Consider the following 1,010,830-nt stretch of genomic DNA (forward strand, 5'->3'; position numbering starts at 1 on the left):
CTGATTGGTTTGGGCAGCAGTGCCTGGATGTCCCCAGGTAGGGCTTGGGGACCAGTGCAGTGGGACTGTGATCCTCCCAGCTGAGTGATGCTGCTCTCAGCCGAGCTGACTGCTGGCAAGCCAGGCCAGGTATCTCTGCAACGATAAACACTTGCTTTTTAAAAGTGAGGCCTGAGGTTTCAAACTTCCACAAAAGAACTCAGAACTGGCCTGAATCCTTTGTGCCCAGAGTGAAAGCATTAGTGCAGGAGGAGAGGCTAATTACAGTGTTGTGCATGCTGTCCATCTAGGTAAACACATAATGCAATGCAATCCCTGGCTGCTAAATGGGACGAGAGCTGGCATCTCCTTCAGAGCTAGGAAGGGAGTGGGTTGCAGGGCCCAGCCCAGTGCGGTACCATCTGGGCAAGAAAGGAGTTGAGTCTTGGCAGTAGAAGGGCAGAGAGGCTCCTGCAGCCCTGATAAGGGAGCAATGAGGCAGTGAGCACCTGCACCATGTGTCTGCTGTACACCTGGGAGGGGAGCAGCAGGAAAATATTCACCAATAATCCAGTAACCTTCAGGGTGAGGGTTGGGGATTAGCTAGAACACCAACTGGGTGCTGCAACAAACCTTACCAGAGTAATAGTCATGGACCAGAGCCAGCTCCCTCTGTGCTGGCCTGATGGGCTTCCCCTTTTTCCTGGGCTGGTGATCCCTGTGGCTGCAAGAAGAGTCCAGAGGTGCCTGCTGCTCTGGGACTGTCAGAAGACAGACCCTGGACTGTGCCCGGCCTCAGGGATGCTCCCTTCCGGCAGGAGCAGACGGTGCGAGAGCCATCCCAGAGTCTAGTGTCTCAGAGCTGCACTCAGACCCTGGGGCAAACTCGGGGCTGACAGAGTTGTTGTAGCACAGCCTGCTTCGGATACCACCCCCCCCCACACCTCTCATATGGGGGCGTTAACTGGCATAGAAAGAGGGCTCTGACATGTCCCCAAGGTGTCAACCGCCAGCTTAGCAGGAGAGGCTGGAAGTCAGAGCCAGGTTGCTGAGGGCATCTAGTGCTGAACTCCTGGCACCCCACATGCCTGCCCAGGACCTATCTGTGCTCACTGCTCTGTGTCCCCAAGGTTGGGGGTAGAGTAGAGAGGACACGCAAGCACTTCTCTGTGCAACAGAGCTGGCTGTATCAGCTCGACGTCACTGGAATGGCTTTTAATCACCCAGCAGGGCATTTATTGGCAATGACTCTCAGGGTGATCCAGGATCTCCAGTGTTGTCTCACCTCCACTCCCCACCACCCACTTTGGCTGATGTACCTGCCCCCAGCCTGAACCAGTCCATCCTTGAGCCTTTGTACAGAGTGAGAGACACATAGGTCCTTCCCCCAGACCAGCCCAAAACGCCTACGCACTGATACACCTAATTCATCTGCCATGCTGCTCAACATCCTCACACTCCACTCGTTGTGCTCCTGGGGACGCTGGCTGAGCTCCCCAGCATCCTCCTGCCCTGGCAGCATGATGAAGGTGATCCTGCTCCAAGGGCTGCTGCTCCTCCTCCCCTTCGCAGCCCTGCTGCTTTACTGGTATAGTGCCACTGTCCAGTACTTCTGCAAGGTGGCCTTCTTTAACTGCTGGATTGTGGCCATGGCAACACTCCTCTCCCCCTATGCTGCTCTTCGGGGTCGCACTGTGGAGAACATGAAGTGAGTACAGCCTGGGGTTATGTTTCCAATACAGAGATATACTGGGCTTAGATGCGTTGGAGGAGTTTGTGCTGCCTTGTGCACACATGCTCTTTCCTGCCCTGGGCATACCTATTACAGCAAACAACATGTGTTGTGTCCATGCGGTGAGGCCACGGTTCAGCCCTATAGCTTCAGTGAGGGCTGTGGTCATGTCTGCGTAGTGGTGAATTATGCATCTGCCTCTTCTGATGTGGTGAAGAGGTGCTGGCCATGGTGTGGTGAGGGAGGGTTAATGCTATGAAGGACGTTGTCACCTGTGTCTAGACTAGCTGATCCTTGGAGGATGAGATAGTATAATAGGGATAACTCTGGCTCATTGCAGAGTTGGGGTCATCAGCTGGGTGGCAGATGGGGGGAGCTGGAAAGGTGAGGGTAATAATCATTAGCAGATTGATCATCAGCACATGCACACATATTTACATTTCCCAGGCAATGGGCCACATCTCAGTGAAAGCTTTGGGGACTGGACTTTGGCAGAGGAACTCTGGGATTTCTCAGTGCCATCAGCTCCTGGGCATGATTCAGTTGTGTTGTGGCAAGTCTTGTTCTGGTGTCACTCTGCAGCAGACAGCTGTCAGCTGCACTCCCAGGGAGTGGTGGTAGTGGAGATAACATCACTGTAACACAGGAGGAAGGTCTAGTTGCTTTCAAAGGTGTTGCAATCTTGTTACTGGGTTTATGGGCATGATAGCATACCGAAAGAGATATAATTATGTCAGAGTGAGGGATGTCTGAGCCTATGATATTTGCAAAGCTTGAGCCACCATCTGTTTGTGCTGATGGATTTTGTGCCCTCAGCAGGAGTGTGTTCAAAAATGTGATGAGTAGTCTCTCTCTCCCTTATCCTTTCTCTGCAGACATGTCATGCGCATATACACACACTCTGCATGGTATCCAAAGGTGCTCCATGGCATGAACATTTCCAGCTTAGTGGAAATACCCTGCATGATGCAGCCTTGAGTCACAGCTGCCTTATCTTGTACCACTGACACCTCACAGCCATCTTCCTCTGGAGCAGCATGCCCAGCCCTGTCTCCTCCTCCTCAGCCTCCAAATCACAAAGCCTCCAGCTTAGAGCAACTTCCTGTCATTAGTCCTGCCTTTAGAGCACTGCCACATTGTATTTTGCTTCTCCCCAGCCACTGCATCCCTGGGATCTCTGAGCCCACATCTCCCAAGCAGTCCTGTGACACAGTGTAGCTCTCTCTAACCACCATGCATTTCCCCTATTTCTTTCTCCCTCCATGCCTACTTTTACTCTCTCCTCCCAAACTTCTCATCCTGGTGCTGAGGTCTTTCTATCAGGTCTGTCCACTGCAGATGCTGCCGGACTCCCTTGGAACATTTACCCCCGGATGTCCGGTCCCTCATGTTGATGCTCTCTATACTGGAAGCCAGAGAGTGTCCCATTTCAACCGTTTCAATACCAAAAGTATTCCAAGTTTTGCTTCTGCCATGAGTGCTGCAATCCCCATTGCTCCACCCTCCCCCATTCCTCTTGGTACTCTCATATTCAGTGTCATCCTTCATCAATGCTACCATCCTGATGCCATCCTTCCTGTCCACCCCTCCCTGAACAGTGACTGCAGTCTTCCTTGTTTCCTTTCCATCAGTACAGACGAAAAATCTATGTCTGTTCCTGATCCCTTCTGGCACAGTACTGATATGGCTCCTGTACTATGGCCTATCTTGAGCCAAAGCTCTTGTTCGACAGCCCTCACATGCAGATATTGCAGTTGTCCTTCTCTGGCCTTGGTAGAGCTCCAGGCAGAGCTGGTGCTGTCACTTGGCTGGCTTTGATTTTGATTATGTAAGTGCAGTCCTTTTCTTTGTCTCATCCCAGTGTTCCCCTTGCCTTTGCCATCCCCTTGCTTATCTCATTTCCTTTCTATTTCTTCTCTGCATAAGGCATGGTGTTGCATGAGTCTCTCCTGCCTTCTCCCTGAGCTGGCTTTGTGTTAGTCACGCTGCAAGGTTATTTCCCAGTTTCACAGCTGGAGACCACATCTTGGAAGTGTCCTTGTTCTATGGCTACCTTCCTGCAGACTACTCTTCAAAACTCCTGTTTGCAGACACACTTATTCAGCCTTCAGCTACCTCTACTGGGAACAGGGCTAATCCAGGATGACCCCTCTCCATAGGCTCAGTGAAGCTATCCTTTGTCATTTGCTCTAATGAAAGAAGATGAGCTGGTTTTTCCCTCTCTACCTTCATCAGGAGCCTCTTCCACCTCTGTCTGCAGCAGGAGGCTTGGTGCCTGCAGCAGTGCACTTTGCTCTGCCTGCTCTCCAGGGACAGTCCCACCTCTTTTAAATAGTGGCACATCCACAGCCTTATAGACCTGTCTCTTGCAAGGCTATTTCTCTGCACTCCCGTCTTCTGCATCCATCCATCTACAGCTCAGCACCTCTTGTCTGTGATATAGCTCCCCTTGCATTAGGTATCTGCAGTGAAGGTTCCTCTGCCTGAGCCAGGTGTCCTAGTTTCCCCACTAGAACACAGAGACCTAGCTGGGCAGTTAGTAGATCCTGAGGTGAGGTTCACCTGGCCAGATGCAGTTGGCTGCACTTGGATGTGATGATTTTCACCTTGGCTGCAGACACACACATCTCATCCCTTCTGTTCTTGCTCTTCCATCGTCCCTGGAGGTTGAAATTGTTGTTTCCTCCTCTTCATTTCTCTTTCGTTATCTCACCAACTTATGCTGGCTGTTCTACTTTGTCAGCAGCTCCACTTTCTACTGCTGAGGCAGGAGATGGTATCACCTTACTAATAGTTACAAGGTTAGCTCTGAACTGTGCAGGCTAGAAATGTGCTTAGAAAAGCACAGGACTGCACAGCACAGCTGAGACTGTGAATGATCATAGGCCTACCAGAGGACATACTATTTACTCATACAGACTAGATCTAGCCCAGCCATATCATACCTTGCTTCCTGAGTGATTATGAAAGGCTAGAAAAAGTTAAGTGGGTCCCCTCTGTGCTTATCTGCTCCCCACACATGTTCTTCTGCCTTAGGATCTTGCGTGCTGCTATCCTGCCCCTCAAACACTTCTTTGGCATCAAGATGCAGGTGTGGGGATATGAGCATCTAAACATCAAGGAGCCCTACGTGATGGTTTGCAACCACCAAGCTTCCCTCGACCTCATGGGTATGTGCAGGGGAAAGGCGGGACTCACTGCTGCGTGGCCAGCCTTTGGGGTGCTCCAGGAGCAGATCAGGCTCACTCTGGAGAGTTCCAGCTAGGCCAGCACCAGGATTTGTACAGGACAGTGCAATAGGCATGGGGACGAATTGCTGGTGGGACAGGAGCTCATGGCTGTGGGCGTGCTGCAGAAAGTGGGACGGGATAATCGAAAGGGTTTCCAGGCTGGCTACAGACACAGGGCTGAATGAGCCTGGGGACCACTGAGCACGGACTGATCCTTGCCTCTCCCTTGCATTCTGCAGGCATGGTGGAGATCATGCCTGACCACTGTGTGCCCATTGCCAAGAAGGAGCTCATGTACATGGGAACTGTGGGGTGGGCCTGCTGGCTCAGCGGCATTATCTTCATTGATCGCCAGAAAACAGGAGATGCTATCGATGTCATCGCTCAGACTGCCAGGACCATGCGACGTGAAAATGTAAGGGGGACCAGCAGCAGAAGGGGACTAGAGGAGCAAACACAGTGGCGCTGTGAGAGCCTGGGGAGGTGCAGGGAAGAGGAATATACTGTGTCCCAGGGTGATCTGGTCCCAGGGGAAGGGAAGGCAATGTTAGCTGGGGTTCACATTCCCACCTCTCCCTGTACTCTGCAGCTCCGGGTGTGGATTTTCCCTGAAGGCACGAGGAACCGGGACAAATCCATGCTGCCCTTCAAGCGTGGAGCTTTCCACTTGGCCGTGCAGGCTCAGGTAAGGCCCTCTTTCTTCTCCATTCCTGCATGCCAGGGTGAGGCGGGCATGCACCCTGGGGTGGGGGGTATATGGAAGGTTAGAGTCTTCGGGGTCTGTAGTGCCCTGGGATGGGTACACCACTGAGCAGGGCCTCAGGAGGTGACAGTGCCCTTTGAAGCCTGGGGCTTGGTGGGAGATGGAGTCCCACAGCTGTTACCTAAGGAGAAAGGGGATCCGTATGGAAGATGCACCTGACCCTCCATCTCCTACAGGTTCCCATTATACCCATCGTGATCTCCCCATACTGGAACTTTTACAGCTCTAAGGATAAGAAATTCATCCCTGGTAAGTGGGGGACCAAAAGCACCATTGCCTGAGGGCAGAATTGGCAGCATGGATGGGGCATGTAAGGACTGGAGGTGTCTGGAGCTGTGGGGAGGCAGTCAGCAGCTGAGGATGCTAGTGGGGAGACCTGGGTCCTGGCAAGTTTGGTTAACAGCCTCATTGGCCTTTCCCTTCTCTCTCCAGGGACGTGCACCATCCAAATCCTCCCAAGGATAGAAACCCAGGGTCTGAGCCCAAAGAATGTCCCTGATCTGACAGAGACCGTCCGCAAGGCCATGGTTGATGTCTTCTCTGAGATGTCTGCAAATGATTGTGGGAACCAGCGCTCTGAGCAGCCTCCCCTCCCATGCAGTGCTGGGGCCAACGCTGTCAAGGAGACAGGCAGCCCACAGCGTGAGGAGGACACAACCAGCATCAGTGATTAGGTAGAGGAACAGAGCCCCTCAGGCATATAAGGCTAAGCCATGCTGCCCTCTGTCCCCTCCAGACATGTCCACCGGGCCTGCAACCACCTTGGGAGCCTGCAAGTGCAAGATGTTGTCCTATGGCCTGGTACAAGAGGAAGCCGAACAGTGCAGGATGGGTACCAGGCAGCACTGCAAAAACAGGGCAAGGTGCCCTAGGAACCCTGATGCAATAGCTGTGCATCCCTTCCCTGGGGCAACATTATGTCCCCCCAAGCCTGGTGTCTGTGGCTGTCCTGGGGTAGCAAGGTCAGCCTAGCTCCTTTGCCCAACAGGATGGCCTCCCATCTGCACATCAAACAAGGGGAGAGATGTTCTAGACAGGGAGGCTTGGACCCTCTCCTTGCTGTAGCAAGGACATCATGACCCTCTTGAAGCACACCAGTCCCTTCAATGCCACATGCTACTGCAGAGACACATCACTAGTTACAGACACCACACCAGGGACACACAAACCTGGCAAAAGTCACCTACCCTGAACACACCTGAGATCACAGCCCTGCAGAGCCTACACCTCTGGCTTAGCTGAAGGATTATGCAGTTGTTACAGCACAGGCTGCGAGTGGTTCTCCAGCCTTAGGGATTCAATGCACCATTTTCCATCCTTGTTTGTGTAACTCGGAGTAGGGTTCATCCTTGGGCCTCCTGGGCCTGGGTTGCTTCCTGCAGAGGAACCTGCGAGCCACAGTCCTCCTGGCAATGCTGTGCAAGTGCAGCCACCTCTGGAGCAGGGAGCAATGACCAAGGGTCCAGAACTCAGTGTAAGACCTGGAGGAGGACAGGAGATAAAGGTGTTGTTGCCACCTGTGTAAAGCTTTCTCTATGGTGAGCTACAAGTGATAAGGGTGTAAGATTAAACAGTCCATACCTGTTGGGGTATGCATGGAGCCCTGCCTGAGCCTGGGGCACTGAGGGACGGGTGGGGAGGGGGAATCCTTCCCCTATTACTAAACTGGGCCCCCAGTTCACAGCACACAGCACATGCCTATGAACTCAAAGCTTCTACTCAAGACATAGGCAGCGGTAGTGTGAAGAACATATGGTAGGGTGAGAGTTACACTGGGGAGGGCCAGGTTTACCCTCGAGACAGGAGCCCTCACCCACTCTTGAGGTAATGCCCTCTCTCCTGCCTTGGGGACAAGCAGTAACTGCAGATTAGGAGCATTAACAAGGCCTGGAAACCTCAGAGGGGAAGAGGTGCCTGGCTAATGCCCAGCTGAAGCAGGAGGGACTTGCACATCCTTATGACCTCTGGACCCTGGCACAACTAGACCCAGCCTTTTCACCTGCAACTATCAACCAGCCCTGTGGGGTTCTTCCAAGCCCCTGATCTCCCCGGCCCATTCCCTGCAGCCAGGCAGGTCTTTTAGGACTTTCTGGCCCCTTTCCTGCAGAGCAGCTCCTGCCGCAGCTGCTACAAGATGACAGCAGGGAAGAGGGAAGGGTGATGTGTGGGTACCCTCAGTGCTGGGAGCGTGGCAGACAGGGTTCGCCTCCTCCTGGGGCTTTACTGGGGCCTCCCCAGGGCAGAGAGAGCCCAGGGTGGGGCTACTCATGGCCCTTACCCGTGTCCATGTGCCAGCTGTCCTCTGGCCTGGCCCCCGATGAGGACTGTGCTTCGTATCCTCTGTTCCATGCTAGGACCCCATGGTGAGCAGGGCCCTCCGGTGCCTGGAGGCATCCTCCAGCACAGGAGACCTCTGCACACTGGTGCAGCTGGCCTACATCTCTGAGCTTGCAAGAACCACGGAGTGGATAACCTTCTGCAGACCCTGGCCCAGGACGGTGTCAGCAACACCCCTGAAATGAGCTAGCTGTCACCAGCCAGGGATTTATGTGCTACTGGGCATGGATGTGTCCCAAACCAGCTATGTTAGGCCCAACCCTCTTCTTGTCTTGCTCTGAGCCCCCAAGGGTCCCCCACAGTGCTCAGGGTAAGTGGTGCCCCGAGCAGGCATGACATAGGTCCAATGTTTAGAGACTTCAGCAGTGAACCTCTGAGAAATTATACTGAGGATGTGTAACAGGGCATTTTAGGGACATAATTTCTAATTTTCCTAGCAGGGCAGCTTTTTGTGGAGACAGAAATAAGCAGCTCCCTCTTCCTGGTGCTATCCCAGCAAGTTTTCAGGTTCTAGCTCCAGATGATGGTGACTGTTGCCTTACTTAAATAAAACATTCAAAGCATGACTCAATGAGGGCACAGCTACCTGGTTTGACATTGTTCCTGCTCTCAGGAGGGACTGGCTTGTTTCAGAGGAAACTGAAAACGCTGCAAAAACCAGTCCTCCCTGCCTTCCAGGGCTCCCCACGTGCTGCTTATTCTGTCAACTCTGAACTAGCACTCCCCATTCCTGCCCGATACCTACCGCCCTGGATGTAGTTTGGTTGCCCAGAGCCTTGAACCCAGCAATGGGTTGGGTGGTTAAATATTATCCTAGCTGAATGCCCGCCTCTCAGCCAGAGAACTTATTGGCTTTTGTTTACCCCCTGGATGGGAGGCAAAGGCCCTGTGAGCAAAGCAGTTTAGCAACAGCACAGGCTGGCTTCCAGCAACGAGCTCTGGGAATGGAGGCAGTCCCAGTGAGGGGGCTGTGGGTCCACCTCATTTCCAGGTGCTCCCCAAGCACGAGAACCTCAATAACCTGCTGCTTTATGTCCTACACCTCACAGCTGGAGCAACTGCAGAGCCGTAAGCCCTCTCTGTGTCTGTCTGTCTGAGAATGGTGGGAGGGTGTTCAGTCTTGGCTCCCTGGCAGTGCATGGTGGGTGATAATCTTTCCCATGGCTGTGCTTGCTGGCCAGCGTGGAAATGCTTGGGGTGGTGGGTTGTCCCTGCCCATGGGGGTCGAGGACTTGGCACCTGGGGCCAGTGTCTCTTGGCTGGTTTGTTGTAGGTGTAACCTCACAGACAAGCCGATGCATGAGCAGAGCCTTTCCTCACTCAACCAATTGATCCCTCAGCCATTTATCAAGATGTTTAGGCAAAGGGGGCTCTTCTCCTGTCTGTGCCCTGGCCGTTATCTCTGGGCAGACCAAGGGAGAGGCCAGGCAGTGGCAGAGCCTTGTGGCAGTGGCATTGCCTGTGTCCAGGGCTGACAGTGTTTCAAAGAGAGTCTGGAGTGGAGGGAGCACTGAGCGTTAGTTAGGGAATCCTTGGGTTGCGGCAGTCCCCTGCACTCCTTCACTAACGAAGCAGCCCCTTCCCAGGCGCTATGTGGTGCTGTTCCCCTCTGTACTCCACTATCCACATGTGGGCAAGGTTCATGTTCACCTCCTGGACATGAATGAGTCTGTCCGGGTGACCCTCCACCTAGCGAGCAGCCACAACATCAGTAACTTCACCCTGGAGGAGAAGGGGACGAAGATCCTTCACCTGAACTGGCCCCAGCTCTCCAACGTGAGTTGCAGCCCTGTGGCAGGGCTTAGGACCTCGGGAAGGGATGCTGAGCCCTGTGGTGCTGGGTGTCCATCTCCTACCCAGCACCAGATCCAGGCTGGGGGAACTAGGAGGGAACATAGAGCCTGCCCTGGGTGGGCAACAGTTGTCCTGGAGCTGAAGAGCAGAGGGACATGTAACACATACAAAGGCCTTGTGAGCTGTATAGGCATCATCTTTGCATGTGCACCAGTTCCTGGTGCCTGCATAGGGCAGTGGGGTTGTGATGATGTGGGACAGGTATGATGACTCACCAGCACCCACTGTAAAGATCTTGCACCAATGTCTGTTGTTTTCCTGGGGGCAGATTTCTGCCCTGTCTCCAGAGGAGGAGGAAGTTGCACACCTGCACATCTCAATCCACGGAAGTTCCCTGCAGGTCTCTGAGCAGAAGAAAGTCCTGGTGAAAGCCTTGGAGCTGGGAACTTTGATACAAACAGACAAGGATGTCTACAAGCCTGGACAAACAGGTGAGGGAACTGGTACTGCTGGAAGAGCTAATAGGCTCTTAGGATGGGATTCCCAGGTTTGGGTCATGGAAGCCCTAGCGCTCACTCCTGCTCCTGTGCTTGCTCTTTCCAGTGAAGTTTCGAATTGTTCTTTTGGATAAAGACTTCATTCCCAGCAACAGCAAGGTGAGACTGGTTTGGGGTGCAGCAAGTTGCATAGAGCCAATAGGACTCCCGTGCACTGAACACGACAGGTCTCAGCAGCAATGGGAGAGACTTCAGTGTCACCATGATCATGGGGCAGGCCAGTTCAGGGAAAGGGGTTCCCCAAACACCAAAGGGATATGGGAAGCAAGGAGGGGAAACATAGCCTCCAAGCACTCCCAGTCTTAGTACCCAGCGTACAGCCCAGGGCACTGCTTGCTTTTGACACTGGCACAGCAGATGAACCCCTGCCAGCTGCGTGGGACCTATACACCTTCTCTTTGCTAGCCTTCTCTTGTGTGGAAGTTTTTGTACACTATTATAACCCCTACTGGTTTTAGACTCCTAGTGTTAAGCAGTGCTGGCAGGTCTAGTTGCACAGCTATTGCTGTTTGGATAATGCAGGCTCAGTCACTGCTCGCTTCCTACCAGGTTGGTCAGAAAAGCCATTGTGAAGGCTCTTGAAGTGACAGTGGGAGGTGGGTAATGACCTTGGCTCCGTGTCTTGCCGATACCCCAGCCCAGTGATGCCTCGAGCCCAGCAAACAGCTCTGCAGAGGCCAAGCCTGGATCCCACAGGTTCAGCCAGCTACAAGCTCGTTCAGCCAGCTACAAGCTCCCTCCACCGCCCAGCCCTCTGAGCTGCTCCAGCACTTTGGCCATACACTCCCTGACTGTTCTCTGCTAAATTATCTCTCTCTCTCTTTTCTTTGCAGCTTCCCTTTGTGGCTGTGCAGGTGAGTTGTGCTGTGCCGACTGGCCAGCTCCTGCAGGAGGAGCAAAAAGGGCGGCAGAGAGTGTGTGGTGCTCAGAACAAGGAACAGAGACAGGGAGGGCATCCCTGCTGCAGGTGGCGAAAGGAGTTGAAAGGAGGGGAGAGAGGGGCTTGGGTATCTCGTCCGCATCTCCAGCCCCTTTGCATCCCTTGACATCTGACCACAAGGCAGGGGGTCCCCAGAGGAGATGATGCTTTGGAGGAAGTTACACATGTGAAGGAGGGAGTGACTATTGCCTCAGAGACTTTAATTCAGTCCGGAGAATCCTCTGAGCTCCTAGTCCTTCCTCAGGGCCAGGCTAGAGCATCCTCTCCAGCCAGCTCCTGGCGCTTTAGCCAAGCTAGAGCTCCACTGAAACAGTGTCACTGGACAAATGTTTCCATGGGAGAGGTGGTGGCTTCAGGGCTGGTCTGAGTGTGACAGCAGGGCCCGAGCTGGGTAAAACCTCTGCTTCTTGTGGGAAAAACAGAGGGACTTGAGTCCTCCAGGTTGTCAATCCCCACCACTCACCCCATCTTCAGCCCTTCAAGCTGAAAAGGGGGAGTGAGGGGCTGATAAGGCATGTTTATGTGTGCAGGATCCCAGAGGGAATGGCGTGGCACAGTGGCAAGATGTGAGCCCACGGCAGGGCATCGTGGAGCTGTCCCTCCCACTGTCTGCAGAGCAAGCCCTGGGCGCATATACCATCAAAGCAGGGGGCAAAAGGCACTCCTTCAGAGTGAAGGACTATGGTGCGTAGAAATGAAGGCTGGCACTGCATGGGACATGGGAGTGGGAGCGTCACACATCCCTGTGGGCAGTGAGTGGGAGTGGCGGGAGTTTGGGAGTCATCACAGGGGACGGCAAGAGGCTTCAGTATGAAGAAATCATCACAATCCCATTCCCTGTTGCTATCTCCCCCAGGGCTGCCCCACTTTGAAGTGGCCATTCAGCTACCCCTCTTTGTGACAAAGCTGGACAAAAGCCTCCAGCTGCAAGTGTGTGGCTGGTGAGTCGAAACCTCCCCATGGCAGGAGGGCTGGCTGCTCCTGGGAAGATGCTCCCCACTTGCTTGCTCTCCCAGCAGCCTTGCTCTGCAGAGGAACGACAGCTCTCCTGCCTGCTCACCTTCCCACTCCCTCCTAACAGGTACCCATCCAGGAAACCTTTCCGAGGAAGGGCTGAGGGCAGCCTATGCCAGCCCTACCAACAGCATTGGTCCTCGGTGGAACCTACTAAGAACTGTGTTGAGTTTATGGGCCAGGTGAGGGCAGAAGGAGGTGGGAGGAGGCGCACGGGTGGTGGTTCTGGAGATATTTCCCCAGCTTGGGATACTTTGGGCTTGAGGATGGTGATGATGACCACGCGCATCATTTGGGCATCACTAGGAGATTGGCAGAGGAGGGTGAGATCCAGCTCTCATGTGAAAAGCTGTAAACTCAGTCATCCCAAAGACAGCAGAACCGTGCTGTGACTTTTGGAGTGGTCCTCGGGCCAAGATGGAGAGAGAAGGAAGCAACAGGAGGACAGACAGCCATGCAACCAAGCAACATACTAACCCCTGGGGAAAATCTGAAGGCTCCCAAGACTGCAGGATGGGACGGAGGGAAGCAGCACCACAGGGGCGAGTGGCAGCAGGAGCCTGTGGCCGAGGGCTCTGCTCTTCTCTACTCCAGCAAATGACACTTAAGGGCCCAGATGCCGGGCTGCTGCTAAAGCAGGTGCTTCTCTCCCACAGACTGGGAAGAACGGCTGCTTTTCCACAGAGGTGCTGATGGCTTCCTTCAACCTGACCAGCTTTGACTATGAGAGACGCCTGTATGCTTATGCCTCTCTGCAGGAAGAGGGGACAGGTAAGAGCAACTGTACCCACTCAGCCACATGGTAACATCCTGAAGCTGTGGCTCCTGGAGGACAGGGCACAACTGCTCTGCTGGGAGATGCACAGGGGCTCCCTCAGGGTCTCTGTCCTTCCTTTCCAGATGCATCAGCTGCTCTGTGCCATGTTTCCCCTTGGTGCCATTTTTCTTCTGTGTCAGAGTATTGGAGCAATTCCTTAGGTCCTAAAGGTCGATCAGGAGTTTCTTCCTCTTCAGAGTTCCTGCCCTCAGATATCTCTCCCTCATTCATTCTCCTTTCCCACTCTGCTTCTCCGAGGCTTTTTTGTGTGCTTAATTAGCCCCTGGAGAGCTTCCAATATGATTTCATTTTTCTTACTGTGTCTTTCTACTTTGAATCTAGCTATAAATAGTCTTTATTTGCCTGGACAGGGTTGTTATTTGCCTCCTTACAGTCAGATAAAAACTCCAGACTCAGCATAACACAACTGGGCAGGGCAGATCCTTTGCCTCTTGTCTTTGCTTGCAACCACCAAGAAGGGCATTTCTGGACAAGACTGGATATTTCCATAGATGCTGGATCCTGGCTGAGTGCATTCCCGCCCACACTAGAACTCCCATCACAGTCTGAGCACAGTAGTTCCTCTCCTGCTGTCACATGTGAGGACAGTTTCCTGTGCTTGTTTCACAAATGTGTGCTTTTTCACTTTGTACAAACTTGCTTCTGGGCATGGCCTGCAAGAGCATAGCTTTGTTTCATACAGCCACCTGCAGGGAAAACATAGTGGGGAGCCAATAGGTGGCTTTGCATATATGAGGCTGTCTGCTAGCTCAGTCCCCATCTTTCCTGTCATGCATGAATCGAAAAGAAGGGGAAAGAGAGTTTGCACTAGCATTGCATTGTTCTTTCTTCTGGTTTCTAAGTGCACTGTGGTAGGCCTGACCTTTCATTTCCTCCAGACCAGGCCCCAGTGTGGTCTATGCACAAGCACAGTCTGGTAGCACTGCCTGGGGAGTGGACCTGAGGCCAGGCACCAGAACTGGCTGCCCTGGGTAGGGGAACAACCAGGACAAAATGCTAAATGTCATCTTTGGCCTCCAGCCTCACCCATCTCTCAGCAAGTCTCTTCAGCCACTGGATCTCTCCAAGGGGTCAAATGAGGAAAGTAATTAGGTCACTTCATTTATCTCAGTGCAATCTGGTGTGATCATCTTCATGAGATTATAGTTCATGGAGGCATCTTCTGAAGGGTCATATGTGCAGTTCATCTTCGCTGGATAGCAAGGAGGTCTGAGAAACAGCTGCCTGCTCTCAGGGATGCTAAGGTCCCTTCTGTCTCCTCAGAGATGGCTACAAGTACCCATATCCACTGTGATTTGGAGAGGAGAAGCAGAGAGGTTGGTGGAGGACCTTGTCAGATGAGGCATTGTACAGAAAACTGTAACTGTCTGTGCTTCTCAGGGAATACAGTCTCTGACAGATGTCCCCTGCAGCAGATGGATGGGCAGGTCCCTCACACTCCCCCTGTGAGGGGACAGGTATGGTGACTCACCAACACCCACCAAAAAAAGACTTCACACCCATTTCAGCTGTTTTCCTCAAGGAGAACCACGGAGGTGCTGATGCCCAAAGGAAGATGGGGAGTGTGAGGACGTGGTCCATGCTTCCCGCATCAAGGATGCAGCTGTTACTGCCACATCACCCATCACCTCTCTCATCTCCCCCTTCCTTTTCTAAAGGAATGTGGCGCAAAGTGACCAAGACCTGTCAGATCTTTCCTGAAGTCTTCACAGTGACCATCAGTGAAAACACTGATGATTTCTACAGACCTGGGATCCCCTACACTGGGACGGTAATGGGGCTTCCCCACACCTCGCAGAGCTCACCCCACACCCTGCTACACCAATCCTGTTCCCATGCTGCCTGCCAACCTCACAGCCCTGCTCTCCCACCCTTGCCCTCTGCCATGCAGCTCGACCCCAGAGCTGAGCATCTCTCCTTCCCTTCTGGCAGAGATGCTCCTAAGGAGAGCTGACGGCTCCCCGCTGAAGGAGAAGCAGCTGCTGCTCATTGTTGCATCTGGAGGGAAAAACACAAGACAGGTCTTCCTGACAGACGAATCTGGGAGAGCCTCCTTTGAGCTGGACACCTCTGGCTGGACTCAGAAGGTCTCCCTGAGTGTAAGTAAGTGACCCATGTCCCAGCCCCCTGAGGCCCTTGCCCTGCTTTCTCTGGTTGAATGGGGCTGGACACCTTTTCCAAACAAGCAGGAAAGCTACTTGCATCAGTGGTGCCCAGTGCTGGTGCCACCCCCTCGTGGCTGGCTGTCTACTCTGCTGCAAATCTCACAGTTGTCCTTCTCCCCTGGTAGGCACAGCACAAGGGCAATGGTGGGAGCTCAGCTGCTGCATCAGCTTATTGCTGTGGAGCTCTCTTCACCCTTCAGCACCCTGATTTCTACCTCCCGTTGATCAGGGTCAAGTCAACGAGACAGATCAGGTCCAGGAGTACGACGGGCCAAAACCCAGCTACCAAAGAGCCTTCCTCTCTCTGAAACCCTTCTATTCGGAGAGCCAGAGCTTCCTGGGAATCCGCAGGCTGGCAGAGGAGCCGCCCTGCAATCAGGCCCACCAGCTCCAAGTGGATTACATCCTTGCCAGGGAGGCCCTGGGGACTGAGCTCCAGAGCGTGGACATAGTCTGCCTGGTGAGCCCGCGCCAGGAGGGAGGGGAGTGAGGAGGGAAAGGGAAAGCGTGAAGGGCAAACGTGAGGGGAGAAGAATAATTCTGCCCTGTTGGCTAGGCTGTGGAGTTAACCCTAACTCTCCAGTGGGAGCTGTTTCCAGCCAGCCCTGGACAGGTACTGTCCATTTCAGGGCTTGGAGTTGGACTCTAGAGCTTGTCGTGTCTTGGGACACCATTTCCATTCCTCCTGCAGGATGCCGCCCTGTCAAAGTCTTTCCCCTGCCTAACCGGCCCCCATGGCCTAGCCTCATTAGCTTGTGCTGGTTCCCCGATCAACGGCAGTTCAGTGACTCCTCTGCAGATCATGGCCAAGGGAACCGTTGCCACGGTCCTCAGGAAAGAGCTGCACTTGCCGGTGGAGGCTGGTAGGTCCTGAGTCATGGGCAGGCATGTGCAGGGCTCACCATGGCCCGTTTGTGCAGAGAGGGCTCGGCTGTCTGCTTCTTGGGCTGATTTACTTCCACATTTCCCTTGGCCCAGGGCTGAGAGGCTCCTTCTCCCTGGAGCTGCCTGTTGGGCTGCAATTGGCACCAACCGCCAAGGTGCTGTGCTACGCGGTGCTGCCCAACGGGGAGATGGTTGCTGATAGCACCAAGCTCCACGTAGGCAAGTGCTTCCCCAACAAGGTGAGTGAAGGCTGTGGGAGATGAGAGAATTGCTCCCTAGCCTGGCTGGGAGATCTGGTCAGTACCTGCATTGAGCCTCACTGTTCAATGGATACAATTCTCATCTCCTGCCTTCCTAACTGCAACTAGGCAGCCCCATACTCTTCCTTCCCCTGATTCTGGTAGGGTTTTCCTTCCTCTCCCATTCCTGCTGCCATTGTGAACTAGCTCCTCGCTTTCCACCTCTTGCTCTCCATCCTCCCTTGTTTCTGGGGGCCAGACTGCAGTATAGAGGAGATAGCCCTTCCTGGGACTGTTTTCCCTCTCCCATCTTCCTCTCCTCAGGTGAAGCTGGACTTCTCAGAGAAGAGAGCTCTGGCAGGCTCAAAGCTCCATTTGAAGGTTCAGGCTGCCCTAGGGTCCCTGTGTGTTGTCCATGCCATGCATCAGAGCATGCAGTCCTTGAGTCCCAAGACTAGGCTTACCTCTAGCACGGTGAGTCCAGAGTAGCCTAGGTGCCAGGTTGGTCCTTACCACAAGGAGCCATTTCCCCTTCACGGGGGACCCATTGATGGGGCACAGGGACCAGAAAGTTTTTATCTGTCCTTGGTTGGGGAGGAAAGTAGGGATTGTGGAGTGCAGGTGGTGGGAGGCATCCCCTGCCCTTGGGGAGAGGAAGCAGCATCTTGCTCCCGAGAACCTCAGGGGTGGAGGAGATGGGGCAGTTACTGGTTGCCACTGTGAAGATGGGGCTGGCTGGCAGGGCAGCATCACTGCTTGGCCCAGAGAGGCAGAGGAGGTGCTGGGGGTGCGGAGGAGGTGGCAGAAGAAATGTTTTGGAGCTGGGCTGGGAGTATTTCAAGTCTTTCTCACACAAAGTTCATGTGTTTGGTTTAGGTCTACAACTTACTCCCTGAATTTCCTGAAGAGTACTCCGTTCAGAAAGTCCAAGAACCTGATTTATCTCATTGTTCCACAATCTCTGGCATTAAAGCTTTCAGTCCAGTCCCAAACTGTCTTGCTGCGCCAAAAAGTAACTGGGGGAAGTGCCTCAGAAGGCGTGGTAGGCAGCTACCCAAGCCTTTTAGTGAAGTAGACACCTACAGCCTGGTTACGGTAAGGAGACCTGCTCTTTCCATCACTAATACCTGTCTGTGCTTGTAGAAAATGGCATAGAGTTATCTGCTCACTCTATGCCTCAGGCTGGGCAGAAAGCACAGCACTGGGGCACACAGCCCATTGTAGGTCATTGATAGCAATAAGGAAAAAATAATGGGGAAAGTGTTAGTTGGATGATTTCTCCACAGTGAGGTGGAGGGGCTGGAAGGGTCTCCAGCTGGGAACACTGTTGGGTCTAGACCAGGAAACCCAGGGATCAAGGCTGCCCAGGTATGAAGCCAGAAGAAGAGAGCCAGCATGTCTTTCCCATCTCTGACCCTAGAGCAGCAGTTTCCCCTTTCACAGATATTCCTCTCCTTTGCCAAGTGCTGCACTCATGTTTTAGCAGTGCAGGTGGGCCCAGAGCTCTGTGAGCACTGTTTTAGTATTGGACTTTAAGCTTGTGATGACTCCTTGTTTCCAAGGATAATGAAAAGGCATTTTGGCTCCTCGGGGCTTCAGCATGGTGTTATTTTTTCTTGCGTGTCATGTTTCAGCGTGCAGCTTTGAAAATTGTCACCAACACCAAGATCAGGAAACCCTGTACAAAACATAGTCCACTGCGAAGCCATCGAAGCCTTGCCATCCCTCCAAACCCACAAGGTGAGGGGTGACAGTCTGTAATACCCTTCATGGTGCTATAGGGACCGCTGTGAGGTCTCCACTGTCCCTGGTGGGAGTGGATAGCAGTGTGCCAGCCTGAACTCAGCAGAAGAAGCCTTGCATGACTCTCAGACTGCCCAGCAGAGTCCAGCCCCATCAGTCAGAAAAGTGAGACCTTCCAGGTGCAAAGAGATATGCCCCTGAACCGGGACCCTCTCCTTGCACACCTGTTCCTGGCTGCCAAATGACAGGTGGGGTGTTCTACCTCTTTCTGTGCCTTCTGGCAGTGCCCACATCCACAGGAGAAAGAGTGAAGCGGGAGCCTAAACAGGACGATGTCCTAGCGCCCAGCCCTGAGCAGGACCCAGACCCGCAGAGGAATTTCCCAGAAACGTGGCTGTGGGATCTGGTCCCTGTGGGGTGAGTAAGGAGCCCTGCCCATCAGATGCACCCTGTGAGGCTCCTGTGTGTTTGACACACTCTTGTGCCACCCTGCTGCAGTAAGGGAGGCTCCACAGAAGTGCCGGTCACAGTGCCCGACGCCATTACGAAGTGGAAAGCCAAGATGTTCTGCACAGCGGGGCCGGGCTTCGGGCTCTCCCCCACCATCACTCTCATGGCCTTCAAGCCCTTCTTTGTGGAGCTGGCACTGCCCTACACCATAATTCACAATGAAGCCTTCACACTCAAGGCCACCGTCTTCAACTACCTGCAGCAGTGCCTGCGGGTGAGAGGGGCCGGGCTGGCAGGGCTGGGGCTGGCGGAGGTCAGCAGGGGCTGATGGGAACTTTGGCCATGGTCTGGCAGGTGCGGGTGACGCTAGCGGAGTCAGCGCAGCTGGAGCTGTTGGCGAGTGCGGAGGGGACATACAGCAGCTGCGTGTGCGTGGATGAAGGGAGGACATTCCAGTGGGGCGTGAGAGCAACCAGCCTGGGTACGGGGTGCTGGGACCACACTAGGACCCACTTGCCCTGCTGTTTGGGGATCCTCTCGGAGGATGGAGTGGGCAGGGAGGATGAAGGGAGAAGCAATGCCATCTTCGAAATGCACCTTCACTCCACTTTTACCTTCCCCATTTCCTTCCCTCCTTCACCTATCCCCCAGCAATGCTCCTTTCCCTGGTCCCCTCCATCCCTACCCAGGCAGCCCCTGGGCTATGTTGGGGGGCTCCATCAGGATTGGGTGCCCTGTGTGTGCAGGGGAGGTGAATGTCACCGTCAGCACTGAGGCCCTGCACTCCGAGGAGCTCTGCGGCAATGAGGATCCCCTGGTGCCCATCCAGGGGCATGTGGACACCATGATAAAGCCTTTGCTGGTGCAGGTTAGCTAGGTCAAGGGTGCTTTGGTTGTGGAGCCAAGGAGTAACAGTAGCCCAGTGGGTCCTTCACAGGGCTGAGGCTAATCTGAGTGTCGTCTCCTCCCAGTTCTTCATTCATGATGCTAACACCTCTCTGCCTCACACTGCCCTGGCCCAGTGAGGCCAGGGAGGATTGTGGAGGAGAAAGAGGATGATGGGTTTGGGGACAGGGATGCAGCTGATTTGGATAAGGGGTAAGAGGGGACTGAGGGGAGTGGAGGGAGTAGGGCAGAGCAGCATGAAGCCCTGAGATGTGCTGGGCTCTGAGAAACCCTCAGGGAGTAGTGGGAGTACCACTGCAGGGCCGTGGGAGCAGGGCAGTGCCTGATACCCAAGTGCAGGCTGCAGGCATGGCCCTGAGTGGTGGGGGTATATTGACCAGTCCCTCCTCCTGATGAGCCCTCTGATGCTGCTTTCCCACAGCCTGAGGGGATCCTGGAGGAGAAGGCATACAGCTCCCTGCTCTGTCAGGAAGGTAGGACTGGCCAGTGGTGTCTGGCACTGCTGTGAGGATTTGGGACAGGGACACTTGGCAACTGGGTGCCCTATAGCAGCTGTGAGGGCCATCAGGGCAGGGTCCTTAGGTGATCTCAGCTGAGATGCCCCATCCCCATCCTTGAGCACATGGAGAAGTGGAGGGATGGAGCAGGGCTATGGCAGGTGATAGTCCCATGGGTCAGGCCTGGAGGAGCTGGTCATTCCCAGTTGTCATTTCCCTCTGTTCCTGCAGCCTCTGAAGAAATCTCCCTGGCGATTCCTGAAAACATCTTAGTGGGTCCCCAGTGAGCCCAAGTCACTGTGATGGGAAAGGAACAGGCAGAGGCCTGGGGATTGTGTGGGGCAGGAAGGCTGGAGAGCTGCCTGGGCACCCTAACACCTCTGAGGAAGGACACGGCAGATTCCTGGGGCAGGTGGATGCCAGTGCCCACAAGGGACCCTTTGGTGTCAGCAGTGCTCTGGCCTGTCCTCCCAGCACCCCAGGTCCCCCAAGGTCCATCCTTGGCAAGGGTTGGGAATGCCCAGAGCAGAGATGGGATGGGATATGGGGCACGGGGCGAGGAAGGAGGGGTACAGCTGGTAACGTTGTCTCCCACTTCTCCTGGGACAGGTGACATCCTGGGTAATGCACTACAGAACCTGGACCATCTCCTGGCCATGCCCTACGGCTGTGGAGAGCAGAACATGGTCCGCTTCACTCCTAACATCTACATCCAGCACTACCTGGAGAAGAGTGGGCAGCTGCGCCCAGACATCCAGGCCAAGGCTCAGGGCTTCCTGCAGAGCGGTGAGAGTCCTCAGCCCCTCTCCTCACCCTGGAGTCACCTGGAAAGCCTTGTCCTACCCTGCCTTACTGGCAAGGGCCACCATTGCCCCATATCTTCCTCTCTGTTTTCTAAATGCCCCCTGAGGTCGGTCTGGTTTCCAGGCTCGTAACTGTCACTTAAAGATTCATCCCCTGTCTCCTCCCTGCAGGGTACAAGCATGATGATGACTCTTACAGTGCCTTTGAGAAGACTGATCCCAAAGGCAAAACCTGGTGAGGGGTTGCATGGTGCAGCTGTCACCCAGGCAATGGGCTTTTCCTGCCAGCCATGCCTCGAGCGCTGGCACATCCCTTCAGGGACCAGCCTTGCCTTGGGGGCTTTTCCTGCCCCCATGGCTCTGCCTAGGCTCCAAACATACCCCAGATCCATGCTCCTGCCCTGGGCTCCCACCTCCTCTGACCTCCCACTCATTCACAGGGTGACAGCTTTTGTCCTCAAGTCCTTTGGCCAGGCCAGAGCCTACATAGCCATCACCGAGCAGCACACTGGGAACGCACTGCGCTGGCTGCAGAAGCAGCAGTGGAACACGGGCTGCTTCCAGAGCGTGGGGAAGCTCTTTAACAACACCTTGCAGGTGGGTAAGGGGTGGACATGCAGCCCCCGCTTGGGACCAACTCCTGGGGACCTGATGGAGCTGTGGCCTGAGATAGGAGTGAGTCCCCGTGCCAGTGGCACAGCCCAGTTGGACCCATCTCTTGTTGTCCCCCTCGCAGGGCAGTGTCTCGGATGCGCTCTCACTGTCAGCTTACGTCATGGCGGCACTGCTGGAGCTGGGCCTGCCCCCCATGGTGAGGACAACCTGGGTCTTCCCTGGCAGTTGGTGAAATGGGGATGGGCATGGGGCAGCCCCGTGCCAGGGTATGCCTGTGTAGGGCTGTGCAGGGAGGCTGCTCCCAGCTGGACCGAGGTATAACTGGTCTCAGTGGGCAGAAGTCCCAAATTGGGCTACCAGGGCCCCCAAGCAATGGCCATGAGCTAGCCCCTGATGCTGACTCTCCTTGGTGTCCCCTGTGCCATGCCAGGACCCCATTGTGAGCAAGGCCCTCCGATGCCTGGAGGCATCAAGCACAGATGGCCTCTACACGCAGGCACTGCTGGCCTACGTCTTTGGGCTGGCAGGGACCACGGGCCAGTGGCAAGCCCTGCTGCAGAACCTGGCCCAGCATGCGGTCAGCACAGGTACCACTAGGGAAGGGGCAAGGCAGGGCTGGAAGGGCAGCTTCTGCCCCCAGGCAGTACCGTCCTCTGCCCTGAGCCATCCTGTGCCAGCAGGAGCCTTGTGGTGAAACTCCTGTGTGTTGAGCCCACACCTGGAGCTGTGGGGCTGCCCTCCATCCTCTTCTCTCCTAGAGGGGGGAGCTATACTGGCAGAGGAAGGTCAAGGCACTGCCTGGCTCGCAGCTTTGCTGGGCAGCGGTTGCACCGGCAGAGGTGGAGATAACCGCCTACGTTCTCCTGGCCTACCTGTCCCAGCCCCAAATGTCCTCTGCCCACCTAGCGAATACCTCCTGCATCATCCGCCAGCTCAGCAAGCAGCAAAACCCCTATGGGGGCTTCACCTCCACACAGCTACTGAGGCCAGGGGCCTGGAGGGCCATAGGGCTGCAGCTGCTCCAGGGATACTCCTGTGTCTTGCAGCAGCCTGCGATTTGGGGTGACACCGACTCTATGTGTCTCCTTCCCCAGGACACTGTGGTGGCCCTACAAGCTCTGGCCAAATATGCCACCTTGACATACAGTGGCAACAGGGAGTTGGTGGTGACAGTGAGGTCGACAACAGGTGCTGCACAGGAGTTCCTCCTGGAGAACAGCAACCAGCTGGTGCTGCAGCAAGCAGCCCTGCACAAGCTGCCCGGGCAGTATGCTGCACAGGCGCATGGACAGGGCTGCGCCCTGCTGCAGGTGGGTACAGCCCCAATCCCCACGCTGCTCCTAGCTCTCCATCTCTAACTCTCCTGATTTCCCCAGGTGACTGCGCTACAACGTGCCTCCCGCTCTGAGCACAGGCACCTTGAATCTACACGTGGAGACGGAGCCCAAGGAGAGCACCAGGGACGCCAGCGCCCACTTCAGCCTCGTCCTCTGGGCACGGTGTGCAGCAGGGCTGCGTTCCCAAAGCCCCTTTGCCCACTGTGGCAGGTTACAGGGAGGCTGGGGGCTCCCAGTTCGGGCAGGGAGGCGGGAGCAGCAGGAGGGTGCATGGTCCCTGCAGGCAGGGAAGGCAGGAAGGCAAACCCCAACCCTGACCCCAGTATGGGGCTCTGCCCTTGCAGGTACACTGGGGAGCGTCCCGCCACCAATATGGCTGTCATCGAGGCCAAGCTACCGTCCAGCTACATCCCCGATAAGGGCTCCATGACGGAGGTGAGAGCCCCTGGCTGTCCTAGGTATCCCCTCCCAGCGCTGCCCCAGGGCCAAGGCAGGCTACTGCAACACCCCCAATCCAGCCCACCTTGGTGCTGGGTCCTTGCTCTCCCCTCCAAGTACAGAGCAGCCCTTGCCAGGGCAGAGGGACACCAATGAGAAATGCGTGGCCTGACTGCAGGAAGCCCCCAGTACTTGGTAGAGCAGCCCCTCCACAGACTGAGTTGTTTGTTCCCTGCCCCCCCAGCTGAAGCAGCAGAAACTGGTGAAGAGGGTGGAAACCAGGTGACACTACCTGGACCAAGCGAGATGAGGGAGTGGGACCAGGACCCCAGCCCACTGGGGGGAAGCTGAGGAGGAATGCTGGAGTGTGGGGACATTTCCCCACCCTTTCCAGCTGAGAGGGCAGAGGCAGCTGGATGTGGTTATACCTCACCCTCAGGCTCCCTCCACAGCTGACAAAGGAGGAGGAGACCTTTGCCTTTTCCATGAGGCAGGACTTCCCCGCGAGGAACCTCCAACCGGCCACCATGAGACTGTACGACTGCTACAAGATAGGTGAGCCCTGCCAGGGACTTGCCCCCCCAATTTGGGTGCTGGGAAGGGCCTGGCCCCACTGCTGCCCCTCCTCCCCCAACCTGGCTGGAGCCTGCACTGCTGCAGCCCTAGCCCCACGCAGACTCTGGTGCCCTAAAGGCACCCTTAGGACCTGATGGAGACTTGCGGGAGGCCCCAGCAGGTCCATGGAGACAGAGCGGCAGGCCTGACCTCTATGCTCATGAGGCCAATCATGGTTCATTATCCCAGTATAGCTCCAGGGGTACTGGTGATGCCCGGAAGCCCAGAAACAGCCCAGGGAGGCAGCAAGGAGAGGAATGGCTCCACAAGCAGAGTATGGAGAGGGGCAAGCATGAGGCCATACTGCCCCTGCCCTAAACGGGAGCTGGTGCCGAGACCGGGCCCCGTTCAGGCTATCAGTTAATACTGATGAGCTTTGGCCCATTAAGGGGAGCAGCCCAGAGGACAGCTCTTGTGAGCCCATGGGAAAGCACTGGACAAAGCGTCCCTCGTTGCAGGTGACCGCATGAATGCTGCATACTATGCACCTTGTGGCTCAGGTAGGGGTCAAACTGGGCAGGGCAGAGGGGCAAGCCTCACCATCGGGACCCCCAGGCAAGGATATGCCATCCCCAAAGGGGCAACCCAAGCTGTGCTGACCCTCTGGAGCCCAGAGGAGGAGGGCAGTGAGCAGTGATGGAGGAGCCAAGCCAGGAAGGGAACTCCCAGCTAGATCCATGGGGATCTGCTAGCCAGACATCGGGGTGGGGGGCAGGCTGCAGGGAGCTGGGGGTGCAGAGGTGCTTTGCTCCCTTTGAGGTGGGTGATGAGACAGACTGCGCTCAGACACTCAGCAGACTTGGCCTCCCTCTTTGCCCTCCCGCATAGCTTCTCTCCATGGGTTTGAGGTCACACAGGGATCCACCATGCAGGCACAGGCAGAGGAAACCTCATGGGGGGGGGGAACACGTGGCCCTTGGGAAGGGGCAACAGGGGAACAAGGAGGTAATGGGATACAGAGCTCCCCGGGACGGCTTTGGAGGGACAGGAGCAGCCAGGGCGGCTGGGGGATGGCAGAGAGGCTGTTCTTCTCTCCCAGAACACCTATATTCAATTTGGAAGAGGCAGAAGCTCAGAAGGAAAACTTCTAGCGAAGCCTGACCCCGGCAGCTGGTCTTCCCCGCTCGCCCTGATTCCCTCAGCAGCACTAGCCCTGAATGACCAGGGCAGCTGACGGTCTCTGCTCCCACCCTGGCCACAGTATGGTCCTTCCATATGGGCAGAAAGCATCTCAGAAACGCTCACAGCACTGCCAGCAGCTGGCACAGCATGACAGGGCTCACTCCAGATCCAGCCCCTTCTCCCCCAGTAGCAGCCAGGGATGCAATCCCATTAACATGTTTGACTAGGCCCTACTAGGAGCTCAGCAAGGGGTGGTGGGTGATAGAAGCAGGTCCTGGCTTCGCCAGTGGAGAGGAGCAGCTCCAGTCGCCCTGTCCTGGGCCTGAACAGGTTTACTTAACCACATCTTTTCTTGGTGTCTTTCTTCTCCCTGCAGCCTGCACCTGGAGAGGGGGCAGGAAGAGTGGCAGGGGTGTTCCCTGCAGCCGGCAGGGGGGCTGGGGTACCTGATGTGGGCTATGTTTCCTGGGGGAAGGAGGGCAGAATTCACTTGTGGGAGCTTGTGGGCTCCTGGGGTCAGCTCGCTGCAGGGCAGGTTGGTCTCTGCCCAGCTTCTTTGCTCGTGATAAAATGACGTGGACTGAGGCAGTTTGGCTCCCTGAAGCATTAATAGAGAGGCACAGGACTGTCCCAGACACCCATAGGTCCTTCCTGTGCCTGCCAAATGGCACATGATTTGGAAAGGGATGTGGCAGCTTCGGAGTAGCCCCTCAGAAGCCGATGACAGCGCAGGCTCCTCACCTTGCCAAGACACAGGACACATCCTGGAGCATCCTCAGACCAAATTTTAATTCTGTTGCAAATGAAGACCAGTTCTGTGCAAAGTAGACTGCGGGAACTGACACCTGTCTGCCTCAGAGCTCAGCACCAACAGCCCTACACAGTCCTGGGTGTATGGAGTGGCTCTGGGGACCTGCCTGTCACCAGGACTTGGGTGATAAATACAGCCCCAGGAGCTAACTGCTCAGAGCCAAGACCCCTCCTGGGACAGCGAGGGCTGGCGTGGGCGCTCACTCCATCTCTGCAGCCCAAGAGTCTTCCAGCAATGTGGCCAAGCTGGGGAGGTAGCACGACTGTGGGGGACCAGGAGATGCTGCCATCCAGCAAGCACCTGAAGGGGGCTGATGCCACAGAACTGAGGCCAAATTAACCTACCCTGTCTGTCAGCACTACCGAGGACAGGAGGCAACGTCAAGTCAAGGCACTGAGGAACAGGAGCGTGTTGCTAGCTCACTGCCCCATCCCCAGAGAGAACAGCAGGGTGAGACAGGCTGCTTCAGGGGCTGTGGTTGGATCAGTGTCCGGTGGAGGGAGGGCAGGAGCCAGCCCTGCCCAGTACCCCTAGCCAAGTCCCGTGCCAGGGACAGAGTCTGTCCCACATCACTTACGGCGCTTTTTCTTCTGGTCTTTGCGTTTCTGAGCCCTCACATCCTTCTTCAAGCGGCTGTCGACAACCTTGAACTGGCCCTTGACCCCAGGAGGCCGGCGCACCCGGGGTCCTACGCCCTTCTTGGCCACCAAGTATGTGACCTGCCGTTTCTCCTTGCCCAGCCCAGCCTTCTTGTAAATGCTGCAGGAAGAGGGGGACAAGTGAGAGCCAAAACCCCAGCCCAGCCAGGAGCCGAGACACAGCAGGATCGTTCCAGGAGCTTGGCATCAGCATACATCCAAAGGCCAGTGGTGGGCCACAGGCTCTGCAGGGCAGCTGTACCCCAGGATGGGGCTCCCCAGGACAAGTACCCAGTTGCTCCCCTCCCAGCTTTCACTTACTCTCCTGCTCTGTTGTCCTGCTCCCTCCATCTTCCCAATCTTCAGCCTACCCCTAGATCTAGCCCAGCTCTCCCTGGCCCTGCTGGGTTATACCTAGGAGCTGCCCCCACACTGTGGCCCCAGGCACAGGGCCTTGCCATCCAGCCCAGAACAACCTAAAGCATCCGGATCCCAGCTTCACCACTCACCGTCGCAGCTGGGCCACCTTCTCTCGCTCTGAGATATCCACCGTGCTCACCACGGCCTCTGCTTTTTTCTTCATTTGCTCCATCTTCTTCAACATCTGCAGGGAAAGCAAAGGTCAGAGGCAAAGGAAATTGTGGGGGCAGCACGCTCGGGATGCGGAGGATGGAATGCCTGTCCAGGACCACAGCCCCACTCACCCTCCGCTTCTTGCGGGCCTTGGCCTCTGCCACCTTCTTGATGGGACGGGCATTGATTTGGCGCCAGCGCTGCCGATACTCCTCTACTGTCTGCCGGTCTAGGGGTATCTGTTTGCGTCGGTGCTGCTTCTCCTCCTCTGTGAACCACTCAGGCAGTTCCCCCTCATCCTCATTGAAGGAATATCTGGGGGACAAAGGGACAGGCTGTGAATGGGGCATAGGGTCCCCGCCAGCTCCCTGTCCCATACCAATACATCTGCCACCCCCACTGCCTGTCCTGTCAGGGGACCGCGTGCGATTCCCCCTCTAGCACCCACAGTTGCAAGTACCTGTTGAAGGAGTCATCGATCAAATCCCGCCTGGCCTTTTTAGAGGTGGCGATGACTGAGCCGAGCGCCAGGCCCTCTGCGTCCAGGACGCGAGCTCTCCTCACTGCAGCACAGAGATGGATTAAAGCTTAGCCTGCCTGCAAGCAGCCTCAGATCGAGAGGCTCAGCAGTCGCTCTCCTTCCCAGCCCAGATACACAAGGCTTACTCCTGCTTCCTGTCCCCAAAGAGCGACTCATGGTGTTATCTGGTACACATGGGCCCAGACTTCGGCCCCACCCACCTGGGTCCTCAATGGGCACCACCTCGAAGCCACCTGAGTCAGCTCGGGCTCGCTTCTTCCCCACTGGTGTTGGCGGCCTGCGGGGAGAAGAGGAGAGCTGTCAGAACAGGGGTAGGGGCAGGTTGGGATCCCTGCGTCCCCCCTCTCCAGGGCTGTGGAACAGGACAGAGCATCCAGACTGCCCCTTTCCCATCCCTCACCTCTCCTCATCACTGCTGCTGTCATCGTCACTGCTCTCCTCACCCTGTGCTTCACCAGCGTCCAGTCTCGTGTCCACTGCGGTCTCGGGCTTGGTCACAGCTCCCTCCTGGGGAACCTTCTTCTGCCCTTTCCCATTCACCTTGTCTACAAAACAGGAGCCAGTGGGGGAGGGAAGGTGGAGGCGGACCCCACTCCAGAACTTAACCCCTTCCTCCAGAGACACAGCTTGTTAATGCTACACTAATGCAGGATCATTAACTGTACAATGTTACAGGCTGGAAAGGACCGCGGGAAATCTCCAGCTACACACCAGCTCCCCACAGAGGTTCCCAAGCAACGCAGCCCCCTCACTGACCTGTCCGAGACTTCCGCTGTCTCTCAGCCAGCATCTGTGACTGCCCCAGTTCCAGGTCCTCATCTGCATTGTCCTCGATGCCAGCAAAAGCATCCTGTGAATGGGGAACAGCATGTCTGCGGATGTAGGGCAGAGTTGGGGAGGAGATGTTGAGGCCAAGGCTGCACCATCGGTTCTGGGTCACTGGGACTCACCTTCCCAAACCACAAACTAGTCTGCCGTTCCTCCAGCACTGACTTCTCCTCCAGGGGCACCAGCAGGGGATTTTCCTCTTCCTCCTCTTTCTCCTCGAAGGTCACCCTGTGATAGACAGCAGCAGGATCAGTGCCCACAGCCAGGACAGAGTGTGCCCTCCCCTTCCCCCAGTCCCCAGAGCTGCTCCAAAGGGAACCCCTACCCCAGGACAGCGTCACACAGCTCTCACCTCTTTGCACCCTGTTCTCGCCTTTCCTTCTCCAGCTGGCGCTGATGTGCCTCTATCTCAACCAGCTCCTCTGGGTCCAGATCGCTGGCCAGGGATACATCATCTGCTTCGTCCCGATCTGAGAGACAAATATCATCGTCCCCAGGCCCCATCTCCAGGAGGGCGTCTGCTGATGCCATGTCCCCCCGGGCCACCTCATTCAGCAGCTGCGATATGAATGAAACAGTAGTCATGAGCAAAAGTCTATCTCCTACCTACCTGCCAACATCCCAGTTCCACCAGTGGCCCTAGGAACCTTCCCATTGTCCACATACCTGGGTCCTGTGGATAGTCTGGAGGGAGAACATGCTAGTGTCGCTCTCGTCGGCAATGGAGACACCGGGGAGGTCCATCTTCAACTCCACGCGCTCACGCTGCTTCCGCTGCTCCTTCAGGATCTTCTTCTTCTTCCTGGAGGAGATGAAGAAATGAGGCCACGCTGCCCGCCACGTCTCAGTGTCTCATTCCACCGCCACGTTGCTGCCAGACATCTCATCTCCCAGAACCAAAAAAAGGCCCGAGAGCACTACCATCCCACTGTGAGGGGTCCCCAACCTTGGGGCAAAGAGAGCCCACAATAGCTGGGAACAGCTGCTTCACCTGCTTGGAGGAGTAGATGGTCCCGACCCGAGATGCAGAGCCACCACCCCCTCTCTATAGGGGACAGGCCCTGACATTACTGCCCCATCCCCACACCCGGAGCCCTGCTACGCTATGCTGGCACGATGTTCCCCCAGCTCTCTTTCATGTCCGAGCAGTTTTCACCTCTTTAACTCTGCCAGCTCCTTGGCCTTCATCTCTGCCAATGCCAGCTCTACCTCCTCCTCTTCCGCCACCTCATCAGCCGTGGCTCTTGGGGACATCTTCTTTTCCTCCTCCTGGCCTTCCTCTTCTTCGCCGGAGCTCAGGCTACCAAAAAGAAGCAGAGCGTGTCTCTTCTGGTGGCAGCCCCAACCAACCACAGTGGTGCCTTGGGGCAGCCCTGGTTTCTCCTACCTGATATCCAGCTCCTTCGCCTGCTCTTTCAGCTTTTTGGCGAGGAAACGTCGCAGCTTTGTCCTCCAGTTCAGCAGAGCCCTGTGCGGGGAGGCAGCCAGTTAGAGACACCTGCCCAGGCCCAGCGTGACGCCCTTGCCCAGTCCCAGTCTCCACAGTACCTGAGCTCCTTGCGTCCCAGCACGCGGATGTCCTTGCAGCACTGACGCAGCTCCTCCGTGGTGGCACTGTGATTCTCCAGCTCACCATCCCCTAGCGTGATCTGGACGCAGCAGAGAAAAAGGGCTGCCACTCCCAAGCCACAGCCCCTGCCCTGCCTCCCTTTCCTCTGCACTAGCAGGGCTGGGAGCTACTGCTGGGGCAGCCAGCTGCCTTCTTTCGCTGCTCCGTGCTCCTGACGACCAGGCTCTGTGGCCACCAAGGTTTCTCTGGCCTCAGACACTCACCTCATTGGCCTTGGAGAGAAAGTCCACGGGGTTGGGAGCCTTGAGGAAGTCCATCAGGGTGAAGCGACGGTACAGAGTCGTGTCACCATCTGCATAACCTTCTGCCTACAGAAGAAGGGAGCCTTATGAGCCAGGCAGCTTCAACCATCCCCAAAAGTCAAATAATTTGCATCTACCTGCAGCATCCACCTAAACGTGCCCAAGTGACACAGGGACAAGGACAGGTTATGAGCCCTTACCACCTGCTGAGTAACAGGCCCAGCTCTAGGATGTCTCCTCCAGCCTCGACCTAACCTCAGGTGCAGAAAGGAGTTGGTGAGAGAGGCTTGTGAAGCTCCACTCCCAGTTGAAGTTGCCTGACACAACCACTGGTGTCCTGTGCCCCAAAGACATCTCACGGAGACATAAGCCCCATAGCCAACTACTGCACGGAATATGTAATACTGATCTATTCCCACCCAGGCTCATGGCTTGTTCACAGCTCCCCCACCTTCAACAGCAGTGAACCTCTCCATCATCCCTTCCAACCCCTGGTATCCTGGGATCTCTCGTTTTCCTAGACAGCTCTCCTGATTAAACATTTTTAATATTTAATGTTTGGCTCTGCTGCGCAGCAAAGCAAGTCGGCCAGATGCCCAACACCCTCTTCTCTCCTGCAGCTTTTCAGCTGCTCATGAGCTCCCAGAAGCCATCTCCTCCTTCTCCTCACAGACTTTGTCTAACTGCTGTCCCCCCAGGAGTTTTCCCTGCCAATCTGTCCCGTGAGGGAGCTGAACCCAGAAAGGCAGGTGGTTCCTCAAGACAAGTAGAGTAGGGAAAAGGGCTCCACAGAGCCAGACCCTCCCTCAGGCTATGGCTGTTCCCTTGAGTCCGTTCTTTGCTGAGGGACACTTAGTCTACCCCAGGAACGCACCATCCTCATACCTTTGGTTTCTTCTTGCTCAGCAGCTCACTCACGGACTTGGTCTGAACCTCCACCTCCTTGAAGGCATATTTCGGGTCAAAGAACTTGCTGTCAATTTTATCTGGAGCCTGATAACCTGTGATGTGGGAATTGGAGAGTTCAGCAGGTTTCTCCCTGCCCTATCCCAGTGCACCAAGCTGCCAACAGCTGCAAGTATCCTCAGCTGCTCACCCTGGCACACCACGAAGATCTCAGCGGACTCATTGCGGGAGGCTTGGGGCTTGGTGGCTTGGACCTTGCGGAAGAACTGCTGGAAGATCCAGAGGAGAGGCTGGTAGTCCCGGGAGCGAAAAACCTTGGTGATGAACCAGCCGCCTTTGCAGAGAAATTCGCAGGCGAGTTTCAGGGCCATAAGAGTCAGGTTGGCTGAAGAGGGAGAAAGCAGCAGTCAACAGAGTTGTCAACTCCCCATCACCTAGCTCCTTGCTCCGCAACATGTGCCACCATCCACTGTGCCCTGCTGGGGCATGAGACGCACCCGCCCTTGCAACCCCTGGCAACTGCCCTAGGCCACACAGCAGCCCCGCGAGGGCCCTACCTTGGGAGTAAGCGTCGTGCACCCAGCTGGCCCCCACGTTGGGTGCTCCATCATTCAGCACCACGTCCACCTTCCATGTCTGCAGCTCCTTGCGCAGGGCCTGAGGGTCAGAAGTGCATGTTAGTCCTGCTAATCCCTGTCATTCTGCACAAGCCAGCAGGTAGCATCTCCAGTCCCCAAAAGCCCACGTTTCCACCTGCCTGCCAACCCAGACAGTCCGTTCAGCTGCCTGCCCCAGTCCTACCCCCAAAATGAGCCCTGACTAAGCAGCTAGGGTGACCTCCAGCCCAGACAGACCTGCTGAGTCCCAGATCAAGAGATGACACTTAGCAGGGTGGTTTTTACCTGGCGACACTTCTCAGTGGTGATGTCCTCCTGCAGCGTCACCACGTTGGGAATGGGTTTGATAGGGACCAAGTCCACCCCTGGTATAAGGAAGAGATGTCAACGTCGAAATTTTCCCCCCAACCTGGGTTCCAGCCTGGCTTCCCAGCTCACCCCTTCCGTGTACCAGGGCCCCCAAAGCACCCCATCCCTCAAGTCAGATCCAGGGACTGCGGAGGTGGTCCCTGCCCCAAGTCTCCCCTACGACATCCTTGACCACCCCTGCTCCAGCTCAGTGCAGGGTCCCACAACTCACCAATGATCAAGCTGGAAACAGGCATGAATTTGGAAGCCACCTGTAACCTGCAGAGAGCAGAGAGGGTAAAAGCTACGGCAGGATCCCATGAGAACCACCAACCTTGAATCATGCTGCCTAAGGCTTGGGATCTGCCTTGGGATCTGCGACAGGGAACAAGACGAACTGCCTAGGCAGGAAGTATAAAAGCCAGTTCGCTACAAGGTCCCAGCTATCCAAATCACCAGACTCCTACCTTCTTTGTGAAAGCCTTTTTCACAGGCACCCTTGAGTCAGGAATAGGTTAGCTATCCAGATAGAATAACTTGGATAGCCCCCATCTTGCCATGCGGGGGAGCCACAAAGGCTTAGGGCTACTCAACTAACAGCACACACAAATAAAATGATCACTAAAGAGTACTTCAGTCTGCACTACTTAAACACAGCCCAGACACTGAGCCTCCTGCAAGTAGATGCCTGTTGGCTTATGGCTCAGAGCCCGTGGCAGTAGGGGGCATTTCAGCGGCTTCAACAAGAAGTAATCATGTTTCTCATCAATTCCCCCAAAGCAACAAGGTATCTGGGGCAGGTGGAGCACGTATAACTCCAGCTGCAGCTTGTGCAGACCAGCTTTCAAACCGGAGCCAAACGAGCGTGTTCCTCTGGGCTCTGGCTAGTCTGGCTCACCCATGCACCTCCAGGAGGGAGGCCCATGGGGTAGCCAGGCCTGGTGTGGGGCAGCTGGAGATGTTGGGCCATGGCTCCGGGCCTGGCGACACTCACCACCCACCAGGGGCTGCACATAGGTCCAGCAGTGCCCGGGCCTTTTGCAAGAATTGGAACTTCCTATTGAGCTGGAGAAGTTTGAAGGAGGAGCGGGAGCGAAAGCCTGCAGAAAGAAGAGTGAGGGGTTACAGATTACTGGGAGTTATGGGTTTGCTCCTCTCCTCCCGACAGCGCGCAGGCTCCACTTACCCGTCTCCTTGGCCAGGTGGTAGAACTTGTCCCGCCGACTCTTGCCTACTTTGCTCTTCTTGCCCATGGTGGCGTCAGGCCGGGACCCCGGTGGGGCTGGGAGCTACGGTCACCTCTGCGCACGGACCTGCGGGGAGGCTAACGGGCTGAGCTCGGGGCGGCAGGGCCAGGAGGACCGACCCGGTGTCCCCCCACGGCCCCTGGCGCCCGCTGGCCCTGGGGTGCCCACACCTACCCCGGCCCGATGTCCGCCAACCCGGTGCCCCCCTCCCCTCCCAAGGGCCTACCCCGGCCCTGGAGCCCCTCAGCGCCTTCTCCGGCCCCGCTGCCCGCCCGGCTCCCCGGCCCCGCCGACCTACCGCGGCCTCGGGGTCTCCTCCCCGTCCTGGTGCCCCCCCGGCCTGCTCCGGTGCCCCCTTCCGCCGCCCAGTCCCCACACCGCCGCGCTCCCGCGTGCGCGCCCCACCGCCTCGGGCTGCCACTAGCGAGTGACTTCCGCTTCCGGTCGCCCTTCGCCACCATCTTGGGAATGTTGTCTCAGCACCAAGTCCCCGCTGCGAGCGGCAAGACAGGACGCCGCACGCAGGGAAAGGGGGAGGGAGAACAGACCTTCTAGGAGGCGCGTTTTCAGCCTACTCACCACCCTCTAGTGTTTCGTGACACAGAGGAATAACGTTTGACCTTACCAAGATGGCGACAAAAGCAGCGTGCTTGCGGGGCCATTTCTGCGCACGCGCATTCTCCACGCCGCCAGCACTCGAGTGCGCATGCGCTCTCACATCCTTCGGGATTGGAGCAATCTGTTTGTTACTGTGTTGTTGGGGGAGGGAGGAAGTGACGCCAGCACGCTCCTCGCGCGGGGGGGGGCCAGCGGAAGGGACGCCGCAGCCATCTTTAGTGCAGGCAGCGGTGGTGCCGGTGTCCCGATGCCGGCGGAGAAGATGGCGGTGGACGGGCCCGAGCAGGTGAGGCTGGAGCCGGGCCGAGTCGGGGGCTGTTGGCGGCCGGGGGTGCCCGGGCCACGCTGCTTTGCCATGCTGAGAACGGGCGGGGGCCTGGCGGTCGCTGTGACTCGGCGGAACTCGTCTCAGCCTTGGCGCGGAGGCAGACCGGGGCCTGGGGCAGCGAAGGGCATGAGGGGAAGCGAGGGATCCACGGATCCCTGGGCGAACGGGGACTCTGGGGGCTGGCGTTGGGGACAGGTCCGGGGAGGTGCGCGGGGGAGCCCGGACTCCGAGGGCTGCTGGGGGCTGACCCGGAGGTAGAGGTGGATTGCGGGGCCCTGGGGGAAACGGGAGGCCTGCGGGGCCGGACCCCGTCTCACTGAGTCCCGTTCTCTCACAGATGGAGATGGATGATGGGAAGGGTGGCACGGGACTCCGACAGTACTACCTGTCCAAGATCGAGGAGCTGCAGGTGAGCCATCCCCAGCTGTGCAGCCACCCGGCCTGCTCTGGGCAGGTGTCTCTGTGGTTCCAGCCAAGGGTGCCTATCTCTGTCTCCAGGCCTACCCTCAGGCTAAGAACATCTGCAGTGCTTTGTAGGCCTTTTTTTGCTGCCGGTGCCCTGTCCTGGGGTGCAAGGAGGAGGCACTTGTGAGGACGGTGTCTACAGGCAGGGCCATCAGTCCAGCCTTTGGGCGATGCGGGCATCCACGATGTGTTTCTGTCCTACCCAGTGTCATCGCTGCTTTGTGTGTATGAGATATTGCCTAATCCTTGGTAATGGAACCTGGCTGGTCACGTCCTGTTTGGAAAGGCTGTGCTGTCCTAGGTGCTTGTCCCAGGATGAAAGCTGCTCCTGCCTGTTCTGCTGCAGCTCAGCTAGTGCCTGTTGCACGCACTTGGTGTGCAGTTAGTTTGAATGTTGTATGGGATTCTGAAGTCTTAGCTAAGCTTTCTTTTTACCTAGCTCATCGTCAATGAGAAGAGCCAGAACCTGCGGCGTTTGCAAGCTCAAAGAAACGAGTTGAATGCCAAAGGTACAGCTCTTTTCATTTTTCTCATCCTGATCTCCTGCAGTGATGTGGCCACTCCTAGTTGCTGGGCTGATGACTTGGGACCCAGCTATGGGCCAGCATGGCTAGTGCTGTTGTTGGGAAGATCCAGCTCCTGCCAGGCAGGAACATGTGCTCTGAGTTTCATAAATCCTCTAGATGTTTTGTTTTTGAGGGTTTTTTTTTTCTTTGCTGTTGTAGTTAAGGGAAGGTGGGTACCCTTGGTTCCAGCTGAGTCCCTTTCCTGAGCAGGACTCTGCACTGATCCCCAAGATGTCCCCGAAGGGCTGCGTGGGGTGTGTGTGCCACCTCCATTGGGGGCCGGGTGTCCTCTCACTGCACTGGGAGCTGATGCCTGTAGCTGGGCAGAACGGCGCTGCTGATGTCTCCCTCCCTCTTCACAGTGCGCCTGCTGCGAGAGGAGCTGCAGTTGCTGCAGGAGCAGGGCTCCTACGTGGGGGAGGTGGTGAGAGCCATGGACAAGAAGAAAGTGCTCGTCAAGGTACAGAGCTGGGGTGAGCGGGTTGGAGAAGGACAGAGTCTTTCCTCATCCTTGCACAAGGAGAGGGTTGGAGGGCAGATGTGATAGCACAAGTTCTGGGAGGGATGTGACAAGGAAGAAATGTGAAGCGAGAGCTGTATCTAGAGGAGCACCTTGTAGCACCTCTCGTGAGCCCCAACCTTCCCCAAGCAGGTGGGAAGCACCTGGCTCAGGGGTTACTGGGGGCAGGTGGAGCTGCAAGGTTTGTGTTGGTGGCTGAGCTGCCTGGCTCCTCCTTCCCCCTCTGAGAAGCCAGTATGGGTACTGGACACACGACTGGGGACGTTTCAGGTAGAGAAATAACTCATGGTGGCAACTGCCATGTTTCAGGTGCACCCGGAAGGGAAGTTTGTGGTGGATGTCGACAAGAACATTGACATTAATGATGTGAGTGTGGGGATGTCCTGGGGGCCGTGGGTGGGAGGGGAAGGAGATTGCTCCCCTTGGGGTGGCCTCGTGCTGCCTGCTGCATTCCTCAGCCTGGGGTGGCTCAGAAGGGCTGTATCAGGGCCAGGTGCTAAGTTCCCCTCTGATCTTGGCGTAGGTGACCCCAAACTGCCGCGTGGCCCTGCGCAATGACAGCTACACACTGCACAAGATCCTGCCCAACAAAGTGGACCCTCTTGTGTCCCTGATGATGGTGGAAAAGGTCCCGGATTCCACTTACGAGATGATCGGAGGTTTGGACAAGCAGATAAAGGAGATCAAGGAAGTAATCGAGCTGCCAGTCAAACACCCAGAGCTCTTTGAGGCCCTGGGGATTGCCCAGCCTAAGGCAAGTGCTGTCCACCTGGGCCTGGTGTGATTAGGGGCTGCTGGTGACCACAAGGGGATGAGCACCCTGGGGTGCTGCTGTGGCTGCTGCTGCAGTGGCACTGCAATGCTGCGATCCTGCCCCTCGCTGCCCAGGGTTGCTGTGCATCACCTGCTCCTTTTTGTTGAGGTTGTTTGGGCTAGTGGGAAGGAGAGGTAGCTCTGGGGTCTCGTAGCTTCTCGGGTGCTGCGTTCCACTTTGTGAAGGAGAGAAGGGATGTGGGACAGTAAGTGCTGCTGCCCTGGTGAGGATATTTGCTCTCCCTGTCTGTGGCTCTACCTTGGGGGCAGAGGAGAGGGGGCTTTCCTGTCCCAGGATCACCTTCAGAGGCCCCTGGACTGGAGCTTTCCCCCAGCTTGCATGCATGGTGGCAGGGAGCTCTGCCCAAATGCAAAGGGCCTGGTGGCACTAGCTGCTAGAAAGATTTTTCCCTTGTCCCCCCACCCTAGCTGTGTCACTTCCCCAGGGGCAAACAGGGCCTGTGAGCATGTGGGAATGAAAGCTGTGGCAGTGCCTGGGCTGCCCTGGGGTGTCCCTGCCCGTGCAGGTACTGACGGAGGGTTGCTGAGGCCCTGCCTGGCAGCAGTGCTAAGGCAACCGCGTGACCGTTGCAGGGTGTGCTGCTCTATGGACCCCCTGGTACAGGCAAGACTCTGCTGGCCAGGGCTGTGGCCCACCACACTGACTGCACCTTCATCCGTGTCTCAGGCTCCGAGCTGGTGCAGAAGTTCATTGGCGAAGGTAAAAGCATGCAGGGGGAGGCTGCTGTGTGCATCAACATCAGTCTGAGCCCTGGAAAGGGTGCCAATGTGGTGCTGTGTGGCCTCGAGGGGCTGAGTGCCTCTTGTGTGGTGTCCTGGGTTGCTCAGAGACACCATGGGTGCACCAGGCTCTGTGCAGTGCCAGGTCTTGACCCTCTCTGCTCTCTACAGGTGCTCGCATGGTGCGGGAGCTCTTTGTGATGGCCCGGGAACATGCCCCATCCATCATCTTCATGGATGAGATTGACTCAATTGGCTCCTCCCGCTTGGAAGGTGGCTCTGGCGGGGACAGTGAGGTGCAGCGTACTATGTTGGAGCTTCTCAATCAGCTTGATGGCTTTGAGGCCACAAAAAATATCAAGGTGTGAGGGCTGCTGTCCCTGGTGGGGCCCTGAGCCGCCTGGGGAAAGGGGCAGTGTTGTGCTGGTCTCATGGTAGCAGTGGGGGGCCCAGAGTGGTGACAGTGGCTGCTCTCCTGGTACAGGTGATCATGGCCACAAATCGGATTGACATCTTGGACTCGGCTCTGCTGCGCCCTGGCCGCATCGACAGGAAGATCGAGTTCCCCCCTCCCAATGAAGAGGTAGGTGGGGTGTCCCATGGCAGGTCCCATGTCTCTGTGGTCCTGGCCCTCTCCCTGCGGGGAGAGCAGGGTCCCCAGCTCTGTCTGGGAGCAGTTCCTCCTGTGCTTATTTGGGGGGGGAGGGGGGGGGCTCCAACCCTTGCCTCACTGCTGCTGTCCTTACAGGCCCGTTTGGACATCCTCAAGATCCACTCCCGGAAAATGAACCTGACACGAGGCATCAACTTGCGAAAGATTGCGGAGCTGATGCCAGGAGCATCAGGTGCAGAGGTGAAGGTGAGCCCAGAGTCTGAGAGATGAGCAGCAGTGGGGTGGCTGGGTCGGGGCCTGGCAGCCAGTCTGTGTCCTCTTGGCCCTTGCTGGGGGTGCAGGGTCTAGAGCTGATGAAGAAGAGCAAAGGGTGACATCTCTGTTCCCTCGCAGGGGGTGTGCACAGAAGCTGGCATGTATGCACTGAGGGAGAGGCGGGTGCATGTGACACAAGAAGATTTTGAAATGGCTGTTGCCAAGGTAAGTGCCATGGCAGGGAGGTGAGGGGAGCTGCTGGGTGGTTTCTCTAGGGGCAAGGAGCTGCCAGCAGGGCACAAACTGTTCTGCGGCAGCATCTGCTCAGCTTGCTTTGCCCTCCACCCACCTCCAGAGAACCAATAGCAGTCTGAAGGGTGCTCCTGGGCACTGGAATGCCACTGTCTACATAGCTAAGAGCATGAGCAGCCTCAAAAGAGGCTGGGCAAGGTGGAGACCTCTCCCCTGGGTTGTGGTGCACAGCCACAGAACAGGAGCATAGCTGGAGCTGGGTGCTGTAGTGCTGGCCTTCTGTAAGGCTGCAGCTCCTGGGATTAGTGGCACCCATGAGGTGGGTGTTGGGTCAGGGACAGATTGGGCCTTTGTGCTGGGAGCCAACCTTTTCCTCCCTGCCCAGGTGATGCAGAAGGACAGTGAGAAGAACATGTCCATCAAGAAGCTGTGGAAGTAATGGTGAGGTTAGGGCTGCTCCTTGTTTCATGTTGTCTAATAAAGTGCTGCTGTGGCCAGGCCTGTTGTGCTGATGTGGGACAAAGAGGGGAAGCAGGGATGGCCCTCGGTGGGGCAGTTAGGGGCTGCAAAGGGGAAGCCCGTGCTACAACAGAAGAGACCTCTAGCAGACATGCAACCAGCTGCTGCTAACTGTTTTTATTAGAAAATATCCAAAATAGACAAAATGGTTACACAAGAGGCAGAGCAGGCACCCCTGAGCCATACATACACCCTGTGAATATGTAAACACCCCCCCCCCAAAAAAAAAAAACCCCTTCTGCCTGCAACTCCATGGAGGAGGCAGGACTGCTCTGCACACAGCCACTGCACCAGCTGCAGCACAGGAGCTGGCAGGACCAATGCCACAAGAAGTTCCTGGGCAAGGGGCAGCAGAGGCTTGAGTGGGTAAGGCACTTCAGCAGGTCTGGCAGGTGGTAGCACTGTTCTCAACCCCAGTGCTGCAGCTGCCCCCCCTTCCCAGCCCCTAACTCCAGCATCTCCAGTTCTCAGATCCCCAGCATGCTCTGACCCTCAGCTTATGCCAAGCTGATGCCCTTGCCCACAAGACTCCCGGGGACAGAGCAACCCCTCTGCCCCACATACCTCGTGTATCAATCACAAGACAAGTCACTATATATGCAGAATAGCAGGGGGTAGAGTAATCAACTGATTGTCAAAAACTCAAGACTAAAAACTTGGTTACATATAAAAAGAACAGCTTGGGCCAAGCCAGCCCTTGAAAACACCATGAATCCACTGCATAGATTGAGGCAATGAGTGCAGTAAGAGGAACTCAATATATTAATCAAATACAAACCCACTACAAAAAGCTTCCTTTTTATAAAACCTGGTCACAAAAATAGTGCAAAACATTGGGCACCAGCAGGGCTGGTATTTGGAATGGACAAACTTTGGTTGAAGAGGGGCAGGGCCAGGCCTGCCCTTGTGGTGGCTGGGAGAGGCTGGGCCAAGGAGGGCTGGCAGGGCAGGCTCTGCCTCCCGCTCTGGTACAGGAAGCTTTCCCCGCTGGGCAGCAACTCCAGGAGGGCTTTGGCCAAAGGCACTGAGAGGAGGGGAGCAAGCAGAAGAACACGCTTGCGGGGGGGGGCTGCATTCAATGCTTGGGGAGAGGTAAGCAGTATGATGCAAAAGCAGAATGCATTAATGCAACAGAAGGGCTGAAGCAGGACTTGGGGGAGAACCAGGGGACCCTCCACTACTCTGCCTTTGGCTAGAGCTTCCTGGCCAAGGGGAGCCCAGGGGTTGCTAGTGGCTCCAACTCCCTACAGGCACATAGGCTTTGTGCAAGTGCTGTATTTGATTCCAGTAAGAAGTACCATCAGGCTCAGGCAGCAGGGAGAGGAGAGGGAAGCTCCTGAGCCCTCACCAGCCCCTTAGGTGAGGCGGATCCCAAGCACTTGTTCCAGTTCCTGCCGGCGCTGCTGGACCTGGGGGAGAGGAGTGGGGCAGTCAGGCAGAGAGATGGACTCTGGGCTGGCCCCTGCCACCAGCTGCCTTTATCCCTCCCACAGGATCAGTCCATTCCGTGCAAGCAGTTCTTGCCCCTGTTCACTGACCTGGCCCTCTTTCTGCCCCCAGCTGATAGCCCAGCAGCACCTTTCATGGCCACACCATAGCATTTTTATCTCCTTGGGAGTACAAAACAAGGGGAGGTTGTGCACACCCTTTTTCTCTGGTGGTTTTCCCATCTCAAATGCACGGAAGGTTCTAATTCCCCCTTGGAAGAGCTTTGAGGGCAGAGGGGAGGAGGTCAGGACTGGTGTGCAGGGGAGAACAGGACAAGGCAGGTGAGAGAGCCCACACCCTACCATGCAGCAAGGAGCCCACCTTGGCAAAGATGTGTCTCCCCACAGCCTCCTGTGCCCAGGGCTGCTGGTAGAACTCAGCTCGTCTCTCCTCCTCAGGGTTCCCGATGACATCTGTTATGATCTGAGCAAAGCACGGGGCACGCTGTGGTGAGCACCGGGGCCTGGCTCCCTCCACAGTCCCTTCCCCTGCCACAGGGCCAGGCCAGCTGCCTCTCCCAGGCACTGCTGGAGCCTAGCACTGCCTCTGCAGTTGGAGTCAGGCAGCTCTCCTCATGTGCCCTGCTCCTCTCCTGCCCAGCCCCAGGGTTTTACCTTAAGGTCCCTCCTCTGGGATTTGATCCATTCCTGGATGAAGTCCTGTGGGTTGTTGCTGAAGCTCAGCATGAAATCACGCTGTGTCTTCAGCTGGTTGATGGATTCGATGGTCTCATGGATCTAAGGAGATGACAGGAGGTGAGAGGAGACCGGGGGGGGGGGGGGTTGGCTGAGCAGTAGCTAGAGTTGTGCAAAGTCCCGCAAAACAGGAGGGTAGAGCTGAGGAGGGTAGAGCTGGTACTGAGCTCCTCCCAAGCTCTCTGCACCCCAGTCTAACCCCGGGAATCCCAACCCTGCTGCCTGCCCTGACTGCGCTCTGCTCCAGGGCAGGGCTGGCACCTCATGGGTGCCCCTGCACCTTGGCATCCAGGGAGGCAATCTCCTGCTGGTTGGTGGTGGAAGCCAGGAAGTTGCTCATCTGAGCTTTCAGGGGATCATCCACCTCCACATCGATGTCATAGCAGGCTGTCTTCTTCTGGTCATTGGGGTCCACACTGGGAGGAGACAGGGCATTAGGGGGGGGACTTCCCCAGCCTCCACCCTCCCATAGGAGGGAATACAACCCCCCCAACAGCAATACAAGTACCTCACTACCACCTCTGTCCCACCTGATTGCCCCAAGAAGCTCTCCCAATTTGTCTGACCAATTCTTCCTCTCCCGAATGACTCGCGCTCGATGCTGCTTTGGGCTTGAGACCTTATACAACCTGTGGGCACTGCCCTCCACTCCTGCACCCCTCAGGGAGAAGTATCTTGTCCCAGAGCCACTGCATGGGGCAGCCCACCCTGCAGTGACAAAACCCACCAGCCCCCAGGAACACTGCCCAGCACAGCCTGCTGCCCCTACCTGATGGTGTGGTTGATGATGATGGGATCTGGGTGCTGCAGGAGCCCTGCCAGCTTCATGGGGATCTCAGAGAAGCGCATGCGGATACAGTTAAAGATCTGGAGGGGGCACAGCAGAGCGTTAGCTGCCCATGCCAGAGGCTCCTTCAACCCTCTGGGGAAAGGTCAGGCAGGAGAGGGAGAACTCGCCCAATCCTAGTTTATGCATGCAAAGCGGATGGATGCAAGCCAGAGCCTGGGAAGGGGGACATAAATCAGGGACAGAGACTGGGCAGTCTGGGATGCCCATTTCAAGCTAGGAAAGATGCTTTTGCCTGCTGGCCTTGCTAGGAGCGGGAAGGGTGCTCTCCTCCCAGCAGCAACTTAGGCAAACACTGCTGGTGCAGCAGGATGAGGGCTGTGCTGAGGCTGCAGAGCCCCACAGCAGGCACGTGGCCAGGAGCACACACGGAGGAGGGGTGCTGGATGACCTGGCGGAAGTAGCGGTTGCAGTTGATGTACTCCTTCTCGTGACTGTCCTGCAGCTTGTTGTGCTTGATGTAGAGCCAGAGCGCTTGCATGATGCTGGCACGGGTCTGGGTGTGCACCCCAAGGAGGCGAGCCAGGCGAGGATCCAGTTTGTACTGTGGTGGCTGCAGGGACACAAGGGCCCCATTAGGATTAAGGGAGTCTGGGACTTGGAAGGACCCCTCCTGCAGGCACAGTGCCTCACACAGCCCTTGTTTCATGACATGAGGGTCCCTTTTGCCCACAGGCTGCGAGATCCATGCCTGGAGCCCCTCTGTGCTCCTTTCCCACCCCACTCTGCACCAGAGCACACAACTCCACAGCACCCCAACAGCTGCAGGCAAGGCCCAGCCTAGGCCTGAGGGCTGTGCTGGAGGAAGGACAGCAGGACACAACCAGCACCTGCATGGTCCCAGGGCCCCTACCTGGTGATCCAGCATGAGCAGCAGGGTGCATTTCACATTGACGTCGCCAGGACGCTTCACTTGGAAGCCATCAGTCTCCTGCGTTGTGGGCAGCCGGTGCCACTACAAGAGACCAGGGGGACAGTGCTCAGCTCCAGGTCCACAAAAGGCCTGACACACCCACTAACAGGCTCTGGGGCCTGCAGCCAGGAGCCAACAGAACTGATGTTTGGGCTTTGCACAGGGGTCTATACCAAACGTAGACAGCCTAGATCCCATCCCTTGCCCACACAGGCAGTCCCTGGGAGTCTGATCCAGACTTTGGCCACAAGCCCAGCTGGGGAGCCCACACTGCCACAGTCCAAGAGACACCCCTTGATAAGCTCCAGCCCGGAGGCAGCTGCAGGCAGTTTTGAAGGGCCAGGGGCATTACAGCCCCAAGCACCAGATGTTAACGGCTCAAATAGCTCTTAGAGTCACAGCTGGGACTACAGCAGCCTCCCAGGGTGGGATTGCTCCCACTTCAACCACCACAAGGGTAGGAACATCCGACCTGCTCTCACAACCAACCTTCTGTGCATGAAGGAGATTCACCCCTCCCATCAGAGCAGGTACCACCATAGAAACAAGTGTTTCTCAGAGGACAGCGTGAGCTGAGTGCAGGGAAAGTGTGCATTAGGCAGGAGCCCCCAGAAAAGGCCTGCTCTCACTTGCAGGCAGTGCTGCCTTGCAGCATTTCACCTCCTCATGGACCTTCCAGCCATGCAACAGGTTAGGAGATGACAGGGCAGACCCTTCTCCTCCCTTGATGCTGGGAAGTTCAGGTGAGCCACTCTGAGGCATCACCACCTTTGTCAAGACTCAGATACACGAGCCTCCCCACCCCACCCCACGCTGCCCCTCAGAGCCACATCCTCCCTGCTGCCCACAGTCTGACTTCTCTCAGCTCTAGCCGCATCCTTGTAGGCTGTCCCCCCAGCATCCCAGTCCAGCTGCAGCCCCAGACAGGACAGGGTTAAGATTCAAGCAGCCATGAGCTGGATGGGCCAGCTTGCAGCCAGGCTGCCGTTGCTGCTGGGAGCTATCCAGGTGAGGGGGGGAGGGCTGACCACACTGGGCTGCCAGCCAGCGCCTCAGAGGAAAACAGAGCCATAAACTTGAGCCTGGAAAGCACGGCAGCCTGGTCCCTGGTGAGGGCCCAGCACTAACCCCCTGCACAAACAGCACCACATCCTCTGCATCAGCACCACGTCCCTGCTGCTCCACCCACAGCACTGTGCAAGCCCTGCTCGACCCCCTCTCCCACTGGGGCAGCAAGCACAGGAGCCAAGCACCCATCTGTCTCCCTTTGCCTGCTGGGGCCAAAGGCTCTTCTCATCCTGCCCTGGGTGCACAGCCAGCCTCGCGACACGGCTGAAAGCCTCCTGCAGCCCCGCTGGGTGCATCTTACCTCCACTAGATGGTTGTCTGGCCCGTACAGCTCTTTGTCCAGCTCGATGACGAGGCTCTTGAAAAAGGAAGAGAACTTCCTCTTCTGTTTGCTTGGCTGCAAAACAGAGTGCAAGAGGCTTGGCCTGACAGTGCCAGCCATGGAGGGCCCCAGCCCAGAGCACTACGCCCCAGCCCAGAGCCCTGGGGAGCTGAGGGCCGTATCGATCCTGGACAGGTTCTCACAAAACCAGCACAGTCTCCCTCCCGCAACCAGCCAGCAGACTCTAGCCCCCATCCCCGCCCACATCCTTACGTCCTCCAGCAATTTGCCCTCCACACGTAGCTCCCAGGAAGCCACACGCTCACCACCCTCCCCTTCTTCTTTGGCTGGGGTAAAGGTATTAGAGATGTAAATCCTCAGCTTCCGCTTTTGCTGTGGAATAGGAAAACAAAAAGGGGGATGCTTGGAGTGAGAGGGTGAGCACATACAGCAGCACCCACCTTGCAGGGTCTCTTAATTCCCCCCCCTCCCCACAGCTACTTGCCCTCCCAGCCAGCTGGGGCTGCCACACACCGTAAGCGGTTTCTTAATGGCCTCCTGAATCTCCATCCTCTTCCGAGCGATGGTTTGGTCCAGTTTCCGCTCAAAGGCGAGGAGGTCCATGTAAGCCTGGGATTCTGGGACCAGCTCCCGGATCTGTCAAATGGAGATGGCCGGTCTCTCACCTGCTGGGATCACTGCCTGTATCGCCCCCAGGCCCAGCCCCAGCTGGGCTGACAGTCCAAGGAATAACCAAGCGACTAGCCTGTCACGACAGCAAAATTTCTCCTTTCAAAGACTACAGCTCTGCAAAGCTTTCCCCAAACCAGGGAGCTGCACTGTGGAGCACAATTCGGAGCCCGCCCCTGTGCTCAGTAGTCTGCCCAGTGTCACAGAGAGATGACCGCAACCCTAGGTTGTCGAGAGGGACCCTAGCTGTCCAACTTTTGCACATTCCAAACATCTCCTGCTACCCCAAGTCCGTCAGTGGGGCCCAGCAGATGCAACAAATATTTTCCAGGTCAGTTTGGGACCGAGCAGAAAAGCAGGCAGGACGAAACCCAGTTGAGTCCCTGCTCAAACAGGGATCTCATCATCTCTGCTGCCCTGGGAAGGCAACACAGATGCATCACGTCCTTCCAGCAGCTCAGTTCCTTCCCCAAACTGCTACCCAGCCTACCAGTGCCAAAGCAGCACTCACCCTCTGCGGTAGGACCTTGTCAGCCATCTTCCTCCTTTTCACCCTGCAAAAAAATATGGAGACAGTGGGGAAAAAACCCCCAAGACACTGCAGCCCTCTGTGCATGGGACACTGTGAGCCATGCTGCCTGCCAGGCGGGAAGCTGCTGCGTGGCCCAGGCAGCAGTGGGTGTTGGAGGGCACCACCGAACCCAGATCATATGCCAGGACCCCAGTGGCACTATTGGCTCCATTCGAGCCATGAATGGTGTCAGGCTCTGGAGAGGGCAGTCACGCTGGCAATGCCAGCTGTGTGCCATGCAGGCGTTTCATTCTGAGCTTGGCATTAAGGCTCCCACTGCAGGGAACAGAGTGATCTGAGGGAACAAGTTCCCTCTCAGGGCTGCCCCACGTGACAAGCGCTCTGGAGTTGAAGGAGGAGGGAAAAAAGAAAGGCAGTAAAAGCATCTAGAGCACACATCCTTGGGTCAGTGCTAGAAAGCAAGTAAAAAAAAAAAAGGGTTATGGCCACGTAGGCAAGCCAAAACATATCTTCAGAGAGGAGTAGTACACTCTAGAGCGTACCGCCAGGGAAGAAAATCCAGTCCTCAGGCCCAATTTATTGCATAGCAGCCACTTGCTGAAAGTGCTGCAGGACAGGAGCAAGAAGAGGAAGGTTAAAACCAAAGCTGCTACTTTAGGCTTGCTCCAGCTCTGATCTATTTGCAGTACAATACTCTTATTCCCATTCTGGAATTGGCCATCACATTCTCCCAAAGCTACAAACTAAAGCTCAACACACACCTCCAGTTCCAGGAGCTCACTAAGAAACAGCTGAAATACAGACCAACCTTGCCACAGCGAGGCTAAAACCATCACAGGCTAGAGGTAATGGAGGAGGCTTCCAGAGCCACTAGAGTTGCAGCCTTGCTCAGAACCATTTTTAGCTTCTTCCAAGCTTGTAGTACCCTGTCTGACCACAGGACCTGGTCCCAACACCCTGGGCTCTCCTCCCTTCCCAGGCACTGCAGACTCCCTGCCTCCCACAGCTGTTTGAGCAGGAAGACACACTGGGAGGCCAGTCCTAGCTAAGCACAGGGTCACTGTGCCTATTTGAACTCTTCCACCACATGAACCGGGCATCTCATTGAATGTTTCTGTCCTGCATGATTTGACCACTCAATTAACAGCTGGCAGGTCCTGATCTCCTCAACAGCCACCCAGGAATGAGGCAGCACAGCCAGCCCAGGTCCTGCACGCAGACCTACAGCTCCATACTGGATGCGCAGCTGATCCCACACAGACCTGTTGCCTGCTCACAGAAACGGAGCTGCAGCCTTATCTGGCTGTTTACATCCTTGTTCAGTGGTGAACTGGCCCTTTTCCTTAATCCCCAATTTGCTCTGGAGATCAAACTGATGTGCAGTCACTGCTTTTCCACCAGCAGCAGACAGATAGCAACTCTCCAAGCACAGAGCTCTGCAAAGGGATCATGAAGCCACTTTGCTCAGTTTAGCAAAGTCAACAGACCCATCAGCAGCCAGCCCCACCGCACAGCCAAGGCAGGGAACCGGACCTGAATATCCGTTAAGACCACGAGATCCTGCCCCGAGAAACAGCCTCAAGTAATCAAGAAGCCCTCTTGGAAACAGGAACGGACCAAAGGGCTTAGCAGAATCGTAAACAACTGAGGAGTTGCTGGCAGAGCCCCACAGCTCATGGAGACAAGCCCAAATGAACAGTCATACCGAGACCACAGCTTCAGGGAGTGTCTCTGCAACCTGTCACCCTCGTGCCCCCCCACCACCATGGCCTTTTGACACTGCTTGGGAGCAGAGACACTCTCTGCAACTCCAACTGCCTCCTGCAAGGGGAGGGAACCTGTTGCCACCTACATCTGCACTTGCCAGAGCCAGGACGTAGCAAAACCCCTCGTGAGAGGGGAAAGACCCCAAAGAGCCCATGCTGCAGCCTCTGGCAACTACAAACACAAATGGCAAGGCTTTTCAGTTGTTGGCGCAGAGATCAGAGGGCAGGGAAGCAGCTGGCCAAGTGATCTCTGTCCTGATCTCCACCCACCGCTATCACATCCCAGCGCCAGGCTTTGGCAGGCTTCCTACCTGCTGGTGGGGCCAGCTGGGGGAGTTTGCAGGCAAGCTGTGCTCAAGGCTGCCCCTCTTGCAGGCAGCTCACCCCTCTGCAGATGGACAGGGAGGGAGAGGAAGCTGAGGGTTTCTGCAGCAGAAGTGCAACTAGGAGGCAGCGGCCAGACCCAGCACATTAACCCCCTGCCACCCTGCTGGAGGTACTCTCCCATCTGCCCCCAGCGCAGGAGGGCTCTGACTCCTTACCCTCTCCTCTGGCTGGCCAGTGGTGGCTGCGACTGGGGAGTGAGCAGGCGTTTCCTGAAGGGATCCATCATGGACTGTGGCAGGCCAGGTCTCATCGGAGAGGCTGCTCCGTAGGGGGGAGCTCCTGGGGGTCCCACCTGCAGTCCTGCCATAGGCATCCGGCTTCCTGGTGGCATCCCAGGGCGCTAGCAGGGGGGAGAGAGAAAACACACATGCGTTAAACACTGCCCTGCCATGGGGCTCATCCCAAGCTATAGCCCCTTTGCAAGGGATGATATCAACGGTCGCTAGATCAGCACAGAGCAGACGTCACATGGAGGAAACGCAGCTCCTAAGACCTTACCAAGCCCTGTGGACACCTTTCTTTCCCCAAAAGAGGTTTCCAAGGACCCCATCTCTAGCGTTATTAATGTATCCCTGCTCCCCAGAGTGTGGGTGAAGGGCAGGGGAAGGGATGACTCAACGGGGAGGAGGAGGAAAGGACACTGGGGGCCATCGCTTAGCGAGCTGTGGCTTTCAGTACTCTAGAAGGAGCGACAGGAAAGTAGAACCAAGAAGAGCAGAAGCATCCACCACAGGAGCCTCTGCACCCCCCTGCTAACGGACGGAGACTGCCAGCACAGGGGAAGCCCTGACTGGCAGCACTTGCTTCCCCGGGAGCGGGATGAGGTCTGTGCATGAGCCTCACCATCGCCATGCTCCTACCCACACAGTAAGAGATGCTAGACCTAGAGAGGCGCCCCGTTGCCAGGCTTAACATCTGCAAAGCCTCCACCCTGGGGACACCAAGGACTGCTGGGGCCGAGTGCTGCTGGCACAGGGTGCCAGCACCAGCACGAGTTGTGCAGTAGGCTCCTCTCCAGAGAGCACCGCTGCTGATAGATGTGACACGTGGGAAGACACTGGGATAAGCCCACTTCCTAACAGCACTGTGCACAAGGCCAGCACACAGGAAGGAAGCTGAACAAGAGACAGCCCTCCTCAGGCACAAGAAACGGGGTCAGATCAGGCCTGATAGAGTCAAGAGCTCTCCCAGTAGTCTTTTCCCCTCCAGAAGCTCAGAAGGGCACTTACAAGGCCACAACCCGAAACCTAACACCTTCTGCAAGGAGTCTTGAGCCAGGGAAGCACTCAGAGTTCCTCCACATCCCCTGGAGCAGAGTGCTTTTGCAAGCTGGCACCTGCAAGCCTACCCTGCTGGTGCTATCAGGTCTACATTACACACAGCCCTCAGGCGCTTGACAAATGTTCAAAACACCCCGTAAATGACCGACCGTCCCTTTGTGCTCCAGCATGCTTCAACAGAGGTTTAAGCTGACTGCCTCCTGGGATCCTTTGATCCGTGAGCTCCCCATTGCCAAGGAGCTGGTGAGGCTGAGAAAGCCACCAAGCCAGCAGAACAACATTTCTCCGCTGCCACAAGCTCCTCAACGTGCCAAGACAATCCTCACTGCTCCCCTCCTGCCTTTGCTCCCTGCGGAGAAGCTGGGGCACGCAGGACGCGGCCACCCTGTGGAGAAGAGCGAACAAAGCTGCCTCGCTCTATCAAAGGAGCGGGGAACCCAGCAAGGAGAGCTCAGCTGCAGGGAGACGAGTTCATTTGCATACGAGCGTTAATCCCAGCACAAAACCTGCGTGGGCTGGAGCTGGCAAACACATCTGGCCAGCAGCTGCCCTGAAAGTAGCCTTCTCCAGGCCAGCAGTAGGGCAACCTCCCCGCCGCATTGCCCTAGCAGCAGGTCTCAGGAAGGCTGGGGGTGTGAAACTGCCTCCGACGGACCAACCTCTGTAACTTTTACAGGCACAGGCAGCCAATGGTGGGCTTACGGGATGGCAGCTGCAGCCCAAACCCACTCACCTCCTCTCTCGTAGAGCAGAGGAGCCAGTAAAGGCAAACAGACCAGCGGAGTGGACTGCGTACAAGTTGCTGGGCAACAAGGGAAAGGTTCTCTTGCTGACTAGCAAAGCCTACGGCCCTGGGTATCTCAGGGAACGCCAGCTTCAACAGGAGAGCCCGCAAATGTACCAACCTCTCCATCTGAAAGCATATTACAGTTGGAAAGTCAAGCACCAACAAGCCAGGAAGTGCCGGAATTAGTGCTGCATGTGGAAGTTCAAAAATACGCACATCACGCAGGCAGACTGGACCAATTACACAACCATATGTTGTTTTCACCTTTGCTCAGTGTTGCTTTGAAGCAGCACCTTCAGATCCTCAGCTCACTAATCTGCCTCAGGACAAGGGTGAGCATCGGTGCTGTGACTACCCCTCGCGATGCAGAAGTGAGGAAGATGGAGGCAGCCATCTGCTTCTGCTGCACGCATCCCTGGTGTCAATAAAACATCTCACCTGGCAGAGCTGTTTCCCTGTCCAGTACACGTGCAAGACTTTAGCATCACCCCCTCCCACTGCCTGCCAAGGGCAGAAAAGCAGAGAGCTCCAAGGCGAGAGCCCATTTTTTCCCCCTAACAGCCCCCAGATGTTTCTTTTTGATCAGTCACATTTGTGCAATGCCTCGTGACAAGAAGGACTGCACAAGCATTGCCAAGAGCTGACTGTGGCCAGTACCACCTCTTTTGCCAAAATCGCAAAGCAAGAACGCAGTTTCTCAGGGTTTGTCTGTTGAAAAATCCTCAAAGGCAGAGCTATCGGGAGAGGCATCTCTGAGATCTGCACCCTCTTAACATAAAAAACAAAGCAGTAGGGGGATAAATGCTGTGTTGAGCCAGCGCCACACAGCTGCAGAAGGACTGCTCTCCAGTAGCCACTTGAACGGACTCAAGCCTGAGAGGGCTTTCGGAGAACAGATAAGCCATGAGAAGAGGCTGTGAAACTTTTAATTAGCAAAACAGACCCTGGGAAATAAGGAGAGCCCAAGAAAAGCTACATAATGCCACAGCTGCACTCAGTCACTTTGCAGTGCCCTACAGACCTGTGTCACAAGGAGCCCCAGAGCCACTGGAAGCACAAGAGCAGACAAAATGGCTTTCTAGGAAACACCTGCCCACCGGGTGTTTCTCAAACGCTGCCAGCACACGCAGACTAAAGAGCAGCGTCACGGTAAAACCAGTCCGAGGCCACGCACGTTCTCGACCTCTAACTCAAGGGAGGCTGTTTGATAACGCAACCCCCCCTACCCGAGCATGTGGATGGGAAACATGGCCAGCAGCTGTGACTTGGCCACATGACCCGGCTTTTGCTGGGGCCATTACCAGCTCCTAACCCCCAAGCACTACAGTTCTCATCACTCTAAAGAAATAATAGGCCCCGAGAGTACCTAGCTCACTGTGCTGCTTCATTGGTCAGATTTCTGAATCTCTCCTCGAAACGTGAGCTGACTTCTGATAGCCTCAAGATCCCCCAAGGTCTTTGAAAGCTCACAAGCGACAACCTCGTGCTCAAATTCTGCAAGATGGACTTGCAGAAGGAAGGCCAGGAAGCTGTTTGCTTCCAAGGAGAAGGGACACGACCGTTGGTAGGAGCAGCATCAGCACAGGAGCTAATGTATCTTGGTTTCAACATAACTTGCACATTGACTGAGAATCATTATCCACGGTAAAGCTGTCTGGAAGGAGAGCTACAGCCCATCGGGGGACACATTTGTTCCTTTTGATGAGGAAAAAAGGAAAGACAGAATCCTCCAGGTAGACTTTCTCCATTTATCCTCAAGATTTGCAAAGAGCTAATGGAGAAGTCTCGCAGCAAAGCGGCGCAGCTTTTGCATTAGGTTCAATCAGCAACCACATCCCTGTCTGGGGCTGATAACTGACCCCTGGCCACCTCACCCTCCGCCTGAAGGTTGCGGGCTCCTGAGACTGAGCTCAAACAGCGCAGCCTTAAATCTCTGGCTAAGCCATTAAGAAGCATTACAGCCCAGCAAGGTGAAGCCTGCGTCCAGCACCCTTCAGAAGCCCTGGAAATAGCAGGATGCAAGAGGCTTAAATTCAGGAAATTTTATTAGATCAGTTCAAACCAAGATGACCTTCCTCAGATTCTTCTTGGATAATAACGTTCCTTGGACTCAGCCAGGGTACTCCTTCCACCCGCCTTCCTCCAGCAGCGCTACTGTCTGAGCCCTTCCAGACGCTGCCTTGTCCTCCCTCTCTGCCCCACTGCCTCGACCTCCTCATGCTGCTCCTGCCAGTGGGGCGAACAAAGGGCAAATCTCGCAAGCTCCATTCCAAGGAACATGCTGGATCCCATCCAGAGTTCCCCGCAGAGAATGAGGAGAGCCATTTGGAAACGGGACAGAAAACAGCTTGTTTCTGTTCCCTGCCAAAGCTGAAAGAACGAATAGGGCTGGCTGCAGTTTAGTGGTTCATCCCAGGTCAATGCACAGGCCTCTTGCATTTGGGGAGCTCTGTTTAGAGTCAGCTTCAATTGGATCTAATGCAAGTTTGGAAAGCTTTGTGATGGACGTTCGCTCGCATGACAGAAGCCTGCATGCTTGCCAAAGGCCCCTTCTTAAGGGAGGGCAGGCCAGAAATCAGATGCTGGTAGCAATGGAGAGAGAGAGAGAGAGAGAGAGAGAAAGAGAAAGAGAAAGAGAGAGAGAAAGGGGGGAGCAATAACTCGAAGGATGGATCTGCAAGAAGAAGCCTGGCTAAAGAGCGAGTTTGAAGAAAAACAGCAATTCGGAAAGCAACTCAAGCTACTCTTCATCCCTGCTCCAAGACCATAACTCTTTCCTGCAGCTCCTCAGTGACAGGAAAGGCTCTTCCCAGGCACAGCTCAAACACGAGGACCATCATCAGCATTGGAAACAAAAGCTCATTCTGCCATGCCTCTACACCAGCTCCTCGCAAGGAACACGAGCGGAGCGCCTGTCCTCCAAGGGTCACGGTGTGAAGGACGCATGCTTGCAAGAGGGCTGAAGTACAGATAAGCTGCTGCCCCAGAGCGCCAATCCTGCTCCGTAGCATTCACGGCACAGATCTCAGCACACCCCTTGCTCTGCCTCATGTTTCTGGATTCGGGAGGTTGCAGTTACAGCAGCTTCCTGCAAACTCCCCAAACTGAGCCCTGAGAAGGGCTCATTAAAAAAAGTAAATAAAATAAACAAACACCACACACAAACAACAGCAAAAACAAACAACCAACACTGAATAGGGCTTTCCTGACACATATTCCATTTTGTTCTGTCCAGAAAGGCATGATCAAACTTTGTACTTACTAACATTTAAGGAGTGAAAGCCCACAAGCGTCCTCACCGGAGGCTTTGGAAGCGAAGCCTGGACAGATGCCAGGCGAAGGCTCTTCCTGCAAGTCCCTTCAGAAACCCCACAAGCCCGAACAGCAGCGCCTCCCATTACGACATACAAACCCAGCTCAAATAGGATTTTAGCTCGACTCCAGGCTCATCTCAAAAGGAAAGCCTGACTATCTGAAACCACCTGCTCAACCCAGCACTTCACATGGCTTGGACAAACCAAGTTCCCAGAGCATACCCCAAAAACTGTGCTTTCCCTCCATGCCTTAGCTCTCATCTGTGAGCAAATCCAGCTTGGGAGGATGCCAGAAGTGCCTGGGTTAGTGCTGACAACGCAGACCGAGATCTTCAGCCGGAAGGTACTACTATTATTAAGATGTTGTTGTGTGCTACAAGCCCTTGCACAGCACCTGGCTCCCAGCAGGCCCAGAGCTGCACACAGGCTGCCGCAGAAACGCGACTTGTTATGCTTGGAAGATCAGCAGTATTTTGATACAGAAGTAGCTTCAGAAGTCAGATTACTTCTCGACTAGAAACCGAGCACACGGAAGTAGTAAGTTAAAAGAAGAAGGGCAAAGGAACAGCCAAAGAAACTGAGCAGATTTAAGACGCATGCTGGCAGCATATCAAGCACCAGCTGATATTTGGGTCAAGACAAACCTGCCTGTCTGTGGCTTCACGTCTGAAGCCACAGATGTTACAGGTCAGAGGTTCCGGCTGCCTCAACACAAGCTGAAGAACCAGCACAGCTTGTGCCAGGATCCAAACAGCAGTTTTGCTGCCCTCTGCTACAGAGAGAATGGGGAACATGGCATTAAGGACACTGGGTTTATGCACTGCAATGCTTGGGGTCAGAGGAAAGGCCACTTCTAAGTCAAGTTTTCTCAGCAGCTTCCACACCATAAAGGCTTGGCAAGCTTACAAAACTGATGCTCTAGTTCAAGTCTGGGACTTCCACCTAGCACTGACACGCTCCTGTGCCATGATAAACTGCTCTACCTGAAAAACACCACAGGGCCAACCTTTTGGGATGTCCTACTGGCAGCAGGCAAGACACGGAGCAGGAGCCAAAAAACAAAAGAGCTAAGTCTGAGGAGAGAAGAACATATCAGGCAGGAGAAAGGTCACTGGAATTCAAACCTTAGCATGGATGTTACAGCAAGCAGTAACAAGGAACAAGTGTTGGGTTCCCATTTAAGAGAGAAACTCTGGTAGCCTCAGTAACACGGTGTGGAGGTATGACTAGGAACACATGGGAAGATCAGAATTTTGTCCCTGGCATAAGACACTGTCTTTGGCACTGCAGCAGTGCTGAGCTGTCAAGAGAACAGCCTTGTTTGTCCCGCAGTAAGGAAGGGAAACCAAGAGAACTCCTGAGAAGATCCTGTGCAGTGGAGGTCTTCAACAGCAAATTCTGGAGATGTTTTCTTCCTAGCAGAACTTCATTGTCACTTCGCCTCAGAAGAAATAGAGGGTGCCCTGGGTTCTGTTTTTGCCTTCCTCTCTCCTGTCCCAAGAGGATAGTATTTATCCGCTTTGTATCATCACTTCATTTAACTCCAACATTCAGCCTCTCTGATGAAACCTGCCTTGGAAACCGTCTCCCCTGGGAAGGGTGGAGTTTCACAGCCCAAGCAGCATCACGCCCACGCAGCCGGGCAAGAGGCAGATTCCTGCTTTCTGTTACAGCTCCAGCCCAGGCCCTTCTCCCAGAGGCCCTGTTGAGCCACCCAACACTTTTCTCAGAACTGCTCAAAGAGCAGAAACACTGCCACTCCATTTTTTATCATTCACAATGTGCCTCTGTATCAATGATGAACATGTCCCTCTCCACCAGCTCCTCACATCCAGATTGCCTGCACTGGTTTCTCAAAGCAGCACTACTCCACTTTCTTTTACATTGCCTTCTTCTCAGGGACTAAATCACAGAGCCACGACTGCATCCTGCTTAGAGGGACCTGTTTCTTTCCCAATACCCCTACCAAACCACAGCGATCATCGACAGGCAATCCTTCTTCCAGGTGGACTTAGCTAGCAGATACGCATACATGCCACGGTCAGATCTGCTCTAAGCTAGAAGGGGTGTGCAAACTGCAAGCCCCTAGACAGGATCTGATCTGCCTTGCTCGTACACGTCCAGAGCTTTGTACAGAAGGAATCAAAGGGACTGCAACCTCCTGGTTCCTTGGAAATTATTTAGTTAGCAGTTGTTTGGACTGCAGCAGCCCTTCAGTGCCACGGAAATAAGATTCTTTCTTGTCAGCAAGCGTCAATGAAATCCTCTCTAATAGGGCACTTAACTAACACTGCTTTTTGCCACCTAGCTGCGACAGCAAAGCATCTGCACAGGGTAACTTCAAGGCCAGAGCGCCATTCTGTACAAAGTCCATACTCCACTGCAGATCCTGCGTTAAAGGAGAACTGACAGCTACTGTGCCACAGGATCAAGCTCGTTCCCTACCACAGTATCCACGTGTTAACTCGGGAAAAGTCTCCTAACCCCTCAACTAGTAACCTAATAAACAGAAGAAACTCCCCGCGTCACTGATTTTACCCTGGTCAGCACAAACTGCCCGTGTCGCAGGATTCTGAGGGCTGGGCTCCATCCCAGGACTCTCTCCAGCCACACATCCACCTGGCAAACAAGAAGGGCTTGAAGCAAGTTCCCTCTGCTCATAAGCTATTTGGACCGTAGCTACTCCCTTGCTGACAGCCCTTCAGGACCTTATCTTTACTCTCCACACCACACTTGGACTTCGTCGCCTTCTTCCGAAATCTCCCTGGACACCTATCCCCACTCTCCTGTCTCATCATTCCCTGCTAGGGGAGTGAAGGGGATTCAGTTTCCAATGTGTCTTCTCTTCCAGTTGGTGCAGAAACCTGCTTTACATGGGAGTTGCATGCTCCCCAGCCTCCAAGCAGCCATTCCCCCAAACCACATTCCTGCCAAACCCTTCCACAGTGACCTCTGTGCAGGTCACCCAGGCGCCCACGTGAGCAGGCAATCTGGCAGGCTGCACAGGGACAGAGACCACAGCTCTGCACACAGACACGCTGCCAAGAGCCCTGCTGAAGCTCAGCTGACCATCCATTTCCTGACCATCCTACTGAAAAACCCTCTCCTTTCTGCTGCAGGTGCAGAAGCAGAGTCTGGCTGCTCTGGTAGTATCAGCTACCACCAGGCCCCAGCGATCTGCTACCACCGTGCGACGGACAACCCGGACTCAGCCTTGGTGCCGAAGGGAATTGCCTTCTTGAATTCCCTGCTTGAGCTGCTAGTGAATAACCAGCAGATATAAGGATATCAAAGGATTAACATATGTTTAATAATCCACTGATTAAAAAGTCCCTAGGCGCTCACTGGCATAGATGAGAGGCACTGAGGGCTGTTGTGCCCTCCAGTGCCCAAATAATGGATTAAGTTCTTCATTAAAGCAGGAAACAGTAGAGCAAACGGGGCCTGAGTCACTACCCCCTAGAGAAGTTCTGCGGGTACAGCAGGGGTGACCACTCGCAGAGAGGAAGGGGCTGCTTTTCACAGCCTGAAAATTGCAAAAAAAAGAACAGATCGTATTGATTATACCCGCTCACCCCTCCCACTCCACGGCAGCTCCGCGCACAGATTGCCAGCCAGACACCATTCCCGACACTCGCTGCCATCGCAGACTCAAACAACTCCATAGACCTAGCTGTGTCCTGCCTTCCTGCGACTCCTGTTTACCAAATACTGCAGTTCAACGACATATGCTCAGTGCCTCACCCTATGCCAGCCATACGCTCCGAACACCTGCTTTGATCGCGGTGTTATGGCCGGCGCGGATGGCAGGAAAGCATATGTTAGCCTATTTACACGAAATGAGAGCGATGAGTGACTCCCGGCTGCTCGAGCCAGGCACCCGGGCTGGGTTTTGCAACCTACTGCATGGACGGTCAGGGTAAATGAGCAAGATCTCTCCCAGCCCGAGAATCCTTTGAATCAAGTTACAATTGCAACCGTTGGTTAATGCTCAGATTGGCCTTGAATATGCCGTCTCAATTTTCACTTCAGGGCTCTTCCGTGTTTTAAGGCTACTCAGGTTGTTTCCTCATTTTGTATTAATGAAGTTTACAAGTTGGAAGCTCCCTTGGTTTGATTTTTTTTTTCTTAAGTTTTCATTCATGCAAATAATGTGGCAGCTCTGGAGGTGGTGATCAGTAGAGATTGAGAATCTGTTGCACAACTGGGCTCCTCCATTTCCAAAGAGCATCTGGAAGAAATCGCTTTAAATCAGAAGCCTAGCCTCTTCAAAATAATCACCATGTGCACAAGAGCCAGCTCACAGACAAGCCGCGCATGCAGTGAGAAGCGGAAACTTGAGTATCAGTTAAAATATACTCTTCATAAAACATATTCAGGCAGAAAGTAGAACAATTACACTGGCTCTGGCTTCTCCAGGGCTGCTCACTGGTCAGATCTACCTTCAAGGCACTTGCATGTCTCCATTTTTCCCCCTCAAATTAACAAGCACCTGCTCTCCTCTTCCATCACCTCCTTGTCTCTTCAGCTTCCTCTTGCAAATATGCACCTGCTACTTGGTTATGGTTACCCCTAAATTTGCAAAAGGTGCATATAAACATGTTTCAAGGGAGCTCTGCGCAACAAGAAATGGCTGTGAAGCTGGAGTTGGACATATGACTTCTGCTTGGAGTGGCTTGTACCTCCTCTGCTCCAAAATTGTTTCTTCTCAGCCCAGCAGATGAACAGCCAGCGGTCCCTGAGTCTCACCGCAGCGCAGATAGAGTTACGCACCTTGGCTCCTGCTGGGTGTTTACAGCAGACCCGAACTATCACTCTGCTGCTACAACAGACAAGATTTGCACAGCAATGCTGCCAAATATTCAGCTGCTAGCAACTTTTATGGGGATTTTTAAGCAGTTAGAAACCATGAAGAATAAGGAAAGATGGAGCATGCAACCATTCTAAAGGAGCTGGGCCCACTCTAGTGAGCGCAGGGAGATCTACTACCTGCTGAAAAGCAACAGAGTTGCTCCTGCTGGAGCAGCAGAGTTGTGCTAGGAGATGAAAATCTCAGAGCATTTTCTGGAAACTCACGGAGATAGGTTTGGAAGCAGCTGCCTTCATTTCTTTCCAAAATGATTACTATTCGAAAACACGGGTCTTATTGTGCCTCAGTTACCTCATCTGTAACAGCAAAAGACATCGACCCCTCACTGGGCATTTGCTCATAACTACATTTATTTAAAGGGCCTCAAAAAAAAAAAAAACATTAAAAAAAAAAAATCAGGAAACGCAGCCCTAGTGTGCTGGTCACATTTCCTCCGTCCTAACTGCCAAGGCCATATGCAGAGCAGCCACTTTGCCAACTTACTCCTTTCCCCTGGTCAAAAGCGCCCCCGCAAGGGACGGTGCAGCTGAGAAGCTGCTAAAAAGCACATTCAATCCCCGAGCGATTCTCCACTGGGAAAGCAGAGGGGATCTGGAACATATAAGAGCATGGTTGGATTCAAGTACATTCCTGCAGCATGTTTCATTTGTCCCCCACACACACATTCCCCAAAAGACAAGAAAAAAATTAAAAAAAAATAAAAAAAAGGATATTCTTCCTGCCTCTACCGAGCTGCTAACACGGCACCCTCGGAGCTGCCCGATGGACCTCTCCAGACACCACCGCCAAACAAAGCCATCGAATCCCCACGAGCGCAGGCCAGGCCACGCTTTCAAGCGAAAGTTTGCCCTCCGGCCTCTCCCCACGGCCCCTTCGGGGGGTACCAAGCCCTCATGGGGAAATCACAAAGGGACTTTGGCCAAATTCAAGACAGAGAATTTTAGCATAGACCCTGGGTCCCACGAGAGGAGCGGGACGGATGGTAAACGGCACCTAGGTATGTCCTGGGCAGGGATATCCGTCTTCTCCCAGCTTTGGGCAGGACCAGGCTTCTCGTGAGCTGGTCCCAGCAGCGGGCAGGGAAACAGCTCCCCAGCTGCACCCACCGACGAGCAGGACCTCGGCACCGGGGCCGCTGGAGCCCCCAGAAAGGGGAAGAGGACCCGGATCCGGCCTCCCTGGTGCCTGTGCCCAGCAACAAGGGGCCGAAACGGAGATGCTGCGAGGAACAGGGTGGCCCCAAGACACCTTGTCCTGAGTGGGGCTGGGCTAGCACCCACAGGTGCCTGGGAAACTGTCCCCAGTGGGGCCTGGCCAGCACCCACTACTGCCCAAGGAGTCTATCCCCAGTGGGGCCAAGTCAGCACCCACCCAGGGAGCCGTGCGACGTCCAGTGGGGACGTGCCAACATCCACCCGTGCCCGGTACAGGGCCATGTCCCGAGTGGGGACCAGCACCCACCCGTGCCCAGCGAGCCCCACGGCACCACGTCCCGAGCGCGGCCCCGCCAGCACGCACCCGCGCCTGAGGACCCGCCTCGAGGGGAGCCGCGCCAGCGCCCACCACCCGTGTCCTGGGAGCCCCGCGGCGCGGTGTGGCGGCCCGCGCCCGCGCTGCCTCCGCGGCTCCGCCACGCGAGGGGCCGAGGCCTCACCTGGTACTGCGCGGCGGCCGGCCCCATGGGGCGGTAGCCCGGGGCGGCGGCGGCGCCGGCCGGGGCCGGGCTGGGGCCGCGCAGGATTCCGGGCGCGGGCCCCGGGGGCGGCGGGGCGGCAGCGGCGGCGGGGGGGGGCAGCGGGCTGAGCGGGAAGGCGCCGCGGCCGGCCATGGCGGCGGCTGGCGGCCCCCCGCCCGCGCTGTTTACTCGGAAGCGGCGGCAGTCGGCGGCGCCCAGGGTCGGGAGTCACCGCGCGGCGCCGCCGGGCCCCGCCCCCTCGCCGGGCCCCGCCCCCGTCCGCGCCGCTCCGCCCCCCGCCTCCCCGCCGGCGGCGCACGTGGCCGCGGCGCGCCCCCGCCCCCGCGCGCCTGTGTGTGTGTGTGTGTGTGTGTGTGTGTGTGTGTGTGTGTGTGTGTGTGTGTGTGTGTGTGTGTGTGTGTGCGTGTGTGCGTGCGTGTGTGTGCGTGTGCGTGTGCGTGCGCGCGCGCGCGCACATATGCATGTGCATATGTATGTGCGCGTGCGCATATGTGCACACATGTACACATGTGCGCATATGTGTGTTTGTGTGTGTGTGTGAGTTGTATGCATGCGCCTGTGTGTCTCTCTGTGTCCATATGTATGTGCCTGTGTACATATGTGTGTGCACATGTGTGTGCACGTGTGCATGTGTGTGTGCGTGTGTGTGCATGCACATATGTATAGCCATGCATATATGCATTTGTACATGTGTGTGCACATGTGTATGTACATTATGTGTGCATATGTGTGTGTGTATATGTGTACATATGCATGTTTTGTGTGTGCACGTGTGTCTGTGTGCACACATATGTGCACGTGCCCATGTGTGTGCCTGTGTTTGTGTGTGTGCATACGTATGCCTGTGCGTGTGTGCGTGCGTGCTGCCCATGCACCTGGGCGTGCAGGTGTGCGCACATGTGTGTGAAGGCCTGTGTGTTTCCACGTGCAGGTGTGTGTACGTGCGCAGGCACATGGAGGTGCATGCGTTTCCTCAGGCAGGCGTGTGGGAGCTGAAGGCATGCCTGTTTGGGTGTTCAGGCCTGGGGGTGTGAAGGTGCGTGCGTTGTGGCAGTGTGGGTTTGAGGCCAACCGTGGTGGCATGGGAAGGTGCGCGCACGTGCAGGCGCGCGTGTGTGCAGGTTTGTCGGTGTGAAGGCCTGTGCGTTTGCACGCGCAGGCGTGTGTGTGGGCGCGTGCAAGCATGTGCGCGTGAAGGCATGTCCATCTGCACGTGCCGGCCTGGGGGCATGAAAGTGCGTGCGCATCGCTGTGTCTGCGCGCTTTCTCTGTGCGGAGCGGCTGCGCGGGCAGCGGGCCGGCGCGGGCGTGCCCGGGGAGCCGGCGGCCTCGGCGCCCCCCGGACGCCCCCGGCGGGGTCACGCCGGGCTTCCGCCGGGCGGCGGGGGCGGCGCGGCCGCTAGGGGGCGCCGGCGCGGCGCCGCGCCCGGCCGCTCGCTCCGCCCGGCGGCAGGCGGCAGCGTTTCTTGGGCCAGCGCCGCGGCGGTGCCGGTGCCGGTGCCGGTGCCGGTGCCCGGGCGGGCAGAGCGGCGCCCAGGGCAGCTCCGCCAGGTACCGCAGCGGCAGCGTCGGGGCCAGGCGCGGAGCGGCGGCTCCTCGGCCCCAGCGCGTTGCGGCTCCGGCGGGGGAAGGGGCCGGGGCCGGGGCTGCGGCGGCCGCGGGGTCCGGCCTTTGCCCGCGGCTCGTCTCGCTGCGAGCCGGCCCCTGCCGTGCCGGCCGTGGCGGGCCGTGGGGCAGGGGCCGGCGTGGGGCGAGCGATGGAGGTGGGAGCCGGTGTGGGGTGAAGAAGGCTGCAGGGAGCTGGTGTGGGGCAAGAGATGGCAACGGTGTGGGGCGAGGGATGGAGGTGGGAGCCGGTGTGGGGCGAGGGATGGAGGTGGGAGCCAGCGTGGGGTGAGGGATGGAGGTGGGAGCCAGCGTGGGGCGAGGGATGGAGCTGGGAGCCGGTTTGGGGCGAGGGATGGAGCTGGGAACTGGTTTGGGGCGAGGGATGGAGCTGGGAGCCAGCGTGGGGCGAGCGATGGAGGTGGGAGCCGGTGGGGGATGAAGAGGGCTGCAGGGAGCTTGTGTGGGACAAGAGATGGCAACGGTGTGGGGCAAGGGATGGAGCTGGGAGCCGGTTTGGGGTGAGGGATGGAGCTGGGAGCTGTCGTGGGGCAAGGGATGGAGCTGGGAGCCAGCGTGGGGCAAGGGATGGAGCCGGGAGCCGGCATGGGACGAGGGATGGAGCTGGGAACTGGTTTGGGGCGAGGGATGGAGCTGCTGTGGGGTGAAGAGGGCTGCAGGGAGCCGGCACGGGGCGAGGGATGAAGTTGGTGTAGGGCGAGCAATGGAGAAGGATGCGCTGGGATAAGCTGATGTGAACAGCGGCTGCTCCGCTTGCAGGTGTCAGAGGCCCCGAGTGGCCCCTCGGCCCCGCGTGGCCCCATGAACGTGGTGCAGGACAGCTATGAGTCAGTGATCTCCCTGGGTAAGGCTCTCCCGTGCCTCCGTGCTCCTGGACCGCAGCAGTGATGGTCACTGGGGACTTTCTGCAGGCTATAAATCCAGCTGTGGCCACCGTGACACCCGCCTCCTGCAGGGCCGCCTGCGCCAAAAGGCGGGGAGCATGTCCACCAGCCCTCGCTGTCACGGGTGCAGTGGTAGCCCAAATTCATTGTCTGTGCTCGTAGCGATCAGGGGGACTGCTCCATCCTGCTGGGACCCAGTGTTCATCCTGGGCTGGCGCTGCCTATCAAGAAGGGCTTTTTGTGCTGCTCCATTCGGTGGCAGCAGTCTGACCTTGCGTTGTATTGCTGGCCCCCGCAGAGATTTTGCCTTTGGTTTTCCGCTTCCGTTCATGGGGGTCAGGAGGAGAAGTCTTTGCAACTGTTTCATAACTGTTTCTGTCTAATTTGTGCTGCTTTCTGCCAGCGGAAGAGATCGCCATGAGCTGGCCACGAATATGTGCCTTTGCAGAGCCCCCCAGGCGCCTAAGCTTGCTGTGCTGTAAGTTGTCGACCAGGAGGAAAAAGCCACGGCCTCAGTTATTAGCCCATCTGCTAGAAGGTCCTTTTCGGGCCGCTCTGGGAGCAGGACGTCCCCTGCTGCATGCGCTAGGGTGGGTCTGGGGCAGCAGAGGGTTCACAGCCACAAGCATGGGGCTCCCAGGGACCCTTCTTCACCCTGCCTGTAATTTCCCCTTCCCTGATTCCTTGTGTTTTCCATGCTCCCACCCTGGTGCCATACACCTTGTGCCTCCTGCCTGGAGATGCATGCTGGGCTGGCAGAAAGCCCTTTAATTTTATAATAACTCTCCTTAATTTTATAATAAATAAATGAGTAGAAAACTAATAATGGCTACAGAAAGGCCAGATTTTCGCTTTAAAAGAAAGCTTGTCTGCAAAGGACCAAAAAAAAAATGTTGCCAGCTTGGTTTTGAACAATGTCTACAGCAGAGGTTGATTAATTTATTCGATCTGAAAGGTGGACATTAAAGTGGATGTTTAGAATTCACCGAACAAAAAAGCAACTGTTTCTTTAACTTCCGCAGCTTCATAAGCTGTATTCTTGCCCCCAAAACTGGTGTAAAGAATGATATAAAGAGGGACTAAAATCCCTGCATTCCACTTCTGACTGCAGAAAACTGTATAGCTGTTATTCAATCTGGTCAATACTTTACTTATAGCTTTAAATTTTTGGACATTGACTTCTGGTAGAAGAATCTGCCTACTGATACAGTTTAGTTAGGACACCCCAGCCATATTTTATGCTAGCAAATAACGGGAAGCTTATTCCAGTGAACTGTAAAGATTTCCTTGTGGGAATATACTTGTCATAAGATATATGCAGTTGTCCATCACCAACACCTCCTTTGCTTTGCAGATGTTGACATGGAGCCACCCCGGGGGCAGCTGGAGCCGCCGCAGGGTCTGGCAACGACCCCCTGGAGCCAGGGGCTGTTGCTGCCCGATTTCCGGAAGCAGCTCATGGCCATCATGCAAACCATCGGCCAGAGCCAGGTGGAGAAAATGCTACGGGAGCTGGTGAAGGAGCAGAAGCAAGAAGGGAGAGTCCAGTGGTGCCGCAGGCCCGTGAAGAGCCTTGGCAGCGGAGGTACAGGGTGGCAGAGCAGGGACGTGCTGCAGGTTTCTGCTCTGCCCTTCTTCCCCGCAAGACATGCGTTTCTCTCTGTTGCAGCAGGCAGCAGGACTCAGAAAGTGAAGGAAGAAGCGCCTCCTCAGGACGGCGGCGTGGAGCCGACGGGTGCCTGGGGCATGTTTTCAGGGATGCCCAGAGGCTCAGAGCAGCACCCAGCCCTGGCAGCCCAGCAGGGCCCTGAAGAGGCACCCGAGAGCCCTCCGGCAGCCCCCCATGGCAAACCGGCTCGGGCGGGAGCCCTCGGGAAGGCCAGAGACGTCCCAACCCCTCCAAAACGCTGGCCAGAGGAGCAGGGCCGAGGCTGGGGGGCCGGCTGCAAGGAGGGCTGCGGTGGGCAGTGCGACGCCCCCCCAAAAGCTGGCAGGGGGCTAACGGAGAGACCTCGCTGCTGCCCTGAAAGCGAAGAGCTCTCTGCCTCGTCTCCGAGCCCTCCGCTGCGCACGGAGGCTGCGGAGCGCCTCCAGGTCCAGCCTGCACCCGTGGGGAGCCCCCACGAGTGCCCGGCCCGCGGGAGGCATGTGGGGACGGGCTCCCCCATGCTCCCCCAGCGCAAACCCCCCTGCGAGTGCCCAGCCTGCGGGTACTATGTCCGCCTGGGTCCCAGCCCGGCCAGGTACCCGCGAGCCCCCAAGGGCGCCCGGGCTCAGGGTCCCTGCACGGTTTGCGGGCGGCGCGGCAGGCACCGGGTAGCCGAGGTGCCCCCGGGATGGACTGGGGGCCTGGTGGACGCAGCGCCCTCTGCAGCCGCCCCGCGCAGCGGGGCTGGGGCCCGGCGGTGCTACCCGTGCGCCGAGTGCGGCAAGGGCTTCACGCAGCGCTCGGCCCTCAGCAAGCACCGGCGCATCCACTCGGGCGAGCGGCCGCACCAGTGCGGCGACTGCGGCAAGCGCTTCCTGCAGCGCTCCGACCTCACCATCCACCGGCGCCGGCACACGGGCGAGCGCCCCTACGGCTGCCCCGAGTGCGGCCGCCGCTTCAGCGTCAGCTCCAACCTGGCCAAGCACCGCCGGGCCCACCTGGGCCAGCGCCCCTTCCCCTGCCCCAGCTGCGGCAAAGCCTTCATCCAGCGCTCTGAGCTCGTCATCCACCAGCGCCTGCACACGGGCGAGCGGCCCTACCGCTGCCCGCTCTGCGCCAAGGCCTTCGGCCGCCGCTCCCACCTCACTCGCCACCAGCGCACCCACGTCCCCCGGCCCCCTGCCGCGGCCCACCCCAGCCTGGGGCTGCTGCCCCCACGGCGACGGGGCCTCGAGACGGCCGGCTCGCTCCTACCCTCCAGTGTGGGGGCCCTGGATCTATCCCGGCCGGTGTCCCCTCTGCCTCATGCTGCCCCTCGGCTCCCTTGTCCCTGAGTACCCGCGGCTCAGCCCCGTGGGGCTTTCCTTGCCCCGGCTCACCACTGAGACGAGCCTCGTTGCCTGATGGGGCTTGGCTTGGTCCCTCTCGTCCTTTCTGTCCTCCCAGCTCTGGCTCTGAGAGCCTCAACTGCAGCTAATCCTGCTCTTTTCATCCTTTCTATCTCGGTCCTCCTCTTTTTCCTCCCCTCTTTTTCTCTTCTCCCCTCCTGGTTCCCTTTCCATCACCTAGGGCAGTGCGTGCATCAAGCTCTCCCTTGGGCAGATGTGTCCCAGCTTCTCTTTTTGCCTCTGCCACTTTTTACCCACACAGGACCTGAATGCTCAGCCCTGTCTCGCAGTGGCCTGCCCCAAACAGCTCTGCTGGTGCCCAATTGGACCAGTCCGGCTCCCACATTGGGACCAGGTTGTGAGCAGAGTGCCCGGGGGATGCCGGACCCTTGCATGAGCCCTGCACGTTCTCGCTGGCTTCATGTAATTTTTGGCAGCAAGAGTTGGCAAGGGGCGTGGTGTGAGGGGGAGGACGATGGCCAGGTCATCCCAGAGACAGGGTGAGAAGACTACTGTTTTCTTGCATTCAGCTAGGAGTAATAAAGTAGAACATGTTTATCAGATGTTCAGGTGTCGCAAGTGAAAACGGGCATCGTGAGGGGGACGGAGCCTTCCCACAGCTCCAGTCCTGCTGCAGCATGGGGCACCCTACAGCTGATCACAGAAAATCTAGGAGCCCCTCAGTATTCAAGTGTGAGCTGTTTGCTTGTGCACCAATGCCTCTCGCACCCCAGGGACATCAAGCCAAGGCTAGGAGCAGCGCTACCCGGGGCATCCCTCTGCATGGATGCAGGTGCAGGACCGGCGCGTCTGGGTTTATTTATGGGTTATTATTGAGCCTGGGGTGCTGAGGCATCCGCAGGATGACCCAAGGAGCTAGCGCGGGTGCCAGGAGTGGGGTCGTTGCTCCCCAAGGCCAGCAGATCCCCAAAGGGCTCCAGAAGGTACTCCTGACTCCTGTGTCCCCTTCGAGCCTCACTCCATGGGCGCTAGATGGTGTCCTTTCACAAAGCATTGAAAAGGTGCGTTTTTGTGTTAAACTACATCCCTGCTATATGACTTGGCCTTGGTTGTGGATCTCTGTGCCTGATCGCAGAGGTGGTCGTTGTCCAGAAGTGCAGCTTGCCTCCAAGGAGCCACCTCCCAAAAAGCTGCATTTTCTTCTTCATCTGTGTGATGTTGTCACCTGGCTGCTGCTCAACACGTCACGCATGGAGAACGGAGGGTCCTGCTGAAGCTGGCGTTGAACCCAGTTCTTCTCCCCAGGGTACTAACAGGAGGAGGGACATGCTCGGGTCCAGACAGGACCCTGCTCCTCAGCATCAGCAGGAAGAGCAGGACTGAGGCTTTCCAGGGGGAAAGGGCTTTTAAGGCCCTGATTGTCTGTCAGCTTCTCTCCATTGCTCTGCTAAGCTGTCCCTTGCTGTGAAATGTGAAAAACTGTAATATCTTTGGCCATGCCCATCTTGGCAACTAGCTGGAGCCAGGGTCAGAGATGGGGGCGCTTACTCTGGTCTAAGTATGGCACTCACGGGGATGGCTGAATGCTCTTCCCACCCTTATGTATAGTGGTCGGTTTCAGCTGAAAGCCCTGCTTGAAGGCAGAAAAAGTGGAGCCCTTGCTCTGGGATGACTGGGCTAGGAGGATTAAAAAGCAGTGTCTTTTTCCCCTACCTCAAAAGCCATTTGGGTCACAGGGTTTGCAAAGAGCTTGCCTAGAGCTGGGCAGATGGTGGAGGTGATCGCATGGGTCCCAGCTGCCCTGCAGGGCCCCTGTGCTGCTTGCTGGGAGCCGTGCTGCTCTCTCGCCAACCCTGAGGAAACCTCTGGGTTATCATGTGTGTTTTTTTTTTTTTGGGGGGGGGGGCGGGTGCTAAAACTGCAGTAACAGCGAACCAGGACAGCGTGACTTTATTGGGCAGATGTTTGTGTTCCCTGCTCGCATCTGGCAGATCTGTGCAGGCGTCGTGCTCCTCCTTGCTCCACCGTTCCTGCCAGAATCGGAGCTGTCCTCATCTGCTTTCCAATGTGTGCTGGGTGCGGGGGTATGAAACATCCGCCTCCAGCCAGGTCTCGCTCTCCTCTCCCTGCCTGGTTACGCCTGCTTCCACCACAGATTTAAAACATTATTAAAATATGTATCTTCTCTTCAGAGGGACTGGCACTTCATTAACCAGAGCATGAAACCCTGCTCCGGTGGTAATTACACAGCCGCTAATAACCCTTAATGAAATTCTATGAAAGGCTGAAATCCTGGTCGACATAAACTGCATTAGCTCTTAGAAATGAACCTTGTTCTCCAGCGAGGCAGGCAAGAGAGTTTATCAGTGGTGACACGTAAAGTCGAGTGGTGCTTAGGGATTGTGCTCTGTGTCCAGGAGTTATTCACATGATAACTCAATCTCTGGGCTGGGATCATTAACCTCTGTGTGAGGGAGAGCCCTGAGAGCTAGAGAAAGGGAAGCAGAAATTCAGTTTCTTGTCTGCAACCAAAGCCGAACTTCACGGGGAGCGATGAAACTGCAGAGGCAGCGCGAGGCTCAGCAAGGCACCATCTCTAGCCATCCAAGCTAAGGGAGAAGGTGTAAGATGTCCCAGGCTTGGCTGCTGTCTGCAATCCCAGCAAGTCTGTCACCAGCTCTAGGGAGGCTTCTAGGACTTTGGAGCAAATTCAGCGTCCCGTTCAGTGTAGCCCCAAGCCGCTCGGTGAATGCATCAGGGTGAGCAAAGAAAGTGATGTTGACGTTCCTCTTCAGCAACTGGACCGGAGTGCCTTGGGCACTGGGCACAAGAGGAAACTGGCTGAAAGTGATGGTGAAACCTCTCTGAACGCATTGCAGATGTCACTGAAGACCTTCCAGAGCAGACTTCCGACATATAAATAGGTCAAAGAAGGCTCCTTTTGGCTTTGCAGTGGTTGTTTCCTCTCTCGCAGGGCTTAAGTCCTCGGTGGGACTTTGTCTCAGTCTCATTCCTGGTGGCTTCTCAGCTCAGTGAGTTGGAAGCGATGATGGCAAGAGGCATTGATTCCCAAGGACCTGCATGGCTCTACAGCTGATCTGTGCAATCACTGAGCTGATTTTCCTGCCATGTTTCATACTAATCTATGCTGGAGACTAGTTCCCTTTCTCAAAGGAAAGGCATCCTGCAGGGTACAGGGCTGCCTTTTCTACTTACAGATAGGAAAGAAATCTGAAATAGAGAACGCGATCACTTCTTTTTTCTTTGCTAAAATGAAAGAGATGCTACTAAAACCAAATAAAAGAAAAAAAACCCTCTGTAAATAAGGTAAATAAACAGAAGGCTTAAGATGAAGACATGACAGCACAACAGCAATTTCATTTGCCTGCATGTGTGCTCTGCAATGCAGTCATTAGGTACAAGATGTCCTGCTGTAATGCTGCAGGGCCCCTGTAGAAGTGATGGGCTTTCGGGAAAGGAGGCAAGGATTGTGAGGCTTAGGACCTCACTGCATTCCTAGCTCTGTTTTTGTTGCTTTCGTCTTACCCTGAGTACACGCAAATCCCGATGGCTTTTGGATAGAGCACAGCCAGCAGCCAGGACATCAGGTCCTCTTTCTGCTGCTAACTTGCTGAACGACTTTCGGCAAGTTGTTTCTTTTCCCTTTGCCATAACTTTCCCACCCATATTGCAGTGGCAAATGACTGTCCCAACCAGTTTGGTCCTGCAAGCAATTTCCCCTGGATGGGGCAGGGGTTGCAGACAATCTCAGCGTTGGTTTCTGAGCAAAAAGGCCGAGCCAGACTATGTGGAAACATCTACCCGTAGCGTTTCCAGACCCTAGAGGGTGCATCTTTGCAATTATTTTGTTGCCTGAGAGATCTTGGACCAGTTTTTGCTGAGTTATTAATGAACTATTTTTAGTTCATTATTATTGTTGTGTACTAACCATTACTGAACATCACCATGTTGGTACACAAATGATGCAGCCTTTCTGCTCAGCACCGATGTGGCTGCCTGCTCATGCCTGTGCTATAGAGGTTTGCAGCTGGAGGCCCTCAGAGGGTCCTAAGATGCTGAGGGAGTGTGGGAGAAGGGCACTGACAGAGGGAGGACAAACTTGCAGCAGCTGGCTGTCCCCTTAGGCTTGTTGGGAACTAAAGATCCATGAAATTGTAGATGCTCAGCTTCCCATGACCAGGGAGGTCCTTCCCATTCTGTTCTCCGTAACACACAGGGAAGCTCTTGATGGTGCTGGTAGATCAGTCCTTGCTGTCCTGCTGCATTTGCAGGACTCCTAGGAAGGGTGCTCAGACCCAGCTCTGCTGCCCTATGCCTGCAGGTTCAGGCTGCTTGTGCAGCTTTAACACCACCTCTTCGTTTGTGTTCATCTGCAAGGGATCAACAGGTGCTAGTGTTCTAGCAGCCATGGCCATGACTCCAAGAAACCCCTGTCTTGGGCAGACCCAGTCATTCACAAGCAGGTCTGAGCCCTCCTGATACCACACCAGATCCACATGCAGGAACATCTTTCTCCAGTTACTCAGATAATGGGTTTTGATCTCCTCCTGTGACATCGTCAGAGGTGTGGAAACCCCGACAATTACTTTATTGGAGTTCCTCTTAAAATTTTGAACTTCTCCAGTATCCTGCCAGGTGCCAGATCATTAGCCTAGGGTTAAAGCTGGCAGGATCCGGATTAAAGGACTTTCTCTTTGTCGGCTAGGAATAAATGTAATTATACAGGCTTCTTTTGCTATTATGTGGCACAGGCTGATGCCTAATTAGTGAGATCACGTTTCTCAGCATAGGTGAGGTTTGCTGCATCTCTGAAAAGGCTGCCTGTTCTCGTCTGTTTGCACAGACCACAGGGAACTTCCTCTTTGGATATAAAGTCAGGAGCATCCTTTGCATATTTTCCAATTAAACCTCCCTTTCTGGAGGTCAGCATAGTCCCTTGAGGCAGATGCAATTAACATATAAATTGCAAATCCATGCCAGTGGCCAATTTATACTCTGGGGATGGAAGGGAGATATTTAGCTTATCACAGTAATACTCTTGGAAAACAGAAAGATCACCCAGATAGATAGCCACGGGTGTCAGAAGAAGGCAACCAGAAGGAATATTGTTTAGTGAGTGGCCTTCATTGTGTCAAGGAAAGGCAGAGAGCCCCAGGGCCGAGACTGCTGCCGAAATCTCTAAAAGAAGCTGCGCTCCTGAAAAAGGGCCCAGGCAAACCAGCAATGGCTGTACAAAATCCAAATTTTGCAAATTCCACCCTTGCCTGTTTTATTTCTGGGGGGACAGAAGTGCTTTGTCTGGTGCAAGCTATGGCCCTGCTCCCAGTTTAGCCCTCTGCCTCCTCTTCCCCAGGCCTCCCCTTTGGCCTCCCTTGAGAGCTGATCTGCCCTGGGGTTCCTCATTCTCCCTCCTCCTATGTTGCAGTCCCTCCTTTCCTGGCCTCCTTCCTTGAAGTCCTTAGGTACAGCAAGTTATGCAGGCTGTCAGGGTGGAGGTGGCTTTTGTTCACAACTGGTGCAAAAGCTTGGGTGATAGGGACATGTAGCAGCAGAGAGCTTGACACGTTACTGCTGAAGTCGTCACTGTTCTGCAGCCCTTCTTGTTTTCCTGTCCCCACAGCTTTCCCCCTCTCCCAGGGGGTTTTGGGGAGGTGTATCCCAAAGAGGCAAGATGGGTGGCAGATTGTGCCTCCACCTCTTTGAGAACCTGCTGACGAAGGCCTGTGAATGGCGCAGGCTCATAGAAGCTCCCAGAGCTGAGTGGTCTGGCTGATTGGGAAGGGCTGCAGCTCACATGAGTGTCCCTCAAATCAAAGCACAAAAGTTATCCCATGAGACAAGGTCGGGCTCTGTGGGTTGAAAAGCCTAGAGACAGCTGACCCCTTTTCTCCCCTGAAAAGGGGAAAGCTAGGTTAGCTCAGCGAGGAAGAAAAGGAGCCATATAAGCCCAAGAGGTCATTTCCTCCCTGATTTTTTTTAGCTCACTCAACCCTGCTGTTTGAACACTAAGTTGGCACTGACTCACCAGTATAAGAAATGATTTCTGCCAAGGCCATGAGGAGCTGCTGCCGTTGGGATGTCCTGTGAAGACTACTTTGGATCTTCCCTTTGGCCACATCTGCTCCGCAGTCTCTTGGCTAAGGCTATGACCTGAGGGTCTAACCCCTCACTGGTACAGTTGTTTCTGACGTCCTAACCTAGGTGCCATCATTCAAGCTCCATTCATTTGGCCAGGGAGAGGAGCTGGAACAGCTCTATGAGCAAGCAGTGAAGGGGACCCTTGCTAGGATGGAGTGGCAAAATGTGCTCCCAGGGGACATCTGCCTTCAGACGTTGCTTTCAGACCATTTGCTTTCCTCTAACATTAAAAATCTTCTGTCTCATCCAATCAGAAGCAGAGTTGAGGATTTCCAGTGAAATCTGGGAAGCAGAGAGAGCATCGTGGGCTCCCAGCCTTCTCAGTGTGAGAGCTTGGGACCAAAGCAGAAGCGGGGAGATGCGGGTGGAGGAAGAATGACAGCAGCTAAATCATTTTTCCAAGCTAATTAGTGCAGAGCACACAGGAGACAGAGGCTCGAGAGAGCCAGAACAAATGAAAGAACAAGTTTCCAACTAAAGGTGGCTCCTCATTTGCATTGCTTTTCTCCTCCTCCAACTGTTGCCAGGCTCCTGTCACATGAAAGAATTTGAGATCATGGCTGCAGCGTTTCCCAGCTTACAGGGATCATTTGGCAGCATGAGTATTTTGCCAGCTCTTTCCCTTTTTGCCAGTCCAGGGGGGCTGCAAATAGAAAGGATATTTGCACAGAGGGCTGAAAATCTTGCACTAATCTCTGGGCAGATCTGTGCTTTTTGGATGGTGTACAGGGAATTCATTGCAAAAGGTCATGTCTGTAATAAAAACACCAAAAAAATATGACCGTGCAATGTGGGCTGGATTCAACATCTCCCCCTGCATCGCAGTATGTGCAAGAACAAGCCACAAGGAAGGAGAGCACCCAGCTCTGACCATGAGTGCGACCACACTGCCCCAGACACAACCATGCAATGCTTCATCACACCAAATGCTGCTGGCTGTGCCCACTTTGCATCTTGCAGATGGGTGCATGGGAGCTGCAAGTGCCCTGCTCCAAGCCCTCCCTGATGGTCTTCGTGGTTTCCAGGAGTTTCTGAGTGAGGGGAGCTGCTCCTGATGGGCACGTCTGCTCCACGAGGCATCCTAAAGCTGTGGCTATTGGCAGTCATTGCCCTGTCGCTTCCAGAGTAGCTGCAGCCTCAGCCCGTGAATTCCTGAACCACCACTGGTTTTCCTTTGCTGGAGGGTGACATTGCTAGGGGCAATTTTCCCTCATAACTGCTATGACCGCTAGCTTCATGGTGCCCCTCAACATCTCCTCAGGGGTCTCCCCTCCAAGTCCTGAGCTGATTTCTGCTGTGAAGAAGGCCTGAGAGGAGCAGATGCCATGCTCAGAGGATGTGAATCCCTTCACTCGAGGAGCTGCATTTCTCATTTTGGAAGGCAAGTCTCTACTTTTATGTGATTCCCAGGTTGGCTGATGCAAAGTCTTCATCTAACTATGGGGGTTTGTAAGCACAGCTCCTCTACTGTGCTTGCCTAGGTCCAGCTTGTGACGCAGTTCTGCCTGACAACTCAAATAACGCACATGATTAGACTTTGAGTTATCATCAGCTGGAGAACCAGGTTTTAAATTATTTACCTGTGCAGGGAAGGCTTCCCTGTCAGGAGGAGTTAAACTGCTGCTGGGAAGACGGCTCATGTTTAACCTTCTTTGAGCTGTAATGAGATTGAGTTTGTCATCTCACCATACAGTTATCGTTTGTTGGATGTAAGCTTTCAGGCTGACTCTGGAGCCTGTCAAACTCCATCCTCCACAAAAAGGTTATGCGATGGGCTTGGGATGGGTTTCACTATCTGGAGGCTGAGGAAGGCTCACCTCAGTCCCCCTATCCCAGGGGGTCAAGTAGGAAAAGCTAAGCTCAGCGGGCACATGGGTTGCATGGCATTTGGTACTCCTGGGTCAGAGCTGGGACAAATCCCTTGTTGTTCAGCACGTCTCAGCCAAGACATCTCTTAGGGCAAGGGAACAGTGGCAGGGATCTGCCTGGCGTGGGAGTATCGGCTTAAGACAGCCTGTTAATGCTGAAAATCCTAGATGTGTCGGGCTGGGAACTTGCACCCTTGCGGGCAGGTGAGCCAGATTTCACAGCAGATCTTGGAGCTGCTTCCAGCCCCGCCACATCCTCCAAGGCTTCTCTCCAGCAGCAACGGGCTGGCACGAGGTGCCCTGTTTTCACGGGGAATGGCTCCAAGTCACCCCTTCATTCTCAGCTATGGATGACTACACTTTCAGTTCAAGGCACTGGCTATTTAAAAGCACTAAGCCCTAGTTTTTGTGCATTTTTATCCCTTAATGGCTTTCAGGCATTAAGATGGAATCATGCTGTCGTGCTGAGGGGTTTGATCGAGCTGGAAAACCTTGCCCCCTCTGCCTAAAGACTACCTTTGCCACCATCCTTACCAGTGCTGGGGTGGGTGAAATGAGTGACAGGAAACGCAGTGGGAACAAGGCCTCGCGGTTAAAGAACCGCTTTAAGCAGCCAGACTGGGGTACTCTCAGCTAATGCCTTGGTCAGTAAGGACTATCTGAGGAAGAAGTTCCCCTTGAGAGTCTTGAAGATGTGTGGTTTCTTTGTCAGATGTGGGAGAAGCACCCCCTGGCCCCTGGACCAGGGGTCCGCTGCCTCCAGGATGCTGAGCGGGGAGGCAGGACCCTACACAACAGCATCTCCCCAGGCTCAGCAGCTCCACAAACCCTCTCAACTTGGGCACAAGAGGGCACTGAAACACCATTGTGATCAGGCAGTTTATGAAGAGTTGCTGTGGCCATAAGCTCCCTGCTAGACCTTTCCACATCGAGGACACGCAGACACATCCAGAGAGTGCATAGGTCCATAACGTGCACCTTACATTAAATTACATCTCCTTGTAGGAGATTGGGGAGCACGAGACGACAGCAGCCAGGGTCAGCCCGAGCCCGGAAGCAGCCAGGATCCAGTATCTCTCGGCACGTCTGGCCCCGCTGTCTGCAAGCTGCATTCCTCTCATGCAAGCAGAACTGCATTTTTGGGGCTTGGGTTGTGCCAGGGATGCCACTGCTTCCTGAGATGCTCAGCAAAGCCAGGATTTTGCAGCCTTGCAAGCAGCCATGAAACATTTGGGAGCGTCACAGCGAGGCAGCAGTAGAGGAGGGTCACTTCCCCCCTGCTCCTGGGGGAGTACTGTCCTCCAAGAAGCTTTCTGGGGGTCACTAACTGCCTTGAGATGCCCTCCAGGTGCCAGGTCTGGGGCCCAGGAGGCAGGCTCAGATGCAGCCGGGCTGTCCTCAGGGACAGCGGAGGACCGTGACAAGGAACGCTGGAGAGTATCCCTCCTGGCGGAGATATATCCCAACCTCAAAACGGACATGGGAACAGGGATGTCAGCCTGAACCGGCTGCTGGGCTGGGTTCAAGGGAGTGAGCCTTCAGGTTTTGCATCAGCCCAGGCAGAAAAAAAGAAATAAAATCCCTTGTTGTTCTTGTTTGTTTGAGTCAAACACCTACTCCGCCTGCAAAACAAACAGCGCGCTCGCTTGCTCAGGTTAGAACAGGTGGAAACCACCAAGAGCCTGTGCTCTGCAAACCTGAGAGTGCTTAACTGATATTAATCTAATCAATGCAAATCATATTAGCTCTCCTGGAAACACTGGGCCTTTATCAATAGCGACGCTGACTATTCCATATAAATCAAATTTACCGTCCTATAAATATTAGGACATCCCACAGATACATTCACTCTCATAAAACTATCAGTTGCTCACTGACTGTATTAGTGGGAATAAATTACAGAACTTTATCTCTCTGCCATGACTATGGGCAAAACCCCATAAAAGAGATACTTGGAAGATGCTTTTGTGTCGTTGTTATAGAAGTTGCTGATGCTGTTCTGCTCCTTCAAACCACTATGAATTGCATATAGTTATGGGATTTTAAAAACTTTTGACTGCTAAATGATATTAATGTCCCCTCTGTAAGCCCTGAAGCACCTATGTGAGCAATTTTGTGCAAGTGAGTAGGATAAAACTAATACATTAAGTATCATACGTTGGAAAGGAAGCAGATCAGATCCTTCCACATTGTTTTCCCCAATGATGGGTGAGCAGGAGAAAATGTCTGATGGGAAAAGAGAGTTCACACTTTCCATCTCCTCAAAAGGAAGACTGTGCGGAGACTTTATTCCAATGTGAGCATCTCTAGAGGGAGGAAAAAACAGCTGCTAAAGGACTGTTTCGTCCAGCAGAGAAAGGCACAAGAAGGAAGTGGTGGCTGGCAGGGAAACCAGGCTCATTCAGGTGAGAAATTACTCTTGTACTGTACTCAGACAGAGTGATCAACTGCATGAGCAAACACCTTAGGGAAGAGGTGGGTCCTCCTGTAGAGAATGGATGCTTTTTGGAGAGACATTTCATTACCACGTGAGTTATTGGGTGACTGGGGGCGGTGTTACAGAGAACGCTGCAGAGAAGGCTGATATCAGTGACTGAACATCAACGCATCTGCAAACCCATGGCAGAAGGAGCAAAGAGTAATATGGGGAATAGGAACCTTCAAAACCGCAGGAAGCATCTTGTTGGCTTTCCAGCTGATTTCTCACCCAGCCTGCGGAGCTGGGGTGTGGGTGGTCCAATGTCTGTCAGCCACTCCGGAGCAGAAAGGAGGGTCTCAGCAGAGCTGATTTGCCTCTTCTGTCTGTCTCATCTGCTTTATCTCCTCTCTGCCTCTCTCAGCTCATCAGTCCAGGTGACTGAGCAGCTCCTGTTTCCAACTGGCAAAGGTTAGAATAAGACTCCCATTTTTTTGCACCTCTCTGCTCTTTTTTTTTTTTTACTGAGGCCTTATCCTCCCAGTCTGTCTCAGGTATGCGGTAGTCTTGTTACCATAGTAATGTGTCTCACCATCTCACAGTCTTTAACATACTTATCCTTGTAATGTCGCTGTGCAGTAGAAGAGCACTTTTGTCCCTATGGTACTCATGGTGGAGAGAGGCAGTAGGATAAAAGGCTTGATCCTCAAAGTGAGGAAGGTACCAAAGAGCCCCCGAATACCCCACAGGCCTGATGTGGTGACCCAGACCTCAGACAAATATCCTGATCCATTGGCAGGGATTACCATCCCTGATTACCCAACACCACCCTTCGCCAAAGGCGTCACTCCCCACTGCTTTGCTGGATGCAGTTCATGGCAGTTGGCCACTATCAGGCCTCCCGCCCTGCAAAGATCCTCCTAATCAGCCGAAGTGGCTGATGTAGCTGCTTGGAGACCTCTTGCCTCATCATGAGCTGCACAGGGCGGACATAGCCTGAGAAGTCCCTGGCCACGCTCTCATCAGCAGGGCCAGCATTCACAGCTGTGAGCCTCCTGCCCTCTCCTAGCACTTCGTGGCTGGAACCTCCATCTAGCCACTCCTGCATGGTCTGGCCTGTGGCTTTTTCTTTATGGTCTGGCGAGCACTGATATTTCAGCTTATCCTTTACTTACTTGAAAAGGGGAGGTGAGCCTTGCTGAATCCCAGAGCAGACTCCTAGCATGGTCTCTTGCCTGACTCTGCACATTCTGCCTTTGATATCTCTTAGGTCCTTGTATCTTCTCTCTGTGCTTGACAGCAATACGTGATTAAGAGTTTTAATAAGCCGAATTTATTCTCTGCTTCTTTCCAAGCCTCTTCAAAGAAGAAAAAGGTGACTCCAGCATGATTATTGTTTGGTACAAGCATCCAGGGACACTCACTTTGGCAGTGCATGTTGGGTGTTAATAGCTGTGAGGGCAGCAGGACACCTCCGTGGGGGTCCTTGAAGACATCCCCAGGCTGGGCTGCAACAGGTTCCTCTTGAGCAAGTGTAAAGACTGTACAGCAGTTTGCAGTGACTTGGATGCAATTTCCTTTGGGGCCAAGGGGAAGTCAAATGCAAACGAGGTGCGTGTGCCTGACAGCAGGGCTATAGAGCTTTTCTTACTGTGTAGGTTATTCATTGACAAGGGTTGTATTTAAAGCAAGAGCCTGGCTCTACCCAGCCTTCTTTGGCCTGCTGTGATGTCTTAATGCTGTTATCTGCCCTTTGGCAAGAAAAGCATAGAAACCTGACAGCGCCACAGAGCAAGAGCATGCAGCCATGGCACACACACCTGCGAAGCAGGGAGGCTCCGTTGGGGCTGGAGTGCAGCAGCCTTCAGTCTAGGGGCAAGGACCCTGAATCTGGAGCTCCGATTTCTAGTAAACCTAGAATCTCACACTCATAACTGAGGGAAAACGCTAGGGCAATTGAATATGAAGGCAGTTGCATGAGTCTGCAGAGCATGTGAGATGAGAGCTCAGAGAAGGGGTCTCAAAGGCGGGTAAGCACTGGGTTATAGTCTCACGTTGTGCTTTTTATCAGCTCAGATTTGCCTGGATCTGCATCCAAATGTGATGTCAGCCTGCAAAAGCTGGCTCCTCTCTTGGCTGAATACAGCCTTTTCCAGGATGAGATAAATCCTCTGCTAACATAGAACTGGGGCAAATGCAAGCGTAGCTGTTTTCTGGCAGCACGCCTGTGGCTCCTGTTTGTGCATGGTCCACCACGTCCCCCAAGCTGAGCCTCACTCAGCAAGTCTATGGAAATCAGATACTGCTGGGTCCTTTATCTCTACACTAACACCTCGCTGGAGCACCCAGGGCCCCACCACGTGCTTTAGTCTAGCACTGACTAATTATTGGAGCTGTTGCCAGGCTGGGTAGCTGGGAAAAAACTAAATGGCTTCTGCTGAGCCTGGGCTTTCTAGGTGAGCCCCAGGACAAACTGGAAAAAGCAGGAGGTAGCCACCATCAGGGGTCTCACCCCCCTGTCAGCTCCACTCTGCAGATGGGCACTGGTTTTAATATCATGTCAACTCTAATTGACTTATTGCTGGTCTTTGCAAATTGCCCTCTTTAATGATAGCTACAACTACAGTGTGTGCAAATTACCCTGCTAATGACACTTACAGATGCACTAAATGACTTTGCTTATTCATAGAGCCATGCAGGAAATCATTTAAAGCTGAAAGGTCAGGAGCAAGAGCAGAATAGGAGGGCACCATTTCCCTGGCAACCACTCGGCTGGACTGCTTCTTCGGGAAGCTGTCCCCTGCGTCCTGCTGCTACCATCACTGACTCAATGGCATGGCTTTGCCATCTGCCGCTCTGTCCTGCTGCACTTCCTCGCAGGCTTCGCCAGACCGGGGCACCAGACTGACTCTCTCACTCAATGGGAGCAGAGTGTGGTCCTTCACCGGGGCGCCCCGGCACAGAGGTGCTCTCCTCAAGGGCAGGATTAAAAGGACCTGCAAGGGGAACGAGCATGTCTCCTGTGGCTGATGATTGCAAAACTGAAATAAAAACAAGGGAGAAATAATCTGATCTCCGCTGTCTTTTGGGGCCGTAGTGCGCAAGGATGCTTTCTGAGCCGTCTGCATTTCTGATGAAGCAAGAGCCTTTGCATCCTCTCGCTCTCACAGCCACATCCCTGATGTGGCTCACTGCAGCAGCCAGTAACTTGCATCACATCCTGCTTACCATCGATGCAGCATCTGTGCATGGAGCTCCGCTCCTGGTCCGAGGGATGCAAATAGCTTTTGTGCCTCAGGTTAATGACTGTTTAATTGGACCTCCTCAAATGATGACTGTTGGTGTATAGTTGGGCCTATCTCCATACCCACGCATTGCCGGAGCATTAGTGGGAGGTTTGGATTGTGACCAGAAGTAAGGGCAGCCTGGCTCATCAAAGCTTCTACTTCCATGCCAGCTCTAAGGTAACACACTCTTATGGCTGGCTCTGGTGCTTATTGTCACTTGGGTTTATCAACCGCCTGAAATGAATCACCTTCTAGAGCTGCAGTGGGTGATGTGATAAGCAACTAAAAACTCAGCCATGGCAGCATAAAAACCACCATCCTTGCTGGGGTGCTAGCCTTTCAGCAGCCCTCAGGACAGTGGTGTCTCCTCCCTGCACACAGCTAGATGTTCAGTGGGGAGCAAGGGGAACCTTGAGCTTCCCACTAAGCCTTGGATACCTGGGTTGGGAATTCAAGCATTTACGTGCCTTCTGGCTCCAAGAATATTTATTATTTTACCTGAGATGGAACAGTTTTATCAGGAGAAGCACAGAGCCTCCTCAACTAGAACTATCCTACAGCTTATTGCCTTGGGAGATTTTGGGAGAGATGAGTAATGGATTCAGAGCATCCAGGCAGAGGAAACAATGACAGATCCATTCCCCTTCCCACCTGTGCACACTGTGCCCTCAGTGCCAGCGTGGGCTGGGATGGCAGCGGGTGCCCAGCTCGCATATGCCCTGCTTGCCTTTCTGCTGCCAAGCTGCTGCGTGATCTTTGGCCGCTCCTTGTCTAACTTCAGCAAATTTGCAGAGTGGTCTGAGAGCTAAAGGAGTTCCTACAGTTTTCGTGGAAATTGTTGGCTGAATAGAGAAGAGGGACACAGATTAATGCCCTGCCCAAGAGGAAGGAGGGCAGCTTTTGGCCGTTAGATGATGTGTTTGGAAGTAGCTGGATGGCCAACCGGCAAGATGACCTCCTCTTTCTCTAGAGGGCATAGGGAAGAAAGCTGAAATTGCTATGGGATGCAGATTTAAGAGACTGAGTGCACTAACGCATGAGAAAGCAGGCTTTCTTATTTCCACTGTTCATAGAACGTCTTGGTTCTTTATTTCTTTTTGATATAACTCTGGATTTTCTTATTATGCACATAAAACTGTGATCCCTTTTTGAACACTGGCAGATGATGTATGATGGCAATGAGTTCCAGAGGCCAAGTGTGTCGTGCTGTTATGAGTTTCTCTAGTCAATTTTATTTAGCTATTTCAATTCCTAGCTCGCACTGTGGAGGTTCAGAAGAACATGGTCCTTCCTGTGGTGTGGAAGGAAACCCTGTGATGGGGCTACCCATCAGGAAGTCATGCTCAAGGTGGTCCTGAGCACTTCTTCATCCATTGACACATCTTTAGTTACATCCAGCCTCAAGTTTGAAGCATCCATAATTAATGTATCTGCTAAATACAAACAGTGTTCAGGAAGATTTATCATTTCTTCTCTTGTAATTACCTGTCAAAATTAAAATAATGGCCTTTTAGAAGGAACGGAGGGTTTTTTCTTTAATTAATTAAGTATGCAGCTTGTCGTGCAAAATCAAGGTCATCAAGAGAGTTGAAGATGACTACCCCATTAGTGCTGCTCTTCTCATAGCCCAGCACATACATTTGGGAGAAGAAGGTAAAGCTTGGGGAGGGGGGGAGAGTCAACAAAAGGAAAAGCAAGAACTAGGTTTTGAAAAGGAGGAGTGAGCAGAAAAATGCAATTTCTTTGTGGAAGGAAGTTCAGCAGGGCTGACTGCTGTGTGGAGCAGGGAGAACAAGGTGACCAGTCCCTCCAGTCCTAGTTTAACTGCTCTGAACATCCCTTGTCCCTGAGGCTGTACTGTTGCATAAGGATGAGCTCCACTTGGAGAAACAGGTAGCAGGCTCTGCATGAAAGTGGGGTGTCAAGGAGGCATGAGACAGTCCCTACAGAGACTCCCTACAGGGCCCTATGGAGCAGAAGGGAAGAGGAGGGACATCTAGCATGGGAAGGATGGGAATGTCCCTCTATGCATTTGGAGAGAGGTGGACATCCCTGCTCTTCCTCCCACTCCTATCATGTCTGGGATGGAGTAATCCCAAAAGTCAGTCTTTGGTTTTAGCAGGCTATTGCTTTTTGTTCAAGACCTCTGGATCCCTGTGCTTTAAGATGCTCTTCTCTGGGGAGCCGGAGAGCTGGCTGTTCAGGCTTACTTCCCTCTGATAACAGACTCCATTAGCATGAAGTATTGCTTTCAGTGCTGCAGTGAAAAATGTTAGCTTTCTCTGTGAGAGGTATCTATTGGGTTAGGATTACACTGCCCATAAATAATGGAGACAGGCTCAATTCCAGGTGCTTTCCCAGCCCATAATTGGAACACCATTATAAATTGTAAACATCTACTTTGTGCTATAAATGCACCTTTAAATGCAGCAGAGTGGGGAATGGCACGAAGTGCCTGCTAGGAGGAGAATGCAGAGCAGGTCCTTTGGCACCTGCTCCAGAAGCCGGGAGTGCTGGGGAAGGAGGCTGTGGATTGGCTCTGTGAGGATTTTGGGGCACATCCTCAAAATATATGAGAACCTGGAGCGCCTGCCCCTCTGCCTGCTCAACCTTGAGGGCAGGTAAGGACAAGAGCACCCCAGAAACCATCTCCAAATTCCAGGTGCCCACAGTTGGGTGTTTTGGCTCACTTTGTTGGCTTTCTTGTCCTCTTCTGCTCTCTACCTGCCTGCTGCAACAACAGGAGTGAGCAGCTCACAGAGATGGACACTCTTGGATTATTGCACCAGAGAAGTAGTCTTGTTCCTGCAGCCCTTTCTTGACGCTTTCCTCTGGGCTTTTTCTTGTGCTCAGTTGCAACTGGAGTTGTACACTGTATTTAGACTTGGTCTTAGCATCTTGACCCCCATCCCAGCCTGGACACATCTGAAGCCTCTAGCAAGCACTAGGTTGGATGTGGAAAGTGTTTTCAGAAAAGGTTGGTTTTTACTTGGAAAACAAAAAACTGAACTTCTGAGAAACCAAGATTGTCTCCTGAAATTTGTTGTAATTATTTTTGGCTTTCAGATTTCTGTGCACATTTTCATTCTGCTGAAATCCCAATTTTAAATTAAAAAAAAACATTTAAATTTTTCAGCCATCTCTGCCCTTCATTTAAATTCTTCTCTGGAGGTATTTATATGCTGTGATGAGATTCTTGCTCAGGTGACCGGGGCAAATGGCTTGTTTCATCTCCCCGCACAGTAGGCACTGACCTAACATTGACTTTTTTTTAATGCCCTGTGAGCTAATGATTTTTATAAACAAGAGCCTTACAGCCGTTGATGCTTTTGATTTCTTCAGAAATATGTCTCTTAAGGAACCAATGACCTTCTGCTGGCTGCTACAGCTCCAAAGATGCTCAAAGAGACATCTCCGCATGGCAGCAGATGAAAGGACACTATGCTACAGCATGCAGTGCTGCAGGAGAAGACCCTTGAGCCCAGGCTATGCTACCATGAGATTTTCACCCTTATGCAGAAGAAATTGATGCAAGGCCTGATCCTTCCTTGCTCCACTTTTCCACTTGGAAGACCATGCTGGACTCGTGCCAGGCCAAGGAGCCCTAGTTTCTCTCTGAGAGGGAACTGAAACTCTGTGGTGGCAGCTGATGCTATTTTAGCGCTGTGACATGGGATGGGGCTGAGCAGGGCTGGAGGGGAGACGTGCAGACAGAGCATTTGGGCCAGGAGCTCCCTATTTGCTACCAGGGTTGTGGCCCTGTCAGGACAGAGGCATGGGGATGAGGAGCTTGCACCTCCCTGTGAGCTGGAGTCAGACCTGCCAGCTCTCCTTGGAAGTCATAGGCTACTGGGAAAATTGGTTTCCCTGTTGAAGGAAACTCATCGTCACAAGGAACGCTGTCACAAGGAACACTGTCATCAGTGCAGCGCGGCCTGCCAGCTGGAAACAGAAGAGAAGGGGGGTCATTGCAGATGGACAGAAAAGAGATGCAGATCTGTAGGAAACTGGCAGCCACAGCTTGTAGGACAGTTTTCTAAAAGCAAGTGGGGCAAGGAACACAGGCCATTTGATACCTTAAAAAAGGAGGGTCAAAAATGATTTGGTTATGGTGCTTAATTACCTCCACAGGGGAAATATCAGCATTGAACAGTGCTTTAATCTAGCAGCAATCAGCAGAGAGAAGAGCAGCAGCTGGCATGGCAGGTGATGCTCAGCGGTCCGAGCTAGAGGTGATGTCTCGAGGAGGACAATCTGGAGGACAGGTCCCATGGTGGCCATAAGCCATGAGGTCCCCAACCATTGACAGCTTGAAGGTGGCCAGATGGAGCCAGGAGGAGCGTTGCTCAGGCCTCATCTCTCTTATCTTCCTCCACAAGCAATGGCTGCTGCCAGGGACCGAGGGGGCAGGGAGGGATTTGGTCTGATGCTTAAAAGCAGCTCTTAGATCCTCAAGCTTTTCATCCCTTCTCTTCAGTTTGAGCGTCATGCCTGAGCCTCCCCGCCTGCATCCGTGTGGCTGTGCTGGGGAGCTGACGCCTGCTGACGTGGAAGGGAGCAGTGGCAGGATTAATTCACTAACAACGTCTGAGCGCTGCACATTGCTCATGTGCTTTTACTTCTGCATTAGTATTGTTTATTAATTAGGCAATATGTACAAGTTTACATGAATCTCATTTCAAATCCTAGCAAATTAGCTGGGCAAATATTAATAACTATAAACACCAAGAGGATAGCAGAATCATGAGTAACGAGCAGCTCGGGTTTATTAAGAATAAATCATGCTAGACAAACTTAATTACCTTTTTGATGGAATTGCTAAATTAGAGGACGAAACAAAGGCAACAGACATTCATATATCTCGATTTTTAGTAAAGCATTCAACTCGGCCAAGTGCAATCCACTAGGAAATGTCATGTAAACTGGCAGGGACTCAAATACTGTCACAGAAAGAGCAAGATCACCACAGGACCCTGCTGATGAGAGGAGATGGGTGCACTGCCGCCCAGCAGTAGCTGTGTGTTCATCCAGGTGCCGAGGCCCTCTTGGTGAGCCTGACTGTCCCACTTGGTGGTAGCTGCCTCTGTCCCACCAGCTGATCTCATGCACCCTAATGTGATGTGCCAGTGGGTGCAGGATTGGTCATGCAGGGGAGGACTGCTGGCCGCAGTGATGCTGGACTGGGGACTGAGCTGGGCTGGACTGAGGGCGAGGGGGGAGCTGCTGGCAGAACTCTGCTGCAGGGCTCAGCTCTGTCCTTTGGCCACGCTCGAGCCCACTGGGAGGAGGCAGAGCCGTCCAAGCAACTCATCTTCTGCTGCCCTCATGCGGGCTGAGGAGCCCTAAAACACAGACCCTGTCCCTGAGAGAGTCATGAGCAACCTAGAAATGCAACGGTCATATTGCAGCTGGGTGGAGGTTTGCATTGCTGACTGCACCTGACAGCAGAGCTTGGCAGCTCCAAGGCCTGCTGCAGCTCTCTGGAGTTTCTCTTCTTCCTCAAGCATTTTCAGCTGTGAGATGGGGAAGATCCTGGTGGACATTAATGAGGATGCAGCACCTTGTTGGCAGCAAACTTGTCTCTCTCCTCACTCCGTACATGGGCAATTTGGTACAATCAGAGATCAGCACACGGCCAAGCACCATCAGCAAGAGAGATTTGCACTTAATGCAGCCACTGGGACCGCTAAGGTAGCAATAGGGATAATGCTGTAATGCTAATATCGGTGTTACTCTATAACAGGTCTACCAGCATAACAGTTACAAGGAGAATAAGAGAGAGTGCAATAAGCACTCACGCTTATTAAGCCCATAATCGTAGCTCTGATTTTTTTTTTTCCCTGGTAATCAGTTCAGACGTTGACGGAATAAAACATCAGTTGTATGAGCCAACTCTCCCTGCTTAGAGACCATCTCAGATTGCTTGCATTGGGAGAAGCAAAAAGCAGGGCTCTTGGTGGTGAGACTGTATAGTCAAGTTGGAAGGATCTGGCAGGGGGTCCTTCTTGATTGGATGGTGTAGGTTGGATCCCTCCATCTCCTGCCACGGTCCCTGAGACTGCTGGCCTACTTCCTAGCTGTGTCGAAGCACCCCTGACCCTGCTACTTATTGTACCCCTGGGGAGGGGGGCTGGCTGTGAAAAGGGCAGAGGTTGGGGATGAGCCGTTAAGTCTGCGCTAGGCACGTTGGGGCAAGAGTAGCATCTTTTAGCAGCATGATGCTTTGGGGATATTTCAATGGCAGCAAAAGCCCTGCAGAAGACCTCATCGTCTTGCACAGCTGCTCCTCTAGAGTCTGCTGAAGCTTTGTGAAGGGGAACGCTGCCATCAGCTTCCCTGAGAGCATGATCGAGCATTTACGCTCCAAAACCTGGCTCCAGCTGGGGCTGGCTGCTTCACTGTCAGCACGCTGGGGCTCTCCACCGAGATGAGGGTTTCGGAGCATGGTGAAAACAGCCTTCCCTCTCACTGCCCCATTTTTAGCTTAACAGCTACCTCACAATGCTGCAGGCTTGGGAACTTGGGGCTGATGAAAGTTTCAGGCTTTGATGTGCTCTGGCTGTTTTATCTTAGCCAAATCAGCTTCATTAGAAGGCTGCCATCTGCCCTTGCCTTGTTTAGTATGATTTGCTTTTGTTCCTGGCTAGGAAAAAGCATTTGGTTATCCGGAGTGGTGCTTCCCCATAGTCAATAGATTCATGTTCTTTTACATTGCTTACCTTAAAGAGATAGATGGGTTTGACAGGGAATGAGATCTTTGCATGCTGCATGGGGAGGCTTTTCCTGGGATCTGTGTGTTTATGCTTTATTACTAGGGCTGCAAGCCGGGGCACCTTTGAAAAATGTTTAATTCTCAGGAATGGAAAGGCGGTCAGTGAATTCCTTTTGTGAGAGGAATCGTGATGGTGCTCACGGACTAGTGGGGTTCTTTGATGGTAGCATCTGTCTGCCATGGGCTGTGGGACCACCTCAGCCTTTGCTCTCTGGGGGTTTCTCTGCACTCATGATCTCCGAGTTGGCAGCCAGTCCCATGCATGCAGAGATCGGGAGTACAATCCCCACAGCAGGACATGTGCTTGAAAAGCATGAGGTTTTAAAAACGAATGTCAGGTCTCTCTTATTTCTTCTTTAGACCTAAGCCTTTGAACCATGTTTCAAGTTTTTTTCAGTGAGTCCAGGAAGTCTGTGAACTTACTTAAAATAAAAATGAGTGCTGATGTTCCCATGAAATGATTAGATCCTGGGAACTAGGGTTGTAAGAAATAGCTTTGTTTCATGAAACTGGTGCTGCAGCTCTGAACTGACAGCCCCACGGGAAGGATAGGTCTGACTCCAGAGCCAGGCCAGACATTTAGGGAGTTATTTCTTCTTAGCGACATAAAAAGAATGACTACTATGAGACTTCCCAAAGCAGGTCACTGCTCTCCTCTTGTCATCACCAGGCTCCCAAGAAAGCAGTGGATGCCCTGGAAATGGAGCAAAATCACAAGCTTTTGGTGCAACTTCACAGAGATGTTGCCTTCCCTTCCTCCTCCAGTATCCCTTGCTCTCTGTCCATCATTATGAACCTCACTATCATGCCTAACACTGTTTGGCTCACCTCTGCATTTGCTCCTTACACTTTAGAATTTATTAATTGGTTTATTTTCAATTTACTTGAGGACATTATTAGCTCGGCTTTTCACAGGATCAAACTGTAGTCTAAGGGAAAGAGCAACCCTACCTGATTAGCCTCTGAGCTGAAGTCAAATAGTGAATTAGCACTGGGAGCCTGCTACCTTTCACATCCTTCCCAAAAGTGTGCGGTGACTCTCTGTGCTCTCAGGCTTTCACAGCAACAGATGCAGAAAATCAGAGGCTCTTTGAGCTCATCACTCTCCAGGCAAAGCTACAAACTCTCATGCTCCCCCAGAAGAAGCAGGCTTGCTTTGCGTGCCTGGATTTTCACTAGCAACTGGTGCTGTACTGAGGAGGGAAAAGCTTTTTGCAAAACATGAGTTTTAGCGTCTAATAGCTGAAAGCAGGTGTTTGCAGAATAAATGAGTATGAAGCAGATCACGAGATACTCGCATCCATCACAGACCTGTGAGGGGAGAAAAGTATTTATGGTGAGGGACTTGGTGACGTGATGGCAGAGGGACAGGCAGGTCCATGACACCCGGCCATACAGGCAGTTAGATCTTGCACTCCTGTTCTGTTTTGTAGCTGAACATAACTCAGGTAAGACTGATTCACTGCTTGGAGCTTTGTAACGAAAATTAATGTCTTTGGTTCATAGCTGTTGTCTTCAGGGTGTATGCAAACAAACAACCAAAAAAATGTAGTGTGGTGTAAAATCAGTGTTTTACATGCTTTGAATGCTAATGTTTTTTAAATTGTCTTGATTTATGAAGTGTTTCCTTCCAGAATTTCACCGATATCCATCATGATTACTGCGACTTTGCTGGAAGTCTGGATGAAGTTAATCCAGAAAAATGAAACATACAGCCGTTTCCAGAGACACAACCCTGCAGTGATTTGGGCATCACTTATACGCACACTGAGAAACCATCGGCTGGTTACAGCACAGCTTTGCAGAAGTACGATCACAGCTCTGTCTTCTGCTGGCTTCACACATCCTTTGGGGATGGATATCTCTATCCTCAGGAACATAGGAAGGAAAACAGAGCATTTGTTTAGAGTAGGATCTGCCATCGGATCAGGGGGCAACTGAGGACCATAACCTCTGCGTCTCAAGTAGCATCAGCCAGAGTGGCATACTTGGCCACAGCTAGAGCCAATACTCCACAGTTCAAGTATTCACATAAAGGAAACACCCATCCGCACACGGAAGCACAGCGATGGCAGTGTTGTAAGCTGAAGGGCACCATCGAGTTGCTGCTGTGCCTGGAGGAGCATCCCCTGGTTGCAGGGTGCCTTCCAGGTAGCTCAAACAGCAGTTCAGAACAGCTAGTCCTGCTTTGGGATGCCAACTAAGGTGCAAACTGAGAGTTTGCAAAGTGCTTTGGGATCATTTGGGCTTGAAAGGCAATCCAACTAAAAGTTTCCCTGAAGGCCTCCAAACAACTGTCATAGCTACGGGTAGATTTGTACAGATTCAGCTGGAGAAGTCTAACCTCAGCAGCAAAACTGATTTAATTTCTCAGCAGAAATAGTTAATTTCATGAAAACTTCCCAGTGACTGTCTGAGTTCCCATCCACAATGAACCTGATTTGATAAGGATGCATAATAATGAAACTAATTTGGGACCGGAGTCAGATCATCTGAGAAATTCATGCTTCACATGGGGATGTGAAGATACTCACTGGAATGGGAAAACAATAAAAAATTAACTGACCTTTACCACAGACGGCTACCTATTTGTGTCATAGCAGAAAAATGACAATTTTTCCTGGACGACAACAGAAAACAATTAAACTTTGGATTTATTAAAACACAGAGCTACTCCTATTAAGCCAAGAATAAATTCTATGAGAGCAGAATTTGTCTGCAGTCTGCACATCCTCAGGATCACAGCTGTCTTTCAAAGGGTTCCCTGGGGAAATGACCCTTGTTGCAGCAGGTTAAGAGCCTGGGGTTGATTTTCTCTTCCTTTTCCTCTCTTCTCTGTCCTGCGGTGCAATTCAGGGCATCTCAGGGATAGGTTTTAACCTATCTCTGAACTAGGATAGTTTGTTATGGTGACCAGTTACCAGCGGTGCCCATTAGCTGGCTCTTATGAGAGGGAACACAATAAGGAATAACAGCCAAGACGTTGCTATTGCTCTCTGGATTTCCTGGCAGCCTTACTGCTTTTCCTGGTAGCCACTCCATTCAGGGGATCAAATCCGCCCTTTCCAGTGAATTTTATCACTGAAAGGCTGGAGGGGTGACTAATTTGCTTTGGGGTCCCAAACAGCATGCTTTGAGTGATGCATCTGCCCCTTGATCTCCTACTGCTGGTGCAGCCTGCGCTATACCTAAAACCCCTCTGGTGTAAAAGGGCTGTGGATGATCCAAATGGGATGGACAGAGCAGGAGGAGGGGGCATAGGGTGCATGGGACAGCATGCAAGCTGAGGCTGGGAAGAAGACCACAGTTTTCATTCATAAGACAAGAGCTTGGAGGGAATCCCATGGTGAATATCAGGATGTAGCAAGCTTCACTCTAGAGCTAATTGTCATTAGCTCCAGCAACTATTTGTAGATTGGTGGAGAAGAATGGGAGTCAGTCTATGAAATGGCCCTACACATCCATGGGCTGAACAGAGTAGGGACCAGCTCAGCCTTCAGAGCCAGAAGGGATGCAGTCTTTTAGCTGGGGAGGCAGAGGGGTTCTGAGCATTAATTTCTCTACATCTATCATTTGCAATCAGTGGAGATTCTGAGAAAATGCCTCTCTCCTGTCTTTCTCACTATCTTAGCCAATGCCCTTTAAAGCTGTAAAACTCCTTGCCAAGGGAGCAAGGAGAAGGGAAAGGTGAGTGCACCAATATTATCCCTGCATCCATGCCATGAAGACTGGGATGGGAGCAACGGGGAAATCAGCGCAGGGTTTGTCAGTACACAGAAACCAGCTGTTCTCCTCCTCTCACTTATGAATGTCCTAACTTCACTGGGGGCGACCAGTGCCCTGCAGAAAAGGTCAGCCAAAACATCAGTCACAGCCTGTTGGGAGCTGGGCAGGACTGTGCCCTCTGCTATCTCTGCTACTTGAGACAAAGAGAAAGCTGTGAGCTGCTGCGAGCATCGAGCATCGTTGCAGCAGGGGTGGGAAGGCGCCGTGAATAGTGCAAGGGCATCAGGCTGCTGAGAGGCTGCACAGCTGTGTTCACCTGTACTGTGGTTTAAAGATGCTTGCAGAGAGTAAAGTACTAGAGAGAAAATTCTCTCCCTGTGCACGTGTGCAAGCACACAAAAATGCACACTCACACGCAAGCATGTTCACGCACACACGGATAGGCACAAATTTTGTTCCACTTTCCCTATGCAGGCCAGCCCTGCACACAGTAATTGGGGTTCATCTCATCTACCTGTAGGTCCCTGCAATGCTGATTTGGAGGCTGAACATCATGATGTCTAGGTTCCCTTGTAGGGCCAAGGTGTCTGGCCTGTTTTAGCTTTCTGCCTTTCAGGGGAGCTAAGCTGGCCAGGAAAAAGCTTTGGGGAACCTGGTGGACTCTTGAAGACGTGTTGGTGGCCACAAGGGTGCCTGGAGGGCAGGTTGGGGAGTGTGAAATGCTGCACAGTGCAGGAGGGTGCAGAGACAGGGAACAAGCCATAGTCCATCCTCCTTTTTCTTCCTTCTGCCTTTCTAAATAATATTGTGCTGAGCCACCAAATCATCACTGGCTTCCACCCATGTCCTTGCTGCTTGGAAAGTCTTGGCTCTTGGCAACTCTCACTCTACCACTCACATTGTGAACTTTACAGTGATTTTCTCCTTGTTACTGGCCACAGAAATGGTGTTGTTCCCGCTGCTGAGGCATCAATTTAATAGCACTGGGAGAACTCTAATATTCACCTTGGCTAGGGAAGAGAAAGTGTCTAGAGAGACCAACTTACAGCTGACAATTTTTAAATATGATGGAAGTTTTTAAGACATCCTTTTCTTGACTTTTTGCAATTAAATATTGTTCCGGATGACTGGGCGGAGGATCTCAGAGGTCTGAGGGAGGCAGGCTGAGCAGAAGCAATGACATGTGGGCGGGTTAAGCATGAGTGGAGAAGAAAAGGACTCACTCTCCCCAGAGATAGCAGGTACAGAAGAATCACACAGAGCACTCTGGATCCAAGCTGGCCTTTAATCCTGCAGTTCCCAATCCCATATCACCTTCCGTCTGCTGCCTAGAACCTCTGATCTCTCTTAAGTGTCTGTCCTCTAGCCGTTGGAACAGTTTCCCACTCCGTATTCCCAATTGGGCCAGTCAACACTCCCCAGCCGGCCGAGATTTCTGTCCCATGTCTTATTGTGTGAGGTGAGGACTCTTTCAGTTTAAACCAGGACCTTTCCCAGAGATGCTTTACCCAAAATGATAGTTTCCTGCATTGCTCACCCGCTGTTTGGTTAATTCACTGACCCACTCTCTCCCAGCCCAATTTGCTCCTTTTTAAAGTAATTTCTTAAATAACTAAGCCACTTGTTCAAATGCCCCAGTGTAATTCATCATCACAGAGCCAAGAGTTTGGCATTTTCTGTGAAAGGAGAGGGCCTGAGGAAGCAGAAGTATAAATGAGAAACTTCTCTGCCAAGTTTTCCTTTCTCCTTGGGGATCTCAATGGGATGGATCCACCTACACTTAGAATATGCGCCCAAGTGGCTGTTTGAGGACGTAATTATTATAGTGGTTTTTATAAAGCTAGGCTTTGCCAATCTATTTAACATCTCTGTACTACCAAGTCTTGGCTTCCCAGCTCAGTCATGCTCCAACCTTTCAGAAAAACTTAAGTCAAGGTTCATCTAACAACAAAAAAGTTCATTAAGGATTTTGGCTTGCCAGGCCAACAGCAAAATATGGCCAAGGAGATGTCTGGGAAAGTTTGGTCCAAGAGCGTAGTCCATCTCTCTGGTTAGAGTTTGGCTCCAGTGCTTCCCACCTCTTTCAGTGAAGGTTTGTGACATTCACCCCGGGTGCCTGGCTGTGTTGCAGTATTTTTCTAGATATGAGGCCGCATCTGTTACCTCCTTCTGGCTTTTTACCTTGTATATAGGAATATCTACACAGTGTTGTCCCAGGGTCCAACAGGAGCATCTGTTTCAATGTACGTCCCAGGATCTGTGCTGGGCCCATTCCCAGACTTTTTGGGAAACTCCAGAGGTAAAGATAGCTTGTCTCTATTACATCCTTTAAAGCCTCCTGAGAACAAGAGGCTTTGGAAAACAAGGGAATTAGCGAAAATTTCAATTCTTTTTGCCTGGTTTCAGTTCTCTTAAAGATGAGAGCCTCAAAACACAGACTTTCATGGCAAAGTCAGAAGTGTTATCCACTCCGCTTTGTCTGCCTGCAGGCAAGGAGGATGGGAGCTTTATGAAGAGCTCATAGCTTGTATTTTCTTATACTCCCTTCTTTCTATTTAAGCGCCAAATCGTTAATGCCATGCTAATGAAATCCATTTAGTTTGTCTGAACTGTCCTCTAGTCACTTGATAAATCACTTGATAAAGGAGTAAATGAACCTGGCTCATGATCAACTGATATCCAGCAAGCAACATAGCCATGCAGCAGCACTTCTCTTCCCTGAGGTTATCTGTGGAGATGAACAGAGCTGCCTCTGCTTCTCACTCCCAAATTCCCTGAAGCAGCAGGGAGTAAGGGAGCATGTAAGGCTGAGCATCCCTGCATGGGAGGAGAGTCTCGCGCTTGATCTTAGGATGTGGGTGAGTCTGGTCTGCCAGGCTGTCCATGCAGCTTTCCCCCTGGGAGCACACTCTTCGAGAGCAAAACTGCTGGGCTGGCAATGTGCAGGATGGGCTGGGAGGGTGAGCAAGGTGCAACTGGAGTGGCTGGGTAGCCATTCCATAGGGAGAAGGGTATAAATTGTTGCTGTCTCAAAAATGGGTCCAAGAGTTTTGTCTGATGTAAGGGAACAAGGGGGTCCTGGACAAACATAAAAAATGCTGGAATCAAGCTTAAACACAGCAGTGTGAGTCGGAAGTGGACCCCAATATCTCTGCTGCAGCATGTGTTAAGTGACTGTTGCATATTTAGCTGTGAAGGATTTTGCCTTTGCCTAGCGTACACTGGCTTCCTGACAGCAGAGATCAATATTAAAGTCAACCTGATGGTCAGAACTGAAAATACATGGAAATAAGGCAGCGTGATTTATTCTCTAGCCTAAGCAGTGGTGGCCCACTCTGTCCCATGCTCTCCTCTTCTCCTGTATCCAGTACTGCTGCACCTTCAGAAATTTCAGCCTATCATACACCTCATGCAGGGGAGCTGGATCCCTTCTGCATTTCCCAAAGGACTTCAGAGCATAAATAAAACATTGCTAATTAAAAAAAAAAAATTCTGGAACAAACCCAGTCCTTACTCTGTTCCGGAGGTTGCTTTAACAGATCGTGATATATCCACCTTGCTCCTCCAGTTCTTGGGGGTGGACAGCAATCCCTGTGTTGCCACATTTACTTAGGTTATTCCTCATTGGTGACAGGCCACTGACTCTCCACGTCAACTACGGGATATTTCTGTGAATTATTTTTAACCTGCCTGTTTGTTCTCGCTTTGCTCATCTCTGCCAGGCTTTCAGGAACCTTGAAGAAATTCTTATGCTCTGTTCACCAGGTTTTCCTCTCACCTGTGCCCTGAAATATGTTTGTGCATCTCTTCCCCTGCTGGAGCTGACTTGTGTCATCGACTGGAAATTCAATATCTTGGACTTTCTAGTCCTTGAATGAAGCCAACTATTCTCCCTTTAGAGGCTCCTTGGAGCACAAAGTTAGGTTCCCCCAGAAGGCAGATGCCTAACTCTCTCCCATGAGTACAGAGTTTAAGTTTCTTGAAATTTAAGTTTCTTGAAAATTCTTCTACCTGCTGTGCTGGGGCATCATCTCATCCAACCCCAGCTGTTTGCTTGACAAGGTTAAATGCAGCCAAGAGGAGACCTGCCTGCCTTGGGCGTAAGGCTAAAACTGAGTTTTTGCTTCTGTGTACTGCCACAGACTCTCATGTTCCCTTTCCCTTGGTCCTTGCGTGTCCACACGCATCCCCTACCACTTTTCCACATACTTCTTATCAATCCTTGACAGTCTGTGTTTCGACAGTTACTTGAGATTTAGTGGTACCAGCAGCACTTCCATTCCACTCAAAGAAACCTTTTCTGCTCTTAGCACAAACGCTATTGGCTTTTTCCACCCTCAGTGCTTGGCTTTATGAGAGTTTCTGAGTATTCATCTGAATGTTGTGCACCTGCTGACTTCATGCTATCTGCTCCGTTGTCTCCTACTCTCCCTGCTTCCACCCTTCAACACTTTTATTTCTGTTCCCTGCTTCCCTCCTTGCTCTTTTAGCTCTGCTCTTCTCCCTCACTGGTTTGGCAGGGCTCAGATCCATAAACATTACATTGTTCTGCAAGAACAATGGTTTTTCTAACTGAAATAGCTGGGAAAAAATGCTCCAGCTGAACTTCAATTAAAATGTATTAGTTTATATTTCCTTTTCTGAAAAATAATTAATTATTTTGGCCAGAATAGAAACTTTTTAGTTGTGTTTTGGAAGTATCTCAATGTGAGAGGTGCAACATCTTCTGGGAGGCCTGAGTTTGGCAACAGCCTTGGTTTAGCCAGAGACTTGTATTAAGCTTTCCCATTGCCTTTGGGCTTCATGGTCTTGAGCAGGGAGATGCTCTCCAGCTGTGTCAGGACCAACACTGATTAACAATCAACCTCATGGGTTTTGTGTTATCCTGGCTCCCATCCAGTCCTTTTTGGTCACTCCTCAAAGGGTATACAAGCTTTGGGCTGCTGATAGCCTGTTTAGTGGTGCTAGTTTTGGGGGTTTTGCTGAGTGATCTCTGTAGGCACTTTTTTTAAAGTGGTTCTCCTTGGTTTGCTGTCTCCTTGGAGCTGTGGAGAGAGATGGTGCGTGAGTTTGTAATGGCCAGGGTGAGGAAGCTCCCTGGGCATTACTCTGTTCAAGTGGATATGCATGTGCTTTTTGCAAAATGGGACTGCAGAGGAAAGGTAGCACATCTTTCACCACACCATAAAACCAAAAAAAGAAGAGGCATGTTGGTTTGACCCCCACGTGGCTGATATTGGAGGTAGGGTGCCTGGATGATGGAGCAGGCTACGTGGTTCGGGGGTATTGTTGTCCAAGCCTCTGCTCTGAGCTTCCTCTTCAGAGTAAGCAGCTATAGCGGCCTAGCAAGCCTGGTCTGAATCCACAACTGAATAGGGATGAACCAAACTCTGCTGCTTTTCAATTCCTAAGCTCCCTGCTAGTGAGCCTGCCCGGCTCTAATGTTCTAGGTATTTCTTGGAGGCTTTTATTTGTCTTTCTGGGATTTTTAGTCCTTGGCACATACGCATTGCTAGACCTTGTACTAACGAACAAAGAAGGTCTAGTTGGAGAGGTGAAGGTTGGGGGCAGCCTTGGCTGCAGTGACCATGAGATGGTGGAGTTCAGGATCCTGCGAGGAGGGAGCAGGGCAATGAGTAGGATTGCAACGCTGGACTTCAGGAGAGCTGACTTTGGCCTCTTCAGGGACCTACCCATGGAGTAGGGCCCTAGAAGGAAGAGGGGTCCAAGAGAGCTGGTTAATATTCAGGCATCACTTCCTCCAGGCTCAAGATGAGTGCATCCCTCTGAGGAAGAAGTCCAGCAAAGTGGGCAGGAGATCTGCATGGATGAGCAAGGAACTCCTGGCCAAACTCCAGCAGAAGAAGGAAGTCTACAGAATGTGGAAAAGGGGACAGGCCACTTGGGAGGAATACAGGGACGTTGTCAGAGCGTGCAGGGATGCGACAAGGAAGGCTAAGGCCCAGTTGGAATTAAATCTGGCAAGGGATGTCAAGGACAACAAGAAGGCCTTCTTCAAATACATCAGTAGCAAAAGGAAGACTAGGGAAAACGTGGGCCCGCTGCTGAATGGGGCGGGTGCCCTGGTGACGAAAGATACAGAGAAGGCAGTTACTGAACTCCTTCTTTACTTCAGTCTTTGCTGCTAAGGCCAGCCCTCAGCAATTCCAGACCCTGGGGACAAGAAAGTCTGGAGAAAGGAAGACTCTCCCTTGGTTGAGGAGGATCGGGTTAGAGATCATTTGGGCAAGCCTGACATCTAGAAATCCATGGGCCCCGATGGGATGCGCCTACGAGTGCTGAGGGAGCTGGTGGATGTTATTTCTAGGTGACTCTCCATGATCTTGGAAAGGTCCTGGAGAGCAGGAGAGGTGCCTGAGGCCTGGAAGAAAGCCAGTGTCACCCCAATCTTCCAAAAGGGCAAGAAGGAGGAGCCAGGAGACTACAGGCCTCTCAGCCTCCCCTCCATCCCGGGAAAGGTGATGGAACAGCTCATTGTGGAGGTCCTCACTAAGCATGTGGAGGACAAGAAGGTGATCAGGAGTAGTCAGCATGGATTCACCAAAGGGAAATCATGCTTGACCAATCAGATAGCCTTCTATGACGGAATGACTGGCTGGGTGGATGAGGGCAGAGCAGTGGATGTTGTCTCCATGGACTTCAACAAGGCTTTGGACATTGTCTCCCATCACATCCTCATAGGCAAGCTCAGGAAGCGTGGGCTAGATGAGTGGAGAGTGAGGAGGATTGAGAACTGGCTGGATGGCCGAGCTCGGAGGGTTGTGATCAGTGGCATAGAGACAAGTTGGAGGCCTGTAGCTAGTGGTGCCCCCCAGGGGTCAGTGCTGGGTCCAGTCTTGTTCAACGTATTCATCCATGACCTGGGTGAAGGCGCAAAGTGCACCCTCAGCAAGTTTGCTGATGATACTAAACTGGGGGGAGAGGCTAACACACCAGAAGACTGTGGTGCCATTCAGAGGGACCTGGACAGGCTGGAGAGGTGGGCGGAGAGGAACCTCCTGAAGTTCAACAAAGGCAAGTGCAAGGTCCTGCACCTAGGCAGGAATAATCCCACGCACCAGTACAGGCTGGGGGTTGACCTGCTGGAAAGCAGCTCTGCAGAGAGGGACCTGGGAGTGCTGGTGGGCAACAAGTTAAACATGAGGCAGCAATGCGCCCTTGTGGCCAAGAAGGCCAACGGGATCCTGGGGGTGCATTAGGCAGAGTGTTGCCAGCAGGTGGAGGGAGGTGATCCTGCCCCTCTCCTCAGCCCTGGGGAGGCCTCACCTGGAGTACTGTGTCCAGTTCTGGGCTCCCCAGTCCAAGAGAGACATGGCACTCCTGGAGAGAGTCCAGCGGAGGGCTACCAAGATGATTAGAGGGCTGGAGCACCTCTCCTAGGAAGAAAGACTGCAAGAGCTGGGCCTGTTCAGCCTGGAGAAGAGAAGATTGAGAGGGGATCTCATCAACGTGTACAAGTATCTGAAGGGGGAGTGTCAAGAGGATGAGGCCAGCCTCTTCTCCGCAGTGCCCAGCAACAGGACAAGAGGCAAGGGGCAGAAAATGAACCACAGGAAGTTCCATCTGAACCTGAGAAAAAACTTCTTCACTGTGAGGGTGACAGAGCATTGGAACAGGTTGCCCAGAGAGGTGGTGGAGTTTCCTTCGCTGGAGATTTTCAAAAGCCGTCTGGATGTGATCCTGGGCAATATGCTCTAGGTGACCCTGCTTGAACGGGGAGGTTGGACTAGATGATCTCCAGAGGTCCCATCCAACCTAAACTATTCTGTGATTCTGTGATTCTGTGATTGGTTTTTCTGGCACCATAATCATCTCACCTAGCAACTGTTTGAAGGCTGGCTTTTTTTTTCCTTTATTGCTACATATTAAGGCATACTGGTCTTCAATAAAGAACCTTTAAAAATCTGTATTTGCAGGACTGTCTTAGTTTTAAATCTCTTACAAACTGCTTTTATGTTTCTCCTTCACTCCATCCTCCTCCACCATGCGTAAAACTTCCTTAGCAACATAGCTACCCTCAAATACTTCCATTATGTCTCCAAATTTTTCTTCCCCACTAGAAGCTTCATGTAGTGTGTTGTATGTTTTTGGTTTCTGAATAACATATGTGTTTCCAGCAAGGTCAGCTCACTGATGCATTTCATTTCTAGGTGTTTGAGCTCAGATCTTGGAATTTAGGATGTTCTTTCATTGCAGGATGCTGACTTTGTGAAAATTCAATATGCTACGTGGACAGCATATAAAAGATGGCCCAGAAAATCTGCATTTCTAGCACAACAGGATGGTAAGTCATTTCTTAAAGATCAGTGTTACATGCAGGAGCCTATTATCGTCAGTCATATCATTAAGCTTCAGTCAGTCTGTTGCTGTCTGAGCCTGTCTCTGAGGGCTGCTGGAGTATCCAGCACTGATAGCCGGTTCTGTTAAAGAGATAGATGGCCACCAGCTGCTAATACATTTCTGTCTATCCATCATTTCTGGTCATCATTGCACATCTTCAGATGCCTTTCTTGCACAGATGTTTGCAGAAGGAGCTGGGGGCTAGAACTGGTTGAAATTGTTGAGCAAAGTTTTCCATCCTGACCATGGCTGTGTGGGAAATGGGGTGTCTCCTGCTGCTCTTCTGGGCTCCCAGTTATGCTGGTACCTGCTTGGAGGCAGGATGGAGGCCAAGTTGCAGGCAAGACTGGGTTAATTGGGTGCTTTTGGTAGAGAAAGCCAACAAGATCTTGAGTCAGGGCTGTGTGAAACTTCTGATGAACTTATTTTTACTGAAAAATTGGCTTTCTACAGAAAATCTTTCCTTTCTGGGCAGAAAAAGATAATGTAAGGTGGGGGAACTTCTAGCTGAACTTTCCTGATTCTGTTAAAGACAGTAGAAAAGTACAGAAACATGAGTGAATGCCCCAGGAGTGGGCATTGCTCTCCTGCCACCCAAGATAAACCCTCCCCCCCCCCCCCCCCCCCGCTAATAGGCTTCCTCAGGAGGATGCATTTTTCAAAGGGATTTAGATGCTTCTCCAAGTCATTGGTGAGGCAGCAGGGAAATATTTAATGTTGCTTTGTAACTCAGATGTGTGGTTCTACCGGGGCAGGGAAGAGCAGTCCTGACGCTCTCCTGAAGCAATTCTTCAGCAGCTGGAAGAGGTTTGCTGAGCACTGTAGTGAAGGACATGGGCCCAGACATGCCAGCACAGCATCATGCTGTTTCTTGCTCCCACAGTGATGCATCTCTTTCTTTCCACTTGCAAGAGTAGAGCTCTAAAGCACTTAACCTGCAGGTCCCCATCAAACAACAGATGGGAGAGTGATACAAAGCAAATGAAATATGTATATTTGTCAATAAACACAAGAAAATTAATCCAAGGCAGGAGGTATACACTCCAGGCAGAGCTGGCTCTGCATCAGGATACCAGTGTAGCTGCAAATTAGATGAGAGTTTTAATTCATATTGTTGTCTGCAGCATTTCATTGCTTTATGACAATAAGAATTAGCACAGCATCTCTGCTTTAGGACGTTGCTTGGATGAATTTAAAGCTGAAGTTTGCAAGAAGGAGGAGAAAAACGCAATAAAACCGTAAAACCAGTCTGGGTTATGGGTGTGCAGCTTGGAGAATAGTTGAGTACTAAGCAGGGGCTGTTGTGTAGGGAGGGGGGTATTACAAGATGAATGACCATTGCCGCTTGGGTGGGAGACAGAAGTGGCAGCAAATGATCTGGCCAGGCTCCCTGTAGGCAAGCAAGAGGAAATCGGGGGGGCCTGGGGGAGAGTTTTGGAAAGGATGGGATTTCTGATGGGGAAATGATATTAATGATGGGAGCTGTGCTAGGCTCAGGGCAGGGAGCAGACAGGTGGAAAGAAGCGGCCACTTCTGGCTTTTGCATGTGAGGTCTTGGATGAACACAGCACATGGGTGAAGGAAGAAGGCCCCCAGACCTGAGCCTCCAAAGGCCCTGGAAAGCTATTTCTCTGTGGCTGCAATTCTCTAAAGACCTCAAAAATTATCTGTCCTGCTGCCAGAGCACCTGGACTCAGTGTTGGCACCGTCCATGCAGAGATGTTTTTCCTCCCAGGGCTGCCCTAGGCCTGGGATGTACTGCCTTTCCCCGGGGAACTCCTGGGCTTGCCCAAGGGTGTTGAGTGAGCAGCCCTCAGCTCTCACATCACATCCTTGCAGGATCCTGGGGCTACAGTAGATAAGCAGAAGCTTGGGCCTGACACCATGGATATTGCTAGGTTTGGTTTTGTGAACACAGTAGACAGAAAAACCTGCCTTGAAATTTGACTGTATTGCTCACTGAGAAATCAGCTAGCAAAATCCTACTGTTGCTGTGATTTTTTTATTATTATTTTTTCCCCCCCTTTCCAAAACAAAGAGCATTTTTCCCAGGAGCACTGCGCTGGCTGCCCAGCCAATTTCTTCCCAAATTCTTCCCAGATTTTGGGAAGAAATCCAGCTCCAGCTGTGGCATCCTGCTCCTGAAAATTTGCCTTTTTCAGGGAGCAGAGGCTGTGCCCTTCCTGCCCAGCTTGGCTTTGGTTGCTGCTGTGATATTTTTTTGTAGTCATCCCCAGGTGGCACATGGCATCTGTGTGGTAATTAGGGCTGTTTGCTAGCTGCTCTCTGCTGATGTTGGTACACCTGTAAAATCATTAGCAGAGATGCTGGTGAGAGGCAGTCCCACTAGAAGGACAAGGCTGAGCCAACTTGCTGGGAATATAAGTGGCCATATGGGCAAAGAGGGAGGAGTCCAGGTGAAGGCTATCGAGGTCCAATAGGTTGGAGACGGGTGTGTGGTGCATGTTGTAGCCTGGGAACTGGGTCACAACCGCGCAGAGCCAAAATCCCACGTCTTCCTTTGATGTGTCCAGCAAGAAGATGTGACGCCGAGCTTGTTTTTTCACTTGTCCTGTACTTGGCATACCCAGGCCCTGCTCATGACTGTTGACGGTGCGAGCGTCTAGTTGGTGTCTGGGGACTTTCTGGGTTGCGTCCATCAGGAAGGGGTCACCCAGAAGTGTTGTCGGTGAGTTTTTGGTTAAACCTTGCCCTGATTAGGCTTAAGCTGAGGCAGGACTCAGGTGAGCAGTGCTTACTGGGATTTGCTCCTTCTGCAGAATTGCCTGCAGTTTCTGGTTGATTCAAATAGACCTTTCTCAGTGGAAAGAAAGCTTTGTCTGAAGATGCTTCTCCAACGTTTTTACTGGCATTAAATGAGCAAGGGTGAGAGCAGTGTTTAAGGCAGTAAAAAAAAGTGTAAAAAGGGTTGTTCAGGCTGTTAGGCAGATCAGAGCTGAAGATGAGGCTTAAATTAAGCAAGAACACAGGTAAAATGAAACTTAAGCTGTGTTTTATGGGAAAAGCAATAATGAATAAACTCTGCAGAGCATCTTATTTCATTTAGTGCCTTCCTCTGTATATTGCAGCAAAGCTTGGCAGTGCATCTGAGTGGAAACTTGCAGGGTTTTATAACTTCCTGAGAACCAGTGGGTTTTAGTGGGGTTTAGCCTTGAGAATGGCAGCTCCTCCCTCCTTCGGGGCACAGGGCAGTCTTGTTGCTCATTAGCTCTTTGCAGCGTCAGCTCTTCTGGCTTAGAGTCCACAGCACAGATTTCCCAGGCCAGCAGAGAGGACTTCATTAACATACTAAGTTAATTACATTTCTTTAAACAAGAGCCATTGATTTCCAGCCCTGTGGGAACATCAGGTTTTGAACTGTCAGCCCAACCTGTGGAACCTGCATGACCTAACGGGACCCTCTGGGTAGAGGGAGGCTCCACAGCCCTCAGGGCAAATGCTGGTCACCTGCGGTTCTTGCTGGATTGCTGTGCAATTGAGGCAAATTGCATCTTGAGTGTGATGTACAGTAACTGCACTAGCAGAATGACTAACACTAATGCATTAGCTCCCAAGCTGTTTCAAGCAGCACAGCTTCCTCCATCCCAGCAAGCGAGTGCTACAGCATGCTAATGCAATCTGCCATCACTGCTGGGTGATAAAGTTAGTCTGTTATTAGACTGCTTTGCATTAGCCTCTTTGAACATCGAGTCATTTTTGCAGCTTGCGTTTTTGGACTATTTGGGGACAGGAGATTCATACGTGTTTGTGTGGGAAACTAAATGCTCTGTCTTTGACCAGATTCACATAGACACAGGTAGAGGCTTCTGTTGTTTTCAGAAGTGCCTGTAAGTTATTTTTCCCCTCTTATTCCCTTCTTTGGCTGTCTTTCAGTGCTAGGCAGGAGAGCTTGGGTGTGGGATGGCATGGAGATTTGTAAAGGGTCTTTGGACCGACCTGGATGTGACATAGCACCTAAATGTGAGATCATTACAACAACTTATTGTTTGGAGGTCGAGATGAATAAGCAAATATCCAACACTCTTGTAGAAGGGATTGCCTAGGATTATTAAGTGAACTCATAAATTTAGCTATGAAAAAAGAAAAAAAAAAATCCAAACCTAAAGAATATTTAAAGCCTTGTATTCCAGTCACATGGAAAGAAATGATGACTCTAGTTTATTTTAGTTCTGCTCAGTCATTAGCTCTGGGGAAGGAGGATGTCTGTGACTCTGCTACAGTAGCAGGAAAAGTCAGTCCACCTGTGCTGGCTGGAATAAGGTGCTTGCTTCGCATCAGTTTCTTGGGAGTGCGTCTCACTGTCTCTGAGGGCTCCCTAAAATGCTTATTTGCCAAAAGTCTGTGGGCTCCTGAATGCATGTGCAGTGTTTTACCCTGAGGCCTTGCAGACAGAGGCTTGCCAGCCCCCCCCAACAACCTCTTGACGAAATAATCGGGAGAGCAGCAGCCCTGCATGCTGGGGCAGTTCAAGGCAGGTGCCATCCATCACACTCAGCCTGGTGAGGGTGTTCCCAAGCTTTTGGGGACTGGAGCTCATGGTTCCACATAGCACAGTCCATCTGGGCAGCCTTGGTACCCTTCCACCGTGCTTGGGCCATATTCAGGTCTCAACAGGCCAGGTTCAGCTATTTTAGGTGCTTCTGTGTCACACTCCCTGCATGCCTTGCTCTGGGTTAGTGTGAGCACCAACTAGCACAATGGGTTCCCAAACACCACAAAGTCACTGAAAAAACAGCTGAATTCTCCCTTTCACAAAAATTCAGGGGATGAAGCTTGAAGAGAAACCTCACCTACTGCAAAAATCCTCATAAAATCAGAGGTGGAGTGGCTTTTATTTTCTCTTCTTTCCCAGGCTGAGCTGCCCACACACAAAGTGTCTTTGGGAGCACAAGGGCATCCAAGACGTCCTTTTAGCAGAGCAGCTTCCTTTGAGCTGCTGATCATGTTAGTCCCAATGCTCTCAGCCTTAGATCTTCTGTTAAATGGCATTTCCAAATGTTGATATTCCGCTTTTAGGGAATTAGCATGCAGGCACTAATACGACACAAAAAAGCATAAACATTTTTATAACTGGCAATAGTCATGGATAACAACTTCTTCATATTTAAACTTCCCAGTCTGTTAGACCTTCTTAAATAATTCATGTTAAATCATCATTCAAGCCTGTATGGCATTGCTTTGAGGTGATTACTGTCTGTAATAAACGTTCATCAGCAAGCAGTCTAATGGGAGTGGTAATGTTAACACCAGCATTACTGACATAATATAGGTGATTGTAAAGGTTGTGATGTTCTCTGGGGACTAGGTGTGAAGAGGGCACTGGTGGGATGGCCACCATGCATGCAGGAAGATTTTCAATAGCCACCTCTTTTCTGCTGCCCCTTTCTGAAACCAGACTTTATTATCATTTATTATCCTTACTGCTGAATTATGCATCAGGGGTCTGACCAAGCCATGATGCTCTGTTGGGACAGAGCAGGAGGGGAGGAGGCTCCAGCAGCCGGGCTGAAGGTGGGAGCTGATGCTGCTGCCTGCCAAGTGTCCCTGGCCCTGGGTGCAGAGCTAGGAGGGACCTCGAACCTGAAATGTGACCTGCCTGCTGGAGAGAGGGTGACTGCAGTGTGTCCTGGCTGCACATCTGCACCAGAGCCTGGCAGGCCCCTAAACAAAGCTTGAGAGGGCATCTTGGTCCCAGAAGGCCTGCAGGGCCGTCACACCAGCTCTGGTAGGTAATGGAGGCCAGCTGATGATGCTTCTCTCCTCCCTGATGCTCTCTTGGTTGGCACTAGCATTTATTCTCCCGTGTGGTCCTCCCTCATGTTTAAAGGATTTAATGAGCCTCGCTCATGTTTAATGGACGAAAGTCTTTCCAACTGTATGAGTCCGGCCTCCTCCCCTCCCACAGATGGCAAATGGAGAGCTGCACTCAGCCAGCAAATTCCTCCCAAGGCAGATGGAAATCTTGCTGGAGTCATAAAATTGTCTTGTCAGTGTCGAGTTGGCCATAGAAAACTAAAATATTGACCTGTTCTTCCCCACAAAGCATGACTAATTAGTTACACCAAACGCAGTAATAGAGGATGACTGAGGAGGTAATAGCTGCTCTCACTGAGAGCATGTGAGGACACTGTTACCACCAGGAAAGGCTTCCTGGGAAGTTACTGAATTAGAGTTCACCGATGAAAAATATTTCAAGTTTATCCACCGAGCTTCTCCCTCCAGCCCATATAGCATTCCTCCCTTGCAGAAGTCTCCTCTGCTTTGCTCTGCGCAACTTTAGAGGATGGTTTGGAACTGTTTGTCTGCCTTCGTCTCTGGGGTCAGCTCAGCAGACCGCACTGGTGAGAACAGTTCCAGATATCAAGGCTGATTTCTTTTCATTCAATTCACTAAAGGAGAGCTGCCAGTCAGAAGTCTTCTGGAGCCCTTCTTGGTAGTCATACTGGGACAAACATGCTGGGATTGCAGGTGTGTGGACCCTCTCTTCCTTCTTTTGCTGTCTTTGTATGCATATCCATAAGGTCTGATCTAATTCCTGGAAAGGCATTTGATTCCCTGGTGAGAATTTCTTTTGGGGTATCCAGGTGGGGAACAGTTTTAGGCATCAGGAACTAGCAAGCCTCTCGAGACCGAACATCCCTATGTTGGGTGCTCTTTTAGTAAATAGGTCTCAGAGCCTGTGCTGAGCATTTGAAAAGACAATTCTTGTCCTCTTTGAAAACCTGGTATTTGAAGAGCCCTGTTTCAATGTGTGTTTGCCTAGTATTTCTGAGTCCTCAGTTGTCCCTATGTAGGGAACTCCAGGCTGGCTGTCGTCATGGCAAACAGGGCAGACAAAACTGGGACTCGAGCCATGTTGAAATCTGCTTATTCATCCTTAATTTGACCAATAATAAAATCAATGCCTCATGCTCAAGAAGCATCTTGATCATGATGTTTGCCCAAAGGAAGAGTCCGCAACCACTCTTCCACTTACCAGAGCAGCACAGCACAACGGGATTAGGTGTCTCATCTTGAGTCAGGTTGCTTTCCTGCTCCGTAAGCCACAGCACCCTGGTAAAAATCTGTGTTACTTTTTGGCCAGGGCAAAACATATTATGACACAAAATTGCCTTTGAGAACTGTTATCTAATGGCACCTAGTAACAGAAAACGTAGCTGAAACAGTTTAGTCTCTGAACAAAACTGGACAGTCAATCTGCTCACAGGGGTAGAGGGTGTTTTCTCTTCCGAAGCTGCTTGCTCTGCAGCAGCAGTGGGCACGCACAGTTAACACCCACACACCAACAACAGCACAAGCATGAGTTACTGCTTCAGCTTTCATTCATTTCAGATAGATGCAGTCGTGTGAAAGCTCCTTTAATGGCCTCATTTGTACTTGGACTTCCTTGAGAGTTGTGGACCTATCAGTTTTGCTTCTCCTTCTGTAGTTCGTGAGTTAGTTTGACCAGTGAGCAGGAATGGGAAAAATACATGCTATTTCAATGAACTTTGAGTGTTATGTGTTTTAAATTTCAGGCAAAATGAGCAAGGTTAGTGCTATGGGAACTCTGCTGTGCATGTTGGAGTCAGGGTGCAGGTTTCCTGGGTGGCTGTGTGACGCACCACTAGAGGGGCGTCCCGGATTCTTTCGGAGACCGGGGTTAGTTGCACTGAACTCAGGAGATCATCATTTGTCAGATATAAGAATTTATTAGATCTAAGCGGTTCTACACATATGACGGACACTGCACAACACTAAACAGTTAACAGCAGACAATCTACAAGTATGACAAAGCTAAGATGTATAGTAAAGAACTAAAAACAGAATACACATATCAGAGCTCTATGGTTAAGCCACGGAAGCACAGTACAATGACTGTTCTCGGATGCACGATATAATGACCACTCTCGCCCTTTCCTTGTCCTTATGGGCCACTTCTCCGATATAGTTTTCCCTGGATTATTCTCACTACACTTGAGCTGCACCAAGAGGATTCAGGTTCTCCCTAGCAGTTGGCATCAGGGGCGTCCCCGCTGATGGATGGGTTGTCGGGTCCGCAGGCCAGCTGACGGTGAGTCCGAGTCCACACCGAGGTATGTGGCTTACTTTCTTTTATCCTTTCTGGGCTTGGTTCCTTATTCAGTCAATCAGTGCCAGACCATAGTTGGACAATGGAACAGATGGTCTCTGGTGATAACAGTATGGACACCAACAGAACGGTCAACAGAACGCTCAGCAGCGCATTCAACAACTACTGGTACACACATTCAACAGTTATCAGTACGAAATTCCAAGGTACCTAGATGCTTACGGTGTGAGTCTGCGGTGTCACTTCTCCTTTGCTGACTAGGTTTGCTCTGCACTCATGAGGTCACTGGAGGGCTATGGCAACCCCATAGTGTGGTGGCTCTGGCTGTGGTGCACCGGGGATTCTTAAACTCTTGGGGGGAGCACCCCAGATCAAACCCCTCTTCTATGGGCTGCACCATCCTGAGTCCCATGCTTACCTGTGTGGTGCCTATAAGGGCTGCTGCTGTCGGGGAGCCTTTCCTCTGTCTGTACTACCTTTTCCAGGATTTGAAGTAGCATCCACAACCTCATTGCAGATACAGTCTCACTTGGCCTAGGGAATACAACAGGACTACAGCATCCACAAGGCTTGGTGGTATTATTTCCCACCCAAAGCTTTTCACTGAGGGCTCATCTTGTGGTTATCTCTCTTGCACAAAATCAATAACTCCCATGGGGAACAAGAAACATTTTTGTGTAAAATATGCCTCTGGATCAAACTAGTTTTTGGATAGTGAAAGTTTTCAGCATTAAATTTCTGTTCAGTACTTTTGTGAAATTTGGACCATGAAAGGGGCTGGCAGTGATGCCAGTGAGTAACCCATGCCATCCTCTGACAGCTTTTCCACGTGGAGGCCAAGGCAGCTCACCAGCCTCGACTAGCTGAGCTATTGGGAGCCTTAACTACAGAGAGCTTGGCTGTGTCCCAGCTGCTGATGAGAACTGCCCCAAACAGAATATGGTTCTTAGAGCGGCATGTGCGAGGGACGTTCCCTGCTGCTCCCAGGAAAGTGGGAAGCAGAATTTTAGGACAGCACCACCCCCCATCCCAGCTGTGTGTCCCACCCTATTGGGACGTCAGGCAGACCTGCCCAAGGGACTGAGTTTCCCAGCTGCCAGGGCAGCTTTGCAATTCAATTTTGCTTTGATGTCAGGCTCAGGGTGCCTTACCTACAGAGGATTGGAGGGGAGAGCTAAGCAGATTAAAAGATTTAGAGATGCATTTTCCTGGTCATGTCTCCAGGACCAAATCTCTTTTTGTTATAGAAGACAGTGAGGATTTGTGGTCCCATCCTCACCCTTTGTGTGCTGCAGCTGTTGTTTCTCTTCTCCCTGACTCAGCAGTGACCTGGAATATTAGTCCAGAGCTGGAGATGAGAAATTATGTTTAATTGTAGGCTGTCCCTTCTGTTCCATGCTTTTTACTACATACCATCCAGTGTTCTCCCTTGCTATAGCATAGACCTGCAAGGCTTTTGGGGAAGGGGGCTCCAAGTGTGGAAACAGCTCTTTCAGGTCCTCTTTTGCAGCCCTCCACCAAACCCTGCCATGATGTTTGCAGAGCCGTAACAGAGCCAGCAAGCAGTGAGCAAAGAGCTTTTCAGAGGGTGTTGAACAACCCTGCTGCTTTTTTCCTTCCTCAGGTGGCACTGATGGCACTGCAGGGTGGGCAGGCCCTGGGAACACCCTGCTTTCTCAAAAACCCACTGAGCTAAGGCAGCGTAACACAACTGAACTCTAATGGCCAGCAAGCTGTCAGCACCTTCAGAGGCTGGAGCTCATTATAGGGAAAGCTCGGGATTAGCGTTCAGTTCAACGTTTGTGGTGAGCCCTATGGCAGTGCCCAAAGCAGCTCTGTGCTGCAAGTCTGAGAGGAATGTTTGCAGAGATGGGGTGTGATATGTTAAACCTATTTACTTTTATTGCATGGAAGGGCTGTCTGAGGAAGCCTTGCTTTGCAGCTGGGCTCGTGCCTAATGAATGATGAAGGCAGAGTTTTGCCAAGACCAGGCTGGCATTTCTCAAAGGTCAGTGTGTGATGGCAGCAATTTCTGTGCTGCTGGTATCAACACTTTCCTCCCTGACCCCTTCCTAGGAGGCTCGTAGCTCAGATCGAGCAGCCTCGCTGCGATGCCTGGGTCTATTTGTAGTGTGGAGCGCTGAGATTTATTTCTCTGCCGAGTCTCCAGCTCTGCTTGGACTCCAGGAGGAGGTATGAGGAGAGGAGTGTTAGGTAAAGGCTTAGTTGCATGTCCCAATGTCTTTGTTGTATGACTGAAGCTTTCCGAAAGAAGGGTCTATGGAGAAGGCACATAGCCTTCTCTTGGGCTCCAGGTGATGGGGCTGAGGACTGGAACTGATCCAGTGTTCTGAAGGTCCAGTCTGGGAGTATGGATTGTCATCTCCTTGCAGAGGACCAAGTCCTGCATTAGCATGATGAGTTGTGGTCTGTCAAAGGGCAGCACATTTCCTGCAGTACTGCAGATCAAGAGAAAGACATACTTCAGCCTGCCCTGAAGGGCTGGTTAACAAAAGCCCCAAATTCCTCTCTCCTCTGGCTGGAGAAGGAGGAAATGGAGGTGTACAGGGCTGTGGATAAGGGCAAAACCCATGCTGTGGCTCCAGGGACTGCAGTTCCTCAATGAGCTGCTCTGACTCTTGGGAGAGCTGGGTCACCGCAGGACCCTTCTCCAAGGTCTGCCTCTTCTGTGCTCAGACCAGTACATGGGTTGGCTTATTGGGATGTGCTTGACATTAAACAGTGCTTTCTGGGTTTGTTCCCTACCAGAGCAGAGCTCAGTGCCACCTTGACACTGCTTGTCTGCACAGCAGCCTGTTCGTTGGTTATTTTCTTCTGTTCCCTGTCCTCAGGGCATGCCTTCGCTCAGCAGCTTGCCTGCGGGTTTGCATCCTATTTCTGTCCTCAGGCTCTGGGAGGGCTGAAGAGCTTCCTGTAATGTGGACCATCCATCATGTGTATTGTTGGCAAACGGGCATATGGATAGCAAATCCTGATAGCAGGAAGCTATTAACTATGCTGTCAAGGGTTAGGCATCACAGCCTGTAATTAAATCTTCCTTGATTGTCAAATGGGACTGTGACCTCAATATTCGGACTCTTCCTTGTGTCGTCCTGCTTTGGACTGCGTTGTGGTCACAGGGGGCAGAGCTCTCCCCAGAAGGCTGGCTCCCATCCCCATTGGGGCTCCTCCCACACCTGAGACCTTCCCTGTTGGCTGCCACCCAGGGATGTGTCCCCAGGCAGGATGCTGGGCTGGGCACGGGCTGGAGCTGAGACCTTCCTGTAAATAAACATTTGTCAGTGAGTCACTACATCTTTGCCACTTTTGGTGGCAACAGAGCCTGCCCAGGGCCCTGGGAAGTACATGGGTGCTTTGGCCCCATGGTGCCATCGCGGCTTTGCTCAGGAGGACATTGATAGCCCAGTTACCCTGAGCTGCAAGTGAACCCTTGGCCTTCAGGGGCTTCTAAGCCTGGATCTCCTACATCTTATCTACCCATCCTTAGAGTTGTGAGGGACCCCAGAATAGCACCAAGCGTTCTGCCGTATTTGCACAGGCTGCAGTGGCATCCCCAGAACTCCCAGTGAGCAGCAAGTTAGTGCTGCAACATGGTGACATCCCCTTCTAAAAAAAAACAAATAAATCTGAGGATAAAAGCAGGGCTGGTACATGAGCAATTTTAGCACATTAAATAGCTCAGCTTGAATATGTCAGCCTGCGAGAGAACTGGAGGAGCCCTCGCTGCACATTTCTGTAGCATCGCCACTGCTTTCCCAGATGCAAAACCTGCCGTGACTCTCTCAGCTCGGCCAAGCTGCCACCAGCCAGCATGACGGGGGCTTCCTCATCCTCATTTATCCCCTGAGCTATGACACCTTGGGCACGGCGCTTATGTCAAATCTATATAGTCAGCTTTGGAAGGAAGCATGTCTAATCTCAAAAGCAGATTGGAGGGGATTGTAGATCCAGGATTTAGTCGCTAGAGGGAGGGATGTCTGCGTCCACTGACATACTGGATTTCCAGGCAGAACTGGCAGCATTTTGGGGGGTATATTTTTGATTTACTTCACACACTTTTATAACAAAACTTTTCAAACTCTCTTTTCCCCCAAGCAACAGTTTGTACGTGTGAAAGCTGATCTCCGTCTGGGAGAATAAGAGCAAAACTGAGAACAGAAAAATGAACTGCTTGATTTAGGGCCCAACAAGGTATTGCAGACTGATGAAAGCAAAGGTTTCTGGTGTTTCTTGCCTCACTGAAAAATTAAGGGCTGGCAGCTCTCCCTGTGCCTGTACTCCCAAGCAATATTCCCCAAGCCCAAAACAGACACAAGCACAGGTTCATGAGGGAGTAGATCTCCGTAATATTTAGGTGACAGACAGCTGAGTCAATAAGCACTGGGCACCTGTATAATAGTAATGATACAATGATACCTGAAGTCTTTTAAGGATGTGAGCACAGGCCATTTAATTTAAAGTTATATCCTCGGATCAGGAAGATGGGGCTGAGCTCCGTGTGTCGCGTGAGCACTGCTGAACTGCAAGAGCAAGGCAATGGATGGCACAGGAGCAGCCACTGTAAGCTTGTAACAAGTTTTATTGACCCAGAAAATTTTACAGCTTGTTTTTGATCCTCATCAGCTGGCACTGCATCAACCAAATGCCGTTCGCATCCCTGTGCCTGGCCTCTCTGTCGGCGCAGTCCAGACCACTGCAGGCAGGCAGCAAGGAAGGAGAGGAGCGCAAACACAAGGTGAAAAGTAGCCACGAGCAGCAGGTGCTGGGAAGCTCTGAATACCGCTAAGGCTTCTGTTCTTCCAGGTTTATTAAAGGCTCACAGATTTCTCCAAACTGCCCTGATTTTATTCCCATGCAATTAGAAAATGGTAAAATGAAGGGGGAAGTAGCATGTAGCTTCGCTGCTTGGAGGACTTTGCTTCTCCCAGGCTCAGCTGTCTCAGCAAGAAAAGACGTAGAGTCGAGGCAGTTTAAGAATAAGTGAGGGGGAGGATGAGAAGAAGAGTGCTTCAAGTTTCCTTCGAGGTATCTCTCAGGCCCTGTTCAGAAGCTGCAAAATAGCTGGGTAATGCACAGTACTCATTACAAAAGAATGGGGATAATTTTCCCACAATTTTCCCCTAGAAATGAAGCGTGATTTTTGCAATTTGGCCAACTTTTCCCCAATTTCCCATTGACCCCCGGGCATTGCCTCTGATACTATATCAGCCTGATTGTAGTGTGTACATCTGCAGTTAATGATCTGAAATTGCACGTTGCAAGGCAGCCGCTGTCCATTTACTCAGCTAAAAATGTCTTCAGAAAGCAAATAGCCTCTTCTACCCAGAGATGCTGACCGCCAAGCCGAAGCAACTCCAAACAAGCCGAATTTCAAGGCAGGCGGCTTTTGACAGGTAAATCACTCAGGATTATTCTGAATGCCATAGCTAACAGCTGCGGAGTGCAGGATGTTTATTTACTAATCCAAATAAGAGAGGTGAAAACGTGCTTTGGCTGACTTTAAAGGCAAGCTAAACTTTAAAAAAAAAAACCCTTTAATGATGTAATTGCTGATTGGATGAGGTGAAACGTTTATTCAGGAACCAGAAAAGATACTGATGGATGCTTAAAAAAGAGGCATTTGAGGCTGAGCTTCCTGTGGACTTGAGGGCAGATGGTCAAGTGCTGAGTGCTCAGACCTGGGAGGCATTCGGCTCCCAGTTAGACACCTAAATAGCTGCTGAATAGCTCAGGGGCTCAGCTCCTCTGCTGAGCCAGTTTTCTGCTCGCTCTCTAAAAGACCCAGGTGAAAATTTGCTAGTGATGGAGTTGACTAAACGGGTGATGAACTTGGAAGGGTGGAAAAGATGGCACTGATCCTGCCAGGCTTCTGGCCACATGTGTAATATACTGTTCCACCTTAGAGAAAATGGGTGAGTTTTGGGGGATTTTCTTTACTTTGAACTTTTGCCTTGAAGGAGGGAGAAAATGCTCTCCCATACTATGGGATGTGGCACTCCCTGCCATCCCAATGTTCAAATCTTATGCCAGCAGGCCCCTGGGGTGCTGGTGGGCCAGCCTATAGTCACCTCGCCAGCGGTGTCTCTTTGTGGTTGTCCGCATATAAATGCAAAATCATTTGAAGGGGATTTTGGACTCTTCTTTCCCAGCTGAGGGCTGCAACCACAGGGCTAGCAGCTGTTCTAGAGCTTTTTCTCCGGCTCCTGCAGCCCCACATTAGCACCCTTTCCCAAACTGAGATGTCTGTGTCTTTACAAGAAATTTGATTTTAACGAATTGATCTTTTATATAAAAAAAAAAAAATCTTCCAATAGCCAACCCAAACTTCTTTCTGCTAGGGTTCAGCAGAAGTCGCCAGGGCTGGGGGAGCTAATGGGGCTTTAACAGTCTCCATCAGTACCTGTGCACAGTGCTGTATTTTCCAAAGCACTCGACTCCTGTTTAAATACTTGCAGCGGCCAAGAGAAAAATGCAGGAGCCTGGGGGAAGCAGTCATCCCACTAGTGCAGGCAGAGAAGCCCTGACAGACACATCCGAAGGGCCAGGGTGGCAGACTCTTCCTCACAGCCCGTTCTGACTATGGCGTATTGAAACAAGTGAATTGATTTTCATACTGGGGGACTGATCTCCTTGGAAAAAGCTCTTAGATGCTGAGCCCAGAGAAGTCCTTTTGTCGACAGGCTCTTGCCATGATCTGCTCCTTCCTGCTAAACTGGAGCTGGAATTAAATTATTTTCCTCTGCCTTGCACAGAGCAGCCAATCCTTCCTTCGTCTGAAGCAGACTTACAGGGCTTTTTTTTTGGTGCCAGTCAAGAAGCGAAGGAGCGTGTGGTTTGTCCACCGCAGTTTTCTACCGCAGGCCGTGAATATTCCCACGCTTGGGGAAAGCTGCAGCTTTGGGCAACGCGCTGCCGGGAGCAGAGACGTCTTGTTCCTACACACGTGGTGTGATTTGAGGGCTGTTCCCTTGTAGCTCAAAAGCCCAGGAGGAGGTTGGAGCCCTGTGTGGCCCAGGGCAAAGCTAGGTTCAGGCCTGGCTTTGTAAATGATGTTTATTTGATGTTGGAGCAGTCATGATGTTCCCTTTGGTGTGCAGCTGCTTTCATCTACGCCAGGCAAAGGCTGGCCTCCCGGCTTGGTCTAGCAGCACCTAACATGCAGGGATCAGGAGCTAAAAAGCAGTAATGGTAAAAGGAAAAAAAAAAAAACCTCTAGCTAATATAGAGAGCCAGGCAGTGGGTCAGCCTGCTTGGAAGTCATTGCTGTTGGGAGAAAGGTGATGGGAGAGAGCTGAAGGGCAGAGCTGGGCTCACTGGATCACCTTTTTTGCAAGAAGGTTTCTCTAGATGGTGATGTTGGGTGCCTAGGAAGCAGTCCAAGAAGTTAATTAATTTTCTCTCATCAGCAGCCACAGCACCAGCAAATACAGTCTGGAGGAGAGAGGAGAGCATTGCCATTTTGCAGCTGCTGCTCCCTGCTAAGTTACAGTGATAGTTACTTTGTCTTTGCAAAAATGAAATGTCAAGTGGAGACAGAGAAAAATATTCTTTTAATGTTGAGCAGTAACTGGTTTTCCAAAGTGCTGGGCTCCAACAGTAATGGGGGAAGCTGGGACAAAGGCAGCTGGGGACCACACAAGATTAATTCGGGCTCCGAATGAGGCTTCAAACATGATGTGTTGCACCATACATCACTGTCATGGACCCAAATAGATTCGGTGCAGAATTCACTTGTTTGTTCTTGGACCTGCTTTGTCTAAGCACCGCAGCCTTTTGCAGCAGCGGGGATGGGTTTGTGCTTACGATGGCACAGGTGAGAGTGGGTTCCCCCATGGCGCTGCTGCATTGGGCATGTCTTGGTTGCCTGCCGCTGACCCTCTATCTGCTGGGTGAGAAACTCAGGAGGAGGAGGAGGGAGGAGGCAGTACATGTGCCCGAGGCTTTACATGTTAGAGACCTCTGTGAAGTGCCAAGGAGAGATTTTGCCCACCGCTTCACGAGGTGCAGTGCCAAGGCTCTCTTCATCCATGTGCATCTCAGTGGCTTTCTTTCCTGTGGCTTTCCAGGCAATATCCAAATGCACTTTAGGTGGCCTGGCTCAGCTAAAAATCTGGGTTTCACATCTGAGCACCTCTGCAGTGGCACTCCCCACTCTCCTCTAGGCTGACGTGGGCCTGGCAAACCCACCCCTGAGCCTGAATGGTGGGAGACAGCCCTGGAGAGCCTGGCCTGGAACTCTGAACTGTGGGGAACTGTTTATTTTCCCATATTCACAGAATCACAGACTGGTTGAGGTTGGAAGAGACCTCTGGAGCTCATCTAGTCCAACCCCCCTGCTCCTGTCCAAGGCCATGGCATGGTCATACACAGAGCCTGGCACAGCAGAGCTGGGGCAGATACTCAGCAAATGCCCATAGGCAACATGCCTCTTTCCAGAAGCTGGGTCTGGGCTTGTGAACAATTTTCCGATAAGTAAGGGCTCCACTACCTAGATGACTTATTTACAAGGGATAATTCAGACAGCCATGGTCTTGCTGTTTTTTTTTCCCTTTTGAATCATCTGGCTGGTATTGTAAGTGCCATACTTTCATTAAAGTTTAATTTCCCTGAAGAGTGAAATATTAATGAGAATAGGCTTAATACTGTCAATAGGAAACAGACCCAAATAGATAATTTGCTAATATAATGACTTGGGATTTTATCTATTTCAAGCTGCACGATTGCTCTTCTGTGATGATCTTGTGCAGGTAATAACCATTGTTGCCTCTGTTCAATGGGGCGGCAGAGAAAATCTAATGAGTGTAGGGCTAAATCATTGTTTTGCACATCCACATCCTGGCATGCTCACGCTATTCTCTTTTCCCCTGCTGTCTGCATGTTTTGTCTTGCACCCCTGAGTGGGTGAGGGGACACCAGCCCTACTCTTACCTGTGTTATAGAGAAGCTGAAAAAATATTTGCACTGAGGCCCGAGACTTGGGTCCATCTGAGCATCCCTCCCCAAAGTCTCCCTTTGACTGTGTGCTGTTAATTGAGTGATGCTAGCAGGAAGAATATGTGGGTGAGTGGATGGGGTGAGGGGCCTGGGATGTAACCTAGGAAAGGCCTGACCTGCTCGGTCCATGAGACGTCCAGACCAGCATGGGCTGGAGAACCTCTTGGGAATTGTGAGAGAATTGGATAGTGAGTTCTAATACTGCCTTAAAATGCTTTCCCAGCCTCCATCGTTTTGCAGTGCAGGTGCTTTCTGGAAGCGACCATATCTTTAGAGGTTTCTTGGATTTGTCAGTTGCTTTCTGAAGCTCCACATCCTGTGGCAAGGAGTACTGTTTGTCTGTACTGTTCAACCACTGCTCTGGCTGGCTTTTGCTAGTTCCCATGTTTGTCATATTTTTGCTGTGCGAGAGCTGGAAAACAATGATTTTCTGCTCCCTTCTTCTATGTCATTCAGGATCTGATGCATCCATATCCTCTTTTCAGTAAACTCTTTTTTTTTTTTTTTTTTTTTTTTTTTTTGCATTTTAATCTGTCTTTGTCTACTCGACCATTCCTCATCTGGAAGATCATGGAGCTTTTAGTCCTGTTACATGCTCCAAGCCTTTTCCAGTTCTGCTGTATTCTGAGATGGGTGACCCAAGCCATGTTCGGCCTTCAAGATACGGGCCCAGTATGGATTTATACAGTGAACGGTGATGTTTTTCCATGTGGAGACAGATTTTATTCCCGTGGAGGTAAATCCTTTCATTTCTCAGTGTAATTCTGCTGTGGCCAGGATGGATATCAGGAACGATATCCAGAGAAATTGCCCATTTTCTCAAGCTACACCAGTGGGTCTAGTAGAGGACATTTTGCCTGCCTGCAAACCTTGATGTCCCCATTTCTCAGGGCCCCAATTCTCTTATCAGCTAAAGCGAAGACTATCTATCTCGAGCACAGGTTGCTGTTTGCGATGTGTCTGCCAGCACCTGGCACCCTAGGGCATCCAGCAACCCCAATGATAATACTAATAGTAGCAGTAACAGAGTTGTCTCCAGGCCACACTTCCCCTCTGAGGCCAGAATGTGTATTTACACCAGTCTACAACAGGTTTGTGCTTTCTGAGTTTTGAAATTTCCCTGTTATGGAGCATTTCTGGGTAGCTTCAGCCAGCTGTCCCTAGTAAATAAAATACTGTGGATTTGGTGTTTGGAAATGAATGCAAGATCTAGCCCAGCATATGGGCTGTGTTTGAGTGCTGGGAATCTGTTTGCTCTTGATTTGATAATGCTGTGAGTCATGACTGTACCTTCCTCCCAATTACTACCCTTGCATCTCTGTGTTGTTATGTGGATAGTCTGGAAACTCTGTTTTCCTTGTAAAATCAATTATGTCCCACCCTTTGTTATCTGCCAGGTCTCATGCTATTTCTGCTTGCCAAGAAAACCTCCACAATGGCTCGGGTGCGAACGGCAGGCAGTGAGATTGCAGATGGCCTGGTCCAGCGGTGCCAAGAGGCGGACACCGGGGCCAGAAGTCGGCTCCACGTGCCGAAGCCAAAAAGCACCGGTGGAAATCACAGGGCCATCGGATGTGCGCTCAGACTGTGCTGCTGCCCATGATTCCTCCTGCATGAGTAATTTTGGGGTGCTCCCTGAGCACTTGGCTCTGCTCCACTCCCTGGGACTGCAGGTGCTGCTAGGAAAGCACTGGGGCTGAGGTGGGCAGCTCAGAGGTACCTGGCTCAGTCCCCTGCCCGTAAGTCATTCTCACGGGGTCTAGCAAAGCTCATTTCCCAGCCCCAGGTTCATTTGCTGGAGCAATCAAGGAGTCCAGCTCAAGAGATGCTCCACAAGCCTGATTAATGCCCACCTTTGCTCCCCTCGTACTTCTCTGCTGCTCTATCTCCAGGCCGGAGGATTGGCAAGTCCTGTTTGCAAAGTGTATTAACTGCAAAGTTTTCACTGCAGATGATTCTGTGTGAAACGAAGGCCAACCCACTGAGACTTCAATAAACCTTTAAAAGCATTTAATTAAAAAAGCATAAAGCCTAGGAGAATCAATCTGGTGTTAATGACCTGTGATGGTGCTGGGTGTAGACTGTTCTTATTGACCTGCGAGGTAGTAAGGAGCAGCCAGGCAACCTGCAATCTCTAAATTAGCCTCGCTGGGGCTCTCCCAGTGCTCCCAGTCCCATCCAATCTGTGGGAGAAGCAGGAGCCTGCCTTCTCTTATTGCGTTGACAGCTCCCAAATAAAATTTGCAGTGTTGGTTGTTGTGGCATTTGAATATTGCTGGGTTTGCTGGAGTCTAAGAAGGGCTGGATTCACATCGACAACAGGTATGTGGCTATCAGCCAGGCGCTAGCTGGCCTCCCATCACAAATGGGGCAATAGCAGCATATCAGGGTGGAGAATTTGGAAAGAAGAAAAATTAGAGGATGTATGCAATAACGGGCTCCTCCTGCTTTGGAAAATCAACTGTGCAGAAAAGAACAAACATAAAGTTTTAAGAAAGGGAAGTTTCTTTCAATTCCAGATCAAAAAAATTTTCCCTCCCTCCATCTTGCTCACGAAAAAAAGGAAAAAGGTTCAAAAAACTGCAGCTACAAAATGGAAAAGGGCTGGAGAAGGAGATAGCTGCTGCCATCAAACATCTCTGCAAATAGTCATGACGTTTTTCCTGAGAGGAATTTATTTTTAAAAGACAAGAAAGTAGAGAAGAAACGCTTCCTTTTATTTCCCTCCAACCCTATCCTTTTGGTCTCCAGTTAGTAGAAATGCATTTTTGGGTCCTGAAAGATGTGAGAGGCATTTGTGGAAGATTTGGGCAAGGTAAGAGCTACCATTTCAGAGTGAATTCTTCAACAAAATTGAAGGAAAGGGCACTTTCTACCCAACGCACCAGAGGGAGAAATGAGATTTTTTTTTTTTCTCTGAGTGATCAAATGTGTCAGAAAAAAGCAGATGTTTTGGGCCGAAATTTGCATGCAATCAAAACATCTGGTTTTTGATTGAAAAAATTGTCAGTGGCAAAATTCCAGGAAAAACCTTGCAATCAAAATAAAAAAAGCTTGTGAACAAGGGAAGTGAGAAGGGGATAAAAGAGTGCCTGGACGAGACGTGGCCAAGGCTCCCCACGCATTGGACTTGTTAATTCGGCTTCCCCTATTTCCCAAGCTGGTTTTTGGGATGAATTTGCGTGCCACGTACATCTGCTTGGGCAGCTTGGGATTTGGGGTCCTGGTGCCTCAAGACCTCAGCAACTGGCTGCGGTCCCCATCTCGTTGGTGGCTCTGCAAGGCCAGGCAGCGTGGCAAGGAGGTTCATGCAGTATTCAGGGGCAGCTCAGCAGGACACAGGGAGCAGATGTGCAACTCACTCCTCCTCATGACCCAGGTGATGTAATTCCAAAGCATCGTATCCAGCAGTGTGGAATTAAAAGGAACGGGATCAGATGTTGCAGCCGCGGCCCGTAAATTAGAGATGGGCTCTGGCTGGACCTGGCTTGCTATGGCGTGGGCTCCGCATAGACTTGTGGGACACTGCAGTGATGCTGGCATGGCTGAGCCGGAGGCTCTTCATCTCTGCATGCTGGAGGGCACAAACTGGCCTGTTTTTCTTGGTGTGCTCCCAGCACATGGCAGCTCCTGGGACTGCTGTGTCCTCATGGAGATGCTCGCTGTCCATCTCACTCCTTGCTGCACTGTGGCATGTCTGTATTGAGCCCCTGGCTCTTGAGCTGCCACAATGATGCTTTTTCCTCCTCCCTGGCTGCTTGTTCTGCCTCTCTGCATGCTTTGCATCATGGGGCCAGCCTGCTCCGCCGCCTGGCTCAGGGATCCCACTGCTCTTGGCTGACTTAGTCTCCATTTTATTGGACTTGCAGCAGCAGATAAAACACGTCCTTCCTGTCTGTAAGAGGGTAAATTATTGACATACTTAATAAGCATAACTTATCATTAGCCGTAATTCATGCTGGTGACAGCAGCACAGCTGTTCCTGGAAAGCAGAATGGTTCTGGATTTCCGCTCACTGCGTGCCAGGCTCCCAGTGCGGCTCCAGAGCAGGGGCACTGACATCTCCACGCTCTATCCCAGCCCCAGCAATGGCATTGTAAGGTTTTCAAGCCCTGTCTGTGCTGGGAATTTGGAGGAAGGGCAGACTGGACACTGTGTGTCTGTCCTCTAGACTGAGGGCTTGGCAATGCAATTAAATGAATAGCTCTTCCAAAGCTGGTAGCCAACAAAGTGTCTCTGGAGTAGGTATGGGGAGTTTGGTGTGTGCAGCTTGCAGCAATGTGGGGCTATGAAGCCCTGGTCAAGGGCATGCTGCTCCTCCTGGCAATGCCCAGATCCTAACAGGGTGGTTGCCACTAGTTCATACTCTTCCTCCTTTAACTTCTCTTCTATGTTCACCCTGGCCCCTAATGTGATGGGAGCAGGGAGGGGATGTTTCCAGGAGCTCATCTGCTTGCAAAGAGGGGCAAGCTTTAGAGAGGGAGAGGGGCAATGAGTCAGTTGTAGAGATGGAGGGAGTCCTGGGGCACTTCCCAGGAGTGTTCAGGGCACTCTTGGAGCAAGAGGAGAGACTCTGAAGCCTCTCTCGCTGGGGCAGCGCACAGAGTTTGGCCTGTAAGACAGCTGTGTGCCAGGAGGATCTGCAGGGTGCGTGTGTCACATTTGCATAGAGAAAAAGGGGTGATGGAGGCGTAGACGGATGGAAAGCAGGAGAGAGAGAGAGAGATTGTAACTCTGCATATACTGAGAAGAGACAATACATCTTCTGAATAAGTGGCAAATTCCCAAAGCTTCAAGGCACCTTTCAGTAAAAGCAGCCTCTGTCTGTCCTCTGCAACCTCGAACTCAGCATAGCTCTTGGGAAACCTGTCCCAGGCGTCTTGGCACGTTAGATGTTTGCAGTGAAGTGCTTGCAAGCGACTGAGAGTCTGTGCCAGCTAATTCCAAATACAGAATCACTCGGGGAAATATCACTTCTTTTTTTTTTTTTTTTCCCCGAGGCCATTTGCAAGAAGTGAAGGCAGTGAAATCAATCAAGCGATGACTGTCCTGTTGTACGTTAGATTCGTTAGATAGCTTGAAGACCCCAGCAAGATTTGCAGCAACACTAATTTTCAACTCTGGCGTGGCAGTTTGTGGGAGCAGGTAGTGAAGATGCCAGGCTGGCTGTGCATGCTGAGGGCTAAGCGTGCTCCACAGCATGTGCTTTCCCCGCTGCTCCGGGGAGGCTGCTGCTCCTGCTACCAGGGATGCTTCCTTGAAGCCTGCAGGGTGTTATGGGAAGCAGCAGACAAGGCAGGACATTTCTCTCTCCCTTCATCTCCCATGCTTGCTGGAGTGAATGTCGCTCTCTGTCAGCTCTCTCAGTGAGGAAGGATTGGCATTGGATCTCGGAGGAGGTTGGAGGTTTGAGTAAGACAGCTCATAAAATAACTTCTTTCAGGAGGTGGGTACACCAAGCCACCATCTCACAGAGGAACAGGGAGACAAGAGGACAGAAAAGCAGGTAATGTAGGGCCCACCAGGACCTCTGGGGTGGTGTCGGGACTCTGCCTGTAGCACTCAGCATGTCCTTGGCTGGCCTGGGACTCATGCGCATGGGCACATCCTAGAATAGTGCCCTGATGGACTACCAGGCACATGGCATCACCCCAGAACCTGCCTCAAAGACACTGCAACATGCCCAAGGGCTGATGGATCCATAGTGAATCCATTCTGCTGGATTGCACCAGCCCCAGGGCTTTTTCAAAAGGGTCTGTGGAGGGTGACCAAAGCCCAGCAAGTTCAAACACATGCTCCGCAGCAGCACATAATCGAGCGGTCTCGGGTTGGTGCTTGGAAAATTGCAATAGGAAAATTGCAACAGGCCAACATGAGCTGCAAAACCCTGGAGGCAGTGCGCTCTGCAGCCACGGGGAAGCAGAAAGGTGGGGTCTCCGTCTGAGTCCCATTCTGCAAGTACCCCAGGCCAGCAATGTGGGACTGATTTTGCCTGCATGAGCTGGATGACCCTCTGCCTCAGCAAGGCTGGGCACGTCTCTTTTCCAAGTGTATGAAACACTTTCTTTGGGGAAAAAAATTTGAGAGCCACTTACAGCATCTCCAATCTGCATGGCTGGCGAAGTGCTGTCACTGGAGCTCAGCGAGGGGGTATTAGTCACGCCTTATTGCCTTTAAATCCTACAGTAGCAGAAGTGTCTTCCATTTGCTATTTTAAATAAGAATCAGCCTGATGGAGTGTTCCCGGCACAGTCTATTGGCTTCCCTGTTACCCAGTCTGCCTTTAAAGAATTAAGCTCTCATCTTGACTCTTTCCCTGCAGTTGTTAAGAGTGGCTTCTTCTGCCTTCTTCCCCCGGCTCTTCCCCCTAGAAGACCTGCACACTCCAGGACGGTCCTAAGGCATGTGTGGCCTCGGTCCTGTGCCCCAAGCTCTTGCATCATGGTCACTGCTCTGTCATCTCTTTTGCACATGGGCTGGATAAAGCACAGGAAAGGGATGGGGCTGGTGGTGGAAATGAAGTCCCTGCTCCGGGGCTTGGAAAAGAAGGGAGAAAAAAGTGGAGACAAGAAGGACAGAGCAGCTGCCTCAGCCCCCAGGCACTGCCAGGATGGCTTCAGCTGGTGAATTTTCTTGCGTGAAAAAAGCCTTCGGCCTCCAGCTCTGGCCTGTCCCGCTATATGGGCCTGGATGCTGAGCTGTTTCGCATGCTCCTTGTGCGGCACCCTATGCAGTGTGACCCTGAGCACCTTCCCAACTTCCAGGCTCTGCAGCATCAAGGAAATCTTCACTCCGGCCTTCCTGCATTTTTCAGCCTTGTCTCTACATTTCCAGCCTCCGAATTTGGTAGGGGTTTTTCATGGTAAAATGCAGTGCATTAGAATGCAGTATGTTAAATTTCCTGTTTCCCTGCTTAAATTATTGATGGAGATGTACAACCTCCGTTTCAGCTTAACAACTTCTTGTTGCTGGAGCTTATTACCAGGATCAATCAAAGTGAACCCTGATGGCTTAAAAATGTGCTTCCTTTTCCTCTTCATTGTTATTTGCTTGTTTATTATTTGGAAAGACAAGTTTTGGCTCCAGGAGATATCGCTAGCAGTAAACAGTATCATTAAAAACAGATCAGAAATCCCCCACTTTGTGTGGAGCCAATCTCCATGGAGCGGTGGGGAGCACCCGGCACTCAGGTCCCTGCCTGGGGCTCCCCGCTGCAGTGGCCGACATGTGGGGACAGGTTCACGGCTGGGCACGTGCAGATGTTGTCCGACTATTGCTCTTCATTGAGTTAACGGGCTTGTGCCCAGCACGGTGTCCCCGTTTCACACGAGGAGTAGTAGGGCTGTCCCTCCAGGGAGGTGGTGGGACTGAGCAGGCCAAGAGGAGGTCTGCATGCAGTGGGGATGCGTTAGTGACATCTCCCTTCCCCTTCCTTCTGAAAAGGCTTGTTATGAGGCCTAGGCACTGTGGCATGGCACAGCCGACCTTCCTTGAACGGGTGCAGCTGCATTGGGGGGGATTCAGCACGTGCACGAGGTACAGCAGAGGGGCTGGTAAAAATGTGGCATTCTTCATCCCTGGCAGTTCGGCTCACAAGAAACAAATCGAAGAGTGATTGGGGAAGATAAATTGCTTGTTGTTTTTTTTTTTTAATGCATGCTGTGAAGGAGTTTATTTTTAAACTCGTCTGTGAATGACGCCTGGTTTGATCTTCTAAATGAAACTGATTTATGCTATTTGCACTGGGGCTCAGCAGAAGAGGGACTGAGCTGGATTTAATTTATGCATTTAACTTTGCATTGGCAGGACTGTGACAAGAGCAGACAAATCCGAGCTGAGAAGCTCCCTCCGGTGATCCCAATGATGCAAATTATTTGCCTAGTTTAATCAAATGATCTCAAGTCGCTGGTCCCAGGTTGACATTTGGGGCAGATATGAATAGCATGACTTGTAGAGGAGCCAGTAGAATTGGAGAGGAGCTGAACCACCTTTCTGAGGGCTTGGGGGCTCCCAAAACTGATTTCCACATCTGACCTATAGATCTGGTCTCTTCTTGTACAGCACGGGCCTGATTCCCCAGCTAACTTGTCTCACTTTTTTCTTTTTCCCAGCTTTACCTTGCAGCATATCCCTCCGAGAGCTGTCCCCAAATGCAGCAGATGATAGAGGGATAAAATGATGCCCCACAGTCTCTCAGTCTGTCCAGTAGAGCTGAACCGGTGGTTGCTACCTTCTCTCACAGCGGGGGAGAGAAAAAAACACAAATGAAGAATTGCAATTGGGAGGGGGCAAAGTTCACATCTGGACATCAAGTGCCAGATCTGAGGCTCTGGGCCTCTCTGCACCGGAAGGACTAAGTCTACCATTTCACTGGGAATTCAATGCACAGAGGGAGTCGCAGCCTTATAAGCCTTTTAGTGCGTGCGTCTCCCTGAAAAACATCGAGGAGGGCATCTGGGCCTGGACCCAGGGCAGGTGACAGGGGACCGATGAATTTGGCAGTAGATTTATGGTCTTCCCTTGTCTGCAGGCTCCTCGACTTTTTGTGGGATAGTTCGGCAAGCCTCACAGAAGAGATCTCACTTGTAATGGAGGATGGGGTGGAATACCGCTCTAATTCATGTTGAATGGAAGCCATAAAAGACCAAATTACTCTCCAAAAAGGCTTCTGTAAAAAGTATGGTAGTGTAACAGTGATTCTTAAAGCAGAGGAAATGATGAAGTTACTGGCGTGGAGGGGAACAATCATTCAACCCTGCTAACCCATGCATCACTCGGGATAATTATCAATTATTTTCAACAGTGCGACTCCCCTCTGGAAGTTAATGAAATTTCATATGGAGCACACTCTGGGAGATGGATCATGTCGGCCTGTACAAGATTCATCTTCTCTAATGCGCTGCTTATTCCTGTTTATGCTTCTTAAAGCTCTGTGTGCAAAGCACCTTCCTGCTGGGAGGAATGAGCGGGACTGGCATATTCTCGCCTGCAGGCAGCTGCACCGAGCTAGGTAGCTTTTCAACGTGTTAAACTTCAGGTGGGTGTTAGTAGCACTGGGAAAAGGATCCTTCCTCTGCTCCCGGTTCCTAATCTGTCTTTCGTGGCTCTCTGTCTCTCTTTGGGGTTGAGTTTGGCAGCCTCTGTGCTGGGCTGTGGACCATCCTCGAGTGATGCCTTTTCCTTCTCCCCCTTTTCTCTGGGGTCTTGCAAACATTTTCCTCTTGGACCTTCTCTCCACTAGCCCTACAACCGCTCTGCAGCCCTATATGCGGGCGACCTGCCGTAAGCCATCAAGCACAGAAGGAAAAAAATATTTCATGTGTAGTTTAGCTACAAACTGGTTTTGCTGAGTCCTGGCACAGTGTTTGCAAACCTGCTTGTGAGAGGAAGGGCCAGGAATCCTATCCAGGCAAAAAGGCGCTTGCTTTGCTTTTAAATATGTAATCTGCAACCCATATGACAAACTGCTGCTTGTAAATACAACCATTAAATCTTATTTTGTTAATACATAATTGAAATGCTGGATCCTGTACTCGGGAAACAGACATATATTTTAGAAGGACAGTTTCTTCTGGATCCTACCTTGCTATAACAGCTTCTCTCCTGCTCTGAGCTAGTGGTGCATAGAGTGGGTTTAGGGTTCATCTGGTCCCTGCTGGAGGTGAGATTTCCATCTGCACAGCTGGACGTCTCTGTTGATGATGTCTGGAGTTTTCCCCCAGCCCTGTCCTTCTTCCAAGGTCCTGCTCCCATCCCTCTTGGTTTCCATCTCTAACTCATACTCACAGGGGCTTGGAGCTGCTCTTTTATTTTTATTTTTGCAATTGTACATGATTATACCAAGAATAGGGCTGACTCATAGCTCTGCTGCTGAATTTGCAACCAAGGCAACACCACAGCCCATGGCATGTTATGTCTCTGAGCTTTAGGTGGTTGCACCAACCACACTTTACTGGTTTACCGCGGAAATGGGCTTTGTTGCTCCTTCCCTTGAGTCTGCAATGAGAACTTGGCACCATTTCTGCTTGCTGAGGTCAGCGGTTGTCTTGGAATCCATTTTTTTTCCTTCTGGCAGCACAGCACCTTGTTTATTAATGAGCTGGAGCAGGGTGAGCAGGAAGGTGGCAAACTCTGTAGCTAATATGACTTATTTAGATGAGTCATGCCCCAAAAAGGCTCCAGGGAGTTTTGGAAGTGCCTTGCCAAGACAGGTGGATGGGAAAGGAGATGGAAAATGAAATTCATGCTCGTCAAATAAAAATAATGTATGTTGGGAGGAATATATTTAATTACACTCATAGGTTTTCAGGGTCTAAATTAAAAGTAGCTACTTGGTGGGGGGCAGGGGGATCTAGGTGTTACAGTAGGCAGCTCAGTAGAGATCTGACAGGCAGCCAAAAGTGAATAAGCCCAGTGTTTGGTTATACTGAAGATGGGATGGTGAAAGTCTGGGTACCTAATGGCCGAGATGCAGCCTCTCCACGGGCACTGCAGGCAGTTGTAGGCATCCGACTTCAAATGACGTCCTACTGCCCTTGAGGGCTCAGAGGTGGGTAAAGGGCGGATGCAGAGGCATGGGAGAAACTGCAGGCAGAGCCACATGTATTCAGGTGAGAGCAAGCTTAAGAAAGGGGATCAGAGCAGGGCAGTGCAAAGGAAGTTTGAGACCAGATTGCCATGGTCTTCTATAGCTGCTGGTCTCTCTTCTGGACTCACACCACCCTCCCTGCCCATGCCAGCCACCAAGCCATGTCCGCACATCACCATGCATGTGTGTACCTTGCGTGTGAAGGGTATATTCTTGTAGGATGGCAGACCCTGCTGAGGGACACATGGAGGAAAACACAACCCAGGATACTCCTGGGACTGAGTGCAAGGATTTAGCATTGGATAGGACAGCTCCAGTGTTTCTCATGGGCTGGAATCAAACGCCTGAGCCCTCCAAGCTGTTTCCCAGCTGGGAGAGCTGCAGGTGCAGTTCAGAGCCCATTACACTCCTCAGTAACTTCTTCATTCACTGCGCTGGAAATAGCTCAGGGATGTAATACAAGGGTATTTACACTCAAGCAATTCCCTGTGCTTAATGCCTCCTTTCTCCAGCCAGACCCAGGGCTGAGATCCTTACACCAGCTCTCGGGATCCCACTAAACAGCAAAGCCACAGTCAGATCCTACCTTGAAGCCTCACAAGAAATCAGGCAAGGGAAATATGATGATTATAGGGCAGTGCTAGCATTATTCCCCAGGCTGTCTCAATGCCCCTCTCCGTATGTGACAGTCCCCCCCCTCAACATCTGCCGAGCCTCCATGGGATTCCCCAGGCAGAGGAGGCACTGGTGTGCACTGGTGAATGTTGGTGCAGAGTCACATGCTTCTCCACTTTCTTTGGGACATGTCATGTACTCCCTTTGGCTCCTTATCCCATTTGCTCCATCTCTTCACCTTGCTGGGCTTCTCGACCTCACACTAGGAAACTCCATCCTTGCACAAGGGGACAGGGAGCTTCCCAGTTGATCATTCAGGCATTACGACACTCCCATTAATAACACTAATGACCAAAATCCATCCAGTGACCAACAAGGGAGCCTCACCAGTACACCCAGAGGCCTTCAGGTGACCACTGTCCTCAGCAGATTGTGGCAGCATCACGGCAACCCACATCTGACGGGTCCCAGCCCTACTCCGCAAAGATGTGATCTAGAGAGAGAGCCAAAAAGAAGAGCTAAAGGGCAAAGGAGAGATCTGCTTGTCTTGATGTTCATGCAGGTCTTGCTGCTCCAATTTCTGAGCAGTGCCCCCACCCTCACTCCCTCTCCTGGGCAGTGGGAGATACACCCTTCCCTATGCCCACTTCAGCTTTTTTCTGCTGTGCACCAATGCTTCATGAAAGCTGTTCTGCTTTTGTAGGCTGTGAAAGAAGAGGAGCAAAGACGTAATGATAAGCTGGCATCCGTAACTGAAAAGTGCCAACTGCCAGGAAAGCAGCCCGGCCCATTCCCATCTGTCCCATGGTGCACTCCTTGCACCTCTCCGTGGCTGGTAGTGCAAAAGGAGCAGATCAGACCCTGCATCCACCCACCCCATCCATCTCTCAGGCTTAGTTTATTAATTTGGTCAGCTCAGATCTTGCAGCGAATCTCTCCTTGGCACAATATGCTCTGTGTCCCTCACTTTAATAGGCATGGGTTTGTGCCTTGGAATGGGCTCTCTGCCGGCCACACAGTGTGAACTGATCATGTCCAAGCATATCAAATGTTATACTTGACAAACAGGCTGACAGTTTCCAACCAGGGATGCTGCCACATCAGATTGACCTGCTCTGCCAAGGGCTGGGAGCCAAGCACCATGCTGTGGCAGGGCTGATGGGATCGGACGCACAAGCTGCACGCAGGGGCAGTGAACGCTGGCTGGAGGCTGGGGCTGGGGGATACCCATGCACATTTACACACTAGTCGTGTTCCACTTTCATGTTCTCCTGCTGGGTTTCCCCTGGAGACTGTGGTCTCTGCTTCTGCAGAGCTTCTCTGAATCTGCTGCTCTTTCCCCACTTCTTGTCTAGTCCCTGGGGTGACCATAGCCACTGGCACTGGAATTCTCTGCGGAAGGACATGGCCCTCCAGGGGACCCAGCTGGGGTTGCAACCAGACTGTGAATAAGAGACTTATCACACAGGGAAAAAGAGATTGCTGCTGTGTATCCAACTCAGATGTCTGCCAAACCTCCTTTTCCTCCTTCAACGGAGCGCATCCCTGCCCTTCCCTGCAGGGATAGCTGCAACTGCACCCTGGAGTGCAGGCTGAACAGTTCTCCTGTAGTCTTTGCTTTGAGCAAACAGAGGATGAACCTGTCCCACTGCAGGGACTCTCACGGGACTGTGGCAATGGCCATGGCTGGGTATCCCTTTGCTGGCACATATGGCACCCTCAGGGCCAGGGAAGCACCTGACCTAGCAGGCACCAGCTGGAGTTTGGAGGGCCTGGCAGGCACCAAGCATCTTGATTACATTCAGGTGAAATGGTGTTGAGCTGCAGCTGCTGAGGTCTCTGGAAGACTGGAGGGAGAGACAGAGAAAAATATTTAAAGTGAACTGAGAAGGAAAAGCAGTTTTGCAGCAGCCGCAGAGCGAACCTGGGGGGCTCACTCACTGCCCCAAGCGAGGCCAAAAGTAGGGCTAGGATCCAGAAGGAGTTAGATGAAATTGAGCACACAGAAGTGCTTTGAGGGCTTGTGAAGGAAAAAAAAAAAAGCATCCTGCGATCACAAAGTCCTCAAGCTAGTCCCCTGAGAGAGATCCTTTTCCTTGTCCTCCACCACTGCCTGCAGGACACACTGTCACCTCTTAGCCCTGAGCTTCACCAAAGGGAACGTACAGATATGGCATAGCAATCTTTCCAAACACTGCTTCTTTGATGCTATGGTCCTTTAGAGACTGTTGAATTAGTGGGCTGCAGTATGCCAAATCCCCTGCACAGTGTTTCCTAGATGAAATGCAATGGTGCTGGTCCTGTCTGGGCCACAGCTGATGCAGTCTGTGCGCTCTGAGTGTGCTGGAGGCAACTCAGTGTTTTCTTGGCTTAGGGAAGAGCAGGAACCTTGCAGAGTGTCAATGTCATTTTTTAAGAAGGCTCAGAGATGTTTCTGTACCTGAAATATCAGTGCAGAGGCAGGAAAACACACGAAGAAGGAGAGGAGAAATAGAAGCTTATGATAATGTAAACCTCTAGTCAAACATCACACATGCTAATATGGAGATTCAGTCAAAAAAAACCAATGACTGCAGTTCTCCAGAAATGCTCTGAGCTCATGGATTGCCATCAATAACTGTAGGGAGGAGAAGGGAATAAAACCTTCAGAAACCACTGAACTGTGGGAGAAGTGTTGTTACAAGCAGATCCCATAAGGCTGGAACTGGGCCTTAGCTTTTTCTGTCCTATCTAACACACAACAAGAACAGTCTTTCTGCTAAACACATCAGTATAATTGCTCCTAGTTGATCACCTTGCTGGCTGTATCTAGAGGGAGGCTGATGTTGAAGGGACATGGAAATATACTTTACAGTTTCTAATTACCAGGAGAGAGAATGTGTTGGTCCTTTGTTCGCGCAGTGGCACAGAGGAGCTTGGTGTGTGAAGCTTGTATAGGGGAGATTGTTTTTTCTCCAGCTCTGATCTTTGTGGCTGGGTGACCTTGAGCAAATGCCCATGAAGTGGGGTGCCTGTGATGATTCTCCCAGTGGGAACACCGGGCGTACACCGCTGACTTGCTCTACAGCTGGGAGATAGCAACAGACTCCAAGGTTACTCGCTGGATAGTTTTTCTTCCCTTTGTGGCAATTGTTCAAGAGGCAAAATGGTTGCTACAGCTGATCAGGGCTATGTTGGCTGTGCTGTAACTACAGGGACTGTGCTCTGGCTACAGGGACTGTGCTCTGGCACCAAGCAGCACAATACAAAGCTGAGCTCCCTTATTCTCCAGAACCGCAACTGCATCTGAACTGCCTGTTACAAACCGGAAAAAAAGAGAAGAATTTGCAAATGCAAGCTTAGTGTTCAGTTTATGAGCAAAGCCTGTCACCTTCTGAAATAGCTTCTAAGTGGAAATTGGACAAGTTGCACCTCATCTGAAAAGGTGAGCACTGAGTTTGCATAATTAATCAATGATAACTTATTAGTGATACATCTGGGACAGCCCTGGAGCCAAAGTGCTTGTTGCTGTTCCCCTCTCTCCCACCCAACTTTTCCTGTTCCCTCAGTCATATAGCTCAGAGGAAAAAAAGCCCCCCAAAAATGCTGATGCTGACTCACCTGATCTGTTGAAGAAAACTATTCATGCATAAGGGCCAGGCTCTGTAAGCCTGTGGGGAGGGGGCTGCAGGAACTTACGGCACTGGAGGATAAGAGTCTATGCTCCATCCTTCACTTTGGTAGATAGACTTCGGATGGAGTGGCTTGCTGCTTGGTGAGTGCATTGTCTTTATCACCCAGCAGTGCCCTTATCATCGGAGTCATGGCATCAAGGATCCCCCTTTTGTCAAGGTGAACCCAGCTCAGAACCTCGGAGTGGGAGGCGGCAACACCATCCACCATAGTGGCAGATGTGGGGGCCACAGGATGATGTTTGCAGTCCCTGTCCAGGCCGCTCCTAGTCTTGCTGGAGATACCCCGCTAACCTACTGCCCCAGTGACGCGGCTACCAAAGCTGAAGGTCTCATCAGAGCAACTTCTAGCTCATCACAAGAGGCCAGAAGAGGTGACAGCTGTCTCCCAGCACTGTTTCGTTTCTAAGTTCGTGTTCATTCATTGACAGTGAACATTCACTGTTTTGCAAAAATTTCACATAGGCAAGAGGTGTTTGGAGCAAAACTGCCAGTCCTTCTGCATGTTTCCTGTTGTCTTCTGACTGCTGGAAGAGTGGAAACTCTGACCTATGCTCTTTATTGAGGCCTCCTGGAGACATCTACCTGGATCCCTCTGCTTACAGATAGATCTAATCCAGGCACTGCAACTTTACAATGAGCTCAAATGGGATGAGGATGAAATGGCTCACTGAATAGGCTCACCTGCATGCTTGGCATTTGTCACCATTTGTTCAAAATGCTTACGCTCGAATCTCTTGCTGGTTTTGCTGGCATCGCTGTTAATTGGCTCTGCTAGACAGTCATGTTGGGGTGAAATGCCAGGACCTTCTTCAGCAAGACATCGCTACTACAGAAGGTGAAATTACCTCTGTGCTTTGCAAACTTTGGCAAAAATACTGGCATCAGCCACAGCTGAGCCCTGAACAGACATATACCTGGCTAAATGCCACATGCTGAGCTCTGGCAAGGTCAGATCAGGTCGGGCGTGAGCCGATGGATCTCCCAGCAATGTTCTCTCAATCTTCCATTTGGTTCTGGGTGATGGTTCAGAAATGCAGAGAATTTAAAATTTTTATCTTCAAGGCAAGCCAAGAAGTTTCCAGCAGAAATTACACCTGGTACAAGCCAATAATTTCATTTTCAGATCAGGTCTTTCAGAGACATCATCCCAGCTGGCTTATGGAGTGCAAGCGGTGAAGAATGCAGCACTTCCAACAGTCAGCGAGTTCAATAGTTAATTAGTCACCTTTTTGGAAAAACACATTGCATTATCACTCTGAATTTTTCTGGCTTCAGCTTGATCTTTTCCATCTTTATTGGTTATAGAGCCATATACAACCTTTTCTTGTATAATGCACGCGTCTTTGGATTTCCTCTGAAAAGTAAGGACATAGTCATTATATGCATTTGTTTTAAATACTGCCAACTGTTTTTTTGCTAGCTCTTAGCTAGTCATAGGCATGTGGCCATGAACTGAGAAATGCTTTGTTGTGAGCACAACAAAGACTTTTATCTTCACAGAGATATTTCTAGATCTAGGAAAAAGAATCAAAATGTTCAGGGTGAGGTTCTTCCCATTTCGGACCTCTCTCTTGTGGGGCAGAGGATGAATTTTCTTTGGAGACGCCTTTCCTTCCGCTGCTGGCAAATGACTAGATGACTCTCCGACTAGGGACTGCACTTCCAGACAGCAAGAATGAGGTGAGATGAGTCTCTTCCATTCTGCTTTTTGGAAAGTCCTGTCTCTGCTTAGACAGTGCTGAGGTCATAGATGAAAAGTACCAGATTTGGCTAGCTGCAGTCACCATCAATGCTATTGATAGGCTCCTCAGAATGTAAACAGCCTAGGAAATACTTCACTGTGATACTAGGGTATATGAACACAGATTAAAACCATCTAATCAAACATGAGAGTGCACTTTTCACCTCCATAATTAGTGCCTCCACAGGCCTAGGTGGCAAGGCTGTGAAAAGGAGTACACTGGGATCATTCAGGAAGAAATTAGAGGCTGTCCTCAGGGAAGAAGGGTACGGAAATTGGTAAGTGTTGATAGGACAAATGGCCATTTCTAATTCTCGATACCCATCTATTTATTTAATGTGCAAGTAAACACCATGGTTATGGGGTGTAGCATGTGTTGGAACTGCTGCCTGCTACATTAATACGCCAATAATAGCACTTTATGGTAGGAACGTGGATGTGCTTCATTAGCAAATTGAACCTGGAGGGGGCTGGGTGGTATAAACTGCTCATGCTGCACATGAGCCAGCTAATTGTCAGGACCTGGCAGAGTTTTCTCTGAACATAGGTGAGATGACCTGGATGGATCCTGGAATATGCCAGCTCCCTGCCTGCTACTTGCCATCTGTGCAAGCACAAACCTTCAGACATAACTCTGTGCCCACGCACTGCCCTCCTGCTCTTTGCTGGCATGACTTTGCCCTGAAATGTAATGTACATGGAGTTTTCCCCAGTGAACTTGCAGACAGGTGCTGCTCACATGAATATATACTCCAGGAAGCATTAATTTGCTGAGCTATATGCTTGGGCGTGGACCAGAACTCAGTGTGGGCTTTACTCACAGCTAATCCGGCCATGGCCACTGCTGTGTGTGAAGGCATGTGTTGTGCCCCTTCTCCTGTTTCTTTGCAGCTGAGCCCATCCCCATGCTGGAAAACCAGCTAGATCTCAATTCATTTGGGCCTTAGGGTTTGTGTGATGCAAGCATTTAGATTCGATGAAGAACACAACCAGAAGGTATGGAGATCAGGTTACAAACAAAGGTTTGAGGGGAAAGTGATGGAGAGGTCCAAGGGATGTAGAGAGGGCTCACGGTAGAGACCTAGTTCAATTCTATGCTCTGATATGGCCATTCAGTGTGACTCCAGACAAGTCACAGGGATATCCAGGCATGCTTTAGCCCCCTTAAAGCTGAGGGTGTTTCCTCTGCTTTGCTCTTGGCCTTTCGTGTGAGTCAGGAAGGCACAAAGATGTGGCTCTCCAGGAGCTCTCTCTAGAGCTGGTGGAGAGAGGGGAGCTGGGCTCCCCCAGGGAGAGTTGAGGGCAGATGTCTTGTTTAGCTGCTCCACTGCTCCCCTTGGAGCTTCTCCGTCAAACAGCACTGAGGTGGGACTTCAGCACTGAAAATGTAGATCCTCAAAACTTGCCCCCAGAAGATGACAGGACTGAAGTCATGTACAGACTTCAGAATTTAAGAGCTGTGGGATGGGTTTATTCTGCAGAAAGCAGTGGGCAGAGGAGTACAGCGGTGATGGATTGCCCTCCTTGGAGCCACCATAACCACTGGGATGGAGCTGAAGTGTGTGGGAGGACATCTGTTCCTCAAAATGCATGGCTGTTTCTTTAGCCCTCAGGGGACTTTGATAAGGACAAACACAGAGCTGCTCAGAAAAAGCTTAAAAGCAGCTTTATTTTCTCCCCCGTTCTGCTATATTAAAAGCATGCTTGAAATATGGTAGTTGGGACTGTGAATAGATGAGTGATAAATCTCACCAGCTAGTGAGTTAAAAGGTCTGGACCAACAGCTAGTGTGCCTCAGAGATGGGAGTCCTCTTCTGCCTTGTTTAGACAATTGCCCTGGTGATCTCTTTGGCCCTCTGCTATATAGACCCCAACATTTCAAAGTGCCTCATGTCTGAGGAAGCAATTAAACCACATAAAACAACATCACCAGAGAAAATGTAAGATACACATCTAGCATTGCAGGGTCCTGAGAAGACAGCAGTCTGCTCTGAGCCTCCACACTAAGCGGTAGGCTGGTGAATTTTGAACGTAATACTTCCAGATGCAGGAAAGAAAAGCACAAATTAATAAGAGAGCTGCCAAGAGGAAGAATGAGCTTGATAGTAACAAGGAAGAAGCTCTTTGATGATATCACAGCAGAAGGAGAGAAGGCAACAGAGGAGGATATTAAAAAGATGAGAGAAGGGCTGAATTCGACTAGATGGGTATGATCAAGATCAAAGCAAATCAAGGCTTTTTACAAGGAAAACCATATAAGAAATAAGTTTCAACAATTAAAATGAACAGGAGGAAAACTTCAGCATTTCTGTAGACAGAGTCCACAAGACAGAAAGAGAATTTATGTCTCATGGAAAACTGCCTATAGTTTAGGGAGTGTTTAAACAGCACTGCTAACTGACAGAAGAAATTGGAGCATACAGAAAGTTGGCTATTGTCAGGAGCTAGATAAAGCTATCTCCAAATTTTTTGGTGGTGTTGCTGGAAAATGCTTCTTCGCTGGGAGGAAAATGTTCAGGGTGGATGGGTTCACCCTGGGAAAGATGGGCTTCACAACTGTAAAAAAGGGGGCAGCTGGGTTGGTTGGTCTTACCAGCCTACAAGGAAATGTCTCACTTCGAAGAGGCATTTTATCTGGAACTCAGATTTTTATTATTCAGTGCTTAAAACAGGCTAAAATCAAGCAGGATGTTTTAGTTTTATTGAACGCAACTAGTCTGAATGCCCCCAGGGATATATAATAGGATGGAAAGGCTGTGATGTATGGTGCTTCTCGTCCACCACAGAACAACAAACACCACAAATTTTATGACCTTGGAAGAGAAACTCCAAAGCTGAACCCGCTTTACTCAGAAGTATCCAGAAAACACTGCAGAGCCTACTGGTGCTGATGTGAGTCAGAGAAGAGAAAATCAATAGGGAATCATGAATTGGACCATGGGAGGAGAGTTGTCCCCTTGTGCTCAGATGCATTTTCCTTCAGATGTGGGGTGATAGCAGTGCTAGATGCTAAGAGCTAGCATTTTGACATCCTGCAAAGTGGTCGAGACAAAGGTGTCATCACTTACAATTTTGATCCATCACTTGCACACAAAAGTCAGAAGGAAAGCTGTGATGGACACGTGTGTGCATGTGCTTTTTAATTTGTCGAGACTTGTCAGCTTTAAAGGGAAGGTTGGTAGCTATAACAGCTTTGTCACATTTTCTTCTCAGTCCCACAATAGTGACCTTCTCCGCTTTTATATCAATTACATCAGCCTAACAGCACATCTCGGTCACCCCGAGAGAGTGTTATTTTGCCTTAATGCTGTGGAGGTCTTCGTGAAGGTTGCGTGTTAGCAGATGAGCTGGCTGAAGGAGGAGGAAATATTCCTCTGGGAGATGCACTAGTGAGAAGAACAGAAGTGTCTGTATGCAAGAGACGTGCTGGGGGTTACATGAAGGTGGCAAAGATCATCCAGGTTTCTCCCTTTGTTTCTGTTCTCTGCTTCCAGGGTTTTGTGCTGGGCCACGGAGCCATGGAAGACAGCCTTCCTGGGCTGATCTAACTCGTATCTGTGCAGGAAAGGGAGCTGAGAGCAAAAATATTGGTTCTGCAGAGCAGGGTTTAGCCTCAGGAGTGCTGGCTATGCCCTCCTGCACCAAGGTTCAATTAGTTTGCTGAGCACTGGGTCATCTAGGGCACAGGGACACTGTCTTCCTGAGCCTGCGGGCAGCAGCTGGGCAAGTACTCTGGGGGTGTGAGAGGTGGAAGAATAGGACTTTGCTTGTTGCCTCCACTGAGACCTTCTGAGCTCTGTGCCTGGTTACCCAGGCTCAAATCTGAGACCTGGCAGATGTGCTGGCATGCAAATATCTTACTGCAGGACCATGCTGCTGACACAGCATGAGCTGTGCTTTGGAGGCTTCCTGGTGATGTACTTACTGGCGTTGCAGGGATGTTGCATATTTCAAGGACTCTCTCATTCCAACATGCTAATGAAATCTAGAGTCCATGTGCAGTAATTAGGTCTGTTGGCAGCTGTGCCCAATCACCTTTGGTTGCCATGGGCAGCCTCTTAGGCTGCATTAAGTGCCTTTTAGTGAGTCTCAGAGCTCTCTTGGGATGGAAGAAAAGTGAGCAACTGGAGAATGCAGTCCACACTTTATTCATGCTACCTTGCAATCCCAAGTGGCTCAGCTCCAGCAGCCTCATTGCTTTCTCTGCTCTTTTAGGCCCAAAGTTGCCAGAGGGTGCAGGACAGTAGGTGGTGCCCAGCCTCTGCCTTTGTTGGCCAACTAAGTTGAACCCATTGCCAAGGCGAGATAGTCCAATGGGTAGTATGCCACAATCATGTTGAGTCCATTGATCCACATGTTGAAGACTGTGATGGACCCAGGCCAAATTATCTGAGCCAGGCATAGTTGCCCTTCTTTTGTGGGGGCAAATGGGCCATATGCTTCCTGAAACATTGGCATGGGGAAGGCAAGTCAGCAGTGCTCTAACACTTTTATACTTCTCTTCTCGGAGTGTTCCCTCACTGGAGGGGAATCCACACAGGGAGGGGATGTTCAGGTTTCTTGCAGGAGAGCTGCAGCATCAGGATTAATTCAGCTTCTCCCCAACTTATAAATGGGAACTGGGATAAGCCCCACCCCCCCAACATACCCTGAATATTTGCCGATCTCTTCTGCGTACCAAGTGGGGAGCTGGCCACAGGTAGCTACTTTGCTGTGTCACTCTGTGCCATTTTCTGCCCTAGTTCTCTTTGCTTTTCAGTGTTCATTCTTCTCCTAACCCCCTTCTCCTTCCAGAGTTGCGAGGCAGTGCAGCAGCATCCCTTTTCCCGCAAACAGCGGGAAAGCTGAGTGCTGCCCTCCTGGGTCACCACGGGCATTGGAGGACAGGGTAGGGCATCACAGGATGCAGGTCTTAGATATGAGGATGAATCATGCTGAGATCTGTAGTTAGTTGTTCAGATCCTGCTAGGTCCCTAATGAGAAAGGACAGATGTTGGACAGCAGGCAGAGGTGGTCAGATACTCAGAGGTTGCTGGATATACCCTGGATTTACTGCCAGGCACTTTCAGAAAGTTTAAAGGACTCCCTCAAGCATGATCTAGGAGGCATTTTCATCCAGATGAGAAAAATAAATGTTTGCCTGAAAAGTATATCAGAGAGGTGAGAGAAAGAAGCTTTCCGAATTCAAGATGAACTCAGTGAACAGGACGGGCCAAGAAAAGGGAAGTTTTTGGAAAAGCAGATACAAAAAGAATGTTATTTATTCTGCTATTTCCAAATTCAGTACTCTTCTCTCTTCAGTCAGCAATTAATTGATTTTAAAAAGAGGAAGAAAAAGGTTAAAAGATCTATAATAAAGAAATGTGTTCTGGGTCACCTGAACTTAAGGGCTTTTTTGAAGTTTTTGTTTGGATACTGCATCAAATGTGCAAAATCAATTGTCTGGCTGAAGTAGTGTTGGGAGGGGCATGTCTGTCTTACAGGTGCAAGGAAAATCTGTTCTAGTGTAAATTCTCTGATAAACTTGATTTCTGGCGATTCTTAAAAGGAATAAGACTTATTTTTAACAAATGACACAGAAGTTACTGATGACATGGGACAAATCGTCTGCCCAGTCCCACACTACCCCGCCTTGCTTGAAGGACATGAGAAATGTTGTCTGGGCCGTAGCTACGTTGTCTGCGCACTTCAAGCCCACTTTTATCTCCCGCAGCCCTGCTCCTCCGCGAACCATGCTCTGACTGCCTCACAGGCTTGCAGGACCCTGGTGCCCCTGTGCTGCCTTCAACACTGCTACTCGTCAAACATTTATAAGTCAGGTCAACCCAGCCTTGGGATACAACTGAGTAGAAAGGTATTTTTTGGTTTTGAATTCATATCAACAGAGCGCTTGTTCCATTGATTCTAGTCCCTGGGTGTCTTTCAATAACAAACTCCTCCCAGCAAGCACTGAGGCTACCTGCAGACTCTAAGTTTCTACCTTTGTTTCTGCCTTTGTAAACCAGGAAGAAAGGTCTTTGCTTGCTTTGTGAAAATCAGCTGTTATGTGAGCAGCTGGCCTAATGAAGCTTGACTCTTCTGACCTTGCATCTAAGATAGGATCTTCTGGTGTCTGCCAAGGGTGCAAGCTTGGATTGCCCCAGCTGGGGCAGCTGTTGCAACTCCATCTCATTTCATTCTTACTAACCATTCTCTTCATCCTTTCCCTCATCATGAGAATAACGAGGGTTTCTCATCTCAGCTTGATCCCTATTTTCATAATTTTTCCAGCACTCTCATTCCTGTAAAGCCCTTTAGACTTGGTGGTGGTTAGCCAAAGGCTTTGGTAGTTGGAGGCTCAAAAGGTTTAGAGGGCAACTGGTGAGACATGCCTGCTTAGGTCTTGGGGTAAATGAGCCTCGCATGGTTTGGGCCAGGTACGCCTAGTGAGCCAGTTGTCAGAGACAGCCTGAGCGACCCAGAGCTGTCCACATGCCAGGCGGCAGTGATAGAGCAGGCGGGAGGCAGAGAGCACCTTATAGCATGGAGGTGAGGCCAATGTGCTGGCCACTGTGCTATCAAGGGCAGACAGTCCGGCACATCTAGCTCAAACAACAGTGCTGGTGATGAGGGGACAGGGCTTAGGACCTGAGAGTCTTGTTGCTGCTCAGCCTCCATGCCACCATGCCACTGCAAGTGCCTGAGCTATTTCTGCCTATGGCATAGCATCTTTGATGGGAAGGATTGAGGCACCTTCCCCTGCAGCAAGACCCTTGTCAGGAGGTAGACCCAGTGGTCAAGTCAGGCAATGTTTTGGGAAGGTCTCTGGTGCTCTGCAGCAGAGATTCCCAGTGGAGGACCACGCAGCGACACCCATCACGCAGGCTCTGTTGGGACCCGTGAGTGTGTGCCAAGCCCTGGCCAGCAGGGCTATGACCATACGAGTTTCTCCAAAGCCCTGAGTTATCCTTTTGCTGCCCAGCCCTTGCCAGAAGGACCTGGAGAAGCCCTGCTGGAGGAATGCTCCCTTTTCCTGGGGAAAAACACCAAGCACCACCAGATACTAGACTGACTCAAGCTTGGCAGGAAATGTGCCACCTCCTAGCACACGATTCTCTGAAAATCAGGTTGTGAGTATCCATAAGACAGAGACTGGACCCATCCACACTGCAGAGATAACTGGACCGGGTTTTTGGCAGAAATCTTTCCCTGCAGGAAGCAGGAAAGCAAGAAACCTACCAGAATAATTTTGTTAAAGTTTCATGCCTACAAGGCTCTGCCAGACTGAAATGACTGGGAGGCTGGCTGAAAAAAAAAAAAAAGCTCCCACCAAAAATAAAAAAAAAGTTTTTTTTAAACTCAGGGCATGGAAGTGTCTTTATTCTCCTTCGAAAGTTGAATCTTCTGTGTCTGAAATTTTTGGCTAGAAAACTGTTTTGCAGATTTAAAAGCGGTGTCCACTTTCAGGTGGTGACAACAGCAAATGGTTTCCTCTGGCAGAGGCCAGACCTGGAGCTGCAATGATCTTTTCCCCAAAGCACGGGGGAGTGGTCCTCAGATAGCAGGGTGGCTGCTGCTCCCATGCCCTGCGCCCTTCTGGCACCAGAGAGAGACTCCAACTGGAACCGGAGCAACTTCCAGCTACTGTTACCTTGTAAAGACAGAAGCCTTTGATTTCATGAGCATTTAAAACAATTTATGGGTGTAATGACTCCAGCCACATGGCCTGGAGGGTCTATCCATAGTCCGTGAGTTTGCCGATGTAGCCTTGTAAGCTTGTAATGCTTCACTTGGCAAAGCAGCCGCTTCTCCTGCAGCTTCAGCTCCTGGATCTCTAGTGTGTGCATCTCCACTCTACCCACATTTTTTTTGGCTGAGGCTAATTCAAGATTTCTGGTTTTAGCCACTTTCTTGTGTCTGTCTCCATGACTTCTGAGACAATTCATCATTTGCATGTTTTACCCCATGGATACTTCCTCCAGGGGCCGGTGAAATCTCATTTTGGTGGCTTTGGGAGTGTGTTATTTACTAGCTATTTACTAACTAGATATCTGATCTATGCACTGAAAATCCTGCTCTTTACCATTTTTACGTGTGATCCTATCTCTGAATTAGGCCATCGAGGAACTCTTAGGCACCCAAGCACTTATTTAGATTTTTATCCAATTTCAATACTCTTTTTTTAAATAAATTATGTAATTTTTTTTTAACATGTGTGTGAGTTGTCCGCAGGATGAGGGACACTGCCTTCATGCAAGGGGAGTTGCAGAGATAGGACATACAGCCCCGAAAAGGTGGGAAGGAAGCTGGTCATATCCTCCAGGAGATGGCTGAGTTGAAATCCACCCAAAGGGTGGCAGAACCATGCCACAAGATCAACCCCACTTCATGCTGCAAAACCTTGCTGATGCTGCTATAGACTTGAGATCAGACTTGGCCCAGAAGAGGCCTTTCCCCGAAACCTCACTGGCAGATAAACACTGACCCGTGGAAAGCTTTAGCCGTCCCCCGAATGCCTTCACATGCAGGAAGAGCACTGCAATTCTGTCTCATCTGAGAAACAGCTGTCAGTTTTCAGCTGTGAAGGAGCACCTTGCAAAGTCACCCAGCTATAAAACAGCTGAGAAAGAAGAGCTGGGACAGACCCTTCCTCACTATGATGATTTGGAGAGATTGGAGGTCAGAGCTTGCCTCTAATCTTGGCTTTTTAGCATCAAGCAGGCCAAGAAGATGCAGGGTGCTTTATTTTTAATCACATGCAAAATTCCCTCTTCCTTTTAACCCTTTTTCTTTAGAGGAAAAAGAAAATGTTGCTACCATGTAGGGCGCACTCTGAGGAGATTGAGTCTGGTCTAAATTTCCATATCTCTGTATCCTTCAAATTCTTTTGACTGCTGAGCCCTCAGCAAGCTGCAATCTCTGCTCTTCCATGAAACATCCAATGAATGAGATGATTCAATTAAAAAAAAAAAAAAGTCTTGGGATCAGCTCTGGAAGAAGCGGAGCCAGAAAAGGTTTCTAAATCCCCATGCTGTTTAGATTGAAAACTTAGTAAAACATTTTACCAGGGCCAGATAGCAGGAAGTGGGTACCCACACACTTTTACAGCAGAGGATTTCTATGCTGTGGCAAATATTAATAAGTAATCAGGGAAGTTTGTTTTCAGGGAATGGATGTAATTGCCAAAAAGATGCAGCCACCTGAAATAGAAATCTGCAGCATGATCTTACCCCAGCAGAGCAGGAAGTGCACACAGACTAGAATGACCTTATTTTCCAGAAGCAGAAAAGGAGCTGCAGGACAGCCATCAAATCTGCTCCCATTCTTTAGACAGATCAACAGACTGGATGCGAAATGTCGTGTACTCTACAGATATATCTTAAGAATAGGTAGGCAGTAACAGGGTAGTGGGGATGCAGCGTGTCATGTTTTTACATTCCTTTCTCCTTTGTTTGAAATGTGCTCGTAGCCGAGGCGGGGGTAATTTGCAGCAAATAATTTATCAAATGCTTAGAGCTGCCTCTTCTGCTTGGCAGATCCTCTCACACTTGAACGTAGCTGTTTTCTAAGCTTGCTCAGCGCTTTTTTCTTCTTCTTTTTTCTGAAATCCCAAACAATCCTCACTGTGTTTCCTGATGTTTGAGTCACTGCCTTTTTTACCTTAAGAAAGGGCTGGCAGTCCTGTTCAGGTGATGGGGCGTTGCACCGGCATTCAGCCTCCCTTCATCCCACCCTCCTCACTGAGGCCACAGGTCCCTTTTCCAGGGACGTGATCAAATCCTTGGCTGGCTCATTGAGCTCTTTTCATAAAAGTTTGCAGCTGTCTCCTACCATTGGAGAACTGGCAGAGCTGCCATTTGGTCTCCAAACAAAGGAAGGAAGCAATTCCCAACATATTGGTCAAAGGAGGGCTGGAACAGATACGCTTGAATGTCACTTCATTTCCTTGTTACTCTTCTGAGACAGGTAAAGCTGACCAGGAAAGGAAAAGGGGGAATCAGCTGCCGCCATAGCAATGCTCCAAAAATCCTAGCCCTTCAAAAGGGCACCATACTGTGGACTTTTACAGAGCTGCTCTCCCCAGCTGCTAAAATCTACAGCTTAATTGAAAATAGTTGATCCTTGAGCAGCGGCATGAAAAAAGACTGATTTATTATGGCTTCATACCCTTTATCCCTTCCAGTCCCCTTTGCCTCCAGCAGTGCATCCACATCCTCTGCCTCCTAGGACAACCCTTCCAGGGACCCTTCCAGGGAACGGCAGCACACACTGTGAGCAGTTTGACACCACGTGCATGGTAACTCAGCCATAGTGCACCCCCCCTCCCGCCGCCATCAGCCTCGCTACTGCTTGTGCGGTGCCAGCCTTCATCCCAGAAGAGCCACCAGCTTGGTCTCTCCTCTTCTACTTAACCAGCAATACCCATGCAATGTGCAGAACCTGGATTATTTCTGAGACTCTTCAGCCAAATTTCCTTGAAATGGGCTGGTGGGTTTGAAAGCTGCTTGGGGGTGACAATGGGCTGACAATGGGAGCTCATAAGCCATGTTTCCTCCAGAGATGGTGTTAAACTCATGATTTTCTACTGCATCTTGACAAAAATGGCACAGCTACAGTTCCTGGCTATTTCATGACTCCATCTGGCCACAGCCTATCTGTGACTGCTTGTATCCACTTGCAAATCTCAGCGGAGGTTAGGGTTAGAGCTAAATAAGTGAGACAGCGGTCTGGTTATTGGGCCTAGGAAAATTCTGTGGCATGCCATGCCCTGGGGAAGTCTCTCTGGGCTTCTGAAGTGATGGCATCGGGTTGCCTACTCCTGTAAGCGCACCCTGCGTTTCACCAGCAACTTGCTGGGTGGGTGGGTGGAAGCAGAGGATTTGCGTGAGAATAGCAGTTTTCTTTGCATGTTTCCAGGCTTCCTCCTGAGTATTTGAAACTGTGAAACAAATGTCACCTTCCACGCTCTGGAGGTGGGAGGCACAGAAAAAGAAAACAACAAAAAAAGAAACTCCACCCAACGTCTATTTCTCTTAAGGAAAAGTCTCATGACTGTTTAACACAATCTCATGATTTCTGGGAGGCTTGCTGCCAGGTGTTGCTCGGGGTATGGAGAGTAGCAGTGAGCAGGGGAAAACCTAGCTGGTGAATAGCTAGGTAAAAATCCTCGCTTGGTATAGTTGGGAAGAGCCTGCTGACGTGGCAGTACCTCTCCTTTGTGTAAAGCAGTGCCAAGGTGGGGAAGACAATGGGCCTGGCAGGCGGCCACATCTCACGTGATGTGTAGCAGTGTCCTGCACAAACTGTGAGGAAGCCGGTGGGCTCCTCTCTCCTTCTGAGCTACTCCCAGGAGGTGTCATGAGATGGTGCAGCATCTTATGTCACCAAAGCGTTTAAGTCCCCATGGGATGCTGCACCTTCTCATGAAGTTTCTCCCACTACGAGCTTCTGCACCTCAGGGTCTGAATATTCAAAAACTGGGATGCCAGGAGAAGAGATGTGGATGAGAACATCAGGATGAGGGTGAGGGTATCAGGCCGGGCTCTGTCCCAGCACTCTGCAGTGGATAGACCTACTGACCTTCAGGCTGAATTTCAATTCCTGCAAAGTTTTGCACGCATTAGAGGTGCTCCTGAAAGCTGAACTGTCCTCAGCTAAGCTGGGCTGTCTGCAACAACCTCCTGTGCAGCACTTCTGGCTCTCGCAGCATCTTCACACCCAGGAGGTGCTGGGGGATACCCAGCGAGGTGGCCCTTCTTGCTGGACAGGGCTGAGTGATCCTGGTCCTTAGCAACACTGAGCTGTGACTGTCGTGATTTGTGATGACGTGCTCATGTGCATGGCACCCTGGTGCATGCACTGGCTCAGCTGCTCTTTGCTGGAGTCAAGCAACCCTTCTTGCACAGGGCCTTCTTTTACCTCATACTCCAGTCAGGGCTGCACTCTCTGTAGGCATCCCCCGTGAATGGAAATAATCATTTTCCTTAAGAAATATAACTTGCTATTCTTGGCTTCAGCCCAAAGCCAATAGCTTCAAAGTTGTTTTTTTTTTTTTCCTTCCAGCAACTGTGAAACAAAACACATTTCACAACCTGAGGAAGTTGAACCTCACTTATTTTTGACATCTTGAAAGGAGAAGAGCAACACGGTTTTTGTGCAATGGGTTTCATAACGCCAGTCTGCAGCCCCTGTTTGAGAGCTAGAGCACAGACCGAGAGGGGACCAAAGGAGGGTCTCAATTGCAGGCGCCCAGCAATTTTAAGACATGGGGCAACGCCGGATGGGAGCAGAGCAGAGTTACAAAGAGGTTTTTTTTTAAACACAAGGAGGATGAAGCGCTGGGATGGGACTTTACTCCCAGACGTTGGCTTGGCAGATCTCATGAGCGTGGTGGGGCTGGAACCGGTGAGGGAAGGTTTATCACCTGGGGGCACAAGCAGCGAAGTCGCAGGATGTAAATCTCTGCCGCCTGCTGAGACAAGACCAGAGAAATGAAGCAGCTTGTAAATCTCCCAGCATGATGGGTGTACAGGGAACTGGGCATTCAAGCAGGGCCTTGTCCTAGGAGAAAAGCAGGTAAAAAAGGGAAAAACTAACCTTAACAGATAACTAAGGGCATAGATGTACGTCAGTGACGACTCCATCCTGAGATGCCCAGAGGACCCAGGGAGACCAAAGTCAGGGCACAGGCTATTTCCAGCATGACACCAGTGCTCACCCTGCCATTTTAAGGCAGGTGATTAAGCTGGTTTCTCCCTTGTCCAGCTGAAGACATTACACTTCAGGGGCCATATCCAAACCTTTCGGTTCCTGTGTCATCTTCCAGAGGCAGCTGCTCATTTTGGACAGATCTGTGGCTTTGCAGCTGCTTGGATCACAGTTTTATGGTCCCAATGAGTGCCACCAGTTGAAGGGCATTTCTCACCCCACGCAGGCTCTTGCGGCAGCACCAGGCTCCAAACTCAGCTTAGTGCCCCTCTGCGATGCCCCTCTGCCTGCTGCCATTGAGATTCCACCGAGTACAACAGCCCGTAAAGGCTGAGCTGTTTATTAGTGATTATATTAGTGTAGAGAGCGGACAGGCATGTCCTCAGCCCCCCCTTCCCAGGACATGGCATAATGTTCCCTTTCTTCGGTTTTGCAGCTGATAGATAAGACAGCCAGCGTCGACACAACATGTGTCACCTCTAATCAATTGCCACGCTAGATCCTTGACAGAGAAACAGTTTGTACCCAGTGGTAATTATTTGTTCCCTGCCAGTCTTAAGAGAGCACACTGCTTTCAGTGCGATAAGCAATTGAAATATGGGCAGTTTTTAAACTACCCCTTGGAGCCTGAAAGTCAAAGGCATCAAATGGAGAAGCAGCTGAGAGCGGAGGAGTGACGCCTGGGCAAAGACCTGGCCAACCTCTGGTTGCGAATTCCTGGAGTAAGACAAAGGATTGGAGGCAGCTAATGGTGGAGAATTAGGTGTAAGTCTGGCTTTCTAGAGGACAGGATGAAGTCGGGAACCAGAAGGCTCAAACCCCAAGTTCTGGGGTCTGTGCCCGTTCCCGTGGGGAGGGCTCTGCCTTTGCTCAGCTGGTGCATGGAGCCTGGCAAGAAACACCAGCAATCCCAAGACTCTGCGTAGCCAGTGCAAAGATGGTAAGCCTAGCTAGGTACAGGCTGCTGTGCAGACTCGGTCCTGGCAACTTCCAAAATATTGGACACAGTACGGGAAGGCTCACAGGTGATTTTTGAGCAAGGGTGCCTATTCCTGCACGTGATTCTCCATTTCTAAGCACTTTAATATCATCTGACAAGGCCTTCTCCATAACCCAGGTCAGAGAGCATTGCCTAGGCTTGGAGGCCTGCACTGGGAGTTCATCTGTTAAAAAAAGATGCCCTATTTTGATTTAAAGACTTCAGGGACTGAAGGACCCACCATGGCCCCAGGCAGGCTATTCTCATCTGAATGCATCCAGCTCTCACCCCTGCTGTGACCCCCTGCTGGATTAAATGCCTTTATTAGAAATCTCTCCACAGAGGAATTTGTAGACCTATGGAGCCACCTCTTCACCTTCCTTTTGTTAGACTAAATGACTTGAACTTTTGTCTCATGAGAAGGCAGCTTGCCAAGTCTCGAGGCCGCCCTTGCAGCTCTCTTTTGAACCCTTTGCAATTCAGCAGCAGCCTTTCCATGAGCCACTGCCTGAACAAGGCTTGGCTTTGCGTGGGAAGAAGGTCAGCGGTGGGACGACAGGTATCCAGAGGACTAGGCCCTGTCCTAGGCCAGTGCCAGTCTCCTAGATTGCACACGCTGTATGGAACCCACTAAGATAAGACTGTGCTTGTTACCTTTTGGTGTCCGCCTTGCAAACACACAGCAGACAGAGGTGGAAACTGAGTTACTGATGTTGCCTTCAAATCCGAGGTGTCCAGGCTACGTGCTCTGCCCTCAGTGAGAGACACAACAGCCAAATTTGAGCGCACTTAAAAGTTAGTGGCGAGGATGACCCCCGCCTGCCTGCTTTGGACCAGAAAGTAGCCCTCCCTTTTAGCTCCACGAGTCTGGCACCAATGCAGGCAGCGCCTCTTCAGCTCAGGCTCACTGCGTTTCAGCTCCTCCAGCTCTCCCTTCCTCCACCATCATCCTTTCCTCTCCCCAGTTACAGGCTCTCAAGGCAGGAGAGGGCAGGCAGCTAATGCTAAGAGGGCTCTTGAATCAGTGTCTGTGCTAAGAGCCTGTCTGAGAGCCTGGCAGACAACTCCAGTTGGTGTCACATCTCCCTGCCTGGTGGGCACAGTGGGAACCTTCCAGCCGAAAGTTTGCTGACTGCCGGTCAGCATGCAGCTGGGCTCTTGCAGGGAAGCAGCGGGCCAAAGCCTACCGGGTCTGGGGCGGTGCCGCATGGAGACTGATGCAGATGCACAGGCTTGCAAGGATGTGGCCTGACTCGTTGGCACCACTGGTGGATAAACTTCAGCCTTGGCCCTGGTGCAGATCCCGTTGGGGGGGAGGGCAGAGGAGGGAATGGGGGAGACCTTTGGGGCAAGCATGAACCCACCACTGTTAAAGCTGCTACATCCAGTGCAAGTGCCCCAGCACAACCCACTTGGACCACTTAAGGGCTTTCCCAGAAGGGATGGAAGAAGTCATGGTTAAAAAGCTTGTTCACCTTTTCCAACCATCTGCTGCCCTCTAGCTCAAACAGCCAGGCAAGAGGAGCTCCAGGGGACGTGGGGCAGACGGCTAAAGGGTGTGGGGAGTGCCTTGCTTTCCTCCTCTCTACCTAGAGGGGCTGATGCCCCCCAGATGACACAAGAGGCAACTACAAGCTTTGCATGCTGCCACCACTGCTGATTTCTGGGCTGACTTGCTCTCAGTGTAAGGTCCGTCAACCTACCCACTATGTTGCTGCTGTTGTCTGAGCCATGTCTACGCAATGTAGAGTTTGAGGGGAGCTCCCTCAGGTGCCTACGTGGCTTTTTTGGATGGAGATACAGGCTTGGTACTCAAAAATATGTTTTAGTAAAGGGCTGCCCCAGGGATTCAGTGAAGTAGTCCATGAGCTGGGGTGTCTAAATACCGCCAGGTCCAGCAGTAGCTCCTCCAGGGCTAGCAGCTCAAACGGTATCAGCTCATCTGCTAGGGACTGACATTGCCGCAGTGTCTCACCCCTCTTCCCTCATCCCCTGTGGATACCCACACGCCTTCTGTGACTTCCCTGTGCATTTGGGGACTGGAGCCTCTAAAATCCTGAGTTCCTCCTTGGACTCAAACCCAGCCATTAGTGAGTGTAAGGGACAGAAAGACCAGTCTGCACAAGGAGCCCAGCCCTAACTAGGCTTTGGCTGCTGGCTTGCTCAGTGCAAGGAGCATTCCTGAGAGCCCTGAGATGCTGCAGTGAGGCACCTGGAGCCAGGTCTGGCACGAACTCCCTCTACCAGTCCAGAAGGTGACTACAGGGAACCAGCTGGCACAGGGGGCTGGCAATGGGAGACGGAGCGTGATGGCTCCACAGCACTACAGCCAGGCTATTGATGTGCACTTGTTAACAGTTGCTGGCTGTTGGGCCTCCCATACGTGATGCACGTGTGGCCTCAGTCCTGGCCCCAGTTGATAATGAAAGCCGGTAACACAAAACGAGCTCTTCAGCAAGTCCCTTCAAAGCTGTGCTCTTCAGGAGCAATCAGTGATGCCGCCCCCAGGCCAGCCTGCCTGTTCAAGTGATTTTTTTTTGTTTTCCCCTCCACAGGTGGTAGTAGCAAAACTCTTCAGATCACCTCTGGGCATCTCTGTGGTGTCCCTGCTCATCAAGTGGCAGGCTCAGTAAAGACTTCCAGGGATTCTTTACCAAAAACTCTTTAATAGAGATTTAACAAATTGTCAGGTGGGAATATTTATATGCATGGAAATGACTCTCGGAGTTGCTGTTGCCCTTAACCCCTTGGAGGGCACACATCTGAGTGCACATCCTCTAAGTACTTGTCTGGCAGCCTGGAGAGGATCAGACTAAAACCCATCTGCTATTTTTTGATGACTGAAGGGACTGTGCTCACCTTCCTGCTTGGTGAAGGTGATTTGGGGTGTCCAAACCCATGAGCCAGGCACTTCTGGGGGAATTTTACTGGTTTTACTGTTTGAGGGAGAAAGGCTCTGCTCAGAGCTGGCTAAAGCAAACAGTGTTTGCTCTCCTCTGCCAGCAGCACGGGCAGGTGACACAAAGCTGGTTGAAATCCAGACCCACACTGCAGCTCCTGGTATGGGCAGCCACAATGGAGATGGGACAAAGCCCTGCTTTTGCCTAGAATGGGGGGGGGCAGGGGGAGGAGGGAGATGAGGCGAGAGCCTTTTGAAGTGAGAAGCACATCGACCCCACAGAGCTGGGACAGCATGATCCTGGGGCTTTATTTTGGCGGCGGTGATGGGGATATTTGTCCCAAGTGTTCCACTCAGTTCCTCACCTTGGGTCCCTTGCCCTGAAGAGGCGGGATAAGGTAGGGCCTGCTGCCATGGAGGACTGTGCCCTGCTGCAGCTTGGACTTTTGTCCAAGAACAAGAAAGCTCTTGATGACCTAGGTGGACCAGGAGTTAGACCTACACTGAGCACCCTTACCTGGTCACTTGCTTGACACTACACTGGGAGGTACAGTCTAATCCAAAATGAGTGATGGACTGGAAGTAGCTACTCCACCTGCAATCTATCCTCATTCCTGCAAAAAACTGGTGCGGCTGTAGGTTGAGGAGGGGCTCCACACGGCTTTTAGGCCACTGCAGGGTAGTAAAGCTCTGCTAAACCCAACTTGTTTCATTTTGCTCCTGTTCATATTGCCCTCCCCAGCTACACTGGCTGTCCCTGGGACTTGCCCTCGCACCACGCGCTGGCCAGAAGCAGGACTTGGGCCGAAGAAAGGCATTTCTGCTCTGCAACAGCCAGTGCAAGAAACAAGCCTGGCTTCAAGGATGGCTTTGCATCTTCTCCAAGGAAGAGGGACAGACCACAGCTTGGGTGCTCCTTCAGCTGCCTCCTGCCTTCAGACCGGAACCTCTACTCATCCCAGCCTTCAGCATCCCCTGTGGGCAAAACCAGGCCGATCTCCACTCCCTGTGGCTGGTTTGATGCCTTCCTGGGAGTCGGGGCTCCACCAGCACTGCTGAGGAAACAGCTTTTTGCAGTCCAGCTGTGGCACTCTCTGTTGCAGGTGCCATAGCCACTGCACTGACAGCAGCCACTGGCCATGGAGTGGTACTCAACTCAAGAGGTGCAAGGCCACACACACACATACACACACGACTGCCTCCTCCCATTTCTTCGGACTAATAAGACAGCAGGGTTTGGAGCTTCATGAAACTCACTTTCTCTCTTTATTGGGGTAAAATCACATCATTCTGACAAGGCATCCAGTTCCCTTGAAATTCCTGGTGACTCATAAATGACACTCCAATGGGTGGCCACAAAGCATAAAAACAGAGTCAGCCCAACTTCAGTGGGTGTCTGAAGAGCAGAAGCAACATGCTGAGCACAGGGGCCATCACGGAGAAGACGAGGACCTTGTCGAGGAGGGGGCTGGCGTCTAATGCCAAGCGCTACCGCAGCACCATGCCCACCAAGCGTGATGCCAGGGTGTGTGAGAAGGGCAGCAGAAGAAACATGGGAGCCGAGGGGTGAGGAACGGTCCCGAGACGGCTCGTCTCGGCACCTGCCCATCGCCTGGCCGAGGCCGTGCTGGGGGACCAGGTCTGGGGAGGGGCACGGCAGAAATGACACAGCTCGGCCATTTCCACAAGACCAGCTTTAATATCAGTCATGAGAACGAGGAGAAAGCACAGAAATAAATTAATGGAGGAAAATGAAAAAAAAGAAAAAGAAAAAAAAAAGAAAAAAAAAAAGAAAATCACCACCCCGTACCCACCCCGGCCCTCCCTGCCGAAGGCGGACTATACAAGCTGCATTACAGATGGAGGAGCACGACACAGCAGCTGCGGCGTGGATCCACCGAAAGCCACCTGGTCCGGCCCGGCAGAGACCGCCCGCGCTGTCCAGGGATGCTCACCTTTGGGTGATGCGAAGCTCTGAGGAGAGCCGGCCTGGCGGAGCCTGGCTGAGCTTAAGAGTCATCACAGAGTGACACGAAGGACAAGAACGGAAGAAGAATCCAAGAGCTGCGACTTTGTTTGTTTCTTTATTCTAATTCAGCCTACGACGTTAGTAATGGTGATTTCAGGGGATGGCTGGGCCCGCGAATTCCTTCTCGGTAGTGAAAATCAGAGACTGTAAAGAGGAACAGAGCTTATAAAGACAGATAGGAATATATTGCCTTAAAAAGAATTGGCATGCAAGTGCTTTATACATTTGGCAGTATATGAAATGGTGGGGTTTTTTTTTTCCAGTTTGTTGGTTTCTTTGTTTTGCACAGTTCAAAAATGAGCTGCTGCCTTCATGTCTTGAAGACAACCCCCCCCACAGGAAAGGACAATGCAAGTCAAGTCCAAGGCGCCTCTCTGGTTTTGGCAGAGTATATATATGTTTTTTATATATATATATTTTTACATATATATATATATACATACATACATACATATATATGTATATATGTATATATAATATATATATATATATTTATTTATTTATTTATTTTTTAAATGCATAGCGGTTTTCTTCAATTTTTTTTTTTCCCCCGTTGCAAACCTGAGCTCGGTCCCTGCTTTCCTGTGCAGTTTCCCTTCCTTAGGTGTTGGCACTGTGGAGCTGGCGGCCGGTGTCAGCAGGCGATCTCCTCCAGCGTTCCCAGGGTGGCCTGCAGGGGCACGTTCACAGTGTGGCTGATGGTTTCCGAATGATTTGGCATGGGGTCACAAGTGCTCTGCAGATGGAGAGAGGGCGAAAGGGTTAGTGCAGGACCTCTCGGTGCTCCCTGCCCCTCTGAGATGCTGGGAAGGTTTCCGGACCTGCTCCCAACGGGACTCCTTACCACGTTTTCATCATGGCTCCCCTCCTCTTCCTCCTTGCCAAGTAGGTCTAACAATTTCTCCTTGATCAGCTGCAAGAGAGGAAGATTTTGGTGAAGCTGGGCAGGAGCAGCCAGGCACATTTCTCTGCCTAGAGGAACATCAGCGAGGCATGGAGCGTGTCAAAACTCATCTCTCTACAGGAGAAAAAAATACCAACCACTCCCTCAATTTTTTAAAAATATATTTTGGGGTATATTAAAAAACATCAGGTGGATGAGCAGTGTTTCCCTTCAAAGCCATGTTATTTCTTTGGCAGCTGCTGCCACCAAAAAGTATATTTCATTTTCAAGGGAAATCCTGGAGACGGTGAAAAGCAAGAGAATTTTGCTTCAGACCTTCTACTGGGGAAAAAAAGGAACAAGCTGAAAACTTTAGCAATTGGGTCAGTTCCTAAGGAAGCAATATTGCCGCTGGTAGGCAGGTGGAAATGCTTGCCGGGGATATGGGAATGGCCACGTGTGAGCAGCCTGGGAGCGCAATTCTGCGCTGGGACGGGACCAAACGGAAGCCTCCTTTGAGGGTATTATGAAAAAAAATCGTCTCTAGGATCAGTGTCTCATTCGACTTTGGTCAGACCCCTGGGAAAGACTCAAGCTATCTGTTTGCTGGCAATTGAAGAGACTTTGCAAATGCTTTAGTTGAAAAAGCCACAAATTTTATGCAAATTAAAGCTGCTTTCTAACAACTCTCTGAGCAGATTAGACCAACTATGTAGAATAGGCACCATTTAAGATGCTCTTCTCTTTCCCTCCCTCCCCAGAGCAGGTTAAACACGGGTTTCCAGGCGTCCTGGAGGATGCCCTCTGCCTCGGGCACAGCTGGATAGAGCCCTTCCAAGGAGACAGGGACCGCTCTTAAGATATACTTGCCCCAAAAGAAGAAGGAAAAAAAAAACAGGCACGAGAAAAGATAGTTGTCAAGTTCTGTAAGCAGATGTCAAACGAAAGGGAGGGGGAAAAACCAATCCACGCTTTCAGAGATTTCTTATTACTCTCTTATGAAAGAAAGAACCCAAAGAAAGTCTGGAAGAGCTGATGTGAGTGAAATATTGTATGCATCCAGACCGAGCCATAGACTGAAGAACAGGTTTTGCTTGCACTCTGGAGCCATTATCAGCTTTATGCTTGTAATTTTCAATACAATGTCTCAGAGGGCAAAGAAATGCAGGAGCAGGGCCGAGCTGGAAGGGATTTGAGCTGTGGAGCAGCTGGACAGAGCAGGCAGCCTGGCCGGTCCTATTGGGAAAAGGGGTTCAGACAGGGCTATGAGAGCCTTGGACTAAGAATGCCCAAGACAGCATGTATTTGGGTGCTGGAGTCCTAGCGCCATTGTACAAAAAGGCTGGGGTGTTGGCAAGAATTAGCAGGAGGTGCCAAGGGACAAAGGCAAGGGATAAGTCTGTTCGGGTCCCTTGCATCACCTAAATCCTGCAGCTCGACCTGGCCACGGCGCTCCCAGGGGCGGATGAAGCAGGAGGAAGGCTGCACATATGAGGAAGATGCTACTGTTTGCAGACAGAGCCTGCTGCTGGGTCACGGGAGGCCCCGGCCCAGCTCTCGGCGCAGAGTGACGCTGAAGGGAGCAGACAGCAGGGCCCGCGGCAGCGGCTGCATGGGGAGCGTGGCAAGCACAGGCAGAAAGCCACAGGTGAGCTAACCGGCTCTGACAGCGCATCTCACCTGAGTCTACCAAGGCGTATTTTAGCACCACAGCAAGGATAAAATCACCTGGGAGATGCTGGGCTGTGTACCTGAGTTGAAATATTACTCAGCAGCAAAAGGGGATAAAAACATACCAGGGACATAACTCCGCTGCTGCAAGGCAGGAGCTCTTGCCACCAGATGGAAGGGCTGCTGGAAAGCAGCGTCCTCTCCAGACGGTTATTGCAATATTTCCCGTTAACGGGAGCTTGCACTTTTCTCTGGAGCAGCCATTGCCACAGCCGTGCCACAGGATAGCGCTCGATCCAGTCTTGGCACTTCCTAGAAAGTGCCTTGCTCCTGGGCTTCTGGTAGAGCTGCAGATGGCGGATAATAGGCATGGACTTCACGTAGGTCTGGGTTGCGTTTTTTCACCCTCCGGCAGTGGCACAAGGGCTGGCAGAGCTGCTTTTCCAGCCCAGCAGGCAGATTGGGACTCACAGATTACTTAAATCATTGTTACCAGAAGATAGTAATGATGCATGGCTGCCTATGAGTAGCAGGGTGCGAATAGTGCAGCAGCATGTCCTGGATGGGCTGCCACTGCCCGCATTGGAAGCAGCACAGCCGCATGAATGTGGTGCTCTACCCAGGCTAATTAACCCAAACAAGAAGCAGATCTCATTAGCTGAGGCTGGGTGCCAAGTGAACGCAGCCACGTGGCACGGCAGCCCCTGCAGCGTGGCAGGCACGTGGTCATTCCCCACTCATTCGGCCCTAACGAGGGGACCTCGTTGCCAACGTAGGGTGGAAAAGGGACCATCTGGGCACTCCAGACACAGACAGTCCCGCGACTGCGATGGTGCCCAGCCTGGGGTCAAGGCTTATAAGTACACGCTCCACGCAAGGAACAAGAAGGTGAAGTGAGATGGTCTTACCTCGTATATATAATCAAAGAGCTCTAGTATGGTGAGGATACTAGCACCGATAAATAGTCCCATCTGGCCTCCAATGTCACCTAGGAGAGAGAACAACACACGGCTTGGTTTTTTCCCCAAGGGAAAGCCAAAAGAGGCTGCTGTTAAACATGATGCTCCCACCCGCTGAAAAGCCCCGTGACAGCAGTAAGTCAGTCTGCACTCAGCCGAGCGCAGGCTCTCACACAGCAGGAGTCTGGGGTGAAAATAGAGCCTGAAAAAGGAAATCACGAATTTCTCGGGAGCCTGAGTGCCAGCCTGGCCTTCCTTGTGCTGGGGAGCCTGGACCAAAGTTGACAGCTCAGATATGCTCTTGCACATATCCATCCACCGTGGTCCAGCCTCCCTGGGGGAACAGCATTCTTCATCCCCAAAGAGCTGCGAAATGCAAAGGAGTCACCTATAGGTATCACGGGCACAGCAAGGGCAAACATCGACAGCTCTAACGGTGTGAAAAACATCCCAGGGAGGACTTTCCTGGCCACCAAAGTGCACTACATCATCAGGCCAGGCTGCGTGCCCTGCCGCGTGGGTCCCGGTGTGGATGATGCAGCCAGCATCGGGCAGATTGATAGCCGTTTCTCCTGTTAACAGGGCCTTCGTACAGAAGCCTAATGAGAACGCAACAGTGCTGTAACGTGCGCACTGGTATCAGAGGAAGCCATCTGTCACAGCCAGACAGCACCTTTCATCTCAGGAATCCCTAAACCTTTCCCAAACAGGGAAGGAGAGAAGGTGGGGAAGGAAAAAGACGCCATAAAAGAATTAAGTAAAGTCCCATGGAGCCTAGAAAAAGCCCAGGGCTGTCAAAGAGAGGAACCAGAGAGGGACAATCAGAGGGTGACAAAGCTCCCAAATCCTGCCAAACAGCCACCACGACCCATGACATGGGACGAACATCAGGAGATAGGTACGTGGGATGTGGCCGCCGCTGCAGCGAGCGCTGTGTGGGGTTGGACACAGTGTCTGCACATAGGGTCACCCTTTTTTGGCTGCTTACAAAAGGCATTGGAGCAGCCTGGGAGGTTTCCGTGTCCAACACCGGTGAGAGAGAGGACAGGGCTGAGCCGGCACCTCTGCCTCCCAAAACTACAACTCTGAATGGGCTGCTGACTCCCCTCCGGGTGCTGCTGCTTAGGATTTGGGGAAGGGACTGCATTGCCATGGAGACAGCATCGCTGCTCCAACACCACTTTTCAGGTGGAAAGCAGCCCAGAGGGCCTTGCGATGAGAGAGAGAGATTTTTACAAACAAATTACAGCCAGCTTTCACCGGCGCGACCACAGAGCTGCCTGGCTGCAGTGAGAGCTGCTGCGGAGGGGGGGGTTCATCTCCCACTCCTGCGAGGGACCTTTGGTTTCCTACAGGCCTGAAGACTTTGAAAGGAACCTGTCCCAGCACCGAGGGCAGTTGGGGGACGCTGCGCCCCATGTTTCGGGCTATGCTCCTGCCATGGAGCTTGCTGTTTTTCCTACAATAGCACCCCCAGTGTGCAGATCTGGAGGTGCTGGGGAAACTCACCCCAGGTCCTTCCCAGACACAGCAGAAAGATCCAAGCAATTCAGGACACAGGAGTCATGGCCTGGCCCTTACAGTTGGGGTAGGAGAGGCTCAGGCAAGGCCTCCACAGGTGGCAACTTGACAGCTGTATCTCGAGGGGCCAGGAGGAGAGTTAGAGTCAGCCACCTGCCAGCTGGTTGTTAGCAGTGACGCTGATCCTCCTTTGGGTTAATGCATGGAGCATTACAGCTGCAAGCATGAGGAGGTAGGTACCTGACAGCAGATATCTGGCTCCCACCCATTGCTCTCCCTCACCTTGCTAGGATAGCTCACAGTGCAGATTGCAAGGCTGAGTGTGTGCAGACAACACGCCTGCTTCTCCTGAGCGAACACCTCTGTTTGCCAAACCCAATGGGTCCCCAGCACCCAATCTGTAGTCAGCACCCATACAGCTTCACCCCAACCTGAGGCTAAGAGCTCAGGGTTCTGGCTGTCTTCACTGGAAAGGAAGGTGAGTTTGAAGCACGACAGGTGACGGATGGACACCCAGTCTCTCCTTACCAAGTAAGGCTGCCACTTCATAGGCTTTCTTCTGCTCAATCGTCTCATAGTTGAGTGCTTCAAAAAATATGTCCAGCACAAGAATATTCTCTCTGTAGAAACAGGACAACAGCATCAGCCCCTCAGCCGCCAGTAGCCTTGTGTGCTTTGGAAGAGGAAAGAAATGGGACTTGTTGGCCTTTATTCATCTCCCTGTCCCGACTGCTCTCTTTCTGGAGGCCTCAGCAACCCACAGACATTTGGGTCTCCTGGAGACCATGGCCAGAAGGTACCGTTAGGAGCCTGCCAGCCACCACCTTAGCCTAAGCTGGAGAACTTCTCGTCAGGACTTCTGCTCAGGAACCAAGCACTGGGTCTCAATTTTTAGGTACCAGCAAGTGCTCAAAGGACGTTTAACATGGGATAAGTAGTGCTGCAAAGGCCAACGGGGCTTTAGAGACACCTTCCCCCCCATAAAGCAAAGGAGGTCTGTTTTCCGTGACACTCACGAGATATATTTTTCCGACTTGTTGAACTTCTTCTCCAGGTACTTGGCTGAAGTCTTGCTGGGGATCTTGACCATGGAGAGCTCTTTGTTGTACCTGGTTAGGTTACAGGGTGTTCTGCAGATGCAGTAATTGCTGTCCTTTTCAGCAAGCAAACCTAGAGAGGGTAACAAAGTCAGATCTTACGGGGTCGCTTAGACGCACAGCAGAGGTGGAAGTAGAGGTCCCGCTGCCCAGGGAAGGCTCAAGTACTCAGATTGTAAAAGCAAAGAGCTGCAGGAAACCCAGTCCCAGTCGGTTAATCTCCATCTTTACCTCACGGCTGTTTCTACCAGCTTGGAGAGAGACCCTTTCCTGGCGGCTGGACTCTGTTACCAGCATCAGCTGGGGAACACACAGTGGCTGCAGATCGTCCCATGCTGGTAATGTGCCACTCCTTTCTCATGCCTCCGATCCCGTAATCTGCACTGAGCCCTGTAGGTCTCCTAAACCCAGACCTGGGATGAGTCTGTCCCTCCCAAGCTGAGTCTCAGCAAAACCCATCCCTGGCCCACAGCTGCTCTGGATTAACCCAGTCCTGCTGACCAGGAGGAGGCAGGTTGCTGGAAGTCCCTCCAGAGCGGGACACTTGGGGTACCCAGTGCCATGGGACATCTCCTGGTACTCACCGAGCGCAGGCTCTGCACACTCCTTATACTGCTCTGGAGTACAGAAAGGAGCATCTCCTGCACAGAAAGGGAACCTCCATCAGTGGGGACCAGCCACTAGGTCACCCCAAGGGACAACTGGGCTCTCTGTGGTCACCTAAAGAAAGCAGCCCCCTTGCAAAGTTGGAGCCAAGGTGGGGAGTGTGTGGGATGGGCAGCACTAGGTTAATCCTGCTGCCCCTCTCTGGCTCAGACCCATGTCCTTCTACCTGGCGCTGGGCAAGGCACAGTCTCTGGACGCTATTTCAGAGCACTTTGCTAAGGTTATTAAGTATTGTTCCCCCTTTCGGGAAGGAAATAGTTATTCCCAGCTCCTTGCATCCCTGGTCCCTCCTCACCCTCTCCCATTGGCTTTGAGGGGGTGCTGACCGGCACGCACGCATCGCTGCAGAAAGCCAGTCCCAGCAAGTGGGAGCGAATGTAATTTATTCCACATCTGTCTCGGTGCGCTCTGGAAGTGGGTTTAACCACCTCCAAGCAAGTGCTCATACCATGCCATGAAGTCAGCCATGAGGTTGCTAACAGAGAGCTGGAAATCCCCTACCTGAAATTAGCCCCCAGACCAGCCTGTCATCCCCTAACAACCCAGGCCACGGTGGAGAAAGGGGGCCCCTGCCCTCCGTGTGCACTGACCTGGCATGTGAACCATTTTGCAGTTGCAGTTCTCCACGATATATCGGGTCTCGCAGTCGATCCTGCAAGCCGTGATACTGTAAACGGGAAAGAAGTCTAAGCCCATATCGGACGAGCGACATTCACCCCATGGTGGAGGCAGGTACGTCAACTGCAAGAGAGGCAAGAGCAGCACGTTAGGGGGCGCCAGGGATCAGATGGTTTGGACAGTGAGGAGCCAAGCTTTGGGCACCTTGGTAACTCAAACATAAGTCGCTTCAGACACTGAGTCACGACTGAAGCCAAAAAACACCTTGGTCACCCCTTCTCTTCCTTCCCAGTCTGACCCAGTCTGCTCAGCCACAGCATGAGGATGGCTCTGCTCCCCTGGATGGCGATATCGGAGCTGGGTCCTGCATTGCTGCAGAGAAGACCTGGCAGTTTTATGCGACAACTAGCAGAGGCAGGACATGATGTAGGGCTTCCTAAACCTGTCCTTTCTCTCCCAAGGATCCTGCCTTGCAGCTCTGCGGCTGCACTTTTGGGTCCTTCTAGCACCCTGGGGTCCTTCTAGCCCTATTAGTAAAATCCTGCCCCTGCAGGGACTGAAGGGGAGGCTCCAACCTGCAAATCACCTCCAGCTTTGGTGAGAACGAGCATGGGCTCATCAGCGCTGGCGTGTCGGCAGCTCCTGTCTTGGGCTTGTTCTGATCTCCAGGTAGAAAGCACTGGTGACATTAAGCGAGCAGATAGGAGTGGCAGCGATGGCTTTGGCATGAGCAAAGCTGCTACGTTCGCACTATTCCCTTTCTCGGGCACTTTACTCAGTGGTAATGAATGCATCCGATTAAAGCCTTTGGATCCCTCTGAGCAGCAGCGCAGGGACTTGGGAAGCAAACAGAAAGGACCAAGGATGGATCGGTAACTAGCACTTGCTGGAAAAGATAAAAATGCCAAGGAAAGGGCAACTCCTGAGGAACTGATGCCCTCGGGAACCTCCAGACCTTTGCCTTCCCCACAGAGAGATGGGTTGGCTCAGACGGGTGCTGTGGCGCGAGCTGGTGCAGGTCTGCAGAGCTTGAGCTCCTTGCAGGCTCGGAGGAGGCAGACGACTCAGTCGTGTCCCCTTCCTGGCACCAGCACTCAGGAGCAGCCCCTGGAGCAGCAATTGGAGCTGATACAGGCTATCTGCCCTCCTGGCACCCGATGATGATGAATATCTATTTTCCTCTTCTGTGTCTGCACACCAGTACGCATGGAGAAGTCCTGGCTCGTAACCTGGTGAGTTCAGTGCTAATGCAATGCAAAACCTTCTGCTGCTATTACCACTTTATTTAACACCTCAGAGCACAAACACAAAGATGAGAAAGCAAAATTCCACGATCAACCACAGAAACCTTCTCATTTAGAGCCCAGAATATCCTGGAGGAAAACAGTTGCTCTCTGGCACCCCCCAGCCAAAGCTACCTTGTTCCCCTTCTGTCTGCAGCCTGGCAGCCTTTCCCATTTCTCTTTATCTTTGTTAAATGCTCTGCAATACTCTTAGCTAGAGAGCAGAAAATAGCACTATCTCTCATTCCCCTAACCCCTCCTCCTTAATGTTTTAAAGTCACATCCAATTTGCTGTGCTTTGCTCCAAACACAGAACGTTTCTTGATGGCAAAGCAGGTTGGTGGAACAAAAACATTCCTTTAAAATGTGGTAACATTAATCTCACTCTAAAATAAATACATAAACATATGGTGATGGACTGCAAGCCTAGGACCCAGCAGCTAGGCTCTACAGCGCTTCTTCTGGGCTATCTGGGTCTCTTCTGGAGCCAGGTGGGAAAGGGAGGAGAAAAGAGATAACCCAAAAGTGGAGGTACATTGCACCTGCTGTTGAATGAGTTAAACACCCCACGAACCCTTCGGGCATGGACCTGGCGTAATTATGACAAAAGTCCTGCAATGGGAGCCATTTGGAGAGCTCTGGTCTAGATCTCTGGCATGAGCGTGTCCCCAGGCTCTTCAGAGCACCCTGTGAAGAGATGCTCACCTTGTACACCAGCCTGCAAGGCTGGAGCACTGGGAAAACTCCTTTTGGCTTTCACTTCTAAATTACTCAGAGTAACTAGGAACCCATAATGGACTTAAATTGCAGCCAATGAGATTAAGATAGGATGTGAGGAAGAACTTGTCTTATAGAGAGAACAGGAACCATACCCAACTGCAACTATCAAGCATTGGTGAAGGTGAACCCGCCCAGGAGGGTTAGATAAGCTGTCGACTCCTGGTCCCTCTCAGCTAAGCCAAAATAATTCCTTCTTTCTGTGGTTCAACACAAACAATTCCCAAGCGCGTAATCCAGAGGCGCCTTGCTTATTCCAGCAGTTTGCCTTCTGCAGCTACTGATAACAGACTGGTTCCTCAGCATTTCTTTCCCCAACAGGCTGATGCAGGTTTTACGACACTGGCTGGCATGGCCTGCTGGCTGTTGGAGAGGTGTGAGGCATCGCAAGCTGACTTCATGCCATCAGCTACAACCAAAAACACCTCAAATCTTTCCAAAGTGTTCCACAGCTTTCCAGGAACTGGTTGGTTTGAAGACAAGTGCACTACACCCCTCTGCTGGTGGCAAGCCCTCTCCTATCCAAGCCAAACGATGCCACATGGGGTCTCCCACAGCGTCAGGATCTGGCCTCACCCTCTCAGTTGCAGCTCTCTGTGTCCCAGCTGGATTCACCAGGGTGAAGACTTTGAGGAACAACCTGTCTGTGGCACATGAATGGGGACAGCCCACCCTCTAGATGAGCCACACGTCCCAGCCATGATTAGAAGACAGGTCAAGGTCTTTCCTTGCACAGGCCCAAGGATACCCCTTAGAAAGGCTTGACTCCTGCCTACTCAAATGTGAAGGGGGATCTCAACACAGTGATGAACCTCCCCTTGGTTCTCCGGCTTTCCGCATCATCTTGAAAAGCATCTTCCTTCCTCTGCTCCTGCAACCATCCACTGGCCACAAATCCTTCTTAGAGGGACTGGGTAAGAGCTTGAATAGGTCTGTAAGAGCTCACAGTGCTCTTCCACAGGGATGTGGGCTTATATCCAGTCACATGCTGGGAAAATGAATGTTGATGAGGCAGAAAACCTCCCAGCAACGTTCAGCAACAGGCAGGTTTGAGTGGTCTGCTCGGCTTTTCTGGATCAGAACATGTGCAAAGAAACAGGATCCTGTGCGTGCCTGGATGGATCTGCCCAGGCTGCTCCACCTGCCCCCATCTAGCATCTCCCTTTGGTGCCCGTCCACCGAAGGCTGCAAACTCTGGCACGCTGAACAGGGAGCTCCCAAAATCTGCCTAAATGCATATTGCTGCTCTGCTTGCTTTTAACCTCAAAGCGGTGAGAGCTGTTTGGCCACGTAGGGCAACCACCCAATCCCCACGTTCTGTGGTTACGACTGGAAAAGCAGGCAATTTCCCCGGCAGGTACAAAGACACAGCCAGTGAAGGAAGCATCCCATCTGCAGCGAAACAGTTGAGCCATTAAAAAAAAAAAGAAAGCAATTCCCAGCAATCTCTGCGTCCTCCAAGAAACAGAGCTGGCTCTAAATAGGGTGGTTTTGGAAGTTAGCAAAGCAGCACCTTTGAATGAAAGCATCAAGTGTGTCTTTGCAGCAATGGCAAAGCGCTGTTTGAAGGGGATCTTTTCTCATTTACTTTACACTTGCAATATAACAGAGCACCAGATGCCATCATTTAGTCATCCGCAGTGGAGAAAGGGGCCCATATGTTGCACATTGTATGATAAAGGAGAATAAATAATCGTTGTCTCAGATGGAATCAGCCCTCTTCCAAGCGCAGCTATGCACAAATCTTTTAAGCCCTTTAAATTTTATTACAAACATAGGTGATGGGCTCAGAGAACGATGGGAGCCGCGATCAGATAGTTAGCTTAAATACTTCTCACTCGGACGGCGCTGGATTTGAGCCACGGCGGCGCTTGTGCGTTGGCACGGCGTCCGCAGGAGATGCATGGGCTGAATGCTTAATTAAACCCTCCCAAACATGGCTTGATCGACGGAGCTACGGCCCATCTCACGGCGAAGCGCCAGCTTTCTCCTAGCCCTACTGGACCAGGAGCCCTGGCAAACCAGGGCTGGTACCAGGACGGACCCCACATGGCAACGCGGAGCCGTTTTGCTGCCTTCCCCTAAAAGTGAAGCTTTCTACAGAGGTTCACTTCCTCGCCACGCAGGCTCGTGTGCATGCACGTGTTGAGCTCGCTACTGCAATGCCCATTTCTCCAGCTTCCCAAACACGCAGCACGTGCAAACACGAACAATTTGGCCTCTTCGATGATCTCGTTCTCTCCATCGCTGTCTGGATTGCTCACATTTAAGAGCAGAAAAAGCCTCTTAATGCACTTAACGCCCGTGGAGGTTTTCTTGCTCTGTAGTGTAAGGGCTCTCCTTGTTTTGGAGAAAAGCAAGTCATGTCTGGCAAGGACTGCTTTGTAAGGAGGCTTCAGGAAAGCTCAAATTGTTGCTTTCTCAAAGGAAATTTCCCCGGTGAGGCTCCTGGCCACAGAGCAGAGCCCAACGGAGTGCGAGACAGACGCCTCAGTGCTGCTTTGTTTTATCTTAATACCTTGCTCTTACAAATCGTAATACAGGGCAGAGATTTCCTGCATATACTTTTGGGCAGGGGCTGCTTGCCATCCATCTTGCGGGCTTAAAAAAATTCAGAAAAGCCGAGGCCGTATGCAAAGTGTCTCCTGGGCCTGGGGAATGGTGCTGAGGAGCTGTGTGGACGCCCCGGGAATCTGTGCACTTCTCTGCCCATTGCTTTTTCAGTAGAAATGCTGCAGCAATGGGTGATCCGTAAGGAAGTTGTGTAGGTAAATCTGTACTTTTTTTCTTATGGGCAAGATCTTACAGATGAATCCTCCTGGGCTTGCAGGCTGCTAGATGCTGCCTCCCTTGAGCAAGTCGATGAACTCTTCTCTCTCCGAGGGGCTCATCAAGGGCTATTACCTGGTGCCTCCATTGTAATTACAGCTTCAAAGACACGCCGCTTCCCTTGTACTATGTAATTTGTAATCAGAAGCAAATTCCCGACTGCTCAGCTATCAGACGTGGCTGCGGGTCCTCTCTGGAGGGCGTCGGGAGAAGGTACATCACTAGAGACCAGGCACTGCACAGAAATCGGGAGCTGCATTTCATAAATCTTGCTGTACCCTCCAAGGGTAATTTCGACATGGGTTGGGGGAAAATGGGCTGTGGCATCCCTGGAGCTAGGAGCAACAGTCCCAGGAGAGCTCCCATCGCCTCCCCCGGGCAGCTTCGGTGAGCGAGTGCCAATGTGCCAAGTCTCTGATGTTGTCAACTCTCGTCCTGACCTTTTGTTTCCAATTATCTCAGAAGGCAGCCAAGCTGTTACAAGCCTGTGTTTGAAGCTACAACAGCATCACTTCCAGCTCGGAGATGCAAAAGCAGGATTGCCAGCAATGCTGCAAAGTGGCTGCATCTCTACCTGACAGGGCACATGGCTGAAATGCTCCACCTTACCCTTCAAAGAGGAAAATATTCAGTCCCAGGGCTGGCTTGGGTTGTATCCTTCAAACAGTACATCTGGCATGCAAAGAGACGCTCCAAGCACGTTGGTGACAGTAACCCAGAGCAAGGCTCCAGTGCAGAGGCAGCAGGACAGGCGAAGGGTGCTGTAGGTCCTGGGGATGCCTCTGTTCCTCTAGCAGCAGCTCAATGGCGCTTTGCGCTACGGGGTGATGCCGCGCTGCCACCCGCTTTCCCCGGAGCGACGCACAGATGCAGCACGGGTCCCTGCGCTCTTGGCGCGATGCTCTGCACCGACGACCAGAGTAAAACCACACAGCGGCGGCAGCAGAAGAGCTGGCAGGAGGGAAAAGGCAAGAGGTGCAAAATTGTTTCGTCCATGGCTCCTGGTGGTTCACCCGGAAAAGTACCGCTTATCTGTAATTTTGTTCGGCTGCTGTGGCAGCTTTCCAAGGGCTGCACACCCGCAACCTTGCTTGGCACGGCGGCCTCTTCTGCTCACAGAAGTTCATCTTCAACGTCTAATTGAGGTTGATAAACTCCCTTTCTCGTCCATTCACAACCACTAATACTTAATTAATGAATTAAATGCTTTTTAAATTCTCATGATCTCTGCTACGAAGGATTAAGCCAATCAGTTAGGAATTGGCAGGCTCGGAAAACAAAGGAACAAATTGACTTGTCTCCTTAAACACATGACAGATTTGCTTTCCCGAAACACAACGGGAGAAAGGACGGCTTTAAAGAAATGCAGAATGCACAACCCAGGCACTGCAAGGAAGCCCCGCGCGGTGGGAACCGGTCTCAGAGGGGACAAGTAGGTGTGACAGTGGCCATGCTCCATGTTTTGGCACTACCTGATCCCTGCTGTATCCCTTTTTCCTGGCTAAGCAGCTGCTGTTCGCGCTACGCTTTGGCACCGGGCCTCCCGGTAACTGCAAACATCTGTCTTGAGCTGAAGACGTCTTTTTTCTTTTTTTTTTTTCATCCATATCTACATTTTATCCACGCATTTAATCTTGCGCAACAGGGAAGACGTGGACCGGCAGCAGAGCTATTTCCAGCATGGAGAAGAGTTTTGGCATAGTTAAAAAAGCCACTCTGGGCACTCTGCTGAATCTAGATCCCTCCTCGCTCCCCTGGCTCATCCTACGGCATCCAGCCCTCGCGAAGTATCGCTGGGCCCCGGCCGGATCAAATGCAGTGTTTGTACCGAGAACAGATTGGCCTTTTCCTGGCAGCACAGTCTCTGCCAAACATCAGATCTTCGCCTGCTCCTGGATCTGCCGTAGGGTCCATGCAGGATCCCAGCAAATCCTCCACCTCGCCAGGAGAAATTTTTCACGGACCAAGTGGGAGGCACCAACCCAGGATGATCCGTGGCACCAGAACAAAAGCTTATTTCTGGCCGTACTGCCTTCTCTTTGGGACAAGATGCAGGTCCATAAGGATCCAGGAAGGACCCACCTGCCGCACATGATATGACCAAACTTCAGGCTGCAAGGAGCAATGCTGAAAGCCCCAGGCTTGAACTGGCATAGTCTAGACAGAGTGGATTTGCATTTGCTCCAAATGAAATAATAACCAGAAATCTATGTTCTCTAATGAGACATCAAATAGCACCAACTTAACAGAATTCCACTTCCAGCCAGCTTTAGCTCTTGCAAAATACTTAAAAACTCCACGCACACACAGCTTGCAGCCCTTGTTGTCACCATCTTCCAGTTAATGATGCTGGAATTTCTCTATTTACCGTCTCCCTTCGTGGGCAGGGCTGTGCTCGGTGCAATCCATCTGTTCCTTCCCATTTGCTCCCTTCAAGGAAGCGTCGGAAGAATTGTCTTCACCGGCTTAACTCTTCCCACACCCCCGTGGAAATGGTGCCGCTTCCCATCCTGGCTCACGAGACCTGCCCGTTACTCAGTGAAGCTGTAGCACCCAAGAGACCCAGTGCACCCTGTTTGAGTGGTTACTGGAAAAGCAGTATGCCTTTAGGTGTGCAGAGGCATCCCCCTCACGCCGCTCGAGTATGTTGGCCAAAATCTTAGGTGCATGCCCAGTTTGGGGGTTGCATGGTGGACGTTGCACTCTACAAAGCTCCTGGCCTTTGCGATACCTGCAGGCAGCAATAGCACAGGTCAGTGCTTCGCCATGGGAAAAAAAATAACACTCTCCTGTCCTCAGCGACCAGCTCTCAGTCTGTTCAAAAAAATCCCCTTTCCCATGCAATATTGCAAAGGGCTAACAGGAGCACCCGAACCGTTACTGCATATACCTCTCAGATGTTTTCTCTTTCTGGCCTCTTTTTTAAACTAAATGAGACCAGGCTTTTCAATCTCTGCTCGTTCAGATGTATTATTCCCTGCCCTTAACCATTTCCATTGCTTCCCTCCAAACCCATTTTCTTTTTGACTACAGCGCATCTTTTTGCAAACAGGCCGATTCGTGCCGAACACAATTTTCCAAGGAAAACCACACTGCTGCCCTATGAAAGCAGCGTTGCGATCCGTTCTGCATGTGCTTCCTCCTGCTTTGAATTCTTCCTGCGCGCTGAGCTGAAGCTGTCACTCAGGCTAGCCCTGGCTGCCTGCCAGCTTGTTTCCCGAGTACTTTAATTAATTTAGGGTCCAATAATATATAGGGGGGAATCAACTGGGAGAGCGTGTGGGATTGAGGGAAACGGAAAGAAATCGCAGCGCTCATGTTTTTCTGGGAGGAGGTGCGATATTGTGGGTAGGAGAAGTTGTTCTCGGCATTAGAAAACATAGCATTAGGAAAAAAATGCTACTGAATCGCTACGGATGACTTTTTCAAATGCAACTGCCTACATGGGGGCTCGAAAACACAGGCCTAAGAGTTATCGCTGCCAGACCCCAAGCCCCGCTCTCACGGCCTGCGGTGTAATTACAGATCTCGATACTGCAGTGGCTGGTAGCTGGTGCTTTCTGTCCCGTGCAAACGTTATGAGGGGATGAGTCTCTGAGGCGCGCTAGAGCCCTATTAAACAATATTGCTCTGTCTTCGAACCTGTTGCTTAATTGAAATCTCTTAAATTTTTATTGCCAAGTTGGCAGAAATTACCGTTTTAGTGCGCATTTCATCTTCTCTAACGCACCGCGCTTGCAGCGGAACAAGGAGCAATCGAGCCGGGGAAGGAGCATTACCTGCTCGCGTCCGTTGATGTGAGTGGCTGAGAGGCCAGTGCCCCCGGTGGGAAACTCGGACGGGAAGGGAGCGAGCGCTGCAAGGGAGGACGGGATTCGCCGGGAAAATGCAGCATCTCAATGGCAATTCCCTTGCAGGGCAGGAAGGAGGGCGAAAACAGACCTCACTCATTTGACTGGGCGATTGCTATGGAAACTGCTCTCGTCCGCGCGCTCCGCTCCGTGGGGATGAAGCTGGGGCTGGCCTTCGCTGCCCCGCATGGGGACCTCCTGGCCAGCCCCGGCTCCCAGCGCTTGCCGGCTCCTTCCGTCCTCCCTCCCGTAGTGAGCTGCTGCGGAAAAGGCAGAAAAGGGCAGCCACGACTTCCCGCATCCCGGGCCCATCCCTCCTGGGCGCAGCGAGCGCAGCTCCGGGCAATCCGACATCTCTGCGTCCCTCTCCCTTAAAGGCATCGATATTCCCAGTCTCACCTTTCGAGGCCCGAGATGGTTTTCTCTCCTCTCTCTGAAACCGCTCTCGTTTCTTTTAGAGGAAGAGCAGCTTGTTTAGCCCAGGCACCCATCACAGTTTACGGAAAAGTATCCAGAGAGGATGGTTTTCATCATCCTGCATTAAAACATCCTTTTTTAATTGCAATGCTCCATTGTGCGCTGCCTTTTACTGCACAACCTCTAACAACACCTAAGTTGCTTTTGGGAGCTGAGAGAGTCAGCTCTGCTCCACCTCCTCTTAAACTCCAAGCAAGGAGAGGGAGTTTCCTTATTTTAAGCGATTTCAGAAAGAAAGCAACTGTTTCAGCCAGGTGTCTGCAGCAAAAAAAAAAAAAAAACAGATTGCCCATGTTTTATGGAGAAAACCTCCAGCTTGGATCGCCTTGGCAGGATTGCTTTCACTGATTCAGCAAGCGCAACAGATCCGCTTGCAAAGTCGCTCTTACGACGCCACGCTGCTGCATCGGTGCGTTTTACTGACTCGGATGCACGGTGAGCAAGCACAACACCATTACTGCATTAACATCACTAAGCTGGCAAACGTTTCTTAAAAGCGTTATGTCAGCGGCGAGATCAGAGAGCCGGAGGCATGGTTTGGGTAACGCAGAAGGAAAAGAGGGGCCAATTTTTGGATGCTGGCAGGGGCCCCGGGATGTACCTCCAGAGGCGGGTGGGTGGCTCGTTGTAGACCGACAGGAGCACAGTGACAGACAGACAAATTCCCCCAGGTCATCAAAGCTGCCTTACAAGCAGGATTGCCCCAGCCATGGAGAGGGGCTGGTCCGAGCAGACGCAAGAGGCAAATCCCCGCAGGCAGCAGCGAGACAAGAAGGTATCACCAGAGAGAGGGGGCCAAGTCTCCATCGGTGGGACCAAGTGGAGGCTTTAATTAGCAGGTCAAAGGAAGCGGGGAAGCAAATTAATTAGCAGGAACTGAATCTGACCTCTGTCAGAGCGGGTGGACCCTGACCTCAAGGGCTCCTTCCTATTTGCACTCTCAGCTACCTGCTCCGCAGCTAATTTTAAAGTGACATTTAATGAGATCACCCTCCATCATGAAGCCAGAGATTAAGTTTAAGTAAGTAAAGCTGAGGAAATGCTCTTATTCCCACACTGTAGGGATGCGGGATGAAGGGAGAGATTTGCCTGAGGCTGCAGGAGGTAGCAAAAGAGCTAGAAATAGAGCAACGATCCTCTAACCCAGCCACAAATAAATATCCTTCAGCCCAAAGGCTGTTTCCTGAAGATGACGTACAGCTATCGCTGCCACACCAAGACAAGTCTGGCCAACTCCACACGTATTTTTTTTGGAGCTGAACGTGAAAAAGTGCTTATAACTAATATATAGGCTCCACCGTGCTGAGAGAAGTGAAACGACCTTGTCTTCAGCTGATGATTTCTAGCCCGCTCCGACCAGAGGATCATTTCATTTGTGCTTAATAGTGGTATAAAATACCTGGTTTAGGACCCCAGTAAATGGCTCCACGCTGAACTCAGTCTTCTAGGTGATGTTCAGAGGGTTTTCAGAGTTTCGCCCTGACTCATTGCAGAAACAGCATGTCCCAGCCCCAGTCGTGGAGAATTAGTATTTTCTAACGAAAAAAACGGATGCTTGAATCTAAGATGTGCTTTTTGGGGTTTGAGAAGGTGGGTAAGGCCCAGCCAGTCCCTGCTGGCTAATTAGAGGAGACAGCAGTGTGTGTACACCGTAATGGTAGTAATTATGTTAAAAAATGACCTTCTGCAGAGTAGGAATCAGGGAGGGCAGTGTCATCCAGGGGGCTGAACACTGCTGCTTGGCTTCTCCAGCCTGGCAGCTGAAAACCACCCTTCTCACAGGTAAAGATTCTGCTGCCTCGGTTTAATTTTAGATCAGTTACAGAAATATAGTATTTAAGAGATGGTCAACCAGAAGGAAGCGACGCTTCTCCTGGATTAAAGCCAGCTCCAGCCTGGCTGGGCTGCAGCAACACCCCTCCGGCACAGCGATTGCACTGGGAGATGGAGCCGCTAAACCTTGGCGTTACGGTGCCCAAAACGGTAGAAAATGGGTCCTCTGTTCTCTGAGCACGGACGCACATTTCTGGGTCCTCCAGCGCGGCGGTGCAAAAACCACCAACGGTGCCGTCGTCTCGGGGACAGCATCAATTAGAACAAGATAAAAGGACAATTTCTTTAGGCCACATAGGCTCTAAATGAAAAACAACTCAGTGCCTTTAGGTCCGGATGAAAGGCAGACTTCGCACCCTCGCAGAGCCGAGGCCCTGCATTGTGTTATACGGGGAATAGAAAATACATTCAAGCAAAGAGAGTGCTCAAATATCTATTTTCCTTGCCATCTTCTATTCATCTTCCCTCCCTGGAAGGAGGGATTTGGGGAAGGGATATTGTTTCCTCTCTCTCCACTACTTGCCTTCCTAATAGGATCTCTTGCAAAATTCTATTTATTTTTTTAATAGAAATAACAAAACAGCTAAGGCTGGCAATGGGATGTGAAGCACAAGGGGAAGATTTCCAGCAGCCATCTGAAAAATTTCTGCAAAGTTCACCAGGCCAGAGGATGAATGCGGTTGCTACCTACACTCCACCGAGACGGAGAAATTATACAGGGGGCAGGGGCTCTCGGACACGTTCCAGACCCCGCGCACTGCAGGCACGTCCCAGCTTCAAACACCCTGCTCAGCCAAGTGAAACGCTCCTAGCCTGCCTGCATCTACCCCATTTCCAGCTTAAATAAAGTCCTCAAGATCCTTGCCTAGATGCGCTTCCAACTACCAGCAAAGCCAGGCTGTTTAAGGGAGACAAATCTATGCAATTACCTCTTTTGTTGCAACGTAAGCTCAATTCGAGGTGTTGCCAAGCTGTTTGACCGTCGGGCAGCTGCACGGCAGCACATGCCACCCTCCCCTGCACTCGCTGCCTGCCTGCTGAGCAAGAGGAGAGTTTTGCTGCAAAGCGCTCTGCAAAAAGCTGGGAATGCCTTTTTTTAATCACTGGGCTGGCGATTCATTTTGGCACCTTGGCACTTAGCTCTTCTCTGGAGCTAATGTGGTCTCACTAAGGGGGCGCCGCTGATTTTGTTGGAGGTATTTTTCACAGCTGACAGCAGTTCTCTAAACAAAAATCCTACTCGGCGCTGTTGACGGAACAGGAGAGGGCTTTGCTCAAACATACGTGCATGTTGGGCGTGAAAGAGCCAGAGCCGCACCACCGTGCTTGGCGTAACCGGTCCTGACAAGGTCCCTGATGCAGGACACTCTGCTCGGCCACCGAGTTCCTCTCTGCCCTTTGGCAAGTCACTTTTCCATCCTGTAAAATGGGACAACGTCTGTGAGCTGCCTGCGGGGCACTGGCACGGGAAGCACTCCTGGGTGCTGCAGTCCCCAGAGACGACCGGCCGCTGGCTTGGACCTCGCGGGCCATCTCCAGCCTACCCCGCTTTTTGCCGCTTAGGTGAACGGCAGCTTTGCCCTCATTGCCGACACGCATCAGAGATATCCAAACACAAGATGGGACGGACACGGGATTCAAAGCACAATAATTACTGCCAACGATTCTGGTGCTAATTAATCGGTTTTCTGTCCAGAATCTTTATCTCGCAGTATTTCCTATGCAAGTAATACGAGATACTGCTGATTCCTCTGGGGCAACCCAAGACAGCTGCTGGGAGAAGGGAACATGTTGGGGACGTTTAGAAGGATTTGTGTTGAGCAAACAGGCAAGGATTACAAAAAATACCCACAACTGGCTGGTTTCCAAGACTTGGGATAACTCTGAACAATTAAATTATTGCTTTTTTCCCTAATGAGTTGGCTTATGTGGATATTCCCATGCCTCTCTTGGGAAATGCTCCCTGCAGCCCTCCATACACAATCATACCTTAGGAGAGGGCTGAGAAAGGCCCATGAGCCTTTGAAGGCCAGATGAACATTAATCTCTCTCCAGTGGTCAGAGCTGAAGTTTAACTTAGCTGCCTTCTCCATTGGCTGAGCCTGGGGCAGAGAAGCCAGCTCAGCACAGGTCTCCTGAATCCAAGGGCAGCCACTTGGCCGCCAGGGCTTTCTTGCCAGCAGCATGCGCTCTGCACCTCGGATACCCTATGACAATGCCTGGCCCATCACCTTTCCGAGCATCAAGCCTTTCCCTGACGGCAGCTGTCCAGTACAGAGCTGAGATGGCCAAATCACCACTCAGGAGCATGCAACGGGGTCTCATCCACAACTTCGGGGCCAGTGCATGCAATGCAGACAGAGCCTGGTCCACTCAGATGCGTGGAAAGCGAATATCCTCCAGTTTCAACCTCACCTCTGATGACCATCCAGCAAGCTCTACCTGGAGAGTACAGCAGGTTCAGTATGTCTCCCTGTGAGAGGATGGGCTCGAGGAGCCCAAACCTGTACAAGGCTGGGGCTTGGCAGGCAGATAGCGTGTGAAGGAGAAAGCAGTGGCTTTGTACTTCAGCAGTTGTTGCCTTGGCCCCCAAAGAGCCTCTACCTTCCCTGTTACTAAGGCGTACGCTCGAAACAAGTGCTCTGTGCTCTGATAAAGCCGCTCATTTTCTGTAACCCACTGACCTTAACAACAGAAAAACCCTTTCTTGGCTTTAATTGAGAAGTGTCCACCTGGCACTCACCTACAGGGAACCCATACCGTTTGTTATCTCCTGCATGATTATGCACGAGTGCATCCTCATTGAGGAGAGAGGATCTGCATCCAGAAACCCACTGCAATACAGTGTCTCAGGTGTATTTTGGTACTGGTGTCCACGGAAAGACGCCTTGGCCTCAAGATACATTTGGTGGTGAACTGTTGTTCTAAGCCAAAATACAACTACTGCAGCTCTGATTCCCTGTTGAGGTTTAATCAGAGCAAACCCTCAAACAGCTCACGCTATGTTTCCTGAATTTGATTCACGTCTCATTTGAGGGCGAACGTAGGAGCAGGGAGGAAAATGAGAGAGGCAATGAGGCAAGAAGGCTACAAAGGCCAGCACCAGGGCCAGCCTGAGAAAGGGATTTATTCTGCTGGCTGGCTTTCCACACTCTTAGCAAGGATTTAGTTCTAACAACGCTACATCTCATCACATCCATCTGTGACGATGTGTTGCTGTTGGGACACAGCGAGACCGTTGCATGAGGAGCCACGAGCTTCTCACCCCTGATTATAACAAATAATATGAGTATTTCTGTGTTACCTGAAAGGATTCAAACTGATATACCTAATGAAATGCTCTCTTCCTAACTCCTTTTATCCCTTGAGTGTGGGATCCTTCTGGCAAAAAGCATCCTTTTGCGGGGCGTTGGAAGGTACCCAACACACTTTGCGACTGCCATAGCTGAACCATAACAATAAAAAAGCAAGCCAGGGTAATTACCAGGGATGAACACCCTTCTGCGGCCAAAACTACAGCGATTCTGGGCAACGCAAGGAAAGTAATGCTGTAAAATCTGTCCTCCTCCAAATCAAACTAGCCAACTGGAGAAGCAATTTGAAGCAAAGGGTGTCTGGGCTAAAAACGGCTGTTGATCGTGAAATGCCTCTCAAGAGGCTTCCCTCCATAGAAGTGACCTCACATATGGACCCGTTAGAGGTAGGCAGGAAAATTAAATTAGGGACTTACCCTTTGCTCTTGCGTGGCGACAAAGGTCTGGAAACCAGGCGCCACTCCGAAGCCAAGCTCTTGGACGAACGGTGGCTCAGATTGGCTGTGGATCTGAACTTTGACTCCAGCCTCGAACGTCGTCTCCTCTGGAAGAAGAAGGCAGGATGTTAGCTAACCAGGAGAAGGACGAGAGGGCAGCCGTGCGACAGGGCTGCTTGTGTCAAAGCCCGGCTGCAAGTAGGATCACATTTGACAGCAAGGGCACGTTTGCCCTTCTCTCCTCATACGCTGCCAGGTAATTCCGAGATTTGTGACTTTGGCTTGGTCTGTACTCCAAGATAGAGAAAACAGGAGGCAACCTCTGTTTTCTAGCTGATAGATTTTTTTTAGCTACGAGATCTAAAATGCATTCTACTAAAACAAATAAACTCCTTCCCCCAAAGAGAGAAGTTCCTAGTATCCGTAAGGTCTCCAACATCCACAGGATAGGTATACCCAGAGCCTGCTCCCTGCAGTCCCATCTCTGGCCCTGATTAAGCCTGAGGCACCTGCGATAAAAAGTAAAAAGTCTGGTAAAGAAAAAAAGCATGTAATGCTTCAAAGATGCCCACATATTTAACAGCCTGAGTTGTTCCAAGCTGGACAAAGGCACTTTCGAGTTTATAGGCTTAGACACATCATCAAGTTACAAGTTTCCTCACTTTTGCTGATGTGAGATAGCCACTCGTTTTCACATTGCGCGAGTTTGTGCTGAATATAAAGTAGTTCAAGGTCAGTTGCCCTCTTCCACTAGAGGCTAAAACTAACTTACAAGAGACTTTGCGGAGGCAGAATTAATGGCATACAAATCAGACCCAAGTGTGAGAGAAGAGCACTTTGGGCTCATCAGAGAAGAGCACTTTGGGCTCACCTAGCACACAGGCATCTTCATGCAATAGGGGTGCATAACCTTTCTCTCTTTAGCATTGCTGCTACTGTCTCGCTTACCAACAAACTAGAGGGAGCATATGGGATTAAGGGAGGGGAACTAATTTGCAAAGGAAGGTTACAATTGTTAACTATGCGTAGTCTAGTCTAGAAACAAGAGTGTACCTACTAATATGAATCCATGCCTATGGCCAGCAAATGCCACCTATACATCTAAAGAACGTGTGTTTAAAGATCTGTCCCTCTTTACTTTCTTTGCTTACTAATCCTTGCTATTTTCCCACAATTTTATTATGCATTTTCATTTTTAACTATATCTTATTCAATCTGAAGCATCTTTCCTGGTAGAAATATAGCACCTAGGAATCACCACCATGGACCAGAGCTACATTATGCCAGGTCCTGCACAAAAGACATGCAGCAGGAGATAACAAGAGCAGAAGACCAAAGACCACAGGTTCGATATAGGCAGGATGGAAGCATAAAGAAAGGATAAAGTGATATTGGATAGCATGAGATTCACAGTCAGGTGCCCATTGCCTAAGAGGATACAACTCTGCTGACTCAGTGAGGTGGGAAAGGATTTCAGCCTTCTCCTCCCATAAGCATTTTCCTGTGCCCTGCTCACTTGGTGCTTCTGAGGCAAACATAGCTAGAGACTGTCCTGGGGAAAATGGCCTTAGGTATGAATTTGTCAAGCTAAATGAGAGCATCTACAGTGCAGAAATCTACCTCTTTTACAGCTGAGACTGAATTTCCTTGCCTCACCTTGAGTGTGGTGAAGCTCTGGATCAAGGTGGCTGGAGCAGAGATTTCTGGACATCCCTGCCCAGAGACACAAACAAACCCTCCCCTCCAAACACAAACCCAAACACACATTTCATTTGGGTTTCGGGAGCAAACAGCATCAAAAATTGCTGCTCTGACAGTGAGGCAGCTTTACATTGTCCCTACTTGAAACTTCAGGCTCTGTGACTGGAGTGACACATCTAGTGGCTGCATCTCTGCCTCTCAGGCATTTTATTTTTGCAGCCTTTATAGAAGAGCAGCTGGAGTGGGATATTCAATATTTAACCTTTTAAAGCTTGGCTTTTCTATATAAGGTAGAGAAAACAACTTGGAGCTAAATAGGATTTATTAAAACAGTTACCTCACCAGGCTTTGAATAATTTGGCTAAGTCACAGCGGGGCAGCCAAATCTCTGCGCTGGGCAGAGGCTGAGCTCTCACTGTCTGAACCTGGACTTTTAACCAGTCAGAGACATATCGATCTGCAAAGCTCGGCTCCTGAATAGAGAGACTCACGTTGATTGATGTCTTTGGGGCTAGCACTAATCTGTCAACGCCACGCATCGGCATGTACACTCCATGTAAGGCAGTCACGTATTTGTTTGTCATCCTGACAAAAAAGGCTTTTGCTATCTAAATAAGGCCACGATTACTGCACAGTTGCATTACTATTGCATGTGGTGTCAGGCAACTGATGCAGCACGCATGTGGATCTCTGAATGTCACACTAGTGCACCACTGGCAAAGAGAGAGTTTCAACTGGTTTTTCTCCTGGTCTTTCTGTGCCAGCTTTGTGTGAGCAGAAGCAGAAGACGACCAGACAGGGCTGACATCCCCCATGGATGGGGTGTCTCAGTGAAGTTTCCTGGAGCAAGGTCAGCACTGAGCAAGACCATCCTTGGTGATGGTAGCCAGGCTCTGCTTCTGCTCAAGATCCAACGACAGCAACCCGAATCACTCCTCACCACCCTCCCATCCCAGGGAGTCACTGCAAGGAACGTAACCACCCTACGGAGACTCTCCAGAGCCTACCACAACAAAACCCTTGCATGCCTCTGCCTTGCTTGGCAACAGCTTGGCTCCTCTCCCTCAAAGAAATGGCAGAAAAACATTGATTTGACATCTCTTGCCATCTATTCAAGACTGGCATTGGCCCACCTCCTTTGAGCACCTCATTGCACCTCATTTGAAGGTCATCTTCTTGCCAACAGTTTTCCTGCACTGGCTCCCAAAATATTTTAACACTAGGGGAAAAGCCAGCTTCCTCCTGCACCCTTTGGAAACAAAGAACTGCTGCAAGCTTCACATCCCCATCCAACCTCATTGGCACCCAGAACAGGCACTGCACTAGCCCGCGGCTGCACCCCAGTGCCTGCTGGCAGACTTAGCCCCCTGCACCTGCCCTCGGCAGCTCTGTGGACACCCGCGCAGCCACCTTCACGGCACGCCAGTAGGCTAATGCATGCCAGAATGGCTCGGTTCAGCACCTTTCCCAAGAGCCCACCTACCGTTACTCCAACTTCAAGTCCTACCTTGTTATTTCCACATTACACCCACTTGTACCAATGCTACGTGACTCCATAGCTTTGCCTTGTGTTGATCCCCTTCCAACACTTCAGAGTGGCTACCATATGCTTCCTTCAGTAATTACCTTACAAGTTTTAGTAGAAAGCTTGTATTTAGTCTAATTTGTTGGAAAACGGGAACTGTTTTGTTGAAACATTTTTAGTCCGAAATTATTCTGCCTGTTGCTGCACCGGCCTCACATTGCAGTTCCCCAGGTCTTTCCATCTCTGAGCTAATTCCATGTATTTCCCGCAAAATGTTTTGCATATCTGTGTATTTTTTGTGTGTGTATCCCTGTGCATCCAGAGACATAAACAGGCGAGCATTATATAGCCAGATGATTTGCAAGTATCTGCAAGGGACTTAAAAGTGACAGGGCTTGTAATCTGAAATAGAAAGTCCTGCCATGTAACCATAAGTAATCAAGGCTAGGTAGGCAAATGGATTTTCCACGCTGTAGAAAAAGAAACCCTGCTTTTAAAAAATAAAGTTATTAATTTTCATAACCAATGATAACAAGGAGAACAAAATACGCAGCATTTTTAGAAATGCTACCAAAAGCTAGAGAGCATTCATCGTTCTTCTAGTAAGAAACACATGAGAATAGGAAGCTGTAAATACAAAGCCGCCTTTGAAAAACTGTCACTTCTAAAAATTCTTTTGCTACAAAATAATTAGTTTGCATTAAGACAGAAAAATGGAACTCCCAACTACAAACCCCTTTGATGGAATAGGCTTGGACTGCTCCCCCTTAACTGTATCTTAAATGTTTCCATGCTCCACACGGGCAACTGAGAAGCATTACTATATCTTAAATATTTGCTGCATACATAATAAAAAGAAGGTCCTAGCATTCTGGCCAGGATCCAGAAGCATTTGACCAGTCATGTTATGAGTTTAGCTTCCTAAAACGAATGCCCCTGGGCAGAGTAAAACCAAACAGGCTCTCTGACATTTTGGCTGGCCCTGGGTGTTGTAGGTTGTCACCTAGAGACAGGCGAGGTGCAGTCCTGCTACACGAGGAGGTGCGTTCCTGCAGTGGTTTTAACGGCTACTGTAGTTTTAGCATCCTATTGAATGTCTCCTTGTAGTGCTGGTTCCTCAAGGCATGTCACTAAGTGCTGGTCTAAGCTTTCGCAGCCGCTTCTTTAAGCCTATTTCTTGCAATCGCCAATGGGCGGGGGGGGGGGGGGGGACGGAAAAAACTTCAACCAGGGAACCACGCGCTCAGAAGCCAGAAAACTTTTAAAAAGAAATTCTATTTGAGATTTTGGTTTGTGTCTCATGTTTTTTAAAATTAATTTCATGATTTTGGGAAGCCCAGTCGCAGACCTGCATTCATTTCTCTTTCAATCTCTAACCGCCACTTTTTAGAGTATAAGTGCTTTTAAATTCATTTCTTATTGAGGTCCAGGCTGGGAATGGAAGGAAAACTTTCAATGACTGCATTTTTAAATACAGTCATATATATTACTGTACACATGATAGCGTTTCCGAACAAATCCTGAGCTGCTCTTTTATCTAAAGGATTACAGTAGTGTTAATTAAATTGGGGATTAATTCAGCATGTGCTTCAAGCTGGTTGCAGAGCATTACATGTTGCAAATCACACAGCTTTCTATTTCTGGTGTTGGCCTCTCATGGCTTCAGCAGTGCTTTCCGCTTCGAGCGTTGCTAGAAAATGTTAATAAAGTTTCAGCTGACTGTACGCTCGGGTGCAGGCTATGAAGTTCATCCCTATGAATATGCAAGGAGCCACAATTAAAATAAGAAATGCTGCCAAAGGTACGTAGCTACCCTTCTTCCTCTGCCTTATTACGTCCAAACCAATCCACTTTCCCTTGGCAATTAACATCTGAAGCTCTACTTGGCACTAATTTATTGGGAACCCAAGATATTCACAGCCCGAGTCACGGGTCATTTATAGCTAGAACAGTCACAGCCAGTTCTATTGGCCCAGAGGAAGACTCTCCTATTACAGAAGAACAAAGCAAAGCCCCCACAGTTCAATCTGAGCAAAATACACGGTATTTTCACTGTTGGCTCTCATCGTGACTGTATTAGAAGGCAGCCTTAAGGTTTACTTTGGGTAATAAGCCTTCTCCTGTGCTCTGCAGAAGCGAGCACAGAGTTGGGAGTTTTGGCTTCTCCTCCGACAATCCTCTGTCCTTTGCCTTAGTCTCCCCATCTGTAAAATGGGAACAACGCTACAACATAACTCACAGTGGGCTGAAAGATTTGCCCATGCCTCTTCTGCATGAGCACTGTTCAACACCATAGTGTCTTTCTTACTAAAGCACAAAGACAGGTATCGCATCGGAAGAGTATCCTCCAGGTGATCCTCAAGTGTGACCATCCTTTTTGTCTCGATTGAGGATTTGTTTCATTCCTGTGCCAGCTGTGTTATATCAGTGAAGGGCATTGCAGCCATAGCTTCTTCCTCAGGGAAGGAAGGTCCACCAGGAACAGTGTGGCATTTCCCACAGCATGCCCAGAAGAGGCTCTGAGATGCTTCAGTTCATCTCCAGGCTTTGTGGGATCTCCTGCTCAATATCTCCACAGATCTCCCCAATCCTGGCACCAGGGCAGAGACTTGCTGGGTCCGGGGATGCTCCTCAAAGCATGTCCTGCCCCAGGGATGCAGGGAACACTGAGGCAAGCAGCAACATCAGCACAATCCTTCCACGCTGCTGGCTGCTGTGGGGAAAGCACTTAACCATCTGTTGGTATCACTCGTTTCAATGATACCAGAGGGCCCATGCACTGAGCTTGGCACTTTCTGAGTACATTAGACTCATTACAGGTGGGGCAGACTGGATCTGTAGCCACCCAGCTGATGTGCCTTGGACTCAGGGAGGTCTGAGTCACTGCTTGAACCAGACTACGTATATTCAGAAACCTTGGACAAATGCATAGCACTCTCACTTTCTTCCTAGGCAAAAATTTATGGATTAAAAAAAAGGGTATCACCATGGAAACATAACTATAGAAAAGTAGTACTGGCACACCCGAAACAGGAAAAAAATTGTAAGTAAAATGAAACTAGTTTTACTATAGTTAAACCAGTTCCAATCCCATGTGCACGCTTTCATTTCTGTGAAAGTGCTGTATTTTACTTTAGTTAAAGTTGCCTGGTAACGAGATTAAGTGAAGCTGAAATAAGAGTATTTGCAACAGGGTTCACAGTGGTTTGATAACATCAGTTTGACAGACAAAAATGAGTCAACACAACTTCCCCGCAAAAACATTATCTAAAATTTGTCCTGTTTATTTTTCTGCCCCAGGCTTTGCTTTGGCTGCTGTCTGGGGAAAATTCATGGAAAACTTATTTCCCCAAGAACAAAAATTAGATGTCCTAACACCAGCTCTAGCAGCTGCTGAGAAAAACCATGCTGACTTCTCGGATGTGCAGCGAGCACGAGATTTCCAGCAGGGCTGGTGAGGATTGCAGAGCATCATCAGCTCTGTCCCCCGCAAATTAAATTTGCAGGAGCTGCAGAAGAGCCTGGGCTAGGGAGACCAGGAGAACGGAGAGCTTCATCTTCTAGCAAGCACCTGGAAGAGCATGGGCTGATTCTCCTGCTCACGCTACAGACAGGTCCAGCTACTACCTACCGTGCTATAGGCTAAACACGAGGAGCAGCAAAGTGAGGGCTAGTGCTGGCACATGGGCAGCAGAGAAGCTGGATGGAAATAAGTTGATGCTGGAAAATAAAGTCCCTAGAGAGCCAAAAGATGAGGCCTCCATCAAAGCAGAGGGGAAAATCTAACCGACTGCTTTCTAGGAAGTATTTTTGACATTTAGGCTGAGGGTTGGAGAATGGAAAGTCTGGACCGGTGACCAACGGAGACCACCCAGCGCTTTATTTTTAAGGATGGGGTCTCTCAACCTTGGCCCCTTCAGCTGGGAGGGCAGAAAGCAGGACATCACCACTAGGGCTCCTCTCTCCTGTGCAACACTTGGACCTTGTCAAGGAACAGACTGTATTTCTGCTCTAACGCCATTGTCCTGCCCAGAAGATTGCCAGTCTACACCAGGAGCTCGAGGACGCTGCAAAGACACACGTGGTGGTTGGTCCTGCCATCCCAACTCACTGCTGCTAATGCCAGCACCGCTGCAAGCAAGGGCACAAAGGGGCAAGTCACAAAGGGGGTCCCTAGTGCTAGACATTCACATCTATTAAAGGTGATGCTTGTTGTCGAGCCTTCTCCTGTCATCAGTGGAGAGGCAGGCAGCTCCAGAGAGATTCATCACATCCTAGGGAGACATCTACAATGGGATGAGTCATTACGAAGGTGTTTCTCCTTCTCTCCACTAATCATCCACTGAACCTAGTCAACTACCTTAGATCTCCACAAGTAACTAACATATCTACAACATTATCAGAAAAATACTACTGAGACCCAACTGGGAATTCAGGCGTTCCCTTTTTAGAGCTAAGGAAATGACAGGGGTAACTGGCCTTTCCCTGTAAACCCTTCCCCTTTGCTATGAAATCAGACCTGGTTACTCAAAACTCTTCTGAAAACCTTCAGCCCACCAGGTCCCTCAAGCAACAGGAGCTTCATGGTCCTGCTGCACAGTGCAATGTATCCCTCCACTGAGGACTGTATGCTGAGATAGTCCCCTCTAACAGCAAGTGTTGGGATGAAACATGGCAAAGAGGACCATTTCCCAGTGGACAACCTGTTTTCTCTCTAACAGAGCTGGGAAGAAGTGAACTTGGCTCACGCTCCCCTTCTGAACCCAGTTCTTGTGTTGTGAGGGCTCACTCGTTGAAGAGGCTAAAATATCTCTCCTAGGGTGCTCACATGGTTGCTCAGTTTCCTCTGGCTGGACCTGGCATCCATGGTCTATCTGCCCTTGCTCCTTGAGCCTGAGGCAGGTAGGCCTTGAGTCCACCTGCGAGGTAGGACCAGCGCTGGGCAGGAATCACCGCCAGGCAACGACCCAGCGAGTTCAGTTCCCGTTGCTGCCCACATATCTGTAACAGTCTCAGGGCTACTGGCAAACCTTGCTTGGATGAATGCAGAGAGCATTTAAAAAGCTGCACGGAAGCATCATGCAACAAAGTTCATGACAGCCAGTCGCAGGTACTTTGTGTGCGAGGTTAAAGACCTATTCTGAAAAAAACAAAGCCAACAGCTCTATATTTGGGCTACCAGCATTAAAGGCTGCCAGCTTGTATTGAAGGCAAGAGAGATTAGCTGTGCTAGCTATAGAGGTAAATCAATCCTTCCGCTTTATCTGCTGGGACACAGACGGACTATTTCAGAGATTTCCTCCTCCCCACCCCCTTTTTTGGGGGGTAAAAGAATACTTAAAAAAAACTCGTATCTGAAAAATGTAGACAGCCTGGATCTCAAGGCTCTGACAGAAGCATTGAGGGTTGGTTTCCCATCTCAATTGCTTTGAGAAGGGAAAGGAAGAGCTTCTGAGTTCTAGAGAAGTGTCACCACAAAATGACATTTCTTGTTTGTTGTTTCTCTTCCCTTCAAAGAGAAACAGGGAAGGGATTTTTCACAAAGAGCTTGTGAGATCCAAAAAAATAATAGGCAGAAGAGAAGAAAGCAAGGAAAAGAGCCTTTACCCGTAGCACTAAAAAGCAAGAGAGAATCTGAAACTGAGATTGGTGCAGGGGTGCAGACTTCAGCAAGGACGACACGAGAGGGTCCCGACGGCTTGAGTCTTCCCTCTCCTCCCCGCAGCCCTGAAACCCTGCAGTTAGGCACTGCCCGTACAACCCCAGAGATGGCCAAAGTGCTGGGGCATTTCACCATGCGTAAAACCCTGCTGGCCTTCTGGTCTGCACAGGTGCTGGGGACAGAAATCGCAAGGTAGGCGGCACCCTGCCTCCCAAATGCTCCCGCTTTTTCCCTTGGCATCTCATGGTCGCGCTAAAGAATTGGTTTGCACCCCAAGGGGAAACAAATTTAAAAAAAAAAAGAGAATATTGCTCTTGCAGATACTGGGTTTTGCGATAACTACAGTGATTTGTCTCGATCAGCAAAAAAGAGCGCTGTAATGGGAATGGCCAGAGCCTTCTGGTGGGGATGGGGGAACATAGGAGGCCACATCTCACAGAGCTGACTTTAAGGTGGCTGACACGTGGCTGACACAGACTTCAGCCAAGCGGCCGGACACATCTCAGTGTTTTGTCCCACCTTTGCTATATCTGTGCTGCCAACTAGGGGCAATTCCTACAGTGTAACTTGGAGTAAGAATTTATATGGGATATAAACTCCAGGACATGATTCAGCATTCCAGGATATAAGTACACTTAGCTGGGATTCGGAAGAAGCTTTTCTACTGACAATTTATTACTTACTTACCCACTAAACATGTACTTGGGTATCTTCTATTTAATTAGCTAGTATTGGCCCTGTAAGGGGTAGGATATAGGACTATTTGGGAGCCTGGTCGGATCTAGCTCTGTCACTACTAACACAAGGCAAGCCCAGAGCTCAGATTTTTCTCCACTCAGTCCCTTACAATCTCTCTCTAAAACACAGCCGTGATTCATTACTCACCAAGTAACAGAAGGTGTTGTAAGAAACTACATTAGGAATATTGGCTATTTTTAGTTAAGCATATTGCATTTGCATACTAAATTGGAGGGGCCTTATGTCTCCAAGTATATTATTAAAAAGCCCGTTACATAATATACGGGGCAGAAGAAACCTGCAGGTCTATTCAAGCTGAGATGAGGGACGTGCCACCGGTCTTGCTGGACGGCAAGCGACCGGCAACAAATATTTCAGTTCCTTGCTTCTCTCCTATTAAGTTTGCAAGCTTTAATCAAATGGAGAAATAAGTAACCTGCTTTATGGGAGGGTTCATGTCAGGGCAGGGAGGTTCGGTCCTGCTAGGTTACGTTGCTTATTCTATCGCGTCTTGGTGGGCGAGGAAAAATTGCTCTTTGCACCGTGGCATCCCGTAGGCGCGTTGCAGGGAACACTGACCGCGGGAGGAGGAGAGCAAAAAAAAGCCTGAGCTGGCCTGTATCTCCCTCGTGCCCTAGCGCTGCTCTCAGTAAGGCAGCTGATGTAGGGCGAGAGCTGAGAGATGCTGTTGCCAGAAATATGAAGTGAGGAGGGGATAAATATTCCCGCCAGCTCCCGCGCTGCTGCCTGTTTCCAGAGCCAGGGGTGCCAGCCTGCGGGGCCTCCCATCTGCTGCCTTGAGCTTCAGCAAGCTGCTTCCACCACCAGGGGGGGGGGGGGGGGGAAGAATAAGAAAAGACGTGTTTTAAAGGCACCGAAGCAGTTTCTTGCACGGCCACTCCGCTCCTCCTGCCACCACCGCTCCAGGAGCCTTGTCGCAAAACATCTTGAAATATTAAACAGCAAAAGATTCGCTGCTAATTTCGGCTCCTGGTGGAGCCAGATGGAAGCAGCTTTCTGAGTGCCGCCGTTGCTTTGCGGCAGATGGATGGGCGGCCAGCCAGTCCCGTGCACATGCAGTTTGCCAAGACCCTCCAGTTCGGCCCCGGCCAGGGAAACTTGGGTCTTTCGGGGACCGAGTGTGGAGGCAGCAACCTTTCTTCTGCCAGGACGATGTTGCCCCTCGAGGTAGAGCATCCTCAGCACCAGCCTGTCCTCCGTTTCCAGCCATGCCGATGATTAATAAACTCCGGCAACTCTTCATTTTCCCCTGGCCCCGGCCCCAGGAGATGTTACTTGAACCCAAAGTGAGGAACTCCCCAGCGGGCACAAGGACTCAGCTGTCAGGTCCCGGATCCGGGGCTAATTTAATTCGTTTTTTTCCTCCTTTCTCAAAGAAGTATTTTTCCTTTGGGCACAAAGCTGCTCCAACTCAGCGTGCTGGGAGCCAGCAGGAAACCCTGGAATTACAGTACAATTAAATAAAAGCGCTGCTGGTGCAGGGATATTTCAAGGCAGGTGTTGGGCAGGCAGATTTTCCTGGGAATCTCAGTTGTGTGAAACCTTGACTCCATGTATGCCCCGAACACACTTACATTTACATTTACATGTATTTAATTTGCATTTCTGATAAATGTCAGCATTTCGAGCAATGCAATTTTCAAGCACTTTGGTAAACGCAGCAACTAAGTACACGCTTACTTGAATGGAAAAAGGATGCACGTCAGCCATGTTTTATGATTACACAATGCCATGAAAGAGTTAGTGAAAGAAGAAGAAGAGTTAGTCTATCACTCAAAAAAACCAAACAAGTAAACAAATATTTTAATGACATCTGAGAGGGAAATGCTCATAGGTTTGTTGGAGATTTCAAAGTGTTGCCCATTATGGACTCAGAGAAACCCAAAATCATTAGGTGACTTTCCAAAAAGAAAAAAAAAAGAAAAAAAAAGAATAAACAACAAAAAAAACCCTGCTCTAACTCGGGGAGATGAGGATTTACATCCTGGTCTCACATGTAGATGAATGCTTCAACAAATGAGATAGGGGACATTTTTGAGTGATTTAGGGTTTTGTTCTTCTAATCAGAAACTGCAATCACAACGCAACTCAAGTTTCTACAACGTTGATCAATGTCTCTTTAGAAAAATGACTGGCCTAATAATGTCCAGCCCTTGCAGCCAAACGCATTTTAGATCTTAAGGAGAAGAAAAATTAAAAGCCTGTGGGCCTGCAGAGCAGAGGCAAGGTATGTTCATATTGGCTATGTGCTATTTTATTTATTATACCCTTCGCTGTGGCTCATCCAGGTGCCAGCCCTTTCCCTTCCTGCTAGGAAAGGTGGACCAAACCATCCTGCAACACCGCATATGGAGGACGCTATATATAAAAATATTTGCATTGTGTTGTAGTGTACCGCCCCCGAGAAGGTCAGCGCGGCACAGACAGATCTCATGTGGCAGCAGGCAGTCTAATATTTTACTTTGATAAAAATAACCTGCGAAAATTACATCTAGCGCGGCTCCGCTGCGGAAGGCTGGTGGCCTACAGTGCTGCAATGAATTTTGCTGGAGAGGAAGAACAGAAAAATCAATCAGCACTAACCTGAAGATTGAAACAGACGCATCGCACGCTGAAGTCAATGGTTGCTTTAGGGGTTTTGCAAGGCATGTTGAGGAAAGTCAGCACGAGAGACAGGGCAGAGGGTGAAGTTTAACAGTTGGACAGAGCCCAACCCAATGCTAAGAGCTGCCAGGAGTCTCGAGAGATGAGGCCGATTTTGCAAGCCTGGGGAGGACTCAGCTCCCCAAATTTCAGCCATCTCAGAGTTAACCATCTAATCTCCACTGGTCACCAGAGTCCCATCACAGCCCATGCTGAGAGACAGAGTGATTCTTCATCCCATCCTTAGAGGGGTGCCTGGCTCACTTAGGTGAGGCACTTCTCTTTTGGACAGGTAGCGGTGGGTGAGATGACTCCCACTCCCAACGTCTGAGAGCAGTCTCCTCTTTCTTGGCCCAAACCCATGAACAAACACAGCAAGGAGAGATAATGTCGATGAGCAAGGGGCCTCCCAGCCAGTGTTGTCTGGACTCTGCTTTTCTTTCTAGGAGTGTTTTGGTGGTGAACCTCATTTGAAATACCGTGATCGGTTCTGGTCACCAGAGCCTGATCAAGGAAGACTGGGAAAAGAGCAAGCAAGGAGGAGTGGGGAGCCCATTATTGAGGAGGATCCCACACAGCTTGAGATGTGTAGTCTGGCGAGATGAAGGCCAAGCAAGGACATGAGTCCTCTCTAGAAATACATCAAAGGCAAGCACCAGAAAGGAGTAGAACTTTCTACATGAAAAAATCTGCAAAAAACAAAAAAAAAATCCCCAAATGGACAAAACTGGCCACAAGTTTAATCTGCAAATCAAAAGGCTTCGAACCAACAGAGCTTGGCAGTCATGGACAGGCCAGCTTCTTCCTGTCTCAGGTTTCCCAGTAGCTTGCACCAGTTCTGCTAGAGATTTAATAACAATTGGGTTGTCAAGCTGTGATTGCCGCAGATCAGCTCAGTAAAGCGTGTCGTTTAGCGCAGAGGAGATGACAACATCACACGTGATGCTCTTCGTGCGTGCCACAAAACTCCTCCGCAAGTCTAGAGAGCTTCTGTGTCATGCCCCCCACCAGGAGGAAGATTGCTTTTTATCCTGGACATCTGTCTTCCTCAGAGCATCCCAAGACAAAATGTCCTACATTAAAAGGCTGGGGAAAGTCACCGCAACAAATGCCCACAAAGTTGCCCAGTATGTGGCAACGTCTCCAATGACTGCCCTGGATGGTTGGATTGCGGTAACACATACAGGGTGTGGACAAGTGGGAAGCATGCTGTCTGACTGCGTGGGAGAAGTGCTGCTAACTGACCCTTTCCGGATAACACTGACGTGCTGTTAACTGCTCTGGATTTTATTTTCCCGTCCTTTAATGGCAGGGATAAAACACCCCACTTTCCACATCACTGGTGCAGCAGAAGGACAGAAAAGTCATCAGAGGCGTGGGAAGAAGGTAGGGCTGCAATAAGTGACAACAGGCTTCAATTAACTCCAATGAGAGAAGGAGTTGGCTGAAGGTCACCTTCAGCCATCAGGACTGATGGGAAGCCATAGAGAGGTACTATGAGAGGGTGAATATCAAGGCAGGTCTCTGCTGGCCAGCAGGGAAGGAGAAGACAGACGGAAGGACACATTGCTGTATATGTCCAGCCCCCGCAGACGCTGCAGATCCATAGCTGACTTCTGTACACAGGCAGAGCAGTACCACCAGCCCAGGCTTCTCCAGAGCCAAATGCCAGCAAGGTGCTGTCAGCATTTGGATTAAGAAGACCCATCAGCTCCACTGGAGATCAGTCAGATGGGTCACAAATGCAAAATCAAGCTGCGTGCACTAAAAACGTGTGTGCCTCCCTTCTCCCCAGCAGTGACCTTTGCTGTCATGATGCTGAAAATATTTCATTGCCAGAAAACATTTCCAAGTGGTTGCTGCGCAGCCAGGTACATAGAACTTCCCATCTGACCTCATGTCTCAACAACTGCGTCAGTGACCTCCTATGCATGGAGCAGCTTGCAGGATCAATACAGACCTGAAACGCTGCCCAGGGATGGGATGCATCTCCTTCAACTTTGCCATCTGATATTAGCTACCTTGTCTGAGTCATGCAGGCACTCTACAGCGAACAGAAAGAAATCCCTACAAGATGACTCGTCTCACCCACCTACCCTCTTGCCCTAGGTGAGATGACTGATCTTACAGAGACTTGCTCCAGCAACTCTCAAGGATCCCACACAGCTTCTCTACTCCCAGCGTTGGGGAGTTTCAGAATTGAAGAGAAGGCAGCACAGTCTGGTGGTTAGGGGCTGGGCTCCTCTATTGTCTCCGTACGCGATGTGCATGCTCCCTCCCTTTCCGCACCCTGCTTTCCCAGCAAAAAAGCAAAATCCACTTGGCAGGGAGGTGGACCAGACCCATCAGGCATATGAAGATGGAAAAACCTCCTCTCATATTTCCCGAATCTGGCCCCGAAAGACCTGCACCATACCAACACTTAATGCACGATAAAACCAACACCAAGTCGAGACTGAACTGCAAAGTGGAGCCAGCCCCTTCAGCCATGAGCCTGCGAGAACCGTTAGTGTCCCATGTGAGCAGCAAAAACACCATTCTGCTCTTACTGGGCAGGGCTTTTGCTTTGCAACAACCTTGAGAGGTGGTGGGGTCCCCTGCAGTATGAGCGGATGCTGAGCTTCAGCCCTACACTCGCGAGGAGCCAAGGAGCATCCGTTGCCTTTGCGGCAGCACCATCTGCAAGGCCGGGTCAGGAAAGGGAGAGGAAAGCCGAGCTGGTGCTGCTATGGTAACCTTCGGCTGGTTTTGTTTCTAGCAACAATCTTTTCTTTCATCGGGTGCTAGCGCTAAGAGGGCTCTGTTACTGCAGTGCACGGCTGCTTTCCTGCACTCGCAATAGGGAACGGCAGTGGCACGGGAAAGGTGCCCCGTGCTCACGTGTGCTCCTCGCGCCGGGCCTGGGAAGGGGACGGCCACACGTGTGGGCATCTAGATCTGGTCCCAAGCACGCAGCACAGCACTGCCATCCCAACCTGCAGGCTCCCACTCACCCCTGCAAAAACCTAAAATTAAGTATTTCCCTTCATCTGGCAATCACTGCCTGCTCCCTCCTCCAGATGAAAGGGGATGGAGCCAAAGTGGAGTGGGGCTGGGATGCGCTAGCATGACAACATCCCACCCTGGGACAGCACAGACAACAAATCCAGACCCCCAAATCCTTACTCCACTCCTATCTAAACCCACAGCCCGGCTCCCTTGGCTTTGGCAGTGCAGGACAGAGCCAAGTGCCAGGGGAGCCAGGAATCTCAGCACTCCTGCTTTTATGAGTGTGCAGCTTTCATTAGCTTAACGCTAATTTCTCTCTCAGTAATAACGCTTAATTATTGTTTTTACTAATGAAATATTTATGAAAGCCCATAAAACTTCCATATAAATAACCCAGGGAGGCCATGATGCTTATAGAAATAAATATCTCTACTGAAGGGCACTACGATGAGACACTGAAAATAAATTGTTCCTGGCTCCTGGGACAAAAGTATAACAAACTGCTGTATAATATTAAAATTTTTGTCAATTTTTCCCATGGGAACATGATCAGATAAGAGCTTGGAGGACAAGAAACACTACTAGATCAGGATATCTGTGAAATAAATGGGACTTTTGCCATTTTTCAATGGCAGCAGATTTGAGCAAACTGTAGAAAATTCCAAGAATACAAAACTGGGGACGAGAAGACTGTCCATAGATGGAACAAAAAGTTACCATGCATGCTTTACCAACAAAGAGTTTAAACAACGACTGGGGTCAGATATGGCTAAAACGTTCCTTTTAGGAACTTCTGATGAAATGTTTACATGTATTTAAACCCTGCTACTTAATTTAGTTGTTGAACTGTTTTGCTCGGAGTCGGGACCAGCTACCTTGCAGGTATGATCCATGACATGCTGTGCTTCCCTACTGTCCCCTCGGGGCTGGCCATTTCGTGACTTCCCAACACTGCTGCAGTTGTCCAATCCCCAAAATAAACAAAATAAACTAAGTTTGAGGAGTCCAGTGGACAGCAAAAGACAAGAATAACAATGAGGCACTAGGACTTGGAAGGAAGTGTGTTTCTCGCCTGGAAGCAAACTTTGAAGAAAATATCCCTGCAAGCTCCATAGTGGCAGTCTCTCGTTCTGGCCCAAAGGTGACCAGATTGCAAGGAAAGATGAAGCTAACTCAGAGTCCTTTTCCTCCAGTCTCCCAGGTGACCGCTTTGCTGTCTTTGGCCTTTCCCCACAAGGAGCAGGACCTCTGCCTTGACCTGGCTAGGACACATTCAGGATCTATGCAGGACCGTTCATTAGCGTTCCTGGATTTATGCTCCCATATATATGTATACCTATATATATATACATATCTCTATTTATATATTTTGAGAGATAGGCAAGCTTGGGCGACAGCGAAAAAAGTCCTGCTTGGTTCTTACCACTCTTTACAGCGGGGCAGTGGCTTGGACACACTCAAGAGAAGAGCTGGATGATCTCCACCTGCATAATCCATAGACACATCAACATGGGATGAGTTCCCACAGGACATCTGCAAACACACTGCCCAGACCAAACGTCAGCAACTTAGGTCCACTCCTGAGCTGCAACTAATCCACAACCCAAACCATCTGCCAGCAAGTTGCTCTTAATGCTCAGCCTCAGCTTTCTCCTCCTAGCTGCAGCACCTGCATTCCCCCCAGCGCGGGCGGTCACATCCCTTCTCTGCTCCTCATGCTCTGCAAAATATTGGAGTAGTGTTATGCTATGTATTTTGTCACTTAGCCAAACACCGCAGATGGCATTTCTCTCTCTAATCTTCATAAGCTTCCCCTTAAAATAGTAGTAGGAGATGTAATAACAACAAAAATAATGCAAACAATAAAACAAAACACACTCCTAGACTTCTTTTCTGAAGCTCCCCAGTTTCTCAGCGTGTTTGGTAGCAAAGTATATAGTGGTGATGGTGGAGACAACTCCAGATACCCATCAAATGCACGAGTCCCAGGGAGCGGAGCCTCTGCACATCACGCATTGCCCATCTTTATTGCTACATGGCCTTGTCCACTGATGAGGAAAGCCATCCAGCCCATCAAAAGCCTTATTCCAAAACAGATCCTCCTAAACTTCAGTATGGCTGGTCCTACATGCTCAGAAATTATGAGCTGGACTTCCAATATTAAGAAAGTGACTTAAAGAAAAAAATGCTTCCTTCCTCTTTTGACTTGTGTGCCTTTAGGATCACCCGCAGTCAGTCCACATATTTAATTTTCACAAGAGCCACTGTTTTTTAATGGTGGTTGAAGCTCTCCACAAAATCCACAAAATCTGCTATGGCACTCCAGCTGCTGCCATGCTTCAGAGCCCAGGGCGAGACAGGAACGGAGAGCAAGAGGAGCACTGGAGGAGAGGAAAGGAGTCAGCCTCCTTCCCAGAAATGCTCAGCTCACAATGCCCGTGCACAGGGAAAGCAGTCAGTGGTGCCTTGCAGGGCAACATTTGGGGAGGAAAGCGGCCTCAACACCTGCGCTCATCCCTGCCCTTGGGAAGATGGTGGTGCCTCGCGGCCAGCTGATGAAGCCCAACACCACCTCCTTGATTAGTCCCACTCCGGAGATTTAAAAGGAGACTGATGTGATATTCGCGCCCATAATTAGCAGGAACATTCAATGCTGCAAAGGGAATGACCCGGGCTCTTTTAAATGTACCCCTTCTCTGCTATGGCTGTTTTGATTTTGGCATATTGACAGCTTTTCAAAGAGCCGATTTAAATTAGAGTGGTGCTGGTTGAAAACGAGGCTGTCCCAAAACAAAGTCACTGCAAGCCTTGCTTCAGAACTAACCTTCTGATGTTCCCCAGAAAGGGAGAAGGGAAAAAAGGCCACGCTCTGCCGGCTCCTGGCAGCAAGCAGAGCGAGGCAGGTCCACAGGGGAGCTGAATGCACCCAAGATGTCCTCTCGTGATGCCAGACCAGGAGAAACAACACCCAGACAGCTCCACATGTCAGTGCTAGCCAGCAGCAGGAACACAGAGCTGTTCCCAAATTTGCTTCACTAAAGATCACCTGCTCAACAGCTAAATGGAGCAAGTTTCTGCCCTTCTTGGCTTTTCATCCTGCTGCTTGGCTATTCCTTTAGCTGTTTGGCCCTGTGTCACTTCTTCCTAAAGAAACTTGTGGAAATGAGGCCCGTTGGGGAGGACGAGACTGTGCGGTCTCATGCCCTTCTCTAACTTCTGCCTTTCCACCAGCTTTCGCTGAAGCCTGAGCAACTCAACAGGCAGAAACACTAGCGACAGTCTCTGAACTCCCCCCAGCTACGCTCCTTCTCCTGCATCCAAGACAGCTTGTGACACGCAGTGGAGACTTTCCAGAAACTCCTCCTGCTCACTGGAGAGCTCAGACATTACGTTCCTGACCTTGCACACCTCTGCTTAACAAAAAAAGGTGAGAAGCCTTCAAATGACTAGAAACACGTCAGAAGAAAGATGCTACAAGTCAGTTGCACAGGCCACCACTGATATCACCTGGCATACCCCACACATCGCCCTGTGGGGAGAGGGGCAGCTACTGCCCAAGATCTCTTCCAGCGCTGCGTGATCTGTCTTGACAACACAAAAAGTCCTGGGGAGACCACCACACCCAGCCCCTGCCCAGCACTGCATCCAGTCAGTCCCAACCTCCTCTGAGGGCTCGTCATCTAACCTGCCTGTAGCCTCTGGGGAAGATGGGTTTCCCCCACTGCTCAGCGATGCCAGCCCTGTGCACTACGAGGGAGAACAACGGGGGAAGGCATCTTCCCAAGGCTGCACCTAGCGTCCGTCCTGTCCCCCAAGTCTGTTCATCTTTTGCCTACCCACCATAGCGCGTTACTCCCTTTCTCCCTGGCTTAGTCTCTTCTATCGCTGATGACTTTTACCAAGTCTCCCTTTTGTCCTCTCTAAATCAGACAGTTCTGAGTCTTTCCACATTTCAACCATCTCAGGTCCTACAGTCCAATCCTGCTGTGGGTAAGTCCACATGGGAGAAGACTTCACGATGCAGCAGGCACCAAGGACCACATCATTACAAAGGATGGAGCTCAGGCAGCAAAGTGTGCAGAGGGAGAGCAGAGGCAATAGAGGCTTTGCAACACTTAAGCTTTTCTCCCCCTTTTCATCTTCCCTCCACACATTTGGCCATTACAAATTACAAATTCTAGTAAATACAGAAGTTGAAATGCACTTATTCCAGTGTGATGAGAGATGAGCTTTGACTCTTTCATGCTCTCTTTTTAACCTCCATAAAAGCTGAATAATTAATCAGACTCTATTTTCTTCCACTCTTCGCTTCTGCTGAGACAGTCTTTGACTGCTCTCCAGCTATCCAAGGAGTGTCCTCTACATGCATTTTGCCATCTGTGATTCCTTAGAGCGCTTTGTGTTATTGCAGTGAGGTACAGTACAACCAGAGACAGCTGTGTTCTTAGATGGAGATGCTAAACACGGACCATTGGCTATTTTATGTACAGACAGCAAGAAGAGAGCAGTAACTGAAAGGACTTTGAAAATTCCGTGATGCTGCCAGATGCCGAAACCATGAGACAAAGCAAGGAGCTGCCACCAAAAGCACCAGGAGACCCTCAAACAGAGGCATGGCGTGCTCTCCTACACGGTGCCTGGGCACGGGGCAGGGAACTGGTGCCAGGAGTCTTCCCAAGGGGCTCTTTGATTTTGCTCATGCAATGTAAGTACTGTGCATCCCAGGAAAGACGTACCTAGCTTCTTCCTAGGTGGCCAAAGCAAGGAGTTGTTTTAAGAACAGACTGTCAGGCTCTGCTTGAGCTGAACTCAAGCAAAACACTTCCAGAGCATCTGCAGGAGAGAGCATCCCTCAGCACAGCATCGTCCTCAGCACAGCCGTAGGCTACTTGGTAACAATCACAGTTCATAATTTGCCTTTGGAAGTGCCTGGGAGGTCTCAGATGTCACCTGGAGCCCATGTCGCTGCAGGCTGGACAAACTTGGAGCAAAATGATGATCCTTGCACCAAAGAGATTAATAAAATTAGATTTAATTAGCACTTGCAAGATGCTTTTATCTTCAAAGCGCTTTATAGCCATGAATTCTCCTGATGCCTCCCTGAGATTGATTAGTATGCATGGAGCTCTTTGCTTTCCAGGAGAGAAATGAAGAGATTTGGGGAACGGTCAAGACCAGAGAGGGGGCAACACTGATCTGGATTAGCCTCTTTCAAAACTGGTGCGGCCAAAGTTTGCCGAAACCTCACCACAGAGTCGCTGACATTATACACTCAGTGCTCAAAAAAAAAAAAAGAAAAAAGAAAAAAAGGATGCTTGCAGGCAACTTCCCATCTCCGGGGACAGCAAAGACTGAGTCTGTCTTCCAGCAGCCCCCAAACCTCGCCGCCTCCACTGGAGCTGCGCTTGGGCATCGGCCAGAAGCTGCAACGGGGCACGTGCCTGGCTTTTTCTCCCTCCCTCGGAGATTCTCGTTATTTTGAGCACTCGTGTCTCTGCTAAAGACACTTCACTTCACATGCCAGACACAAAGACTCAAACGAAAGCTGCAGCATGAAACGCATATTTAATTTTAATGCTGCGTGGCACCGCTTTGTAACATGTATCTGCTGATTTTACGTACCTTATCTCTGCTTTACCAGATTTCCCAAAGCTGGCTTCTGGGTTTTATTCCTTAAGTTTTGCTTTAAATGAACATTTCCTGACTTTTTTTTTTTTTTAAAAAGGTTCTGAAGTGTCTACATCCCTTAAAGGATTTTCTCATTAAGTCATTGATATGTATTTGCAACACACAGTTCGATAATACTGTGTGACTGGGGGCTTCTTACTGCACTTGATAACACCAGCCCGGCGGAAAATAAACCCTCGCTATCACGGTAGCTCACAGACCTTTCTCTTCTTTTTGAGCAGGACATACCAGCACTGTTGCACAGAAATAGGAGCAGCTTTCCTGACCACATCGGTGTGTACATGTCCACATAGGACAGTGCATATAGGACACAGTGCAGAGAAATACAAGCACCATGTAGAAATGCACAGGGCACATCTTTGCTCTCTCACTGCCTCGCACTGTTTTTTTTTCCTTTTTTTTTAGTTCTGGGTGTCGCAGGAAACATTTGCGCAAAGCACCTCTTTTTTTTGGATCTGAAAGTCAAAAGCCACAAGACTGGCTACAAACACACACTTCCTCCCATTTATTAAAACCAAACAATTCAATTTTAATACCTAGTTGAAATTTCTCCCTCTAAAATTCTTCCCTTACTTTGCCCTTATTCCACAAGCCACATCAGATGGTCAACATCAATCTTTGGGGTAAACGGTGCCTGGATCAGCCCCGGACAGTTTGCTCCATGCCTGGAAATAGCAGCACCTGCTGCTTTGCAACACAAAAATTAGCTTTTTCAACAGCTGCACTTGCTCTTTCCAGCTCCACGATAACGTCAAGAGGCCCCGGAGAGCAATCTACCTCAAACTGGAGTTTATCAGTTACGTGACAACCTTAATGACACAGCCTGGACACAAAAACCTGCCTCACCTTTGAGCTGCGCCTCTACGCTCGGGCACCGCTGATGAGTGCGCTCAGGCAAATGTAATTAATTCTTAGCAGCGGTCTAATTTGGTGGATGCGCTGGTTGTCGGAGGCTTGTAGAAGATGGAAATAACGCTGACCTTTTCTCCCTGGGAAGTGCGGCTAATTGAATGAATTCTTGCTCTCATTAGGAAAAGGTCTGAGATGCGGGGAAACGTAGCACGTTTTACGCTTCCCTTTGGGTGACATCAACCAGCCTCCGAAAGGTCAAGCCACATCTTGATGAGCCAGTCCAAGATCGGACTTGAGCAAGTTTCCAAACGCAAAAGCAGTCGGCCCTTCTGGCCCATACCACTCTGTGTTACTTACCTCTGCTCAAGGCCACTTATTTTAAAGGCAATAGTTATCTCTTTAAACGTTCAAGCTTTCCAAAAAGGCAAATCGAGCCTGTGTCGCTGGGTTTTTGGGTGCTTTTTGATTGCCTTGGCTAAATGTTGCAAACTGGGGATGCAAAACCCTAGCATCATATAAAATAAATCCTTTTGCAGGATTGATTGTGGTTCAGCACACTTTTTGGGGTGGAATTTAATCAGAAAAGGCTTATATTTAGCAAGAATAGATTAATGCATGGGGAGGCCCTACTTCATCTAGCAAAAAGGCATGTAAAGCAGCAAGGACAATTTGCCTCTCTTAAGGATGGGTTTGGTGTCACACAACAAATTACCATTTAACCTAAGATAAGAGACGCTTCCCAGTTCCAACTTCTTCATCACTTTTGTGGGCACTTACTGCAAATCTTCTTCCAAAGTATTTCTGGCACAGAGATGTGTTTGTGCTGGGCTCGCAACACACCTTTAAAGCCAGTTAATCTTGCAGCCTCATAAGCAATTGATAGATGAGGCTCTCCCTTGGTAACGGAGGAGTATCGGGTTTATGACTTGCAAGCCCATTGGCGGCTGTCTTCCTTTACTCAGATTTCGATTTTGTGCCTTTCCTGGGCTCTATGCTCTTGCAAGACTTAAAATCCCCAATAGCCATAAAACACAGGAACAGAGTAAGGAGCAAGCTGCAGACTGCAGTTGCCAGGACCTGCTAAAATAATGTCTCTCACCAGGGTGCAGACCGGACCTCGCAGCAAATGTTGAGAGTATAACACCCCCAGCCCATTCCCGATGGAGGCACCAAGATGTGGATCATGGATCAGCGCACGCCGGGCGGCTCCTAGACCAAACGCTTTCACCGTTGGCAATGACAGGACCCAAAACCCACCCTGGGAAAGGGAGTGAGACAGCTCAGAAAATTCAGGATATGTTTCTCTCTCCTCTGTCTTGCCTCTGTCAAGGCTGGCAATATCCAGTTCCTTCTCGACGCACACACACACACACACACACACACACACACACACACACCCTGAAGCTTATAATACCAGGGCCTTCAGCAGCAACAGGGACTTGAGCAGCTTTCTTCCCCTGGGTTGCAGATGCTCTTTCCTGGACGCAGAACATTGCAAGATGAGTAGACCCTGATCCCTAGATCAGGGAATCGGAGTGAAATCAACTATTTTTCTGTCTGCTGGGGAGACACAGTGTCACGTGGGAGAGGGAATTTCTCCAACGAGCACCAATGGTGCCGTAATACGAAATTGCAGTCGCATACACACATGCCCAAACGCCGCCAAATCTCATCTACGTTGCCCAGCAAAGGTTCAGGAGCACATGAGGCTCATGTACAAGCCTGCTTGTTAGAGAGAAACAGCACATTACCATATCCCCTGGACCACAAATAAAGCTGCAGTACCGAGGCGGGCACGTCTTGCTACGCACCTCTAAGCTGGCAGGCAATTTTGAACAGCTTTGCAGAAGGCAACCAAGAAATGCAAACCTACAGTCAAGGCATCGCTTTAGTCTTGTTCACAAGAACTCAAGAGGGGCAAAATATCAGAACTGCAGGTACTCCAGGCAAGGGTTCATTTTTTCCATCTCATCCATAAAAGCCTTTTCAAGCATTAATAAAAGCAAAAGCTAAGTTGAAGCCAAGCAGGAGGAGGAAAAGTGGAGCCAAACCCCACCAAGGGCAACATGTAAGAGCATTAAGGGCGGCACCTCTAGGTAATGGAAAATTCTTGCATCCACCCAGTCTAATTTAAACTATTCCCACATTTTCTGGCAGTTTAGAGGGTCAGCACCATACTACAGCCCCGGTGCAAGGCCACAAACTGAATTTCCAGTGGGAGACCACATATGCACCACCGACACCACGTTATAACCCAAGAAAGATGGCACACATGCCACAAAACAAATTATTAAATGCCACGGCCGATGTAGAAGTTATCCTCGCACCTCTTGGCTCGCATGGTGCTAGTGAAAGATGAGGGGAAGCGTTTTGGATGAGAGAGAAAATCAGTTCCAACTGGCTGGGCTAATTCGAGATCCTGGGATATTTTGGGGGGGAATAAGGGAGGGCGTTAAGCCAAGCGTCCTGGTTCAATTCCAGGCAAGGCCACTACACTCCGGCTCCCTGCAGTTCCCGGATGAGTTCAATATTGTTCCCTCCACATCCTAAGCCACTGTGTATTCATACTGTGAATTTTAAATACCTTTTTTTCATCCCTCCTTCCAGAGGGAGCAACATGTCATCTGCCCATGCTGAAGTGCTACATGTACATACATGGTTTGTTAATCAGCTAGTTAAAATGCTCTGGGCTGAAAAGTGCTGGAAAAGGTAAGTTTCCTTTCTTTTTCTTTTTCTTTTTTTTTTTTTGATAGTCAAATTAAATCGATAGCCAAATGAAATTGAGAACTAATCCTTCCAAGGCAAACACAAAGTTTCACCAGCAAAAAGGATGCCCTAAGGCAGCGGCAGCTGCACGGAGGAGACAACCACTTGCAACATCCCCGTAATGGAAAGGGAATTGTAAAAGCTCGGCAAGGCTCTGCAATCAGCACTAACCAGCCCAACTTTTAGGAAGTGCTTTAGCATCGCAGGGTCATCTTCTGCCTCCACACATGTCCCAGATACCCCCGTGCAACCCCAGGACGGCCCTCGCCAGCCCTCTTTGCACGATGGGGGCTGGCAGGAAAGATCAGGATGCAGGAGAAACACAAACACCCTGCGAGCTCTTGGCAATCTGCTGTTCAGGAATTTCTTGGGCTGCAAGTCATGCACAGCTCTTTAACAAGATCTTCATTATTGCTCCTACCACTCATTTGGCTAATTGCTTTTTAAACCCATTTAGTATTTCTGGCTTCCAAAGCACCTCATGTCAGAGGTGCACAATAAAATTTGCGTCATTGGTTGCAAACCTGCTGCTTGGCAATATTTATCAGGATTTTCTGATTCTGCTATTATGAGAAGTGGTGAGTAACTTCCCTCTTCATCGTTTGTGCTTTCATACCATGCCCACAGTAGGCCAGCTATTCGGAGCTCAGTAGAGCTGCCACCAATGAAAATCCCTTTTCATATCTGCCGCTGCTGATCACTGCTTCCACTCCCAGGACATTTCCTACCTATTTCGTATTTACAGATGGGCTCTACATGGGTTAGGATTAATCCCCTCAGAATGGCATCGGCCGTGAACTAAACAGATGCACCAACCATTGCGATTTCCTTCTGTCTCTCTCTCCTAAGCTCAAGATACCTGGTAGTTCAAAGCCTGAAGATGTTTTCCATGGCAGAAGTCCGAAGTAGTCCCGCTGGCTGCAATGGGGGCCCTGTAGGTTTGCAGCCGTGAGCTGCGCTGGGAGTAGACAACCCACCTCCGCCCCCAGCGCCACACTGGCAGCCGCCACATGCTTGAATTCACATCTCTTGTAAGCGAGGATGCCTGAATTTATGAAGAGCAGCCGCTAATTATATTAATATGCAAAAGTAAATTATAGTGATTGCTTTGTGCCTCGCTGCAGCTGGCAAAGTGAGTGCTCCAGGGCGGGCTCATGCTTGTTCATGTGCCACGTGCAGAGGCTGCACAGCTGGAGAGCAAGTCCCCCAGCTTGGGAGTCTGCAGAGAAGGAGGGACATCCGAGCCCCAAGCTAAATCCTCCACTTGCCCTTTAAAAAAGCTTTGCAATAAGGTATTGCAGTGCAGCAGCAACAGCACTCCACGGGCACATCTCTGCAGCACAGGGATGTTGCTTAAATCTGTTTCGCCTGGCATAAATTCCTAGGGAAATGAAAGAAACTATGGAAACATGCTGAGTTTCCACCAGGATAAGTAACTTGGCGAGATGAATTTTGGGGGTTGACAGCAGCGGCCGCCAGCCATGCACCCCTGCCCAGGTTTACCCCAGCCCCTCCGTGGCCTCTCCGCAGAGGGTTGGCTGCAGGATCCCAAGAGTTATAAGGGCTTAGGAGCAGTGAGGAAGGCAGCCCAGGCTTGAGCCAAGAGCCTCACCGTGCCCTTGGTTGCAAGGAGCTGTGCTGCGGATCCCTTGTGCTGATGCCTTGAGCACCCCAAACATCTGGCAGGCTCTGGAGATGCACCAGCAACATCTGGCAGGCTCTGGAGATGCTCCCCATTAGGAAACTATCTCTAGACCATAAAAAAGATCATAAAAGTCAGAGCAGGCAGATCACTCAGCACCCTCCTGCTAACCTTCTCCCACTCTCAATCTTTTTCTTTCTTCAGAGACATAAATAGGACCAGAATGGCCCTTCTCAGAACGGCAGAAATGAAACCAAACCAACTTCTAAAACATCAGCACCTGCATGAAAGCCCCAATTCAATAGTAAAGCCACGCTAATTCAATTTATCTGAATTCAATTTGGAAGGGAAAAAAGATCAACTCAATTAAGGCAGCCTTAATTAGGAAAAAAAGCAGCAGCACGGAAATTTGATGCCACTGAAATCATCTGCACCTCTGGCTCATTTGGATTAATAGCGTAGATGCGTCACAACTCACCTCACCAGCACCGTTTGGATGGTGAGTCTCCAAAGCCGTGGACTCATGCAGCGGTCACCTTGGAGGTTGGTCCCCAAAATTGCCAGCTACCCCCCCTCCTCTCCATAGAGGCTTTCTATCCATAGATAGAAAGCACCAGGGGCTTTCTATCTGCCACTTCTCAAAATGCAACCCTTAGGAAAGCGTCTTCCTCTAGCCACCAGTGGGCGGTCATACAGACCTGCTCCTCTCGTTTTGCCTTGTGAGGCTTTCAGAAGGCTGCAGCTACCATTTGATTTCAGGAGTTGGAAACTAAGTACCTAAGCTCTATAATGACATTAAGAGACCCTACCGGGAAGCAGAAAACGCATTGTGGCCTTGGATGGGTCTGACACGCAAGGAAACGGGCTTTAGATCTTTTCTTCCTGTGACCTAGATCAGAAGTCTTGCTCACAGCCCTTGCTTTTTATCAAGTTAAATAACAGCAGCCTATAATACTATGTGATAGTCTAAGTGGATTGAAGCCTCAAGCTTTACAGATTTCATGCTTCTTTTTAGAGCAATTTTATAGCATACTTCTCATCCCGTTTCTTTTTTTTATTCAGCATGTTACTTGATTAATTGGTATGAAATGTTCATCTCTGTCAAACAATTCCTGAAACATAAACGCAGAATGCTTTGATTGTATTTCTTATTTACAGCACTGTAGCCTGAGTGATTTCCAATTTACTGCATCAGTATATTAGGTCAATATATAACACCTTGGGCCACTCCAGGAAGATTAACCAGAAGCGGATTCCCTTTCCAATCAAATAGTCACTGCTATAAATTAGAGATTCGTTTACTATATTTGGTTGCATTTCTGCCGGTTTTGCTACCAAGTGCAATCCAACAAACACCCTCTGCATCCCCTCCACTTCTTGTCTTCTAATCTTGTAAGACAACAACGGGAAACTCTGTCGTTTGGGGGAACTCTGTGCCAAATATACGACTAGCTGTGACTTCCACCTACGTTGCTCAGAGATGGTCATTTGCCCCTGGGTTACTGGAAAGTTTCCTCCTCAAGATAAGATTTTCAGTCTTACATTTCTACTTTCATGGGGGATTGCTAACTTTTTTGGTTGCATCATGAATTTCCGTGGGGAGATCACGAATCATGGAATATTTAAGGTTCTCTGTAAACCACAAGGGCAATGTGAATACTTCAGAGTCGCAAATTATTTTCCTTTTGTTTTTCCATTTCCTGTACACACCTGGTTAATGCACACTGCTAGAAAACAGAGATTCTAGAGGTGAAAAACTTAGAAGAATGCCAGTTCTTTTTCTTTTTATTGTGTTTTTTTTTCTTTTTAAATGCACTTCATGAATTTGACAGCCCTGACACAATATTTTTGCACACCCAAAGACGGCAACATTGCCTCATACCGTGACATTTGCACAGTCAAAAAACCCTTTCTTTGCACTGGAAAATCAAGACTGAAGCAGTCTGTGGATGCTTGCTCTTCCAAAATTAGACTGCATATAAATTTAACATGTTCAAATAATGGGCTTGCATATGCAGACAGCCAAGCGAAAGGTATATTTTCCTAACACAAGCAACTTGTTAGACATGATATTTCAGTTTCCCAGGGTATTAATGGATGCTCACTAAAGGTCTTTTTAGAATGATAATACACTTCGTTTGCTGTGTCGCTAACAATTAAATCACTTTTTTGTATTACAAAGCGCACGCCAACGTGAGACACAGTGGCATCAGCTCCAGAGCAGCCCTATCCCAAGATAGGGACCAACACTTCCCTTCTTCGCCTTGCCTATTTGAATTGCAAAGAGGAGTTTAAAAAAAGAAAGCAGAGATCCCGAGGCATGGAGCCAGCAGCAGAGCGAAGCTTTGGAGTCCAAGTGCCAGCTATTTGCACAAGGGGCTGTGGAGGAGACTGCGCTTTGACAGCAACCCAAATCCGGAACTGAAAGTAAAGCCTCTGTGTGGCCAAATACGGAGTAGGACGCTACCGGCACAACTTTGCTCAGGGCCAAGTTGCAGGGCGCTGGGCAGGCTGCTGCTGGCTGCTCTCACAGGCACCTCTGACAGTGCTAATTTGTCGCTTGAATAACGACTTTGGCTGAATCGCTTGGTTTCCCAGTGCGGGGGGACGGGAGGGAACTATCTAAAGAGCATTGATGGTCCTATCTGTTCTAGCAACTGGGAAGAGGAGGAGAGAGGACATTGGGCTTGGGGTCCCTCAAGCTACACCAAAGGCAGAGGGAAAGGCCACACGTGCCACCCCAGCCAGAGGCCCACTTAGTCGGCCGCTCCTGGGACGGTGGGGCAGCAAACTAGGGCCTGAATGGCTCTCAGGATCACTGTATCCTATGGTAAAACGTCCTGGGAATAGGCACAAGCCACCACAGTGGGCCAGAGAAATGTAGTGAGACCGAGAAGGAAAGGCAGAAAGTCCAGCACTGCAGGACGAGGGAAGAAAGCAAGTTGGGATGTGATCTAAAACCAGGCTAATAAGAGTGCCAGCTTAAGGAGATCCCATATTTCCCATGTGAAAACCTAGTGGTGATGAAGGTTGGTCGGTAGGATGGTGGTTGTGGCACAGAGCAAATGCCATGGCTGATCCTGCAGGTTGCTGGGGCAGTGGGGGGAGCTGCTGGCCGCTCCAGGGGGACACGGGTTAATGCAGGACAACCGGCTGGCAAAAGAAATGATTTGAGCAGCCACATCCAAGGATGGAAAAAGGAGAAAAAAGGCAGAAGAGAAATTCAACCCTGCAGAAGCCAACGCCTAAAAGGGCGAGGGGGCAGCAGTCTCTGTACAGTGCACATCTGCCTCCTTGCATTTCATTCCAGGGGTTTCATCAAGATTAAACTGGAAAAAGGCTAAGGAAGAACAGAAAAAGAGATTATGGGGTTGGAGGGACTGGCTTACAGGGGGAGACTAAGAGAGCAACTGCTGTCTTGCAGGATGGCTACAGGGGACGTGGAGCAATGAAACCAGCCTGCAGAAATATCCAAAGGGTTAAACACAAGACGACAATGGGACAGTTTAGGTTTTAAGTAAAATATTAACAGGAAAGAAATTAAAGCCCCTCTGAAGCCAGGAGCTTTTCAGCCGAGCCCAGAATGACTTAGTAAGGAAAAATCCTTTTTGAGCACTTTCATGATGCCTATCCTAGCAGGAACGGCCCCAAACCCTGGGGAGGAACCCCAAAATCTTTCCATCCTGGAGGTGCTCGTACGGTTAGGACATCCTGCTGCCCATCCCTGCACACCGCCTTGGCTCTGCAACGCAAAACCTTGCACCATTTCCAGTCTCCATAGCGAGGGTTGAAGTTCACTCCTAAGAGCTGCATGTACACAAAGTTTTGGAGCCAAACGTTTTATACAGTCCCAGTGGTAGCAGCTGAGGAGATTTAATTCCAAATACATTTACATTATTATGCAAATATTTGTAAATCATCAATTCCTTCAATTACCTGCTAAAAGCTGAGTTAAGTGTTTCCATGGGAACAACAACTATTAACCATCATGGCTAATAATTTTACTTCAGTAGTGGCCAAAGGGCCCAAAAACCATTTAAGACAGCTTGTACAAGGCACTGTACAAGTGCAGAGGACGAAAAACTCCCTTGCTGATAGGCAGATTCATGTTTTAGGAGCTTCAAAGAGCTTCCTGTTCTACTTGAAGCTGTAAACACAAGCCAAATTCACTCGCAACGAGTCTAGGAGCTCCCTCCACAACCTTTAACCAAACTAAGAGTCCAACTTATGGTTTTCCCTCAATTTCTACCGGATTTCATTGTCAGCTAGAGACCTTATTTGCTGTCTTGATCCTGCCCATGTAACATCAAACCAGTTCCCAGAACATCAGAAAGCTTCCACATGCCTCTGGTCTTCAGAAAGATGAAGAGAAACTTGTGCAGCTTGCACATGTCTAAGATAAATTTCTGTAAGATTAACGGTGGTGGTCATGGGGGGAAGCAGAACACTGTGGGAGGCATTAGAAACTTCAAGGGGTTTATTGCCCCCTTCCACATGTGACCAAAAGCCAAGTCTGGCCTCAAAAAACCCTAAAAAGCCACAATAATAATAATAATAATAAAGCACTTGAGGGGTTTCTCTCCCCTTCAGGTTTCCAAGTCTGCAACCACAGTCAGGTTTTATTTTCAAGCATTTTTGCAACCCATGGGACTAGAAACTTGCCTGAAAAGAGTAATCCCATCAAATACCATGGCACGGGCAGCTCTGGAAGACCTCGTACCACACGGAGGTATGAGGGCTACAGCGGATCTCCAGGACTTTCACCAAGCCTCTCCCGAGACACCTCAACAGAGAAGAGTGAGCCTCAGTGGACGGCCCAGCCTCCTCCCTCATCTTTTGTTCTCCCACCTTATTTCCCCACTTACTTCTCTCTCGCCTTTTTTTTTTTTTTTTTTTTTTTGCCTCCTGTGTAATGAGAGTCTGGTTTACCCAGCCAAGACTAAGCCACCTTTCCTGGCACTTCAGGAGCAGGAAAGCTCTGCAGGCAACACATTTCTGGACGAGCTCCACCTAAAGCATCTGCAAAAGTGAGCTAGGAAAAGCAAACCTACTGCAAGAACGGCACAACTCGTGACACAAGTGCTGTCACCCCACTGGAAACCTCACGGGGATCCAAAACCACTCTGTCCTGGGGCAGTTAACGAGGCTTTTTCCTGTACACAGGGACTTCCCCAAGGCAGTAAATGGTAAAATGTCAGAGGTGGAAGTTGCACCTCATCTCCCCACTCTCTTGTGTGTGAGTGAGCATCTGTTTTGCCTTTGAAAGGACAAGGCTTTACACAAATGCAACAAGTCAAATATGATTAGCCGAAAGAACCATCTCCTCCCCCTCAGCTGGGCCACTTCAGACTGCCTTGGAGTATTAGCTGAAAACTGTAAGGCAAAGATTTTACTAGGAAAGACTGCGCAATTTTAAATGACTGATGAGACTGTGCAAATGTGTTTAAATAATAATAATCAGAAAGCACACAAATAAGTTTTAAGTTTTGAATGAATGTAGCCAATATCTCCTCTTTGCTGTTGACTAGAAGTTTGAACGGTACTTGAAAGGGCTAACTGGCGCAGGGGGCCAGGGCAAACGGGGCGCAAACCACTGAATGATATTTTGCTCTTCTGCCTTTCCCAACATCTAAAAATAAACACAGATAACCTTGTCCGGCAAAAATTCCAATACAACGCTCTACCTTGCTAACAACTGCCAGGGAAACAGAGCTGCTGTCTTTCTCAGAAGGTCCAGTGGAGGCAATTTTTCTGACGTTTTCTCTGCATGTTTTGTTTAAAACAGAAATGCAGGCTTGCAAAAACTGCAGCCACTGCTGCAAAATGCAGCGCACAGCCACAGCCTTTCTGAACGGCACCTTCCACCCTTCACACCAGCACAGAAGGACTCCAGACCAGCTCACTGGCTATGCATGAGATGCCAAAACCAGTCAAATCTGTCAGGGAGCAAACGCCATCCAGCCCAAACATTACGAGCGCCACCAGCAGAGCCCATGGACCATACAGGCAGGCTAGGCAGCACTAATTCAAGCAAAGACAGAAATTAGGGCAATGAACGTTTTGAAAATTTCAACAAGGAGGAGGAAAACACACACGTAAGCTGGACGCCCTTCTTGAACACAACCTCCCAGAGACACCCTTGAAGGAAAGGGGAAAGAGCTGGGGCATCCAAAGCAAACAGCCCACCAGTTGTCTCCCAAACGCGGCCACCCCTGCCCCAGGACAAGCAACAGCCCTCCTATTTATAGAGGGGACACCTCTTTGGTGCCGATATGCTCAAGTTCAGCGTTCACTGATCAGCAGTGGGTCAGGGAAACGCTGGTCCCTGCTGTCAGGAGTGGACACCGAGAAGCAGATCCAAGTCACGTTGTGCTGTCCTGTGCTGGCACGTGAGGCTCCTGGGGAGGAGCAGGGCCAATGGCTGGGTGCAGAAACACTTCAGCTATCTCAAAAAGGAGCACTGACCCCAAGGCAGGGCACCAGCGTGGACACTGGATGCACAGACCAGCTGGGGAGCGACCAAGGGGAAGAGAGAGCTTCCAGCTAATCGTCCAGCTCCAGCCCTTGAGTTGGAGGAGTTCAATTAATTTGGAAAAGCAACTTGTTTCTCTACCCATCAGGTTCCTCTTGCAGCTTTCAAGAACTATGAGATTTAGACATGGACCAGAAGGCAAAGCTGGGGATGGGACAGATAGGAAAGGGAGAAGGGCCCAAACCATCTTTCCAAAAACCCACTAGATGCACTTTTGCAGGAGGAAAGAGAAGGTCTTACCTGTTTCTCCCCATATTGGCAAATATTCATCCTGCTGTATGTCTAGCATGATTTCCAGTCCATTGCCTGTCCCACCCTTAACTGTGGTAAGAAGAGGCCGTCCTTCTTCTCCTGAGTTAAACATGTAGCATTTCCCATATTTTGTAAACACCTGAGAGGAGAGAAAAGAGAGAGTGCCATATAATATGCGTCTTCCCACCGGGATGCGGGCAGAGTGCTGAAAACCAGTCCCGTGCTGCAGCTTGAAGGGCACGTCGGAAAACAAATCTAACCTAGTTTAATAATTTAGTGCATTGTGTTCTCCTTACGGAAAAGGAGGGATGCAAGGCAGGAAAGGAAAGCTGTTTCAGAGCAGCGAACAAATGTCTTCAGTGGTTTGCCTGATTCACATCGTATCAGCTCTCTGAGAAATGCACGTACTTACAAGTGCTTGAGCTTGTGCCGAAATGTAATGCAATTCCCCGCTTTTGTGCCAGGCACCTCGGTCCAGCACTGCTGCGTGCTCCTGCCTGCAGGGTTAGAGGGGGAATACTCCTCCCTAATCTTGGAAAAATGCAAACACCCGTGCCCACACTTACGCCAAGACAAATCATGCTGCCAGCTGCCCCGCGTCCTGCTGCCAGGGGAATCTGTGCCTCTCCATGCTGCTTTCTGATGTCCCTTGCAAGCCCCCTTATGAGTCAGAAATAAGCCCCTTAAGCAGTATAAAAGCTTCGTCTGGAAGACGAGCGGATCCAGAAAGAAAAGAGCTTCCTTGACACCGAGGCACCGCCCGACTGGAGACCCACTAAGGAGTCATTTTGATGGCACCGAGCATCAAAACCTGCAGGCATTGCTCATGTCTACTGCTTTCCATCCAAAGGGAGCAATGTGAATGATGCCTGTGCTCCCCCCAACACCAAAATGTAATATCCTATTTGTTCCTCCTTCTACCACTCCCCTGGGTAAAAAAAAAAAAAAAAAAAAAAAAAAAAAGATTTAAAAATGCTTCAGTAATGAGGAAAGATTTCCTCAATCACTTCTGCTCTTTCTTTAGCCTCGTTTTGTCCCCTCTCCTGAAAGAAACTCTGGAAAAAGCCAAGATGGGAGCTTTCAGGGCAATGACAGGTCTGCAAAGCACGGCTTGCATGGGTTTGAAGTGGGGGGACTCTTAGTGGGCTGGCAGAGATGTGACATATTTGATCTTGGGGGCATTGATGGTCTCAAGCTTTGACAAGTGCTGCATTCGGCCTTCTCAACTGTGAGAGCATCTCAAAAAACCCCCGACTAAAAAAAATAACAGCTCTCTCCTATGCCTTGCACTCACAGACCATCGGACACACAGATTTTTAAGATCTTTTCCCCAGAGGCTAAAAAAAGAAAGCTGAAATGCTCAGAGGATCATGTGGGTCAGCAGTCGGGGCTCTCAAACAGCTCATTAATTCCAGCAGGCTTAAAACGCCGAGACTTGCCAACGCCGTATCGATAGGAATTCGGCCAGCTGCAGGTTTAGGCTCCGAGCCACGTAGAAATTCCCCAACGTTACGACTACCAGCAAGCGTCAGTGTGAAACAGGCAGCACAAGACATCTTCCGCCGTTTCACAGTTTTGAAAAGTCCAGTTTGCCAACCAGCAAGCAATGGTCAAACACTGGTAATGAATATTTAGAGCAAAGAGAGCCCAACAACAAGCTGCATGCTGGCCACAGTCCCATCTAGCATCTCGCATGAGCTAACGCTGTGGCTGAGCTCATACGACCCCACAATGATTCACAAAGCAAACCAAAAGCCGGAGTCCTCGGCAATTTATTCCTGTCAAATATTGACACATCTTATAATCACAGCATCAGGGAAGCAGGTGAAAAACCTTGCCAGGACATAAAATCACATTCAAGTTAAACACTCCAGTCGGAGCAAAAGGGATACAGAGAATATGAAGTGCTAGCAGGAAAAAAAATATGCCCTTTTAAAAAGATTTTATCCAAGTGAAAATCCCTTTTTAATACTCAACTGACCTATTAAACCATTCAAGCTGGAAAGATAATCTGAACAACAGTAAGCCTGTGTTAGCAGTCAGTGCCCATAGATAGGTTTATCCAGATATGTTTCGAAGGCAGAAGTAAAAATTCTCTAATTGGGGTAGGTTAGAATATAGCAAGATGAAAACCTGCATTAGTGAAAATCATGGGAAAACAAGCAAGCTCATATCTGAAGCAAGAGCATACTGCAAACGCTGAATAAGCTGCTGCCCATCTTTAGCCAAATAAATCCAGGCAATTTTATAGGTCTTTTTATAGGACTTTTTATATTGCCCTTTGCAGCTGCAAAATTTCAGAGTGTAAAACCTCCAGTTAAGGGTATGTTTGTCCATCAAAAAAGATATAAAACGACAGGGGCCTGGGGCCCACTTTAGCTGCATTTCTGGGACCTCCCATCCCATCCCAGAAAAATAAACCACATACATAGTGAAACGAAAAGGAAGGGACCTTCCTCCATCCCCTCTGCAAGCAACCACCAAGGACCGTGAAAGGCTGCTGGCAACTGCCAAGAGCCTGCCCTGCCCATGTGTGGCCTTGGCAGATGTTTCTCCTGCGCAGCACGAGAAGATGAGAAACCTGCACAGCTACCCACAATCCAGCATGTGTCAAATTACGTATGGACAAAACACAACTGGTTCCCAATCCTGTATCTGTCCCTGGGCAACAGTGAGCCCAGGGGACAATCTGAGATGCAGCTTAAATCCAGGCACTTGGGGGTATCATCTACATTTCTTCAAGGACTCCGCAAGGACACGTTTCCAAGGAAGCAGTTATTTTCTGCTGCTCTTCAGGGCCATCATCAAGCGTCAATCCTCACTAAGGCTCTTGGTGTTCATCCACCCTTGCAAATCAGGTGGTTACACCTGTGGCTTTGCACAGCCAAATACTGCACCAGGACCATGATCATAGTATGGTGGAGAACATAAACTTTTGTCCTAATGAGGAACCTGCTGAAGTATCAAGAGCTAGAAAACAGTATGGAAATTTTCAGGCAGGGTCACCACAAGGCTTAGTGGCTCAGCAAAGAACTAGCATGCAAAAGGAGCAGCAAAGAGTCTAGCTCAAGAGACTAAAACAAGGGATAACACAGGGAATGCCTAAATTAGCAAACAGCATGGATGAGGAGAAGACCTATAGAGTAAAACAGCTGGTGATGAGGACCTGACACTAGACATATCTCAGGGCTTTGTATTCCTTTGGACCAGTTCTAGCCTGCTCCCACGGAATGCGTGCATACTTGGACTGGAGCACATCTTCTGGCTAAGTTTCATCCTCAAGGAATCCAGCCCACATGCTCTAAGCCTGTTCCTCAAAGCAAACCAAAGCACAGTAAATGGGGCTGACTCGGAGATTCACTTCAAAAGCACACTCCTGATCCAACTAAAATGCTCACGTAGATGCATCCGCAGGGAATGGCGAGGCAGCCACACGCTGTCTGCTCCCACTACTCATGTCCGGCATCTCTCTCTACGAGAGCACCACCAGGGCTAAGTGAGAAACCAGAGAGAAGTGAAAATCAAATTAAATAAAGCAAGGATGGAGAAATGAGAGCCTTTCCCTGCAGGACAAGGTTGCTAAAGGGGACCCGTTGGGAAGGCAGCGCCAAGCCACGGATGACAGAGCAGTATTATTGCTCAAGTGGCGACTGGGGATGCCTCCAGGCAATCTTCTGCAAGGCTCAGCCCTGTTCCCAGGCAGAAAGGAATCACAAATACATGCAACAAAAAAACAGGATTCAGTGGATTCTCTCTCTCCCCTACCCAGCTCATTTTGTTTCTGTGATATACGACATGGATTTGGAAGGATGTGGACCATTATCAAATTCTTAGGATGAAAGAATATAGCTGTTTGGAAAGGGCAACACCAGTATTTATCAACTGCCACGGTACAATCAAGACAGTAAAGGCAAGGCAAAACAAAATGATTTAACCTCAGTGCATTTGTTTTAGGGGACAGCAGCGCTTTTTGCTGTTATTAATCTTTTAACTTGAAATAAAAATAGGGTTCAGCACAAACCAGGAAAAAAAAAAAAAGAAACACCTACCTTGAGAATAACCTATAAAATTTCCAGATTTTTTTTCTCTGATGGATCACTAGTTACTTTTGACAGCTCATCTGAAAATTCACGTTTAAGTGCAAAGGCAAACATGTTTTTAAATTTGTGAAATGGTATTTGAATGACACAACGATCCCTGCTTTAGTGCCTAAAGGAAAAAAATGCACATCCCGTGAAATTAGAAAGCAGAGTATAGGTGTCTCAAACACACTTGATGTACAAAACAGAAGACAGCACCTTAAAAAGCTCAGAACAACAGATGTACATCGTGCTGCGTGTCAAACCAATAGTCCAGAAAAAGCCTGGTATTCAAAATAAGAGTGGGCCTGACTGGAATAATAGAAGAAAAGGTATTCCACTGTTTAGAATCAGCGTATACAGGACGAGAGTATCTGCTGACAAATTATGCTTTCAATATGGAGCAAAATGATGGTAAAAGCAAGTAATTGAAGTCTGCAAATTACTTTTCGAAATCCAGACACAGATGCAGACTAGAGCTCACTGACAAGGCAAGATACTATTTGTTTGATTAAGGTACTAACCACGGAAAAGCAAGCAAATTAGCATCCTTCACAGTCATTTTCTCCACAACTGAGAGATGCAAAGGTTTAGAGACATGTATCTCATCAAGCTGCTTCCAAGAGCATTGTGGACAACAGAGTGGAAAGGAAAACGAAGGAACTTTCCAGAGCTAAATGAGGGAGACGTTTTCCAAAAAACAGCAAAATCCCCTCAGCGCTGCGAACAGGGATCAGGTCATCTCTCCCTGACAGCAAAGACCCTTGGGAAAACCATGGTGTTGCCCACCTTGAGACCACTCTCAAATACCTTACAGATGTACAGCGTGAGCGGAGCTGGTGGTAGACAGCAAGGAGACAAATCTCATCTGGACAAAGTGGCACCGACATCGGGTCGCTGTGACCAAAGGAGTCATGCAAAGGATCGACTTCAGGAGAAGGATGCTCGCAGCTCTCTGTTTAGCAAGTAGAAGGTGCTTGTTTGCTGGACGAGGTGAGGAACAAGGGACATGTTGTATGAAAATGCCCTGCTCCTTCAGATACTAATTTCTCTCTTCCCCCTGGTCCCTTCATATTAATCTTGATTTAAAAGCAATCTCTGATTCACAGACTTTTGGTTGGATAATTTCACTGACACAAAATAGTAACAGAGCTGCTGGAATACTTTTGGCCAGAACATTTTTTTGCGGCAAAACTATCTTCCATCTTTTTTTCCCCTTTTCCTCCAAAAATGTTTGCTTCTTTAGTTTTTTCAGGGATCGAGGTAGGGGAATGGGAAAGCAGAGAGAGGAAACCAAGCACTCAAAAGTAGAAGCATCTCCACTTGGAGATTTCTCCGCAGAATTTCATGGTCTTTTGGTTTCTATATAGGCCATTTTCCAATTTGTGAGCCAAAATCCATCTCCTATGGCCCACCACAACCAAGGGCCCCAGGGTGCTGTGGACCTTTCTCTTTATAAGGAGATCATGAGGTACAATGGAGAATTGTCACATGGTTCAGCAGTCCAGCCAGCCCATGAACATGAAGCATCTGAGCTAGATATGATACACCCACCAGCAATGTTCTAATCAATGTATTTTAATTTTCAACAGGTCATCAGAAGGTGGAAATTTTCCATGAAGAACTTTAATGATTCCCCCTCCCCCATTTTAATCAACATTTATCCAACCGGGAATTGTGCTCATTTTCCAGCTAGCTCTAATAACCATCCTCTGTAGACTCAATCCTCTATTTGAGGCTTTCCCAAAAAGATGTGTTACAGCTGAGAGAGAGACATTGAGAGGGTCGGGGGAGGAGATCACTAGGATGGAGACAGGGTTGTGCAGGAACCTATGTGACGTGACAAGAAAGGATCTGGTTCAGGAAGAAAGACGACCCTGCTTCTGAGCTTCTCATGCACGCACAATATACTCCCGTAGCTCGTAGCTCGTAGCTCCCAGCTCTCTCTGTGGCACCCGCTGAGCAGGCAGTGGCATTGAGCCATGTCATTATTTCACTCAAGGTGCTAGGAACAGCACAGTCCAGTTGGCTCGATACAAGCGCATCATGACGGTCCATTTGTTCATGCTCTAGCAGGAGAGAGCGGTACATGATTTAAAATGAAATGATAGCTGCAAATCACAAATCGCAACTGATACCTGCAATAAGAAGGTTTCTGAAGCATCAAATCCCAAGCAGAATCCCTTTCCAAAGGAAAACGAGACAGCAGTGACAGCTTGGCAAGAAAATAACTCCTACCTAACCAACAGAAAGAACTTCATCTCCCTCCCAATTTTAAGAGCAGAAGGAAACCAAATCCTCATCCCAAGCAGAGATAAGATTTTTGCTTAGAAAATTGGAAAGGCAAAAAAGTTATATAAGGTCCATTCAGGACTTTATAACTGCTCTAAATTTCTACATGGAGGGTCTCCAATGCTACAATAAGAGACAGCAAATACTTGGTAAATGGATGGAGAGGCCAACAGGTGAAAGAGGTACATTTGGCCAAGCAGCCTATTAAAAATCAACAGAGCGATGTGTTTTTCACCTCTCCACGGTACAGAAACATCACTTCAGACAAGATCAAAGTCACAAAGACAGTGTAAAACCCCACATCAACACCTGCCCCAGCCCCTTCCCAGAGCGGGATGCACAAACCCAGAGGCAGCGCCATTCCCAATGTAACATACAGGAAGAGTGTCGGGATTCACGACACCCAGCAGCCTGGGTACCAAAGCTGAAGGGCAGACTTGTGCCTGAAACCCGCGCTTAGTCGGTCCCTGACCACCCTGCCGACCTGGATGTGCTTCTAGCCCAGCGTCCTCTGAACTGGGGGCCCAAAGGTCCTCATGGGCTCAGTCACCTACAGAGACGTGTTCAGGGAGGTCCTGAGGGTGCCAGGAGACTGGCAGGGCAGTGGAGACACAAGCCTAGCCAGCTTTTGGGGTGCCCTTGTGAGACAACCATGGGAGAGGACTGTCAGTGGCTTTTTTAAATACAAACTCCCACTCAGGTATTCACGGGAGAGGTTGACTTATCTGGACTCACAAAAACACCAGGGGAATATGAAGAACCTCATGATTCAAAAGGTGATTTGGCTGGCCGTGTTAGGAGACCATACGGCAAGGCACTGCTCTTTCAAGCATCAGCATAAACCAGGAGGGAAAATGCATCCAGACAACCTATTTTGGTATCTTCTTCCCTTCAAAGAGTCGCCATGGATTGCTCTTTAAATCTGTGCTTGTTTTGTATTATCAGAAACCTGGCAAACAAGTAAGTCAGACAAGCAAAATATTATCCATCCTTCACGCTGTCAGGTTCAATCTCGCCACAGAGAAGAGCGATGGGGCTGGAGCTGTGGAGAGCAGAGCCATAAAAGTTGTCAGAGACGTGTTTACAAGGCTAAGGTTTTCCTTTCGGCCTCCGAGACTGAAATATCCCAGTGGGGCATGTCAAGCAACTCTGCAAGGCAAGACAGAGAGATGTTTCGATGCAATCAGTTCGATGTCTGCCCACGCCCCTCTGGGCACAGTTGCCATACAACGGTGCAGAAAGAGCAGGGATGTCATCTCTGGTTTTATACAAGTTTGCTGTTTTTAAGGAAGAACTCATTGAGGGCCTAAGATTCTGCCCGAGGCTAAGGTAGTCTTATGCTGGCTTTAATACTATTTTTTTTTATGAACTAGGAGCAGCCAGTGTGCCAAATGTAATAGTCTACCATTGCAGACAAGCTGCTGCATAATATATAGCATGCCTAACACACAAAGCTCTGCCTTCAAAATCAGTTCTCTTGTCACCGGGCAGGACCAGCTGTATTTGTAATTTATTTATTTTACAGGATGGCATTAAATGTGGCCAGTGGATGAAAATCCATACCCCTATATTCTACCCTTTGAGAACAGTTAAACACTAGCACCACAGAGATGCATGAAAGGGTAGCGCATTTAATTCACTAGGAGATATTGCCATTTCCTCTATATTTGTGCAATCAGCCACTCCCTGTAATGACATACTGGTGCAAGCATTTGTGTGAATGGTGAGTACTTACGCAGGATCCTTACAGCTGGCATAAATCACCTCCACAGCTATCATTGCAATTTAGCACTGGTTGAGTGGATATTTAAAAAGAAATATAGCACTAATATTCTGGCAGCAAATGAATAAACTATAATGGTGAGGCTCCAAACATTTGAGAATTATATGGGCCCATAAACTGAGGAAACTGCTGCCCTCTCTCTGATCTCCATCAAGCATTAATTACTTCCACCCATAACAAACGGATGGCAGAACACTGGGACAGGCACTCCATCCCACCCGACTATGACTTATTAGTAGTAGGGAACAATATCTACATGTTTGCACAGGGGCTCATCTTCCACATGAACACAAATACACCTGCAAATATCTTTTAAATTGAATTTCCCAAGATTTGGGTTGCAAAGTATCATTCACTGATCCTCCAGTGACCCATTGCAGAACGCAATCTACTGCGAGTTTTTGGCTCTCTTTAAAAGGCTGTATTCCTTTCTTACAAAAGCTTTCTTGGCTGGTGAAAAATCAATGCCCCGGCACAACTGTGACATCATTCAGCAGCTCCATATATCCCTGAGTGTTTGCTTCGTCTGCAGCTAAACAGCCCGTACGAGGGTGAAATGAGGTCAGTGGCCCAAGGCACGTCAGGCTGGGACAGCAATATTGCCAGACTATACAAAAAATCTGGAACGTGCCCTAAGGAAAGAGTAGATGGTGTGGAAAGAGGGGTAAGGTTGGTGACTCAGCACGTCACACTCCTCCTTGAGGAACCAACATCTCAGTAACACTGCTGCCTTCACCAAAAGTCACCTTCGATGAGCTCTGAGCATTCCAGCAGGAGGAGCCTTTTAACAGGTGCCAGCACACAGCTTGAAGGCCAGGATTCATACAGATAATATTACAGACTGTTCTCCTAAACTCTCCCCTAATTATCTAATGAATTGTTCTTCATTACCCTTGCTGAATTCCCTACCAAGTAGCAGTGCAACTAGGTCTCTAGCCCAGAAGCAGCCGCAGCTCCAGGAATGAGGTGCACTTTATTACAAACAATATTATTTTATGGGCTTTGCCGAAAATACCACGAGAGCATCCAACGGGATCCCACAGAGCCCTCCAGCACTCATCCATGCGACAGCAATCATGCAAGCACTAAGTGATCTTAGCAAAGAGGGTGGACAAAACATTTTGACTTCCCATGTCAACATGAAGCCCAAGCCCCTCCAGCTACAGAAGGATATCACATACCAGAACGAGTTCTCCAGAAAACACTAACTGCCCATCTCCAGACGTCCCAAGCACCTTTAAACCATCAAGCAGCACCCCAAGGCCAAAGTAGAGATGCTGAAACACTCGTGAGCTGGTCAGTCCTTATCATAGGTGAGTTTGGCTCAAGATTGTCAGATCGTGGCCTTCAAACCCTCCACCAACACTCCTGAGATACCAAGAATCAGCATGATGCTTCCCTCTCTAGAAAGCATCTAGAAATGTTTGCCTCTAACTATACAAATTGCCATTCCTCTCCTAGAAAGTCCAGCGTTTCTGCAGAGCCGGCGCAGAAGAGAAGTGCCAGCCACATGAAAAAGATGAACAGTTTCAAACACTCCCAGCAGGAGAAAACTCCATCTGATGCCTTTTCCAAAGGAAAAACAGCAACCGTTCTCTTCTCCATACACGGAGAAGATAAGTACTAAACGTCGCACTGAAAACAGTGTTTCTCTGTTTTCAGTAAGGCTTAAAACCACGGGAGGCTTTTATCACTTGCACCCCTGAGCGTTTACAACTTCTGCCTGAAATGAAGTATTTTGGGCACAAGAAAAGCAAATCCTATCCCCAAGCAGCACAGGGCTCGGTGTGGAGTCAGGGACCATCACGGCTGAGACCATGTGGTCGGGCGACAGTTTTATTGCCCACAATGCTTCACGCGCGTCACGCACAGAGGGATTTGCACAGCAGGTTCTGGCTGGCATCAAGCATGTAATTAAGCCATAACTCAGAGCACTGGATTTAGGCTCTCAAGTCCCCTCTACAGTCAATTGAGAAAGATGCTTCCATAACGCACTTCAGAGCACTTTAGTTAGAAATGCTTCAAATTTGCAGAAATGCTCTTTTTGGCTTTTGCGAAGACTACATCGTTGGGGAAGAGCAAACTCTGGAGCGGCTGTCAGCACCGTGTGTTTTCTCGCACATCTGCCAGCAGTGCCGAGACCACCCAGCAATGCGTCAGCGCTCTCCAGTGTGGAAAGTCCCAAGCACCCCGAAGCAAGCAAAATCGTTCCCTCTTACTCATGCTTTTGATGTCTGCATGGTGGTGAGCCCAGTCTCGAGGACTCCCTTTAGGTGCTGGAGCAGGCAAGGCAGGCAGCCCTGATGTGCCTCACCTCCTATGGGAAAATGCAGTCTACAGATAGCTAAAATAGAGACATTGGCCACGGGAGCATATGAGGACACCTGCATTCAAGCCTGCAAGGTGCTCTGACTGTCTGCTGGGGACCCAGCACGTATCACCAGTCATTCTTTGCATATCCGCTTCCCACTGCAAGGACGTATGCTAAAATGCGAAGAAACAACGGCGACAGGGCCATTAAAGCAATCAGCCATTAGCCAATTGAGCTATGCTCTATTCCCACGGCTCCGCTCAGCTCCCCTACAACCTTCTCCCATAGCTCATCCCCCACAGGGATGAGTCTTTAGTCAGGAAGACTAAAACAGCCTGTAAAACTTTGCAGCACTCAGAATCGCTGCCCTTCAAGCAGAAAATGCTCCTCAGCTTTCATTCCTACCCAATCTTCTGGCTTCCATCTCCCCGAACACTGCTGGAGTACCTTGCCTGCCCTCTGCCGCACAGACTGTACTCAGAAACCCATCACATCTTCTACAGACCTTAAAGGACTTAATAGTATTAGAAGAGCAAGAACTAAAAACAGGTAAAAAAAAAATTAGATTTGCTTCTCACCAGATGATAGGCTCAGAACAAAAGCATCTGAAATCTGAATAGCTTCCTACTAACAAATCCATCATCTGAAAGCATGCGCTGAAGCCACCTAAGAAATTTCTCAGACCCATCTGTTATATAAAATAATGCACCAGTGATTGCAGTTTATCTCTCAGGCCCTGCAATGGAATTTCAGCTCTTAATCACATTTAGCTATTCTGTGCATTTCCATACAGACGATCCGCAGGTGGGTATACTGTCTGGAGTAACTGGTGCTCTTCACGAGCCTGAACTATGCATTCAGGAACACTAATCCAGCATTTCATCATTCACAGATCCTACAAATGAAGAAATGTTACCTATAGTAAGACATCAGCAGGTCTGTCCCCAGCCAGCACTAAATTATTCCCAATGACAGCTCCAAAATGAACAGTCCCCTTACTGCAGAGAAAACTGTAGCTAAAGCAGATTTTATCGCTCTTAACTTCAGGCTTCTAATGTAAAACGTGGACCCAAACCCAGCTCCCGAGGCCATTCTGCAACCAGTGGAAGGGAAGAGCAAGGAGGAGCAGCTCTACACGACTCCTTTCTTATGACAAGGTTAAAAAAAAAAAAATCCTGTATGCGAAATTTAGAGCAAAATTTATCGCCAAAAGAGAGTTAGTAACCATAGCCTGGCTTGCTCAGTTGACTTGTCTAAAGGAAGCCAACTCTTTTTGCTGTTTTTCCTCCTTTTACCTCGGCCGAGCCAATGCAGCAGTGGGACAGTAATGGCATCGCTTTCTGGCCCATGTTTCAGCCACAGAACAGTCGCCCAGGGATCCAGTCGCGTTTTTATATTACCATTACCGCTGAGGATATGATAAACTCAGCTTTCTGATTCCAGAATAAATTGGTACTGGCAGGCAGGAAGGAAAAAAGAAAAAAAAAAAAAACTTAACGCTTGTCAATGGAGCAGATTTGATCTAGAAATCGCTGAGTGGCGGTAAACAGGGACCATTACGATGGCATTTTTATAGTCACTTTTTAGAGCAGAACTACACTTGAGGAAAATATGGGATTCAATATTCCAGCCCAGCATGGGCTACTGCCTGAGCTTTGTGGCTCTGCGCCTCTGCTGACGGGAGCTCACAGTAATCTCTTAAGCCACAGCACTGGCAGGGCCAAGATGTTGCTCTCAGCAAAACCACTTGACTCGTACTGGGTTAATATAAATCTTTCTTTATAGCTTCCTATTTGCCACCAAATCAGATTTGGACTATAGAAAATGCGCACTAACACGAGCAGGCAAGCAGCAATGGCCAAGCTCTGCTGTTCACTGCAGCTTTAGGCTCAGCAACCGCATATAGCGCTTCAGATGCAGAATAGCTTTCTGGAGACAACCCTGCAAAGACTGTATTAAAAGGACAGGAATATTTACAAGGGAAAATTAAACAAAAATATATATACACAATCAGAAAATTATTTTGTATTTCATGTTCTCAAACCTCACCCAGGTACCTCTTCCATAGCCTCTGCAGTCACGCCAGCACAGCCACTCTGCAAGCGTCCTTCGGCTAAGGGATTAACCTCATTTAATTTAAATTACCATTGAAGTAGCCGATTCAGCAAGAGATTTTATAGCTGTTATTTATTATTTGTACAGCCATAGCACCAGGCGGCCCTTTCCCGCTCCAGAAACGCAGTGGGCCATACAGCCCCGCAGCAGAGAGCTGCTGCTTTGAGCTTCACGTGTGCTTTTAGTACCCTTGTTAAACCACGCTCCGAATGACTCCGTTCAACCTACAGATTTGGAAGCACACACCGAAACTTTGGCTCTCCCAACAAGCTGGCACGTGCTAGAGAGAAACAGAGAGGGGAAAAAAAAAAACTGGTACTTGGGTTTTTCTCATCAATATGGGGCATTTCCAGATCTTTTACAATTTGCAGGGACAGGTTCAGAAGTTCATGGTAGAGTTACAAGCTTGGCTGCTGCTTTAGCACTTTCATGCTCTATTCCCTAATGGATGTTTCTAAATTAGATTTGTACTACTTACTTCCCCTGACTTCTCAGACAAGCAGGGTTGGGCTAACCTCAACAAGAGGCTGAAATGGTGAATTTGGATGCCATGGTGGGAATGACGGTCCCACTTCGGAGTTCTCACTTGGACATCTCTCTTTTAATGACTGCTATTACAAACACAGATAAACATGTGGAAAAATCAAAGAGCATCACACACAAAAAGCTCAGGAAAGCAACCAGAACTGAACTGTCACTACCAAAATTGAGGAGGGGTTGTGAGCACACCATCTGCCATACAAACCCCTCTGTTGGGCAGCAGCAATGTGGTATTTTGGGTAACAGAGAGATGAAGTCCCTGGCCGGGCACAAGCATCTTCCCACACCTACACCCTTCCATCAGGGACCGGCTAATTGTTGAAATCCAGACAGACTCCCATTAGCTCCAAGGCAGTATTTTTATCCTGAATGCTTTATTCCCCTTATTTATTCCTAGGTAAATGCAGTATTTCAAGTGAACTATAGCAATAGTCCCGATCGCAGTGGTAAACGCAAGCGTGAAACACGGCGCATCTCAGTAAGGCAAGAGAAAGGGAAATGGCTTCGTTATGGAAAGTATCCTGCCCAACAGGACACAAGGGAGGCAGGTGGCATGCTGTGCATCCATCTTCAAAAATGACATTCAGATATCTATGATGGAGGCCTCTATACAGTCTATTTATGGTCACAGGCTACCAAAAGGGTTGGGAGTTCACCAGCTCCTTCTTAACATTTCTACAGCATGCTTCACGCTCAAGGGAGGCTCAAAGATCTTCACGGAAAACGCAGTTTCCCACACTACGAGAGGTCCCTGCACAGGAGAACCACAATACGAGTTTACTGGACGGTGAAGCTCAGCCGACCCTTGGACTTTCCAGCTCCTTGCTGGTTCACGCATATAAAAACATCCCTCGATTCAGCATCCGCCTGCACGAGTGAGGTCCAGGGAGGTCTCTTGTGTTGCAGCCGTGTCCGTCTGTCCCTTCCCGAGGAGATGGCACCTCTTGGGCTGGCTGCGGGGTTCTCTGGCTTGCAAGCAACCCAGCCGGCCCAGCCGTTTTCCATCACTCTGCTTGGAGAAACACCCCGGCTCCCACCACCCCTGCGACACCAGCCTGCATTTGGCTGGAAAGCCTCCTCAAACACACCCTGTCCTCTACAGCGAGCCGTGAGGATCTTCCCTGCATGCTCACTTTCGCCTGATAATATACACCTTTGCGCCAGCGAATGCCAAGAGCTGTATGAAGATTTTCAAATACTGTTAGATTAACATATATATTGCGCTTTGGTACAGCAACTTACACAGCTCATCTGTCCTGACTGCATAAAGAAGCACCACACCGAGGTTACTCTCAGCTATTAAATGAGAAAAACAAGACACCTCTTTTATATACCTAGTATTAACATCAGCCAAGCATATTTACGGAGCTAGCATGGCAGAAAGACAGCACAACGCTATCAAAAGGCAACGGAGATCAGCCAAGGAGAACGGCTGGGAGATCCCACTCTAGATGCCTTTCTTTCTTTGTTTTAAATACAAAGCTGCACATTATGGGAAGAAAAGGATGTCTGTAAAAAATTTTTCCTCTGGCACCTGGGGAGCTGGCTGCCTCCAGCTCCTGTTGGTCGGGAAGAGGCCAGGCCGGCTCTACTTTCTGCCGAGTAACATATCAGAAACCAGTGCTATGAATATTTCCAAAAGAATTCCTTTTTTTGTCCTGTACTTTGCTTTTGCTTCATTTTCAGAGCTATTTCTGAGAAGAAAGATGGAAAGATCTTTCACATTTAAAAGCTGAGCCTTTTTTTTAAAAAAAAAAAAGAAAGAAAATAAGCTATTCCAGTTATGACATTCCAAGTCCTAACTGGGAAATACAGAAAAGTGCAATTCAACTTTTGCTCTCCGATCCCACTCAGTTTGGGATTTTGTATTTTGGTTGTTGTTTTTTTCTTCCCTCCCACCCTGTGCTTCCAGGCTCCTGGTCCAAAGCAGATGTGGGTACACATGGGATTTGTTCAGCGGCAGGTGCAAAGGCTTCTTGGAAGATAATTCATGCCTACATCCTGCATTCGAGGGTGCTTTAGGGACAAGCCCTAAGACCCTGAGTTATCCCTGCAAGGAAGCACAGCAGCCGCATGGCTCCAAACTCGCCCGCTTTGGAGGCACCAAAGATCAAACTACCCTAATGGCTTGGAGCAACCATCAGCAACGTCCCAAGCACCCGTTCCCAGTGCAAAGCCCAGTAATCGCTCCAGTGTGAAAACTGTCTGTTTGCCGTCACGACCAACTTCTCTAAACAGCCTTAAGACCCAACAGGTCCTGTGTGCTTACAAAAGCCACCAGCTAGAAGAGCGTGCAAAGCGATGGACGCGCAGGTAGATGGAGGACTACTCAAAATGCCTGGGAAAACATGATTTTTCAGCTGACTGACAGCCCACTGCAACGTCTGGAATCCAAAAATTGCAACAGCAGCAATCTAGAATTGAGTATAAATAGAAACGAAGCCAGCCCGGTTCATTTTTCAGGGTCTAGTTGAGGGGAGCCAAGAAATAACCAGCATAATCAGGAGGAAGGGAACAGGCTCGTAATAGCCTCAGCAGATATTCATAATCCAGGAAAGGAAGTGAGTTTGCTCAGTATATGCAGCATGGTTTTAAAATAACAAAATATCCTTTTAATTAGTTTGCCGAGCGTATGTATGTCCACCAGAAGTTGCTAACCACTGCTGAAGTGCACTGCCTAGTCCAGGTTTGAGGTAAAGTTGGGGGCTTTATTCAAGCAGCTTTGCAGAAGCTGCCTTGGCCAAGAGGGAGATGTTCAGCTCTGGGTTTGTTGGGTTGGCAAACCAACCCAAATAGCAAGTAATTGCACCAGTAAATTACCCAGACCCCAGCTAAATAGCACAGTTTAGTATTTACGCACCTACGGGCTTTTCAGTGGCAGCTCTTAGGATACGCTGCAAACTTCTGCAGACAAATCCGTTGGGTAAATCTTTTCCAGATGATGACAGCTCCCTCCACGCTCTATACTTCTTGTGTGCAGGAATTAATTACTCCATGCAGTAATTAATTTGACTAAGAAATACCCAGCTAGGCACGGTCTGCACCAGCACCAGCACTTGCACACTCCATGGGATCAGGCTCTTCCGGGAAACCGTGCTCATGCTTTTCATCAAACATTGCTCTGTGCCGCACACAATAAAACCAGCACTGAAAGCCGTGCACAGCACCAAGTTTCGTCCCGACTTGCAAAGGACCCAATTCTTCAGTTGGAGCTTTTAGCCATGCTGGGTTCCGCTTCAAGCCCCACGTGTCACCCTAACATCTGGAAGATGCAGGAGACCTTCCCCACCACCGTCCTCCAGCGCCACAGGCATAAACTGCCCCCTTATCACAGTGAATGAGCAGAGGAAGAATGCTAGGACAGATCAAATCACTGGGTTCATCCGCTCTGGCACCCTGCCAGGAGCAAGAGACTAGTCTTTTGAACAAAAAGGGAAGGAAAAGGTGTTTCCCAACTCTGGCAGCAATCTGTAAGCCTGCAAGCTGATTATCTGCTGTAAATGGTATGGTCTTATTGAACTATAAATTCTATCAATTGTAAAATTAATTCAGCTCTTTTTTAAAATACACAGTAACCTCCCAAAAGCCATCTGGACAAGGTCCTGGGCAACGTGCTCTAGGTGACTCTGCTTGAGCAGGGGGAGCCAAAGTTCCTTCCAACCTCAACCATTCTGTGATTCTGTGACAGCGAACTTTGGAGGCTGACTAAAGACAACCTGAAAGATTATCACTTTTTATTTCTTCCAAATTTACCAGCCATTAATTCCATCAAATGCCTCCTTGCGCTCATATTAGGAAACGCTGGCTGCAGTGAGAACTGACCACGTCCCACTGCGCCCTGCGGAGACTCACTCGCCTTCAGCGAATCCTTCCCCATTTTTGCCTTTTCCATGCTAAACAATATGAGTTTCTTGTGATCTTCTCCCTGCCTGGAAACCTCATCTCAATGGGGATATGCAAAGCAGTTATCTCAAAATAGCAAATACGCTCATAATTCAAGGTTTTTCTCATCTTGTGCTACAAGCTCGCAGATTAGCTACACGGAAACAGTGCTCTGATCCTTTCCAGCGGGGAAAACAGCAGGAGTGCGATGCCGACATTGCAACAATACCCAGTGATGTCCTGGATCCCACAATAATCAGGAACAAAATTTCCCTCCAAAAAAAATCTTCAAACTAGGTGTTCAGAAATTTAAGGGCTTTATTTTGTAATTAATTTGACATTAATCATGAAAAGGCTCAGATCTTTAGTGCTCCATGTGATCACCGAGCGGCTCATTGAATCAAGATTTTCCTTTTCTCTATTTTAAAGAATTTATTTGGCGCATTTTATATTCCAAATGATATCCTTCCCATACAGCTCAGAAACACATGCAGGCTTATTTAGGAATAATAGGGGAGGATATTCCATAAATACTTTCACCGGGCTAGTGAGGTATTTCTGCACCCCAGGCTACCTAAAAGGGGGATCTCAGACTGAGTCGTACAATCCTTGCATGGGAAAAATGCAGAGCCGGTGGCAATATCCTGCAGAGGTCAGCATGTGGGGACATAAACTTGCCTCTTGCAGAGGGATGAGAAGCACGGAGAGATGTTCAGCTGCAGCAGAAAATCCTCTTTGCGGCAAAAATGGGCCCGATGGCCTTGTTTTAAGTGGCAGCTCCAAAGCTAAAGTGCTGGTAAGGTGCATAAATGCCAGGGTGATTAATGAAGCTGCATGGATGGAGAAGGAGCTCTGGGTAAACAAGGGAAATTCTTGAAATCTGACTTCAAGAAAAAATCTTTTTATGAACGTCCTATCACTGTCAGAGGAAATCCAAGCAAGGGTTGGGGGGCATGCAGGCTGTCCCAAAAGACAAGGAAAAACAAGAAGAGAAAAAAAAAAGTTTGAACATCACCAGACTAGCTAAACCCAGGAGACCCCCAGCCCGAAAACCTGTCCCTGGTGCTTTGGGAGAGATGTAGGATTTCTCACTGCACCAAATTATCCCTCAAACAACTTTTCTTTAATCTTTCTGAAACCATTTGTTGTTATAACTCCCTATTCCTAGTCATTTGCAGGGTCTCCTTACATCCCACTGAAGTTTCAACCTAACACTTCGTGCCAAAGGAGTACGAGCAACAGGGAAGTACGTGACAGCTTTATCAGGGTTATGTATGAGCAGTCCCTCAGCCTTGGGTGAGCAGACACAGTCTCGCCGCTGCCGTCCTCAATAATGAAACATGAAATGCAGAAAACGAGGCAGGGCACAGCTGGAACCACTCTGCACTTCCGTGTCTCCCTGGTGGCTTCTTAAAAGCATTGCCAGATCCTGGAAAGCCTCACGCGCTCTATCTAGGGCTTTTAGAGATAAACGCTCCCAACCAAGTCAGCTATTCAGAGGCAGTCTGGTAGATCTTATTAGTCTCGACTAACTTAGCCTAAGCTGGCACATTTTGGATCACGATAGCTTTCCCAGTTGACCCGCCTGAGACTCCACATCAGAGTAAGTAGTGGTGACAGGAGGCAGAGCAGGAAAAAAATGACTCATGTAAGAGGACAGAGAGGCGAAAGCAGGCAGGGTTTCGTTGCAGGGAGATAGTCCAACGCCAGTGAAAAATGCTCTTTTTCCTTACTTTTGCCTTTAAGTCAGTCTTGCAGGCACTCATCCTGGAAGACCCTGTTTTGTGTTTTCTTACCAGCTGCCATTCCTGCCTTGCTTTCGCTGAGATGCTTAGACATACATGCTCCTCGTTCCTGCTAGTTTTCCTGGCATCTCGACAGCTTAATGGCTTTATGGGTCTTGGCCAACCCTGTTCTTGCTGAGAAGAGGCTTAGCCCGTTAGGTACCTTCAGGAGATAAGGTGTCCCGTATCTGTCATGGGCACAGCTACGTTTCAAATGCGATACAGGGTTATGGGAACCAACTACCAAAAAGGTCTGAAAAGCCACTGAGGAGGGAAAGGAGTGGCTCCCAGTGAACACATCAAAGGAGGGGGAGCGTGTTAGCTCATCAGCAATGGTACGAACCAGAAGCAACTCAGGAGAGATGGATTATTGGAGACAAAACCCAAATGGGAACTCCCTCGACTATTCAACCAGTGAGGAAACGTCCCGAGTCCCTACAAATGGCCACCTTCAGGGATTAGTAATTATTAGTAAATTAAAAGTAAAGCGGTGTTGGGTCAGAGCAACGTAGCTGTCCGAAATACTAAAAGCTTCTGTACAGTGATGTAATAACTCAGGTCATTATCCCTTCCACACCTTATAATTTTGTTAGTCATTGCATCGGGTTATTTCCCTTTGCTCCTGGGCTACTCGGCTGCCCGGCAAGGCTGCATTATTCACAACATATTTTATTAGCAGCGAAGCAGGGGCTGACAGCTTGAAAGCTTATTGTTGTTAATATAATAATAGACCTGAAGCAGAAGCAAATTACAAATTGCAGAGGCAACCGGCTGACCCCACGCAGCCAAGCCTGAACTGGAAAAAAAGTAGAGCTAAACAAATCCCTCTAACCTTTTCATTTGGATGCACGCTGGGACAAACTGAAGCCAAAACCGCAGAAGGGCTGAAGTAGGAAGTAAAGCAGGAACCCCAAACACAGATTTCTCTCCTACAGTCTAGTGCCCCATCTCAGTGTCATCCGCAGAGCGGCACTGCTGACCCGCAGGGTCTGACAAGGTGCAGTATGGGTTTGGTTAAAGTTTCTCTCACTAGAGAGACACTAAGGCTGATCCGAGAGATAGTCCTGATGCTAAGTGATGCAGGATGTGCCAAAACGGGATGCTCTTGGGTTTCAACCCCAAAAGCCTCGCAAAACAAGAGGTCTGGGCACCGCAGCAGATGGGCACGCTAGGGAAAGCATCCAGCCACAGGGGGAAAATGGCTCAAACGCCCAAACCCACTACGGACATGGCGCACATCAACTTCAGATCCATCTCCACTAAGCAGCCAAAACGGTCTGTGCTTGCAAATTAAGTACACAGTTTAAATCAACACAGAGCACAAACCTAGCTCAAATTATGTTTGCTTCTCCAGTTTTTTTTTTTTTTAAATAAAACTCCGGTTCTTAACTGAAGAAAGCAAAATAAAAAATGAAGGATAACTACAATTTGAAGTATAGAGACCTTAACTCAGAAGCAATCAGATTCCCAGTTTCTGCCACAGTGCAATAGAGTATAAGCTACATAAAAGCAGAGAAAAATTGCCAGGTTTTTAACTTTGAGTGAATAAACCAGATGCTAACTGTTAGCATTGGCAGAGCAAAGGGGATTTCAGCAAAGGGGACATCAGATGTCAGGCTCTGCAGCACAGAAATAGAGAGGAGAGCAGTCTGCAGAGCTGGAAGTGGGGAGACAGGGCCTGCAGAAAATTGTGATGCACCATAAAAGCAATGTTTTCTGCATTCTTGCTTTTCAGAAGCTGGTAGGATTGTGCATTTTAGTTCCTAGGGATGCCTTTTGAGGAGATATTTTCTGTATCTACCTTGCATGGCAGCTTGGTTGCTCTATGATGCCCTTCCTTCCCGATTGCTGGAGTAATTGCTGGGCCGCAAGGGCTCATTGCTGGTCTATGACTCGTTGAGAGAAGATCTCAGGATGAAGTATGGCATTTGCCAAGACACAACCCCAAAGGCTATGGGGAGAGGGAAGCTTCAAAAGTTTGAGAGAAAGCAGACAAGCTGCTCGGGAGCCACCTGGAGCAGATTCAGCCTCTCACCAGGAGGGACCTGATTGATAGAGACTCCATTCAGAGAAATCTCTGCTTTTGATTGACTTTTTTTTCTTTTTCTTTTTTTTTTTTTGTGTGGAAATCTCATGGGGGACTTCTAGCAAGCAGGGAAGGTGTAAAATACTGGGCTTGTATCTTATGCCAAGTTCTGCAATCAATTCTATGTGGGGTTGTATTACCTCTGATAAATGATGCCACGCTGGAAAGAGAGGACATATTCCACCAGGCAACGAGGGAACGAAGGCCGAGCAGCACTCGCAACTTTTTTTTTTTCCCCCCAATTCTCCCTCCCCAGCGAGCACCCAGACTCGACATCTGCTTTCGTGTGGGTCATTTTTAACCAACTGCAAGATGATTACCAGCCGAAATAACCATTTGGGAATGAGTCAGTGGGTGAGCTAAGGGAGCCCGGGCTCCCAGCTCTTGCCCGTGTGAACTCTCTGCTGTCTCCTAACAAGATTAAGCACACACTGCAGCTTTTCTGCCAAAAGTCAGTCAAATTAATTTGCACCTCTCTTCCCGACCCAATCACTTAGTTACCTGAAAGGACATAATGATTTCTGAGACTTCTCCCTAATACAGAAGAAAATTCGTAATAGATTTTTCTTAATAGGGAAGAACCCGTCATTACGGGGGACCAACACGGGTGCCTACAGCGATGCTCAACACATCTCCTTAAAACAACTGAAAAAGCAAACAGACGCATCAGCCTCGTTCTTAGACCAAAGGCTCGTTGGGGCAAAGGCTTTATTTTTCAGCTGTGTCCTTATGACACCTACGGCACCATGTCCAGCCTGCAGCTGGCATCCCAAAGTGCCACTGACACAGGGATGCTAGAGACGGACAATCTGGCCCCTTGCTGTCGAGACCACCTTGATTTATTAAAGCTACGCCTTAAATACTGTTGCGTGACCCTGGTACCTTTCGGGTTCTCTATAAGCAGTGATAAAACATCCAAAATCTTCATCCGCAATGATGCTGTCTGTAATTGCTGAAGCATCCCAGGAAGCCGTTTGCTTGCAAATGACCAAATATCATGAAATCAAATTTTCTTAATAAATCTCCATCAGTGTTTCACTCAAATTATTCTGCAACTGCCATCTTATCAGCAAACGCGACTGAACACAGAACGAAGCATAGCACCACTTAACCACTGCAATATTCGTTGTTTTCTCAGAGGCATTAAGCACCGCGGATCGCATATTACAAATGACTAATGTGAGCATTCAGGGACCGAAACAAAACATTTCTGCTTATTTACTTGTCAAGGAGTTGAGGATTTGCAAGGCTCTGAGGGCAGGGGATGCCAAAACTGCCTCTGGCCCTGCGGGACCCCTTTTCCATGGCATTGCAAACGGTTCGTCTCCAGTGTGGGGCAGCCTGGGAGAGATGCAGGACCGCTGCAAATCTCTCCCCATCTCCTGCCACGCTGGGGAGAGAGGCCCCTTGGAAAGCTCTTTCCCCATAAATATACTCAAACCTTAAGAAGCCGCAAACAAGCCCACAGAGCTCATCAGCTCCATGCTCGGAGTTAGCATTTTCTTTTTTTCTTTTTCCCCACCCTCTCCACACGAAGTAATGAGGACAACATTGCTGCCATGTCTATCAAACCGGAAAGGGAGAAAAAGGAGATTTTTAACGGTACACATATCCTAGGAGACTCTCTGCTCCCCAATTAAGATTGTACAAGCCTCGGCTCCCTGATTTTAATCATCAACCCGTTGGTTAAGGAAAAAAAAAAAAAAAGATTAAAATACAGGTGCTACTTAGGAGACTTTCTGTCCAGAAAGTTTTATTGAAGATTTCTTTTTAATAGCTCAAATATTTACTGCCGGGCAGCTCTGGCTGCTAAAGGACTGCAGCTGCGGTACCACCATCTCCACCTCCCCGAAGGGGACATCTTCATCCTGGTCACTGGTTTACATAGCAATCAAGCCCCCATCGTTTCAGGATATTTATGAGCATCAGTCGGTGTTAACGGCTACCTAGCCTCTCTTAACTCCGGGTCAATGGCTCTGGAGGAAAACAGATGGATGTTTAAGCATCTCCAGGTCTAATAAGTCATTTAATAATCCTAATGAAAGGAATTTGCCCACGAGGAGGCAGCTCGGAGAAAGTCACTGCCTCCCCTCTTCCGGGTTCGCGGCAGTGGTGTGGGGTTTCAAACCCTGGGATACCATATGTGAAATGACTCTTTGCATCCAGAAAATAGCACTAACGGAAAGAAAAAAATGTGGCAGACCCACCTGAGAAAGCTTTCTAGGTGCTTTATATGTCCTGAAGGTGACAGGATTGAAGACACCAAGAATGCAATTAATCTCACTTAATACTCAATGTGCCAGATACAACAGACGCTTCAAGGACAAAAATCACCTGTTCCCCTCCACGGGCATTTTAGGACAAGCCAAATTGTGCCTGTAGGGGTCTAATATGCTTTGCTAACTATGAAGGGTTGTGGCTCAGATGTTCCCACCCCGACTGTTGCTAACACCCCTGGAGCACCTATGTGCTCTTAGAAGATTGTGCCGGTTTTCATGCAAAAATTATAAAACCTCCTCAGACACTAAAAACTTGCCCGAGGAACCCCAAGGCATTTGTGGCTCCAGCTGGGGCGACGCCTTGGGTGCGTGGTGATGCGCCGCATCTACTTGCACGGCCCGGGGGCTGAATTAAGACCCATCTTGTTGTTGCGGATGGGGCAGTGCCGCAGCGACACATCCTCTACTGTGGCAGCGAGCATCTTTTTCCTAGGATCCCGCCGAGGATCTGCTCTGCGCCAACTTGGTTTTTAGCAAGCGCTAGAAATGAGTCACCTGCTGCCTAACTCGTTGCTCACGTTTCAAACCTGTGGGCGCACCCCAAGCGGCTTCTGCCCACGCATTAAACACAATCAAGTTAATTCAAAAAGATAACAGCAGTGGCTCCCCAGCCTCCTGCATGCATCGATCGTTATTTACTCAGGAAGTAATTTTGCAAATCGTGACTGTGCAAGCATCGCAGAAGCAACACCAAGGCCCAGAAGAAGCAGAGAGGTGGCTTTTGCTTCCAGAGTCAAGTGAATTTATCCTCCGTGCAAGGAAATACGGTGGCTGAGGAGCAATCGTACTCCAGAAGGGATTTCAGTGCCCCTAAGGCTTATTTCAGAGGCAGAAAAGCGTTGTTTGCACCCTAACAAATCACAGCAAACCTGTTCAAGCTATTGATATTAAGAGAGATGTGTTCAGCAGTAACTCAAACAGGAACCACTTCTGCGTTGTAAGCATCTCTTTGCCTCCCTACAAGCCCCAGACTAACTGCATTTCCCCAAACAAAGTGCGCCCAGGCACCAAGGTGACAAGGATGTAATAATGCCCAGACCAACGGCTGAAACCTCTAAAAACTAAACATTTGTCACCGCTAAAACTAATCAAAGGCACCTGAAGGTTACAAAGTTAGATATGAAGCTAGCCAGAAAGCTGCTTTGCTCCAGCAACCTTCTCCCCCCAGTAGAGCTCTTCAGTGCCCTGGCCACCTTACAAGGACCTGCAATCTGAAATTATGACCACTTTGGAGCAGTTTTACTGCAGGAAGGTTTGAGGGACATAAAGCCATGCCTGCCTCCACTCTGCCAGGAGACCCAGGCTCCCCAAAGGACCATAAAGCCGCTCTTCCCAAAGGTCTCGAGAACAACTCCAAGTAAAAGATCCCGAACTCTATTGCAGACGGACGTGCTGCAGGCAACGCACGAAGCCCTCTGGGCCCATGCTGCTATTTAAGCAAGTGATTAATTGATCCTTCTGGAACAGCCTTTGATTAATGGCCAAGAGGACCAGTTCTCGTACTTCTCCCCACTCCTGAGCCAAGATGTTTCCATCCAAGGTGTCAGGCAATACTTGTGATGTTTAATATACGTCCTTGCTGTGAAATACTTCAAAGCGAAGTCTTAAAATATTCAGGAAAGGGGGTGAAGGCGAGCTGCCTTCTTGCTCCCTCTGCCATCCCTACGCTCCTTCATCTCTGTGACCCAAACTAACCACCACTGCAAGACGACCTACGGGGATGACATACTGCTCGCGGGACCCAGGCAATTGCCACGGCATAGCCGACATGGAGAAGCAGAGTGAGTCACCCGCAGCTTCGCGGGAAACGTGAGAGCGGAGCGCCCCGGCTGCCTGTGGGAAGGGGAGATCGATGCCAGCTCTGCTATTCCCTACCCTACAACTGGTTTCATGGCCACACAGTGAACCTAAACCAGGGAACTGAGCCAGATTTAAAATAACTTCTTCTTCTTTTTTTTTTTTTTTTTTTTTTTTTTCCCCTTTCTTGGCCTAGGGATATTTAAAAGCAGATATCCACTGCCTGCTGCATGAGCCCCCACTCAGCACACGGATGACGGCGGCAACAGCAGGGAGAACAGCAGGGAGATGCTCGAGGTGGCAATGAACCCCCCGAAAAGTTCCCCAAAACATCCCTTGGCAACGCCAGCTCCCATAAGCCGCTTTGAAACAGACTCCTGGTAACTCGCAGCCTTTCGGGAAGTTTCCCCCCCATCTGCTTCCTTCAGCCAAACGAGTGAGACAGCACTTCCAGCTTCCACTCTGGGCCCCAGGCAGGAATAGAGAATTTCAGCCCATTAAAAGCAACTCGAGAAGCCAAGTCTGACTGACACAAAGGCCCTTTACGTTGCCCTAATATATCTGAGCAGGAGCCTGCAAGCAGCAAGACGGCTGCAGATTTAGATGCTCCGCTACAGACTCTCTGCATGACCTTGGTCATGTCACCTATCCACTCCGTCCCTTCCTCCTCTCACTGCAAAATACTGCCAGGACAATCAGACCCCAACATAGTTAAAGTCCGGCCGAACTCAGATACTTCATTATTGGGTTTAGGTGAGCACCTAAAACAGGCAGAAGAGGTTTACTCAAGCAGACTAAGGTTAGTGATGCCTTGGTGTAAAGGAGACCTGGGGAGAGCAGGTCCCGCTGCGCAGTGGCAGCTCGAAGGCACCGTTACATGTTCCCCACTGCATGCAGATGCCTGTTGCTCCCACACTGAAACTCAGGGCATCCTATGCCCATCTGCTGTTGTCCAGACGCACATAGAACATGGCTCCTAATCCCAAAGCCCTTTTCGATTTATGCTAAAAATAAATCAGCTATAAGCACTGACCAGATCTGTTTCTGCAAGTCAATTATGCTCCCAGCAGCAGAGCGATTCTCGCCGCGGTGCAGCCGCTGTTTAACCCTTTGCATCGCAGTCACTGAGATGCGAAGGGATAAAGAAAAGCTCTAGCTCCCTATAGCCAAAATTGAGCCAAAAATACCCGCAGGGAGAAGTGACAGAGCTTATGTAGATCTTGACTTCACCTGGGGACGGAGGAGTTAGACTGTAAGGAGGTTGTAAGACAGAGTCAGGTAGAGACGGGCTAAGCTCCCCAAACTGACTTTTAAAGAAATGCTTTTGCTTTATGGTGAGACTCAGCATAGACTTGTCAGCCTTGTCTGTACGAGCACGTGGTTTTAGCCAACTAAACAGCAAAGGGAATTTCAAGTGGATTGATAAAAGTGCATTAACCTCAGAGCGAACAACCCCTTTAAGCCCTGCAAAGGCCACACTTGGCTTTGAATTTTAACTAAACCAGGTTAAAGGCTCCAGTTCCAAAGAAATATGTCACAGATTTAACGAGCTTTAATGAGCTTCTCTGAATCCTGAAGCAATTTTCCACTTGCAGCATAAACTAAAACATCGAAATCATAATAAGGCATGAAATTGCCCCATGGACAGGAAGGAGTATGGTGCAGAAGCGACACTTACTATTATTATTATCTTGAGTTGTCAAAAGTGCCTGCAAAATTTCTGCTGAAAGCAGCCATCCACATACACACACATAGGTCTGGGCGCGCGTTTGGTCTCCTCCTCGAATCAGGTCAGCGCCACGCGTCGGCTCTGCAACATCTCTGCGTTTAATCTGCAGTTCAAGTAGGGAAAGCGGCTGAGCAGCAAGTAAATGCATTTCTCCGCATGAGATGCGCACGCAGGAAAGGCAGCGCGTGGCGGGAGACACCGGCACCGAGCCCCAGCCTCGCCGGAGAGCTGCCGCGGCCGCTCTGCTCGCAGGGCTTGAAAACCACCGAGGGGGAAAAAAAAGTACACGCTTTAATAGCTTTTCCAGCAGGGAAACGTGCTGGCCCAAAAAATCGCCACGCAAACCTAAAGAGGCAGAAGCAACATCTTCTCAGACAGACGCGGGTTTCGGCACACGAGCTTTTCTACGTGCCCTTCTTCACCCAAGCTACGGACAGAGTCACCATTAAATGCAACCAACCTGCAGGTAAATTCATCCAAATGCAATAGCAATTGCCATAGCCAAAAAAACAGATGGATTGCAGACACAGGGCCATTTACCAGAGGGCAGCCAGCTTTTCATTACCAGCTCGTGGCAGGCAGGACTGCAACTATCTCTGCAGCGAGATATATTAACGAGGACGAAGACAGGGTTATGGGCTGTCTCTAACAAGCACGCGTTTCTTGCTCATAGTCACCCTGAACCAAGGACACTGGACTATAAATGTGGCAGCAAATTGGCTGAACGGACAGAAGCAGGAGGTCACCCTGATCGGACACAGGTCGGCGCGGCGGGAGGCAGGGAGGAGCAGTTGAAGCTGCTCGCTTGGCTTATTAACGGCCAGCGAGTGCCACAAGGAAAAAGCCGGCAGATGTTTGCATGGGTAAGTCAAGAAAGATGCAGTGGGGGACTGGGAAAAAACAAAACAAAACTCAAAAAACACAATGCACCGAGCCAGCAGCAACCTCCCACGCGAGCAGGCAGGAGAGCGTTCAGGAACAAGGACCTGCTTGCCCTGCTGTTACCCAGATCAAAAGGAAGGACCAGTTTTCCTCCAATTTTTCCACCCTCGAGAGGAGCTGGATGCCCCTAGCCCTTACAAGACACAGCAGTTTTCCATGCCCCAGTTTCGTAGGTGGGTCCAGCAGCAAGATCAGGAAGCAGCAGTGAATATCAGAGAGCTTTTACCGGGCTTTGCTCTCATTTGGGGGTTTAGGCCAGCACGTATGAACAGAGAGGGATCTACGGGGCAGTTGCTGATCCGCGCTGCTAAAACGCATCCATCCAACACTTGGTGGTTCACGCTGCTGTCTGTATCTCAGACCAAGAGTCAATCGGGCTTTTGGCTGCTGAGTTCAATTCCTGCTAAACCCCCTGGATGCCTGGGCAGAAAAAGCTCCTCGAATTCCTTCTCGAGGCCAAACCTACCTCCCAAGGCAACAACAGCACTCGCCCTCCCCAAAAAAGTCATATCATCCGAAGTCTTCTGCTTCGGCACTGTCTCTCCAAGCCCCGACATGCACCTATGCCTGGACCACGCAGGACGCTGCTTGCTTTCAAGAGCGGTGGAGAGCTGTCAGCATCAGCACACCGCTGGCAAATCCTGCCTTCTCCTGTTGACACCAACAGAGCCAGTACAGATTTTAAAACGGCTTGAGTAAAACGAGGATCCGGCCCACAAAAACGCAGCCTTGCGCACGGCCGCTGTCAGCACGGGGCAGTCTCTCCACGCTATTGCAGCTCTTCCGAGCCTCCTCCTCCTACTGGTACTCATCTCCATCATTTCTGACATGTTCGTCAGGCGTTGCCTCGGCGCTGCTGTAATCCTCCTCTCTCGGGGAAATCGCCCGCTGCCTAATTACGCAGATGATTAAAAACATATTCTTAACATCTAATATCATAATATCTAGCCATGCTTCAACTCCGGTCATTGTTCTCTGTCCTGCTGAGACCATTAATAATTGCCTCCCTTCGTTCACACCGTTCCCTCAAAAGTATTTATAAATCCAAGTGCAGTCCCTTGAGGTCTCTGCTTCCCAGACTTTTTTAAATTTAGCTCTTTAAAATCTGTTAGAAAAGTTCATATTATTCAGACACACAGCCCTTCGTTATTTAGGTGTATTCTGAAGGCTTCGCTTTGCAAAAGTGAGTCTGGGGGGCACGAACGCAGACTCCCCAGATCTGCGGGGAGGTTTTGACCCAAGTCCATCCCCGCCCAAAACCCCCCAAGGCACAGCTCGCCCACAGGCGATCCTCCACCTAATCACTGCCTCGCTCTCGCATCGCAATGCCTGGGACCCCTACCCAGATTTACGATCCCAAATACCCATTGTACTCTCCAAGTGGCCAGCACTGTCCAACAGCAATGGGTATTCCCAGGCAGTCAGTGCTTCACAGGCTTGATTTGAGATGGTCTGAATTTTCAGTTGGGATTTCTCAAGATAAAAGATCCTTAGCTCACAGCCATCCTTCAAGGATTGGTCTGTTCCTTCCATCCTTTATACCAAGGGTATCACTTTTTTTTTTTTTTTAATAAACAAAAAGGTCACTGCACCCCACCGTACCCCACTATCTCCTCTGATTTGCCTCAAAGACAGATTGACAAACAGCAAAAGCTATGCACAGGAGCTTCATTAAATATCTCCAGGCATCCAGGTTAGAGGGCCTTGTATTAACAAGCTGCGTTTCCAGGGAATTGCACCTTTGGAGACCCGCTTTTCTCACCTCCATCAGGGAGGCTCATTAGTAAGATTGGCCACCTAAGGCATCACAGTAACACTCACAGTACTGGAAGAAGGTCAATGTCTTGGGGTGTCTTCTCAGCTCTAGACACTCCACCTTGTAGCCAGCAACCAGAAGCTCTTTCCAAACAGCAGTCTGTATACCTCTGTGACCATTTCCTTCTGGAGTGACAGAGCACTCTGCACACGCTCTCCTTTAATCATTTTATTACGTGTCTGCAGATGGCATCCATTCCTGAGGCACTGGGGCACCTGCCTCTCATTAGAGTGTGGTTCCACCCTGCAAAGAGGCTAAAAATGACCTTTTGATGCCACAAACCTGCTACCTTGCTGCGTTCAATAGTACGCCTACTTTCCTCACTGATAAAAATAGTGGGTTTTGGTTTTTTTTCTTATTTAAACAAGGTAAAGAATATTACACTTACTTGTGTACTTACACAAGTAAGAAGAAACACTTACTTGAATACTTCCATGCATCTTTCACTCTCCTAATGGCCGGGCGACAACAGAACCAGATCTGCCGAGCATCAGAAGGAAAACATCCCCTGCCTCTAAGATAACTCCTGCACCTCCTGATAAACAACTCCGTTTTCCTGCTGTTGGAAAGCTGAATTCCATTTAATGACAACAAACCCAAATCCTTGAACACCAGTTCCCACTTCTACTTTGGACAAACAGTTTGTCTCCAGGCTAGACCAGATGGATTGTGTTACGCGAAGGGAGAAAATCATCAGAAAAAAAAAAAAACAAGGGCTATTTGTCCTTCTACTTTATGAGCGCAATCTGCAGATTTCCACTTTGATGGGAATTTCAACCTAGGGCACCTTTGGGGTGGAAAGCATCTTCAACTCTACTTTGCAAGGATATTTGCTTAAATACTCCCTTAGGGCACCAACATCTGGAGAAGGCTTCTTGCGCAACGGAAACACATTGGCAGGGGCCAAATGGCTGCTACAAGAAGCTTGGCCAGCCCACAGCCACTCAGAAGACTTCAGCACAAGAAACAGAGCTTCCTAACCAACGGCTCTCTGTGGACCTTGATCCTTAACCAAAAGCTGATATAATTAGCAATGTACTTAGGTGATGAATGAGCATTATGGCTTATTACGGTATGAGTACCCATCAGAATGAAAAGGAGAATATTGGAGCTTATTAAATAACTGCTCCCAATTTCAAATCAACACCTCTGAGATGAGATAGGTCTCCTAGGAAGCTACCACGACGCACACCAGAGAGAAAGGCCACACTTCTCCCTGGTAAGAAGGTTTACATTCCCTTGTAAGGGAAGGACATCGGCCTCACAGCCAAATTTCTCCCACTTTGCCAGGCCTTTCCCTGGCAGGGCAAGGGGTCAGTGGAGGAAAAGCAAAGGACAAAAAACAAATATTTATGTGGTGAGCGTGATGGAACGACATTAGGGGGACAAAGGGTGACAATCTCTGCATGTGAGTACCGAAAAGGTAACCTAGGCTATCTCTGCAGCTGACATGCACCCATTTGGGAGATTTCTGAATAATCAAATGCAGAGATGGAATTAGCGTTTAACGGCAACGGGAACACTCAAGAGCAGAGCAACAGAGGCATCACTGGGGCTGCAAACAGAGAGGTGGCAGTGTTTACGGACCTGTCTCCTCCAGTCTCTCTTTGCTCGTGCTTTGGCACTCAGGCCGAGTTAGGAAAAAGCATGGAACAACATGTTTTGATTTTACACAGAAAATGCAGTGTGTTGGGAACCGTGCAAGAAAAAAAAAAAAATTAAAGTCACAAATCTCCCCAGAGATCAATTCCTGTATCAAGAAAGTGGTAGCAGGATGGCAGTAACATCACTCCCTCTGCAACACTACTGGTCCAGACAGAGCCTCGAGGCACAATGGCTGTTAACTTCATGTCATCAGACTCCAGCTCCTCTCGCTAGCTCCTTTGCAATTTAATTTACTTTCTGGAAACTAGATTTTAAAGAGCGGTGCAAGGAGACGCTGGAAAACATTAATTTGGAGTGAGCGTTTTCAGTTCCTTTGAAAGGAGGAACTAAAGCAAGATGCAGTCAAGAAATAAAACATTCCCAACCAGAAGAAGAGGGTACCTCAAAAGAAACCTTAAGACTTTAAGAAGGATTTTGAATGAGAAAAAAAAGATGTGTACAAGCTTTATTTTGCTTTGTTCCATGACTGCTATAAAGCGCCAGGAACCGTGCGACCTGGCATGAACCAATACTTTTTTAAAGAGGTAAAGAAAATCCAAACAAAGGTGAACTACTTCTTCAGGCTCCCTGGAGTTCTCTCTATTTGATTTATGCTCCAGCTTGAATCTCGCTCAAGCTTACAGAGACCTGTCCTGCCTGGCAATGAAGGTTAGCAATAACTGTTCACAAGGCACATAAAAGCTGAAAGTGAAACACTGCTATTTTTGCAAGGCTCCCTCTTTGGAGATAGCTCAGCCTCCCCTTTCAGAACCAGATCTCCAGCTGCAAAGCAAGGATTGTGCCTCACACGCAACCAGCAGCTTTGCTGCATGTTCCTAAAGGGCCGGTTTGGGACCTCCTACTATTTACGAATCCTGGGTTTGAAATCACGAAGTCTCCAAACACCTTTCTTCTCCAAATCCACACTCCAGCTGCAAAGCCAGACTACCTTCACATTCCTGTTTTTTTGTGCAAAATTCAAAGAGGTGGTGACTCAGAACGGCAACGAATGGATGGTTTTTTTCTTGGTAAGGCTCTACGCAAGCAAAAACTGCCTTGGACAAAGACAGTGGCAGAGGCCAAACTGAACCAGTCCATCTGGGCAGGCTTGGCGGCTGCTTGATGGGGAACCTTCAACACGCTCAAGGGCTGAGTGAGGGACAAACATGATGCACAGCCACAGGGACAGCCTGTGGCATGGACAGCCACAAGAAGGGAGGACTTCTTTTCCAGCTGTTTTGGGGAAAATGCAGGCAAATGGGATAGAGGTGCAAACTGGATGTTGAACGCATGTTTTGGAGCCTCGACAAAACCTGCGCGTCCCTGGCTTTGGCAGCTCCCAATGCTTGCAAGGAGAAGCATAACCCGAAGTGTCCCCAAGGCTCAGCTCTCTAAAAGATGCATTTAAACTACTGGGGATGATTCAGGGCTGTAGGAGGGTCTAGGGCAGCTGGATTACAAAATTCCCTTTTTTTGTGGGGGAAGGGCGATGACGGTACACGTACACCCAAGAACATCAGAGGCCAAAGACGGCGAATGCTGTCACATCCCACAGATCTAATTAAGATTAAAACCAAACAGGAACTGCACTTTGGATCTTAGCGCAGTTGTCTGGTACGCTGAGAAGGGCTGGGCTGTGGCATTTGCCTCCTGAAGGCTTTCTCTGCCTTCCTCAAGGGAACCCCAGACACAAAATATATCAAATAACACTGTTCCTATATGAAAATCCTGCAGTCACTGATGTATCTGAAGAGCTGCTATGTCCCGCAGCTCCACAAAACCAGGGCCTGCAGGACAGATCTCCCCTCCAGAGTTTCCCGGCATTATAATTTACTATTTGGAGAAAGCACATTCAGCGCCTCTTTTAATGAATATGATGGTTTGTGATGCCGTATTGCTCACATGGCTCTGCAAGGGTCTTTTCGTATCCGAGACCACATCTGCCTTGTACGTTTTGCATTTCATTTGAAATATATATATCCTGCTAGTGACATTTATGAATAAGCTACAGCTCTGGTAACACGAAAGCATAGTAAAAATCCCCAAGATTGAAGCGTTTCTTTTTTGCCTTCCAAGTGAAACTAGAAATCCTCATACAGCTGAAGGTAAACAACACGCTTGGACGAGTTTTGCGCCCTAATAGTTTGCACCACATTAATACTTTGGGCTTTGGTGGCCATCCACAAGAAGACATTTCATCGTGGAAAGGCCGGTATAGAGAGGATCATTTAAGACCTGCTGCCTTTAAAGGGTGGCAGTGGTTTGGAGGGAGACAGGTCTGAGCCTATGCCATATAGGACAACATTTCATTATTCGGGAACATTATGATAATTTCTGCAGCAAAACCTCATATAACTCATGCAAGCACAAGCGACGTTTCTGCCCGAGCAGCTCCAATTCCCGCTTTTTTTAATTGTAATAACAGTTAGGTTTTCATTCAGTCTCTAACACTTTGAAGAAGGGGAGAAAAGTTTCTTCTCCTTTTCCAAGCACTTACTTCATCCTTCTCCCCAAAACCCGTGACTGTACATATCCTAAGAACAGCCCAGACACACAGATATACATACATATATATATATATATATAAAATGTATTTATTTATATGCATGTGCATGCACAGACTTAGAAGTGCGTTAACTGGTTCCACAGCCTCCTCTGCTTATCGATTTTATGCTCCAAAATGCAACACTATTCCTTTGCTCTCTGTTCTCCTTGCAAATATGACCATAAAACACAATGCACCAAACTTTGCAGTATTTCAGCAGCGAATCTCTTGGTCCCGTGAGGTCTTATGGCAACATCGCTGCAAGCCGAAGCAGGGTCTAAGCTATTTGCCCTGCCTTTCCCCCCAGAATGTAATAAAGATAAATTAATTAAAAGCCTTGGCAAGTTCGGGTGAGAGCCCAAGCATCAGTGTGAAAGACACTTCAGCAGCCTTTAGGGTGTATCAGAGCCTCCATTTGCCAGGAGCTTGCATATGAATTAAAAAAAAAAAAAAAGTGACAATTTGCACTGTATCACTTGTCTCTAATGGCTGCAACTTTAATTAAAACTTCAAGCATCCTCAGAGCTGGCAAGGCTGATATTAGCTCTCAAGGTTTGAAACGCTCTTACAGCATGAAGCCCTCTAAGACGCCGATGGCTTTTCACGACATGCCTAATACTCACAATTTCACCCCTGGTCAATCCGAGTCCACCGCATGCGCAATCCATGCGGCTGCTGGATATTTCACAGGATGGGTCTCAATAGTAAATAATAAAACATGGCAGTGAAGGACAACTCCTGCTCTTGGGTAGCAAAAAAAAACCCAAAACCCAAAATGCTTCAGGGATCGACAGCACTGCAGCAACCTATGCTGAGAAGCGTAGGAGCTAATAACCATGGTTTTACATGGCTCATTAGGAAGCAGTCGATTGCAGCATTCAACAAGTGCAAAACCGGTTTTGCTGCCATTTAAGGCCAGATTTGATTCGATGCACACAAAAAACACCAGCTTTCCGGCGGTCTCGCAGAGGCACTGGTGCAACACGGGACCATGAATGCTTCTCACATTGCCTTAAAAAAGCCTTCGCTGCCCTGGCAGCAAACCCATGCAGCGCAGAGCTCCTGCCGGGAAGGTGAATTATCCGGGCTTGGGCTCATCCCTCTTCTCCAAGCTCTCCTGCAAACATCAGGAAGGAGCGTTTAAATCCCATAATTCCCAGCCTCTCTTCTTCATTGCCGCAAAAACACGTTGGGCTGCTGCGAAACGCTCAAGTCCTTTAAGAGGAGACGCACGTGAGCAAGAAAAACAGCCCCGAGTTTGGAAAAGCACCTATGCAATAGCGCCGAAGCAAGGAACGGGTCGGACATGGGGACGCCGCCGGGACGCAGACCATCGAAAAGCGGTGCAAGCCCCGCTTTCCTCCACTGCTAATTAATTCCATGTAATAATTCACAACGGGCCAAACGTCACGAGACTAAGGTGGGGAGATGTCTTAATATCCGCTCTTATGCCACACCATAAAGCTGTCTTCTGTGGCAAAGCGACTATTTTTTTTCTGATGCACGGATGTGCTAAACGATCCACATATCAGCTCCATACTGAGGTTGCTGCTGGGATGGTTAACGGAGCCTCAGTTGCGATGTCCAACCCTTTAAATGCTTGAGTGTTATTTTGGTTTAAGGATAGCTTTAATGGTATATCTTCTGAACAGTACTTAGCAGCTTTAACTGTACCCTCATTATCTCTGGTAGCAACATAAAACTGAAATTATGAATGCTAATGAGCTGCATTAGCGTAGTTATTCTGCAACATGCTCCATCGTCTCACTCAAGAAATCTCCACCTGAAAGCTGCCTCTAAATAAATACATTATTTGACATAGTAAGGTGAACAAAGTCGGGTTGGTAAAACATCGTTAGAGAGGCTGGACAGGAAAGCCATGATTAATTGCATCACTTAACCACATCTCCACTTTCAGACTCTGCTCTAAGCACTCGTGGTTATGTGATGCTCTAGTGAATTAAAATTAATAAGTATATCCTAACTCACAGAAACACTCCAAACAAAGCTGTGCTACAACACCAACGGAGTTTCATCCTTTATACGGTGACAAAGTTCCTTAAATATGAAACACAGAGCTGTTTTTTAAGATTATTCAGCATAATTAAGTAGGAAATTACAACTGTACCGAAAGTCCGAAGCTCAGCACAGTACTACTTTCTCCTCCTGTGCTAAAAAATGCCGAGGGTCGAGCCTCATCATGAGGTACCAGTGCCACCAAGGAAAGAAAGAGTTTGCAGAACGTTAAACGATTCCTGCCATTTCTATGGGGAAAAAAGCGATTAAGTCCCCCAGACGTCCCATTTCCATGCCCAAGCAATACATTTAACCCAGTTACAAGGTTTCCCCTATACTTAAGCCAACACTAGCTTAACATTTACATTTTCTTAACATTTCATTAACATTCTTTTCTTAACATTTGCTTCGCTCTGCTCCTTCCTCATTACGTTCCCTCCGTGCAGACGCAAACCCCCCGCCCCTGCACCCTGCAGGATTTACATCCCTCATTTTCCCACGCCTAACACGACCCGGACGGAAAGCCAGGGGCTCCTTCGCTGTTGTTCCAGGTGCCGAAAGCACCTTTGCATTTCTACAGCTACGCTGGGAAATGGAAATGCCAGTCCAAAGGAGCCAGAAATGCCAGGAATTAATTTGCCTCTAATATTTCAGCGCATGGTTGGTACAAGGAGGGAGATTTGCAATCTCCTCTGGCATCCACCTGGGAGAGAGAGAGAGAAAGAGAGAAAAGAAAATTTTAAAACCGTTAGAAAACCTAGCTTTGACCTCCTGAACCAAAGCTTAAAGATAGTCAGGTGACATAAAAGCAATAAGCAGCAAAAAAAAAAAAAAAAAAAACGGAGGAATCGCTGCCTTTATTCCCAGAGCCCTTGGCATTAAACAGATTTGGCAAGCTGCCACCTATGATACCGCAGTCACTTATTGGAAATTTTCGGGCACCCATGAGGGCTGATAAAGACTGTTTTTTCCACTATTATTATTTTTAGCTTAACGGTGCCCAAAAAAAGTTGAGAAAAGTAGAAGAAACCCTTTTCAAGAGCTGGGGAGTCAGGGGCATCCTAGCGTCTGCTCATCAGCACTTCATCCGAAGCTCCTCGCGCACCGGAGCTCGCTGCACACCGATGCACGCGCTCCTCCGTCCCTGGACCCAATTACAGGTTTTTTCCTCTCCCCCGTAGAAAACGTAACCTTTCCTGCCCCTCCAGTTTCATCAGCTTTCCGGAAGATCTGCCTCTTTTGTCATGTGAGTAATGAAGTCCGAGGCCTTCCAGCAGAATGTTGAATTTTTTTCCACACGAGGTATTCGATAAAAACGAGCTGAAAAAAAAAAAACCCTCTCTCCTGAGAAAGACAAGTTGCCACTGAAATATTCAGCTTTTCAGCCTCTGAAAGGAGGAGAACGGCCAAATCCCGGCGAGCGGCTGCTCGGCCGTCTGACCCTGGCTAATCCCGGATTTTGGATTAGTTGGGACCAGGACAGCCGTTCGCTTCACCACGGCTCTTTCCACGCGAGCCCCGCGTGCACGCTGAGATGCCACAACGCATCCGCACCGGAGACGGTTTCACGTAAGCCACCGCCGGGTTTTTAAGCAGAGAGAGGAGAGGAAAAAAAAAAAAAAGGGGGGGGGGGGGTATACCACAGTGACATCGATACCTGCATCCGGCCACTCAAATTCCTAATTTCTTGAAAATACAGGCTAGCGGCAGCAATTCTCCCCAGAGCAGCGCTGGGGAGCTGCTGTGCAAACAGCCACAACTCTGTCTCAGGTTGGGGGGGGACCAGAAGACACAGGAAAAAGCTCCTTTCATTGCTGGTTTCCCACTTTTATGGCAAGGCAGCAGTGATCTCAGCCTTCTCGGCAGGCAGGGGCTAGCAAGGATGTTAACTCCTCACCGCTAGATTTCGGGCGTCACCGACGAACGCTCGCCCAGGCAGAGCTGGTGCTAAACCTTGGCAGCTGGGCAGAGCTGTATTTCCATAATTCGCAAACAGGCTGTCCTCTGGGCTTTTTTTTTTTTTTTTTAAATTAACCAAATCAATTGCAGTGAGCCCTGAAAGCGCACGGGAGCGGGAAAGGAGAAATTCGGCGCGGGGTGTCGGAAGAGCTCAGCAGCCACGCTTTCTCGGGCTCTCCTAGAGCATCCGGCTCTGCTAGAGCATCCTTTCCCTTCCCAAAAAATTAAAAAAAAACAAAAAAAAAACCCCCATGAAAAGCAGCTTGCAGAGTGGCTTGGCACCACCACCGGTCCTCGCCGAAGTGGCATAAAGCTAAGGCCCAGGGAGAGCAGCACCTCCAGCCCATCAGCAAGGGCAAGGTTTTAGCTAAGACACTCGGAGCACTGCTTCAGCTTGCTGTGTCGTATTAAATACATAACACTCCCCAGCCTCCCGCCGTCGGCTGCCCGCAACGCCGGCTGCACGAGCACAGCCGGAAAATAACTGCCCAGGCGCACTATCAGCAAACGCGCCAAAACCTGCCTTCCAAAGCCGGTACTCTGGCACCTCCTCAGCGCAGCGTTGCATCTGAGACCGTCTGATTTGCTTCCAGGCTGAATCGCAGGTTACTTGGGGACGAGGCAACTCAAGGAGATGCCTGCAAGGCCCCGTTATAACACCAGCCCAACAAAACCAGGCGAGGAGATGTGTACAAGAGAAGGTTAGCATAAGGGATTTAAGGAAAGCAATGTGTAAAGTAGGTGAATAAGCATGCAAAACGCCACGTTTAACTGGAAGGACTCGGAGCTGTTTTCCCAGAGATGATATTTTCTGCTCCCATTAGGCATCGGGTGCAAGAGGGACGGCAGCCAACGGCTGGTTTTTCCGCTAAGAGCGTTTGCTTTGATTGCAACAGGACAGAGAAAGCACTTGCATCTCGTTTGGTGTGAACACACACGTTCCCACCAGGAGCTTCCTTCCACGGCACCGTGCCGGGAACCTGACGGTAAGGAGAAAAGGCAAAAGCGCTGCTTTTCTCTAACAAAAAAGAAATTTTCCTCACTGTCAGCCAGTCGTACCTACATACAGGCAGCATCAGCGCTAAGCAGCACTTTGCTCTGCAACGAGGCATTAACCCTCAGATGCAGCCCAGTAAGAGCAGAGGTGCAGCCCACGGGAACACACATCCTTGGTCTGACTGCGTAACTTTGCTACATGCGTCAAGAGCAAATCTCTCTCCAATGCCAACTGCCCTTCCCTGGCCCGCAAAAGCTCCCAATTGCTGAGACGAAAAGAGCTCCGGCAGTTTATTCCTGCTAAACAAATAGCTGCCTTATTGCTAAACAAATAAGCAGAAGAGCAAGCTCTCCTTTGCATGCAGATGCGGTTGTCAACACAAGCGTTCAGCTTCATTTAACACTTATTAATTTTCTATGTCTGATAGTCACGCGAGACAGGGAAGACACAGCAATCCCTCTTCTGCAAGCAGCATTGATGGCAGAGAAGCAGGACGTGAACGCGTTCGGCATCTACGAAGCTTTGGCAAAGCCCCAGGCTCCCTCCAAACCCTGCTGGCCCGCAGAATGACTGAAGCGCCCTGCCAGGAACTTCTCAACATGTGTGGCAGCAAACCGAAAGATCCTACTATCCCATCAGCCGTGCAAGAAAACCCACAGCCAATGCTATCCCCAGCTAGGATTATTCCTGTTCCCTTGGTAATTTTATATTGTTCTTTGGAGCATCTTTGGCCACCCAGAGTAAGTACAGGATGGCATCTGGATGCTGCAGTTCCGGTCCTCCTGGCACCACATCCCTATGGAGCAAACTGCTCAGCATCCTTTGCTGGTTCCCCCATGCAATCCCCAGATCCTCATGCCCAGGCACATCTGGAGAGTGGGAGAGCCACGTTAGTGGAGGTTAAATTAAAGCAACTTGCAAAAATAAGCCTCTTTTATTTCTCCATTTGTTCTTTCCTTAGGACATTCCTAAAAGCCTTTTTATGTATTTATTTGTAGTCCTTTCCAAAGACTGGAATTTGTTTGGAATATATGAGTCATTGCAGTTTGGTCATTTTCGGAAAGGAAGAAGAATGAAACAAGAGAGGGAGAGTGGGACAAACTGTGCAAAGCCATGAGTCCCTTACCATTTTTCTTTCTTTCTTTCATTTTTTAAATAAGAGCTACCTCTTCTAGAAAGGATCCCCGGGCAGAATGGCTCAGGTTTGAAACTTGCAGCTTGGTCCAGTAACAAGTTATTTCAATGCAGATGCCCAGCTCAGTGCAGGAGGAAACTTGAGTCTGCCTTAGCCAAGCGGTAAGGGTTCAAATTTGATGTACTGGAGCGGTCTGCAGCAGAGCTTATTGCTCATGGCTCTGCAAGGTGCAGCTGAGGCCTAGGTCCACGCATGCAACAATGAGCTGAGCCCTGAAACCACCTCTGCCGAACCCAAGGGTAGGATGAGATGCGCTGATTTTCCCCTCTGCTGCTTGCCACCCAGACACCCCAATAGAGCACGCACCAGGCTAGTAGCCAGGAGTGCTCCTGAGCAGCAGGTTTTCCCTGGTGGTCTCCTGTTAGTCCCCAGCAATGGGAATATTTCTGTTTAATGATGTGCTGGTCCTGCAGGACCACAACTCCCACCAGGAACGACTGGTACAACTTGGAACAACTCACCCAGCGGCAACTATTTTAACACTTGAATAACACAGACTCACAGGTAGAGCTCTTCAAGACATCCTCCGAAAACCCAGAGCGGCCAATACCCAAGGAAGAGCTCAGCAAGCAAAAATCCAGGCTCTGAATCAACACCTGGGAAAAGCCCCATGCTGTACAAACACTCTGCACCCCAGAAAGCATCCTCATCTTTGCCAGCCCAAAGGGGTACTCAAAGTCTCTGCACGTCACGTTCTCCATGGGATAGTACTCTGCCATCCATGCATTCTTGATGGTGAGAATACAGATGGGATAGAAAAAGAAACTTAAGAGAAACCTAAGTTCTCTCATGGATTCCCCAGCCTGCCTATTAGGAGGTAAGAGAACATTTCCAGGCTGGAAGGGTTAAAAATCAAACTAACCAAAAAAAAAAAAAAACACTCAGCCAAACTACCCACAAATGGACAGAGAAACTGTCGTGAAGCAGAACCACTTGTGCTGCTGATTCCTGCCAAAGCAAGGTCTTTAAAGCACTTATTCCAGCCCCTCTCCGCCCAGTTCACGTTAAAAAAAAAAAAAAAAAGACTTTTCAGATGCTGAGCTTGTTGCATTACCGTTCCACACCATGGAAGCCGGTTCCAATAGCAACTAATTGCTAACAAGCTCATTACAAGAAGAAAGCAGCAGGAGTATAACACTGGAATTTTTTTTTTTGCCTGTCTACAAAGTGAACAGCTGGCCACCAAACCTCGAGTACTAATCTAATTAAATCACAACAAAAATACCTACATCAATGGCAAAAGCCCTTTCACCAAGGCATAAACATTCCCTCCTCAAAGTTCATCAGAACTTTGTCAGTTCTGAAAACATTTTCCATCACACACCAAGGGAGAGCCAAGACGAATGAGCGGAGCCCAACTCTGTGCAATAAACGCACAGGCTGTCATTGGGAGAAAAGGTAACGAGAGGGAGAAAAGCAGATGCTGGCAAGGTGACTTCAGCCCAAGAACAAGGAGTCATGGGGGTCTGTTTGTACGGATGCTGCTGGGGATCCGTGTCATCTGAGCTAGGGTCAGTCCAGGTTCTCTGTTTTTAGCTTTCCCATAAAGCAGAGAAGCTGCGTGATACAAGCTGGTGTTTGACGCGTTCTCTCTCTATTCTTGCAAACTCCCTGATTCAGTCTTTCCTATTTACAGGTGTGTTGCTTATTCCTAATTACCAGGAAACAGTGATGGTGTTTCACCCACAGAAGTGACACAACCTGAAGTTCAGTGGCTCCCACCTATGATCAAATACCTCCACTCACTGACCCTTGTGGACCAGTATCAGCCACTGGTGGTCCTACCTGAGTAAAGTAAATCATCAGACACCCTCCACCTTTGCCATAGACAAGGTCAAGGGCAACAGCAGAGAAGCTGAAGATACCAGAGACACCACCCAAGGCAAGCACAGCCAGCCTGGTCTATCCACATTTGGGGAAAGCATAAGCAGTTTTTTAAGAAAGTGGAGTAGCTTTTGCACCCACCTTTCTTGCAGCTTGTCTCTGTGCTGCAACAGGGCCACAGGGGAGCTCGGCTCAGCACCCACACCCAAAGCACAGCACGCACAGACTAAGATGCTGCCGAGATGCCCACGAGCGGCTCCTCCATCTCAGGGTGCAATAGAGAAATAGTGACAGAGATGAGAGAAGAAAACCATAAGTGAAGATGACCAGTGGCCTCCCAAGCTCTTCCAGTCCTTAAAAAACAAGGCAGGAGGCTGAAGAGGCAATGAAGAGTCTTGGCAGACCCTGTACCACCCAGGGACTGGCCCCAAGAGTAACTAAAGCTCAGACCAGAGCCTCTTCCCTGCAGAGAGCTCAGGATTAAGCTAGCATGGATAATAAATTGTTTTTCAGCTTCAGCAACACTAATTACCCCAAGCCGGGGCTCAAGTCCTTGTCAAGTGCAGGGACAGCTCACCAGCTGCCTGCAGTCCCCACCACCAGCTCTACCAAGGGCGAGACCCCAAACTTTCCACTGATGCGTCCCTAAAGTTCACATGCAGACAAATATTCACCTGCTTTCTCATATCATGAACAAATTGTTTTGCAAAGTTTATGAGTCTTCCCTTAAGCATGCAATTTTTATAGCATTTGCTTAACTAGGATTTGGCAGGCCTGGGGCGGTACCAGCTTGCTGCGGCGTTTGAGCAGGGTGCTCGCATCGGGCTCGGCGTTTGAGCTGCTCTAACAAGTCCTGCAACTTTCAGTGCTTCAACATCCTGCCCGCTTTTATAAGGAGGACAATGAAAGCTCCCGCTTCAAGGGTTTCCACGCTAGTGCCTGCACAACACTAAATAAAGCCATTTCTAAAGTACTAAACCTGCACCAATTCCCACATCGCGAACACCAGGCACTTCCAGACAACTGGAAAGGCAGGATGTAACCTAACCCGAGCGCTGGCCCAGCGTATCGCAGCTTACTGCTCAAAAAGAACCCGTTTTGTTTCCAAAAAGCCATACAGCATGTTTCCATCACCATGAGCTTTAACCTTACTACGTGTCAACTTTTTTCCCGTTCGTTATTTAGTCACTGCTGCTTGTTATATTTAAAAGATGAGAAAGCAAACAAGCTCCGGGCATAATGTAATCAACTTACTGCCTCCGCTTCCCTCTGCTCTGCTGGGGATGCCCACATCGGCCGCCGGGAGCCGGTTTTCTTGATGTGCAATATCAAAAGGGCATCACCTTTACAAACCCAGGGGAGAACAAGGCGAAAACAGATCACACGCCAGACTAACACTGACAACCGCTGAAGCCTCCCGCACCTCTTCTGAAACAACCAGGTTGTCAGACACCAAGTATTTTGTGTTTTTCTCGCGCCTGTTTAGTTGCTGGGAAACGGCCTCATTTGAGGCATCTCGGACCCCTCTGCACTTGTTGCTTTTTCTCCGTCAGAGGTCGAAACTCGCTGCTTGAGCCTGTCCAACTCGGCCTCCCGCCAGCGCAGAGGTGAAAAGCACAGGAAAATCGGTGGCCAGCAGAGGCGAGGATCCAGCTGCGGCACTGCCGCCCCTCTCAGCTGTACTTGACCTGAAGCCAGCAGTCCCCCTAATAAACCACCTTAACGCCACGCACAGGCTCACACTGCCAGCCCCGATGGTTAAACCTTTCCTTCATCTTAACCGGAGCTCATCTGTAACAAGACAGGCAGGAAACGTAGGCCAAAGGAGAAAAATCTCTTTGCCAAATGAAAACAAAAGTTAATGCCATGTTTCTCACGCGCTTTTGTACCCGACCATAAGAAATGTTATTGCACTGTCTTATTTCTGCTCGGGAAAGCTGGTTTCTCCAGAGTCGCTCAGTGAGGATTTCTGATTTATTCATTTCCGCTCCACCTGAGAGGCACAAAAAGGCCAGTTTTGGGGTCAATGGTGGCTTAGTGGCATGTAGAAATTGGGACAGAGCTGGCCCAGCTGGGTTACGATGCAGCTCGGTTTGCTCTATGTAGACAAATCAAAGCATTTCTCATGCTAGGTTGACAAGGACATGCTGGGGACTTCTACAAGAGGTGAGATCCTTCTCCCAAAACCTTGCAGGTCCCACAGCCAAAGCTCAAAGAGGCTGATGCCCACACACACACACCCTTGGGGAGAGGAAATCCCCAATATGTCCCCAAAGATATAAGCTGAGCTTCAACTCCAACACTGCCGTGATGGCACCAGCTCCAAGAGCCCAGCTGGTAACAGGGCTTGGGGGCGAGCTCGAGCCATCCCCAGTTGCAGGGTGTGGGCTGCCCGCAATGGGCAACAGCCGTTCCTCTCCGATGCAAGAGGAGACACTGGGAAAGGATGGGGTTGCCAAGAGTTTGTCCAGGAAGCCAAAACCCCAATCTCTTAAACCTCAGCCTTCCAACTACTAAATAGGGGCTGGCAAACACCATTAGCAGTGGAAGAGCCCAATGGCCATGCACTGCTTCACGGGGCTTATGTCCATCTTAAATACCCTTTCATTAAACCACGCTTTGCTCCAGTACATGCAGGTGCAAGAAAGGGTGACCAGGATATTTTATAAGTTGCCAACGTAGAGATGCATGCAAAAAAAGAGCCCCGTACCCCTTCAGAAGTTAGATAGCCCCTAACTCCCCTTATCATAACACTTATTTTAGGATGGGAGGAAAGACTTCTGTAGGGGCCTCTGGTTTTTCCTTACTTTCAACTTAAACCTTAACTTCCTCTCTGAAATAGCAGGTCCTTTTCCATTTCCCCCATATATATATTCCCCCTATACCCAACTATGAGTCTGTACAGCACTGCACAGCCCTTCTCCTTTCCCTTTTCCAAGGCTTCTCTCCATCTTTTGCTTCAAGAGCGGACGCAGCAGCGAGAGGACTCAGGCACATCCTACCAGCACCTTCCTACTGCACAGCGCAGGCACCGCCGAGGCAGGAGAGCAAGCAAATCAGGAAGATCCCAAATGCACAGTGCAAATTAAAAAAAAGCAGGCTGATGAGTCAAGCAGGCTCAGAAATGCAAGGAGGAGTGCGTCGTGTGCTATTTTTAATGTTCGGATAGCAAAAATCCCACCGCCTACCTCTCCGCAGGCACCTACCCCAAACTTGAAGCTCTTCCCTAACACTTGGCATCTTTCTGCCTTTCTTCTTTTTGGCCAGCTGCAAATGTCTCCAGATGTTGCTAGCACCGGAAGAGCTGTCACAGCAGATGAGAGCAGGTTAGCACATGCGTGCCGCTTCGCCAGCAGTGGCCCATACCTCATGCATGGGAGCAAGGCAAAAACCAGCACCGCAGCAAATCCTATTAGGATTTAAAAGAGGATAAAACATTTCCTCCTGACTCCTGCGTTTCTCATCTCCAGCCCTGAAGCCTGTAACTTCATTCTCCTTAGCTGACCACATCCTTAACGATATTTATAGCCATCCTAAAATCACCCAGGGCTTTTGTTCCATCCAGCTACCGTGTTCATCCCGGCTATTCTGGCGCAGGGAGCTATAGCTTAACTCTAGGTAACAGGAATCTGTGTTTCTCAACTATTTTTCTTTTACTAACTATGGCTAATCTTTAAGCAGCTCCACGTTTGCATCAAAGGTGAAAGCACCTGGCAGAGGGGGTTTCTCTGCACCCTTCCCAGACCTCCCTGCTCCTCCAAGCCCCTCTGATACATCTCGTCCCCACGTTCTCAGGGACATATATATGCAATATAGATAGATAGACAGATACACATCTATATGTATATATGCTCAGATTAGGCCTCTTTGACAAATTGCTGTGACCGAGGAACCTAACGTCCTATCTGCCCCACTGCGACAGTCCCATTACTTTGCATCTGGTCCTGCTACCGCTGAGCCCAGAGGATCCGCTTTAGGTCTTTGCTCCTATGTACATCTTTCCTGAGGCTTTGGATAAAATTCCCCTGCAATTCCACAGCTCAGGAAAGAGCCAGTGCCACAAGGCCAACGCGCGGCGACACAAACCCGCTGTCCCCAGGGCCAGCAAAGCCGCTGCAGGAGGGCGAGCGATGGGCACCGCGCTAGCGGCTCTATTTCTCGGCATCACCACATCCTTGCACTGGGTAATTCCACAATAGTTGATGTTTAGAAGGAAGTGGTGAGGACAGATATGAACTTTTTTTTCCTTTTTAAAGCTCAGTGCCTCATCCTTACGATCATAAACGGAGGCTTAGAAATTTAATCTCCAGCAACTCCCAAGCCAGAAGGCAAAGCACAACTACAAGAGCAAAACTTTAACTCTCTTAATATGATATTTCTTATTAACCTGCAGCCAACTGTCAGGATTCTTGCCTGCTAAACCATTCAGTACATTTTCATGTGTAGCAACTCACTCACCCGTGACCATCTCCAGCACAGTGAGCAACTCCCGTCTGCTGCTACATGGTGTGCTGTCCAGTAACATCATGCACCATCAGCCTGAGCAACGTAAAGCTACAAAACCTGCAATTTATGTTGATCTACCCTGTTCCCATGTGTGTATTATTATATATTTCCCCAAGAGGTGGCAGATCTCAAATCCATAAGTCACTCTAAATTTAACCTCCCCAAATTTGGGAATTCGGAGGTGCAGGAGCAGAAAGGGACCTGTTATTTCATAAATGTCACCTTTTCACCTATGCTACAACTCATCATCCAATAATGATGGCTTAAGTCAGTGGGAGTAGCATGGCACTGGACCAAATTCTTGTCAGATTGGCTCATTTGAACCTGGTGAAAAGAAACACTCTCTCCTGCAAAGTCCAACCGTAGAGGCTCCTGAGCAAAAGGTCTTTTGAAAAGATATTTATGTGAACAAAAACGTGCAGTTCACAAAATTTGGAGCGGTATTCGCACACCCTGCAGCTATAAATCCCCCGCAGCCAATAGTGAGAAATGCCTGTTGTTGAGATGAAACATGTCCAAGCAGCAAGTTACTCCGTCACAGGACACTAATAAATTTACGGTGCCTCCCGACCCAGCCAAGAACATCATTTTACAGCTGCTTCCAATTTCCTTGATACATAAGAGCCTTGGAGATATTGAAGCACGCATAACACTCCTGCAGCCCAAGGCATCGCCATCAGCTCTAATTTACACAAAGCAAATGGCAGCACCCAAGTGACTTGCTCGAGGTTCCTGAGCACAACCCTGGAGCCCCAAGCCCCAGTTCAACGCTGCCTCCAGAATGGTGTAAGTTACAGCTACTTTCATTTAATGCAAAAAAAAAAAAAAATTAAGCAAGGTTGACTGGAAACGGAAGGTAGCTGAAGCAACACAAGGCGTAAAGCTCTGACCGTAGCAATGAAACATCTGAGCAGCGGTGAACTGCCTATCACCGGAAAAATCAGAGGCAGACGACTTTTAACGTGTGTTAGCGCTCGGCCAAAAAGGCTGGAGCTCAATATCATGCTGAAAACACTGCACGATCAGAAGAGCAACGTGCGTTGGATTCAGGCCATAGAGAAGCAGCACAGCTGGATTCCCATGAGCCTCCAAGGCAGCCAACATCTGGGGACAGCGGCGGGAACGGGACAATGACAAATGTGGCCGGGGCGGCAGGGAGATCCTGGAAAGGAGAGGGAGGAACGGGGAAAGTCACGCAGATCGGTGCAGAGCACCCAGCCTTGTAACGCAGCACCGCGATTCGGGGGCCCCGAGGCGGCTGGGGAGCGGGCTGGGAGCTCAAGAGCAGCCAGGATCCCGGCCCAGAGAGCAACGCAGGGCTTAGGAGGACAGGGCAGGAGGAAAAAACCTGCCAACGCGGGAACATCCGTCTGCCCCGTCTGTCTTTTTACTCCATTTGCCTGACAACAAAGCCACGGAAAAGCCTCTGCCCTCCAGTGTCACAAAAACCATGGTTTTCAAGTCAGGAAGATCACATGCTTAACATCCGGAGACCGCACTTTCATTATTTAATGAGGTAGCAGCAAGCAGAAATCGTGACACTGAAATGGCCTCCTGGAGCCACCAGCTCGCCCCCCGCATAGCAAGAGGCCATCAAAAGGCTGAGGACATCTCTGCATCCCCACCCTCAAAGGGCACGGGGGCTGATTTTGGGGAAACATCAAGAAAAATTGCCCGATATGCCCCCGAGCGGCAGGACAAGAGAGGGCACAGGGAAGAGAAACAAGCTGGGAGCGCTTGCAGTGGAGCCATTCATTTTAATCCTTGGCAACGCACCCAGGCTCCAGCTTTAAAAAAAATTAAACACGGTGGTGACTACAGGCATGGAAAAGCCGTGCTGGTTTGTGGCTTGCGAAGGGAAAAGCCCGTTAGCCCATCTCTCCAGCTGCCTGTACGACACAGCCTTTCCAGCTTTAATTAAAGGCAATATGGGACTGATTTACTATTAGAAAAGATGAGGATTTATAACGGACCCATTTAAGGGGAGCCCCAGGGCCGTTGCACAGCTAAGGCAAAGCTGCGTTGTACATAAATCAGCTTCGATCATTATCTCGGCTCTGCTCCGAAAATCCTCTCCGAGGTTGGGCTAGCGAAACAAGCCAAGCTCCAACAGCGCGTTAAACCCGGGCGTCGGAGAGAGCGGTTACGACCCCCCCGTTCAGGCATGGGCCGACCCTGAACCCTTACCCTGAGCTTACACTCTCCCAGGTGACCAGCTAGGTTTTCCCTCGGAGCCGCTTAACTCGTTGCTTCACCCTCAACATGTTGAGAAAGGGCTGTTTTTAAACAAGTTAAACAGATTTCAAAGAAAATAAAAAATCATTTTAATTCCACTTGTAAGTTTGCAATTTCTGTTGCAGTGATTTCGGATCTGTTCTCCTGGGTATTTTGGTCACTGCATTTGCCCGCGGGCAGAGGTTGAGATAACAGTCTCTCTTCCCATCGCCTGGTTATAGGACAGAGTGAGAAGAGAGAGGGCTTTTCCTCTCTCACACAAAGTTTTCAAACAGCCCATTTTAAAAACAGGAGACACTCGACACCCAGGATGGATTCGGAGGGCATCGCACTGACATTCCCATCCAGATGGAGAAAGCTGGAGGTCTCTCCACAGATACTAACTGAGCAACTTCCACATGAAGGCAGAATTACCAGCCTCTAGAGAAGAGCACAAATCCAGGTCAGAGCCCAGCAGACCTCGTGCATGGACTCCATACGGTTTTGAATAAAACCGGCAGCATCTTTCCCAGGAAACAGAGGCAAAAGTTTGGGGTCCACAGCCCTGAGGAGCAAATTTTCGAAGGGATCGTGAAAATAAATCACAGCCCGGTGCAGGCGGACAGCGTTTCGCTCAAGGACAGAGGGAGAGGTTACTCAGAGCCTCCCCGTTTCTCCAACTGCTTGCAAAAAATGGCATATATCTCAAATCTCGGCTGTTTTTTTAGAGCAGTTTGGAGCAAAAGGAGCACAGCTCTACGGTCAAGCTGCTATTGTCTTTGCTCCTGCCCACTGCTCAGGAGCAAAGGGCAGGACCCTCAGACTGGGGTCCTTCCACAAGAGCAGGCTGGGAAGCACTGATGCATTAAGTCTAATAAAGCTACTTGATGAGGTTCTTTATTTTTGTCAGGAACATATGCTGGGGGCATATGAAGATTTACATGCCCGCAATGAGACACTTTTAATCATTACATAAATTCATTACAAAATACCTAGCCAATTCCCTCTTGCAGGTTTTCTTCCTTTCCAGCTGTTGAAACATTTTTAAAATGCAAACAGGAGGGGAAAAAAATAAAAAACCCAAAACACAGAGGTTTCCATCCTTTTCAATCGTATTACGCGACTTTTGTCCCACACTGGCGACAGTAATTCCTGCTTGTGAATCACAGCTAATTATATTATAACAGGCCATTCTTCTTGATTTAATATACCATGTGAAAATCAGTATGTGAGCGAGTGTGGTCATGAGATCAGTAACGGCTCTAGCTCTTAATTTACGTTCACACTTATTACTGAAAAATTAAAAGCTCAAGGGTGTCGAGGAGGATGTTTTGCCCGAGTTTGTTTTATTTCGGAAGTAAACTGCAAAACTGGGGAGAGAGGAGCGGAACAATAAAAACTAAATCACAAATACCTGCTCCCACCGCATGAAATTACAGTGCTCGGGGCGATGATAAAAAAAAGAAAAAGAATTCCCAGACCTGCCTGAGAGATAAATGAAGCCACTACATTAGCACAGAGTTTTGCAACAACAGGACCCCTATTTTCAGAAAGAAAGGGAAAAAAAAAAAAAAAAACAAACTGTGGTGAAGAGCACATTCCAGAATAAATCAGATTCACCAGTGAACTCTGCCTCGGTCACAGAGCAGGAGAGAGAGCTGGAAAAAGAAAAGGAAATTAATTGATGGTTTAAAAAAAAAAAAAAAAGGAGGGGGGGAGAATACTGCAAAGAGACAGTGCAGAAGTACAAGGGAAAACAAGAAAATTGCAATCAGCCAGACGGGCAAAGGAGGGTGAAGGAAGAATAGTTGGCTGTACTGCACAGCCCCAGCCACGCCAGGAATAAATGCAAGCAGGTTTTCAGGTAACTCCCTACAAGTCAACTCCAGCAGTTTTCTGCCATGCCAGGTCAGGTGACGGCAAGCCTGCAGGCAGGACCTCCTAGAGTGAAAGAAAAAGCTCCGATTTCAACTGTCCCACCAGGAAAAGCGACCGTTTCCGGAGGAATTTGGAAGCCGCCAGGGATGCTGCAAAGCCTGAGCGACCCCACGTAGCAGCCGGGAACGGGCATCGGCAGCACAGGGATTTCAGGAGAAGCAGCATAACCCTGAACTATGCCCTGCAGAAAGTAAAAACTACAGCAGCCTCCAGGGAATAACAGACACCCCACAGCCATTTTCATTAAATAAACTCCCTCCAACATCTCGGAAGTGCGCGGGAGCAGCAGGGCGCCGGAGTATTTCTGACTTATTCCCATTCTGCCAAAAGCCTGGGTTTCCACTGTATTGAACCTCCCCGCGCCGTTTTGCTTAGGTGCCTCCATAACAATACCGAAATCATTATTCTTTGCATTCTGTACATATTAGTAGATGGTTGGAGGATCTTGAAGCGACTCGCAAATATTAATTAAGCCTTCACCGAATCCCTGAGTGGTAGGCAGCTGTAATTATGACCCTAATTATACGTATCCTGCTGTAGGGCGGCAAGTAATTATTTGGAATCTATTATATGACCAAAACAAACCTATGTTGATGATTACATATTTCGCGGGCGACTAACAGTTACTTTTTTTCCTGACTGATGGCTTCAGCACAAATGAAAAAAAAACCCAAGTACTTAGAAAAAAAGAAAAATGCACAAGATAACCTGCAAAAAGAGAGGAAGGATTTTGGTAGGTCTGATTCCCCCCCTCCCAAAAGCCCTCCTCCCTCCCCACCACAAACAGCACGCCTACGCGTCCCTAAGCGAGCAAAGGGCTTTGGTCCCGTGCTCCAACCCAGCAACGCAATAGGACCATAACTCAGGAGAAATGTGGACGAAACAGGGTGGCAGCGGAAAAAAACCTGAGTTGAAGAGACAGGGTAGAAGCTCTCGCCTACTGAATGGATTTTTCCGAGTGCTTAAAATAACTTTTCCCATAGTTTTCGCCCCAAACCCCTGCCCAGGTTACATTAAGACCCATCAGTGCCCAAAAGCTCAATAGCTGCTTGCACCTGGGTGGCTTCCGAGCACAGGTTGCAAAACACTTGAGAGCATGTTATCGGCACAACCCAGCCCAACCCAGCCCTGCGATTCCCAAATTCGGCTGGCCAAGAGATCGCAATCCTTGCTCCTTCAGCCTCGTGAAGCCCAAGGAGCCCACAACTGATCACACAACACAAGCGTGTCTGTGCCTCACCAGCCCAGGAGGCAGCTCTCAGGCAAGGTTTTGCCCCAACTGCCTACAGGGAAATGGCTTAGCCCTTCGACAGAGCTAACGCCAAGCCAAAACTGGGCAAAGTGCAAGAGTTTCTGGCAAAGGCCAAGCAGCCCAAAGGAAGCCTGCCAAGCCGCAAAGACATTCAGTCTTCAAAGATTTTCTCCACGGTTAAGTTCTTGTTGTGCAGCACTCCCCTGAAATAAAGACTGAGAGCCTGCAAAACCAGAAGAAAAAAAAAAAAAGGAAGATACAATATATTTTATAAATTAATAGGGTAGAGCAATTCTCTCGGATGCCCTGACCGCTCTCGTCCTACACAGTCTGAGAAGTTCCCGTGGTCAGCAAGAGCCCAGACAGCCCATCTCTGAATCAGCTTGAAAAATTTCACTCTGGCCTTGGCCACCATGATGTTTTGATGGAGTCGAGATGTTCATGCTGATGCAGCAGCAAGGCACATTCCTCAAAGCACTTTTATGCCAGCCTTTAAAAACCAATGTCATAAAAAACACAAAGCAAAACAAACAAACACACACACAAGACTTGGAGAAGCCTTACTGGGCCAAATTGATGATCCTCAAGATAATAAAGGATTGCTCCCCACAGCACGTTCTCGATAGCCAGTCTCCGGTCAAAGGCCAATTAGGTAAGTTTTTCTCTTGCTCTTGCTCTGAAGTTTTTTCTTCAACCAGGTGTGAATTTGTTCTGCTCCAGCCCAAACAAACTCTCATTAGAAGCTACATCGTCAAAGAAGCACAGCCAGTTATCGCAGCCTTCCTTGGTTCAACCAACTCGCAAGGCTCCTTTGGTCCTTCCTCATGAATCAATCCTCACCACCTCTTTTATTGCTGTTATCCTCCCGACTGCCCTCAATTCATCAGTATTTTTTTTCTTGCAAGGAGATGCTCCAAAGAAGAGGGTGGAAAACACAGTTTCATTGCAACTGCATATTATCTTCCTCATCTCCGTTTCATACTGCATTGAAAAGTACCAGGAACATCTCTAGCTAAAATACACTCAAGTAAGAACTGGCCAAAAATGGTCCAAGAGAACTGCTTGGAAAGAAATGGCATTTTTCAGTGGAAATTGAGACGTGCCATGGAAAATTACACAAGCATTCTGCTTTGGCTTTAGGGCCTACATTTAAGTAGAACATAAAAAGTCAAAAAGATGACACCAAAACAAAAACATTGCTGATGTCATAAAAAATTCCAAGATCAAACCTAGTTTGAAAAGAAGAAAAAAGGAAAAAAATATAGGAAAATAAAAACTAAACTCTAAGTCACCCGGGAGACAAGAGGTCTGAATTTCAACCAGAACTAATCCACGTCCCCTTGAAAGACTAGACGGGGAAGCAGAGCCAGCCCTTTTCGAAACAAAATGTACACCTTATCCACGCCATATGCCAAGAAGCATGAGGCGTTTTGGCAGACAGCCACGCTGATGAAGATTAGAACATCAGAGGGCTAATTTTAACTCCAAAGACCCATGAATAGCCAGGAAAGCAGGAACCCCTCAACACCAATTCCAGACACTGTCGCACCAAGCTCCCCTTGCTCTGGTAGCCTCCAGACAATGTCTCCTCACACCAATGTGCCAATTATTTTAATTCCCTCCCAGGCTCTGGACAAGCCCTCTACCTCCACCTGCTCCCTGCCTTTCCTCCTCTCCCAGCTAACACCTTGCCATCCCTCCGCTCAAATATCAAGGCAAGAAGCCCTCACAAATCAAGTCAAGGCCCTGCAGTACCTTTGTCAGCTGGTGTTCTCCTGATGTGGTCTATCATTCCCATGGCACAAGACAAATTAGGTTATCCGCTGGAAATAATAATAATAAAAGGGGCTTAGGTGCCACATCCCACTTCAGACTCCTACATCAAAACCCCTGTGATGATAAAAAGCGTGCCAAATACAATCTACACGGCCTACTAAAAAGAGGGCAAGGGAACAAACCCAGGACCTCCAATTATGCATACTGCCCGTGTCTCCTTGCTCCATGGACCTACTCTGGGGTTCCCAAACCCTCCAGAAGAAACTTGCTCTAGAAAGACTATTGAGCAGCTCAGCGCCCATCTTGTGTCTGGCCAGGATCCAGAAACATGGTGGCAATCTCCAAGGCCGCAGGAGAGGAGGGTAGAAGAAGCCACCACTTGAGAAGAGCCCGGCAGGTTAGCGCTCATGGGAGCACAGGTTCATCTGCTCCTTCCCTCACAGGGACCAGCACCAAAACCACGTCCCACTGCCCACTGCATAGCCAGTACATCTCAATTTTTATTCCCCTCTACTTTTTGCAGTCATGAGCCTTACCTCAGCAACCAAGTTGACACGAAAGCGAGAACATCTAACACAAGATCCTTAGCCTTAACGCAGGGATTAGTTGACCCAAGCAGACGCTACAACCCTCAGACCTCTTTTTGGAGCCAATCTTTCACGGCAAGCAACGTCTTTTGCTGCACTCAAGCAGCATCTAGCACAGCTCAGTCCTTATTTCTCCTTGGATCCTTTGATGCTAGCTAACACAAAATGAGTAATATTACTTAATGCCACTGCAGTCTGGTGAGGAGAGCACGGACTTGGCAGTGCTGTTTTAACGAGCAAAACTGAATCCAACTGGCTCCACTTGTAGTTCCTTTAAATGGCAGTTGTACAAATCAGTAGCATATTTAACGCTTCAGCCCCACATCGGTGTAATTAAATGCAACCCACTTCCTTTCCAGAGCTAATAGTAACAGCAAGCCAGATTTAAGTTATGTTTGGAACTGGCGCTAAAAAAAAAAAAAAACAAAAAATAAAAACAAATGGAATAGCAGTCTGAAAAGGGATTGGATAAAACTGTTTGTTTGTAGCATAGTGAGCAAAATCCCCAAACAAAACAAAACCACACACGCATGCTGAAATTGCTGTGCAATTAGTTATGGTGCTGCTAAATATGGCTCTTGCAGATACTCTAAGCTTACGTCAATCCAAGCCGGAGGCACACCATTTACTCGCTGCAGTCAGACCGAAACCCGATGCGAACCCAGCGCTGGAAATGTCTCATTTGTTTAGTCTGATGGGTGGCAGCTTCACAGTAGACATGGCACGTTAGCTGGTGGGGAGACCAAGAAAAAGATCCACACCCCAGCACTATTTGGGCATAGAAGAACATTTAAAAAAAAAAAAAAGAAGAAGAAAAAAAAAGAAAGAAAAAAAAGCATTATCCTGCAAAAGAGCAACACCCAGCTCTCCATCCACTTACTATCCCATAAGGCCCCTAACTCCAGGAACGGATGCAAATGGTTCAAAACAAACAATAACCAAATAAAAACACTAATAGCTATTGACTGTAGAGCCTTCAAAGCAGTCCCATAAATCACACCCTTCCCTCCGGGTTGTTTCACAGCAGAGCAATCAGCAAAGTGAATAAAACCTTCCATCTTTCCATGCAACCCGCATATCTTTCCCTTGCAATGGGCAAATTGCAAGCTACTATTTCCTAGGCAGAGGTGCAGCTAAGATGACAAGCTTTATTCGGGAAGTTCTTAAATCAGGAAGAGGTAATTAGCTCATAAATCCCTGACCCGTAAGGTACATTAATAACTTTCTCATAAGAAAAAAAAAAGGGGGGGAGAAATCAATAAGCACAGGACAGGACAATCAAGATAAATATTTTAGAAACAGAGAGGGCTTTGTGAACTACATCAAACCCAGATTTCAGGTGATGCAGAACAAAGCAATTGTCCACTTAATCCTGATATTCAGCTACTGATAGATAGGGCCACCACTGCATGGGAAAGCAAATTCTATCTTTAATTGTTAAAACTGCCCAGTTCTGATAGTTTTATATTGGAAATTGGAAGAAGTTTCTGAATTGCTGAAGTTTCTTCAGCCGTATCTTCCAGCTGCTGAAGAGTTGCTTCTCTTAAAGCCTCTGACTCGAGACAACAGTCCAGCACATGCTTAAACATCATCCAATGTAACAGCCAAGCTCCTAGGCCTGGCTTGCAGAAAGAGAAAAACCCACGTGCATCGACTGAGGGCAATGTGACTCCGTCTCGATCCACGGGCAGGCATTCCTGTCTCGACATCCCAGCTGAAAACGCTGCACAGAGCTGACCAAAGCTCACTTGCACAGGCGAGAGAATAATGTATAAGTGTCACGCACAAGTAATGCAAATGTAACTAAACCGTTTCACCATTTGCCCCGCAGCAGTGGGTTCCACAAATTCCACAGTGCAAACAACAACCAAAAAAATTCCCATATTTATACAAATTGAAAAGAAGCAAAACTATTTTTTTTCTGCTGTTGTGCTTATTTTCAAGTAGCCCTTTGCTTTTTCACATTGCAGAAGTTCAACAGCCACAACCGTCTTAGGGCTTAAGGAAAGCAAGGTTGAAAGGAAAAATAATCTCTTATATGAGATGCACTAACAGAGTTGGGGCGAAAAAAAAGATATAGAGGCCTTTCTTCTATTTCAGACACAGAAGGGCTTGTTTCCTCAAAAACATGTTTCTGGTTTTTTATCCAATAAAAGATATCACCTTTCCCATTATCCCACTCTTTCATTTTGACACACAAAACCCCAGCACTCTGTGGAGCATCCGAGCAGATATCAGAACTGCAAAATACCGTTTACGCTTGTATTCGTTCCGTTTACATTTGATTTTTTTTCTCCCGCTTCGTATCTGTGCCCGGTTCAAACCACACAATTTTCTTCCTCCTCCTTAGTGTCATTTCCTCTGGTTTCGAGAGGAAAAGCCAGAGCTGCGAGCTGCCCAGACCCAAAGCGATGCTTTGAAGCGCTACGCTCACTTTTAAGCCCTCGAGTCCTGCAGCAGCATCCAAGCCCTGAATTCGGTACCCGGAGCCGAGACCGCAGCAAAGGGCAGTGAGCTCGCCTGGCCAACGACGCAAGCAGAGAAGCCGTTCTCAGCATCTCCTTCGGCCTCACCGAGGAGCATTTCTCTTCACGTGGGATTCACGGGGGGGAAGCTCCCAAAGACGACGCAGGGGTGGCTCCCTTCCTCGGAAAGACGGAGGAGGAAGGATGCGCAGCGAAGGAGGCAGCTGGCAGCAGTTCCCATCTCACCCCGCTTTACCCAGCGGCCGGGAAGCCAGAGCCGCTTCTCTCCGCTGGCAAAGGGTCCAAATTCGCCCCTTCCCAGGCCCATGTGCCCCAGCAGGGCTCCAGCCCGCTCAGGAGGGGAGGAAGAGGCAGAGCCACGCCGCGGTTTTCCGATCGACGTCGTGCCGGCGTGCACAACGGAGGCCACGAGCCCCCGCAGCAAAAAACACCCAGGAACCTCATCACGCAGATGCTTCAAGCGCCCCCAGCGAATCCCTCGGCCCCGCAAGCGGATACACAGCTCCGAGAGAGACGGAGAGCGCTCCCAGCTCCGGTTTGCCGGTGCCCCCCCCTGCAAAACTTGAGGGGCTGAGGCACAACTCAGTCCTTCATGCTGACCCTTGAGAGGCGGCTTTCCCCCCACCACGGGGACGGCCACGGCCGCTAGCGCTCTTCCGCTGTACGAAGCGGCTGCTGCGGAGCGTTTTGCAACCCGGAGGACGGCGACGGCAAGCAATCCGCCCTCTCCACCCCGGAGCCCGTCGTCCGCATCGAGCGAAAGCAGCTTCGCGTCACGGCGTGAATAAAAATCCTCTTTGCCTCACTCTCTGCGGCTTGAACCAGGAGTTTATCAAAACCTGCAGTCAGGCTGTAATAGCAACGGCTGCCAAACATTTAGTAAACCGGAGAAATTGAAAGAGGGAGACAGCCTTTCGCAGCCCAAAGGATGCCTCTCGCCTCCCCTCCCATTATTCCTAAGCTTCCTTTTGCTGCCCCACTGCTAGAAAGCACCTTTCTCAGTAACATTTTTTTTTTCTCCAAGTGTACTATTTCTGCTCATCTTTCCAGTAGCATATGCCAACTGAACAGTCCCGGGCTGCTCACTTGAATCCCTCCGAGATTTTTCTCTCTCCTCCCCCTTACGATTTAGCAGCCAGGTGGGCTGCCGTGACAAGTCTGAAGGGATGCTCTCTGCTCTCTGCTGATTTTCGGCACGCGTCTCAGGCAGCGCTCAGAGAACAGGGAGTTCGACTCCTCTCCCGAGCGCCGAGCAGCAACAGCTCAAACTAGTTCTCGCTCCCTACAGGCACCAGCACCGGCAGCAGGGCTGTTTAATCACAACGCGCGTCTCCTCCTCTTCGACATCAGCAGAGGTTCGGAGAGCAGAATATTCCAGGTGCGATAAATATCCATCTGCTATCAAGGCAGTACAAAAGGGGTATGCAAAAAGTCCACTTTGCACTCTCTCATTAGTTACTGCAATCCACTAGCTCCTCTTACAGCACTGTAGCTTGCAAACAGTCCCAAAGGAATTTTTTTCAATCAAGGAAATTTTGGCAAAACAGAGCCCTAAGCTGACCGGCTTGTCTCTATGGCAGAGCCCCCAGATAAACTCCCGACTGGTGCATCTGCGCTGACCCAAGGGCAGCCAGGTGCTTTCTTATAGGTAACGGTGGCAGCTCCAATTAGGAGAGCTCATCATTTGCAAACCAAGTCACGCTGCAGCACCCCACAGAGCTGCACAGGGGTGCAGCCCCGCTAACCCAAGACGGATGAACCGGGAGCAGGCACCAAGCTAAGGACCTGGCACCCCCCGGGTGGAGGGGGGGGGGGGAAGGGAGGCAGCCCCACGCAGCTCCCAGGGGCACCCACCTCCCAAAAGGGCTGCAGCAGAGCTAATTATAAGCTTGACTCTGCGGGGAGAGTTCACCCGAGGAAACTTTGCTTTCCCCAGGTGGGGGTGAAAAAAGGAGAGGCACAACTATGCTGGAAGCAACAGGAAAAACAGCACATGAAGAACCCGAGAGGGCTGCAGATTTTTTTTTTTTTTTAAATAAAAGGAACCGGGAAAGGCGACCGCCCCGTGGCAGCACCCCCGCACCCTCCCCTTGCCCACGGCCAGCGCAAAAGAGAAGCCATCAGCTCGGGTCCAGAGGCGCAACAAGCATCCAGGGAAAGGGCTCCTCGGGCAGGGACCTGCTGGAGAGGCGAGGCCGGTGGCGAGCAGGGACCGTCCCCGGCACGGGCTCTTCCCCCACGACTTCGCGGCCGCGGCGCCCTGCGCGCACTCACCGCGGAGAAGTTGTGGGGCCCGCAGAGCTCGCCGCGGTACTTGCAGGAGAGCAGCATGTCCTCCAGCTGGTGACCCAGGCGGTCCATGAAGCCGGCGCTGATGCCCTCGTAGTGGCGGGGCGGCAGGAAGAGGCGGAAGTCGGCGAGCTTGGCGAACCAGCGCAGCCGCGCCTCGTCGCCGCGCAGCAGCTCGGTGAGCAGCGGGCGCGCCGTGCGGTTGGGCAGCAGCAGCCCCAGCCAGTGGCCCGCGTAGTACAGGTCCCCCTTGGAGAGGCGGGGGAAGCGCAGCGGGTTGTTGTTGCAGAGGGTGACGGCGGGGAAGGGCAGCTGGCGGCTCCACTCGGTGCGCACCTGCGTGTGCGAGGGGAAGGAGAGCCAGTGGAGCAGGCGGTTGGAGGACCAGGAGAGCAGCAAGCCCAGCGAGGTGCAGAAGGCGAGCACCCACAGCGCCCGCCGCGGCAGCGCCGCCCGCCGCGAGCACATGTGCCGCAGCCCGTGCAGCCGCGTGCGCAGCGGCGGCGCCCGGCGCCCCCGCGCCATGGGCGCTCCCCGCCGCCGCCGCCGCCGGATCAGTGCGAGCAGCGCCGCGCCATGCCGGCCCCCGCCGCGGCCAGCAGCGGCACCGCGCGGCGGGGGGAGCCGCCCCCGGCAGCCCGCGCCGCCGCCGAGCTCTGGGCCGGGCAGCAGTTCCGGCAGCGCGGCATAGCCGGGTGCCTACCGCCGCGCTCCGCTCCGCTCCGCTCCGCCGCGGGGGGCAGCGGCGCGGCCGCGAGCCCCCGGCGGGAGCCTCCCGCTGGCGCGGCCCTCCCGCCTCACATGGCGCCGCGCCCCCGGCGGGTTCCGACCCCGCCGCTACCGCCGGGCGCCGACCTCCCGCTGCGGGACCCTGTGCTGCCGCCGCCGCCGCGCCCCGACCTCCCGCCCCGCCGCGCCCCGGGCGGCCGCTCAGCCCCGAGCCGCGGCCGCCCGCCCCGCGCTCCGCCGGCCCCGCGCCGCTCTCATTGCTGCCGCGCCGCCGCTGCCCTCCGCTCCCCGCGGAAAAACCCCGCGCCGGGCGAAGAGGAGGAGGAGGAAGAGGAGGAGGCGGAGGAAGAGAGGCGAAGGGGCGCAGCTTTGCCGAGGCGCGAGTCGCGGCGGCGAGCCCCGCCGCTCGGCGCCAGCCGCGCTCGGGAGGCGGAGGGAGGGATGCTCGGCCCCGCTGGGCCCCCTCCTCCCCCGCGGTTATTCCCCGGCGGATGCAGGGGGACAGCGCGGCCCGGCAGCTCCTGCCGCCCCCGGCCTCGGCTGCGGTTTGGGGAGTCCTATCCCCCCACCACCACCCCGCTCCTGCTTCCAGAGTTTGTTTTTCTGCTCTTCGGCAGCCCCGGGGGGAGAACGTGGTATGACAGACACGAGCAAAACCTCTAGAAAGCAAGCCGGGGTTTGCAGCCTGCTGCTTATATCTGTTTTTTTATTTTTTGGGGGGGGAGTGGGGGTGGGAAGCGGTCGATTATTTTGGGGGGCTTGCTTCTCGCTTGTCTTAGCCAACCTGCAGCACGGTCCTCCGCTTGAGCGAAAGTCCAGCGGGAGCGCGGAGAAACGCGGCACCAAAGCGTCGCCTCCTTGGCCCCGGCGACCCGCTAGCCCATGTCACGCTGGAGGTAGCGAGCCGTTCCCAGGATGGAGGGCCCGTGGGGCCCCGCAGCAGACACCCAAAGCAAAGCCCTTTCCCCAGCACCTCGAGGTGACAGCAATAACTTGAAATACCTACTGGCGTGTTACCCGGAGAGCGCCTTGAATTTGCTTGGCTCTGATCGCTGAAAAGCAGCCTGCTTTTACCTTCCTTTTGATTTAGAATAGTATCAAGAAGCGTTCATGTAATTGTGGCCAATTAAGCTGTAAGTGGCAATAACTGCTTTGAATATTCTCTGATATTTTCGCTCTGAATTCATTTTCCGTGTGGGATTTTATCTGTTGAGTATTTTCACCCAATAGATGGAGCCGTTACAGCCTGGTTTTCTCCATCCTCTTTGGGAGAGTTTCTTTTTTTTGCAGTGGCGGAGCTGCAAATGTGCAGCCAGCCCAGGCTGATATGGAGCCGGCCCAAAAATCCCACTTCTGGCCCAAGGGCTACCGTGAAATTGCGGGGAAAAATGTGTTGGAGGGGCTGAAACTTGTCCACAGCTTTGAGTTTTTCCCGTGGACTCAGTCACGGGATACTAAACACCTGAGCAGCTCGGCCGCAGGGCGGTGTAAGGTTGTTATCCCCATGATGTATTGACACAAACCCAGGGAAATAAAAGCTGTGGGACTATAAACATCCTTAAATGTTCCCTCCTTCGCCAGTACCACCTCACAGCAAAGGCAGTTTTGGATTGTGCCTTATGTTTCGGCAGCACCTGGGATGTCTGTCGTGCCGGGCTTTAGAAACCCACCACAACGCAACCCTGATCTTTGCCCGCTTTCTTGCTTTCAACACCTTCGCTAAAGTATTTTTCATTAGCTCTTCTGAGTAGCTTGACAAAATGGGGAGGGTATAGAGGAAGGAAGAGCAGGTTGGTGCAGAAAAGCTCTTTTTTCCTTTAAACATGCCTACTCCAAATATGTGCTCGAGCTCTGCCTCCCAGCTGGATTTATCATAAGGAAGCAACTTTTTGGGGAAAAAAAAAACAACTGATGGTAAACAGTGAGGAGCAGGATGGGCAACGCCAAGTCCAACCAGAGCTGCAATTCTAAGGCTTTCTATTGAAACTTCATGAAGACTAAACAGACAAAGACCAGCCGTGAAATTCGAAGGCTGCCTTGCTAACCTGGTGGGAAATCCCACGCTGCCGGGTCACCTGCCTTTTGGAAACCATTTCCATTTTTCAGGCTATTTAAGCAAGTGGCTCCCATTACCATGTCACTCCTCTGTGCCTTCCTAATTAGAGTCCTGGGTTACTTCTTTATACAGCCAGAGCATCTTTAAAAAACCTATGGGGCTTATTGCACTGAAGGAAAAATAGGGCTGGAGTCTATAAATACTGCTTATTAGTCAACAAGTCACTGCTTTCAATTATCCCTTGTGGCGGGGCGGGGGGAGTTTGCTACTTCTGTTGAAAAATACAGTTTGGATGGGAACAAAACTTTATGGGAGAAGCTCAGTGAATGATTTCAGGTGGATCCTGCCCTCCATGCCCAAGATGTAACTTGCTTGCCTCCCAAAAATATAAAAAGGACACGTATTCTTCTTTTTTTTTTTTAGCCAAAAGTGTTGCCGCCTTTTGAAACTCCGTTTTCACTTCAAACATTGACTCAGGTTTAAGACAAAGAGGATTAAATAAAAGCTTTTGAAGCTCTCTTCCACCTGAACCTTTATATTATTATTGCATAATTCAGCTCATAAGGGAGGAAAAAGGGTGAAAGCTCAACCCGAAACTGTTTTCCCTCCAGACTGCCTGTGAGACTGGCAAGCTGAAAACCCCCAGCCCCAAATTCAGCGTGTCCTGTTTCCCTACAGCCCTGCAAACCTCAGGAGGAGTGAGATGCTCATCGGGGCAAATTAAGCTCTTTGGCGTACCCGAAAGAAAAATAACCTTGCTCGTGTCTGATGCTCTGCGCACACCAATGTTTCTTTTTCTTTGACTAAGAACTGCTGCAAAAAAATTCCTGCTCAAGCCACCATGTTATGAGACAGTCGTAAAACACTTGCAAATAGGGGTTTCCATGGAAGCTACCATCTCCGAGTTAATTCTACCGCTGCTACCTCAAATCTGACAACATGCAACGCACCCGTTCCAATAGGGACAGCAGCAGAGATGTGGGAACCCGCGTGTGACTTCGTTCCAAGGTGGTTGTATTTGCTTCGGTTTTGCTTCTGCCTTGAAGGCAAATTATTGAAGCAACTGTGAAATTTTCGGAATCAAATTAGGATTCTCAACGCAGAATCCTCCTAGGTACCGCTATGCACTACATGCGTTACAGGGATTTTCTGGGTCTGGAGTGTTTTGGGGCTGTATGCAGTTGTAACATAAGAAGGTGAAATACTTGATCCGGAATAAAATATTGAAAGCACATAAATATACGTCACTAGTCTAATTCTTAATCTGCCGCATGCATTATAGTGTCAGTAGAGTAGTAAAACTGTTTGCATTTCATAACTCGGCTTTCAGATCCAAAAATATGGAAACTTTTGATATCTAATTTTCCGTGCCTCTTGTGTGCATAAAGAAACCCGAGAGAAATCAAACAAATGCCCAAGCGAGTAGAGATGCTGCTGTTCTTTGGGGGATTACGCTAGCGCTTGCCGTGTGTAAAAAGCAAATACAAGTGGTTTCTTTTCTAGGGTCGTGCAGGAGGCTGCAAAGGATTCAGGTGAAAGACTTCAGGAGCTGGGGTGGGCATCCTGCGGCCTCAAATTATCATGGCATGGTCATCATCAACTTGGCATTTCCTGACATGAGCATTAACTTACTTTCATTAAAAGAGTAAATACATATACATACAGGCGTACATATGTGTGTGTGTGTGTGTGTGCCTGTGGATACATATATTGCTCTGCAGGTAAAGATGATTTTAATCTATTTTAAACTTCTCAGTTGGCATCCTTCCATTTTGCTCTCCTTTCTCTTCTGCCACTGAAGAAAAGTGGCGGGGGGGAACAAAAGAGAAATGAAAATACTTCTGGATTTCTTGAATGCTTCTGGATGTCTTGAAGAACTAATTTCAACGTGAATTCTTTGGAGCAAATTCAAAAGCGAAGATTTTACAGCCTCTTACCATCAGCAAGCGCCTTTTTTATGGCGCTCGGTATATCCATCATATAGCAGGGGACAGCCTGTATCTATTGATGTTGCAGGAGAAATTCTTCCAGCACATCTTAAGGAGGCCGAAAAAGAAAACTGAATATTTTCTCCCTTTTGGTGAGAAATCCTGCCGTCTCTCAACTTCAGAGCCTGGGAGTGCTCTTCGCACAGTGGTCCTTCAGGCATTTTTTTGGTGCTGTCATCTTTTTTTTTTTTTTTTTTCCCATGCAGAAAAGGCTGAATGAAAGGCGTTTTGCTGGGTGAGCGCCCACTATTTTGGCTCGCGTCTTTATTTCTTGCCGGGCTGCGCCGCCCAGGAGCGCTTCCCCTCGCCTTCAGCAGGAGCAACATTGCTGCTGCTTCACTTGGGTGCTTAATCACGCTCCAAAGCTTTTTACAGCTTTGTGTACGCTGCCACAGGAGTCGGGCTGGCTTAATTAAAAAAAAAAAAAAACCTAGGGGGGAAAAAAAGAAAAAAACACTAGGCTTTCTTTATTATTAAAAATCTATGCAATTCAGTGGTTTGGGCCAGGCAATGAGCAGCCAGGAGGGCTGGCCTATATGGGCCTTCAGTCTTCGCTGAGACTCCACTTAGTCTTCACCTTGTAATTCCACCTCTCCTGCCTTTACCTGAACCCTTTTTCCGCGGGGTTAAATTCACGGGACCTGGCAAACACCCAGGAAAGCTCTGTGTTTAGATGCTGAAGGGGGGGCTAAAAATTCTCTCTCTCTCAGGGAGCTTTTCTTCTAAATCAAGTTAAGTGAGCAATTTCTTAAGTTAATATTTATTCTTCATCTTTCCTAGGTGTTTGAAGAGCCTCCTGGGAGCCAGGTGGGAAATAGCCCTTTCTCCTCTTAAACCTGCTGCTGTTATTTCAAAAGCAAGCGAAGGCACAGAGGGTGTCCCCAGCCCTTTTCTTCATAGCATCAGGGAGGGAAGCAGGAAAAGTAATTCTTCAAACGTTTAAACACCGGCACAGCCTTCGCGCGTAGCTCTGCGAGGATAAAAGGGGACGTTCACCTCTTGCATGATGTAAAATCAGGCTTTGATCCTGCAGCGCCGGGGCTGTGTTCGGAGTCTGCCTTATTTGCTCTATGAGGGGCCTCGGCTGTAAAGCAGATTTTTTTAACTAGCTGGGACAAACTGGGGATTCCCCAGAGCGGCTCTGGCCAGGCACTTGAAGGATCGAGCGGTCCCACGGGATCTGACCCAAGAGTTGCCAGTGAAACCATCTTGTTGCAACCTCGATTTGCCGCTGGAAGAAAATTTGCTGCACAAAAATTTCTGCAGTCATCTGCTGCTGCTGCAAGATTTGGCAGGGGCGGGGGGGTTGTCTCTGCTTTCGGGGACAATTTGCTCTTAATGGAAAGCAGAAATTGCTAGAGAAGGTATTAGAGCTCTACACCTGAAGGCGAACGTCCTGAGGCTTGGTAGCGAGGAGCACGCATGGACGAGGTGTTCGCAGTGTGCATGTGCGTGTGGTTCTCATACAGAGCAACCCACATGGTCTTACACAATGGTGGGCCACAACTAAGCACAGAGGTGACCTTTTGAGAGCTCCTGGGGGCTTTTTAGCTACTGCTCATCCTGCCATTATTCTAGAAATTGCCAGTCTACCTGAGAGATGCATCGGGAAGCAGGAGAGGGCAATTCTCCAGCATCTTCAGCTTGGACCTGACCCTGGTGGTGTCCACCCTGCAGCGTGGTAGAGCGAAGGCGCCCGTAAACCAGCCTCTAGCTCCCAGGGTGCATATCACTGCACGTCAGGAGACACATACAGCTGTTTTCAGATATTGGGGGCTTCTCAGTGACGTTTCCCTAAGACAACATCTCCTTTCTGAAAAAGAATCCCTCGCTTGATCAAAAACTGGAATTCCCATCAAAACTATTGCAGAAGAAAAATCGAGACAGCCCAAAAGTTACCAGCCTGATCCAATTCCTTTCAAATTCAGTGGGAATATTGCCATGTATTTTGGCATGCATTCTTTTAGGTGAGTCCAAGTTTTGCCCGCAGCGGGGGATTCACGGGCCTCTGCACGGCTCTCCCAAGGGCAGCAGCCGCGGCTCCCGCAGGAGAGCATCAGCCCCGCTGGGCTTTTTTTTCCTTCTACTTGACTAGCTGTGCTATGGCCCGGACTGGAGGACAGCGTGGAGCAATGTTAAAAAAAAGTCTCCACTAATATTTCTGCTATCTCTGGTATGGGTAAAGCCTACCTCCAGGCATCCCCGGCAGGACAGAGCGGAGCTGCCGGGTGGGTCAGGTGAGTACTACCTGCCGAGCAGAAAGCATCCACGTACCAGCTCTTTGGCAGGCTAATGGGTGACAGCAGTTGTGTGGGAAGACTAATGGAGAAAAGGTTTGATAAAATAGAAGCACCATTCCTAAGTCTTTTTCTGAGGCTTTTTTGCAGTTATATAATTTTAAAATGACATTGATTTAAAAAAAAAAAAAAGAAGAAGAAGAAGAAGATGACGACGACTGGGAAACTTTGAACACTTAGGGCTGGATGCTGCTCGCTCCGTCAGCAGTGAAACTTCGCCCTGAACTTCAGGGCAGTCCCTGCACATTTTCTGGCGGGGGCACGGGAACCAGGAGTTGGCCCAGCACCCTTAACAGGCTTTAATTGCCGCTGGTATCTTAGAGGGAGAGGAAAATATCACAGGAGGGGCTGCGCCGTCACACTCGGGGAAGCGTCTGCACTTTGCAACCAGCAAATCTTCCTCGTGCGTGTCGTTACTATGCCGACCGACATAAAGCGCAGAGCTAACCAGGCGTTTGCACCTTGCAGGGATGCAGCACCTTTGTCCCCACGGCGCCTTGCAGCCGCTGGACGTGGTCCCTGGCTCACGCGAACCGTTGCGGGTGCCTCTGCAGGTGCCTGCAGGCCCTCCAGCAGCTTTTGAGAGCTCCTGGGGGCTTTTTAGCTACTGCTCATCCTGCCAGACCCTCCTCAGGGCTTGCTGGCGGCAGCAGGGAGAAGAAAGGATGACAGCGTGTGAGGGAGCACTTAAGCCCGGCTCCGCACCCCAAAAAACCCTCTGGGCTCCCAGGGACTCTGCCACAAACCTTTGTCAGGCCATGAGCCGCCCCCAGGGCGTGCGGGAAAGATACTGTGGGTGTTGCGCAAAGAGATGCAAAGCAGAACATCTTCGTGCTCGGTGCCTCAGTTTCCCCGCCCAGCTCCCCGGCAGGCTCCCAGGCCGGTGCGGCGTGCGGGACATTGGTATCCAGCCTGCCCCCTCTCCTGGCTGGGCTCCAGCCCTGGGTAAGTTATGCCCTCCTGCGTCCACGCCACCGAAAACTGTTTTAATAAAGCTGCACAGCAGGCTTCAGCATTTGGCTCAGCTGACAGTTCGTTTTTTTTTTTTTTTTTAATTATCATTATATATGCCCATTTTCGTCTTTAATATAACCCCACGTGACCATGGGGAGCCAAAATGAAGGCAGCTCTTCGATGGGAAAAGCCAAAAAGAAATGAAAGCACAAGCGAAAGGGAGGGAGGTATGGACTGACCCTGCCTCAACACCGAAAGAAGTTTTCAGAACCGTTTTCCTCGAAGAAACGTTCTCAACTCTTTTTTGAGATTTTTGACCTGATTCTCTTCCACACCAAGAGGAGGGGTCTCGCTCCAGGCATATAATGAGGCAGAAAGGTGGGGAGTGTTGGTTTTTTTTCTGTTTCCTGTACTGGAGTCCTCCTAACTATTGCATGCATTTATATTCACATATATTCCCGTGCTCTCCTGCTCTTACAGACATTGGATTTGTCTGTGTGAGCCCGAGGCGGGAGCACAAGGTGGTTCGGTATTTCTCCGAGCAATGGTTAACGGTCCGGATGATTTCCCGAGACGACACGTCGCTGGTTTTTTCCTGTTAAGACTTTTTGGCTCTGTGTTGATTTTTTTTTTTTTTTTGGTAAATAACGCAACCGAAGGGATAAAGCCTCTGCGGAGAATTAAGACAGGTTCCCTGGAAATGCACCTCCCAAACACTTTCAGAAGCAAAGCGCAGAGCACCTCTGCTCCCCGCTTTCAAGCAGCGCCCTGTGCTCCTCCTTCGCGCAGCCGCTTTCTCCTTTTTCTCCACGCAAAATTTCTCCCACGTCACACGAGCCGCTTTACTTTTGCCATTAATCTCGTAAACGAGATGCTAGTAGGAAGCAGCTTCCCTCGGGCCAGCGTACGCGGCTTTAAAATCTGGGGAGTGAACGTGTCCCTGTTTTCTTTCCCACCCTTCGCCAGCATCGATTTCTCGGTGCAATGAAAGGGGATGGCAGTCAAGGGCTTTTCAAATAAAGGCGATCAGGAGCTGAAAATCTGCCGGGTTGCACATAGCTCTCCAAAAAGCCCTCTCAGCCCTTCTGCGGGACAGGAAAAAAAGAAAAAGAAAAAGCACTGTTTTTTTTTCCTTACTGCTACTCCTAAATATTAGTGCCGAACACTCCCACTGGAGATTATGACACATTAGGTTTATCAGAGCTCTAAGATGGCTGAAAAGGGACTGAGATGAGACATTTGCTTGGGGACGCTAAGCAATCTTGAATGTGATCCTCAGGACGAACGGTTTTCATGACAATAGTTTTTTGTTTTTTTTTTTCCCCATGTGCATCGGCATCACAGGATGTAATAAGTCCCCAGCAAATTGTTCCCAGAATAATTGCACAAGACAAATAATCAGTATTTCCAATTTGGTATTTTTTTTCCTGCTGTTCCAGATAAAGTAATGTGGTGCTTCTCTGCGATAATTAGAAACACCTGATGCTGGCTTTTAGAAAAAGAAGGAAGCGTTCAAAATATTGACATCCAAGCCGAATTACAGGGAAAACTGGCATCCTGTGCCTGGAAAACTGAGCCTGCGATGACTGAGATGGTGCATGCTCCCGGCTGCCTACAGCCTGCTTGCTTTAGGGGTCCCGAGGGAATTTCACAGCGCTGGGGCTGGTGTGTTATTTTGTGCTGTGCATGTCTACTCGCTCCTGCTGCCGGATCCTGGGTGCATGGGACGGCACCCGCGCACCCATGGGAGACAGCTGGGGCCCGGGAGTTTGCACTGCTCTCCTGCATTCCTGTTGAGACCAATTGTTGCCTATCTTTTGCGCAGAAAGTTGCCCCTGGGGCGCAAATTAGGTCTTGGGGGCAAGAAGCGTTGGCAAAGACTAGCCGCCACCGAGGCTGCGAGTGTTGGTGGTTAAAAATCTCCCAGCAAATCCTGCTCAGTTAATCCTTGCTTTGCTTCTCCAGTGAAGCTTCTGCTGGGAATTTGGGTGAAGTTGGTAAAATAAGGGCTCAGCAGCTCCCTAGCGCTCACAAAGCTGCCCAGGGCCAGGCTGGCAGCCGTCCCCTCAAACCACTCAGTTAGAGCTGAAGTGCCCAGGGACCGTGTGTGCTTGGCACAACGTTGGTTTGGCTACCAGCATCGCTAGTGCCGGGATCGGGGAAGACACCCCCCCGACACCTATAGCCCTCCAGAGAGCACCCGGAGCCTAGGGCAAACCCAGAAAAATCGAATAAAACTAGCAGGTAAGGTTTAAACGAAGAGAATAATGCACTGCTCCACACCACGCAATGAAGACTCGGCTGAGGACTAATAATACGAAGATGCCACCTCTGGCTTAGATAGTCCCTGACCGCAGATTGATGAAGGTTAGCAGAGTATTTTGGGGAAACATTGTTACATGCTCTCCTTATTCTTATCCTCTTCTCTAGGCGCGTATTGTTGTCAGAGACAGGATATTGGAGAGGATGGGCTCTCAATCTGATTTAATACAGCTACTCTTATATTCTTATGTTATGCGTCTGACAATCTCCAGACTTTGCAAAGTGGGGCATGCCTGAATCAAACAACTTCTTATTAGGCCAGGGGAAAGCGAATAGATTTCAGCTCAATGGCAATGGAGGGAAAACAAAATGAACCAGCATTTATCTGGGCTGCAGGCTGTGCGCACGGGGACCTGCTTGGTGTTAGCAAAGAATCTCACCCCGTGGCTACTCTAATTCCTGGCCACGGCTACCAGGTCTTGCCTCAATGACTCAAATAATCAATAATAATTAATGCAATTAGATAACTAATGCAATGAGATGTGACCCATCTCATAAGCAGCCTGGAAGCAGCAGTAGGAATCCTCCACGCCAGCATGTATGGGATCAGAGGCGGCGCGTGGTGGATTGCCAAGGTGCAATTCTTCAGCTCAAAGCAGTGCAAGCAGAACAGAGACTCATCAGCTATTACCTCGTTACAGTTCTCTGCAGGAGGAGCTTGGGTCTTCAGCATCAATGTTAAAGGGATGTCTAGGCTCTCCCCCTCTCTGGAGACCAGCCCCTGCACAGAGTGTGGCCTTATAGGCGTATCTGTATGTGGTTGCAAAGTCCAGTTAGAAACAGGTGGATTTTCAGTGGTGCTGAGCTCTTCCTATGCCACCAGAGGTGCTCAGCACCTCTAAAAATGAGACCCGGAATGTGTCCCATCTGCTTGTTGAAGACTGCTCTTTAGATTGTGGCGGAGCACATAGGAATTGGCATTTCTTTGTCCCCTCTTGTGGAAGAGCAGAGGACGAGCCCTGCTACCAGCACCGCTTGCAATACCGCTTGTGGCAACGAGTGTCTTGCATTTTGCACGGAGCCTGGAGAGGGCTGCCTGGGCTCACTTGTGAGTGGGGTGTTTATAATAACCCAGTATCATCAGACTGCTTAAGCATTATATAGATTAGTACTCTGCAGTTGTCACTACATAAAGACACATCATAATGAATTTCTTGAAAATGTTAAGAATCAGCTGCCTGCTAGCTGCTTATAACCCAGCCAGCATCCACAGCAACCGCCCAGTGCAGCCCAGGAAAAGCTTTCAGGTTCACTGGATTTCCCGATAGCTGGAGGAGGGAGGGTCTTCCAAACGGAGTGCACGAGGCAGAGCTCCGGGCTTGCACAGCATAGAAAAGCCCAGGCTGAGGGTTCAGAAATTGCTCTTCCGAGCAAAGTCTGCGTTCATCTGTACTTCCCAGCACGATGGGTGCCGTGAGCAGCCAGCGTCTTGCCCAGGCTGGCTGCGGCAGTGCAAGGGAGTCCGTCCCCCGCATCGTCGCGGGTTTGCATCTGCTCAGTCTTCAGGCGCGAGGATGCAGCAGCACATAAATGAAGCGCTGATGCTGCTAATGTTAAGCTAGCCTAGTAGGGCTGGATCTTTTCACATAAGTCCCTTTATACTTCTCTGGCAGTCATAAAAGAGTCTGTACAGATAATATATGCCTAGAGGAACACGACGTGGCCTCAGTGTGACCCAGGAGCTTCTCATCTGTGCAGATTTGGACCAACTTTCTCACTGCTGCTGGTGTAAACCTGCCGCACCCACGCTGGCTTCAGCGGTGAAAATTCAGATAAGCACATGGCCCAGAGCTACTATCATGAGTAACAGCTTTGTGCATCTTAAAAGGGACTAAATCAGCTACCAGAATAATTCTGGGCTTCTAAATCCAGGCAGTGGTTTATCTGCCCCAGATTCATCAAAGCTTTACGAGTGTTAGGGTTTGTGTACACATGCTGTGCTTGCTTTTATAATTATCATCTCTTAGTTGTCTTACAAACAGTAGTTGCCTTAAGGGTGATAGTCAGAGCAAATTTCACTGTTTGTTAAGAAAACAATACGGGCCTGATTACGAGCTGAGATATACCTATCGTTAAGCCAGAGAGATCTGCTGAATTCAGGAGTGTCATACCCATATTAAAATGGCTGAGAGAGCACTTAGAAGACAGCTGTGCCAGTCAAGATTTATTTTTAATCATCTTTGAGGGATGAATGTGAAAATGGCAACTTTCAAAGCGGAGATGTACTTTCCTGAGAGCTAACTGCCACTTCCCATCGCGCTGGAGGGTAGGAGAGGGAAAACGCAGCCAAGGATAGAGCAGGCATCTCCCACTGCTGCATGTGCAAAGCCTCAGCGACAGCAGAGACGTGGCGTGAGCAGAACGGCGCCAAGGCGCTGATTCCCACCAACCCCATCCACTGGACGTACATCTCCTCCTTCCTCCTTTTATTATATCTAATCTCTGATCCAGGGGTATTTAAATAATTCACACAGTTTTTGCATCCTCTTTTTTCAGTGGCTCAGAGCTGGGAGGGTTGTCTGACTGCTTCTCCCCAGGAGGAGTGTTAAGGATAAAACCTGGACCTTGCTAAGCCAGTGGTGAAACTCTCTTGTGCTTTACTGGTATCAGGGTTCACCCTATTAAAAGGTAGACACTAAACAACAGCTCAGCACGCTGCTGAGCACCCCAGAACCATGTGGTGTCTACAGGTAATTCGGTGGCTCGGCCTTTCTGAAAATCAGGCCTTACATCCTCACGTTAGGCTGGGTCTGACATTGCCAGGGACTGAGACAGAGCAGGCAGGGCCAGACGGGAAACCACTGTCCCATTCTGTAAATATACCTGGCAGTTTTAAAAAAGGCTTCTCACTTGCCTGCAGGGTAAGTATGTGTTTGCACACACCTGTGGGAGGATATGTGCTGCTTCTTGCATTTGTGGGGGTGTTTTGGAGCCCAGGGTTGTGAGACGTGACCGTGGGTTTCCATTGCATTACCTGTCTTGCATTGCCCAAGCGTCAGCAGGTAGCAACTGGGTCATTTCCCCAGCCCTCCGCAGACGCCGGAGGATGGATCCAAGGGATGGATCCAAATCAAAGACTTCTTCTGCTTTCAGGCTCTTTGTCATGTTCTTGTTTTCCTGATGCTTTTCATGTGTTTGGTTAGAGCCGTCAGTATTTGAAGAAGGTATTTGAAGAAGGTGTGGCACATGGTCATAAATAATCATTAGCTCCCCAAGAACTTCCTAGTCTAAACATTTTAAATAAATAGATGCAAATCTCCTAAAACGCACGCCTTTATATCAGTGTATTACATTTGTATGCCTGCTGCTCTCAACGAGAAACCCCTGCTGAGCAACATGACTGCCATGGGCTAGACTGGCACTTCTCGATCCACACTGCAAGGAGACACGGCTCTGTTACCGGGAAATAAAATGGGGAGATCAAATACCAGAATATTTTGCCTTGCTTGAAAGTGAGCCACTCCCCACCATGCACTGATTTTTCAGCTAACACCCTTAACAAACCTGGCTGCAGACTCAGACTCGCATGATTTTAGACAAGGTGGTGCTGTCAACTAAATATTAACTGGTTTGGGCAGTGGGAGTGAGTGGGAGACATGCAGCAATCAGACCCCTCTGAAATGCCAAGGGGGATGCCCTGCCCTGCCTGGGAGCACATAGAGCTCGATGGCAAGATTTCGAGACCAAACTGCAGAGCGTCAGGACGCTGAGCAAAAGCCAGGCTTTGCTCTGCTTGCCCTGCCCTGCTTGGTAAGCAGCCAGCACCAGCACCAAGCGCAGAGGGAAAGGCGCCCAAGTTTCTGCTCAGTAAGAGGAGATGTCCTCCCAGACGAGCACAGGATGGATGTGCCCCTCCTTGCCCCATGCATCAAGCAGAAGCAGGACCCGTTTGCAGCTTTGCTGGTGTTGGCGAAGGGGGAACTTGAGTTGAAACAGTAGTCAGGAAAGTTGAGCATCCTGGTCCTGGTCCAGCTGGGAAGGTGGGGACTGTCCAGGCCAGGCGTGTACCACTGAAGACTTTGCAAAGAAAGGTGGGAGCATGCTATTAACCCAATTGCATCACAGTGAGAAGGTCAAGGGTGTTGAGGCCAAATTCACAGCACATGCAGCAAAGCACAGCAGCCTCCTTCCTCCGCAGCATGCAGAGCAGGAGCTGGAGTCGTGTCAGAGCAGATACAATTAGCCAACAGAAACGAGTGCAATTAGCAGGGCGCCGCTGGGTCATTCTGCTTGAGCTGCTTAACAGCCACAGCAAAGCCTTCTATTGAGATAGCAAAGTTAAGCTCAGTGAAAAAGGCTGCTCAGCTGGTGTGCAGGAAAGGCCAGAACTAATGAGAAAACACTGATGGAGAAGACCAGACAGCAGTTCAACAATGGGCTATGCCACACCAGCGATTGGTAAGAAGAGAGCTTTGGCAAGCAGGCACTCTGACCATGCACTCGGGGCTCTTGGTGTCCAGGCTGAGATGCCACCCATAGCCCTGAATATCTTATTTTTTATCAGTTTCTCCAAGCACTGAACCAGCACAGGCATAGGGTCGCAGGGGACACATGGGGAGCACTAGCCATTGGGACGCAGGCAGAACTGAGCTTTCTGCATCTGTGTCCAAGGCTGTTACACATCTTAGTAGACCGAGCAGGTAGAATCCATCTGAGAGTAGTAGATCATCTTCTCTCGGCATTTGGCAAAGCATAAATAGGGAATTCTAGCTGAAATGCAGCAGTTGCAATAAAAATAGGAAGCTAAGTGCAATCAATGGCAGTGCACATAGCAAGCTTCTGCCCTACACTGCAAAACCCATTTTGGCTGGAAAGCAAGACAGATGCCACTGAAATAAGTGAGGGCCAGGCTTAGAAAGAGGAGATCCTTTAGGGACTGCGTGTTTTATCAGCGTGACCAGAGCTTTTATAGTAGTTGAGAGAAACAGCCCTTTATTTCAGCCCGTGTCACTGCAGGATGTGATGGACTCCCTGAGCAAAATGCTGGAAATGGTACTGGCAAAGCCTGCATTGCCACAATAAAAATGTCAGTGGCCTAAAGAAAGACAAGATAAAGCAGTCTCTGCAGGAGACGGTGCTCAGTCTCCCAGACAATTTGGTAAAGGCGCATTTAATTTAGTGCACGGGGGGGCTGAATTAAATATTTCCTTGACTTTTATTAATATAACGATTTACTCTCCCTTCTATTATTCATGGGGTTGCACGATAAGCACCAGCCAGATGAGAAACTGTCACTAAAAACAAGTCAGTAAGCATGTCCATGTTCTTCCAGAGCCGATGGACAGCAGGACAGAGCCCACCAGGGCAACGGCACTGCTGGCAAAAGCAACAACACCCTCAAACAAAGGCATGGGAGTAAGGCATCGAAGACGCAAACATGCAACCCGTCAGCGTGATTCACTGAGTAATTAGAAAATAATACAGTGTAAACTATTAGGAGATAATAACAATAAGACAAGATTGACTTGTCTTCTTTAAAACTTCGGGCTGCCTCCAGGTTATTTGTTATCTTTAAAGCCTTCCCTTCCTGTGCCTGCCTCTGCTGGGCCTTTCCCAGCAAATGCATTTGTCCCGGGGTGTTCAGCATCTGCTGAGGTTCGTGCAAGCCAATGTTTTAATAAAACCAAGAACGCAGAAAGCAGCTAACTAGACACTGAAACTCAGCCCTAGTCAATTCAAACGTCACATTTGGATAAAGTTGAAATGTTTCAGTTTTGAAATTTAACTCTCTCCCCCAAGTAGTCATTGGGTTAATTAAAAAAAAAAAAAAAAGTCACTTCAGACTGAAAGTTTCTGCTCTGGAAATGGCAAATGGGGCAGTGAAATGCCTGAAAGCTCTTTTACCATCTCTCTTCTCCCTGCACCAGCTATCTTTGGGGTGGGTTACTTGTCAGCTTCAGCCGTTTGTGGCAAGCCACTTTAGCTAGATGAATGACATTCTTAGCAAAAAAGCTTAATCCAAATATTCTCAGCTGGCAGGTCATGGTATTGCATTGCTGACTGAGCTGGCTTACTATAGAAAATCCTATGTTCCGGAAACGTTTTTACAATGGCCAGTGCCTAAGTCATCTCTTGCCTTTAAAACGCTGGTGACATGTGAGGTGTCAGTGGAGGTATTGCTTGGTTCATCAGCAGGGGTTTGGTGGATTGAGAACTGGCTGGATGGCCAAGCTCGGAGGGTTGTGATCAGTGGCATAGAGACAAGTTGGAGGCCTGTAGCTAGTGGTGCCCCCCAGGGGTCAGTGCTGGGTCCAGTCTTGTTCAACGTATTCATCCATGACCTGGGTGAAGGGACAGAGCACACCCTCAGCAAGTTTGCTGATGATACTAAACTGGGAGGAGCGGCTGACACACCAGAAGGCTGTGGTGCCATTCAGAGGGACGTGGACAGGCTGGAGAGTTGGGCAGAGAGGAACCTCCTGAAGTTCAACAAAGGCAAGTGCAGGGTCCTGCACCTGGGGAGGAATAACCCCATGCACCAGTACAGGCTGGGGGTTGACCTGCTGGAAAGCAGCTCTGCAGAGCAGGACCCCCAAGTCCTGATGGACCACAAGTTAAGCACGAGGCAGCAATGGGCCCTGGTGGCCAAGAAGGCCAATGGCATGCTGGGGTACATTAGGCAGAGTGTTGGCAGCAGGTGGAGGGAGGTGATGCTCCCCCTCTCCTCAGCCCTGGGGAGGCCTCATCTGGAGTCCTGTGTCCAGTTCTGGGCTCCCCAGCACAAGAGAGACATGGCCCTACTGGAGAGAGTGCAGCGGAGGGCTGCCAAGATGATGAGGGGACTGGAGCATCTCTCCTCTGAAGAAAGGCTGAGGGAGCTGGGCCTGTTGAGCCTGGAGAAGGGAAGCCTGAGAGGCGATCTCATCAATGTGTACAAGAAAGGGAAGGGAGGGTGTCGAGAGGATGGGGCCAGACTCTTCTCCGTGGTGCCAGCGACAGGACAAGAGGCAACGGACACAAACTGAAACACACGCAGTTCCAGCTGAACACGAGGAACAACTTCTTTCCTGTGAGGGTGTCTGAGTCCTGGAACAGAATGCCCTCATAGAGGTTGTGGAGTCTCCTTCGCTGGAGAGATTTAAAACCCGCCTGGACGCAATCCTGGGCAATGTGCTCTAGCTGAGCCTGCTTGAGTAGGGGGGTAGGACTCGATGATCTCCAGAGGTCCCTTCCAACCTCAACCGTTCTGTGATTCTGTGAGGACTGTGCATTAATGCAGGCTGCAGACGTCCATCCTCTGTGGGTGTGTTTAGGGATGCTCTGTTGGTACCACACGACCCTTCTAGCTGAGGCTGGAAGACCTCTGGCCATACTCAGCAACACTTCCATATTTTTTTTTCCATTTATTTCCATATTTTTTCCATCCATTGGGGAGGTGTTGCCAGAAAGAGCCCAGGGCTTCCACCTGCTGACCCTGCCGCATTGCTCGTACCAGAGAGGCCTGTGTCAACACTCCATCCAGCACTCAGTTTTCTTTATTAGTGCAGGAGAGCAAGCAGCAGGCATAACCGTGCTTTGTCAGGAATCAAAAAGCAACACAGTGGGAGCAACTGTCCATCAGCTTGAATTTTAATTTATCCAAGCTGCAGGTCTCCTCTGTATACGTACAATCTGCTCCTTACACATCATATATATTATGCAATCGCCTGCTGGCTATCATCTTCCATCATACACTTCCTAGACAGTTTGTTACTTTTATGCATATGCTAAGCACATATTCTCCCCCTTCAGTGAAACCTGCATTGCTTTTGATCAATACTCAACCCTTTCCCTTGTGGATTGAAGGGCATCCTATGCAAGGGGAAGCAGATATCGGGGACTGCTTACAAGGACCTGAAAGAAGGTAGCAGTGTGCACCAAGAGAAACCCTGCAACTCTTGCAACCTTTTGTTGTAAAAGCCTATGGGGTCCATGTCTGAGAATCAGAGGCTCTAAAATGGGGGAAAACTCCTGACATGACCCATTCATTGCTCACTCTGTAATGATATTTCCAGGAATAGGTCTCCAGGCAAGTTTGCAGCCTGAATTCACAGCTGATTTCTTTGGTAGCAAGAGCAATGAGCAATGATTTTTGTTCTCTGGGTTTCAATACTCATACCATTTCCATTTTGACAGCATTTGATTATGTATTAGACATTTAAGATGCATTTATAATATTAACCCCTCAAAAGAGGCCACTCCTAAAACAGCTCTGTTTGCCTATTCAAAATGCAACACTGGCTGTTGTCTGTAGTTCAGGTGGTCTGAGTCAATGAATCAAAGATCTGCAATGTTAAAAAAAAAGATGAGAGAGAGAGAAAAAAAAAAACAATAACACAGTGGAAAAAGCCTCCTTTCCTAACAAATGACCTGCAGGGTAACATCAGCCACTCACTCGTTTGTCAAAGCGACGGAGTTCTGCTCAGCTGCACCGCAAGTTGTAATTTGCAAATCCAAATCCAATTTGACACTTTGTCAGCCGGTGACATCCCGGGAGGGGGAAAGCGGGAATGACTCAGTGCCGCTCGCCCCTGGCACGGCCTTCCCCGCTGCGGCAGCTGGTGCGAGCCACTTGGACCTTCTTGGGCACCCCGTGGCCAGGTGGGGACCACACTGCGGGAAGGGAAAGGGTGGCACATCCCTGTATGAGGGGTGTTGTGAGATCTGGCAAGCCAAGGATATCATCAGGCAGTTGTTCTCCAACTGAAAGGTGCAACTGCGAGCTCAACCTTTAGGTTATTATTTGTGTTGTAGTAGGAGCTCAAGATCCTCCTGGAGGACACAGACCTCTGTGCTGGGTGCTGCTGCCCACACATCTAACCAAAGAGAGTCTAGACGGGAAACCAATCTAAAGGGAGACAAGAGGAACCAGGTGGCTGGGACAGCTGCAGAGAAGCGTGAATATCCATCATACAATATCATGCAAAGCTGTCCAAAAATCAAGAGTTAGTCAGGTTGCTCTGGGTCACTCCATCCTTCTCCCACTATCCATGATGGGGATAAGGATATCATTTCGTTGCAGAATATTTCCTCCCGTTTATACAATGCGTGACACAAACATAGTGAACACCGTAGAAAAACTTCTGAAGAAATCAATAACTTGCTCTCTTTAAATCACAGTAAGCACATAAAGCCTGAGAACCTATATTTGAGCATAACAACAGAATGGAAGTAGTGAATATGTGCTCTTTGCCTGAGCTCTGTCTATCCTTGCATGGTGTAGGCAGAAGTCTTATTGAAGGTCAAATGAAATTAAAGACGGTATCACTGTGCATGTGAAAGGTGAAGAGTGCAAACAATGAACAAAGAGGGCAGAGCCAAAGTGTTTCTTTCATTCCCTACACTTGGAGCATTTGCCTTTGCAGCTGTAGTGCAATTCTTTTTTCGCAGCTTTGCCTTGCACGTGTACCCTAGCCGAGTTTATATTTAACAGTACAAATAGTAATTAAAATCAGATGCATGGGCCATGTGACTCCAGTAATAATGCTAGAGGAGCCTGGCGGTTGTTAATACCCCGCTGTTTGTGCTGTTACACACGCGTCAAAGGCAGTGTAGTTATCTCAATACACATGGGTTATTTTGCTAGGTGGTGCAGGATCAGGATGTATGTACACTATAATTACTTTTAGTTGCTCTGTTCTCTTTTATTGTAATTTGCTTGGTAATTATCATTAAAGAATCTTAACTCAGTTGTTCCCATTAATCTTAAATTAATTATAAGGTAGTCCATACTAATTTAACGGTGTGGGGTTTTTTTTTCCTAATCACATGTTTTTAGGCTTGTTGGTAATGTGCTAGGAGCAGTCCTATTGGAAGAGCAGGTGTGCCCTGCAAAGTGGTGCTGCAGAAAAGACGACTGCTCATTCGTCTTTCAAGGTTTCCAGATTAAACGGGCTTCACTGGACATAAGAAAAGGGCTATGTTCCTGTCGGCTCCCCAGGTCAGGGGGGAGACCACACTTATTTCTTTCATTTTCAGATACCATAACTGTTTGGACATAAGGCTTTCAGATGACGGATCTAAGGAGGTAGATATTAAACCTCATAGGAGGTGGGCTCCCACATCCCACAGGTTCCTTTGCAAAATCCCTATCTCACTTCATGGTGGTATTAGCAGTGCACAAACTCAAGTGGACTCTGCATCCCGCTGGCCTTGAGGACCTCATGGGAAATGAAAATCCTTCTCAAACAGATTTATATTCTGTGGAAGACAGTATTTACCAGGCTCAAGTAAGAAACATTTCTATTCCTACACAGGTGACCAAGGCAAATTGTTTCACACCTCTTGGCCTTTGCTTCCCTGGACCAGTGGAAGCTTTTGTAAAACTCTTTAGAAGAAAAAAGCATTAAAATATCTATTACTATTATTAAAGTCACACAGAGGTCACACTTAAACATGTTCAGAGTGGGACTGCAAGCTCAGCGCCACAGTTATTTAGTTATGGTTCTTCCTGCCAGATCCACAGCTCATTGGGATGAATGGGAAGACTCGCTCTGCTTCCTCACTTTTTGATCTTTTCTGGATAAACTGCAGAAGGTGGGAACGGGGCACCGGTGGTTTGAGATAATGTAGGGCTGATTCTCAGCCAAGTAAGGTGCCTTCTGATATATGGAATAACTTCTTGAAAAAGCAGTTGAAAAGAGAAATTGGAGTTGTGAAATGCTCCCCTGGTGATCCAGCTTTGCTTTGGAGAGAGACAGAAGTCAGAGGAGCTGTTTGAGGGGGAATGCCATTATTTCCTGATGTTCAAAACTGACATAAAAATGAGTGGTATTTCTCAAAAAATAATAAGCACGTATTTCAGAAATGCCAGTCTTTCTAGATGAAGGATTTATAGGATTGCTTGGCTTTGATAACACGGAAGGCTTAAACTTTATTATTGCAACTACGATGTTATATTACAACTGGGTAAAAAACTTTGTTTGAAACTTTTTTGATAAAGAAAATGAATCAGTGGCACCAAGATATTTACAGAATTCAAGTCAGTCACTTGTTTTTCTCTAAAAAAAAATAATAAAAACAAATCCTTAAACCTTCCCCAGAATCAAGTCACTTTAACTGAGGCCTCTTCAGAATAGGTGTCCACGGGAGCCCATTGCCCTGGCCTCCTGGCCAGATGTCAACAGATATTGACAATTGCATATATCCCAAATGACATTTAAAAATGTTTAGGACAAAGTATTTTGGCTTTTAATTTCAAAATGTCATGTAAAAGATATCAGATGCTTAAAACCAGAGTGAATTTTTCCTTTTAGATCCAAACAGGATGCTTGAAATGAAATGAAATTACTTCCCTTAATTTGGAGGTAATTGTCTGTGAGCTGGGCATAATGCTGCATTTTTGCAGAGCTCCAGTCTTGCTTCGTGTCACCTCCAGGTGTTTCAGGCTGCTTGGAAGGAAGCATTGCAACATGTCTTTGCTGAAAATGCTGATGAAACCAGTAAGGTCCTGCAAAAGCCTTCTGTTATTGAGCATCCACATTTACTTTTACAACACGATTCCGTAGGATACATTTTGACAAGTTATGCTGTCCCTCATGTTATGGCTCATATTTAAGCATCTGCAGTGTGCTGCAAGCGTTTTCCTGGATACTATTAAAATATATAATAACAGCCAGTGCTTGAGCTGAAGAGCTCACAGGTCCTGCAGAAAGCCCAAGGAGCCCTGGTGCTAGGACAGGAAACTGTGGCGCTAGATGTTATGTAAACACTTTGAAAAGCTAGTCCTTTCTCCAGCAGCGTACAGTGAGAAGCAGACAGAATATAACAGCTAGCCAAGCCAGCTAAAGAGAGAGGATAATAAAGGACAGTGTAGCAGCACTGATTTATAATATATATGAGAGCACAGGATGCTTAAGGTTTAAATAATATTGACTTATCTATAGGCTAAGCAGGAATAAGAAAGGATTGGGGCAAGTACGGGCTTAAAATAAATGTTTTCTCAGATCGCTATGGATTTTTTTTTTCATTTCCTAATTTTTAAAATAAAATTAGTTCTGTTCCATTCTCCGGCAAACATATTTAGTTATCCTGCTGTGGCGCACACATCCCCTGTGGCTGCTGCTCTCACTCAACTGTCGGTTAGGTTAACGGGGCAGTTTAACAGGAGGCAGTGCAGGATCGGGACGGGCCCGCGGCACGTCGAGCACCTTCAGTGGCTCACGGCAGTGCCTCGAAATGAGTGAGTGAAAGCCAGCACTAGAAATGGGTTCAGCTCTGCAGAGCTCGCTTTGCTGGAAGCCAAGGAACTGAGCTATGGTGACTCTACTGCAGTGTATTTTAAAGTCTGAATACTTCCCTGTTTAAATCTTTTCTGGCTCCAGTGAAATGTTTTATTATGAAGATGCTCCAGTAACAAATTCAAAGGGCAATTGTGTTTCCTCCCAAGTTTTCCTAAGAGATATAAATATCTCAGAGGAAACAATATATGCATCATCTATAATATTCTTCTCCTATTCCTTGAAGCCCTTGTCATGCCCCTGTGTCTCTGGGGCCTTAGAGGGCTTGCTGCTGCCAATAATTTACCCGTATCTTCCCCAGAAGTGCTTTCACACTGGGCAAGTTGCAAGGGGATGCGAGAGAGCTGGACACAAAGCTCTGCTTTTAAAAATACTCATACAGACTCCCTGGGTGATGGACTTGTTACGTGTGGCCGTACGGTTATAACGGCAGTAATACTTGCTCTTGGCAGAGCCTGCTGGGATCTAACTACTGCATTTTGAAGAAACGGAGGGATGGGGCAGTACCAGAATAAAAAGTATGAAGAATAAAAATGATACCCTCTGCCATCCTGGACAGAGGAGGGACCCCTCGCTGGTGGCGCAGGAGTCCTAGCTAAGAGGCCACCTCCATGGAGGCAAAGCCATGCGTGGGGACCTTGGCGAAGGCAGGCTGTGGCAGTGCTGGAGGGTGAATAAATACTTGGAGAGCAGCCCATAAAATCCCCCTCGCTCTTCCTGGCTGCCAAGGTTCACTGAATGCAAATCAACCCACCTGTTAATGTTGCAGCATAAATACAGGCTGAAGAATATTCATGTCACTTACTGCTTGTGAAAATGTCCCTCAGGGAGCTCTCAATTAGCCTCCCATCCCCGAGCCTTCACTTGCTACAGTCCTCGTTAAAAGATACTTCCACAGGGTTGTGATTTGGGATTCTTAAAAAGAAATAAAGGGTAAATAAAAAAAAAAAAAAAGGCCAGCTTGCTAAATTGTCCTGATGCAGTAAAGGATGTCCTGATGAGCAGGGGAGAGAATTAAGAATAGACCTAGAGGGACAGAAAGCCTGAAAAGTTCAAGTTCCTGTTCGATAGGCACTCCTTGCTCCAGCATTCCTAATACATCTCCACCTTTGTGTTTCTTTCCAGAAAATTTCCTCTGGGCTAAAATTTCATTTCAGTGCTAATCAGTGGAGCAAATGAAATGTCACTGGGGAGCTGTGCCCAAAGGAACCTCACTGACTGCCATGGGTCCTGCCTTGTCTGTGATGAGGCTGGAGAAACCCTCCATAAACATAGAGTGCCAACGTAGGTCCCAGGAACTTCGCATTAAGACTTGCGGTGAGGTTATGTGGCAACCGAGCATGGGATTTCAGGGTCATGATGATTTGGAGTGCAGGTACCAAATTGTCCCCAAAAAGCCACTGCATACCCCATTTTAGTCCTTTCTCTTCATTCCCTCTATTACCTGTGTTTACTTTTTAGCCACTAAAAGCACTGTGTACGTCTTTGTGTGCATCTCTGTTGTGTTGCGGTGTGCGGGGGTGTAGTTGACTCAGTCGATGTCTCTGGATACTATTCTAAAGCAAGCAAGAATAAATAAGTCTACATCATGCTGTGCTAATTAAGGAGCACTGCCGATAGCATATTGGACGTCCTCATTTCAAGACAGCCTGAAACGAGGGCCTTCCACACATCGTGTCTATAATGGGAATCCACCAGGCCATGAGCCTTGGCTAAAAATAGCTGTCATAATTAAAAACAGAATTCAAGGCACAAACAGAGGGATCACGGAGAGATGTATCTCCTTGTAAATACAATATTCAACTACCTACTAAACATTCAGCATATCGCCAAGAAAGAAGATGTCGGGAGAAGGTCAGTCCTCCCTCTCTAAATCGTGCAAAGAAACAGAATGCATTTGATTCGTTCAATATATGTCAGATCTTTAATGGGAATTTCACTCACCTGTAATATTTAACATAAACTGCTTTGCAAGGGAACGGCTGGCTGCAGGGCCCTGGCAATATACCTGCAGCAGAAATGTCTTTGTGCCACCTTTGCTCAGAGTTTCTCTTTGAGAAGTTCCTTGGAGGAGCTCTGTTAGGAGAAGATTAATGAGGTTTAAGGCTTGCCAGTCACATCCAGACCAAGCAAAGGGACTAAGGTCTCCCAATAAAAGGTTGATCATAAATGTGAATGGTCAAGCCAGCAGGGAAGAGTGTCAGTATTGTAATCGCATGCTATATATTAGAGATGTATATTGTGGCTGCAGCCCTACCCAGGCTAAATGAGAAGTAGCTTTCAGTGAGTATTCTTCCGAGGTTGAAATCCCAGCTGCTGGCCCTCACCGTAGGGACATGCCACAATGCCTTTGGGGACAGAAATCATCTTTTTTTCTCCTGATGTTGTGGAATATGAGGCTCTCAGATCTCTATCAGCACTTCTCTCACCCGCAAGCACACAGACACTATGGGGTGTGCAGGGCAAAAAAACCACCTCTTGTAGGGGTTGTCCTCTTGTAGGTTTAGGTGCTACTGCTGTATGGTGGCTTGAAACCCCTTCCAAATGGGGATGGTGGACAAATTACACTGCTTTCCCCTCTCTCTGCGGGCCACCCTGCCCTCCTGGATGTCCAAATGGTTCAGGGCTGGATTTTCCCTGAGGGCTCATAGAATATCCAGAGAGGGGACTGGGACAGGACAGGAAAGCAAGGGCTCTGCAGGAGGCCAGAACCTGCAGCGGACAGTTTCAGCTGCAGGTTCTTCAGTGGACTGAAGAGGTGGCGGACAATTTGCCACTGTGTGTAGTTAGCAATTGTGCGTGGAGCTAAACCACTGTGCTGTCCATTGTTCAGACAGCAAGTAAACAAGTCTGATGAGTATCAACCTGGAGGAAAGCCAGCAGCAAAGGGATTTCTAGTAAATGCTACCCTGAACTTCAGGACTCCCTTTTCCTGGCTTGTCCTTGGTGTGCAAGCCTGGGACATGATGCCAGAGTGGACTGGTGCCCTTCCCAGGCTGCAGTAAGTGTTTGGTCTCTTGGTTGGGGTTTTTCACACAGTATTGGGGTGCAAGGGCTGAAGGAAGGGAAAGGTGATGCTTTGCATTGCAGCTTACCCCTGTTTATTTCCTGATGCTCTTAACCTGGGTTCCCCTGCTCTGGTATGACTCATTAACAGTTTGCACAGGGACTGATTTGGGTCTCATTTAAAACCAATGAGTCAGGGGAGATCCACTGAAATCAGTGGAGCTACACTGCTAAGAGCACAGCAGAGCTGGAGATCCAAGTCCACTGTGCCCACCGTTACCTGTCTTCATCAAAGTGACGTTTCTTACCACTCATGGAGCGAACGGTTATTATCTAGCTGTCTGCTGCTAATGAACTTCACTGCAGTGAGTGAGATCCTTCAGTGACCATGACTAGTGTTGCTCATCTGAATTAAAAATGCACCATTAATAACTTGCACCTCACCAAAGCATGTGCTCCAGCAGAACAGCTCTTGCAGAACGTCCCCCATCATTTCTGTCATGGGACGGCCCTTGTGCTGTCACTTATCCCTGTGCTTGGCACACTGTAAAATGCCTGAGGATTAACCCGAGTGGCCAGTGCAGGGGGAGAGTTGGAAGCTGAGATTTGTCAGCTGAGTGCAGAGAGCGAGCTTCCAGAAAAACATAGGAAGGTACTATTGAGTCATTGCTGAGATGAACGGCATCAGGTTAGAGGGACATCATAAGTATCTAGTAGATCTTGTAATTGAATTGTGCAGTAATGTCATCATCCTCAGAGGGAGGGTTTTTGTTTTCTCTCTTTTTGTTCTCCTCTGAAAGGAAGAATTGATATTCCATCATTACATCTGCATGTGTCCACGTGCTGACAGGGTCTGTGAAGGCTCAGGAAAGAAATAATAATTGCTGTTTTTTCTCCAACTAGGCTGAGCTCCATCCTTGCAGGAGCAGTTGTGGTTTTGTGTGGGGGAGTGTGTTGGAGGAGACTGTAAACAGTCAAGGTGGGCTTCAGTTGCCCAGAAATGTTACCTAGGGATGTCCAGCATGCCCTCATGCATCCCAGGCAGGCAATGGGACTGACAGATCGGATACAGGGACTACAGCTGCTGGAGGTCAGGAGGGCATCTGAAATGTTCCCTGGACATCCAAAATTGTATCAAACACCTATGTGAGAGCTACTGAATCCTGCCCAACTGATTAAGGATCATGAAACCCTCCCAGGAATGACAAGGGAGAAAAAAATCTCCACTAGACTCAATGCAAGAATTGCTATTTTCCCTTGAATCCCTCTCTCATCCAAAAGGAACTGCAACTTCCAAACCACCCTCAAAGAGGAAGCTGCAGAGAGGGTATCAACACTGCCCAAGGAGTGGGAACAAGGAGGAGAGGAGCTGCTAACAGGTACCATTGGACTGTTTATTGCTAAGCCATGAGAATTAAAGAACTTGCTAAGAATCACAACCAGCATGGTAGACAAATCAATAATTTATAAAGAGGGGACCATGGCTCTGATGCAAAGGGAAAACTTACACATGTACCCCGCATACACAAGGAAGTGGGAACAAAGTTTCAGAAAACAAAGTCCTTGGAGAGTGTATTTTCTTTGTAAAACCAGGCTTGGGAGAAGGCTGTTACTGTCTCACTCTCTGTATAACCCAAAATAAACTGCTCTATGTCTCCTTAAATAAAATCAGCTGTAGATATGTGTGTGTTTCTGTATGTCCTGAGAGACAGAACAAGAACGTTATCATCATCAGGTTTGGGAGAAGAAAGCAATGAATTTTCTGCAAATGTTCATTTATCTTTTCAAATTCATTTGGTTTGTCTAGCCTAGGGTCTGCTTTGGGTTTACATGCACCAGCTATTCCAACAAGTGAATGTTAACAGTCCCGAAAGTCTTTACGAGGAATGGACAGCTTGTGTTAAATTCATGCAAGAAGTCTGTGATGTGTTCAGTTAGTTAATCTTGCAAATATACCTCCGTGAGTGTTTCTAGGCAGAACTGTGCAGTTGTCGTCAAATGCTGTAACCTCAGAGCTTTCTCCAGCCACTGCCCCGTGTTTCTAGCCCTGAGTTGAGAACAGAGTTGGTCAGAAGAGAAGTTAATTTACTGAGCCTGAAATACGTAGTTTGAATGTCTTAGCCAAGACTCCCTTTAATCAAATTCAAGACAAGTCACTAGGAATAGCATTTGGCTGATCTGACTCAGACTGGGGGACTGCCACTTTCAGAGATGGACTCCTCTCCTCCCCCCAGTTTTTTTGCAGAGAAAATTCTGCAAGTCTGATACTCTGCTCTTTTACAGCCACCCAAAAACACAGACATCTTTGATGCTGGTAAAATCCCAAAAGTCAACAGCAACTGCGTTACTAGGATCTATGGGGCACTAGACAGATGTTAGATGCTGCCCTGGAAGCAGGTGGCGATAGAGTTGGGGAGGATTTGGCTACTGGCAACCATGAGCAAGCAGAGGAAACCTTGATTCTGCAAGCGGGTGAAGAGATCACCTTTAAATCTCCTGTTAGAAACCTCAAGATGCTGCTGTAGATAAAAGCTCCGGTGTCTTAAGGCAGACTTTTTAAGCTTAAAGGGAGAAAAGGAGGTAAAAGGAATATTTCCCTGAGAATTACCATATATTGTCAGGCATCATCCCCTGTAGGATGAAAACTGAAGGTATCACTGCATCATTAGAGCCAAAGTGTGCAAGATGTGAATCTTCACCACTGCTTCCTTTATTTCTTCACACTTGGCCCTAAGAGTAAAGCACACGAGTGCCTCAAGGAGGGAGTTTGCTTCTCTGTTCGTCCCCCCCCTCACTTACGCACAGCTACACACACAGCTCTTTCCTCCGTCTCTCACAGACACTCCATGATTTATTCATTTGTAGATGTGGGATGTTTGTGGGAAAGGGTTAGTTCAGTTCTTTGGCAGCTTCAGCAGAAAGGTGAATTTAGTTAGGTTGATAAACTGCAACTAAAGACTCACCCTGTGCTCTGGGCCCCTTGACACAACTTAATGTCTTTAGGAAAATGGTGCCGAGGAAGCCCACAAGGAGAGGTTGCTCCGCTTGAGTAAAGTTATTTGGCTCAGCATCAGGCAAGCGCTGTACCAGTAAATCAGCTACCTGCTATTTGCACATGGGGGAGACAACTGAGTCTCCCAGCAGTTTCTTATAATGACAGATCAGCCTCCAAGCACCTCCAGGGATGCAAAGGACCGGTCAGGTGCTTTCAGGATGCAGTGGGACTGCGCAAAGGCGAACGCCAGCACTAAAACAGTTGTTCCATGGCTCCGCTTACAGCACTGCAGTCCTTCAGAAATCAACATTATGGAGCTCTTTACAATCTCAAGGACAGTGTTACCTTGAAATGCACTGCTGAGTCCCACTGCTGCCCCACTGCCATGCCACGGGATGGAGGGAAAGGGAAAATCACATTCATTGGATTTCTCCAAATCACACCCTTCATCTTTTCTGAGGGGATAGGATTGACCTGCCATTCTTTACTCCTACCAAGAGGTGGCAATAGGCAATTCTGTATTGGCCTCAGCAAATAAGAAACCCTCAGTTTTAATTTCCACCAGCTGGTGACACATGTAGTCTCTCCACTGGCTATAGCATGAGTGGAGCTCCTGGCCTGGAAGGGGAAAGGGAGGGGTGCTGCAATACAAGCAAATAAGGGCCCTTGCAAAGCAAAAATGACATTGATTTGAAAGAGCAAGAGCTAAACTGCCATTTGCAAAGAGCAGAGCATCTCCAGGGAAAACTGGGGAACATTATCAATAGATGAATAGTTTGGAAGGAGCACAAAATGAGAAAATTGTTTAATAACGAGGCAAGGAATGCTCAATTAGAACATGATAAAAAAACCTTCCATAAGCAATTGCAGATGATCCAGACATGGTAAAGCCAAACACAAGAGTTAGAAAATTGCGAGTCAGTTCTCTTTCCTCTCCCCCCTCAGTAGTGATACTGGCCAGACACCACAATACTATCATCAGATGTGCACATATATGTACAGACATTCAATTCTTTTTCATTTGGCTTCTGGGCCTTGGAGGATGCATACAGGTCACACTTGCAGACTTTACCACACAGTCCAGAGGGCCAGCAGCTTAATATAGAAGAAAAGAAAAAAGCAAGCTATCCTCCCCAACCCCTCGGCTCCACGAGGCAGGGATGTACAAAGGCTAACAAACTCTATGAGGTGTGCAATGACACCGGGAGAGGTGAATAGGGAGCTGCTGGAGTCCTGGAGATCTCAGGAGATGCCTCCATTGCTTTGCTTGCTTGTGCACTGCTCTTTCCAGCCAGCTAGGGCTGTTTCCTTCTTGTGTTGCGGGTATTATTAAAGCCGATGACTGTACTACAGTGGTCTCTGGAGTAGCAGCACACCATCACCTCCCTGCAGAAAGCTTCCGGGCACCCTGCAGGTGCTTCCGGGCACCAGGTGACCTCATTTGTGTGTGTCTTGTGCCTGTCTACAGGCTCACTGTCTGCCTAGCAGGTATCTCGGAGGAGAGGGCAGGGGCTCTTGCCCCTTCCACTATCGTCCCTTCACTCTGCAGGTTCATAAGTTGAAAAAAGACCCCTGTTCTCCGGGAGATGATGCTGACACACCAGGCAGCTTTATGAGGCCGATAATTAATTCCCCATCCCACTGCCAAAACAGTGGTCTCTACCCAGCAATCGCAATCTTGAATTGACCTTTAAATCACATCTGCTTTCCCTGGGGAGCACTGAACTGGGAGGTCACAGCCACGCTATGTGTGCACATTGAGGTGCCTGACATTTTGGGAGGAAACATAAAGGCGATTTCAATCTAGTTGTAGCTCCAAGGTGCTATTGAAATAATATGACATGAAATAACATCTCTTCAAGGCCCAGCTGCAGCTGCTAGTAATGGAAGTATGTGAGAGAGATTGTTCCAAGGGATGGCCCAGTACCTTAAGGGAAAGGCTTTTTAAGTCCAGTCTTGACAAGTTTGTCCCTTTGGGCAGAGCCTTTTCTTGTCTGCAGACAGCAGCGACATTGGATGGTTGCAGGATGCTGCAGATGGAGGCTGCCAAGCTTACAGCCGCTCATTTAAGATGTGATGCGCCCAGGGCAATGCACTGAATTGGGTGGTCTTTTGGTAAAGCTAGAAGTCATGCCTGGGGTTCCCCACCAAACCTCAGCCGTGCGACTCTCAGTGAGGCCACGAGACTCCCTCTGCAGAGACTGGCACCTCCAAAGAGTGATTCAACCCATCCCAAAATAGCTACTTGGGAAGGGGGGGGGGGGTTGAAACTCTCTTTGGGGGGGGTCACTCCGTCAGCTTAACTGATCAGCTGCCATCACCCGCTGACATTTCAGGCGACTGAAGTTCAGGAAAAGGATCTCCTCCCTCCAAGCTTTAGCTGTCTATACACCATGCAATACCCTAGCTGCAAATGTGGCTAACTTCACAGAAATCCATATTTTCTCAAGCTCTGTTTGCAAAGGGGAAATCAAAAATATGATCTGCTTGCCTGAGAGTTGAGGCAAAACTGCCTTGGGGACATGGTGTTGTAAAGCAGAACTCATATCAGTTGTGAGACTGCAGAGATCTTAGATCTCTGTTTTTTAGTGAAAGATTTTTTTTGCCCAGAATCCTGAATTTTCTCCTTTTTCTACTTATATGCACCCTGTTGATGTCCCCTAAAGTGTTTGTAAGTGATGAGCTAATCACACACAAATGCAGATTAGGAAAGCAAAGAGCATTTGTCGGCTTTGAGGCTGCAGGTGTCCCCACCGGGCACTGTTTGTGATTGGGGTCATCTGAGCTGAACAGCTTTGGCTGTTCATTATGGCACACGAAATCTGCATGTTGTGGACTCCCTTTGCGGTCAGTCCAGGAGATTTGGTCCGGGCCGGCAACAGACTCTGAGGTGTGATTTGCCTGATTTAGAGGAGTGACCTTCTTCAGACGAATCCCAGCTCCCTAGCTGGGGGAGATACCTCCACCCATGCTGAGGTAGGGTATTTTCTGTTTGTCACAGTGCACTAACTATCTGTGTAGACATAACCTCTGCTACAAGGGAATATATATGTGTTCTGGAATACTGAACTGATATAAGCGATTACTGTCCTAGATTGCTTTTTACTATTCTCAGTTAGGACAAACCATACGTGCTGTTGAATGGGATACATTTGTTCCTGATGTGTTTTAGTGCAGAATCAAGCAGAAGATGATCAGAACTAGTTTGTTTTACTTCGCCATGAGCTCCACAAACTCTGGCTCAGAAAGTTTTTGTGATGCATATACCTAGTAATGGAGTATATTCACATTTTTGTACACCTACGCTATACTTATACACTTCCCTTAAGCATCCTCTAAAGGCCATTATTGGAGACAGGATCCAGGTTTGTGATGCACCTAGCTTATTAGAGTTATGACTTAATTTGTCTTACTATGCTTACTTGTATTTGGCTAGAAAACCACAAGTAATTACAGGATCACAACTAGTGGGATCACAACTTCCAGTTGAGGTAACATCCTAAACGACTGAGGCTGGCAGCTTCTGCAACTTCACCAGCAAGATTCACATCATCTACCCTTTGTAGCATGCTTTTACATTCCCCAGCAGTAGCCAGTCAAGCAAATTGTTTATCTCACGCTTTAGGTAAGTACATCCTAGGTATAGCAGTGTAAATAATTGATTTTTAGCTTCACTGGCAATTTCAAGCAAACATATAAACAAACAAACAAACAAATTGCTTTGGGTCAACTTGAAATTCAAAGCCTTGAAATTTTTTGGTCAATCAGAGAGTTGCAAAAAATGAACTTTGGGTTAAGCAGAACATCTGGTTTGCCTTAATATAAAATGTTCCATTTTGAAGCCAAATGTTTTCTTAAATCACTGTGTAAATACAACGTAAAGAGTTTTCTAACCAAAGAATATTTTTATTTGTTACATTTTGGCTTTTCCTAATGTTTTGTGTCCATGCCATGTGCAATTCTGCAAGGCTAAAATTATTCTATGGAACAGTTTGCTATTGATGAATTCCTCTTTTTCATCAGACAAAAATACTTTGCCAAAATATTCCACCCAGGAGAAGTCGTTAGCTCTTAAGGAATTTTTCTCTTATGTTCTTAAATTACCTTTTTCCCCTATAGACTTGGGACACATTAAAGCGTTTTGTTTTACCTGTGAGCAAAGTAAGTGAAATCTACCCTGGGCAGAGGTCCAGCACAAGAGCTATTTGTGGACTAAGCTGCAACAGAAGTAATGGGGACCCTCTTCTTCCTCTTGCAGGAAAGGCCTTCAAGTGAGACATAGAGACTTTGTGCAGTTTTAGCCCCCATAAAAAGGACTCCTGAAGGACCTGAGGTGAATGAATTACTCCAATAACAGTCTAAAAGGGAAGATAATACATAGTTTCTTATGACTTTTTTGGCTCTGCAACTCAGTTTTTGGGGTAGAAAATGCCCTTTATACAATGCTGAACTCCCCAATCCTTCCTCAAACCTCATGACACCAAGATCACACTCATTCTGGTCTTGCTCAAGGTCATGCAAAGAGACACTGGTGGAGTCGATAACTGAATCCAAGAGTCCTGCCTGGCTGCATGTTTCCTAGTAATAATGTTTCCCTCGTTACTGTGATATCTGAGTGCCATTACACCAGCCTTTGTTCCTAAGCATTAGATATAAATCTTCCCCATAGGGACAAATAGCAGAGATTAGAGGAAATGGAAAATTCAGATGCAAGAGAGCAACTGACAGTTAAAATGAACCAAATCTTCATTCTTCATATACTTGTATCATTGCAAATTGAGTCTATGTAAGTCCGAAACGAGAAGATCCTATCAAAGCATTCAGAGATATCTCATCCGACAACAAAGTCACCACCCAACAAAATCACTTTTGAACTCTGTGTGACAGCAGCCCTACTAATTGCATCTCAGATTAATGATTCTTTCACTAAAGTCCTAATTGCATAATGAGAACCTCATAGTTCACTTTTAACTACTGAACTGTTTCCAAATTAACCAGGTGACGCATACACATCCAATGCAACCTGTAGTTTGCCTAATTTGCATACGATAATTACAAGCGTTTCACTTTACAACTGGCTTTCCACTTTCTGCTGCAGAGCATTTGTTTCTGCTCCAGCAAATTGTGTTCCTGGACATGCGTATTATGGGTGAAACATGAGTGGCAAAAAGACTTGCTAGTCTTGTTTTAAATTACCTTTAAGCTAGAAGACACAGCTATAATCGTATCATAACTGTTCTCCACCAGCTGTCTGTGTGGGACCATGCTCTGTTCTTGCTTATTTAAAGGTGGTAAGTCCCATTCTCCTAGGCTGGAAGCTAAAGCTTCTGCCTAGTCTCTTGGCTCCTTTCTCTTGTCCCCTCAGTTCCCCTGAGGTTTAAAAATTTTGCCCCATCCAGCTAGTCTAGGTCATATTCAAGCTCTTGTCTTGGACTGATTTGGGATGGTTGGGGGTCCTGACAGGTCAAGGGACATGGGATGGAGCCATGGGGTTGGACTGGGAAACAACTAGAGGGGATGTACATCTCATCGTTCCTTTTTCCACTCATGATGGTGCAGGGAAGAGAAAGACGAAGATGCTATAACATTTCGCTCTTCTACCTCATCTTGTTTCAGCCTCTCTCCCCCCTGTTCCATGGGAAAAAATGGAGGGCATAAGTTATTCTTTTTCTAAGTAAAGATATTCTTTTTCTGAGTGCTGCAAAATGAGTAGTTTGAAATGTTCAGTTTCAAATCACTTAAATTTGGTTTGCTTTCAGTAATAAACATTGCATTGGCAAAATCTCCGTTATGAGAACAGCATTTTCCCCAGAAGAAAATCTGGCCTTTCAAAGTTGCAAAAGCCCTATTTCTCAAGGGGAACATTTCAAGATTTCTGGGTTTTTCTGTAATGGACATTTATGGAGAACATTGCCCAGCTTCTCCATCCTCCTGAAACCAGACAGCCTGTTACAAACTCCAGATGCTGCCTGCCAGCTCATCTGCAAAGTGGGCTATGCACTAAGGCCCATCACAAGACCCTGAACTTCTCTCCACCACTTCTAGTGGTAGCATTTGTTTATTTAAACCATTACATTTCTTCTTTCTTCATTTGCTAGACAGTTTTGAGTTAAAACAAACACCTAAATTTTTTACTGTATTTGGTTGTCAAGTGGTGCAGGACCATCGCAGTCCGTTTGCTTTCCCCAGATCTCATCCCAGCAAGGAGCAGAGCAAATTCCTCTCTCTTGTCCCTCAGTATTACTGGCTCTTTCCTCATTCCAGAATAATTATCTTGACTTCTCTCAGCTGCTCCTCTCCATCGCCCGTTGCTATGGTTGGTTGATTGCCGTTTTTCTCTTAGTCTGAATTCCTATCTTGTCAATAGGGGAAACTCATTTTATGTCACCCATAAAGAGCTCAGGTTTGTTCCCTATACTGTTGTCTAGGTTATAACATGAAAGACTCCTTGCTTTAAAAAGAAGCAAAATGTTTATTCTGAATCTTCCTAGAGACATTGTGACTGCAGATGGCCTTGCACGCAACCTCTCCAGTTCCTCTTTGTAGCAGCATCAGCTCCTCCTGGCACACCAGGGTCTCATTCTGCTCCTATGACAGCCTCTCATCTTTAACAATGCATTTCTATGTTTTCCTCCATCTGCACCAAACCTCAGCCTGAGAAGGGCTCTCCTGAGACGACTTTGATCCTTATCTTATTTTCTTCCCTTTCTCTTTCCCAGCCACGTTGCTAGCCCACTTTGGAGACGCTGAGCGACACTGCGTGCTGGATATATTAAGTCAAACCGGAGCAGTCTTGGGTCCAGTCCTGACGGCAGTGTCTACCCTGCGGTTGAATCCTTGGTCCAGCAAGACCTCTCTTCTACCCCTGCTTGCAACTTCTCTGCTTGTGGCAGAATAAGTTGCCCCGCCGCTCTGTGCTCCTGCTTTGCCACCTATCTAACATCACTTAGGACAATGCACCCTCCTTAAAACCCAGAGGACAACTTCTTCATGCAACACTGCCCTACATCCTCTCAATCATGCCCTGTCTGATGGGGAGGGGAGAGGTGTGAAAACTCTGCCTCATTCAGTCTCTCCCTGGAAAACACTAAGAATTTTGAACACAGCTCCCAGAGGCAGCAAACAGACACAGCACTTGGTACAGCAGTTTGCACAGGAGTGTCTGCGCTCTGCTTGGGCCTTTTGTGGACTTTGTTGGAAGTTGTGGAGGCTTTCTGGGGACCCCTGAGGAACTAGATGGTGCTTGCTGCCAGCAGGAAATGAGAGCTAGGCAAGGACAACTGCAGGAGGCCTTAACTTCTCCTGAGAAGTTCTAGCTAGGTGTGGCTGCTGCTAACAAGCTCTCTTGGTTGCCCCTGATCAGAGGGAATTGGTGCCTTTGATCGAGGTGGCCCTTGATTGGGGTGGGTCAAGCACCCTGTGAATCAGCGCTAAGCAGAGGCCTATATAAGAGCCAGGCATAGACCACAGCCCCCAGAGTGCAGTGAACAGAGGCAGCAGTTTATGCAGAGGGGGTGCCAGAAGACACCTTCATTTCTCCTAGTAGTGTGTCTTTCCTCAGGTATGGTCATGACATGCTGCAGAGCACGTTCCCCAGTGGCTGTTGGAGTTGCTGCATCAGCTCTGTCTGAAGCTTCAACCCAGACAGACCCTCTGACAGCAGATGCAGCTCTACAGGTGTCAGGCCCTAGTGCCTAGGGCCTCTCTGGGAGGCCTGGGCTGACAGTCAGCTCTCCTGCAGAAGGTGCGCGCTGGTTGATCAGTTGTATCGCCAGGTAAAGGAGTTATGGGATGAAGTCAGTAGGGTGTATAGCATCCGAGAAGAAAAGTAAGAGATAGACAGGGTATTCTAAGAGACCATGCAGCTCCAGGAGTCCCAACCACCTACAGTGGAGCTGCCACAGGGCTCTGTACTGTGTGAAATGGTACATCATAACACTGTTGAAGAAGGCTGGAAACTGGTCACTTCTCACACAAGGAGAAAGGCTCTTGTTCTTCCTCAAGACTTGCCTTTGAGGAACATGTTTAGCACCCTCCAGGCTGAGGAGAAGCTGGGCATGGCTTCAAGGGAAGCTACTGGCCTGACAGACCCTGTGCCATGCGGGAACACCCAGAAGAAGCAGCAAGTAATTGTTGTGGGTGACTGCCTGCTGCAGGGGACGGAGGCACCTATCTGCTGTCTTGACCTCTTGTCTAGAGAGGTTAGCTGCCTGCCACGGGCTCGAACAAGAGATGTCATGGAAAGACTGCCAAGGCTTGTTCATGCATCAGACTACTACCCTCTGCTGCTCTTCCATGTGGGCACTAATGACACCAAGGGCAAATTGGATACCATCAAACAGGATTTCAGAGCTCTGGGGATGGTGGTCAAGGGTCTGGGAGCCCAGGTCACTTTCTCCTCAGTCCTGCCTGTGAGGGGGAAGAACGGGAGGAGGAGTAGACAAGTTTTCCAAGTTAACAACTGGCTGCACTGCTGGTGTTGGCAACAGGGCTTGGGTTTCTATGACCATGGAACCCTGTTTGAAGATCAACAGCTGATGGAGAGAGATGGGATCCACCTCACCAAGCCGTGTACACGTCTTTGGCAACAGGTTGGCTTTAAACTAGGAAAGATGGGGGAAGGGGAGTGTTATAGAGACAGGGTAGTCAGTAAAACACCGCTCAAGTCAGGATGCCTCCAGCAGGTGCATGCAGCCAGGGGAGTCAGCACAGGACATGCCTATGGAGGATCCTCTTGCACCTCTCCTGAGAAATCTGCATGCTCAGTTGCCTCTCTGAAATGCCTGTACACCAATGCACGCAGCATGGGGAATAAGCAGGAAGAATTAGAGATGTGTGTGCGGTCGCAGGGCCGTGATCTTGTTGCAGTTGCAGAGACATGGTGGGATAGCTCACATGACTGGGATGCTGTCCTGGATGACTATGTGCTTTTTAGGCAAGACAGGCCAGGAAGGCGAGGTGGTGGAGTTGCCCTTTATGTGAGGGAGCAAGTAGAATGTGTGGAGCTCTGCCTCGGGGTGGGTGAACAACAAGTTGAGAGCCTAGGGGTAAGGATTAAAGGGCAGGCTAACATGCTGGGACACGGTGGTGGGGGTTTAGAACAGGCCACCTGATCAGGAAGAAGTCGTCAATGAGGCCTTCTACCGACAGCTGGAAGTAGCCTCACGCTCACAGGCCCTGGTTCTCATGGGGGACTTCAACCCCCCTGGCATCTGCTGGGAAGACAGCACAGCTAGGCACAAACAGTCCAGGAGGTTCCTGCAGAGCTTTGAGGATAACCTCTTGACCCAGGTGGTGGAGACGCCAACGAGGAGAGGTGTGCTGCTGGACCTTGTTCTAACAAACAAAGAAGGTCTGGTTGGAGAGGTGAAGGTTGGGAGCAGCCTTGGCTGCAGTGACCGTGAGATGGTGGAGTTCAGGATCCTGCGAGGAGGGAGCAGGGCAGCAAGTACAATCGCAACGCTGGACTTCAGGAGAGCTAACTTGGGCCTCTTCAGGGACCTCAGTGGGTAGGGCCCTAGAAGGAAGAGGGATCCAGGAGAGCTGGTTAATATTCAAGCGTCACTTCCTCCAGGCTCAAGATGAGTGCATCCCTCTGAGGAAGAAGTCCAGCAAAGTGGGCAGGAGGCCTGCATGGATGAGCAAGGAACTCCTGGCCAAACTCCAACAGGAGAAGGAAGTCTACAGAATGTGGAAAAGGGGACAGGCCACTTGGGAGGAATATAGGGAATATATTGTCAGAATATGCAGGGATGTGAGGAGGAAGGCTAAGGCCCATTTGGCATTAAATCTGGCAAGGGATGTCAAGGACAACAAGAAGGGCTGCTTCAAATACATCAGTAGCAAAAGGAAGACTAGGGAAAATGTGAGCCCACTGCTGAATGGGGCGGGTGCCCTGGTGACAAAGGATACAGAGAAGGCAGAGTTATTGAATGCTGCCTTTGCTTCAGTCTTCACTGCTAAAGCCAGTCCTGAGGAATTCCAGACCCTGGGGACAAGAGAGGAAGGCTGGAGAAAGGAGGACTCTCCCTTGGTTGAGGAGGATCGGGTTAGAGATCATTTGTCCAAACTTGACATCCACAAATCCATGGGCCCCGATGGGATGCACCCACGAGTGCTGAGGGAGCTGGTGGATGTTATTGGTAGGTGACTCTCCATGATCTTGGAAAGGTCCTGGAGACCAGGAGAGGTGCCTGAGGCCTGGAAGAAAGCCAGTGTCACCCCAGTCTTCCACAAGGGCCAGAAGGAGGAGCCAGGAGACTACAGGCCTGTCAGCCTCCCCTGCATCCCGGGAAAGGTGGTGGAACAGCTCATCGTGGAGGTCCTCACTAGGCACGTGGAGGACAAGAAGGTGATCAGGAGTAGTCAGCATGGATTCACCAAAGGGAAATCATGCTTGACCAATCTGATAGCCTTCTATGACGGAATGACTGGCTGGGTAGATGAGGAGAGAGCAGTGGATGTTGTCTACCTGGACTTCAGCAAGGCTTTTGACACTGTCTCCCATCACATCCTTCTAGGTAAGCTCAGGAAGTGTGGGCTAGACGAGTGGACAGTGAGGTGGCTTGAGAACTGGCTGGATGGCCAAGCTCAGAGGGTTGTGGTGAATGGCGCAGAGTCAAGTTGGAGGCCTGTGGCTAGTGGTGTCCCCCAGGGGTCAGTGCTGGGTCCAGTCTTGTTCAATATATTCATCAATGACCTGGAGGAAGGGACAGAGTGCACCCTCAGCAAGTTTGCTGATGATACTAAACTGGGGGGAGAGGCTAACACACCAGAAGACTGTGCTGCCATTCCGAGGGACCTGGACAGGCTGGAGAGGTGGGCGGAGAGGAACCTCCTGAAGTTCAACAAAGGCAAGTGCAGGGTCCTGCACCTGGGGAGGAATAACCCCATGCAGCGGTACTGGCTGGGGGTTGTCCTGCTGGAAAGTAGCTCTGCAGAGCAGGACCCCCAAGTCCTGATGGACCACAAGTTAAGCACGAGGCAGCAATGGGCCCTGGTGGCCAAGAAGGCCAATGGCATCCCGGGCTGCTGTTGGCAGCAGGTGGAGGGAGGTGATGCTCCCCCTCTCCTCAGCCCTGGGGAGGCCTCATCTGGAGTCCTGTGTCCAGTTCTGGGCTCCCCAGCACAAGAGAGACATGGCCCTACTGGAGAGAGTGCAGCGGAGGGCTACCAAGATGATGAGGGGACTGGAGCATCTCTCCTCTGAAGAAAGGCTGAGGGAGCTGGGCCTGTTGAGCCTGGAGAAGAGAAGCCTGAGAGGTGATCTCATCAATGTGTACAAGAAAGGGAAGGGAGGGTGTTGAGAGGATGGGGCCAGACTCTTCTCCGTGGTGCCCAGCGACAGGACAAGAGGCAAGGGGCACAAACTGAAACACAGGAAGTTCCATCTGAACATGAGGTTTTGGAGTCTCCTTCACTGAAGAGATTCAAAACCCGCCTGGATGCAATCCTGGGCAACATGCTCTAGCTGAGCCTGTGTGAGTAGAAGGGCTGGACCAGATGATCTCCAGAGGTCCCTTCCAACCTCAACCATTCTGTGATTCTAGGACTCAACATTTTTGCTGAGATATGAAGGGATGCCTTCTGTCAGCGTGACAGCAAATGAACCTTTCATCTCATCCTCATAACAACAACAATAATAATAACATTTGAATATAAGAAACAATAATAAATTAGGATACACTTCATTATGGACAACTTCACAGTTGAATTGTGATGTTCCTGGCTAATAGCACATTATAGCGCAATTCTTCCTGTCCAAGAGCAGATTGCCTTCCATATCCATGTTAGACAGGACAAAGGATCTTATTTTTATTCAGTACAAAGCAAATAGAATCTGTTTCCTGTGACCAGACAGACATCTAAATGAGCCTTGCTTGCTGCTGTTTGCTATTGCAGAAATTCTTTGTTTCTCATTAGTGTTAAATTTGTGTCACATGCTGTATGGGCAACACACACACGCACAGGCAGCAGCATGCACAGCAGACCATGCTGCTTCAAAGGTGAAAAAAATAAATCTCGGTAACGCTGCAACCAAGCATCACACTCCCAACATTCAAGTTTGATGTTTGTATTCAGTAATGATAGGCTTGGTGTTATGCGGGGGTCCTTTGTCCTCTTCTTTCAGGGACAAAACAATGCCAGGAAATAATCTTAAACCACGTATGCGAAACCCATTGTTTGCAAGGGGCCAAAAGAACTGCTCCATTAGACATCGAAGTCTTTTCGCTCCTTTTGTGGTGCGGGAGCCGTGCTCCTCCTCCACCTCCTGCCACTGTGGATGCAGATAGACTGTATGGTAGCAAAGACCAAGAAACTTAAAGCTGCTGTCTTGCTATACATATGTATACAACAGTGCTCTCTTCCTCCTTCCCACTTTAATGCAGCTTTTGGAGGTTTAAAGGAAGAGCCAGTTTGGAGACCAGAGATCAAATTGCTTAACCTCTGCAGACACAGTTTAGCATGCAGGAGTCCAAATCTGCAAGTGTTTTTTTGTAACTTGTTCTCTATCTCTCACTCTGTCCCAAGGGGGGACTTCCCCTCCCTCCTCCTCAGCAAGCTCCAGCAATATTACGAAGAATGAAAACCGTCATTTATTTTTTACAGACACAGCTCACCACTCATATCCCAAGGGAAGCATATTTGGCTTTGTATACATTGAGACAAAATTCAAACACCCTTGGATTTTAGTCAGTTGAAAAATCAGTGTTTTGTTTGCTTTGCGAGAATAACTATTAGGATAAAACTCATCCTCATTCAAGAAGGTCTTCATAACACTGAAGCCTTGCTAGCAAAAGAACACACTTCCCCCTAAGAGAGCCTTTAAGTTTACACTCATGCATTTATACTCACTTTACCAGTTCTGCCTAACAGTAATATTCATCAGCAGGTTGGGAAAACTTAGTCACGGCCCTCCAGAGTGATGGAGCCAAGTGGAGAGGATCTATGTGCCACGGGGGAAGAGACAGCAGTTGGCATCCGCTGTCCTGCCACCAGCCCTTACCAGCACAGCACTGTTTCAAAGGAAAATTGCAGGGTGGGCTGTTTTGCCACAAGTCCTTCAAATTACATTTTTGGAACAAATTTCAAGAAAAGCTCCTGTTTGCTTCCTATTTCTAATGTCGTATTTTATTGCAGATTATGTACCTTCACTGCAGCTGAAGGAAAAACAGCTACAAGGTGAAAGCATAAAACAGCAGTTTCCCCGAGAGTGAGCACAGTGTGACAGTCGTGCTCAAATGACAGCTGACCTTTGGACACACAACAGGCTTTGGAAAAAAGAATACAAGAGCAACCATAAAAACTTAAGTGAGTTTCACAGTTGTCTACATTACGGAGCCAAGAGTGCCGCTCTAGGGGGACTTTACTTTAACCACTGATTTTCCCTTTCTTCCAAACATTTGCTTCGTTCCAATGTGACTGGGAACTCAGCCAAACCTCACACCCTGCCTTGTCCCTAGCAATCCCTCAGAAGATTTTTAAGGATTTCTAGGCAATTTCACTTATTGATTATAGATGTAACATTTTCCCAGAACTGATTAAAAAAAAAGAAAATTACTCAAGTATCATGAGACTTGACTTCAAGCAGTGAGCCATGGCCACGGTGCAGGCAGAAGCACGTCCCGCTCACGCGTTGCCTGCACCGCTAGGGTGGCTGCCAGCTGAGCAAAGCGATCATCCCCCTTCTGGGACCTCTCTCACACCTCCACTCCTCCAGATCGTGCCTGGCTTGAATTTGGAGCTAGCGGCATTTCTAAGTGGATGCTCTGGATGCAGCCACAATGGAAGAAATTTTTCCAGAGAAAAGAAATGCTGCTAAGAGCTGGTAAGGAAACCAGAGGCAGCAAGTCGCATCAAATCAGCCCCAACACGGCCCAAGAAACTCTTTGCCTAGAGTCAGTCCTCACCCAAAGCTGCATTTTTGGTACAACAACATAGTCCCGGAGGGTTTTGTATCTGCTAATATCATGCTGGTAACGCTGGAGTCTGCCTGTCCCCTCACTCCGCTTGGCTTGTCCCCTCTTGTCCCTGTCTGTTGCAGGGGCTTATGTTACGTGTGGCCATCTCTGGAAGGCCTTGTCAAGCCTGCTAATGTGCAGCCCTGCAAATCAGCCTCTCTTGGACCCTGGAGCAATAGTGCATTGCATAGTAACTCTTGAAATAAAGACAACTAGTTTTCAGGGAGGTGCCTTCTCACATATCTCATTACCACTGTATTTATTTATCCTGCTTGGGCAGAACAGGTGAAGTTTCACCCTGCTGCACATCATCTTCCCTCATTATAGCATCCAGAAACCCCATCCAGGAACTTCCCAGACAGCCTGGAGCCCTCCTCCAAGGAGCCGGCGGCCCCAGGAAAGCAACTGTAGGGGCAGCGAGATCCAGCTGGGAGCAGCTACCAGCAAAGACAGCAGCAGCTTGGCCATCGGGGACCCGACTTTGCCTGCATCCTGCAGCCTCCGACAGCAAAACATGTGTTCTAGCAAACAGATAGCCATGTTCTAGTCTCTGGGGAAAAAATATCAAGCAAAAGCCTAGGAGAGCTCTGCTGGGAAAGACGTAGGGCTCAGCTGGTACAAAAGCACCTTGGCAAATACATCCATCACTCCTCGAAATGCCTAGGCGAAAATGCAGCTAGAGCCCACGTGGCAGCAAAAGTCTGTGGATGGGGAAAAGGCTCCTTCGCAGTGGCAGGATGAGTTGCCTGGCTCCATCTCCCATGCACAGCCACAACACATTAGAGTGGACTCAACAAACATATTTTCATCCTCTTGTTCTGCACTACAAAACTTGCTCTCATTGCAGCTCCTCACGGGCCTGTGCCCTGCTGATAAAAGTGGGTACGATTCTCAGTGGTGTCTTTGTCCTGTTTTCCAACGCTCCTTGGGCATTTCTGAACCGTTGCCTCCTGTATCACACTGCCCTTTGTGTCTCAGGCTAGCTAGTTTGTTAATGCACATACGAAGTAAGCTTTCCCCAAACTGAACTGCTTTACTTTTTGTCCACAGTTTAAAATTCAAAGCCCTCAAAATACAAGAGTATATAGTGCTTTGCTTACTGTGCTTACTGCTGGTGCCTGTAGCATTCAAATATTTCTAAGTAGATAATTGAAAATATGAATGATTTTCTAACAACAGATAGGAACTGTACGATTTTAAGGACAACCCTTAAACAAGCTCACTGGCCAATTTGCTGGCTACAATTGGAAAATCCCTAGTTTGCTATATATTGCCTGTGAATGATCTCTTTACACACACAAATCCTGATTTCTGTGGAGCATCCCAGAGGAGAACAGCATCAGCACGTGGGATTGGTTACTTCTGCATACATAAGAAGTATGTCATAAGAAAAGTTGCTGTGAACTCAGTGGAACTGAAGAAAAGGATTTCTGCGGTTGTTTCCAGCCTGCTTGGCACAAAACATGCTACAAGATTTTCCTTGCAGAAGGAGGATGCTGCTGTCGAAGCTGGAAGCGTTGTTCCCATCACAATCCATCTCAATGTTTTTAATAGTCACAAGTGATGGCATTTTTATAGCATATTGGAGCCCAGTCATGGTCTAAGACCTCGTTGTAAAAGCTGCTGCGCATGTATGAAGCAAGAGATAACCTAGACTACAAGAAAGATGAAGTCCTGTAATTAATCTGTGCTCAAATCAAGCCATCGTTCAGCACTAAGTGATTAAACACTTCTTTAAATGACTTTCTTTCCTTTTCACTGAATTTCAGAAGTCCTCAGATCAGAGGAGACAGGCCAGGGTAATCTCTCTAACCCACAGATTGATTAGCCATTCTGGAAAAAGAGGTAGTAGAAAGGGTATACACAGATGTTGTGTGTCAACTTTGAAAAGCTGACCTTTACATTTCTCTTTCAGAAATCAGTAACCCGAAACAGGGGAAGTGTCAAGGCTGAAAAGCCATCATCCCCTCCTGTTTCCGGGGATTCAAAAGCCTAACACTCTAAGTTTCCACCAAATGATACTTTCTGGCTGGAAAACATTTAGCTGGAGATTGCCCAACTCTCTAGTAAATAAGAGAAATGCTAAACTCATAGTTGGTTTCTACAAACTTTCTGGATTCGAGTTTTTTGAAATGTCCACCTATTCACATGACTCCAGGAACTGGGGGTTCAAAGTGGAAGCAAACATGCCATGATACAATCCGGTGCTAATAAACAATACAATCATGGGGACAAGCAACACCGCTCGCACATTATAGCTTCTGGGCAGCTAAAGAGAACTGAAAATAATGTCTCTCCCCCCCCTACCCAGCTCACCCGCTTCTCCCATATGGTACTTTCCCTCCTCCACACTTCCTGCTCTCAACTTTGCACCATCTGTCCTCCGGGTGCCTTCGCCGTGAACACCCTTCCTGTCCTCCTTTGCCTGGCACCCTTCCTGGCATCTCCTTCAACCAGGTTTCCTCCGGGAATAAATCCTTTCCTGGGCTCTGAGCTGTTCTTCACAGAATCACAGAATCGTTTAGGTTGGAAGGGACCTCTGGAGACCACCTAGTCCAACCTCCCCGTTCAAGCAGGGTCACCTAGAGCATATTGCCCAGGATCACATCCAGGCAGGTTTTGAATATCTCCAGCGAAGGAGACTCCACTACCTCTCTGGGCAACCTGTTCCAATGCTCTGTCACCCTCACAGTGAAGAATTTTTTTCTCAGGTTCAGATGGAACTTCCTGTGGTTCATTTTCTGCCCCTTGCCTCTTGTCCTGTTGCTGGGCACTGCGGAGAAGAGGCTGGCCTCATCCTCTTGACTCTCCCCCTTCAGATACTTGTACACGTTGATGAGATCGTTTTGCTCCTTCTCTGCTAGCATTGCTGTCATTTGAGCCCGGACTGAAGGGCCTGTCCCCCTCCTTGCATGTAACCATGCTGCTCTCTTTGGAGCTGAAGCCTGCACCTCACTTCTGCTGGAAATTCCTGCCCAAGGAAATAAGTAAGGCCAAGAAATAAAGGGACAGAAAGGAAAGAACCAGCAAAAATACCTAGTCTAGAGGCTCATGGTTTGCCTAGCAGTGGAAAAATTGGGTTTGGGCTTTGTCCTCACCATGATTTCAGTCCCGTGAAGGCTGCACTCTGGAAAACCACACACTCTGGGTCTGATCGCTTCCTCTCTGCTCTGCAAGACACTCGGAGGAGATAAGCGGCAGAGGAAGGAACAGCTGGATTTTTTCACATGGGCTTGTGGCGTGTGCCAAAACCCACAGCTGAACTTTCACGGGCTGCCTCTCGGCAAATATGCTCCGCAGAACAGGGCAATGCGCTGTGCGCTCTGCAAGGTTAATGACTGATGCCGTTACTGACATCCTTGGTGGAGGCTGGAAAGATCTCGGCAAAAATTCACTAAAGCACCCTGCAGGTTTCTGCTGGCCCCAGGGCCTTCCTGATAGGCCAGACCTCCAAAGGAAGAGCCTGGGGCAGATTACCGAGAACTCAGCCATGGATTGTCTTCACGCCTCCACAAAGCACCTCAACGAGTAAATGTCTTGCAATACGCTTGAGGGGAGAAAAAAAAAAGACTAAAATTCTTATAATTCCCACCATGGATTTCAGATGTTCCCTCCCTGACCTCTCTCCTCACTCAGTCTTCTAGGAGGGTTCAAAGCATTTTAATACCCAAAGTAGCTTTCCGGTATGATAAGCAGCAGGGGAATAGGAAAAAGAACCAAATCTCTGCCATGGAAAAATGATTTCTTCACATTCGCTCACTCCTTTACCTTAACAGTAACTTCAACTTATATTAAACAAGCAGCCTATTTCCAAACCCTTTTCTTGTTATGTACTTTTTACTCAGACCATGCATGCTCAGACTGTCTAAGAGAAGGGCCTGGAGCTGAAATCCCCAGGGAGGCAAGCTGGACCCAAGGAGAGCACCCACGGTGCTTGCTGGCCACATTGCCTTCCCTCTTCATCAGGCACCTTCTTTTCTTCCCTTTCCTCTTTCTCCTTTCACACCTGCCAGTAAAAGTCATCTCCCTCATCCCTGTAATGGAGCCTGGAGGGAGGAGGCACTCGAGTAAATGGCTCTATTTAGTGTCCTGATTCCGTCCCTGTGATTTTTCGGCATGTTATTACTGTCTTGAGGCACTGAGCATTGTGTGGCTGCAGATCGCTAAGCGGGGCCAGGCACAGATCGCTCGCATTAGTGCTAAGGTTGACATTTCCCATTGTGTCTAACTAACTGGTGTGTGATCCTCCTCCTTGTCTATGGAATGGATGCTGAAAGTCGCTGAAAGTCAATGTCCCCTGTGAAAATAGGCACTAGCCCTTTCACATGGTCAGAGCTCATTCACCTGAAACACGTGCGTGGAAATATAGAAGCATTTTCCAATATATTAAAAGTTTCAGTGCAAAAACTGAGAATTTCATTTTGGAAGGTATTGCATTTTCGTTCTCGTACTGTTTGCATATCATGTTGTGATGCCAGGCGCAGGCAGGCAGTGGTAGTGTACAACTGGTTTCCAACGCAGCCTAATAAAATGACTACTGCCAGTGCCATGATATGGCTAAAACATTGTAATATCTCAGTCCTGCCTCAGAGAGAGCGTTTGTCGGCATCCCACCCATGGTGTTAGCTCGTGCAAGCTGCAGTCTGCAATCCTGAAAACGCAGTGTCTGCGTCTCACCGTCCCTTTGCAAAAAAGCAAGGGGTGAGAAGGGTCGCACGTACAACCCGCAGGTACCGCGAGACGCAGTGATGGGGCCCTTGGGGATGGAGCTCAGCCCATCCCGTAGCACTGCGCCGCTCTGCAGGACCCTGACCCAGCTCCCCGTCAGCAGCCAGGAGATGGTCATCGCATGGGAGTGCTTCTCCGAGAGACGCTAATGGAAGGAGGCTCTGATTGCATTAGCAATCATTTCATAGCAGAACATCGTTCCCCAGTACAGTGCACACTTGGCTATATTAGGAATATCATTTATTAAGATGATAAACTTTCACCAGGCTCCGCAGTATTAGCATGTTTAGACAGACAGAGCTGAAAGAGCTTCATCAAGGAAAAAGATGAGAGCCTCCTACACACTGCCCTGAACACCTGGACTTCATGGGCTTTGGTTTCAGGGGAAAAAGGAACATTTTAAGTGGCATCGAAAGGATTTAGAGCTTGTCTGCTCACACTGTAGTAGACTGGTAATGTTATCTGAAACCCCTAAATTCAAGCTGTTACCCTAAACGAGATGGTGCAGTACACAGAATCCTATTTCAACCACAGCAAAAAAATCCCTGAATTGAGATTTCCTCTCAAAATTGCATACAGGATTTGAGGGCTTTTTTTAGTGCAACCAATATATTTCCATTAGAAAAGAAAGTAGAAGCTGTGTGTTTGGTGCATCAGAAATTCCCAATGCAGAAAGACGTGTCAGATCCCCCGGGGGTACTACCTGTCAGGGCATAAGCCCCTTCGCTGGGAGCACAAAATTGTTTTCAACACAGCGCAGTTATGCTTGGTCTTAGCTCGTTCTCAGCAACTCAAGTAATGGCGTTTCAATGGTTTCCTGTGAGAAATTAATTTTGGGGAAATATAGCTTACTGTCAGGCAGTTCTCCCTGGTGCTGGGTGTAGATGCTCCTTTTCTTAACGTTATTGCATTATCCCTAGCTATAGCTCCCTGAATAGCTTTCCTTTCCCTCCTTGCTGCATGCACGCTTTGCATACTTATTAGAAAATTAGTATTGTGATTCAGTCATAACCGAACGTGTCCCTTAAGCAGGAGACTCTATTTCTCTGGCTTTTTGCAATTAATCATCATTTACTGTGGTTCCTAGGACCGCACATACAGGTTTAGATGGAGCTTCACTGATATTTCAAATAGTAGTACCGCAGGGATCTTCCGGAGGTTAATTCTAATCATTTCGGCTGCCCTGGCTTGATAGCGTGTGAACCTGAAAGGCAAGGGATTGCCTGACTGGTTTTACTGTAAGCAAAGAAAAGGTTATCTTCTGCCTGCCACATTCCTGACACTTTGGGCGCCAGCGCTGCTTACTCAATAACCTCCTTCAGCATTTCCTCTCTTCTAAAAATACAACAGCTGAAACTGTAATTGTGTCTACTGTCATGTAAAAATAATATAAAATATCATCCGATGCCAATATATTCCTACTTAAAGAAAAGAGTTAGAAATTACTACAACTGTGCGCTCTGCAGGGCTGAAAACATGTCACATTTCAGAGCTGTTACCCGCTCAAACCCTCAGAAATGTTGGAAACGCCCGGAGGGGAACCCAGTCTGCTGTGCACATACTATTCAAATATATTTTTATAAGAGCAGATTGTGGTTTTGTTTATTTAGAGCTTCTCCTCCCTGCATATGCTTTACTATTTTGGGTTAGTCGAAGAAATGTTACTGCCTCTAGACTTTGACTACTGTATCATCGTTACCTACACGAAATGTAGGTGTTTCAAGGAATATTCCGGAAGAGCAGTTAATCCAGCTTAGTAGTAGAAGATGCGCTAGGCATGGCTTTCAGAGGAGCCAAGCAGAGTTAGGGCCATGTAGGAACGCTGTCCTGGAAGGGACTATCACCACCCCTGGCTTTAATTTCCAGCATTTCAGGCACCAGCGCGACAGAAATTTAGCTCAGAAGAACCAATCAGCCACAAATGCTTACTGGGGCTTTATAACAAATCTCAAACTTTTAACAGAAGACTAAAAGCCAGACATAGCAAACGCCACTGTAGGAGAGAGAGGAGTGACACTGCATTTGAAGAAAGTGTTTTACTAGGGGACATGGTACTAATTAGACAGGGATTTTTACAGCCAGTTCAGGGCTTTAATGTCTCCTATCTGAGCGTGCGACAGTCTGTTAAATACGTTCAAAGTAAGGAAAGGCTTTTCAGGCTGGAGAAATAACCTGGGTGAACACCACAGCAGGACACAACTTAAGGAGAGCTTTGTTGGAACAAACAATCTTTCAAAAGATAGTGATATTAGAGTAGTTTTCTGGGATAAGTTTTGGAAAATCAGTCTCTATGAAGGAACAGTAATGGGGGAATTCAGGGCATGAAGGTCTGGAAAAGCTGGTTTTGTCAGGCAGAAAAGTGTATGGATATTTCTGACCTTGGTTCAGGAGATGCGTCCTTCTAAAACCTGCTGCTCGGCCAAGTGGATAGCCTGTTCGTCCTCTCAGTATTCATACGGGGACTTTCAGGGAGCTCTACCTCCTTTGCGCAGTGTTTCACTGCAAAGGAGCCTAGTTCTGTTCTGGCTTTCGTGGATCAAAGACAACTCTATGGAAGGAAAAGAAATGACTCAGGTACTAAACCGGTGCTAAAAAGGTAGTCAGTCTCCAGGGACTCTCTACAACAGAGATTCCCAATAAAACACTGCAGCGTTTTATAGAAGGACGGAACACAATGAATTAAAGAAAGCAAGCGAGTTTAAAAGTAAACACAGGATGTTACTTGGCTCCAGAACTTTGCTAAAGTAAATCCTAATTAAATCCCAGTTACATCAGATTTGCGGACGTGCCTCTGTCTAAAGCGAAACTCTTTTTATTATGCAACTATCTAAAGAGTGAATAATGTTATAAAAGCCTTTGCTCACACAACACTTGAAAAGACTCTTTGGAAATTAAGAAATGATTTAAAGCAAACAACAAAACCTGCCAAGCGAGTCTATCCCCAGCACCTGACAATAATCATTCCCATCCAGCAACAAAGCACTTGTCTCAGAATGATCAACACCAGCCGCTGCCGGTAACTTGTCTAATTACCACTTTCAAAAAGGACATATTATTTTTAATGAGAATGCATTTCTCCCTTCTCTCCTGCTTGCTTGCACAAGGTCGAAAGGCTCTTTCATGTTCAGGCTGCTTCAGCCTAAAGAAACTGATGCAGCCTTAAAAAAATGCCAAAACAGCCTCTTTCGAAATTTTTTCAGAGAGACTCATGGACATACAAACAGTGTTCTCGTAGTTATTTCTGAAGGTTTTTTAGCTGTAGCTATCATTGAATTTCATGGTGAGGAATTATTTAAGTCAACTTTTTCTCTTTTTAATAGTAAATTTGAATTTGGAGACTAATCTTCCTTCTTCAGTCCTGCAGTGTAATGGGTGTCATCACACTCCCTGAATAGGAGCCGCTACTGCCTTTTTTCTGGTGTGGATGAGAAAATCAAACCCCTTCCTTAGAGCCCTTCAACTCTTATTAAAAAGTGGGGGGTTTTTTTAGCTGTAGATGTCTGCCTTGCTTCATGTTTTTATCTTGTGTTCAGAGAGAGTTTTAAAGAGTCTGATCAGTTGTTTCTTTGGATGCAGAATTTTTGGATGTTTTAGTATTTCTTCAGCACCTGTTGGCTGAGGGGCAATTAAGACCTTGCAAATGAAGCTGAAGCTGAAGCTGCCGAAGGTATGATGATGGTCGGCCACTGGCTATGGCCTTCCAACTGCCAGGAAGCTCCTGAGCTGTTGGCCTGGAGGGAGTTGGGGACCAAGAAGTAATACAGGGAAAAGAAAGACCCTCAAGTCTACAGCACAGCAGCTGGGCAGGGTTGTCCCCAGAGCATATTCTTTCAAGGGGGAAAAATCCACAAATAGGTTCTGGCTTTTCTCAATTTCTGTTCTTTTATATGACTTGTTCCTCCACTGCAGAGGGAGATTCGTAGCTGAGAGGCATTTTCCCACTTGTCTTCCCTAAAGCCAGATGACAAGAGATGTGAAGGGCCCTGTCAAGAGGCTTTGATGATGTCCCTGATGACAGTAATCCCAGTCCTTACTTTTCCTCACCACAAAATATGCTCAAATAAGGAATCAGTTCTCTGCCTTTTGCATTAGTTAACATGAGTGAGAAGGGAATTCAAGCTAGGATCACAGCAGTGTGGACAGAGCCTGTTTGCCTGGGAGAGGAGTTGCTGCAACTGAGGCAGCAACTTGGGCACGTGGCAAAAGCAAACACAGCTCCTTACGTTAAAGCTTGCAAAGGAAGAGATTTACTACCAAGACTGGATTAATTTTATGAGTCATCAAAATCTAAATTGAGATGCAGGGAAAAGGACTGAAGAGAGAACACTGCAGTGAATGAGATTATAAAAAGGGGAGTCTATCACAAACTCCCTCAAAGGTAGGAAGCACATTTGTAATTCTTATTTAACAGCGTCATTCCTTGTGTCAATAGCTTAGTTAAAGATAAACGAGATGCCTTGTCCATCTGCAAACTGCAAAATAAGTTGGAAATGTTCTTTAGGGTAACTTACCTAGGTAGAAATAAACAATCGTTTGTTTAATTTCACCTGTAATGAGTTTAAAAAAAGAAACTGTGTCCCATTTTCTGAAAAACTCCGCAGGTAACTAGTCACTTTTTCTTCAAAATAATCCATCCTGACTTTTGTGGAAATGAGCACTCTTCTAAAGTAGAAGTTATGCTTTCTCCAAAGCATGAAATGCCTCAGACATACGGAAAAAAACCCAGCCACTATGTCACACCAAGCTTGAATGATAATAAGTGTTCCCATTTTTCAAGTCAAATGCCCTTGGAAGTGTTAAAATTTCCTGACAAATGAAGCTCAGGGTCTCTCAGCATGAACTTCAGAAATGCTTGCTTTAAGCTTTGCCTGAGCAGACTGCTTGTGAAAGACACTTCATCACTGTGTCCTGAAGCTGGCTTTCCAATATGCCTACACCGAAATCTTCACCTGTGTTTCTACATATGTTTTACCATTTCTCTTCTCTCTCTGCCAGCTGCCCATATTCAAAACCCTCAACAACAAGACTATGTCTGCTTTGAACTTGTGGCTGTCTACAAGCTTAGGAACATGGAACAGAACCTAAGCATTGCTTCAGTTTATACTGAAATCCACCTATTTTGCAGTGAAGTCACACTCAGGGTCCTTCTGAAGCCTTGATGCTGTCTCTCAGTTGATACCATTGGGAAAGGACCCTAGAGCATCCCATCACACAGAACCAGAGGAGATTCCTGGCCACATCTGGCAGCAAAGAGCTTCAGCTGAAGGCTCTGACTCCCAGGAAACTGTCCAGTGTGGGACAAAATTGGGCGCTAAGTTTTGCCAGATCACAAAAACCTAAATGTTACAGATGGAAAAGACCTACAAGACCATCCAGTGCTCCCCTATACATTAACAAGTTCTTTCTTCCCATCTGGTTTTAAAAGTTTTCACACCCTCAAACTCCCGTCCACCCCTCCTATGCGATGACTCCACAGTCTGGGAGCCTTCTCTGCTGGGTGGAGGCAGCCCAGCTTGGTGCAACACTATGAGATTCCATGTCGAATTTTAGAGCTTGATCTTTCCAAGTTCAGAGCATGCAAAAATCTGTTGCTGAAGTCACTGGATGCTCAAAAGCCTTGAAAGCAGTTACTTTTCTGCCTGACATTTCAAGAGATTCTAAAGGGGGTGGAAATTCAGAACAAACAGTTGAGTGATCCATTCTAGAAACCCTTTGCAACCCCTTGGACACGCACATCCTTCCAGGCAAAAGAGCTGAGACCATCTTTGTGTTCCAGGCTGCATGCAGATACACTCTGGAGTGTGAAGTTGTGTGGCTGCTACCACAGCACATCACAAAAACGTGCTATGTCAGCTGATGACAGTGGAGCTGGAGATGTCACCTCCTTAGCGCTTATGATATATTTGTCCCCATAAGTAGCTACATAAGTAGCTACTATGTAAAAGACAATAAGAATGAATATTTCCACCGATGGCTGTGAATGCCTAGCTAAATTTGCCCATCCTTCTGGCCCGCCCATTCCCCAGCCCTTCATTGCCTACACAGCCATGGCTGGTGTTACAATCACTGGCTCTCTGAAGCCAGTAGCGGTCTTTTAGCACAATAATTCGCTGAAGAGCAGCTATTGGCAAACAGCATTTTGTAGCTGTGCTTATCTTGTGTATGTGAAAAACTAGCAGGGCCATTTTAGCCACTTGACTGTGCTATGTTCATTTTGAATGCAGACCCCCAGCTACGAGTGCGATTTTTGACAAGAAACACCTCTATCACCAAACTCAACAGTGTAAATTTAGGGTAAAGCCACAACTTTGTGATATGCTCAGCTGCAGGAATGAGACAAGGTCAAAGAGTTGCTGCCCATTCCCTCTCACACCACTCATCTGTCTCCAAACTGCAGGACACCTCTTCAACAAGTCAGGACATCTCTTTGCGTGGCCATAGTGCAAAACACATCAAACTGCTCAGTGTGAACACAACCCTCTCACCAATGCTCCATATCAATACCTATCCATAGCACACGTCTTCCAACACAGCGAGTGTACTCAGCTCATAAGATGCAGAAGATGCATCTTCAAGACGCAGAAGTTAGCTACCAGCATGAAGTCAGTAGCGCATGCTCAGTGTTGTCTCCTCATGCATGCTCGTTCTTGTACGATTGAATATTACCAGTTTCTCAAATGCCTTGCCTCAGTCAGTACCCAAAATGAAGCTCCTTTAGGGAAGCAATTGTGGCTGCATAGAAAATGTGGGTTTTTTTGGAAGTCTTGGAGGGAATGGAGAGGTCTTCCTCTTCTGCCTTCCAGGGACACTCAGCTACAAACGTTAAGTGCAGCCCTTTACTTTGTTCACCGTTAGATTGAGAGCCCGTATAAAGTGACAATTTCTCCTCTTGCATTTCTCCTTCAGTCTTTCTGCCTTCCAAGCAATCCAGACTTTCTGCAAGAAGATGGCTACGAGACTGCTTTGTGCTGCTCCTAATTTCTACACTCTGTCATAGGGCCTCTATTTCTGCAATGATCTCATCACAAATTGCTGATTAAATGGTATCCAAACTGCAAGAAACATTCTTAGAAATAGAGATCACTAGGCTGCATGTAGTCGCTCAGGGCACTTCTTGCTGCGACAGAGTCACTGAAGTGAACACTTTGGCTACTTGTGCTTCTCATGTGCTGCCACTGACAGAGATTTAATCTTGTGCTTGTCACAAGAATTGCTGGTTTGCCCCTCTGCAGCAATGTCAGAGTCACTCATGGGCCATGCTCTGTTCCCCACTTGATGGATGGCAAACATAAAACCAAAAACTTTCTAATACCAGAGCTGACATCTTGTGGATTTCTGTCTTGGGATGAATTTAGACATTTCAGCATTGGGTTTTGTCCCAAATGGTGGGACGGGGAATTGAAATTGTAATGTTCTATTTTTATTTGTGGAATAGAGTATCAAAACGATTTCGATTTGGAAATGCCAAATGTTACTTATCACATGAAATATTTTGTCACATCTGAAGCCAATGAGGAGGGATCCTTGGTTTCCAGTCACATTCCCTGCACGGCTTGTATAATTTAACCCACAATTCCTTCTTTCAGAAACAAGGCCCAGCACGTAGGACTCTGTGCATGTACACACACCAGGGAGCATGCAACCTGGCTCCTTTCGCATGCTGGTCCCAGAAACTTTGCATTATTTCTGCACAGCAGCCCAGAGCAGTGAGGAAGGGCAGATGGACCCTACAGCGAGTGGAGGAAGGCATCCAGCAGCTGCATGCAGGAGGCCCTGGGGATGCTTAGCTAAGGAAGAGCTCTGAGCACCTGAGTGTCAGAATGGAGCTAATATGAGCTCTAAGCACCTGAGTCTGCTTGAGAGCTGGATACTTAATCCTAATATGCAAAGAAGATAATCCTGTGCTAGTCGTGGCCTGGATTTGCAGACTCTTCTGGTTATCTCATGAAATAACTCAGGCACACAGAGCAGACTTCTAAGCAACAGGACTACGTGGGGGGCTGATAACACCTCCCTTTGTGTTGCAGAAGCATCTGAATCTCACTCATGTTATCCAGAAGGGAATTACAATGACAGCGATCGTGTCTAACTGAGATTGAGAGAATATAAAATGGTCTTAAAGCATTATTAGGAGCAGGATACAGTAGAAAATATCAATAACTGTACTTCCCCTTTTTACTGTGTTTCTCATCAAAAGTGCTCACAGCCCTTTTCAGTCCTTAGCTAAGCGAATCTCACAATCCACCTGCACGGAAGGCATTAAACTGCTTTACTTTTCAAGAATCTGAAGAAGGGTGAACAAGAGTGGGAATTGGCACTGAGTTTAAAGACATGGTTTCTGTGAAATGGCCATGGAACACGTGCTAGAAAATGTAGTCCTGCTGTTCTCCTCCATGAACACATCTAGTAATTTTGCACGGTATCTTAGACATATTCTTTCTCTGCTGATGGCTTGAGTGGAATTCAGCCTTTCTTATGCCAAAATTATCCCCGTGGAGGAACCTTTTACCTGTCAGAGTCCTTGCGGTTGCTGCCTCAGCCGTGACACTTGCAGGTAATTCACAGATTGTAATTCACAAATGTTCAGAAATGAACAATTTTACCTGCCAGAGGTGTATTCTGGAGGGCCCTCACAAAGGACATGCAGCGAGTGACAACAGCAGTGGCCAGAACATCAGATTCACCCCACGTGGCAGCGTTAGGCCGAGACGCTCTCTGGATGCTCCCAGCCCACGCTGCCGTGGCAGAGAGCAGCGTCCTGGAGCATCTTACTAAGTAGATCTGATCTTTGTTCCAGAGGGGAGAAAAAAGGGAGGGAAAAGGGGAAATAAGGAATCAGGGAGGAAGACAGGGATTAAGTGAAGAAGAAGAGAGTCTTGTCCCTTACAAAGGAATTCAACACAGTGGGAATCTCCCGTTTTCCTGAAGTGAATGTGGTTTCAGCCCTGAATGAGGCCGTTCCCAACATGCTCGTATTTGCTCTCCTAAGTAGAGATATGAGCCCTTCCAGTATGATAGCGCCAGAGAGTTATGACCTTAGAAACACGTCAGTACTGTAAATTCAAGCTTCGGTGAAATAGCCACTTCCTGATGCTGAACTGCTCTAAATTTGCCATTGTAAACAACCCTGTTCTCCCCCTCCTCATCTCAACAGATGTTGAGACTGTACAGACACGTGCATGCCTGTTCTCATGGATGGCAGTCAACTGTGACCCCAGCCTGAGCGTATTTGTACAAAAAAAATTGTAGAGGCAAGACCAATTTCTACAGAAAAATTCAACTTTGCAATTTGCTTCTCACCCTCATTAAACTTAATGATTTATTCCTCATAATTGCCACAAATGGGCAAGAATCCCTGAATCTTGTTAATAATTTTAAGCATACCAGAAATAAATTTTAAAATCCTAAGCAAAAATTAAATGACCATAAAATGTGTGCTCACTTCCCAAGAGACAGTTCCGTTTCAACATGACAGCTTAATTAAAAGCTGAGTAAATTGGTCACAACATTTTTTAATAAACAGTCTTTGGTGAGAGCGTGCTGGATAGACATGGTGCTTGCAATGCGGCAGAAGTAAATGAAGTGACTGGAGGTCCCACCCCTTCAATGACCTCTCCAGCAGCCAGAATCGGCATGGACCACTGCTAGTGGGACAACTAAAGAGATGGGTGCAATATTATATTCTACAATATCTACTCAGAACAAATTAATATTGCCCTAATTTAACTCATTTAAAAACTTTCAGGTCCAGTTGTGTCTTTCAAGCTTCAGTGTAGGGCATGTGACCTGCTTCAGAGGTTCACGTGAGGCTCTGATTTGTCATGCTGAGAAAGAAATATCTGCACTATGTCCTAGTGGTTAGAGCACCTGAGGATTTGGAGCCTGGCATTCCTCGCTCCCACAGAAGTTCCTGCATCCCTAATGCGTGTGTAACCACCAGGCTATCGGTGAGGTTGGATGGCTGGGAATGGGGATCAGGAATCCCCTCCACGAGGGAACACCACATGCCAGGGTGCAGATGCAGGAGCCTCTTGGTCGTTCTCACAAAGCTTTGGTCCCTTTTCAATTTTAGGATGCAAAATAGTATTTAGGCTGAAACACAAAATATCCCTTAGCCACTCAAATGGGATGTTTCTTTTCAGGAGAAACGCAGCACTTCATTCAGCCTGAAATGACATCTCCTTTCCTTTCCAGAAGAGCCACTGAACCAAAAAATTGGTTATGCCCTCACCTGTACTTGCTCCCCATCCCCTAAGCCAAACGATCCCCTTATAATTTGATCTGAGAAACACATCCTGGAGTTCCCTTCTCATATATTTAGTCTATGCAGTCACCTGCACAGTCAGCTTGTGTTCCCATCACATCATAGGAGCCACAATGCGTTTGATGTTTGCCACAGTAATGAAGCTTCTTTCAATTATGTATTTATCTGACATTTCCTTTTCTTTAGTTTTGGGCTGTGGTAGGTAGGTGGTCAGTGAATCCAGAGCTGTGAGGGGCAAGAGAGCTGCCTCTGGGTTACTTCTTCCCCCCAGCATTAAGGTGCTCATTGCAACCCTGCAAGCCGAGTCCTTTGCTCAAGTCCTTTGCTCATCTCCAAAGGCAAAACTACAGGAGCCGAGAGTTGAAGAACTGCCCTGTGAAGTCGGGCTGGTCCCTCTCTGTCTCATGTTTGAGATGTGATGGGAAACCCCGCTAAGATATTTGCTGTGAGCTGACTTCAGTCCATCATGGAGTCACTCACCTTTGATACACCTCTCTTCTCTGCTTTTTTTTTTTTTCCTGAGAACAACACTCCGATCACAAGTCCTCAAAAAATGAAAGCAATTTTTTTTTTTCCGAATCTGTACTATAAAAGGTATCTCTCTGCCTAACGCCCCGGCGAGAAATCAGATAAGGACCTGATGGCTTCCATACCTCCTGCCTTTTTTTTTGCAAAAGTTATGGAGAATTAGCTTTTCCATTTGGACCAATTTCATTCAGATAGAAATTTATGAAGGTTTTTTTTTGGTCATATGTGGTTTTGAAGTTTTTTTATGGTCTGACTCATAAAAGTGGTCACGTTAGATATAATCCAGCCCATCCCACTGTTCCACATCTGGTGACTTTATCCTTGTATCACTGAATCTGTTTCCTGCCTTCACTCAATCAGCTCTCATGCACATTAGTAAATCAAATATTTGAAGGGAACAAAACTAGAAGTATGACATAACATATTGTAAAATAGACGGAGATAAAATTTTATTTAGGTTTTTTAATAAAATTGGCAGTTTGATTAAATTAATTTAGCTTAATTTAATTAGCCAGTTTAGTAGATTAGCAGTCTGCATATCACTGAGGTTGAATTCAGCTATTCTGAATGACCCCTTAAAAAGAAAACCCAAAATTGCCCTTTCATTTTGACAGAATGAAGCTAAATTTTCCCAAATATGCTAGGCTGAAGCTTACAAGAGGATGTAACATCCCTTTGAAAGTTTGATATCAACTGAGGGAATGTAAAATTACAAGGACAAAGGAACTGAATTGTTATTTTTTGTCCCAGTTCTCAATATCTGTTTTAGTTTGATGGTCTGTGTATGGGCTGGCTGCTTTCCCTATTGCTATCTAGGATTTTTGTTTCATTCTTTTGGTCATTAATGGAGGTTTCTGTGAACATTACTGGTCCCCCAAGGCTGAGGAACTTAATCTTCCCTGTAGCTGCCTATTCTGGTGGAGATTCATTGTAATCTGCCAAACAGTTATTCTAATGGGTTTTACAGAGGGGAAAAAAAATGAAATAAAAGAAAAAAAAGGAAGGAAATTCTGTGAGTAAAATTTCATATACCTGGAATTCACTTTGGATCTAACAGAAACTCCAAGACAGAGAGGGATAACATCTTAGCAGATCGTTATCTCAATGCTCAAGCATTAGGAAGGCTGGGCATTCACAGTGAAAACTTAAATTAATAATAATAAAAAAAATCAAAGAAGTTTGCAAATTCATAAGAAAAATCTCTCCCATAACATCAAGTGTTTTTCTATCCATACACTACAGAGCTATAGGGGGTCCTGTCTCAGAGACTTAGAGCCTCAGGGTAAGAGCAAACGCTTCAAATACTACAGACAAGTCCAGGTTTTGTGATGCTCAGGCCTGGCTTATCCAAATGACTTATCCAGGCTAGGTTTATCTTTTGAACATCTAACTGTTTCACTGGCCTTTAAGGCTAATTGCGACTCATACCCTCTTCAGGAGCCCACATGGTCACAAGAAAAGGTAGACTGACATTTAAAAATAGAGCTTATATGTCCATATTAGACTAGGAAGAAAGTCCCAGGATACTCAGGAATCCTGATCTTTATGGATTTTCTATCCAGTCTAAGGGATTTGCAATTACTACAGTTATTATGTAATGTGATCTATTATATCTAGAGCAGGTAATATTGTACCTCTCTTTTTACTTTTTGACATATTGCCTGCCAGTCAAAACTACAAAATCACAAGCCTAAATTATGAAGGAGTCCACAGGGTCCCAAGTCCATGAGAGCCACAAACATGAATTGCAGCTACTTTGAGGGAGAATCTGTCTTTAGGACTAATTCATAACGACAGAAAACAATCCCAGATGACAGCAAGACACCACAGAGTGGGTTTTAGGAAGATATTATGCAATGTATTACAAAAACTTTGCGACCCCCTCCCCCCCCCCAAAAAAAAACACTCCAGAACCAGTTTAAAGGTGTTTTGCTACCTCTTGCACCTCCACCTGCTCTCTTAAGATCTCACCCAAGTGGTGGTGCACAAGTGAGGAGGATTCACCCACATTACCATATTTAACAGAATGTCAGAGATTATTTGTGGAAAGCAAATTCTAACTTTGAAAATAAACATACTGCATTTGATTAAAAGCCTATTAAGGACTGATACTGTGGACCAGCATATATTTGCGACGCATATATTTGGATCATCTCTCCAGCCTTCCATATAATTCAGGTCAGACAATTTCCTCCTGTCTGCAGTCCACCAATCTGTAAATAACGAAGTTTCTTGCAAAAGCTGGAAAGAAGCTGTTCAGCTAAGATTTATGAATCACATACAACGCCATCAGGATCAGCTTGCAAATGATTTACTAAACAAAAATGGGTCTGAGTTCATAATGGATGTTACTCAAAACAAGAAGTTTGACTGGTGCTATATTTTACACCTATTGGACATAAAAGGCACTTGCAGTAATAAAATGAAGATATAAATGTTAAATACATTCTCTTTTTATTTTTCTCCACGTGTGGATTTGTGCTTAAGAATTGTTCCCGGATCATGCAACTCTGATTGATAACAGCTTTGCTGACAGCTTTGCTAACACTGATTCAGCTAAAAGCAGTGGTGGGCAAATTTGTTTTGGAGAATAGTTGTCTCAAGCAAATATAGTTTTTGTGAATTTGGGCTCCAAGCCTTCAGCAATTACAGCTACCCCAGGGCTTTTGTGAAGATGAGTCGCAGCATCGGCTGGTCCTCAGTTCCTAAACCACCGACTGCCAGGAGCTGGGAAGGGACAACTCGGGAAAGGATTTTACCCTTTCCCTGTGCTGGTGGTCTCTGCTGCAGACCTATGCGGGGTTCAAATAGCCAGGCCTGCAGCCTACATTTTAGACCGGACTTAGCCTGTGCAGAATTCAAAGACACCTTTTTAAAAGGCTCACAGCAACTGGTTTTCCTCCATCGCCCAGCATGAACAGCCCACGAGCGCTGCCCAAAGGCAACTCCCCGCTCCCAAACCCAGTGCTGACCAAAGCTAGTGAGGTATTCCTGCGATGCATCTGCTCCAAGTCTTTCCTTAGGCTCTTCTGTCCCTTGTCCTTTCACAGCCAGGCTATGTCTACGGAAGCATAGGCTCCTGACGCAGCCAAGGTCCTGCTCTTCCCTGCGGCTGGCAGTCCATTTCCCTTCCCTCCCCATGGGCATATCAGAAATCATGCCGTTGCTGCTGTTTTAAATATTTTGTTAGAGAGACAATGGTCTGTTTTTTTTTTTTTTTTTTTTTTTTTTTTTTGCAGTCAGCGCCTCGTCTCCAATGGTCTCAGCCTCCTGGGGGGATATGAAAAGGAATCCAATGCTTTTGATGCTGCAGGCACACTATTGCTACATTATTAATCGACTCTGTAAGAACAGGACTTGGCCAGGAACACTGCTTGTTGGAAATACCGACAGCTGTCTTGCTGCAAGATTTTAACAAAACCTGGAACTGAAAAGGATCCAGGGATAAAGCTTCTACCCGACAAGGGACAATCCTGTGCAGCCTGCGGACTGTAGCACGTCCAGAGAGCCTCAGGGTGAGCAAGGGGAAGAGTCTGTCCAGCCACCTCTCCCACACTACACCGTAGCGGCTCTTGTGGTCCCCACTTAACATGGACCTAACCTCACAATGCAATATTACACATAGGTAATATTTTCAGGATGGAAAATCCGAAGGTTTTACCAAAGTATAAATTGACTTATAAAAAGAAAGAATTTGCAGAAAGAAGCTGCTTTCATCAGTAGGAAAGATTCCCAACCAGCTCTAAATCTGATTAACCTGTGCGAAAAGTCTATCCTGGGTAAGACTGCACAAACATACCACATGCTAAGCTAGTCTAGAAAAAGCTTGCTGGCAAACTCCCATCTAAGGAATGGCCTGGTGAGTCACCTGGTTGGGATCTTGCTATTGAAATTCTTTAGCCTGATTCTCTTCTTATTCCACTTAATGGCATAAATAACACCTTTTCAAAGCAAGCCTCAAATGTAGCTGTTCTGAGCAGTGTCAGCTTTAGAGCTGATTTACAGACAGATGTCAGTGGTCCTCAGTGTAGAAGGGACCAGCTTGACCCATCAGCATGCCACCCTGTCACTCACACACCTGACACCCTTGGTGCCATAGGGGTGCAACGGGCTGAGGTTTTTTGTTTTTTTTTTTAAACCATAACAGAACATTAGATTTTTTCAAAAAAAATTTTTTTTTTTATAATGTCTCCCCTTTCTAGGGTACAGAAAGGACAGGAAGGCCTCTCCCACAATCTCTCTATTCGCAGCAAAACAGAAATTCTGACTTTTGTCCAGATTGCTGGAGAAGACAAGTCCTCTGGCACCCATGTCAGGGATGTACCCCGCTCCCAGCGTGCATCCCTTGAGAGCTGTGTCACAGCCTCCCACCCGAGAGTCCACGTGGCTGCCTGGGCTGTGCGGTACTCGTGGGGAGAGCCAGCTCCTCCGCTCTGCTGCTTCTCATCAGAAATCTCTAATCTGACTGACATAAGTACTGATGCCGTTTCGCTAAAGGAAACGTTTTCAAAGACTATGTATGATAACACATCTTCAGGTTTGCTACCAGACCTCCAAAATCAAAAGAGGGGGCTGTTCTGAATGAGAATGAAATACTAATTAGCTGAAAATCTCAAATGGCCGAAGGAAAACGAATATGACTTGTTGTCATTAAGTCAGTTTTGAAAGTCCTTCTATACTATATAAAACACATTACAAATGATTTCATGATCTATCATGCCATATGGTTTCAATAGCATAAAAGAGGAATTACCAGCAATCAAAGCATACAATGACCATCATTTAGCCTTGTTGTTAACTGCAGCCATGAGTAAATTATACCCTAGCTGCAAATAAAGAACAACTTGCTTTTATTTTTAGTCCCTAATGGCTTGCTTTGTCCAGCCTGCGGGGCCACCTTTCACAGATGATGACTAAATGGGACTCCTCCTGTGCTCCTAAGGGATGCTTTTTCCTTATGTGCAGGGATTGCTGCAAAGTCACCCAAAGTAACTGCACTAGGGCCTGAGGCTGCTGCCCATCCTTACAGGAGATGGGCTGCACCTCTAGATTGAACCCGGACATTCACGAGTCCCTTTGTCCAGGGACCACAGCCAGCTTCTTCCTCACAAGTGCAGCAAATTAGTGTCCTTCAACTTAGCTCCATTCTATCTGCAGCCTCTCTCAAGGCTGTTTCTGCCAGAAAGCTACAACACAGGTTATCCTCATCCAGTTTGCATCCAAGTACATGAAGCAATTGAGAGCGTGCCAAGCTTTAGTCTACTGTCTTTGATAACTTGAGGCCAAGAACCATCAATGAGTGCTTCATTTTAGATTGTGAATACAAGAAAAACTCAATGGGCAAAAAAAGACAGACCAAAAAAAAAAAAATCAACATTTTCTGCAGAAGTCCTTCAGGTAACACAGGTCCCCTCTGCTTTCCAACACCAGCTATAAACTCGACATGCACTAGTCTCAAAACAGCATGAGAAGGTCCCTCTGCAAAGAGCGGTCAGTTTAAGTAAATCAAGGATTTCACTCCATCAGCACAGTTGCAGGTGTAAGCAGAGCCCCAGAGAGCAACTCTGCTGACACAAAACACCCCAACACAAACGATTCAGGGGGCTCCCTCAGCTGGTTTTGCAGCTGAAACAACTCAGAAATGCATCCTATTAACTCAAGCTTTTGGTCCAGAGAGACTTGTTATTCCTCCAACATCAGAGGCAACACTGATTGCTGGCGTAGCTGTTTGCTGTTTTAGACCGATGAACGCTAAACACTGCTCAGGACACAAGAGTAGTACAGCCAGAGCAACCTTAAAAAGTAACTCCACCTTAGTTTCAGCAGTGCAGCTCAGAGGAGCTGCTTCCAGAAGGAGCCGCACAGCCCCACACCACACTCACTTCTTGCAACAGCAGCTATAAATCACCTCCACAGGAGCCAGCTGCAGCATGAGGTAACACTGGCTGGGGGCAGCGCTCATGCTTGCTGTCCCCCCAGGGTTATGCTGGTTTCCCATGTCACCGGCTACAGACACGAAACCATTTCTGTAACCCAGGGATTTCCCCTGGATCAGAGACTCCCTAGAAAGGCAGTTCGGATAGCTCACAGAGGCTTTGTGCAAGTCCTTGCTCAAGCTGGCACCTTCCAGGGCCTGATTTAGTGTTACATCTTCAAGCAAGAAATATGCCCTCATTAAAGTGGACTCACAGAAAACCCATGGACTGGCCACCGCTACAGTAAACGCACCCAGCTAACAGACCTAGGAGTAGCAGCACAAACATCCCAAGGTCAGAAAGGCTCTTTCTGCAGTCTTATTTTCTTTTTATTATGCCTTTTAAGCCTATTAAAATGTAACAGAGAGGCTTTTAATTAAGAAACTAGCAAAATTTTAAGCCCAGTCCTTTTATATTCCTGCAACTCTAATAATTTCTCTGAAGCTCTTGCTAAGCAAAAAGGTTAGCCCATTGTCCTTCCACTTGCTCCCATGTAAACACAATAAGCCCCAAAGCCAGAATGATGCAAATAAAACAGAAGGAGAATAATTAAACTGTGTTAAAGAAAGAGATAGGACAGCCCTACAGGCTAAGTTTTAGAAGAAGAGTTATGCCCTTAAGAGATAGCACCTTATCTGACTACCAACCACTGTGGTAATGATCTGGATGCCCTTAAGTAGGGTGGGACTGTGGTTAAGGCAATCATGGGAAAGGTGGTTCAGGTGCTGATCCTGGCTGGCAGAGGAGAGGGTAGATATGCAGCACCTGAGTTACAGCTCTTAGGATGCACTAGGGCACCTGGAGTGGACAGGGCTTGATATCATGCAACTGTAGAAGGAACCTGTGATGGTGAATTAATGCCCCCCCCCCAATAGGAACATACTAGAGGGTGAACTGCCAATCACTGCACCCTTTCTATAACCTCGAGGTTGACCCCTATGGTGCCAAAAGGTTGCCGCAACTTCACTTTTAAATTGGTTGGCCAACCCAGATCAGGTGGTCTGGGCTGTCAATCAAAGGAACCTTCTGGAAGGCTGGCAAGGCAGCCAGAGGTATGCAAATGGTCAGATTGAAAGTGCATGTTTTCACTGGTTAGGTTAGTCCTCTTGGGTGACTATGTACCTGATTAGTCTAGTTATAAGCCCCCCCCCCCCCAGGCAGATGCACCTGTGTGTGTGTGTTAAGAGACCTAGAGCTTGAAATCATGAAGATGAGTGCTGAAGATCAATGTGCTAGGCAAGAAGCAGCTGAGGCAGCTCTTACCAGAAGCTCTCAAGTGGCCCAGTTGCCCCCTATAGGCATGTTTCTGCAGCTGAAGACACCAAGCATCTCCAGTGGCTGGCTGCCGTTGGAGCAGCAGAAGCGATATTCCATGGGACTTTGTCACCAGCATCCCCCTCAACTGGGATGCCATGCGCGTTCCAGTCCTGCTGGGGAGCTGCTACTCTTGACCCTGAGAATGGAGAATACCCTGTCTGGAGGGATAATTCCAGCAGGCCCTGCATGCAGGTGCTGCTTCTTCCCTCTGGGGCTGTTCCCCTCTCCTTCCCTCCCCCAAGCTGTGTTCATTGTTGGTTTGGTTCTAGCTGCAGCCATATAGTAGCCTGGGCATCAATCCCTGTCCATGACCTTGTTCTCCTTTATGAAGACTTCATTTCTTTATTAGCATTATACACTTTGAGATATTATTATTATTAATATCATTTCTGTACTGGTATGTAAATATTGTATATATAATGTATAGTTACTCTTATTAGAAGAAGAATAAAGTTTGTTTACTGTTAAGTGTTGTGTGGCCTGGCTCTTGCAAGCCCTCTCACACCTCAAGAAGGCAACCCACTAGTCATTTAAAGAATCTGTAAGTGGCATATTATGGCTATCTAACATGCCCTTTTTGTGGTGTATGTGCACTACTGGCATGGGCTGCCAACACCTGTATTTTAGTTGTCCTGGTGGCAAAATCAAACCATTTTCACAGATAGTTTTAGAAGTCTGTGTAAATATTTCTTCATGCTGCCTGGTTTTGCTTGGGGAAACTCCCAGGCACAAAGAAGTCCCCCAACCCACTGAAGCTCCATTTCTCTGCATTAACAATTTAGACAACTTCTTCAGGACGGGGCTTAGCGTTGCCCCGTATAAGGCTGCCAGTCCTGGGAATATGCACAGACTGAGGGAGGCCTGAAATTAAACCTCAGCTCATGCAAAAGAGCTGTTTGTTTCCAGTAGAATATTTCTACTCCTGGTAGGAGAGCACAACTCTGAAACCTCATGCCCAATGGGCGTGAGGGGTTGAGGTACCAGGCTGCAGAGCATGAGTTATAGGCAGAAAGGGGATGCATTTCAGGTTTTGTGCCCAAGCCCATGCAAGTGACACTGCACAACCATTTCAGCTGCAGTAAAGGTTAAAGGAACAGGATTTGCGGTTGCTCTCGTGTCTGCTGGGGGCCCAGCAAAGGGCCATCTTATTGGCCTTCTGCTCAATTTCTGGGGCGTATGTCTCCCCTCCCAAATCTTAAAGACCCAGACCTTCAAAGACATTCTGGTTCTGCAGTGGCTTTGAAGATCTTCCCCAAAGCCTTCAATCAGAGGATAGCACAGGCAAGAGAGGAAAATGTTATTTCTGCAGGGGATGGGAAAAAAATCACCTTGTATTTGCTTCACTTCTGTGAGTAAATGAACTGTTGTCTCTTGAAGCAGAAGTGTGGAAAGAGGCAGGGCTGGCCCAGGCACGGTGGGTGGAAAGGGAGGAGCGGGATGGCAGGGGAAGGCTACGGATCTGATAGCACTGGCGGCACGCCCCCAGCCCAGCTTTGACACATGAAAGAGGATTTTATCCAGCTTGAACACATTGCCTGCAGCCTCAGTGCAGATCACATGGATTAATGGCTTGAAATTAAACCTCTGCTCATGCAAAAGAGCAGTCTGAGTTTCCAGCAGAACATTTCTCTCCTAGCAGGAGAAAGCAACTGCTGTGTAGTATTTGTGCACAGGGGCTGCTGGTGGGCAGGCATCCATGGGAAAGGAACTAAATCATTCCTTTCCCAGCTGCAGTAATATTTCTTCCCAATGCATTTCTTCCTCTGACTCTCCCTAGGACGGATGAAACTCAGTGAAGAAGAAAAATTAAGCAGTGCCTACACCATGCTGTCACCCTGATGCCAGATCAGCTCTACACAAACCAGGATTAGACAGCATGGATCTTCCTAGACTGGCTCTAGGTACCAAGGGGCTCAAGGGCCTCTTCTCTATGCAACACATAACAACAACCAGTCTTGATCTGGCCTTGGAGAAACGCATTCTATCCTCCTGCCTGTTCATCCATTAGCTTCTTTTCCCCAGTATCTTCAGTAAAAAATAGCGTCCTGGATATATCAGAGGGTGGTAAGGTGATGGCTCACCAAAGACTGTAATCCAAAGCTATTCTCAGACAATTTTTTAATTGCGCAGTTCAAAATGCCTCTTTCTGTTGTTAGAGGGTGCGGAATAGCAGAGACAGCAGAAGATGCAAACCCAGCCTACACAAATGATCCCAAAGGGGCTGCCTCTGGCGGGAGAAGTATCTCGTGTTTCTTAGCTCATCTAAAGTAGCCCTAAAATTCAGCAATAAGGCTATTCGCTGCCTGTGCAGCGGCCTGAGCATTGCAAGCATGAGCCCGATTTCTCTTTAACATCTATTAAGTTTCAAAGCAAAAACACTCCCCACAAGCCACTGACGTCAAATCACAGGCTCTTCATGTGTGCTTCTCCTCAGCTACTTCTGCCATTGGCAGGCCACAGAACAAGCCTGGATGGGGTATTTAAAAATAACCGAGGAGCATTTAAAAACACCTTTCAGTTCAGAACTGTAAGGCGGAAGTGCCTGTGACCAGCACTCGAGAAAAAATAAGAAGCTCTTGTTCAAGAGCCGACATCCCAAAGACAAAAAGCGATTACAGGCTCCATTTGCTGGGGAAAAAAAAATCCCTAATAAGGAAAAATGTGCACAATCATTTGGATGTATTTAACAATGTTTTAACAGATTTCCCCAAAACATGTTTCTGTCCGAGGCTGTCAGACTTTCTCTGCACGTCAGAGACAGGAACAACAAAGTACCCTGAGAGAGAGGAGAGTCCAACTCCTTGAACCTACATACGCGATCCTTCTCTGGCTTACACCAGTGAAAACCAGGAGTATCTGCTGGTTTAAACTCAGTGACTGTGCTTGTGGGTCACAATAAAGCTGCAAATGTGTTTTGCCTCTTTGTGAAAGGTAAATATCTGTGTTTCTGCCTAATAACTTATATCCTGTTAGCTGGTAATGTCCTGGGTGTCTGCGAAGAAGAGCCATGCGATCAGTGCAGCTCTGTAAGTAGCAACGCAGGGCTCTTCTTCATTGCCTCGTCCTCTTCACTGGCTGGGATGCAGTCAGATACGGTTTTGTTAGGATTACTTTAATTTTGCTTTCATCAAAAACAGATGAAAACCCTTCCCCAGAGGCTACTGGCAAGGATAGAAATGGGAAATGCAGACGAGTGGTATCCACTAATAATTAGGTTGCATTTCCCAGCTAGTGGTTCCCACTTGCACCACCAAGCTGTGCAGCCAACTGAAGATTAGTTCTGTGGATAATGCTTGGGCTGGGCAGTTGCCTTTTAATACCTGGTTATCTCTTGCAACGGTTTGTTTGCTTTTTGATTATTCATTGGTTTTGAACTCCAGGGATGAGCTAGGTTTGTTTGTTTACTTGTGCAGGTTTTATTAGTTTTTGTTTTGTTTTTTTACAGATTTCATCTCTGGGATTTACCTTTTCCCCAAATGACAGGTCTCTTTTACATTAAAAGAGATTTCTCAGCCTCTCAGAACTTATGCACACTCACTCTATTGACTCAAAATAGCTGGACCAAGGAGGTCACCCTAACTTGTTCTCTCCTTTTCCTCTTGCAGTGTGAGGCAGAATGAAATAAAAATCAAATATTTATTTTAGATCCCGATGATCTGACACAGATGTGTCTGATTTACCATGGGTTTTCAAAACCCTTCTGAATAAACTCCCAGACATTTCCTTTTTTTCTCCCCTTGTTGCATTTGGAAAAACAGAAGCGCATGCAGTCCTCTTAGCATGGATACTTCCCAAGCTGTTTCTGCCTGTTTGCTCTCCCTCTACAGTTTCTTAGCAAGGAGGGCATTATAAAACCTCCCTCCATCACCTCCCCCTCTTCTTTTCCTCCTCCCTGCATCCCACCTTCCCTTGACTTGGAGATGCCTTTGAACAAACCATATATCATGCATTTAGAGGCTCTGGGCCATTAAAATCCAGATCTGGTATTAGTGCTGTGAAAATGGAGAGCTTTCATCGTCACTCCAAAATGTTTTTTTTAGGGGTAATTGATGGGAAGCCACAGACAGCTGTTGACAGCGCAGAGAGATTAAGTGTTTTACTGTGCAGGGGAAGCCTGGCCAGTGCATCCGCCCTGCTTCAGTGGCCAATCTCTACAGGAATAAATGATGCTCATAAACACATCATTTCTCTCCAAATCTTTATGCACCTCCTCGCTACAGCGTGGCCTGCACAGAGAGCCTGATCCAACCCCCCGCCACCGAAGCCCATGGGAGTCATTGCTGCCAATCTGGCACAGATGCGCAAACCATTTAGAGTCAGAAATACAGAAGAATGCAGGTGCCTAGGGAGGAGCTTGGAGAAATTTATACCCTCAAATGCAAAAATGCAATTAGAAAATGCCAGGTGTTCAGCTTAATCCTTGACGTGCTGGACCATGAAGTTCCCTGGGCACCTGAAGTTGTAGCTCTCTGTTCTCAGTCTTAGTTTCCGTCTCAGTCCAGTCCCATCTCAGTATGGAAAGGAAAATAAAGCTGGAGGGACAGGTGTCTTCTCCTTTTTGGGTATCATATTGCTAGGAACACCTGCAGAACCAAATCCAAGATCATCTCCTGTTCAGGGAGATTTGTATTGCGTTTCCTTCCAGAACCAGCAGAGCAGAAGATATATTTCCCACCTCCCCTTTTATTAAACTCATGCCTTTGGGCTGAAAAACCTTTTAATATAATTACAGCAGAGGAAGGCAGAGTGCAAGAAGAAACAGGACTATGGAACTAATTGGGGTATTCAGGAAAGTGGACCAGTTCTGCTCAGCTTTACTTTATTAGCTTTACTGCTGCTGCTCATTTAAAGTCACATTAGAAACAAAACAAAAAAAAAAACCAAGAAAAAGAAAAGAAAAAAAGTAACAGTTACCATTCGGGATTCTCAAGTGCCAGAGCAGATTTGATGGGAAAATGGATCATAACAGCTCTGCAGCATCTGGGGCCTAACTTATGTGTGGGGGGATTTTCATCAGGGGGCTTCCAGAAGTTCAGACCTGCTAGATTTTTAATGAACAAAGGAGACAAATGCAGTCTCTACAACCTGGTTTTGTCCTCTGATAAATACTGTCCTTGAATTTCATGCTATGCTCTCTGCCAGAAAGAGGCTAATGACCCAAGATGTAAACATTTTATTCCCTGTCTCCAAAGCTACACGCAAGTTTAACCCCCACCCAGCAAGCATCATCAGCTGTCAGGAAGGCGTTTATTGGTGTCAAGGGCAAGATCCTGGCGCTGCTGAAGTCAGTGGGACTTTTGTCATTGCCCTGGGACATTCGAGGGAAAAAAGAAGAGAGGAAATCACCAAGGGCAGAAATAAAATTGTTAGTAGATACTCTCACCACAGTAGATGCAGGCTGGCTGCAAGCAGAGAGTCTGCAAGGCCTAAGGAGCAAGAGTCCTGAAGTGCAGCCCCGCTGAGATACCACATCCAAACCAGACTGTTTCACTTATCAGAATTTTGTTCATTCTTCCAAAAGTGGACAATTTCAGAAGAAGCAGATACTTTGGTTGGAAATGGCAGGGTGTCTAGAGGAGAGACACTCTCTCTGAGCAGTCTGTCTGGGCTTCTTTTAAAGTCAATGGAAATCAATATGTAGTCAATACCTTTAATGGCACCTGGTGCAATTAATCACAGCCTAAAGTAGATTCCTTCAGTTTGCTGGATGATTCACACCCTAAATCCCACTTGCTAGAATGGCAGCTGAGGGCGACTGAGGTAATTGAGATCTAAGTCCCTTCATTATAGACACATAAGGCTACATGAGATGAATCTGACCCTTCATGTGGGGAAAAAACAATAAAAAATGTAAACACCCAGTTCAATAGAGAAATTACCACTACTTTCCCTTGTTCTCTCTCTTTTTTCCTTTGTAACCAGTTCCCCTTTGCCTCTTGCACACAACCACCCATGGATGAAGGGGCTGTGATCATACAACCACCTCCTTGGAAAAATACTCCTTGGGTTTGGCCAGAAGCTACAGCCCTTAGCATAGCCCTGTATCCAATGTGATGCCTTCACCCTTTTGTAGGCTTTGGAGGATTCTCACCATGCTGGAAATCCCAAGCAGACTTCAGCAGCTTCCCTCCGTCTGCCATTCTGTCCTCAGAGAAGTCTGAGAGCAGGAAGGATGAAAAATGAGCAGCTAAGCCTGTTAATTCATTCTCAATTATCATTAATAGGAGAGGGGAAAAAATGCCCTCATTTAATTTAAGCAATTGTTTGCCTAATGTTTCTGGTCATGACGTGAAAGCGTACTGCTTATTATTCTTAATAGGTGCAGAATTATTTTGAACCTGAAGGATTCCTTGCTAAGTGTGCAACCTCTGTCTCGAGCACCGAGCTCTTTTCTGCCTATCTGCTTATTCGGGTTGCTTTAAGAGATGCAGCCCAAGTCATGATTGAGTAGCAATTTGTTTTTGTTTACTTGGCCAATTAGGGTCAAGTTAATGAAGCATCCGGTGGAAAATAGGAACTCTTGTTATGTTGCCACAGCAGCAATTACAGTTCTCTTGAAAGAAGGTTAAGGAATTAATTGCAGTGCTTCTTTAGATATAAAAAATAAGCAGAGGTTCTGTCTAAGCTGGTTTGAGGAACTCACTAACCCTTCTGTTTTGCTGGGAAACATTTAATGACAACACTGTGTTCATTCTTGATTCACACCTTGCTGCTGTTTGAGGAAGGATATGTGGCTGGAAAAGCTACCTCCAGCCCGCAGCAGCCCTCAGAAGGACAAGTTGAATAGTACTGGTAAAATGATGGACATGCTTTGTGGCGCTGCTGGCTGTTGGCTGCCCAAATCTCAACAAGCAGGCCAGGCGGTTGAATAAGTAATGCCTCAAAAACAGGCTGCCCCATTTAGAGCAAACCCTTGATGATCTTGCCCTGGCCCTTCAGTGATGGTTAAATGACCAAGTGGAGCAAACCCAGGCAAAGCAATTCAGAGAACTCAGCTCCATCCTCTCTCTAACGTCTCCTCTAGAAACCTAGGCTAATTCAACTCTGCCACTGGAATTAAATCAGTGCAATCTTTATCTTCCCCAATTACGGATGCATTTTTAACTCTGGTAAAGATAGACTGCACTAGTATAGGAAAAGAAAAAAGGCAATTAAGTCCAGTGACTGGCGTAAAAGGTGTGACCCTCCTTGGAGTTAGGCATCTAGTAAGCAACTGCTGCTCAACTGGTAACTAGCTGTTATGTTGACCTAAGTTATTACCCACTGCTAACACGAATGCAAATGCGAGCTCCTTTAGCTTTGTTGACCACAGACCAGGGTGAGGACTCCTTTGTAACGAGCTCAGAGGCTGCTGATGAAAGGTGTGCACCAACTGCTCCTATTTCACTGCCTGAACAAAATGTTGTGTTGGACTCAGAGCTGAGCTGAGTTCATGTCAGCGACTTCCAGGTGAACTAGTCTTAGGGGATCATTTTAATTAGTGAAAAAAATGAGACATCCTGGTAACCCAGGAAATTCTAATGGAAAAGAAAATAATTTGAAAGTACGGAGATGCCCAAGTAAGACACACAGGCAGTTTTAATCCATCTCCTGCTAGGCTGCCAATGCCTTTGCCAGCTATTTTGACCCCAAGTGAAATTAATTAGAAGGAGCACTGCAAATTTCGACCCCATCACAAAAAGCAGAAGGACCTTATCCTGAATAAACTGTCCTAACATGTTGCCTGTTGCCACATCCCCTCTCAGGAACACAAATCAAGAGATAATTAACATGCAGCCTGTTGAAATCGGAACGATCAACTGCGGAGTGTGGAGCCAGCTTGCTAAGGAGCGGTAGGGGGCCCTGGAGCCCACAGTGCCATGCTGTGATTCATGTTGAACCCGCTCTCATGGGCAAGCGAGGTCACCTGCAAGACCCCGCTTCCAGTGGTGGAAGCGAGCAATGGTGGCGCCAGGCCAAGGGACGAGGGCTGGAGCCAGGCACGCTGGGTTGCAATGCCTTCAGGAAGCTGCACCACAGGAGGTTCCCTAAAAGTTGCTCAAATGTACCAAACTCATGCAGTGCAAGTGTATCCTGTATCCCTCGGACTGATGCTCATCTGCTGATTTGGCTCTTGGTACTCGAATTGTCAACCATGCCAGACTTGAAGGAGAAGGTATGGGAGTGGGCAACATGCTCTAGGTGACCCTGCTTGAGCAGGGAGGTTGGACTAGATGATCTCCAGAGGTCCCTTCCAACCATTCTGTGACGCTGTGATTCTGAGAGGGTGACCCTCTCTAATCTGGCATGTTTTTGCAGCTAGCAGTGAAAACAGTCTTTAGGAGAATCTCAAGAAAGGTTGAGTGAGATAGCGAGAGGATCAAGCCATCTTACTTTAAACATTGAACATTGCCTAACCTGGAACATTTGCAAAACTCTCTGTAGAGACTGGCACCAGCAAATTTTAGCCTGGAGGTAGTTTTAGAACAGATGAAAAAAATACACTGTAGGCCCTAAATTACATTTTCCTTCTTCCACTAGGGAAGTCATACCACAGTGGTTTTCCTGGGTCGTTTATAACAAACCGGACTTTTCCTTCACAGAGGAAACTTGGTTAAACCGGCTTGATTTGATTTTGGATTTCTCTGCTTCGGATGACTCTAACTCAAGAATGAAAATGGTAAGGGCTCTAATGTTTAGAAAGCGCTGAGTATTCACAACCTTAATAGTTGGCTTCTTTTAAAGCATTTGCTAGCTACTTGATAAAAACATCTTTGTTCCTAATGCTGAGCTGCAATTAAAGCCCTTGAACTTTCTGTCCTATCCACCACAGCTATGGAGATGAGATTACTCCTCTGCTCTTTGCAGTAGCCTTTTAAATAGTTAAGGTCTGTTATAAAGTCCCTCCTCAGCTTTCTCCTCCTGCAGCTAAACAGCCCCCATTTGGTGAGGGTAAGAAAGGAAGCAGATACAGACAGTATTTACACCATCACAAAATATTGCATTAAACAAAACAGTTTTGCAGAAGCAAATGCGCAAATGAAGTGGCACTGGGCCCAGTGACTTCATCCAAGGCCCTTTGTATCTATTTCCAAAGACAATTATTAATTTTACTATTTTAATAATCATATATATATATGCTATTTTTTCCACATGTTCTCTGACTCTCATGAAGCTCCCCTGGGCAGTGATGGAGGCTACTGCCAGTAGGATTCTCTTGCATAAAAAAAAAATAAATTAAAATTAAAATTAAAATTAAAATGGCATATTTGAAATGGAGGAGATATTCATAAATAACTGCAGACAGTATTCCCCTCTGCTTCCTCCTGCCACTCGCTCCACTATAAATGCACTTCCTTTGCTGAATGAATGGTGAAAGCTGCATAAGTCCTGTTGAAACCATTGGTCTGTGTGTTTTGCTTTATCTGACAAATTTTGTTTTTCAGAGATGAGTGGAAAGTAATTTATTTTTAAATTAAATATATAAAAAGACTTTTCTGATTTGGGATCAAAAGCTGTGGAAAGGAAGATTTGCACAGCGTGACCACAGAGATGACCTTAGTCATGTCTTATGTCTTCTCCATCTGTCGCTTATCTGACTTCTTAGTGTGTTAAGCATCCACAGGCATTTCTGTAGTGACCTTCATGGCCTAAGCTGTATCAGTCATCTGCAAAAGGGACTAATATAGGGAAGCTACACAGGTGAATCTGCACGTTCAGCTTTCCTCCTCTCTCCCCAAGGAATAAACCTTCTAGGTAATTTTCATAATCATTATATTCCGCTGGAAAATGTTATTTAAATAACATTTTAACATGCTTCACAAAACATTTATCGGCGCTGATGAATTTCTTGGGAAGCGTAACATTTCTTAAACCGAATATACATTTTTCATTTCCGTTGTTCATTTTCATTCTGCTCCTGAAGGCAAACCTTCCTCCAAACAGAAATTCAGGGTTGGGATCAGCCCCACCTGCAGACCCTGCTCCCCTCACCTAATCACCCCTTTTTCTATGAAAGCACCATCTCCCTAGAGTCTCATTTCACTGAAGGCCTCCCTGACTGTGACCTGATCCCACAACCTGCCCCAGAGAAGACGGTGAGATTCGCTTTGGCTCTTTGAGAGATTTTGGCTCCAGTGGAGCTCAGGAGTCGGGAGCTTGCTATGGAGATGAACAGATCCCACGAGGAGCACAGGAGGACAGAGAGGGAAGAGGGCAATGCAAGGTAGAGGAATACGAGGATTAGAGGACTGTATTTCCAGGTTATCTGCAAAAAGGGTTTCAGAGAGCACTGTTCACAAATTGGCATCCAAGCTGAGTCTGCAGAAGACATTTGGGGATTCAGGCAGGCTTGCAGCTGCGCACACAGGCGAGGGATGGCTTGCGAGCCATGTGTTTCAACAGGCTATTGCTGGCTTGCATAGGGTCCATGTATGCCTGCATCCCCCACCCCTGGGGGTTTTGCCCACAGTGGGATTTTCTTGCACTTCCTTGGTTGTTTGGGATTTCTCAGCCTTACAGGCAGGAGGGTGGGCACAAGTGCAAGAACTTCTGTCTATGCAAGAGTGGGAGCAAGCTGTAGTGCCTAATCTCTCCTTAGCCCTGTGATGAACCTGAGGTGGGAGGACAGTTTGAGGACTTGAGGCAGGAGCAGGAGGGTCGGTTAGTACCTTGAGGTTGCACCAAAAGGGGTTTTTAGGACTGGGAGGTTTCATCCTGAGGTATCTGCCTCCTGGGACTCTCCTTCAGGGAGCCCAGAGCACAGTGTGCTTCCCGCTGCCCCAAAGTTCTCACCTTACTGCTGCTCTGTGTCCTGCATTTTGCTGTTGACAATCCCTTCGCTTTAAGTTGGTACCTGCCACTTCACGTGTGCCAGCACCACCGAGAACATCCCAGTTGGTTTGAAGGATGTTGCATGCCTCTTTCCAAAGCACTCTCAGTAGCTTTGAAATAAGACTTCTCTCCTGATGGATTTTATTTATTCGTCAGAAATTGATCCTCTCTTTCCTTTTCCTCACTGTTTCTAACAGATCTTGAAATTAACATGCTTCTCTGCTGTCTTGTGGGTTTCTCCTCCCCAAGGGAGGAGAAAATGCCCCCCATGCTGTCCAGACTGGGCATCTCCCAGTATTTTGCATAACTGGGGTTCAAATCTCCTCCCGGCTCTTCATGGTGCACACAGGGCCCTCCGTGAACCATGGCTGTCTCTGTTAAACACAAACGTGTCCAGCTCTTGGCTCCTCACCCTGCCTGTGGGATGTGAGATCCTGTGACTTGGTGCTTGCAGGCCAGCTTAGGCTTGTCCTGCAGGCATCTAGCCTGCCCTAAAAGCCCTTGAGGACTCTAAGGCTGCTTCTGTAACAAAAAATGGCCTCAAGGTGTTCTTTCTATCTGGAAGAAGAAATGGCTCTGCGTGCTGCAAAAAAATCAGATCTGTCCAGCAGCTCTTGCTTTAAAGCATGGTGCACATGGTCCAGGGCTGTGGATGGGACCTCATCTCAGTCACCAAAACCACCCAGCAAAACACGCTGGCCCCAAGCTTTCCCTGAAAACCCAGCTGAGTAGGGCAGAAGCAGGTTAAGCCAATTGCAGAAGAGCAAAGGGTAGTAGTCGCAAAAGGAGAATATTTGAGCAAAAACTCCCCAAGAGCTGTTGGAACAGATCAGAATAACACCAAAACATACCATTTTCCCCACCAGGAATGACTCCCCCATACAGTCCACAGGAATGTTCACATGCAAAAATACACCCTGGTTGGAAACAGAGGCAGTTGAGTAGAAGTATGCAATTTTCAAGGAAAAAAGGTCCAAAAATGGTTCTAAAAAATATCTTGGAAACTGAAAAATTCACCTGAAAACATAAAAAAAGAGGGGAAAATGTTGGGGGGCGGTTGCTTGTTTTTACAGAACAAATTAAAATACAAAGAAGTCTGAGATGAGAAGTGACTGGCATTTTTGAGAGCCTGCAGAGAATGTCCACGAATACTAGTTTTGCAGAATTCATAAACCACTTATGACAAGAATGTTAAGCAGAGAACTAGGAAATATCAAAAATTCCTTTCTGAAATGTTTTATTTTGCCTTCCCTAAGCCAAAGCATTGCATTTTTTGTGTCTTCCCACATTCTTTGCTGTCTGGCTAGGCTGGGCACTCCAGAGGTGAGACCTGAGGGAAGGCTGCAGTTTTGTGGGAAATGGGGTTCATTTAGCAAGTTAAGGATGGAAATAAGATGCAGCCCAAACCCAGCTCCTGTGCAACAGTGCAGCACCCTGGGTAAACTGAGACTAATGAAATTAAATGTTCCAGTTCAGGTCAAACCGAAATGAACCAAATATATTCTTTGAATGTTATTTTAATGCATTGGCAGCGTGTTTTCTTTGGAGAATGTATTTTTGGCTGCAAAAATACCATGTCTTCCTCTACCCTTTCCCAAATAATCCCCTCTAAATTCTGTGACAACAGCATTGCTTTGTTGTCCCTAGGTGCTTGGCTTCTCTGGAAAAAAGTACTGCTTGTCTCAAAGGAGCTTTGCCCAGGCTGGTTGTGAAGGTGGGAACCTGGGGGTCTCAATATCTGGTCCCCAGCGAGCACTAGAAAACCATCATTGACCATCAGCCTCTACAATACGTTCTTCCCCACCTCTGCTCTGCCCTGATGCTGTGTTTGGTGTTCCAGGACTCCTGTGGCTTTCCACAGCCCGGGGGCAGGACAGGCTTGATAGGGAGCTTCCTTCCCTGTGTCCTTCACCCTGGGGTGACTTTTTGCCTCCTTGCTAGAGGCCGGTGCCTCCTGTCATGTCACTAGCAGGGACGTTTGTCACAGGCTCGTGATGGACACTTCCCACCACTCACCTATTCTTTTCCCCCTTTGTAATCCATTTCCTCTTGCAAAGCTGCAGCCGAGAATCTGAAACTCTGACACTTTTCTGTTTGAGTTTACTGTTCCAATCAGTTTGCACCTCTTTTTGAACAAAATGGCGTGAGTGATTAGGAGAGGAGTTAATCAGATCGAGGCCCCGCAAAAATCTGCTGAAATATTCCAGTGAGTTCAGCGAATTTGAAGCATGGGTTGGAAAGGACCGTGCCAAGCTGTTTGCTTGAAATATATTTGTGATACTGAATTTACTTCAAAGTGAGCATGTTCGAAATTGCTGGATGCGCTCAGTGGGAGACATGTGAAACCAGTGGGGAATCAATGATCAGCAGAGCCTACCTCAGAAATATCTGTAGGCAAGATGGCCAGGTGCAGATGTCTTAATCAAAATACAGAACAGATTCAAGGGTGTAGAAGTGGGCACAGAGGCAACTGTGATCTGAGGACAGGGGACTTGATCTTGTCGCCTCGGATGTACAACACACTGCACACTCTTAATTTGGGAGATGTAGGAAAAGGCAACAGCATCCTTATGATGTCTCCCCCCACAAGTTAGTCCATTCCTGAAAAACACTGACATTCAAGATCGATGTGAATAAGCTCTTTCCATTAGGATAGAATCTGCCACTTGGGCATTTATATCAAGGGATGTTGCCCCCACTTTGCTCTATCTGAAAAAGACTGTTTGTTTTAAATACTTTTTATGCAGATTTTTTTCTTGGCTCTTTCAAGAAGTGTGATATGGCAGCAAGCACAAAAGCAAGCATTCACAAACTCATCACGCCCTTGAGCAGAGAGACATTAACTGGAGAAGGCTAAAAAGCAGATTTGTAAGAAATTCTGTTGGTTTTTTTTTTCCTGTTGATTTTGGTCCAAACTGAACTGAAATCAATACTACTTCTTAAAATTTATCACAAGTAGAAACTCCCACGGTTTTGCAGCTGCTCCCATGAAACCACCCTCCGTGTCAGCTTCACTGTGGATAGAAATGGGAAAAGCTGTGAATGGCACCAAAATGCCGTCAAAGGGAAGATATAGCATGGCCAGTCTCAGGCCAACCCTGACAGCAGGCTCCGAGCTCCCGACATCCCTGGCCCTGCAGCTACAGCCTGCAGCTCCCTGCACTCCTGCCCTAGAGCTAACCAGAAAGAGGTTTCACAGCACCTGGCTTTGGCCTTGGCCAAACAAATGCAAACCTCAGTAGTATTAAATGAAATAATTGGGGCTGCACTGAAATGGTATTTTTCATGAGGATACCTCTTTTCATTTTTGAGAGTTTTTGACTGGCTCTAGTACTAGCCCTGCCATGGATAGCTGTGATAAGACTAAATCGGGTTTTTACAAGCAGCTCAAAGCACTTTGTTGCCAGAAAGATTGGAGTGAGATCAGAAAACTGGAAGGAAAGCTTAATTAAAGCACTGGTAGGACTGACTTAGGAGGAAAGAGTAAAAGAGTGGAATATATTTAGCATAGCTAAGCAACAAGTAATTTGGAAAGGTGCAAAGAGAGTCAGTTCCATGGGCATTTGAAGGCTGCAAGTACCCAGAGAGGGAAGATTCATTTTGAGGGGCAGATGGAGAAGGAGAAAGGGAATGACAATGCAACAGGACTACCCTCACCAACATCAGGTCCTGTCCAGGCCAAATCTCAACACATCCTGCAGTGCAAGACTGTGACAATAACTGAGCTTTTGTTGGGGTCTGGAGGATGTGCTCCAGATCCTGAGGGTCTCTGTGAGGAACATGTCCACCTCGAAATGGGAGGGCAGAGGATCAGCTGATAAACAGCTCTGGGAAGAAGGGACACCACCTTTCTGCTTCTGTCCTTACAAGATGGTGCTTGGGCTGAACATTGCCTTGTTTTTTTCTGACCTCCCTTCCTCCTTCCTTAGAAATTCCTACAGAGAGAAGACCTAGGGCCATGCAGGAGAATAAGCTGACTTCAGCCTAAGAAGCCAGGTTTTAATCCTAATAGGCTGCAGCAGTCTGTTCCCTCTCCGCTCGCCTGCCAGCAGCAGCTTTCCCCACACCCACCCAGCGGCACCGCCTCCTCCTGCCACAGCAGCTGCCAGTGTCCCAGCTGTTTGGGAGCTGCAGCAGCATCCATTCTTCCATGCCAGGTTGGGAGGAGGTGCCAGAGAAAGCACTGATACCCCAACAGCTCTTCCTTATGGCTTTCTGGAGGGTTTCATTAACAGATCTGTTTTACATCTGCCTCGGTACCTAGACCCACAGTTTCCTATGCCGCAGTCTTGATCTTGCACGAGTACAGTCCGCTTTGCCTGATTGCACCTGATCTGCTGCAGGCAAACTGGTCCCCATTTATCTTTTCCAGGCCTACCTTAACAAAGGCTCCATCACCTCCCACTTGTCGATAATTATTTCCTAATATTCCTGAGTCAAATGTCAAGCTTGACTCTTAATCAATGGCAGTACATTTCCTTCAGGTCGCTTGTACCTGAGCTTAGCAGGAGTCCCCTTTTAGGGCAGGCGTGCTGGAGAAGCAGTGCGCCCTGCTCATCTTCCCAGCAGTGCTGCAGCTACTCTGCTCATTAAACTGCAATACAGCCAAACACAAAGAGAATGTGTGCATCATTAGAGCTAAGTATGTTTTCTGCTTTGGTTTTGTTTTCTAAGGGATACGTTTGGGGACTTGTATAATGAGGAGCTCGTTGGTAGGGTGGTTAGAGAGCTAAAGGCAATGAGGCAAAGAGACATAAAAAGGGAATGGATCAGCGAGTAATATCCTTGCTTTATAGGAATCCAGTGTTATCTCATCACACATGGACACATAAGAATTAGTCACAAGAGGTCACAACAATCTGTCTTGCTTAGCTGGCCCCATTACTTTGGTGTCCAAGCATCTCCTGATCTTTAATGTACCCACATGAGGCCTCAGGGTAGGGCAGTGCTATTAACTTGAGCTAAAGGGGAAGCTGAGCTTTGTCCCTTAAAATCCTGTAATATTGAAACACTCTAATCTTGAGCCGAGGCAAAAATGTTCATGAATTAAATAAAACTAATACAATTCCTCCTCCCATGTTTGTGTATGGGGAGGGGGATCCAGCAAGGGTCAATAGAAACACTATGGTTCAGCTTCTTAATTTCTTTTTCTAGTCTAAATTAACTAAAATTAACTAAAATCTCAAATCAGAAAGCCCCTGATTCAAAAGCCAGAGACTATTTTAAAAAAATGAAATGTTTGGACTACGTCAGCATTTTTTTCAAACCATATTTCAAGTCAGCCAAGGTTTCAATATGCCTCTTTCAGGTTTAACAAATTGGCATTTTTCAGTGATGAAAACAACAACAGAGAAAAGTTCACTGAAAAACTCCCTGTGGCCATAGCCTTCATTTCCAGCCGGTGACTAGTCAACGTGCCACATTCATGCAGAAAGTCTGTTGCAAAGCAAACTCCAAAGCCCTGGTGTTTAAATGATTAAAGAAGTGCTAAACATAGATTAAAAAATCCTAAACACTGCCATATCTTCCCCTTTTCTCCTGGTACCGTGCTTTATGCCAGGGTGCTATCGGATGCCCTTGGTCATTTGTGGCTATTAAGAAAGATGGAAACTGGTGCGTGACAGTCTGGAGCAATGTCAGCAGTTCCCAAGAGCTGGTGTTCATACCAGGTGCAGGTGGAAATCTGCAGAAGAAGCGGTGGCAATAACAAATTGGATTGAGGCATCACACTGTAAAACTTAATCTCCCATATAGACACTTAGTCTACCATAAAAGAAACAGTGCTGGGAGATGTAAGAAAACACGAGACCCTTGGGATGATTTAATGTCCTAAAGACATAAAGGCATAAGCCGCAGCAATGCAAAAATGAGCTCAGTAACATAGAGGCTATTATATTTCAATTGGTTATGTGTATTCTACATAAAACATAATCAAAACACTTGTTTTTAAAGGATGTAAATGCCTTTCTCAGGCTGAGCAAAAGTAGTGTTACTTATCTAGAATCTTAAATATCATTTTAGGTTTTAAACCTGAATGATGCTCCCTCCATTCAGCCTAACTGCCCACTGAATCTGGAAAGGATCGTGCAAACTTTGTTGCAGCAGCTAAGCCAAAAAGCCAGGCTGATTCTCTGCTAGCAATTTCGTGGGTGGGCTGGGAGAAGTCAGTCAATCCCATGGCATGTTTATGGACTTTACTAGCTGTGCAGGAGAGTACTCTGGGTAACTTCTGGCTTTTCTGCCTGGAGTGCTGTAGGCCCTTCATGAATCATCCCACCTGTGCGGAGGCAATCTCCAGGCATGGAGATGGCTCGAGATGGCCAAGTCCATGACCCCCTTTGCAAACTGGACAGAGGGGTGCCGGACTTCCTCCATTGGACACAGGCCTGCAGCACCTTCATCCTGCACAGCACGTTCGGTGCTTGAGGTGGGCTCTCAGGGCTGCTGGCAAGGAAGACAAGCCGCCTCTTTGGTTGTGGAGCCAGATGCAACCCACACAACCGCCATGGACATTGGCCTTGGGGACATCAATGTAGGACACAGGATGCTGGAACATCTCCATCACTGCATTGGGCACCCAAAACCACTCCGTGAAACCAGGTAGGAATGTCTTGTCAGCTGTTAATACCTTCATTAGCTAGTGCTGTACCTACTGTTAGGCATTTTCCACCTCAGTACAATTAGGAATGACAAGCAGGCTGGTGGGCCCCATCCCTAACTGTAAGGAGAAGCCTGTCCGGGACAGCATGTCCCTGTCTCTGGCCTACAGCTGAGGGCTCTGCCTCCTCTGCCCTCTGACAGCACTTGGATAACTCATCACGCCTGCCGTGGTTCTTGAACTGGGTTGCAATGATTTGGCAGCGTGCTGCTCTGGCACTCGGGAAACCCAAAGGAGCTCTGCTGCTGGCTCCAGAGCTTGGAGACAGGAGTTTTGCAGGGCAGGCCTCTACAGAGAAAGAGTGTCGTGCTGCTCTGGCACACCATCTGTCCCAGCCGGTGCCAAGGCAAGTTGCCAGAGGAGCATCCTTGCCTCCTTGCCTCGTGCACTATGCATTTCTGCCCAATTAGCTGCTACTGAAGTGGGAAAAGAGCTCAGTCAGGGATGAACAGCAGTAACACAGGCAGGTCATGGCATCTCCATAGAGGTACACCAAGCAAGTAGTTTAGACTTCAAATGTCTAAAAGGTAATTATTAAAGTTAGGAAACAGCAAACTCTCTCCCCTCTTCTCCTGCTTTCCTTGCTGCCCCATATTTAAAATGGTAGAAACAAACCTCCCGTCCTGGGTTAACAGCTCTGGGATCTCTTGCTGGGAGCACTGGGAATGTCTGCCTAACCACTACAACCCAGCAGGGATGAGTAATGAAACAGTACTATTTCACCAGAAAAAAAATCTTTTGCCACAATCAGAAGATCTAATGAGGATGAATCACTCTTAGAAAGGGAAAGAATTTGTAGTCAAAAATGGGGTACTTAATTTCCAGTTTCCTGTTTGATTTAACCCTGGCTTTACTCTATTGCTTTAATGGTAACACAGAGAGGTATAACTAGAATTTAAATAATATAGAATGTGATAAATATTTTACAGGTATTTAATATTTATATATTACATTTGCTTTTTTCAAATTATCCTGCTTCAGTATTATCAGAATGAAATATTTTCAGAAGGGGGTTGTGAGGTTTCTAAACTGAAATTTCCACTCAGAGAAATATTTCAAAATTTCTGACTTTCATCCTGATGTGAGGGCAAAAGGAATTTCAAAATGCTGCACCTCCCCGAAGATGGGATTTTCATGTTCTATCTCGTTTTGTAAAAGTGGCCTTTTCCAGCCTGCACTGAGAGAGGCTGTTCTCTGCCTAGTCAGGACTTTCAGAATACCTTCAAAGAGCTAAGCCAGAGCCATGAGAGATAATTAGTTATTTAATTGCTGTAGACTTCAGTAGGACAGGGCTGCCTGAACACCTCTGGGGCTAGAGCAGCATAAGGGTACTGATCCCTCTCTTTCCACCTTCCAGTGAGGCATTAGGTTTATGTTTTAGCTCCTCTCCCTTCCTATATGGCTCGCTCAAAGACCCTGAATGCAGCAGTATTTTGGACAACATTAGTATAGGGCCAAAATGCAAGCATAGACTATATTGGTCCTCAGACTGCAGCATTTTCTGCTTTGGGTGGTGGCTTGGAAGTAGGGTGGCTTTGCAACCCCTGGCTGCTCTGCATGGACCTCTGCCACCCTCTGCCGGGGACCAGGCCACATCTGGGCCACCCCCAGGACAGTAGCTCTTTCAGCAGATGAGTGCCTCCTCCTCTCCCAAACTAGCTGCTGATGAGCCAGTGTCAGCGGTTAGTTCAGACCTGTTCTGGTCCAAATCCTCCCCACATGCTGCCTTTTGTTATCCAGCGGTGCTTTACACAGTCTTGTCGTACCATCACGACATGGTTTCGGATTTTGGTTTTGGAGCTGGTTTGCACCTCAGCTGCATGGAGGCAGGGGAATCCCGCACCAATGATCCATGCTTGGGAATAACAGTGCCAAGAGTGGCCACAGCACACATTACCCTTAACTCTGTCCCATAGGAGTCCCAGTTTCCTTGCATCTTCTTTGCTTTACCACTCCTCGCAAAGCAGTCTCCCCAAACATGTCCTTCCAGTCCCTGAGCTCGCTGTCCCCTGCTAGTACTATCAGCCACAGAGACACGATGTACAGAGTAGTGCAAATGCTCTGCTGCAGCAGGTTATTCCTTCATTTTCCCCAGTGGGGCTTATTTCATCTTCTGGTGCTGGCTTTAGTTAGAGGACAAATACAGATAGATCGGCGTGAGGGTTTGAGCTGGACTGCCTTTCCCTAAACCACTACTCAGTCCCTAATTTTTACAGCCTCAGCAGCCACCTCTATCTGCTACTCCTAAACACATGAGAAAGAAGGGGAAAAAACTGAGCAAGTAGGAAAAGTCTGAAATTTACTGCTGCCCCATTAATCCGTAAGAGAGCAGCACATGGCTCTTCCCTTCCGCACAGCCACAGAGCAGGATTCCTCCAGAGCACAAAGCCAGGGCCTGATTCTGCCCTCAGGTGCCTGTAAACCAGGAGGAAAGACAACAGAAATAAGAATAATGATCAGCCCCCCTCCTGTGGGCCAGGCAGATCAGGCTGCACCCACAAATCCAAAGGGTGTATTGCCTGCAGCCTAGGAGGCCTCACTGACTCCTAAAACTGGTTTCAGGCTCACGCAGCAGGGAAGAAAGACACTGGGACAGGGCACACCTTGTTCCTGGGGCTGATATTTCCTTGGTCAGCAGAGACCCTTGGGAGGAGATGAGGCAGGAAGGGCAGGCAGCGTATCTGAGCCCTGGTCTCTGCAAAAATTGTTCCTAAATAATTCATCAGCTAGGAAATGTCTTTGGAATAAAAAGAATGACCTAAACCTGTCCTGACTTTTTTGCGTAATCACATCCAGACCTTGGCAACCCCTTCAGATATAGCATGCATCACTTCTGCAGTTGGCGCGGAGCAGCGCTTCAGATAGGGACAGAAACAGCTGCCACATCTCCTGCCCATGTCATCGAATTGCCACAAATGCAGAGAGACCATGATTCACTTCTGATGAGTAGTAAAAACCTGCCTCTGCAGTTCTTTGCTTGGAAAGAACTTCTTCCCTTTAGATTTTTGCTTCTGGACAATTCTGATAGAAAGACTAGCCAGGCTCTGGCTCAACTAATAAAGGGTTGCTGACACTCTCTGAAGTTCATGGAGGTTAAAATCACAGTGATGTGGAGGTCAGCAGAAAACCTTCAGACTGCTCCAGCATCAGGTTTTTGCTCCCAGTGTGTCAAGTCCACCAGCATCAGGTTTTTTCTCCCAGTGTGTCAAGTCCATCACATACCTCGTTTTCCATAATTTTTATTATTAGGGTATTCCATACAACAAACAGCTCCTGGAGACCCCACAAGCTCCAGGAAGGTCAAGATCTTCTCCATCCATGGCCTCAAAGGATCACCCCAGCAGCTAATGGATGCATTTACACCGAAAGAAATATTGACAGAAATTAGCCTTTTCACCTCCAGCTCTGGGGTCCAGTGACGGATGTGGCTGGGCTATAACAGGAGATGCTTTTAAATGTTTTACAGTCTTCCCTGAATAGATGGATAATCGGAGTTGAAGATTATTTACTTGAGAAAAATTACACACCTGTTTGCTAGAACTGCTCTCTCCATTCTGCAGTACCCAACTAATGACTTCTAAATAAATGCTCTTTGTAAATTGCTCCTTTTTCCTGATTTACATCAGGCAAATATTTGATTTCTTTTTTTTCAGAAGTAACAAAATGCATTAGCGCATGTGGGAGAAGATACTGGACGACTACAATGGAAGAGTAAATAGATGTGCAGCACTCAGAGAACAGGAATGACAAAACTGCATTTAGGAGCTAATATAGATCCAAGTTTTGTTGGAAGAGAGCTCATTTGTGTTTATCTATTTTCCGGGTGTTTTGCAGAATTTCAAAGTTTTATATTCATGAATTTCCCTTTGTATTCCACAACTTGGCAAGCAAATGAGAATCATGAAGAAAGGGAGAAAAACAAGTCAAACATTAATTTAGCATTTCAGTTTTTCAGACTCTTAAGAGAAGTGTGGAAAGTAGAAACCAATCCTTCTCTTTTCAGGCTCAAGGGCAATCTCTGCTTTAGGATATTTTCTAAGGTTTTTCTTGATAGAAAAAGGGACATTTCAGAATTTCTGTATCCAAGAATCTGCTGATGAATATTGTCAGTTTGCGACTGTCTGTGTGCCTATAGCTAGCCACAATCTTCACTCTTGATTTTCTTAGAGCAGCAAAATCTTTTCATTCCTGTGCTTTGGTTTATTTTTTCCAGAGGAAAACAACAGAAGGAATTTGTTATCTTGTTATTAATCATGTTTATTACAAAAATGCCTAAGGATCAGCCAGGATTAAGTCCCTGTTGTGTTCAGTGCTGTACAAGCACAGAGCTGCAAGAAAAGATAGACTACAAAAAGCTTCCCTTCTTGTGTTGACGAACATTACGCAGCCCCTGTGGCCCATCCTGTATAAGTGAGTTTTGAGGCAGGGCAAGGAGCAATGGGCTTAATTTCTAACAAGGGATATCTTGGTCAGACACTGGGGAGAACTTTTTTTGTGATGAGGCCGATTAAATACCGAAATAAATTGCCTGCCAAAGGTATAGCATCGCCAGTACTGGAGTTGTTCAGAGTGGATTAAGCACGCATCTCTCAGGAAGGAGCAACCTGGATACCTCTTCCTTTGCCAAGGCAATGACCGCTTGAGGTCCTTCCCAAGCATGATTTTCTATGATTTTTAATGACTGTGTTGATCAACAAATGTTCATGCCCTTTATTTTGCATCCTGGCCTGACTTCCAGGCATCGTGAAACCAGCGTGGCTGACCAGGCTTAGCAGGGCCATCTCCAGTCTCCTCTTGGAGCAACACATCACAAACCGTGCACAGTCCATTAAGCAGATCCTAGTCTGTTCTCGTGTCCATACCTACTTTCTTACGTCCAGGCTCCAGAACATGCTGGAGAAAAAGTTCAGCCCCAATTCCATGCTTCACAATGCTGGATAGATGCTTTGATCTACCCTAGGGCTCTTCAAAGCACGGTGCAAATGCCTCAAATCTCAGCTCCCACCCAGCTAACAACTCCTCTGTTGGTAGCAACCCCAGGAGTCAGGAGGATGATGAACTTGTTTGCTCTTAGGATGCTGCGTTAGTCCACAGTTTGGACACAGCTTCTGGGTTCTCCCCAGTCTCAGGCTATTGGATGACCACAACTGGGTAAGGCCCAGCAGCTGGCATTGAAGACAGTGTATAGGTTGTTTTTTGGCTCTGGTGACACCATTTGCAAGTGCAGAGCAGGCCCGTTTCAGTGAGAGCAGCCACCCCTTCTTGCTGCCTCACTTCCAGGTACCAGTCACCTCCCTCACAGCAGTGACCTTAACATAACATCAGCTCATAGGAGCATATCCCAGTCTTTATCTCCTCTATTTCCATTCTATTCCTGCAAAAGGGACCATTCAAAGACTACTCCTTTATATGCAGAGGTTGGCATGGCTTTCCAGAGAGAGGAAATTCCCCTGATAATGACAAACGTTCCCGTACTCTTCTTATTCGTATATGTGGCAAGAGGCATCCTGGCTCCCCTCACCGGACATTAATGGACAAAGATAGATCTACCTGTCAGCACAACACAAATCCCCATGTTTTTGGAAAAATAACCTGTGTTGGCAGCTCTCATTTGTGGTTTAAACTCTACAGGGATGCTCTGCTATTTGCAATACAGCCACAGGAAGGATATTTATCCTCCAAAACTGCAATAAGGACCAGAGTGGCTTTAAAATACCCGTTTCTGATCCAGGGTCAAAGAAATGAGGTTGTAGAAGAGACTACTGGGTCAGTATTTATTACAGTTAATGGGCTGGTGCATTTGCAGGATTGCAGAACATCTGGATTCAGCAACGGCCTAATGCCAAACAAATAAAAATGATCCCTGAGAAGTATGAACTGGCAGTTCACAACATCAGCATGGCTATTTGAAGAGACTGACCTTGCTTTTTTCACAGCACAAAAGAGAGCAATTTCTGTGCCAGTGTCTGTGCAAAAGAGCATACAAAGAACATGCAGGGATCTTATGTGCAAACACAAGTGGTGATGCTCTGAGCTAACACTCTGGGTCAAGGTAGTGTAGATACCCAGGGTAATGGTGCATGCTAGACAGACTGGGCTGTTTGCAGCATTTTGTTCAAAGCCATAGGCAGGTGGAAAACACGTCTCTGGCAAAGCTGGTGTTCTGCTCCCGAGAGGCCGTTATTGAAATTCAGAAGACAGAATCTGTCTTTCAGCCCTGAGATGAAAAATGTTGAAAAGTCAGTGGCCTCCAGTGGCTGAGCTCCCAAAACCTCATCTCTGCAGACTTATCCTGACTACAGCAAATGCTGACGGTTTTTCCAAAGCCTGATGTTGTCTAGGGATTTAACCTCACCCTCCCCTCTCTGTTCAGGAAGCAAAGCACTAAACACTTCGGGAGGCTGATCTGGAGAGCCAGAAGTTGCGATCAAACAGAGCTTGGTGCAGAAGGGAAAAGCAATCTGGGGAAAAGAGGTATCCACAGCTTTGCACGGATTCAAAAGGCATCAGATCTTGTATATATATATTAATGTATGGATCTTTCCCCTTCCCAGCACCATAGCATCAAGGCTGGGCTTCAAGAACATGGAGAAACACTTCAGAAGGCCAAAAAAGTCACTTTCATAGTGACTAATCAAACATAAGTCTCTATTTTAGGATGAGGTGACATGTGCATATGAAGTATGTACATCACAGTGAAAAACGAAGAGACTGCAGTGGACCACGGTCAAAAAGTCATAGTAGAAATCGACTAAAGCTGTGATGGGGCAGTGAACAAGATCTTTGTATGCCCAAGCCATGGAATACAGGATAAGATGAGGAAAGCACCAGACCGGCTGCAAATCAGTCACCTAGTTCTGGATGTCCCAGAGGCGCATGATATACATATTTTTGAGGCAGATACTCTGGCAAGGACAGCACCACTTGAAAAGCAGATTTCTTACCCCACAAAGCTTTCCAGGATTGCTAAAGTTTCACTGCTTTCCAAAATAAAACCAAAACTTTTTAGACTTTCTTAAATGCAAACAAAGGAAGAGAACAGTGAGAAGTATAAACATGCCCTTCCTCCACGCCTCACCAATAAACAGCCGCATTGTGAGTGTGCATTCAAACTCTGATATTATTTAGACCCTAATTACACATCTGTGCTAGTAAATTCAATCACTTCCAGGGACTGCCAAACTATATGAACGGTCCTTGGCAAGCAGCGGGCTGTTGCCCATCAGCACTCTCTGAGGCAATTTGCAGGAACGGATTAGCAGATGGGACAGTGCCGGGATGGTGCTCAAAGGGCAGTTTGCATTCAGCTTTCCCGATTTGAAGGCTGTGAAGTTTCCTGGCATATCCACCTGGTGACAACCAGGCTCAGTGCTGGAGAATGCTCCAGGCCCATCAAATTTACTAGTATGGGCAGAGCCAGCCTCTTTCAAAGAATCAGCATTTTTGGACGGAAAAACTTCTTGTTTTTTTCAAAAGTTCCCAATGAGTTCTGCTGCACTGGTCTGCTGCTCTGAGGGATGCCCTCTGGCCAGCAAGCCAGGACCTAGCTTTCAGAGAGATGGAGCTATTCTGGGAGAGCGCATGCTAAGCGGTTTTGCCGGCTGAAAGTAAGCAGGCGTGCAGTGCCTGCTACAGATATGTCTGCTGCTCCCTGGGCAAGCCTCAAGCACGATATTTCCTGAGTGCAGCTTTTGTACAAATGAGAAATCTCTTTGACTTGGGTTGCATTAGGTGTATGAGCATGAACATTTGTATCAGGAGAAAGGAGAAAATTGCCTTCTCCTCCACTAGGCATTGGGAGTTTTTCCTTTTTCTTCCATCCCCCAAATTAAAAATCCATTTATTCTAGGTAGATAAATTACTTATCCTTCTAGTGCCTCAGGTAGGAAGATATGCCTGTCCAGATCACTGCCAGTCATGGAAAAATCAGCTAACTACTTATTTCCCCTGCCTTGTCAATGTGCTGATACATCACACCACTGAGACAGCATTTCTGTTCTAAACCTTTGTTGTCACTTGCTTAAAACAGTCACGCCAGAAATACCTTTATAGGTTTGACATTTCTCAGATGTTTTCTGAATTTCAGAAGAATTTAATCAGCTCTTCTTGAGCTATGTGATCATAAAAAAGCTATGGTCCCTAATTTTTTTTCACATCCTTTTTGTCATTAAGAAGTAGCTAAAAAAACCCCTCTGTTTGGAACAGAGCTGCTTGTAAAGTGTTCCCTCCTACCACTTCTTTCACTTCCTTGGCTGTAGAATTTTGTCTTTTTGTTAAGAGTTATTTGGGTTTTGACTTGAGGGCTTTTCATGAATATTCAAAAACATAAGAGAAGCATATCCTTCTTCCAGAAATATACAGGAAAATCCCAAACTTGATTTTTCACCAAAATTGTTTCAGAGTTGTTCTGGATTTTTTGGCCTGTCCTGGTTTTGAACACAAATGCACTTCAGAGATTAGTAATATTTCAGAGTCTTAAGCTATAAATGATTTCATGGATGCTTAAAAATGCATTCCTAAAAAGCCTGTTTCTTCCCCACAATCTGTACTGCAACCTCCTCTCTTTTAAGCAGCCTATTTGCACATGGAGAAGCTCAAACAGACAAGTGTGTGGAAGATTACATAAATGGGCCAAGAGCCGGAAGACTGGAGTAGACTTCCTATAAGGAAGACCTTCTGCATAAGAGGACATGTTCTCATACCACTAAACACAGCACCACATCACCAAGGCCTGCCGTGTTGTGACACTTAATTTTATGGGATGTCAGTAAGGTGTCACCTCCACACCAGGTGGCAACAGACCAAGTTTCCTTCTCGCTCCAGAGAAATTCTTATTGAACTGATGCTGTTAAACTTCCTTCTCCAGAAGAGGTGGCCCCAAGCAAATGGCCTATCATCGCGAAGGATGCTTGACCCTTGCTAACTCTCATTAAGAGACCCAGGAATGCCCAAGACCTGGGGATGGTGCTGTGCCAGGGCACATGCTAACAATGTCGTTGAAGGGATGAGTACATTCTGGTGCCTAAAAACATTCCCTGGCACACTGTTATTTACCAGCAAAGATATAGCCCCTCAAAAGGTGCAATTGCCTACAAATTCCCCAAGTTACTATAGCTACGAGGATGTTACATCACAGATAGAGAGATTCAATTGCCCCAGGAGAAAGCCTACAAGACAATCACCACGATTCTTGCTGGCTTTGAAACCAATTCATCTGACCTAGCAGGAGGACTGCCCTGCAGACCCAGGCAAGCCACCTGGAGGCCCGAGACTGGACCGTTCACGTTGATGAGCTGACTCTAGCTCACAGGTCAGACTCTCTCCCAGCAGCACTGGCTCCACTGGTCTCCTCGGAGAGAGGAGCAAGCGAGCTGCTCTTGCGGCTGAACTCGAGCAGCTTTGATCCGGATGCAGCCACCAGGGAGGGGAAGGGAAGGACCCACGCTGGGGAGACAGCTCGCAAGTGGCTGCTCCCTAGCGAAGCCCCACTTCACCTGCAGCCTGTCACTAAATGTCAGTTGAGTACTGCCACAGTGGATGACCTGAAAATGGCTCTCTCTAAAAAAAGGAAAGAAGAAAGAAAGGAAAGTGCTCGGGATCCCCTGCCAGGAGCTGCAGAGCAGTCATACGTCGTTTGGAGACTTTGATGATCAAAGAGTCCTTCCCAGCCTCTTTCTTCTGCCACCACAAAGTCAAACCCTTTTATAAGACTAACAATACGCAGACGTTACAACTGTGATACAAAGGAAACAGCAAGGATTATGCATTTGATTAATCTTTACATTATAAACCTAAAGGGTAGGATATGCCGTTCCTCCCTGCCTGGAACGCCCTGGCTACTGTCTCTGAGAACTATACATTTTTTCTGCTCGTTAAATTCCCATTAATAAAAAAGTACAATAGACTATGCAAACATCTCTACTTTTTCATACTCTTAATCTCCCAGTGCGATTGCTTCAAAATCTCCTGATCTTGGTAGCACTACTTAAGGCATTGTCTGTACCAAATGGAAGACAAAGCCTAGACCACGAAAGAGACGGCTGGGTTTCTGATGGCTTTTTATCATCTTTAATACAAATATGCTGGTCATGTAAAACCAGCTTTTTGGCAAACAAGAACAGCATATAAAATAAGTCGGGATTCAATTTCTCATTCCAAGACTCCTCAGCACAAAAGTCTCCCTGCATGACAACTAGAGATGATAAATGTACTGACTCAGATGAACTGAGCTGTACTGAAACAGTCTGGTCTCATTCAGTCCTGTCCTATTAGGACAAGTTAAATCCGAGCTTAAATCTAAACAGAAGAAAAGAGTTTAGCAATCTAAACATGAACCACACCTCTTAGATTACTGATCTCAAAGTCAGCAGAAATAGGCTCAGCTTTTTGCTGATTTAGCAAGAAAGTCCAGTTTTATTTTAAGGGCTGTTTCACGGTAGAATTTGAAAAATGAGGGCCTGTTTACTTTGCTAGCACTTTGGGAAAGCCAAGTGTCCAGTTTGTATGAGCAAGTGGAGTTTTATTTCCCCCTCCCTGTCCAAACTCCCATTTGGTCTCCCTCATGCAGTTTTTGCAAGCATGCCAAGTCCACCTGAGAAAGGGGTTGCATCTCACTGTGCCATCTGAGCTTTGCTGTGAAAATGCAGAATTTCGTAGTCGGGACCCTCACATTAGAGCCCATACAAATACACAGTATTAATGCAGCAGCCTTGGATTTTCCATCTTAAAGCCCTGAGCCTTCATCCTAAACCCTAGCAATTTTGATTGCTTTGGAGAGGAAGTCAGATTTGCACAAGGGTCCACTCCTGGAGCTAGCACACTGCTCATAACCTTCCTGTTAAACCAAAGTCTCGCTACACAGTTAAGCCAGAACATCTGCCTGTCTCTTAAAAACAGAGTCCTGTTCCTACCTTTCCTCTACTCTCTTGCTTTTTTATTACCAGGTTATTTTTCTGCCCATGCAGGGAGCTGAGTCAAATACCCCAGGGATAAGAGTTTGTGGGAACGGGACCACTTCTTTGAGCAGCAACAAGACAGTAGATCTTCTCAACCTAACTCAGGGAACCTCACCTTTTAGTTTTTCTACACTGGAGCTAGTCAAGTAATGCTCAATACCCAACCTGTATTCTCCCTATTATGAGCTTAACTGTATTGATCTGTGGAAGTAATCTGTGGGGTGTTGCAGCAAAAAAAAAAAAAAAAATCACAGGACAGCTAATAAAATCTTTGCAAATAATGGCTCCTGCCTTTGTCTTATCTGTCATTTGCCCCTCATGTGGCCCATTCATGATCCAATATCTTAAGCTCTTTAAGAGAAGGAAAAAAAGAAAAAAAGAAAAGGCATTTCCAATTCTTCTCTAAACATAATACCTACACACAACAAAAATTCAGCTGCATTTATTTATATCGATCATGCAGGTATTTACTTCAAGCACTGAACAAATGTCTCTGCAAACATCAATACTGGTATTAGACTCATAAATGTCGTCTATATTTCATAACGTGAGATGCAATGACTTTTGGGAATGCTTGGGCTCTTCATTTCATTCCATCTTGTTTTTTTTTTTTTTTCTTCCTTTCTTTGAAAGGAGGCTGCTGGGCTGAGATATATTTAGTCCCATACTTCTGAATTTGCTGCCACGGCTGCTGGAGAATATAGATTTAGCCAGTTGGCTCAACCCTAAGTAGAACCTGTTTCAGGAAATAGATGGTGATTTTAAATGTACTAGTGCAGTTTCAGCTTGGCATTAGGTACATAGTCTGTGGAGGAAATGCAATAGCAGTCATCACATTGGGTTCTTCCTCACCTTTGACTTTGGGACAACGCCTAGGAATCTTTGGACTGGCATCCCAAAGCAAGGCGCAAAGGAGAGCTCATGCATTATTTCCAGTTTACTAAGGAAACAGAGGCACTAAAATTTAGGCAGCTAAATTCACAGTCAAGATATTAAATAGGCACTTCAGTAGCTGTACTAACTACAACAACTTCCATCTTTAGAGCAGTTTCTTTCCACAGTCCTATTACTTTTCCCCCCAATATCCTCTCGCTCCCTTCGCATCCTAATTTATGAGATCAGCCATTGTCTTACAGTCTACCTTGCAGCATCAGATCTGAAGAATTATTGACAAGGTTGAGGTGAGGCTTGGGCAGAGAGCTTAAGCAAAAGGTACAAACACTGTGATCCTGAAAGCTGTCCTTGGGGCTTGACCTGGCAGGGGTGTCCTGAGCCTTCCTGACCCACCTGCTCCCAGACAGCCTCTTTGCCACTGTGGTCTCTGAGACGCTTCCAGAAGAGCAGTCGCCATCTATCTCTTTTTTAAATATAACTTCCAATCTGTTGTTTTAAGAGCTGGATAAATCTAGTCCTCCCAAATGCCCACCTCTAAAGCTGCCACTCCCTTTGTCCCAGCCTTCTTTTCGAGTTAGACTTCCTGAACCAGCTTGGGAAAATGCTTGAGATCACAATACAGGAGTCTTGCCTTAGCCTGGGGTTCAGCATGCCACAGTCAGGCATCAGCCACCAAAGTATTGGAACTGAAAGGAAGAGCTCCCCTGCTTATTTCAGAAGTTGTCAGCCAGGAATGAAGAAGTACATATTTTTTTGGCCACAAAACCATCTTCTAGGCCATGAAAGGAAAAAAATATGTTAATTAAAGAGGAGGACTCTGGTTTATTTCTTGCATTGCCTCAAGAGAGAAATGCCATCTTTCATCTTCTTTCTCTCTTTCTTATCTTGGTGTTTCTTTGCCCTCCTTTCTGCTCAGCTATTAAGCAATAGGAACAGCCATGTAAGTATCAGACTGGCTATGATGTGTCCCAGGGAACAGAGACAACATGCAACCATCCAGGTCTAAGCTGTAGAGGCCACATGAGCATGAGCAAGGCTAACGGGTCAGCTGCTATTGCAATGGCTAGCAAATGCTCCATGGGGGAAATGCAAGGGGTATCTTCCTCTGGTGCAGAGATCAGATACCAGCTAATGAAACACTCATGGGCAAAATTTACCAGATAAGAAAGCACAGTGGTATCTGAGACCTTAGTGAGGTGTCTAAGGCTCACTGTCACCCGAGATTCTCTTCATTATCAGTGGAGAGAAAGAGAGAGGCCTCCAGACCTTGGAAGAGATGGAGATACCTCTGTCCTCACTGGCTACTGAGTGAGCCTTGAGACACTATGAACCTGAAGTGTGTTCCTCAGCTCTGGCTGAAATCAGGCCAGCATCACCTAGGCGTTTCCCCAAAAGCCTGCAGAAAAATTTAGCCTTTAATAGCAAAGACTACGGTAAACATAGGTGGTTCCTCTCAACTGCACAAAGGCATAGACTGCCCTGACTTTTTTTCTGAGCTGGAAGCAGTGAGTGATGGTAGGGAGACAGTATCATCTACATCCTACTACTACTAGTGAGCTGTAATCTACTCTGTCTATCTCAGAAGACCCCTCAGGTGGCAGCTTATGCTACCACTTGACTCCATGCTCAGTCCAGCCCAGGCATTGAGAGTCCATGCACTGACTTGCCTAGGCTCATAAATGACTCAGGTTATTACAGAGAGTCAAAAATCCCTGGCAAGATCCAGCTACAGTCTCTGATAGGTGAGAGAGCGAGACTGGAGAAGGTCTCTTGCAGAGCTCAGGGGCCAGGCTGCAAGACGCCACAGGATGGAGTTCAAGTCAGACCATTGCCTCACCAGGGAATGAAGCAAAGACTTTCTCCTCAACTGTGATCATCCTTTTGTAGAGTAATGTACAGCTACAGAGTGGGATGGTAAGGAGCTTTTGATATCTGCAAAGTGCTTTGAAATGCTCAGATGAAAGGAGCTCAGGGAACGCAAAGTATTATTTTGACGAGGTGTTTCAACAATAAGCACCAAATATACAAATTGGATGGGCCATGCTCCAGCAACACTGCATGCATGAATGCACCCAGCTCTGGCACTCAAAGGCTTTGCGACCGATGCCCAAAGATTTCTGCATAGAGTTTGGGGACTCTGGGAAGTCTGTGTCCATAGAAGAGAGAGAGGAAGGTAGCGCTTTATTTAAAAAATGATCAGTATACCAAAATACATTAAGTTTGGGACTCTCAGTTGCCATCCCCAGTTCTGCTGCTAGCTTGCTGGAAAAACTTGGGAAGCCATTTGCCCCAGTTTCCCTACAGAAAAATTAAGATGATACCATCTTCCTTTGTAATGTACTTTTTATTCCACCCCAAGAGGTTTTTGTAAGCCCTGTGATTGCTCTTGCCTCTTTGCATCTCTTCAGTTTTCTGCAGGAGCATACTAGGACACCGAGCTTATGGTATATTCCTCATGCTGAAAGTCAGAAAGTGGCAGCTTTCCAAGACTATATCACAGTCCTTATACTCAGGGCCCTTTAAATTCCATATAAAAGAAGCAGATTAAATGACCAACAAACAAAACTAAAATCTCAGTATTATTTAATAGAATTGTCCCTGGCATCCACAGAAACTTGAAGCAGGCAGAACCATAACATTTAAGAATTTAGGAGATGGCTGCCTGAGTTGATTCATATAGTCAGAGATCATCTCCCCTAGTTTCACTGGGAGTTGTGGAGTAGCTGTGTTTTTATTAAAATTTCAAGACTGAAAAGCATGTGATGAGATTCAGCTTTCAGTTCAGCAGCTTCCAGTGCTGCTGATAAAAAAACAGCAACTTAAAAATATCACCTTCCCTCCAGCTTAAAAACTTCACAAAATAAGTTAAAAAAAATGAGAATCTCATAAATTTTCCTAAAAAAAAAATCATGTGTTTCAAAAGACTGTCCAGATTTTTTGGAACGTGAGTTCTGATATGTGAAGGCTTGAAGGTTGCAATACATCTGCAATACAGGTGGCTTTTGGATGAGTGATTTCAGTCCCTGTTTCCCTAAGCAGAAGTCAGCACAGGAGTGAGCCTAAGGAGAACCCCAGAATAAAGTGCTTCAAGGAATCCAGGCTCCTGTAAATGTGATCCTCCCAGGAAATGGTAGTGCAAGGTAGGTGGAGCTGACTGAGGACTCGGTAATACTGACAGAAAAGCGAAGTTGTTACATCAAAACTTGGTTCCTTCACCGTGGGTATACCTTCTTCCACTCTGTTGTGTTTCAACAGCTCTCCTGCTCTCCATCACCAAAGGATAGAGACAGTTAAGGTCACAAGAAGGATACCTGAGAAGAGTTCACGTCTGGCTCTGGATCTCCAATACCTGAGAAAATAGAGGAGGTTCCTGTAGGAAATTGCACATGAGCTCCTCCAGCTATGACCTGCACAGCAGTTTGGAGAAAGGGGTGTTCTAGTCTCTCAGTACTACAAAAACACAAGCCTTCAGTACCTCGCTTTGCTTTTTAAGTCAGCAAGTATTGGTATTTATTTCAGCTCGCAGAGGACAAAGAAACAAACTAAAACTTCTCTCTCTTGAGGGAGGAGCATGTTTTGTCCTGAGCAGTGATGAGAAATGCTTAGCACTTAGGTAATAAAATAAAATGGAATGCAAAGCCCACAGCCCTGCATGCTCTTAGGCTGCAATTCAAAACCCAAACACAAATAAAACAATTTCCCTCCTAACTGAAGCTTACAGACTGAGAGTCCTGGACAGGTTTGCATATGCAAATGTGGCTTCAGAGGAAAAAAAAAAAAACCCTCCATCCAAACGGCTGAAACAATTTGTCATTCTAATTTCTGTAATTTACATAGCAGCCGAACCTGGAGCATGGTTGGCATAAATTGGGGAGACAAAGGGCAGGGCCTGTTACATTTGGGCATTTCATGGCCCAGAAGATGGTTTTGTGGCCTCACAAACCTCCCCAAGTGCCCTGTCTAGTCCGACCATGTGTCTAGTGAGGAGGCGGTGGCAGGGAAATGGCTTAGAGGATGCTTGAGGAGACACTCCCAGCAAAAAGCTCCTGGGTCTTCCTAGAGCTGGAGCCAAGAGGCTGTGCTGGGGCTAGACCTGCAGAGGTGGCATATCTCCAGCAAAGACTACTAACATCAGGGGCTGGGAAAGGCTCCTAACTAACCCCAAAATTCAAAATAAATTTATCAGTGGAACTACAGATGCACAAGTATTTTGTGTAAAAAAACCCCACCACAACAACTACAATTTCAGCATTGCTTGTTATAGAATAATGGCAATAATTATAATCTAACAATCCCTTCTATAAGTATGAGTAACTACAGATGTCCAACCTTTTGTCTAAATAAAACAGTAATAATATTAATACTTATTATTGCTATAGCTGATGACAAAAATATGTGCATGCAATAACAAGCAATTAATAAAATCTGTAGGTTTTTAATGTCTGTTGTTGTCACTGATGTTAACATGGGGGGAACATTTCAGAAACATTAATTTTTCAGAATGACTCCAGACATTTTTAAGGAACTTTTGTTTGTTTTAAGCAACCAACGAATCACAGTATCCATTTCCAGGCTTCAGTTCTGATACTTTCTGAGATGGGCAAAACTTTAAGGTTTTTTCAAGCTCTGACTTTGAATGGAGATAGGGTCTCAGCAGCTTTTGGGTATAACTGCAAGAGTTCAGCGTTATGCAGGAGAAAACGCGACTATTTGGCTTTCCTGACTGGTAAGTAAAATATGGAAATTAATGCAATTTGGTGAAACTTGCCAATTTTAATGAAATACTTTCCATTAAGAGAAAAAAAAAACCCATAGCAGTTACAAGGCTAAGGAGGTAGCAAGGACTCATTAGCCCTGAAAGGGGGATGTGCTCTGAAGGGCTGCTCCTTATAGCAGGACAACTCTAGGGTCAGCAAAGGCTCAGATGGGAAGCCCTGAGGGACTTGATGCCGCGAGAACATGAATCAAAATTTGCTATCTGCCCACATTTTGCTGTTCAGTTATTAGCGGGGAGAGCGTTGTATTCCCGCTAAGGACTGATCCGAGCTCACAGCCAGGTGAACCCTTGCAGAAAGTACCTGCAAGGTCATTGCCTTTCAAGGAGCAGGCCTACTCTCCTTTGACTACCCAGCCATGTCCTTTTACTGGAAGATCTGTGAATGTGATTGTCATTGGAGAAAAAAGGATGTGGCGCCTGGTCTGAACAATTAATCTGTCTTGTTTCTGATCATTTAACTTGTTTTTTCTCCCCTGCTGAGGAAAAAAAAAAAAAAAAAGAGAGCTGATCAGGAATGAGGTATCTGTGCAGGACCTGAAGTACATCAACTAGGCATGAAGGAGAAATAAATTCCCAGGCACTGGATGGCTTTCAGTCAATGTGCCAGAGGAGACGGAGGAGGAAGCTGCTGGATAAATTGTCAACAGCAACTAGTTGGTGCAACTCTGCTCTTATTTGCAGTACACATTCTTCTCCATTTCCATTCACACATGCACCTTAAAAATAGCAGAGTCTGTGTCCCTGGCAAAGAGGTGTCACCCTTGGGTGCTAGATTCACTCAGACAACTCAGCCTTTCCCTCTTCCTGTGGAAAAAGTCTTCCTAGTGTGCTTGGAAATGATGAGAGCTCACTGGAGCTCTCCTAAGGAGTTTATCTGCACTGGAGGATCCTCTAGGGAGGCTCACAATCCACTGCCTGGCCCCAGAGGTCCCTCAGGCACGTGACTCCCTCCATCCTCACTCGACTCCATGGCACTTGCCTACCTATGAAAAGCTTTACTCTCTTCACTATCAAGCCTGTTTTGTGAGAGGTGAGAGGAAAGGGAAATCTGCCTGTAGCAGGGAAAATCCACCCGTGGATTCAGTGCTTGAGCCCTGGTTCCCACAGGGAGCTGAAACACCACTGGTTCACTGAGGTAGCTCTAGGTCTTTGCCAGAGTCCCTCCTCGTAGCTGTGGGTCTGCCTTCCTCTCTTGGGAGCTTGTGTGTTCCTTTCTGTCATCATCACCCACACCACTCTCCTGTGAACGACCCTGGCCTGTTCTGGCCCTGAATGCACCTTTCTGGCAGCATTGGGACTGGGACAGCAGTTCTGCGAGGCAGGACAACAGCGCGATGGGAGGCAGATGCAATCCTGCCAGATGCAATTGCAGTATAATGAAAGATGAAGCATGAAGCTAGCTGGGAGGGGGATTGGCTTCTGCCACTCCTGTCCCTTGCCTGATCATCTGCCAGCAGAGGATGAAGAAGGCATAAAGGCACCTGACGATGTCATACAGTCAACAGCCAGTTCCCCAGACTAAAGGAGATCTTGGCTGCAGGAGGCAGATAAGATGGAGAGAATGTAAAAAGACATCAGGTTTTGTGGCAGGTTAATTAACCTGGGAGGTCAACAGTACCTTGGCTGAGCTGTCTTCAACAGCTCATTAAGAGATTTTTGACAAATTGATTCCTCTTTTGTCCTTTCCTTCTTCTCAGAATGGGAGCGAATAGCTTCTGTCCAGAGAATGAGATGTGCCCCGGAGGTATGGCCAGCCCCTGGCCTTGCCTAGTGCTACCCAAGAAGTCCCTGGAAGATCAGGGAGAGCTGTGTAAAGTTTCATCAGCAGGAACGGGAAGAAAGGACTCCATTGTGATGAAAGTAAATGGGCTCTTCATTAACAGTTCTGCTTCTTGATGAAGAGCTGAAGGAGAGACTCCTGCCAGCTATAGGAACACTGATGTCCCAGTGCCTCTCCCAGCCTCTTCTCCTTGCAAATTTTCTTCTCTACTAGAGTTCTCAGGCCAGCTGCAGTACAAGGAACCAGGAGCTGCGATTAACCTGGAGCTTGGCTCACAGCTCTCCTCGCCTACTGGCCCATCTGTTTGCTTTCTATAGACTGCTGAAGCTGATGATTAGTATCATGGTCTTCTTCATTAGAAGGGATCCTGATTTTGCCTTTCCCTCTTTGTGTTTGCTGGTGCCGCCTTACTCAGACAGCTTTCCAGGCACAATGCCAGTTTGCCTATTTTATGTAGTACTTGATGAGTGGCTATGAGGGTTTTTTTTCCCCTTATTCTCTGTAATTAAAGCCCCCACCTGCCACAGCTATAGAGGCAATATGAGTAACAGCAGTATAATACTACTCAATAATTCACACCCTACCACCTTCTTCCTCTCTCCTTGCCTTTCTCTCTCTGTTGACGCTCTCAGGTGTGACACTCCATCTGGGTGGTGGGATTCGAGAGGGAAACAACAGACCTCTTGCCGCTCTAACCCCATTCCAGGCAAGTCACTCAGACACACTGCAGTCACCAGCTGAGCCTAGAGAGAGAAGATCTAAAGGCAGAGTCATTCCATTACTGTGTCTGCTGAGTTCATTTTTGCCAGGATGTGTCACATCTCCAACAGTAAAAATCTGTTCTTTCCCAAACCTTGTCAACAGCCACAGATCTAGCAATGCAACGAAGAAAAAAAGTGATGAAGAACCAGAGCTGAAATTATACTGACACAGGAGACAGCAATTTAATGAAATTGGTTCATGTGTCTTTGGAGCCTTTCAAATTCTGCTGGCCCAAGCAAGATCACTCACGCTCCTATCTTTTTACTTTACTTCTTTTTAATGAACTCAGTGTTAATCAATGGAAGGAGGATGTGTGGACTATTACCTCTTCATGGTTCAAGTAATGCTGCAAGTTAACTCTGCTCAGAAGTTATTTGATGGTCAAGTTTCTGGGTCAGAAAATATATAGAAACCAAAACTCTTCACAGGAATGCAGTTGGGCCAAAGGCACATAATAATTTAACTGTAATCTTAAGATGAGGCTGTTCATTCTCTCTTGGCCCAGAGGAACACGGCATTCATCTTCCAGGCAGAGAAATGCGAAGCAAAGATTGAACTCATGTCTCCCACAGCCCAGGTAAGCACAGCAATGACTGCAGCTTTACGCCACAGAGAACAGGACTGTGTGACGTTACCCCATGGTCAGCAGCACACCAGAGGGATAGCAAGGTTATTAGACAACATCACTCAAAGGTATCAACACTCTCCTGCGACAGATACTACCACGCTACTGAGACTGACTGCTTCAGGGACGTCCTGGGACAGGCAGCTCTTTGCAGTGCCCTACAACGTGGTTCTTACTGCAGGGCTGCAATCTGATAAAATCCTATTTCTTTCCCCCAGCTAAAGTTCATAACTTTCCCATCTTGGTGCAGTAGTCGATGATTCCCCAAAGGTGTTTTCCCTTCTCCTCTGCTGTGTGATCTGACATTTATCGCTTGCCTTTCTCAGAAAGGATCAGTAAATCCTACCTGGAGCAGTGAGTCTCTGCTCACTGGGATACTCAACAGCCAGCAACAGAGGAAAATCTGGGGCCTGTCCCTGTGCACTGTTGTATTCTTTGCTTCTATCAAAAGTGTAAATGATTATTGATTTTCTAAATCTTTAGGTGAAGTGCTGGACTTGGAGCTAGGAATGCTGATACGGATCCAGCTCTTCCAGCTGTCCCCGTGCAAACAGCACAGGACTGAGTTGCAGCTCCTCAGAGGCATTTCAGGCAGGAGGGTCTGGGAGAGATTATATCATTCAGGGAATTTGGGGAAGATCAGCTCTAAGTCTGCATCCCCAGACTCCCTTGGCACTTTCCAGCATACAGATGCATTTGTCCCTGAACTGTATCAAGCGCAAGCCTTGAACCTGAGGAACCATGTTAGAAAGGGGTCAGGCTTAAGGTAGGAAGATGTGCAAAAAGCTTATGGTGCCTTGTTAGCCATGCTGTTTTACAAATTTAAAGAAACTTATCTGTAGGAAGAAAAAAGGTAGATTTGGATGAAAAATATTCTGGGAGATATTTAAGTGAGACCTGTGGGGAAAGTGGCTGTTAGGATGCAACTGGACCGTCACAAAACTTCATGTGATGATGATTTGCTCGTTGTGAGGTTGGGCATCTTCAAGTGGCACTTAATGATCCTGCTTGCTCTAGTGACTGAGCAAAATTAGGATGGAGGATGAGTTTTCTGTTCAGCCTCCACATAGTGAGTAGCAAGTCTCTGGTCTCAGAGACTTGGCCTGCTGGCTGAGTTTGAACATCTTTTTAAAAACATCCTGTAATGGACTGTAGAAAACGGACTGTAGAACATGGCATAGTAACATCTCCATCAGCTGAGCTGCCATTAAACAAGGGTGAACGTGGGTGTGTGTGACAGGGAGACAGGAATACATTGGGAAATAAGGCTTTAATAGGATTTTATACCAATATTAAAATGCCTAAACATCATCTATCTTGTAATCCTGCTTTCAGTACCCAAAACAGGATTTCTGTAAAGCTGAATCATACAGGTTAAGTTTTGCTAGAGCACGTCTTTATATCACCGAGGGAACTGGATCCTGGGGTGAGTGTAGCACAGAGGGGGACTCTCCTCCCTGCAAAGTGCTTTTGAGTGGGGGAGAGCCTCAGTCTTAGTCTAGACTATTGGTAGGAGTCCAGGAGCCCCCCTCAGAGCCAAGGAACCCAAAGGAATTAACATTTTCTTGTAATAAATACAACAAAAACAAACCAAGCCATTTCAGGCACAGTTTCTGTTTTCTACTTATTTTTTTTAAGAAAAGCATATATTTTCACCACGGGAGAAAGTTGTTCTGGTAAATGCCCAATTCAAATCTCCCTCTAATAAGCCCCGAATCAACCTTAAAACTCTTAAACACTGTTCCTCCCAATCAGCTCCCAACTTTACAACTAATGTCTGCTTCAGTCTGAAAGCCCCAATACCTAAAAAAATCTTTCTCCTGTGTCATTTATCATGTCTGCTTATTGTTTCTGCTTTCTTTCCATCCTTTTATTACAACATACAGCTTTGCAGATTACACGGGGACATGCTAGGAAGAAGTGTCACATGGGAGACGAACATTTTTCTTATGGGAGCAGATCAGCTAGCAGAAAGTGGATGGTAATAATGCTGCTGGAAGAAACTTTAGTGTTTTTTCCTGCCTGGAGAGAGGCATCATTGCAATTATCACAAGGTTTGATATAAACAGACAATGTCACATGTGTGACATATCACTGGCTGAAGTCCTGCAGCGTTATTTACAGAAATGATCTCGTTTCAAGCTCAGAAAGGATTTCCTTTGGGGGAGAGAAAAATCAAATGGAAATATTTTTTTTGCCAACAACAACCGCCACCAAATAAACAAACAAATTAGTAGATTGAAGAGTCTGCAGCCAATCAAATTTGTATAATTTCCAATCTCAGTTATTTTCAGAAAAAAAAATCCAAAGTTTTGGAATTTTCTGCTTAAAACCCTCTCGAAGAGCTTCTTAACTCTGGGCTGGCTTAAACTTCTAGTTCCTTGTGGGCACAAAAATTTTGCATTTCTAAATCCAATCATCTTCATAAAGGCAACAACATCCTCTCTCTCTGGTAATGCTTTTATATTTAAGTAACATAATTTCAAACTGCTTTAATTGAATGTGTAATGAGTAAAATAATCATGCCAAACTATGCATGCTAGTGATAAGCTATACGTGCATCATATGACATTTCCAAATATTTCTCGCCTTCTGTGGAAGTATCATCAGCCGTAGCCGTCAGCTGCGGAAAGAGGCAGGTTTGTCCTTGGCTGCCCTCGACCTCTGAAGGCCTCCACCCCGCAGCTGAGGGTCCTGACACCGAGCACGGCCCTGGCCAGGATGGGGACGAGCCATAGGGTGCAATGACGGGGCAGGCGGGCAACTACAACCTCAGCGACCAGAAGGCAACTGAGGAATGCCTCAAATGACGCAACAGGGGTCACCGGCATGGCGGGAACTTCCCTGAAGTCTGCATCTCCCCATAGCTGAACAGGTGACGGTACCCCCTGTCTTCTGCTTAACCTTAACCTAGGGGATCTGTAATCCCTTTCCAGCTGCAAATGTGATTTTCCCCTCTGTTAATTCTCCATAACTCACTGGTTCCCAGCTCTTTTTCCCCACTCTAGTCATCCTTTCTGAACTAGTTTCTCCACCCCAAACTTCAGACCTCCTGTAAGCACCTACACCCACCTAAACCACAGAGAAAGAAAAATAGCAGTATCAAGTCTTCCAATTATTTTCAAATAAAGATTTCTATGAGCTGCAAAGAGCTTTACATGCAAGAATGTCTTTACAACATCAAAAACTAGTTAAATGCTAGGAGGAAAAAAACCTTACACTCAGACAGAGCTTTCTATAACTCAGTGCTGTCTTTAGGCCTATAATCCTTACATATATACATATATCTCAATTCTTTGCCACTAAAAGCCTTTCAGAAAAAAGAAATTAAGTCATTACAGTCTCTTTGTCTATTTCTGATAACTGCATGAGCATACACATTAGCAAAAATTACATTTTAAAATTATTTTAATTAAAAGACAATTGCACAATTGTTTAAAGAGATAAAAATAATTCTCATTCATTTTAATTAGCCTTCATCTTTGCATGCATGGAACGTCTTTTCCTCCCTGCTGCAGCCCTTGAACACTCCTTCAGCTCCTCCTGCCTCTCCAGTCCCTGCATCTCCCTCTTGCCTCTCTCTGGAAGAATAGCCACCATGACATGGGTTAAGGAGGACAGCAAGGCAAGAAGATATTAGTTGATCATGAACCAGCTGGATGTTAGAGGACACTTTGGCCACTGGAGTAGGCAGGATCCAAGGCAGGCAGAACGACACCTTTTCTCCTGGCTTTCTGCCACGTCTGACAGTCACAGCGCTGATCCCAAGGCAAACAGAGCAGAAACGTGCCGCTTCGAGAAAGGCTAATGTGATTCATTAGCTGATGGAAGTTGCACACAACTACATGGCTCAGGGCACATCGCTGTGTCTTTAAACGGGAAGTGCTTTGCAAGAGCCACCTGGAGGCAAGGATAGGATTTGGGAGCATGGGAAACACAAGTAACACAAAAAGAGCAAGGAACTTCTCAGCATCTCTGCCACGCTTATAGCTGCAGAAAGATGGTTACAGACATTCAGGTACCTGCGCTGCAACAAAGCAAAGAAGAAAAGGAGAAAGCAAAAGAGATGCCTAGAAATGGAGACAAAAAGGCCCAAAACACCCTTCTTGTAGCAGCGGAAGGGATGCAATGCCAGTGAGGCTGACTTGGCATTCGAAATCTCTGTGAGGGTTTGCTAGAGTCATTTGTCTGGCACACAGGGCATAGCATTGCGGATTGTGGGACTGCTGGGCAGGAGTAAAGGACCTGAGCAAATCCAAGGGATTTGTATGAAGGCACTTTGGGTTTTGGCAAAACAGTTTAATTTGGAAAATGATGCCCTGTAGAAACTGAACCTTTAGGTGCAGCAACCCTGCCATAGGAAAAGGGCCATAGCCACAAGATGAAAATGCAGATCAAAGGGGGAGCAAACTGTGCAGCTCTTGGGGGTTCAGGGCATCCCCCCATGACAGAGGCTGCAGGCTCCAGGTAGAGCATTAAGCATCGGCTTCCTTACGAACAATAGCCGTTAGTGCCGCTCCCTTTCACGCAAGAATTTTTAAGATAAGAAAACACTGAAGTTCGTCAGTCTGTTAGCTGAGATGAGTTATTGCCCTTGCTGCTGGACATAACTAAATAGCTGAGATAGTTAGGTGTCAGATCTGCTGCCTTTAAGTCTGTTCCTGTGGCCTTTAAAACCCATCAGGGAGAAGAGAGAAGTTGCCAGACTGGAGAACACGGTGAGGAAACAGGACAAAGGGAACTGGGAACATCTAAATACCCTCGATGCTACCCCAATGAGCTGGTGCACAAACTGGAAGGGAGGATACACAGGCCCCTTGCGCCAATGTGCTACGTTTATGCAATGCCCCTCCTGGCTGAAAGCCTCCCTGGGGTCGCCTGAAGCTCCCCTGGCTAGCAGTGGACCAGGGTTTGTCGTAGCTGTAGAAAGTTGCACTCTGAGGAAACATCACAGCGTGAATTTGGGAGATCTCTGCACCTTGTTCCCACTTACTCCTAACTCAATACTTGTTCTCATCCGCTTTCTCCTGTCGCGGTGGTGTCCTCTGGCCTCTCCCTCCCAATCCACCACCAGCACTTTTACAGGCAGTGCTCACTCAAACCTCCTCAAGCTGCAGCAGGTGCTGACTATTGCTTTACGGACATTGGATACAGGGGTAAAAAGGCAGGACAGCCCCCTCCTGTTTGCCGCTCTTCCCATGTGATCTTCTCAACACGTGAAGCCAGGGATTACTACTTCTATGTTCAGCACCTAAATCCCTTGAGGGGGGAGTCGGGCACTAAGACACTAAAATCCCTTTCCCAGTGGGCACCTTAGAAGCACAGTGGGAAAGAATCAAGCTATCATTTTTCCTCCAGCTGCTTTATTCCAGTGGCATCCTCATTTGCTTTCTGTTCAGAGCACAAATTATTGACAAGCTTTGCTAATATCGGTAAAACAGCAGTACGGCAGGATCCTCCTCCCACTCGGTTTTAATTTCTCAAGTCTTTCTCCCCACTGCAAATATTTGCTGGTAACAGCTGAGGTTTGAAAACAATGCTATATGCACAGATAAAACTTCTTTCTCTTGTGTGCTTTTATTCCACTGGAGAAAATAGAACTGATTCATTTATTCATTGCATATAAATTAACCAACTGTTTGACTCTACTTTTTTTTAAAAAAAATTTTGTGCCTCAGGCAACCCACAGTTTCATTTTTACGAATGTACTCACACTTGTGAACCAGGATGTGTAAATACTGAGATGCCATTCACTTATGACTACTCATTAATCTTAGCTGTAATGTGTCATTCAATTCACGTGGCATTATTTCTGCTTCTCCATTTGATGTCTCAAACTTTTCTTTAACACGAGAAGGGCAGATGATTACCAGTAAGTAGTAACCAATTAGGCATGGTTGTCCTTGTTTTCAAAGGAGTCTTTACATGGCTTTTCTTCATATGAAGAATAGTCACCCCCGTGATACAGAGGCATACTGGTTTTTACTCTTACTCCTACAGCAGCATGTCTTTAAACAAATACACCCAGGGGCTGCTCATGCTGCCTCCTGATCTCTGTAAAATGAGCCCATAGCTATCTAATCTGAAGTTCAATCCAACTCCCAAAAGCTGCAATGAAAGAAACTTATTTCAAAAACAAAAATTGTCTCACTCCTCAAAACACAATTTATTGTTTAAACAATGTTTGGCTGAAAAAATTGCCAATTGGCTCCGAGAGGGATTGCTTAGAAGGGCTCTGTCAGGATGGGCTGGCAGGGAATGCGTTTTCTCAGGGAAGATCACTTAAATCGTTACAGTCATCGACTCATCCAAGTGCTTAGGCCCTGAGGGAGAAGAGGGGGTGATGAGCCAGAAGCCTTCAGTGAACGGAGCACCTCTTTAAGGGATGTACACGTAGCAGTGAGTTGGCGAAAGTACTTTACAGATTTAGATCCACAAGACCACAAGATTTGAGGGTATTTTGCAACATGGGTTGTTTAAATAAGCCAAAAGTCGAGTCCCCCTCTCCTCCTATCGTGAACATCCATCATTACGTTTTTCTACTCATGTTTTGCACGTCAGTGAGTTGAGCACAACTCCCTCGCACAAGGTAATGCAGCGAGTTTGTTGCTGAACAAGGAAAATCACCTATGAGTTTTGCAGTCACCACTAAGAGCTGCACCCCAGCCCCTTCCTCATGCAGCCAGGGCTGTTGGTAATCCCTTGCTTTTTCTTTCTCATTCAGAAGTCACTAACACCTAAGCAGAGGCTCAAAAAAAGTGCTATTCTATTGAGAAATCTTATGTGTTTCATAAGATGACAGCTCCCTCCTTCTCAGCAGCAAGAAACACTCAGAAGCACCCCAGGGTTGTAATTTCCTACATGACCCCACGCTTGAACATCTCCATTGCTCACTGTCCTCCAGCACAATTATCGCCACCCATCCACAGACACCAGAGGCACTTGGAGCCAGAGGGTTTCATCAGCGTGTTGAAATCAGGGAGCAAGATCAGCGCCGCTGTCATCCTCTGCGCGGAAGTGATGAGAAGGGAGAGACATCTCTGGGTGCCTCCCTGCTGTGATGGGATCATTAGCAGGTCCACTTCTTTGCTAGCTAGGCCATCACATTAACCTTCCTAAAAAGCGTAAATGCATTACTGTGGCATAGGCAGGAAAATAAGTGACTAACTGATGGCTATTACAGAGATTATTCCAGAGGGTTTTGAAGTTCCCCTTCCTACTCACAATGGCTGCAACCAGGCTTGCCTCCCAGAGCAGCCGGGAGAAGGTCCTGAAAAACTCCCATGAATGATGCATTAAGCAAAAGGCAAGGAAAAGGCCCATTAGTGTCATTCGTGTTACTGTCTGCGGTTGTAGTAAGGAGAGCTAGTTTAAGCTTTTATCAGTGAGGCAGAGATCAGTGCTGGATTTGCACAGGACAAGGTTTTCATGCACATGGATTTTGCTGTCTTAGGGCCCCGCTGAGACTCGCAAGGGGATTTGAGTGGAAGCCAGGCGCGGGTTGGTCAAACTATGGCTATGGTACGGGTCCAGCTGAAGTGTGGCCCACATGCAGCTCCCAGTTCAGGGAAATCCATGTTAGCTCTGAGGAAGAAAAAGCCCATTCAAAGGGATGCTCTAACGCATGAGCACTACTCAGCTAGCCTTTTATTTTAACTAAGTTCATGCTGGGACAAGAAACAAAAATAACTGTGGCCGAACTTCTTGCTTTAAAGCTTTTTGCTTTCTGTGCAATGACGGAGGACCCTGCAGCCTCTCTCAGCCTTTGTGCAGTAGAAGCTCACTTTGATGCAGGTGACTACTCCTGGCCTGGTGAATCCCACCTTCAATGCCACAGGCCAGATCGCTATCACCCACAAAGGGACTTTGCCAGTGAGGTGCAGTAAAGATGTTTCCGCTGCACACAGAGACAACTCGAACCCCCGCCCTTTGCTGCCACTGCACCCTGATGGGTTTGGGAAAAATTGTTTAGTAGAGCATCCAGCTGCAGAGATTTTGTGAGGAGGAACTCAATAGATTATAATGCACCCCAGTATTGCAGAGTGAGCCAGAGAAACCCTTAAAACAGGTGGTGCATTTTCTAATTCATCAATAAGAGCCTGTGAAGCAAGAACTAGTCTCACATCAAGAAGCTGACATTTGCTTTCACTACATTCACTACCAAAAGTGACATTTATGAAAGACAGGAAGGTCTCGTCTCTGATCATATTCCCTTCCCCCTCTTCTGCCGTTGGAGACAGTTAGATAATGTCTCTCCCGGACAGATGAGCTTTACGACTCCTCCCAGAGCAGACCCAGACATTTCCTCATGGCGCTGGAGGTGCTTGCACTGCTCATTTTCACCTATTCATCATCTGTGTTTCTTCAGCAGGCAGCCCACCACTGCTGACCTGGAGCAGGAGGAATATGCAAGCTGGCAGATGGGTCCAGACTGCAGCGTCCCTGATACATGGGGAAAAGGGGGTATGGTTTGCTCTGAACTCGGACCAGCTCGGGGCAAGATGGGCACGATGAAAAGGAATGGCTCAGGAGAAAACAGAAGGCAAAACTAAGTCATTTCTTTTTTATTTCCTTGCATCCCTTGATGAATACTGACTTTGCCTCCAACCCAAGACCAGTAGCCACCACGAGACTGAAGGGTCTGGGTCAATATTTGCTAAAAATGTTGGTGGAAGGAAAACAAACAAACAGAAAGGGAAATTCATTCTTTTGTTTCAATTAATGAAACTTTCCTCAATTCATTTTGAAATGATTGGATTTGAAACGCAAACCCACTAAACTGTTCTGCCTCTGTTCAAGGGATATTTTAACTGTCTGCTGTAGTACCTCCAATGATTAATCAGTAAAGGGAACAAGCTAGGAAACCTGCCGCAATTACAGGACACAAAGCGTCATAGGAAAGAAGAACTGGAGAGCCTTTCTCTTAATTAGCTGCCTTGTGCCATTAGATTTATCAGGATGTGGCAGGACGACTGTTGAGAACTGGTAGAAGATGCAGGGGGACTTGGCTACAGGCCCTGCAGGCTGGCTGGTCTCTGCCCAACAGACCGATATGCTGAAACGAAGGCTGCGGATCGCTCCCATATATCTGCTGGCAGAAATGACAGAGAAGTAGGCCAGTGATGAGGGTGGAAGGGCAGAGAGTTGGGACAACTCACTTTTCACAGAATCACAGAATCACAGAATCGTTTAGGTTGGAAGGGACCTCTGGAGATCATCTAGTCCAACCTCCCTGCTCAAGCAGGGTCACCTAGAGCATATTGCCCAGGATCACATCCAGACGGGTTTTGAATATCTCCAGCGAAGGAGACTCCACCACCCCTCTGGGCAACCTGTTCCAATGCTCTGTCACCCTCACAGTGAAGAAGTTTTTTCTCAGGTTCAGGTTTTTCTCAGGTTCTTTTCCTGAGCTCCTGCTGCGTTTGCAACAAAGTCTTACCAAAAACAATCTCCCAGGGCAATGTCCATCTTGTCCAAAGGTTTTTGAAGGGGAAAAAAATATTTGGAAGCAAATTTCCAGCCAGTTTTCTTTCTGGATAATGAGATTGACTCAAAAATGGGATGTAAGTGCAGTATTCCTTTGGAGACTGTATATAAGGAGGCCCCTTTCTTTCCTGCTTGGATGGAGGGAAATCTGTATACCAGGGAATGAGCAGCTCTTTCTCTCACCTGTTCCTAGTGCAGGGTCCGTCCTTCTGTGCTACACACACACCGGATGGCTCTACCTTGCTGGAAACTCCAGCTTGTCATTAAATAGAAATCGATAATGACGTAGAGAAAAGGGAGAAAGAGATGGGGCAGAGGATTTCCGCAAATATGACTAAACAGCCCAGTCGCCGTGGGGCTGGGAAACATTTCCAGATGAGATCCTGACACCCAGTCCATGCAAACAGCAGGGCTCCAGCAGCTGAGAAGCCAGTCTTGGTATTCTTTTGTCTCTGCATAAGGAATTCAGCCTGGGAGGTGTAATACACATAGAGAGTTTTTTCCGCTGCTCCGTCAGTCACTTGCCAGTAGGGTAAACTGAGGCACAGGGTAAGTCAGACATGTATCCAAGGTCTTACAGGGCCTCACGGCCAGCATCTGCAGCGCAGCTCAAGTCAGCCCATCCTCATGAAGGCTCCTCTCCTAACCTACAGCCCTCTCACACTGTGGATTGCTTTGAGGCACCGCTGTTTTGTGTATGAGGAAGTTTACAATCCAGCTGCAGGCAGCAAGGAGGAAGATGGACACTGGGAGGGACAGGCCCTCTCCCCCGGCCTCCTCTGCTCCAGAAGCAGCACTGAGCCCACCTTCCCCATCCATCCTCTGTCACAGATCCTGCAGGGGTTTATGAACATACGACCACATGCTCCCAGCCCTGTGCCAACCTGAAGTGACGTTATTAAACCTGACCCATTTAGAGTCCCGACTGTTGCATGGCCACGGCCAGCATGGAGGTGTGCACCACATCCTGCAAGGGCCACCAGATCACCTCCCGCCTGTTTAGTGTGCATTGCTGACATCTTTATTAGAAGGTTTCTTAGCAAAGAGGTAACACAGAAATGCCAATCACCTCCCCTGTTAGAACACATATTGAAATGTTTTTCCAATCTGCCAAATTATTCAGTGCTTGTTAATTATACATATTGGAATCTGCTCTCCATCACATGCTCAGGCCACTGAGCTGAGAAGACCAGCCCTGCCAGGGTCCAGACTAATGAAGCCTTACAAAACCCCCATCTGCCTACATCTTTTGTCAGAAAACAATTCACCTTCAGATTTTGACTAATTACAGGAGTTCAGACTGACTGGGCTGGCTCAGCTCCAAGGCCTGTCTAAAAAATAAATCCTTTCTTCAGCGTTAGGCAGTAACTGCGACTCCAGAGAAGGTACTCAGGCCCACCTTAAAGCAGGATGAGGCCCTGTGACAAGCAAAAGGATAACATGCTTGGGGTTGACCTTGTGTCCCTGACACCAAGCCAATGGGGCTTATTCAAAGCTCAGTGTCCAGCCAGGAGTAATTTAAATAAGTCAGACAAAAATCTGGGGAGTGGGTTCAACCTCATCTAGTTTCCAGATCCTCCATATTTGTTTTCTACTTGAGAAGGGGGCTTAGACACTCCCGTTTGTCTGCCCAGGGACTCTTATGGGATCCTGACACACAGCCGAGATGGAGAGAGCTAACGTGCAGTCCCCTGCAGCTGGGAGATCACTCCCAGCTTTGAGGAGGGGACCCAAAATCAGGACCAGGCTTTGTCAAATTAATGAATCCAACGCATCAGCTGGTAACTTCTCTGTTGTGAGCAGTATTTGACATGTAATATGTTAGCCTGTAAGTATTCAGAGTCTCTTGGCAGGAAAACATACTCATTTCTTTAGCTCCTGTCTCAATTCCTTCTAGAATCTATGGTTTGACAGAAGGTACACCTGCACCTTAGCAATTTTGAACTAGAAGAAAGCGAACAAGAACAAGTTCCTTGTAAATAAACATCTACTTTAAATTTAGAAGTTACTTAGATATATAGAAAAACATGACAAATCAAAATCATTATTTTTATTTAGCTCAGTAGCTGGCCTATTCAGCCTGACAGAGTCTATACATCTTTGTATAGGACTACGCCAACCACTGGGAAGAAACAACATCATATTGACTTCAGAAATCTATCACACACGCTGGGAGCAGCGGATGGATGAACAAGGAGAATCAAAAGCCACTGGAAAGAAGTTGTGAGCAAATCCACAGGCTGAAATATATTCCCACACCAGCCACTCTTCCAAATAACAGTAGCTTGTGAACAAGTCAGTGAAAAGGAGAAGTCATTTGCCATGATCAGAGAAAGTGGCAGAAAGGATTCAATAAATGCTTTGCTTCAGAGAGCTCACTCCACTCTATTAAATAGAGAAAACAATTTATAGTATTGCTTTCTACCCTCAGCATCCTGTTTCAAGGCTAAATATCCTCTTTAGGACAGCAAGGTAGACTGGCTAACCAGAGCAAAGCTGAATTGTGTTGTCCTGCATAGAAGACCCTAATGCAAAACCCTGAGCAATACGATCCAAGCAGCCCCACTTCACATCAACAGTGGGACTAGACGACCTCCAGATCCCTTCCAAACTATATTATCCTGCAAAACTTTCTGTATCTGACACACACAACTATCTCTGACCATTACACAGCCTCCCTAAGACCCACAGAAGAACTCAAACCCCATTTCCCAAAGCAGAGCCCCTGCTGCAGCATATATTTATCGGTTTCTGACCAAGCCCCTCCTTGAGCCTTAATGAGTTACAGCTGAACTGCTGTGACTGACTGGATTCATGTGAATTCATGGCAAATGCAACGAAACCTTCAGCCAGCCTGAAAGCAAGGTCAGCTGATGGCTTCCACTTGGCAAACGAGTTGTTGTGAATCCAGTCAAGGAATGTGACTCTTCTGAAGTCAGTCCTTACGGGACGCAGGCATTAAACTCAGCCACATGCATTTTAATTCACTGAATCTTGCACAAGTTTCAGCAGGGTGTCAGAGGGACATGAACTCCCATCTCCTAAAGCCTCCCAGCTACCAGGCTGCCCTTATTAGCTCCTACTTCCAATCCAATATGTTTCCCGGTTTTAGCACAAAAGTATGAGTGAGACGAGTTACCTAGCCGACCTTGAGGATGGATGCATGTTCAGAGAATGTTGTAAGCCTGGCTTAGCATTCAGGAGACGTAAAGAGCAACAAGTGCCTTTGTATTGGCCAGAGAGAGAGCCGCCGCCTTTCCATGGCAGAGGGTGCCTGGAAGGATGCTGCAAGCCCAGCTACTGTTCTCCCCTCCAGCATCCCTAGGTAATTTAGGCTTTGACTGGCAGCTGCATGGGCGCAGGTATCTCTGCCAGTATGTGCACAAAAAATCCAGCCCTCTTAGCCTTGCAAGGGCCAAGTAGGAGGAAGAAAAGTGCATCGTTTAGCAAAGGGTCGTGATAAATGACCTGTCTCTGCAGCTTGACTATCATAGTGACAATGATTTGTCACTGCAGGATCCAGGGTGAGGCTTTGCGTTGACAAATGAAAGCTTTGACACCACTGTCTGATAGGGCACTGGGGGAGAGCTTGCTTCTCCCCTCCCTCACCCAGTGCAAACTCTGCCATCGCCTAAGGACACATATCTTGGTGGGTAGCAAGGGGATCTTGCCTTCTTTCATGAAAAGGAACTCCCAAGTGGGTGTCTGTGGGACCCTAGCAAGGAGGCTGGACAGCCTCACAGGCAGAGCATCAGGGGGAATATTAGTAATTCCCCTAGTCCCAACTCTCCAACGGATCTGCCGGATTTCCAACACATCTCTTCACCACTCTGTGCTTCAGTTTCCCTGTCTGTAAAATGAGGCTCGGTGACGGGAAGGAGGGTGAGGTGCCGTCGAAGGGCTGCCCGGGGCAGAGTACCCAGGTAAGGTTTGCCCCAAAGCAGAGCTGCTCTTTGCTGTGGTTGGGGGCTGTCATCCTTGGCTCAAGGAGCCAGTTCTGCTGGAAAACAGCATGTGCAAATGACACATTTCAAATTTTTGCAGGCAGATGGTCACTCTGGAAATGGATAATATGCACTTCCAGCCATGGATCAGAAATGATACCTCAGGCTTATCGGAGCAATCACAGCTCAGCAGCAGAGCTCAGGTCTTGAATACTGCACACTTACTAACATGACTCAAACACCAGGAAGGAATGAACTGGAAGAAATTACAGTCCAGAGCAAATTTCAGCTACCAGAGAAACTATTGGCCGTGAATTATGCACCATCCCCGGGGGCTGACAGATCTGCAAAGCCCTGAGTGGCCGGTGTTGCTTGGGAGAAAACACCCAGCAAGTAAGCAAAGTATTTCCTCTCTGCATCTGGAACAGGTCCTGGTTTTCCTTTCCTGTTTTTGTCACCTGCCAGCTGAATTACTGCAAAAAAGGGTTTGGTGTTTTAGCTGAGGGCCACATACTCCCCTGAAGCAGATGGAGGAGCAATGCAGCTGCAAACATCTGTGCTGTAATAACCCTGCAGCACACCCAGCTTCAATCCCTCCTTGTCCCTCTGGTAAATCCTCCCTTCCTTTGGACCCCCCAAACCTGTAAAGACTGTGGCTCTCACTTTAACAAGAAGTCTTTTTTAGCATGAGGTAGGGAGAAAGAGATACTTTGTAGAAGATTTTATGGCTTAGCATATTGATGAAATTAAAAAAAAGAAGACTAAGTTCCAACAGAATGTGTTAGTCTTCCTCAAAACCAGTAGGAATTTCTTCCTGATGGAAAACTGCATTCCCCACTTCCACAGCTCACCAAAATCTCATTTTCAACAGTTTTCAGCCCAGTGCATACCTGTTGTTGTTTTTGGGTTTTTTTTCTGGAAAGAATTGGGCTTCAATAAAAAGTCAGCTGCAAATGTCCTTGGAAACATTTTTGCAGGGGAAGGGGGAATGTTTCAGGGCTTGTTTTCCACAGAGGCAAAAAAAAAAAAAAAACCAACCAACAATAAAAACCTCCCCAGCATTTTGTAATACCTTAGTATACTCAAATCTTCCCTGGCTGTCAAGCTGCTCCCTAATTTAATTCAAAGTGCTAGTATCCAGCTCGGCACTGAGAGGAGAGGACTGGCCCCAATTCAGCAATTTCTCGACCACATGTGCCATCATCATATTGATTTTCCTGGCTTGACAGCATAGGTTAAACTCTCTGCTGAACTGAGGGCTCTCTACCTTACCCACTTAGTCTCTGCCAAGTCCCTTCAGCTGACAGTCTCAAGATTCACTTTCCCCTGGGAAATTTTACTTCGATAAAGACTCCGGGATTTGGAGTTCATAGCACCTTGGAGCACATATTAGCTCTGCAGGTTTTTAGAAAGGCCATCACTCCTCTCTGCACACCATTTCTCTGCATTTGTTGCTGAGGATGAGGCACTCCAGAAGAAACCTAGGAAAGGAGCAGCAGAGAATGGGCCTGGGCAGATAGGAGCCATGGAGGCTTTGCAAGGACTTGGCTGGAGGACACAGCAGGGTGGCCGGGACCCAAAGCAGAGGTGATCAAGAAGAAAGAGGAGAGGATGCAGGAGAGGTGGGGTGGGCTGGAGGGCTTTATTTGTGGGTTCGCTGTTGGACAGAGGCAGCTGCCAGGTAAACTGAGGCCAGGTTTTCTGCAAGCAACAGGCAGAGCGATGGCATGACATTTTGCCATGACCTTATTCTGGTGTCTCCCTCCATCTCGTGGAGACTTTTCTCCCTTCACAGACACCTTCATCCTTCTCACACTGGCAGAGTCCATCATCCCCTTGCACACTTCATACCACAGTTATTGCTTTCTGCAGGATACATCTAACTGACCTTTTCCTGAATTTTGGTGGCTCCTCAGCAAATTGTCCTGCCAGCAGGACCAGCCATATACTTATCTGCAAGCAATACATCTATGTGGATTTTTCACTGTCTCTTTATCAATAGTTCCATAATAGATCAATAATGAGATCTGGAAATATAAACCCAAAACACATGTCAAGAATTGATACGAATTATCTTATTTTCTCAATTGTACATTTGGTTGTCTCAATCCCTTTTTGCCTCCATGAGCGTGACATGCAGGACACTGTGTCTTACCAGATGAAAGGCATGTCAGACTTAACCTAGTGCACTTTAAAAATTGTACTGAATTAATTTCCCTTACTTTGACTCGGCACAGTGCAAGCCTGCCTGGAATGCAAAGCAGCCCCGAGTTTCTGCGCTGCACTAAGAGGTCTGGGCAGAAAGTGATGATCAATAGAATTTCCTCTTAAATCAGATTGAAAACTTATTATGTGCTGCAGAGTGGTCATTAGCCTGAGTGATCGGGGAGAGCTTTGCAAAGAGCCAATTTTCCACGCCCAAACCACACCGTTTTGTTATGCTTCCTTTTGGAAAAAAAAAGCGGGTATAGCAAGGATCTCAAGTAGGGAGAGCTCCTAAGGTCATAGACTGTTGTTTGGCTCCTTTTCCAAAGCCTAAGCTGCCTCATTTCTGGTCCAAGAGGCTTTACCTATTGCCACAGAAAAAATAAAAACTCTCCTTGAGCTGGTGTTAAAAAGGATGCGGCTCACCTCCCCCTGCACGCAGGCCTTTTAGGGTACGGTGCGATTAAGTGGCACCTTGTGACAGCGTCATCGGATCCTGCCCTCTCCGCACTCCCTGGTTCCTGACAGCCTCTGGCAGCCTTCAGACAATCTTCCTCTGCTTTTCCTTGGATATGTCACTAAAATCCTGCCTTCCCCCTCCAGAAGGAAACTCTCTGGTAGCAGTGGTCTGCAGTATATGAGAGGCATTATTCAGCCCTGCTTAGCGACATATTTAAGGTCCTATTATTATTATTTATTATTGGATCTTGCAAATATTCCCTATGTGGACCCGGTGCTTTATGTGCCTGGGATCGGGGGTGAGTGCTCCCTCTCCAATGGCGCGTGCAATCTACGTCCAAATCTTGCACAACATGAGATATTGGACCTGAAAATTGCATTATAATGTGACAGCTACTTTAGATCACTTTTAATTCCCAGCATTTATCACTTCCAATTTTTTCTCTCCTCTCCAGACCCACAGAGTTGCACTAGCTCTGCGAACCCTTCTTAGCTTGCAGGAAGGAAAAAAGTAGTCCTATTAAAAAGCATAAACAAAAAACTCCCCAACAGCCCTAAAAGAGATGATATATTTCCTGCAACACTTTAGGAAAGTATGTAATGTAAATAAAACATGAGCCTGGGAAGAGTCTATTATTTCTCATTGGGAAATGACTTTTAACCATCATTACTGTGACTTGTATGAAACTAAAGAAGGTCTGATCTGTACATGGACAGTAAGAATATCCAGAATTGTTAATAGTTAACGATAAAAAAGATATCAGAAGTCACCGTAGACCACATACTCCATGGATCAAATCAGTTGTCAATTATAACGGGTTAAGAAAGTGAAAAACAGATTATTTCCCATCCATTTGCTGATGATGAAGCATAGCCTTCCTGAGACGTGGTAATGGTCTAGATGGATCTTAGGTCTAATCTAATTTGACAGTTCTTACGCTCGCAAGTGAAATCTCCAGAAAGTTTGGAAAAATCTCCTCTTATACCTTGTGAATTTTTCTACCGTATCACTCCCTGTTTGGGAAAGGTTGCCACTTCCCTTAGATCCTAGGCGATTGCTTGGAGATGCAGCTAACAGATATTCAATATGACTTTACCATCCACTTTAACTCTCGTTATATGATGACGAAAGTTCTTCATCTGTGCTTTGCCCTCTGGTAAGTGGGTCACTAAGCAGTTAATAAGCTTCTACTCAACTTAATTAATGGCCAGTTTAGAAGGTCCTTTCTCCGTCTCTCTGTTTTTTCTCTTTCCTGGAACCAGAAAAAACACTTGCTCTAACACACCATTTTTTAATAGTTCCTGCTACTACATCTTCGCCTTCTTGCTTTTAAAACAGCATCTCACACGTGCAGGAACACATGCGTTATTAAAATGAACTATTCATTAGAAGCATGTTTGAAAGCCATGTTTTGAACGCATGAATTGTGTGAGCTGCTAGGATATTTGATGTGTAAGAGCGAGATAAAGGGATCTCCACAGTAATGTGTCACCTTGAGACTTCAATAAATCTACCCGGACTCTTGTTCTAGCAATAGCTTGCTGGAGGAACGGCTGTGAAGTGCGTTCGGTGCCTCAGTTTCCCCATTTGTAAAACAGTCTTCATGCTAAACTTACAAGACTCAGGGCATGCTAAATCCCATGAAAAGCAACTTGCAGTTGTTGACTGGTGTCTTAGAGCATTACAAACAATTGCAACATAACAGAGATTTTTTTTTGTTAAGAAAAACAAAATTGATCTAGACTTAGAAAGAAGCGGTAGTTAAATACTGAACGACTGAGCAGTAAAAAGGAATACTGTGTGCAAAATCAGCATACTTAGTGGCTAGGAAACAGAATATTGTTTATTAAAACCCAATATTGTTACCAGTTCTGCAGCTGAGAAGAGGAGACAAAAGGATTTGATGCTGGGACTTTAAAAAAAGAATTGCCAAAAGTATTACTTCAAACAATTCATTTTCCTCTGCTGTGAATAAGTCAGTGGCATAATGTGCAAGTTAATTTCCCCAGAGAGAAGGGGAAAAAAATCTTAGAAACACTTCTGTTCTTTTTAAGCTTTAAAAAAAAAAAAATCTGATCCTGTTCGAACTGCTCTTTGTTTTACGGCTTCCCATCATAGTCAAAAAACATCTGTGCAGTCTCCAGCTACATCACTTGCTTCTGCCTCTAGTTAAACTCTGCCCTTCAAAACAGCAGCATCCATATAACATGTCTGTGTTTGCTGTAACTCTCCACAGCACAATTTAAAAACTGATTAACGGACTTTCTTCCAATGGGATCTATTGAATGCTCTAATTAAAAAAGAAATTGCTATCTCAGGAGCTCCCTCTCAATCAATTGCCCTTAGTAATGTTGGTTACTATTGCTCCAGCCAAAATTAAACAAAAAAAAGACCAATAGGAAAAAAACCCTCTAATTATTTTAAAATAAATACAGGCAGCTGGGAAATGCAAAAAGTTCAGCAGAACTTTTGTAAGAAGCCATTAAAAGAGTTAGGAGATGTAGTGAGAGCGAAGTCCCTGGCTGCCTGAGGTAAGGATCACATGTATTCCTCCAAAATATGTCTGGGGTCTCCCAGCTCCACATGGGTCTGGGTACTACTAAAATGTAGATAACCTCTCAGTCCCAATATGCACATGCTGATTTAGTTCAAGTCCTAGGGCCAGATGCGAGATTCTCCTGCTCTATGGTTTAGGCACCTACAAATTAGTCACCATTGACTCTAAAGAGTGTCCAGGGTTACCAGCTCACAGCTGGGGGTCTAGATGCCTTCAGGTGGGATAGAATAGCCTTGAGACTTTAGATATCCTCTGCTGTGTGGCCTGGACTCATGGAAGGCTGGACGCTTCAACCTCAAATATACCCAGAGGTTAGCCCTTCCTTAACACAGAGCAGATGCCAAATGCGATGTCCATGGGCAGAGCAGCCCAAAGGCACCCAAGCTTGGACATAATGTGCTTACAGCCCCTCTTGAGCCTGCACTGGACTCAGTCACAGTGAAAGCATATGGGGACTCCCTGCTTCACCCTGTCTATTAAGCCCCATGTTACTAGGGTGGGAGAATGAGAGCAGGTTACCAGAGGATACAGGCAAGCGCTCTGGGGAGGGAGCCTGTGCTGGCCCGGGGCTTAGGTGATCCACCGGAACTGGGCATTTCCTCGCTTTTTAGAATTTCTTTGAAGGATGTCACACTTATTCTGCTATATCCCTTGCAAAGGACTTCTTGGCTTTGGGATTTTTGCTGAAATGTGTTAACCTAGGTTTACGTGTGCTTTCCTGTGGTCAGAGCTATTTGGAAATGCCGGGGGGGAGGCGGGGGGAAATGTACTTTATGAGAAGGGAGGCAGACAGGTTAGCATTAGCATTTAGCAGCCGTACCACAGAGCACCAACTGCTTTGTCAGCTTACAGCACGGTCGCCCAGGAGGACAGAAAATAACCTCTGCTCTTCACTAAACAGCAGAACTGCACAATGACTTTGGCGAGGCTGGTTAGGAAACTGGGTCTCTACTCATAATTTTGGAAACCGTGTAATGCAGCTGACCCAGCAGAGCTGCTGATGGGTTAAGACCAAGAGCAGATGCTGTGTCCCCAACGCTAGCTTCACCTCAACCACAGATTTAATTAGATTGTGATGCATACTCTGTTCAGGACTTTGCAAGTAGGCTTGTTGGATGAAACAAAGCATTAAGTCCATGGCTTTTCTTTACATGTGCAGTGTGTAAAGAGTTAATTTGGTTGAATCAAGCTGATTGAGCAGCTCACATGAGGATGCACTGCAAGATAAGGCATCATCTTCACATTCCTAGCCCAGTGTGGCCTCAGTGACTTCAGTGCAGTCACTACTGATTTGCACCGCTGAGAACCGAAAAAGACTCGGATGCAAAATTCAGTAAATATTCATGTCTCTGGAAAGGCTGGGGACCAATTAACTCTTGGAAGCAAAATCTGTTTTGGAAATGAACCTAACAGCCTCCAGCCTTGAGGGGAATAGGTTTCTGAAAGGATCTCTTTTTCTTAATTTTCACTCAAGCATCGGGGGAATCAGACAGAGCTTCTGACAAAATGCTCTGTGGAGTTTTCTGCCCCTCAATCGATTCAGAATTCACCATTCTAAGTGCTATTTAGACTTAATTAAATTTGCTGGTTTCTGAATGAGAGAGAACTGCCTGTTCAATGTGTTTCCCTGATTCATTATTTCTATAGTAATCAGTCAACAAATATTCAGAGTGCTCATCTATTCCTACTTCATTAGCAGAGTTACTGGGAATCTCCCTGTATACTCCTGGGTCTTTCAGCAGTGGTAGTTAAGGAGCTATAAGCAAAAGCAAAAGTTCCTACCCTGCAAGGCTCAACAATGCTTCTGGGAAGCAATCTGGATTCCTCATTAGCAAGCAGTTGTCAAGCAAGATTTTTCCAGGGTGCTGTTTATAAATAAGATGACTTAGGGGGAATGGGGCAAACCAGGAGTAATTCTGCTCCTATTTATAGTCACTGCATGACTATAACCTGAGTTATAGTCATGCAGTGCCTTCTGTCACGGAGAGAAGACATAGAGCATTAAATACAATGGCCCTTTAAGGAAATCCTTTTTAATTAAAAAAGAAAAAGAAAAGAAAAAAAAAAGAAAAAAAAAAGGACAAGGCTTCGATCTGGTCCAATGATAGGAAAAAGGATTTTCAAAGACTTTGAGCATATCTTCAAGGACAGCTGAGCAAGATGTCCTCTCAAGTTGTCTCTGCCCTTAAGTGTGGTCCAGAAACCCGTATTTTGGCCTCAGCGGGGAGCATTACCTCTCTCACACCCTCACATTTATGCAGCCAGGCAACTGCCAGTTGGGCAGCTGAGGATGCAGGTAGAGAAATCTCGGGGTCCAACAGACCTGACAATCATAGTACAACCCAATCCACTAAGACCAAGAACCACTAAGACCAAGAAAGAGCTTTTGAATCCCATTAACGCATGTGGTTTCAGGTACAGCTATTAGTGCTGCAGGGCCACTCCAGCAAATCTCGACTAGGGAAAGACTGTGCTGCACTAGGTACCTTCCACTGTGCAGTACAGCAACACTGATTGAACACCATGCACAACAATGCAGCACGCCTTTGAACAAACTAGTATGGCTGTGTCGTAGAGCTGAGCGCTCAGTAATTAGATTTAGTGTGCATTTAAAGTAGCACAGTCCTAGAGAGGAAAATGCTGAGCACAAAGCCAGAGCTTTGTGCTTGTAATTACAGTGATGAAGTGCAGCACCATGGCTTCCCGGCTTTGAACATGAGCAAACGACAGCCCAAGGCCCAACAGAGAAGAGCTGTGACCTGTGGGCTGCCTCATGTGCCTTGAGACTGTAGGGATAGAAGGGCCTGGGGTAGCCAAACGCAGTCTACCGTCACTCTCAAACCTCCCTGCACTTGGGCCAGGACCTCCTCCTCAAGGAGACTCTGTGCCCTCAAAGTCACAAAATAGCCCCTGATCCCATACTGTCCTGTAACTCTGAGAGCTTTCGTAGAAAAGACCAAAAGTCTTAAAAACGCCATTGTGTCAGTGGGGGAGAACAGGGCCAAACCAGTTGGTCACTAGAATGCAGAGGACCTGGTAAGGTGGAAACGTCCAGATGGGAAATGCTTATACGCTCTCATCTACCCACAGGAAATGAAAGCAACTCTGTGAACTACGCCCAGCTTTAATGGTAAAGACCACGGTCTCCATACACAAATTGTATAATATGATAATTTTTCTTTTTTTTCTTCAGCTAAACTAGACTGAAAATGAAGCTGACATTCACACCTTCACTTCTAGCAAAAAGCTGTATCCCATACACAGGACATAAGACCCTTGGGGAAATTTCTCCTTATCTTATGCTATTCTTGCCCTTGGGAACTATATTTTGTATGAGCCCATGTTGAGATCAAAGCCAACTGCAGACAGCTCTTTTTTTTTTCTTTAAATCACAGGAGAGGGCCAAATTCATCCTAACAAGACTACATACTTCGCTGTAGCACTTGTTTACTAATGGAGCACAACCCTTCCAGAATAAGGCCAACAATCTAAGATGGGCCAAGAATTTTCCGCTGGATGGTTCTGCAAGTGGAAAATGCCCATTTTATGCAACCAATATTTTCCATGGACATTTCTTGGAGAAGTTTCCAAGGAGATGTGACTCTGGGGAAAGTTTCTGGAGAATGAAAATTGTTTCTGAGCTAGAAGGAGAAAAAAAAGACAAAAATCCGGCATTTCAAAGTGGCCCGATTTTTAATGATCTTCCTCAAGGACACTTAATGAATTTTCCTCATGTGTTACAGAAACATGCTAAGGATAACTCACAGTCCAACCCAGTTATTAAGACAAAGTAAGAAGAGATACAAAGGCATGTGAAAGGTTTGATGAAAGATGTCCAAATTCAGCTATACCTGCTTGGTTCCAGCTGCAACTCTGCAATGAGCAGAAGAAAAAAGTCTCAGGCTAGGCCAGACCCCTTTCCCCTCATCTAAGGCTTTAACATAAGCTCACTCCCTAGCATCACTCCGTAGATGGAGATGTGTTAGCCCCTCCAGAAGCCAATTCCTCCTTCTTCACACAGTCACTTCCAGCCTGTCTCTCCCCTTTGACTACAAATCAGATTTTAATCCACGAACAGGGGCACTAGATATAATGCTGATAAATCTTATTTTATATAAGGGTTTTTCCATGTGGTATTTTGCTATTCTGATGAAGACTTTCTTTTTCCTCTTCCTTGTTGGCTCATCCTTGCAAACTCAAATAAAAGCCATTCGACCCAGGAAAATCTTTTGCCTTTCTGTGTGTGGGGAAATATAGCATTGGCTGCAAAATGTAAAACATAAAACTGACACTGGGCACATGTTCCTTTGCAAAACAAGAAAAGAAATGTGTTGACGGTATTTCCAGGCTGCAAAGGGACATCAGCTGAGGAAGTGTTTTTAACCACATGCTGAAACACCAAAGAGGCCACTGCTATGACTTGAAATCCAGTCACACAGCAAATTGGACCATGCATTAAATGTGAATTTTGCCTTGGAAGCAGCAGCACTCTTAGCAGCATATTGCGGTTCTATCACATACTAGTTGCAGGCTTGTTATGTAAAGAGTCAGGGCCTGTGAAAATAAACAGCCCAGAACCTCTTAAAGGAAAAGCTAAGAAACATATTTCTCCATAAAGAAAAGATCAAAACCAATATCAAAATTGAACTAAAAATAAGAAGAATCTCCCCTTGTTAAAAGTTTCCCACTGCTGAAAGCATTGTGAACAACAGAAATAAATGCATGGTTTCGGAAAACTGCTGTTTCCACACGTTAAAATTAACGTTTGGTTCTTTGGATACCAAACGAAAAACAGCATTTTGAGTCCCAGTCGTATTTTGCACCAGAGGCTGTTGTCTGAGAAACCTTCCTGACTTTGAGTTACCTTTTCTGGGATGATATGAACACAAAATCTTATGCTATGTTGGGGAGCTGATGTCAAGAACAGCCACAGAAGGATGCAGAGCATCCCGGTCTCCTAGCATATTGGGAAGGCTCACAGGTAGACTTTTAATGGTTTTTGACAGAACTGTGCAGATTATAAAGGGAAATCTTTCATAGTGATGGAATGTGTTGGGCTGAAAAGAAATCTTCCAAGGACAGATGTTTAAAAAAAAAAAAACCCAACATCCCTTGGTTACTTAGATCATTACATATAGACCTGGCTTTAAAATTTGTGTTTAAAATCACACTGTTGGGATTCAGGAAGAGCAGTGGTAAGGTCACAGTCAAATCAGGAATTAAAACTGGCTGAACCTTCCTGCTGCCCTGAAATCAAGCATGATTTTCCTTGTAAATTTTTATGAATAGACACCTCTCTTACGCTGTATTTCTAAACGGTCTGCTACATTGGGAATCCAAATCTGTTCAGTGCTTCTGTAGTAGAATTGATTGTGATTCTTAATCATATTTCATAGCAACACTTCTCCTACTATTATGTCACTCGCAGTATTTACTTCATTTAGAGTAAATTAATGGCATATGAGAGCCTGACAACTGAATAAGACCTACATATTTCAAACATATTCCAGGTACAGAACATGCTGTAACCACCTTTTGGACTACCCATCTCCCCTCCCAATAAAACTCTTGCCTTGTTCTACAAGTGGAGGTCATGTACTTTCCCTAAGATAGCTTCAGCAGTGACTCAAAGAATCTAGATTAAACTGCTCTAGCTTCTTTTAATGACTTGAAGCAATGGGAGCAGTACCTCGCGTCCAGACAGATCTTTATAACAGTTATTGGGCACCTCTGGGTTCAGTCACAAGAAGGATGCTCTAATACCAAGGGGAAGACAGTTGTAGACATATTCCACTTTTCTGGGGGTCTGAAGGTGCTCCTGTGTTAAGGTCAAGAGGCAAAGGTGCTGCCTGGACTGGGAGACTGAGTTTACTATGTGATAAGTCTTCTCTAATATGGAAATCAGTGTTGCCACATCTCATTACACAGTCTTCATACTTCAGTATTTTGACATCTTGGTGGTAGCATTTCTTTGCAGAAATCCCACTGCATGATTCATAAGAAGGATGAAATATTGTTCCTGATAGTGTCCAACGGACTAGAATGAGGAGTCTTTAATCCGGAGCCTATGCTGGTGGAAGTAGAAAGTTTAGGATCCGGCATCATGCAGAGTTCTACCAGTGAAAGGTCTCCCAGCGAGCACCTATTCCTGCTTGTGCTACTTTATTGGGACACAAATTCTGCACTGTTCCACTCTAGTTACATTTTTATGTCACTCTCAGTGCCGAATCCAAGCACTTTCTTCCTGCTGCCTTCAGCAATGCACCCGAGATCTATCTGGAAATGAACTGACATACGGCCTTGAAGAGCTCCACTTTGGTGAATACCAAATACGTCCAGTCCTTGCCGATTGAGAATGTAGAGGAAAAAGCACTTGAGTTTAAAATATGGGCCGAGCTCTTAATCAGCAGCTATACAGTCATATCATATACCTTGATTTCCAAAGCCATTGCTGGAGAGCCACACTGACGGGTAAAGGGAAGTGCTCACACATGAATGGGAGTCTATGGTGTGCTGGCACACACAAGTAGCAGGATCTGAGGAAGGAAAGCTTCCTTTTCCTCTGCTACTAAAAATCAGAGGATCACAAAAATCAGGAAAATCACAGAATCACAATACCACAGAATGGCCAAGATTGGAAGGGACCTCTGGAGATCGTCTAGTCCAACCCCTCTGCTCAAGCAAGCTCAGCTAGAGCACGTTGCCCAGGATCACATCCAGGCAGGTTTTAAATCTCTCCAGCGAAGGAGACTCCACAACCTCTATGAGGGCATTCTGTTCCAGGACTCAGACACCCTCACAGGAAAGAAGTTTTCCCTCGTGTTCAGATGGAACTTCCTGTGGTTCAGTTTGTGCCCCTTGCCTCTTGTCCTGTCGCTGGGCACCACGGGAGAAGAGTCTGGCTTCATCCTCTCGACACCCTCCCTTCACTTTCTTGTACACATTGATGAGATTGCCTCTCAGGCTTCTCTTCTCCGGACTCAACAGGCCCAGCTCTCTCAGCCTTTCTTCAGAGGAGAGATGCTCCAGTCCCCTCATCATCTTGGCAGCCCTCCGCTGCACTCTCTCCAGTAGGGCCATGTCTCTCTTGTGCTGGGGAGCACTCCAGATGTGGCCTCCCCAGGGCTGAGGAGAGGGGGAGCATCACCTCCCTCCACCTGCTGCCAACACTCTGCCTAATGCACCCCAGCATGCCATTGGCCTTCTTGGCCACCAGGGCCCATTGCTGCCTCGTGCTTAACTTGTGGTCCATCAGGACTTGGGGGTCCTGCTCTGCAGAGCTACTTTCCAGCAGGTCAACCCCCAGCCTGTACCGCTGCATGGGGTTATTCCTCCCCAGGTGCAGGACCCTGCACTTGCCTTTGTCGAACTTCAGGAGGTTCCTCTCTGCCCAACTCTCCAGCCTGTCCACGTCCCTCTGAATGGCAGCACAGTCTTCTGGTGTGTCAGCCGCTCCCCCCAGTTTAGTATCATCAGCAAACTTGCTGAGGGTGCACTCTGTCCCTTCCTCCAGGTCACTGATGAATGTATTGAACAAGACTGGACCCAGCACTGACCCCTGGGGGGCACCACTAGCTACAGGCCTCCAACTTGTCTCTATGCCACTGATCACAACCCTCCAAGCTCCGCCATCCAGCCAGTTCTCCATCCTCCTCACTCTCCACTCATCTAGCCCACACTTCCTGAGCTTGCCTAGGAGGATGTGATGGGAGACGGTGTCCAAAGCCTTGCTGAAGTCCAGGCAGACAACATCCACTGCTCTCCCCTCATCTACCCAGCCAGTCATTCCACCAGAGAAGGCTATCTGATTGGTCAAGCATGATTTCCCTTTGGTGAATCCGTGCTGACTACTCCTGATCACCTTCTTGTCCTCCATGTGCCTAGTGAGGACCTCCACGATGAGCTGTTCCACCACCTTTCCCGGGATGCAGGGGACGCTGACAGGCCTGTAGTCTCCTGGCTCCTCCTTCTGGCCCTTTTGGAAGACTGGGGTGGCACTGGCTTTCTTCCAGGCCTCAGGCACCTCTCCTGGTCTCCAGGACCTTTCCAAGATCATGGAGAGTCACCTACCAATAACATCCACCAGCTCCCTCAGCACTCGTGGGTGCGTCCCATCGGGGCCCATGCATTTCTAGACATCAGGCTTGCCCAAATGATCTCTAACCCGATCCTCCTCAACCAAGGGAGAGTCCTCCTTTCTCCAGACTTTCTTGTCCCCAGGGTCTGGAATTCCTGAGGGCTGGCCTTAGCAGCAAAGACTGAAGTAAAGAAGGAGTTCAGTAACTGCCTTCTCTGTATCTTTCGTCACCAGGGCACCCGCCCCATTCAGCAGCGGGCCCACATTTTCCTTAGTCTTCCTTTTGCTACTGATGTATTTGAAGAAGCCCTTCTTGTTGTCCTTATATCTTCCTGGTGAGGAAGACATAAAATAGCCACAGCAATGTTTACACAGCTGGAAATGACAAAGTTTCCCAGTGCTGTGCATCACCTACCACCCCAGCATCTCTTAGGCGCTCCGTAAACAGAACCTGCCAACACTGTAGAAGGGACAAAAGCTAGCTAGTGATAGCACAGAAACTCTGCTGGCTTTACCAGCCCTGACTGAATATTTTCCGATGAAATCACTTTTAGCAGAAAATTGGGTTCATGATTAAGTTCCAGCAGACCTGCTGGAAAGTAGGTCTGTAGAGAAGGACCTGGGAGTCCTGGGCGCATCCCTCCTCTGAAGAAAGGCTGAGAGAGCTGGGCCTGTTGAGCCTGGAGAAGAGAAGCCTGAGAGGCAATCTCATCAATGTGTACAAGAATGTGAAGGGAGGGTGTCGAGAGGATGGGGCCAGACTCTTCTCCCGTGGTGCCCAGCGACAGGACAAGAGGCAAGGGGCACAAACTGAACCACAGGAAGTTCCATCTGAACACGAGGGAAAACTTCTTTCCTGTGAGGGTGTCTGAGTCCTGGAACAGAATGCCCTCATAGAGGTTGTGGAGTCTCCTTCGCGGGAGAGATTCAAAACCCGCCTGGATGCAATCCTGGGCAATGTGCTCTAGCTGAGCCTGCTTGAGCAGAGGGGTTGGACTAGATGATGTCCAGAGGTCCCTTCCAATCTTGGCCATTTAGTGATTCTGTGATTGAGGCGGAGGGAGCAGCTTCTCCAGAAATTACACTTCAGTTTTTTTTGTTGCAGACTAGCGCAATGCCGGCAAATGGAGCTATTTCTGCAGAAAACAGAGTGGTTCAGTCTGGAAAGATGCAGCAGTACGTTATGGGAGCTGCAATCTGGCTATCCCATGTCCCTAGTCCTTACTATGGGGAGTTTTTCTGCCCAGGTGGGGTCTGCTGGGATATAGCAAGACCAGGGAATCCCACGATCTGCCTCTTTTTCACAAGGCAGGAGGTGATGGTGAGATGTAAGGATGGATGAATGAGGCACTGTATAATTCTTATGTGACACTAAGGTAATATTTCTGACAAAATATTACAGAAAATTGTATGCCAAAGGATGCAGGATATTTCCTGCTTGTTTACTGTATTCACACTGTATTCATCATCATCACTGGAACAACGGCAACAAAACATCTGTGACATTTTGCAGAAGCATTTCCTTTTGCAGAAACTTCTCAGAGGTTTTAGCTGCAAGCCTGCACCTGAGTCCTTGCAGCGGTTCCTCTGTAAGCTCTGCTGTTCCCTACCAAGGAACCACCTTCCCTGGATTCTCCTTGGGAGAGGACAGGAAAGAAGCTTTTTCTGCACGCTTACTGCCCATGAGGTCCATTTGGACCTGAAGGAATTGTTCTCCTCCTTGTTGACACAGCTTTGAGGCACACAGGGAACTAGACTCCTTTTCTGCAACATTCAGCTATGGCTGAACGGCAGGTGACCAAGCTGGAGGTCTCTGTCCTCCAGCAGAGCCCAATGCTGCCCTCCCTGAACAACAGAACTGCTTGCGCCAGGCGAACCTGTCATCTCTCCTCCAAACTCTCAGACAAAAGCTTGTGAAGAGACTGAGAGAGGGATTACTCTAATAGAAGGTGTGATAATTAGCTCGAAGGCGGAGTAAGCTAGCAGGCTGTCTGCAGCAAAACAGCCAAAAAGGCCTATTCCCATGGAGGGGTCACAGGACTGATCCTGTGACTGACGGTACCATCGTCATGAAGGTGAAGACTGTGCAATGACTGATTTGGTGACAGCCACCAATGGGAGAGAGACTTTATGAAAGCCTGCAAAGCTGGGGAAAGCACTGGGATTTATTTACGTGCACACATTGCTGAAACCATACTGTGGAGAGACCTTTAAATAGGGAGTTAACCTGTTACAGGACATTTTAACAAATGTAATTAAGAGGGAATATTTTTGCAGGAGACAATCTCTGGAAGGCTAATTAAAATATTGCTGGCCCCTGCCTAACTTGCTCAGCTTTCTTTCAAGAGCTAATGAAATGCAAAGTGTTGGTCCATGTTTTCATCCGTACCAGAGTTCATTACTTTACCTTCTTGCACTGGATTAAGCCAAGCGTTCAGAAAGAGAGTAAATTAAATCTCGGTAATTGAAGACCAGCATTTTTTGGCCACAATCCGATGCTGGAAATGAAACCTTAAAAAAATGGGAAAATGGGAACTCCATGTTTAAAAAGAAATGTTGTGGTTTGGGCTCCAGGAAGAAAAAATGAGCATTTGCAAGGCAGCAGACACTTCCCTCAAATTTCACTCAACTCTAAGGAAAAGCTTCACCAGAAAATGCTTGGCCAGTCCTTCAATAGGCCCTACGGGTGAAGAAGTCCTCTGAGAAAAGATTTCCTTTCAGTTTCTGTATTTTTCAGCTTTTGTCCTGAGGATACAGAAGATATTCCACTGAAGGTTAAGCTAAACTTATAACACTAAGATAAGCGAGCAAATTTTGCTGTGCCAGTGGTTTCTTGGGAGAAACTATACTCTCCAAGCCTTGCCTTGCAACTCAGAATTGAAAGCAGGTCTTATTCTGGATTGGAAAGCACATAGTTCATAAAACAGCAAAATAAAGCCTGGTTTTCAAAGCTATTTCCTGTGTGGACTCTCTGTTGTCTACATAGAGGTAAGCTTAGCAGATTTTTTCCTCCACGACTGCATGAACTGGGCCTTCTTCTTGCATATTCTTCCCATTAAACTTGTAGGACCATAGCTTTGAATCCTCAGCCACAAGGTGAAACGTTATAGAAATTGGCCAATGGGTTTAGAAGTGAATGAGGAGGATGAACAGACACATATGAACACACCCAGGTTATCACAGCTATCTACACCATGTTCCTTTGGACACCTGGCTACAGGCAAAACAACTTCCCACCAAAACCCAGATATATTTGAATAGTGGAGAAACTTCCTGAAACTGGCAAAAGATTCCAAAAAAGCTCTTGATATTCAAGCTGCCATCTGTAAAAGCCTAGGTCTCTCATGTTTGGTGAAAGTTGTATGTGTTAATATATGCACAGGCATATACATGTCCACGCCTCTGCTGTGCCATTTCTTGGCACAAACAATGAGACTTTGCTCTTATTAGCAGCATCTTATATCACATATTGCAACTTCTGTTGCAGTTTTATCTGGGATTTTTTTCTTCATTATTTTCTTTATAAGGCCACAGTCTGTAAATGATAGCACAGATTCTTGCAGCATTTCCAATTAATGACAAATAGAACCAGCCAAATAGATCACAACCTTCTCCAGAGTCTGCAATTTAGCCTCGTTCCTTTGGAATAAGCGTCCATGAAAAAAATGCCAAATTTTCTAAATCTGTTGTCCAAAACCAGCGTTGTTCAACAAATATTGCAGTTTAAGTATAACTCTTGAACTGGGCACCATGAGTTCTCTATATTCATATGACAGCATGCCTCCATAGTCATCTGCTGTTATTTTTCTCATTGTGTGGTCTCGCCAGACTTCAGAATCTATGGAAGTATGAATAGGATTGCACTAAAGGCACAAATACAGAAAAGCCAGACACTGTCAGATTTGCAAGGGCAGAAATAAAGTTGTAGGAGGTCTTAAATTTTATTTCCGTACTTTCAGATTGTTAGCTTTCTTGAAAGTTTAACCAGACTGAACTTCCTGGAGCATTACAATTCATTCCTGCAGCATTCTCCCAAAGTGCTTTTAGTGGAAGTTACTGCTTTTTGCTTTCAATCTTACACCCAATTCAATAATTTTATTCTTATTTTGTAGGGGGATTTTGGAAAATTTTAAATCTAATTTTATTTCCAGATAAAATAAATCTTGTTTTGTGATTAAATGAAGCTTGCCTGAGAAGGCATCGGTCATATCCTGCAAAAATCTCCAACCTGAAAAAACCTCAGCTGGTGCCAATGTTTGCACAAAAGTGAATTAAAAGATACCGCAAAGGCAACCAAGCAAAAGGCAGCCCTGAAGTCACCAAGTATTTACAAATCATTTCTCTCATTGTGCTGGAAATGTTAACTGGGATAAATTAATCATGCAGTAAAATTGATGTTTAGAGCGCTCCTGCAACCTTAACTAATTACCCCCACAGCATATGTCTGCATTCAGCTTTCCTTACCGACCTAACAAACGAGGCAACTGAGGCACGGCTATCAGGAGAGCAGAGCTGGTGGGAACTGAAGAGCCTTATTATCTTTTGAGACCCTTTTTAAAAAATAAGCCCTAGATAAGGGTATTTATTTGTTTCCCTTTACCTTGCAACAGGCTCAGTGCCACTTTTTGGGAAATACAGCTAACAGCAAGCTCTCTGAAAACGGCAGAACTACTTTTCAACAGGGCAAGTCAGTGCTTGTGTGGATGAGGCACTGAGTTTGGATACATTCTTGGGCATGCTGTAACCCTTCCTGTCCCTTTTCCCCTTGACTCGTTTGCATTAATAAATGAAAAGCTCCTCTGGACAGGCACTGTTGGCTACACTTGTAAGTGCACAACACCAAGCAGGGGTATGATCTGAGCTGAGTGCTACCGCAGGGCAAACTACGAACCCACCTACTTCCCTCCATGATGGACATAATCCTTCTGCCTTCCTGAACATGCTCCTGCTGCTGCACCCGTAAGGAGAGCCTGGCTTGCACAGCATGGCCACCTCTAAACAGGCTCCCCAGTGCGGCAGTTGCTGGCACCTTTTAACATTAAGAGAAGAAGAAAACATTCTGGTGCCTGGAGGAGTCAGGGAGCGAAGGATCCCTCTGCCTCTTGCCTGCTAGAGGTGATACTGCTGGATAATCACAGCTCCATTCAGGCTGCAGCAGTAGTATTAGGTTTTCTGATAAATCATACGTGATGTTCCTGATTTTCTCTCAAGTGTTTCAGTTCAAGCACATTTGCTCTTCAGAGCTAAGGGAAATTCTGAGGACAGATAATTTACTTGCCAAAAAATACCAGTGGAATTTGAGATTGCCTGGAAGTAGCTGCATATTCGTAATGACTCCAGGGAAACATTTTAGAAAAACAGGAATTTTCCTGGGAAAAAAGCCAGCATCTTTTGTTTCAGGATTTCAAGCTGAAATGCTGTGATTTTTCATTTTGAAGTAAAGCTTCAAGATTAATTTTGCTTACATTAAGCTAAAGTAATTAAAGAAAAAGAATGTTATGCAGTGATTTCAGTGAAAGAATTCAGCCAATTTGAAGCCATGTTTTTTCTCCAAGTTTTGTTTGTTTGTTTGCTAGCTTTTCCAAGAAAAGCAATATATTTTCACGTTGGGAGGAAATGAACTTTCTTTTAATATTATGAGCTTAGCTGGTGAGCCAGAAAGTATGAATATATTTTTATGTATCTATATAAATGTTTCCTTATGGTGCTCCTCTGTCTGGCCAAGCTGTTCCTGGGTCACAGTTGTGTGACAAAGACCAAAATCAGAATTAAAAGGTGGATATTAGGGACAAGATATTGTCTACTTTATGTTATCCTCAGCATGATTGAAATTCTTCTTTTTATTTACAGGAGGTCAGTTTGCTTTCGAAAGGGTCGGCATGAACTTAGTCGAGAAGACAGAGTGTGTCCCAGCCATGGGACCTTTGCAGGAAAACAGCAGGAAATGGAAAGGTTTGGGTCTGGAAGGTGGGACTGAACTGGGAGGGACCTCTTGCAGCCCTGGGCGAGCTGCCTTGCTTCTTGGCTGACTGTGTGAAGACAAATGCCATAGGGGGGGGACTCGCACTGGGGACTGTCAGATTGCATACCAGGTCGGCATGAGACAAGAGAAGAGCAGCAAGGAATAACACAGATAAGACCTTGAAACATGTCCATCAGTAATTAGTAGGGCCCTATAAGGAGAAGGCTACACAGTGCTGCCTCTGCACTTTCACCAGCTGAAGAGTCTGTCATGTGCAAGATGTTTCCTATCTTCCCCAGAGACAGAAGAAACCCCTGTCACCTGTAAAACACCCCTCACCCTTCAGCAACAGACACATTCACTGAGCATTGTCCAGGGCTGTGGTCTCAGCCCATGACTTAGGTCTCACCAGCCAAGGCTGAAGAGCCATAACGGGGTCAAGACAAATTATCTCATTGTTCAACCCTTTGTGGAGGACCACTGACAAGATTCAGTGGCCAGAGGAGGAGACAGAGAGAGGCACATCCAAAGACTAAATGCTACCGGGAGGTGATTAACCCTCTGCAGCACGGTGATACAAGTGAGCGAAGCTCCTAGCAGACCCCTCTGCAAAGCCTTGGCTAAGGGATGCATCATACATTGGCAATTCAACCTGGTTGCCTGGGGCTCAGCAAAGATGCTGCAAAAGGCCTGAGGCAGATGGAAGTAAATCTGCTCTGCCACTTTCATTTGGGAAAATTGTCAGCTTTTCACCAAAGCCCCTGCCACTTGCTAGGATGGGAAACAGGTTGCAACAGGCTGCTGTGGTTTGCAAATGTGATCCATGGGGCCGGCCCTCACCGGGACATGCATCACCCCAGCTCTTTCTCAACTCACTGTGACTTGGCACAAGCCAGTGAATTACAAATAGGGCAATTAGTCACATAGGCTGCCATTTACTGTGCATCCCCACTCTCTTGTAAGCATACCTCTTTGCCAAGAACAGCAGGGCTCATGAAAGCAAATGAAAAGGAAGATGAAACAAAGTTCTTCTGATGGATTCTTCTCCCTTTCTCCAAATGCTACCCAAGTCATTTTTCAACGATCAGAAGGGATCATGATGACAACATCTCCTTTAAATCACCAGCTACTAATGATTTCTAGCCTGAATGGGAAACTTGTAATTGTCGACAAGGACAGATAGGTAGCAAAGAACAAACTCTGCTGAGAAATGTCCCAGTACAGGTCTCTGAAATGTCTTGCTTTTCTATGGAGTGCAGTAGTCATTAAAGCCTTTTAATAAAACTTTGTAGTTCAACTTTTCCTGCCTGACTGAGCGGGATACTACTAAGCACGTCAAGTACTTTAGAACCAAAAACAAGGCTCCTGCCTACCTGTCTGCCTGCCTTTTTGTTAGCATCCAGTACTCACTGAGAGCGAAGAGGATACGTTTCAGCTTCTGCCAGTGGTTTTCCATGTACTTGGGAAGCTTTAATGCTGGCAGAGGTCTGTTCTTCTCCTCAGGGTATTTTCTGAAGTCCAATTTATTCCTTCAACCATATGGTGATCAAGCATCTCTCTGCACCCGCAGCGCTTTCAAGAGCTTGGCTTTGTTCTGCGACTGGTTCTGGCCAGCTTTGCCTGAAAAAAAAATCTCCATGGCTGCCCAGCTGCATTCCTGCACACGGTGTAACACAGTCTGGCTAATGAAGCCTCTTCACGTAGCCAGCTTTCACCTCTAGATACGTAGCCCAAGCACTCAGAGCCCAGACCTGCTACACCTTCGCAAAACCTGCTCCCCTCCCTGGTGACTTTCTGCCACAGTGTTGTGTTGGTGCAGAAAGATGCCGATTTGTACTGCTGAATGTAACTTTGCTGCATCTTTCATTGCCTCTAATGTATTTCCAAGCTTTTATCCTCATCTGTGATTATTTCTCTAGCAGTTCCCAGTTCCAAAGATGTTCACTCCTGTTCCTGCTCTTCAGCTCAGCTGTCAACACTGTCAGCTCATCTCCAATCTACTTGCTTTTGCTTGCAGCGGAAACAACACTTTGGAATCACACAGCGAACAAGATCCCATTTTCCCCGGGAGACCCATCTTCACTGGCAGGAATAGCACAACATCAGTCACACATCACCAAGCTGGAGAGAGGAGAGCTTTTTGCCTGTTACCATAGGCTGCTTTCTCTCTCTTTATCTCTGATCAAGGGCTCCTATCACTGTGGAACAGCGTAGAACAGTGTCCATCGGGGCAGATGGTAGCATCCTTTGTCATATCTCTGCGTGGGATATGAAAGCAGCAGTGCTCAATTCTGCAGGTCATCTGGATGCACATAAGTGCCTTAGTACCAAACCCATCACACACCTATCAGGTGCCTCCACCACTGCCATCTCACACAAGAGCTGTAGATATGTCACAGCTCCTGCCATGTGATCTGACACCCACGTTTTTTAATCCCATGACAGAGGTGTGTCCCATCACCTGATGGGAGCTGTGTGCACTGTACGACCGCTGTGCTCCTGGTCAAATGACAAAGCAGGGAGTGTGTTACAAAGCCCTGGAGAAAGAGAAGAGAAAATGGCCAACGTTTTAGGTACCTTGTTCTGGTGATTCAGATGTGGCCAGTAAGGTGTAGGTTGAGCAGCCCTGCTCCAAATTCTCTCTTGCTGCCCAGTCTTGGAGATAGCATCCTAAATCAGCCAGACCATTGCTCTGATCTTGTTTTTCCTGCGTTCACTACCGTGACAACGTTCAAGTAAGTCTCTGTGCCTCAGCTTCTCAGCACCATGGACCTGCTAAATTACTAAACATTGGTAAAGTACAGTGAAAACAGAGGGCTGTAATATACCTCTGGGTCTTGCTGGCTCCTTGCCTTCTCCTGAAATCATTATAGAGGCCCATTTATTTGTGTGTGTATATACACACTTAAGTGTGTTTGGGGGTGTGAATACGTGTGTATGAGATGGGAAATGAACTAGTGTGTTGAATAATGCATGAGGGAAATGGCAGATTACAATGCTTTTTCTAAAATAACTAATAGCAGCAATAAAGCAAACGCCTGAAAGGGCTGTCATCCCATTTGTCAGGTTTGAGACACACTTTTCAGGCCTGTACCCGAAACTCCCTCATTGCAGCCCACAAATAAATCACTGCCTCGCCTCATCTTCCCTCCCCTCCATCTTCCTCTCCACGTCCACCTTGTGGTTTGCTGCTCTGCACCCTATAGCCAGCTCTCCCGCTTCAGCTAGATAGGTCCTGTGTTTACAGAGCAGGATTTCTGTCCCTGTCTTCGATGGGAACGGGGAGGTTGGATACAACACAGCTTCAGCCCAATAAATGGCCATGTAAATTCTTCTGCTGGTCTATAGCTGGACAGCATTACTCCATCCGGGATATTGTCCCTGCCTCTAACAGAAGAGCAGGGAAAGGAGCCAGGGCCTGGGGGCTGCTAACATGAGGAAAGACTGCATGTGAGAAGAAGGAAGTCCATACGCATTTATCTCTCCATCCTAGACAGAAGAAGTTTAGGCAGCAGTTCTCTTGGCTCTCTGTGCGGACTTGTCCAAGCCTCCTGGGTCCACAAAGCACAGATGGAAGTCTTCCAGTCAGTCTCTCCTCCCTTCAGTGTTTCTCACAGTTTCAGGTGGGACACCCTGCAACCAGCAGCACAAAGGAGAAGCAGAGCCTCCCGACAGCAGAACCAGGACAGTCCCTCTCTAAGGACATCATAGCGGTGCCAGCACAGCGGGGGTCAGGGCCGCTGGGCCCGAGAGAGCTGACATCTGTGTCCTCCTGGGTAACGTTTTCAGGAGGTCTATCTACTTTGTGGTTTCACAGACCTCTTGGCACAGTTTTTCCCTCCAGGGAGCTAAACCTGGGGAGAGATCCTGTGCTACACTCCTTTCAGCCCTAGGCCAGAAGCATTTGCAGGGGGAGGGGGAGAGGTGGGGGGGGGGGGAGACTTTCAGCCATACAACACCTATGCCAGGCTTGATGGGAGAGGGAGACGCGTGAAGTCCACAGATTTCTGCATTGAATTCACTCTGGTTGGGTCAAGGTGACAAGCCATCAAAAGGAAATTGCTGATTTCTATGAAGATGTCATGAGAAACTCTGGGGCAGAGTGATAATAGTGGCAGTCTGACGGCGATTGAAAATCACAGCTTGTGAGTGCTAGCCCTCACCGTCCTGCAAGGCTGAGTCTTTTTTGGGAACCACTCTCCAGCATGCCTGTGCTGTTTGAAAGGAAAATTAAGAGGACCTTCTCCAAAGCAGAATGGGAAGACCTGGGGGCTCCTGAGTGATACATGCAAAGCTAATAGGGCAGACCAGTAGATGGAGGGATGGAGGGATGGCATACAGTATAAATTAGGATTCCACTCATGCACATTTCATAAAAAATTAATTACTGATTAATAGATAAAGCTGCAGTCATAGGAATTTAGGAAGAAATATGTCAGAAATGCATTAGTGTCAACAGATGGGACCTGGGAGAGTGAGAAGAAAATGTGCTCTAGTGTGCAGATGGCACTCATGCACAACAGTGCCCACAAATTTAGTGACCTATCGATAAGAGGTAAAAAATTTAAATGGCGGTGACCAGACTGATGAAGGATTCATAGCAGAGACCAAGCTCCCATGATCTTCGATCACCTGTCCAATGAATCATTTATTATTATTATTATTATTATTTATTATTCTGTCCAATGAATCAGTCACCCCTGGTTGTTCCTAAAACTCCCAGTCCACATTTTGTTTTAGCAAAAGGTCTCCTCCCCGGACAATGCCCATTTGTTGAAGTTAAAATATCTGTAGGAAAGGATTAATTTGACAAATCTCCTACTGGAGGGAAAAAATTATTGAAAAACTGTTGAAACCCTTTTTGTCATTTTCACCTAAAACAATATTTTTTGTTTGGAATAGCTTTTAGCTTAGAAATGCAAGTCAGTTTACACTATAAATGTTTTTTAAAGGTCAAATGGAAATAAACATCTTGAAGACCCAATGTTTTGACTGGTTCAAGTTTTTCATTCCTCAGTTGGTGATAAAGAAATTTGAGATTTTTGAATCTTGCTTCCGGTTCAAAACAGGAAAATTATTTAAAGTTTCTCAAGAGATGAGACAGTTCCCATGCAAGCCTGGTTCCACATGAATTTTGTTTTAGGGCAAAGCAAAGCACAAATAAGGAAGAACAATAAGCATTCAGAGGTGGACCACTGGCAAACACGGTGTCGTAAACAGGAGACCTGCCTTTTCAGAAGCACTAAATCCTTTGTGAAGATATCTGTGTTTCTGCAGAGAAGTTTCCCAGCGCTTTTGGTGTTATAGAAGAATAAGAAATCAAAGAAACAAAGCTAAACAAGTGCCCTCAACCAGTCTGCTAGGAGACATGAGCAGACATGCTCATGCTCATGTGCAGATGAATGAACCACTTGCGTGAGTCTGGCCCGTGTCTGTACTACTCGTGATCACCCCATCATGTGGATCACCCCTGTGGAGACATAACTCAGCTCTGAATTCTATCACAGTGGACATGCATTCCTACTAAAGAAATGGTCCAGCACCTCACACTTTTTCACTTCTATAAACTGTTGGGGAACTATTTCCTTTCCTCATGGTGCTTTCTATCCATGCTTCACCCTCACTGTGTGCACGTAAGCATTTCAGGTGTGAAAGTAAAATCATTATGTCTGTTCATGCCTGGGAGAACCCTAACTACAATAAGCCAGTGGGAGTTTTGTTACTATCTCCATTCAGGTCAGGATTTTCCTCCTAGTTGTTTCCTAAAAGCTAAAGGGAGATGCAGGACTGAGCAATGGACGGGGAGTCATTCTCAGGGCAGTTAGTGTCATGATAATGTTTTCTTAGCGCACAGAGTCAGTGCTGTAGTCCTGGTTTCATGCTCTGGCATGCTCTGGCTCATGCCTCTTTGTTCCACCTAGGCCAAGGGCTTCTTCTCTCCAAAGAGCATTGCCTGGGAGACATCGCTTTTACAAAGCATGTTTGCGGTTTCCAAAGAGCATTGCTACAGAGATGCAGCCTTTCCAGAGGAATATGCCGAGCAGTATGGGCCAGAGAACAGAGTCCTTCCAACCTGTGGTGCCAGCAAAGGGCAGGCGGGACATTTCCTCAGCCCTTGCACAAAGCAAGGCCTCTCACAAGCTGCTGTGTCCTCTCTGTAGCTACGTACATGTATGCACATCCCATGAATAGGCAGCTGAATGACTGGGGAAAAACATCAGCCATGAGAGAAGTATTTCCAGCAGGTTTCCAAGTTTTTGCTCAATTTACTCTGAGAATAGAAACAAGGCACACACACAGCCACAATCTGAAGTTCATCCCTCACCCATATTGCCTGGGGCCTTGAATGGTGGCAGTATTTTGCTTAACACAATACGGTCTTCCTAAACAGCACCTTTTGTTTCCTTTTTTCCCTTTCAGCCGGCCTGTTCTTCCTCAGGTCTGTCACAAAGGCAATTATTTCGCCTCTCAGAGATGGGAGAATTCAGCATGAACTTCTCTGAGAGCAGAATCCCTTTATGATGGCAAAAAGCCATAGAGAGAATAGAAGGCACTTTAAATATTAATGGCAAGAAAACAAATGGAGATTCATTAAACAATGTCACTATCACAGAAAAGCCATGGCTACAAAATGCTGCAATAATTCGCTGTTAGCAGACAGAAATACAGTTATATTAGGATTAGTCCTAATCATTTATAGACTGTTTCTCCTTTGGAGGTCTTCCAGGCTTCCAATGCCTACAGCTTCCCTTAGCTGGGGGATTTTTCTCATTTGTCCTGAACTACTTTTGGTGGGTCACAGTTCATCCAGGGCCGGCTGCGGAACTGTCTCCAGTTGACCACTTGAACCCCGGTAGCAGGGTTTTCCATTTTCCCTTTCATTGCCTCCCAGTGAAGTGACCCCTCCACCTTGGGCTGCCTTGGCCTCTCATGCCTGCAGCTCTAGGACTGGCCATCTCAGTGCTAGTACCACATCCAGTTTCTAGGGTTTTTTTTCTCTCCTGTAGTTTACAGCTACCTAAAGGAAATGCAGGAGGCTTGTGCAGATCTTCCACACTCAGTTGTGCTCACCACTGCAAAGCCTGGAAGTTACCCTTGTGTTCTGTAAAGTTATTGCTTTGTTTTAGCTGCAAGAGGCTGTTATCGCACGGACCTTAAGTAGTAAATAACCCACGGGAGTTTGCTTCCACCCTGCCTGAAAGAGAAGATGCTCTATCGGCTTAGGATGTTGTAGCTTCTTTCCTTTTATGAAACTAAAGTTCCTTACCAGGCTGCTTATAAAAGCCAAAAAAGTAGCAGGAAGGAGCTTGTTTCCCTCTAGGGTGTTTGGTAGCTTAATCCATGTTGAGAAGGAACCTGCTGAACAGTTGATGGGAATTCAGAGGGGTGGCACCAAACCCCGTGTCTTTATAATATTACTTTATATGACTTTTCTATTTAGGAAAAAGACTCTTTTTTGGCATTTCAGTGGACAGAAAGATTTTGGGAGAAAGAGTTTTTGACAACTGACAATGGAAAAAGTGCACCTGAACATCACACTGCAGATGGTTCAGTCTTAGTTGCTAGAAGCCTGCACCTTTGCCTAGGTGAGTAAGGAGTTTTGTTTCCTCTCAGATTTCAGTAGAAATATTTTCAGTAGAAAACAGCTGCACAAAAAATTCTGCTTTTCCATGGAAGGTCTTCAGTAGTGGAGAAAAAATAAACACCACTGAAATGAAAGATAAACCACGGGCATGTGCAAACGAGTCACTCTCTGTGGGCCTTACAGCACGGGTTTGACAGGGAATCCCAGGATCTCCTGCCCAACATTAATAATACTAGGATTTGGATCAAAATTCTCTTCCAGTCCAGCCTAGACGTTAGTCTTGCACCAGTGGGTAGATCCGAGAGGTTGTGGCTGCTGTAGGCATTTCAGTTCACTTTATAGATATCAGGTGGGAAGACAGCATTGTGGTTGCCACTCCTGTTGCTCGAGGAAATGTTGGAGCTGAAAAAAATTGCTCCAAACTATACAACTCCTGCCTGGGAGCCGTTAACCACATGCTGGCACACAGCTGCTGTGCTTGTGGGGAGCATTTTATGTGTGCTACTATGTTAACCTGTCCCTTGTTCAATGCTCATGTGTGCAAAGAGAAGGACTTGTTGTGTGGTTACACAGACTGTTTTTTCTTCCCTCATATTCACTGCCTTATGCCCAAGATCATCTTGAAAATAAGTGTTGTCTCAGGATTTAGCTGCATCCCATATACACATATCCTGTGATGTGCGATATCAGTTAGCCATTTTCTGTCTAATATTTTTGGAGCAAAAACAACCCAGACTCCTTTGTGCCAAGAGCTGTGCAAAAAACCCATCTATATGCGCTGTGTCGGTAGAGGTGGAGCATCCGTACCAATGTTGGAGGAAGGCATCTCCCTTCACCCTCTCATGCCTCAGTTTCCCAACTTGGGAAACTTCTGGATTAAAGTCTGAGAGTGAGCCCATCGTGCAAACCCAGTATGTGACTGGCAACTTCGGGTTTGAACATGACCTCATGCCTTGGGCATGGTGACAATAGCCACCCCGGGAAAGGAGCTTTCCTTCTGAATACCTCTGTCACTCCTGTGACTAATGAAGAGAAGTTTTAGCAGCATCAATTAAAAGAGTACAAATACAAATGACAATACAGACCACTATTTCCAAAACCAATCCAGGACTTTTCTCTTAGAGTAAGCATAAAAGATTCACAGTTTTGTTTGCTTTCTATAAAATAACACAGAAAGATCTTAGCCCAGATACACTCTATTTGCTGCTAGGCTCCACTATTCTGATACAGAATCTAATTCATTCATTTGCCTGGAGAGAAATGCAATAGAGAGGAGACTTGCGATCAATACCTGAGCAGGCACTGGACCGGCTTGCTGCAGACAGTCTGTACTCCAAAAGAATGAAGCCCAAAGCAGTGGGACTCTGAGCTTCCAAAGAGCCAGAAAAACAGCCTGTACCTTGTAGCTGTATTTATTATAATTACTACTTATTTACAGGATCGTAAGCTCTGTGAGTCTACAACCCAGTCGCGCCAGGTGCTGCACAAAACCCAGCAGAACAATGAGAAGATGAAAAGGCTCTGTACCAAGGACAACAGTCAGCCACTGCAAGGTGAGAGAACAGAGAGCAACGAGGCAGAGCTATTCAGCACGGCGGTGATTGCTCTCCACTGATTAGGTAACCGCTGTCAGGTTATTTCATAAATGTCCCAGGAAGGGAGGGTTTTGTGGAAGGCTCTTGGGGTAAGGAGTTTGTCTATGCAGGCTTCCTACCATGTGTGAGGAGCAGCAGAAGAAAACCTGATGGATGGGTGTCAGGGCACTGTGGACTGGTGCCCAGAGGGCACTGAAGTCCAAAGTGAATGAGAGATGATAAGCAGGGCTAAGGTAGATCCCCAGGTAGGTCCCACAGACCTACAAAGGCAAGACAAGTAACTTTGGCTTGACACAAGAGAGGAGGAGCCAGCACATAGATGTGCAGAGATCAGGAAGGAAAGGGCCCATGATGGATAAACAAGGGAGGTGAAAATAAGCAAAGGGGAAGCAGGAATAGGTGAAAAGGGAAGCAGGGACTTCAGACTTTCTGTCTCCCGTGACAAATCATTTGATTGAGATGATAGCACTGCCAGTCATGAGAGATATCAGGAGGGTCCCTGTCTCATAAGCTGAGGCCAAGAATATTCTGTCCCGTGTCCCTTAAAAAATTACTGGCTATTTCCGTTGCCACTTTAGTCTTGAGGGCTGAGAGCTGAGTGCCTCCGACCTCTCCACTGAGGAGAAAAACAGGACAGCCTAGCCTTGCAAAGTGAGACCAACAGACTGCTCTTTCCTCAGTGCTGCTGAGGGTCTGGCATGATGGGAGAAAAGACTCTTAAATGAAGATTTCCGGCAGCGGCAGCACTTTGGGAGTTAGCTACAGCTGGAGCTGGGGACAGACTCCCATTTACTTCCCCACAGGCCCTTGTTATCCGTGACAAGCATTGCCTCCTTGATTACATGAGAGAATGTTCTCAGTTACAACAGGCTCTGCAGAGTCAATTGTTTCTTCCTCAGCCCAGCACAGATTACATTGGGCTTTGTGCTTATGTACCCAACTCTCAAATGTGTTTGCAATGACAAAGCAGCCACAGACACCAGTCGTCAGTTTAAAGCTAGCTGTCTCCCTTCTGAGCCCCAGACAAACAAGCAGACTCCTCTGTCTGAAATTATCCTGCTGCAGCAAATAGCTGTAGCACAAAAAAGGGCTTGCAGGAAAGTCTTCTTCAAGAAAGGACTTTAGACATGATAACCTTGTTTAGAAGGAAATGGTTGAATAAACCTGGAGAACAGTTTGCTGGCAGTCTGTGGTAAAAAAAAAAAAAGAAGATACAGAAGAGAACAGGACGCTGCTTTCTATACCCCCATCCTCTCACTTGCCCCTCTTGCCCTGCTTCTTTTTATAGATGATTTTATCCATCTAAAGCTAAAAAGCTATGAGGATGTCTGTCTTTCAATACAAATTTATTATTATGCAAATACCTCCAGCAGATTTTTTTTTTTTTTAAGTCTAAGAAAACATTTTCTCTCACTCCTTCCCAAAGCCTTCAAGTTCAGTATAGGGAAAAGACAGAGCACAAGAGAAAATCTACACAGCCTTTGAAGGAATCACTTTGCTGATACACAGCAGGAGGCAATGAATAAATTCTAGGCACATACGAGTAGATTTTGAGGAAATACTGGTAGCAAAATTTCAAGACTAATAAACAACTTGGCAATACTTGTGAATGCATGGCAGTGAAGTCATGAGTATGTGTCAGTAACTACCTTAGGGCTAGTGAGGGTTTGTGGGGTGTGTGAATGTACAGAAGTATGTGTTTGTGTGAGAAAATCAGGTTGCATTTACGGTGAGGTCTTTCACATCCTACAGTCAAAACTTAAACGGAATGTGAACGTAGATGTCTAGTTTGTAGATATCTACAGTCAGAAAGCATGAATTCCACTCTGGCCATCTACAGTCTTGTCTGAATGCCTCCTCACTTCTCACTTTCTGCCATCTTCATCAGAAGAAGCTGGACTTGGGTGCTTCCCTGTGTATCCCTATTTTCAGCAAGACTGGATGAGCTGGGCTCTGGGAAGGCAGCACTCACTCAAAGGCTCGGCCAAGAGCAGCACTGTTACTGCTGCCAACACCAGAAATGCAAGGGTGGAGCTAGGGAAAGGGTATGCAAAATCAGAAATGAGAACAACTATTGCTGATAAGGACTAAGGTGAATGGGCAGAGCAGTGACTGGAGGAAGTTGCACACTTTCTCCAAGGCTCTTTATTTGTTATCTTTTGCTTTCTCTTACTTTCAGGAAAATTCACTGACACTTTTCCGAAGGGGAAGGAGGGAGGTGACTTGTATAAAGTCGCCTGGAAATTCTGTTGTGAATATAGCTAAGAATCACACTCTGTAAGGTTACAGTCCTGCTGACCAACCAGTTACCTCTGGCAGAACCCTACTCTTACTACATATACACCTCCCCTATTGATATTTTGCTGTATTAGCAGATCTGATCTGGAACAGTAAACAAGCTTCTTTGGACATAGCATTTTACAGCTCTGTGCTTCATTTCCTGCATTTGTACACGTGGATATAAAACTACAGGTACATCTGCTCTTCTTTCTTTTGTTACTTACTTTCTCAAACACTAAATACCAATCAAGATCCTGCAGGGAGCTTTGGGCAATATTGCATTGAAAAATATTCACCTATTCCGTCTATTTTTCTTCCTCCTGATTGCTGTTCTTCTTGCTGGCCATATTTGCATGAAAATAAGGTCTTTATTACTCGTTTCCCTGGGAGTGCTATTGCATTTACAAACTATAAAGATTATAAAAACTGTAGGTGCTGAATAAGCCTCTGGAACAGATGTCCATAGCAATTAAAACTATGGGAATAGTTTCATCTGTTAAATATTAGTGCAATGGGAAGTACTGCTTCTAAGCAGAACCTTTGCCTTGCACTGCTCACAGAGATCATATGCCTCATAAGGCTGCAGTGTCTCGTGGAAGTAAAACCTGTCTGGCTTTTAGATGGCAGAGATAGATCCTCTAATTTCAGGTCCCTCTGCCCTGTCCCAGCTTATTAGAAGCTCAGTAGCTGTTTCTGAATAGGCGGTTTCAGCAAGAGCCTCAGCTGCAGCTCCTTCTTGTGCGCGTTCTTTCTATGTTGGCTTCATGTACCTGCTTGCCAAGCTGCAGGCTGGGAAGGCTTCAAACTGTTAAACTCTAATGCCTACAATCACAGGGTTTGCGATCCTGGCCGTAAAATGCGTAATTGGACTGTAAATTGTTTAGCAAGTAGTGTGTCTTTCTGCATATGAATATTGTGCCTAGGTAGTACAAGAACCTGATTGACTGGCCCCTTAGGTGCAGCCATAGCGTGATTAATGACACTCTCCTCATTGCTTTTTTCTGCAGGTGATGAGCATATTGGAAATGCCTTGATCCATATAGATTATAGGGATCAAGCCTTCATCTTATTTCCAATCTGATCTATAATGTGCTTCCTCCACTTTTGTTGAGCCTTTTGTTGAGCCTTTAAACGCCTGCCTCTTTCCCTCAGCTTTAATTATTTACATCACTAACATTATTAGCTCCAAAGTATGTTTTGGATAGCATTTGTCTGTGTTGCAAGACACAGACTAAACTAGCATTGATTTTTAATGCCACTTCTTCGCTTGGAAGTAGCTGTACCTAAGTTATCCAGTGTTAAAGATACAGAATTTGCTCTTCTGTACATAGACACAGCTCTCCTCTTCCTCCTTACTGGTGGATTTAGTGGAAGGGGAATTGAGATATGAAACTTTTGTCCCACTTCTCTGCTTGTGACCATTTATATGCTCTACTTTTGAGAAGAATTTGCAAGAGGCATTAGGTACAGGACTTATTAGCACTAACTGCCTCCTAGGGTAAAATGAAACATCCAGATCACTAGAATGTCCTGCTCTGTTTTCATAATAGTCATTTAATTCAATGGACAGAAGTGCAGTGAACTTTCCCGGGGAAAGCTAATACACGTAAATTGAAAAACGTAATGGGATGTTGGGACACATTTATACCCAGCAGGTCTGCCAGATATGATTAAACTTAGTCCCTTTACAAAAGGATAAAAGGGCTCATTGTAGATCAGGAGAATAAATTCCTCAATTGTTCTTATGTTAGCAATAAAACAGCCCAATGTGATGGTATTGTCCACATCAAAATTAACCTTATCTCTTCTCTAGAGTGGTAAGATCTAAGGCTTACTGTTCCCATCTTTGCAATAAAATGTGATTGCTCCTGACTTACAGTGATCCATACCAACTAAAAAGTTCTTTTTTTGACATCTGTCAACCTTAATCTGAATTTATTTGCTTACACTGACTCCACCTGCTTAGAAAATACCTGGGCAAGTGCTGGCTGCTCCTGAGGTACCTGGGGCTTTTAAATGAGCTACACTGGATCTGGACAACCTTATTACTAGAAAATGCTATTAAATCCTGTGGAGAGAGAGAGGGTCTGCTTTTTTAGACTTATCCTCTGCGTCAGCCTGTTCTGAAAGTCAGAGCAAGGTCCCTGTACATCAGGGCTTGATATCTTGCCCCAGTGAGCAATTGATTAGCAATGCCAGCTTAGACTCTAGAGCAAAATTGAAACATACCCACTGCTTAAAATGGGGCATGGTAAATTGAAGGTTTCTTTCTCCTCCTGTATATCATTCTGGACCTCATCCTAGCAGTTCCTGCAAGAAGCTGCCTTGGGACAGATCACAGACCCAGAAGACGGAGCAGAGATGGAGGCCAGAATATCTTCTGAGCTGCCAGAACTCGTGTTGCAAAGCAATTGCGTTCAGAGGACAACCAAGGTTGGTCCAGCATGACAGAACGCTGCCACCTGGGTGAGGAGAAGCCAGGACTGCAACCAGGAAGCCCAAGCAGAGAGTGAGCACTGGGGCGGGCAAGGGAGCAGGCAGGCAGGGCCAGGAATCCAGGCAGTACAGAGGCAAAATACAAGCCAGGAGACTGCTATGGAGAAGTTTGCCAAAGGAGGTGTTCAAACACCACCAGGAGCACTGCGGAAGATGTCACACTCCGTAGCACCTCCTTGGGAGAGACGCTTGCAGCAATCAAGGGAGTGGGGAAGGAACTGAGTAACTTCTCCTTCCATTCCCCCTTACTTCCCCATGAGCTCAGCATTATCAAATTTTAGAGGGTGGACATGTGTACTGAATGCAGCTAGATCCAGTGCTGCTGCTGCTGAAACTAATGTTTCCCACTTGGCTGCTTTTAAACCTTCCACTAAGCACAACACACAAATAATAAAACCAGGAACATATCACCAGCAGAATCTCAGTGCCCCTGTGGGCCAATTTCCTCCCCGTTTGTTTCCTTTCCACAGTCTGGTTAGGGTAATCAAACAATCTAGGACTGTCTAATGACCCAGCATAATCTCTCTCACCAATACTGCAAGCATAAAATACCATAGTTTCCTGAATCAGGCTAAATCTCCTTAGCTTCTTAGCTTTATCCTCTCACCTCCAGGCTGGATGCAAAGTCAAGGGCAGGGGGAGGAGAACATCAGTTTGAAATTCTGAATACTGCATTTTTGTATTTCTGTGTCTTTCATTCTGTATATACAGCCGTGACAAAGAACATAGGGTTGGAGGTCTTAGGAAAAGTTTCACACTGCTTGTATCGTTGTCAAGTAAGAGCAACAGAAGCGGAAAGGACCATGCGAAAGTGTATAGGTAAGAGGACAAGAAGTATTGGTATGCATTTGTAGCAGGACACTCAGCCCAGGTATCCAGCTTTGCAGGTTCTCACTACTTTATAAGGAACCCAGCAATGCTGAAGCCTCAGTTCTTCAGCCTGGGAAATTCTCACGTAGCATTAAACAAAGAAGAAACCTTGCAGTTTCAGAGGGAAGTTCTTAAATATAATCTAGATGAGACATCAGGGCTCATAAAGCAGGGAGCAAAAGACAAAGGAAATCCTAAAATATCATTGAAAAGAAAAATCTCATTACACTTTCAAGGTTTTACTCCTATTTTCAAGTTTTGGGCCAAGGATAGATGTAATTCTCTCCCTGTGGTGCTCTGCAGCAGGTTAGCCATAGTTTCGAAAGCTGTGGCCCTGAAAGGGTTGCCCCACCCCTGGCAGTACCCTCATTTTATGCCTGGAGGACCAAGACGCAAGGAGACAGAATGACCTTGGGTACAAGGTCACCAGGAAGCACACAGACGGCTTGGGACTGGAAGTCACATCTCAAGCCTGAGGGTTCTGAGTCACTGCGCCAGCCTTCCTCCCTAGCAGCTTCCTCATTCCCATCTCTATGAAAATAGGATATTCCCTTGTTTGCCTGCCTGCTTCACACTGCCTCAGCCTCCTCTAAGCAGCCGCCAGCAGATGGATGAACAGCTTCAGGCAATTCAGCACTATGTGGGTGTGGGACACAGGCAAAAAAATGCACCTCTCTCCCCAGCAATGGGCATCGCTTCTTGCCCTGCTCTTTTGGGGGTGTCATTTTTCAGGCCTTAACGTGAAAGAGGTCCCATTTCCTCTGCCCCCTGAGTTGTGCTTAATTCTATTCAAGGCTGCCACATGTTTCAGCAGCCCAGAAAAAAACAAAAGCTCTCATCCAAAAAATTACCTTTCCTGTATGCCGGAAAACATCACTGAATCATTCAGGAGAGTTCTGAATTGGACAGTTATCACTCCCGTGGATATTTATGAGCTGACATCTTCATTTGCAGGCCCTTTGGGAGGAAGTGGGAGAAAAAGAGGGTTGTTTTGTTTCTCTCTTTTTTCACATTGCTCAGAGATGGGGGCAATTTAATAAAGCAGCATAAGATTATTGCCTCCTATTTTACATCAAGAGGCCTTTCAAGCTCAGAGGACACACAGGTTAATAGCTATTAACAGTTCCTGAGAAGGACAGTAGCTCCAAACACTTTTACCCAGATCCTGAACCACAAGTGTTAAGCCACATTCTGTATTCAGTCCAGGGGAAGTGGCTGCTGAAGGGAATTTTTTGATCTAAGCAGCAAGGCTAGCTCTGGAGGTGATAATCACACGTGAAATTCAAAGCCCTGCAAGGTTCCAGCCCATCAGATAACATATTTTAGGCTGGAGAAGAGAAGGATAGAGAAAGAAAGCACAAGAACCGAGTATTTCCAGGAACGTTTCAACAGTAGCAAGTTTAATTCCAGCCTTCTCCACCCTTCCATGGGATCTGCTTTTTTTTTTTTTTCCTGTATTGCTCTCATTTTCTGTATGTGAATAGCAGCAATGAGGCCAGTGACTTGCAAGTCCCTGGCTGCAGCAATAACGTGCCTATTTCTCTCCTCTGCCTAGCTTGTTGCTCATATACCACATTAGCGCTTCATATATAGAGATTTTTTGGGGTACAAACGGGGTATTTTGGGGTTTTCCAAAGACTCCCCTGGACTCGAGGTGGGCTGGTGAATGCTAAACTTGCTGGCACATGTGGCAGATGTAGCCTTGAATTTCCAGCTGCAGAAAAGGGCAACGTATCCATTTTCAGGTAAACACCAAGTAGGCAAGCAAATGCTTTTCCCTACTTGTATCAACTCAGGCATTGAGATTTCAGTTTGCTGGTCAGTGGGCACCACTTGGGCCTTACTGGCCTGTTGTCGGCTACAGGAGTGGGTGAAATGAAGTGCTGTGACCTGCATACTGTGGAAGAGGCTTGTAGGAATGAGAAGGCTGCCAAATTCCCTGGAAATAAGTGGCTAGTTGGTTTGATTGGATCAAAACCTGCCACCTGCAAACTCCATCCCTGAGGATGGAGTTTCAAAGGCAAGGGATGCATTAGGTTTGTGCGGGTCCACGGTGACTTTGAAAGTACAAGTGGATGGGTTAAAGGTGCCCTTTTAGGAAACATAAAGTTCAAACAATTATGAGCATGTAAAGAATAGGCATGATAGAAAAATTCTTTGTAACTCTTTTGATGACTAATGGAGATCCAGTCAATGCAATCAAAGGAAGGCACCACTTATCTCATCCAAAATTGCTTGTGTGATCTGAGAATGCCTATCAGCTTGCAAATACAAGAAACAGAGAGAAAATGCCATGAGAAGACAGATGACCTGACCTTTGCTTTACATCCTTTTCCAGCTTCAGCCCAGATTTCCCACACACATTCCCAAAACACTACTGGCAGAGGTAAGACCAGGAAATGAATGAAGCCTGCGTCAACTCATTCCTGAGAGTTTACACAAGATGGGGCTGGCAGAAGCAATGAAGGACACAGCTGGGGGATTTGGATTTGCAGTGTTGATGATATACAGCTCCGGGTTTGAGGATTCTTGTATATCAGACCGAAGAAATTGAGGAGCTATCTGGAAGAAAGTCATGACATGCACTTAAAGATACGGTGGAAATCCATGGCAGAGCAGGACATCAGATCCAGACCTCCTGCATCCTAGCAGCTTTCAACTGGAAGCTCCAGTTGCACAACCCCCCCAAAAGAGTTTAATTCTGCAAGGTGGTCCCAAAACTGCTTGCAGCACATGCCTAAAGGAAGCAGAAACTGCTCTAGAAAGGCTTTATCCTCTCCTCATCACTGCAGGTTCCCAGCATCTCTCAGCAGAGTATTAAACAGTGTGATAACCATTTATCATATGACTTTTTCCCTGTAGCTGGAGGGAAAGGTTGTATGTGGCAGAAAATTCCCTTTTGCTAAGTGGTATTTTTCTTCTCAATATATAGCAACTACCACTGCACTTTGAATAGTAGACAAGAGAGTATAAGTTAGTCCTTAGCTGCTGGAGGCCAAGGGTGTATTGATATTGCTTGTAAGGAGGGATCTTGGGAGCAACTGTGAGCACAGCATGTTCCCTGAAGTGTCCATCTCCTGCTCACCCTAGAGCCTGGCAGTCAGCTTGCAGGGTGCTGGCACAAAGTCTGGGGACAGTCTGGCCAGGAGTGTTTGGCAGCTGAAATTAACTGTAAAACACTACAGTCAGCTGCTGGGGAGTGGGTGGGCACCCTAGGTGCCACATGCTCCTGAAGATGACCCCCAGCTGTGCCTCTACCCATGCTTGCATCTGTACATCTGGGCAGCTAGGCGATCTGTGCTAGTCCCATGAGAAGCTCACAAGAAACATCAAATTTTTTTGACTGAGACCACGTACAGACTTGACATCCAGCTGGTGTTTCTGAGCATTGTGCTGAGCGCTGGATCTTCACAGGCCAAACCTCCTAGTGCAGTGGAAATGGAGCGATTTTTTGGGACACCTTATATTTGTTGCTTAACCAAGGATGACAGCAGGCAACACCTGCTGCTGGGAGAAATGTATGTGTGTTCAGTGCCCTAAAGCTATCCTTTTGCTGCTCCAGGCAGAAAAAGAGTTCTCAGGAGAAGGGAATAGTGACAGTTGAAGCTGACCTTCAGGCTATGTTGGTTTGTTGCATCCTCTTTTCAAGGGAAGGCCCCTGGAGAGAGACAATATCCTTTATTAGACCAAGAACCCTCTTTTCAGCTGTTCTTTGGACAATGGGACTGATGCTGTGCTACTGTAAAGCAGCCTCATGCAAACCAGATGAGAGGCCTCCCTCCTCTGCCTCCAAATTCCCTCTAAAGTGGCTTCAAGAGCAAAAATGCCTGAACACAGACAGAAGAAAAGGCAAAGAGGAAATAAGATAAACTGCATAATCCCACTTCAAAGGCTCCCTTAGCTGAGCTGCACTGGATGAGAAGAGAGGCCTGAAAAGATGCATTTTAACTGTTCCAGGGTGTGTTGCGCCCTGTTGTCCAGTATGGCATGCATGTTTGTGTACCGTGGGGCAGGCAGCCAGGGCGGAGAGAGCAGAAAGGGTGTCCTTTACTTCCAAAGTCCTTTTGTGAAGCTGCCACGCTTACCGAATGCTTCTTTCTTTTCTTGACTGCATTTTGAAGATACAACCTTTATTCACCAGCTGAAAGCTGAATCCTCTCTCTCCCCTACATCTTTTAAATTGCTGTGGGTCTAACCAAGAATTCAAGTATAACATCACAGCTGGCAGCTTCCTAGAGGATCACAGTGTCACACTCATACAGAAGGTGTGAGCTGGGGTAAGATCGGGACCCAGGGCTGGGAATGACTCACATCTACCACTGGCTTTCACTTAATTTCTTCCATTCTCAGTAACCCTATCTATAAAATGGGAATAATGTTATATTTGACCCTGGGGGAGATAACTGGAGAAAGCCAGGTAGGAATTAACAGCCTGTTTCCAAATATGATGTCACTAAAAGCTTTTGAAGAGACAGAGAAAAAGAGTTATATTTCAGTGTCTGACAAACATTCATGAGAAAGGATGCATCTGCTAGAACTGCGCTTCTATTATGCTTTCATTTGAGCTGTAAGAAAAATAAATGGTGCTTTCCAGAGATCCTCTAGAAAAAAAGAAAGAGCCAAAGGAGGAGGTTAGGCATAACAAGCTTGATGTTCCCAATGAGAGTGGTCAAAGATTTTCCATCAAAATGATTTTTTGAGTGCAAGTGGGGCTTCTTATGCTAAAAACAAATGTTCACAAAATGTGTATTTTTTCCAAGCAGAGGTTTTGTCTGAAAATGAAAGGCCGTTTCTTGGATGAAATGTGGTATTTAGAGGCCAAAAAGCCATTTGTTTTTTGATGGTAAATCAACATCTTCAGCGAATAAGCCATAATAAAATGAAAAAAAAAAAAAAAAACTGCATTGGGTCAATTCTGTGATGTAGAAAGAGCAGGTAGGGGGGAAAAATCGCAAAGAACGCACGAATATGCTCAAGCTCTATATACTTTTCATCCACAAGTAATTAATTTGCCAGCAAGTAACAATATAAAGGAATCTGGAAAGCAGACAAGAATACAGCCTTCATTCCCCTTTCACCCTCTCTGCACTAACTAAACAACACCTACTCTTGGTGACTACAGTGATCTCTGCTTCTTTTGCAAAATAGGCAGAGCATCTACATCGAGAAGGATATCCCCTTTTTTCACCATGTTCTCTACACAGACACACAGATGCCAAGACAATCTGGCATTCACCCTGCATTGGCTAGGGCCAGAATCCAGATCCTTAACTCCTCAGTTTACCAAAAATGATAAGCCCTGCAGAGGAGGCAGAGAGCTGGCATCGGGTGCCATGTCATGGTGAGAAGGACCATCAGGGGCTATTTTGCATCCACTTTCATAGCTATTGGGAGCAACACTGGGCAGAGATATGCCTGACATGTCACAGTTTTTCCTGCTTGAGGTAAAGCCAAAATGGCCTAAAGAAAATTTTGCTTCACATGATGGAAACTAATTCTCCAGCCTCTCTGTTAGGACTGCAGTGACAACAATCAGGAACCATGATACAGCAGGTAAAATACTAGCACTCAAACAGGCATCAGGAAAGCAGTCAGGGCTGCTTGCTATTATTTATCACTTGTATTGCAGCACCACCTACATGTTCCTGACACAGAGTACAGAGCTCTGTGGCATCATGCCCTGAAGAATCACAAAATAAAAAGAGTATTTAATACGTGTTGCAGTTCAGGATTAACTCACTTAAATACAACTGCCTACACATGAGCTAGGGGCTTGCCTGAATTGCTGAACATGAGCATCATGCTGTTGGAAATGCACCGTACACCTCTTGGCTTCCAACATCCACATAGGTCTCCCCTATGTCTCAGGTAACACCTGACAGCCTTGTGTGGATGTCTTGATCTCAAATGGCACTGGATGTCTATGTCCAGGCCTGAGTCCTGGGTCTTCTTCGGATGCGATGTTAGCTTAGACAGCAGCTGTGCCTCTTGATGCTTACATGTGGTCAATATGTGTTTAGGCGTCTTATTTTGGGGCTGAACCCACCTGTTCTGCCCCAAAGATTTTCTGAAGGAAGTACAACAGCAGATACACGAAAGCTAAGTTATTCTCACCCAAATTAGAGGACAGGGATCATCTGATTACATCCCAAACAGAAGCGCATGCAGAGAAATAGCCTGGTCCACGTAACACTGGATTTGGGGGTGCATTTCATCTTTTTCTAAAGAAAACACCTACACTTGAACAGATGGATCATGTTCTGTTCTCCATTGTCTGGATTCAGTGACTGCCAGGGAGTTCAAGACAGCTAGCTCAGCTGGAGACACACTGCAGATACACTCGGTCAATGAGATGAATCCCACCCCTTGTGAATTCAGACAGAGCAATGGAAAGGATTAAGGCTACAATGAAATCATACTGGTCAACTTAGTATAAACAGCCTTGGCCTACCAGACTTCTTCTCATTGCTATCATTTTCTAACTGCCTTGGTGAAGACGATTTTTTAGAAAGGAATAGGACAAATATAGCAACCTGAAAGATCTGGATTGATCAGTTAAAAAGAAAAAGAGTCTGTTCTCCATAAACAAGGAGAGCAAACTTTGCAAGCTATGTATTAGCCCAATCATGACATTATAAGCCTTGTGCTACAGATGCCATTAATTGTAATTCAATTGCTCTAGCATTGGGTGGCAGCCAATGCTGTAATGGATTTTAAAGACAAAGTAGCTGCTATTTTGCCTAAGGCAACGCTAGCAATGCAAATTGTTCTAATGGCGCAGTGGTTAACTGAGATGCTGGAACTCTCAATGGATGATTTTACCCTTACAGGGAGTTTTAACATTAAGGAAGCAGTTTAGAAGGTAGCAGCTCTGAGAAGAAGATGCCTCAACTGAGGCAGCTTTGAAAGGTCAGCAGTAAAGCAAAGGTACTTATGAGAGAGGAAAGGGGAGGGACAGTGTAAGATTGTTTAATAGCACAAATATCGAGCCAGAGAAACGAAGATGCTCCCAAGTATATGGACAACTGCCCACACAGAATTCTTCCAGCTCACTAGTTTTCCAGTTCAGGAAAAAAGTAGCATGACCATCTTCCAAGGACAACCTGCTCCCGGCATTTCAGAGGGGGCAGAGAGCACTGGGAAACACTGCCTCCTCTGAACAGCCCTTAGAGCTCAGCTGGAGAATAGCTTGGCCGCATTGCACAGAGGGATGTATCTTGAGCTCTGTCTCCAGGTGTCCAAGGCTGGGAGAAGTCACAGAACACCCTGAAAGTCAAGCACAGGGAGAGAAGTGCCAATATTAGTGTGGCGAAACATGGACCACAGAGTGTGCAGAATGCCTTGAACCTGTTCCACTCAAATACAAATTTATTTTGACTTGGATAATGCTTCTAGCATTGCTTTATAGCGGTCATTCTTCCATTCTCTGGAAAAGAAAGCCCTTAAAGGGCAGCCATGGAACAAAGTGTGCTCAGAGGGCAAGTAACATTAAATGTGAGCCAGACTGTGGCTCAAACTAGAAGTCACTACCTATGTCTGGGAAGCACTGAGCTCTAGCTAATGAGCTGTTTGCAAAACACCAGAAACAAAGGCAAACAAATGCAAAATGTCCTTAAGCTACAGCTAAAATGTAGTGAGATGTTTTGCATCTGTACTCCCAGACTATGAAAGATAGATCTAAGGTCATAAGTAGATCACTATAAACTTAAAGCATTAGCCCTAAAGTTAAGCTTTCTCTTCTTTATACAGCCTGCCAGTTTCTTTTTTATAACTTGTGCTTGATCTGTGCCTCAGCTGTGCTCTGAGTTTTTTCATTTCTTGAGATTACTTATTAAAGTCTTTGTGTGAACTAAATTCCAACTGGAACTTAACTGTGATTCTTTGACTGCAGGGTATTGTGCCTGGTTGTAAACCGTAAAAGGAGGCACACTGAATAAACTGCTGAGATTCTGAAATTCTCAGAATGTGAAGGAGTAACTTTGGACAGAGCAGACCTATGAGATATGAAGATTTTTTTCCTTGAAATTTTTCCAATAGCTCCATGAATAGAACATAGGATTAGGACACGAAAGCTCTAAATCAAATCACTACTCTGTCCTGGGAAGAATAAGACTTGAACCAAACTCTTTCTCATTGCAGGTGAAAGATAAATCACTGAAAAGATATTTCACTGTTCTGAATCACTAGACATGTGCTTCTCTAAGCAAAAATCCATCTGAACTCATCCAGATATGAGACTCCAAGGTCACTGGTCTCAAATCTGGTTATCATAGTCTCATTACACCATGAGTCCCATAGACCCATGATGACTCTGATCCAAAACCTCCTCCCAGATTGCCTACAACTGATTTTATTGCAAATTTGACCATGACCTAAGAAGAATATTTTTTTTTAACTGAATGGAAACCAGTGTCTAGTGCTATTCCCACCACAGAGTCCACAGAAGCTGATTTTTCCCTGTTCCCTCTGGCTTGAAGTAGATAGGAGCTGACCTGGTAAAGTCACCCATAGCTGATTATTAACAACATTAGCACAGAAAGGTCAAAGATGGCTGTCACGCATATGAAATTAGAGCTGAGGAAGGAAGAGTGATACTTCTGCAAGGAGCAGTAGTCCCTGGAGCCCAGAGGGGAAAGCACAAATCCTGCAAGGGGCAGATACGTCACCTAAGTCTCTGTGTTGCTGAGAGTGACCATAGAGTTGGACCTCATCACCTGTTTTTCACAGAGCCCGAGCTTCGATGGAAATCAGTCATTCACTCTGACTCCAAAGACTCCAAACTAACTAAACATCTCACCTCTCTAAGGACATTTAACATGTTCTGCAGCAGTGCCTTTCCTCCCTAAACATAATGGAGAGATGCTTGAAATAAACACATGTCCATCTTCCTGTCACCAGGACACCAGCAAAATCAGTGTGGGAGGCTCCCAAGGGTTCAGAAATGATCAGACAGGTTCTGTTTTCTTTGTGAGGATGGAAAAAGGTTAATATCTTTATATTAACCTAGAGATACATAACAAAGCATGGAAAAATACATATTTGCTAGTCACAAAGCAAAGAGGAACACAGATTTCATGGAAACAGTTGCAATTTTCCCACCTTTTTATTTTTTAATTTGATTATCTCTGCTGATTAGGCTTTTCTGTGGGAGTCAAAGGGCGACTGGGCTTGAAGGCTGAACTCTCATTCACCTCAGCAGAAGCATTGCATCAACTCAGACTGGAGGGCACTGGTAGGGAAGAGGCAGGAAAACTTGTCTGATCCTTATTCGACCTATTTGGTAAGCAGAGGGCATCAACCTGCAGATCTCTCCTTGGTATTCCTAATAACTCTGAGGAATTCCAGGTTAGAAAGAGAACATTCTGCTTACTTTGCCCTGCTGAGAAATCCTCCTTCCTGTAGTACTTTATAATCAGTTTGCTCCTAGAAATGGTTTGACCCAAAGTCAGGCCCAGAAGACACAGGGTGGAGGAAGAATCTGCAAGCTCAGTACTGGCTCAGACACTGCTTAAGGGGGCCCTTCACCTGCAAACAACTAACCTGTGAGAACAGATATGAAATTCTTCCTCAACTTTAATGTATGTAATCTAAAATTAAACTGCTGAAGAGCATTTGATTTGTGTGTCTGGAAGGGAATACAATTATTATTTTCCAGCATCTTTCAGAAGCACCTGAGATGAAGCAATGACCAGACAACACCGCTACATCAGAAGAATTAAATTGTCTCTTTATTTTAAAGCATCACAGTAAAATTAGCAGACTGAAATTTCACTACTGCAAAGAGATTGGTTTCTTTCTTTAAATCTTCCCAAAGATAATCTGGATAATACATTTTTTAAGGATACAAAGTCATCTAGTTTCATTTCCTACTCACCTTGGGGAAAAATATGTTTTTAAATGGAAAATTATCCATTTTGAATGGAATCTGGATATAAAGGCCAGTTAAGCTCTGTCAGAGATAATCACACTGTATTACTGTCAACTCCTTTAAAGAGACACACTTCTATAATAATTTCTGAGTGATATTCTTTCTCCCTGTCTTGTCCCAAAGTCTTTCTTTTAGTGTTAACAACCGTGAGTTTGCAAGGTTTGTGAGTTATGATGGTTCTTCGCTGGGTGTTTTATGAGATAAACGCAAAGTCCTATGCACGATGCAACATTTTAGTCAAATCATTTCCGTACAGACAGCATATTCAACATTGTGTGATGTACTGCATATCAACCTTATACTGATGAAGCTGCTATAAATGTCTGGTTTGGGCTATTACCCAGGTTCTGTTTATCAGGTAGTTCAACCACTCTGCATTACATAGAACCTACAAAATAACCTTAACTCTTCCTCTCTACTTTCCAAAGCACTCTCTTTCCCACAGCAGTATCAAATAGACAGAAGTGGAGACATCCTGGCTTCCTGCAGATGCAGCATGTTATGAAGAACAAGGCTAACAGAAGGGCAAGTTTTCTACTAGGACAGAACTAAAGCTGGGGTAGATGTTTGTGTTGTGGCTGGTAATGGATCCAGAGCTCCAGATCCAAACCTAAAAATATTGCTGCTCGACAGATCTGGAGTAACTTCCATGACAGGCAGGAAAAGTCCTCCAAATCCTGCTTAATTTCCCCATTCCCTCCACCTTAAAGTTCCCTCTTTCTATAATGCAAGGCTCGGCACTTGCTCAGTGCTGACGAACGAGCGTGGAGGAAGTCCCAGTCATTAGTATCTGAGCTCTGACTGGATGACAAAACAATTGATTCCAAGTGCTCCCTAATACCTCTTAAAGGCCTAGTCCCTCTCATCACCTTCTCCTACACAGAAATAACAGCTGTCAGTCAATGTTAACTTGACATAGACTGTCAAGACAAAGCAGTCTAGAAAATGAATAAGATACCCCATCTTGGAGGTGCTCTGAGCTATTACACAGAAGGGCAGGTCTCTGGTGTGACAGCAGCACTACTAGTGCCAGGCAGAGCTAAGTCCAGTAATTCTGGCTGCGCTGTGCCCTAGGAGTTGGTGGCTCAGCTGCTGTTACTGCAATCCTGTCGACACTTCACCAGGAGAAATGAGCTGTTTCATTCTGCCCTCCTCTCCCCCCTTGCACCTGTTGAAGAAGGTTGCCTTTTCCTCTGGGGGACATCTCTCTCAGGTACCAGCCTCATCTTACTGGGGCAGCTTGTCTTGCAAAAACCCCTGCAGTTTGCAAACAGTCTTTCCCACAAAACGTAGTCTCAGCAGTATTTTCTTGAAGTACAGGTAGCTCTCTGGTACCCAAATCCTCCTGAGATATTTGTTTTCCCATATTTGTCTCCAGACCTCCAGCATCAGTTTCCAGGGATTCATATATTAGAGAATATCAGAGATTATTCTTGTTTCTGGATTTCTGCTAAATGAAAAGTCATCAGGTGGCAACTAATGGGTCAGTGGTGATGTCCTCAAATGTATCAATACAAAATATAGATCAGACAACACCTCTACACCTTTGGCTTTCGGTAGGGAACGGGTATTATGGTCAGCGGCAAGTGAAGGTAAACTCATTTTGTCTACTTTTTTCTTGGACAAAATAAGGAGAGTCATCCTTCAAAGAGTGGTTGCCTGCAGGGTACGCAGCTCCACTGGAGCCAATCTTATTAAAATCAGCACAGAGTCAGTGGAGATCTAGTCAATACAGCAGTTGTACCGACAAAAGTGAAGTCAGATAACACCCACGTGTTGTGCTCTTTCAGATGCTCAAGCCCTTAAAGTTGCGAGGCTGGTTCTTCGGCTTCAGAGATTTGTGACTTTTACTCCCCATGTTTCCCTCTTTTTTGTACTCTCTATCTGAGCCATAACTTTCATTCTACCTGGAGCGCAAAACTCCTCCAATTTCTTTACTGTGCTTTTCCTGTTAATTCTCCTGCTTGAGACAGCAGAAAGCTATTGCAAATATGAAGTGCTTCAAAATGATCTGGTGTCAGAAAAAAGGCTTCCTCCTACTACCTTCCTTCCCAGGAGAGCTAAGTACAGCAGATGTCTTGAAGGATGCAAGAGGGATCTCACCTTCCACATAGACAAAGCATAAAGGAGGGCTGAGGGAAGACAGGACTATTTAGCAAACCACACCAGCGCCCAGGACCATCAGCTGCAATTCTTGTGATGTATGCTGGGGGAACATCCTGCTGTCCCCTTATGTTACACTGGTTCACATCTGGCCTCCTACCACTTCCCTGAGTTACACTGACTGCCACTTAGCTAGGGATGTGTCAGGCCAAGGAAAGAGAAGAAAGAAGGCAATTTTGCTCTAGTTCCTGAACTGACCCAATTACAGCCTGATCTGGATGCCTTTATTCTGTGTTAAATACACCCTAAGGCACTGCTGAGAGCAGAGTAATGCCTTCCACAAGTCATATAGCACCTGAATGGGGAAAGAGCTGAGATAATTTCTAATCAGTGACCATTACATTGCCTTGATTAACTATGGATAAATCCTGCTCAGTCCCCGGCCTCTGAGCTGAAAGAAAAGGCAGAGGATGACCTTTAAAAGCTGAACTGAGATTACAGTAATTGGGCAATAATATGAAACAGCAAATACAAGTCAAAATGATCCCTTTGACTTCAGTGAGAGGAGCAGCTAATGCTTTTGGGAGTGTTCCCATTATTTCCACTTGGCATCAAGATTTTAACTACAGCTGCTCAACACATTAGATTCTTAAGTGGATCACTCTTTCATACAAGGGAGTAACATCACCAGTGAATAAGAGCGAATCAGTGTGACTGAGGCAGCCAGATGTCTGTAGTTCTGTGATTAGAGCTGCATAAACAACTGATGTTTCAGTTCACTGATCAAACCTCCAACACGGATAAAAATTTTCATAAATTACTTTTCTTTTCTTTTTTTCTTGGGATGAAGCTAAGCTCTTCAACAAACCTTTGTTTCAGGTAAAATGAAATGTCTACAACGAATTATTTCATTTGGTTTTCAAGATGTTGTTTCATTGCTTGTTTTCTGGTTTTTCATGTCTGAATGGGAGCAGTTTGGACCACACACACTCAAAATGTTGTTTAGAAAAGGCTGAAATGGAAAGCTTCAACTTTTAAGTTTCCCTTTCAGCGAAATAGTCTGATGACAAATCTGACACAAATCTGCAGATATTTTAAATCATTCCCATTCCTGAATCTTCAACAAACAAAACACTTGAGCTATGCATTTCTCTTTATTCTTTGCCTTCATTTTCTGTGTGATGTCTGTTAAATTTCCAAGTCATTTATATTTCCAGATGAAGGATTTAACCTCCAGATGACAGGATGAAGATCCTGCAGGAACGATACAAACTAGATGAACAGCAGGACCTGATCATGTGGCATCTGGAATTACAGAGCTCTTTCCTGCAGCTCTGCCTGTCCTACTGCTTAATCCTAGTGAGATAGCCCCTGTCTTAAGATCCCCCAGCACTAGCCCACCTTCTCTTTGCTATTGGCAGGCACTTGGAACAGATGATTGACTACCAATTCTCCAAGCATCTCTATCCCTTACTAGAGTCTCTTCCATGCTGAGACAAGATGGCATTTGTGATGTGGCAATAACATTTTCAGGACATAACCCAGTGAGGTGCACTCAGGGTTGTGACATCCACATATGAGCAGCACTTTATATGTTGACGTGAAATACTGAAAAGCTTTGCCATGCTTGTTCCTGTTTACTCTTAAGCTTTTGAAAGCAGATGGACCCTTTGTTTCATTTATTGTTCATGTAGAGAGAGAATTTTGAATGACTAATGGCAAAGCCAACTAAGTGTGGGTTTTCAATGCCAATGCAGTCAATATCAAGGCTATTTCTCTTGCTCTTTGAAGGACAATTCATGTTCAGAAAGGATTTGTGACCGTATTCGTGCAAATATGTAACTTAATCTGTATATAGCTTTAGTCACCAGTAAATGCATCTCTTGGATCCTGAGCAGATCAATAGTGTAACCAAAGCTGTTGCAAAGTTTTGCCTTGTAGGACTGAAATGATGTTATTCCAGTCACGGACCACTGTGCTTTGTTGCCACCAAGGTCCCTGGTTCATTAGGTCACCTTAAACAAATCACTTAACTTCCTATGTATAAACCTAGCTGGAAAACTTTGCACAAAACCATCCAGAAGGCAACTCACTGCAAGTCACATGCCAGGCTGGCGTCTGAGCTTTCCTCAGGGAAATAAATGCAAATGAAAATTGCAAACCATCACCAACCCATAATGAATGTTTAAAACACATGCTGGAGTCAAGAGAAAGAGACTGAAATTTGAATGTGAAGCAAGCCAGACAGTTGCTTTAAAATTTGTGTTTGTTTGTTTTTTTCTGTAATCTAACCCTGCTCAACTCTTCTTGAATCTCAAATTTTGCAACCATGCAGTATCAGTCTTACTTATATGAAGTGAGATGAACTAAGTGATGAGCTGATAGCAAGCTGCACCACATTCCCCATCTCAGTGATTTCACCCTGACCTATCTGTCACCTTTAGGCTTAACCAAAACACCACTCCTTTCTTTACTGAAACATGAGAGAAGTGCACACATGCTAGAGCTCGCTGACTTACACCCAGCCCTGGTGCTGTCATCTCGGCACAGCACTGGTATTGACCTGGGAGGCTTGATAGAGAGGCAGAGTATGCTAGCTTTGTTTGGCTCAATGCTTTGGTTGGCTCCATGGATCGTTTCTACCTGGAAGATATAATGTACATATATGCATAAGATGGTAGATGATCCTAATGTGCTATTACCGTGAAAAGACATGAGGATACCCAGTTCTGTGTGACTGCACCTAATCTTTATCCTTTCATTATATGGTAGAACTCAAGAAAATGCTGGAGTAAGCAGCTGAATTGATTCCATGGGGAGTCGCAAGACAAAATGATCACATAAGGAGGGCAAGAACCAAAATGCTAAAGAGCTCAAATTTGGCCCAGCAGTGGACATCTGACATTCCTCTTTCACTTCTCCAGTGGGGATTTGATGCATATGTTAGTCACATGCTGACTCCTGACCCAGAGGATTCTCAGTGAAGCTATAGCATAGTGTAAGTTTGGGAGGAAAAGAATAAAAAGAAAGGTAGAAGAAGAAAAAAGCCTAGTCCGGAAGGAAAAGAATAAAAAGAAAGAAAGGTAGAAGAAAAAAAAAAGCCTTTATGATTAGAAGTGAAGCTAAATACCAGAAATACTCTGTAAATACATGTTTAGAGATGTCAAGCTGGGCGAAAGTGCTCTTAAGGCGATAAAAGAATGAGTACAAAATGCAAACCAATAATGAGCTATTTTCCCCAGAACCAGCCCTGATGAAGAGCTGGTGAAGTGGAGTTGTACTTTGTTTTCCAGGGATAAGCCCAGAATCAGATGTCGGGTTCAGGGTAGATCAAGAGGTAAATGCAGAGAAGAATTCATCAGGGAGCTAAACTCCCAAGGAGGCAGATTATCTGCTGAAGAGGAAATGGAAGAGAAATCAAAGAACAAAAGGTGAAGGAACTTGTTAAAAAGTAGGGAGAAAACGATGAATAAGAAAACACCAGCAAAATACATGCCATTCTCATTATGTGCCAGGCAGGAGGGAAACCAGTAACCTAGGAGTCACTTGTAATTTAGCACAAAACGATAAATTGTGCTAAAAATGCATCAGAATTCTTTGATTTTTCACAGCAAATTCAGAAGCTTTGTGCAAAAAGTAAGAAAGAAAGTCTGAAGCAAATAGCTAACGACCTGCAAATGCTGGGCTTCATTCAAGTTTGAGAAGTTTGCTGCAAGTGCACCTGAGGTTCTTCCCTCATTATTACTCATAGGAGTGAATGGATTCAGGCTCATAATTTGGAGGAAAGGGACTGGAAATGTACCCAAAGCGGTGCACGCCTTGGGCATGGTGTTCCAGGAAAACACCTCACCTAAGCATCAGGAGTGCAGTAGTATGTGCTAGCCTGCCAGGTCTTGTTGAAGAATTCAGACTGAACCCTTTTGTTTTTTCGTTTTTAATTGAAAATTGGATTTTTGGTGATTTGTTTGTAAAACACTTCCTCTCCCTGAAAAGACAAACTTTCCACATAACTCAGAAATTGGAAAACATAGATTAAGTTTCTATTTTTCTTACTGAGGAATATTAACAACAATCATCACATAGCAGTTTGAACTGAACATTTGGTAATTCTTACGAAACATTTTGGAGGGTTCAAGGATATGCCACTCTTTCTTTAGGCAGTCCATCACTTCATGCTCAGTTCTGTGGTGCATGTTCCCAAAATAAGCACTGCTGAAACACAGGCAGTGGGAAGGTTATTGTCTTCACTGGCAAGCTGATAAATGAAGAGGCGAGGTTGTGAAACTGTGCATGGATAAAGCAGTATTTAAGGCAGCATGAAGACAGCGGTGAAATTGTTTCCTGCAAAGCAGCAACATGAAATAGAACAGGACACTTGTGTGTGCATTATCCAGTGATATGTAGTGCAGAAATTGGGTTGCCCTCTTCTCAGAAGCCTCTGAAGAAATAGGAAATCATGTTTCCAGCGCTGACCAGCAGCAGGAAATCTGACTAAACATGGATCAAAGAGAAATACTGATTTGTACCAAACAAATTATCAGCAATAACTTTTCTGTGTTATACAGGCTATAAGCTAACTATCTCCATCTTTCTCCTAGGAGATATGCACATTATCAGATCGCTCCCTAAAACTAACATCTGCTCTACTGCATACATACCACGTACCTTTTCTTTCTCAGATGAACTAACTGATACATCTCAAATTAAACTCTGAGCAATCATCCACAACTTGTATTTAGCTTTCAAACCTGCTGCTTCTATTTCAGACCTGAAGAATGGCAAATGTGCCTGAAAGCCTGTCTTCTTTTTTCAACTGCACTTGATCTCATAAAAGATAATGCCTCTACCTAAAAGCCCGGCCTCACTGTAGAAAACTAAACCCTTCATAAAAAACATTATATATGTCCCTGTGGTTTTAGCTAGCATGTTTATACCTATTGAAATTCCTACAGCAATGGGACAGACAGTAGCTGTGTGGCCACTGAAGACATAAGCAGGGGGACCAACATGGCATGCTCTGAGGTTGAAGGAGTTAACAGGCTTTGTTCCTCCAGGGGATTTTATCAAAGTCATCAGACTTCAAGAAGGACCAGAGACCAAAGGTCAGCTCAGGTTAGACAATGATGATCTATTCTTGACAATGCACACACTCTGAGGCCATGCCATAGCCCACTGTCCAGCGATGCACTAGCCTCTGCTGTATTTGACTTTCCTTTGGCTCAATAAATTCAGAAAATAGATGCCAAAAATCTGGTCAGAGCTGCTTGGTTTTCTGACCTAGTCCAGGGCGAAGCAGTCTAGCAACTGCTCTAAGCTAAAACTGACAGGCAATCCAAGGGGTCTGGACATCAGATGGCTAATTCAGAGGCACCTGTACACCAGTTTATACTCCCCTCTGCCATACAACACCTGAGAAGGGCCATTTATACGCAGGTCAGAACCAGCAGAGTGGCAGGTGCCAGCCACATGCCTGGTGCTGCCTGAACCACAGCCAAGGGTACGAATCTCAAAGGGAGAACTGAGCGGAGAAGAAGTGATGGGGGAGATAACCAAAGTCAGGAAAGTCATGGGAGAAAGGTGTGGACAAGTGGAGAGAGAAGACTTCAAGCTGCCTCGTAGGCAGCTGAGAGCCTATGCTTCTCACTGTGGAGAGTATCTCTGTCCCAAAAGGCAAAACCCAATCCTGTTGTGGTGGAAGGGTGCAGAGGAGCAGAAACAGGCTGAGGAGATCTGATTTAGGAAGCTAATGCCCCTACTCTCTGCCTCATGGTGCATTTAAGGCCCTCAGTATACTGCATCTGTCCCTTTGGGGAATAGAATCACTCTCGTAAATGGAGGGTCCACCTAAGAAGAGGAGCCTCAAGAAGACCCATAGTCTGCTTGCCTTGATGACGTTATTGTTAAGAGTGCCACACAGTGAACTAACGGTGAGTTAGCTCCTCAGGTGCACAACAAGTATTCAACTGCATCCCCACTTTGACACCCTGCCTAAATTACTATGATGGATTGTCTGCCTGGGCAATGTAATAATTGAATGCATTTTGTAAATTAACTCAATTAATGTGCTTCTGATCAGGGCTGCATCCCACCAGGCTCTTGGCCAAATGGGCTTTCTCCAATGCTTCTTCTGTAGCAATTACAGGAAACTTGCAGTTGCTTCTACCAACTGCTGTAAGATGTAGTTTGTAAGATGTGGTCTCCAGAGCTCCAAGCCCAAACTAGAGCAATATAGTTCCTGCATTTTCAAAGAATGACAGAATCACTAAATGGCGGAGGTTGGAAGGGACCTCTGGACATCATCTAGTCCAACCCCTCTGCTCAAGCAGGCTCAGCTAGAGCACATTGCCCAGGATTGCATCCAGGCGGGTTTTGAATCTCTCCAGCGAAGGAGACTCCACAACCTCTATGAGGGCATTCTGTTCCAGGACTCAGACACCCTCACAGGAAAGAAGTTGTTCCTCGTGTTCAGATGGAACTTCCTGTGGTTCAGTTTGTGCCCCTTGCCTCTTGTCCTGTCGCTGGGCACCACGGGAGAAGAGTCTGGCTTCATCCTCTCGATACCCTCCCTTCACTTTCTTGTACACATTGATGAGATCGCCTCTCAGGCTTCTCTTCTCCAGGCTCAACAGGCCCAGCTCTCTCAGCCTTTCTTCAGAGGAGAGATGCTCCAGTCCCCTCATCATCTTGGCAGCCCTCCGCTGCACTCTCTCCAGTAGGGCCATGTCTCTCTTGTGCTGGGGAGCACTCCAGATGTGGCCTCCCCAGGGCTGAGGAGAGGGGGAGCATCACCTCCCTCCACCTGCTGCCAACACTCTGCCTAATGCACCCCAGCATGCCATTGGCCTTCTTGGCCACAAGGGCCCATTGCTGCCTCGTGCTTAACTTGTGGTCCATCAGGACTTGGGGGTCCTGCTCTGCAGAGCTACTTTCCAGCAGGTCAACCCCCAGCCTGTACCGCTGCATGGGGTTATTCCTCCCCAGGTGCAGGACCCTGCACTTGCCTTTGTCGAACTTCAGGAGGTTCCTCTCCGCCCAACTCTCCAGCCTGTCCACGTCCCTCTGAATGGCAGCACAGTCTTCTGGTGTGTCAGCCGCTCCCCCCAGTTTAGTATCATCAGCAAACTTGCTGAGGGTGTGCTCTGTCCCTTCCTCCAGGTCACTGATGAATGTATTGAACAAGACTGGACCCAGCACTGACCCCTGGGGGGCACCACTAGCTACAGGCCTCCAACTTGTCTCTATGCCACTGATCACAACCCTCCAAGCTCCGCCATCCAGCCAGTTCTCCATCCTCCTCACTCTCCACTCATCTAGCCCACACTTCCTGAGCTTGCCTAGGAGGATGTGATGGGAGACGGTGTCCAAAGCCTTGCTGAAGTCCAGGCAGACAACATCCACTGCTCTCCCCTCATCTACCCAGCCAGTCATTCCACCAGAGAAGGCTATCTGATTGGTCAAGCATGATTTCCCTTTGGTGAATCCATGCTGACTACTCCTGATCACCTTCTTGTCCTCCACGTGCCTAGTGAGGACCTCCACGATGAGCTGTTCCACCACCTTTCCCGGGATGCAGGGGACGCTGACAGGCCTGTAGTCTCCTGGCTCCTCCTTCTGGCCCTTTTGGAAGACTGGGGTGACACTGGCTTTCTTCCAGGCCTCAGGCACCTCTCCTGGTCTCCAGGACCTTTCCAAGATCATGGAGAGTCACCTACCAATAACATACACCAGCTCCCTCAGCACTCGTGGGTGCGTCCCATCGGGGCCCATGCATTTCTGGGCTTGCCCAAATGATCTCTAACCCGATCCTCCTCAACCAAGGGAGAGTCTTCCTTTCTCCAGACTTTCTTGTCCCCAGGGTCTGGAATTCCTGAGGGCTGGCCTTAGCAGCAAAGACTGAAGTAAAGAAGGAGTTCAGTAACTGCCTTCTCTGTATCTTTCGTCACCAGGGCACCCGCCCCATTCAGCAGCGGGCCCACATTTTCCCTAGTCTTCCTTTTGCTACTGATGTATTTGAAGAAGGCCTTCTTGTTGTCCTTGACATCCCTTGCCAGATTTAATGCCAACTGGGCCTTAGCCTTCCTCCTCACATCCCTGCATATTCTGACAATATATTCCCTATATTCCTCTCAAGTGGCCTGTCCCCTTTTCCACATTCTGTAGACTTCCTTCTCCTGTTGGAGTTTGGCCAGGAGTTCCTTGCTCATCCATGCAGGTCCCCTGCCTGCTTTGCTGGACTTCTTACTCAGAGGGATGCACTGCTCTTGAGCCTGGAGGAAGTGATGCTTGAATATTAACCAGCTCTCCTGGATCCCTCTTCCTTCTAGGGCCCTACCCACTGAGGTCCCTGAAGAGGCCCAAGTTAGCTCTCCTGAAGTCCAGCGTTGCGATTGCACTTGCTGCCCTGCTCCCTCCTCGCAGGATCCTGAACTCCACCATCTCATGGTCACTGCAGCCAAGGCTGCTCCCAACCTTCACCTCTCCAACCAGACCTTCTTTGTTTGTTAGAACAAGGTCCAGCAGCACACCTTTTCTTGTTGGCGTCTCCACCACCTGGGTCAAGAGGTTATCCTCAAAGCTCTGCAGGAACCTCCTGGACTGTTTGTGCCTAGCTGTGCTGTCTTCCCAGCAGATGCCAGGGGGGTTGAAGTCCCCCATGAGAACCAGGGCCTGTGAGCGTGAGGCTACTTCCAGCTGTCGGTAGAAGGCCTCATCGATGACTTCTTCCTGATCAGGTGGCCTGTAGTAAACCCCAGCAACAGCATCACCCATGTTCGCCTGCCCTTTAATCCTTACCCCTAGGCTCTCAACTTGTTGTTCACCCACCCCGAGGCAGAGCTCCACACATTCTAGTTGCTCCCTCACATAAAGGGCAACTCCACCACCTCGCCTTCCTGGCCTGTCTTGCCTAAAAAGCACCGAGCCATCCAGGACAGCATCCCAGTCATGTGAGCTATCCCACCGTGTCTCTGCAACTGCAACAAGATCACAGCCCTGCAACCACACACACATCTCTAATTCTTCCTGCTTATTCCCCATGCTGCGTGCATTAGTGTACAGGCATTTCAGAGAGCGTGCAGGCTTCTCAGGAGAGGTGCAAGAGGATCCTCCATAGGCATGTCCTGTGCTGACTCCCCTGGCTGCATGCACCTGCTGGAGGCATCCTGACTTGAGCGGTGTTTTACTGACTACCCTGTCTCTATAACACTGCCCTTCCCCCATCTTTTCTAGTTTAAAGCCCTCCTTACCAGGCTGGCCAACCTGTTGCCAAAGATGCGCGTACCTGGCTTGGTGAGGTGGATCCCATCTCTCTCCATCAGCTGTCGATCTTCAAACAGGGTCCCATGGTCATAGAAACCCAAGCCCTGCTGCCAACACCAGCAGTGCAGCCAGTTGTTAACTTGGAAAACTTGTCTACTTCTCCTCCTGTCCTTCCCCCTCACAGGCAGGATGGAGGAGAAAATGACCTGGGTCATTTTCACACAGTACAGAGCCCTCCAGCAACTCCACTGCTGTGGGGGATGGGGACTCCTGGAGCTGCATGGTCACTGAGAACACCCTATCTCTCTCTTGCTTGTCTTCTTGGATGCTACGCAGCCTACTGACTTCATCCCATAACTCCTTTACCTGGCGATACAACTGATCAACCACAGCACACCTTCTGCAGGAGAGCTGACTGTCAGCCCAGGCCTCCCAGAGAGGCCCTAGGCACTCCCTGCAGCCTGACACTTGTAGAGCCGCATCTGCTGTCAGAGGGTCTGTCTGGGTTGAAGCTTCAGACAGAGCTGATGCAGCAACTCCAACAGCCACTGGGGAACGTGCTCTGCAGCATGTCATGACCATACCTGAGGAAAGACACACTACTAGGAGAAATGAAGGTGCCTTCTTTGCCTTCTGGCGCCCTTCTGTGGGAACTGCTGCATCTTTTGCTGCCTCTGTTTGCTGCACTCTGGAAGACTAACATACAGTCTAATTGCTCGCCCTGTGAAATTATTTTCCTTGTAATTATATTCCACAAAGTTTCTCCTGTTAGTCTGTCTTGCCTCACTTCAATCACTGACTCCTCCACTCCTCTGTACTCAGTCTATCACCCTTTGAATATAAGGGATGTCCTGTGATACATAATGAGACTGTTATTCCCACGCACTTCATAGTAAGGCTATCAGTTTCATTCAAACTCTATTAGCCAGTTACAATTGCTCTCAGAAGATTTTCTGTAATGAATTCACCCAACTACTGAGAACAATTCTGCAGAACTCAATTTCCTCCTGCATACCTTTCTGTCAGCCTAGGAATTCCTCTCCCTGTCCATTTCTGTGTTGCCTCATTCATTTCCGCAGGAGGGCAACTGGGTGCCCTGCAACCAAACTCCTATGGGGTTTACATGAATTAAAGGATGCTCAGCCTTATCTGGTGCTCAGCTCACTAAGAAAGATTTCCCACTGACTCCAGTGAGCCGTGGATCACTGCTGCTGAACGGGTGTTAAGTAATATTCCATGTATATAGCATTCAGCATCCTGTACTTCCAGGTAATCATTGGGAAAGCACAGCTCCCAGCATGCTGTGTTGGTGGAGGGTGATTTCTTTGGAAACTCGCCCAAGCACTGTCAGGGTGTGCACCTCCAGCAGAGGTTTGCTCTCCAGGGTCACCCATTTCTTGTCCTCTCTGCTGCGCCTCTTCACAGGGGTACCGTGGGGGTTGCTTTTCTGATTCAGCTCATCAGGAACTACGATAGGGCCACAGCTCTCGCCAGCTGGCTCCCCAGAGAAGACATCACACAGAAATAACTGAGCCATTTATCATAGCAAGCGACCTTCAAACCAGAGAGCTGAAGAAAAGCCCTCCCCTACCGATACCCTTGCCTTGAGCCTTCTGGGCTCTCCTGATTGTATTAATTTCCTTTAGAAATCCAGTAACACCACCTGACATCTCATAGGGCTAACAGTGGGAAACAATTTGAAGTTTCACTCCTAATGAGAAGCAAATTGTTGTCTCCAGCCTGTGTTCTGGACTAATGATACGATCTCATCAGGCACAATTCATAATTTGGGGGAGGAATAGACAGAAAGCTAGAGAAAGAGCCAATGAGAAGTCAAGAATGGTGAACAACACTGCACCCATTATGAGGTGAAACTGGAGTTAGTGAGTGTAAATCACCATGTCAGCTCTTTCTGACAGATCTAGAATGCAATTATCCCTTTACTAAACTGATACAATTTATTCAGCATGGGTTTACCTCCTCCTTTTTTCAATTTAAAACTAATTTTTTTGAATGAATTTGATTACAGGCACGAAGACTAGGGCACAACTGTAGAGAAGCAGCTGCTCCAGATGAATGCTTTCCATGCCAGAAGGAGATCGTGGATCTTACAATGCCAGGCCTCTCCATTGCTCCAAAGCTCAGCAATGTCCAACAGGCTTCCCAGGAAGCAAACCCTAACCCCTTACTAATGAGCACTGGGTTCTTTACTAATGAGTGATGGGATCTTGCCAACCCTCAGCTCCTGACGCTCTTTTCAAGCAAGTGCGTAGTACTGTTCCCTTTCATAAGAACAGGCAATTCAGGCATACAGCAGAGGAAAGACTTGCCTGTGGCTAGACAAGACCAGTCTAGGAACAGAAGCCAGGTCTCCTGAATTTAACTATTGGAAATTGCTTTCTTGTTACTAACATTTCTGATTAACTGTATTGTACCATGTAAGAGAGAGAAGGGGTTCATTCCAGATGCCTGCAGCAGCTTATGTACTGAAGCATGAGATTTGATTGTCTTTATCTCAGCTACCAATTCTAATAATGAGAAAATCCAAGGGCTGTATTTAACACGCTGCCTACGGCAACAACTGTCGTGGCTTCTTCCTTTTTGTGGCATTTCTTTTTTCTCGTTCTTATGCTGAACATTATTCTTCAGATTTGGTCTTTTTATTTTCATGATCCCTCTGTTGTCTGCCTGCTCTGTCCCTGCTCTTGTGCCAGCTGCAGCAGGTACACTTCAGCTGCATCTTTATTCAATAGGCTCACCTTTCTGGTCTTGTCGTCCTGGCCCAACCAGTGGTCATGAATTAGCACAGAGCTGCTATGGTGTGCACTCCACCTGCAGGATCTTAGGGTCACGTGTAGGTGAACCCCACCATGATCACCCTGAAAGAATACGTACCCTATGAAAAATATCAAATTACTGTGCTTATAGTGAAAGGATGCCTAACTAAAAGAAAAAAGCAGTTTGCTTAAAATGTGTTGTGAACAAAATCTAGAATCAAGCTGAACTTTAGGAATATTCTAAAGCAAATATTTCATTAGAAATTCTGCATATGGAGCATTTTGGATGAGTAGCTGCTGCTCTTCATAGAGTTAGGCTCATCCCTCCTTTACCCAGCCATCTCCTCTACAAAGCATCAGACCCATTCCCTTGGAAGATGAGGTCTCAGGAGAGGAAGGTGTCTTGAGCCCAACCAGTTCCTCTTTATGAGCACAATTATTTTCTGATTGCTTCCAGATGTTTCCTGATGTATCAGCATTACCAGTGATGAAGCTCTGGACAGATCCCTTGAGAAAACACTACATTCCTCTGACTCCACTTTACTGTTAGGGCAGCTCACTGAAGATTTATCTCTCCCTACTCCAAACAAGTCCCTTCTGTGAAAAATCCTCAGGATCACAGTATTATCCTCATTAGTTCAGTAAGTTTCCCATCCCTGCTATCAGAGGGCTGGCACACTTATTCCTTTACTTGGTGTAGCTATAACTAAAGCAAAAGGCTAAAATTGTTGACCAAAAAAAAGTATTATGAGAAATCTGAATCAGTTCCCCAAACTCGTTTGGAGCACAGTCCCCGAACCAGTCATGTAAGCACAACCCTCGGGGCACATCTACAGAAAGAGCATGCTGGTGGGCAGCAGAAGGAAAGGAAGAATCGTCCCACATAGTTCATCTTGAGACCACACTGGCTTTGGAGTTGCTCTCTAGCTTCAAAGTGCAGCTTCAGAAAAAGGAGGCTTAGTGGTAGATATGAACCCATAACCTCCTAGAAAAATAAGTCCTGATCTTAGGGCTTGTGGGGTGGGCATTACAGAAATGAAAATGCATCCCCTAAAAATTAGACCACTGGCTGTTCTGAAATGCAGGCAAAGATTCCTCTTCAACAGCTCATAATCTCCTGTTTTCCCTACCCCATCTTATTTATTTCATTTCAGCCACAGCCGCTAAGTAAACCACTAAAGCAACCAGAGCTGAACAACCAATTAAAAATGGCTGCTCCAGGCCACAGGCAGCTTTTCAATTGTTTGTTTGTTTACACGCATCCCCCTCCCCAACCCTCTGGTATTACTTTATAATGGATAATGTGCTGAAAATAACCTCCCAGACTTAACATCCTTAACAGCAAGTCAGCTGGAAAAGCAAAACTTCCCACAACAGCTGCTTTATCTACGACTGCTGTGAGCTTTGTTCTGGTGATGAGAATGTGGGGAGTCTCTCTTGTAAATCTCAGGGACCTGGGGAGTAGGTGGTTGTCTTTCCTTGATGGAAATATTTGCTTTGTCTCTATTTAATGCAGGTTGCTACCACAGTATCCCTGCTTCATCTTTTGCATATATATTCATGTAGGATTTCTACTGCATTATTTTGATTGCCATACAGGCCATGTTGGGTAGGCATCCAGAGGATGAAGCCCTCAGTTTGCAGAAGGCAGCTGACACTTAGTCTGGCACAAGAAGAAGGCTTTCAGATTTCCACATTTGGACCACAACAATGGTTATTTGCTTTTATTTTGATGTTATTGCAAAAGCCAAAAAGTTCAGGGTCCACATCTAGGCAGTAGATATTGGACAAACTTCCAGCAGCTGCAGTCCAAGAAAATCTCAGAGCTTTCCCAAGCCATGGCTTTTGGGGGGAGAACTGGCTCACGTGCCACTTCAGAGAAACCAAATTCACTGACCGCACAGAGCACGCTACGGTCAATCTTTCAGGGAATTAAAGGAAGAAACTGTCTAAGACTGAAATACAATTTAAATTACTAGCAGCCCAAACATTACCACGCTGAGAGCTCACTGGCAGCAAAATGTGGTTGTGCATTCTGGGTACTATGATCAATCGGCCAATACTTTCATTTCTAAATCATTTGTTCTCTCAGGCTAATTTAGTGCCAACACTTTTATGAACCAGTGGTTGGCAGAGAAGTCCTTTACTGGGCAAAGCTGGGATTCCTGACTTAGCTCTGTGATAGTTCATGTCCTAGATGCTGTCTTTTTTTGTTTTTCACTTTTGAGACTTTAGTTTGTGTAAAAAAAAGTTTAAACTGGTCTTATCTGAAAGGACTGGAGGTCCACAGACTTAAGTTCGCTTTTCAAAATATGTCAAGATTCTTCTACTGATTTGGATTTGCAAAAAGCTAATTGCTGCCAGAGACTTTGGCAGGAATGTCCAATTCTGGTTTCAGGAGATTCTGAGATTCCATTAATGGCTTTCTTTTATGGGACAGTGATTAATTTGGAATATAGTACAAGTACAAAAAGAAAAAGAAGCATCATTTCAACTTCTGCATCATAGGCTAATCTGATCATTATTTCTTTTTAAAGTTACAGCCCAAGCACTTTGGAAATTAGTCATGAAATACCATTTCTCACTTCATTTAGTTCTAAATTCTCTGCTGAAGTAACCCATTGACTTCAAAGCATTTTACACTAACAGTGAATATGGCTATGCAATGAACTTTAAAAAAAGCTGTACCCTCATATGGTCATTTTGCTTTATTATTTGACCCCTGGGAATCATGTCTTTGGTACGGCAAAAGCCTGAATAAGAAAGTTTTCCCAGAAGTAATTTCTGAAATGCCTTCCCGAATCTCATAAGCAAGCTATAGAAAATGGTGTAGAATAATCCAAGGTAAAAGGGTGAAAACATGATTAGACTCATACTTAAGATATATTTATCAATGACTAACCATCAAAATGGAAGGGCGCAATGACTGTGCTTCATTTTTGGAGGCAAGATCCTGGGCCTGAGTGATCCTCAGTCTGAAGTAATACAGTAGTTCTTCTGCCCTCAAAGATGCTTTTGAAGAACTGGAGAAATAAACTGAAAAACATTGAGGATGACACTCTAAGAAGAAGTTCTAGGCACTACCACTGGAGTATCAACTGCATAAATATGTCCTAGCTAAAACTTGTCAGAGAGCAGTTCTGCAAAGAAGAATCAGAATGCTTTACTGCATCCCAAGAGGAACATACATGAGCTATGTCATGCTGTTGTACTAAAGGCAAACACCCTCCTGGGCTGCACCAGCAGGAGAGCAAGGCAAAGAGACATCCGTCTGTCCTGCTGCTGCATCAGCACGAAAGAAGTTTGAGCTGGAGTCCTAGGTGTGGCAGTGGACACTACCCTCACAAAAGCTGTGGATCAGTTGCAAAAGATCCAGAAGAGAACTGACTAATCAGCACTCTACAAACCAGCCTACATGAAAAAAAATGGAACAAAATTGTTTAACATAATAAAAAGAGAAGGGCAGAGATAATAACAGTCTACAAATATATAGGGAGCTGCTGCAAAGAGGACAGGAACAAGCTGTACTCTGTGGCCAGTGAACAGGACAAAAAGTTGAAATAAAAGTAGAAATATTAGGTTAAACGTTAGGGAAACATTAAATAATTTTATCAGTAAGCACTGGAGTAGATCGCCTGGGGAGACAGAGCTTCCATCATGAGAGGCATAAGCATAGACTAGGCAAACACACAATGATTTATCAAAGTTTATCCCGCCTGGAGGTTGGAAAAAGAACTGTGCAATGTCTATGGGTTCCATTCAAACCTTTGACTGAATGCTTGCAATTTTCCAAAGCCTCGTGCTGACCTTTTCTCTAAAAACTCTCTATGCACTATAACTTGGCATTTTCATGGGTAGGCATCTTATAACCTGGCATTTTCATGGGTAGGCATCTCCGTACAGAAAGCTTGATACAGTAAACTCGCAATTAGCTCAGGTAATGAGGGGGTAGGATAAAACACCAACAGCAAAATACTCATGCTGTGCAAAACATATGTAAATTAGACTGCAGAAACAGATTGAGCACATATTCACCTTTGAAAACCTTGCAAAGATATTTATGTGGCAAGCAGGAACAGCTTTACACACCAGTCAGCTGACCAAGAGCTGGAGTGCATTAAACATGCAATAGGTTACACCTGCTTTGAAGCTATCCTGGAACCACAACTGCTGGCAGGAAACAGGGCACAAATAAACCACCACATGGATAAAATACCTAAGGATGAAGGTTATTTTGATGCATCCCACAGAGTACTAGATCCCTAATGGAAGTTTTTAAATTAGGAGCTTCGTTTAGATTTGGTGTCTAGGCTCTGTTTATAGACAGTAGAGAGTGAGATGTCCTTCCAGAGCGATTTCAGTCTAGACAGAGAGAGCCACCCTCTGTCCCTGGACTATACAGTGATTCTTGGCTCCTTATTTTTACTAGGCTTCTCACTTAGGCGCTTCAGTTAAAAGCATTAAGTCAGGTGGGATGTGTCCATACCTTTGTGATTTCTCCTTGGCTCAGAGCCTAGTGTTTTCGAGACTCTGACATTATTCTAGCACAATAAAAACTAATAACTAAACCACCTGTTCTAGGGACCATCTGTCTCAGGGGAGTAGTACAAAACATAATTCATGTAGGACTGGAAAGGACATTTGAGCGACTGTACCCTGAGAACCATTAACACCATTTATGAGTCTAAACAAAATTCATTTTTAAATTATATTCATATATATCTTTTAATATCTGATGCTTTGGTCAGGTAGCTGTTCAACAGCCTCCTCCTCATTCTTTAGCCTAAATATGTTTAACTACTTGTACGCTGGGCAAAGTCTGTCTTGTATTGTCAGCCTCCCCGGGGTCTGCCCTGCAATGTCTTTATGGAGATGATCTTACCTTCTTCATCTGGAAACGGCTGGACTAAACATCACTCTTGCCTCTTTTAGCTAGGAGTTTCATGAGAGAAGCCAAATGCTGAAATGCCCGTGCGTCTTTATCTCTTGACCTTAGTTGTGTCACCTTGTGGCCAAATTCTGGTGAGTTTGGCCTGAGCTGTCTCAGTCCACTGAAGCAGGAGCAGAGCTCTGTAGCTGATGGTAGGATTCAGATGGCTGATTCAGTGTCAGGATAAACACATGCTACAACATGCATCGAAAATCTGGTTCATTTCTTGGGAATGTGGTCCCCTTTGAGGGAGCGCAAATTGCCCAACTTCTCCCCAGGGAGCTGACTGAGTGGTTTCTGCAGACAAAACTACCATCTCCATCTAGGAACTTTTCTCCCTTTTATAAGGAAAAATAGGAGCATAACAAAACTTATACACACACCTGTATGCACTTATATGCACAGATATAGCTCTCCAAGCCTCAGACTGAGCCCTGCAAGGACCTGTCTCTCTTTTTCACAGTGAAGAGAGTATTGAGGATACTTGATGAATGTGATGAGATGAATCCTACACTGAGACAACTCATTTTAGTATGCAAAATATCAAATAAGAAATTTTAAAAAGGAAGGCACATGTGTACCATTGCTTATTTCCTCAGCCACTCAGGCTCCCAAGTGGTTTACAGTTTTGAAGGTGAAAACCATTATGGAATTTATTTTTCCCTCCTCCTGATAAGAATAGTTGAAATTAGTTCCCAGCTCCATCTCAGAAGTCTGATGTCACATTCTCTTCTTCTGTCTGTTGTGTTCAAATCATCACAGGGTTAATTCACTAAACTTGGCTTTCCAGCTCATGGAGATATTAACAGTGTCTCCTTTCACCCAGCTTCTCATTGTACTGTATATATTTAATATTAAAAAGCCGTCTTGGAGCTAGGCGACACGCTAGCAAAGCAGCACAAGGCTCTGAGTTATTGGTGGAGAGTGCTAGACTAATGAGGATTATGTGGCTTTTTGCAGCACTGAGCCTTGGTCAGCCGCATTATTCTGTCTCTAGCGTAAGAACCTCTATTAAATGCAAAACCAGCCAGTGTGAAGCCACACCATAGTGGAAAGGTGTTTTTTTTTTTTCGCTGGGACTTTTTTTAACCTCCAGTTAATTAATTGCCAATTAAATTGCAAACCTGGTCACTCCCTGTACATTAATAGCAGAATATAAATTCCTGCTCTCTGCCCTACATTGAGACACAAATGTTCCTTGCCTGGAATAAAAGTTAGGGGTGTTTGTGCTCAAACTGACCTTTACGAATGGGTTATTAACCATCTTGAGTTAATTGATTACAAATTAACTCCCGGTCAAAACCCTGCACATCAAAGGCTTAAGACTATTTATTTATTTATTTTAATTTAGTCTCAACTGCCTGGAGGTGAAGTAAGATAAAATAAATAAGAGAATAGATCTAATTCCAACACCTGTTGGATTTGCCAAATAGAGCAGCTTCTTGAGGTAGGAGAGTGGGTGTGCTGCAAGTCTTCCCCTTCTCACAATGAAAATAATGTGAAGAAATTATGTGGGCCAAGGTGGGATGTCAATTATAATACTGCTACTATGCCTGCAGAACCTGCTTTTGCATATGCATATGCACACACCTGAGCACACACACGCTGCAGTTCTGGCCTGTTTCTAGAGCACAGTAGGCCCCAAGTTCATAAACTTTTTAAGAATCCACGTGTTAGCAAGAGCGCAATGATACATTTATTTTGCTTACACAAACAAAGCCTAAATGAGGAAGGCCTCAGGAAGAGTGCCTTGCAATATTTCAGGACTGTCAGGCATCCCTTTCAGCACGCTTTAGTTTGTGAACACTGCAGGTGACATAGTCCTGTGAACCATTTGCAATGATTTCTCAAACTACCGATTCGAGGATTACGGTTTAGGAACCACTGCTCTGGGGACATCCTCAGCCTCCCCTAACCTATGATCACAGCACTATTGGGAAGGACATTTGGCTAGAAGTGGGGAGGCAGAATGAATGTCTTGGCATCTTCCCCCTTATACCCTGACAGCTGGCCAGACACCCTCTTTGTACTTTCTATGAAGAAAGTGGTTGTGGAGAACTCGCAAAGAACAGGAGGCGAGCTTTCCCAGACAGCATGGAAACCAACCTCTTTTCACTCTCTGTTCCCAAGTGGGACCAAATTGAGTTCAAGACAAGGTAAGAATGGGTTGTTATACAACAAGAAAGGAGTTATCTCAGGCTGGAAATGGGGGCAGGAACCTACACAGACTAATAAATCGTTCCAATCCATCCAGGTACAAAATTAACCCTGGTGTGGGCTTCAAAGGCCCTGGAAGATAACAGTGCAAGAATCTTCCTTGCCAAGGAGGACACAGCCTGGAATAACCTGAGAAAGACAGGCACTGCCTAAGCCAAGTCCTCCCACGCCTGGGAACAACTCCTTTTTGGTTGCACAGAGTCATATATGAAAACTTCATTTAGAGGCTGGTCTGAAGGAAGTTTGTACAAGAAAACTCTGAAAGTTCACTTTTTCAAACCATTTACCTTAAACTCCTTACACAAGGCAGGTGCAATTTTCCTGGCTGACTGATTTGTTAGGCTTTTAGAAGTCAGTATATTGGACCACTTGGACTTCAAAGACTGTGGAACTATTTTCCTCTTCTTGAGATTGACTTTCTTGCATTGCCAAGTCAATATGATAAAAACCAGAGCGACACAACAGTTTTAAAAGTTTCTTTCCATCACCACCAACATCACAGGTGGAGGAATGACAAAAGAACAGATTTGTGAGTAACACATTTGGCAAGCAAAGGATACATGCTTTGGCTGAGCTGAAGAGTGGTTGTTATTTGACCATTGGTAGGGCTGAAAACAACTTTACTAATGCTACAGTGTTTAAACAAAAATGTCTAAATGGTTCCAATAATTCATTTACAGATAACAGAAATGGGGCCAAGTCTTCTCAGGAGAGACAGCAATGTTCTGCAAAAGACTAAATAGGAGAAAAATAGCTGCTAACATAATGGGAAACAAACTCAAGCTCACCCTTTCCATTTGCTTAACACTGTTATAATTTCTGTCTAGGAGCACCACAACTGGGCCAGAATCTCATAGCACTAGATGAACTTCATCCCTGGCCAAAGAGTTGGCAATCTAAGATAACTGACCATGGGAAAGCAGTAGGCAACACTGGTCAGCAGGGCACGCAGCCACTCCGTCCCCCAGGGCTCCAGCACACCTTTAAACTCTGCACCACTACAGAGGCAGCAACTCAGAGATAATCATTGCCATGGGAATGAGCAGGTACACCCCACCTCACACCTCATGGCTCCCCACAGCTATAATTTGCCTGTTGCTCACCTCCAGGTTATGCCTCCTGCTGTTATAATACGGCTTCTACAGTGAACGGAGCAAGCTGTTGATACAATATGCTGTTCAATCACTATGGTTTGCATTTGCTGACAGCTTGCACGTGCTACAAGGCTTCCAGGGGGAATGAGGTGGGTACGGAAGAAGGCACAGAAGAAGGGAAGTATAGTTGCACGATCCCTAACTGTTTTGTTGATGATTTCTTCAAGGAGACGAGCTATTCTTGTAAAGAGATTGTTTAATTTGCAGATGCAGCACATTTTGAAGACGCTATTGGGTCAAGATTTTTTAACAAACAAAGCTAGATGAAGACCTGTTTTGTTTTGGGTTGGGTGGTTTTTTTTGGTATGAGAAAATCAGACACAAAATCATCAGGGTTGGGTGGGGAGGACACAACTTGCAATGGATGTTATTTTCACAAGTCCCTGAGAAATCCAGTACAGAAAAACAAAAGCAACAACATAAAAACATAAAGGAGAAGCATTCAAACTCATACAGTCCAAAATGAAATGTTTCATTTGGGGATTCAGTCTTTCTATATTTTTTCTTTTTTTACAAATGCAGATTCTATTTTGAACAAAAATAGAAAAATCAAAGCTTTTTGTTCTGCAAATATCAAAAGAAAATGTTGCAATTTCTTCAATCTTTTTAATTTCATTGTTGGGGTTTTTTTTAACCAAATGATACATTATTGACTTTGTAGTTGACAGTATTTCTTAAAACGCCTTGCTCAACCTAAATATGAGCCTTCCGGGAGAAAAAGTAGATCTAAAAATACCACCTAGCTCTAAAAATAAGCCATGTCTCATTATTTCCTCTGCAAAATGTGCTTCAGTCTTCTATGACCTGCCGTTGGGCACTGCTCCCAGTCACACTCCAGGTACATGTGGACGCACTGCAGCACCCACTCCTCCATCTTCTGGGATGTCAGGGATCCAACCTCTCTAACTCTGAGCAAGGATTCATTGTGTTGGTGGGGTTCCTCACACTTCACAGTCAGTGTTCACAGAGCAGATGTCTCTGTCCACGGTTGTCACTCAGCTCCTTTCATGTTCAGGAAGAAGAAATAGGCAGAATTCATCCAAGTGAGTTTAGAGGTCTAATTTAGGATGAACTAAACATTCCCCGAAAGTGTTTGTATCTCTCCACTGACCGTAAACAGTGGCCAGCACAGAAGGGTCCTGCATGCCCCAGGTCCCTTTGCTTATTCATCGAGCTGGCCAACGACAAGCTAGTTCCCCTATGGAAGCCCTATATATGCATTATTGCAGCAATCTGATAATGCCTGAAGCAGTACAGTCCTAGTATCCTGAGCACTCCACCCTGTTGATGCAGCTACACAACTTTCACATCAGAGTATCCAGCATCTCAGATGGACAAGCTGACCACACTGATGTAGAAACGGCCACAGATCCACCAAAAACCTTGAGGCACAATGTGCTGCAAGGAAAAAAAGGACCATATCCCTTAAGTAAATTAAATAAAAAATTAAAATTCTTAAAACCTCTAATTCCCACCTCTTTCTCAACCTTCACATTCTTGACATAATACATTGCCATCTCCAGAGGATGTGGAGTTAAAGATCTTGGAGAACGGTGATTTTGGCATATACTCAATTTTAATCTATTCCTTTCTAACACACCACTGTCTGTGAATTTTAAATGAACTGTATTAAATATTGATTTCCTATAGCTCTAATTGTGCCTGAAGGTGGATATGTCCTGAGGTGATTCATGAATGTGATAGCATTCTTCTCAGATGCCCCTTCCCCACTCTCCTGGTGACTCTCCTCCCCCCACAGCCAGGTGTGCAGGAGAGAGGCGGTGCTATAGTGAGAGGGCCTCCTAGGGAATTCGCGGTATCCTGGTTTCTGCCACACAGTCACCACAGCCTTAAGCAACTCAGCTCACTTATCTGTTCCACAAACTATTTCCATCTGTACAATGGGAATAAAAATAACCAATTAGCCATAACTTCAGTTTGCAGAGCTGCTAGCCTCAACAGCAAAAGGTAGCTAATATTATTCCAATATACTCCACACTGTAAGCAGAATAGTTTTTTCTAGAATAAAGTCCTAAATAGTCTACATGCAGCCAGAGCACCTATTCCAGGACATCCTCTCCCAGAACTGTGCTGGCCAAATTCCCCATACAATAAGGATGCAGCACTCCAAGCTGTCTATAAACAGGCATTGTACGTGCTATCTCCAAAGGAGATAGTCTCAGTGTGTAGCTAATCTAATGAAAGTAGAGCCAGGATGAGACCCTGCGCTTTATTTATTGACTAATTTCAGCCTCTTTCTGTGATCATTATCTGCACTGCTCCCTCCTTTAAATCAATTGAAATTGCTCTCTCATTGCAAACTGGAACCAATTCAATTCACTTTTCCTATTCATCTGGCATTCAAGTAAAAAAATAATTTGGAAAAAATGGTAACGGATTTAATTGTGCATAAATAGGAAATAATCTACTTTCGCCTTAACCCTTGACAGGCACCATCCAAATACTGTGGGCAGCGATGGCAGCAGTCTCTTGCCTGCTCAACAACAGGCAAGCTCATGCAAGGTGACAGCTTGCAAGCAGTGCACTTCCAGAGTAGGGACTTGCAGCATGCCTATGGGTAAAGGGATCAGGAGAGCTGCTGTGGCTGGAAAGTTACTTCCCACTTGTTCTTCCCTGCATGCAAGCTAAATTGAAAATTATGTCTTAGGAGAACTTCAGTTGCTGAAAGGTTATTGTCACCTTCCGAGGGGAAAGGGAGGAATTGAAGAGTATGACACTTCTCTGGCTCAGAATATGAGTCCTTTTTATTCCGACAGTACAGCATAGGTTCTGGAAGTTTGGTATCATCAGAGAAATAAGAAATGGAATTAAACCTCTTGGCTGGGAATGAAAGCAGGATTCTTCCTAAAGGCATGTTCTGCCAAGCCTTATACGCTCCAGCTTAATACAATGCAAGCAACAGGACTTCCCTGTCTACTGTCCGTCTACAGAATTCATATGGACCCTGTGGTCACCATGAAAGGTTACCATTGCTAGAACTAGGCCTGAGAACATAAGTCTTTCATTCCTTCTGCTATATGCTGGGCTCACCCTGCTTGTTCCCCACTGTGAGCATCCACCAGGACTTGGGGATGCATGGAAGCCTCTGATAAAACACCTCACTGTCCTGTCCACCCTCGCTTTGCAGCCCATGAAGATACACCTAGATATTTTTTACTCTAATTGGCAATTCCATGCTGCTTTCAAGTCTCTCCTTTCAGCAGGATTTCAAACCCTGCTGAATTGCTCAGTCAGCCACCCAGACAGCACCCAAAATCACTCACTCACTTATGTTAGTATCAGTGCCTGATATTCACGGTAAGAGAAAGGAGCTGACATAAAACATACATATAGCTTTGTCAGATCGCTTTTGCCAGGTTTACAGCAGCATGTACTCTGCTTTCCGTGGGCACTTGTGATGTATCTGTGCAAAAAACACCTTCGCTGTAAAAGCAGAAGGCAAATATTTAAGTCCATGGACACCTTGAAATGCAGCTAAGTTCCCACCCCTCCTTCAAGGCGTCAATCACAGACATGACCTAGATCCCGTGAAATTTCATTCAGAATAGTCTGAAGTGTAAATGCTGACAAGAAGCTTTATATTACCAGGCTTCATGCCAGATGAGATACTGTCCATCCTTCTGCAGTTGAAATGTAAAAGGCTACCAACACCCAAGCTGAGATGAGCTCCTTGGTACTTCAGCAAACGCAGTCCTGAGCCGCAAGCAGAAAGGCACTCCCTTGGACAGCCCGGTAGCAGGGAAGCCACTTGCTCTAGCCCAGGCCACGAGTACTGCTGCTTTCTGAACAAATTCACCATGCAGCTCTGAAGAATGCTTCTCTCTTCTCTCTCCTTCCGGCTTTCCTAACAATTAGCTAGCTCAATGTCCAGTGCAAATGCTGAAAAAACCTTTTTAACACTTTAGTGGTTAGGATCACAGAGGGAGGATACAGTTGGGACTGAAGCATCAAATATTGTTTGCTTCCCATTCTTTTGGTTTGCTATAAATCAGAAACAATGAATTTCTTCAATTTTCTTTTAAAAATCCACTGTTAAAGTGGATTATTCTGATTGTTTTTTAACCCTGATTCTAGGTTCTCTCTAAAACAAATCACATGCTTGTTCCTGGCAGAATGCCAGGACTAAATTAGCTTGATACATTTAGTACAATTGCAAGTTAATAGGCAGTTTGGTCTTCTGTCAAACCTATACGATCCTTTAAATGTTTAATCAAGAAGCAAAATTAGGTCTTAAAGATCCACTACTTCCAGTATTGTTTTTCTTCTAAGCCAGTAAAATTTAAACAAACCCTCTGCCAGGGTAGCACCTTCTTTGATGATGTAGGCAAGTGTCTTTGGCCAAGAGAACAGTGCACTGGAAAATAAAATACAGTGAGACAAAAGGGTAAAACTATGCTGAGAGCTATAGATGTGCATTTCTTATTCCCAAGCTAGAAGATCTTCCAGAGCTTGCTATAAAGAGATGTCTATAGTCCACACTGGGGAGGAGGGCTCCAGGAGAAGACAGCCACAAAGAACCTGTTATGTATCTCTGTATATATATGTATAGATAAATATTTATATGCACACACACACTCATACATCCAGCTCCATAGTGCGCAGCCCTGCCGACATGCCAGCCCCTCAGTTCATACCCAGCACCAAACAGTGCTGCATCCCTTGGTAGTCGAGCCCTGGCATTCCCACACGTCCTGCCCTGATAATACCATTCACTCCCGGGCTGTGACTCCCTCTTTGCACTCTCAAAATTTTGGCCTTGTGTATACATACTGCAGTGATTATACACCTCTGACACCACAGCCGGATTAAGATGATAAAGATCTCAGAGCCGACATGCATTGCCGTGCCTTTACTCTCTGACCCTGATTTTCACATGCCGTAGCCAGAGTAGGGATTTCTCTGCGAGCGTTAAGAGGCATCGCTACAGTATTTTCTTCTCCCTCTCATAGATTACAACAGGAGTCTACCCTCCTCCAGCAGCAATAACAAAGAAATAACACAGCCACATTATATTCCCAGTCCTCCTCTACCTCATTTCAAATGCTTACTGAAGCACAAGGAAAGGTTTATCTTTTTAGAAAACATATTAAATACATGTGAACCTTGGTACTTCCCATGTGGAACCCCAGCGGAGAGGCATAAATGTTTCTCAGTCATCTTTCAAAGAGAAAAGAGGGTAATAGCTTCTAGTAAAGCCAGAAGCACAGACACAATATACACCCAATAAATTACATTTGGACTACTGTGGTAGAGTTAGCAGGCAAGAAGTCTGTAGGGGTCTCAGGTTGTCTTCTCTGCTTTTTTGTTATGATAATAGTCAGATCTGAGGCTCCAGTTTAACAGCTGCACTGTGTGGCTTTAACATACACCTATCAACTAGTTGCTTTCTGCTCCTCATTCAGGGATGGGATGTCCCTCTTTACAGCATGCTGTGCAGTCTCTGTCACCTGAAGTTCTCAGAAGTTGAGAGGAAAAACAGCATCTCAGTCCTTCGCAAATGCTTTGGTAACCTGCCAGCAAACTGACTGGGCTCTTACAGTGAGCAGCATGTTCCTGCCAGAGGTTAATAACTCAGTAGTCCTCAGCTGCTGCTGAAAAAGTACTCTTTAGTTTGGAGCCAGTGATTTCAAGGTCACGTGGCTATGGGCACACGTGGTAAGCACAGGATAGAAACACACACACACCCCCCCCCAACACTGAACAGCAATCAAATGGTGGTGATTTCTGGCAGTGCTGGAACCAAGTCCTCTCCTCTGGTCATCCTTGTGGACCAGAGAGCTGCTGGCTCTTTCTTTAGTCAGGGCACTCTTCTTTCCTTTTAAACTGCAACATGGGTACAAGAACTTATGATGGGGAGGCATGAGATAGGGCACGAACATGCACTTCGAAAGGTTACTTTTATGGGAAGGGGCTGGGGATATTTTGTCCATGCTGCAAATTTGGACTTGACAAGCAATAGCATATGAGCCAAGCACGGACCACTCTCGTAAACTGGGATGGGAAAGCTGCTTGGAGCTATCCCCTCTAAGACTAAGCACAAAGTTTTCCATTTGATAAGCACCTCGGGCCTCCACTTTGTAAAAAGTTAATTCTAAATTGTCAGTGGGAAGTAAACTCTGAGAATCAACTGAATTCTCTATGATGACTTAGTTCAAAACAGGATTGAATTCAAACCAAACAGGGAAAGAAAGTTATCCCTTTAAATCAGATCTTCTGGATTCTTTCACCTTTCCTTGCCACCCTACATGTAGAAGAAGAAAAAAAAAACTAATATGCCCTGGAAAAGGGGAATTCCTCACTGTTGGTTTGTTTCTTTATCGTGGCAACTGAAAAGAAATGTGTCGATACAAACCTGCTATGGTTAGTGGCAATAATGTGATAAATACCTGACAGTCTGGGGAAAATCTCTTTTACCAGGGCAGACTTGAGTGTTTTGCTTCATCTCAGCAGCATCCGTAGAACTTTTATTATGACTATAATTCTGGAGAAAACATAGCTAACTGTCAAAGGCATTATTTCGTGCCAGAAGGCAAATAGATTGTCAAAGTCTCCCAGCAAATCTTCATGGTTCTGAGTAGTTGGCATTAAAAAGCAACCTTCGTCCAAATAAAAGTCATAAGACCCTATATGTCTTTGCTTTATTCCAGTTTCCTCTGATTTCACTTGGGCATCGGACATTTCCAAGAGCTTCCTGAGCTAAATGCGATCCCTGCTTCATCAGTTATAGTTTCCTCTGACTGCATGGAAATTTTCCCTCCTTAAGGCAGGAGAAGAGCTTGTTCATTGTATCTCAAGATCCTGTGTTTGACATCAGGACAAGTATAGGATGGTATAAAGACAGGTCAGGACTGTGGAGATTTACTCAACATCTTGGAGCCTCAAAATAAGTTCCACTTTGAAGTAAAAAGTTCATCTGAAAGCCATGGCTTAGCCCTATGACTTTGCTTTCAAGCAAGCATCATACAAGACATGTAGGTTTTAGAGAGTTTTCAAGCTAAATTGAGAGAGGATAGTTTATTCTTGCCTATTTGGAGATTACATGCAGAGAAAGAAAGAGTGAAATTCACCTAATGTCACATACCTTCACAACTGTTAAATGTCTACATCTATGCAAGTCATCCCCCCGCATCTGTATAGAGATGTGGGAGCACCAGACGGCAGTTTGGATGTCTCAAATGTCTGTCTTGAGATGGGCTGTATCACCCCTTGGCCATGATTGTCTACTACAGAGGAGCTGAAATGATTATCTAAGACATCCTCTCAGCATCTGGATCCTAGGTGACTCCAGCTTAGAGCAACTTGCTTATGGTCCTACTGGAGGTAAATGCAAGAGACAAGCTTTGACCTTACCCTCCAGCACACCATGCCTTAAACATGAGAGCATCCTTCCTCTGCTCTGCAGTGAGACCAACCCCTTCACTGCTGGGTGTTTGTGACTCAGCAGTGGGTGAAGTGCCAAACCATCTTAAAGGTCAATGAGTTCCTCTGCCAAGGCTGAAAACAGCAGCTTGGCCCTTTCATCTGTCAGGTCTGTTTTACATCAGCTGTCAACTGCTGGCATCCCATCCTAAAATAACTCACTTCACCTCTGTTTCCAGCCTTGCAGCCCATCATGCCGTTCTTGCCCTGTCACCTCCTATTCCCCTGTGTCACAGCATGGGCTTGGTATGACATGACAGTCGGAGATGCATCGAGCCAGGGAAGCCGCAATCACAGTTCCACAGAGAGAGAGAGAGAAAGGAAAGGATGGGTCAGCATTGCAGTTAAACAGACTACGTTTGATTAGCGTTCTAAACCCACAATAAACGTGTTTCCTTTTAGCCCTTGGCAAAGTGTTTTACAATAGTTTATCTCTGAACCACGCTAGTTTCTTACAACTCCCAAATGCATCTTGTTCTACTCTCGCATTGAACGCGTTAAAAGTCAAAGAGACCAGATTCTCCTGGCTAGTCCATGTGGACAGAACTGCAAGGAACATTATCCCTCTCAGCTCTCTGGTATGTTTGCATTACCAGAGAGACTTCAAAAAGGAATAAACATCTTTGTTCTGTAAAGATGACTTCTCTTGTGCCTGAATGGAATGACTGAGCAAATTGAACTGCCACTTTAGCGTCATAAGAAAAGACCGGGAACAGTGAAAGTATACTGGGGCCTTGGCTTATCCCCCTCCATTAAAAGAGAAAGCCAGAGAGTCGGGTAAAGGGTACAAAGAGGTGGTGAGACTCCCAAACAGATATACCCTTTTCCCAGGGGATTGTACTGGACTAAGGCATTACCTGGAGGAGGTGGAATCCAGCCACCTGCTGTTAAGCACACACCTACCAAAGCATCAACACCACCAAAGTCACCTTTAGTGGCTGTGTACTCTGAAGGCCTTGATGAACCCTGAATTTTAGGGGTAGCCTGATTTTGCTCTGCATCCTAGCCCTTCTCCTTCCTGCTCTGAGATCAGAGCTCACTCAGACATGAGGGGCACCAACACAGCGAGTCCCCTGGCAGCCATCCTACACTTCCCTGCTCTTCACTTCTGCTCCTTCTGCAGCTTTCTCTACTGCCCATAGGTAGATAGGTTTGGATAGTCCACACAGATCCTGATCTTATGGACATTTTAATACAGGGAGCTTTACTGCAGGCTGAAAGGGGACAGAGAGGGGCAGTTTGCATGTCTTGGACTGACCAAGCAACCTCAAGTTTGACGCTAAGACAGATGCAAAAGCTATAGGATCTTCTTCCTCTCCCTCCAGAGACATGCTGTTACCATCCACTGCAGGGTATTATTAATAATTAGTAGTCATGGCAACATCATAGGTGGCTGGAAGTCCAACAGCTCGTAAACCTTGCTGTAAGGAGCTCTAAATTGGTAGATGAGGTTCTCAGATGCACTTGTATGGTAACATTTACACCAATGCAGAGAGCTTGAAAGAAAAGCTACTTGCTTTGTAGACACATTGCACAGGGATGTTCACAATGCCCACAAGGTAGATACTCAGCTGAAGTCAGGAGATAGACGCCTGAAAGACGGGTGATTATCTGCCCTTCAGATTCCAAAGGAGGACCATATCAAGCCCTGAGTTTAGAAAACCCAGATGTAAGGAGAGAAAAGAGCGGCATAAACCTGTCTGTCTCTAAAGTTTCTGAGAGGACAGATGACTCTGCATGGAGCCATTCAGAGACTGGTCCTCTTCTCCTTTTTCTCAACATGACTTTTAAAAACATCTTGTCCATGACAACTGGTCAGACCTCTGAACTAACAGAGGAATTAATGCTGCCTTCAGCATGGTGTTTCCTTCATAGTATGGTCACTGGGAGCAGAGTGAGCAGAATCCCCCTGCACAGCACATCAAACCGCCCTGTAGAGCACAGCCTTCCTTAGGTGAGCGTTATCCAGAATGCAGGCATGTCGGTATGGGCCAGAACCCTAGTTAAGGATGCAACCTCAGCCTTCAGCTTCCTGCCCTGCAAGAGGCTACCTGTAGGGTGGAGCTCCCCGTCACAAAGTGGCACATAAGGGGCTTCCCTACTCCTCCCATTTCAGCTGCTGGATCTGCTCTATGCCATGGTGTATCATGGTTGTATTGTGAGCTGCATATTCAGCCACAGCAGGGAGAAAAGGGGTTTGAAGGTACACAGGCAGTTCATTTCTCTGCTGTAATGTGGGACTGACAGGACTGCTCTGCTTCACAGCATTGTTGTGGGTACCAGCATTAAAGAGATTAAAGTGATGGAGGCCTTACAAGGGTAGCAGGTAGGCAGAGACGTTCTCCTTCGAGCCTGTTGCTAATGAAATATCAGCATAGTCCTGTGCAGCGATGTCTCCCTTCTCCCAGTGCATGATTAGAGATTGCAACCAGGACATGTGTGTGTGTCTCTTGCCATCTGTTTTGACAGGCTTTAGCAGGAAGAGAATATCAGTCCATTTCTTCAAGTTAATGGCTTTGTCTGTTCTACCTTATCAGGTGTCTTCTACCAACTTCTCCAATGCTTGATAGATTTCTGGGCAGTGCTCACATCTTAATGAGACAGAGACTGAATGGGAACATGCAAGTCACTGCATGCACTCCACTGCCCCAACAGGAACTGTGCCATATCATCCTATTTTTATCCAATTCAACCTTCAACATTTGATTTCCAGACTTGGTCACTCTGGGCGAAAAGCCATACTCTGCAGTCAATCACTTTGCAATGAGTCATTTCCAATGGACAGTAATCTCTGAGCTGTGGCTGCCTATAAAACACAACAGTCCTACACCAAGTCTTGGTGGGTGGAAAGCATTTTGCTAAAGGAGGCCAAGCTCTGTTCTTACAACTCTGAGGGCAACAGACACATCACTCAACAAAAGGTGAGCTCATGAAATGAATGAGCTGTGCTCAAATTAAACAGTTGCACGCTCTCAGCTCCGGCCTGAGTAGGCCTCCCAACTTCGTAATGGGTCCAACACATTGAGCTATCCCAGTGCAAATGTAGCGTAGTCAGCCCTGGAGTCACCCCAGTCTGTGAAAAATGAGTGACAGTGGGCAGCAGGGAATTTCACAGCTATGTAAGGCTTGCTGCCTGGCACAGTCCATAAAAGACAGTGAGATACCTCTCAATTCTTCTCTTAATATTGCTGGAGCCCTGTAAATTCAGGTTGGTCTGCTCCTTACAACTGTGGTGGTTGCCCGCCCAGGGCAGCTGTTGGCTTATTCCAGATGTGAATCAGGCTGCACATTAACAGGTCTGTGGTCTGGATGACGAGGGAGAACGGGCTGAAGTGTAACCCAGGGCCAGAGAGATGGTGACAAGAGGGACAGTGCCTTCATGTTCCCAAGCTGGCATTGGGAAAGCTGAATTAATTAAGCTGTTGGTGAGATAAGTCATGACGGTAGGAGGAAAAGTGCCCAGAGAAATTCAATGAAGTCTGATGGCCTGGTGCAGACACAGAGGGCCTTTTAACTCTGTATTAGCTCTCTCATTTAGTGGTTTGGAGCAATCACTGTGATTAGCTAAGTATTGCTTCTAATTTTGGACTCCATTTCTTCTCATAAAAAGGTTTTAAGAACATCCTAAGTGAAACAATTACCTAAAGTAAAAAGCTATTAAATAGCAGGGCAGCATTTAAAAATGTCCACAACTGATGCACTTTCCTGATGACCGTATCACCTCCACAAAAGCAGAGGTACAAATTGTGATGCAGGCTTGTAAAATAAATCTCTGTCCAGTCGAACATCTGAGTTTGTCCCCATCACCTTCTTATTTTCTTAATGCAACATCTGTAGCATGTCCTCTCTGCCTGACAGCTACATCAGAGTTGAATCAGCCCCACAGCCTAAAAAATTGGGAGAAAACCACACTACTGAGTGGGTCCTAAGAGGGGTGGTATTCTTTAATGACTGCAAAGTTGGAACAGATGTTTAGTTGCTGTTCTGTGCCATGAGAGGGGGAAAGCTGGCAGAAGACCCCAGTCCTCACTGTAATTTGGCTGAACTCCTATACAATAAACCTCTTTGTCAACAAATATGGATTTCACCCCAAGGCTTAGGACGACTTCAACTCTTGCAGGACAAAGTAGGTATTTCTGCATGTGTGCTTTTTCTGAGAAAAACGTAGTAAGATTCAGGGTCGCATGGCCCTTTCTATATGCTCCCTTGCACAAGTCATGGTAGAAGAGCTTGTGTAGAACACGGCACTGATGAACAGCTGCCTTGTGGGGAGCCAACTGATGGGGGGAGCCAGATAGGCAAGCGTTTGAAAGGTCAGCAGAAAAGGAAAATATTTCAGACCTACACTGCTCTGAGTGCAGCAAGGACTTACTGTGTGCTTGGACAGCACTCATGCTCTGAGATCACAAAACGCCATTTGGCGAAGCGTAGATGCTCCTTCCAAATCCTTTACAGAATTACACAGAATCACAGAACGGGGCCTCTGGAGACTGTCTAGTCCAACCTCCCTGCTCAAAGCAGAGTCAACTACAGCGAGTTGCTCAGAGTCACGGCCAGTCATGTTCTGAATATCTCCAAGGACAGAAGCTCCACAACCTCCCTGGGCAACCTGGCCCAGTGTTCAACTACCCTCACAATACAACAGCCCATGAGGCTGTTGATCTGTGCTGCAAGGGCACATTGCTGGCTCATGTTCACCTTGTCGTCCAACAGGAGGTCCAGAGGTCTTCCCACTGAGCATTTGGACAAATGTCCCCATACAGACACCTCAAAAACACAACTTTGATGTCACTTCCACAGTTACAACTTCAAAAAATACAAGTTCAGCACAGTACAAAAGGGTATAATTACCATTTCATAAAAAAATAAATGTTAATTTGAAGCTGTGCATTATGGCTCTGACAGCTCCCAGGCTCTTGTGAAACGAGTGTCAGGAGACATTACAAGCAAATACAGAAGTGTTTGCTTTTCCTCTTCTACTGAACAAAAGGATAAGGGCCAAGTTGAAGCAATGAGTGGAACAATAAGCTGTTGAAGGAGGAGGGAACGTCATTACAAAGCAGTTTGTGATTTTCAGAGCACGGAAGTGTAGGAATAGCTCTTGTTTGCAGGTAAATGTGAGCTATGGCCCTTGCAGAACAGGAGCTTTACATGACAGAGATGACTCCCCCCTGGCAGGAGGAGGGTACCTTATTTGTTCCTTAGAACTCTCTTATACGAACAGCCAAAGTCTAGTTTCAAGCATAACTCTTCTTTCTTTCATTTTCCCATCAATTTGATGGGAGTGATAGGTGCTCAGCATCTCCTAGGATGGGAATATCAACAGGAGAAGCATAGGATGGATTCCTGGAACTATTCAAAGTGGCATCTTTCGTATCTGTTTACAAGACAAAACTTCTTGTTAAGGCTGAGCTAAAAGTTTCCCTTTAAACCTTTTCTTTCCAATTGTTCTAGTAAAAATTGAGGGTGTTTTTCTTTCTTTTTCCAGAAACTGCCTGCTTGCCATAAACACACAGACAGTGCACTTACCATCACTGGAGGTTTTGGGGAAGGAGCTAGACAAGCATTGTCACAAATGATACAGGTGGAGCTGGTTTTGCCCTAGACACAAGGTCTTAGAAGGGGACACAAGGTCCCCTTCTAACCCTAATGCCTACGATTTTTGTTTATTCATTTTTTGTTGTGAAAATAAAATTGCATGAACTTTTTTAACTAGCCAAAAACCCCCAGAAATGTAGAGATTTGGATTTCCAGCAACATAACAAAAAATGCCCATGAGGGGGAATCCATGGGTGTTCCCAACCAGATTTTCTTTATAGTGACGAAAGTGCACGGCATAAAAAGCAAACACCTTTTTTTGCTGCGCTGAGCACATTGACTTGAGCCTGAACATTTCAGACTGAATCAGTTCCAATAGGTCCAGCACTAGACAGAATAGAAAATTAGCTTTGCAACACAGAACAACAGAACAAGTAGAAGTAGTCAATAAATATTTCAGTTCTGCATTTGGAAATAATTTGGATGATGTATTCATATCCTACAAGGATAATGAAATACTTCACTTTCCAATGGCCCTGAGCAATGCTTGATTGTACAGAGAGAATTCAATATAATTAAAGAGGATGTTAAACAAAAGCTATTCAAGTCAAACATTTTAAAACCTGCAACTCCAGATCATTTACATGCAGGAACATTAAGAGAAGTGTTTAAGGAACATTCCAGAACTTGTCAAAACTTTTGAGAGATTGTATATGCAGGATATCTGATTCAGGCACAAGGTAGCTTTAAATGTGGATTTTTAGTCCCTTAGAGAACGTCCTAATCAGCAGATGCCGGGCTCTCTTAGCATGATGCTGACTCAGTTTTTCTGCCTGGTCTCCCTCTTCCCTTTTTATATGGCTCTCCTCCTTTCCTCCATCAGCAAAACAGATTTCTAAAGGACTTGCCTTTGTCCCAATCAGAAAAGACATCTGATATCAAAACTAGCCCCTTTTTTCTTCATTGACCAAGTTCTTGCACTGGGCATCCTACAGCGAAGAGCCAGGGAGGATGTGGACAGAGGCAGCACATCTACTCAGTCAAAGAGCAAGGATAGGAGACAACCTCCACAAGGAGGCTTGGGATGAGCAGTGTCTTTCCATCTCATACCAGGCAGGAGGCACTGGCTGGAAGGGCTGAATGGACAACCCCATCTAGATTCGACAGCTGAACCATGCCAAGAAAGCCAAAAATAGGCTATTTCTGCAGGGAGGCATGTCCAAATGGGGAAGCATATGAACCCTGGACCCTTCACATCAGAGAGCCCCAGGTGAATTGTGCCCTACTTATTTAGTCCTTAGGAACTTGTCTTTTAAAATCGGTACTTCCTTATCTTTTCAGAAAAAACATTCAGAAGGCCTCGTAATGGCTTTCCACCTGCAGTACAATCTCCCAGGCCTCCTAGGGTTCACTCCAGTATGACCACGCTGTTCAGTACCTCTGACAAAAGCCCTGCAGTCCCCACATGGCTTTATCTCCCAGAAAGGCCTAAAATCATTGGGCTCCTCTCTTGTAACTATGTCTGTGCTCTTCTTTGGAGCTGAGACCTTCCTCCTTCCTTTCCTTCCTGCCTACCAGCAACTACTAGCAGCTTTCCACCTAAAATATCCCCTTTCTGATTCTCCCATGCTAGCTCCATCCTGACAGCACCCATTAAATCTTTGCAGCTTGTAATCATTCCATTCCCTTAGTCATCCTTCAGACAAGCTGCACACACCGAGCACTTCTAATCCTTACTCACTTCCTCCTGCACCTTCCTTCTATTGCTGCTCTCCTCTGAATTCCCTCCAGATCCTCAATATCTTGCTGAAGTTCAGATGCCAGGAGTTTAATATGCGTCCCTCAATAACCATGAAAATCTTTTTCGGTGCTTTTGCCAACCCTCCATGATTTGTAGCTGCAGCACAATACCTTCCAAGGCTGGCTCACAGTTCCATTCAGGGTTTGCGCATCATCCTGACACCACACTTGTCAAAATATGATCCCACTATCAAGGAAATGGTGAGAATTAACTGCACAACTAGGAGTCAAACCTAGTCCAGGGCCCTAGCATTGATTTTCTCTTTCCTAGTCCAGGGGAGGTAGAGTCTCTTTCTAAAGACTACTGAGATATGTGGTTCTTCCAGACATTCCTCCAGATTAAGGAATAGCCTGTCTCTGCCCTTCTGATGAAGTTTCAAGTTTGCAGTTGACATCTGTCTTTTTGGTTGGGGCAGTGACTGGAGAACGTTGACCCAAAATACATCAGTTTTAGCATTACCAGCAGAAGATCTTTTGCCAAAAGTGCTTACATTCCCAAAACATCCACGTTAACACACTTTTCACTGACACCTCCATTTCTAAAAAACATAACTTTTCCAACAGAAAGCTGGTATTTTCTATCAGCCTCTGTGCTGAGAAGGCCAAACTCGGTGAATACCCAGAGACATTCACAATATTCTTACTATTCTCTGCTCATAAGCTGGACTACCACACCTTCCCCTCCATATCATTGCCCAGACACTCTTGCCCTATAACTGTTCTCCAGAATCCCCACCATCCTACCCCACAGAGACCTGTCAGCCCTCTCATGCATTCCTGATTTTTGCTTGCTTGGATAAGTCAATCACCAGCATGTTTTAATAATCTCATACCTTCTTGAATTCAGCCCCTCGGTAAGTAATTTATTAAATGACTGAGAGACAGTTCAGGTGACCTAGATGAACTTCATTAGCATAGTACAAATAATTCAAGATCTTTAACAAAAGAAATAGGCCTTAGGAAACATTCATATTGATTCACAATCAGCTTTGGTCTAGCTGCCACATGGAGTCACAATATGACATTTTTAGGGGAGTTGTAGCCTGCCTGGGTCAGAGATATCCCAGCCTTCTTCAGAGAGCTACCCCAAAAGGATAGAAAATTGACTGATGAGGCTATGGGGCTCCCCACTCCTGAACTGCTTGTCAGTGAGCTGCTGAATAGAGGCACTGTGCAGATGGCAATTCAGCATAAAACACTGTGCTCTAACCTACACCCGCTCAGGACCCAACTGACAAGCAGTTCAGACATCCTAGCAGAGGTAAAAAAGCAAACAGGGGGTTTGCTACTGTCTCAGCCTTGAAATAATAATCAGTGAGAGTCCCAAATCTCACAGTTACCAGTTTCTAAAAAGGAGTCTTTTTTTTTCTTTTGTCTCCCATAGGGCTAGTCACAGACCGCCTTGATGGGGACAATCAAAAGACGTAACACTTCTCTACAGAGGGGAAAGCTTCCTAGGCCCAGTACACTTAAGCAACATTTAGTCAGAAGACGACGAAGCCTTGTGACTCTTATGCCCACACCAAGATCAGAGCATGGGCTTCAGGGAGGTCAATATTGGGGTTTGGTTTAAATGTGCAACTAGACCAAAGCAATGCTTTACATACAGTGGTGTTATCCCAGGCTGCATCCGCTGAGTGAGCACCTTCAAGACTAGGAAAACTAAAAGAGCAGGTAGGTAAAGTTAATAATTTTGTTGTGCAATACTTCCTTACTCATGGAGGGAAGAATCAAAGGTAGATCATGCTGCAGAGCAGTCGACAACGTGGTGTTAGCTATACAGCCTGGAGATAAGGAACAAAGAAAGAGCGTGTGCGTTACGGATGGATGCTGTCACTGACGAGTGAGCCTGCGATGACAGCGGGACTGTGATGTTCCAAAGCACCAGAACTCGATCAATAAGTAATTAGAATGATTCAGTAAATTTTCTACACAGCGTAATTGATAGAATGGACAAAAAAGTGAATATATAACGTCCAAAGGACAAGTTAACCCTTGTTGGCAGCCACACTCCAGAACTGCTCGATTTTTCAGAGATTTATAGATTTTTAGGGTCACTATAGCACCTAATGGGAAATTCTGCTCCACTGAAGCTGTGAATGCATTTAGTAACTGCAGCATCAAGCCCAATACCATGAAGCCAAAGACTAAAGCATTTCTTCTAGTCCTCATTTAAAGAATTACATATGACGAGGAAAGTGCCAGTTAAAATTAAGAGATTTTTTTTCTTTATAGGAAAAAATTCAAGACTGAATGAAAAGAAAAATCCTTCAAATCAGAGAGGAAAACTGAAAAATCCATAGATGAACAGAGGAAACGACAAAATAACCCTCCTAAATATAACAATATTACTCTAGCAAAAATTAAAAATTTTATACTAATGATTTTTGAGAACTTTATTTCACTTTTGACCATTCTAAAAAGCTTTTGCCTATTTACGTAACATAAACATCAAAGCAAAAAGTCCTTTTGACTGGAGAACCTGAACTTTGAGAACAGCTTAGATAATTTTTACTTTTCTCTCTCACAAAAGAGAAAAATGACCTTTTACCTTGAACAGCTCTAATTGTGATGCATTTTTATTTTTCAGCACATGAAGTTCTAATTGAGAAACTTCAGGGCAAGGTAGGCAAACTAACTACCTTGTTAGTTTGTTCCAGCTAGGTTAATCAGCCTGACTTTTAAAAATGTGTGATTTAATTCTGTTAGGACTTTGTCTGGCTCTAAGTAAGAGGGCTAATGAGCGTATCACACTGCAAGTTGCATAAGAGAAAGGTTATCTTCTCTGACATACCAGGGCCAACACATGTCACATATTCTTTGTTCCACTGATCTGGGAGGTTCAGCACTCCAAAAGACTGAGAAAATAATAGCACTGGCTATGGCTAAGAGTAGCTGGTGGAGAAAGCGTGGTCTGCGCAGACTTGGCTAGAACAATAGGTCTTGTTATTAACGACTATCAGAATATCTTCTGTGATCTGAAATGGCAGTAAGTGGCTTCCAAAGCTAGAGCTAAGCCTTGTTATGTATATTATTAGATAGCAAGTATAAAAGTCAGTGTGAACAAGTTGTCTCTCTTCCAAGCAGCTTCCACCAGCAACATATTCAGCCTGGCTTTCTGTGAAGCAGGAGTTTTGGGGGACTTTTTGTTTGTTTGTTTGTTTTGCTTCTCCCAAAATTTTATGCATATTTGAAAGGAGGATATTGGAAGGTTTATTTCTGAGATTATTCTATTGTCTTTGCAGACAAAACCCCTATTTTACTTCTGTGTTGTGAGGTTTTGTCTGTACTTCTCCAGATACACTTTTAAAATTGATTTTTTAGAGAAGCCACTATGAGGAAACTGAATTGTCCACAGGCTTTTTTCCAGGAAAAATTTTCTCAAGCCCTCTGTGGATATTTTAGTCAAAACACAAAAAGGACATAGCTTTGAATGGCTAATAGTAAAATTTGTCTGTTCACACTGGGGGTGGGAGGCAAGATTGTCCCTGGCTGTTGTGTGTTAATCTGTACTTAAAATTCTCCTGATCAGTTGAGGTTTTTAGAAGAGGAGAGATACAGCTGTCCAGGATAGGGTAAGCATCTTTAATCCTCTCCCAGATCAGGTAGTCTAGATAACACCTGTGGTTTCCTTTTGGCTTTCTGCTTTTATGACTTAAGCAAACTAAGATCTCTCCTACCTCTGGGGAGCTCTTTCGCTAAAAGACTATTGGCACTTGCAGATCCATGTGTTGAGTCTGTTCCAAAATCCTCTATTTGGAGCAGCAAGTTGAAGCTGTACGTGCCATTTTCCATGCAAGTGCCCTAAATCATTAGGTGATCAAGTGCCCCTTTGTCCTTGTTCCTCCTGCACTTCATATAAGGCATTAGCTTGTCTTTGGGGTAGAACATGCAACTTTTTCAGGCTGTGAAAACCACTTCTCACTCAATTTCTGTAAAGTCCTATTAAAAAACTCTTTCTTTCTCTAAAGATCCTACAAGGTGACTTTAACGACATCACACTAAAACCCTAAAGTTTAGACTCGGATTAACCAGAAAGCTGAAAGACTCCATCCTTTTGTGAAAGAGCTAGTCTTAGATGCAACGGTTCTTTGCTGTCTTTAACTGTAAGGAAAAATTAGGCATCTTGTAAACTACACAAATTAATTCATTAACTCCCCGTAACATTTCCTTTTGCAGGAATGTTGGAATATAATCAGAAATATGTTAATGTGCCATTTGCTAATTTCATTCTTATTCCATCTGGGGACAGTAAGATCCTCTTCTCTGATATATTTTCAACGTACTTGTCAGAATTATTAGATCTTGAAGAAGAAAAAGTTTTCTGCTTCTTGCAAGTACTTCTTCATTCCTATCCATAAGCCCTCACAGGAGGCAAATCAAGATAATTTTTTTCCCCCATCCAGATTGTTTCAGCTGCTGCTCCTGCTTTGTTTCAGCTGCTGCTCCTGCTTTATCTTCTCTAGATATCTGGAGTGAATTTTTATTATTATTTTTCTTTCAAGATCTTTTCTTGATCATAATTGGATTCTAAAATAAGCTTGAGAGAGGGATAGATTCTATTCTGCGACTTTAAAGATTGGTCTTTCCTGCCAGAGGCTGTAATACTGCAGCTCATGAAGCAGTAAGAGAAAGAAATTAAGGTATGAAAGATACTGCTGTAGGTTCATTCAATACCTCCTAGTGCTTATACGCACAGAGGTAAATTCTAGCCTAGGATGAATTCAGGTCTTCCAGCCTACCAAATCTACACAAGCATGCAACCCTTCCACAAGGACAATTCCCCTGGTCTCCTGGAGAGCTGCAACTACTTATCGTCTCTGAAATTATGGTGGCGTGCTCACACCATCTGAAATTGGCTAATTTAAGTGGTTAATTTTCCCTGATTCCTCCTGGAATCCCTAATGAGAGACTGGCTGACCCAGACAACGATTCAGAACACTTGAACTAGGCTTCAACTCTAAACTATGTCCAGGGAGGCTGTTTCTCTCCATTGGCTAGAGATAGGGACTAGCCAGTGAAGTTAGCTGGGAAAGCATCTAAAGCCTCCCACATTTCTTCAATACCAGCTAGTATTCAGTGCCCTCACAGTCTGAAATTCTCAAAGTCCTAAAATTTGAGCTGCATGTCTATCACAACATTTTCAGAGATTTAGATATGCCTTGGGGTCCTATCCTCTGGGCAAACAGATTACATTGATAAATTTATACACATTAATTCATAGCTCTGACCATGCTTCCCTTTTCCAACAAGATGAAGTAGCTAATTAACTGCTCTTCTAAATCACTGAAGATCTACTTGGCTTTAGATAAGGAGACAATGCAGAGATGCTTCTGATCATCATGTTCCCTATTTCCCTGATAATTAGATATGTGGAAGATGATTGCTTCACATTTCTGACTTGCCTTGTTAATTTTTCTAACAGTTCCTAAATGAAGAGTGTGCTGTATGCAGGCCATACTGCCCAGTGATTGGAACAGGGGGGACAGCTCGGCCACCGGCCTTCTGCATGATCTTGGGAGAACAATGATGATTTTTTACTCCCTTCTCTAATATATGGATAATGCTATCAGCCTCCTTTCAAAGCATCTGTCAGCTATGAAAGCAAGGCTTTAGCATTCTCATTATTTTAATACTTCAGTATGGATTTTATATTCTATTTTTGTTCTGTTCACAATATATTTTTGAGCTCACTATCGGCAGAGATATATAATACAAGCTTTAATATTATAGGAAATTAATATTGATGGGAGCCTTGTTACAATTTGTTAGGTTTTATGCTCCATTAAAAAAAAATTTTGATTGATGTGCTCAGAATTGGTGAAATTATTTTTCAAGGGTTTAGTGGAGCTTAAATTATGCTTTGGCCTTGTACTTCTCAGGGGTGCAATTCACCCAGGGTGAAGCAGAATGGCCTGGTTAGTGAGAATATAGATTTCAAATAGTAAGTCCTACTGTTTAATGATCACTTAAACTTATACTATCATAATACATAACGGCTATTCCCCTTGAAGGTTCCCAACATCGGATTCCAGTTACCTTTTACTGAATTGGGATGCTGAGAGTACTTAAAAGACAGAAAGAAAATAGCAGCTCATATTGTATGTTATAACCTATGAGCAACGCTCCTATACCCCATGTTACACTCAGACGTTAGCATTGCTTTGATTGTGAAATGATCGAGGTAGCGTGGTCCAACCACAGGTCGCTATTGAGCTGATTTCTGGCTTGATAGAAGCACTAATTAGAGCCAGGGGCTTCGCTTTATCCAATGTCATTCTTCCACTTAGACAGAAGGGATTTCTCTCATCTCACCAACTTACAGAATTAGAAACAGCTGGGAGGAAAAGACTGAATTTTCAACAAGATACTTTGAAGGAAGTGAGATTGTCCCTCCCCTTTTCCCCCAATCAACAGGTATTGCAATTTCAAACTTTTTAAAGAACCAAAAATTGAACACTTTCCTACTTGCTAAACTCTCCATTCTTTTACATCTTTATGGGATCCACTGTTTTGTTTAAGAGGAGAGAATGAGGGACATAAATAAATAAATAAATAAAACAGGAGTAGAGTGAGCATTTCTGACAGAAATCAAAATACAATTTGCATTGTGAAGATCAAATCAGTAATCATGAGCAATCTGCAATCTCCCTAAAGAAACTTTTGCCAGTAGATGATTCTCGCTCGCCCCACTGCTGCAGTGGGGTAAAGGCAGCTTTCCTGGGAGAAAGGATGAAGGACAAGCTGATTTGTGTTTCTCTCTCCTTCCTCCCTGTTGCCTTCTCTGTCTCCATCAGATTTTACAAAGGTAACTCACTCGTGTGCAGTAAACAGTCACTCCAATTGACAGGAGAGAGCCGACTTAGCGGGGATGCTGTGCTGCAAGGGATCACAGCTTCCCATTGCAGAGGTGGAGTACTTGGGATAGACCATATGTTAAGACGAGCAGTCCCCAAAGCTCTTCATCTAGAGTAATGATTTCTGATTGCCTTAGATTCATGTCATAAAGGACACATATATGCGGACTAGGAAATTGCTCTTGTTTTTAAGCCAGTCCTATTTTTTCCGCAATTATTTTTGGGTGTGCCTGGAAATATTTGCTTGGAAGAATTTAAAGAAAATCTTTACAGAAAGTGTCTGCTTCCCACACACATTTTTGATACTTTTCTTCCTCCTGCCCTTTGCTGCCAAAAAGCAATTCTTAAAACAGATATATAGTCTCTGGAAAGAAAAAAAAAAGGAAATATTTAAGCAATAAAATGGAATATTTCTAGTGAAAATGACATGGTGTTGCCTCAAGAAAGCTGTCCTGGGTGTGGGGTTATCTCTTCTTTCAGCTGGACTCTCTGGTCAAATATGCATCCTCTGAAACTGGAATCAGGGATCCTTTCTGTTTTACGTCTACCTTCCCACTCAGAGAGGAGAAAGCTGCTTATCACAGTTGGCCTAAAGCCCAGCTCATCTTTGTTGCAACTTTTCTTTGAAAATCGCCTCCTGCTGCCTAAGGAGTCCCCGTTATTTCAGCGGAGTCATTCACTGCTGTCTGCTCACAGCAGCTCACCCCACAGCATGGGTAACATGATGGGCCGGACAGTAGAGCCACCGGTGACTTAGCCCATGGTGCAGCCCTGCCACTGCAACGGCATCAGGATTCTCAGCACCATTTTCTGCAGCGTATTTGATGTTCAGAATTTGTTGGTAAAACTTCTCATTTCAATCAATAAAAATACTTCTGAAGAGCCCAGCAGCCTGCTGAGACTCTGAGGTTAAGCTGTTTGGATGGGAGGAGAGGAACAATTTCTGCCTTGTGTGTGTCTCTGCAAGGTCTCCTTATGGCCATGGGAGAAGGAGGAGGAAAATGATACTTCCAAATGCTGCTTCGTTCTCCTCCAAAATTGAATGGAGAAACTGAAATCGAACTGATCAATACGAAGCACTGAGAATAACTGAATAAAAGGCACACTTGGCTGCTGTTCCCAAACGCTTTAAACAAAATGCCACGTGATTCTTATTCTGACTTATTCTGTTTCCTCAGAACATAAGGAAACCTCTGAATACTGCACTTATCTTACACGACTGTTTGCTTTGAATTTAACCTTCAAAATGAGGGCAGAACATTGGCAGAGATGTGAGCTCTGTGTGTAAGACTTCCACCTCAGCAACAAATACTGTCAGGTGAGTCCACGTCCCTCTTCCTCTTTGGTAAAACCAAGACTCATCCTGCCAGGAATAGGTGCCTGCAGTGCGATATAATGCTGGAAACACCAGTTCACCAACTCTAGAGCCAAAGGCAAAGAGCATCACCCTCCCTCTGTGTCTTGGCTGGATCCACCCTGGGCGTGAAGCACAGGTAGAAGAGCTGAATCCTGGTAGGACTGATGACCTCAGCTATCTCACTCTGCACATGCAGGGAGATGTCCCTTACGACACCAGACTGCAAACTGGAACAAATGAGATAGGTCTTTCCTTCTGTTGATGCTGCTATAGATGAGTAACAGCAGGCAAAAGGCCAGCACAGCTAACAGGACAATGACATTTTAATGCCTCAAATGTTTAATCTGTCAATGTGAGACAGAGTCCTGAAGTAATGCAGGGAGCTGGGCTTTGAGCAAATTGCAGCATCAACCCCCTGAAAGGACTTCCACCCTCCCAAGATTATGAGAATGGCAACTGAGTAGCTGCTGTCAGTATTTTTGTTTGCTTGGCCATCGTTTCTTTCAAAGGAAATAAAACATCCTGAGACAATTTCTTCTGCTCATTTTTGTGCCTTTTTCCTTCTCCTAATGTCTGAGCTAAATTAAACATCTAATTTTCAGCTATTTAAAATCTTTCAAAATCACTACAAATAGCAAAATTTCTAGACAGAATATGTTCAGCAGGAGAAATCCAAAAGTTCCACTGCAAAAACATCAAATCCTGTATGTATTTCTAGTGGTCAAAAATATTTATCAAATTTGAGATGAATTCTTCACTGATCGAAAACTAATGCATAGGCAGATTTGCTTCGAAATGGGACCTTTGGCAAACAAACTGTTTTGTCCAATCCCAGTTACCAGTCACTCGAGCCCTGAGGGCACTTCAGTGTGGATAGGCAGGCAAGCGGGCTGGAGACACCTTGCCTTTGCTCCATCCACAGTTGGATGGAGGACTGCATGCTGTGCTGATGGATACAGACCTGGCCATAGATTGCAATTCTTATCTCCAGGCTGCTCATTTCAGTCCTCAGTACCCAGGAAGGAAGGCCACACACTTTGAAAGGGCATATATTTAGGAGGAAAAAAAAATAGGGAATATCCATCCCCCTCAGCCAAACTAAATAAAACGTATACTCAGGTCCTTGAACACGACAGAAAAAGACATTCCAAAAGGGTTTAACCATCCTAGGACACTCAGCAGAACAAAAAGAGCACCCACATGATCTGAGTGCAGGAATTTGTGCAAGATGAAGCAAGAAACCACTGCCCACACTCTCCAAACAGAGTTACACTCACATTTCAGCCTCTTCAGCTTGAATTTGTCACGTCCTGCAACAGAAGAATAATACAACATTCCTGGCTCAAAGCTCACTTGATTCGCAATGGTGTTTTCTCTGGTAGTGAAAAAAGAAAGTTGATTTTATTTCTCTTGCATTTAAGAGCAAGATGCTCAGACACTCTAGTAGTGAAGAGTGTAAGCACAGACAGATAGACACATAGACACAGATAGAAAGATAGATAGATTGATGGATAGATAGATAGATAAATGCTAAGTTATAAAATAAAACAAGGTGTAGAGTCATATTCAATACAGAGAACAGAGAAACACAGGTTCTTTCTATGTCAGCAACAATGATCCTCTGACAAGGAGCTGCAAGGTTACATTCTTTGAGAGATGAGCAGAGGAGAAAGACAGAGATTAAAAGAAAAAAGACTTTTCAGATCACGAGATCAAGCTGTCAGAAAGAGTGAGGGTGACTCTGAAAAGACTCCTGCCAGCCCTGAGTTACACGCAGTCACATGTCCGCATGCTGCCAGGAGTGTGATACACTCCACCTCAGTCACCTTGCCTTTGCCTAGAACTCTCTAGGACTGACTCTTTGCTGCTGCTGCTAGGAGAAGGCAGTGAGGCCTGTTAATTTTTGCTCTACTTATATATACTTTTTTCCTATTAAAAAAACCCTATTTAGGTAATAGGCTCCAGAAAGGGAAAAAATGTCCCATTAATGAGGAACCAATAGAGACTTTTCAAAGCACCTGACAGGACTAAAGCCATAAATTCTCTGAATTAACTAGAGTGGAGTTACGGATGCAAACAGGAACTCAGCCAGGAATGAATTAAAAGAATTCAGCCTCAAATTCATCAATGTCCTGGTTAATATTTTAGCTTCTCAGTGGTCCAGAAATGATGAGGGATAGAACAGAATTGATGGCAATAATAAGGCTGTTGAACACTCTTTGTGAGTCTTATTGGCAAGGAGAGATCAGTGAGAGGTGTAACAGCTCACGACGTGCCTTTACTCTACCCAGGAGCCCGCGATCTCTGCCTGCAACCAAGTATTTTTCTTCCAGCATGTTCTGCTCTCTGTCATGCCTCAGTCTTTGCTGGAGGAGAACAACCTTGGGGCAGTTTTGCTCAGAGCCAGTGGCAGAAATATGAGAGCCACAGAAAACGTGCATGTGCCAGACTGCCCAAAGCACTCTTCTTCCAAGCTTTGTGTTCATCCACAATGAGAACAGAACAGTCACAGTGAGAGTGTTTGACTTCATTTGTGAAACTGTGTTTTCATCTAGCAAAATGGACTAAATGTTTCTTTTCAATTTTCCATCAAGATAAATGACCCTCTATTATTGTCTCTTAGGATTAATTTAAATGCAGACCCATTGTTACACATTCTGCTTTCAACAATATTTTAACCAGTCTATATTAAAGATGTATGATATATCTTACATATATAGTCACATAATTACAGAAAAAAACGTCAAACCACTTGCAAAAAAATCAAGATCGGGGAATTTTCTTACAATCAGTTCAAGTGGGATCCTTCACTTCTTGGTGGGGTGGTCCAAAAAGGCAAATGATCCCTTCTGAACTAATTATCTGTACTCTCTTGAAGAGACAGGCAGCTCTAGAACATAATTTACTTCACACACTTAGATATTGACCTCAAGAGAAGAAAGAAGACACACCTATTTCTCTCTTTTGGCTTTCAAACAAGTCCAGGCAACTGGTGCAGACTGGAACTCCTACACTACAGACATCTAAACTTAGATTCAATGACACCCATCTCTTGAGACTGCTTCAAATCCTTGCAGGTTACATGGCTCTAGACATAGCAAAAAAGCAAACTCATTGCTTTTTATTCAGACAGATATTCTCAGCTACGTCACTGGACAATTCAACCAGCTCTAATGAACACTTGCCTGTTTCGCTCAAAGAAAGCATGCTGAGATGTAATATGCAGCTCAGTAAATTCACTCAGAGCTTTTGAAAGAAAATAATATTTTTTTTTTCCCCAAAGTGTTAATAACAGGCCCACCTACTTTGAAAGCATAACTGAAATTAAGGGTAGCAGGAGTAGAGGTGGAGGCTGAGACATCAGCTACAACCCTTGCTTTTTTACAAAGAAGTTAATTAAAGAAGTACCTGCACAGTGCCCCAACTACAACTCTGCTTGTGTCTTACAGGCTCCTGGCCACAGCGGAGCAATCCATCAATCACCTGTCATTGCCGGGCAGTAACATTGGAAGTCAGAAGGCTAGAAGGAATATGTGCATGGTGCCTGATGAACAGTCATGCTCCAGGTTGGCCTGCCTTCTCAGTCATTTGGGTACATTCTCAGCAGCAATATGCGGCCATGGAAATATGTCAGCACAAAGCTGAGCAAGACTTCCTACACCTGCCATCCCAAAAAGCTTTATAGTGCAGGTTTATCTCATATGTGGTTTCCAACATGAAGCTTTCAGTGGTCCTACTGAGTGGGAATGTAAGGAGAAAGGCTGGCTGCATCAGGCAGTGTAGATATGGTGCTTTATTCCTAAGGTCGGATTCATGCAACTAAATTTGTCTGTTCTGTCCCAGACCAATGACTTCATCAATTAGATCTGTGCTGACTGCAGTGGAAGACAGTTACGGATTCCAGGTTGTTATCTGCACTACAAAAACCAACATTTGTCAGATTCTCACTTTTCAAGAGCTTAAATGGCTGTTGAAAATGGGAATTAAGTCCTCTCCCTTCTGCACCTACATTTCACCCAGCAGGCAGATCTGGATAAACAGTTAACACAACCCGACTGTTTTTAACAGATTTAGGCACCAACAACAGCAGGATGGACTTCAGCCCTGCCTGGACAAGCCCAGATAGCACTGTGGAGAGACACTTGCATGCAATGCTTGTCTAAGGTGTGTTTATTGTCACTTTTTCTAGATTACATGTCACTTTACATCTCATTTCCATTAATGAAGAACTCTTGGTGCCTTGCCATGGCATTTAAAACACACACACACATGCACACTCCTGTCAGTGGAGAAGGAGTCAGAATGGTCAGTGCCTTTCAGGCATGACTCATCTGACCAAACATGGCTGCTTAGTTACGACTGAGTGACCTGTGGCTCAGCATCTTTGCTGTCCAGTGGCTATGAAGGGAATCTAGACCCTGGTGTGGATAACTACAGTGTACATAGCAGACACACCTTCGTCCTCCAGCTTCTTTGCTTAGTAAAATGGTCACAGTGTCAAGCCCCAGCGTGCCTCCCACTCCCATTACCCTGCCTGCCGCTATTCTCACTAAAGGGTGCCTGAGCTACTTGAGGTGCATTTGAACATCATCGGCATCCTGAGAGATTACATTCACCCTTGCACAAGATGTCCAGACTTCAAAAGGGAGATGCTTCCTTGACTGTGAGTTCAGCTCATTATCAAGAGATCCAGGCTCTGGCATATGACAGGACCCACCCAAGTTTTTAGCACACATATTTCTCCTGACACTGTTTCCCTATAGATGTCATGCAAACATATTTGCCCATTTGCTCTCTACTCATGCCCACAGAGCATTCATCAGGCTGGCACAGCAGTTTCCTTTTGGACATAATTTTCTTTTTTCTCTTTTTTCATTCTAATCAGTCCTTCAGATTTTGTATCCTGGACCCAAGAGCTGATGGCTCTCTTATAGGTCTAACATCATAAAGATAAGGTAATGTTAATGTCAGTAATGATGTATAATGTTGGCTCTTCTGCTCTAGCATCTAGCTTTATCTACCTGCTTTCCTGCTCCAGAGAATTATTTATCTAACATCCTCAAATGTGTTTTCTTTTGTGTCTGCTCTTGATAATGCTGACAATGACAGACAATGTAATTTTCTTCTGCAGCCTTCAAATATAGTCTTACCAGAGCTGGCACCAGGCATCTGCCCAAGCATATGACTTGTCAGAGCTTCACTGCAGGAACAACAAATTGTTTTTCATTGATTTTAGCTCCTTCCCCAGCTGGGGATTTGAAATTGGAGGAGGATATAGCTAGAAAACATGTTCCTGAGACTCTAAAGGGCAATTACCACTTGGTGGCCAGATCCTGAGGAGCAAATGCACACTCGTATACTTCAGAGGTAAATAAGAGGTAAGTACCAAGAGACATAGATTAGATTATGTTAGAAATAGTTGGTGTGGATGGGTTTTTTAAGAAGCAGCAGCATCAAGCAAATACACACAGGATCATATGTCCAGTCCCCAGCCCTTCTCCAGCAATCAGGATATTGCTTGAAAAATCATGAGGATTTGGGGGAATTTTAATAACATATTTTAGGCTCCATTCATTTGGGATCTGGTTTCTGGCCATTTGAAGGACATGTATTTCATGTTGCCGACGTTTTCTCCACAGCCATGTAGACAGGTATGGAACATGGTTGGCTCCTGGAACAAAAAGGTATAACAAAAAAAAAACCCTATCAAATATGATAAGATTGATAATAATAACTGTAATTGGCAACACGTGAAGAACAGATCTAAACTTTTTCCATGAAATTTAAGCTCAGTAAAGCCTAACAGAAATTAAATTTATATAATACTTTTTACGTGCAGAAAATCAATATTAAAAATGTGTCTGTTGATTTCTTTGCTAACCTGAAACAAGGGCATTTTGAAAGTTCAAAATGGTATGCACAAGTTTTTGGGCTCTTCTAGATGCTTTATCTGTCCCTATTCAATGTAACAACAGGGTAAGTACAGCAGCCCTCAGTGAGGACAAGCTAAGAACTATGAATCACTCAAGCCGTCAAGAGAAGGTACAATAATGACAATAATTATAATAAAAATTCTATTAGTTTTGAGGAGGAAGGGGAGAGAGAAGGGAGAAAGTTAGGATCACAATCCATATTTAGGCAGATATGTCACTAATTGTCCAGATATGGATTTTACTTATTTAATGTCAGTCTTCCAACTTTGATAATGTGGCCCTGCAGCATTTCCACATACACTGAGGTACTGGGTGTCTCAGGTAGAGATGGACTTTTCATTTCCCTTTTTTTTTCCCTCCACCTTTTTTTTAAGAGAACTCCATCAGTGGCTCAAAGCTCAGGGAATGTCAAGGGCCATTAAAAATTTTATTTAAACTCCGCCTGTGTCTCCAAGGAACGTGTCTAATCCTTGCTCTGTGACTACCCTATGCATAGTACCAAGAGAAATGGTACCAGCTTACTCTGCTGACTTTTCATTTCACAGTATGCCTCCACAAAAGATCAAAGCGAGAGCATCCCAGATAGATCGAAAAGCCAAAAGACAGAGGAAAATTGCTACAGTAGAGTCCTCTGTCCTGCCATGAATCCCTGAAAAAAAAATCCTTTTTATTAGATTTTTTTCCAGTAAGCATCTTCCTGATGATTGATGTTGCTGGTAGCCATGGGGATAAAAGTTGCCTTTTCTCTTGCAGCAGCAACAACTAGGTGATGTATTTTATTAGTATCTTCCAGTTAAGGCTCTCCCGTGACTAGGCAAAACAATCATTCACTTTATTTTATTTGGGAATAAAGGACTAGCAAATACGCAGGCTGAGAGGAATGGACAGCCCAGTCAAACAGGAAACTGTTCTTAAGCAAACACCTTCCAATTCTGAATGTTAGGACTGTTGCAGGCTTGGACCCTGCAGGAACTGAAGGGACAAAAATTATGCGGTTTCCTCATTGCTTACAGAGGAGCTAAAAAGGACTCCAGTATTAGATCCTGAGGTTTTAGTGCGGGTAATCATTCCCTTGAGTTGTCTGGAAAAGGCTACTGAACCTCACAACATTCTCCCATGAGTCAATGACTAGGAGAGTGTCACACTCCCTCTGGAAGGCAAGTGTGGCTTCCTACTTTTTAGGAAGTAGCATCCTACAGTGGATGTATTGGATATGCCTCTTGCAAGGCAGACAGGAGACACTGCTACCCTCAGGCGAACTCTAAGTCTGTGTGTCCACACCAACACCAATCAAACAGATCCTCCTGCCTCTCTCTTCTCCCCTCCCAAACCAAATCATACATACATACATATATAAAAATGTATGTATATGTATAATTATGCCAGATCAGGGCCACAATCCAGCTCTGTTAGCAAAAGCACATTCTCTGCATCCTTGAGTTGCAAGAGGAAGCCACATGTTGATGCTGCAGGAAAGAATCAAGTTCCCACCCGCCTGACCGTTCCGACTCCCACAGCTCTTCCTCTGCTGGCAGCACCATATCAGTGCTGATCCTGTGGCTGCTGTGACCTGGGAACTGATCCAGGTCAAATGACCATTTTGTTTTCTGCTGCATTAGTCTAAACCTGCATTGGTTCCTTCCGCAGCCTCGGCAATGCTTGCCGGCAGTAAGGAGCAGGCTGCACACGTGGCAGGAGACATATCTGAAAGAATGCCCTGAGTCTAAATAAACAGATTTCTGAGCTCAGTTAGAGCACTGTGCTTAAAATCCTGAATTACTTATCTCTATCATGGTACTAACTATAGTTCCACATTTAAATTGTACTAGAAAACCTTTTTTAATACACATACGCTCTTACCCAGAATAAGATACGCTGTCTGTTTGACACACTCATACACACTAACACCCATACACATACAAACTCTCGCAAACTCAGTCTCTTTTTCATATGTTCCTTCCTTTCTTACCTTCTTAGGTTAAGGCGCTAATTTTCTGTAACTAATATGGATGCTTACAGAGCAAAGAGACAAGTTGCCTCTCTCTTCAGATTATGAAGAAACTAATAATATATGTTCGTATGCTTGGAGGTGTGGTGGCTTAGGGGATTTTTTTTGCCACCTTGCTGCTTTGCTGCTGAAGTGTAAAATTTCTGCATATGCCCATTTTACACGCTGTCACGCATGCAGTGATTTCTTTTCACTGCCATTCACCTCTGTGCCATGCCTGTCCATCACGGAACCTCCTTTAATGAATATGATATCTCCCATTTTGCTTTTAAACCCTGAAACTCAAGCTTAGCTCAGTGGAACATGCCTTGGGAGACTTGGAGAAGGACATGGGGAGTTGCAGAGATGACTTGATTTTCTCCCTTACCGGTCCTGTACGATGAAACTACAGGATGCCCAGATCTCAGAAAAATTGCTGAGACACAGGGAAGTCCTGACAGTATACTCTTCAGGTCTGTTAACCTGGATATGGCTACCCTTCAGTCTGAACTGTCCAAGCAGCACAAAGCAGCTGAAATCAGAACCCTGATCTTAGAAATTTTTAACTGCTCCTAAATTAATGTCCATGCTAACTCCTCCACGGCTCATCTGTGGATCAGAGGGTGCATGGTACATGGCAGGACTCTGCTGTCAGAAGACCACAGTCCTCTTTTCTCCTTTTCTTTGCCTGAGTCCATTAGACATAGCTCTCTGCCTAGGGAAAACCCTGTGCGTGAGTTTCAGCAGAAAGCTCAATAGTTGATCAGTAGAAAGGTAAAAGAGAAATATTTCTTTAGAACATCCAAAATGTCCCAAGGGAAAAGCAAGACAAATTTTGCTGGGGTGTCTAATCTCCATGAGAAAGAAGGCATTACTGGTCAAGAGATGTGCCTGAAATAAGCTTTTTGCCTCCAGCCCTCCTTAGGGACATGGTAGCCAAGTCAGCTTAGTAAAATATCAGAAATTCAGCACAGCTTTGTGTGAAAAGAGAGCTTCTCTAGGGGATGCCTGACCTTTCTGGCCTCCAGTTTCTCTCTAGTGATATAGAAAAAGGGAACTGTTGGTACCAAAAGACAGTGTGAGATATTGTGCCTTAAACTGTCAGGCACTTTCTTTAGTTTTCTGGTGACAGTGAATCTGCTCCCAGGACTGCCTCATGATTATTGCATGATGCTACAAAGGACCCCAACTTTCCAAGGCCATTTCCTTTCTAAACTCTAACAATGTGCTTTGCAAGGAGTTGTCTTAGCAGCAGCCTCCAGGAGGAAGCTCTCAGAGGTGGATGAGGAGGGCTTGAGGGAATGAAATGCTCTTTCAGCACAACTGAAATCTTTGTACAAGGAGGGTTTTTTAGAAAGCCTGGAGGAGCCTGGAGGAGTTCAGCTCCTTTTAACTTCCAGCCCTCTCCAGTAGGTCTCTGTAGATGCCCATCTTGCATGCTTATGGAGCCCAGGAGCTGTGCAGAGGTCTTGGCAGAGGAGGTGGAGGGAAAGAATGCCCTCAGCGGCCAGGGTAGTCCCAGCAGAGAGCTTCAATATCTGCACAGAAACTCACACATTGAGAGGAAGTGGAGAGAAGAGTAGAATCCCAGGCACCCGGGTAGCTGATGCCCCGGAGCAGCCAGGCTGCTTGTGTCTCAGGCCTTCTTCCTAGTCAGAATGGAGGTTACGGAGGAGATCACCACACTGGCTTTTGCCTGGTAAGTGGGACACTATCCGTCTGATTGGGCATTTTGCAGAGCAACAGCCAGCTGGGTCTCTGGCCAGGAGTCCAGAAGGAGCCATCGGCTATAGACCAGCTTAATCACCAGATGGCCAAAGCCCTTGGTAGATTTTATAAATTCCTGTCTTCACAGGCAATCGGCACTCATCATCAGGCACTGAATTCAGCACAGGAACACACTGTGTATTTAACACAAGAGATGTGAAGCAGCATGCTCTCTCTACCCTGGTGACTACCACTGGGAACACTTTCAATGGAAAGAAATGGAATTATCTCACTGCATATTTCCTTTCATTCTTTTGGCATTTTACAATTAAATGCTTCATTTTAAAGGTTCTTTCTTTTTCCTATCTTCATTTTCATTCCTTCTAACTGTCTCCAACTTGTATTTCCACTTTCTCCACTTTTCATAAAGGGGAAAAACGGAGAGAAAATGGGGCTGAGTGAGCTAGTCCCACACATTTCCACAACAAGCCAGAGGAAATTTTTTCTTTTTCTCCTTCCTAAGATCGCTTTTTTTTATTTTCCTCTTTTCTTTCCCATAGAAAAAAGGTTTTTAAAAGATGGGAAATGCTTAATTGTTTCAAAGAAAACACTGAGTGATACTGGATCTGCCCAAAGTGTGTTCAGTTCAGAAACATTTTCTTCTTCCTCTCCTCTTTTTTGAGGAAACCTTATTGTTCAGGTTAAAAAAAAAGTTTTTGCCAAAAATCAGTTTGATCATTTGTTTCCACAAGATTTTGTCCCAGTTTATTTTACTAGGTCTCTTCCAGGCTCCAGGAGCAGAGAGAGAACTGAGACTTTTCTGTCTCTAAATTTGGGGTCTCAGAGAAGGAGGACCCCCTTTGGGTGACTTCAGAGGAAAGAAGCTGATCTGTTTTCCAGTTCCCTTAGATCTGTCTATCTGTGTCTAGAAGATCTTGTGACAAATGCGTGTTCATTTTTCCCCAGAGGCCTGAAAGGGAAATATAAATGAATTTCCCATACTGGTGGACAGACGACTGGCACCCTCCAAAGCACCGAGTGTTCCCACTGTACCTGAGTGCCTGCTAGCTAACAAGTTAAACTCGAATTCTGCTTTTCTTTCACAAGCTTCCTTATTAGCTAGCTGTGCTAGCTGCCTTCTAGGCAGCCAACTGCTGCCTTCTAATACGGCCTCGAGAAGTAACGTGTGCCCACTAGCTGACTATTTTGTCAAGTATTCACCTTGTCTGCCAGGGTGATGAATGAACAGAGGAAACTTCTGCGCCCCCTCCCAATTCACCTGATGTGTTTTGCAGGTGAAATCCATGTGAAAGAGGAAGGCATCATGCTGTGATGAAATGCCTACACTTTTCCATGGGGAATTAAAATTAGCTCCTTTTGTTCTTACTGTGAGAGAAACGAGAACGAAGAGCTTTTCCTTCCTGGAGCTCAGAGCTGTGGGCAAGTGACGTGTCACAGTGCCAGTCAGATGCACAGAAGCCCTGGCACCTAATTCAGCCAAGGGGGTTTACTTTAAAGAGCAGATGACTGTTCTTTCAAGGGGGATAGAAAACTGAGAGTAAAACTCACACTTGCACTGAGATCACCCTCTGGGGCTGGGCACTCCTGGAGTCCATCAGACACCCTCTACACTACAAAACGGCGCAGCTCTGGCAAACACAAGAGCATTAAGTGTCTTGACTTCCACTGGGCCAACATACACCTCTTATTCCTGCCATCCTTAGGCCCTTAGCTGTTTTTCAGACATTTAGGGTATGGTTTTGTTGTTGTTGTGTAGGTTTGGGGGTTTTATTTTTTAGAGTGCATTTTCTACCCATTTTTAGAGTGAATTTTCTTTCCAGTTCCTTCATACCATCTAGTGGAGGATTTGGGTAAAACACATCAGCAAAAGATACCAGGTGCTGCCTAATCACTTTAATATTTCTGCACCTCTGCTTAAATATGATGGAGATGCAGGTGATAAGGGCAAGGCTGTCAGGTCATACAAAGGTTATCACCTTTGTCTGGAAATAGAAGCTGGGGGAAACTCAAAAAGCCTGAGGTTTATTCTTGATTTACAGCAGAAGAAGCAAAAACATGAAATGAAAAACGAAATAAAGAATGGAAGCAAAATATGAGGAGGAGAGTCATTTTGGAAGGGAGTGCATGTATTTGATACTAGCAAAATGAAAAATAGAGTATCAAAGGGTTTTTTAGCCTAAAAATTGAACCTTGCAATTTTTATTCCCAGTGCAGTCTGGAATCTTGTTGCTTTAGGAACTGTATAAATATACTGTGAGAGACAATCCTTACCTTTAGAAAGCTTCAGCATAAATGGAGGAGAATGTAATGTTCCTATTTTAAAGGCAGAGATGGAAGTTGAGGCACAAAAGAAAAAAGTAGTAAGCTAAAACTCATGCAGGAATCAATGCAAGGCCAGAACCTGGAACTTCTGGCTGCCACTCTTACCAACATGGTTCATTTTCTATTTATTTTCCGTTCTCTGAATGGCTCGAAAAGCAATTAAAACATTTCTGAAATTTTCATCGCTACCTTTCAAAAAGCCTGGCTCTGTGTAGGACTGCTAGAGGAGCCAGAACCTTTCCAGAGGGTTTCCTCAGCTTGTAACTAGGTGGTTTGAGTGCTGCTTTCCATGGAGGGCTGCACAGCTGTGAATGACATAGGGAAAATAGTAGATCTGATGGAAATCTTGTGACAAGTTTACCTGACAAAACACAGAATATTGTCAAAATGGCTATTTCCATGGGAGAACTCTAAACTAAAGCTTCTGAATCAACATTTTGAAATTTCAATCTGTCAAAAATGACAGTTCTCTGAAACCAAGCATTTATTTTGCTCAAAACAGACAACGTTTTGCAGGTGGATGTTTCCAAACCAACATTTTCTTGAATGCTTAATGCCACTAGAATTGTTGATATTTTGGCTTTTCCTCCAGTTTGCAGACAAAAATGAATGTTAAAAAAAAAAACCCAGAATTCTTAGTGAGAGAAAATTTCCTTTCCTGAAGAATTCTAGGTAGTGAAGGAGTTGCCAGTTTGAGGATAACGTTCCCCTGAGGTGGTCAGAGCTATGAACAGGGCAGCGCTGACCAGCTGCTGGGCTACAGAACTAAAACAAAATGAAGCACTGGGTTAAAGAAAAGGATGCTGGAAATTGTCTTGCCTTAAGTGACGGAGAAAAGCTAGATTTCTGCCTTTCGAGGAAGAATGCATTCCCTGGCTCATGAGACCTTTACTTTAGATTAAAAGAATCCAAACAAAGCAAAGGCAGGAGAGAGCCTGGTGTGTGTGGGAGGCAGTGTGTCTCCCCCAGAGTAGCATCTCATCCTATGAGAGATGCTAACCTCTGCTGAGACTTCACATTCTAGAAATGTCAAAGGCCATAGATAGAAGCAAAGGGGCACTCAGATCCATCATTACATATTGTCCACTTTCTAGTCTGAGAAGATAATGGCACACTTCCTTTCTCTGCGCTTGGAGACCCAATGGAGAGATTGAGAGCTTACCGAGTAGCCACTACATGGGTAAACACATGGGTTGGAGGCAAAGACTTCCACAGAGAAATGCACACACTGCTTGCAAGTCAGGAACAGACCATCCAACTGGCACTACCTTAATTTGTGAAAAAACAGTACATTTTTAGGTCTCTAAGAACTTTATAAAAGCAATCATTAATCTGATTTCTGAGTTGCACACCAGGAGCCATGTTCAGACCACCCAGAGAGAGCTGCCCAACTTGTTACTGCAACTGCTCTCCATTATCTGTACAAAAAGGCCATGGCTGGCAGTCTGGGTGAAGAAGCAGTGTGAATCATTCGTCATTCTCCGGATCTCACATGTCAAGAGTGTTCATGCCAGCCGGGTTTTTGGTCTCCCCTTAAAAGACGATCTGAGTCCGACTCTGATGTGACTAAGTGCTCTGGCTGATAAGCTCTGGCAGCTCTAGCAGTGCTCGTTTAAATGTTTTTTCTCCCAACCCACAGCAGAGCTGACAGCAGGGAATACGTATGTGCACTACAGGCCTTACTGTTCTCAACCCAACGTGTTAGTTTAAACTGCTGAACAAAGTGAGTTTACACAAACATTTCAGAGCTAAAGCAATGTCATTTCTGCCAGCCCTGCAATGAAGATAAGGAGAGAGCAGGAATTTCTGACTCAGAGGTGGAATAGGCAATGGAGAAAAAGGAAAATCTTAAAAACACCTCAGCTAATTGCTTCAGGGTATGTGAATCAGAGACATAAAGCCCACAGCTATTAAATGAGAATCTCAAGTGTCCAAGTCACCCTGAAAACACAGCTTAGAATCTTAAGTCACTGTTGGGGATTTTACTACAAGTTTCAAACCTTTCAGCGGGTTCCAAACTGACATAATTTATTTGCAAATGTACTAGAGCCATATCACTGGGGCATGATGTCCTGCGGCCATTTTCCCAGCTGATATTTTGAGTCCAACGCAATGTGGTGGCAAGCACATAAATATGGAAATAGAGACCAAGCAGAGTCACTGAGCATTTTGTTGGTTGGTCTGGGGTCCTGAACAATGAAGCACATGCTAGCCATACGCTGACCCACTTCTCTGGTGACTGAGAAAGCTGTCTCAAGGTAAGTTGTAACCACTGGGATTACTGGGTATCACTTACCCCTCTCTAAGATGATCCAAAAATCAAGAGCAGTCACAGCTTTATAAGACAGGTTTTAACAAAATCTTTAAAAAATTTTTGCTTAACCTTAACTCACCTAGCACATATGAGCATACTAGAGGCTTTGCTGTGCTGGGAATAACAGAAATTCTCTTTACAAAAAAAAAATTCCTCTTCCAAAGTCCAGTACTAAAATGTTCTCAGAGGCCCTTCCTCAGATCTACACAGGGTCAGAAATTTTCAGGCAAAATCTTTTTATATGTTGCCATGACAAAGGTAATTTCAGCAGAATCAAAGATGATTTTGCTTTTTAGTCTAAATATCCCACTCAGAAACTCACACCAATCCTTTTCCCTTCAGATCAACCCAAACCAAAGTACTTCACTTTGGGTGTTTGAGTACTGATTTGCTCGGAGCCTCGTGGGAGACTTAACTTGGTCATCCCTCAGCCGCCCATTGCTCATGTTAAGGCAGTTCCTTTCCAAGAATAAAACTATATGGGAGAAGTGACTGCTGCGGCTGTGATTTCAGAAGTGAGCGAAGAGGCCAATCCACCCATTCCTGCATCCCCTTCTAGATATGATGTAGTTCAAATGGTTGTAAGCTGCTTTGCTCCTCCAGACAGACAGCAGCTCCTCCTGCAGCAAAGCTCCCTGCTGAGCAAAACAGAAAACGGAAGCGAAAGAAAATCAGCCCCCAGATCTTCAATAGCACTTAAGGAATTGGACACCTCAATGTTTTTAAGGGGGCTTTCTTGCTGAAATGCTAGAGCAACAGGCAAGTAGAAGTAACAGGGAGAGATGGGAATAGGTAAGGCAGACGGCTAGAGAGTGCAGAGGATGAAGAACGGAGATGTGCTCAGGCAGACGTGTAAGCAGCGAGACAGACATACCACTTCAAGAACAAGCAATTGCTACTTCTACCTCATCTGTGAATGTCCCGAAGGACCTCTATAATATTCTGGTTGTTAAAAGCAATGTTCACATGAGCTGATCAAAGCAAGGCATGAGTATGGGGTACCTTAACATTTCTGTGAGCATCATGGGCTTTGATAGGCGGAATCAGTTACATCGAATGGTTTCTCAAATGCATCCTGACACTTACCCATGGCACCCTGGAGATGAATGGGATTTATTCAGTGTCTTAAGAAGTGCTACATCTGGCCTGAATTCTAAAATGGCTTTCTACATGACAGGCACACAGCTCCTAAATCAGCACTTGGCTCTCAAGCATTTCCATGGCTAGGAGAGAAAAAAGCATGTTTCTGAGCCTAATAATCACAAGAGACTGCTCTGGCTCATAGCACAAAAACACAGGGCATCAAGGCATTTGGTGTCACTGGGGAGGGTACAATTCCCTGCAGTAATGGAGATGCTTAGCTTCTATCTTTAGGACAAGCACTTCTTTAGCAGCAGGTCACACAGACACACATGAGCTTCCTGTAAAACAGTCAGTTTGGTAATACTAGGCATGACTTTATTAGTAGCCAGGATTTTTTGTGCTCAGGCAACGCCACAGAACAAAGCTGGTCAAAAACTTAGCATGCTGTTTTTCTGACTGCAGAAACTGTCAGAAACTGTTTTTCATTGAGGATCAGAGTTTTTTACTGGACAAATCTTTTGGCCAGAAGTTTCAATGTTTCTTTGGAAATTAAAAACAAAACAATTCCCCGAATGTTTCTAAACAGAAAAAAAATTTTGGTTGCTAGGTTAAAAATTTTGATTTTAAGATGCAACCAGGTCCCCTCACAGGAATCGTAGCTGTCTTTATCACTTCTCCAGTTCTCCTTCATGGTTCCAGCACAACAGAATCACAAGAGTACGCAGCATCCCCCAGTGAAATGCTGGTCAGTGGTTAGATGTAGCCAAGCTGCACATCGAAGAAGGAGCACAGTCCAGCCAAATTACTCTGTATTTCCATTTCTGCTTCAGTTTCTGCCTGAACTGTTCATCACCAAACCAGTTAGACCTCTGTATTACCTAGCCTAGAATGCCATAATGCCATCTCTAGCTATTGTACGGACCAGACACTTCAAAAAATTGCAAGAAAGTTCTTCTGAGGGACTCTTCATTTAAAAAAAATCCAAATATATCGTATCAAATTGTTATTTTTTAACTGCTATTTCATTATGTGTTCAAAGACTCCTATCTGATCAGGAGGACATGTCTTCCTTTGCAACTTTTGTCCTATTGTAGCCTGTTTCCTTTAAGTGATGCAGAAGTTAGTTTTAACTAGAGTTTCCAGCAGTTACTATTTCTCAAACACACATACTTCTAAGTTTGGGGGTTAATTTCATGAATTTAATTTAATGAATAATTGCAGAATAATTGTATATTTGGGTAGCAGCTCAGGCACTTGAATTTTAAGATTCATCAGTATTATTAGACTGTATATTCACTGATGCACTACCTGACAAAGTTAACAGAAGTCTTTCCACTAGAGACCTGGTGACATATTCAAAGGTCTAGATAGCATCTCTATTTCTCTCCATGCCACTAAAAATACAGTTGGGCTTTGATCTCAGTACAGCAGTGGATTAATGAGTTTTGACTATCTACATCTGCCACAGTACCTGCACTTCTACTAGTACCTTTCTGCACAGGTTGCACAGCATGTTTTTTGTTTTTTTTTTCTTGATGAATGTTTTTTTCAACAGAAAATTTTGCTTTAGTGAAACCAAAGCTTTTCTTCAGTGAGATTCCTCAGATCTGAGAGGCAGGAAACAGAGAGAACAACTCAGCAGTTACAGGCTGTGTTTCTACTCAGACCATATCCCTCCTGAGATTTTGCAGTTCCTCATACTGTTACTGGCCACAGTATAGGATGGGAAATGAGTCCAGCTAGGCAGTCAAGAGCGCAAAACATTTGAATTATGGGGCATACAAACAACAGTTCACATAAAGCTCATAAAAGTAAAATACATACCAATTTTAACATCTACGTTGTTCAAATGAAAAATAATTTTTTATTCTATGGTAAAAAGACAAATTTAACCAAACCAACAAATTTAACCAAAATTCCCCCTTTATGTCAGAAAGCAGTTGAGGAGGGAGAATATTTACCCAGTTTTAGTCTAAAATAGGTGGCATAAGACTGTGAACCACTCTTGGTACAGACACTAAAAAGAGCTGCCTAAAGACGTGGGTCAATGAGCTTCTGGGCATATCGTTAGCCATTTCTCCAAGTAAACATAAATAACCACAAAAGATGTCTTTATCACGGCAAATCACCCAGGAAGGTGTCACTCCGAGATTTTTTTCCTGACTGCAAGGCACAAACAAAGTAAACACAGGAATGCATAGAAGCTGGATTCCCCATTTTAAGTTCTCTGCTGAAAGCAAAATAAAAGGCAGCCTGGGACTTGGCCTGGCCCCACTCAGGTGCAAGAGAGCCAACTATTTCCAGTAAGAGCTGCAGACACGAATGGAAATGAGCCCTGATGGCCCCTGGATGGTGCTATTGTTTCACAGCTGGGTTCACTGCTAGCAGAGCAGTTTAGACTTTGCACTCGCAGTTTTGGTGAGAAAAAATGAGCAGAGCTGGAAAAGCATCAGAGGAGGTGAAGCTGGAAGTCAGCAAGGGAACAATCTGTCTTGATGTCGCGATTTATGGATCAGCCAGCTCAGCACCTGAAATCTGTGAATTTTCACCCTGGGGGATTTCATACTGCTAAAAAAAAGAATTGCTGGGTCACTAGAGAGGATGAGCTAACAGCTAGGAGTCTAAGCCTTTAAGTGCCATATTGTTGGGACTGCCACCCTTGCCTGTCAGAAGGTAGCTATCCAAATTAAACATCTGAGGGACTGCATAAATAAGGAAGTCTTTTCTGACTTTTTCCTTTTTTTCACAAGGAAAAAAGCAGCAAAGGGAGCTAGGCAGGATATAGAGTACTCAGTCAAATAAAAAAATATTAAAGATCAAAACAAAATCCTCCCAAAAAACTCAATCTCAAATCAGGATAAACCAGAAACTTTAAGATTTTTTCCCCCCAAAGAAAACAAAACCCAGCAAACCCAGAATACAGAAGATAGACTGGTAAACATTAGTGGCCAGATCACCCCTCTGAAAGGTGATCACCCTGCTTTAAATGCCCCTAAATTCAGGAAAATAGCAAATTAAGCTTATGCACTTAAGCTCACCCCCAATTAAATTCAGTGATTGTCTAAGAACCACCCTGGATAAGCTTTGTTTTGAAGGAGTTCTCCTTTGTAGGTACCCTCAAGCCAGGGAAAGATGGGGTTCTTAGGTAAGTGATCAGGGCACCTTCTGGATAAGAATTTGACATGATCTCACAGGTAAGTGAGCAGAAATACAAATACCACATTCCCCATGGCAGTCAGTTACCTTCAGGTAATCTACTGGACAAGAGATTGCTAGTTGTAGTTCAGTCACCAGTGCAGAATTTCCCTGGATTATTGTTTTGGATGTCCAACATAACCTTTGCAAACCTCTATAGGTTGTCCTGTGGCCACTAGGATGGGCGCTGAATACATATGTGTAATTTATAATTATTATAATTATATATCATATATATTATTTTAATCCATGATGGAATAAAGAAACTGTTTCACTGGAAGAAAGACAGGCAGCCACCATGTACCAGAGCTCTTCACAGAAGAAGGGAGCCAACTCTCCTAATCCAGGTTAGGTCAGGTCACGCATACAGAAATGCCTGAGTGTTTTCTCTCCAAAAGCAAATCTTGCAGGAAAGCGTTCCCAATCTGAAAGTACTAGGGAGGGTGAGCAGGAACATCATGGACAACTAGGGGTCTGGGCTGAATGTTCACTTTCTCAGCTAGCTGAAAGACACAGCTGGAAATCTCCTACCCAGATCTGATCCTAAATTAAATGCAACCAACTCAACTAATTTTGAAGCAGTCAAGTCACTGGGAGGGGAAAGTGACTCCAATGTGATTAAATTTGATTTAAATGAAAAATCAGGCCCCCTGGCCAAAACAATGTATTAATATTTTCAGGCAGCCCAACCTTGAAGGGAAAACAAAGAGAAGTCAAGGTGGAACAGTCAGGGCTAAAGTTCTGCTCACTGTAATGCCACACAGAGAGCCTGGATTAGTATTCACATGCCTGCCATAAAATACGCAAGGGGCTGAAAGTGTATGCAAGGGAAATAAATAGAGACACCTAAGCAAAATTGCCTTTAAATATTAAATCCATCAGTCAGGGGATATAGAATGCTAATCATAAAAGGTAATAGGACTGGAGAGAGAGACTTCAGATTACAAAGCTGTTAATATGGCAGAGCAGAAAGATTGCTGGAAGATCTCTGGCAGAAGGAACTCCAGAGGGAATGTACTCCTTCCTCCCATTTCACTATATCATATTTCACTATACCCATCTCATGAAATGCCAGCACTGCAGGGGAGAATGGGAAAGATGGCCATGCACGAAAAGCAGAAGTGACTCTGCAGTCCAATCAATGAATAATCCACCTCAGTTTTGCCTTCAAAGAACTGCTCAATCCACCTACACAGTCAGGATGAGCGACAGGGGTCCTATACTCACTTTAGGGGTGTTTTCCTACACAGTGCACCACAGCATCAGTCCTGCACTCTCCACAGCTTTGCACTCTCCGAACAGTGCTTGGCACAATTCATTCTCCCTTCATGGGGCATCGCCTGTGCCCTGAATTCCTTCTCCAGCTGTGCATCAACAGCCAGGAGGCTGTGGGGAGAGAGGCTGGGCACATTGGTGGGCTCTAGCAGCCTCCAAGCCTGCAACATCTTTGAAATTCAGCTAAGGCAGCTTCTCGGAAAGAGTCTTCAAACTCCAAACACTGCTTCCCATTCAACATCCCAAAAGCGAAGGGAGAGAGGAGAAAGATAATTTCAGACCAAACCTATTGCTTGGCTAATATTTCAGTTCTACCTGGTGAAACATGGGCAGCTCCTTGTGGGATGGATGTTTTAATGTCAATAATGGAATAAGGTAATTTTCTTAATAGCAAATAACCTTCATTTAGATCTGTGTTTACAAAAAAGGAAGAAACAAGTTACGAATAGGAGACTTTTGCTGATGAAAGGAATCTGGTCTACATAGAGAAGCAGCAGTAAGAGAAGTTTGCTCTCTGTCCTGCTCCCCTCAAAGCCACCATCTGCTCTGCCAGTAGGTCACTGCCCGGAGCCAGGCTAGATTGCATCTCCCTGACCAAAGCGCCCCTTCACCTCCCTTCTGAATTTGACTAGCCTTGCAAAGGTGGTGGAAAACTGTGAAACAGGAAATAGAGACCAGCTAAACTCATTTCATGGAAGGGACCCAGCACATCCACTGAAGGTTGTCAGCTCCCATTTTGCTAGCTAACAAATAGGGGGGTTTTTATTGTCCAGTCTGGAGGGTTTCAGGACAGACCTGCCACCCCAGTTTCATGCCTCAGATTACAGAGCAGTACAGCAGCTGCAACACAAGGCTTCCCCAAAAGGGAAGGGGTTTTGCCCACACCCTTTTGACAGTGACATCTCCCAGAGAGACTCCTGTTGTCACCTGAGAGGCCCACTAGGCTTATGGGATGTGAGGGACTCCTGCATCAAAGAGCTAGCATTTTAGTCCCACAGGGGATGCACAGCTAGAAATAACGTTCTTTATCAGTAGCCTGACAAAGAGCTCTGTGCAACACATGGAGATTTCTATTAGCAGAAACAGAAAGCCTTTCTCTGCTTCTGCTCTGTATTAAAGGTCATGTACCCATGGCACAGAAACAGATGAATTACTGGACACCCAAGGGCTGCTGGAAGAGCAAATACTGCTCAGAAAGCACCATGCTACACAAGTGCTGGCCACTGCTGCTTGTCAGGTTTGACAGGTCATTTTGTGCAAAACAGTGTTGGGCTGTACAACTGCAGCGAGAGAAGCAGTCTAGGACTCAGGAGCCTTTGGGTTTATTCCGAGCTCTGCTACTGTGCCCTTTCTTGGCTCTTCACTACCAAAACTGAGAGAACAGTTCTCACCAGGGCTGTGCACAACACAACAGAGCCTGGGACAGTCTTTGACCAAAGGACTCTATGTTATCTCCAGGGGACAACTACAGGCGGTCAGATTGGGTTCATTTGTTCTTTTTTTTTTTCTCTTCTTTTCCTTATGGCAGGTGCTGGCTTCGAACTCCAAACCTGCAGAACTGATGTTTTCCACTTTTCATCACAAAATGTAAAGTTTATGCAGAATGGAATTTCCTCATTGTATGAAAAATTCAACGTCTCAGTGAAAAATGTTTTGTTGGAAAAGTGCAAACCCATTGAAAACTCATAATAGGTAAGGGTGAAAAGATAGGAAGGGGCCAAAGAGAAAAACCCAGCAATCCTGGAACATGCTCAAAGAACTGGAACAGGCCGTTTTTCTGCTGCTAGGAAACTTCCTCTAAGAGAAAGCTTTTTCCAGTCATCTCATAGGCAGATGGATATGCACTCAGGCCATGAAGCAGTGCAGCCTGGTTTCCTCTGCTATGTGGTCCTTTGAGCTTGGTATCGAACAGGAGCGAGCTGAGATCAATGCTTTCTTTCCCCTATTCTGTGTACAGTACAAGGTTTAGAGTCTATGTTCTCTAACAGAAAACAATAACAGAGTGGTTCTTCCCACAGCTGCAGTATGTACAAGGTCTCTGCCCCATGTTCAGCCACCGATTCCCACAGATGCAGGAACATGATTACATTTAGGCTTCTCTCCTTCAATTAGATTCAGTTGGAATTGGCCCATTTGGTGCAAAGACGGGAGAGGAGAGAGAGAAGTGAAAAGAGAAAAAGATAAACACCCTTAAAATGCAACCCTGCCTGTATGTCTCCTGCCTGCTGCTGAGCAGCTCACAGGTTGTTGCACATGGGCCCTGGGGTCTCCAAAGCACTAATAGTCCAACTCCCAGTCTGAGCAATTAGCATAACCCTCTCTCATGATTAGTGTCTGCGTGTCAGATGCTCATCAGTTGTCAACAGCTATGCACAGTGGGAGAAAGACAGGTGTGTGCTGTTGAGCTTGTTAAACTCAAACATCAGAGCTGATTAACTTGGGTGAAGGGGTTTTCTTTCCAATACAGTGAATAATTTACACAAGATTGAAAGGAAAGAATCAAGACCTGTACTGCTCATAATTCTTTAAAAGAAACAACTGTGGAGTTCTTCAATTCATTACTGCTCCTGTGTGTTCAGTAGCCGACAGGAGCAAAGACCCTTGAGTGTGTTTTTCATTCCTCTCTCTCTCTCTATCCACCCATCCATCCATCTCATAAAATATACAAAAGCATCACTGTTCTTATCTCAAAGAAGCAGTTTATTCAGGAAAAGCAAAGGCAGAGAACTGACTATTCATGGAGATAAGATGAATAGTCCTCCTAAGTTAATCAAGTGATATATTCCAGGGGCTTAGCTACCACTATCATTTTACAAGCAAGGTGCTCAGATGTTCCTGCGATGTGTGGCAGCTTCACCACACAGGTGAGGGATCTAGAGCTGTGTTGCAGCCAGCACAGCTAGCTAGATCCTTTCAGCAGTCTTCCCAAGGAGGTTGGCAGCCCTGTTCTTGTAATAGAGGGGCAACAGGAGGGACATCTCCAAGCTCAGCCCGTCCCAGGGGAGGCTTTAAAACAACTTTGAGATTTCCTCAATATTCAAGCCATGTAGCATGCTTTCATGCCACTGCTGTGGCTTTCTGTAGCCGAGAGCACAGTGCAGCTCTCTAATACCCTTTTTGGATCAGGGCTCTGTCAGCATCTCATACCAACTCTCTTCTCTGCATTAACTTCTCATCTTCAATCTGCAATTCACAGGGCTATAAAGCCACACTGCTCATGAACAACTGAGTCACCTCGTTGAGATTCAGAGGTCAGACAGGCCTTAGCTGGCAGCTGAGAGCTAGCTGAAGGCTTGTGAGACAAGCCCTGACCAAGTTCACTGCAATGTGGCTAGCGCAAAGAAGTCTCCGAGTCAGACTTTAGGTTAAGGAAGCCGATGTGGAATAACTCTGCCCAGCAGGTAAGCGCTGTCTGACCCTAGTCTATGGCATGTACTGTAGTAAACAGCACCTCATCTGCATACATAAATCTACTATTAATTCTAGCAAGGAACAGACTTGCAGAGTTGTAAATTCAAGGCATGTCTTGTTCTACCTGGTGCTCAGATGCTCCTCTTGGACTCTCTGGATCCTCCCAATAGCTCTTGCTCAAGTGGCTTCTACTTAGCCAAAAAGGCACTATCAAAGTGCTTGAAGAGCAAGGCTGGAAGTGTGTATTTCCCTGGGGAATTAGATGTCAAGGATTTTGCAACTGAACATCCCCTGGAGAGTTTAGACTACTAGTACTTTCCTCTATGCGACACAGATCTTGGCAGTGGTATATCATTCCAGTCTGCTGCAGCCTGTTATCTCTGCAAGTGGACACGTGTCACTGGCATGTTCCATCACCTGTCTTTAATGCCTGTATACGAAACAGCCTTTGCTAAGATTGGTCTACATGAGGAAGTGGGACCATTATATCTATGTCAGTTATGGGTTGCCAAAGGAGTTACAGCGGTAAAATCCCTAGGATTCATTTCATCTGACCTAGGATGTCTGGCGTGGAGATATTGATACCTGAGATAGCCTCCCCAGGCTCTCTCATAGTCAGTAGAGAAAAACAATTCACTTGACATGACTTCACTTTTACTTAAAGGGAGATGAATCATGTGAACAAGTGCCTGTTTGTCTGCAGGGTTCCCAAGAAGGTCCAGCTTGACCAGATGCAGCCAGTGGCACTGGAGAGCCCTGCATTAGGTGTGATGAATCCCTCCCAGAGCTCCTGCATTTGGTAGATGACAGTGGGGATTCAGCAATATGCACATACACTAACAAATGATGGTACACAATGAGAAGAGATTGACAAATGACAGATCCCTTTATGGAGCAGGATATGCACTCCCTCATAAAAGAAGCCTCTTTTCTTGCAGTTTAAACCTTGAGGCAGAAAGGATTGAGTTCAGTCAGGATGGCAAGCACAGGTGAACATCCTCTTACCCCAGCTCCCTGGGAAGGTGTCCACCTCAGCAAGACTCACCACACTGGGGCTCTCTCCAGCACTTCTGTGCGAAAGGTTTCACTTCAGGGATGCTAAAGTATTTCCTGAGCTGTAAATCCAACATAATACAAGTCACAATATGCACTACAAGGAGATGCAGATCTAAATCCTTGCTTTAAAAGATATTTAATCAGCTATGCCAAGTGTGTTAGTGGAAAAATCTATGTCAATCCCGGAGCAGAGCACAGTGCCCAGGAACCTGCAGGAGACAGCCAGACCTCCTGAAAGGAGCGGCAGGACCACTGGGCCCCTTCTCCAAGGACATGGCACAGCCCTGACTATGACAGTACTCTACTGATACCACAATCTCAGTACCACAAAGGTCTTGGCACAAAAAGTAAAAAGAAGAAATATGAGGTGTCCCACTTTGTGTCTGAATGCTGTCCTATGAAGTTGACCCTGTGACCTTACTGCACTCCGCGCATTTGGCTCCCATTTCGCTCTGGCTCAGACTGGGGAAGGACGGATTGTATCTCTCTACAGAGTTGGTCTCTGCCAGCTCGGCTTAGATCAGTTCCCATCAACCTTGTCTGTAGATCAAAGCAGCCTGCCAGCATGACAGGAGATACTTCAACTCAATATTCTACTGATTAAACAAAAAAACGAACTCAAACACAAACCACAAACCCCTTGGCAAGCTTTCTTGCCAAGCACCTGCAGGTTCTTTCCCTGTCTCCTGCTGCAGTATATAAGGGAAAGAGGAATAATGCACACACAAATGATCAGGGCCAAAACTGACCCTGCTCTCTGCAGGAGCTGCTCAGCTGTGCATCATGTTCCTAGGAGTGCACATGAGGGCACAGGGCTTTGCTAATGTGTGTAGACCAGTGCCTTGAAGGGCACTGTGGATTAGAAAACCTAAAGCACAAGGAGAAACTGCAGAGGCAAATAAGCCAATGCTGCACCTGTACGTGTAATTGGTGTAGTTATTAGAAAGAATAGGCACAGCTCTGTGATCAGTTAAACCTGACACGGTGGTTCCTAGTTTGCCCCTGCATTTAGAGCTACTTGTCCTTGAATCTCCAGATGCAAATGACTGCCTTAAACATCAATCCGTTAGTCCCCAGCATTTTTCCAGACAGGTTTCTTGCATCTATCTTCCTTCTGTCTCCTCTAAAAATCTGCAGTAGAGGAATATATATCTGCAGTTCTCTTGCTGACCCTAGATGGTGCAATTTAGTTAAAAAGCCTTAAGAGAAGAAGGAAACAGTGATTATTAGAATTAAAAAGGTTTCTCTGCCAATCAGATAGTACTTGTGAGGAGGTGACAGCAAGAATACAGTGGTCAACCTGATGTCGGCGCAAGATGTCATAGTATAATCAGCAGACTGGCCTGTACTTTTGTCTCTTGACTACCTTAGTTTTACCATGCCTGCTCTCTCTTCTATGTCAGTGTTAGATGTGGAAGTGCAGCTCTATTTGGGGAGCAGTGGCAATTTGCAGCAGCTGATCTGACCCTGGAAGCAAGGGAACAACTTGTGCAGCTCAGCTCATGCCCTCTGACTTGCTATGGGATGGCGAGGTCAGTGCTGGCCAAAGTGTAAGCTAAAAGACTGAACGGGCCTTCAAGCTCCCAAAGATATCGTTCATTAGGAGCTTATGTTGCACCAGTATGAATTTTTAAATGAAAAAAAAAGCCAGAGTAAGTGCACATACTAGGCATCGCAAAGAGGCACAAGAAAGTGAGCAATTACAATAAGTCCAAATTATCTATCCAAGAAGCTTTTCATCCTCTTCAGAGTGTCTCTAAAGCCCTAGCTCTGGGACTTCTCTTTTGTTTATTGTACTTATTTTCTGACTACAAATCACAAAGAGATACAAACAAAATGAATTCATTCCTCTACCCAGTGGGAAATGAGCTGGAAAGTCAAACCCCTACTCTAGCTCATCTTGTCTGGAGTCCCTGTGGAATTTGTTTGCAGCTATCATCAGGAAATTGGTGCTACTGCCAGGACATGCCTGATAATGCAGACAACCACAGAGGCTTGTTTCTAAGACCTTCTAAATGACTAAATTGCAATTAATATCCTTAATTGATGCTTTACATCCTGGCACAGGCGAGACCCGCATGCTTATCTTTCACCCATATTGCCCTCAACCCTCCCACTCCACTGCCAAAAATAAATAAATAAATAAAGCAAAACAGGAGAACAACAGAAGCTGAAGGTCTGTGGTTCTGGTGACTACTGCTCAGATGGACCCTTCTACCAAGCACCATACTCTACACTACTATCAGCTGCTACCAGGAGCTGAATCCCTCAATCTCAAAGTGGCATGGACACAGCTTGGAAAAGGCTTTAGTTGCATCTCTGGTGCTCCTTCCTCAAGAGTTTGCAAAGACTGGCCAAGGTCTGGCATAAGGACATTTGCTTCAGCACTCAATCAAGCTTTCGATTAATGCTAAGAATAAGGCAGTAGCAGAATACATCGCTTGGGGAGGCTGTGGAATCACCACCACTGGAGTTTAAGAACAAAATGGTTTAGGTGGAGATAATTCTAATTCAGAGCAAAATAGATTAAATGAGCTCTTAGGACTTCTTCCAGGCCTATCTTCAGACAGGAATTTACTCCACGAGTGTAAACCTGCTTTGGAATTGCACCAGAGACAGAATTTGATGGAAAGTTTGGAAAATGTCACCTTTTTTAGGTCGCATAAAATGAGAATACCCCATCACCTTAAGGCTTCATGATAGATATCAGAATGGCAAGTCAAGGATCTAAGACCATCATCCACAGATTCCACCCTAAGCAAAGCCAGCAGATGCTAACGAGAAGCACAGGTGGGCTATGAACTGCCAACATAAAGAGCGCAGAGTCTGTTCCAGCAGAGTCTGTCTTAGCACAGCCATAGCATGCAATAAAGAATAACCATAAGAATAGTGGACAGTCTCTCAGATACAGTAGCATCTAATGCTTCCAATAATATACCAGTGTGAATAATTTAATAATAATAAATAAATAGTTAATTACAAGAGCTATTTAAAATCACTCCTCCTAAGATGAGATACGATATTCTATACAGCCATGAACAGATCATTTTAAATGCTTATTAAAAACCCATTTCAAGCTACTTGTAAAATGGAGTGCATAACATTAGTTTTATGTATTTCTATAAACATTTCCCCTTTTTCAGTCATTCACACGCTCAAATTGCTGTCGTATTCAAGTCACTAAAATTAATATTAAAATAAAGCATAGCTCTACATTATTATTAGCATAATTGTTCCACTACACAAACAACAGACCCTCTTAGTCTGTTGAATGGCTTTTTCAAAAATAGATGGAAACAAGTAACAAAAGTAGTCTCCAGTAGAGAGAGTAATATATGCTTACAACTTCTGACAGCCTGCACTAAACTGAACTGGAAGCCAGCTGCCTGTCTCTCCAGAAGGGCGTTAAGAGCAAAACCAATTTGCTGTTTTAATGATGAGAAAATTCATCAAGTAATCCACTTCAATGTATCACTACTCTTTAGCATTAGAAAGATTTTACTAATGTTTAAGCTGAATCTTAATGCAATTTCATCTCGTTACAGGTTTTCCTATCCATCATGGGCATGGAGAAGAGATTTTTCCTGCTGAAGACCATAAGAAAACTATAAAAATCTCTTTAGATTAGTTAGATCACCATATACATGAACAATTACATGCAAAGGATGCAAAATAAGTTGGGTGATCTATGCAGGAAAATGTTAGAAACTGAACTTTTCACATAGTTTGATTTCCATTAACCTCAGGATACATGATTAGGTAGCTAGAAGGTAGTGAAATTGGTACATAGCGTGGTAGTGAAGCTGATATATTTGCTTGGTAAAATGGCATTACTGCAGCTATAATCAGACCTGAAGTGCACACATCTCTCCTGAGCTTTCTTTACATTAAATAACCATATCCTTTTCCATTTTTCCTTATCAGCTGAGGTTTCTAGACATCTGAACACTCCTACTGTTCTCTTCCAAATTGCTCCCAGCTAGGGGCTGATAAGACTCCTGCTTAGACATCCCAAAATGACCTCCCTGACCTGCTTTATCTTGTGTTTCCCCCATAACCATGAGATCCGTTTCCTAAATATCTGCTGTAAAGTCAGCTTTTCCCCCTTCCCATGCCCTGTATTTGTGCAGCTGGTGAGTGCTGGCTATTACACGCTTATCGATAGTTGCTGTAAAATTGCATTCTAATGAGACCATTCCCCAATGCACTATCTGTGAAGATCATACAAGCACATACACTGTTCCTTCCAGCTTTCTACAAACGTAATAAATGCATCTGCTATGGCATAGTTTAGGTAATTAATGGAAGTATTGAACAAAACTGGGCACAGGACAATTCCTAATGAAACCTAACTGAGTTCTTCCAACCTCCTTTGGCCTACTCTACTGTAGTTTTATCTAGACCAAATTTCTCTAACGTGCTTATGAAAATGTTATATTTCTTGCAATTAAGTACAATTGCCTCCCATGACATCTGTTTCTCTGCTATCCAAAAGGCCTTCTCTGTTTTAGGAGTAAATTCAATTTATTTGACATGATTTATGCCTTACCAATCCAGGTTGGCTGCAACTCATCTTCTTGCTATCTTCCAGATGCTTAACAAAACATTTAAGGTTATTTATTCTGTATTTTCCAGATATTGAGGTCAAGCCGAATCCCCTGTCTCCTCTTTCAAAAGGAAAGCCTTTTAAAAGATAGGCACCTCAGGTTCAGCTAACTTTCTCTTCCACTCACTGCCCATTGCCGCTCCTCTTTCCCTATTGACTGTTCTTCTCCAGCCCTTTGTGCAATACAGCTTGCCCTCATAAACTAGGTCAATGAAAAGATTTTGGTTTTAATATAATATTGGCAGAATTTCAGTGCTAAGCAGTGTATTAGGACAGCTGAGGAAAGAAAGAACCTCAGCATGGAAGTAAGAAGGTAGGGCCAGGGTGGGTGGCTCTTACGCTGGCTTTCACCTGAAGGAAAGCTGGTGTCAAATTGTGTGCTACACGGGTTCCTTTGAGTTCTCTGGCGTGTTTTTATCCTCCTGAAATTGTTAACTCCTTCCTCATCACCACCACTAACTGCTGAGATTTCTTCAGCCAGCTCTTCAGGTACCTATGATGAATTTCATCAGGAGCAGTTGGTTTGACCTAAAAATTTCCTCCTCCAATTTTTCCTTGGTCAAGGCTTTATTGCAGTATGAGCTATACCAACCACTTCGCCAAAGAGAACATCTTACTGAGGGCCTCTTTGACAGTCTTGGGTTCATCTGTCAAAGGTTTTTCCACTTCTTTGACCAGCAGAGCAGCACTTTCCATGGCCTCTCATAGTACTCATTGTATGATTTCATTTAACCTGGGGTCTCTCTCACCTCCAGTACCTTATTTAGTGCTACCCCTCCTCATTGTGTCCATCCATACACCGACTATTCTTGAAGCCCAGTTTTTCTGATTTAACCTACTTTCCATTTGCTGCAAATACAATAAGGAAACAAGAAATCAATGGAAAGCTTGTATTTTGTCAAGCTGCCTTTTATTGAATTTCCTATCCTTCCTCTAAATTAGGATGATGTGTGCTCATAGTCCTGCTGTCAAACAAAAAATTCCTAGCTCTCTTAGTTTCTTACTTTCTTTCTCCCAGATTTGCCTCCCATGAGGTCTCCTCTACTGCTCCCAAGTTTATTGAAAACTATCATTATTCTGCTATTCTTTCCTCCCCTCCTTATAAGAACCACGATCATTCTCACCCCAGCTGTCCTCCCTCTTCACCTTTACCAGTTCTTCCTTCTGTTGATGAGAATTTCATCTTCTCCTTAGTTGCTTCTGCCTCTTTCTGTTCCAAAGCATTTCCGCTGCTGTGTTCTAGGAACTTGTTCTTGAGACAGTTTTCTGCTGTTTTCCTTTCCTACATGTTTAAAAATGAGCTAAAAAATCTCACCTCCATCTCCCTTACCCACCCCCTCTTTTCTTTTGGGGCAAGGGAGAGTAAGAGGGGAAATGAGAAGGAGCGTGGGCAAGAAGAGCCTCTATAGCCCTTAAGGCAGTGACATTAATGAAATATTTCTGAATGCCCTTTTAAGGGCTGAAGGTCGCTGCCCCTCCACACAAGCAATGTACAATCCAGCTTGCTGCAGTGCCACACTTTATTGTCATAGTTCACAGAAAGGTGAGAGCACACTCATTTTTCAAGCTAACCCAAATATTTCAAGTAAGTGTTGCTTCCATTCCTAGTCAATACTTTTCTTTTGTGGTTTAAGTAAACACTGTCAAAGAAGAAAAGAAAAATATCACTAGCAACAAGAAAGGCAGGCTCTTCTGTTTCATTTTCTCCAGTGCAACATTTCTGTTCATAACCTGTTTTTAGGCTTTTGTGTGTGTAGTGCCCGTTATTTTCTAGCCATGAGTTTAAATACGCTATTGCAAATTGTACTCCAATATATCAATGTAATCTAATCTTTTAATTAAACTACCCAGGAAAAAGCTCTTAATGGGGTTGTTTTATCCCAGGCAGCAGATTTATTCACATTTTCCGCTCTCATGTCAAGATTACTTAAAAACTTATGCAGTCCCAGCTCTACTTTGGAGCTTAAAACAAGCTCAAAGTCAAAACTGAAATATATGCTTCCTGTTCTCTTATCTGAAGGAGAACTAGGATTTCCTTAGCATGAATAAGGAAGATGCTGAAATGCTGATGCATAAGAAAATAACATTTCTCAGAACTGAGGTGTTTGCAGAAAGGCATTATTTATAATCACTTTTTAACTGGAAATCGAACTTTTTTGAAGTTATCAAGATAGCCTTTTCAATGTTTTGGGTCAAATATTTCCTACCAGATTTCTCTTGTTTTCAGAAGGAGCAAAAAGACCCGAGTACACTGAATGGTTTCATTCACATTCCTTGGGAAACTCTGACCTTTAGAATCATTTATTTTCAAATAGAAAACAGCAGTCAAGATTTAGAAGTTTCATAGAATGAAAATTCTCCAAACAGGCAACTATCAGTATATTCTTTGATAAACTGAAATGTTCTCATTTTGTTGAAAGAACACATTAAAGTTGATAGCTTGAGTCCTCCAGACTGAAAACTTATGGTCAAAACATGCCAGGTCAGCCATATATTTTTTTTTCAGACTCCGGAAAACACTGAGATACAGTTTGTTGTGACATAAAATGTAATCACTGGTTGTGATTTGCAAGGTTTTATAAAGCCAATAAAATTTTTCATGTTTTCATGCAGCTATTTCAATTTACTTCCTAAGCAGAAGGATAAATCTGAAATGGAAATACCCGTATCAGAGGATATTTGTATGCTGATGTGCATCATTTCCAAGCAAATTAGCATTGTCTTATAGGCATTCTCACAGACATGGAGAGGTCAAACCAACCATACAATAAGTCTTCCTTAAGTAAGAGAAGGGAGCGAAGGCTGTCGTACAGAAGTACTCCGAATATCTATTTGCATGCAGAATATAATCCTGAATTTTCCTCGAATATATTTTGTACTCATAGGTCTGCAGCAGTGCCAAATTGTTTTGCTTGAATCTGCTAGCAAGCACTTGGGTCAGGACGTCCTTCTCACCGAGTTTCAAATCCCAAGTCTTGGGAGGAAGTTTCCGAATTGATAACAAGTAGTGAGATAACCAATGGCTACTGCTAAGTGCACGTCATCAGAAAAACATTATTTTAAATATTACGCATTAAGCCAAGCATGTAGGAACAGTCAAATTAATGTAGTAGACTGTAAAAGGAATTAAGAAATATGATAGCTGTTTATACTTTTTACTAGCAGTAAAAACTTGTGTTACTGCAAATGTTGCAAATTATATTTCGTAACCAAAAGCTTTTCACAAAATATATCCATCTGGTTCCAATAAGGACAAAAGACACAAGACAGGGCATTTACTCGAGCTGAGATGGGGTGCTCCAGCACACTGGCAAAGTTCCCACTTTGCGGTTAGGACGTGAGGGTGAACTTAAGCAAGTGAGCATGTCTGTGTGGACATGCCATAAGGGAAGGGACATACCTGCATCCCAAAAAGACACCCAGTGTTTGCAGCTCTACATTTAGGGGCAAAATGTGAATGGCTTGGGGAAGATAAAACATCAATAAGCTGAAATTAAAGAGCTTCCATTATCAGTCCCCAATTTAAATGCAACAGACTCTGATCCCAGAGGCTGCAAAAGTGACCCATCACACAAGCAATGAAATGTAAACCTTTGAGCAAGAAGAAAAATTAATCACTGGAACAAGCTAATGCAGTTTGGCTTGCACTTAAAGTGAAACCTATGGGGTGAGTTCTTCTGGTTCAGCTGATAAGCAGGAGTAATTTAATCATTTGCCATTGCATATCTCTACTCAGAGTCTGACTAAAAGCTCAGAACTACTGTTTGAAACCAATCTTTTGATAGGACTGTCTGCACAAGTCTATATTTATGTAGTGACAAGACTACAGCAAGCGAGGAACAAGGCTTACGTTTACCTAGCACCTTTCATCCCAAACATGCATCAAGTGTTTTATAGCTAAGACAGTACATACAGCAGCCTTAGCATACAACTACTCTTGGAGTGTGAATGAGCAGACAGGGCACAGCAGTGCATAGCCAGAAAGAATGTGCTGAGCTCTATGTGTGCACAGATCCCCAAAAATTGGACCACAGACAATTGCATGCACAGCTGGGCTGAACATTTGCTTACTGACGTTTGCAGAGAGCAGACCAGTCCTTGCTTCTTATGGTTTCTTTGGAAAAATAACGGACCCTTCACAGCAAGCAGTTCATTCAGTTTTGGAGGCCAAAATCCTTCGTCTCACATTAGCTTGGCGTAATGAAGTTCATTACTCTACGAACTGAACAGCACAGCCCTCTGCCACCATGCTAAAGCAAGTGCTTTGCCAGTAACTGTCCCATGTGTGTAACTGACCCAACTGTGCCCAGAAGAGAATATTCATACTACCTGCTTTTCAGTAGCATGTTCAGCTCTTGATAATGTGCCAGTAACCAAAAGGATTCACTTTAAAGAGCTGTTAGCTGATCTAGACTTTATGACCTAGAACAGCAAAACCACAGGCTACTGTCTCCTGATTGCCCATTATACACCAAAGTGTCCCTGTGCACTATGTAATCCCCTGGAATGGTGTGGTTAAGCCAGGGAGCCTGACTGCAGAGAGAAACAGTAGCCTAAGATACCCAACCACAATTCCTATGAGGCAAATTGAGCGTGAGCTGACTAGCAAATTAAGCGAGAGGACAACATTTCGGAATTTTGGAAAGAGCTTTTTCCCATGGAAAATATGGTTTTACCAGGTCTAAATTTTGCATGAAGACAGTTGTCAAATTATCACTTTCCTATGAGCTCATAAGTTTAAACTGCAATGAGATTTCCCCTTATATAACTCTGTTTGCCTATATCAAGCATTTTTATTCCCAGTTTGTGTTCAACATCAATACTGCAAAAAAAGCAAAGGACAAACACATTTCTTGCCCATCAACGTTACTGACACCACAGTGCTGCCACTGTTCTAGTTACATGACAGCAAAACGCATCACTGGCACTTCTTGTATCTTGTTGCCACGTGACTTAGCCTGGATGTGCCTGTCCTCCCCACAAGAGCTGGGGAAATATTTCTCACGCCAGTGAGAGTCCTAGCATGCCAGTCCTAGTGGAGACTGAACTGATCGGAGACAGGAGTTTCTCATCTCAAAGTACCAGAAAAACAGCAACAGACACAACACTCCCAGCAATGCAATTTCCAGCCCATCATACTACAACAGCAAGAGAGACCTCCTCCTCCTTCCATCACCTCCCAGAAAGGTTAACGTCCATATTTTCAGAGTCACTAGGCTATACCAATATTGTGAAGCTGAGAAATGGGATACATCCCTACATACAGCTGCCTCAAAAGCATCACATCCAAGCCAGTTGTCAAGGACCTATCTGCAGTACATGGAGACAGGACAGCATCTTCAAATGATGTTTTATCCTACCGTAAGAAAGAAACCTAAAAGTGGTGAAGTTTCCTCCCTTTGGGGGTGTTGCTCTCTCCCATTGCTTTCAGGTAGCTACAGTTAAAAAGAGATGAATTCCACCCAAAGTAGCAGATATTTCTCCCAATGAAAGCAAGATCACTCTCATAAAAGAGAAGATGAATTGAGTTAAAAGATATATGACTGCCATGGGGTAGGAGAGAAAGGAAGAGGAAAATGAGAGATCAAATAGAAATAACCCCAAAACTCTTGGCTCTAAATTATTCAAGCTTCTCTCAGCCAAAAACCCGTGCAGAGACAAAACGAGCTTTGCAGTAAAGCCACTGAAATGAATAATTGCTCAGCAAGTTAAATCTCTCAAGGAAAACAGCCTCCTTTTTCTAACTGCAACTGCAGGAAGCAGTTTTTACCATATGCTTCAGTGCTGTGCCAAAGAGCTACTTCCCTGCACACGCTGCAGCAGCTTTTTATGAAGCAGTGCGAGGACATAGGAAGCTGTGTTAGCAGGCCCTGATTTCATTAGCGCTGACAACCATCACACAACATAGTGGGGCTGGTTGAATTTTTAGGTTTCTTTCAGCACAGCTGATCTGCATGGAGCAGGGGCTGGCAATGCTTGCTTCCCAAGGGCAACAGAAGGTTACCAGGTGCAATTCTGTTAGCCCTGCTCCACAGCAGGAGAAAGACACTTCACAGCACCTTTCCTGATGCTCTCATGTACACTATGTCTCTCCCAATCTCCTTTTGCTTCTTCACCTTGCTGCTTCTTGTCATTTACTCTAATTCATCATCCGCAGAGACACCAGAGTGGAGTGCAAGGAGATGTGAGTGAAGGCTGTTGCTTAAATAAAGGAAGCTCCTGTGATCCCAGGGAAAATGAAGTGGATGGAGCAAGGGACATGTTTCCCTCTCCAGGAGGCTGCTGCTTGTGTTTACCAAGAGGTAAAAGTTTTGAGTACCTTGAGCCTGCTAGGCTAGTGAGCAAATGAACACTGTATGTGGGATGTATTTACCAGCCAGCCAGTGCAACACTGGATTCCTATCACACTTCAGAAACTTTACTGTTCCACTAAGTCTCCTTTGATGAAGAATTGTCAAGATGATCACATCTTTCTTTTTCTGGACTTCTAAAAGCATCCTCCTTGTCAATTCACACCTAAGACAAGAGTTTGGCCAGCCTTTCCCAGGCACATCCTCTTTTCCCAGCTGGAAATTTTATCCAACTTGAATCTGAGGATGTCATGAGAACGACGGTTTTGACAGTGAACGTGGCTAAGATGGAATGGGTTGAAATGGCCCCTTAAAATCTAATATTGAATGTGATTTTTTTTTCCACTAATCAGCAAGTTCCAGGGGTCGTAACGAGAGTCAAACGGATAATAGACCAGCCAAGAACGTTGTGACAATAGAGAACGCTTGATGAAGTTTGTGGGTCTGAGCCAAGAGGGAAGTGCAGCACGATTCATGCTATGGTTCTGTGCAGCAGAAGTACTCCAACAGTCTTGCGTTATGTATAATCTAGCATATGACCATATACCAGTTCCTTGTAATTAGAGAAATATGCACATCCCAGGAAATATATGCAGCTTCACACTGGCTATACATTGCACTTCAATGTGCATTTAGAACCCTGCTAATTACTTTCAAAAGGTTTGATTACTGCAGTCTGAGGAGGGTTAGCCCAGGACTGATCGAACTACACATTGCTAATGTGCTGCAGGCTGTGGGATGGCTACCTTATAAAGAGTTAAACTGTAGATCTCCAGAGCTGAAAATACAAAACTTTCACAAAATAGCTAAAATCCTATGTTTGGGCTTACTAACTAGTATCCGTGTGAGTTGGCTTGTAATGCAGACGTTTTGTGGGAACTGTGAGCCCCACTAAAAACTGGTTATGTGGACTAATAAAAGCGACATGAATCTATTCTTAAGCACCACAGTTTTCTCACAGTTGGTTTCTCCACTTGCAGAGTTTGGGAAATCCTCAGATTTTACCCTTGAACCCCTGAGAGAAATCTCTGATCCCTCTGCTCTCTCACAAATCCATGCAGAATTAAGTCCTGGTCACAGTAGGTTTGTTCCTTTGTCCTAAGCCTCCCAGTGCTCCAGCGCCTGGACAGCAGGGTGCTCTGCCTGCTCACCCACCTCGGCACTCACATCCGGTGTCACCAGCTCTGTTTGGGCAGCTTTGTCAGCGTGCTTCATGCTGCCAGGGAGCGTCAGAAAGCAGCCAGAGAGCAGAAAGGATTGGGCATGCCTCTCCTGCAACCCGCATGCTGCCTCTATCTGCGTCACTCCTGCACAAGAAAGAGCTGGGGCTCAAAATGTAGAGAATCAGACACAGCTACAACAGGAGAGCTAGACAGATCTTGTCAGCTTGAGGTTGGAGAGTAGAGAAACCCACTGAGCTCACAGATCAGCCTTACAGATCCCCTATTCCTGCACCGTCTCCACAGCCGCCCTGCCCTCTTTTACCTTCTGTTGTCATTAAAACCTTTTCTCCGATCAGCCTCTCCCTCTAGTTCAAAAGACCTTTCCCTTATGTACAGATGAAGAGGGTGCATTAGAGCGGAACTCTGCAAATAACGGCAATTTTGGTTCATTAGCCATATTAAAAATGGAAGGACAGAAAGACATGTAGAGAGAGAAAGCTGTTGTTTCTGCTCAACCTGAAAAGGAGCACTGTGGGGAGTTTTTGAGTTTGTTTTTGCATACTGTGAAAACAAAAAGAAATCTTTTTCAAGTTCAACAAAAGCTTTGAATTCACTTAAAATGCTTTTTTACCGTATTATCTCGTAATTAAACTGAAATCATTTCTACAGTGAAAAGATCTTTTGAACTGAAAAAATGAGAAGTCCCAGTTCATGAATATCTAAATGAAACATTCTCATGTGTCAGATTGCTCAGTCTCATGTTTAACCCACATTTCAGAGGTAACCTCTCAAGTCGGTGTTCCCTTGTCAGAGTGGGATTGCGAGGATCTGTAAAGATTTTGTGATATTTAGGTATTACAGCAATGGCAACCTACATCCAATAGTTTCCCTTCACTGAAACATCTCCGACTACTTTTGGACAGCATCTGAGACCAGAGAGGGTTTCAGTGCAGTACGCAGATCCTTGGAAAGGTCAGTTCCTCTGTACAACCCTTTTCTACTGCACAAGCTTGGGGCTCCTATGATCCAGATCTGTTCCCTTGGACAACTGCCACATGAACAGCTGGATAGAGCTGGCGCATGTCTCTACTCTCCCACTCTAGCTCTTTATAAATTAGAGGGTTTGCTCTTAGCTTCGAGCAAAGCAGCTCGGAAACTATCTTACCCCACTCCATAAAAATATAATTTCCTCCATTTCCCCCACCCTTTTTTCCTGTGTCAATTAGAAATTCAAATAACATGTGGCTACAAACCCACAGCAAAATCCCTGGGAGCCCATTATAATAATTACCTTAAGCAGTATTTCTCTTTTCTCAACATCATTCATTCACATTAAAAGACATCATGGGAGCATTTAAGCTGAGTAGTATGAACACACAGGTAGCAATCTTGCCTAGGCAGATGAGCTTTCTTTCCACAAAGGTAAATTCTGCAATGCAGTCTAGCAGTCTAGGAAAGCACAGTTCCTTGAAAGAGCCTGAAAATCCTGACTGCAGTGTATATATGGGTTTTCCTCCCCCTTCATCTGTTCCAGTAGTAGCAAAGAGCTGCTGGAGATGCAGTGATTTGTCCTGTCACTGCTATTTCTGCACATTAGCAATTGGTAGGAAAAAAAAGGAAGAAGAAAAGGGAACAGAGGAATAGAACAATGTGCTATCTCATTTCAGTAGCATCTAGACACTGCCTATTTAATAGTTGTTATTTATCCAAGCATTTAATCATGCTGCTGTAAATGTAGAGAGTGTCCTTCAAGGCACAAAACTTTTCAGTTAATGAGATCAAAGAAGGATTTACAGCTCAGCTCTTCCTGTTCACTCTCTCCCCCGAGCTGTGCCCTGAGCTCTCAAAGTAAATGTTGGCCTCTGTTTTGGGGGAAGCTCTCAAATCAGGCTCCTATCTCCAAAAAATCATTATGACTGACTACAGGAGTAAAGATGTTTAGTACTCGCCATTTTGCATTGCAATTGACTCTCCAGTCCCTTCTAGGGAGAGGCCCGGAGGAGGTAATAAGAGATGCTTAAGGTAAGGACAGTGCTTCAGAAGTAGTATGACAACACCTATATCAGCAGTGCCTCCCCAAAAGCAGGTAGGAGCTTCAGGTTTTGCTGCAAGTGGTTGATGGTACTGCAGTGCCAGGGCAATGAGGAAACTGCCATGAATCCCGTGAAAATCACAAGGATGATAAAGAAAGCGGCCAAATTCTACTATTAGTTGTTAGCAATGCATCTGCAGTTGCACTTAAAGCCCTCGCAGTTCTTCTTGATTTACACCCAAGCCACTGAGTAAGCAGATTTTGGCCAAGGGACTGTGAAATTGGCACATCTTCCTATGGATGAAACTGTGACCATTACAATACCCCAGCTTCCAGCAGATTTAATCTGTGTTTACACCAGCCTAGACAGGATGAGCCCTGCATGTATCCTGATCATATCTGCTGACTTGACAAGCCATTTTTACCCCTGTCAGCACCATAAAAGCAACACAGCTCTGGAGCCATGGTGCCCTCTGCCTCAGGCACCCTCTGCACAAAGTGTCAGCAAGTTTCTAATCTTGGAGCATTTATTACTAGAGATGGGGCAGGAGGAACAGCACAGCTTGATTGATTAGCTAATGTCTGTTCAGCACTTTGAAGGCTCCAAAGTGCTCTATAAGGACTAAAGAGGTACTATCATTTTTTTTCTGATCTCAGGATGAATTTTCCTTGCTGGCGGTTAGAAATATTTTGCCATGTAAATTGAACTAATCTGACTGGGAAAAAGAAAGATGCTTACAGGACGGACTTGCTGGCAAACACCCTCTGACATGCTTATAATCCCAAACCTGTAAGCAGCTAAAATAAGAACACCACCACACTTGTTTTTCCCCTCAAACTTGGGCTAAGCCAGGGCCCCTCTTCTTCTCTGCACACACCTGGTGGCCTTTCCCCCCACCGTCCCATGCTAAAGTATAAATCCAGGTGGCAGCCTCTTAATGAAATGCCTGGAGCATAACTACACTTTAGAGCGCTCTCTCAGGGTAATTCAGTGTAGTCCCAGCTTCTCCTCCCCAAGCTGTCAGTCATTTAGAAACCTGGTGCCTGAACTGACATTTTGTTGCTTTTTATCTTTCGTATCACTCAGTCAGAGTTTTTCTCAGACAGAAAAACTGCAAATGTCCTTCCTAGAGGACACATCACAGGGCTGGTCCATACTGATGATGGTAATACCCCTGTACCATGGTGACAGCACAGGTCTAAATGTAACCAAGTGTAAATGAATCCCTATGAGTACATGCTGATAGTGCTTTCACCCTTCCCAGCAAAGTGTTGAAGCAGAGCAGAAATTGCATGTGTCAAGCATGGAGTTTTGCTGGACTGGGGGACTTTATGTCTCAGGAAAGTTGAGAGACAGGAAGGAGTAGTCCCAGCACCCTTAACACCACCATGAGCTGCAGTATGGAGTGAGGTCTCCCAGGACAGACTGCAGCATCCTGCCAAGTGACACGGAGGTGAAGAACAGGCTAGCAAGGAGGAGGAGATCTTTACCCCCCCCACTCACCAGCCCCGAAAGTCCACAAGTCCTCTTTCCAAAAGATATAATGGAATTGAAAAAAAATGATGGCATCATCAAAATCCAGATAGGTGTGACTCAGACATGCGGAGCTCTGAGCCTATGTGCTGCTCTGACTTCCCAGTGCACAGCAGAAGGCAAATTTGGGGACGGTGTCACAGTTTCACATACCTCCTTCAATCAGTGTTCTGCCCACAAAGTTCAGAGGCGGGTCCAGACACCGACACCGCTGATGCTCTCTGGGGACCTGAGCTACCTTTAGGCTTCCTTTTCTTTCCTTCACACAAAGCTCTCATCTGACTCTCAAAAGGGAATGGGAATCTCAGAGGCAGATGCCAGCTTTTGCTGGTTAATGGTTAACCCAGAGGTACTTTTCTAGCTTTCTTGATGCTCCAGTCTGCTGAATTTTCATTCAGTGCTTGAATTGATATGAAATTAAAATGAGCAAGAGCCAAGCACACTTGTGTGCTAAAATGCTTCAAGTTAATTTCATCAGACTTTTGGGTATAGTGTCCCAATAGACCAGTACAGATTACCTAGAGTTCATTTATATTCCTGTACTTCAAAGGGAAATGAAAGGAAAATAATAGTTAGGTCTAGTTGAAAGTGCTTTCAAGATCTCTTTGCTGGGGCTGACACAACTAGCTTATCTAAAATAGTTCCCATCTCTCCATAATAGCCTGCTGAGCCCTTGATTGACTATTACGGAGCTCTAGGCTACAATAGGTTGGTTATCAGCGTGCTGCTGGTCTAGAAAGTTGTTTATACATAGATGGGAGGCTGCAGTCCGCAAATAGCTGTTATTCATTTACTTTTACCTGCCACAAACTGTTTTTTGGCAGTTAAAGCTGAGAAAGCCTTTGTGAATCTTGGCAGGAATTTTCCTTTGTTGGAAAAGATACTGTGAATGTTCTCCAGCTTTATTGCACTCCATAGGGTCAACCCACAGGCAGAGTATGTTCATTTTTTAATAGCTCCTTCTCCTGCTGTTTTACTCTGTCAGTCACAAGCCTGTTCTGGACCCCTCTCTAAAGTCAATCTCTTCCTAACTTTCTTGAAAAGGAACTGGCTTTAACAGTCAGCATTTGTATTAGTGCTTTCCTTTAATGGCTGATTGCTGAGTGATGCTTTCCAGGGAAATGCTGAAGGCCTCTAAAATGCACCTCCCAAGTGACAGAGCATACAACTGGAAAGGACTAGCCATGTCACTGCACATGATTACATCCTCTCTTACTTGCATTGCATCATCTTGGAGGCTTTCAAGATCCAACTGGACTTACCAGTAAGCAACCTGGTCTGAATTCAGTGCTGAACCTGTTTTGAGCAGGATGATGGAGCAGATAACCTAGTGAAGTCCCTTCCAACCTGAAAGAAGTTATGACCTATTCACTGCAAAAGTTCTCACCTTTCTTTCCTACCTGTGTCATCCCACTGATTTTGCAGTCCCAGAGGATGCTAATGAGCCAGTGCTGAGCTGGATTTGCAAATCTGGATTTGCTTTCCAGTTACTTAGGGAGAGCTACGCTGTCGAATTTCATAGTAGCCCTTAATGTTCCTCATAGGCAGAGTCTGTCAATTTGACAGGGAACATCTGAACCGGCTGTCTTTGTGATGGTTGAAGTTTTAGTTACACAAACTATCCTTTTATTTTGCTCCTCAAACTAGCAGCTAATTAGCATGATGGAGACAGTTTCTGTGAGGAGGTATAACTTCCATATCCTGCTTACTGTACATCTGTGGTGGCACTGGTCATTATTCCCACAGAAAACAGAAAAGAAAAACAACCTAAGATGTTTTGCCTTGAGCTGTCATGAAAAAACTTCAGGCGTCTTCTTGGCAGATTTTCTAGTGTTAGAAGACATGTGAAATGCTTGGTTTTCAGGAGTTCAGGTTTTCAATAGGAAAAAGAAAAGATTTTTTGTGGAAAGCAGCCACTTTTTCTCAAAGGCATCTGCTCAGCCACAAATCCAGCATACTGTCAAAAAGCCATTCCAGTGAAGTAGTTTCAACTAGTCCTTCTCATTCATCCATTCCAATAATTGATTGCACACCTCTGCAAAGCAGCATCTTTTCTACTCTACAAGCATTTATATTTTTCCACGACTCAGAAACTATGTACATTTTTCTCCAGATCACTGCTCTGTTTCTCGAGTCTGTCTCTGCCTTTCTTTCCTGTCTGCTGCAGATGATCTATCATTTCTGATGTTCTCAGGTTTGCAGCTGTTTATTTCTCTGTTCTTTGCGACAGTAGCTATTAATAGCATGACCAGGACCCACCTTGCAGTCCATATCACTGAAGTAAATTGTTCACCTAACCCTGATGATTTTATCTGGGTCAAATAAGGGTGTTTGTACATGAATCTCACTATGAGTGAATTGGTTGGGGCCAATAGCCCCCAGAGAGTAGCAGAGGGTGATCAATTCTCCCCTTTGCTGGAAAGGAAAGGAGGACATATGTTCACAAAAGGAGTTCAGTGTCTATAGACCTATCTGTGGTGCCTGAACTGGAACAGCTAATCTCCATAAGCTTACATGCAGCCTAGCTACATGTAAGCTTGTTATTTCCAGTTTGCTTGACTAGACAAATCAAATACAAAATACTTTTTTTGTGAAGCATCTGAGATTTTAATAACTACAAATCTGACTCTGCTCTCCTACTCGTGGCTTTTTCAGGTCTTTTTCCCTAATTTGGCCCTCTCTTCCCATTTATTCCAGTCCTTGTATCTTGCTTTCCCCTTTACACTATCACCACTCGTTTCCTGCCATCTCCACCAAATGCAGTAACTCTAGGTGAGGCCCAGCTCACCTAACGCAGTGCTCTTTGCTGAAAGAGCCTGAAGTCCTCCCATTGCAGCATAAGTTTTCAGTGACATAACTGCAAATAATCAAGAATCACTCACTCTGTCCATCTATCACCAACATGCTCTGATACAGACACAGGATTTTCTGCATGCCCTGATATTATAGCAGATGGGATTAAAGATGCCTCAGCAATGTTGTACTATGGTCAACACTGCTCAGACCCACCACAGCTGAAAAGTGGGGAAGAAACAGCCCACAACCCATCTATCTGCATAAGACTCTTGCTGCAATTATGCTGCCAAAATTGGCTCGACCTGAAGAAGCATAACTCATTTCTTCCCAGAAATGGATTACAATGTTCCAAAATTTTCACTCTCTGTAACTTAGCAACATTTTTCCTCAGATAAGGAGCTATTTTCAAATTCGTCCTAACATGCAGAAGTCCTTGAATTTTGTGTAGTTTGGTATTTCTTGCAAACAGAAATGCATGGCGGCCAGCCAGCCAGATGCATTACTGCTACAGATGATCACGGTTTCTTCCACCAAGATTGAAGAGAGGCCAATTACTTCCAAGCCATTTTGCCTTTTCCTTACTGCCACTGTTACTTAATCGATGGTCTCTGTGTAATGAGGCAGAAAAACAGCATAGAGAATAGCAAAGGCTTCATTCAATAGAGGGATATTTCACATGTAATGACACCTCAGATGGGAGAAGATGAATTTACCCTGGAGTCAGGTCTGTGAAAGTCCTCAGACTGTACAGCACCTTAGGTGGACCCAGGTTCTCACCAGCAAATGAGAACCAGGACTCTACATTAGGGTGAAAGGACTCTAACTCTAGATGGGGAAAACCCCTAGGAAAATCACTTGTTAATTTTCACAAAGCATCCCGATCACAGAGCAGCCTGAACGACATGACTGTAAAAAGATCCTCAGTCTTAGCCTATAGACATGATGTGTTGAAGGGACTTCTAGCTCCCCCTTCACCCATTTTCTCCCCAGGGCTCGTGTCTTTTTTATGAACCTTTTTCTCTTCCAGTTCTAGCTCAGGCTCTGAACTGCTCTCTTTCCAAAGATGAGAGGTGCCAGGGCAGTGCTGGCAGGCGTGGGTCTTGGGCAGGACTGAAAACAGGCGCCTGAGCATTGAATAACAGTGGTGAATGCACCTCTGAGCAGACTGCAGTGTATACAGGGAGTTACACAGCAGTGAAGAGACCGTGACATAGCATTTCAGGGCATGGAGAGGACATGAGAAAGGAATGAAACACCAGAGATTTCCGAAGTCTTGCAGCAAAACAAGGAGGGTGTGAAGGTATTGGAAGTAAAAAGCCTGGAGAGTCCCACCCCACTGTTAGTAATACAGGAACAACCACTCCATTCCCTCTCCTTCCTAGGAAGGGGTTCAGGACCCCTCTCACTGCTTCCTTCCCTCAACCTCCTGTAAAGTAGCATAGGACTTGCCTTACTGTGGTGGAACTCGAGGGAAGGCTTCGGGGGGGAGCTCTAAGGAAAAAGTTACAATTTTCTGTATGTATGTGCTTCCTCTCCTGCTCTTGAATTCTCCGGATAGTCTCTACCTGCAGTGAGGGGTCCTACTGTGGACTGTACTAGTCGCTGGTGGGTGCAGGGGCTAGTAATTGTTACATGAAACTCAGACTAATGACGGCTATAAATGCTTGGCTGTTATTGGAGATTAGCAGAAATAGAAGAATAATGAGAACTGCAGGAAGAAATCTCCTTTAAAGGCAGCAGTTAATAATAGTAAACAATAATATATATACTATGATATAACACTATGTAATACAAAATTCACACAGGGAGCAGAGATTTAATAACAGAGGAATTTTCAGCTTACTAGACAAAGGCATAATGAGATCCAGGGGCAGGAACTGGAGGCCACACAAATTCAGACTAGAAGTCAGACCCACATTGTTAATATTGAGGGCAATTATTCACTGAAATTATTTATCAGTGGATTCTGATCAGCTGAAGTAGATTCTTTATCACTGACAACCTTAAAATAAAGATAGGATGTTTCTCTACCAAATCTGCTCTAATTAAACAGGGGTTAGTTCAAGGAAATGTTATGGCTTCCATTAGACTAGATGGGGCAGCAAACACATCATCCTGAGCTCATGAGCATTTCCAGTGCAGCTTTTATGCCAGGACAGTGTGATATGAGCAACAGTGCCTCCTGGCTAATAATCCATATCCTCCACTGCAGGAGCCCATCAGGGCTCCAAAAGCCACTGCCACCAGGATGCTCTGTGACAAGGCTGCCTGCCCAGCCCCAGCTGATGATAAATGGCCACTACAGAAGCTGTATTACAGAGAAATGGGAGAAAATTGGAGGAAGAACATGCCCAGTCCATAGAAGGAGCCATAATGGCCTAGCTCTCCGACACCCTTCCTGCAGCAGGAGCAGTCTTAGCCACAAATGAACTTCACTTTTGTAATAACATAGGGGGCCTTGAGCTGATTCTGTAGGGAACTTCCCACTGGTCTCTGCCTTCCCAAATCCCACCACTCCAGTGTTGCTCAGAATTACACGAACAATGTGATAAGATGTCTAGACCACTGGAAAGCACCTTTTTCTAATTAGCTTAAATCTAAATAAAATAAAAAAGAAATTAAATGAAATGAAATAAAAGAAAAGAATTCTGCTAGTTGGGCAGGTCCCGGATCCAGTCGGTAATTCACAGACTACAGCTTAGCAGCTGCCATTGCCGCCAGTAAATATGCAGGGATAGCAATCAGCTGGTGTTTAATTAAACCACAATTACTGTCTCATTAGCTCTAAATGGAATTCTTATTATGGAGCCTTCTTTTGATCCTTCACACATATTTCCCCCAGAGGCTTTATTTTGTTTTGGACCGGGTGGAGGGGGAAGGATGTATCGGAGGTTGTTCTGATTGAAGTGACCCCTGGCAATGCCCAGATACCAAGACCATGCCAGCTGTATATGCATCTCTTGGAAACATTCGCAGCATCAATACGAGATATATTTGGAGTCCTTTCGTAGATCATGTTTTATGTGCCATCAGCAGCAACGTCTAAAATATGCTTAGAGCCACCAGCTCTTTGTTTCTTGAATAGTCTTGGGGGTTGTTTGGATTGGGTTTTTATTGTTATTATTGTCATGTGGTTGCTCTAACTACTCCATCCATTGGGATTTGGATTAAACCCAATACACTGATAAGGTTGTTTCTCATACACATGAGGTAGCCATATGGTGTCAGTCAACTGACAATTCTTTAGCTACTAGCTTTTCTTCTGTTTTCCTTTCTTTACAGCTCTATCACATAAATTACTTTGTGTTTGTATTTTACATTTCTTCCTTTCTTTTTCCCTCCAGCAAAATAATATCAACAGCCCTCACAAATCAGGCAAGACAGTAACAAATTCAATATATGCTTATGGAAGTGAAAAAAGAAGGTTCAAAGCATGTAGAAAAGCATTTGGCTAGCTGAGAGTTCCCTGCAAAAATCTAGAGGAAGCTCACTAGCCTTGTGACTGGTGTACTCACTGCTGTCAGGGAAATGCCACAGATAAATTCCATCATTAATTGTTTGGAGTGGATTAGTACCAGTAGGCAAAATGGAGAAATGGTCATCATACAGGAATCAACATAGGAGTGGTTAAAGTAACTACCCTGTTCCTGGATGTTCGCCTCCACATCCCAGGAGAACATCTTACATTTTGGGCTCAATAAATATCTTTCACCTCTCACTAAAAGAAAAAAAATTAAAAGACCGAGGTTCCTTCCAATACAGAACAAGATAATCTTTGAGCTCCCAAAATTCCTGCAGGGTGGGAAAGCTATTTGCTACTCTGTTGCAGGGCCAGTGGACTGCAGGGGCCAGGGCCAGGGAGCATCTGTATAGCAAGAGTGAGTGTTCTATAAGGGCATAGGCATCTCAAGAACTTGAAAGTGAATCATGCTGTCCCAGCTACCGTGCACTTGGGGTGGTCACTTCTGGGAGGCTGGGATGTCTATGGCCAAGCTCCATCTACAGCTCACATATATCGATCATGTATCATGACAGATATCATATATCATGTAATATCTATCATATAGCTATATCTATCATATATCTCTATCACTGTGAAAAACAGGGTCTCTTCTACAGTAAACTCCAGACCAATCTGTTGCCTGCCTGATTCCATCTCAAAGATGGATGGGAAGCATGTTCATGTGTAAGCAGAAACACAGGTAACGGCACTGTAATGTTTTGGCCATATTTGAAGTTCCCCTATGGATATCCTGTTTGCCTCATCAGACTACCTCAATGGTATTTCTGAGCTTCAGCACCCTGAGTGTTTAGCAAGTTTGGCCTCAACAACTTTTTCTGAACTATAGCTTATATGTAGTCACACGTTCTCCCTTACTTAGATGTAACCATTTCTTCTTATTGACAAACTTTCATTTAAAATGAACTGCTTCTGGGAAAAGTTAAATCTCTGACAAATCAAGACTTCATTTAAAAAGTCCTAAACTTCTCAGAAACTGAGATTCAGATAAAATTCCCTCTATTGAGATTCTCTATTGAGAATCCCAGCTTCTGTTTTCCTTAATATACTGCCTCCTGAGATAGGAAATTAAATGAAATGTGCATTCCATTCTTAAAAAGCTAATTTTTGGACTTAATGATTTTGAACAAAATATAAACCTTAAAGCCTCTGCAAGCAAATTAAAAAGAAAGATTCCAACATTCTATCTTTTAAAATATTTCTTGATTGTTCGGTCAATGTCATGAATGGTAGGGGAGAGCAGACTCATGATTTCTGAATGACTGAGTTTGGTAAATCTCAAATGACATAAGAAGAAACCACTTCTGAGACAATGACAAAGCTGCAATTTGTTATTTCAGAAGCTGTTCTATAAAGAACAAAGGCCTCAATGCAGCACATTACATATGGTTATGTCTGTCTTTAAAGATATGTGTAGTAAATCCCCTTGAAATCACTGGAACTACTCAAATGCTAAAAATCAGGCACATGCTTAGGTATCTTGCTGAGTTGATGTCTAAGGATCGAGATAAGCTTAATAAGCATTCATCCTAAACACTGTGAAAATATAAGCTGTGAAATTCTCATCAAAAATAAGAGGTCTCGAGACACCCAGAGATGAATCATGAAAAACAAACTGCAAGCCTCTTATTAAAGCAAGAGAAAACACAACATCATGCAATCAGAGCAATAAAGAATCTCCAGCTCCACATCAGCTGGAATAATCTAATCAAGGCAACATAAAAAAAATAATGGTAGACAATCAAAACCAAAGGAGCACGGCGCCTAATGACTCCTGCTTGGAATATCGTGCATCTGTTTTGGAAACAACTTGTACCTCGACTTTTTGGAAAAACTCAAAACCACTCAGTGTAATCAATAAATGACAATCTCTGAAGGAGCTGTACACCTTGAAACCAGGCTGGGCTCACTGGTGGCCCTCCCAGGCGGAGCACGGCTCCATGCACGTTAATGGTAAATCTCTAGGCTCTGATCCAGAACACACATGAATAAAGGATTGTATTTCTGCTGAATTAGCCAGACCATGCAGAATTTGCATGAGTAAAATTAATTATCCAAGGGTTCCAGGGTTGTGTTCCTAGACTGAAGTATTGCTTCCGGAAGGATTTGTATTTCAGATGGAATCAAGATGATCAAGATGCTACTGAAGAAATTTGTCAGTTTTGCCATTATGGGCTTTACTGACTAATCCAAATTAAGAAAACATCTTTTCTTAGCAAAGAGGCTGTCTGTGGGAAGACCGCACACACTCCAGGCTGGCCTGAAATGGGAGGGGTGGAGATTCAGTGTTAAACTCCAACACGAAACAAAAATCGCAGCTCTGGAAGAGCGGCTTGTAAGACTCTGATGGAAGATTAAAAAGTAGCCTTGGCTACTTTTTGGCTACTTAGCCTTGGCTAAGAAGGTCACTTTGCCACAGCATTTATGGAATGACGAGTGTTCTTCATGAAAGGGAATCTATCAGCTTAGCACTTCTTTGCAAGATCCCGCAGTGAGGTTCAGTAGCTCCTATAATACAATTATCCTCTCCAAAAGACCAACTCAGAAAACAATTACATACCATTAGCAACGTATTTCCAAAGGCCTCAGCTCACCCAAGAGAGCAGACCACTCAGCTTGACTAAGCTATTGTTGTGCAATTTATATCTCTTGTTCCTGAATCAGGTAGGTTTTACTGAGGGCTGAGCTCTGACGATTTTATACAAAGAGATTCTGGTGAGTAGAAAGAGCAGTAAAATTGAGATGAGCAGGGCTACACAGGGAAACCCTATCAGTTTATTCCTTAGAGACCTTTGTAAAGCCATTGTTAACGCTTGTCTACATCAGAGGCAGAATGAAGGGAATGAGAGGACTGTCGAATGTTAGAGCTAACCCTCCTTCCAGATTCGCTCTGCCATTAAGTTGTTCCACGTTAACTCTGTTTGTTAAGGATCCCTTTTAAACTGAATTAAAACTGTTTTTAAAAGGCATTTGGAATAAGGAAGTACACAGATGGCTAGTCCAAAATAGCTTACTAAGAATGGCTGTACCTGTAGGCAACCCCTTTGCAGCTGAAACATGAGTACAGGTTAGCTAAACACAGATTAGTTTCCATCCCGATACTTTGACTAGTATTGGCACTGAAGGCATAGCAGCACAGTTTTTATCTGGGACTGCGTAGTTTTTATTGGAAGTACAAGAGGATCCTGCAGCAAGCTTCTGCGAACCAAACTGAAAGCTATGGCAGCAGCTTCATGCTGTGATTGCCCAGTTCAGCATGTGAAAGCTGGTAAGCCTGCGTCCCTCTATCATGCAACTGCTTCTCCTGTGGCCACTTGGTTCAGCCCAAAGCAGCAGCCCACACCTCCAACTCAGGTTCCCTGGCAAATTTAACTGTGATGGTGGAACCTCTTACTGTTTCCCGCAATGTTCCCCTACCCCTGTTCAAGAGGCTTCTGCCCCACAGAGCAGTGATGTCTCAGTGAAGTGTATCTATCTACTGCAGAGGTGCACAATTCATAAGTCAGGGCATTCACATAAATTGCCATTGATTCTTCTAACAGGTTTGTTAAACCTGATTCTAGCTAATTTAAGATAAATAGTATCTTCTACCTCTTCTGCCCTTTACCACACATAAACAATAAGTATTGTTATTGTTATTGTTGAATTGACTGCACAGCAATACACTTTGTCTGAATAATAATATATATAATTTTATATATATAATATACATACATAAAATTAATATATATTGACTAAATAGCAATACACATTTATTCAGGTTTTTTTTTCCTGATTGCTTTCAGTTCCATAATCTGTAAGGTACAGACGATGATAGGAAGGTTAAACATCTGTTCTTTACACTCAGGCTTAATCAGAGCTATATGAAGACGATGAAAGTTACTATAAGAATTATTATACACTTCCACAAAGGAAGTTTAGCCATTCCTATACCCACAACCTGACAGAAACAGATTAAAGGATGAGTATCAAAGATCTCTTATCAGCAGAATGGTTTTCCTCTGATTCTAACGACTCTTGTTTTTATCCCCATACTACTGGAATTTGTACGTGCATCAATAAATTCTATCTATGGGTTAGGTACTTCACAGTATTTCTCATATACCTTCCTCTATTGGTTAAAATTACACTCACATGATAATATCACTAGGGGAAATCATTGTAAAGATGAACCTAGCACACATTTGTGAAAATGCAGCCTGACCTCAGTAACGTCTCATAAGGACATTAGATGCCAAACTGTCTCCATCACCTACACTACAAACAAATCGGCCACACACAGAAATTTCCTTCAAAGTCAGGTGCTTTGTTAGCAAGAACCACCTGATCTCTGTTGCAATAAATCCTGTGCATTTACTTCACTTATTCATCTAAAGGTCCAAATTCTCTTGTTTCTGATGCAGAATTTACACAAACTGCTAGGGAGGTATCTCAGCAGCCTTACAGTTTTTCTTTTTATATGCCCACTGTAGCAAAACATCAAACGTCTTGGTGTCTTCAGCAATGTTCTGCAAAATGGTAGCATTATAGGGATACTTATTCTTCAGTGCAACTGTAGTCATGGAAGGTTTCGTAGGCAAATCACTTGGGAATTCCTCTCCTCAGAAATTTTCTCAAGTAAAATGGGGCTGAGATAGTTTCTAGAAGAGCTTGCTGTGGCTCAGGTAATGAGGAGAATCCCATGTCAGTTCAGAAAATGCTAGAGAACAGGAAAAAAACCTTCTAAATACTGCTTATAAACTGACTTGACCTTGTCCAGAGCCTGCAGACCTTTTCTCCATTTCAAAGGCTTTGTTCTGCCTTGTTCAGAAGATATGTGGCATTAACAGCATTTGGGAGCCAAGCTATTGACTCACAGGCGGTGACAGATTAATCTGGGATGCTGAAGCTGTTACATTTTGGTCTTTACTCTCAAAGAAAACGTGCCACTTCACCTCATAATGATAACTAAGGTAACATAAAAGCAGGAAGGAGACAGGTAACCTACCGTCCAGAGCTTCTTGCCCACCAGCCATACCTACCTAGAGGCCTAAAGGGGATTTAACTGTCTCCCAAATTATCCTTCTCTACATCCTGCTTCCTACTGAAGCTCATCATTTATATTAACCCTGCCTCACAGCAGAAATTAGCCTTTCCCAGTGGAAATACATGAATTAACTCCTTCTCGTGTCTTCCTCAGCCTTCACCTTCTCTCAGGTCTCCTTCTGAGGTCCCCTTGAGCCCCATGGCAACCATTATTGATGTCCCCTTTAACTTTGACAAGGTTTCTTACAGAACACTTAAAAGAGCTTTTTGTTGCCATGAAGGTGAGACTTCTACAGGTCCAAGACTCCCTATGTGCCATGAAATCAGTGAAGGAATAAAGAGCCCAAACGGCAGAGCATTAAGGACTTGGCTATTAGCACGTTTGCAAGATGTTGCCTGGGTTAGGAGCCCAGCCCAACCCTTGCTATTGTATGTCAGAGAAATGCTAAAATGCTTCGCTGTCACGCTTGCAAAAGTAACTAAAATCTGATTTTGGTACAAAAATAAATACAGCGGCCAAACCTTCTAAACAATCTGTGGTTCCCAGATGAGTTTTCTGCACCAAGAAGGGAGGAGATCATTCAGGAAGAGATGAAATTATAACCTCAACCTCCTTTTGTTGAAGAGAGGCTGATACTTCAATTATTTATGTGAGCTTTAAATATTTAGCTTGGCACTTATACCCTTAAGGAAACTACAGTTATCATTTCATCATTACAAGGAGCTCATCATTTATTCATGGAATCAATAGGAACACAAAGCAACAGTAAGGCTTCATTCCTATGCACGCACCATATGGGTCAGGGCATACAGTTTCTGTCCTTCTGGAGGGAGCAAGCTGATTTTTGTGGTCAGCACAGCTGCCCAAGAGACAGGTGTGTAGTCTGGAAGCTATATGGTATCAAAAAACCTAAATCCAAGAAACAGACAAGGATCCAAATAGGATGCTGTGTACCACACCGGTATTTCAGCGTGTGTGAGTGCAAGTGGTTGCAGAACGGAGAGAAAGCCACATACCTTCACTGAGTGTAATAAATGAAGTCACTGAAGACTTCTGCTGGACTAATATATACTATGCTTCTATTGAACAGGTGATGTTAGAGATGCTGACTGTGACCAGATTTCTATCAGCAGGAACTGAACCTGGGACCTATAACCTGAAATCAGAAATATTTACGGCTTCCCTAAGAATCTTGTTTTTAGCAAAGTCTAAAGCAGGTTTACAAATAGTGCTGTGTGACTCGGCCACTGCTACACAAGAGTAATGACATGCAGTATTTCCCCTCTTCAATAGCATGTTTCTCCTTTGCTGTGGGTGACCTCAGTTCATGGTAGAGTAGGAACATCTAGTTTCCTTCGACAGCCTTTGGGGAAGTTAGCAGTAGGCAGGTGCTGCTGGGTTTTGAGAAGCCATTCTATTTAGATCAAAAATAAATAAAATTGCAAAATCAATCTAGGGAAGCTCGCACACTAACTCATTTTCACCTGACTGCATCATTGTACAACCAGAGTGGGAAGCATTCTTCTTCCAAAGCACGACAGTGCAACTGTGTTAACCCAAACTTATTTTTCTTAAAGCCCTTTCTTGTCCTTTATGTCTCTTAAAGGTACATTTTCTTTATAAACAAAATGGATAAGGTTGGTGTAGAAAGATTTCAATGTAATCAACCTCCTTTCAGGTTTAACTGAATGGAGAACAGCCAAGCAAAGGCGTAGACGCCGCATTTTATACTGTTCTTAACAGTGACTCAGAAGCCCTACGTTTTCCCTTTATCTCATCAGAAACCTACACCATTACCCTTTTAGCCTACAGACATACCTACAAAAGAGCTTGTACTGACTTAGTATCATTGGAACAAGCCAGTGTATCGATTATACCTTCCCCTACACACAGATGGCTATTCCCACTCCCGAGCTGCATTGACTGAAACCTCTGTTACTCTTCACCAACCCCAGTGCTGCTGTCAGCATCTGCACTATTTGCACCTGCTTGGTTCCTGATCCTCTTGCCTTAAAGATCACTGGCAATACCCCTCTTGCAAATGTGTGGGCACCTTTGAACTCCATCATCATTTATCATGGATTCTTCAGGCAGCCATACAAATAATTTGACATGCTCTAACATCTGCACTGCATTTAATTTGTATTATTTTATTTTGAAACATTACCTGCTCCAGGACTCACATTGCTCTATGCCCTATTATAAACTAGATAGGAACACTATGAAAATTAATCATACTTGGAATGGGTCTCAGCAGATGCCAGGACACTCTCCTTGGAGCTCTTACAAGGAAATAATGCTTTTGTGACAAGAAAGGGCAGCTGCATTCATGACTTGAATAATTATTGCATTAATACTGGTCATAACTTCGTCAGTTCTGTAAAATGAATGGGGTGGTGTTTTTTGACAAGCCCACCACTTGTCAGTCATGGAAAAGCCCAGGGACAAGTATCTTGCATCCTGAAAAGGTATTTCCTATTCAATGCAGCTGTAAAATATATGTATTTGTACATGTATCTTGAACCTAGGTACCTACTGAGTCTTTTATTACATTTACTTTTAACTTCCCCTTTGAAAAGGGAAGTAATTTATGGTAATTGATTTCTTTATTTATTTTTAGGTCCCACGTAAACAAATTCACCCTCACTGTGGTTGCAGTCTAAATCATGAAATGTAAGTTCATGGAGGCTGCGCAAAGGGCAGAGAAGGATCTGTTTATCAGACAAATCACCAAGAAATTCCTGATGGAAGAATGACGGTCACACAGACGGACGGGAAATAACAAGCAACGCCAAGAGACAAGAATGGCTGCTCGTGCTGAGGTTCCCTCCTGCTCTTTCCTTTATTAGATGACAGGGCTATGCAGTGATGGACGTGGGAATGCACCCAGAGAGTGGCACAGAGAGGAGAAGAAGCAGGTTTCTCGCTCCAAGTTGTGCTTTGCAGTACAATTAGAAAGAAAGTCGAGGTGCTTTGTGTGCTCACGTGTGTGTTTATACACTTGCCCCCAGAGACTCCCCACTCTCCCAGCTCCCATGTGCTGGGGAGCAGCACTGCCTTGCACAGCCACAGACAGAAACACGCATCTGCATGGCTGAGGAAGTGCCATGCTCTCCAGCTGGCCTGGCAGCCCAACACCTCTTTCACGTCTACAACATTATTCTTTTTTCCCCCTATGTGAGAAGTCCCAAGGTAAGAGTGAAGGGACCCCTCTTTCCTGTACTCAGTTCATCACTGACGCCAGCCAGAGACAGCACATCTGGCACATTCACTACAGGAATGCTTGACAGTATTAAGCCATATACTACGCTGCCATGATGTAGAACGGTTAAAGGAGACTTAGGGCAAGAAAGGAAAAGTGAGTGCCTGTCTGGTTAACTGCCAGTCCTCCTCTTCCATAACAGCCTTTTTCCTTTCTGGGTCTCCACCGAGAATTTCTTCACAGCTACTATCTACTTACCTCGTGATCTTCTGCATTTCAGTAAGACTACTCTTACTTCAGCTTGGGGAAGGATGGCGGAAATGGACTCAAAGTCTACAACAGGTTTACCACAGGCCCACAACAGGTTTGCTGGGCATGTCTGTTAACAGTTAGCCTACCATCACCCCTCGGCAGAACAGAGGCACAGCTGGCCCAGATGTTGCTCTACCACCAGGCAGGACTTTGGTTTGGATCCTGTCAAGCAAATGTGTTTCTATTTTTTTTTCTTTTGGGGTGTTAAAAACCTGGCAGGGAAGCGTGACTAAGGCAATGTACCTAGATTTCTACAGAGGCTGTTGATTAGTAAGAACGTATCTCCTGATCAGTAACAGTCCAAAGTCAGTATGCTGCACAAGACAAGTTATTTAAAAACTGGCTAATAGCTGAACCCTGAAGCCTAAGGCTTTGTGAGAAGCCAAGAACTTGAATGTTTCTAATGTCCCCTTGCATCTCGCTCCCCCTCTCGTCTTGGCTTTGTCAAACATTAGTCAATACTTCTATCACTGACTCGGAGGAAAATCCAAAATAATTGCTAATTTGGCAGGGAATACAGCAGTCTACGAAGTGGTAAACATTGATGAGGCCAAGTTTCCAATACAGGGCAACCTGGAACACTTGGCAAATGAAGACTATTTGAACTTCATTCGTTTTAAAGAAGAAAAAAAGAGGGCATACATCTAAGAAGGCAAAATATACCTAATGCATGCTGAGGTCACCGGAAACTGTTGTAGTTATTGAGCTGGGTCTTACAATACGAGACTGAATTCTCACAAAAGGAAAAGTCAATTGAGAACACGAAGCATTTGAGCTTTGCTTCCCTTGTGCAGTGCTGTAGCCAGAAATGCAAATGCAAATTTTGGATATACAAACTGGAAAGTTAGTGATATAATGAGTGATTTCCACCTTTTCTTCTTGGCTTATCATTGTATCCTGTGTGTGGCAAATAACCTTGTAAGAAAAATTGGTGTTCCAACATCCCAGTGTAAACAGAGAACAAATGCTATCCATGAACATTTTCATACAGTCAAGAAAGTCCTCGTTTCATTTCTTTGAAAGAAGTGCTTGTTGAAGACTTTTGACTTTGCCTTCTCTGTATGCACTTATTCTCAAATTCATGTAGAAAGAAATTTGTCTCCAAGAAGATAATGCCAGTGACTAGAACCTACTGACTGAAGATAATATTTACCCTACTCCAGCCGCTTTTTGGGCTAGGCAGCAATAACTGTCTCTGTTTCACTTTCCCCCCCACGAAGCTCTCAGTAAAAGTGTCTCATTTGTTTTCTCTTACTGCAGCACCATTTCAGCATTGTTGTATTTATTCCACCAGAAACTGGGAAAGCTTAAACAAAACAACATGAAAGAAGCTGTAAACTGAGAAGTAAAATTCCCTTCTTGTGGGAAGAACGGTGGTATTTTAACATCTGAAACATGAAAACTCCTGGTGTGGTGAGAAGCTTAGAACGAGAATTTCTGTTTGGGGATGCTGGTACATATTGGCTTAGATACGCACCTCTCTTCCTCTTCCCTTGCCAAACTCAGCAGCTTATATTTTGTATTTCACGCTACAATGCTTTCTGGTGACTAACTTGCATCATGTACATCTCATGTTCACAATGCAGTTCAAAAGACTGCTTTTGGCAGAGCAGTTTTACCCAAAATGCAATAAGAAATGAGGAAGCATATAACCAAAACCTCTACAACTCCCATGCATTACTGAGACAATTCAGGTCCAGACTGATATTGAAATCAACACAATACAATTTACTGGATTGTTTCCTGACAGGAAAATCAAAGCTGGTTTAGGGTTTTTTTTTTTTTTTTTTTTTGGGGGGGGGGGGAGTGGGCTGTACTGACAGTTTCCAACATCAAAGTTTTATTTTGCAAGAATCAGCTCTCCTATACAAAAATACAAACTGAGCAGGAAAGCTACCTTCAGCCCTGCTACTCAGCCAAATCCATGTCCCTGTGTACAGGGCTCCAATAATCATCTTTGGAAGTGCCTGTTTTCCCCTCTCTCCATCTTCTGTCTTATTTTACCCTCCAAGCCTCTTTACCAGTACTTTCTACTTCAGCTTTTTCTTTTCGCTCAGATCTGACCTATGAATTAATTTCCCCAAGTCCTGGCACTTAAAGTGTATCCCTAAAAGCATGGTTCATTCCTCCAAGTTTCCTTCTCAGAGCTGAACATGCTTCCCTCAGTGAAATGCAGTGGGCAGCAGGTTTAAACAAAAAGTGTAAAAATAGCATGGGCTAATAGAGCTGCTATATCTTTCCTTTCTTCCAAACAAAATGTCTGCTTGTTTCACCACAGTGCTGTATTCTTACAAGGAGATAATTGCATCAATATCTCTTAGTAAGACAAGCATGCTGTCACTGTAAAATTGGCACAGATTAATATTAAACCAGATTTTAGATGCTGTTTCTACATGATAGGCTTGTAACTACCTGCCTAATAGCAATGGCTGTGATGAAACAGTACTGTTAGTTACTAAGGAAAAATTAAAAACAAATCCCAATTCAATATTACCCAAGAGCTTGTCTAGGATTTTCAGGCGGATGTATGGGAAGGATTTGCTTTCTATTGCATTAATGGACCTTGTCCTTCAGCTACTTACCTGCAACACCAGTGTGGAAGAGGCTGAATAATACCCACCTAAACCCTTTCTGTACTATATAGCTGCTGTCTGCAGGAACCGACTAAGCCTTCTCCAAAGCACTAATGCAGATGTGTATCAGGAATTTTGACCCTTGATGAGCAATAAGGGATGGAAGTATCTAAGGGAAAGCTCTGCATCTTGTCCAAAAGGAAAACTGAGACAATACCAAGAACAACAGCAGTGCTTTAGGAAAAGATTCTAAACCTGACTTGTAATTCACTTGTAAATACAGTTATAAATAAGAAATCAGACTCAAACTGTTTCTCAGATTTCTAGGAGTGACTAGTAGCTCTTTATACTTAAAAGCTTGTATTGAAAAAACATACATACACGGAATAAACTTTCTCTGAAGCACAGCATCATCAGCTCCTGCAAAATTAGCTTGCAATAACATCACTGCTGCTGTTTATCTCTGCAGCATGTCACTTGCAACTTTCTATACTCAACCATCAAATTATCCCTTCACATGAAGAAAAGAAGAGAGAATTACAGTCGTCAGCAGAGAACACAAATAGAAAGGAAGGTTGTAATTCAAAGATGACTTCCAAAACTTCAAAGTCACTAACTCTTTTTTCTAGAAAACTCCAGAAGTTCATCACCCTCCTGTTACTGCGATAACAAGGCCAGTTGGGCTAGCAGCTTAGATGCTGATTTGCTGATGTGTCCTTTCTTGGCCTGACTACTTGGCTCATACTATTTGTCTCGTGAGTAGATCTTTGCTCATGAGTCTTTGCTCTCAACCTCCCCAGCCACGCAAGCCCTAGCTCAGCGTAGGTAATCTGCCCACCTGCCTTCTCCACTTGAAGCACATCATGTACACACACACACTTACAATCACAGTGGGGAGATGGCATTTGAATCCTTCACAATAACCATACTAAAACCCAAATCTCTGACCCTTCAACTTTTCAGCTTAGTAACAGCGGGCTTTTGTAGATGGGAGAATCCCTTTCCTTCCTCCCACATCTGCTCAGTAACATTAAATAGCAAGAAACAATTACAAAGCCTAGGTGATGACTAACTATTTTTAGGGGAAATCACACAGAGTAATTGTTCCATGCCATATTCCTACTTGGTTCAGGTTTTGTGTCTTAGTAGGGAGGAGTATTTCTTTCTTAATTAAACAAATATCTATCAGCTGGGACTACAACTCAACTTCTAAGCAGAAAAAAGACTTAGTAGGTCTTTTTCTTTTCTGTTGCACTTGTGGAAATTCTTGCTTCAGTTGACCTTTGAAGTTAGTTATATGCCCTGTATGTATCATCTTTATCACAATACCCATTACTAATATTAAGGAGGGATATTGGAAAACTAAATTCAAGCACAAGAGCTGAATGCCAGACCCTGGGCAGAGCCATAGTTAATGATTGGTTTGTATCGGTTGAGGATTGACTGTATAGCTGACACAGGAGTGCAATCTAGAAGAAGGGAGGTTGCAGAGCCCAAACTCTCATATTAGTTGTTGTAGAATATCTATCAGTGACAACAGTCCCAAGGATGCCCACATCTCCCTGTTTACCTATTCAGTCACCTGTTCAGAAATATTTGTGTGCGCTCCACTAGCTGTAACACAAACAAGCTTGAAACTCCATCTAGCTTTATCTTTGAGCTCTTGGAGCTTCCTCCAGTGCAAGAAAAAAAAAAATAGGCCACAACAGCAATATTACATAGGAAAAGGCAGCAACTAACAGCATACATGCCATTACGTGCACTCAGATAGCTGTTTCTTTTTCAACTATTCACACGCCAATCTAACAGACGCTTCTAGCCTTGACTATACCCCATTAATCATATAACTCCAGACTGTTGCTGAATGCAGCAGTTCTGCTTTACCTCTGTATTTCTATCTTTCTTTTTTCACTCCAAGCTATAGAAACTGCATGGATTTTCACTTGTATGTATAGGCTTTAGCAGGGATGGTCAAAGGCAGGGCCGAAAGTCCAGATTTAGGAACCTCATCTTTCCCTGTCCCACAAACAGTAGAATTCTGCTTCTGAATGTATCGGTGGTCATTGGCCTACACAGTTACCCCATGATAAGAGTGTTTTATGTAATCTTGGCCCACAAAATGTAGGTGAGCCAAGGAGCCAAACTTGTCTTTTCCAATGCACTTGTATGTCAGGCCATTGTGTAACTGAGAAAACTGTTACTGTTTGACTGTTAAATCGCACTGTGATGAGGTCGAGGATAGAATTTCCTCTCCAATGTACAATCAAATAAGGAAGCAAGGCCCATGGCACGGGAAACAAGATTTATGAGCCATAGTATTAGGTAGCTCTACAGTCTGGTTTCCATAAAATACTATACTTCAAAGAATCAGCTGATTCCAGGAGACAGAAAAGAACTTAATTTTTCACTAGTGCATTGACCATCTGGTTATTTAGAAAGGTGCAGAGTCTTCAAAAGAATGAATTGACTTTCTCAGAAGTATTAGATATCAGCTGCGGCAGGTCATCAATAACAGATTTGCTAAGCCAGGTCCATGGTTGAGAAAAGTGATCGGATTCTGCATTCTTGCAAAAAAAATTGAAATCTAAGTTCCTAGCTTGGGCCAGCCACAAGCACTGCACTTCTTTTTCCAGAAATAGCATACGAGATTCATAGTGATTTGGATATTCAAACAAATCCTAACTGTGATTTAACGACTTGCACTGTAATTAGCCTGCAGGGAACTGTACTTTCAATTAAACAATGTAAACATACCGTCTAGTTACACCATTACATGTTCTGCTAAACTTCTCCATTAAGAGCTGGAATTCATACAGCATCGGGCCCTGAACTCACAGCACAGAGGAAAGGCACTGCCATGACTTGAAATCATCCCTTTTCTTCTCTGCATGAGACTACGTGGTACTCCCTAGTTTCTCCTGTACCCATGACTAGGAAACGGTATGGTTCATGAGTTTATTGACCAGTACTGACCCATTAAGCTCTTGCCTACCAAGACACAACTGATCAATATCCTTGCTCTTATGACTAGATCCCAGCAAGCATACAAGCATCAAGTAGAACCACCTGTAGTTACAGATGGGGTTTGTAAAAGGAGAACTAGGGCTATGAACCATTTGAAGACTTCTTGCTCTGTTTTCTTCTCATTAGCCGACAGAGCAAAATATTAAGGCTGGGTCTCTTTTCACGAGCACCAGGTTAATGTACGTGGCACCGTTCTTCCTAGAAGCAATGAAAAACACAGGGTGAACATAATAGCAAGTGTAAGCTGCTTTCAAGATTTAACCAAAGGCCGACAGAAATTGAATCAGAGCTATTGACTTCCCAGCAGCCTCTGGAAGTGGAAGCAGGAGCCCCTTGTGGTGTCTGAGAGCTGGCCTATGACACAGATCATATTTCTAGCAGGGTGCACTTACTATTTTGCCCCTCCCTTGAGCTATGTCAGCTCAGCGCTTTCATAAACTGCTTTTCCAGCATGTCACACAAGCAGCTCAGAAGGGGGAAAGGACTTGGGGGTGGCTAAAGAGGGACTGTGTGATGACTTTGTGTGGTGGGAGGAGATAGATCCCCTCAATATGTAAATGGCACGCCTGTAAATGCTCCAGTCTGGGAGAGGGCAAGATTTGCCCACATACACAATGGGCAAGGCACACCACAGGATGCCATTGAATTCTGCCCTTGGCTTATTCCAAGTTACACCTTTTTATGAAGTTCAGTGCAGGAATGAAGGGTGGGGGAGTCCAGTGCTACACTCCTCCTTGCACCTGGCTCACTCCCAAGACAGGTTCATGCCTTCTGCTCCAGGGAACCGGGATCACAGATTGAAAAGGCCAGTTCTGCTATATTCCCCTCATGCAATTCCTTTCTAGTTCTGCAACTACGATGAAAATTCAGACTCTACCGTGCCCTGGAGCTTTAGGGAAGTGCAAGGCATCCCAAGGGGGATTCCAATATACCCTTCTTCAAGATATTTAGCAACAGGTACAATTTACACACAGCAGTAACAGCCTTAAAGTCACTGAATAAATTGCTCATTTGGAAATAGAGTGACATGTTAGCAACAATGCACAATGAATATTGTGTGAGAATAAAAGAATAGGCTTCACAGCTCTTTCTCATCCTCTCATCATGCATATTTGTGTGGGAATTCTTATAGCCGGAGAACTAGCATGTCTAAAAGCATCTTGAGTCTTTGACACGCACTTCCACTTTACACATGGCAAGTTTTGATGGCTTTTTTTTCACCATTTCCACAAAATATGGAAGTTACATTTTCTGTATTTCTACCTTCTATTTTCTATTCTTTGATTTCCTCCCTCTAATAAAAATACAAGACTAAAAAGGCCAAAACAACAAAAACAGCAAATGCTCAGGGTCCTACCCAGTAATTAATTTTTCAGAGACTGCTTTTACAGAAAGGACTGGAGGAACCTGAAATTAAGGAAGAAACAAAAACCAAAACAAAAAAGCACATACCTCACTGGGGAGAATCAGCATGCCAAAAAAGAGGTTCATGTTCTGCACAGTGAGCTTTCTGACAATGATTCCCTGTGGAAGGTTCTCGTTTTTCATCAAAATATTTAAATATTATTTTAATGAAGTTTCTGTGGTAGTCCGACTGCACTCTTGTACTCCAAACTATTATATGCCCAGCTCTGCACGTTGAAACTAGCATCCAATGGGATCAGCTCTTCCCTCCCATCTCCCCACTGCAACCTTCCCTACTCAGCTGCTGTTGTCTTGCTGTGGCACCAACTGCCTGGGAAGGCCAAGATCTGGGATGCACAATGTTGCTGTGTTGCTATTGCTTGTTATGCCAGCTGTTGTTTCAAGCAAGAATTTTAAAGCAAGATGATGTAGTTGGTCAAGACTGCCTTTCAGCAAAGCTCTCGTCTTAAATTTTTCTCTTGCAGGCAGCATTCGTTCTGAAGCAGATATGCAACTGCAGATATGCAATTGCATTTTACATTCCATTAACACATTGATGCCTTGAAGTCAGGATCTCACAAGTAAAGTGCCACAAGCTTGACCATCGGCCACTCCCTTCCTCCTAGTTTATAGCACCCAGAAAGCCAAGTACATCTTACGAACCAGAAGGTGCATATGTTTCTGTAATGGCCTGCTGTGCCCAAAGAAGCAAGCAAAACTACATCAGCTAAACAGGAGGAGAAAATTACTCTGGGTCTCTTCCATTTCTCACTCTGATTGAGCAGATGGATAATCAGGGAATTTTCTCTTCAGCTCAGAGGCCAAAACAGTCTCAGAGCACAATCCATCGCAACGGAAAGATATTTTCTCCATTAGACTGGATGAAGCACATGCTGCTGTTATGGACCATAACAGTCAGAAACTGGAAGGCAATTGCAACAGAACCCTTAGTGTCAGTAGACTGATAAAAGCCTCACTAGGGAGAGACTACGAGGAGGAACCCACTGCTCTGGGCTGCAAGACCCCAGAATCCTATGTTAAGCCCCAGCTGGTTAGAAATATCCCTGTAACTGCCACTTTCAGCCCTGATGAGGTTTGGTTTGTGGGCCAAGACAGTGACTGTCCCACCAACAGCTGGGATCTCTGCTAAAACTAGTGCTGCTTGAGATAAAATGTCTACATACAGATGGGAAGGCAGATTACAACTCTGTGGCTCTATTTACACTGTTAGAACACACTTTTGTCCGTCAGCATTGGCAGGCAAACACCTCGCTGCTGTGGGACCGTGTCTAAAGACAACAGCAGAATCTGTGCTCAAACTGTTCATTTTTCCTTAGGCAGTCTTAATATTTCAGTGTTTTGCTAATTCCGGGGAAGAAGGACAGTCATGACCTTTAACTAACCTTTCTGCTCACCAAGGGCAGCCATGGAACTCAGAATTGCAAGCACACAATATTGAGAGAACAGACTTCTGCTCTCTCAGGCTATTTACATGCCCAGCTCTCAGATGGAAGTTGGTCGGTCTCAGCTCTTTAAATACTTAAGAATTTGGGGCCTGCCTGAAATCTACATGAAACCTACAGCGTAATCTATATATGGGCAGTCTATATGAGGTGAGGTCCGTGTACAGAATAGTTTTCAGAGGAGGCTGTGAAGAGTGATCCTGAGGCTGAAATCCTCACCCTTTGGAGGACAGGTACTTTTGCTCCTTGACTTCTTTAGAATTCCCTCGCAAGTCTCAGACGCTCTTTGTAGAAGGAACATCCCTAACTACCTCCCTGCTACATCCCTAACAGGAAGGGAGCAGATCTGCACACACCATGCATTAGCTCCAGAATACTTCCAGGCAAGACAAACACACTGCATACTCTCTTCCCACAGTGCTCCTGAGAACCAACTTGGGTAGAACCATCCACCCCCTGTGCTGACTAGGAAAGAGCCAGCATTACAGACTGATTTACACTGCGGTTCCTCTGGGCTCTGAAGAAAGACTTCAGAGTTGCTTCTGTCAGTTCAAGATCTGATTCTCCCTCTCCCTAGTATTCCCAGTGACTTCTGAGGAACTTCTCAGGAGAAGGAGACTTCTGGCTTCGACCTCAAGTATGCAAATGGGGAAAAGAAGAACCCACCTGAGGAGCTCATCTCAAGGGTGAGAACTTCTACAAAACCAACCAGCTCATCCCTTCCTGCTCCACTGCTGGTCTCTTGCACTTGGCTGGTGAGTCAGTCAGGAGTCAGTGAAATACAAATTATGCCAGGAGGGAAAGGAAGACCAGGAACACTGGCTGAGGTCAGTAGTAGAAATGTAGGATTACAGATCAGCTTGGGAAACAAATGCAACTCCAACAGTCACCGACACAGCCAGGCTAAATGCCTCCAAGTTCATTCTTCCTGAACCTTGCTACTTCCATGCAAAAGTATGGCATTTTAAATTGCTGATGAGGGTGCATTGAAGGTTAAACTGAGGGCTTTGAATTGAAAATGCCGAGTGCAGGTACATATTCCTTCCTGTAAATGGTGGTGCAAGAATGCTAAATTAGCCAAGGGACAGGACAGAGAACTAAGAGTGATACCACCTCTAGCGTGCTTCTCAAAGACCTAACTCCTGGATTAAACTGTTCAGGAACATTTAGCTGTCTATGAGCCTCAGCTAAAAAGGATTCTGGTCCTATCTATACTGCCAACAAAACAAGCGAGCTCTGCTTTTTGTTGACATTTCTTGCTGCATGCTAGATCACCATGATAGTTTTGAAGAGCCTTTGCCTTTCTTAGAGGAAGCTGATAAACTCAGAAATTTCCAACCTTTACAAGAAATTTCCAATAAGCTTTCAAGAGACTAAAATATAGATTTTTTTTTTTTTTAAGGAGTGCAATAATTCTTCTCCTAAAGAGAGGAGTCCTACTGAGAACAGTGAGCTCATGTATATTCATTTGCTATGCAACTGCATCCTTCTTCTGCTGCAAGATCTGATTTCACCTTGAATACAGACTACTTAATAAGTGAAATGTTAATGCCAAATTTCCTTCCAGGAAAGTCAAGATAGTACCTCTTTTAAGAACTATTTCTAGTTGGCAAAAGAAAGTAAAGAAGTTTTACAAAATAAAATGAGGGCCGAGAATAAGTTTTTGTTCCAAGAGAAACAAACAAAAAAATGAGGCCTTGAAAAGCTTGCCAAGAGACAGTTCCCCCCATTGCCTTTGCCTCTGCTGCCCTCACTTTGCTCCTGCTCCCTCTTGCCACCAGTACTCCTGGGATTAGGGAACATAATTGCAAGACACTTACTCTTCAGGATTTAATTGCAGGGTCTCCTGTTCGATATTACAGCCCTGCCAGATAATTATATTCTGTAAGCTCCACCCTCCAACTTAGAGTATTAAGCACACACCTCACACCAAGGGACCCCCAAGCTTGTGTCTATTCTGATCACTTAGAATTGGATATTGAACTTGCATATTCTAGACCCCCGCAGGTCTATCAGGTGTCTACAGTCCTAACCATTGGGACTGATTTTACTCCACTGACCCCAGATCCAGTACATAAAGCTGCTGTGTGTGGGGCACATCACTGCTGGAAGTAGCAATCTTGCAATTCATGACCTAGTTACATCTTTCTTGGATGGTCTGGTCTGCCTTGACTCAGTTTGAGTAGCAATTAATCTTTGGACCTAAAAACAGCATTCCTCCAACAAAAAGTTCCCAATGACAACACTTTATTTTCCTTAACCCTTTAACCTCCTCTTTTGTCAAGTTTTGCATTCAGTGAATTATGATTTTCTAATTTAAAGATTTTTAACTAGAATAAACTCTTTTCAGCTCCAGTATTTACTATTCTTCTGACCTTCAGAATTCATTTTCAATGATGGATTTCTTTTTATCTTTCTTGCTCCCTTGCCACAGAGAAAACAACTGCAATCTCTTAATTTTGCTTTTATCAGAAATAAAGCTTCCGACTTCTTCTGACTTTGAGCAAATGCCTCAGAAAGCATGATTATGCCTCCACCATCCCCCAATATTCTCAATATGCCAAGGCCAATTTAGGATGAGGCAAAAACTATCAGTCCCAAGAGTTTAAAGGATTGAATCTCTCACTCCCTACACATCACTGTAGGAGAGGATATTTACAATAAGAACTCAATGACTTATTTATACTTGAACTGAAATATTCAGCTGTGCTTCTCATAGAAGCTTCCTAGCTTAAAATAGCCTGATCTACAAAAGGAACTATCTCAAAAGTTCACTTCAAATATCAGATAACATAGACACAGTGTAGGCGGGTAATGTGAGGATGATACTGTCACAGAAACTGCTTGACATGACAAAGATAAAGGGCAAGTGACAGAGACACAAGTTAAACAACTTAAAGATCAGAGATGGCCCTGATTTTCAGTCAGGAGTTAACCTCATGACATACAAAGTTTCAAGAGGCTTCAAGGACCCTTTTCTGCAAGTATCACATTTTCATTTCAGGCCCACCCTGAAACTTATCTATATGAGACAGTCCCCTTCCAAAACTGCAGTGCCATCTGCCACACAGAAGCAGCCACAAAGCCTAAGTAAATCAGTGCACGTTTTCCAGCTGTGACTTACATCCTTTTTGCATGACAGGGTTTCATTGCTTCAAGTCAGTCTCTTCACAGCAGGTGCAGTCAGTCCTCTCCAACTGTTCATTCATCTTTGGATCTAATGCATGTTCCCAAAAGCTTTCGTTTGTTGGGTACACTTTGCAAGCATCGACATTCAAAGCAGCAATCCTAATGTCTTCAAAGGTTTCAAAGGAAGCAAATGGCCCTGCTGGAGAAATCAGTCAATTCCAGTGAAGCATCCAACCATCTATTTTTCATTTCTTTGAAATATCCTTACTTGGCAGGTTAGTTTCAGTATCTGTGCAGTTCCCCAGATCTATTTTATCTGACTGTTAGATGATAGAAAATGTTCTTTGTCTCCCATCCTTGCCTGCTCTCACTGACCTACTCCTTGAATCTATTTTCCCACGTAGAGGATGGGAAACTAACTTCCTAGATGGGTGATCTGTTTGAAGCATGTGCAGAGGCATATCTAGCCATATCACTAATGGTCCAACTGGCAAGTGGCATTATCAAAGGAGTTAGTTTCCTAGTCATGTTCTGCTTTTGTCAAATATAAAGACAACTACATGGATATAAAAGATAGACCCTTCCCCATCCCCTTCCAGCTTCCATATCCCAAATATGAACCTAAACACTTTGTGCGAAACATTACGTCTCCTCCTCAGAAGTCCTTGTTTGAATTCCTAGAATGCGCTCTCTCCTCTTCCGTTTATTACCTAGTAACTAATTCTGTTCAGGCACTGCCTTCATTTCATTTCTCCTAGAAGCAAGTAAATTTTTGGCGGTTAAAACAATAATAAATATTTTCTGTTCATTTTGACGTTTTCATAGCACACAAATCAACTGCCTGGCATCCACCAGCAGCAAAAACATCACACAAAAAAACAGAATTGACCTCAGAAGTGAACTTTCCACACCAGACAGGGATGAATAGACATCAGTTTGCTTCAATGGTTCATAAAACACAGCTTAAGTCCCTGCCCACCAACAAGATAAAAATAGTCTTTCAGGAAGCAGAATCATCCTGAAGAAGGCATATGCTTTTGCTGAACATTTGTTGTCAGAGCAATTCTAGCACCAGCCGAGCAGTTAAAAACCCAAATACTTCAGTGTGAAAAGCACAGTAGGTACTGCCTAGGATTCATATGGATGTAACCCATAAATATATTTCCAAGTGACCACAGACTTCATGATTGCTTTTGGGAGTAAGAGCATTTCACAAGCCTCAGCATGAACTTTTTGTTAAACCCAGTGTCTTTTTAACTACTTTATTAATTTTTTTGCTGTTTCACTTACACAGTAAAAGAGAAGCAACACATGCCTCGAGCAACACAGCACAAAAATGTCCATCTAGGAAGGAAGCTATTTATCTAGGTTATACAGATATGTGGAACTACAGTTCAGAAGACCTATGGCAAGCACAAGCTATATATCATTAAGCAAAAGAAGATGTCATATTACTAACACATGCCATCCATACTGAGCTGTTGGAGCTACATTGCATATCTTTCCACTGGAAATGGAAGAGACACTGTTCTGAGTGAGGCTTCCAGAAGGTTTGCTCTCCTGCTCATTGCTTGAGCTGGATGCAAATTAGCCAGTTCATGAGCAACCTGCCTTTGAGCTTCACAGGATTCCTTACATTTCACAACATACAGTGCTCAAGCTAAGTTGCTTAAGTCTTCAGATGAGGCTGCATATGTTAAATTTATCAGAGACCATGATTTTCTTTCCCCCTTTCTGTCTGCACACCACCCAACACAATAGGAGTTTCGTCTTCAGGGAAAGACTCTTGAGCATTATGGAGTAAATAATGAGTTGCGCACACCTACATCAGCAAATCCCATGCAGGTTCAAAACCCCAGTTTTGAAACTCATCTTTCAGCAGTTCCACACTCTTAGCTACTAGGTCTGCCCTCAGACACATTTCAAAACATCACCATCTTTCAACTGCAATTCCCAGACACCCAGGAAAGTCAGCAGTTTGTGGAGAAGATAGATGACAGAGTAGAGCACAAGGTGAAAATAAACTGCTGTTCAAGAATAAGAGAGAGTTACAAAATAAACTGTCAGTTCCTTCAGTCATGACAAAAAGGTCCTTTGAGCCCACTGTGCTATGTTTGCAGGACAGAATCGCTAGCACCCATAAATGCTCTGTATACTGCCTCCCTTTGTACCTTTCAAGCACAATCTTTTCCTCAGTTACCTAGGGCACCACAGAAACCTATTTAGGAGATCACCATTGTTGGGGTAGTATTTGTTATCTCAAAAATAGTCTTTATTCCATCCTTCCTGGACAGATAATACATTTAACACATTGGGATGGTGTGAAGGAAGTAACATAAAGATGAGGATAGTGGAATACTTGCTCTTACAACTCTTTACTTCTCTGTGGAGCTGCAGAAATGCTGGTGTCTTCCTTTTGGGACATTTCATCCAGCGCTGTTCCATTTAACTCAGTGATCCTGGAATCAATTTACATACAAACAATATACACCAGGCTAGATTTTGGTCTTTAATAACTGCATTGCAATTCTCACCTCCACATCTATTGCTCTTTATTTCCATTGCTTGCACCTCTGCAAAGGTAGAAAGAACCAGGGTGCCAAAAGACCAGATGCATGTTGTTTCTAATGTAATGTTCTGCATGTTGTTTCTAATGATAATATGCAGAGTCACTCAGCAGTGAACAGAATGGTTATAAATGGCTCCTGGGGATGGACAAGAACATGCAAGATGTCAGGTAATGACTGCTTGCTATCCTCAGGGCAGGGGTGAGCTCACTTAATTTTATACATCCAGAGTGATCTCTACTCAATGAAGAGAAAGGCACTTATAAGGTGCAGTTCAGCTTGTGCTAAGTCTGCAGTGGGCCAGATCAGTCACAGACTGATATATCTATTCTTTCGCATGGCAATTAAGAGATTCTAAGCTTATATGGAAGGAGATGCCCAGATGACAACTCAGCAATCTAAAGTTGGGTGAATTTCTCTCCTACTTGCGTCCAGTGAAGAAGATGGAAGTGCCCAGCTGATTATGATCTGTCCAGCATGGCAGAACATTTGTAAGCAAAGCACCATCGCTTAGATTTGGTTATCTGAGTTGCTGACATTGGGGATTTCAAACGTAAGGGAGCCATCCACTAAGCACACGGGTCATCCATACTACCTGGATGATGATGTGCCAGGGATTCAGGCCCTCAGAGAAGAGCCAAATGCTAAGGTCTTGCAGGGCACAAGCGGTAATAGACAGCACAAGGACACAGCTGGTACAAGGACACTGAGCACTGTCATTGACCTCAAAAGCCTATTCAGATTCTCCTCATATTGTGGAACCTTCTTGCCAAACCCCCACTTGCTGGAAGAAACATCCAGGAAAGTTTGCCCAGAGACTACACTGTTCCAACAGAGCCTCAGGAGGGAGAGAAAACGATCAATTGTCTACCTAATGGGTTTTAAAAGAATGGAAACATCTGTTAGCACAAGCATGACAGTTTGTTGGCAGCTTCCAGTCAACCGTATCCACTATCGTAAGAGGGCATCAGGTCTGCCAAGCAAACACACTGCACAATACTTGCAGAAAAAGCAGGCAATGGTATCCTTGGGTATGCAATAGTCCAGCCTTGAGTCGACAGGCCTGGAGGAATGTCTCATTTCTTTTCCCAGATACGTACATACAGCAAGTACCTAAGAACATAAGATGCCTCTATGTCCTTGTGAAACTCTGAGGCTGGCTGTAGGACTAAGCCAGGTTATGCCCCATCCTGAGCCTCCTAGGAGTCTTAATCGGGACAACAGATGAAATTCCTTTCCCAAAGATAACAGTTAGGCACCGAAACCTAAGCTAGTTACACAGGCTCCATCTGCAGATAATGAAGAAAAACAGACAGTCCAGAGGTGTGTATGTAAGGTGGTGAAGATAAAGGCCCCCCCCTCCCTGAGAAGCTACTTCTCTTCATTGTCCACAGGAGGAGCATGAGACAATCAGGACATCCTATAATTAGAATGTCAAAATCAGGTGAAGTATCGGGAGGGAGCTGTGAGCTGATACAGTAGACCATTAACATAATAGTTACCTCACTACTTCAGCTACGTCTTTGCATGTCTCTGTAACAGTCCCAATCCCCAGGTCCTCAATGGAAACAGTAGAAATTGTTCATATTGTTAGGGCAGTGTCAGGAAGAACTAGAGAACCAATTTCATGGCAATAGCAAATATATGGCTACTTATCTAAAGCTCTTCATCATCTGAACAAACAGCAGGGAAGTTCCGCTCTGTATAATGAGGATTACAAGCCCAGTAAGTGACTTGTTCAGTGTCCTACAAAAAGGTGTTGCACAGCAAGAACTTGAGCCTAGCCTCTTGAACAACATGCACTAATAGCTTCACCTGCTCCTCCCCCACTACTATAATCTGTTGCTTCCAAGTATCTGCATGAATGAACAAAATAGCATTTTAATTAAGGCCAGCATTTACCCAAGGAATCTCCTCTGTTAGTCTCTGCAGCTTCTGTGGATACTCTGCATTAGAGGCACATGGAGTGCTGGAATTAAGAGGATGCAAAAATAATCCACACAGAACAGCACAGTGACGAGCACCCTGAGAATCTATCACTCTGAAATGTATCTGGATACCCTCAGCATGGATTGCAAAGAAAGATGGAATTCAACAAAGCAATACTTAAAATTCAGAGTTTTCATCCAAAGAGCAAAGCACTTAACAAATTAATTGAGCTTAACATCGATTTTGAGAGCTCAGCACTGCTATAATAATCACAGGAGAAAGTATGTTTTATGACTGGCTGAAAGAAGACCTGAACAAACTAATCACTACCCCACAGAGGCCAGTAAGACAGAAAAATGGCAGCCCATCACAATTTTGGTACAATGCAACTCTGAGCTTTTGCTTTTTACTCAAGCATGAAACCCTCGCATTGTCCAGGTTCTTTCTCCAAGAAGCAACACATCTTATCTAGACAAATACGTGACACAATCTCTGCTATTGCCTGATTTTTTCAGGTTGTTTATCAAAATACAACAACCTGGGCACCATAAACTATATTAAAGGATTTTTTCATTTCTAGTTACTGCAGTAATTCATCCCAATAGGGTATCACAAGTTATGAGAAACTCAGTAGCTTTCCTCTTGTTCCTTACAGTCTACCTTTCTCTCTATTTTCCTCACCTGCCAGACCCTGGAGGGAATTTGTGCAGTAGGATGGAAATCCCCTTGCACCCATATTGTTTAAAGGAACGTAACATTGAGCAGATAAACAACAGGGTTCTGTTCCAAAGAATAACAAGATGTATTGTCCCTTTAGGGAGATACTGACTTTGCCTTCGCTCAGTCAATAAATTGTTTGCAGTCACCCACAACACTCCCTACAACCTGTCAATCTGCCACTTATTCAAATTTCTACCTCCAGTCCCAGAGGAGTGGAGTTGTGTTTTCCGCATCACAGAAAAAGAAACAGAATGAAACACCTTTCCCCAAACATAATCATCACAGAAGGAGGAAGAGTGCCCAAGTTGTGCAAAACCCTAAAATATATGACCATTTAGTGATATCATGGCAAGTTTTCTGCTTCATTGTGTCTACTATTACACTGTTAAGTGTCTAGGCATAGAAGATTTTTTGATGTGTTCTGTAAAGTGTTCAGTATAGTGCAAGGACAGTTCCATACTAAACAGTACATTAAAGGAACATTACTATTCCAAAACACTATGCTCAAAAGTTGAGAAATGCTAGCAGTAAGGTCACTGTGGCTGCCCTTTCCTCTCCATCTACCTAATGGTATATTTTCTCCATGTCTCATTTTCAGGAATGACTGAAACTATTCAAAATAGCTCAGATGGAAGCAGACACATACACAGTTTTAACCGAAAAGTGTTTGGCAGAGTAGTAACTGAAACTCTAAGAAGTGTAAATCAAGTGTCATCGTGTAGTAAAAATCTCAACTATCCACCAGTCCCACTCACAACAGCTAATTACTGCAGGGGCCACTGCCTCTAAGTTTGTAAAATGAAGCACAAGAGTGTTTCAGCACTTTTCTTACTGTGACATAAATGGCAAAGGGAAAACACAGGAATCTTGACTCTCAATCCTCCACAAAAAGCACCCAGGTTACCTTCTCTCTATAGCAGTCTCAGAAAGGCATGTTCCTAGAAGGGATTGTATGGAGCAATCAGAACATGAAAGCAAAAAAAATACCAATCGCTCTCAGGAAAATTCCCCAGAAACAAGCTCCACTTCCTAATGAGAAGATCCAACAGAGTGCTTAATATCTCCCTAAACAACAAGGTACTAGGAACAGTCTTGCATTGGCAGAATAAGCTAAGTAGCTGGAAGGTGGGGGGCACCACCAGCTCTAGGTCTATATTAGATATTTTTTTCCTGCTGCCCATAGGAGATATATGTTATAGGGCTTAAAAGGAAAGAGCTGGTCTACAGCCATTGGTGTACTCCGCAGCCATAAAATTTAAATGCTGCTTTCACCATTGTGTGAGAGAGCAAAACAAAGAGTTAAGAGGGTGTTTCACCTCAGACCAGACTTTCAAGGCCAAAGTGTTTTTCCTCTCTGCCTCCTGAAATTCCTGAAACCAGTTGAGCCACAACATATTTTCTGTTTCACCCTGTACGCAGGATCCAAAGCTGTATATTTTCCATATCTCTGCTGAAAAGCCAAACGTGTAGAAGTGATAGCAAGCAGAGTTTTGGGGATGTCTGGAGATGTTTATCATAAATGTCATGAAATCCCATTCTGGTCTGATAGAAGAAGCAGCTCATCTATGAGACATGATTTCAGGCAGTTGCAGAAGATTCAGAAAGAATTATTCAAGCAAACACGTAATCTTCCTTGATAAGAAATATCAACTGTCCGGAGCAGGGTTTCTCCGGTAAATTGAAATCAGCTCCAGGTAAAGCTGAATTAAACCTTTGCTGGGAAACTGCAGACCTATCAGTTATATTTTTCCACGTTAAGCTGGCAGCATGCACTGAGAACACTTCAACAGCACTTTTACTGCAGTCACTGCTTTCAGAGTAAGAGGAACAATAAGATGATCTGTCCTTCTAAATCCTTAGACCAGATTGATTTACAGCACAAAATCACAAACTGCACTATGCTCTGGTTAGATAACTTATTTCACAAGCGCAAACAATTTTCTAAAATAAAGCTGCTTTATTTCCATAATTGTCCCTCCTGAGAAATGTTGTTAATTGTTCCTCCCTCCCTCTTCCCCTAGCTTTAATTCCAAATTTTTTCCTCTCCAACCTAAGGGAACAAAATCAAATGGTTTTCATCTGGAGTTTGGAAAGCTGGTCAACTTTCATTAGTGGCCTCAGCTACTTTTAATCAGCTGCCACAAACAGCAACTGGAAATAATTATCTGAGCTTCTCATGGGCTTTCAGATCCAATAGAAAGAAGGTGATCAACTAAAGACAGCCAGAATGACAATACCCCCATTAAAGTCTAGGCACTTTCTAAGCTCTGAGACAAGTATAGAACACCAAGCTTCAAAATGTCTGTCCATACCAGCTAAGAACCTAGGCCAAAAGTCTTGCAAGATTTGTATATGATTTACAAGTGTATTTTATGCTGCAGTTTCCTCTGGCTTTGTCTTGGGTATTACTTCTCTAACAGTGTGGGAGAAGTCAGTCAAATGCTTTTTGCATAAAAAGAGACATAACCTAATTTTCAAATCTCTCCAGTGCATGTTGCAATCATTTACTGGTGCTGCAGGAAGCTGATAGTTGAGGGCTGCTTGAACAAAATCTGAGGCATACGGCTGCTGTTCCACACAGAGCTGTGAGCAGAAAAGATAAGAGAGAAGAGCTCCAGAAGCAGCAGAACAGCCAGAGTTTCTAAGAGCAGCAGGGAAAAATACAGCATTGCAGTACTTAGCTTGAAGGCTTTTAAAGCTTCAGCTTTACCAGCTTGGGATGATCTGATCTAACAGCTCCTAAAGGCAGTCACTGCTTCCTCTTCTCCCCTAGATCTCTCCTCTTTCTCCCTCACCTCAAACCAGCTCCAAGCCTGCTACAGTCCTTCCCTGAGCAGATTCAGCTCCCTAACTCAGCAATAAGTTTGTTTTCAGCTGGCTGAACTGACCCATCAGACAGGTAATGAGCATCAGAACCAGCACAAAGGAGGGATTAAAACAGAGAACCCCCATTCAGCAGCAGTGAGTCATGAGCTCTGCCCCATGCTTGTGAAACAGGCTCCTACTGTGCAAGGTGCTGCAGAGACAGGAGGTGGTGATGCTCCTTACTCCAAATAGCCAACAAACCAAGAGCTGAGCAATTCACAGTGAAAGGACACTGAGAGACAGACGAACCATGGAAACCATGAGGCTGCTATTCAATGTTATCAATAACAATACTATTGTTCAAAACTTAGTTATTATATTTATGGAGTACAGGACTTAATTGTCACATATCTCTGCGCTGCAGATTATAGATGACTAAAAACCTTTTGCCCTTCAAAAGTACTGTTCTCTGGCTGCAGAATCTTTGTCGCTGGAGTGTGAGAAAGGGAAAGGCCAGCAGGACCGCCATTGCCTGAGGGAGCTGATGGTGCTTGTAGCTAAAGGTGAATGCTGTTTTTCTTGCAAGCTGACCATGTTCAGAGAACCAGACGGGGGAAATACCCATAGGAAATGAAGCAGCCCTGTGGCATGTTTGTATAGTGTAATCGTCAGAGTAGAACTGTACTCTAATAACAAACTCCTGTAAAATGCTCTTCGCAAATGGGGAGATGCAGATAAGGCAGATGCGATCCCCCAGCAGAATTTATATTGGGACTCAAGTCTCCTCAGGCTCTTCCCATCATCCATCCATTATGCAAGCCCTTGATCACCCAGTGTAAGTTCACGTGCTGAATTCCTTCACAGCAGAAGTACATACTAAGAGAGTCCCCGCTCCCTCTCGTACTTCTCCCTCCTTCACCAGGAAATCCTTTATTACAGTGAAGAAAATCACTCAGAAACTTCTTGGCTGTGGCTCTGCAGGAACAAGAAGGTCCAGAAGCAAAGAAGATGCTGAGGAGATCTGCATTCCACTGTCAGCTAGAATTGCCTCCCCAGAGCAGAGCACCATGACGGCTGGAGGGGAACAGCTCTACTGGAGCTGCCTGTCGCCTTCGCTTTGAGCAGGTTGTATGCACATACAGAAAACCCTATCTCCATAGACTGTGCGCCTGGCTTACTGGCAATTAAATGGTAGATCAAGGGAAACATAAATGTGGATGTTGCTTCGCTTATTAGTATCAGCTCTATCCTTGATTGCCTGAAGGCCTTTTCAACAATGTTGACTTTAATTACTTTAATGAGAGAGAAAATGATCTGAGGAGTGTCAGCTCAGTGGGGCAAGGTCCCAATGAAGATGCTAGGCCTAGGATCATTAGTTTAGCAGTTAATAGTACATTATCTTATGTTTATTTGAACTAAATGTAAACAGCTACTGAAGCCCAATTGCTGTCAGGATGGAAGCTGGGGAAAAAAAATTAGAAGGAGTTTCGAGATAAGGCTGTATTGCTTCTGCCACCCACCTTCAAGAGAGACTGCTTTTTGTTGATCCACTGCAGAAAAAAAATGCATGTAAAGAGAAGAGAAAAGCAAATTTAGTATACTGTGGGTTTGTCTACAATAAAACATGCATGACAATTCTTCAGAATGAACTTTTTGAATTTAGTGAGTTTCTCTGAAGTAAATTAAGATAAAGCAAATCAAGGCCACTTAAAATCTTAAGAGATGCCTAAGCTGCTAAACAAGAGACAATGCACCTGCTGAGCAGTGTTAGTAGTTCTGTGTGCCTCCTCTTAAACCATGAGAAAGGAAAGATGGAGCAATTTGACTTCATTTGCAATGAAAACGGATGAAATAATTGCATTGTGTGACCTGGTATCCACTGCAGGTGAAAACCATTCACAGCTGCTCCAACTCAGCTGACACACAATTAATTTTAAGGAGGGGTAATGTGATTATGATTCTGAGACATGAGTATTTGACACAAGGATACTACGTGGTTAAATTAATCCCGTTTACATTTCCACTAGACTGAGCTGGTGCCTGCACTTTAAGTACGGCCACTCCTTGGGTTTCCATTGTGGAGAATTAGAGTTGCTGGTTGTTTCAGCTTGGAATTAGGAAGGGAATTGCATGAAAGTAGATGAAACTACGAGTTTCGCTTCCCAAGGAAAAATCTCTTCCTGAACTTTACTGATGGTGTAGCCCTGTGCATAAGCCAGGCACAACAGGCACCAGAGATAATGGAAGCCATCCTTGGAGATACTAGCTCATCAGATACACAGACTTTTTCTCTGTTTTACAAGCAATTTTGGTTTTTTAGGAAAAGTCCTTTGAACAGCTTTACTGGTTTGTGGCTTGTGGAAGCAAGCTGCATGTTTTAAACAATCTTGGAGCCCTCATCTATTGTGAAAGCCTCCAAGCCCTAAGAGAGTAGCCCTCAAATACATAAATAATGTCTGAAAAGCACAGCCAAGTGGGTTATTATTGAGAATAAAGACTCTTCTGCAGGTAAATGGATGCATTCAGAGCTTTAGAAGCTCTTTTCCAAAATAAGGGAGCTCAGTCTTGAAGGGCTGAGGTGCAAAGTTAAGCCCCGGGCCCTGTATCCCATGTTTTTCTTCAAACAAGGATTGCAATGTCTCTTTAGCATACAGTGGAAACAAGAACAAGTTGTCAAGAGGGAGGTTAAGTAGTGACCTGCTGACTGGCAGGGAGGCAATACTTTCAGTTCTTGCTTTGGAAACAGCTAATAACTGGTTCCCTGGCCTGTTCCATTCTCTGTGCAGGCTCACAGGGAAAACCATACCACTTCAGCCTTAGGTGCCTCTTACCTGCCTGGGAGACTAGGTGTCCATGAACTGTTTCTGCCCCTCAAGAAATAAGGTTTGTCCAAGCCTCTCTGCTAATCCAGCCAGCATTTTTCCTACAGTTTTTACATGTTCTCACAGCGATTTAGGAGAAGAGGGTGGTAGAAATAGATGCACATTTAGGGGTTCAAAAGCAACAACAACTCCAAACTCCCCAATACAAGTGAACATAGATCTAGACAAAAGAACAGGACACTTTCCTACAGTTCCTGACCATTCTCGAGCATCTTGAATAACATTATGGTCTACACTTACAGAGCCACTTCTTCAAAATATGGATCCAACCAACTCATCTCTGAGAAGGTCACTTCAATCCCTTAACTAGTTTCCAGGAGGCTTTATTATAAGCCCTTCTTATCAGCCTTAGCATCCAAGCCTCTTCCCCGCAGTGATATGTTGGGACATTGCCTTCCTCCCAGCATCCAGCCTTGAAAAGCTGTCTCAAGGAGAATGTCCCATTTACCAACAAGAGTGGCAGTATTTAATGTTCATCTGGCAGGCGTGAAGAGGAAGAGGACTGTTCCTCCTCCTCCACTTCCCCAGGTGTGGAAGGCCTGACAGGAAGTGTGTGAAGGCTGAATACCTGACAGAGTATGAGGGCTGCATTACCTCTGTGGGGCAATTGGAAATGAGTTATACAGGCTGCCCCCATGACTGTCATGCAGCAAGGTATGTTGTCTTCATGAAATGGGAACCAGCAGAGACCAATGAAGCTGCTGCAGCCTGGACTAAAATGATCGGGGGTTAGAGCTCAGGCAATAAAGACTAATTCTTCTAGTTCCAAATGCTGTAAGGTCTGTCCTCCTGCTGCTGCAGAGCTGCCCAGGGACCCAGCATTGCCCATGCCTTGCACCCACATGGCACTGTAGATGCTGTATGTGGCATGTACACTCCAGAAGAAGGGCACTTTAAAAATCTGTTGACTCTCTGAAACTACACTGTCAAGATTATTTTTGTTTTTGCCATTTCTATCCATCCATAAGTCAGAGAGCCTTGATTATCACTAACAAAAACACACCAGGTTTGCAAGGAGCTATAAAAACCTCTTCAAATGACATAGCGCAGCTTTGCTGCTTGGGCCAACGGCGTGATTTTACCACCAGATAGCTTAAGACATTCCAGGAATGGAAGCAAGTGGCTACGTACCTCATTAGGAAGCTGGCAATTGCCTCATTCTAAAGAGCTTAAATACCTGTTACTACCTCTACATATTGCTGAGACATGAGATCTCTGTCCCAGCTGTGTGCCACCTGTACTGAGTTTCAGGATGGAGAAGGACTGCTAGGCAAAAGTGAGGGAAGGGAACTTTTGAAGATTGATCACTGAAGGAAGAGTGGCCGTTAGAAGTTTCCGAGTGCTTGGGGAAGAGGATAGTACCAGCAGAGATAGATGAGCAGGCAGAGTGCTGGTGACCAGGTCAAAGCACGCTATAAACACCTTGTCCAGAACACTGAGGCTTTTCTAGTGCCTAATACCTTTGGCCATCATCAATCCTTGAGGAATTTTTTGCTGCTCTAAGAGGAAAAGGTAAAACTGAATGCTGGCTTTTATAGCCTCATGAGGTTTATACTGCAGCTCTGAACTTTGTTATAGGCTTGTGTGTGTGTGTGTATAATTTGGGAAGTACCTGTCACCCTCTCTGTGAAACATAAATGGTACAGTGACAATGCACAGTTTACCTCTCCCAACTACAGTATTTTTTAGGTTAACTCCACTCAATTTGTATTAGAGCTCAGTCTTAAAGGGGTAACACAAGATATAAGACAATTTTCTTGGTGAAGAAATTTTATCTTTTTGTGGTATTTTGCCCAGTAGGTTGCCTCTCAAGGACAACCTGTTGTTACAGGTGATCTGCCTGATATTAGCATGTATCTTTCCAGAGAGCATCACAGGAAGCTCCCCGTTGATGTTAAAGGATGGAAAAGAACTGTGCGTCTTCCACTGAGGTTAATGGGGAAATAACATGATTGTAGAAAGATACTCTGAGAGGGATACATGAGTGCTGTGGTTCCCTCCATCCCTCTCTGATAGTCCCTGCTCCTGTCCCCTCTCAAGGCCACTCATCACCATTCCCACTGGATATATCTACCTTGTCAGATGATGGTTGGGTCTCAGTCTCAGATCCAGCCACAAAGTTTGCCTGACAAGTGCACACACCCACATTGCATACATTGCATTGATACATTGTATCAGCAACAAGGAAGAAACTGAGGACACTCAGCACATTAGTGGATGCAGTCTAGTCTACGTATGTTGAATGTGGGCAAGGCCAAGGATGCTACAGGCTGTTCCTCCCAGCAGGTATCACAAACTCAAGCTCTTTCTAAGCATGGAATGGGTATTTTGAGACAAGTTACAATGGAGCTGACTGCTAGCAACATGGACACCAGTCTCAAAGTGGTAAAGCCAGCTGTCAACACTGCATTATACTGGCGGGATTAGCAGCAGGCTAGATCTGCCTCTCACCTTCCAAAGCAGATCAGGGGAAAGGGCTCTCAGTGTGGCAGGATGGGAGGCTTCCCGGGATTTCTGAACCTGAGCGAAAGTGAGAAGAAAGGAGGAACTGACTGCTGAGCCAGAGGATGATTCTTTATGGAGCCAGGGCAGCAAGAGCGGAGAGCAAAGTCTGTCCACGGCCATGTTTTAATACATGGCCTAGAGTCTACCTGTGATTCCAGCCAGCTTGAACCACCTAGAGATGCTTCAGGATCTCTCTGTTCTGGATGTCACCACAAGGTGCTGTGTGCCATCTAATACTCTCCTCATCCAGGTGAAAGACGGAGGACCCAGAACATGCCACTACCTCTCCCACATCTAGCATTGAGAGTGGAAAGAAGAGAGGGGCCAGGGAACAGGCAAGCATAGCATGGCCTGTAGCTTTCGGTACAAGCATAATTCTCCTTAACAAAGGAGCTCAGAGACTTTCCAGCCTGTCCCTTTAAGATCACGTTTGCTAGAGGAAAGACAAACATACTGTTAACGAGAAACAACAGAAACTAAAACCTTGTGATCTGAAACATGATCCTGATTCAACAGCAAAGAAACCCTGGGAACTCTCCAGAGGCAGAATAAAATCCCTTGCCCTGGGGTGGGGGAGAAGGAAACAATGAACATATTTATGTAAACTCAGAAAGCATCAGCCATTTACAGAAAATAAGCAGAGCATGTGCAGTGACAGGAGTTAGGATCATAATTACTAGGGCACCCAATTTTCTGCTCCAAGAAATAAGCTGCATCAGCAGATGGCATCCAAAGGAGCTCTCCCCTTCTGGTGGCATACGCAGCATAATTAGCCAGGGCGTTGGAAAGTCTCTGACATGAGTCTTACAGTCACAGCAGCCCTACAGACAACAAGCAACGTTTTCTGATGCTGAATACCCGACTGCGAGAGGAAACTGTACAAATGCAACCACGCTTGAATGTAGAGCAGCAAGGGGTTGATGACCTGGCCATTTACTCCTGCCTGTGTGGACTAGGGAAAAAAAAATCAAACGATGCATGTGTTGGAGGGCTGTGATCCACTTAAAAGTGGATCTCTCCTCTGCTTCACCCACAACAAGATGGGAGTTCAGGAGTAGACAGCCTCAGGGAAAGCTGTACCAGAAGTCTCAGATGTGAGAAGTCATGGGGTTTAGTGACAAATGCAAGACTACAGAGGACAGTTTATTTTTGAAAGGATGGAAGGATGAGGTACAGTGTTGACCACTTCAGTGGTAGTTGAGATTTTTCTTGGAAATCTGTTATGTAATTGAGCAGGAAAAGACATGATTTTTTTTTTTTTTACTTTCAGTCCTCACACGGAACTGAATGTGAATGCTGCTGTGCTTACCGTTGGAATTGCTGTACATGCAAAGCAGCACTGTCTGCAGGATACCACAAGGATTCCAGATGCCTGAAAGGGGCTGTAGAGTAGATAAGTCACTGCCTATCTTTCCTTTTTTGGTCAGGGACAGAGACTAGCCCTTTCTAAAGTGTTCAGAGATATAAAATGTTGTATATCCAAGAAGTGCTGAGCAGCTTCAGTTTGTGCTGACTTCTGACCAGGTTCTCTGGGCTTTACAGACAGACTTTCCCCTCCTCAAGCTACAACTTCAAACATATCAGAAACCAAGTTTCTGTTTTGCAAGAAATGCCAACCCTTTAAACCCTACTTTCATTTCAGATGCCAAGGGAAAACTAGTATCTCCTAAAGAAGAACCAAAATGGGTAAAAAAATGGGTATTTTTTTTTCCACTTGGGAGTCATAAGCCATTTTATATGGATGATGCTGGCACTTTTAAGCACATATTGCAACACCATTTTAATTTGAATGTGCTACTCAAAATATATCATATCCCTTTTGTTAGGAACAAATGGAATAACAAAAGCAGTAAGGTTAGACTCAGTCATGGTTTCTATTGAAAAAGTTGTTCTCCTGAATAACTTTTATTTCAAAAAAATGGGAGCTTCTGATGAAAAACTACTATTGAGAGGGGTGGGGGTTTTTTTCCAGGCTCTTCTGGCGTTATCTGTAGCTGTGCCAGCTCTCTGTTTGGATCAGCATTTGAGCTAATGAACCAGAAGAGGCTGTAACAACTTACCCTCTCTGCAACCCCAACATCTTCATTCAGTCTTATGCCTACCATTATGGTTTCCCCTATCAGTTATCATCTACGTTTAGTACAGTCTTGATTGGCATGCCAGGATTGTACAGGTTTGGGCTCCTGCAGTGTGCTCTTGGACAAGCAGAACTTCCTTGATAAAAATTATTCCTTTGTATTTATGCCTTAGGTGTTGTCTGGTTCCAGCAATAACTGCTGGTTCTGCCATTTCATTACTTAAGAACACTTTCTGCACTAAATTCAGGATATGAACCATGGCAATTTCTCATCTCAGGGGTCTAATTACCTCTTTGATTGAAGTAAATATTGTATCAAGTGGATAAAGGGAAGTCGTGGTTGGAATGATCTCCTCATATATGTATTAGAAACACAGTCTCCAATATCTACCATTGGCTTCTAATGAGGAATCTGTGGTTCACCAGCTTCAAAATTTTCTTACAAGAAGAGATGACCAGTGCCAGCAGAGGAGACTTTACTTCTTTGTTGCTCTGAATTTTGTCACTGTGGCCCTTTTTGCTCTCCTTCTTTATCTGTTTGAAACTGTCTCTGTTCTTAGTGCTCCCGAAACCATGCATCGGAGACTTTGGGAACAGCAGCTGGACGATGAAAGTGATTAAACAAGCCAAAGGAGTTAGTTTCCCTGTGCCTGGGTTTGGACAAGGCAAACAAATTTGGCACAGCTTCACAGACAAACATCTTGTTGGCATTATTTATTTAGTGTCCCAACTTTCCAGCCTTGCCATGTTGCTTGTACCTCATAAGGATGACAAATACAGTCCTATCTGAGCAAAGGGAGAGTGGAGAGAAGACATATAAAATAAACGTGGCAAAAAAATTAGGGGGAAGAAATGCAGGTTCACAGGTTCACTGAACCTGAAAAGTTTGCAGATCTCAGGTTGTCTTGGTGAATCAGACGAAGGGGTTGTAACTAGGAAACTAGGCCTAAACTCATTGCTAAATTCATGCATTGCTTTTCCCCATCAACTCACTTTCCTGCCAAACACATCGTCCCAACAGTCTTCATCAAAAAGGATGTCAGCTGGTCCCTAACACATCTGTTTACCTCCATGCCACACTCACTTGACATAGGACCTGTAACCATCACAAACATAGACAGATACTAGATTCTGTGGGCTGTGCTCATATATGCTATTCTGGGTTCAGCTGAGGTAGGCTAAGAGCTTACCAGCCTCTGACATCAGCTGGCATAACTGATCGTATAGTTGCTGTCTAACCTGGTTCTGTCAAAATGGGTTTAAAAAATTCAACAAACAAAACCCTACTATTAGCAATGTTTTAAGCTAATCCATATCATTTTGATAGAACTGGGCTAGTGAACAATTCTAGCTGGCAGATCAGAAGATGTGCTAACCTCTGGCAAGAGACACAGCAGACAGCAGGAGGAGAAGGGCAGAGATCTGTAACTTTTAACTCACGACAGATTTGAAGTGCACACTGAAGAACTAGACTGCTCACACAGCCTGCTACCAAACCCCAGGCAGCTAGTTTAATGCAAAGCATACTTTACAGAGAGGGCTGAACGTAGATTGCATCTAAATTAACTGCAAAACAAGACAGAAAGATCTGACAGTGTTAGTACAGGTCATACCCCTTGCTTTGGGCCTCATGCCAGGGCCCAAGTGTCCTCAGCCATCCAGGAATCTTGGCTGTTAGAGGGATCTGCTGTGGTCAGTCTGGGAGTGAGTACAAAGGGATGTATATGTGATCGTGACAGGGCAACGAACCATGCCACAGGCACTATTCTAACCTAGGGTTTATAAGGTATGATCAAGGTGACAGTAGCCTTGTGGTTATGATTCACCCTCAGCCCATGGAGCTGAAAAAGTATGTATTTCAATGATATCCCACAGGAATCCAAGCAGATCACCATGTACCACCTAGGACAAACAACCTACTTCTAGGCATCTTGAGCTTCTTATCTGGGGAAAAACTTCTGCCTAGATTTGGGCTCAGTCTTGAAATTCTCCATATCATTAATATAAAAAATGCTTTGCTTTGGAAATGTTTCTGGATTTCAGGGGAGGGAGAGGGGCTCATGTCAAAAGCTTTTTGTGTCACAGAAAGTCTAAAGTGACATTAAATTTTAAATTGGAAAATGGTCTGACAAATTGAAGGGCAACAACATTCAGGGTGAAATATCCTACTTGGAATTATTTTGTTCTCCCTTCCTTGTGAAACTTCTCAGTTTTGAAGAAATAGCATTTTTTTTTTCAGAAAATTGTTCAGCTTAGACATTTTTCAAGAAGCCACAACAGTGATAAAATAAAAGATATGGTGTTACCACAGAGGATAACAGATAGCATAGTCTGCTCAGATCCTACTGTCGTTCATGAGAGATCTCAAAGAAGTGTATACACAGTCCCACGCTCGCTCTGCCTGTGCTCTGAGTAGTTGTGAGGTGGAGGTGGTCTGGGAGCTCTTTAGAGGTGGTAGAAATAAGAAATCTCATTCATGACAACTCTGAAGTAACCCAGACCTCCATCGCAAGGGCTTTGCTGAAGGTAGTTCAATGGAACTGGCTCTTAAATCACAGCTGGTTTCTGAAACACCTGTTTTAAAACTTCCTTCCTTGAGTTTCACGGTCCTTGTTCTTCCAGGAGCCATGTCTCACCATTGTAGATGTTCTGGCCCTTCCTCCTTTTTCTATCTGTCCAGCTGAACCAAGATATCTCACCTGCTCTGTGGAGGGACTAACAGTTCCCCAGCCCTGTTGTGGGTCCTGTAGCTAAGTGATATTCCTTGGGAAACACAGCTCTTCCCACCACCGTGGCTAAAAATGAGTTTGGCTGTTATGAGAGAACATCCTTGACCTAATTAACAATCTAGGTAGGAGAAAACATGGAGGGAATATTTCTCTATTTACAGATGGAACATTGAAGCACAGAGACTTTGAGGAGCACATTTCCAGTTGTGCATTAATCAGAACTGAGGAAAGATTTTTTTTAAGTGACAAGTTCCCAGCTACCTGTATATCAGTGACAGATTGCCAGTCAGTTACTGCTTGGCATGTCAGTGCAGGAAGCTATCTGCATACCCTCAAGTGACACCTAACTAATAGCAACCTCCATTCACACCGGCTGTTGAACAACCTCCGCTTAGCCATGTGTGATCATCAGTACACAGCAGTGTCCTTGCTGTGACATTGGTAGGACTTGGACAAATTCCTTTTGGCTCTGTCTTGAGAGTGGTTGTGCCAGTGCAGACACGAACCTCACAGACAGTCATAGCTGACCACAAAGAATATCTGCGCTCTAGGAGCATTCTCCTTCAGTCCCACCACTGACCCCACTTTAGTTCAGCACTAATCTAAGTAGGAACTACATTTTTTTCAGTGGATGGCTTGCTGTGAAGCTGAGCTCCATGGAGAGCGCAGATCTCTGCAGCTGCCTGGGGATAGCAGATGTGTTCCCCAAGGCTCTCTCCCCCTATAGCTACTTCAGCACTTTGAAATAAATTGGCCTGGGGGGTCTTTACCCATCTCTCACAGACTGATGGGTATACGTCTCAGATACAAACAGGCCTCCCCCATTTTATTTATATCTTGCAAACCCAGATATGTCTGACAAAAATTGGCCTTCTTGACTTGAGTAACCAATTTGATGTCATAGGCAATTGTCAGGCTCCATGGTACCATCTGGCACATTCACATGACTATAATTTGCAAGACACTGTGCATCACTTCCCTGTTTAAAATAATCTTTTCCTCCGAACAAAGACTGCCTTTAACATATGCACGGTACATCTAAAGAAAAGGAGGAATATGTAATGACTATTTACCATTATCCACAGCAATATATTATTCATGCTTCCCTCCGCTAGCAAAATCTCTCCTTCCCTAATATTAAAGTGGTACATGTTGACGTAGAATGGCAGACCCTCTGGGATTCCAGATGACTTTGCACAAGTGTCATTAGCATAGGCTTTCAGATTAATCAGTATATTCATTATATAGCAATTTCACTACAGGAACCTACTTGGGAACGTGTCTCACGCTGTTTCACCTGGAGTGAAAGCATAGCACCAATATCAGCTTTTATGGCACCCATGAAACGAACTGGCACCGGATGTCATTGATTCAATAGGACACCCATTTCTAGGTGGGGTGCTGAGGGACTTGGCGCTTTAGGGAATGTTGTTAGTAACTCCAGTCGGAAACAGTTCCAGGAGGCAGTGAGATACTGGAAATGCCTTTCATATGAGATGCTAAACTAAGGTCCTATCAGCTCTGGATTATTTAAAGAGAACTGAATTTACAAGGAGTGAAATGCTTGTCCTGCTCTGCTAGCAAAAACCCGGATATGTGGCATATCATGTTTTTCATCTTCTATCCCAAACTGTTGCTGCAGTGCATCTCTACTGTGTTTTGCTCTGGAGGTGTAGTGAACACTGGACAAGATTTGACCATATGGACAAGTAGGCTACTGCCCAGCTGTAATTTTGAGAAAAAAGAAAAGCATATCCCCTGTGGGATGTTCTAAAGCCTTTTAGAACTCACATGGCTTGAGAACCAAATGGTGTGTCAGGTATGCCATACACCCATTTCATCCAAACTTATCCCAGGCTGAGTCTGACAGCACCTGCTACTGGAAACATTCCTGATTTACATGGTTGGGAGATGCCAGAGCAAAGCTCCAAGAGAAGTAGTCCTCAGGACACTGCCTGAATTCCACAAAGCCATCACAGCATCACCTAAGAGGACAGGAATAGCCAAACATGGCCTTGTCTAAACATGTTGTTACTAACATTGTCAGAAAAACACCTTGTTTTTTTAGTTCGCCTGTTGCAGGGACACTTCAAGGATATTCACTGGTGGCTATGGAGTGGGACCTGGTGCAGTGGAGTCTAAGGGGGAAGTCTGGATGTTGGCACTTCATGGATTTCTTCTCTATAGGGGACTGGACACAGCAGCCAACAAAGCACCACCGAGTTACTGCAAGCATCCCTGGTGGACGGGGTGACACCTGGACTCCTTGGCTCTTGTAGCTCATTAATCAGCCCAGACTGTTGCCTCTCAAATAGCCCAAGCTGTGATCCTTGTCTGTCAATTATCTGAGTGCGGCCTTGGCTTTCCCCCTCCTGATCCTGCAAGACGAGCTCTGCACTGGCTGGTTTGGGCCCCACTGGCTCTGCTACCAGTATTCAGTGTACTCCCAGCTATTTCCAAAGCCACTGATGGGCAGAAATGTGGCAACTGCAGCTTGACAAGTAGGGACAACAGACACTCCCTAGTGCCTTCATCTTGGTTTTTCATCCGTAGATTGTAGGTGAGGAAGGTGTCATTCACTAGCTCCATAATACTGAGCTCTCATAGCAATGCTGTAGGTCTGATGATCTTAGGATATGAGAGAGACAAGTTTTGCAGGGAGAGGTAATATATTTTATTTGAACAACTGATGGAGTTTTGGGGGAAAAAAATCGGACAAACTTTCAGGTACACAAACCTTCAAGGATTTGTTTGTTTTCTTCCAGCTGTATCAGTAGAACTAATAAAAGATATTACCTTTCCTCACAAACTTCAAGGGCTGCATGTCTGAAAGCCTGTCAGTCGTCTTCTTCTGTCTCTTTCAGTTAGTCTCACTGCAAACCTCAACTCTTAAAGCTTTGATTTGCACTTTCCATCCAGACCTCTCAAAGACCATGGTGAAATATCATTATCTCCATTCAGCAGATAGATAGGCCCAGAGCAGAGATGCGACTTGCAGCAAGGGCAAGAACATACTGCAGATCCCAGGGCATGCTCTATCCATTCAAATATGCTGTTGCAGCCTGCACTTGGGGATTGAAAGCAACGATCCACGTCATGACTGCTGCACTGACCATCCCTGGGCATTGCTGCGGTCCATTGCTAGGCTGGAAGAGCATTACATTGCTGTTCAGGACACCCACAGACTGATCTCTCAGCTGATAGCAGATAGATCTTTGACAGATCACTCTCGTAACACAATATACTGATGAACTGCACAATAAAGAATGAAACAGTATCCTTCGCTCACCCATATGTTTCAGAGACGCCCTCATTTTGTAACTGCTGACATGTGTAACACTTCAAATACCTTCCAGCCTTGTCTCCCCACTGCTTCCCATTTCACAGGTTTGTCAGATAGTTTCCACTGATGCTAGTACTTTCCATATTTTTGACTCATCGACTAAATTCATATTGCTGGAAAGTTTGAGTTTAAAATCCTAAAGAGGATTTTGAGTATCAGGCCATGGCAATGCATGAGTCTTCCCTCAAAGCTCACTATCTGGAACACAGTTCACAGGAAACGTAACGGTAACGCTTGACAAGAAACAACAAATGTCTCTCAAAAGATAATATTTACCTGCCTTACAAGACTAGCCAAACAGTGGAAAACATTTGTTTGTGAATAATTTATTAGAAAAGTGATGGAAAAGCTTTGTTCCATTTTTTTTTTCACTTACTACCCAAACAGTTCCTGAGTAATTCAATTTGAACTCCTGCCATTTCATGATTTCTTCCTCTTCATATGTATAGAGAAAGGATGTACAGATGCAGGCAATATTGAGCCATACTAAAAGGATTTTTTTATCAGCTAATCCGCTCATAAAAAATGCAGACACCTCCAGGAAGTGTGAAGTTCTCCTTTACTTCACCCCCCCCCCCCGCCTTCCTTTCAGTTCCTCTGGGATCATACATTTTTACGGAGAAGCTATTTTAAAATTGTTTTTGATAACAATGTTTTTAACAACATGACAAGGTTTCACCTATTTCTTTCATTTTATAAAAAACAGCTCTAAACATAAATGCTAGTGAGATGCAGCGAGCGGGGTACCCTCATTGGGTTCTTCACTGAATTAACACAGGTCTCAGAGACTTTCTGTATGACTGGACTTACACAATATGTTACCACCTCACTATCCTCTGCATTAGGTCCATACCTCTTCCTTGCTATCCAGGGTCAAGGATTCTCTTGCTTGCTAAAGGGGCCCACACACCAAGACACAAAACATCAGGCTAGATGCAATCCACCAGCCAACTAGGACAAAGCCTGTAAGGTCCCCAAGCAAAGAACAGCAAAGGAACTGCACTTCGCTATGGGCAGTAGGAAAGTGGCAGGTCAGAGAGCTGGAAAAGAGATTTCTTAAGCAGAGCCTTTAAGTCTGTCATTTCTGTTATCTGTGTGAAAGAGAGATCAAATGGTGGCCATGTGAGATCACTTGCACAAGGATATGACACTGGATCCGGAGGAAGCCTTATCTAGAAGGGAAAGATCCACTGAATTAAGATGAAAGCCAGACAAATGCAAAGGTGTAAGAAGACCCATATTCATGTCAAACTGGACAGAATAAGTGACCAAGGGAAATGGTATATTTCTAGGTTTGTGGGGTCTCTAGCTGAAGAGTGTCAGGCTTTTCAATAGAGATGTTTTAGCCCAATACTAAGAGGAACTACATGAAATTCTACAGTTTTCATTTTGCAGGAACATAGGGGGATGATAGAGTGCTCCATCATAGCCTTCAAATCTATCATCCTCTTCTATCTATCACACTTCAGCAACTTCTCTATAAAATCTTAAACGGCTTCTTCATTAAACAAAAGGTCAAGGACTTAAAGCACAATAACTGTGACCTTTCGCAGCCAAACAAAATTCCCCAGCCAAATGAAGAGGAAAACCTCCTGCCCTTGCTGGATCCTAGAAGCTTTCTAGGGTTACAGCTGTGTCACTAAGAACAAGTTACAAGTGCAATTTTTTCTGCATGTGCATTCCTGCAAATAGCAAAGATAGTTGTTTGCAGTATGACAAAAATCCTCCATCTTTAACCAATTTCAAGAGAAGATTTAGTAGGCAGTATTCAGATAGAATAACCAAAGCCGCAGTGAGAAAGGCTGGTGCCTCCAGCTGATACAACATTCAGATCACAAATCTAAATGCAGAAAAATTAGGAGCTTAGGAAAGTGCAAATTGGTCTTATCCCCCCTGCAGAGTCTCACTCAGCTGCTTCTAAGGCGAGTACAAAGGAAGACCTGCATAAGGTTTCAAAGCAATCTAGCACATACAAAAGGGATCTTCTTTAGAAGTGAATGGCAGAGGTGAAATAGAATTGCAGCCAGTTGGAAAATAGTATCTACACCCCCTCCCGTCCTATCACCATCTCCCTTCTGTCACTGGAAAATATTTTATCTTATAATAAAACTAAGAAAACTTGTAAGTGCCAAAACTTCTATATATTACAAATCAAATAAAAACTGTAACTTTTCTGCTAAAATGTTTATGTTGGGAATTTCTACTAAAAATTAATATAATACAGGGAGAGAGAGAGAGAAGACACACTGTGTTTTTAAACATTCAGCTCGTTCTATTCTAGGTCCCCTTAGACTGTTCTGAAAACCTCAGTCCTCGTTGTTTCAAACTCTGCCTCGCAAACACACAGTTTATTGAAGCTTTCTTAAATCCAATCTACTATTCCTTCTCAGATCTGCAAACCTTTTATGGGCTGCAAATGATTTTCTATTGATTCTTTTTTTCTTTAAACAGATGTTATTGTTTGTTTTATGTTTGCAGGAAAGCCTTTACCAGGAAGCTAAAGCCCTGCTGGAGAAAAGCTTCATTTCACTGCAATTTGGATGAAAGTAACTCCAGCAGTAACCGCTTAATTGTTTTGAATTAGTGTTGTTAACTGGAACTGTGTCTTTGGTTCGCTGAAAGGCAACAATCAACTATTTAACTTGGTCTGCAGCTAACTAGTGGCATTTATGATTCCTGTGAGCTTCAAGTGGCACTAACTATTTGCAAACAGATTCTCAAGTGACTATTTTGCCAAACATCATGGGAGGTGGGTATGGCAGAGCTGCCATTAGGAGAAGGCAGAAGGATATCCAATCAATGGAGAACCATACTCAGACAGTGGCTGAGCTCTACAGATGTAGAGAAAAATCATCAGAACTGGGAGTCCGTGAGCAGCTGACTGCTTAGAAAAGGAAGAAGAACTGTGAGCTACGCTGCAGGTGTGGAGATAAAGAAAGTTTAGCCCTTTCCTCCCACGCTAGCGCTAGCTGCGGGAGGTGAGTTATCCCCATATAATATTCCTCACTATCCTTGCATTTACAAGCACTTTGCTGCTATGTCTCCAAGTGGAGATATTTTTTCTCATTGTGACATTCATGTTTAACATTGCTGTGCATCTGAACTGGACTGTTCCCATATTCTGAGTGGAAGGCTTTGGCTCAGACTTGAGCAGATCCAGCGTAGCTGGAAGTGGAGACGTGGTATGTAGGAGGTTTGAAATCCAGACAGAACCAGGATGGAAGAAGGCCAGCTCTACCCTGCAAGGAAATCAGCACAAGAATCGCTAGGAAGAAAAGGTACACCTTTTTTTTTTTTTTTTTTAATGATCCTGTATCTCCTCTCCTCTAACAGCAGCTGCTGGCTCCATATGTGTTTTTAAAATCCCTGATCAAGAATTCTCAATGCTTGCTCCTGTCATATAAGGCATGACTGAACTGTGTTTCCAGAACCGCTGCGGGGCCCTCAGGTTGCGCTCAGCACTGGAAATCTACAATTCATGAATGCTTCCAGGGTGCTTTTATTAATGCTCCAGCCCCTAGGGTCATACATCTGAATGAGAACTGAGCTCTTAAAAATGGACAAAAAAAGGTTGTCTCAGTTCCTCATCACTGAGTTGAAGAATATATTTCAGACCTCTCAGAGCTATTGTGTCAGGCTGTCTGCAGATTCAGGAAAAGAGCTCTTCATTGCTTCCAGTCAGGTCAGACAGTGGGATGGGAGAAGAGAGAGGAAGACAGGTGCTTTTAGCACCTAGCATTTGAACTAAAGATTTACTGCCTTTTACAAATGTTTAAGTTGCAGGGATTCGTATAGAAAAAGCCAAATCCCCCTTCTCCTGAGTTAGCTCGGGGAAGGGAGAGGGTATCTTTTATACTTGTGCACTGAGGGGTCTGAATTTTGTCTCCACGTGCTCCAAATGAGCTAGGAAGGGAGGTAAAGTCACTGCTAGGAGTTCTCCATGTGCTGAACTTCTCGCAATCGTTCTCCCTAGCTGCACAGGGACTGTGCTTCCCTAGAGAAGCCGATAGGAAGGGACAGGTTCCACCATAGGGCGCAGTGCACAAGAGGAGACAAGCCAGAAAGGTCTCTGGATGAATTAGTGCTGTATTTTTTTTCAAATCGTTCCTTTTGCTTCCAATACTGCAATCCGTAAGAGTAGCTTTTATCTCAAACAGGATCCAGTATCTTTCAAAGTAATCAAACAAGAAGCTAAGAAAAAGAACCATGGCAAATATTAACTCCTAAATCACTCCCAGACAGGAGGGGGGTATGAAGCAGAGCCACTGTGCTCAATCCTTCACTGATGTTTCAGTGGAAACTCTCTATCAGGGAAGACAAGCTGTCTTTGCAGATAGATCCTCAGGAGCCTCATTCTTCACCTATCACAAGGGCACTGTTTTTTTCTGGATGAGGGGGCACTATCTCAGCTACATTCTACCTTGAAGTTGTTGGCTGTCTTCGCCATCTGAATACAGGAAGTGATTCTTGGCAGGTGGGAGTGAGAAAAGGAGACTGAGGGAGCGTTGGAAAACTAAACGAAAAAAAAGACGCTGAAAGCCTTTGCCAGGTTAAAAACATCCTGCCAGAAAGTGAATGCTCAACCATTTTCTCACTAAATCCCAAAGATCTATTAGAAGTCAGCATCATAACTCCATCCCACACTTGGGAACCTAAAGCAGACATACAGTGCAATCTTCTTCACCTGAGCCTCATTTATTGGTAAGAGAAAGGATCAGGCAACGCTGGAGAACAGTTCATATGATCTAGTTTAGATGTCTGCCTTGAGCACTTCTGAGGGGAGATGAATTGAACGTGATTTCTGTCTGATTACAGAGGAACTCAGGATATGTGGAACAAATGAGGACACCTCCACTTTTGACATTTAAAATTAGGGGACACGAATCCAATTTCTGATACTATCTATCTGACACAGAACATGCTGACGGTTTCTTGTGCTATTTGATGATTACAGGAGGGTTTTGACAAATGGAGGAACTTAGCCTTTCCAAAACCCAGCTGTTTGGAAACTGTCAGGTGGTGTAACAGAAATGGGAGTAAGAATAGTTTTCCTTTTATGTAGAAAAGCAACATTTCTTTGCTAAGTAGATAACAAGCAGTAAGGCCCTGCGACGTGTTAATTTGTTGGAAGGGAATATGTTTAGACTAGGTAATGCAGATGTTTAAACAAGACATTTGGGAAGCCGGGCTGTTTTGACACAGATTTTTATGAAGAAATTTATAAGGTTACTGTTACCCTAAAGGATTTTAATGAAACTGTAACAAGGTTTCATATATAATGTTGTTACAAATATATGTGATGTAAACATAAATGAATGGATGTTTAATTGGTAGAATACGGTCCCCAAAATAAATAAACTCCAAATGGCTGTGGCACAGTAGAGTATAAAAATTGCTGATTTAGATGCAGACATAAATTGGATGGTTAAAAGGGCAAGTCTGAGAAATAGTTTGTCCCCAAGATAAGACTTCTTACATCTCTCCATCCTCTTTTTCCGCCAGGATAAGTAAGTTCTGTGTACAAAACCAGTACAGAGCCAGGCAGGCTTTGCTTTGTAAAATTGTTTTCTTAAATCTAGGGGGAAAAGATATTGAGTGGCCTTGTGATTTCTGCTTAATCAAACTTGGGACTGCCATAATTTGAACATAATTCTTTTTGAAAGAGAAGCAAAATCAACTTACATGAATTGGCTGCTGCCCACTTTCAGTTCAATCTCATATTAGCCCTTCACAAGTTTCCTATTTTCAAATGTCTGTGATTCCTTGGGTCCAGTCACTCAGTGCAGAAAAACGAGGAACACGCAGCCAAAGCACTGAGCGCATTATATGATGCGCAGACCACAATATACAGCTGTAGCTAAGGAGCATGTTGTAGGTGCAGACTCCCAGATTTCATCTGATGCTACAGTGCCGCTTTCCAGCTTTTTCTGTAGGCTGCACCCAATTCCATGGCTGGAGAACCACAAATCTGTCTGACAATGTGCTCGGAGAGAGGAAGAGAAGCCACAGAGCTGTGTCTTAAGTGCATAAGCTATATAACCACAGCGATGCAAAGACTTCAGTGGACTGGTGTTCAGTGAGTGGTACTTGACAAATTTATTTGTACGGCAGTAACATCAAGACTTCCTCAGCTACCCTGAGAACAGTACTGTGCTAGAAACTGTACATACAGTTCCCAGTCCTCCCAAAAGACAAGCAATCTAAATTAGACTGATTTTAAAACAGCAGAAAGTAATTTTCTGTGCAACATAAGTTGTTTTATAATTCACTAGCGAGCACTGCTGGGTTAAAGCTATATCTCAGACGATCAGAAAAGAAGGAAGCCACAGAGAAAAAGGCCAAATGTGTTACAGGGAATGTCCTCAGGGTCATATTATTTGGAACAGGAGTTGCCTGTCTCCTATCACTGAAGAATCTTTTATGAGAAAGAAAACATAATCACTGCAGTATTGAATTTCACTGAAAGATTTATGATCTAATTTAAAGGCATAGGGATTTTTTTGTTAATTATAATAAACAGCAAGTTCATTACACTTCAGCTTCCAAAGAAATAACTTATTGTAAAAAGGGGATAAAATATTAGTTTCATTCACTTTCAAGGCAGGAGTTAGCCAGACAGATGCCAAGAACTGAGAACAAGAATGCTACTATCCTTCTGCCAGTAAATGGTCTTGCAATACAAACAAAACACACATGAAAAGAGCCTACTCCTTTGAGGAAAAGAAGCGTCTTGTTTTTAGATGGCGCTTTTATCTTGAAGCACCACACAAAGGATGTCTCTATTGTACGTTCCTACGTAAACACAGGGAGACAGAGGTGTAAACAAGGTGAATGAGGCTGAAATGAAGAGTCTTTGGATTCCTGCCCATAGCTTGAGGTATCAGACCATAATGGTTTGGCTGGTGGGTTGAGCAGGGGGTCAAGTCCAGAGGACAACATTTTACCTGGCCCACATCACTTTCTACCAAAACATCGTATCTCCCAGAGAGTGTGAATTCACGCAAGGGCTCAATCCCAGATGCTGTCATTTTGTCTGTTTAGGAAGACGGCTTTGTTATTACATGGCTGTACATGATTGCTGTTGGTACATCAAAACAGGCATGAAGCCCACAGCATAGGCAGCACTGAGCCACCCTTTGCCTGAACACACTAAGGAACTATTGCAGTTGCTTGTGGGGAAGGAGTAGAGCCAGGCGTGAATTTTCCAAACAAATTTTGTGGGGGGGGGAGGGGTAAAACCAAAATTTTTTGAGGAAATGGATCCATTTCAATGACTATTTTTGGCGCAACTAGCATCCTGAGAAGCCTTCCCAATTAAGTCATTCAGCCACCTTAGTGTTGCAACCTGCCACTGCCTTTGTCAGCACTCAAATCACTTTCAATATATTTATGCATGCTGAACTGTGGCTCTTCTTTGTAATGTTGAGTTTGCCTTGACGAGTAAATATTTTCATTTACTCGCTTTTATTCATGCACACCTTTGCATACAGACTCAAGTAGGAGGCTAAGGTCATTTTCCAACGAATATTCATGGTCAGAGGAAAACGTGCTGTTAACAGAGACTGTTAAGATTTACAAGCTGATTCATGTAAGAACTTGCTTGCTCCAGCATCTGGATGCTTGGCAATGATTCATTATTAAGAGAACCTGCAATTTGTCCTGGGCTTTTGTTTTGGACTTGTGCAATTCACTGATTATATCTGCAAATCACAATTTAAAGTTTAATCTGATCAAGAGGAGGGGCTCTATGTGACACGCTCTGGTGAAAATCAAGGAAGCCTTTGAAGAAAATTGGTGAACAAAACAAAAAACAAAAAACAGAAAAATAGAAGATATCAATCAGATGCTAAAAAAGAGGAAACCTCTATTAAAAGTTGAAATACTGCTTATCAAAATTAATTCAGTTCCCTTAGGAAAGAGAACATTGTGCCTGGAAGATAGGTAGTCAGAATTACTGCTGAGTTGAAGATCGAGGATGTTATTATTTTTTTTCCCTCTGAGTTTTTGCAGGGAAATTATAATTTGAATTTTCCCACTGGGAAACAGTATCTCACTTGAAATGTCAAACTAGAAAAGCACAGAGAAAGAATATGCCCTTCCCCCATATTTTTCTGGCCTTTTTTCCATTTTTTGGCAGATGGAACTCAGCACTGAATGGTAACAAGCGGTTCCTTAACCAGTTTTCAAGTCACCACTCTTGGCTGGGTTTTCACTGAACAAAACCTGGAGCTATATCAGGAAGAGAAGAGTGCACATCTTGCAGACTTGGAGACCTTCCAATTCTTTAGGCAGTTGTGGACTTGCCAGCAGTGCTAAGGGGGCTTCTTCCCCCCATTCCCTCTTTTCCCTGTCTTCCACTCTTCCTGCTACAGAGCTGGCCATTCTCAGGACCATGAACCATTACCAGTTGCACAGCAAGACAAGAGGCAATAGGGAAAATGGTGAGGGGAGAAGCCTTCTCTTTCTCTGTGGCAAGGGAGAAGGATTCATTTCCCTCTCCTCTCTGTAGTCACATCAAGTCTGCATCTGCCCTTAAGCTGGAAAACATTAAACAGCCCTTGGAAGTGTTACTTCTCACACTTTCACCACCCAATACCAGTCAGATTCTGCAGTTTAAAAATTGAAAGCATTGTTTCTAAAAAGGAAAGTGACATGCTATGTCTCTTTCAAAAATAATTTACCTCACCTTTCCTAAGGAATTGAGAGGAAAAATCTTTTTTTCTTTCTTTGGGGGAAACAATTGCTGTTCTTCTTCCCAGTATTTTCACATTTGATTCCAAAATGTTGTCAAAAGTATTTTCCAATTTTTTTTCTCTTTTCAATAAAACTTTTTTTTAATTAACATAAATTTGCTTTTAAAAGAAACAAGTTCTCACTAGTGACTGTGGAGGGTGGATCCACCACTTGGACAACAATCCTAGTATCCAGAAAACAGAAGCAAAATAATCTGATATCCACCATTCTTTAAAAGCCTCAATATTTTTTTTTCACTCTTACATCTTATTTAGGGACATTATTTATTAGAGGGAGGGTGTTTTGATATTGAAAATTCTGGTACTGCTCAATTGTGTACAGGCTTTTTAACAGAGATCCATAGGAGGATCATGTACTACACACAGAAATTACAGCTTTGCTTTAAAAGCCAGAGTGTGGTTTTGCAGAGATGTGCACAAGGCTTCACGAGCTAATGCTATGCTCAGGTTGCTTAGGACTCGCTGAGCCATTCTGTCATTTCTGCTTGTCTCCAGGAAACTGCTTCGACTGTATTAGTGCGGTTCACCTAATCTTTCCACAAGTCCAAAGAAGTCAGGTCTGGCCAATACTTGCAATGGAGTTTAAATGCACTAAACTTTTGCCTCTGTAGGATCCATTTTCTACCTTTATTCAAAGCATTTTCAGTTCTCTGAAATTACGTGAAGTAGGGCGAAGTCAGATGTGGCTGTGCTTGGGAAGAGACCTTTCCAGCTGCCACAGAAAGTGCTTGTAGGAGTGAAGAAATAGATATTCTCTTATCTGAATGAAAGCCGGGTCATTGCTAGGACATGGAGCTAGAAGGTACTGTGCTATTACAGACGATATAGCTCAGACATATAAAAGCCAGGTCTACGTTGTTTCTGTTCATTATGGCCTGTGACAGAACCTGTATGAACTCTGGTATTAAACCTGACCAAACTCTGACATGGCTTATCAGATTATGTTTATTAATCTGTCCATCAAAACAGGGAAAAGACAGGATGTAACAATAATAAATGTAAAGGCAGAGGGTTACTGAGGCTTCTGGACTGAGACTGATCCTGTGATTCTGCCAGGCTTTCTAGCTGTCTGAGTATCACTGCCATAAAGCATTGTCTCCCTGAAACCTCCTCCATTTTAGATGGGGAAGAAGATACTGAATAAGATAACTGATATTTTAACTGAAAATATTGACGACTAAGTACCTGTGAGGTACTTACACACCATAATCAAGTCACCTCTTTCAATGCAAATCCCATGTAAACAGTTCAGTTTTTCAACTGAAAAGACGAAATCAGAAAAGATGCTCCATTTAAAAAGACAAAATGTAAAGACATTTACAAAAAGTTCCTGAATTCTGCTTTTGGATCAAAAATGTCTTCAGTAATCCCTGTGGGAAAAAATCTGGAGATTTTCATTATAGAAGTAGGAGGAGAGAGAACTATCTCCACCAATAACCACATTTTTAAAATCAATCCTTAACTATTTTATGACGCATTTCTTCAGGATATAAATTTGATCAGAGCAATTTTAGCAAATCCTGCTTCAACCTATCTACTCGCATAGCTCCTCTACGACATGTTCTGTCGCCGGTGCAGTAGTGTTGGACTTGAAGAGAAAATAGCCTGAGACTGCCCAAAGTTCAAGGTGGATGGGCAGAAGCTGGCCAAAGCACAGCTGTCTATATAGTTTTGTGCAACTTTTAAAATATTAACATGCTCCAGAGATCTATTTACCTTGCATTGCTCTGTATTCATGACTGCTTCACCTGCAAACGGAGTTTCTAAGAAGTTCACTAAGTGGGTTAAGGGGCCAATTCATGTTTCACTGTGGCTCCCATTCACAACATTCATTGTCTCTTCTGCTGAGCAGCTATTTCACAACCTTTAAGAGTGCTGACAGCACCAAAAGATTGCTTAGGTCAGCCTCCCTGTCTAGCTCCCTAGGAATCTACAGTAAGATTAATATAAAGAGACATATGGGGACAGTCTAATGGCAAAGGAGGAGAGTCCACAAGCACCTGAAGGCTGCATATGAAAGGCAGGAGTTGGCCCTGCAGGACAGGACAGTTTCAGGTGGCTGAGGAGGATCAAAACACTCATGACAAAAGAAGAAGCTCAAAGGAGCTCTGCACCAGGTCTGTCCCTACCTCCATCCTAACAGGCAGAGGAAGAGTTGGCCAGGATGAAAAATTCCTTTTAGAAAAGGTGTTGTGAGGAAAAAATCTTTTAAAGAAGAGTTAAAGGTTGCATGTATAAGAGTTTTGAGGAAAGGGATTACATACTTTGGTAGTTTTTCCCAGCACTAAAGCATAGTAGATAGAAATGACTCAAGATACGGTTTCTGGAACCTTTGTGTATGTACATCTTGCACAAGTTGTATTACCTATTTTTATAAAATAGTAAATCACAAAGCTACATATGATTAATGATTATTACTAGAGCTGATGGGGACTCTATAGCCATGGTAGATGCTTTACTTCTGCCTGAGAGGGCTCACAAATTAATTTTTGGGGAAAAGGTAGGGTGTGGGGCAGGGGGAGAAGTGTGCAGGAACCTTGTGTTTTGTAGGTGTAACATGAGCAAAGAATAAGAGAGCGGTGGCAGGTAAGAGAGACTCACTTGAAATGAAACGCCTCTCAGTCAGTCAGAGGGACATCATAATTATTGCCAATATGAGTAGCAAGTCCTAGTTCTATCTTCATTTTCCGCAGCGTAAGTCAGAAGGGTTTGCTGACATCAGGACGGTGACACAAGTATGAAGTCATACTTGAACCCATTTATTGAACCCACATCAGCATAGCACAGGATGCAGTGGGGTGGCTAGTATTACTGCCACACAAGGAAATGAGTTGTAACTGCAACTATAACTCCTAGGAGGTAGCACATGGAAAATAGGTACAAATTCTAAAAAATTCTGGGAGATTTCTGTATCTGATTAAAAACACCCCATAGAAGCTGCGGTGACAGCTGTCTAGAGCCAAAGGTACTACTCAGTCACCTGGACACTACGCTTTGAAAATCATACTTGAATATAGTACTTGTTATTTCGCACATATCATCAGTGGCTGTCTAGAATACACATCAGAATTTGGCCCTAATTTGGGGAACGATTTCTCCCCCTACTAAGGTGGACTAACAGCGACCATTCTCTGCACACAGACTGTCAGGCCATTCAAATCTCTTTTGGGAGGAACCAAGCAGGATTGCCTTTGCAGGAGACATTTGCTCTTTCCTTTCCTCTCCCACCAACTTTCCAGACTTCCAGAATGCCTCAGCATGAGTATTCTAGGTTTTTTAAAACTGATCACCATCAGACTACATGTCAGAACTGATGGATAGATACTTTCAAGACCTTTTTGGGAAACCAGGTGGAAAATGTCAGTGAGCATAATATGATCTGTACTACAGATACAAGAGCTGACCTAACAGAGGAGAAACCTAGTTCAATGAGACATACCTGGAAGCAGAATGTAACTCAGATTTTTCATACGGCCACAGCACAGAGGGGAGCCAAGGTCAGTAGCTCCTCAGATCAGAACTCCATTTCAGGCCAAAGCATTTTTGGTGTAGTTATGAACTGACGTGAAAGTCTGAGTATCTGAATTCAGGAGAAAAGTACTTGCAGTTTCCAGACAAGAATTTTCGCTGCTCTGAGTCACAGAAAAAATAGGGCATTTCTCTTGTTTCATTCTGGGCAATGCAGTGGACTGTGCATTGCTTTCTTTTAGGTCACTTACCCCATCTATTTGCTTCTTTATATGTAAATTTTGTTTGCCTAGTTTTGCAACCCATCCCATTCTCTCAGCCCTTACTTCGAGTAAACAGCTTCTCATGGTTTCCAGCTGATAATAGCCCTGAAGACAGCAGTGGGCAAAGGGCAAGTCTGTCCTGAAAATCTCCTGAGGATAACTTCATGCAGAGTCAAATAATAAAACCCTTCTTTCTTATGCTGTGGTTTTCTTCGAAATAAGAGACGAAGCTAAAGGGGCTTCAAGAAAGTCATTCAGCTGAAAATTCCACAAGAAACCACTGCCTCAGGACTACCTACTTTTCCCGTCCTGAAAAACACCAAGTTATTTCTGAGAATATCCACACATCATTCAGCATTAGGAGGTAGGAAGAACCAGTCTGCACGGAAGTTTTTGAAGAAGGCATTCCTTATTCCCAGGATGAATATTTACTGACATATAGAATTTATTTTCTTAAGCCTCTCAGCATCCAAACAAAGGCACAATTTACGTGGAACCAAGAGGTCTCTGTAGCCACAGGCTTTAGACCCTTCAGACACGGTTTTGTTTCCAAAGGGAAATTGTCAAAAAATAAAATAAATTAACATCTCTTCCCCTTCTTCCCCCACGTACATCTATGTATTATACTTGTAGATTCTGTGGATTTTGCTCTGGAAAAATGGAAAACAAGCAAGAAAGGACTACAGTCAAACCTCTATGGATGGTGAAAGACAGTGCAGTTTGTGTGTTTCAAAAAGAGGTGCTTTGATTTGAGCACAAATTGGTTGCCTGTCTCTCTGGACAGTAATTCTCTACCTAAACTACCCCCAGTCTATTCTAGATGTTTAATTGTATAGTTCCAATTCATGCTTTCAAGTGCTTATGGACCCTTCATTCCTTCACTTGCCTCTGCTCTGGGTATCTCTCTTCCCACCTCTTCTCTCTTGCCAGTGGGCCTACGCCCAGCGTTCTGCTTCTCACGTCTCTGCACTTGAGACAATCAGTAATTCTTTCTCTTGGGGCCCTTGAATGGACATGGCAGTTACGCTGCTCTCAGAACTGGTGCCCAACAGCTGCTGAGACATATCTTGGCAGGAAAAGTCCCCTTCAGCACCTGGGTGCTGGGATGGCGCAGGCTCCATCGATGCATGAGGCTGGCACTTAGCATAGTCTCATCATCAGCATAGATGCTGTTGTATCACAGAAAAACTGCAAACATACATAGTTTTAAAAAGGGAAATGATGATGCAACCTCCACAGCAGATGCCAGTCCCACCTCAGATCTGCCAGTAGCAACTCTTCCTGGCTGTTTTCTTTAGTTCCAGCTCTTTTTTTGGTAATCATTCAACATCCTCAGGCTCTTAACATACCTTCTCTTTACCTGACTTTCAAGGTGCTAAAGGAGTTTTTATATATTTCATATGTTTTCTTGAGTATCACAAAAAAACTACATTTTCAAGTCTTAATGCTCTGATTAGCAAAACTGTACAAAACCAAATAGAAAGGCATCATTTTACGAGGGAGGCATTGAACTTTTCAATGTTTACTTTTTGATTTTTTTTGGTTTTTGTTTTTTTCAGAAAAATAAAATCTTCTGTTCAAGTGTAAATTAATTGGCAGGGCTCCTTTCAACCCTCTCCAACTCTTCATGTAGCTCTCAGCTGGTAATGCATGCTCTACATCCCTTCGACTTCTATAGCACCTTTCATCTGAAAATCTCAAAGCACTTTGTGAAAGACTAATTAATAAGTTTCATCAAAGCTCTCCAGTGAGGCAGGTAAACTTGACAAGTAAAAGTGTTAACATTCTTACAAGAATCAACACAGATAAATCCCCCAGACGTCTTGGGCAATCGTTAGACCCGAGAGTTTTCAGACTCTTTGGTTTAATGCCGTACGCTTCACCTTCCTCTGTGGTACGCAGCGCAAGGGCAGCCTGTCTCGGCACACAGGTCTTTGCAGTTGGTTTTGTCTCTGAACTGTCTGCATTAAACTCTGTATTGAGTGATTCCCAAGGAGCCAGACACTATGACTGAATAAGCATACAAAACAGAAGATTCTCTCAAGCCAAACAAAAAACTTCCAGCTGTCTGAAGAAAGTGAAGATTGACCCCAAAGCAGGTTATCCTGGAGTTTTGCTGAACTTCTACCCAAGAACCTCACAAAATTTTCTTTTTTCTTCATGGATCTTTTCCCTGCCACACGTTATTTCACCTCACGTAATACCAAATGGAGAAAACTCAAAATACCAAAAAAAAAAATTTCAGCATGCTTTGCTAGAATACTATTGACATTTGAATTTGATCGGTAGGGTGGGACTCATCAGACAGGCTTGTCTGCAACATGACTCACCAAATGCAGACATCTACTCTATGGAAGATTATTCCTACTCTGAGCTGCACTGACTATACAGGCATTTGCTAGTCACTCAAAATCCCCCTTAGCGCATGTCAAATTAGAGTAAAGCTATTTATTTACAAAATCTCCATACAGACATCATTGTTACAAGAGTCCGAATGAAGATGAACAGCCAGTAACAAACATATCTGTGCATCAAAATTATATATCCAAGTGGCTTCTCTCCCTCCTCGTTATCCAGCTGACAGATGCTTGGAGATTTATCTAACCCTGTGGTTAATGTTCCAGTCCTGGTACAAATTCACATCCTTGGGTGACATTCCCAGAGGAGGACCCAAGCTTAGGGACATAAACTCAATTTTATACACAACCTTTTCCTTGTGGAAATGTCCCCCTGAAGGAACACTGCCCATGCTCAAAGCACATGGGCCCATTCTACAACCAAAACACAAAAGCTGCACCTCCCATTCCAGGGATGTATCTTCCCTGTTTCACAATCCAAATACATGACGTGGATCCCCTTTATATAGCCCTGAACCTAGTATACTTTCCCTTTTACATGACTGTGTCTAGCCCATCTCCCTTTTCTCCAAAAGGAAAATTGGCCAATGTAGTTAAGTCTGCATCTGGAAATGTGCTTGCATGTCATACAGACAGTGGAAGAATCTGGACAAATGGTCTTAGAGCCCCGTGCACTTGACAGTGGATGCTCTAGAATGATTAGTGCCCTAAAACAGGAGGCTCCAGCTTATAGCTGCTGACCCCCACTGGCAAACACACTACAAAGAGAGTGTGCCTTGGGGCTGCAAATTGCCCCTAGTCAGAGATGAAGCAGAGCACATCAATCTCTTGGGCATCATTCACCAGCAGATTTTTCAGTCAGCAACCCAATATAATAACCATCATCCTCAGCTACAACTGAATCAGGTCTGTCTCCTGACCTAGAGGTTTGACCTGTTTTTGCCTTACAAGACTTCCTCATCCCCCCCTACACATCAGGAGTGTTTTCAGATGCAAATTTCACTTGCATTTTGCCCTTTGCAGCAGTTGCAGTTTATTTGTTCTCACTGAAATCAGTTCATCAGAGCCCTCATTGGTTTAAGCCAAATGGGGAGTGACAGTCCAGAGTCTGTTGAAGAAGCAGGGTTGTCATCACTGAGCAGTCTGGCTTGCTGACAATGCCACGGGCTAGAAGGCGCTCCTGTCACTTTGAATTACCATCATCTGTGCTCCATGGATGCAGAAACTATTCAGAAGAGATGACCCTTAAAACCCTGCTGTGGCAGGGGATGTTTCTCCAGTTGTTGAATGCATGAGGTCACTTTCGAGAAGTGACATGGCAAAGTGCAGAATAGCTTCACCCACATATGACCAGCCTCCCATACAGAGACTCCCACATTTTCAGACATGAACAGACACTGTAACTACACATGCTCTGAACAGCCATCTGCCACATCGCTTGTTGCTTCCACTTCAAAAATACAGATCCTTCCCCTGAAAGTCAGTTATAATTCATGCTAATGTCTCCATCATGGAGGGACTGCAAATGAGGAATGTATGCTATATCCACCATTTAAAGAGGAACTGTTGTGTTTATAGGTTAGCCAATGCCCTGACCCATGGCTTGACATTCAGTGTCAGTGGAAGACGACCTGTAGTATCACGCTGTGTGTCCTGAGTGTCTCTATCTGTAGCTGAACACGCACCAGTGTCTGCCTCCTTGGACGCTATGGCTGGAATGGCAGAACTGGGGTTTTCAAGGTAAACCTCTGGAAAGGTGGGATTTCTATCCTGAAATGTGGAGCTTTCCAAGCTTGCTTTCATCCCAGTGAAGGAGAGGTTTTGTGCAAATCTTCCAAATGATGCATGGTTTGTTTCCTCCTGTACAGTGAGTGCAGACACTTTATGATAAAGTCAAGACATGTTCTCATGATTTCCCAAGGAAAAAATCAACTGAAGTCAATGTTGTGCCATGAAACACGGAACTGGGGCTTTTTCTTACAGAAAACTACTCCAATAGAATATTTCTGGCCACCTATTTTTAAAATCCTCTGGTTCTGCTAGGTAACTTGAGAAGAGAGAGACTAGCCGTCACTAGAAATGCAATGTCTTCCCCAAATGAGCAGTTCTATTAAAGTTAATAGGACAATTAGTATGAGCAGAATCCCTTGAAGGAGCAAGAGGTTGGCAGGACTAGGCTTTGCATTTTCCAGGCAACAAAAAGGGATTAAGCTATATCATACCTTTTCTCATTAGTATCAGTAGGAGCCTGATAACTAAATCCCATGCTGGGCATTGGTTTGAAGCTGTGCTTTGCAGCCCTACTATGATGCGCTGGAAGATGACACCAGGTATCCTGAAACTGGAAGCAAGGAGGGCGTCTTAATTTAGAGGCACCTAAACTTTTATGACTTTAGAAGACCAAAACCTTTCACAGGACGTGCCAAAACCTAGAAATTTACAACTTAAATTTGCAAGCATCTCCTTAGTTATACATCCAAAATAGGTTAGAAGAGCTGCTGCTGGATTTCAGAAGTGTCTATTTCCACTAACTCTGCAAATAACATCTTTCTGAGGTAGATGCCTTGCAGCTAGCACTTAAAGTGAGATGAGCTGAATCCCTTTTCCATACCTTCACTTCCAGCATAAAATCACTCCACAAGCAAAGGAACAGTTTAAGCCCGATTCCCTATCTGTGTGTGTCCTACATATGGAGCCTTCTAGCAGTCAAAGAACATACCCTCATGTAAGCTTTTCCCTCCTGAGAACAGAATATTTATGGGATCTCTTGCCTCCATCCGGCTTCTGATTTCCACAAAATTCATAGACCTTTATTATCTCTGAGACCTCTAATCCCTTGCCAAATTCACTCGAACTTGGCCAATGGGTTCAAAAGGCATTGATGGAAAGAAATGGACAGATATGTGCAGAGGCAGCCCAAACACACTAGCCTCATTTTCTTTGAAAACTAGGCTACAGAATCTGTAGAGAGTCATTTGAAGTTCAGAATTCCTATTTCACCAGAAATTAACATTTGACAATTCATTTTCAAAATATAATATCTCATTAAACAGAAATTCTGTAAAATATCAGCTTTCTAAATATACTTACTCCTCATTTTCAAAATAGGATTATGTCCCTGTTTATATTATTTTTATTATTTCCCCATTATTTCATGAAGCACACTGCTCCCATTGGCATAGAAAATATGGCATCATACAGGAGTTCATGTATTCTGGTTTTTTTGACATCGTTAAGTGCTGTTGCTATTCAGCACTGATTGAAATGTCTCATCTCTTGCTAGATGAAAATGTCTGCAGCTTGGTGTAATCAAACAGTTTGACACTTTATAGTAAAAACAAGAGACATTTGGATGTAGAAAAGATGAGATTTTCAATCAGTGCTAAGTAACTGCTGCACTTAACATCTGAAGTATTATACCCTTTTTAAAAGAGTTATATTACATATTCATTAATAGCAGCATCTGTTAAGAACTACTATTGACAAACAATGACATGCAAAATAATGCAAACAGGAAAAACACACAATACAAATGCTGGAAAAGTGAAACAATGTCAGAGCATGCCTATATGAATATATATATTTATTAAATATTTTCTCATTGGAATTCTTCATCCGCATCTATCCAAACAGGCTTTTACATGGGAAAAAATATTCAGTAAGCTCTAGCTGCATGAAACACACAAGGCAACTGGGCACCTGTATCAGAGAAACTGGCCAGCTACTTGACTTCAGTTCTTCCTATACTCATGGGAAACCTTCAGAGATGTCTGGAGTTTTGGCTCCACTGACTATACAGGAAGCAGGCAGAAACAAAAGATCAAGGAGATAATTAAGGTAGGCCTCTAAAACAGGAATGCCCCCCAGAGACAGTAACCATCAGCCTGACTCCTCCAATTCAGTGCTAAGACATCAGTCAATACCAGTTCTGCTATTACAGAAGCCACCTATGCGTTCATTTGTGCACTATCAAGCTAAGGAGTCTTACAAGGGACCTTGTAAAGAGCCTGCAGAAATTCAAGCTGTGTAAATAAATACAGGTTCATCTAGGCCCATTCTTATAGTTCTAGAAGTTGCCAGAGCAAGAAGCAACGCAACCCATCCCTTTCCTGGCTGAGTATATGGTTGAGATCTCAGACCTCTCTTCTACCTCTATCCCTTTGCAGCTATTGTTAGAACTTTCTTCGAGCACCCCTGGCCTTTTGTTAGGTATTTCAGGGATCTCAAAGTCAGCCTTGTTACAAGAAGCAAAATCATTAACTCCTGTTGACTTATTTCTGTCAAACATAGAAGAAAACCCTCTCCTGAAAATCACATCTCTGTCAATGTGCTCTGTCACAAACTTATGATAGCCACATCCCTAGAGTCACGAAATACTGGCTGAGAGGAAGGGCATGTCATTCAGATGGGGAGGGTTTTTTGAAGGGAGATGGAGGCATTTGCAAAGACACCTTAACCACTTGCAGCAAGGAGAGAAGTCAGCATAAAGGCAGATGCAGGCCACTTGGAAAGGTGAGGGGAAATGTTGGAAGGGAATTGTGGGCTACTCAAAAGGGATGGGAACATCTTGGAATACATATGGGCATGAGATGGTCACAGAATCAGCTTTCTTACAGACTGGGAAACACGTTGTGGCAGGGGTTCTAGATCACTCAGAAGGGTGAAGCTGTGCATACGAAGGAGTTTCTGGGTCAGACATTATGGAAAAATCAAGGGGAAGGTCTAGGGATCCACAAGAAAGGAAAAGGGTTTTTCTGAAAATCACAGATGCCTGGGGAGAAACAGAATGAGTGGGCAAATCTAATGAGAACCAAACACAGCCAAGCAGCCAGGAGTTACCCTGTCTTTGTGCAGAGTCACTATGGAAACCAGTGGGCCAGGCCTGCAAAGAAGATGAATATTCATGGCTCTAAATCCTTCAAGGCTTCCCCTATGTATCTAAGCATACTAGTCATATCTGTGCTTTGTCAAGCTCATGTCACCTGGAAGCAGGGATGTGGAGGTGATGGATGAGACATACAGTGTGCCTACAAATACTCTAGAGACTGCTCTTTGAAAGAGGGATAGATTACAGATGGTCATCACTTATATTGACTCCTGCAGTCAAAGAGTAGCTTGTCCTGGGCCCTCTTTGCAAGGGAAACCCAGTGCTGCTGGCCTGTTCATTCAGATGTCACTGAGGATCACCATGCTGCTACCAGGCTCCTCCACCCCTGTGACATTATCCCACAGTTCTCCCCCAAACACAGCCCTTCATACAACCCAAGAGAGAGAAAGTGCCTTCACCTTTGCATTACACAACAGAGGATGCCAACCTAATGCAGGTACTGGAGAAGAGGGGAAACAGGTCCTACACTACTAGCAATTTTGACAGTGAGAAAACACTGTTCCCATATGAAATAAAAGTTTTCAGTATTTCAGAAATCAAAAAAATGTTTTGGGTCAGGTGAAAAGTTTAAATTTTGTGTTTTTTCTTTCACAAACTTGCAAATTTTCTACTCATTTTAGTAGAAATCACTTGAATTAGGAGAATTTAGAAAAATTAAATTTAAAAGTTTTGGAATGAAAATTCATGTTAAAATATGAAAATATTTGGATTAAAAATTTTACTTTTCAGCATATCTGAATTTTTGTACATGTTTACAAGGGCATGTGCATTCCTCTCCCCAAATATATTTCAAGTGAAAAGTAAAAATCTGTCCCATAAAAGGGTATAGTTACATTAATGAAAAAAGACTGTGATTTATCACTGTTAGCAAAATCAGCATCTTTTCCTGAAGTGATTCACATTCATGATTTGGCATATTCTGACTAAAGTTTCTAACGTGTCCTGTTCAGAGTTTGAAATATAGAGCCTTATTGCAGCTGAAACAGCACACACAGAACCCGAGAAGGCTGTAATACAATGAGTCTCTGAATTGCTTTTTAAAGGCTGAAGAGCAACATAGAGTCTACCTGTGGAGTTACGAGTAGCCTGTTTAAAAGTATCTCACAGTAAGAGAGCACATTATCCATGATGAATATGGAAGAGATTCAGAAGTACTTGCTCGAAGAGAGGCTTCTTTGAGGATGCAAAGTTCACCATCCATTTGCTTTGCCAATAATGCACCTACTGTGTATATAATTGGAGTAAGAGGTTAATGTATTTTCTGACTGGTGCATTAGGCATTTCACAAAAGTAAGTGCAAGCTGAATTCCAATAATGGCAGGTTCAAGACAGCACACCGTTTAATAAAAAAACCTGCTTATTTTGGAACATGTGTTCATAGGGAGTGAAACCCTCTCTGACGACAAAGTAATCTAGTTAAAAGAACTGCTCCCTGACTCATTTAATAAGCCAAAGACTTACGGATTCCTTCTGTTAAGTTTCTTGGAACATCCTTGGTTGAGTTCAACAAAATACAGACTGACGTGATTCAAACCATCATTGTAGAGGAAAAGGGGAAGAGTTTGTGGCCAAAAGCACTGTCATAAGTGAAAAATTAGTTCATTTAAGGCTAGGTATGAAGCATCTATTCAGTCAAAAACTCAGATACATGAATACTTGTTCTAATTCCAGAACTGGGGTATAACACTACTTTGTGTGTATACATATACCTATAGACTGAAATAGACTTTTCAAAATTGTCCCTTTAAAGTGTCACGGTTTGAATAAGTCCAACAGTGATCTATACTATCTTTCTGAAAGAGCTATCACTTATAGGATACAGTTCAAAAGCCACACACCCTGATTTTCTGGATGGGACATTTTCTTCTCGCTGGACTAAAGCCCCTAAAGGCCCAGACTCACGTGAGTCTCATGATAAACGGCTGGAGGGGCTTTCAGAAGAAAGTCCACAGAAAACACAGTTTCCACAGATAGTCAACCAATCTCAATAGGAAAGAAATAGCAGTTCAAGCTAATCTCATAGGTAACAGCTGGCAGGCAAATACATTTCAAGTTCTGTTGAAGCAAGTTATAGGCTTTAAGACGAAAAGGGCTCATAATGAACATGAGATCTGATTCTGTGCACAATTTAGTCCTTTGGATTTGCCTAAATTATTTTGTATACAACCCGAGAGTACCTTTTTGAAAAAAAAAAATCATTCCTGACTTAAAAATTGCTAGTGATTCAGAATCCATCACTGCCCTTAGTGAATTGTTCCAAGGAGTAATTAACCTCACTGTTGAACATTTATGCCTTATTTGTGATCTAAATTTGCCTGGTTTAGCTTCTACATGCTGAGTGTCCTTATAATTTTGCCTGGTACTCCGAAGAGTACATCATCAAAGTTTATTCCTCATACAGTTAAATTCAAATGCAAACATGAAAAATATCTGAATGCTACAGCCCTGACTCCTCTCTTCTCCTTGGTGTGCATGAATGAGAGCTATCCTCTCCAAGGCTTTTAACATTTCATTTTTACAAGACGGTTTTTCTTTTGTGTTTTTTTTTCTTTTTCCAACTCTTCAATAGACTTGCAGTCTAATTTTGGGAGACATTTAGAGCAGTCCCTTTGTAATCCATACTTCCTTTCAGAAGATCATATTTCTCTACTGCAAACATTCACAAGCTGCCAAAAGGAGACAAAGAAACGGTGAATGTGAACTATTTTTACAGGCAATTTTCTTGACGTGACAACGTGCCAGACTCTCCACTAACATCACTGAGTTCCAGTCCATGATGCTAAGCCAGACATGAACGTAGCCCTGAATGCCTGAGCTACTGAATATTCAAGCAGAGTGCAACACTGAGGCTCCATAAAGCAGAGTCTCCCATACCCAAATACATATTCATTTAATTCTCTACACTTATCAGCCTGGTCTAGCTGCTTACCAGTGGGCCAGATCCAGCCCAGGTATGCTGCACATGTTGTATCAGCATCACTTAATACCTCTAAAAGACTTCCACTTTTGGTTTTAAGGCCCCCTACCGCCACGGTGATATTCTCATCCCCTGAAGTTGCTCTTTCTGCATCTAGGCTTCTAAAGAGTACCTACACCTATTATCCAGCTGGAAAGCAGTGGGACTGTATCCATGTGTAAGTCATCCCTAGTGCTGAGCAGTACCCCAGGAGGACAATATAGCTACGTCAAGCAAGGAGGTTTCCATAATCCTCTGATTCCAAGTAAGGTTTTATCATCAGCTAAGAACCCTACCATGACTACAGAAGCCTGCAAACACCAGATAACTGATCTTTGACTAGGCTGCAGTTTTACTAGAATTTGAACCAGAGCACAAGAGAGGACTAAGCCGTTCTAAGAGACTAATGGATACAAATTGCTCGTTCGTGGCTTGCGCATTTGTGAAATCAGTATAGAAATTGGTGCAAATTAAGTTTGTTCTTAAAGCTACCAAGCTGCTCTGGCTTCTTGCAGTGCGAGCAAAAACCCAATCCTCTGTGTTGGTTTCTCAGCAAAGACAATACAAAGACATAACAGCAATGTTTCCCTCTATCCAATCACATCAGGAGCAATATGGACAGTCCCTTAAAACCAAGCAATCATTTTAACTACCGCCATCATATAAACTCACCGCATGTAGTTACCAATCCCTCTCCTTAATTATAGGGCACCAGTAAAGAAAAATAATGACCCTGCTTAGATTGCATAACGCTGAGTCTGATCTCAGAAACCCAAAGTAAATATTAAGTAATGCCATCAAAAACGTTTTTGAGACTTGTGATCAATTTTTACTGGCTCTGCATTATAAAGTAATTATAAACCAGTCAATCACTTTGGAAATATCAAGTTAAATCATAGGAGTGTTATAAGAATAAAATAATCTTTGCTCTTATAAACTAATAATAAATGGAATGGTCTTTACAAGGCACCTAACCACAGTTTAGACTCATGATTTAAGTCCTGCTCCAAGGGATTGAAAAAGAGCACAGCTAAACTTAACATGACCAGTGTAAACTTTCCCGCAGCTATGTCTCTGTAGATATAAGTTTCTCTGCAGATAAGTTTCTCAAAGACTGCTCCAACACATACCTGCATGCATTTGTGTAAGCAAGACTGCATATGTCTGTATATATGTATGAGTATATATGTGTGTGTGTGTTTATATATACATATAAATATACACACACACATATTAGAGCTCAGGGCCTAAGGCAGCATTCCTATATATAAATTGACAAGAAAGATATCAACATTTTTGCTTGTTTTTTATCACCAAAGTCAGATGGGCCACCAGGATTGTATTCCAATATGGATAATTTAATGTTTCTAACTGCTATGGTGGTACTTACATATCCTCCAGCTTGGCCATCACTGGAGGAAAAGATGACTGCAGGGCTTGATAGCTTTATATCTATGTATCAGTTCACATGACATAGATGAAAAGTTGAAATGGTGATCATTTTCATCAGCTGAAAAGCCAAGAAAATACTGATTTGGTTCAGTCTAAACATTTCAATTTTGATAATTTATAAGTGATGCATTTCATATTCAATTATTTTTCATGTAGCAAAAAAATAATAAATTCAAACACCAGCTTCAAAATGGAAAAAGCAAACCCAGCCCCCAAAAAGAATAACACATTTAACAATTAGAATCTCCCATCTTCATCATTTTTGCTGTGAGTTGAGAAAAAAGTTAATTAGACTATTAGACTAATTAACTAATTAGTTAGACTGAAACCATATCAGTTTCAATTAATTCACTTTATTAAAGTGGAAACTGGGACATGAAAAAATTACCAGCAATATTCAGTATTGTTCTCTTTTCTAAACTCTGAAATCACATATAGAAAACTACCAGAGCAACATTTTATGATTAAAAACGGGACTATCTCTTTTCAGAGACATTTTGTTTCCTATTTTAAAACTTATTTCTTAAAGTCAGAAATTTTAGTTTATTGCAGATCTTGGTCAAAACTCCCCCAAAGAACCCTAAAAATTAAAAATATAGAATAAGAAGTCCCTCCTCCCCCACTGGAAAAAAAAGTGAAGAGGAAAAAAGTGACAGAGAACGTTGAGTCATTCTCTTTGAAGCATAATAAAAAAGTTATAGTTCATAAAATGTTAACATATTGCATGTCAGCTACTTATCTAAACAATTAGTTGTGATTAAGAGGTATATATTATTAAGTGATCTGTAGGAGGTTCATGCAGAAATCTCTCTTGCTGCACAGAAGCTCAATCCCTACATCTCAGAAGGATGCTTTGAAAATGCATCCTCCTAAATGTCTCTGAGTCTGCTTCTGATTTAACAAGAACCTAACTGCCTGATTATTGATTATCTCTTTGAAGAAGAGTAATCATGATATTGCAGCAAATTTGCCATCTGTCTGTCTTGTTAACAACCCGTCTATTTTCACCACGAGCTGTCTTATCAAATGAAAACACATATGGTTTCATTGCAGTGCGTGTCCTTAAAAGGGCTGCAAACACAGATGGCTTTGGAGAGGAACACAATGGGGGACATCTAGAGTTTGCCACTCCTCTGGGACTGCTGTGATCATCTGCCTCAGATCAGTGGGACTCTGTCCTCCTCTTGCGGTGGCTGGGATGCCTTTGAAGGCTTCTAAACTTCCAGGCTTGGCCTACAAGAATAGGGCTTTTTGTGGCTTCAACCACAATGCTCATAGATCATGCATAAATATCCAGAGCACCCTTTTGAGCCAAGCAACTGACTTAGAAAGAGTAGGCTTGGAGGCAGGATCCTGATTTTCTTTTGGTATCCTAATTACATTCAGAAGAGCCATGATTTCCCTAGTATCATAGTCTATGGCATGGGAGCAACAGTTAACAGTTATCTCAATAGAAAAGGGCCTATCTCCAGTAAATCTTATTCCTGCATCGTAGCAGCTCCTCCAATTTAACAGGCTTCTATACTGATAAAGCTGTCTTCAGGATGAGGCTGCGATTTCTCTCCGTTAAGATAAGATGTCCGTACTATAGCCATCCACAACAGAGCTCGGCTCTTGGTGGGCGCAACTTACCTCATCCTAAGGTAGATATCTCTAAAGTAAGTTCTGTTCTGAGTGTCTAGATAACCAAAATAGCTCTGGAAAGTGACACCTCCTCTCCTTTGACTACACAAGGAGGCTAGATGACGGGTTCAGGTACTCCCAGCCACAGGAAGACACTGCAACTTACAGAAAATAAATTTCACCACCCACACTTTTGCTGCTACTGCCAAAGTGTTATACTTTGCATGTGTGGACAAGCCTTTCAAGTAATTAGAGAGAAGTATGAGGCTAATGGTGAGCAGAGGTAATGAATAACTAGTATAGTAATTACGGTAGGCAGTGTAAGGAAAGAACTTGCTGGCTACATCAGTTCTCCCCTCTATGACCAGGAATGGTAGGGACCCTAGAACACAGTTAATTAAGGTGAAAAGAGAAAAAGGAAGCAGAAATGATCTGTCTGCAAAGCTGAAGGAAATACACCTCCCTAGCAAAGTGCTTTCCCAACTCTGAAAACGGAGCTGCGGCTATGCTGTTTTGGGCCCATCATCAGTTTCCTCAAAATGGCATTTTGAGAGAGATGAGATTTAATCTTTGCCTAAAACATTTCTCCTCATACTGGCAAGAATTACCTTTTGCCTTCATTTTCATTCTAGGTCCACTACAAAGCCTACTGAGAAGGGTTTTATTCAAGGCAATGTTTTTCAATTAGTCTGTGCTCCCCAAAGCTTTCACCTGTTCTGAGAAGAAAGGCTTTGGAAAGACTAGTTCCACCACTGGCTTGCTGTTTAGGGCTAGGTAGTTTTGAAATGTGTGTTAGAGAGAGATTAGCTTGCTCTGGGACACAGCACTCTACTGGGAGATTCAAGGAGCTGCTCCCTGACCTTATGTGATGTACAGGAGCAAAGTGAAAGATGACAAAATGAGAATTTGGGAGTTTCTTACAGTTTTATCCAAATGCCAAGTAAAAGCTGATAAGAGCTCTGAGAGAAAGTTCTAAAATTTGAGCTGTCAGGAAACTAGTAAGTAAAAGCAGAGATTGGCAGTTGGTGAGCTTAGCAGGCCTTGTTATAGCCATCTGTAGAACTCAAGCTGATGGACTGTACATGAGACATTTCTCTTTAAACCGGGGTATAACTTTAAAAAGAAAGATTACCCAAGGTTGAGAGCCATGCCTACAACGGTGGTGATTTCCAAAGCAGGCATCAAATCCATAGGCAAGAATATGACTCAATGGTGCTTTCATAGAAGTCCTAAAGATTCACAGATTATGCCCCTCCTAGATAAAATTTCTACCCCCAGGGTACATTGTTCACTAGAGCATTAAATCAGCCCCAGTAAATCTCAGTTCATTTTAGTCTTGTCTGAAAACTCAAAGGAAAAAAGCTACCATTGAGGTGTACTTGAGAGAGCTTTGGATTCTTGCTCCACTAGTAGCAACATGAATTTGGAGATACTGCATTTCTGAGAGTCTGAATCACTTGGAACTGGGACTTATGCACATTTGGAAATGTTACTTCAATTCACTTCCCAAGGTAAATCAAAGTCTGTGGCATAGCTAAGAATTAAAATCCCAATCCAGAAACCGATGTTACAAGAGGACATTTATCCTCAGCTGTTTTCTCTTCATAAGTTGAAATGAGCATAGCTGAATTTCTTCTAGAACAAAATAACTTATAGTGCCCATTTGCCAGTACACTTTGGGGCAGCTAGAAAGATCACCTGAAAAAAAAAGGTGAGGTTGTGTAGATGAGGTTGGCTTTCCATCTGTGCTGGGGTTTTGCAGTAAGGTTTGTAGGGGTTTTTTTTTTCCTTCCGACAGAACGGTTTGTCCTTCACTGCGTCTCCTAGCATAGACAGGTCTCAGACTGCTGAAAGCCACAATGAGACTTGTGGGAGGCAGAAATCCCTCTTCTGCCCAGGAGAGCATTCCTGGAGACATGCGGTGCTGGCTACCTATTCCTGTAAGACTCTGAAACTAAAACGGCCATGGCTGTAATCCAGCCTTGCCACTTCCCTACCCTGTAAACTCCTGGCACTCCAGAATGAGCACAGACAGCTGGGAAAACCGGCCTTCATGTGCTATTCCAAACAGCTAAGACCAGTACTCCTTCCTGCAGGCAGCTCAGAGCTTTGTTGTAGCACAGCCCTACAGAGAGCATTTCTAAATTAAATATTGAAGAAGCCTTGCAGCTGGGACTTGGAATACATGTAATCTAATTTCTGTCGTTTTATTTCAAATGAAAAAAAGAGGAGATGATAAGATATTAGTTCCGGTATTTATTTTTTTTCTAAAATTGCAAATTAGAGATCATCTTGCTTAAGAAACTTATAAAGATAAAAGAAGATGCAATACAAATCCAGACTTAGCCAAGGTGTGTGGGGGGGGGGGTCTCTCTTCCTTGACTTCTTTCAGAGGAAGGTCAGATTTCTTTAAAGGATTATCCGGAATTATAATGAAGCCCCTCAGAGTAGCAAACATGGCTGCAACGGGCCACAAAGATAGCAAAGCTCAGAAAAACCGCAGCTACCTGGCATTCATGCCTAGAACACCCTCTAAAATTCATTCTGAGCCATTAGGGCGACTTAGTACTTGCCAGCCAGTCAAAATCCACTCTGTTTGAGCTCTGGTTTGTAACCAGAAAAGCCCACTCTTGCACACTGCTATTTGCTCTCCAATCGTTAAGTGCCTCCAGTTACCGATGCTGTCACACAGATTGCATTTTGGAGACATTATGGACACCAGTTAATCTCCTTTATCTCCTCCCAAAATCACCTCCCTTTGGTCCCCTTCCTTCTCCTTCACTGCATAGGCTCCCCTCAATCGGTAGGCAGAGTTAACTCATGCCATCCAGGTGCAGTGTCCGTTTGACAAACACAGATTATGATCAACTGAGAAATATGACAAGATGCAGCACTTCAGAACAACTTGGTAACCTCAGAAACCTTCCCAGAGTCTCATGTCACCACACTGAAGTCTCAAACTTCACACCATGATGAGAAGAGGTTTCTGGAGAGCTCAGAGATAATCAGCCACGTACAAGAGTTATATGAGATACATCTCTGTAGACCTAAGTAAATATTTCAAGCCCTTCTGCTTAACAGTTTTAAGAAGAGGCTGGAGTCCAAAAGTTACAATGTACAGCTAAGGAGCTGGACTTGCAGTAGCAACATCACAGCTGTTTCTGCAGGTATGAACAACAAAGAACATCCGAATCTGAGTCATCCAAACATTGTGGCACCATGTTCTATCACCCACTGTTTTGTTCCAAGGAAATGCTATTGGAAGCACTCTTGTTATTGCTTATGACAATAATATACTGTTATTGGATGACAATAATATACTGTTATTGGACACATCCTGGGAGATTAAACCCTTCCCAGCATCTAACTCCCTCCATGTATTGAATACTAACCAGAAGTCCTGCCGTCCTCCTGTGTAAGCTTTCTAGCCCTTGCAGAAATAACCAGTGACTGTTTGAATATGTTACATCCTGCAGCTTTAACTCATCCTGAGGTTCTTTCTGCAGCTGGTAACCTTCCAAAGTAAGTTTCCTGCTCTTTACATGAAAAAATGATCTCTGAATCAGTTTTAAAACACCAGCATATCACACTATTTAGCCTTCAGAGAAATGTGGCAAGTAATTGCTGCCCTCATCAGTGCTGAGCACTTTAAACATACAGGAGATAGATTGGCTTATGCATTTGAGACATGGGTTTTAGAAAGCATTGTGGAAAATGCCTAAAATACAATTGGCCATGTTAAAGAGAGGCAGTTCTTACGGCAAGTGAATCCAAAGACCCAATTCTTGGAAGGGACAACACAGAAAACGTAGTCTAAGTGTTGCATATAAGTTACTCCAGCCTTGAGCCTGCAGACAACTGAGTGTGGGAGGAAGCGTGTTTTCTCTGCAGAGCTCTATGTATCCGGAGCACATCTCCCTTGCAGACTGCAGAGAGGATACCCAAGCTAGCTTTCCATTTCTTTGCTATGAGTGATTTTGTACCAGTTCAGGAAGCACAAGTCGGCTTCTCCTGTGGTCTTCTATGTGTTTGCGCTCAGTCTGGAAGCTGTACATTACCACAGCTGAATAGTGGTAATAGAACCACAGTAAGAAGCACAGGAAAGACCTTCTTAACGGAAGTTTGTCTTTGGTAATGTGCGGCAGTAATAATTGAGCCAAGACAAAGGCTGCTCTCCAGCCGGTGGCCAGCTCCCTCTTGCTAGAGCTCGCCTATTCTCCAACCTTGAGGCATTTACAAAAAACCGTCCCCCACACACTTTTGCAACACTGAGTCTCCAGCATGGTTGCACAGCCCAGTTCGAACAGAGAAACCAGTAAGTTTAGACCTTCATATGTGCAGAGGCCAGGAGTCATAGGGAACATGAGATAAGAAGTATTTGGATCACAGTGCTGTAAGTGATAAGCATATTAGAAAATAAGTCTGATCAAAGTTCATACGCCATTCTTATTAGGTCTGGGAAAGGCTTGCAGTGAAAGAGTTGGTGCCAGTGTACTCCAGATATTGGTGTCTCCTTCCCACAGGGCCCCTCCATTAGCCATTAGCCATTAGCCAGCTGCTTCTCTGCATCACTGGCAGTGGAGTTGCAGATTTGCTTCTACCCTGCGCTCTCAGGCACTTGCTGGAGGTATGCAGCATTTAAGCAGATCAGGCACTCACAACACATTCTATGAACTATCTGTCCATCTGTGAGGCAGAGAGAAAGAGAACCAAATTGTTCAAGAGAGAACATTTTGAGGCAGTGAGGAAACCGAGGAACGGTGAATGTCCTTCTGGTGATGCCGATTAGACAAGTAATCCTCTTTTAGGGATAAGAGGAGCACCTCACAGGGGTAAGTTAAAGCTGTTGGGTGCTTTCTGTCCAGAATGATTTTATAATGGCTGAGGAAGCCACTGGCTGGTCTTTGAGAGGCCTTCTATTCCTCTGTCTGGAATTGCAGTTTCATTCAGCAACGGGGAAAAAAAGGCCCAGAGAGAAAAGCCTAACAGAGGGATGTTAAGCGTGTAAACGTTTCTCTTCATTACTTGCTCGCTGTGAGGGCGGCGCGGTCGCCGCCTGCAACGTCGACCAGCCCCCTCACAGGCGGCCGCAAGGCACCCGGCGGCCTCGTCGTCTCGCGAGAGTAGGCGAGGCAAGGGCGGGGCAGGAAAAAGGGGAGGGAGCCTCATCCCGAAGCGGGACGGGTTGGGCGGAGCTCCTTTTTGCCGCGGCGGTGCGCCTCAGGGAGAAATTCAAACGCGTGCGGCCGTTGGCGGGGCAGTTCAAACAGGCACGCGGCCGTTGAGGGGGGGAGGGGTGGTTCAAAAAGGCGCGCGGCCGTTGGAGGAGGGGGGGCTGTTCAAACAGTGGCGCGGCCGTTGGGGGCGGGGCGGGGCGGGGGGAGGGTGCAGTTCAAACGCGCCATCGCTGAGGGGGCAATTCAAACGGTGTGCGCGGCCATTCGCCGCGGTGCAGAGCCGCTGCTAGCGGGGGAGAAACAGTGTGTCTGCCACACAAAAGCCGATTGAGACGAAGCTGTTGCTTTCTGCTCAGGACCAGATAGGGCTGCCTGGAGATTGTGCAGCGATGGTCTTAGCAGACTGCAGGACACGCTCTCTTGTATGTCCTGGTGCTGATGGCTTTGGCATGTCAGAAGCCTCAGCTTGGACAGCTCTAGGAGTAAGATGCTACTGTCAGGGGTTGCAGGGAGAGCCTATGGCCTTTCGAAAGTGATACTGAGTCTGATGCTAATGTTGACCTCGCAGTGATATCGGCCAGCCTCTCTAGCACCCAGAGATGGATCCCATCTGGTCCCATGGACTCATGGGTGTCCAAAAGAGTGAAGTGTTTCCTAACACTTCTTTCCTCTATTGTGGGTATTGCTTCACTCCCACAAACTGCTCAGAGGCTTAGGAACCTGGGAAACCTGAGGACATGACTTAACAGTGAAAACTGGGGCAGAGAAGACACTGAGTAATTCAGCCTTTCCCTATCGCTTTTCACTAGGTCCCCTTCTCTGAGCAATGGGTTCACGCTCTCCTTAGCTTTCCTTTTGCTGGAAACATGGGAAATTGCATATATAAATACTAGGATTATTTTTTTATATATACCATGAGGGTGGTTAAATATTGGAACAGGTGGCCCAGAGAGGCTGTGAAATCTCCATCTTGGAGGTGTTCAGGACTCGAAAGGATGTGGCCCTGAGCAACCTAATCTAAGTAGATCTGTTTCAAACAGAGGGTTGGACTAGGTGAGTTCTGGAGGTCAGTTCCAACCTAAGTTAAAACGTTGTGTAATGACCAACATTGGGACATGCCAGACTCTAGCTGCTTTGGAGAGTGCATTAGTTGAAGTCCCCAACTTGAAGCACAGCTGGAGGTAACTGAAGACTAATATATCACAAGGAAGTGGCGTCTGATACCACAGACCTGCCACGGTGCCCTCCTGGCAGTCATAGAGACCTGGTCCCTCTGTAGCTCTTCCAGCCTCAGTGCTGGCTGGGTAAAGCGGAGAAACGTGCCAGCAACACAGGATACTGGCAAAACCCTAGCCCTTCTAGCTACAGCTGAGTGAATAATAATAATAAACATTGCAGCTCAGGATAAATGGACAGTTTCAGAATTCATGTTGAATTTGGCAAATGGAGATACTTCATTTTTTTAAAAGAAACATTTTATTTTGTGTTCTGTAGCTTTTATGCTTTATATTTTTTCATCTTAGTTTCTTTTCACTGTTTTTCAAGGAGAATTTATACAAAAGAGAACAAAAAAGTAGAACTAAAGAAACGTCTTAAACTACACGCGTAGCACCCATGTGAAGAGAATGGTCTTTGGGAGAGGTAATTCCTTCAGACTTTCTACAATGTCTCTGAAAATGTCTGGCCATTGCCAGCTTAATTATGTGATTGCTCCAGGTGCTATGAGACGATCAGACCAAAGCAGTCTGCTGACAGTATAGCAACATCCATCCTGGGAGTTTCGGGGGCATCAGCAAGCTGTTTTTAATTTCCACATTTCTTAGCTAACATAGCTATGCCAGCCAAATTCTGCAGCAAATATCAATTCTTTGAACTCAGAATCTCAGCTGAAGTATCTAATGCTCTCCTCCCTGCAAACTCTGGTCTGAGTTTCCTGCGTACTCCCATACTCTTCCTCTCATCAGTAACACCCCATTAGGGGACCAGGTTGAAATAAGGGCCCAGAAGGGAAAGGGGACTGGGCACTTCAGAGCCACTGGGGTTCAGTTTTGGAAAGAGGCAAATTAGTTACGTCATTCCTTATTTTATATTTCCCCCAAATGCGGTGATCTACTGTTCGCAGCTAATATTAAACTAAACTAATATACTGATGACAGTTATTCCAGCAGTCACCAGTGTCATCCATCAGGGAAATTTGGCTTTAAGTAAAAAAAGGTACGATTTATGCCTATTGTGAGGAAAGAGCTGAATGATGAATTCAGACACACCTGTATCTCAACCAACTGCTATCCTCTACCCCTTGAACTTCTTCACAGTTGATATCAAGAGCTACAAGGAAGCCATTTGTATTGGGGGGAAAAAAAGAATGTTTTCAAGCCCCAAAAACGATTACGTTCTTTGAGTGCCATTTTCTAGCACCTTACCTACTCATGTTTTACAGAGAGAGAGGCAGGTAATATTGTAATATTCTGAAGCAGCTCAATCAATTGGTTTGTGTTTCTTGACTACCTGCAAATAGACAGAACAATGCACTTTTTGAAGCTTCTCTGCTGTCATCTCTCTCTTCTATATGCTATGATAAAATAATAATAATAGCAGAAGAACACAGGTGTTGCATTTTACGTTACTGAGAAGGCAAAACGGGAGACAGCTTGTGAACGCAATTAAGTCAGCTAGCAAAAAGCTGAAAATCAGCATGTATGAAAAGAATTTGAAGCAGTGAGTGTGGTTCTATATTTAGCGTAAAGTTTCCTTTGCAGCTTTTGCATAAAGTCCAAAGGCACTGAGAGAATAGCTCTGTGTATAGCAATCTAGAGCCGAAAGTGTCAGAAATCTACAGTAAACATGTAATGCCACCAAAGGAGGCTTTTAAAAGATGAATGCCCCAAAGGCTCTGAATTCAAAGAAATCAAGTCTTTCCAATGCACAGGATCACATCTGTATAACTCAGGGTAACATTGCCTAAAATAAATCTGTGTATATGACTCACTAACTCCCTCCTACTTACACTAATGGGTTACCCATGCATGTGATGCCTGAGCCCCGTCTCTAGATAATCAGGTATTCCAGGAGCACACAGCATGAGCTCAGATTCAGAAGTAGACACCTGCATCGATCCTGGGTTGTTTCTTGTATTGGTAAAGGACACGGCCCCAAGACTGCTGTAACATTCTTTATAGGGGGATATTAGAAGAATTTTCTTCTAATACATACAAGTTCATGTTAAATAGTTTTCTGTAGAAACTGCACTAAGAGATTCTTTTGTCTATTTTAAGCAAAGTACCAGATTAGTTTGTTACCTGGTCAAAAATAGTTAGTCCACAGGTTATTGGTATGTTGTGCAAAGAGGAATCTATTGGAGAAACAGAAAATCAGAGCACAACAGCATCACTGGGATTCTTACTGAAAGAATGTTAAACACAGGAAATACCGTGTTTGCTTGATCAGCCTTAAACACTCAGACCACTGTTACCTCTAGGTCTAGGAGGCTTACTGTTTTATCTCATGTATTCATATATTCTCATATGTTATCTCATATTGTCTTGCAGCAAAAAATGCTATTACCCCCACTTTATGGGGAGACAAACAATCATAAGGAAACGTGCCATAAGGCTGATATAGATTGGCCCTGATCTTGCCTGATTTTAACTATCTAAAAGATAGGAGTCTAATCTAAGCTAGTCGTGTATGCTACTTTGGAGAGACTGATCTAGAGGGCATTTCATCACACCCTAAATGTCTAACATATGTGGTATGTATGAGGTTGGAAAGGGTTATATAGTCCCTTGCTGTACCAGAGTGCTCCGAGCACTCTGAGCCTGCAAGGAGGAAGGCCCATAGCCAAATTGACGCTGCCCTTGGATAGCCAGACCTAAGGTCCCCTCCTTGATACCTGTCCTCTGGAGTTTGCTTTGACGTTTGCACTTTACAGGGTGACAGGCTGCTGGTCACTTTTACAGCAATGTGATGGCAGTATAGTGCATGTGTAATGTCCCAAGAAAACATGATGGGAGGTCACAGTAATCAGACCCAAAATTCAAAGCCTACCCTGTCATTGCCATTCTTCTGTTTTCAGTGCACCCCCAAGCATGAAGGTGGCAAGGAAAGGCTGCAAATTCAGTCAGTAGGTGTTGGCATGCAGTTGTGGGCAAAGGACAAACGTTTTTATGGGCATCTTCTGATGAACTTCTGAAAGGTCCAAGAGGGGACCCGTGTAAAGGCATGCAGCCATACTCTGCTTGAACTATGATTGAACCAGGCTCCCCAAAGGGACTGGCCTGGTCACGTTAATACACCTGAAAACCACCCAGATCTCCCTCCCTGAAAAAAGGTGTTTGACCATGTGTATCTCTGGAAGATAGACTGGTGTTCTGCCTCTCACTCCACAACTTTAAATGCCTCTGGCCTGCCCTGAGAGTTTATTCCTTAGCCAGTCTCATGCCTCTAATCTGGCAGGATGCTGAGAAGCTAGGTGCACCATCAGTGACTGCCAGACATTCCAGGGCATAATTTAAAATACAATTAGCAGGCTCTGCAGCTCTCCATAGAGAGAGAAAAAAGGCAGCACTTAATTCTGCTGACCTGGTGAGTGAAGGAGTGAGAAGTGTGTGCTGGTAGAAAAACTTACCTTCAACTAGACTCCAGTTGGGGGCGGGGGAATAAAAGAACAGAATTTTATGAAACCCTATTGCTTTCAGTGAGAAATTAAGAAAGTCATGCTCACCAAGTACAGTGGGTTTGATCCTGGGAGCAGGAAACAGGAAGCTTTTCTGGAAAAAGAGGGTATGTAAGGATGATGGGATCAGTGTGACAAGGCACAAGCCCCTGTTCAAGAGCCAAAATAAAGTAAGCAAGGCTTTACTGCAAGCTTCTCACCAGCGTAGCTATTCCACTCATTAGAAGATGATTCCTGTTACGTGCTCTGTCAGTCTGGTCCTTTCTGTTGGGGGAGGAAAAGGGAGAGGAAGCTAAAAAATTACACACCGGACAACAGTAGGCAGGCAAACTGCAGTATCAGACTGCTTCATCAGCAGTAAGGATGACATTAGTAAGGGACACCATTCAGACCTTTTGCTACCCGATTAGTTGTTTACTCAAAAGCACCCCAAAGAAGACACCAGTTCAATAAGTACTACTGAAGAAAAGAAAAAGATTTGGGAAGAAAGCTGCTCCCCTACTCATCAGCTCCCATTTCTCTCCAAGCTTTCTCCCATTTACTTCTTGAAATCAGACCAAGTAGGTAGCATGGATAATATTTGCCTAGTCACACGGACCCAATTTATGAGAAGGAGGAGAATTAATTGGGGGCGGGGGGGCTTTCAAATCAGCTTGTCAGGAAGAGTTTATAGCAGTTTTAACCAGCAATTTTTTTCCTCCTGGGACTATTTGAATGCCTTGCTATTGCAAAAGAAAGGTCCCTTCTACATTTTTAGGAAGCGTGGTTGTCATTTGATCTGAAAGAGCCTCTGCATGGAGAAGCGAGGGTATCAGCAAGCTGCTGCCACTTAAGAAACAACTTGAGAAATACAGTAGGAATCAAAAGAACCCAGAAGGGATAGAGGTCAAGTGATGGATTACCTTGGCTTTTGGAGAAGCGCTGAAGGATCTGAGTTTCAGGACATTGTCCCAGGGAAGAGAGCTGCTGCTTTAGTGAGATAGCCCCCAACTCCCACAGGCTTCACATTGACTGACTTCTCATAGCAGAAGTTCCCAGGTAGCAGACCCACAGCATCCCCAGGGCTGTCATGGGGCAGCTTGGGCTGGCAGGTTCAGGGAGTATGCGAGCAAACAGGGAGCAGAGCAGCCCAGCAGGATGCAGCAAGTGGATTAGGAAAACAGAGAGCAACTAAGCTCTCAATTCTAATTCCCATGCTGGTAGGGAAATATCTTTGCTTATGTCTGCTAGAAGAGCTGCTCTGGTGCCATCTCTGACTGCCTGGAGAAAAAAAAGTATTGTCATTTCACAGAAGCTGAAAAACACTTAATGCTGCACCACCCTGTATTCATGCAGGGTAGGTCTAGTACCTAACTCCATTCATCCTCCATGCTCTGATTTTGGGTTATTTGTCCTTTCCAGACCAGCAGTTTAAAAGCCCCCTGCTTGCAGGAAACCAGAGAAATCTAAGGCATCAAATGTCACTAGTGAAAGAGAAGGGGAAGTTATAGACACACGTGCTGCATTTATAGTGCTTGCTGGAATGCACTGCTCAGTCTACAGCTGTATATCAAGTCTCCCAAGAGCAAGTTTTTCCGAAAGCTCCAGCTCTTGGAGCCCTATGGTGATGGACGACTCTTGAGAATGTGCTGCTAATATAAGAATAATCCAAAAGCAAAATAATTTTGCTGCTCAATTAATCTAAAGTTAGAGTAATTGTATACAGCTGAAAGTCAAACAAAACTATACAAATGATGAGGATGACATGAAATAATTTTACTCTAAACAAAACACTGATACTATAAAGTCAAAGAGAAAAGTTGAAATAATTTGCAGTTTTTTCCTCTAACAAATGATTATCAAAAAACTTAACGTGTTCCCATGAAATGTGTTGGTTTAAGTGAATCTGCATTTTCTAACAGAAAACCATTCTGTTTTTCAGGCATCTCTGACAACAATTAATGCAGAATGTTGAAGAGAGTCATTTTGTGACTGAGCCATACTGAGGGATGATCTTTGTTTCTGAGAGTTTGGAAGCACAATGAAAGCTGAAGTAATATGAAGATACTGTACCTTCTCTGAAGTATCAAGGTATCTCAAGCAGCAGTATTTATTCCAGTCCCGGGGTATGCCCAAGCCCCTGAACTGCCCAGCACAAAACAATGGTGTGATATCTGCATCTATGAACATTTCGTTGTAGCCCATCCGCAGGAGTAAACGTTATTATTGGCAAATTTAACCAGTGGAGATCACAGCAGTGACATTTCTCTCCTGCTACCACCCAAAATCTTACTTGAAAAAACAGTGCCTTGATCAGATCTCCATAATCAACACCGAGCCATTCAGCCTGGAATCAAACTCTCACAATACTAATGCTACATCCTCAGAGGAGCAACTGAACATCGCAGAGGGGGCATGAACTGTACATTTAAGAAGACTGCTGGCATTAAGTAAGTGGTATAGACTGAAGTCAAATTTCAAAGTGTGAGTGATATGGATAAAATCAAATGTGACCATGTATGTGACTGCAATTGTTGCAGAGGCAAGTAAGAGGTAATAGAAATGACAATGCTGTTCACTTTAACTGAGGAAGAGCTTGAATGGCTTGTTCACAGTGCCAAGACAGAAAGTGACTTTCTTTCTTTGCAAGGAAGATTTGTCAGGCAAACGAGAGACTCATAGCATAAACACGGTCCTTGTACAACTGCATAAAGCCAGTGAACATTTCTCTTTGTACCCTCCTTGCATCCGTTCATCACAGCAGACCATCTCCTGATGTCCCTTACTCTAAGTAAGCACTGTGCTTGCTTAGAAAATCCTGGACCATGAGCCGTCCCCTACAGAGAGGTTGGGTTTGATCTTATTGCATACCAAAGGACAGCTTTGGGGGAGGGAAAGATGGCTTCACTGGAGCTAAGAGAGTTGTTACAAACACCACCGAGCTGAGGCAACTGTTTTTTCAGCTACAAATTAGCATTTTACAGGGCTCAAGGAAGAACACAAGAACATACAAAGACGTGTGTCTGTTCCCTTCATCTGTGAGAGAGAATTGCATCAGCAGTGCAGGGAGCTGGGTTGCACTTGACGTGTTCTGAAATACAAGAGTGTGAGTGACTTTTTCAGGGAGCATGGGGGTACTTTATTGTGGGGAATGTAGTGGGAATTCACATCATTGCATAGAATGTGCCAGTCCTTTCACTGAATTAAAACGCACTGGACTCCTAGACTTGACATCTGGATCCATTAGGAATTAGCAATTCTAATTTGAGTCAGCCACACTAATTGTGTTTTTTTTAATTGGCCGCACTATTGATTTTATAAGATACGTGATGCTCTCCCACCTGTGTGCAAGGCTCCTGCTGGGAGATGATAATGGAAAAAACCACCTCAATTAGCAAGAATTCCCTCTGCAATCCTTGAAAATCCAATATTGCTGATTAGTTTGTTAAAAAATCTTATTAAGAAATGCTTGGTGACTTCCCTAATAATATCAAGAGGCAAATCCTCATGCTGGGCTCCCTAGAAGACTAATCTCTCCCTCTTCTTTTTCCTTCTGAGCCTCCAGCAAGGTTCAGAATTTGCAACATACAGGAATTAATTTCCCAGCCCCTCCCAAGTGAACCATGGAGGAGGAGAGCTACACTTCCTTTTTTAGCCCCATGCAGGAAATGTAGCTATGTAAAGAAATAAATGATATTAATCCAGATTCAAGGAGAGTGGTGGAGAGTAACAGAAAAAAAGAGTCCCTTTCATCTCTTTAAAGCTTCATCAGGCAAATTAGCTGTATCCCTTGCTTATCCCTTTCCTACCTCAATCTTGAATTCATATTAGTTGAGGTGGATGTCTGCTTTTGACAAATAGAAAAGATGTGTTCTTGCATTTTATCTTACCCATCACCTTAACGCAAGAGGTTGCCGAACCCAGAATGACAAGCCTACTAATTCTCTCTCTCCCACAGGCTTAACTCTGCTTTCCTTTGCTTTAGCTTGTGCCCACGTTGCCGCCTAGCAAGCAAAATTACTCGTCTAAGAGCTCCTCACTTCCTCAGCCAGAGAGTTTTGTTGAAACGCATTTCCACAAAGTTTCTGCCAAGCTACATTTTGTACAAACAAAAACCACCCACAGGTTTGGGAAGGATACCGTGCCCATTCCGGTTGTCCCTATGAGTTGTTTTGTTCATTTTGTTTTAAATACAAGATAGGCAGGGTGAAAATGAAAATGGTAAATCAACAGCTGGTTAGGAAGCAGTGAGACTGAACAGGAAGGAGCCCCAGGAAGGAGCCTCCCTACTTCTGGGGAACCCAGGAGCTCTGGAAATGGATATGGAAACCATCATCTTCTGTTAACTCCAGAGGCTATCCTGGAGTTAACAAAAGCCTGGAGCCTATCCTCCCCATCTAGGGGAGGTTGCTCTCCTGATCGGTTAAAGGGGTGAGGAGGACACTTCAACACAACAGTTCAGATTTCTCTGCTCCTATTACCCGTCTCGAGAAAGTACCAGCTCTGAGAAAAATTGTCCATGTGGTGGAGTAACTGCTCTGCAGAGGCAGCCAGGAGCAGCCACACAGTAAAGACTCTTATTTCACTTCCTCACACTTCCCGTTCCTTGCTCCTTCTGAGCCTCTGGACTGCAGCTAGGGCCATCCAGCACTCTCATTCAGCTCATGCTAATTTTGACATTTCCATAATGTCTGCTTGTCATCACCAACTCTTAATTTAACCTCACTGCAGAAATGCCTCCTGCATTTCAACCAGACAGGCTAGAGTTTAATTACACAGTCAGGCAGCTGGACTGTTTTGCAGCATATCCAACCAGTGTCTGGTTTCATGTGTATAATTGCTGAAATACTTCATTTTCCACCCTCCTCTCCTCACCTCCCCCTCTTCCCAATCCACTTTCTCATTTAGCAACCAGAGTCACCTGAAAATATTTTGCTAGCAAAACAAATTGCTGCTGAGTTTGAGCAGGTTCTTTTCCCATTGGGTTTCTGCATCAGCCTGTTGACGTGGAGAGGATACTGCAGGAGTCATTGAGTTAATGGAACCCAGAATCCTGTTTTTCCATGCCTCAGCGCTGGGCACTGTTAGTCTCTCATAGCTCTATTACTCCCTGACACTACACAAAGCAATTCTGAATTCCTGCTGTTGAGATGAGTGGGCACTTGTGCTGTAACAGTCTTTTTGTAAGTTATGTAAAGATTTCCTCTGCCTATTGGGAGCTTTATTTGTCCCTGCATCCCTGGTTCAGGGTGCCACAAAGATGCAAGAGACTGCAGAACTGGGCAGCCCCAGAAAGCCAGGCTGCTGAGCAGGTGAGAAGGAGCCGTGGCTGTGATGCTGGAGCTCAGGGTTACAGGAGAACTTCAGCAAAATCAAACCTTTCTCCATGAAGCCTTTCACTTTGCCACATGAGGAAGTGCCAAAAACCCAGCACTGTTCTAAGAAGAAAAAATCTTACTGGCTTTAACCAGTGAGACTTTAGTGGGATAAACATCTAACTCTTCCTGAAAGGCAGTAGGAGTCTAGCTCCATTCTCCTGAGCCTTTGCAAATCCCCCCCCGACACCTGCTTAAATCTTTTGGGGGATTCAATCCATTCATAATTCTGACTCCTACTTCATAGCTGTTCTTTCTAAACTACTGTACAGCGCATTAAACAAAAATAACCTCAGTTATTTTTATTATAACCTCAGATGAGCTGTCCTTGCAACAAAGGTAGAAATCTTCAAGGGAAGCAAAGGGCTAGACAGATGGCAGGGTTAAGTTTCTCCTAATTCAGGCACCTTATTAAAAGGAGCTATTTAATACTTACTGAAGCCCTAGGGCCTGATCCTCTTATCTATGTGCAGGAATTGTATTGCGCATCTATGAATCACAGCCATCGCTGAGCAAGGAGAGAGCATGCCAGGGATGCTTGAATGTTATAGGACAAACAAACTGTGAAATATACTGTATCCAAACAAAACCATGAACTGTGTCGAACTGACCTGGTGTGTGGCAGTAATTACTCCTAGGTTCACCCTCTACATCCCATGCGAGATCACCTGTGTGTCACTCTTTACAACCAGCTGTAATACCAGGAGCCTGACAAAGACAATGAATAGGCCTACCTATTCTAAACAGGAGATTTCTCTATTATTATTCAAATCAGCCTCAATCAGCCACTGCTTTTCCTTTGATCTACTGTGCTAAACAACAGATAATGCCATTAAGACACATTCAGACTCCCTGCGATCCACAGCTAGAAGTACTAACACCTCTGAGTGACAGCTGGAATCAAACTGCTTAGGCAAAACGAAGGGGGAGAAAAGACAGCAAATGGAACAATGCAATTTTCCAAGTGAGGTGTGCCACTGAAATACCTGACTTCCAACTGCTCTACCAGGCATCAGAGAGAAACTGAAAAGGGAATTAAGCTGTCTCCTGTCATAACCTTAACTTGTGCTTTTGCATAACCTGGAGCGACTATTTCTCTACTGGCATTTTACAATGTTTAATCCCAAAATTTGACTCATTCCCTCTCACTGCCTGGGATGAGCAAGAATGCCCCTTAGCTACGCGTTTGCTTAAGGCTGTATTTGTAAAGATGTCCAGGCTTCCAGGGGACTCTTGTGAACGTGCATCTACAGATCTCCAAGGAGATCCTCAGAAATTTGTTAAGGACAGCAAGCCTATTGTCAAATACGCTTAAATTTGTTGTACGGGGATTCATGCTGCGGTGGGAAAATGCCTGTGGCCCCACACACACGAGGAGATTATTCAAAGTAGCCCAGAGGAACTGCTTGAATTAACTCCTGTTAAAAATAGAGCACTGATTTTCAGAGTCAGTATCAGCCAGTCCCTGTTGCCTGACAGCCTATTACTGTATGAAGTCTTGAAATCAAGATTAAATGTCTCTCTGAAAGCTCTTTGGCTTAGAAAAGAAGCAATGGAATGGCATTTGCTGTCCTGCCTTATTCAGGAATTCCTCTGATACTCTTTTCTAGCTTTAAAATCTGTAATTCTCTAAAAACTGACTCATTCCACTTTCCAAAGTTAGGAAGTTCATAGAGAAAAGATGGCTTTGACCCAAGAACGCTGCACCTTTGTCTACAATTACGTCTCTTCTCAGTTGCATGTTTTTAACAGTGCTCAGTAAAATCCCTGAAGACCTCAATATCTGAAGCCTGTTCTAGGGAGAAATAATAGTGCTTGCTAATTGTTCTGCAGAATCCTGGAAAACATCTTGTTTCCATTTTCCTTTGCTAGTATAAAATTTTAATACAGGAGTGTCCATTCATATTCATTATTCATCTGCCCTTGAATTTTTAACCAGCATTGCTAGAGATTATTTGAGAAATTCTATATTTATAGGGAGCTGGGAGTGAACGGCTACTCAGCTGGGCTGATAACTACTGTCACACTTCAGTATCCGTTATCAACAAAAATAGGTGTCTGATAATTATAATCAGAAAAAATTTTTAAGTTTCACAAATGAATAGAGAGGATGCCAGGAGTCATAGGCTCAGTAAGTGAAATTCATCTCTTCTGCAGGTGTCTCAAGAGTGATGTGTCCACTAAGACCCCCCAGTGCAAACACTCTGTGATATATTGGCCTTGTGCTCGCTCTCAGCATGCTGATGAATTTCACCTTCCAAGAGCCAAGTTATATGATTCGTTATAGAGAATTTCTTTATCAAATTTAGCTTATTTCCTCATTATCCTTGGGAGTAATCCAATGAGCAAATTGCACCCTTCTTTAAAAGGACTTGAAATTCAGCTTTATTTTTTCTTTTCTTTCCTTTTTGCACTTTATAAATAGTTAGCAAATCAGTATTCAAATTTCAGTTGTGTTGAGCTGATGTCTCTAGCACTCTTCAATTTTTTAAATAAGAATCATGATGTTTAGAGGGCTTTTTTCAGCCACAGCTCTTGGAATCATGTAACTATGTGAGAATCTCAGCTTGCGCTTACAAGGGTATTTGTAACTTTGTATTGCAAAGAAAGTAGGAAAATATCACACAAATGTGCTGAAGGATTGAAAACTGGAAAGGAAATAGAAGAATTTTACATGTATTCTCTGAAGAAAATTTGCACAGCCCCCCTCCACCACCACCCTTTTCTCCGTTATTTATAGTTTTTGTGGGAGAAGGAAGTAGGCACCTTCAGTTGGCAGGATGTATTTTCTAAGACAGGTGGGATGAATTTTCTTCTGGAGCTGCCTGTTGCCTTCCCCTGACTACGCAGAGGATCAGATTCAACCTACATAGGTTTCTACACCTGGGCTAGCTCCCCAAGGCTTTCTATAGTCAGTGAGGATCTAACCAGTAGCGTTTGTCATGCATCTGACCAAATGTAGATCTCTTCTTTGATGATATAAATCTTCTCCCTGTTGTAGTCAGCAGAGAGTTAATGAATACAGTCAAAGTGACCTGGGGGCATCTGTGCTGGAGTACCTGGGTATATTTGGTCACCTACTTTAATTGACTGAGGACAGATAAGACTTCAAAGCCTGCGGGTGACAATTTGATCTCTAGCAGAGCAGAGCTACGGTAGAGATGAGAAGGAAGCTGACAGGTGAAGTTGGGTCTTCTTTCTTACTCAAGGCAAAAGCATTGCATAAGACAATTTCTGATACGTCAGCACAGCCCTCTGTCGTACTCTTACAGTTTAAGGAACGGTTTTGGATTGGGGCACTAGCCACCAAGTTTCCCTGATTACAGACACTGTGATTTTCCCTCAGTCCATTTGGTTTTAGTCCTTGCTGGTCCTCGCCTCTGAGAGTTCTGACCACTGGGCAAATACAGTAAAGCAGAGCACCTTGCCCCAAACAAGGAACTGAGTTAATTCTCCCTTAGAGAAGTTTACCATAGCAATCTGGCATGCAAAACCAGTGTGTACAGAGAGACTGACAGAGAGAAACAGTGCAAAGATACAAATTCCACCTGAAAGGCAACAGAATTTAAGAGCTGCAGCCCAAGAAAATTGAATGGTGAATCTGACATTTGCAAAGCCTTTATTTCTGAATTCATGGCACTATGACCATTTTCTTTTGAAAATCCTGCCTTTTTCTTCCATTTTGATAAAACCATTTGGTCATTGTTGTGTGTCAATGAATAGCAGGAACACACAGAAGTAGGGATGAGTTCCTTGGCATGCTCCATGAAGTCTGTAGGCCAAGAATCTGCTGATAGAGAGGAAACAATCAACTTTGTGATTCCAAATGGAGACATCTGTTTGGTTTCAAGCAGACCCAGGAGCCAGCTGGTGAGTAAGAGCAGATAAAATTAATTATCCTAAACTCAGATGCCAAAAGTCCACTATGGTTAGGATTTAGACAGTACTAGAGGCAATCTGAATTTCCCTGTCCATTTAAAGAGGCATCCTATTTACAAGGGAAATGTCTAGTGTTTATTCATGAAATAGATAGCAAAAATGGAAACAAAGAGACAAAATAGTGCAACTGCATCTCTCAGGACGCTGGCCTCATTCCCACTGTTCAAAGGGACTATCCCTTGTCTGCCTGGCCGGTCTGAAGCGCTCACTCCACGTGCACAAGCTAGCATGGCTTAGACCCAGAGGACTTGCAGCAATGCAGAGATTCGTGGAGGCTGTGGAAGCTAGGCTGCTCGCTAAAGTGTTTACATATTGATCGCTCCTTGTCAACATACAGTGTGGGCCAGGCTCAAAAATGAGAGAAATTACTGTTCCCGAGTTAGAAATTCTCAGCAGCAGCAAGGAGGTCTTTGATCAAGGATGGACACATGATACATGTCTAGGGCTCGGTGGCCAGGCACATCTTCTGTGTGTTCACTAAAAGGCACACAACTGTGTCTCTTTTCCAAATTCTATGAGTTTAGCCCTGATGTGGCTGCAGTCAAGTGGGAAAGAAGGGAGGGGAGTAAAGACGATCAATAACCACTTCATAACAACTCCGTTGTGCTTCATTACCCTTTCATCAGTCACTGTTCTCCTCTCCCTAACTGCAGTCATTCTCTCTCCATCTCTAAGAGGGTTCTCGGCTAGGCCAGTGACTTCCATTCACAGCCTATGTCCTGCTACACCATAATTTGATGATTCTTGAAGTAGGCATGAGACAGCATTACTGCCAAAAGAAGCAGCTCAGACCTCTCCATCTGCCTGGCTGTTCATTCCCAGCCGGTCCCTGTCCTGTGCCAGGGCTCACATGGACAGGGGATGACCTGGATCTGGGAATGAGTGGCTTGGAACAGAGGGAACAGACCATTTTTAGTGACAGAATTGTCTTAACATAGCATGATCAGTGTCATGAGTGACCCTCCGCAGTCACTGTTTGCAGGCTGAGCCCTGGCACCCCACGGGGGTGACTCAAAAGCACTGCTGATCCCCCCCAGGCTGATTTTAGGGATTACTACCACAGCAGCCGTGAAACCCCACCAGCACAGAGTTGATCCCCCTCTTTGTTCTGCCTCATTTTCTACTAGGGCGTTAACACATAAGGCAGCAGGCTGGAGAAACAGCCAGTAACCTCTTCTATGAGCCCAGCTCTAACCACCAGAGCTTGTGGGCCAGATTCCCACCTTGGCAGGGAAAGCCTATCGCAGCCAGCAGACACTGGCCATCTTAGTCATATCCCCACCACGACTTCCTCCTCATTACAGGAAGAACCGCAGTCTTGGGCTTGGTTTGTGTAGTAGCTTGCACAGCAGGAACCACATTCGTGACTTGTCTTTTTCTGTGGTATTCATCGCTGTCATCCCCCGGCGGTCCTCTGATAGTTCCTCAACCTCTCTCCTTCCAGCTCCTCTTTTCCACCCACTTCAGACTAATTTCAGCTCATATTCCTTTCATCTTCCTAGTCCTCCAGCCAATCTCCAGCATTTTACTGCAGAAGCAGCTGCCACAGAGGTTGGGCATATTCAGTGAGACGAGGTGACCTTCCCACATATTTCTGGCTTTTTAGTATGATGCCTCTCACATGAAATAGCAGACAGGATTCTGTTGTAATGAACTCAGGGGTGACCCTTTCTCAAGGCTCAGATACTTAGGCCTAGATGCAAAAGAAGGATTCATCCAAGTCTCACTAAAATCAATTGCAATTATGCATCTAAAAGCTTTGCAGAGTTGCTCTTCTGTGATGACGGCTATTGAGAAACATATGGGTTTTCCTCTATAATTTTCCTAATGAAAACCTGTAAATTTTCTATAACCATGGCAATAAAAGGTGGATTGCAGCTAAAATTTTCAGTTTTCCTTTTTCATTATGTTTTCCCCGTGAACAGAAATGGAAACAAAGTTCTCATTAAGGATAGCCTTTTCTGGAAAAGTTAAGTATAGCTTAAGCTGTGTGGAGGATGGAAGGATCATTCACAAATGATTCTGAATCTCTGAGATGTGGCTGCACCCTTTCTGAGCAGAATGAAACTTGTATCGAGAGTATGATCTGAAAGAATACTGAGTATACATGTTGCATATATTTATTGACATAAATGAGATATATATTTTGGATCACCATTTCATTCTGAGAAATGTATATTTCTATGTTTTTGTACAATAGTACAAGGCACTCGGTTTGCCCTAAACTATAATCCAGAGATGTCTGAGTGCTTTACAGGATGAGTGTGACCCCATCAGAAGTTCATTTTATATTGGCCACTGTACAGTATTTTCCAACATTACCTGAACACTCTATTTCCCTTATGTTTCTTGATGGAAAAATATCGTACGGATCTTGCTGAAAGAAAAGAAAAACTGTAAGGTAGATTTCTAGCATGAAGAAACTTGACCAAAAGGTTAGAATCAGACACATTCCCAAGCAGCTGATAGAGACAGAATGAAAAGTATTAGGAAATATCAATCTCATTACTAGAAGGGCACGCAAGAGAGAAAGCCTCAGTTAACATGGAACAAATTTGTTCTAGAGACTGTACCATGAGTTTAGACGCAATCAGTCTTATTCCTATGAGTATCTTGAATTTACTAGGTTACATGCAGCCCTACTGTCTCAGAGAATAGGGCTTTTATTGTCCTTTTTATCTGAAATGGTTCCTTCTATTCACCTTGAAGTTATAGTGGTTTGCACACTCAGTTGAACAGCATGACCATTCCCATATCCATGACTCTAGGATTTCTATGTTAAACAAGACATAGCATGTCTTCCTAAGCTTTAGAGGACCTCCATACATTTGACAGCAGCATGGGACAACAATGAAACCAGGAGGACAGAAGTAAGAAGATAGCATTTTTCAACAGCTCACAGCTATCTCAAAACATGAAGTGGTTTTCCTTGGATCAGCAAAAATGACTTTGTAGGTGCCCGAATAATGTTAGAAGTGACAGCTAAGTGTCAAGATCCTTCTGCAAAGCTGGCTGAGATCTTGAAAAACAGAAAAATGGACACTAGAATTATTTCTGTCTTGGATTTATGCTGATCTTTGAAGACTTTTAACATCTCCACAGTTTATAACAAGCATTTAAAAATGGCCTTTAGGAAGAGTCTTTGTTAACCCTGCAAAAAAATGTATTGCATGTATATCTTATATGGACTTACGTAGGAGAGTACTTTGTTCCTAATCATGTTGTTCTTAGACACAATCCAAACAAACATCAACTCGTTCTTCATTCATTATTTTCTGAGCTTGGCTAAATAAGTAGAAGATAAATCTGCTGGTAATGCAATTAAGTCATAATTATACAGAAATACATATGCAATTACTTTCCAATCCTGATTAAAGTTGAATGAATGCTTAGGGGTTTAACTACAGAGCAAAAGAAAGTTAATTAGATAGTTGCGAAATTTTACTTTTTAAGATTTCCTGGTAAAAGTGTGACAATAACTGCCTGTGAACGACACTGCTGTGGTTTTTGGAGAGAAAAATGTAGCTAAACGTTTTGTGCAAATAAATTAAGAATGCAAGGAAAGTATATTAGTAAAGAATTCAGTTATACACTTATTGCATGTGCAATTTTCTACTAATTGTATTGTGGGAAGATTTCTCCCTTAGACAGGCACTACATTTCCACCAGAAAAACAGATCGAAATGATACTGATGAAGCTCTGGTAAAAGAGAGCTACAAAGCAGATAGATTGATTCTTGTTAAGGGTATGCCAAATGAGGTGTTTCTGAATGTCATATGAGAAAGGTCCCTGAAGATTAGCAGGGTATATATGTGAAAGTGATACGTGCTTCCTGAGTTATATTCACCCAGGTGAACATAGGGAGTTCACACAACATAGCCACTAACATAGTGTTGTCCAAGTTGCTTCTCCATAAGAAGGATGAAAGTGGTATTCTCATGCAGCCAGCACCACTTGCACATCTGAGCACCTTGTGACTTAGGAGCAGCAGTGAGCTCTTACCCTGCTGTGCACATCAAAGAAGAAATCAGAGGGGCTGTACAACCCACGTATTCAAGGACGCGGACCTGAAGGAATTATGAATATCATAACCATCAAAACATACCACCTGCTCAAAGCTGAGGTGAGACTTGTCAGTCCCTCCCACATCCCACCCTACACTACTGCCTGCAGTTACACTAGAAAGAATCTTCCCCTCACACCACCATGGCTCTGTAGTGTCCACAATCTTCCCTTCACACCACCATGGCTCTCTAGTGTCCACTGGCAACAGCAACCAGTAGGCTTCAGACACCGTTGCCCTAGCCTCAGATACTCATCTTGCCTTGCCCTTCCAACCCATTTCTAGCTTGTAAGGTCCCGTCTTCCAACACATTGCTGGATGGGGCTACCATCTTGGAGCCCTGCTTTAGGTTGTTATGGTGCAAAATGAATAAGTGCACACCTCAGGTGTGGCACTGCTGCTGCTCTAGAGCAAATGGGAAGGATAGAGCTACAGCAAGTGTCAGATTGCTCTACTGTGCCCTACTCTACATGGATACATCAGAGGATGCTTTTGAAGTGCTGAAGTGAGCGTTGCCTCTTGCCAGGCATGTGGGAACAAGGATGACTTCTGGTAGCACCCCTGACTGACACCCTAGAGTTAGACTTGTCTCTTGATCTACCCAGTCTAGCCTAGCTCTCATGACAGCTCTAGGTGCATAGGTGTGTGGTGCCTATCCCCTGCATACAGGTAGTGGACGGGTAGGGTGGTGCACTGTGCCTCCAGTATCCCAGAAGACACCTGGTAATTCTGTGACCATCCCAGAAGGGGTTCTTCCCATGACAGTTCTTAGAAGAGGAGGTGGTTTTTCAAGGCTTGCTCTTTTCTCCCTCAAGTCATTTCTTCTCAAGCAGAAGAATTTCTGTTTGCTGGTGCCAAGCCTTTTGGAGATAGTTTGCAATCCTAGCAGAGATCCTGACCTATGGAGAGCCACAAATCCCCTTTAAATGTGTCACCAGCACCAAAAATTTCTGCCTCTGCATAAGCCAAACTCCGTCTAGGATATGGTAATGTTACAGATTCCTACTTTTCTTGCTCTTCTAGGGTTTTTTCAGAGGTGCAACGTCCCTCTATGCCACCCTTTTCTAATTGCAGACATCCTGTATTTGTCATGCATGCACATGCATGCTCACAAATACACACACTAGGACATACAAACGGACACAGGAAGATTCCAGCACCTGCCCCACACTGAGAAGCAGAGTGAGCCTAGGTACATAAGTTAAATGAAATTCTCTTAAATCCCATGTTAAAACAGCAGGAGCTAAAGGGCCTGCAGGGAAGCTGGGACTACTCAGACCATGGCTGTTCTTTGAATAGTCAATGCGCTGACTTAAAATTGAGGTAAATTAGCTCCAGCAATTAGCAGTACATTAGCAGTCCAGTGGCCCTTGATAATATGAAAACTGGACAGTGTGAGATACACCTCTCACTGGGCAGGAAAGCCATTTAAATTTCTGATAAAGACTGGCAAGACTGACAAGGCAAGGAAGAAGAGAATAACTTAAAGCACCTGACAAAGCTGGCCAAGCTACCCGAAGTAGCCTTCTCTAGAGGCGACACTGTAGTTAGCATCTCTTAGAGACGTGGTTTATCATGGAATCATCATTCCCTTGGGCAGAAAACTGCAGTACTTTATTAATAATCTCTCTCCCCTCCCGAGCTGGTTAGTTGGCTAATGAAATTATATGATCAATATGTCACACACAGACTAATCAAGAGTCTCACTTGACAGACCCAGTTAGCATGCAGTTGGGCATTTGGTTTATTAGAGGTAATACACTTCAGCAGGTCTCACCCACGTTTTGAAAGGTGCCAAGCGGATAGCGTCACCCTTGCTTTCTGCTGGTTACTATCCTGTGTGGTGGTGAGGATCCCAGCTCACCTCTAAGCACAGCTGAGGTGCAGAGGGCTAGCACTTCTCTCCTACTCTCTTGCTTGCAGGCAGTATTGCTCACAGGCGGTGTGCTCTCAGCACCAGGCCACCGGTAGAGCTGCAGCTTTCAGTCCACTTGACTTACTTTCTGAGAAATGTATTTTACATCCTTTGACACCTAAAGAACAACTGTAGATTTGCACTGGCACAACTGGGAGACGTATCTGGCCCATAGCTCATGTTCTTTCTCTCTTCCCCTGTCAAATTCTCAGTCATCACCCTGAATCATCCAAGGTGCAGGTTTGCAGTTGCCTGCCTTTCAGTGTATTGGTTATTCCCATTTCTTTTCCCAGGAGAGGATAACTTCCAAGTAAACCCAGAGTGGCAAGAAAACAAATTCACAGTACCTCTTTGGAGAGCCTCTGCTGGGAAAAGCAAACAAGCAAATTGGGAGTTCCCCATGTTAAATGTATACCCACTGTGCCTTGATCTAGTGACCGTGTCTGCAAACAGGCGTTAGCAGCAAGCTGTCAAGCCATTTTACTGGGATGACAGATGAGTTAGCCAAGCAGAGATGTACATTCCCTTATGGCATCTGAAGTATGGGCTTTTTCAGAGCAAAGAAGTAGGCAACCTCTTCTCTTCTGTGCCCCTGCCACACTCCCAGGCTAAAAGGCATCAGGCAACCTATCCCAGAAAGCCTAGCATCTATAAATAGGCTGCTGAACAGTTCAAGCTTGGTGCAGACTGTAGTTGTGATGGTGACAGATGGCAGGTAGAATCACAAGGATGCGGTATCCTTACCTCCACTCCTCAACCCCCAGTATCTTGGCCTTATCCCCAGAGGAAAGAAAATCATGGACCAAGAATGCCAATCACTTTTGGTACCACTGAAAATGAGCCCAGAGCCATCCATGTTGCTCTCTAGTGTCCAAGCCTTAATTTAAGAAGCACAAGAGCGAGAGCAGAAAAAGGCAGTGAGTTACCACCGGGGTAAGTAGGACAGTCAGTAGCTTACTGTGAGTCATCTATCCACATGGGACTGCCAAGGCCACAAGAAGTGAGCTATTCCCTGGTCACAGCTACAGTGCAGGAAAGAATAAAACAAAGTGTAGCTCCTAAGCCCGCTAGGCAAGCCTGACGGAACAGCAGAAGGCAAGCACTAATACTTTTCCATACCCACTCTGCAGCTTCGCACTCACTTGACAGCTTTTGGAACCTCCTGGCATTTACATAGCTTAACATCAGACTTCAACGCTCTGATGCGGGCACATTATCTGCTCTTAACTAACATGAGCCAGGTACTGTGATGACTGGTGTTCCTGGGAGATGGAGATTCACAGAGAGACAGCAAAAGGAGAGACAGACAGACTGCCAGCTGAGGCTGTCCAGCTAGACACACACAGTCTGTCTCTCAGAACCCCTCTCACTTCCAGCATGTTGCAGCTGCAAAGTCATGACTAAAGCAGATTTCCACCCCAGAGAGAGCCACTAACTGACAAGAAGGTTCAGTGCCATAATGACAGTCTGAATGACGGCCAAGAGAGAAATGCGCTTTCCCAACTGTTCATATAGATCATTGGGAATTTCTTGCTGAGAAACCCTTCAAGACAAAGCTATCCAAAGGGCTTCAGGAAGGTGATGATCTTGGTAAGGTAACAACTTCAGTGCCATGGCTATAATGACAGGGACACAATAAACCTTCAGTAGGAAAGGGAACAATGAGAACATCTTTATCAAGTGGTCCTCAGAGCATCAGCTGCCAGTACAAAGCGGCAGGATTAGTAGAGGTGCAAGGAGATGGCAACTTAATTTCAAGAGAAAGAGCAGCTGTCATCCCATTGGTTGACCGTGTTTTCTATAACTGTCACCAGTATTAGCAGCATCAGAGGTAGGAGTATGAGCATATTAAAATGGTGGACTACAAAACACCTGGTGCACAGGAAATTTTTGTATCACTGAGCAGACAGAGTGGGATTTAAGTGAAAGTAGGGGAATGAATATCCCTATAAAAGTAAAAGTTCCTGCCTGTGTAGATCTAGATGGTCTCAAGAGTCAGGTAGATATCCATTCTTTTTATTCTATTGGTTCTTCTCTGTTTTTTCATTTTTTTGCCTTCAAATACCTCATCCCTCAGAAAAGAAGGTGACTAAAACTAATGTTTGAATCTCCTAGTGATGTTTCGGATGGAGTGTCTTCCTACTTCATCTGGTAGCACACAGGATAAATAGGAAAGGCAGATCTAACTCCTTTAGACAGTCATTATTTCATGTACTCCTCTATTTTGTTTTCTCCTAAAGCTCACAATTTCAGCCTTTCAGGCTTTCATCATTTCTGCTGCCTCCCCTCAGCCAGGGGACTTAGCCTTGGACCAGAACAGCCCGGCAGTGTGAAGTTTGTCTTTTGCTGGAGACAAAGAGCTAAACGGATTTGGTAAATGGTAGATGACGCAAGGTAGAACAGTAGATCTCTCTCTCTCTCGATTTGCTAAGGTACAAGCTTAGACGTTACAATTGGTCACAGTAAAAGGCCTCAATGATAGATATTTTCACATGCTTCTTTCATTAGTCTCTTGTATTATTGAAAGCCACAATATTTTTATACTTTAATAAAAGTGAGTGAAAGCTAACAGAAGGAATAAGTATCTCACTATGACTCTCCTCAACTCTCAGATCCTCCAGGAAATGCCTATTGCCCTTCAGAAGGTTTTCTGAGGCCAGGTGCCGTCAGTTCAGAGGCAAAGAGCAAGCCAGCTGCTGGGCCACAGACAAATTATAGTCACATATAGTGTTGAACCATCAACCTTGCCACAAACTAGATTAAGAGATTATCAAAGGCTGCTTCCTACCTGCTCTTCTACTTCTCATACACAAGTAACATCACTGATTACTGGAGCTGTGAGCTTCAGTTGCCTGTCCTAACATGGCTCACACTGCTGCCTGGCTTTTTTCACTCCAATGTAATAGCACTTCCCTGGGCTACCAGAAGGATCTAATCAACATGGACATGTCTGCAGCAGCTTGGTACTCCCTGCCACCATTTGCTGGTGGCACTTACTGGTACGACTACCTGTGCACATAAGATTGGCAGTTACCAGAGTGATTCCTGTGCACATTCCTTGAGATCTCAAGGATAAACAAGTTTCTTCCTGCATTATTTAGGTCCAGCAATACATCCCTTTTTTCAGAAGTCAAGGGATTGCTGTACGTAAGTCTCCACACAAGCTGTTAACCACTGCATGCGCTTTCACCTCTTACCCCCCAAAGCAGTATTACCTGGTATCTCTCATGAGCATGCCTGACAAGAAAGATCAGGGACAAATCCATCTTAGTACATGTTGATGTCTGCAATGCAGGCATCTACAGCCCTGCTGAGAGCCACGTGAGACTCCTGTTATAGCCAGAGTATAAGGAAGCTCTCTCCAGTGAAGGGCCTGGGGTGATATGGGGGAATTCTTTCCTCTCCTATGCCCATTAACGCTCTGCAAAAAAAAACAGAGGGGCTTGCTTTCCAGAGCTTTCAGTCCAGTACTTAAAAGTGGATGGGGACTGTCTGTCAAGATGCATTTGCTTTGCAAGAGAAAAAAGGTTGTCAGAAAATGTGGCTTTGCTCCATTTTCAATGCTTCAACTTATTTACAGGAAAATGTTGAATTTTTCATTTTTAGTTGGGAAAGCTGGAGCAAAACATTTAGAGACGGAGCACTTGAGCAGACTCTGAGTCCGTTGGTTACAAGTTGCCCAGAGAGGTTGTGGAGTCTCCTTCCCTGGAGATATTCAAAAGCCGTCTGGACACAACCCTGGGCAGTGTGCTCTAGGTGATCCTGCCTGAGCAGGAGGGTTGGACTAGATGATCTCCAGAGGTCCCTTCCAACCTTAACCATTCTGTGATTCTGTGATAACTCACATGAATTCTAGCACGGGTGCCACATGCTTCTGTTTTCAGGCACAGTGCACCAAGGCAGTACCAGGACTGATGGATCAGCCCCAAGAAGATAACCAGTTCCACACATGTGGAAGAGGAAATAAGGTGCTGGCTATCAATTCTAGAAGGAAACACTGATAAACAATTAAACTGACTGATAAACAATTAAACTGACTGGGAAGTAAAGTTTTCTGCATGGAAGTGCCAACAGGGTGGTTTTTATGCAAGTCTTTTGACAGCTTTCATTTTTATCCTTCTGGGTAAAAACAAGTGACAAAATATTGGTGCTTCCTGTGGGAGAAAAGTTCCAATTATCAATAAGCTTCTTCTGCTACCTTTTATTCATGCTCTGAGAGACTCCTAAATTGCATCTTTTCCTTGAAGATCAAACAAGGGACGAGATGCTTTGATCTTTCACATTCTAATGGATTAATTTGTTGCCTTTATCTCAACTGTAATGAATAATTTGAAGTACAATTAACAAATTTGTCTGCAGAGTCAGCACCCAACAGAGAGTGAGTAAGCCTAGGAAAATAAGGAAAGGGCCATTTAGATGATACATGATGAAAATATTATAGAAAGAGAGCAACTAGGCACCAGGCGCGCTTCCCAGGGCACGTGGTGTAGGCATCATCACTGCAAAGAACTGTGGCAAGTAAGCTATCTATCTCCCGCACAAAGAAACTCAGTTTATTTTCTTACAAATTTAGGTTTTCAACCCTAATTTATGGGTCTGTTGCACACCAAAAGTCACAACTGGATAATTAAAACTAATTCTGTCATTGTTTGGGGAAAGAATTTTACAAATTTTTCTACATAAGTATTCAAAAGAGGTTTCTGCTTTAATTTTAAATTCAAATTTTACATTCAATTCATTATGTTGCAAAAGAGGTGTAAGTGCAGCTGCCTAATCACAAGTAGAACCAAAGACTTTAAAAAAAACCCTTCTTCATTATAAAAAAGTGATTGTCTTTGTTAATTGCAATGAAGTTGCAGATTTTTCTCCTAGCTCTGGCCTCAATGCTTGCCTTTGTTTTTAAGTGAAGGCATTATACTCCAGAAGCTTTGTTTAAATGATGTAATTTTTGTACAGCATTTGTAATGTGTTTCTCAGTGACTACGCATGAAAAAATATAGATATCAGGTTATCAAGCATGAAAATTAGTAGCATTACTGAGAGTGTTGAGTACTGTCATGCATTTCCTCTTGAGAGGTGTGGTTTGGAGGACCGGTATCCCCTTTTTTCCCAAAGGCTGAATTCCCTGGCTGGAATAAATCCCTCATGGTCTTCCGTGGTTTCCCTGAGCAGCAGAGTATGTCATGAGAGTTTCATTGAACTCCTGGCTTGCGTGAGTGACATGACTAACTCAGAGCAATAGTAGTTGTTTTGAAAGTGTTTTTAAATTAACTTATTTTTAAATGCAAAGCATATTTCACTTTGTTTCCTCCTGAAAATACACTCTCATTTACAGGCAAAGAGTGTAGTTTGTGTCCTGTATGGCTCCTTTATCTGAGCCTTTAAGGCCAGGCTGATCCCAACTATACCTGGTTTCTTGGCAAAGCCAGGAGAACCAGCTCAGGTATCCCCGCACACTTCAGCTCTGCGTCGCACAGACATGTCCTAAGGATATATCTGCAAAGCTTTCCCATGCCATGCTTCAGTGGTAGTTCACATGGCCTACATATCAGTACTCTTTGGTGTAGGCACCCCAAATAGTTCCCCTACTATGCAAACTTGACTACTGGCCGGGAGCTGATTAACCTCCCCAACATGGCCCAGGCATGACCAGTAAGCTTCAAATGCCTGGGAGGGCACTACAATGTGGATTCATCTCATATGTGGCCCTTGGTCCAGGACCATGAGTACACATCTGAGCACTGATATCAAAGCTATACATTCATAAGCTATAGCATAAGGACCTCATTAGAACACGTAAGCTCTTGTCCATCCTTAATGGCCCTCAGAGATGCTTCAAATGTGCATGTGCTACCTAGGAATCCTAATCATCTAAATCCTATTTACTAAAGCTCAGCACTTCAACATAAAATGGGGCAGAAGACACCTAGAGGGGAATTCAGCCCAAAGTAAATAAAAAATATATATTCTTTTCACTGAAAAGGAGAGTAGACCTGGTGTGTCATGCCACTGCCATGCAGCAAACCTTCAGTTCAAAGCAGCATTTAACACAAAACTATGCCAAAGGCAACCTGAAGATGTTCTGTCATATCTCATTTATGCTCTGATGCCACAATGAAAAGAATTCCCTGTCAGCAAAGCAGTCCTCTTTCAAACACTAAACACAAATCACTGAGGAATTGAAGTCATTGATGAAAGCTTTACATGAAATACTCTTTCTGTCCCTGAGGAAAACACCTTTCTTCAGACAGCAGAAAGGTAGTGAAAGAAATTGTCAATTTTTGCCACAGCTATTGATGACTTTCTTGCCACCTCAGAAGAAAACATAGGAAATGGCTAAATTGCTAATTCACATTCACTTAGCAGGTTGAGAGGACACTGGCTCACCAACACTGATGAATTAAGCTCAGTCTATGATTGCAGTTCCCCGCTGTCTGCTTGCACTACTCTCAGGGATTTCTGGAGCAGCAGAACCGCATGGGGAGTTACTCTTGGACCACCACTTTATAGCCCATTAAATTAAGCCAGTGTTGCTAGGGGAAACCGTGAATTACATGTGCTCAGTGACGCTTTGATGCGCAGCTCAGCCATCCCTGCAGTGGGAAGGCTGAGCACCCAGAGATGGATGGGGTAGGCAGCAGGTGATGGTGCTCCCTCCAGAGGAGTTTAACCTGCCTGTACTCACTAAATCACCCCCTTGAGAAGGGCGGAGGAATTCTCCAAGGCCCAGCTGATGTTTCACTCCTAACCAGCACATAACAAATTTTTGCCTAACATAATTGATGGGAGTTGTGGTGTACCCATCTCTAAATTAAATTTCAGCAGAATGGAACCACTGCTTAGCTTCCACCCACTTCATTTCCATCACACCGCTGGCTGGTTTTGGTTGAAAAATTGAACATGTTGAACATATGATGATGAAAATGCTAAGCTGAGCAAACTCTGCTATGTTTGTGTAGTTAGCGCACCTGGCATGACTGTTAGATGTAACAATTATGTTATTCTGCTAGAAAATATTTTGTATTGAAAATTATTCAAATACCATTGTGTTATCCATCAGGAAGAAATCTGTGCCAACAATCTAGATTTCTCCTGCGTTTCAAGCCCTGCTGTTTGATGCATCAAGAAAACATGTGTACACGCATTAAGCTGCCAAGAGTACTTGTGGTAAACGAGCAAGCAGAGTTAGTGCTTCATCAGAATGTGTGCTGGCTGTCGGGGGTACGTCCTTTGAAAGCCGTCAGGAACTAAGAATTAGAGAACCTGCTGACATATTTAGGATGAGAGGAGAGATTATTGAAGACAAAGCCTGAATAAACAGTCTAGATTTCTATTCCGTTATTTTTTTCTGAGAAAACTCAAGCATATCTTCTCTTGTCGCTGCACTGATTAATTAGGTTGCTTTTTTCATGTCAAAACTGAGACTCTTTCAAAACATTCTCACCAATAATTTGGACCCTTCATTGCTTTCTACAGTTAAAAACTGATGACAAGGATGAAAAATATCCCAGAGCAATTTCTTCAATGTTAGTTTCACTAGAGCAAACAATATGGAGATTTTAAGGCAATAAAGGATACTCTGGCTCCTTCTACCTAACCTTTCAAAATTTCTGATACTGACAACGACTTAGAATTTTGTGTTGGAAATGCTGATTGGGAAAATTCATTCTGGCCCCCAGTGTAAATTCAAGAACTGTGAATCAGAATCCCCAAATTCATGCCCTAAAGTATCCCTTCAGATGCTTGGTCCCTGCCTATGAGCAGAACTGGACCAACGTGGGTTGAGTAGTCCTCTCCTCTAGGCCTAGTTAAACAGGAGTCCTTCCAACATCCTTGGTTCCCATCTTGATTCCTCACTTCTAATGGTGTCAACAAAGTCACGCAGGCATGGCTCATGACTGAGAAGGGCATTCAGAAATTCTGCTAGACTGCAGTCTAGCATCCAGCTTACGTCCTGATTACAATCAGATTTATTCTGCATGAATTATATTGTAGTAGCAACTAATTCCATGTATCACTTTAGTCCTTCTAAAAAAAAACATTGTGACATTCAGCAATGATACTTAAACAAACTTAAAGCAGTTCAGAGGTCAGTTCAGAATCTGCCTGGCAGACAGAATGACCACCACTGTTTTAATATATACATCAAAAACCTGAAGAACAGGCCTGAAAATCTCAAAAAAGAGAAAAACTCTGTTTTCAACATGTTTAAATTACCAAAATGTCTTCCGAAGAATTGGAACTAACATCATGAAGGATGACTTGAAATCCTAGCACAACTGTCTAACCATAAATAGCCATTCTGTCTACCACGCTTTCTTCATCATGTGGTAACGATCAACAGCAACTTATTAAAACAGCCTAACAGGGAGAATAAAGTGCTTTGGGTTTGCTGTCTTGTGACGTCAGGTTGGCAAACTGCATACCTTGGGCCTCCAAGTGGCCAGTTATCTTACATGGTCTTGATAAATGTTTGTGGCGACTCATGTTCCCTCCCTCTCTCCTGCCAACTTACTTTCTTCCCATCTCTCCCCTTTTCACAGTGACAGTGCTCTACAGCAACTTTGGCAGAGCGAGTGTGTAAGGGCTTCTTAGTCATTTCAGGGCAAAGTGGCCTAATATCACTTCCATTACAACACGTGGTTCTACTCTTCCCAGCTGGTCACCCCAGCTGGCAGGTAGGGAGAAGGTGTGGGAAGAGAAAGAACGGCGTAAGCTGTTGTTTGCCCTGAGAACATGTCTCAGCTCTTAGCATCAATTCATGACTATCCTCTGGCATCTAGGCTTTCTGGAAGGTGGAAGTCCTGTCCAAGGAGGCTCTGCATGGAGATGCAAGGGCTGGATACAAGCTTCCATCAGAGCGGCATGAGGGCACGCAGAGAGGAGAGCTCATTTGGAATCAGAAAACAGACAATTGCATTCCTAAAACGTTCGATCAACGCACAATTTTTGTGAGTGTGTGTTGAAGTTCAAGAAGGTCCATTTTCATCCTGTATATTTCTGACGAGGAACTGCCCTGTTACCACAAAAGTGCTCATCTTGATCTTGCTGTCGACAAAAAAAATCTGATCTGTCTGGTTGCTCTCATGAGATTTTCTAGCAGGAAATCTCAGAGAAGTGAACTAAAACCTAATCAGTACCTTAAGAATAAGGTCCTTCCCTGTCACTCATATCTGACACATTGAGAAATAATCTGACAGTACCTGCACACTTATTCACCCTGAAGTGTCCCCTCGGAGTTCCCCTGTCTGTCATGACAAGATAAGGCCTTTTAACCTTTCGGATTCTGTCTCCATTCAATCACATCTCATGCCACAAGCAAGCCAGTTCTGGGACACTTTGCTTGACGATTAAAGAGACAGATCTTGATGTGACACAGATAAAGTATGATCTTTAAAAATTAAGACCATTTAAATAATCTGAGAAAAGCGGAAGCACATTAAAGTGTGTTTGCAAAGTACCAATTCACGGCTGGCATGAGGCATACGAGCTGAAAATGCATTAGCTGGTGAATTACTTGCGTTCCTTTTCTCCTATTACATTTCTTCTAAGCACTAAACTTGGGTCTGTTGAAGTTGTCCTTTCCATTTGACAACTACTTCGATACTCTGAGTAATGTAATCAGATATATTCAGAGACATACAGAATGTAAAGGCACTGCCAGTAGACACAAGCCTGTGGATATATTTCTGCAAATTATAGAGCAAAACCAAGCAGTAAATCAGTGTCTGATTAGCTCTGGGGTTTAAGGAGGTTCTGATTTGAAAATTGATGAGTAAATTCCCCTCTGGAATGATAAATGGGCTAACTTTTAAGGTCTTTGTTAGTTTTCAGGAGAGTAGACTGTTTTAAGTGTCCTCCCTAAACCATAATGATCACTGCTGTCACATGGCAGTGGTTAGAGGCTGGAAGATCTTGCAGTGTGTTTTAACTCCCAGTGGATGGCAGGGCTAAGTGATATATCGCATCAGGTACAAACAGCACAGTCTAGATGAGGCAGGACTGAAAGCAGCCACCTTCCCTTTTCACCACAAGGTCAGTACCAAATCTGATGCCGCTCAGATGATCTGTGGATGTTTACTTTGGTGCTGAATATGTCAGGGCTCAGATTGGCGTCTAAAATGCCCTGGGTCTCACTTCAGTCTTTCCATCCCCACTTGGTTGCCTGAAACTCAGACAGCAAACTCACAGGACCTGACACCTTCATTGTTTTGTTTATCCAGCATCTAAGCACAGGGGGATCCTAATCAAATATTGTAACACTGCTATTAATAATAATAAAAGATGCAAATTAACACTTAGATTTTCCCAAAGACAAAGCTTCCCTGCTGTCAGAGATCACTTCACCTATCACAACTAAGAGATGATTCACTGCTCTCCTTTAACTACAGATCACATGCAGGTTTAGCTTTCAGTCACTGACATTTTACCCTATCGATATTTGCTGATTAATCCTCCTTGTTTTGGTGTCCATGGTGACAGCTGATTTTCTTGTGCCGCCAGAATCCCAGTGCCAGCGTGGGTGTGCTGATGAGATCCCTCCAATTTAGCAGTCACTCACACTCACTAGCAGAGGATGATCTTCCCCTCTGTTCAGCACCTGGGGAACAGTGCCAGACCAAGAGAAGCAAGGAGGAAGCATCCTCCCCCTTCCCCAGTTTGCTGGGCTTATTCATTCAACAAGGCCAGCCCAGCATTAACACTTCAGAGCGCATTCAACAGCCTGGAGCATGTTTTGCAAAAGCAATGGAGACAAACAGTGCTGTTTTCTCTTACCTGCTATCTGCTGTTAAATAGCTGATGGAAGGAAAGAGGGAGGAAGAAGGAATCAGGAGTATGTGTGAGCATTGTATGGTTCCTGCTTTAGTTAATTAGACTGACAAACTTTCCATTTACACCTGGTCTTTCATTAACTTACCCACTCTCATTAAACTTTGCAACCTTCTTTTCTGTATTTTATCTAGCTATTTCAGAGTAACTCAGATGCTCGGAAAAAAAACTGAAAAGATTAACATCTCCTGCAATAAAAAACTTCTAACAAGCATTGATTTGATCAACTTTGCAGGATCTTGGCCAGCAAGAGGCTAAAGAAAAATACCAGTATTAGTTCTAGCTATGGAAAGCCCCATCATCCAAGTATTTCAGTGCCTTGTCAGGAGTACATTAATATTTGTATGGGTAAACCGAGGCATCAAGCAGTTGAAGATTAATTAGTAAGTGAAGAACAAGACCCAGAAGGTGTATTTCCTGATGTCATGCTGTTTCATAAAGCTGTTTCCCTGTTTAGCTGGGCATTTGTAGATAATTTCTGAGATGTCAAGTATGGAGCAGTCATCACATTAATATACAAGATTTAAAATAGGTCTACAGTGAAGATAGTGATTAGAAGATGCTGTTCTGTATGTGTGCTCTGTGAGCTGGAGATATGACTCTAACAAGTGCGTGACCATTTTACAAAGACTTCTTATAATGTCAGTGGAAGTAAAATGGAAATAATCTGATAGTACATGAGCCATACCCTAATCCCTGTCAACACACCATTCAGCCAGTTCTCATGGTTTCCCTGCCAATGGGGATGGGCAGTTTCATCTGTAACGCAGTAATAGCTACCCGAAATGGCTAGAAACATTTTGAATGTCTGAAAAGGCCTGCTACTGAGCATTCAAGGAGAATGTGGTCACACATGGGTTTTATATATTCAGAGACAAGCGAGGTGAAAAGTTTCTTTCCTCTCTCTAACATAGTGGATGTAGTGGATGGCTACATCTCCCTTTGTCCATTTGATAAATCTATCCCAAGGATGGCAGCCCCAGGTGACTAAATTTCTTTTTGTTATTTGTTTTAATGGTGCAGCACATTATCAGTGCAAGCTTTGCTGGTGAATGCCTTCCTTTGCCTACGTGCCTTGTCTCAGCTGCAGTAGCAGAAAGAGGAGAAATGTCACTTCTGAAGTCTAATCAGACCAAGACTACCAACAAGGGGTACCACGCTACTGTGCGAACAGGGTGCTTCTCACCATTCTTCTGTGCCAAGCACAGCTCCTGACCTTGGATCAAGCAACACCCAACTTGGAAGAAATGAGAATGCACTGAAATCCGAGGAGAGAAGGGAATACCAAGGACAAGATCCAGGAAAGCATTTGAGAACTTCAATTCCGCTGAAATCTTTTGTGAATCAAGGTCCGAGCCACCTGTTTTTGCACTTGAGTTTATAATGCATGATGTTATTTTCAGGTTGATTTGATTTACCAGAGCATGTACATAGCCCCGTAACTACTTTAATTCCACAGCAAATATTGAGAGTGCTATAATCACTCATCTGACCAGGTAATTATGCTTACAGGAGATAAAACAACAGTTTTTATATTTATATGTCATGCCCAACAAAAGCAAAGCCTTTGGCTGGCTTCCAAATTGCCATCAGTTTTTGAACCAGACACTTTCTGCAATTGTTTCAGTCTTCAAAGAGCTAAATGAGGCAATCAATTAACTGGGTTCTGCCAGTTTCAAGGAGTTCCTCATATGTCCCGCTGTACAAATCAAAAGAGATACGGTACTATTGGAAATCTGAGAAACCAGTAAATTGCCCAGATTTGGATGGCATTGGCTATTGATACAAAATGAACAAATGGGAAACCTGGTGCAAAGCTACATGGAAAAACATTGAAAGGTTTGGTGTTTAAGGGAAAATAATAAGAGTGGACAGAAACAGTAATATTTTCAGGGATAATTGATATTTTAAAGCTTGTTTTCATCCCAAGTTGGAACAAACATCAATATTTCCCATTTCCTGTGGAACAGCTGCAGACTACCTAAATGTTTTGTTTAGGTAACATCGGAAAATTCCGGTCTGACAGAATTTCTAACTTTGTTTAGATAGGAAATGTTTATGACAACATTTACATATCACGATACGGCTTATGTTGTAAATGCTTACAATGATTGTGGTTCAACTTTCAGGTTTTAGTGGAATGCAAGTCATTTTGACAAAAGTCAAAGTAAAGCCTTTTAGCGTGTTGAAATGAAACAGCAGTGAGAAGAAACCAAAAGGTTAAGATACTAAACTAAAAGGTTAATACATTTCAATATATTGCAATTGCAAACAGTCTGAATCTGAACATCCCCCAAAAACGTTAATAATTTGGTAATTCTAATGGAAATTGGCATTTCTAAAGAAAAACTATGTGGCTGATTTGACTTCTTTCACATCCCTCCAATCAGAGTCCTGGTGAGCTGAATTTACCCCAGGTCTTTCCGTGTTTGTCTGAACCAATAAGTACAAAGCTGAGAGCTGTCGGTCTTCTATAGGGACATAAGGAGCACTGAAATCTAAACTGTTATGCCACAACATCCTTCTACTCCCTCCAGAAGTCTGCAAGTCTTTTTAATTCCAACAGTGAATGTATTCCCATTCTATATTATCCACGTCATTGGGGTCAAATGACCTAGTCCCCTTTCCCCATTTCCTTTTTCGGGATTTATTCATCCATTTTCCATAGCTGACGTATTTCAAGACACCTAGATCTTTCGCACGCATGCCAGGTCTTGCAAATCTCAGCTCTCCTCTACAGGAGTCATAATTGATCTAAGAGGATTTTTAAGCCAGGTTTGAAATGCAGCACCAAAACTTTCACCCAAAGCCATGCTGTGTCTTCGACAGCAGCGACGCTAGGAAGAGGCAGAAAGCAATAAATAAGCATTGATGGCAGCCCATCACATTCTGCTGCTACAACTAATTCAGTCCTTTGATGTTTATATTGTTGCTGAAATTAACTTAATGAGTGTTCACTTCACTAGAGGCGTAATCAAATATTAACAGCTGAATGGGATGAAACTCCCTGCCAGGGCTCACCATAGAGAAAGAAACGGTTCTGTAAGCAAGAAGGATCGCGTGAACATCAGCGGGTGGGCAGCGATGACTAACTGAGGCAACGAGGAGTCTGCGCTAGCTGGAAACAGAAGAGGCCTCCCCCAAGGGAAGCCTTCTGCTGCTTATGCTCACCGGGTGGCCTGGTGCTTTCATTCCCTGAGCTATTTTGAGGCAAAACTGGGATGTTCACTGCAGAGGGCAGCTGACTATAGAAAGCCAACAGAGAAGAGGAAGAGATTTTCTCCTTCTCCTCCTCCTCCTCCTCCTCCTCCTTGGCTGTCCAGGGTGTCTGGCATTCATGGCAGAGAGATGATGGGATTATGCTGATGAGGGGTGTGGAGTTTTTCAGCCAGCTTCTACTCTGTGTTTGCAAAACCTGTCTCTTGTCTTTGCTTCTGTTTCTAACTTGCCTCTGATGTCTTCAGAGTATGAAAATGTGCTTTCAGAGTCGCAGTTCCAACCACTGACGTATGAGCCTGTGACAAGTGAGGAAGAAGAAACCAAACTAACAGGCTGTGCTAGGCTTGTGCTGGCTCTTTGGGGCAGGGGAGAAGGCAGCAATAGCGCTTCTGAGGCAGCGATTGATCCTGAGCAGGGCAAGGAGCTGAGCCCAGCGAGACACAGGTTGTTGCTGATTTTCTGAAGCTCAGCTGCCAAGAAGTTTGGAAATTCTGTTTCATCTGGAGCAGTCTCTTCTCAATATTTTTACCTACTGAGAGTAAAGTATGATCTGCTGAAGGCAGTGTGGTTTAATGCAAAACAGAAGAGAGAGAAACTAATTAAATAAGCAATGGAGCAGCCCAGCTTTTGCTGAAAGCGCAGTGTGTGCAAATTAACCAGGACTACTCATTGGTTGTCCAGGTTAAATATAGGTGCTTGCTCTGGCATTACAGAAATACAACTGCTTTAAAAAAAAAAACAAAACGCTTTCTTTTCAATTTGAGCATCCATTCCTCATCTGGGAATGAAATAGCTGTAGTGTATCAGTACCCTTCTGCTTTTTGGTAACCATGGAGCCTGGCTAATGTGTTTAATTTTTGTTACATCCACTGTATTTCCACTCCTGTTAGAGCACAGCAGTATTAATATCTGAAATCCCATGCAATGTTTCAGTTCCATGAAGATGTTTTGTTTGGTGTTGTAATATGGCCAATCTAGAATAATCTCTTTGCTTTTGATGTAGTTTGTTATTTTGACATGCATGCTTGCCTTTCACTAGGCAGAATGGATTGATAGTGACTGCACATCGTCTCCAGCTGAGAAGGGAGAGTATTTCTTATGTAGAAAGTCACATCCTACAGCCCTTCAGGAGCACGGTTACAAGAGCCATGAGACTGCAGAAATTCAGGAGAGGGACATCATAGAGCTGACATCCTTAAGCATCAGGGGCTAAAGGTTCATTCACCAGGAACCAAGGCAAGCAGGACCTAATCAGCAGCAGAAGCAACATGAGATTGGTCAAAAGCACAGTCTTTGTGCTACCTCTCGTTTATTCATGGAGAGTGTGGGAGAAGACAGGAGATTTACAGATCCAAGCACCAAAGAAAGCAAGAAGCAAATCCCTAGTGAGAAACCCAGCTATTTCACTGAAAAGATTAATTACAAACTCCAAGAACGTGGCGTGGCTGGAAAAGATGAATTCTGAAACTATTTGAAGTTTAGACATTTGTTTTCATTTTTGCATCAGAAGTTTTTGAACAGTTTCATTAAGAATAGAAAAAGACCAATTCATCCTAGAAAAAATAACAGTCTGGGCATTAGAGCTCTCAGCTGGGATATGGGAGGCTCATTTTCGAACCCTAGCTCTGGAATACATGCATCGAGGAAATACAGTCCTTGGACTAGGGAGCCTTTTGAACACGTTGCTGTCTCAACTTCAAGCCCTAACTACTGAAATACTAGCTATTCAGATGTGGAAGTCTTTCATCACTTTGACCAAGGATTTCTTCCAAGGATAGATTTAGTGAAAAGAACTGATGCAAAGAAGTTTTCCATTTCAATTAACAGGCTTTTCTTTATGGATCAGGCAAGAAAAGGCTTTTAGTTAGCTTATGTCTTTTCAGCTTACAGCTAGCTATGTATCCATCCCCACAGAGTCATCTATTTGCTTGCTGCAAAGAAGTGTCAGTTTTCTGATTCTTACATAAATATGAAATCTGTACAGAAATTAAATCCTTTAAAAAAAAATAACCAAAACTCCCCTTAGAAGGGTTTTTCATATTACAAGGTCTTCAAGATATGCGGCCTTATATCTGATTGTTCCCCTTTATATGAATACTAACAAAAAATTTAGAGATAACCTTAAATTATACTGGAGATTCTGAATTACATGAATGAAAGAGGCTTTGTGAATTTTCCTACCAATCTGTGGCAGAAAATTGAAAACTCTGTAAATAGTATAAGAGGAGAAAATCACAATGTGAGTTTTAGGCCAGAGTTCATATGTACAAGCAAGATACCCCAGGCACTAGGATTCCCAAATGCCCACTTTTAAGGCAGTACCTAACTTGATCTTAGCAAAGTAGGCAGCTGCCTAGAGCAGCACAGTGGCCCCCCTGAATCCTCTTTCTTGCTTTACTTATGCCCGAGGAGGGGGTGGTCAGATCTTCCTACAGAATAACTGATACCCATATTTCATGCTACAGCAGAGCGCAGACATACAGGCCTCCGATGACTGCTGCCACCGAGGCAAAGCCTGGATGCAGGACATGGTGTTTTTCCCAGTAGAAGTGATCTCAGCCAGCAGCACCACTTCTGCTTCTCTGCTGACAGTAAGGGCAGAAAACCAAGTTCTCCAGAGCTCTTGTCCAACCTTGTTCTCCTAGGGGAGTTTTTTCCTCTCTGCAGATCCAAAGCTGATTTTGCACATAGAGCTTGAAAGGCTTTTGCCAGCTACCTATGAACGTAGGCTTTAGCTTTCATAAGGGTATAAAATGGTAAAGTAGGCCCCTGCATAGACTTTCAAGCAAGGCCTTAAATTTATCATCACATTAATAAGGCTCATTTAGGTGTCCTAATGGCTCTCCTCCCCTCCTATTGCAAACCAGTAACAATATTCTGGGAACTGATGAATCTCCAAGGAGCCTTTGGTATGTGGAGAGAGCAAGACATGGCTCTGTCCACTGAATAACATTTCAATTAAAACATAGCATGTGATGCTGTCCTCCTTAACCATAAGTCTTCTTGATTTGTAATAATATTAAAAGCCAAGGTAAACTTTCAGTGAACAAATGAAATACTCCAACTACAACAAACTGCATCAGCTTGTTGGAGCTGATGCATTGGTGAGAGGAATGTCACACACCAGTGTAGGTGAATGCATCAGAGCCAATTTCCAGAGAGCAGATTTTGCATCTCTGTTTTAAAGAAATCAAGGATGGAGGGGAGGCAGCTGGCCACTGCTCCTAGTTTAAGAAGTGCTTCCATGTTCTCATCTTCTGTAAACTACAGAAGAGAAAGGAGTTAGAGAACAGCCTAAATATCACCCCTATTTTTTCCTCCTATTTCCCCAGCCCTTTTTATCCCAAAAAGCACTGCACTTGTAATCACTAGCACCTCTAGAGCCAGAACACTTTGAGGCAGATTAAAGCATCCTGCAAGAAGCTGTTTCCATGACAGTTACCCAGGCAGAGAGCTGCCAGCTGACATTAAATGGTAGGTTAATGTAGATCCTTCCTTCTAAGCTGGTCACTCTGGGATCTGTTGAGGGTTAGTTAAGATAAATAGCTGTTTCAGCTTATTTAGCCATGGCGCTCTTTGTTTCGGGTAGAACTGCCTTTGTCAAGAACGTGACTATGACAAGAGCTTTTGCATATATATGTGTCCTACTTTGAGTCTTGCTTTTGGAAGAAGATTAGACTAGATGGATCATAAAACTTCTGGGCTTTTTAGGACCATTAAAACAGGTAGTCCTGTAGAGTCTATTTTTTCCTATTACTTCTTAATAAGACTTCAGCCAAAAGAGCCCTACAGACTCTCAATGGAACAAGCACAAAGCTGAGCCAGACTCTCCAGAGGATCAGTCTAGAATTATTCAGCCACCCCAAAACACACAATGCAAGAAGGAAAAAAACACGATTTAAAATAAATTATCAGGTGCAATGCAAGTGGAATTGTGCCCTCCACTTCTGTGATATTAATGGGGTTTGCAATCTATGGATTAGAAATGCTGTATAACAGCTTGATTTTATTTTATTACCAGTCCTCGAAAACGCCTTGTCTCCTTTTAGCAAGAAATACTGACTCAATTCTCCATGGAGTAACAAAAACATAAATCTAGTGTAAGTGGAAAATCAGCCCCATTTTCTTTCAAATACAGTATCTTGCATGTACATTCATATCACTTACTTTGCCAAAGTCTTAAGTGTGTGAAAGAGGAGGCCATGTTTATTTTACTCATTATGGTTACAAGTGGTGTTCAGCCTGGGCTACTATGTTACCCCCTTTCGTAACAGTCTGGAATTATTAGGTTATTTAAGTGATTAAACCTTCAGACATTTTTGCCAGGGGTCAGACTGCCTGCTTCAGATTGCTACCAGATGGAGATTGTTGCTATGGTAACAGCTGACATCAGTTCCCTCTGTATCAGCATTTCCCCCCCAGCGGAGTACTCAGAGGTTTATTTCTTTCTAAGCTATTCACAAAATCATAGAATAGATAGGGTTGGAAGAGACCTCTGCAGATAGCTGGTCCAGCCCTCCTGCTCAAGCAGGATCAGCTAGAGCAGGCTGCCCAGGACTATGTACAGCTGGGTTTTGAATATCTCCAAGGATGAGGACTCCACAGCCTCTCTGGGCAACCTGTTCCAGCGTTCAATCACCCTCACAGTGAAGAAGTGGTTTCTTAAGTTCCAATGGAATCTCCCATATTTCGTGTGTTTCACGTGTTTAGAGAAGACTCCAGATACCGATGCCTGGTTTGAGTGATATATTTGCTACTAAACTGTTGTGACAGGACTTTAGAGTCAAAAGTGGATTTGGTCTTACCATAGCTGAAGTCTAGGGAGACGTATTCATCAAGTTCAAGTACAGGCTTATTTTAGGTGATTTTTTTTTTTTTTAAAGTCATCATTAGCCGAGCAGAGCTGGACCAGCTGCTGACAAATGGTGCATGACCATAGACCTGGCCTCAAACATTGCTCTCTGACTGTGTGAGGCACTTCAGCTAAGTCAGAAATTCCACCCTGAGTCATCTGCAAAATACATATTGACATCCCAGCTAGCCATGTTGACCCCTTTATAGCCAAAGGATAAATTAGTCATCCTTGGTTTCTGACATCTGAGCATGAGTTCTCTCTCTTGAGGAAGAAAAAAAGTCTGTATGCCACAGCTCAGCTGTTCACATCCACATTCTGGACACCTAAAGCGTGATGAGAAGAACCTCACCCCTTAGACTCTCTGAACTGATACTCTTTGTCCAAACATAAATGTCTTCAGTGGTGACATCTCCATCTGAACAAGTTGTCTAGCCTCTCTTTACAGTTCATAGAGAAAAACAGTCACTCATAGGACACAATTCGTCATATTGCAAGGGAGATGTATAAAAATAGGTTAGACAAAGCAAACAAGAAATGCTTTCCTCTCTCCGTAGAGCATAAAGAGTCTAGACAGCCCTCTCAGATGGAGACATCTGCATCACAAATTCCTGAAGTTAATGGAGATAAATTCCACTTTGTGCCTGTGTTCCCACTGTAAAATGAGGATAAGACTAGAGGTTGCATAAGAGAGAAAGACAGGACAGTGGTAGGAGCCAAAACCAGCTGATATAGGTGTTCTTCTCCTGTCATCAATAATAGTTTGGAGGGTAAATTCAGTGAAGTAATGATTGGAGAGAAAGGGTTGGGTTTCAAGGGAACCTAGTTTGCAGCAGTATGAGGCACAGGAGTGGAGGCTGACAGTCAACATGTAAGAGGAGAGACACGTTCCCCTCTATTACAGCAGCTCCCCCAGACATGCAAGGATCCTTCCGACAGTTCTGGATGACCCATTATTGGAGGTGATACAGAGAAGTAGAGGCCTGTACCAACTCAGTTTCCTTTCCCTCTTGCTTTGGTCTCCATCTGGATGAGATGTCAGTGGAGGACACAGAATAAACAACCAAAGCCCTGTTAGACTTGGTTGCATCGATTTTTTCAGTGTTCCTGCCACAGTGTGTTTTGCACAAAGAGATTCTTCCAAAATTTTTAAAACTTGAATAGGAGGGAATCAGAGGTCTGCTGCCAGCAAAGGCTGCTGGAAATGGAAATGAAAATGTCAGAGAGGTTTATATGGTGGCACTTGGCCAGAGCCGGACTGAATTAACTCAGCCAGGATAACACTATACACGATATACTAATAGGCTCTCAGAGTATATTTCAGACAGATGAAAGTAATTGTCCCTTGACCTCATGCACCACAATTCACCTATGGCATTTACAATAGCCCACTAATATGTCTTTTGGAAAAAGATTATTGCTACCTTGGCAAAACTACTTCAGTCTATCCAGAGCTCTTTATAAACTCCACAACACAACTGACTTCTCTGGATAAACCCTGGATGAAGCTTCTCTCTCTGTGAGCTTTCTATAGCCCATGATGCAGGAGTGCATAACAAATGTGTTGTTCCATTCACCAGAAGACAAGGTTGTTTGTCAGAAGCAGCAATAGAAAACATCTGATTCAGGGGTTACTGGCCTCAACTGTAGGCTGTTTATCAGCAGGACAAGATCTCCATCACATCTGTCCTCACCTCAACCTGCCACCACTGTCCCTTTCTAGCAAAGCTGTTGCTCCTCCATTCCCTCAGAACAGACCAAGTTTAGGGGCTCTACAGTATTCATGGTGATAGCTGTAGCCTAAAATATTTCTACTGTCACTCAAAGGTCCTTGTCAGGAGAGAGATCCTTGGTAGACCCATCACGTATGTAAGACTAAGCACCCCACTGCACTCTGCTCCTTTATCCTATTGATGAGGCAGCCAATGCAGACAAATACACACTCAGCTCTAGCGCAGTTACAGCACTTTATTTAGGAGGCTCTGGTGAGAGCTGGAATCACTCTTGGAACCGAGGGCAGGAAGTGTCTCTCTGCACAGCCACTCCTTAGCTTTTAACCTCTTACAGCTCTGTTAACACTTGGCAAAGTTTGGCCAACTCAGACCTGGTCCGGAGACAAGCAGAATATAAAACATTTATTACACTGAGCCATTTCTGTGAGACTGAAGCTATTTGACTTGCAAACTCTGTGCTGGGGTGGTGCGAAAAGATGGAGATGCTGCCTCAGATGCTATCCTGAGCTAACACGTAATTGCAGAAAACTCTTCTGATTCAGCATAGCAGCACCCTGCTGGGAACAGAATCAGAACTGCGGGCTCAATTAAATCAAGCAAGATTCACTGCCGCTTGCCAGCCCCCAATGCCCAGCACTGCTCCAGGAGAGGGACCTCCCTGGAAGTTAGTCTGTGTTAGGCATCAGCAGGAGAATTAATCTGCTCTTAGTTGTGAAACTGCAAACCTGTCAAAGGCTGTGGAAGATGAGTGTGGGCTGTATGTCTTTAGATGAGGAACAAGGTGTCTGGTGCATGCTGGGAGCCATGGGGTCAGACACATATCCCCATGGGTGCAGCTTGGTTTGCAGGCTCTGTTTCTTAGCAGAAGAGAAAGGTGTGAGCTGTCCTAAGAGGAGAGAACTAGCACAGGTCAAACAAGAGGCACTTCCCCTCGTGCTGAGTCTGAGGCAAGGCCATAAGACAGACTTGAAGTTTGGAAGAGGCTTAAGCAAAACTAGGATTGGTGGGATACTGCAGGTACCTAGGTGCTTGCACTGCCTGGTTCTAAGCCTATTATAGCACAAAGCGCATACATTTCCCCACACTCTTAAATGTGTCTTTTGTTTCTGTACCTTTGGGGATTTTTCCTTGAATAATATTACAGCATGCAATTCTCAGCACAAAAATAAGCCCAGAGGGGCATAAAGGCAGTTGACATTTCTCGTCAGCTCCTGCTGGCCTTGAAATTGATTTCATGAAGGCAAAGTTGGGAATAAAAATAATAACTCTGATAATCAGGTTATTCTGTAAAACTCCGGTTGAATGGACAAATATAACCGAGATATTTGAGCGGCAGAAATGATATAATTGCAGAAGCCTTACAAAAGCAGCCAAAGACAAATCTTGGCCACTTCAGGCTTTACCTACGCAGGTCTGGCATAAGGCTCAGGAGCCATTTCATTTCTAGGTCCCAGAAAATATAGCCTGGTATACACAAACCCTTGTGAAAAAGCTTGGTCAGAGATCTCACCTCAACACATTAACTGGGCAGCTCGTGCCCATAGGCACCTTGAGGTGTTTCCCCCGCAACGATGAGAAGAACCCAGCATAAGCTATATGTTAACCTAGAGGTTGTATTTGAGTACAGCATCTCCCTTTGTATTCCAGATCCAGCAAATTTACCCAAGTGCTTTAGGTGGAGCCTCAAGTATTCTGCAAGGATAAAATTTCTTTAATTCCCTCGGAGCTGAGAACAAAGTTTGTATTTTGTTAGCAGAGCTTTTTTTGGCTCTGCTTTCAGATGGTTCAAGTCCTACAAGCAGGGAACTAACAGGCTTCCAACCTTTTCTGTGCCTGAACACGAACAACAATTCTCCTGTGACACTTTGTATGGTTAGATCTCATGGGAGGTTAGAGAGGAGCATAGCACTTTTCTCCATTTCACAGATGGAGCAAAGGCACCAACACGGAGCAATGGCACTGACAGCAGATGACGAGAAACAGCCCAGATCCATACAGTTAAATTCTTACACTCTGCAGCAGGGAAGGAGGGAAGTTGCTCCCTGAACTACGCTAGGGATTTCTGTGAGCAAACACCATTGGGACTGGTCTAAAACCAGGTGGGGGACCAGTCTAGATCTAACACGGGGCATATATTTGAGTCCCTTTGCCCAGGAATGTTCCTTAACACTAACACAGTAGTTCAGACATTACCAGAAGCAGTTCAGACATTACCAGAAGCTCCACAGAAAAGTGCAAAAAAGCCCTCATCGCATGGGTAGTCAGAGCAGGAGAAATTCCTGCCAGCTTGCTATGCTCATCAGTGCCTGGCAGATGATGAACAAGGAACTTGCAGTCCAGATTCATTTTGCATCCTCCGCCTGGGAGGAGTTTATTCATTCTAGTGGACTGACTTTTTCAGCCTTCTTCCGTTACTGGCTTTTCTCTCTACTGGGTGATGTTTCCCAGCACTGTCCATCACAGGCAGGATGTCTGCAGTTAATTAACTGAGTGTTTCTTTGTTTGCTTTTAAGGGAAGGTGAGAGGCTGGAGTTCACCAGCTTTGCCGTCAGCGCTGGCTGTCTGCAGCTCTGCTCTGCAGCTCCTACGCTGAGGGCAGCCGAAGGCTAAAGCAGCAACTAAATTCCACTTAATCCCTCTAATAATAATGCGAAAAAATCTGAGTAGCCTCAACCCTTGCACCATGCGCCACACTGGGGGAATTTAACCTCGGTCCCTCATGCTCCGCAGCCATCTGTCACTTTTTACAGCCTCCCACACCCGCCTCCCAGCCACGGCCACTCCACCTCTGCTCAGGTTGTTTGGCTGGAACAGCCCCATCTATTAGGAAGTCGAGATGCTGAAATAGCCACTGTGCTCTTCAATCTGAGCACAGCAGTCTCCTCCCGTCGCTCCCTGGCTCTGATGATGAGGCCAGGCCGGCCCAGACTTGGGGACTTCCGCAGCAGCAGATCCCTCTGTGGCTCAGGCTGAGCCCAGCCGCATGAAGAGGCATCTTGCCCACTGGGCAAGCTTATTCACACACGTCTGCTGCCAGCTATACAGATTTTTCTCTCTCCAGAAGGAGGAGAGTAACAGTGAGGCTCACAATGAAAAGAAAAAGGCACGAGTCAGAGCAAAACGGTCCCTAAGCTGGCCCATGCACACAAGCTGTACAGCACCTGCATCCAGCCACAGCCGCAGACATATTACTGCACGGGCAGCGTTTGAATTTCCATCATGGTGGAATCTCATACACAAGGATGCATTGAGCAGGTGCAAACGGACTCCGAAACAAGCAGAGAACAGCTGGAACCAACCCCCAGTGTCTATGTGGAGAGATACAAAAACCCATGGATCCAAATATTTGCTTTATATCTTATATTGAGTTGTTCTGACACATGGAACCATTGTTAGCCCTTCGAGATCCTTTCTGTGAAGCCCAGTCCTCTCAATACAATGTTGTCCCCAGTGCTACTCCAGTGTCTGGATCTACCTGTGAATACTGGTACCAGTTCCTGGCAAGTCTTATAATTATATCCACATTGAGCCTGGTGAACACCAGGCTCCCTTCACTTTAAACATCAGAAATTTCTTCTTTGGACTCGAAGAGCTGAAACCTTGGGTGTCTGCACCAAGGGCAGACAGAGCCCTGTGGCCATGCTGGAGTTCGAGGTTTAGCTAAAACGAGCCAGAGATTTCCACAGTTAGCAAAGCCTCGTTCCCAATGAGATGTGCAGGCAGCACCACTTGGAAGAGAAAGCAGAGGGGTTTTTTTCCTGAAACACCCTGGAAAGGTTTCAATTGCAAAAGTTGCTTTTTCTCCTACTGAAAAAATATGTTGTGGGAAGATACTTAATGTGGGACATTCTAGAAGCTGAATGCATGTAAACACAGGCACAAACCTTTCACTTAGGTATTGTTGCTATATAAACATTTCATCAGCTGCTCCATTTATAAAATCTAAAGCTACTTTCCCTGGAAAGAAACTTAAGTTTTATTTATGAGAAAAACAGTCTATACATATATATGTATATGTATATGTTTAATTTCCATGAGATGACCCATGAAGAGCCCTATATTGTGGTCAGCTTTGCCCGGAGCACATGAAAAGACATAGCCCTCCCGTGAGACAGGTTGCACCAGCTCAGGTCCTCCTTGACGAATCCGCCTGCCCTGGCGTTCGTGAACTTCTGCTGTGTGAAAACCTTGACCTTCCCGAAGCAGTTATGGCAAGTCAGGTCCTAGCATTTAGATAACTTGGAAAAAAAGACAGCATTCTTTTTTGCCAAAGTACTGTCTTTCCCCTGCAGAGAGCAGTAATCATATCGCTCATCTGAATTTCCCCTAAACAGGAGTTATTGCCCATATGTTTGATTTGTGAGGCAATTAAGCAGGTTGGGATTCTCTCCTCATACTTTTTCCATTTTCAGCCTGGACTGCTGACTCCAGTAGATGCAGCTTATTTGTTCTTGCAGATACCATCATTTATACGGCTAAAAAAATAATTTCCAAGCACATGGATTCAATGGCCCATAAGCTCTGATTGTATTTTCACAGATGCATTTTTTAAGGCCGGAAGGAACTATTACCATCCCCGTCTAACCTGATCTTCAGCATAACACAGGCCATAGAAATTCACCCTGCAATTTGTGCTGTGCTTTGTAATTTCTGCTTCAGCTAGAGACAAGCAGAAATATCCATCCTTCCCTTCATTTTTTGCAATAAGAATATTCCATGTCACTAAGCAGGCTAACTCAACGCCTGATCGCCTTTGATATTGAAAGAATTTGATTGGCATATGTGAGGTTATTTACAACATTATATATATATGTATAATTTCAGATGCATTATCTCAAACTTTCATTGGCATATATGTGCTTTCCCGTGACTGATGAAGATTCGATGTAATGGTTTTTTCTCCAGTAAATTCATTATTCTTGAAATTGCTAACTTAGAGCTGGTCAGAAAAGCATTGCTTTATGCAGGCGTGATGGCTTGTTTTGCTGCTTGCAACTGGAGGAAAAAAAAAAAAAGGCTTTGCTCATGAAATCAAGGCAACATTTTTCATTTTTTTCTGCTGGAACTTTCCAATCAATACAAAATGAGAATTTGTATGTAACAAGGATTTTTATTTTGATGTGACATTTTGATTTATAAGTGCCGGCGTTTAAAGGTGTTTATTCTCACCTTCAAGAAAGGGAGCGGGAGGAAGTTTACACCAACGAGAGATGTATCCCGCTCGTCCTGAATGGGGGACAGAGAGCCTGGCAGATGTGCTTAGCAGGGTCGGTGTTTCTGGCAAAAAAAGATTGTAGAGCTTTGTGCTCTGAGGTGCAAAGGTTTAGCAGTTCAGAAGTCTGCAAATGGCAATATGCCAGTGGGCCCAGTTACACAAAGGATTCAAGTTTGGCAGGACTTTTTTTTCTTTGTTTTCCTTAAAACACTATTTTGATTCTGCCATAGTTCTAATTGTTAACATTAAGAAAAATGGGGAATTTATAATGCATTTAGAAGGTCTTTCCCTGCTTTCTCACACTTACGCAGACTTCTTGTCAGGTGTTTGAAGAAAAATCAGAAATCAAGATAACTTAACATGTGTGTATACTTAATGAGCCCAGCCACACAAGGAGCACTGCGAGGATCCGGATCCCCTGCATTGTAGCTGCAGAGTAACATGCTGCTAGAAAATAAAAAAAGATTCAGAGAAACCACTTAAAACACTACCTTACAAGGCAGTTTATTGCTCTTACATGGATTCCAATTTATCTTATCCTGAAAAGCTTGTGAGTCTATTTCAGAGGTGAACAGGGGAGCTTTTAAAATTAACAACAGCTTAAGACTGAAAGTCAATGAGAGAATATATGATACGCCAAGGCAGAAAAGACCACAGCGCCATAATACTCCATCCAGCTAGCAGAAGGCTGCTCAAGCACCATCATGTAATCAGTTTGCAAATAAATTGCATGGGAATAAGTGTTTGCCCCACCTGCTTTTCTCCCTCTAGCTACTCTGTGCTTCCAGACATTTGATCTCTGATGCATTTATTTCAACTCACCAGCTCTCTGCATTATGGAAGTGCAAACATACATCCAACATTTTACTGTGCAATGAGGAACGCACAATAGAGACTGCCATGCTGGCTCAAGACAAAGCTTCGTGAAGTTTCCCCTTAGAGGTAAGGCAAATATTCCGAAGACGATGTGAAGCTGCAGAATTTCAAGTTTCCTTTACAGTGAGACTAGCCTTTTTTGTGCGAATCAAATGTTATTTTGCAGCTATCATTTTTCTGCTCAAAATTGGTGTCCTTGCCTCCAGATTAATGGATTTCATAAATTAGAAATATCTATCTCAAAGGACAAATGAGTTTACCTTAAGGGGATGGGGTTGGAGTACAAAACGGTTGGTCCCTTCTGTGGCTACAGAAATAGCCATGCAGCAGCTGCTTTACAGGAACTTGCAATGCCAGGGTTTTGAGGAATCACACAGTGCAAGAGAGCAAGCAGTGCAGGTCGACATCTGTATTCAAAGATCATCCTTTCCTACCAGCTGTCAGTGTCTTTCTCCAGAGGACCTGACTAGATGAAATGCTCAACACAAGTCACCATGGGAGCAAAAGCAGTTCTCATGACCAGAGATGGCAAGCGCCAGGGAAACCTTTCACGCTTCCCGTCCTGTTGTAGAGTACAACTCTGACAGTCGTTCATAGACTCAGTACTCTGCTGTGGACACGGAGAAGCTGGTACAGCTGCAGTGGACTCCTGGTTCGTATTTTTTCTTAACACCTGGGTGCAGAGGGGAGCCTGTCCAAATTTCTTTGCACTTAGCGACTACAGAAGCACCAGTCTGCATCAGCTACTTAACCAGGAGGACAAGGTCCCTGATCTTGGTTCTTCCTATCCTATCCTTCCCTCTCTGGCCACTTTAGGAAGGAACAAATCTCTGTAGTTAGAGGAGATCCCATGGCTGCACTGTTCTGTGCAATGACTTGCATGGAAACGGTCCTTGCTACACCAGCACAACAACAGCTGCAGAACATGGACCTCTCCTAGCACTGATTTATGGCACTCGCCTGAGGCTTTCGATGAACGTAGATGTAGAGCATGCAGGAGCCCAAGCATGCTCTAATAGCAGACATGGCCAATGTCCCTATGTCACGTGCCAGGCATCTGAACATGACATAGTTGAGAGCCACAGGGTAAATAAAACAGAGGGACAGATCTTTCAGAAGATGATGTAGGCCATCTATCTGTGAAACAGGCAAATTCAAAGACAAAAATTGGTACTACGGTCAAGCAATTTGAACAAAAATTCTTGTGAGATTGGATTTCAACTCTAGACTGGCTCAAGTCTCTGTGGAAAATGCAAGTTCTTCAGAGCTCTTCAGTTCACTTTCTAAAAGGCCCTTTTATGAGTAGGCTCCCAAATCACTTTCTGAGAAACCTGCCTTTTTAGTTCAGACATCAGATATCCAACTTAAAATGGGGCTAAAACACTTCCCTTAGTACTCCACAGTGGTTTGAAGAATCCTACAATAGCAGCTGGAGAAATGAAACTGTAAGATAACAAGGTGCAGATAAGCCCTTTGCAACTAGGCTGAAAACCAAAAAATTTTCAAACAACAGTGTAGTGCCTCTGACTGATTTGTGGACTGATTTGTCCAGCAGTCTTTGGTCTGCTTTGGTTTGGAGAAAACGATAGAGGTTTTAACTGCTGCAGCAAAGACAGTTTTAACAATGATGTGTCACTTAAAGATTTACTGGTTAAAATCATGCTAGCTGACACTGGCAATTTCTTGTGCAATAAATTTTTAAAAAGCTTCAAAAACAAGCTTCTAATTATGTACAGATCCTGCTCCGGTGTTGATTATAACTCCCGGTCCTGCAGAGCAGGGTGTAATTATTATTTTCACATGTGTTGTCAGGAGAATAAAATATCGAAATGTAGAACACATCCCTGCTTAGCAGAAAGGAAAAATGGTGCAACTCCTCAGTACCAAGATTGTTAGCAAGATGTTAGAAGCTGGTTGCAAGATATTGAGATTTCATTTAAGATAACACTTCCAGGAGGCAACAGCTGAGACAGCAAGCTTGCATGGATGGCCATTGGTAGCAAGACTTCTGAGAGCCAGAAAATGGTCACCATAAAGGAGAACTGAAGCTAGTATTTTGAAAATATTGTTTTCCATTAAATATGAAATGCAAGAGTAAAATTATTTGATTTCCATAACTTTGCAACAGAGACTCAAAAACTCCCAAAACATGTCAAAATTCGGTTCTGTCCAAGGGTAGTTTTGGATCAAAAATGATTTCAGAATGATTGTAGAGAGGAATGGAAATACTAGAAAGAGCAAACTTTTTTCGTTAAAAATGTTTAGTTAGAATTTTTTGATGTCTTGTTAAAAGAAGTCTGTAGTTTTGGGGATTTTTATATGTCTAGAGAAAATAATACAGTGAAGTGAGGCACATTCCAAGAAAATTTCTGCTTCATTAGAGCTCTGGTCTTTTCTCGAGAAATATATCATATTGCTTTGAAGTAACATTGGTTGGAAAGACTTCTTGAAACCAGGTTTCCATCTAGTAAAATAAATCAATCTGGGCCCACCAGAACACCCAGAACCTGTTCTCCAGTTTTTCCTGTGCACTGGAAATTATCACACCCAGCAAGAAAGCCCTTATCCTAGGGAAAACTCTCCTGGGTTCCCTAGAAAAGCTTGCCGATGACTTTGGGGAGTCCAGCCTGCATATAGAGTGCGTATTGCAGAGGAAACTCAATGTAAGCTTCCACATGCATAAGGTTTTGCAAACAGAAATATGTTCCTGCACAGTAAGGCTGACTCTTTTGTGAAGCACTGTATAGTGCACATGTTGGAATGTGCTGGCTTTTCTCGTGGACATCATGGAGTTGATCTGCACATGGGCTGTAAAGTCCATCAGCCCAGTCAGTAGTGTTTCTGACAAGGCTTCCTGGCTTCCTGGTGAGGTAAATTTAAAAAATCCTCAACCTGCCCTGAATTTTTAAACTGAAAAAGGACAAGAAGGTCCAGCCCTGGCACAGCCCAACCAAAGCACTCTCCGCAGTGATACGTGTTTACTTTTTCAAAACTGTTCTTGGCACAAAAGTGTGGACACTAGTAACTGGAAAGGCAGCTTCTCTTAGCTCTGGTTCTGAAAGAATCAAAGGATTTTCTCCCCTAGCCGAGTATAACTACAAAATCCAAAGATCTTTGCATTATTTAATGTTTTCTGTCTTCAGACTGCAATCACTTATCTCTGCTATTCTAACAAGCATTAGAGAGCCCTCATCCACTGGAGTGGAAAGCTGGAATACTAAGCCGTGCATGAAGATAATTTATTGACCTAAAATATCTAGCACGGATACCAGGTTTAGATTTCACTCATTTATCCTTTTGCTTTCTACTTCAAAGATAAAATTAAGACAAATTATTATTTCCAAAAGTAGTAAACTAGGCCATTTGAAATGTCATAGAAGAAGGATTACAGCAAAATACACACCGTCAAACTGCCAGGAGGATTATTTAGGATAACTTTACAGGCTTTTAAGTGGAGTGTACTGTACTTTTAAACTGGACCTCTGGGAATTCACTGGTACAGGTTTAGCCCCATTACTCAGTGTCATGTGTAAGTTTGGGGCTTTTTGGCTAGTTACACAGGTAGGGGCATTCGTCTGCTCTGATTTAGCCAAGCAAAAAACATCCAGATCTGAGCTAGCCACCTTTGTAGTTAACAGAGAGGAGGAGGCAGCCCTGAAGGACAACGGATGCCTCTCGTGGGATGTGGATATAGGATAGGGCAGACAAATTGCCCTCAAGGAGCATCTCTCTCCTCATTAACTATAAATGGAGCCCAGCCCGACTAGTTCAGACACACATCTGAATCCAAGTGAGATGAATCCTGTACTCAATAAAATAAGGGTCTGCATGAGTCAAGGCGAGGAAGGATCAAACCAGAGAGGCAACAGCACGACTGGATAGTCTGCTTCTAAAGTAATACCAGTGACTGTGAGCTGGTGCAAAAATAGAAAACACTGACAAAGGGGGTGTACTGTGGTATTTCTGAGAAATGCATGCCTTGCTTCTTGGAGTGTTTTCTGTTTGGTGTGAAGATTTCACTCAAACAGTTAACATATTAAAGAGACAGAACCAGAACAGCCATCAGCTTTGAAGATTTTTGTCTCCAGCCATGAACAGGCTTGTTTCGAGGAGGAAGGGAGACCTGCAAAATACAGAACTGCAAAAGAGATCTAACATGATTAAACAGAGCATGGGCTCAAGAGAGACAGGAGGTCTTCTTGCGAACCTGACAAAACACAAGGAGAACAAGGATTTCTGCTTGCAAACAGTTTTGAAATTAGTTATTTTTCTGACCACTAGAACCACATGTCTCTATAAGCACAAGAGGTAAAGTCTGCATTCCTGCCCATCTAGGTCTTGTGTCTCAGCCTCCTCACATGAACTGCAGACTGGCCAGGAGACATTAACATGTCCTATGGCCATCTGGTATGCTCCTGCTTTTTGGCCAACTGGCAAATAGAATGGATAGCCATTAAATTTGTGCCAAAGCTTTTTTCCAGCACAGGAAAGGTCTCTCTTCGAAACCTAGGCAGGGGAGCACAAGGGAGCTGCACAGTAGGAGAGATGCACATAAGGTTTGATTGCTGTCCAAGCATATTCACAGGGAACAGAAATGGCAGCGTTGCTCAGACAGCCCATAAAGTTGGGCCATGGTAAAGAGAACACTGGAAAAGATCTTTGCAAAAAGATAAAACCCAAGCCAAGAAAACTCAAATAAAATTCATTCAAGCAACAATTATTTTGAAGCCATTTTTTAGCAGTTCTGTTGGTCTTTTGTCCCATAGCTATGTCTCTACAAAGACATATTTAACAACCACTGTTGTTCTCAGCTATAGCCCAGCTGATCACAGCATTGGGCTAGTCCAACGTGGCCAAACCAAGGAGGCTCAGAAACAAAACTCATCACTGTGCAAAGGCAGAGTTCTCAAAATGAAGCACATCAAGAACATGATTGCTGTTCTCAGCATGCAGGTAATGTAACAAGGGATGGAGCTTGACCACACCATGGACGGAAAAGTAGACTCAGAATGAAATTGCACTGGTCACTGTAGAAATAGAAAAATAGCTTTACCTTTTGGCAGGTGGACAGAGGGACAGAGGGACAGTCAGTTAATTAGACTAAGCCGTGCAATCAGCTGGTTTACTAGCAGATAGCCAGCGGGATAGATCTTTAGCACTTATGGTGTTTCTTACTAGTAACTACTGCAAGTGATTATGACAGTAATTGAAAAAAGACCCAGCTGTAGTGAGGGAAGCTGTCACCTGTCACACCCAAGGGTACCCTGTGCCAGGCTTACTGTTAAAGCATGCCATCTTCCACAGCACTTCAGAAACTTTCCTTGCAATCACTGAAAGAATGTCAAATGTGAAGGAGAACTTTTTGCAAGCAGCAGTATGATAACACCCATTGATTTTGTTCTGGCCTACTAGCCTTGCTGTTCTCAGCTCTACCTCCCTCCCAATAAATCCTCTTGTGAGAGCTGGTTTTTTTCCTTGTCATGATGATTCAGATGATTCAGGAATCTTTTATGATAACCAAAACCCTCCAATTGTAACTTGTATTCAAGAAAATGGAGACATAACCTTCAGGTGCCTGCACTATCTTGACAAAATTCCAGTCAAAATCACTCACGCAACTTCAGTGCTGATGGATTGGAAGCCATAAATCTTACTGCTATTAGAGCCACATTGCAACAAGTACTTGCCAGCCGTAAATCCTTGTCTTCTTTTCTGAAAGAGCCCATTTGGAATGCTTCAGTGAAATCTGGATTATTCTTTAACTGTTTGGGTGCTTCGTAAGAAAGTCATTAGAGGCAGTCTCAGAAAGAAAACGAGTCTCTCAGTGACACTTTCAAAGGAATCCCAACATTAACACAAATGCTATTCCTGAAGACATGAGGGAAGCGTGTAAGGAATTTTCTTCTTCAAAATTTCTGCCTCGTTCTCTAAAAGCTCATGTACAGAACTAGAAAGCAGAGAGTTAAAGTTTTACCAGGTAGAGTGATATGTAGATGCAAGAGATATGGAAAGGTGAGACTGTCACAAGATCAGGATGGAAAGATACTCTTGAAGTGATTTGTAAAACCAAAGCATCTTCTGAAAATTCTACTTTAAAGCAGCATTTCCTTGTCTTTTGCAGGTGGTGTCAGAAGGATAACCAGTGGCTCCATAAGTGCAGATATGACAAGTTATTCTTTTGATACTACTGCTGGAAGGAAAGAGTTGATATAGTTTATGATTTGAGAAATGCATTATTAGTTTTGAATTCTGGCTTGTTGCACTGAATGAAAAAATGTTTTTAAACCTTTACAGAGTCTGAATGGTGCTTGCTTCCAACTCCATGTCCCTGAAGCAGTGCAACATAACCCAAAGCCAAAAATTATGTGAGTAAATGAGTATTCAAGACAGATGCCGGAAGCGGAAGAAATGAACAGTAGCATTGCCATTGAGTTGCATGTTCAAATTCCTCCTTAAAGATCACACAATTAGACCTTCAGTGAAATCCAGGAGTGCTCTGCCAAATAAATGGTGATGAAAAAAACTGCATTTGCTGTGAGTATTCATGCAACTGTGAATGTATGAACATGGATGGACTTACACGTACACATTCAGATAGGTATATTCACACTATGCACTATGAAACACCATTAGAAATCTCAGTGCCGGAGACCTAGGCTCAGCCTCACCAACATGAACCTTCTCACTTGAAAGGTGAATCATTAGGACTAAAACTAAGGGAAGAAAAGAGAGACTCAGTATCATCTGATTCCCAAGGTAAGCGTCCCTCCTACACAAGGGAGAATGCAGCCCTAAGTCAAGGCAAGCACTTGGACTACTCAGCTGACAAAAATATGGCAACCTTTCCTACTGAGGGCATCGTCAACACATTGCTCAGTTGAACGGCAACTGAGAGCCTTTGCCAGTTCCTGGCTGTGTTTGAGTCTTTATCAAGTAATTCTGGGATCTCAGCTCTGGTAGGCAGGTGTCCATGTTGCAGACACAAGCATGTCAATCTCCAGCTAGCATCTTCAATAAGAGACTCACTGGAGACACCAAGAGCAGATCAGAGTTGGGACATGGTAGTGAGGTAAGGAGAAGAACTGTAGTCAGGGAACCACCTTACCTCAGCCCTAAGGACAAAATTGCAGAGAAGGAAAACATACACCAACTCACCCAGAAAATTTCAAGTGTAATTTAATTGGAAACTTAAATGCCTCCAAGCTGAAAGCTCTCTTTGAGACAGAGAGACACACACAAATACAAAATAGCCATTTCAAGTGTTTTCCTCCTACTCAGCAGGGAAAGGCACCAGGGATAATTAAATGGCTTGAGTCATTAGTTGCATATTGATGGCAGGGGATGATGCCAACTCCTGAAACTTGGCAAGGAGATGGCTATCACATTATAGTTTCTGTCACACTTGCAAGACTGGAATGTGAGAGCTCCTTACTATATAGCATTCTATAAATGTTTTTTCCCCACAGTGACTTGAACAGTTCTAGTGAAAGCTCTTTTTGACCAAAATCATATGCAACCTCCCAATGCAAGTCTCTCATCAAACTCAGCAAGCCTCCAGTTATGTTCCCAAAACATTTGAATGTTGAATAAGCTTTGGGTTTTCTTATTTGCTTGCTGGGGCTTGAACGTTCAAGTCACCCTTGGGTCTCATTTTCAAACTTTCCCTAGCAACCAAGGCAGTGAAAAACTCACTATTGGACTATTGCAGCATTTCTCGCTGCTTCACAAAAGCATTAAGAAAATCACCAGTTATCACAAGGAAAATAAAGCCATGAGATCCAGCAAGGGACAGATTGCCATAGGATATAGACTGGAGCAGGTCACTGGGTACTGTTTTCAATGACCATAATTTTTCTCTCTGTCAAAAGCAAGCCCCTCACGTAAACCATATCAGATTGATGCACAGGACACAAATCAAACCCTTATTCATTGATAAACACAGATAACCAAGCAGGAGGTGACAGTGGAATAAAATTGTCTGTTGCTAGCATACGTGGAACTGCCTGCGACCCCGGCCATATCAAGAAGGAAGCAGATTTGCTCTCCAGATGGCAAGCTTTACTTATTCTAATTACAGATATGTCCCCAAACACCTGAACACTCTCCACATAAACACTGAAACATCACTGTACAGGCTGACGGGTTGAAGTACCGTTTAGCTATTTAACAATTTTTTAAATGAAAATTTCATTTCCGTTTTCTTTGCTGCCTGCTGTATTTCTCCAAACAGCCTTTACAGTCAGCATGTTATATGGATGCCCTTGGCTGGAGTGTAGGGCAGTTTTGGAATAAAAACTTTCAGAAACAGGGAAATAAGCTTTAGAATTAATCTGGGGACTAATTAGGAGGGAGATAGAAGTGCAGAGTTCCAAACTTTCTAATTAAAGACTGCTCACTTCACAGCTTCACGATCCTGCAGCAGTGAAGAAGATGGAGCCAAGTATTTAGTGGCGCAAGCTGATATATCCCTATTGACTTTGCAACGTCAGTTTATGCCTCCTCTACCTAACCTGACAGACTCGGAAATGAGTGATGAGACTCGCAGTAACTTCCATGGCACTTTGGGTCAGGCTAGAAAAAAAAAAAAGATACAAGTTTATCAATTCCTACAGTGTTTGGATGGTCATTAGGAGAATCTCCCTTTTCCCTGTTCAAAGTCCACAGTGGCAAATTCCACATTTTCTCAGCCCCAGACTGTTGAAAGCAACATGTTTCATTTTGTTTTATCCCACTATTTGGCAGGACAAGCCAATATAAAGCTTTCTTATTCTAATAACTCCTTTGCTCTATTCACGGGAGAAGCCTAGGCTTACTGAAAAAAGCAGCGGTCATCTCAGGCAGCATGCTGTAGAGTAGAGAGAGATGCACAGAGAAGAAGGAAATACCTTCCCTATTCCAGCACATTTTTTTTCCTTTTTATAAAATGGAAACTAAATTTTGAAATCTTAAAAAGTGCTAGGAAGCCAGTCAGCCCATTTTCGGGGACATGGTGCCTCAGGATGTCATTTCAAACTGTGTAAGATGCGAGTTTTCCATAAATTAGTGGCTGCGAGTTTAAACTGAGGGTTTTTTTTCTTTTTTTGAGTAGCACATTATATCTCAAAAGGTGACCTCAGTTGCATTTTCCGGAGGGGTAACAAGTGGAGTTTATCAACCACAATTCCCAACCATGCGGACAGTTCTGAAGCTGATAGACACAAAGAGCCAATGCCCAAAGTATATCCAAACGAGATAAAAAATCAAGGATATTTTTGTCATCTCTCTACACAGGCACATACTCCTCTGTGTCTGATGTCAGCCTTTACATTGTGGTGATGGGAAATCCAGCAGTAGTTTTTATTGACTGAACATATGCCAGAAAATCATTTTGCAAACATCAATGGGCTTAAAAGAGAATGAAAAATTCATCTAGAGGAAGAGACAAATGAGCTTAACTCGTTTCGCCCAGAGTTAACAAATGTTTAAAGGATTTCATTCACCATCGCCGGTGTTAAACCTGTGAAATGTGCTGCAATGCAAATGTACCTTTGCTATAAAGCCATTTTACAATTATGAGCACTGTCTAGGAATTTAATGAAGTACTCGGTCAGAAGTGGTTAAGTTCAGTACGCAGACTACTCTCATGCATGAAGCAGTTCTGGTGAAAACAAAGTGGGGAAGCTGGAACTGCTGAAGCAGAATATTTGCAACATTCCTTTTAAAGGGAAATATTGCATTTTGAACCGAAAATGATTTTCCTGTGAAGAACAGGGAAGGATTTGATTCACATACCTCAGCACCGAGGGCATCTAGGTCTGGGCTTGCAATTGTATTTCATTGCCAAAATGCACTTCTCGTTGAAACGAAATGCTTCAGTGTTTTAAACAGAAAAGTTTATTCATCTCAGATGAGGAGAAATTTTATTTCATAGACAGCGTTGATTCCCATGTTTTCTGGCTGCTTTGAGTGGGAAAAGTATTTGAAATCTTTTAAAAAGACCTGCTTCTAATTCTAGCAAGGATCTTGGGTGTAACGCAGCTTTACGTTCTATAGGCAGGTGATGCCCATGGCTGTTACCTTCTTAGGGCAGTTCCACTTTTGCATATCTAATCCTGGCCTCCCAAACCAAAGGTAGCTTAGCTAGAGTGAGTTGTTCAAAATATGGCTCTTGTGCTTCACTAAGGCAGAAAACTAAGTTATTCGGGTCAAGTATAGTGAAGTGCATTATCTATCCCTGCCCTGATATTGCCTTAGCGATGCTAAAGAGTGATAGCAAGAATGGATTGGTCTTGCAACAGATTTAAAGCAATAAATGTGTTGCTGACTTTAGGGCTGATGACATTTTCCACTTGAGCCTGAAATGATTGTCTGGCGTGATTGGAAAGCAGAACTATTAGCTATGGCGCACAAGCAGGAGAAGCATGAGGAATACTTCATCTGATTTTAGAAGGTACGAATTTCCCATACTGTCACCGACTGGGTTTGTCTGCAGGCAAGTTATTTACTATCTAATTTGCAGCTGAACTGTTTCTAGAAACTGAGGAATTACTTAACCTTGACAAATTCTTCTAGTCCTGTCTATACCTCATCTCCAATGCTAGCACAGAGCTGTTCTTCAAAAGGCCTAAGAACCCAGTGATACATAGAGCTGTGGTGGGTTTTTTTAAGTGTCTTCCTTTAATCTGCAGAAATTTCCCTGTTCTTGTGTCTGGCCAAGGAAGAGCAGAAGCTCCTGTTTCCTCTTGTCTGTAGCATGTATTTGCAGACCTGTATTTAAAGGAGACTATATGCACATCTAGCAACAGTATGAGGTCTTTAAAGTCTTGGTTAGCTAATGTATACAAAGGGCTTTGAGACACCCAGACTAGAGCTTTGTTATTTTTGAGCTCTCTGGAGCTAATGAAGGTGCAAAGGCCTATAAAAGCACAAGGATAGCCTGTGGTAATCTCATCTCTTAAACAGATGAGAAACACTGAGGTGTAATGGCTCCTGGTGATCCTCAGACTATTACTGTGGTCAGGGAGAGGCAAATATTTCTACCACTGCTACTAAGAGCAAATCCTTTGCCATCAGGATATTTTTTTCTCCCTTTTAAATCAAAGTTTTCCTTGGAAGTGTGTCAGTTTGCATATTTCATTTAGCATAGCAGGGGGAAAAGACTACCGCTAGCATTTCAGTAGGGGTGAAATATTCTGCTTCAAGCTTACCAAAAATGGAATGTTCTGATGTTTTCATTTATGTCATAAAATGCATCGCAAAAAAGTAAAAGGTCCAGAAACTGCATGCTTCCAGAATGTTTTGGTGACTTTCATACTTAGGTTGGGGGTTCTGATTTTTCTTAACCTTGGAATCATAGGATTATTGACTCTCTTTCCAATTCTAGTTGCTGAAGACAGCTTGAAAATGCAGTGCCTGGAGGATATAACACCAATGGACAAAGATCTAAAAGCAATTATCTGTAAATACCATCTGGACCTACCTCACGTGGCAGCCAAAGTTAAAGACCCATACCCTTTCTGTGCACTATCCTCAGATCGCCCTCCCCTTCTGGTAATTAAGCTCTCCGGGTGTTTCTGGCAGTCAGCTCCCCTCCATGCAGCTGGAGTTGGTGGAATATACTGAGCTTCCCTCTCTGTCATTACCTGCTCTCAGCCAGGCTAAGCAAATACTTTGATTCACGTCCCTGTGTGCAGTGTGCCTCAAATTTTTCCAGTAATCATTGTTTAAAAGGCTTAGAGCCGGAGATGAAAGGAGCGTGCTCTCTCGCGCAAGGGATAGCAAACACCAGAAGTGCTGAGGAAATGCTCAGTGAAGCCTGGGGCTTGCTGCCCGCTCACAAATATGTGGAAGTGAGTGTCAGGAGAGAAACTTAGACATGGTAAAACCTATAAGCTAGAGATGACCAGGGCACTTGTTTCCCAAATGCAAGGTCCAAGGGGACAGGGAAGGCCCCCAGAGACATTTTTAAGACAGTGGTAACCCTTCCACCCAGAATAAAATCAAGTTGCAATGCTCATTGCCATGGGATTTTACGGGTCCAAAGTTGGCTCCAGAGGGGAATAGAAAAGCTCAGACACTCCTGGTTAGAGTTAAGCAATAGCCCAGTGACAGCTCCAGCAAGTCTTTATGAGTCAGGGAGCCAGGAAGGCCACAGTCCAGGGGATCAGTCTGTGCCCACCCAGCTCCTTGTACTCTCCCCCCAAAACCAGCCTTCTTACTGATGCTGCCTCCACCGGTGACCTGCCACTAGCAAAATGTAACCATAGCAAGAAGAATGCAGATAACTACAGGTGACAACACCTGGACAAAGGGAGAAGTGTGTGAGGATCAAGGGGTCAAAGCAAAAAGTGAAGGACTAGCAGTTAGTATGGAAGACAATGATCAAGATAGACCTAAGATCTGATCCTGCACAGGCACCTTTACATACAGAGGAGTAAGGGTCATCTCAGCTGGGATGGGGCAGATCTTCTGCACATAACAAGCCTGGAAATTTTAGCCCCAGTAGCTAAGGGACATTTCTTGGCCCTAACTTATTGCTCTGTTCAGAGGATGAGCAGAAGAGGCTTGCATGAGTTCAGGGCATAGCCAAACGGAGCTCACCTCTGCTCACAAAACTACACATGGACACCATGTAGGCACAGCACTGCCTGGAGCATGTTGCACGGAGGAAGACCCTTCAAGTCTGCATATCATCTCCAATGTCAGTGATCCCTCATGGTCTGCTCAGTCGCTTTCCTGCCCTGGCTTTGCCATCTACTTTTCACACTGCTTTCCAGGAACACACCTGATACCTCACTGCAGTTACAATTTATTAAACAGACACGGATAGGCAGGTGCCTTGGAGATGAAGCACCATCTGCTCCAAGCAAAGTAACGTGCTGGAGTCTCATGTGCAGAAGGGCTCCAGTTCTCCAGGCAGGGCAGCACGTTTGGGGGATCATTGCTTTTGAGGAGAGAACTGGGCAAGGGAAACCATCTAAAACTGCCAAGATAAAATGCAGCAATGTGAATGCAGCTGTAAAAGTGTAAATGAGAAGTGCAACTCCCCCTTCCCAGCTCAGCTGCGGGGAAGGGGGAGTTCTTGCATCACCTTCAGCGTTGAACTTCTTGGCAGCTGTTTGAATAAAGAAACCACCCTTCCCCCATATGATTACAGGACCCTTGCTGGAGTTTCTATGGAAACCCAGCTGCTTTTAAAAATATCTCCTCCTTCATCCAGTGGAAGAGGCTCAAACAGCTAATTGCCTCCTGACCAATTTTTCCCTTTGGATGGGCTGTTGCTCATTTATCCATCAGATCAGGGGATCTTCCTTATTCCATCTTGGCACTTGCTTTTCTACAGGTTAAGATAGCAGCTAAATTCAAAAAGCCACCACAAGACGCAAGCACTGGAAACCCGTTTTGCCAGGAGACAAAAAGAGGAGCCACTTTCATAATTCTCCAGCTCTTGGCCAAAGCACTGAAGATCCCTCACCACAGCCAGTCCCACCACCCATCACCAGCTTCATCTTCACTCAGCGTTCAATCCAGGCAATTTGCACAGTCTGAAGGACTTCACGGTCTGGCCCAGGAAGTGAGTTGTGTCTTTATGGAAGCCCACAAGACATGTCTGTGCCTGTGGCATGGGTCTTGGACCAGGGCTGGCAGCTGCTGGAGAGGCAGTATCCCCCACAGGCAGCCTTTCCCAGGCCACAGCAGGCTCAGACCCTGCTGAATTTGGCCTCAAGAAGGAAAAGCAACCCAAACCCCTGGCTTCCCGACACTCATTAGTTCTGACACGAAACGCGTTCTGCCCATGTTTGCCATAACAACCGTTTCCAGGCAGTTGTGCATCCTGGAAGCACAAGTCCCCAGCACTTTAAATCAGTCTAAACAGTTTCACAGACAAAACATCTTGTCAGCATCTACACAATCTCTCCTGATTGAACCAGTGATGGATGTGACACATCAAAAACGCAGTGCTTATATGTTTTCTCTGCTTGCAAAAGCTCATTCTGACGGGAAGGGGAGGCAGCTTAGAGAAGCGCAAGGCAGGGCAGACTTGCTTTGCTGCCATACAATGCACATTCAGAAGACATCCAGTGATTACTAGCGTGCCTTAAAGCACAAATTGTTACTTATCCTCTCCATTTTCTCACGCAAGCCTCCTCTAAAGCACGATTCCTCTAAATAGCACCACAGATGATGCAGAGAGGGCTGAATTGCTTGGCAGAGGTCGGGGGTAGTTTGTCTTGCAGGTGTTTGCATTTTAAATCATCAAATGTTTGCTCTGTCAGGCCCTCCACATTTCTGGGACAGAGTGAAAAGAGAACACTGAGAGAGAAAGATCTCTAGAGATCTGTATCAGGTTTTGCATCATTTAAAGATTAGGAGACCAGGACCCAGAAGTGTTGCAGGGAGGTTCTTACTCGGAAAACCAGTCTCAGCACCACAGAGAGCTCCTGGCTGGAACGGACGGGAAAGCAGCTCTCAAGCAAGGGCGTTAACCAGCCTCAGATGGGCAGGGGGAGAAAACTGCCTATCGACTGCTAGCTAGTTCTTCACAAAATAATGAGATTTCACTTTAAAGTAAGGGGTTTTAAATAAAAGAACATGAATACGTTTTATTTACTATCTGATTTTCAGCATTTTCAGTCACACTTGCAGCCTTTACTCTGCAACTCAGAGCCCAGAGCCACTCTTTGTAATGACGTCTGAGCTCAAGTCTGCGTTTCATCAGAAGAGCTGGAGCTTTAAGGAAAACATTAAATTTTGCAAGACTCATAACAAAATCACTAGAGCTGGCAGGCATGTAATCTGAAGTGTAAATTTCCAGTTTTCCTCCCTGGCAAAGACAGCTGTCAAAGTGATAACTCACGGCCAAAGCTAAAGTTTGTCCAGATTATTTAGCAAATATGCAGAAGTGTGCCAGGAGAGCATCCACAAACAAATCACTAATCCAGAAAAGCTAAATTCCGGAAGGTGACTGAAAGTTTGCTATTCTTGGCATGCCCAGGGCATATAGACACCAGTAATTCTACCAGTAGGATCAAACACAATATATGCTTTCAATCACGTGATCCAAAGCATACTGGATCTATAAGAGCAACACGACTTAGGTTTTCCTTCTGTTTTAATAGTATAGCACTTTCAGCTAGTGTTCTGCCCTGACTTTTTCAGTGTGTAGCAGCCTTTATTACTTTCTGACAACCCCTTGAACTGCAGAAACATTGCATATATCCAAATGGGAGGGAAAAAGGTTATTTGCATAATAGGACGAGAAGCTATTGTAAGTAAGTTCTGATGAGCTGCATTGCAGGGAAGCCCAGGGAGTGGGGCTGAAGTGCAATACCTCTTTCTAGGCCTATTATGTATTGCTTTAACATATCATTAATATGTCCCTCCCCAAGGCATTCCTGCATTTTCTGGCGAAAGATTAAAGAGAAGGCAATTTCACCTAATCACATTATTACATATTGTCTTTGCCTTCAGCCATCCTGGGAGGAACAGAGTGTGGGAATTTTCTGCTTAGACACAGCGACAGAAACCAAAAAAAGTCCCTGAGGGATTTGAGTCTCTGCCCACAGCTCGGACTCGAGCCTCGGGGTGCTCTGGGAAGGACCCCAAAGCACCCAGGTGCGAGCAGCTCTGGGTGGGAGTGTGTAACAGTGCCGTTGCCTGCTCTACCGACAGCTTAGGGCAGAGAGCGCTTCCCGCAGACACGACTCCTGCTGCTGGCGCTGGCTCTGAGATCCCGCCTGACAGTTTGACAGGCAGTTTGACAGCAGCTTGTTTGCTGACTCCTGCAAATCTTCCTGCCCCAATGGGGCAAAGTCAAGGGAAGGGGAGAGTGAGAACAGCTAATGGGCAGCGCTCCAGGCGCCTAGGACTCCCTCTCCTGCCAAGTGTAAAACAAACACTCAGGGAGTGACAAGCACTCGCTGAAGGGAAGTAAAATTCAGTGCAATTCTTTTGACAATACTTTTTTTTCTGTTAAAAAATGTCAAGTCACCAAAAAACTAGCTTTTTGACGTGGCAAGGGCAGCATCCAATGCACAGGGGAAGACTTTTTTCAATTCAAAGAAATCATAGTTTTTTCAAGCTTCATAAACAAAAACCATAGTTTTTTTCTCTTGAAACAAAGTGATTTTTTATTTAGCAAAAGCGAATTATTATAAAGATGCAATAATAGGACCCACAAACCCAAACCAGCTAGCTCAGCAAAGGCCTCTCACCTGAATACCCAAGGGCAGGCTGTCCCTGCAATATCACAGCTCAGGACCAGAACTAGTCTTTCCTACTCCATCGCTTGGTAAAAACAAAATCCCCAGACCTCAGCCAAGAGGGAAACTTTTGCACCTGATTCTCCTTTCTGTACTGAGCTCTGAGCAGGAGTTGCTTCTGCTCCCGTCGCTAAAGCCCTACATCGTTCAGCATGCGTCCCAAGGAGCCTGGCTTTGACATGCCGAGGAGGGGGGAAGCCCTTATCTCCAGTGAGCACCATCTTGTAAGGAGCTAGACAGAAAATCAATAGCAGGAATGCAAACTTGCTGGGTCTGAAGTGCCAAGGAGATAGGAGCCCATCACACATGATTAGACTTGCTGATTACGTGCCAATTTTTATCAGAGGCATTCCTTTACCACCTGCCTGTCTGGCCCCTCTATCACTCATCCATCTTCTTCCACCATCATCTTCCCTGGCTTGGTACCAAATATTGTTCCCCTTTTCCCTTCTCATACACCTCCCAAGCTCCAGGACATAGTGCATAGGTATTTTGGTTTTTTAGAGAGAGCAACGGAGAACAGAGGAGGGGTCGGTGCTCCTGAAAAGGTCTCATTTTTCCTTTTCCCACTGAATATTGGCACGGGTATAAAATTTGCATGAAGAAGTGGGTTCCGGGGAGGGAAAACAAACTGATTAAATCCACTGTAAACTAGCTGGGATTCATGCTCCTTGTTATTTGGGATGCTCCATCAAGTTTTACCCCACTCAGTTTAAGCTGCTCCCCAGACCTACCTTTTTTTGTTTCCCTGATCCATGAACTTATTTTGGGAATTCATTCCTTACTACTCCTTAGGGGAGCTTTTTGCCTCCCTTCAAGCCACACCCTCCAGCACCTAGGGTGGTCCTCCTCTGGAGCAACAGTCACTAACCCTAATTCAGAGCCTCCCACCTACAAAGCACATGTCTCCATGTTAGAGTGACAAGGACATGTTTTCCCATTGACTGCTAATATTTCAGAGGATGGGTGAAGAATCCCGAATCATGAATGATTCAAGACTGCAAAGTTACTTAATGGACTGCAGTTACAGCCATGATAAAGTAGATCTAACAGGCTCCCCTAGAAAGGCTTTTTCTAGTGAATAATGTCAATAATTTACTGCAGCATGGTGCTCCACAGCTGGTTGATGTTAAGTAGTCCTCTAATTGCTAAATGGAGACTATTAGCATATGCACATGCTCATTATTGTGTGTACATGTTTATTCACATATGTAAACAATACCTCTACAGAGGCTCTGCAATCACTGGGATGCAATTACCTTGCAAAGTAAATATGACTGTGTCTGGACAGATTTTTCAGCTCCTACAAGTCAAATAAGATGAGCCTAGAACCGTACAGTCCCCACCTAGAAATACTGCAGTCAGATTTTCAGGAGCTTACCATGCTTCCAATCAGGCAAAGCCCCAAGGACTTCTAGGGGAACTGTACAACAGAAAAAGTGTCTACAAGCTTCAAAGTTGCTCATTACTTGGCTAGCCTTTATCTCACTCTAAGGCAGCTCCTGATTCTACACGGTCTTCAGAGGAGAAGGATATTAAGTACTCTGAATAGGAAAAAGGGAGCTAAAAATTACGTACATTAACAGCTAACCACAGAATGCTTTCTGTTGTCTTTAAGCTTAAACTCCCTTCTCTTGACATGCGAGGGACGTTGCAAGGCATGTGATTCCAAATGATTAGACAGAGCAATCCACTTAAGCCTTCCAGCTGGGTCTCTTGGCTGTATCACAGACCCCTATTAGAGCCTCACAGCCTGCTTGAACTTGCCTGTCTCCATTCTCTTTCTGCAATACATGCCTGGTAACAGCTAATCAATCCTCATCTTTTGCTTGCCTTGTCTCATTAGTCTATGGCAAGAGACTGCCACAGTCCATATTTAGTGCAGCTGTATTCTGCCATTCATCAGGGTTTCAGCGCACTTTGATGCAAAAATCAGGGAATTTGTAGTTAGGTCTCACAGTCATTCCTAGTCCTGGCTCATAAACGCTATCTGGTATTTCCATTTGCGGTGTTTAGCATCTGACTAAAAGTAATGGGTGTAGCTGATGACAAAGCCTTCTCTATCAGCCCGAGGTAAGAAAAAGAAAATAACAGCAAGTGAGCCCTGCTTTTATTTCTTCTGCAGTCCACCTACTCTTAAAGACTAGTATGACCAGCAACAATCAGAGAACAGCACTAAAGCACTTCTTTTTCCTTCTGATGCTTGCAGCTGAAAGCCAATCAAGATTAACATGCAATTTCCCTAAAGAGCTTAAATATTTGCAAGCCCAATCATGACCACATAAGCTTCAGCTCCTTTTAAGGAGAAGCCACTTGGACTAGAGCAGAGGTGCAAAACCTCACAGCTGGGACTAATCAAGGTTATATACCCTGTGGCATGGCTGGGGGCTCACCAGGATTGGTCAGGAGGAAAGTCAGAGGGCAACATGATAGGTCAGGAGTGGACAGGGGTGGTTTGGGGTTGGCCAGAAGGAAAAGTGGGGTGCAATTGGTCAAGAGCAAAGGGGGCAAGGGTATATATAGAGCTGATGGGGGCAACATGTTGCTGTTGTTCTGGGGGTGGGGTTCTGGAGTTGGGGTTGGTTTGGGTGAGGCAGGCCAGGCTGTGGGGCCTCCTAGTATAAATGTTAGGAGAAAATTAGGAGATCCAGTCAACAGCCTAATTAGGTAAAGGAAGTTCCTAGGCTTAATAAAGTAACTTCTGTCTAGTGAAGAGCCTTTCTTTTCAATTAAGGGGAATGTATTTACCTGCTTGTATAAGATGTTTGCTAGTGGGATGCTCGTTAGCCTAGATGTATTTGTTTTGTTGAACTTGACTGATAATTCCAGTTTTTCCTTCTGCTTCCCTCAGGAATGAAAAGGTCTTACTGGCTCTCTGTAGCTTAGGCTTTATCTTTTAAAGGGTGCAGTGAGGCAACAGGCTTGTCTGCTAGAACATACGTAAAATGGGCAAATTGTCTCTCCACCTAGGGGCCTGACCTGAGAGACCTGCCCTGTGTAGGTCTTCTAGAAGTTGAACCTGGATAAGAGCTGAAAGAGAGCCCTTACAGAGCCTGGACTCCTGGCTGTTGTATCCTGTGGTAGCACAAAGATAGGAAGTAGTTCTGGGGTATTGTGCTTCTGCAATGCGGTCTTTAGCTGAATGGGCTAGGTGGATAGCTTAACCTTCTCTTCTAGCTCCTCTTGCGCTGCAGTGCCTTCCTTCCAGCAAGGGGTACTATCAGTACCTTGCCAGAAAAATTGGGGATTTAGGAAGAGGGGGGGAAAAAAAACCACCCTCTATTCTTCCTTTCCTTACTCAGTTCTACATTCACGGTTGTTCCCTGTTAACTCCTAGGAGGTTAGCCAAATGGATGGAAGTCTCTTCTCTTTCTCTACCTGTCTCTTGGCTCTCATAGGTCCAGTGCTTATTTGTACTGACAGTTATTAGCCAAACCACTAGCATAAACCACTCTCTCTGAGACACGGAGTGTGAAAGGCTGCCAAGCTCAAATAGCTGGTATTTTACTCTGGGAGTGTAAGTGAGCTCACATGCTGCAGGGTAGGCAGTGAGCAGGACCTTTGAGTGTTTACTTTGTCCTTTAAATGCCAGACTCCACAGAAAGCAATGACTCAGTGCTGGCCCTGGGAGAGGGAAGGCTCCTGTTTCCCTGCACATTGATCTCTGAAGCAGAGAGCCCTCACCTGCATTGAGATATCCTCATGCTACATCAACATGGGGATCAGTGATGAAACAGCCTGTTAAATTCATAAGCCTTTGGGGAAGTGTCTGTGTATTCAGCAATTCAGTAACCTCTTAATTAAAAACTTTCCTGCTATGTTTGGGCCCCGGTGAGACACAACTCCCTGCTTAGCAGGTGAGGGCGTTCTGCTTTTGCAATGATAACAGCAGTGCTTGTACTTGCTGCAGGAGCTCTGCACCTCCCTGCCACTGCTGCATTCGCATGGCAGTTCTGGCCTGGCTGTGGCAAGTTCAAGGCTATAGCTATGCCAAGGGACCTTAAGGTCACCTTTAGCTTCAGGCTCACTCACCATCTCAGCCGTGAGCCCTGAAGCATGGCAGAGCCCATGTACACCCCAAGCTGGACACCCTACTGGGGCCTATGTGTGTTGTTGGTCCTTGTCAGCACTCGCCTCCCCCTGCTTCCTCTTGGTCTCGTGGTCATAATTCCTTAGTCCTGGCTTTTCCAGCACAAAGTTTCTCTCCTGCCTCTAAGTCAAGGTGTGTCCGGAAGGAAGGATAACTCCTCTACAGATTTAGTGCTTGGCTTAACAAATAGCCTCAGGAACTGATGTGGCTGTGCAAATTAGTACAGCTAAGGGTGGTTGCCTTGCTCATGCAGTGGCTAATGATGCTTAAAAGTGGACCTGGGTTGGGAGCGAGGTCCCATAAGTTCAGCCACGCTCTCTTGTGCCTGATTACCCTGTCTGTAAAATGAGGATGTTAATGCTGTGCTGCCATGGGAAGGAGGTGGCAAGCAGAGGGTTAAAGCCATTAAAGACTGCAAACTGCTCTGGTACTGCTGCAGGTTAATGGCTAACAGGAGCAGAGGTGAGCCAGAGGATGGGACCCGGGGCAGTTTCCTTTTCCTGCATCAGTGGAGGCGCTCACTTGCATTGTTTTCTTTGTTAAGCATTTAAAAGACGATAATCTCTGAGTACTTCTTTACCTGGCAGAAACCCCACTGCAGCAAGATGACTGAGCAAATCCATCGAAGACCAGAGTCCTGTAACCCTGAGATACCAAGTGTTTCAGCTCCCAAAACAGTCCTTCCTCTTTCAGGCTTTCCAAAAGCATCAAACCAGGGAGCCCGGCACTGCTTCTCCTCATTCTCGCCGGAAAGAGAAAGAGAGGAATCGAGCCCAGAGAGTTTTTTAGTGCATTTGCTCAAAGCTGGCACTGCTTCTTGCATACTGCTTTCTAGCTCAAGGACTAAGGCTGAGAAAGGCACTTTGCGCACAAAGTTAGCTTGATAGCTTTGGTGCCAAAACCTGTGACTTATATGCAAGATTAATCCTTACCTCCCAAATCTTTTCATGTTGAGAAGAAAAAGAAATGTCTGTCAATGTCCAATAAATGATTCCAGAGACAAGCTTTCCACTAGAGGGAAACAGATTTAAAATACAGCTGCCCAGGATTTGCGTATCAGACATTTAACTCCTTCAGAGCTGGGCTGTTTGACTGTCATCAAAGACATTGCTTGCATATGCCCAGAGTAGCTCAGCACCTCTTGGACATAAATGCCATCTCCTTCTCTGTATGGATGGGGCTTAGGGCACAGCGGGGTTGAGGGTAAACTTGATCAATGCGCTTGCAGCACCTTGGGTGACAGCACAGATCCCTCGGCGGGACAGAGCGATTGGGAATATCTGGCTTGCAGGACGCTAGGGAGCATGGTCATGGTCTGCTGTTTTTGGCTACTTCCTGGCCCAGACGATCTGTCTTATTTCTCACACCTAAAAAAGTGTGTCTCCCCCCTCCTTATAGTTTCACTTGAAGCAGAAGGGAGGTTTCTATTGTGAAGGGTTAAGCAGCACCTTCTGCCTCCAGAGATGGAAGTATTTCAGGGAAACATCTCTTTAAGTCGAAAATAAAAAAGCTTCCTCTAGCTGATGACCACCTTCAGCCTGATGCTGAAGGCAGAGCCAGCTCTGAGCTCTCCAGAAGCTCGCATAGAGATGCTCGCTGGTGTACAGATGTGCATATAATAATGCCTGAAGGTGTAGAGAATGGCTGAATGCTTGTGTGGGGCCCTGCGATCTGCATGTGTGTGTTCAGTATGTTCACTCAGGCTCAAATTGCCTATGAAAGGTTACTAGATGTTTTTGAATAGGTTCCTGCACTCTCCAGCCTCTGCAACGCAGTGGGTTATCGCTTTCTTTCCCTGCTCTGGCTACCTTCATTCCTACGCTACTTGCCCATAAGGAACTACTGCAAAGAAACCTTTCTGCTCTGAATTTTTGCCCCTTCCCCATGCAGAACTGGAGAAAAAGGTGACTGATGTCCCCCACACACACCTACTTGCCTGAGCCTTGCTTGAGCCTGTTCCCTGGGCTGTACCAGGGGAGCTGAAGAGTTACCAGAAACTTGTGTTTCTGGAAAAGAAAAAAAAAAGTCTCTGCCTCCTGCTGTGTGCTGGGGGTGCAGTGGGAAGAAGACGCTGTTGGGATTCATTGCCAGGGAACCTCAGACTAAAGTGATATTTTGCTCAGCTCCATGTAGATGCCAGGGAAGGCACTGCTGCTTGGTGAGGTGGACAAGCCCCAGAGAAGCAACTTCGGGGGCTACTTCCATGCTTTAGTCTTGTGGGGGTGCAGGACTGCAGCATTCACAGGTCAGCTCACAGTTGATTACTTGCCCCTTGCTGTTCCTTCCAACACTGCCAAAGCACTTCAGTGCCACGCTGGGCCTCGGCTAGCGAATGCTCCTCAGCAGTGTGCTGCCTCTCTTGCTGTTTTCCTGCTCCTCAGCCTGGCCAGGGCATTGCCAGCTCTCCTTCATGCAGTTCCCAGCAGGGGTGGAAGGCTTTTTGCCACCCCCAAAGGTCACTGCCATGCTGAGATAGGAAAGAGATCTCGGATCTTCACTGTCTAGGAACTTCCCCCCCCCCGCCATCTCCAGAGATTAGCTAGGATGGCCTGTGATACACAGCTGAGTGCATCAATTTTCATAGAGTTTTTAGTCTCCATGAAGACATCCATGAGCCATCAGGATGAAGTCTGATTTCCCTGGTGTAGGATAGACAGAGAAATCTGTTTGACAGTATCTGCACCAGTCCCAGCTTCTGGGCTGTGGTGCTTCTTAAAGACAGCTGAAGGGATTTAATGTCAAAATCCCTGTGAATTCAGAGGAATTCAGACTTCAGTAGCTTTGAAAATTTGACTTTCAGGGAAGTATTAACTGGGAGTGAATGACAAAGTCTGCTCCATGTCCAGACTGCAAGTACTGGTTTTGCGTGAGCCTTGCTGAGGTCTCACGTGCATGCTGTCTCCTGCATTCCTATGGAAATTTCCATCTCTTCTGGTCTCTCTTGAAGCTGCCACGTGGCTGGGTTGTGAGAAGGTGAAACTAGCACCCTCCTGTCAACCTAATCAACCCTTTCCAGAAAAAAGGTATTAAGCATTCCTTGTGACAAAGAATCCATCTCCTACCTAGTTGGGTGTCTCTTGTGGTCTGCAAATTCATTATTAAAATTATGCCTTATCCTCAGGCGGAATTTGCCTGGTTCCTCCATCTCAATCTCCTTCTCTTGACACAATGTCTTCAAGCAGGGATGAGAGAGCATGTACAGTTTCTCTGCACTGCCACTTATTTCTTATTTCTTTCCTTTACGTATTTTTTGGTGAAAGAGCGGGGAGAGACATAGGATGACGATAGTGGGATGCAGTAGCATCATAAGCACAACTGGCTGCTTTGTTCTGAGCACAAAACCCACCCTACAGGGGCTCAGCTCTGCCTGCATGCCTGCTTCATCCTCAGCTATTTCAAAGCAAGACTTGGTTGAAGGCAATTACCAGGTGCCTGTTACTGAGCCCCTCTGTCTTTCCTACAGAGTTGTGAAAGTAGAGCCAGTAGGATCTGCAAGGTCATCTAGGCAATGCTATCCCCGTGGCAAGCTCAGCTCTTCCCAGAAACACTTCAGATGTTTGTCTAATGTATTGTCTAAAAACCAGCAGTGATGGAGAGTCTGCTTCCCAAGCAACCTGTCACAGGGTTTCATTCTCCTTTCCACCTGGAAGCTTTTCCTAATGTCTAATTTAAATTTTTCTTCCTGCAACTTAAGCCCATTATTTCTTGTGTTATCCCCCATGGACAAGGAGAACATTTTATTGCCTGTCTCTTTGCAGTTCTCTCTTGTGTATTTGAAGACTATATTTATTCGTACAATGTTTCTGGAAGACAGAGTATTGCCATTATCTCTAGCAAACAGATGAGAGCAGAGAAGCTAAGGGTGGTGTTTCTAGCTTAATTTTAAATGCCCGAAAGCTAGAAATCTACACTAGCTGTGTGATGCAGTCCTTGGAGAGATACTGACTCTTCCATAAAATGTTTGTCTAGGCTTGCTTCAGTCACCTTGAATCCCTTTCCCGCTGCAAGGGCAGGGCTGGAGGACAACTGTCTCCTCTGTCATCTCTGCAGAAGCTCACAGAGTTGAGGACACACATTTTGGGACTCATTTACAATAGTGCTACTGTCTCCATGTCAGCAGTCTTGCATGGGACCCACAGTGAAGGCTCACAGGGTTGCAGAGGAAAAAACTCTCCTTGAAGATAGCAAGAACTGAGCTTGACACCAGCTCAACTTCTCAGCTGAGATATCCCCATAAAAAAAATCTCCTTCCTTCAAGAATTGCTGGAACAGAACTTGTTTTTTTTAAACTATAAATGCAAGCAGGTTCAATGCCCCACGTGTGTTGCACCAGACACCACTCATCTGAGATCCTGTCTGCTCACTGCTGTACCTAGTACAGAGTTTTCCAGGACAACACTAGCCTTTCCCCTTTCTGTCTCTGCACATCTGTCCTAAACCACAGCAGAAAGACTAGCCTGAAAGGGCTTCCCACTAACACTCCCTAATGCCACTGCTGTAGCACTGTGATCTTTTGCTTCCCAGTCAGAGAACTCACTGCTTCAAGAGAGAATGAAGTAAATGCAGGGCGCTTCGTTGAAAAACGCATCTCAGTCTCTGCAAGCTCAGCGCACCCTTCACCACTAGTGAGGGTGGAGAAGAGGGTCCACTGAACGGTGCATTCACAGCTCTGTTGTGGCAGTGAACCTAATGCATGCTGCCTCGCATCTAGCGGAGAGATCACTGAGTGAAATATGATTTTGGTTTTCTCAGGAAGAAATGTTGTTTTCAAGTTCACTTATAATACTGTATTTCACATGCAAAGTGACTGTCTCATTTCATCAAAGCAAACAGCACATATTAGTTGTTCCTTCCTTTTGATTATTTTTTAACATTACATTTGTGTTATGCTGGAATTTTGGCAGGGGGAAGTGAGTGTAACAAGTAGGAGATAAAGCTGAGTTTGTTTAGGGGAGGAGATATATAATCATTTTTTTCCAATTAAAAAGAAAGTAGTTTTGATGATAGTAATACAGGTTGTAAATGCAAGTAGTTAATTTGAAAAAAAAATGAGAACATAAACATTCCACTCATTTTAGTGCTTGTGTCAGTCTGACACTTTCAGAAAAACAGGCTTTGACTTTTTCATTTGAAGTGGTGTCTCATTTCAAAGCTTCCTTCAGCCGAACATTTTATTAACTGAAAATCATTCAAGGAATGCTAGAATTGCAAAAGATGTATTCAGCTCATTTCTAAAGGATTTTTTATTTCAATTCATTAGTACTGTGAAAGTCAGGTTTTTTTCCCTTTCTCCACAATCAACAGCCCACCATGCAGTAACTTCTCTGCTAAGCTCAATGCAGGTGCAGGGGCTGGGCAGGGCTGACCTCCTGCCTGCGCTTGCAGGGAGTTGCAGCAGTTTGGCTGAGTGAGACTTACAATTCCCTCTCTGAAAAAAAATCCCAGAATTTCACTAATTGCTCTTTTTCCAACTTGACCAAAGTAAAACCAAACCCAAATTTTTTTATTTCTTTTTTAACTGCAGGAGGGAGGGAGAAAGAAGGGAGAATTCTTTGAGATGGAATATTTTTTGAGATGCTTTATTCTGAGAAGGGCTTTTTTTAAATAAAAAGGAGATTCAAAAAAGGACAAAGTCATCTTAAACTCACAGCAAACCAGAACAACCAAAGTGTTGCTGTGCTAACGGCAGAACACAACATTCCCACTCGGCTTATCTTCCCAAGACGACTTTTCTCAAAATCAACATATTCCACAACACATTTCAGTTTAGCCCAAAACCCCAATAAAAGAGACAAAAATTAATAGAGCTGGAAGACTCTGAGCCAGCTCTGCTTGTGAATTGGAGGACCTTTGCCAACGGAAGCTGTGCAGGATGACAACTCCACAGCCCAAATAGCTATTATGGTTTTCTCTCTTCTTTGGCACACGCTAATCTCCTATGAATCCTGGGAGTGCTAGCTTTCGCTTTGCAGGGCTTATATGGCTCTTTTCTGACAGCGGTGCTATATCCCTTCCCCAGAGTCTTGCCAGGACTGCCTGTACTGTGTTGTCTCTGACTGGCAAGCTGACACAGGAGGAGATCTGCGTGCATTTGTTGGTGCCGCAGGAAGTTAACAGTTGCCTCCATCTGCTCTTGTGCCTCTCCAAGTCTCCTGTCCGTTGCACAGGAAGCAGTGCAATGTTATCAAGTACCAAACAAATCTGGTTAGCAGGGCAGCTTGCAAATGCACTTAACAGGCCCTTGTTAGCCAGCTGACCTGCTTAACTGGGAAGATTGCCAAGAAATGGGATCAGGGTAGCGCATTTTAATGACTGAGTGATAGCTCAGTGTCCCACCAAGCATAACAATTTGTGATGTTCAAAACTTCTGACTGTGCTGGCTGTGGGTACTGTGGAACCAGGAGTTGGTAGCAGGAGCTTATGGCTCTTTGGGTCACTTCCCAGATCTGGTCCAACGAACACAGAGGCCGTCTCCATGGCAGGACTTTCCTTTTGATATTTTTTTTAATGTAATCACTAAAATAATTGGAATATAAAGCAGAATAGTATCTTTCTTTTCCAAAACCAGGCACAGAGTACTCAGATGATGCTTTCCTTTCTGTGAGCATGTGAAATCTCTGCAACACCTTCTAGGGAGTGTTGTCCTTGGCCTGGTCCTTGCAGAGGTTGGCCTGGCTGGTTAGATCCATATGAAGTAACTCTAGAAGGCAACCAGCTGCCTGAGAGATCTCTGTCTTCTAGGAGAGATTGTGATGAGCTTCATAGCCTACATTGTCTCCTCCACTACTGCACTGACAAATAGCAGGGTTGTGAAATGCCTGTTCTTCACAGCAGAATCCTTCCAGATGATCATGGGACAACAGAACCAAGCTTCTGATTACTACCCAGTATTTTAGAAAGCTCTTGAAATGACTGTCCTCAGTTTTTCCCCGCTCTGGTATCAAAGATGTATCCTCCTTTGGTTCTTGTTTGGCAGTTGCTTGTTTGTTTTCCTGCTAGGAAAGAAAACAAGTGATAACTCTTGTCTTTGTCCATGAGTGAGGAGGGACATTCCCAAAGATCTGTGAAGGACAGACAATACACGTACACAGCCAAAGATGCATCATGCTCCCAGCTTCTAGGTGGTGCCGCAAATGACAACAGACTGCGAGAGTCAGTTGATCATTCATGGGACGAAGGCAGCTTACATGTGATAGGGAGAAACAAAGCAGCATCCAGAAGAGAGAATTCCTTTCTGAAAAAAGTCCTCTACAGTTATCATCAGTGTTCATTCACAGCAAATACTGTTTGCAAAAGATCTAGATAAATAGTCTGTGCTTCCAGCCCATTCTGTACTGAACCAGGGGAAACTAAATTTTTCCCTTCTAACTCATCTGACAGACATCTGAGCAGAAAAGAAAAGCAGATTGCACAACATCGCTAAAGGATTCTCAGCCACCTAGACTAGCTAATTCTGCAGGCTACATGCTCAGCCCAGACAGGAAGACAGTGCTACAGGAGTAAAAGGACAATCTGAATGGGAAAACCTGAAAGAGAGCCAGATATGCCTGCAACTATCAATCAAATATCACAACCTGGGAGCAACACAGGTGACATCTTACAGGAAACCAGTTTCTCTTGTGGACACTGCAACTGAAGCACACACACTATGAGCCCATCATCACCTTGCAGAATAGCCATGCCAGAGGTCCTATGACAACTGTTGAAACGAAGAACAGAGCAATATATTCAGGAGTATTCCAGTGTTTGCAACTTGGTGGCAACCTAGGCCAGAAAAAATGATGTTGAGCAGGTGTGTTTGTCTGTCTGTCTAACATCTTGGGGAAAGCTTTCAAATGAAGATTTAAGTCTGTTGTACAGCGGCCATAGTTTCTGGAAGCAGGTGGAGGAGGTCTTGCTTTTGGCATTGTACCTTTCTTAAAGAACATAAGATGGCAGCTGTTTCAGGAAATAGGGAAAGAAGACATCCAAAGGCTGTCTGAAATCCAAAACTGGGTCTAAACTTCTGTCCATGAAACACACACATTGTGAAATGATTCTTGCTGAGGCCATGAGACATTCAGTGTTGTATGTGCTCTCCTCCTCATGCAGTCATTCCTGAACCACTGTTCTCTTCTCATGGGCAATGACTGAGTAGGTGGCACTTCCTGGGCAATGCCTACAGTAGGAATACCCATACTGACATCCCTCTCTGGGATGGCTGGTCCAAGCTCTGGATGGTGACAAGTATCGTGTTCAGTGCTTCTCCTTCTCCCTGCATGGCCACACCACATAGCTGTGGTGTCTGATGATTCAAGTTACTTCCATCCAGGGGCAGCTGTGGAGAAAGGAAACACATGACACTGACATAATCCTTGCTCCTCCCATGACAACATCCCGTTCTGCCTGGCTTGGGGGGTATCCATACTTAAAGGGTCATGATCTCCTTTCCCTGTGGCAGAACACCTTTAGCATTCTTCCCTTCCATCTCTTCTACCTCACCGCCCCCTTTCCCTCCAGGTCAAACAGCATTCAAAAGATTCAGGATGACCTTATTAATGCTTAGGCACTACCATAGCATTCTGGGCTAACGCAGGACAGACTGCAACTGTGTCCCTGAGACACTCCATGGAGAGAATGACAAACACATCAAGACTTAACTTCTCCTAGGATATACATTACCGCACACACTCTGCCTTTCACCTCCTCAGTGGGCATCAGGACCTCACTTATGGACCTCAAGCTGCAGAATAGCTGAACCTTCAGAAGGAAGTGAAGAGATGGACTGCCTACTGGCTCTAGCATTTGCTGAGGGGGTGTTTGGCTGTTCCTGCCAGAAGCAAAAGGTGCTCTGCATGGACCTGTTAAAAAAGAGTAAGTCTGGCTGTAAAAAGGCATTTCACCATGATTGTACTGCTTACAAATGAAATTGAGGAGAGGTGATTTCTTGCCAACACGTATGCAGAAAGAAGAGAGCTATTCTAATGTAAGACTAAAGAGGATAAAAGTTATTCCCAACCAATTATTTGCCCCAAATGAACACAACAGGATAGTGAAGCTGTAACAGCATGTACCACAACTAGAACAATCCAAAACAGTGTTACTTAAGTGAGAAGGTCCTACCAACACCGCTCAGGAGTAGAGCCTGCCAATCACCTCTGAGGCAGAAGGTTACGTACTCCACTGTTGCGGTTATTTCCACAATGCTGAGAAAGGCATGTTGTCACACCCCTTGAAAGGTTCCCACTACCAGTGCCTGTGGTCCCTATGATAGCAGAGAGGAGACCAATAAGAACTTTCTTGGATCATCAGCTGCAATCAGTGTTGGTGACCAATTGAAGTGTATGCATGATATTTCTATAGCTCATTTGCTTCAGAAGATGTGAAGTTGCCTTCTGCTCTTCTTGCCAGGCTGCTGACATCGTCCAATTTGTTGCAATATGGCAGAGGTCACAAGGAGGGTCAAAGACTCCAGAACATGCCCAGAGCCCTGAGGCATCCTTTTCTGCTGGGAATCAAGTAATCCAGATGTTGATATGTCTGTGGACAGTGAGATGTAGGAGATGGGAAGGTAGTCAAGATGTCAGTAGCTATCATTGCAAGGAGCAGAGTCTTGTCTCAAGAACATAATGGACCATCTGTCACCTTGCCTGGAAACACAACATTGGTGGCAACCCAGATGGATCACAGGCCAAAGAGCTGGAAAAGGGTGATTGGACCCAGCTGAATGGGCTGGTCATGGAATAGGTTATAAGTCAGCTTTAGCATGGCATGTTTGTCACCGTCTCTTCTTTTAAACAGTCCAGCCAGGTATGAATCTCATTGTTCTCCCCGACAAACCTATGTTTGGGCAGATTTGTCTGGCACTTACCCTGAAACAAATCTGTTCTTTCCTGGAAGCTAGTGACATGGGTCGGTGACTTATCGTCTGGCACTCACCTTACAGACAGCAGGCTCAATGACTTGTCACCAGCACTAATGCAAGACAGATATAGCCCACCCAGTGAAATCAACTGTGGTCACCACAGAGCTTCCCAATCTATGATAATACAGGGACCCTGCCTCAAAAATGAATTACAGTCGAAACGGCGTGGCACGGCTGATTTGTTTGGCTGCCTCATGGAACTCAGGTGAATCAGAAGGGATGGTAGTGGTAGGTAAGGTGTTTCTTTCCCTGTGGGGCACACAGGCCATGTGCTTCCTGCCTAACATTTATGCTCATAGCAGGAGCATCTCTGCACCTCTGAGGTTCAGTTTGTCCTGTCAGATCTTCCATAAGGTATCCCTAAGCTCTGGGCCAACTCTGCTCCTCATATTGTCCCAAAGTAGCTGACTCTGCTTATTGCTTCTGGGTGATACTAGTCAGTGATACTAGTTGATCTTGTACAGGAACCATATGAGAGATTTTCCCATGAAACTTAATACTGTTCCCACTCCCCGGCCTCAGGTTCTTCCTATATGCCAAGTGTGAAAGAAACATTTCTATTTTTAGCTTTGAGATTGGCAAGAAATGCAGTGTATGTATCATCTGCATTACAAACAGGCAGGTAATAGCAGTCCCTAATCCTAGGCCTTCATTGCATTCTGCCTATACCAAGGGTTGCAGACCTTGGTACTTAATCTAGTTACCTAGTCATCTAGCCATTCTTCCAAATGCAGATAAGCTGGAACAGCATTTGAGTTTTTTCAGGAGAAAGTGCTTCAGGGATTGGGAAAGCTTTACATAGGCTGGGTTCAATAATGTCTGTGTTTAAACTCTGGCATGCTTATTATTCTATCAATTTTCTGCATTCTCCCTTTCTGAATTTTATTTTCAAACTGGGAGAAATCTTTTTGAAGGTCACGGGGAGGTTATGTTTTAAGATGTTTGCATTACATAGCTTCAGGCTAAGTTAAAATTCCCCTAATGATCATAGCTCTGTCTTGACTGGGATTCATTTCTTCTGCTATCTTTATCTCATACCTTCCTGAATCCCCTTAGAGCTATGATACAGCTCACATGGCACAACACCAAGGACAGAAAACACTTTTCTCCCTCCTTTTTTTAACCTGCAACTGGTTTGTTGTCTCTTTTCTTCCTCTTCTCTCTGCCTTCTCATTGTTTCAAGTTGATAGGAATGAGCTTCCCAGCTCAGCAGTCAGGATACTGGTAAAATGCAGCATTCACTTTATTCTAGAGGAAGCTGGGCAGGTTTTGTGTTATAGAAAACCTATTCCTTTTTCCAGTGGAATACGAAGTTCTTTGTAGACCCCATCTTTCATGCCTGTAGCCTTCCAGCTTCACCAGATTAAGGCAATGCATTTCACAAACTCATGAAGCCCAGGCCAGGTTACTCTAGTGTAGATGATTTGTGCTGGTTCACCAGGTGTCACCTGTGTCATCTGTCAAGCTATCACCCCTGACTATATTCAGCAATTAAATGCTGGCACTCTGCTGTGAGAACAGAGGATTAACTGTAAATGGGGAACACGCATTGAGCCTTCCTCCACGGTGCCTGCAGCTTCAGCTCAACCTTCATCTCTTATCATAAATTGCTTTGATTACAGAGCCAGAGTCTGTCTTACTGGTGAAATGCCTTTGGAAAGAAGAAAGATGCTGCGCACTAATAAATAACAATGACTTATGTTTGTATCCGGGGGCTAGCAGGGAGCTATATCCACAAATTCAATGAACAGGTGCAATTTGCATCCTCAGAGCCAAGTACATGAAACAGCCTACAACAAAATTAATGACTATCAAATGCCCAGGGCCTCTCCCGGGACAAGCAGGGATATGTTGTGGTTTCTCTCTGGGTTTAAGCCTTTGACTGAGGAGGCTGTCTCCACTCTGATGTTTATAACGGGGGCTGCTGAACTGTATTTACAAGGACGGAATGAACTGCAGATAAACTGCTTCTGTATTAGTTAAGCCTTGAAATAAAATCACCGGATAATAGGCTGTTATGGCAACTTATTGCATGGGACAGCTGCCAGGACCCCGATCAAGGTCTCTCGAGGGCTGTCACTTCTGGACCTGCATTAGCTGCCGACCATCAGCTGATGTCTCACACAACATGGAGCATCCCTATCCAGAAACGACTTGTGAGCACTGCCACGAGCTCTCCAAATGGGCCCTTGCTGCTTCCATTGCAACTCAACCCCCTTTGTCCGTCTTCACTCTCTGCTCATGCTCTGCTGGGATTAGGCCCTTCTTCTTGGACGTGGGGTCCCTTCCAAGCTGTGGGTGAGCCTCAGAAGTGTCCATGTAACAGGTCTCTTCTGTAGCTGTTCCAGCTCTCCAGGCTTCACCTCTTCTTGTACATGTGTCCCACTCATTCTGGTGGAACACAGTTGCAAGTGATCTGTGTGCTGAAGGACTATACTAACTTTCCTATTTATTCCCCCCACCCCCGCACTCCTGCCAACTGTGGCCTTAGCCAGTTTGTGTTTGGTAATTATTGGGTTGGTAATTATTGATTTCAGTGGCAAACAGTCCCTACCAGGAAAAGTCAATGGTCATTTTGCTCACTGCTTGTTTTATTGCTGTTGCTAAAGATTTATTGCTAGTGTCAGGGCAGTGTATTCTGGGTGTTCTCAGACATACTGAATAGGAGCACTCCTCTTGCACTGCTCAGATGAAAAAAGTGACATAGGAATGGAAGAACATCAAGTCTCAAACCCTGATACTGCAAGCACCTGATAGAAACTTCACACTTCTAGCACAGTCATAATGGGAGGGAATCAAAAGGGATTTAGACCAGGTTCATGTCCTAGAGAGAGTCAGTTCTGCCAGTGTCATTCCTGCACTTTTACCTCATCTATTCTTAATAGATATACTGGGTCTATCTACTTAACAGACTTAATAGACTATTCTCGGGCCCTGAAATACCTCACTGAAGTGCTTCATTAATGTATTATCATAATTTACCTGACACCAAGTCTGAATCTTCCTTGCTCCCATGATGATTTCTTCCACTGCAGTTATGGAGTACCCACCACCTCTTTCCTGTCTGCAGTGGCTTCTTTATGTATTTTCAGAGCTTTATCCTCTCTTCTCAATTCTATCATGTCTAAACTAAGGAAGGTCAAGGGAAATCCACTTCTTGTATGATTTCTTGGATGTGTGATCAGAATTTTTCTGTATGCAAGTGCATTAGTATTCTTCCATCCCTATTTGAAATGCTTTACCTTGTTCTGCCTCTGCCCTTATCCTAGTTCAATCACAAGTGGTGTCCTACACTTGTCCCCAGGCCAATGATGACCCTGGTTCTCTTCTGTCTTTTCTAACCAGTGTCCTTTCATCGCATAGTGGAAATAAAATAAACATGAGCACAGTCGTAAAATACAAATGAAGAGGATAATGTGATTTCTAAATTCAGTGATAGTCATCAAGACTATATTGGTAATATTAGTGTTCTCCATCTCAGTTGTTATGTAGCTACCATTACCACTGATATGGAATATTAACCCACTCCTGTAGTACAGGAGGGAATTTATACCTAGACCTATGCTATCATACTAATTTATGATGTGTGTATAGTCTGCCCTTGAGTTGCTTGCACTCTGCATCCTCCAGTAAATTTAGAGAGTGAATAAAAAACAGAAGAATGGTTCCCGTACATGATGTAGCTACACTGCACCCTGAAATAAAGCAGAATGTAATCATGTAAATCTGTTAACCGTTCTGGAGCTAAGTGTAATTTCTGTAGCTTTAATGCTTTTTCTCCCACAAGCAAAAAAAAATTAACAGACTCCCTGTTCTTTGACGTGCTTACACTTCTGTCGCCTCCCTCACACCCTGCTGAGACTAGAAGCAAGACTTTGACTAGTTCATCCTGGCTCAGTGTCACTAGTACCACCAAAGAGATAACACGAAGACACAGATGAAGAGCAGAGCTAGCATCAATATATTTTGAGATGGACTACTGTGCAACATCTGTAGGATCTGGCAAATGTAATTTCCCAGGGCCAAGTAGAAGACTGTATCTGCACCACAAAATAAACATATTATGACCTGTTAACTACAGGACAGCTTCCAGAATATGTCAAGACAATGTTATTAGCTAGTTAAATGCCAATATCAGCAACACAGATTGCATGAGGATGCAGGAAGAGCTCAAGATGCCAATAAATCCCTTTGAATCACAGTTAGCAATTACAGCGCCTTAGCACCAAGGGGACCCAAGTATATTTTAAGCACACAACTGTGTAGCTTGGGCAAAATAGACCACTTGGTAGCTGAACATGGCTAACTGTCCTCCATACAAACTCAGAAATACTGGGGGTCATCTGTACCATAGCCTCCTCTCCCAGAGAGTATGTGCTTTAGTGCAGAAATGGCTTAAAACAGTTGCAACTCACAGCGAAGTAGGCTGTAATCTTCCGTTTCCCAGCTTTTAGAACAGGGCACTGAAACATCACTGAGACATGCACACAGACATGCTCTCTGAACCTTCTCTGTGAGACATAGCCACCATCAGTACATGCGAAAGAAACAAAATTTAAACCTTAGGCCTAAAGGCAGAAAACAGCCCCATTTGCGGGAGTAAATTGGAAAACTATTACGCAGCGCAGGGAAAAAATTACAGTAGTAGCCAGTAAGGAAGACTTGCCTTAATCATCCCATATTAGCTCAGTGAATCGGAAAATCATGGCAAGTCTGCCAAAGAATATACTGCCCAAACCTCGTATCAGCTGCCTTGCTGCATAATATTTAGCTGCTTGGACAGGCAAACGCATTGCTTCACATAAACCATGCCTCCCAGAGAATTACAGTCTCTTATTTGTCATGCCAGGGTGGGAGTGTGGGGGGAGAGAATTAGAAATAAATGCTACAAACGCTGTCTGTTGTGGATAGGGAGTTAGTTTATCTCTTCAGCCCAGAACATAAAACCTACAGCTGCAAGTGGAAATGAGGGTTATTTACAGAGCATCATTCTTGATGAAAGTCTCCTAGAAGGAGCAAGGAAGATGCTTCTTCTTCCTTACAAGTCTGACCCTTGCCTGGTGTGGATCTGGGAAGAACAAAAGCATGGGATCCTTGAAGGGAGGGAAAAACTAATGAGCTCTCGCAGGAGATGCCTTCCCAAGGCTGCACTCGCAAATTTACATTGCTTTTCACTAAGGTGTTATTAAGGCCCTAACGGATGTACCTAGGAAAATAAATGCCTTTGTTGGGGAAAAAAGCGTAAAGGGCAAAAGAATCCCAAAGCCAAAGCTTAGGAAGCCCCCAGCGGCTCATGAGGAAAGCCTTCCAGGAGCCTGGATTGCATACTGACACGTACCTGCCCCCCTCATACATACCAGTATATCCAGTTCAACCAGGTATTTATCTCTGCACTGCAAGTGGGAGAGCTGCAAAGGTTTCACAAAGGAGCAGGGCCGTGCAGTTCCTCTGGCCTTGTACCCCTGCAGTGGCTCCTAACCTGGGGCTCTTGCTCCGCACCACAGCGGTTAAACCCTCAGGCTGAGATTCAGGGAACAGTTTGCTCTATCACAGATCTCTTGCAAAGCCCCTTCTCTGTCATAATTCCCTCCCCACCCCCCCGACAAAAATGGGAAGTCCTCCCTTGGGGCCAGAGGGAGGGTCATGGTCCGCTAACTAAGAATTTACATTCACATCAATCCTATGTTAATAATAGCAACAGTTAAGATTCAAAGTTTCACCCCAGTGCCTTCCTTTGGGGGAGCCTTTACTTTAAGGTGGTAAGCTTAAAAATCAATCACTTTCCTGAAGCAGCTTCAGACCTGCTGGCCAAAACTTGCTTCTCGTGATGACTTGTCTGCTTTCACAAATGCTTGTTGTCAGAGGAGCCAAGAGCTGGAGCCTGGATTTCCTAACGCCTCGTCAAAAGCAGTAACCACCAGATGAACCCAAGCTTGTGAATCAGTCTGTGGGCAGGAATAATAGTGCTAGCGTACCAGAAAAAGGAAGTTCTTGGCAATTGCTCTTGCCTTTGTGGGTGTTCCTTCTTGGGCTTTCTGCCTGGGCACCTTCAAGAGCATTACCATTCACCGCTCCTCCTTGCACCGTGTGTGTTTGTAATTGCATAGAGGCTCTCTCCCCAGCTAATTAAAACATGAGAGATCCCAGGCTTTAAAAGGCTCATAAGCCTTGTCCACTCCCTCTAGTGCCTTCCATCCAGGAACAAACTCATTCAGGCAGTAGGCACGTGCATCTGGGATTAGGATCCGTTCAGCTGAAAACACTGCTCTTTGGAAAAAAAAGAGCCCATTTCCTGCACATCGATATGACCTGCAAGAATCAAGCTTACAGGCATTGTCTTCTGTTTTATGAGAAAACAGTTCGCTGTGTCTTTGCATCTGTGAGCTGGGAAATATGATGCTATATCTCATGGCAAACTGCTCTTTAAATTACAAGCTGAAGTATACTGAAGCATACAAAACACAGGTTCTTTCATTTTTTTTAAACTGAGGATTTTAAGAGAGAACCTATTTAATATTTAACTTTCCAAGAGCTAAAAGAATGTGCCTTTCACAATGCTTAGCCAGCTACTCTCATGAGAGCATCGCAACTTCTAAAAAAACTTCCAAAAATCTTTTATAGAAAATACCTACTTTTAGAGAACAACTTCAAAACAGGCATTGCTATTCTTATATATAAAGAACTGAGACCCAGAGACTGTAAGGGACTTGTAGAGGTTATTCACAAAGTCAGAAAGAGTGAGATTTTGGGAATGCGCGCAAAATGGCCATCATCACTCTGCAATCTTGGGATGGAGCCTGCTGCTTTCACAGGCTTCCCCTCAACCGGACTGCTGAAAAGCAGCACTAAATTCTAGCAGGGGAGCCTTGGAGGTGCCCTAATCATTTCATTTCATCCTGGGTAACGCTAGGAAGAGGTTGAGGGAACAACCCTTGATAGAGGAGTAGATAGCTTCAATCTAGCCCCATTCTCCATATTTTGCTACTCCTGAAAGGAAGAAAAGTCTTTGTTGGAGCTTTGCCATTCAGCTGCCGTAATTCAGGTGTCAGCTAAAGCAGAAGCTTGAACACCCGGTCTCAGTGCTATGTCTCAGCTCTGCTCTGTCACTCTGTAAAGTAATGCAGTGGTACACACACATGAGCCTTTCACTCACCTCAGCCCAGGGACCTGGGCACCATCGTAACTCTTATTCCTCCCAGGAAACTGGGGTATAGAAGGGGACTTGGGCAGAGCTCTCAGATGAGACAGCCAGAGCTCAGGAGTCCCTACCTCTGCTTCACCGCTGCAAATCCCAGCTTCTCTGCAATTACTGTGGCAAATAACTAAGCACAGTCCCAGTCGGCTCCTGGCAGTGTCATTGCGCAGAGGAGCGTGTCTCTGACCGTTTCGGTTCATCAAAGCTCCTACTGTGACTCATAAAAGTCAGATTCTTCCAGGATCTCTTACACTCCGCCTCCCTATATGCCTCTGCCTGGATGCAGAATGCTTGCTTGTTTTTTACCTTTTCTTTGGGCTGCTTTATAGCATTCATGCTCCATCCCATAGCTGACTGAGCAACAAGATGCATTTCCTACAGTAGATCACTCCCGAAGTGGTTGGGAGCCCTGCTAGAAGTGTGTTCCCTAGATGCATTCCTGGAAAGTCCTAGTCATGCTTCCACTTTACACCATTGTGCCTTAGTGGAAGAGAGAGAGAGTGCTTGCTTCCCTCACACATAGACTGAGAAACACTGGCATTAATTTTTCCAGGAAAGGGGTTTTTTTAAGGTTATCCCTGCTTCCGGGCCAAGCGGTATGCAGTAGGGGAGGAGAAGGGAAAGAGTTCTCCATTGTGGAACCAGCTCTAGGAAATTCAAGCCTCCTTCTCTTTGCTGCAGCCCCATGCTTTGTTTTCAGAGCTACTCAGGGCAAATTAAAGAGAGGGAAAGAACGCAGGATGTTCCTTCCTCTGTGCAGAGGGAGAGACACGGAGAGCTGACAGTGACACACCACAGCTATCAATGCTTTCGACTGCTATTACAGCATAGATGCATCGATGTGAGCATGAACTTACACCCTGGGCCTCCTACTTTGCTTTCCTCTCACAACTCCCTTATCCCAATCCCCTGTACTGGCTGTGAAACTTCAGTATCTCCCACCCTCTGAGCTCAGAGCATGGATCCTGGAGGAGGAGAGAGTTCTGGACACTACGCGCTCCCCTGCTTGAGCCATAAGGATCTGCAGGCGGGCATGAGTCCCAGCAGCGGCCCACAACCTTATCCAATGAACCGGGCACAATTTCTAACCCAATAAGATGGGCACCAGGACCAATAAACTGGAAAGGTCTGTAGAGCCTTTCTAGCGCATTGCAGGAAGGACCCGTTTGCAAGATCTTATTGGGTTTCCCAGCCCAAACCAGTCATGATTTGGATAGGCAAATCTGTGTGGCTTCTTAAACAGCCCTCCTCTTCCCCCTGCTAGAAGCCACCACAGCATGAAGAGGTGTCTGCTGTCTCTTAATACTTCAAGCTCCTTGCCTTGTTGCTAATTTTTCCTCAGGTCTCCCCTGGGGCCGCCTCCTGCCTGATAGAGACATCATCAGTGACCCTACAGATACCAAGGGACAGCAGAACAGATTGTTCAGGAGTCTCCATATGGCTCTCATGTTCAGCTGCAGAAGGCAGCCCTGACAGCTGCAGTGTTTGTGACCACGTCTGAGCCCAAAACTGCTCTGGAGAGTTCTACCAGAGCTGAACCAGACTGGATGAGCCTCGCAGAGGTTTTTCTAGGGAGGCAAGATAGCTGTTTGCCTCTCTTTCAAGTATCTTTCTGCTCCATTTATCCCTGGCTCTCCAAAGTTCAGCAAAATCTCTCAGTCGTTCTGAAATCAAACATCCAGAGTCCAAAGCTAAGCAAAATAAATTCCTCCTGTCCTGCACTGTCACTCTGAGTGGTTTCTACCAACAAGGAAAAAGTAGTCACTAATATCATAGGGTCTGTGTGTATGTTTGTGTATTTTTTGGCACGGGCTTTCCGCTGCAAGGTTGCTGTGTGCCAGGTGGGTACTGGCTAGTGGATAGCACCTGTACTCACGGAGATCCCTCTGGTGGCTCCCTAGAGCCTGCAATGGCCCTGGACTGGAGGCTGCTCCCTCTCAGATGGTGTGTTGGCCCATGACACAGTTGGGAATTGGCAGGCACTGGGTGGAGAAACGAGCAGAAAACTCTAGACAGGAAGAGCATTTTCATCTCATTTCTAACGTTTTGGCGTGAAGCGTTGATTTGATTCAACGAAATCAGCTTGGGGAGAAAAGTCTAAATGAATCACCTTGACTTTGTTGTTTACTTTCAGAAAAATATTTTATTTTAAATAGTTAAAACATTTCCAACGTTTCATTTTAATCTCTTTCATTTTTAACATGCTGCTGTGCTGAAGTGATGGTATCGGATAATAACAGACACATATAATGTGCAGTAAATATGCATTTGATAATATATGTGCATAATAAATCCATTTAATATCATACTTAATATAAACTCATTATAATATATAAAGCCTAACATAACACAAAATATCAAGATCTGTAACATATATTTTTTCATATTTTATGATAATGCAGATGTAAAATGCAAACCAGCCCCACATCAGTGTGTGAAATGCACGCTACAGTTATTATTTTACATATTTTTTGTTTTGACTTATTTTACTGGGGGCCAGGGGGTGGAAGGTCCAGATTTCCTCGGCAGGGAACTGCCAGCCTGAGCTGTGCGCAGAGGATGCTCAAACTTTCCCAGTCTGTTGGCAGGAGAGAGCACCTAGACCGAGGGCGGTGCGGGACCAGGAGATGGGCTGCACGGACAGGTGAAGCAGCTATGACTGCTGGCTATCATCAGCCCCACTTTCTGCCTCGTACAGGAAGCTGAGCTACATCACAGAACAGAAAACCAGCAATTGGGCCTGACAAGCTGAGAAAAACAGGTTTGACTGGGCTGCAGTCCAGCAGGGCAGGAACCCCTCACAAAGCAGCAGCGTTTCCAAGGGGAAGCATCAGGCGAGGCTCTGAATTGGACCACCCCAGCTGGAAGATCTCGACTTAGAACAGCACTCTTTTCAAGGCCTGTCTAGACAGGGAGAATAAATGGCTAATTGCTGCCTGGCCAAGCAGAGCTGTACTAGCTCTAATCTAACTGGCAAGGGCAGCGGCAGCGCAGCCCGATCCGGGGAACGGGCTCGCTGGGGATCTTAGGTCTGCATCCCATTGGCAGCCTATCGGTCATATCCTTATGGCTGCCTTATGGCATATCCTTACCTGGTGATATTAAGCTAATGCAGCTATGCCTCCACATCCTACAGTCCCACCTCAGTGGAGAGAGGCTTTGGGTTTAAACTTAGGTGTCATTTAAAAGCATCTCTGAATAAGAAAACTTGCTCATCCAGTGGGAGAAAGCATATAGTGTAGAGTAATAAATAGTACATGGGTCCCTCACGTGGAGTTTGCCTCAGACTTGCGTTCCTCAGAGAGTCAATAAATACTATTTTTCTGTTCTCTTCTGTGTTTCTGTTGAAAGGTAGGCAGCTCTGGGAGAAGGGGAAGTCACTCAGAGGTGCTCCGCTAATCTGCTTTTACCTCCTCCTCCTCCTCTTTGCTCCTTTTCACTGCCTTTCTCGAAAGCCTGCGTACTCCAGCGCTGCCGGGTGAGCGATATCAGACAGGCAGCATTGCTGCCAAGGTCTCCCGGAGGGTTGTAGATGCAGCTGGGTTTGGGAAACAGATTGGCTTAATGGGTTAAACTAAATACAGATTTTGGAGCGCAGAGCAAACAGGGCAAATTGCAGCTCAGCAGCCAGCATGCCTGCCGCTGCTGTCTCCCATGAAAATGAAGCAGAATCATTTTGCTGCTGGGAAATGACAGGAGACAAAATGTGAATTTCTCTCCACGTTAATGGAAATGCTTCCCTAGAAACGGGTTTGAAACTTCCTGGAGCTGCTAAAAGGGGGAATCCAAAACTCACAGTTATTAAGCAAATGCCTAAAGTCACGATTCATTAATGTAGCCTTTCAGGTTCCCAAAATGCTAATGAGTTGTTCAGAACCCTAAACTGCCGATTAAGTATGTGAGCCCTAAAAGGAGTGCCTAGGATGCCTGTATGCTGTTAACAGGGTGTCAAAAAAACTTGGGATTACTTAATGAGACATATGAAGGGGGATAATTAGGCCTTTGAGACCCCAGATCCACTAACAAGGTGCTCAGGGCTGTGATCCCACTGATGCTTCTCCAAGTCAATTTTTTCGGAAGCACCTTGCAACATTGAACTTCTCCTCCCATGTTTCTCTTGGACTGTCCTCATACCTGCCTGTGTCCATCCCTTTACATGGTGGCTTGTGACCCAAAGTGTTGTCCCAGCTGAGTGTAGCATTTCTTCTTTGTTTTTCTATTGGCTGAGTCACATGCATCAATAAATGGAGAGTAACTGTTGAAAGCAACGCTACGGAGTAGTGTCACATTGGCATGAATTTCATTCTCTCTGGCGTATGCTGGGGTAACTTCAGTTCCACAAAGCTGGGTCTACTTTAAATCTGGCTTGATTTTGTCCAAACAGAAGTTGCGTAGGAAGACAAAGAGATGGAAGTAGAAGCTTTTGAAATCTGAGTCTCATTTATTGGTCAAAGGCTCCTGCCCACAAGCAGGATTCAGAGTTGTTTGAGGTTTGCTCTTCTGTTTGTTCCTCAGTTTTCCTGACACGTCCTTCCTGAGCCTATGCTGTAGCCTTGGCTTTCATGGCAAAGAAGAAAGGAAAGCAGTCTCTATTAGTCATCACATCATTTGCACAACCACCAAATGGGAGAAGTAATTAACTCGAGCATGTTTATCTACAGTAATTATGAATTTGCATTGCTCTCTTTATCAACAAAGTAGATTGGGCTGCGAGTACTCTGAAGTATTCACATAGTCCATGCTTTTTTATTTTTTTATGAGTCCTAGATCTTTAGAAGTATCACATTCACTCCTGGTCTGTGTACATCCTTTCTGTCTCTCGATATGCTCCTGAAGATGTGGGCCTTGTGGGATTTTCACTAGGAGGCCAAACACATCCAAGTCAGATAGAGAGGGCAGCTATGGGTAGCCTTTGAGCTGGTTCTTTACCTGTGTGCAGTGGTATATTGACATCAAGTGGAGCCAGTATGGCATGGTCTGTCCCAAGGGCTGGCTGAAGGTCATCTGGGCATGTTGGGGGCCACATTTCCAGGTCTGATCTCTGGAAAGACAGCAAATCTGGTCTCCAGACTGCTCATCAACATGCAATCAGTAGACCTCTGTTTGCTTCAGTTCTCCACCTGGGCTATGGGATAACAATCTCATAGTGGGAAAAGATGGTGAAACGCTTCAATGCAGAGGTGGCTGAGATTGTATTTGGATTTTAAGTGAGATTCAGCTGGACTACGATTTCTCCCTGGGATTTTCTGCTCTATCGGCAAGAAGTGTCAATCCTCGTGGCTGCTAGGACTTTACTGTAAGACTCCCATTCAGAGAACTCCTCTTTCTGACACTGCAGGCTGTGTGTGTCACCTAATACGCTCTTCATTTGATTCGTAGCTTGCTTCCTCACCTTAGATTGTGTTGGAGGCTACTGGTATGTGGGCAGGCTCTGTGCACCACATAGACTCCCTAGAAAATGTTGCCATGAACAAATGTTCATTAAAAAGCAATGAATGTGAATTATAACTGACTTGTAAAGGTGCTGGAGAATTGACAACATATGCATACAGTCAAAACAAATGACCTGGAACGCAACAGTAGGAGATGGAAAACACTATTACATCCCAGTCTGACACATATCTTAGGGGTGTGCTGAGATGTTAGCGAGGGCAGAGTCTTCACGCTTTTGTCCTGCTGCATTTTCACTAGCCTGAACCTTTTTCTGCTGACCAGGAGAGGTGATTTCAATGTCCAGATGAGCTCCAGCAAGGCCACCCCCACCCTTTCAAGTAGCATACCTGCGCTGTGTACCAAGCAGCCAGCCTAATTTTACTTTCTAGTCTCTCTCTCCTTACTGGCTGCACTAATTAACCAGAGCATCCCTCCTTTTGCAGTCAGACCAGCTGAGATCTAGTTGATCTGGTCTGTGAAGTCTTCTTTATATCAGCTGATCTCTGAAGTCTTGCCCTGGAGATGAGCGAAGCATTAGGTGAACGTAACCAAGCACCAAGGGGTTTCCAGGGTACCAGGCCTGCCAGTAGCATCAAGTGGTGTTAGCAAGGTCATAGCTGTCCTTGCTTGGAGTAGAGCTGTTGAACACAACATTTTGAATTCAAAAGGAGACTTGCCACAGCAAAATAGATTCAGACCAAAATCCCAGTCCTGGCACTGAAATCAAGAAGAGAGGAGGGTGAGCTGCACATTCAGCATAAAGCTAAGATGCCAGTCCCAGATTTGTGAGATATTATCGCCCAAGTCAACAGAAAGTGGGTCTTATTTATTCCACACCTGGACCTTGTTTTGTTCTAACCATATGTATTCCTGAGTCATTTGAGGCCAGATTTCTAACTCGCTCACCCTCTCCCTTCAAGCATCTCAGAGCATCTTTTAAGGAAGCTGGTTGGCAATTTAAGTCTGTAACACAATCCTGAATAGGCACGTTTGACGTGGCTTCACGTTTGCCTGTGAATGTTTCCATACAGCTCTAATTAATAGCAACAACAATCACTTTTTAGCCGTGGGAAGGGAACCCCTGTGGGCAGAGCAAGAAATTCTCTATCATCTGTTACCACAGCCTCGTCTCCCTAGGAAACCTTAGGGCAAACTTCCAAATTTCTTTCCTCTTTTGCCGTATATTCCAGTATGCTCTGCAGCCCTGCAGGGAAGCCATGCTTTGTAATGAAAGCACAGTGCATTTGTTCTCACTTATTTATAGGATAATAGACCAGGTGCTCTGTTTCACAAGACAATAATCAGAGTTCCCAGGTGGATGAAATCAAGACCAAGTAATTCATTTCTGTGGAGGGAGTATATTACTGTCTTTTAAAATAAGGTTTCCATTTCTTTATGTCTGTTATATTATGAGTAGTGGAAAGCTGTATGGGTCAGAGTCAATCTAGCTGATGCTTTCCCCCTTTCTCTCCCTTGCTGCTCAGAGATCCCTTAAATCAGACAGAAAATTATATTATTTTTAAGCAATATAGCACAGTGACCATCTTTCTGATCCATATTTGTACCATGTCTAGTAAAACAGCATTCCAGGGGCTCATAGGTACTATACCAATACAAGCGATAAACAAAAATCCCACTACAACTGGTGTCCTGATTTCAGTCAGACTGTTATCAAAACCCCCTTGAAGTTCTTGCCACCCCCGGAAGATGAAAACATCGAATAGTGCTCAGGGCTGCCCTTGGCTGCAGCGTTAACATGCAAGTGAACAAGGTTTAACAGATTTTTCTGCAGTGCAGGTGTCTCACTTACGTTCTGGGTAGTCTTAGCAAGCAAAAGGAACAGAAGCTGGTTCAGCCTCCACACGGGATCCTCCTGTGGTGCTGAACAGCAAGAGTTAACACCTGATGGACCTGCACTAGGACGGACTAAATGTTAATAGCTCCATTCAGACACAGCTAGGGCTTGTGTTAACCAGATGTCCTGATCTGACAAGTTCTCTGTTAAAACCCTCCTATGGTCAGGAATCACAGGATTCACACCATGTGCCTCCAAAAGCTGAGGGGGAAAAGCCTTCTAGGAGATGGCTGCCCTTTCCCTGGTTTCCCAGGTATCTCACACTGCTGAACCCAGATTGGACATGCCTAACACGTCAGGCTGGTGGCCAGTGTTTTCAGACCATCCGAGACCTGAGTGTAGATCTAAGCCAGCTCTTTCCTTCAGTAAAGGAAAATTATGGTGTGCATCCAGCTGGACAGGTTCTTGAGCACAGCCTCCTCCATTACCAGCAGCCACATCATATAATCCCATCTGTAGGGGATGATCCTGTTTTAAAGCTTGCTAGGCTTTTTATTGCCATTATTCCTACTAAGCAGTTATTCCAGAATTTCATTCCATCAAGCATTAAGAAAAAAAAACTTCTAGCTTCCAGCATAAAGTTATCTATGACCATTTTACACCTATTTGCTTCAAAGCCGCACCATCATTTCACTTAAATAGCTCCGCTTCCTTCTCAATGCTTATCCCCTTGATGTGCTTCTGCAGAGTAATCACAGCCCTTCACACAGCCTTTGCTTTGCTAGCTTAAACGAGCTCAGTTCTCACAATCTTCCCTCCTAGAACAGGTTCCACTTTTCCTAAATCCTCCTCACAGTCTCTCTCTGTACCTGTTCCAGTTTGAGTTCGGCTTCTTTTGAAAATACATGACTAGAGCTGTTCATTCTGCAGTGGCATTTACTACTGCTTTCTCCAATGGCATTTGCATATCCTGATCTCTACAAGAAATAACTTTGCAAAGGTCCTTGGCAAGGTACACAAAGTTAAAGCAACCACTTAAGAAAAAAAAACAGTCAGGATTTCTGCCTTACGCTTCTCATAGTTTATATATCTCCACAAAACTTCTCAAATACGGACTGTTCTAAGACGCCGAAGGTAGTTTTTCACTGCCACCTCGGACATATGTAAATGGTCTGAGTTGAGGCATAAACTGGGTGGCGGTGGGGAAGGGAGATTTTGTTTACATATGTATTGGAAATAGAGATTGTGATCCCATCAGGCAGAAGGCTTGGGGAGACAGATATGATTAATGACACAAAGGTGGAGCCGAGGCTCCTTGGAGCCAAGGGCAGCAGAGCAGGGAGGAAACACTGAACTGGGGAGAGAGGAAGCAAGTGGGGAAGGTGATACTGAGCTTGGGAAGGGCTGCTCAGACGACAAAGTTGTGCTGTCTGTTGGGACATACCCAAGTCTGAACATGGCTCCGTGTTGTACTATCCTTTTTCATCGTATGGAAAAGAGTATCCTCTTGGGATGAGCTTGGAGAAATTTTCACAGCATTTTGGTGGCATTAGGAAGGATGCTGTTTCTTTGCTTGGGCCCCTGTGTGTCTGTTCCCAGGCATTTGTAAGTATTTCATGCCCCGCCCTTATGCGGTGGTGTTGTCATCAGTTGGCCTGGAGGCTTCCTACAGACAGAAGATGGCTTTGCCAAGGCTGGTTCGGCAGTACAGCTCCCTGACATAGGCTCCAAAATGCTGTCACAGATGTAACTGTGCAAACTAACAGAAACCTCCTCTGTGGAGCTGAACCTGCACCACTCCGTGAGATTCATGCAGGTGAATTTGGTTTCTGAAGAGGGCAAAAAAGCTTTTGCACTGCACTCTGAGGTCCTAAACATCATTGTTCCCCGTTGAATGTGGGTTAAGGGAGGAAAATTGTTGTACATTTCCCTTTGGCTCCTTTGCAGCTCTCATAAAGGCATATAAAAACAATAATGATCCACTCCAGCATTTGGAACAGTCAAGCAGTGATGAATGAGCCCCAGTAAAACATTTTTGTCTTTGCCAAGGGCGCTCTGGATTATGCTTCAACCTGTTTTAACCTCAGCACTTAACCTCCTTTTCCACAAAGTTGCCACTGCATGGCAACGACCATGATGGAGCTCAAAATAACAACATAAAGAACTGGATCCCTGAGAGGAGAGGAATATTTGTTTCATTGCTAGTTTTGTGTTTTTAAGAAGTGTAATTTATCCACTTGCTAAATTCCAGAATTTTAAAGAGACAGGAAGTTAATTCTGTATTACTAGTCAGGGAAGAAGGAAACCTATGAAATTCAGCATGGAAGTATTTTTTTGATGATGCTCTGGCATGAAAAGTATCAAGAAAGAATAGAGCTAAGCATTATTTCCAGCAACTGAGGCTCAGACCTCCAAGGTGTTAAAAGTCCCTCACCCGCTCAAGCTCAAATACTTTCTTGGAGTCAAGTGGGCAAGATCACACTGGAAACAGAGCAGGCAGTTAAGTTGTATCTCCCAACCCTGAGGTTATCAGCTCAAACCATTAGGCATGCTTCTCCTCTTGCTCTTCCATGGCCATCTATACAATACAATTTGCAGAGACCTCCCAAAATTAACCAGTATCAAAAGATAAGAGACTAGGTTACCAGAGCAGTTTAGATGCATTCATGCAATGCTGAACTTCAGGTAATGTTCATGCACCTCTGGAAAATGTGTTAGCTTGAGGAAAAGCCTTATGATGATCCAGCTGTGCTGTCTCTTGTTTTACATTTCCTCTTCCTCCTTGGACTCAGACTAAGATTTGCACAGGGCTTCTACCGGCAGCAAGCCTCCCCAGCTCACAGTGCCGCCAGCACACTGTTCACACCTGGTGCAAATTGCTCCAAAGAAGCAAAGGTACATATGACAGCTCGTTTGTGCTTGTGAAAAATGAGCTGATCATGTCAGCCTGGCCCTAGGGAATATCTCCTATTGCAATCCGTTGCCTACATCTGGCTCCTGCAGCAACAAGAGTGAACACAAGAGACAGCAGCCTCCCTGATCACAGCCGGCCCCGGCACTCACCTCCTCCCCCTACCTCTCCTCGCTTGCACTGGGAAGGTAGAAAAAACCAGCACTGAGTGACTGGGAACTGTCTTTCAACTCAGGAATACACCTGCTGATGCAGCAGGACGCAAGTAACTCCTCTCCAGAGCAACCAAGCTGAATATCCTGGGAACATGGATTCCCTCTGGAGTAGCAAGCATCGTATCCCTTGAGCTGGGGCTTTGGTGCATTATTGCTGTAATGCTCACAACAATAAAATCATCCTTTGCATCACCTCATCATCACAGTCCTTAACAGTTTGGTGAGACAAGATACAGCACCTTCGCTCAATGTCATATTGACGTGGCCTGAGGCCGACCCCTGGTTGCACTCCCAAGAGCTAGAAAGTCTCGAGCCTGGATGTGCCCGAACAGAAAGCCAAGAGAAACTGTTGCAAGCAGGACCACAAAATCCTGCAGAGACATGGCTCTTCTTAGGCGTACAGCTTAGAGGAGGGACAGACAGAAGATTTTCTTAGCAAAGAAGCTTAGAGGCTGTTTTCAGTTTTCATTGTGTTTAGTGTGAGGCTTTTTTGAAACTGTGGTGAGGCTGTTTTGAAAGACAAGTGTGATTACAAGAACATGCCTAACTTACTTATACTATTTATTTTTCCTCCTGATAGAAAAAGCATGGAAGAAGTAGAATATGCAAGCTAAAATAGCTAACAATAACAGTCTTAATAATTCACTGACACCTCTTCTTCAGGTTTCCAGACTACTTTGAAAGTGGGGAATGTGCATGTATCTATCTGATTTGCAACAAAATAAATGCACAACTCATTTCTCTATCCCTGGTGACTAAATTGCCCGTTCTAGATCTCTAGAACTGGCTTGCTGCATGAATTCACCTGTTGTGGCTGCACCTTATTTTAACCCCCTGCAAGGGGTACCAATGTAGATTATTTTGAAACATGGGGGAAAAATATGCTGCACTTAATTGTACCGACAAACAGCCGACGGCATATAAAATGGAGGAGTAATCTTAGGCTTAGAAAGAGCCCTCCACATTTAACAGCCTTCCAAAGCGAACGAGAGGCAGTTCAGCACCTGCAGGCTGAACAGCATTCCTATCTGAGGTTTGCAGAGCTAGGAGTAGCTGTGGATGTTCAGGTTGCCTGACTTGCAAATATAGTAAGCAAGGCTACCTAAACAGTTTCTGGGTGAAGATATTTGTAGAAAAATCTGTCTGGTTTTAATTCCTTCCAAACAGGAATGGTTTATATTCTTACATCTCTGCACAAAATCACAGCCCACACCATTCTCTGAGGCAGACAGAAACAAATCCCCTCCCATATTTAATTTTTAATCGATTTTAAAAATAAATGTTTAATAATAAACACGAACCAGAGAGACAATCCTTGCCCCAAGGAGATGACAAATGTTATCATCAATATGAATAGAGATGTGCAAACAGTGTACTGGCGCGATATTACGGAGGCTCACAGATGGGCTGCTGTGATGCTTCCTACCTGTGCCCTGGGGAACGCGATGCAAATGTGCACCGAGCTCACACATCCCCAGTCCTGCAGTGTGGGTTCAGAGCTGCCTCTGGCTCATGGGAGTTACACAGTCTGAGCTAGTTTGTTGGAGGGGGAAAGTGGTCAACTATGAGCTGGAGCTGAAAGGGGGAGTGTTGAGCTGGGAGTGGACCCAGGTGAGATAAAGCAGGGTCATCCTTGTATGTGTTTTTGGCTCCTCTCCCAGTCCTCCATTGGCTTTGCATGGCCACGTCTACATCATCTTTGGTGATGAATGCCACGGAGTGCAATCTGGTCCCTAGACTGAGCTGTGCAGGGCAGCTGCCAGCCATACTGTTTGCACTGTGTAGGCCATGGAGCAAGACGTCTGCCGCTCAGCGCCCCTGCTTCCTGTCCAAGGAAATTAGCTGTTGGCTTGCTTCAGATGGGAGTCCAAGAGCTAACTACCATGGATGTGATAGGAACAAACTGGGAACCAGGGCTCTGAAGAGGGAACCAGACTGACCTCAGAGAAGCACCCACAAGGGTCAAGTCCTCGGGCCCACACTTTTGCTCTACTTTTACTTCTTATGTCCTGCAGGCATTGTGAAAGAACACTTTGAGGAAGTCCTCTGAGCAGAGAACATCCCCAGCTGGTGGAGGGCAATATTTCTGCTCGCAGCCTCCATTGTGAAGGGTGGAGCAGAGGGTGCACCAGGAGCAAGGCTGAAGGGCTCCATCCAGCAGCTCTCTGCCTTTTTCCCCCTCTTTCAGAGGGCCGTGAGAAATAAAGTGCAAAAGAAGTCACAGGCAAGATGATCAGGCACTAATTAGGCCTGCAGAGCCCAGCAAAAGGTGTTAAAATGGCTTTAAACTCATATTTTTCCCTCCCCTTCTCCAAGTTGAGGAAGGGAGAATCAAATTCATACCATCTGTTTGGGCCTCAACTTAAAATAAAAGGATGTCTCCGTTCTCCCAGCCCCTCTTCTGCGTTCCCACCTTTTCTCTAAGGGATGGGGTGTGCGCAAGTGCTGCATAAACCTCCCAGCACAATGAGGCTCTAATCCCCAATAAGTCCTCTGTATAGTCCACATTGCATATACAGCACTCTCTTCCAAAGCTACGCTACAATTATAAATCAATACAAGTTTGAACAATATGGTGCTTAACAAGTCAGTCTGCAGCACCTGTACTCCCAGTAGAAACTATAATAACCCAGCAGGCTGATTCATGTGTATATAGGTAGAAATATGCATGTGGATATCTGGTTACCTACACAGTCAGCAGAGGAGAGCCTGTTCAGCAAGGATGCAGATGCTGGATTTTTTTTGCCTTTGTAACACATCCAGGGCTTTGTGCAAAAACACATCATGAACCCACTAAATCTCACCCATGTGATGCTAGGATGTGAAGCTGTGACTTTCATCTCTGAAGACTCTGGCCTCTGTGATTATTGTTGTAAATGCACGGGAGGAAACGAATGATTTACGTAATTTATGAGACGCAAAGCCACTACAAAACCAGTTGTTCTTGCAACAGCAGAATTAATGAAGCTTGTTTTCCTGAGGATGTGGGTATTTTGTTTTCTCCCTCTGCCCCAGGTCCCCTAGGACTCCCTACCAGGCAAAAACAGAATAAGCCAGAACTAGCTAACATCCACACCCCACTACTTTCACATGCACACGCACATACCTCTGAGGTTTTTCTCCATTTCCCACAGGTAATACAGCCCCACGCATGCCAACTTTCTTATCATTGTGCTGTCCGTACTCTCAGGGGCGTATAATCTGGCTTGTTATTGCCAGGCTGCTTTGGGAGAAAGTGGGGCACATTTGGTGGACAGCCGGTCACTGTAAAACAGAACGTATAATATCATTGTTGTCCCTTCGTTTTCCTCAGTGGATGTGAGTTTGGGTCTCTCTCAGGTACCAATTTTCATGAAACTTGCAGAAAACCTAGGTCTTTCAGACTTCTACAGCTCTTTCAAATTGAGTCAAAATTAGCCAATGCTTTTCCAAATCCTTGAAGGAAAGAGAGATGAAAGGCAATTGCTGAATCCTTCTATTATCAGGAAATAAGGCTAAAGATGAACTGTCTCCAGAAAGCTCAGAGGATGGTCTGTCAGAAGCCACCTTGCACTGAAACATGTCCTTTAAAAAACACACGTGCTCGTTTGAAAGCAGAGCGTGCTTGCTTCCTTCTTCAGAGAAAGCCATATAGGCACTTCAGATAGCTGAGATATGCCACATATAAGCACATAACTCAGAGCTCACCTTTACGAATAGTGTGATGCCATCTTTTGCCCCCCAAACTCATGTAAAATAGAGCCTGGGATGCACCTGACCTGCAGGTCACAAATTGCAAGCCCTCATGTAGAGGTGCCAAGTGGTGGAAAGTCCCACAGCTCCGGGTGACTCTTTCCATTGCTTAATTTACAACTAGTTGAAAATCAGAACATCCATTTAATGAGACATCCCACGGTTTTAAGATTTGGTTTTGCTCTGAGATTTTTTAAAAAATTAATTTAACGGAAAATAGAAATGCTTTGAGACAAAAGGCTTTCATTTCTCTCATGGGAAATCTCATCTCAATCAATGTAACTTTAAGAAAGCAATTTTTTGCATCCAGACAGCATTTGCTGATGGAAAGCTTTCAATGGAAATATTCAGACCAGTTCCAGGCTCCTCAGTCTTTGCTTCAAAAATCCATGCTTGCTTCTGATGCAAGTTTGTTTTCCTTCGAACCATCCTCATGGCACACCTTCTCTATGTCACAAACGTACTTTTCTCCCATTTCTGTCTCACCTTCCCTCTTCCCCTATTGCTCTTCCTTTTTCCTTTTTTTCCTCATTTAACCTGTTGCTTCAAACCATGCCGTGCACAATCCCTCCAGATATACCACACAGACTGAGAACAGGGAGCTGACAACCACGGCTCTACCTGACACAACATGTCAACAGACCCAGAGATGAAACACAAGTTTTTGAACACTAGCACAGCCAGCAGAGAAGCGATTTTTTAGAAACTTCTAATCCTATTTACATTGGTACCAAGGAGACTATTGTGCAGTTTTCTGGTATCATGCATAAACTCCATAGAAAAACCCTTTCCTTCCTCAGTCTATTTTCCCCTGGAGCGATGCACAGGCACAAAGACAGCATCGTAGGCCTGATCTCCACTAAGAGTCTTTTTCTACTACCAAGTGATAATGAGAAGAGAATTTTTTCCCGGGAAGGATGCAATCATGGGGGCTAATAGCCTGACCATGCTTACATTGAAGTCTTCAGTCAGGCAGTCTCCACTGGGATCCAATAAAAGTAGGATTGGCTTGTCAGCCTGGGACTTGCTTTCTCCCAAGGCTCTTCCTTAATGGCTGTCTGTACTGTTCCATCTTCACACGGACAGCATCCCTCTGCTGTCACGTTGTTTGTGTTCCTGTAATTACACGCACCCAGCAAAGGACTCATTCCAGGTAACGTAGAGTAGCAAACAGGATTCGTGCTAATTCAATTGCAATCTGTTGTCATTTGCTTTGCAGGAACAAATTAATTTGCTATTCATGTGGGTGTCACATGTATTCCACCATAATTTAGCATTAGGTAATGGCCACTTAAAGTGTTTTTGGAGCATCTATTAAAGGGATGGTGGCTGTGGGATTCGTTATCAGGGTGGAGTAGGAAAAATGCAGCGGTCAACCAACAGGTATGGGGCTTATGTCTGACACCAACTCTTTCTCTTCATGTGACAGTCACACCCTAGCCAGTCATGCTACTTAAGAAAACTAGCTCAGCTTTTTGCATAAAGATTGCTTTAGGTGGGGAAACTGTCTGAGAGGCAATAACAACTTTCACAAAACCTCCTTTAGTGGACAGACTTTGTTTCTTACCATTGAAAAAAGAAAGAATCCCCAAACCTGCAATGTTTCAAAGCAAAACATTAATACATCAGGATTATGTGACTGCTATAACCAGCCATCACGTCTTAGTGAAAGGGGAGACCATGTTCTGTTCTGGGGGTCGTATCCCAAGCAGTGTGTCCGAAGAAACATGGGAACATCTGAAACTGCAGTTCCCAACAGGCTTCACAGTAGCATTTCTGGTTTGTATTTTCACAGAAAAACAAAAACAAAAAACAAGACACTTTTGATGGCAAAAATTCTCTTCTATTCCTCAGCCAGGGCTCCCTCAAGTAAATCATCACTTTGCAGATGGCTTAGAATCCCATCCCCCAAAATGTAATGCTATCACCAGTTTGAGGTCAAACTGAAGCTTCTGTGATATCTGTGTTCAGCTGCCACAAGTCTCTCTAATAGCTGGAAAACTGCGGATGAGTTAATAGTACTACTAACACTGCTGTTTTGTGCATCATAGGCAAAGATGGATCGCACATGCTGCTCTTCCAAAATGTAGCAGCTGGCAGTGGAAGGAACACAGCCTCTCTAACGGATGTCTCTATATAGACCATCCGCTTTAGTGCCAGGGGGCAGTGGAGTGTGGTCTTGAAAGTTTAACTACTGAAGAGTTAAGTTTACATTAATTCCTCCCACTGGTCATTAGCTCTTCTGTGCAATCAGTTCAATGGATTTAGCCCTTTTTGGTCCTGCCTATGGCACACTACGGTTATGTTTGTCAAGTGGAATCCCTCAATGGCAGGCAGTTACACACTTTTCTCTGCTGTACTAGGGCTTCAGCTCATCGTTTTCTCCTTGAACTGGAGGCAGTAAGTCACTCTTCATGGTGACAGAGATTTAGACGCTTATCCTGCCCAAAGTACACGTAGTTAAGTCACAAGAGAGCATTTGCTTGGGTTTATTTAGTCTCATCTCCTTCCTCAAACATTCAGGTGAGCAAAGCATTTGAATTACTGTTACAGGATTCAGCCTTCTGGCTGAGGATCAGGAATCACGGTGAAGGCCCTGCATGACTGTCCTCCACTGTGCGAGCACAGGATTTCAGAGAGCTTGGAAAGAAGATCTGGATGAAATGTGAAACAAGAAATTGTCTAAATTGATTATTTTGCCTTTCTTCCTTCAGCAATGTCAAAACCTTTGAAAAGGCAAGCACTTTTCCAGTTCTTCTCATTTCATGCCCATCTTCATATTATATTCATTTATAAATCAAAGTCTTTAACATCAAGGAAACAGCTAAAATGCCATCCCACTGAAATTTTTGGCCTTCAACATGTTTTTCTGAGATATGGAATGAAAACAAACTTAGAAGTATTGGATTCCCTCAGGACAAATTTCATTTCCCAACAAACTTGCACTGGAAGTGAGATCTGAGCAAACTCATGACCGATTGAAAGAAAAAACCCATAGGCTTGTCATGAAGCTCACCCTGCTTGGGCAAAGCCTGGAATCACCTTCTCATGAACAGGTCAAACTAATCTGGGCTCAGATCAAGGAAGTGCCAGGCGAGTAGATTGAATTTGTCTTGCTCTTTGTCACTTCTGATTTTATTTCCAAATTCCCAACTCTGGGAACCAGTGCAACAGAGGAAGAAAAAAGTATCAGCAAAGAACTAGTTCATCTGACAAGAGCAAGCAGCTGAGCAACTTCTATTGTATTTTAAAACACCTGGACGGTCCAGGTTCCCTCTGTGACTGGTTCCCCTCTGGAAATCTAACCGAGTACAGATTAAATCTCCTTTCATCTATTTCACTGTGAACAAATGTACGTACATTTTCCATTACCGGTCACTTCTTCACTTCACAGCTCCCTGACTTAACACACAGGGTAAATCCTTTATTCAACAACAACAAATGCTCAGAACAATTCAGCATTTCTTCACATAATGGAATGTGCTTCAGTTCTAAATATTCACAGTTGGGTGGAAATTGTTTCTTGACAGGCCCTGAGCGTAGAGGTGTCAATCTGTTTAAATGACTCATAGTCTCTTTTTACCTCCAAGGGGCACTTTTTCTTTCTGGTACTGGTCTCATAGACTAATCCATGGCAGATGGACATAGACATGTCCACCTCATTTAGCTGTGTTTTCCATCTTAGCTTGTTGAGTTTGTGGTCCCTAAGAGGTTTCCCCACAACTATTTGCAGGTCCAGAAACCTCAAAGAGCTTTTAGAAGACCATTCAGGTTATGCTCATCCCTAAATAAAGGATACATGTTTAAGCATTTACAGGTTTTTTTCATCTGTTCTTTGTTTCAGAAGTTTTTTTTTTTAGTTAACCTCTTAGCAGATGCAGGTGGCAAAATTTCTGTGGACTTTGGCAACCTGCAAATATAGCCACAGTTCATGTTTTCTACCATCTGGAAGCAAAGGGAGTACCTACATTTTCCTTCCCACCCCGCTCTCTGAGAGCCGTGCTAGTCATGTAGGGAAGAAGCAGCTTCTCATGGATATGTTTTTCCAAAGGACTTTTCCTACAGATAGCCACATGACAGGAAGGCCCTTCACAAGGAGGTTTCACATCGAGCATGCTGAATTTGCGATCAGGATGACTCATTCAGAGACGCCAACAAAAGGAAAAGGATCTGGCGTGAATCAGTCAGCACTGCCACTGGCATCTGGCTCTGCTTGGCGCAGGGGCTGTTACTCATGCCTCTCTCCTCAGATCACCGCATGCCTTGGAGGCACAGGGGCAGCCGGCAAGGAGGACAGAAGATGTTGTCCTCTTAGGTCACCAGAGTTAGACTCTGTGCTTTGTATCTGATGCAAACCACTCTGAATTTATCAGTCCTAAAAGAAGGATGATCAAAAATGGGCCAAATGCTTGCTATTTCTTGCTATATAAACTTGGTACAGCCATGACAACAACATATCTACCTGACACACTGTTAGGGCCCTCCTTATCACGATGTCTAGCAATTTATTCCCTTTTAGCACATCCATCCGTACACCACCTGCCTTTGAGACAGGGTAGTTGCGGTGTGTCTTAGAGAGAAGGAATTCAGAAATAGTCCCACAGGCCTTCCAGAGCATGATTCCTGCTGCTGTCAGTATCTGCTGCCTTTAGGCTTTTGAGTCTAATTGTTCAAAGGTACCTGAGGAACCAGGCAAAGCAAGGATTCGAACCATGGTCTTCTGTGCCTCAGCCCAGCACCCTGACCATGCTTCCCCCATGAGAGACAAATAATGCATAATTCTGCTGAGCTGGTCAAGGGAAGTCTGGCTGGCACACCAGGTATACATTATTTTAACAAATGCTTTTGCAAAGGTGTAGGCGGCACTCGCCACGCAGAGCTCACAGACACTAGGCTCTGCCAGAGGAGCCTTAGATGCCTCAGATGACCTCGCTGTCCCTGCTGCTGTGCAGCCGGCTGCACTCCTTAGAAGCTGTGAGGCACATTTTCTCAGTCAAGAGGAGCCGAATACGCATTTGAGGGTTTTTTTCTGGGAATCTCAGATGTCTCCTTTCAAAGCAAACAAGGATGGTTCCAGGAGATGGAAAAAGAGAGGGGCTCACTCAGAGAAACAAAGACAGCTTCATTAAGGAATCAGAGGCTTGATGCAGAGGCTTGATGCAGAGACAGCGATCAACTGCAGTGTTTTTTAGGGCAATCTTCTTCAGAAATGTGAACTCGAACTTATATGCAAGGAAATGGAAGCTCACAGAGGGGGAAGTAACTACCTTCCAAAATTGCCTCTCCTTCCTGATGCTCTCGATGACGTCTGAGGGTGAGCTGAGCTTAAAAAAATGGGACACCCAACAAACAGCAAATGGGCACAAAAACAAGCAGGAATGCATCTAGTTTTTATTATAGGACGATAGAATAAATCAGGCTGGAAGATACCTCAAGAGGTCCATCTCGGCCAACACTGAAATCAGACCCTTTTTTTCCCTTAATCAAGTGAGAACTTCTCCTGTGTCAGTTTATGACCACTGTTTTTGGTTTGTGACTATTGCATTCCACAGAGATCGTGGAAACTGAACCACGGCGGTCAGGTCATTGAGAGGAACGTTTAGAGTAAACTCAGACAATGTTTTCACAGCAGCAGTCACATCATGTTTTTCAAATGTAACGCCATCGCACTTGGTCAGATAAGCAGAAAGATTCTGTGAACAGGAGCATCTGGAAGATTATTTATTATTTGTCATGAAGTCTCCAAGAGGAACTTGCATAAGGTGTTTGGAAGAAGGTCAGGGCAAACTATCTAGTTCCTTTTTGCCTCTCCATAAAGAAACCACACCAGGATTTTTTATATGTTCCTGGTCTTTCCTGGCCTTCACTTACAATTTCTGGCATGACTAGATTTAAGTTCACTTCATATAGAAGGAGCACAAATACATTTGAATGCTTTCTGTGATCTTACCCTTCCTCCACTGCAGATAGCTAGCTATTCCCCGGAGGCCTCAGTCCAAGACCAGCTGCCAGGGAGACCCTGTGAGATGAAGTCTGTTAGTCACAGAGAGCCACAGGCTAAGCAGACGATAGGACATGGTGGCTGAAAGATATTTATCATCCTTGTTCTATAGTTTTCACAACCCTGCCTCTTCACAGCTTTCCAACACCTTTGTTCTCACCGTTTCTGGGAGAAAGGCAAGGGCAATTTCTCCCCGTTTGTCATGTAGGACAGCTGAGGTGTAGGAAGCTGGACTTAGAGATATTTCCAACACACAGAGAATCCTCATGTAATTTCCAAAAAATGTCTATAAAAACTCTGCAGCCCTCACAAACAGATTCTCTGTCCTTGCAACTCTAATGACATCTTTCTTGCCCAGGTTTTCTTCCTCGTCTGAGAGCATCAGTCTCTACCCACTCTGAAGGCTGGTGTTTGTATTTTGCTTAAGCTCCGGGTGCCATTTTGAGTGTGAATTTTGAGTGTGGCAGGTGCGGTATGAACGGGAAGCAGAGGAGCTTTCTCTCAGCAGCCTGATGAATAATTGTGGTGAAGGGGAATCACTTAAAAGATAAGAGCAATTCTTTCTCTCCCTCAAACTAAGTGGCTGGGTACACAAGTGTAAACCAAGGCCATAAGCAAGGGAAGGCTGAGCTCACAGCTGGCTCTTACACAGAGAATTACTTTGACTTTCCTCCTCCAGGGCCCTCACTGTATCTCATCACCCTTTGCACTCACAGCCCTCTGATCTCCAGCTGTATCTGATACTTCAGCTGTGCTCATTTCTGAAGCATCTCAAATCTTTAGATTATTTCCCATCTCAAACGGCTAGTGAGGGAGGGAAGTGTGCCCATTCAAGAAACAGCTCAATCTGGGACAAAACACAGGCCTTTTTAAAGAAAAACAGGGAAGAGTTTATTGCTGTGTTGGTCAGATCTTGAGTCAGACCAATACCTCAGACACGGTTCACACACATCCCAAGTAAATGACCTACAGCCACACTTCTGAATTGCCTCTCCTGTGGGAGTCATTTCATCCAGTGTAAATACTTTCAATAATAAAGGACTCAAATTTGTGTTTGCCATAAAAAGACCTTGCTGATGTTCTATGGCCTTCTCTTCTTTTGATTTTAACCCCAAAATCCATTCCAGACCCAAGAAGCTTTTTTAATGAACAGATGTTCATCACAACTGGCATCCTCTCATGAAAATTCTCGATGAATTTTAAAGCATTATCCTACTACCATGTAATAAGCAAAGGAAATACAAACCCAATCATTTTACAGCTATATGTCCGAGAGACAGAGAAACGTAGTCAAGGCAAACCTTGGGCAGAATAAGGGTCTGAATTTCTCAAGGACATGGTTAACACATCAACCAGATATCTGTGACAGGTGCAATCCACATCCCTCTAGACACTCAGCTGAGGCACCTCCAACAGGAATGTCTAACCCTGCACTCCCTCCTTCGCCTATGCAACAAAATTCAGTGATGTGTACAAACTCAGGACTGAGAAAGCTGCATAAAGATTTGCTCTTTGCTCTAGATGCGAAACTCCTCTATTCGCGCGAAAGATAAGACAAAATCCTGGATCTGGTTACGACATCTCTAACAGATTCTGAGGCAAACTTTGCAAAATAGCCACAGTTTACAGAAAGAAAAAATATAAAAGAGGTAATGCTTGTCCGAATGAAGGACCCACCATTCTCAAGTTTTTTTCTTGAGGAAACTGGAAGTTGTGTTATAGGAGATGAGAATGGATTAATCAGACTAAAAAGCAAAAGCTATTTACTAAATACTGCGCTCATAGACACTAGAGAGAACAGGAGAAAAAAATGCATAAGGAAAGACAGATTGACAGATACTTATGTCTCAGAATAGAAGTATTTACATGAGGCGCCCTCCATTATGTGGACACTGTCTACCGGTAAGAATGCGTGTTGAAAATGAATGAGTTATACCCTTAGATTGTCATGGCCACTGAAAATGAATAGACATCCAGCAACAAAGGCATGGCAGACACAAGCTAAGTTGTTGTGTTACCACTGAAATGAATTGGATGTGCGAGGAAGCACACACACACATTCCATTTAGCAAATGACATGACCAGCAAAACGCACTCGCACATCAAAATGCACCCTGCTGCCGTCATCTTGAAAATACCCAGCACGGCTTGGCCACCGGGCTAAAGTCCTCAGCAAGGTGGCACTGAGATATCCCGTTCCCCCTGCTGCTCATGATCTCCATCACTCAGGTTATCCCCTTAGTTGTTCCTCCTTTTGCCCCATGAGGCCAAAGAGCTTTGATAGACTTGTCTCCCCTGTTACTGCACACATTTGCTGTGCTACACACAAAAATCCCCCGCAAAACTCCCTTAGCCATCGCTTCGTTCATCCCACACTGGAACAACAAAGGGCCGCGAGCCCAGACAACTCTCCACACCCGTGCAGATTCCTGGGAAATCGCAGCTGTGTGTGTGGGGCTGACAAGCCACTGCTTCTCCACGCTCAACGTCAGCAGCAGAATGAGAGGATCTTAATGTCACAAAGCTGCTTGAGCAGCGTGAGCACAGCTCCTCTAGAAAAATGCCATCTCTGAGGTCATTTTTCAACTGAGACCTCCTGGAAGGAGCAATGCACACAAAAAAGGAGGGGATTTCCTTGGCTGTCGCTGCTATCAGGATCCCCTACTCGAAATACTCTAAAGGAATGGGTTTGCTAAAGTGTATTCTGCCAATTTTCTGTTCTTTATTGCTTTGTCTACAGCGGAGGTCTGCATTATCTGCTCTGCTGTTCAATGCATTGCAATGCCAGCTTAGGAATCAGCACATGCTCTGCTAAGTCCTTGCTATTCCCTTTGGATGGCTCTTTGCAGAAGTGCTTAGGGGACTCACTCCTCTAAGCAGACCATAATATGGGCAACCATTATCTGAGATGTTACCCCGAAGAGAAGGAACAGAGAGTGTAAGGAAAGCACAGCTCAAATCCTGTTAATAAATCAGTGACAGAGAAATGAAGAGGGGAAGTGGAGGAGGAAGGAGGGTAAAGTCATGTTTTTCAATGTGCCAGGAGACTGCCATTCCAGCTCCCACTTTCCCACACAGCACAAACAGGGTGTGCTTTGTTACAGCTCTGTGCAGGGGACACACTGCACACAGCACACACATACACACCATGAGTGACAACTAACCAGCTGGCAATACTACGCCAAGTTCTTCCATAATACTTTGTTGGAGAGTTAAGTGTTTGAATGCAGCTTCTTACTGCAACGCTCTTGCCTTTTCTCCTCCCAGATGCATGAATCTGGGGAGTATAAAAAGAGAGCTGGAGTCCTTCAGCATGATGACATATTACAAAACTTCTGAGATTTACCTCATAGTTCCTAATAGGATGGTAAAGAAATCAGACTTCGGTGATGGTACTTCTTCCCTTTGCCAACTAGTAATGCAGTGGAACAGAAGGATGGGATGTCACACAGCCTGTATGCAAAATTGCAACAGGTCCTTGATGATTAAATGCAAAATTCATCCAGAACTTGAGGTTCTAATTCAACATAGAGGCATTTACGTTACTGTTCAAAGGCATTTACATCATGCTCCCTGTGGAAAGACCTCCTCAGCTTTCAAATAGACATTTTTTGCTGCCTACTGTCTCTTAGCGGTAAAGTCCGGAGGGAGAGCAGGGTTGTTGAGTTGCTTTTGAGTACTACTCCCTGGATTTCACTAACCTGAGGGAATGCCTGCAGTCTGTAAGACTGAAACGCCTACGTGTGCCTCAAATGACTGTCTTAGGCATAGAAAGCAAGACTATGAAGCCATTGTGCTCTGGATCATCTAGGAACTGCTTGGCAGAATGGATTGCAGTATTTCACTGCATTTCAGATATATCAGCGCTGAAAGAGGATCAGGAAGTCCCTTCTGGAAACACTCCAACAGACTGTAGCTCACCGCAAAGAACCTCCAAGCCTTGTTTCTGAAACACTGGAGCACTTTTACAAGGACAAGCCTTTTCAGGCCATAGTACCCTATCCTTTTCTAGCTGGCCCTAACCTGATTTAGCAGAGCGAGGATTTATTAGGCAGCCTGAGAAAGTTTTGTCTTTATGGAAACTAGTGTTCCCCATGGCAAAATCATTGTGTCAGAATTCAGCTATCAACAACTACACGGCCAGGGAAACTACACTCCACCGTGTCCCAGGGAGGCTGCCAAGAGCTCCCGTCTCAGCTGAAAACAAGACCTGTTTTTTAAGTTATGCAGATGTTTTGAACGTGCTGCTAGCTTGCTGGCTTTGAGGCTTTTGCCGTTGGCGGATATCTGTTGCATTGTACAAGACTGAGAAAACTGCAGACAGATCTCCTTCCTCTCCCCACTCTCTTACTATGGTGAGGGGAGGATCCATCCATCCTGTTGGGATCTATCCTCCTCATTCCCCCAACTCTTCTGTCACCTGGACTCTCGCATCTGTGTCTCCTTTTCTATCCCATTCTCCAGGTTTAGTCATGCGTGGCTGTTCTTTGGCAACCTCTTCTCCTCCCTTAATGTCTTTTTTGATACCTTCCTGTAACTTGGGTGACTCAAGTTTTTCTCAGATCTGCCCAAGGAGCAGAAGCAAAGGAGAAGTCTGCCTGGATGGGCAGGATAGGTAGGGTGTCAGGGGCATGCACAGACAATAACTGAGATGTAAAATGAAATGTTTCTGCTCCAATCTTTAAAGAGAGCACAGTCCATGCAATGGCAATGACTCTGTGGTATGAGTCAGTTGGACTTATAAGCGGGAGATCCAGAAGCAGCAGAGACACACAATATTCCCTCCTCCTAGAGACAGACAAAAATCCTGGCAACAAACTAGAGCATCGTGAAAGCTGCTGTGGCACCTATCTCTTTGCCAAACAGTGAGCAGTGAAAAGAACAAGCAGCGCTGGTCCCAGAGAAACACTCGGACTGAAAGCTGTTACCGTTACTGACTCCTGGATTACCAAATCCCCCAACCTGCTGAATCAGTGAAAAGGGACTGGCCAGCACAGCCTGAGAATAAAGTACAAGCTTAGCCCAGACCCCAGCACACACTGACAGCTCTGCCAAGACAGGAGTCAAACCACACACTCGGGGAGAGTAGACTCCTCTGATCCTTCCCCCTTCTCCAGTCCTTCCCCAGCACGGCACCGTCACCTCCCAGCCGGCAGCGCACGAGGACTTGGCACCCCTCCTCCCCTCTGCCACCCTGCTCCCAGCATTGCAGTCTGCAGGTGTCATTGCTTCTTCCAGGCAACCTACTTTTCATTTTTATTTTAAGCTGATACTTTTTGCCAGCCAAACCGCACAGGCCAGCCTGTGCTGCCATCAGGGTGTCATCCAGAATCCGCACACCGAGCAGTGCTTGCTTCCCTCAGGACCTCCAGCTCCCCGGCTCGCTCCACCTCCCTGCCAGTCTGAGAGCAGGCTGGGATAAGATCAGAGCCTGTTTTCTTTTCTTCTTTTCCCTCACTCTAACACAGCACCAGGAAGGGACCAAGCTGTTGCCCACATTGCACAGCAGACTAGGATTTATGACCGCAAAGAACAAGCAGAAATATTTCCCTTCCAGTTAGATCATAAGCCACAATTTCAGCAAGGCTACAAGCACCCAGGGAAATACCACTGAATAATGGACAGAGCTCATTTCATCCCCAGAACATCTGCCTTTCTCACTGGCCTCTATCCAGTCCTCTCTTTGGCTGGCTAACATTCACTGACCACAGCAAGAGACCCTCACTCCCCCTCCTTTGCTCAGCACTTCAGCAGGACCCATCTGACACCCTGGTCTGACATCAAACAGCCTCCTAAGAAGCATGGGCCTGTCTGACAAAGGGCTGCTCCTGCCTGCAAGCCCACTGCAGGGCTGGCTCCCAGCTGTGGCTGTGGAGCAGCACATAAAGGACTCCAGCAAACAAACTTCAGCTCAACAGGCTGCTTCCTCCTTCTCTGCCATGCCAGAGCCTAGCAGACACCATTTACTCATCACACCTTGACCATGCAGGTTGGCCAGTGACCTCCAATGCTGCCTTGGTCCTGCAACACCACTGCTGTCTGCACACCCAGAGAAGAGAACAGGAGCAAGATGTCTGCTTATACTCACAGTTTTGAAGTCCTCATGGCTACACTCTTGGCCTTTGAATTTGCAGTACAGCATCATATCCTTCAGGTCGTGGCCAACTCTCGCCAGGAACTCCTGCATGTTGAAAACTTTCGGTTTATATTGCTTAAAGTTGGCCTTTTCCTGGAGAACGGCTAAGACAGTCGGGTCAGCCAGGTGGGGGTTGGGGATCTGCAAGTTGACGTCAAGCAAAGCCAGGAGCTCTCCAGCATGGTACAGGTCATTGGTGGTGAGCCGGGAGAAGCGAAACTCGTTGAGGTTGCAGATGGTGACAGCAGGGAAGACCAGGCTGTTTGCGACTACCTCATCCACTTTGGTCACGTGCTGGTAGGAGAAGTAGAAAGCCACCCGGTCTGAGCTCTCCACCAGGAGGAGACCCAGCGAGCCCACGAATGCCAAGGTCCACAGCAGGCGCCGGATGGTCACTGGCCCATAGACGAAGACGTGACGGATCCCGTGGAGCGTGGAGGTGTTGGCAAAAATCTGGATGCTGGAAGGCTGCAGGCTCCCCATGCTGCCCTCACTGGTGCTGTCCTTCAGATCCATGAGGGATAGTTGGTTAAAACCTGGCACTGCCTTTTGGGACCTGGCACTGCTTTTTGAGTCGCAAGACCCAAAAGAACTGGGGTCCAGATCTCTCCCCTTCCCTCCCTTCCCCTCTTGAAAGTAATTAAACCGTTACAGGGGAGGGAGAGAGAAGGAGAGTCTCAGGCTAGCTGCTGCGAGTTTATCCTACAAGCTCAGCAGTAGCTTCGCAGGGGTAAATATTTATATAAAATCCATTCAAACTCTAGCTCTTGATTTCCTCGGCGCGATAAGAAGGGCTGGTTTTATTTAGGGAGACACCAAGGTGATGTGGAAGAGATGTGGGTGGGAAGCAAAAGCTGAGCCAATGGAAATAAAGTCCTCCCCCTACACACACACACACACACACACATGCACACACACACGCGCGCTGAGCAGAGATGAGATTAAGAGAGAGAGAGCTTAAAACAAGTGGAGGAAGCTTGCAGCCTGTTAACTAATGCATAAAGTGCAAGGATGCCACTTCCCTGAGCTGATGTATTGCAGAGCAGCGGAGCTTTCAGATTGACTGCCTGAATTTTCTTTTGCTCTGATGCTGTGAGCAGCTGGATTCAGACATTTCTCCCTCTTCGTACCCCTCCGTGCCCCTCCATTTTTGGCCAGGGCTCCAAAAAATGCCACCAGAAAAATGCACTCCGAGCTGCCAGTGTTGTTTCCAACGGCTTCTTTCAGAGAAAGCTGGATAGCTAATTTAGAAGGAGAATGCCAGAGAAGTAAGAGAGGAAAAGGGGGAGGGAATGGGAAAGGATAAAAAAAAAAGAGAGAGAAGAGGAAAAAAATTGCTGCTTAGCTCCATGCGCACACGCACAGAGCTGGAGACTGGCTAGGTAGAAAGCAATAGCATGAAGCTGCTTCTGTGCCGCGCAGCAGCTCAGAGGCAGCAAGATCAGAAAGGGCAGGACTCAGAGGAGAGAGGGAGAGCAGGGAGGGGGGCTACACCACCTCTCAGTTGTTTTCTCTCTCGGTCTAGGAGCTTCCCTCTACTTCAGGACTCTCGAGGCTGATAGCTGTGAGTCATGCATTGATCTGCTGCGGCTGGTCCTCCCTGCCTGAGCACCTGGGCTTCCCAGCGCCCCACAGCAGAGGCGAGAAACTGTGGGGAGGGCAGGGAGAGGGGGCTGCTCCCTGGAGGCACCCTGCTTCATGCTGGGGATGGGGAGCTGGGAGAGAGCCGAGCCACGTCGGGAGCAGAGTGAGGGCTCTGACAAGCAACTCTTGTAGCCTCTAGGCTTGCCCTATGGGTGACTCAAAAGCCTTTGAGCCAGCAGGTTCTTCAGATGTTTTGTTTGCCTCTGAAAGACAACTGTAATGGATTTGTCTGTGGGAGATGCTCCCAGATGTGAGCTCAACTAGGAGGTTTGGAAGGAGGAGGTGGGGAGCAAGGGGCAATTGCAGAAGGTTTCCTACCCAACAGATACTGCAAAATCCCCTGATGAGGTCTCCATACATGACAGCATCCTTACTGCAAGCTGCAGGAGATGGGAATCTGTGTTGTGCAGTCCTGAGACAACAAGCTGTCTGGGTTTGAGTAGGGTCTGGGAGTAACTGCCTTCTGCATTCTCTCTGTGCCTGTTATTATTATTGCCTCCTTTTGCTCTGATCTTGAAGGTAAAAGCAGCTTCTGTCTTTGTACACTTAGTACAATGGTAGCTGGCGGGGCAGTCCTAGGGGCCATAGTAGCACCCATCAGGCAACTTTCACAGCTTGGATGAGGCCAGAGGGCCAAAGCACAGATAAAGGCAGTGGGATGCCCAGCTCCCCTCCGCACCACGGCTCTCAGCCACCGAGGAAATCCTGCCTTCAGTTATCGCAAGGTCAGTCCTAAAGATTATCAGGGACAGCATTAGCAAAGTGTGCCTGGTTTTCTCTGCGCTTGACACAAAGTCGCACTTCTTCCCAAAGCCACAAGCGGACAGAGGTGCCCCAGTTCTCCAGGCCCATCCTCACCTTCCAGCAAGAAGCATTCACAGAGAAGATGAGCTGAAATCTGCATTCCTTGAAGGCAGGGGGAAGCAGCTGTACGTGGCCTCAGGAATGGGTCTGCCAACTACGTTTGCTCTCTGCTCCTGCTTCTCCTTGACTCACGCAGCTCCTCTGCCAACACAAGCGATGGTGTGCAGTCAGAAGGCAAGCTGTTCCGACAGGCTTTCCTGGACCACAGACTAGCTGGCATGGCCCTGTGTCACTCTATTCTCCCCCCTCCCTGTGCTTTTCACCCTTTTCACACCATCAATGAGGCAGTTCCTGCTTTTGCTGTCTCAGAAACAGTATTTGCTCCTGGCAGCTGAAGGCAAGCTCAGTGGTGGCATCTTCCAGCATGCAATGTCCTATGGGAGTGTCTCTCAGTCTGAGCTACTCATCCCAGCACTGCTATGTAGCACATTATTATCTCCATTTTACACTAGGGAAACTGAGGCAGAAAGTGACTAAAAGACTTGCCTGCAGTCACCTAGAAAGCTTACACTGTAATGATGACTTGAATTTCCCAGGAGGTCTTTCAGAGCACCAGGTTGCTGGTCCCTCCTCCCGCACCTCTGCTCCTTGCTGAACGCCAAGATGTAGATATAAGCCCAATTATGGATAAACAGGGCTGTTCCCCTTCTTTTTTTAAGCAGAAATTTAGCCTTCTTTAGGAAGGTCAGGCGTTATACACCTTCTGCATCTTTCTGTAGCGGGTGCTCCAGAAAGTGAAGAGATGAGATAGTCTAAGCAAGCACCCAAAGAAGGGTCCTCTGCTCTGGCAAAGCCTCCTCGCCACTAACTCTACCACAGTCTGAGCACACGCCGTTGTACGGAGGTCTTTGTGAAGCAGGGCTGCTTCATGAGCACGCTCAGGGCCCATAAGCTAGTAGCAGTGGCTTGTCATAGGGGATGACCACTTTGTCACATGCTTTCCAGAAAGGATGGAGAAGGCAGTACAGAGCAGACCCAAGCAACACGTGACCCAGAATTACAAAAGCTCGGGGCAGAGTGACCGAAGCACCCTCATTCCTGGGCTGCAGACCTCGCTGCCTGGTCTCCCCTTGCCCTCACCGTCTCCCTAGGGCAGGGAGGAAAGCATTCCCCCTCTGTAATATTTTCTGGCAAGAACAGACTTCCTTCCCCGCCCGCCACTAAGCCGTCTGCAAATCTCTTTCCTCTCCCACTGTCTGGGTTATTGGCCTGATGCGCTAATGCTTTCATTTATTCACCACGCGCGCTGCCTTTACAATCCTGTTTTCTGTAATTCATACCATATACCATCTGCTGCCTTTTATTATTTAACTGTGTAAAGAGCTTTGGGTACAGTCTGCAAGAAAAAGTGTCATACTCAGCAGTGTTTCATGGCCCCGGTGCAGGCTTGCTGAGCTCTTCTGTGCTGCTCATGGGCTCAGTTAGTGACCTGGGCAGTTTGTCCGTATTTACCCAATGCCATAACCCCAAAGAGAAGTGGTCGGGGCCCGTGTGGGCTGGGGATGAATCAGTGGGATGGGCGCTCTCCAGTGAGCACCCCACAGGCAGCCTGCGGACTCAGTGTCAGGTTGTGCGTGGGTGTTGGCGTTGGCCAGGGTGTCCCCAGAGCCTGAGAGAGAAGCCCGGGTCATGCCTGGGGCTTCACTTGTGGGTGACACAGGCAAGGATGGGGGGAGACAGATATTAAGGAGCATTCTTACCTCTCGCAGGCCACGTAAACAGCCTTTCTGCATGCACGCATGCATACATCATTACAGTGAGGGAGGGGAGGCAATGGCCTGGCCGACTTCCCATGAAATCCTCTAGGTTTGCAGAGCCCAGCCAAGGAGACCTGAGCTCCCTGTTACTACCCTCAGTGACAGCTTGGGAAAGGGCAGTGCCTCCATATGGGTCAAAGGAGCTGGAAGAAAGCAGCTTTGGTGGCTCATGATTCAGGGCCTGACCTTGCAGCCTCCCCACTGTGCTCCTTTGGCCACATGATGTTCAGACACCTCGCAGTAGCTGAGTGAGGACCCCGAGTATCGTGCACGAACCTCTTTCCTTCAGTTCTCTGTTGGAAACAAAGGCAGGGTGCACCAGGTAAGCACCTTGCAGTAAATCTTGATGGAGCTTGGAAAACTGGTGAGAGCGTCCTGGGTGAGGCGAGCAGAGACAGCAGGGGTGGCCTCCAGGGTGCTCCAGGATGTGGCCCTAAGACCCAGACAGTGTGAAAGGCACAGTTGGCCCCACTGTCACAGCTGGTCCTGCAGCCCCCTGCTGAGGAGCCAGGCAGGGCCAGAAGACATGTGCCTCCTAAAAGCCCCTTTTTCTTCCCCTTATAGACTGGAGAAGCCAGTGATGGAGTGATGGAGAGGGAAGCAGCAGGGCCAGGGGTGGCTGAGGGACTCAGGCAGCAGAACCTCATCCCTCTCTCATCGCACAGCCTGCGCCTGCCCTCTTGTGTCTCAAGCACATGCTACAATGCTCAGGTTGACGGCTTCCAGCTATAAAACCCAAGGGAAACGGCTTTATTTGGGTTAGGAGAGGAAGACTCAGAGAGGCGTCCCCCAACCTGTGTGAGCCCCTCTGCTGCCACAGCTCCACCTGAGCCGTCAGCCCAGGGCCACTCCCCAAAAGCAGACCCTGGATGGGTGGTTTGCACCAGAGGAGGCAGGGCTGGCGTTTCACACAGCAATGGCATGTTTTGAAAATGAAAAGCAATTCTCTGATTGCCTGCCTGGTCCAGCACATGGTCGTCACTGCCCTCTCCTCAGCACCAGAGATCATTGCAGTCCAGGAGAGCGGCTCACCTTTGCTGCCTCAGCTGCAGGTTGGGGTAGGAGATCATTTCTGCAGCTGCACAGGATCGTCTTCACTGAGCTCTGAGAAGATGTCTCCATTCTTATTTCTGCATGGCTACTGGGACAGCTTCACAGGAAGCTGCTCTCGCCCCATTTTGTGGGCTTCACCAAGAAGAAGTACAATGGACATTTGGAAGGTAAGCCAGGGAGCTTTCTCTACCCACCGGATAGAGAAAGGACTTCTCTCAAGAGAGAAGTTGTTAATGATCCTGTGGGACTCGCTCCGTTTCTCAGCCTTGCCCCAGCCTTTTTCGGTCCTCTCACCACCTAACTGCTTGTTGCCAACATCTTCAAGCTGTTGGGGACCCATAGCTCCATTAGTAGAGAAACTTCAGCTACTTAAATGAGTCTTTCTTCCGAATAGGAGCATAATGTTGACTGCCGATGTTTCCCCTGAAATTAAATCTGATCCCTTCCAAAGTAGCTTTGCCTCATTAAAATGGATTTTGTGTATATATATATATATGTGTGTGTGTGTGTGTGTGTGTGTGTGTGTGTGTGTGTGTGTGTATATGTATGTATGTATATGTATGTATGTGTGCATATATATAGAAATTTTTATTGGCTTTCAATGTTTTTAATATTATGCTTGGATATATAATAGCATATAAAATAAAAGCAATTAGGGAGCAAAAAAGGCTCCTTGAAAGAAAACCAAAAAATTCAGATGGCTGCACTTAGGAAAGACTCTAGAGGAAAGTGTTTGAAGACAATGAAATGCTTCATTTTGATATTGCTACCCACGCACCCCCAAAAAACATGCTGACATAAATACATCTTTTTTTCCCAAGGAGTGTGTCAATGCTGATAAAGCAGCATGTTTTTGGTGGAAGAACTATTTTTTTGGATGATTGCACCACCAGCTGTGCCTAGCATCACCCAGCAGCAAACAAGACCCTCTGGGATATCTTCTTCCTCCTCTGCCTGCGGAAAAGCTATCGCACATTAATAGCTCAGCCCTGGCAAAGTCAAGCCTCCAGCCTCCAAATCTTGTCGGCGGTGGGAGCTGGAGCCAGGAGGAGAGGGCCGAGTGCTGGCACTGCTCAGCAGCTTCCCAGGGCACCAAGATTACTCACAGCCTGAAATAGCCTGGAGTCTGCAGGCCGATGCAGTTACAGCTACAGATTTTATTACTGAAAGAGAATATTGGATTTGCAGCAGTGTTTTTCAGCAATAGGCGCCTGTTCTGCTCACTCTGACGTTCCTGGCTTCTGTGCAATAACTTAGATTTACCGGCCCCTTTCTCCAGGGCTGTGTTCACCAGCGGGAGTTTGAAGATGTTCCTATTAGCGCTGCCTGGCGAGGCCCCTGCTCCATGCACGGAGTAAGCTCACACAATTGCACAGTGCACCCGGCAGACCAGCACTGCACCCTGCTCTGACTGCTCCCCTCAGGTGTCAGTGCAGCAGGGGACCAACATTTTGGAGACCGGAGAGCTACATCCTATAGTGCCACTGCCTTGCTGAGTGATTCTTAACAGGCTACCTTATTTTCCGAGTTCTAGGTTTCTTTATACACAAAATGAAAGTAATGATACTTCTATCCTGTCTCTTAAGCTTAGAGATTTGGGGATGAAAAATGTGAAAAAAGAAGTACATTTTCCTCTGGTGAGTCCCCTTCTAAATAACTGGCTAATTTAGTCCTTGAAACTGTACTTGTTCTCTGTGTTAAACTTTACACGATTTCATTTTGAATTATATGCTTTAGTTCCGTCTCTTGTTCCTCAGAAAGTCTATAAAAGCACTTTGAATCATTCATGAATAATTCAAGTTTAGGAACCGTTCCAGACCCTTCTCTCTGGATAACACCAGGCATTTGTTCTAGTCGGCACATGAAACAAGCCAAAAAAACTCACTGAAACACTTTTTTTTCCAAACTCTTTTTCTTGAAATGTCTTCATCATCTTTTCTTTCTTTTTAACTTCTGCTTCAGTTCCAGTGCAGCTCCCAACTGAAAGCCTCCAAAGAAGGTAGTTTTCATGGGATTATGATCCTAGGAATAATTAAGATGAGGAAGCCTATGAATTAAGGAGCCGTCATTTCATTACTATAGCAACCCTGCTTGTCTTTCCTTAAGTGGCAGATTTCAGAAAACAGGAAAAACAACCTAAAAAGTAATTGCTGTCCTGCTGCCAAAGGAGTAAAGCTGGGAAGCAAGCTGGGACAGCCAGCCTTCTGCTCTCCACCAGAGGGGACCTCTATTTGCCATTTCCATGTAACCCAAGCACATTAGGAGGCACTTCTTTTAGCTCCCGTGAGTGAGGGATACACTCCTGGTGTAGGCCACTGGGTGGTACATCCACATTAGAAGGATGCATAATAGATTATACAGGAAAAAAATGTCATTTAGGTACATGAATGTGAACTCTGCACCCAATCAAGTATAGGCGGTGCTGCCTGCATGGTGGAGATGTAATGGGGGTGTCCCCAGTGGCTCAGAGATCCAAGCTCCCACTAGGCACCATAGAGGCTTTGGGAAGGATCTGCTTTAGGATGAACTGATTTGCTCTCTCAATGACGTCTCTAGTTGGGTCGACCAGATCCCCAGTGACCGCAGAGGGAGCTGAGACCTAGCGCACATGGAGATACCCACCTTTAGATGTCCTCATGTGGGGCTGATTTATCTCTCTATAACATTTGCTTAGGGGAATGCTCTGAACAGGAAACTCAAAACCTCTTGGGCATGATGAACAGGTCAGATGAAGAGAGATCTGCCCCACTACCATGCTCCTGCCAGAAGAAAAGAGAAGATATTGGTATCCTAATGGAGAAGCTGGCTCTTAAGAGATTTCCAACCTGAAAGCAGGACAGTTTGGTCAGAGAGAGAGGGACTGAGCTCCTCTCCTGGTGCACCACACAAACAAGCAGGTTCCAAATCCAACTCCAGCCCTGCTCTCCGTGTCCTGTTCTTCAGCACCACGAGGACATGACAGGATTTCCCAGCCCTGATTGACTTTGCAAAGCCAGCAGGTAGAAGACTTTTCTTTGCATTTGTATCGAGAGCAAATCCTAGCTTGAATTAATTACAGTGAAATAATGAGGGCACCTGAGGCTGTTGTAACGGAGGTACGCTCCTCTGATCCTCCTGGCTTGTTAAGAGGGGCTTCACAGACAGCCTCGCCACTGCCAACAGGATGAGCAAGTCCGTTACACAGTAACCCACCAGAGTACCAATTAGCAACAGCTGAGTTGCCCATTTTGACACAGTTTGTCCTCAACTACCCCAAACTGGGCAGAAATGCGATCTTCTGCCAGGGTAAGGCTGCCATCAGCTGTGAATCCCCTACACTGGAAAAAGGAGGTGACGGAGAACGGAGGTGAAAACACCTATTGTTTCCCATCCCCGTTTCCCTGGCTGTGATAGTAGCAATGCCAGCAGGGCTGTAGTGCTCACTCCCAACTGATATCCATGTGGGAACTGAGCCAACATTATGGCACAAGTTGTGCTCAGCCTCCGCCCTTCCAGCAGCCTCTGTAGCATGGGTTAGGTTAGCTGGCAACGCAGCGGAGAACAAGCATGAACCCAAGTCCGAGTCAGCCCTGGAGTTAACCAGCAGCGCAAGCACTCCGGGGTCCTACATGAGACAGCATCCTCTGACTCAGCAGCCAGCCCTTTCATCTGGTCATCCACCTCCCTGTGCAGAGGGAAACGATTTAGTCAGACAAAATTGTAGAGGATTTACAGGGCTACCAAAATTCCTCTCAACACAGGGCCAGCTGATTCCACTGCTCACTTTACTCAGATCTGTTTCAAGTGGCTGCAATTGTTTACTTCCATAACTCAGTAGAGACCTCATCAACAGGGTTTTGGGGAAATGCAGCTGATCAGACGTGACTTGACTTAAAGAACTCCTTTAAAGCCTCCCAGAAACACTGTATTTGGGGGGATAGAGTTATGCCAAGGCACATAACATCGTTAGACCTGCTGTTATGTAAACTGGAGCAGTGGATAAGGAATGGGCAAAGTCTGCCAGCCAAGTGGCGTGGTGGCTGGATTCCCAGCACCTGCAGGCTGCTCAGGACCTGGCTATGTGCAAACACATCATTTAATTTGTCTCTGCTCCCCAGCATGCTGAATGGACCTAATCCTTTCCTCTCCTCAGTGGTGTTTGGATGGGTTAGGTAATGTTTATTCAATGATCTGAAAAGCAGTAGGGACAGGAACTAGACCAGATTATGGTATTTAGTCTTCAGTAAGATTATTTCCACTCTAGAGAGAAGCTGTTTTTGCGTTGCTAGGACAAGCCTCCTCCTAAATCCTTGTCCTTTATGTGAGGGGAAGAATATATGACACTTCTGTATACCTTTTGGATATAATTTAAGCTAGTGCAAAATGACACAGTAATAACTGCATAGGGTAGAGTTCTCCCTCTGCAGAATTGCACAGCGCAGGCCTTGTTGCTCTGTGGATCTGCTCAGGCTAGACAGATCCCTTCAAATTGTCTAAAATATGAGAGAAGAGATCCTTTTCATGAGCCATTTGCTCCTTGGCTCCCATGTAGACATCACGACAGGGAATCTCCAGCTACAGCACTGATTTCTGTTCTTGCAGAAATCGTGGCATTTGTGATGTTTATTGGAGTGGTGCCTGCAAGTCTCAGCATCTTGTACCCCACTGTGCCAAGTGCTACCCAACCACAAGCCAAGCTGAAGGTAGACCACAAAAAATTAACATGAGCTTCTATGCAACAAGGTTTCAGCCCAACTTGCAAGGAGAGGCACGACGGCCAGGTAGTTACCATAGCGTCCTTCTGGAGTCAGGTGAGAGAGAGACACCTCCAGACTGTGTAAGGGTTTGGGTGGGTTCAAGAGGACACTGTAAAAGTTTATGGAACAAAAACCCACTGAGGGATATTGAATGTACAGAAACCATCACATGAAGCTTCTAAACTGAAAATTTGTGTTTGGTTGGAGAGTTGTGTGTAAGAATCATATAAACCTGCCCTGATCTTCATCTTTAGGCCTCTTCTTACGGGCAGTGTTGGAGAGGGCTGTGTGAACCCTTGATCAGTCTCATCATGGCCATTATTGCATTGTTTAAATTATATTACATTATTTAGCTAGCTCTAGAATTGGACTGAGTGTCTTGCTGTGCTTGTCTTTCTCCATCAGTGGCAGAGGAGAAGGAGGCAAGTTTGCCTGAGAAAGTACCTAATGTTAGCTGAGAACTAAGGCCCAGAAGAGCAAAAACAGAGCATTCCCTGGTTTCAGTAGGGGAAAAAATGCAGACTGGACTCAAAAATCCTTTTTTCCAAGCTCATTTCCAAATTTACAAAAAAAAAATTTGCAAATTAAAAGCTAAAGGAAGAAGACACAAGACTGATGTGAATGCATCAGTGGTTCTCTAAGAGCCTGGGTGAGAGGAGAGGTGAGCTGGGCAGAGGGAGAGGCAGGTCACAAGGACCCTGCTAGTGGGGATAATGGTGGAATTTCTTCCTCATGCAGCTTTCCCGAGGAACTCCAGGAAAAGGGATCAGAACTGGGCTTCCTCAATCAACTCGCATCCATGAATCGAATTATCCTGCCCTTCAACCCACCTGGTCCTTACCCGAGTTCGGGACATGGCATCTCTTCTTGCATGTGTCTAATGAAGCCATCCTCTTCCTCCCCACAACCTCATGGCACTTTCGGTTGTGCCTGCCTCTGTCCCCTTATAGGCAAATACTTTTCAATCTGCAACTATTTTAATTTATTTTGGCATCTGCCCTATTTTCTTTTTTTTTTTTTCTTTTCCTGGCAAGTTTCCTCAATCACTGCTATCCCACCTCACTCTGACCTTCAGCTGCTGTCACTGCATCCTTTATTTTCTCTCACCTGGGCAGGACGATTGGGTTACAGCTTCCCTGGGCTGATGGAGGCTTAGCACTGCAAGTCAGCCTGGGTAGGGAGAAGAGTTCCTACTATGGCTGTCTTCCCCAAAATCTCCTCTACCAAGCCCTAGCGTCCTTGCTGGTCTCATATCTGCAGGAGGGACAGAAAGTTCCTTCCAGAAGATGAAGGAGAAATCACTTTTCCCTGGTTAATGGCATCAGAGTAAAGCCGCTGAGCGCTCTGTCTTTGGGTGTGAGGTTTACTTGCGTGGCTGGTGAAGCAGGCTGCTACCAGGTTTGTAGAGACAGGCATGACTCACTGCTCTCACTTGGCAGAGTATTTAAGATGAATTATCTGATCAGTGTAAAAGCATTTTCATGTCAGCCAGAGCTATTTGTAGTGAATTTGGTAAGTGATATCTGGGCAGAAAAGAGTTGCCAGAAGAATCAAAAGAGAAAAGTTAGATCTTGTTTAACAACAACAAAAAAAGTCCAAGCAACAATGAAACATTGGCATTGAATTTTTTTTTCCTTTTGAAACAAAAAATTAAAATTAGATCAGCCTAAACATAATAGGAGAAAAAGATTAAGAACTGCTTTCCCCCACCACCTTCCTCTGTCATCCCTGCAGCATGTGACTAGAGGCATCTTCAGAATGCCCTTAAAAACAGTATCACTTTCATACGATCACCTGGATTCCCCCAGGTGTTTCTGGGTACTTTCCAGGCTAGGACACAGCCCAGGTGGATTCCTCTGTCTGCACAGAAACCTTTGCAATATGTGATGCCTTGCTCCCTTCAAGTCGGCCTCAGGGAGGAGCACACCATAGCAGTATCCCAGGTTGGAGTCTAGGATGAACATGAAAATCATCGGATGAACATGAAAATCAAAATGTGCCCAGACCTAGATTGCAAAGGACAACACAGGAGACCCCACGGCTCCAGGGCAGCCCAGGGCTTCTCAGTCTTTGAACCTCCCCCAGGCTTGTAACAGCACAAACTGCAGGTTCAGGAAAATCAGGGTGCTTTATTAGCATTGCTGACAGCGCTTGTGTTCACGGTCTGAGGCAGAAGAGGCCAATTCCCTGCTTTCATTTACAAAGGCAACAGAGATGGCTCTGTAGGCATCCTGATTTAGAGTTTTTAGAGTTTTAATAACAGTGAGTGAGGGGGAAAAAAGTCCTATCTTTGCTTCTTCAGTTATTCATGCTTTAACAGAGCAACAAATCAACTTTTAATGGAACAACAAAGCAGCTGCTGCTAATTTCACTGCTGTGACTCAGAGTCAGGCCAAGATCTTGGCCAGGCTAGGTGTAAAAGGAGATTTGCTACTGGCCTAAAATGATCCAGGAGTCAGATCCTGAAAGTAGAAATCAGGGTACTGAGGAAGCAGCTCTCCAGGGCTGACGGGAACCTTTAGCAGCAAACCCCGAACCAGCTAAAAACTGGCAATCACTTATCTCCGCTTGGAAGCCAGATGCATGTGACTGCAGTTATCTCCAAACAGACTGGCAGCCTCACGCTTTTAAGAAAGGAAGCGCGTTTTGAGGCTCTGCTCTCTAATAAAGCAGCCAAAGTCCTTATTTACCCAGGGCTTAGTGAAAGTCAGAGTGAGCAAAGCAGTGACCAGCAAGCAGGCAGGATTCGTGCTGCAGCCGTGCAGCCGACCTGGAAAGAGCAGCAAAGGACAGGTAACACGGGAGGCTGTGCCACTGGAGAGAAAAATTGAAGCTGCTGGTTCCCTGAGAGCCTCTCCTGTGATCGTGTTCTCCTCCTTAGAGAAAGAAGAGACCCCCTTTACGCAGAAAACTGTGATTTAGTTGAGCAAACCTTGCCAGACAAAGCTCTTCCTCCCTTTTCTCTGGGAAACCTCTGATAACGGCAGGATAGACGCAGGACTGACACCCATTAATCAAAGGCAGGACAAAACAAAGTAACCTGCAGTCTTCCAGAGCTTGCTGTGTCAGAGTCATATCTGCGTCTGGGTGCTCATCGCTTACAGCAGCCAGGGACTGCCCGATCAGGAGACGGCCCCGAGCAGCGGGATGGGAAATCATCGGAGCAGCGCGTCTTCAGCACTTCACGCTTTTCAGCTGCCTTTCCACTGTGGGAGAGCAGCACCATCGTGCTGTAGCTCAGACATTTAGGAAGCATTTGCAGTGCTCCACCCTCTGCACAAGTTTTGTAAAGCTAGTCTAGTTTGAGCAGTGCGATCTACCATCTACCATCAGCCTGATTCTGTATTTGAATGGCACATTTAAGTTTGCCTTAACCTGTTTCAAACCAGCTTAGCAGGAATGGACTCAAAACCAGTTAAAAGCAAAGTTGGAGACGCAAAGCCTTCTATGAATTCACATTTCCCTCTGTTAAATCACTGTCTTCCTGCAGAGACCAGGTATAAAAATACCTCTTAGGAGTTTCACTGGGATTCCTGATTCACAAAACCTTTAGGTGGTCGTGTTTTTCTGCCATTCATTCATTGACTCTAAAGATTATTTATTATTTGCTGACTATCAAATCAGTGAAGAAATCAATGAATAAATCAGTATACAGAGTGCAGGTCTTTGCTAGGCAACAGGCTGCGCTCTTAATGTTTGTTAGCCAGCACACATATATACAGAAGCAAACTTAAAGTCCAGTGATAACTGCAGAATAACTCTGTGTGTGGATACACTTATTCTAGATGCCTTTCTATAAATGACTTTTTCTGGGGTAGTTTAATTTGGTTTCGAAAGCTAAACCAGAATAAGACTTTTCACTGCAGATGAAGAGTATCCAAGCAGAGTTATTCCAAGACCATTTATTTTTCAGGAAGCATGTTTGGGGGCTGTTTGGTAGCAAAGCCAAAGCCAGCAAAATGATCTTAGTTTTTGGTCTCAGACCAACACACACAGCCTTCTTGTCCCAGCCGTCAGCTTAGAAAACTTTGCCAAAATATTTCCTTATGTAAATTCACTGAAGCCAGTGTACTGTGCCAGAAACATCTACAGACTCCAGCAAGGCTGTTCAAGTATTTACAGCTACTAGGTGTCGCAGCGGGACTGAGAGCCAGAGGCCTACCTTTGAGGGGTCCTTCTTGTTCCAAAGTGGCAAGGATGCAGAGGACAAACTGGCAGGAGGCCACTGCCTCCGCGCTGAGATCTTGCATCAGGGTGGCTCCAGGAACCGACTGTGCTTTCAGAGCCAAACACACTGGCACTGCCAGCCCTGTCCTGGCTCAGGAAGTGCTTACGTGTTTGTAGTGTGGCAAAATAAGATATGTAGGTTGCCTTTAACTGCTCTGGGATCTTGGATCACTGGCTGTTTTGGTGCCAGGGTGCTGCAGGACTGGACAGCCAGGACTGGACACTTGCAGTCTCTCTGCTCTTCCACCATATCATGCAAACAGCACTGACATGTTCTGCATCCCAGACTATATGTGTGAAAACACACCCTCAACCATGTACACACGAGAACACAAGCCTGGGGGACAGGCTGATGCACTGGACATAATCATGACCCGAAAACTCATCAAAAGGGCTATTTTCAAAATCAAATCCTTCTATCACCCAACTGCAGTGTCTCCTTCAGACCTATTTTTTCCTGGCCTGAGATATTAGACTCCCCACAGTGGTTATGTGACCAGTTGCCTATATGCCCTATAAGGGCAGGGCTACAGCCAACAAGAACCTGTACCTTCTAGGAGACCTCCTTTAACTATTGAACCCTGCAATGGATCAGACCCTCCCTGGCCCATAGGAAAATGCTGTGGTTTTTTTCCATTACTGTAGTGACAGGAATGCTGATTTAACACTCTGCTCGCATACTGTGTTTTTGTTCCTATTTTCACTATCCCCGCTGCCAGCATCACTCTAGCCGTGATGCCCCACTACATGCGTTTTCCATGTTCCTGATGAGCTAGGAACCTATATCCATGCACCAAATGCAGGCTTGGGCTCACACCGGCACGGTACTGCTTTGGGGCCAGAGCAGACTCTGGAGCATCCCAGCTGTCAGACCAAAAGCCAGTCTCTCCTCTGGCAAAGTGCTGGAGCAGAGGATTTCCCCGAGAAAGTGCTTCTAGCCTCTCTTTTCACCTCTGCAGCCAGGGAGTCTGAGTTGTGGGGTTCAACCCAGAAGGAAAGGAGTAGAAAGATTTTGGAAAAGCCAAAGCTTTTCATCTTAAAGTTCCAAAATGAAAGATCTTCCTTTTCCGTTTCAGTGCTTTCATTTCAAAGACTGCCAGGATGTAATATCTAGAAAAACAAACCAAAAAAAATCATACTTAACGGGTTTTAAAAGCAAATAGAAATATTTCATTTTAGTTGAACATAACTTTGTATTTGACTCACCATTACTGCTACTTTTTGGATAATAGTTTTATTCATAAACTCTGTTAATGTAACAGCTTTAGTTCACCTTCTGTTTTAGGACAAAATGATGCTTTTCAAATAAAGACAAAGCAAAGTGGGTGTTCCTGAACCCAGATCCTAAAGAAAATAAACATGTTAATGTTTCCATATGATTGTTTTCCAGAGCAGCCTCAGCAGGAGGAAACATACCTTTATTTTCGGTTACAAGAAAAGGGTTAAAGTCAGCTAATTCAGTCCCTGCAAGAGTCCTGAAGTCTCTCAAACCTTTTGTGTTCACTCCCCTCTCGCGCCGGCTCTTCCCAAGTTTTGAGAATAGATGGCTTCTAATTGAATCTGGCAGAAACCAATATATTTTTGCTGAAGCCATGGAAAGACAATGCATTTTTCATGAAATCAGCTCTCCCTGGAATAATGTCATCTTATTTCCACTGCTTGAAAGTTCTGCTCAGTTGTGATCGAATGCCAGTGAAACAGGGCTGCCCCAGAGGAGTGGCTGGTGAGGACTGACATTTTATGAAGAGGCTATCCATGCTTGGAGTGCCCTGACCCACAGTTTGCTCCCCAAAAGGACTCTGTACCCTCCTTCAGCTCCACACACCCCATGGGAGACTGATCACACATCCCACATCTGCTCAGATCCCTCTACCCGTGCGTTCCTCTAGGCACAGACACACAGAGCCCTTTGCTGCCCCAGCGCTCAGGTCCTGCCATGGCTGGGCTACTATGGGAAGTGGAAGAATGCGGACACACACCCTAGATTAAACTGTGCCTTACTAGGCAGCTTTTGCAAAATTCGATGTTGGATGTCTTTCCGTCTTCTTACCGGAAAAAATCAGCTTGCATTTGAAACCAGAATTGGAAGAGACCTGTCCCCTAGACCTGCCTCTCAGATCCAAGCCAGGACAGTAAACAGGCACCACGAAAGAACTGGTTCAGGTTGAATCACAGGGCAAACAAAAATGTGAACCTAATTAATCTGCAGGTGAATGTGAGTCATGTTCCTCCCTCTCTACCTAACTTCAGAGGAAGCGCCAGCAAACTGGGAAGAAAGGCAAGCCCTCCAGCTTAGATGGTAGCTCCTGCAGGTATTAGATCTGAAGATCCTTAGCTAAAGTCATGGTATGATTGACACAACAGCTTGGACACCTGCTATTCAGGAAAGGAAAAGCAGGCCTGACTAATGAACCTCTCCATTTGTGCCTTCCAGTTTCACTTCCTACAACTGATCCAGCAATGAGGTTCTGTGAGCAGAGCAAGTCAGTGGTATCTCAGCAGCAGTGACCTCCTGCACTACCATGCCAGTGATGCATCCTTTGGTAAGGATTAATATGAAAAATGAGCTAGATTGTAGAAGTATAGAGAGCTTTTAATAGTAAATAGATAGGGAAAAAGCATTGAGGGAGAGGGCTCATTGAAGTGGAAGGGTCTGGCTCAGAGGGCCTCTTATCAGCCCTCTTGAGAAATGGCCTCACCACCTGTGTCTCACTCCTTGACTTGCCACAACCTAGTGTGGTGTTCACCCACCCTGCGCATGAGCCTTTCCAGAGGCAGTGATTTTCCCCTTCCCTCTCTCTTACTCACTGTTACTCTTGCCTGCCTGAGTCATGCAGCCAGGGTCCCTCTGGCATCCAGTGACTTCAGGAGCCAGCAAATGTACCTCCTTTGAGAGCCGCTGCCTTGACCACTTTGCAAACTACCTGATAGAGAAGATGAATCCAGCAGCGAGTATTCCCATCTTCATCATGGCTATGAGAATCATGCCCAGTTTGAGAAATTGCTTGCAGTAGCTGAGAGGGATGAACAACTCCATGGAGTGGATAACTTATTAAGCACCAATTACTCCACCGGCTCCAATGACAGTGTGCAATTGCAGAACAAAGTCAGAGGGAAAAACATGAAGTTCCAGTGTATTGCACTAGATGGTGGTGCATCCAAAGAAAAGGCCACAAAGTGTCTCATTCTAGGATGCTCAGCACTGGGCAGCAGATCTGTGCATCTCCAGGTCACTGCCCCAGATTTAGGGCAGAGCAGTAGCAGTGGAAATATGGGTTAGCAGCTCTCAACCTGCTGTGACCCAGGAGTGTCTAGTGGAGCACTCTCAGATGAGGTATGCGAGAGGCAAGTTCCCCCAGTGCTGAAGAGGACAGGAGCTGGCAATTCAAGTGAGCGGCTCGTCAAGGTCCTCAGCCCAGTCCCATGTATCTCAACTGAACCCAGCCGCCTCGTGGTGCTTGCACTGACCCTGGCTGGCCCAAGAGTTTGGCAGCATCGGAGATATCGCAATTAGCTCCCATCCAGGCTTGGGAGAGGGAAGAGAAGCAGATTGAGTGTGGTGGGGAACATGGGGAAATGAGCTGCCTGGAGCTGCCAGCCAAGAGTGCAGAGAAACGAGGCAGCCTTGCAACAGCAAGGGCATCACCTCCCTGTCCAGCAGCCCTCCTCCTCCTTGTCTCTCTGCAGGCACTCGGGTGCCCTTCCCTGCCATGGAGCCCTCATGGCCGCATCCATCCCAGCTCCCTCACTCCCCTGCGAGCACCAGCAGGATACACCAGCCATCCCAGAGCAGTTCTGCATAAAAAGCAGCGTCTCCAGCTGCCACCGGCAGACTGCCCAGGGCCCAGCAGAGGACATGGCCAGCTCATTAACGCTACCAGCCTGGGATCCCAGCCCTAGACTGGGATTTGGACTGAATGCAAGGTATGCAAGGCATCAGTTCCCCCTGGTCTCCACAGTGACAGTCCCTGCCCACCTCCACCCCCCCACACCAAGTAAAGGATCCTTAGTATGCTTCTTTGGTTATTAGAGAAGCTTCCCTTGTCCTGAAGTAACTCTGGGAGCCCCCAGACAGGGATAAAGACCGCGGTTTGCACTGCACAAATGCACAGTATGGTGACAGCCCCTGCTGCCCTCATAACCTGCTCTTTCTGAGTCAAGTCTCCCTCCTGCTTCCTAGAGGGAGAGCAGCTGGGAGATTTATGAGTGGTGTTATTTAAAGGCAGCCTTTGGTCCGGAGCAGCTGAGGTCTGGGCTTGGTACCCTTAGCTGGGAAAAGGACTGGTCCTATCTCAACCTCAAGCATTGCCATTGCAGCACAGAGCCTCCCCCTCAGCCTGTGGCAGGACTCTTCTGCTCAGCCTTTGAGGAGCAGAGAACTGGAGCAGCTACCTCCATATGTGAAAAGCTCATCTGGCAATACCTGGGCACAGGCATGAAGAAATCAGGCTGAGGAAAGGGGTTATCACAGGCTCCCCTCCCTGGAGGTGGGTAAGGCAGCCAGCCCATAAAAGAGAGCCAGCACACTCCTTTCTCCTTCTCTCAATGGCTAGGGAAGGGTGGATGTGGGTCTCTTATTTGGCTTCTAAGGGCGGTGGCTCTAGGATTTGTCCTTGGCTGCAGCGGGATATGCACTCTAGGAAGGAAAGACTTCGTCTGCAGGAGGGCAAGAAGGCAGCAGATAGGAGAAGCAGGCAGATAGAACAGCTTCAGAGAGGGGTGGAAGGAGAAGAGTTGCAGAGGAAAGGAGAAGCAGACCATACCCTCTGCTGAAGAAGCATTGCTTGAGAGGTGAGCGCTCCATCTGCAGAGCTTTGTGCCTGGGTGATAGAGAGTAAATGATGTGCCCTTTCTGAGGCTGCTGTGCCCCTTTCCCTGCACTAGCTTTCTGCCTTCCAGGCAAGTGATTGTTCATGAATCATTCATGATCTGGCCCATCTCCTACAGGACTCTTGGGGAGGCTGGAGAAGAAAGCTGCCCATGTCATGCTGTGACTGTCCCACTCCGGCAGCTGTGTTACTGGTGTTTGTAGCGTGCTTTGCTCTTTGCTATAGTACAAGATCTGTCCTTTATTCAAAACGGCTTGGTGCTCATGCTGCCTCTCCCAGCTCCTTGGGCTCAGGCGTTTTTGCAAGGTGCTACTAAAGGAAAAAGAAAAGCTGTTGATAGGCAAATTGGGTGGCAAAATGGCAGGCAGAATAGCTGGTGGGGTTATAATTGAGTAGGAGCTGAAAAGGATCAGCCAGGTGTGCGAGTGATACAGCCTGGAACTCAGGCTGAGCATGCAGAGAGGGCACCTCAATGGTGATCCGTGCTCCCGTCGTGTGAAGACAGCTGCCAGCCCCACAGCATTCATGTGCAGCATGAATGGCTTTGCTTCCTAAGCCCTTCATGTCCTATCTGGCTGTTGTCTTGTCTCTCCAAGTGGATGCAAGTTACCAGTTCTATGCTTGGCTGCGCTGGGTTGGGAAAGGAGGTGAGTTTGAGGGTTGGCAAGGAGCTCAGCTCATTTTGCAAAGCAATAGCTGGTCTCTTTGGCACAGGAGCTTGGGGAAGTACGCACTCCTGAACATGCTCGTCCCCTTCAACCTATGGCCCTTGGTCATATACTCCTACCCTGTCAAGGGGTCCAGAGGGAAGCAGAGGCTGCATCTATCTTTGTGGGATCTTAGATGAAGCTTTTTGACTCCCTCTGTTCATAGCCAAACCACATCTGGCTGTGTGACAGAATCATACTGTTGGTCTGCAGTGCAGATATCCTGTGCACAAAATCCCTCAGCATCTTAACTTGGGGCAGGAGTTATCAGAAGCAGGTCCTCTGGAGATTAAGTGTAGATGGAAACCCATCCTATTCATTCTCCAGGGACCTACATGCCTTCTCCCAAGCTCACCACTCTTGCATGCATTCAGAAAAGCTTCTGCCTTGCAGAAGGGTGGATTGCCCTGGAGATAATGTGGCAGGTGCCTTCAGGGCAGAAAGAAAGTTTTCTCCTCCTGATCCCAACAGATAGCGCCTTTCAAGCTGACCTTGGAGAATATCTTCCTGCTTGAGTTTGACTACACAGTTAGAAAAAGTACTTTTTAAGATCATGATTTAGTGTGCTAGAATATGGTGCTACTGTGCTCTTCTGTCTTGTCCCAGCTCCTGCTGTTTGTCAGCAGCACATCCATAAATTGCAGAGATGGCATTGCATGTGGCTCTGAAAACCGGCAACGACACCAGCTGCTGCTGCCTTTGCCCTTAATGCAGCATTAGATCACTCTGCTTCCTTGAGTGGAAAGGAATCGATCTGCTCACTGGCTGCTTGGACAGATTGTTTCTCAATCTGGTGAGGCCAAGCACACAGCTGGATCTAGGCTGCTCAGCCCAGTCTTGCTCCTGTAGTATCAGAAGCTTTGCACAAAGATCCAGCTAGTGGCAGCAGCTTTCCAGACTTTGTATCTGGGCCCAGGTAGCTGGGCAGCATGAAACACAGAGCTCGGATGGAGCAGGAAGAGCAGTGCTGTTTAGCTCTGTGTCTAGAAGTGTTTTCTTCCTTATCCAGCAGTGGCCATTGGAGCCGCTGCAGTGCCTCCGCTTTGTGTTCCCACTGAGCTGGTGCAGGAGGCTGGGATGGAAGGAGTTCATTACCTGTCTGTGGGAAAGGGCTGAAAACAGAGCTGCAGATGGAAAAATTTGGCTGGGTTTAGTTAGTGACACTCTCTGTGTTGTGCTAGTGTTTACTCTAAATCCAGTTATAGGAGACCCAGGTACATATATTCAGCCTCTGCTGAAGACGCAGGGGTATCGCAGCTGTCACAAAGGCTAATGTGTACCCCGCAAACCTCTGTCACCACTCATGATTCATAAAGGAAGAGAACAGCTGGACTCCAGGAGCTCAGGTTGAGTTTTCAGAGATGGGAGTTAATGAAAGGAGAATTTCTCTTGCAGACTGTGAGCTCGTTTCCCTGGAACCACTGCCCAACATCAAAGATTGTTACTCTTCAGCCAAAACCCACTGAATGAGAGCTATGGTATGGGGTAGGGAAAGAAACAGGACTCATTTCAGTAATAGTCAGTTCCCAAGGAAAGCCCCCTTCTGTGTCAACATTAATGATTCACCTGCAGAAAAGTGTTTTACAGTCAACTTTGTACCAAATTTCTCCCGTGTTTCCCTACAAAGGTATCGCAGTCACCTGACATTACCATCTTTTTTTTCTATGAATGGTGAAACTTGGTTAAAAAACTTTCTGCTTCTCAACTCTGTCCGATGATATGTCATCAGCTGTAGCCCCGAGGCCACCAGCGAGGGCAGAAATGAAGGAAAAAATAGCTAAACAAATCTCTTTTCTTTGAAAGCTCCTCATTTAACCCTGGCCTGCTATGCCCAGGGGGGCTGCCCCACAGAGATGTGGTAGAAGAATTAGGTGGAGGCACCGGGAGGTTCTTCCCTGGTGTCACTCCTGGTCTTCAGCAATGGACCTGGATGGACATGGTCACCATGTTCCCGGAGAAAACCACCTGGCAAGGGCCAGAAAGACCAGAGCATGTGTCGGACAGGTGCTTTAGTGAGCAATCTCATAACCCAGCTGATGCATTTACCCAGCTTGTTTTCTTTCTCTTTACACAAATAACCCAGAGGAGTTGCTGAAATGCAGGAATAATCCAGGCATTCGGAAGAAATGGAAGAAAAGTGCTTGTGTCTGCTTCTGAGCAGGCCAGCAAACAGACCTACTAGAAATGCTCTTATAACAAAGGTGTGAGCAATTCCCAGTGTCACAATCTGAACAGACAGGTCTTCCGGTATGCAAGTCTCACATCTCCACCTTCGCTTTTCATCCTAAATTGAAACTACATTTCTAGAATGTTAAAATTTCTGGCATTTGTCTCAGCAATATTGCATTCTTTTCTTTTAATAACGTCTAAAGGTTTTGATAAAGAAAAAAACTCTTTCAGTGCTCTTAAACATCTGAGTATATATAAAAAGCACTTCAGTACATCCTACAAAATCTATCTAAAATATCAGCATCAATATAACCATGTAAAAATCTAAATGGAACAAGGAGGACAAGTATTTTCATTTTGTGGGAGTGATTCTACTCAATTTTTTCAACTTTTCCCGATGCAATATTGTCCAATCCAATGTGTTACTATAAAACATTTCCAACAGATTTGCATTTGCAGATGGAGGCATTTCCAGTTAAAACTTCTTTCTACTCAAGACACAATAGAGAATTTGATGTTTGCATATAATCAATTGGGCAAAGTCTGGGGAGCAAAGTTGCATCTTTTATTAGACTAGCTAGTATAGTTGAAATAAAAAAAAAAAAATGGGAACAACAACACAACTGTCACCTAAGCAGTGACATTCCTATCTTGCTCAATTTTATATGATTGAGCCAGTAAGCTAATGTCTTTCCTTCCTCTGCCAAAGTCTATTTTTCATATTCAACTCCTACTCAAGTCTAGTTCGTTGTGACTTCTCATCTTCAGAAAGTTAAACAGTAGAATTGCTCAAAAAAGGAATTTATTTCACTCTGGAAAAGTTCAGCTGCGTCAATACGCTCCAGGTTCTCCAAATCAGGTGGTTTTCAGGCCAATCAACAGCAATTTCAGGCCAGAGCCATCAAAAAATAGAGCTGTCCTCAGAAAAATCAGTCAAAACAGTCAGCTTGGGGACTAGTCATGGGAGGAAAAACATGTTGGTCTTGGTATTTCCCATAGTGACAGAAAGAGCAAGGTGTTGAGAACCTGCTTTTCCGTCAGTTCTGGTGGGAATTTTCAAGATCTTGGTAGAAACAGTTCACACGCTGCTTCTCTGAAAGGAAGATCCATGAGCTACTGAGCCTGCAAACGGCTCCACTTGGTTTCCCCCAGCCCATTTCACATCCAATGGGTTGTCAGCAGGTCCGTCTAGTCAATACTGCCAGTCCCAGGCAGCTCCTGGACTAACTGTGCTCGTAGGAGCAAGGGCTGTCTCTCAGGTCAGGGCTGCTGCTACTGCAGCCCCAAGTCCTCTGCACGCAGTTCAGTTCCTCGGCCTGGAGGATGACAGCCTCGTTACCTGAGCTGTTGCATGCTTATGGCTTGGCATTCATTCTTCTCCCTTGACTTCAATTCCTACAGGGAGCATCCTTTAGAGCTTTGTAGCCAGAAACACAGTTGCTAGTACGGCTATAAAGAACCATATAACGTTTATAGACAGGAAGAAGGGCATGAGTGCTAAAAAGCTTCTCCATTTTCTAACTATATCTGTTGGTCCACGAAAAGATATTACCTTGCTCTACAAACTCTGCCTCTCACAACATTTATGGGCTCGCCATGAAAGACTGCGTATACTATAGCATCAAGGCACAAGCCCTGCCCCAGCTACCCCTCTGCAGAGATGCAATTCTCAGTGACACAAAGGCAATCTTCCACAGCTCCTGCCTGGAAGCCAATCTATATTTGCACCCTTTTCAATACGCCAAACCTGACAAGTAATATAAAGCTATCTTCTTGTCAACAAGAATCAGGTCTAGACATTAAGTAACCCCTGACCGTGAAATCATCTCTGGGATTAGGGATTTGTTGAGCAACATGGAATGAAACTCAGCAGCTTGTGAGCAGAGGCACCGGAGAACTGGGATGGAGGCTGAGGTTTGAATTGTCACAGAGCTGCAGCTTTTCACACCATCAAAAGATCTTCCCCCTTTTCTTCAGTGTAACACACGTATCTGCAAAGCCCTTCAGTGATTTTTCTCATGCTGTGGAAAAATCCTCAAATTTTCTTTTTTTCCTGCTTCACTTGGAAGTGAAGAGTCTAAACCCCAATGTTTTGCACAAATAAGAAACTGAATAAAAGCACAGAAATGTGAGTGCTGTCGTGTGTTCTCTCTTCATTATTTTCAAATACTTTTAACTTTCGCTTTATATAAATTCTGGGATTAAAAGTAATTTTGAACCAAAATGGAAATCATTATTTTGATCATGACAGAGCAGATAGCAGATAATCTCAGAAACTTTTTTCTCCAGCTTTTATTACAAAAAGGTAATTCATCAAAACTGACCTTTTCTCACAAGTAGCTTTAAATACACTGAGCTGGCATTTGGGGAAAAGAGTTTCATCAACAAATTCCCAGCCAGCTATTACTTCAGAGCTGGAAGCAGCAACACATCATGTCTCCAACTGCCCATTCACACCTGCTATAATGGATCGCACAAAGCCATGTTCCCTTGGGTACACTGTTAACTCGCCCCATTTCTTCCATGAATCCAACAGCTTTTCCAATCTGTTGTGATCTGGCATTAGTTACCACAGTCTTATATTTAACAGCAGGTGATCAGGCTAGGGCTGAGACCTCAATAAGCAAAAGTATAGGCCAGGCCAGGCCATGAACCCCTTATTCTATTTCTGCACACGGCAATCTCTGGTGGTTTTTCTCTCCTTTTTTTACTAGCAAGGCTGCAGTTTCAACAGCTAAGCGTGTAGGGATTTATTACAAGCAGAACAAAAACTGAGTAGAGAAGGGAAGATTAACAGCAGCCTGCTTGCTGAGTCCTACTAACGGGAACCTTATAATTCACCAGCTTCTCTCAGCTTTATGTCCTTAGTGGGACATGCTGAAACGGCTCGACAGAAATCAGCCCTAGAGTGAGCGTAATAAACGGGTTCTTTGCTGCAAACAAGTATTGCAGAAATTGCCCAGCGGATGTGGGAAGGTGCAAAAACTTTCTCTTTTTTGTCCTGGCATTAACGTTGCTGCCTGGCTGGGCACAGGATAGCGATGTCCTAGCATTTCATTTTCAGGCAATATCTGAGCCGCGTCCCTGCATTTCTCCTTGAAGACAGGGCACACTGCAGAGCAAATCACGTGTCCTCTTTGCAGATCCCATGCGTTGGAGGTGGCTACACGCCCTGGGGAGGCAGCCTCCACATGGGTTTTGGGGAGGGCTGGCAGGGTGCTTTGGCCATCAGACCACGCCACCAGTGTTTTGCATTGCTGTAATAGGGAGCTGGCAGTGGGGTGCACCGATGGGGCTGGCCCCAGCGGGGAGAGCAGAGAGAAGCGCTCCAAACAGTCCTGGCGGCTTCCAGCCAAGTCGCAAAGTCATTTGCTGAATTCAGACTCCTGGGATTTCCCTAGAGTGAAACCAACCTAAATTGACTCAAGCAGCCTGGCTGTTCTCACTCCCAGCTTTACCTTTATCTTTTATTCAGCAGGCTAAACGTTTTTGCCAGTGGCATGTCTCATGCTGCAGAGTTTGCTTGGCTGCTCTGTGTCTCATCAGCCCTTATGATAGATAAATAAATAAATAAGCAAACCAGCCTTCCCCCCCAGTCTCAGGGCAATTTGCTATTCTGATTCAGCAGTTTGTTTGGGTTTAATTGCAATTATGTTCTTGTGTGTTTAATTAACCTAGCGCTTTTGTGGTTGCTGCCAGGCAAACAGCAGCACTGAGACACTGCAGAACCAAGCTCCTTCCCTGGGAGAAGCTCTGGCAAGTAGGAAAGGAGGGCAGCGGGGCTGTGCCAGGCTATTGCTACAGACATGGTCTCACCTTCGCTCCATCACTCATTAGTACGGGGAGGGCATCTCCAGCCTCCCTTGACTTCCAGCCAGGCTGTGCTGGACCTTCACTGACATGTGCACCGGTGCAGGAGCTCTGCCTTGCTCCTGCCTTTCTTTAAAAGCAACAGAGTAACCAAGGCTGGAAGGAGCAAGCAAGCAGCACTGCTGTGCAAGGTACAGGAGCAAAGGGATCCAAGCAACAGTATGAGCCTTTGGCTCATTCGCATTGAGGAAGTTTTCAGAGGGCTGTGCTCAGCCAAGTTCCCAACAGAACCACGAATGGGCTGTCCATGCTTTTCTAGAAATAGAGAGTCAGGGACACGTGTAAGTGGATACAGAGGTAGAGCACACTATGGATGCAGAAGAAACTGGGGATGAGGAAAGGATAGACAGCATCATCTTGGGGCAGACTTTTAGCTGTGGGGCATGCAGCACCCATCATCAGCCATCCCAGCTCTGCTCATCCAAAGCTTTGGTGCTGCCTTTCCTGATGCTCTCAGGCCCTTCCCAGCCCCTTGAGCTGGCAAAGACCCACTGAACACTACCTTTTGTGCCATAACACGGCCTACAGCCTTCCAGTGCTGAGGACAAGTTGATATTTCTCGCCAAAAGAACCTTCTGAAAAGTGTCACAAGTATTGACAAACCCTGAAATGCTTCACTTTGATATGGTGAGCTGAGTGGGTTCTAGCTGCAGCCTTTCGGTTCTGCAGCTCTCATACGAGTTTTAGAAAACCAGATTGAGAGATTTCAGTTCCCACTTCAATCTTTTTCACAAAAACTCTTGACAAAATTGATCCATTCAGCTACACTGTCTAGTTTCTTTAAATCCTTATTTTCAGATGGAAAACTGAAGCAGTGGGGGCATTTTGGCCAGCTATATGAATAAGAAAGAAGCTCCTTTGGAAAGCAGAGGAAAGCTGCCTATTGTGTACCCAGCAAGTTAAAGGCTGATCTTAGGAGGAAAGGCTGGAAAATGTGGTTTGGAGCGGGGGGCACGCGGTGTTTCTAAAACAAAGCTTTTCCTCCCTGAATAAAAACTGTGAGCAGCTAAAAAGGACTTTGGATTGCATCTAACAAACAGACTTAGCTAAAAGCAAGTAGGAATTGCTGCGCTCTTCTTCTGCCCCCTTTTCCTCTTGAACCTCCCGCACTTGACCACAGGCTCTCTCTTGTCTCGTGATGCAGTGTGCTCGGGGCAGCATGGTCACGGCACTTCACTTTGATGGTCACGAGTGTGATGTGAACAAGCAGCTGTCCTGTGATCCCATGGGAGAGGTCAACTGTCTCCATGAGCAACTCCAGCATGACGTGCAGAGCCAGCACGCCCATGGGTATAGCCTGCGCTCACATCCTGTTGTGCCTGCTCTGCACCACCATTTGTATATTTTGTCCCAAATTATCCCAAATAGATTGGTTTTCTGCTATCCCTAAACCATCTTTTGGTCTGTATGTCACCATGGCCAAGGGAGAGAAAACTTGCGTGTTCTTTTTTTTTTTTTCCTTTTTTTTTTGGGGGGGGGGCCTCTAATTTTCAGTGTTTAATACTGTTCTTTCTGGCTGCTGGTGACAGAATGAGTTAAAAACTGGCAGTGTGTGTGCATGTGTATATTTAGCTTCTTGAGGCAGCTTTCCCCAATGAATTCATGAAGACACAACAGTTCACCTTGCATGTGGTGCTCTCATACCTTTGTGTATATCCTAACAGAAATGCAGTTGCCCAGAGCCAAAGACAGGCTTTAAATCAAATCAAGGAAATAAGGAACGAAAGGCCATTAGCCTGATAATGATGCACAAAGTCCGTGGAAATTAATCACAGGGAACAAAAGTCCTCAGAGGTGGAGAGCCTTGAGAGGAGGGTTGTCAGCATTTTCCAAAGCCATGGTCGAACACAAGGATGTGGGATTTTGGCAGAGAACAAATACTCACTTTAAACTTTCCTTCATTTCATTAGAGAGCAGGGAGTTTCTGCTTCCCTGTCTCCCTGGTTATCCAAAAAAAGAAAAAAAAAACACAATTCAGATTAATCACACTCTGAGTTATTAATTCTCCAGTTTTTTTCTGGCTTGGAGCTTAATAAAGTAAAGACTTTTAAAACATACCCGTGCCTGTTTCTGCCTCTAGAAAGCATTGCTTGGTTTCAAGAGTACATGCAAGAGCAGAAATAATCAGTTGGCAAGAAGAGGTTGTCTTTTTGGCTGAAGATGAAGCAGAACTGTTTGGAAACTTTTTTGCGTGGTCATACGGGCATCTCGTGCTGTGTGTGTTTCCCCACTGCTTAAAAAAGGGAATGGGAGGCAAGGGCTATTTCCTACATCTGAGATAAACTGTAACTGTTAATACATTGACATTTATGGGCATGTAAATAAGAGAACAATACACAATGTAAAAAAGTCTTTTAATTATGTTTAATATTCAAATTGGGACTTAATCTGGCTTTCTCTAGATGAACTTAAAATAATTGCTGTGCACATAATGGATCTTTTTTTTCAGGGATGAAATAAAAAAAAGAAGAAAGAAGGAATACCCTTTGGGCAGGTCCAGTGCCAAATTCTCGTTAAGTTCCAAGCAAAAAACAGAAAAGAAGAAAGCAAGCTGCTTACTTGGGTTGATTAAAACATTTTCCTCAAGCTGATGTGAAACATTTTCTCTTCATTTTCAGGCTCACCTTTTGTTCTATTTTACTCAGATGAAGAATAAATCGATTTCAAAGTCAAACATTTTGTTTCAGAAATTATAAAATAAATTACTTTAACTGCTTCCATGCAAATACAGCAAGAGGCTGTAGACACACATGCATGCACGTCCTGTTTTCTTCCTTCATTACTAGCACAAGTCATTTTGCTTCAAGGGTCACAGCTAAGGTAGTAGGTGTGAATTCCCCATTCCTGACTGTATGTCACTGCAGTGTTTGCTTAAGGTGTCTTTTTAATGACTTGCTATCATCATTAGCGTTTGTACCGGTAATAGAGACTCCTCTATACAAGGAATCTTTTCTTCTTGCACAAGAAGAAAATGAATCTTCAGCATGTTCTATCCTTCCATTCCGCGCCTTTCCCTTAGGTTTATTTCTATGTTTTTCTCTTCCTGTTCTCTTGCAATGCTCTTTGGCATAATTAGTGGCATTTACATAGCTGTAAATACTTTTAATTTGGTTTCTTTTATCTTCTCTCATTAAGTCAATGAGTTTATTGAATTCATAGGTTGTGAGGTAAGAAAGAATCACTATCATCTCCCTCTGGCTTTCTGCACAAAACGCAGGCTCAGGTCAAGCAATGGCTTTCAAGAAAGCGCATTAACTGCAGCAAACTGTTTTCTAACATGGACAGAGCGGAAACCTTTTAAACAAGATGGAGAAAATGGTAGGGGACCAAATCTTTGCCATCCCTCCCCCCATTAAAAAATAATTTTTCAAGTTAAAATGACATTTGCTTTGGAACATTCTCCTTTTATCAGAAAACACTGAGAAAAAGACTAGAAGAAATACCAGAAGAATTGTCTGATTTGAGGTCCAAAAAAACCATTTATTCAAGCCAAAGTAAAGTCTCATTAAACTTCAAATCAACAAGTATTTTTTAATTCATCATTCTAGGCAAAATATTTTATGAAGGTGATGGCAGTGGTGCTAGAACTGTCTGTCGCTCAGGGGAAGCCTGCTCCACTGCAAGTAGCCCTGTGCTATGTTTTCATCCCTCTAAATGATTTTCCTGCTCTTTGTGGCCCTGTTACCCGTTGCTGGCTCTTCCTCACAAAGAGCGAAGCCTAAAAAGGGATCTCATCAGGGGATGAGATCAGCTCATTATCCTCTGGCATTGCCACCCCTAAGTGTGCTGCTAAATCTCAGCCACTTCTCACCCCATCCAGGGCCTCACAGGACACATCCAGGGGCATGAGGGAGGCAAGGCTGGGGCGATGGCCTGTGTCACATCAGAGCCCTGCAGAAAGGCTATGCGCCCAAAGGTTGTCTTTTCTAGCTCTGCTGGGTATTTTAATAAAAGCTACACCCTTCTCCCACAGCCTTTGCCTTAGCTGGACCTGATGCCCAGCATTTTGATGACTAAATTTCACTGAGTTTAATTCCATTTCAGTGACTTGAACTGCAAGAGACCAATGTCATTTCTAACGCATGAATAATTCCATACAAAACAGTTTAAAATTAGCCACCTTGCAAATCCCAGGCACTCCATAGTTAGGGGAGAGCAGACTTCACTCCATTCATTAAATATTAATCTTCGAAGCTCGTGCATATCCATTCTGATACAGTCTTTCATTATTATGGTCTTTCAGACCAGCTCACTCTACTTTCTCTACAGAGTCCCTGCCTGGAGTTACTATTCCCAAAGAACAGCCCTAAAAGCCATTAGGTCTGCCAAGAAACTGCTCATGATATTTCATTTTCATACAAAATGTATTGTAATGCCACCTCCTAATCCAGGCTTTTGAATCTATCTTGACAATAACACGGCTTGTTTTACAGAAAACAAATCTTGTTTTGCTCTCAATAATAATGACAATAAAAAAAAATAATTATCCTAGGAAATGGGAGAAAAAGCTGCTGCAGCAGTTTTGTCAGCTAACTTGTGTGAAAAAAAATAGTGGGGAATAGAAGCAAGGCGGGTGTGCAGGACAGCGCTCATCCACTCGGCAAAAAGCTTTTCTAAGTGCATCTCCACTGACACAGGGAGCAGCCCCAGATGCTCCTTCTGCCTTTCTCCTGAACCGCTCTCCACAGAAGTGCTGTTTTGATGACGGTAATTGAGAGAGGCTTCAGGTAAGAAAGCAATTATCCCGACTCTTAGGGTTCCTTGGTAGACGTGTAAAACTAGTCCATGTCTCATAAAAGGGCATTGCAGAAATGGATGGTAAAATCATGTGGGCCCTGTGTTTTCATTCATCTGTGGTTAAAAGGAAAAAGAAGAAGAATTTGGTTTTAACTTGGAAGACCTAAGTTCTCTAAAGGCCTTTTTGGACACTGATGAGAACAATGTTTGTCTCCCTCAAACCTCCCCTGTAATTAAGTCACTGTGGTTGGTAAGTCCTTCTACCCAGGCTCCACACTGACCAATTTACATCTAATATCCAGCCGCAGGCACGATGCAGGAGCAGATGATGCAGTCCCAAGGCCACACAGCAAATTAGTAGCAGAACTGGAGATCCCACCCTATTTCATGGTGGCCAGCATATGCATCTTATAGGGAGGCTGCATCCCAGCCACGAGTTCAGTTCCTGGACATGTTCGCAGGCACTCCTGCAGGCACGATGCTCTGTGGCCTCAGTCTGATGGTGCAGAGTCACAGGACAAGAAGCCTTGGTGACATTTAGCTCCTGTAAAATGATACAGCAACTGCCCACAGTCTGCACAGAACCAGCCACAGTCAGGACTCCAGCAAGTGTCCCATGGACCACATCCTGCAAGCTGGAAGCCTGCCCAGACAGGTGAGCAAAGAGCTATGCAGATGACTGGCTCTCCCACAAGGAGCAGCTATCAGTTGTGTGGCCGCATCCCTTCTCCAAGCTAATTCAGATACGATGGGCAAACCAAGCTGGCCTGGCAGCCAGAATGAATCTGGTTGATGGATGTACCCTCCACCCCTTTTCAGGCTTTGCCTAAAATTCCAGGTAGGCAAGAAAGAGTTAATCTGCCTCCACCACTTAGGGCTTGTGGGGAGCAAGAGACACAACTGCCTCCCAAGAATTCAATTTGCAGGCACCAAACTGCTTCCTCTGTAACCTTTGCTAGAGATAATTAGAGAGCATTTAAAGCACTACCTCTTACTTTCCTGAGCTCACATGGTGCTTTGACCCATGACAGCAGAAGGATAATTCTGCAATTTCCATAGGTAGATATTTGCTTGGAGGCTAACAAAGTCAGGGCAGCGTTATTGAAACCACAGGGCATAAGCTACATGGCTAAAGAAACAAATCTCACGGCATAATCCTGAGGCGCCTTTCATGTTCTAATTAAACCTATATATAGAAAGGCAGGCAGAAAAAATTGCATGAAAAGTTTCTCGTCTACTGAGTATTTTTCCATCCTTTTCCCCCTACCCCCGCCTCCCTTAAACTGGAGAGGAGCTGAAAAAGACCCCTTTCATTCACTTTTGTTCTGATGGAGAAAGAGACTGGAAATGGTGTTGATCTCTATCTCCCTGGCATTTCTCTCTCTCTAAGTCCTGTCTGAAAGACACGGCCCCTGCTGACACTCCCTGATAAGACTTGAGGTTTGCGGCGATAAGGCAGGGCCAGCCCAAGCCTCTCACAAGGAGTCGAGCAGATCATTGTAGGCCCTGGCCTTTGCTCTTTCTTTACTCGTGAGGTAAGGTTGCAGTAAGGACAATAAATCTGAGGACCCAGGGAAATCACAAAGGGCATCCAGAAAAATTAGTGTCAGCAAGAGATGGAAGGGGACAGAGTGGACTGTGCTGCTTTTCAATTTCGGAAGGATTGCTGGAGACAGACAAGAAAGGAGGGCAAAAGCCTGCCATATCTTTTATCGCTTAGCAGAGCCATCAAAGTGATGGGTGCCCTTTGACAAGTTTGGGTTATAGGAGGTGCTTTTCAACAGCAATGGCTATTTCATTGGAATGAGAACTGCTGGCACATCGATGCCACCCCAGGATCCCTGTGTCCCCGAGAATCAGGGACGGGGGTCTGCCTACCAGCACTGGCATTGCTCAAGCTGTTAAACTTTTACAGCTTGCACAGTTTTCCTTTATCACTTAATCTGGCATCTGTGTTTTGAGCTTTTCTCTACAATGCTGCACTCTCAGAGCTTTCTGTGCTTGTGAAATGAAAGTTAAGCTATCATATGCTCTCCTGGAGGGAGCAGCCAGGGCTTGCAGTGAGGTTGCGCTTCAGGGGCTCATGCAATGCGGTGAGGCTGGAGCTATTTTAAACTACAAATCCAGAAAAGAAAAGAACTGCAGCGCTGGCTGAAACCTCTTTTAGTCGTGTGAAACATTGTCCAAAGACAGTTTTTTGTCCCAGTAAAAACACTTGGAAGAAACGTATCTGCTTTGGCAGAGCTTTCACTAATAGTGACAGCTGAGCATGCTGTCTAGACTTGCATGGAGATGCCTGGGATACCAAGCAGTGACAGACACTGCGGACAGAGAGGCAACACAGCAACACAATGCTCTGCAGAGCAGGCTAGCTGGCTGGCTTTCCTGTGCCTCAGTGCTCTTTCTTCACTCCAGGGCTCTCTGAAACCTCTTATTCCTTTCTTTCATTTCCCTCCTCAGGGTCTACTTCAGAGCAAACAGCCAGGAGTATCTTTATTCATAAGGCAACAGAATGAAGGGCTGAATCTACTGATGAGGAGGCAGAATGAGATGTTCATTACCGCCCTTGCCATGCCAAAGGATCCCCTCCCGCAGCAGAGATTATTCTATAATTAGCTTAGAGAATAAAGTACTTTTAATTAAGGACTGAAATTCAGCAGGCCATCTGCCTGGTTTTATTTGCAAGCAATAGGCGTCTTCTCCTGGCAGCAAAATATTTTTCCTTGTTCTTCTCTCCAACCCTCCAAGGCTCTCGCCTGGCTGGGACCAGGACTGAGCATGTGGGCTGGAGCCAGGACATTACAGCCATGCTGCCCAAGGCGCTGCACTGCAATTCGCTGGCTATTACATTGCAAGGCCGCTCTCAGAGACAGGCATGGGAGCAGGGAGGCCATTCGGTTGCATCTCACTCTCCTTCCAGTCTTATTGCAGCCACTTCTGAACCCCATGGCAGCATCTGCTGCAAGAAACCCACCCAGCAAAACTCATCGGAAGATCTTGCTATTAATTCCTGTGTGAATTTTTTATTTATTATTTGCTCTGCAAATAAGAAATGAGCTTCAGAAAGGCCAGAAGCACTATTCCTGAAACTTGCCTATCTTGCACAATTATGGGAGGTAAAACAAATTGGATATCAGCTAATGGGGAGGCCACCCTAATCAGCCTGTGTAAAGCTGACCATAGGGCTCCTACAACTACGCAGCACTTTCAACCCCTCGTTGCCCCCCCACACACACACACGTACTCTATGGGCCTAAATCACAAGCAATAATAAGCCACTTTTATTTTTTCAGTTCCTTTGTGTACCTGCCATCTCCTATTTCTTAATCACTTGAGTTGAGGTGTAACAGCATTTCATGGTCTTGCAATCGATGGGGAAGAGACGTTTCCATTTTGACAATGCTGTGTTTTTTCACGTCAATCAAAAACTGTTAAAATATTTTGACATTTCCAAAATCACTATTTTTTTTTCAGTCCCTCAGAACATCCCTTTTACAACCAATAACAAAAGAAAACTCTGAAAGACAGAAATTTTGCACAGGAGAGAAATTCCAGAGAATTCTTATTTGCATATTTTCTCTCATGTCATTTTCCAGCTTGGCCGTTACTCAACAAGCTGCTTATCTGCTGCCTGTACTGTATTTGATAGGAGGTGCAGAAGGTCTGAAGGGGCACAAGAACAAGCCATTTCCTCCCTTGTCTCTGATGGTAGAGAAATGGAGGAGCCACCGATGCTTAAGACCTCGATGGGAATTTATAGTTTTCAGCTGTCATGCTGGAAAGAGGTAGAAAAAACCTGCCAGCCTCTAGTCTAGCAGCTGTTAAGACTACCAGGCCTTTGCATTGACCAAGCAAGTCCATCACTACAAACAGACCCAACTCTCTGGTAAGGCTGTGAAAACTCTTCATATCAGAATAGCACAGCTTTTACAAACAAAAATAGTTCTCCAAAAAAAAAGGAGGGGGCCTGAATCAATCAAAATGTTTCCATTCAGAGCTAATCTTTTCAGTTAACCCTTTTACATGTATTGTTATATTTGTCAACTAACAACACCTTTCAGTAAGATGAACTTTTTTTTTCAAAGAAATTGAACATTTTCCTTTATCCTCTGCTTTTACCCAAATCACTTCGACTTTTACAAATCGTCATTTTCCATTCAAGAAACCATTTTATCCAGAAAACCCTCAGCAGCTGAGGTAGGCACTAGGTAAGCTTCCTCCCAAGTTTCATTTTTTTGCCAGCTGTGCGGGCCCTACAGCTGTCAGGAGCTCTGCTGCAACATGTGGAAAGCCACATGCCATGTCAGATGGGTGCTCATTTGCTGCAGTTTTTTTCATGCAGTTTGTTAGAAATGTTTACTGTTTAATAGATGCTTCCCTGGTCCTGCTTGACACGTCTTTGGTCCCTGCAATGCAGCAGTCAATGTTACAAATATTTTTGCATGGAATAGAAAAGAAAATTGCAGACCACTTCACCTACCAGTGCCATCATCCCCTGCCTGTTGGCCCTTCTCCAGGAAGAGAAGGAGTCCAACTGCGTCAGGGGAGGTCCCGTTCACCAAGACTGTGAAGGCTGAATTAGGATGTTACCACCCATCAACTGAGCTGCAGTACCTGATCATATGCAACTGTGAAGACAGGTTAAACGGACTTCCTGTGTTTCTTAACCGGACTGGTTAAGAGGGGGCAAATCGTTAATTACTGTGTCTTAATAAAAGGAGGAAAGCTGCTAATTTGATAAATTGAGACTTTGACCATAACCAGAATGAAAGACAGCTGGTTTTGTAGCACACATTGGATCAAGTCCACATGACATACAAGCTGTTAACGAGGGCATCCAAGACCTCTCTGATATTCATTCATACTTTCCGTGTGAGTTTATCCAGATCCACTCAACAGCCACAGTCAACTACCAAAAGAGCAAGCCCTTGAGAAGAAATTTGCATTGCATCCTATTCCTAAAACCATCCAACCTTACCCCTATTCTCTACCCTGCTCCTCATGTCTTTTATACAGGTCTGTCATTCTGGAAGAGAGTTCTCGTGGGCAGGAAGCGAAGCATCCCAGGTCTGGAACCGTCTCTGAGACTCTTTGTAATATCTGTCACCCAGAGTCTGAGGCAGCGAGCAGCTTTTCAGTGCCAAAAGATAAAAACAAAAAGCAGTCTGCCAGTGATACCTGAACTGAATTTGGTTCATAAATATATTCAACCAATTTCAGATAGCTAACTAATACACAGGAGAAACACTCTGCTTATTAGGTGAAGACAGAGGTTTGGAGCAAAACCATCTGACAAATTATCTCCGTAGATCACTCAAGCAGCTCACAATAATACCTATCTCACTAGGCAGGCTTTCAGGCAGACACTATTATTTTGTGCATATTATTAGTGCAGCTGCTAATCTTTATTCATTTATTTATTTTCGTTACAAAGGAAAACAATTAATTTTTAACCAGCCCTTTATTAGCTTTCAGTATCAAATCCTCGGATTGAAAACTACATCAAGAGTAATATCAGTGAGGAATCATAAAATGTGCAAGAATGAGGAAATTAGACAGTCAGTGACTTAGTCAGGCTCGAAACCAACGATCCCCACTCCTGATACCCAAAAGACAGTAAAGGTATGAAAATAAAAATTAAACAAAAAATTAAAAGGCAGCTGAAAGCTTTCTCTGTTGAAAGGGTGTTTGCAGAGCACTTTCCACTGTCTGTCACAGTGACAGCGTCAAGAATCAATAGGAGACAGGAGAAAATAACACGTCAGGGTATTTTTGGAAACTGGTGAGGCTTACAGGGAAATTCCTTTGCAGGCAAAGAACAAATATTTATTGCCCTTGTTTCATTTCCTCTGCCCACTCCAAGACATTAAGTGCTCTCACTTGGAGCTCAATAAACAAGAGCTGACATACATCCTCTGATCTGCTGCCCAGGTTTAAATTCTTGCTGAAAGCCACTGGTAGCATGAAATTGTTCTTGATTTTAGTGTGGGGTTCATGAGTGGAAAATAGCAGCAGTAAAATCCAGGGAAAAATTTAAATGGCTTCAGTTTTGTTACAAACTAGGAAAGTTTGCTGAGGTTCCCAGCCGGGGATCTGGGCATCTCAAATGCCAAAGACGCATAGTCCATCCTGAACTAAATGTCCAGCCTGAGCTTATTTGCAAAACCAAGGTACAGATAGGTGCTTTGACCCACCTCTTCCCAGCTCACTCCTTCTGTGCCAGATACATACCTGGACCCAGCATCAGGTCCATCAGTTGGGTTGCTTTGCCAGGCCTGGGTAGCAAGTAGCAAATGTAACTCTGCTCTGCCACCAGCTGATCAACAGCAGGGCAGGATAAGCTACCCAATAACATGAATGCAAGCAGCAGCTTCCCTACGCTTACATTAAACCTGTCCCTTAGACGCGATACCAAGGAGGTTATCTTCTGTCATATATCATTTAATAATCTATATATCAAATGGACAAGCAATAGGGCTTGCCTTGAATTCTTGCTAGCCTTCCTGGAAAGCTATATTTGGATGTTTTCCAGTGTCTGCATCCTTCTCCATACACCAGCACTGGTGTCTTTCAGAGACCTCTGTTATTCCTTTCACAGACTACAGATGTCTTGCTTGTTAGTCTAGCTTTCTAATTGCTTATTACTCACTCTCAGGGTCCTTGCTGTTCCAGTTGCACAGCTATAGCTGGTGCATTTCTTAGGCCACTGTAGCGCTTCACATTTCTTAGGCCATTGTAGTGCTTTTGCCAACAGGCACCAGGATAATTTGTTCCAGTCGCAGGAAGTGACAGGAAGCCCATGTACAAGGGCAGCCCACTGAGCTCTCCTGATAAATGGCCGTAGTGTCTTGGAGAAGGCGTCCTGTTCGTTCATCCCAGGACAAGCTGGTGTTTCACACCATGGTTCACTTGGTTTGAGGACCCCGGGCTGCAGAGCACAGGGACAAGGAAATTCCTGGAAACCAGAGGAAGCTCTTTCTCCCCACAATCCACAGCTGCTGGCTTCCTGCCCAGCTCAGGTAGAGAAGATTCACAGGCAGGAACTTGGCGCTGTGGCAGCTGCTCTTTGAACTGCTTGATAAGGTGCAAATCCTGATTATCACCTAGGTACGCACTTGTAACTTGACTACTCACTTGTGATTTCCTCCTTCTGCTTCTGGCCAGCATATCCACAACCCCCAATTTATGACACTTCACTTGATAGGTGCTCAAGGAAGTGATTTGCTGGGGGCTCATCAGGAAGTCCCAAAGGCATTGCAGGAGAAGCCAGAGTCCTTACTCTTTTTATAGTCAGGAAAACTGAAGCAGAAAGAAAAAATAAATGCACCAAACAGGGTCAAAACCTGAAACACATGCCCTGGATCCCTGGGAGTGCCTCTGTGTGTTATGCTACAGTAGCTCTCTTAACAGCTTTAACTCTGCTCATCTTTCTCTTTAGCCTCACCCTACAGAGAGAAACACATTGATCTTTATATGGGTGCATATTGATGCATACTGATTCAGATTGATTCATACTGATGCACCCTCGAGGCTGTTTTTTCCAAAAGCAGACAGGAATGGGGCAACTCTGAGTTAGGGAGTTGGGAGCTGTGCCATTCCCTTCAGCAGAAGGAGATGCTGGCCAGTGCTGGGAGCATGCAAAGCTCTGCGGTTAGTTAATTAGTGCTTGTCAGATGTTTGGAGCTCTTCAGATGAATGCGCTATCTGTGCTCCAATCAGCTGGATTATCATCTTGCAGAGAGCACCTCAGCCCTTTGCTCCAGACTTCAATTTCAGGTGCAATTCTATCAGAATAACATTTTTCTCACTCACACCTTGCTAATTTGCACATGGCAACTTCCCCAGCTGTCAGATCCCCTCCACTGCCAATGGCTTGAACAATACATCAGTGGAAGAAAGTATCCCCTGCCCCAATTAGGTTTGCAAAGACCTGTGACAGCCCTGACTAGAAACTGCTATTGAAACACTATTTATCCTACTACAAAACCCGCCCTCGCTTTCATGGCACATTCAGCAGCACAGCTTTCAGCAGCACAGCTACATAGCATTGAGGCTTGCTTCCACGTACTGGAATAAATATGGGAAGTGTGCTTAGGAATAAGACCTACAGCCCATTGTGTTTTGCTGCATTTGCTCATGTCACAAACTCAGGCTCTTGAAAGCCAGGAGGGCTGAATCATCCTCCTCATCCTGTCTGCCAGACACAAGCCATGGGATTTTGTCCAGTTATTTCTCTTACAAGTTCCTGATGATTTCCTCTGTGTCAGCCTCCTCCAGAGTGTGCCTTCACCTGAGATTCAACACTGATAGCTGGAGTGAGGTGTCTACATGTGTGTCAATGTGGGTGACTGGTATCGCTCAGCTTCTCTTGCAGAAAGGGCAGTCAATGGAGCATAAGGAGTGAGTCAGCTACAGGGATTTATTGCATATGCCTAAATGGGGGGATCTAGCCCCATTTTAGATGCAACAGGGTATTCCTCAGCCTCCAGCTGTCTCCTTAGAAGGGCGTAATATTCCCACTGGTACTATGTCATATTTGCAAGCCCCAAGGACATCTCAGATAGCTTATAGCATCTTAGATGACATTAGGCATCCACGTTTAGACAAACGAATTGAACTCAAACTGTCTATTTTAGGCAACCTTTGTTGAAGCTATGTGGCACCAAGGCAGCATTCCTGAACCAAAGCAATTCAACGTTTTGCTGAAATACTTCCATTTTCTGCCAGATATTCTAATTCTAGGCTTGTCACCCTTCAAATCTCAAAATGTGGCATGGGAAAACAGCCTGCTGCCCTGATTCCGGTCGTGTATTCCTGCTTTCCAATGACAGGCCACCTCTGTTTGATTCTCTAACCTCTGACCTCAATGGATGATTGCTTTTTCTGTTTGCGCTCCACAGTTTCTGAGCTGCCCATCTTTGTGGTTGTCATGCTAGCAACATCATCTCGCTCAGTGGCTGGTGGGAGGCTATCTGGAAGCGGAGTGGAAGTTGTTTGTGGAATATGTAATGAGAATTATGTATGTATGCAGTTCATCCTGGGGTTGGCTGAGCTTTGACTCTCACAAAGGTGCAATGCCTACCTTCTTGTCTCATTGCTATTTTCTCAAATATAGGAGAACTCTTCCCCACACCCAACTGAGAAATCCCTACTCAGCCTTTCCATCTCTACCCTCTCCATCAAATTTAGAATGCTGATTTAAATCACAATATTTAAGAAATAATAACTGAATCTGTGTGCTTTTCAAGTTACTGCTTCATTTTCTGACTTTCTGAAAGCAAAAATTTCAAACTAAAATGCAAGCACAACTTCTAGACCCCTGTGTTTCAAATAGTAACCAGGCTTCTAGTACAATCCCCCACTGATTTTTTGATGAGACCCTCAAGAATCTTGGAAGAAAGCACTGCAGATTTCATTTTATTTTCTATTGCCAGTGCCACAGTCTGATATGTCAGAGCAGTCTTGCAAGAAAGATAGCAGTAGCAGAAAAATACTTGAAACCTGGGGACTCCTCAGGTTAAGGTTAAGGCATGCTTGCGCCCATTACTCATGATTTCTAAAGAGCCCTCTGTTTACCATGATGACACTTGCAGGTTGTTGACAGGGAGAGGAAAGTGGTTTTTTGCTCAAATCTGGAAATAAGTCTGAACTTGCAGAGCTGAGCACCTGAGCCATCCTGCCACCAAATTGCACAACGTGCTTTTTTTCCTGGGGTGTCAGCAAGGAGAAGGAGGGGAGAGAAAGGCTGCAGAGGACAAGGTACAAGCAGATACATTTGTACTCTCTTCTGGGAGTCTCTGGTTTGTTGACTATGAAGGCATAGTCAGTGGAAAGAGAGAGAATAAGCTTTTCCCAGTAAATCCACTGTGTATCTGCTACAACACCGGAGTCCAGGTTCCCATTGGCATGGCTCTACCAACTCTCAGCACGTCCACTGAGACACATTCAGATGTCCAGGCTACAAGAGCTGCAGCTGTACTCATGCCCTCCGCTCTTAAGTATGAGTCTAGTCAGTGACGGAGGCAGAGAGGAAACCTCCCAGGTGTCTGGGGAAATTCAGATTTGCACCTTTCTGGCTGAAAGGTGTTTCAGGAAAGAAACAAGTCTCACTACCCAGGTGACAGGAATTATTTTGGCAGGTCCAGGCTATGAGGAACGCTCAACCCTTTCTCTGATTCAGCTGCTTGCTGGGGAGGAAGGGACGCATGCAGCTGGTAGGTGTCTAAGATTTGCAGCATCCCTGAACAGAAATAAGTGAATCCTGAAATACTTACTCCAGTGCTCCTGTTCTCCTATTTCCTTTTTCCTTTTCATTTAGTTTTTCCTGGAGGCCTAGGTTTCTCACATGGTGTGCTATAAACGATCACTTGGGGCTTCGATGTGCTTTGTGTAATTGTATCAGTTCCAGAACAAGAGTCAGAGGTTGTCTTTGGTTTTTCTTTTAAAGTCTTTTAAGAAATACCTTCCTCTCTTACAAAAATGATGATGATTCCCTTCCCGCCTCAGAAGACTAACTTAGTTATTTCAAGGCTGATCCTTTGATGAGGCTTCATTGTTCTGTACATCTCCAAGGAACAGATTCCAGCAGTCTTGAAAAGATCTTCAATATTTACTATGTGCATTTGCAAAGGAGCAGAAAAATATGCTTTTACGGCATAAGAGAAATAAAATACTTTTCAATCCATTAGTGACCAAGAACACTGCTAAGTGATGTCTAATAGGAACAAAATTATATTTGTATAATTTCAAATTGACATTCCAAGAAAATTTTCATTCAGGAGTCCTTACAGAGTGGGGCAAGGAGCTCTCTAGCATCCTGGCATTAAGTGCTAATAAGTGATAAATCCTTCTCCTTTTGGGGGAACTTCCAGAAGTTAATGTAGAGAAAAGATATGATTTCACCTGACAAACCTTGGCTTGCCCAAGGTTTGCACATGAATAAAGACCTATCGGTGGGAAATCACTTTTGAATGGGGATGTTTCTGGTGGAGTGACACCAGACCTACGTGCTTCCCTCCCATTTCATCATCACCTTTGAAATAAATATAAAGTCACAGGTAGTAAAGGCAGGTGCAAAGCTTGATGAATTGGTGAGTAGCAAAGAGGAAAGAAAGCAAAGAAGTGTTCTCCCCTGGGCCTACCTCAATGAGCCTGCATGGGTCCTTCAGGTATTGCCAGGGTCGTTGGTCTGCAGGAGAAGGTGAAAAACTGGAAGGGGTTGAGAGGAGGGGCCAAGCATGACCAGAGAGTTAGAGAAAATATGTTACGGTGAGAGATTTAAAGAGCTCAGTCTGGTTAGCTGATCAAAAAGGGAAAAAAAAGCAAAACAACAGATTGAGAGGTGATTCGATCACAATGAATAAGTGTTTGCCTGCAGAGAAAATACAAGGTGCTCAAGGGCTCTTGAATACAGAGGCGAAAGAATCAGTCATGAAAGCCTGAACCCAAACAGCTTTGCATCAGAAATGAGGCACAAATTTTTTTCCACTGCAAGCATGACTAATCCATGCAACAAGCCACTAGCCATCCTTCTGCTCCTTCCAGAGCAAAGCTGGATGCCTTTCTAGCAGATAGCCTGTGTCCAACTGAAATGATCAGACTCAGGAGCTTAGTGATGTGAAAATTGAATACTGACTTTGCAGTCCCATCTGCATGTAAAAGGCTCTACAACAGCCCTAGGGCTGGAAATCATAGGCATAGCTATGGGAATAAGGCCATGACTAGAGCAGCCAGGAACTGGAGTTCATCTAGCAGAAAGGCAAGGTCCTCAGCACATACTCTTTATCCAAACTCAGTCTTTTTGCATAAACAGAAAAAGCTTTGCTCTCCAGGCAAGTGGGATTGTCAGATTAGGCTGTTGATCTGTCCTGTAACGGTCCAGGTACGTGGAACTGGACTTGGGCGTTTGCACCTACTCCAAAAACTGCTGAGACATAGTTTCTATCTGCTAAGAGTGGAAGGAGCAAAGCTTCTGCCTTTAACTTCCTTCTAGCAGAAACACTGAGTTATTCCCAGATTTATACTAAATCAGTCCATACACTAGGTTAACCCCTGCTGAGCAAGTGCTGTCCTGGTGGGGAATACTATTACAGCTAACTGGCTGCGAGTGACTCAGTCTGAGTGGGAGAATGTGCTGAGTAAATGGCATGGAGGGGATGACTCATTGTGGCTGGTACAGCACAGGGAAGAAGGGAGGTGGTTCACAGTCCTAAGACAGCAAAAGAATATGCAGTCCCCAACACTGAACGCATGATATGACTCAGGCATCTGAGGCAGCCCTGTCCAAGAAGGGCTTCCATTTCCAGGTATTTAAAATCTGGCGCACTTTCGCTTTTCCTTAAGGGTTGGAACAGATAAAGTTGTGCTTATTTAGCTTATTCCAGCCAGTGCAACTGTCTTTGCTGCTGCTGAGGGCATTTCCCTCCACGTCTGTGGAAGTAGTACTTACAAACAGTGAGAAATTCCTGCAGCTGCTACATGGACCACCCAAACAGTGCCAGCCTCCTGCCCTTCTGGGGAACCATCACTCCTTGTGGCACATTGCTTCCTTAGTCCTGAGGACTCCTAATGTGGTTAAATCAAGATCAGTGCCACTCCTACAGTGAAAGAAAGTTTATCAGATACATGCTGGAAATAGCATAAAACTTCTCAAAGGAGATAGTATACCCCCTTTCAGAGTGCTACACAGTTTAAACGAGATCTTGCCTGCTAATTAAAATCCCTTCGTCCATCTCATAAACATCCTGGAATCATTTTTGCTGAATTATTTAAGAGTTCATTCTCCCAAGATTCAAAATGACTGTTTTAGTGTTCAGTGTGGTGAAAAACCCTTTGGCCTCTAAGGAACTTAAAATAAACCAATAAAGAGATATGCCTCTTGCTTTGCGTTCAGACAAATTCCTTCTGTGAAATTTGCCGCGGGTCCTGGAAACCAATAAGGCAATGCCTTTAGGGGCAGCTCTCTCTGCACTAGCACTGGCAGAAGCATACGAAAGAAAATGAAGGAATGTGGAGACTTTAAACACCAGTCAGTTCCCCCCTTCCAGTTTACTAAGCAGAGTCAGAAACTGAATCCCAGCACAACAGAGAACCTCATACAGGACTGGGAGTGAGGAACAGGAGCAGCTAGGCACTGTACCAAGGGGAACAGCCTCAGTATCAGGACTTAACAGGTCACCATAGACAACCCAGGGGCCCTGCTGGATATAAGTGTATGGTCTAACAGGGGAGGCTCTGTTAAACTGTCCCAACAGACTACCAGGTCCATCTCCTTTGCATCTCCAGTTGAACTTCAACCATTTGGAAGCTGACATCTAGACACAGTAGGCTACTGAGGATTGTAAAGGCTGGCTGAGATGTCCAGCAAGCCTGTTTTGGAGGTTCAGAGTCCATCACACCCGTTGCTATATTGATGGTAGTGAATGCAGGGAATGGCCCTTCTCCTGGGCAGAGCTATCACAGAGGGCTTTCTAGCCAGACAGAGCAAAAAAGTCTGAATGGAAAGAAACTTCTAAGATTATGGCTTAAGCCATATCTTTACCTGTGGTTCCAATTCTTGCTAGCCCATTCTTTGGAGATCTGTTGACCTCCTGGTTGTCAGGTGACCACTGGTCTCCTGTCCGACTCTCTCTCACCTCTGGGAGGGGTAGGGAGAAGCCTGGATTATTGAATATGGATTGGCAGAGCTGTGACCATGAGTGGGCATTAGTCATAGTCTCCCCTGGCTTCTCAACTTTCCACTGGAAAGTTGAAAGGAGTGAGATTTCCCATCAGTTCCTCTTGTAGGCAAGCTATCTGTGCTTCGCACAATCTCCCCTATTCTTTTTTGTTACCATTTAGTAGATCAGTAGATCTTGACCCACTTGCAAAGGAACCTAGGCCTTCAAGTCAGGCAAAGCTCCGGACCCGCAATAAGAGACAGGCTTACTTCATGGAAAAGAGCCAGGCACTTCCCAGCTGCTTAGCTTCTTGGCCCATGAATGATGTCTTCAGAGTGCACATTTCCTGGGTCAGGCGAGTATGTGCCAAAGGCAAGGAATGATGATTCCAAATGACTTTAATAGGGCTGAGAAGTGATTGAACAAGGCATTTCACATGAGTACTATCACTTTGCTTGCCTCACATTCACTCTGGAATTGCTAATCATGGTACATCAAATACAATTTAATTTCAATTACAATCTCTCAGATAAAGCTGATGATGGCTTATTTTCCCATCCCCCATCGTGCGCTCCTATGCAGTCTTTTTCCAATACACACAACACACATGCACAGCACTTTCAGAAAGGAGATGATCCTATATATTTCTCTCACATTAACAAAACCTTTGTGCTTGCATTCTCCCTCCTCCACGCGTATACGACATAATTAGAAAGTAGGACCATTATTAACTGAGAACTGCTGATAATATTAGAAGTTAATAGATTCCCGTGAGAAGGAGACAGAGTTCTGATTTTAGTCTGACACTTCGGAGGAATCAGAAGAAAGAACATTTCTGTTTGACTGACACTCAGCTTGGAAAGCTGCAGAAAATTTTATTGATTTCACTGAGGCTATAGAATCATTATGAAGGATTCGGCTAGAACATATAATGGGTATTTATCACTCTGTAAATGACATCTGCAAGTCTTGGTATGTTCAACAGGAGTTCGGAGAGTCAGGGGAAGAAAGAAGTTTTATGCATCTGCAAAGTTTCATGGCAGCCTTGAGATGGAAAACCAGGGAGCTGGGACATGCTGTAACCAGGAGGAGGATACACAGTATGCAAGGCAGGGTGAGGGGGATGAAGTATTGGGAAGATGACCTACACACATACTAGGCTGAGTGTGATTTCAGTCCCTTGTGCCCCTACAGTCCTACCAGGAGACTTTGGCTGAAATTCTCTACCAGGGGCCCTGGGTGGACAAAAAGAGATGAAAAGAAGATGAGAAAGAGATAGACGGGGTATTCTCAGACACCATGCGGCTCCAGGAGTCCCCATCCCCCACTACAGTGGGGTTGCCAGAGGGCTCTGTACCATGTGAAATGGTACATCATAACACTGTTGAAGAAGGCTGGAAACTGGTCACTTCTCACACAAGGAGAAAGGCTCTTGTTCCTCCTCAAGACTTGCCTTTGAGGAACATGTTTAGCACCCTCCAGACTGAGGAGGAGCTGGGCATGGCTTCAAGGGAAGCTACTGGCCTGACAGACCCTGTGCCATGCGGGAACACCCGGAAGAAGCAGCAAGTAATTGTTGTGGGTGACTCCCTGCAGCAGGGGACGGAGGCACCTATCTGCCGTCTTGACCTCTTGTCTAGAGAGGTTAGCTGCCTGCCACGGGCTCGAATAAGAGATGTCATGGAAAGACTGCCAAGGCTTGTTCATGCATCGGACTGTTACCCTCTGCTGCTCTTCCATGTGGGCGCTAATGACACCAAGGGCAAATTGGATACCATCAAACAGGATTTCAGAGCTCTGGGGATGGTGGTCAAGGGTCTGGGAGCCCAGGTCATTTTCTCCTCCATCCTACCTGTGAGGGGGAGGGGTGGGAGGAGGAGTAGACAGATTTCCCAAGTTAACAACTGGCTGTGCTGCTCGTGTTAGCAGCAGGGTTTTACTGTCTACGACCATGGGACCCTGTCTGAACATCAACAGCTGATGGGAAGAGATGGGATCCACCTCACCAAGCCAGGTACGCGCATCTTTGGCAACAGGTTGGCCAGCCTGGTAAGGAGGGCTTTAAACTAGGAAAGATGGGGGAAGGGCAGTGTTATAGAGACAGGGTAGTCAGTAAAACGCCGCTCAAGTCAGGATGCCTCCAGCAGGTGCATGCAGCCAGGGGAGTCAGCACAGGACATGCCTATGGAGGATCCTCTTGCACCTCTCCTGAGAAGCCTGCACGCTCTCTGAAATGCCTGTACACTAATGCACGCAGCATGGGGAATAAGCAGGAAGAATTAGAGATGTGTGTGTGGTTGCAGGGCCGTGATCTTGTTGCAGTTGCAGAGACACGGTGGGATAGCTCACATGACTGGAATGCTGTCCTGGATGGCTCGGTGCTTTTTAGGCAAGACAGGCCAGGAAGGCGAGGTGGTGGAGTTGCCCTTTATGTGAGGGAGCAAGTAGAATGTGTGGAGCTCTGCCTCGGGGTGGGTGAACAACAAGTTGAGAGCCTAGGGGTAAGGATTAAAGGGCAGGCTAACATGCTGGGACACGGTGGTGGGGGTTTAGAACAGGCCACCTGATCAGGAAGAAGTCGTCAATGAGGCCTTCTACCGACAGCTGGAAGTAGCCTCACAATCACAGGCCCTGGTTCTCATGGGGGACTTCAACCCCCCTGGCATCTGCTGGGAAGACAGCACAGCTAGGCACAAACAGTCCGGGAGGTTCCTGCAGAGGATTGATGATAATTTCTTGACCCAGGTGGTGGAGAAGCCAACAAGGAAAGGTGTGCTGCTGGACCTTGTACTAACAAACAAAGAAGGCCTGGTTGGAGAGGTGAAGGTTGGGAGTAGCCTTGGCTGCAGTGACCGTGAGATGGTGGAGTTCTGGATCCTGCGAGGAGGGAGCAGGGCAGCAAGTGCAATCGCAACGCTGGACTTCAGGAGAGCTAACCTGGGCCTCTTCAGGGACCTCCTTGGAGGAATCTCGTGGAGTAGGGCCTCTTCAGGGAAGTGGGGTTCAGAAGAGCTGGTTAATATTCAAGCATCACTTCCTCCAGGCTCAAGAGCAGTGCATCCCTCTGAGTAAGAAGTCCAGCAAAGCAGGCAGGGGACCTGCATGGATGAGCAAGGAACTCCTGGCCAAACTCCAACAGGAGAAGGAAGTGTACAGAATGTGGAAAAGGGGACAGGCCACTTGGGAGAAATACAGGGATGTTGTCAGAGTGTGCAGGGATGCAACAAGGAAGGCTAAGGCCCAGTTGGCATTAAATCTGGCAAGGGATGTCAAGGACAACAAGAAGGCCTTCTTCAAATACATCAGTAGCAAAAGAAAGACTAGGCAAAATGTGGACCCGCTGCTGAATGGGGCAGGTGCCCTGGTAACGAAGGATACAGAGAAGGCAGAGTTACTGAATGCCTTCTTTGCTTCAGACTTCACTGCTAAGGCCAGTCCTCAGGAATTCTAGACCCTGGGGACAAGAGAGAAAGTCTGGAGAAAGGAGGACTCTCCCTTGGTTGAGGAGGATCAGGTTAGAGATCTTTTGTCCAAACTTGACATCCATAAATCCATGGGCCCTGATGGCACCTATGAGTGCTGAGGGAGCTGGTGGATGTTATCGCTAGGCCACTCTCCATCCTCTTGGAAAGGTCCTGGAGATCAGGAGAGGTGCCTGAGGCCTGGAAGAAAGCCAGCGTCACCCCAGTCTTCCACAAGGGCAAGAATGAGGAGGAGCCAGGAAACTACAGGCCTGTCAGCCTCACCTCCATCCTGGGAAAGGTGATGGAACAGCTCATCCTGGAGGTCATCACTAAGCATGTGGAGGACAAGAAGGTGATCAGGAATAGTCAGCATGGATTCACCAAAGGGAAATCATGCTTGACCAATCTGATAGCCTTCTCTGATGGCCTGACTGGCTGGGTAGATGAGGGGAGAGCAGTGGATGTTGTCTGCCTGGACTTCAGCAAGGCTTTGGACACCGTCTCCCATCACATCCTCCTAGGTAAGCTCAGGAAGTGTGGGCTAGATGAGTGGACAGTGAGGTGGATTGAGAACTGACTGGATGGCCAAGCTCAGAGAGTTGTGGTCAGTGGTGCAGAGTCTAGTTGGAGGCCTGTAGCTAGTGGTGTCCCCCAGGGGTCAGTCCTGGGTCCAGTCTTGTTCAATATATTCATCGATGACCTGGATGAAGGCACAGAGTGCACTCTCAGCAAGTTTGTTGATGATACTAAACTGGGGGGAGTGGCTGACACACCAGAAGGCTATCCTGGACAGGCTGGAGAGTTGGGCAGAGAGGAACCTCCTGAAGTTCAACAAAGGCAAGTGCAGGGTCCGGCACCAGTACAGGCTGGGGGTTGACCTGCTGGAAAGTAGCTCTGCCGAGAAGGACCTGGGAGTCCTGGTGGACTGGTTAACCATGAGCCAGCAATGCGCCCTTGTGGTCAAGAAGGCCAATGGCCTGCTGGGATGCATTAGGAACAGTGTTGCTAGCAGGTCGAGGTGATCTTCCCCCTCTCCTCATCCCTGGGGAGGCCTCACCTGGAGTACTTGTGTCCAATTCTGGGCTCCCCAGTGCAAGAGAGACATGGCCCTACTGGAGAGAGTCCAGTGGAAGGCTACAAAAATGATGAGGGGACTGGAGCATCTCTCCTCTGAAGAAAGGCTGAGAGAGCTGGAGGGCCTGTTTAGCCTGGAGAAGAGAAGACTCAGAGGTAATCTCCTCAATGTGTACAACTGTCTGAAGGGAGGGTGTCGAGAGGATGGGGCCAGACTCTTCTCCGTGGTGCCCAGTGACAGGACAAGAGGCAACGGGCATAAACTGAAACACAGGAAGTTCCATCTGAACATGAGGAAAAAATTCTTTCCTGTGAGGGCGACTGAGCACGGGAACAGGTTGCTCAGAGAGGTTGTGGAGTCTCCTTCACTGGAGAGATTCAAAACCCACCCGGATACAGTCCTGGGCAATATGCTCTAGCTGAGCCTGCTTGAGCAGGGAGGTTGGACTAGATGATCTCCAGAGGTCCCTTCCAACCTTGGCCATTCTGTGATTCTGTGAAAACTCCTGGAGACAGAGAAAAGAGATGGTGAAATAAATCAGTGTTCTGATCACAGCTCTTCCATTTCTAACAAGAGACAGGGAGTTTGGAAAGGTAAGGCAAATCTGGAAGTAATGGCAAGTTGATGATGGGAACACTGTGTTGTCTTGCTGCAATGACCACAATTCCAGGATGCCTGAAATGCCCTTTTCTGCTGGCTTCACAATCCAAGCACAAGGTAAATTCAGCAAGGCTGAGAGAACATGGCAAGACAGTCTTTGGTTAGGAAAAGTGTTTTCATTAAAGAGAAGGATTGTAAAGACAATGGAGAAGATGATGGGGCTTTTTCCTGCCTCTGAGAAGCAGATCAGCTATATACACACCCCAAAACCATGTGATGTCTAGTCCACTAGCTTTTTTTTTTTCAAGATGACCTAAATAGCCCAGTGAGCGTGATGATGAATTAGCAGTCCTTTTCCTCTGTGTCTCTTAAAGTGCCTGGTTTTCACAGTCACCTTCAATTTCCAGCTGTATCTGACCATGCTATTTATCCAATGCCACCCTTGAGCGTCTTACAGAGCATCTCCAGGGTAACTGCCTATCTGGAAAAATTCTCTCTTAGAAGACAGACCAGGCAGAAGGGAAGGCAAATAGAACTTTGCTGAGGTGCAAAGTTTGGTGTAAGTAACCAGTTTGCAAGGATAGGGTTTAGGTTTTTTTTCTTAGAAGTATATTTTACTGCTATAAGGCCTCTTAAAGGAAAGATGCCTTAAGGAGAAAGAGGGAGAAAAGAAGCGAGTAACCACAGCCCATTGGAGAGACACCCCATGTGAAAAGAGGGCTTGCTGATGCGTTGAGAAAAGCTAATGGTTAGTGGTGAAAGAGACCGTGAAAATAGACACGAGCACAGGAGATCAACAAAATCAAGTCTGTTCTTAAACCCAGACAAAGAAGGCAGATAGGTTAGCCTGGCTAAGAACCACTTATTTCAACATATTACACTGAACCTGTCAGCAGATATTGACCTGGGCAGGTAGAAAGCCCATAGAGTTGATGCCACAAAAGACCTATGTTTTAAAAGTCCATTGTCTACCATCTGACTAGTCATGGATGTTGCCTGAGGGTTTGGTTACCAAGATATTTTATTGGCTTTAGTGTGCAAGGCTTAAAGCCCACATGTTTTTCTGGTGAGACAAATTCCCAGATTCAAGGACCTGACCGTACAATTCCCTTCTCCTCTATCCCAGGCCTGACATATACACACACATACTTGTATGTGCTTTTATAATTAATTCCTACTTGTAGACCAGTGGGTTTTTAACAGTGCTGGGGCTACCTCTAGCACTTTCACTTATTGCCTTAGTTTTTTTATTTTGCAGCTGTTCTCCTGTCTGCTCTAGAAACCTAGTTTGCTTTGGAAAGGAATATGAAGTGCGGAGAAGACTCTGAAAAAAGCAGCAATAGCTATGCACCCTTGCACACAGTCATCAGACCATGGGATATCAGAGTCTCCCTCTGAAGAGCAAATTATGACTGGTGGCTTTGTGGGGGCAAAGAGAATCATGCAACTTCCAAGGATTGTCACATCCAAGGTTATTTTCATTTCAATTCCTTTCCTATTTATTGCCATTGAATCTGATGTGGCAGATGCTGTTTAAAAGGGTAATCAGTTGGAAGCTTACTGATTTTACAGTCATTGCATGGGAAATGGTAAAAGCTAAGTCTCCAGGGTTGGAGGCAGGCCCAGATAGCTCAGTGCTTATGAGCTATGTGAAGGCATGAGGCTGCTGCAGTCAGACCACCACCAAGAATAGCCTTTGCCCTTGTCCACTGCATGGGGCAGGGAAGTTGAGGGTGCACTGTTGTGGCTGGATTCCACCCCAGTACAATAGCACGGGTTTTTGAAGAGCGCATCAGCTATTTTACTGCATGGCTAGAAGAGCACTAGAGCCCCTGAGGCTCTCCAGAGGTACTCTAGGCTATCTGCAGGTGAGAGCTAGAAGGATAACCTTATAATTTGTCTCTCTTCCCTCCTGTAAAAGAGAGCCATATGCATTTCTCCTGCAAAGGACTGAAGAGGAGGACTGCCTCACACAGCTCTTTCCCTCTGCTTGTTCACATTTGCACTGTCCCCCCCGCCCCAACATCCCTTCCTCCTTCTTCCTCACACCCCCAAAACATGTGTACTCCTGTCTTCCAGGATTCAGCCCTAGCTGGTTGCAGCCCTTTGGCACTTCTCCCTGAAATGATCCCTTTCTATTTCATATCTAAATACCTTTTATAGTGCAACAAGAACAGGAATCTGCCTGCAATTGAAAAAGCTTTTCAGAAATGTATCTTAAGCTGAAACATGAGCCTCATAGGAGTACAGTACCTGCACTAACGAAAATGGAAGTTGTCAAGAGACAATGAGATTAAATCTGTGCCAAGTATGAATGACAAATGACCAGGTTGCTATGACAGAGAGAGGGTTAAAGATACAAAGCGCTTTTAAATACAATTTTTGAAGACTTTGGAAATGAACTATAGCATAGAAAAAAAAAATTAAGGGCAGTTGGAGAAGCATTGACCCTTTGGATAGAGAGGATAGCCACAGCCAAAAGCCTTGCAGGTTGTCTCCAACAGAAGGAAGAGGCAGACTCAGGCAGGGATGGATCTTCTGCAAGGGCCAGGGAGTCCATCCTTGCTCAGGTCCCTCACTAGCACGTTCTGCACAAAGTCAGTGAACCTAAACCCACTTGCGTCTGAACTGAGGAGGTGGGGAGCATGGGTGCCCCTGGCTGCTATCCTCATTGCAGAGACATGAGCTTTCCTAGGGAAGATCCTCCTGGCCTATCTCAGGCTCCAGCCCTAGGACAAGATGAAGTGTGCCCCAGAAGTCACCCAGACAGCTCTTCCAACCTAAATTATTCTGTGAACCCCCTATCTTAATGCTTTTAGCCAAATTCTTACAGGAGTGACTCTTTTATTAAGTAGCTGAATATTTAACAGGCTCACCCCTGCCCAGCAGTGAGTGGATTGATACTAGGTGAGGACTTGAGAGGGAGGAAAACCTGACCCTTGGTTCGCATGTGTTTCCTATGGAGAAAAGCAAAGCTTTCCACTCGTCCTGTAGTGAGATCTGGGTTACAAACCTGCTCCTTTGGCTTCCACATATTGCCCTTAGATTTGTGTCCCTTCAGCAGAGCTCCTTAAATCAGAGCATGATGCTTGAATGGTCCATAGGATGTTTGGACACACATCTGCACACAGCCCAGGTCAAGTCCTTTACAAATGGGGCTGTATGAAGTATATGTTGTCGGTTCAACGGCCAAACGAAAATATCAAGAGTGGCAAAAAAAATGGTCTGGGCAGCTTCAGCAGTAGGGAAGAGGATGATGGCATTTACTCTGCCTACGGCTGGATTTGTCTTATGTGACTGGGCACCAGCCTCCACAGCCCTGGAGGGCCTCCAGCGCTGCTCTCCTTTGTCAAGGCAATTAGGTGTAGAAATATTTCTAATCGAGCAAAGGTCCCCCCAGGCAGTTCCCTGCTGAGCAAAGCCATTATCACAGCTCGTCCTGCATTACAGACAGGCAGGGCTCTCCCTGCAGATCTGCCTCCCCCAGGGTTGGTAGCTGGACCAGGGCTTTTTGCCTGCCACTGTCTCACACTGCTTAGTGTTTTCCAGCTGATCCTTTAGAATCACTTTTTGCCTTGGGCAATTCCCTCCACAGCGACTGCTGTGCTGTCAGCCTGTCTGGCTGAGATGAGCAGGCGGAGATCTCAGTGCTGTCCGAAACTCAGCCACAGCTGGCTCAAAGTCTCCCTGTCCTGGCCCTCCTTGGAGGACAGCCCTGGGCGGTGAAGTTCAGCCCCATGCTGCCCCATTGCCATTATGGGAATGTCTGATTTTTGGTAATGTGTGATTATTTGCGCAAGGTCCGGTCCTTGGAAATAACAACTGCCACTTTAGATGCTGAAAACAATGATGGACACCCATCCTGTCCTTACCCTTGAGCCAGTAACGCTGGTAGTGTGGGGGCAAGAGGAGGACACACTCGGCCCTGTCCATCTCTGCTTTTAAAGTACTTTTTTTTGAGTGGGTTAGACTCTTCCTTGCAGCCAATCTCTGTTATGAGTAGAGCCTCCTCCAGTCAGTCCTTGGGCCCTCTGAGTCACTTCACATGGCTTCATTTCTTCTGAATCCAGCCAGCGAGCAAGCCAGTCCAGGCAGATGAAGGATGTTCACTCCTTGCTCTATTAGGCCAAAGGAACTGCTGGTTATGAGGACTGCTCCTTGTGAGAACAGCATGGTCTTTCAAATGCTCATAAACACAAACAGCAAAACTCTACAAATCATAGTGAATCAAAAGCCTATTTTTCTTCCAGTTCACATATCAGACTGTGCAATGTGAGAGCCTTTTTTCCCTGCAGGTGCCAATTCTTACATCCCCTGGGAATATCTGTCATTGAAATAGTGAAGCCAGAGAGAAAGTTCATCCATTCCTAAGTATATGCAGATACAGAGATAGAGAGAGAATTGGTACAGAGAGAGAACTGATATTACCCTACTTATTTAGGACCAACTCTTGCTGGTAGGAACTGACTTAATGTTATTGGTTTTCAGTTTATACCAAAGAGTCCATCAATGTTCTGTAACTCACGAGCATCACCAAGAGCAAGGTTTGATCCTGGCTGACTGGTTGCCTTCACCTCAGATATCAGTGAAGCATCAAAGCTTGAAAATCACCCCCAGTTCAGAGCAGCTGATCCGAAGCATTTACCAGCTGGGCAGAGATGCAGCCAGGCTGTTTCTTGCCGCGGGCAGTGAGTGAGTGCAGGTTTTTTTTGTTTCTCTCCTGGAGATTTCTCCAAGTCACAGCTGAGCACGGGGAAGCTCTCTCAAGCTCTCACTCATTCACACTCTCTCTCTGTGGTGCTGCATTTAAGCGGAGACCTAACGCATTGTAGCAGGGAGCTTGTCACAACATATTAGCAGGGTGTCTCTGGATAATTCCCTTCCATCAGCTAAACTATGTCTCATTTTCTGGGAAGATTTTAGGAAATTTTTATACGTGTTATACAGATTCAGCAAATGGCTCTGCCCTGCTTTGCAGGGCTTTAACATAGCCTGCCTGATCCTTCACCTGATGCTTTTCATGCTTTCCTTGAGTTTGTTTCCTTTTCTTTCCCTCCTATCTGGTGACTTTATTCCCTCTTCCAGCTCTGTCTCAGCTGTTCAGAGCTGCAGCCAGCAGTCTTGCCAGCTGTGGGAGACTGACATTTCCTACTTTCTTATCTATCAGGAGCAGAACAAAAGAAATTGTTCCCAGTGTGTAAATGCTTATGCATTTAAATCCAGGAACTCTCAAAGGCTTCCTCTGGACAGCCTGCAAGCTTTATGTCACAGAATAACCACATGGTGCGTGGTACAGCAAGAAGGATGAGATTGGTCTCCCCTAACTTTTGGTGTTTCCAGGGTAGCCAAGCTCACTACCTCGATCCTTTGGAGGTTAGAGGAAACGCACACAGTACACATAGTGGAGCTGAGGGTTTGATTTATCTGACCTAAGCCAGATGTCTCTTTTGCGATAGGAAGAAAGGAGCTTAAGGGGACCGGCCCCAGTGCAGAGACCTCCATGGTGACAGACGATCACCTTCCCCCACCAAGTAGTTTAAAAGTTAAAACAAAATGAACAGAAGGGTGAAATGCACAGGCTGGCCTTGCAAAATAGTTTAGTGCCTTAAAAATCTCCCAAGCCCAAACCAGCATGCCCTTAGTCCATTGCCCCAGTGAAGATGACGTGAACAGTGTTTCCCAGCAGCTGACTAATCTGGCGTAAAATAATCCCAGCCGCTATTAGCGAGGCTGGTTAAATGGCAGACAAATGCCCATAGATCAGCCTGCCTCATCCTTACAGTGCAGTGATTAAATGAAAGATCTATTGGCTGGATAATGTCCACAGAGCAGCCATTAAGCTGACTGTGGGCCAGTCCAGCTTTGGCTGGAGTAACGAGGTTAATCACACAGATCCATTTCACAACTATTACTTTTGCTGCTCAAGCTCCACAGACACCTTCATCACAGTGGCATAAGCACCACCAGGGATGGCACTGACAGCGGAAGTAGCCTGAGTTTCATTGATGTCTGCCTAGGGTTCGGGGTGAAGCTGTATTCCCACCCCCAGAGGGGAGGCAGCCAGGGCCATGTTAGAGGAGATCCAGGCTCTGGGCTCACCCTGCAATGGGGAAACAGGGCCAAAAGTGACTGGGGATGATCTCAGCTTTCAGGTACTGGGTTTAGGGATCGAAATCTTGCTGAGCTATTGCCATAGTTGTAGCTTCCTGCTGCCAAGCCCTGATCTGCCTCAGCAGGGTTTCCCTTCCCATCCCCAGATGGGAACTGCAGCACCAAAATGCTGGTGTTACCGAACAACCTAAGGCACAGCCTAGCTCTTACTCACAGAGACTCAGCACCTTGAAGGAACCAGAGCAACCTCAGGACCTGATGAGATCCAAGGGAAGAAGAGGTAGTCTCAAACAAGATGCACATTCTCCTTCTCTCCATCAAGCTAAGCTAAGCACTTCTGGTGCCTGGCTAAGTGCGCTAAAGACTGACAACAGGGTGACAACAGGAAAAAAAAGCCCACTGAAGGCTGGAAGTAAAGCTACAGCTTATCAAGTTATCTCTGGTCCAGTCAGCGCTTAAATTCAGGTAAAAGTTTGACAATATTAGCATTTAGCTGGGCGTTCACATGCCCCGGCAGAGGTCAAAACAGAGCCTTTTGGATTGCAGCAATGAATTACTACTCCAAGAACAAACCTCCACTCTCCAGTGTCTGTCACCAAAAAGTAATTTGCTTCTGCAACTATTTGAGCTTGTAAAAGTTAACACAGGTTTGGTATTGCCTCAAGTTAGACAGGATTATATCAATGGTGTTATATCAGCATGGCGTAGACATAATGGCTGCACACATTAGTTATATTCATGCAATTTTTTTTCTTCTTCCCTTGCTGAAAAAAAGGATGTACACAGATACCTGAGCCAAGTTCTCGGCAGCCAGTCAGAAGACTATTTACTCCTCTGTCTCCCTGCACTTCATCACCTCTTGAACGTGGCAGAGTGTCTCCATTGCAGCAGCCTGTGCCATTGCTGCCAGCCAAAAAAAAAACCTCCCTGGGTGAAACCTAAGCCCAGCTGAAACTTGCTCAGTGGAAGGTATAAGCTGAAATACAGACAATTCATCAAAAGCCTCGTGGACCAGCAGTGAGCTTTACCTGCCAGCCAAGTACCCGGTCAGTGGCCCTGTGAAAACAGGAGGTTATTTCTGGGCCTCATATTTTGGGCCTTCTGTGATTTCTGCTGTTCGTCCTCTTGCAAGCAAGAAAGGCACTGAAGTGAGGTCTTGTGTGTGTCCCCTAGGTGGCATCTCCACACTGTACGGTGACGGTGCCGTGCCAGCCCTGGCCTCTGCAGGACTCCTCGCAGCCTGGGCACCACCTGAGGACACAGCCCCTCCGCCAGGAGCAGGAAGGTGCCCCCTTAGAGAGTCACCCAGTGCCCAGCAACACCTCTCAGCCCCACACCAACAGCATTTCCTTGGGGACACCTATCTGCTTAAACTCAGCATAACTCTTCCCATGGTGGACTGAGCTTGAAGCCAGCCTCTTGAGTCTATGGCAAAAGGCCTGGATCCCTGAAAGGTCTCCAGCCCTCCCCAGCTCTATCTGCCAGTCTAGTAACGGCTACGGCTGCTGCCAAATCTTGTCTCCCTCATTGCTGTCAGTGGGAGCTGCACTAAGCTGTTTTGTCACATCTCCTGAGGTGGCACCCCCGTAAACTTCCCGCGAACACATGGCATTGGGATCCTGCTGCAGAATGCACACTGTTAAAAGTATCTGTACACTCTACTTCACCTCTGGAATGTCCTTTGCAAGCTTAGCTTTAATCTTTAAGACAGGGGAAATGAAAGCACAAAGATGAGCCATGACTTGCCCAAAGTCACAGACCTCAGGGATGAGCTCAAAGAGCTGAAAAACATGGGAAAAGGGCCCAAATTCCCAAAGTGCCACTGCTCCCCAGCAGGCAGGGGCTGAGGATGTTGCACAGGATGAGTTTGGTCCAGGCCTCTCCCTCTCATCATGGGTAGGGGTGAAGTCCCCATCCATGACCCCCAGGGGCAGGATCCTACCCATGCAGGTACTCAGGCCAACTTCCTTGGTAGCTGTGCATCACCTAAGCAAAGACAACTTACTCCTTACACCCAGACGTAGGAGTCTGCAAGCAGCATCTACAGCCAAGCATTGTTTAAAGACAGTGGAGATCTGTTCAGTAGAGTTTAAGGCATGATTTGTGTGATAAAAAGTAGATGTCTGCTTTGGGCTGCTGCAGGAGGAGGACGGGAGAGTTTGACACCTGTGATTGTTCTGGCCCCGGGAAATCACCTGGGGAGATGGTCTAGGTGAGTCCACAGGGTGAGTGTCAATGCTTTGCAGCCACCTGCTTGCCTCAGATCCAGGTCATTCCCTTTTCACCTCCAAAGCTTTTGGACCTCCAGGTTGTCCTGTGCTATTTACAGGATAATCAAGCACACTAGTTTGCTGCAGACTCTGCCAGGCCATTTCTCTCCCCATCCTACCACTCTCCCTGCATGCAGAAGCCACTCTGACATCCTTCTCCCCCTGCCCGTGCTCTCCCTTGGCAGCGTCTTCGCTCCCTGCTCCTCCCCCTTCGGGTCTCCTTCTGAGTCACTCATGCTGTTGATTCGTTTATTCCTTCCAAAGGTTCCCATCTGGCCACGGTCTGTTCTTCCAGTCTTGCCGGTCTGTTGCTATCACTGCTTCCCTCCTTCCCAGCACCCTCCATCACTCCTTCAGCCCACTCCCCCCCTTCCCTCCCCACACTCCCTTTGTGACTCCTTTGCACTGCTTTCCTAGGAACTATTCTCCATCAGCCGGCATCCACCCAGGGACAGCAGAGGCCTGTGTTCCCTCAGCCGTCTCTGACTGGAATTTTTCTTGGTGCTCCCAGGCTGGCAGCAGCTGCCCGTGTTTGCTCTGACCAAACTGGGAAGGCAAAGGGGAAACCACTGGGAAATGGCAGATATCAAAGGCAGGAGCTGAGGAAATGCCAGGCAAGTTAAGGCTCTCAAAAGCAAACATCTGATGGATTAAACCGACAAATGTGCCTTGCGTTGCAGGACCTAGAAACCATGATGGACTTTGTCCTTATACCCCCGGAGAGAGAGGCTGCAACTCCAAGCTCAGCATTGAGATGTGGAGGTGCAGAGAAGCAAAGCACAAAATGAGGACCTGAGTCAAAGTCTCACTGGTGGTGACCCAGGCACTGGTCCAGCCTCCACCATGACAGAGCACTTTGAGTATAGCCCCTGAAGTCCAGGGTATTCTCCCCTTCACTGGAAACCAACATTGACACCCCGTTCAAGGAGGCAGGGAAGGGACCTGGGGTTGTTTTGTAGAGCACCTGGTGTAGTGGAGCACTGTGTGCAGCTGAAGTCCTTGAACAGGATTCAAGGGACACAGCTTTGTCTTCTGGTCCTGGCACTGGTCTCTGGGTGGCTTTGGACAGGTCACATCTTTCTGTGTTGCAGTTCTCCCACAGGTAAAATGAGGCTACCGATGCAGGCCTCCTTAGCAAAGCACTCCAAGACGTGTGGGCAGGAAAGAGCTTCCAAGAGCAGAGCATTTTGGGGTTGCAGTCCGGGATAACAGCAGCCACTGTATTCCTGTGCATGTGTACGTGTATCTGGGAGCCAATGGTACCCATCAGGCACCGCTCCTATCCTTGCTGCGATACATTTGTAATTTTAATTTCTGCCAGATCAAGCAGGGCCGCTCTGCTTTTAGCACCTCTTCCTCCCTGCTCCTGTCATTCTCCTGCAAGTCTCTATCTGATCTGAGGTGCATAGATTAGCAATGCAGCTACCCGGCATGAGCCCTGCACTCCTGGACGTGATTCCTCTTCCCTCCACAGGTCAACAGGATGGAAGTGCCTCAGAGAAGCAGTGCTTTGACCTACATTGCTTTGCTGGAGAGCAGGATGTTACCTCTAATGCGCTGTTTATAACGTGCACGTGTGAAATTGCTGGAAGGCAGGTGAGTACATGGGCAGGACACACACGTACGCACACACACACACACACACACACACACATCCAGGCACACACCTGGGGAAGGACAGGGTGCAGCCTGTTCCAGCGCTGGGTCAGCAGGTTAGAAGCACAACATAAATCACTGCAGCTCTCCCTGCCCCTGTTCTGCTTTGTCTGCTGAGAGAGCAGGATGCATGTTCCCTATAGGTCCACCACATGGCATAATAAATGTGTGATCTCTGCCTGGAGGCAGTGACAGATCACCAACACATTTAGCTCTGACCTCCTTGCACATGGCACTGCTCAAGATCAGCCACAGAGGAAGCCATTTGGATGTTTATCAGCCAAGGAGAAAGACACATCCCTTGTCCTTTCAAAAATTTTACCTTGCTAAGGCAATTCTTTGGTCCTCATTACTGCGTGTCTAAGGACACTAAGACCTTACAGCATCTCACTGAGGCTGGACCAGGCTCCCATCTGCTCACAGAGTCTCAGTCTTTGCAGGTAGTTTAAAGTCAGGCTGTGAATACCCATCTGCTCCACGCACACCCCATGACACTACATTGCAGCCAGGCAAGCCTCAGCTTTCCCCTGCCACCATTTAAGCTGGTCAAGTCCAAGCCTGAACATATACCAGGGCATGAACACTGGAGGTGGTCAGCTAGCTTAAGCATGGCAGGGCTTACTGGCCGGGTTAAGCAAAACTGGCAAGCTCCACAAAGGAGTTTAAAGTCCAAGCTCTCAGTAATTTGAAGGGTAGCATAGTCACTAAGGTAGCTGGATGGTCATGGTCCCAGGTATCTCCTTTCCATAGTCCCTGGGAGAATCTGAGAAACCCACAGGCTTGAATTTCTCTCTTTCCTTCTTAGCCTATTGCCTTCACCACCTTTTCATCCTCTACGGTGTCTTTATTTTTACCATTTATCATTTTGGTCCCAAAAGTAGTCCACAAGCTGCTGGGGGGGGAGGGGAGCAAAAGGCTCAGTGAACACTCCTTTAGCAGAAGACATACAGATTTGAATTTACATCCAGAAATAAAAACTGAACTGCCCAAAAAGCAGCTGGCCCTGCCCTAGGCTCACAGCATAGGCGAGGAAAGACAGATGCTGTTCCCGCAGCTCCCTGCTACACTCAGGATTCCCTCCCCTCTCTCTTTCTCTCTCTATTTGCCACAGCTGTTTGGATTTTCCCCTAAATTATAGTTTTTACCAGACTCTCTGATACATGAGGCCATTATTCCGGAGGGAACGCCAATAGCATGGATTCACGGATTTCTGCACAAGTAGAAAACATCGTGTACAAATGTTTCCAGTTCCCAGCCAGTGCTCCACTTGAATTTGCAGCAGGCTTTGCAAAATGCCTAGGAGGCTGAGACAGCATTTAGCATGGTGGTTGTGGCTTCATGTGGTGTCCTGTGGGGTTTTATAGCTACAAATCCTGCATCACCTTTAGTAAATCGTGGCCTCTCCATGCTGCTCTTTCCTGCCTCGGGACTGGGGCTTGTAGCGGTCTGCACACCCCATCTCCCCTTTCTGTACTCAGTCCTTCTGCGGGAAGTTTTCATCCCAAAATGGAGCTGGCAGAAGGGGACATGGGCTACCCATTCTCCCCTGTATGGGCTCACCCAGCCTGTTTGCACCATGTCCTTTGGGTCAGAGGCGGGAGTTGTTGCTCTGAGCTGCCAGCAGAGCCCTGGGAGGCTCCTAGAGGGGAACCCACCTTCGCTCTGTCAGTAAGGAAGCCCAGATGGATACAGCAATCAAGGGATGATCACTCCCATCCCAAGAGCACACAAAAACTTCCAGCACTGCTAAAATAAAGAGAAAGCTGCTTAAAGGCTTGGCAGGAGAGGATTGGGGCCCGCAAGGCCACTTTCAGCATGGTGCAAAGCAGGAGGCAGAGCAGTCCCTTGCTGAGGTCCAGAAAGGTATTTCAGGATGTGGGAAGGGATGTGTGGCCCTGCAGACACAGTCACCTAAAAAAGAATAGCTTTCCCCTGAGCGGTGACACTGGGGAGGGAATGTGTTTGTGGGTGCCAGCTTTGGGCTGTCCTCACCACAGCATGCAGAGAGTTTTGAGGGGACTGGACAAGGCATTACTCTTGCATGTCCACTGCTGGAGCCAGGGCCCTGGCAGGAGGGATCCTAGCTCTGAACCAGTGCAGCTGCTTTCACATGCATGAGAAAAGGGGTAGAAAGGTCAGACGCAGGTTGGGGTTTCTTACCTTCACCTGATGCCATCCCTGGGTGAGGGGTGAGGACCAAGCCCTACAGGTGAGCCTGGGGTGGGGGCAGCCAGAGGGAGCAGGATCCACTGCTCTTGCTAAGCGATGTATCACCACCTTGCTCACCCTGACCCCCTCCCTGCTCCCTAGAGCTAGGGTATTTGGTGGGTCCACTGACCTAAGCAACTGCCTCCTTTGCTGGTGTTTAGAGGGTGCAAACCTCTGGGCCTGATCCTGAAGTTCTCTGGCACCTCTTCCTGAACACCAGTAGCCCAGAGAGGTCTCTCAGCTCAGCTCTGTGAACATGGTCCATAGGAGCAAAATGATTCCGCAGAGGATATTCCACATCCCTCTGACATGAACCACTTTTACATGGGGAGGAAAGGAGACCTCTTGGCAAGCCCCCCACTTAGTAAATTTCTGAACATGCGACCAAGTCAAACCTCAGGAGACAGGGCAGGTGATGTTAAGAGAGCTGATGCACTTCTAAGCTGGGATTAGTTGTCAGAAAGATTAACCCGTGGAAGAAATCCAAAGAAGGGAGGAGAACCACAAATGATGTTATTGGAGAGTGGGGCCGGCAGGCTGAGCAGCCACTGCATTTACAGTCTGGCCTGCTTGTCCACCACCCTGCTCCCCTGCCTGCTGCCCTATGTCTAATTTTATGTTAAAGGCCTTTTATCCGATGTCAAGCTTCCAGCACGCTCTAGGCACTCTACAAGAACTGGTTCTCTTCCCCGTGACTTTCCAAAGGGAAATATTCACGATGTTTTGAGGGAGGCAGAAGTGACAGCTTCCCATGAAGCATCCATAGCTCCTGAGATCTGCTATTAGAAGGGTCTAGCAAGGATATCTGCTGGATTAGACCTTCCTGAAGTGCATTTCTGTGCCATGCTGTACCCTGTTCTGGCATCCTCTGCTCCTTTGGCTTCAGGGCAGCTCCTCACCACATGCTCAATGAGTCACCTCCACTGACTGGAAGGCCCCAGCTCCTGAGATAGCCTAAACTTCAAGGTGATTTATTTAAAAAAAAACAAACCACCACCACCACTGCCACGCTGGGGTTCTTTCCTTTCCATATTTTGTACTTTCGGGTCACATTTTCCAGCCTTCGTTTCTGAGCATACTGTTGTTGTATCCATTTAAATGGCAGGTGACCATTCCTGCATATTCATGTGACTTCAGGAGCTGGAGCGTGAATGAAGACCCATATTGTGAGACTCCAGGTAAACCTGAGTGGCAGGACAGTTCTCTGCCTAGAAAGCAAATGGAAATAATTCTCTCCCATTGCAATGATGTTCTCAACCATGGCAAAGCTTTCAAAATGTAGAGCGCTTTCTAAGGCAGAAGCTCACTCAGTCCTAAACGTGGCAAATTTCTTACTGGAGTCATCTTGAAATAAGGAATAAGCATTTGTCGCTGTGTGAGCCAGGGCCAGAAGACAACTTTCCTCATTTCATCTTACATTCAGCCCTGTTCTGGTGGCATCCCAGTCCCAGCAGAAACCAGGAAGATCCTACTAAACACCTCAGTTTCTAGACTGAAGAGAAGTGAATAATCTGCTGACTGTTCGAAAACTCAGAGTACTTTACAAAAGATAATCCGCGCGTCTTGCTGAACTCACCTTCCATCAGGAGATAGCTTTGAGTACACCAATATATTGAAGTGCCAAGCTCAAACCAAAACTTGCAAAATTATTTAATTTAAATGCTCATTAAAAAAAAAAAAAGATACTCAAGTTAGTGGGAGCATGGAGACTTTAGCTTTGTTGAGTCATCCTGCACAGCAACAAAACCCCAAGTAGAAAAAGGCCAGTGAGACCCACATCCCTGCCCTGGAGCGGGTGTAATCACCCTGTTGTAAAGCAGATAAAGCTCCCGCACTGTGAGTATGGACTGTCTGTATTTGGCAGACCTGGCCTTAGCTTTCGTCTGCTTGAGGGTAGTAGCCCTGCCAACACACCTTATGCTGGCACATGAACAAAGAGGCATCTCCAGCTGCTGCCCATTTTCTTTCTGTGCTCAAGATCTAAAACTGCAGTCATCTGTACTGCTATCACGGCTGGTTTCTGAGCCACTTCTCTGGATAATTGGCAAAACACAAACAACAGGATTGATTGTAGAATCAAATTATATGTTGAGGCTGCTAGCTGCACTTCTCTCAGCCTTGCTTTGGGTACCGGCACTGCAGCGGGGCTGTTATCCCAGCAGCAGGCAGGAAAGAGCAGCAAAAACCCTTAGAGAGAAATGATCTATAGCAGACACCTGCCAATGCATCCATGAGTGTCTGGGTGCGGACTGGGCCTCACCTTGCACAGTCTGGGGCTGGCCGTGGTGAATCAGGGAGATTTGATTTTTCTGCAGCCCATCATCAGAGTAGATGGAGCCTGAGCCAGGCTGGATTTTTCGCTAGTGAACAGCATTCCTGCCCTCTCTGTGTCTAAAGGGGGGAATCCCCTGGTTATCCAAGGTCAAAGATTACCCCTACAGAAGCCTGGACTTGAAAGATGCTTCTAGCTTCATATGGTGGCCCAGTCCCACCCCTCAAATAGCCCAGAATGTGCACTGAGGCAGGAGTGAGGCTGCAAGGATGAGAGTGCCTGCTGCAGGTGGGACCTGCTGCTTTGCAGAGATCTGGGGAAGGAGCAAAAGCAGAGTTTGTGACTCAATCCTCCTCTCCCCTCCTCTCCCCTCCTCTCCCCTCCTCTCCCCTCCTCTCCTCTCCTCTCCTCTCCTCTCCTCTCCTCTCCTCTCCTCTCCTCTCCTCTCCTCTCCTCTCCTCTCTTCTTTCCTCTTTTTTCCTTTTTCCTTTTCTTTTTCCTCTTCTTTTCCCTTCCCTTCTCTTCCTTTTTATTTTTTCTTCTTCATCCAGAAAATGGAAATGCACTGCTCCAAAGGCAGCTTTGCCCTCTTATGAAGTGCTCTGCAGAAACAATTACTGCAGCTGCCACAGCAATGCTCTATGTGCATAAAGGGAGGGTCATGCTGCCACACACAAGTTTCCCGTTCAGATGTGATGCCCACCACGTAGACATTCTAGAACGCACACCATAGAGGGAACTGCATCCCCCTTCCAAACTGGATCTCTTTCTGCTGACTAGCTTCATGACTGCCTCCCTCCGTAATAAACCACAGTCCATTGGTTGACTCTCACTCAGCAGTTAATTATTCTTAATGAAGGCAAATTCCTGGTTGAGCAATGGTGGCATAAAACATGCATGAGAAATACAGTTAGGAAAGTCTGCCAGGCACCTTAATCTCTATGGCATGGAGCATTTCAGGCATATCAATCACCTTCTGATGGACCAAGGGACCTTAATCTATAAAACAAGAGAGCAGATCAAAAGAAGTCCCCAATAAAGGATAGACTTTCTTCATAGTTCCCCAACTGAAACAGTGAAGGATAAGTCCAGGCAACAGAGAACAGCCTAGCAGTAACGGCTCATTTACTCCCCAGTTCTGGAAAGCGCTCCGTGCAGCTGTAGAGGGGACAGTCAGTTAATAATCATGACAGCGACATCTTGATGTAAGGTGCTAGTGCCAATAGAGCAGCTGCAGGATCACAGCTAATGTGTGCCTGGAGAAAAAGGTTTGGTAAAAAGAGGGTGCTTCCTGTGCGTCCACAGTAATTTAGTCCACAGCAACTAGTAGGCAAGCAAGCTTTCCTATCACTTTCCTCAGCGGCCATCTCATCTGTACACAGGCCAAGGCTGGAGAACACGAGAAGGTGGAATGTTTTTGGACTCATCAAATATCAGAAGACTGCCAATGAAATTACTGTGAGGAAAAGATATACCAACATGCCCAATTACGCAAACAAACTGGGTGGACAGGACATGAAACTGGACAACATTTTGCCAGACTTTTATTTGGCTGCCCATGCAAATCATTTTGTAACAGCACCATCCACAATAGCCATGGCTATTTTCCAAAAGGCTTGATTTAGAAAGACAGAGCATGGCTTTGGAAGATTTGGCCATTGACTCAAGACATTCTGCATGACGGAGTCCGATATTACTATTATCACCATTATCGAGTTGCATTACATTGAGGGCAGATGGAGATACGGGGCCACGTATCAGCCCTGAGCTTTGAATCGAGGCATCCCCATATCAAAGACTACTGGAGGAGCTCTTTTCAAGTGAGACAGAAAGTCTCCGTGTTGCGAAACGGCACGGTTGCTAGGCAGTAACAGCCGGCACCACCGCCGACTCATCTACCCTTCTGGCTTCACAGATCTCTGAAGCGCTCTGGACCGAGTTGGCACATACCAGCCATTTAATTAAGGCATAGGAGAAGGAAGGGGAAACCTTCAAAGAAATTCCACCAAACACCTTTAAGAAAAAGCCATTACAGGGAAGTCTAAGACCTGCCTAAGCAATTGCCCTTGATCTGAGTCCTCCTTGTGACCTTCCCAGCATGGTCTAATGTTGCCTCCGAAGCCCATCTTCCCCAGAGGCCGCTGAGCCATCTTGTCCCTGCCTCTCATGCTGCCACAGAGATCCCTTTTATAGAATTTTCCATTATGTTTGGATTTTTTTATTATTTTATTTTGCTGCATTTTGCTTTCTGCATAGAGGCCCCGTGCATCATTTCTTCTAGGTTTTATTTGATTGCCTTTTGGAGATGAAGAGATTAATATTTCATCAAAAGTAAGGGGAATAAATAACGAGATTTGAAAGACATCCAGAATCTCTCCTCCCTTGACTGGCATTTAAGGGCCTGAATGTAGGGGTGTGGGGGGGGAATTTTTGCCACAAGCCGTTTCGGAGAAAGCTGTGATTCTTACCATGATCTCTGTAGGACATTTCCATTGCCAATCACACGGCCATGCCCATGAGGTTGTGCTCACGGACAAAGGAAGTTGTACCAAGCCTTGTTACTAGGCACTGGTTGCAACCTTCAGGGAGATCCCATTGACCACAGTGGAAGAGGAAGGGACGTCAGGCAGGGAGACCAGGTAGAAGCCAGGGAGGGACAGACAGACAGCAGAGAGCAGCTTTTAGTGTAGTTCTCATGCAAGATCAATGCTTGTGCATGAGCTGGCTCCAACTGCACCTTCCCACTGCGCTCCTCACAGCCAGCCATGCAGTGTCACTTCTCTTACCCCACTTCACTCCACACGTGCAAAGCTATAGACATGGTTCCTCACCTCTGCCCTTGCCACTGGCACATGCTAGAAGCACCTGCATGTCCCTGCCTCACCGGAGCTGCACCTGGCCACCATCCATGCAACAGTACCACATAAATACAAGCTGGCAGAGTGAGGGGCATAGCCCTGAGGGACCTGGCAGCACAGCCCAAACGTCCACAAGGGAGGGATGCCATCAGGCACCTTAGGCAGAGATGCAGCCTGGGAGGCTCAATTCAGGATGCATCCTTACACTGCTAAGGGAGAACAGAGTCATGTACGGGACAGCTCCATGCTGGCAGGGTAGTGCATCTCTCTTTTGCGCTGTGCACTAAAGCAGAGCACTTTAGGCTGCTGGATTGATGGGATCAGTCTCCAGAGTAAAGCTGGGGAGCTTTACCCAGCTACAGACTATGGGGTTTTGTTTGATGGGAAACGCCAACTGGAATGAGGAGAAACATTTGGCAGATTTGGGTTGACTTTGGTAAAGCATTTTGATTGCAGAAAATAATAATTATGACTATTATGATTATTTTATCATTCTCCTCAAGGTTTAATTAGCTGTAAAACAAAAGCCTTTGTGTTTCTGTTCCATTCAAAACGACATTTCCTCCCAAAAGAAATTTTAAAAATACAACAGGCTATTTTAAGACACTCAGAAATTGAATGAGATGCTTAGTTAGATCTTAGTTCTTTGTGGGTTTCTCACCTTCCTTAAGTTGGCTTTTTTTAATTTGCAGACACTGTTTTGGGGCTCAGTGTCCTTGGCCCCCTAACAACATGTCACAGTACTGGTCCACCCACCCAAGCTGGATATGGGTTTAGACTTCATGAACTGGTAGGGAGTAGCTCACACATAGGTTGGCTTTCTATGCATAAACATGGTGAACACGTGGTGTCTGCCACTGCATCATCCAGAAGCTAGCGCCAATGTCTGACTTTTATCCAGAGCATTAAATTGAGATGTATGAACATGTGGCAAATCCCTGCTTACTCGGAACAACGTCCGTGTTTGATGCATGAGATGAGCATGAGCGTCTCTTCTTTGGCTTGCTCCTTGCTCTACCTGACATGCCAGAGGGAAACACCTTCCAACTGAGTGGGGAGTTTATCTCCTTGAAGCACTCAGCCAAGCCAGCTACTAAATGGGGGGGTTATCTCCCCCCTTTGCCACTTCATCCCCATGGAGCACATTGTAGAAACCAAGCAACAGTGGCAAGGCCAAGGATGAAGGCTTCCACCAGCAAGCATGTAAGAGTAGCCCTCCCAGGTCAGCTCACAGGTGAATCTAGTCCAGCACACTGTCATGGTCTGTAGTCAACCACAGGTGTCCAGGGAAATCAGGGAAATGCAAAGCAACAGGAATCCTTAGCAAGAGCTCCTTGGAGCGCACTTCCGACTTCCAAGGACTGTGGCAGAGGGACAGGCTGAGCCAGAGGCAGCATGATAAAACTTAACAGTTCTTGCATTATTCTACCACAAATCTGACCCTTTGTGCATTAGCACAAAATCCCTTGGAGTGAGGATAGGGAAGCACTGGGCTAGCTGGGCTCTCTAGCACTAAGTATCTCCAAGAATCAGTAGACAGGCATCCATTACGGCTAGTCAAGGCAGAATACTTCCTGCCTTGGAAAAGAGGACAGACTAGATAAATCCTCCAAGGCTCAGTATGAACACTGTTAGAGCTATCTGATCCACACCTACCTACCAATAGGGAAACTGAGGTATAGCCCCACAATGGTGATCTCAGCTGCGGTTTTCTGCAGCCAAGCACACCAAGAAGTTATACACTAGACTTCCACTAGCCTGGCCTGAATGTCCTGGACTCTGACAGTCCAAACAAGATTTTTCTTTATTTTTTTTTTGTAGACATCACACTGGTAAGTAAAGCCCTGTGGCTCACACCTAGCAGTGCTAGAGCATCAGCTCCACATGGGAATTTGGGACACGTGTGCTTAGCTCCTGCATGTGCAAGCAGCAGTCCTGGTTGCCTCCCCTTGGCCATGCCATGCAAGAGGGACAGGCACAGCAACATGCTCCGGTTTTCTCTAGCTGCACTCAGCACGGGGCGAAGGGCCGGCTGCAGGGTGGATGGGGACAACACCAGCAGCACTGTGGTTGTGTAAGTCACGCGTACAGCGCCAAAGTGCAGGTGTCCTGGAGCTGTTAGGAAACAGAAGTGTCAAACCATGTGCAGTTACATAAAGAAATAATAATGTACCAAAGGCAGATAAAGTCATGCTAAATCACTGCTCTCCCTCCTTCCTGGATATCCGATATTTCTCTTCATTTCCCCCATCCCTAATACCCTTCTCCCACATTCATCTCTCTGCTGCACGGAGGAATTTGAGATTAACCATGACGAATGGAGTGATTTCCTTGTCTAGGGGACTGTTTTATTTTTCCTCTGCCACATCTGACAAGTTGCATTTTCCTATAAATCCCCTCAATTAGGCCTTTAAAACAGCACTGCAGTCGTTTCCCTGATATATGGGGAAGGAATTATCTTAATGTCCCTGGCAACCACTTCCTTGACTAAAAATAGTTTGGGTGCACTTTCGCTTCCCTCCCATCACCCCATGGTTTTGGCATCTGATAAGAGCATGGTCACTGCATGCATCTTGCCCAGAGGATGAACTGCAAGGCCTGAGGAAGGGGAAAACTGATGCTTTTGCCTTTTTTCTCACCGTGACCAGCCTCGGTTCGCTCTTCCTGTGCTCAAGAGGGGCGTGGGAAAACAGGGTCAAAGCCTGCTTTGCCTGGAGGACTTGAACCCGACCTCTTCCCCACTGTCTTTTCCAGGCTCTTCTAGGGTGAGGGAACTTTCTCAAGGCCTCCTCTCAAAACTTTTGCATTTTAAATTGGGCTAATTGAAGCTCAAGGTAATACAAAGGTGGATCTGGAGTCTATCTGGTCCCGTCACTTGTCAAAGGGCTGGGATGTTAGGAGACCTAAGAAATAACAAGTTTCCTGAATTTACTAGAGCTTTACATATTCTCAAACTCCTTTCCCAAAGCAATGACACAGTTGATTAAATCCAGCTAATGCTGGAAGATTTATGTCTGCGTTGTTTATTGCTTTAGTTACTGGGCCAGGAGGATTTACCCTTTGAGGCCTGGGATGAACCATCCACACAGCTCCTGGGTGTAACCCTTGGCTGGCTGCTCACGTGCTACGGTCCAGCCAGCGGCCAGCAATCCTATGTACAACCACGTCAGCCAGGGGTGCCTGGAAGAGAGCAGGATATGACCCTGGCCCCTACATGGTTTGGAGAGAGACACTTGCCACTGACACGTTGGCACTTAGATATGGGAAGGGGGAAATGTCTCTGGTCCCTACAGGAGCATCGTGACTGGAGGAGGCTGCTGGGAAGAAGGTGTCAATGCTGATGTGACATCTCCCATCATCCCTTTATTTTCCCGGAGATGCAGCTTGACTCTAGTTGTTTCCACAAGGAAAGAAAAAGCCATAACTTGCTGACTGGCTCTTTCTCCTGCTGCTGAGTCACTGCAAGCAGGTAGACTCCCGGCACCTTTCCCTGGGGCCAGCACAGCGGCTGTGGTTTGCACCAGCCCCGCAAACCCCAGGCAGGATGTGGAAAGCGTGCCCCAAAACCCTACCCCAACTCAGGGAGCGGGCTTCACCTGGCGCAGGCCACGCCCAGAGATTCGACACCTGGGACATAGGGAAGTCTCTCCCACGCTCACAGCCGGGGCTGACGCATCCCCAAGCACCACTGGAGCTGGCAGGAGTGTCTCATGGTTAGGGTGGAAGGGAAAAAATTAGTCAAGACCCCAGAAGTCTTGTTCTGCATGACCTCTCACTGCCCTCCACCCTCCCCAGGACACTTGTCCCCAACGGACACATCTCCCCCAAACCAGTGCCCCTCTACCCCATTAGTTCAAGCCCTCCTGTTTCTGCTGCATTGCCTGTGCCGTGCCACTGCCAGTCCTGCTGGGGAAGCCGCTCTCCACCCAGCAGCCTCCCACCTCCCCTGTTACTCAGTTTCCCCTGTTATAGCCTGGTCTGCTTCCTCCAGTCCAAAGCCAAGCCTAGGCTCTCCTGGGGCTTGGGCGAGGCTTACTTGTGCTGCAGGCACAAGGATGGACATGGGGCCATAGGGGTAAGGAGCAGCTCATCTCTGCCAGGGAGTTACAAGGCACAGGGCTGCTGCAGCCCTAGAGGAAGCTGATCAGGGCCAGCAGAGCAAGGGAAGACAAGAAGGCACCAAGAGCCCCTGCTCCCTCTCCAGAGGGAGATGCTCAAAGGAAAGGACAGATCCTTGCTCTCCCTTCCCTCAAACCCTCTCCCAGAGCCTTGAGCAAATCCTCCTAAAAGTTGCAGTCAAAATCCCTTTGCATACACACACACACACAAACACAGGTGTCCACAGCCTCCATAAAAGCGCTTGCAGCAACAGCAAAACGCCTGCCTTTGCGGAGGAATAGTCTCCCACTAGAGAGCGGAGGGACAGAGCCGGGGGACGTGGTCCAGGCTGGGCAGGGGCTTGCCTGCCCCACGTAGGGACGCATCCCCAGCAGGGCAAGGCAGGGCAGGGGGACTGAAGGGCTTCCCTGGGCAATCGGAAAGTTTGGGTTGCAAAAGATGCTGAGGGAGGGGATGGCAAGAGAGGAAGAGTTGCAAGGCACCGGGGCTGTGGAGGAAGGAAAAGGGGAGGAGGAAGCAGCGGAGGAGGAGGGAAAGACAGGGGGAGTGGGAGGATGGCAGAAGAGATGTAACCCATCCCCAGCCGAGCAGGGGAGCTGGAAGGTGGGGAGCCCAGACGACCGGCTCGCAGCAAGATTATAAAAGGCAGGAGCAGGTTGCTGAGCAAAGGAGAGGGAAGGCGAAAGGCACCTGCTTCCCTCTGCACAGCCCAGCTGAGACTCAGGGTGGCGGGAGTTGCAGTGCCAAGAGCCTGGGTCCGTGTCGATGACAAGCTCGTTTACACAAAGCCCAGAGGATTTTACCCCAGACAGCATAAGGAGCCCAGCAGAAGTGGGGACTGCTGCCAAACATGCCTGGGAGAGCTGGGCATAGTGGGAGTTAAGGATGATGTCCGGCATACGTCCTACCCTCCTCCTCTTCCTCCTCCTGCAGGTAAGATGCTCGCAAGCCCTCTTCTCCCGGATGGGTTCTCCTTCCTTCCTCCCCACCACCCCTTTGCCTCCTGGACTGCCAGGTTTCTCTTGAGTGACTTTTCCATTGCTTTGAATGAAGGGAAAAGTGAAATGAGAAAAACCATTACCAAGAGCCCCCAGAAGGATTCCTCCAGTCAAGTCATGGGGTCTTGGCAAGTTCCTGGTGACCAAAAAAAGGCGGGGGGTGGGGGGGGAGGGAGCTGGCATCAGTGAAAGGATCAGTCCAAGGGGGGGACTCCCAGCCTGGAAGCAGGGGCTGAGGAACAGGGCATGTCCCCAGGCCCTGGCGGTGGCCAGGAGAGCCCAGCTCAGGGCTAGCAGCCGGGCATGCTGGAGGAGCCAGGGCAAGCTGCCTTGCAGACCAGCCTGGCTCTGCCTTGCACCTCCCAGTGTCACCAGCTGCCACCAGTTTCCCTTATTGTGCTGAGAGAGGGCGGGGGGGTGGCTGCTCTGGGGGTGTGATGGACAGGGATGGCACAAATGCGTAGCCTAATTCTATCCCCTCGGTTGTTTTCCTAAAGAAACTGCTCCTTTTTTCCCCATCAAGCACAAGACTTTCCTCTTTAAATTGTTCACGATGGAACTGTAGCCACTGCTAATTTTGCAGCTCTGCACAAAATGCAAATGCTTTGTCAGAAACAATATTCCTCCTCCCCGAGAGCTCATCGAAAAAGCAAATGTTCCCAACCCAAAGAATGTTTAAATCCCAAACCCTGGGGGGATGACAAGAAAAAAAGGTTTTCAGTGAAAACCTGAGCATTATATCAACAAAACTGGATATGCAGTTACACAAAACAATCAGCTTTTTGCTTAAACGTCTGTGTCAAGAGGGTGAAAAAGAATTTGCATGGCTCTCCACAAAATGCTGTCTCAATAGCACAGTTGCGATGCAGAGTTGAAACGACAGGAAAAAGCAGCGGGTCATCCCTCCCACCTTAGCACAGTTGCAGTTTGTATCCCATGGGCTGGTTTCAGAGCCATGCACCACCCAGCAGCAAGATCAGGGAGAAGAATTTAGCTTCACATTTGGAATAAGAAAGTTCTCACTTAAGTGATGCGAAGAGCTAATACGTGCCAGCCAAGCCTGCTGCCAAGTTGGTGTTGCTTTTTAGAAGCTCCTCTTCTGAACAACCTGCTTTCTTCTTTAACTGCATAGCCCTTATTCTGTTTTATGAGAGCTCTTCTGCGGTTATGTTACCCAGTGCAGGTTTTGTTTGGCTCTGATGTAAGAAAAGGTGAGGAAGAGCAGCCCTGCACCCATGCATGGGGACAACATTGGCAAAGCAACAACGCCTGCGCAAGAGAGGCAGGTTCTGCAGTGGGCAATCTTAGTCTGCCCGCCGAGAGTTCAGTCTTGTGAGAAGCCCCAGCTATTCCTGGCCATGGGCAAACAGGTCTCCCGATAGTGCTGATGGTCCTCAACAACCACTCCGGCAAACTGGAGACTACCCCGATAGTGCTGATGGTCCTCAACAACCACTCTGGCAAACCGGAGACTACCCAACCGCATTGGCCAGCCCTGAAAAGAAACGCTCAAGCAAAAAAGTACCCCTTCCCAATATAATTTTTTTCCTGAGAAACATATGCATTCAGAATTCAGCCCCACTTTCAGCACAGTCCAAGCCCCTGAAAGCCCCAGCACCGCAATTTTCCCATGTGGCCATTGCACGGGGCCTTGCATGGGGTCTAGGAGCGCGGCCCCAGCCATGTGTGAGGCCAAGCTTCTCGTCTCTAAGCACTCTTAGCCGCATGGGCTAAAAGTGACCACGAAACTGTAGCCCAAAGGGAGAGCGTCCCTGCAGCCAGGCAGACCCAAACCAGCATCCAGCCAGGAGCGCAGAGACCTGCAGCGGGTGCTAATCTCTCCTGCTTCGGCAGGTTTTGCAGGCTGCAGATCTCTGAGCTGGCACAACTAAGGTGTTTCCAACGCACCTGGCTGTCAGCTCCAGTTTAGCATAGGTTTGTCCCCGTTGCCTTCCCAGGTAGACATCCCTTGGAGAAAGGACAAACGGACAAAGAGATAGGCAGCCAAACTTGAAACAGGCTGCAAAATGCTCTTTTTGTGCCCTACAACTCATTTAAACAAACGAAACAGAAAGAAACAGTTCACCTGCAGTTTTGTCAGGGACTGATGACATTTCTGGGGCTGATAAAGTCCTATTATTTTATGAAAATGAGTTTGATGGGGTGGGGGGTGGGAGATTCCCCTCTCCCTTGCCCTCCTCCACATCCAGTAACAATAAACATGAAAAAGGGCCACCACCCCTTCGCTACTCCAATCTCTGCAGGAGACGTGACGCCTGCAGCAGCAGGACGTGCTGACCCTGGGGATCTTCCAGTCCTGGATTTCCTTAAAAGCCTGAGTTAATTCTGGGTGTGTGAAATCACCCCCGTGATTTCACATCTCCAGTGAAAAAGCGAATGGCAATGGCGCAGCCTGTTCCCAGAATAGCTGCTGTATTGCCATAGGATGAATGTATAGAAATACAATGAGTCTAGCCTGCGGACACCGTTCGACTCCATCCTGAAATACAGCCCTGCTCCCCAGAAATTCAGCGGAGAGCCTGCTGCAGGTCCAGCCCAGAAGTCTGTTGTGAGTGATGAGCTCAAGATGAGGTCTGAGTCCATCACCAACCCCCAGTGAGCAGGATTTAGAGGGGCTGGATCTCACTCCACCTTTGCCAGTTGGGGTAGAGAACAGTTTTCAGGCTCAAAAGAAGGGCCAAATCATTAGCAGAGGGTCCCTGAGCAAACTTAGCCCAGGAGCCATTCTCCAACACTAGAAAGCTGGCAGTTAGGAAAAGATGGCTCTTCCTGAAGACAGAATAACATGCCTAGAGGCCCATCTGTTGTTTTTTTTTTTTTCCTCCAACTGTATGTTAAGCTAATAAAAGAGACCCTCCTTCGCTACAGACAGTGCCCTGCTTTATCAATGAGTCACTCAACAAGAAGCAACCACCTCGATTCAGAAGCTAGTGGGCAAAGGCTTTTGGCAGATCACGGTACCTCTTCCACCTGGAAATCCTACACTATTTGCCCTGAAAATACAATGGCAAATACAGCCAATGCTTTAGCATGGCAGGTTTCCTTAGCTATGTATGCAGATAAACTGGAGGAAAATTATAGGTGAATTAAATGGCAGATGTACAGCCCAGAGTATGAGCCTACAAAAGGTGATAGTCGAGGGAGGGTGCATGGGGCAGCCAAGAACAGGACCTTGGGAGGTAGCTAAAAAAACAAATCTTCAACCCCAAAATGAAAATATCTGTGCATACACACAGTTCTCCCACATTTATGGTCTTCAGGAGAGTTTAATACAACCTTAGAAAAATGGTCCTTCCCTATGACTGTGTCTATCACTCTACCTCTTCTTTAGCAGCCTTCACTCCGGCAAAATCCAGATTCCATAGGATTTGCTTTGATTCAGGCAGTACCCCTTTCCTTGCCTTGCTTATGGCTTTCATTTCCAATATCCAAAGGCCATTCTTCTTTTTTAAGCTATCCCTAGAAATTCAGGCCACTTTTGATACATAAAAGAAGCTAGAAGTATTTACAGTAAGCAAGAGAGACCAGCTTAATCCATGGAAACCTTTAATTGCCCATAAATCAGGTTTTATAGGGCATTCATTTAGCCGTGATTGATATTCTTTTGTTTGGTTCTGCATCCAGCGGGCTCATCATTTAAAAGGGAGAGACTCCAAACAGAATAAATACTCAGAGCAAATATGCTGTCTACACAATGACAAGGGCGGGCCCTCTAATATGGGTAAATTCATAAACCCACAGATTTTAATGCCAGATGGAGCTGTTATCACTGTCTGCTCTGTCCCCCCTCCCCCCCTGAGTAACATCAGCCACAGAATATCACCTCGTGATTCTTGCACTGAGCCTTGATCTCCCACCCATGCTTCATCTTGAAGCTAGTAGGGCTTTTGACAGGGCTTTGTGCAGAATGCTTCTGAGCAACTGAAAGGATGACAAGGTGCTTGTTAATTAAGTGAGAGTCTTGGAGAAGGCTTGAAGTCAGGGGACAACAAAGAAAGTCACTGTCCAGGCTAAGGCAAGGCTGTTGTAGAGGCAGGTCTTTCCTGGGCTGGATGCTTGTTAGTACTTTCAGTAGTTGCTTAGCCTGGGAAGGGGACTTTTTAAAGCTATGAAAGCCATCAAGGTGGAGGCAGTAAGAGGCTCATCAGCTGGAGAAGACAGCCTGGAAGTCAGTGGAGACAAAGGCAAAGGGATACCCAGCAGAGCAGGGGAAAGACAGGGGACAGGGTGGACAGTAGGAGAGCAAGGGGTTAGAGCCAGTCCTAAACAACGTGCAATTGGGCACGTTGGAAATTGGGCCCATTGGGAAGGCAAGGGGCACTGTGCCCAACACCAGCCACATCGGAGGGGTAAAGCTTTGCAAGGCCACCTCCAGCTGTAGGCTGCGATGTGTCAGCTAGCCGTGCTGATCTGTGCCCTCCCTTGCTGCGCTGCTGAAGTTGCTCTGCTGTCTGAGATTTACATCTAGCTCCTTTAAAGCTCATTGTTTTTAACAGCCAAAGTCTGACGGCTTTTTCTGCAGGCTGATGGCCAAGTGTGGGCTCGGTCCCAGCTTCATGCCACGGGGATCCTCAGTCCCAGTGAGGAAGAAAGGATGGGGCAGACTGACTGTGTACGCAGCCCTCCACCTTCCCATGTATCATTACTGTCCCAGGAGGTCTTTCTTCCTCCACATGTACTTTGTACAAGTGTGAAGCGATGTCATGGGGTGGCAGCAAGCCTAGTTGGGCAAGGGAACAGGACTGAGCGGTGAGAAAGATCCCCACAGTAAGGTTGACTCCATGGTGGCTTGATGTTGCCTCCTCTGAGCCTGTCCCGTGGTGGGCAATCGTGGGCACAAGTCCTCTGGAATAGCAGGGAAAAGGCGTCAGCAGGGTAGAGCCATTCAAAACCAGGCCTCTAACGTTTCCAGCTTCTTGCTCTTTTCCTGCAGACCGGCTGAGTCTGACCAGGACAAGAGAACATAAAAAGAGCCATACTGTGGCAGAGGAAGGGTCCTTCTCACCTGGGCCCCTCTCTCTAGCAGCAGTACAAGCAGACAGCTGGGGAGGAGGAAAGGCAGTGCACAGCATATGGCACCCCCTCTTCCAGCTTTCTCCATCCCAAGGGGTTTCCTAAAACGACTGAGCTGCTGTAGATGGTTTCTGCGGCTCGCCAAAAGGTGTCCTGAGCCCCTGCCCCAGGCTGTGACCAATGTGATACAAATTCAGAAGTCAGCAATGGGACTGGACCAAAATCACCGCATGAAAGGGGCCAAGGACATGGAGGTTCCCGCGCACGGCTTCCCCCAGCGCAAGGACACAGCTGAGCTTTCTCCAGCCATCCCTTCTCCCTCCTGCCCTCTCCAAGGGGGCTCAGCCCTCCAGACCATCGATGCAACCAATCCCTTGATCCCATCAACCTCTCCGGATTCGTTCGAAGTCGCTGGATCACATTGCTTAACGCAGCTAATCACTCTGCTCTCCAACTAAGGCTGTTGGCAGTGGAAAACCCAAGCCCCATCTTAGGTCGCTAATTAGGCTACGAGCCATCTATCTCACTGCTCAGAACTGTCAGCCTTCCCTGCCACGGAGATCGCATCTTGTTTGAGGCAATAAAATATCAAGGGGGGGCCAAGCCTGTCTCTGGGTAGCATGGGGAGGGAGGGTTGATGTTCGCCTCAGAGGGTAATTAATTAATTAATATCTGTGGATTGCTTTGGAGAGGGAAAGCACCACGGGGGAACATTAATTCCTAATTATTATTAATTGAATTTTCTGCTAGGTCAGTGGCAGGTCAGAGAGACTGACACTGCCTGTGCATGCGTGTGTGTGTGTGTGTGTGTGTGTGTGTGTGTGTGTGTGTGTTTGCATCAGTTTGCTGCTTACAGTCATATTAGCAGCCCTGTATTGGTGCCTGCAAGAGCCCGAGCCTCACCATGCTGATGAGTGCTGACACTGTCTTGGCGCACCGCACTTGTTCTCCCGGGTGAGGACATGCCAGGGCCACGAAGAGCCCTTGACATGCAGCCCGTGTGCTAACCAGGCAAGAGTCCTCCCCTGTGACGCACTGGGCTTTCGACTCTAAACCTAAATGTCCAGAGTCACTGGAGAACTGTCTAATCTTAGCTAATCTATTTCTCACCCACCAAGTGGCCTTAGATAAGAGAGATTCAGTGCCTCAGTTTCCCTTCTGGGACAATCTTGACTCGGTGGGTGGTGGGACACTAACTACAGCTGGTATTTGCAGTGTGTGGGATGCAAAAAATATCGGAGCAGAATCGCACTTTGGTTTCTCGGCAGTGCAATGATCACTTGGGGGGCTGATCCTGCTGGAGGAAAAGCTGGCATGAAGGAAGGTGTGTGCTGCCTGGGGAGTTAAAGATTTAAGAGGTCCCCGGTGAACACAGTGCCATCAGCTCCTGCTGCCATGCCTCCATCTGGCAGTGTAAAACAGAGACCTTAGCCTGCCTGCAAGGGTGCTGGGTGGATGCTGATGATCTCTGCCACAACAGCTGTGGCAGCTACTTGCTGGTTCTAGATGGAGGAGAAGCTGCTGCAAATGCTGGGCCTCATGTGGCCAGTCCAGCTCCCAACAGAAACGTCTTCCCAAAAGGAAGAAAGACTCGAGGCTAAACAAAACCTCTGCGGAAAGCACCTACTTCTAGAAGAGCAGATGGGTTTTCTTTTGCCGTGCAGCTGACACCTCAGCTGAAACTCCCCAGGATTTTGGCCGTCTGCGAGAGGTCACAGAGGTCTTCTTCATTGCAGGACATAATTTGACATAGATCACATCAAAGCAGGACTGGGAGGGTACAGGGAAACGGCCCGTCTCTGGCCGGGAGAGCAGCCTGTCGCCACGGTAGACCCACGGGCACGTGCTTCGCTCCACTCTTGGCAGGGCTGGCACCTGCTGGGTGCCATGTGGCAGCTTACGCCAGTCCTGGGCAGTGAATCTCTGGCAAAGAAAGCCGTGAAAGGACAGGGCTGGCTTTTACTTACTCTGTCTGCAAAGCCTGGGGAGGTTAAAGTAACTTGTAAAGGACAAAATGCAGACAAGCACTTGAGCAACAGGGCACCAAGTGCAGCCGGGAGCTGGTTCTCCACCAGGCCCGGGTGCTCTCGGCTTGTACAAATTCATCTCATCCCGCCACTTTCCCAGCTTGTTTCCCCACAGCAGCACAACTGGGGTGGATGGGAGAGGCATTAACCTTTGCCTCTGTTGAGGGCATTTGCCACCCCAATGTCAAGCTCAGGCACAGCTCGTGTCACCTCCCACAGCCCTTAAGCTGCAAGGCTGGGCACTGAGGCAGCTGTGGAGCGATCCCCTGTCCTGCACTGCTACTGGGCTGCTGAATGAGGGTGAGGAAAGGGAGGACTTTTAAAGGCAAGATATTGCTCTGCACTGTATTTCCATGAGACAAAACTCTGAGCCTAGCAAAATAAGCTGTTAGGCTTTTCTTTTTGTTTGCTTGAGGGAGATTTTTTTTTTCCCCTCTTTAGTGGTATTAGCTCATTTACAAACACTGCAAAGAGCCACCGGCTTCACTCATCCACACTCCCCCTCTAGCTGTAGTTGCCTTGGTCCATGCTGTTGCTCCATGCCAAGACCTCTCTCTGCATCTGGAAGGAGAACAGGCTCTGCCAGGTTGGAGCAGACTGTGATTAGGACAAGCACATCCAGATAAAGCTTGAAAACCTGCTCAGGTAGGCAAACCATCCCCAGCTCCTCTTGGGAGGAAACCTTTTGCCCCAAATGTCCACAGCAAAGAGCTAACAGGTCCAGCTGGCATGTGTTTTCGGGCTGTGCTTCAGCTGCGCTGATCAGCACCAGCTCCACTAGAAATCTCATCCTCCTTTCACAGCCAAGAGCCTGGCTAGCAGTCTCCACTCTCAACCAGTGCACCAGCAGAGATGCAGGATGCAGCCCAGCTTTGCAAGATTGGCCCAGCAGGAAGTCCCATGAGGCACATTCACCCGGGGCAGCATTTCTTTGCTGCTCAATCCCCTGAGTGCCATCTGGAGCAGTCACAACAGAGAAGCTGTTCTCAGCTCCATTTATATGTCTGCCTGACATCTCTTTTGCTGTCAAAACTGGCTTCCCAAGGCAGTAAATAGTTGTTTGGAAAAGAGTAAGTAGGTGCTAAGCTTGTCTCCATGGCTGAATAAATCCTGCAAATGCTTTGGTAAGGCTCAGAGGATTTCTAGGTGCACCAATAAGAGGAGCCAGTGTTTATACTGCTCAAGGGCACAGGAAGGACCATATCCTCCCAACCTGGAGCGGTTTAGAAGGTAAAGGACACCAGAGAAGGAAAATCACACACCCGGGACGAGCCTGGCTGATGGAGAAGGAGGAGGCTGTTCATTTTATTGGCTCAACACAGGAGGCATCAGAGCCCACCACCCCTGGGGAGCTGGGAGCTTTTCTAGCTGCAGCTTTTCCTGTTACTAGGCTCAAGTTGGAGCTTCCCAAGGAAACTGGAAACTTTTGCATTTCAGGGCATGGCTGCACCATTCAAACCAGTCAGCAGTGATCTTTCCTCAAAGCACTTTGCTCCCTCCTCACGGGGCAGGGCCCTGAGTGAGAGAAATGGGTTTTGGCCTCATCCACTCTCAGCACCCATCTATGGACAGCAGGGATGAGCCCACGTCATCACATCACCCTCATTGCCCCTCTGCTCTGACAGCACGCACAGCCCGCCACACCGCTTGCTTTCACATCCCCAGTGCCATCTCCTCAGCACACGCAGCAGGTGGGAACCTCACACCACGTTTCTGGCCCCTGCCGCAGCAACTCTGCTTGCCTGACCACGCGAGGGGTTGTGCTCAGTCATGTGTGATGTCTCAAAAGTCTTCCTGTAAATGCAAAGGACTGCTAAGCCCAAGTAGCTTGCTGCTCCATGGGCTTTTGCAAAGATGTAGAGGATGAAATGGGTAGTTGCTCTGGTAGAAACCTGTGTGCTTTGCAAAGTGTGTTTTCCCTGAAATTGATGACAAAGTGCAAACAGCAGACCCCCTTCCTTCTGCCATCTGCCTCCCTTGCAAGCCTTGGGTCTAACAGCACCATCCCTCTGCCTCCTTGCACTTGCATTTGCTTTCCTTGGTTTTAGTTTCCCCAAACTTCTGCAAAGGCCACACAGCCAGCTGAGCAGAGACCTGCAGGCTACGTGACTTTCTCCAGGTTTCCCCACCATGCCTACCATCTCCAAAAGCCACCACTCACGGAGGCATCCAATTGCTCCTTCCACACAGGACTTGCCAGCAATGAAAAACTTATTGCAATTGCTACCGGAAACCATAATTCAGCAGCAGCTGTTCCAAAATAGCCCCCTGCACAGCGAAAGGCGATTCCTTTCGATTGCAGAGGACCTGCGCAACCATCCAGGAGCTGCTCTGGAGGAGCTCACGCCGATGAGCTGTGAGCTCTGCTCAGTGTTTCCCCCACAGACAAGCCCTTCTGAAAGAAGGCTGCAGCCAGACCTAGTTGACTGCAGATCAGATCGCCTTAAGGACACATATTAACATCTTCCCCCGACAGCTTACAAGGCTGTGATTTTAATAAGGTATTGAAAATCTGAGCATGGTGTCAGGTTCATCATGTTTCCTCTGTCTGCTCTCAGGATGCAAAGATGCTAAAATGGAAAGTGTTGATTAAACTACTAAATAGCATGAGCTCCGAGGACAGGCAGGGGCTCTGCAGAGCAGGGTGCAGTTTGCTCCAGGCAGGAGGGGATCAGCAGGTGGGAAGCAGAGCAGATAGCATCCGTCCTGGTATCGGGGCATGGGGAAGCTGTGTGTTGCATTCATAACCCTGCCTGTGGTCTGGTCTCTCCCGCGTGCAGGCATTTCTCTTCTGGGATAGCGCGGCTGCAGTCTCCATCCAAGAACAATACTGTGAGAGCCTGCCTCCTGTTAGCAACCACACGGGTGAGTGTGCTGCTGTCCTCGCATTGTCTCTCACCGTGTTTGGGTTGTCCTGCCAGCAGGGATGGGCTGGCCTGGTGTCTGGAGGGCTGGAAGAAGCTTTGAGGGGCTGCCTCTGGGCCAATCTGTGGCTGTCTGGCTCCTTTTTTGGGTGTAGCGTGTGTTGGGGTGTGCCAGGCTGACGGTTGAGGCAAGCGAAAGCCACAAAGCTCAGGAAATCTAAAAATAACAAAAGATAGATGCCTGCCAGGCTACACTCGAGGGAGAGGTGCAGAGAGAGAGCTCTGCCCACCACCTGCTCCTGTGCTCTCTGTTTTATGCCATGCCCAGGGACACAAGGAGTCAAAATAACCGTTGGGACCAACTTCCTTATGTAAAACCAGGACCGTTGTCCCTATGTCGAACCCCTTCCACCAACCCCCTGTCCAGGGCTGACAGCTGGAGGATGTGGGTCTCAGTCCCTGCTTTTCCCAGCCCCTGAGACCCTGTCACCAGTGCAGCACGGCCGTGATATTGCCAGGGCTTGTCCACCCTCCGTCCCACAGCTTCACCACATCTGCTGCTAAGCACTTTTGGAGATAGCTGCCACCCATCCACCCACCATTGCAAGGGGTTTGGGGGGACATGACAGTGGGCAGGGGCTGGCTCAACCATGCAGGGTCATGGGGAACTTGCTCGTATTCAACAGCTGTGCATGGGTTTGCATCCATCCAGCTCAGGCTCAAGACATGTTTTGCCAAAACTGGCTGTGATCTATATTTAAGGTGCTATTTAGATGTTACCTCAGCTGCGACAGGTCTGCTTTAGTGACCGGTTTGGAGGGGGGTGGTGGCTGGGGGAGAGGAGAGGAGCTCACAGGGACAAGGATAAAAGTCCTCCTCAGCTCAGGGATGCTGGAGAATTTGTTTTTCCTCAATTGAATGAAGACTAGAGCAGCCTCTGAGCAATTGCCTGGCTTGCCCCAGTCCCTGCTAATCAGAGCAGCTCACTCCATCAGGGAGACGGATGGCCTCGGAGGCCCTGTGCTGACGGATGGCTCCCCGCCACACAGCTCCTATTAGCAACAGCTTTAAAAACTCCTTTTTTTAAAATTACAGATTGCCAATAGCTCATTCGCTCCCTCACACACTGGCAGAGCCTCAGGGTGCTGTGGGCCCTGGGAGGAGATGGGTGCTCAGCCTGGCGAGGGGCATCCCCAGGCCTACCCACCCGGCTCGGAGGCACCTGCACTTTTGGAGCTGTCCCTCTGAAAGGAGGGCTGCCAAGACATAGGCAAAACTCCTTCTCAGCCTACACGCTGCATGGCATCACCAGAAACCATCATCATCATCACCATCATCAGAAACTGGAGGTGGAAAACCTTGAGTAGAGCAAGGCTGGTAATGGGAATGCCCCTGTATCATTGGCCTGGGCACTATGCAGACAAGGAACTTGGCCATGCCTCATTTGTTTTGCTCCCTGAAGGTTTCATTACTCTGCATGGAGAGGTGTTGCCTGCCCCTGGCCACACTAGGCTGTGACAAATGGTATTGGAGCTCTTCCTACTTACTGTCCCTGGTGCAACGTGTGCCCTGCTTTGTGGGCTTCTCATCTGCAGAAGTGCAGAGAGCAATGCACAGCCCTCTCGCGATGCACAGGTCTCCCTGCCGCGTGAGCTGGGGGTAGACAGGAGGGAGGAGGCAATTCCCAGAGCTTCTTCTCAGCTGCACCCCATGGCAGCCGAGCCGGTGCCAGGCTGGCTTGGATCACGGCCTTCGCCACCCCCTGCGAAACTCTCCTGAGCTCTGGAGGGAGAGGGCAGAGAGGGGAAATTTCTGATGGTACATTTCTAACAGTGGCATGGCTTTGCTGATGGACGCACGCCCTGCAAGCATGGCTGCCCTCAGGCAATGGGTGCTGATTTTTGCAAGGGTTGGGTTTTGGTCAGTACGGATTTACCAGTGCCAATCCAAGGATGAAGATGGTGTACCTTGGCTCCCATCACTGTGGGATGTCAGGAGTGCGACATTGCCAGGGTTCAGATTTGCAACATCTCCAGAGCCTCACCATATCTGATCTGTCAGTATCAAGTAACTTGATGGATGTGGGATGGGGCTGGAGCATCTGCAAGCAGCCATGGTCTGGGGAGGCTAGAGCAAGAGGTACAGAGATGAAACTAATTGGCTTATGTGTGTCGCTTGGTAAGTATAGTTCAGCGTCAGTCCACATCCATTTAAGCCTTGCCTGATTCAGGCAGCGATTCCTAGGGAGGGACATTTACAAAACTGGAAACTTTGTTCTGAGGCTATTTAAAAGGGGAGTTATTAGAATGATGCTAATGAGATTTGCAGCAAGGCTGTAAGACTTAATTCGTTAATGTCTGTGTAACCCTTGAGAAAAGACATGTGCTAATAACATGAGGCCCACTGGTCCTCCAGCCAGCATCTCAGTAGAGTGCCAGCTGAGCGCACTAAGGAGCCCTGCCGTTTGGCAGGGCACAGCATTCCTCCTCCAAAAAATAACCCAGCGTAGGGTATCTTCCTCTCTCAGGTCACCAATCCCCTCATCGTTTGATCTCTCATTTTTAAATGAGGACACAAGGCAGGACAGTGCTAGCAGTGCAGTCGGTGCAAAGCTGCCTTTGCAGGAACTCTGCTTCTTACCAGGGAGCCAGCATGGCCCCAAGGCTCATGCACTGAGCTGGTAAGGTCTCTGCTCATGACAGTGCAGTGGAGAGAGACTCAAGGTGGTGCTCACTGGGCTCACTGGGTGCACAGGACCTCACGCAAACTCTCATCCCTGGAAGCAGAGCAGCTGAGCCCCAGGCAGGACTGCTCTGTTCACTGGTGCTGCCCTCTCGTCTGCAGAGATTTACCCGTCATCCTCTATGTGCAACTGTCCCCAACACAAAGCTACGTCACTTGGCATTCGGCCTTGTCCAGACTCCCTGCCTGGGGTGATGGCCTGACCTGATATTTCAGGTACATATCAAAAATACCTCTTGGTGGGCCCCCTGATTCTGGCCCGTGCTGGGACATCTGGGCATCCACACACACAGCGAGGGCGCTCCATCAGAAGGGTTGTTGTCCTCAGTAACACTAAATATTTATTCCACCAGACAGAAGTCAAATCAGGTTGGACTTGAGGTCAAGATGGTGCATTGGTAATGACGGGTCAGCTGCACCACCAAACATTTGGAATGCAATAAATGAGGCTTAATTAAGCTTAATTTAAAAGAAACATAGGTAAGATCAGCATCCTCTCTCCAGAGTGGAAAGGTGCCTGTCCCAAGGGCTCCCAGCTTACAGATTGCCTCAGAGAGTGAGTTTGTATTCCTGATGATTTATGCTCTCCAGGGATGTGGGATCAGCTGCTTCTCCCCTAGCCCTGCCAGGAAGCTGTTCGGGGAGGGCCAAGGTCATTTTGCCTGCTGGGGCAAAGCATCTAACTGCGCTGCGTGATCGTTTCCCATCGTGGCACTTTTCTGGGGAAGGAAAAGGAAATCTGAGCAGACGGAAAAGCCTCTTTCTAATTAATAGATGATGCTTTCACAAGCAGCCCAGCAGAAGCCACTTAAGTGGAATGAGCTCGGAGCGCGCGCGTGGTTATTTTGCCATTCATAGCATCCAAGCTTGGATCAGCCCATGGAGCTGGCATCCAGTTACTACGAGCCCTGGCTGGTCCTGGCTGCACTCTTTAGGCTATTCTACTTTTTACCTGTGATTATTCTCAATAAACTTGGTCCTCAATCACGTGTATGTCCCCAAGAGAGAGGAGGGAGCCCAGCTCATTCCTTCCTGGGAAATGGAGGGAGGAACGGTCTTTCTCTCCAGACACAGGAAGGGAATTGGAAAGCCACCGGAATGCTCCCGAGCTCCTGCCCATCTTCTTACACCGGTCTCATGGCTGTACCCGAGGCTGCCCAGCTCAGATACAGGTCCAAAAGCAGTGGCTGGGATGAAGGGGACAAAACCAGGGCCACTACAGCGACAAGAATAAACCACCCATGTGCATGACAGACTATTGCTGTCTCGTAGCCAGAGCCAGCCCTAAAGTAAAGCTGTTTTGGCCCTCCTTTGTACTATGAGGAGAAACAGAGCCATGCTAATGAGAGCAGTCACCAACTAAGGGGTGATGAAGCAGCTTCTTTCTAACTGTTGCCTCCTGCCATTTCACCAGCTGGGCAGACCAGCGAGGACCGAAACTGCTATTTGCCCCTGGAAAAGGCTCTGCTGGCAAAACGTGCTGGGAGGTGGGTCCAGCCTAAGGACTGACCTGGGACCTTGCCCAGGGACAGCAGTGGTGAAGCATCCCCCCCGCCAGCTCTACCCCCTTCAGTCCACCCAAGGGTCAGCGTTTGCTGCGGTTTTCCTTGGCATGGGCAGCCTCCCAAGCAGGACAGGATGCTTCCAACCACTCCAGATTGACCTAAAGCAAAGGAAAATGACAACAAAGTGACGTTAAAATTGCAATATCTTTTTTTAAAAACTGGAGGCTTTTTTGAGGGGGGAAAAGGGTGTAGTTTTGCATTTAAATCAAGCAAGTTGGGTTGGTGCAGATTGTAATGAAACACTGCAATGGGGGAAAACGTGAGTGTAGTGAAGGGTCTGAGCACCTCCTTTGGGTGGGCTTTACCAGGCAGTCTCAGGAACGCATTTCACATAATGTGACAGTTTGACCACGAGCCTTTCCACTCGCTTCAGCTCAGCTCCCTAAGCCGCTGACATCGCTCCAGCGGGCCCTTCTCGTGCCGCTGCATTTTCACTCACTCATTGACTCCCTTGGGGAGAGACTGGAATTGAAATTCATAAAGGTCAAATTAACAACAGCAGCGTCTCTCTTCCCTTCAGCCTCGCTGGCATCTCTCCCACCAACACAGAAATACCAGAAGGAAGCTGAGCAGGGGTAGAGAAAGGCAGCGAACCCTGGCAGGGACTCAGCACTGAGGGGACGCAGCGACATGGGCACACGTTGGGAAGCTGATGAATTAGAACTTGCCTATATGGCAAAATCATAGTGCTTTAAGTATAGACTAGTATTGATAAAGCCATTTTATTTCATCATCTGGCAAACAGGGATGTCAATAGAAACTTACTTCTATTCATAGCTTTTTCTTGTAGCTGGAAGAGGGAGGAAGGTGATGGTTTGAGGTTTTCTGGTAGGAAAAATCATAACAGCGTCCTGGCACACCTCAGCATATATGGCAACTACCCCACTTAGACTGCACTTTGGACCGGATGCAGTAAAACCATTGCCAGCTACTCTGGAAAACTCAATTTTAGCCAAATTGGAGGTTTCTGCCAGGAAGTCTCTGGCAGCGAGCTCACCCGCCAGCAAAGCCCAGGCTACACCAAGGAATAAACCGCTGGCTGCTCCCCTTGGTAATAACACAACTCCAACCACACGACATTGTACCAGGACAACAAGATATGCCTAAAAAACAACCCACTGTATTATATATTCCAAGGGCACATAAGCCGTACGTGGATCTATCTTAAGTGATGACATTGCACAGACACATTAAATGCTGGTGGCAAAAGATAGGCTTGATGTCTCCAATTTATTCTTCTCCAGAATAGCAGCAAAGATCCAAGGAGACAGTCAGTGAGGGTGAATAGCAACAAACTGAAAATTCACTGCAAAGACATTTTGCTAATAGAACACTTCATTAGCCTGTGTAATTATTTTTCATTGAGGTCCGTAGAATCTGGGCATTTTTTAAGGACTGGACGCTTACAGAGACAAATATAGACATTCGAAGCCCCCCAAAGCAGCACTGAAGATAAGATATGTGGGAAAGGATCTAGGTACTCCGAGACAACTGCAGCTGCCCCCAGCCAGACTGGCTGTCCACCCCAGCCTGAGAGGGAAGCAAAACAGATTGACTGCCCAATTTCAGCCCCCTGTTAATGTAAAATTTTCCCAAGTGCAATTTCTCTTAATGCCTCTGGCTGTTACCCATAGGCCTTAAGCACTTGAGTGCAGCTGGGGATCACACATAGCAGGGGATAGAGCTGCTGTACCTGCACTCCCATGAGCCACCCTCCTAGGTGCATCAGAGCCCTTAAATAAGACCATCCCCACCCAAGGGTGCTTTCACTAGGGCAATAAGGTGCGTGAAATGGCTCCTTCTGCCCTATCAGAGCAATAGTGGGTGCCCAGGAGAGACAGATGACCTTTTGCAGTTCTGGCTGCCCCATCAGGTGCTGGCTGTGGGGAGTATATTTTGATGAGATGTGGAGCTGAAGCCCTGACTACCAAATGCAAATGCTCCACAAGTGACTCCCACGGGGAGCTAAAGGCCCCGGCTGCAGCCTGCTCAAAGTGCACTGATAGCAATGCAATCACAGAGGCAATCAGGTATGGACAGAGATAATTGTACTTGAGTAAGAGCTCAGGACTGGTAGAGATATGAGCTAACACATTTTGGCTGTTGCTCAGCCTCCTGAGACACCTTAGATAAATAACCCCATCACTCCTAACCATAGGAATGTGCCTGCGATTCAGACTTCGATCGTCTTTTCTAGCCGCCATTGAAATGCACCCTGGGAGAAATGCTTCACCCTTCAAGCAGCCGTCAGTGGGGACACAGCAGCGTGCTGAGATGCTGTTCTCAAGCAAAGCCTTGCCCCTTGCATCTGCCTGAGAAAGGGAAGTGCATGCCAGCACTGCTGTGTTAGTACAACCTTTAGTCCTCTTCATACCATCCTAGCAGTGGTCTGACAATACAAAAAAAAGCTTCAGACCTCCTGGCCCCAGCTGGAAAGCACCGCAGCCACATGTCTGCTGGTGCTGGCCCAGGAGAACCACACTCGGTCCTCTCTAAATTTGCTCAAACCTTTTGGCAGATTAGCTGGGACTGGTGAGCTGTACCCTGCCAGGCTTTTTACGTCTACATCACTTTAGCTCGGACCTGCTGCAGGGCGCTCCATGAGCAGTGAAGAAGCCCGTCCTGTAGAAACAAGAGGGAAGTTTGCCATGATAAAAAGGAAACCCAATATGTATCCTCACGCAGTCTGTTTCTGTAGTTATTGTGATAAAGTTGTGGCATAGTTATTGTGGTATAGTGTAAGTCCCTGGACAGGCACTTTTCCTTCAGAGTAGAGGAAATACTTTATATTGCTTTAAAGAAGCGAAAACTGAACTGAAGAAAATTGGGTGGGAAGGGATTTGAGTGACTTCCTCTGTTCCACGCTCCCCGTCTCAAAGCAGGACCAGCTCCCTCCTACCCTAAATGTGCTGTTTCTGTGTGGGAGAGAGCCAGATCTGGGGGATGGGGTGCATATAGGAAATCCATCAACCTTTCCGGATGTAATGCCACAAAGAACATAACTGTGTCTGTGCAGCAAACAGGGCTGGGAAAGCCAGAGCAGACACTTGCAGAACCTGGGAGAATAATCCCTCTGCAAATATAGATGGGCTGAGAAGCAGACACGAATGCATTTAGCATCGATACATATCATTTCCATGCTAAACAGCTCTCTAAATGCTGGGAGCAGCATGCCGCTGGGGAGCAGCTGGAGCAGACGGTCATGATGGGCAAACGGGATGTCGTAGCCCTCGTGGCTCTCTTCTCCTTTTCTGTTTTATTTAACCCTTCCCCAACAGCTGATTTATTTTTTCCTCCCTTTCCCTGCATACTGGAGAGAGGAGCAAGAGCAGTTCTGTGGCTTTCCTTCATAGAGTATTTCTCTGCGTGAGCCCAGGAGAAACACGACAGCCACCCACCAGATTAAAAACTGGCTGGACAGACTCCAAATCACCGTCTCCAGTGGCACCCAGACAAAACCTGCTCACCTCGTTGCTGCCTCCAGCCCTGGGTCTCACCCTAACCCATGGGGTGGGGGTGGGGGGAAGGTCCTAGCAGCGCTGCTGCCCCGTCACCTCGCATCCATCTTCCCTTCCCACAGTGCTTCTCCAGCAGTAAAGGGATCGCATGACCTGTCCACTCCATTTTTAATCTGGTGGGTGGCCATGATGCTTTAATCGGAGTGTCATGCAGCATTAAATCGAGTGCCTTGGGGTAATGTGGAGATATTACACTCAGCCTTTAGTAGTTGTATAACAGAATGTCGCCACCTTTGTCTGCCAACGTAATTTCTATGAAGTTATCTTGGTTTTGGTTATTAATGATATTGCTGTCGCTTGTTCCCTACTGGTTGAGTGTACCGTTGCTGTCAGACTCTGGCTCTGCTGATCTTTAATTGCTCGATCTTCCTGCTTGTCCCTGCTGAGTAGTCTGCACCTGTGCCACAGCACAGCTCCTTGGATGCAGGGAAACTGAGGCACGGGGTGGTTCAGGAGAATGTGGACTTTGTGCTTAGCCCTGCCAGTCTCAGTGAAGGCTTTCACCAGCTATGCACTAATCCAGTTTTCCCTTGCATCAGTGCCTCATGGGTTTTTCCAAGTGAAGCGTTTCCTAAACCAGGTATTTATGAACATCCTTGGTGTAAGTAATTATCAGTTCTCTCTTCTCTTCCTGGCTGCATATTATCATAAAATTTTAAATATAGAGTTTGTTTTCTGATCCTCTATTTCTGTGTCAGATTTGGGTCAAAACATCTAAAGAGCTCAACAATTGCTAATGAATGCAGATAAGCACAGGCATACACGCAACACATGATTAAATGCATGGTGTTTCCTAAGAAATATAGCCTTAAAATACTTAACTTAAAGTGAAGGTTGCTACAGCAACATACACATAAGCAAAACTGAAAGCAAGGGTCATTGTTAAAATTAATTTCTCACCGTAAGCTGTGGGAGGGAGAAGGTAGCACTCACCACGCTCTGAATGCTTCCCCAATGCACAAACTGGATTCCTTGGAAGTTGTTTTTTCTTGCAGGGACATTAGAAGAAAAACTTAGTTTTTTTCTCACTGAAAATTTGCTCTGAGAATTTCCCAGCAAACCAAGGACCCTATTTTTCAGATTAGCAATGACAACAAATATCCTCCCATGAAAATCTTCATCGTATCAATAAGGCAATGCTTTTGCTTTTTTTTGTTTAGCTGGGTTTTAGCCAGCTCTATCCACAGGCAATCTCTGGAAAGGCTTTCAAACAACATTCATTCTTAGAGGCCAGGTCGAGAGGAAACGCTATGTTCTCACACCCAGAAGAGTTGTGAATTGAGGTGATTTGCCTTAGGAAATGTTTATCTCAGCACTGGCAGCCCAGACAGCTCCAGCACCCAGGGGAGGTTTGCCCTAAACTCTGCCCCTTCCAGGGTCCTCTGCCCATTCATCTTCAGACTGCAGCCACTTAATGACTGTATTATACCGATATTACATAGCTGCCGTGCTTTCTACCTCACTTTGAGGTGTAGCTAAGACGTACTTAGCTACGGCACATGTTCTTCTAAATATATACAAAATGTGTGTTAAAAAAAGACTGCAATCTGGCCTACCTAATGCCCACGTTAGTGCACTTGTATATCTGGGAAAAGCACGCAAGTCCTCCTTCTAGCAGCAGCAGAGTTGGAGCTTTCTTCCTGGCAAAGGCTGGAAGAGACCAACACAAACAGCCAGGAAAGAAACATCACAGCTGGGAGGTATGAGAGGATCAGATGGGAAGCAGTCACTGAGGAGCATCCCACCAGCCCCAGGTGCTGTTACCTCTGGGAAAGGGACAACTCAGCTTATTACCAGCTGGTGCCGAAGCTTGACATCAAAGTCATGATCGAAGAATAGCAGGGCAGGAGAATGTAAAGACAGGACTCCAGGCTGACCAAGGAAGCCAAGTTAGAAAACCAGATTTGCAATAGACCGTGCTTCCTGGGTGCTTAGACAGGACCAGAGTGATGGGCAGGGCCAGGCTGGCTCAACCTGCCCTTGGGGAGTCTTGGCACAGAGCCCCTTTGGTGTCTGCCATGAAGCTCTGCTGGGAGAAGAGCAGCCACTGACCCTTCAGCTCAGCCAGGACTCCAACCTCGGCTCTCCCAGGACAAACCCGGGTCTTTCAACAGCCCAGAGGTGGCTCCAAGATCTCAGCTAACCTTCTGCCTTTCTCCTCCCCAGGTCCCCAGTGCAACGCCTCAGTAGACTTAATCGGCACGTGTTGGCCCCGGAGTGCTGTAGGACAGCTGGTGGCTCGCCCCTGCCCCGAGTATTTCTACGGTGTGCGGTACAATACCACAAGTGAGACAGCCACCACTGACAGGGATGGGGACATGGTTGGGTGAGGGATGGGGGTGTTCAGAGAGACCCGCTGGGATTGGGGGCGAGGGGTGAACGAGCAACAGTAAGTCTCTGAGTATAGAGGTATTTGGGGTGCTCTGTGTCATCTGACAATCAAAAAGAAAAGAAGCCCTCATATCCCAAATTTTGGGAGCTGTCTTCACACCCAGCACTTTATTGGGCAAAGTAGGGTCACATCACAGCAGTGCCTTTATAAGCAGGTCTTCCTGGGCATGCACCAGTGAAGGGGAAGAGAGCTGATGTCCCCAGCTTGGGCACAGGGGAAAATAAGGATGCTTGCCCTGTTCTTGGAGGAGACACAGGACTGCACCTCCCAGTTGAGCAAGGACCCGGACCTTGTCCCTGGAGGGGTCCCCAATGACAGAGCCCATTGCAGTTTTGGCCCCCAGTCCTGCAAGAGCCTGTGCTCACGGCTCATCCCTGCTTGAAACAGTTGTGTTGTCACTGCAGGCAATGCTGCCTTGGTCTGCACGACTGCGTAGTGGAGGACACATCAAAGTCCAGGAAGGCAAAGGCACTCTGAAAGCCCTCAAAGCCATTCCTAGCACACGGCTGGGTTTCTGACCAAGTGCTGATTTTTATGAAAGAAACATCTTGCTTCCTGCAGAAAACATCCAGGTTTCCATCCTACACCTTTTTGCCCCAAAGGCACTTCATACACAGATGGCTCTTGCTCTCGCATGCCTTTCATGCCATTGTAGGAGTCTCTTTTTATTAATCCATACTTGTGTCTGCCTAAGAGTCATTCCCATCTCTGTCCCATCCCATCACCCTGATGAGGCTCATGGTCTCTTCTGTTAATAGAGCCCCAAAGTCACCCATGTGCTGGCATTTCCCCAGTACTAATGCTAATCAGAGGTTGCTCTGGGCCTGTCACAGCCTCTCCTTCCCAATTAGCCTTGCATCTCATCGTCCTGGGGAGACAGAGCTTGCCGGGGGCTGAGAAAGCTACTAATGCAGGGAGAAAAGTGCAAACTTCATGCTGTCACTGAGATAGAGTTTGCTGGATGGCAGATAATGACTCGAGCAAACGGTGCACAGGAAGGGAAAATGTGATTCGGACTCGTGCCTCTCCCAGCACGACTCAGTGTTCATAGGCATCGGGACTCCCAAGGGTCAGAGCTGATGCTCTGGGAAACAAAGTCAGGTCTCTGGCTCCAGGGTGCTGGTCCCTGCTTAGCCTCGCTCCAAGTCTCCCTGGGCCTGGGTTCTGGCCATTTACACCGTTGCCAGCTTGACTAAGAAATTCAAACAGATGTGCCCTCAGTCCTTGAGGAAAGTTGCAAAGAGTCATTTGCTTTGGCAAAAACTTGGGACCATTCTCTGCTCTTTGCAAGCAGATCCCATCCTTAAATCTCTTCAGTCTGGGTACTGACTTCAGGGAAATTCCAAAAAAGTCAAAGAGGGGACAGCTCCAGATATCAACTAATCTCATGAATCTGCCCGAACCTGCAGCTGCTTGGAGACCAAAACACAGCCCAAAGGCCTTGGGTGGTTCTAAAATGTTCGCGGAAAGATTTAGGTCATATTAGCCTCTGATTTCCAGATTGCACAGGGAACAGAAAGGCTTTTCTGAAAGCACTTCAACCCACATCTAGAAGCACCAGGGTGGGCAATTCTGGGGAACATGAGCATTTTGGAAAGCGTGGGGAAGCATCCCTGGCAAACATGAGCATTTTGGAAGGCATAGGGAAGCGTTCCAAGGCACAGATCTCTTCTTGGCTTGAAAGCACTTACCCAGGCCTTTCAGCTTTCTTGAAAAGACTTCTGCCCTTGCTTTCCTGTTTGTAAAACAAGAGCTTTTGCAGAGCAGACGTGACACTCCCCACACCATGCCAGGGATTTGAGTCCTGCAATAACAACCAAGTCATGCTCCAAGTTGGCTTTAAGGAATAAGACTCCACCAGCTTGACATCGGAGACACCTGGATTATTAATGATCATCAGGTCGCATTTTTCATTCCTCTGAAGGCTTGTGTCCAGCTCATGCACCATGCGCTGTTAACCCATTGATGTGCATCCTCTCTTGCAGACAATGGCTACAGGGAGTGCCTTGCCAATGGGAGCTGGGCAGCACGTGTCAACTACTCTCAGTGCCAGGAGATCCTCAGCGAAGAGGTAGGAACCTGACTCGACTGCGCTCATGGTGGGAGGGGAAGGGATAGGAAATAGTTTTGAAAAGCAGCAACATCCAGGCCAGGAATGATTCAAGGGAGATATGGGGCCAGGCATGCATCGCCATCCAACTCTTTAGGGTCACACACAGCATACAGCACCTCCCTCACTGCTATGCACTTTCACTCCTTGGGGAGAAAAAAAAAAATTCCTTCCCTATTAAAAAGCCAGGAGGATTTGCAGTGTGAGGTACCCTGAGACCAGTGCCCAGGGTGCAGATCAGCATACCCTCTCGCCTCTTCCTTTGCTCCACCAGCTCTCTCCCAATACAAGCATTCAGTGCAAACCCTGTCCCTGCCTGCTGGCAGCTGGCAATGAAATAAAGATGTTTAGGAAGCTGAAAGGGACTAAAAAAAAAAAGAAGTGAGGACCAAGAATTACAAGAAGAATAAGTCAAACCACCCCTCAAAGCAGAGAAGAGATACAGGCTGTTCATTTGCAGTTAATAGCCACCTCTGGTATTTAAGATGCTGATATCTCTTGCCAGGAATGGTTTTCTCACTCAGTTAATTGCTAATTCACAGGTTGGATGAGTGCCTAACAGCAGGACCAATCAATTAATTTAATTATCATACACGCCTTCCCGTGATCCCCTGCTCCCTCTGCCCAAATACACCCAAGTCTCTCAGCTGCCCCCAGGGCAAAGTGGAATGAACTGAGACATCAGATGTCACGTTTCCAGGCAGCTTGACTGAATTAAAAGGGGGACTTCCCCAGACGTGGGTCAGGGATGTCCCTGCATGGAGCAGGGCTGCAATAGGGGCAGCATTCTTGAGCCTGTTGCTAGCTGCCCGGACATGAGTAGGACACGAGCACTTTGCAAGCCCCGCTCTGGTTCATGCTTCTCTTTTCTGCTCTGCTAACTCCTAATCATCCCACATCAGATGGGCAGTGGGCTCCAAGTGGTTTTTGAGTGGGGCCACTAAAAATCACAGCGCAGCTCTCAGAGCTGATGTCGTGATGGAAGAGACAGGTTTGCATGGTGGTACCCAGAGCCAGCACTGACCCTCTTCCCCGATGTTTTCCACCCACCTCTGCAGAAGAAGAGCAAGCTGCACTACCACATCGCTGTCATCATCAATTACCTGGGGCACTGTGTCTCACTGGGCGCCCTGCTCGTGGCCTTCGTCCTCTTCATGCGCCTGCGGTGAGTGACTTGACCCACCGTGACCAAACCCTCTGCATGAGAGGAGGACGAGGCTGGAGAGATCACCCCAAGGCCCTTGGGCTGGGGAAGGACCTGGATCCCCCGCGTTTTGCCATATCCTCCACTGTGGCTGTCACTTCCCAGCTGCCCTTTGGGATGGGGGGATGTGCCTCGCTCTGGGTTATTTTCCTCCAGCTGTTTTGGGGTTATGGAGGCAGAGGGACCCTCCTTGGTCCTGTCTATCTCCTGGCATCAGTCCTACCCACCTACCACAGGGGTACAGGCACAGCTCCAACATCTTCCTAGTGGCGTGATGGGGGCCTGTAGATCCCTATAAAGACATTCAGCTCCACAAACAGCTCTGTTCCCCTCTGCGTGTGGCTGGCTCCCACACTCTCACCATGCTCGGATGGTCCCTTTTCCCCCCCAGGAGTATCCGGTGTCTGAGGAACATCATCCACTGGAACCTAATCACAGCCTTCATCCTACGCAATGCCACGTGGTTTGTGGTGCAGCTCACAATGAACCCGGAGGTGCACGAGAGCAATGTGGTAAGTGCAGCTCTCCTGTTCAGCCAGCCCAACCCAGGGGCCAGTCAGCTCAGGTATGGGGGGAGCTCAAGGATCCTATAGTCCACAGGAGCAGCAGGTGGAATAGGTCTGCCTGGTGGTTAGGGTACAACTTACGCTTATGGGAAATCTGGTTCAATTTCTCTGCTGGGGTCTGTGCCTCTCTGTGCCTCAGTTTCTCCACTGTAACACAGAGACAATGTTGCCTCTTAACCCTTATCAGCAACAGAGACCCTTTGAAGAAGACACTGTGGGCTTTTCTTGACACAGCCCAGATGGGACCAGTGATGCTCTGAGGAGGGCCACCCATTTGTTCTTTCCCTGAGCAGCTCTGCTCTTCACCCTCCACATCTTCTCCTTACTCACCCATCCCCTTTGGCAGGTCTGGTGCCGCTTGGTCACAGCCGCCTACAATTACTTCCACGTCACCAACTTTTTCTGGATGTTCGGCGAGGGCTGCTACCTCCACACTGCCATCGTGCTCACCTACTCCACGGACAAGCTCCGCAAGTGGATGTTCATCTGCATTGGCTGGTGTAAGCACTGCGTCTCCGCTTCGTCCACAGGGCGACCGAGTCTTTAGTGACAGGGGATGCCCGTTCTCATCCTTCGCTCCCTGCTCCAGCCCTTCTTGCACTGGCGTAGCTGCAAAGGACTGCCAGGAGCACGAGGAGCCATCCATGCGTGGGACTTGCAGGGCCCGGTGGCTCTCCCCATGTGAGCCCTGTGCTGGAAAATCACCATTATGGCATAACTTGGTCACTGCATTGCACCGCTAAGGTTCACCTATATGTTTATTTATAGGTATCCCCTTTCCCATCATCGTCGCCTGGGCCATCGGGAAACTGTACTACGACAACGAGAAGTAAGCCCCATCGCTGTTCTCAATTTTCATCCTCTTTTCTATTCCTATTATTTAGAAATCAGTTGTGCAAGGAGCTGTAGATGCAGAAGCAGGCTGGGGTCCTGCCTGGAAGGGCCAACACAAAGCAGGACACACAGAAGTGTTGGAGGAAAAAAAAAGATGATATTCTTCCATCCGTTCTTTTATTCTACCTTTAGGCTCTCTGCAGTAAGAGGCCTCATTGCAGCTGCCTGCTCCTGCATTTTTTCTCTCCAAACAACAAATGAGATTTTAGGGGGGAAAAAAGCTAGATTAAGCCAGGGCTCCTACCAAGTGTTTGCTAAATGGAGCAGGGATTTAATCTACCAGCAGAGATATAAACTACTACCACCTGAACCATTTTCACAGAGACTTGCTAATGGAGGACTTAGCAGGAACCTGATGAGTTCATCATGTGCATTGAGAAGTTAAAAGGAGCCTGTTTAGATGAATGGCAGCTTGTCTCGTTTTTCAGTGTTAGGTTTGCCCAGTAACTTCAAAAGGCCAGTGCTATGCACACTGGAGCAGCTCCGATTTAACAAAAATCCAAGCAAGGTGCTCTTAGGACACAGATACCTGCATGAGTTTCCACAGGATTTGCTAGGGACGGTGCCTATCCAGACCCACGTGCATGCAAGGTCATTTGAGTGCCTTGTTTTCATTAATACTGACACGCTGCGCTTTTCATCCTGAGGTCCAACACCCCTTCACGGGAGTGCTTATTCCCATCTCTGAAGCTTGCAGAGAAAGTCGGTATGTGAACAGGAATAAATCCAGGTCATTCACAACCTGGTCCTTTCTTCCCTAGGCCATAGCCTTCATTTAAGGTGTATTAAGGCTTTTCCAGGTAGTTTGGGTGTTGCACTCACTGCTGCTAGCCCAGTGCACATCCCTCCTGTGTCAAGCACAAAGATCAGTGCAAATGTTGGGGGATGATTCGTGTTGTGGCCCCTCATACACAGGCTAACCCCCCAGTGTGGCTGGCTCCCTTCTGGCTCAGTGCCCACTTCTGCCCTCAGATCAGTGGACCCCAGGGTGTTATTCCTGACATTTCCCAGCATGAGAGGAGGATTGGCCCCAGTGCAGATCTTGCATGGTCTGTCCCTATCCCAGCTCTCACTAAAGCCCCGGAAGGGAGCAGCTCGCACGCTGCTGGCTTGTTCCCAGCACCGCTTGTCCTTGCCTTGCAGGTGCTGGTTTGGGAAGCGAGCAGGAGTTTATACTGACTACATATACCAAGGCCCCATGATCCTGGTGCTTCTGGTAAGAGCAAAGACACCTTGCTAGCTAAAACAAGGTCTTTTCTGTCTGCACAAAGGATGTGGCTGTGTCTGAATAGGGTCTTGCCCCTTCCCTCAGTGTTACCCTGCTGTTGCTGGTTATGTTGCCCCATCATAGCAATGCAAATTTGGACACCAAATTTGGAGAAAATTTGGACACCAAATTTGGAGAAATAGCATGTCCCGCATTCCACTGGCTTGGGATGGGCTGGAAAGGGAGCCTAGAGTCCTCACTCCAAGAGGGATGCTCCCATCTGTAGAGTCCCGTTTGCACCCAGGTGAGTCCCTCTGCCGAGCCCTGGCCGGGAAGTGATGCTCCAGCCCAGGCTCTACTTGGGTGCAAGTGGAAGTGGGTGGCTGGCTGCTTTGCCAATTCTATTCTCCTATTCCCCGTTGCTTTGCTCCTGGCCCTTGGCTGAGCAGTGCTCTCTAAACCAAGGGCCAGACAGAGCATAACTTGCTGGGGCTTTGCCTTTTGTGAAGGGACAAGGAGAGGCAGGTGGTGGCAGGTCCCAGCAGCACCGCCAGAGATCGACCCAAGTTCGTGTGGGAAAAGCTGTGCACGAGGTCCCGCAGCTTTCTTTCCTTCCTTCCCTGCTCAGTGCTGAGGAAACCCAAGGGAGTATTAATCACCGGTAACAGGCCGCATCCCCTCCATCTCTCTGAGTAATTGGAGCCTACTTCTCATTTCCCAGCCCGTCAGGTAGCCAGGCCACTTTTAATCCGTGTCAATTGTGCTCAGCTTATGGTGCTGCCTCCCTGCGCCCTCATTAGCTGAACAGCAGCCAGGAGAGCTGCCAAGTGCAGAGCCTGGCTAGTGGCTCCTTGCTGCGGCGGCAGCCGCTCCTCTAAAATCCTTCTGGCCTCTTATATTCCTTCTCCCCCCGACCCTTCTCTAACTTTTGCTCTGTCTCACCCTTCTCCTCGTCTGCCCTGCTGCCCCTGCTCCCTCAAACAAAGTCCAAAGTGTTATTGCTCAAGTGATTTAAAATAAAACAACAAATGCAGATGTCCTGCCCCAGTGCATGGAAGGCAATAGGTATCTCTTCAAGAAGCAGAATCCCTCTGGACCGATTTAACTGCTTCTTGCCTTTACGGCTGTCCAGCCTCATCCGAGCCTCAGTTGAGGTTCAAGAGATTTTCCCAAGTAGCCATTTAGCTGCCCATTGCCTTTGCCACTCAGGATGGGGACAGGAAAGCACTGCGCAGATGACAGCACTGTTCCAGCTGGTCCTGCCCCAGGGCCGTTCCCCTCCCAGCAGCTCTGTGCCAGGGCACACAGTGCAAGCACTCCTCATCTGCTCCAGAGTAAAGCCCGCCCAGTCTGCTCAGACAGACATTTAAACTAAGCCAGCAGGAGACATTTAAACAGGAGACATTTAAACTAAGCCAGCTGAAATTGCAGCAAGGGCCTGACAGGTGATATCTCCAGAGGAGCCTGCTGCCCTTCTAGGATTGTTAATGTTGCAGGTGCTCAGGGGAGCCAAGGGAAGAGGGAGCATCCAGGCAGCAAAAGCTAACGGGATTCCCCCTTCCTTCCAGATCAACTTCATCTTTCTGTTCAACATCGTCCGAATCCTCATGACAAAGCTCCGAGCCTCAACCACATCCGAGACAATCCAGTACAGGTAAGAGTGCACCTGAGAGATGATGACTAGCAGGGTGTGGATTTTGGAGCCAGTGGCATGGAGGGAGAGGCAGCTAAAGGCTTCTCACATGCTTCTTGGAGACACCCGACCATTGCATCTGGGGGTATCTGGAAATCCTGGCCCGAGCAAGCTTTAAATTAGAGAACACGAACAGCTGGATCTGCCTTTGGTGGAAGAAACTGGGAGCTGAACTCTTTGCAAAAGCCTCTCCTGATGGGATCTGATCAGCTCACCAGAGTCGGACCTGCAAATCCTGGCACAGAGGTGAGAATTAAATTGCCACTTGGCAGCAAAGCAAAGAACAAGGAAGGAGGAATGAATCAATGCCACCCCAAGAACCTGCTTGTGAACCTGTAAGGAAAAGGCAGTGGTTTCACAAGCAAATGACAGGAAGATTTAATCCTTTCCTCCTGGGGAATAGTTTGCAGATGGTTCAGGAGCTGCATGGTCAGAGCATCTCTCCAAAGCACCTGGAACAGGAAGGTGCTTTGGTCTTCTGCAGAGCTTCTGTCAGGTAATTTTGCAAATAAGAATAAGTGAATCTCTGTCAAGCTGCGTATTGAGTGGAGTGAGGCAGGTTTAGGGTGGAGGGTGGTTTTGTTTGGAGTTTTTTTGTTTGTTCGTTTGGGGGGATTTTTTTTCAGCTAGAACCATAAAAGCTCAGATGCTGTTACTGAGAAATGCCAGCTCTTCTCACTGCAGGGTTTTGAGTTGGGGTGAACCATTCAACTGAAAAGAAAGAGAGAAACACAGATCAGAGTTTATCAAAATAAAACAGGCTGGTTGGCCTCCATAAGCAATTTTGAGGCACTTTTCCAGAGTGCGAGTGGGAAAACTTTTCACCTTTGGGCAGAAGAACTGTTACATTTCCCAGAAACATTGTGTGGAACAGGAAAACTTGAACAGTGTGGTAGATTATAAACTGTGCAGTCCTGCCTAAACCAGGCATGGGATAGCACTGGAGGGCTCCTGCTCACATTAGACCCCAGCCTTTGGGAGCAACCCAGTTAAAAAGCTGGTGCAACCCCCACCACCACAACAGCTGCCCTGGGGAGGTTAGCCCACAAGCAAGTCCTGTCCCTTATTTTTAATCTCAAATTCCTGGTTCCTGCTCCACCTCTGTTTGCTGAAGTACCCTGGCCTATTGCATCCCATGCCAAGAGCAGGATCCATTGCCTCAGTCTATAGGCCTCTAAACTGGGAGAATTTCAGGCAAAGCTGCTCCTTTTCTAGCACTAGGCATGGGGAGTCCCAGCCTTGTCGTTCACTTAGCTTAGTTAAGCCAAGTACATCACGACTGTCCCTCTTTGAGGTGGGTTTTCCACCCACTCATTGCATCACCCCTCTGAACCCAGCCAGTTTCTTGCTGGACCTGGGCGCTGCTCTCCAACAACCTCTCCAACGCTACCCCAAATAGCCTGTGTCCAGAGGCAGTTTCTGATCCTGGACCTTCAACAGCATTACAAGCTCCAGCTGCTGCCCAAGCCTCTGAGTTGCTCTTCAGGGCCAGCTCACACTCGGTTGTTTCCAGCTCCTCAGGTCTCTGTACCATCTGCCAGTTTGTTTTGGTGAAAATATGGCTTTCTTCCAGTTCAGCGAGACAGCCACGGACCAGCACAGGTCCTACGACTGGTGCCTGTAGGAGCCCATCCCAAACCACTGGGGGATGATTTTTCCCTGTGCTAAGCTACAGTTGGGATCTGTATGTTAACAAGCGTTTTAAGGAAAAAAGTGTTGACTTTGCATTGTTCTTCTTCCCTAATCAAATGAACGAGATATCAAGAGTAGATCCTTCCAGGAGTCTCCTGCATCAGCACTACATTACTTCTACAAACCAAACTTGTAATCTCATCAAGAAGAGATATCAAATTAATTAGATGAGATCAGTTTTTCATAAACCCATATTGATGGATAGGAATTATTTTAACCTTCCTTAATTCTTTTTTAATCAAGTCCTATAATAGCCAGGCAGTCATTTCACACAAGCTCAAGGTCAGGTCTTTTCTATCCACCTCCCTTCCTGGATGGAAAAACCAAAGCACGAGATCCAAAAGGCAAAGGCACCTTCGCATCCCACTGTATTTCACCTTGCAAGAGCTGGTCAGGTTCTCCAAAGTGCTACACGCATATACCAGCCCAGCCACTTCCAGCCTGCGTGATCCAGAAACCATCATGAGACATCAGCTCCCTCCAACGAGGATGAGCCCAGCTCCACTTGGTCCTCCCCCAGCCACTGGTTTGCCTTGCCTTGACCAGCCCAACCAGTCAGCCATGCCTAGGAAGGGGACAGGGATGGTCCTAGAGCTGGGGCTGTAGCTCAACTCTGTTTCCTCCCCAGAAAAGCTGTCAAGGCCACTCTGGTGCTGTTGCCCTTACTGGGAATCACCTACATGCTGTTCTTTGTCAACCCGGGTGAGGATGAGATCTCCAGGATCGTCTTCATCTACTTCAACTCCTTTCTGGAGTCCTTCCAGGTATAGTCCCTGCCATTGGTAGTGGTGTTGCCATGCCAGTCCCCCAAAGCATGTGGCATCAGTCAGAAAAAGGGTCCTTCCGCACCCCACTCCTGCCACCTTATCCCGCCTGAAAGCAGCAGTGACCTCCCCTGGTCCCAGGGTTGGTCCAAGGCACCTATGTTGACACAAAGTCCCACATGCTGGTGGTGACTCTGCTTCTCTTCTCCTTCCCTCTTGCAGGGCTTCTTCGTCTCCGTCTTCTACTGCTTCCTGAACAGTGAGGTGAGTGCGGGGCCGGGGACACACGGCAGCCTCTCAGGGCACATCCATGCAGTTCCTTGCGCACAGACGCAAGTTCAGTTTGAGGCAGCTTGAGGGGCTCCTGCCTCTGCACTGGGTCTGGTGCATCAGCTTGGAGGGAGTTTGCACCCAAGCACGCAGCATCTGAACTTCCCTGGTAGAGAAAGGGGACTGGGATCCAAATCCAGCATTGGGGACTAACGGCCAGGGTGAGACAGGGTCTCTTCAGTGTTGGAGAAATAAGTTCCCCAGCTGAAGGTATTTCCAGCATCAAAGTCAGAACTTTATCTCCAGCTCCAGCCACATCCATGGGGAGCCTCCCACACTGAGCACTGCTGCTGGTGGGAGCCAGCAGAAAACGGGCCCATGTTTCTCATAGGAAATTTAGGAGGCTTTTCCAGCTCCTTGTGGTTTAATTCGCTTTTTGTGAGAATTGCCCATGAACAGCCCTTCCAAAACAAACACAGCTGACAGCTTCCATGGCTTCACTGTTTGGAAAGCTGTCTCTATCTTTTAAACATTATTTTGCTGAGGTTTATCATTTGTTGTGGCTTGTCTGGTTGCTTGGTTTGGTTTAACAAGAAGACTCAGCCTCCAAAACACAAGAAATGGAGAATTTTTGCTGCCTCCTTCCCATGAAGTGAATGGGGCTCAGCTCTTGACAAAAATTTCTGCAAAAACAAAACATCTCACAGAAAGTATGTTTCCCTGTGTTTCCTCCTGAAAGTTTCTCTTTGGAGAAGGAAAATCCACATCCAAGAACAGTCCCTCTGGGACATGCATCCATGTACCCCTACCTTGGCCACTTTGTCCCTCATGTATAACTTTCCCTAGGATGAACCCTGCGCACCCATGGGTACCAGGTACACAGGGACAGGGTCACCTCCCAGCCTCTGACCCACAGTTCATACAGCAAAGAGCAAAGAAGGCAAGAGCAGAGGCATGTGGTACCTTGGGGCCGATCGTTTGGGCAGGTCATTCCTCTGTGTCCTTGCAAATGCTCTTACACCTTCGCTAGCTGTGAGGCTCAACGGCTGAGCACTATCAGCAGAACCAGAGATGCTCCCCGCATCACATGCAGTGTCTGAGACACCAGCTTTTCTTCAGCGTGCCCAGCCAGATTTACCTCTCCCTCTCATTTCCATTTCACACTTGGCGGCACCAGCAGTCAGGTTCACCTCTTGCCCTTTGAAGTAGAACTGCAAGGGATGGATTTCACAGGAACTGCATCAAATAAGGCCAGGTGTCTTGGGACCTGATGGGTACTGCTGGGACCTTTGCCAACCGCAGGCCCAAGCTGTGCTGGGTTTTAGTGGTGTTTCTAATAGAAAGGCTGAGGGCAAGGACGGCCAATGCTCATGAGCAATATCTGAGCTCACTTTTGCTCCTGGACCCCCGAAAAGTGGGACCAGAGAAGAGGAGCAGGCAGCAGGACATCTGGGTCCCCATTCAACCGTGCCCTGAGCCAATGGGGAGTCCTAGGCTCTCCTTTGCCACAGGCAGATCATCCTGCTCTTTCTGTAGTCCCAGGGGTTTTGATGGAGGGAGGGGGCAAATCGTTTGTGTGATTTGACCTCCAATATAACGTAATGCAATATAACAGCATTTGCTGTTTGCTTCCCACTAGTTTTCACTTGTTAAATCAGATGAACCACTGTGGTGCCTCAGTTTCCCCCCGGAAAAGTGGTGCCACTATCTCAATTACTGTTCCCCCTTGCAGCATCCAAGGCTCAGTTAACATCTCTGCAGAGTGCATTGCATGCAGAGGAGGCAGTTTGGCGGCTGTGTGGTTACTAAATGTTCCCTCCCCTGTGTCCTGTCCCCAGGTCCGATCTGCCGTGCGGAAGCGGTGGCACCGTTGGCAGGACAAGCACTCCATCCGGGCCCGCGTGGCTCGGGCCATGTCCATCCCCACCTCGCCGACCCGCGTCAGCTTCCACAGCATCAAGCAGTCCACGGCCGTGTGAGCCACGAGGGAGCCACTGTCTGGGCCAAAGGAGCCGTGTCTTCTTGGGGCCACCATGTTGCAGCAGAGCATGGCATGGGAGCCAGGTCCTTCCCATGTTGCCTGGTGTCATTGCCGAGCGGAGGACAGGGTGAGCTCACGGGAGCTATGAGAAAGCCTAAGGCTGCTCACTTCCAGCTTTCCAGGACTGCCGTGTGGGATGAGACAGCCAAGACTGCTTCTTCATCTCCCTAACTGTTGCTGGAGCTGGAAAAGGAACCTCAGGAGCCCAGAGAAATTGCAGCTGCCTCACCAGCAGCCGTCACGGCCTCCCTGCGGGCCTTTGCCCGGGGCATGAGGCCCCCAGGTTGCACTGCTGTCTCCCTTGGGCTTGTCCTAGCTCTTCACCTGGAGCAGGCTGACCGACTGCTCCAAGGGGTCAGGATACAGGGCCACCACTGGGATGGTTCTGGAGTCAATCCCTTGGGAAATCTGTGCACGGCGCCTCGTCCCACTAGTCCTATCGTGACATGTGGGGAAAGCTCAGTCAACCTGCCAGCAAGTGCACACCAGGGATGCTGCACCGGTGGGCTAGAATCTTGTGGGTTGACCGGGGATGAACAGAGAGCCCTGGGCTGAGTCTAGACTTTGCTTTACATAGCTGCGTTTTTATACTACGGGGTTTATTCCTGTCCATATGCCCACACCTGCCCCTCGCCATGTCCCCAGTAGTCCAGGGCAGCCCTTGCAGCCCTGGCTGCTCCTCCCCAAGCAGCGGGACGTCCACGGGGGTCTCATATCCGTTACCCTATCCGACCATTTTCGTTGCTCATTTTAGCATGGAGGATGCAGAGCAGAGCAGAGCCTCAACTGGAGAAGAAGTTGAGGTCCCCACACTCAAAGGTTGTCCTTTCCCATTAGGGCACTAAGCAACCAGCATAGCACACTGGGCTGAACTGGGGTGAAGCCTCCCATCTCTCCTGGGCCTCTTTTCTCTGCCAAAAATGAGGCTGTGCATTTATTAATTTTCTCGAGTAGAAACCCAGCTCAGCTTAATCATCGCTTCTTGCTCAGGCAGCACCTCCTGCTCAAGAGGTGCCCCAGGTCAGAGGCAGAGCCGCGCTCTGCCTGACGCTGCTCCCTTGAGCTCGCGGCTTAGGTCCAAGCCTCCTATTCCTGCAAGGAAAGGGCCCCAGGGCCAGCTCAAGCCCAGGTGAGGAGCTCTGGTGGCCAGCCTCCCTCCACCTGGGCTTGAAAGAAGCGGAAAACCCATTTGCGTTGGGCTGTGGGAAGCACAGAGCTGGCTGATTCCTGCTGCTTCATGGAGCTGGGCAGGGAACTGCCAGAGGAGGAAGAAGGGCTGCGGGTCCCCATGGGGCCACTAGGCTTGGTAATGTCGTGGCTTCACCCTCCTGCTTCCTGCCTTGCTTTTATCCTTGAAAGTTGGGGTCTGCACCAAAGCTGTTCCTCACTCTTAGTCATGGGATGGAGCCGTTGTGAGAAAAAAATAAATCCCTTGCAAGGGTCAAGTGCCTTGGAGGAGCCACGGTCTCCCTCCCCAGCAAAGTCCTGGAAAGGTGGAGGAAGGAAACCGGCCCCTCGCTACAAGGGAGTTCTGCCCTGGCCTCCTTGGAGTTTGGGGGGGGGCCACGGGTGCCCTGGCACAGGGAGTCTGCTGCAGGGTCCGCTCCCTGGATCCAAGGGCTTGCAGTCACCGCAGCCCTGCAGGGCCTGGTTCGAGCCACTTTGTGCTTCTGTGCCTCAGTTTCCCTACTCTAAAGAAGTCAGTCCCTGCCCCAGGGAGGTAGGAAGCAGCTCCAAAATAGCACTGCTCTGACTTCCTCAAGTTAAAATGCCAGAAAGGAATGAAATCTTTTTTTTTTTTTTCCTATAAAGCAAGGCACAGAATAAAACCTCCAGTTTCTTTCTTTAAATGTTCAAGAAGTTGAGTAGTTTGAAGGAAATTCCTCCTGCTTCCCTCCTCCTTTCTGAGCTTTTCTACCTGCATGTCTGTTGCGCAGCCAAACTCAGAAATGCTCTGTTGCCTGTAATAACGTGCCTGGAGTGGTGATACCTCCCCGGCGGGAAGCGGCTTGGTACTGCACCGTGACTGGACCGAGGTCTGTGCCCTGCACGTCAGGCAGATTTTGGTCCTTGTACAGGTTCATCCATTACCAATAGCCCCCGGCGCAGAAACTGCCCCATAACTGATCCACGAGTGAGAAAAAGAGCCCCAGAGTTGTGCAATGGAAAAACCAGCAGCACTGTTTTTCATTCCCCTCTAAGGCAATCCGCAAAATGGTACAAACCTGGAGAAAAGAGCTGAAAAACCTTCCCCTTTCTCTATTTCCCCCTGCGTCGGTTTGATTTCTCTGCTGGGCGCATCGGCAGGGGAGGATAAAGCTCTGCCCACTCTGGAGAAGGGGAAATGCCCCAGGGAGCATTGTACATACAAGAAACATTACCAGAAAGTGATGCAGTGTATATTCAGTTTGGATTTTCTAAAGCTGAGTCACATAGGGGGCTAGAAAAGAAGCCAAAAGTTTAAAAACCAAACAAAGAAACCCAAACAAAACCATCCATGTTTGCATTGCTGTTTTCCCGTTTTCCCCCTCTCATAGGTCTGCTCAGGTGGACATGACTTTGCTTTCTGTAGCTAGGGAGAGGTGTGTGTATTCTCAGCTTTCTTTGATTAAAATTACTTTGACCCCTCTCACAAGGACTTTCTGGGCCTGTTTTTCTCTTGGAGAAAAGGATTAAGCTCTCTGTCCCGACACCTTCTCGTCTTGCTGTTCAGAGGGTGAGGAGCTCCCATGGGGGTTTCCCAAGTTGGATTGTGAGTGCCATCAAGGCTGGAAAAACCAAACGCCCCTTGAAGTTTTCTGTGTGGCATCCGATGCTCTCTCACACCAGCTGAGCTGAGAGAGAATTAAAACATAATGTGCTTCCCAGCAGGAAGGGAGGACCAATTAAAACCAAATTTCATTTTGCACATCAATGTTTACTAGCGAAACTCAGACACAAACAACTCTTTCTGGTCAAGATCTTCCATTGCAGAATTAATTTGCTCATTGCGCAGAGCCTCGGAGAGTGCTGTAATTTGGTAAGCACCACACACATAAATAATAATTACAGGTTCCTGCTGATTACATGATTGTATTTAAAGTTATCAAGTAATTCCATGATTAATGACCTGCCAGTCGCTGTCTTCTGCACTCTTGGGGAGGCTGTAGCTTCTTGAGATAATCCTGCATTAACCCTTGATGATATTCAGGCATATCTCAGGGCTGAGGGAGGCAAAGCCAGACCCAGAAAGAGTCCCAGAAAGAGATGAGCCCTTGAGGGACTAAGGGGGCTCTTGGGCCAGACAGCAAGAAAGGGGAAGGCACAGATGGCTGATGGAATTTAATTTAGCTCCTTTATTTGATTAACACATGAAGCCTGCCCTAGAGGCAGCCTTCAGCCCAGGAATCGTGCCTTGGCCGCGGCCCTGCCACCTGGGGCCGAATCCCAGGGGGGGGTTTACCTCCCTGCTCTCCTTTCCCGGCAGATTGAGGGCCAGCAGAGGAGCAAACCTGCAGCCTGGAGGGAGAGGAAGGCTCTGGCCCGTGGTCCTGGCCAGAATCTGTTGCTAGTCAATCTGTAGCAATCATCTGTTTTGTGGGTCCTGCATGTTTCCCACAACCAAAACCAGCCGGGAAGGGTTCGAGCCAGCCAGCAGGCTCAGAGGTGGCCGGGCTCAGGTGAATCCCTCCTGTGCATCACGGCAAGAGGGTTTATAGGTTGTATTTAAGGCCACGTTGGAAGTATCTATTCTCCTTCTTCCTGCCTGCCTCAGAGAGCACATTTCTATGTGTTTTTCAGCAGCTCTGGGCCATTCCTGGATGCTTAACCCTCCTTGCACCTTCTCTGGAAGGCGGTGATCCTGCCCGAAAGGGGTGGGAGGTGGGGAGGGAGAGGAAATCTCATTTCATTTTATAGCCATATTGTCTAATTTGTGGCTTTCGGTGCCGTTCGCCCCGAGATGCCTCTCGCCTGTGATGTGTCGTCCTTCCAGCGCTGCCAAAGCCCCAAATAAATATTTCATCCTTTAATTCCTGTGCCCTCTCGCTCACTGCTCTCCCCCCAGTGCAAGCCTCCCGCTGACATTTGTCACGGCAGTCACAGTTAAATGGCTTTCAAAAGCGAGCGGCGGCGAGAGACAGGCAGCTCTCTGCCGCCCTCATGAAATTTTCAAAGGGTTGTATTTTTCCAGTTTGGAGAAAATCTGAAGATCAGAGATACCAGCCGGGCCGCCTCTGATCCCGTCGGAGAGCCTGTCTGGTCACCACTCAAGAAAAGGCTTTTCTTGCCACTCCTCGAGAAGCCCCAGGGCCACAGCGCTGGCAAATGCCAGCAGAGAGGTTTGCGTTGCACAGCATCCCAAAAACATACATTTTCTGGGAGCAGTGATGGGTAGGACCCTCCTGGACCACGAGCCCACCCATGTGCATGGCTCCAGGGCTCTTGGAGGGGGCTCACCCAGATCCATGCCCATCCTCCCAGCTGGACCCGGCAGTGCTGCCCACGGGCAGGCCCGCGCTCCCGCAGGGATGTGAGCTGAGCACTGGGTGGGATTTTCAAGTCTTTTTAGAAATGGCTTTGCCCCTTTCAGCCCTGACTCGCTGCTCCTATCGCAGCATCGGCAGTGCCCCTTCTGCCAGGGCCGGGCTGGTGCAAATGCCGTGGCTGTGCTCCCTGCTCAGCGTGCTCAGGGCTCCCTCCTCCTCCTGGGCACCCGCTTCTGCATTAAAGTAGGATTTTAGGTTCCCGCAACCTGCCTCTGAGCCTTCTGCTAGCAGTACAGGCAGCAGGGGAAACCGAGGCACAGAGTCACACTGCTGTGCATAATTAGCTGCAAGGCTGTCTCTTGAGCACCATCGTGCCAGACCCATCTGCTATAGAGCATCTTCCAGCCCCAGTTACCCGGGCCTGGTGCCTGCTTCAGGAGCTGGAAAAGAGACGTCAGTGTAACAGGAGACTTGATGCCCCCCTTGGTCACCTGGAGCTTCCCTCTCCCCTGGAAGAAACAGCCCCAGAGGGAGACACCCCGTCCTGATCCAACCAGCCATCCCTCTGGGGCCCTCGGTTGTTCAGCCCAGCAACGTGCCCTGCAGGAGACATGTCTCCCTCTTCTCTCTCAGTACCTGGCAGCTTCATCTGCTGCCTCCCAACTTCTGCACCAAGACAAATCACAAACGACTGGTTCCTGCTTCTCTGCCTTGTCAGCTCACGGTGTCTGTGACAAAGCTGTCCAGGTTCGGCCCGAACGACGTCTGCGGGGTTTGTCCACCAAGCGTTGCAGAGCTCCGATCACAAGGTGTCAGGGCTGCTGGCTTGGTCTCGAAGGAACGTCTCCGGCTGCCAGATCCTATTAGCATCTCTGCTTCCTAGCAGAGAACTTTAGCTTTGCTTGGCATGAAACCGGCCTGCGGGAGAGCAGATGATCTGACCGTGTTGCAACTAGGAGGCTCTTCCCCTTCCAGGGCTGCAACTGTCCCACATTTGGGGGTGTCACAGGAGGCTCGGAGGCTGGATGAGATCCTTTCGCCGGAGGATTACTGGACCTAGGGTGGTGGGAGAGTCCCAACCAGCTGCCAGCTGGATGATGGCTCGGGAGAAGAATCGTGAGCACGTGAAATACAGGACAGAAAGGGGAATCCTGGGTTAAATACCTGCAACCTTCCCGCTTCACTGGCAGCCAGAAACCTGCAGGAGCACAAGCAAGGAAAAGCTAGGCCTGAGCAGCACATGTAAATGCAATCCACTGCAAGAGCAGCATTAAGCTCTCGGTATTAGCCAGAAAAAAAGCTGTGTGACTGTATATGTTGGTTCGAAAAGAAACATAGATGAGATATTTTGGGCAAGCCCCAAACTGCAGACTAGAACGAATACGTTTTTATTGAAGCTTGACTGGTGCTGCATCACTAACCCAAAGCCATGGTAATAGAAATGCTTATGATTCTGATGAAAACGATTTGGGCAGCTAATGGGAGCTATATTTTAATGCTTTAATATGATTAAGATGTGCTTAGAGACTGTAGATCGAATAAGGAGATAAAACAGCCCCTTGCACAGTGGGAGAAGGGCTTGTTCTGCAGAGCTTTCCATGCAGGGATGGTTCCGGCCGCCTCCTTTGCACCGGACGATGCTAAGGGAACCTCATCCCATTACTAGCAAGAAAAAATAACAAGCCAAAAACAAGAAGCCGAGAGGAGCCTGGACTATTTGGCCGTAATTCACATGCGGCAGGTCAGAAACAGAGCTGGCAAAGGCAAGAATCGCTCACCGGGCCCCGGCTGGCCCTGATGCAACCACTTTCTCCGGATGCTCAGTGAAGAGATGCTGCCGCTCAGAGGGGAGAGGGGCCAGGCAGCTCCTTGGCAGCCCCCTGCCCTAACCTCCAGGGAAGGGAGGAGGTTTGCAGGTTGCAAGCTTTCATCCTTTAATGAAAATATGCACTAAGCATCATGCAAAGCTTTCTTTCAGCAATGGGAAGGCGAGCTGTCCACAGCCGTACGCCCTGCCAGACCGGCGTCCGGAGGCTGCTCCGTCACCCTGCACTTTCTGAACTGTGCAGTCTCGCATCAGCTGCTAAAACACAGCTCCTTGCCGAGCTGGGATTTCTGGGCCCTCACCGTGGTGTCAGAGAGGTGGCAGGGGCTGCGTCCCAGGAGATGACCTGTCGCCAGCCAGATTCCAGCATTTCTGACGAGTTTCGGGTCTCTCTTGCCCTCCAGCTGTGAGCAGACGCATGTGTCGCACTCTTAATTTCAGCACGCACAGCGGCCTCTTGGATCCGGCCTGCTGGTTTTGTGCGGCGTGAGGTGCTTTGTGGCATGATTGATTCAATCTGGGTGCTTTTCCCCAGCGGTGAAAAATCAAAGGTTTGTTAGCCGCTCTGTTTCGGCGGCGGGGATGCGTTTAACTCCCTCCCTCCTTGGGGGCTGCCTTTCAGTGGTCATCTGTGATGGCCAGCAAGGACCAAGTCCATGACTCTGGGGTGCACCCAGGGGTGGCCAACAGCTCCCAAACGCCGGGTTATCAAAGAGGTCCATCAGTCTTGCACGGCTTCTCGGCACTTGCCAGGGAAGCACAGCTTGCTGCAACCCCAATACTTATTTCCCTGAACTCCTGGTGCAAGTATTACCCCTGGGATGAAGTCAAGCTCATTTTTTTTCCTCGTCAAGGAAACCTAATAACAGGCCGATCATATCGAGCCCGTGCTAGCCACCTGCCCGGGCGCTGCAGGGCAGGCAACGCCTTGCTTACCAACGCGGCACTGGCAGGCAGCCTTCTTACTTGGCCTCAGCATTTTTGATCATTTGCACCCAACCTGGGCAGCAATTTATTAACTGTTTCCAGGCAAGTAAAGGTGTTGGACTGACAACCGCTGGCGACAGGCCCGTTCTGCAGCCCCGGATCGGGTGGGCCGCCTGCCCCAGGCTTGCAGCTCTTTCCCAGGGCCAGCTCCATCCTCCGTGGCATCCCAGCCCAGCGGAGATGATTTTCATCTCTGCTGTTTTGGCTGGCGCCTCAGCTAGACCAGGACTCCCCTGAGACACCAGGGTAACACACACACACACCCCAACGCGGAGCTGGGCCAAAGGCACGTATGCAAATGCAGATCTGCCTAAAACTGTTGCCGTCTGTCTCCCCAACCCCAGGAGGAAAGCTTTTTGCTTAAATGCTAAATTGCAGAAATGGCTGGTTTGTTGCCTTTTGTATTTTATTTTTCAAAAGAAGGCATGTTTTCTGCCCCCCTCAAATTTCCCATCTATGTTTGATTCTTGTGCTTTTCCATTTTTCCTCTTTCTTTTCCCAAAAGCAGTGCCCCAGCACATCACAGGATAGCAAGGAACAAAGAACAGTCCAGTCTCCAGAGATTTTTTTTTTCCTATAAAAGCTGCATCTCAGGCGTGTTATGACTAAAATGTATGGAGAGATGTGAAGGCCAGGACACAACCTGAGGCTCACAAATCCCAGCCCGGCAAAACAACACGTAAGTCAAGTGCTGCCGTCTTGCTGGAGAGGATGAAGCGAGGAGACAATGCCACGGCAATTCAGGAAAATCTATGCAAAATGGGTAGCAATTAAATACGAATTAACCGGGTTGCGAGAGGAGAAAATTGCTTCTTTCAAACCCTCTTGATTATAGAGCTGAAATGGCCCAGAGCTCCCATGGCTTATCACTGGCGTGAACAGATGAAGAGACTGTTAATCAAGATTGTCAGAAGCTGTCCCAAAGCCAAACATCCTCGTCCGAGCCAGGGCTCGGCAGGCTGCGGCTCCCGCTGCCTCGGCTTCAGCCGCTCAGGTATTAACCCCAGGAGCGCCGGCTGGAGAAGGGAAACAGATTTTAAGGTGTATAGGAGAGGGCTGCGTATTTCAGGTGGGCGGTTGGGAAGCCGCTTCCTCGGCCTGCCATCCTCCCGGGGGCTGCCAAGCCCAGCGCACGGCCCTTTTCCTGCTGCAAACGCTAGAGTTCATCCTGTGCAGACCTTCATCTTCCACAACCCTGACATCCCGAAAGGCCAACCGCGTCCACGCCACGTGGCAGCCGGCAGACAGCATTTTGTCAGAGCTTTTCACCCAGAGCCTGGCCTTGGCACAGGCTGATGATGTACCAAGATGTCCTGCTGGGCTGGGGATGGGCTGTTCCTACCCCTGCTCCCCACCAGCCCAATTTGCACCCACCCAGGTCAGATCTGGCCTCTGAAGCCAGATTCGCCCAGGAGCACCCCATCTCTTCTCCTCTGTTATCTGGACATGAGAGGCGACCACCAGCCCTCCCTTCCCTTCTCGACACCCTCGGAAAAGCCCCGAAACAGGTACCTGCTTCCCGCTCGGCAGCTGAGCTGCAGCTGCCTTCTGTGCCAGTTACGTCCCTAAGCTGACACTGCAGTGTTAATTGCATTAATAGGAGACTAATTGCACACCTAACTGATGTAAATGGGAGCTAATTACCTGACATGACACCAGGGCTCAGCGCAGCGCTGGACGTCTCGCCAAAGCGCATTTGCAGCCGGTAATATCCCACCTGCAAACCCAGAGCCCAGGAAAAATTTAGCTGTTCCTAGACCCCCGGGAAAACCTGTTCTGGGACGTCTCTGGCCATGAATGTCCCTCCAGAGCACCCATGATGAAGGGTGCTGCCACTGCCCATGGGGGAGTCCCGGAGCCATCCCCGAGCAGAAGCAGCACAGGAGCCGAGAGGGCAGTTAAGCAGCGAGTTTTGCACCACAGTCCTATTTCCGACATCCTCGCCAGTCCCCAAGGCCACCTGCAGTCCTATTTCCGATGTCCTCGCAGGTCCCCAAGGCCACCTGGGGGCTGCTTCCCTGCTGAACTCGGCCGTGCTCAGCACTCCCCGCGCTTCGCAGAGACTCACTAATCCCCAGCCCTCGAGCTGCTCCGGCTCCTCCAGCCCATGCAAACAGAGCTGGAAAATTCACACGCTCCCGACAACGTCTCATCTTCCCAAGGAGCACCATGGCCTGGTGCTAAGCCCACAGCGAATGCAGAAGATCAAGCAGGCTCCTTCTCCATGGGCTTTGTGTGCTTCTCCCTCTTGCTGGAGGGTAATTAGTGCCTCTCAGCTCGATGGCATGATAAACTATCCAGGACAGTAGTTCTTCACAGCAGCGGCGGCACAGTGTGGGCAAAGGAGGGGGGTAGGCAGTGGCTGGGTGCCAGGACACCTGCCTTCGAGATGCAGCCTCAAACAAATGAATCATCCTCGCAGGATTTTGAATGAGCTTGAGCACGTTTAGCCACCTGTAACACCACAATAATGAATGGCAGGTCACTCAATGAATGTTTGTGGCATAATTAGAGACCGTTGTTGGCCAGCCAAAACACTGCGGGCCTTCAAATACTGTTAACTCTGCCCCCATGATGCTGGGCAATAACCAAAAGGCACAAATGCCACTTCTAAACGTGACTTGGGCATTTGACCCTCCTGGTTGCTTTTGTGATGAAGCGTCTTTAAAAACACCACCCATCAGCTCAGGAGGCTCCTTGAATCTGCATCTGGAGACCCAAATTCAAATGGGCTCCAGTCCCAGTCTGATGCGGGTGCTCACAAGTTACCTCTGCAGGGATGGATCAGCAGGGTCACCCGTCCCCACAGTGCCGGTGCCACGTGCTCAGCCCCAGCACAACAGAGGTGTCTGCCAGCAATAACGAGGGTCTTCCCAGCAGCCCAGGGCACGTAGCTTAATTAAGAAGAGCTGGGAGTACCCTGGCTAAACAGCTGCCAGGAGTGCAATCACTGATGCTGGGAAGGCAGTTTCTCCTTAAAACATACATTGTTATTTGAGACCTTTCTACGGCTGGGGCCAAAATAGCATCTCCCTGCCCTGAATGCATTTCCCGCCAGGCAGAGCGCTCCGGCATCGCTTGCCACTAGCGCTCCTGTGTTTTGAAGCAATCGAGGAGAAAACCCCAGCTGAGCTCTCGCCTCACTCGGAGGAGGAAAGGAGCCCCTCTCCGGCAGCAAGAGTGTGATTGCATGGTGTGAGATGAATCCTAATGAGCTGCCGGGTGCTGCAGCAGCATTTTTCATTTCAGAAGTCCCTCCCCTAGACAAATGGGCTAAACTGGCCCTGAAGACATCTGCCTCCAGGTATGGTGGAGCAGAGGTCCGAGTGAAGCATTTCTTTTGCCCCACCCCGGCACTGACTGCTCTGGAAGCAAATTTCCCCTCCAATCAGTATCTTGGGAGGGAAGACAATCTATAATTTTAAAATACTATAGCCAAATATTTCAAGCTTGAAGGAGGAGAAAAGTCATCCTGACTTCTGGGAGAGCTGGACAAATTCCGCCAGCATCACTACACATCCCAGCCTGTGCCAGTGCTGTTCGTAAAGGGAATTAGTTTTGTCTGAATTTGTATTTCCAGCTCCTACAGCCCAGCACAAAGTGCCTTTGCTCAGGGCATGAGCACAGAGCTGGGCAGGCTGGACACGTTTCCCCCTTTTTGTAATGTTATTTGTTTTCCCTCCTGGTTACGACCTTTGTGGCGAGCCAGCGGCGCCGACCTCGCTCTGAAGAAGGGGCTGCATTTCACCGGCCAGGGAGAAGATTTTCACGCATGCCGCTTGCAAAGGAAAATCAATACCTGTCATCTGTATTTATGTAGGAGCTATTATTAATGTGGACTTTGGAGTTTGGCCGACGTCCTCAGGATCTGTCCCTAGCACTCGCCGCTCCATATACTCGCCCCGCTCCCATCAATAGTCACTCCTGCTTCCAAAGAGATTCACTTTAAAAAGCCTCTGCACCGCTTACCTTACCCAGAGGAGTGGGGTTTTGTCTGCAGGCCAATAACATTCATGTGCGTTGTACATTCATACAACATCCTTGCTGCTCTGGCCAATTTGATGGCGTTTCTTCGCTTTTCTCCACCGTCTCCTCCCTACAGTGAAGGAAATGAATTAGTCAGGGCTCCTTAAATGTTCTCAGTCAAAAGTATTTTTTTCTTGATAAGCATTTGGGCATTGTTTTCTTCTTCACTATTTCGTTCGTGTTTGTCCTTTCCCAATGGAAGATCAAAACCCCAAATGTTATTTTATTGGCAAAGCTCTCAGCTTTCAGTTGCTGAAAAACCGAAGCTGTTTTGGCCGTGAATCAAAATCATGAAAGCCTTTCCAAGGAACATTTCAAAAAGCTCAGAACTGATCTTAATTTCGTAGGTTCTCAGCTAAAATTTACAAAGTGGAAAAATCTGATTTTTAACCGAACCTGGGACAGATGTAGTCCTAGAATAATCCCAGAAATCCAGTGGGGAGAGGGAAAAGCAGAGGGTCAAGTACCTCCTGACCACGGCTGAACCATGCCTGCCTTCCCTCGTGACTGCCAGGGCTGCTTTGAATCCCTGCTCTCCCCTGCCAGACTACAGTCACCTCTGGCTTCTCTTTCTCTCTTTTTTCACCGCATTCGCTGCCCGAGAATGAATTCAATCTGGTTTCCCTTTGAAGAGCTATTTGATTTAAATGCCCTCACCCCCTAATCCCCTCCATCCCCCCAGTTCTCCTATCCCAAAATGGTTCAAAATCCCTTTTCTGGCCCTGCTGGCAGCAGCCTCGGCATGCACAGCACAGCACGAGCAACGGGGCAAGACAGAGGCGAGAAGCTTGACTGCGCTCAAATTGAAAATTAATGACTGAACATCAGTATCTCAGCGCCAGGAAGGTTTTCTCCTCACAGTAGAAACGAAAAGCAGAGGCAAGGTGAGCTTTCGCATGCGTGAATCCTTGGGGAAAGCAGCGTGCAAGGGGCTTCTTCTATTTGCGTTGCTCCCCATAGAAGAGGTTTCTGCAGCAAATATTGAATGCTGGGAAGGTGGCACTGAGCTATGGATGTGACTCCATCCCCTTTCTTGCTATTAAATTGCAGCACGTTATTTTCTTTTTACTTCACCTGCCAACCCACTTCCTACAAAATTCAATTGTTGGGGGCAGCGCGAGCAGGCAGGAGGCTGCACCTAACCCGTTTCCCTCGAGCTGAGGACGAGGCAGGAAGGAGGAAGGAATACGGCTGTCTGCAGGGAAGCCAAAGGTACGAGACAACCCTGTGGCTATGACTGTCCCCAGCTCCCTGCTGTTCTCGCCATCTCTTGCTCTCTCACACCCACCCACGTCTCCTGGCCTCCTTTTCCACCCACCCCGGGCTTGATGCAGAGGACAGCGCTTGGGAAAGGACAGGCCTGATGGGAAACTGCCCACAAGGCTCCCGGAGAAGGCTGACCAGCGCCCAGCTTCGGCACACGCTCCGGACCTCGGCATGGGAAAGGGGAGAGCCCCGAACGACCCTGCCTGCCTGGGGCTCTGTGGCACCTCGGGGGCCGACCTGGGAGCTTTGCGTGCCACCTGCCTGCACGGCTCTTTGCAAAGAGGATTTTCCGAGCTGGTGGGAAGCCTGCGTCGAACCTCAAGGCAGCTCTCCTTCACCGCCATTGCGGCAGGTTTCCAGGCAGCAATGGGAACGGCAGCTCCCGGCTTGCCCTGGGCATCATTTGCGTTGTGCAGAGTCGAGGTTCGCTTGGAAACAGCAGCACCTGGAGTAACGACTGGATGTGAAACAGCAACGGCACCAGCTTGAGGATCCAGAACAAACAGGCTTCTGCTTTCCAGAGGAAAGAGCAAGCTTTCCTGGTGCAGAGCCTGTGATGCCTCCTGCACAGAGACCTCCATTCAGCACGTCCCAGCGAGCGCAGACAGCTCCCAGGCTCCCTTCTGTACTTTGGGCAGAAAAGAGCAGAGGTGAAGCACACTCCTGGCCCTGGAGGTTTTCCCCCGTGCTGTAACTTCATCCTGCGGACAGCACGAGTGTTAACTGGCACATAGCTGAAGGTGAACGCCCAAGTATTTATTGCCGTCTGAGCCAGATGCATTCTGCGCAAAGCATCTTTCCTCCCCAAGGGGTACTCCGAAATGCCTGGCTGATTAACAGAGCAAACAGCAGAGCGAGGAGAGGGAGGCCTGTGGATGGGATCTAAACTTAGAAGGGGTGTCAGCAAAGCAGAGAGGCGGTTGCAGATGACAGGCGCTGCATAGGCAAAGGAGCCAAAAAAGAGACTTGTGGAGAGCTGGAGGTGGCATCAGATGGAAATTCCCTCTAGGTTTGCAACCAGCCGTGATTTTCTCCAACTCCTCCTGCCTCCCCGGCTAGCCCATTAACTCTGTGCAAAATAATCATGTTTTCCAGTTTCATTAGCATGCAGAGACCATCTCCACAAGCTCACTCCTGCTCTGCAGCATGCTCCGGGGGGAGCCAGGCTTGCACACCTCCTAAATTAAAGGCATCATGTTAATTCAGTTCCAAGTGCCAGGGTGCCTGGTGCTGCTTGTGCCCTCAACCAGGCTAACACCATGTAAGAGCACCCGCACAGCACAGCAGGTACATTACTTTGCTCTCACAAGAAGAGAAGCTGTTGAAGACTTCATACATGTTCTTTCTACTCAGCCTTGTGATTTTCTCCTGGGAAGCATGAGCTGGTGGAGAGCCCTTCAGGCTGGAGGCTGAGGAAAGGGCCACAGGCACTGCCTCCAGCATCACTATGGCTCTGCCCAGCCCCACTACCCTGGGCACGTAGCACGGTTGTCCCCAGCACAGGTGGCAAGGTTGGGTCAGACCACCTCCACCTGCACAGAAAGCAGGGTCTTGGCAAGCAGGTTTCATCACGTCCTGGCTGAAGCTGCTGCAACTCGTCTTCAAGCCGTGGAAGAGCTCCATAACGCTCCCTCCTGGCTTACGTCGGCAACGCGTACCGTAATCCAACCACCGAGCATGAACTTGCACCTCTATGCCAAAGCAGGTGGCTGCTGAATGTTTCTCTGTCAAAAATGTACACTCATGCACATCCATCTATAGTCCCTCCAAATTTCAAGGATATCGAAGATGCTCTGGGGTGCAAGGATGCAAGCAGAGAGGAGGAGAGAGAAATTACCTTGTTACTCAGCCTGCAACGGGTTCAGCAGGGGAAACCATGACAACTTTGCCGACAGCTAGGAGAAATTGCCACCGCAGTCAGTTGTCCTGTTGTCTGCACAGGGGCAACACAGTGTTTATTATCAAGCTGGGTTTTTTTATGTTGGCTACTTCGCTCCCCTCATGCAGGCGTATGCTGGGGATGCAAAGGCACTGCAGGGCAGCCACCCACTTCCACAGGTGAGCAGCGACCCTGCCAGACCAAGGCAAGCCAAGAAACGTTGTGTATCTTGGCTTAAAAAATAAGGGACGAGACAGAAAACTGCTGGTAACTGAGAAGGACCATCTTCAGAAACCATCGGCCCTAAAGCACAGAGGGTTAGCAGAGGCCTGGGACACCCTAACACATCCCAGCTCAATCTTTTACATTTACTAGGCATCCACTAAGCCCCAGGCAGAAGCTACCACCCCAGCTCATCTGACAAGGCTCTGGGGGGTGTCTATGACAGCTGTAAACTGGGCTAAAGCCAGTGAACTGTTTTGTGACTTCTCCTCTTCAATGGGCATTTTGATACTCTTGCGTTCTTTGCTCACAGCTCTAAACCCAGAAAAAACTCAGCTGCTGCAACCCCAAAAATGTGTTGAATGCTGTGACTTTTTCAGCAAGTGATCAACAGCAGCAGGTCGAAGAGATTTGATTTGCTTCCATCGCAATACCTCTGGTGTCAGTGTGCTTCACTGGATGTACTCCATATGTTAATTACTCTAAAGTAATAACCTCTCTTACCTCGTTTTTGGCCTATTAGCCATTTTTCACTGAGGCTACAAAAAGCCCACCCGCTGCTAACAAATGGGATTAAATTGGAATTCATTCTACATGTGTAATCAGAGAAATGAGGAATTCCCAAAGGTTATCAAGGAATCTGTTGGCAGTAAATACCCAGCAGTTCATAGTGTGCCATTACACAGCCATGCTAATGCTCTGTACGACCTGTGATGCCTCTTGTTTATACTTGTCCAGCACCGTCCTATTCATTCTCCGCTCTTCCACTGCTGGAGTAAGCTACTGCGTGAAGCCAGCATGGGGTGTTGAACCCTCATGCAATGGCCCCAGAGTCACTCCCTGCTCCACCGGAAGAGGCATCTGAGGCCAGCACTTGAACAGATACGTTTTTGGAATGATTGTTCCAAAATACCTTCCTACACGCTAGATACATTTAAAGAGCCACGTGTGAATGTGCTCGATTCCAAACAGCTGTCTCGGCTTATTTCCCAATATTCTGGGAATTTCAAAGGAGACTGATTTCAAAGCCACAGCATTTGCCTATGAGAAGGGCTCCAGTTCCCAGTGCTCAGCTCCAAAATCCACCTCACGGTCCTGAAAACCTCCTGCGTTTCTCCACCCCGTCCCTCTGGTCAATAGGAATTTGCTGAGCGGAGGTTGGAGAACCTGCCAGTCCCAGCAGCCACTTTCTTGTCTGACCCACTGCCTTTTTCCGGTCCCTTGTTTTATGCACTGGGAACAGTCAGTCCACCCTACTTAAGGCTTATTCTGCAGGATCGGCTCTCCTTTAGCTAAAGGCACATTTGCAGCATGCAGTAGCACTGAAGCAAGGGTTGTCTTTCCTTAAAAGTCTCCCCCCAGCTGCCAGAGGGGTCCCACAAGCAAGGCAAGAGATGCTCTTTTGGAGTGTGTACTTTATGCCTCCGCAGGATCAGGGCCCTGCCAGGGCCGCAGACTGCTTGTTAATTGGCTCTGCGTTAGACTGCTCCCAGTGCTCCCAGCTCCTTCACTCCTCCAGATTGAATTTGCTGTGGGGCTGAATTAAGCATTTTGTTAACACAGCTAATCTCAGCTAAATCCCTGCCTACCTCGGCTCCTACCTGATTCTTTTACCTAGCAGGCTCATTGACAGAAGCGCTTTGCCGTCTGCTTAGCAAATGAATCCTGATAAGCTGCGGCTCAGGGACCAGCACGGAGAGCGGCGAGGAGGGACAGTGCTCCGGGCCAGGTGGCTGCGTGCCACTAACTGCACTCGGGGAAAAGCAGAGCTCCTCTCCACTGAGGCTAGGCAAGCGCTGGGGCTGTGTAAGCATACCTTTAGCTTCGTTCCTGGTAAGGCTGAGCCCGATCCAAGGCCTGAAGGAGCACGTATCCTGCCTGGCTGGGGCTGTGGGTTGCACATCCGAATAGCACCGAGCACAGCCTCAGCATGCATGGAAAATATTGTCACGAGCAGAGCTTGACGCCCAGAGCCATCCCTGCTGACAGACCTTGGGAAGGGAAAAATTGGCAGCCCCTCAGTTTGCTTAAGGAGAAAGGAATTTGGAAAAAGTGAGAAAGCAGGAGAATGTAGGACTGTAGTAGCATGGGGCACAGTCCACCCACTGCTCGAGGGCTGGAGGGATGGTGTCAGCCCAGCGGTACTGCACTGAGCCCTGCCTGCACACGTGTGCTCAGTGGGAAGGTCAGCAGCAGTGCCAGCTTAGCCTGGTGCTCAACTGCAAAGAGGGATGCCTGTGCCCCTGGGGCCAAAATTAAGAATCTGATAGAGGTTAAGCCCAGTCTTACCTAACAAGCCCAGTCTTAACCCAACTTTGGCAGTCTCTCGACACTAGGGAAGCCTGCCCACGTCAGGAACATATCCGATCTCCGCAGCAGCCTGCGGCAAGGAGTTTCATAGCTACAGTTGCATGAGTAGGAAGAGGACCAGCTAATCACACGGAAGAGAAATTCGGAGAGCTGTTACACAGAGAAACCCCCTCTGTCTCCCAGACTGCCTAAGCCACAAATTTTAGAGGCTAGGAAAACACCACATATGCTCGTCCTGCTCTTTCCCTAGCATTTGCATTTGGCCACTGGAGATGGGCTACGTGGCTAGAGGGCCCTCTGCTCTGACTAGCAGGGCTGTTCGTATGCTCTGTGGCAGTGTGAGGACAACATGGTGACCCAAGCCCACAGCCCAGACCTCCACCAAATCCTGGGGCCAAACTTGAACTGCCTGCATGGCAGCTGGCATCACTCTAGCTCGCAGCAGCCAGATGAAAGCGATGTAGCTGCATCTCCAATGGCAATGCAGAGTCTTGCAGATGACAGCAGCAACCCCCTCCTGGCATTAACAGGCCTTCAGATGTCAGGGTAATAACTCAGACAGACAAGGGATCAATCTTCTCCTGCTGGAAATGGTGAGGAAAAGCAATAGGAAGATTCTGAGCCTGGTTTTGACATCAGTCAAAAACACATGAAAATAATTTGGTGGCAGTAACAAAGCACCTGGGAGGAGGAGAGCTGTGGAAGTGCCTGTGAATCATGCCAGCAGCATTCAAAGAAGGGGAAAGCCGGCCGTGCAGGGTTGGAAGAAAAGATCCAAATCCCACTCTCTGGCCCCTGGAGCTCAGCATGGGGCTGGATTATCAGTGACCAATGCACATGGAAACCATGTGCCACACTTGAAGCAGGGGGCAAATGACCTTCCCTGCAGTTTTGAGGTGCTGCTGCTGGTGTTCTGGTATTGGCCTTGTTTCAGCCCCAACTGCCTAATTTGCAGCTGGCAAAACTGTCTGCATAAGGTGTGCCTGCATCTGCATGCAACACCTGGGAAACACGTCCTCTCCGTTAAGCCAGCCCAGAAAAACCACACACCACCCCATGCAGTCTGGACATGGTTTTCTGGGCACGGTGCATTCACTCAAATATCCGTAGGTGCATTTTACCTGGCATCTCAGGCCAATGGGTTGGATGTCTTCCTGCCCAGCGTTGCTCTGTCAGCCTAAATCTGAGTGCTGTATAAGCACGGTGAGATGCCCAGCAGGAGTCACTGTGCTAACTGCCAGTAATCAGCAGCTCCTCCAGCCCATCTCACAGGTTGTGCGTCAGCTAAGGAGGAATCCATGTCGACCACCCAAGGGAGCGAGTAGACGCTGCAGATGAAGTGAGCAAATGCAACAGATCTAATCCCGAAATTCTCCGGGAATGCTCTGAACGGGGAGAGCGTGGCAGCACCGTCCGCATCTCCTGGAGACTCCAGCTCCGCAGAACTGCTCTGCACTGGATGACTTCAGGAGCTGCCGCAGGGTGACAAGGCAGAAAAACGTATTTTCTTTCTAAAAAAACAGAAAATAAAATAAATGCCCCACACGCTCCCAAAACTGCCTGTTGGACACATTCCACTCAAAATGACACCCCTCAAAAATGGTTTGCCTGGCAAATACATCATCATAGCCAGCAGCAGGCTAACAATCTGGCTAGAGTGGAGGTTTTCCTGAGAGGTATAATCAAATCTTGGCAACTACTTGTCCTAAGCCTTTCCGGGTTCACCTTTCACACCTTCTGGGATGAGAAAGGCACTACAGGAGTACCTTAGAGCCTGGCAGTGCCACAGGGGGGATTTCATCGGTTTCACCTGTGTTTTTTAATGGTCATTCTCCTCTCGGCTCCCTGCTGGGGAAGGACCACACATAAGTTGTCATCAAACTCTGAATGGAACAAGCAGTATGTCTGGGACAGTTAAAACGTGTCTCTAGAAACATCTGACATCTCACTGAAACAGGAAAAACAATCATATTTTACCCTCCAATTAAAACTTTCACCTGCATTTACCCTTTTTAAAAGCAGAAGTGTCTGCAAGTGCTGCGCAGTGCCATTCTGAAAGGTTCAAAATGCTCCTACCCTTGAAGAGCCCCAGAGCGGGCAGCTAGCCAGGCCCCTGCTTCAACATCGCAGCCACGCGAGATGACCAGGGCTCAGGAGGCACCTCCACCTCGGCCAAGACGAGGCAAAGCAGTGGCCTAGCTGATGCATGGGTTTGAGTAAATCCTTAAACACCCTCCCCTTATTGCTCCCTTTATTGCTGTCCTTGTAGGCTGCTCTCATGACTGCTCTGGCCCCATTAGTGCCCAGGAAAAGCTACATTAAGCCACTTTCCTTCCTAAGGCGCCCAAGAAGAGCTCAGAGGCCAGGAGTGGGGATGGAATTCAGGCTCTGACTGTTCCTAAATGCAGCTGCAGAGAAGGGGCCAACTGTGGAGCTGGCAGAGAAGCGTAGCAGCTAAAACAGAGTCTTTGCTACAGCATGTACCTGTGCCGACTCTGCAATTAATTCTGCAATTGGCCCCGCTGTAAGAGCATGTAATGCCAAACCTTTGCAATGGAACGCTCTGATCCAGCTGCAGTCCCGCTGTTGAGACTCTGCTCAAAATAACTAGCTTCCTTCTGATTTAGTAAGAGAAAAAGCTGCAAGAGTTCACCAAAATCTTGCAGTTGCTGAATCTTCAACCTCCATCTAACAGTCAGTTAGATGGAAACTCCCTCCTGTGCATCAGAGCTGCTTACAAAATAGCTGCTCAGCACTGTTCAGGACTGGGCTTTTTATGCCATAAGGCTGTGTTTTATTTACCTGCCTTGGCAATAAAGTCTGGAGGTTGTTCAGCAGCAAGAGCTCTGTCTTGTTCAAACTGCAGCATTCACCTTTAATTAATTTTTTGGTGTGTTCTGCTCTGTGCTCTCCTTTAAAGTTTCCAGGTTGGATTTGCAGCTGCAATAAATCAGAGTTTCACAGGTGATGTTACCAGTGTGAGGATGATTTACATCAGCTAAAGATCTGTCCTGCCCTGTGCATTTGGCTTAATGGCACAAAACATGAAAACTTACAGCTACCAAAGGGAGCAATTATCACATCAGAGCAAAATTTGCTATGAAACAAGGCAATTTTTGTGATGCCTGTCAAGAACGGACACTTTTAACTTCATAAACACAAGGGCACTCACTGTCAAGGTCCGCAGATCAACCCCACAACGAGGCGCACTCCCACCCATCTTTCCGTTTGATTGCAGAGGTCTCTGCAGTTGTATGCAGCAAGGGAGCATACATCTAAGAGGAACATTTCAATTCATCACTTTCCATTAAAAAAAACACACACATACAGAGTCAAAGTACCTCTTCAGTAACAAATCAGCTGATGCAATCAAGTCCTCCTAAGTAATGCTGTGATCATAAACCTTCATCACAAATTTGCTGCTTCTGCATCGCCGGAGAACAATTAGTATGAGTGGCCAAACACCCACAAGCACAAACAGCACAAAGAGCCACTGTTTGCAGCTTGCTGCTTTCAAGCCTCCGACGCTAACATACAGCATCTGCAAACCAGTGCTCGTTAGAAATGCTGCAGTAAGAAATAAAATTTTGGCACGACCCTGTGCAGCCCCAGAGCGGGGCAGAGAGAACCCCAGGGAGCTACCACGAGCCACCCCAGGAAGAAGTGTCCCCAGGGATGAGTTAGGAGATCAGGGATGCAGAAATCATCAAGACCAGGGAATCTCCATACACGTGTAGCCACTAAGATGGGTCATCCATATGCATGATGATGGTTTATAAGCTCTCTCCGATCTTCCTTCTCTCACCAGCAGTTTGTTCAACCATTTTCAGTGGTTCTGGACCAGGTCCATGTGTACAACACCTTACATACTGAGCATCTATGGGGTACCCCCAGATACTCCACTGCCCAGTGCCCCAGGGTCACTGCCAGGTTAGAAGACATTTCCAATCAGCAATAATTTTCTATTGCTGTTGGTCCAGACCCTATTGCCCACCCTTACTAGCTCAGATTGAGGTCAGAAATTGTCGCCGATACGAGGTGGGCTAAAGATCCTGCACCTTAGTGTGGCCCTGTTTGAGGTGGCTTAGAGGCCTGCAGCTCCCAGACACTGGTACCAGGCCATTCGTCCCTGTCGTTCCCCATGTCCCTGTCGTTCACTCAGCTCCGAGCAAGATTTTAAATTAGACCTTGCTCCTGTTATCATGTTACAAAATTGGTATTTTCATCGATTGGGTGTCTTATGCAACAGAAGAGCATGAATGCACATCTATCCTTCTCCCCGCCCCCGCTAATATCACCTAGGGTGTATTCAGGAGGTTTTCAAAAGATTGGCAATCCTGACAGTATAAGCAGGTTGCCTGGGGATAGCCTTTCCCTGCCTCCCAAATTGAAGATGATTCAATTATTTACTGGAAGTGGTTACAAAAATGTACTGAAAATGACTTGAGATTAGGTGAGGCTTTCTACAGTAATGGGGGCTCTCCTTCTCTGCCTCTATCGATTCCCCAGTGAAGAATAAATGCAAAGTTTAAGGAAAGTTTCCGTTTTTTTTTTTTCCTCAAGCTGGTAAAAATTTCAACTCCGTGGAGGCCAGAGATGTGAGCAGCAGCTTGAAATACAAACAGCACTGACAAGTCTGTGTATGGGTCTTAGCACAACTGCATAACGATGGCCCGCAGTCCCTCACTTGGGCAGCTCTTCTGCCCTTCCGCTGGCCTGTTCAACCACGACCCCTCTGCAAAGCAACTTCAACCAGCCCTTATGGAGCAGGTGGTGTTTCTCAGTAGATCATCTTCACACAACCAACAGATATGAGAAGGATTTCAAATGATTTTTTCTCTGCACTGAATACTGACAGTGGAGACGAGCTGGTTATGGGGTCCTAGCCTGGCAGAGAACCCAGGAACCCTGCTGCTCCGTGGCCAGTGATTGTAGCGCAGGGTGTGGGGGGGCAATGTTCAGTGTAAATTTTCAGCTGAAGGTTATTTAAACTTTTCCGGCAAACAGCATACACTGAAAATCCTCCAAGGAGGGAGTCTGCTTCTGCCGCTGTTCTCTCAGAGGAAAATATCTCCAGGCGAACTTGCCTCCCCATCCCACTGAAAGCTGGCACAGTTGCCTGTCTTGTCATCCTCTGGGTGTCTACAAGCTAAAAATACCCTGTTCACAACCAACCTGCCATTCATTAGCCCACGGCAACAGGACTGACAGGTGCTCACGAGCTGCGACAATTTAAATGAGCAAGAGCTCTACAAACAAAAGTGGAATTTCAAATGTCTCACTGTGCTGTGCTGCAAAACTCCCCTGCTGTGGGCAGGGAAGTGCTTTCAAACCATCTGGGGAGCTAATGCCAAGTGAATAAATGTCACTCAGAATGAGGGGTGCGCTGGTAGACATCTGGTTCTGGGCTCTCTTCTAGTGTAGGGGTTTGGTTTACTTGTGCTCCTCAACCGTGAGGGCTGGTGTACAGCCCTTGGATGATCACCGTGCACATAGAGCATAGCTTTGTAGGCAAAAGCAAAATGAGGGTGATTCAGGGAATTCAAGGGCATTTCTTTTTTTTTAACACTGCTAGAGGAAATTGAGCGCTTTAACACTCGAGATACCCCCATCTCTGCTGGGTAGACCATTTCCCTACATGTAAAACAGAATCCCAAACAGAAGGATTCACTGCCCATCACCGAACCAGACTACTTTTATGTGCCAGTTTGACCTGGAAATGTTGGACAGGTTATACGAGATTGATCCTGCCAGAGTAAGACTAAACTCAGATGCTAAAGGCTACCAAGCAAGAGGAAAAGCAGAGAAGTATTTTGCCTACCCTTTAGAAGACTTGGACTCTGCACCACACAGATCCTGCAGGTATCAAGTCCCAGATGGTCACAGTTGCCAGTGCTGAAGGCAACTGCAGTGTCTCCACATCCCCAGGATCTCTTTGCAGCAGGTCCACACCAGCACTTCTGTGGCAGAAGAGATGCCTCTGACCTAATCGAGGTGGCTACCTGAGGTGGAGGCAAAGTCTTGGGGAAATGAGAGCACTCCACTGAGTGGATCTGCTCTGACTTTGGAGAGTCTTGAGGTTGCTAGGTGTTACGCAGATGCCAGCGTGGGGTCAGATGAATCCCATCACACCTCACCCCTCAGAGCACTGGGAGTCACCAACTGGGATTTTTCCCTCTCACGGAAAAATAGGAGTCTTTTAAATCCATGCTGGGGTAGACAGAGGAGCCGACTGCAGAAGCCAACAAAAGCAGTATTGCTAAGTGGAGTAGGATGGCCCAGCACCAGTTTCCATGTCATGGTCATTCCTATTGCTGGACACTTAATACACTAACAGCTACTGACAACAAAGGCAATCAAAGTTCAGAAAGCACTATATTTTGCCTAGCTTTTTCCTTTTTAGTAGACAGGTGTTATATAAACTGTCCAGAATACCTGAAGGTCCTTAGAGGGTCCATCTGCCCCTATCCTGTGCTGACGCACCTCACAGCACTCAGTGAGGAGTCAGTAGAAGAAGAGGATGAAACCAGCATTGCGGAATAAGCTACGGATAAGACCCAGCGCATCAAGAACCTGTTGTCATGCCATTGTCCCTGAAAGAGCTAGTCAGGTACTAGAGAGAAATGGATCTGTAAGTACCGTTATGAATATAAGTGCTTTGGTTCCAGGTATTGTCATTTAGACAATTTAGTTGTCACAGAAGATAAAGAGGTGACTTGAATACTGTGGATAACGATCTTCAAAGGCAAAAATACCAGATTCTGAAAAGCTTTTTCATCCAGTAGAGAAAGGCACAGCAAGATATCAAATGGCTGGAACATAAGGCAGACACGTTGACATTAGAAATCAGGCATGAGCTTTAAGAGGCTAGCCACTGGGACTTGCTGACTAGACAAGTGCTGGACTCGTCACCTTTTGCTATTGTCAAATCAAAATCAGCAGTAGTCTTGGCAGAGATGGTTTAATGTAATATAAGATGGGCTTGTATCAGGGGACAAGTTGACATTCTCTGGTCTGTGTTCATCATAAAGTCGATTAGAAAAAACAATGATCCCTTGTAAGCTTTAGCATCTAGGAGAATCTCTGTGGATTGAATCTTGTCAACCTTGAAGTTAGTCATCTGAAAACTCTTGCCATAAAATATAAGCCATACCTTGACTCTGAAGAACTTCTGCCACAAAGAAGTGGCTGCACACTTCACAATAAAGGCAACATGGCTACTTTTCTTATTGTTAAGCCTGCTGTGTCCTTACATGGTTCCAAACATCTCAACAGAAGCATGTAAGAAAAGCCCTGAGGCCCAGACTGCCACTGTCACCCGGAGGTCCACTTCTCAGCCCATCCCCTGAGATGGCCATCACATTCATCGTGCTTGGCAGAAATGCCTTGAAGTTTGAGTAGGAAGAGGCTGGAAACCAGAACGCACTGGACTGGGTATCTTGGCTCATTTTTCTTCTCTGTTTTGCTTTGACTCACTGAACAATCCCATCTGGCTTTTCTAAACAGAAGTCTTACCTTGCACTTTATGCTTTCCTGGGGATCAGTAATAAACATCCCTTCAGTCGATAATTAAATAGCAAGGAAAATTAGCAGTAGCTCTACTGTGAGCTCAGAGCCAATAAATCCCAGAGAAATACCACAGCACTCATGTAGGGTTTCAGATAACCTGCTGAGATTGATCCACATGCCTCCCTTCTTCCTCTTTATCTCTTTAAGGGTACTGCTACTTCTTGCTATAATGTTGAAAGATGTCCCCCTCCGAACAGACTATACACCCGAGCCACAGTGAAATCCTTCTTAAATTGCCCAGAAGCAACAGCTTGCCTTCCTAGCTCTCCCTGCCAGGATGTACATGATTGACTTCAGCCCAGGGGCTCCTCAGGAAGTCTATTATTTCCTGTTTTTCACTGGGCGATGCTTCGCTCTTTAAATTGAAGCTTTCTGCAGGAGTGGATGGCTCCTCCATTAATGTCTCAAGGAGACATTTGGCAAAGTTCTAAAAACATTCAAATATTTGGTTTCAGCTACCTTGAGGTGAAAATCTAGTTTTCCAGTTCAAAAGATGTTTTACATTAAAGCCCAAAAATAGTAAAATAAAATAAACATTTAGAGGCAAAAACGGTCCCGTTCAAAATGAGGCATCATGAATCACTGAGCTGCTTGGCCTGATCTGATTTTTTCTTCCTATCTGAGAAAAATTCTGACTCCTCCTCCCAATTTGGAGAGTGAACACACTTTGAACATCGAAATCAGGTGCTGCAGGAGTTGGCTATTTTCCAACAACTCCTGGAGTTCGTCTACTGCTCTCATGCTCTGTGGTTTCTACTTCTGCCACGTTGTCTTACTGTACTGTTATGCAGCGGGGGAATTCCAGCAGGTCCCAAGTCTTCTCAAAGAGCAACAATAAGCATGAATGATTTAACGCCTCCATTCTGGGAGGCAACGAACTGATATGTGGCAGCACTGCTGCAGGACCACGAGAGTCTTGGTTTCAGTTACTGACTGAAGCGGAGGGAGCTTCAAGTCGAGAGCGGTGAAAATATCTAAGAGGTGGAGGGAGTCACCACGAGCTGCAGCAAGGCAGACACAGCTGGCTTTGTGATGACTCAGCTTCAGGGGGATAATTGCAATCTACAGATATCTAAGGATGGTGCCCAAGAAGGAGAAGAAATATTTATGGTGGAATACAGTTCAAAGACACCAAGGCTGAGCTGCTCATGTGAAAACAGAGATGGGAAGATTGAGGCTAAACACCAGAGAAAGGTATTAGCCTGTGAAATTAGTCCCCTGAGTACAGAAGAGGTACAAACTCCATCACTAGGGATGCTCACAATTACATCGGAAAAGATCTTAGTGAATTCCCTCCCGGGAGCAATCGTGCACCAGCTGACACAGATCTTTCCTCCCTCCACACCTCTGCATTTCACTGGCTCTGTTTTTTTCTGGTAGAAGTGCAGGTGTCAGTAAGGAAAGTACTGGACCCGGGACAGGGATATTGCAGGGTGACTGCAACCAGCTCCAGCACCAGCCAGGACAGGGATATTGCAGGGTGACTGCAACCAGCTCCAGCACCAACTATTTGAGGACAAATGAAGCAGTTTGGCACTGCCTGGGATTTACCCTTCCCCTGGCACCAGGGGACTCTGCATCACATTATCAGAGGAATGGGCAATGCAAGAGAAGGAGAAGAAAGAGAGATATCGAGGTTCCCAGAGCAGCTTGGCAACATTCCTGTGAGGAGCCAGAGAATAAAACCAAACCCTCTCCCCAAGCAGCTCACGGAATAAAGCCACACTCCCAGACAATTATAATATCAGCTAAAACTCTTCGGCAGCTGTCCTGGCATGGGTAGCATGAAGGTTAGCAATTGCTAGACACTACCAGATGCTAAAAATCTTCCTAGAAGAAAGTCTCAGCATCCAGAAAAGTAGGGCTTCAGCTCTTGCCTAATGCATCTAAAACGAGCAGCAGAGGAGAAGGGGCCCTTTGCTCTCCCTGCCAGCTTTCCTTCAGATAGAGTGGCAGAAGCAAGAAAGCTTCACTGTAACGTTGCTGAGATGGACAGAGGTCTGACTGCTCCCAGATCTGCTCAGCCACTCCCCCTCACTAAAAGCAAAGACTGTTCCTGACCTCTGTGCGAAAACCCTGCTGCTGCCAAGACTCCTGCCCACCTCTAACTCGACGTCCCTGTGCTGCACTGCAGCTGCCAGCAGAGTGCTACCTTGTGGCTGTGACAGCTGCAGCACCCCCCTGCCTGAGATGGGCCCAGAGTTTTGGGTACTGCCTAGTGGGTGTTAACGTGGGAGGGCACTGTTTCTAGAACTAACGCTTTCTGTTAAGAGAACTAATCGCATCAATCCCACAGCCATCTGCACCTCGTCTGGTTTCCTGGTGCTTCCTCCAAAGTCTTCCTCTCTCTGAGTCCCCTAGAGATTGCTACACAAGGTACTGCAGTCAAGGCAAACATTTCGTATATCTCTCTGGCAGAGGATGGTATTCTTATACCCATCCTACAGGAGGAGGAACTGAGATGCAAGACAATTTAAATGACTTCATTGGGCTCACCAAGGTAGTCTCGAGCAGAGCAGACTTACACTATGCTTTCCAAGCTCTGAGCAAATAATTGAGGCTACAAATCCAACATCCCACCCAGTTTGCCAACCACTATACTTTTGTTTTGTCTCAATTCATCTTTAGCTTTCAGAGAGAGGCTAAATTACCCCCAATTACAATTCAAATTAGAATAACTACCGCTTCTTTTTGCCGCCAGCATAGGGAGAACCAGCTGGCAGGGAAAAGGTGCTATCAGACACATCGAGGATTCAGACCCCTTTTCTCCCCATGTTTCAGAATACTTTGACATCAGGGTCAGACCAAGCGAGGAGAAATTTTCATCCCAGAAGAAGCAATTGTTTGCTTTAAAAAGGTATAAAGCAGCTGGAAAAGAGACATAAAGTGACCATTTAGCCATAACTGTGCCAACAATTTGCTGTAGCGTGGAACGACTCAGAAATACAAAACTAAAGGGAAAATCTCCTCCTTTGTTCAAGGCGAAAGAGAGGTGTATCCTTCTTTAAAATAGAACTGAAAGCTCCACAGCATTATTTTATTGAGAGCAAAATCTTTGGAGAAAATGCTCCCGAGTGCCTGGTACCAATCCTCTCCCTGTCTCACTCTGTTAATGCTTAAAACAGAGGAGCATAAACCATGATGTGTAAATCAATAAATAGCCAGACAATTCCACTCTGAAAATCACCTGCATACTGTTATTTGCCTGCACTAAGTGATGTTTCAAGCTGCTACTTTTCCAGGAGGGCAGAGCGAGCTTTGGCCTATGGCACAGCAAGGGAATGTGCTTGGCTTGTGGGGTTCATGTGCTAGGAAAGGGAAGAGTGGTAATTCTCAAGCCTGAATGAGGAACATGGAGCTCACAGGACCCTACAGGCCCAAGGTCCATCTCCCAGCTGCTATCCAGTCTTCCCTCATGCACCACGTGCCGGACATGCCAGACCCCAGGACCACAGGCCAAAATTTAACCACAACCTTCTAGTCAGGCTAGCAGCTCTTAAAAGGTTTCCTCCCAAATGCTGTAACCCACTTACCTTACTAAAGATTTGCCATAGTAATAACCAGTGGAGTTCTCATTAAGTGCCACCTGTGAATACTGGAGCCCGATCTGCTCTTGTGTCTTCATTTGGCAGAAGACATGAGCCTGAAAACTGATTTCACCAAACTAAATATGCCTCACTGAGAAAGCTCCATTCCTTCGCATTTGGCAGACAGTCATCCACAGTCATCATCAAAATAATGCAGTGAGGAATGAAAGATTTTCTCTGAAGATCAGGGAACAACCTTAATTCTGCCCTGGGTTACCCTAGACGCTGGGACCGGCTGTTACAGCCGTTCCCCCAGCAGCCAGGGCTCTGGGCCCTTCTCCACCACCTAAGCAACGCAACTCCCCCTGCAGCCAAAGCCTGGGAATGGCCTGGCACACACAGCCCGGCTCAGCGCAGCTCTGTCATGAAGATGAATGATCCTTTTTGATGTGATCACACAAGCCAGTAGCTGAGACTATCTCCTGGCTACTTCAAGGGCAAAGCAAAGCACTTAGTCTGACATGTAGGATAAGGTATCACCTGCGTCTCCCAGGCAAGGAGAGAGACAGATTGCCCGATAATTAGCCCCAGTCTCTGGGCCCATGATCCCAAAGAGGAGCCAGGAGGCCAAGAGCAATCACAGGGGGCAGCCCCAGGTTTCTTGGCCCTGGGTGATGCTAGAGTGTGAGCAGGATTCAGACACAGGGGTTCACTTCGGGTCTTCCAATTTGAGTGCAAAGTACTGTAGCATTTTTGATTTTTACTTGTCCCTATAGGCATCAGTGAAATCCTGCCTTCCCTCCGAACCAGTGAGACTAGCTGTACGCTTTGGAGGACATTTGGGCAAGGGAATGAGAGATCTCCATCTCTGAGTAAGAAACCAACCCTTCTTTGTGATCCTGAGGCCCTCCTCCAGGCAAAGGGGGAGATATAGGCACAACACAACAGCAGAGTTGGCCACATCTGAGACCTGAGAAGTCAATGGGTATCTGCCCAAATAGCAGCCAAGATGCAACATTGCTGCCGCTCTCGGGACGCAAAATCTTCACGCCGTGAAGCTGCTTTTCATTTGTCCAAAACCTTCTACTCTGATTTCGATCAAGGCAGTCTGATTCACCTTCTCTCTGGCGGGGACAGGGTCACTGGGGATACCACAGAGGTGAATTTCTAAAGGAAATGTCTTTCAAAACAACATATTAGGGTAAGAACATTTCTACTTTATCAGAATGCTGTGCTTCCTGCTTTATTTCTAAACAAAATATTGCCAGATGTGTGCTGTGAAACTGTTCCAGCCTCTATCACCAAACGTGTGCCTGCAGTATAAACCTGCAAGGCTAGGAAAGGAATTCAGGTATTTGCTACCCTCTGCTGTCTTTCTCCTGCTATTTCGCCTCCCTCCCGTAGAGAAGACCGATGCTACTTTACTCCCTTTTCTTTCTTGCCCTCTGTCACTATGTCCCCTGTCAGTGAGGCATCATCATCCTTTGTATCAGAAGACACTGAGCCCTTCCAGGGACCCTCGGGCTGAGCCCGCTGTCCCCCTCAACCAGCTGCTTCCGAGAACTACTCAGACTTCCTTCGCAGATATTATCATTTTCATAGCCAGCCAGTAGTCCTGCTTCTCTCTGTCTCTCAGCCTGCTCTTCCACACTGTCCTTTCTGCTTTCCAGATGGTCCCCGGCCCATAATCCTACGCTTGTGCCATTCCTCCCATTGCATTACACATATCTACCTGAAATGGCCCACAGGAGAGCTGGATTCTGACCTGATAAGTGCTGAAAATCCTTCTGCAGGTCACTGAAAACTGCCTGGCATCATCAGGGTTAATTCTAAGGTGTTATTAATACAGCTCCTGCCTTTATTAATAACCCTTGACCCTTCATAGAGGAAAACAAGCCAAGAGATAAACGCCAGCCTTGTTCCTTTGGTGCCCATGTTGAACATTTATCAACGCAAACATTATTTACCACAGGAAGAGAGATCAGGGCATAATTCCTTCCTAATGAGCCATGTTTAACCGACTCGAGATAGGATCTGAAGTGTGGAGTCCCTTTCTCTGAAATTAGTTTACCACAGTCGCTGAGCTGTGCTGTCTCCCCAGGGAAGCTACGCACCACTGCCTGTCCCAAGGGTCCGCGTTTCACAGGGAGCTAATGTAAATCTGTCCTTAGGACTGCTAACTCAACCTGTTGATTGCCTGCGATAATCAGTATTACTCTCCTAAGCAGAAAGCACTCCCAGAGCCGAAGACGGACATATCGCCATAACGGCTACACGTCTTGGTTTCAGACTGGGAGGCCCACGTGCAAGGCGCTGGAGAAGTTTGGTGAATAAGTGTTACCTCCTGAATCAGGCCCAGCAGGAACCCAGGGCCTGGCTTGGCCTGAACAGTGGAAGCCCAAGGATCTCCCCAGAGTGCATCATGATCTCCAGAGATCCAGCTCTGGCTTCCACGGGCTTCAAGGGCTGCAGAAAATTTCCTTTCTGCTGCACAGTGTAGAGGGATCGTGATTCATATTCTAGTCCTGCAGTAAGGTCCCTGGATGCCCTTGGGAGAATCCCCAGGAGACCTGGGCACCTTCTCATTAAATGCTGCAGCTGGTGTCCATCAACACCATAACCTGATGCAGGGGAAAGGTACTAAAAAAATGAGACAACCTAAAAAAAACAGATTCAGGTGTTTCTCCCTCAGCTTTCTGAATCCCACTCAACATTGATGAGCTGTGAGGTGGGTGCTGGGTTCCCTGGCTCACAGCTATAAGCACCACCTGCACCCATGCAGTAGTAGAGCTGCAGGGTCTTGGTTTTGGAGTACAGACTCCAACTGAGGTTAAACTCAGGGGCCTCTGTCTCATGAATATGGACTTAAATGCACCCCAGCCTTAGCCAGATTTAACTTAGTACATGAGGATGCCAGTTTTAACGGACTGATATAGGCTGTGAAATCCTGTGAGATCTGCTAGCTGGGGTCAGGGAGGGACAGAGGGAACAGTGCTAGAGACAGAAGGTGGGTCTGTGTTTGTACAGCACAATAGGATGCTTGTCCATCACCAAGTACTGCTGCACTTCACATAATCAAAGATAACATGACACCTACTCGACACAAAACACCCACAAATCCAGAATACCTCCCTCTCAGCCACAAAGGGATGCAGAAACTACTGTGACTCTCCTATATCAACTCTCGTTTATAAACAGAGTTGGCATATGAACGTCACTTGCATCACTCTTCTGGAGGGAGGGAAAAAGGTTAATTTCCAGTCAGAACAACACTGTGAATATTTCCTTGATAATTCCATGTACTCACTGAAGCAGTTGTGTTCTCTCCAAGATAAGCAAATGAGTAACAAATGCTGTAAGATGGTGAGAAACTGAATCCGTACTCATGGTATTTTGTTATGGATGACCCAGGCACAGCTTCATGTTTGAAGCTGAATTTTGCATTTCAAGCAGGGAGTCAACCTCTTTGCTATGTAAGAAGGGTGCCCCTTCTCCTTCAGCTGCAGTACACAGTCATTGACTGCTAAACACATTTTCTGAGAGCTCACAAACAAATTCCTTAATTAGCTGATGAGTTAAAATGAATATAAAAATAGGAAATTTCAGAAATGTCACACCTGTCTCAGATCATATGTATTTTTAGCCTGGCTTCCTCCAGAAATAAGATACGTGGCGTCATTCTGGGTCTGGGCCTGACCGGCTGGCTGCCCTCTTCATAGTAGATTTTGAACACCGCTTTTACTTAAACTTGACAGAAGAGTGGAGATCTCAAAGACACTACCAAGCTCCTGTAAGTTTAGTGAAATGAGGTGATTAGAGAGAAAAGATACAGCTGTGTCGTAATTTGACTTTTATTAGACATCAGAGAACACAGAGCCCCATACTGTAAATCTAAAGGAAACTTTCCTTGATTTGTTCTGCTGCTCACACAAGTTATGAGTTTTTATCCCAAGTGATTTCAAGCCCAGACACTTGTTTGTTTATGCTAAAACTGTCAGAGAAACTTGAGATCTGGGGCATAAGGGGATTTTTCTCTTTTTAAAGAAATACTGAAGATTCATTCATCCCATTATTCATCGCGGCAAAGCCTTCTCTGTATGCATAGCCTGGAAATAAACACCCTCCAGAGACACTTGCTCAGCCTGCCCTTTCTTTCGGCTCTCAGCAGGAGGAGAGCGTGCGGCTGCCCTCAGTAGATGTGACCACTGCCTCCATTCCTACCCGGGCCCACAACCGCGGGGCTGAGATGTGTAACAATTTTCACTGAGGTTTTCTCCTGATTTCTCTGTTCTGGGAGGACAGGGAGGGAGGGCTGCCTTCCCTTGTCATTATTTCTCCCCTAAATAATTTTGAATTCTTTAGGCTTTTTACTGTCTTTAAATTGTCATGTGTTCCACATTTCTGTTGCATCTTAAATGAAGTGCTGGGTGTTATCTTATTTCTCTTATTTTTTTAACTCTTGTCATTTTCTCTTGTATACATTTTCTTCATATGCCAGCAGGATGCTTTGTAGATATTTTCCCCACAAGCACAACTCCTCCACACACATACAACTCTGGAAACCCAGGTGCAAGCGATAAGTGTGAAGGAGTTTTTAGCCTTCCTCTTCTTTGGTTTCCAGCTGTATCTTTTAACTGGTTAACTTTAGTCCTCAGGGAACAATCGTCATCAATGCCTAAATGACTCAGGAACCTAAATCTCATTTCCAGGACAAACAGAACCATTAAAAAACCAACATTTTTTATGAGATTCAGACCCGAAACAAGAGATTGCCTGAAGTGTCCCAGGCTTGAACCCAACCTTCCTGCTCGAAGGGAAGGGCTGAGCTCTTACTTAGGAGGCACCTAAGCTGGCAGAAAAACTGGAAAGAGTCTCCCAAAACTTCCTGGCACATACCCACATTTCACTGTCCTTTGCCTAGTAACTTCTGTCATTTCTTCCTCTGAGACTTTTGGTGGGCCTAATTTCCCCTAATTTTCCCCTCAAGACTCCAGTTTTAGCCTCAAGACTACCTATTTTTGTCAACATGTTCTTATTCTCGAGATATCCTTCACAGCTGGATGTTCTAGGTATCCTCCACAGCTGAAGACACTGGAGACTCCTGCTCTTGAGTTATGGTGCAAACTCACCCTTAGTCTAGGTTCTCAGGGTTTTCCCTGCCTCTTGCTCTTCCAGGGTTTCCACCGAGAAAGCCTTGCATATCAGTGGCATCTCCTGTCTCCTCCTCTGTTCACCTCTCTTGACCATGTCCCTGCAAACCCATGTCCCATTTACTAGGATGTCTCTAGCTGTGTTGCATCCTACCCAGCAAGCATCCCCAGTGGACGGACCACTATGCAATCAAGGCAGGCAGATGTGAGGCTGCAGTGTCTGTAAACCATCACAAAGGTGATAGGAGGAGGAAGCAGAAGACATTCCTCATTGCCACGGTAACCGGGTGCTCCACACCGCAGCAGTGGAGGCAGGATGCTCTGTGCTCCACGCATCTGGCTGGACCTCAGGGCACCTGGGGTGTTGGAGACCCTGGGCATCCTAACCTTGGTGTTTTGCAGTTGTTCAGGTAAAAGACCAGCATGGAAGTGGATATATTCTGCTCTGTCTCCTTGGAGGGCTGATGGGAGGCCTTGGAGAGGTATCCAGGGTGAGGTGAGCACCCTCTGAGCTGCTGGAGAATCGGTGACATGAGCCACACCACACACTCTGTAGCTGCTACAATCAGGCACGTGGCAGAGCCAAGAGAGGTGGGAAACATGGCCTAGCTTGGCTCTGAGATCTGTGGCGAGGCAGAGGGCAGGTCAGAAGCAACATCCCTGTCAGGTAGACCCTCATCAGCTCATGCTGTTGCCTCAACGGGGCAGAACAAGTCCCTTATTGTGCCACCCCTCTGCTTCATTTTTCAGCACCCTCTGTGTTGGCTGTTTTGTCTAGAACAGGTTGTCCCCATACTGCTGACACTGAACCTGAGAGCTGCCCCCTCTGCTTCCTTCCTAGGACAGCGAGCTCCTCCTCTTGGGGACAGCAACACAGGGAGCAGCACAGACGAGGTGCCAGCAAGAGACCTCCAGCAACCAACCAGCTCCAGCTGGGAACACCAAGGGGGTGAGAAAAGATCTGCACATCTCCCCTGCAGGGCCCAACTCCCTGACCCATGCTATCCTATTTCCTGAGCTAAGGAGTTTCCCCACCCAGCTGGTGTCTAGGGCTTGGTGAGGGGAGCCTGTCCGCACTGCCCACTATGCCAACGGACTGGGCAGAGGATGTGGCTTCCTAATCTGGTCACAGCCAACACAAGCAGAGATGGTCTAGTCTGGCGCTCTGTAGTCTCCACCAGCTCCCCTTAACATGGAATCAATTCTTGCTGCCTGTTCCTACCGCTCCTGGTATTTCTCTGTTCTTTCCTCTAAGCCCGTATATCCTCTAAGGCTGGTCCTGAGTGGGACTGGGTCCGTCCAGACCCCACGCAGGTTCCCAGGCTGCCCCACTAGCTCCCAAACCTTCCCCTCTCCTCAGCTCCAAGCCTATTTTTTCCCAATGCCCTGAAGTTCCTGAAACGTGCCAATCTCCTGTCTCTCTTTCTCTGGCCTAGGCCATGTATTCATCCATGCGGAGAGCAGCTTGTATTCACTGCCATGCAGCCCCATTGAGATGGAGGTGCCTAATCCCACCTACCAGTGGGTCCATGACAGGGAAGGTACGGGTACATGGGGCCTGGGGTCTCAAAAGATTGTGTGTTGGGGGGTGTTGAACCACAAACACGAGATGAGATTATGGGGCAATAGTGTATGGGATAATATTTACCCAATTTTCTGATTTGACCAGAGAGGTTTTATCAAGAATGTTTCCAGGCAGCGTGTTTGGATGGTTCTTTTGGTAGACAGGGAAATCTCTTGCAGAGGGGAGAGGATTGGAGATCTTAATTTCTTCTTCTCCCTACCCCTTAATAACTTTTCAAAGAAGGAAGAGGAAGATCAGCTTTGGGAGCCTTTATAGAGTATCACCAGAGGACTAAGGAGATGGGATCTGGGCCAGTCCAGAACATGACCTAGCCACCCCAGCGTCTGGGCTCACTCAGCACAGGGCAGCCAGTTCCTGGAGTTCACCCTCAGCCCTTCTGTCTCTTGTACTAGACTCCAAGTTTCTCAGCGTCAGCGAACAAGGACATCTCCTCTTCAAACAATTCCAAGCAGGCGACAGCGGTAACTACTCCTGCACCATCTCCTACACGGAACGTGGGCTTCCTGTGTCCCAAACATTTCACTACAGTGTACTCGGTGAGCCCAGTTCCATGCTAACAATCAGCAGGGTCAAGCCGATAAGGACTGAAAGGGTGGACAGGCCATGGGGTGAGAGGAGGAGCAGAGCCACGTTCAGCTCTCTGCATGGGGGAGTTCTCTGCCGCTCTTGGCAAGGGGGAAGAACCAGGCACCTCTCAGGATTTTCTTCCACAGGCTACCACATACTTGGAGGCCTGGAGACCGTGCTGCTCTTCCAGAGCAAGCTCTGTGAGGAAGAGCAGACAAAGAGGTTCCTGTGGATTCTGCAGGAGACCCTGGGCCACCTGGCTGCTGAGCAGCACTGCAAGTTCCAGCTCACAGGATCCTCCTGCTTCCCCACACTGAATGAGCCTTTGCATGAGGTCTTTGTCCAAGTACAGTTACAAGGTAAGAAGCAGAAGCAGGCAGAAGCAACATGGCAGAGAGGCCCCAGGGAATGACAGAGGTAGTGGGGTGGAGTGAGCAGAGTTCAGGCACTGAAGGTTGTGCACAGAGGGGTAGAAGGGTGACAGTGCAGGGCTGAAGCAAGGGTAGTGAAATTAGGGGTCATGGAAGACAGTGGTGTCAAATGGCCAGAACTGGGGGTGGAGAGCCATGACTCCTCCATTCTACTCCCCCTTTTGAAGGTCAGGTTTTATAACTCACAAATCTCACGGTCTGATTTGGCTACTTCCCTGGCACTGTAGCCTGTCACTTACGAGGAGTTCATCCTTCCCGATGTGGCCTGTTAGCTGTTTGGGGCTGCCAGTCTCCTGCTGGAGCTGGTGCTGCCTGAGCTGCACTATTCAATCTCCATTCTCTAGTCTCCCTGTTTGGGCCTCACTGGGATGAACACTGCAGCTCCCACGACCCAGAGATGGTCACAGACTGCTACCGCAAAGCAGTCCAGCACAACCTCTGGCAGGTGAGCCATGGGCCAGCATACTCAGAAGGAGGGAGCAAGGCACAAGATGTGTGTGTTTGTGTGTGCATTTGCATACGACAGGGGGGACTCTCCTCCCAGCCTGGATGCAGGCAGCCCAGGCATCTTCACCAGTGCAGGCATGAAGAGGAGCAGAGTTTACCCAAGGGTTTGCTCAGTCTCCCTTGGGCCCAGTTGGGGGCCTCCCACTCAGGCTGTGTGCAGGGCCTGTCTCCCCAGGTTCAACTCCCAGGACAGGTGAGTGCACTGAACTGTTATGCCTGCCTTTCTCACCAGAGCTGGATGCACTCCATAGGCCCCAGAGCTACAGTGCTGGGAAGACATTTTCCATGCAGGGAAGCCTTAACTCCCCTCTAAGATCCTGGCATTGCACTCCTGACCTTTGCCCACCATTGTCTGCTCTGCCCTCCCCTAGGTCCAGCTCGCCCTGAACACGTTCTTCCAAGAGCACAAGTCCTTCCACGTCACTGGAGCAGATATCCCCCACGCCATTTTTACCAACAAGTTTGTCGGCTTCCTGGAGACCGAACACTGCAGTGGGGGCTACGGACAGACCAAGCAGCTGCCCAGATGTCTCGACTGTTGCAGTGAGCCAGGAGTCCACAGCCCTTCTGTCCCCCCTTCACTTTCCCTCCCTGCTTGTCCCTTCCCCTTCCCATGCATGGCTCTGTTTCTGGGTCCCTTCAGCAGTCCTTGCTGCCCTCCCCATGCATCCCTAGCTCAGGATGGATAATTCTGAGCCCTTAAGAGCTCAGTTTTCCTCGCTGTTGGTTGAATATACTCTTATCGAGCAGCCAATGCCTTTGCTCAGAAGAGCCTTTTTGTATGTGTCCTCAGTCGTATGCCCACCAGGGATGTTCAGCCCTCCTAAGGATAGCCAGTGCTCCCCATGCCCTGTCGGAACCTACAGCCTGATCTACGGTATGGCATGGTGCACTCCATGTAAGGAGGGCCTGATCACCAGGACGCCAGGCACCAGCTCCGTGGAATACTGTGTGAAAGAAGAAGAGGCTGAGCAGGGTATGCAGATCATCTGCTACTTGAGCAGGGCAGGGAAAGGATTGAGGGGCTCTGAACTGAGGGTAGGCACAAAGTGGGACCCCAGAGGAGCTTCCCCAAGAACATCTTATGCACACGCTGGCTATGGCAACTTCTATAGCCCTTAAGGGTCACTTTGGAGACAGGTATCTCTTGTCTCTTCTGTCATCATCCTTGAAGAGATCACAGTTCCCTCGCTGTTCCCAACACCAGGCCAATGCTGAGAAATCTGATCACTCTCTCCACTCTGGTGTCCCTGACTAGCCTTGAGCCCTTACAACCTTATTGCCAGGTGTAATGAAGGCCCTGGTCCCACTACCACTGCCTAGCTCTGGGGCTGGGGAGCACTAGCACCAGGACTACCTCAAGGGCTTGTAGCAGTGGGACTTCTCTGAGAAAGTCCACACCCATTTCTCTCTCCTCAGCTGTCTCCACTACGAGCAGAATCCCAGTCCTGACTCTCAGCATCGTGATACCACTACTAGCCATCACCCTTCTCCTCATCCTGTGAGTCTAGGAAGGCTTGGGGTCATTCTCCCAGCATGGGGAACTTCCAGGGCAGCTTGTTGGTGTCAGGTCCCCAGCCCTACATAGGGAGCTACCCTCCTTGGAATAGGAGATGAAGGAGACCCTAAGCCCAGCACTGTCACACTGGCAGGAGGTGGCATGCCAGAGCAGGGGTGCAGCACACCAGTAGGGGGGATAATCCTTGGCAATAGTTTATGCAGCCATATAGGGAGCTGTTAGATATAACCCTGGGAACCCTGGCCCTGATGGCTGGTGCTAGGTAGCTGCTGGGCTCTGGTGCTGCTTCTTGGCACTCAGTTCCCATTTTTTACTATGGCATTCTGTCTCTCTGTAGGAGCTATTGTTACTGGACCCATCAACAGTACCAGATGTCATCTCCCAATGCTTCCAAGAGGACAGAACCCACCAAAATGATGGAAATGGTGACCAAGTTCTTTGGGATCGCTAAGCAGAGCCCTGATGCTGGCCTTGATGCTGTAACTGCCAATGCCACCATCTCCCTGGAGCCCAGTGCATCTCAGGGGGCTGACAAGGAGCAGATGCATGGAGTTCCTTCCCTTGCAACGACCCCTAATTTTGCTGATGTGACCAATAAGACATCTCCTGTGCCAACACTGGCAGACGGAAAGGATACTTTCTGAGATTCCGACATATACAGGCCAACAGCCTTGAGGGAGAGCATCCCTCCAGCTAGCACTGTCCATTTTGTGGGTGTCCCTAACCAACCCTGCACTTGCTGAAGTATCCAGCAATGGAGAAGAGGGACATCCTTCTCCCCTACCTGAGTTTTCCTTCCCAAATAGTTCTGATTACAATCAAGATATACGACTTCCTTTTGCTATAAAGATTGGCTTCTATTTGCATCTCTCTGCAACCATGGAAGCCCCAAACATAAAGGGATTTGGGGGTTACAAGGAAGGGTTCCAAGAGGTTCCAAGGGGGTTACAACCCATCATACAGGCTGAACCAACTGTTTCTGTGTAAGTCACAGAAAGCAAGGAGTCAGTCTTGCATTAAGGAACAACTCAGTTCCCTTCTGAGACCAGTTTTTTAGACACCCCTGAAAGAACAGCACCTAGGGAGAGCTTAACCCGGGGCATTTGCTGGGGTCCAGCTGATCAGATGGGGCAGAAGAAAGCTCATCCTCAAATCTCTTCATTTTCAGAGCCAGGCTTTGCAATGGGAGGGACATTGGGCTTTGAAAAGGATTCCCACTTTTGTAGCCTCAAAGAAGAGATTTATCATCTTTAGTTCAAACTTATTTGAGCCCAGCAGCTGTTGGAAAGTCCAGGAGAGGGCAGCAACGCAGTGTGAGAGGCACAGCCCCAGCACAGAGCAGGCTGGTCCAGGGAGCGGATGATTCCTAGCAGGCCTTAGCAGAAACAGGCTCCAGACCCAAAATCCAAGCAAGGGAAGGGGCTGGCTCTGCTTCTTGGAGGGAAAACAGCACACTCAGAGCAGTGGCATTGGTTCTGCTCCAGGTATTGTGTTTACTCTGGGAGTCTCAGAAGCACTATGGGGTCCCAAGAAACTTCTTTAGCAGAAAGTGTGGGCTGGTGACTGTTTGCTGAGGCCCAGTGGAGGAAGAAATGACTTGCAGACCAGAAAGCTCAGCAATGGCCAGTCAATGAAAAGAAATACTAGGAACTACAACGGAGACTGAGGAGAGGAGGGAGAAGAGGCAGAGAAGGTGTCAGGTGTATGTGAAATCTAAGGCCAGGGGAGAGGGGTGTGAGCATATTCAAGTGGGAGCTAAAGACAAGAGGTGACAGGAGAGCTATCAGCTTGCCAGAAGACTCTGTGGTGCTTCTGTTCCTCCTCAGACCCTCTCCAGACTGAAGGGATCCTCTGCAGGACCACAGTAGGTGATGACACAGCTTTGGCATCAGCAAGGTGCAAGCAAAGAAAAATCAGTGATGGGAATGCTGGCTTTCAGGCCCTCTGAAAGAGGGAGAGGAGAGACCTAGAGTAAATAGCTAAAGGGAAGGAACGGGTAGACCAGTTCTGGGTCCACCACCTTAGAGCTGCTCTGCAAGGCTGGAGGCAAAGTCCCTGGCAGAAGGTTGTGCGTAGTTCCCCGAGGAACAGGAACCGAATACAGGGACCAGGCAGCTCGGGGGCTCTCCCCCTCCGCCACGGAGTCTAGACATGCCCAAGCACCTCAATCAGTCTCAGCTTCTTCCCTCTGTCAAATCCAAAAAGGGGCTTCAAAGACAGCAGGACAGGATGCTGATAAAAAGCATCCATGCTCACCTATGGGGAGGCAACCCCATGATATCCCCCCCTCACAGGCCAGTTGATCTTGTCTTGTCTAAACTGAGCGGAAGCAGAGACAAGAGAGCTATGAAAATACCCTTTTGAATGAACTTGCACATCTGCAGGGCTGCAGCCCAAACCATAACCAAGGTAACGATGCAAAGGTAATGCCCACCCCCTGCACGGGGTGCAGCCCTGATGAGGCTGCATACATGCCAGAGAGGCCCAGCGACATGTAAGGAGATTGTTCGCTCGGCATGGACTAGGATGAGCAGGCGGCAGCAGCTGCCGCCCAACTTAGCTCCACAGCCCAGCTCAGAGGCAACAGATTCCTTCTGACTAATCTTGAGACAAGTGTAATTAGCAGGCCTGAAGCAGGGGCTGTGGGTGGGAGTCACGGCTGTCCCCTATCCCAGGCTGCGTGGGCTGTGTTGCAAGTTCATGGGGGAAGGTGTGGGGGGAGCTGGCTCCCAACACCAGGCTTTTGCCCCTGCAGTCAAGGACTGAGCACAAGGCTTGGCAGAAAGTTTCCTCATACCCAACTCAGTCACTTTCTGGCAGCAGAGACCTAGTAGGACCAGTCTTCTCCAGGAGGGTTCAAACACCTGGGCCAGGGAGGGCATTTGGCAGGGCAGATAACCTGGCAATAAGCAGATGATGTCCAGTCAGTGACACAGGTGCAAATGGGCAGAAGCGTCTAGCACACGTGTCTCTCTGGCTAGTCAAAAGTCTCTTTCAATTCATGACATTTTGCAGGTTCCTAGTTCTTTCCTGCAATGTGTCAGTTTAACTCCCAGCTGCCTTTCTGGTGCTGCAGTTCCACACAGACATGAAAAAATGCTACTCCCCTTCTCGGTTTAATTCTGAAATCTGTAAGCAGTTACACTATTTTCAGCATTTTGGGGATGTTTGTTTAAGGCTAAGCATGTGTTTAGGCACTTCCATGGATTGGGATCCAAGAGAAAGAACAGGTTTCCGGATGCACCAAAGGGCTTGTTAGTGTGGGGTGGCAGCTCAGTAAATGGCAGCAACACAGTCATTTGCAATCATCTGCCCACACGGCTACTTAACCAAAATAAAATGTATGGGAGTAATCACCTTGAAAATATTGTCTTATTTATTTACCTTGACTTCAGTTTTTTTGTATCCTAACGGGTCTTCTGTTAAATCAGGGCAATTCTGTGCACGCACATGCATCTGAGAGCTTTTCAGAAGTAACTCAGGAGCCAAAGTTTCATCTTCCAAAGGTCCTTTAGTAGTCCTATTAAAAAAAAAAAAAATCTAGTCAAGAATTTTACTCCAAAATATCTGAAATCAAACCAGAACAATGTGATCAACTCTGACTATGGAAAAGAGCAAGAGGAAATTTTGATTGACCAGAATGAAAAACGAAAAAGTATAGAATAAGCAGAAACATTAATTTCACAATGGCAAATCAAACATTTCAGTATAAAAGAATCAAGCCTCTTAGTCTTACATCCAGGGAGATTTTTCCCCCTCAGAATGAAAAATATGGTGAAACTGGTCTATGTTTGTAAAACTTGTAGCGGTCTCAAAGTCAGTCTTACATAGCACAGGCAGAAATCCTGAGTAAAGCTGTTGCCCAGTTCTCTGTGGGCACCTGAATCCAGCTCAGCAGAGGTTTCATCTCCCCACTAAATTCAGGATTAGGGCAGAAAATCAAATAACAGGGGCTTAATTCTTATATAGTACTTTAAGCTAAACCTCACCTCACAATGCTACAGGGGCAGGCTGAGAGCATGGCAACACTTAAGTTACTTCCCTTCAGTAGTAACTCACAGGAGCAGGCAAAGCAAACGCTTTGCAGTTTAGCGTCAAGTAGAGACGTTAACTTCTCCAAGATGGGCTGGAAGGTCTCCAAGGCGGAATAGTGAGGAGTTGCTCTGGGATGGATGGGAGATGGGCATTAGGAAGTCTTGGGAAACATATAGGAAAGGGCAGAGCTGAGTCCTGAGGTGTGAGGGTCTCTACATTATGGTGGACTTTTATACTGGTGATCCTGGCTTCTGGTTATTCTTCCTTGCCCGAGAATAATGCATTATTTGTCTCATCTCGCCTGCCCAGGGTTGCCAAGCACCTTTCCTATCACACACCTCTTCCCTCATCCTCCTTTTCACTGTCAGTGCTTGGATAGCCCAAAATATATCCTAGCTGTGTGCATTTTGGAATACCCGTGTTGGTTGGAGGGGTAGCATGCCCTGCACTTAAATCATTGCCCCAGTTTTGTTTTCAAGTAGACCTGTCCGAATCCAGACTCAGCCTGGTGAAATGACAACTGGGATCTGGGAGGGATAGCTGTGTAAGTGAGAGTAGGAACCGAAGCCTGAGCAGAGCAGAAGATCTTATTTTTTAGTTGCCCTTAACTTTTTGATACAAAACAAGGCCTTCACTGATCCCACGCAGTAGGGCAAGGGAGGATAAGAGGAGTAAAGCAGTGCAGAGTTGGGCCCTTGAGTGCATATCAGTTTCCATGGTAACCTTTCATTTCTACTTGCTCACAATAATCGCTGAAATCTTCCTCCGGCACCAGAGCACCCCTTGCTGGGACTGGACACCCCTTGCTGGGGGTCTAAGGAAGCCAGGGGACCGTAGACTGTCCTTAGTAAGCACGTATGCGTGTGAGTGGGAAATGGCAGAGAGGTGCAGTGCTCACAAGGAAAGGAAGCCTGCCATGCAGGAGATACGTTTGTGCATGAAAAACTCAGGACTGCTCTTTTTCCGCAGGGGATGGGTAATCGCATAACAGGCAGGGCATAGACCCAGCCTCAGGCCCAGCAGGCTTCACCTCGGCAGACATGAGAAGTCTCCAGGGGTTCTAGGCAAGGCTTCATCTGCAGCCCTCTGCAGAGGGCACGTGGTCCAATGGTTGGAGCACTAACAAAAAGGGCAGATACTCATATTCAAGTCTCTGTTCACTCAGGGACCTCCTAGGGGAGGAAGTCCGTCTGGCCCAAACAGAAGGGCCAAGGTCGTGTGTCTCTCTGCCCTTAGCTCTCTCTGACATGAGTGGTGACAGATAGATCCCTCCAGAAGGGGAGCTGATCCATCCCTGTGTCTGCCTTGGGCTTGGGAGGCAATGCCCCTGCCCACCACCGGCTGAGCCCAAAGTGCAGAGCAGCCGGCGTGTCTAGGTAGGAGAGAGTATGGGTATGGCAACCCCCAGGTTAGCTTGCCCTTCGCAAGCAGCCAAGTCTGCCAAGCACTATAAATAGCTTATCAGCTCATAGCTGCCCCTGTAAGCGCAGCATGACTCTCTAGCACACCAGGAGCCTCCTCGGTGTCAAACAGTGTGACTCCCCCCCAGTGAGCTTCTCTCAGGAGGGCCACCCTGCCTTCAGTGTTCATACTGTGCTTTTCTCCAGTCTGGAGATTCACAGGCCCATTGCTTTTAATGACATGAGGAGATTTCCTCAGAACAAAGGAAACGAGTAGAGGCCTTTGAAGCCCAGCTCCCTTCCCCAGTCGATGCCAGCAGGACCACTGGGCTCATGTGATGTCTCATTAGGTTGCTCTCCTGGGCACAGGATGTGTCCTGGAGAGGCTGCACATCAGCTCCAATAATGAGGCAAATTGGAACCTAAACTCCTTTGAGGCTGCCATTTGTGCCAGTAGGGCCAAGCCGGCTAAGAAGCATGAAAGACCTCCCATGTGGCTCATAGCCCTCCTCGCCCCCACCCTCCTCTCCCAGGATGGGGTGGATTTAAAGGAAGAAAGCTAAAGTCTGGCTTTTGACAAGCACATGGCTCTGCCTGGAAAAGCAAAGCTGAGGCAGGCGGGTATAGGAAAAAAGGACAGTATGTTTGGTATATCTGTAGCCATCAGTGACAAGCTCACTGTTCTCTTGTTGCACAGAGGACCCCCAAGAGAAGAAAGGATTTACACAGGACTGCAAATAGCTTTTCTCAGGCTTTTCTTGCAGGCTGTCAGGCTCAAGCAAGGGGTTATTACCGAACAGTAGAACTAGGGAATGGCTTGCAGCCAGCTGAGGGCTTCTCAGCCCCACAGGCAACACCATATTTTGCCACCACACAAAGAATAAAAGGTTGTAGACAGATTCATGCAATCTTGGCAGGGAAACAAAATATTCCATGTGTGGAGTTTGCTGTTCCTGCTGCTGTGCATGGAGAAGACAGCTACTGCAGGGATTGCTGCTCCTAGTCCCTCACCTCCCACAGCCACACAGCCTGCACTTCCGAGTGCTACCGGTTGAGCTATCCCAAGCCTGGCACAGGTAGAGCAGGGGAAGGGGCAGCCAATGCTTCTTAATGGGTGAACTCCACCCAGGCATCTCCCCAGATACCCTCCTCCTGCTCCTCTAGTCGTGGAGGAAGGCCTGGCTGCACAGTCTGTGGCCACAAAATAGGGGAACAGCTTCCAAGTGTGCCCTCCAAGGCCTTCAAACCTCACTGAGTCCATCCGCATCTGAGCAAGCCCTCTTGTCCCCAGTGAGCTGTGCTCCACCTGTTCTCCTCCAGACACCTCTGAGGGAAAATGGGAGAACCTCCAAGCTCCTGGGGCTGAAGGTTTGTGCCATGGGATTGTTCCCTTCTCCTGTGAGGTTCCCTGTGCTGCAGGAGTCCATCTACCTTAGCAAGCCAGGCTGGTGGTTGTAGTGGAGGTAGAAGAGGAAGGAGGAATTTGCTCTATTGAGGATGAGCTCTGGCTTTGTAGTGGTCATTTTCTTTCTCTCTCCTCTTCAGGCTATGCTGCTGCTTGCTCCTGACGACCCCTGAACAAAGATTCTCCCAGCACCAGGGCACACCTGGTGAACATGGCGCTGAAAGTCTGCCAAGTGCCACAAGAGACAGAGCACATCTCATACCCTTTCTTCAAGGCTCCCCACCACATATCCTTGGAGGCTTCCCCCTCCCCATCCTCCACAGGGCCTTCTTCTCCCTGTGGTTGATCCTTTCTCCAGCTCCCATGTCTGCCTTCTCCTCACCCTGGAGGTCCTCATCCAGTTCCTCTTCTTCCTCTTCACCTCCTTGCTCCTACCTCCAGTCTTCTTTCCCTCTGGTCCCCAAAACCTAGATGCTCTTGCCTATTCCTTCATCATTTCCGACACATGATGGAGTACCCTACTTCTACCTGCATATCCAAAGGAGTAGCTTTATTACTCTTTCCTGCTCAACTGCCTGCTCTACTTTTTTTTCCCTGTATCTCTTACTGCATTTAACATATTTCAGTTATCCAAGACATAATATCTCCCTCTGTAGGAGTTTCCAGTTATATTAAGGGTGAAATTAATAGCATTTTTATTCCCTTACTCTAGCAAATTTATTAACTAATACTCTTAAGCTACTGTTTCTCAAGAAATTGAAATTGAAATAACACTGCTGGATTTAATTTTGTAATCTCATATTTGTACTTGATATCCATTGGTTCTGTATTTTCTTTAAAGCAAACAACCTAGCTATTTTAACTTAAATAAGCAGTTAATATTAACAGTCGTGTTCTGATACAGCTAGTATAGATTTTTACCATTAACATACATCATTTACAATCATGTATTACAGAGTTAATTTTTGGTCTTCAGAGCTAACTCCACCCCAAATCAATTAAGAGTGTCTTATTACTAACTCTTCTCTCAAATTTTCATATAAACATACTTAAACCACAATGCTTGCAACTATTTAAGTACTGATAGTCCTTCTGTTTCAAGTCATTTCTTCCTGTTTTAGTCACTCCTTGCATATTTATGAATCCGCTCAGACACTCAGATGACAACACAGTGCTGAATTTAACAGCACTATTACTAGGCCTGAACTGTTTCTTTTGCTATCGATATCCTGTAAAATAAGCTAATCCTGTAAAATAAGTCTGTAAAGACAGACTTACTGACCGTTATGTTATCATATTTTTGACTTGCCTTTCCAGAACTTCATCTGGGATTGCTGAATAAAACCACTTCTTCTAAAACATATCTGATCACTGTAGTTACTTGATACACCATTGGACTAGAGTTTTTTTTATGAAAAAAACAAAATGATTATGGGTAAATATCATGACTGCTGTTGTTTGTGACAGTTTACAGTATACTTCCTATCTCAAGTTAACTGCAAGTTCAGTTTACGATTTTCAGTTCCTGTGTCTGCTTGTGTAATCTTAGCCTTAAGTGGGCCCCTTTTTGAGCATTTGAGATTGTTTCTTTCTTTGCTTTTTAGTTAAAAAACGCAAAATCCAATGGAGATATAAATGCCTTGGCAACAGCCTTATATTAATTCACTGCAACTTCAGGATTATCTTGGATTCCAGCTACCCACTGCATAGCAGTACCCCTATTCAAGGGTCTTAGGAATTATGATGCCCATTTTATTTGGCCTGGGGTTTAATCAGCTCCAAAATTGGACACAGAAGCATTATCTGGTACAGCCCTCTCAGAGAATGATATCCCTAATCTTGGACTGTTTTTCTAATTAGAAGGGATGTGATCCACTATGTCCATGCCATAGTCAGCTTAGGATACAAGTTCCCCCCTGAGCTTTTAAAAATGTTCTTCTCAAAAATCTCTCCTGGCAATTGGTCTTTAAAGATCCTACCCATAAATTCAAATCAATCCCTGTCCTTTCAGGGTTGTCTGGTAAGACTATTTACTAACAGCTCTTTATCAAAGCAGTTCCAACTGTAAAATATTCAATTTTATGCAAATTTTACATGGCAATCGATAATGAAGATCCTTCAGATTGTATTTACCAGTCCCCCCTACAGTCCACGGTCCAGCAGTGGCTGCGGACTCCTTCTGCCCAACCATCAAACAGCTGTGACTTCCAGGAAACGCTGCTGCCTAGTCAGCAACACCAAGGATAACCTGTGTGCTTCCATCTGCCACTGGGAGCATACTGGCATATACATACATAACGTCCCTGTCTCAGGCAACCCCTGGCATTTAACTAACAACCAGTTTAACCAGCACAAGAAGTAGACAATGCCTACTGGTACTAAAAAGGAGAGGAGAAGGACCACTCCCTAGAAGAGTCTCCTCCTGACAGTGTTTTCATCCAAGAGATTAAGACTGTACTCTTTGAAGATATGAGCAGAGGTACAGAGGTTTTTCTCTGCAGATGATAAATTATGGAAGAGATTCACTTTGAACTTCTCCAATATACAAATAAATACAGAGCTGCTCCATGTTTTCAGGTGGAATCCAGAGTTAACTAATTGTCAGAAGGCTGATGGGGCCAAGGGCTTTCTTGCCAGCTGCTGTCACTGCTCCGCAATTAATTAAAAGTGTTTCTGTGTAATGTTATATCTTTTTTTCAAGCCAAAAAAAGACCACTACGATCACCTTGGTCTGCTTGTCTTTATCCAAAGAGACACAATTACTGAGTGTCATATGCAAGACGGAGGAGATAATCAGTGTGCTTTGCTCAGTAAGTACGAGCCCTCAGCTGGAGACTGTGTCCACTTTTGAATATCGTGCGTTAAAAGATGTAGACTCAGTAGAGGAGGACGGTAAACAGGGACATCTGGAAGGCCGGGAACACCCCTCTGAAGAACTGAGGCGCTCAGGGAGTATGACAAGTGCATGAAACGGTGTTGAGAAACGAATGTCCTTGTCCACTGAAATAAAGGCAAGCAAACCAGCGCCATTTGCAACCTAAAGGTTGTAGGTTGGGTATGAGACTATCTAACATGGAGAATTAAGTCATTAAAAGAGGTACAGTCTCCTACAGACACCCTCCCTTTCCATCAGCTTGCGGAGAAGGGATCCAGCCAACAGCCCAGCCCCAATCAGTCCAGCTCTGAAGAAATGCCTCTGTAACACCCTCTCTACTGGGACGACACAGGGGGCTTGGACCCTATCCAAGGCTGTGAATCCCATTCCCAGAGCCAGGCGTCCACTAATTTCTACTGCAGGCTCCCATCTACATCACGAGAGCCATGAAGTATTCCACCTGCTGAGTGCTTCTGGCACCCATCCTGCCCCCTCCCCACGCACACACCCCAGTTAGTGTCTTCACCCAGCTCCTGGTGTTCCCAAGCTTCCTATGGTACTTCCATCTCCCTCATTAGCAAATTCTGCTTGGTTTGCTGCCTCGCAGGCGCCCCGAGGCCCGCAGCCTCCAAGGGGCGCCGAGGGCCGCCGGCGAACGCGCACCCTCGCCTCTAAGGCCCCCCGAGCTGTCGCTGCCCCGCCAAAGCCTCCCCCGAGCGAGCTGCCCACGTGACAATCGAAGCCCGGGATTGCGTGCTGACCAATCCAGTGCCGTTCTCCGGGCACCTGGCCAATCCCGTCCGGCCGCATCGCACCGAGAGTATATAAACAACCCCTCCTCCCCCGGCACCTCCGGGTGGCTGTGGGGGCGGTTGGCGGGCTTTGGGTGGGAGGGGCGGTTCCTCTGAGGGAGGGTTGTTCGGGGGGGAGCCGCTCTGAGGGGAGGTTGCTGCACGGTTGGTTCTGTCTGAGCAGCCGCTTTGCGGGAGGAGCTGCCCCGAGCTCGAGCTTGCGTGTCTGACCTGCAGACGCCAAAGCTTGTGTCCCTCCTCTCTTCCCAGCTAGGTCTGTGGTTGGGAAGTGTCCGGAGACGCTTTCTCTGAGCACAGCAGTCGTTTCGAGCAGGAGGGTGCTTGCTTTTGTTTGCGTGGCCGCTTGGGGAAGGTAATTATTTCGGTGCTGCGTGGTTTGCTTTGCAGCGCACAAAGCCCGGCTGTGCCCAACTGAGGGGGAGGAAAGGAGAGAAAGGGGCTCCCGTGGAGTATGTGACCTGGCTGGAGGAAGGAATGGCCGGAGTTGTCAGCAGCCTTCCTGCTCTGCTGTTCCTTTGTAATGCCACCAATTACAGCTGAGCAGGAGAGGCCAAGTCACAATTAAAATAGCACCTATTCAAGATGAAATTATAATTACTGTTGGCTTATTATGCAAATGTGGCAAAGCACATAGGAGCATAATAGCAGCCCCAAATGTGCTAGTCTAAAAGATTGTCCTCAGCTACCAGACTCTTACAGCTCAAAGTAATTCAATTTTTGTCATTCTCTGTTTTTTCCCTCTTTCTTGCTTATTGCCTGTTGGTTGTTTTTTCTTCTTTTTAAGAAGAGTTGTATCCTTTTAAGCAAGCTATGAGCCTTGCTGTGTAGGTGTTGAGAAAAACACTTCCAACTAGTCAAGTGTGGCAGAGGGTGCATAGTCAGACCCCTCTCGGCTTGAGATGCTGGGTTATGCTGCCTTTCATGGTACTCTTCTAGTAGGACATGGGCTCAAATGAATGTAGCTGGAAGGTGCTGCCAGTGGCAGGTGTTTTCTGAAGCACTCTTCAGCCAGCTTTTGAGTTTTCTCTAAGCCATGTGAGTTGTTAGACCTGATTCTCGTGGAAATGAAGCTGCACAAAATGGCATCTCCTTTCACCCACAACTGAGCGAAACGGTTGCTCTCGTGTCAGAAGATGCATGGCTCAAGCCTTTTCCTGTGCTACTGTGTACCCTTGCTGAGTTTTTTTATGTTCTTTCCTTGAGCAAATTGAAGCAGTTTGGTCACTGCATTTGTTTCTGCTTTTGAAACAGATGTTTCTGTGGTCACATGAGGCAAATGGGTGACAAGCCTTCAGTGCTTGTTCTGGGGGCAGCCTGGCTGGAGGATATTGCTACAAGCTGGAAAGCAGAAACATCACAGCAGTTTCTTATTTGCTTATTCTCACTTAGCTTGAGCGCTTGCTTAGCAACTGCTTAGCAACACCTTCTGCTTTGAGAGGGGTGTGCCAAGTCCCCCAAGCTTGGTGGTCATGGTTGTGTGACTTAGAAACTTCATTTGCTTGGCTCAACAGAAAGGCAGCAGAGTTTTTCCAGCCTGGGAGAAAGAGGGAGTTTGGTGGGACTGAGAGTCATCCTAGCCTTGCTCTGTAGGTCAGCTGGAAGCAAGATGCAGCAGTGGCAGAGGCCACAAGGAAGGTTACTCTCTGCTCTAAACTCTCAGGCATCCCCAACTAGATGAGGCTGTGCATCCCCCCCTGCTCTTTTCTCCCTCACTGAGAGATTCAGAGCTGGCAGGGAGATAGGCAAGAAGATGTGTATCTGTATCTAGACTATGGAGAAGGCCAAAGACCAATTTAACATCCCTTAAAAATGTGGCTCCCATCCAGTGAGTGGGAAAGATTCCTTAGTAGAGTAAGAGCTAAGGAAAGAGTGCAGATACAGGTTTTAAGATGCAAAGTGCTCTTCAAGTCTCCTAAGAGCAGTCAGAGTGATAGGGAATGCCTTGCCCAGGGTGATGAAGACACGGGCTCAGCTCTAGCCTCGGCTCACAGAGTACTCAGTTGGGAGCTGCTTATAGTGTCCGAGTGTGGTGTGGATGCCTGGGAAACATCAAGCTGGAATGCAGCGCTATAATTAACAACTGACAGCCTAAATAATGCAAGGGAGCTGGGAGACTGGAAATATATGCTCCTCTCCCAGCAGAGGCTGAGGGGGTGGGCAGGAAAGGCACATGTTGCTAGAAGGAATTAGGCCCTCCTATGGGGGGGATGTCAAATAGCTTTTGGCACAGGTTCCAGTTTAAGGCAGATGAGCAATGGACTGTCAGGAGAAGCAGCAGGGTCAGTTCAGCACAGAGGTCCTGTTACTTTTCTCATCCTGTTATGTGGAACAGTGTATTTTAGGGTATGGTGATCCTTTTATCCCTTTGTTTTTAGAAGATGGAAAGGACTCTTAAATGGTGCAACTTGGCTGGTGTGTCCTGAAAGTCCTGGTGAGTTTCTTGTTCACTGCACAGTGTCATAAAGTTTGATTTGTCTTCCTAAGTGTCCCGTAGGCAGGAAAGCCAACCTGCTGGGGTTAAGCTGCAGGCAAGCCAAGAGCAAGTCAGGCTTGCGTTGGCCAGAATCCCTTGGGGCTTCTGTTCCCCTTCACACCTCAGAGATAATTGGTGATGGGTTAGCTAAGACAAAGCCCCAATTTTTCTAGGAACCGCATGTGCACTTGGTCAAGGTAGCACCAGCACCATCTCACCGCTCCACAGAAGGTGTAAAGGGATATAGGAGGAAATAGAAAAGATGAGACTTGCCTCTTGAGGCAGGTTCTCCATCCTGTCTTTGGAAGCACCCTGCCAAATCCCTACCAGTCAATGTTCCTGGATCCTAGGGTTAGCTGTGGGTTGTGCTGCATTGCTGTTTTCTCGTGTGGACAGGTGGATGTTTCAGTGTGTGTGCATGGAGTCTGTCCAGGCTGTCCCAGAATGACCAGGCATATGGCTAGAATTACGCCCGTGTGCGTGATGGATGTTTTTCCAGGCTTTCTGGATGTGTGGCAGCCCAGGCTGCAGATACTCCAGCCATCATGGGCAGGGGCTAGGGCTGCAAGAAAGAATTGGGTTAACCTTGCAGGTGTTGTCATCGCAGTTGATAGGCTTTGCTGGCCACAATGATCAGGTTCATGTTTACTGTTAAGTCTTGCATTCCTCCTGCCCTTCTCCACTTCCATGGCCACCAGCAGATGTATCGCTGTTTCCTTCATCCCACCCCTCATGGAAGGGGAGGCAGCTGTGTCTGAGCTAACTGGTTGTATTTACTTGGAAATAAGCAGATGGAGCAGACAGATGGGAAAATAGAGCTATATATATGTTACACAGATATCTAATAACCAATAAGGTGGGTTTGGGACCATAACAACTCTGGTATGGTTGCCATGGCAATCTGCACACAATTCCAGTGAGATGCAAGAAAAATCTTTTGTGTTCTTAGGGAGCTTTATAAAATAAAAATAAACTAGATTTAAATGAGTGATCACAGCTGCCTCAAGGAGCACCTGCCAAAAACTGTGGCCCAGACCATCCACCAAAGTGCACTGTGTTTTATTAAAATTACGACGGTAGGAGAGCACCATTCCTGATAGCCAAAGCTGAAGTGGCCTTCCAGGTGGACTTATGTTTTGGGTCACTTTACATGTGAAGAAAGTTGACTGGGGAGCTCTTTTTCAGAATGTTAGGATGCTAAAAGTTTGCATGAATTCAGAATGAAACTAGACAAGTTCAAGGAAGGAAAATCCACAGTGAATTACTAAATGAAACCATGTCCAGCTTAGGAAGTCTGAAAATAACTGGGAGATGGGGAAATACCTGAGAGAAGTGTCATACATATTTACTTGGTTATTCAGCTATGTGCCTGTGGCTGCCGTCAAAAACAAGACTCTGGGCCAGATGGACCTTTGATCTCACCCAGCTTGGGCATTTTGATGAGCAGGTTTCTATAAACTCAGGCCCTCTTCTGCCCTGCCATCAGTCCAGTCAGTAAGAGCAGATAAAAATGCTGAATTTGGTCATCTGAATTCTGTATAAATGAAGTTCTGGGAGAAAGGAATGGGTTGCATGATCTGATGTGTGAGGCTTGAACACTGGACTTGTTGGAGTTTTTGTATTCTACAATCTCCTCCTGCAAGAGACTGATTGGGACAGAAGCATTCATAATCTCACCAGTTGAGTCTGTACCCGTCTGCTTGAGATCTCTCTGGAGAGAGGCAGTTCTCTGAGTTTCAACCTTCTGCTGCAAATGTGCTAACAGGGGTCTAGCAGGAAAAATTGGCTTTCTACTGTAGGAAGGATTGGGTCATAATCCATGAGGGTCCAAGGGCGTCTGGGCACTGCAAGCTCTCTTTGTATCAAGGAGCCAGAAACAAGCTGGGATTCTCCTCCAGGGAGCCACAAACTACCTGCTGTTTTCAAAACCATTACACAGCCTAATACCAGAGGGGTTCTGAAAGGTGGGTTGGGATCTACTGGTGACCAGATCCCCTCAGGATGGCTGGCCCCCAGGCATTGAACCCTTTGGTCTTACACCTGGGAGATTCTGCCCCTGCTTGCCACATCTGGAAACCAGAAGCCAGGAGGGAGCGAAAGCCCTGGTGCAGCTTTTATCCATGCTCCTCCTTCCTTCCTTCCTTCAGTGGGAAGCAGGACACAGTTGCCCAAGGCCAATGTGATACTGATGATGCTCATGTTATCTTGCTCCAAGATGCTGTTGTTGATTGTATCCTGATGTGTAACCAAGCAAATGTAACACTGGACAGTGCATTAGGCCTACCATGTCCCCCTGTGGATGTGGGGATCGGGAAGGAGGTACTCCTGCCTGCCTTTGAGACAAGGCCTGTCTGCAACACAGCTTGGCTCTGGGGAGGCAGACAAGGAAGCGGTGTTAATTCAGCATAAAGCAGCAAGCTGCTGGGTGAGCTTTGTGTGGGAAGGGAAGGGAGCTGTGAAGTGTGATGCTTCGGGTGGATGAATTCTAGGCAATCTTTCCTAGAATAGACAAGGTAGAGGTGAACGGGAATGAATGCTGTGCAGATGTGTTGTCCCTCCCTTCCAAACTGAGCTGCCAGGGGTTAGGGTATGTGCGTGACATGCACAAGTGCCTGGGTCTGATATCTTCCAAGGGGTTTCTTTATTCCCTTGCATGGTCTCAGTGTGCCCTTTCCATCACTCCTTCATTCACGTGCAAAGCCATTGTCAGTGCTTGGCAAGCAAAGGGGTTGCTTGAGCTACATTGGATTTGGCTGGGGCACCAGGAACAGTGAAAAACAGCACAGGTGCCAGTGGGGACTGTGCAAGAACAGCGCTAGAAGTCCCCATGCTTGCCTTTTCCTTGTTCTTGTTCCCCATGTTGGTTAGATTCCAGTGTTGCAGGTTCATACTCGCTGCTGTAATCTGCTGCAGACGTGAACTGGTGTAGCTAACAAACAGGGCTCTTTTGGAGGCTTTGTTTCACATCCTCAGCTGCCCTGATCAGTGTCATCCCTGACAATCACATCTTTCAAAAGAAAAGCTTGGAGCCTCTGACCTGAAATGCATTGAACTTCAGAGGAAGAGCATCCCTAATGAAGTGTGGCATCACTAAACTGAGACTTAAACTCTGGACAAAAGGGAGCCTGGATGCAGCTGAACAGCCTGGGGACAAAAAGTAAAAGTAAATCCCAGGCCTATTATGTTTATCCAGCATGGATCTTAGTAAAAATCCAACTGTATCTATTGCTATCTCAGAAGGAAATGTTTCAGTGCAAAGGGTCAAATCCTGCATTTTTGCTTGTTCTCACGATAATGTGTGGCTCCTTTTGTACACAAGAGATGAGAGGGCAAATTGCATCTTGTCCTGCTTGCAGGAAACCACTGGCTTCATTTTGGAAAAGCTAACTGAGAGCAAAGCATCTGAAAGGGAGCAGAGCTCCACTAAGGCCTCTATGAGGATGGTGACTCGATTCCACCCCTGGTTATCCCTTTGCTACACAGCTCTTCTGGCCTCCTGACTGGGAGGAGCCCACTGAGAAGACTGTGCTCCCAGCTTATAGGAGAGCCCTGTGAGCCACTGGGCTTTCTGGAAGTTTCGTGCGATGCTATGATCTGCCCTGTGACTCCTTCCCTGGGGAAGAATGGAGACTGTGTCATCGTGAGCATGCCAGACAGCTGGAGTAAGAGGGACCACCTTAACTCTTCAGTGGGAGCCACCCAGAGAGGTATTCTTTTCACTTTTTGGGGGTGGGATGGGGACAGGCCTCCTTTTCTTTCATCAGCAGAACAAAGGTTGAGTGCTGCTGCACCCAGGAATCTTCAGAGGCCTGTGGATTTCCAGGGAACAGGAAAAGAGAAATTTCCGGCAGATAAAATAACAGATGTTTTTTGCAAGGAATATTCTGCCTAGGCACTCAAGCTCTCTGAAGGAAGTGCCAGTTATGGCTAGAGAAAGCAAGTGGTTTTTTATCCTGAGAAGTAGGTTGGGACCCTCCCAAAGCTGGAGAAAAATTGGTGCACAGACAGCAGGAATCCCTAGGGCCAGTTCCAGTGAGTTGCGTGCCTAAGCAACTCTGTCTTGCTGCAGCTGAGTCTCCAGAGAGCACGTTTTCTTCTAGTGTTTTGGTGAACTGCCTTAGCTCATGCGTCAAGCTTAGTCCTGCCATGGGATCAGGCAGAGCTGCAGGCCTTGCACTGTAGCTTTTCACAATCCCCAGCCAGACCTGAATGCTGCTGCTTTGAGCATGGGAAGGAATCAGTTCTGGGACATCCAGGATGTCTCTGGGTCTGAGACTCCCATGCAGACTGTAGTGCTTTTTAATACGATCTCATAGAGTCATTAGGAAATCTGAAAGAATTGTTCTGGGAAAATCCTTTAAAAGCTGACGTGCCAAATATGTATGAGCTAGCAACAGTTTGAATCACAGTGTTCCTTCACGCTCTTTGTTTCCCAGACCGTGTGGGCCAGTGTTTAATGCACAATCCAGATTTATTGCTGGTTTATCTTAATGCAGAAAATTTTGATCAAAAAAAAAAAGGCACGAGGAAGGGGGGAGAGCTCATAACTGTTGGCAGCAAATTTTAATTTGGGTTTGGCACATGAGAAGAGTTATTCATGGAAATTTTGGCCCAAAATAACACTGGGTCTGCCCTGCGTCAGCCAAGAAAGGCTGGCGCGTGCAGGATTTGTCTCTTCATCCCGCCATGGGGCAAAGCAGCATGCAGGGGATAAGAGCAGGCACACTGGGTCACACTAAAGGGCATCTGGCTTGGTAGGTTCCTGCAACCAGTGCTGGGGGGGGGGGGGGCTGTTCCCAGAAACATGTGAGTAATAGGGCAGAGCTAGACTGATCCAGCTCTTCTTATACACATTCCCACACTGCCAGCAGATTAGGGATCTTCTTGTGGCATGATGACCTGAAGAGCCTTTGCTCAAGTCTATCACACCCTACCCTAAGCCAGTAGGTGGTTTTGGTCCCTGCAATTAAAAATGAGGCCTGCAGTGTGCAAAAGCCCTGCTGTACATTTCTTTTGCACCTGCTGATTTTTCATTTCTTCCGAGTTCTGCCTTTCTAGTTCTTGGGAAGTGAGGAGTGAGCAATATTTGGTCACTATCTGAAGATTTCTTCAGTCATGTTTCTTTCCTGGCACTGAACTCTCTTCCAGGATGAAGATTCCTAGTTTAGTCCGTCCTCTTACAGGAGCTGTTCCACACCTCTGCTCTTTGATTCCTTTTAACTATTAGAAGCTGCAACACGGAGACCACATTAATCCCCCGTTCCTTTCCCCACTGGCATGGAAGAAGGCTGAAACCGTAATGTTCCTGAGCCAGTTGTGGCAAAGCATGTTCTACAGGCCCCACGTCCAATCCAGGGTGCAGCCATCTAAGCAAAGAGTAAAGGAAAGAGGAGGCAGAAGTAATCTTAAACAGGGGTTGCTACAGTGCTGTCTGGCAGCTTTTGGGATGACTCATGCAGAGGACAGTGCCTGCAAGGCTGCATGTGCCTGGTAAGAACTTTTGTAGTCCAAAAGCATCGAGTTTCCTGTGTATGCACAAAACAACATCCATCATACGCTCAAGTTTTCCTATGGGAAATCCAGATACATAGGGACCATGAGGTGCCCTTCCTGCTCACTCCTACTGCAAGGAGTCCCATGTTAACTGAGCTGCTGGCTGTCAGGTAGTGGCTGAATTGCAGCTTCTTATCTTAAATGCAATTTGACAGACTTCTGGTACAGGCTTACAAGATTTGTAGAGTGTGACCCTTCCACCTAACTCCTGAAGAGCCTCTCACAGTGGAGCAGGCAGCCGTTTGCCACAGGCAGCGGCAGTGTGTATTCCTGCCACCAAAGGTTCTGTTATTTTGTTTAGCTGCTCTGGTACAAATGGGAAAGAAGTCTGATAGGTCCAGAGGCTGCTGAAGTGATGGGAATGGAGGAACATCAGGATCAAACCCCAGGTGCATACCACATCCAACTGTACTGCACAACTTCGAAGGAAGCTGAGCATCATTGGCATTATAGATGGGAAAGCTGAGCCACGTTTCATGACTGAATTGACTTAGTTATCAAGCAGCCCAAGGACAGATGAAATTGATGCTGAGCGCTCTCCTGTCTGGACTTCCATATTTTCTAGCCAGGATCCAGCTCCAGCTGCCCCACAGGAAAACATGCAAGAACCCTGCAATGATGAAAGACACTGTTGCTTCACAACACGACTCCCTTGGCTCTGCTTCATGCAAGGTGCTGCAGATTTGGCCCTTGGGATGCAGACCTTGGCCAAGTGATTGGCAGTTCCTCTCTGCAGAGGCTTGAGCTCTTCTTATGGTCAGCTCTTTGGAGCAAGCCATGCTGCAGTGTGGGAGCTGTGTAGGAGGCAGCTCTTTCTGAAAGGCCAAGGAGAGTGCAAATGAAAATAGGCAAGTGCCTGACTGATCTTAAAATTTGAGTCTGACTTTTGGCAGCCTGTTGTGTCTGAATGAACATGGGCACCGTGTAGGAGCAAAGGGGAGGAATGAGCAGGTCTGGCTCTCCTGGGGCGGCCGGGAGGCCACCCACTGGGAACACTGAGCCAGCTCTGCTGAAACAGGAGGTGGCTGTGTGAAGGATTGCTGTACTGCCAGCCTCTGAGCCCTGACATGCTCAATCTGGCCAGTCCCTTTGGCTGTCCCACTGAGCACACCCACTGCCTTCTAACCAGCCTCTGACCTCCGGCCATCTGGCTTGAGAAAGCCCAATTAGAGAACAACCTGCAAGTCTGCAGGCAGGGAACCACACGAGTGCTGCTATAAGGCATTTGGTTTGGTCTGAATGCTAGGGAACATGTGGGAAGGGAAGAGTAAAAGCAGCAGGGGATTATTGGGCTGGGCCATGTAGGGAACTAAATACGTGACTGAAAAAGCTCTTACTTCCCAGATCTGTAGCTGCACCTCTTTCAAGGCCTTTCCAGATTTACTTGTATGAGGCTGCTCTCAGGCTTTGCCCAAGGAAGAGTTGCCAGTATTTAGCTCCCTGCCTTGTCCTATTTCCATCCTCCTGCACTTTCTAGTGAGAAAGAGCAGAGAGGGAGGCACCTGGAGTAGTGCAAGAAGCTTTCTGCTTAATTGACTACACAGTCACTTTGCTACCAGCCTCAGCCCCTCTCCAGGAGACAGTTAACTCTTTCATAATCCAATCTGCAAAGTGTCATATTGGAGATCCGTGCAGCAGAAATGGTACTTGGAGTAGAGCTGATGAAAGCAAAGAGCAGGAAATGCCAAACCCAGCTGTGTAGCCCAGAGCTCTATAAAATGGACTTAATCCCACCATCCCAGGGAGGGATGAGCATGGGATCGAGTTTCTCTTCTGCTGCCAACAGGTGAATAAAGATGCTGGGTCATGGGCTGGCATCTTTCTTCTGTGCTCCCACACGCATGACTCCCACGTAGCATCCTTTGGGCTGCAGCAGAATGGCCGGGGCCTTTCAGGGAGATCTGAAATATCTCCCAGCCTGTGTTGCCAGTCAGAGCAAACTGAGGCCCTGCCTAGTCCCTCTCCGTGCTTTCCCACCTTGCTTTGTTCCTGAGCCGCTGGATGCCTGTGGAGTGGCCCAGGGAGATGGTGAGGGCAGAATGTGTTTACTCCTGCACACATTGCTCTTCTTGCCCGTTACAGGCTTTGTACTGTCCAGAGAGGATGAGGAAGCTGAGCTGGCTCCCGACACCATTTTCACACTGGGCAACATCTCTGTTTTTCTTGACCTCGTGGCATAGAGATATGCCTGGCTGGGGGCAGGCAAGGAGGTGCCCAGACTGGCTCTGTGTGGGAGCCGGAAGGCACTGTTGGCACTGTAAATAGCAAGTCATTTCCATTTCAATGCTTCTGCCACGGGGAAAGGCTGGGGCTGGGTGTGTGGGTGCAGGCTGCTCCAGCTCTTTTTTCTGCTTCTCCTTACCTTGTGCTTCCTCTCCACATAATTTTTCTGTCGTATCTGCCCTGCTCACCCGCGTCCATATACATCTGCCTACCTCCATCTCTCTTGCCTTATTCTCTTGGACCATTTTGAGATGGGGCTTGAGTTGTCCCTCCCAGAGCTTTGAAGTGGCAGCAAGTCAGAGAGCCCAGCGCAGCAGTAGCCCAAAGCAGAGTTGCAGCCTCCTGCCCTTCCATCCCTGATGGTCTGCCTGGTTCTCAGGGCCTGGTGAGTCTGGAAGCTGCTGTGCCCCCTTTGGGGCTCCCCAGCCTGGGCAGGCTTGCAGGTCACAGTGGAATGATCCTGGGAAGCCCAAGTCCTCTGTGACTTGTGAGTCTGGAACTAAGAGCAGGCTGAGCATTAATGGGTGGGTTTCTTAGGCCTCAGGTTGTTTGCGCTATCTTACCTGTTCCCAAGAGGAGGCTGTCCACCTCAGGCAGACTTCCTGAGAGACAAACGAGGGTCTGGTTAGGGAAGTGGCAGTATGGTGGTGGGACACTTCAGCTCATAGCTGTTTCCTGGTGTCACCAATTTTTCACTAGCCTTTCTATATTCAGCATGCCTACCTTAGGAGAAGAGATTCCAGCTTAAACACCACTGATCCCCACCAGTCAATGCCAGACCCGTGAATTCAGGAAGACTCTTCCTCCCTTGCCAGCAGGGAGGGCATGAGAACCGTTGCTGACCTGTTCTGAGTCCACCTGTGTGCCCACCCCTGCTCGCGTGTCTGCCGTGCTGCCAGTGCAGAGGAGCATGAGATCTCCTGATGGAAGAACGGAGGGAGAGGGGGAGAATTGCCAGTTGCAACAAGGCAGAAACAGGAGGCAGATGAGTGCTGTGCCAGGCACACGTCAGTCACTCCTTCTGCACCAGGCAGGCTGCAAAAATAGCTGGTGTCCCAGCAGCTGAACAGCCCAGCAGGAGCAGCTCTTTCCTGCCGTGGAGACAGACCGCTGTGGAGGAGCAGCAACCACCTACACTGGCCCAGCTTGGGCACATGGCTGCATCCCTGTTTAGGGCCGTTCCTGCTCTCTAAGGTACATCCCAAGGGAGAGCCACTTGCAGTTGCCAGGGAAATGCTGCTTCTCTGTGCTCCCCTTCTCTTCCTGCAGGGCAGCTCCGCCATTCTCCTATCCATGCTAAATTTCCAGTGTACATCAGGGAACTAGGGCTCCATCTCTCACTAGCCCAGCCCTCCTCCTTGAACACTGCCATCTTTTAAAATGTTTGTGCCCAAGAAAGGAAGGCCCGTGGTTCCTTGCCCAGAGATGCTACGTGACATGTGCAAGATCAGAGGAGAGGCAGTTGGCAGATGAAGGGCTTCCAGAAACTGGCTTTTTTCAAAGCTTTGATTAGCCCTGAGTCTTCTATATGCAGTTAGATTTGTATCTGTAAGAAGAGGAGCCAGTATTAGACATCAACTATCAGCAGGATACCTTGGCCTAGTTTTCCCTGCCTGTCTGGCTCTACTGGCCAAAAGAAAATACAGACTGGGCTTGTAGTCAGTGCAGGTGGGTCTTGGGGGGCCTGTTCAATGTCTCTGCAAAAGCAAACACCCTAAGCCCCATCATCACCTCTTTGGCATAGACTTCCTCCCCTAGGAGAAGACCTTGATGTAGATCCCAAAGCACCAGAGAGCTGGGGGAGAAGTGTGTGCAAGACTGCCAGCATCCTGCTCCAGCCTTCTGCTGTCTCCTCAGCTCTGGTGCCAGCCGCATTCTGGCAGCACACACTAACTCCAAACACCGCCTCCAGCGCAGGAGACAGCAGAGGAGGAAACACGGAGGTGATATAAAAAACAGCACTTGCTTCCTTGGCCATCTGTCACAGTGTTGCGGTCGCCTTCCCAAACAGATTCCAGCTCAGTGCTGGCTGGTAAGAACAGGGAGTTATTTTGGTACATTAGCATCCAGCAGGAGCAGGACAAAGGGAACACGTCACACGCAGCAAGCAGGCGGGCTGTGTTCAGCATCGGGACAGCTGGGTTCATTGTTGGATGGGACACAGCACCCTGTGCATCCAGAGCCCCCAGGGATGACAGGGCAGTGCAGTATTGTGCTCCAGCTCCTTTGGTGCTCCACATTAAGTGTCCACAGCTGCAGGGTCTCTGCCTTACTGGCAAGTAGTCCTCTGTGATGGAGAGCCAATTTGTCTGAAGACCAGGCCTAGATCCTGAGGCTGCAGTCAGGGAAATGCAGGCTACTGCCAGGTGGAGGAATCCCATGTCTTTACTGTTTTTTTCTTTTGATAGCACTGGCAGCAAACGGATGCTCTCTGTGAGCCAGATCAGGGAACCAAGCAGAGGAGAAATGAGGACAATAAAACCAGTTTTCAGCCAGATCAGCTCCCTGGTCTGACTCACTAATGGGGAACCAACACGAGAGGGGATGGGAGGAAGGAACCACCTTCTCTGGCACTTCCACTGGTATGCAAACATGAGGTTGTGACTTCAGCTGGTATCAGTCAATGTGCAGTCAGTGCAGGACCCTGACAGTAGCTAAATGGCTTCACACAGAAGGTGGCCATTGACTTGCTGGCAAGGTGGGAGACACAAGCTATTTCTCTACTGCTGTTTACCAGAAGTTTTAGGGTCGAGCATTTTTATCCCTCTGCGCTGCTTTTTGGCAAACATATATATAGGCCTGAGACTCTTGAGAAGCAAGGGGGTGAGCTGCTCCCACACGCTGCACTGCAGACTGCTCCAGGGGCTGTCCTAGGAGGCCTTACCTTACCTGCCACAGTGGTAGCAGGGATTTTTAGGCTACCTGAGTGGGTCCATTGCCTTCAGGGCCACGTGCCTTCTCAGAGCCTGTTCTCAGGAGCCAGACAAGTTTCTGGCTACTTGCAGACGAAGCAATGAGGTGCTCAGGGCCGGTTTCGACCTCAGCGCAAGGCAGCGTGACCCAGAGGTGCTCTGGGTTCAGCCTGGGTCTAGCGGCCTTGCCAAAGCTCACTGGCCTCCAGAAGACGTTTGCCTCAGATCCTGCTGTGGGCACACTTCCCCCCCGTCTTCTCATTTTCCTAGTCATGAGACACAGTCCCCAGAGCAGACACAGCGAAGGCTGGCGGAGTTTTGACACATTTCATGAGGAGCATTAATAGCACAAAACTGGAGGCTGTTCTGTGGGAGGGCTTCAGCTCCTTCCGCATTCGTTTCTCAGGCAATTTATTACCCAGCTGAAATTACTGCTTGATTAAAAAGACAGGTAATTCTCTTATATTCAGCTTGGGATTTCAGGAGGAAATAAGTTGCAGGAAACCCACACAAAGCAAGCCGTAACAAGAATGCCTTCAAATTGGTTGACCTAGGGGAATATTTTAAAATGGAAGCATTTCCTTGGAGTAGCCTGGATTCGCAGTGAAATTGTCCCGACTGGGCAAAGGGAGCAAATTTGAAGTAAAAAAATGGAGGGAGGAGGGGGAGAGGCAAGAAGCAGAGCTTAGACGTTTTGGGAATAGGCAAAGTGACAAGGGTCAGTTTTCCAGTAAAAATCTAACCTCTGAGCTGAATTTCAATAAATGGAGACTAGAAGAAGGCAGAAGAACCCTGGGAAATGGAAATGACATGTGGCAGCTGCACTGAGCCAAAGCAAGCCAAGTTTTATCTCAGGATTTTAAAGTTTTGTTCCATTCAGGCTTAAAATCTTTCTTTCTGTTTGTTTCCCAAGTTCCAAAATTACCATTTGATGGGAAACCAGTGCCACGTACTCCCCCCATCTCTGAGTTGTTATCCAAATTCAAAGCAGGAGAAAAACTTCCTGGCTGCGCTGCAGTGCATGGATTTACACTAAAGACTTGACACTGAGTAAGGGTGTGGGCGACAGGTGCCAGGTAAGGTGCTTTGGGCAAAGTATTTATTATTTTTGCTGATGGCAATCTCGGAGGCATGCCTCTTAGCACCCAAAAAAGTAAAGCAAGGGAGCAGTTACCAGAAGACAAGGGGCTTCTGCACAAGGTCTGCTCCACAGCTTGAACAAAGGAGTAGAGGATGTGTGATAAGTTTGCAGACACCCCACCCTTGGAGGAGCCCTGTGAGTAATTCAAGACAGGAAAAGAGTTTGAAAGGAACTTAGCAAAACACAGAAATGAGCTGAAAATAGCCGTGATGTAGTTCACTAGGAACAAATACAGAGTTCTTCAGATAGATCATATAGATTGTAATAGATTAATAGATATATAATAGATTATACAGAGGGTGTTCAGGAGCTGGTAAGGCAAACGGGATTTGATCTGCCATGAGGAAGATTTCCAGGCAGACTGTCGCTGGAGGTATCTTCTTCCCATTGAGAAAGCACAGGGTCACCGTGTCTCTGCTCCGCTGTTGTGGGCTCCTTCTGCCATGGAATGGTCCATGTGAGGTGAAATGTTGGTAGGGCTGGTCATGCTGCCTCCAGCACACAACACTGCACTGTGGGAGACCCTGACACATGGACATCAATTGCCTGTCTCAGGGAAAAGCTGGAAAGGACAAGAAAATATGCTGCCAGTGCCTTGTGCTGTGTAATTTTGGAGGAAATTAAGCCAAGAGGGAGCTGCGGAGGAATATGATAACAGAAAATCTGTCAGTCCAGAAGATAAATAAGAAATTCTCATTGCTGGGACTAAAGCTACAGAAATCAGTGCGATGGAGCAACTTCTGCAGGGAAATGGGAGATACTTGAATCTTGGGAGTTTCACATCCAGGTTGGCTGCTGTCAGATACATGAATGGGAGCAGGCCAGGAGACTGTGACCTCTGAATCTCAGCCTGCACAGTAAGGGGAAGGGTTGCCAGTCACACTGAACCAAGGAGGAATGCTGCTGGCAGAGAGGGGCTGTGTTTGAGGGAGTGCAGTTCACTGGAGGCTGTTCGGGGCACAAACGTAGCTGAAAGCAACACTAACTTCAGCTTAGGGCAGTCCTGCTGCCAGTTAGGCAAGGGACTAGCCTGTGAGAACTCCTTTAAAGCTGGTTTTTGGGAGCTCAATGAGCTGAGCTTTCAGAATGCAACAGCTTCAGTAGCACTACAGGAACAACACTGTTGCGTTTCCATCCTCTTTCCTGCAGCGGGACACTGTTCCCATTAGTTTTGTCAGTACTGTTGCTTGGAGGCCGTATGGTAAACCGGAGAATGAAGTGACCACCATAGAAATCTGTTTTATTATTAGCTTACCGTGTTTTTTTTTCAGGTTCTCTGGTTCCATGTGCTGGAAGTGGGGAGGCATGAAGAGTCAGCAAGGGTACAGGGAGTTGGGGATGCTCTAAGCTCCCGTAGCTGCCAGCTTTAGAGCATAAACAATTCCCTCTTCCAGAAATGGCCGTAACTCTGAGGCTCAGCTGGGCATTTCCGCCCTAAGAGGGAGAGGAGGGCTGACAGCGAGCTTTAGGACTGCTATTCTTCGATTTTTCTGTCCCACAATCCCCTGCACATGAGGAGGGAGCTATAAAAAGGGACTTTGGCCCAGTGCACCCAAATGGCCCGCTGTGTTTCTTTGTGTTTTATTGCCAGTTGTTGTTCTCTCCTGTCCATTAAAGGGTAGCCTGGTTTATGCATCTCAGAGAATAATGGAACTATTAGTCATCCTAAAGCCCTGGAATAAGACACCTGCAGGCAGCAGGCCTAAGCCATTTAAAGTAATTTTGCAGGCAGCAAATTCCTAAGCAGTCAAGGCTCTCACTAACTTCTATCTCTTGTCAGCCTTCGCTGTTCCACCCAAAGCCAAGGAAAGGGAGCTGGGTCTATCATGGTTCCTGCAGCAGTGCTGGTGACCTGATATGTAGTGCAGAGCGCTTTGTAATTGGCACCTCAAATGCAAGAGGCTGGCCGTTGGCAGGACCACTTGCACCACCCTGAAACATAGCTGGTTCCAAGGAGTATTTTGGAATTGCTTTGCAGCCCAAAGGAAAAATGAGGTGTGAAGTCTTGACTTCAAACTGTAGGCCCTTCAGCTGCTGCAGAGCAGCCTTCTTTCTGCTTGTCAAGAATGACCCATTCAACTGGGGGAAACACATGAAGCTTGATAATGATTTTAACATAAAAGCAAATGAAATACCCTTGTGATGCAGCCAGGGCAAATGAAAGTGTGAAAAAGCCATGAACTTCAAGAACGGTAATAATGCAATTAGTACTCCTTCTGCACTGCTTGCCCGCCCCAATGATTATTACTTTTCTGTACAATGAGATGATGAACAGTCAGTGCTGAGTGAAATGTGTGCATAATTTTTCATCCCCCCCCCCCCCGCCTTTTTTCCCAAGGCAGTTTATAAACTCTATAATGAAATGCAGCCACCTGGCATACAGCACGCTGCCTAGCAGTGGGAGAAAAGGGAAACTTGAGCCAAGGATGCAGAATAAGCCCAGCATTTTGCTAGACATGATCTTTCCAGTGCTGTGAGGAAGGGAACAGCAGCATGTTTGTTCCTACCTGTCTAACCTCTTTGAACCATCCCCGGCCACTGCTCTGCTCCCACAATCCTCTCCCTCTTTACATCCTCCTATGGGCTGCCTGGAGCCCTGGACACACATGAGGCAAGTTCTGCTTTTAAGTGTGGGCTCTGGAGATGCAGAAACCCCTGCCAACATCCAAAAGAAACCATTACAGGGGAGATTATCTCAGCTCTGCAGCCCTGGCTGGGCCTGCTCCATGCAGAAGGAATGTTACCAAAAGGTCTAATTAGGGTTATTACCTCTTTAGTACCTGTAATCTAGCTAGACATGTTAGCAGCCAGCATGTGGCAAACTACTGCTGTAGGACATATGAGCAGAGGTGGTTGGAGGTTCATCATTTTGGCAATTTAGCTCAGATTTTTGCCAGCAGAGCAAATAGCACCAAGCAACACTGCCGTCTGTACCAAATATCAAGTCTTTGCTCCATGGCACAGAGAAGTGGAGCTTCACAAGGAACTCATTATAAAAATTGTGTTTATATGGGCAGAACAGTCTGCTTCCTGAAGCTTCTTGTCCAGAATGATTGGTCCACTTTGTCCTGCTCCATTCAACCAAAGGCAGGCCCATTTTGGAGACTTCATCTTTGTCCGGATAGAAGAGATCTCTGGTGCAGCTGGACGCTTTTAAATTTACACTTTTCTACCAGAAAGCATTGGTAAGCCAGATTTAGAAGTGTCGCTGCCAACACTTAACTTTTGGTCCAGAGGTTTCCGTCAGCCCAAGCCAGCTGTCATGGAACAGAGCTTCTGGAAACCCACCAGCTGAGAAGGACTGAGCAGCAGAGGCAGAAGAAGCGACCAGCGCAGCACAGCTGACTCAGTATTACCCATACACAGCCACTCTTAGAGGCCAGCCAACTGCTTGCATGCTGTAACCCCAACTGTAACCATGGGGGAGGCAAATAAACACATTGCCCTCTCCAGCTGTAATTCCTTGGCAGGCTGCAGATGGCCGTGGCCCTTCACACTAGGTTGTTGTATGCTCCTGCCTGGAGGTGTTGGGTTTAGTGGGCCACCAGCTCCCTGGTTTGTGAAGCGTCAGATGAGGAGTGATATGTAATGAGACCTGTTGCATACACGGGTCACTAAACCATACTCACTGCTGCCTCAGAAGCTTGTGGGTTTTAGCATCTCTCTGTGGTGAGGAGCTGGGTCCTGGCAAGTACTGCAGGAGGTCACTGGATAGCATTCAGCTTCAAGGCTGGTTCTTGTGCAGGGGAGTGTGGCGGCTGGTATAGGAGGACGCACTAAACTGTCTAGCTGGCCGCACTGAGAATTCATTGCAACCAATTAGGCCGATTTTCAATTATCTAAAAGAACGAACCTAGCTAATTAAAGCCTAATTACGTTTTGCCTGCTTCTTCAGCTGTCTTCTCCTATTAAACCTGCAGTCTGGGACTCAGTGAGGCAAAAGGAAAGAACTCACAGCTGCACAGAAACCTGTAGGATGTGAACACTTGTGGGGCCTGCCAGAAAGGATGGTTCTGGATTTAACCCCGCATGCACTAAGTCTTGAGCCATGCCAGAGCAGAGAGCCAGCATCTAGCACCAGCCAGGTAGCTGGCATGGAAAGGGAGCAGTGCTCTGAGCTTGCTTTTATGCATGCCTTCTTTTCCTGAAAGGTACAGTGTTTTGCACAAGCACATGCATCCATCCTCCCATTGACACTTGGGTACCATGCTGCAGCAACACCCGACGGACACAGTAGGGTGACAAAACTGTCTCTTTCATGAAGAAGCAGAGCTGTGTAGCTTTGCAGCTCCTGCCCCTTTTCCTGAAAGGTCAGTCTAGTTGCCTACTGCTGCAAGGTGGATGTTACTCTTGTGGATGTTACTCTTGCTGATGAAATAATGATTATTGCCTTGATTAAGTGCCAAGTTCTCAGAATGAGGTGAGAACTGCTCTTCTTTTAGTGTTTAAATTTTCTAAACAACCTGGAACATCACAGGCAGGATGGATCTTTTCTCCTTTCACCCTGGAGTCATTCAAAGCAAAACCAAAAGTGGTGGTGGTCATCAAAGGCATCAAGGCAGGGCTCATGATCTATAGATTGTAAATGGCCAGTGAGCCCACAAGGAAAGATGGGCAGATCTGAAAAGGAATTCTGATGCTGTGTACTGTTCTCTCACAGCTCCGTGCTAGGTGGGTAAACCCACCTGCAGGGATGATGTCTTCAAAGTTTATCCCTGGGACAGGACAACCTTATTCATCTGAGAAGCATTGTTCACATTTTTCAGATCAGAGACAGTCACTTTAGATGCTTGCTCGTTGAGCATTGCCAGCACCTCTACCGCTTTTCTGCATTTTCAAAGTGACATTTTCAGGGATATGCCAAACCACATTGATTGTTGACAACATCCTGACTTTCTCTGAAGTAAGCTTTCCGTAATCATGTCCTGGAACAAACAAGTCCAAGAAATTGCCTGTCTGTAAAAATCGGAGGAGTGCAAACTTGATCAGACTGCTGAGGAATTGCTTGGCTAGGTCATCTCAATTGGAAACTACTGTGAACCCCAAGATTTATCCAACACCCTGATTGACAATTGTCAGGGATATTGAGGATGTTTAGTGCTTCCCTGGATTTGCTGTTTTTCTAAGCATGTGTTCTCCAGGACTAATCAACCCAGGGATTTCTGATCCCTCATTCATGCTTCAGAACAGCGAGTTGGATTCAGAAAGCCAAAAACTGCTTTAAAGGCATCTACATTGTCATCCATCCCCTGTAAACCCATCAAACCTAATGAGATACTCACCCTGCACAGGCAGCACAGTGCAGAGCAATATTCTCAAATGTACTGTGCACTTGTAAGCCTGCAATTTTGTCACTGCCCAGGGACTATTTGGTCAGAGCTGTTTGGCACAGACCTGAATCACACCAAGAACCATTCTCTCAATTTAACAGTATTATCAACCAAGCTCCAGTGCTCATAAATGCTGTTTATTTTACTAGTGCAGATGGAGCTGTAAGGTCCGTGTTGTAGACTGAGGCCTGTAAATGTTTGAACAATCCAGTAACGCTTCCGATTTGGCAAAGAGCAAGAGGGACTGCGCACTTTTATTTAGAAGTGAAGAACCCTTTCTGCCCAAGATTGTGTTCTGGGTGCCAGGTGCTCTGGAGACCTCAGCAGGGGATGAGTTTGCCCTGTGCCAGGTAGCAATCCCAGGCAGGCTCGAGTGTGGTGCCAGGGCAGGAAGAGGGCTCCTGAGGAACTCCAAGCCAAAAAGCCGTCGGCAGTCACAGCCATAAGGCTAGTTGCTTGGAGCTATCTGAGAAGACAAACTGGAAGACGAAGACCCCTATTTAAACAGGGAAACGGGTAGGCAGAGTCTCCCTGGCTGTGAGGCAATGCTGGCTCTTGAATTCTCTTGTCATCTGACCTCCATTCTCCCTTGGGTACCTGACTCTCGTGGCACCAACTTGTACCTCTGTGGCAGAGCTAATGGACTACAGAAGCTCTATCTGGAGGCCAACAGCTTTCACACAGGCAGTGCAAGAGAAACTATGCTGAGCTGCAATGGGGATTTGTGGAGCAATGTTCCCGAGTAATTGCACTGCAGATTTCAGGCCACTTCTCTGCTAAGTGAATCCCTACATGCTCTCCCTCAGCTTCCTTAATAGGAAGCGGGGGCTCACAAAACTGCTGATTTAACCAGCACTAAATTAAAATTCAATACAAGGAGCAGCTGGACAAACCTGATACGCTTGCCAGAGGGGCTGGCTCAGGAAGGGAGAAAAAGTGGCTTTGGTCCATCCATTGATGGGAGGACAGGAAAGGGACATGAGATTTGGCCTCTGGCTGGAAGGGTGCCCATTGGGGGAGCACTGCAGCCTCTGGACCTTGCTAGAGCTGTTTTCTTCTTAGGTCTGCCATGTGCATTTAGGGAAGCAGATCTTGAACCTTGTCCCCATCCTCCCAACTGCCTGTCTCATTTTGGAGACCAGCTTTAGGATCTTCCCCACTTTGGACACAGGATGGGAAGAGGGTTTGTTCGTGGCCCATTTTTTGTGCATATACACTCAGAGTCCTGTATGTGTCTTCCCTGTGACCAGCTGGGGACACACCTGATGCCAGTAAACCAGGCAGTGAGAAAGGGTTGTCCTGTAACATCCTAGAGCCACCCGCCTGAGGGGCCCAGCCCCACACGCCCAGCAGCATTCGCTGTGCACCTGCGGAGATCCATACCACTGGTTTCCCAGGCTTTGCAGGGTGGTGCGCATCTGAAACAACCTGTCTCTCTCCCGCTACCTACAGAACAAGCCCAGAACAGCCAGACCAGAGGTAGGAAACCACTAGGTATCTAATTTCTTTTGATTTTACTTTTTATTTTTTGGGCTCTCAGAAATGTGTTCAGTCTGAATTGAGGTTACAACCTGGGTAATGCCTCCCTGACTGAAAAAAAAAGGCTGTTACCATAACAACCTGACTCTGTGCTTCATTACCATGGCAATTCTCAGGAATTATTAAATACTGTGTATGTTTGGTGCACGCGCTCCGGGTACATCTGGTGCCAGGCTCAGGTTGGGATCCTCCCTGCCCCCTGATCTGTTTGTCTGTCTCATTTTAACTCTTTCATTGCCCTCAGCCAAGACTACTGGGGCAGGAAGTAGGAGGTGGTTATTCGGGGGGATTTGGTTTGGGGTTTTCCCCACTGCAGGACTCTAGGTCCAGGATGCCTGGGTTTTCTTAGGTGTGTCACCTCTTTTTTTCTCCAGTTGTAAAATCGATGTGCTTACTGAAGTCAAGGGTCTCTCTTTGCAGGCAGGCTGCTCAGCAGGGGGGAATGTTCTCACACCTGCCTCCCTCTCCTGTCTCCCCGCTGTCAGTCTAGAAATAAGAGAGTCTAGCTGGAAGAGAGCCCCTGAGAGCAGAGAAACAGCCCAGCGATGGGGAGCTTTTCCTGGAGGAGGACGCTGAAGGTCCGGAGCAGAACGTTCCTGGTGGGGATCAAGAAACAGTTACCCGTTTGAAAAGTTGCTTGACTGACCATGCACATAGCTGATGGCTAAAATCATGACAGTTTTCAGAGAAAGAGCGCAGAGTAGATGGACCAGTGGCTCAGACCAATGTAGCCCATCCCCCAAATCAGTGCAACTGCATTGCAATCTTGTCTTTCACTGCTAGCAGATGAGTTTAAATTAGATTCAGTGTCTGTTCCTCACACTGCCACTGATGTGCTAATCACCCTGAGCTCGTCCCTTCCCTCCTTGTCTCTCTGCTGTTCTTCATGGCCAGCATGGTCTCAGTAACACTTGTACAGCTCCTAGCTCCCCAGTGAGGTTGGGAGCTACCGTACTACAAGCAACAGTTGCAAAAATCAAAATACTGGTGCCCTTTAAAAAAACAGCTTACAAATTTCTTGGGAACCAGTACCCACTAATGAGCTTGAACTAAATAAGTGGGCATGAGATGAGAAAACATGGCTATTTGTGGGGGAGGGGCAGGAGAAAGAACCATTAATATTGTCTGCTTTCATTATGCAAGCCCTGGAGTAACTACCTCGTGCCTCTGGCTGCAGGACTTATCCCCTTGGTGCAGGACCGTTCCCAGAGAAAGTTTTTCAGGGTCTGAGACTGCAGCCCTTCCCCTGAGATCAGAGGAGCATTGTGGTGCCCTCATCCCCCTCCCTTGCACCAGGCATGGCCTGCACTGGCATCTGCTCTATGGAGAACATCACGGGGCAGGAATCATGACTGTTAAACCATGACTTCACCTCAAGAGGGTCTTTAGACTCCATATCGCTAATCCAAGGGGATCTCTAGCCATGCCAGCCCCCATTGCCATCCCTCTGGTTTCCCCTTGCCCCCTCAGTGTTGGCATGAAGCCTCCAGAAACCCCCTTTTCCCCAAATAATTCCTCCTCTCAGTGTGGTAGTCAGCCTTTTACTGGGAAACTTAACTGGATGGGCACTTGTGTGTAAGTTCCTTAAACCCAATGCAGACAAGACAGAAGCCCAGCCACGCCAACTGTTTCATTCTACAGACCCACTTCTGCTGGTCTGCACCACCTGCTAATGTAGACATAGCCTTTATAGTCAGGGAGGAGAAACAGCGCGACTGGAGGATAAATAAGCCAACATAAAGTTGGGCTCTTGCTCCAGTCAGCCATGTTAAAGGTCCTCCCTCTCCTAACTGACCCCTGAGCAAGCTCCAGGTCACCACTTGTCAGTTGGTTACAGTCCATCTCAGTGAGTGCCCATCTCTTGCTTTCTGGAGCACTGCGTTTCTCCTCCACCTCATGTGTGCATGTACCTAATGTGTACAAGAGCCCCATCGCTCTTGTTGCCTTTCTTTCTTTCCCCTGGAGGACTCTACAGCACAGAAGGGATGAAGCCCTTCCGTGTGGGGCACCTGAGGATACTTGATGAGTTTTTTGCTATGTGGAAACCTACAGCCATGTTTCCCTGCTGAGGTGCAGGACCATGCATGTTATAGAAGGTTCAAGGTGCACACCTGCTTCACCAGGGATGTGCCAAACAGCTTTATATGGGCTCTAGGCCTGAAATGGCCCAGTAGGGCTGAAATTCAGATGCTAGGAAAGCATTTAGCGGGGCTAACTTCAGCCCTGGTAGCTGATAGATAGGAAGAAACAAACTCCTCCAGAGCCTTCTTCAGTGTCCTGCTCCCAGTCTTCTCTTCCTCCATTGCCTGCAGAGGAAGACAGCAATGAGTAGCCCATGGGGACTAATAGGAGCCCTTCCAGTTACCCCTGGCGCTCACCAACTCTCACAGCCGTTTGCAGAACAAAGCAGTTAGGGACAGCTGAGGTGATTCGACCAGCTCCTTTTTTCAGGGCATTGCTACAGGTCTGAGTTAAGGTGATTTTGATGCTTTTGGGGGATTAGCATGTTCTGCTGTGCCTTGCTTGCATTTCTAGCACTGGAAGGTTTCTTCTGTCATCTCTAAATTCTCCCTGGCGCTGGGGCCAAGGCTGCTGGGTGGACTGGCAAGAAAGACGAGACTCCAGCATAAAGCAGAAACTGGATGGGAGCGTGCTGAATGCATCTAGGCTGTCCTCTGATACCACAGTGACCTGAAAATGCAGTTACATATGTAAGTACATTCCTAAGTTTTTGCAGAGCTAGGGTCCTCATATGCATTGCGGTTATTTGCATTTCACCCTGATGCCAAGACCAAGCCGATGAGTGACACCCCCCGCAATGGGAGCAGTTTCCACTCACAGGCAAAGAGGACAATGACCATAACACCCTCCTTCAGCAACAGGGACCAAAATCCTCTCCTGCACTATTGTGTAGAGCCACATTCACATCTGCCAGCAGAACAGCAAACTCCATTCAGGTGTGCGCAGCTACAAGCTGCTCATAAAATCAGAGCCCTGCATTTTCAGCCATTTCACTGGGGCCAAAGGGAAGTTTCAGAGCTTTGAATCCCGAATTCTGGTCCTGCTGCCGCGTTGTCTTTGTGCTCTTAATTGGTTACAGACAACAGGTTAGTGGGAGCAACCAGTGACAACGCTGCTCTAATCTTGCTCTGCCTCAGGCTTATTCCACCAATATCTTGTGGGAACCTTGAAAAAAAAGATGCTCCGTAAATATTTAATTATGAAGCATACTCTCATTTATAATTTGGGAATGGCAGAGAGCTGTTCTTCCGAATTTGCATCCAGGTAGATCAGATCATCCCCTCCTCCAGTATCCAGGATGCTTTCCCACTACAGAAGTGGAGCCGGCAGGAATATTGTTGGCACAACAAAACTTGAATTATTTCTATCTCACACCCACAGGCAGAGCTGTAATTCCATCACAGAACGAAGGTCAGGAGTCCTCCCCCTCCTCCTCTCACACAATTTAGTTTTGACAGCTCATCAGGATCAGAGGGGCTGGAGATTTCAAGTCAGAATCTGAAATCTTGCTGTGCAAGATGCGTTCACTGCATCTTTATGAAGCTCTGTGCTTCAGCACTGTGCAGGTATTTAGCACAAGCCCAAAATACGTACTGCCCAAATAATTTATTTGCTAGTGGAAAATAATACTTGCCTGCAAAAAAGGTACAATAGTTTCTGTTTTAAATAAATATTTCTAATCAGAGTTCAATTAGAAGGTGAGATGCTTGTATTTATCTCTGGAACTAGGACTGAAATACCTGAACTCCACACACAGACACACACACACACACACACACACACACACACACACGCACACGCACACGCACACGCACACGCACACGCACGCACACGCACACACACGCACACGCACACGCACACACACGCACATACATGCACGGAAAGGATTTGAAGACAACACTGGATTCTTTTGAAACAGGTTATTTTTTCCCTGCATATTCACTAGTTTTCAAAAAACTACAAAAACCTCAAGGACTGTAACAATATAGCACTTGAAAAGAAGGTTGTTGTGTACAAAACCAAGCATGCTTTTTTTTTATTAGTTAACTGGGTTTTTTCCTTCCTTCAGTGTAGTCTGAAAGAAGAAAGTGCCAGTTCATTTAACAGGATTTCTCAGAAAAATAAGGAAGAACATGCTTTCCCCATCACAGGACTCTACCAGAAGATCCATGCTTGAGGTCCAAAACAGAAACAGACTGACACATTTGTAAGCATGCAGACTTTGTTGTATGACCCACATGGCACTTCCCTTCCCCTGCCCCGTGGCCAAAGCTGTGGTCCATGCCACACATTTTGCTTTCCCTTTACTTTTTTGTTTTCTTGTTGTAGTGAGTTGTTTGTGCTTCCCCCCCCTTTTTAGCCCTAAATCCCAGGTAGCAGTATCCAAGGTAACAGCAGAAAAGAGTCCAAATCTGCGCATTATCACTGCTTCTGCAAGTTTCATGCAAAACTTAAAGTCATTCCTGCATGCAGCACGCGGCTGGTCATTTACTATGCTTCGTACAACTCTGAGGAGCTTTCCCTGTACACGACAACAGAATTTGTTCACTGGGAAGTGCAGAAGGTTTGCTTTCCCATGGACACAGACACAGTAAAAGAACCCCCACCCTCCTTTCCAGTCCCCCCACCTGCTCCAAACGCATGGGGATCTGCATCGCAGCACCAGCTCCGGACAGTTCACTTGCCTACGAGTGCCTGGTGGCTTCAGTAAAGCCCCATGATTGCAGCTCCCACATCCTTGGAAGGTCTTCGATCCTTCACCAAAAAGTTGATCATGCTCTCCGACTTGATGAGCAAGTTGCAGCCCAGAAAGAAGATGCCAAACATCACAGTCAAGGAGAGGACGCAGAGGACAGCGATTTGCACCACCCGTGTGATATAGAGGCTCCTCTCGTCAGGCACAAGGACAGAGGAGCCCCCGTCGGTCGCCAGCACCGAGCCAGTCCCGTTGCAGCAGGCCATCAGCATCCCCAAGCCCTGGGTCCTGTTCAGGTAAGCTCCCTGCTCTAGGAGAGTCTGGTTGAAAAAGGTCCCATTCATGGTCTACGTGCAATCCCAAATCTCTGGGGAAGGCAAGAGGAAAGATTGCCGTCCCCCTGCCCACCGCTCACATGCCAGGGGTCAGCGCCATGGGCCAGCGGGCTCCAGTCCCCCTCCTTTCTTCTCACAACGCCTCAGATGGACGGGAAACTTCCTCGAGGCTGCGAGCAAGTAGGAAGCCAATTTGCGTAGCCGAGGGATAGCTCACTCACGGATTCCTCCTGGCGCCAGCATCATTAGCACGAGCCCCCAAACCAGCAGTAAGAGAGAGAGAAAAAAGGCAAAGGGGGCACAGGGGAGAGGAAAGCAGCCAAAGATTGCCACATGCCTCCTTCCCTCCGTGCTCCCCAAACCTGCCTCCCTGAAGCATAGGGCAGCGAATTCGTGTTCGCCCCAGCGAATCTCCCGCAGGAGGGGAGAGCTGATTCCTGCAGGCTGGGAGCTCCACAAATGCAAGTTCCAAGCTAAAGTCTTCACCGTGTTCAAAGAAAAACAGCAACTCCACCCCCTTCCAGCCTCTCCCCCCACCCCAAGCCCGGTCCGCCTTCCTCCCCCTCCACACTCACCCAGGCTGCCCACCCCCTCCCCACACACATGCACCCCTCCTGCACTGCCAAGGGTGCCCTCACCCACCGCTGCGCCACCCCCAAGTGGGGGCTGACCCCTAAGGCCCTGCTAAGCAGCACCTAACCCATCCCTGCTCCCACCCCCTTCACCTGCTCCCAACTCCAGCCTGCAAGGTCTGTGTTGGCCCTGGACCACTGGCAGGTTCATGTCCCCGGCCTCTCCCCCCACCATGCACACTCCTGGGAGCCTCAGGTCAGTGCTGCTCTCACCGATCCTGGTTGCTGCTCTGTGCCACCCACTCCTTTCTCAGAGCAGCGCTGGCCCAATCCAGCCCAGTCCACCCCCAGCCCTGCTCAGCGATGCTTGTCCTATCCCTCTGGATGGGAGCTGGATCCATCCCCCTCTCTCACACACCCTTTTAGCATCTTTTTACTGCTCTAGCTGGGGTTTTCCTCCCCAGGTACCTTTGTCCCCACTCTGAGCCTGGAGCAGGGCAGGAGAGGGGATGTGTCTCCTCCTCCTGCTTCCTTAACCCCTTCGAAGAGGACACTGAGATACTGGAGTCCCCCGGGTGCCCCTTACCTGTCCCACCTCTGGGTCTTACAGCAGCATCACCGCTGGCCCCAGGCTGGAGCATCCCAGTCCTGCCTTTTCCCTTGGGTCCCCTCAGCCCCACCAAGTTAATCCCAGGGGAAGTTTTGGCAGCCGCTTCCCTCTCCTTGTCTGCATAAGGCCCCAAAGCACAATGAGAGTCAGAGAGTGCCCAGCCATGTCCAGGCGCAGTCCCTACCCTGCCTGCCCTGGACCTTTGCCTTGGAGAGAGCCAGGGCAGGGCTGGACTATCCAGGCTTTGCTCAGCCACAGTCTCGCCCAGGGCAGCTGAGGGTCTGGGTCCATCAGGACCCTGCCTCCCACCAGTGCAGACACGAATGAGGGCAGTGGTAGCAACCACAATCCTCATTCTACATCGTTGTTCAGACCTCAAAAATCCAATTAGCTCCCAGCATCCCAGCTCCTACCACCTATCCCATGTGCTCGCTCTGGCTGCATTTCCCCCGTTTGCCCCCCACTCACCAGGGTAAGGCTTTCTTTGAAGAAACCACTGACCCCAGAGGCTGCTGTATTTACCTGTTAACAGTGTCCCCAAAGGGCCTAGAAATATGTCTGGAGGGCACTTCCCTCAGAGGAGATTTTTAATAAAGCTAAATAAGAACTGATAACTGCAGCTGAATGGAGGAGTGTGAGGAAGGCCGGCTGAGGATGAAGGGTGGCTTGGTGCACACAGCGTCAATGGGCTTTCTTTTTAAGGGACCTGGACCACTTTCTCCATTTCACTTTTGTGACAGTTAGGGGCCCAAAAGCTGTTTGGTTTGGGTTACCTCTTGCTTTTTCCTGCTTGTTTTGCATGCGGCTCTTTTCTCCTCCAAGGGCTGCCTGATCTGTGAGATCTCATTTGTACCAGGAGAACTGCAGAATGGAAGAGGAAAGCCTTGATCCAACAAGGGTGTCTGTCCATATTTAACATGATGGCCAGGAAAAATCCCTGTGGGAAACCAGAGCATCCCAGATGCCCAGTGCACTCTTGGGGTGCAGAGCCCAGGCAGGATCTCCTCTCCTCCTCCTCGCTCTCTCCCCAACTGAAGGAGTTTCTGCTCCCTCTGGTGGCTTCAGCTTCAGCCTCTCCTGCCTGTTTCCCTGCATGCCTGAGCATGGATTCACGCTGAGTGCGCCATCACTTCTCTGGCCCCAGCTAACAGCCTGCCATGCTGGGACAACCAGGGACATGGAGCAGCTCAGCTGGTAAATACTCCCTTGGCTGCTCCTAGCCATTACATGGCCAGATACTTCAAAAACCAGAGCATTTCCCAATTTATTCTTCCAGGTTCAGCTTCTCTCCAACTCTCCAGGCCATATCCAGCCCTCAGAGGAAAGAGGACAGCGATGACACTCTGCACTGTGTGCCACTGCACAAGCATGTGTGGTACACAGAGTTAACATTACGGTGATGACTGCCGGATTCACAGCACTTTCTGTGGATTTCTGTACCTCCTTGTACCCTGGCAGAACGAGAGCCCAGCAGAGCCCAGGCAGGCCAAATACTTCACCTGCCCACTTTTTCTCTCTTTTTCTTAGTTTCTGCTCCATGCTGGAAGCAAGGGTTGGAGTATTGTGCTCTGTCATGACATTCCCAGCTAACGCTGGCCTCAGAGGCAGGACGAGGAGGACACAGCAGGCTGTGTGTCCTCTTTGGAGCAGGAACAAGCTACTGCATGGGCAGAAAGCCCCGCAGAACTACAGAGGGCCACACAGGTGGCATTTGCAGACAGGGAGAGGAAGATGTGCAGGAAAAGCAGCGAGATTGGCCCTAAAACTGGCTGATGGGGTCTGTGGTCTGAGATGGCTGCAGGAACTGGAGCAGAGCAAGATCTACAGTCTCCTGCAAAGCAGTTTTGGGGTGTTTTTGATTTCCCAAGCAAGGTGCAGCCCTTTTTTGAGAGTGCACAAGGGTGGATGGCTTTCCTTTAGACTCCTTTTACCAAATCATTTTTAACCTATCCTCACAGGGGATGGATCTCAAGCAGAAAACAACCATGTTAGTGTGCACGAGTCATGTGGCTGCAGAAAGCTGCAGCTTGCCTGGCTGTCCTGCCAGACGCCGCTCCAAGGGCGGCTTTCTCAGGAGCACAGCCTACTTCCACCACCTTCCCAGGTACCCATGGCATCCCCGGCAGGTGATGCCCCTCCACGGAGCAGAGCCCACATAGCCACAGGAGGGCAGCAGCACCCCGCAGGCAAAGCAGGACTCAAGCAGGGAAAACAAAGAGGCATCAAAAGTTCCTCTTTTAAAGCCAAGAAGAGTCCCTGCCTCCTGAGGCAGGATCCTCATCTCCAGCTCACCCTTGGAAACACCATCAGAGCCACATCAGCCAGGATCAGAGCAGTTATTCTCATTTCTCCCAGCACCTTAAACATTACCCTGCGGGTTCCTGCATGCCAGGCTGCGGTTAAGGCTACAGGTCTCGTACTCAAGGCCTGACCAGCCCAGCTCCTACACAAACTCATTTTGCACTGCCTGCCTCTCCTCCGAGATGGGCTGAGGTCTCCAGGATCATCCCGGCCCAGAGGTATGTCATTGTTGCCCCCAACCCAGGTCGCTTGGCAGGGGGAGCAGCCCAGGGCTCCAGGGAAACAGCCCTTCCCTCCCTTTTCACTCCTCCAGCTGTGATTTGACTGAACTGGACTGAAGCAGCCCCAGCAGCAGCTCTGGCTTTTCCTCCCAGCAGCAGCTGGCTCCGCAGCACAGCCCCCAGTTTGCCTCCCAGCACATCATGCTGGATCGGCGTAGCTCAGCCTTCTCTCAGGGGCTCTGTGGCCTGACCAGAGGAGAGCCAGGGGTCCCTGAAGGGACATGAGGAGCCCTCGCACAGCCTCCCTCACGGCCCAGCATGTCTGAAACTGAGCTCCTTACATCTGTGCCTCAGTTTCCCCCTCTCTGAGTAGGACTATGGTACTGCAGGGAAATGAGATCAGGATTACAAAACCTATTTGGAGGGTGCTAACAAAGCAGCTCAGCCGTTTCAGCGGGGACTCTATGTGCAGGTCTCACCTCCTGTATGTGCTGTGGTACAGGAGCAGTTCAGGAGGACATGGGGGAAGAACCAGCACACGTGAGAAGAGAATCAGGCCCAAATTATCAGACCCAGATCTGAACATCCCTCCCCTTTAGGATGTCTGGGTTGAAATCCAAACTCCTGAAGAGCAGCTGACTTCAAACACCAGGTCCGATTCTTTCTTCCTTCCCTGGGTCTCGCTTAGATCCCGGCTCTAGTTTTGGTGGAGATGTTCCCATTCCCACCGGTGCTCTGGAGAGGGTAGCTGAGAACCTGCACTTTCAAATACACACATAGCTCGACTCTTTCTCCCCCACTCCTTGAAATCCGAGGCAGCTCAGACTTGGCAGGGTTAAAATCCAGGTTGCCTTCCTTGCAAGTGAGTAAGATTTAGCAAGGAATTACTCATAGGCTAAAGAGCCTGAGGGAAAGGCTGTCGTCATCCCTGGGGCTGTAGGTCCCACACTGGGTTTATGCGGTCCTTGGCTGAACTGAGAGAGCGAAAAAGTCTGAGGAGCTCCCAGGCGGGGGCACTCACTGACTCAAAACCATGCTGAGCCAGCGCTGTTTCCTCCAAACAGCCCCGCTCCACGTGTGCAATACACCCCAGCTCTTGATTCATCCATCAGACTGCTGAAAAGCTCCAGCCGCTCAGAGCTGCTCTCCATCCCTGCCAGTGGGGCTGTTGTGAGCAACCCCCCCGTGCGCAGGGCTCGCAGAAGAAGATGGGAAAACTCTGCCTGGCTCTCGGGATCCCCGTGGTCGTGCTCTGCGCTGCTGGCGTCTGGGGTAGGTCTTACAGCCCGGAGCGCTGGTGCTTGCTTAAAGCCGGATTTGCCCTAGTCAGGCATTTAGCGCTTACGTTGCCGATTATTTTCCAAAATCCCACGAGTTTCTGCTCTCCCAGGGCCTGCGATTTCCCGTGAAAATTGCTCGAAGGGGAAGCTAGCAAACTGAAACCTCGGCGTGTTTCCCAGCTACAAAGCATCGCTCAACCCCGTTGTGCTTTGACTGATTTGGGGCCAGGAGGGATTCTCAAAGATGATGTGGCTTCGAGATGTTGCAGTTCAGTGTGTTATTCTGTCCCTGGGTGCAGCAGGTTTATATTCTCTACCTAAATTGTATTTGGCATGTTCTGGTTTGTACTGGAAGCAGTGGGGTGTGCCTTTGGCTCTCTCAGCAGTAAACAGGCAGCGAATGTGCTGGGGGAGTTTGCAGGGCAGGTACTTACTTACTGTATCCCTGTCATTTTAAGGGCATGGGGTGTATTCGTGCTAGTGTTGCTATCATTTCATTTTTCTCACGTTTTTTTGATGCTTTTCTTTGAACCCCATGATTTCTGGCATTGGGTGATTACTGAAGGAATACAGCTTGCATTTTAAAAAAATCTCCAGTGTCTCAGGTGTGGAGGAGAAGCTAAAAAAGTGATCCAGGTGTCTCTTAGATACTTTAGAAAAGACATATTGCACTCCCAAAATGGTGCAGGCTTTTTCATCTCCCAGTTTATAAATCCATCTCATTGTTTTCGAGGCCTGACTCACGGGGACTGGGGCGGGGGGGTAACTAAAGAATCCCAGACTTTGGTAAATTCCCAAGAATAAAATGAGCCTTAGATTTGCTGCCTAACTGAGCTGTCAGCTGTCAGCGTGGGAAACAAGGTAGCCTGCCAGAAGAGTTGAGTTCCCCCGGTTGCCTTTTGAGGCTGGGTAGGCAAAGGTGGGACAGGGTCAGATGTAGAGGAATTTGTATGTGTGTGTTTGTGTGCTGGGACCGGAGGAGTTAGGAGGGATGGTAGCTCTTTTATGTGAACCTCTGCGTGTGTGGCACATACTAGCAATGTTAAGGCAACATCACCAACATGACAGTAATGTGCGGTGGTACCTGTCAGCAACTGAGCTCAGTTTGGGGCATCCTCTCTCCAGGAAGATGCTGGGAAACAGAGGGATTCAGAGAAAAGACAGAGCCCCAGGACAGCCTGGACAGGAGATCAGCAAGAAAAGCCCAAATCCTTACTGCTTAGACAAGCAGAGAGCCCAGGGAAAATCGAAGCATAGTTTGTGTGCATCTTTATCAATATGAAGTTTCCTGCGTGCACATTCTTGCACGTATTAGCAGAGAGAACAGCAAGGAAAAAAAAAAAATGGGTGGCTTGCTCCTGCGGTGCATAGAGTGGGAAGGAGGTTACTGGAGTACAGATCTGAAAGCCTGAGTAATCTTTCCCGGCGCGGGGAGGAATGATGCTCTGCCGCAGACGTCTGGGGCATTCGGATGCACTGTTTCACCTCCCTTGGCACCATGGTCCCTGGAGGTCACAGCCCAGCCCAGCCACAGGCAGCTCTTTCCCATGCTGCAGAGTTTATCTTCAGTCTCACTGTACTTGATGTGCCAAGTTTTTTTTGTTTTTTTTTTTTTTTTTAATTCCTAGTCTTTGGGATCAGGTTGTTATATGAGACTTGCTGCTTTTGCACTAAAAAAAAAAAATGCAACTTCAGTTTATTAGCTTTTGTGGCTAGAAGAACAAGCCCAAAAAAATGAGGGGAAAAAAAAAGAGAGAACTAGAAAACACATAAATTACCATCTTAGGAGTCTTATGATTTTACGCCTAATCTCTTAATGCAGCGGTTAGGAGAGCAGCCCTGGCTGTGCATCTCATGCCAGCAGTGCTGAGCACACCAGGGGTGCCCCATGGCCTGGGCATTTTTGCAAGTAACCTGAAGAAAAACAAAAGGGGATTGGGCCAGCTCTGACGCAGCTGGCGTAGCGCTGAGCAGGGCTGGACAGGGATTTCATTAACCTACTTATGGCCAGTACCTGAGCCTGGGAAATGGTGCTGAGGCACTCACAGGGCCAAAAGCAGAACAGGGTGAAGCCCGAACATCCTCTGCTCTCGTCCCGCTGTGCGTTTTGCACCAGCTACGTCACGCCAGGAACCCATATCCCCGTCTCACTACAGCAAGACCCTCCAGACACCTCACCTCTGCACCCAGCCATGGGTGCAGTGCTGGAACCACCTTTGGACAGGCCACCTCAGGGATGGTGGTGGACACCTCCTGGCTGCCTGCAGGGACCTCGTCGACAGATGAGACAGCGGGCTTCTAGGCAGCCTTGGGGCAAGGCAGCATCTCTCCTGCTGAGTCCCCTGCGGTGCCGCCCCATCTGAAATGATGTCCCCTCTCTGGGCAGTCACACTGACCACAGTCCCACCACTCTGCCTCGAGGCAGGACAGCCCATCTAGTGACCGCGCATGGCATGTTCAACCAGTAAATGGGATTTACATCTCCAGCAGGGGAAGGTGGGTCAAGGCCCAGGATGGAGACAGGAGCAAAAGAGAGCCCTGAAGGCATCCAGTGTTGCTCTGGAGCAGCCACCACAGCTGGTGGTGGCAGCAAGAGGAGAGGAAAGGAAACCACTGGGGCCAACATGCTGCAGACTGGCAGGAGATGATTTGTACCAAATGCTGGGGAGCAGGTGAGCTCTTCAGAGGAGAGGGATGTCCCTGGGGCTCATTAGCCCTGGAGCTCAGGTTTCTCCGCGTGACAAGTCAAAGCGGAGGATGTTTGGGGGTTGGTTGGCAGGAACAAGCTTGTAAATCCTCTGCGTTGTGTCTCTCAGGGACCAGGGTTAATGCTGCTGCCTGGGGTCTTGGGGGCTTATCCCAGCAATGACCCAGGCAGAGCTGTCTTTTCAGGGGACCTTGCACTCTCTTCAAGCAGGTCTCATCACTGGGCACCTCTGCAGGTAGCTACCGTGGCCACGTTGCCCTTGTTTGTCCCAGCACCCCGCCCTGTCCAGAGGGAAACTGAGGCAGTGGGTAAGGGACTTGGGTAAAGTCACAGGGGAAGAGATGGAAGAGATGGGATTTGGAGCGCTGTCTCTCATGTTCTCAGGTGCCAGCCGGAGCCCTGGGCCCTGTGAGGGGGCTCTCGGCCCTGTCCCAGGACCAGGAGTGTGGCTGTCCCTGCAGGCACCCGCCGGTGACAAGAGGCCCCTGCGAACTCAGCGCTTCCCCAGTCGGCGCGGTGCTGGGGCAGAGCCTAGTGACGAAACCATCCTACAACAAGCTAAAACCCATCACTTAGGAGATAAATGCCACCGAAGGGCTACATTGGAGTTAATAATAGCTGAGGCCAGGAGTGTTTGTGGTGATATGGGGTGGTGTAATCCTGCCCTAGCAGGAGCTGAAGGAACCGCAAGCCGTGAGTCAGCAGTTGGGCCTAGCGGTTATGGGGAGGGATGTGAGATGGGAAGGAAATTACAGGGCTTGGTAAGGGACAGCAGCTACCTGGCACCTCTCCCCCTTCCTGAGCGCTCGCCATGCCGAGCGGGCCATGGAGCTGGTTGAGGCCCCAAAGCAGCCGGAGACAGAAACGGGAGAGCGGCAGATGCCATTAGCACCTGGGCTCGAAGCTGGATGCTCTTTGCACTGCACTTGGCACAAGACGGGTCCGGAGCTGTGCTCCGCGTGGCGCTGGGGATGCTTGGTGATGATAGATATTGAAGCGTGTCCCCCAGGGATCCCATCCAAGCAACACAGGACTGCTACACAGGTCATGTCATGGGGAAGGAAGGCCCAAATGTCACCACCTCTGCCCACAAGAAACATTCCTGGTGCTCCCCAGAGGCCTGCCGCTTCGCGAGCCGTGCCCTGCGTTTGGGAACACGGCCCCGGGGCTGGCAAACACCGTGAGCTGCCAATGCTTGCCGCGTCCCCGAAGGCTGCCAGGCGAATGCTTCCTCTGCTGTTTGCAGCCCTGCGCGAGCCGCTTCATAAGCAGCTCCCGGCTGCGATCCACGGCGGAAATCCATGGCACGCGCCCCGTCGCTGGGCTCCAGCCTGCCGGCGTTTGGCAGGGCAGGAGGGATTTCACGCTGACACAGGAAGAATAGGCTCGAGGAAGCGGGAGCCAGCGCTGTCATTGCAGCCTCTGCTTGCTGCAGACGTTCAGCAGATCGTTCCCTTCCCACCCTCTGCCTATCTGAACCCATCTACCAGAGAGAGCAGGGCTGGAGCTGTTGCATTTTTAAGTGCCTTCGGTGCAGAAAGCACCGAAGATCAACCTGTTGCAACCTGGGCAATGCTAAATTCGGAGCAGTCCCTTGCCCATCCTCACACGCAGCGCCTCGATATTTCTTTGGTGTGTGATGAGAGCACTGGGACGCAACGCCAAGATGCCCGCACCGGTGCTGAGCATGCACAAAACGCCCCAGGGCCGCGCACCGAATGCTGCGGCATCCGCTCGGCGCCGGTGTTGGTGCGAAGCCACGTGCAGAACGAGGCGGTCGGGGTTTTTGCTGCCATCCCGCGTGGGACCAGCGGGGTAGCGCGGGTGGCTAAGCCCCGGCTGGGGAGAACTGGCCCCTCCGCACCGGCGCTGAGTCTCCGAGCAGCCACCTTGGCGTTGGGGCAGCTGCAGCGAGGCTCGACGGAGCGCTTGTGTGTCCCCTTCAGCCTGTCCCCTCCGCACCGGTGCTGAGCACCGTGTGCCCCTTGAGCCTGCCTGACCCAGGGCGGGAAGGTGGTGTGCTAGGCACGGTTTGGCCCAAAAGACTGATAATACCGTTCAGCTATTTCCTCTTTCTGTTTCGCAGTGCGTTTCCTCTCGGCGCAGCAGAAAAAGGCTGTTTTTTTCCACCTGAGCGCTGCAAGCAGCAGGGCACCGAGCAGGGAAGCCCTGGGGCAGGGGGATGCACGGCCCTGGCATGTTTCCCGTCTTGTCCCTTCCTGGATGGCGTTGTGTCAAGGGGAGACACCAGAGCCCGCTGCTCTGTGCTGGCAAACCACAAAGACCCGGGGCTCTGACGGGGTGACAGCTTTCTCCTGGGCGTGCAACCCCGGGGAGACTTGGCTCCTCCATCCATTCTGCTGGGGATGCTTAAAGCTTTGCCAAGCTGCTGCGCTCTTGATGCTGGCAGCCCCCGGGGAGCGAGAAGCAGTCGAGTTTTAGCAAACCCTGGAGGGAGCGATTCAGCGCAGCCCCAGCGCGGCCGTGCCTCCGTCCGCGCCAGCCCCAGGCGAGCTGCCTCCTTGCGTCAGCAGTTGGCAGCTGGAACCGCAGAACCGCAAGGTCTTGCCTCCACTGGAGGAGCTCTTCCTCCCCCAGCGAAAGGTGGCTCAGCCCTGGGGCCTCTCCCAGTTTGCAGCCCCTTGAGTCCTGGCACAGACCGGGGGGCATCTAATCCAACCGGCGCCAACACAGCTGGTGCCGGCTTGTTTCTCCTGAAGTCTCCACTGCTGCTTCCACTGGTGGAGCGAAACCTTGGCCCAGGGTGTCATTGCAAGCCACTGGCGGTGTATCTGTGGCCACATGCAACCTTCCCTTCCCTTCTTTCCCCACGCTTGAACTCAGGCCAAGACTAGCTATTATTCACATTAGTGCCTGCCCAAGAAGGCATCCACCGAGCAGGCTGGAGTCAGTGGGAAAAGTCAGCTCACCCGCTGCGCTCCCCGGCCGCGGCGCAGCGCTCTGTGTCCCTTGGGAATTAACCCCCTCCCCTGCTGCCCCAGACTGTCCCCAGAGAGCCGCAACGGACTGGGGCTGGGAGCTGTGCCATCACCGCACGCAGCCTTTCACCAGGATTGAACCCCGTGCTCAGCGGGGAGGCAGCTCCGCTAGGGACAGCCGGTGGGCCCCCGGCAGGAGGGGAAGGAGCAGGCAAGCCCCACGCTGCCCCGTCCCCCTCGCTTTGGGCCTTGCAAGCCCAAATCGCCGTGCGTGTTGCAAGCCCGAGTCGCTGTGCCGTGTGCTGTTTTGGGGAGGTCTGAGCCTGTGCATCTGTTTCCACCAGCTGAGGATCCGGCCCTCGATGCAGCTGCCTCGTTCTCCTCTCTGGCAGCAGAGCAGAGATGTCCCCCACCCGCCGGTGGCGGGGAGGTTTGGTACCACATGGGTGCAAGGCTGCAGGGATGGGTGTCCCTGGGTGGCTGAGGGGCACCGGACCCCCCTGGGAGCTTGGCCCCTTAAGGGAGCTGCAGCTGAGCAGGTGGGAAATGAGGCTCAGTGCCGGGCAGGATGAAACTCAGCAGGTACCAGGCTCTGTGGAGCAGGATTGGGTGGTTGGAAAAGGGGCAGGGAGGAAATATCGAGGACCTTGGGGATCTGCCTCTTGCAGGCTCTGTTTGTCAAAGCCAATGACAGAGCCCTGAGACTTCAGCACACGTGTAGGCATCAGCCGGGGCAGCGGCTCAGCAGGGCTGTGCCGCGGCAGGTTTTAACTGCTCTCTGTCCTGCTGTTGCAGGGGGTAACATCTGTACCACGCGTGGCGTGAACTCCTGCAAGCAGTGCCTGGCCGTGAGCCCCCTGTGCGCCTGGTGCTCTGCAGAGGTAAGAGACGGAGGAGAGACCCTGGGCGGAGGCTGAAATCCCTCCCTGAGCTGGAGGAGGGAGGCCTGGGAAGGGAAAAGCCTTTGGGCTCTGGGGCAGGCTCTGGTCCCTGTGTGACGGCCTCGAGACCCGATGGGGAGGAGGCAGGCTGTTCTGCATCTCTTCCTCGCCATGTGTGAATGTATTCTGCAGCTGCATGTGGTACCACTGACCACAGCTTGAGATACGCATCTCAGGTCTCACAGGCTGGCAGTTCCTGTGTCGCTCTGAAAACCTGCTCCTCATCCGGGTGCTTAAGGGGAAGCTGCGCAGAGCTGGCTGGGAAAGGCTAATTATTTTTCACTGGGAATTCAAAATCGCTGCTTTTTCCTCCCCGCTCCCCCCCCACCCCAACTTCCTCCTGTGCCACCTGTGTGACAATGCAAGAAAATACAAAAAAAAAAAAAAGAGGTGGGTTTTGTTTGTGTCTCGAAAGCACGCTTTTGGAAAAAAAAAAAAAAGCGTTTTCCTTTAGGTGTGTTTCTTGCGAGCCCATTCCACTAAAGGAATTTAATTCCTGGCAGGGTTTGAAAGGGAAGGGGGGGGGTGCGGCTCTGAAGGGAGGAAGAGGAAAATATCGATTAGAAAGAAAGTTTCTGTAAAATTAGTTTTTGGTTTCAAAAGCCTCTCTGGAAGGTTAGGGTGGTGGGGAGGGGAAGGAAAGGCCAGCCTTTCCTAAAGACCAGGATCTCAGAGAGGCAGTGCCTGGCTTTAGTTACTGAACTAAAGATGATGTGAAAAAAAACAAAAAAACTTATTTTCAGAAGCCTCGACCACTTTCCCACAAAGAGACCTGCCCCTCTGCTCACTAGTCCTTCCCCCCAAAAAGTTGTCCCAGCCTTAGAGCTGAGCCGTGGCTCTAAACGTCCCTTTGCTTGGGTGGATGAGACCCTAGACAAATCTGCCACGATACCCTCCAAAAATGCTGCCTGTAGGGCTTGTCTGTCGGGGAAAACAAGGGGGGGGGGGAGTTTCCCAGCACGGATCACATCTGGTGAGCAACTAGCCCCAGGGAAGAGACAAAGGGGAGGTGAGGGTGGGAAGGGGAGAAGTGATAGAAACTCCTCCAGGGCTTAAGTGAGGCATCGCCTTAAACAATGTGGTGCTTGTGTGTCGAAAGGGCCAGAAGGAGTTCCCTTTCCAGGAAAGGGTAGAAGTAAGAAAAGTGGGTGTTTTTTTTTTTTTTTTTTGCTTCTCCAAACCTGAAATTCTGTAGCCTCGAGCTGTGGCTGTGCCCATGACCCATGCAAGGACAAAGAAAAGGCTGGGCAGAACTGCTCCAAGCTGGAGAACGCTGTTGGGTTCTGTCGCCATGGCCGGATCCCGCTGCATTGGGGTGTTTGGGCCGGGTTGGACGATGTGTGCTGGGATGCGCGTGCCGGATCTGGACCTGCGCCTCTGCCAGAGCCTCCCGTTCAGGAGCGCGACTGGAGGAAAAGCTTCCCCTTGCTGTGCCCATCAGATAACGGGGGTTTCACAGCTCGCTCTTGGCATGCAGGATTAGCCAAGATGCTTGGCTTGATGAGACTTGATTTCTCTCCAGCGAGGAACAGCCGAACTTTGGAGCGGGCACCAGGCCTTGCTCAGCCTCTCCTCACTGCGCAGGGAGGAACAGAGCCTCCTCGATCCGAGGCCGTGCTGGTGTCTTGACGTTGCAGCGGGGGCTGTAATTTTTTTTTCCCCCTCAGATCAGCAAAGGTTTCCAAAAAAGGAAATTTTCCACACTGCTCATGGACAGTCAAGACAAGCAGTGAGGGAGCTGCCTCGCTGCCAGCGACCGGCCCCCAGAGAACCAGGCTTTGCAAATTGCTCAGCAACTCCTGCCTCTGACATCTGGACCGCATTGTCTTAATTTAGCAAAATGAAGGTTTTTTCTGCGGGTTTGTTTAATTTCCCCGGGGTGGGTGAGGTCTCTGATCCTTCCCCCCCCCTTTTTTTAAAGGGACAGTGCCCTTATTTGTATCCCTTTCTTTCCCGCTGTAGTGCTGCTTCGTCCTAGCTGTTTTCCTGCTGAGCACGGGGTTAGTGATTGCTCCTGCTCTATCCTTGGTTTGAACAGGACTGGCGAGGAGGATTTGACTGCTTTTCCTTGTGATCACTGACCCCACTGAGTGCTGATGTAAAGGACCATTCTGTTTTCTTTATTTTCAGAAGCCTTGACCGCTCTTACCAACAAATGGGTGTGCATGTCCACTCACTTTTCCTTTTAGAAAAGTCAGCCAAGCTTTAGAGCTGAGCAGTGGCCCTGAAACCACTTTGGGTGGGTGAGATCTTGGAAAATCACACAATACCCTACCAAAATGTCACCTGCTCTGGTCCCCTTGGAGCAAAGATGGAGGCAAAGTTGGACCAGGGTTTGATTTAGTGAAGCAGCTGGAGGTTTCAGCTTAATTCTTGGAGGTCTCTGTGCTTTAGGTCCTCCCACAAGCTCTCCTGCAGGGAAGCTGTAGCTCTGCATGGCTGCCTGCAAGATCACAATGGGGATACCCTGGGATATGGGACTTCTGGAGCATCCCCCTGCTGTGGTCACCAAGGGGGCTCTTGGATGCAACTGACTTTGCCAGCACTGCTGGACAACCCTGTCCTTGCTTCCAGTGTTTGGAGGTGGTGACCAGGGCTAAAACTCACTGGGTTTCCAGTCCTGGAGTGAGCTCAAACAGATGCAGAGATGCCCAAAGGGGTAGTGGACTGGGAAAGCTCTGCCAGGGGCTGCAGAGTGCCTTCTGGCAGAGGAGGTCGGAGCACATGCCCTGCCACGTCCCTGCGCTGGAGAGCCTCTGCCCAGGCAAGCAGGGCCGTGCTGACAGGAGCGTGGGGTTGTACAGAGCGTTCCAGTGAGTGAACTCATTGCGTCACAGTGTTGGCAGGTTCCCCAAGTCCCTGGGTCCGGTGAGGCTGTGGAGAAGAGGGGGGAAGAAAAATCTGCAAGGGCTCTGTAGCCAAATGTCCATCTTTGGACATGTCCTTCTTGTAGCCAAACTTCACTTAAGAGGTTCCTGCAAGTCCTGAGCTGATCATGATGTTTAGGGCTGCCAGGAAAGGGGACGGATGTGGCACTGGGGTTAATGGGCTGCCTCCCTGGGGATCATGCAGTAATGTTGCTGCTAATCCTTAAAGGTGCTAGATGCCCTCAGGGAGCCGGGGAGGCCACAAGGACCTGAAGGTATCACCCAAGAGAACAGCATCACAGTGAAAGGCCTTTCTGCTCAGCCTGCTTTTTTCCTAGATATCTTTACAGTGATTCCCCTGCCTGGGACAGGAATGTGTGTGATGATTGATGGGGTCTGTTGTAAATTAGGCATATTTTCTGGCTCTCTGTTGTAGCAGATAGATGTAGCTCTGGAGGTATGCCTGCCTCAGGGTTTTGCACAGTTCCTTGGTCCCAACAACAAGGTGTGGCAGGGAGTCCCACAGGGCAAGTTGGGGTGGGCAGGAGGGTGCAAGGGAGCTAATTTAGACAGGCAACTTGTTCTGGTTATTGATGGCAGACTGTCCAAGCAGGTAGGGTGGAAATGGGAGGCAGCAGAGGAGGAATATGCCTGTTGATGTGTCTTCTGGCTATCAATCAGTTGAACTGAGGGAGGAGAAAAGGCAGCTAAAGGCCCCTGTTCCCAGAAGGGCTGTAGGCCAGAAAGGGCCTCCTGACACTGTTTGCACTTCTCCACTTTTTTGCCTAAAACATACAAAGTAGTTCCTGGGCTCAGGCAGCCTGAACTCAGGGGAGCTGATATCCCAAACTGAGAATCTCTCCCTCCTCCTGGGTGCTGAGAGGTTGCAAAGCTGAGGTTTTTGCTTCTCCCTGCCCCACAAATGAAGAGGGAAGCTGAACCACTTGGTCCCAACTTGTGCTAGGAGTTGTGTCATACCCAAGGAAAGGTGGCACTTGTGTAGGTCACCTTCTGTGAGTGTAGAAAGATTTGAGCTCTGTCACTCAAGGAGGGAGCTGGAGGCTAGGGAAACCCTGCGGTCAGAGCAGAGGGTGTCTGCTGCCCAGCTGGGACCCGCAACTGCACATCCCAGCAGCGTCGGGCCAGGAGAGGAATATTCGCATATTTGTCTTTGAGAAATTTGTCATCTCAAGAGCAGGCACAAGGGTGGTACAAGCCCCATCTGCCTGAGCCATGATAAGGGGGAAGAGGCCAGGAAGCTTTCTAGGAAATGACGGAAAGGGCTGGAGATTCATAGTGACTTCACACTTTGGGCTTCCTGCCTCTGATGGATTCTTGATAGTTTCTCCCGTGGCTCAGTGGCTGTTTCACTCTTTTTCTCCTTTTTTGGTCCTCCTTTTCCCCCGTCAGTCTCCATCCAGCAGGAAGTTGGAGCGCTGAAGATAAGCTCGGACAGGAACTAAACTATTTCATGCAGTGGGTTCAGCCCTAACAGGCCTGTCCCTTGCTCACAGCAACATTTCTAAGGCTGCATGTCAAGAAAGAGGTGGGGGGGAAAGCTAGCTCTTTTTTTCTGAAACTTAAAAAACTCCAAAATGTCCCAAGCTTTGTCCCTCATCCGCAGCCTACCAGCATTCACGTCCTGTCTCACCGTCCCCCAGCACACAAAGCCACCCCATAGGTGATGTTGGCTTTGTCATAAACCAAACCTGAGGTTCCACCCACTAGGAGGCAGGAAGGAATTTGTCAGGGATAAGTTATCCATTGCTTCCTTTTCTGCAGGGATTACTGTGCTCCCTTATAGCAGCTGGTGTAAGAGCCAGGGGGCAAGAGGTCTCCCTGGCCGAACCCAAACCTGCTCTGAGGACAGGGAGGTCTCTGCAGAGGACAGGCAGGTTGTGCGGGCAGCATGAGGGGGTCTCTCTTAAACCACCTTGGCAAAGTTCATCTTGGGCAGCCCTGTGTAAAGCCCATTCATTTCAAGAAACCGGTTATGTGACTTATAGACTGCTGATGGGACGAAAGTTGATCTTTCCTGGGACAGTAGGGGCCTGAAGGACAGTGCAGGCAGATGGGGCAGGGAGGTGTTGCTGGTGTGGGCAAGGAGCTGGACAATATTGAGCAAGGTACTGCTGAGCGTACCTTTAGGGGTGCAGGAGCCAGCCAGGTGGGTCCATGCACAAGGATGAGGCTGCAGGCAGGGAACATCCTTGGAAAGGAGAGCGAGAGACTTGGACCAGGATGTGGGTGGAGATCAGGAAGCGGAGCAATGTTCAGTAAAAGCTATGCTGGCCAGAAAGATGGTTCTTGTGGCTCTGTGGGACTTGCTGATCCTGGACCTGCTATCTGTCTGCCTCCTCCCCTCCGGGGAGGCCTTGTTGTCTCTTATCTTGGTTTTGCTTGACACATGACTCAGCCACAGCTCTCCAGAGAAAACCTGGCCCTCTCTTCTCCTCCACCCCACCATCACACTGGTTGGTTCCTGGCTGCCTTGGCCACTGACTCTGCCACCTTCCTGCAGGTCTTGGCCCAAGGATCACCTCGCTGTGACCTACACAGCAACCTCCTCCAAAATGGGTGCAGGCAGGACCACATCGAGTTCCCGACTAGCAGCATAAGGGTCCTGGAGAACCGGCCTCTCAGCGACAAAGGCTCGGGGACCTCCACCACCACCCAGATGAGCCCCCAGAAAATAGAGCTGAACCTGCGGCCAGGTAAGGGCCTCAACAACACAAACTGCTTGAAAAGGAGATTTGGACTCTTTGAATGCTTTAGTGAAAGACAGCTTGTGTCTAACATGGACTGGTAGGTTTGAACTGCCAACAGGTCCCCTTTTAACATAATTTACCAGGTTCATTTCAGCCAGACAGGCTGGAGCCAATTAACTGTTAAGGTCATTTTCAATCCTACACCACCGTAACATCACCCACCACCACCTCTCACATCCTTGTACATTGAGGAGTTTAAAGTGACACCAGGCAGGAGGCAAAACTAAATGGCATCACTCACTCAAGGTCACAAAACCCGTTTGTGGAGAGCAGAGCAAAATGGTGCCATACCGTGACCTTGCCCTGTCCTGGCGTGTAGCTCATCGTGTGCTCTTGTTAATGGTAATCTGCTCTGGTGGTGGTATAAAAGGGCTAAGAAGACCAGAGAAACTTGAATTGTTCAACCTGGCACAGCTGTGTGTAAAACCATCGGCATTACCTGCTCTGGAGGGAGGAAAGCCAGTGAGGTTAGGGATGGTGGAGCTGAAATGACCATGACAATCTTTTGTGGGTTTCCGTCTGCCCCCATTACTATGGCATCCCAGCACCTAGTAAGGATGTAACTAACTTCTGTCACGCATGAATTAGTCTCTTTGTCTTCCTTGGAACTTCGGAGCTGTTCTCTCACGAGAACTTTTTTGCTCACTGTTTCCAGCCATGGCTGGTAGCTCCTTTGGATGCTGTCCCTGGGATGATTCAGTAGCCAGTGGGGCCCTTGGGTGCCTTCCAGTCTCAGCAGGAACAAATTTCAATTCTGTGTGCTCATTAAAACCCTGGGGCCAGGTTTCAGTGACTGATAGCATGTGGCTCTCTGTTCATATCCCTGGGCCTGGCCACGGGGAGTCCTGACCCATCAGAATAATGGCAGTCTGACGTGCCCTCTTCCCTACAAAGTGGGGACGAATAGCTTCTACGTAGCCCTTGCTGTCTTAGGTCAAAAGGTGTTTGGCAAGAAGCAGGTACATGCATTGCTCTGGAGAGAAACTGAGGCAGGAAGGACCTGTTCCTTGGAAGCAGTAGATGAAAGCCCTGACTTGATACCATCTCTGCCTAACTAAGAAGGCTTGGCATGAGTTATGGTCTTGGACTCACGAATATTGAAGGATATGACCAGGACAGGTCACTGCCCATGGTCCCACAGCCTTAGTGAGTCCTTGGGGTTGTAGCTCAGCAAGGAAAATGGATGCTTTCCGAGCAAAAAGTTCAGATCCCCGAGTGGTGATCTGACAATGCAGCTGGCCTTCGGACAGCTGGATGGGGGATGGAGCTCTTTGGTTTCCTAGAGTGTGAAGATACTTTCTCCATCCTGAAAGTCAGCATCTCAGATGTGCAAACTTAAAAGGGAAAGAACAAGAAAAGGAATAATTCTGGCTCAAGTGAAGCTTCTTCCCCAAATTTGAGGTGTTCTGAGAAGACTGCAGCTGTGCCTTAGCTTACATTTCAAAGCAGCTGTTTCAAAGGACAGCAAGAAAGGACCTTTGTCTTGTTTAAAAAGCAGAAAGAAAGGTCAACCCTAAGTGTTTTCAGCATTTTTTTTTCAAAGTGTAAAAGTCATTGAAACTGGCCTGCTCCCCAGAAAAGTGTTGGTCCTGTCTAAGGAGGTTTTTGTTTCAATAGAAAATGGTTTACCAAAAAATTTCCCAGCGGGGGCTGGGAGGAGCCAAGAGGAGCAGGAAAGGATAAGGGGTGGGCCAGGAGGCTGAGAGATGTTCTGAGGCTTCAGGAGCCCAGAGAAGCCCTAAGCAGCAGGATAGTCCCCTGACCATCCCCATAAGACCTGCTGCCCCACGCACGGGTTGTTTCATTCGTGCCAGCCAATGTGTGTTAGTGTGGGACAGCCAGGGACAGTTAGTTTTGAGCAGAAGGATCTATTAACATCCAGTAATGAGAGATTTGGAGAACAAGAGTCTTAAGCCACATTTGCCATCCCTGAGGGATCCACAGCATACCTTCTCTGCAAACACCCTGCGGTAGGTTTTTTTGCCCCTTTGTATGTCTATTTAACTGTGGTGTTCTCCTCCCAGCAGCTTTAGACCATCTCTTTGGGCTCCTGTTGACCCTGTAGATTTGGTTGCTCCCTAGTCCTGTGATGAGCCCCCTTTGCTCCTCTCCAGGGAGAATCTCTCACTCCGCTGCCATGTTGCATTACAGATGACTCCCAGATTTTTCGCGTCCAAGTGCGCCAAGTGGAAGACTACCCCGTGGACATCTACTACCTGATGGACCTGTCCAACTCCATGAAGGACGATCTGAGGAACATTCAGAACCTGGGCACCAAGCTGGCCAGCGAGATGGGCAAGCTAACCAGCAACCTACGCATTGGCTTTGGAGCCTTCGTAGACAAGCCCATTTCTCCCTACATGTATATCTCTCCTCCAGAAGCCATCAGAAATCCTTGCTATGAGTAAGTCCCAGCCTGATGCATCAGCTGTCAACAGTTGGGGAGGCCTGTAAGAGCCAGAAGTTAATAGTATGCTACTGGACCGTGGCTGGGATAAAGTGTTTTCACTTTGTCACATTGGGAGATACTGCATGGGTACCTGGTATGAAGCAGTGGAGCGGTGCTGGTCACACCTGCCAAGGATTTGGCCCTTTGCATCCAAAAAAGGATGCAGTAGGATTCCTGGGCTCAGTTTCTGGCTTTTCTTCCCACAGGCCTTGTGGGAGCTTGGTCCAAACTCTCCTGCAGAAATGGACTTCAGCAGGGAGTTGGGTGCCTGATTTACTGGGAACCTGGCAGGGCTTAAACCTTGGACAAACAGGGAAGAACAGGCTGACGCAGGCAGAAAGAGCAGATAAAAACTTTGAAGTATCATTCACCCTGAAAGGCTATGGGTGCAAACAAGTTTCCACCATTTTTCAGGAAAGATGCTGAGGCTCAGAGACAGTAACAAACTTCTGAAAAATCCCATAATATCCATTGTGCTGGGCGTGGGAAATGGAATTCCCAGCAGGGTAAGGCTGAGAACTGGGTGAGACAAGACTCCCATAACCAGGTTTTCCAGAGCTCGTACACCAGAGCCTCAAGTTGTCACACTGAAGCGGGGACTGCTGACATGAGCCTAGGATGACTAGAACATGATGGATTTTCAAAAGATCCTTCACCAGCCACCCTATAGGTAGAGGATGAAGAAGGACCCTTCTGCTATATCCTTGGGCTGTCAGGGTAGCTGAGTCTTTACTGTGGGTAAAGATAGAACTCAGGAGTGAGTCGGTCCCCCATCCTGTGCCTCAGTTTCCCTTCCTTATTAGTTTACTTGAGGCCTGGGCCAGAGCAAGACCTGACAGCAGTGTAGAAGTCCTGTTTTCCAGGACAGGCTTCAAACAAGAATAGGCAGGGGCTGTGTTGCTTGCAGGAAGAAGAGGCATCCCAGAGAGAACCATAGGATGGGAGATGGCTGCAGGGCTGAGGTGGGAGCTGGAAATGCCCAGCAAGTCTCATGCCCCAGGGCCCTGACTACTCTCCTCCCCCTGCCTCCCCCAGGATCGGCGAGACCTGCCTGCCCATGTTTGGCTACAAACACGTCCTAGCGCTCACAGATGAGGTGAACCGATTCAATGAGGAGGTGCAGAAGCAGAGCGTCTCGCGGAACCGCGATGCGCCAGAGGGCGGCTTCGATGCCATCATCCAAGCCACCGTCTGCGATGTAAGAATGCCTGGCTGGGGCAGGGAGAGGGTAACCAGGCTGGGCCTGATGGATCAGCAGAGACCACCCAACCCTGCCAGGAGAGCATCTTGCTGGACTATAAGCCCTGTGGAGCCACAGCAGGGCTGAAAGTCTGGACAGGGTGAATGCTGGACAAGGGTGTTTCCAGGCAGACAGCCGAGGCAAGGGAAGAGCAGGACCCTGAGGTCTTAGGAGGACAGAGGAGCAGAGCAGGTGCTTCAGAGGCTGACGTGGCAATCCCACGTCAGCCCTGAAGTAACCAGCCTAGAAGGAAGTCTCCTGTACCCACACCTTGATTTTGCTCATACTGGACACAGGTTTTAATTTGCTAGAGTTACTCAAGGTGGCTAATGACTGAGGGATACAAAAACTCCTGTCTTGCACCTTTGCAAGCAGCTCAGGCTCACCTGCCCAGCACCGCAGCCCAAATATACCACATAGCACTTTACTGGGAAAGTAATTTCCTTCGATTCCCTCTGTAGTCACAGGTTGAGGGGCCCATACGGCCAGGCCATGACCTGAGTTGGCAGCAAAGGGAGTAGCCAGGTTGATGGTGTGTAGGGCTGCCTTCAGCACATGCTGCTGTGAGACTGGGAGCTGCCCGTGCCTTCATTGCAGGAGAAAATCGGCTGGAGAAATGACGCATCCCACCTGCTGGTCTTCACGACGGATGCCAAGACCCACATCGCGCTGGACGGGAGGTTGGCAGGCATTGTGCAGCCCAACGATGCCCAGTGCCACATTGACAAGGATAACTTCTACTCGGCCTCGACCACACTGGTAAGCCAGGGCCCACATGCCGGGTAGGGGAGAAACCTCCCTGTGCTGTAGGTGTAGGTGGCCACAGCAGAATGTTTTATCCATTTTGAAACAAAGCAGAGGAGAGCTTGCAGGCACATGGTACCAGCTAAGCGTGTGCGTGTGCGTGTGCGTGTGCGTGTGCGTGTGTGTGTGTGTGTGTGTGTGACTCTTCCAAGTGTTAGAGGCTCTCTGAATTGCCCCAAGGAGCAGTGCCTGCCTCTTTGCAGTGAGACACTGGACCTCCTGATCTAATCAGACGAGCTTTAGGGAGGCCAGAGCTCCTGCTCAAGATCCCAGTGGGATGGGAAGCATGGACTAGCCCTGCCAAGGGAGTGTGATGGAGACCAGGGAGATCTCCATTCCCAGGTTACAGCCTCTCTACTCTCCCTAGGACTATCCCTCTCTGGGCCTGATGACCGAGAAACTCTCGCAGAAGAACATCAACTTGATCTTTGCTGTGACAGATACTGTGGTTGGCCTCTACCAGGTAACAGCTGCTGTGGAAAACCCCCCTCACGAGGTGGCTGGTGGAGTCCCAAGGAGCAGCCTCTCCAGCAGGCTGCAGGTCGCTGGGCATTGCCTGGCAGCTCCACATCCTCACAGCCACATGAGGAGGGCAAGTGCGTGTGCTGTGTGGAGCCCAGCCTGGCTCAGGAAGTTCTTGCACGCCCAGGCACAGCTTGGCCCAGCTGTGACATGTTCACCTGTTGCAAGCAGACCATGCTTCTGTTTTCTCACTAGAATTACAGCGAGCTGATACCAGGCACAACTGTGGGGACCTTGTCCAGAGACTCCAGCAACGTTCTGCAGCTCATCGTGGACTCCTATGGGGTGAGTGGGCAGTGCCACCATGTCTCTCTGGGCAGTGCAGCTCCAGCCCTGCCCAGGCAGCTCAGTGGGGGCCCCCTTATTTTAGAAGAGTAACTGCTTGCAGGACACAAAGAGCCTTGCCTCGGGTGCTTGAAGGAGAGCTGTATACTGTGGTGACCCCCAAAATAGCCCTCTCCCTCCCAAAATAGCTACCACCTCGTGCCACAAACCACCCACACAGACTTGACAGCTCTCTGGCCCTGAGCAGCCTCCCTGGACCAGCTGGAAGCATCTGCCTCTGCCTGCGTGTGCAGGGTGGGCCGGGAAAAGTGAGATCACTGCATCCGCAACGTCTGTCCCTTCCTGTCCTCGACAGCCTTTCCCGATGCAGCTGAGGCCTGAGAAAGACTCAGGGCACTTGGCTCCTTTCCTGCTTGCTTTAGTGCACATGGGAACATTGCTGTGGTGTGACGGCCGCTCAGGGACTGTGGGAAGAGGAGCTTTCCTGCTGACATCCTTTTCTCTGCCCCTGTTGAGAACAAGCGAGCAGAAGCATGTCCGTGTCGGGGACAGCAGTGAGATGGAGGCAGCAGTGAGGGTGCACAGAGCCTGCTGCTCCTGGCAGGCAGAGAGGGGGTGACAGGGGTGCCAGCAGTGTGTGGTCCCAGCTGCTGGTAGCCGCAAAGAGCTGCGATGCTGCAGGGCCCCCATGTCCTGGCTGTCACCCTCTTGCTGGGGCCAAGCCCTGCCTGACCCATGCTGTCTGCTCCATCACTTCTCTTTGCCCCTTCACAGAAAATCCGCTCCAAGGTGGAGCTGGAAGTACGTGATCTCCCTGAAGAGCTGTCCCTGTCCTTCAATGCCACCTGCCTCAACGACGAGGTCATCCCTGGACTCAAGTCATGCATGGGGCTCAAGATCGGGGACACGGTGAGGCTCCCATTGGCATCCTCGCTTTTTCTCCCCCCTTGATGTAGCTGTGCTAGTCAAAAAGGGGAGCGCAGCCCACAGGGTTGCTGGGCATGGCCAGCTCACCCGATGCCCTCCGTGGGCCCAGCCTTGCCTGCATCAGCATCCCCCCCACCTCCCTATGACACTGCCCTGCAGGGCACCTTGCAGGCTCCTTGCAGCAGAGAGATGAATGGGGGAAAATGCTATTTCCAGTCTGCCGGATGCAGATTGTGGTCCTCCAGCTCTGTGCGTGCTGCTGGCCAGGGTCAGATAGGATGCAGGCCTGCATGGGCTTTTGGACTGATTCGGCCTGGCTGCTCTGGCAGGCAGCGCCCTGCCCCAAACTGTGCTCTGGAAAGCTTTAAGAGGCCTGCTTGGTCCCATGTCCCTAAACTTGGGCCCAGACCAAGCAGCTGGGTGCAATGGTGCTGGAGCAGCAGAGCTCCAGGAGACTGGAGCAGGTACCCTGATATCCTACTGGGGGGTACTGACACCTCGACACCCCTCCCCAGGTGAGCTTCAGCATCGAGGCCAAGGTGCGGGGCTGCCCGCAGGAAGGGCAGAAATCCTTCACCATCAAGCCCGTGGGCTTCAAGGACAGCCTGACCGTGGTGGTGAACTTCGACTGCGACTGCTCCTGCGAGGCTCAGGCCGAGGCCAGCAGCCCCTCGTGCAGCCAGGGCAATGGCACGCTGGAGTGCGGCGTGTGCCGCTGCAACGCCGGCCGCCTGGGCTCGCACTGCGAGTGCTCGGAGGAGGAGTACAACCCCTCGCAGCAGGACAACTGCAGCCCTCGCGAGGGCCAACCCCTCTGCAGCCAGCGGGGCGAGTGCATCTGCGGGCAGTGCGTGTGTCACAGCAGCGACTTCGGCAAGGTGACGGGCAAGTACTGCGAATGCGACGACTTCTCCTGTGTCCGCTTCAAGGGCCAGATGTGCTCGGGTGAGTGGCACTTGCTCAGCGGTGGCAAGCGAAGCAGGGCGGTTAACACGTGGAAGGGAGGCAGCTCCGGGTGAACTCGAGAGGCTGTGGCATCTTTTGACGCCCAAGCTCACAAGTAATGGAGAAACCAGCTATTTTGGGGCTTGTCCAACACGTCTTGAGTAGCTTCCCCTTTTTCGTTGGAGGCGAGTACAGCAGTGATTCCTTTGCGCCTCTGCATTGCCCTCTTTCCCGTGGATGGGGGATGACTAGGCTGTTTTAAGCAGCTACCAATTCTTCTTTTGCCTGAACAGTGTTGGTGTCTCTTGACTTGCTCCTGAAGGACACTGGGAACCCCAGCCCAAGCCCGAGGTGGGTCTTTTTTTGCCCAGGGACCCCTCAACACCTTCAGAAGGCCCTAGAGAGAGAGAGGGCAGCTGCCCCCACCACTGACTTCCTGCAGCCCTGGCTCTCCCTGGAGCAGCCAAGGATCTGGAGCAAGGGGGGGAAAAAACTCTGTTTCTGGCAGCTTGTATCCCCTCCACTCTCCCTGTGCCTAAAAGCCACAGCAGGGTGACGGGCTCCTTCCTGGGCTTAGAAACAGGGCTCGCCTCCCTGCTTAGACGCAAATCAAAGCCCTTCCACAGGCCCAGATGAGCTGGAGATAATGCTCTGTGAAAGGAAACACTGGGCAGCAGGAGAGAAGGGTGGGGAAGGATATTGCACGGTTGGGATTTGGGAGGAGATTAAGTGCTAATTTTTTCCTCCACCCGGTTCTTAAAGACTCCTTGTTGGAAAAAATAGTGGTTAGGCAATCATCCTGATTGTTCGTCCTGACAGCATCCCCCCTCCAGAATATTCATCTCCTTGATTTGATACCGGGCTCCCCACCTCCGATCTTGGCTCCTGCTATTTTCAATACGAGAGAGGACCAGATCCTCAGTTATTCCTCCTACACTGAGGATGGGAAAGATCTGGTCTGCCCTGGAGTCTCTTGCAAGGCACTTCCCAACAGCAGTTGTCCAACATGTCCTGATGTGCCAGGACCCTTTCTCCATCCCGTGAGCCCCTGCCTGGTCTCCAGTAAACACGGGAGGTCTGAGCACACTGGAGCAGCGAACCCAGGGAGCTGAGTCCTGGTCTCGCAGAAGCTGGGAGAGGAACAGGAGCGGCTGGGGCTGGGATGTGAACTTGCAGCACGTCACCTCCCAGGGCAGAGCACTCCGAAACGCTCCAGCTGAGCTCAGAGCCTGACGGTGCCAAGTGCCTTCCCCCTCCCTGCCTCGAGCTGATTCAGCTCCTGAAAGCATGTAATTTCTTTTTTCCCTGCGGCTGGGTTAGTTTTGCCAGTTTTGTTTCCCCATCAGCTTACTGACGGCTCAGTGCTGGCACTGGAGCCGGCTCTGGGGGATCGGTGGGATGGGGCAGTCAGAGTAAGTCGTTAGGTCCGAGCTGTCTGCTGAGCCTGCCCTGGCGTGGGCAGCAACTTGTTTAACCCCCAGAAATGGCTGGATTCAAGAGAGGGGGAGAGGGGGGCTATCAGCCCCCAACCTCTCTCCATAAGCCCAGGTGAGGTGGCTGCTAACAGAGGGCCCCAAAAGCCACTGCTCTGTCCTCCTGTGAGTCCATCCAGACATGCACGTGCCTGGTACTGCCTCTAAGCTTTAGCTGTAGGTCATGCTGTTGTCCCACTCTGCCTCTGTGCTGCTGTGATTGATTCCTTATCTTAACAGCGTGGTGATAACAGGAGAAAACGTTTTTTTACCCCTATCAGGCAGGGCCCAGCCTCTGCCTGGGAGGGGGCCAGGTGTCTGTCCCTCTTCCGGCCACCCAAGACTGGCGCTGGCTCCAGCAGTCTGAGTGCCGCGGTCACGGGCTGTTTCTCCATCTCCCCGGAGGTCTGGCAGGGCCCCATGAGAGGTGTTGATGGATCGCTGCCCCCCAGGCAGAGTGGGCTGCTAATTAACCAGCTCGTTATTTCTGGCACTGTCACAGCCCTGTGCCCACATCCCTGGGCCAGCCTCAGCTCCATGCCAAGAGCTGGGAGAGTAAATGCAGCTTTTTCTGAGACGGTAGAGGTGGCCAGGCTCTTTCCTCTGGGCCGACTTCTGCAAATGCAAGGCTTGGCATAAGGCCAGCTGCATCTCTCCTGGCCTGGCTCTGCCCATGCCCCCTCTGCCCTGTCTGACCCGTCGGTATCGATCACGTCACACTTAGCCACTTCTCTCCAGCTCCTCCACAGCCCGTGTATTTCCGTGCCCTGTCACCCAGCTCGGTGCTGTTTTTTCCTGTGACTCAGTCCTAGTTCCTCATTAACCAGGTTACGCATTTATTTCTCATGCGGTGCCACCGTGCCCCAGAGCTGGAGGGGTGAGGAAGGCGTCTGGCCAATGCCCCCGCCGGGAGCAAAGCTCCCAACATGCCCCTGTGCACTCAGGGCTCGGGCTGAGTTGGCTCATGCTGGTCCGCAGTGTTTCTGCCCATTAGTCTTGTCTTTGCTGGAAACTTTCAAGTTTCCAAAAAATCAACTTTCAAAAATCAAACCGCAATCCAAATAGCTCCAGGCTTTGGTAAGATTTTTGCATGTCTGTCTGTCTCTGCTTTTTGTGATCAAACCAGCCTCGGAGAGCGGGCAGAACTTGTCAGGCTTTTCCTGGCAATCGGCTTTTCACAAATGGTTCAGGGCTGGGAAGTGAGCCGCAGTTGATGGGTTTTGCCTGGACGTCCTAACTTAATCTGAAACTGAAGACAAAAGCCAAAACTTGAATAGCGCAGAGATGGAGCTGATCAGGGCTCGCTTGCTGTTGCTGCCAACCAACCTGCCAGAGCTGAGGCAGCTCAGCCTGAAATTTGTCACGTTTTTCTTATCTGGATGGAACAAGAAGGGCATCATGGAGGCAGCTTAATGGAGCGGGGGACGCTGCAGGCAAAGGGATGGGACCGGCATCAGGGAGGAGGCGCAGCCCAGCACAGACGTTAGGGCCAGGCCTAGCACAGCACAGGAGGCTCAGCTGTGCTCTCAGAGGACACTCGAGGGCTCAGGTGCTGATGTTCTCATGGTGGTCCCCAGGCCACGGGCAATGCAGCTGCGGGGACTGCCTGTGCGACTCGGACTGGACCGGGGACTACTGCAACTGCACCACCCGCACCGACACCTGCATGTCCAGCAACGGCCTCGTGTGCAGCGGGCACGGCTCCTGCATCTGCGGCAAGTGCGACTGCACCCAGCCCGGCTCCTACGGCGACACCTGCGAGAAGTGTCCCACATGCCCAGACGCCTGCACCATCAAAAAGTGAGTGAGGCGCTAGGGCCAGAGCAAGGCAGAAACATGCCATGCCGGGCCAGAGTGCATCAGGGAAACGAGAACTGGCAGTGGGGTCATTGTCCACTGTCTGTGCCGCAGCAGCAGCAGCCCAGTTAAGCTAGGCTTGCCGAGATCTAGCAAGTGATGGCAACAGGGTGGCTTGCTCATAGAAATGGGGGTCTGCAGTTCTGGGTGGCCTGCCTGTCACTGCTGGGATCGCTGGTGCTCAGGGTGAGCAGGGTTGTCCAGGGAAATCGCAAACTGAAAGATGTGACAGCTCCCAGGGGGAGAGCACGGAGAGCCCCCAACGCTTCCCTTCTGCTCATGGCATCTCCTTCCTCTTGCTCAGGGAGTGCGTGGAGTGCAAGAAGTTTGAGCGGGGTGTCCTCGTGGACCAGCAGTCCTGCAGCCGCTTGTGCCGCGATGAGATCGAGACGGTCCAGGAACTCGGTAAGAGAGGGGCCAAGGCACTCGGCAGGGCAGGTGGACTGCAGGCCGGACCAGACACAAATCTCTGCTCCAAACCATGGAAATTGGGGCTGCTTATGCCATCCCCAGGGTCAGGTCTTTTGCTTGGCGTGTGCTTCACCCGTGCCTGGTGAGGTGAGCTCTGACAGCCTCTTGCTTCCGCAGGCGACAGGGGCAAGGACGCCGTGAACTGCACATACAAGGACGAGAACGATTGCGTGGTGAGGTTCCAGTACTATGAGGACTCCAGCGGGAAGTCCATCCTCTCCGTCATAGAGGAGCCAGGTATGCCTGTGCCCCAGCGGCTGCTGTGAGTCCTTCCATGAGCCCATAGCACCTCTGTGAGCCTCTAGCCCTCCTGCCACTGCACAGGAGTTCAGCAGTGCCAGCAAGCTGCTTTGGGCAGCCCAAAGATCCTGCTCCCTCCAGAAAGCCACCAGCAAACTCAGGCACTCGGGGTTTAGCCCGTACGGAGCAGGAAGAGCCGCTGCTGGCAGTAGTCCAGCTGGGAGGAGTCAAGGACCCATATGGGTGTTCCCACTTCCCATTCTTCCGTAAACCAGTCCTGTTGCCATTCGGGAGAGCCGGAGGGACAGACATCTGCTTCCTCTGGGCGTCCATCCACCTGGCAGTGTGGCTTTGAGATGTCCCCACCACCAAAGGAGTTGCTGCTCGCTCAGCTGCCTCTCCCAGCTGGCTCGGGCTCTGCTGAGCCTTTGCACCTCCTGAGAGCCGGGCCCTGAGCCAAGAGCTGGTTGAAGCTGATGCTCCGCAGGAGCCAGCGTGTGCTGCACGCCTGAGCTCTTTGGACCTCTGTCCACTTGTGCTGCCTAGCCAGGCTGGGAGCCAGTGAGTGCCATTTCATCCTGCCTCCTCTTCCCATGGGGAGCTGAGCTGGTCTCGTGCCCTCCCAGAGAGCTGGAAGGGCTGTGTGGGTGGGCAGGGGCTGGTGCCAGCCGTTTTCCAGCACTGGCTGCAGCTGGGCTGGGAGTCCCTTTGCGCCTCGTGCTTCTGCTCCCCGGTCCCAGCAGGGCGGAGAGATCTGGGGCTGGAGAGGCGTTAAAAGCTGCGTTGTTCCTTGCCTCACGCTATCTGGGGCCGTAATTTCCTGCCTCTGTCTTGCGTTTCCCTGCTGTGTTGCTGGGCTGTTTCACTCCCAGTTGAGGCCGAGATGCCAACAGGGAGGAGGATCAACCTTCCCACCTCCCTGACCCCATCTCTGACGCCACGGTTCAGATTTTCTTGAGATGTCGTTAGCAATGCAGAAGGAATGCTTCATTTTCCCAGCATTGCACCCAGCCCTCCTTGTTGGAGGAGGGTGCAGGGGCTGGGCAGAGCCGGAGGGAGGGGATGCGGCTGCCTCCCACGCAGAGCAGCCCGGGGTATCCGGTGCTGCTGGGCCTCCAGCAGGCGGGAGAGCTTCTTTCCAGCTGAGCCGGCCGCAGATCCTTCGAAAGCAGGGTCAATAAAGCAGCTGCCGGCTCTAATTACAGCCGCCTGCTGCTGGCAGTGCTGCATCCCACCCCTTTCCCGGCCTCTGTGCAAGGGGAGACAAAGCAGCAAGGTCTGGGGTTTTTTGCACAGCGCTGTGCGAGGTGCCCGGTGTGGGGGGAAGTGGGGGCTGGCTGTTCCCAGGTTCGCACCGGATGTCTCTCTGTTCCTGGCGCGTCAGGCTGAGCGCAGTGTCGACGTGCAGCTTGGCAGCTGCGAGCAGGGGTGGTGGAGGGGTGCCAGTTGGGCTGCTTTTGGATGATTTTTCAGCCAGGTGAAGAACTTGGTCTCCTGCGCTGTCATCTCCCCTCTGCTGCGGTGAGACCTCTGGCACCCCTGGCATGTAGCCACAGTCTGTAGCCACAGTCTGATCACAGGCAGAGGCACAGGCTCCTCCTGCTGGCTCAGGAACACTGGGCCATCAACAGGCACAATGAAGCAGACAGCAGACAACTCTAGGGTGGGCAGTTGGGTACAGACCCCAGCCTGCTGTACTCCTCTGGGCCCTATAGATAGGAGCCTGAGTACCTCAGCATGAGCACCCTGTCCCCCTTTCACAGAGACTGGTGCGCTCAAGGGTGGAGGCTTCTGCCTTCCAACAGTGGAGGACAAAGTCACCCTTAGCCCAGAGATGCTCTCTATGCCCGTGGTCAGGCTGTGCAACAGGGTAGCCCCTCAGCTGCTTTTAATTCCCCCGGAGGTGCTGAGGCCATCTAACCCTTGCCTCCTTTCCCTAACAGACTGCCCGAAGGGGCCAGATATCCTGGTGGTCCTACTCTCAGTGACGGGGGCCATCCTGCTCATTGGCCTTGCTGCTCTGCTCATCTGGAAGCTCCTCATCACCATCCACGACCGTCGGGAGTTTGCCAGGTTTGAGGAGGAGAAGGCCAGGGCAAAGTGGGACACGGTAAGGGCCAGTGGGGTCCTGTGTACAAGGCAGGAGCCCCTCAGTGCCAAGAGTTTAACGCCAGGTCTGAGCAGAACCAGATCCCAGCGCTCCCAGTCGGAGAGCCCAATCCCTGTCTGTGGTCCCATGGCGATGTTCGTTAAGGACCAGCTCACCTCGTTCCTCTCCGATGTGTGGCTTGGGACAGGACTCAGCATGGCAGCCCCAACCTGGACCCCCATCCCCGTGCCTGCTGCCATCCCTGGAGCCATGCACAGGGAAGAGCAGATGTCCTAGATGCTTCCCTCACCTCCAGTGCAACCCAAGCACTTGCCGCTGGCATGACCCTCTTACTCACTGCCCGCACCAGTGTTTCCACCCCGTGAGCGAGGCAGAAGGTCCCTCCTGCCACAAGACGCCTGGAAGGGCTGAGGCATCCACCACATGAGGAAGAGGGCTGGGACAGCAACAGTGCCTCCTCCCTTGTCCCCACCACTGCTGCAGAGGGAAGGGAAGAGATGAGGTGGGATGGCGTGGTGTGGCATGGCTCTTCCAGGAGCCCCGTTTGCTTCCTTGCCTGCTCCCAGCGCAGCTCCTATGCTCCAGTGCAGCTTTTTCCTGCTCTCTCCCAGCCATGAAACCTCAGGGAGAGCTGCTAAAAGTCAGAGCCCTTGAGTGGAGGTGTGGATTCACCACTCCATGCTGAAATGGCACCTCAGTTTCTCCAGAGTGGAGCAAATGCTGCGTACTAGCCTGATGCCATGCTCAAAGTGGTGACACTCATGTCTTCTTTTTCCTCCAGGGCCACAACCCTTTGTATAAGGAGGCTACATCTACCTTCACTAACATCACGTACCGTGGGAACATGTAAGGATGCCCACGGCCTGCCCCGTCCCTTCCCAGCACTGGCTGTGGGATCAGTGAGGATCGTGGGAGTTTCTGGAGTTTGGTTTACAGAAGAGCTTGTTAGTTGTCTGAGTGTGAGTGTGTCTGCGCGTGTGTGCGAGTATGTCTGCGTGTAATTTAACAACAACCCATCGACTGGCTCCGAGACCCTGCTGTCCATCACTCCACTATACTGCAGAGATGTTCTCTCCATGGCAAACCTCTTCTTTACCTCAGCGGGCCACCTCTGAGGAAGCAGATGGCCCCTCCATACACTGAACTAGGAGAAATGGGACTTTCTCTGGCTGGCAAGTCTGTGAACTCTGTTAGGTGCTCATCAGCGCTGAGTGGGTTTCAGGAGCGGCTGCTTGAACCCAGGGCTGCGAGCAGCTCTCTGTGGCCCGTGCTGGAGGAGCTCTGCCTGCTTGGAGATTCCCCACATTGATCCGCTGGATCCCTTGTGCACTGGACAGACCTTGGCCCTCCTGGATGCAGGAGCCATCTCCTCTGGGGCCAGGGCAGCTACGCTTGCTACCCACTCAGCAGGAGCCATCACCGTGCCTTATGAGCTGAGGTTACAGGTTGAGTAACTTGGCAGCTCAATGCTTCTTGCAGCACCACATTTCTGGCACTGCTCTGATCCAGGACAGTGAAAAGCAGTGTCCTCACATTGCAATGACCTTCTGAAATCCCTCTACATACACTCACTTTGCACCACCAGCCGCCTCCATGTAGCATCAGCTGTGCTGGTCCCAGCTGCAACCTGGCCCAGGCCCTCAGACAGTGCTGAGCTCCCCGTCCCCTTCCACCTTCCCCATGCAAAGAGGCATGTGGCTGGTTTAGGACAGGTCCTGCTGCCTGGGGTAGCCCCAGGCAGCAGCACCAACCATGTTTTTTGTGAAGGAAAAAAAAAAAAAGGGGGGGGGGAGGGCTGGGTGCCACCTTGTTCAGATCTTGGCTCTGCTGGCAGTGCTGCTGTCTGAGCACATGTCGTGTCATGTCTTTGGCACATCCCTTATCCCATGCACCCAAAGCAGTCAGATGGTTGGATCCTGGTGGATTTGTTGCACCATATAGCAACTAGGACCTCATAAAGCTGCCTGGGCACCCACCCACCATGCCCAGGGCTGTGCTGGCAGGCCCTAGGACAAGGGGACCAAGCCCTGGTTTCAACAGGGTTCTCTTCCCCTCTCTCTGAGACACCTCACTGTGCTTGGAAACAGCCTGAGCCTGGGCTCCCTCCAGAACAGCCTAGCAGGGCCGGGATGTGTGTCCCCTGCTCTGCGTCCGGCCTTCCCCAGTAGCGCGGGGATGGCCAATGTCCTGGAGCGACTGGGGGCAGAGTCAGTAGGAGCTGGGGCAGGAGTCGGGGCTGAGCCCTGCTGCCAGCGCTGGGGGAGCAGCAGCAGCTCCAGAGCCTGCCCTGGCATCCTGCAAGGCAGCAGCGACTTGCTCCAAATAAAAAGCCTCAAACCACTAATGGTGTCAGTGTCCACCTGAGAGGGCTGGGCCAAGGTCTCCTGCCTTACAGGGTCCCCACAGCTGGCACCCCGGCATGACCTGGCTCTGCAGCGCGTTGGCCTGTGGCACCCGCAGGGTACCCCAGTTCCCCCTTGGCTCTGGCAGCACCCGTGGCTCTTGCTGGCCTGGAGCTGGAGGTCCCACGCTGGGGTCTGGGGTGCCTCCCCAGGCAAGGCCTGGCACTGTCTTGGTGCTTGGGGCCACCACCAAGAGGAGTGGGCACAGCCAACCACTGCACCTTGGAGGGATGGGAAAGGGATGGGGGCCCAGTCCTCCGGGGGTGGTGGGATGGAGGTGCCAGTCCAAGCAGGATGGGGACTGAGCAGAGACAGTCCAAGTGGGGTTGGAGGATGGGAATGGAGGAGCTGGTCCAAGAGGGGCTGTGGGACAGGGATGGGGGCGCTGGTCCAAGCGAGCTGGCAGGATGGGGATGGGGCTTGAGCAGAGCCAATCTGATGCTCCTGGCAGCTGCCTTCCCTCTCTTGCAACCTGAGAAAACCCCAGCCAGCCCCAGTCCTGCCTCAAGCTTCCCCTGCCCCCCTCCCTCCCTCCGGGCACCCACAAGCTCTTTGGTGTGCTGGAAAAGCCCACGGAGGAGGGGAGCTGGGCCGAGCCCGCTGCAGGCCTGTCCCGGCGACCACCAGGGCCTGGCCCAGGAGCAAAGGTGCTAAACCTGGGAGCTGGACCCAGCCTGCACGCCCAGCCTGCGCGCCCGCTCAGCACTGTACGCCAGGCACAGGCTGCAGGGACACCCAGCGGCCACAGCAGGCACCTCTTGGAGCAGCATTTTGGGACCACAAAAGGTGGCAGGAAAAAACACCTGAACGGGCTTTGGTCTGGCCCTGCGAGCGAGGAGCAGGACGGGCCGCTCTTCAGTCGGCAGATGCTCAGCAGCATGTGGATGCTGGTCCGGGCGCTGCAGATTGGGGCAGAGATGGCATCTGCTGGGGAAAGCCACGGACTTGGCCTTCCTCTGTGGGTGGCCAGGGCCCCCAGCAAAGCCACAGCCGGTCTGGGTTGGCGGTTCAACGGAGGCACCTGGAGCAGCCCTCAGTGCCCCCAGCTGCGCCAGGGAGGGGGCTTGGGGCTGGTATTTCCCCAGCACCACCGGGGATCAGGCTTCCAGGGAAGGAGCCTGCAACACTGGGGCTTCAGCTCATCTGCTGCCCTTGCCCTAAAGCAGCGCTAGGTTTGGGGATGTGCCTGAGACCCTGGAGAGCTCGTGGTGCTGGGGTGCCAGCCACGGTGTCGGGATGCTGGGCCAGGGCAGGTGTCCTCCTCCTGGGCACCCTGGCTGGGACAGCTGCCCTGAGCCCGGCCAGCGAGGGTCATTCCTGCAGTCCCATGTGACACATTGAGCCCCTCAGTCAGGGGTGGCTGCGCAAGGGTCCAGTCCTGCTAGAGGCATAGTGCAGGGTCCCACAAGTTCAACCACGAGGAACTGGTGGAGCTGCTGGGCCCCAGATGTTGTCCCCAGGCTCGTGCCATCCTGTGCCTTAGAGATCTCATCGGAGCACAGCACTTGTGGGCAGGTCGGCACCCGGCGCCGTCCCCGAGCTGCTTGAGGGAATGCTCCACAGCCACCAGGCCTTTCTCAGCATCACCAGGTGCTCTGTGACATCAGAAAAAGTGGTGATATCAGGCAGAACAGGATCAGAAGGGTGGCATCAGGAGGAGCGGGGACACCGGGCAGCACACTCCAGGGCTGCCCACAAGCCACCAGGGACCAGCCCAGGGCAGGACAGGTGTCAGAGGCAGCCAGCACAGTCACCGGAAGGGTAAGACAGCCACGGGCCCAGCGCAAAGGCAGCCCCGGCCATCGCTGAGGCCGGTGGGAGGGGACTCGGTCCCCACCCTGTGGGGCCAGCGTGTGGTGGAGGCGGCAGAGCTGCTGAACTGCCCATGGGTCTGCGCGCAGAGCACTGTGTTGCACCCTTCCCGGCCCCAGGGTGCCACGCGGGTGCTCCCGTTCACAGCAGGGTCGAGCCACGGCCAGAGGCGCAAGCCAAGGAGGGGATGGAGCCCTGCACGCCACCGAAACCCCACGGCCCCGCGGCGGGTGGGCAGCAGCGACCACGGCGCAGCTCAGCACAGAGCAAGGACGCGTCCTCGTGCCCCCACGCCACGACAGCCCCCATCAGGGCCTCCCCGTTGAGGAGGGCTTCCACGTCCAGCAAGAGCCTCAAGTACGTGCAGGCAGAGCTTCCTCCTCGAATGTGGGGAGAACTGGCACCCGCTCGGCTTCGGTGAGGGCAGGGAGAGGCACCGGTGGTGACGGGCACAACGTCGTCGCAGGTGGGCTGTCCCGCGGCATGTGACGCTCGTCGCCGAGACGTACCCGTCACAGCATACGGTGTGCAAGAAGAACGTGCCTCAGGTGGACACAGGGACGCAGGTGAGGGTGGGCAGCGATGGCTCACGCACATGCAGTTACCTGGGTCCTGCCTGGTGCATGCCTGGATCCCCTCAGACATGCAAGATCTCAGCCCCAGGGACGCAGCCAGCCTGGGGCCGTGCATGGGGATCTTCACCGCCTCTGGGGACAACGATTTGGCCTGGAGATGGAGATGGATTTGGGCAGCAAATGGTCCTGGGGACCCTCCCTGGGTTGGGGCTGCGGCGTCCCCGCTGTTCCTCTCTCCTGTGCTTGGCCTGCGCTTAATGGCGTGGGTGCCTCCGGCCCTAGACCACCCCTTCCATCGAGATGCTCCTGAAGCAACGGCGGCCACTGGGCAAGAGGAAAGGGAAAAGCAAGGATGGGAGCTGCAGCCAGGCTCGGTGCGCCTCCCAGGCCAGCTGCGACAGGGACAGCGTCCCCCAGGCACCGCGGTCCACGGCTCCCAGCCTCACCAACGTGGCCAGCAGTGGGAGGCCGGGCGCACCAATGGCCATCACACCCCACAGCAGGTAGCACAGGGACCAGCTGGTGCCAGAAGCTGGGTTCAATACCCAGTGCCCTGTGGGGTCCCCCAGGCAGGGGACGGCACTCAAAGCTGATGCTCGGCATGTGTCCGTCTGCTCCCTCGGTAGGAAGAGCGAAGTCTTGTGCAACCTCTATACGAACGTGTATGACAAGGTGGGAGAGGATCAGGACCAGGCTGTGCTGGAGATGGAAGGTAACCCCCAGTGCTGGCACATTCATCCCATTGCAAACCAGTTTGAGAAGAGCCGGCTGCTGCCAGCACTGGGAGTGTGGGATGCACCTTTGGGTCCACTCAAGGGGCACCACTAGAGACCAGGGTCCCCCACCAGGCCTGGAGGTGGCATGTCACATCCCGGCCAAGACAGAGATCTCGGAGGCCCCCCGCAGCCCCTTGGCCGTCCCCGCAGGGCTGCCACGAGTGCGCTTCATCTTCCACGCCATCCGGGACGGACAGATCCACGTGGAGGACCTGCCACAGGTGCTGCAAGCGCTGGGGCTGCCAGTGAGCGACGCAGAGCTGAGGCAGGCCCTCGAGCTCGTCCCCGTCGATGGTGAGCACCAGCGCCGGGAGCCACTCACTGCCGTGCCGTGCCCTGCACCAACGGCCGCTCCCTCTTGCAGCGCACGGGAACCTTGACTTCCACGGCTTCCTGGGTGCCCTGAGCCAGACCACAGCCGCTGCTGCCACCTCCGAAGGTAAACAACGGGCAGAGGAGTTGATATCGGTGGAGTTTTACTCCTGTTCTAGCTTGGCTAAACAAGGCTTTCCACTCCTGAGCCAAGCTGCTCCAACTGCTCCTTCCCAACATGGTGGGACCTGGGCAGCTTTGCAGGAACCGCTCTCCTCCTCTTGGTCTGTGCAGCTTTCCAGCCCATCTACGAGGCCTTTGGCAAGATGAAGCAGGGCTCCATCGCTGCTGCTGACCTGCAGCCCATTCTGCTCAGCCTGGGCATCCGCCTGCCACCTGGGACACTGCAGGAGAGGCTGCAAAATGCCCAGGGGGAGGTGAACATCTCCAACTTGGTGGCAGCCCTGGGCGACTCTGAGCACCACCGCAAGGACACGGATGAGTGTGGCCCCCTCACAGAAAGCGGAGATGCAGTGTCCGGTGTGATTTTTGCACCCGCTGGTTATCCCCGCTGTCCATTCAGCCTCGGCTCCCTTGTCACCGAGCTGCTTTTTCCCCAGCAGGACCCGCAGGGCCGTGGCCTCAGGAGACATCAGCCAACAGCAGCCAGGCCAGAGATAGGGTGGAGGGTAAGAGGCAGCTGTGCGCGGCAGTGGGCGATGGGGACGGGAGTGTTGCGTGGCCTCTGGGCACACTGGGCAGCTTTCGCACACATTTAGCCATGGAGATGTTTGCAGGCCGGGAGACAGCATTTCCTGGGGCGCAGAGCCCCTGCAGCACGACTAGGAACCTGGCAACTATCACGGCCTTGGTTCCCGCAGGCTCAGAGCAGCTCCTGGCTTATTTCTCTGCCTGGCATCACTGGTAAAGCCGAGTGAGGTTAGAATTTGTCCTCCCTTCAGCCTAGGGAAACAGAGGTACAGGGCTCATAATTGACCACCCAAAAAAATATGGGTGTCTTTAGCATCCTACTTCATCCCCAGGGTTTGGCCACTGGCACAGAGTGTCTTGTCAGAAAATTCTCCACCGAGCCCAGTGCCAGCCCTGGAAAAGTATCTAATTCTGTCCCAAGCATTGCTGTGGATAAATAAACGCCTGCTAGCGAGACCCAATAATCTCCTTGATGTACTCTGTGGGCTCTGCAGCCCGGCAGGATCCTTTCAAGCATGTCGACGGGATCAAAGCAGATAACACTGAGGCTGCAAAGCTGCGCTCCATCCTCCAAACCACGGGCATCCACCCGACAGAGCAGGAGTTTGAGGAGGCTCTGCAGAAGGTGGCTCCGGAAAGTGAGTCTTGCAACTGCCCTGCCCTCTGTTGGGGGTCCCGCAGGAAGGGGGGATCCTTGTCTCCCATGTTCAACACCGTCCCCAGTGCAGAGGGGTAACAACCCTCCGTAGCACCATTAGGTTTTAGGGGACCATGTCTCGGACCCATTCCTCTGGTGCAAACTGGAGGCAGCACCACTGGGAGCGGGAGCTGCCCCCTTCCCACTGGCACAGTCAGGCCTATCGATGGGGGGGGCTCTCATCTCGTGCCAGTCAGGGCTGCTCTGATACTACAAAGTCAGAAATGTGGTCCTAGTTTATCGCCTGGCTTTAAACTAGCCTGCACTTAGTCTAAATCGAGCCCGTGACACCTGCTAATAGAGATGTGCCCAGTCCAGAATAACCTTTGCTTAAAGCCAGTGTTGCTCCATTCAGTAAATGGTTCAAATAGGATTTCATGCAGTTCAAGGGCCCAGAAGGGTGAAGGTAAAATCAGTGCAGCCGGCACTCTGCCAGCTCATGCTCTATTTCAGAGCACTTTATTTCACTTTCTGGCTTCTATTTGACTCACAAATGTCTGTTTGCTTTTCTGTCCCTTTCTCCATGTCCTTCACCCATGCCGGGGTGCGTTGGGATGGTGCAGAAGACGGGACGGTGAACCTGGCTGCCTCCATGACTGCTCTGAGCAGCAGCCAGCGCTCATCTGAATATCCGAGTGAGTTGGGCAGGCGGGCAGTGGGACTGGGATGTGGTTTAAAAATTCTCCAGGTGTCATGTGTCCTGGTGCATGTCCCTGTCCTGGCACATATGTTGCCAGCCTGGCAGTGGGTCCGCGTGCTGCTGCGAAGAAGCCCCACTGCCAGTGGCAAAGGGGCCAAGCTCATGCTCAGACTCCATGTGGCTCTTTCTCCGCTTCGACAGCACCAGAAAATGCCGTCGGTGCTGCCAGTGCCTTTGAGAGTGACCAGCTGGCTACGAGTGACCTGGTGGCCTGCACAAACCAGCTGGGCATCCAAGAGGGACTGGAGAAGGCTTCTGCGGACAGTGAGCACACATGGGGAGAGCCTAGCCCTGCAAGGATGTGGTGTCCTGCTCACAGCTCCCACCATGCCGGTGAGCCCCAGCTGCCATATTGGGGTGACATGTAGCTGAAGTGGTTCCCTGCAGTCTGTTGGGAAGGTACCTGCCATGGTGAGGAGGGCCCTGGAGATGTGCATCCCAGGAGGAACTGGGGGACGTTCTGCCCATCCCCACTTTTGTTCGCCTTTTGGGGAGGATATGGTGGCTCTGGTGGTGGAGGCAGCCCTTGGAGGGCTCCAGGAGAGAAGGTGGTGGCAGCAAGGCTCAGCTCCATGTTGAGTACGGCTTGCCTGGGGCCTGCCAGGGATGGGGTAAATGCCTCCCTGCATCGTTGTCTGCAGGGATCTTGACTCAGGTATCTTTTCCACACACCCACAGCCATGCAGGAAGCCTTAGAGATCCTCAGCAAAGTCAAGAACAACCAAATGGAGGTGTCCCAGCTGGGAGAAGCTCTGGCCAACATGGGCATTGTGCTCCCAGAGGAAGAGCTGCGGGAGGCTCTCAGCAGGGTCCCTGTCACCGGTGAGCCACGCAGGAGAGCCTCGGGGAATTACTCCAATGAGCCATGTTCCTCTAGAGCCCGAGGAGCAGCATCGCCCCTCCTCAGCGCTCCAGTGTTGGGTTAGTGACTCTGCTCATGTGGTGCAGAGCAAACTACGCCAACTGAAAATAGCTGCATCGTTGATGTGCTGGCCTCACACTCATTATCCCCTCGCCTAATTTTCCCCAAGCAACTCTTTTTCCAGGTCACTGAGGGCTGAACTCACCTTGGTGCCTTTCCATCTCCCACTAGTCACCATCAGGCTCTCTGGCCCTGTCTGACCTGTGTCTTCTCCTGTAGGAGATGAGAAGGTGAATTTTAAAGCATTTATGAAAAGCTTGACCAGCACCAGGAGACTCTCTGAAACCGCACGTGAGTGAGAGGTTTATGACCATTGGTAGTACCATTGATCTCTGTGATCCCTCGGAGCCAGAGTTTCGAGGCTGCGGTTAGTGTAATAACTACGGCAGATTCTGAGGGGGATCCTGGGTGGTTTTGAGACACCTTGGTGTCATGCCTTCATATTGGGTCTGCCTTTTCTTCTGGTTGCTTTTAATGGCAGCACAATGTCTCCAAGTGCTACGCAGGAGACTCCACAGATGAGGAGCTCAGTTCTCTGCAGGATTTTCTTCCTGGCACCTATGTGGCACCACAATGTACAGATTAAGGCCAACAGAGGGGGAGCTTGCCTCACTATTGACCACCACAGCTCCCAGACACTGTTGTGACACCAGAAATCAGCTAACTGCAAAGCCAGGGAAGCCACAAACCCCCAGTCTTCCTCCCACCCAGCCACTCGTGGAGTGGAGAAGAAGGCTGGAGGGAGGCAACGGTAGGACCTCTACATTGTTTAGTTGTTTCCAGATTTGGGGGAAAGTCTCAAGTGCTCTTTAAACTGCTTTAAAGTAACTTAATTTTGAGGCAAGGAGGGCTAGCAGCATTGCTCTGTACTACCCTCCTGTGCTGGGTCCCCATGCACGGGTGCATACGGTGGACAAAGCCTCTGTAACACAGAAGGTGTCTCTCATTTCCCGTGATGCTGCGGGATGAGATGAGGCCCCGCTCAGCAAAGCTCCCAGCCCCTTAATGCCGTCGGATGCAGCTGCTCCCAGGATCAGGCCCACGATCAGGAGGACCGGCAGTCTGGAATAGCTCTTTTCCCCTGAAAATCAGGGCAGACTGTTTCCTCTGGCTGGCGCATGCAGCCAGAGGTGCTTCGTGGGGCAGGAGATGAGACCGAGGTCGCGACTGCTCAGTGCTCCCCAGGGGAAGCCATTTGAGAGCGTAATAACTCTAACCGTGCTGAACCTGAGGATTTTGGGCGGCATCGATGCTGTTGGTGTTAAGGACCGCTAGATGGTGATGTCTGTACGCACTCGCTCAGATGCTCTCCACCTTTCTGGCCGCCTCTGATCCAGCACCAACGGGCATCCCCAGAGAAATGTCTTGGAGACACCGATATCTTTCCAGTTTCATCCTTGCACCCTGAGTTTGTAGGTTGGACTCCGTACAGGGCATTTTTCGCTAAAGCTGTGCTCAGTTTTCACATGCTGGCCCGAAACTATCAGTGATGAAAGGGAGCATCTAGGCAAAGTCTGGGCCATCCTGGAGGGTAGGAGGGGAGAAGAAAAGCAGTGAAGCATTATGCAAAGCCCTGCATATACCCAGATGGGGAGCAGGTTAATATGGCTGAAAGATGTCACTTAAGATACTGCCAGTGACTGTCCCTTCACGAGGGCTGCTCGGTCCTGCACAGCCAGTGAGAACTCCTCCAGGCCACGCTAAGCTGGCGCCCGCTCAGCTTTGTGGAGCCTGATGGCGCAGGAAGGTTAAACATGTTGAACACGAAAACCTGCCCAGGGAGACTCATGGGCACTACTGCAACGGCGCTCGCAGGGCTTGTCATCTGTAGGACCGCCAAGTGCCCAGAGACACCCTGCAGACGGCACTGGCTTGGTGGCTGCTTTGAAATGAAGCTCCTGGACGCAGCCTCAGCTCCAGGTTCATACAGCTCAGCTCTCACCCTGAGGCCAGCTGGGGGCAACTTATGATTTGGGAGCATTTTCTTCCTGCTTTGCACACATGGTGGCAATGGCAGAACTGTAAGAGCCAGCCAATCTCTGGTAGTGCTGACAACGGAGAAATCTGGTGCTGGGCTCTTTTTTGCTCTTTAGCCTTCTGTCCAGCTTTGCATCTTACAAAGGAGCATCACGTTTATGTCTTACAAGGAAGCCTTCTTGCATTAATGGTCCTGAGTGCAATTGGAGCTCTCCTTGGAAATCATTTATACGTCAACATCCTTTACAAATTGATGTCTGTTCATAAATCCAAGAATGAGCAAAGCTCCTCCTGGTGCAGCTAGAAGTCAACCTAAGGTGCATTCATAACCAAGAACTGTACAAAATTTTCCAAAATGAAACACATCTCACCATTGATTCTACGGAAGCAGGTTGATGCTGGAGAGCTGAAGTCTCATCCAGCTCAAATGGGAACCCACATAACAGACCAGGGGATCCCGGCGGTGTTGGAGCATGTGGCTGTGGATGGTGGTTTTATTAGCACCTTAGGGTTGTTCAGGATCTGGACCATTTGTTGTGCAGAAAGTACTGAGGATGAAAGAACTGGAATAAAGAAAAAAATCAAAATAGCGATGCTTCCCAGGACACAAAATTATGGGAAAAATTCAAGTTGGGAGGGACATCAAGGTAGGGTCGGCTATGGAATCAAACCAGGTTGCTCAGGGCTTTAGCTGTTGATAGGACCTCCTGGGGCTGCAAAGGAGTTGGGGTTAGCCTTGGACTCCAGAGTGCATTGCTCTGGGGGAAGCTTGGACCCCCAGCCTAGATGGCTGCCTGGCCAAAAAGGCCCTGGTTTGGGAAGCAGTTTTGCAATGAGATTCTCTAAAATCCCCAAATCCACTGTGCATATGAGGGTTCCTGATGGCGGAAACTTTCCCTTCTCAGTGAGACATTCAAAGCTGCAGCCAAACGGATCCCCCAGCTCTTGTCTGTGCTTTGGGCTCTCCTTCCTCGGACAAACTTGACTAAGCTCCATCTTCCCCTCTACCCTAGGGGATGAGGTTGACATCCAGAACCTGGACTCTATCCTGGGCACCAGAGGGGCCCCCTTAACCAGCAAGAACCTGCAGGAAGCCTTTGGACACACCACAGGTAAGGACTGGTATTTCCCTCCTTGCTCTCTGCTCATGCATGGTCCCTGCAGCCACAGACAGGAGCACAGGGAGGCTGCTGAGTGTCTGCAGCGAGTGGTTGGCCCATTGCTCAGATGGGATGGGATGTGTACTCAGCAGAGGTTAAATTCTCTCCATTTCTCCCGTCCTTTTAATCTTGCGTTAAAATTTTGTTTTGCTTTATTTGGCACAGGTGGCCTAACGTGAACTCGGTGCGTATCGGCACGATATAAATGCCATCCATCAGTGTCTCAAAGGAGAAGGGGGTTGTGTCTAGAACACGACGTACACAGTGTAGCGTATGGAGGGAGGTGATGGGTGATGAATGGCCTCGGAAAGGGAATTTAATCTTTCGTGGCCTCAGCATCCCACCCTGCCATGGGGGGAGGAAGTTTCATTGCATTATTGTGGCTACAGCCCTTTAGATCCTGAGATGGAAAGGGCAGGTGAAAGGCAAAGGAGTCGCTATTATTATTATTAATACCCTTTTTTTGCCAAGTCTCTCCCACTGGTTGCCAGCATGGCAAGTTTTCAAAACTTCCTTATTACAGAGGACAGTGTGGCTGTGGATAATCTGGGCTCTGTCCTGGCCACCATGGGGATCCGCTTAACCCCAGAGCAGCTGCAGGAAGTGCTGAGTCGTGCTGATGGTGAGCATCTCCCCGGCTGCCCTTTCCCTGTCACTGCTGAGACTGGAGAACTCCCAAAGGGGTCAGTCCTTGCTGCTGGTGGGACATCTTGCTCTGTTCAAGTATTGCTTGGGCCCTATCCTAGGGGACAAGGTCAGCATCCAGGACCTGGACTCCATCCTGGGCACCATGGGGATCCACCTGACCAGTGAGGAGCTGCAGGAAGCCTTAGGACACACGGCAGGTAGGGGTAAGTATTTCAGGTCCTTTTCCTTGGAGGAAGCCTAGAAACCTCTGGAATCAACAGGGACCATTAAGAAGCCTCTTGCATGCCTGTCCTGGTATTTGTCAGCTGATGAGGACGTGATGCGCACACAGTAGCTATGAGAAACAATGGCTCCCCTTAAAATAACACAGTACTTTCCCACTCACGTGGGGTAAATGTGGAGGAAAGTTGCTGATGGTGAGAATTCAATGATTGTTCCTCTCTAGTGGTAAAATCCTCCTTCCCTGTCTCAGCAGTGCATAGTATATTATTTTTGTACCTCCAGCTGTTGTTATGCTATAATGGGGGGTCGTGTTCAATGAAGTCAGTCTGGATTCCTACCAGGGTAAAGGGAAGCAAGTCCCAGGACTTTTGCTTTCAACTTTCCTTTTTTCCAGTGCCTGACCCCGGCCGAGGACTCCATCCTGCCTTCATTTGGGAGGAAGAAATCTCTAAACAACCTCTTGTGAAAGCCTTTTTCTTGTGCAGTAGCTTCCATGAGGTTCATCGCCAACATCAGTCCTCTCTGCACTCTGGTGTCTGTTATTTCCACTGACGCTGAGCTCCGCTCTCCTCTTGCAGCTCATGGGAAGGTGAATTTGAGTGAATTCATGAAGGCAGAGAAGACGGTCCAGAAACCACCCCTGGGGAAAGGTGAGTGAGAGCTCAGTAATACAAGTTGCTGCTAGATGACAGCAAGCAGGATTAGACAAGAGTCCTTGAGAAGAAAACTCTGTGGCTGCATGTTTAACAAATTGCAAATCTGCCTGGTAATGAAGCTGCACAGGGAGTCAGAGATGCACCAGCAGCTGCAAGGTGTTTCTGAACACCTCACAGCTGGGCTCACTATGGCCACGTGCACTTCCCTGTGCTCTCACGCAGCATGCTGAAACCAGACAGGTAACACAAGTCCATATGCAATTGCATAACACAACCACAGCCCTTGGGCTGTGCAGCCGAGCTCCCAGGGGCACCACACCAAGAGAAGCTGTGCTAAACTCCAAATTCAGATTGAGGATTCAAACTTCCCATCCCTGATCTATGTTTCCAAGGGAACATGTTTCCCACAAGAAACCCTCCTATTGCTCAGGGCCATCAGAAATTAATACATAAAACCTGAGGCTGCTGGAAAAAGCAAAGCACAGCGCTGTTCTTGGCATGCTCCTGCTCCATGTCGTAACTCATGAGCCACGAGGGTGGAAAATCACGGATGTAGGATGGGCTGCTTGAGACTCACAAGGATTTACTTGACACCCTCTGGCTTCTGTTCCCTTTCGTGCCACAATTCTGTTGCGCTACACAGACCTGTTGGCAAGCCACCTCGTCTCGCTCTGTTTCCCCCTCACAGAAGTGATGGCAGGGCTTTTCTCCACCCTGCGCCCTGGTGAGATTAATTTCACTAATGTGCTGAAAAGATTTTAAATCCTCTGGAGGATGGAGCTGGAGAAAGGCAAAAGATGTTAATATCACCGTTCTTATTTTTATATAACCAACCTCCCTTCATGTTCTGGCTGTGCATTGAAAGGGTAGCACCTTGCTGACATGTTTAGGATGGTACTTAAAATACCCATGTTTGGAAGGAAAACAGTGCTCAAAGGGGCTTTTTCTTTCCATAGAGGACAAAGTTGATGTCAGTAATGTGGGCTCCATACTGGCCACCATGGGGATCCATTTAACCCCAGAGGAGCTGCAAGAGGCATGGAAACATGTCCCAGTGGATGGTAAGTGAATCAGAAACGTCGGCAGGAAGGAGCCTCTGGAGGCCTCCAGTCCAGCCTCCCACTTGGAGCCATCTCTTGTGGACACTAGATCAAGTTGGCTGTGGTTTTCCTAGCCAAGCCACGTCCAAGGATGGAGATGCCCCCACTACTGTGGTGACCTGTCCCGGTTTTCCCCACTCTCAGCTCCTGCTGGCAGCTGCTTTGTGCCTCTAGCAGAGAGTGAAAAAGGAGAAGACCTAGCTCCATCTGTGGCTTCCCCAGCCTAGACCCTGTCTAGCCTTTATCCCTGAGCAGGTCTTTCCCTTGCAGAAGGTGGTGATGTTAGCCTGAGTGCATACCTGAGCATGATGAACACACGGAGACCATCACAGGCTGAAAGTATGTGAAAACATCCCCTGGGACTGAGATTTCCTCACTGCACACCATCACTGTAGGGACATTTGCCCTCAGAACTTTTGTCCAACGAGTCTCCCCTTGCTGCTGGGCACTGTTCCCATCTCAACTCTTAGGCGCTCCAGATACGTCATCTAATCACCTCTGGGCTTTCCTCAGTGTCCTTAGGAACAACCAGAAAGATCACTGCACTTCACATGCTGCACTTGTTATTTATACATGACAGGCCAACAGCTGATGTTGGGCTGGATCCCACCTGCAGACACACATCAGTATTTCGCCCAGGCCCACCACGGTTGTACCTTGCCCAATGTGTTGACCTGCTCTACTCCAGTCGATGTTCCTACAGCAGTTCAGGGGCTCCAGTGCAGTGTAGTTATCCGTGGTCTGACACAGGAGACCTGGCCCCTGCATTTCGTTGTTGCCATTTGGGTGGGATTAGATTAGGTTAACACCTGGCACACTGGGATAGCAAAAGGCAAGGTGGCTCCCGGTTGATCACGAAGGTGCTGTCAAGGGATTGAGGACCATACAGCAGTCCAGAGTCCCCAAGAGCTTCCTTATACAAGTAAATGAGTGAGAAGCTTCTTGAAGAGGGACCCTCAGGTTGTGAAATCCCATCCTAAAGCCCTCGGGATTAACCCCACCTGGGGTGTGCTAGTCTCGCTGCTGATTATGGAAGGACCCAGGGTGAGTAATTCAGACCCAGACAACTAGATTTGGATTGTCCTTCCCTTCTGTTATCTCAAGGGAACCGGGTGGATATCCGGAGCCTGGACACCATCCTGGGCAGTGTGGGGATCCACCTTACCAATGAAGAGATGCAAGAAGTGCTGGAGCATGTAACAGTGGATTGTGAGTGCTGCAGGTCTTGCCATCCTCTCTGCAGCTGCTCTGGCAGGGTGAGCTCTGAGCCTACGCTGTTCTCTTGCAGCTGATGGAAAGGTGAATTTAAGTGAATTCATGCATCAAGTCAAAGCTATCCAGTCCACAGCCCAAGGAGCAGGTGAGCAAGAAGAGCTGAACTGCTTGTCTGGTCACCAGAGAGATCAGGAGAGATGCCCTGTTTTCCGCAGAGCAGAATCACTTTCTACCAGCTGCGGATCAGGCCCTCTCAGCCCATCTGTCTATACGTACATATTCCCCCCCGGGAAGAGACAACTTTTCTTTCATCTGGCACAGTGAATAGCAGCTGTGTCACTATGACATTAATCTGCACACATGCAATATCCCACATATCACCTGGAATCATTTCTGAAGGAAGCTCTGAGATCTCTTAAATATTGATCATTAAGGGGCAAGTGGTGGCTATCCAGGACCTGGCACTGTCTTGGCCAGCCTGGGGATCCTGAAATGCCAAGGAAGAGGAGGAGATGCTGCAGCACACCACCGTCAGCGGGCAGCATCCATTAGATTGCTGCAGGTGTTTTGTGGGGCAGTTTGCTTATCAGCTCTGCGTTGACCTGCTCTGACTTGAAATGGAGGCTGGATGCACCCTTCCCATTGCCCAGCAAACTCCTTGCCTCTTTTTGGTTCTTGCCTGTCTGGAAGAACCAAACCATCTTTTGGAGCCAGCCCTTGTTCTAGGCTTTCCAATGCTCTTGTGTCAAGCGTTCTGTTGTGTCTCACTGCTTAGGGCACTGCTGGTGCCCAAAGGCAGCAAAAGACTGTGCTGCCTCCCTCGTTGTCTCAAATGTCATTCTGGAAATACATAACGTTAAGCATGTCCAAAATGTCAGGAGAAAACCTCAGCACCTCCACCAGGACACCAGCTGACTCCCAGTATGGGACCTGGGGGCTCTTCTCCACCACTTCTTGCGTGCCGGGGCTCCCTGGAAGGGCACCCAGCATGCTCATTGCCTTGCAGAAGACAAGATAGTGAATCTGAAAGACTTTGTGAAGGCTCTGAGCAGTAAACTGTGTTGCCTCTCCTGGGCCCTGAGTAAGCTATGATTGCCTGGAAAGGGGAAGTGGAAAACAGAAAACATCTTCACCTCTGGATGTGATCCCAAGTCCTTGGAGAATCTATAATAACACCCTGGGCAAAGGCTAATGCACCCTAATTCCTGCCTACGCCTGCCTTTTCCTATTAACTGGCCCTTGCGTGTTCAGATGATGTCCAGACAATGAGAAATCCTGCACCTAAGAAATTGGCTGGGAAGTGGGCTAGGTGAGGCTTGGAGGACAGGGAATGGTGGCAGCACAGCCTCCCTCTTCTTGGGCTGTCAGTGTTTTTACTTTGGGAGAACAGATTTGTACCACCTTGCTGGCTGTGCTGGGGTGGACAGGCAGTCCTGTCTGGGATCTGGAAGTCTAGACATGGCCCAAAGCATCTTGCTCAATGTCTCACAGATCTTCTTGGGTCAGCGCAGGAACTGAGTCTGGGTCTTCTGCCACCAGCACTGTGGCCGCCCTCGTTCTGGGTCACAGTGCTGTAAGGGGGACGGGCTGCCTGGGAACGTGTGATTTTCTGTGATTACAACTGCGTGGCCTCTCATCTATTGGTGGAACAAGGATCTGGATTAGCAGGGGGAAGAAAACAACTGTAAGAAAGAGCTAGTGTGATGTTAATCCCTCTTTTGGTGACTAGTCAGGCTTTGGCTACTGCTAGCCACGATGCTTAAGGGGTGGGAAAAAAGAGAGCCGTTTGTCCACAAGTTGCTGCTGCTTCCCCATGGGCAGCAGTCTGTCTTGCAGAACTACCTGCTGTCCCAGGCGCCAGCTACTTTGAAGGGAAGGGCAAGGAGGAAAGGGAATAAACTGTTCTCCACATCTACTGTGGGTAGGATGAGAAATCAGAGGTTTAAACGGCAAGAAGGGGGGGGACTCAAATTAGACATTAGGGAAGATGCTGTACCAGATGACAGGGAATGCTGGGAGGGCATAGGATCTCCACCTCTAGATATCCTAACACCTATGAACAGGATGACACAGTGAGTCCATGCCACTGTAGGAAAAAGCAGGAAGAGGCCTCATCTCAGGGTCTTTCCAGCTCTATTCCTTGTGATGTCTAAGGCTGTAAGTGTTGACTGGAGGGAAGTTTGTGACTCTCTCTGCTTATTTGCGACTTTTCACACCCAGAAAAAGCTGCTCCTGCTCCTGGCCACGTTCCCAAACCCAGTATGCTGAACTCTCTGCCAAAGAAGATGGTGCTAAAATCCCTCCCAGGGAAAACAACCAGGTAAACATGAAGGTGGGGGAAGGATGAGTGGAAATTATGCTCCCCTGGCCTGTTGTGTGATCAAGCACAGGAGCCCTGCCTTCACGTTTCTCTCTGCAATGCTGGTCATGTCAGCATTAACAACTTAAAGAAGAAACATATGAGCTATGGATGGAGGACTGAGCTGGGCTCCTGCACATCTGCCCCATGCGGGCTGTGGGTAACAGAGCTTTGGTCCATCCACTGCTGCTCCATGGCCAGGGCTGTGCCTCCTGGCTGTTGTTTCTGCTTCCCAGGACACATCAGAGCAGGCACAGTTGCCCTTGGTCAAAGCTGACCTGAACTGGGAAAGACATTTGAGATCCCATTACTGTTTCTGTGCAGTCTTGAGCAGTGAACGTGAACTGTTCCACAAGGCTTCAGTCCCATCCTTGTGAGAGCAGAGCTGGGTGGCGAGCTATTCTCTGTCAGTCCTGCCTGCACTGGTCTGGCCCACAGAGCTGAGAGCTATCTGCAGTGTTTGCTCCCACGCCATCAGCGGGAGCTGCACGTCTGTTGGTCTCGGTCACTGTGTGCCTCTCAGATGTCAATCTGTCCATCTTTTTTTATGCCCATGTGTGTGGCAGGGAACGCTCACACATCCCTCAGAAGAGAAGTAAGTGCAAAGCAGCAAAGAACTTGACAAAGAAACAACTGGAAGGTAACGCTGCCTTGTCATCTCCTCCCCCCGGGAAGGCACATCGCCAGCATGCTCAGGAGTAGTTCAATCTTTAGCTTAGCGCTGTGGCATTGCAAGATCCTCCTAAGATGATGACCATGGTAGGGGCCAAGTGTACACAAAGCAAGGGGCAATCCCCTGCCCCAAGGATTTGGGGACCCAGTGACTGAGGGAAGCATCAATGTCCTTTTTGATGGAGAGCAAACTGAGGCTTAGGAAGGCAGAGCTAGGAACTAAACCAAGCATCTCACCCAGTGCCCCCCAGTAAATATAGACTTGCCCTTCCTCTCCCTAGAATCCCCAATTCTCCTGCGCTGTTGGTAGCTGTTTCGAGGCAGATGCTTTGCAACTGGCAGTAAGGAACAACCTCATCCCCAACCCCCAATCCCTAGTGGTTATGAGTCCTTATTTCCAAAAGAGTATAATACAGGTAGTGCCTTCCCTGCCTGCCCAATGTAACCTGCCGTCCTCTCTCTGCTTGCCTGCAGCGTTCCGCAATGCTTTCAACTTCTTCCCTAAAGACCCAGATGGCACTATTAACCTTCACAGCCTGCAGGAGACCGCTAAGGAGCTGGGGATTAGCTTAACCAGTCAAGAGGCGAGCAATGAGCTGGTGTATGCAGATGCCGACAGTGAGTGCACCAGACCACGTGTTACTCCCCTACAGGTTTTTATGAGCCAATTTCTGGGTGTGCAAAGTGACCCTACTCCATATGCCTTCCCAGCCCTGGGAAACACTGTGCTTAAATGCTTCTTGAGCCAGAGGCTATATTTGGGGCTGTAGCGTTTTAGCACTCACCAGTGAATGTATCCTTCATGAATATATGTAGCACATTTTGGGACCCCTTTATGCATCCTGAAGCACTAAGGTCCACAGCCCAGTTACATGTTAAACCTTTAACAGCTTTTTCTCCTACCCTTAGATTTCAGTAACAAATCCTCCTGCATTACTAGCTCTGAACTGCTCACCTCAGCTTTTCATTACACTGCCCTGGGGCAGAAAAGTGCTTTGCTAATGGAGATGCTATTTGCTTGCAGGAGACGGCAAGGTGAACTTCTCTGACTTTCTGACCATTGTTACTGACAACAAGTGTTTCATGCAGGCAATAGGTAAGTAAGAGACATCCTGCCCAAGCAAGTGGTTATTTTCCCCTCCAGCCGGAACCTCTCTTATCCAGAACTATCCAGATTGCCTGATCTTCAGAATAATTGGGAATGAGCAAGAAATCAGCATCTGGGACCCAAAGGAATGAAGGCTGCTCTACTCAGAAAAAGCAGAAATAGCTCACCGAACCATGACAGTCGAACTCAGAGCTAGCTCTGCCTCCTTGCAAAGAGGGCTGAGAGAAAAGCACTGGGAAGAACCATCTTTGTGCCTGCCAGTCTCAGCAAGGGGAGTGCAGGCTCGGGGGCAGGAATCCAGCATTCAGTCCAAATCTTCCCGGCTACAATAGCAGAGGCCAAACTCATCTCTTACAAGATGGAAAGCAAAAGTACTAGGAGACTTTCTTGTTCTTTGGCTGCTGGAAAAAGGCAGGGAATTTTCCTCCTAGCCAAATACCTAATTAGCACTTAGCAGCAAATGGGCATGTCTCACCATGGCATAACTTGTCCAGACCTTCCCGGGGGTTGCTGGGGTCTTTGCTCTCTTTGAGCTCTGTGAAGGTAAGACAAGGCTCAGTCGTGGCTCTGACCGCTCTCCACTTCCTCTCCAGTCCCGGAGAAAAATTATACAGGCAACTTTGACTCCAAGGATGCCAGAAGGATCCTGCTTTTCGAAATCTTGTCGAAACTGGTGGAATTGGCTGCTCTGCCCCGGAGAACTCTGCTTGAGATTGTCAGGTGAGCTGCCTTAGCTCCATGAGATGGAGAAGGGAGGTCTCCATTTCATCCCTCTTTCATAAGGATATTCATGTATAATATAATTCAATACACTGAAAAGAGGGGCTCAGGACTAGTTTTCCAGAAATGTTCGGTATCTAGCAGGACGTACAAAAGCACCTCAATACATCAGGCACCTGCTCTACAAAGACACTGCTGTAAATGCCACTGTGTGCCTGTCCCATATCTTTGAGGCCTAAATATCTTCATATATCTGGTCCTTCCAGACGCACAGTTCCTGCAGTACACTGGTATACAGCAGCCAGTGCTGAGTAGGGCTTTGGGCTGTGTTTCACCAGACAACAACCCCATCTTTTGTCTTCTAGGTACTACCAGCAGAAGTTTATGAATTGCACTGGCCAAAAAGCCTGGAAGGATTCTGACAATTCAATGTATTGTAAAAAGAGGCACCACAAAATTAGAAAAGATCAGGCTTATGTATCTTCCTTTGTAAGCGCTGCCCGCATCTCTGTCATGAATGATAAAGACTTAGTAGCTTATGTGGAGGGCCTTAAAGGTAAGACTTGCCCACTGTCTGTCACTCCCAGGCTGGGAAGTCATCGAAGCTGCGAGGGGAGGGTACCAGACTGTGCCATTTGCCACAGCTTCTTCTGTTCCTTCCTGGCACGTGGTCCTCTCCCCAGGTGGAGGATAGCTGGGTTGGCTCTGCATTAGTTAACCCTTCCTGCAGCCCAGGTCGTAATTCCAAAGAGGATCAAAGAAAACAGAGCTGGAACATACTTTGGGAGTCCATCTAGCCCCTAGCTGTCCTCCGGAGTCAGGGCTGTCTAAACCGTAGCCAGCTCTTAAGGCCTTCACAGTGGCAACGCTAGCCTTGCCACAGACAGTAAATTGAGGGCTTCTCCCAGGGGAAGGAGCAAAATCGAATAGTTGGAGAGAATTCTGCTCCTGGGACTGTTAAGGACAAAGGAATCGCCCTCCAGAGGTGCCTGTGCTGGACAACTAGCTTAAACTTAGTCAGGCCGCTAAAAGGCGTCCAATGGTAGGTGAGCTCAGTGTTACCCCAACACCTTGCAGGCACCTGCGTGCCATGGATTTCAGTAAACTGAGCACCTCAACACAGAGGCCAAGTGACTGGTGTATTTGCAGCTCCCACCCTATGCCTCTTAACGTTGGGCAAGCAGGATTGCAGCTACTGTGACTCATGTTTCAGACAAGTGAGAAATTCAGGACTTAGTCCCGCCTTGGTCAGAAAAGGAGATAAACCAAAAGGCAAGAAGCAGCTGGCTGCTGGCTGTACAGTTAGTGACTCTTGTCCTCACTTCTTTTCGCTAGCATGTGTACCCCTTTCAGACAGCCCTTATGCTGAGGTACCCATCTTCCCGCTGATTCCTAAACAAGACACAATAATAGCGGGAAGGCCAAAAAAAGATTTGCAGAAGCTGGAGAGGCAGAGAAGGAATGAACCAATAGCTTCGTCTGAGAACTTCTTCCATAAGAGAAACTGGCTGCAGGAGGTGAGAGACGCAAGCAACGCTTCAGCTACGTAACAGGAATAATGGAAGCTTGGGGACAAGTCTGATAGCTTGTGCTTTGTTTAATCAGGCAACTGCGTTCAAGCTTCCCGCTGACTTCAGAAAGCAGAGAAGCTCCCCTAGAGTCAACCCAGAGCTCCTGAACAAACCATGTCATCTGACAGCAGACAAACTGGGCAAGATGCAACTAGATGTGAGTATGAAATCCAGCCCCACACCCTGGCTGCTCTCTGGCAGCTCCCTGCATTGACGTTCTGTATTTCACCAGTCACTTGCTTCACGTTCATCTTCCCTCCCTCCTCTCCACTGCAGCACTCTCTTGCCTCAAGAAGAATGGGCCAAGAGGTTTTTATCCCTAGAGCAGTATTTCCCATCTGCATCAAAGGGAAAGATGAGCTTAGGAAATAGCAGAAAGAACAGCCAACCTTTTGGGGACTGCAGTGAATGTCAGCAGAGCTGGCACTACTGTCACCCACACTGCGGGGTGAGCACGAGTTCCCAATGCTCTCGTAGTAGCTCCTTTCCTTAACCCTAAATACATGCTATGGATGTGTCCCCCAGAGCTGCTGTGGATTCCTGTGGAAATCTACGGAGCAACCTTAGTTCCTTAGCAAACAAGTACAACTGCTGTTGAAATAGGTGGGAGAACTAGACACTGCGCAGCTGCAAAGTTCAGGCTACCTTGCCTAAGCATGCAGGTTTGATAATGTCACCATCCACTCTGTGCAGAGATGACAACCCTGGCTGGTCCTTCTCATTCTGACCCAGTGCCCTAAGCCCAAACCCACCCCCCTCAGATTGCAAGGCTCTTGGGGATATACAACAACAACAAAAAAAGGTGTGATTGTCATTAAGGTAGAAAAATAAACGACATAGTCATAGGTGCAGTCCATGTTATTCCTTATTTCTCATGGTAACCATTTCATCAGTAGACACAAAGTAGGACCAATAAATAATGGTATTTGATAACACCACTTAGATACGGCAGCAAGGAGATGGGGACTATCAAGATACTGTAAAACGTGGAACACAGATGTTACCCTTTATAACATGCGGACTGCAATTAGACCAGAACGGAAGAGTGACTGGTCACTCACAAAACCTTTAAATTAACTCTCTGATGAACGTTTTAACTGGACGCAGGTATTATAGAGTAATTTTGTCCCAAGTTCAAAGAGAAATGAAAGCAAAGGCATAATAATAGCTTAGTTGTTTACTACTGTTAATCGTCAACACGCATTAGTTATAACCCGCTGCCACCCCATTATAAAGCACCACTGAGGTGCTTTTTCAGTCTTGCATGTTCCTCCTGTCTGGCACCTGGGCGAAGCGCTGCCCCTTCCTCTACCACCTCTGTCAATCTTCCTCCCTTCTCCTAGATGAAGAGGGCAACCCAACTGTACAGGCAGGGCCTGGCCCTCCACGAGCGCGCCAGGCTGCTGAGGCTGTGGCGGAGGATCCGCGGGGGCCAGATCGCCCTGGAGACGGGCAGCGAGCGCTTCCACCACATCTTCTCCGTCTACTCCTGGTCCTGGAACACGTGCCAGGAGCTGGTGACGCCCGACGACCTCCGCAGGGTGGATAACGAGCTCTACCGCAGGCCGCGGGGCTCCAGCACCCGGGCGAGCCGGGCCGCGGCGCGGGGGCAGGGGAGCAACGACACTTCGGGCACCGCGGCGGCCGGCCGCGTTCATGCTGCGCGGGGCCGGCCCGCGCTGTCGGAGCCCGCCGTGCGCCACGGGAAATAAAACGGGGGAAACGGCTTTTCTCGCCGTCGTGGGCCGTTTCCTGCCGCCGGGCCGGATCGGGCGGCGCCGCCGCCGGCGACCCTGAGGTAAACGGCCGCCGCCCGCCCTCAGTCCTCTCTCGGGTCGGGCGGCGCGCGGCGCTTCCGCTTCCGGTTGCGCGCGGCCCGTCATGGCGGCGCCCAGCGAGGCGGCGAAGCGGCGGCCGTTCGGGACGCGCTTCCTCACCGACCCCGGCCGCCTCTTCCAGCACAACGCGTGGTGAGGGCGGCCGCCTCCCCGCCCGGGTCCCCTCAGCGCCCGCCTCGGCGGTAGGGAGGCCCCGGCCGGGGGGGGACCCGCCGCCGCCGTGTGGTGCCCGTCGGCGCTCGGTCCCGGCGGCGGGAGGGGACGGAGGAGGGCGGGGGGCTCATCCCGCCGCGCCGGCGCTTGTGGGGGGGCCGCGGCGGGGCCCTACCCACCGTCCCGCTTCGGGGGCGGCGCGGGGCCTCGCCGCCGACACGGCTGGCCCGGTCCCGGGACTCGCCGCAGGGCCGGGGCCCGCCGCGGGTGTGGGGCGGCCGGGCCCCCCGGCAGGGCCGCTGCCAGCGCGGCGAGCGGCCCCGGGCAAGCTCGCAGGTAGGGTAGGGCCCTGCCCGCCTCGGCTGGGCGCTCGGCGGCGCTGATCACCCCCCCCCCCCCCCGAGCCGCCCCCTTCCTCAGCTCGGGAGCGGCTCGAATTCCCCCTTGCCCCGCAGTGTTTCAGGAGACTGTGTCGCTTCACTCCAGGGCGGTGGTTTCCTTGCTGTAGCTAATAAAGTTGAATTTTGTCTCGTGTTCCTACACCCCTTTCTCATCTGTATACGCTCGCACCTGGTGTATGAATTGAACCAAGTGCACGTTCCCTGTGTGCAGTCTTGAGCATGGTAACAGTGTGAGATGGTGCTAGGTGCGAGCTTGGAACAGGAAGTCTTTGGTTGGGGGAAGTTGGGGTTTTTTTATTCTTATTTTTAAAGAAATGCTAATCACGCAAAATTTGAGTGGAATTTACTGGGAACTGAAGGTATTCTGCGTTTTTGAAGTAAACGTGTCCACTTTGGTCTTTGGCTGCTATACCCTGTTGAGAACTGGTAATGTTTAACTTGTAATAAAGTAATGTGTGCATGTATCAGCTTGTCTTTCATTTGGGGACTACTATGTCAAAGGTATGTTACAAAAGCGTATCCTCAATGATATTTCACTGCAGAAACAGCTGACTCCTAGCAATCTAGTTTTTCACAGCCATAACGCTCAAGTCTTTGGTTTTGTTAGGTATATCAAAAGACTAATTCATCCTGGGGCCAGAATAGAGCTTCTTGATCCTTGTAGTCTGTTTTTCATTCGTTTGTTTAATGAAAGAAGGTTAAGTGAATTACTTTAATGGCTACCCAACTCTTTATGCACGTTTACGTTTTTAACAGGTTTTTAATGCTTTAATGCTTCCTGCATATTTTTCTCATAATAGGATTTAGTATTAATATAACACTTTACCTTCCATATAATTTTTCTCTTAACTTGAGAAAGGAAATTTAATTTTCTGGGACAGGTAAATCAGTCTGCGTTCTGATGACCTGCTTGAGTGAAGGCATGCAAGCTCCTAGCTGGCAGTCACCTTTTTAGGAACTAGTGCTTTTCACTATGAGAGAATGGCAGTTCATCTCCAAGGAGGGCTGTTGATGCTGAGTGTCCTCATAGTTTTATAGTAACAATTTGATTCCTGTAAAACTGGCTGGGCATTAAATAGGAGGAAGGGTGAGGGGACAGATTACATGCCTCTTGGGATCCCTTCTGGCCTACAGTTCTCCCAGAAACAGAACCGTCCTTGCATGGTGACAGCTGTTAGGTTGGTACTGAGCTAGAATTACAGAGGCTGTGGGAAAACTCCACAACTGTCAGTTCAGTGAGCTATCTAGAACTTTCTCTTTTCTTCTCTCTCTCCCTTTGTCCTGCCATTCCCAGCTGAGTAGTTCACCTTATTTTTTACAACAGGGATAATGTGGAATGGTCAGAAGAGCAGGAAGCCAGTGCCAGAAGTAAAGTTCAACAGAACAGCTCACAGCTATTGCCACAAGATAAACAAGGTACTTTTAGATACTGTTCTAATACTTAAGTCTTGTGCATACAACAGCACAGTCTGGCCAGATCTACATGTGCATCATCATTTATTCCTCCCTTCCCTTCTGTCCCCTCCCACATCATTCGGAATTCATCATCTAGTGCTTGAGGTTGAAAAATGAAGGAGGAGGAATCTTTCTGCTCTTAATTTACTTCTTTTTGACTTTTCCACCTTCTCCAGAGGCTCATCCTACTAGACCAGAAATGATCTTAGTTGGGAGGAGTCATTTTGGGTTGAGCTTCTTTGTTCATGTCACATATGTTTAAATACTTAGTGTTTCCTGTCAAAAAACTTCTCTCAATGTAGAGCAAGAGCCTCCTTTAGTTTTATTTTCTCTACTTTTGCTTTCTAAAGCTTAACTTCTAGCAGTTAATCTCTTGTTTGTTTGCATGCTGTGGTGCTATCCTTAGTGTAAACTCACTTTTTCTCTTAAGAGGGTCTAAAAAAGTAGTGCCCGCATTCATCTTGATGAAGTTAACAAGCAGCGTGATAATGATTAAATCAGAAGTGAAGAGAAATGGCTTTATCCTGATTTGAATATTTCTCATCAGAGAAGCAGAAAGGGGAATTCTGAATTTTCCTTTCCTCAAACTTGGCTTAAGGGATGTTGATATAGCCATAATGCAAAAAGCTTATCTGAATCTGAATCAACCTAAAGGTTCGCACAGCTCTATAGCCGAGCAATATGGTTGAAGTTGCTGTAGAGTTAATTAATATTGCATCTTTTTTCCACACCAGTTCGATATCATCCGGCCTCTCCAAAGATGGTGAAGTGGCCTCCTGTCCTTTGGTACAATAAAGGAGTTGTTTGATGATAATCTTGTTATATCCTGCCAAGCTCAAGGATGGATCTGCTCCTTTTGTTCAAATTCAATTGAGTGTGTCATCTGTAAGGAGATGCTGAACACTATTGGAGTTCTTCAGACACATCCCATATAGCTTCCAGTTGTGTTCACAATAGCAAATTTAATTATACCAAAGAGCAGCCCCCCTAATTTCTTGGATTCCCAGAAGTATCCAGCAGTTTCTATTGTGATACCCATTGTATTGAGTTCATTTTAAAATCTGGTTAACATTAAAGGATGTTGTCTGTCACGCTTTTGAGAACCTATATGCAACGATGAAATTGTGGAGAAATTTTCGGTTAGAACAGTTTGTCAGGTCTTCATGATGTATTTCCCAGACAGAACAATGGAGGCCCGTCAAATTTTGATGGCTCCTATTCAATGGGAAGCATGTGGAGACAATGGGATGGCTGAAACTTAGGGAAGCCAGCCCAGCCAAATGTGCCTGAAGGGTCTAGTGTTTTGAGAATCAAAAATGTCCAAGCAGGAGAACAAAGACAGGCTATTGGTCGTTATGGCTGTATTATTCTATGGACTTCTTGGGCTATCAGAATGTATTCTGAAGAAGGGGAGAAGTTCTGTGTGCTATGTAGAAGTTGTATCTGCTGTCTGGGAACAGAGAAAGAAGTGGAAGAGTTTTTTGGTTTTCTTTTGAGGCTGCATAATTAACCTCCGTGCAATTCAGGGGGTCTCTGGTTCTCTTCCTGTCTGTTGTGAACAGTTATTTTTGTTTGTGCTTCTTCTGCAATGTGAAAGGGTGAGTATGGGCTTGACTTGGGGAGTGTCCTTATAAAGACAAGCAGAAAGGTCAGGACTCCTTATCAAGAAAGTCTCCGGAGGAATCTGGCTACCACGCCGATGTTCTCCTGAGTTAATACCACAAAAAGAATCTTGAAGCAGGTATTATGTGAACTTTTCTGGCATAAATTGTGCAGGACTTCAGACTAAGAGATTATTATGGTCATCTTTAAGCTTAAAATGTGTTTCTTGCATGATCTTTATCAGCTGGCCCTGGCTTTCTTGCACTTATATTGCTATTGATCCTTTATTCCAGTGCTTTGAAAACTCTAGACTGTGCGGTAAATGAGCTTTAAATAAAGCTTCCTCACATCTGGGAGCGTAGCAGCTGTTCGGTAGCATCCAACAGAACATCGCAGTAATTTAACACAGGAAGAGCACAATGTCTTGTTCGGGGTTGTACCTTGGTAAAACTGTGGGTAGTCCAAAATGGCTGTGTTGGAAAATTGCCACAGCACCTATGGTAAGCATCCTCTGTCAGACACTATGATGTGATCTATAGGGACCAGCAGGAATCAGGACTTTATACTTTTATTAACTTAAAGAGCATTTCCAGTCCCAGCAGCCTTGTGTATCCCGACTAGCGCAGGGAAGAAGTAACAGTTTCAGTCCCTAGTGCTGAATCCAGTTTGGATCAGTAACACTTCTTTCTCTGACATTAGCATTCCTTGAGTGTCTCCTATGCAAATATTAAACTGAGTTGACCTTGCTTACTTTGCGGTATGGTGAGATCACGGCACAAATGTGACTGCTGTAGTCAAATATCAGACATTAAAATTTCTTTTGGCTGGGGGTTTAAGGACAAGGAGCAAATCCTTGTAACTGAGATGAAGAGATTTAGTTTTATATATAGCTCTTTGTGCTTCAGGGACAGATCCTACAAAAATATACTTAGGACTGGCTTTTGGTTCTTTGTTAAAGCAATCTTTCTTCCTATATTTGGCTGAGGCTGTATATTTTTCCAGGCGTTCTTGGCTCCTTTTTACTTTTTTTCCTTCTGATGTCTTCTAAACACTTGTATTCTTCTCAGAAAGGCTAATAAATAATCCGTACTTCAGATAATATTAATCTCCAATTTTAAAATGACGGCTTTTTCTCTTAACCCTGTTCTTAGCAGATGTTGGAGAGAGGCTGTCCATTCTCACATGCAGTCATCATCCTTAATTGCAGGAGAATCGTTTGCATTCCATAATGAACTTGTTGCTGTGCAAAGATGACTAAGGAGTTGCATGCTATTGAAATGCAGTTGGGATCTCTGGCCCAGGGTGTTGATACCTCTTGCTGATTGCAAACATAGGATGCTATAATGAGCTCTCATTTCCCAGGTCAGAAAGCTCATGACATTGATGAGAATTCAGAAAACCAATTGCATTCTTAATGTCCCGTGGAAAATAGCTCCTCCAGAACTGAACTTGATTTGAAATATATCAAGTTATGTGGAAGGAATTCTGCAGATGACTCTAATTTCATTAGATAATGGCATCATAAGAGTTCTTCCAGCATGCTACTGGAATATATCCACTTGGTGTGAAAACGATAATGCTTGCTGCTAAAGTTAATTCTTATCAACTTTAATCTATCCACCTTAGCTCTATGCTAGTCCTTTAAGGCTGAGGACAATGGTCACTTCTTTTGACTCCTCTCTTTCGTTGTGATTTCATAAATGCCCGCTACTCAAACCTGCGCAAAACTGTGGAAAGCAAACTGCCGTGGACTGGACAGTAGCAATACTTCTCTAAAACATGCTATCCTGTAATCTTGGAGTATTGTGCACATACCGATTGAGCTTTAGGCCGTGCATGTGTAGTTGACTAGTTTTTCTGTTCCTCCATTTGAAAAACAGGGTAGTATGTCAGACAGGAGCTCTTCAGCTCCGGATGCCTGTCATAGGATTCCTTAGAAGTTGTAAGTGCTTGCCACTTAGTGTCACGAGGTTTCAAATGAATTGCTCCAGTGAATTGAACGAGTTAGTGTTAGAGAGGGAGGTAAAACCTGGACTTCCTCATTCCAGTCTTCCTCAAAGAGGCTGTTTCTGTTGCCAAGTTCTTTTAAATCCTACCAGAAGACGGACAGTTTCTTCATCTATCTCTTTTCCCCTTTTTATTTCTAGCAAAGTGGCTGTGAGGAGGCAGGCTGAGCGTTCATGTGGGATGGCCCAATTTAAATCAAGGTGATTCTCAATCAATAACCTTGCTTATTAAAACAGATTGCGAAATAGATGTCTGTGCTGATCCCTGACTGTCTGAACTGATTAAAGTCTGGCACCTTCTGATCTGACTGCTGGTAACAATTTTGTTTGTATTTACAGAGGAGTATGAGGTGAATGCTAACAGGTACTGGGATGACTTTTATAAAATCCATGAAAATGGCTTCTTCAAGGACAGACACTGGTTGTTCACTGAATTTCCTGAGCTGGCACCAAATAGAAACCCAAGTCAAAATGAGGTTTCTGGGTACAAATGCAGTTATGAAGAGGAATCCAACAGTGAAGGCCTGGGAAGCTGTGAAAATGGACATTCGTTGGGGACCAGGGCAGAGAATGAGTTAAACCTGATAAAAAGCAAACCCACGTTCTGCACAGAGGAGTCGGCTACCCAGAAGCACAGTGAGCTGAATCAAAGTGATGGAGATTACCCAGGATCCTCTGCAACTTACCGTATATTAGAGGTAATGTCTGTAAAATAAAGCATAACGTATCTCCCAGCTGTGTAAAAGTTACAACTAAAATCTATTTGGCATGAAGATACTGTTTCATATGTAGTGGGTCATCACATACTTTGCCAAGTCATATAGTTTAATAAGAGCTTCACCCACAGTTTTCCAAAGAAGCCTGTCTCAAAGCCTTTTACGGAACTGAATGACAAGGGAAAAGCTAATACAGGAAAGGAGAGAGCTTTCCTTTTAGCTGGGATTTGATATGAGGGAAGGATTCAGGGAAGCCGTCCCAGGAGAGTAATCTCTTGTATCGGTATGAGTGTGACTGGGTAATGAAGTAAAAATGTATTTCATGACAAACAGCAAGTGGATGGGATGAACTGACTTGAGTAAGTCAGTATAATGCCAAAACCAGAGGGCCACTTAGAAATGAATCCAATCTGTTGGGATTCTGTTGATTCAGACTGTGAATTGGCAGAGCACAAGGACCATAGGAGGATTCTAAGTTTAAAATGCAAACTATTACTATCTGATGTTGAAACAAGCTTATAAAAATCATTCTTTTGTATAAGAAGTTGATTCTTTTACAGATCTGTAGAAAGCTTTCTCTTGTCCCTTATGTTCTGAATTTTAGTCCTGGCTCTTGTTTGCCTTGTGTAGTATAAAACAAAACAAAGAAACCAAGAAAATAAAAGTGCTGGGTTTGGGGATGCTTGTGGTCCATTTAATAACAGGATGAATCACAGACTAGTGCTTAGAAGGGTATCATGGTTGTCCCAGAAAAGTCTGTAGGACTTCTAAATATTAGACTCCTCGTAGCTGGTAATGGGTTTTGCTCTGCCACCTCTCTGAAGTTTGTTCACTGTAGATACTAATGTTTCTGTGGAATGCTTTGTGTTCTGTGGGAGCTCTGCCCTTCCAGGGGGAGTCATCATAAAGTGTTCTTTAGATTTATGCTTGATCCGAGCCCTTGAAACTTCCTCAGGCTTTCATGTTCTTGAGTCATCGTGGCTTTCATGTCTCACATGAGTATTTTCAGTGCTTTCTGTCACTGAAGGTCATCACTGGTGTTTTTTCTGCTCAATCTTTTTCAATTTTACTGATTTCTTAAACTTTCAGAAACAAATACCCCAAACTCAGTTGCACGGGCCATCTTCTCTTCAAATGGGAACAAGTAGAAGGAACAATAAGGCAGAATCATTGCAGGCCTCATTGTAACTTGAGGAAGAGCTGTCTAGTCAAGGAAACTCTGAAATAGCAGGGTGTAATAAAGCAAACTTCTTTCTCCATTGCTTTGTCTTTGTATGGAAGTGAATGCAACTAACCCATGGCCTTTGCCCCTGCTTCAGTGACTCATACTGATTGTTATGCTTGGGATTCCAACAATAACAGTTTTCAAGAATAACAATATATAGGTCGTTAGTTGGACTCCTGCTAGAAGTGGGGTAACTTAGTGGTTTCCCACAAATGATTATATGTGTGCCTGCTTCCCAGAGCTGATCGTAGTCAGATCTTGCAGTCATATTTGCAAATGCTCATTGCTATACTCAGTTGTTACTCATGAGTTGTTCTTTGTAGCTTGGCTGTAGAGAGATGATTTGAGATTAGCTGCATGGGACGTGCTGAAGAAACGATTTTAACTATGTACCCACCACTCTGTCTGTGTAGGTTGGCTGTGGTGCTGGAAATACAGTCTTCCCAATTTTACAAACCAACAAGTAAGTACTTCTCAATAGGTTTTTCCTTGCATGATGTACCAACATCTGAAAACAACTGGAAAAGTGCTGCCTGTGTTTTTAGTATAGGCAATCTCATAGAGAAGAGGCCAGATGCAAATGACACATTTGCGATCTGTGACTTCAAATGACAGTGTTTTGAGCTTGGAAATCTTTGGTCTTAGAATGCAACCAATAAAACATGCTGCTAGTTTGCATGTCTCTTTCTGAAAGCATTTTCATACAGGCCTTGCAGTCTCTCCTTCTCCTGACAGAATTGTAAGCAGTCAATTGCATATGAGAATAACTGAGGCATAAAGGAGCAAAGTGATCCACAAGATATTACACAACAGATCATTGGCAGAGAGACTAAAACATAAGATTTCTGGCTCTCAATTCTGGATATTCAAGATACTTCTGTAATTCCTGTGGAGCACCTTTATACAAATGATGATAGCTTCTTTTATTTATTTCAGTGACCCAGGGCTTTTTGTTTATTGCTGTGATTTTTCTACGATAGCTGTGGATCTTGTCCAGGTAAACTCAGCAGTGACTTATGAAGGTAGTAAGTACTTGATGCCAATTGCACCTAAACACAAATATTCCAAAGCTGCCACCGGTCGAGCTCTGTGGGCAGCTTATTGTTTTTAGCTAGCCCTGGTGCTGACCTATGATACTGGTAAATCAGGAAGATGAGCCATCAAGGATTGTAGAAATGAAGGAAGCAGGAGTTCACAAAATGTCCTGTTGGCAGCAGACCTGTCAACCAGATTTTCTTTCCCCTGTGGTTGGCAGCACTTCTCTAAATCCAGTGCTCTTCTAATTGAGTAGCTGCTGAACCTTGAAAATTTTCAGGCTATTTTTTAACAACAGCTGAAGTTGGTTTTGATTTGTGTGTGCATTACTGTCACGGCAGTTCTGGGAACATGGTCTGATCGCTTCTGCACAGACAGCTGAGGAGGGGTACCGTTGTCTTTGGAGGAGGTGGTTGGGTGGTGGAGTGGTGGTTGGGTGGTTGGAGGTGGTTTAGTCAAATGACAAATATTGCTGACAAATTTGGGGTCAGAACAGAACTGAGAATGTATGGAGTCTCAAATGTAATCGGTCACTTCATGAGATAAGATGTGGGACGCAGCAGTAGATCCAGCATACCATTTCATCCGCTCAGCTATCACAAGCACTGTTTATAGATGCTGACTACAGTCCATAGTAGCAGCTTTAGAAAAAAGACCACTTATTCTAGGAGTCTAAATGTGATTATAAGAGCCTAACTTTAGGCAGCCAGGTATGATATTTGGGGTGTATGACATAATTTGCTTGTAACTGAAATGAATATTGATTTCAGGGATATAGAGAGGAGCCCTGACACACTCACTTTTGTAAAGATTTTTAGGTTAACAGTGTAAATCCCTTGCTTCTAACCACTATTAGTGGGAAATCTGACCATAAAATTGCAATAATCCCTCAATCCAGTTTTGCTTTTTTGGCAGTGCTGATGGACTGAATGTAACAAGTTCAAAGCTCTGTGTAAATCTCCCATGTGTACTTATTTTTCACAGTTCACCCCTATCCCTGTCTGACATCACTGTACAGTAGAATAGCGCTATATGCTTCAGTCAGTCCAGTGAGGCTGAAACAAGCCTTTGGGCACTCCATTTTATTACGTGAAAGTTAAAATGCTCCTAGGTCCAGATATCACTGAGTTCAAGGTCTGCAAACGTGTCCTCTCACATCTCTCCCCTTAATTACAGACCAATGCAGAATACGATTCTTCTCGCTGCTTTGCATTTGTCCATGACCTGTGCAATGACCAAAGTCCTTTCCCAATGCCAGAAGAGAGTCTCGACATTGTTATTCTTATTTTTGTTCTCTCAGCGATTCTTCCAGAGAAGTAAGTTCTAATAATTCCTTGTGATAGCAGAAGACAATGCACATGCAACTGGAGTTTCTTAATAGGGAGTCTTTAAAACAATACAGCCAAAGTAAAAACTTTCTGTTAGTGTTGCTAGTGACCACTGGGAAGCATATGCCAAGCTGTGCACCTTCTTCTGTTTCATTCAGTTTGGTTAAGGCTTCTTATTACAGTTTTGTCAACCTACATCTTGGACCTAAAAATCCCTGGCAATGTCTCCGTAATCTTAGTGTCTCAATTTGTTCATCTCTACAACTGGGGTCAGTAAAATTTTACTGATCTGACAGTAATGTCAAGGACTAAAACAGCCTGCATGACTGATGCATTTTTAAAGTTGTGCCTCTTTTGGATACACAACCTAGTGATTACAGGAATATCAAGAAGACTCTCCTACTTCATTTACTTGTTGCCAAGAGATCTTGTTGCAAAAAAGCCAGAGAGAGCAACTAGACTCGCTAATAAATGCCTCACTGTACTCCTCAGTGTTATTTAGTTTCAGCACTTGCCAGATAGTAAAATGATGTGTACCGTGTAGTACCATATAGTACCATGTAGTTTGTTTAAAGAAGTAAGGAAATATTACGTGGTATGATTCACATTTTGTGTTGCATACATGCTGCAGAGAGGCTGTTGGCAGTTCAAAGCTGAATTATTATTAGCATGAACTCTGCAGTAGGAGGAAAGAGAGGTAATCTTGTTAAATGAAAAGTGTCTATCTTCAACGGAGTACTTAGGAAACATTTGATGGGCACTGACGGGCAACAGCTAATGGGGAAATACTTCTACGTGTCCTTGGCAATATTCTTAGATTAGGCTGATGTACCTGAGCCCACAATGGGTGAATGTGTGGAGGTGGGACTAGTAGAGCTAATGCAAAAATTATAAAAACAAGGTGTTTGGTGTGTATTTATGTGTCAGGGCTCTGCTAGGTATGTGTAAAGCTTCAAAATAGATCTCCTCATATGAAGGAGAATTAAAGTTGAGGAAAACTTTGCTCTGTGTCTGGCCCAGTTTGTGTTTTCTGTTTAATCCCCTGCAAATGGAATGTGCAGGTACTTGCTTCTGCAGCAAATCTTTGGTTTAGTTGTGGTACAATGCAAATGCGACTTTCTGAAGTGCTGAGTGGCTATAGTTGAAGTCTTGCTGCGGTCCCAGCTCACCTGTTCTGAACTGCAGCCACACTGGGCAATCAGCACTCCTTTGTGGAAGGTACACTGCTAGATTTATAGGCAAAGGCCAGATGAATTTCTCATATAGAAGATGGGGAGAAGGGAGGGAACAGATTTGGAACAGTTTAGAACCGTGACAACGTGTGGGACAGTAGTGTGACAATGTGTTGCAACCTAGAAGAGCAGGGAATGAATGAGGAATGTGATGCAAATAAATGACATAAATAGTCTTGTTCTCTCTTTCTTGTTCCCTTTATTTTTGTTCCACAGCATTTTTCTTCAAGATCACATTTTTGCTCGTTTTATAGAAACCAGTGGAGTAACTTTTGTAATTAGTAAGAGAGAGCAATTAATCCCTGCTGCAAAGGGCTAAGTTGTGCTTGTAGAAAAAAGCAGAACTGGGGAGTGTCAGAAATAAGATGGCCAAATAAAATCAACCCACCTAAGTCTGAGAGACCTCAGAAAAGTGCTAGCTTTTGGTAGCTTTTCCTAAGAGGTTTAAACACATGTAAAACTTTGTACTTTCTTTTTGGAGAGCTGAATTTGTTCTAATAAGCTATGGAAACAAGCATGATTTTGCAGGCTGCTGAATATTGCTATTTACTCTTTCTTCAGGATGCAGTGCATTGTTAACAGACTGAGTCGCCTTCTGAAGCCAGGAGGAATGATTTTGTTACGAGATTATGGCCGTTATGACCTGGCCCAGCTTCGGTTTAAGAAAGGTATTTTCCCTTCCCCTGGGGAGTCTTGCCAGATCAGTAATAGATGATGCTTCTTTGGAGTAGTCTCTGCCCTCTTTAAGAGGCAGTTCCTTAATTCCCCTTAAGCACAGCGTGTGCTGGGAGGAGAAGTGCCTCTTGTCATTATATGCAGTTGGATAGCAGTTGTTGATTTTTAAATGATAGCTGGTAACTGTTTAAATCCCTCTTGCCCTAAGGTCAATGTCTGTCTGATAACTTCTATGTGAGAGGTGATGGCACCAGAGTCTACTTCTTCACACAAGGTAGGAGACTAGAAAACATCCACCTGACTCTACTCACCTCTTTTTGCCCATGTACTCTGAATATTTGCCCCTAGCTCTTTCCAGCCTGTATTTCCTAGAGCGGTATGAAGTGTTCAGTGTCTAACGTTTGCGTGGGGACCTGGGCCTGTCACTTATTGATAGTAATGTGGAATGGTGCACTCCTCATTTAGTGCAGGATAGTCTGAAAGAAAGACCAGTGAGTTTACTTCACTGGGAGGGGTGGGGTTGGAGGAGCTTCACTTGAAGGAAGTTCTTTTAACTGTACCATTCTCACAGGAGGGAATAGGAAGAGCATGGTTTGGCACAGGGCTGCAGCAGCCTCCCTAGTTCTGTTGCTGCTTCGTATTCTCAACAGGGGTTGTATATCTCTCCGCTGACCACCAACTTGCACCTCCAGTCGGTTCCACTGAGGCCCATTTGCATGGTCAGTATTAGAGTTTAGAGTTTTTAGAGTTCATGGCATGACTACCATGAACTGTTCCCTTCTCCACTGCACGAGGCTTGTTTGTCACAACAATAATAATGTTTAATGCGTGTCTGGCAAACGCTTCACTATGGCAGGCATCTGATAAAAGAGCACAAGCTGAGACCTGTTAGCCTTTTTCTACAGAAACTCCATATAAATCACGTGCTCCCAGGCTGCAGTTGAACTAGCTCTTTGCTGCTCAGCAGGACTCGATCTGGCTTTGCCCACGGCCTCTGTGCTGGGGCACTATAATAATTATTTGCTTGGTCAGGAATACCTGCCAGTAGAAGTGTTGCAGCCTTCAGGACTCCTAGTGCTTTGATTGGGCCCCAGCTGGGTGTGTGTTTTTTTAAAGGATTTTTTTCCAACTGATGAAATCCGGTTAATGAATCCGGTTCCCCTCCAGCCTATATAGCACAGACCTTATTGATGCCATTTTAAAAGCGTAGGTCTGATCCTGTTCTTTGCTCTTACAGATTCTGAAATCCCTCTGGAGACAAGGGGAAGGAAGGGGTCTGTCCCTAGTGGCCAGAGTAGGCCCTCTTAATTGGTTACTAGAAGCAAAAGCTATGTCTGGAACTGCTGTTGCTTTCTCTTTGTCCAGTTTCTGTAATTCTAGTTGTCCTCCAAATACTTCTTTCCTTCCTTAGCAGAAGGTAAACTCAAGGGAATCTAGATAAACTGTGATCTCAATCCACCCGTAATACAGCAGTGAAATGCTATGTGATCTTTACATTTCTCTGTCAGGTTGAGACTGAGAGTTTCTTCTAGCCAATCTTTCAACTCAATTTCACCCCCGATATGAGTAGGTATCAGTTAAATGAAAGCTATAGCATCTTTAATTTCCTACTCTCTGCTTCTAGATGAATTAGATGATCTCTTCACAACAGCTGGGCTGGAGAAGATCCAGAATTTGGTTGATCGGCGGTTGCAAGTGAACCGTGGGAAACAAATGACGATGTATCGAGTATGGATCCAGTGCAAATACCGCAAGCCTGTTGCCTCTCAGCTGTGAGGAAAAGGAGCATGCTTTTTAGATGGGAGCTTCTCTGTGGCCTTGTGCAGTGTCTCCTCCTAGTGGGATGTTGTGATAGGAAGGCCAGCACACGCAGGACCTCAGCGCCTTTTACAATGCCTAGCGTCACTTCAAGTGAGTTGTGCTAAGGACAAGTGCTCTAAGAGGAGACCAAGCAGTACCTAATGTCTTACTCGCAGTCTTGGTTTTTTAAATAACCATTTCTTAAGTTATTAAAAACATGAATTATCTCCTGTCTTACAGCAGCTGAGCAAGTTGAGTAACAAGACACTCTTACTCTGAATTTCCATATGAAGCAGAAGGAAACCTTTGACCTCACCTCTGTGCGGTGTACTATTGTCTTGGGAGCAAAAACCATGCAACCTGTAAATCTGCTCTTCTCTGCAACTGGTCGCTAGGCCTAATATGGATCCCTTAGCCAGCTTATTTCATCCCTCTCTCTTCTGTTTTTGCAGGCTTGTGCATGTCCAGATGTTAAATTACACTGAATGAGGGCATGAACTGAGAGCATGCTAGCTTTTCTGTGCCAGCTTCCTCATGGATGCCTCATGGTGTGCAGGTGACTTGCAGAGAAAGCAAATAGTGCTGCCTTGCCATTACTGTCCACAAGGATGTTCATCTGAGGAGCTAGTATAGTATGGCTCAGGTGCTGTACACATCCGGGCGGATCCAGATTTTTCAAAAATGTGGGGCTATTGCCAGTTTAGGGCACCTCTGGAGTGCAGGGAATCAGAAGCAGTTCACGGGGCCAGGGCTTACGTTGAATCCACTACTTGCTTTTTCTGCTCGAGAGGTCAGAACCGTTTTTGTTCGCTGCAACCCCCAGGTCACAAGATCCCAGGTCACAACTACTCTGTTGTGGTGTGCTAAACCCAGGTAGACAAGACAGCTGTCTTTGATAAGAAACCTGAAGACTGTCTACCGCTTATGTTAATTTTTTTAGAGGAAGCCAACGCTGTGGCTTTCTGAAGGTATTCCCCCACCTTTGACAGCAGATAGCTTTTATCTCAGCTTGTTTTCTTTTATTATTTTGAAGGTGTGGTACAGCAGATATTAGAATAAATTTTGAGGTAACATATTCCAGTGCTGGTTTGATTTAATATAAATCAGCCTTCCACAGAAACTCACATGCTTCTGGGCCCCTGATCTGAAGGATTTGTTACACTATTAAGTGACTGTAGTTTGTCTTCTCTTCCATTATCGTGGCTCTTGCCTGATGCCTTGTATTAGTTCAAGAGGCAAAAAGGCCTATGATGTGTGCACTGCTGGCTCAAGAGCAGTCCATGCTGCATGGAGCATGTATCTTCTGTTAGCTGGACAATTGTATTCATGGCTTACAATTGCCTAAGAATAACTGTCAACTAGAAGGACACATAGGTGATGAAATAACTGCTGTCTTGAAATGAGGGAGAAAGGATAAAGAGATGAGGAAGTGTCATTGCTACATTGGGAGAGTCTACAAGAGTCTTCAGTGAGTGGAGTGGAGCATCTTGCTTTGTAGAGCATTGGAATGAGCCGTAGTAATTGCAGTGGTGCTCTCTGCTGTGTCATGAGGCAGCACGTTCGGTTCATAACTTCCACAGTCGGTTTGTCACCCTGCAGGTATCAGTATGTTCTGCTAATGGAAGGCTTTTGGGTCAGGATCTTCCAGCCCTTCCTGCAGAAAGATGACCCAGCAAATCCATTCACCCAGGACAAAGGCAGGCTGCAGTGCTGCCGCAGGAATGAAGATGTGCCATTGCTGTTTTGAAATCTAGGTTTTTAAAATAGTATTGAAAAGGAATCAAACAACTGGGAAGAGAATTCTTGTCCAGTTTGTTGCGCTTCTGTCCTTTTCCTGAAGGGTTAAGAGACCTTTGAGTGTCTGCAAATGACATAGGAGAAGATAGGGCTTGAAGCAGTTGTTTTTGGAAGGCAGAAATGCAGTACAGAGATGATTTTCCTTCCCAGCTACTTTGTGACCTTTTCTGCTTCTACGTTTTCTCTCCTTTTCTGTAGAGGCAACTCAAAAATCATACCTCACTGCTGACCTGCCCTTGGTGCATCTTCACTAGAGGGCATAGTGTAGATGTGCCTGCACCCGGGAGGAGTGAGTGTTCCTTGGCTCTCCAATTCCTGCTGCTGAGCTTGTGGGCTCAAGAAGCTGAAGGGAACCACAGTGCTGAAGACAGAGGAGGCACTCGAGGAGAGTCTAAATTCCCTTTCAGTCTCTCCCACTTGCCCCTAATGCTGGGCACAAGCCTGCCTCAAACCAGAGACCGTGCAGCCACTGTTATGTTTTCGAGCTAGACCTACAAAGTCTGGCCCCTTGGCAAGGTTGGTACCTCAAGCAAAGTCTAGGCAAACCACAGCTCAAGGCCTCTGGGAGCTGAGCAACTTCCTGTGTCCTCGTCTTATCCAGGCAAAAAATCAGGCTTAGCAAAGAAGTCCTGTGAGCGTTTAACGTGACATGAGTCATGTAACCAGCTCTGTTGCCTCCATTGAAAGACCTCCCATGTGTTATTGGTACCTGAGGCAGTTCCCTGGGGTCCTTTCCCTCCTCGTTCCTAAAGGGAGCCCTCCTTCTGGGATATCGTTATCTCCCTGGAAGAAGAATTATTGGCTGGGGTAAACAAGCACCATAATTAGTGTGAAAAATGCCTTATTAATCATCCAAGGTTTTGTAAGCAACACAGGAAAATATATTTTTAATTATAAACATGGTTTATTTAAAGTTGATGGACTCCCCTTTGAGTGTAAACTCCTGAATGGGAGAAAATGAAGTCTAGTAATTCATTTGTTACTACTTTGAAGGCTACATCCCGGTTGTCTGCCTGGTTTTAACTTGGGCTTCATGCAAAAACTTGCAGCCCTGTGAGCCTGCAGCCATTAATGTGGCTCAATGCCTTTCTTAATGCTCCTCATTCCGCTTCTGCTGAAGTATTTAAGCCATCACTCAAAGTGAACCGTGCTGGGCAGACATGCTTTTGTTTCCGGTTATGTTGCTGGTGTTCAGAGAGCAACAAGTTACTGGCCTTGGATTGAGCCAGGCCTCCTACAGATAGATACTGTCTGAGCTTCCTTCATTAATCTCTCTGAAACTGCTGCGCTCCTACTACTCCAGGCCTTGCCTCCCACGCACAGTTCTGCACAGGTACCTTGGTCCTGACTTGCAGCAGCTTCTGCCATTCCCACCTTGGGCCTGCTAAGCAGACTGGGTTGCACAATGGCTTTCTAGCATGTGCAAAGGAGATCCCCGAACTCACTTTTGCTACATTGAAAAGCCAGGTTGAGTGCCCTTCTGGTTTTCCCCTTTAGCAGTGTCACGTTAGCTTTAAAGCCATTCTGCCCTGCGTATCTGCCCTGGTTTTGTTCCCAGTGCTCCAGCCTTGTGGTCTGTAGCTGACAGGCACTGCCAACGTAGCTTGTCGAACCTCCCAAGCAGAAGAGATGATTTCATAGCCCTTCTGAGGCACTGCCCCTGTGATTCTGGAGCCAGACATTGTTACACTTCAGGAAGCCTGGTCCTGACTCTTGCCAGGGGATGGTGGATTTCCTTGGAGGTTCGTGGATTGTTTTGGCTGGAAGGAAACTTTTTCATCACCTATTCTGACCCTCTGCATAACCCTTTCATGTAGGGATTATGGCATCAAGCCTGTGACTTAGGATGAGCCAGAAACACGCCTTCAGAAAGGCTTTCAATCCAGTATTGATGCTTAGGGCTCCAGTGACTGGCAAAATAACCTTTGCGTCCCTAGGTACGTTTTTCCTCTTGCAGCATCCTGATTTCACAGATGAGCTAGAAATCAGAAGGGAGGAGGGGTGCAGGAGAGGTAGAGAGAATAGAAAGCTGGAAGTATTCCCGATACTCTCACTTCCAAATAAATAGAGTACATCTGAAATTCCATTGAAAATTGGAGCTTTCTCAGAACCTTTCTGATAGCATAGGAATGTGGGAAACATAGCAATCACCCTTAGTAACTTTTGTTGTTAGAACAGTAGTCATTAAAAGCTTCTGTTGAGACCAGACACAACTGTCTTCTCTCCCAAACACTTCAGATCTGCCTTCTCAGAGAGTGTCACCATCATTTCCAGGTCTCTATTTAGTTATAGACCTCGAGGACCATCAAGACCTGATTTTTTTTTAAATAAAACAGAGGAGTGAGCGGAAAGAACCTGTGTGTAAACATACCTGCTGTTCTCCGTCTTGCTTGTCCATCCTAACCAAAGCTAAAAGAGTTTCTTTTTATCTTTAGCATTGGAATGCTAAAGTCCAGCCAGGCTGGGCCCCTGGCTAGTCCCAGGCTTTATTCACGCTGGGAATCACAGGCCCAAGCTGAACTTTACTGTTTTTCTTGAGCACAAACAAAAGATGCACAGGTTTTGGCGCCTGGAAGAAATGAGGCTGCTGAGAAGGATGAGACAGCAGGGATCACCTTGTTCAGGGATTTGAGGAGTGTCCCTCCATCTTTGTAAAGGTAGATGGAAAGAAACTGGATCATGCAGGGATGGGAGGAGGTCTCTTCCTCGTTCTCCTAATTGGTCACCTGGACCTTCTTTGTCAATCAGAGGAGTGCCACCACTTTTGGTTTTGCCATATTGGGGGAAGCTGGTCCAGCGTAGAAGAGACAGAATCAGAATTAGCAGAAAGCCTTGAATGCCCAGGATCAGTTTTGCTCTTGTAGTTATTCATCTCCCTGGCAGCGGTGTGCGCCTGGCACATACCTCTTTGTACAGTTGTCCATAACACTCTGATTCTAGCAGCATTGTCTTACGCCTTCAGGGCATGATAGAAATGATTAGAAAAGTAAGGAGGAGGGAGGAACTTTTTAGAGAAGTCTCCTTCAACATGAGGCGCTCTAGAGGAAAAGGAATTGTCAACTCTGTGCTTAATCAGCAATGCTCTGGAATCGGAGCTTAGCTCTTGCTGAAGGCAGTAAGTTCCTGTGCTTAAATGCCTTGCTGGATGGGAATTTGTGTTGCAGAGCAAGTGGGACGCAGTGCAGGAAATTAATTGTGTAGGCAACAGTGAGGGCTAATTTGAACTAAGTGGGATACAGCTACCTTTGTTATGGAGAGAGCAAGCCAGACCTGGCAACTTGGCTGGTGAACAAGCAGGGAAAAACAAGAGCAGCTTAGCCATGTGCACTTCGCTGTTTGCCTCCTGCCTGGAAGCTATGTTGGTGTGATGAAAGGGCCCTTCCAGTGAAGGCTTTTACTCTTTAAAATGCAGTCTTTGACCCTCACTCGCATGTGACAGCAGTTGAATCAGTGGGACCTGGCTGTGATTGGAAAGCGTTGATGGCAAACGCTAACATGTCAGCAGCTGCCTGGAGCTCCCAGCCTGTCGGTACATGGCTGTCTCCAGGAAGTAGGAATGTCCTGGTGAGAATGGGACCCTGCTGCCCTAATCCAACCTCCCTTGCATAGACTAACCCCGAAGAGCCTTCACTACAAGTGCCAACACAGAGCGTGTGAGCAGTGGTTAGATTTTAGGGTGGGAGAGCTAGACTCGACCCCCGTATTCAGATTGTTTTAAGGCTTTGTAGTCCAAAGGACTCTTGGAGCTCTTGCATTTTCATTGTATTTGGGGGTTTTGGGGTGTTGCCACCACAATCCTGTGGCCTGTGAAACTTTCCGTCAACTGCAACTGAAGTGGGAAATCGCTGTTTGCTGTCACTACTTGACTGGGTCATAGAGGCCAGGCTCACATCTCCGTGACGTTCACAGGGCACGCTGGGGATCTGCCATACAGCTATAAATGGAGAGATGCCCCACCACCCTTCACCAGGGGTGCCCTGGATGTGACTTTCCTCTTTTAGAAGGAAAACTGGCCAGTCTCCTCTCACTGCTTCATCCATGGGACCTGGCACAAGGCACTGTGCCGATACTGCACGTTACAGCCTTTAATTACATAGTCACACATGTTTTTTCCACATTCAATGCCAAGGATGGATGCGAAGAGGTCGATCCAGGTTATATGGAGAACTAAACTGGCTTTTCTGTAACTTCAAGTGATTTCTTCCCTTCTGAGACAAGCCTTGTAATGAAGGTGGGTATGTATTTACACACGTTCACACAGAGACATGAATATTCTTACAAAAATATGCATGCAGTAACTCCAGCTTTACAATAGGATGTTGATTTAATTTTCCTCTTACACAAATCTCAGAGCAGTTTGTTTAATTGAAGCTTTCAAAAACCCTGGAAGGTAGGGTGTTATTATGCCCGTTTTATGCAGGAGGAAGAGAAGCAGGGGGCAAATCCTGCCGAGAATAATATCCTCTTGTATGCTAGGAAGCTAATCGCGAACGAGGACAGGGAAAGGTGTGCTGGCACGAAAAGGGAAAGCGCGTCCTTTCAGGTGCGTGCAGAGCAAACAATGGTTTTCGCCAGGGCCGTGTTCATTTTCCTTCCTGTGAGTTTTGGTTCGTCTTGGCAGGGCTGTGGCTGCTGCACGGGCCCACGGCCCGGTCCTCCGGGCAGGCAGGACACGCGCTCCCTTGGATGGGGGCGCCGTGCTGAGCTCGCGCTCGGCTCGCTGCATGTGTGGAGGCCGAGCGAGCTGGATGCTTTCCGACTGGGTTGGGGTGTCAAAGCCTCGCCGCTGGGATCCCTGAAGGTGTAGACGGAGGGAGGGGCAGGAACAACCTCGGAGATAAAGGCCATTGTGTGGGAGGGTGGAGGCTCTGCGAATGGCCTCGGGAAGGAGTCAGGTGATGGCATGTTATCTCTGAGTAGCTGGGCCCTCAGCTTCCGCTGAGCCTAATGAAAATGGGGAGAGACCTTTCTAATGTGCCTAGGGAGAGAAAGTCTAGGCTGGGAGCCCCAGCCTTACTAGACGCTAGAGAATCCACACGAGCCTGCACTGGTTTGGATGCCCTAAGTCTAGAAAAAGTCTTCAGTTGCAATTCCTGCCTCATCTACTCTGCAGACAAAGGCTGGTCTCTCCTGGATGTGGTGCCCAGAGGTGAGGTCATCCCCTAGTGCTAAATCTGTAAGAAACCTGTTGAGTACCAAAGTATTTTTGCTTTTTGTCTGAACGGCTGCAGACTTCTCAGATTTGAGACCACCAGCTTTTATGTTTTAAAGGTTTGAGCTATTTGATGCTTTCCTCGAGTCCCCAGCTCCTGGAATCCTCCTATCACTGAGGAATCTCAGCTCTCCTTTTCCTGTACGTGTTGCATTATGCAAGTGCATTCCTAGGCCTTCACACTGGTACAGAAATGCTAGGAAAAATGCAGTTTAAATATTTTACAAAGGAAAGGCACCAAAACCACATTTTAAAACATCAGGAGCTTGTCTTCTGATGTTTAATCTTTCCAGAATTCTATGGGGAAAGAAAAAAATTTGTTACATGCTATGATAAATGATCTGTAAAATCTTGTCACGTTTTGGTCAAATCTAACGTGGGTTAACAGTGAAGCTGTGATGGGGAGCCTGGGTTCTCCTCCTGTTCCCAAGCAGAAGTTGCCGGGTGGAGAGGAGCTCTCGGAGACTGCTCAAGTCGAATTTGATGACAAAGACGATGGCTGCGGAAGCTGAACAGTTCTAAACAAGCGAGACGTGCCAAGGATACTGCTGACATCCAGGGAGACCGACGCAAGGAGATGAGAGCTGCCGCAGAGGGACGTAGTAGGAAGCATTAGCGCTGGCTGATAGCAGACCTGGAGAGCAGGCTGCTGTAAGGGAGGAATCTGGCAGAGACAGCATGGTGTAGGAGGGCTGGCTTGCCCCCATGGATGAGATAATATTTGGTCAGTCATATGCGCTTACTGCATTGCTCATAACCATCCCTTCCGCCAACTCTCAGACAGGCTCCTCTCAACAGAGCAGAGCTCAGGGGCTCCAGCCTCTTAGGAAGTTGATGAAAAGGGGGGAGGAGAGGAGAAGAAGCGTTTTCTCATGTTGCACAAGTGTGGGCTGGAAGTTTTCTTATTGCATGAAAATTCTCAAAGGTGCAAATAGTCTCTTGTCTTGATGCGGGCCAATAAGTCAAACATACTGAAAATGTTTGCAAACTGAAATACTATGGGGAAAGTCAAATTCGGGTCAACAGAATTTTAGATTCCTAACTCTAAGCATTTAATTTTGATGTTTTATAGGTTTTTACAAGTGCTGTCTTACAATTTGACATTAGAATTTTTAATTCAATCAGAATTTTCCTGTATAAAATGTTTAAATATTTAAACATTTCAGTCACTTTGAATGATAAAACCTTCCCATTTAAAAGCAGAAAGTCACAAAGTGACATTTTCCTGCCAGAAGCCCATTCCAATGAGTTGACTTTTCTTATTTAAAAAAAAAAAAAAAAACAGAACTTAAAAAAAATTTCCACCCCTCCTCTGCTGAGTCCAAACCTGGGGCATTGGCTCCTGCAGGAGCTAAGACCGTAACAAAGAGTCCAGCTGTGGTGTGTCCTACCACCAATAAATGTGTTTTTACCTTGGGGACCCGAATGCTGTAATACTGTAATGATGACCTTGTGATTAAGCATTTTATATCACAATAGTACCCTCTGAGTGGAAGCTGGATTGAGGCCACGCTCTGCTGAGGGAGAGACAGAGCTAAAGAGACTATTGCTGTTCAAGGGAGCCTGGTGCATTGATACAGCACGGTAAAAAGTGAAGTTTCCACATGGGGACAGATGGTGCATCCTTGCTCAAAGCGAGTGTCATGATGGATTTGAGGAAGAAAACATCTGAGATCTTCGATTTATGGGCTATTTCTGCATTTATGGGCTATTTCTGCACTGGGAAATTGATCCAGTAACTCCCTGCTGCGGCTACCAGACAAATTTATCTAAAATCCCTTTGTACCTACCTGGTGCTTTGCTGACGGCAAGCAATGACTTTAAAGGCTGCTCCAGAATTGTTAGGAGACTGCCTGCAGCCAGAAAAACAGTTGCTACTTGTTGCTTCCTTCCCCCTCTGCCCCTTAAAAAGATGACCTGCTCTGTCCTGCGTGAGCAGCTGTTTTGGCATCCTGGAAAGGAAACTCGGGGGCTGAAAGCGTTGCCCTGAGCTGCTCCTTGGAGGATGGAGGTGTAGAGGACAGTGTTTGGGTTTGCAGCAGGGCAGAGGGGAAGGATGTAGGTTGTTCTGCCTGACTTCAGTGAGAACGAGAGCGAGCAAAACACTGTTATAAGATGCCAAACCGGAGCCTATGGTCTTTTCCTCTTCTGGTAGTCAACCTACGTGAAAAGACCGATGACTGCGTGGTCCTCTGCAGAGACAGAGCAATGGAAGAGGAGGAAGAGCCACAGAAAGCTCCCTCTAAAAGGCGTGAGGAAAACTAGATCAAAGTGACCCCGTTTGCTCCTAATGCACAAAGACGGGGCAAGAGCGTAACAGACTCAGCGTCACAGTGTCCAATTTCTGTTCAGTGCTCTGAGGTTATTAACTGATCCCTTTAAAATTGGAGGCGTTTCTAGGTGAGGCTGCTGGGATCCAGGAGGACCAAGGGGTTTTGGAAGTTGGGCTCTTTATAGGCTCTAACAGCTTCCAGATCTTCTCCTCCCTCCACCCAAAATCAAACGGAAACGCACAAATGCAATTTATACCTCCCCAAACAATGTTAACTGCGTTACTAATTAGCGCCCCTCTAAATGGCTGTGATTCGTTTACCAGCTGATGGAATATTTACTCTAGAATTTCTTCTTTTTTAAAAAAAAAAAAAAAGAAAAGAACACATAAAACTATTTATTTATTTATTTTACACATTGCTGCTGCTGGCTGTGCTGAAAATGTGAATCACCCAGCAGGAGCTGAAACTGGAGTGGCTCTCTTACCAAAAAACAGATTAAAGCACAGGAAACACAGCTTGCGAGAAAAGACAGACGTTTTGAAAGCCATCTGCAACACAAAGTTAACCAATAACGCCAGTTTTGAAGTATGATAAATTAACAATTTTAAAATAATAGCGCTTCCTCTGTCATGTTGCAAGAGCATTTTTCCAAGCAGACCTCGCACTCCACCAGCTCTTCTGCCCGTCATCACATTTGCCAAAGTGGTAGATTCCAGTTTGGTCATAAATTTCTCATGATTGGCTAAAGCAGATTTGACTGCGGTGATTGACTCCCAGATACACGGACAAGAATCTCTCTTTTAGTTACGGTGTCGTTTTGGGAAGGCAAATCCTTTCTAAAGCGCCGGGAACTTCCACTCCCATCGCTAATCCGCGCCTGCCTCCCCTTGGACAGCCCCGGCCACTTCCTTTGCGAACAAGCCCTTGTATTTTCCCCCCCCCTCGCTTGTTTGCTTTTCCGAAAGCTGATTCAGCCTTAAAGCAGACGGGGTTGCAATGCCTCTCAGGGGCAATTTGCATTCTGCCCCCACCGTCTGGGAGAAAGGAGAATAAAGGCAAACCACCAGGTAATCTCTGGCTTGCAGTCAGGATGAGTCTTTTTTTTCCCCCTTTTTTTTTTTTTTTCATGACGTGTCTAAGCAAGGGAAGCCGCACGCCCCCGGCCAGAGAAACGCAAGGGTAGACAACAGTTAACTGGGAGCTGCTCGGTGTCGCTCGTGTGCCCAGCTTGCATTTTACATGCAATATCCATATTTGATCAGCCCCAAAAGAGGGGCCGTGCAAGTTAACAAACAGCGAGCAGGGCCGGGGGACGCGGGTATCTTCTGGTGGCTTTTTGACGCGTCCTCGGGGACGCGGTGAGAGGGAGGTCAGGGATGCTCTGCGCGGAGGCGCTGGGACACCCTTACCCCGCGCTGGGAGGGAGCCAGCCCCTGCGGGGGGGAGGCTGTTGTCGCAAACAAGGTCTCGCCTGGCTCAGAAAAAAAAAGGAGAGCGAGGGGGATTTCTCCTTCAAGGCGCCGGGAGTTTGGAGGAAAGGAGCAGGGACGGCCGCCCAGGTGCCACCGCTCCCCGGGAACACCCTGCTGGAGGGGGGCAGGTCACCTCTGCTCCCCAGAGGGGGGAAAGCAGCCTCGGACAGAGGTGGGAATGACCCTGATCTGCAGGGCTTAACCAGCCTCTAGCTGCCCCCCAGGCCCTCCCTGACCCCTTTGTGTCCCCCCCCCCCCAGGGCCACCCTGAACTGCTTGTGTCCCTCAAGCCTGCCCTGACCCCCCCTGTGGCCCCCCAGGCCCTCCCTGACCCCTTTGTGTCCCCCCCCCCAGGGCCACCCTGAACTGCTTGTGTCCCTCAAGCCTGCCCTGACCCCCTTGTGGCCCCCCAGGCCCTCCCTGACCCCTTTGTGTCCCCCCCCCCAGGGCCACCCTGAACTGCTTGTGTCCCTCAAGCCTGCCCTGACCCCCTTGTGGCCCCCCAGGCCTGCTCTGACCCCCTTGTGCCCCCCCTCCCCCAGGGCCACCCTGAACTGCTTGTGCCCCTCAAGCCTGCCCTGACCCCCTTGTGGCCCCCCAGGCCTGCTCTGACCCCCTTGTGCCCCCCCAGGCCCACCTAGACCCCCTTGTGCCCCCCAGGCCGTCCCTGACCCCCTTGTGCCCCCCCCAGGGCCACCCTGAACTGCTTGTGCCCCTCAAGCCTGCCCTGACCCCCTTGTGCCCCCCCAGGCCCACCCAGACCCCCTTGTGCCCCCCAGGCCGTCCCTGACCCCCTTGTGCCCCCCCCCAGGGCCACCCTGAACTGCTTGTGCCCCTCAAGCCTGCCCTGACCCCCTTGTGGCCCCCCAGGCCCGCTCTGACCCCCTTGTGCCCCCTCAAGCCCACCCAGACCCCGTTGTGCCCCTCCAGGCCCTTCCTGACCCCCTTGAGCCCCCCACAGGCCTGCCCAGACCCCCTCGTGCCCCCCCCCGGCCCACCCTGACCCCTTTGTGCCCACCCTAGGGACTGTCCTGGCCCCTTGGTGCCCCCCCAGCACCTGACCGCCTTGTGCCCCCCCCGGCACACTGTGCCCCCCAGGTCCCCCCTGCCCCCCAGGGCTATCCGCCCCTCCCGGGTGCCCCCGGCCCCCCTTGTCCCTGCACCCCCCAGGTCCCCCCGCCCCCTCCTCGACCCCACCCAGCGCTGCCCCCCCCCCCGCAGCATCGGCCCCTTCCCTTCGGGCTCCACGGACAGGCCCCGCCCCGCCCCGCCGAGGCCCCGCCCACGAGGCCCCGCCCCGCGCTGACCTCCCCTCCCCCCCTCCCCGCGCTGACCTCCCCTCCCCCCGCCCTCTCTCGCCGCCGTGCAAATCTCGCGAGACAGCACGCGCTTTCACTAGTGTCTTTGCACCAATCGATCCCTACCGGGCCGGACCGAGCCGGACCAAAACACCCCAAAAAGGAGGGAGGGGGAGGGGGGAGGAGGCCGGCCCCGACCGCACCGACACCTGCCCCGCGCCTCCCGCCGGGCCCGGCGCCCCGGCCGCCGCCCTCGGGCCGCCCGTGCCGCGGGGGAAGGGGGTCCCCGCTGCCGCCGCCGCCCCCGCGCCCCCCCCCGCCCCACCTGCCCGAGCGCCGCGCCGCGCCGAGCCCTCCCTCGGGCCTTTGTCCTGCCGCGAGGCCTTCGCGCTGCCGCCGGCCCGCGCGCCCCGCGGCCGGGCGAGGGCTCTACGCGAGGCCGGGGATCCGCGGCCTTCTCCATCCCTTCCCCCACACCCACCCCCGTCCCCTTCCCCGCCCCGGAGCCAGCGAGGGGCTCGCCCCCACCTTCTCCCCCCCCTCCCTCCCTCCCGCCGCCGCTGCTGCTCCCCTCCCCTCCGCCCTCGTCCCTCGCGTGGAGCCCGGGTGCCCGCAGCGGCGGCGGCGCCTGGCTCACGAAAGGCCGCGGAGCCGCCCCTGGCCTCCCCCTCCCGCCTGTGCCGCCGCCGCCGCCGCAGCAGGTTCCCTCCCTCCCTTCTCCTCCTCCTCCTCCTCCTCCTCCTCCTGCCCCCGGCGGCGGCGGGATCGGAGCGGTGCCCGGGGAGCGCTCGGCCCGGGCAGGAGGGGAGAGGAGCGGCGGGGCGGCGGCAGGAGGAGCAGCGGCGGCAGCGCCAGGTGAGCGAGCCCGGGGGTGGCGGGGGGAAGCACGGGCGACCCCCCCCACCCCCCACCCCACGGCTGCAGGGCCCGAGGCAGCGCGGTGGCGGGGGGGGAGCGAAGAGCGAGCCCGGGCAGTGCAGGAGGGGGCAGCGGGCCTGGAGGTAGGTGGGGGGGGGGGGAGGAAGCGGTTAAACGCTCCGGGCCGCGGCGGGGGAGCGGCCCGGCGAGGGCCGGGGTCACGGCGGAAGGGCTTGCGGCCTGTGCCCCGCGGCGGCGGGAGCGAGGCCTGGGCCGCGGTGCCGCCTGGCCGGGGCACGGCGTAGCGCAGGCCCCGCGGGCTCGCAGCGCGGCCCGGTCCGACCCCCGGAGTTGGGGGGGGTGCAGGGTGGTAGAGGGGGCGGCCGGCCCGGTCCGGGGCAGCGCGGAGGCCCCCGGGCGCCGGCGGAGGTGAAGGGGTGGGCACGGCCTTTGAATCCCCGGCCTGGGAGTTGAGGCAGGGCTGCCTCGGGTGACGGGGAGGAGGCAGGCCGAGGCGGTGCAGCAGCTGGCACTGGGGCAGCCTCCTCGCTCACCTATTTATTTTCCAATGTGAATCTGATTTTTTTTTTTTTCCCTCCTTCCTGAGGGGCTTAAAATCACCCCTTAGAGGAGGTGGGGAGGGCAGGTAGGGAATGCCATCTGCTCCTGGGAAAGGGAGGGATGGATGGGGGGGGAAAGGGGGGGGGGTCAGCTTCCAGCAGTGCCCAGGCTGCAGGCATTCCCCAGGCCCTGGGAGGCAGATGGGGCCTGTGGGGGCGGAAAATGCTCCGGAACTTGTAGCAGTCCCCTTCCCAGAGGCGCATCTTTGCTTTGGGGTACGATTCCCTTCTGGATGGTCACCGTGTGCCCCCTATTTGGGGGGGAGGGGTGGGCAGCCTCAGGCTACTTTAACATCTGAACGTTCACGGCTTGTCTGTCATTTTCCTCACTGCACAGATTTCCTGTTTTGAAAACTAGGCTGCTAGCTTTGGTAGGGTTTTTATGCAAAGAGTAGAAATGGGGTTCTCTAATAACCACATTTGGTAGCCCATTAGTTTTTAAGGCTTGTTACCGATTTGGGAGAGGATGTATAAATGCCCCCGGACTGATTCACTTAGCCTGCCGTAACTTAGATCTGCAGCATTTGGAGGAAACAGCAGGGACAAAATGGACAGTTAATAAAAGGAACAATTGTATACTGCTTGTTCTAGAGGGCACTTGCTGCCCTTCAAGAACTTTCCTCATTGCATATGCTCTTTATACAGCAAATCTTTATCTTCTATCTCTTTTCTCTACCTCAGTCTCGGAAATGAAACTGGAACAGACATTTCTGGAAATGATGAACTTGATTGGTGCAGTTGGGAAGATGTGATTCACAATTATAATGAACATTGAAATTTGTCCCATTTTTTTTCACAGTTCAGTATTTGAATTTTAACCTGTCTATGCAACAATGCATTTTTTTTTTTTTAAACCCTTCAGAAAATGGCATCCCTTGTGTTGGATTGCCAGCTGCCCAGGTACATTCAGATGTACCTGTTACACTAAAGGTATCTGGTACTTTACTCTGTAAAGTAAGAGGTTTAAGCAAGTGTTATTTTCTTGCTACAATGCCTTTCCATGCTTGGAGGAACCAAGGCTGTTATCAGTGAAATGTGGAGTTTGAGAAGATCTAGTGTTTCAGGGACTGGCCAAAAATAAATTTTTGGTGAAGAATGTTGCTTTTTTCTCCTAGTCATGCAACACAGATGAAAAGCTCTGAAGCTTTTAGTCATAACACACTGCTCCCATGTTTTCCTTTAAATAAAGCATCCAGTGGGAGAATGTGACATAATTGGTTTCTTGGATTAAGAGATCTTGAAATGGCTGGTAATTCAGACAGAAGATGAAACTCTCCAGCAGGGTTGTGGTTTAAATACAGTAATATGGTGGCAAAGTCCTATTAGTATTGCATAGTAATTTTGTTTCTCTTGCAAGAAAACTCTCAGTATATGGTTATGCTGCAGAACAGATGCTTTTGAGTCTCATCAGTGGCACAAAATATTAAATCTCTCTCCTTCCCTTGCGTTGCATAATCTTAGTGTTGTTCTCCCATAGCAGCAGAAATGATGGAAGAATTGCATAGCCTGGACCCACGAAGGCAGGAACTATTGGAGGCCAGGTTCACTGGAGTTGGTGTTGCTAAGGTGAGTATAAGTACCTTTGGTAACAGGCATGACTCCTTATCCATCCTGCACAGCACTTCCTTTTTTTCCCTTTTACATTGGTAGTTTTGCTTGGCTAGCAGAATGCTTCGTTTTGATAGTTGTGTGTTGACTGCTAATTTGCTTCAAGTATGTTTAAGAGGAATGAAAATGGGATCCCTATGAGCAGACATTCTGCCATACACAAGATTTTGGGATGTAATTAAGTTCTTAAGAGTTGCTTCATCTTAAGGTAGCTTGTACACACACAAAAAAAAAAGACATCTTTGTCTTTGGAAGCAGGAATCTCTTCTGTTTCTTCCTTTCTCAAAGTATGCATTTGAGAACTGAATCTGGCTGCTTGTTGGATACAGTTTCGAGTTTATTGTATTCAATATAACATGTAACCAGGGTTAATATGTTCAGGAATTTGTTCATCCAGTTCTTCTGTGTGGGTACGGCGTGCTAAACTTGTGTGCTCAGTTACGTAGAACACAAAAAAATGCATTTGAAGGTAAGCTTTCATATTTCTGTGATCCGCAACCTGCTAGTAAAATCCCATCTTTGTCCTCATGTACAACTTTGTAACTGTTCAGTAGCTGCCTTTCTTGAGTAAGGCACTCAATGATAACATTGTGTGGTTGCTTGAAATGCTGGCATTAAGGTGTTGGTTCTCCAGATGTTGTTGGTAGTGTTAATTGATAGGCTCTCTGAACAATGAAATGGTGGCAGAACTCATCTCAAACTAGGTCAGTGATAATTCAGTTTACTTTTGATGAAGGCATTGAGTATTGGACAACGTTAGGGTAGATGGTAAAAGAGCATATCACCGCTATATAATTTTCAGACACCTTTACAATTATTTTAGGAATAAACTTTGGATTTTCTCTTTTAGGAAATACAACATCTACGAAGTTTATTAGTCAGAACTTGAAAGATGGTTTACTTCCAGTTCATGCTTTTCTTTCTGATCTGTGCTTCAGTCAGGACTCAGACAATGTTAAGTCTTGGAAGGGAGCATGAATAAGTAAAAATGTTCAGCTCTAAGGTAGTGTAATAAGGATGATTAACACTAAAAGTGTTTAAGGGATAACTACTGTAGTTATTGAAGAGTGTGATTTTTATTTTTCCTCTGAAGACTACTTTAATCTTAGGGGTTTTGCTAGTGTAAAAGCTTACACTGCTACATTATGTAGCATGTTTTGTGAGATATGTTTTCTATAACACTACAACTTTTTATATACTTTCTCATCTGTTTTTGCCTCTTCTCCCCTACATGCATAACTTTTATATCTAACTCTACCAATATAGGTAAAGCCAAACAACTTTCTAGAAGAGTTAAGACTTAGAAACGTAGAAGCTATCACTGCCTTAAAACAATGCCAACATACTCAATGCTCATGAAGAGCTTTAGGAGCTATTCCTTTTTAAAGGAATAACTTTTCAAAGACACAGGAAAGCAAGACTTAATTATGCATTCATGTATGTTTGGAGTAGAAAGAGCAGGTGCTCTTTCTCTGTGCAGATGAATGCTGAGAACTCATTTTTGTTCTTAAGGCATATACAAATGAAAAGCCTCATTTCTTGGAGGCTGCGCTATGAGCAAAGCTCCTGTGTTACCGAGTTTTATTTTTACCTGTTGTATACAGTGAAGTGTATTACTTTGTATTTGCCAGTAAACTGTTAAAGCGCATTACACTTATTTCAAACAGAACATATATGTATTTACTTGCATACTTGCTAATTTGCAGTAGATCGGCCAATCATTTATATGAATTAGCATGACTCTACTATGTTGCAGCAAATCTTGGTTGCAGTATTAATCTCAGATACTACATTCCCTCCCAGGTTGGTGCTTCAAATTCCCTCCCTACCCCCCCAAGCCTCCGTCCGTCATGCTCCGCACTGGCATTGGTAGGTCATTGTCTTAAAGGGAATATAATGGGAAAGCTGTGGTACAGTTTATGTGATTCTACTAAGATTTTTAGCTCTCTCCAATTAAGTGTTTAAGGAAAGCTGCATAAAGTAAGTTAGTGCCATCTAGTGGGACTGGGACTGGCATGTCCTTCTGGGATAGAAGGTATTCTATTGCTGTTTATTGCATAAAAGGAAGAAATGTCATCTTAGATGCTCTCCTATTGGGTGAATACAGCAGGCAGTTGTAACTCTGAGCTTCCTGCCTTCCGCTGACTTGGTGTATCACTTAGTGTTAAGGTTTCTTTAATGTTTAAAAATACAGGGTGTATTTTGGGCCTATGTAAAAACTAATGTACTAGTTTACGTCCTTAATATAACTGCAGCATTTAAAGCCCATTTGTCCCCCCCACACACACACACACGTGCAAGAACATTTATATGTTTCTAAGAACAAATAAGGGTGAGGTGATCAAGAATAAATTTTTAGGTTGGAAACCAGAAGAAAGCTTGTAACCATCAAAGTTAAAGCAACAGTAGAAGACAGGCATCCCGAACTGTTTTGGAAGCAGTTGTGTGCTGTCATCTCCTGGGGTAGCAGGAGGCGCAACCCAGTGACCGAGGTCATTTGCAATCCCAGATGCCTCAGCTCTGTTGCAAGTCTGTGATGAATTTTCTTTCTTAGTGGCTGGAGAATATATTTCTCTAGAAGCTTGAAGTTAATACAAGAAATCAAATTTGCAAGCAATAAATGTTTCTAGGCAACTGTTATACTGATGTGGTTCATCCAGGTCACTAGACAGCTTCAAAACGCCAGTGATGCTTTAGATGCCTGTCCTTGCCATATGGACAAGTGCCGTTCTTTACCAAATTCACAAAGCAAATCCTGGAATTAACACGTGACTATATGACACCAACTAGTGTTCTTGCTTATTTAGCTCCCATTTATGTTTAGTTCTCAGGTGAAATCTGAGCGTTTATTCACTTGAGGTGTTATTCTGACCAGTTATCTCGAATTTCTTCCTTGGGTCAGTAGGTGCAGAAGACAAAATGCAGTTTATGTTTCTCTAGATAACAGCATTATTTAGTTTTGTCTGTTCTCATCTTCTGCCTTCCTGCCTCTTGCCTGGGTGCTGAGTTTAAGATAGCAGGCTGGTTAACTCCAGAGGATTTATGTCATTTCCAGGGACTCTTACCGGGTAAGAATGGGAAGAGGTAGTTATGATGGTTGAATCTATGCATTTGCGCACAGCGTCCCTTCGGCTTGATGAGGGCGGATCGTAACTGCATCATGTGCATCTTCTGCAAGTTTGCTTTTAAAAGGTCTTCAGACTAAGTTGTGTACCCTAGTTTCTTTATATAGCTAAACTAAGAAGGCTGAAGTATTTCTAGAGAGGCAACCTCTGTCTGACTGTAAGAATTTTGCAGATCCATTTTAGCAGATGACTGTGCTAGAATTGAAGAATTATTGGTCTTGGTGGCAGTTACTGCTCTCTCTGGCTCCCTCTATGAGGTATCGTAAAGAGGGAAAGGAAAATAACCTGAAAGGTGTCATTTATGTTGCAGGACATCTGCCCCCAAAAATGGGGTGTCTCATAAAAAAGAACAACTTGTATTTCTTTGTTTTTTAACCTTCTAGGTCCCCTGTCACTCTAGAGCCTTTATAAATAAGTAGAACATACAGTTACTGAACTGATTTATCAGCCTCTTGGCAGCAAAGTTGTCAAATTAAGGATTAATATATGGCAATGGTCAGGCCTTCCTTGGAGGGAAGCGGTGCTGCACAGTGGTGTTCCTTAGCAGATGTCACGTGCCACTGGAAGAACTAGTTAGCAAGAGTTCTGAAACTTAGAAATGTATTTTATCTGCTACCAAAGAAAGCACCAGGATGCTCCTTTTCTTTATGCCAGATGCTTGAAAATTGTTTCAATGCTTCCTTGTACAACATTATTTCTTTCAAATGTGTTGTCTGGCTACTAGAGCCCAAAAATAGTTGTAGAAATAGAACTGAGATCTGACAACTGATGTTTAGGGTAAGCTGCATGACGCTTCTGCCTGGTTTGCCATCAGTAAAATAAAGATACTATTTTTTTATCCAGAGAGGAGAGCTCTGGAGGCAAAATGGAAGCCACGTAAGTCATGTTGCAAACCTCCTTACCCATCAGACATAGTGGAAGTTACCTATGAGCTTGTGATAGTGGGTTAAATTATTGTGGCAAAAGACAAACCTGCAACGCAAATGAGATTGGGATTGTATTATTAGCCATAACGTTGATTAGTACTGACCCTTTCTAAAAGCCCGGTTAAGAAGCAGACTATAACTCTTGCATTTTTGAGATGCTTGAAATCAGTAAAAAGTATCTTAATTAGCACTCGCTTATACAGTAGCACATATACTGGTGTGACTGGAATATCCTTTCGCCTTGGTGTAAGCCTGTGTGAAGCCAGTCCTGACTTGAAGTGGAATTAAAGGATTGACTTTTTTCCTTTGAACCTCTTGATTTGCTACAGAATTCACAAGAGTTCAGGTCACTTTGGCTTGAGGTAGTGAAGTAAGTGTCCACTACTGAGTTAGTAAGAGTTTGGCAAAGCATGTTCTTGAAAAATCCACCTTTGTGACTCTAGCTAGGCGGCTTGAATTCCTAGAGTTCTCTTTCAATACGGGGAATAGTCTCACCACTTTCCGTTAGACAGACTATAGCATCTAAGTTTTTGGCTAGTTGATTGTGGTCTCAGTAGTGAAGAACTGCGTGTACTGATTAGGAGGAGACTGCACAACAGGAAGGAGTTGAGAACCAGCTTGGAGGATCTCTTTTGGCAGCTTGAAGAGGTTGGGGAGATGCACATGTCATGCGAGGCAGTAGATGGACTCAAGCAGGTGATAGGTAAGGGAGGACTGAGTCCGACTAATGTTACAGAAGATCCGATGGCAGTTATTATCAGGCTGAACTGTTTTTATTGAAATTTTAGCCAGTATGCCTTGTTTGTGGCCCTTCCCGTGGCTCTTGCAAAGAGCAATGACTATCCGGTTTGTGTGAGTAGACGCGACTTTAAATTCTTGCCTTTGAGTTGGGGCCTTAAAAGTACCTGCCACTCTTTCATCCACTTTCAGTGTGGAGGTTTTGTTGTGCATAGGTAGATCACAGACTTGGAAGCAGCAGTTGATCAGATGAATCACATGGAAAAAGAACATGCCAGCTTATCTTGGAAAGAAATTCCTTATGGAGGTGGAAGTGTGTGCTCTTCTTATGCTTTCATTTGGTAAACGCTGTAGAAACTCTTGGCTTGTTTCAGATGACCCACATATTTCAAACTTTTTGCTGAGCCCCATCACCATTTTTCTTGACAGGGTATACTGGATGAGTGGATTGGAAGTGGTATCAGAGTAGCGCAGTACTATCCTGAAGTAGTCTATGCTGGCAAAGCTAGATGCCAGCGCAGATGACTTCTTCAGGAGCAAAATTGATAAGCCCTTCTTGGAGCATGAGTTAATTGCATGATTACTATCTCCTACTACTACTTCCCAAGTAATATTCTAAGGCTGGTATTCCTTGCCATTACTTACTTTTTCAAAATTCAGGTTTATTCCTCTTATGTTATGACCGCTTAACATGGTATGCTAAATTAAGTAAGTGCCGAACGTTTACCCTTATGTCAGTTGCTGAGTTAAAAATACATGGTCAAGAATGATAAAGGACAAATTAGACCGTTTTTTATGTGCGCATGCACGTACATACACGCAGTTGAGAAGGGGACGTTCAGTTGTATAGTTTCTCACATACCTTTTATCTAAACCTGTTGCTATAAGCAGTTGATCTACAAGGTTGTGTGTGAAACTGTAAACACCTACCTGGATGAGCAGGAAAATTTCCTGCTCTTTCTGTTGCGTAGCTACATGAGAAGAGGTGCTGTTGAGGACTGGACCATGTTCCTTAATCCTCCTCTATACCGCATCTTTATTGCTTCTAGTACAGCATGCTCTAATGAACAATTTGCACTTGGATAGCAGGAATACCTCAAAACGATACTCCTTTGCTAACTTTGTTTGACAGGAACAAGGTGCTTCAGCTCCTTGCCTGTGTAATACTTCAGTTTACATTCGAGGTCCTCTTGAGGATAGTCAAGGGAAAGGAAAACTCACCTCAGTGGAAACTGATCAAAACTGGTCTACAAAGAATTAATCTTGCATTTGTTCGCAATGTCATGGCACGTGTGTTTATCTACAGTGAACTTGCTAGATTTGTAGACAACTGACAACCTGTTCTTCTCTCTCTGATTCCACAAGCTGTTAATTCTTTCTCACCCTTTCTACTACTGCCTTGAGCTCAAGTTAATGATTTCATTAGTTTTATTTTTTGGAGGAAGCTTTAAACTAAAGTGAAAACGGTATTTTTACTCTTCAAGAATCTGTGATCAGAGTTGAATTGCTCTTTTGTCGATGCAAAAAATGGATTTGCCTCAAACTTCTCTATAGCTGTAAGTTTCCAGTGCGGAATAGTTGGTACAGGCAGTCGTGGTACAATAAGAACAAGGTTGTGGAATTCACATTGTGCGTTTTTCTAGAACTTTACATTCTAATCCAAATTGAATGGATTTTTAGCATTGTAAAGGATAAAGCTGTATTTCTGAAAAATCTGAGGAGCTTTTTTAACTATAGGTGGCCTCACCCAGCTTGCTTCTCCAGACTGTCATGGAATGCAGGTCAATTGGGTGAAATGCAGGCCTTTATTAAGCCATTGTAACATCCTTTTAACTGTAGTGTTCCCGAAAAGTGCAAATGTGGCATTTTGGGAGCAGCTGTTCCTGTCCTTTGCTATCCATGTGCAAAATGGAGGCAATGAGTTTGCAGCAAATGTGGAAACAACTTTCACTTTCATCTTCATTATGTCAGAGCCCCGACCTATCTGGACGAGATCAGTTGTTGAGATGCTCCTGCAGCTAAGAAAGCTTTCACACTTGCACAGGAGGTCAATGTCTTGAGCGTGCTGCTGAGGTTTGAGTTCATGAGAGGAAGTGAAGGATTTTAGAGGATAGCATTTGTGCAGTTTATAAGCAAGCTTTTTGCATGGGTGAAAAGCTTAACCTTCTGTCACCACTTGCCATAAGATCTGCTACTTTTATTATCAATGAGGCCTTCATGTGGCTGTAGTTAAAGTTAGCGTTGACACTTTCGCTGTGTTAAGTACTGTTGGCCAAGCAATAAATCTCTGAAATAAAAAAAAGTTGGGCCTGTAAGATTTGTCAAACTTCACATCATTTTTATTTTTTTTAAGGCAACTAGATTTTAAGCAGTTACATTGCTGAGGAGAGGATAAAATGCCATTCTGATCCTTGAGCCATTTCTGTGATGAGTTGAAAGGGTAAGGGGTATGGCCCAAAGAATAACATCTGTGATTTTTAGGTAATGTATTTTTAAAAGGGAATCTTGAATGTGTAGCTTCTTGAGCTGTTCATGTGTTGTATTTTTTTTTTTTTTTCTGAAATAATTAAGCCTCTGCTTAGGAGAAGCAAATTTGGTAGTTAGCACTAAAAGTGTAATACAGATGGTATGAGCTAAAGCTTTACATTGTGTGGACGGTTGCTTGAATTGGGGTGACGGGCAGCATTAGCTAGGTTGTGTCATGAGTTTAATTTGGTGGTGGTGTTTGCCTTAAATGGGGAAGGGAGAACTACTGCCCTCAAAAGTAATCAACTGTGGGCTTTTTCTGTGGTGTTGAGGCTTGTTCATCACCTGCCCACCCATAAGTCATCCATTCAAGTGTACAATGAGAAGTGACTTAGCCTTGAAGAGAGATTGATGGGTGGGAAGTGGTTACTGCAAAAATAAGAATGCCAAAATAGAATGAATCTTTGGGAAAAGATGCTTGCAAGTTATTAATGGAGAAGTAGCTTTATCACGTCATTCTTCCTGTTAATACATTCCATCAATACTCGTGAATCGTGTTTTTTATATCTTTGTCAAATTAGTCTAGATTTCTTAAGTTAGGTCTGTGGGAGGATATTTTGTGTCAGATCACTAGGCTAAAACAGTGACTTTGCATGATTCACTCTTCTTTCCTTTTAAAAGCAGATTTGATACAGATTTTAGAAAATAATTTATAAAAATACTTTGATGCTTAAAAATGCAGGTGTGTACCTAGTAGAGCTTGCAGAGATGCAGCTAGTCTCTTCAAGGTAACCAGATACTGTTCCTTAAATCTGTTCCAGCCTCTTCATTCTGCACTTGAACTTGGTAGGAGCAACTGCTATAGTGGTAGGTCAGTCATGGGCGCATAAGATAGCCTAGCAAGAGAGATGCTGTCTTGTGTTAACGGTAGTAAAGCTGTCACCCATAACAGCTGGCACTTGTTCATTTTTCTTGTGCTAAAAAAATGCTTTAAAAAAAAAAAAAATCAGTGGTACTGCCAGCACCTGGTAGCAGTAATAGCTGCCTTGCCAGATGGAAGATGCCTCTGAATTCTTAGCCCCAGGTCAGGCAGATGGTTGCCTGAAGAGCTGAACTTTGAACTGGTACTCACCAAATCATAAGTTTTCTTTCTCAAGCTATCTGTCTTAAATCTTTATGAATGTTGCCTTTGCTGTGGGGGTATATGGTTAAATACAGCAGTTAGGATCTAAGTTGATGAAGAAATATCACTGCAAAGTCTGGATCAGTGTACTGACAAAAGACTGTCCAACTGGTAGTCCAGTTTGTCTTGCTCCAAATGAGTTCCGAAGTTTTTTTTAGTCCCCCATTGTGTGTCTAAGCATTTGACCCATGCTGCTGCTGTATCTGCATGATAGAGCAGTGTAGTTAGCCCAGAGATGCAATGTTATATAGGACAAATCAGCCTTGTACAGAAATTGTTTCTAACAGTCTTTGCTTTTTTTCCACTAGGGTCCATTAAATAGCGAGTCTTCCAACCAGAGCTTGTGCAGCGTGGGCTCTCTGAGTGATAAAGAATTGGAGGTAAGCAGGCACAGATCCTTAATTGTAATTGGGTTCAAGTTAGACATGATTGGACTCACAAAGTATAGAAGGAATTCTGTGAGAGTGGGTGATAGTGCTCTTTAGTCCAGGCATGAAAGGGACTAGTGGAAGAATCCGGTGTTCATCCAAATCCTACAGCCTTCAGAGCACGCTGCAAGACTGTCCTTCCTGAAGCTTTCTGCTGTAGCAGTATATTGGATATTACCCAAGCCCAAAAACACAGCATTCGTAAAGCTCAGCTTCTGAAAATGTCTTCTGCTGCACTGTGATTTATTTTCTGGTTTTGGGTACAGATTGGTCCAGATAAAAAGCCAGAGAGCCTTAATGGAAAAGTTTGCCTTACCTATCAAATATGTGAATGTGCAGAATCTGTACAAAGCCGAGCACTCCTATGAACTGCTTTGTGGAAGTGTGGGGAGGTGAAAGTTGATGCTTTGTCCTGGTTTAATCTCACAGCTTTAGGATTAACTATTTGAAAACGCTTCCTAAAGCAGCAAAATGAATTGCAGAGTTACATTTTGCTTTAAAATGCTCTGTTAATAAAGCAGCATCTCCAACTTAGATGCTTTTTCTTATGAATTTAAAGAACTTCCCACTCGTTATCAGGTAAGTCTTGGATCGTATTTCCCTGTAATGCGAGGCAGGACTGATATGAGGTGTCTTGGTGAAATTTACTTCTTCAAGAACACACTATTTTGAGCTCTGTGCAAGTAAGCATTGCTAGTAGTGGAAGACTGAGTATTAAGCCTTAATTAATTCTTGATCATCTTCTGTAAGGTGATTTAGATTAACCCAACTGACATAATTAAATCTACATTCCTTACTTTTCAGTCTGTGGCAGGTAGGTGATCTTGTGCACAACTTTTGTGCAAGTATGTGAACAGAACAGCAACTTAAACTGAATCTCATTAAAATGCAATTCCATTGAGGCCATAATGGAGCCGGTGGTGTTAACTGTCACTCCAATGCTGTTTGAGAGTTGTTTTTTAGTAAGCGTTGGGAAGACTATTTCATTGACTTTGGCGCATACAGGAGCTGGTACCGGTCAGTCTGTAGATAGTTATGAAGTTGTCAGTCTCTCCGTTCTAGAAAGTCCTTTGCAGACACAGTAGCTGCCTTTGTTTTAACATCCTCCTCCATCCTTTTACCAGAGTAGTATCAGTGACTGCTCGACTGGTAACACGGGGCTGTAGGCATCCAGCATCCCCTGGGGACGCAGCCAGGTTTAGATTCTGGCTGTGGCAGCTTTATCCTTTTTATCCTATTAAAAGAGGTAGATGGATTTCTGTGCTTACTGTGTGTAAGTCCTTTGGCAGAAGTCTTTGAACAGGGTACTTTGGACTTGGGTTTCCAAAGAGCATGAAGCTTAGGTTTACCACAGACTTTCTGGCCGTGGCTTTCCCTCCTTTAGTGTTGTGTTTTGCACGTTGTGGTTTTCTTCCTGCCCCTGGGCTACAGTTTAGTGGTGAGTGAAGTGATTGTAAAGCGTTCAGCTTGGAAACTATTGGGGCCCTTTGGGATAAAAGTGATGTTTTAGAAGTTTTAGAAGTGATGTTGGTGATGGAAATGACAAGATATCTTTCCTTCCTTCCAGCAACCTCAGTGAGCTGTTTCTGATGCAGTGCTTCCTAATGTTTGCAGCAGGCTAGGCCGCCACATAAGTGACCCTGGTGACAGGGAAAGTGCCATGCCAGAGCCCACTGCGCGCTCATGTGTCTAGACTTGCTAGCCTTGTACAGACAGATAGGCCTGCTGCTTTTGGAGACGTCAGCTTCCTGCCTGTGCTTTGTATTGTGCACGTGCATAAATATATCGCTGTTCGGTAAGCTGCCCCTCAGATCTCTGGTTGCTCACAGAAGCAGCAGATGCAGCCAGTGCTTGATTTTTTTTTTTTTTTTTTTTTTTTTTTTTTCCTGAGAGCAGATGAAAAGCAGACTGAAGTCCAACTGAATTACTCGGTCTGTGGCGGCTTCCTTCTGGCTGCCATCTTTTCTGAAAATCACTGCCCTTTCTTTGTGTAAGGTTGCAGACGTGGACCAGCGGACAAGGTAGTTCTTGTAGCCATCTGCAAAGGGCTTTAGGAAAGACCAGAGCTGCAGGCAAGATGAATTGTGCTGGTACTGAGAGTAGCTAGTGAACTGTAAATTTGGATGTCTCTGCTCAAACATGAAGAAGTTCTCTTGTCATTTGGGCCTGTTCTCAGCCACCTTACTGCTTTTGTACCAGTGCTGTGACCACCCTGAAACAGTCTATGCAAATTTTACAAGTATTTGCACTTGTTCTCCTAACTGTGTGAGGTAACTGGGGTATAGAGGGTGGCTTACAGCTGTTGAAATAGGAAAAAAAAAAAAAAATCTCATTCCTAACCTTGTTCTCTTCCTTCAGATACATGCGCTGCAGAAAGTAGGCACTGTTTGAGAGCTATTATTTCTTTAAGTACCAACAGTAGAAACAAACGCACCAGAGAAATGAAACAGCCACAGGGGATATGGAGTAGATCATTGTGTTTTGGTATTTTCTTTAAATCTTGGAATAAATGCAGAAATGTTAATTTTGAAGTATTGTTTAACAGACTCCTGAGAAAAAACAGAATGACCAGCGGAATAGAAAAAGGAAAGCAGATGCATATGAAACCAGTCAAGGTAATCCATTCTCCTGACCCTGCTGCAGGATTTCTGAACGGTTGGTAATTTGTACGCGTTTTGCACAGTCAGTGTCCTAGGAAACTAATGGCTCTTCTCAAAGGTGTGTCAGGCAGCTTGTTATAAACTGCTCCACGATGCTGTAGCTCTCTTCTGGGAGCCTTGTTATTCTCACTGGCAGGAGAACACTTGTCTCCAGCTTATTTGCACAAACTATCGCGTTTTCATGGGACAAACTGCCCAAAGGCTTACCGTGGCCTCTCTGAAGTGTTGATTTGGTCCCGTGTTGCTAGATATACAGCAGCCAGACTTCAGAATACAGGCTGTACTGTCTCTTTCTTGCTTTTTGAGACTTATGTCTTCCTTGTTAGAGTAGGTTCTCACCATTGCAAATAGAGAACAAACTGTACTCAAACATAAAGCAGGCAGTGCTGTCTTAAAGTACTGAGAAAAACCCATAGTCTTTTATTCCAAGTTCAAGTTCTCTAAGAAATGGGCATAAGAACAGGTTTCTATTTCTTTTATTCTTCAATAAGAAAGTAATAAGGATTGTGTTGACAGGACTGCTTCTACAACAATAATATAATAAGGGAAAAAGGCTAAGTTCTAATGAGCTGGTATTAAGCCACTGCTAATTATCTCTCTAACTGTTATAGGAAGGCTTGTGAGAGATCTAACATGCAGTAATTTACCTGAAGACAAAGGAGTAAAAGTACCCTTTGCTTTGTCTTTACCTTGAAGGAAATTTTGGTGAACCTATGCAGTGTTCTGTGACACTAGATTTTTTTTTTTTTTTTTTAAGTACTTTAGCAATTACAAATGCTGTTTGATTGGAACTGAGTTATTTAAACTCTCATCTGTAATGCCACCAAACTGCAGCACAAGAGGTCTCGCCCTGAGGCATTTTTCTGTTGTGCAGAAGCTTCTGTTACAGTAGGTGTTGCGCCTTTATAAGCGGAAAGGAGTATCAAAGTATAGAAGTAGTTTTTCAGAATGACATAACTTCTGCACTAGAAAATATAGTATTTTATTTTCCTTCTTGTTTTTCCTTTTTAGGAAAAGGCACTCCTAGAGGACATAAAATTAGTGATTACTTTGAGGTAAGCACCTTTACGTTTTCTGAAAAATCTGTTTGAATCCACATACACCAAATCTTTCTGTAGAGGGAAGTCTAATGTAACTTACGTTGTTTATCTGTCATGTTAAATAATAGCTTCAAGTCAGCAATTGACTGCTTTAACCTGTATGTCTGAATTTGGTTAGGTAGAGAATCTGGGATTTTTGGAAGTTGATTTCTAAATTAACTTTTCTTTGAACAGTTGATAAACCATGTTTGTAAAAGAGCACCCACATAAAAGTAGGTTTGAGGTGGATTTCCATTGGAATCTGGATCTCTGAGGATACTGAACCTCTTTTTGTGCAGACCTTTTTTGATAAAGGTCCAGTGCTGCAAAGGAATGTACTTGTAAAGTCCTGCCAACTTGAGTAGGAAGTTGTTTACAGAATTGCCTCTGTAGAGGTAGTTTGCTGTAAGAGGCTGACACCACACTGGGAATGCAGACCCCAAAACAAAAAAATCAGTATTCTTTTTATTGCGTAATCTCTGAAGTCTTTTTTGTGCCAGTGACTGGTACCGATGCTTCAATGGAAGGTGTTCAGCTCTTCTCAGTCTTTGGCATGCAGTTAGATATACCCACTCATAGCGGATGGGCTTCTTAATTCCGTATAGTTAGTGACTGGTTTGTCTCGAAGCATGTGGATTTATATCTTTTGGTCTTAAAACGAAAAACATTCACGTTTGCATTAAGTACATTTAACTATCTGAAGTACGTACTTTTGCTGTTCTGAGGATCACTGTTGCTCATCTGTGCTTGTTTTTGAAAATAGTGCATTGAAATTTTAATTTTTCCCTCTTGCGTTGTCTTCCCATTGTTTAAATGGGTCCCTAGGGCCTGTAAGACTTCCTTTTTAAGATTAATGTGTTGCTTCTGTCTTTATTAAATTTGCTTAAATATAGTATCTCTGTGGAGTTGCTGATGATCACATATTTTTCTTTTGGCCAGTTTGCTGGGGGAAGTGGCCCAGGCACCAGTCCTGGCAGAAGTGTGCCGCCTGTTGCTAGATCTTCACCACAGCATTCCTTATCCAATCCCTTACCAGTAAGTAGTCTTTCTGGGGACGCTGCTTGTGGCATGTTGTCATTGATTGGACTGGTGACTGCTTCAGACAGGTAATAAAAGGTTCTGAAAAAGAATGAAGGTTCTCAGAGTGATGTGACTTCTTGTTCCCTATTCAATCCCTGATTTTTATTTTTATATATGTGAATTTGTTTTGATCTGATTCAGGGTTGTGGCAGCAAAGCCAGACATCTAGGACCCGGTAATAGTTGTTAGTCCAGTAATAAAGGGTCTTGCATGCTTTAAGCTCAGAGACTCATATTAACATTTTTTGTTGTGTTTACAGATAGGTTACTGTTCCTAATAAAAGTTGGAGCTAATATAATTGCTGTTTGATTATCCTGTACTCCATAGTAGCTCTTGAGTTTTTCCACAGAATTGGACTATACTGTATGGTTGTATAACACTAGTACAACTGATCTTGATTGGGCCCTTTGGGAATACTGAAGAGCACGCGTACCATAATTGTATTGGGAAGATCTTTTACGTCGTGCCTACGTGTATGTGACTTGTGAGGACTATTAGCAAAAGTCTGTAAAGAGACGTGTATACGTGCCCGTTGGCTGCTATTTTTTTTTTCCATTTTGCTATCTGAGCATTTCTGCAAGATCTGAATGTGAACGAATAATCTGTGTGTTTAAGTCGTTTCAGCACGAAGCAGTTAAAGAAGTTTCTTTAAACTAGTTAAGCAATGTTTGAAGTCTCTAGTGTTTGATCTCTAGTTTTGAACATCGCCTGGGCCTCTCTTTAGTATTTGTCAGCATTTGTTGAGTGTCACAGGAGTGTAGAGCATTATGGGAAAGGTTAGTATTCCAAAACCAAATGCAAAGTCTTTACTGGTTACATTATTCTGAAGAGACCTTTGCACAGTTCCTTAATGTGTACTGAACTAAATCCCAACCTGGAATGCTCTGCTCAGAATCCAGTATATGTTAACTAGATTTTGGAAGCTTTACAGTGCTTTAAGGGAGAGCTTCAGATATGCTTCTAGATGTTTTTGATGTTTGTAAAAGTTAAAAATATGTCTGGTTAATTGAATAGCCCTTCCTCTGCCTTACATTAATTCACTAATATTCCTCCTTAAAAAGAAGTTAATGAAAGAAATAGTATCTCTGTTGTTATGTGTTAGGGACAGTTCTTTATTCCAGTAGGTGGCATATCCTTCAGGCGTTTATAATGGCACCACAGCTGATTTTTCTCCTTGGTTTGCTTCTTTTGCAATTCTGTAAATTGAGTAGGTAAAAGTTTGGGCAGAACATGTCTCAAGACTGATGTTACAGCCAGTTTCAGCTGGGTCGGTTTGTCTCTTTCCTTAGGCAGGTGTTCTTTTTTTCTTATCTTCTTTCTGTCCTTTACTCTTGCAGCTCAACTTTTACTATTTGCATATTCATAATGGAAACTATGTGCATTTGCAAGATCTGTCCTCTTCTTACGAACCGAATATCAACAGTTTGAGATAAGCCCAAAAATAAGGGAGAGGAAACAGTAAAAACTGGAGCTAAATATTTGAGTCTCTTATCCATTATAGAGATTAGTATGGTCTAGGAAGAGAGCAGAGTGTTAAAACGCCTTTAACAAGGAAACAGACCTTCTCCAAACCTATGAACCAAGCTGTACTGTACTGAAAACTTTCTGCAGTCAGAAAGTTGCGGGGGAATTGTAATGTCTTCAGGATATTAATTCTTGTCTGCAAATCTCTTGACTGATCTGAATTGCTTTGCTTCTCTCTTGAGTAGAAGAGAACTACAGGTCAGCCTTCAGACTCTCGCAAGTTCACTGTCGTATACAAGCGTTCTGTTGGGAAAGAAAATACGCTCTTGACACTTCTAGTGTTAGCCGGAAAATATACTTCAGGCCACAATTTAGGTTTTAAGAAAAACTGAACCCTGACTTGACTATTTACTTGCTATGTGGCGTATGCTCAGCCCACAGTTATAGCTTGGGAGCGGTTAGATGAGTATTACCCAGACTGACAAAGTTCGGGGAGTGATGGGCTGGGTTTTGAAGTAAGGACAAAGGAGTTCTGAGTGTTGTAGTCAGTGCAGCTCAGGTTATTCTTGCTCTTATTGAACACAGTTCCTGCGTCACAGTTGGAAAATGATGTTTACAGCACAAGAAAGTAACTGGCCATTTCAGATGCTATGCATCTCTTAAAGATTTGGGGAAAGCATTAGTAGTTATCTTGGAGGAGACTGGTCCCTGCTTTTATGGCAAAAATAAGGTTGCCATAATGACTGGGTCCTAGGCATGGCTAGGCTGCTGCCGTTGAACAACTGTGACTCAATTTACTTCACCAAGTAACCAAGCCTATTGTGACATGGACTGTTTTAAAATGAGTCCTTAAAAAAGGTCAAATATTTTAACTTTGAATGCATTGATCAGAGTCACCGTGTTCTAAGATTTTTGCATCTGACTTGTTTTGCCCCACTGGCTCCAAAATACATGTAGTTGCAGAGGAAAGGCATGTGTTAACTAGCAAGGAGTTCTGTCCTGTGTATTCGTGTGTTACTTTTTTTCTTACTGTTGTTAACTTCATCTACTTTTTGATGTCTTCCATTGGAATGATCACTCCAGGAGTCCTGTTAGAGTTATCAGATCCTCACCATGCTGCCTGCCCATTCCTGGGCTGCTGCTTCGCTGACAACAGTTTTGGCAGAGCCAGAGAATCGCTTAGGAAAAAGTTCATTGTATTTTTTTTGACTGTGTTACAGCGGCGAGTGGAGCAGCCGCTGTATGGGGTAGACGGCACCACAGCAAAGGAACCGCAGGAGGAACACTCTGCTCTGCCAACGCTGATGTCGGTGATGCTGGCGAAGCAGCGGCTAGAGAATGAGCAGCTGGCACAGAGGGGAGGTGGCCTCTGTTTTACTTTTGTCTCGGTGAGCAGCTCTGAAAAGATTTGAATCCCAGGGGATGTTTCTAGCTAAGGGATGGGACATTTGAAGCTTTTCAGCTCAATGACAGTGGTTCAAGTGCAGCCTGGTTTATTGATGACCAAGTCTACTATGTTATGGTAAGTTCATCCTCTTTGTGAAGAGTTCTAGGTCCCAGGCTTTGCCTGTGTAATAAAACGGTATGAGGTTTAAGTTGACTAGTCCAAATGTTGTGTAGATCAAAATAATAGCATCTGAGAGGCTAAAGTGATAGAAGCAAAAAAGCGGATGAATAGAGTACAGTCTTGCTTTGAGAACTGTTTGTTTTTGGCTTATCTTAATCTCAGCTGAGGTGAATTATATTAGGGTTTTTTTAATCTTTGTCTTCTAGCAGGTTGGGCCAGACTTCTCGAAAGAAACTCTTTTGTTTTAATGAACTAAATCTCTAAAGCATTCTTAAATCTTAGTGTAAAAGTATGGTACGAAGTCCAGACTGCACCTCCCGTGTAAGATAAGTGTATCTGCACGGGCGCTCACAGTCGCGTCAAGGAGCATATAACAATACATTAACTTTCTTTTGCAGGCCCAGCAAGGCAGCCCATCTTCTACGGGATCAGGGAACACTGAGCATTCCTGCACTTCCCAAAAACAGATTTCCATCCAGCACAAACAGTCACAGGTATAGCTCACTGGACAAGATGTCTCTTGAACGTGAGATATATTAGCTCAATGTGGCTCGTCTTCCACACCAGAGGATACTGTTTGTAGTAGACATAATGTTTCCGGTGAAAAGAACAGTAGTTGGAACTCGATCTGTAACTCTACTGGTTGAAGCGAATGGCTCTGAACTTTGTTCCTTATCCTGTAAAGGATACTTTTCTGTTGCTGCTAGTGGAGTTTGCTTAATCTGTTACTGAGGTGTTTCTGTTTCAGTAGCGTGGGCAGTTCTTTGACTGCATGAGAATATCTTCAGGAGAAGAATACCTTGGATAGCTCTGTCCATTGCACTTGTGTTGTATCCTGAATGTTTTTCCCCTCCTTGTAGTGGAAGACATAAATGGAAGTGGTTATAATGACCACTCAGGTTTCCTTTCAAGTGCTGGGTCATGGCTGCATTCACACTGCTTATACTACAAATATCCGTAGTCTGAGCTGCGGTCAAGAAGAGGAGTAGCTCTTTTGACTGTATTACTATCTTTTTGGTGCACTTTAATCTGTTATGAATCATCTTGTGTGTTTTTTTTTTTTGAGGATGGCAAGATTTACTTTTAGCTGTGTCATCTTCATCTGTTGTTCATAAAGGCATTCAGCTTCATTTGCAACATGTCTTGCTCATGTCTTCTCCAAGCTTCCTTTTAGTCTTTTGATTCCCCCCCCCCATCCCTGTTTTCTCTGTGACTGATCCTTCCCTTGAGTGCTTTTTAAATTGTCAGTTTTGTTAGTCATTTTTCTCGCATCAGTCTGTATCAGAGATGATTGTGCTGTTGTGGGAAGTTCATTCTCCATTTCCCCAGCAGGTGGTACAAGTTCTTTGCCCATGAAGAAGAGCAATTGTACCTCTGGGGCAACTTACTAGCTGAAATCTGGGTCTTGTCATGTCGCTAGGGTCACATCTGTTGTCTGTATTGTTCAAGCCCTGGTCTGTCTGTCTGAAGAAGATTTCTCTTCCTTGCTAGCGTGTGGAGAAGTCTTGTGCTAGAAGGGTGCCATGACTCAAGAACCTGCCAGGAATATCTTTCAGATTTCTCTCTCTGCTGTCCCGACACCACTGTTTAACAGTGATCCCAGTTGGGATGAGCAAGATGGTTTATTCTTTCCTGCTCGTAACGTGCCGACGGAGTCTATCTTCCTTGAAAAGGGTGACGTGCTTTCAAAGTGTGCTTTCGGCCAATGCTCAGCCTCTTAGTATGCTCCAGAGGACTAGACGCTTGCATAAGAATGAAGACTCCAAGTAGATGTTTGCCTGTGCGATGAGGACATGTATACATTCTCTTTTCTCTCTTTCCAACCTAATTGGAGTTCATAGGGGAAAAGAAATATCTTCAGTGATTCCCAGCTTGACTCGCTTTTGACAATGCCAAAAGCAAGTCAGCACGAGTATGATGTCCTTAGCATTTTCAGACAGTGCTGGGGCCCTCTAAATGTTCTGAGGCAAGGTGAGTTGTGATGAAATCTCTGTGAATGTAAAATCACACATCCTGCAGCGTGACTTCATCTCGCAGAGTGCAAGCATGCTTGTGCATTTGACAAATGGACGTAACAGTCACTTACTAAAGAATCCTCCTGCTGCTTGGCTGAGTGCATGCAGCCTAGATTTTCAACAGACAGCCTTTTTGTTGCCCTCAGTGACAAGAGTTTTTGTCACAAGTGCTTCCTCTGTAGGTTGCCAGGAGGTGTAAACCAAATGAAGGCACAAGTGAGGTGACCTTCCTCTTTGTCTTTTGGAATTTAGGCTCATCGTGCTTGATGTGCAGTGCTGACAGGGATTCTTTTTGGTCTTTCCCGTATTGGGGGGGGGGGGGTACGTAGAGAAGCAACAGAGTTCAGTCCGCCAACTTTGTCTCTTACTTAATGGTGTTAGCTTCCAGGCAAGCCTGAGATTTGGAGAACTGTTAAATAACAACTCTACAGGTAAGTCTCTGCTCAGAACCAGGATCTCTTCTCAGAACAAGGATAGTTGCTTGCTAGCCATACGAAATCTGTACATGCAGCCATGGAGTGAGATTCCCTTGTGATGACTTGTTTTTCATATGTTATATTCACGTGCACCCTGACCGCTTCCCCTCACGCCCCATCATTGATTAGAATCCTGAGTTTGAAATAGTCTTATTTCTAGAGACGATAGCATACATGTGTGTTGTTCCCAGGTATAACCCTCATTGCATTGGGTGAAGGTATTTGAAATGTGCTGCACTCTGTAATATTGTTCAGATAAGTTTCGCTCCAGAACTGTAAGACTGCTGTTCTGCCTAGTGGGCACTAATACATCAGATAGTCAGAAACAAAGGCTTCTGCTAGTATTCTTGCTGCTAATCTGTTACGTATTCTAAAATGAGAACCTCCATCTTCTGGCAAGACCTCCTCAAAGCCTGTAGCTAGTGTCTTTTGCCTAGCAGGTGGTTGTCTATGCACCTTGAAGGTCTCATAAATTTGATACCGCAACTGAAGGACAGGCGTTTGGGTTTCTTCCCTAAGCCTTTTTTGCACAAGCTATTTTGCATTGCAGGAAAGGATATTGCGTGTCAGAGACCATCAGAGAACTCCCCTCCCATCCTGCAAATTTTGGCTTTACAGGCATGTTGCAGTATGTTATGTGTTAACGGTTTGTATTCCCCATAGAAAACTTTTAGGCCTTTGTGCTAGCTGACTGAACATCAGATGTGCTAGAGAAGCACATCATGCAATAAGTAAATGAAGAAAGGAGCACGTCCTTCCCCAGACTTCTAGGATGCAGGGGATTGGGTCCTCCTTAGATCTAACTACTCAGAGCAGAGAGGGCTGCAGACTGATGTTACACGGTGACTATCTGAGATATCAGCTGTTTTCCTTACATGTGGTTTATGGTGATTTCTTTTTTTTTTTTTTTTTTTTTTTTTCTCCCCCTCTACAGTCCGACCTCACAATGGAAAAAATATCTGCACTAGAAAACAGTAAGAACTCTGACTTGGAGAAGAAGGAGGGGAGGATAGATGACTTATTAAGAGTAAGTATTTAAAATGGGACAGCTCTTCAAAAATGTGCTATTTAAAACTCTCTAGAATGTATGTGCCAACTAGGCTGCAGAGCAGGGTTTTCTATACCATAACATTTGTAGAATAGACACTCACAAGGTAAAAACAAATCCAGACAACTCTTACTTGAAAGAGAATTGTCTGGGTTCTGAGAGGTGTTGGAAAGGATTAGAAAACATGCTGAAAGAAGCAGAGCAAGGGCTGTGTGTGTGTGCATGTGCGTGCACATTCTTGTGTGTGCCTTGTCTCAGCATCCAAGACCTAAAATATCTTTGTAGAGACATATGTGAAGGAACATGTGGCTCGGGGGGGGAGGGGGGGAAATCCATGAAGCAGGAAACAGATTTTACTACCCACCATTTAATCAGAAGCCAAACCCCTGATTGGAGGGAGATGGTTAAATGTAACCTTTCATTAATGAGAAAGGTTGCACGTTCAATGCTGCTGTATGCTGTGGTGATCTTAAAAACAGCACCTGTTACCAGGAGCAGTGTCTGTAGCAGGGCTGATGGACAATACCTCAAACAAGAATTTAACTGAAAGTGCCAAGGGAGTCTCCATGCCCCTTTCCTCTGCCAGCTAGTTGAGGCTGAGGAGGGAGGATAGTCCAGGGGTTATTAAGCTACTTTGGGACTTGGTAGCTGTGGCAAGGTCAAAACTGTTACAGAAATCCTTGTCCATGGGCTTAGCTTCTTTGCACCTCAGTTCCTCATCTGTAACATGGGATGGTAGCACTTTGTTCTGGAGGGGTATTAGGATTTGAACGGGCTAAAGATTGAAGAGCTTGGCTTGGAAGTTTTCATAAGAGGAACGTAGTGTTTTGTCTTACCCTGCCGGTTTGCTTTTTTATCCCGGTGCCTATAGCTAGCTGGAGAAACTTCTTCCTGCCTGATGCTTGGTTTAGCTCTCTTGTGGCTTAAAGTCAAAAACTCATGCTTTCTGTTCGCTTTAGGCCAACTGTGATTTGAGACGGCAGATTGATGAACAGCAAAAGATGCTGGAGAAGTACAAAGAGCGGTTGAACAGATGTGTAACGATGAGCAAGAAGCTTCTAATAGAAAAGGTAAGCAAGAGGCTTTCCACATCTCTGCAGTCACAGTTACTTCTTCCTCTCCTCTTTTGAGCAGCGAAAACTTGCTCCTATTGCTTTAGTGATAAAAGACCACTGGAATTTTATCGTGAATTACTCCTGTGCAAATAGGAACGTACCCTACTACTGAAAGAGTTCAGAATGTTTTGGGTTGGTTAGTTTTGACAGTCCCAGAGCGATCTCTTTTGCTGAAATGAAATAGTCTGAGCTCTAAATGCAACAGGATTACTTGATTGGGAAATTCATTTACCTGAAAAGCAATGTTGTCCAGCTCTGGCAATACAAGAGCAGGATCCCATTGTGCAGTGAAATTGCCAGACGTGCTCTGTGGCATGGGCAAGTGATTTAAACCTTTCCTCCTTTTGAATTGCAAAGTAGAGATTGTTGCTTTGTTTAGCCCTCTCGGAACAACACGTTTAAGATGCTGGGAAAGTTCTATGGTGCTGTTTACCAGCTTCCAGCCCACTTCAGTGTTGAAAGATTTCCTGATGATTAAACAATGTGGGTTTTTGATTGCTCTTTCACCTGTTGGCCAATTACATCTATTGTTTGTGGGCACTGGATGGGCAAAAATGCCAGGGCGCTGGCCAGTACACACTGTCTGTTTGACTTGCTTTTGTCACAGAGCTGATTGTTCTCGGCTGAGTGGGGCTCCCCTTTCTGTGAGGATTTGTAACTTTGGGCCAAGTATTATGTAGATCTGAGGTTCAGACAGGTGGTGTGTAGCTCTAGTGAGGAGCTTTGCTGGTTCATCTTTGATCCTGACTGACTGAAGCTTTACTGCTCTCCTGTTAGGCCTCAGAGTATTTCCTGTAAGTGAAAGGAAATTTCAGTGTGAGATACCACCACCACTTTTTATGCGATTTGGTGAGCTAATTGAGATTGTATCGCTTCTGGGAGTGGTGCTTGTCTAGGACTGAGCTGGCTGATCACTGTATCTTAGTCTTAACAGTGATTCGAGGTGCGTTTTCTTCCCTCATTTCCTGTGTGAGTGAATAAAGGCCTGATCAGAGCCCCATCTGGAGTCTAGCTAAACTATTGATACGGATAGCTTTAAGCCGACTGCTAGATTGAGTTCAAGTAATGATAGAATGGGTAAGCTTTGCAAACTGTAATGGGGAAGGAAAGGTGAGACTGAAATGTCACAGGAAAGGAGCTTTCAAATCAACATCTGTCAGGCCAGCGTGAAACACCATCAATGATGTGATCAATGATGGTTTCAAATGGGTTTCAGATCAGCAGTACTAGAACAGTGAATAGTGATAAGAGTTGGTAGTAATTTAAAACATGGCATAGCTCTTAACTGCTAATTCATGGCTTGTATTTTAACATCTGTTTTGTTTTTTTGTTTTTGTTTTTTTGTTTTTTCCAGTCAAAACAGGAGAAGATGGCATGCAGAGATAAGAGCATGCAGGACCGATTGAGGCTAGGTCACTTCACTACAGTGCGGCATGGGGCATCTTTCACTGAGCAGTGGACGGATGGCTATGCTTTTCAGAACCTCATCAAGTGAGGACAAACACAGTTATCTTTACCTTCAGAGGCAGAGAAGGAAAAACTAAGCAGCTGTGTGTGGTGCCTTGCATCTCAAAACAAGAGAATGGCGTGACGGATGCATGAAAGGATCAGTTAGGAACTCCACTAGTAGCGATTTATAGCAATGAGGACTCTCTTAGTTTCGAAGTGAGAAACGTGGTTCTATTTAGAACTCCAGAGACTTGAAACAGGAATCAAATTGTCGTGAGTTGGCCTCTGGATTGGAAAGGAGTAGGCTGCCTTGTTGGGCATTCTTAGTGCACCTAGCTGGCTGTGCAGTGCCTAGGGCGGAGAGATGGACCGCATTCTCGCACGTATCTTGAATCAATCAATTAGATTTGCATAACTGCATATGTTAGTCAAAGAAGGTACTTAGCTCTTTATTTATTTATTTTGAGTAGATACTAAGTAGAGAAGCTTAAAAGGGGGGAGAAAAAAAAAACACACAACTTTTTTTTTGCCTCCTGGCAGCAGTGATCAAAGGGGCTGCAGATACCTGGAAATGAAGATCAGAGACCCTTTTGTGCAGGGTGTTAATGGAAATTTCCAGTGAATTCCCACCTGGCCTAGACCTTTAAAGTAGGACTTTGCAAATTAATAGCGTGCTTGAGCTATGTATGATCCCTAACAATCAGGTCAATTCCCTGTAGCTTGATAGGGAGATGCAGCTCTTGTTAAGTACAGATTAAGGATTTTATAATTTTTCCTTAGTTTGTGCTGTCGGAGGTGGAAAAAACGCTTCTGGAATCTTTAGCTGCAATCCCAGTCCCCTTTTTTAAAAAGTGAATTGAGTATGTAAATTCTCAAATCATTTACATTAAAAATGTCAAGAGTGCTTTTATCACTATCAAATAACTAGGCAGTTTTAAAATATTCTTTCTCGGAGAAGAGACCGTTTTCTTAGTGAAATTTGGAATGATATTAGTTACATTTCGGAGAACTAAGGATAGTTTAACTGTACCTCTGAAGTAGAAGGATCCTTTCTCAGACAGTGCCAGACTTCAAGAATGATTTTAACAGGAACAGCTCCGATTTAGAACAGAGCCTTCTAGGAAAGAGCTTGTGGAAAGTTAGTGACTTACCATGGCTGCCTGGGTTTTCCTTGAAGTTAGAAGCTCCTTGTTTTTGGGATATCCTCTGCATGAATAAAACCTTTCACGTACTGAAAGGTTTCTGTGGGCCAGGAAAAGAATCACCTTTTATATAAAACTTTTTTTTTAAAAAAAAAATCTTGGTCGTAATGTTTGGCGCACTCCCCTTTTCTATACAAAAATAAGTAGTTACTAATCTTACAAGTACAGCTGATTTGAAATTCTTTGTTTTAATTTGTTAAGAGCAGATTCTGAAGACAACTGGGTACATCTCATTGGTTCTCTGCTTCACGTCTTTTCTGCCCTCTCCTTTCCAGGCAGCAGGAAAGGATAAATTCCCAGCGGGAAGAAATAGAAAGACAACGAAAAATGTTAGCAAAGCGGAAGCCACCTGCAATGGGACAGACTCCTCCAGCAAGCAATGAGCAGAAGCAGCGCAAGAACAAGACCAATGGAGCAGAAAATGAAACGTACGTTGGGTGGCTGTCTTGGTGCATTGCAAAGCTTTATGCTTTGATTAGAGGACAAAATATCTGCTGGGAAATGGAATCTTGCCCTTGCCTCTAGGCTTTGCTCCATGCACAAATGAATATTGTGGAATTAGCCTGGCATTCAGAAACATCTGGCTACAGTTCTAAATAGTTTTCATTGGAGTAAAATAAGGATTGTTGTTGAGTCCAAACTTTGTATGAGCTTGACCTTTTTTTGAGTGCAATAACTCTTCCAGTGTTCCGGCCGCATCAAATTTGAAAAGCGGTGTCTTCTGAACTGTTGCAACTTCCCACTTAATTTTAGTATTTCTGTATAGTACAATACATGTACTTTCTGGTGGGACTTTTCAAACCTCACCGTTCTGGATGTACTGGGGAAGAAGATGCTCTTTTTATAAAAGACAGTGCATTAAGTATTGTACTGTATCTCCAAAGCAGTCCTTTCCAGATATCCCTCTCAAGGGGAAACTGAAAGATGGTTGAAGCTTTTTTTCCTTTCCTTTGTAGCCTCTTTTTGGAGTTACTGATACTCTGAAAGTCTTGATGCACTTAGAGGGGAAAGTTTTGTTTCACTAGAACAGTTTTAGAACGCTACAGGCTTCCCTTTCCCCTGAAAGGTGTATTGATACCGATTTGGAAGATAAGATGCTCCTGAATGGAGAAGTCCAAGCTCTGAGCCTGTTCTCTGATGCATCCCATTTCTGTAGGGGTGTTTCTACCCAGCAGAAAGATGACGCGGCTGCAGCGTGGCTTATGCTGTAGACATGGCTGCACAGGCCTTGATGTGGCTGGCAATCGCAGTACATACCTGTGGTATCCAGCGGGCCTCTGCCTATATTGCCTTGCTGGCAGGGCCAGCCTGCCTTGCTGCTGTTTGTTGACTTTGCCTGGGTTTGCTAGTAAGCCTTTTTGTGCTACCTGGTCTTTTTCCTCTGTAACTCCTGCTGCTTTATCATTCTTTGCTGTTATATTTCGGGGTTTTGTCTTTGTGGTTTAGAAGAGCTTCTTGTGGCATTCTGTATAAAAACTGCTCGCCGGTGCGTGGATGTGGCTCGTGTGCAGTGTTTTAGCTTATGAAAACCTTGTTCTTGCAAGTCAGCTGAAGCAGTATGCTAAATGAATACTTGCTCAATCATTAGTTAGCCCATAAATGCATTTGCTTCAGATGCAAAACCTTTCTGATTTTGGAGGGAGGGTGTTTTGTGGAGTTCTTACACATGCTCTTTTTTTAGGCATGTCGAATGGAAACGTCTCATTCGAATGAGTAGACAGCTAAATCCCTCAGTTTCACTTTAGTTCAACTTAGTATGGCTGTTCTGTGCCTAAAAAGGAGAGGAAGGACCCATGATGCAAACTTAAGCATACCCTCCCCGACAGTACTCTCCTGAAAATGGCACTACCCTGTGAATGAGAACAAGACGGTTTCATTCGAGAAGATTAACCTGCTGGGGCTTTCTGAGGTTTGTTAGGGTAGCTTGGGTGACGTTAGCCCTCAGCTGCACCAGAAGTAGTGTATTTCAAGCACGCTTAGGTTAAACCGGACAATGTTTGTCTTCAGCATCCTTGATTTTTGTAATGCTAACGGCAAACATGCAGCTGTTTTGGGCAATGTTAGCCCAGTGGTACTCATTCCATCTCTTGTTTAATGAATAGATTGTTGATGTTTAGCCCTGTATTTCTCTCGTGCGCAAGGTCATGCAGAAAGCTTGTTGCTGGCTTATTCAGTTGTCCCATTATTTCTTATACGGAAATACCAACCAAAGGTGTAAAATTCTGTGAAGGTTTGTTCCCATTCAGTGCATTCCGTGGCCTTTTAGATTAGCTGAATCTGATTAAAATTCAAGTCATCGCGTTTTTCTTGTAAAATGGCACCCTTTTCTATCAAATGAGTCATTACCTAAACATTTCTGGCACTTGGGTGGTTTTTGTATGTATTTTCAATTTGTAATAAGCAGTTTCTTATGGTAGAGGTTCCTTCAAAGGGAACGTGGGATGTGAGTTTTGTGTTAAATTTATCAACTAACAACTGCGAAAGCAGTTGTTTCAAATAGTTGTTTCAAATTGTTGTGCATTATTAGCAGTGGAGAGAAGTAGGGGCACTTCAAGATGAACGTTTAATCACCTGTCTGAATGCAACCTCTTCTTCATTTACTGTACACTGAGCCAGGGTCCCGCAGCCCTACGCAGACATAGGACTCTGTCCCCTCTTGAAACTAGATGCTTTATTAGTGCTATCAAGGCCCCATACGCTAACTTCTGCACTAAATACTATGTGGAATGTAACCCCTGCGATAGAAATCCTCTAGGGAAATGATTTCATCTCACTTTAGGTTCACAGAAGACACTTACATGCTGTCACGAGTGTCTTGTTTACGAAGTAAGCAACTGCATTTGACAAGAGCTACGTAATTTTATGTTAAAGCGCAAGATGTCTTTAACGAACTCTTTGCTAATGGCAGTCAGAAAATCAGTATAGTGGTTTGCTTTCCAACTTTAAAGATCTCGGCGTGTCTTTGTTTCATTAGTGGTGGGATCTGTCAGTATTTAAGTTTTAAGACTGTTCTTTGCTTTGTCGTATATGCCTCTCTTTGGCTCTAAAAACACTGAAAACACTATGAAACTGTGAGTGTCTCTTGACCAGCTATCTAGGATGGAAACTTTGCACATCATTTACCATCAGTAACATGGGGATTATTTCCCTCATCCCATTGCCTCTCGCACATAGGGTCAAAGATGTGGAAAGGTGAAGTAAATTGCCCAGGGTTTCTCTGGAAACCACTTAAAGCCTGGAACAGAATTTCTGAATCACAGTTTAGTGCCCTGTTTGTAGGGGCGCTGTAGTGCCACTGTGCACTGCTAGTGCTGGAGTGAACACGTTGCTTGAATACTTGTTATTACAAAGAAAAATGTGAAAATCAAACAATAAAGCCAAGCTTAAGCTGAAGAACAAGATGTGGAATACTTATGGTTCAGCGTTCCATATTTAGCTTGTTTTGCCTTTCTTTGTTAGAAGCTAGTCAGTGTGTTATACAGGTGTTATTAGGGACTTGGGTTTGAATTTGATGTGTGCAGCTATTGTTTTGAGGTTTGAGTTTTTGGTCACCTTCATTTAATTGATAGCTTCTAGAGTTTACCTAAAAGCTTCCTGCCAAGGGATGAAGTACTCTGCGTAGTAAACATTCTCCTATGGAAATGACACGGATTATTAAGTGTACATGTAGGTGGTGTGTATATTGCAAATTGTTTGTTATATCCCATGCATTGAAACTTAACGTGTTGGATCTCTCTCTTGCATGCAGGTTAACGTTAGCAGAATATCACGAACAGGAAGAAATCTTCAAACTCCGACTAGGTCATCTTAAAAAGGTAAGAACTAAGTGCAGAAAAGGCTTTTAGATAGGTTTTTTGATTCAGTGTTCTATGTACAATATCATCTCTTTGTAGAGGCTGTTGCCATTCATTTGATAAGTAGGAGGTTTTTATTAGTTGAAAGGGGTAGCTAGGGTTTCTTAATCTTGTTTTCCAAGGCAGTGGTGTTGAGTAAAGAGGCGCTTTGCTTCACTAAATAGAGTCTGTTCTTACGGTTATGTTTACATGTAAAGAGTTTCACTGTTTTGACCCATCTTACTACGTCACTAGGGCCAACCCTGGGCCCTGTACGCGTCTAGTGCGGGGGAACGTGAAGGAACAGACCAATTGGCTCGACTCCTACTGAGAGAAGTGTGGACACCTGAATGCCTTTCTGGCACAGAAACTTGATTCTCGTAACGGTTTGAAACATAGCAAAAATTAAAATGCCAGGTCCCATCCTAAAATTAAAAAAGGGAAGAAAATTATGGGAACACAACAAAAAGTGCAGGCATCGAATGACTTTCTCGTTTCTTTGCAATGGCAAGTAACCAGCTTTGCTAGTAACAGTCCAAAAAATCTGTTGGGCTTTTGGAAGCTAATAGTATTTAGCTAGTTGTAAAATACTTTTGTTTCCAAAAACATTGGCTTCAGCAGGAGCTGCACCTGCAAGCAAAGTTATATTTAGATAAGCTGTTGGTTTCCTTTTAAGTGACTGCAATAACATAAATAAAACTTCCAGGACACTTCAGCAGATGAGTTACCAACAAAATAGATGTCTTTTGCTGTTTCCTGGTTAGCTGTGATCCTTGCTAAAGCCAAAGAATAACATGAACTTTCTTTCTGCGTCTGGAACGAAGAGGAGGGGTGCAAACGCGCTTCTAGAGACTGCCGCCTTTTCTCTGATGGTGTCTGAGCTCAACGTGCCTTTTTTCCTGCATCCTCGACACACAAGTTGAGTGCAAGGCTTCATCAATGCCACTGCACCCCTTGTTATTTGCCATGGCAAGGGAAAGTTAATGCACACATGGAATCCGTTGGCCCTTTGCCAATTGTGTTTTATTGACCTGTGAGCAAAGATATGTGATATGGGCAGGAGTGTGCTAAAGGCATACTTTACGGCTTCTGCATTGCTAGAGTGTATTAATTGCAGGTCCATTTATTGTTGGCCCATAGTATGCCACCCTGGAACAGAGGAATCCATTTAGAAACTGACCTTTATGGAAAATGAAGTAATGTTCTGGGATTGTGGCATTGTCTGAAGCCTGTGCTTGTCCTTCTCCAGTTTTGGAAACTGGCTCATTCTTTGTGCCTAAAAATAGAACGAGTTGAGAAGGGAAGGAGTGGAGTCACAAGATAAATGGGTAACTCTGTCCCTTGAGTCATATATAGCAAATAATACCGCTTAAGGCGCACATTTTCATTGAGGTTTGCAACCCTGTCCGCAGTGGTGTGAATTCTCCTATCTTATTTGAGGGTGCTACAACTTGCCACTCTACAAACAGGGTATTGAAATGTTCATGTGGCACAGTTACACACTGCCCTGCTTTCCTGCTTACCTCAAACAAAGACCCGGTTGTGTTCTTTCACGTTCTCCATCCTCTGTGGACGCTGCCCCAGCTCCATGTGACATCACAACGTCCCTGTTCCTTACTTCTCAGGGCTGTCCTCATTCCCTTGTCCCAGCAGAGGCTGAGTTCCTGCAAAAAACAGCTGTGGGACCCTTAACAGAGGAGGTGCAGGGCCAGAGCTGCTGTATACGACAGAGACAAAGTTGCTGAGCGTAATGTATTCCTGTGTGAGGCAGAGGCTCTCAGCACTTGTACTTCCTAATTTTATTTCTAGACCTGATGCTGTCTGGAACAAAGATGTTCTTTTTAAGAACAATAACATCTCTATGCTCCAGAAAAAACCTCTTTTGCCAAGCGAGCAGCAGTTAAACTCTTTCACAAAGTTCATGATTCATCAGTCCTTCCTTTTCTAAAGTGCAAAGAAGGACTTCAGTTAAACTACAAGGGTCCTAGGGGGAAATCTTCCCTGGTCACAGGATGCTGTAGTAGCTGTCAGTGTTGAAGAGGTAGAGAGGGGCAAGAATCCAAACAGCCTACTAAGTAGGCCATTAAACTTACACTAATGCAGTCTGCTGTTCTTGATATGACCTGTTTGCCACTCAAACTCAGGGATGTTTTATGATATTCCTGCTTCTTATCTCTAGACTGTTTATGTGCTTGGCATCAGCTCTTTTGTTACTTTGGGTGTGAATGAGTCTCTACTCACCTTATGGTTGTATACTGAAGTGTGCTGTACGTTTAACTGATGTCTCTTATGACAAAAGTTTCCAGCTCTAACTTGCTTCCAATTTAGTTTAGGTGGCTTTTAAATTTCTTAGGTGGAGAACATATGACGTGTTGGAAGTTTATTGTACAGTTTGTGCTGTGATAGTTTCCAGAGTAATGCTCTGTAAGAGTTTGAGATGGAAGATGGTACTTGGAATCTCCTTTTCTTTAATGTTAACGTTGTTGTTCTTCTCACCTTCCACCCAGCTCTTGAAGGAGATGTTCATAAGCAACTTAATCTCCCGAAAAGGTTATTTACCAGCGACTTCTTCACAAGTGGAATTCCATTTGTGGTTCCATAAATCAGGCAGAAATGTTAAATGCATTATCTTAAATGGTATCGTGTTTTCTTTTTGTTTTTTACCTTGTGCAGGAAGAAGCAGAGATCCAGGCAGAGTTGGAACGACTAGAAAGGGTTAGAAATCTACACATCAGGGAATTGAAAAGGATACACAATGAAGATAATTCACAGTAAGCACATGGGAGTCATGGATAAAAACCTCCTAATAGGAAATACTCCTTTTTTTAATTGGTGTTCTACCTGAACATGTCCCTTGATTGGCAAGGAGGGTTAACTGGAAGCTGTTGTGAGACAAAGGTTTCCAAATACATCCATATCATTATGTGGTCTTTTATCAGCGCAATGCGATTCAAATAGTGTCAAATCTGGCAGATGATCAAATCATTACAGCCATTTTAAAATTTTCACTCGTAATATAAAAATGTTGTTTCTAAGCTGCGTAATAGCTGTTACTAGATTGCATTGTCACCGTCAATGGTTTTTAAACTATCTTTCTCTCCCAGATTTAAAGACCATCCAACGCTAAATGATAGATATTTGTTGCTACATCTTCTGGGTAGAGGCGGCTTCAGTGAAGTATATAAGGTAAATTTGAAGCACCAGCCTGTGGTGTGATCTGAATCTGCAATGAAATATTGCAGCAAGCAAAATCTTACACTTGTTTTCTCAATGGTGCATGTGGTTGTGGAGGGAGGAAGGGAGGGAGAAACACATGTTACATCTGGCTTTTATTAGACAGCAGGCTTGAGATTTTCAGGTTCTGCTTTTGTCCTCACAGGTCGTATTTCCTACAAATATATATTTTAAGAAAATACTGCACTAGGTCTGCAAGTTGTACCAGGACAGAGAAATAAAGCATTTATTTGTTAAGAGCTACACATAAACTAAAGTGGCTAAGTTTTACTGAGTATAGCATGTCAAGTCTGAACACTGCTTGTAAACAAAATAGGAAACAGCTCCAACAGCAACATAGCAAAGCCTTCATTTCCTGGGAGTAGAAAGCTATTCTTTTGTGTTTCCCTTTTACACACTGGAGTAGCAGACTGGGTGTGTGTGTGTGTGTGTAGTCCTTGGATTTTCTTGGTACTGAGATTTACTTGTATGTCAGCACTTTTACATGGCCAAGACCTGTGATACTGTGGTTGTGCTTTCAATTTGACTACTACGCTTCAAGCCTCTCCAGTTCTAAATAGTCTCCATCTGCCCCCGCTAGTTTCCAATTCCCATTGAATTCAGCTAGAATTAAAATAACTATGCCAAAGCTAATGTTAGAAGCTTCATGGCAATTTGATTCAGTGTAACATTAGGTATCTGAATGGGGAGGCTAGACCTGCTCAGGTAGTGAAAGGAGGGAGTGACCCTCGTGCATGTACTTTGAATTATTCTTTGGAGGCTCTGCTGCTTATATAGAGAGCCTAGGCTCCAGAGTTAAAAGCGAGAGGATATGAATGCTCCTTACCTGTCCGCCTTTGAGAGTTGTAATAATGTTATTAAAACAAAGAAATGCCTAACCCTCCTCTCCAGAGTCTCGGCCAATCTGTTGGCCCAAGTGGCCCAATTCTTACCCCAAGTGCTAGGGGTAAGAATACAGCCTTTGCAAAACAATTATTCTTTTCTGATTACCGTAGGGTCTTGCTTGTGTCCAGTAAACTATTGGGTTTTGCTGTCTCAGACAAGGTAAAGAAAGGTGCTTCTCCGTGAGCACTTTTCTAGTGGTCCGCTCTTTAAAGGCAGCCTAAATAGCAAAAGACTGGGAGAAAAAAACATAGCACAAGAATTATACAGTTCAGCCATTGTATTTTCCAGCTTTTAAACAAGCTGCAACATTTTGCTCTAAGATGGAGAACTGAGCTACCAGTGTGAAATAAAGCATTAAAAATCTGTTGCATGTTTTGTTTTGTTTTTTAACTGAAAGTAGAAAACGAGTTAGGTAGTTTGAGGGGAATAATGGCAGCATCTTTCCTAGTGTGATTACCTGACGATATTTTGATAATACAACCTTTTTGATCTCATTGTAGCTGTGGTTAAATATCACAGTAAGTGCAACGTTAGTTAGATCCCATTGGGAAGGTCAGATCCAAGCGTAGAATATTCAATTGTCTTCAGAGTTGCTTGGTTTCATTAGTGAAACCAATTACATCAAAATGTCGGTTTGCTCTTCACTCGGTGTGCTGTAATGCTGATTTCCTGGGTGGGGACACTGGTTTGCTGGAGCTTGTCTGCTTTTGCAATATTAACTTGAAGTTTTGATTCCTACTGAATTTCAGCTCTTCTCTCTGCAGGCCTTTGATTTAACAGAACAGAGATATGTAGCTGTGAAAATACACCAGTTAAATAAGAACTGGAGAGATGAGAAGAAAGAAAACTATCACAAGTAAGTAAGGCTGTAAAGCAGAGGGCCGTGTTTCCAAGCTCTGCTGCTGTGTTTGGTTATCCGATGTGTATGAACAGGCTGCCATTTTTTTGTGTTTTACCGCATTTGGAAAGCCATTCTCAGTCCCAGGAACTTGCAAAAGTTATGGTCAGTTTAGCGGTGTCCGAAACGTGTGTACACACACGCACCTTTGTGCAAGTGCTGTGGCACAGGGTTTTACAGCAGCAGCAGTGCTCTAGGAAGAAAGCGTTCAAGTGGCTTCTCCTTTTCAAGACATCGAAACTCTGTTCGTGTAGGAAACGAGTGCTCGTGCCCATCTTCTTCCGGGTGCACAACTGCATTGTGCTTTCCGAAAGCCTTCCCCTTCCTTTGTTTCCTAGAATACTTATATTCCTAATCAGCTGTGAAAGGACTATGTATGTCATGGCCTAGAAGGGAGGTGCAGGAAGCCTTTTGGTGTTGGCAACACTTGTTTCTTAATGCCGTGGATTAGATAAGCACTGCAGAATGGCAGCCAGACCTTCTGTAGACCTTCTCAACGGAGCTTCAAAGACAAAGCTGTGGTCTTACTTCCCCAGCTTCCCCAAAAAGTCACTGGCAAAAGCTAAGCTGGAATTGAAGCTTGGAAGTTGGACTGTTGAGCATCCTGAAATTTTTCTAGAACTTGCTGTTTTTTTGTAGTCAGCTATCTTGGATTGCTTAACAACTTGTTATGAGGTTGTTCTACTTTGGTTACCAGTACTATTAATCAGGATTAGTTATTTTCTAGTACTGCCAACATTTGAGATGTGCTCAAATTCCTTGGTTCTCAAGGGTTGTTCTGAGCAGTTCCTCCTTTGCTTGCCTGTTCCTAAGCTGTCTAAATAACGTGCATGGGCCTGTGATTGAACTTGGACTGCTGAGAGCTATGTCCGAGTGCTTTATCCACAGAACTTAGAATTAAATTACTTGTATGACTAATGCCCAGACTTTCCTATTTTCAGACATGCGTGTAGAGAGTACAGAATTCACAAAGAACTGGATCATCCTCGAATAGTTAAGCTATATGACTACTTTTCGCTGGATACTGACTCGTAAGTTACCTTGCTGTGTGCTTTGACTCAGTTTGACCTGTTGGCTACGAGGTATTTGGTCTAATAAAGCTTCCCCAGAGCAGAGTCTGGGGAACGTCCGTAACCCGTGCTGTAGACTATACTGCAAAGATATTTCAGACTTTGTACATAACTTGGTTTCGTAGAGATGCTAATTCACAAAGTGATGTGCCCTATTAGGTCAGTTGTGATGCCCTACTAGTAAATCCTGCTTTTTAGTTAGCTTGGGCACGTGCTTCAGCTATTTTAGCTGTCTACTTCTGATCCTAGCGCTAAATCGGGAACCTCCGACCATTGCGCTATTGAATATTGAGGACCGTTCTCCCAGTATCCTATTTGTAGAAAGGGCTTAATAGGCTGGAGAACTTTTAATTTAATATATTGACGAAATGGAGGAGACTTGCAAAGAAGCAGCAATAAAGTTCTGGGTGTTTTAATTACAATTTCTGTTTTGCCTTTAGGTTTTGTACAGTGTTAGAATACTGTGAGGGAAATGATCTGGACTTCTACCTTAAACAGCACAAGTTAATGTCGGAGAAAGAGGCGCGATCCATTATCATGCAGATTGTGAATGCTTTAAAATACTTAAATGAAATCAAACCTCCCATCATACACTATGACCTTAAACCAGGTATGTTGTGCTGCTAACTGACGTGTTTCAGCTGGTGACTAGAGGTAAGGGGTTACAAGTAAAGGAAGTTTACTTTGGTCAGATGGCAAAAAGGAGATGGGCTTGGCTGGGAAGATTAACTTGCAACAAGAAAGAGCTGAAATGCCTAGAACGTGCTGTGAAACAGATACTGTTTCGCAGAGTTGCAACATAAAGCAAGGAAATAACATTCCAGAAAAAGCAGCCTGCTTATTTAGAAGGAGCTCTTGAACCACCACTGTCTGTGTGTGGTTTCTCAGTGTCCTGCTTGTTTTCTGCTGTTGTTGGGAGCTTCTGTTAGTGCTTCATAGAAGTTCCCATAATTACTAGTATTTCATGTTTCCATTCTTCTGGCTTATTCTTTCTGTAATCATCATCTGCTCAAGAACTTGGTGGCAGAAGCTAACCCGGGAAGTGTTGGATTTCATATCGCACTATCAGTCCTCAGCTTTGTGAACTGCAGTCAAAGTGTATTTGTTCAGGTCTGCCTTTGAATTCAGTAACGTTTACCAGGCCTTTCCTAGCGTTGTCACGGCGTTCTCTTTTCTTCTACCTTTGGAGAGAGTCACAAGGGCAAAAATGGAAGTGTTCTCCCTTTTAGGGTGATGGGTATTTACTGCATTAAGAAAAAAGCAAGGCAGCCAAATTCAGCTGCCTCATCAGACAGCTATCTCTGGTTTGTCTCCCTGTACTGGTGGCACTTCATCAGCATTGTGTAACTGGTATGTGATGTGGTTTATTGCATCAGCATGAGGAATCTGTACAGGAGGTGGTGCTGTTGCACTAGTTTTTGTTACCCTGTCCCCCCCCCCCCCCCAACTGATGTGCTGATGTTGTCTGGGCGTGCTGCAGAGCTCTGCCTACAGCTATCTGAAATAGCGATTCATCCACTGCCGTCGTGCACAATTCTGCTGCTTTATTGTAGGCTTTGGACTGTGATTGATCTGACTGCTTGATCCTTGACGGATTCATAAAAGCCTTTTCCTGAAGCAGTAACCCTCCTTTTTGAACTTAGGAGGCCACTGGAGAGCCTTGTGCTAGGAAGGAGAGAGATTCTGGTTTTTGAGAGGCCAAGGCAAGTCAGGACATCTGGGCAGAATGAGTCATAACTCTGTGCGTGTGTGCGCTTCTCTCCTTTGTCTTCCTTTTTGACCTGCCCTTTGAACAGGATCAGTCCCCTTTGGGAGGGGGCAAAACAGCATAGGCATCAAGCTAATTTGGAGAGTAGGGCTCATAATCTGAAGGCTCCAACTAATGCTGGGTCACAGAGTTATTCAAGGATGGGCTGATAAGTTCTAGCACTTGCTGGCAACCGAGTTCTCTCTGAAAATTTCTGTATCGAGTGTTAAAACATCACCCCAGGCTGCTTCAGCTCATGGCATTTTGCAGGTTGCTTGTCGTCTTGTACAGGGTGTCAGAGTTCAATGCAATTTTGTTGCTTCTTTTTCCAGCTAGATGTGTAGCCTAAGAGGCTGTTTCTTCCTCCCTTTAGGTAATATTCTTCTAGTCAATGGTACTGCATGTGGAGAGATAAAAATCACAGATTTTGGACTTTCCAAAATCATGGATGATGACAGCTACAACTCTGTTGATGGCATGGAACTGACATCGCAGGGGGCTGGTACTTACTGGTAAGTGTCGCCTGGAGCACTTGCAAGTTAGAGATCAAAAATAGTTTACAAAGAGCTTTTGATCCATGTCAGCTCTGTATATGCTGCCGTCGTCTGTGACCGCTTGAGACACTGGAGGTTTAAGACCTAGAAACTGCTCGTTCGGTTGTCGCATACAGCTCCTTTTGAGGATGGCAGCTTTTTGCTTCCTAGTGGATTAATGTTTACACATATGAAAACCATCTCTTATCCAAAGAGCCTGGTGAAAAACTGCATATGCTGCACACTGCTGAAATAGCCAACTTTGGAGTGGAGCTTGGCAGCTATTTCACAGTGCGTAATGGTGCTACCTAACCTCAGTTTAGGTGAGGAGGTGGAGAGTACTATGGAAATACCGATGGATCAGGGAGATGGAGAGTATTCCAGTGTCATGTGGTGAAAATCTATAAAGTTAAATCTTGCAAAAGATGTAAATCTCCCAGCACTATCGATAGTCACAGCTTCACATTCAAGTGTCTTATGAAAGACATTTTCAGCAGTATTTCATCCTCAATGCCAAGTGTTGTCACTGCCTCACTGCTGGCTGAGTGTTTCCATTGCAGAACTGCTGGCCAAGGCCTTTCAACAACAAATGCCAGTTTTAAAGATAAAAGCAAATGGGATTATTTTATGTGCTCTGGTGAAAAGAAGTTGACTGTGCTTAGACCATGTGACTGACCAGCTTAGACCATGGAAGTCTGGAGAGTCCTGCGAGATCACTGTTTCAGGGAAGTGATGCACAGTGGTGACCTTGGCCCAAAGATAAATGGGAATGAAGGAACTAGAGTTGGGTCCTTTGACTCCCAGACTAATGTCTGACTGCAGAAGCTCATTTCTTTCTTTCTTTTTTTTTCCCCCGCCCCCTACGTTAAATGACCCAATGTATTTGGAGATGCTACTAATGATCTGTTGTCACTTCCTTCCAACCAGGTATTTGCCACCAGAATGTTTTGTGGTTGGGAAAGAACCTCCAAAGATTTCAAATAAAGTTGATGTCTGGTCAGTGGGAGTCATCTTCTATCAGTGTCTCTATGGTAGAAAGGTAAGAAGGGATTTAACCCGTTGCCCAGCGGTGATTCCCAAACTCCTTGGAGGCAGCCCTGGCTTGTGCTTCTGTCTGCTCTCCAGACTAGAAGCTGCTGCTTTCACCTTGTCTCCTTGCCATCTGTTCCAGGACAGAGCCCAAGCTAATGAGATGGGGAGAATTTACTAGGCCATGTTTACCTTTACATGGGACTTCCTTTAGAAGCAATGTTCTGCAGAACTTTTCTTTCCGCTGGGCATGTTTCCACTAAAGCCTTTTAAGGGCAGAGTGCCATTCAGGGCAAGACACCTGAGGTTCTTGGTTTGGCATTGTCTTGTGATGCTTTCAGTGCTTGTTGAGCCTGGTACTGCTCACCAGCTGCAACTCTTTTAAAACAAGAGCTAGGTACAAAGACCTACTCTAGAAGCTGTTAGGGTATTTTTTGGAAAGGAAGAGTCTGGATGAGGAGGAGGCGACTGTCCTGAGGAAAGGCAATCTGAATGTGTTTTATGACAACAGAAGAGATTGGGTGGGGCAGGAAAAGGATTCCATCAGTGCTTGTTTTCATGAATTCTTGGTAACTAAGTATTGTGAATGCCTGGACTGACAAACATGGCGTGCTTTCTTAGTGTTATCAGTAAGACAAATGGTAGAACCAGCCCAGCAATGACTGAGGCGGGTGAATCTCCTGACAGCTCAGTTAGATGAAGACCCTCTTGCTCACCTAGTAGGTCTGGGAGCAGGCGGAGTTCCCTCCTGAGCAGGAATCACCCTTGACGCGTTCCAGCTTGGTCCTTTTTGTTCAGTTTAAGTACAGGAGCAGTGCGTCCTGCTAATCCAGTTGGAATCCGCAGCACTTTCACTGCATGCCGTGGGCTTCTTGCCTGGAAAAATGGTGATGTCAAGTGATGATAAACAGTAGTGTTACGGGCTTCTTAAGCCTGTTGACAACAGGCTTTAACAACTGTCTTTTATTTTTTTGGTAGCCCTTTGGCCACAACCAGTCACAACAAGATATTCTGCAGGAGAACACAATCCTGAAAGCTACCGAGGTGCAGTTCCCTCCCAAGCCAGTAGTCACGCCAGAAGCAAAGGTAAATCTTTTTGCAGCAAGTTTGATCACGTTCCGTATGTCAGTTGGCAATCCGCGCTGACAGTTCCTTCCTCTTAGTTTCCCTCAACCTAGCAAGGAATTTTGTGTTCAGTATGTACCTCCTGCAGAGCAGTCTGTGGCTTTGCTGCGCTGTAGTTGTCAGATGGAGGACTGAATGGAGTATGGCATGTGTCTCTACCCGTGCTTTCTCCTGATAAAAGATGAGCTTCTGGCATAAGAGCTGGGCTAGCTGTGCAGTCCCTTGGGAAGGAATTTCAGCACTGGGGTTGTCAGATTGGCTCAGCTCCCAAAGAATTATCTATCAAAGAAAACTTCCTGTTTCTGTCAGTGTCCTAATTCTTGTTTTGCCTTTGGGGTATCTGCAGGCATTTATCAGACGTTGTTTGGCCTACCGAAAGGAGGATCGGATAGATGTCCAGCAGCTGGCCTGTGACCCATACTTGCTGCCTCACATCCGCAAATCTGTATCCACAAGCAGCCCAGCTGGAGCTGCAATTGCATCAACCTCTGGATCATCCAATAACAGCTCTTCAAACTGAGACAGAGTAATAGGCCAAAAACTGCTCGAGAAACCGGAAAAAAGAAAAAGACTTTCAGAAACAGCTTCGGAATAGAAGAATCCGCAAGGGTCTCAAGAAACCTGTACCAGGTGCTTTTTTTCTCTTGCTTTTTTCCATCCATAGAGCATGACAACATCAACTCTCATCAAGAAAACCTTCGGCATCTTAGGCCAAGCCATGTGGATAGGAATTGGCTTGAGGTTTATCCAGTAAATGACCACAAAGGGTGGCTGCTCTGAGCAAGGAGGGGAAACTCAAGAAAATACAAAAAGACATGGTTCCATGTACTGTGAACTTCTGAACATGCAGCCTTGGGGAATCCAGGACGCGGTGTGTGCTTCATATGAAGAATGTGGACTTTGGAAAAAGACTGGGCTAGTCCAGTGTTGATATTTAAACATTGTTCTCTTTCTTTTAATAAAGTTTAGGTAACATCTCCTGAAAAGCTCGAAGCACCAAGGTTCAGCTGGGGATGGTATATGACTCTTTGCCCTTTGGAGGGGAAAAAAGTTGATCCTGCCTGTTCATGGCACTAGAGTTAGTGTTTTACCCCTAATTAATTTCAGTTTTTTAAAATAACAATTTTTTGGAAGAAAACAGTTTTTCTGGTCTCAAAGTGAAACCCTTATTAGCAGGTACATGGCAGTGTCCATTGTACGGATGGTGCAGCTTTCTGCTCCCTTGGGGTGGCCTCTTACGAATAATCCTCCTTCTAAGGAGGGAGATGAAGCCGATAGGAGAACAGGCCTGCGTAGATCTCTTGTGATCGGACTGGAGCACAGCTCAGATTGCCAGGAGGTTTTCAGCTGCCGCTTCATAGCGCTCTCAACGGTTGCACCTTTTTAATTTATTTGAAGTGCTGTTTTTTCTTTTTTTTCTTTTTTTTTGAAAACACACCCTGACACGTTCATGAAGTGCTCTGTGCTCTTGTGAGCATTGACCTCTGTTGACTATTGAAAAGGCAGGCAGCAAACGGGAAGGAATCAGCGCAGCTCAGCTGATCACACGTGCAATCTGTGCTCATGCAGTACTGTACATATCTTGTTAACGTTATAAAAATCTGAAGCTGAAGACTCGTCTGCTCTTCTCAGTTAGGTGACTTGGCAAGGAAGCTTCCTCTGTCCCTTAACACTTTCCTCTTAAAAGTTGCTGACTTTCCTAACTTGCTGACATCACTGCATCAGATCACAAGTGAGGGGGAAGGAGATGTGTTCTAGAAGGGAACAGACGCCCTAATTCTTTTCATCTCCCTTCTGTAATCTGCTTGAGGGGGCCTTGCACCTCCAGCGGGAGTCTGCCTGCTGTGAAACACAAGCCTCCTGTCCCTACTGTGCCCCCTTTTCCCCCCTACACTGAAGGAAGACTGAAAACACATACAAAAAGCACAGCACTTGAACATGTGGCAGCCAGGTTGGAGAGTTCCTAACATGTGGCAGGAGTTCTTAGCCAGAAATATTTAAAGATGCAGTGTTCAAGAGCGAGGTTTGGCTTGGAGGGAGCTGAGCAGTGCACTATTGCAATTCAGAGCATTATTTAAGAACAAATTACACTGTGCGTGCTTCTTAATCCCACACCCAGACCTGTTGTGGACTGTTCTCTCTGCAGCACCTCCGGGACTGTACCTGCAGTCACAGTGTGGGGGTTTTGGGGGGCGTTTGGTACCTGAATGGCGTTCTTGTGGCAAGCAGTGTTCTCCGTTACGCGCTTTGAGAGAACTACCACGCGTCTGCCTTATCGTAAGCCATTGCCTGCGAGCGTTATGCTTAACCTGCTCAGGAACCTGTGGTTAACTGAAGAATTGAGGAATCTAGTGAAATTGAACTATGGACCTGGGAAGTGCAGAACTCTGCTGCTTTGATTTTTATTACTATTTTTGTAGTGACTCTTGGGCTTTTAATTAGATGTATTCACTTGCAGCTGCATTAAGGTGGTCTTTAAACCGTAGTGTTTTAAACAAAGAAAAGAAATACTGCATCTTTAAATCGTCAGCTGTAATTTCTTAGCCCTTTCCATCCCTGCTGGTCTATTCCAGAAGTTAACTGTTTAGCAAGCAGTGCTTCAACATGTCTATTCAGCCTCTGTCAGGCAAAATCAGGGTTGATGCTTCATCCTGTTTGCTGAAACTGATTATTTGGTGTCTATCTGCATAGGGGACAATTCTAAAAGTTTTGTTTGTTTTTTTTTTTTTTTTGGTATCCCGGTCCGGTCGTTTCTTGGACATAAAGTGTGTGCTATCTCTGTGGGTGTGATTAGTTTTGTGTCAGATGCATTTATTCCTGCTGTGTGACACCCATTCAGGGGCCTGCGGACAGCGTTAGCCTTTTCCGGTGCTGATAGTGGAGAATCCTGGTAGAATTCAGGCTGCGACACCTTCCTCGTTAATATGGGTTTCACTTCCAGTAACAGACCCTATTGCCACACTGTTCATTTACTTAAAAGAAAAGTGTATGAAGAATTTGTAACTTAAACCAGGCCAGACTGTTTTGGCTCTACCCAACAGATGAGACATGGATATTAAAATAAGTTTTAAGAAACTGATTTGCTTGATTCTTACTCTTTTGCTGTTTGTAGTTCTGGCACTGACTGCGCAGAGGTCGTAGGAGGAGATCAGGAAGGATGAGACAGAGGCGGCATTCGGACAGCTCGGATCAGTGAGACCTTTGCATCAGGGGGGAATCACTCACTGGGCGGGCTGTTGCAAATTACTGAGTCTTGCTTAATTACTGACATTCCTCTTCTCGTTCTGGAACATCGAGAAGGACATCAAAGCTGGGTTTGTCCCCAGTTTTTAAGTAGCGTAGCAGCTGCCTTTAGAAGCTGTATGCGTTTGGGATGGAGAAAAACTCTCTTGCGTCTGATGTATGTTCTTGTTCAACTCCTCTTGTGCCCTGGCTGAACCTCCGGGTCACTCCCTAGCCCGCAGGAGCGTGAGGCCCTGGTTTCGGTCGCACGGAAAGGCCATGCTGCGCAGTGACAAGCTCAACTCCTTTAACTTCTTGGGGCTGAGTCTTGTCAACTTCAAAAACATACAATAGAAAATCAAATACAAAAAGAAAGACCTTGGCAGCTAAAGGCGTGGAGTTTGCTTGTGTCTGGACGAATAACTAGGAAGCACCAGCTCGCCCACCCGGCTCCTCTGACAGCATGTCGCAACCTCAGTACGAGATGCCGCTACTGCAAAACGGAGGCAGCGTCTGCCAGCAAGCGGCCGATTCCTTTGGAGGAAGAGTTGCTATGGCTAAGGACGTCTCCGCTCCTCGGCAAACCTGACGGAAATTAAAGGGAGCTTTCGGTTAAGTGTGAAACCGAACGCCAAGCGCAATGCGTCTCCCTGTGCTCTTGCAGCTCATTATTTTTGTCCGGTGTTTCGGTTTTGATGATGCGGTTTGGGCAAGAGGTGGCGGAGGAGGCAATGTTTCAGCAGCAGAGTCACGAACGTGGTGTGGCAGCAGTGAGACCTCCAGGCCAGGGCACCCATCCTGCGGATGCAGCGTGCTCAGGAGGGAGTACGTTTGTGGACTCTTGCGTTCGGCTGCAAGCCAGCGCGGTTGCTGACTTGCTGAGGGGCTGTGTTGTTGGATGCTTCGCCCCGTACGTTCACGGTTAGGAGTCATGTGATGAAATGAGCTTCTATCTGCCAAATAGGCCAGTCCTAGTTTATTTTGTGACCTGGCAAACCTTTGGCACGAACTTTGCTACTGCTGCCAGTGTCTCCCTGGGTTTTGCGGCTGCTCACGCAGACCTTAGAGGATGTCTAGGTGCAGCATAAGCCTGGCTCGGGCAGCCTGGCCTTAAAACTTCTCGCGCCTAAAATGGAGGGAGAAGGGAAATCTTGCAAATGAGAGACAGATGCTGAAATCTTGCGGAGCTCAGCAAGAGGTGCACCCACCTCTTGCTGGTTGTCGGTGACGGTTTTCAGTAGAGAAAGAGGCGGTCGGCGGGGACCTGCGCGGGGTAGGGGGACGCGTGTCCCCCGAGCCTTAGCCCAGCCCGCGCCGTCCCCTGGCACGGGGGGTGATTCTCGCGCCGCCTTTCCGCTGTGGACCCGGGAGCTTTGAGGAGCCGTACAGGCCGGCTGCCCCCGCGAGCAAATCGCCCGGGGTGGGGTGAGAGGCCAAGCAAACGCGGAGCCGCTCGGCCTCCCCGCCACGCGTCCGCACCCAGAAACAGGCGTCCTGGCCACAAGGAGGCTGTTGTGTCTGTCAGGCGGCGGGGGGAGCAGGAGCCGCTTGTGAGAAAACCTCTTATTTCAGGCGGCGGGGGGTGGAAAGGGGGTGCGAAGGAGGGGGGAAAAGGCCGCGGCGCGCGCTGCCGGCGCTCCGGCTCTGCCTTTTTCTCCTCCTCGCGTCTTGCCGTTAGATCGGTTCACCGCCACCTTCCCTTCTGCCTCCGTCCTTTGTCTGCAACGCGGCCCCTTCCCCTCGGCTCCGTTGCTCCTAGTCCGCCGGCCTCCGCCTTGGGGTACGAACGCCTCTGAAAGCTGGGGCTGAAGGCTGCGCGGCCGAGGACGGCGCGAGCTCCTGCCGCCGTCGGGGAGGCGCCGGGCAGGCCGCCGCGGGCTCAACCGGCCCGGAGCTGTGTCTCCGCGAGGGAGATCTCGGCTGCCCCCTTCCCCGGCCAGCGCAGCTGACGGACGACAGGCTCCTTGGAGCCTCCTGGAGCTGGAAGAGCAGCAGGGTCAGCGCGGGGGAGTTTCAACGCTTCAGAGCCAAAGTGCGGTAAACCTTAAAAACGGGGGTTAGCGGGAGGTTAGCACCTCGCCTCCGGCAGCGCCGGCTGACCCCTGCTAGCCCGCAGCCAGCCCGGCCTGGAGCATCTCTCCCTCCTGCCGCCGCTCGAGCCGGGCGGACGTTTTACAGCGCGTGCCCCGAGGTTTAAATTTCGGTGGTTGGGAGCGGATGGGGGCTGTCATCAGGCTTTCGGAAAGACCCCCCTCCCGGCCGGACCGGTGCGCTGCCTGAGCTAGAGCTGCAGAGGACGACGCAAGGATGCTGCGCCGGCTCGTGGGGTGCTGGGGGGGGGGCGAGACGCGGCCTCCCCGCGCAGGGCAGGTTCGTGCCTCCGAATCCCGGCCCGAGCAGCCGCGGGGGGGCCGAGTGTCCCCGCTCCGTGAGATGCTCGGCTCCGGTTTGCGTCCCCCCAGCTGCGGCCGCGAGGGAAGCGAGCGCGGCGCTCCGCTCAGCCTCGTCCTCCCTCGCCCAAGGCCTCCCGCTGCGGCCGCCGGCGGCAGGGAGAGCGCGGCCGGGCGGCCGCCTTCGCTCGCCTGCTCGCCCTCGGCCCGGCTCAGCTTGGCTTGAGCTCAGCCCTTTCACCTCGCTTTCTTTCCGGCGTCGCCTCAACCCCGCGCGTCCCGCCAACCCACCCGCTCGTGCCCAAGCCCAGGAGACTGGCCCCCGGCTTGACTCCCCGAAACTTTCCAGGCCAAAGGGAGCGGAGGCAGAAGGCGCCGGGCCGGCGGCTACGAGCGAAGGCAGCGGCGGAGGTGGAAAGGCGGCCGAGGCCGAGCGGCGTTCCTGCTGGGCCGTGCTCGGCAGCGCCGCGGCCTGGGGTGGGCGCTTTCCTCCCGGCTCCCATCCCCGTTTCCGGCCGGAGGAGGACGCCGCGCGGGATGTGCTGTCCTCCCCTGCAAGCGCTCCAGCTGACTTCGCTCCCGGCTCTGCTGAGCCGAGCTGGAGTCACGCGGCGAAAGTGTTTTTCTGCAAGGGAATTTCTTGCAGATGGCTCGAATTCCTCTCTGCCCCCCCCTCTCGCAGCCTTTGCGGGAGCCCTCGGGGGCCCCAGCAGGACGGGGAGCCGGCTGCGAGGACGGTGCAGCCCCCGGCCTCAGCCGGCCCCCGCGTCCTCGGGCCGGGATCGCAGCGCCGGCCCTCCGAGGGCTGGAGCGCCCTGGAATTCCTCGTGGCAGCTCTGAGCGAGCACATCTGGTTCTAATAAATTACTCGCGGCCTGAACTCGCTTGGCTTTTAAGGGCTGCAGCAGAGCGAGCGGCAGCGAGCCCCGGGAGCCGGGGCGCGCTCTCGGCTGCCGCGAAGGGACCCTCTTCAGGCGACGCCGTGGGCTGCTTTACCCGCAGACGGGTGTTGAGTAGAGCTGGGGCTGGCTTGGGTGTCTGGTCCGGTCTTGGCGACCAGGCGCGAGCGCGGGGAGCAAATGCCCGTGCAGCCGAGACGTTCGCTCCGGGGTGCGACGCTGGAGCAGCCGGGAAAGGGCTGCGCGAGGGCTGGGATGCGCCAGCCCCCCGAAAATGAGCACGCTTCCTCGACGCCCCACGGCGCGCCGGGGCCTCGGCCGCTGGCGCCGAGCTCTTCCTCCCAGCGCGGAGCCTGGCGGAGGCTGGACTAAGCAAGCACCGCGGCACCGTCGGCATCGCCCGAGCGCCGGGGAGAGGCCGAGCCCAAGCACAGCGCTTCCCCGTGGCTTGTAAAAGCCACATCAGGATTTTCCAGTTACGTGTTTAAAAGGGGGGGTGAGGGAAGGAGAAAGGCTGCATCTCAGCTGCTCCCTGCTAAACCTCTCACCTCGCTCCTCTCCACCCCCCGACCCGTGTCTGGCACCCGGAGCCAGCTCGGGCCACCTTGGTCCCTCTGAGCGGATGGCCATAAGCCCTCGGGCCACCAAGGATGCCCCCCGGTGCAGGGACACAGGGCCGCCGGCTCCTGGCTGCCAGCTGGAGCTGGGGGGAGCCCCCTCCGCGGTGGCATTGGCACCCCGACGGGGGCAGACGTAGGCTTTTGCAGCCTCTACGTGGTGGCCTGGAGCAGCTACTTGAAGGAGCGAGTGGAGCAGGGTGCTGGCCGGGGTGGGGGGGCCGTGGCGCACCGGTGGTCCCGATTCTGCTGCACCTTCCCCACCCCACCAGGCGGTTGTTTGAGACCGGCCTCAGCACAAAAGCTCAAGGGTTTGTGGACTTTCCAGGAGGAAGCAAACCCAAAAGATTCCCTTTGCATCGTTTTCCTTTTCACGTGCGTTTCTGTCCCTGCCGCCTGGTGTCCTGCAGCAGCACGTTCCCCGGGAAAACGCCCCTCTCGCTTTCCAGCTGGCTGCTCCGTCGCTCCGGCCGCTATGTGCTCGTGCGTGACTCCAGCACTATATACTAGTAGCTTATTTTTGCCCCTTTGAGGCCGAAGGCCCATGGTGCTGCCCAAACGCGTCTCCCGATCCGGTGCAATGGCCGGTGCCGCCAGCCCTCTTCCGGCAGGGCTGGAGCGAGCGAGCCTGGCAGGGGCCGACGCTCTTGGAAAAAGCTGCAGGGAGGCACCCGTGGAGCAAGGAGAGGAGCAGCCCGGGCTGCCGTGGCCCTCCTGGGCTTGGCCACCCACCTCTGCTCCCCGGCCGGGCGCTTCTGCCTGGCGGAGAGCGACGTGGCCGTGCCCCGTTCCAGCTCCCGGCGTGGGGGAGAGGAGAGCCGGCCGCCTCCGAGCCGTTCTCCTCTCGGAGCAGTGACCTCAGCACAGCATCGCCTGCCAGGTGGGTGTTGATCTTGGCCTGGCCGGCTCTGTTCGGGGGCCAGGATGAGGCCGAGGCGGCGTGAACGGAGTGCCGAGCTCAGGGCCGAGCCCGGCAGGTGCCAGTGGGACCCAGCAGCGCCTGCGTCAAACACCGTCCCCACGAGACGGAAGGACATCCTTCAACAGCCTGGGAAATGGAGGCTGAGATGGTCGAGCTGAAGCAAAGCCCATGGCAATGGGCAGGAGACCTCGAGCCTGGTCTCTCCGGGCAAGGCTTTGCTCTCGAGGACTGCTGCTGCCATAGGGCCCGCAGCTCTCCGGAGTGGGGAGATGCCTCCAAATGATGTCTCCAAGGCCTTTGCCTTAGGAACCGCTGAGATCTAGCAGGATACGCAGGAATGACCCCTCTTACACACCTTCAAACCTAACAAAGAGTTTCAAAGCAATAAATTCACCCTCTTTGCTTCACCAGCGTGGGTCAGGGCAGTGCTGGAGTTCCCCCACCCTGGTTATGTATTTATTGGCTTTGGTCTGTAAGCTCGTGCTAGAGATAAAAACTAGCTCGTAGAAATGAAGCATTATGTTGAGAAGGAAGAGGAGGGACAATAGATGGGTTTTGATATGCATGTGGATAGCAGTGGATTTGCCATGTCACACACCTCTACGTGAGGTCACGGTCTCAACCGGGGCTAGGAGCCACTGCGGTCTCCTTAGCCAGTGGCTAAGTGGTGCCACCTTTCAGCATTAGTCATTCAAGACTTGTCCTGGAGGAAACCCCTCGTGACCGCTCTCTAGTCTGATGGTCAGTCTCACAACCCATTTCTGCCCTTCTGCTTCTGCTTGTTTCTTTCCCCATCTTTTTCAGTCTAATTGATGATTTCCCAAGTGGCAATAATCAAATGCTCTGCTGAAGACCATCTATCTTGATCTGCTTTATTTCCCTTGTTCCAGAGTAGGCATCTGCCATGGTTTACCTCTCAATAAATCCATGTCACGTTGTGTTTTCTCTGTGTCTTTGGTAACTTCCTCCATCAGAATATCTTGTCTAAAGCCTGGTGCTGCTGAAGCTGGTCTCACGGGTCCACGGATGCCTGAATCCTGTCCTCTAACACCTTTGACAAGAGCAAATGCCAAGTATATGCCATATCCGGACCCTGGCCCTTGTCGGTCCAACTGAATTCAATAACCAGCTCTGAGGGTGCATCTCTGAAGGTGAGCACCTCAGCCACAAATCTAGTGTTTGTTCATCCTTCGGTGTACTCCAGACTAATTCCACATGTGGCCGTTTCATCTGAGGTGAGTTTTTAAAATCATAACGTCCTTGTTATTTAACAAAACTAAGGCTAAAAACCAGCCTCCCCTTCTGCGGAGCCAGTAATTACTGGGTGATGAAATGTGTTGGTTTTCCCATCCTGATCTACTTGAGTCTCACTGCTTATTAACAACATTTACTTTCCGATCTACGCGTGGGAAGCTGAATAGCCCAGATTGACCCGTTCTCTGCCAGCATTCACAAATAGGGAGGAGGCCTTCAGCCAAAGGCGATTTAGTGGCAGGGATCTGGCAGAGATCTGTCCTGGGATCCAACCCCTCGCCTCTAACGGTGGTGTGAAGAGAGAGCTCCCAAGAGCATGGCCTGCGGCTGAAAGTCCGTGTCCTTTTGCGAGCGGCCAATTCCCTGCGTCTGGCAGAAACTCATTGCCGACAAAAAGGTCAGACAGAGCTTTGGAGAAGTCCCGAGGGATGGAAAAAATGTATTTCCTCCAGCTGCACTCCACTGAGTGACAACTCAACTGGTACTAAACCAGACAAGGAGGAGAGTAAGCGAGGAGCTAGCGGCCTGCTCTGGAGCACTTAATTAGGGTATGTTACTTATCTTCTAATCACACATAGACCCAGCACCTCCAAGTAATGGGATGGACGGGACGCTGGCGAGGCCAGGCAATGGGGATGCGCCGCAGGAGCTGAAGCCCTTCAGCTCTACCGTGTCTCCTCCTGGGAAGGGATTTGCCTCCAGGACAAGGACAGCAGGTTCCTCTAGCGGTGAGACCCAAAACGGGGCATCGCAGCAGGCGTGCAGAGACCATCCTGCCAGCCCGTGGTGACAGCGTGCCATGAGCACTGGCAGCTCGGCCAGCCTCCTCCTAGCTCCTCAGGTGGCACATTTTTAATTTAAAAAAAAAAAAAAAGTTTTAATGACGCTAGCATGGTTGAGCAGGTCTCATGGGGCCCTTGGTGGTTTGTGCATCAGGACTGCAGCCAGCCAAGGAAGTCAGGACAGCCGTCGCCATCCCAACTCCCGCGGTTTAGGGATGGGACGGAGGAGAGGGGTGATTCTCTCTCCTCCCGCGCCTGCTCCCCGTGGACACGTCGGCCCAGCTGTGGAGCAGATCCCGGCTGCCAGTACGAGTGAGGCTGTTTCTCCAGGCACTGGTTCAATTAAAAAATAATCCGTGGCTTAAAAAATCCAACAGTGCAAATGATGATGTGCTTAATTGGGCCCCCCCCGGAGAGCTCGCCTCTCCAAAGACTGTCCTGGCACCAGCCTAGAGGGCCTTCATCTTTTGCCGGGAAACAACGGATTCGGTTATTTTCGCAAGGCGAACAGAACGGCCAAACACAAAGCGGCTTTCTCCCGAGCGCTCCCTCTGCAGCATGCCATCTCGGGACCCAGCTGCGCTTCCCCTTCGGCAGGAACGGCGCCATCGTCTTGGCCTGATGCGAAGCATCGTCCCGCCCGTGTCCTGCACGGCGGACCCCGTGTGCGGAAAGGCGTGCGGGTGTCCGGCGACCGCGCAGGCGACACCGGAGCTGCCCGGCCCCGTGCCACGTGCCTGGAGCGGACGAGGATCCAGTTTGGGCTCGGCAGCATTACGGCCGCGGTGAATCCAATAGCTGCCCCGGCGTTCCCTGTGCAACAGGTACTTGGCTTTTTGGCAGAGCGGCCGCTCGGCCTCGGCGCTTGGGGTGATTTTTGGCAGCGCCGAGGAGAAGAGCAAAGGGCAGCGAGGGGCTTTCTGCCTCTTCGCTTCGTCTTGGCGGCAGCTGCCGGCGCCCCGAGCGGAGCCCTTGCAGGCTGCCCGGCGGGGGCCAGCGCCAGCGTCGCGGTGGGGGCGCGAGGGGCTCCCAAACGGGGCCGTCAGCCCCGGCTGCCCTCTGAAAGTCCTCGAAGGATTTTACGAAACGTGCCCGGAGGCGGCATCCC

The 1,010,830-nt window shown here is 47.2% G+C and overlaps 13 protein-coding genes and 3 long non-coding RNA genes across 33 annotated transcripts; 11 read left to right on the top strand and 5 right to left on the bottom strand.

Annotated features, from left to right (window-relative positions):
• The first annotated feature begins 1,499 nt into the window (after nucleotides 1-1,499).
• LOC104144837 (1-acyl-sn-glycerol-3-phosphate acyltransferase alpha) lies at nucleotides 1,500-6,378 on the top strand. The gene is made up of 6 exons (XM_009676042.2): nucleotides 1,500-1,687; nucleotides 4,748-4,881; nucleotides 5,181-5,356; nucleotides 5,531-5,626; nucleotides 5,881-5,953; nucleotides 6,137-6,378. The coding sequence occupies exons 1-6, from the start codon at nucleotides 1,500-1,502 to the stop codon at nucleotides 6,376-6,378; spliced, it is 909 nt and encodes a 302-aa protein (XP_009674337.2).
• A 2,660-nt stretch (nucleotides 6,379-9,038) lies between these two features.
• On the top strand, nucleotides 9,039-25,369 carry LOC104144838 (alpha-2-macroglobulin-like protein 1). Its single transcript, XM_068918781.1, is given in 33 exon segments — nucleotides 9,039-9,109; nucleotides 9,628-9,817; nucleotides 10,164-10,326; nucleotides 10,439-10,491; nucleotides 11,226-11,246; nucleotides 11,863-12,016; nucleotides 12,189-12,273; nucleotides 12,414-12,528; nucleotides 13,003-13,117; nucleotides 14,843-14,955; nucleotides 15,119-15,283; nucleotides 15,579-15,809; nucleotides 16,149-16,212; nucleotides 16,328-16,473; nucleotides 16,798-16,947; nucleotides 17,350-17,568; nucleotides 18,108-18,213; nucleotides 18,501-18,633; nucleotides 18,715-18,940; nucleotides 19,021-19,147; nucleotides 19,413-19,534; nucleotides 19,994-20,045; nucleotides 20,679-20,861; nucleotides 21,044-21,107; nucleotides 21,313-21,469; nucleotides 21,609-21,683; nucleotides 21,918-22,072; nucleotides 22,245-22,459; nucleotides 22,577-22,797; nucleotides 22,832-22,986; nucleotides 23,169-23,259; nucleotides 23,507-23,563; nucleotides 23,715-25,369. Coding segments are annotated over 32 exon segments (4,308 nt in total). The 5' UTR covers nucleotides 9,039-9,109; nucleotides 9,628-9,700; the 3' UTR covers nucleotides 23,973-25,369.
• Nucleotides 25,370-25,766: 397 nt separating this feature from the next.
• Nucleotides 25,767-34,133, bottom strand: FTSJ3 (FtsJ RNA 2'-O-methyltransferase 3). Of its 2 annotated transcripts, none has more exons than XM_068918775.1 (22): nucleotides 34,006-34,133; nucleotides 33,320-33,446; nucleotides 33,128-33,233; nucleotides 32,366-32,412; nucleotides 32,071-32,150; nucleotides 31,726-31,825; nucleotides 31,359-31,553; nucleotides 31,148-31,263; nucleotides 30,224-30,328; nucleotides 29,939-30,039; nucleotides 29,778-29,858; nucleotides 29,547-29,690; nucleotides 29,057-29,192; nucleotides 28,743-28,948; nucleotides 28,513-28,618; nucleotides 28,319-28,412; nucleotides 27,963-28,107; nucleotides 27,763-27,839; nucleotides 27,482-27,584; nucleotides 27,153-27,336; nucleotides 26,958-27,052; nucleotides 25,767-26,569 (listed from the first exon to the last, which is right to left on the bottom strand). In XM_068918775.1, exons 2-22 carry the CDS (start codon nucleotides 33,384-33,386, stop codon nucleotides 26,380-26,382), a joined length of 2,478 nt encoding a protein of 825 aa, XP_068774876.1. In that variant the 5' UTR covers nucleotides 33,387-33,446; nucleotides 34,006-34,133; the 3' UTR covers nucleotides 25,767-26,379. The 2 variants fall into 2 exon arrangements, with proteins under 2 accessions (XP_068774876.1, XP_068774875.1); XM_068918774.1 differs by lacking the exon at nucleotides 34,006-34,133 and adding an exon at nucleotides 33,679-33,825.
• On the top strand, nucleotides 34,078-39,048 carry PSMC5 (proteasome 26S subunit, ATPase 5). Its single transcript, XM_068918779.1, has 12 exons — nucleotides 34,078-34,284; nucleotides 34,664-34,735; nucleotides 35,231-35,300; nucleotides 35,720-35,817; nucleotides 36,187-36,243; nucleotides 36,401-36,631; nucleotides 37,285-37,411; nucleotides 37,603-37,793; nucleotides 37,916-38,014; nucleotides 38,180-38,290; nucleotides 38,438-38,524; nucleotides 38,937-39,048. The coding sequence occupies exons 1-12, from the start codon at nucleotides 34,087-34,089 to the stop codon at nucleotides 38,988-38,990; spliced, it is 1,395 nt and encodes a 464-aa protein (XP_068774880.1). The 5' UTR covers nucleotides 34,078-34,086; the 3' UTR covers nucleotides 38,991-39,048.
• Nucleotides 39,049-39,172: 124 nt separating this feature from the next.
• SMARCD2 (SWI/SNF related BAF chromatin remodeling complex subunit D2) lies at nucleotides 39,173-59,872 on the bottom strand. 4 transcript variants are annotated; one of them, XM_068918776.1, is made up of 13 exons: nucleotides 59,684-59,872; nucleotides 47,934-48,118; nucleotides 45,605-45,647; nucleotides 44,938-45,060; nucleotides 44,677-44,796; nucleotides 44,383-44,478; nucleotides 42,954-43,055; nucleotides 42,492-42,653; nucleotides 42,023-42,120; nucleotides 41,534-41,669; nucleotides 41,173-41,295; nucleotides 40,880-40,981; nucleotides 39,173-40,479 (listed from the first exon to the last, which is right to left on the bottom strand). In XM_068918776.1, the coding sequence occupies exons 1-13, from the start codon at nucleotides 59,855-59,857 to the stop codon at nucleotides 40,426-40,428; spliced, it is 1,518 nt and encodes a 505-aa protein (XP_068774877.1). In that variant the 5' UTR covers nucleotides 59,858-59,872; the 3' UTR covers nucleotides 39,173-40,425. The 4 variants fall into 4 exon arrangements, with proteins under 4 accessions (XP_068774877.1, XP_068774879.1, XP_068774878.1 ...); XM_068918778.1 differs by lacking the exon at nucleotides 59,684-59,872 and adding an exon at nucleotides 53,382-53,520; XM_068918777.1 differs by lacking the exon at nucleotides 59,684-59,872 and adding an exon at nucleotides 53,112-53,258.
• Nucleotides 59,873-61,183: 1,311 nt separating this feature from the next.
• Nucleotides 61,184-65,833, top strand: LOC104144839 (zinc finger protein GLI4-like). The gene is made up of 5 exons (XM_068919289.1): nucleotides 61,184-61,276; nucleotides 62,111-62,195; nucleotides 62,639-62,713; nucleotides 63,590-63,820; nucleotides 63,905-65,833. Exons 2-5 carry the CDS (start codon nucleotides 62,153-62,155, stop codon nucleotides 65,215-65,217), a joined length of 1,662 nt encoding a protein of 553 aa, XP_068775390.1. The 5' UTR covers nucleotides 61,184-61,276; nucleotides 62,111-62,152; the 3' UTR covers nucleotides 65,218-65,833.
• Nucleotides 65,834-149,790: 83,957 nt separating this feature from the next.
• Nucleotides 149,791-699,563, bottom strand: LOC104144763 (acid-sensing ion channel 2). 3 transcript variants are annotated; one of them, XM_009675941.2, is made up of 11 exons: nucleotides 698,716-699,560; nucleotides 205,355-205,505; nucleotides 172,336-172,463; nucleotides 157,528-157,678; nucleotides 156,856-156,912; nucleotides 156,191-156,344; nucleotides 155,703-155,794; nucleotides 153,603-153,682; nucleotides 150,985-151,053; nucleotides 150,702-150,876; nucleotides 149,791-150,284 (listed from the first exon to the last, which is right to left on the bottom strand). In XM_009675941.2, exons 1-10 carry the CDS (start codon nucleotides 699,277-699,279, stop codon nucleotides 150,775-150,777), a joined length of 1,548 nt encoding a protein of 515 aa, XP_009674236.1. In that variant the 5' UTR covers nucleotides 699,280-699,560; the 3' UTR covers nucleotides 149,791-150,284; nucleotides 150,702-150,774. The 3 variants fall into 3 exon arrangements, with proteins under 3 accessions (XP_009674236.1, XP_068775288.1, XP_068775289.1); XM_068919187.1 differs by lacking the exon at nucleotides 698,716-699,560 and adding an exon at nucleotides 264,015-264,519; XM_068919188.1 differs by lacking the exons at nucleotides 149,791-150,284; nucleotides 150,702-150,876; nucleotides 150,985-151,053 and adding an exon at nucleotides 151,068-151,158 and having other exon boundaries at nucleotides 698,716-699,563.
• On the bottom strand, nucleotides 663,644-670,945 carry LOC138062217 (uncharacterized). The gene is made up of 3 exons (XR_011136311.1): nucleotides 670,703-670,945; nucleotides 664,103-664,281; nucleotides 663,644-663,758 (listed from the first exon to the last, which is right to left on the bottom strand). It is a non-coding gene; the product is annotated as an uncharacterized lncRNA (long non-coding RNA).
• Nucleotides 699,564-705,995: 6,432 nt separating the features above from the next.
• LOC138062201 (uncharacterized) lies at nucleotides 705,996-713,134 on the bottom strand. The gene is made up of 3 exons (XR_011136291.1): nucleotides 712,980-713,134; nucleotides 706,704-706,840; nucleotides 705,996-706,103 (listed from the first exon to the last, which is right to left on the bottom strand). It is a non-coding gene; the product is annotated as an uncharacterized lncRNA (long non-coding RNA).
• A 57,077-nt stretch (nucleotides 713,135-770,211) lies between these two features.
• On the top strand, nucleotides 770,212-803,292 carry CRHR1 (corticotropin releasing hormone receptor 1). Its single transcript, XM_009675942.2, has 13 exons — nucleotides 770,212-770,580; nucleotides 780,487-780,571; nucleotides 790,562-790,681; nucleotides 792,773-792,858; nucleotides 793,956-794,062; nucleotides 794,493-794,613; nucleotides 795,014-795,167; nucleotides 795,436-795,496; nucleotides 796,705-796,777; nucleotides 798,337-798,422; nucleotides 800,782-800,917; nucleotides 801,140-801,181; nucleotides 803,026-803,292. Exons 1-13 carry the CDS (start codon nucleotides 770,533-770,535, stop codon nucleotides 803,164-803,166), a joined length of 1,260 nt encoding a protein of 419 aa, XP_009674237.1. The 5' UTR covers nucleotides 770,212-770,532; the 3' UTR covers nucleotides 803,167-803,292.
• Nucleotides 803,293-851,761: 48,469 nt separating this feature from the next.
• On the top strand, nucleotides 851,762-877,775 carry LOC138062208 (uncharacterized). The gene is made up of 4 exons (XR_011136299.1): nucleotides 851,762-851,943; nucleotides 853,967-854,022; nucleotides 875,298-875,473; nucleotides 876,853-877,775. It is a non-coding gene; the product is annotated as an uncharacterized lncRNA (long non-coding RNA).
• Nucleotides 877,776-879,852: 2,077 nt separating this feature from the next.
• Nucleotides 879,853-910,682, top strand: ITGB3 (integrin subunit beta 3). 2 transcript variants are annotated; one of them, XM_009675944.2, is made up of 17 exons: nucleotides 879,853-880,190; nucleotides 880,273-881,515; nucleotides 882,583-882,790; nucleotides 889,240-889,325; nucleotides 894,774-894,966; nucleotides 897,172-897,424; nucleotides 898,505-898,667; nucleotides 899,307-899,468; nucleotides 899,881-899,976; nucleotides 900,231-900,320; nucleotides 901,095-901,229; nucleotides 901,763-902,192; nucleotides 905,242-905,464; nucleotides 905,826-905,926; nucleotides 906,110-906,229; nucleotides 908,176-908,342; nucleotides 909,124-910,682. In XM_009675944.2, exons 3-17 carry the CDS (start codon nucleotides 882,727-882,729, stop codon nucleotides 909,190-909,192), a joined length of 2,352 nt encoding a protein of 783 aa, XP_009674239.1. In that variant the 5' UTR covers nucleotides 879,853-880,190; nucleotides 880,273-881,515; nucleotides 882,583-882,726; the 3' UTR covers nucleotides 909,193-910,682. The 2 variants fall into 2 exon arrangements, with proteins under 2 accessions (XP_009674239.1, XP_068775234.1); XM_068919133.1 differs by lacking the exons at nucleotides 879,853-880,190; nucleotides 880,273-881,515; nucleotides 889,240-889,325 and having other exon boundaries at nucleotides 882,537-882,790.
• Nucleotides 910,683-913,907: 3,225 nt separating this feature from the next.
• LOC138062184 (uncharacterized) lies at nucleotides 913,908-917,438 on the top strand. Its single transcript, XM_068918926.1, has 9 exons — nucleotides 913,908-914,201; nucleotides 914,272-914,346; nucleotides 914,514-914,759; nucleotides 914,843-914,908; nucleotides 915,425-915,568; nucleotides 916,191-916,262; nucleotides 916,469-916,660; nucleotides 917,006-917,248; nucleotides 917,374-917,438. Exons 1-9 carry the CDS (start codon nucleotides 913,925-913,927, stop codon nucleotides 917,379-917,381), a joined length of 1,323 nt encoding a protein of 440 aa, XP_068775027.1. The 5' UTR covers nucleotides 913,908-913,924; the 3' UTR covers nucleotides 917,382-917,438.
• On the top strand, nucleotides 917,380-932,369 carry EFCAB3 (EF-hand calcium binding domain 3). Its single transcript, XM_068918758.1, has 18 exons — nucleotides 917,380-917,540; nucleotides 920,240-920,338; nucleotides 920,910-921,008; nucleotides 921,133-921,237; nucleotides 921,835-921,906; nucleotides 922,869-922,973; nucleotides 923,283-923,351; nucleotides 924,117-924,221; nucleotides 924,301-924,372; nucleotides 926,448-926,547; nucleotides 927,153-927,226; nucleotides 927,733-927,876; nucleotides 928,283-928,354; nucleotides 928,960-929,086; nucleotides 929,452-929,642; nucleotides 930,422-930,603; nucleotides 930,692-930,814; nucleotides 932,001-932,369. Exons 1-18 carry the CDS (start codon nucleotides 917,498-917,500, stop codon nucleotides 932,367-932,369), a joined length of 2,151 nt encoding a protein of 716 aa, XP_068774859.1. The 5' UTR covers nucleotides 917,380-917,497.
• On the top strand, nucleotides 931,506-950,243 carry METTL2A (methyltransferase 2A, tRNA N3-cytidine). Of its 2 annotated transcripts, XR_011136275.1 has the most exons (10): nucleotides 931,506-932,627; nucleotides 934,374-934,465; nucleotides 938,452-938,810; nucleotides 940,467-940,516; nucleotides 940,990-941,050; nucleotides 942,265-942,404; nucleotides 944,210-944,316; nucleotides 944,532-944,597; nucleotides 945,948-946,234; nucleotides 946,364-950,243. XR_011136275.1 is itself a non-coding variant. In XM_068918927.1 (9 exons), exons 1-9 carry the CDS (start codon nucleotides 932,539-932,541, stop codon nucleotides 946,097-946,099), a joined length of 1,116 nt encoding a protein of 371 aa, XP_068775028.1. In that variant the 5' UTR covers nucleotides 931,506-932,538; the 3' UTR covers nucleotides 946,100-950,243. The 2 variants fall into 2 exon arrangements, 1 of the variants encoding a protein (XP_068775028.1); XM_068918927.1 differs by having other exon boundaries at nucleotides 945,948-950,243.
• An 8,295-nt stretch (nucleotides 950,244-958,538) lies between these two features.
• On the top strand, nucleotides 958,539-1,001,248 carry TLK2 (tousled like kinase 2). 10 transcript variants are annotated; one of them, XM_068919025.1, is made up of 23 exons: nucleotides 958,900-959,030; nucleotides 961,131-961,219; nucleotides 963,065-963,130; nucleotides 970,008-970,079; nucleotides 972,673-972,742; nucleotides 973,799-973,842; nucleotides 974,806-974,901; nucleotides 977,631-977,798; nucleotides 978,376-978,471; nucleotides 981,403-981,495; nucleotides 982,476-982,586; nucleotides 983,986-984,122; nucleotides 985,558-985,710; nucleotides 989,031-989,097; nucleotides 991,789-991,886; nucleotides 992,220-992,301; nucleotides 993,999-994,090; nucleotides 995,074-995,163; nucleotides 995,643-995,812; nucleotides 997,323-997,461; nucleotides 998,410-998,521; nucleotides 999,490-999,597; nucleotides 999,983-1,001,248. In XM_068919025.1, exons 2-23 carry the CDS (start codon nucleotides 961,139-961,141, stop codon nucleotides 1,000,154-1,000,156), a joined length of 2,319 nt encoding a protein of 772 aa, XP_068775126.1. In that variant the 5' UTR covers nucleotides 958,900-959,030; nucleotides 961,131-961,138; the 3' UTR covers nucleotides 1,000,157-1,001,248. The 10 variants fall into 10 exon arrangements, with proteins under 10 accessions (XP_068775131.1, XP_068775134.1, XP_068775126.1 ...); XM_068919026.1 differs by having other exon boundaries at nucleotides 958,902-959,030; nucleotides 961,134-961,219; XM_068919027.1 differs by lacking the exon at nucleotides 958,900-959,030 and adding an exon at nucleotides 959,154-959,176.
• Nucleotides 1,001,249-1,010,830: the final 9,582 nt, after the last annotated feature.

This window comes from Struthio camelus, chromosome 25 (assembly GCF_040807025.1).
Source record: "Struthio camelus isolate bStrCam1 chromosome 25, bStrCam1.hap1, whole genome shotgun sequence".
Classification (NCBI taxonomy): domain Eukaryota; kingdom Metazoa; phylum Chordata; class Aves; order Struthioniformes; family Struthionidae; genus Struthio; species Struthio camelus.

Excerpts from the sequence above, each read along its gene's own strand:
- LOC104144837 (XM_009676042.2), top strand. The coding sequence starts at position 1,500 with ATGATGAAGGTGATCCTGCTCCAAGGGCTGCTGCTCCTCCTCCCCTTC. Across the intron at positions 5,357-5,530 it reads GGACCATGCGACGTGAAAAT|CTCCGGGTGTGGATTTTCCC; the intron begins GTAAGGGGGACC and ends TGTACTCTGCAG. Across the intron at positions 5,954-6,136 it reads GGATAAGAAATTCATCCCTG|GGACGTGCACCATCCAAATC; the intron begins GTAAGTGGGGGA and ends TTCTCTCTCCAG.
- FTSJ3 (XM_068918775.1), bottom strand. The coding sequence starts at position 33,386 with ATGGGCAAGAAGAGCAAAGTAGGCAAGAGTCGGCGGGACAAGTTCTAC. Across the intron at positions 32,413-33,127 it reads TGTGCAGCCCCTGGTGGGTG|GTTACAGGTGGCTTCCAAAT; the intron begins GTGAGTGTCGCC and ends TGCTCTCTGCAG. Across the intron at positions 27,840-27,962 it reads AGCAGCAGTGATGAGGAGAG|GCCGCCAACACCAGTGGGGA; the intron begins GTGAGGGATGGG and ends TTCTCCCCGCAG.
- PSMC5 (XM_068918779.1), top strand. The coding sequence starts at position 34,087 with ATGCGCTCTCACATCCTTCGGGATTGGAGCAATCTGTTTGTTACTGTG. Across the intron at positions 38,015-38,179 it reads TCCCCCCTCCCAATGAAGAG|GCCCGTTTGGACATCCTCAA; the intron begins GTAGGTGGGGTG and ends CTGTCCTTACAG. Across the intron at positions 38,291-38,437 it reads CATCAGGTGCAGAGGTGAAG|GGGGTGTGCACAGAAGCTGG; the intron begins GTGAGCCCAGAG and ends GTTCCCTCGCAG.
- SMARCD2 (XM_068918776.1), bottom strand. The coding sequence starts at position 59,857 with ATGGCCGGCCGCGGCGCCTTCCCGCTCAGCCCGCTGCCCCCCCCCGCC. Across the intron at positions 44,797-44,937 it reads CCATTAAGAAACCGCTTACG|CAAAAGCGGAAGCTGAGGAT; the intron begins GTGTGTGGCAGC and ends CCTATTCCACAG. Across the intron at positions 43,056-44,382 it reads CAGACAACCATCTAGTGGAG|TGGCACCGGCTGCCCACAAC; the intron begins GTAAGATGCACC and ends GGTCTCTTGTAG.
- LOC104144839 (XM_068919289.1), top strand. The coding sequence starts at position 62,153 with ATGAACGTGGTGCAGGACAGCTATGAGTCAGTGATCTCCCTGG. Across the intron at positions 62,714-63,589 it reads GCGCCTAAGCTTGCTGTGCT|ATGTTGACATGGAGCCACCC; the intron begins GTAAGTTGTCGA and ends TTTGCTTTGCAG. Across the intron at positions 63,821-63,904 it reads GAAGAGCCTTGGCAGCGGAG|CAGGCAGCAGGACTCAGAAA; the intron begins GTACAGGGTGGC and ends TCTCTGTTGCAG.
- LOC104144763 (XM_009675941.2), bottom strand. The coding sequence starts at position 699,279 with ATGGATCTGAAGGACAGCACCAGTGAGGGCAGCATGGGGAGCCTGCAG. Across the intron at positions 151,054-153,602 it reads TCTTTGATTATATATACGAG|CTGATCAAGGAGAAATTGTT; the intron begins GTAAGACCATCT and ends CCTCTCTTGCAG. Across the intron at positions 150,877-150,984 it reads GGAGCCATGATGAAAACGTG|AGCACTTGTGACCCCATGCC; the intron begins GTAAGGAGTCCC and ends CTCCATCTGCAG.
- CRHR1 (XM_009675942.2), top strand. The coding sequence starts at position 770,533 with ATGATGTCCGGCATACGTCCTACCCTCCTCCTCTTCCTCCTCCTGCAG. Across the intron at positions 780,572-790,561 it reads TCCTGTTAGCAACCACACGG|GTCCCCAGTGCAACGCCTCA; the intron begins GTGAGTGTGCTG and ends TCTCCTCCCCAG. Across the intron at positions 798,423-800,781 it reads TCCGAGACAATCCAGTACAG|AAAAGCTGTCAAGGCCACTC; the intron begins GTAAGAGTGCAC and ends TTTCCTCCCCAG.
- ITGB3 (XM_009675944.2), top strand. The coding sequence starts at position 882,727 with ATGGGAAAACTCTGCCTGGCTCTCGGGATCCCCGTGGTCGTGCTCTGC. Across the intron at positions 899,977-900,230 it reads CTGTGGTTGGCCTCTACCAG|AATTACAGCGAGCTGATACC; the intron begins GTAACAGCTGCT and ends TTTTCTCACTAG. Across the intron at positions 902,193-905,241 it reads CAAGGGCCAGATGTGCTCGG|GCCACGGGCAATGCAGCTGC; the intron begins GTGAGTGGCACT and ends GGTGGTCCCCAG.
- LOC138062184 (XM_068918926.1), top strand. The coding sequence starts at position 913,925 with ATGCACCTTTGGGTCCACTCAAGGGGCACCACTAGAGACCAGGGTCCC. Across the intron at positions 914,760-914,842 it reads AAGCGGAGATGCAGTGTCCG|GACCCGCAGGGCCGTGGCCT; the intron begins GTGTGATTTTTG and ends TTTCCCCAGCAG. Across the intron at positions 914,909-915,424 it reads GGCCAGAGATAGGGTGGAGG|CCCGGCAGGATCCTTTCAAG; the intron begins GTAAGAGGCAGC and ends TGGGCTCTGCAG.
- EFCAB3 (XM_068918758.1), top strand. The coding sequence starts at position 917,498 with ATGAAAAGCTTGACCAGCACCAGGAGACTCTCTGAAACCGCAC. Across the intron at positions 921,009-921,132 it reads AGTGCTGAGTCGTGCTGATG|GGGACAAGGTCAGCATCCAG; the intron begins GTGAGCATCTCC and ends GCCCTATCCTAG. Across the intron at positions 930,604-930,691 it reads AGAGAAACTGGCTGCAGGAG|GCAACTGCGTTCAAGCTTCC; the intron begins GTGAGAGACGCA and ends TTGTTTAATCAG.
- METTL2A (XM_068918927.1), top strand. The coding sequence starts at position 932,539 with ATGGCGGCGCCCAGCGAGGCGGCGAAGCGGCGGCCGTTCGGGACGCGC. Across the intron at positions 938,811-940,466 it reads CAACTTACCGTATATTAGAG|GTTGGCTGTGGTGCTGGAAA; the intron begins GTAATGTCTGTA and ends CTGTCTGTGTAG. Across the intron at positions 942,405-944,209 it reads TCAGCGATTCTTCCAGAGAA|GATGCAGTGCATTGTTAACA; the intron begins GTAAGTTCTAAT and ends CTCTTTCTTCAG.
- TLK2 (XM_068919025.1), top strand. The coding sequence starts at position 961,139 with ATGATGGAAGAATTGCATAGCCTGGACCCACGAAGGCAGGAACTATTG. Across the intron at positions 972,743-973,798 it reads TGCATATGAAACCAGTCAAG|GAAAAGGCACTCCTAGAGGA; the intron begins GTAATCCATTCT and ends TTTCCTTTTTAG. Across the intron at positions 998,522-999,489 it reads AGTGTCTCTATGGTAGAAAG|CCCTTTGGCCACAACCAGTC; the intron begins GTAAGAAGGGAT and ends TTTTTTTGGTAG.